General features: G+C 41.3%; 12 protein-coding genes and 1 long non-coding RNA gene across 36 annotated transcripts in view; 8 read left to right on the top strand and 5 right to left on the bottom strand.

Moving 5' to 3' along the window:
* The first annotated feature begins 190,693 nt into the window (after positions 1 to 190,693).
* On the top strand, positions 190,694 to 695,090 carry nrxn2b (neurexin 2b). 15 transcript variants are annotated; one of them, XM_058626085.1, is made up of 22 exons: positions 190,694 to 191,468; positions 229,834 to 229,854; positions 275,143 to 275,172; positions 302,225 to 302,242; positions 357,848 to 358,149; positions 371,557 to 371,580; positions 378,753 to 378,914; positions 386,188 to 386,626; positions 388,148 to 388,531; positions 391,121 to 391,324; positions 394,216 to 394,242; positions 415,942 to 416,061; positions 417,282 to 417,663; positions 418,896 to 419,086; positions 434,162 to 434,335; positions 438,601 to 438,720; positions 585,196 to 585,377; positions 647,524 to 647,695; positions 661,674 to 661,763; positions 676,985 to 677,310; positions 683,694 to 683,772; positions 692,638 to 695,090. In XM_058626085.1, exons 1-22 carry the CDS (start codon positions 190,757 to 190,759, stop codon positions 692,934 to 692,936), a joined length of 4,458 nt encoding a protein of 1,485 aa, XP_058482068.1. In that variant the 5' UTR covers positions 190,694 to 190,756; the 3' UTR covers positions 692,937 to 695,090. The 15 variants fall into 15 exon arrangements, with proteins under 15 accessions (XP_058482068.1, XP_058482056.1, XP_058482060.1 ...); XM_058626073.1 differs by having other exon boundaries at positions 692,041 to 695,090; XM_058626077.1 differs by lacking the exon at positions 275,143 to 275,172 and having other exon boundaries at positions 692,041 to 695,090.
* Positions 695,063 to 751,481, bottom strand: LOC131457200 (uncharacterized). The gene is made up of 4 exons (XR_009239992.1): positions 751,255 to 751,481; positions 727,828 to 727,897; positions 727,641 to 727,695; positions 695,063 to 695,153 (listed from the first exon to the last, which is right to left on the bottom strand). It is a non-coding gene; the product is annotated as an uncharacterized LOC131457200 (long non-coding RNA).
* Positions 751,482 to 758,821: 7,340 nt separating this feature from the next.
* On the bottom strand, positions 758,822 to 805,908 carry LOC131456177 (mitogen-activated protein kinase kinase kinase 11). The gene is made up of 10 exons (XM_058624245.1): positions 804,026 to 805,908; positions 782,936 to 783,116; positions 779,114 to 779,262; positions 776,973 to 777,148; positions 776,110 to 776,362; positions 771,636 to 771,752; positions 768,169 to 768,340; positions 767,948 to 768,060; positions 767,140 to 767,751; positions 758,822 to 764,268 (listed from the first exon to the last, which is right to left on the bottom strand). Exons 1-10 carry the CDS (start codon positions 804,771 to 804,773, stop codon positions 763,667 to 763,669), a joined length of 3,123 nt encoding a protein of 1,040 aa, XP_058480228.1. The 5' UTR covers positions 804,774 to 805,908; the 3' UTR covers positions 758,822 to 763,666.
* Positions 805,909 to 809,204: 3,296 nt separating this feature from the next.
* On the bottom strand, positions 809,205 to 814,910 carry drap1 (DR1-associated protein 1 (negative cofactor 2 alpha)). Its single transcript, XM_058624436.1, has 7 exons — positions 814,599 to 814,910; positions 813,967 to 814,039; positions 813,494 to 813,587; positions 813,027 to 813,152; positions 811,275 to 811,365; positions 811,070 to 811,158; positions 809,205 to 810,658 (listed from the first exon to the last, which is right to left on the bottom strand). Exons 1-7 carry the CDS (start codon positions 814,638 to 814,640, stop codon positions 810,469 to 810,471), a joined length of 705 nt encoding a protein of 234 aa, XP_058480419.1. The 5' UTR covers positions 814,641 to 814,910; the 3' UTR covers positions 809,205 to 810,468.
* Positions 814,911 to 815,082: 172 nt separating this feature from the next.
* c3h11orf68 (chromosome 3 C11orf68 homolog) lies at positions 815,083 to 817,606 on the top strand. Its single transcript, XM_058624435.1, has 2 exons — positions 815,083 to 815,269; positions 816,374 to 817,606. The coding sequence occupies exon 2, from the start codon at positions 816,407 to 816,409 to the stop codon at positions 817,148 to 817,150; it is 744 nt and encodes a 247-aa protein (XP_058480418.1). The 5' UTR covers positions 815,083 to 815,269; positions 816,374 to 816,406; the 3' UTR covers positions 817,151 to 817,606.
* Positions 817,607 to 817,904: 298 nt separating this feature from the next.
* rela (v-rel avian reticuloendotheliosis viral oncogene homolog A) lies at positions 817,905 to 830,896 on the bottom strand. Of its 3 annotated transcripts, none has more exons than XM_058624433.1 (11): positions 830,722 to 830,896; positions 828,912 to 828,947; positions 828,524 to 828,666; positions 827,467 to 827,612; positions 825,776 to 825,867; positions 824,772 to 824,906; positions 824,411 to 824,515; positions 821,176 to 821,391; positions 821,004 to 821,084; positions 820,836 to 820,919; positions 817,905 to 820,066 (listed from the first exon to the last, which is right to left on the bottom strand). In XM_058624433.1, exons 1-11 carry the CDS (start codon positions 830,726 to 830,728, stop codon positions 819,213 to 819,215), a joined length of 1,899 nt encoding a protein of 632 aa, XP_058480416.1. In that variant the 5' UTR covers positions 830,729 to 830,896; the 3' UTR covers positions 817,905 to 819,212. The 3 variants fall into 3 exon arrangements, with proteins under 3 accessions (XP_058480416.1, XP_058480417.1, XP_058480415.1); XM_058624434.1 differs by having other exon boundaries at positions 817,905 to 820,069; positions 821,176 to 821,388; XM_058624432.1 differs by having other exon boundaries at positions 817,905 to 820,069; positions 830,722 to 830,895.
* Positions 830,897 to 833,292: 2,396 nt separating this feature from the next.
* Positions 833,293 to 854,215, top strand: LOC131457155 (serine/threonine-protein phosphatase PP1-beta catalytic subunit-like). Its single transcript, XM_058625988.1, has 8 exons — positions 833,293 to 833,425; positions 848,445 to 848,576; positions 849,503 to 849,733; positions 850,118 to 850,222; positions 850,538 to 850,609; positions 852,793 to 852,944; positions 853,046 to 853,180; positions 853,653 to 854,215. Exons 1-8 carry the CDS (start codon positions 833,374 to 833,376, stop codon positions 853,755 to 853,757), a joined length of 984 nt encoding a protein of 327 aa, XP_058481971.1. The 5' UTR covers positions 833,293 to 833,373; the 3' UTR covers positions 853,758 to 854,215.
* Positions 854,216 to 855,384: 1,169 nt separating this feature from the next.
* Positions 855,385 to 885,220, top strand: LOC131456516 (uncharacterized). Of its 2 annotated transcripts, XM_058624913.1 has the most exons (6): positions 855,385 to 855,506; positions 864,618 to 864,728; positions 881,603 to 881,926; positions 882,755 to 882,874; positions 884,302 to 884,402; positions 885,011 to 885,220. In XM_058624913.1, the coding sequence occupies exons 3-6, from the start codon at positions 881,611 to 881,613 to the stop codon at positions 885,074 to 885,076; spliced, it is 603 nt and encodes a 200-aa protein (XP_058480896.1). In that variant the 5' UTR covers positions 855,385 to 855,506; positions 864,618 to 864,728; positions 881,603 to 881,610; the 3' UTR covers positions 885,077 to 885,220. The 2 variants fall into 2 exon arrangements, with proteins under 2 accessions (XP_058480896.1, XP_058480895.1); XM_058624912.1 differs by lacking the exons at positions 855,385 to 855,506; positions 864,618 to 864,728 and adding an exon at positions 881,296 to 881,400.
* Positions 856,495 to 872,793, bottom strand: LOC131456515 (equilibrative nucleoside transporter 2). 4 transcript variants are annotated; one of them, XM_058624908.1, is made up of 13 exons: positions 872,617 to 872,793; positions 866,131 to 866,178; positions 865,602 to 865,683; positions 864,038 to 864,183; positions 863,800 to 863,942; positions 863,585 to 863,719; positions 861,812 to 861,909; positions 861,477 to 861,546; positions 860,966 to 861,141; positions 860,757 to 860,859; positions 860,580 to 860,665; positions 859,655 to 859,854; positions 856,495 to 859,414 (listed from the first exon to the last, which is right to left on the bottom strand). In XM_058624908.1, exons 2-13 carry the CDS (start codon positions 866,160 to 866,162, stop codon positions 859,303 to 859,305), a joined length of 1,383 nt encoding a protein of 460 aa, XP_058480891.1. In that variant the 5' UTR covers positions 866,163 to 866,178; positions 872,617 to 872,793; the 3' UTR covers positions 856,495 to 859,302. The 4 variants fall into 4 exon arrangements, with proteins under 4 accessions (XP_058480891.1, XP_058480892.1, XP_058480893.1 ...); XM_058624909.1 differs by having other exon boundaries at positions 866,131 to 866,175; XM_058624910.1 differs by lacking the exon at positions 872,617 to 872,793 and adding an exon at positions 869,730 to 869,800.
* A 3,512-nt stretch (positions 885,221 to 888,732) lies between the features above and the next one.
* On the top strand, positions 888,733 to 889,855 carry LOC131456761 (protein S100-P-like). Its single transcript, XM_058625378.1, has 2 exons — positions 888,733 to 888,964; positions 889,625 to 889,855. The coding sequence occupies exons 1-2, from the start codon at positions 888,827 to 888,829 to the stop codon at positions 889,763 to 889,765; spliced, it is 279 nt and encodes a 92-aa protein (XP_058481361.1). The 5' UTR covers positions 888,733 to 888,826; the 3' UTR covers positions 889,766 to 889,855.
* A 1,832-nt stretch (positions 889,856 to 891,687) lies between these two features.
* LOC131456760 (protein S100-P-like) lies at positions 891,688 to 892,459 on the top strand. 2 transcript variants are annotated; one of them, XM_058625377.1, is made up of 2 exons: positions 891,688 to 892,159; positions 892,250 to 892,459. In XM_058625377.1, the coding sequence occupies exons 1-2, from the start codon at positions 892,013 to 892,015 to the stop codon at positions 892,373 to 892,375; spliced, it is 273 nt and encodes a 90-aa protein (XP_058481360.1). In that variant the 5' UTR covers positions 891,688 to 892,012; the 3' UTR covers positions 892,376 to 892,459. The 2 variants fall into 2 exon arrangements, with proteins under 2 accessions (XP_058481360.1, XP_058481359.1); XM_058625376.1 differs by having other exon boundaries at positions 891,718 to 892,159; positions 892,241 to 892,459.
* A 12,373-nt stretch (positions 892,460 to 904,832) lies between these two features.
* On the top strand, positions 904,833 to 918,340 carry kiaa0232 (KIAA0232 ortholog). 2 transcript variants are annotated; one of them, XM_058624438.1, is made up of 8 exons: positions 904,833 to 905,168; positions 907,460 to 908,046; positions 908,297 to 908,437; positions 910,418 to 910,487; positions 910,595 to 910,679; positions 910,999 to 914,356; positions 914,492 to 914,600; positions 915,217 to 918,340. In XM_058624438.1, the coding sequence occupies exons 2-8, from the start codon at positions 907,810 to 907,812 to the stop codon at positions 915,231 to 915,233; spliced, it is 4,017 nt and encodes a 1,338-aa protein (XP_058480421.1). In that variant the 5' UTR covers positions 904,833 to 905,168; positions 907,460 to 907,809; the 3' UTR covers positions 915,234 to 918,340. The 2 variants fall into 2 exon arrangements, with proteins under 2 accessions (XP_058480421.1, XP_058480422.1); XM_058624439.1 differs by lacking the exon at positions 904,833 to 905,168 and adding an exon at positions 905,345 to 905,364.
* Positions 918,341 to 919,103: 763 nt separating this feature from the next.
* tbc1d14 (TBC1 domain family, member 14) overlaps positions 919,104 to 921,289 on the top strand; it is a 32,315-nt gene continuing 30,129 nt past the window's right edge. For both annotated transcript variants that reach the window (XM_058625194.1, XM_058625193.1), the window contains exon 1: positions 919,104 to 919,648. In XM_058625194.1, the coding sequence (XP_058481177.1) occupies positions 919,600 to 919,648 (49 nt within the window). In that variant the 5' untranslated portion in view covers positions 919,104 to 919,599. The remainder of the gene's footprint in view (positions 919,649 to 921,289) is intronic.

Raw genomic sequence — 921,289 nt, 5'->3', positions numbered from 1 at the left:
CGAAAGCACAAATACAACAGGCTATAAATGTGAGCAAGCAGAGATTCCTCTGAATGCAAGTGGTTTCTATTTCACCACTGAATGTATCCAATAGTTTGCTTTCAGTCCAAAGTACCTCAGTCATCCCCTGATTTTTAGCCCCTTGTACCTTTTTATGTCCTCTGTTCATTTATTCATTTGCCAGTGCTGTATAAGTGGTGGAAGTCGATTAATGGCTGGAGGATGATAATTAGTTTTAGTATTTACCATCATTGCTTCCCTTTGAATGGATGCAACTGTTTAATATTCCACACAAATCCTGAGAATAGTAACACAAAACAGGGAAAAGCGCTGCTGTTACTACAATTCATTGAAATAAGCCAAAGATACAGTGAATATAAAAACACACTAGACGGCTCTGCAATCCATGGGTCGGAAAATACACAATGCAAATTCTTTATTTTGGCACAATGTGAATGGCAAATGAGTAAGTCTGGAGAAGTGTTGACCGTCTCTTGACCATCCCTTTGGTCCTCATTTGGCAAGGATTGGTTGTGAATTATTCAACTCCAAATGATGCATGGCAGACTTTACTTGGTGGAGCGCCATCATGTGAAATCCAAATATGTAAATATCTTGTATCAGCTGCTACACTACTCCATCTGTCAGTTCCAAGTATTTAAATAAAACTACAGCAGGAACTTTATGAATTCCTGCATTCACAAATGCAAGATTTGGTTTCTTCGTCTTCATATAGAAATGTGACCCCTAAAGGATCAGATGCATAGTGCATGGATGCTATATTGTCCATTGGACGTGTAAATATGTAAACATCCTGCCTCATTCTGCTTTTCAAGGAAATTTTTCTGAAAAATATCTCATAAATATGTGTAGCCACATATCTCTGATGATTATAGGCTACCGTCTGGTCAGAGCTTCTCACAGTTTTAGCCAGAGGGTTATCTTTGGGTCCAGTGGCCAAACGCCAAAAACCTGCAGATGGAAGAAACCATACCGCTGAAAAAAAGCTGGCTTTTTGGATTTGGATAATTCAGGGAGGCCCTGAGGCACCGAGAGGCCAGAAAGCGGCAACGTCTGTAGTATTGGAAGGGAAAAAAGTTTAGTATCGATAAAGTTTGGCGGATGTTAAGAGACAAACTCTCTTTTTTTGGCAAACCTTCAGTTGTCTGTGGAAGTGGAGGAAGAGTTGTCCCCTGGCTGCTCTCAGCAGGAGGTGAGGAATGCTCAACTGAGAGGACGGATGCAATCAGGTGGTGGAGGAGGCACTTTGAAGAACTGCACGCCCGAAAGACATAGACACTGTGGAGAAGACGGAACTACAGGTCTTGAAATAAAATGAATCTTTCTGGCAGAGGTAACTGTAGGGCCGTGGTGGACAACATCTGGGACAGTGCCATGGCGAGGGAAAAACAATCTCAGGGAATCCAGAAGTGAAAAAGCGCTTTGTTTTCTTCGGGAAGTCTCACCCTTGGGAGATCTAGAAAGAGCTGTGGCGAGTGGAGGTGTTTGGAGGAAAATGATTGGCTTTCTCCTGAATTCCCATGTGGACGTATTGTCTGGCAAGAGGGAAAGGTCCTTGGAGACATCTCCTGTACTGACACACTGGAGGGATAATATATTCTGTCTAGCTTGAAGACCCTATGGGATCCCACAAGGAGAGCTGGTAGATGTGCAGGAGGGATTGCTGGGCTGTACTTTGGCCCATCTCCTTTTTTTTTATTTTGTTAAATGAAAGAATTGTTTTCTCAACTATAGAAAATGTGGGTTTCCCAATTATTCTAACTGCATTTTATACTTGAAAGCACCTCCACCTGTATGCGTCTGAGGAAAGCTCACCTTTGTCTGTTCAGTTGCACAACCCACCTTAACGACGGGCACAGAATAGCAAAGCAGTGGAACTATTGGCCAAACACATCACAATGCCTCAATGCCGATGAAGGCGCTCTCATAAGTTATTCACATATATTCTATTTCTGCTGCTCCCCCCCCATCCCTCCCGCTGATCAAATTCAGCTCATGACAAATATAATCATAGATGGGGAGTGACATGGCAGGAATGGAATGAAAAATAAGAAGGAAAAGCAGGGGCTGAGTGAGGATACCGGGGCAGAACATCGTCTGGGGGAAAGTACGTCAGGGTTATGAAGCCTCCAGGAGGCACAAAAAACTCTCTTCTTCATAATGTCACTGTGGTTGTAGGAGGATGCTAAGATTTTACAGTCCCATAAGTGAGAATGACTCGTCAAACGCTTTCAGGTTTTTATGAGAAAATGCCTAAGAGGCATGTAAAACCTACCTTTTATTAAAGACCACTTAAGCATTTTTATGATGCCTAACAGCCCTTGCTGATGGATATAGACACAGCCTCGCTTCTTGCTGGTTTATGAACAGAAAGGCTTGTGTGAGAGAGAGAGAGATTGTGTTTCTTCCTTAGAATTTATGCCTTTGATCAAATTTGGCCAGAGCGTTGTTCGATGATTTCAAAACACGGCGTTTCTGTTGAGAATCTGTTGGCTGCAGCATATCGCAACATGCAGCAAATGGATGGGGGGGTGCAAACACCTTGTGGAGGTCACCTGTCAATCACAGGGAACACATACAAGTAGCCTTTAGCCTTTTACATGACCCTTTAACCTCACACTTCCACTCATACGTACGAGATACATTGATTTTATTATTTATTTATTACATTTTTAGTAAAAACAAAGCAAAAGCACGCAGTTCAGACAATGCAATGAAATTCTTCTTTTGCCAGGGAATCGGTATCGGTCAGTATCAGTATCAGTATCGGTCCCAGTCCAGTACTGGTCAAAATCCCCGGATTGGATATCGGACAGATGAATATGTCAAATCTGATACAATCCCAAAATTCTACACAGTATATCACATGCTTGAATATGCACAGGCTGTAAAAATGTAAATATATAAAACAGTAAAAAAGCATTTTAGCTGAGTCATGTTTGGGCTGTTATGTTTTTGAAATGACTCCAAAATAATGGTGTTCTTAGCAACATTCCTATACGGCCTATAGGACAGGAAGTTCTTTAGACCGTACTATGGCTATGTCCAATACAGTCATGGACTATTATCGGTAAGGGTAGATACTCGAGTTTGTGATATCTATATCGGTATTGGACACAAAAAAGTGGTATTGTCCCATCCCTAATGAAAAGGAATTCAAGTACAGGAGAAGAAACTTGAATTTAAAACATTTAAAACGTAACCTTTCCCTCTGAAATCCTTCCTTTGCAACCTCTTAACATGTCAAAGAGGGAGAGGCAGGCAGGAGGATTACTACATTCACTTTAATGTATTATACTGATATCATCATCCACAGAGATTTTAGCTTTCTCCCAGTCTTAGCACCCATGAGAGATCCCTGACCTGGGTCGGTGACTCCGCTCATGGCCCCCTGTGCTCCCAGGCGTAAAAAGCTGGATGTTGAGCCTGTGACGACGTAGCCAGCCCAAACCAGTGGCCTTGTGGTTGTGAGGCCGGGCCTCTTCTCTCTTCACCCCCTTGTCTCTCCTCCTCTCCGTCCATTTTGTAGTTGCTCTCGTATAGCCTTGGTTTTAATTGCTCTGAAGCTGTGTGCTCACCTCAGGGACCTCAACATGATGTTTTACAGAGCTTTGGGGAGACTGGCTATTAATAAATAATGCCTCCCCCCTGTACTCGCTCGCTCTATCACATCCCTCTCTTCACTACAGTAGGTTTGCAGCGAGGTAACATTGTCTTTTGGTCACCTGCAGTAAGGTGAGGGCAAAGCGAGATGGTTTGAACAAACAATGTAATTCAAAAGGATGGCATTTTACTGTTTATCACTGAACCAGCTGTCATTTCGACAACGTTATGTGCATTGTCCATGAAATGCGCTTAGTAATTAAATCGGTCCATATCAGGTGTATTATTTCAAAGGTTATTGGCCTACGTATTGCATATCATCAAGCCCTATATAGTATTTTTAACCTTGTGCTTCTCGTTATTAGAGTCGGTGAAAGAGAAATCGTAATCGCTTCAGTTTGATGAGAGTCAGCCGAATTCCAAATGGAATTGACATCTGTTCATCATCCTTTTTGCTCTCCTTTTTCTTACTTACTGTAGCTTCCACACGCACAGTGCAGAGATTTCGTTTTTTGATTTTTGTCTTGCTGCAAGGAAGGACTTTTTAGGTATTTCGTGTGTATTTACAGCTTTCACCGCTTTATTGACTTTATATCGGAGCTAAATGCTTAAGAAACAATGGTTTCCAGAAAAAGGCTGCACGCACCAAAAACCCGGCCATCCATGCTTTTCATTCACTTTTACTGTTATTTGCCTCAAGCCAGTGGGATTTCTGTTGTTTTCAGTGTCAATATATTAAAACGAGACAGATACTAGCATTAGAAAATCTCACTGTAGCTCAACCTCAGTTGTACTGTTCTGGGAACAATCTCGCCGTGTTTGCAGAGTTTTGTACCCGGACGAAAAGTTCATTTATATGAAGTAGCAGAAGCAGCAGATTGTGACAGGTTTGTGACAGTAATCTGAGTGAAGTGATGCAGCGGCTCAAGGTTGTATTATACATAGAAGTTAAAGTTGAAATAGAAAAAAAAGGAAATAACAGTTTGATCTTAAAGGCGACATAGAATGCTTGTATCGCACATATATGTTAGTTATGGAGGTCTACTTACATATATTAACTTGCTTTCATGGTTAAAAACCTCATAATCGCTGCAAACGAGCCGATCAAAATATCTCCTCACTGACGCTCTCGTCAGTCGCGCTGTTTCAGACCAAAACCACACCCCCAGAACGTGGACTGTGTTGTGATTGGCCAGCCAACGAGAGCTTTCCCACTGTCCTGTGATTGGCCAGGTACCTGGAAGTGACGTAATAGATAGGCCAGCTCTCAGCTCTCACAGCTCCCCCTCTGGCACGGTGGATGCTCTGCATCTCAGCAGCTACAACGAGAGTAGTTCTTCTTCTTCTGCGGTTGAATGTACGCAACCGGATGTGCCCGGACTAGTGCCCGCACCAGGAGGCGCTACGGTGGTGAGAGGAGTGGTGAGGATTTCTGATGACGACATCAAATTAAGGAAGTGCCGATCCGCTTCGCAGAGCCCAGGAAAACAATAAAACCCTATTTTCTCAGCAGTGGCTGAACTGTTTGTTCTGAAATTTTAGGGTTTCATAAACGAGGTAATGACGCAGATACACACACACAAACGCAACGTTAATTGGAGCTTCCGGTCTATGTCGCCTTTAAGTGATTGCACAGTGTGAGAGTGATAGAAAAATACTCCTGCCTTTACATTGGTCCTCTAAAAGCCTTTGTTAACTCCATTATTCTCTTTGTCACGGAGATGCAGTTTTTCACAGACAAGTGACAACTCGATTTTCAGGGTGCTGGCTGACACTCCCGCTATTTTTACTCTTTTTTTTTTAAAGGTAATGATGTTAATGAAGCTGTTTTTCAAATGTAATGCACATACACTGCTGGAGATTCTTTAGCTTCGTAAGAACTCTTCTGCAAAGTATATGCTTTATTTTTTTATTTTTTTGTTCTCCAAAGTTGTGTTGATAACTTTCCCGGGTGCCCCTGTTGTGCCATAATAATCACCAGTGCGTGAAAAACACCCCCCGCCGCGCAGATGTGTATTTATGCTGCATGCGTGACGTGACACCGGCTTTGAGGAGAAGTGCCTGGGTCCTCACAGGTGTCTACTGCTGTGTCTTTACAACTGTAACCAAATAAGAACTTGGAACTCGGAGTGGGAAGCGAGGCGACATTAAACAACAACACATGGCTAAACGTGGGATTGAAAAACACAACCTCAACAAGTACGAGAATTTGTTTTAAACTTTTATATTGTGGGAAACTTTCCCCCATTGTTATGGGGATATTTTCCCCTTAATGGAGACTTATCTGTACCACAGGAGCCAACCAGCAATGTACAGTCCTGTTCCCCTGCTCTAGCTTCACTCTCCGGGCGATGTAACTAATTAGACGCTGCGATGCATCATGGTGGAAGGGAACGATATTGAAGTTTAAAAAGGAGGAGGGGGCTGTGAGATTGATCTGGTCCTAAATGATAGAGGAATTGATCAGCCCTGCATGCGGTGGAAGGAGAGGAGCGATAGGATTCCCTAATGAGGAAGAATAGCCATTAGTGGCAGAGTTAACAGATATGTGGGCAATCTCTCACGCTGATTAAAAAGGCTTATGAGTGCCTTGACGCGCTTGTCCTCCACAATCAGCACGAACAAGGAGGGAGGGAGAAGAAACGGAGAGGGGACAGTGGCGATGGACAGTCCTCGGCTACACGTGGAGACTCTACAGCTCAGACTGTGGGGATTTTTTAGGAGTAAACGGCGAGAAATAATAACATTAGCTCCCTGATGTGATGATCAAATTGAGGCAAAGGCATAATCAATTGATTAGAGAATCAATAAATGCAGAAAAATCAAAGAACAAAGAGTTTTTTGTTTTGCTTGCTCATATTTTTTGCCATTTATTCATATATATATATATATATATATATATATCAGGTTCAATAAGTTTATTTTGAGTATTGGTGTGAAGAAAGATAATCTGATCTGTTTTCCTTTAGGAGGAACTGTCTCTATAAAAGGAACAAAAGCATTTTTGGCTGAGAGGAAAAGTGTGCTTAAATTGAATTGAGGGCATTTTCTGTCTTTTATTTTTTGCCCTTAAATTTTGAGATGGAGCAGAGGTTTTGAGCCGAAGTTGCTTTGACCTGCAGGAAGGCATTACATTATATCTGCTTTGAGTGGTGACGCTAACCGATGGAGACAGATCCTGGAGGTGGGGCTGAAGTGTACGGGACTTCACTTTCCGATTCCCTCGATTCGCATTATGCTGAAAGGTTAACGTGGCGCTATTGATCCGCAATGCTGAATATGCTTTAAACACATTTTGTCAACTCTCTACGAAACGTTAAATAGACCGTTACATCGTCTACAGATCTGTTGTCCACAAAATGTCAAGATGCAAAAATCGACTTAACTCACTTTGAGCTGTATCTTGTCAGAATAATGCTTTCACACAGACACATAAATGAACACTCACACCACTCTTTATGATACCACTGCCCTTGCTTTTTCGAATGTGCCGTGGAGATGATCCGAAGCTTTCCCCCGATTCTTTTACACATACGTTCCCAGCTCTTCACACCATTAGGCTCGATGAGTATAGTGATAAAGTGACTCTCATCTTCCCGTCCCCACTCTTCTCTGTTTACTGCTGTTGAGGATCTCCACTTTAACAGGGCCAAATCATTTGCCAATTGTGGACACGGCGTTCACCACATTGTGTTAAGAGGCGGTTTGAATTTATGTCTTTCATTGTGCCGAGCGAAGGCCCCCACCTCCGAGCTTCCAGTGTAATAAGACTGATGTATCAGATACGACCACACATGCATACAGACAGAGGGAAATCGATGCCCTCTTGCTCGGCAGGCTGAAAACACAACACAAACAGAATGTAAAAACAAAGAGGGCTTGTTAGTTGGTGGCGGCCATGAAACAAAGCTTGGCAATGTTGTCCACTTAACAAGCCCATTAAACAGCACGCCCGAAGAAATGGTGTGTCTTTTAGCTCAGATTTATGGCGTTCATAAGTGTTTAGAGTCACTATCTACCAATCACGAGTCAGGGTAATTTCAGGATTCGCGCATTATTTATGAGCAGAGGCTGACCGTGACACACATCGAGCATTTACTCCGCAGAAACGGGGGGGAATATGTCGAGGTCCTGATTCACCCGTGTTGAATATTTCATTGGCTATTGGTTGGGAATTTATAATTGTAAGAATCTAACGTTTGTCAGATTATAAACGTTAGATACTTTACAATTATTTTGTGGGATGTCGACGGGGAAAACTTGGGGAACGAGTTCCAGACAGACAGCGACTCCAAGCCCGTGACTACTTCAGGTCCATTGAGCTGTCGCTCCAAAACTCAGTAGCCAATCAGCTGGCAGCTCCCTAAGGCCCACCCATGGTCAGTATCGCAAACAAAAAAACATGGGGCAAATCAGGGAGCGCAAAGTACGAGTGTATTTTCAAACAATAAAATACAGTGTTTTTGAATGATTAAATCGATATTTTATTCGCTTCTTAAAAAGCGCTTTTTGAAAATATTGACACAAATCTAATTCCATAGCTCTTCCCACCTCTCTGTGAAACAGCAATATTTTAATATTGTTCACTGCAATTTGGATGAAGAGAAAGCAAAGGAGAAAGAGTATTTAACATAATATATATATATATATTTTTTTTTTTAAGCAGAGGATCAAGGCAACGGAGCATTAAAGTGAAACATAATCCATAGCTATTGCTGCTATAATCTTTTGATTTGGGAAAAAAATTCCATCTGCAGCTGAATCAAGAGGTCTATTTAAATGTATTTTTTTTAACACAAGGTTTTAATTTTCACAGCTCTGTGGATTACCTCAAATCAAAGCTCCTTATCAGAAATGGAGAGATCTCTATCTTCACTTCCCCCTTCCTTCTCCCTCCTCGTCTTACCTCCTCTCCCCTTGCTCTCTGCGGTGTAGATTTGAGGAAGCAAAGAACTAATACTGTAGAGGCTGGTTTCCTTTGTCTTCCTTTGTCTTACGGCCCTTGCCAAAAAGAATCCACCGTATTTGGATGGATTAGTATCTTCTTATGTGTATAAACCCTCCCCGACTGAACAAAAAAAACAACAACATCCTTTCAAACATCACCAAAGATTAAAGAGGTCAGAACTCTGATAATTGAAGTTTCTGGTTTAGCTTTCTCACTTTCTTGCGACGAGCGTTATTTTCTCGGAGGATTTTCCGTCTTTTAAAACAACGGACAGCAAATGTCCCACGTTGGTTGGCACAGAGGGACGTTTGGAGACTCGGGGGGGTGGGGTGGGTGTGGAGGCAGCTGAAAAGCAATTAACATTCACAAATAGCGTCAGGAAAGCTTTCCGCTGAGGTGATGCAGGTGCTGAATGTCACCTACTGCTTGTGCCCAATTCCTTCATTAAACCCCTCCTGTAAGGGCAGACACACTTAAATACATATTTGCATACAAATGCAGTGATTAACCCTCTAAGTGCATTAGCTCCGGCTGCTTCTTGGAGCTTCGCTGCTCGTATCGCACTCAGCGACTGTATGTGTTCTGAAATGAGGCAGAATAACCAGGTTTTATCGACTTTGTTTGAAGTAACCCCCATTAGCTTCCTCTGGCTACTCTGGCTATAGAGTTCAGCGATACATTCATTTCTTTTCTTTTGGAATAAATCCCAGTGGATTTTCAATTTTTGATATTATGACAGTGTATACTCTGTGTGATTTAAGAAATGCGTCCCATAAAGCAATAAGGCAGTGGAGCAAATTAAATGATCCCAGTCGGAAGAAACGCGCTATTGCTGTGCAAATATTAATAGAACTTTATAGGGTATAAAGCATGGATGAAGAACAGTGCAGAGGTTCATCAGCTCCGACTGAAACAGGATGCGTTCTTGTTGAATTTAAGCAGATGTACAGTGACACGCAGGGGGAAGCCACTGAATATGCCGAAGGACTGACTTTAAAAGTCACAAACTAAAGTGTGTTTAAAGCCTCCTGACTTTGTCGTCCCACTGGAAAATGTGGCACTAACCACTTTGCCAAATTTGAATTATTAAAAAAACGGTCACTAATTGCTCATTTGTTCAAAAAAGGTTTGAAATCATGTAAATTACATGACATTGCATTGACTTACATTCATTTCCTGTAACCTTAACCATAATTACTACAGGCCTAATCCAAATCCTGACCCTAACCTTAACATAACCATAATTAAAATAGTAGCCCCTAAACTTATTATAGGACCATTGGTCCTGACAAGTTCAGTGTTTATGCCAGAAAAGGTCCTACAGTAAAAATACAAATACAAGAACAAACACACTTCAGGTTCAGGGTGACAGGGAAACATAGCTGTTTGGAGAAGATTTTCACGATTTTGATCACAAGACACGTGGTACACAAACACAGAGCTGGGTTAGCGACAGTCCTCCCTCTCTCTCCCCATCTCTCCTCTGCTGTGAGGCCGCAGGTGCCAGGAGTCTGTTGTTTCTGTTCTTCTGCTTCTGTACTTCATTTCCTCATCTTTAGGACTGTTTTAATGAAGTGGCAGAGCATCGACGTAAGACCCATTTCTATCATTATAGTGTTTGAGGAGGAGTCATACTGACTTTGGCTCTGGCTATAAAATCCTTAGTTTCTCTCTAAGACTGGAGAGAAACTGTTTTTTCTTCACATGCCCCCAGCCACTATTTTTTTTCTATATAATGTGTGAAGAGGAGAATCTCTCTGCATTTGCTTTTACGGGCACATGAAAAAGGCAAACCTCATCATGACCGTGTTCTCACATGGAGGCAGGCAAATCCCTTTGGAGTTACAACATTTAAAAATAAATAAATATATATATGTATATATAAATATCACAGACAGGCTTGTAATTACTTCTTTCTTCTACACCTTCACACATGTGGATGGAAGTCTCAGCCCTGCCTCAGTATCACGTGATTTTGTAACTCATATTCCCAGACATGTTACTGTTGCATAAAGATTGTGAGCAAGTATTAAATGAGACATCTGGAGAATATTTTTCCTGTCCTCATGCCTCCATCCTCGCCCGGCCACCTCTTCCACGCCTCATCCTATATCTCATCCTCCCTCCTCTGTCCATTGGCAGTGCACACAGCCATGAGCAGAGCTAATTAAATGCTTCTAAGTGAATCGCCTCAGCTTGCCTGCCATTCCAGTCTCAGCTAAAGGTCATTTTACTCTCAGGCACGCGTGACAGACATTTCTCCTGGCTTCCTTTCCTTCCTGATTTTCCTTTTATAGAAATTTAGCAGATTGTTAATTATCAGATTACAAGTTTGCCTTTTTTAAAGGCCAGCAGACTGCCCCGAGTCCAACGGTTGGAAAGAGGGGGGGTTGGGCAGAGGGAGAGAGTGAAAGAAGGCTATAAGCAACGAAGAGTGCTGTGAGGGTTCAGCTTTTCTCCTCTTTGCTTGAGTTGAGTCAGGGCTATGATTCGTGATCAGACAGAAAGAATTTGAGATAAGCAGAGGAGAGAGGCTCTGAGTCTGACAGTAACCCCTGTGCTCTCTGTCTGCTCCCATCAAAACCTCGCAGGCTCCGTCTCCACCTCTCTTTTGCTCTGTCTAAATTCGAATAGAGTCTGTTAAAAGGAAGCAAAGCCGAGGGAGAAAAAGCAGGCCTGACCTGTCAAAATGACCATACTCTTGACCACAAGCGAAATGACTCCTCATAGCTCCTCATACTTGTGCTCTTATATCTGATCTTGAATCATGCTGAAACAGACACGAGACTATAGAGTCAAGTCAACCAGGTGACATTCTGCATCCTGAGAGAAACAAAAACAGAGGGAATTTTCAGTCTCAAATTTTTGGTGCATGAAATACAACATGCATAACCAAGGTTTGTTGTTGCAATGCCCTAGAACGAGTGTGCTTTATGTTTTCATTTAGGAGGGGAGATCACGGAACGTATAAATAAAAAATGGATGTAGTCTTCTTGTTTTCCTCATATCAAGTATAGATACTAGTGGGTGAATCCATTTTCCACTCAATTTATAACATTTCTGTGGTTTCAATCGACCTTGTCCTCCAACTCAAACCTAACTATGTGTCATTGTGGCCTCTAATACAACCCACAGGTATGTTTTTAAGCGCTGTATTTTTCAACTCAATTATGCACAATGGTTAGTTCTTGAAAAAGACAGGGCTAGGCAGTGAGTCAGAGACAATGACAATTCTTTAACCACTAAGCGAACTGCCGGTGGAAATCTCATCGAAGCTATTTAAAAGAATACTTGACCAATTTGCATTTAGCTTTGTATTACTAGAATAGAGGGAGAATTTTTGAAACATTGTGCTTCCCAACCTCAGTTTCCCCTGAGTGGCCACCAGTGAAACCCTAATTCCGCACTTTTTAGAGCCACTTGTAGGGGGACGGGACCTCATTCCCAGAATATAAACTTCTTTCATAAATATGAAAGAAAAGAATGAAGATATTTCTCAACTCTGGGGAAACTGAGTTTGGGAAGCGCATTTTTTCAAATATACGACCCCTATTCTAGTAATACAAAGCTAAATGCAAATCGGTGAAGTATTCCATTAATGACGACACACACAAGGTACCAGATTGGCAGATGCTATACCACTAGAGGCTCTTATTTTAAAAGCAAACCTATGAGTCGTATTTCCTGCATATGACCCTTAGTTACATCTGTCTCTCGTCTCAGTCTTTAGTTCCAGGTCAGGTCTCATTTCCCATTTATCGCAACGTTTTGGTTAGACGCACTAGTGATCACTAGCGGACACTCGTAAGTATAAAGGCAGGAAGCTGGCAGGAGACTCAACTGCACCTGGGTGGCAGGCATATTGCTTTTATTTTTACCAGAGCAGAGGAGACAATGGATTTGTTTGTTTGCTTTATTGGACCAAATAAACCATCGAGACCTCAATAACCCCAGCATTGAAATTCAGTGTCCACTTGTTCTTTTTGCACAACACAAGAAAGAACCCCAACCGTGTTAAAAAAAGGTAACTTCATTTTAAACAAGCTACGTTTTCACTTTGACTTAAGTACATTTTTAGACCAGTACTTTTACTTGTACTTCAGTTAAAACATTTATCAAAATAGTGGTGCTTTTATTTGAGTAGAATATTTCAGTACTCTTTCCACCTCTGCGATTCTAGTAAGAACAACTGAGGGTCAATTCTTTGTAATTCCACTATGACTCATAAAAAAATTCAAGCCATGTACGTCAAACATCTGTGCAGAAGAGATGTTATTCTTTGGTAAGATGCAGCATGTACAGCAAAAGCTTTTCCACACAGAAATCCATTGGAGTAGAAACACCCCCCATGATTGCTAGCGTCCTTTTCAGATGCTGATGAGCCAGAAGGCACCTTTAACCTCCGTTTACAAGGAAAGCAACGCTATCTACCAAAGTGCTCATGTTTAACAGTGTTTCTTTAGCCTGATCCCTCAGCACCCCTGGGCACACTGTTTTCCATGGCCATCAATCTATAAATTGATATGGTGTGTTAATGAGCCAATAATTGAGTCGTGAATCAGCAGTGGAAATGGGCAATGACAAGTCATTGATGAAAGATCTGCAATTTGCAGCCCTCAGCTGAAAACAAAAGAAACAGTGAACATTGCACCACAGGGTTTGATTGAGTTATTTAGGATTTTGATTCAAGCCACTCGGAAGCAAGAAAATCTAATTTTGATTCTCATAATTACAATGTGAAGCTTTTATTTCGCTCAAAAAAAGGAGGCATTCATCAGGATTTTTGCCTTCAGGCAATGTGGTGCATTCAAAAGCAGCTTAGACTTTATAGAAATCTTTGTTGTTTTTATAACATTTCACTCGTAGCCTGTAAAGTGTTTGTGATTTTATTTCCTAAAAGTTGATGATGATGATGAAGCAACTAAAATGTTCCTCTGATGAAAGTGCATCGGCGCCAATAATCCATTAATGATTACGATCTTCACTTATGATGTACATTTAACTTGAGAGTGGTTTGTGAAACTATCTCTTCCACTACTGCCGATGAAAAATAAACTTTAATTTGGCCGTGATGACTTGCTGTGATTAAAGTGCAACACAACACTCTTTCTCCACCGGGTTATCTTCACCGCTGCTGACATCCTCCCCTTCCTCTTTTAGCCTCACCTATTTCCCCTCCTGTGACCTTCACCCCGCCTTGGTGATTTGTAACTAATGTGCATAAGTTGTTATTTGTGTCCCTGCCTGAGGCAACCAATGCTCTCCATCCAAACAGCCCACTGCCTCGCCAGCTAAGTAAATAAATGGGACAAGAAGAACAAATGAATAAGGAGATGGATGTTCCCTTCTTGAAGACACAGAGGCCTAATTTGAGCTAATAAAGGACCACATCAAGCGTGACCCCTTGCCGAGAAAGGAGGGTCGATGGAGTGGCTGAGAAGCCCATGCAATCTCATGTCAATTGCTCACAGGCCAAAAAGATCCCATCAGCCTCTTTTCTCCGCAGAAAGAATGTGATGGGAGAGGGAATGAGGAGAAGACAGAGTGTGCGGGGAGGAGGAGGAGGAAGGTAAGTGATAGTGGATGATTTAAAAACAGAGTAGGTCTTTATCATTGTTTGCCCTTTCAGGTCGTCGTCCCATCCGCTGGGTGATAATCTGAAAAGGAGCCATTTAAGAATGAGCTGTTGTTTGTTATTTCTTTAATTAGTATCAGTGGAAGGGCGGGGTCTCTTTCCCTCCTGCCTGATGTCTTCCACTCTCTGGAGTTTGCCCCTCATCTGAGGGATGGGTGGGGAGGGAGGTTATGGGTACTCACCAGAGCACTCCCAGCCCCAGCTGTGATGTGATTTGTGGCAGAGGGCAGCCAATTACAACCATTGCGTCACTTTGTGCAAGGCAGTGACTGCCTGAAGGGGCAGGAGGGAGAGTGGGAGTGAGAAGGACAGAGGGGAGAATGAACTGAGCAAGCGATGGCAGAATGAAGAAGGCAAAGGAGGAGGAGATGACAAAGAGTTCCGAGGCAGAAGGGAAGTGGTGCGGGAGGAGGGAGGAGGGCATGACACAGCAAAGGAGAAAGGGCAGAAATGAGGGAAAGAGAGAAATGAAATGTGAGTTTGTGTAAACAATAATTCAGTTTAATTCAAATTTGGGGCCAACTGTTGTCTTGTTTTGAGAATAATTTGGAATAATTGGTAAAAAAATACATACATCTATAAAAAATCTCTGCTTTTAATAATCTGAACTAAAAACTAAAAAAATCCTGACGTTATCACGACACTATTTCAATTTTGACTTGATTATATTTTAGGAAAACTTTCCATATCAACCACAGGACAACCAAGGGAGAAACCTTCAGGGAATGTTCCCACAACTAAAAGGTAACGTTCCCAGGACGTTCTGGGAACCAGAAATTGATAGCTAGGCAAATCCTTTTTTCATGGCTGTTTCCACATTTATCTCAGTTTTAATTTATTGTGTAGTAACACATTTTTTTCTTTAATTAAAGCTTTATCTTGTATCAGACAGAATACCACTACAATACTATGGTGTCTGTGTTTGTCCTGTGTCTAGATTCTCTTCACTGCGTCACCTTGTGACTGCCATTTACCTTTTTTCCGTCGTGTTACAGATTACGAGTCGAGCTGTAACAGCCATGAGTCAGACGATCCCCAAAAGAAGAAGGAAAAGAGAGAGAAGTCAAGAACTCTCCCGTGAGAGGAGCAAATGAGAAAAGGAAGGAGTGAACAAGAAGAGAGAGTGTACTGCGAAAGGCAGGGGTGTCAGGAAGCCACAGGTGGCAGATAAATAAATAAGAAGAGAGCTCTCCACTGCATGCTGAGATCTCACTGTGTTGAATTCACCCTCGCTCGTGTCCAATACAACACTCACAGGTTTAGCCTAAAATACACCTGCAAACATTTGAAAGCACATTAGCCTCTTATTAATTTTGACCCCACTGAAAACAGTTCGTTTCCCTTCCACACTCGCTTCATTTGCGCTCATAATAAGCTCAGCAGTATTGCTAATAAGGTAATTGGGCACTTCTTTTAAGACACCGAGAGAGAGACTGGCTGCACTATATGAGTTTTGTATGTAATGCTCCACATACACACACATTATGAATGAATGAATAAATGAATATCTTTATTTCGGTTACATTCACATAAAAAGTAAACATAAAGTGAGATCATTTAACACAATTATGCCATATAGGTTACATATTCAGGCTTTAAAAAAATGCCGATTTTTTTTGGTCTAAACATTTTGAGTACTTTTTGCTCAGGTGTGTTTATATGGTATAATTTTTGCCTATAGATTGTGCTGAAAAACAGGATATAGGACGCTCACTTGCACGTTCTTATACCCTCTGTATATATACTGTATGTTTAAACATAGTAATGGAAAAAAAAAGCAGCCCTAATGCTCTGTGTTCTAAGAGTTAATTAATAGTGACATCATATTCATAACAGCGGCACCACACCCACTTTGAGGGCAGAATGCAAAATCGGCAATGTTATGGCCCTTCCTGCACATCACACACACAACATCACGTATGTGTGGTAGTCTGTTTTGTGTGTGTGTGTGTAGACAGTTTGACAGTGCTTGCAGAAGTCAGAGAAAAAGAATCATGCAGGCAGGGAGCAGCTGTATTGGGACTTCCCATTGGTGCCTCTCTTTCTCTCTCTCTCTCTCTCTCTCTCTGTCTCTTTTCTTCTCTTTCTTTCCCCCCCCCAAAGGCTTTAAGTAGACAGAAGAGACCTCCATTCTCACACTTGCACACATTCTCTTCCTCCATGGCAGAGCCTGCACTATACGCCCACCGACAGGCCAGAGATGAGTGTCAAAAGTAATAGCGCTGCAAAGTGAAATATTAAAAGTGAAAACTACATGGTAATTCTGTCTCCACAGTTACTGTTGTGTGCCTCTGTATGTGTGTGATTGTGTATGCTTTGTGGGTAACTGCAGCGCCACACAGATGTCTGTCTGATTGCCAACCACAGATCAACCTTGAACAACCTCTCGGTCCATTTGATAAGGTCCACTTACCTCCAAGAGCCCTTATCTCATTCGCTCATTCACCGCAATGAAAGGAGTGAGCACCGCTTTTGAGCAAGAGCTCGGGAAGTCTGAAAGTCGTCATTGAAACAGTACATTACAAATGGTGGAAAGAACAATACGAAATATGTATTTGTGCAAAATATTTAACACATTGAATATATATATATATATATATATATATATATATATAAATATATAATTCTTCCCCTTATGATAGTACAAAACACACAAAATATGACTTAGACTTGAGATATATTCAATTTACCAAGTTTACTGTAACATATTCTTTATACTGGGGAAATATCTTTGAGAGTATTTGATGAAATGGTTATTTATGATGAGGATCCATTGGCAACAGGGTCAAAATATTTTTTATTTTATTGTCTATGTTAATGTAAATATACAATTTGTAAAAAGATTTCCATGCATTTTAAAAATGCATGGAAATGTGGGAGATCTGAAGACAAGCGCCATTGTCTCCTTCTCATACTGATGTGGATGAGTGTATCCATGAACACAATGTGTCCACACTGGGTGAAAGTGCTCTGTCTTTATGGAAACTGTCTTGCAACCAACGAGAGCCTCGAGTCTGGGGAGGAGGGCAACACTGTCAGTATTTTGAATTTGGATTGCAGCACCCATTTTGAATGGTAGTAGCTGCAGTTTGATGTATTTCACAAATAGCACAAATAGTTACATCAGGGGGGAAGCAACATTTTCTTCCCGAGACATTAATGAAGCAAGCAAAGGGCCACAAAAACAAGGTTTTAAAGAAATAATAATCATTAAAACCACATTTATATGTGTAACATGGTTTTCATTTTCAAAAGAAAAATGCTAATGCTAGAAATAATAATACAATTTAATAATAAAGAGTGTGGATTCAAATTAGTTTGTTTAACGCGAGGGGAAACATTCCCTGTGTACAAATAAAATTCAGTGAAAAAAAAAAATCGCCATTGCTGTCGACAGTCAGTGACGTCACAGCTGATGTCATGTGGCAATTAACACAGTCGCAGCAGCGACCAATGGAGCCGTTGGGAGAACTAATAGTACTACTACTGTGGTTTCAAAGGTGGATGACGCTCTCAGCGACAGGTACAGCGAACTGTGTTTTTGTTTCTGTCGGTTTGGTGAAGTTTGTGTTTCGTGTTTGCTTCCACTTATCACAGGAGGCTGCGCTCATACGGTGCAGGTGTGCTAAACTGCTAGGTGAACACAATCAGGTGTAAACTGGCGTCATGTAGTCGCTATTTTCACCCGTTATATACGAAAATGTCGTCACCATTCGATAGAAAGTGGGTTTAAACTTGACTAAATAGCAGCTGGCCGCTAATTAACTCGAGCTAAGTTAACTTGTTGGTGCCAACTATTTACTGGAGTTTACCAAACCGTTTGTCCTTAGAGGCACGAGACAGTGCAATGTCATTTTAACTGAATTGTGTGTATGTAGTGTTTATCTGTGCAGTAAGCATTTAATACGTCTTATTCCCTTTGCATATAGCAGATACATACACGATTTCTATTGGTTTTTGATGTAATTATAGTAATGAATAAGAACAAGAACTGGGTCACGACTGAGGTCATTTAGCAATTATGCCTTAGACTATATTATATATGTAATGCAATGTCACGTGTGATTGCTTTGTGTCATGTACAGTACATCACTTTGTTGATTTTATTTATGTGACGTTTTGTACAGTTTATTGATTGTCTTTGAATGTGACTTTCAAATAGTGCACTAGTTTTCAGTGTAACTGTAGATGTTTAAGCAGTGTGTATATATACATATATAGATATATGTGTATATATATGTGTGTATGTATGTACAGTGTACGTATGTTTATATACATGTGTATATACGTGTGTGTGTGTATATATATATATATATCTATATATGTGTGTGTATATATATATATATATATATATATATATATATATATATATATATATATAGATATGTGTGTATGTATATGTATGTGTATGTGTGTGTGTGTGTGTATATATATATATACACACAGTTATCTGAATTGTTTGCATCAGTATTTGTTGCAGTTTAATTTGTCATTCTTACAGAAGAATGGTGTGTTTTGCTGGAGCTAGAATTTAAACGTGCCAACAGAAATGGCCAGGATGAAAAGTAAAGCTGCGTGAGGCCGCTAAAGACTGTTAATTCCTAAACAGCGGGGTGATCGAGCACAGCGTAACATGTGTTACTGTTGTTTTACAGTGCAAGAACAATAATAATCTTCTCTGTATTAGATGTGGTTAGTTCCTCGCATTTTCTTTTGTTAATTGGGGTGTATTTATTGTAGATTAGATTCAACTACAGGTGCAAAGTGATAGGTCAGTCTTTGTTTATGTTTGAATAATGTGTTGCTGTAGCTGTAAATGATGTTGATATGTAGTATTTTTAAACATTGCATTGTGATACATATATACGAATATACTCTTATACCACTATTATTTTATCACTCGAAAGCGGTTAATTTATTGAATAACTTGTGAAATGTGACCCCAAAAAAGTAGTAGACACGAAGGAGACATTTAGTTTACTTTTTACTGACTTAAATACATGATATTTCTTTGTAATGTATCACATTTACATTGTGGCATTATTTTAGTAGTACAGGCACTGAATACCATTCCACCACAGATGTGATTTAATAAAATAAATAAAACTGTTAGGACAGTTTATCAATTATTCATCGATTGTGGACAAAACAAGACATGGTTATCATTTTAAGGTTTGGGAAACACTGATCAATATAAATATTTTTTTTAATATTTTCTAGACAATCAATAACCAATAGATCAATTGGATAAGTAGTTGTGTCTTGTTGCAGCCCTACAACTGTTCCTGTCTGTCTGGTGCAGATATTATAGTATTATAGTAATTTGAAACAATAAGACCCAATTTGTATGAATTTGTTCTTGTTAAAAATTAAGCAGATTAAGCCCAAGGTCCTGTTCAACCCACAGTTAGAAGAGCAACATGAAAAGTGGTTTTGATATTCAGATGGGTTACGCCATTATGTTTTAATAAAAATGTGAAAACCTTGCTTATCAAATCCCAGCTGGCCTGGTGAAATCATATCTGTAGCATTGTGTTGTAGATCGACTCTCCAGGGAATCCCGAGTGTGGTGGTTTATTTGATCCTACAGCAAGTGAACTGAATGTGTGTGTGTGTGTGTGTGTGTGTGTGTGTGTGTAGAGCAGGATTCACGTGTGGACAGCTCAGCTACTGAATTTTAATGTTCAGCTGGAATGATACCTGTTGCACATGCAGTGATTTTTGTGAAAGTGAATCTCTGCTCTCTCCTGCAAGAACCATCTCTGCTAGTCTGTCAAGCTGGACAAGTGGTTATTGAACAAAAGATTGGAAGTGAGAAAGAAGGGTTTGGCTGGAGAAGCTGGTAGGGAAAGAAGAGGCGGAGGGCATAAGGGGTTAGAGGCAAAAGTGGAAAAAAGTGGGGGTAGAGGATGAATGAGGGGAGAACCAGAGGGTGACAGAGAGAAGGCAGACGAGTTAGAGACAGAAAATGTAGAGCTAATAGGAAGCGCATGGAGAGATGGGTTTGACTGAATAAATGAGAAATGTGGAGCTGACAGAGACGCCAGTGCAAAAGAGAGAGACTGCTCTGGGTGGTAAAAGATGTGGTGGAAGGAGAGAAAGAGGATGGCTCAGCTCTGCTGCTTGCTATTCCAGGTGTCATCTTTTCCAGTCACTGCTGATTAGTGCCTGAACATATCTCCTGGGGAGAAAATTAAATATTGATCTATTTTTCTCTCTCCGTTCTAAGCCCCATCCATTTTTCTTTCTTTCTTTTTCCCCCCCCTCTAACTCTACTTCTTTTTATATTGAAAAGACTAACTGATGGAATTTTAAATGTGACTGGTCAGGGGAGAGCTGCATGTTCACATGTGACGAAAATCACAGTCCCCTTAAGTCCATTCATGCTGTGGTGCGCGCTTTGTTCAGGACAGTGAAAGCTGCTGCACATGGCATGTTTGCAGAAGCGTGGCCACACTTCTTTTTTTTAAAGTCATTTTGGAGTGTACGTGTTTTACATGTACCAGTGTGAAGTTGGAAACCGGTCTTACAACAAAGGCGAGAGATATTGGACATGTTTGATCCATCAGCTCAAGTAAAGTGACAAAGGTTGTGGTCCATTTTTATAATTCCTGGATTTGGTTAACCCTCGTATGACCATCAGGATAATGAGGCTGTCTGTATTTATATTGATTTTATGCCTGTATTATTGTCAAAAATGTTCAATGAGTGAGTGCTTCTGCTCCTTTTTCCAAGGTAACTTTCAATATCTGGCAGTTATTCAACCGTTTAGGAGTTATTGTACTGAGAAGCTGACATCACAAACGTCTGACGTGTGGGTGAATCTTGTCTGTGATTGGATGGTCACTCTGTGGGCTACTGTAATGCATAAAGCTCTATTTCCCTGCTTTCCGGTATTCATCCTTACGTCTTCTACCGCTTTATCCTCCACATTTTGCGTTAATGCTATTGCCTAGTACTGAAACTTCACTGCTGACTTCAGGCTTTCCCTTAATTGTCAATTAGTTTGGGTGAAAAATCCCAACACTTAGCTGAAAGATGGTAAAATACTCTGTAGACTGAAGTAACCTGCAAAGTTATTTGACCCACTGTTAATATTTAAAAATATTAGTGCAGATTTAGTGCAGTTCTGTGTACGTGCAGACTGTTGAATTATGTAACTAGAAAAGTACTTGAGCTAATGAATCCCTCAGCTGGTGCCCACATTTCTGCACATTCATTGCTCTAACTATTCACAGCCGGAGTGTTTTGTGAATAAGAGAATTTGTCAATTTGACGAGGAGCGGGCAACCATGACGCTGACTAGATACAGTACACGGCGGTGAGACCGCTCCACTGCTATTGATTACATCTGGGTGTACACAAAGAGAGGACATAGGAAGACCACATGAACACGAGGTAGACAAGAGGAAATTATAGAACTATTCATATCCTTTACACCCACCGCAGCCTCATATCCTCTCAGGTAGCGTCTTAAACCCGACTACTCCACCTGAGTCCTCTGGGTGGTATAAAATGAACAGTCATACCCCTTGTCCCTCCACTCTTCTCCGCGTGTCTTATTCTCCTGATCGGTGCAGTGGCTTTCAGGGTGACGGCCTCAGCTGTGAGGGACCAGAGTGGTTGTGACAGGCCAGCATAGCAGCCGTTCACCGCTGTCTGGGAGAATTAGCTCCTCTTCTTCAGGATGAGTGGGGATGCCTCCTGGCCCCGTTGTACCTGCGCTTCTATAGGGTGTTTTCCACATCAGGCCAGACTGTGGGCTTTTTACAGTGCACTATGATGAGTAATGGAAATTATGCACTGGTGATGACTCCAGTCGTTTCAAGATTGTTTATTAAAAAAAAAAACCGATGTGATTAATCACACTTTCACATTAAGAGAATGATTTTATTTTTCTTTGCCAGCCCTGTGAGAGTGGAACGAATGAGGTGTCAGAATTTACCTGGAGGTACTTCTTCTATTTCTTTTAACTGGAATAAACTACCATGGTAATGTGAGACATTATTCTAATCACTGTACACAAATAAGGCACTTTCCACGAAGACTAGCAGCCTCCACTCTGCCACCACACTGCATTTTACTGTACATTTAGTCTGTTTAATGGCACAAAACAGCAGAGTAAGTACACACATTATACAGGCAAGTGATCTCACTGCTGTCTACTTGTGTGTTCACTCCGAATACCTTCAGGGTGAATAGACTGCTTTCTTTCTGATAAAAATTCAATTAGTGTGTCACATTCATGGCTGTGTATTTACTGTAAGAGGCTTATTTTATTTACACAAAACAATACAGTATTGGGCATTGAATCGCGTCTCATTTGCTGATCTCATTTTGTACATGCAAGCTATGGTTGTGTTCGTGCACAAGGTTGCTTGTGTGTTCGCTTCTCATCCAACAGCGATATGAAGCAACATGGCTCATGTTTTCTGTAGGCCTAATGTATAAAACAGCACCTCTGATAGTTATGAGTTAGAAGCTGAAGATTAGGTTATCTATGTAAAAAACAAACCACAGAATGCTTAATGTTTTCACAGTAATTTCACCTTTGATATTTTCCTAAGAAAATGTGTGATAACACTATTCTTAAAACCTCCATTTGTGTTTGTTTTGTTGTCACAGTACAAGTAAATGTATCTGTCAGGTTTTATCTCGGTTTCTGGCTTCTTTCTCAGAAACATCTTGGAATGGATTATGGTATAGCTTATATATTGTGACACCAGTGATGGTGGAATGTTCTGTATGAGTAGCTGGTTGTACAAATACTATACGACTGTTCCAACCCCAATGTTCCATGTAGCTTTGAAAGGATTTATCTAGACTAATTCATAATTTATGTGATAAGAAACTACATTGTGCATAATTAGAGATCCATTCTTAAGTTTCACCTATTGCTCTCCGATGATGTCTATTCCTTGGTGGGAGTTTTAGATGCATTTAAGTGAAGCCGTGAGAGTTAATTATCATTGCCACATTATCAGTGTCTCTATTTCATCTGAATGTGCAGATGAAGCAGGGTTTTGCTGTTGATTGTCTGTAGCACTGCCAAGCTCAGATCCGATTCAATTGTAATTATGGTTTTAACAAGGCTTTTGAGACTGTGCGCACAGTAAATGAGGAGAGTGTTTGCACCTTAACTTGCTGATTCACCTTCAGTACATAAACAAATCAGCATTGTGTGTAATTTCATCGTAATCTTAATCTACCAAAAAATTGGACAGTTGGTTTGTGTTTTAGAAGCAGTGTAAGTACTGCATGCTTTTATCTCCCGTTTGCCCCTTCGAGCCATTAAGACTTATTGTCCCTGACATGGTAACTGTAAAGCCGGCACTTCTACAAACCAATTCCCACGTTACCCAAATCAACGTATCTTTTCCACAGTGGTAAGCGATAGCTATGAATAAATACCTGACCTTTTGGTTTTATGGACCAATATTGAAGAAAAAAAATCATTGTGTCTATCAGGTTTATTAAAAAAAAAAAAAAAAAAACTAACAAAAAAAACCCTTAAAATGTGTGGTGTGTGTGTGTGTATGTACAGTTTCTGTATGGGCACCTTTTATCCACAAGTTCAATTTAAACTTTCACGCTCCATGAATGGCCATCAAGTGGACTTTGTAAACTTGAGATTTGAGGTAAAGAAGGCATTAAAAAGACGAGCCCAGAACAGATGGGATGCTTTGCTCGACTGATAAAGCCCAAGGCCTAAGAGCAGACTCCATCATGATGCCCAGTCCACCGTAGATTCCACAAAAGAAATGGCAAGTATAACTTCACTGGCCGACATCCAAACATCCAATTATTCTGTGTCAGGGAAAAGCCTCCCCACTTCTCAGCCCGATTTTATTTGAAAAATTTGAACAGGCCAAACAGGAAATGTGCTTTCATTCGGCAGTCGGCGCCAAGAGTGAACGCCATTTTAATGAGCTTTCCCAATGAGGTGCCACCTGCTTTATTCAGATAATTGGATGATTGGCCACCCTTAAACAATCCCTGCTTAGCAAGCAATCTTCTTTCTTTAGTTTGTTTTTTCTTGCTCTCCTGCCTTTTTCTTGCTTCCCTTGCAGCCGGTAGACAAACTATCCACCTTTTATGTACAGAAATGAGTCTTGTCTGCTACTGTAAACCTATGCCGCACCATGCAAACGGCTTAGTTGAAGAAGTTAATTTTTCTTTTCACTTTATCAAACATATTGAAAAGGCTGCCTCTCACTTTACATAATATATTTTGGTTTCCATATTCTTGTGTGCTAGGGTATATGCTGTTGGCTACATGACTGACTTAATTGCATAACGTCTTTGCTCTCAATTAGACCACATTTAGCTCACTGATGGCTTTAACAATAACCTGACAATTTTCTGTGTCATTATGAATCCATTTGCTGGAGAACAGACATTGGACTCCCTGCCGAGACGAGGCACATGATTAAATCCATTTCATACTTCACTATTGAACACCACAGACTATAATGAACATGGGAGTTTCACCCTTTCTCACCGCTGTATTACATACCATACATCAGATGGAGCTCACTGATTCTTAGCAAATTGTATGGCTGAAATCAGTTGTGGGATCTTCATCAAAGTATATTTTTGGGGATATTGAAGAAAAACAGATGACCTGAGAGTTTGATAAATAGTCTATAGTCTATATCAGTGGATATAGGTTGGCCCACATTAGCCGATGTACTGCAGCTTTCTGCTTTCTCACCAATTTCCTACAGCATCAGAGGTTTATATGCATGTCTGTATGAAAAAGAAAAAAGTAATAACCTGCAGGCTTATTGTACTTGAGCAACTCCAAAGAGTGTAATAAACCGGAAAAACAGAAACCACCACGTCTTTCTGACTGTGGACCTGACCTTTCCATAGTAGCTGCCCCTCTATTTGGCCACCCACAGGCCTGTGCAGGCAGATAATAGGCATCCCCAGGAGTCACTATCACATCTATGCATCTGTATATCCAGGCACTGGCACAAGCATGGACACACATGGAGGACTCAAATGTCAGAAATATTTGCTGATAAAAGGGCACTGACAGGCATAGTATCTCCCTGGTTGTAGAAGAAAAAAAGAAGCAAGGACATGATGGACAGAGGAGAGGAAGTTCAGGGTGAAGAGACAAATTAGAGCCCAGTTGTAGGTTGGAGAAAGGAAGGAAGTGGAACTCAAATTGGGATCTGGGGAATCCAGAAATTGAAGAGTAACATAAGAGTAACACATTTTTCCATGTAAAATAATTCTTCTTATTACAGTAGAGTAAATCTGTGTTCTTCAGCACACAGCCCCGCCCCCATAGAGTTCCTGGTAATGAGAAAAGTTCCTCCGGGGGAAAAAGGGGCGAAACACAAAATGGGAAACATCTCACAAATCTGAAAACTGATAATCAGTTCTTCATACTATCAGTTTGGAGATTTGCGAAGAATATCAAAAAGCTAATATTACCCGGCACTAATACTGTATTATGCTCCTTGTGTTTAAACTACACTGAAAGCATAGATTGAGAGCCAACCATGAACTATTCTTGCAACCTGCTTTCAACTCCCAATTCATTTGAGCATTTTCTTATCTTTGAGTCCAATCGCACTGCCTGTAGATGTAGTTTTACTCCAACAGCAGCAGAGTGGCACTGGAAAAGAGAATCCTTGCTGCTCATGTAGTATAATCACAAGTTATTTTTGTAATGCCTTCATACTAGCTTCCTCCGGTTTTAATGGAATGCATGGAAACCATATAAGTGGGCACCAATAGTAGTAATTAAAATTTGAATATTAATATTAGCCATGCATTACATGACAACTTGAGAAAGCTCAAAAGACTGCTCTTCAGCTCCCCTCAAATGGAGCTTTACAATGACTTTTAGCTCATTGTCCTGATTTACCGGTCCACTACTTTGCTGCTTCAATTCCCTCTCACCGCTCAGCAGGCAGCAGTTTTCAGCAAAAAAAAAGAAAGAAAGAAAGAAAAAAAGACACACTGTACTTTACCTTCTCAGCAACAAAAGGCAGCCAGACAAAGTTAGCCACGAGCAACTTAAAATGTTTCTCTCAGGAGTTGGAGAGTTGGAACAGGATGATCATTCACCCTGAGGTCAGAAACATAAATTCAAATAAAAAAGGGTGATGGAATAGAGGCTTCTGGCACAACTTCACCTACATCCAAGGTGCATGGAGAAGAGAAGAGAGGATTGACTCTAGCAAAGTTTGTTGTTTATGGTATAGAACAACTTTATGGTTGTAGCGACATGTTTTAGCATGTGACCTCTCTCAGGATTTTGAGTAGTACGGTCCGTAAAGTGATGATGAAATGTGTTCGTCCATTCTCCAGAGCACGAGCAGTGTTATTGAATCAACACTCTTACTGCAATTAAATAAAACACACTGTTTAAGATGATATCATGAAGATAGAGAGAGAGAGATGAGAATCAGGGATATTGCAACTAACTTCTTGAAGAGGTGAGCGTCAACTTGGTGCCCCTAGTGGTGCTAGGGTGTATTATTTCCTTGGTCACTGTCAAAAGGAGCTGTGCATTGCAAATTTTAGCTGTTTTTTATCAGATTTCAACAGTTACATCTCAGGCACACAACTTTTTGACTTGATGGCCTGGTAACAAACCAATTGCAATACCCGCAGGGGCCAATAAAACCAGCCAAATGCTTCAGAACGCTTTGTCTGCTTCAAAATTAAAGTTGTCAAGGGCTAAAGCAACCGGAGATGCATTTTTCACCTGCCAAAAGGAAAAAGATCAAACCCCTTAAATTGTGAATGAAAATGTGTTCCTTTTATTCAGTGGGCTCATAATAATTGACAGTTAAATTTTGTCAGATTTTAGCTCATGCCCCATTCTTGACCTGTTTGGGTTGTTCTTGTAGATAAAACCCCATCATCACCGCAACAGGAGCTATATTTATAATACCTGTTTAATGGACCCACAGTTTGTTAAGTTTGTACCTCGCCTTTCGTACTTTGTCAGCACCTGGTGATCCTCATGTGGAGGATAAACGGGCAGACGATGGATGATGTGTGTAGTGACAGAAAATTTGTTATTGTACATCGTTTTGTGTGTCATCATCAGGTATTTGTTGGTGCTGTTGTATGTGTATGAAATTGGGTTTAACTGAGTAATTTAGTGCTTAATCCCATCAAAGACTGCTTCATGCTCTCCACTTCTCCATTAATCTGTCCCTGATTACACAGGCGCAGCAACACACACACACACACACACACACACACACACACACACACACACACACACACTTACATATAGCATTCTTAGTGAGCACACTCATAGACACAATGTATTCCTTGCCCCCCTTACCCATCACCCTTACCTCACCCATCACAACTCAATGTCTTATCTCTAAGTTTAAGTTCCTCAGAATTATAAGTTCTGCCTCATTAGGACCAGGTTTTGGTTCTGAAAAGTTCAGTGTTTATGTCAGAAAAAGGTCCTAAAGAGCTAATAAAGTGTACACACACACACACACACACACACAGAGTTTAGAAATACATGCGCATACTGCCTTGTTCGACCTTAAAAACAATTCATCTTCAAGTTATTGATGATGTTTTGTGCCTATGGTAATTTAATTCTTATATAGGCTTTTGTGGACTGAAACAATGCTTGTGTTCTGTAACAACACCAATATATTATAGGCTAGGGGTTAGTCACAGAGAGGTCCAGATAAGAGAAACTTTCCTCAAGCAAAGGATTACAACATCATAATGTCTTATTGTTATGTTTAAGTTTGCCCATCAGCATCTAATAAACTAATGTACAAAGAAACATTTCACTTTAAGGGACACTTAATGAAGATCATAGAAATTACATTTTCCATATTAATATACAAATGTGTGCATGAAAGCACCCTAAAACCTCTTTATGTTCAACTATGCTGTTAGTAGCTTGATGACACTATATATATGTATGTATATATATATATATATATATATATATATATATGCTCTGTCCACACATGTTCACCGTACATTCAACCTTGAGATAAATATCTTTACCCATTCTTTATATCATTCCAGTCACTTATGTGTTATGACTGTGTCACACTGGCATTGCAGTGACAAAATGCCTTCTGACCTGTATTTGGTTTCAGGTTGTCCATGGTGACACAAAACCATTTGTCTGCCATTGTATGATATACTGTATACATGGTGTGCGAAACACACTTAACCTGTGGGTCAGTGCAGTGAATCTCCGCTCTTGACACATCTTTGATCAAGTCACTAAATGACTCCAACAGGATAGTTGTCACACATAAATTCTAAATAGTCCAGGTAAGCCAAAGAGCAGGAGGAGGAGGTGGAGGAGGAGAAGAAGAAGCAGGACCAGATGGAAAAAGGTCCGTCTGCAAGTCATAAGAAAGAGGCGGATCTCAGAGGCAGGACTTAGAGTATGTACTTGTGATCATGAGGTGTCTACGTAATGTATTGTCCTTGGAGAAAACACACAACTGAAGTAAAAACTAGAAATACAACTCTTTCTGTTTCACGGAACACAGTTTTAAGATCATTTGAGGCGAGGAATTAGTCATTTACAGTGCCAACTGTACACCCTCATAGTTTTTTATTGTATGAATGTAGACTGATGCTTCTGATGAAGGAATCTGTCTCCTCTGGTCCAGGTGTGCAATGGCAGTGTTTGTTAATCAACCGCCACGTTGATTTAGAGAGGGTTTTCTACACCAAGGGCCCCCTGTGGGGATTTTAGGTTGGAACAAAATGTGTCTCCATCACTTTTTATTACAAATTGTCTTTTTGATATGCTACTCTTTCCATTGCAGCCAAACATAATCTTGATCTCCCTCAACATTGTGTTGTTCACCCTTAGATGTAGATGTATGTACAAGCTGGACAAAAAAATAATCTCTGCCATTGCAACACCCACACGCCAACACACAGTTGCACAGGCTGACCCCTTGTCTTGCTTAGGTGTCATTCAGCAGAGACAGAGTGAATTGGAGGTGGATGCACGGCAGAGGGAAGTGTGGTGGGAGAATCAGTGAGAGGCAACATACTGCTAGATCTCTCTTTGGCAGAGCAGCATGGCCTCTGGCACTGTCACTAGCGCAATCGCCGCCACTTTTGTTGTTGTTGCTGTCCGATGTCGACAGGAAAGAGAAAAACAGATAGAATTTGAGTGTTGGGTTAGGGAGGGCAGTGTTACTGACTGCCAAAAATATCTTTTTTTTTATTTGAATGTTAAAAATACAGACGGTTACCTGAAGAATGTTGTTCGACTGATGCCTTGTAAGTCTGGTGAATCTGTCCTTTTTTCTTCCATTTGAAAGCCTGAGATGGGTTGATTTATCTTTGAAGATTGGACAGACACTACGACTCGCAGTGAGTGTAAGCACTGGGTTTCCTCCCTCACCCCATGATCCGGACTCTTCAGTTCTCAGGCCTGGACTCTTACTTCCTCTGCCTCAATTCGAGGAAGCCGAGTCAGTCAGTTATAGTTCTCGCTTATTTGATATATATCTTTTTCCATTTGTAGCGTGCTGACAAAATGGTTTTAGGCACAACATCCTCAATATCCAGGGAGACAGACTTGGGCAGAAGCAAAAGGAAAAACACATGCACGCACGCACGCACACACACAAAATAAAAAATACTTTAATATGTAGAAAACTGGTACTGGTCAACTTTCAGAAATGTGATTTTAAATGACTTTAAGGCCGAGTACAGAAATGACACCCACAAACAGGGAAGAATATGTAGCTAAAATAAGTACAGACAATAATATCAAGAAGTGATGTTAATTTTTGTTCATTTTTAACAAAATTTTTAAGACTCTTTATTATACGTGATGCAGGTAGGCAGATGATCTCCTGATTTAATGGATGTTGTCAAGAGGACAAAGAACAGATCAGGTAGGTAAAAGCAGTTTAGAAATTCTTACATTCATCATGTCTGCCGAGAAAATGTAATATGAGTTCTATTTGTCTTACTTTGCAAGATTTATGTCTGCTCTTCATTTGCGCTAAGCAAGTGCCGGAGAAGAAGAGTGGATTTAAAGTGCAGGAATCACTTAAAAGTTCTATCAAGTAGTGGAAGAAAATTACTCATTGTAATTATACATAAATTATTTCGAGTTATTCATCTGTAGACCCTAAATTGTTTGCAATTGGGTTCGTATTAACTGAGGGATTGCTGCACATAAAACAGTAAGTATCTCAACAGGGATGTCTGTTTTAAGGAGACATGTTAAAGTTCAATTAGCAAAGACTTCAAATTGTCATCTTAATCACAGGAGGAGCGGAATGGCTGGATGGATAAGCCGACTAAAAAAGGCCTTTCCTTTCTATATCAGTAAGAAATGTATGACACATTAGAGATTTATGTCTCATGTTGTTTAATTATATACCAGCAAAAAGAATATTAATTCAGTATTAATGGAATTATCACATACCTGTGCTGAATAAATGTGGATTCGACGAAGAAAGCGTAGCATAAAGTATACAATTGTAGAATATACTGAGCCCCAGACATGGCATGGGGGGGCCTAAAATTTTAATATGAATTTGTGCCTGATCATCTAGACGGCAATGTGTGGAAGGTTTTTGGCTTTCTATTAACAAACTGAAAAATTACAAATATAGATGTCGTCGTCTGCAGAATATGCAACGTCGAAATTAAATATCACTCAACAACGGGCAACGAGCGAGTTTAAGTCGGAGCAGACAAGAATTACGTATTTTATGGACAAACTGGTATGCTTCATTTGCAAAGACATGAGACCGAAGGTGGTACACTCTTCAGTAAGTAGTCGTAGTATTATTTGGTGTTTTTGCAGAAGACAATTGTGGCAAGAAAAGGGGAAATGATCTCTTTGTCAATATGACAATGTCAGAATTAGGAGAGACATGCCCGTGCCTGCCTAAAAATACCTTTTAGACATTTACAGATGAACAGAACGTGCCCATTCCTCATTAAATTCTGTATCCATGCATATCAAACCCACACATGCACAATCCACTCATGCATGCTGTATGTGTTTGCATATCACTGTTATTCCAATTATCTGTATTCACACATGACAAGTTAGTGGCGTATGCCTGTCGAAAGTTCCATCTGTTTTGTGTACTGCGGCTTTGTGTCTCTCAGCTCCGCAAGGTCATTTAGTTTGCCAGCAGCTAGTGGAGCTTTCACAAATCCCACAAACATCTCCATTGTCATTGTATTGTTGTCGATTCGCCTTAGACAGAGGTGGTGTTGTTGTAAAGGTGGGTGGCGCAGCCACTTGAGTGACGACTGTGACATTTTATCGCGTCGTCTTCAGCTTGAGCTGTGGCTGCTGTGGACAGCTTGACACGAGTGGGCTAAGCTTAGCGAGAGGACATTTGATGATTTGATGAGGATTTCGGTGTCAACTGAGCTTTTCCTGCTACTGGAAATATGACATGGAGCTAATCCTGCAGTAGGACAGTGAGATAGTTACCTAAGAGGAAAGCAATCCACATTTGTAACACATGCATGCAGCCACAAACTTTGCATAGCCATGCTTTTTTAGGACATTGTGTTGACCTTTATTCCTCAGGTCACACTTTTATTTAGACATTTCAGGGTTGACATTTTGCTGGTTGGTGTTTATAGCAGGAACTGAAAAACAGGTGTATATGTATATACACTAATGATTACTGCAAAAGTGGAAATCATCTGGTTTAATTAAATGTCATAATCACAATTAGACTGATGGCTTTAGACATGCCTACACACTCCTGGGCGTCCACGAGCAAAGCCACTCGACATAAACACGATAGACTCTCACTCACTTACCCCATCCATTTGCATGCACCAGATTGACAATTTACTCAGTGGGCTTTTAAATATTCGTGCAACCTGACTGGATTTTCTCATTAAGCAACTTAAATGAAATTGCTGTGTGGACATTGTAATGAGATAATATTTATATTTTAGTTTTATTGTAGTTTTTACTCAATCTGTGGAATCATTATTGTGTGATTAATGACATTTGTCACGGTAGATGCGCATTATATGCCGTTAAAAGGGGATTTGTTTTATTTTGTATGCATTATAATGTGAAAGTTAGGTTTATTTAGTGATTTCCATTTTGTTGATACAGTATAAACAACTTTTTCTCAGACTTATGCAGTGCCAGACGATTTTGTGCTTGTATATTTTGTTGTAGGAAGTTGCAGAATAAAGGTTTTGTATTGGGAGTTTTTGTTGAGATGAATGGGGCTGTATGGTGGAGTTGCCCTGACCTGAATCAAGGGCATTTTCAGTATAAACAAAACCCTTGTAGTCACCAAGTTGATGTTGTACTGAAAGTTAAAAAATTCTATGAACATTTTACTGGTAGTAAAAAAAAATTATTATTTGGAGCACTTTTCAAATTTCCACAGTACAATTTTAAGTGCTTTACAGCATCAGCAAAACATACATATATATTAACTCTTTAACACTGAACGTATCGCAGGTGACACGTTTGCACAAGCACACTTTGCATTACTGTAATTACGCGACAGCGGTCTCTGAAAGCTGAGAAGTTGCATGTCAAAGCTGTTATGTGCTATCGACATGTGTTGTTGTGCTAATTTCACCAGAGGAAAGAGTTGGAAAAACTAAAGGTTTCCGTTCCGTTCAATTTTTTAAATAGTTATTACACTATTTTAACATGCAGTAAATCATATACAACTGCCAGATATTCAAAGTTATTCTGGAAAAAATGAGTAAAAGCACTTAGTCACGGGACATTTTCCGGCCATTTTTATGGTTAAAATAAGCAAAAAGGTCCAAAGGTCCATGGTGTCCAAGGGTTAAAATAAAGGCCATAAAATTTCAGAAAATTGAAACCAAATGGTCAAAAAGTAACATAGAAAATAACAGACAAAAATCATCCTAAGAAAGAACTTAAAAGACTTTACTTTCCCAGCTGACTGGATCTCTTTAGTGTTGTTTTGTATTGATGTATTTGCAGTTTGTTAAATATGTAACAGTTTTTTTTCCCCCACAGAAGTAGATTCTGCTCATTGTGGCAGCTGGGGGAGTTGATGTATAGGAGAGAGAAGGAGAGGGGACAGCAGGGCAAATCACGCTGCACACAGCTCTACCGTGATGCAATTGTGCAAAACTCATGTTAAAGATAATATTTCTTATGAGGAGAAGAGACAATGGCAGGCTGTGAGATAATTAATGGATATAACTTGGCAAATTAGCATCATATCCTCATTAGGTTTTAAAGGAAAATGTAATCTGCTCGCAATTATGTTTCCTCCACAAAGTATCTGTTGTTGAGCCTCAGCTGTATAAAAACAGAATTTACAAAAGACAGGGTTGTACTAATAATTCCTTCTTGGCAAGTTCCGTGATTTATTTCTACTGCCAGCTGCATGTTTGCAGGCAGCACCCTCCCAACCCCTTATCTCAACCCCAAACATAACAGACATTGGTTTATGCATTTGTGTATGCAGCCAGCTGGGAAAGGCTGGGAGAGTTGTGACTGTGAGCCTGCAGCCATAATTGAAATGCTGTTGAAGCCATTCGAAATGTAAAACACATATTTTATGTGCGCGAGGAGAAGGAGGAGGAGGAACTTTTCCTAAAGCAACTCTAAAAGCGTTTATGAACCAGTCATAGAGTTGAATCACTATCATGTTCGACACACGGAGAATGAATGCAAAACAATGTGCAGTCATTTGAAGTTGGGAGTTGTAGATCAGGCTGCTACTTTAAAAATGCAGAGATGTGGAAATCACATGCTGGCCCGCTGAGCTCCGGGCAATGTGTTGTGTGCGTTAGAGTCTTCAAAACCTGCATTGATCAAACATTTCTTTAATTACCATATACATGAGTATTCTGGGGGCTTTGAGACAACCATTTTGTTTTTACAATACATTGTGAAACTGAGCTTTAATGGCTCTGACCATTGTGCTCATGTTGTTCTCTATTTATCTTACGGTTCTGGTTTGTGTTTAGTGATTGTATCTGCTCTCTGTCAATTTTACAAGGTTTACTTGAAGCAACAGTGCAAATTCTGTGTTTTTGAGGATATTGGGGAGAAAAAAAACCACAAGGACAAGCCATTGTCATTCACCAAACACCCATGAGAGATAAGTTGTAAAAAGTAATGCTGTCAAAAGTAAAATTTTGTTTGTCCTCAAGATGATGAATTTCATTTGCCAAGGCAGAAGAATGTTTCTCTAAAGTGTTTTTAAAAAAAAAAAAAAAAAATTGGGGAAGAGATGAGTTCAGCTTCTGACTGAGATAAATATGTGGAGTTTTATTCATCACAGTCATTGAGGATTCTTTAAAAAAAAAGATTTTTTTAAATTTTTTTATTTCCTGAGAATAAATTGGCGTTAATTATACAGTATACGATATCTGCACTCAAGCTAAATAAATTCAAACCCCAGCCATGGCTCAGTTATGTGAATTTTTGAGCTGTCTGCCACATTGTGGCATTTGTTTACACATTATGCATGCGTTTGTCCGCCTGTCCATCCCTGTGTTCTCTGTGTGGGCAAAGCGACTGCCAGTCCACTGTGACTGTTCATCAAAGCCCTGCTCCCAGGCAACCTTGTCGCCTGGCAACACAAGTGAGGTTCACCAAGGTGAAACCTCAACTGAGCACAAAAGGAGAGGGAACATAATGCAAGCACTAGCGCCACCTTAGATCTGCACCTTTTAGTGTTCATCTGCATGGGTCTGCAGTCATATGTTTCCATACACAGTTATCCTTGTCCAGTATTAAAGCAATAGAGGGAATTCATTTATTGAACTGAAATGTGTCCACCTCAAATGGCAACCAGTTAGGATGACGTTTTTTTTTAAATGTCGGGGTTTAAATGTTGTGCTAACACAGTAATATTTTTTTTCTTGAGTCATTTAAATGCACCAAGTGTCGGACAATGTCCGTTTCTTTGCAAATCTGGCAACTCCTTCCTACAGAGTTTGAAATAATACTACAAGTATCTAGAAACTACTATCTCATACACATATGAACTTCAAGCCAGACGGTCGCTGTGTCCACATCATTTTGATTGAGGTCTTTTGCTCAATGTCACTTTAATACGCCAATTGTTAAAACCACCTCGATGGGCTTATTATAGGACTCTGTGCACTCCAACCCTCCATCACCCACCACCACTTGCACATAGATCCTTAGTGGAGGCTCAGTGATCGAATGTGAAATGTGTCTTCATTTTAGAGCTTTTACACCGTAGAGCTGCAATTACCCACCGATGCCTGCTTACTGCCAGGCAATCAGCACTCCATTAGCTCCACCACACTCGGTCTTCAGACACACATACTGTATGTGCTGACACCCACAGACACGCGCACACACACGAGGAGGCAAATGCGCGTACACACAAATGCACACTCCACTCTTCGTTCCTAGCAACTACTGTTCTGGAGAGGACACAAATCACTGCTGACTGCTGCAGCAGTTTATCCATGTTCTGTTTTTTTGTGTTTGTGGTTGATCTTTTTGTTTTTATATTTCTTCAAGCATTCACCCCCTCCCCCCCCCCTCCCCCACCACCACTCCTTAAAACCATGCTGCTTCCCTAGCTTCTGCTTTCCTGGAAGAACACTGCATTTTTGTTCCCTTTTTCAACATACCCTAGCAGAGGAAAACTGATCATGTAATACTTTGCCCGAGGTACAGTAGAAAGCAAATGTGTTATTCATGGCCAAAAGCATTTCTATCACGTTAAGTGGAAAATCTGCCGCAGAGAGGTGACTGGGATGCAGGTGGTGCTGAAATGAACACAAACAGACTCTCACACGCACACAGACACACTCGCACACTAAAGCATGTTTATGCATCAGTGCACAGCCGCACAGACACACCCAGGACAAACAGACACAGTCAAAAATAGTGAGCTAAATCTGTAAATCGATTTTTCCAGGTTAAAATAGTAAGTCTCCAGTGGAAGCGGCATTGTGTATTCCGGTTTACGGCTTTGGATGTTTATTCACGTTTTGCTTGTGTCTTCTATCCCTTAAATTTCTAATCCAGTTGAGCACACAGGCACCCTCCAAGTATACTTTCCACCAACGGCACACATTAGTTTTCTGGTCAGTCCTTCACTCGGCGTGCATGTATTGCTGCTGTCTGCCACCCTTCAGCCACTCTTTTTTTTGGAAAACCAAGCCGCCCTTCACCTTCCCTTCCTCTAAATTGGTCTTCTTTGGGAACTGTGAACAAACATCAAGCCCAAGGTGTCATTATCCATACTGATGACTCTCACACAAGGAGATGTTTTCCCATCTGAACACTGACTCAGGCGGAGCAGTCAACATCCCATATGGCAGTATATCTGTGGTAAATCATATGTACCGTAAAATAGGCAAACATTAAATTGTAATTACCCCATTAATGTTTTTTTATGTACAGTAAATTATAACCACAAGGACATTCAAGTCACCTCGTATAAAATTAGGGATAGGATAAATGGGACAGTACCACTTTTTCACAAACTTGAGTATCTGCCAATACCGATATTAGTCCGATACAATCGTTTTTGACCATTTATGAACTATGAAGTTGTTAATATGTGCTGAGTCATTTCATAAACATAATTATCCAACTATGTAACAAATATTGTTCTCCCAAAAGAAGAAATGAACAGCCTTAACATGACTTGGCTAAAATGCTTTTGCTGAATTAATTTACATTTTTACAGTCTGTGCATAGTGAAGCATATGTATAAAAATATTCCGGATTCATATCCGATCCAGTGATATTGATATTGATTCCCATCTCGATATAAACTAAGCCACCATCCTTCCAGAATGTGACAGGAAAGGATGGTGAGTGAAAGCTCAATTTAAATTCAACATGTATCTATTTATGTGTGCAAAACTTGAGAAGAGAAAATGCAGCTGAACTGAACCACCTGTCTCGAAATTACTCAGAAGTAGACCTTTGATAAAATAATTAATAAATATAGCAGAATAATAACAGCAAACTGGTGGTCACAAGCCATTCTTCATTGTATCCTCTCTTTCTTTGAAGCACAGTGAAAGATGTTTCACATCCATCAACCTAACCTTACATTGTGAAGTTGATATACTTGCACGCATTAAAAATGTTTAATGTCTAGTTTTGATGTTATAATGATAGTAACTGTGGTCTTAGTGGTTCTACCACAAACAGCTGCTGGAGCAGTAGCTGCTACATTTGAATAGAGGGCAAAACAAGTATGAAAGGTGCCTTTTTTTCCTCACTCTACAATATGCAATTTATCTTCTCTAACCATGACCACACTTGTATTTCTCTTTTCAATGTGTTAAGTTTTTTCCTCACTTTAACCAGTGATTCTCTTTTAATCCAGTCTGTTCGGAAGCTAAGGTTAGAGGGCTTAATTTTAACAACTGCCTTCCTCCCACTGTACTGTTGGTTCATTCTTGTCTTCCTGGTTCACAGTAATTCATTCTTTTTTGTTCTACAGTTTTTATTGAGCTGATGGCTACAAGCCAATTCATTCAACTTTTGTCTGGCTGCAGTCACTTTTTAATATGTTCATCTGTCGAGGCAGGTATTGTCAGGTACGAGAAAAGTCATCTCTATTCCACTGAAACACCTTAAGGCACAACGAGCCAGGAAGAGCGATTTAACCCATCCACTCATTGATTTTCACCCCATGTCTTGCACATTTTCAGCTGGTGTAAAAAGAATTCCATCTAGCAGTATGGCTGGGCATCACTTCCAAGTGACAATAAAGATTTGGTGACCAAACTCCGCTGTGCTGATGTGAAAGTTCTGATTAAACTAGATGTGTTAAGGTGCTTCCTGGGTTTGTTGCTGCTGTGGAGTACTATCGTACAATTTAATACTAAACTCAAACTTGAATGACCTGGTTCACTAAGGTTCACTAAGCTCACATGATGATAATTATAAGATTAATGTAGAAAATGCCTAGCGTCTTCGTGTTTTCCAGTTCTCAGTGTAGTGGTTATTCCTGGGTGTTTGTCACAGCAGTTGTCACCAAGTAAACGTAGCTGTCAGAGGTTGGTTTGCTCACTTCACTTCATCTCCAGTTCTTTTCAAAGATAGTTTGTTAGAGAAGAACAGAAACAAACCGTATCCTTTGTGCAATAATGACTCATAACACATCTAGATAATTTCCTATTTATCCACCAACGTGCTTGCTTATGCTTTGAGTTCCTCCCTCAAAAGTCAATAAGGGAACGTTGCCCTACTTCTGTTTCCCACAAACCTCTGTCTGTGCACTCTCCTCTTTCATTCCCAACAGCGACGATGGCAAAGTAAACCAGTACCCATGGTGCTGAGAATGGAGAACAAAACAGAACAGAAAAAATAAAGTATGAAGAAGAAAAAATCTCCTACACAAACATCTTATAAACCACCACCCTGTCAAAAAGCGGGCCCCATTCCTGATTGCAGTTTTCGATCTGTATTTCAGTGTATCACTGAAAGTCATAATTATGCTGTCACAGAGGGAGCATGCAAGAGAAGCATACTAAGACACACACACATGCCACACACTTACTCACACAATCGGGCTCGTGTAGAAGGGACAGCTGGGGGCAGAGGAGCCATTATGAGTCAGCTGATGGCAGTGACAATTGTGTGCAGCATGTCTTTGCTGCTCTCTGCCATAAAATATTGATCATATATTGATTTAACTTTCTCAATCTCCTAATTGGAAAACTCGCACATCACTGACAGGTCATTTAGATATAAATTTGCAGTGTTTGTAGCAGCGTTGTTTTCCAACAGGCTTGCGACAGTGATATATTGTCAATTTGCAAACAATCCTGCTAAATCCTATATCAAAGTCCTTGATTTACACTTGCTGTGGTGCATTATAGATTGAGAAGAATACAAACAAAAACATCTGCCACCTCGCTGCTGTAAAATAAATGTAACATGCTTTCAGAAGGTCGAGTACATTTGTCAAATTTTAAATATTTACTGGTCAGTTCAGTGGTTCAGAACTGTCCGAATTACCCGAGTGACCAGGCAATAGCTATGCAGGAAAAACGATTAAGGTAATGTTTGGCAGGCTATACAAATGAATGAGTGAGAGATGGAACAAGGCCTAAGGGGGGAAGGCTGGCAGCATATCTCAGGAGGAAGAAAAAGTCAAGGACGTGGTGAGTGAAGGAGGTGTAGAGAAGAGAATGATGACAAACACAGCACACAAGCCTCACAAGCAAACAAGTGCAGAGATAATTCAGCAGCTCAGTTTGCAAGATCCTGCTTGATCCTGACAAAAAGGAATATACAGCAATAGTCAAAGGATTAAAAACTACATTTTCTCTATCAGTCTGGAGAACTCCTATGGTTCCTGTTATGTCCCAATTGTCCACCCCACACAGAGTGGCTAAGTAGCATCCCACAGTTCCACTTTCAATATGACAGTGTTCTAAACATCAATAGTATAGTGGGGCAGGAAGTACCAGATCGCATGTGCATTTAAAAAATGTTTACGTTCCAGTAAAAGTAAGGTGATGTCTATGTCTACATACACTCAACGGGACTGATGTAAAGATCCGTTCATTATCCGTTTATCTAATCTGTTCCTGGTGCCAATCACAGCTGAGTCTCATAAACTAAACTAACCCCAATCTGCGTGACTTTGGACTGAGAGGAAACTGGAATAATTGGAGGAAACCCCACACACTGCTGTGTGGCCGCAGTGCTAGCCACTGTACAACCATGCTGCCACTAAAATCTCCACACGGTTAGTTTAGTGCTTTTGCATTTACAGCAAGAAGACCTAGGTTTGTGACCTGGTTGGAACAAGGGCCTTTCTGCATGCGAGTTCTCCCTGTGTGTGCTTGTATTAGCTCTGGTTTCTCTGGTCCCCGTCCCCCCCAAAGTCCAAAAACATGCAGATTTCGGGATTAGGCAAATTGGATACTCTAAATTGACTGTAGGTGTGAGAGTGGATTGTTTGTCTTTATGTGGCCCTGTGATGGACTGGTGACCAGACTGGTGATAAAGCGGTAGAAGATGAGTGAGTGAGTGAGAATGCAAACTCGGATTCACTACATATGAAGGCATTCACTATTGGTCACTGAGATTAACACATACTAGTATTGCATGATTTTAAACGCCAACAAGAATACACAAAAGTACACAATGTACAATTTTTTAATTTTGCGTCATGTAACAATAAAAAGAGAACAGCTTGTCACCTGTCTGCCAAGTGTGCTTGTCCTGTTGTGTGAAGTGTTGTGTGAAGTGTGCTGGAATAATGTGCAGCTGTTTGTTGACCTCAGTACATACATGCGTGTTCACTAAATGGCACGCTGAACACGCCGGTCTTGTATAAAGTATCTAAAAGGGATACTTGAGTAAAAGTACAAATTATCTTACCAGAAAATGACTTTGGTAGAAGACAAAGTCACCTTTTACAGTAAAAATAGTTAAATGTGCCTTATCACACAATGTTAAAGCAAAACATTGTAGAGATCCACTGCTCTTCCTTTCATACATGCCACACCCCTCTACCAAATGCATGCCAATTGGTACATAGTGCTGTTTTCATTCCAACAGAAATTTTATTTAAATTAATTTTATGCATGCATATATTTGGAAGTCCCCTATCTGCCTTCTGTTTTCCTATTCCACTGGCGAAACACGGCCAGAAAGCACGAGCTGAAGCTCCTGTAACCATCCTTTCTCTTCTCATCAGGATCACACCAGAAGAAAGTGGGTGGGGAAAAGGAGAACAAGAGCGGCGAAAAGGGGAGGAGGGCATCAGAGGGAGCTCTCTAGGAACACACACTAGTTGACTCTGGTGCACCCTTCACAGGTGGAGCTGTCAATTCAATTATGCCAACAGTCTGGCCCATGGACACACGGGTGCATACAGTGCAGCGGCTTTCCACCAGTGCACTCCTTTGCTTCACTCCACCCACATGAATTGCTCATGCACATGTTTATTCGCGTACGCCCTGAAACGTTGCAGACAATTGTAGACACATTTACACACGTGCACTCACACTGCGGAGACAGCTCCAGCTGAGCCCCTGAATATCAGCACGTCCCCGCCTCTGTGAGGGTATCACAGCAACAACATGTGCAGCAGGGGGTGTGAAACTCTCTCCACCTAATCAAGGCATCTAAGCACTGGCATTTCCACGCATAGCCAGGCACTTCAAAGCCCTGCTGTTGTGTGCGGCCTGCATGTCTGTTGTAAATTCCTGCCCTGTCTTACTCCTCTCTCTCTCTCTGCATCCCCTTTCGTTACAGCTTGTTTACTGTGGAGTTAACCCTTTTCATTCCTGACACGAGCATATGCTTTTTTTGTGTGTGTGTTGCATCCCGTTGTTGCCTAAGTGTTGAAATCGTGTCCCGCAGAGAGCATGGCTGTGTCTACTTTGTAACATCCTACATGAAACATGGCATGTTGTGTTTTTAATGCCATTGACCAGGGGAGCAAACAGACCGTCAGTCCTTCAATCTAAAGTGGTTTACAACATTCAGTGTGTTTACAGGCATGTTCAAAGTCTGATTTTAGTCAGACTAAGACAATCATTGTTTTTGTTTTTAATGTCATGTGAACATTAGTCTGACTAAAATTAAGCTAGTCTTTATTGGACCAACATACCTGGACAATGTGATTCATAGTCCGTTTACTCGTGCATGTATATGCTTAGTCAGACTGGAGTCAGACTCTGCGTTCTGCGCAAAAGATGTTTAGTCTGTCCATTGTAAAAACAGAGGTCCAAAACGGCAGCCTCCAAAGAGCTGACTCGGCGCCTTATATCAATATGAAAGGCTCATACAATCAGGTGATTGTAAAAAAAAAAAAAAGTAAACTTTTTTTTCAGTTTCTGCCTAATTAGATGAACATAATTTCTCAAGTGCTAGTATACCGTAGTACACAAGTTATCTTCTATTGTAGTACCAGCAAATCCCTTAAGGGAGAAGCCGAAAGTAGAAGAAAACAAAGTCATTTAAATTGTTTTGTAAATCGATGACTTTCTTTTAAGATGAACTTGGCGTCCAAGTTCATGATTGTCTGGTGCTGATTGGTCGTGATGTTATTTAATGGCTTCGTGGAGTCTCAATTATGAGTGTTATTTTTAGTCCATCCTTGATGCAACCTATCGATTTGAAGTTATGATACAGCAAGTTATGACTCGACACTAATTAGGCTGTGTTTCTCTCACGCTCCCTTCTTCTGTATCTCTACTCCTTTAGCTGTCTCAGCTCATTGCTGTCTCCCACGGTGGCCGTGGAGCTGGGTTTGACATGCGGCGCAGACAGGCCTGTCAGAGAGCGGTGGCACAGAGGAGGAATGAGGAAAGAGGAGAAGGCCACACGGTATTGTGCAGGTAGAGGCATCAAAATTTGAATTTGAAAATGTATTTTACATCTACAGAGGACTAAAATACTGTATATTTCTTTGGTTTGAGCTGTTAAAATTTGACTCACTCTGTTGCACAAAACATTTTAATGAACATCTCTGTTGAAAGCCACTAGGTGTTACAGGAAAGGCACAATTACTGTGTGAAAGCTTGGTTGCTTGCACCTAAGAAATACTCCAATATTAAATTTAGTCAATTCTTTAAATGCACAAGTCTCTAGTGCTTTGCTCTGAGGCAGCAACTGTGTTGTATTTACATTTCAATACTAAACGTGCACGAGAACGGGATTAGAACGTGTCACTAGTTCGTCTAGAATCGGATTGTCTTGCGTGATTTTTGTGTTCCCGTCACAGAATAGGTTCACTGCGGCGAGCTTGACGATGATTGGACAAATGTGGCAAAATCGTCATTTCCACGACAGTGGAAGATGGTGTGTGTGTGTGTGGGCGTGGACGCTGGGCTTCTGTGCGATGATTGGGGGAACTGTCTGAAGGCGAAACCGTTTTTTGATCGACAGTGTTGCAGAAACATACACGACAGCGGAGCCTTTTCTGCCTCAGCCGTGTGTGGCTTTTGTGAGGGAAGTCTGAAGACAAATCGCTGGTCGTGTTATTTGCTAATTTTTACGTATACACTGTACATAAAAACACTTATTATAGCATTTCTGTTTTACATAATGACCACGTTTTCTTTTTCTAGTAGTTCATTTGCAGAATTTATGTATAAAACTGGGCCTATTTCAAAGACCAGCAACTGCCACTGGTCTCTACAGAATATACCAGGTCATACCTAAATAGTCTTAACCTTTTGGATGATAAGCACAGTGCATGCAAACAGGATATTTATGGGCATTGATGTAATATATTAGCTAAAGGTTTATTTACTCATTGTGATGGATGTGGTAGTTGTAAATGCATCATCATCATTGCCCAAGGGAGGGTAAAGGTCATCTACTGGTTGGTCCAGACTGAAATATTGTATTTCACCAACTTCAGTTGGAATCCTATGACCTTTTGCACCATCATTCATGTCACTGAATCCCTGCTCTTTTTTTTTTTTTTTTATCTAATCAATTTCACCTTCATCTTTTATAGCAGGAGAAATCCCTTGGGATGTGTCATCTCTTTCTTAGGAGGGACTGAACATGCGGTTGACATTTCAAACGCTAACATGAGGTTGATATTTTTCCAATTAGGTGACATGGGTTCGTAACTTTACTATGGATGGCCCTAATAATTGCTGCTTTGTCCTTACATGATGAGTCCCACGGACTTTTGTGACCCACTGACTTCTCATCTGGTGCCATAATCAGGCTGACATTTTTCGTTTGGTGTCGGTTATCTTTACACGCTTGAAACTTTGCTTAACCCTGTATCTCATGCTGTCGTCAAGTCAAAATGCAATTAGCTCTCTGCACTGTGTAATGAACAAATACCAGTAAAACTAAACATTAACATCAGCCTTAGTGCTAATGAGCAAATGCTAGTTTCACGCTGAATATTAACTACTAAACATAATCATTATCATTATCGCTTGGCTTTGTGATGATGTCAGCATGCTGACTTTTTGCTTTTTAGCTCAAAGCACCACTGTATACAGCTCAGCTGTCCGATGGGCGTCTTGCTCTCGACCTCGAGTGGCTTTCTTCTGAATAGTCAAACAACTTTAAGAACAAAAGCCTAATCTGTTTGAATAAAATCTCTAAATATAATAGTTGTATGCATAATACACTCTATGCTACACTCTATGCTCTATGGTCTTTAAATAAGAACAATATATATTCAACCTGCTTCACTGTATGCCTCTCTGTGCAGTTCAGAGCTTGGCCCAGCTCCACAGGGTGTCCTTAACACTGGACTTATTGTTATCAGTCAGTATTATTTTGTCGACCCAAAGCATAGATAAGTGAAGAATTGCAAAATGGAAGTAGGACACTGGAGGTGATGGTGTAATCTGGGTGGGAGTTGATTTCTTTCACAGGCAGTCGAAATGAATTGGTGGTGTGTGTGATGAGATTAAAGAGAAAAGTGAGAAAGGCTGGGGAGGTGTAAAGCCTCTAGCTATAAAAGGGAAATTGGTGAGTTGGAAGGGTTGGGATACTGAGTGAAGGAGGAGTGACAGGGTGTAGAGGTAGTTTATGTTACAAAATATAAATACGATGGCCTTCTTAGTAGGTGAGGCTAATGGCTTTCTCTTGTCCAGGCCCTTATCCCGTCTGAAACACATCGTTGTCCGACCGCAGCTCCTATGAAATCTAAGAAATTGCACTTAATTTAAATTAAAATTTAACCCTAACCCGAGTGTGTGATTCACAGGAAGCACCGTTTTTTGTTTTTTTTTCTTTAACACTGTGCATACAGGAAATCATGCTGTGAAAATTTACACTAAATCGAAACTGCTCTCACACGCTCACATGCCTGATGTGACATATGATAATGAGTTTTATGTGCACTGTTCCAATGCGTGACATACATCGCTGTCACGTAATGATAAATGCTGGACCACTCTGAGACAGATTGATTTTTTTATTCAGTGATTTCTCAGCTGAAGAAGTAGCTGTCATGTCTGTTGTTCTGCACTCGCTTTGCTACAAGGTACATACCCTTGTCAGCAATTAAATGGCTCCACAATAAACACCGCATTGGCTACGGTGAGCCACTTGTCCACCAACAATGCGGCAGTTCATTTTTAACCATTAACATTTAAATGGCTGCCACGAGTGATTGGCCAACTTTGAATAGCAATTTCAACACACAAGTGATTCCTCTCATCCCCTATCAACGCTGATGTTGTCACAACATTGCATCGTGGAGGCTTTGGCAATTATGCTTTCACCGTGCACAGTGTTTACTGTCAGGCACTCTCAAACGGCTCCAATTGTAAGAGTGTGACACATGGCACATGGAGGGATGGCCACTTTTTGAAAGTAGAATGATGTAAAATAGCGTTTGAACGATGTGGGATTTTTAGTGGCTGATGCCAATACTTGGAGAGTGAATACTATATAGTGTAATGATAATGTTTTTATTTATTGCATCTGCTGAAGCACAGTTTATTTAACATTCATGAATGTCAACAAGTAATCAAGAATCTTAAGGTGTTTTCGATGCAGATTTTCCATTTATCAGCCTTTTGAACACAGACATCAATAGGTGCAATTATCTTCAAATGCCAGATACCGGTTTCCATTGATTCATCCGTCGTTTATAGCCAATGTTGTGTCGCATGGCTCCTCACAATAGTAAATTAATTATATGTGTAAAGCAGAATTTGTATATGCCGTATAAGATCATTTGAAAGCGAGATTGTGTTTAATGCACCATATATAATGTGATTGTTGATAGAAATCCTCCGCCTGAAGGACCCTTTGCACAATGCATGCACAGTGTGTGCAGCTCGAGCGGTGATTCACAAGATACTATACATCCATCATCCATTCAGTGGAATGTTTTTGTTCACATGGTCGTTTGACGTAGTTTCTGATTTAAAAACAAACACAGTCGTTGTTTGTTTATTAGGGAGCATTGATAGATGTTGGTTGCAGTTGGTACAAATTTGAGCTACACTGTATCTGAAGCACAGTATCAGCTGGACTCTATCAATTACGTTGAATACTAAATGCTGCAATGTTGAGGCTGTTCAGCGTGCATATCGCTGTTTATTTACTCAATTAGACTTCAGTTGTGCATTTTATTCATCTAAAATATGCATGGTTTCTTAAAATATACATACTATTTTTGTTCAGAGTTGTTTTGTTTATTTGAATTCATATGATCACTGTTCTGTTGTAATTAGGTCAATTAATCATACACGTACATGGCCAACAAAACAACCTTTTCCCACATTTTATATTAATTTGTTCCCTAATAATCAAAGGCATTTGTGGCTATAAGTCGTAGTGTAAAGGAAGGCTTCGAGACATAAAGGCCGCCTGGGTGTGTTGGTAACTGTAACCAACTGTGAAAGAATTCAGTGTGTGAATCAAAGTGATTCCTGCTTCATTCATGTCTGAAGAAGAGAGAGAAGTCACTGCTCCAGCGAGCAAAGCATTTCAGCACCAGCTGCTCAAATTAGCTTGCACAGTGTTTTAAAGTAGTAGACTGATGCAGTGCCATGGAGTCAACAAATCGATTTATATATTTAACAGTAAACAAAAGCCCTTTATTAATTTTTGTGTAATCGGTGCAAAAACATTGACAGTTATATAATAATAATAATAGCAGTGTGCAGCAATGTGCCCATAGAAAATGGATGGAACATAAAATGAAATGAAATTTTTTTTTTTATTGTAAATCACAACTCAAAGAACCCTGAACTACATAATATAAAGCAGAGCATTTTTCTTTTTACAATATATTATATTGAGGTGAAAAAATTGAATGTGAGTGAAATTGGAACAGATGTGACTTTCAACAAAAGCTACCGTTACACTGCCGAACAGCCTCAACATGCAGAGCCAATGGAACTGAAGGAAAAAAAAAACACACACTAGACATTCATTAAATGAATCTCTCCTTGGTGTGTTTCTTGCCTGAGGGGCTCATCAGTGACAAATGGCCTCCAACCAACTCATGTGTGACACAGGTGAGGAACGAGTATATCTACACTCAGCGTTTTGATGACTCCTCAGATGGTGGTTGTGCGCACGCACGCACACGCGCGTGTGCGTTGTAGAAGAGATGGTCGTAAGGTGACTGAGCTAAAGAAAAGCATGTGATGTCTGTGGTGACGTTTGCTTCGTCTACTTTTACAGGATTTTCTGTCGGTGCTTTGGTGGCATGTGGCCCCCCCAAACATAAAGTTACGTTAAATTGATTCATGTATTGCATTCGCTATATGAGTACGCTTGGTGTATATGCTTAGAACACAATACTGCGAGTATTGTGAAGAAGTGAAGTGAACTGCATGTTTTATGTGTGCATTCGACTGTTAGTGACCACACAAGCATGAATGTGCAAATTGCTATACTGCACTTTGGTGCTGGCTGAGGCGTCTAGGGTTCAAGGGGCACAGCCACCACCATTTCAGGGTTCATCGTGTTGCTATCCCCCTAACCCTCTCGTGTCATGGCTCTTGTCAGTGCTCCAGTTACTGGGAAGGGTTAGAGAAGTTGTGCCTTGTTTAGGGGTCGGTCCGGAGCCCACGACAGTGGTAGCGGACAGTGGTAGGTGGCCGTTGATTTACCCCTCCCAATTGTGGTAGTTTTCCCAAGATTTCTTATCCCGTGTGAATTGGCCATTGATATTACAGATGCCCTGTGGTAAAATTACACTACTCTACCTCCCCTTGTAAAACTAATCCTGTTGGAATAGGACTTTGGACTTAAAGATTTTCCCACAGGTAAGGGGGGGCGGCAGAATGAAAGCAATGACAAGAATAGTGACAGTAGGAGGGAGAGCAATCGTGAGTTAAATATACTGTAAAGAAGCTGTGAAAAGTGAATCATAAAATGTATGCTGTATTAGGTTCACGTGCAGATTTCATGATTACCATCATCATAGCTTAGCATGTTATCAGCTGCATGGCAGTAAACTCAGTTGGAGCTGATGTCATTTATTAGTCATAATTCAGACAAGAATGTCCGACTGAAGACATAGTATTCAATAACCTCTCTTCCTTAAACCATAAACTCATTTGTTTTTGTCCGTCTTTAAAAAGTGTTTCAAGCTAAGATGTTGAGTGCAGCTTTGTGAACACGTCAACTGTCAACTTTGCACTCAACCACAAAATAACACAAGCTGTTGCACCAAATATATATAGGTATAAAATAGTTTGTAGAAGTCTACTTTAGGGAAGCAAGAAGCAAAAGTATGTAGCTCCATCGTAAAGAATATGACAAGAAGTAATTAGAAGCCGTGTGTATTATGGGCAACAATGAGAACATTTCCCTGTCACGGAAGAACAGAGGTGGTGCTTTTTCTGTGTTCTCTTTATTTTAAAGATGTCATTATCGCTGCTGTTCTTTCCCCTCTAGCTAGACGGATGCAGGGAGGTAGCATTGAAATTAACCTGTGTGTCTGGCAGCTGTGAGAGCACCGATTGAGTGCTATCACAATCAGTTTTAGTGAGTCACAACACATGCTGCTGCCTTCAATAGCACAAAGGCAGAATGACAGAAATAGCTTTCATTAATGGATTCCCACCTTTTGATTCTACTTTTAATTGGGTTTTCTGCACACCCGAATATGTGCATCATATGCTCAGGGATACACACAAACACCCACAGCCAACTGACAAATGAACAGAGTAAGTCCTTTTCCATTGATTTCTGCTTTTCATTATGCTGGCGCGGGCTTTGGGGGGTGTTTCACAAAGCGCTCTTTATCGGCTGCATTCTTTTATGAAATGGAAATTATCATCGTGGGAGAAAAACCTTCCACTCATCGCTGTCGGGAGCCGGTCCAGCTAAGTCTACTGGGACACATTCAGTGGCTGGGAGAGATAACCATATTCATGGCCAGTTACTATCCTGAGCTTAGTCACCTGTTTTCAAAAGGCTTGGTCGCCTTATTCAAGACGGGTTATTATTGAAAGCAATGGTGAAAACATGGCTTGTGGCCCTGCCCTTGAAATGGCTTTTTCTGTGTGAAGTGTCACGATGGAATGTTGGAAATAACAAAAGCAAAGAAGTATGACAAAATGTGTTAACGTGTTTCTTTCATGCGAGTGCTTTCACGCCTTTGTCCGACATCTCTGTGCTTCCACCTGTGCTTCCTTTTCACCTTTTCCTCCTCCTATCCGTGTCTAAATCTCGTCTCCATCCTTTCCTCATCATCCTCCTCCCCACCTGCTCCCGCCCATGTCCTGACATATCTCTAGTCTCTACATCTTTTCAAACAAGTTGATTTATATCTGCCTGCACACACACACACACACCAGCTGCCAATTATTTAAGTATTTTGTCCAACAACGGCGACGACTCACCGTTCCATATGCCGTCTTTGCGCTTCACTGTGACCCAAACATTTTTTTGTAATTGGATCATCTTTCTCGCAGCAAATCCCAACATCTGTTTTTTGGGGGATATTTTATCGCTCCACACTTGCCTTAAACATCTCCTTGAACCTACACATTTTCCTGCCTACAGAAAGAATAATTCTGATCTTGAGCTGTACCAGTCGTCAAGGATGAACCCCCCTTGAGTTCACAACATAGAATGCCTGCCTGTTATTCTTGGCACATCCATGGCTTCTGCCCAGGTCTGGCTTTTACTCTTCTGGGCTTGGATTCTTGTTTTGACTGCTGACCTCACACCTGAATTATACAAAACCTGAGCTCTGCTTTTGCTTCAACTGCTTTTCTCAGCGAATCAGGCTTCTGAGACGGAATAATTGCACATATTTTTTTTTTACCCAACCATGTACAGTTGGGGGCACACAAATGTAATAGGGCTTTCACACAGAGGACATTCTGACATATCACAATAAAAGCATAGTCGCAATCATAAAATCAACCAGGGTTGAATTCAATTAAGCCACTTCAGTGTCATGGCCATGCGACTGTGAATGAATGCTGGCTCCACTGTCACACTTTTGGGGCTTGCTTAAATAAAAGCCCATCCGCCAGGAATGTCGTTAGTGATGCATGGGCTTTTCATACGATGAGTCAAAATGGCTGCTGTGGTGAACATAACCCTCTTTTGTGAGTAGTAAATTAAAGTTAAAGTGTGTAACATTTGTGCAGAAAATGTTTAGCGAATAATCTCGTTCAAATCGCTTTTTTTTTTTTTTTACATGTGCTTTGACTAGTATGGTTTTGTTTTACAGCCTCCACCATCTTGTGCCACCATGTTTTCTACAACAGCCCAACTAACTAACTATAGCCTAAATAGTGGAAGAGTACCACGATTGATCTCTTTGGTAAGGCCATCAGTAGTTGCTGATGCACTTAGGAACAAAGGAGACCTTCTTAAACACTACCACCTCTTAAAGGGGACTAAATTGCACATCCTGAAGCACAGCACAAGTACCTGAAGCTTGAACATGGCAGAAAACAACAAACATCTGATTGTGAATATTACTGTCTTCTCAAGAACACAGTTGTGAATGCAGCTGATCAAAGCTTAAGGAAGGTCGTCTTATGACGTATTTTTCCTTATTCACCGTATAAAAAGTAGTTTGAGTTTGTTGTAAGTCTTTGCAACCTTGGCCAACACACTTGTTTATGCATTATCCAAAATGTCCTCCTTGTGATTGCCGCCAGGAGGCTGACATTTGACTGTTCTTGCTGCTGGCTGACAGCTCATATTAAGGGGAAATTCCATTTAACCCCATTAATGCAGCCCCATGACATCCCCACAACTCACGATTCAAAAATCACAGGACCTACTGTGTAATTGTAGATAAAGTCATGGCAGGTGCATCTTGGAGTCAGATGATCTATATACCCATATCACCGCAGTATATTTAAATATGTCTACAGATCTATCTTATTATGTCAGCGTATAAGCAAAGGCAGCATCAGTGCATCTCATCTCGGCACATCTGGTGAAATGTGATTGATGAAGCATTTTTACTTGAAAGTGCAGCTTATAGAGGCACAGCATGTGGTCTGTGAAGGTGTGTGTGTGTGTGTGTGTGTGTGTAGGTGGATGCAGTGGGGTGGTATGCAATTTGTGTCACTGATCGTCTTCGTGTGTGGGGGACTGTATGTTGACGCGCAATTTGCATGTTTGCGGCTTTATGTGTGAACGTTGTATTGAACACGTGTGTGGTATAAATACAGTACAGGCTCATGTATGACGAACATGTCTTTGTTGTCCTGTCACCACAGGCTGTTTACGTACAGTCTGTCTCTACTGCTCGCACATACACATGCTCAAACACACGTGCACACTCCATCCTTCTCTCTCCACGGATCTGCCAGAAAAAAAAATAAATAAATGGCTGTTTTTTAAATGGCTCACTCAGCATGGTAAGATGACTCGCTTATCATCAAGTTCTGCGCTCCGTGCAGACATCACACAGCACCCAGCAGGAGGCCTCTGCGTACATACACACGTAACAGTACAGCAAACAATTCACCCACAGCCTGGTGCTGCACGCATGTGTCTCCTCCGCATATATAGGCAGATGCATATACAGAAATACTGTAGAACAAAAACAAAAACAACACCTTCTATGAAGCCCATTCCTCATCCTCATTTCTGCCACTGCACACCTCCTCCCTCTCCTGTCTGCCCTATAGGGGAGATTTCACACGGAGTGAAATACAGCGTTGCCAACATATGTCTCTAGGAATCAATTTATGCCACGGGGCTTTCTTTTGGCTCCCTCTGCTTAATACACTGCCACAGTGGGCTGCTTGCAGAACGGTTTGGCTCTGTTTTCTTCATGTTTACAGGCAGAATTACTCCGAAAAGAATGTATTTGCATGACACAAAGTGACTCTGTGCTTTATTTATGGGTTTTCGACGTATTGCGATTAGAAGCCATCGATGACGATTGTCAGCATAGCTACTCTGGAGCAGACTTTTGTGTTTGATGTGTTCCCTTTCATTTATGACTGCAGTAATGTGGAAATAATCACTAGGGCAGAGCAGGTAAGTATAAGTAAGTCGTTTTTTTTTTTTTTTTGGATATGTGAGAATGTGGAGGCGAACATCAAAACGAGCCACCTGAATCACTTCTGGCATCTTCTTCTTTTTTCTTTTTGTTCAAGGCACAAACGTGTCACTGACATTGTAACGATGATCAGTCCAGTGTGATGTTTGTGTTCCCTGTAAACACCGTGTTGCCCCGCGGCATGCCAGTAATTCCTACGTTTCAGCACCAGTGGAGTGGACAGTTCCCCGCGACTTTTCCCTTCTCTTTGGCTTTTTTTTTTTTTTTCAAACAAAATAAATGTCCACTTTCAGGGTGAGAGCAGCAATGCATTAACAACAACAGGAGGAAGGAGAGCGGGGGAAGATTGAGTGAAAAAGCGAGGAGGTAATCCAACAAAGGTGGCTGTATTTTTTTCTTATTGGGAGAAATATGTCTCGGCTCTGATCTGAGCAGTGCTGTAGGATCATTAATTTGCTAGCTTCTCTCTGCTCCTGCTGTTTTACTTGATTGCTTATAGCCATTAAGATGAGGCAGGATTGAGGGTGGAAGGAGGGAAAATTGGCGAGGAGAAAGATATAAAGCCCGGATTTATGTCGGCATGTATGCATACATACAGAGGACACATACAGTACTGTAGATGCACATGGAGAGAGAGACACACAAATGATTCCTTTCATTCTTGTTCATGCTCACAGGCCTAATTGCAGCTACTGTGTAAAATGGAAAGCTCAAATAAAGAGCCGGATGGACTGATGGACTGTCTTCATTATGTTCTAGTCTGTCTCTGAAAAACCACAGGGAGGAGATATGGAGGTTGGAGAGGTTTTCAATCACCATAATCCCTTCCCTGTGCTTTTTCACTACGAGGTTGTGAGTTGCCTCCTCTTGCTCTTCTTCCTCGCATCTCTTCCATTTGTCAAAGTACGGATGTGAGGAAAATAGGTGCCCTTCACTGTGAAATCACCCCAGCCTTTCTCTTCAGAAAAGGAGAAAAGGTCACTGCTATCGTTCTTTTCGGGTTTCCAAAATCCCACTTGGAATGTTTCATTCCAACGCGCAGGGACCCCTGCTTGTGTCTCATTTTATAGAAACCGTGGTTGTTATTCTCAGCTTTATATGCCCCATCCACTAATTGGTGGTGGTGTAAAGATTGCTTAGGGTAGCAGAACTGCACCTCACTGAACCGACCTGTCATCTTTTTAAGATGGCGAGTCCAAGACACATCTGCTCTCCGTGGGACCAGTGTGCCAAGTGGTCAACCGTGGAATCCATTCTGCAGAAGTGGCCCAATAAACCGGGGGAATATTGAGCAATGGAGTGTGAAAGTTTGTTGCTTGGCCAAACAACAAGGTCAGTATTATTGCATGTGCTTGGTTTATATTGATGATGGGGTCGTGAGATCTTGGTTGGAGACGTGTGCCTTTCACAGTTTTCTTTTATCGGGGCCAGTTCCACAAACTGACATTGATTCTATTTTAACCAGAAATGAAAACAAACCAGTGCCGCATTCAATGAGCCTTGGCGCTATAAAAAACAGATTTTTTTCCACTAGAAGTGTGCTATTAAAGCATTTTAAATTAACCCAGCCTTTTCAGAGACGTAGCCGCTTTCCGTTAAATGTGGATCTGCAGTGCTGCTCAGTAATTACAGGTGGGTGTATAAATGAAACTAATAATTTAAAAAAATTACAAGATTAACCAAAGAGGGCGCATTTGAATTGCCCCAGCGATAATCACTGATTTCTTTTAAACAGCAACAAATAAATAGACCTACATTAAATTGAAATTATTCACAAAATATAGATACAGACAGAAGCGGAGAACGGAACACAAAAATCTCAATTACATTCAGGGTTGTGATAAATGAATAGAGTAAAGCCGGCCGTGGTTCAGACCTGAAGGGTTTATCAATAGGGCATTTATCCATCCAGCCCACTGATGACTGTTCTCCACACCTAGCTTGACATCCCCAAAGAAGCCATTGTTATGAAGGTCACTTTACAGAAAAGAAATGAAAAGGGCTTCATTGCAAAGTTCAGGGTAGGGACCTTTCCTTCATTGGACTCTGCCGCATTATGCCGCTGTGAATGATGCGCACTATTCAGTCCGTACAATCATTGTGGCCTCTGTAGACTCCAGTTGGACTATGTGAGTGAGGGAACCTGTAGTAAAGCCATTGGTACTTTATAATAAAAGGGTGATACCCTTCCAAGAAGAAGAGACTAAAGTGTCTCTCTCTGTACTAAATTATTTGTGGGTCTCCTGCTTTACTTACAGAAAACGTAAGAAAATTGTTCAGCACTAAGTGAGCACTAAGGGTTAATGTGTGTCTATATGCAAGTGATGGACAAAGATCAGCCTGCATCTGTTCTTCTTGTAGCTAGCACCAAAACGTCAGTTCAGGAGTTTTTATTCTGTTTCTGTTCTGTTTTTTATTGTTATTACTAATTCAGTGATGGTGCAATTAATTTTAATTAGTCACTTGGATATTCCTATGAATATTCTTTTTACAGTTTCGCCTAAGAATAAACAAAAAAAACAACTTTGTGCCAAAGTGGTTGTACAAGTGTTTTGGCGTATGGCTATTGTCAGCAATTTGCAACACTATCCACTGACATTAATGAGGAAGCATTCTTTAGATCTCCAACTCTGAGATAAAGCAATAGAAACGGTGTGTGTGTGTGTGTGTGTGTGTGTGTGTGTGTGTGTGTGTGTGTGTGTGTGTGAGTGTGTATGTGTGTGTATCTGTTATTGTATGTGCATTTCAAAAAAGTTTTGCGTGGACGTGGGACAGCTCTGACTTTCTGCTTTCGATTAAGCTGGTAATGAGCTGACATTAAGGTCAAGCATGGACAGTGGTGCAGTCGAGCTATACACATTAATCAAAAGAAGCTTCAGAGTGGCCAGTGAACACTATTATTACTGTATATGGTGTCTTTTACAGAAAACTGCACTCCTTTCTCCAGACATCTGCTGTGGCAACTCCTATAGAATAGAACAATTTCATTTTTTATATGTAAATAGCATTTTTCAGATACAAAATAGTGCTGAACTTTTTCTAAGACAATACTTTTCTATTTTCTTTTTGGCAACTTAACCTTTTAGCAACAGTTATAGCTCAAACTGGTTAGGACTGTGACTAGATTGTGTCCTAGATGAACCGAATATAACCACACAAACAGTTTTTGTTGTATGGTCAGTGAATGAATGAGCACATCTGGTCGCCTGTGCAAATGTGTGACTAAGCAGCGAGTACATCTGTATCCGTGGAGAAGCCGACAGTGGAACGAGAGAGAAATTCAATGTACTGTTCAATGATGCAGCACTGCTTTCTTTCTTTCGTAAGATACCAAATTTTGCCCGAATATCTTTAACCCTTAGAACACACAACCTATAGAAATATTTTTTTTTTCATTTTCACAAACAATATAAACACACCTGATAGAAAACTACTCAAATAATTTAAAATCAAATTGAATTTTGGAAATTTGGAAATGCGTCACAGTTCAAAGTTTGCTTGGCTCATTTTTTAATTAACAAAAAGAAAAGAAAAACGGTCTATTTTGTGATTTCTGACCAATTATCAGGAATCACAAAATATGACTCCCGGTTTTAAAAAAAAATCATATGCGATGTAAAATTAACAATAACTTTGACTCAACAACACGTAAGAAAATGAAAAACACATTTAGCTGATGATGATGATGACTGAAGATGTGACCTGTAATGTGACACCCCCAAGGATGTCCATATAAGGAGTTGTGTATTATTCCCACGGCAAATTACCAAGGCTGCACGTGCCGCATGAGCACTAAGGGTTAAACAAACGCAGGCTTTTTTCTGGCAAGGGTGCCATACTGGTTTTTTGTTGCCTTTGTAAACTATGGAAGTTGTGTAAACATAAGCCAACAGGGTAGAACTTATAGTATGTTTGAGACGCACACAACCAAATCATGACCCAACTGGATCAGAACGAGACAAATCTTGTATTTTTCGGATGCTAGCTTCTGCTCAAAATGAGCCTGTGCATGTAAGCTCCACTCGAAAATAAACCATGAGGTTTGATATGTCATGTTTAAATCCGCACACATGTGTTTTTGCCCTCAGGGACACAATCGCATCCCCTTTTGCTCACTTCATACCACACACACATGCACAACAGCTACTCATAAATATAACAGAGTAGATATAATATATAACTGCTACAACTGCAGTGTCATGCATTATTTCAGCACGGGGGTAAAAAGAAACCTGTAGAGGAGTAGTTGGCAGTGGTGCCAGCCACCCAGACACTCTGACGAGATTACCCCTACACTCAATTCAATTAGAAGCCCACTTAAGTCACCACTCACCCCTTCAGGGTCTCCATAATCATAACAGATGGCTCTCTATGAGACACCTACCATCTTTCAACTCCAAGAGGCCCGAAGTGGAGCCGAGCTGGAGAACTCATAATGGCACAGCAGTGGATCACGCTGAGTCTTTTTCCCCGTGCCGTTTGAGTAATAATTCTGTTGTAGCCGAGGATGTGTGCGGTACACAGGAATACTCAGCCAACGTGGATAGAGAGGTCCACAAACTAAGCACTTCATAGCAATCAAAACACGAAGCTGTGTTCATTATTATGGCTGTTTTTGTGATGCACACAGCGGCACTCAATACTGTTTGACATTCTGTAGGTACCGGTGTATTCAAATAGTCGCAAGTCTTTTTCTTTCTTGTCCAACTGTCAACACATCACATAACATATATTATAATGTGATTGCAATATTGTATATTCCATTCCAGTGTATACTTCGATTGAGATTAAGAATGAATTATAGTTGATTAAGCACCCCTGGGGGGCAGTATTACACCCCTCTGTCTATAACCTGCCGGAAATCATTATTAGAAGAAGCACAGGAACTACAAGTTTTTTGGTTTTGGTAAGAGAGATGAACATCCATGACTTCATTTCCTGCTATTTGATTTTATACAATTATTCATCAAATAGGTCAATTGCATTAGACAATTAAATTATATGTGAATTTACCAGAAAGCAAATTCATTAAAAAAGATGGTTGCCTTATTTGACCATGTTTTATGCCCTATGAATTGATGTTTATGATTATATTATAGAATGTGTTCATTTAAAAAAAACATTTAGCTTCAAGTATATGAAATCAGTTTTTAGGCATCTTTACACACAATGTCCAATCATAAGTGGTATTCTTTCTCAGTGAAGTCTCACTTGACTTCACCAGAAAAAAGAACAAAAATTGTATGATGAACAAAAATGACTGGATGCAAAATGAATAGGTGCGACAAGCCAGACAGAAATTACACTTTTTTTTTCTCACAGATTTGACAACCGAAAAACCATATCATTAGGGCCGACTATAAAGAAGTGTATGCACAGTACAAACACTACAGCAGCTCAATCTCAGGAATACTGCTCAGGTTTTACTCACAATTTACTCACAGCAATCAGTCCCTTTAAATGTAGTCATCTGTGTGATTATTGTTTTCCCATACTCCCTCTCTGCAAAGTCCTCCAAGTTGTTGAAACTCTTGGACCTGAATGAAGCGAACGCTCACAAGTGCGATTCAACCTTCATCCATGTACATGTTAGCAAGATCCACTTCAAATCTGCACATGTATTCAATTTAAAAGAATTATTCCCAGTGCCTACTGGTTAAACAAAACAAAACAAAAAAACCCTTGAACCCCTTGTTACAAAGGTTTTTCACCAATGGGAATATGTTTAATTGACCTTCACTCCTGTGTCACATGACTGCAATGTTTTTTATCAACTTCAGCTCTGATCAGCATCAGTGGCAATGTCAGATCTGGGTGAACATATCGATTTCGTCTTCGTCTGACCTATTTTTCCTCGAGATGCGGCATTTTCGTGGGTTAGCAGTTGATTTGTGTATAATATAATATAGATAAGCGTTCAAGACAGAATATAATACAGTTCATGTAGGATTACATAAATTCTGACTTCTTCCTATACCGCTTTCGAACATGAAACATTTCTCTTGCACTACTTTGTTTCCTTTGTCTGCATTCCGTGTTCAAAATAAAGATGATGATAACAATGATAAAGATAGCATAGCGGTTAGCATTTATGTTTGTAGCACTCCTTACTTTTAGTCGTGGGAATGCTGTTAATTGTCTTATGTTAAAACAGAGGTCTCCAACCTGTGGCCCCACTTAATATCAACTTATAATCATAAGTTATTTCAACAAACACTTATTTTAAAATTATGTGAACTATCGTCATAAATGTTATTATTTCCAAGGTATTTTTCTCTGACCAGCCCCCCCAGTGACCAAACTAGACACTCCGTGGCCCCCCATGTCATTTGAGTTTGAGACCCCTGTTTTAGAGGCTTCTCCAGGGTTTAAAAGTCCCAGGTTTTATTGTGATTGTCGGCGAATTAAATACATTATTTATTAAGGTAAATGCAGCCCTTTTTATGTTATTGCTCCTTCCTTTTTATGTTATCTCTTCCCAATCAAAAGTTTTCCATGACCTGTAAATATGGCGAGCAGTGTTGTCATTGTGATCATGTTAGCATATGCTGAGCTTAGCAATTTTGCTCAAAGCATCCCTGTGCTGCCTCAGAGAGCTGCTAGCCTACTGGTGGGTGTTTCATTCTCCACTTTAATTGAATTTATCTTGTGTTGACAGTGTTGATACTGTTGCCCTGAGCGAAGTCTGGATGTTCAACCAATTGTTCCTACTGAGTTAATTCTGCCTTCTTTTTTTTTTTCTTTATTTTCCTCCAACATTTAATCACTGTTTGCTCACTCTCAGCATCCTGCCACAAAATACAAAATATCCACATTTGTGATGCCAGAAGGTCTTTAAAGGTTTGCTTATCTCGGGCCCATTTGATTTGTGTTTGTCCTCCTTGTTGGGGAAACATAATCATATTCCCATTGGCAGGGTCTTTGTGTGCTTTACAGATTAAGTAAATCAAACTATCTGACAAGCAAGTGGACCATAAGTGTCCTGCTCAGGCATCAAACTCCAATTGAGATGCCTTCTGAGACAGTTTTGCTCTCTTTCGGTCTGGAACAACTCGCTCTATTTTTCCTGTAAACTGTAAAATACCTCCCCCCCGCGCGTGGCTCTTGCAGTATGAATGAGGCCCCACATTTATTCCTTTGTGGAGCCTGGAGGTAAAACCCTCACCATGTCCACTTGTCATTAGGATTCTGTGTCCTACTCCTGACCCATGTCGAACACCATCCTTGCTTTCTTTTCCACTTCTTCTACTTTTACTCAACACAATACCATGTTAAAAAGCTCCAGAAATGGGGTGAAACTTAAACAAAAAGAAAAAGAGGCGGCTCTTTGATTGACTGTGCACTGTATTAACTGAACACTGTGGATTTTGTTTTTTTCGCACACAAAGAATTGAGTTTCCCCGCTGAGTGAGAAACTGGCACCAAAGTGCCTCTCCTCGTACACAAAACAGCCAATCAAAGGCACAAACAAGGTCTTCTTTGTGTTTGGTACGATGCGAATGTTCAGTGAATGGAAAGCAAGTATCTAAACAACAAACAGAGCAGGGATGTCACTTGAGCCTTTTAGTTTTTGAGAATCAATTTTCCATCATTTTTTTTTTTCCATAAACAAAGAAGATATTCTATTGTTTTCACATCAATAAAGTTTAATCACATTCTGAAATAAAACATTAACCACAAACACCTCGGCGTGTATTATGTGTATAACAAATTGTTCAACACCTGGAATGAACCGCAACAGAAGATTGAAGCAGCAATCATCACTGTGTGATCAAAGAGTCTTTACTCCGTAATGTGCTGATCCATCCTTGCCCAGATAGAGCTACTTAGTCCCTGTAATGTCCTGGGGTCCCCACTCATTGCTGCCTTTGAATCCTGTCACAGATAACACAGCAGATTCTCTGCCTCTCCTGAGTCACTTTCAGGTCGACTGTATCTCAAATCCGGCAACGTGACTGCATGCGTTCGTTTCTAAGCGATGTAGCCGTCACTGCTCATTCCTCCGTGCATCCTTTACGCTGGCATGGTTGAGTCATAAATCCACGAGCAGCAATTAATGCTCTACCGCTTTATTCTCCACCTGAGAGTCGCTGGTGCCAATCCCAGCTTGATATCAGGTGGTAGTTCTCCATGCCATCCCATTCATCTCTATCTGTAAGTTTTCAGATGACATGCATAAATATATGGACAAAAAAGAATTTCCAGTACAGACTATTACAGCTGAAACAATTACTCGATTACTAAATTAATCAACTATTTTGATAATCGATTAATAGGGTTGAAGCTTTTTTCATTATTGAAACAAGATTACCGATTGTTTTAGCCTCTTAAATATGAACATTTTCTTAATTTCTTTGCTCCATACAACAAAGAAATCAATAAAACAGAATCATTTTGGTCTGTGGAAAAAAACAAGACAATCATTTCCAGCTTTAATGTTTTCTGACATTCTATGGACCAAGCGATTACTCGATTTATCGTGAAAATAATCGTCAGTTGCAGCTCGACAGACTATACTTACCGACTGTATGCATACCTGACATTTAGCATCAATTAGATGCTGAATCCCTGAGATTTGATTTAATGTCCCCATGAGTAAATGAAACAGCAGTGAGCCTTTTATGTCTTCATATCAAACCCAGGTATGTTTTGAATCTGGGCTTAGAATCCTATTTCCTATTTGGTCCTGGGATTGCGTATATCATGGGTCATGTTGACCCAAAGTGTTCAAGTGACGGTCTCTCTGTGGAGCGCAGTGTAAAATCTCTGGTAGAGATTATTTTATTTATTTATTTTCCGGTCACGTCGACCTGAACTGAACCACAAGTGTGACATGCACGTAGTGATGTTGCATTTTATTATTTAACAAATAAAAAAAATTACCGTTTCATCGAGAAATAAATTCACATTCTTTAAACCCTTATTCATTCCATTCTCTATTTTCCCTCCTTTGCTCTTTGGGCCTTGTGCTGTTACATAATATTATGATGTAATGTGGATATTGGTTGGGGAAGATGATAGAAGAATGGCAGATATTACATCGACTTATGACATGCCCCACCAATCGGAGAGGTTCCATGGTTCATTGCATTATTATGCTTCCTTTATCGCTGTGCAAGGCTCAGAGTGTCACAGGGAGATTAATTGGAGAGGCTCAGTGATGAAAACGGCAGCTAAGATGTTTTGGTGTCAAAATCCCCGCAACGTGTGAATGTCCCTCTCCGCTGAACGAGACACGAGACAAGCAGAATATAATGGTAAACATCCTCCCTGTTGAAACGTCTTTATCCGCGACAGTCATGACATCTATAGCTGAATATGCGTCGTGTGACACTGCAGGGCAAAAATGCCCAAATGACTTTGTAAATTTCTCCTTAAAAGGCGACACAGTATGAATAAAAAAAGCAAATGCAAATGTCAAGTGAAGGAATAGGCAGAGGGAAAAGTGGAATTATAGTGCAAAAATATACCGTGACAATATTTTATATTATGCCAGATACGACAGCTAGTAATGATAGAATTTTAACTTAAATTTGTTCACTTAAATGTTGCTGCTGTTATGTTCCTCTACCTCCTACAACCATTTTACTTTTTTCAGAGTTTTGGAGTATTACATTTTCACATTTCATCAGCTAAAGGTCATTGCGATTGGAGATGGTGAGAAAAAAAAATGCTTTAAATGTGAACTCACTAAACCCTTAACATAATTAAACATTAAACATTGGTGTGGCTGCATAAAGTCTCTGCACTTCTGATTCCAGACACAAATTACACCACATGATGCCACATTGGCACTTGAATGTGATCCAAGGACATTTCGATCTTTCGGGACCCCGCCCACTGCCAAAATATAACCACCCTGTTTTTCATTTCTAGCTCAGTGTATGAATTGAGACTAAGCAGTATACCACGCGGTGTTTCCCCTATACTAATGGTCCTGTTGTCTGACCCATGAGGGGAACACGCTGGAACTCTTCTCAAATGTAATCTTTAAATACGGTTTAAAGACTTAAGAGTGTGACCACCTCCATCGTCCCCACTCCTGACCCGTTTGTCTCCCCCGTGCAAGCACGCTGCAGCAGAGCACTTAGCTTCACCCGGGATGTGTCAGCGCTCAGTGGATGTGACGACTGCGAGGCGAGGACGATGAGGATTGGTGGGGAGGAGGTTGGGCTTTTGTGCCTTGTTAATGGGTATACAATGTGCCGAGAGACGAGGAGCGGCGTGCTCCAGCAGACAGTGCTGTCATCACAGGGGGAGAGCCAACGTGACGGTGTGGTAGAGAGGGTGAGAGGAAGGGTTATTATTCTCCCACTTTGTTTATCAGTTTTCATTGGAAAGCACACATAGATAGGACTATAGCCTTAAACACACAAGCAGAGACACTGACAGATACACACACATAGGCACACATCCAGTGATATGCATGCAGTAAAAGACTCCGAAATGAGCACAACACACATAGTTAAATGAATCTCCTAAATCACAAGCCAGTATTCAATTCATTAGGGAGCTTGCAGCAGCTGTTCTTGTCTAACTACATCAAGGCAAAGATTTAACACAGGAATCTAACACTGAACACTTAGACAAGTCTGCTTTTCAAAGGGATGGGGGAATTCTCTCGGCAAATTGGTTTTAAACTTGTAAGTCATAAGTATCATTTAGTCCGCAGCACAAGTACAGTCCAAATGAAATTAAAGTCGATGCACTGAAATGCAGTTGGTCCGAGTTAAACCCCACTGCCACCACACAAGAAGTGTACATCAGACATGTATTATTATTATTTTTTGTCTTTCCAAAGTTCACTGTCCCTCCCTGCACCAATGCCTGCAGTTGTTTACAGTGATGTGATTTTAGGAGCTGCTTATACCCAATTTACAGAGAGATTCAGCTTTATTGTAATTTGGGTTTCATTTCCCCAGCTTTGGCCCTCATCTCTGTCAGCTGGGATATAAAAAAGGCACAAGTTGCCGACAAGTGACCTGGCAAAAACAGTGGCATTCAGAGGATCAGATAAGGAGTAAACAACCGCCCTCTTTTGCCAGATTATTATCACTTACGGATGATTTTCTGCCCTTGCTATAAGGAAACTGTGTGAAAACGTGTCTGTTTGCAGTTCTCCTTCCATTCGTCAGTTCATGACTTTAGCACCCGAGTCGTTCTCATAGTACAGCGCCGATGCAGAGAGAAAAACTCACGTTCAGACCATTTTTTTATACAGAGCTCAGCCAAAATATACTATCACTATTAATTCTCTCCGAGAGAGAGAGAGAGAGAGAGAGTCTGGTGTATGAGCAGAGTTGGCATTAGTCACTATGAAGTGGTGACTAATTTTCAGATTGTTAGGAAAGAATTATGTTCTCATCAAATTTAGCGTGTCCAGAAAAGCTGCCCTTATCTGGTTTGGCCCGTAAATAAAAATACACAACAGAGCAAAATATAGCATGAGGGATTACAGCAGTTTAATTATTTTGTGACTGTTTATTGCGCTTTTCCAGGTGATGGATTGCTTGAAAAATGCAATGGATAGATGGCAAAAGATTTAAATGGAAGGGGTCACTCAATTTGGGAGATCATAAATCAGCTGCACATATTCACCTCCCCATCCATCCTTATTATTTCGTCTTAGAAAAGACTGAGCCCTCCTGTTGGCCTCGGCGTTTGGTTCAGCGAGCAAAAATACCATCTACCTTTTCTTTTTTGTTCTGTTCTTTACTGTGGAAAAACAGTTTCTGTGCCAGTGTACTGACAAAATGAGCCGATTCACTTTTGAGCACTTTCTATTCAACTAGCAGCTCATCCCGAGAGAGAAGCTCAAATTGTCGGAACATGAGTTTGAAATAATATTCACTCAGTGTTTTTTTATTACGGCTGCTGAAACTTTTACCACACAGAATTGTGTTGCCTTTGTTTTGTGGTGTTTTTTTTCTTCTTCTTTTTCTTCCCCCTGCATCATCTCCACCCGCGGCACGAGCCACTGCGTTCAACAGACTTTGACAGCGCACCACTAGCATGCGCTAAAGCCTTTTGTCTATGAATGTGTGGCTTGAATCAGGATAAATACTTTTAACCAACAATCCTTTTTAAGCTCCCACGGAAAAGCAAAGCAATAAATGTCTCCAGGAGCCAACTGGCACCAATGTTCTGCCTCCTAAAATTGTGATTTGAAAAAGGCAAAGCTGCCAAAGAGATTAATGTGAAAGTACACATACTGAGGTGTACACATTGTCGCTCGCAACACCAGATTCTTTTTTGTTTTTTTGTTTTGTTAAAGTGAATTTTCTTCTGATTGGTTCTGGGGTGGTTAGGATTCAGAGCGCTGTGTTGAAAAATAAAGACTCGGTGCGGCTGTGTGGAGCTCTCGCACTGCACACTCGGTTTAAGTTAAGCAAAACGCTTGAGGTTTATACTCATCCAACAAAAACAAAAAGCCAACGGACAACATGGTGGCCAGTGTGGGCAGTTCGGTCTGTGTATGGCAAGGACATGCCAGGGTGAAGAGGTCACAGGAGAGGGAGTGAGAGACTGAAAGAACAAATGAGGAGGAAAAAAAATGACAGGATGGAGAGGATAAGATGAGGTTTGCTTTTTTTTTGTATGCGTGTGTGTGTGTGTTGTTGTTTTTTTTTTTGCTTGAGCAATCTGGTGTGTGTTGGTGAGAGACTTGCCTCCACCAGTGCTGAGGGCAGCAGGTCCTTGGCAGAGGGAAATCTTTTGTGGGTGGAAGGAAGAAGAACAGGATGAAGGAGGAGGAGGAAGAGAGGATTTTGGCTGCAGTGCTGGTTCTTGGACGTGTAGCGATGGCAGGGTCGTGTCAGGCGTGATTGGCTGCGGTCTTTGATGGAGGTTGACCTTGAGCTCTTGCTGCTTTTTACGGACTCTGACTGCTCGATGAAAACCAGGCACACGCGTTCTTGTGTTTGGTCCTTGGGGAAACGATCAGTGGGAGGCACACACACACACACACACACACACACACACACACACACACACACACACACACACACTTACATGCATGAGAGTGTGTGCTTCGCATACACTGACTGATGGTTTTTACTTCAGTCACTGTACATGGTACTGCACTCAGCAAAAAAAAAGGCACATAGTTTTAACTCACATTTCTGTTGCCAAAATGAGGTGAAGTGAATCTCACTGGCTTCTTCCAATATGTCCCAGCAGGCTGTACACGAAGAGGTGCAATGGAGCTCATTCACGTATATTTTCATATCCCTGTAATTCTATCATTAACGTTAATGACTCTCCCTTATTGCAGCGCAATATTGCTATGTTTTGGTAAGTTTCATTCATAAAAATGTTCCCTAACTAAGTATGATTATCTAAAATCATTCAAATATTGATATACCTATGAACACCATGGCACTATATGAATTTAGGAATGAAAACTCTTGATGTTGACCCTAATTAACATAATGCATTACCCCACACAAACAAAACAAAAGCGGTCTTTATTGTGTTATTCTTTTGATCACAAATGGCGGCGGTCGTGATGATGATAATAAGATAGGACAGAGATATGTCATCCCGTATGCAGTGACTGAATCTGAAAGGATTGTCGGGACACGAGGCACCTTTTGGTCGTGAAGGTCGCACATCCGAGTGGTTCCTGAAGGGCACAGGAAAGTGATCCTGCCTTTAAAAAAAAAAACCCTCTGACAACTTATTAGCTGGTGCCCAGGGAGCAACAGTCATAACACACACACACACACACACAAACACACTCCTCTGCAGAGCTACAGGGGATATTTGAGAAAACCTCTCTGATTGCACACATGGTCCATGTGCCCCTCCATGATGTATGTGATGTAAACCGTAAAATCAAAGACTAGCAATAATATAATTATAGTAATAATAATAACTTCAAATACCATTGGTGCAAAATCGCCAAGAATTGGCAGGTCTTCCCAAGATGGCAGCATTCCTGTAGGACTTAGGGCAAAGTCCTCATTTACTTTTTGGACCGTCCTGGCATGATAAGCATGTGTTCCAACTTTTGTTCATGTACGTGAAACATTTAAAAAAAAAAATCACCCAATAGAAGCTTTTTTTCCCCTTTTTTCGTTAGCCCCTCCCACTTCCAGTTTCCACACTTTCAAACGTAAATTTAGGACCCTAATAAAGAGAGTGGTGATGATTTACCTGGACAGTTTGATCAACTGCTATTCATGTCGGGTTGTTTGAACAGATGGAATATAGGAGGCCCACACTCCCCAATCATTTACTTTTACTTCAATGTACAAAGTAAAACAGCGTGTGACCTGTTTGCACTGCAGTCTGCTCCATTTCAGATGGAAATCTTTCCAACTTTTAATGGACTAGTCCACCATATGTTTATGTGCCGGCTGTGTAGTTGCCGGTTAGGTAAATACTCCACGAGCAATATTTAACTTGAGCTCATCAATTATGGGTACTCCGTTGTAAAATAGACTGGCCAGCAGTGTGGTGTAATTGTTGGTAAGGTGAGCTGCCACATTGAACAGCTCTGCATGGAGAGTGAAGACAATACAAGGGCAAATACTTTATGTACAATAAGGTTGAGGACATTATGTTTTGTATAGCGATGTTGACAGGTACACAAGTCAAAGCTGCCAACACTGCAGCACTGCCGGTCTATAGGTAACCATTCAGATTTGAAAGCTGCAGAACTTAATGTACTCTGGAGTGTCAAGCACACTTACTGCAAGTGTGTACTCTATAAAGCAAAAGTCGCAGAAGAAGCAGAAAAGTTTTTTCATGACCCACAGTCACAAAGTAGTGCTATTGTATTTTAATATCATACACCATCATCTTGCCTTTTTCTGCTGCTTAACTGTGGGCAGGTTGCAGTGGTAGCTCAGACAATGCCGAAGGCATTCTCATGCTAGCCGAGACATATAATCTCTTAAGATGCTGTTGGTCTTCTTCTACCTGCTGGACATTTCCCAGAAGACCTTAAGTGGCAGGAGCCCAGGAGGCATCCGAATCAGATATTCACTATCCATAAAAACTGATATAGACTTCATGTCGATCTGTAACATAGCAAGTATATACTATATTTACCACTCTAACAATTCCTACACTAAAAAAAACCAACACTTGTTAACCCTCAAGTTCAAGAGCAAACACACTGTCACACATTTGACTTTTAAGAGGCTGTATATAATTTCTCCCAGTGGTTTAATGAAACCCTTCATACAAATAAACCATGAGTGTTAAACCGTGTATAAGATTCAACACAAGGCTGCTAATTAAACTACAGTCAGTTAAACTATCGTCTGTACCTTCTCCAACTGTGTAGTTGTACAAAAAACATTTTGTGCCTAGTCACAGGCATTTTTTAAGAACTGTTTATTTCTGTACAATCCAATTTAATTTTTTTTAGTTTTCAGTTCATTTTATTCCATTCACAAATTAAAAAACCCCAAAACATTTTAATATAAACACAAAATAGTCTTGAATGAAAAGGAGCAGAAAGAAGAATAATCATATTTACTCTGCCCCCTTATCCCAAGTAATCAATTTACATACTATTTAAAACAAAATTACAATAATATACACAACATAAAACAAGTAAACAAATGTAATGTAATGTAACAAAATAAAACAAGTAAATAAAATAGTCATCGTCCAACACAGCCACCCACTTTCCTGTTGTTAAGCAAGTTACAAAACCTCAAAGGAACATCTATTTGTTAAGATGCAAGTTATTCAAATTTAACACATTTCATTGTCTTTCCTTAACATATATATATATTTTTTAAAAGATCTTTGTTCCTTAGAAGTTATACCTGCTTTCTCTTTTTCAAATCTTTTCTGGATGTCGATTGGTGAGTTTTTTTTATATATATATATATATATATCAGCTTTAAACATAATTTTAACCGTGTTAATTGCAGAAATAGTGGATATCTTGGATCTCTGTATTGTTTTCCCGTGATTATTTGTATGGCTCTTTTCTGTCGCATGACAATTGACCGAGTGAGAGAGCTTTGTTATCTGATAAATCCTTGACTTTGTGTAACATGGCAATTGCTTTTGATATTTTCCCCTTTGCGTAATTTATATAGGGGCAATTCCACATGTTATATGCCAAAAGACTTCTCTGTGGCCGGAGAAAGATGGGGGCATTGTTTGATGTTAAAAGTCAGTATGAGACGTAGCATGCCCCTCTGCACAATGCCATGTTTGTATTGATGCTGTATATTTTTCATCACACTATCTCTGTTGGGTCGGCTCACAGCTTCGGATTATTGCTGCAGCGAGTTCACGTTTTTTGGTGGAAATGTTATGCAGTTTGCAGGCAAAGAGCTTGGTAACAGGGTAACAAGGAAAGGAAAAACACGAGAGGGAAAAATGCTCGTGTGGTGGAGTCGATCTAGCCGAGCATAGACTTCCAGCGTTTTTTTTTTTGAAAGTATGTTTCTAGCAAACGCTTTTCCCCTGGCACATGTTTCCCCTCTTCCATCCCCTCAATCTAAATATAGATATGGAGGAGAAGGTGAGTGTGAGAAAGAGATGTATCGCATGCTGGCACGTTGTCTCATCATTTCTTCTGTTCATGTTGAATTTTCCAATTATGGCTGAGTGACATGTCGTGTAGCAAATGGTGATGGTGTTGGAGCTCAGTTCGCAGCAGACAGCACTTAATGAGCTTTATATCGTCTATTCTCTATTCAAGTTCATATCATCTATTTATGTGGTTTCTGTGGGAGAGCAGATGAAAGTGTGCCTCTAAAGGTATCTCTGGAACTGCTTCCCAGACACCTACAACTGTGATGAGACAAAGTCGAGATTATTACCTCCTGATCAGCTTTGATCATTGCCCTTTTTTTTTTTTTTTTCCTTCTTTAGAAACACTAAGTACATATGAAATGTCACATAATCTACTACTATCTAACAGTATAGAAGCTGGTGACATCACTGTATACTGATGTTCTCACCGTCTATATGATACCAGCATGCGGGCCAGGACTGGCATTACGCAGATACATCAAACCCCAACAGTTTGTCAAACTTGGGTTTTACCTGCAAATAAAGTGGAATATGTTGAAGGTCCCTGCTTGTTGTTTACTGACTAAAGCAATAGTTTCACTTCCCAGTCCCAGTGCCTCGCGTTTCAGTTCAGTTCAGTTCAGTTCAGTTCAGTGTGCCTGCACAATGGCTGGACTAATGTGTGCTTTGAGTCAACTCTGTGACTTTGTAATTTCTTACTGAGTGACCAACTCTCTCACGCCTCACAGTTCATTGCACCGTGAACCCTGTGACTTGTACTTGTGTTTCTGACTGCAGGACTTTACCGTGCCTTAAGCCCTATTTGGACGGGATTAGTTTTACATGAGGAGGTTTGCTTAAGTAATTATTACCAGAGCTTCTCTGTGTTTACCGGACGATGTCAGTGAAGATTACTGTGACTTTTACCTTGGGTAAAAAAAGCAGTAAATACGTGCGTAAATATCTGTTGTCATCTGCTGTTTACAAGTAGTTTACTGTGAATTTTCAAGCATGGATCGACTCGCTATTGTTGATGTGTGTCTTCACCTGTGATATCAAGAAGCAGCGCAGTACGCACATGGCGACAGGTGGTGACGGCGGTGCATAAATCGGGCGTCGCTCTGTGTCCGGGAAGTCTGGGTGAAGTTGTTTCCGCGTAGCCTGTGACAGGTCCCCTGGATTTGCTTCCCCCTGCTTGCCCCCCCCCGGCGTCAGGGTTCTTGTCGCGCCCCGGGGTTACTACTGGTCATAGTGGCGGCTCCGCGACTGGGCCCAGTCAAGGACTCCCGGGACAGAGGGAGGGATTTACCCCTCCCAATTGTGGTAGTTTGATTGAAGATTTCTTATCCCGTGCGAATTAGCCATTAAAATTACAGATGTCCTGTGGTAAAATGACATCACTCCACCTCCCCATGAAAAACTAATCCCAACCGAATAGGGCTATAGACCTGCTGCCAGTAAGGATTGAGCTTTTTTATTGTATTTTATGTCACAGCGTGTGCACAGTCGTCCTTGTTCTGTCTATATATTATACCCTTGTATGATTTTAGTATTGTTCGTGTTATTGATCGTTTCAATCATGTCCTTTCTGTATTGAGGTGCAGGAGATTTTTAACTCGTGGCTGTTCTTACATTTTATGAGCCAGTATTTGTGTTCACTGCTCTTGACTAGTTATTGTCCACGGGTCATAAACTTAAAGCGAACAATTAATAGCAGTAAGGTGACTTATAGGCTTGTTGAAACTAATACATTGAAGATGCATTGTAGTGCGTTAATTTTGCAGGGACAGCACATGATCAATTATGGCCACGTTACATTACTTACTGTTTTTCCACTTGCTCCAAGCTGCAAGAGCATTTTTTGTTTTACTTTATTATAAATCATATTTAATTTCATAGTTTTCTTGATTGATGAAAGCGTGTCCATGTGCATTAATATGGAGGGAAGATGCCCTAGTTGCTTTAAGTACTCGTTCATTTAAGTACATGAATGAATGATTTGTTTTGCCCTGGCAGAGGTTTGGTTCTTCTTAGTTACACATTATTGGACATCACTGACAAACTTTTAAAATCTTCTCTTTCGTGCTTGTTTATTTAGATGTGATGGAGCAATCCATGCAGCTACTCATGATTGAGTTTCACTTCACTCTCGACGTAACAAACATCATCCTGCTAAAACGCCCTTTACAGCGGTGATTACTGGTCAGCTGTTAGCCAAGCAGCTAATGCTCAGCACTTGAGTGCAACATCAGTGCTCCGCCCAAACTAATGCAATGCTCCATTAACGACTGATTGATTGATGATTGAAAAAGGAAAATGTGGCACGAGCTGCAATAAATCATTTGCGTGTTGCCTCAGAATTTCTCCCTTGTACGGATAGGGAACCCTCAGTTTGGATTTGTAATTATATAAAGCAATCTTAAATTAATATTTACACATTTTGAGAAACCTCACCCATTTGAATCAGTTCAAATGAGGTCTCTGAATGAGAATAATATAAAAAAAAAATAATCAAGGTGACTGTCAATAGTCTGATTATTGATTCAAGTATGTCCAACACAAAGATGTGACTTTACAAGCAGTGCTCACCAGTCATGTAACAGGGACCTGGACGACTTGCCGCTGATGGCCCGCATCAATCTTCACATTAGTGGACACCACAGAACCTAGAGATGAATCATCCTCCAGAGGGACAGTCCTGGGTGTCCTCTATGCTCCATCTTTCTCTCGCCCCCCCCCCCCCCCGGGGATGTGTATGAAGCGCTGTAGGGGTTGAGCTGGGTGGCGTGAAACACACATCAGGCCTCAGTGATTGAGAGTCCACATCCAGTGACCATGTACATCAGCTTCCACAACACACCTACCTTCCAACTGCTCTGGTCTGGTAGAGTGTGAACCCTCCCCACCTGCTTCAGTGGAAGGGGGCAGCAGGGGAGGCATACAGCCCGTCATCCCCAACTGATGGATGGGGGACATTACAGCTCTTGGGGACAGGTGCCACTAACGATTAAAGGCCCTAGCCAGTGGCTTGGAAAGAATGGAAGTGGAAAGAGGAGAGGGGAAGGAAAGAGAAACTGTTGCCGCAGAACGCGTAAACACAAGCGCTGCAGGGAAAGCAGACGTGAAGCGAGGTGCGAGGTGGAGGAGAAAGGAGGGGGCGTTGCAGGTAGAGGAGCGACAGATGGTAAGATCTGTTTTTCCTCTCCGTGTTTGGGCTATAGTGTGATATATGTGTCTGCCTGTGTGCCAAAACAGTGATCACACATGCAAACATGTCTGCGAAGAGGCGCGGAAACACTTTGCGCATCCTTTCCTTTTAAAAAAAAAAACATGATGGACACTCCTGCCTTTCTGTCCGTTTGCCAGATTCCTGCAGATGCCCAGCTGCTCCTCTGTGCTGTCAACGATTTTAATTTCCTAACCCTGTCATACCCGACCCCTGCTTAAGGGGCAAGTCAGCTGTCTATCACTGGCGCCTCTATTTCCTCCTCGAGCTTCATTGTTTATGCCTCATATCTCGCTCGTTTGGAGCTCAAAATGATTTTCATATCCATAACCTGTTCAGTCTTTGCAGGTAAACACATCATAAGCAGCGAATAGTGTAAACGGCGTCATTTCTATCTCCCTCATCAGTGCAAACACAACAAACCAGAGAGTTATCTGATACACGGGGAGCCGCTTCCAAATTAGACAGAGGTTGTCATGTCACACGTGGGACTGTCGATTCCTGGATAATGATCACAGCCACTAAAATAAATCCCCCATGGAGATGAAATGGGACAAAAAAAAATAATCAGTGTGCTGCAGCTTGTTTCCATTGGAGCTGTTGAGAGGGAGATGTGTGAGTGAAAGACTCAAGATAGGAGCGAGAAAGCAGCAGTCCACCGGGTATGGGCTGCTCTTTGTTAATGCCAAGTTCAACAGACTGATTGTGGAATTGAATCTCTACAGGACTGAGGCGAGGAATAATGGGCCCCAGCCGAGAGAATGTAGCTATACCCTAGGATTCAGCTGCGGAGAGAAAAGTACTGCCATCAGCAGAATAAAGGACAGCAGTAAGGACCAATGTCTGTCTCCAAAACACCAGTGATTGTGTGGAAATAGCCTTGACATTCAACTATAATTTGCTTTGTAATGACCGAAAATAGCCGCAGATGAGCCTTCCAAGATTGCTGTGTTATCAAAAATTGTGTTCGCGAAAAACGTGAAAAACATTTGCAAACAGCAGGGGGAGAAAACACTTCAACACCACCACCACCACCAACCCCTCCTTCTTATCCAAATTCAGCTCCAGCTCCTCTCCTGATCCCACCATTTTCAGTCCTTTTTAAGCTAGAGGCAGTCTGTCAGTGTTTACTGTTATAGTGTTTCGTGTTTGCTCATCTGGTTTACCATAATTCCTCAGCACACTTTTTCCCTTTCCTCCATGGCCTCTATATTAAGACTCTGTCGTCACTGACGGATTAACTCCTCTGAACTTCTCAGGGATGATACAGAGCTGAACCAATGACTGGCTGTTTAACCCACACAGTTGGGGTTTTCTATCCATTTCCAGAAGCCCTCATTAAATACTTCAGAACACAATAAGAAAATGTACTACAGTTTTTTTTTCTGCAAAGTCTCAGGTAGAACTAAATGTATGTTTTTCTCCATTTGCTCTGACAATCAAAACCTAGCCGAAGTTGGCATTCACCGTTCACCAGCTATTCCTCCAAATAAAAAAGAGAGTATACAAAAAACTTTTTTTTAAACGTCTGCGCACTTAAAACCTGCGTGTCCGACCTAATTATAATGAAAGGAATATTTCTCCTCGGTTAGCTCATGTCTGATAGGTTGTCATGTGGGTTTCTGCTTCCTTTCGACAGTGTCGCTTTATCAGTGAGTCTGCGTCGCGCTGAGTCTCATGCCAGCTTATCTCTGTTCAACCATTAATTAGCACCAAGTGTAGCAATTACACTCAAATATCCCAAGCAACAAAGACACAAAAGATGCCCCTACCCCATCTCCTACCCCCGCCCCACTGTACCATGGCCTTAAAAACGACACCAGCTCCCACAAATGACGGGAAGGAGAAAGGGTTGAGGAGAATGAGGAAATGAGAAAGGGAGATTTTTCCCGAGCAACACAAAGACAGAAGTCGGATAAGACTCCACTGTCGTTTTTAATTGGTTTGTCTCTCCTGAGAGGAGCTCCAGATCTCGAAAGGGGTTTATTTTGCAAGCCTCCCCGTGTATATGCCGATGGGTTTTGGCGAATGTGTGCATATACATGACTGCGAGTTTGCATCCACGCGTAACAACACAGTGACTGAAGAACCAGCTAAAATTGGGAAAATTGGAGTTTCATGCTGGTTTGAGCGTCTTTGCTGGCAGCTCAGCCAGTACTTGCAAACAGGCTATGCTTGCAGGAAAATTGGAAATTGTCTGAAAGGGCTCACGTACACCAGCTCCCCATGTTTTTGGCATTGCACGACACGATAACATTGTACACTGGAGTCTTTCTCCAAGTGGTAACCTGTATTTGTTGTGTTTGCAGTTACTGCAGACGGAGATTTGGTGTCAACATACATTACTATGTCAACTTAGAGAAAATTGTAGCTTTCAACGCAGACAGACATATAATTTTATTCCATTTTAGATAAACACAATTCTAATTTCCCTTTGAGTTGGAAATGTGTTGTTGTTGCTGCGAACTCAAAATTTCTGTGTTGGGAGTGTTGAATTCACTTTGTTGAATTCACTTTATTATTATTAGGGTTCGAGCAACAAGGTTGCAAGAAACCTATTGAAACTGGAAGGATTATTATTATTAGGGTTCGAGCAACAAGGTTGCAAGAACCCTCTTGAAACTGGAAGGATTATTATTATTAGGGTTCGAGCAACAAGGTTGCAAGAAACCTATTGAAACTGGAAGGATTATTATTATTATTATTCTTATTATTCCTTAAAGTAAATCGCCTTTTTGAGGCCTTTCCCATACCCCAAAACTCACAGATTTTTGTGACCGCATCAATCGTGGTGTAAATTTACGTCTGAAAAAGGTTCGGGGAATGTGCGTCAAAAATTGAATGTGGGAGGGGCCAATAAGTGCGGCGCCACCTGTCCAAATTCACCATGACCAACACAAATATCGCACATGCACGAAATTCGGTACACATGTGTAGAAGGTCGGGATGAAGAAAAAATTACATTATGACCATGATCCAAACCCAACAGGAAATCCGCCATCTTGGGTTGATTGGCGATTTTTTGGCGATTTTGGCGAATTCGCAGCAATGGTATTTGAACTAACTCCTACTAGAGTTTTCGTGCGATCACCTTCAAACTTGGTGAGGTCCCTGTGGACCAGTTGAGGAGCTCGCGGTATCAAAAGTTTTTTCAAATGTCGCACGGCGCACGAGATAGGGGGCGGCAAAGTTCGTGATGATTCTGATGTTTCGCATCAGAAAAACAAAACTCTTATAACTTTGCGATGGAAGGTCCGATCCGAACCAAACTTGCTATGATTGATGATGGGCCATGGCTGAAGACGTCTATGAAAAAACGGTGAAGTTTGAAAACAGCGCCTCCTTGTGGTGAAAGAAAATACACAAAAAAAAAGTTTTTTTACGATTTCGGGAATAACTTTTACACAGATAATCGTACCGCACTCAAAATTGGTGACAACAGTCAAAACACATGGTAGATGATGCGTGATCAATATGACGACAAATCGTTTAACGGTGTTGCCGTGGCAACGACGCAAAGTCGGATTTTTGGGACAAAAAATCAAACTGCTACAACTTCGCGAATCCTGGTCCGATCTGAACCAAACTTGCTAGGATTGATGATAGTCCGGCCCTAAAGACGTCTATATGAAAATATTAAATTTCGAAAACAGCGCCCCCTGGTGACAGCAGACAATATGACAGCTTGTATTTCAATTATCTCCTCCTAGAGCTTTTTTGCGATCACCTTCAAACTTGGTGAGATCAATGTGGACGAGTTGAGAATCAAAAGTTATCAAAAGCTTTTTAAAATATTGTATGGCGTACGAGATAGGGGGCGCCAAAATTGGAGATAATAATAATTTTTCACGACAGACAATGAAACTCTTATAACTTCGCGATGGAAGGTCTGATCCCAACCAAACTTGCTCTAGTTGATGATGGTTAGTTCCTGAAGACGACTATGTTGCTGAAACGGTACATTTTGAAAACAGCGCCTCCTGATGGTGGTAGAAAATTCTAAAAAAACAAACTGTTACAACTTTGCCAATCCTGGTCCAATCTGAACCAAACTTGCTGGGATTGATGATAGTCCGGCCCTGAACACGTCTCTATGAAAATATTCAATTTTAAATACAGCGCCACCTGGTGACAGCAGACAGAATTACATTTATAGTTTTTGATGCTGCTCCAACAGGGATTGTTGTATCGACTTGAAACTTAGTATGTGGGACCCCAGACCCTTCCTCAACATGTCCGTAAAAGGTCACCTCCCTACAGGAAGTGGATCGCCCGAAACAGGAAGTAAAGTCTTACATTGTCCGATTGACACGAAACTAGATATGTGAGTTACTGGACCTTCCCTGAACATGTTTACAGAGACGCCGTTGACCGAACAGGAAGTCGGCCATTTTAAACAGGAAGTGCCCTCTAACTTTGCCGTACGTTGTCCGATCTGCACAAAACCTTATATGTGACACCAGGGACCTGTCCTGAGCATGTCCGTAAAAGGTCACCTCCCTACAGGAAGTGGAACGCCCGAAACAGGAAGTAAAGTCTAACATTGTCCGATCTGAACAAAACTTGATATGTAAGACAAGGGAACGTCCCTGAACACGTTTACGGAGACGAACAGGAAGTTGGCCATTTTAAACAGGAAGTGCCCTCTAACTTTGCCGTACGTTGTCCGATTTGCACGAAACCTTTTATGTGACACCAGGGACCTGTCCTGAGCATGTCTGCAAGAGATGACCTCCCAACAGGAAGTGGAATGCCCGAAACAGGAAGTAAACTCTAAGATTATCCGATCTGCACAAAACTTGATATGTAAGACAAGGGAAGTTCCCTGAACACGTTTACGGACACGCACTTGACCAAACAGGAAGTCTGCCATTTTAAACAGGAAGTGCCCTATAACTTTGCCATACATTGCCCGATCCCCATCGAAATTTGGAACGACATGCGCGGGGACGCCGCTGAAAATAACTAGTACTGAAAATAACTAGTACTGAAAATAACTAGTACCGCGCGCGGTGAATGAACGGGTGAGAGCGCGAGGCACGCGGGGAGCCGTGGCACACGGCGACCCGCGTGGGTCGGCTCGAACCCGTTCAGAACCGCGCGCGGTACTAGTTATTTTTATTATTATTATTCTTATTATTCCTTAAAGTAAATCGCCTTTTTGAGGCCTTTCCCATACCCCAAAACTCACAGATTTTTGTGACCGCATCAATCGTGGTGTAAATTTACGTCTGAAAAAGGTTCGGGGAATGTGCGTCGAAAATTGAATGTGGGAGGGGCCAATAAGTGCGGCGCCACCTGTCCAAATTCACCATGACCAACACAAATATCGCACATGCACGAAATTCGGTACACATGTGTAGTGGGTCAGGATGAAGAAAAAATTACATTATGACCATGATCCAAACCCAACAGGAAATCCGCCATCTTGGGTTGATTGGCGATTTTTTGGCGATTTTGGCGAATTCGCAGCAATGGTATTTGAACTAACTCCTCCTAGAGTGTTCGTGCGATCACCTTCAAACTTGGTGAGGTCCCTGTGGACCAGTTGAGGAGCTCACGGTATCAAAAGTTTTTTCAAATGTCGCATGGCGCACGAGATAGGGGGCGGCAAAGTTCGTGATGATTCTGATGTTTCGCATCAGAAAAACAAAACTCTTATAACTTTGTGATGGAAGGTCCGATCCGAACCAAACTTGCTACCATTGATGATGGCCATGGCTGAAGACGTCTATGAAAAAACGGTGAAGTTTGAAAACAGCGCCTCCTTGTGGTGAAAGAAAATACAGCAAAAAAAAGTTTTTTTACGATTCCGGGAATAACTTTTACACAGATAATCGTACCGCACTCAAAATTGGTGACAACAGTCAAAACACATGGTAGATGATGCGTGATCAATATGACGACAAATCGTTTAACGGTGTTGCCATGGCAACGACGCAAAGTCGGATTTTTGGGACAAAAAATCAAACTGCTACAACTTCGCGAATCCTGGTCCGATCTGAACCAAACTTGCTAGGATTGATGATAGTCCGGCCCTAAAGACGTCTATATGAAAATATTTAATTTCGAAAACAGCGCCCCCTGGTGACAGCAGACAATATGACAGCTTGTATTTCAATTATCTCCTCCTAGAGCTTTTGTGCGATCACCTTCAAACTTTGTGAGATCAATGTGGACGAGTTGAGCATCAAAAGTTATCAAAAGCTTTTTAAAATATTGTATGGCGTACGAGATAGGGGGCGCCAAAATTGGAGATAATAATAATTTTTCATAACAGACAATGAAACTCTTATAACTTCGCGATGGAAGGTCTGATCCCAACCAAACTTGCTATAGTTGATGATGGTTAGTTGCTGAAGACGACTATGTTGCTGAAACGGTACATTTTGAAAACAGCGCCTCCTGGTGGTGGTAGAAAATTCTAAAAAAACAAACTGTTACAACTTTGCTAATCCTGGTCCGATCTGAACCAAACTTGCAAGGATTGATGACAGTCCGGCCCTGAACACGTCTATATGGAAATATTCATTTTCAAATACAGCGCCCCCTGGTGACAGCAGACAGAATTAAATTTATAGTTTTTGATGCTGCTCCAACAGGGATTGTTGTATCCACTTGAAACTTAGTATGTGGGACCCCAGACCCTTCCTCAACATGTCCGTAAAAGGTCACCTCCCTACAGGAAGTGGAATGCACGAAACAGGAAGTAAAGTCTTACATTGTCCGATTGACACAAAACTAGATATGTGAGTTACGGGACCTTCCCTGAACATGTTTCCGGAGACGAACAGGAAGTTGGCCATTTTAAACAGGAAGTGCCCTCTAACTTTGCCGTACGTTGTCCGATTTGCACGAAACCTTATATGTGAGTTACGGGACCTTCCCTGAATATGTTTACGGAGACGCCGTTGACCGAACAGGAAGTCGGCCATTTTAAACAGGAAGTGCATTCTAACTTTGCCGTACATTGTCCGATCTGCACAAAACCTTATATGTGACACCATGGACCTGTCCTGAGCATCTCCGTAAAAGGTCACCTCCCTACAGGAAGTGGAACGCCCGAAACAGGAAGTAAAGTCTTACATTGTCCGATTGACACGAAACTAGATATGTGAGTTACGGGACCGTCCCTGAACATGTTTCCAGAGACAAACAGGAAGTTGGCCATTTTAAACAGGAAGTGCCCTCTAACTTTGCCGTACGTTGTCCGATTTGCACGAAAGCTTATATGTGACACCACGGACCTGTCCTGAGCATGTCTGCAAAAGATGACCTCCCAACAGGAAGTGGAATGCCCGAAACAGGAAGTAAACTCTAAGATTGTCCGATCTGAACAAAACTTGATATGTAAGACAAGGGAACTTCCCTGAACTCGTTAACAGACGCGCATTTGACCGAACAGGAAGTCAGCCATTTTAAACAGGAAGTGCCCTATAACTTTGCCATACGTTGCCCGATCCCCCCGAAATTTGGATCGACATGCGCAGGGACGCCGCTGAAAATAACTAGTACTGAAAATAACTAGTACTGAAAATAACTAGTACCGCGCGCGGTGAATGAACGGGTGAGAGCGCGAGGCACGCGGGGAGCCGTGGCACACGGCGACCCGCGTGGGTCGGCTCGAACCCGTTCAGAACCGCGCGCGGTACTAGTTATTTTTATTCTTATTATTCCTTAAAGTAAATCGCGTTTTTGAGGCCTTTCCCATACCCCAAAACTCACAGATTTTTGTGACTGCATCAATCCTGGTGTAAATTTACGTCTGAAAAAGGTTCGGGGAATGTGCGTCAAAAATTGAATGTGGGAGGGGCCAAAACGTGCGAAGCGACCTGTCAAAATTCACCATGACCAACACAATTATCGCACATGCACGAAAATCGGTACACATGTGTAGTGGGTCAGGATGAAGAAAAAATTACATTATGACCATGATCCAAACCCAACAGGAAGTCCGCCATCTTGGGTTGATTGGCCATTTTTTGGCGATTTTGGCGAATTCGCAGCAATGGTATTTGAACTAACTCCTCCTAGACTTTTCGTGCGATCACCTTCAAACTTGGTGAGGTCCCTGTGGACCAGTTGAGGAGCTCACGGTATCAAAAGTTTTTTCAAATGTCGCACGGCGCACGAGATAGGGGGCGGCAAAGTTCGTGATGATTCTGATGTTTCGCATCAGAAAAACAAAACTCTTATAACTTTGCGATGGAATGTCCGATCCGAACCAAACTTGCTATGATTGATGATGGGCCATGGCTGAAGACGTCTATGAAAAAACGGTGAAGTTTGAAAACAGCGCCTCCTTGTGGTGAAAGAAAATACACAAAAAAAAAGTTTTTTTACGATTTCGGGAATAACTTTTACACAGATAATCGTACCGCACTCAAAATTGGTGACAACAGTCAAAACACATGGTAGATGATGCGTGATCAATATGACGACAAATCGTTTAACGGTGTTGCCGTGGCAACGACGCAAAGTCGGATTTTTGGGACAAAAAATCAAACTGCTACAACTTCGCAAATCCTGGTCCGATCTGAACCAAACTTGCTAGGATTGATGACAGTCCGGCCCTAAAGACGTCTATATGAAAATATTAAATTTCGAAAACAGCGCCCCCTGGTGACAGCAGACAATATGACAGCTTGTATTTCAATTATCTCCTCCTAGAGCTTTTGTGCGATCACCTTCAAACTTGGTGAGATCAATGTGGACGAGTTGAGCATCAAAAGTTATCAAAAGCTTTTTAAAATATTGTATGGCGTACGAGATAGGGGGCGCCAAAATTGGAGATAATAATAATTTTTCATAACAGACAATGAAACTCTTATAACTTCGCGATGGAAGGTCTGATCCCAACCAAACTTGCTATAGTTGATGATGGTTAGTTGCTGAAGACGACTATGTTGCTGAAACGGTACATTTTGAAAACAGCGCCTCCTGGTGGTGGTAGAAAATTCTAAAAAAACAAACTGTTACAACTTTGCCAATCCTGGTCCGATCTGAACCAAACTTGCAAGGATTGATGACAGTCCGGCCCTGAACACGTCTATATGAAAATATTCATTTTCAAATACAGCGCCCCCTGGTGACAGCAGACAGAATTACATTTATAGTTTTTGATGCTGCTCCAACAGGGATTGTTGTATCCACTTGAAACTTAGTATGTGGGACCCCAGACCCTTCCTCAACATGTCCGTAAAAGGTCACCTCCCTACAGGAAGTGGAACGCCCGAAACAGGAAGTAAAGTCTTACATTGTCCGATTGACACGAAACTAGATATGTGAGTTACTGGACCTTCCCTGAACATGTTTACGGAGACGCCGTTGACCGAACAGGAAGTCGGCCATTTTAAACAGGAAGTGCCCTCTTACTTTGCCGTACGTTGTCCGATCTGCACAAAACCTTATATGTGACACCAGGGACCTGTCCTGAGCATGTCCGTAAAAGGTCACCTCCCTACAGGAAGTGGAACGCCCGAAACAGGAAGTAAAGTCTTACATTGTCCGATCTGAACAAAACTTGATATGTAAGACAAGGGAACTTCCCTGAACACGTTTACGGAGACGAACAGGAAGTTGGCGATTTTAAACAGGAAGTGCCCTCTAACTTTGCCGTACGTTGTCCGATTTGCACGAAACCTTTTATGTGACACCAGGGACCTGTCCTGAGCATGTCTGCAAGAGATGACCTCCCAACAGGAAGTGGAATGCCCGAAACAGGAAGTAAACACTAAGATTATCCGATCTGCACAAAACTTGATATGTAAGACAAGGGAAGTTCCCTGAACACGTTTACGTACACGCACTTGACCGAACAGGAAGTCTGCCATTTTAAACAGGAAGTGCCCTATAACTTTGTCATACATTGCCCGATCCCCCTCGAAATTTGGAACGACATGCGCGGGGACGCCGCTGAAAATAACTAGTACTGAAAATAACTAGTACTGAAAATAACTAGTACCGCGCGCGGTGAATGAACGGGTGAGAGCGCGAGGCACGCGGGGAGCCGTGGCACACGGTGACCCGCGTGGGTCGGCTCGAACCCGTTCAGAACCGCGCGCGGTACTAGTTATTATTATTATTCTTATTATTCCTTAAAGTAAATCGCCTTTTTGAGGCCTTTCCCATACCCCAAAACTCACAGATTTTTGTGACCGCATCAATCGTGGTGTAAATTTACGTCTGAAAAAGGTTCGGGGAATGTGCGTCGAAAATTGAATGTGGGAGGGGCCAATAAGTGCGGCGCCACCTGTCCAAATTCACCATGACCAACACAATTATCGCACATGCCCGAAATTCGGTACACATGTGTAGTGGGTCAGGATGAAGAAAAAATTACATTATGACCATGATCCAAACCCAACAGGAAATCCGCCATCTTGGGTTGATTGGCCATTTTTTGGCGATTTTGGCGAATTCGCAGCAATGGTATTTGAACTAACTCCTCCTAGAGTTTTCGTGCGATCACCTTCAAACTTGGTGAGGTCCCTGTGGACCAGTTGAGGAGCTCACGGTATCAAAAGTTTTTTCAAATGTCGCACGGCGCACGAGATAGGGGGCGGCAAAGTTCGTGATGATTCTGATGTTTCGCATCAGAAAAACAAAACTCTTATAACTTTGCGATGGAAGGTCCGATCCGAACCAAACTTGCTACCATTGATGATGGGCCATGGCTGAAGACGTCTATGAAAAAACGGTGAAGTTTGAAAACAGCGCCTTCTTGTGGTGAAAGAAAATACACAAAAAAAAAGTTTTTTTACGATTTCGGGAATAACTTTTACACAGATAATCGTACCGCACTGAAAATTGGTGACAACAGTCAAAACACATGGTAGATGATGCGTGATCAATATGACGACAAATCGTTTAACGGTGTTGCCATGGCAATGACGCAAAGTCGGATTTTTGGGACAAAAAATCAAACTGCTACAACTCCGTGAATCCTGGTCCGATCTGAACCAAACTTGCTAGGATTGATGATAGTCCGGCCCTAAAGACGTCTATATGAAAATATTAAATTTCAAAAACAGCGCCCCCTGGTGACAGCAGACAATATGACAGCTTGTATTTCAATTATCTCCTCCTAGAGCTTTTGTGCGATCACCTTCAAACTTGGTGAGATCAATGTGGACGAGTTGAGCATCAAAAGTTATCAAAAGCTTTTTAAAATATTGTATGGCGTACGAGATAGGGGGCGCCAAAATTGGAGATAATAATAATTTTTCATAACAGACAATGAAACTCTTATAACTTCGCGATCGAAGGTCTGATCCCAACCAAACTTGCTATAGTTGATGCTGGTTAGTTGCTGAAGACGACTATGTTGCTGAAACGGTACATTTTGAAAACAGCACCTCCTGGTGGTGGTAGAAAATTCTAAAAAAACAAACTGTTACAACTTTGCCAATCCTGGTCCGATCTGAACCAAACTTGCAAGGATTGATGACAGTCCGGCCCTGAACACGTCTATATGAAAATATTCATTTTCAAATACAGCGCCCCCTGGTGATAGCAGACAGAATTACGTTTATAGTTTTTGATGCTGCTCCAACAGGGATTGTTGTATCCACTTGAAACTTAGTATGTGGGACCCCAGACCCTTCCTCAACATGTCCGTAAAAGGTCACCTCCCTACAGGAAGTGGAACGCCCGAAACAGGAAGTAAAGTCTTACTTTGTCCGATTGACACGAAACTAGATATGTGAGTTACCGGACCTTCCCTGAACATGTTTACGGAGACGCCGTTGACCGAACAGGAAGTCGGCCATTTTAAACAGGAAGTGCCCTCTAACTTTGCCGTACGTTGTCCGATCTGCACAAAACCTTATATGTGACACCAGGGACCTGTCCTGAGCATGTCCGTAAAAGGTCACCTCCCTACAGGAAGTGGAACGCCCGAAACAGGAAGTAAAGTCTTACATTGTCCGATTGACACGAAACTAGATATGTGAGTTACTGGACCTTCCCTGAACATGTTTAAGGAGACGCCGTTGACCGAACAGGAAGTCGGCCATTTTAAACAGGAAGTGCCCTCTAACTTTGCCGTACGTTGTCCGATCTGCACAAAACCTTATATGTGACACCAGGGACCTGTCCTGAGCATGTCCGTAAAAGGTCACCTCCCTACAGGAAGTGGAACGCCCGAAACAGGAAGTAAAGTCTTACATTGTCCGATCTGAACAAAACTTGATATGTAAGACAAGGGAACTTCCCTGAACACGTTTACGGAGACGAACAGGAAGTTGGCCATTTTAAACAGGAAGTGCCCTCTAACTTTGCCGTACGTTGTCCGATTTGCACGAAACCTTTTATGTGACACCAGGGACCTGTCCTGAGCATGTCTGCAAGAGATGACCTCCCAACAGGAAGTGGAATGCCCGAAACAGGAAGTAAACTCTAAGATTATCTGATCTGCACAAAACTTGATATGTAAGACAAGGGAAGTTCCCTGAACACGTTTACGTACGCGCACTTGACCGAACAGGAAGTCTGCCATTTTAAACAGGAAGTGCCCTATAACTTTGTCATACGTTGCCCGATCCCCCTCGAAATTTGGAACGACATGCGCGGGGACGCCGCTGAAAATAACTAGTACTGAAAATAACTAGTACCGCGCGCGGTGAATGAACGGGTGAGAGCGCGAGGCACGCGGGGAGCCGTGGCACACGGCGACCCGCGTGGGTCGGCTCGAACCCGTTCAGAACCGCGCGCGGTACTAGTTTATTATGTTATTTATTTATTTGTTTGAAACTTTCACACTTCTCTTGCTACTTTTCCAGGCACTGGCAGATACAGCAGACCAATATACTGTAGCATAATCTTGACTCTAGTAGCTTTTATTAGGTGTGTCCACGAGCAGCAGGGACTCAGGGTCACATGCTTTTTGTGAGTATTGCGTTTGTAAATGCAGTTCCGTAAGCGCTATGTTAGTTTAAATCAATAACAGATTTATTTAATTGGAGATTACATGAATTTGCTGCACCTGGAGGCTAGTAATTGGAATGGGGATCAGGGAAGTAGGCCAATGGGTGTGGACATGCTCTTTAGCAGGATGCAAACTCTCAGCTATATGTTCTGTACTTGCGCTCCACTGCATATGTCAGCATTTGAGTGGCTTTGGGTGTTAGCCTGTCCCCCCCCCACATGCACAATTGGCCACTCTCTGAACAGCTGACTAGACGGCAAGGGAGAACCTGGCAACCATCTGGCACCTTGGTCCCCCCTCCTATAGCATTCATCATGAAAAGCAGAACTCTAGGGCAAAGTAGAAATGCAATTTAGGATGCGAGACATCGTCTTAAACATTCTTTCACTGTTTCAGAATTACTTTTAATTCTAGGGGGAGTTGGTAATCTACATCAGACAACATCTGCGGGTATGGGGTGTTTGTATATCAGCAAGCCAAATTAAACAAGCAGCAATGAAAGGCTATTGAGCTTCATAATTTAAGTGCCAAACTGCAGCAAACATCTGGCTTCTTACGGCGGCGCTCAAGAGTTCGACATCAAATTGTAAGGGTACTTCAGTGTACTTTTGTAATTACCAGTGTTCCAGTCGTAGGATTGTGGTTTTTTTGGGGTTTTTTTCTCCGTTGCTGTGTGTCCCTGAGTGCTGGTCCTCATGTTTTTTTATTTTGTTTCCCGCAGCATGAAGAGGCTGAGGTTAGATGTGAACTTTTAAGGAGCCTGGCTTTTGTAGGCTTGTGCTAAACTGATAAAGGTCATGCAAGTTCAGTGCACTGTCACTGCTGAGTGATGAGGAGAACCTTTGATGACTTGCTGTCATATTACATCCATTCTTTGATTGAGGAGCTTGACTGAGGGATTACATTTACCAACACAAAGAAACAAGGGATTTTTTTTTTTTCACAGTTGCTTTTTGTTGCTTCCCCTCACAGTTACACAATTATTACCTATCACCATTTCAACTAACTAAATGAGCAATGTTTTTAAAGCTAAATGTCTGCACCCATTCTTACAACGAATATATGCTTTAAAGGACTGACAATCGCTGGCGAGAGTGCAGTTTTTAACTAGGACACGGCTACTTTTTGGGTGAATGCACATTCAGCAGAAAGGTGAGGGTGAAGGGAGGAACTGGGACAGAGCAGTGGAAAAAAGAAAAAAGTACTCTACTTCAGGCTACTCTGTATGCAGAGCTGACACTTGTTGTCCTCATGTGGTGCATTCAGGAGCCGCGGGAACTTAGGGAAGTTGACATTACACTGCTGAGCTGCACCTTTTCAGTGAAACGGTTATCACAGTCACAGCATCCTAATGGAATCAACCACGATTCACTTTGATCCACTATTGCACGAGGAAATGTGAAAATGCAATTTTTAGTTTTGGGTGTACGATCATAGTTGGTGTCCGAACGCACACACAAAATAAATAATATGTAAATCATCTCATTTACGCACAACACTAACAACAGCCAACTGATGGGTTCAATTTCTTTCAGGAATATGTTTGACAATGGCAGGCTAGTGATTTAATCCATTTCCTCTGTCTGGCATATTTACTTAATGACTATAATCATGGCCTTTTGTGGGTGCTACAGTTCTACCTCTACCCACACAGTCCTCTCTAGCTCTTTGGTTGCACATTAATTTGCTCTTATGAGAATCAAGCCTTATTAAACATGAAGGTCACGTCATTATCCCCCACAGTCAGGTAGTCAGATTCTAAATAATCACATGCTGAAACTTCCCCAGACTGTCTGAGAGACATATGATATTGTTCACTGATGAAAGTGAAAATGCCAGGAACAAGGCGCAGTCATCCGAGTCAGAGGTAAATGCTCGCATCTCCAAAATGCTGTAGGTTAAAGACCGAAAATAGATATTCACAACAGCAGCTGTGAGAGATACCTATTGTATTTCAGGGAATGCCACAGTCAGGGAGGCACGCGGGCGAAGAGAGAGGGCTGTGAGGAAAAAAAGAACTCGAGTGTCACATCCATTTGTAACTCCCACTGTGATGTCAGGATGCTGGCGGGGGCTCGCCAACTGTGCTGTTACATTGATGGATGCAGGTGAGTACCCTGTCTCTCTCCCCATACACTCATCTGTGAAAATCTGTCTGTTTGTTGTTCCTTTATGAACCTGTAGCTGATAGTCAGAGGCGGCGAAAGTTGAGGAATTGGGCCAGCAGGATAAATGAGGGTGACAAAGATAAGAATAAAGGTGAGAGTGGAGTAAAGCAGAGATTGTGAGGAGGTAAAAAGAGAAAGAGAATTCTTTCAGTGAAGTGCTAGTGTGTGACCAGTCAAGAGAAAGTCAGGCGTACACTAGAAAGTTTGGGTTTCTTTCGGCCTCCATTTGAACTTTTCCCCCCCCTCAATTCTAATTAAATATTAAAGGTTTGTAATTAAAAGGTGACGAAGTGGGATGCCACAGGGGGCTCTGGCTTTATTGACCGAGGAGTGACAAAGTACGAGTTGCTACAACTTGCAGCCTGCAAAGTGGTCAGTGGGTTTGATGGAGAGGCAGGTGATGCAATATTCATGGCCTTTTGTGTTGTGTTGTAGTCTTTTATTGTTTCTTATGTTGCAATAAGACAGTGTTCTGCTTTGCTCATGAGGGGGCACTCGTGGTTCATTATTATTGCAGGGTCATCCGGACAGCAGAAAGCCTACACATCTTCCGTCGCCGACTAAAAAGACATTTCTTTCGACTCTACCTCGACTAAGACAACGACGACGACAATAAAAAAAAAAAAAAGCACTTATGACTAGCACTTTATAGTTTGGCTTACTTGAAGCATTTACTTACTTCTTGCACCCAAATGTTTAAATGCACTTATTGTAAGTCACTTTGGATAAAAGCGTCCGCCAAATGACATGTAATGTAATGTAGTGGGTTACGAAACGGACCTGAGGGGAAAGGAATGTTTTTCCCCTATAGGAATCGTAAAGTTTTGAGGTGATAACCAGTGTAAAGGTTACGATTCTGTGTTCAGTGTGGCACTGAGGATTGAACCTGTCGAGGTGTGTTTTTGATATCAGTGATGATCAAACTTGTGGAAATCATTGTTAAAGTACATTAAGAACTACCCCATCAGTCCGTATGTTAATATTGATACAAGAAAATGCACAATGCCTTTAGGGATTTTTGAAGCAAGATTGCAGCCATGGTGGACAATGTGTGTCAATAATTATGTTTTTAAATCCATAGTTTGAACACCAATCCAGGTAGTGCACCTGAATTCCATTCTATGTGCAGAGGTGAAAAGAGTACTGAAATATTCTACTCAAGTAAAAGTACCTTTATTTTGATAATTTGTTTTTACTAAAATACAAGTAAAAGTACTCGTCTAAAAATGTACTCAAGTAAAAAGTAGCCTTTTTTCGTATTTTAGTAATTTAACTTTCTCATCATTCATTCCCCTGTCCTCATCATTCACTTATCCACATCATTCATTCATTCAGTCACCTGTCCACATCATTCAGTCACCTGTCCACATCATTCAGTCACCTGTCTGCATCATTCAATCACCTGTCCTCATCATTTAGTCACCTGTCCTCATCATTCAGTCACCTGTCCACATCATTCAGTCACCTGTCCACATCATTCATTCACCTGTCCTCATCATTCATTCACCTGTCCTCATCATTCATTCACCTGTCCACATCATTCAGTCACCTGTCCTCATTCAGAATTCAGACATTTTTTTTTTTACTCAGTAATGGATGTGATTAAAAACATAGCCATGTTAAAACAAAACAAACAATGTAATACTTAAGTCAAAGTAAAATCACAAATTTTAAAAAATAACTTTAAAAAAAAAAAATAACGTAAATGAAAAAAGTAAATGTAATTTATTGCTTCTCAGTCTGTGAGTGAAGCAAACTCAACACACTCTGGGTCACCCGTTCAGTAAGAACATACAGACAGGCTTAGTCATACCTTACTGACTTCAAATAAATGAATCTATTGAATATGCATAATGCAAAAGAAAGATGGGACTTGTGTGGAGACATATTTTTATGTTGCAGTACGTATTGTTTCTTATTCTATTCTGTGACAGCATTCTGTTTACAGGGAGGCGCTTGTAGTTTGTTATCGTTGACTAAAAATCGACCAAAAGGGAGACGGCAGAGGGAAGCTTTGTCTGGAATGGAGGGTAATGATTGTATTTCACAAAAGATTTTTTATTTTTTTTTTTTAAACGCTCAACTGCACAGTGTTAAAGAGCTCGCGCCTTTGAAACTGTACAAGCGTGTCTAGACGTCGAGATGTTTTCACCTGTTTATGTCCCAGCGAGGAGTCTTCAGCAGCCTCCCAGGGTGCACTGACACATTTGAAGCCAGAGCCCCCGATTGCAGATACTGTATGTATTTCGCGGTGTTTCCATAGTGCTTAATTTTTCTCCCCTCCACATGGGGCTGAACCCTTGCTGAGAGATGACTGGCAGACAAGAGGCAGGAGGAAAAAAGTCAGCTTTTAGTACTTCATAGGAAGCGTGTACGCAGTGGCAATCCCCCTGCAACCACAGACGCGATCGAAAACACAGGGACGTGACTCAATGTTTGTGGCCCCGCTCTATGCCGTCTGAATGTTGAAGTTGTTTATTTGCTGCCTCCAACGTATATAAGCATTTAATGCAAACTTGAAAAACACTTCTTTTTTTTTTTTCCTCAATCACATCCACAGAGGCAGGTGCAAGCATATGAGGACAATTATCTACACAGTAATCGCATTTTTTTTAATGATCTGGGAACACCGCGGCATGATGTCCAAAAGTGGTTACCTTGAACGGTTCTTGATGCGAAAGTTCCCCCTCCCCCAATCAGAGTTAAGCTTTAGGTTGTGAAGTTGTGACACAGGCAACGATATGGTATTGGATCCTTACCTTCATTAATCATGCATGCCTCATGCAAATTCACAGCTCAACAAATTTAATAAGAGACCTACTGGTAGGCCTCGGCAAGCTTGTGTGCCTCATATATACACACATGTATATATATATATATATATATATATATATATATATATATATATATATACCACTGTAAGAGAGATCATTATTGAAATTCTCAGACTGAGGTGAACTTTAATAACTGCTCAAAATAAATCAAGAGGCGGTATGGAAAGTGACAGGCGTTTCTCTCCCTCCAGAGTTCTGATAGAGTGTGCAATTGAAACAACGCCCGGCGTCAGAACATCGCAAGCAATATTGCTTCTTGAGGGAGAGTCTGATTATGCAGGTTAGAATATTATGTGCCTCTGCTTTGGGTAATCATGTAGTACCACAGCCATGCTGCGATTGCAATAAATCACAGTTTATGATAATGACGGGAGGAAATCTCTGACGCCTTTGCATCCGGAAAGACAGCGTGTTACATTCATGCATATTCAGCTCGGTCTCGAGTTTGTTGTGTGTGCGCGCACGGGTGTTTTTTCCAAGACGACACATGTGATAATGTGAGAAGATGTAAATCTGAAGTGTTATGACCAAACACAGATGACCTTTAGTAACAAGTCTGAGATGACCTTAGTGTGCAAATGCAAATGTGAGCAACGACTGATACATTTCCAAAGGGTAGATGTAGCAACAGATAAAGAAGGAGGTAGCCTTCAGGATTTCAATGGTATATGTTCAGTGACATGGCTTTTGAATTTATTTATTTTTGTTACCCAATTCATTCAAAGAGAAATACAGAAATATATGTGTTTGTGTGTGTTCTTGGATGTGTAGCTTTGCGAGGACCAAAAGTCATATACTATAAACCCATGGTTCTCAAACTGTGGTATGCATACACAAGTTTCCTGGCACTTGTAGGAACTTTGTAAATACTATATATATACTGTCGAATGAGTGCAAAGAAAATGAGACAAATAACAGAAAAGGTCAGCTTATCTCTCGGTTCATCTTTGATATAATAAATCTCCCTGCTGTGAAAATTCCTTAGCTGACTTTGCTCGACCTATTTACACTACTGTATTTTGACGTTGGTGGCAATGGATCATTTGAGAGTTTTCTCAGGTGCTACTTGGCATAAAATGTTTGTGAACCACTGGTATAAACCATGTGGAGTGAGGACATTAAAACATCCATCCATTAATGATAGTACCTGGTACTTTTTTTAGCAAGCTGAGCCGATACTAAAATGTGACGTCAACAGACTGCCGGCCACTGATCCGTCCGAGAGTGTCATGAGCGCGGCGTCCGACACAAGAATCAAACCGAACTGTAGATCAGTTCAAAAAGACTTAAAAATCCAGAAAACATTTATTTTGTTTATCTCCAACATTTGGCAAGGGAGTCACAACCCGTTCCGCTGTATTTCAGTTCAGCTTTAATTATTTTACAACATGAGAGTTTCATTAAAGGGAAATTCTAGGGTTTTTTCAACCTGTGGGAGCCTCTGTGCTCTCTGGTTCCAAAGGGGTTTAACAGGGTGGAGATCTGATTGTACACCCAATGTTCTATTGTCAAAATTAGAGACTTTCACTGGCTGGGTATGTCTGGAACACCAGAACAGGATGTTTAAGCTAATTGTTATTCATTTCAATGTTGTGAATGTGATTAAACAAACTGATACAAAATTAATTCAAGACTCGAGAAAGGTTTGAGATTCACAAATGAAGCGGTCGCATGTTCTGTTGCGGTTAGTTGGTTCATTTAAGGATCTAGCTTGTGAAGATTAAAGCACATAGATGAATTTATAGCTACATTTGGATAGAGTCTTATATTTCACACCGTTTTGCTTTTCAAATCTATATTTTTATGCAGTGGTGGAGTAGTTTTGAAGCACTTCCCTTGCCTGTTGAATGTGGTTGTATTTTGACACATTTACCCACCTCCCTCCCCCCCCCCAACACCACCACCACTTTTTTAAACAAACCAACCACCACCTGTGGAGGATGAGTCAGAAAAATACTGGAGGGATCGGGGAAAAAAAGACGGCAACATCCATGAGATTAGTAAATGCAGCTGCGGCAGCACATAAACAAACCACTCAACTGAAGCAGAGACTTTTTTTCCCCCTCAATCACGAATAAAATGCAATGCTGATGTTAAAAGCACTGTGATTTGATGTGAGCTGTCTGTTTTTTCGGTCTGTATGCGTCACCTGGCTGCGGTGCTATCGTTGAAAATAGTTTGAAAGTGGTAAAGGAGACAATAAGACACGGTGAGCCTTTGTCCTAGAAACTTATAGCAATAGGACTATACTGTATGTTGACCTGCCATGTTCTCTTATCATCACTATAGCCTGTGAGGGCCAAGCACTCTGGGTATTTGATGGAAGGAATGACAAGTGGTGACAGACTTCCAGGACTGACCTTTCAGGTCCTGGGGTGAAACAGGCAGAGTGTTTTAGTCGTAGGGAGCTGATGAGGCCTGGACACTGAATCACACATTTACAGTCACACTTAAAAAAAAAAAAAAAAAAAAAAAAGCTGATGAGAAAAGCTCCTCAGCTGGAGATGAGGAGCTTGCAGGCGACTGGATTAACAGCGTCTTTGTCTCTCCTAGACAAGAATTTCAAGGACCTTTTTTTCCTCTCAGAAACGAACCGCTCAAGAAAAAAGACTGTTAATAAAATCTGTCACACTGACGCACTGTTATGAACTTACACGCTTGTGCTGTAAGTGTTTAACATTCTAAAGAGGCAGAAAGTCTTGATTTACTGTGGCAATTACATACTTTTATTATTGCTTACCACCGTTGCCTCTTCTGTCTTTCCTGCAAAATATGGTGCCTATAAACGAATGGTTTTCAATGCAATATCCCAAAGGATTGGAAGCTTGAAGTGGCAGTCAATCAAACAGCACGCCAAGAAAGTTCTTTAAAAAAATTGTTCACTGCTCTTCTTTTCTCTTGTCAACTTTTAGTATTCTTTCGGAAAAATAAATAATGAGAGCACACAAAACTAAAGATTTTGTTTTTCTTCTGTGCTGGTTTTAGCATTTATTTCAATGAAATACAGTTTTTTTACCAAAAACGAATGGGGAAAAACAGTGCCAATGACTTTGGTTCATACTCTTGTCTCTAAGTTCAATTCCAGTCAGTCTGTTAAAGCAAAAGACTCCAAAAAAATGACTGTATTCAAGAAACCATGTAATGTTTGCATTGAATTCTTTAGCAGCATATATTTAAAAAGCGAATGTGCTCCTAAACAGTCACTGATTCAAACTACAGTCTTAATACACCGACACAGGGTTTCTGCACAAGCATAATTGGTCAATCTTCTCACAGACACTTGAGGAAAACCTCATTTAAAGGCCAGATGGAAGTCCAGTGTGTCCAACCACGTAGACCATTACTGTCTGGCAGAAATAGATCGGCAATAGGATATTATAGGATACCTATAATAGTCTGAGCTAAGTTTAAGTATGTGTAACCAAGCTAAAACTACATATACTAAAGCGGTTTCCCCTTATTTTTCACCTCCATTATCTCATACGGTTAAGTATTTAAATATTTTCCATGTTGGTGCACAGCAACTTTGCACATCTTAGGAGTAATTAGCTGTTATTTTCCATTTCTACCGTATGTGCTGAAAGCATCACATACTGTCGGAGTGCTCTTTACTCTTTGTCAGAGCCAGGAAATTATAAAGCAAAGATATTGAGACCTGTGTAAACACGGTCCTGTGCTCATAATGCACTCGTTAATATAAGCCACCTACAGTAAGCACAGCTGGAATATGACTGCCGTTTCCCTCCGAGGCAAGTACATAATCATTTTCTCCTTATCAACCTTGAAGTGAACCAAACAGCCACGAGATGAATCATCCACTTGCGAGCAGAAGTAGGAAACAAATCACACAGGTATGCTACTGTTTACGTGACATTTTAGAGAGACTGAGGCACTCGTCACATACAGCAGTGGATATACTGTATCACTGCCAGCTCCCTCTGACTCAATAGAGCGATTCAATGCGTAAACCTTTAATTTCTATCTCCAGTTTATCTCAAGGAGCCAGACGACGACCTTGCCACTGCTTTTCCGTTTTTCTGCTTTTTTTTTTTTTTTTTCTTCTTCATCAGAAATCAATGTAAGAGAACTATGCCTCATTTTCCACATCAAATAGTTCCCTTCACACACTCTCTATTTATTTGTGCCGGCACATACCCAGTGGGCGCTCAAGGTCAAAGTAAGTATCGTCTTGCCGATGCCAGAAATCCTGCTTTAGATAAGAGCAAACACCAAAGCTGGAGAGGCTACACAGGGAGAAACCTCAGAGAAGGTTCCTCTCACCAAAGCACCCTGTGATTGATTTTCTACATAGATCTCTAAACGGGTGTTGCTCTCCTATCTGTAACAGTAATGAATTTCATTATAAGGCATTGGAACACACAGAGACACATGGAGATGCTGGCCGACAGCAGGGAAGAGAGAGGGAGAGGAAGGCAGTGCTGTCATTCAGGGTCTGTCTGTCAAGACTGACAGCACATCTCCCCGCTGGCTGGGGACTGAAATAACAGCCAGCTCCAGAGCAATTATAAATGCTGCCTGCTGCTTTCAGACAACCCACGTACCTCTCAGCGTGTCTTTCGTACGCTTTCATGTAAGTGCTATATGTGTTTTACATACATGTAAATATAGACATACAGGTTTCCACACGAGTTCCTTCTCCAGTACGTTGGAACCCGAGCGCTGAGTAAACACAGCGCCCAAAGACGAGGACGTGGATTCTTCCGAGCCCCACAGTGAGTCAGGATGCACGATTGGATGAGTCACTGCCGTTTTTTGGGGGGCTAGAAAAGCCTTGTCATCAGTATCCTTCTCTCTTAAACTCCTTTTCCTCCCCTCCCTTTCCTTATATTTTCACACGTTCTTGTGGTAGCTCCAAAGAAACCTATTTTCCTTCCAGACCCCGTGGGGGGGGGGAGCGGGGGAGAGAAATCTTGTTGTCTGACACCACAGAAGTGTCGCAGCATTCTGTTGACTTGTCATTCACCTTATTTTCTCATATTTGCTCTGCCCCCCTGCGCGGCCGCTAAGGAAGAGAATTGCAGCCCTTTCATTTTAGAGTCATTATTATTCATGGAGGGCCGGGTCAGGTACCACAGGAGTGATTGGCGTTCATGAATAAGCCAAATGCCGCGGGAGAAATAGCAGGAAAAATTGTTACTCCAGATTTCAATCTCAAGTAGACAATCACCACACAGCTTGTAATTCTTCAAAGGCTTATTTGTTTGTTTATTTTCTCCTTAATCATTGAAATCATTGTCATCATGTGTTTTGCACACATGTTTGAGTATTGAGTATATGATATATATATATATATATATATGTATATATGTATATATACATATATATGTCATTTCAAGAACATTCAGAAACCAGACACTTAATGTTTAATGTAACCATTGCTCCACTCTTTTTAATCAGCTTTTTTTTATATATATGTATACATATGTATGTATATATATATATATATATATAGATATATATATATATATATATATACACATATATATATATATATATATATATATATATATATATAACATCCCAAGACATTAGTTTAAACTGTGAACTTCCAACTGGACACCTCTACAAGAGACATCTAACCCCAAGCCAGCAATGTGACTCCTAACATTATAAATGTGTGCATTAATGAGTGAATGGCAAAACATGGTAGTTTAAAGCTCTTTGACTGGTCATTAAATGGTTGTATTAATGAAAACCGTAAGGAAATATGAACGAATTATGGATTTAAAGCTATTGAAGGTGACTTCTCATACAACGTAAGCCTTGTTGTTTTTCTATACGTTAATGCAAGCAAGTAAATCTGTCTTCTCAAGTATGGGAATACAAACACGCACACACTCACACACTCTCTCCTGCACACGTTGACGGCTCGTTGCCTCAGTGACGTGGCTGCACAGAGGTGACACTGCGTCTGTCACTCTGACAGCTGGCATTTCACAGTGATCCACAGACTGCAGCTCTCAGGCAGGGTAGATGGAGAGAGATAGGGAAGGGTACAGAAGGGGGGGGGGGTAGTTTTTATAAAGCAAAGATCAGCAAAAACATTATAATACAAAGTTGCGGCGGATGGACAGTTTTGCTTATCTCACCCCTGTCCTGGAAGATAATGGTAAAATGGCGTCAGCTTTGTCGGCAACTTGGAGCTGTTGGTCGAGGACATTAAGGGATGGGTTTGAAAGAGAACACTAATATGCACATACAGTTGAGGCCAAAATTATTAGCCCCCCAGGAATTATGGAACATTTTCCTAAAATTCTTCCCAATGTTTGCAGCATTGATAAAACTTGATATAATCAAACATCACCAGTGCCATTTAGTAGCTTTTGGTACATTTTGGATATAAAATAAATGTTTTGGCTTGCTTTTTATCAAATATAGTGAAAAATGGGGTGGTCAAAAATATTAGCCCCCATATGAATTTTTATTTTCAAAACAAACCTAATTAACCAATCAGGTTTCAAACCACACCTGTGCAGTCAATTGGCTTCCTGACAACACCTGAGCATTCAATCAGCATAAAAGGAATCCAAGGAACATGGCACATGTGCACATTGAGAGGGATTACTTTTACTCATCATGCCAAAGACAAAGGAAATCAGTTTTGAGCTCACAAAGAAGATAGTGGAGGCTCAGGAGAAGGGGGAAGGTTATACTGCCATTTCCAAGCATTTCACAGTGTCTAGAACTGCTGTACATTGCATCATTGCCAAGTACAAGGAGTCAAATTCAGTAAGAAACAAACCTGGGCATGGTCGTAAGCGCAAGATTTCAAGAACTCTGGAGAGAAAAACTCTGGAAAATCGTCAGAGATGTCAGCAAGAACCCCCGGACATCTGCCAAGATGATTGTTGCTGACCTGGCCTCTTCTGGAGTTGATGTTTCAAGGAACACAGTTGTGAGGGCTCTTCATCGAGCTGGGCTTCACGGCCATCACCCGAGAAGAACCCCTTTACTCAAAGAGCGTCACATCACAGCAAGACAGAAGTTTCCCAATGAACATTTGAAAGGTTAAGATGAGTTTTGGAAGTCTGTGCTTTGGTCTGAGGAGACAAAACTGGAACTGTTTGGGCACATGGATGTGGCGTATGTTTGGCAAAGAAAGGGAGAGACCTTCAACCCAAAGAACACAGTTCCCACTGTTAAACATGGTGGTGGGAGCATCATGCTGTGGGGCTGTTTTGCAGCCTTGGGCACAGGGAGCCTTGTTCGGGTGCATGGCATCATGAAAAAAGAAAATAATGTTGAAATTTTGAGGAATAATATGCAGAAATCTGCTCGTAGTCTATCCATAGGTCGTCACTGGGTCTTCCAACAAGACAATGACCCGAAGCACACATTGAAATTGGTTCAACAGTTCATTAAGGATACCAAAACCAAGGTCCTGGAGTGGCCTGCACAGAGCCCAGACCTCAATCCTATTGAGAATCTGTCTCAGGTGCTCAAGCTGAATGTCTATGCTCGGAAACCACGCAATTTGGACCAGCTGGAACAATTTGCAATGGAAGAATGGGCCAAAATCCCTCAGGAGACCTGTGCCAACCTAGTAAAGAACTACTTTAAGAGGTTGTTTTCAGTTGTGGCTCAGAAAGGGTACACTATTGACTATTAATGGCCAGGGGGCTAATAATTTTGGACGTCTCATTTTTGCCCTTTTTTGTTTCAATTCAGTGTATCAATAAAATATTCTCATCAAACTTAGTGGACATTTTGTCTTTGTTATTTTGGAAACAAATGCAATACAAACACTTGTTGTTAATGGTAATTTCCAGAGAGAAATAAAGAGTTTTGTCTAATTTCACAAGGGGGGCTAATAATTTTGGCCTCAACTGTATGTTTTTGTTTGTACAATTGAACTGTTGCGCAATTTATTTAGCAGCGTCATAGCATTGTTGGCACTCACAAAATCTGTATCATTGAGGAGATTAGTAATTGTGTTCTGCATCATGGGGCAGATGGACTTACTCTCTGTGTCATGGTGGTGATGCCACTGGACTTTTCATGGCTCCAGATGCTTTTGACAACCAATAAACACATGAGACAGGAGCACCGCTCTCAGAAATGAGGCACATTTTGTGCTGCAAGTGAGACGGAGACTCTTGCAGTAACTTTTAGCCAGCTATTGTGGTCTTTTTTTTTAAAATGTGGCCTGATCCTGTGCATTTACTTATTGTCTTTGTTTTCTGCAGACAATAATTATTCCACGCAGTTTCAAAAAAATGTAATAATAATATTTCAAAACATTTAACCCTTTAACACATAAGCCTTTTAACCATAAAAGGGCTAGAGCATGTCCTGTAAAGTGTTTTTGCCCATTTTTTTTCCAGAATAACTTTCAATATCTGGCAGTTATTTACAATTTACTGCATGTCAAAATAGTTTATCACCAGATTTTGCGTGTTACATTTGAAATCTAAACAGTATAACATATATTTTAAACATTTGAGTCTCAATGTCTAAAAATGTTTTTTTTCCAACTCTCTCCTCTCGTGACAAAGATGCTGATTCGCCAGCTGAAATTACCGTAATTACCGTAATAACCACATGCACGTGCAAGTTTCTCAAGAACCATTGAAAATGGTTTCCCTATCATTTTAATTACCTGTAAAGAAAGTAGCCTAGAGTTGAGTCGCTGACTTCACAGAGCATGCATGGATGTGCAGTACATTTCTTCTAAGACTGCAGAACCTTGTAAACCCTGTGTAATATATTTGTGAAGCGGCTTTATATTGAGGTATAAAAGAAAGGAATTCTATCTGTGTAATAACCGTCCCATATAAGACTGAAAATAGAGCAAGTCGGGGGTTTTAAAGAAGAGTTGAGAATAAACAAGTGGGTAATGCTGTCTCCAGCACAGATATGACACGGGATTAATATAGTATTAATAAAGAGAGAATTTTTTAAAGTTACAACAGTAATCAAGAGCCCGAGTGTGCAGGAGAATGAAACTCAAAAGGTAATGTGGGGGGGGGGGAAGGTAGAATGGAGCTTCAAGAAGTCAAATCACAGCTTTGAAAAAAAGAGTGAAATCTGGGAGAAATAAAACAGAGGCTTCCAGCAGGGGCCGAGCTCTACAGGGACCAGAGAAAAGAGAAAGAAAATCGCTAATCACCTGGGAAAATTTTGCTTAAAAGGAATATATCCAGAGATATAGTGAAGCGCAGCATTGTCAGGATTGATGCGTATGTGCTGGGGGATGTATGTGAAGCACATGAAGGGGGGGGCGGGGGGGGTTAGAAGAAAAATCTGGTAATTGTTTTTTCTCATTGAGTTTTTTCCTCTAAGTGCCCATGAAGAGGCAGGCAGCACACTGGCAAATACATTTGGGAGGAAAACAATTATGAAGTGAATTCTTGTCACATCTAAACAAAAAAAAAAAAAGAAAAAAGAAAAATACAGCACTTACTGGCTTCTCGGAGTGCAGATTATCCACCCTGAAAATATGCCGTACAGAAGCTGCGGAGTATAAATTTTAGCCATTCAGCCTTCAGTTGGGTAGATGACTATTTTTTTCCAAATGCCACCCAAAAAAAACCCAACCCATTTCCATGTTTAGGGTTTGCGGAACTTAATTTTCCTCACAACGTCGTATTGACACTCAGGAAAGCAGGACGTCATCTGAAAATTGGTATCGAGGTAGGGTGCACAATTTTTCCCTGGAACATTCACACTGACAGCGAAGGTAATCATTAGGCCATCAAGTGGCTTGTTGGAGAGGGAGAAAGAGAGAGGGGGAGAGAGAGAGAGGCGCAGCAAAAAAACACAACACACTTTCCAACAGAGTCCAATTATGAGCCGAGGAGGCTGGATCTTGGTCAGATAATTAGACTAAAGTGAGATCTCAGTTTCATTATTTTACTGTTTGTGAGAAAGGTGTTGTATCCTCCCCCCCCCCCCCCCCCCCCCCGAAGTCTCAGTAGCTTTTGACAGTTGCTGACTTTTCTCTTCTCTTCTTTTCACTTTTGTTTTCCAGTGGCACCTATGGCAGGTTTGTTTTTCCAACATTCTGTCACCGAGGATAACAGCAGACGACAAAGAAGTGGCACCGATCTGTAAGGTAAGTGTTAGACAAATAAAGAAATAAATGGATTTGGCAGGTACGTGCTGGGCTGGTACAAAAATTGTAACTGTATATAATAATACAGGCAGAGTTTGCACTAATAGAATCAAAAGACCCAGTAGGGAAACCGAATCTGAATAGATTATGTACTTGTAACTGTGAAGTGGAATTTTCTTTTGTCTGTTAATCCACTGAGAGGTTTCTTGCTCTTTCTGCGAACTACAGTATATGCAGTTGTTAAATTTCATTTCAAAGTAACAACTGTAGCAATCAGGGGGGTGTGAATTCATCACAAGTTTGAATTAAAGACTTTATCTCTTTTTTAATTCTTCTTCACTCGGGCAAAGCAGGCGACGTTGTAGTTGTTCTAATGTTCTTCAGACATCTGCCAGACATCTGTGGGTATTTGATGGAGGAATTGACGACTGAAATGCCACTTGTTTGACTAAAATTGAACCTAGACGTGCTTTATCGCACATAATTAAGCAAAACCGTACTTTTTTTTTATATATGTGTTAGGGCTGCACGGTAAATGACAACGATGTTTCTGCATTTTAGTTCACGAGCTGCAAATAAACAATCCCATTTTCCTCTCAGAGGTTCTCACCCTAAACGCAGCCTTTGTCGCTGCCTCCTCCTTCTCTCAACACAGGAAGCGCCTTTACGTCACGTGATTCAGTGGAGGCCGAAGCCCGTCTGCAGTCAGGATTGTTAAGTCTACAGTTCGGCATTGTTCACTTTCATTCTTGTGTCGGCATTCTGACGTCACGAGTAGAGCCAGTGGAAACACGCCATGTGTCACTTAAGCCACTTCAATAATAATAACAACAATAAGCCCATTATGTAGACGCAATAAACAAAAAAATCGCCCCTAATATGTATGTATTCTCAGGAAGGAGCAGCCACAGAATTTAAAATGTATCTACAAGAAAGTAGTGCCAGACTTAACATAAAAACATCTCGCCTGATGTGTAAGAGCAGCATACAGTGAGAGGATATTGTTATCTGTGCTGATGCTGCCGTGCAGCTCAAGTATGCCAACAGCCAAACTGGGGCCTGTCTGTCTGGAGAGGGACGGCCGCCTTATCGCACCTTCAACAGGCGACTGACGCTTTTCTTAATTTTTTTTTTTTTTTTTTTTTTACCAGATTGCCAGATCAAGACTGGCATTTCCATCAGGTGTTTTGCTCCACATGCTCCGTGTGTGTGTGTGTGTGTGTGTGTGTGTATGCAAAAAAGGTGCTGTGGCCGTGAGAGTATTCACTGCGTCGTTAATCCAGGTGAAGGTGTTCGGTGTTATTTCTGAAAATACCATTCCTCATTCATTGTTTTACACAGTGTGTCGGCATTTCCTTTTTTGCTGAGGAACATCTGTCTGTGACTGAACACTGGAGATGCTATTGTTCTGCATCTGGTGTGTGCGTGTGTGTGTGTGTGCTTGTCGAGGCACAATTGCCTCTTTCTAAAATGCCTCAATCTCTCTGCTTCAGTGCGTCCACTTTTCTAATTTCCACCACCTCTCCCTTTGCTCCTTCCCTCGCATTCCTGCTCTAATTATCTTTTCTTTACCATCGTTTCACTATTTAGCATATGAATTGGACCCAGAGCGTCCCTGTGTAGTTCGCTTATCATGTTTGCACCTGTGTGGATAAAAAAAAAAAGTACGGCTCCCGTAATGAAATGCACCGCAAATTGCATTATAATCAATTATCGCTGGAGCAGAAGCGTGCGTTCAAAGTTGGTAAAGGTTCCCTTTTGTTTATACATCGTCATGTATGTGACCTTGAATCGTAATTAGGTTACTCACACGATGCCTTTTTTCGCCGCAGTTTCTATTATGCATCCTCACTTCCCCATTTGTCATTGAAGCATATTCTTACGTTATTAATAGAATAATATGGGGATGAATAATCGCCATTGTTTTCACCCGCATTGTTTCCACCTAATTCATAGCCTGTTGTTTACATACAAACAAATGTCTCTCTTGAAAGTAATAGGTTTCATGAAAGCTGATCTTTCCAGACCAGAGCCACAGCTGACCTTGTAATAATATAACTGATAAAGTACCATATTTATGCTCTGTATCCGAATATTTATTATTTTCATGCAGACGACAATTGTTTTGTTTTGCTCTTCTGCCTTTTTTTTTTTTATCTTCATATTGTCATCTCAGCGTTTATTTAATAAAGCGGGAATGTGGCAGTCCCTGCAGCTACAGAGGCTTGACAAAATAATGTCAGCACTTTTTAAATGATATAATGGAAGAGAATAAACTGTGCAAACAGCACTACAAAAATAAATAATGCTGTTGTAGTTTGTATGCCAGTTATTTGTCAGTCCCGCGGTCAGCAGTAATAGGACTGACACACGCAACTTACTGTGTGTGTGTGTACAATAATTTGGGAAAAACCAAAAACAGGGAGCGCTTCATTTGAAATTAAAGTGTGATACAATGCGAGGGATTTGCATAGTTTGGAAATAACAACGTGACAAATGTCGTCCTAGTCAAATGACACGAAAAACACTAAACCAAAACGAGAGGGAGCGAGTGAGGCTCTAAGACTGATCTGGGAGCAGCGCCCAAAATTTAGTGGCTTTTGTGTCTGGGTTTTTATGTTTTTCAGCACAGATCGGAATCTCTAATTAACCACAGTTTTCCCATTCTTTCTGTCGTGTTTTGTGTTATGTCGCTCGGCCTGTTGTATTTAAAGCAGCGTGAGAGGACAAAGCGAACTGAGTAGGCCTAATTAATGACGAGCCCTAAACAAATCAACAAAGAATATTGAATATTTGTTCCATTGGTGGTTGATCGGCGGTGGTCCGACTGAACGCTTCCATCGTGCCACACGGAAAGACTAGTGCGTGCTTGTAGTCATCTACAGCACTATCTATAGAATGAGAGTACACAAGGAAGGCAAGATCAAGGCAGAGAGAGTGAGAGAAAGGGCAAGTGAGGTTCTGGAGCTGAGATATCACACCACGCTCCCCTCTCAGATTACTTCCTTCTCACATAGCATTTCTCACTCATTTCCTAATGAGCTTAATGGACTGAGAGCAGTATCTCACCTCTTAAAACCTGATGAGGTCAGGCAGAAAATGTATCCGCCTGGAGGGCTGATACGTACTCATGTGTAATTAGATGCAGTGCAGTTTTTTTTTGTTTGTTTTTTTTTTAATCCCCTCGGGCATTTTAATGCTTAAAGAACAGGGAATAAATGTGGTATCATACAACATGCCGTGCTGTTCGACGACACAACAACACTATCACAATAATGTTGGAAATATCGAATTTATATGCCAAATTCCTGTAGTCTTGACGGCACGCAGTGGCTCGGCCGTGATCAGTCTCATTGAGGGCATGTCCAATTGCACAGAAAGTGGCTTTTGAACGGCGTTCAGTCATGCAGCTTCCCAAGTCTGTCTCTGTCAGCGTCTCTATCATCTCATACTTTCATTCCCGATCGATATCATGCTCCATTTTCTGTCTGACGGAATCATTGTGCCTCTCAGGGGTCACCTCCTCAAACCGTAAAAATGAAACCCTTTCCCAATTAAGTTAGGGACAATGTAGAAACTCAGTGGAAGCAATGGTGACTGAAACACACACACACACATATACACGTATACTGTGTATATATACACAGTAGGTGACAGCGCTGTAAAGATGTGAACAGCATGCGGCAAACGAGCCTGTTAACAAAGCTTCAAATGCTGCAGATCGCCTTCTGAAGGTGCTCCCATCTGAGATGGAGTTCCATCACTGACAAAGTGTCTTTGAATATCGGGGGGTTACAAACACACCAGCTCTCTACAGAAGTGTGGTATGTGGTAATTACACACACACAAAAAAAAAGGGGGAGTGTCGGGGATGAGAGTCTGTAGGCATAGCGGGAGATCCAGGATGATCACAGCTTCTGGCTGAGTCTCTGAGGATCTGAGTCTTAGGAAGATACCAGATCACAGAGCCGCGGGCTTCATCAGCCACCACGTTAGAGTAAACTGTAGCCTTAGCCTGCAACTCTTCCTTGTTTGGGTTTAGACACCCCCTCCCAAACAAATAACTCACCTTGGTGATTCCTAACAAAACCAGATTTGCAGCATTGGTGACATTTGAGCCGGAGAGAATGGAGATGCACTGATAGAAAACGTGGCTCTCTGCAGCCTTGATTCTGTGACATTTCTGCCTCCATCCACCCATCACATATCTCTCCTATTCAAATGGCAGCCGTCTTGTTAACTTCACTGTCACCCTGGTAACTCAAGGCGAGCCCGGCTTCGAGGACATAAACAAGTATCCATCTTCTTTTTTTTTTTTTTTTTTTACAATTGTTTCTTAGTTAGATAACTCTTTCATACTCTTGCAGCCCACCCCTCCGCCCTCGATCAATTCAGCCCCTCTCCATCATCACATCCGAGGAGCACTGATTAAAGCTTTTGCCACCACAAGGAGCGATCCATCATAGTTGGACACGAGCTATCAAAAACCTCAAAAGCCTGCGGGGCTTGCTCGATGTTTTGTCTTCCAATGATAAGCAAGGCGGCACATCAAACGACTGACAAAACCTGCACAAAAAGGGAATATTTTATTCATAGCTGTCATAGGGAGGGAGGAGGTGAGATATTAGGGACAGCAGGAACCTGCTGGGACTTAGATCCTGAACCTGTAACACTGTGTCTTTTCCATCTGAACCCCAGGAGGGTGTTTAATGAGGAAACATGATCAGAGGAGCTGTTGACACCAGAGCTGGAACAAAAGAGGTGATGATACTTTCAACAGGCAGAGATCTCACCTCTGCCTCACTCTCTTTCACATGACACAAACTTTCAATCTATTTATTAACTTTGGTTCTCGGTGAGTGTTCGCACTTGAAAACTTTTAACCTTCATTCACCATAACAACTGTACAAAGGCCTCTCCTTACTTTTTAAAAGTTTGTCAATAATAGTTTATGGTAATCTGGAGTAGTCTACTTTGTGGGTGGTCATTGGGTGCAATATTTAGCACCCAAGTGTTAGGCGGGGTCTACTGGGAATGCACCGTTTTTAATGAGAGTCTATGGTAAAGATTCTTGCGCGCTAAAGAAACAAGAAATACGTCACTTGACACCCAAGTGCCCTCTATTGATGGGCCGCCACCGCTTAGACCAGAGGGGTCAAAGTTGTGGCCCGTGGCCAACATGTGGCCCACCACTTAATTGCATGTCTCTCCCTTATTTTAATTAATTTTAAATTAATTTCTCTGATTTTGATATTTCTCGATTGATTTTGCACCGTTATTACATTTTTATTGTTAAGTATTCATCAAACACTTTTACCTTGAAATGATGTGAAATATCACCCCCTCTTGACCAGACTAGATGCTCATTGGCTCCCAGGTCATTAGAGTTTGACCCCCCCAAAATCTGGAGGCCTTGTTTCTAGAAGTATTTCTTTTAATTCACATCGTAAACATCGTTGTCAAACCTTTGCAGATACATGATTACTGTGTCCCTCATTCAGCCATTACCTGTGTGGCCTCCAAGTTTCATACAGCGAACTTGAACTGAAAGTCACTGGCAAACCCAACAAAAACACCTTGCGTAACGACATGACTACAGAAGAAGTGAGAGCAGTATTAGTCATGTACTCTCGCTCAGTGTTGAACCTTAATAGAATAAAAATAGCCTCACAATCTAGTTGAGATATTGGTGAAAAATGATTGAATTACTGAAAAATGTCCTGAAGTACAGAAAACTGCACCTCAGCTGTATAGATTGTGATTCAAACACACATAATATTGTTAATTCAGACTATTATCTCTCTAAATATCTCCTCCCCTTTTTGGACCGAACCTGTGTAATCTAACTCACCCTGCAGTATTAAATTAGGATTCTCTCTGCTTTGACACCACATCTCCTCCTCCTCCTCCTCCTCCTCGATGCCACCACAGCTCCTCCTTTCAGCTACTGTGAGGGGGAAAGCATTTGAGCAGCAGGCTGTCAGGGGATAAAAGCTGCATTTATCAGCCATTAGCTTAAGAGCCGACACAGCTTCAATCAAGCAGCATTAAGCCATACATCACATCCAGTGAAGGAAAACAGCAGCACACGTGTGAATGTACGTGTTTGCGGTTGTATCTGTAACGTGTGATTCTCTGATCACTGTTGCGACCTTTGAATCAGAAATATACTTGACCTTGACACACACACTCACCCGTCAACCTTGTATGTACACCTTTGTGAGGACCTTTTGCAAACAGTGTTTTTGACCGTAGATTAGAAAGAGAATAAAAGGACGCAAACGAATAAGTATGCTGTAATAATGCCCGGTTGGTGGTTGGAACGTGGTCGGAACGTCCGTGTGGTGCGTGTCACTACCCGACCCGTACCGGAAACTCGATCCGTTCTGCACATGTGCAGATCGCGTCTACACTGTCGTAAATATCCAATCCTGTTCCGGGTATGGAGCCGGCACCGGCAGCAGGCTGTCTTTTCCCGCAATTTTGGAAATCAGCCATAGCAGAGGTAACTAGGGTCGGGTGCTTGGCTTAATTCCTAGAAATGCGTGTGGCATGAGTGCGTGTGAGAAGCGTCACTTGCGTGAGAGTTGGCAGCCCTGTTTCCTTGTAGATGGTCATTTACTGAAGTTTTCCTTTCGATGTTCAAGAACTTTATTCTCAATTTCCCCTCTGGGATGAATAAAGTATTTCTGTTCTATTCTATTCTATTCTAAAATAAGTGGCACATTACTGATTTTGCAAGATTTTACGTGATCGTAAAATCGTGACTGTACATTTCATATGTTTAAATACATGTTTGATGGTTATGTTAAGGTTAGGGCGAGGGTGAAGGTTTGACATGGGGTAGTTATGGTTAAGGTTAAAGTAAGCCTTCAGGAAATAAATGTAAGTCAATGTAATGACCTCTGATGTCATGGAGTCATGACTGGACTGTGTGTGTGTGTGTGTGTGTGTGTGTGGGGGTGTGAGGGAGATGCACTGTCCGAATCGGGAACAAATGTGAGCGTGCCACGCTGACAGTCTCCATCACAGATGCCTGATGTGAAGGGACAGGTTGTGTCAGAACACTGCAGGAGCAGCAGCCTCATCATCTGAAGGCATGGCAAGAAGAACAAGTCCACAAAGACACACACTCACACTTAAAGGACAGTGTTTGTCCCACTGCACTGATGTGCAAATGAACGCATGGAAGGACACAGGTAATAGACACACAAAGAAAAGGGAATGCAATTTGTAGCAGACAGTTTCAGACGGAGGAGTCTCCAAGAGAAATGGCAGCCTCAGAGCAATGTCACCCCTGTCATCCCAGCATAAGGATTGCTTTTGTCTCCTCCACCAGCAAACACATTCACATGATGTGCTTAGCGAAGCAGAGAAGTTTCAGTCCCCATCATGGGCTTTCTCAAGGAATACAGTAAGTTCAGTGACTGACAGTGTTGTCACAATTGAGCTGTCGAACTTACAGTGTGATTTCCTGTTTGGACTTGAGTTGCTCCAGTGTGTTCCCTTCCCCCTGCGATTACGAACACTGCCCTAACATGGTCCACCTGTGTCACTGCCTTCCTCGTGTTTAGTCATGTCATCGCTTGTTCATGCTGTCAGTTCTCTTGTCTGACACCTGGACTACAAAGCAGGCTCAACACACCAAGGATAACAGTGAGATATCTGACATCACTAAGCCTGAGTAGTAACACTACAGCGATCATGAACTCGGAAGAGTTTGCTCGGTGCACGTTACAGGGACAAGGTTTGCGGCTTATATCCGTGAGACATTGTTTACAAAATTAACCCCCACTGGTTCCTTGTGGGACACACTGGTTCATGGGGAGGTAGAAGATGGATGAATGGTTCCTTGTGTTCCTTGTCATGTTATGTCTGTGTGTGTTTTCCCACCAACAATAATTTCCAACGTTGCAGAATTAGTTTGCTGCCTGCTCCTGTATCATCATCCACTCAGTCCAGCTTGACGACAAAACCAAAAAACCAGACTTATTACCCCCCCACGAAACCCCCTCTGCCCATTTCTACTTCCTTCAAGACTCGTATGACATACCATCTCTTAAATACTGTTTGTGCATATAAATCCCTTTTCAAATATACCAAAATCTTTTGTTCTTCTATACTGGGGTCCAAAATTGCGTGACAATAATTACAATATCCAGACTAAAAGCAAGCTGCAGCTGCCAAATGTAGAAAGGACACCTGGCAAAACAGCTCAGATTTTATGAATGTGCGACTTAATCAGCTGACAATAGTGCTGACCCATCATTACAGCACACTACACACATGTAAATACGTGTGTGAACTCCTGTAAGTCAATGGGTTACTCAAATGTATTGTATGGGTCAATTTTAGTCCAATTCTTTCTTTTGTAACCCCAATATTGTAAATTTGACTCATGTTTTTTTTAAAGCATCATGAAAAAGGCTTTGACATTGCTGTAGACAAGAGGAGAATAATGAAATAAATATAAGAGCAAGCCCTCCTACACGCTAGTATACTTCTGTAGAGGAGAAGGCCCTCTGCAATAATGAGGGTCAAATAAAAAAGAGAGAAAGGGAGAATAAGAAACGTCTGAACGACGTTGTCCTCCAAATAAATACCTCTCATGATCTGCCCACTGAGCCCCACCAATGAGATTGCCCACAAAGTGTAAGATGTCATCTTCCAAGAGAGACAATTGGGAAGTAGTGTTTTGTGTCCGACTACGAGTCCTCGTGTTCTTTGTGCGTTCATTTTTCCTGTCGCCTTTCATACCTGGATACCACTCAGTCATCACTACATCAGCCTCAAAGTCTGTTATTTTCATTAAAGTATCTTCCGTGCACCTACCAGAGGCCTAAAATGATAGATTTGCTGCAACAGTTGTGTTGAAATTCACCAAACACTCTCTCTCAATGGCCATTAGCAACCAACCATGGCACATCTCATCAACTCCTCCAGATTTAAACTTTAAAGTACCGTATCATTTCCAAGTGTGTTCAACTTGAGCCACTGTTGCTCAAGCTGCACTGGAACAATGCAGGTTAAATGGTTTTCTCTGGGGCATGTTGTCATGGGCAGAGTAAAGCATTTGTCATCCATGTTCCCAACAACAACAACAACTTTCTGACCTGTTTTCTTGACATTTGACTCAGCTGTCGCCTCACATTTTGTCACACTGGAAATGAGAGCGTTCTGATGCCAATCCTTGGTTGTCTACGAGAGAAGCAAAGTAGAGAGACAGCTAGAATTGTTCTGCACGTTTTTGTTGTTAAGGTATTTCTCAATATGCACTGAGAATACAAACAAAAAGTCTTTACTTTTAGAAGCAGTATTCGCCGCACTTTTTTAATTCATTCATTTTCCGCCCTTTGTTAGCAATGCCAGCGTGTTTTATGTTCTGCCAAAACAATGTCCACAGTGAATGAGCCTCTTTTGTTTTGTGTTTCCTGTTAAGAGCGCACATTTGAAGTATACGTTTGAAGCATGTGACAGTGAAATATGCCACTGATGCCAACACTGTAAGGGGAAACCTTTGCGTCCCAAGTGCTATATTTTTTTTTCAATCCCTAAAGCTCATATGCCAGGAGAAACCGTTCCACGCTCCCTTAAGATTTCTTAAAATCTAAATAAAAGTTACACAACTCACTGAATTCAAAGAGAGGAAATGGAGCCAAGAACGTCATCAGTGAGGACATTTCTTCAGACTGTGCTGACCTTTCCCACAATGTCTCTCTCAAACAAGAACCCCCAGTAGTCATGTCTGAAATATCCAGCACGAAAGGCATCTCGTCTCCCCACCCCTCTGTGCCACACACAGTTAGCACAGAGCCTCAGTTGTCTCTGTGTAAAGCTAATTACAATGTGCTGCTTGATGCAAAATGCATGTGCTCATGAAAAGGGTAAATATGCAGAAGCAGACTGACATGCACGAGCACATTAATAATGGAGGGGTTTGAATGTGCACAGGGATGGACGCTGGTTGTTGGACAGTGGACAGACCCTTGATTGAAAGTGTAGTTTGGGATTTTAGGTGTGTGTGTGTGTGTGTGCCAAAGGGTTTAACACATGCAGACTACACTGTGACAACACTGAATGTTTTTAATTTCTTGGAGCCCGTCCAAGCCTCCTCGGTGTGTACTTCGCAGTGTGTCGGTGCATCAGTGAGACAACAGCGTCCTTCCCTCCGCCACCATCGTTTCTTCATTTCCATCATCTCCTTCCTCCAATCTGTAAACACTCCCTCACATCCTGTCTGTGACAGTGATCTCTAACCCTCAGTGGCCTGTGGGAACTGCAGTCTCACTGATGTGTCCGTGCCCTAGTCACCTCCCTGGTGCTTCGTGGATGAGTGGATTCAGTCTCCGAGGGCTTCCCCGGTTGACATACAGAGGCCAACCAGAGTCAGGTCACGTGCTCGGGGACAGTTTGCTCACCAAAACTCTGCTGGGAAAACTCCACTGACTACTGGCCATTTATTCAGCACATTTGTCAGCTGTTTGCTACAGACAAGCATGTGAGCTGCAATGCAGTGCAAAAACCAAACGGGTATTGTCCAGAAGGTGATCACTTCTCACATCGAGCATGAGCCAGAAATGTCACAGCTGGTTCTGGAGCTATATGCAGACTTTGAATCTTAGCCACTTTTTGCATCCACTCAAAAGCCAGTAGCTTGGATCTGTTCTTACAGATGATAAGATTTTGAGTTTCTTGGACAATAATACACTGCTTTTATACCTTTTCACTGAATTACCCACATTCAACGTGGTTTGCTGGTGACACTTGTTAGTTGTGAATAGAATAGAGCTGTGATGATGTCACTAATACACACCCCCATTTCCTTTTTAGGTAAAAAAAAAAAAACTGAGCCAATACAATAAGAGACACCATAAATAAAGAGCAATATAACAATATTTAAAGCATTATTATACAAAATATATTATGAACTGTAAAAGGAAACAACAGAGATGTCTGACAGTGACGACAATCGCAACGACAGAGGTTTATTGTATCTAAATATAGTTGTGAGCATAGTCCATGTTCAGCTGCCACCACGATTCATGATCCATGTTCCTTTTTAAAACCTTGTCAAAATCTTAGCTATGTTGTCCTGCAGCAAAGTCTATACCCCATCCCCCCCCGACAGTTCTTTCCCGTCACTGCAACAGTGCAATTACACCGCATCACTTGCCAAGGTTAGAGAGAGTTCAGCACTCTCAAGCTGGGCCCCTGGGTCCCTAAAGGACATTGATTCCTCTGACCTATGTGTGACTGCTCTTCCTCCGACTGAGGTTCACCAGGCTTCTCTGCAACATGCTCCAGTGCACACCTAATTTCCCAAGGCTCAGTACACTACGCTATTAGTGCCGAGGCTAGACTCTGTCTGCTACAAGCCACTGCTTTGGTGAGATCTATAACCAGGCTGGTGGGGACCAGGAGGGCTCTGACATGCTAAAGGCTACTCATGCATGTAGTCGTCTCCTCCTGAACCTGTGTTTATGCCGCAACAGGATTATTTCACCTGATATGCCCTGCTCATGAGCTCTCTGCACCTGCAAGCATGCTGTGCATTTAAATGTATATTCACATTGCATGTTGTTCCCTGTGCTGCTGCTGTATCCACAACCTGTAACCCTCTGATAGTTTTGCTAGATAGAGCATGTTTGAAAATAAATAAATCCACCCACCCCCCCCAAGTCTGAAAGTGGAGCCTGGAGAAGAAGCAGAGGTCCTGTTATCTTATGGTTTTATATCTGGCTTGATAATGCATCAAATACCCTCCTGCACCAGCTGTAACAGGCTCCATGGTTCATCTGACGGAGTCCAAAAATGAACCGTTAAGCAGTGTGGTTGTTTATTGTTTGTCATCGGAGGTGACATCAACGCCCACTTCCTACCAATGACTAAAAAGTGCTGTTGGGCATCACATATTTTTTATCTAATCAGAACACAGCAATAGAATTACGGTGTGCTTATCAAATTATCCATTAGTGGATACTCTGTGTATCTGAGTCCTCTGTGGGATTCATCATGTACATGAAGCTCTCTAATGCCGTCTATACATCAGGGGTGTGACACAATGAGGATGAGCACCGCCTCGGAACAGATAATAAATCCAATCACCATGGAAACATTGACCCTGACCCAACCTCCGTATCCTAAGGCAGGGGGAACCCAACTGCACGATAAGCAGCTTTTCAACCACGACTCTGGTCTGGACTTTGTGCCACCCTAGTCCACCCTGTTATGAGACTAGTTGCCAGAGGCTGGAGTGAAACTCATATCTAGCAGCTGCTATCAGTTGGTCTTTGGGGGCATCTGGCACTCAGTTGGGCCAGAGATTGTCACAACTGTGAGCTTATTTTGCCTCCACTCCCTTGTACATACTGTAGTGCAACCACACAATCATACCAATAACACTCTGGCCCTGTTTCAGCCCAGGAGCTCAGAGGAAGGAAATTAAAGAAACAAAGAAGAACAAAGCTCTGCTCTGGATCTCTTGTCAATATATTCTTCAAACCCCGCCCCTTCCCTCCCTCATATCACCAAAGCAGGGCATCCAAGATAATGTGGCTCACAGCCTGCGGAGGGATTCACTGTTTTTTAATTTTTATTTCTGCCAGAAAATATTTGTTGTTTTCAATAATGTGTCTGAGGAGAGGAGAGGAGGGAGTGTTTTTCACATCCAATCTGTTGTAGAATCCTTTGTTCACTTATGATGCCGTATTCTCTTACCCAGGGGATATGGTAGGGATAGAATATGATTAGTATGATTAGTCTGGCTGTCTATGAGCCTAGTTTCTGCTGTGTGTGTGTCAGCTTATGCTTCTTCTATCTATCTAGCTGAGGTTGATGGCTTATGGCTACCACTGCACCCACTCGAAGACAGCGTATATCCACCAAGAAAGCTGGTTGTGTTTAGTTGTGGTCTTGTGGTTTATGGTTTTATTTTGAAATTTCACTCTCCTCTCGTTTCAAGTAACTTGCCAGTTTGTCTTGTCTTGTGTAGCTGAGAACAAGCATAGCCCTTGTTTTTTTGTTCGTAGTTTTTCCCCTCAGTGTTTTCCCTCATTTTTTGGTCATGATATAAGATTGTTTTACTCAAGTCATGCATTTGGGTTCAAGTTAGGCTTTGACACTGCCGACACGGACATTCATTGATGTGCTAATGCTCTGAAAAGGTCGAGCACTCCAATGTTTTCGCTGGAGTTTTAAACCCCGCAGATCATTACAGCCCCCTCGGTGATCTCGTGGATGAGGAAAGGAAATGCTGCACCATGGAGATCTTCTACCCTGGCAAGCCAATGACAACCTGTGTCATTATAAGCTGAATCACACCCTGTCAATGACAGAGGAAAGAGTGGGAAGTGTGATGTTGCACTATAGCACCACAAGTCCAAATAAAATGGACACACGTAAGCAGAGCTAAAAACACACGTGTGTCGCTGCTCCAACACCCTGGAACTCACTCCCTCTGGCTTTTAAATCTTATGTTGAAGTGACACTTGTTCCTGCTGCACAAACCTTGGGTTTTGTGAAAGCTGCGATAGAAATCCAAGGTATTATTATTATTATTAATATTATTAGTAGTAGTATTAGTTGTATTATTATTATTATTATTATTATTTACATTTACTTTATTTATTAAATTACAATTCAAGCCCTTGCCTTAAACGTAACCAGTACCTCTGCTTGGTGCTAAAGTGGTAGCAAATACAAGAACACACACACAGCCCTCTTCCTTCCAGTGCACAAACTTTCACTTACTTAGGGCTAACATTTGGCATGGGGATATTGCTGTTTGCTGCAAGTGTGTGTGTGTGTGTGTGTGACTGAAAGATCCTTTTTCATCTCGCCTCCACTACCAATCATGAAGCCCCCCTCCACCACCACCACCACCCCCCATCAGCACCACCCCCACTACTGCCCTTATCACCCAGCCATCCACTCTGTGGACTCCAGTCTTCCTCTTACAGTGGCTGCCTTGAAAGCCTCATCACTCTTTGTGTGATTGTTCTCTCTAATGTCAGGACAGAGCGAGCAGCATAAGCAGTAAACTTATTTGTTTATTTTTTTTTTTTTAAAGGAAGCAACTCTGTGTGTAGCGGAGTGGTTGACAGATAACGATGATAATAATAATAACCACTTATGGGGGAAAAAAAGAGGAAAACAAATCATCATATCTAAGGATGCTGAGTGAATGATTTGAAGGATTATCGGATTTTTCCTACTCATCAGCTGTTGAGTATGGGGAAAGTTTTGGGGAATGACATGGACGCCAGGATAAAAGACAAAATCACATTACGCTCCCAACTTGTGGTCGGCAATGTGGAACTAGCCACTTTAAAAAGATTTAATAATGGGAAAAACTATAGAATACCGAGCTAATAACAACAAATTACTAATCTGACCAACCCAAAAATACAAATCAAATGATAGAAATATTCATCTGTGGTTCATATGTACTATTGTACACATTCCCTCAACGTTTAGGGAACATTAGGCTCCTACCTAAACGATTTCTTACCTTAGGAGAACCTTAGAGGAACGTTAGTAGGTTGTGTTAGTAGGGTAATACTTAGATCATGTGTTCAGCAAGTTTTAAATGTACTGATCATCATGCTATGAAGCAAGAAACTGAAAAAAATAATAATAATGAGGACCTTAAGACACTCTTTCAGACAGACAGGGTTCTGGTTCCTTCACACAGCCCTGCCAGTTTGAAAGGGTTTGTGACTTCTTTATTACACTCCTGCATAGCATGTAGTGTGAACATCTATTTGTGTGTGATGCAGAATATATGCGTATGGTCTAGATTACAAGATTGATGCAATGGATGCGTTTCATTCACTGTGGCGATTGCATTGAAGACACTGCCCAGCCCGAGTTCTTACCTCAACGGTGATTTAATTATACCAAACTGTATCTGGCAACCACAATGGAGGCATAAGTAGTGTAGTGTGTGGGGATTGTTTCTCTCTTCTTGAAAGAGGAGACAAACACCCTGTAACAGCCTATAAACAGCCAATACAACTCCTCCAATATACAATATTAAATCACAGAATATCCAACAATGCATTCATCAAAGGAGAGCTATCATCGACAGAACATAAGATAATACATGTTTCAGAAACTTTTCTTTGTGATTTGGACACGGAAACTTTTGGACATGGGAAATATAAAGTGCTATAAAAGTGACAAGTGGAGAGCGGGGGAGGTTTTGTCAGCACATAGAGTTTACCGTGAGGGAGGAAAGTGTGAGCACTCTACTGCATTCATTATCACGTCTAATTAGCATAATTAGTGGTTATGCAAACCTTTTATGAGGGAACCCATTGAACAAGGGTTAGCTTTTTAACTGCTGCGGAGGAGTCCAAAGATCAGTTGTGGACTCGCAGTACACAGACACGCTGCATGTAGTTGGCATTGCCTGAAATAAAGTTCACTCAGTCAACAAATCCACACTGTCACTGCCGTGACTATGATATATTGACACAGTGTATAGGAGATTATTATTATGTTGCCGTTTTTGCAGAAGCCATCCATTTTATCAGAGACGACTTCATACGTTTGCTTGACAAGTTCATAAACAAACTTTCATCAAACTCTGGTCTGTCTTCTGACTGTAATGTCTTTTCTATTACATTTGTTTCTGGATGTTTAGTAGCGGGACTGCTGAATAAAACAAACAAACCAAGATTCAATTTGAATTGTCACTTCCAAATCGTAATCTCATACAAACTATTGCATATTATCTTGACTAATCATTTTTGAAAACTAAAACTAAAATTTTGATTAGTTATCCCTACAGAAGGGTATTAGGGCCACATGTAAAAAAATCTCGAACTTTTTCTTTAATCTCAGATGATTTTTTTCCTCAGAATTCTGACTTTAATCGTAGAATTCTGACTTTCATTTCAGAATTCTGACTTTTTCTTTAATCTTGCAATTCAGATATTTTTCTTTAATCTCAGAATTCAGACATTTTTCTTTAATCTCAGAATTCTGACTTTAATCTCAGAATTCAGACTTTTTTCTTTAATCTCAGAATCCTGACCGTAATCTTAGAATTCTGATTTTTTTTCTTAAATCTCAGAATTCAGACTTAAATCTCAGAATTCTGAATTTTAATCTATTATTATCCTAATATTCTTCCGTACATCACAAATATAGGACAGGAGCTAAAAGAATACATACATCCCAGCTGACTGTGGTTTTGTTTCACTGAAACACTGAAATAACAGGGTCAGTGTTACACTTGGGGCGGGAAACACAGAAACATGCAAAACACACTACTGTTTATTCCTGTTAAATAAAAACGCATGAAATACACCCTCCTCCCTCTCCTGAAATCAGGAGCAAAGACATAATCAGGGAAACAAGGAGCAGAGGGGAAGGACGTGTTGTCACCTGAGTGTCAAGAAAACATTTTGTTCTTTTTCTGCAAGAAAGGAAAGGAAACACATGTTTACAGCTAGGCATTCTCTTTTTTTGTTTAAATCATATTTCTTTTGTAGTCTTGCATTACCCAATACACAACTATAAAAGGTAACAACACCATGCAGCTATTGGTTTTACAGTGTAGTAAAAATAAGTCTGTATAGACCATATTTAGTAGGGGCATTTGTGTAGACTATTTGTTACCTCGCACTTGTAAACAGCATAGAAACTTCAAGTTGCCATGGCAGACCTGTCGAGTTTTGTTTTTTTCCACATACCAGACCAGAGTGGACCACTACCTGAAGTGGTTCCTCTTGAAACTAAACCAATGCATTGTTCATTTGTATATGCTTTAACCCTTTAAAACACAGAGCGTATCACAGACGACACGTTTGCGCGAGCGCACTCTGCATTACCGTAATAACGTGAACAATTCCAACGCTTTGTGAAAGCTGAGAAGTTGCACGTCGAAGCCAACGTGTAGTTATTACGGTAATTTCACTCACGCTGTTGCAGGAAGCCGGCGAATCAGCGCCTTTGTTTGTACATACTGTTTTTGGACATTGAAACAAAAACTCAAACAAATGTTATTATAAATATGTGTTGTACTGTTCATATTTCAAATTTAACATGCAAAATCTGGTATTTGTGTACAAATACAGTGTTTTTATTTTTCTTCATTTTAAATGGTCAATACACTATTTTAACATGCAGCAAATTGTAGATACTGAAAAACATTGTCTGGCCCTTTTCTGGTTAACATTAGTAAAAAAAAGAAAAAGAAAAAAGAACACTTTATATCCACGCTTTATTCACCGACCACAGACGGGTGAGGTTGCAGACGCTTCGCCTGAGGCATCGTGTAATGTTTGCGCTTGTAAAGTGCATATTTAACATACTTTTATACAGATTGTCATCCTCATCATTCACCTGACAGCATCCGTTGTTGTCAGCTGGAAATGAGAAGCCTGCTGTTGTTTACTTCTGAGCGCAATGACAAGGCCCATTCTTACCTAAATTAAAGATGTTGTAATATGCAAACTGTATGTGCCGCGCGGCAACAGCAACGCCAACTTAGGGGAAAAATTAACAAAGTATATTCAATATGAATCAACAATGAGGCAACGTTTAAAACGATGTGCTATCTTTGGCACCCTTTGTTCTAACATGGGTCCTACATGTCACAGGTTTGTATTCTAAGTCCTGGTTGCAAAAATGTAACACTCAAACACAGCAATCATAAGTGTAATATTCTTGCAAGTGGAACAGAATGTACTCGAGTTCAGCCACTGACCCTGTCGCCTGTTAGCGGAGTCAACTACAAAAACAGAGCCGCTTCACATGCTCTACATACATTTTTTTTTAAATATGCTCAAGTTGTAAGGTGAGAGCCACTACAGTCTTTTTTTAAGCACTAGCATTGTGCAGTTGACGATGGGTGGGGTGGGAGTGGAAGCATGGAATGAAAATAAGTGAGGTTTGTTTCTGAGCGCCCAGTTTTCTTCACCCCCCCCCCTGCAAAATGTTAAAAATGTTAAAAATTTCAAGTTTATTTTCAAAGAAGCGAACTCTGATCCGAAAAGTATGAAGTATGTTCGCATAAAACAAAACAAACAAAAAAAACCAAGAGCGATAGGATTTGATGCTTTTATGTGGAGGAAACGGAAGTTGCCCTACATTAACGAATAGATGAGCGAGTTTCCTTGTGCCTCGTTTGTCTCGTCTTCTCCTTCAGTAATTATTGATGCAGCGCCGCTTCAGGCGAGGAGGGGAATACGTTGTTGAAAAGATTCGTTTCGTTTCACTACAGTGCAGTGTGAAAACGACCTAGGTTCAATTGAAGCCGAGCTGTCGAGACCATTGACTCATCATGAAAATGATGCGAGCAGTAGGATCATTCTCTTCTTTTTTTGCGACTTGTGGATCTGCCCCCTCTTTGCTTCTTAACAGGTTGTCAAATGTCCACTTTTTATATCATGGTCCATGCTACAGAGACATCCTTAAAAAAAATATTCAAACACACCGCTCTGACGACAGCTCTGCTGCTGACCACGAATTATTATTTCTACACATCGTCTGTGCTGGAGAGTGAGACGGAGTTAAACCTCACTTTCAATGGAGACCTGTGCTCGCTGACTGTATGTCGACGTTCCCCAGGATTTTTAGACTGTTTAAGTTTGTGAGTGTCAGGCACACTGTACCTGTGAGCACATGGGCTGCTCTCTAACCGCGTTTAAATTCCATTTCATGACACAATGACAGATAAAAAAAAAAAACCTCTAACAGCATCGCCTCCTCATTCCTTCCATTCCTCCATCTCTCCCATTCCCTGCTGCACCTCAAACCTGCGAGAGGAAAAAGAGCCCACTTGGCTCGGTTTCTTTACCCACGTCTATGCCTTTTTAGAGAAGCTTACAGGTACTTAACCGTCAATTATAGCACATTATGCGAGAGCACGGAGAAATCACCCTGCCAGAAAGTGTCTGCGGCCGGAATGTGTTTCAAAATGACATTTACAAATTTGAAGACAGATCCTGTGTTCCACACACACGCTTGTGTGTGAGTCGAGTACTCTACATTTAGTTTGATCAAATAATAATAAAACAAATATATATATTTGGGATCCATTAATAGATAATATTGACATATTTACAACCAGTGAAGACATTAGAGGTGATAGTCTATATAAAATTGGCACAACTGAGTTATAACAGAAAATAAAGAAGGATGTACAAGGTATCATACATAACTGCGTGTTTAATATTAACATATAATTGATTACCTGTGAGTACAGGGAGCCTCGTGCTTTATGATTTGCAGCTAAGGAAATGAGAGATGGGACGATAAGTGGCAACATTGGTTCCACCAAAGCAGAATAGTCGTCCACATTTACCATGGAAATATATTATGGATGTGGTTTGTTTGCTTTTGTAAAAAAAAAAAAGTAGTATTATGGAAAGTATTATTTCACTACGACTGTACAGCTGTGAAACTGATAATGTGACAAAACTAACCAACTAACTCAACACAGGCGGTAATTGTGACATGCATCTTGTGGAAGCATCGCAATATAACACTTTACATGGATGAAGACTCAGTAATAATCTTGCACAAAATGTACAAATAAAGTCACTAAAACACAGATGAATAGGTGAATTGTGGACATGAAATAGCAGCAGGTTTTAACTTATCTACGCAAAGTAATTCTCACTGTTATGAATGAGATTTTGTGTAAATTCTGTGCAAAGAATCTGGATATTAAGACATTTTCTGTCCTAAACTCTATTAGTGCATACAAACCGCAGTGTGTTCTATTGTTTGTCATTGGGTTTTCAGTTGTGGAATTTGGATATTTGGCAAATTTCTGCTTTTGATTCATCTCTCGATTTGTATCTTTTATCTTGTCCAGTTACTTCCTGTTTTACATATGATTTCCATCTTCCTGTTTGTCTTTGTTTGCCGCTGCTTCATCTTGCGACATTCCACCTTTGTCGTTCACGTTTCTTTAGTAATACTTAGTTCTTGTTTCTTGATTGTGCTAATTTGATTGTTATGACTGTAACAGACTTGCTTTTGGACTGCCTTATTATAATATTTCCCTGCATTTAGAGTCTTTAACACTGCTGTGACAAACCCCACTCCCTCATATGAAGTATATTTTCATTCTGACAAGGAATAAAACACCTAATGAAAGTTTCCCAGTGTGTTATGACAATTAATGAGTAATATTATTAGGGTATCATAAAAAATGATTAAATCAATGGTTGGGATTTTATTGGTTTGATGGAGACATAATATTCTACAGTGATCTGTTTTTAGCTTGCTTCCAATGCTAGGGTTGGTTTATACGCTGGATGCAATTATACCATAAAAATAAGCCATTATAATCCATAAAGATAATTATAGACTATATGCTATGCAATATTGTTTTATGAGTGTAAGTATCTGAGCTGCGCTGCAATCCACCCTTTGCAGGCTTCTGGTGTTGGACACGTCTCGGATTTATGTCGTCCACATGTTCAGTGTGCGTGTAAAACAATGCCTTTTTACTTTGACACGACAACCTACCATTTCCTTACATCGTGAAAATCCCCCAAGTAATCCTTCCAAATGATCCGTATCTGCATTTCTCCTGTTATCAAAGCGAGTTCGGAAAATGTGTCACTGAGCTCCAGACATTACTGATGGTTCTTTTATCATACTTTCAGTGTGATTAGTCCTGTGGAGATTAGACTACCTGTAATTAAGTTAGAGCTAATTTTAGAGTGTAATGAGCATAGATTATAAAGACCCAGCCTCTGCTTCATTTCCAGGTTTGAATATTTAAAAAGTATATTAACTAAGAGATAGTTGGAGCTGAAATAGGCCACGTGTAATTATTACCACCAGATCATTTTTTGACCTCAGAGTCAAAACACCATTACTTGAACTTATAGAAAGTTCAGTATGTAATCACATTTGTTTCATTTGTTTTAACTTTGTAGGCATGGATTTCCTGCTATGTGTCGAATCTGGCGGAAGACGTTGGCACAGGATGGAGACGGCACTATAAGGACTCATTTACAGGTCAGAGTTCATGCTTCAAATGACATCTCCAATATGTCTTTAAAAAATGTACACCTAATATCTTAGTCCAATTAAAAGTAGTAAATGCACAGAGAAATGAACTGAAAGTGCAGGTAGACGTGCAACATTCAGTTTAAGGTAAGTATTTCTCAGCTTAGTGAATAGCTATAGAGATATGACCTTGTTGTCTGGGGTTTGAATAATAAATATGAAAAGCCGCTGCTGGAGCGGTACATGGCAAATCTTTTATCTTCTACAGTGAGCAAAAAAAATAAAATAACGAAATTGTAATTCCTCACTAGATTCAAAAGATTTCTTTTTTTTTAAATATTATAAAGTTTAATGTGGGTGTGGAGCATGAATTGTTGCCGAATGAAAAATGAGTGTTTAATTTGCTCACACTTCTTTTACTTGACTTGATTTTCTTCATCATATACAATCCTCTCTTCAATGTCAATATATATCAAGTGAAATTGCGCATGGTAAATATCTCGTCTTCCGTCCTAAATAGATTCTAATGGCAAAACTCACCAATTACCGGCTACTTCATTATGCTACACTTTGATCCAAGCCAGTCATGCTGCAGACGAGTCGTTCGGAGGAAGGAGACAGTAATTTCCCTCCGAGAAAGTCAGAAGCAGCACTTAACGTTCCCTTATTTAATGGTTCAATAGTGATACCTACTCCCTCCTGTTTGAGAGCATTGTTTCCCTGTGGTTATTGCACCATCAGTTACCCCTGCGGATGCTTGGCTGACATAAATGCATACTTCCCGTGCCATGCTGAGCAAATTAAACGGAATATAAGGTGGAGAGAGAGAGAGGGGGGGGGGGGGGGGATGGGAGATGAGGTGAGGGATGGCCTGGAGGGAGGAAGAAGGGGAGTTAGAAAAGGGTAGACTAAATGAGGGATGTGTAAAAAGGAGTAAGGGAGGCCATCTTAGTTTCTCTTTGAAACTCTGCACATGAAGTCATGCACGCCGCACAGTACAGGTTTGTCCGCTCAGCATTTGTCGGACACGGATGCTAAACCAACAACAACAAAAGGTGTGACTCTGATTATCTGCATATTTCAATAATTAAACTGGGAAATGAATCTGAATTCTACCATGATTTTAGTGCCAAATTCATGACAAATTACAATTACAAGCAAAGATGGAGCCGCACAGTTGGTGCAGTGGTTCGCTACCCAGTTAGAACAAGCTCCTTTCTGCATGGAGTTTGCATGTTCTCCTCGTGTCTGTGAGTGGGTTTTCTTTGGTTTCTCCGCTTTATTTCTTTTTTTTTTGCTTATTTTAACCATAAAAGGACCTGAAAATGTCCAGTAAGTGCTTTTGCCCATTTTTCCAGAAAAACTTTCAGTATCTGGCAGTTATTTACTATTTACTGTATGTTAAAATAGTATATTAACAAGTTAAAATGAAGAAAAACAGTAAGTTTTATTTAAAAAAAACAACAACACTGTAGTTTTACATGAACACCAGATTGTGCATGTACACATATTTAAAATATAGTTTGTTTGAGTTTTAATCTCAATGTCCAAAAACAGGCCAACAAATGGAAACTTTGCACAGGTACTATGTTTTTCCAACTCTCTCCTCTCTGGTGACAAAGACGCTGATTCGCCGGCTTCCTGCAAGTGAAATTACCGTAATAACCACATGTTGGCTTCGATGTGCAACTTCTCAGCTTTCATTAACACGCAAAGTGCACTTGCGCAAATGTGTCGTCTGCGATGCGCTCAGTGTTAAAGGGTAAAAGGGTTCAAATGGCCTCTAACAATGACGTAGCAAGTCAAACAATAAATATTTGCACACCAACGTGTAATCACCAGTACATGTACACATGTCGCCCTGCAGGGGGAGCAGCAGGGGGGGGCTCTGTGCCGATTTCCACAGCCTTGATAGTGGAGCACAATAGCAGCATTGTTCACCATCGACAGACACTCTCCATCTCAGGGGGATAAAAGAGTGAGGGAATAATTGCTTCCCCTCACACTGTGTAAAGTGTGTCCCCTATCAGCAGCCGGGCATGATGACGCCGATAGCGGCGCACACACACACACACAAACACACATGCTGTCTGTGTGCACTGATCAGAGGGGGCCCCCCAGGAACAGCGGCACCCCCCTTGATGTAGAGTGAGGAAAAGAAGCTGGAGATACACTCAGTCAGAGGAGTGGAGTTTATTTATCTTTTCACATTTTCATACAACATAAATCAACATTAACACAAGACAAATCTTATCTGTGATCGCTGCTGCAGTGTTTCATTTGTCCTCCACGGCAAAGTGAATGTAAACACTCTGACACACATTTCACATGCACACTTTTTTTTATTTTTTTTTCTCCCTTCAAACAGATACAAATCTCCAGTGGTGTCTCTTTGTTGCTTTTTCCCTCTCGTGTGTGTGTGTGTGTGTGTGTGTGTGTGTGTGTGCGAATTTGCTGATGTTGTCACTGTTGTGTCACACGTACAGACTCACACCATGTCCATAGGGTTTCATGGGGTAAATATGTTTGCAGCCATCATCCACGATCATCTAATCATCACTGGGCCTTTAGGGAACAGAGACGCCTGGCTCCTCCTCCCCCCCCCCCCCCCCCCCCCCACCATACATGCTGATCACACAGTTCTCCCACAGTGCCCTTCATCGCTACAGATTCATATCTCCGAGGCAGTTTGGATCGCTGCAAAGAATATCTGAATCAAGTGCTTCTTAGCCAATTTTCCATCATTTCTTTTTTTTTTCTCGATGCAGATAATTGATGCAGTTTCACTTTTTCCCTTCTGCTGCTTCACACACGCGCATGCACGCTGCTGATTGTTCAGCACATGCAATCCACTTGTGGGTACATGTCCGAATCGCATTACCTGTTCTTTTTTTTTTTTTTTTTTTAAGGACTCGCACCACCTGAAACACCACCAGTGCTTTATTTAATAGGCATACGCTGCTGACAGAAGAGTGTGTTGATTTACAACTACCGTCTGCCTGTGCCCAATCAGCTGCTTTTATGTATAACAAGGGATTTGCTTCATCCTTTTCGGAGTAGCAAGTGTGATAAAGTAAAGCAGAAAAGTTCATGGAAAGCAGGAGCTGGAATCCTTTTTTTATTCGGCTGCACGTGTTTGCTTTTTCACTTTTTTTCCATTAACGAGAGGCATTTTAAAATAGTTTAGGTCAGGGGTGTCAAACACGTTTTCGTTCAGGGGCCACATACGGTGCAATTTCAACAATATTATGCCTAAGTTTACCATGTACACGTATACGTAGATCACAGCAAAGGCACAGGTTTAGTCACAGGTATCTGGAACTGAAAAATATAGTGAAATATTCATAAATTCATTGTAGGTTTGACACCCCTGGTCTAGGTGAAACTGAGCGTTAAACCTTCGACGTCTTCATTTGAACTCTCTCTCTCTGTCATTTTCATGTATTTGCCTTTCTTCTTTCTTCACGGGAGCTTATTAGATTCAATTTCGTCATTTTTATGGAGCATAATAGATGTGAATTCAGTTTCAGTCTCGCGGGACACGAACCACACCGATGCTCTTTGTCCACTTAAGTTAATGTGTGATGTTGAATTAAGGCTCGAGCTTTGATTGAGCGCTTAGATATTTTCGCGTAAATCAAGTGCGTGGTAAAAACACAGCAAGTCGAATCAAGCAAAATCATACTATTGAGATTGAGTTTCCTGATATATACAATATATATATATATATATATATATATATAGATAGATAGATATATAAGTGTGTGTCTAAGTCCAACATTTTGTTACCTGTCCATTTACTTTGTGGCTCAAAAATAACATTGTATTATAGGGCGACAGTAGCTCAGTGGTAGAGCGAGTTGTCTTTCAACTTGATGGTTGAATCCAAGCTGTGTCCTTGGGCAAGACTCTTAGCCCCACGTTGCTCCTGTGCCGACTGCGTGTGAATAATATAAAAGTGCGAGTGAACGGGTGAATGGCAAAAGTGTACTGTAAAGCAGCGTTGAGTGGTCATTGAGGATAGAAAAGTGTCATATGAATACAGACCATATGCCATTTATTTTCCACTCTGACAGTCAAAACCTGTAATTCCTATGGACGCTTCGGTCCTATGGTTAATAGACATTTGTTAAATGTAATTTTCACAGTCTCCAAATTTGCCTTTAGAAGCCGCCGACATAGATTTGTTTCCTGAAAAATCCCAAGTCCCGTTTAGTCCTCACGGCGCCCCTGTGCAAAAACACATCTCAGCCTTTTTTCTCTTTCATTTGTTGACCATTCATCAACATCCTTCCGACACACAATGGAAATCGATCAATATTCGAGTGTGTTGTGTCTCAGTTGCCGACACCAGCCTTTGCCTTACCTTGCTACTTAATGATCTGAAAGGTAGGCTCTTAGGTTTTTGTCACCATGAAGCAACACTTTCCGCTTTCCACCTACAGTGCACATTGATCCTTGAGTGCTACTTTTCCTCAGTCCTGTCCTGTTGAGCATGACCGTGTCCTGTTGGCCTTCAAGCTTATCCAGTTCAAAAAAAAAAAAAAGAGTTCTCACCTGATGAAGATGAGTTGGTGTTGCAGATTGCCCTTGAGACTCTGCTTCTACTTTGCGAGATTCTCCTGGAGGTGACCCTCTGTACTTAGGAATGAATCAGGGACTCACGCGGTCTGATTGATTGTTATTGACAACGTAATGTACACGCCGCTCCTCGTCTCATTTCACACATGGACAGCAATGACATTGCATCTTTAACACGGCACCTGTGGTATAACCAAACTTAGTGGAATGCAGTGATGCTCAAACGTCATAAAAAAAAAATCTTTACACTAAAAAAAAAAGGCAAACAAAATGCCAGTGTAATATTCGAATGCTTTAATTAAAAACACAGTAGCTCTTTATTCCGACAGCTATGTGGCGTTTCTATCGACTGTCTACATGAAATTGTTACCCTGTCAACAATTGGAGTTCTCCAGAATAACTCTATTAGTCTCTAATTGTTTTATATGTGTCACTTCCAAGGCAAGTAAATTTACTTGTGTTCAAACACACGCACGCTCCGCTATTTTATGCCAAGTTATTATTTGTGAGTTTGATGGAAATGTGATAATGTGCTCACAACAGTAACAACAAACAAGGGAGATGGCTTCTTTGCCGTGTTTTTTTTTCCCCCTCCCATGTCTGATTACACGGCACACTTGATTTGTCTCATTTCAGGGATGAGCAGGACCCAGATAGTTGCTCTGTGATTTGCCGGCTTGGTACCATCAATTCAATTCAATTAGTTTTAATTAGCGCAACGGAGAGAAAGAGAGGGGAAAAGAACAACAACCTCACAGGGTCCTCTGACAATGAAATGAATTACTCATGAGTGAATGCTTATCATATCAGCCGGCTTTATATGTGCGGAATATTAAATCATGGAGGTGGAAGATGGGAAGGTGGCACGGTGTTGTGCTGATTTTGTATTCAAATCAGATCATGATAAGGCTGCTGGTTATTTGATGATAGTTGGTGGGTTATACACTCAGTTATACATAATGTGTTGCCTTTGAATGGGAACTGTTTGGCCAAACAGCATTTGATTGAGGTACATTCCTCAGATGATTGTTTTTAGGATATTTTTTTGACTTAAATGGATAGGATACTAAAGCACCACGGCACTTTTTTATGTGACTAATTTTTAAAAATAAATCCCCAAAATCACCATAGGGAGAAGAACTTTTTGTCTTTTTGTTCATGACTTTCAGTCCCCTCCCTCCTGCTTTGACAGGGTTAACCAACGGTGAGAATAATGCCATGTTTCCACTTCACGGTCCGAACTCTCCTCTCCGCGGTTTAGGTTGGTTTTTCCATTACTATAGCACCTCCTCAACGTGGGAGGAGTCATCACTGCACGGGTGCATGAAACTGCTGTGACTTCGTTGTAAAGCAGTTGTTTTCAGTGTAACTGAATCATTAGAATCAGTTCTTTAAAAATATTTGTTCAGTGCTTCCTCCAGTCTGACACTGAACTGAAATACAGGGTTCGCGGTGCGGCTCGCGGTCGCAGTGCTTTCAGCAGTGCTGTCGCTAAATACACCACATTTCCTTGGTAATTATTGGATTTAACCCACATTTTTAGGATCGTTGAGTCTTTGTAAGTGATCTACAGTTCGGCATTGTTCGCTTTGATTCTTGTGTCTGACGTCTTGCCCGTGCCTCTTCCTGTGACTCTGACAATCAGTGGCCGGCAGTCTGGCGACGTCACGCATAGTATCAGCTCGGCTCGTTTGGAACCTTGTCCGAGCGTGTACTAAAAAAAGTACCAGGTACTATCGCTAATGGAAACACAAAATAACTGCACCGTGCTGAGTCGAGGCGTGCCGCACTAGTGGAAAAGGGGCTAATGCAGTGGTAAATGCATACATATACAGTATAACAATAACAAAGTAAAACATATTTACATATGAAACATGTGAATAGAAAAATATTCTAAAAACCTTTTTGTCTGGGTGAAAATTTAGTATCTGAACTCAAGTAGATTAGATTAGATCTGTAGATTGGGCCATTATTATTATATAATTGTTTTCAAACGTTCCTCTGGCATTTGGATCATTTTCAGTACATTGAAATGAAATGTATTTCTCAAAAAACATGAAACTGTACGTAGTAACACAACTGAACGCAGTGACAATGGGCCACCTCCCCTCCACCAACACTGTTTTTTTATTTTTTTATTTGATATTTAGGCCTGAGAAATGAAACCCGAAAGGTGCCAATATTCCTTTGACAGGTTTCTCTCGCATCACACTGCTCAATAAGCCAGTGACTGATGCACCCCCCCCCCCCCCCCCCCCCCCCAGGCTCATTGACTGGGACTGTCATTTCTCCGTTGGCGCACTCCCCGCCGCGGACGTAGACGAAACCTTCAAGGCAGTACGTGCCGGTGCTAGATGGATGGGATACACTGTAAAAGTACTCCAAAGACACAATATTGATTTACGTGTCAATTATGTACGTGTGTGCAGCGGTTTCCAATGGTTTCAGATTGATCACCCACTGTGAGGTGTAAACTAGCCTTTTATGTAGCAGTTCTGAGTGCTTCATGTGTTTTATAAGGCTAGCGTAAGAACCGGTGGAAAATGGCAAAATTGTCTTTGGCACAATCCGCTCCGAACAACGACGCTCTTTTAATAAACAGCTGAAATTAAGACGTTCACAGCAGCAGTTTGCAGACATGATGTGGGGACATCATGAGGAGATTTCCCACTGCGACGACAGTGAGGCCTTGAGAGGCTTCTAATGACGAACTTTGTCAGCCTACTGGCAGTTTCAATTTCAAATGGTCTGCCTGACTCAAATGACCCCATCTCTCCCCAGATCTAATGCTTCTTCTTCTTCTTCTGTAGGTGACAACTTGTTTTGTTTTGTTTGTTTTTTTGCTGGGGGCAAGAGCAATGGGCTAATGTTTGGGTTAACAGGCGATGTTTCCACTGAATGGGAATGGAAAGCACATCGTATTTGTTTGTCTTTGTAAATATGCCTTAAGAGAAGTCATTGAGTCCAGCATGGTTCGAATCCCTGCTGGTTTAGTTATGGCTATGGTTCAGGTCATGGATTGGAGGGACTGTTTTTGCATTCAGGGTGCATTTCTTGAATTCTAGGAATGAAACTGGCACCAGAGACAGAGTTTTTTGATTCAACATACAATGGATTTATGAGTGAACTCTTTATATAATAAAATAAGAGAATATATATATATATATATATATATATATATATATATACATACATGTATACATTTTTATGTAAGCTTACTGATATCCACCCAGACTCAGTTATGTTATGTTTCTCTGTCATTGACTATTTAAATGTTGATAATCTTGTGTATTCGGGTCTAAGTGGGCTACCGTAGTAGCCAAACACAATACAGTGGTTAAAGCAGCATTCGAGTGCTTCACATTATTGTTAGGTAGACCCCAGACATGACAGATTACATAGTTTAAGCTGTCACACTCGTCTTTCTAATGTGACAGCTGGAACCCCTTTTTAGGGAGGCCTCTGATCTGCCAGGCTTGAACGTAGTAGGTTGTTTTAAACAAAGACGTCTCATGAGCAAAATGTACGTCCAGTATATTGAGCTTAAGCTGATGAAAGCCGTTGCATTCACTTTGTACTTCAGCGCGTGAGGCCGAAAATACTCTTTTAAATGCCTGAAGAACTTTGGTAAACTCTTGCAAACTCGCCGGCACATTCAGGGGTCGAGGCAAAGTATAGGAAAATTCAGTGTTTGCAAACATTGCATAGTTTTATTTCGTCCAGTGCGAGCAAGTCTCCAGTGGCAACTTGCTTCTCCTCTGCCTCTGAGTGTGATTTCAGCTTTTTCAGCTGCCTCAGTGAAAAACTGTCTTCACATTGCTTCTGTCAGACTGTGGTCAAGACAGAGAACCAGAGAGCTCACATCCAGTTCTGCTGCACGTTTCCATCATCAAACACATATGCGCATACAAACTAGGCACACTGACATTTTGTCGTCTTAAAAAAACCCAACACTGTCACTATGATGCCTGTCAAAGATGCCATGTAACTGCACATGTTTTATTTCCTCTGATTGGAACCTGACAGGCACAGATCAACCAGTGTGAATGATGTTCTAGTCCAGCAGTTTTGTGTCATTATATTATTTTTATGTGCCTTTTTTTAGAAAAAAAAAAATTATAATCATTTATTAATTGTCCCTGGATTGACTTACGAAGCCTCACGTCACATGCCGCGAATGTGTCGGATAGTTTTCTTACCTTCTTGCGTCAACATAAACTAGTGAGGTTTGTGTTGTCAGTGGAAAAATATGATCCCTTTTAAAGTTGTTTTTGGACCAGCGGTTTTGTTGGTTTTATTTTTTTTCATTTTTGCATAATTGCCTATCGAAATGTTTGAGGGTATTAGCGCATAATAGCCGCTGTGCACCTGATGGTTATATCTTGTTAAAATGGGAGTGTGTGACTCATTAGTAATTGCTCCATTTTGACTCGGACAAAGTACTTTTATATAATTAGGCCCGCGACTGGCGAAATAATAGGACACTTGCTGTGTTGGAGGAAGCATCCTCCACATCTGAATATGTGTGTTTTGGCTTAATATTTGTGTTTTTGTCTTTTTTTGAATAGATTCTGTTGACTTTTGTTTGTCATTTTTATGATTTAAGATGTTTTCTTCATGCAATCGCTCATTGGTTCATATTTATTGTTGTGTGTTATGTTTGATATTGACTCATTTTCTTCAATCGCCACACTTTTTTTTTTACATTTAACACTATTAAACTCACTGTTTTAGGGGATTAGAAAAGCCAGCATCCCCCCTTCCAGTCTCCTCCTTCCAGGGTGAAGTAACCTTCTCCAGCCGGAGAGGGGCGTATCTCTGAAAAGGAGCCTCCTTGGTGCGGTGCTGCTGCTGCTGCTGCTGCCGATGCCGCTGTGTCTCCTTCTCTAGTGGATGCAGGTGGGAGGGGGGAGATGCGTCAAAGCGCACAGCAACGCGCAAGAGCATCCGCCACAAACACGGCGGCGGGTCCTTCGCAATAAAAGCTCGGAGGATGCCTATCCCTTGGATGAGTTTTAATTTGAAAAGAAGGAGTTGAAGTTGCGCGTCTCCGCCTTTTCTGTGGGGTTGACGGCAGGGATGCAGGTGGAGCGACTCAGCCAGGAACGTTCACATCTGTCTTAAAGAAGAGAGGGGGGAGAAAACCTGGTTTGCTCAACGCTCTGGATAAAAAAAAAAATAAAGAAAAAGAAAAAGCCGAGGCGCAAAACTGCATCCAGGCTATATCCGGGGATTTTTCTTTTTTTACAAACCTCAAGTCTGGAGAATAATATCGGAAGGGATTGCCGCAAAACACAAGTAAGGACTTTTCTCCTGTTTGCTGTGGTGTCAATATGCGTTTCTCTCTCTGTGTGTGTGTTTTTCCTCTTCTTGGATGGGAGAACGTGTCCCTTTTCTGCAAAGAGTCTCCTCATCATTCCATCCCGATGTTGTCTGGGGGGTAAAAAACAATTAAAGACACTGCAACATGGGCCAGTAATGATCCGTCGCTGGCTTTGTTCTGTTCAGAGGGAGCCGACAGCAAACGATGCGTAATGGGTCAATATTTGGAGGAGGCTTTGAAAGCGAGTGGATCGGAGGGGTCTGGTGTTTGTCTTCTGCGGCTCTGAGAGCACACACGTTGAATTAGTGTGTGTGGGGGGGGGGTGATGGATCATGGACCGAAATGTTTTGAAGCCACGCGTGACAGGAGTGGCAGAGTGTGGGAATTCGGCCAAAGACACAGAGAAAGTCAGTTCATGTCCTTCTCAAAGAAGTGGATGTGTTTACGCATTAAACGACTCGAGGAGGAGGAGGAGGAGAGCGGTATAAGGGCACTATTCTTACAGTTTCCGACTGTCATTAGACCCGCAGACCCATTTTCCCATTGTGCTGAGAATTAAATAGGAGCCTGGATAACATGGAGAGAGGGAGACGCGCGCTGTATGTCACATAACCTTCCTTACAGGCTGTCGTTTAAAAAAAAGAATCACCCAAATCTGGCATGAGAGTTTTATTTTTCTCTTATATTTTATTCGCCATAAATCTGTCTTGATTTAAACTAAGAAAATCATATTAGTCTCTCCAAATGAGTGAGATCACAGTGACCCACGCGTGTGCCTGTATGACTGTAGCTGCGCTTGCATGTGACTCCTGCGCCACCTTGTCGCCAAACGCCCACTGGGGTGCGTAAACGGTCTCCACACACACACACACATATATAAAATCACAGAAGTGGAGTGTTTCATGGTAACTGCGTGATTGTGAGATACACAGTATACGTGGGTATTAGCTGCACCTGCAACAGCCCAATTAAGGCGAGCACACGCTGTATGGTTTCAGCCGCACAGAGGTAAGGATGGATGGGAAGGATGCGAGTAAAGAGAGAGAGAGAGAGAGGATGAAAGCGGACACCACACGAGGAGAGTCCCTTTAACGCCAGAGCGAAAGCTGACATAATCCGTGTGTTTATATAGAAGCACTGCAAACTTTTACTGGGGGTTTTTTGTTTGTTTTTTCGTTACCCTGTATATGTTTACAGTGCAACATAACAGCACATCTGCCTGCCTTCCTCTTGCTGGACTGTGTGGGCTTAGACCTTTACTATTGAACACGGGCAGTAATTAGTACAATTAGTACTGTTTAGTAGTATTCACTACACTCATTTACCTTAATGGCATTTGTTGAATACCGGTGACATTTCCACTCACTGCTTTTTTTGCACTCCGGTGCAGCGAGCACTGAGTCTCCCAGCTTTTGGATTGATGCAGTTCGAGTTATTACTCGAACCTTTGCTAAGAAAATACACAGTAAAGAAAAGATGATTGGCTGAGCCAGACACAGGAAGTGGCCGTGCATAGTGAGACCTGTGCTAAGCGTCAAGTGTGTCGTGAGTCATGTCCTTTCCTCAGTGAGACAGGTGTTGAGTCAGGATCTAAAGCCACGTTGAAGGGCCTCGGTCAGAAATCTGTTTTCAGTGTGTTCTGTTGATTTCACCATTTAGACGAAGACTTCTCCCCAAGCACAATTTGGCATCCGTGCTTTTAATCTCCAATCGACGGAAAAGCATCTCTCACAATAAAGACTCCGCCGTCAACTTAGTTTAACAAGTCTAGTTTGGACAATGGCTTTGGAAACACTTAAATAGCTTCTCTCCCTTATAATAATCGGCTGCACTGAGCAAGAGCCCATACATGATTCGCCCTTTGTTCTCGGAGCTTTCAGTGTACTTCATGGAGGGTGCTTAACGCCGCCTTTGTGCGCTGAGATGACTTGTAATAATTGCGAATTCCCCTGTAATTTGAATAATGTCTTCAGACCTTTTCAGTGTGTGCTGTTTGGGGCGAGTGGAAACGAAGAGAATTTGGAGGCTTTTGTTTTCACTCGTCCCACTGACACAGGGCTTCCAACTCAAACGCCATCACTTGAAGTCAACCTACATAAGTGTCTGTGAGCGAGTGGGTGGAATCTTCATGGCTAGTTTATTAGAACTGTCTCTTGGAATACATTTGACGAAAGAAGCTGGCCATCTTGTGTGAGACATCCAATATTCTGTGCCATGAATGCAGCCCAAGAGCTGACAGATGAGTGGGGCCTCAGTCAGGACTGCCAGTCCGTTTCCTGGCCACTGTTTTTGAGCAGTTGTCATTCTCAACCGACATCACCCAGAGTCACTATCTTCTATCTCACCTCTATCAAAATGTGGGCACTCGCATCCTCCCCACGCCCCACCAGTTTACCACCACTGAGGCTGAGCGAGAGAGAGAGAGAGAGAGAGCAAAATTGGAAGAGAGGAGAATCAGAATGGGTAATCTCCCTATAATCCCCTTGCACGGTGGCAAAGGGAGCAATCTGCCTCATTAACTCACTCTTCTGCTGCTGGTCCTCATCCATCTTCCCATCCATTTGCCCACCATCCACCCACAGATTGGGACAGAGGAGAGGTTAAAGGAGCTTAGGGGAGCAATATAGAAGACGGACAGTCTTCACTTGCATAAGAAAGTGGAGGAAATGTGATAGAGAAATGAAAGATATTGTCTTTCTCCTGCTAACCCCCCCCCCCCCACACTCATTCTCTCTATTTTAGCTGTAGGGACTATGATGGGGGAAGACATGCCAAGCCTGCTCTTTTTCATCCCTTCAATTTGCTTCTCCCTTTTGATTTAGTAACCAGAGTGGTGGTGGAACCCAGGATTGAGAGATGGACCGAAAAACCACTCGTATTCTCTGAGTGATTTACAAGGGGAGGGGCAAACATATCCGTCTTTTTTCCCGGTCAGGAGGAAAGGGAGGATAATGTATGGCCGATTGATCCGATCAATTTGCACGCTTCCCTCCCGTGGGGCCATGGTGGAAGGATGTCCACATCTAGATTGGAACTAATGTGAGCCAGTTTGGGAAGACATGTATTATGGAGGCTGTCAAAGTTTGTACATCTCGTGTCAAGCTGTCGGCTGCAAAGGGGAAGAGCACCAAACCGTTATGTAATGGCACCAGTTGAGTTCAAAGCTCCGTGCGGCTTTTAACATCTCGCCTTTGGTCTTTCTAATTGAAATAGAAGATCCGGGTGCTGGAAGTCCTGGAGCCGTGCCACATACTCCACTGTATTCCTCAAAGATTGACTCATGAATTCATTCAGAGCTCGCAAGTACATCTGAATCATGGATGAGGGTTTTTTTTTTCCCTCTCTCTCTCTCCCTCTCAAATAGTTGAAAGTAATGTAATCCCAGTCCCCTTTTTTCATATCTGAGTAACACCCCAAAAGCAGCCACTGCCAATGAATTAATGAAGATGTTCTTTGTAGCCTCAAGTGAGAGCACAATTTAAAATATTTGCATTTCCATATATTTCCTCACCTTTTCAACCGCTCCGACGTGATCCTCGCTGCTACAGCTGAGCTCGGACGTCTTTAAGAGAATAAGAGTGTCAGTAATAGACATCTGCAGTCGATCCTCAAGTCTCTTTGTAACCCAGTCAGAACCACGTCATGGCGTTTCCAGGTGGTTTGGGTTGTGTGTGGTACTAGGTGTGGGGGCATATATGTCTTTAGCACCTGCTGCTTAACCTAAATTACTCCAGAAGGCAGCTGCTGTTATTCAGGTTTAAAAATATCAGCCCAGACTCGCCACCTCTCCATCTGGACGGGAGGGGGGGCACATTCTGAACAAAGCAAACCAAAGAACTAACCTCACATGATGGCTACAGGTGGACACAGTGCATCATGTGCACCACCTGTAGCCTGTAGACAACAGCACTTAGTGAAATGCCTGGTGACCTGCTTTTAATGCACCGCATTACAGTGAAGCCTTATTTAGCGTGGCGTCATTGTGCATAAACACTATGTTTGTATGAGCTGCGCCCATCCTTTCCAGCATGTGCTAACATATGGTTAGCAGTGAAAGGATCTTAAAGTGGAGCAGGTTGCATAACAAGAATATGGGACACACACACACACACACAAATAAATAAGCGTTTTATGCTCATAATTGAAGAGTGGGTGTTGGTAACTAATCCTTACGCTGTGGGATATCACTCATCCGCACTTTTTCTAGTTTTGCATAATCATGCAATTTGTTTGCATAACACATTTCTAATCACACAATGCCATTTTACTTCCAATGACAAGTGCTGGGCATTGCCTTCAGTCACGTACTCGCTGTATGAGCAGAGACTTTCTGGAACAAAATGAACGCTAATCCACGATGAGTCGTTTTTGTTGTCTCGTTTTTTTTTAATGAATCCAATGGTCAACAAAGGATAGATCATAAGAGTCGCAACACTTCAAATCTAAATGTTCTCGCGTCCCCACACGCTGATTTGTGCCTGACTTACACACCTGAGGGTTGTAGCCACATTTTCAGATGCACTGTCAGACAAGCAGTCTCTAAAGCACTTTTAATAATTGTAGTGTCTGGTTTTTTTTTTTTTTTTTTTTTTATAAAATACTCATCCCAACTTTTTAACTAACTCTCAGGAGAGCACGGCGAACAACTGCTACTCTCAGTCAAGTATACTTAAGAGAATTGTTGCGCTCCACCACAGTTTATTCTCCTCTCCCAGAAATCCATAAAGGCTTTCATCCATGTCATGGATGAATATATTTTCACAAAAAAAACCCAACCTCTGCAGCCGAATCAATAAGACATGTGCCAACCACATGCTAAGAAAAATCTCTGAAGCTTATAATTCTACCTCGATCTCAACTCTAAAATGTACCTTTTTCCAATCCCAGAATGCACCTGTGCTCTGTGCTCTATTCACCGGCTGAAATTAGGTCTGGCTTGTCCTCACCTGTGGGAAGAATAGGCTGCGCAACAGGGGGCACACGGAGGCTGATGGGGTCCGTGATATTGAGCTGCCGCGGACGTGGCCACATGTTCTTTGCCAGGCGATAGAGAGGGCCGGCTACTCTGCGAGGCCACAATGGCCACTTGAGAGCAGAGAGAGAAAGGCTTTCACAGGGCACAATGGGTCCTTTTAGAGAGGCGGCGCTGCCACCGCCGCCGCTGCCGGGGCCTGCATTGGGTTTGTGCAGCCAGCATAGCTTCACCGAGCTCGTCTAGTTACAGATATGATGGTGCTCTCTTTGCAGACGGCCACAGGGCAGAGTACGGGAATGACCAACATTTATCCCATAGAACTCTCACGTGGAGAGCTCTCAGCAGCCAAGGACGCAGGTTGAGCAGGCAGGGTCAAACAATTACCCAGCACCATTCTCTCATTTGTAATGAGCCAGGAATAGAGAAGCTCGGCTGAGTGACACCATTTGAGATTCAAAGAAAACACACAGACATAAAAATGCCTTTGAAATTCAATCACACGCAGTGGCTGCGGCTTCATTGTGCTTTAATTGTTGCATGTCCTCTAAATTTCTTTGTACCCCTTTTATTATTACCGAGTGACAGCGGCGGTGAAACGCAAACTTTAGTTTAAGTGGCTTCTGTTGTGTTGTGTTGATGCAGGGTGTATTTTTTTTTTGTTTTGCTTTTGTGCCATTTTCCTGTTTGTCAGGGGCAAATGAGGCCTGTGTCACTTTCGTGGCGCCCTGCCACTTCAGCTGCTGCTTTCCCAGGGTGAAGGAGAAAAGTAGAGACGTGAAGGCTGAATGTGTCAGAAAGATGGTAAGAGGAGAAGACAGGGAGGCAGGGGGAAAAGAGAGGGACTGCAGCGTCTCACACGCGCACTGCCTCCGCCCCCCCTCCATCTCAGTTCAGCTGTTTCAGTTTAACCATCCATTCAAATAGCTTTGGTGGGACTTGCTGACTAACTGTTCTGATGCATTGCAGGCTTTTCTTTCGTTTTTTTGGACTGGATCCCTCGCCATACTTCGACTTTATTTTTTTTTAGCTGTTCAGGGCACTGGTGTTGTTCAAAAGTTTTTCCACTGCACTGCTTTAGATTAAGAGTCAACGGACCATATAAAAACGTGTCACGCATAGTTCCCACATGTTAGAGTTAAGAGTTTATAGCTATATGTCTTTAAGTAACTTTAATGCTCAACGTGATGCCCTTTGACAAACACACATGACAGGAAACTTTCAGATTTCAGTAGACACGGCTAAATTCAGCATGAACGACTATTGCGATTCATCTACTAGAAGTAAAAACAACAGTAAATGGGATCACATTCACATTCAATTTCACTTATCACAGCACTAAGATGCAGGATTTGACAATGCAGTTTAGTCTGATGCTCAGACCCAAGGAACCACCTCTGTTAACTCCTTGCCATGTCAGACTCTTGTTAAAATGTCATTATGTGTATTAAACATTATTATACGATATTTCAAATCACAGTCCATCCTAGAAATACCAGGAAATGGCTCCTAACATGGAGGCAATGTATATCACTGCACTATTTTGGTCCAATTTGGGGTCATGACTGAGGATAATTCTGGTTCCAAAAGCTGGATAATTTTGAGTGTCATTTTCACTTACAGCCCACGCGAGCCAGTGCTGCTTCTGTTAATCACTATTTTTAGAACACATCTCGTTTGTTTTCAACAGTCTGACAATGTCCAAACCAGTTTCCCAAACATGGCCCAGAAATGAAATAGGCCCAGATCTGATTGTTTTGGGATCAGAGCCACTCTTTCCATCAATGGTGCTAATTGTGAGGTTTTAGCACTCCAAGTTACTCTCTCTCATCCATCCTGTGTCTCTCTCCTATTTCCAAATGGAGCAGTCCAGGATTCATCAGTGTTTTCCCTCTCTCCCAAGCTGGTGGGACACACCATTTGGCCCGCGTGTTTGGGGACTGGCACGCATGGTGACTTGTTTCTCCCACTCCCCAGCAAGTCCCCAGCATAATTCTGCAATATGACATGGCCCCTGGTGTACAGCAAGCTGTGTAGAGTGTGGGACGACAGGAAGTGTGCGTGTGTGTGTGTTTGAATCGCAGTAATAACAGCATGCAGATGCTTGTGCCTATTTTGACACACCAAATCCCTAGGAGTGTATGAGGGATTTTCAACATGGCTGTGGCCCGTCAGTCTTTTACCCTTTTCTGGTTCTCTGAAATAGGAGACGCATAAAAAAAGGTTTTTTGCCATTTTTTCACGAGTCGAGTTTGCATACAGTTTTCAAAATAATATGTCAAGTTCTCGGTTAAGTTGCGACGCACGACTGCAAACGCTCTTTGACTTCTGAATCTCTCCAGAGAAAACCAGAAAGTCCTTGAATCTCTGGTTTCGAAATAAGAATGTTGTTAATATTTCTATACACAACTTCAGGTCAAGGAAAGTCTAGTTTCGCTTGTTGTCAGAGAATATTGAGTGCACACCTGTCCTGCTAAGAATCTATTGTATAAGGTTTGACATTGACAGAACATTTTATATTTGGTTTTTCTTAAAGCAACGTGTTCATGTTTCATTTTTAAAAAGACCAAAGTCAAATTCCTACACTAGGGTGCACGAAATATTGAGAGTCAGCCCTCGGCGCGAACTTGTACAGCAAGACAAATAGCGTCATAAAATGAAAGACAAACAAGAATGTTAATGTCAATGTAATGAACACAGGCCCATTCAATAATGCATTCACAGAATAAATATTACACCAGAAATGCAGTTCAGTGAGAATGTCTGCTGTACAGTCAGGAGAAAAAGATCGATATAATCACAGTCCAGATCCTGCCAGGCTGATGGAGCATCAGGGAAGGATGCGGCGATAGAAGGTGGGGAAAAATGTGTAGGGGAAAGAGGTAACAAAAACACCCAACACAGAGCGATCACAGGAACCCAGCAGACCTCTTAGGCCTTCCAAACCACAAGAGGCTGTGTTGAAAAAGTCCGCCCTATCAAACTTCTTCAGCGCACTATCGATTGAAAGCTCTCTCTCTCTCTCGCCGAGGCGTTTTCTCCAAGGATGCTACTATCTGCGAGGCGGGCACTTTGCTGGAGTTACCCACCATTCACTCACTAACCCCGCACCGCCATCAGCCATGAATCTATAAGACTTAGTCACACCTGTGTGGCCCCCAAGCAGCAGGCCAGTTGGGAGTGAGTGTGTTGTTCTTGCCACTAGCATTACCATCTTCTTCTCAGCTTTTTTCCTCTGTGTGTGTGTGTGCTCTCACAGAGGGGAGACGCAGAGAAATGAGGTCTTTGCAATCGCACAGAACGGTGGACTCCCTCCACAGTTCTTCAGGGGCCTTGCAGAGATTTGCACAAACGGTCACATTAGCATTTGCATTTAAAAATGAACCCCCTTTCCATTGTAAAGAACAGAATTTTTAAATGAGATTGTGTCAGCGTGGCAAGGTTATTCTCTCAATATTTTTGGCTGCTTTTCAACTCGCTCTAGCTCAGTGCTAGTGTTGTATTTCAACTTGAAGGTTCAATTCCGAGCTCTGCTAGTCTACATGCTGATGTGTCCTTGGGCAAATGGACACTTTACTCTGTAAGCTGTGCCGGCAGTGTGTGAATGGTGATGAAAGATGTGTGATAGAAAACGAGCTGAGTGCTCATTAAGACCAGGAAATCACTATGTAAATACAGAGCATTTCAAATGTTACATTTACTACCTTGTTTTGAAACGCTTGCCATTTATTATCTTTATTAACATATTTCGTGTATCTCAGAACAAGCATTTTTTGAGAGTTTGAAATTTGGAAGTTAAGTCAGACCAGTGTGGTTTATTTATCCAGTTAGTTGTGGGAAGTATTTGCATTGTTATTTGTTATCAGTTTTCTAAAGTTAAAGGGCTGTTTCACCCATTTTTTTTGCCCCCATTTGGTCAGGTACCATTTTTAAATTTTTTTGAAATGTATTTATTTTACTCATAAAACTTGACAGGCACAGTAAAGAGCAGTGCAGGGCTTGTATTGTCCTTGAAGGAAGTAACTTTGACGTCAAGTTTTATTTTTTTAAAACTTCCTCTATTGTTGTGGGAATGAGACATGTATCTTAGACCCGCTCTCTGATGAGTCTGGAAATGAGTTAAATACTGTGTATTCTTTTGGTGAATTGGCGCTTTAATATTTAGCTCAACGCTTAAACTTTTCCAATAGAGTAATGGAAACAAGAAGGAGACCAATCAAGCCACATTGGTCTGTTTGGTGCATCAAACCCTTACCTACTTTTTTTTTTAAATCATTCTTTTTTTTGGTCTGTTTGTTTCGAGATCCTTTAATCTACTCCCCATGTTAAATGCTGGTTTTTCAGCTCTGCGAACTTCACTGACATTTCTTGATGTCGTGCTCTGCTTGCAGCTGTGGTTCAGAGCGGTGCCGCTGAAACAGAAACAACGGGTGCAAGATGCACTGTGGGTGAGGCTGCAAGTACTGTACACTGTGACCATCAAAGGACATGCTTTGTGCACACAGTAGTCTGGCACTTCAGCACCACGGACAGCACCATACCACGACTGTATTGTAAGCCGCTGTCAGTTCAGCACCATGGACAGCTCCTTTGTGTTATTATGTCTCCTTGTAACTGCAGTTGATCACTGTGATTAACTGTACTTCGTTACAGAGTTTACAGACTCCAAACAGGTTCAGTTCAGGCTTAAATAACATCATCAATCAATCAATAGTTTTAAAATTTCTCTATTAAGCTGTAAAACATAATGTCCGAGTCGGAAATGGGTACATTTAGTTGAGAGGAGATATTAATCATGGATTAAATTTAGACTGTTAATTGTGCTTTAAAACTCTTTACATCGATTGGGCCAGTGTAATTTGTTGCACTCATATTTCATCACTGCAGCTCAGGGGAACATGAAACCAACTTTTTAAATAGAAATCTTTCTCCAGAGTCAATACACTGTGCAGTGTTAATGGAAAATACTGTGTATCCACTGTGTTCTAATGATGCCTTGCTGCTAAACCTTTTTTATTTATGCCTCTGCAGTGGAGACAGTGACTTTTTTCCCCTGTTTTAATGGTCAGCATTGCTCAGACTAAATAACAATGGCCATGTCTTATCCGTGATATATGAAAGCATTGTTGATGGTAATGGTGTTTATTTAGTGTTATCAGGTTGAAAATGGTAGGTTAAGCACACCCTAAACCATTTTTTACAGCTTTTGGTTTGTATAATTTTTATATCCAAAATTATACATTTTATTTATGCACCTTTTGTTCTAATATATATGAAAATTCTGTCTGTTACACCCTTGAACACCGAGCGTATCAAAGACGACACGTTTGTGCAAGCGCACTTTGCATTACTGTGATTACGTGACAGTTTGTGTTATCAGAAAAATTCCAAGGATTTCTGAAAGCTGAGAACTTATTTATTTTAATTTAACACGCAAAAACTGGTGTTCGTGTACAACTACAGTGTTTTCTCTCAATAAGACTGAATTTTAAATTGTTAATACACTATTTTATCAAGCAGCAAATTGTAAATAATCACCAGATATTGAGTTATTCTGGAAAAATAGGCAAAAGCGCTTACTCACAGGACATTTTCTGGCCTTTTTATGGTTAAAATAAGCAAAAAGCAAAGTCTAGACAGACATTTTGAGGCTTAGGTGTAAAAGAGTTAACATGCCAAGAGACCAAGAAGAAGATTCTGTTGCCTTTCTTTATGAGAGCTGTTGGGAAACTATGTTACCTTGTATGAACCGTATACAAATAAACAGTTTTTTTTTTTTTTTTTTTTTCATGCATGCAAACATTTGCCAGTACAGGACAGAGAGCCATTTTGTTGATTCAGTTCCTTGGACAGCTCCTGTTTTCCCTCCACTCTCCTATCTCTCCTCCTGACCAGCCTTCTGTCTTTGAGGGAGAGTAGAAGATTTCAGCACCTTGGATAGCTCCCCTCTTGCTGACTTACTACTCCCTCTCCCACTGATTTTTTTTGTTTTCTGTGTCACAGAGGAACTGTTCTTTCACATAGTGTTTACTCTGGTTTTTTTTTTTTGAGCTCTATAAACAACTTGTTGTTTACCTTCCTGACATTGTTAATTGTGTTACAGAAATTAATTGCAGGTCTTAGAGGAAGTCTTACAGGTTTTGTGTGTGGGGTACAATTTTTTATTACTTGTTGACTTGTGTGAAGCCAGAGTGAAGTCCTTTTGGGTTGATACTCGTCTGATTATGTCTGATTTACAGCCCTCAGCCATGATGCTGATTGCTGTGCAGGACATTGTCCTTTTTCCACACCTCCTTCTACAATCTCTCCCTTTTCTTCCTTAACCTACTTTTTTCACTGAATTCAACATTGACTTTTTTCTTCTTTAAAAAAAAAAAAAAAAAAACTCAAGCCAGACTTGAGACTGGCATAATGGAAGCTTGGGGCCAAAAGTGCTGTCTGGACCCCCTTTGATGTTTGGACTCCTGATTTTGCAACAGGTCATGGTGTAAATGTAATGATGGGGTCATGGAATGTTAAGCTCTGGCCTCTTAAAATATCCATGTAAGCTCTTTTTAAGTGTGCAAATTTGGTCTGATGGCATGTGCAACCTCAGAAGTTATTGTCGGTGAAGCTAATACTGTAGTGATTTATGGAGTATCATAATGTAGCAATTGCATGTGCAACAGATCACACCCCTCTATATACCCTAAAGTCTGAATATTTTGGTGCATGTGTGTGTCCTGCCGATGTCTCTGTGTGCCACCTGTGACCTGGGGAAGGATAAAGTGAGTGTGCTGATGTGGCAGCTGATGCCTCTCCCACCCGTACAGATGGCCCTGATAGGCCACAGGATGGCACGGGGACAGCTGCTGGGTGTCATGGCGACAGGAAGAGAATCGGTGGTGAGAGGGGGCACAAATGAGGCGGAGACAAGGGTGCGTTGAAGGTGGTGTTTGTTTGTGTTGTGTATGTGCGAACAAATCCTATCTGTGTCAGTATCTGTTCCTCCCTTTCTTATCTTAGCACTTAGCACACATCGGTGATCATTAAACATTAACACCCTGAAGGGAAAAGCGTGCAATTAAACTCAACATTGCACTGTTGTTGAAAACAAAAGCAACTGTTGTTCTGCTCAATTTTTTTTTTTTTTTGTGAGGCACTTGTCTGTTATAATCTTGTAGCTATTAAATTTCGACATATGCTTAAAATGCTGTTGCGCTGAGCGTCTTCGGTTTTCAGTTTTAACTCGGCTTTTATGATTGTGAATCATTTTCCCAATACACAAAGGGATAAATTAGTCTTAGATAAGTACTCTTTAAGGTTTCCATGTAAAAGTGACCCATTCATCTGTCCCGATTATCAGAATAACTGTCTCATGAATAAGAAAGTTGGCGCCTACCATCTCTGCCTCTGAATGTTATTATGTTTATTTGTTTACTCTGGAGTAGTAGTTGTTGTGTGCAGATCGGTACATGGCAATATTTTAATCGGTGTTAGCATGAGGAGGAGGAATTTGGTAAAGGGCAAAGGTAAGTGATAACAATAAAAAAAGAAATGAGGTGGATTTTGGAAGAGGAGGAGATGATGCGGTATGGAAGAAAAGAAACTGACAGGGAGGAAGAGGGCAAGAGAGAAATGTTCCTCTTTCCATTTACGTCAGCGAGAGTCCACCATAAAGAGAGACAGACAGGGACGGAGAGGAAATGAGGTGTAGTGAGGGTGGAGGGAGCAACCTGTGGTTTGACATTGGCTCACCTTGGCTGTCTGTGAGTTGGACAGAGGGGTTATCTGTCTCCCTCTGGTCCACTCCCTGCTGCTTTAATGAATTTACTGAGGCCTTGGGAATGGCTAATGTGCTTGTTTATGGAGGCAGGAATACAGGTGGCAGCAGAATTCACCTCCAGCACTTATTGCCTGGGGTGAATCGAATAGTACTACGGGGTGGGGCTCATATGCAATTTGATTAATATTTTGTGGGCTTGAATCTGAATCACTATGCCATCCCTGAGTTTTAGTCTCATGTATAGTGCTTTGGGGAATTTGAAAGGATTTGAAGCCCAAATTAGAGTGAGGACGATTAAAGGCCCATGGTAATATCAATACTCAAATTAATCTCGCAAGAGGGTTGAAGCTTTCCACTCGGCTCTGTCTGTCTGCCTCCTCTGTTGACATTCACATGCTCCACTGACTGGGCTACGTCAAATAGGCTCTCCGAGAAGAGGAGGAGAAACATCCGGGGAGAGGTGCGATGGTGTTGTGGTACAGGGATGCGGAAGAGCGGGGGGAGAATGTAGCTATCATCCATTCCCATTAAGCGTGGAGAGGAGGGAGGGAGGGAGGGCCAGTTGGGAGAAAGACAATAAGTCACGAGATGCCAAGACGGCATGAAATCTGCCTCTAGATGCAGTGTGAGCAGGAAGCACATCACTCATAGTCACATCCATGCCAAAAATGAGAGGCAGAGGCAGCAAGTGCAGACAGAGGAAGGGAGAAAAGGAGGGACTTAATGTCCAGACAGAGACCTTTACTTTCTGTGCGGTGTTAAATGCTAAACATGTTGCGGCTTACTGCGGAGCATGGCTTTCTCAATCCTTTACCAGCCTCTGACTCCTGGGAAGGGGAGGAGTGGGGTGGCAGGGGAACGGAGTATGTCAGAGCAACCTTTGGGCTTCCTCTCTGAAGTGGCTAATAGATCCGTCATCCTCGCTGTCTTTCCCTGTTTGGCATTGTTCAGGTTACTGTATGTTACACTTTTACCTTAAATTATGTGTCAAACTCAAATGACCTGGAGGGCCAATATCTGGTTGATATTTCACACCTTAACCCAATTTTAAAGAGTTTGTTTTCATGTGGAATGATGTATACTTCACAATATAAACATATGTATGATGTGATCAAAAATAGACAGAAATAAATAGAAAATGAGTTAATCAATGACGTGGACAACTGTAATTAAAACACAAAAAAGTTTTTTTTACATATTAATGTTAAATGCAATGTGCTGATTGCAACCGGATGTCTTATTATAATAAAAAATATTGCAAGCAAATATCTTTATATTCTGTCACCTCACTGGCAGCTGTGGTTTAGCCATGTTTATATATATATAAAAAAAAAAAAAAATATATATATATATATATATATATATATATATATATATATACATATAATATAACTTGATAGTAAGTTGTGGGCAGCATGTTATGACATCTCTGAATAGACTTTGAACACCCCAACCACTTTTAGAAAGAAGCCAGTAATTTGACATGGCAATAGGGGTGCAACCAACATGGGAGGTTCCACTAGGCACATGACATTCAATTTAAACTTAAATTATTTAAATGTATCTGATTTGTATGTCCCTTTGTGTTAGGTTACACGTAATTAAACGTTACACTGGTCCCTACAAACAGTTGGGACCAGTGTGAGAGGTGGCGAGGATGATTGTGTGCCACCCCCGTCACTGCCAGAATGGTATAGCCCTGATGTGCCTCACTTTCTTCACTAATTAAGAACCTGCTGCGAGTAGATGGAAATACAGAGTTAACTTAAGAAATTACAGTTAATTATTTAATCGACGAGTTTTAAATGGGAACGTTATGTGTAATCAAACAATATGTAATAGTAAGTGCAAATTGTTCCGTGTTTGTTACGCAGCGTTAATTAGCCATACTTTCTTCGAAAAAAAGAAGGGCGGATATGGAGAATGTTGCACTCGCAGGACGTCAATTCGGTGAGTTTTTACTTTTATTTAGTATGCTGGTTTATTATTGTATTCAGTACAGCTATGGTGAGCATAACATTGAACAACTCGTCTGTTTTAGGAGTTATTGCCCAATAGTTTAACGGAGTCATAAAGTCCTGGCGTAATGAGTGTAATGACGCAGTTTCAAACTGCGGTCAAGCTATCTGACACTCGTGTCTGCCCCGACTCTGAATTTTAACACCCTCCACGGTAAAAAGCCTCGGGCAATGACTCAGACTGATTTGTAAGGACATTAACATCCGGTTTTCAAAATAAAACACTGAGAGCACCTCAGTCTCTCAGCGCACGTTCAAAGCTCATCTTTGAATGGAAAATCCTCAATTCTAATAACTTGAGTTTGATCAACTAAATAAAGACAGTTCTGAATAAGAATGAAAATATTGTGTTGACTAGGTTGTGTTCAGGACATGACTACTAGGAAACTGGATATCAGACATTTTACTGTACAATTTTAGAGAAATTTGGAGTAGTAAGTCCCATATTCACACTTCTTAGTCCAAAAAATGATCAAATTTGAGATGCAATTAAAAAAACCGTTTCATAAGTACTAGACAAAACTGACTAGGTTGTGCTCAGGACATCTGTGACAACTAGGATACTGCAAATTTGTACTGTACTTTCAATATTTCGATAAAAAACCTGCAATTATCTGACTTTAACTCGAAATTTCTCAAAAACTGCACAGTAATAATGTCTGATATCCAGCGCTCTAGTAGATATCAGTGTTCTGGACACAACTTTTCCATTCTTATTCAGATCTATTAGAGAACTCTGTTTATACAGTTGCTCAAAGTCCAATTATGAGGTCTCTGAAACAGCTATGTGTCATGTCTTAAGCCTTCATGTGTCAAATGTTTGCATACATAATAGGTATGAAATTGAGGCCTCCCTGCACAACACCTATGCTTTGTTCATTCGACCCCCACAATCAACATAGTTTTGGCAGTGTCTTCTGGTTTGGCTGGAAAATGTAGTTAATAAAAAAAAAATAGAAAGCACCCTTTTTGCAGCAAGGTGTGCATAATTGTCAATACCAGACAAACCAAATGATTTCCACTACACCTAATTTTTTATTCTCAAAATAAAATATGTTTTTTACTCTGAGTGCCTGAGGGTAATACCATATACAAAGTAGGGTTTTGTGAGCACTTTCAGTGCCCCAAACCTTAGCAGCAGTGGCTCATCAGTGATGCCATGACTAGACAAGCGACATCTTGAACATAAAATGTGCCCAGCGGTGCCACATTAAAAGGTCAAACCTCCCTGGATGTATGCTTCACTGATCTCCTCTCCGAATTTACCGTCAACATGCTTAGGTGTGTGTTAGTGCTGCTGTTTGCATCACCGTGCTAGGGTTTCTGTCAATCCGCTCGTATTTTTGTCTCCGCGTGTGACTAAAGGTGTGTGTGAGTATGAGTGGATGCTTGAGAGTATTCATGGATCCTTGCCTGAGGGCAAGGAAACGTCATATATTCTTGTTTACGAGGGAAGGGATATCTCAGAGTGTAGTGTGCCTCTTGCAGAGCTGCTGCCCATTGGTATGTGAAGGCTTTTATAATTGAATTAACCCAGGCCTCACGGCTTCATGTTGCAGGCATGCTGAGTTTCAATGCAACACTGCTCATTATTTGTGAAGGGAGGTCAAGCAGAATTGCCTACAGAACTTTGCATACTTTTTTTTTAAAAAGTGATGTGGATGTAGGATGGAGAAAATGCAGATGTTTGTGCTTAAATTGATCATCAGCTCGAGTATAATCCGTGTTTTAAAAAAAAGTATTCTACTTTCAGTCTTTCAAATTTAAATAATCTTTCCTCCTAGAGACATTAAGGGAAGCCCGAAAATGGCTGTGTGCATTAACAAAAGCAATTATTTAGTTGGATGTTTCATGCGTACACACAGGAAAGGAAAGGACAAATCATTCAGTTGGCATTGTGCGGGTATGTGGGCACAGACTGGTTTGCTCCCTCTTTCACGTACACACTCATTCAAATGTATGCTTACACACACATGAGCAGAGTGCTCAGTGGTTGGCCACAGATGCTATGGCACTATCATTTATTTCAATCGGCCTTCTGCCAATTTAGCATAGTTTATTATAGCCACCTGAGAGGCTGAGGGGGGGGAAAAAAATGCAAATTTGTGATTACTTGGGGCTATCAACTAAACAGCACTTTGCCTCCCCGAGCAATAGAGTGTGCTGTATTACATCACGATGAGATAATACTGTAAACTGCAGCCCACCCGTCTTATTCCCTCTCACTTCCTTTTAGCTGCATTTTCAGTTCTTATTGACATCTCCCCTGTGCTGTTGGATGTGTCAGGGAATCTGCATTTGCATTTGCATGCACCTGCTATGGCACTCAATTATTGGCTGCTTTCCCCGGCTGTCTTTTTGCATTCCAAGCTTGCGGCCAATCACACAAAACGTGCTTAAGACACATTTTCGCCTCACACAATGTGGCCGCAGTAATACGTTTACTCGTAATGGTCTCCAAACGGTGCGGTAGACTGAGGTTTGAAAGTGTGACACTGTGGAGGATGTCGGTGTGTATAATGAGGATTAAATCATAGATGCGTTGGGAGCATTTCCGAGAATGGTGTCGAGACACCGCTGCGGTTTGGGTTTTAGTGCAGACGCGCTCACTCTGAGGAGGCCAAGTATTTAAGGCCCCACAGCAGAGCAGACAAACCTTTTGTAAGATGTCATTTTGCATAATTCAGCACAAACCGGCTGCCTTGTTGGTCAACCTCGCAGCTGGGGTGAAATGGATGTCTGTGATTGTTATCATGAGAGCGTTCACTCATGTTAAATGGGCCTGCATGAGTGGGCTAATCTAACGTGTGGAATTAGAATAAAAGGCTAACTTTTATTGTCTGTAAGCTACAATGTTATGTGAAATACTGCACAAGGATGAAGGTTAACGAATTGAAACAGTGTATGTTTTAGGTGGCTATACATGAAAGTAAACATTGAGACACACACATTCAGGCACATTATTTCCCTTGGTCACCTATCTTTATTTGTCCAGTAACAGATTCCCACCCAGCACATCTTTATTGTTCAATAACGTTATTGTACATCACCTACTTTGAGCCGTCTAGTAACATTTTAATGACAACAAATGTATTTTATATTGTGTATTGGCGAGAGGAAGATGAATAGGCGAAAGAGAAGGCAATATAGAATGAATTCAAGGAACATTGGCAAGACAGGAGGTTGGCGCTGATTGTCAAAAGGGCATATAAAGTGAAGTTTGAATTCACTGTGGTAACTGTGACTTCCACAAATGCACCCTGTGCCAGTGAGCCCCGCCGGAGAGACGGGCAGAGAAAATTGCTGTCATTTGTTATTCAAATAAAATTCAAATATTCAAATAAAAAGCTTGTGTGCCGTAAAGTCCCTCTGGCTTTTTCACAACAACCCGGCTCTCCATCCTCCCTTCTCCTCCTCTTATTCCTTTGGTTTTTCTAACTGTCTTGTGGGCATCTCCTTCCCCACTGTGTCTGTTTTAACAGTCTTATTTCAAGGCAAATGCAGCTTAAGGGCCATTTTGACTCTAACAAGCAGTGCCTTTGTTTAACTGTTCTGCATCCTGCAGTTAAGACAAGATGGTATTCTCTCTCGCTCCCTTGCTCAGTCACTCTCTCGTTGGTTTTCCATCTAAATGGGCAAATTTGAAATGCGCTTTGATTAAATCAGTGAAAACATCTATTATTATTAGTTAATTCATCAAGATAAACATTTGATGATGCTATTGCTGCAGATGGCGCCATTAAAACCATTGCAGAAGAGGACAGCAAGATCACACAGTTTGCTTGCTAGTGCAATACAAAATACGAAACTGATTATTATTGCTCCATACAGATTTGATAGTACAAACTTTACGTATGCAGTCATTTATCTGCACCCTGTTTAAATTGCTTTGCTAGAGCCGCACACTCTTTCACTTCATCTAAGAGTAAAAACATATCCCACGATGGTTTCTTAGGTGAAAAATATCAATATACATAAAAAGCACCGCCGTCTAATGTAGCTAGTTTTCTTTTGTCATTGATCTTTCCATTTCTTGTTTAACTAATTTCAGTTAATAGTGGATTTATGGTGGTTGAGCACCTGTGCACAACTGGAAAAAAAAAAAAATGAAATGGCATATACTCATTACAGGAAACATCTGCCCTTCTGTATGAATTTGTGTGGGAGTGTAAATGAAATAGCTTTGGATTCTTTGTAGTTATTCTCCAGTGACCTAATATAGTGTGAACTTGGCAAAGCTATTTTTATGTCCAAATAAAGTGTCTAAATAAACCAAATGATTTGGTTTGGCAAATGAATGATCAGTTTATATGACATGCAGTGAGTCATTAGGGCTCTGGTGACACATCAGTCGCAGTCCACCAAGACCCATAATTATGTTGGGGATACTTTGGAAACAGGAAAACTCTTATTGTACTTACTTTCATGCAGTAGTGTGGTACCATATATATATATATATATATACATTTGGCATTGGAGACATGTTTTTCCCACCCCTAATATAATAGGAAATGAAAATTGATTTAATCATAAAAAAATGTGGTTGTATTTTGTTTGAATGTGATTTATGTGAGTGCCTGGTGTGATATACCACAACAGAGGCCTTTAATTAATCCATATATTACACATACTGCTGTGCACACCTTTGGTATGGCTGCAGGAAAGATGCCAACGTCCGTGTAGAAGGGATTCATCATGTCCTTGCGAGTGAAACATGTCGATATCATCTGTCAGCTTCATTTCTTGACGGTTCTTTGTTCGTTCCTGGGATCTTGCTGCTGTGATAGAACCACACTGTTGTGTTACGACAGGCAGCCATGGAAAAGGGAGCTCGTAAATAGCTGATATGAACATATCTGCACTTGACACTGTGCCTGAATTTGAGTGGCAGTTCAATTTTAATCACCCCTCATCAGCAGCGATCATCTACGTAAACATTGCACAGGGATGGGATAATTAATCACCAGTCCCTCGTCTTCAATTAGCAGACTATTGGAGAAGCGGAAGGGAATATTCCAATTGCTGAGCTGCTATAAAGGCGGCATGATGATGACACATCATAGTTAGGCTTCCACCATCCCAGGATCTAATAGGCAACATCTTGTTAGCGGTCCCTCTGTGGATTGTCTAGATGGGCTGAGAGTTGAAATGTAAGCAAAGAGAAAAGAAGGGAAAGACAGAATGTTGTTTTTTCTTAGTGCACATGGCTGGTTGTTTTGTACATCTTGTGTATATATACACAAAAGAAGCAGCCATGTGTGTATGTGCTTCTATATGTTATCTTATTAGGACCTTTAATAGCAAAAACAATGAACAATGAATTAAAATTGTCAATGCAGTGTCCTAAGTACAATAGCTGTGCGTGTGTGTACATATTTGGAACAGGCTGTGTGGACAGATTTTCATTCAAACCTATCCTTGTGTATCATTTTGTGTCCATTATGCATGAGTGTCCTCACTCAGAATGCTGTACAAGAATGTGTGTGTGTGTGTGTGTGTGTGTGTGCATACACTTAAGTTGCTTTTCCATCAGAGGCAAAAAGGAAACAAATCAGTTTGGTCTGACTGCTTGAGAACGAGGCTGCACTGCATCAGCATTTTCGGAATGGAAACAGTGGCACCACTCCCTAAAATCAATTACTCAATGAATTGATCAATCAGTGGTGCTATATTCAACCCATTTTGCTCAGGTGACCTTTCAATCCGTTTAATGAGCTGTGTGCGTGACACTGCAGTGACTGAGGTAATGCAAGCTTAGTCGTATGGGGACGCCATACGATTTACCAGAAAATGACTTGGCGTACTCAGATAATTTCCCACTTATCGGATCTTCCCTTATCCTGCATGTGTATTCCTTCTGAGAACCAGACTCATTTTCACAGTGGCAGTTGGAATCATCAGATTAATATGATGAGGTTTTCAGGCTTACTACTTCCATTACGTTATGAAGAAACATATTCTTATACCTCATCCATGTCATAGCTTAATGATTAAAAAAAGTAAACGAGCAGTGGGATTTTTTTTCGTGTACTCCCCCCCTCCCCGTCACTTGTCATTATTCTTGAATTTATTGCCAGAGGGAGGGAGGGAGGGAGAAAAAGATCTTGGCAGTCAGGGTTGAGACACAGAGAGAGGAAGAAGGCAGTAAAGAAAGTGAGAGAGTGAATTAGAATGTAAAGATAAAGAGGAAGAGAGAGCATGGAAAGTAATGGGCTTCCCAGGCAGGCTGGTGTATATAGCAGCAGTCAGATTAGAGCATGGGGAGCGATGGTAAGCCGCGATGAGATGGCTGAGCTTTTCACCGCAAATCCTCCAGTTACCCTTGCTGGCAATGTGGCCACGTTTTCAAAAGGCATTAGCTGTCACTCTGAGTGAACTTGCGCATCATCGCTATTTCACTGTCAATCTTTGGTGCCAGTCCCTCGTGACGCTGGTTTGCAGTTGGGTTGGCAGCTCAACAGCAAAGGATGACAACAAGTGCTATACCAGCTAAGTTACTGTCAATGGCTTGGCCTCATATTTGTTATTTCTTTGAAAGTCCTCAGGTGACTCTTCATAGGAACATATACTTATACTTATAAATCACAACTCTGATGAACACATGACTAGGATGACTAATTCCCATACATGTTATTGTTTTCATGTGAACATGGGGATTTATGAATCTGTGCAGAATAATAAGAAGTTGTGTTTTGGATTGACAATGTGTGTAATGTTCATTTTGTTGATATTTCTGTTTATGATTGAGGAAATCCAGTTGTTGTATCAGCATAAAATATCTTGGCATCAAAAGTTGTGTATTAGGACAGTTTGTGATTTATAATGCCAATTTACCTTAATGTTATTGGATGAATAATGAATAATAAGGACATTTCAACAGAAGGCCAAAACCTCTTCAGAAAAACTGGACAATATCCAGACTCCGTGCAATATCCGTGCTGCTGTTAAAGTCAGGAGCTTTGTAAGCTACAGTACCTGAGCAGCAGCTATACAGGAATATATAGGGGACATTAATTTGCAATTTAGAAGCCAGTAATAAATTATTGGAATGATTCACACCGAATCGATGTGTGCTGTCTTTAAACCACTTCTATCTACCAACATTATGAAATCAAAGAAGATTATAGCTGCTGAAATATGAGTATTTTTTACATTTATTAGTGCGTCTGCATCACTTGATTTTCCAACACCAAGAGACATAGTGCTTATTATAACACATTTTATTGGCCATTAGAGATGCAACTCCCATACTGTATTGTCTTAAGATGCTTTTCTGTAGAGTGGGAATTTTTCCTGTAGATTATAATCACGGAGCAGAGAAAGGGCATTTAAAACGTCTGATTTATCGAGTTTTTAATCTTTGACTCGGGTACAGGAAATAAATGCATTGTATTGGAGAACAAGAGAGTAAAAACTTAAAGTGTACCATAGTACATGTTAGTTTCAGTCTCTCATGAAATATATGATACTCTTTCTTTTGGCAGTCTCTCTATTCTCATACAAAGCTTCATGTCTTGTTGAGACAAACAGAGCAGAGAAAATAAGCTGCTCCGTTTTTTTTCCCCCCATTGTTCCGCGTTCAATGCCGTTGTTTGTTGTCGGTGCGCCGGTACAACGTCCCGCTACGTATCTCACTGACATAGCCATCAGGCACAGCCCACAGCCCACCTACCAAGTAAAGGTACATTTCTCAGTTGAAACGCAAGCCTGACTGAGGGCTTTACCGTTCCAAACTGTACCGCACTGTACCACACCGAACTGTACAATGATGGAAACATGGCTTAATTCTCGTGTCAGCAGCATACAGCAAACACACATTCCTTTCAAGACCAAGAGTTGTAGCTGACTATGTTGAATCCCCAGTGTATTTGACATATGAACTATATGCCCTTTCCCCTAGCAGCTAATAGTAATAACATGCATTCAAACAAAATCATTTTTTTCCCCTCTTCATTTTAACCTTGGAGCTTTGTGTTGCGGCTTTGTGTCTGTTTGGAGAACCGACAGCCTGAGCTGGTGTTGTCAGAGGCTTTGCTCAAAAATACAACTCTAGGGTTTCATTCAATCAGTCCTGCTCCCTGTGTCTCAGCATGGTGTGTATCGATGTTGGTTTGGAGCCCCTCACCCACAGTGAGTCTCTGAAGTAGATGTAGTTTAAGGGCAGAATAAACAGCTATCCAGCTGTGGACTGATGGGAGGGAGAATATTTGTGCACATGTACACACACACACACGAGTGATCTGCAGGACTGCGATTGATCCGATCACCTTATTGCTGACTCCAGTGTAGTGCACTCATGTCATAACAGTTGTGGAGCACTGTTCAGCCACACGGGCTATATTTAGTCAAACTCAACTGTGTGAAAAAAGTCTATCGTCACGCTAACGACTCTAAGTATCGTCTTTTTTTGTTGGCAACAAATAGTGAAATTGCTACACAGGGACCAACATGACCAGTTGTCTTTTAAGTTACGATTCAGTTTTCCCATTTTTGTATTATGACGTGAAAGTATTTGGTCTGTTTTCCCAAATCACCAAAAACCTTAACGTCATTACTTGTGAATAAGCCATGCTTGAGTTTGTTTTATGAGCTGTGGTGAGTAATGATGTATAAAATGGAGGTAACTTGGTACTAATTAATGCTTAAAATCTTTATTGAAAAAATGTCTTGGATTGGATATTGAAAAATGTTGTGTGTGCTGTTTACATTGGCAAATTCTCAAGTAGAAGGAAACACATTTCATGAGAAAATGTGTTTCACTGTGATTCTGGCCAACTGCAATACCTTTGCAAGTACGAAGACAGTCACAGTCTGAAAATATGAATGATGAAGTGTATTTCTTTGTTATAAGGCTTTTCAATTGCTTCTCCCTGTGCTTGGTAGGGAAAATACTGGTTGAGAGATACATGTACCACTCTGGGAAGTCATAAAATGTCAGTGGTTCATTACCAGGCTAATGGACAAAGAGAACGATCCAATAACCTAGTTATAGAAGGACTTTGTCTTTATGAGCAGAGGTCTCTCCTCACTAACCATCACTGTACGCATGTGGACAGATCTATGAACTCCCCACTGGTTTTGCCATTTTGGCCCACCATTTTTGTCATTTTCCCTTGGATTTTGAAGTTCCTAGACATCCTCACATTGAATAGATTATATATTTTTTTTATAGATTAGAAGAAGAGGCAAATTGACTCTATTAGAGAAAAGCAAACAAGCATGCACATGCACCGCATGAGGTTTAGCCTGCACACCTAAAAGGTAGCATCAGTGACTGAGTGTAATGGATCCTCCTCAGGTTTCCCCCAGTGCACACATCTACATGAGTAGCAACAGGAGAGGAGAGGAGAAAGGTTAAAAGACAGAAAGGGAGAGTGAAAGCTGCAGACGGACATAGAGATAAGGGCTTGTAAGTACTACTCTTTCTGTTATCCTGCTAAAGCAGCCATTGTTACCACCTTTTTCAATCACTAATTTGGGGCAAGACAGTGTTGTTGTCTCTCCGTCTCTCCTTGTGCATGTGTGTTAAGATTTAGGGGTGCGTGATTATTTGGCAAGGTCAGCAGCATTTTGATAGTATCTCTTGGCTTATTGTGTACCTACATCACACAGGTGATGGAAGTATCATTGTATTTCATTTCCATTTACACGTAGATATTTAGAAGGGAGGTTTCAGAAATCAGCATCAGTTTGGCTTGTTTTTATTTATTTTTTCCTCCATGTAATTTCTCCTCTCCTTTATAATTCTTCCCTCTTCCCCTGTCCTCTCGGTGTGATCCTCTGTAGGCCCTTCTTCTTACCCACAGACCTCTAGTGGGGATCATCTCAAAGCATTACCTATGCAGACAGGGTAATAGAACCCCTGGATTGATCCCTCCTTAGCTCCACTAGGGGATCTTTGGCCAGAGACTCCTATTACAAAACTGACATCATCTTTAGTACCCCCACATCCGACAGTCAGGCTTCATCTCCCCTTCTAATCCTCCTCCTGCAGTCAGAAAAGATTTGCATGTATGAATGAGCTACATTATGGGCCACATAACCAATATGGATATAAAGGTGGGAGTCAAAAATGGAAAAAAAAAATAAAAATATTGGTTTGTCACATTTTATTATGATATTGCCCCAGATTGGGGTTTTCCTGCTGGCTACCCAGCGATGAGCTACTAATAGATCTGCCAAATAGCTGTTATCACTTTGAATAAAGGTAAATATAGAGGGTATGCACATTTCTCAGCAAGGATAGCAAACCTTAATTGGCCTTGAAGTAGTGACCAAAACAGAGTAACACAAAGTTAGCATAATCTCCAATGAGTTAGCAGCATTAATACTTTATTAGTAGGAAAAGTGGGCAGATCAAGGTCGAGCTAATATTTGCTCATTTAAAATCCTTTTTGCTGATGTCATAGACTCCAGGGACAGCCCAATCCAGATCTCAAGTATCAGACCAGAGTCAATCATTTTTTTAAGTGATCCCAATCACCCGGCGTTTACTCCAGCTGCAGAGCTTTACACATGCCCAGTTCTGCCGACTGCTATTGGCAGATACTCAATTGTGAAAAGACTGGATTGGGATTGTCCCTAATTGACACATTTTTTCTGCACAGCAAATCAAGCAACAAGGAAACATTTCACTTTTAAAATGCATGATAAGTGAAGATGAGCAAACATGTAAACATGTTGCTGAAGCAAACCTTAGTGTGCCACAAACTGCTGCATATACTGAGCTTATGCTTGAAATGCGGAGGTTTGCAGTGCAGGGTTGTAAATTAGCTCTCGGTAACTGAAAAAATTAGGGCCACATTGCAAGCCTTAGCACTGTGTAATTTGCAGTTATAGTTATGACTATAGTTTTGAGTAGATCCCTTGCTAAAAAAAAATGATTCGTGAAAATATCCAATTTAATCTTTACATATACACCTGATTTACACTTCTATTAGGAAACAGCTATTTGATCATATCTTACAGGTATTTTTTAGGTGATAATTTAGTCAAATGGCACTTTACTATGGGCAAATGTTACATAAGAACAGTATATTAAATAAAATATTGCACTAAAAGTGTCATACTGGCTGTAGAACAGCTCTTGTTTATTTAAACCCTCGCTACATGTGTCAAAGTCTTAGTTGTTGCGGTAAATAAAATTAAGCGAAATAACTTTTCTCTGCTCTGTCATTACTGTACCATTTTGCCAAAGTTATCCTTCTGTATGATTGTTTATCTCTGTGGGATTTTGAGAAATGGCATCCCTGACATGTGCCAGGTTTGTGATTTATCATTTATGAGACGAGGTTATGAGTCTGAGTCATGGACAAGGATGAGTCTTTGATGACTGTGTTCACTCCCAACAGGGCAGGGATTGAATGGCAGCTAAACACAACTTGGAAATCTAAAATACATGCTCACAGATCACAAAAACAAATACCTTTTGGGGGAAAAAGCCGCCTGAATTATTCATGGTTCCTCATGGGCATGTTTCATCAAGTTTTACCTTTTCAGTATCACATGAAGTGGAGTGTGAGCTATGCTTTAGAGCCAAAAAAAATGCTATTTACAAGGAAAGATGGTGACCAAACAAATGTATGAAACAAAGAAAAATAAGAGCCATAAAACCTCCAGCACAAAAAGTAGTTGCAAGGCAACAGCTCAAGCTCTCTGTGCAGTTGTTGCTAATTTCCTTGTTTTTTTTATTTAGGTCTTTTTTGGTCTGGCATAGACTTATCAGAAAAACAAAACAAAAAAAACATTTGCTTTACATTCTCTCCAGCAAAGTTTTTAAATTGGCAGTGGGCTTTAACTGTGGCAGTGGATACCATGGAAACAAAAGTGTTTCAAAAAATATAATTGTTATAAAGTGGTGTAGCATTGAGAAAGTCCTATTGCTTTAGTGTTGTGTCTTGTGTGTTTGTTGGTGGGGTGGGGGTCGCAAATGGAGCAGAAACTAAATATCTTTGACATTGCAAGCTTGGTAAAGGTAGATGAGCGGATGTGCTTGGCTGTATTTGTGCACTTTTATCCAGTAAAGTGTCTACAGGGTGAAGGAAGACACCTGAGACGCTGTTTTGTATATTAGATGAGAAACAATCCAATAGGTGAAGACTAATTGCTAAATAACTTATTGGAGAAATGTGTTTCAAGCTCACCTTTGCCCTTCAGCCATTAGCAACAGATTGGGTCATGCCCAACACCGTTTGTTTATAGCCTGACAGGCTCCAACCAACCACCAGTAGACACCGGGGTCACTGTGGGTGCTAATACATGGGAATGATGTCAGGGCCATAATGCTTTGAAATGCAGATAATAAATAATAGAGCACTGCCTCTCTCCAAAAATGACACACACACACACACACACACACACACACCAAAATGCTCTTCATCTGTTCGTGCTCCAAGCACCATTATAGCATAAATCGATAACATAGAGCTGCCTGTTAAAGACCTTGGTTGGAATCCAACTTGGCTCTTTCAACGCTAGCTTTAGAAGTGTTGATATGCAGGATATCGTTTTACCAGTGTCCCGTGATTTCCTTTTAAATGTGAGTCTTTTGCGAACCTGTTGTCACAAAATGTGCAATATTGTATTTCTGCACTGCTCATAAAAATGGATTTTATTCATTTTTATTGGGGTCCAAAGTGCACTCTGGCATGGGATGGGGGAAGATGGAAGGAGAGGAAAGAGATAGTTAAGGCCTCTTAATAATTCATTTCCATCTGCTAATATAAAAGTTCTTCATTCCACTTGAAATAATACATGAAATGTCTGCCACAGACACACCCGTGTCAATGTTTAATGGCCATCTCTTTTCCAGTGCATGTGCCAAATCAATCACTGTCCCAATGTCAAAACTTGGAAAGTTCTTTTTATTTTTTTAGCGCTGCCCACTGTTTCGTTCAGGGAAAATTATTCACAGAATCCTAGACACTTGGTCTCGAATGGCTTTCAAGGGGCGCTTTGAAGGGAAATGCAGGGACAAATTCTTTCGTGGCATGGGATTCCTAGTGGTGAAGATGACATTCTTTCTTTTACACTTTTTTTTAATTCAAGTTGAAATATGCATTGAGTTGCCAAAGGACCTTCTTCTGTCGCTAAGCTAAACGTTTTTTTCTTTTTTTTATTGCTGTGTGCAATTCGCTTTCTTCTCTATTAATACATGACAGAATTAGTGACACTCAAACTCCACACGATTTTGGTGCATTCTGGCGTAGACATCTGATATGTTCTGTGGGTTGAGCTGAACTGGTGGCAGGAAATAAAAGCGGCATTGGATGTCAAAATACAACAAATGTGTATGGATCAACTGGACATCCAAATATTTAAATGTTTTGTCAGTAGAAGTGTACAGTAGAAGTACATACTTCTGTTTGTCCAAAATGATTTGTCCAATTTGGTTCAGTTAAGCTGTTAATGCTAGTCAGTAGTGTTAATGCCTTGGAAACGACAAAGGATGGCTTTGTAGTTACCAATTTGTTAGCAATTGCGTCCTTGGTTTTGCTTACATGTGAATAATAGTTGACATTTTAACTGTCCAATCTGTCCAATTAATGGCTGGAACTATACATGTCTACATTTGTATTTGATAATGGGATATAGCTACTTTTTGTCCCCTCTTATTTTTCTACTATAAGCTTCCGCTGTTTTGTTTGCCACCATCACTGCAGTGACACAATTGTGACATTCGCTTCAAATTGGTTTATGTTTATGGATATTACTAGTTTGTCTTAACAAAACGGTGTTGTTATATGTATCTTTGTCCTTGGCCTTGATGAGTGAAGTCGCCGTTGTCCGTCCTTTCTTGAAGCTTGCACCGCAGTTTCTGAATGTTGCATATTTTCACCTGCCGTCACAGGTGCTCTCCTCTAGACTACTGCAGAAAAAGAGAGTGCATGCACAGCCTCAGCAGCACAACTTTAGATGTGACAGATTTGTGTTTTACCCTAGTGCAGTATGCTTTCAATACCAGAGCCAAGGTATTAACGTTGATTCAACATGACATGGTAAGCAGTTATTTATTTTTGTACTCCAAAAGACATGAGGAAAAAGGCATCATTGTAAAATCAATAATGCTGAGTTGTATTGGCCTCTTCCTGAACAGTTGACATTTATATATAATTGGTTCATGATGGCAGTCTCTTTGCACAGCAAGGTGGCTTTATCAACTGCATCGCTCAACATTTTTACTACATCCCAATCTCATGATGTCAAATAATGGCATACAGCTATATGTTCAAAAACTAATATCTTCCAGACGAGTGAGTTCATATCAGCACAAAGGCAGTGAAGTGTAAAGAACTGTGTACTCTAGTATGGTCTACTCTTCCATCCTTTTTTCAGCACTTTTTTTTTTTAAGACGAGATTCCATTCCCATCAAAGTGGCCTCACCTCTACCCTATCTGCTTTACTGGTGAGATGGGGAAATGGAAACATGGGAGTTTACCCTTACAGAGTACTGCAATGATTAAAAGAGAAGCCCCTTGGTGTTTCAGAAAGTGCAGACTTTGCTCCACCGCCATGGGTATCAGATTCAGAAAAGTGTTCAGGGCGACTGGCTGTGAGAGAGGTCCTTGTCTTACACATTGTAGGGTCTCCAGCCATTACTACTTAAGCCTTTACACCTCAGGCCAACCTGATTAAGCCACCTCGTCCTTGTTTCCATCCACTTCCTCTTTATTAGCTAATAGGCTTAGCTCTCTCAGGGGGCCCCCGACACATTGGATCAGCACACCAACCTGTGCTCTGTCTATCTCTGCCTAATTTTCTACCTCTACCCTGTTCCCTCGTTCTTTCTCTGCCTCATTAACTGTCTGGTGCAAAATCTCACTTGTTACTTTGGAATTCAGTGGATGCTTCACTTGCTGCAGATGGCTGCGATTCATGGATGAATACAAAAGAAAGACAACTTTGGATGCTTTTGTTGTTTATGAGCACATGCATGCACATACTTGCACATTATATTCATTCACCCTTGTAGGGAATTAATCATTTATGCCGTTTCTTTTCTGCATTTAGGAACCCGTCCTCCTCTGTATCTGTCTGTTTTCCCTCGAGGCCTGAAACGCAAAGCACACATGCTAATGTAAGGGCAAGTTTTACTACAGCTTTGCTGATGGTGGATGTGGAGTCATAAAAACAGACAACATCATCGCTGACTTATCGCTGGCAATATAAACATAATAACTCCACTGGGAGGCTGCATTACACCGTAATTGACCCTTCCTCATCTGCAAATTTGAGCCCATCATTTCCAACTCATGTGTGACAAGTCTTTAATCTGGATGAAGAATGAAATTAACATTCCGTAATCTGCAAATCTTCAACAAGCTGTGTCCACCTTGAAGATTAAACAGGAGTAAAAATATGGTGATATGATGAGGGGATTGTTCCTTTGCCCTAATGTTATGAAGTGGTGCATTTTTTTTTACATACACAGTTGCCACAAATCATCAAATATGCATATAACATAATTTGTGGGAATTAGGGCTGAACTATTTTGAATACATATGTAATTGCGCTTATTTTTGACAGGAAATGTGATTGCGATATGATTTGCGATATCAGAGGGAATGGTAATTTTGACATCATTATTCTCAAAAAAAAACATATTTAAAAGGATGAATGTGTGATATTTGTGCATCTACGAAGATGTTCTCTTCAGTATGTAGATGTGTAATAATAATTCATCTAAAATGATATTTAGACGCACATTTTGGCTTGAACAAATATTATATACTTGAAAATTGCAGTAGGCTGTATTGCGATTACTTGTTCAGCCCTACTGTGAATGTACTATACTGTGTACTTGAAGAAAAAGGTACACAGAATCAGTGAGAGTGGAAAACAAAACAAAAACACCGGTGGTGGGGGACCAGCGTAGAAAGCTCAAAAAGACAGGACAGCCTGTGAAGTGTAAAACACAGATGTACATGTCAAAGATTGTCTCTCCCCACAAACACTAATGCAAGCTGGCAAACCTGTCGCTGTTGTTTGACATCCCTAAAGGTTGTCTTGCGGTTATATTTGGGCAGGTATAATCATTGTTGAAGACTAAGGGGGAGGTTTGCTCATGCCTACATAAGCAATTAACCCACACGTGGAAGGCCTGTGTGCAGTCTGTCATGTATTGCTCATCATTTGACTTGCTCCCATTACTGCCAGTGGTTCAAACAACATCTTGAGGACTTGCTGGTTAGAATTTGCATCATGTTCACGAGTGTAGCAGCAACACATGCAGCACAGGAAAAGCTTTGAGCGTTACAAATTCCTGCATGGAGCGAGAACAAATATGGGGCTGAGAATCAGCATGAATATAGAGGCTTTTGCACCTTTTTCTTCTTTGTGAATTATCTGTTTGTAGGTTTAAAAGCCTGTGTGGTAACACACACTGAATAAAATTAAAACTGAACAAAATCTCAAAAGCTTTTATGGAGGTATTGATCGGAACAAGAGAACTGTGAAAGTAGTTGAAGTGCAATGGAAACATAACAGAACAAGTCATGACACACAAAGCTGGTGTGTACTCAGAGCGGATGAATTATTAGATGTTATTAAAAATGAGAAAACCTGTTTTCCACATTTGTTTCCACAGTTTAAAGTTTGAATGGGAGTCTTTTAAATAACCCCATAACCGCAACGTAACCACAGCGACTGTACTTGTGGCCAGCACACCACCAACCACATTAGAAACCTAATGGCATGAAGATAAAAATGCTCACTCAAATTCTGTAAAAAGCATTTTAGGTCTCTGCTAGTTAATAATTATTGCCAAAAACTGTGATTATTGTTCATATTTATGTCTTAGTAAATTAGCGGAGTGGCAAGTGATGTTGGACACAGTCCTAAAGTCCTCCCGAGTGCGATGGATGATGCCTTGAGATTCTGGTGGTTTGTGTAGTCATTGGCGTGTCATGGACTGTCGTGATTGCAGGGAGAGAATCCCATTGATGCACAGATTAGATTAGACTTTGGCGCTCACGAAGGCCGTGACAGTGCATGATGTGAGTTTAAGATGAATAGAGGGGGTTTGAAGGAACAGCAAAGGCAGATGGTGTGTATTTTGAGTTTGTTTAGCGGCATATAAATGTTCCAAAATGGCAACATATGCCCACATAGCTCACCCAGTGCCTCTTTGTCTTTGTGCTTGGCAATGCTTCCATTTCAGCGGCTCGTGCTGTGCCCCGCTAGCCCTGTCCTGTTGCCTGCTATGCAGCAGTGGTCGTGACAATGCCCTCTCAGCGACTGGGGCTAACATGCAAGTGAAGAACAAACAAAACCGAGGGCTTTGAGCTGAAAGTATCTGTGTAATAGTATCAGTGAGACATGCCAAAGCCTGGTCTGCTATACCCACACCCCATTTCTGCTCTCCCTCCCTATACGAAGTGACATTTGGACTGTTAACTGTTTACTACAGTGCTATTGATACAAAAAAGGCATTTTAGTGACTAAGATATATACGGATTTAAAAAGCTGATTTAATTCCTGCAGTAGAGAGGTGTGTTCTTGCTCTTGTACTTGTGTCTTTGTGATACAACTCTCTGTTCTGTATTTATGTGTATTCGCCCTTCCTCGATGTATCGGCATGGCCATGGCTCCAAGGCTTGTGTTCGCTGGCTCCGTTGAAAACAAAAGCACATGGTAAGGGAGGGGGAGTGTCAGCAGTGAGTTTTTACGACATTGAGGATAAAGTGTTAGACACAGGGCAGAACAGAAAGGCCAATTCCCTGCTGAAGAGATGTTGAACTCCTTTGAACATTTTAATCAGCTTTTTTATGTCTTTGTGCCTCACCTTTGTTTTCATGCGGATCTGTTTGTGAGCATATTTTTTTTTTTTTTTTTGGAAATTAGGTAAAGACAGGTTGACATTGTCTATATTTTAGTCAACAGCATATGAAAATGTTCATGTTAACGTCAGCTCTTAATATTACTACCATAATATACTACGGTAGCCCGTTTAGAATCCGTTTTTTGATGCCCATGCCTTGGTATAAAGCAATTAATAGCATCCAAAGTGGCGCCCCTGTTACCCAGTTTAGAAAAAACCCTGAATAGTGCAAGATAATTATTATTCTAATGGCAATATTTCAATCAAATCATTTTAGACTGCTTAAAGGAAGTTGTTGTTTTTTTAAACATCTGTATTCCACTTATTTAACCATCAGCCCAAGACGATGCTAATGGTTGGCTTCAGTGGATTGAAAAACGGGAGGAAACAGGCGTAGTCAGAAATTGATACAGACGAAAGAAGTAAAAGAGAGAAAGCTCACTGGGAGAAAGCGTCAAGAGAGCTCTGGTCTTCCCTCCATCGGAGAGACGCTGATCATAGAGTGCATAGCTGTTGTGGGATCAAAGGCTTTGTCAGTCAGTGCCCCTTGACTCTGTATCCACGGAGCTGACTACAGGTACTCAGGGAGGCATGGACGCAGAATAATTCATGACCGGAGAGGCTAACCCCAATGATGCTCTCACTGCCCAGAATGAGGCAGCTCATCTGGGGGTCACAGGTCTTAGTGCCACTGCTTATCAGCCCTCAGGCATGGAGATGAGAACAGCTGCTGGGTTTGGCCTCTGTTCCTCTGCTGTATTATCCATTTACACGCACATACCACACAGTAGTGTGTTTGGCACAAACACAGTCATACTGTGCAGCGATTGTGCATGGTGTAAATGGCATGCTTTGCATGTATATGGGTGGGCAGGTGGGCGGATGCCCTGGCATGAGATTTGTTGTTTCTACTTGTATGTGTGTGTGTCATAGCTTCCATACCCGGGGTGGCACTAAAATAAAGAAAACAGTCAAATCGCATTCTACTCACAGATCCAAGTTTCCAACGACATATGGCTGTTGGAAGCCTATATGGATACTATTTAGTCTTCTTCTGGCAGTCACGTTACACGAGGATGATCATCAACATTCAAGCAATCAACTAAGAGTTACGTGAACTCCAAAACCTTTTGTGCAACATGAATGCGAGTGGGTGTCAAATTTCATTCACAGCACATGAATATGTAAAATGCTTGCTTTCTTAGGTATTCAATCATTATTTTTAACATGAAATTACTATGTGGTAATCGGGCCGCCTGGATTTATTTATATTTTTTGGCTGTAGTAGTGTCAAAAACATTTTCAACGGGTCTGTGCTTCGTTCTGCCCCTTTTTTCCCCAAGATAACTGTCACTTTAGATATCTGGCAGTTATTCAACCATTAAGGAATAACGGTACCGAGAAGCTGAGTCCTACCGTCATGACAAGTATATGGATGCTACTTGTCCATTTCCAGTGTCCTTGCAACTAAACTCTACAATATATTAGTGGTAACACTGTGTTTCCCTGCTTACCTTTTTATGCTGAAAATGTTCATTTCATACATTGATGTGAAATACACCATAATCAGTCTTAAAGTTAGGATTGAGTGATTGTTGTCAGTAAAATCCATAAAAGTCAGTCTGAATGTGATTGGTACAACTCCATTTGTGCTCACCAGGTCACAGCTGTAACGTCTCCTTCCTCTTTGTTCTATCTGTGCTGGCATTGCCTTTGACAGTGACGAGCAGCTTGTCGCTCACCATGTGTGCACTCATTTGTGCCAACAGTTAGGTGAAAAAAAAAAAAAAAAACATCCTGTTGTTTGCTTTCAACAAGCATCTAACATTCAAGTGACCCCTGTCTCTTCACAATTGCTTAGTAAGGCGTCATTTTGTTTGCATGACAAGAACAACAAGTAAGAAGGTTGTCCTACCTGCAGACACAGCAGTGAGGACAAGGGGGGGATGTGGACCGTGTGTTAGGTGAAGCTAGAATACTGTAGTGGTCAAACCAGCTCCACCTTTGTCTCTACTCCATGTACATTCCTTCCATCTAAGAATTAAGCATTTTGAGTGTAAGTGTAAGTAATGGTTGGAATTGATCATTTTGGGGGGTAGTAATACATGATTGACATCATTTAAAATGAGTGGTTCATATTGGTTTCTGAATTATATTTCTTTGAGGTTTAATACACAAGATTCAACACCAAAAGAAATGGCGTACCTAAACGTAGACTTCACCTGCAATGTCTCATACTGCATGAATGAAAAGGACCACAAACATTCGTCGGGAAAGACTTAACTCAAGCAAGTCCAGTCACACGATATTTGCCATATTATTATACCATGATAGTGATGCAACGTTATTACAAGACACTTAACCTAATTGCAGTTCAGAAAGGGAAAAAACAAAAACAATGACTTTTTGACCTTGTAGTTCCTCCTTGTTGGCCAAGCTTATCAGCTTTTGGTGAAGGATTACAGGATTATGCACAGATTTGTATCGCAGAACAGGGACACCTGCCACCTTTCTCTTTGTACTTTCATCTTCTTCTTGACAGGAAAAAGTCCCATGTTCACCCATTATAAAATCGCTCTCTCTCTCTCTCTCTGCTGTTGTTTTTAGAAATAAATGAGAGGACATGGGGAAACTGAACAAGTGGGTCAGGACAGGTATGCAGTGTAGAGAGTGTGTGTGTGTGTGTGTGTGTGTGTGTGTGGGGGGGGGGGGGGGTGAAGACAGAGCAAGGGGGGTAAAAATAAGGGGAGAAAGACAAAGGGCAATACACTCAGGAACAATAATTAAGTTGAATACGGTGCATGCCCTCGAGGATACATCCGATTCAGCACTTTGCATTTTGATGGAATGTGTTATAGCACGGAAGCCACTTTATTAATGAGTTTATTTATGTGTGGGTGGATGGCATTCGCCCTGACTCGGCGACACGCTTGGCCGGACTCTTCCTCATAGTTGCAAATTGCTGGCAGGGGGCAAACAAAGGTGACTCAGGGTCACATCAACCCAGTGTACTACAAGCTGTGGAGACCAACCGTGTAATGATCGACTTATTTACATAATGTTCACTCAATGCACCCAATCATATAGATTTGCACGGGTTTCTTAATTGTATGCATTTGTGAAACGAATACGACCATTTTGTTTTAGGGATTTGAGGTTCTGAGAAGTTTGACCGCGGGTCAGCGGCATGTTAAATTAGCATGTCATAAATTTAACACAGGATTACTAAAGGAAGCAAGTGGGATTTCATTCAAAGTGGTTCAGGATTTATTTTTGCCGAAGAGTTAAGGCGACCAGTGCTGGGTTTATAAAAAAAAATGATAAAGACACTGCAAATATGTGAAAATTGCTTCTGGACAGGAACCTTCTATCTTTTAAAATGCTTTATTAATTGCCCTATCATAATGGTCTCATGTGAAAACTATTGGAAAACTCATTTAGTGGAAATTGAAGTTGAAGTTTTACAATAGTGGTGCATTTCTTTATCGCCTCCCTCCTCTTTGAAGTTCAGGGGTTTGTACGCTTCTTAATAAAGGCTGGGTCTGAGCTGTTAGCATGCCTCCCCGGAGAAATATATTTGTGGGGAAGTTTATGAGGCTACTAGTCATAAACATTTAAGATGGAGCTTTTAAGGCTGTTTGCTACATAAGCACATGTATTGACTTGGATAAGGTGAGATTATCGAGTGCTGCGTCAATATAGTCCTTCCACCCTTCATGCCTGTTCTCTCCTCTTTCCCCCCCCCCCCATCCTGTCGAGCACGCTACACATGTCTCTTGTTTTCATTCACTCCCCATCGCAGTCATAAACACGGTGGTAAATGAGTCATTTGAGCCTTTGAGGGTTGAAGGTGTTGCGGTTTGCCCGTGCTCGTGTGCACTCGCATACCCACCGACACACATTAACCCCCCGACCTCACGTATGATCATGTGTGAAATGGCTTACCACACTTGAGCTTGAAATGACCGTCACATTTGGGAGCAGTGGCGAGTGATTTCAACTTCGATTGGTCAGTGCTTTGCCCCATGTCTCTGGGGCTTAATCTGTAACCAGATGAACACACATTCATATGAGAACCTGTGTCAAAATGATAAAAGATCAAGAAAATGTTCTGTGTGGTGCATCCAAATCCCTTTTACTCCCTTGTAGAGTTTTCCAAATGATATAAATTGCCCCTCTTATTGGACAGAATTTAAATAATGATAGGCTCCTGGGTAATCGGTTCCACCATTAGAATTGGGGCGTCATTCATTTAAACCCATTCAGCCGGCATTTTAAATGTGCTTACTGATAAATACGTAACCGTTTCTGTGTTTCAATCTTTTCCCAAATGATGTGTTCATTAGTGTTGGGACTATTGTATTGCTGCAATTTTGTGTCACTCATGCAATTGTGGATAGGTTTTAAATGTGACTTTTGTATGCTTTGTAAAATGTATGACATGACATTCACATTTCAACTTCCAACTGCTCTAAGATCCACTTGCTTTATAATTAAAATGTACCTACAGTGTTTGATGAAGGGGGAAGGGTTTCAGTGGACTGACCACACAGATAGATGTTAACGGTCTGAGAGAGCACAAGAGGGACTTCTCTGAGGATGCCAATATCCTGTCACATTGGTCTGAAGTGACTCGTCCTCTGGTCACAGGAGAGAACATCAATTAACAGTTTACAGTTCAGCTATCTGCTCCATGGTTAGAGCCATGTTTTTGATCCACATCTTTCAGTTTGACACTTGTAGTCTTTGCTAGTTTGAGCAAAGATCCCACTGTTGCCTTGCACGACAGCTGAAGAAGCATACTAGATTTTTCCACAATCATAGTCAATCCCATTTGTCACCATCCCCACTGAGTTGAAGAGGTTTTATATCAAACTAATTGTAGAGACTTTAGTTAGTTGCAGTTCTGTGCAACCTTAAAATGACGAGAGTCAAATGGACCCCGAAACACCCTTGACAAAATGGATTAAATGAGCTTTGCATAATATTTATTTGATAGTTTTATTGGTAGTCGCTGCACAGCAACAATAGAAGAAAACAATTAACGTTGACTTGACCGTCAAATAAATCTTGGATTATGACACATACTATAATTCTGTACTGAACCAAGATATCAACCTTGGTTCCTCAGGTTGATATCTTGGGGAAAATAAATGAGGCTGCCTTTGATGTATTCAAATCTGAACACTTGTACTTTAAAGCACATTTCAAACATTCAGACAAGAAGAGTCATTTTTTAAGGGCCATCAATTTAAGTGTACCCAGACCAACTTTTCATTAATTCCTTTCACCAGCCGCATGATGGAGGTGTTAATAAACCGAGGTTAGATCATGTACTGAAACTCACAGATCAGCCATATGCGCGTCACTTTTGTTCTCCACGGTGATTATTTTTTTCCTCATGTTTGTCGCCCAGAAAGATAACCTTTACATTTATTGGCCAGCAGCCTTGGTGCCTCTGGCATCCTTCCTGGCTTTAATTAAAGCTGTAATTGTGCAGACAGGCTCTCCTCTCATTATATCTAATCTATTCTTTCAACCTGCTTGCTGTCCCCTGTTCAATTAACTCAACTCACTGTTGTGGAGGCAGCATGTTTGGTGAAGTGTGGGATGAGAGGGAAGTAAATGAGGTTAGAACCAAGAGCTTGACGATTTCTGCTCCGACCACACTGACCTCAAGTGCTGGTTGCCCGGTCCTGTGATCTGTTCGAAGTCACATGTGCAGTGTCAGACACAGGCATTTCTAAAAAAGGACTGCAACTACATATTATTTTTCCCAATGGACAATAATGATCACACTTAGCCGGGAGAAAAGGATCAAAAACTGACATTTTAGGTTGCTTTAGAGGCACACATTCATCAATGGGCAATTTCATCACAATAAAGATATCCACCGAAGTCTTTATAAAGACTGTATCTTGCATATTCTCTCCGATGCTTCACGTGAAACAGATGTTGTCGATGCAAGCTCTTCTGTTTGTGTGTGAAGCTTCTCAAGGTCAGGCCTCGTTCACAGTTGCTACTGTGAGTTTCCTAGGGAATACAGTCTGTATGTCACACGCTGGCTGCAGCCAACGTTTACCTGTAAACTTACTCCGCATGCCGCCAGTTTGTTACAGTTGGAAGTAATAGCCAGTAACTTCTTTTGTACCGCAGTTTCACGAGGTAAGAAATCAAACAAGTCACCTAAATAGTGTGCATTTGCCTCACTGTGGTTGAGGTGGATTTGGTGGAGAAGAACAACAAAACCTTGAGTTATATTACCACTTTCTTATTGATTAGAGTTATTGGAAGGTAGAGTTCTAATTAAGGGGTTAAACGGAGATTTGAGGAAAGCAGTGGGATGTGTGAAAATCTGCCTGTGTGTGTGTGTGTTGCTGTGTTTTAGTTAAAGGTGACCCTAGATGGATGGGATGGAAAAGAATCCTAAGATCTATATCTACAAACTAATCTGTGGTTGGCTCTCTTGCACCAGATTGAGAGAGCGAGCCACACTGGGTGGTGTAACATTTTATAAATATATATCAAGTATCGGAAGTAATCCCTCATTTCTAAAAGTATTTTTTTGAGTGTCCATATTTTACCTTTTCGTTCATTAAAAATAGCTTTTCACTTTCTGCTATTTAAAGTGATCGACATCTGCGGTGACATTTTGGGTCAAAGGAAGAAGTGTAACATTGTGTATTTTTAATTGGGTTATGGCATAAGAAACATTAACAAAAGCTCTGTTTTTAATTAAACCAAAGGCCAGATGTTTGCTATACCCAGTGGTAATAAGAAAACATCACAGCCGCCTCCACAAATCTTTTGTGCAGTCAGGTATTGTGCCAGTCTGTCGCAATTAAGGGCTGTAAACAGTAAAAATGCCTCAATTATGTTCTTTAGAATACCGGCGCCATTAAAGCCCAACACAAACCCCTTTTGTTGTCAGACAATTACATTGATTCTTTGCTTATTCTTCTCTTGCTTTGTCTGTCTGCCTTTTTCTGGAATGCTCTCCAGCCACGTACCTTACATGATGACCAAAAAAATAGGATGGAGATGAAGTACAAGGGGATTATTGAAGAAAGGGAGAACAGAGAGGGAAGTCAGATGGTACAACAGATGAGACAATTACTGATTATTGTGCTGTTGTAGGAAGTCTGAGCGCACGTGCACTTATTCACGTGGCGCAGCAAGGCACACAGAGACATGCCAACTGTTATTGACAGCCTGCGGTAGGATTAACGCCGCACTTACTCACTCCCTGATTCTTACCTACCTCACCCTTTCTAAAGAACCATAGTCCTTTAAACAATTTGTATTTCTCTTTCACGTTCTGCTCATTGGATCGTACACAGGTGAATGAATGAATAAATTTAGCGTGTAACGTGGCAACAAGCACAAGGGAATATATGAAATGCAGCATCCTGATACAGAGTCACTGACACTGACTTTCAGCAAAGGGAAGCAGTGCCCTTATAGCTAATGTCTCTGTTGTGTACCAGAGATGCTTAGAGATCGAAATGAAGCATCGCAGTTGACCCTGATGTCCGAAGGTGCCGGTTTGTGGATAAAAAAAAAATACATATTGTTAATTTTAGTAGGCATTATTCTACACGGCAGACAAGCTATACATAGCTATATGGCGTGGCTTTGTGGCCTCAAGTCAAGGCACTTTGCCTCGTTAAAAGATCCTGCTTAATAATTAATTGGGTCCATCAGCGTCAAAGGCAGCGATCCATCGATTCCCGAGGAAGCCACGTCTTCCATGAAGTAATGTTGCCCTGCTTCACTGAAGATTTATTATCCCTGCGACTTACCAAACATGCAAAGACTAAAAAGTCAAATGGCAATTATGCCGTGATGTGATGTTTACCCTCACGTCGTCCTTGAACACTCTATTTTAGTAGACATAGTGGTGTTTGTTTTTAAAGGAAGGTGATTTGCAGAGATCCAATACCAATAGAAGCTGGTTTATTTTACTTACTGAGAGGGGGAGAACTGTTGCTTTGCTGTCAGCTCGGACCCTTGCTGCAGGGTCAACATCAGTGGCATATTATATCTCTGCCTCTGGGTTTCCTCAGCAGTGCAGACTGAGCAGCACCGATATTTTTTCATCCAGTCGGAGCTGGCATCGTTAATCATGCACATCTCCTTTTCCTGCCTTTGTGCCGCTTGGTGCTCCAAGCTTCTCGCCAACCTTTTTATTTCTTTGAGTCCCTCACCTCCTTGCCTGCCCTCCATGTCAACCACTTCTAAGTAGACTGACTTACATTTTTTCACTGTATAATGTATTTAGTAAGCCTGACATAGTGAGACTTAAATTCAAGGTGTTTTTTTTTTTTTTTTTTGTTTGATCATATTAATGTTGTAAAGCCTCTTGAGACTGGGAGGTCACTATCTGTTTTAGTCTGCAAGCTATTTACAAACTAACCGATTCATACTCCTGTGCAGCCTGCTTACAACACACACTTACCTCCATGTCTCATGATCATCACGGTGTCCTGAAACATGCTGGACTCCTCCTGATCCTCCAAATCTATCTCAGGTTCATTTGAAGGCGTGATGTCTTGGGCTTCTTTTTATAAATTCTGGGTTTCCGTACCCATTCCTGGTGACCGCAGCTGCTAAAGGCTTCTCACAGATCCTTATCATGTCCTAAAGACATTTTATTTCTGTAAAGTTTCCTAAACCTAAACTTTTGAAGTGAGGCTCAATGAATCATGTCCCCAATACTTTCTATGCACAGCTCAATCCACATGTGCAAACCAGAAAACAAGAAGCTTGCAGTAATGGAATGTGGGAGATCAAAATAAGTACACACTTACACATTTTCCAGGCAACATAAATTTGAAGGGTACTGTTTAAAGGGAAATGGCTGGAGATAAACGTCTTGTTGTATGTGATGGAAAAATAAACAAAACAAAACATGGGCACTCTACATGAGGCCAAAGAAAAACCATTGAAAACCCCACAGAAATACTGAGAAGGTTACTGCATTCACTGTTTATTTTTAAATGTTGTTCAAGCAGCTAACCTTGTGGTTATATTTGTTGAGTGGTAGTAGTTTTTCCAATAGTAGAAAACATCACACATTCACAGGACACATCTACTCTGTCCTGTGCCCTCAAAACCAACAACGACAAGTTGCAGAAAAATATCGACGAAAACAAATCTTGTTGTATTGTAGTACTTCTTGGACCACTTTCCCTCTAATATAACTCAGCTCCTGCCATTCAAACTGCTGCAGATATCATCTCCCGTAAGTGTTTGCTGAAATAGCCCACAGTAACCTAGATCTAACAATAGAAAATGAAAATTGTGAGAATGGCAAAGTACTGCCAAATTGAAATTATCTGCATAATGCTTTCTGTTAATAGTTATAATGACATCTTTAAGAAATAATGCAATTCAGATTGCATGCTGATAATGTTATAGTATGCCAGATTATAGCATCGCTTTGCATAATGAGTCAACATGAATTACAAAGCACAATTACTACAAAGTGATGTAAGACTGCAAATGTTTTCGCCCGAAATACCGTGTTCACGAGACCTTTTTTCCCCCCTTGCATATCATAGTATTCCCTCTCTCTTTCTTTCTCTCTTTCTCCCTCCCTCTCTAAGGTTAAGAGTTAGCTTAGAGATCGGTGTTGACAAACAACTTTACATCCACTCAGAGAGCGAGTAGTTGTGTTTGCCAGAACGGAACAGGGATGAAAAGAAACAAGGAGTTTGTGTAGGAGGAGGCAGTACACACAAACAGACACTTCTCGAAGGCATAACTCTTCCTCACCTCACCTAAATCAGCGTAGCCTATTTAGGCAGCCTTTTCTGCCTAAAGGGATAAGAGCTGTGCTGATTTAGAACATATCTGGTCTTCCTGAGCTTTCGGTCGTTCTGGAGTGAACAAAATGTCCAGATGTATTTTTTATTTCGTTTTTTTAAAGACTGTGCCGTACATGTGTATCGTTGCATGGCTCAGATTAAACACACCATGTTTAATTATTAAAGGCTTGATTCCCAATGGGGCATATCTGTGGCCTGCCTTAAGAAACCAATCTCAACTACCGGCATATATTGTTATGATTTTTTAAGAATAACCCACATTCTTGAATATCTTATGTTACTGATGGGATAAAATATGCAGTGATACAATTCTGTATTCAAAGGTCAGAGATCATTCTGCTACAAAACACTTACTTGGCCAACAAGCATATAAACCGCAGTCTTGAAAAGACTAATCATTCTAATTCTTTTCTATAAACTCTTGCACTTAATTTGTCTAGTTTAGTCTTTGCACCCATTGCCTAGCTGGTATGAACTATCAAGATAATGTATGCCGCTCTCATTAAAAAATGAAAAGGGGAAATAAAAATAAACTTGATAAACTCTGATCATGGCCTTTGCACTTGTCTCTCTGTAAGATGTTTTTTATCCAGTAAAGGTATCTCACTTCACTTCAAGCATACTAAATGAAATGCAAAGCTAAGCCACAGGTTGGACTTCATTCCCAGCTCCTACGTGACCATGACATTTGTCCTTTCCCAGTAAAAAAAACAACAAACATTGATCCGTGTCGAGCTGGCTGTCCACTCCTTTTAACCTAACTGCCACTGGCTCATTGTAATGCCTCCGTGTCCTACAGGTGTCATTGGACCTTGTTACTGGAGACAGACTTGATTGGCTATGGAAGACACCTCAGCTCATTACACTCAATGGACGCGGTGAGAGTCTCATTGTCACGGCTTTCCTCATTCGCACATTAGCCACAGATAGCTGTGATATGCCGTCGTTTGACTGGCAGGAGTTAAGTGATGGGGAATTTTGAAAGGATGATTTCTGAATGATGATGGACTGGGACCTTGAATGTGTGGGCCGTAGAATTATTTATTATTTATTTATATATTTATTTTTCTTTACCTTACAAAGCTTTATGTTGGACCACAGAATAGACAAAGCTAACACTGGCAATAGAGAGGACCTTGTGTGTTACCTGAAGGTTGCTATACTTTCCCCTCCACGTTGCAGTCTGTAACCTCTTTAATAGGCACTAAATCATTCTCTCTGATCTTTTCTTTAATTAGTAGCATACAGTATACAGTATAAATCTAAAAAAAAATCTGCTCTGTTTTTATACAGGCTGTATTTGCAGGTTTTTACATACCACGTCAATGTGCAGCCATAAGATTTGAAAGTATCCTGAAATTATTACATATACAATTATCTTACAGGTTAAACTTAATGCCCCATAATTACATTTTTGCAAATGTGTTAAACTGAAATATCTTGATATCCTAAATTCAGCCCAATTCTATTAACCATTGTTTAGAATTCAGCGATGTCAAGCTCAGTCTAGAGAAAAAATTTGTGGAAAAAACACCTGTTCAGTCGCGTGTGAGCAATACGAGCTTAGATTTATCACACAATATTTCATCATGGTATTGCAATTACGATATTCCTGATAATATTTCACTGAATTTCAAAGTAAAAGTGTTTATTTTCATTTAGAATGATGTATACTTCACAATATAATCCTTTTTATGACGCTAAATAAATATTATTATCAAAAACAGACAGAATTACATACAAAATTAGGTAGATAATAGCATGGGCAACTGTAATTAAAACGCAAAACAAACTTATATACATATTCATGTTGAATGTTATGTGCTGATTGCAACTAAATGTCTTATAAAAAATATTGCTAGCTAATATCTTTTTATTCTATCACCTCACTGGCAGCTGTGCTTTGGCCATGTTTTCATCATAACATGGGCCGCATGTAAGCGACCGGAGGGCCGTAAATGGCCCGCAGGCCGCCTGTTTGACACCTCTGGTTTAGATCTTGACTGGTTTCTAACTATGCTATTATACAAGAGTGTGTCTTCTTCTCCAAACACCCCAAAATACGATAAATTATAAATCATTATTCACTTTTAATAGTTGTATCGTGTATGATTGTACTCCCTGCGCCATTACTATTTTATGAAGCGCTGCTGATTTGATATACTGTGTGATCGTCAAGTTTGTTGTCGAATATAGGAGACTGAATTGGAATAAGGGATTCTGTAAGAGATGAACTGTCGTGCTGTGGAGCTAGTGTACTAATGCCACATTCTCAGCATTACTCGTGGGTAGGTCGGTGACAACTGAGTGGAGACTGACAAGGCGTGTGGGCATAGAAGCCTCATTTGAGCCCTCGGTTTCATCATTACGACCATACGACTATACCCAGGTCATTGACACCCGGCCTAACGCCTGTCATGTTGCCACCTTTACCTTGTGACTGATTCAGCAGTGCACCGGTTGTTAACAGCTGGGGCTGCAGCCCTTCTTTTTCACGCAGTTAAAAAAGCTGTATAAATTCACTCATGTAACTCGTCACACGTCGATGCCTCCATTCTTCCCGCATGGCCTTCCCTTTCATTTTTCCTGTTTTGCGCGCTGAAAGGAAGCATCTTCGTCACACCACAGTTGACAACCTCCTTTTTGTCAAGGTCGCTGAGGAGAGGCTCCCAGATGATTGTTGTCACCTGTTTTTTTCCCTTGCTTTGGTTTTTCTCTGTGATGAGCTGGTTGTGCTGACAACGTACAAGGGATTGCACAAAGCAGCATTTGTTCTGCTGCCATGCTAATCCTATTCTCCCTGACTGCAAAGTGTTTAGTCAAGTCATTGTCGGAGCGCTAGCGGTGATTTGCAAAGGTTGTGTACCTTAATTCGTTTTTTTTTTATGGGCTGAGCGTCATGTCCTGATCACTTGGCATCGAATAATCTCTTTTAGTTTTGCCCATAAACTTCACCGTTCTTTATATACAGTAAAAGTAGCTACGATCGCACACTCTGGTTGACTGTTTGTGATTAGGCAAACTATCAAGCTCAGTGGTCCTCGGCTGTCACCCAGCCTTGCAAAAGTTTGACACCCCTTCGATATTTTCACGTTCATCCCTTTGTATACCATAATGCCCAACAGACCACCTGTGATTCTCCACTACCCTTCCTCTCCTAGATTACATTCTCCACACTAAAGTGCTGGTACATCCTCTCGTTTGGCTCCACTCCTCTTTCCCACTGTCCCATAAGTTCCCAGAGGTGACGGGTAATGAATGAGGACACTCATTGTTACGCCAGCTAAAGCAAACCCATGCATTTTTAATCCGCTCTGACGTTATTCTCAAGCCCTCCCCTCCCTTCCCTCTCTCGCTCTCCCTCTCTCTCAGCATCCTGTCCCCTAGCCACAGTTTGATTCACACCCAGAGGAAAAAGCATTTCCCCAGGGACTGCAGGCTAATCTGCCCCTTGTATTTGCAGCCTGCTGAGTGACATTGTGTGTGTGTGTGTGTGTGTGTGTGAACAACAGGCCACCTATGCAGTGTAGCTGTGCTTCAGGGTTACACAGCATGTGCCAGGGCGAAGACAAGTCCTGCATTTTTGGTCCAACACGAAGAGAGATGAGCCGATACCATATTCAGTATCGGTCGAATACTGCATCCAAAAACTCAGGCTTAGTCTTATCTTGTGACCAGACTGTGAGGGAGAGATCATGTCAGCTATGTAGAATTATTTTATGGTAAAAAAACAGATGAGTTGGTGCTGGGCGGTGTGACCGAAAATCAGATAGAATGGTATTTTTTTTAATGCTAGAGCATGAGTGAGTGCTCCATCAAAAGAGAGGCATAGTGAGCTCGTATTGATTGAGTGAGTGATCGAGCGTGTGTGTCTGTTAACGTGACTGCATATATTCCTAGCAGAGCTGTAACGATTACTCGATTATCATTCACTAAATGAATTGCCAACTATTTTGATTGTCGATTAATTTTTCATTATTAAAACAAGATTTGTGATTGTTTCAGCTTCTTAAATGTGAATTTGTTGTGGTCTCTTTGCGCCACATAACAAAGAAATCATTACAACTGAATCATTTCGGTTTGAGGACAAAAACGAGACATTTGAGAACATCATCATTTCCGGGTTTGACGAACACTGATCGTCATTTTTTGACATTTTCTGACGTCTTATGTACCAAATGATTTGGATTGAATTGATCATTCCTGCCTATCTACTACCACAGTTCTTCAGCCAAGCATGTGTGGTGTAGCAGTGAAAAGGTTCCTTAACGTTCCATTGTTTCTTTGCATTTTTGGTATGAACCTGTATATCTCCCAGCAATAAGAGTCATTTCACAACATGACTATATCAGACTGTACTACTACTATACTCAGGGCTGTGATATCGGTATCAGATTTAAAAAAAAAAGGAGTATTGAGCCATCCTTAACCGCAGGTTTAATGCTGATTTATGAAACTTGTGGCAGCATTGCTAAGGAGACAACAGTCTCTTGTGTTAGCAGATCAATTGATTCATCAATAAGACACTTGGCACTTATTTAGCAATGTTGATTTTGAATATGAGAGTCCCGTACGGACACTAAATGCATCCGCTCGGCTGATTTCTTCACAACTCTGTGACAAATGTGAAAATACTTTATTGAAGATCTGTACTCTCTTAGGTTTAATACACAGTCCGGCAGTAAATTTTACCCTTGCTTATTTTAACGCTTGAATGCTTTTTGTGTTTTAAACTATTTTTATTACTTCAGTTGTATCATATTATATTAAATATAAATTGACTCAATTAAAAAAAAAAAAGGCTTGTTTATTGAGGGATTTTAGTATTAAACAACACTTTTGTACGTTTTTTGCAAGTTGTGCTGACTAAAATGGTAACTAAGTTCTAGAAAGTCAGGTAAATATATTATTATTATGTATTATTAATGGTTAATATGATATATCCATAAAATATACAAAATGGATGATACATATAACATATTTAGAGCATAGACTGATCTAAATATTGTCCATCATCACATGTTGAGTGATTACATTGTATTCCATGACAAACTGGTGCTCTTCCTCTCTCCAAAAGTGTGTCAAATGAAGCTACATTTATCACGTTGCAGCTTGAATATCCGTCAACCTACTGTATGTGGCCTTCAGTTAGAAACTATTCAAAATATTAGTTGGTTCATTGTGGCCATGATTCTCAAAATATCAGAGGGAATGGAAATTTTTGTTCTCATTTTCATTCGAAAAACATATTTAAAATAAGTATTAGTGTGTGATACTAAACAAAGACATTCTCTTCAGTCTGTAGAATAAAATGATATTTTGACACACATTTTGGCAAATATTGTGCCAAATATTTTGATCAAAATTCGATTCATTGTTCAGCGCTATGTGAGATGCTATTATGGAAGTCATTACTCTGTTGCCATGTGCTCCATTCTAAGGAGGTATAAGTATGCTCTAAGCAGCACCGCTGGTATTGAACTCTCTCTCTTTCCTTCACAGTAGAGTAACTGCAACTGGGTCTTTCCTTGATTCCCCCCTTTCCCCCCTCCTCCACTTGTCACCTCACCTCTTTTCCTCGCTGATCTCCTTGTCTCTCCCTCGATTCCCTCCCTTGGCTTCCTCCCCTGCTATTCTCCCTCTCCTCGCGCTTAAAGACGGTGAATTAACTCCAGGCTTCGACAGGGATCTGCCTATAATGAAGCCTTTGTGTTTGTACTCTGAGGTGACGCCGTTCGGAAAATTGAATTGGATGTTCTCTCCCTGCTCGGTTCCTCTTACCTTCCAGCTCCCAACACGCCTCTGGCTTGCTCCATTATCCGCCGCCTTTGCCGCCACGGTGCTCGCTCCGCATCGTGAGCCTTGATATGTCCGCGTGTTTCTGAGCACATGCAAAACACTTCTCGATGCACTTCCAAGACCTTGCAGATATGTGCCACACAAATACACGCGTGTCTTTCCACATTGTGTCGTGTGAATGCTTGGAAAACACGTGCTAAACATTCCTGTTTTTGTTCACGTCTCTCATTTAATGTCACTGGGCCAATGTACTCTCAAATCCTCACCGTACATTTGTGCTTGTGTACCTTCCGGAGAATGTCTATTATCGTCCCTTTGCTGTCACAGTGTCATCGTCATGTGTTATTCTTCAGTTTAGGTAATTGTTGCTGCTGTTGCTGTTGCCGTGTTCCGTCTTCCTGACCTCACCTCATTCTTTCAACTTGTCCTCCCTGCTGTCTGGAAAGCATATGCTGTATCTGCGCCAACCAAATCCCATCTATGTAGCAGGGGGCCTTTTCGGGCCCACTTGCCATGCTTAGTAGCCCTATTACTAAGCGCTTTCATCTCGCTTGCTTCCTCTTCAGCTGCTCCCACCTACCTTTCTCTCTCACCCTTCACTACTCTCTCCGAGTAATGGCAAGGATGAAAGGAAGAGCTTGTTTCTGTTCACTGATACCCTAGTTGGCTCGTCACCTTTCTGCTGCTGCTGTTGTTGGGTCTTAACAGTGGTTTCGTAGGTGCTAAATAAGGTAAACACAGTAGGAGGGCTGAAAGGAACATGGCAGAATACAGCGGGTGGGGGCTTATTTAGGGAGATGGAGAAAAAGAAATGCGTGCAATCGCAGGTGGAATGGGATAAATGATATATGATGGGATGCTTTCATATTGAAAAGAGGGAAGAGGGGGTGGAGAGGATGAGGCCTGTGCTGCAGCAGAAGGCGCCCCGAAGACTGCCTGGAAATCAAGCTGCTGATTAATTGTGTACGTCGAGACAAAAGTGCACGTCGCAAGTTCTGTTGTCGTCGTCTTTCCCTTCTTCGAAAATAGCATCTCTTCCAGGTCTGCGTGAATCACACCGAGGACGTAAGAGGAAAGGAACATGTTCCCCCTCCTCCTCGCCCTCAGATAGTCGTTAGCAGTCACAATACAGACAGGATTATCTGCTTGGCCTAATCATGAAATCTTGCTTGGTCACTGCGATAGTGGTTGTGAAGAAAACACCTAATTAGCAGAGCTGCTCGTCCTGAGTGAGATTTTCTCCCTGCACACTCGTATAATTAATGTACCTCGCTCTACTCTGTCCTCAGCTGACCTTGAGGAATAAGGCGCATTCCTTTAGGCCTTTCATGAGTCTTTATATGATGCACTGAACACGCGGATAAATATCAGACTAGGTATTGGTTACATTACCACCACAGTTCCTTCAAGCGTTGACATGCAGACTATATACATGGGTGCTAAAGTGAAAAGTGTAGCCATGGCAGAATGAAAGTGTAGCAGCTGCAGTTGCTGTTTATTTTTTTGTTTTTAATCCTTTTTTATGTGTTCCTGACATTCAGCAACTTGACAAAAATCCAAAGGAATCAGCTCCAGGCCAACATGTCACGTATTCACCAAATACCTCACTAAACTCCTTTTTTTTTGACAGTGACACTTTATGTAAGGATTATAGAGGAAAATGCAAACATGACATTTTGACTCGCTGGTTGACTTAGCAGAAAAAAATAAAAGTAGAACAACAACAGTCGGGCTGTTTAAGCGGGCACTGGAAGGTAATGCTTCCAAAAGAGGGGGGAGAGAGGGCAAGATAAGGGGAGATTAGAGAGGAGATAAAACACTAATCTCAGCATTACATCTGAAAATAAATACAGCCGCTGTTTTGCACCTCTGATACACTGATATAATGTCAACTGCAAAAACTTCCGTCGTTATCTTGGACTGGGATTTAAACCTAGAGTAACACATTAAGAAGCAAGTCAAATGAAAATTATTCATGCTCTTATACTGAGTTTGTTACACCAGTCTTGGTTTCACTACTCTGGCTTCTAGCATTATTTTAATTCTTTCTTTTGTGGGATGGCTGTGATTCAGTGGTATGTGTCTCGCAACCAGAAGGTCGTGGGTCTGATCCCTGGCTCTGCTTGTTTACACATCAATGTGTCCCTGAGCAAAACACTTAACCCCAAGTGTGAGTGAATATCAGACGTGTATTGTAAAGCAGCCTTGAATGGTCATCACTGCTAGAAATGTGCTATATAGACACAATTTATTAAGGCAAACCGTTTGCAGCATGAAATTGTTGGTTGCATATGTTATTTGTTGTCATTCGTTATGCTCCTATTTTCCTTTGCGGTATTTATCAATAAGTTATTGTGTCCCCTTTTCCCATATAAATAAAATTAAAACTTCAAACTTTAAAACCAAATCAAACATTGAAAGAATGACAGTATATAGACATACATACACGTGCTTTGAGGGTAACAATTTCAGCCTTTTTTAAACCTCGAGCCTCCTGTCCCTTCCTTCGTAATAAGTGGCATGGCGGAGACTTTGTCCAGATAAAGTGTCCAAAAAAAGACGACGGATGCTGCGTCTTCATCAGACAGTCCACAGACTTCCTCGTCCGTCTTATCACACTCCTCCTTCGCGTTCAACGTTAGTCTGATGTATTGCCAGATAAGCAATGTTGGGTGTTCTCCACTGCTGTCCTCTCGATCAGCTCTCCTCGTCACGTGACAAGACTTCATTCCAATTGCTGAAATAAGAAAAGAACAAAATGGGCCGACGTATGTAATTTGTACACGTTGTAACACAGGTGACACCGACAACCGTGACAACCCTCAGGAGAACATCAAAGTTAACCTGGAGAACAGTGGGGTTTTTTTTTTAATAGCAGTTATTCAGAGACATGCTCTCGAGTTCCTCTTGGCTACACATGCGGTGAATGTGTGTGTGTGTGTGTGTGACAGTCTGCTATGCACTCAGAGGTCACGGGTTCCTCTCTGCATCAGTGAATAATCGATGCGCCCATAAACCAGGAGTAGCTATTGTGAGGGCAAAAATGTAGTCAATGTAAACACACAAAGGCAAGCGTGCGGCATTCACAGCGGCCCATTGCCAATTCACTGCACACGACTCTGGCCTCTGTTATGATGCCAAATCAATAGGTGAGCATATTGACTTCCTTTCACGTTAATGTGGTCATCAGCACCTTACATTTGGAAAACAAACACACACCCCGCAACAACATCTTCACACCTCCTCTTGTATGCAGAATATTTTACAAGGTCATATAGTCGATGAGTTTTGGAATTGATCAGTTAAACCACTGTCTTTTAGATTTTCTGTTTGCATTTGGTAGTAAATCCCGTATCACTCAATGGTTTTAGTTGCCCTCTGAGGCAGCCAGTGTAATATTGTTTTATTCAGGGGGTCATAATTTATCCCCCCCGAGGCAGTTGAGGAGGATGCAGGTTTATTTTTGCAAGTTCAGGTTGGGTGCTCACAGTATTCTGTATGTTGTTGTTGTTTTAAAGGGCATTAGCAGTGCTTACATAATCAGATCTGTATTTTTAACCCCCCCCACAAATTTAGCCTTTTGTCTCCTCTCTTCTTCCTCTGCCTAACCTACTTCTGCCCAGATGATCGCATATGCGGTGCATGCTCTGTCCCCCCAGCTCCACGTGTGCCCGTGCTTGTGTGTAAAGGGATTTGCACACGCACTGTGTGTCACCTCGCGTCTTTTCCAACCAAATTCTTGCTACTTATTTTATTCTTGAGTTTCAAAGCAGCACAGCATGCCGGCGCATGTTCCTGCTCTGTGAGATTTAGAGCTGAACTAAAGGAGACCTGAATCAATGTTTTTCAGTGCAGCATTAGTTCCATTTTTCATCAGGTATTCTTAGCTACACTGTTCTGTGCCCTCAAAAGAGGAAACACAGATGTAGAGACCCCTTGATCCTGTGGGGACTACATGCAGGAAGAGCTGTGAGAGGTCTTTTGTAAGACACCGCTTTCAACCATATTGCTCAGATCAATATGCCACCATAGGAAGTGCACTGAGTGAATTGAGAGGCTAATAATGAGCTCAGCGAGTCTACATGGTCCGTGAAATGAAACACATTGCTCACCTGCAGCATATGCCAGTGGGCCTCGACTCTTTGTAATCATATCGGTGTCCTAACGCCAACGGAAACCGCTAAGCTGGAACGTATATCCATATCTGTGTGCGCCGCTTGTTTTCGGTCCCCATGTCTTCACTGTGTATTTTTTTTATGTGTCTGAAGTGTCAATAAGACCTTTCATCAGACTCAGTGTGATATTGAAATCTGCATCTGGGGTGGACACCCTCTCCAATGGTTAGTTCCTGTGTCTTTTCCGCCCACTGAGTTTATGTACTATTAAGTCTTAAGTCAATAAACATGATGTGGTTGGTGATACTCGCAGGTTTCCTTTGAGTGAGCTTGTCGCTAAAAGCCCAGCGGTAGTCAGTAGAATATGAACCAAAAATGAATAATTAAACGTCATTACACTCTCCTTGACACCTCCTTGGCTGAATTTCTCAACTCTTAATGTATCAGCATTCCCTGTGGGAATTTCACATTTTCCAAGACGTACTTCCATGATTGTGATTAGTTTTTGGGGTTACATGTATGGCCTTTTTCCTATTCCTTACAAATAACTGTCCTCTGCTCGAAGAGAGATGGCTTATAGGTAAATGGATCCTCGAGGTCGGCTCTAATAAGGGGCCAATATCAGGCCAGTGGTATGAGCCAGAAAATAGCTTTTTGACAGTATATTTAAGATGGTAATCGGCTGTCATTTACCCCAGCCAATTTGCTCCCAATTGCTACGTGTGCCTCAGTGTCCCTCCCTCTCCTGCTCTATCTCACTTCCTTTTCTTTCTATCTGCTGTCCCTCTTATTTTACCTGTCATTCCACCATAATACATTCGTGATGAAAAGGCGAAGCAACCCCCCCCCAGCTGGCAGTCAACGATATAATATTACACTGGCTGCCACTCTGTTATTTCACTTTATGATGGCTTCCGTAACCTAAATTTTAGAGAGGAGTTTTACAGAGGAATGGAGCACCAGAGTGATTTATAATTAGCTGTTTCCAAATTTAAAAACAGAATTTGAACATATTAATTAATATCACCCATGTATATTTTTTTTGTTCCCTTTCACCTCCACCATTCCTATTTTTAATGGGCTTATAAAATAACAGCAACTTCTGTGTTCCTCCAAACATCCACTTTCCCCAATGTGTCCTGTTATCGTCTTGTTGACTCCTGCTGAGGTGCTTCCTCTTACTGGCCACTCAGGTGCCATTAACATGCAGGAACGATGGGATGGCTGCTAACCACATACAGCTGCTAATGGGCCCTGTTATTTGTTGGTGCACATTTTTTTTTTTTTTTTAGAGGCAATCAAACGGTTGCAAACACAGCCATAATTGAGATGCAAGCACAATGTCTCTTGTATGCATAGGTATTAAAATTGATAATTGGTACTTATAATTCAAATTTTGTTAAGCATAGCAGGGATGCACTAGGCTGTATATTTAAGTCTTTGTTATTCCAACGCATCCTGAAAGCTACTGGGTACTACTCAGCACAATAAATCAAATATATATATACAAAAGTGAACAACTCTTATTTTTATTTAAGTAAATATTCATTGTGGCTAAAGAAAAGCCCAGTTGTACCTTTATGATCTGCTCACAACCACACAGTGTTGCTGGAAACGATGTCTGATGATTGGTTGAAGGAAGAGTTGGAAGATTGTGAGAAAGCAGGAATCTGCAGAAGCACTGTCCGGCAAGATGAGGATGTGGGCGACTTCTCTTTAATTTCCTCTCTCCTCCTCTTGTGCTTTCTCAAGCTCGCTCTCTCTCTCTATAACTTTCCACGTCAGTCGGTCACTCTCTCTCCGTCTTTCTTCTTTTTTGTTGCCTAGATAAGGCCAGCAGTGCTGCAGGCTTGTGGGCTGCTTAATTGGAATTGGACAGTCTTGAGGCTTGGCCAGCGAGCCTATAGTGCTTCCTACACTAAAACATCTCGAGGCACCAAGGCAGCCACACGCATGCTGCTGGGCACGTAGACTCAAACACACATGGCCACATTCTCACTCGCCCTCAGCATATGTTAACATTGCCTGCATGCAAAGCAAATAGTAACAGTTGGGATTTCAGAATCTTACTCAAGGAAAACTCAAAAAGTTTCCCCGGAAAGACGGCATCGTTTCAGGAAATATCTCCGTCCACACGGAACCCCCTGAAACTCAAAACACTGTAGTACATATGCAGAAGACGTTGTAAACATTAGATATAGTAACAGAAACGGAGACAGAATCGACCAAGCCAGAGGAAAGAAAGGGAAATAGGGAAATCCAAAAGGAGGGGGGTGTTCTAGTGATATATTATGTGAACATAACCAAACAGAGGTAAACGATAATGCAGCCCTCCTTGGTATCTTCCAGTGACATATTGTCCTGCCCTGCTATTCAATTGATCACATGGAGCACAACTGCCATCCTGCTGTAACATACATGCAAGAAAAAAAAAATTAGAATTACAATTTCAGCACTGGCCAGAAGTAGGTCTGAGTGGGGCTGGTGATCGACAGCTGGATACACTGAAAGAGAGAGCGAGGGAGATAAAGAGAGGGAGAGTGTGGCGGTAGGAGTGTGATGAGAGCTGAGAGGCATTATGAGGCGGTTAGTGTCAAAGTGGGAGGGATAGGGAGGATGGAAGGACTAGTGAAAGAGGTATTTGAAGCTTGGTTGAGCAGGGAACCATATGGTAATGGTCGCAGTCGAAGTGCGAAAACTCCCCGTCAGTCTTTCTTTCCCTGTTTCACAGCGTTGCCGCTACATCACGCTGCAGCATGATGGCAGGCAGGTTTCATGGCAGAGTGGAGGATGAGGTGTGTGAGTGCACATGTTGCGGCATGTCACTGCGACTGTGTCTCTGGGAGCATGGCGGAGTGTCAGTGATGTCATCTTTCCTTTTCTTTATTCATTTTCTAACCCGCACGCTCAGTCCCCCCCCTCTCTTCTCTCCCCTCCGCGCTGGCCTCTGTCGGCCATTTTGTTGGCCTGATCGAGGATGTAATAATAACGCCTTTATGAGTAATTTGCCAACGCCAAGAGGCCCTCTGCTGTCGCTGCATCATGTGACGTGAGGCAGCAAGTGTGCGTCTATACGCCTTCATGTTTCCATTCATTTCATCTTTGGCTGTCTGCATGTCATCCACAGAGACAAGTCCACTGTGTCTTACGTCTACAATTGATTTGCAACTAGTCAGAGTCGTAGAAAACAATCTCTCGCACACAGACCCAGCGCCTTCAATACTGCCAGCCACTGCTTATGGACTGAATGATATCGGAGAACTTTGGGTGACCTCGTATTGCAAAAATACAATAATGCATAAAATATAGTACGCAGAGTAAAGTATTTTTTTTCACTAAATACCCATTATTGTTCCGTTTGTCATCTCACCTGCCTCTTCTTCACGCGCTTACAGCATTTCAGCTTGTAAAGAAAAGTCATTTGCTCCTCCCGATTCATCCCGTCAAGGTGTCATGGTAACAAGAGCAACAAGACGTCCCACTAAAGTCATTATTAATCAGGCTTTCACAGAGCCAACAGCAAGGCTAAAGCCCCTTGATCTGTTTCATTAGCGACTCCTCATCGGGGGCTAAGTGCAGTAAACACCAACAGCCAGAGCAAGTCACTCGCAGCTTACAGCTGACGAGGCTGATCAAAGCCAGTAGTCTGGCGTAGAATAAAGGCGCTGACTCTCACCTCCGTGTTCTGCTCATGTGGCCACATGACTGGAGGACTGTGTCCTGGAGCTCAGCTTTCACAACACTGATAAGCTCACCTTCTTTTCTTTTAGATCAAGGTCGAAGGCCTAACCCCGTCTCTCCATCATAGAGCTGCAGTCCAGTGATGTCAGGCAGTCAGAGATGTTGACTGCAGGACATGTAGGGAGTAGAGGGTTAAAAATGAACAAAGCTTATATTTACAGCATTGATATTTCATTCTTCTCTACCCCTCATCTCTGTCGTACACCTTGGTCGGTGATATTTAAGATGTCTTGACACCGGCCTCCTCTTCCCGTGTTTCTTCTTATTTTTTTCAATTTTTATTCTCCGTCTTGACCAGAAATATTAAAAGTGGCTCAGCATGCCTCTCTGGTTAATTAGAGCACAGCAACGACAGCAGCAGCCTCATGCTGATGGATGGTACACTGCTGAGCTTCTCACAGGCTAGGATTAATGACTCCTGCCCGACAAGGATATTGTGTGTATGTGTGTGTGTGTGTGTCTGTTTGCATGTAGAAACTGTGCTCATAATGCATATGAATCCATTTCTTTATGCACAGGGAAACCGTTTGCATGTGTAAATATTTGTGTGAGTTACACCTCTATTATCATTTTTCTTGATTATTATACTGTATAAATATTTCATACACTTCAGCGGTCTTACTTGCACTTGAGAAGTGTTTCCGTGTCATATTTACAATTCTAATTAAGGTGTCTCCCCCTTTGGAGGAGAAAGAGAGGCACGACACTGAACTCTGTGTAGCACCGGTTGGCAGTATTCAAGCCAGATTTCAAATGATTGTCTTTGAGTGGAGTGTTTGCAGAAGAAGGAAGATAAAAGCCTGGCACCGCTTCACACAACAGGTGTAGTGTAGTCTGTGGGGAATTTGAAGACTCGGGGACTAGGCAAAGCTCTGGAAGAGATGGATTTAAATACCAAAACACACATTTATGCCAAGGAATAATGCAAGCACGTGCACAGACAGTGAATCTCCTTCGTTTACAGAAAAAAAAGCCTGAAATTCACCAAATAAACATATAAATGAACTATAATGGTGGTGACCATATATGTCGAGTAGCTTCTTTCCCATATTGTTTTAATCCTTTTTAGTCTTTTTTTTTAATTTTACTTTTTCCAAAATGTCACAAATAATGGGATAAAAATAAGAAAATGGGACAGTTTCAACTGCGGTGGAAACTCTTAAAGAGTAAGAGTCGAGTTCCTGTCAAGTTTTTTTTTTGCCCGCACTCCTTGTGGGATGATATGAAAGGAAGTGGGCCAGTGGTGCTCGCATGGCCATTCAGTCATCTTGAGGGGATGCTGAGCTTTGCTTGGATTAGAAGTCAGGTCAGGGTGTCTGAGATGGGGTGCAGATTTCTTTTTCAGTCTGGGTGCTTTGCTCTGCTGCAGCTAGTCAAGCACTGCGAGCAGGAGAGCTGTCCTTTTTTTTTCTTCATGAAGGGATTCGAGCAGATGGATTTTATGCCAGCGGTCTGGCGGCAAATGGCAAACAGGTTATTTCTGGCTTGAAAATGGACTGAAACTGACATTTTGCATGCCATTTATAAAAGAATACTGTGGCCAAATGCTCTATAGGAGATTTTCTATCCCACAATTGTGATAAAAATCATAATCTGAAATGCAGGCATAAATATAGACACACACACACACACACACACTAAATCGCATTGAGTAGTCACACTCCAGATGAACAGTACTGTCATACAAGGACAATTGGCCTGGCTGAATGCGCACAGCTGCAGATGCAACTAGAATCAATCACAACCATTCACACTTACAAACACAGCCCTTGGAGCTTTAGTTATCTCTTGAGGCTTGTTATGCTTCCTCTGTGTCCTTGGGATTTAATAGTAGCCTCAACCAAGCCCGCCAGTACCCCCTAATAACCAGCAACACAATGTACCGAGGATTAACTGAAAACCTGAATACTAAATCTCGATTAGCACAACACTCAGTAGGTTCCTATACACGGCTATGCTGCTTGTCCCCGTATACAAGCTGGAGACTAGATTTAACGACTGAAATGTGTCCGAAATGTGTCCGCCGCTCCACTAGGTAGACAATAAATAATTTTTTTTTGTGTGTGTGTAGTGGTGGCAAATCCTTTACCAGATGATAACTATTCAGTCTGATATGGGAATATTCCAAATTAAACACACGCATACGCTTTTTGTGCTTTCGTACCAAAGTGAAAACACTTAATTGGCCACTGGTCATCAAAACAAACCCTCTACTCAAGCCAAGTCCCCCCCAAAAAATACATTGCACATGTTACATTTAAATTGTGTTGTAATGGTCGATGAATGGAATGAGTCCTGTAATAGGATCAAATAGCAAAGAGCTGGCAATTATAGCTGTGAAATAAGTTCAAATATAATTTAGCATGCCTCATAAGTGTATTTATATAGTCAGCTGTCCTGGCTTTTCAAGTTGAAAACACAGCCTCACAACATCCATAAGAAGTCAGCATTGCAATTTCTTGTCAATAATATGGGCATCATAAAGAGACAAATAGCCCCAATATAGTTCTTCTCCTCTGTTCTCCCTTATCTTTTTCCGTTGACATTAAGCCTCATTCCTCTGAGATCACGATTATGCAGCTTTTCTCTCTCTCTGTGTATTTCTCCTACCCTCCCTCTCATCCCCATGTATGCTTGTGTCATTGCCGTTGTCACTTTGAAGTTGAGCAGAATAGCACGAGGGAGCACGGGCGGGGCTAAGCCCTCGCTTTAATTGTAGACTGTCTGTGATGGAAATTAAATCTCGCGCAAGAATTAATGGTTTGGGATTAGGTCAAGCCCCGGGGGTCAGGACCGGCAATTCCGATAGCTATTGACTCTGCGTCTCCCTGTCTCACGTTTGATTTAATGGCGTGTGCGTTCACATGTGCACGTTCATAGTGTGTGTGGTTTATAAAATAGATTCTGTCATTAGTTGTCTAAAAACTGCGGCAATATGACAGCTCTCTAACTGCATATGAAACTGTTATGTTGAGGGTTTCAGTGCACTGCTGAAAATATCTATTGATATGACAGAGCAAGCAGATGAAATGAGACATTCATATTGCCGAGGCTCCTTTGGGAAGTTTGCAATGATGCTAAACTCAAAAAGCTTATTTATTGCTCGGCTCCAGACAAACTTTTTTTTTTTGAAGTGTCAGCTTTCAACTGGAAAGCGCGCATTGGGATTTTCATATATAGTGCATGGCGTCTAAATGCAGGCAAAGCAGATGAAAGATAAAAGGAATCTCACTTTTAAACAGCCGCGGTAAAATGCTCTTGAACATGTTTGCGTGTCATTTACATTTCTTTTTTGTGTGTGTTTCGGTCTCTTTCAGAACGCCACCTGGCACCACGATGACGGCATCCATACCTGCGTAAACCTTCATGGTCTGCAAGCTTCAGAATGGGTTTAGGCTAAAGCTATGAGCACGTCGCATGCTCGACTGGACACCAACAAGCTCTAATGACGTCCACTCTACAACTCGACAACTGACAACATCTGCTCGTTTTCTTCTGCCCTCACGTCCCTTGAAGAACGATCACAATCGGACGACTCTGCCTCCCAAGCTTTTTGGCTGCGGCTCACATTTCCTGGAAACTGCATTGAGATCTGGATTTTAGAGACAAATAATCTATTTTCAGTTCAGGATAGACCAAGAAGCTTTTTATGAAAAGGCTGTTTTACAGTTACCACATCATCCTTTTATTCTCCTACTGTTCTTTATTCCTTTTCTCCAAGTCCCAGAGGCACCAACTGATGGAGAGACAAAGGAGAGAGTCAGGATAAGGACAAGAATTTGCACATCAGAGAGAAGGGGAAACAACTCCTGATTCATCAGGAACATTGTAGAGGGGACCTCTTGTGGATTACATTACCTGCTGAGCTTTAAATCTAGTTGTTCAATATAGTATTTTAATTGTTGTTTTAAAAATCTGGTGAAGCTAGACTCTCATTAGATCTCATACAGCAGAAAGTAGAGAAAGAGGCAATTGGGAACTTTGAGTATGACAAGGGGGTTAAGATTTCTGTGTTGGCCCCTGTGGCCTCTGACCCTCCTCAGCCTGCTCCGTACAGTGACCATGCTGGAATTCGGTGGGGCACCTGGCCAGTGGGCACGCTACGGGCGCTGGGAAGCCGGTTCAGTGGGAGAGCTGAGCTTCAGTCTCAAGACCAACATTAGTAAAGCCTTGGTACTCTACCTAGACGATGGCGGCAACTGCGACTTCTTGGAGCTGCTGATAGCTGGCGGACGCCTCCAGCTGCGCTTTGCCATCCACTGTGCCGAGCCGGCCACGTTGCACATGGAGACGAGGGTGAATGATGACCGCTGGCACATGGTGTTGCTAACCCGCAATTTCCGCGAGACACTTCTGATGGTGGACGGAGAGACAAAAGTGGCTGAAGTCAAGTCCAAGAGGAAGGAGATGGCGGTGGTCAGTGACCTGTTCGTGGGCGGCATCCCGCCCGACGTGCGCCTCTCCGCGCTCACGTCCAGCACAGTAAAGTACGAGCCCCCCTTCCAGGGCTTAATTTCTAATCTCAAGGTGGGGGAGACGCCTCCTATTCTGTTAAATAGCCAAGGAATTCAGAGCGACCTGGAGTACCTCTGCACCAAACAGAACCCATGCTTCAATGAAGGGCTTTGCTCGATTCAGTATGGAGAAGTTCACTGTGACTGCACCCACACCCGCTTCAAGGGGAAGTACTGCAAGGAAGGTAAGAATCCATCATATAATACCAGCTTCACCCTGATTTGATTTTTGGTCTGTGATTTAATAGTCAGTCTGATGCAGTGTCGCTGCCTAGAGGAGTATGTTAATCTGACTAGAACCATTTCCTCTGCTTGATGACTTAAAGCCAAAATGCTGGAGATTTTTTTGTAGCAATTATTTTTACGTGATGCTGGTTGCAGAGATCTATGTAGACCGTGTATGAATGAATCTCACAGATCACAAGTTACTTGTTTGACTGGCGTGGGACAATGCCATGTTTTTCTAACAGGTTTATAAAAGCTGAGGTGTCGAGCCCGTATTGTTTACGGAAGAAGCTGCTCGAGGCAGTGACTTTTCTTTAAAATGTCTTCGCTTGAATGACTTGGATGAGGGTTTGTTGGACAAAAAAAGCCTTTTTAGGATTATGCGACTCATACAATGGTTTCCCGCATTGCTCAGGTGCTACTTTAAATTTGCCTGGGATTTTTTGTTGAAAACAATACTTAACATCAAAGGTGCTGCATAGCAAAACAGAATATTTCAAATGCAGAATCGCACTGCATTTCACTGGCTCTCTTTACCTCCGTTATCTCCGTCTTTCCATTTCTCCCTCTTCTCTTTCTTTCTCTGTCCGCTTTCCAAGTCTATTGTCTCTGGAATACACTCTGCTCTTGCCTTCGTTTGCTTCTGGATTGTGCCCCCGTGCTGTCAGTTCATGTCAAACTCTGTTTTGTTTTAAACTTTTGGCTCCCTCTTCTACTGACACATCCCATTTCCATATCTGTGGTTTTCCCCCTGCCCTTCACATCCATCCATCTCTGCATTTCTCTTCATCTTGCTGCATTTCCTTTGCCTGTCTTGTACCTTGTGTTCTCAAGGCTATCTGGGCTTTCCATCTCTCCTCCTTCCTCCCCCGCTGTCTCTCCCAAGTTCACTCCCTTACTCCACTTATCTCTTTTTCACCTTTACCCGCCGTCAGCACTTCGTACTCCTGCCTCTCCTCCTTTTGCACTTATCTGCTTCCTCTTTTTTGTCTCTGGATCTCCACATCTTACTCATGAATGCTCGAATTTCCTTTGCAGCCATCGGAACCCTACACGTTCTTTCTTCATTATTTGGAATGATTTACCTTCCTTGTATGCTATCTCTTTTTGGTACTTTTTCATATGTATTACGGGTGTGGAAAAACATCGATTAGATAGGTCGTGATTGGGACGTTGGCGATTTTGAACTGATTCACAAATGTCCAAATTCTGACGAAAAGAGCACGTAACAAAGAAGCATGGAGCTGCTTTACAGCCATGCTATTTCACTGACACGGCCATCCCGACACTCATCCAAAACAATAGTCGCGGCCTCACTAGCGAAAGTGGGTAGGACAGCAATTACATGTGAATGGATCACACAGTGAAACAAAGACTTCCAAAAGACATCAAGATGCATTTGTAATCGTTTTATAATCGAATAGTAGCTCTGAATTGTCATCAAATCGCAAGCCGCATAAAGATTCCCACCCCTAATATATATATATCTATATATATGTATATATGTATATATATACGTGTATATATGTATGTATATATATATATATATATACATAAGAACAAATATCTCATAATATCACTATCCACATAATTAGACCTTTGCCAATTGTTATTTCGTAGCACTCACAGGCGAAGTCTTGTCCATGAATTGCTTTTGATAGATAAGGAGTAATGCAGATAATCCGCCTGCAGCCACAATTTTGATCAAAGCCTAAATTATTATTATTTGAATGTATAACGTCTAGAACAATCCTTGACACTTCAGCTCGAGAGTCTACATTGCTCCGTCTTTTGCTCTCCGGAGAATCAAATAGATACACAATAGATACACATACTCTTGTGGATTAGTTCTTGCTGTTCTGAGTCCCCGTAGCACAGCAAGCGATGTCACTTTTGGACGGCAATATGGGTCTGTCTCTCCGTGTACCCCCATCTCTCCCTCTCTCTCTCTCTCACTCATATTTCACAGTTCCTTTAATTCTTCAAGCCTTTTCTCTCTTTCTGTCTGTGCGCTATGTGTCAGATTGCTGTGCACTTGCTGGAAGCAGATACTGCTGCCTGGTTCCTGGCTAAATTGAGAGCAGAATACCAATGCAGAACTACAGTGACTGCAGGAAACATTTGTCCTTTTGAAATGGAGAGAGACAGTTTGATAAAGAGAGAGAGAGAGAGAGAGAGAGAGAGAATGGGTATGGAGGAGAGATGGGAATCAAAAGGAAATCGAGGAGAGAGCAATGGCTGATCAACAGTGGGTAATTGAGAGGAGGATGAGAAACGCAGACAGCATGGAGAGATTCATGTGATCAGTGTATTTTTAGAGATGTTCTTGGGTTTAAACACGGTAAATTGGGTCATTATGGCTGCCAGTGCGGCAGTGTATTTATTCCTTTTATCAAACCCGTGGGTGGGAATGTAAAGGTCTCTCTCCTTCAGTTTAGTTGGTTTTAAGACATTTTAGACGTCTGAACTAGCAAATCCATGTCGAGCCGCGTTCACTCTGCGATGGAAGGGACGGAAGCTTGGCTCGCTCGTTTCAGATGGGACATTTTAATGATGAGCTGTGGCACTGGCATGATTCATGATATACTACTAAACAAACATACTGCAATCTGTATACAATGGTTTAATCTTGACAACCAGGTACTTTTTTATAAATAATTTAACTGTTATTGAGACATGAGTTATCATTTTTTAGCTCAATGCCATGACACGAACATGCTGATTAGGCTGTGAAAATAGTGAAGAACTGCACATCATGCAGTTGGAATTTGTTCTTTGTATTTAACACTGTGAAGGTCAGTGACAGGGGGGTTGGGCTACTATGATGGATCCACCATACAGTATCATGGAGATCTACTACTTTTATATCCTTCTATCCTACGTTTCAATCTCTATTCAAAAATCCACACACCCTGAGTGTTGGATGAAGAATATTTGAATTGAATGTGTTTTAGAATTTAGCTTCTAATCTCAGCACAAGAATAGGCGATATGAAATCATTTGTTTTTGTTTCTGGTTGAAGTAGCTTATTGCGGGCAGTGCTGAATTGATTTAGTTTTATGTTCACTTGTGGATTGTTTTTGTTACCGTTACAAAGCTTCTGATTAGCATTTAGACACATTAAAAGGAAACAAAAAGAAAGCATTGTGCATTGATTTATTAAAGTAGGAATAAAAAAAAAAAATACCTTTTTAAGAAAACTGGCATCAGGAAAAGACAAAATCCCAGATTTTAAATAGGAAATATTAATTGAAATGTCCAAGCAAGCTCACATTTACCTGAAACCTTCATGAGCTTGCATATTGCTCATAATCATAGCTTCTGCTCCCACTTTGAAGTAGTTATAGGCAATCCTTTTTCTACTGGGGGGTTGTAATTAAAGCCTCTTTGTGGGCTGTTGTTTTTATAATTGATGCTGACCCTTTGCTCAATTTTCTGTTGACCTGCTAATGGCAGTGCAGGGCAAGGCAGCTATGAGCTCTTAGAGAAAATGTCTGCCGACGATGTTAATAACATTAATTTATTTAACAAGCTGAACCATCGTTCAGGTCTGCTATTGAGGCAGGATATGAATCTGACTTTAAAGCTTTTTGCCTTTGTACTAACAGGCACTAAGGCACATCGTTAGAATTCAGTGAAAACAACAAATTCATTTGGTCATAGAAAAGAAGGATATATGATACAACGACATCTCTTGGAACAAACTGGACTTTAGCATAAGACTTAACCTTAAAATCAGCATATATTGAGTTATTGAACCATTCAGTCATTTTCCTGTATCAGTTTGCAAATGAACCAGTCAGTGAATTTAATTACTTTATATTGATCGCTTTAAAGGAGCTATTTGTAAATGTTTGCTCTCACAAGATAGCCAACAGCTGTGTACTTGCCAGCCTGGAAGAAACATTGTGAGTTCAGCATAAAAGTTAATTCCTTTACTCTTCAAGAGCTTTGTCCAATATGGTGGACAGCAGTGTTGGAGTTAACTCTTTGTTTGCTTTTGTCATTACTTTTCTTTCTGCTGGAGCTCTGGTTAGCGTGCTGTCCACTCTGCCCAAAGTAAGTCACGTAGGTTTCTGGTCATTTCCAAAGCAATACAAAAAAAAAGAAAGAAGAATATTTTGTCACATTTGACAAGTCAAGCATTTTATGTGCCAGATTTTCCACACACAAGTCCATCCCAAAAATATGTTTGGGTGATAAACTTGAAAGGCTGTTTTTAAGCCTCAAAATGTCCGTCTTTTGTGCTTATTATAACCATATAAAGGCCAGAAAATGTTCTAAGAGTCAGTGCTTCTTTTCCAGAATAACTTTCAATATCTAGCAGTTATTAACAATTTACTGCATGTTAAAATAGTGTATTAACAATAAATGTTTTATTTAAAAAAACATTGTAGTTGTACACGAACACCAGATTCTGCTTGTTAAATTTGAACTTTGAACAGTATAAAACATATTTTAAGTAACATTTGTTTGAGGCTTTGTCTCAATGTCCAAAAAAATGGAAACTTTGAACATGCGTTTTCTCCAACTCTCTCCTCTCCGGTGACAAAGATGCTGATTTGCCGTCTTCCTGCAACAGTGTGAGTGAAATTACCGTAATAACCACATGTTGACTTTGACTTGCAACTTCTCAGAATCGTTGTGTAACTACGGTAATGCAAAGTATCGTCCGCGATACACTCGCTGTTAAAGGGTCAAGTTTCCAGACCAGCAGTAAATTTGATGTTTATTGTTTAACTGCATTATATATATATTTAAGTGAGGTAGAGCTGAAACGATTAATCGATGAATCGATTATTAATCGATTACTAAATTAATCGACAACTATTTTGATAATCGATTAATCGGTTTGAAGCTTTTTTCATGATTAAAACAAGATTTCTGATTGTTTAAGCTTCTTAAATATGAATATTTTCTTAATTTCTTTGCTTTGGATAACAAATTAATCATTTTGGTTTGTGGACAAAACAAGACATTTGAGAACATCATCATTTCCAGGTTTGACGAACACCGATCAACATTTTTTTATGGTTTTCTGATATTTTATGGACCAAACGATTCATCGATTAATCGAGAAAATAATCGACAGATTAATCGATTATGAAAATAATCGTTAGTTGCAGCTCTAAAGTGAGGAGCTCATTGCTTATTACTGCTCACTACTCTCAAATTCACTTTCATCATCACTTTCATCATTTTTATAGATCTATCTATATGTGTATATATATGTGTGTACATATATGTTAAAATGGCAGAATCCTGGGTCCCTGAGGAGTCCAACAGTGAACTGGTGTGGACCCCCCGCATGTCAGGGAGGTTGGCCCCTCTCTCTCCCTCTAAAGCAAGTAGTCATGACCTCAGGCAAGCTTCGAGCTGCAGAGTGGGAGAGACAGGGAGAGGCGGATATTTGCTCATGGAGTAAAAGGTGTCAACTACAAACATACACTACTCTTTTTATAGCCTGTGGAGATGTTTTAACAGGGTCTGTCATGAACAGATGCTGTTTTCCCCCCAACGGGCCAGACTAATCTGGGTTTATCAGCTGTTGTATTTCGTAGCTCAATACCGCAAACACCCATAAACGTGACGTTTTTATACGCCGTACCTCGCTCCGTCATTTCATCTAATCTCAACATTATTAAATCACACCAATTGAGACAGAAATAAACATTCGCAAGGCCCGACCATGCGATTGCAACCCCCCGCGTTAATGTCACAGACATCGTATTAATGCAAACACTGAACAAAGTGTTTTCAAAATGGCTGCACATTGGACTTCCTCAAATGTCTCGTTTCAAGACGTGAATTACGAGATAAGATGCCCGAAATGACAGAAAAAGAAGAACTGTCAAATGTCAACTGGCGAACATTCAAAGTGCTATAATTCCATTTGATTAGTTTATTATTATATCTTGTGTGTTCGTTTTTAATTAGTTCCTTTTCCTTATTAACTTTCCTCACCTTTACAGAATATGGCACATAGATGTTTTCCATAAAAAATGCATAAATAGGTGCTAATCTCGATGCTTCAGAATGGAGGTACATAGTATATGCTGTGCATTGCACGCAATGTGAGTAGAGAGAGAGGCTGGACATATTCTTTTATTATAATAGATGGTGTAGGATAGTGATGGAACAGGACCGAGACAAAGAGCAGAGGACACCGAGGAGACTCGTTCATCATGATGATAATTGTTCTTGTCCCACTAGTAACCACAGGGGGAGGAGACAGGGAGAGTGGGGGCTGAATTTGCAGCTGGGGGGGGGGGGGGTCACTGGCTCATAATTGAACTCCCAATTAACTTGTCCTGTATACATAAATAAGTACTGTATAGTGCTAACGAGGGAGCTGTAGCCTTTAAGGCTGTCTGAGCAAGAGCTACAGATAACCTTATCGGCTGACAGAATCCAAGCTATGACTTTTTTTTTTTGCCTTTGCGAACCAAATATATGCTGATAAAGTTTAATGAACCCCCCTGTGGTTCAAGTCTTCAAAGAATTTGAATACTGTTGCTGCTCATCAATGCAGCTCTGCTCTATTTTTTTTTTCATTCTTTCCTGGAAATAATTGCACATTAACATATAGCATACACTAAAGTAAAACTGTCAAATGCTTCTAAGCATACGTTAAAACCACAAATAATGAGCAGCTTTTTTAGCTGTGGCATAGGAGAGTTCACATCTTTAGTTTGTCAGGAGTCATTTCCTTAATAAATGACACGTCAGTAGACCCGATTAAAGCGAGTTCCAGCTGATTTCCTAAAGGAGGACACATTTAGACAGTAACAAGAAACAAGCACATCTGTCAGTCAGCCTCTCACCGTTTCCATTTGGTCAATCCAGCTCTTGTTACATGTTTTTAAAATATCCACATCATCGCTCGGTGACTGTTTAGTCTGTGTTGCCTTGAAGCTCCCCCTGCCTGTGTGACCAGCTGTCAAATGCAATTTAAATTTGCTCTCTACCCCTGCTGTCACTCTCAAAGTGGAAAAGTGAGTGAGAGGTCTGGCTCACACTTCCCGGTCACATGTCCCCCGGCTATTCATTCAATCTTTCGCTGAGCATCACTTGCAGAATCATTTTTCAAACATGATATACTGACATATTTTTTTTGTTTGTTTGTTTGTTTTATTTAATAATTCCCTTGTTCTTGCAATGCCTGTATTAAAGCACATGGCTGGAGTACATTAGGCAGCTCATCTGATTCAACAACAAAGCAGATCAATAAGGGTTCCTGTGATGACTTGTTTTGACTCTGCAGCTCCAATGCCCTCATGTACTCACACAATCACTTAAAATGACATTAACATAGATTTTATTTCTGAGTATCCTGTGAGTTGCTTTAAACAATTCTTCTTTTTTTCTGATGTTGTCAGGGTGTCTTGGCTATTTGCGTGCACTGTTAATTAACAGACAGGTGGCTCCCCAGAAGCTGCAGTCATCAGAGAAGGGGGTTGGTTTTTTACCACACCGTCAGACCGTGCTCCATTTCAATATCCGTCACAGCATTCTGCCATGTGTATGATAACTGAGACCACTTCTCTCTCTGGTGAAATGTTTGCAATTGCAATTTCATCCATTAGTTATTTGGAGTTGTTTTGTATGAAAAAATAAAGCAGCATGAATTCTGAGATAACAGAAAAAGTAGAATTGTGAGATTAAAGTCAGAATTTTGAGAAAAAAAGTCAGAATTCTGAGATGAGATTAAAGAAATAATTTAATTATGTGATTAAAGAAAAAGTCAGAATTCCGAGAGGAAAGTCAGAATTCTGAGTTTGAAGAAAAAGTCATAATTCTTTGATTAAAAAAGAAAGAATCTCAGAATTCTGAGATTAAAGTCAGAGTTCTGGGATTAAAGAAAAATCTCAGAATTCTGGGATTAAAGAAAAAGTCATAATTCTGAGATAAAAGTCAGAATTCTGAATTTAAAGAAATAGTCAGAATTCTGAGATTAAAGAAAAAGTCAGAATTCTGAGATTAAAGTCAGAGTTCTGGGATTAAAGAAAAATCTCAGAATTCTAGGATTAAAGATAAAGTCAGAATTCTGAGATTAAAGTCAGAAAAAAATACATATGGCCCTAATGTGGCCCTAATGTTCTTCCGTAGTTGTGCAATGTGTCTATTACATCGCTGAAAGAATGGGTTGAATTCTCTTTAGAGGATTTAGAGATCCACGAATCACGTTGCACCTCTGTGTCCGTCCTCTGGACAACATGCTTGTGTGCACTGACTCAGAAATGAGATTCACTGTAAGGCCAGGAAGTGTTGGGGGGGGGATAGCTCTATGTGAGGCTCGGGCAACGTTACTGTTGACACAGATTGTGGGAACGCCATTCACCATTCCTCACCATTCCTCTGCCCACTTCTTGAAATTCCACTTCAATCAAGCACCTGCCAGCTGATCTTCAAGAGAGGACTGTAATCCTCTTCCCTTTGCCACACTAAGACCCCCGCTACTGTAACATGACAATATTGATAAATGGAGTATACAAGATTCTCATGTCTCCCGCTGTGCCCCCGTAGTGTATGACTTAAGCCGCTGTTGGTAAGGTTAAAAAAGGAAAAGGCTGCACATTGAAAATGTAAAGGAAAATACGTTGATCATAGCATTCAGGACTCAAATAACCCTTTAGAGACGACTTAAAGCTTAGCTGGCATCAACTGCTGATTTCTGCACAATCACGGTGGGGTGCGTTCATTATTACTTTATGGATCTCTTTTGAAGCGGGCCAGTTCTAAGATATTTATTTATTTATTTATTCATTCCGCCTTCCAAACAGACAGGGCCACCTATGGAGTTAATACAGCTCCGGCGACACCAAATTACTAGGAAATGAGGTCTGATTGCTGATGTGCCCGCTGCTGTAATGCTGTCACTCAAGTTGCAAGCTGTTTGCACTGGTGGCTCATCAGCGCTTTCCTGCCTTGCAGCTAAGTGAGACTTGACAACATCAAGGATAGAACTTCTGCTTTATTTATTCATTATGCTCCTTCCAATTTGACTTGAGCATTTTTTTTCTTTTCTTTTTTTTTTGTAAATGAAATAACTGAGCTTTATTAAAGAGGTTTGCTAATCTGTTCTGGTCTTTAAGTCTGGGAAGGAAAACAAGATATCTGGTCGGGGGGAAAACAAACGGCAACAGTTCTCTAATTGTTGTGATGGACTAACCTATGGAGGTTCATCAATCAGAGGTGGGTATTGAGATGAAGAACGCCGAGAGGAGAAAGAAGTTATGAGAAAGAATATTTGGGCTGGTTGGTGGGTAGAACAATGCTCTCTTATATTTAGTTAGGATTAGCTCAATATCTGTCCAATACTTCTCAAAATCACTGGATCTCTAATACAATAATCCTGTATATCGCATGCTTCACTCTGAACTGACTGTTAATGTAGAAATGAAAATCAGCAACAGCAATTTAGCTGAGTCATTATTATGATGGGAGAAGAATATCTTTTTTTACGAATTTGAGGAGAATTGTGTCTTTGGAAGCTTCTAATGGCTCACTCGCACAAATACTGTGTTCTTAATGGCTTCATAGTTTAAAAGGTCTTAAATGGTAGTAATGTAGCACTTTTAAAACCCAGTTTTACTTATTGGCTTTTGACCCAGTTTGAGACGTTGGTTTTATCTTTTTCTTTTTAATAGTTTTATTGTATGACTTGTTTATTAGGACCCGAGCCACAAATGGCAGGGGCCGAAATGGCTCCTGGCACAAATTTGTGCGAGTAAACTATTGTTATCCTTCAGATTATTATTATTATTATTATTATTGTTATATCCGTGGCTTTCCGGTCATTGAGGCGGTTCATGTGCATAAAAACTCTTGAAACTTGGCACAGAGGTCTGGCGAGAATGCAATATTGGCATAGTTCCTGGACCCATGCGTAGCTATAGCGCCGCCTAAGGTGAACACAGAGGCAAAATTCAGTTCCACCGAATTTCCTGAAGCTTGCAAGATGTTATAGACCAAGATGAACAAAAAAGTCGACCGTAACCATGGCTTCAACTCAACAGGAAGTTAGCCATTTTGGCAATTTGCACCCTACGTAAATGAGTGAACTCGTCCGAGCGTGTTTTATTGGTTGTTCTTAGGTCTTGTGTTTTTATATTTTATTTGTTGTCTGATGGACAGCGCATTGATTCAGCTGTTGATGTTTTTAAAGTGCCTTATAAATAAAGCACTTTAATCGGACATGAAAACATGGTATCTTGCCATCCCTAGTATTTAGAACGGGCCCGGGCCTCTGATGGGTCGCCCAGGGTGATATTTGTCAGGGATAATGAAGCAGATTGAACAGCGCCGTGCATGCTGAGCGGCAGCAAGTTGTGGTGCCAGCCTGTAGATTGTGTATTTGTTTAAAAGCAATCAGGTGAGGTATGTGGTAAGTGTGGTTCCCAGTCTGAGGCTTTCAGTCTCGCCTGTGTCTCACAGGAAGGTTGACAGATGGTATGAAAATACCTGGTGGAAAAAAACCCGAAAAAAAACAAAGAATCTCACAACATGATAGAATATGTGGAATAAAACTTTGCCTTTTTTCTCCTCCTCTTCTATACATTCAGTTCCCCGCACTGACGCGACTGTTTTTTTCTTAATGCCTGTTTTCAGTGTCATCAGCGTCAATATGATAATACGATAATGCGATTCAAGAAAACACATTCTGAAACAGATTACTGTAATTATTCAGTCTTTCTGAGCTTTTTCGCAGTAGTCGTCGCAGTGTGGCACTGCATTTATTCACAGCCACCCTTCCCTGCAAAAAAGGACTTAATCATGCATTTCCATAAACACACAAACACATTGACACACATCTCTGGCGTCACCGCTCAGAAGCTTTGCAGGGAAGGTAAATATTGACTCACAGTCTTCTTATTAAAGTGCTTTTTGACTATTGGCGCCTGAAGAGGACACATAGTGCACTAATTATAAATGGTACAATGCCAGGGGCAGAGTGTGTGTGGTGATGACAGTTGCCCCTTCATTTTTTTCTCCACTCTCTTGCCTATGTGAGTTATGGATACAGTCAGATTGGAGTTAATTCTGGATGTTGGGAATTTAATATGAATGTAGAAACACAGTTCCTGTAAAAAAAATAGAGTTAATCTTGTTATACCACGAGTTCATGCCAAGTTTATACAATGAGTACAGCTTCTGGTCTAATTTTCACTGCCAGCTGTTGTCTCTGTATTCCACTAAGCCCTTTTTTTATCATCTTTCACAGCTCAGAGATACAACAAATGTATCACTTTTTGTCTAATGCTTGTTATTATAGCCTTGGTTTCATCACAAAGTCATACAAAGTCTTCTGTGTCTTTGTAAATTGTGAAGTACTGTAAAGAAATTGCACTTAGCTCGTAAATACGGAAGCAAAAGCAAAAAGAGTGAAGAGAGAGAATAAAAGAAATTACAGTCCCAAAGAGAATTGTTCTCCTGTTCGCTGTCTCATCAAGCTTAAAAATGCCATTACTCTATTGTCACTGAAGCTCTTCTCCCTGGTTTAACTCTAGAAGATGCTCTGACCCCTTCAACACTTTACCCCATCAGGTCTATTACATGCCGACAGTTCACCTTTCCTGTGCGAGAGGATAATACCTGCTTCTTTTATGGTGATGTAAAGCCAGAACTGGCTTGAGTGTGATTTCATTTCCCCCCTGCTCTTGGAACTTCTACAGGCAGAGGCCTTGTCAGTACTTTACTTGAAAGCAATCACCAGGAACGACTGTTGCTTTAGTGTTTAGATTGAATACCAATAAATCTGACCCTCTTTATTTCCTTTTGAACACAGCGTTGTGGATAGATGCCAGCGTGTAGACAAGAGAGTGGATTATCTTCCCTGGTGGACTTTTAGCTACATGATGCCACATCATGATGCAGAGCTTCTGTCGTGAGAGACTGACTGACGCCAAAGCTATAATACTTCATTTTGCATTTCCTGAGCTGTGTTTTTGTAGTTTTGCGTCCGTCGTCCATTTGTATCTGTCGTTTACACTGCTAATGAATCTTTAGGGTGAGGAGCAGAGTTTACGCTAGAAACTATTTTTGCCGCAAACTGACAGAAAAAAGATTTAGCAAGTTTTCATGGAATTCTGGAAAACAAACATTCCCCAAACTGCAAAACTGAGCATGCAAAAATCAAATCATTTATTAAAACTAAACAAAGTGAACAGATGAGATCCGCACCAAAGATTTCACTGGCGCTTCTTTGACAATGAAACATAACAGTCTCGCTCGCAGGCTGGTAACGAAATATCCGTTGATTGTCTCCCATTCTGGGTGTTAAACGTGAACTATGACTGTGCTGGAATTCTACCAGCGTGACACATTTTTATTCTTAAACGTTATTCACACACAAACATGAATGCGAGGGGAAGGAGACACAGCAGTGGCAGAATGAGCTGGAGATGTTGTCTGTTGGAGAACTACTGTGATATGGCCTGGTTTTCTGCTGATGCGGGTGTGCAGCCCTGTGTGTGTGTGTGTGTGTGTGAGTGTGTGTGTTGTCACACCCTGCACAGGTGGTGGGCAGCAGGGATGGGAGCAGGCCAGTGAGCAGGTAGAATACCACTGAGGTGGAAATAACACAGACTGGACTCCTCCGCTGTTTGGAGAGGCCTGGTGTGAAATGTTGCAGGTAATGTTGACCGCACACTGTTGCTCCCCCTGAGCTGGAAAATAATCTGGCGCAGGTGTGTCCGTGATTTTGTATATCTTGGCAAGGCAGACGGGTATCTGTTAACATGAACACAAATAATGAAGAGAAAAAAAAAAAAAAAAACGCATGCATCCATGTCATCCACTGACCTATTTTTAGGGGATTTATTTTTTTATTAAATGTGGCACAGACTAATTTGCAGTCAGCACCACTGTGATATTAACACCGGATATCTTCTTTATTTGAAGATCTAAAAAAATGAAAAGGCTAATAAATGAATTCAATCATACTTTAATAGACGTTAAAAAAAAAAAAAACATCTTTGACATTCCACTGATATGAGGAACTTTGAAATGTTGCCTTGGAATTCATTGAGATTGGTATCGTAGAGAATTAGAAGCAGGATGAAGAAATTAAGACCGACTCTCAAATGAATGTAGCGGGGAACAATTAACGAAGCTGTTTAAACTCAAAAATGAATTATGATGTTGACTGATAGTGTCATATGAGACAAACGTGATCTTAAATCAAAGAGAACAAGACTGATAGGGAAGAATGAAGGAAAAACTCTCTACAGTATGAGTAAAAATACTTCTATTTGATGATAAATGAACTCAAATAACCACCAATGTAGATAAATTAAATGAAATCATAATCTACTTTCAGCGTGGAATTGATCATATATATTAATCAACAAAGGGGTTTGTGTTGTATTAATCTTTTGATGATCAGAGATCAGCACAGTCAATTACGAGATAAATAATTGACACCACAAACCGTTTCTCATTTGTTTCACTGATTAGTTTTTTACACATTACTTAAATTCATAAGCTCCTCAGAGCTGAAATAGCAGCAAGATAAGTGAGGTGATTCAACAGTGACCACAGTGACATCATGAAAAACAATAATAAAAAAAATAATAATAATTATTCAGCATTATTCGAACGACACCATGTGCCTTAGACAAATAGCCCTCTGCAGAAATATGGGTTTAGTCCAAATGTTATGCAGTGGATCAGGCCGATCTATTCACAGCCCGTGGCCTTAATAAGAACCAGCGACCTAATTTCAAAGTCTTTCTTCTTATATTGATGACAATATTCACTGTAAAGATCACCAAGCTCTGCAAAAAAAATGTAAGGGTGGTGGGAGGGGAAGAAGACATTTCTCAATATATGTACGTAGTTGTGGGGAATGCATTTTTAATTGTCATGTTGTCAGACACTGTATGTTTTGGCCAGTGCACTAAATAAAATACAGCATAATATAGTGAGTGAACTATTTATGTGCGACTTGTGTTGTTGCCGTCTGCGAGATAATAGCAAATTAAATAATAGAAAAGATATGATATGCTTTTTTTTTCTGAAAGCTGAGCTAAGTTGCACATTAAAGCCAACATGTGGTTATTACGGTAATTTCACTTGCACTGTTGCAAGAAGCCGGAGAGTTGGAAAAAAATGCCTGTACATAGTTTGCATTTTCTGGCGTGTGTTTTTGCACATCGAGAAAAAAACTCAAAAACTCGAATTTAACACACTTTCTTTTCTTTCACTTTGTTAAAACACTATACTTGAACATACAGTACATTGTAAGTCACCGTCCAATATTGAAAGTTATTCTGGAAAAATGGGCAAAAGCACTTACTCACAGGACATTTTCTGGTCCTTTTATGGTTAAAATAAGCAACAAAAGACAGACATTTTGAGCGTTAGGTTTGATCTGGTGATGCCTTCCATGTATTAAACAAACTGTTGCCACTGCCAAAAGCAAAGAAAATAATGTTCGTAGTTGTGTCACAGTCTTGAACTAAATTCTCACACTCGTGCTTTATAGCCTCGCTTGCTGAAACATGTATTATACGCTTGACTCTGTCTGACCTGTATCCACGAGTGATCAAGCTTTTTGGAGTGTGAAAGTGGCTACGGAGGAGGAGGAGGAGAAGGAGGCATATAAAGGAGGACAGTCACCTCCCTTCTGTTCTTTCTCCTCTCTTTGGTTCTAAGGTTTCTGGCAGTGTGCCGTGACTCCTGTCAACTTTCACTGCAGTGATTTGTCTGTGACACATCGGCGGCAGGTCCTCTAGTGTTTAGCGGGGAGTCGTGAGGGGGGAGCAAGCGTACGGCCCACCAGAAGGCTCGCAAGATGAATTTGTGTAAACTCCTGCGACCCCTTTAAGAGCAGCCTCAGCTCCAGCCCTGGAGCTAATATCTTAGCGCCTCCCCGACCACTGTGCAGGAAAGTTACCTTTTGTAGATCCACTGTGATCTGTAAGTGGCAATGCACGTGTGTAAATGGTAAACTTAAGCATAGCATTGTCAGGTTTTGCATATGTTTTGTGAAAAGAGTCATTTAATGTAAAACAAAGCGAAAAACATTGGAGTCCTTGTTGTTCATAGGTTATTATGCTGTTATTCTACTCGTCCGGCCCACTTGAGATCAGGCTGCTCTGTGTGTGGGCCCCTGACTTACAATTTTCAGTTTGTTCAAGCTGTCAGTTTAGAAGCTGCTCATGCCAGAAAAGAAGTACATTTTAACAAGCAGGTGGAGAGATCGATGCGTGGACATGCAGAGTATGATGTCACATCCACTGTCCTCTTTTCTTCATTCGCTCCCATCAAAGATTCCATGACAGATTAAGTTCCTAAACAGTCCATTTAAATAGCAGACTGCTATGAATACATATTGTCGTTCATAAAACAAGACGAGGAAGAAGTTAATTCAAAAGATTTTCATCGTGAAGTATGAATAAAAGATTCAAGATTCATTTATTGCCATATATGTACACGCACAAGCAGTTCAGCAGTACAGAGGGATTTCTTTTTTTCTGTGCAGTGCTAAAAGAGACGGGGAGATATGTACAGGGGTAACATTATACACACAATAAATAGCGATAAAAATTATAATTATACTGCTGCAGAAGAAACTGACAAAGTAAGCAATAACGCAGAGGCAAAGTTCTAAAACGAAATCTACACACACACACACACACAAAGGCTACAGACTACTATATGACGATGTGATAACATGAAATATATAAGTGGATAACATTTTTTTTTACATGAATCATTTAAATGTTTGATGGATATCATGGCCTGCACCACTACAGCAACTATTCCGAGTCTGTGTCGCGCTGTAACCGTAGCTTTGAAGCTCCATTCATTTATTCATTCATGGACCCCATGGAGTCCTCTCGCCCGATGACTCCCTGACCCCGTTGTCCGTTTACAAATCTGTACACTGTCCCTTTACATAGCATCCGCATCCCATTTTTTTTTTACTTCCACTCTGGCAAACAATACTAAAAAACAATGGCCACCATCTCCTCCTCCATTGTATATATCGCTGTCTCATTGTGGGATGGAAAAAAAAAAAATGCTCTTGTATTCCTTGCTGCAGGCACATATGGAAATGATGAATGTTTAAGTCCAGCTAGGGACAGTGAGGGGCCGCAGCCAGAGAGAGGTCAGAGGTCGGGATAATAACGCATACATTCTGAATCCATACCGTGAGCTGGAGACCTGTTCTGGGAACAGTTCTGCCACAGGCTACACCGATTTCCCAGAACACATTCTGCTGTGTCTGTAAAGTCGTGTCTCATTCGCAGTCTGTGTCTTGTATTTTGTAGTGCCTGACATTTTCACAAAGCAGCTGTTGATGAGAAAGAGAGAGAGAGAGAGAGGTGCTTATAGAGCAATACTTGAGCCATTTTCTATGTGTTGTGCAGCTCACGTACGATATCATGCAGAAATGAATGCTTTTGCAATCAGTCGTTGTTTGCTTAGTATTCTGAAGATATTCTCTGGGCATAACAACTTTCTGTTGAACTGACCAGAATGCCTCTGGATTGATTGAAAAGGTCTAGTGTTTAATACAATGGCAGTGGCAGAGTCAATAGACCTCTTAACATCAGCAGCAGTCATCTTGCTTTTTAACGGAAAATGTATCAGGGTTGCTTCCTTTTCACTCATCGTGTCAAATTGGCCCCATTTTGGAGTAATAGTTGTAATTGACACTTCCTGGCTTGGAACTGATGGTGGTTGTACCCACTTCAGGTAAAGATGAGTGTACTGATTGGTCTGATTTCTAGACTGGATACAAAATAGTTTTTTTTTTTTATTAAAGATGTCTCTGTCCTTGTTTTTTTCTCACTCGTGTTACGACCAGGCCAAAGGGTAGAAGGAAGTAACATAAAAACCAGATGTTTTATGGTTAAACAAAGATATTTATTCATTATAATTTCAAATTGCTTCCATTAACAAAAGGAGGTGAGGTATTAACGGGAAACAAAGGGCGAGTGGATGCCGTTCAAATCAATAAATAAATAGAACAAAAGGCGAACTCTCTAACCTGGAGCCAAGATATAATAAAAAAGAAACGATAAAGGAAACCCTCACTAACTATACTGCTCCCTAAAAACCGAAATACACATGAGAACAGCAACCCTAAACTAATGTGGGATACAGAAAAAGTCAGAGTGCAAAACAGTGTTTTCCCCCTACTAAATTCTGCCCTGTCCCCGCAACAACCACACTGACCTCCACAAATCTCATTCACATAACACAAGATAACACATATGCTTCTCCCTGTTACGAACGAGGTGGGCTCAGTAACACACAAAAATGAGTGCCGGTTAAATAAAGGAAGTCACGGCATCACGGCACCAATCCGGGACCTCCGAGCTTCCAGGCAGGGGACCAATCGGAGAAGGGCACTCGCACACAGTTGCATCCCGGGGACAACACACAACTGCAAACCCGAAACGGCAGAGGCCGTAACACTTGTGAATGTGAATCACTGTGGAAACCATGTCTCAGTCTGTTTTCGCACTAAATCATGTTTCTGAAATGGGGGCAGGCCACAACAAGGGCACACATTAACGTCTGATGTAGACGACCGCACGTGGCATCAAATTGCTGCTCATAGACGTCACACAGAGCAGTGAGACTTTCATAGAAAAGGTAGTGTGGTACTTAAAGAGTTATTCTGAGCCACGGACAAGGAATGCTAGGGTTGCTGTGAAGTGATTGAATTAATGATCGATTGCTTAATAACCATAAAAGAGCCAGGAAAATATCCTTTTTTACATTTTTTACAGAATAACTTTCAAGATCTGGCAGTTATTTACAATTTAATGCATGTTGAATAGTGCATCAACAATTTAAAATGTAGAAAAACAAAAAGGTTTTATTGAGGAAAAAACTGTAGGTGTACATGAACACCAGAATCTGCGTGTTAAATTTGGAATTTGATCAGTATAACACATATTTAAAATAACATTTGTTTGAGTTTTTGTCTGACGTTACCGTAATAATCACATGTTGGCTTTGAAGAGCAACTTCTCAGCTTATAGAAACCGTTGGGATTTTTACGATAGCACAGATGTGTCGTCTGCGATACGCTCGGTGTTAAAGGGTTAAAGCCAACATGTGTGTCACAATCTAATTTCCGATTGATTATTGCCTTGATCTATACACATCTTATTCTCCGGACTGAAGAGAACATCTTTGTTTCTCACCAATCTGCACAAATATCACACAGTCATCATTTTAAATGTGTTTTTTAGAATGAAAATGAGAATAATGATGTAAAATTACCATTCCCTTTGATATTGGGAATCAAAATTATCGCAATTAGATATTTAGAATACTGCAAACATGTCCACCATGTCTCGCCAATGCACAAAGCAGTATTCAGACTTATGTTATTTCCTTGACTCGTCCTTTTTCAACTTTATGACTAGATCACAGATTTTTCTTTTTCAAAGGCATGAATATGCACATGTTTGTATCTGTAGTTTGTCTTGATTATGAACGTGTAAATATTGTTAGCACAAGTGCTGTACATACTGTATAAGGATATTATAACTTGATTCCTCCCTCCAACAAACATGAATTATGCAATACAAAACAGTGCTGGAAGCTGCTTGAGGTAATTTACATCAGCATTGAAAAACAATAGACTTTGTAATAGCTTTGGAGTTAAGATCTATCTCGTCTCCTTAACATATATCTTCTCCGCAATATTGGATTTCCTGCTCTCTCAGAGCTGCACACAGTGGCCCAAAGCAGCAGCCGCCGTCGCCCACCCTGGCCCCTTATTCTTCTGACATTAAAGGCAATAAGATAAAGGAGCTCTGGCTTGTAAAGAGCAGGCTAATAAACCTCAGAGCAATCCAGGAGGCCACGTAATGATTGCAGTAGCAATAATTCAGTTTATGGCTAATTCAGAAAGAGGGGTAGAGAGAGACTTTGATAGTGGGGTTTCTTTTTTTGGGGGGGGGAGGGGATTAACTCTCTGTTCACTATCAAAAAGAGATTTATTGCTGTTTAATTTATACAGTTTGTTACGCTGCACTTTTCTTTATCCGAAAAAAAAGATCATAGCGCAGAGAGTATTTGCTACCATTTATCACACGTCAGTTTTAGGCAATGTTTGGTAACGTATTTATTATTCACCAGACGAAGAAAATGTATTACAATAGATCTTGTGCTGATGTATCTTCCAGTGATCGTGGGGATTATGAGCAGAGCAGGCCCTTTTCAAAGTAATTTTAGATATAAATCAATATTGTTTAGTCTCCATCATCTAGTACAGTGGAAGAGAGAATGAATTTCCTGACACGTTCACATCAACACCGTAGAAAGAATGTCCTCCACTGGTATGATTTTATTGGGTTTTTAAGTTCACTTAAGTAGCACCTCGCCAATTCTCTTGGAAACCTCAACCGAAAATCTATTGGCCTTGCGTGGCAGACTGTAGCGCACTCTTCTTTCTGACATTTGTCACTTCCTGACTTGAGGGAGCTACACCACCATGGGCTCACTACACCACCATGGGCTCACTACCACCGCCAACACCTCTCGCCTCAGAGTGTGGTGGCATTTTAGGAGATCTATGACGGTGTTCATAAGCAGCTTGAAAAGGGCAGATTTTTGCAGAATTATGGATGACAAGGCTAAATGATCTAAACAAACAGAGAGAGGAGGGGGAAGAGTCACTGATTTTGATTGGAAAGAGTGTTTTTCACAGTGTATTTGGTGCATATTTCCATCCCTTTCAATCCCATGATACTGGAGACTATCCATTGTGCCATTTGACAGCGATGGGTTTTGGGGGGGGTGGGTGGAGGTATGAATTAATAAATAAAAGGTCACGTCATGCCATTTTCATAAAAGCTCATTAATTTTTTTTTTTTTTATGAAGCAAGATATGTCCGTGTAATTAGAATAACAGAGATTGCACTAATGAAATAGCGATAAATAGTGGTGAAGTGGAACCACAGAGTAACACACAGCTCGCGCGTAATCTGAGGCTTAGCTGGACGTTACTGGCAGGTGACCTTTTCAGGAGACTGAGGTAGATCCCCGTATGGTTTTACAAAGGTGAGAGTGTAATCTGTGGGATTATTCAGTGTGCACGCACACTCGTGTGTAATCACTGAATGTTTGAGCACACAGGATGTTCTCATGTGTGTATTTTTCAGTTTCATGTTCAATAAATATTAACAATCAGCTCATATACAGTATTTACATTGTTAGCAGGTTTGCAAAATCCAAGCATCATGAGCAGGAGGAAATAATTGATTGATGGCCCAGTGCAGTGTAGCAGAGGCCTCACAACATGGTCACACCTTGTGATGGACCTGATTGGAAACCGACAATCAGGGTCCACTCCTGCCATTATTAAGAGAAGCCATTAACGATGTAACTAACCTGATCCTTAGTTGGTAAGAGGTCAGTGAGTGAAGCTCTCTGTAAAAGAGTAATCGATGTTCTGTCAGTGTAATCACCTCATTTGTGGTATTTGCCTTTGACCTTCAGGAAAGGAATTCCTGAATAAGGTGGGCCATTGGTGTAGTAACATTACAGATATTGTATTTCTTTAATCAAAATGGGAAAAAAAACACTTAAAGGTAGGGTTGGAGATCCTGGGAAAACTGTTTCGAGCAGCCTACATTTTGAATTCAAAAGTCCAAGCCCCTTTTCTTCAGACTTCCTTCCGAAGCTACACCTCCAGAGCACAGGAACACACAACAAACACAGATTCACAGGCACTGTGCATCATTGGTAACTTTTGGTACTTTTGGTGATTGGAGTTTGGATACTTGTTCAATTGACAACGTGATGATGAAAAACAACAAATACATAAATTTAACCTACCGGTCCAGTGGAAACAGAGCCACCATGGCATCACTTTGCAGCCCTTTCTGGGCTTTCAGTTTAAACGCAGCACAATGTTCACTCTGGTCTTGCATCGCTCTGCATAAGCCTTTTTCTTGGCAGTAGCGTTCCCAAAAAACCTTCTTTCTTTTGCAACCAACACCTGTTGTTGGCACCTTTTCTGCCATGACATTGCTGCAACCATCTTGTTGGATTTAGCAAGCTAGCATAAGCTCTGGCATTGTCTTGTGAGCATGTGTGATTAGTGCACGAAGAGGGGTACGCTCCAGAAAAACCTACCTATGAATTAGTGGAAATGAAGGTTAATATTTGGATAAGAGAAGAGATACTTGGGTGAACGTTGCAATGGCACCACCAAAATGTTGTTTCACTACCTCATCTTGATACATGGCTTGGTTTCATGGATATGAGGGCCAAATCCAAGCCTCTCTGTTTGCTTACTGTCTTCTGATAGCCTTGCAAACCTGGCTGTTTGTTTATTTCCTGTCCAGGTCAAAGCAGACATCTTCTCTGCCTTCCCCCTCCTACCAAACCTCTAAATGGGAGCGTTAGCTCTCAAGTAGAACCTTTTGCACTGACCTTTTTAGAGAACTGTATGTGCTGTAAAGCAATGTCACAACGTTTGATTCTGAAATCCAGCGCACGCTGTCTAAAGAAGCCGAGGGTTGTCTCTGGTGTATAGGCAGACTCATGAATCGGTTCTCCCGAAAAAGACTTGAAGGTGAACAAGTCACAAGGGCTAACTAAAGCATTTGGAATCAAAGTGAAGTCAGCTTAGTTCCTGCAGGCTCACTGTGCCTCATAAAACGTGCCTGTCTTATATACTTAAATGATAAAGATTAAAATAATAAGGATTTTGGTAAATGGTTTTTATTAAAACAGATGGAATAAGTAAGTGTACCTTAGTGAACTTTGTTTCAAAATACATTTCACTTGCTATGTTTTAGTCAGGACAGTACGGACTTTGTGAGGCTGTCATTTAGGGCTGCAACAATTATTCGGTTAGTCGGTTGCTAAAATAATTGGCAACTATTTTGATAACTGATTAATTAGTTTGACCGTTTCTTTTTTTTTTTTTTTTTACCTTTTTAAATGTGAATATTTTATGGATTCTTTGCTCCTTTATAGGAAAGAAATTAAAGGTGGTTAACTTTGGTTTGTGGACAAAACAAGGACACAAGCAACAAAGAAGGACAAACATTTGGTTCCCAGAACATTACAAGAACTTCACAACCTTCATACAACCTTTAGAGAACGTTCTCTAAAGGTTCCCAGAATGTTCCCCAAACGTTACTTTTCTACAACCTTCATACATCCAAAGGTTGTGACAAAACTGTTTACAGGAATGTTCTGGGAACCTTTAGAGGACATTCTCTAGAAGGTTCCCAGAACGTTCCCCCAACGTTACTTTTCTACAACCATTAGAGAACGTTCTGGTTGTGACAAAGTAACTTTCTGGAAACCTTTAGAGAACTTTCTCTAAAGGTTCCCAGAATGTTCTCCTAACATTACTTCAGCCTTTATACTCACTGAGGCTGTGCACGCCCTCAACGACGTCATCATCATTGGCATGTTGGGCGCGAGGATTCAAACAGTTGCTCCGGCGCTATGACGTGCACCGTCTGCACACAATGGATGCTTTTGAGGGAAGAATGGCAGAGTCCATTTGCATTTATAAGCAGCTGACTGGATCACAGTTCGGGAGTCTTGTGGAGGTGTTTTTATGAAGTAATTAGCAAAGTCATGCAGGGAAGAAGTCACATGAAAGCTGTGTCAAACAACGTTTGAGACAAAGACACCGTCTACATCAATCGCGCATCTCTTTTTCTAATTAATGAATGCGACGCCGCGTATTCAGTCGAATGTTTGATTCGAAACAATTCACAGTAATTAGGGATTTTGTATGAATTTGACTGGCGCTGCAGAAAATCAAAATGTCACGTGACACTAAAACCACAGCTGCAGATGCTCTCCTCTGTCGGCACTGACTGGGAAGTTTATGTCACATAAATGACATATTGGTCTTTTTCTGTCAGCTCGTTTTTATACATGGACATCAACTCTAAAACACATTTTAGAGATACAAACGTTTTTATTTGTGGCGTGTTAAATCACAAATCACAGTGGACATTTATTACACCGGGTAGAAAACCTTTTAAATAATGGAATAGTAAATGTTAAGTACAGCATTTTCCTTCTGCCCTAATTCTGCAGATCCCAAATCTAGGTTGCTCAGCATAACAGTGGCTGTTACTACTAATTCAGAGAGTTAATCACATTACATTTACTTGTTAACCTTCATTATCGGGCAGGCTTATAAAGAGCCAATAAACACCTTTTTTTCTTTCCTAAAAGATGCTCCTCCCCACTTTGAGAAGATAGGAAAAAGAGGTAGATTACGTTTTAAGGGAAGTATAACTTTAAGTTTCGTAATACTATATACTACAATCATAGTACCCTAATCTTTTTGACTGTTATTGTAATCTAAATGTTAACTGCTAAATGATTAAGTTTCTAAAAAAAAACGTTTTAAAAAATGTACACTCTTAAGCTAAAAGATGAAAAGGGAAATATTTAGGACATATAATGTCCTGCAGGCTAGCTTGTACTGGAAGGAAGATTATCCTCTTGATTTTAGGAAATATTTGATGAACGCACTTTGATGTTTTGCAAACTTAAATCCTGCAAATAAGATCCTAATATGTTCCTTTTTTTTTTTTTTTACTGTCTCTTCATCTGATGTATTCAGAAACACTCAGTTGACCTGAATCCTCAAAAGCCCTGGACATTGTTCCCCGCCACAAAGTGCGCGACCTGGACTTGATGAGATTGTCATCGTAAAGACATTACCATCGCACTCCTCTGAAACATTTGAATGAGCTCGAGTAGTTCCCTGTCTCATGGATCCATTCAGGAACATCTTGTACTGCAGACACACTGACATTTAAGCTTATTAACAGCAACGCATGTGTCACGGTGTCCTTCAAAACTGATGATATATCTATATGCGCTGTAGTGCCAGCAGTGGATGATTGTATTTATCTTCAAGCAGTGATACATTAGGTTAAATGATTCTGGTATTGAATTACACCTGAGTAAGATAATGCAGGTCACTCACTCGTTACCTCACTTGACTATTGATTTCCTATCATGCATCCTGTCCTCACCAGTTATACCTGCATTGTTTTATTTCTGATACATATTTTCACACAGGTAGTAGCACTTTCTTTAAAAAAAAAGAAATAAACCTGCATTGGAATGTGGCTCAGTGGTTTTGAAGCAGTTTTCTTTCTTGATTTGGACGAGTCCAGAGTTAGTCAGCTGCTATTTTTTCCGGCAACTGACAGACACGACGGTACTTGAATGCTCAGCATTCTGTTTTCACCCTTTGTGCCGGCTGCCAACCGTTTTGACATTTCTGTCTTTCTTTTCGAGGTGGAGGGCAGATAAGCGCTGGACTTGCAGAGCAGTAATGCAGCAGCTGACATTCCATGGATTTGACCTTTTATTTGCAACGCTCACTCGCGTTAGTTTCGCTTCTTAGTATATTTTTAAGTCAGCGGCAAGCTTGTGGGATCATTTAAGCCGGGGACAGTTGTTGACAACAGGTCAATGATAATGGCCTCCGATGGGCTTTAAGTGTATCATAAGAGGGAACATGGTGTCTTTTGTTTTTGTCCTTTATGTAAATGAATTTGACCTTTTCAGTGGGGGAAATAACCTCCGGTGTGATCGAGATGAGCGCCTTGACAACCATAGAAAGACTGCTACATGGCCAAAACCCCAACATGTGTTTTTTTTTAAAGAATAACCCAGTATGTGGATGCACAACAAAAGCAGTTTGTTTGTTTTTTCCCTTCCCTAAAATGTTTTGAATGCATAAACTATGAATAAATGAATATATAATTAAAGTGCAGCAGGTAGCTCAGTGCAGCATCGACCACAGGATGCTTCTTTGACTTCAGATTGCAACATATTTTCATCATGCACCGCTTTTGCTTAAAATGCTATTAATATTCACTTTTTTTCCCCTCCAAACTCTAAGGAAACATTTTCACTTTATCTTTACTTGAAGTCTTTACTCCACACATCTACAGACACTGTACATTGATGAAGCCTTTAGATTAATACATTATATGTACAATAAAAAAAACCCATAAAACTGAAGGACATGAATAGAAATAGAAGTGTATTTAAAGATTACACTCTTCTTTCCACTATGTACTTATACTATGATCATACATTTGACTGGAGCCTGAGTAAATAACATTTAGTCGACTTTGAACTGCTGGTAAGAATTTAGCTTCTAATTTCTTTGTTGTTTTTTTCACTTTTGAAGAGGACGAAATATCCTCCCAAGCTAGAGGGAAAATGATAGGTGTTCTCTACAGCGCGTTGTTTTGCACATAACACCTCATCTTTCAAAGCTGTGGAGAAACAAATCAATACTCCTCTGGTGATACAGAAGGCAAGAAACAAAAGAGTTCCACCTCACCTGGGCTCATAAGGTGCTCTTCTATCTTTATATTTTACATTCTAAAAAAAACCCAAAAAACATATGCTCTGTATTTATTTTTTAAACTGTGTGCTGCCCTATTTTCAAATCCCTCCGTCTGTGTACTCTAAGTCACATTAGCTCTCCGTCACCTCACAGCTGAATTCGGCTCCTGGAGCGAGGTGAGGGCATTACGTGTTTTGCAGGAGTCCCGGGCTAAGCGTTGATAGTTTTGCACAAGGCCTGGAGTGAAGAGCACCGAGGCAAACGTTACAACAGCTTAATTGGCGATTACAGCATCAGCAGTTTGCTTCTAGTGCCTCCCGGAAGGATTCGACTAACATTACTTTGAAGTTTTTTGGGTTTTTTTTAAACTCAGTTTAACTTCAGCGGGGAGTTAGCAGACAGGCTCGGGATTGATCTGTGGTTTTCTATCTGATCACATACTGAATAACTGGATCGTCTTGTGTATTAATTGGGCGGCTGGTAGCGCGGCACGATTGTTTTGCTTAGAATTGAGATCACGATTCTCGGCCACGATTTTTCCACAAATAGAAATGTTTATTGCGCTCATGGACAAAATATTAGACACATTCAATGAGGCATTCAAGTAAAGTGTTATTATTATTGTAGTGGCTTAAGTGACATATGGCGTGTTTCCACTAGCTCGACTCGTGACGTCATAACCAGGGAAAATGCGCGACGTCGTCCAACTGCCGTGCACTGATTGGTCAGAGTGCCGTCACAGGAAGAGGCAAAAGAGTCAAAGCGAACAATGCCGAACTGTAGATCAGTTAAAAAGACTTACCAATCCTGAAAACGTGGGTTAATCTCCAGCATTTAGCAAGGAAATTTAACACAGGAGTCTGGTGTATTGAACGACAGCATTGCTGAAAACCTGCGATCGCGAACCGAATGCGAACCTTTTTCCGGCACAAGCTGCAGAAGAAACGTTGAAAATTGTGAATCGAGATCGCGATTTTTTTTTAACAATTTATCGTGCAGCCCTAGCAGCTGTCATCAGGTGCCCTCTTATGGTCCCCTCTTTCCTCTCTGCTTTTTGTTTTTGTTGACTTTGCTGACTCTTAATCTTGCTGGGAGCACTTGCTCATACACTTAGCCGCAGTGTGTCCAGAGTAAGACACTGTCAGGCGGTCTGTTAAGAGATGGATAGAGAAACATGGGAATTAGCAGCCCCGCTGTATCTTTTCCAGGACAACACAAGCCATGTTGCCGGACTGGCGAAGCAGGCTAGCTCAATCCTAAACTCTATCGAGGATCAACATTTGTCACTAGATCAGCCCCCTTAGTCTCCAGCTTCTCTCTCAATTCATTACAAGTGAATGGGCTTTTATTGGCGTGACCATTTTAACAAGGACTCAGGGAGTGTGTGGAAGCTTGTACGGCTGGATCGACACAAGCAATTTACTAGGGGATCGAGGGGTGACTTGAGGCCAAAACCAGCACAAAACAAACAGAGCGACAGGGAGATTAAGAGATTTGTCATCCCCCCCCCCCCCCCCCCCCCACTCCACTGTTCCTCCCTTTTTTTATTGTCCCTCCCTTTTTTTTTTTTGCTCTCTGCTTGTTTGTTTCACTCATACCCTTTCAATCTTGTGCGCTGCTGCTCTTACAGACCGCCTTCACTTCACATGGTTTTTTTCCTCTCCTTTAGTCTTCCAAACTAATTCTAACATAACTTCCAGGGTTAGGGTTAGATATTCAAATTGTGTTCTCATCCCCTTCATTTTAGTTTTTAATCAAAAGTGTGCTGATGGCAAATAGAATTTGCAACAACATTTCTTAAATGATAAATGTTGAAAAGACGATACCTTGGTTTTTTTCTGAATACATTATGTAAACATAGAAAAACGACATGCTATTGCTATTCAACAAGTTGAAGGTTTTTGTTTTTTTTAACCTTTATACCTACCAGTGATTCTTATAACACATTTATTAGATGACATTATTTCCCATCGAAGCATCCTTGACTTATTAACCTTGGTTCTGAGGTCTCACATCCTGGAATGGAAGATGATTAAATCTTGTATTATATCATAACCATCTATTATAATCTATCTCGTCATTTTTTCTCTTGTCATTCTGCGTTGTTGTAAGTGAAATGTCTTTGTGTCAAACACCAGTTTCTGCACTCAATTTCGGTGTTGTGACAAGTGTTGATGTTGGAGGGAAAGGTAACCTTGACTCGCCGCATTCATCGGCTTAACGAACACTCGGACAGGATATTATTTTACAATGCATCAGCGTTGAAAGCACCAGCATTTCCACTGGCAATAGATCGACCCTTTTTGCTTAATGCACAACAATGCCTAATATGACTTCTGCATTGGGAGTGTGAACGATGTGGCACACAGTGTTTATGTCTCTCCGTGAGGCAAAGACACAAACGGGGGCCACTGAGATGAAGATCGACCACCTCGTTTGCACCTCCAGCTGTACGGCGTACATACGGATGCTTTCCCGACACTCCGCCGCCGCCACGTCTCTCTCTCTCTCTCTCTATCTGTCTCACTTTAAAACAGATTAATTGCAGTTGGCCATAAATAAATGAGCTGAGATAAATTAGGTCAGTGAGTACACTGCCAAACACCGGTGCTTATAAATGTAGGCATTGTCTGTTTGATGTCTACATGAGGCCAATTATAGCATTACACAATTAAACCTAGTTTAGTTATATTTAACCAAACACTAATCTATCGGGGATTTAAAGTTCTCACTGCGTGGCTGATCTCTGTCACATCCTGCTTCTTATATCATATAAAAGTTGAGCTCTCTGCCGAGGTTTCTTACATTTCACATCTCCTTCACCCAACCTCCTTTCCTGTACGCCTTCCATCCTCCTCCCTCCCTCCCCCCCTCTCCCATTATCTCCCCCTTCTTCCCATCTCCCCTGTCTTCCCAGCTCTGCAAAGATAAGATTTGCTATCCCCGGTGAGTTCTTGGTGTCGATACTAATGTGCTGTTATCATCGATGAACTGTCAGACCACCTCCTCCCGTTCCTCCCCTGACCTTCCTGCAGCAATAAAAAGAAATAAACGCTCGCTGCACATGTATGTTCCCAATGAATTTGATACAAACGCTCGGCTGAGACATCTGCAAAGCAGAGTTAAACATTAAGGAGCACTTTATTATACCACAATAGAGCACTCCATGGTAGCTGCAAGAGGCGTCATCCCACTCTGTCAGGGGGTCTGGTAAAGAAATGGAGCAGCACGCGTGTCACTTAATGTGTGTTGATGTGTCTCTGCTCACAGTTGTCGGGCTGTGGGAGTGAGCTGAGCGACTGCCAGCTAACATTCAGTGACATCAATGAGGTGGATCTACCGCTGCTGAGTGAACCTAACTAAATGTGTCATCATGGTATGAACCCTGGTGAATCCAAATCACCTCGCAGCATCATAAATGTGCTTATTTTCAGCACTGGGAAACCCCAGTGGGAACCGAACCTCGTACCGTCTCCGCCATTACGAGTTGCATTATGCCCCCTTTTTAAGCCTCGCAAAGTATAGCTCTGCCAGTGGAGTCACGGCGCTGGTCCCAGAGGGTGAAATGTCACTGCAGAGCTTTGATGTCAAGAGTGGATCCTTTTCCTTGACGCCCACCGTAGTCTGAGTGTGTGAATGAAACTCAAAAGTAGAATCTGCAAAGTGTGGCGACCACACTTCCTGTGGATGTTGAATCACTGCTGATGACTCAGGCAGTGGCTTCAAATAGGCAGTGACTTAAGAGATTATGCCGGCAGCCGGTCTTCAACAGCCAGTGATGTCACTCTTTTGTAGTTTCTTCTTTTTACACCAGTTCTGCAGTCGATACTTGTTAATCTTGTAAGCGGTGTCTTTATTACAAGCCTCTTGTTGCTCTCTGTAAAAGCAAACGGACACGTATCGGTTGCTTGAAGGCTCACAGTTTAATTTGTTGTCACAGTGTGTGTGTTGTTTGAGTATATATATATATATATGTACATATACATATACATACAGATATATATCTATATCTATATATACTGTACATATAAATCTATATATCTAAATCTATATAGATATATGTATATATATAGTTATTCTGGAAAAATGGGCAAAAACACACAGTTACAGGATATTTTCTGGTCCTTTTATGGTTAAAATAGTTAGGTAAAGGGTAAACCTGCTATTTGTTCATGTATTTGTCTCATTCTCACAGACAACTGCCAAAAACAGATGATACGATGCATACGATGCATACGATGAGACATTTAGTTATTTCTGCTACATTTCTAAACATTAATTTACCTAAATATACATAAAACACACACATACATTAAATGCCACTAGTTAGCTTTCGAGATTTCAAGCACTTACAATCAAAGAGCAGCAAGGCTTGCTCAAAACTACTGTAGCTGCCATTTTACATTAGTGTTGAAGCTGCCATCCAGGGAGAAAGTCATTGTTCTGTAGAAAAGGCAGAAATAGCCCACCGACAAGAACCGTAATAGACTAGAATTCGTGGCAGCCACAAGACATGTTTTGTTGAAATGGCACAGTGCAGCCTTCACTTTTTTCCCCCCTCTCTCTGGATCAAATGTAATATGTTGAGATTTTGCTTGTTGTTTGAACCTACAGCCTTGATGCCAGTGGTTGTCACAAATGCATTATGGGGAATGTAAGGTAATTACTGGCTGATGTTGTTGTAGCACGCACACGAAGCAGGATTTCTGCTCTTAACTCTGTGTTCACACCGAATGGGATTAATATCAGTCGCATGATCAAATTACACATCATCTATCTATCCTGTCACGCCAAGTGAATCGCTTTACATGTGCTAGGCGCACTGCAACAAACTGCATCAAGTTTGGTGTGAGCACAGTGAAACAAATTAACACCTAACCCTCAAAACTTAAAGTTATTTACAATGTGCTGCATGTTAAAATACACCAGATTTTGTGTGTTAAATTTTAACAGTATATAACATGTTTGAAATAACACTTGTTTGAGTCTTTCCAACTCTCTCCTCTCTGGTGACAAAGACGCTGATTCGCGTGAAATTACCGTAATAACCACATATTGGTTTTGACGTGCAACTTCTCAGCTTTCAGAAACCGTTGGATTTTTTTCCTACAGCACAAACTGTCGAGGGATTGCAGTAATGCAAAACGTGCGTGTGCAAACGTGTCGTCGGCGATACACTCTGTGCTAAATCAAAAACAAAGCCTTCCATGCTTTCAACAATATGTAATGATCTATAAAAATAGTATATTACCATAGTCGGCGATTCATAATTTACTGTAAATAACGCGGTTCACTCCAGGGTCAGAGATCGCGAGTAGATGTCCACTCCTGAAACTAATCCGTTAGTTAACTGAGCACAAGCCATTACTCCGGTGTTTAATTGTGGCGACACATGAATTATGCTAATACGAACCTCAATGGAGTTTAAAATCAAGGTTAAATGTAGTGAAAAATGAGAAGAGTTGAAAATCAAATGTCATTAAGTCCGCTAGGGCCTAATGGACGGGAAGGCAGCCAAGCCCAGCGAACGCTTGATTAGTGAAACATACACTCATTCCCTGCTTGACACACACACACACACACACACACACATGGAAATAAATGAATTAAGTACCCGTCATTTTGCCAATTAAAATAGTGCCAACTTTTTAATTATTTTAAACTCTCCGTGCTACATAAATGCAGTGCATTTCATATCTCCACAATAATCATTTGTTTTTGTACGTTGCGCAGTGACAAATAAGTTCTCGGGGAAGTGGAGCCGCGCAATCCATCACGGCAAACACGGAGCCCCTCATTTGATTTAGTCAAAGTAGGAACTTTTTATTCATAACGCTTCATTTTCCTCACGTCAGTCGCGTGGCACTCACAGCAGCAAGTAGCATATGAATTGTTATTTGAATCCAGCCATATGTTATAAACTTTTATTGTAACAGTTTCCTTTCTTTACAGAATCTTGTTTTTTTCTTTCCAATATCCCTGTCTAAGCATTATAAATTGCCTCCCTCCCCTTTGCTCCCCCCAGTCGTAGACACGGGATAATCTCTTACCTAATTAGGCTCGTTCTTATTTGAACTGTTTGGAATCAGTTTTACTTTCCCCCTGCTGAAATACATATTTGCCTTTCTTTTTTTCTTTTTTTTTAATAAAATGGGACCAAAATAACCCGACTGCGACGCTGTTTTACAGCTCATGATCCTCAAAATCCGTCTGCTCACAGGCCTATGATGAAGTGGCTTAATGGTTTAGCTTTATATTGAATTTTAAAATCGCACATTAAAAATTACCCGGGTTTCAAATAAAGACAGCTATTTTGTATAAAATGTCGCCCACATAAATGAAAGGTGCGTTTTATTCTCCACCACTCTCCGTCCGTCTCTCCTCGTCTGCTTTCTCTCTGTCTGTCTGACCTTGTCCTTGTTGAACCTCGTCCAATTGTCCTGATATATGTCAACCGTTGTCTTTGCCCCATTTTCTGACTTCAACACGTAGAGCTGTGATGACATTGGCAGAGGAGGCGCACCCCCATTAATATCTAAAGTTATTACCCTGCCCTGACCTGCCGTCTGAAACCTGCTTTTGCTTTATGAGTCAGTAGTGTGCAAGGATACACTCGTCCCTCTTTTATTCTGACAGTGCTACGGAATTACCGAGCGACTGTGTGAGATTATTTCTATCACAAATGTGTCCCTGGTGAACAATGAGTATATACATTTAAGAAGAGAGTGGAAAATAATGTTCAAAACCCCATTCCTACTTTGACATTTTAGTTTATAAATCATACGTGTTATTAGTCTGTCGTGACAATATTTCGACAGCACCGTTTTGACTGCTTAGCAACAGGGACGCACACTAGAATCACATCAACGCGCGTGATTATGATTATTAATAATATTATGATTATTAATATGTTAAAAAAGAAAGCATTTACAAAGAAATGGGGGAAAGAGTAGGATCAATGGACACAGACTGTAGAGGAAATCTACATAATGTCAAAGACGACACACCACTTACCACTACAGGAAGCTCAGTTTGAAGAAAAATGGATAAAATGGACAAAATTCAAGACCAGAACAAGACAGATCACTTTGAATGTAACACCCACTTGTTTGTTTTTGTATTTTTATTTGAGTCCATACAGCGCAGAGGCAAGGGAAGTGCTTTCCGTGACCCTTGGGCTCCCCAAGTCTTAAAATTGCTAGGGGAGGTCATCAAGAGTCCTTGTTGTGATGACCTCAGGGATCAGGGATCTTAGACAGTTAAACATTGCATCTTTGTAATCCTTCTCTCTTGAAATGCTGCATTTTCATGGGAACATTGTGAAGGTTTTGTGTCGTTGGCAGATAAATCAGTCATTTTGTTTATTTTATTTCATCGGGATTGGAAAAACCTCAACTCCATTTTGCACATTTTGTCGGATAGAGTTTTAGTGTTGCGCTGTCGAGATTCGGCGTGGAATCTGCAAAGGCCATGTCTCGCGGATTAACTTGTCACTCAGAGGGAAAGTTTGTGATAATGTGGTAGAGTTCAGGACGGAGCTTCCCTCTGATTAGAATGTAAAGAGGGAGGAAAAAAGGAAAAGGGAGGGGTGTGGGTGTGTGCGCGTGTGTTTCTAAGCATCTCTCTGGTTTCTCCATCTCTGTTATTCACTAATGGCATTTCTCTTCTCTGGTGCCTCTGTCAAATGGCCTTGGATGAAAATGTGCTTTCTTTTTTCTTCCTCTTGCCTTTTGAAACTCCAGTTTGCTGAGTGGCGACACCGCGGCGGCCAAAATAATAGTCCCTCCAGCGCAACTGGAGTAACTCACGCAACAGGGACCATGTAAAAATGCTGCTCCGTGTTTTGAAGTTGTGGATAAAAAGCCGACTCCAAAGCAATACGCATTTTGAAATCAAGCGACACGTTTTGTGACAACACAGCGGTTCATTTTGAAGAATTCAATACACACAACACACACCAAAAGAAAGCGAAGGCGCCAGTGTTTTTCACTGTACTGTGTCCCCTCTGTTTGTGTTTGTCACCAAAAAAAGCACAAACAGTCCACTCTCACTCCGACTGTGTTGTCTGGTTAACATGTTTATCTGTGAGCATACAAAGAAAACATTGTACTGCGTGCTGCGCCTGGAGACTTATTTGCTTTACGCCATATCCACGTCAGGTACACTGCACCTGGAAAAAGAGACGGAAACGTGAGCCATTTGAATCACGTCCTATGTAGAATCCTGAGTCATCTGACTCTATTTGATTAGTAAATGATCACTTGTATCACGTTGAATTAGCATAATTTAACCTTATTGCACCGTCATACATTTTAAGATGCATTGTGGCTGCAAAGTATTCTGTTTAGTACTCTGTTTCTATGAAATATTATTCAATGTCTGCCAAATCTGGAAATGCCGCATTCTCCACAAACCAAAGGGCGAACAGATCAATAATTGAATGCAACGCGTCACGTTCAGTATATAGAGGAAATACTGCAATTGCCGTGTACTTTGTACTTCGGCGAGAGTGGATCGTCTGCCCAGTCTCAGCCCACACACGAGAGATGGACAGAGGAAATAGAAAAAAATTTATGGATTTTTTTGTTTTGTTTTGATGATCCACTACTGGTCCCCCAATAAAGCCAGATTTGTCCCAGTGACAGAGTGAGAGTAAGATCCACTGCTGTGTAATAAGACTTTATCTGTTTGAAAGAGCACACAAAGATAAGAAAACAGTGTGTGTGGCAGTCAGTGGTCATTTGGTGGTGGAGGATACATTTAAAGAATGGGCAAACACTGAAAAGTGGTAACAACAGTTTGGTTCCTTCCTTATGAGCCTCAGAGTGAGTTTGATGGCACACTGCCACACTCTAGGTAAGTGATGGGAAACGCCTCAAGGTATTTCTGTTGTTTGGTCCGTTCCGTTCTGTAACAAGATGTCACCGCTGTCTCGTCGCAGCATCTTTATAGTTTGCAGTGACAACCTGACAAGCACGACGCATGTTGTACTTATGTCGTGATTCGTTATGTTATTGTTCAGATTGAACTTTTTGGTTTGTGGTGCGATGTGCTGCACGTTTACTCAACGTAAAACTAAGAGAAAATACAATTAAAAATGTGTTCTTAATTTTTCTAAAGGATGCTGCTCAATTTATGTTTGTAAGGACAGGCACTGGTTGATTTGTAAATACACAGCTCAAGTACCTTTATTAAATATTTACTGATGGAATAAATGAGAATATTCATTGTGCGGGGGAGTATTAGGGTCACATGTAAGACGTCTGAGATTAAAGTCAGTATTCTGAGAATAAAGTCAGAATTCTGACTTTAATTAATTAATTAAAATTAGATAATTAAATTTATTTACATGTGACCCTAATACTCTTGTGTATCACTGAAATCATTGTACTTAGAATATTATCTATTTTTGGATAAAGTGAATGCATTTCAAGTCTAGCATTTGGCAGTCAGAATTGTAGCCTCTTTCTCCACCTCTGTACTAATTAATGTTTGTATCCAGCCAACAGTTAATTGTATAGATTCCTTCATATGTGTGGATAATCGTGATAGAGAGGAGATTTTTTTGCTGTTGTTTTTCAATGCAGAGATGTTTTTCTCCCCTCGGTAAATCCTTTAGTTAGCTTGCAGAGGATTAGGTCTGAAAATCTCTCATTTGCCTCCAAAGCCTGCAGGGATTCATTGGTGAAGAAATTCAGTTTCTCCACTGCTTCCATCTGAATTTGACTTTGGCATTTATTTGCTTATTTATTTTCATCTCTTTTTTTTCCCCTCATACCCTGTCACTGGCCTCTCCATTAATGTTTCCTTGTATTTCTTGCGACTTAAATAGCCTTTAAATTTGAACACTGAAGAGCTCTGGGAAAGAAACGTCACGTTTGACTGACACAAGTTTAAATATACATTATAAGCCTTTTTTTCAGATTCCTTTAGTCTTGGATTAAGTGAAGAAAGATAGAATAAGAATGGAATAATAATGTGTATTCCCCCAGATGATTCTAAGTCTCAGCTGTAGGCCTCTGTTTTTTTTTTTTTTGCTCCGAAACATTGCATATAGTACACGGAAAAGCTTTTGAGTGTTTTTTTTTTTCATTCACCACAGCCCCATATAAATCACAAAGTACGTTCAAAAGACAAGGATCCCGATGGAGCTCAAAGCCTGAGGCTATACACCACAATGAAAACAGCTCTGGGATAAGGATAATGGGTGGTACAGACTACTTAAAACTATCAATGCCGTGAAAGGGACGAGCTCACAAGGATGGGGGCATATACCTCAGCGAGTGTCTGACGATCATATTTCTTCCTGACGGCAACATTTCCATTGAGAAAGGATTCCTGCCCTAAATGATTATCTGTCAAATAAGAGTCAACTTTAAAATAGCATAGATCAAACTGTTAGCGGTGCGTGCCGTTTCTTGAAGGCCGTAGTTCTGAGTTTCTTTTTTAGCTGTGATGTGCTGAGATGAAAAAGCTTGGATGTTACTTCTTTGGCCAACTGTAAAAAAGGATTTGGGGGGGGGCGGGGTTGTTCTTCACTAATTTAACCCTTTAACACCTAAGCCTCAACATATCCTGTGAGTAAGTGCTTTTGCCCATTTTTTTGCAGATTAACTGCATGTTAAAATAGTCAATTAACAATTGAACATTAAGAAAAACAGCAAGTTCCGTTCAGAGCAAAAAGCACATGTAGTTGTACACAAACACCAGGTTTTGTGTGAAAATTTGAAATTTGAACCATATAAAACCTGTTTTGATATAGTTTTTGTCTCAATGTCCAAAAGCAGGGCAAAAAAAAATGGAAACTTATGTACAGGTGTTTTTTTTATAGTGATGCAAAGTGCGCTTGTGCAAACGCGTCGTCTGCGATGCACTCGGTACAAGCGTTTTAAAACGATTATTATTTCTACACGTCTAAATAAACGAGAATTCTCTCACTTTCAGTCAATATGCAACTTCAAAAAAAGTTTGACAGTGACACAGAGGGACCAAAAGGTAGGAAGTTATGAGGAACTGTGTGCGGAGATGAATTGAGGGAGGAAAAAAGAGTCATGGCCGGGGATGATATAAACAACCTCTTCTGTACATCAAACATCCTTTGCCTCAGCTTTGGAGAGAGAGAGAGAGAGAGAGAGGAAGCGATAAGGAGATATGGTGGAGGACAATGGAAAAAAAAAAAAAAAAGGATGATGGACTGTGATCAGAGATGAGACGAGGAAAGGCAGAGTCATGGCCAGTGATTATATAAACAACCTCAGCTCCACATCAGATAAACACAGGCTCCATGCTTTTTGCTTGGCAATTGCTCTGTAAATCACAAAGCACTTTGAATCAGCCTGCCAGTGTCCCTCTCTGCTAAATGCAACTTTACCTCTACAAAGAGTGTTAAGTTGATGGTTAAATGGCAGCGTCTGTGACAGCCACCTCGACTCTTTGAGTTGTAGCGTTTATCTTTCATAAATGCTCCACGTTGAGGGGGTTAACAGAAGGAAAAAGTGGAAACTGTGGCTTGAGTCAGCTGGAGTTGGTTATTTAACCCTTTAACACCGAGCGTATCGCAGACGACTCTGGTGTTTGTGTATAACCAGTGTTTTTTCTTCATTTTAATTTGTTAATACACGACTCGAACATGCAGTAAATTATACATAACTGCCAGATGTTGAAAGTTATTCTGGAAAAATTTGCAAATAAAAGGACATTTTCTGGTCAAAATAAGTCTAAAAGTGCAGACGGACATTTTGAGGCTGAGGTGTTAGAGGAGTATAACATTCTTAGACTTAGGATTTTGCTCACGCAGTTGTGAATTCAGGAGAGTGCATTCAAGAGTTGTTTTTCAGGAACTGTGAACAGCTGCAATATCTGGTTTATTTGCTTGATTCACAGACACGTCGGCTGTCCAGTCATGTGCGTCAAACTGTTAAATGGCGGCTGTTATCATCAAATCTTAATGCTAAAAGCAACCGTGTAGGCTTCTCAACACATAGGTGTTATATGGACCATATATGAAAAATGGATTTAAAAAATTCAGTGTTTTTTTTCCCCCCACTTTGCTTGACCTCTCCATTTTTTCCATAAAGTGTGAAGCTGCTCTGGCCCAAACTGCATATATGAGGTTGTTGTTGTTGTTTTCTTGTATCTTCTCCTGCTCTGTCTGCCTCTGAAAAGCTGCACCAGGCAAACACAATGGACCTTTGCAGTGTACAGTCACATTAGAATATTATTGACCATGGCACAACTTTATCAGCATCCTGTGAAAACCTCAGGTCTCACAACACACACACACACACACACACAGCAGATCAAAATGCCAACTTCTCCGCAGGGACACCACAACAAGCTAGAAGCTGTTTTACATTCTCAGGTCGTGTCTCATCTTCCAATATGGGTTTTCTGTTGTGGTGTAGGGCGCTGCAGGTTTATGTCTCGGTATTGCAGACAAGACTCTGCTGCTGCTGCTGCTGAGTGTACGAGTCGCTGTCTCTCAGCTGGGGATCCTCTTTGACTGAACCCTTACGCTCGTCCTTCCATTCTCCCATTTCTTTAATAGCATTAAAAGAATACTTCACCGATTTGCATTTAGCTTTGTGTTACTAGAATAGGGCTAGTATTTTTGTAAAATCCTGCTTCTCAACCTCAGTTTCCCCTGAGTGGAGACATTTTTTTGTCACATGCCCACCAGTGACACTTGGTCCGAGGCTTGAAACTGCAATGCTAATTCTGCACTTTTTAGACCCACTCGTAAGGGGGGCGGGACCTCATTCCCAGAATGTAAACAGTGTCGGCCATCTTTGCTAACAGTTACGCTAACAGGAAGTGTCACTGGTGACTTTGAAGACATTTTTTTGAAAGAATCACAGCATATTGTAAAATGAACTATTCAGCAGAAAATAAGCTATTATTTGTAAAAGAGAAAAAAGAATAACTAACCTCTAATGACTCTACCCTTTCTTTCTCTTTTTCATGCATTCCTGTTGGACCCTCTCCTGTAGCTGAAGAGTATGCGGTTGAAGGTAAGACTGGTGTTTTGCTCCCCAGGCCCTCTGATGGCTTCCCATAATGCTGTCAAGGATTCTGGTGCTGGTTGCGTTGGCATTGTCAGTTTGGACTGCGGTTATAAAGTGACTTCCACGGGGCCTAAATTACACGTTTCCGAATCAGACTAAAGCAATGGATGTACTACCAAAATCATCCCTGTTTTATCTTGATTATTCTATCCTGTCTTGTTTGATTTATTTATTTTCGACGGGGTCTTCTCAACACCAAAAAAAGATGACTTCTTGAGCCAATTTAGCAGATAATATGTTTTTTTTTTTATGTCTAAGTTAACAAGATATGACATGGTGATTTTGAGATGCTGTCTCTCTGCTTTCCACCCTGTCCTATCTCCAACAACGGTGAACAGAGGCTGCCAGTGGGGGCCCCTGAGGGGACCTCATTAGCCCTTGGGCCAGGTGCTCACCCAGTGCCGAATGTGGCAGACCTGATAGATAGCTGTGTGTGTGTGTGTGTGTGTGTGTGTGTGTGTGTCTGCAGGCTGTGCACTGATCAGGCGGAGGTTCACCTGTGGTTGTCGGTTTCCTCACACTTTTCCGGGGTTGTTTTGATTCTGTGCCTTGTGTGGAGAAGCTGTGTGTGTGTGTGTGTGGGTGGACATTAACCTTGTGTTTGCGTGTTGTGGAGATGAATTTCCTCCACTTGGTCTAAACCAGTCTTTAATTAAATCAAAAGAATGCATAAATGTAATGGTGTGGTTGTCTCTCCATCAAATAGTGAGTTGTTTATCTTGTGACATTTAAAAATACAGAGGCGTTTGTCATCGTATCATTTTATTGCTCTTAACTAGCCCAGTGGATTCTATTTAAATTCTGGTCTTGGCGTTGATGTGTGCACTTACAGACAGTTTGAAGCTGGCATTTTTTTCAGTTTGCTCCTACAAGAGAAATGCAAAACTCTTGTAAGGATTGTGCGGTTGTGTGTGTATGATGCATGTGTGCGTGTGTGTGTGTGTGTGTGTTGCAGCCCAATACCACTGAAGTCCATGATGGGGGAAAATGGGTTGGGAATAGCAATAAATGGCAGCAATCGTACAACTCCTGGCAATGCTGGCTGACAGAGTAGACCCTCTAGACTGATGTGGAGTGAGGTGAGGAGCACAAAAGCAGAGGGTGGTGATGGAGTGATGAGGAGGGGGTGATTTTACTCTATTTTACCTCACTTTATCCCGACTAAATAGACTGTGACACATTTACCAACACACACACACCGTTTTTACTGTCTCAAAATAGGCAATAGTGGAGGCCAGTGAGTGCGTCTGCATATGTCAGGATTTAGCATCTGCTGCTTTTTCTTTGTCATTTCATGAATGTCCTGCAGGTATTAATTTGCACTTGGCAAAAGTGTTTGTTGTAGGTTAATCTTACCTTTAATTGTCTCTGCTCCCAGCTGTCAGAGAGATGGCACAATTCATCGCATTTCTACAGCAACATTAGAAAACTAATATGAAAGTGGAAGTATGTTTTCTTTCCCTTTTAGAAAAAAAAAACAAAAACATATATACAGTATATTGAGTTTATGAGTTCGTCTTGACACATTAACATACCCCGCAGTGAGGATATTGTTTTATGGAGACGGTTTAAAGTCCCTAAAAGGTAAATACTTACACCACCATTCATTTGTACTCCAAAGTCATGTAATTAAATTAAAGACAAGAAGTTGTGTTCCCAGTTCCCAGTGTGTTGTGTATCAACAAGACAGCTCAGTAGATTTATTTTAATGGCTCATTGTCTCTTATACCCTGCGAGTGCCACTGCACTCCTTTCTCCTCTATTTTTAGGGTTTCCCTGTGACCGTATTTGGTCTAATTAGCGCCGGTGACCGCGTGTTCAAAGGTCGGTTGAGATTGATGATGCGTAGAGATGTTGAAAACCCCCGGAGAGACCGGTGCCCCCGGAAGGTGGTCGCTGGCCCTCGTTCTTTGTAGGGCCTCGATTGATGATCGGCTTGCGACACTGACCTGTTTTTTAACTGGTGAGCTAGCTACACTTGGCCATCTGCGTACTGGCAGGCCTGTCCTTCCCCCTGGAGGACTACATGTGTGATGTATAGTTTCATTATGTAAGCACAGGTTTGCCTCACTGACTGTCCGGTGCAGTTGTGTTCCAGGCGAGGTTAATAAAGGAATGGCACAGTAACTGGGGGTGTGTGTTTATAGGGCACATATTCAGGCCTTTAAAAATGCATCTTCTTCTGTGTTGTTGAGTCAAAGTTATGATTCATCACATTTTTAGAAGAAGTCACAAAATAGTCTGTTTTTTTTTCTTTTTGTTCCTGAAAACGAGCCAAGTGACCTTTGAACTGTGACGTATTTCCAAATTCAATCAATTACAATCAATTTTCATCACTTTGCCTATAGGTTGTGCTGGAAGAAAAGGATATAAGAAACTCTATATAGTACATTCTTATAGCCTCTGTATATACTGTACGTTTTAACATAGTAATGGGGGAAAAAACTGCCTAAAATGCTCTTTGTTCTCAGGGTTAACCAGCTGGATCTCTGGGGGAAAATGCATACTATTAATTGAGTTCCATTGTGCAGCACATTGAATGTCTCACTGACCTGGATAGTGTTGTTGCAGAAGAAGAAGAAGAGAGGGTGAACTTGCTGAGGCAGTTAAAAGTGTATTCACCTGCTGGAATATAGAATGTTTTTATTTCTTCTCCAGCTGATCGTCTGACAGACCATGACCATGGGCACAGCTGAGAGTGGGGGGGGGGAAGCTAAAATCATACACAGTTAGACAAATCTAACTGTGGTCAGTGTGACTGGCCCCTGAGACTGGCTGATAAATGAAGTGACCCAGTGCTTTGTTTGGGTGAGGGATGTTCCGCACTGGCCATGCTGATCTTAATCAATCTGATCAAGGCTAATAACCTTTTCTCTCTGAGCCGTGCAGACCTTCAACTTAATCTCACCCTCGGGGAGGGCAGTAGCATTTTATTTATTTTTTTTCTTTCCCTTTTTCCACAGCCCTAGAAAAAAAATGAGTTTGATGTTAGCTAAAGATACCAGCTTATAGAGCTGAGTGGGGTCTGTAGTTACAGGAGATTACTTTAGATAATCAAAACAAGATTAGATGGGGATTTTAGTCTTGTTTTCGTGGGAGAAATAAAACAGTTCTTGCACAAAGATTTGGCTTTTTTTTCCAAATGCATCAAATGTACTGATGTCACTGTGGCATTAACCTAGATTTGTTTTTTTTTTGTTTTTTTTTCTGCAACAAATTTCAACTGTTGTTATTTTTTGAATACCACTGGTAAAAAAAAAGCCTGACAACCTGGATTATGAAAAAGACGTGAATTCTACAGAGCAATTGGGAACAGTAAGACATTAATTTTTATAGTGGCATAGCATAACAACACATTTGCCCATTCTGTCTGATCAATAAAGCTTAACTGCATTTCTCACTAAATACACAAGAGATTTCCAGCACTCAAATACAGTTAATTGTAGGAAGATTGCTGACGACTCTCCTGCACTTGAATGAATAGCTCCCGTATAAGCAAACACACACATTCCCAAAGTAACCTTTCTGAAATGGGGTAAAATACTAAGGATTGAAAGGGTGGAACAGAGCTGAATGTCTGTTTTCCACAGCTCTGAAATTGCCCAAGAGCCTTTGGACAGCTGGATTGCCTTGATGTTCCCTCTGCCTGCCCAGCCTCTGCCAGATGTTGCTGCGAGATAAAGCATCCCCGGATCCTGGAGGAGCCAAAGTCCAGCCATGCCTGTTCTCACAAGACGTTAATTTCACCCCACACAGCTCACGCTCCTTTTCTCTCTCTCTCGCTCCGTCTTTCTTATTTCTGCTTTGTGATAACCAAGTCCGAGGGGATGGAGTGGGCGTCCACTTGTGAGCAACTCCAGATGCTTCAGTGTCAACATGTACGGCCTTAGGCGATATTGTTTCCTATGATGGGGAGAGAAATGGGGTGGACAATGCAGGGTTCCCGGAGTTCGAGTGTTGTCGTGTTTGTGTGTTTTGTACGTGAAGTAGAGCACTCCGTGTGCCAGATTCCGCTTCTCAGCTTGACATATTTCTTTGTTTGCTTTCGCAGTCTTGTAAAGCTCAGTGAAACATTCCAAGTGGCTACATATTCCCTCGTTAAGCTGTATTGTATAATCATTTTAAACAAATGTCTGCTACATTCAGACCCTCGTCAGATGAGCTCACACAATGCTGATTAAGTCTGTCAGCTCCACATGACTCTGAATGTGTTGCTTTGTATTGCAGCGTTTAGATCTCCAGAGCCGGACACGGGAGGGTTTATTTCTTATTTATTACAGACGGAGGCTGCAGACCAGAATTGCAAATAGAGTGGAGTTTGACTGGAAACATAGATGCACATTAAGAGTTTTAAAAGTAAATATATTGCTCAAAACCCGGTTTGCTCCACAGTTTGATGGGACAAGTGGTTCTTTTTTTTACGCCCACCCAACCTGCGCTGCTGCTGTATACACACAAACACTCCCTCAGTCAGGTCTGATAATATTGCTTGACAGAGCCCATTTTCAGATGAAGAACACAGTGTAGTAAGAAACAAAGGCAGAGGAGTAGGTTGTAACTTAAGCACTTCACCTCTGCTGTATTACCACAATGAGCTTTGGGAGAGATTTAATACTTAATTCAAAATACTCCTTTCTTCTGTGTAGTAAATGACATTGTGTCGTGCATGTTTCTTACTGTGTTACCTTTCAAATTCAAAAAAAAGAAAGACTTGCAATCGTTTCTCAGTGGACTTTACGGTTACGGGGTATTTGTAGTTGATGCCACCTCATCTCTTGTGCGGAAGTCGAGTCACACTAATTTATGCCCGGTCATGTACAGCGTTGGTAATCCTTCTCCCTTTTTGATCCATTTTCTTTTCCTTGCCTTATCCCTTCACCCATCTTTAGGTTTATCCCTGTCGTATTAATCTCCTCTTCTATATTATTTTCTTGCCACCTCTGTGTGCCATTTGACACATCTCCCCATACTTATTTTGACTAATTCTTCCACTCTTTTTCTGTCCTCTCTTTGTCATCTCGATCAACGTCTCCCCCTGCTCTGCTATGGGAAAACGGATAGGTTCTTGCTTTTAGATGCTTATTGGCAGGGAGCCTGTATAGAAAGCAATGACATGAGGCTTTAGTGGATTATTGAAAGCTCTACAGAATGGATGCACCCCCCCCACAAACTATATTTGAGCACCTGTACAGTTATTAAGTTGTCAATTTAGCCGTCCATAAAAGCATGCATATAGGTCAGGAGATTGTTAATCCTTACACCAAACATGGAAGTTAGGATGAAAAAATAATCTCACACAATAGCATGATTGTTGGCGCCAGATGGGCTGGTTTGAGGATTTTCCGAAACTGCTGATCTCCTGGGATTTTTGGGGACAACAGACTTTGAGTTTTTAGGCGGATCAGAACCATGAAGTGAGCGGCTGTGCGCTGAGAAGCCTTGTTTGACAAGGAAGGTCAGAGGAGAATGGTCAGACAGTTTGGAGCTGATTAAGATGGCAGCTATTCACAGCTACGCTACAGATATGATCCCCGCACGGCACCGTTGGGATTTAGATGAAGTGGAAACGGGTGGCATGAACGTGTTGCTGACAAAATAACAATAACGTCAACATTGAGCACAATCTCAGGAAAGTTTCCAGCGTAATTGTCCTTATTAAGTGCTCAGGGCGTGACAAATGCAATAAATAAGACTTTCATTTATGGCCCACTTTGTGTACTAAATATGGTGAAATTAAAATGACAATGCGTTTGCAGCAATAAAGGGTAATGGGATTTCCCTTAAATTGGAATAATTTAAAAGGCAACACCTCATGTCACCGGTGTTAGCATGAAATGTAAGTCTTTAATAAAGGCTTAACCTTGTTCTTTTAGAGGCTCCACACTATTATAAGAGATCATAGTAACTCATTTACAAAGCAGGTGATTAACCCAGCACATCTAAACTGGCAGCGATGATGGTCCGCAGCTTACATTCCACTGTGCACAGATCAGATTAACAAGTGAAGGTGGGAGATTAATTACTACCCGGACACCTCACTAATCTCTGTCCCTTTTCAACCTGCAATATCATTCATATCTGCAGAGAGGACGACGTATGTATTTAAATAACCTCATGTGCATAACTGACAAATGTACTACAAATAGTGATGGTTTCTTTTAAATGATCAAACCGATCAAAAGATAGTTTTACCTTTTTTTTTTTTTGCCATATGCACTGCCCTTTTTGTGTATTTTTTTCAAGGCATCAAAGTCTGCCACAAACACATACAACACACAACACAATTCATAAGCTAAAATTACCTATGCTTTTTAAGGGGACAGTTTGGGGCCAAATGTAGAGGTTACACCAAACTATACCAAAACACAGACATTTATGCTATGTGGTCATGTGCTGAATTCAATTATGCCATGAAATGCCACTGACTGTAAAGGCAAGAGTCCATGCTGGCCAGGTGACACTGTGAGAGATTGCATTTGGGCAGCAGCACCCAGGGAAAGGTCCATCTGCTGCCCGTCCATGAGCGGACAGCCCTAGTGTTAAGAAAATGAAAGCAACTTACACTCACTCTCGCTTCCATCTGGCTGCTAAGCCAAAAAGGTTCGAGACAAGTGAGTTACTGCCACGTTTTTTTTATCTTTTATGGCGTGTGCGTGCATGTAATGTTTTGTGCGTGAACGTGTTTCTCACAAGACGAGGAAAGATAATGCAGTTACACATCTGTGTGATACATTTGAGTGTGTTTTCCCAGTCACTTAAAGTTGTCTCAGCCCCAACTCCTCTGATGTCTAATGCCACGCTGCAAATTTAGTTTCACTGCCTGAATGTCTTTCTCAGTCCAAAGTGAATGGGATTTCAAAGAGACGAGGAGAGCATTTGTTTCAGCTGTCTCGTTTGGGGGCCTGTCCTTTATTTATTGCCAGCCATTAATTTAGCACACCTACAATTATGTATGAAGGGCTGGTGGTGGCGGTGGCAGCGCAGAGAGAAATGATCTGGCAAAATTGAGATCAATAGCCTGGTAAGATGAATGAAAGTGACCAATAAAAGAAGGGATGTGGGGAATACAGCAATTCTCTCCTCATCTCTCCCTCACTTTCATAATGGGAAAATGGTAACACTTGAGTGAGCTTGTTTTGCCACTGAGGACCTCCCTCCTGCCGCATGAATGTAAAATGATATTCGTTTGGGATTCAAGCATTGTAGACTGGAGAATGTATTTTTCTCCTGCTTAATCCTCCCCTGTGTATCTTTTTCTCTCCCATCCCTTATCACTTTCTTGTCTTTTGCAATCACCGTCTTGCTCTTTCCTCACGGTTGAATTTTCTTGTAGCCTCTTTCACTTCGATTCTTTTATTTGCATTGTTGTTTTATCCAATCTGGTTTTTTTTTCTTCTTCTTCTTTTCGAGTTAAATCCAGATACCCTGAAGAAAGGATAATGGAGAGATTTTTTTCCCCTTCAACTTTAAGCACTAATGAGTTTCGTGGTTGTTGATTATTAAATGTACATGACATTGGTCACTAAGATACTGAAGCTGTAATTGCACAGTGTTTACTGCTGGTCCACAAATTTCTGCGGCGATGTGAAGGCAGTCAAGGAATGCTTTTAACTCAAGTTTAAGCCGTAAATATACACGTAAGCAGACACGATGGGAAAGAACTTTGCAATGTCCTTTTCGAAAAAAACACTGAATTCCTATAGCAGCTGCAAATCCAGCAAATCTGTGACCTCTGCGCTCATCCACACAGAGGTCACCGAAAAATATAACAATCGCTAACTCACACTGTGCTTTGACCTTGCCCCTTTGTTATCTTTCCTAAAATGTTACAATCAACAAGTTACAGAAGTCCTAAAAGTGGTATTCTTGTAGACCAACTGTGTATGAGTCCTTATATGCTAGGGATGCACATTATTATTGAAGCTTGAATAGCTGAATAGGCAATTTGTTTACAATTTGACCAAAGACCAGCATTTGCTGGTTTTTACATTTAGATGCAAACCAACGTTTGACTACAGCTCTGAGCTGTCAGTTATTGCTCTTTTAGGATCAGGTCATTTTAAAGCTTTCATTAGCACTTATTCTCACACAGCTTCTGAGATTATGAGTTGTCCCAATGACACATTACACGTCTGTATTTTATATGTCACAATTACAATTTGCAGTTAGCTTGAATTGCTTTTAGAGCTCCTGCATCAGTTTAAGTAGTTGGTATCTCAAATTAAGCAAAAGCTAATCGCCATTGCGTCGTTATTTTGGACTATTTGAATATGCTCAGTAAATTCTTTTTTTCATCTCCTTGTACCGAGTGCCATATAAATTATAAGTTATAAGTTCTTAAGTAGACAACAGTCAAAAACGGGCTACGTTCACCAGCTTGAAAGCCGCTATTAGCAGAATGTGAGGGCTGTTAAGTCACTTACACCATCTCATAATTAACATTGAACGCTTTTTAATAGTTGATTTAAAAGAAAATAGCTGCCGCGTTGACGAAACAAACAAACTTTACGACGTTCCAGTTTGAGTTTACCTTTCATTACTTTTATATTGCGGCACACAGAGAGAGGCTAACGTTTGACATCTGTTGTCTTTGAAATGTTCTGCTGCTTTAAGCAACTCGTGATGACCACTGACAAATGAGTCTATCCTGGACTCAAACTGCCACTGCTCTGCAACTACAAACACAGCTGGACCTCTGTATTCTCCATTTTGGACATTCCTGTGGTCTCATCAGTCCACATTAGCCATGGGGTGATTATCGTCATTATCATGAACAAAATAATTGTGATTCCCAATATTATTTTGTCATAATTATAAAAGCATGTTTTAAAATACTTTATTTATTTTATATATTACAAATGTAAATCAGCAGGGTCTCGACTCTGCTTTCTACCTTATTTTTGCATGTAAAAGTGAAAGCGGGGGTTGGTGTGGAGCTTTTGAAAATTTAAGGGGAAAATTTGCCATTCTAAGGGTACCCAAAGGGGAACATTCTCTGTTCTTTTTATGCCATATATTCTTGATGGGTAATTTTTATACCTTCGTATCTTGGCAGTGTGTAACCTTAACAAAGGACCTTGACACAAGATATTTAAACTCAGAGGCAACCCAAACACAGAGAAAACACTCTTAAGTTTGTTAGTAGCAATAGTACTTACTTAAAAATATTGAAAATGACAACATTACAGTTACAAAACAGAGGAAAAAAAGGAGATAAAGACAAAAAACAACAACAAAATAACATACAGCAATTAATAATGTCAAAGGAAACCTTACAACCACAGGTAGGCTAGGGTGGCTAATAACATATGAATAGTTTAAATGTAGTCGGCAGTTTGTTTGTTTAAACAATTCCAGAGATGTAATAGACCGGATATCAGCTGGTAAATTATTCCACTATGTTTAAGCTTAAGCTTTAAACATAAAGGAAATTTTGCAAGTCGATTTTTGCGCTCGAGGGACATAGAAGTCACGTTGAATCATTAATGTTACAAAAATAGGTTACTAAAGATGCATTGTTTGAGTGAATGTTCATCAGTGAAATGGAGGCTTTCCCCTTGTGGTTTTCTATGCACACTAATATTGTCTATTGTCGTTGTGATAGCTCATATGATTTTAAATCAGCTTTGACTGCATTAGCTCATTAGATGTTAGCTCTTTTCAGGCTTTACATCTGCACACTGCAAGCAGTCGCATGTAAGAAAATAGTTTGAACTGCTCCTTTTGTCAGATCCCCGCAGACGACGCTGTTTATTTTCCCTCCACTGTCAGTGTGGCCTAACAGCTATGATGAGTTGTTATCAGCAGCCCCATAAATTTTTTCAGCAGCTGCCACAAAGCCTCGTCTCCCTGCTGCTGTTGTTATTTATTTATCTGTTGTGTCGCTGACTCTCCGAGGGCCCGAGAGGGAGAAACTTTAATGCCAAAGACGCTTAAATGGCTCCCTTAGTAGCTCTGGCCTGGCCTACTTGATTTTTCTCGGCGTGGTGTCATCTGAAGGGGTGGGCATAGAAAGGATAAGAGAGAATGGCACACGTGGGATGGAGGGAGCTGAGAGACAAACAGGCTTTGACTCCAAAGATGGAGAGGCAGATAGAGATGGGGGAAACGACAGACAAGGGACATAGTGAAGTACAGGAGGAGTCAGTGGAAATCTGAAGGGCTGAAGCATCTGGAGGAGTTATGTCTCCTACATGGGCGGGGAATCGCTTATTTCTATCGCTAACCTCCCTGAAAATGCTTTTTCTTTGGCGAGGCATCAGATATCAAGGGGTAGCGGTGATATACTCCTCTGATTTTCCAGCTTTGGATGAGTCAGATTTAAGCTCTGGGTCTTTGTAAGAGTTAGTTTGCTGTCGTCTGGCATTTCTCTCAGCCTTACTATTCATCTGCCAAGGAAAGAACCATTTGTTGTTAGATGCACTCCACCAAAGTGTTTGGTCTTGAAATACAGTACAGTGCGCAGTGCGATGTTGAAAGATTCAGGAGACATTTTCGCCGTTTATTATAGGGCCCACTCGTTTATATTTGAAGTGCAGATTAGGACTCTTTGTACAACACGTGTGGCGGTTTCGATTTCTGTATTTGTTGTATAAGACAAGTGGGAAACAACCTTGGTTCCACAGGTGGTACACCTTATACGCTTAATCTATCCCAGCAATTTGATTTCTGCTGCTTTCACCAGAGGGAAGGCAACCATTTGTTTCCAGGGCTTGGCAGTTTGCAGTATTAAACTGATCCAATCCTCATCTCTTTCTTTATTTATTTTTTGTTGCTGACTTAGAAACAGACAAATAAACACGGTTACACCTGTAGAGAAGTCACAGTATATCCACATCAATCCAAAATTGAGTGTTATGAGTCTTTCTCTCTCGTGTGTGTACACTTAAAGTGTTAAATGCTATAAAAGTATCTTAGCTTTTGCCGAAATGTCAGTCTCACAGATGGATGGAGTTGATGTTAGCTGAATAGCTGGCTTGTAAAAAATTCACCTCAGGGAATTAGAATTGGGACGGATGGCCATTTATTAATGCGGCGTGACCACGAACGAGTGATGAAACAGATCACATTTGGGATGAAATGCATTCGACTAAAAGGCGTTAATTGGTCAAATTTGGCACAATGTATGTCATTGTAATTGAAAGTAATTGAAAGTAAGTGGTGGTAATTATAAGACCGCTGAGTTCCGGCAATTTCGGTCACTCAACCCACCCATCATGCCACAAATAATGGCAGTGGTAATCAGAAGCCAAAATTCACTTACCTTTGTATGTTTTTAATTTTCAGGCAGTTAGTTTTCTGCTTCTTTGTGGGCAATTGTGTGCACAGAAGGACGTTTCTGACTAAACTATAACTTCAACTCCCTTAAGATATGAAAATGAGGCAGTGAGTGGAAGCATATTCATCTACATCCTGGAAGACCAAAGGCATGACCAATGCCTGAGGGGTGTTATTTCTGCACGCAGCGAGAACTCATCACATTTGAGGAATCCTTTCTGAGTGTTTGCGTGTTTTAGTGTTTAATTATTTTCCTCTGTCAAAGGTCCTATTGTGAAATTCTCCAGGCACCTCCAGAGTGCAAGCTGAAAGAGTCAACGCCTTAAGCTAGTGACCCAGTCGAATGAGATAAGGTCGGAACTCCACTCGTGATTTAGAGGATACAGCGCATCTCCATCTGGACACTGACAAGAAGAGTCTGCCCCCTCTCTAAGCCGAGTCAATGAAGAGAGCGTCTCCTCGCCTTGTTCGCTTTTTCTCCTCTCTGTCAGCCAGAGCCCCTTTACACTATTCATAAACTTGGGCAGAGGGTTGTCTGACCTTTTTGCTGAAATGTTAGGGCAAATTAGTTGTCAGAGTAGTGGACGTGGCCGCCATACTAAGCCCCAGTTCCAGTCCCATACTGTATATACACATTGACAAGGTGCCTGTCCATTCTCCTGCTGCAGCTTCAGTCCTCCTGCTGCCACGTTTTTGCTATTATTTTTGTTTTCATACACATTGGTTTTGCAGATTATCGGAGTATGGTAAACTATGTTAATCCTGATGACAATGCTTAGCACAAGACGGCAAATACAAATGATTCACACGGTATACTCAAACGGATCTTCCCAGGCTTGCAAAAATGTGTACAATAATCAAATACCAGCCGCACAGCCCGTTTCTGCATACAGGTTTTTTTTGCTCGCAGGTAAACTGCAGTCAGTCACGAGTCGATTTGAAGAATCCTTCACAGCAGTCTGCGGCTGCATCCTCGAATCACCGCCTTAATTCAGTCTACATGAGTGAGTTACTATCACCCTATTTTACCCTGAATACAGAGGAGCTGATAATGAGCAGCACCCTTTTAAAGCAGAGCAAACACTGAGCCTGCAGAGCCCCCAATCTAAGTGTATTCATTACCGTACGCGATGACTTTTTAAAATAAACTGCATTCAGCATGCATTAGTTATTCCTGCATGGTAATTAGCCTCTCCTGACTGCTTTCTGTGTATGCTATTGCTGGTTCACTTTAAAAAAAAAAAAAAAAAATACTGAGTTAAAAGCAGCCTCACACTATGGTTTTTATGTTATTATGCTGCTGCATTTTATTGCCTCGGTAGTAGCCTAAGGGTAATAATGTGGCAGTCAGTGGACGTGCCGAGTGTCTTTTAGCAGCGTGGCATATACTGCAAAGAAGCTCAGGTATGATCCATTAGTCCAAATAATGAAGGTTTCCTTCTCCGTGGGTTATCAGTGGTCCTTGAAATCATCTAATGTATGGTATTGAACATGCACACAAGTCAATTTTCCTCACACGGAGAGGACAAAATATCAGAAGATGAATTATCTCAGTAATATTCTCAGTAGAGTAATTCCCTCATTATAATCTACATAATAGTACATAATTATAATCAACACTCGTCTTTAGGTAAACCAATTAGACCCAAATATAGGACAATAACAATTGCACTAAAATTATAAAAACATAATTTTATAAAAAAAAATAGTGCATAAAATCACAGTCTCAATGGGTGGGTTTTTTAAATGTATCAACGTAAACTAATCAACAAGACAAGTGCAACATGCATTAGTTTTGCCTGATCTGCGTGTGGTTTTAGGAGGACAAACACTTCTTTAATCACAGTCCAAGTCCTTGACTTTGGCGTAGGGGTGTGGCATCCTTTTGTTCCACGTTCAGTTGTAATTGCAAACGCGCTTAATCGTCTGCCTCACTGAATTCTCCTTGTATATTTTGTCCTCCACCTCAACTTTGTGGTTCAGGGCTAAAAGTCATCCCTTCTCCCCGAAGGCCCCCCTTCTCTCGTCTCTCTGACCTCAGTCTGACACTGATCCTGTCTTTTGAAGACAAGCAGAGATCAAATGCAGATCAAGAGGTTAGTTGCTCTGGTGATACAGGTTTTGTTTTGTTTTCCCTCTCTTCCCTTCCCTGTCTGTGGGCTATATTTGTGCTCTGTGGGTCGATCAGTCCTGCATGACGGCTGTGTGCAACTGACTCCAGCTCATCATTCGGCTTGAGAGAAATCCAAAGTAGGCTGATAGACACGTTGCTTTGCAAGGGGATTGTGGGCATCTGGGTGTCTTTGGGCACAGAGGATGGAAGCGCTGAATGCAGATGTACTTTCAACTGCTGTTTGAGGTCAACTTTTATACCACTGTGGCAGCCTTTTAAAGCATTTTGTTTTAAGTAAAGAGCAGAGTCTACAAATTGATCCCTCTCACAGTTATGGTTCTCTTTGCATATGGCATGCACAAGGACTGTCAAGACCTCCCCAAATCTATCTTGTTCCTCCCTGTCCGAGCAGGCAGATCTAGCCGGGTTTACCATCCCAGCAAGCACTTACAGTTGCCATATCACATCTCGTCTGTCCTTTGCTGTGTACTGAAAGCCGTGATTAAAAGCCATGATGGAGAGCATCAACATCCCTCCCATCCATATTTGATGAGTGAATGTCTTCCATCGCACGCAACGGGGAGGGGAAGCTGTAATCAACATTTACACACACTGTGGATAATTGTTTACACAGATAATAGCTGTGTTTGTGCAAGCACGGGGTAAAAAAAAAGTTGTTTCTCTTTTTCTTGAAAAAAAAAGAAAGAAGAAGAACTCTGATTAGGTAACGGCACGTCTAATTTCCCGTTATTGTTTTTTTTACTTGGTTTGGTTCAGGTAGCATATTAAGTTGTCGGCTAGCCGCTATCCTAGCAAAGCCTTGAACGTCTCCACGACAACGGGGCCAGAATAAACTTATCAATGGAGATCTTGGCATGTTGTCGATTGACGAGTAATGATGAAACATTACAGCTGCATGTAAGTGATTCATGCACTCATGCGTACACTGAGCCAGGGGGGTATATCGAGGCTGCTTTACACGTTGCTGTGCTCAATTACAATTAAACCTGAAATTTTTACGAGGTACATTAAAAACAATGTGGACCAACAAATGAGGTCAGCCGCACTGGCTGTTACATTAGGGTCACATGAATCATAGCGTATGAGGGTCTGTATTTGTAGAAATCAAGACGGATTATTAGACACATAGTAGCTCAGGGCAGAATCACCTTGACACATTTTTTTAAGGTATACTCTGCTACTACTGCAGTTGCTGAATCTGTTAAAAATAAAAAATATAAGTCTGTCTTCAGCTGAAAAATGTTGTCAAAAGTTTGAATTTTACAGCTCAACTCCACTTTGTATCGACCTTTAATAACTTCCAGTCCGGTGCGTAACCTTGCATAGAGTAATGGTGCCAGCCTCACTGCCCAAGACAACCTCAGTTCAAGTGTAAATCATAAAACACCACTGTTAAAGCCAGATAAAAATATCCAACAGTCGCGCGGAGAATGGCATTGAAATGTTAATGGCTGTATATGGGGCGGAAATGAATTATAAACAACGGTGACGATGATGCCGTTTGCTTAGGGTTGTCGTAAGACGGAGGATTCCGCCGAAACTAAATGCTTTTAACGTCCTCTGTCTGACAGATGGCTGGTGATGCGGAGTGTGGATTGAGAGGGTAATCAGTCAGTTGCTATTTATATTATATGGCCTGGGTGTATGGAGGAAAATGACATTCTAGTCACTAAACGGTGTCTGTTTGTTGCCGATGGTTACTATGGTGAAGAAGCAGCGGGGGAAGCACAACGTGCCCCTTGTATGTACTCAATGGGAGAGGTGGTGGCAAAGAAAGCTCAGGGTTTGCGTATGATATACTGTATATGCAGATGATGTTGAGTCTCTGGTGAGTGATTTATAGATGTAGGGCTGTGCCTTGTTCATCATACTAATTTGAAGATATTATGTACTGTTGACTGGAAAATGGGGCACCCTATATCAAGTCAAAGTGGATTGCTTTTGAGTCAGTTATTGGCTATCTAATATTAAACATACTATTATTATCATCATTGGAGATATTCATGTTAATGACGTGAATTAATATCAAAGTTCCTCAGGACACAACCCTTCAAAAGGCAAGTGAAAAAGATTTACCTTGGATTATGATGAATAATTGATGAATAATTGCATGTGTGTGTGTGTGTGTGTGTACACACACGCCATGTGGTTGAGTCAGGTAGAGGTAGACTACGAATTATGATGGCAGAATCAAAGATGGCTTCCTGACCAATTGGCGGCTATGTTTCTTTGTTCAGCCCACTTATCAAGGAGCTTTATTTGTCATTCAACCTGTAAGGAACATGAGGAGCGGTGTAAGGTACCAAGGTCTTGGTCTGCAGTGTGTAAAAGGCTGAAAACAATGAATAAATGAAACCAACAACAAATCATTAACAACGGCAATATTATAAAAAATAAAAACAACAACAACAGCAATAGCATTATATTTAAATGTGCCTCAGCCTTTTAATTAATGCTGCTGTTGGTTTATAATGTAATAGGATATAACATCATATTATGTAGGATGAGGTGCAAAAGAAAGGTTAATAGTATGCACATCTAGGAGTGAATGCTAATAGGCAGCACGGACATAACTAATATCAGATGAACCTAAATCTAGACATAAGAATCCCACTTTTGTTAACTAGCTTGAGCTAACTTGGTTCTGAATTCTCGGTTGATCCTCGGGCAGGTTCTTGCGTCACTGTCTTTGATCGGAGGACAGTCGGCTGCTTGGAGGAGATCAGGAGAGAAGGTTCTCCTGCTGCTGGGTGAACTTCAGTTTGAGTCTCAGTTTGGACCTGGCTTCAGTATTGTTTAAGGGTTGTTCCTGCACTGAGTTCTTGTCATTTACGCGTACGTGAGAGAGGTGTGTAATCATAAGTAGTGTCGGCTTGGCTAATTAAAGGATTTTTTTTTTTTTTTTTTAAAGACCCATAAAAAGACATTCCATTCCCATCGGCAAGATCAAACCCATGGCATAGAGCAGACGCATGCTCACTGTGGACCTCTCGTCCTCTGGGTCCCTCATCTACAGCAGCCAGACAGGCAGGTGGATAAATGTAGTGACTGCCGTTGAGGGCTCTTGTTTCTTCTCTCTTTTCAATGTTTCAAATGGTGGTTGGTCGGAAAAAAAACTGCTTTTCTCACCAGAAATCCAAGTCCTGGTAAAATATATCCTTGACATCAATTTTTTTCCTGTTATTTGGCAAAAAAAAATAATGAAAGATCCGAATTAAACAAGGAGGCCGTGACATGTGCTGGCAGAGATTAGAATTGTGTTTTGATGTTGGAAATAAAAACGATAAATAGAACAGATCCAAAACGTTATCACCCTTTTTGTCATCACCAGTCATTAAAAAGCCAGGACTCTCCGTCTTGTTCTAGCAGGAATAAAAAAAAGGTGGTAAAATAAATTTCTCTACTCTCCTGTCTGCGAACTTTACCTCCCTCGGTTGCTTTGGTTGGAGATTTTAGCGATGCAAGGACTGGCTTCACACTCCTTGACGTTGGGAGCATTTTGCTCTAATTAATTAGCCAGGAAGTAGTGGTTACAAGCTCTGGTTTCTCTGCGCCGTTCAGCTATTATTTCACTAAATGTATTGATCCTTGTTCCTTGTAGAAACTGGATCAATGCTCCAGTTTTAAAGGGAACAGGAAGGACTCCTCACACACCTTTTTGCAAGTCGTGCCGTCTCTCTGCCGGAGCTTCCATTGTGCTCCTAACTAAAAGTTTACCGTTGCTGAAACGGTGAATAAAATGAGGCTTGCGGTGACGGCATCTCAGCGATCATGGCTTTTAAGTCGAGAGAGCGGTTTTTAACAGTTTAAAGCGCTTACATGTGGTTTGCGAGCTTCAACGTTAGCAGGAAATAATTGGGATGTTTTATACAAGTCTTCCAGGAAGTAGCAGACAGCCACGCTGGCCATTACACAGAAGCAATCCCAAAAACCCTGAAGGGACCAATTTACCTGTTATTTACTGCCACTACAATTTAATGGGTGACAAAGGAGACCCAGAATGGAATATCTTGTTGTTATTTTGCTGCTTAATTATGGCCACTATTTGGGGCCTCCAGCAGGGCCCCTCCTCTGTGCACCTGTTTTTACACCCAGTAATAATGTTATGTTGTTAGCAGTCATTAGTGTTCTCCGTCGTGAACTGTGCACTTCCCGGTCCAAGACGACAGTCCCTAGGTGGTACAGATTAGGACATGGAGCGTGTCGTAGCTCCAAAGTAACCGGTGCGCTGTTTACACACTTGTAAAGCTCGTCCCTGTAGATACATGACTCAGCTCTTTTAATTGAACAAAAAAAAAAAAAAAAAAACGCAACATATTGATGCTACAGATGATCATGGTCATGAGTTAGGCCCACTTAACGTTCACTTCACAGTTATTATCAGTGAAATGATCACATAAATAATCACGAGCATGCGTATCCGATCCCAACGTGTCTTTGTATTTATTAACTGGGCTTTTTGCAAAATACAAAAAACAGAAAAATGATAAGATAGGGTGATTAGCGTCCGTCTCTGTCAGCGAGTGGACTTGTTGTTGTGTCGGAGCTGCTGGTGTTGTGACTCAGAGACATTTGATGAGCTGCGTGCTGCCCCATTAAATTTGCAGCTGCTCTTAAATGACCTGCGATGCCAAACCATCCAAAAGAAAGACCCTCTGTTAAATAATGAAGCAGATGTGCGTGTGTATCCCTGGCATAAACGCTGACCTTGTCGGGGCCCAGTCGGCCTCGTGGAGACCAAAACCCTGGTCACAATAAGGCAGAAGCAAATTTTTTGAGGAACTGGTTAAGTTTACGGCTAATTATTCGAATTATGGTTAGAGTTCTGCAGCAACTGGTTATTGTTAATGCTTTGTTTAGGCTCTCCACATGCAGGAGATCAACACAGTGTCCGGACAAGAATAATTGTGCGCCCTTTTCCATTTTTATGCTGCTTTTCAGCTGAGTGTCCACACGCTGAACATGCCTGCAATGGACACACACAGTTGCGCACTTGATGCCCGGGATGAGTCAGAAAGAGCAGTGCATCGGGACTCTATTCTCTGGCTTTATGTTTGGCTGATCTATAGTCTGCAAATGATTTTGAAGCACATTTCATAACCAGCGTGAGCATAGTTGGGCCAACAGCGGCTCAAAGCCATAACTTTGTACAGTATACGAATCTTTTCATCTCCCTCTGAACGTCCCAACAAAAGGCAGGAATTGATAAAATAGGGATTATTTGTTTTTGTTGTGTTTTCACACACTCAACTAGAAATAATCAGTCTGCATCACGTTCTGCTGAGGTTTACGTCACTTTTAATGGCATTTGGCAAGCTATTTGGAAGCCCGTGGCCAAGAGGATGGGAATTAGGCTTGTAACGTGAAGGTTGCTGGTTCAAATTCACTATCATTGATTGTTGTGTGTGCTTTCACTCACCGCGCCGTCACAGTTGCTCTCCGTCATCTTCACCTTTAAGGCGTGTTACTGCCATCTGGAGTGAACTCAAAGCAGAGGTGCATTATACAGTCTAACTGCTTGCCGTGGTGTGCTCTTTGCTCTCAGCATTTAAAGCACCTTTCTGTAGTTCACAGACGGATTCACTGTAATCTGTTGCTTGCAGTTGCCCCGTGCCTCTCACCTCACCCCACTATCTTCACACAACCTTTTATTTAAGCCTTCTGGATTTTTGTCTCTCCTTTTTTTGCTTCTACCCCTCTCTCTCTCTCTCTCTCTCTCTCTTTCACTTACATCACAACATTGACCACACACACACACACACACACACGGATGCGTACACAGCCTAATGACCTCCATTATGATCCATTAAGATGTTTTTTTCAGCGAAGCTTATCCCAGTATTGTGACATGCACAGAAGCACTTTTTTTTTTACTTCCATACATTGAGACACTCAGGTGAATACACTTTACAAGATGTAATCACTTTTTAAGAAGAGCAGGAGGAAAAGAAGAGCAGGAGTGCCAACTGCCATGAGACGCCAAGAACAACTTGCTTTGTTGACATAGATTTATTATTTCCCAGTTTTCCAGACGTGTCATAGCTGATAGCTGGCTTTGTCGTCAGGTACGACATGGCAGCCCCCGAAAAACCCGAGTGCAGCGTGCCGCGTAGGAGGTTGACGTCAGAGCGAGGGGGAAGCTGCGAGAAGATGAGAGGCATTTGAGATGGAAGAGGTGGAAGGGGGGGAGATGGTTGAGAAGAAGGAATCACAGCTCGGCTTCCCTTCTTATTCATCACACCTCTGCATAGGAACCCCATCGGTGTTTTTTAATAAAAAAGAGGCATCACTCAAAGCTTGGCGTCGGCACAGTCTACCACCTCTCTACATATTCAGCTTTCCTTTTTTTTTTTTGTTATCCCCCTGCATCTCTGTCTTTTCCTTTTTCTGTTTATGAAATGACATCAGACACCTAATAAATATTTCAGGACAACCCCCCCCCCCCCCCCCCCCCCCCGTGTGCAAATACCACATGCCATAAGAAGCATTAATGCCTCATTGTGAAGCTGTGTGTGTGTGTGTGTTTACAGTCCACAAATGCTAAGGATAGATTTGCACTACTGTGCATCAATCCACTCACAAACACACATACATGCACATACTGTATACATAGTTATCATTTCCTTGCAATACAAGCTGGTAGAAATATTTGAGTAATGTGGCGTTATGAATTACGATGAAAGCATTGCTTACCTTTACATTCATAAATTAGCAATGAATAAAAAAAAAAAAAATGCAGCAGAATGCGTGATTTCAGGAAAGACTTAACACCTACTCTATGGACAGGCATTTTAGCACTAGTAATACAGTGTGCTCTCTCTCTTGCCACAAACCCGTGCTCACGTGCCTTACTTTACCTGATGAGAGGAAAAAGGAACAAGTCGAAGCCCTCTTGTCGTGCTAGCATTTGAGACTTCCATCATGCTGTTTCACCAAGTTGTATCATGACACTGCTGTAATTTAGGACACACTGGAGTATTAGGGCCAAACTGAAAATAATATGATGAGAATAAAGCTGCAACCTGCGTCAAGAGGAGGAACACGGAGCATTTCGTTTTTGAGTTACATTTTGATTGGGGCTTCACAAATAAAGACGTACTTAATATTTTTGACGGATCAGCACCGCATTATCTTTAGCATCAGGACTTTGAAAAGATTGTGCGAGAAACAGAGTCTGTTTGGAAGAAAGAATCATCACACAGACTTGGAGGAAATCATCTCTTTTGTGGACTGGAGGAGGAAATATTACATCCTTATTCTCACAGTATTACGACTTTATTCTCATAATATTACAGACTTTATTCTCATAGTATTACGACTTTATTCTCATAATATTACGACTTTATTCTCATAATATTACGACTTTATTCTCAAAGTATTACGACTTTATTCTTGTGTCAGCTTTGTCAGAGAAGTTCATATTTTCTTCTTGATTCAATCTTTATTTATACAGGTAATCTGATTGTGACCCAGGGTCTCAATCACAAGAGAGATTTTGAACTTTGAAAGTCTTTCGCTGTCATTTCATTTCATTTCCATCCACATTGACATAGTTGCATCTGTTCTGTTCGAGACAATTCATTTATTGGTTAATTTTTACACCCACAATAAGTACTCATACCTATGCCATTGAGGACATTGATCCATACTTTTTTAGGTTTTAATTTTGAATTTTTTTTTTCTCTCTTTGTCCCAGATTTCCCGTCGACACACTGACATACTCTCTTTCTTTTTAATCTATCTCTGACTGTTTCTGTGTCCAATTGTTTTTGCACACACCTCATAACTGGGGTTGCCCCAAGCTCACTACTGCACAATTACAGATTTTCCAATCCACCTCATTGAATTTTTGATTTGAATTGAACGTGGGGGATCTCTGTTAGACTTTATAGAACAATACAACGCTGCAAATCTGGTGCAGCTCTGATAAGATGGTATTTATGCTAAATGGATGTTTTCTAACTTAAAATGTGTTGCGTGTGGCCCCTAGGCGTTATTTGTATTGTATTGTATTAGTCATCAAAGCACAGCCCTAAAAATACATCTGATTTGACTTCCTTGAATCTTATCTCAGAGGTACTTGGGGAAGCTGGCGTGCTCGTCATATATCCTGTGAATTTGATTGGGATGTGATTCATCAGAGAATTAAGCATCCAGGCCTTTTTCTGTTCCCAGATTTATTCAAGGGTGAGGCTGGCCTTTGCCTGGTTCCTCTTTATCTCGTGGAGAGCAAGACAACGAGGCAGACAGTTATTATAAATGACTTAGCAAGATCCTTATTTGAGACCGCTTTTATCTTGCATCCCCCTTGTTCTCTGGCGTGACAGCGGCTCCCTTTTGAGCGTGCTACTCTGTTGTTTTCTTGTCTCCGTGCATTGCACTGAACTTTGATTTGCACCGGAGACATAGGTGGTTTCTCAAGTGTGTGCTATAATAGCAAGTTCAAACTTGCAGACGCTATTCTAGGGCACTGGAAGACGTTTCAAAATGTCCCTCGCTTTGTGTCTCCAAATAAATTGACCACAACTCTGACACAGATAGAGGCCCATTCTGACACGCTGCTTTTAATTAACCCAGTTACAGTACATCTACATATGTAGCAGGTCAGTTTGTGAGTTTCTCCCTTACCCTGACCTCGTTTTGAATCCACAGTTTCCTTATTTGAACTGTATTAGTGATGTGCTGGAGACGCCGTGTCGGGCCTGAGGACCTGATATTTCTGGTGTCTGTGAGAGAACATTTCCCCACACGCAGCTTGAAAGTGTCTGGATTTAAGTGATATTCAAATATTTAGCATCGGAAAACCAAACTTCTTTAGACGGCTAGAGGCTTTGCGTTGTTCAAGTCTCCAGTCTTAGCCTCAGTGTCCCTTTTCCTCCTCCTGCTCTGCTGCTAGTTTCACAGTGTGAATGTTGCCTTGTCTGTATGTAAACAACTACAAAATCACTTTGTTCATATACAAGGAATCTGTGTTCTCCAGGAGAAAAGTCAGTTCTAATAATAATTAAATAAACAGGACAATGCACAGAGCCACATTCACCACAGTCACATTCACTGCTTCACGTATAATAGGTCACAATTTATGTGACTGCTGCAAGGTGGCTATCTTCTATCTTATGTGTTTTTTATGGGAATGGAATTATCGCACCACATTTTCCAGACGGTGTCGTACCTGCATGTAACATTTAGGGTGCGAAATGACCGTGTGTGATGTGAGTCCTTTATGCTGTGTTCTCAGGCATGTTGCCATTGAAACTAACTTTTTTCCAAGTGCGTGTGTCCCTGCTTTCTCCTTTCACACTTGCCAATCAGTAGTTAATGGATACTAATAGAAATCTCACACACTATAAGTGCCCAATCACCCACTGTCCTCAAAATCATATCCACTTTAGCTGCTGCTGACAGTGCCTTATGCCCTGATTAGGGCAATTATTGCCCTAATGTTACCTAACCTTATTTAATATACACTAAGTCCTCTTAGGCCGATGCGATATGTCCTTATCATGTATGTGTCAATTTATGGATTAGACTCAAATTATGAGGAACACATTCCACCTGAAGCTCACATGTAATTTTCATTTGAAAGGCTGCGAGTGGTTCATTGTGCGCCTGCAATCAGCCCCGCACTTAGTCTTTGGAGGAAGCCGTCGCCTCCGAAGCAAATGGATTCATGTATTCACGCGTTGTGTTTTTTTTCCCGAGCGTTCGTCTCCAAGGTGGCTTCCCCCCAACGCGCGAGTCTCAAAGAGTAAGAGACACCCACAGTGTCAGCACCTCATCTGATTGACTCCCATTTACTCCATGCGGTGCCCCCATCTTTTTGATTGCTTTCCAAATGCAGCGACTCATTCATATTCATATGTTAATTTGACAACTTTCCCACAGTGAATACATCTCCATTTTTTAAAATGCCATTAATCACATTGTATACAATGAGGCCGAGCGTTCGCCCGGGTGTACCCCAACATTACAGACTTGACATTTAATCTGATTTTCTTTGATTATCCGCTGGAAAGTGTTGAAGCGCTGAAGAGAGAGACAGACGCTTTTGAACAAGGCAGGCAGAGATACAGACTCCTTAACTGCCTGCCATGAAGGCCATAGAGAGAGAGAGAGCACTGCAGAGACACCTTAATGGCAGCAATGTTATTTGTTTTGTAGGGTTAACTGATTCTCATAGCCGGGTAATAACATCCCAAACACCTCGACAAAGATCAGTCCAACATGGCAATTTGACACAGCAGGCCACAGTGGGGTTCTTCTGCGATTTATTCAGCCTTTTCTGTATAAACAGTGTCTTATCTTATCGCCTCGCTGTCAACCGCAGGCCTGCCCTGACAACATGTAGCTCGGGAGGAGCCATCATTTGGGGGAGAAACCACGCTCCGCTCACGCAGTCTCACCACTGACTTTGTTTTCCTCCCCCCCGCCCCCCCAAAAAAGCCATTTGATCCACGAAATAAAACAGAAAACACAACAACATTCTGCTTATCGTGCACGGCGATAATGTGCACTCTTCTCCTGTAGGAAGCAATTATGTTGATGCAAGTCTGTGAAACAGTAAACAGCGTATTTGTTTTTTCGGAGGTTCCTCGTTTAAATCAAAACCCAAAGACACATCTTAATTAAAATATACGAAAGACTATGTCTTGTGTCTTTCTGGATATTGTTGCAGCAATGAGCAGAATTCTACAATTGAGCCCGAAAGCCCTGCAGTGTGAACAGTGTGACTGTTAAAAAAAACCAACAACAACCCAGAATTGAGATGCTCCTCTGCTGTGTGCTCTCCAGAGTATTTTTTTTATCTGCCATGATTACACAGAAACAGATTTTGCGAAAAACTGTCTTACCTGTGTGCACTGCTGCAACGACTGCTGGAGTGTGAACGTGCGACTGGGGTTAGTCACATGCATTTATTCATACATCAGAGGCCACGAGACATTGTAACGGCGCTGTCCATCAAGTCGAATCAGCGACCAACGCGGGAGGTTCTAATCTATTCCAGCAGCTCTCAAGAATGCATGACAACAGCAGGGAAATGTCCAAATTATATATTCAAAACAGATGGGCTATTTCAGGCTTAAATATACAGGCTTTATTGTCTTCAGGATATTTGGACACTGTCGCTGGAACGTGCTTTTCTTTGTAATCTGGGCAATGTTTTCCTTACATGTGCTTGGTCTTGTTTTATTCTTTCGAAAAACAAAAGGAGTCTTGTGGGGACGCTGGTGCACGAAACATAACTCTCACACTCACACCTATGGTCAATTAAGGGCACAGGTGTCAAACTCAAGGCCCGTGGGCCACGTCCGGCCCACCATGCACTTGTATTCGGCCTGCGAGATAATATGTTATGTCTTTCCCGCTTCGAAAACACAGAGCCGGAACCAGAGGGGGGTTATGTGGGGGCTCTTTTAGCTTTATACGTCCAGTAAAAAGGATTGACTATTTGAAATGATTTGGCTAAGATACATATGCCTGTATGTGTCGTTGAACTTTTTTCTTACTTGACCTCATCCGACCCTCGACTGGGACACAGTTTTTTATTGTGGGCCCCCTCTGTAATTGACTTTGACACCCCTGATTTAGAGTGTCAAATTAACTTATGCATGGTTTTGGGTTGTGTGGACGAAACCCCAGGTCTAAAGTCATTTTTCAGGCGGTAGATATTTAATCGCCTGTTAAAAAAATGCTTCGTATGAAGCTTTGAGATAATCGTAATGATGTTTAATGCCGTTGTGCATGTGATTACGGTGCAAATCAAAATGACATTGGGCAGAGATTGTTTTGGATGGAATGAAATGTTAAAGTTAGGCTGCCTATACTGAAAAGAAGAGGATACAATGTTCACATACGCTGTGTTTGGTGCGTGTGTTGTTGTCTTGGTGCACGCCGCAGGTAAAAGTGTTATAAATCACTGTCGAGGCACGCGAGCATATGTTTGTCTTTCCCTTGCCTTCTCGGCCTGTTACGAGACGCCGCTAATCCTGACAGCCGGAATGGATGGGTCGTCATTATTTATGACGCCGTCAACTTGTCACCGCTGCCGCGAGATGATAATCGCACACATGCCATTTGGGGGGGGGGGGTGAGTGTATCTGGAGCTCTGTGCTGTGCTGTACTTTAACGTGCGCGTTTGTGTGTTTCGCACAAAGGGGAAGATAAATTGTGATGAAGGACGAGGAAGTGGACGGAGCCTTCTCAACGCTGCATCAATTTCAGCTTTGTCTCTTATATAACATTTAATCTGTGTATAATTACTGTGAACAACTAATACCATCGGGGCAAATTGCAGACTCTCTACCAAGTGTATTATGTCATTTGCTGACACCTGCTGTTATATTATGTTTTCTGGATTTCCATTTGTTAAAAACATCCTACACAATTTTAACCGACTATATCACATTGGCAATAAAGTCTTTAAAATCTACCGTTAAATCACACACACACACACACACACTGTAGGACAAAAGTAATGTGAATGGCACAGCAAGGTCTGCTAAAAGGTGAACTAAATAATGTGTATCTCACAAAATGACATTTTGAGTTGGGGAAGTTTCCCCTATGGCTAAAATGTCAACAGTGTCTCGCACAAATTCTTGTTCACCAGCCACTTGGCCTGGTGTTGTGAGCTCTTGATGAAAGCCATGCTGCATATAAAGCACTTCTTTTCATTCTCACTCTCAATTACTTTCTCCCTGTTCTTTTAATAAGAAGAGTAGGGAATAATTCAGCCAAATATACCCTCTTTTCTCTTGATTTGATCATTTTAAAGTACCACAGAAAAAGACTGGGAATCTCTCAGTTTACGTGGCTCTTGTGGCAGAATTCATTAAAAGAACATACCAGAAGCAGCACCACCTTTATTTTCAATGTTGTTTCTTTTCTGAAGTTTTACCTTTATGTATTTATATTTTGTGCCCTGGTCCCATTTCCCATTTTTGTTCCACTGTGCATGATTTCATTTGATATCACAGTATTTAAGGCGCTGCCACTCAGAACTATATTATTCTAAAATGTTTTTGTGACCTTCCATCCATCGTTTTTGTGCATCGGCGCACGATTCCCATCCTGCATAATTCCAGTTTGAGAACATCTCTGTTGTCACTACTCAGTTTGAGCAGATGTTCATCATCCAGCCATCCATCCATCCATCCTCTACCGTTTTATCCTCCACACGGGGGTCACGGGGTGATGCCCAGTGTCAATCCCAGCTGACATGGGACACACAGAGACAAAAAACCATCCACTTTCACACTCAGACCTACAGTAAATATACTCATACTTCCCTGTCTCTACACATTCAAACTAACTTTTTAATGTGTTAGGTGCTAAGACATGTGCCGCATTGGCCTAAAAGCACAGCGTGTGCCACTGTGTGTGTGTGTGTGTGTGTTACCGCAGGAGGGACGAGGTACAACACAAGCGATAACGCAACCCCGCGAAGGTAATGAGTTGTTCATTGGGCTTCAAACCCCACACAGCATGCCACTTTCACAGTGTGAATTCCCCTCTTTTTGTTTTTCTCCCCCCCTCCCCCTCCTCCTCCTCCTCCTCCTCCCCCTCCCCTCATGGTGACATTTTTTGGTGCTGCGTGATGCCATGAATGACAACTATGGGCTCTTTGGAGTGTATGTCAGCAGAGCGGTCTGGTAGAAGGAGATAAGAGGAGGCTGCACACACACACACACACACACACACACACACACACACACACACACACACACACAGACACACACGCATGTATGCCCACACACATGCATATTGTCCATGCTTTGAAAAAAAGGGGCAGAAAAACCTTGAGTTCTCTGGTATCATTCTTTAGATGTTTTGTAGTTTTTTATGTACACGTGCACACACTGCAGCAGACCTTGAGGACATTTAATTTTTTTATTTTTTATATTTATTTATTTTTGCTCCCGTTGTGGTTAGCAGTTATAAGTGATGTTAAAAATTGGGTCCCGTACAACTTTGCCTGCATATTGCCGGACTGAGAAAGGAATGAACTGAAGAGAGATTGAGCTGCGTGAAAGGTTTCACGTGTCGCTCTTGATTAGTAGATGCAATGTCACCCTGCAGTGGCTCAGAGGAGAGCAGGAGATGGTGTGACATAACAATAAGCTATCCATTTTATGATAGAGCCACAGGTTAACGGGTCACTTAAAACGCATACATGTGTGTGAGAGCTTTGCTTCACATTACTGCTTCGTATTTACCGAAAAAATTTTGTTTTTGTTTGTTTAACAGACATTTCATTTGGTGTGACTGATCAATACTTATATAATAATAATAACTATAATAACCAATCTGAGCCATACTTCTGCACCTTTGTTGGGCCTTGACTAATTCTGAGGAACACAGGACAGAAAGTGTTGTGCGTGTGTTCCCCCCCAAAAAATACTAGCAATTTGACAACCTGTGGATCAAGCACAGTCATTTGCGATCATGTTTTTTACCATCGATCTTGCCTATGACCTCAAAATGAATGTGTATTTTACTGAAGAGCAAAATGTTACTTAAGCCCTCTTATGACCATCATGACAATCAGCCGCCTGGATTTATTTTGATTTTATGGCTGTAGAAAATGTTTCTGCCCCCTTTTTCGGAGATAACTTTCACTTTCGATATCTGGCAGTTATTCAACCGTTTAGGAATTACGGTGCTGAGAAACTGGTGCTTGCTTGTCTGTGATTGGACGGTCGTTCCACGTAAGTCCTGAGGGGCAGTATATGGGCGCAAAGCTCTATTTCTCTGCTCTCCGGTATCCATCCATCCATCCATCCGTCTTTAACCGCTTTCATCCTCCACATGAGGGTCACGTGGGGTGCTGTACCAATCTCAGCTGACATAGGGCGAAAGGCGCGCTCACACCCTGGACAGATCGCCAGTCCATAGTCTTTGAATTTTCTAGATATCAAGCGGTCTAGAAGTTACGGTAACAGAAGGTGCTTTTGTGTAACACAACTATACACACAGTGCAACGGTGCAGTAAATGGATGTTTGGTTCATTTGAGAGAATCTGCATAAAGCAAAAAAGATAGATTCCGCTACTGTTTCTAACCCCAAATCTTTATTTCCCTGACCAGAATTGAGTCATCGCTGAGGTTACTGAGCCGTGTGGAAACATTGTCCCTCCATAACGTGCATTTATTCCACTCAGATTTTTGTTTTTCAGCAAACTTTTTAGCACAGGCTCGTTGTGTCAGTCAGAGCCATATTAATGTCGAACTAACTCCGAAGTGGAGACACAAGCGTTCACGTGTGTGTGCAGCGAAACGTCAACATCTGCGCTTAATTATTTCCCAAGTTATCACAGCTTTAATGAAACAAACGAGTCGGTGTCGCTCGCACAAATCATTGCACAAATAAATGAGTCACCATTTTGGGTGTTAATGAGCAGCTGAGGTCCGTGTTTAAAAATATAATGTTGATCCTCTCCATGGAAGTCGATGGTAGTTTTAGATTTCTATATTTTTTCCCATCTCTCGTCACATGAAGTTCAAAACTTGTGCCCCGAACCCATCACTCGTTTCTCAAATGATATTAAACTCTCAAATGAGTTTGAAACGCTGACTCATTGGGTCTTTTTTTTGTTTTTTGTTAAACATTTCTATTAAAAACAATAAAATAGGGTAATTTTCCTGTGCTGAAACCCTTTTATTTTCTGACATTTATTAAGACGGCTAACAGCTATCTGGGCCGACGGAGCCCTTCAGGTGTCTAAAGCACACACACACACACACACACACACACACACACACACACAACAAAGCAATTATGAATAATTTAATCCAGATTTTTATTTTTTATTTTCCCGGGGATGAAAAAAGCTTCTTCATCAGCGTGTGTAAATAAGGGTCAAAATTGCACTTTTGAAGGTAACACTGATTGAAAATGCCTCCACTTATTCCATGGCCTGTTTTGTATTTGTTATGTCAACACTGAGACAAACAGTCAAAGGTGTACATTTGTATTATTGTACGACGCATCATTATCTCCTTTTACTGTTTCCTGTTATAATTGCAGTCCACTGCTTTTCCACCGTTAGTATTGTGCTGTCTGTTTTATCACTCCCCACCTTAATTATTTTATTGGCTTTACTCAACAATTAATTTTTAGATAAAGATTTGCTGTCATGGTTTTTATTGCACCATTTTTCTGTGCCAAATGTGCCATACCTAAGGCCCCTTAAAACAAAACCTAGTGCTTTGTGAAATATTAAAGGTGATTAAAGTTAATGTTATCTTAAAGAACTTATATTAAAACGGTATTTTCTCTCAAATGTCTAACTCCTATTTAGTCTTAGAGACATTTCCGTGGATACATGTTGATTTTGGCTGCAGTGCGGAATAAATACTGAATACATCATTGCAGTAGTAATATCCCCATACAAATATTACTGTTATAAGTAGTGAAGTGAGTGAAGTGCTCATATGTTATTTATGTACGTTATCACAGCTCATCTCAGCACTCACAATCATCATTAAGGACTTTATAAACAGCTGGCAGTTTAACAGTATACGCTAATTATTGCTTCAACAGTAGTTTGTAGGCAAGGTATAATTGACATGTTTATGATAATGCTCGTTACAACTAAGATTATTGGAGTTGAACACTGAAATAAAAATAAAAACTACAGTTTAAAAAAAAAAGATAACGAACTGAAACTGAATTGTGTGTTTACAAAACTAACTAAAACTAACTAAAATTACAGGGAAAAATGTGCTTTGTAAATTGATTTTCTATTTGTTTTTGTTAACAATGTGCGACGTAACATTTGTTATGTAGTTAGTAGATGTGTCTGATGAGGGTCATTTATTAGTATGTGATGTGCATGTGTGTCTTTAGTCTGTTGGCTATTTGATTTTTTTTTACCTGCTACACTAACTTTAGCATCCAACCTCAGTATTATGCACATTTTGCACTTCAGGCTAATTTCTTGTGATTAGTATGACCTTATTGCGTCTCCATATTACAAAAACAACTAAAACTAACACTAAGAACTAATAAAAATTAAATTTTCTCGGTCAGTTGAGACATTTCAACTGACCGACTGATCTTCCTTGTCCTGCACTGACCAACTCATGAACCCGCAGTTAACTTCTCCCCTCACACTATCCATATTTCCCTTTTAAGTGAAAATGTACCCTCCCCCAGGGTTTGGAGTCTTAACGTGGCGGAGTACCCTCATGCAGTCCACTTAACCACGGGGGCAGTTAATTTGTAGCCTTAGAACACTCGCACGACTGTGGCCCCATTAAACCACAGATGCCCATTAATATGTATAACCGTGCACAGTAAGTCAGGGCGATGCACTCACTCACATACTGTATGCACTTATATTCTGCTGCACCAGCGTAGGGCCAAGCCCCCAGCTTGGCACCCTGCCTCGAGGATGGCAGTGGCAGATGGCGCCCGTTCAGAAGTGCCGAATACCCAGATCTTTTTTTTGTTGGAACTCCAGGATGCTGCGTTGATCACTGAAATGAAGTGGAGATGACTCTGATCACTCTTCCGCCTCCTCCCCTAGCACCCTCGATTATCACTAAATGCAAAGGGGGCTGACAGATACTGTAGGTGCATGAAGGGTAAGGTGAACACAGGCCAACCTGGAAGGTGATTGAAAAAGAATGGTGGCAGTTTCTTGGCAAACTTTAGATGGCAATATCTCCACTGTTCTATTCCTATACTAAATAAATTGGCAGTGTTGAAATGTAACAGATACTTTAATATTCACATAACTGTACTTTACTTTCTTATTTGTATTACTAGCAACTGTCTCAGATCTACCAAATAAAATCAGAAGAAGAAGAGTTGGTAATGGTCTGTGTTTATATAGAGCTTTTCTAGTCTTGATGAACCATTCACACACTGCAACATGGGGTTAAGTGTCTTGCTCAAGGACACAAAGACTGGCAGAGCCAGGAATTGAACTCACAACCTTTCCGTTGTAAGACAACACACTTTTTTTTAATACTCTTACTTCTAAAACTTAAGTGTGATTTATATCAGAACATGACTTTTGATACTTGTAAATGTAATTCACTTTAAGACTTTTACTTAAGTAAAAAAAAGTGGCCTTATACAAGACATAGTAAACTGTTAATACATGTGACCACACATTATAACATGAATGTATTCATTGTGTCCCAATTGATAGACACATGACAATTTCTTTAAAACAAATGGAACAGAAATACCTTTAAACCACATCAAGCTACATTTATTAAAGATTTCTCATTAAAATAGCATTTTAAAACCCTTTAATGTTGAATTCTTATTATTAAATCTTACCCTAGTCCATCACAGAAAGATTTTATTCCAGCTTTTACCAATTAAAAAAAAAAATCAAGCTTAGTTGAAGCAAGTTGTAGAATTCCCCTGTTAGGCCATTAATGGGTTAACTAAAACAACACACATTCAAAAATATTCAATTGTCACTTATACAGGCAGACAGAAAAAAAACACCTTTTGATTGATTTTGGTATTTCTGAGACCTCTCTAATTATATACTTTTGTTACTAACACTGATGAAATACTCAGAAACAGTTATTGATTTTGCTGCCTGACTTTTTCCCGCTAAGCAAATCCATTTCACTACAGCTGGTATCTGTCTTTATCGCAGATTCAGGTGCCTTCTTTAGCCAAGCAATTATTTTTAATTACAAAAGCCTTTATGGAAATTGATTCATTTGAATCACTGAAATATGGGCTTACTACGCGAAAGACAGTGGCTCCATTTTGTGTTGTTTGGAAATTAATAGTGTGGATCCAATTTATGCTTTTTAATTAAACACAGTTGATTGTTATTTATAGTGTACTGTATATCTATGCTTGTAATCACAACCTGCGTATGAGACATTTAACCCACTTTCACAAACTGCAGTCGTACAGTGAATGAGGAAATCTACGGAATAGTATTACAACAATTCAAGGATTCTGACTTTAATCTCAGAATTCTGACTAATCTTAGAATTCTGACTTTTTTTCCCCTCAAAATTCTCAGATTAAAGTCAGAATTTTGAGATTACAAATCAGTATTCTCTGAGACTTTAATCGCAGAATCCTGACTTTCTTTAATCTCAGAATTCAGATTTTTTTCTCAAAATTCTGAGATCAAATTTAGAATTCTGATTTAAATCTCAAAATTCATGCTGTTTTATTTATTTTTTTTGTTACATGTGGCACTTATACTCTTATACTTATAGATATCAAAGCTGAATCTTAGCTGTATGTTTTTAGTTGCGTAATCTTGTCTTGTTTGGATTTGTTTCTGACATGAAATGTGATATAATCTTTAAATGTGATGATCACACAGTATGCATAATCCTAATTTTGAAGCAGTTACTTTGAAGTATAATGTTATCATGAAATAAAATATTGATTATTCTGTCTTGGACCAGCAGACGTAGAGGGAGAGTTTTCTTTTTGGTAATATAGGTAATGTTGGGTATTTTTATTGAAACAACCATTTTAGTTCATCTGTGTTTGTTTGTGTATACTTAAGAGATAAGATAATCCAGACAAGTAATGTCAGCCTCATCCCTGCTGTAAAATACATAGTAGGAGTCTTCCGATTGTCGTGACACAGCAGTGTACATGTGCTGGCTATTTAATACATGCTACAGTCATTTTATCACTCTTGTGGATCACCAGAATACGTCTTTATAAAGTGGCACATAATAATAAAATAAAAGTTCTAATGAGTAAGTGAGAGCAGTTGAGGCACACGGGGGATTTAGGTTCTTTGTATCTTGAGCTGGTGCATTAGCATTCATAGAGTATCATGGATTAGAGTACAATAATCCTGAGGAAGGTTCTATTTTTTTTCCTCTTTTCCTGAGTTTCATGATATGTTCTTTTCTAACCAGTCACTGGATTGGATGTTTTCACAGAGCACTGCACAGACCCTGTATATCAAAACACAGATGCTGCAACGCTGACAAATCTGTTTCCGCCGTTCTTCCATCTATTTGAGGCACTTAATGCACAGTGACTCACAGTTCATGCTAAGTGATAATGGTACAAATGATATGTATATAACCAGGAGAGCATGGGCTTTGATTTATAGGAGAAGGTCAAAAATTGTGTTTCAAAGCCGGGCTAATTATCCAGTACAAGCTTAACAAGTGCGGTGAGCAATGCAATTGAAGCAGCCTCCTCTTTAAGTATTTCATCTGCCCTCTTTAACTTGTAAACTGGTGACCAAGTAATGACCCCCTGCTACTTCACACAGTGCGGTACAAAAGAGCCTTATTTAGGGGTCTCTCTCACTCATTCTCACTCCCTCTCTCGTGAGCGTTCTCGGCTACTAATCCAGTTCCCTGGGGATGAGCTGATCCAGCTGTGACTGGTATTCAGCTGTAGCCACACTGCTGCCACGGAAGGGATAAGGGCATCGAGTGCCAAATAGCTTGTGACTCAGACAGCTCCAAGCTCGACTGATCTACCTCCAGACACCTCTGTGGATGTGGAGGTAGTGAGTGAGTGAGTGAGTGAGTGGCGGTGCAGGTGCAGGGAGAGGGTGGGATCACAGATTAGGGAGGTTTCGGGGAGTGAAAAAAAACAAAAAAAACCAAAACATGGCTTCCTGTGGAGCAGCCGGCAGGGGTCTCTGCACACCTCGACGCTTTTGCTAAGAGAATAAATGCAAATAATGCAAGAAATAGCCAAGAGAACAGATTGAGTGGTTTTCTTAAAGAGCTGTCATGGGGCTAGAAAGCAGCATGGTGGATCTACGGATGAAGTTGTGACAGATGGGATCAGCGGAGCCTCCTATAACAGCCCAGTCTGATTTAGCAATCCCTACACTGTGTGGTCGTCAGGATGTGAATGGAGTGGCGGTGTTGGTTGTCATGGTCATTTTTTTTTTTATTATTACAGTATTTGTCACACACGCATGAATAAAGTCTCAAGGGCATGAGCGAAAACGTCACCTTTGTGTGCGTGCACAGATCAGGTGCGGCTGTGAGATAGCGTGGACTCCTCGCACCCGAGGCTTTGTGGCCGTCTCCAGAGATCTCCTCGGGGTAACAGGCTGCTCCATTTTTCCCCCGCTCTTGTTATTTTTGATGGCCCAGCCGCCGGAGAAATTGATACGATGAAGGTGATTTTGCATACGTCGATTCACCGACGTGCGTTTAATACACTCTGAATAGATAAATATACGCTCAGTTCCCCTGGGTTTCATTTTTTAATAGCCTAGTTGTAGATGATAGCAGTGCGGTAAATGTAAATAAATGGCTCGCTTTGTGTTTACTTCACTTGTCTGCACTCACATTATGTGTGCTGGCAAAATGTGTACAGTCGAACAATACTGACACAGCTTCCTGGAGTTAATGGGATACAGAATGTCTGACGATATGAACAAGTATTTAGTCCCAGAACGCAATTTTCGCTGCAGATTTAATTCATCGTGCCATACCTGCAGTCCCCGCTGAGTTTACCTTGGTGGGAAACTCCCCCATGACTTTACAGATTAAGCATGATGTGTTTGAGTGGATAATGTAATAAGATGCACAATAACAAAGCTTAATTGCCTGCTTCCTGAAAGAGACACTTCGGATGACGCATATAGGTGAGTCTCAAGCTGTGGAGGCCAAATAACAACGGGGGCAATGAACATAATGTATAGAAATAATGGTATCGATAGATTGGATTGATGGAGGGCAAACACAGAGCATAGGAATGTGGAGGTGTGAGGATATGTGAGTGCACCAGTATGGCTGTCAAACGCGGGCACGGCAGACACCGGAGCCAGTTGCCATGCCAACAAGTGTCAGGCTGCAGCATATCTCGCATTTGTCCACATGCGGTCTTGTAAAGTGATGAGGGACTTTCAAGGGAAACAAAACTCAGGATGTTGAAGGGAGACACCTATTCCCCGAGCACCGTCATGTTGGTTTGAATACAGTAGCTCATACATTTCAGGGAAATTCACCTGACACTTCAAGGTGGAACACAACACATTGTTCAAGAGAAATGGGCAAAAGTCAACGACAGACCTGAAGTGTATGTGCTGGCTGGTAGGACGGTGGCATTTTCCATGTCATCCTTTATATTTAAAACAATTAAAAGAAATCATAGTTTTCATGATTGATGGTCCTTCAGAAAAACGCATAGCAAAGCATTTTGTGTGTGTGTGTGTGTGTGTGTGTGTGTGTGTCTTTATAGCTTTCCTTGGTAGCTGTCATTCGTGAAACCCAATTTCAAACAAAGCTGGGTTATTTCACAGCACACCGGCACCAGACGTCTCCTATACTGTGTTTAACATTGTTGAAATATTTGTTTACAAGGTTCAGTGCCGTTTAATTTTCTTGTGATCAGCTCTCTCTCGCTCTCTCTCTCTCTCTCTCTCTCTCCTCCTTTCTCTTCTCTTTCTTTACCGGCGTCTGCCTCCTCAAACTCAGGAGTCGTTTTGTTTGAATATGCAGAGGACTGCTCTCTCTCGCCGGTATTTGTTCATTTGCCTAATTGGAGTTTGGCGAGATCAGAAGCGAGCAGCGGAGCTTTTTGCTCAGTTACCTTTGCTCAAAAGTCTACTTTGGTTTAATTGTTACCTTAATGTAGCTGCACTATTGCTATTGCAACTTCTCAGGAAACTGCGATCACTTCTTTCGACGCTTGTCTCCACTTCCTGTTTGACATTTTAAATTTTCCATGTAGCGAAGCCACAAATTGAATTACCACAGTGAAATTGTAGTCACACTTGAGTATTGTTGTGCAGTGGGATCTGTTTAAGCCAGTTCTGGGAAAAATAATGTTTTTCATGAGAACTCATTTCTGAGCAACCTCTTCAGAACTATTTAATCCATCATTTTGCAACAAAGAAGCACAATTATGCTGTTTTGAGAAAGTGTGATACTCCAGTTGGGACTTTCCAGAGTCGGTTAAATCGTTTCATTGTTCTCCACAAAGAGAATTCCAGCCTCAGAAAATAGACACGTAAATAATTAATACATTTGCAACACAATTTCCATTAATTTAGCCATAATTACCCAACTCACTCAAATGAATGAACTTCTAGAAGCACTGCGGATTCCTTAGTCTTAATGGTGTTTACCCGACCCAATGAGCTAAATGAAATTAGTGCCTCATCTCAGTTGGAAGACATTAATTTTCCATTATGGGATGTTTTTGTTGTTACCTGCTGAGACCCACCCCCTGACACAAAACAGGAAGTCACCCTCTGCAAACTTCACGGGGAACCACATTTCAAGTAAAGTCATTGAGATTTTCTTTTTTCTCTCTTGTTTTGTTTTTTTTGTTCTTTCACTGAACAGGAAACCACAGTTCACTGCCGTGCTGTTAATGGAGAGTAAAAGGAATATGTGTTCCTAAACACCGGCTGAAGGCAGGAAATTGTCAAAGTGAAACATTAAACAAGCAAAAAAACGCTCAAGGCAAGGTGCTATTTTGCACTAATGTCCCTTTAGATTACTTTGTCTCTGACTTGAGCTTCCATGGCTCGGAGGACTGCGAGGTTCTGTTGTTGTTTTACTCACGGACGTGGCTTATAACTGTACTTGTGCAATGGCTGTGACTGTGATGGCAAAGCAGAAGTCTTTTTTTCCCCCTGTTTTCGTTGGTCTCGTGGTTAGCACTCTTGCTAAGTTTGAATGTTCTCGGGTTCTCCGGTTTCCTCCCCAAAAATCCGAAAACATGCAGTTTTTTAACCCCGCGACCCTCATGTGGAGGATAAAGCAGTAGAAGATGGATGTCGCTGTTGTATAGCTTTGAAGTAGCTGTGGGAAATGCTGTGTGAGTGTGCGCGCGGCCGGAGGTGCACTGGAGGTTTTCTACATAACAAAGAGTTGTGGTCGCAATGTGGTAATCATACACTTGAAGGCTGACTTCCGTCCGCCCATCAATGCTGAAAGGTCTCTCAATCACATCTGGTGCAATCACGGCTTCTGGCATTCTGGGAAAGATAAAAAAAAAAAAAACAACTTGAAGGATTGCACACATTTAGTTGCCCACTCTCCTCCTTTTTTAGCTTTCCTAATGAGTAGAGTCCAGAAGTGGCAATCAGAGGCATTCATTCTGTGAGACTGGCTGTGGAAAGAGGGTGGATGAACCGGGGTGCATCTGTGGCACTGGCAGAGGACAAGGAGAGGCAAGGACAGATGGATACTTTGGGGGGGCGGGACACCAGATCGCTGTAGGAACCCCCTAAATGAAAAGGAAGCAGTGTGAAGAAGGACGTAGCCTTCCAGAAGTAGGGTTTAGCCACCGGGGGTGACTCTACTGGACCTCCATTTAAAGAGAGGTCTATTGTAAAATGAGCATACTCTTCTTACATGATTTACAACGTCAGTAAACACTTTCCCGAGGGGTTAACTATAGTGCAATCAATAGTTTTCAGGTCTTTAATCGAACATAATGTCCATTTAGTGAACGACGTTCCCTTTTTAGAGGCAAAACAGACAGTAAACCATGGCACATATGAGTGGACACCAGTGCCAAGGACAGCTTGTGTCGTCCAGTCAAGGCAGGGCTCATGAAAGTATAGAGAGAAGACCGTGACACTTTCATTTTTTGGAGACGTACCAGACGGCATGAGCATGCTACATTTGCTGTTCGACATCAGACTCGCAGCTGCTTTGAAGTGAATGCAGTGGGACTGTTGCAAAAAACACCGCGGCTCCTCTCAGCGTCTTTAGTCTGTCTTGGGTAAATTAGCGCCAGTGAAGAAATTATCAGCGCGTTAGCTTCATTGGCTAAAGCATTAAATGAGTTCAAGTTCCTGCCGTCGACATACGGAGGCCCCCGATTTATTTATGAACTGTTTAATGAAGACGAAGCAGCCGATCTCCGAGACACACTGATTTATTTTCCCAGACACTTCCCATGACATATTAAATGTGTTTTTCCTGACCAAAAATGTGTGAGCACAGTAATTCACTTGGCATTATGTCGTTAATTAGGAGTTGTGGGGCATCGGATCATCTTGACGTGAGTGATTTTGTGCTGTGAGACTTAACTATAACGTCCCCGCGTACGGAATAGACAGCTATCAAGCCAGGAGTGTTTGCTGTATGTGCCACGCTGCATACATTTAAAAAAATGTGAAATCTTCACGTTTTTTTAATTTTGCATTATTATGTTAGGACAGTGCCTTCATTAATTCCGGAACGCCAAAGTCGGAGCCAAACTAGGTGCAAACAGGAGTGTTTGACAACATCGCAGTACAGAGTATTCTGTTTGCAAATGTTGGCACATGCTGCCTTAATTATAGTGCCGGCCCTGTAATTGTGACTTTGAATAGTAAATCACGTCATTTGACAGGCCTCCAAACAACTTAGTGTATCGCTGCTGACAGATGATGGCTGTTGCCGCTGTGTAAAGCGGAAAGTGACCATAAAGATTTAATGCTTCACTCACTCAGCTTAAGTGCCTCGCCTGGGGTCAACAGTTCCCTGTGGTATTTCCAAGGAAATCAAATACACACACACACACACTCAGAAAGAGAAGAGAATTGTAAATTGGTGTTAAAATAAAAAAAAACAACACTTTTTTATTCAGATACCTTGAAAACCTGTGACATTTGGCCAGAAATAAATGCACCAAGTAAAGATGTAAACCTGTACCCAAGAGTATATTTTAAGAAGCAAACTTAAAATGACATTATATAATATAATTCTACATATTAGCATATTGTCTGCTCATTTCCATTGGTCATTGTCCTCATTAGCATACAGAGAGGCAGTGGATGTAGGAAAATGTATGTATTGGGTTCACATAAAGAAATCCGTCCATTATGTTCATGACGTAACATCCACACCAATAAAAAAGAGGCGTGTAGGGTGGTGACATTTTGGGACGCATGTAAAGCGGAGGAAAATGGGAGTATAAATGGGCCTTGCTCCAGTAACCCACTGAATTTTGTTTGTTGTGTTTCGTTTTGTGGCTTTCATTTGGCGTGAGGCGCGGCGCGTCGTGGGCCGCGGGTCAGGACGTCGCCGCAGTTTCATTCTCCTTCTGTGAGTCAGTTGTTTGAATTCACACGTGATCATGGGTTCACGTTTGCTTGACTGCCTGCATGGTGGTTATTGCCTGCTTAGAGCCAAGCTTTTGAGCCTTTTCTTCTTATAAAATATCACGCAGTAAACCCACATATAATCTTACACATTAAGTTATAATCCTATGCGTGATACATTCATCTTTGCTTTTCTACGACGTATAATTTGTGCTAAACGGAAGACACCACTGTGGCCAAGTTTACTGACAGAAGCTTTACCTTTTGAACATTATAGGGCCAATTTAGGGTCAATGCAGACAGGGTTCATCTTAGGATGTCCTTATATGGAAAAGTATTGGGGCCACATGTAAATAAATGAATAAACAAAACAGCATGAATTCTGAGATTAAAATCAGAAAAAAAGTCAGAATTCTGAGATTAAGGTGAAAAAAAAGTCAGAATTCTGAGATTAAGGTGAAAAAAAAGTCAGAATTCTGAGAAAGAGGTCAGATTTTTCTCACAGAATTAAGACTTTTTTTCTGACTTTTGAGAGAAAAGTCTGAATTCTGACTTCAATCTCAGAATAATGCTGTTTTTTTGTTTCACACTTCCGTACCTTTAACGGTCTTCCTCTCTGAAAAGCTTAGTAAGACACGCTAATGTTCAGCAGAGCAGCAGGCAGACATTTTTTTTAAGAATATACAGCATGTAAAACATATTACCTCGCAGGCCGAATATGTTCCCTGTAAGTTTTTTATCCTTTATTAAAATCTCAGTGAGCTGCAATCTTTGCACTGTCAGTAAGCCACGGTGGACTCATTGGGTCCATTTTTACGAGTTATTAAAGTGAATCGAACACATTTCTTCTTTATGAAACGTGGGGAAGTTCTGTGTTAATAATACAAAGCGCTGAAAGACGTGGAAACCTTTGACATCAATCTATAGCGCTGTGCATTGAGTGGAGACGTTTTCTTGGCCCCTGCACCCTTCTCTCTATCTTTCTCTCAATAGAAATCCACTGTGAATTATTAAAGCCCCAGTTTTTATATTGCATAAGCCGTGCGGAGACATTATGCATTATACTGTAGATCCGGCTACTGACATGGAAATTATTCACATTCACTCAGAACCGTTTGTCTCGTCCTTTAAGCAGATGTTTTTACAAATTGCCCTGGTTTGTTTCAGGGCCATCAAGGGCCATGCCACCACTTTGAGGCGATGGGAGACCTGCCGCGATGATTTCTCTATTAAACTTTATCCGTGCCAAAGTCCAGTAAAAGCCGGTGATTTGCGATTACGTCAAACATTTTGGATAGGATGCGGTTTTATATCGCGTGCCAAGGGTGCATCAAGCAATGAGCTGCACATAAAACCATTTATTGTTCCTATTTTATACTTCATGGCTTTTATACACTAAGATAGTTCTTGCTTGCTTCCACATAAAGTCATCAAAGGTTAGTGTTATGGAAAAAAAAAAAGTACGTCGTGTGACTCCTGTTGTGCGTGAATCATCGAGCGAAGAAGAGGCCTTTTTGTGTCTGTGAGGCACGGAAATGTGCGGCGGCCATATGCTCGTGAGAGTCCTTGGAGGGCGATGCTATTTAACATGCCGTCCCAGCGCCATAAGGGATTTGAAAAGCAACCACATCCCTGCGAGTTTGTCTCTGTGTCCGTCTGATGAACGAGGGGACGGAGGAAGAGAGAGAGAGAGAGAGAGAGAGAGAGAGAGAGAGAGAGAGAGGAAAGGAAATGTGGGAGGGGGAGAACGGGATAATGATGATGAGACCCATTTTTCTCTGTCCCCTCTGGTTGTGCGTTGGTTGCTGCCGCGGCTGTCCTGAGACCGAGGACATCTGTTTGTGTTTGCACGGTGGCGAGGACCCGTTGTAATCCGCGGGTATCGGAGCGAAAGTGACGTCAGGTTCATTTCGTACAAGGTCATTCAGAAAACATCTGCACGATACAATAATAGGATGTCACAAAACTAATTACATCTACAAATCAATCTTCATTTTATAGTGCGGTTGTGTGTAGTGTGTAAATGTTTTGTGTAACAGTATAATTGCTTTAAAATAAAACAGTTTGGTTTCCGTGGCCTTAAAGTAAGCCTACTTTAGACATATACTTTGCTGTATGGAGACCGTCGTCTTCCACTTGAGTGTAAGGGAGGGGTGAGTATAAACGAGTATCAGTATTGTTGCAGTTTCACCCCTACATTTTACAAAATTATTATTATTAACACTTATGGACGCAAAACAGCACAAACAAAAATGAACCACAAAATCAAAATACACGAATTGTAAATAAAATATCAATTTAATCATTCAAAAATATTGTATTTTATTTGTTTGAAAATACACTTTTTGTTTGCAACGATCGGAATTTTGTTTGCACTCCCTCACCGTGTTTGTTTTGTTTGTGATTCTGACCATGGGCGGGCCTTAGGAAGCTGCCTGCTGATTGGCTACTGAGTTTTGGAGCGACAGCTCAATGGCCAAGGAACTTGTAAATGTATGTATCTAAAGTTTGTCAAATTATTAAACGTTGGATACTTACAATTATTTTGTTGGATGTCGACGGGGAAAACTTGGGGAACGAGTTCCAGACGGACAGCGACTCCAAGCCCCGTGACTACTTCCTGTCCATTGAGCCAATCGGCAGGCAGCTTCCTAAGGCCCGCCCATTCTCAGTTTTTTTCCTCGTGTGTTCATGAACTCATAGACGCAACCGCTAACATTGCTTGGACTGCAGTAACTTATATTTTCAGCCACAAAGGATCATTTGAATGAAATGAGTAGTTTGTCAAACAATAGTTGCTTGTGCTCAGCAGACCTGAGAGAAGAAGAGCTTAAAAATGTAGCAGCAGAGGAAGCAGAGAGCAGGAGGCAGCGGGCAGCTGGTCCGATGGGGGGGTTTCATGGAAGCAGAGAGAAATAACAAAGTGGGGGACAGGAAAGGAAAGAAGGGAAACAGAGGGAACAGGATTGGGGAAAATGAGACTTGAGGATGTCTTCTCCTAATGACAGAATCATGACCATGCACCATCTGTCAGTCAATCATAGCCAGCCAATCAGAGCTGCTCTCCACTCAGCGCTGGTTCCGTTAGGTACTTCCATCTGTACTTGCCGCAGAATTAAGGATGAAATCAAATGCACACGTACCAAGGAGATGGGGAGACCTAAAGTTTTGTCACGATCTCGGGATGTACGCGGCGGTGATTTGATCAGCGTCCCAGTGTTGTTGTCGAATGGTAGTTAAGAAAATTGTATCTCTCCCTCGTGTCTTCTATTAGGATGCTCCGCGGTGATCAGTGCTTCACATTTCCAGTCACGCCACCCTTTTTTTCCCCCCCCTTTCTCAAAAACCATTTATTAGTGAAAGCTGTCGCATCCTGATCCAGAGTGGACATGTTAGGAATTTAGCAGCATCTGCCTCTGCCATCAAAACATAATGTGTGTGTGACTGGCTGTGAGTGTCGTGTGTGTGTGTGTGTGTGTGTTATTGCTTCTCCAGAAATGCTGTGTGAAAAGAAAAGTATTGTATCTTGAAAAGATCAAATCACACATTTCTAATTTTCCATTTCACCGTCTGATACAATACTTGGAATTGATTTCTCCTCTTGATTGATTTTGTTGGCTTTTCTTTGCCACCTGCGCACCTGAATCTCTGACTCTCTGGTTACCGCTGGCGGTGGAGATGACATTTGACAACTTGCTGCCACTGCTCTGTATTGTCTCCTCCTTTTGTTCCATGTATATCTTCATACTTTGTCTGTTTTGCCTGTTTTTTTTTTTTCTTCTTCTTAAATTGTGTGAATCTCTTTTGCCTGCCTGAGCTGTATGTGGATGGGGGGGGGGGGTATTTGAATGATTTGGTATGCAGTGACAGCACCGCTCTGTTTCATCGCAGGAGCTCTCGCCTTATCTCCTTAATGGATTATGAGTAAGGGAACAAAAACAGAGGGAGGCAGAGTGAGAATGATTGGACTCCCTGCAAAGGGCTGGCAGGAAACTGACTGCAGCCAGATAAATAAAACACTCCGCCTGTACATTTCCTCTGCCCCCAAATCACAGATGTTATTAAGAGCGGGGACAATAAGACGATCTTGTAGTGTCGAGTGATTTGAGCTTCTGTACTTCCCGCGTTGTAATTTACCTGCCTGCTCGCCACGGCACACATGTGTTGAGTGCATCGACAGTGGAAGACGAAGAGCTACGTTAGCCAGTGTCTAAATGTCAGTGCACAGGCCTTCAGTGGAGACAACCCCTGATCCAAAAACTCGGTTTATTCCATTGCTGAATATTCATAAATTGTAACCACCAGTTACTGAGATTAAAGAGTTCCTGAAACAGCTTTTCTACAGGAAAATAGGTCTATTTTTTCCTCTTTGTAAGACTCTTGGTCCTGCTGGTGAATGGTACAGTCAAGTCAACAGCGCTGCAACACAGCACTTTCCCGACGTTTAAGGGTTATTTAGGCCGGGCTGGTTGCCGGTAGCGCCAAGAGTGTTGGTGTTTGACACGGTATTGATCACGGAAAGACGGCTTGGTTTGAAAAGATTTGACCTTTCGGGACTTCTCACTTCTAACGGATATGGTGTTGATACTCTGTGTTGCCCCGGGGGTTGAATTCAGTTTGCTGCTTTGACCATGTGTTTTATTTGAGGAGAAAGCCTGCTTCAGACCCGTATTTTTTTTTATTTTATTTTTCCATTTTTAGATTTTCCTCCACCAGACATGCTACTGGATGTTTGTAGGACATGGACACTGTCAGCTCAGTTGTTTAAACCAATATTATGTCGTAATCTCTCCTGCCAGACATTTTTAGTCTTCTGTACAGTAGCCAAAACATATGGTGGCTAAATGCACTGTGCTAATTGTTGAGAGATGTTTTTGTGCATTGTGATATTGTGTAATTGGAGATTTCATGGTAACACATCATCATTAACAATGTTTATTTTTTTGGAGACATATTGGAGACAGCCTTTTCTAAATATTTTCCTATTTTGAGTTGCTGTTGATCTAGTTCTGGTTATATTTCCAACTGTGTCCCAAAACTGTGACGCGCGTGTTTGTCGTGAGGCTGCGGATGCTTTTTGTGTGGGTTATGAGAGTGTGTGGAGAAAGTCTTTTGCTTGGTTTTGTGGCCTAAGTTTTGAGGTTAATTGATGTTATTCCATCGCCGCTCATCCGCAACAGCAAGGTGCTTATTGTGGACATGGTGTTGCTTTTGCATCTATTGATCCGCAGGTTTAACAATGTGTGCACAATAGCCTGCACTAAGCTAAATAACAATTGTAGGTGGCTATTGTGACGCTACACCCTTGCATCTGAGTGGGGATAATCTTTGGCATTTTACCCTGTAGCGTTGTTGTTGTTTTTTTTGTTTTTCTTCCAGGTTTATCTCTGACCCTCTCTCTGCATGAAACCTTGCAGAGCTGAGATTCTTTTTTTCTTTTTTTTATGATGTGAGTTCAGGAGATGAGGAATCTAGTTCAAGCCTTTCCTGCCAAACAGTTCTCTGTGTGTTCCATAAGTACTCCAGAGGAAAAAAAGCATTTGTGAGAGCAATAGCCTTCGGGGGTTGCGCCAAATGAAAATGCTTTTTTTTCTAAATCCCCCCACACCTCACTCAAGAAGTGTTTGCTTGTTTTCTGTTACTATTCGCTCTCTATCTCTCTGTATATACTCCTCTCTCTTTCTCGTTTTACCTTTGATTTGAACTCTGACATCCAAGTCTGCCCCAGGATGTCTGTCACAAACTGCAGTCCAACGTTGTGACAATGCTTTTTTTCTTCCCGTGCCGTTTTTGACCTTCTTTTCTTCCTCTTTCTGTTCTTTTTTTCTGTTTTTTCCCTTTCAAGGTCTGGCGCACCTGACGTTAAACGACCAAGGTATGGGTTCATTCCTTTTTTATTTTGGTTCTGTTTTTTTTTTATAGAGGAATTGACTCAACCTCTTCGCCCCCCAGCCCCTTGATACAACCGCTTTCCCCTCACTATTCTCTGCTTTTTACCTCCCCTTGGTGCCATACTCTTCCATTTCCTCCGAAAATTCTCCCTCGCCTTTTTGACCCTTTGCAAAATCCTCCCCTGTCGCTGCCGCCTTCTTCCTCTCCTTCCACGATCATGAATTTCGCTGTACCTCCTCCTTCTCATCCCCTTTCCTGCCTCCATGTCTTTGTGCATTTCTGTCACCTTCGCCACTGTATGTGTCCCACCCCCTTGTCCTGTCCTATGGCTCACGTCCTGGACCTTCACCTTTGACCCCGACGACCTGACCCCGGGGCTGAAGGTAACACTTTTCTGCTATCCCTTCTGCTTGGGTTTAAAGAAGAAACTGTTAATTCTATTGGAAATGTGTTTGTTGGTCAGAAGCAAAAGAAGAAGAAGCAAAATGTGTCCACACTCCCATTCACTAACACTTCAAGGTGAAAGTGTTGCAGAATGTGCAGAGTTTCTCTTCACCACTCTGCTGACATTCCCATTGTTTGGCATTCAGATTTTTTTTTTTTTTGAAAAAGGCGTAAAGAACAAGTTCTGATTTCATCTTAACATCTGTGCTAGATTCTCCTGCTTTGAGAAAACGTGTCTGCAGTTGTTGCTGTGAACACTGCATGTTGTTTTTTTTGATGACACTGTACGCAACCACAACACAAATGCATCTTGCAACACTGCTGTTTGAATCTAACCACACTTCTTTCTAGCTGACAGACGTTGACTCTTTGACCGTTTGACTTATATCTCTGTTAAGTCAATACTCCGGTTTGACTATTTTGTTTATCATGAAGTTATGTTCTCCGCATGATCTGACCTTTCTCTGCCTCTGGCCTCCCAAAGAGGACTGTCTATAGGGAAAAAAAAAAGTGTGAAAGCACAAGTAAGAAAATAAGTAAACAAGTGCAATAGCCTGTCAGTGTTCTGACCTTTAAGATCTTCCTTTCTAATATCAGCAAATGTTTTCTTACTAAGACCTTTTAACTCTGTTTCCCTGATTACTCTTGAGTTGATTTCCCATGATTTTATGATTTCACACAAAATGTTGTCGAGTAGTGTGCACACATGCACACCCAGTTTGTGGTTCTTATGGTGTTCCATTAGATCTAATGGAGTTTATTGTGCCCCTAGAGGCGATGTGCGACTGGTTTACATACAAAGTAAGTGCACAGACGAGGTTTCCGCGGCTGTCACTCAAGTCGAAATATTTTTTAAACTTTGGCAAATAATTGCGCCGACGCGATGGCCAAGGTTGAAAAGAATTGGTTGCAATTCTCCGGATGATGTTGTGTACTTGCCAGCGGCCAGACTCCGCTCATAATGGAGGGTGAAAGGTAGATTTTTTTGTGTGTGGACACTCGGAGGTCTACGACACAAGTTTCTATATGCACTCTATCTCTTGTGGAAACGTCTGCTGAGAAGAAACTGCCGCCTTGTGTCGTCTCACAACACCATCCGTAGCCGGACGCAACTTGGCGAATTCCACCGTTAACTCTGTATGGAGCCCGTCATGCAAAAGTATCACTGGAAGCGGTTCTCGTCTATACTGAACATTTGATTGATAAAACATACCCAGCTAACAATTTTTGGTTCCCAGAACAATCTGGGAACGTTACCTTTTGGTTGTGGGAATGAAGGTTCCGCCCTAGGTTCTCGGAAAGTTTTCCTAACGTTCCCCCAAGATTAGTTTTTGGTTGCACATTTGGTTCTCAGAACATTACTTTGTCACAACCTTCTTACAATATTTAGGGAGCATTCTCGAAAGGTTACCAGAACGTTCCCCTAACGTTACGTTCATACAACCTTTATAGAACGTTCTTTTGGTTCCCAGAATGTTCCCCCCATGGTAATTTGTCACAACCTTCATACATTAACATGACAGCATTCATTATATATCACTAATATTAGACATACTAGCCGTTATAGATAAGTGTATACAAACCTAGATTTTTTCTTTTCCCTTTGCCAGATGCAAAGCAATAGCTTTAGATATACACTGTGCTTTTAAGTGTAAAGAAAATATGAGTTTAGATTTTAATCACAATGTAACAGTGGAATATCTTTGATATTTTGGTCGACCAACCATACAAATAGTGCCTCTTCCCATTTGTCCAGTACTCACAAAGCTAGATGTTTACCTGTTCATTGTGTTTATGCAGCTCAGCATAATAAAGGCATAATATCGTTCTATATCCCCGACAGATATTCACTGCTACCAGCCATAATCCCTCTATATCTATGCAGCCTATACTCTGCTTCTCTGCTGTAACATCTCCCACAGCCCACTGCCATCTGTCTACAGTCCATCCCGGAGTGGGCACATGATAAGATAATAAAACATAACAGAAGAATGGGATAACGGACACGGCTTCATCTTCACAATGCCTATAGATCTTAACATTGGGGTTATTTTTCAAATACTTTCGTGTAATAACAATCTCTCCAAATAGGCATTCACTAGATGTCTAACCTATAGTTTTGATTGGATGTGAAATAAAAATGAGTCACGCACAGGTTTCCATGTTTTCTTTAGTTTCCCCTTCCGTCATCATGTAATGCAAGATAAACAAAACAAAGTACAAGGTGATTTACCTGGGGGCTGGATGCTGTATTATCAGGGTTCAAAGTAAAGCTGCTGATAATGCTTGTTACATCAAACAATGCCTAGCCAGCCATTTATATTGATCACCCTGTAGCCAGAATTAATACAGTGTTTGTGCCCAGTGGACAGCCAAAAAAACATCTTGAAAGAGGAAAATCAATAAACCTATTTGGTAAAGGCGAGGACGTGTGACATGTTAGCGAATTAGATGATTTTCACTGGAGGATTTAGGCACTTCTCAGCTTTCCAAGCATCACCTTTCTGTAATTGTCTCTCTCTCTCTGTCTGTGTGTGTGTGTGTGTGTGTCTCTGTCTTTCTCGCTCTAGCTCTCCCTGCCTGAAATGCACATGCATGTACCTGTGCTTGTTGGAGTAGCCGTGTTTTTAAGGGGGCGGGGGAGGATTTGGTAAATGTTAATGGTCAGACACTTGGTGACTCAGCCATCACATAACCAGGCCAAGGAAATCAATGTTAGGTCTCTTAAACCCAAGGCTGTCCTTCACAGCTGGAGGAAGGACAAACTCCAGGCTTCAGTCACTGCTGATCTCTATCTGCCTGCCTGTGAGAAATGTGCTGGCACCTTCCTCTGGTTCCCATGCTTGGAAAGTAAGAGATTATGTCTGACAATACATTGAACTTTTTGATCCTGATTATCGGTGAAAGGCTTTGACAGACATAAAGTCTCGAAAAAGTATGTGAAAGGGCAACTTTATGATGAACATATGGCCATTTATTTAATTCTGGGATCTACAACTAAGGCTGTCACAGAAATGGTAAAAAGATAAAAAGATACCGCGTTATCGTCAGCATAAAGCCCCGTTAATTTACCGCGCTGAAAACCCCTGTACTCTAACAGCCCTGTCTACAACTCACTGAAATAGCATCAGCTATTCTTCAGAGTAAAGAAACAAAAACATAATGAAACATCACCTCAGGAAATTACAATTATTTCAGTTCTTTGACAAATCGGGGACACAGTGATTGGATAAACGATTGAATTATTATGTGTTACGGCGATTGTAGATTTTAAAAATAATTTTGAAATTGTGGCTTTTATGCGTGATGGTAGCAAATGACCAGAATTGATACTAATGGATACATTTTGCACAAGGTAGTGATGCACTTTTTTCTTATTTGATTTCAGGAGAGCTAGGAAATAAACATGTGATTATACCACAATGTCCTTTTCCAGTGCTACTGGGATAGCATGCTGCTAACCTTGCACACCCGCAGTTTAAAACAATCTCAATAAACCATAAAAAGTAACATTATTGTGTTATTAATTTCTCTGCCACCTTACTGTACTGACCTTTCGGTAGCAGCCATTCTGTCGTAGAGTAGGTCAATTGTTAATTTGTCATATTTTGCTGGTGATCTTTCACTCCTGCAGTCACACTAGTGTGATTGTACTTTGGTCACCATGCGTTACTTCATTATAATTTACCATTAAGACAATACGAGTCCAGCGCATGTGTCTCGTAAAACAACATTGATGGTAATATCAACCGTCCATTTGATTTACTTTGCTTAACTGTCTCTTAGGTGATCACATATCACTCTTAACAGCAGGCCTGAAGCTGTTTCAGCTTTAACAAACTAATTACGGTGCCCTTAAATAAATAAAACTACCATTTCCAATAATGAGGGTGGGTGTGGGCGTGTGTGTGTGCACGTTAATGAGTCCAAATTGAAAACATTTCCAGTCCCCTGACTTCAGAATTGCATCAGATTTTGCCCACGGACCATTTGGTTTCCATCTGAATGGAGTCCCCCACCGCTTCCACCGCCTCAGTTTTTTTCGAGAGGCCGGCACGATGCATACTTGGAAACAAATTAACCGGGCCCTGGGAGATTGTCTCTTGGCAGGTGTAATGTTGATCTCCCTGGAGATACTGGAGGGGATAATGAAGGGAATATCCACCCAGATCTGTAGCTAACCTCGGATGTAATAGACGAGGTCCAGGTCAAGATAGTTCTTTGCCAGCCTAACCTTTGAGGACACTTTAGTGCATGTTTTTTTGTGCTTTCCTTTATAAATGCTATGATTTTTATAAATCAATATCATCACATTTTACTTGTATCACACCATGTTTTATGTGGGCGTCATATTCTAAATGCTTTATAAGATATTTTTTCAACATTGTCAGACAAATACTCAAATTAAAACTAATATTCAAATACTACCCAAACATCAAGGAACTGGTTACATCATAGGCTCTAATTTTTCCTTCTCCAAAGGTACTAAAATGTCTCTTGTCGTTCTGCGAAAGCCATGGTCTTGCACTATATAACAGTCTATTGCCTGCCGCCCCACTCAATTTTACAATAATTAAAATCTCTCCAGGTCTCATTTCAGCCCCAGAGACTGCAGCTAAGAGCTTAAAGTTTTGAAATATGCATTTGTACATGAAAGGGCACGCAAATGAAAAGTGCAGCCGAGAGAGAGGAATACAAACATCTGAGCAAAGGGTGATCATATAAATGCAAAATGCCATCAATATTAAACGAAAAGAAAGGAGAAATTGACACAAGCAAAGCACTTCCTGCTTAAAAAAACACCAATAACTCGAGGCAATAACATTTATTTAATGTTCCAAAGACTGAAAATGATATTAGAGTCATGTGGTGTGTCTTACTGATTACTGACTTAAACTGGAAACAGACAACCCCTTTAGGTGCCTCTGTCTCAAAGACTAAACTGTTTCATATTTCAGTGTTACAATAAAAACTGAATAATACACCAATAATACAAGTATTTTTCTCTCTCTCGACCACATTCTCTTTTCTATCCAGGAGAGAGTGGGCTTTTGTTGGGTATCCAGTGTCCACCATTTCACCTACTTGGTGAAGGCCACTCACAAAGTAGCTGCCAGTAAAATAAACACACTGTCCTCCTGTATTTGGTCGTTCAATGGCAGATACGTTTCCTTTGTGCTGTATATTTTATTCATTTCCCTGTGAGGTTTCCTGCAGAATAGCAGATTGAGAGTGAAGTTTAATTGGGAACCATTCCAAATGCTCACGGTGTCATTGTTTTGTATCATTATTACATTGTGCGTCATTTCATTAAAGAAAAGTAGGTTATTGCTGAAAAAAAAAATACATGTTTCATTATGTCTTGTCATTCAACATTGATTTTCTACAGTTCTGCAACGAGCGAGGATGGTTCGTTTCCGTTCATAGTTCATTCACAGTTACAATACTGCCTTACTTTTTTCATATTGTACTGGCAAAACCATATCACTGCAACCTTTCGTGTTTGTATACATTTCAGTGTAGCGTCACTGTCCTCAGGAAAAGGAAGCAGTTGACAAATGAATGGCAACTAAGTCAATTTTGTTCATTCGAATAAACAGGGCTATTATCGTCTGTGTGCTTCAGAACTTTTCCAACTTTACTGTACGTCTTTAAAGTCATCTATTATAATTAATATTATTTATTCATCTACGTTAAGACATTGGAGTGATATTTTGGTAGTAGAAACAAAATCATTCTTAAATCACAGTTAGCTCCAACCTTGTTTGACCTGAAACAAGCTTTAAGTATTAAGTGCCACCGTATTCATTCATTCATTCATTTTTATCCATGCATTATTGTTATTATTCCTCACAGTGTGTCCCAAAGGATAATCATATAGCATTTTTACCGTGACCTCTTCCACCCTGCTCAGCATCCTGGGCAGGGTGGGCTGTCTGGCTTTAAGCCTGCGAGGCTACTGCAGAGACATTAGGCCAGGATGACAGAAGCTCTCACACAGGCAAGAATTTCTCCTGACACAGCAGCGGTCTAAAATGGATGGGGCTCTACAGCAGCCTGAATCTGCTTAACACACTCCCCACAGCCATATAGAGGAAAAGCCTGGGATGAGTTGATCTTTGGCTATGGGGCCTTGTTCTGTCGCAAACCTAAACGGTAATATGGACACTTCAAGGTAGGATTAGAGATCCTGGAAAAAACAAGTTAGAGCAAGGCTACATTTTGAATTCAAATGTCCAAGCCCCTTTCGTCAGACTTTTGTCCAAAGCCTCCAGAGTACAGGAACGGGCAGCGAACGCGGATTCACGAGCACTGCGCGGCATCGGTAACTTTCGGTGCGCTTTGGTGACGCTAACTTTTTTGGATACAAATGACAAAATGATGCCGGAAAACAACAAATACTCTCAAAAGATCACAAAGACATAAAGTGAGCCTACCTGCCCAGTAGAAACAGCTTCCTACTGGACTTTCTTTCTGTCGCTACCGTTCAAACGTAGCCGTTCTTTTCCTAATTCATTCATTCGGGCCGCTCATTACGATTGGATGGTGCTTTTACAGGCCTGTCTGCTCTACAGGTGATTGAATTTTTTTTATTTCTGTAACAATGCAGTCCTTCATTGGTTACAATCAGGGTGTGAAGAGGATTTTAAGCAATACAGTAATCCTTCAGGTGAAAGAGAATTGCCCAAATGCTTCCACTTGAAGCTTTACAGAGATACGTATAGAGAAGTTACTTCATCACACAGATAAGCCATAAGCTGCTGTCTGATGAACTTTGTATCAGGTCACATCGGGAGTCCATATGGGAGGTCAACGGCATCAATCCCTCTAAATAGTGTAAGGACAATCATGAGGCTCATGTTGATTGACAGGTTTGGACTCCAGCTACCCTGTGTGACCTTCAGTGGGTCTCTTGGGTAAACGGAATGGCAGTGTGAGTGGTTTGTGACAGTCTCAGTCCCCAGCTCGCCACCCACTTCCTCTGAGATTGATTGGGGGCCTGCTGCTGTGATTCCCAGGCTAGTCACGCCTTATTATTGACAGCCTCACTGAAAGAAACTGACAGAACACATCATACGGACAGAAAATTCCCAATTAACTATGCAGCGGGCACGCTCTGATGTTCACGCCCATGCAGGCACTACAAAACAGTGTCGAGGTTCCCCTTTTGCACCTTCAGGTCTGACATAAACATGTTACGCAGCTTTTGTAGAGGAAGCTTATCAGATAAAAGTTTTTTATCAGTATAACCATTTCTATAGATCAGTGGACTCCATTACAGATGGAGGAAAGCAGTGAAAAATGAACAGGGTTAGAAACTGAGAGGGCCCCCCCCCCCACATCTGTTAGATGAATTGTAACGATACGGGCACAAGCGTGTTACAACATTAATTTACTTTCATTTTTAGTAGCAGCAAAATGCCTGAAAATGGAATATAGTCGTTTTAATGACACCCTTCTCTATTGTCCTCCCTATATCTTCCCAGGCAATCAGTCCACCTTGACTCAAATATGTCTGGCTGGAGGCAGTATTCACAAGCAGGTCATAAACACTGGGTTGGCTCTGAAATCTCATCCCTGTGAATTGGTAATTAAAACACAGATTGCAGCCGTATGGCTGTGCACAGTGCGACTTAATGTGTGCTATATCCTGCTCGAATAAAAATGACACTGTAGCGTCGAATGCCGCACGCGGGTATTTGTTCAGCTTTGGTGCGAGGGGCATTTTGTTATTCCAAATAAAAGGAATGTGTATATTGCTTCGACATGACCTATTTACAGTTTTGCCAACTCTAGTGCTTCTTTATTTGCTGATGTCCCGAACTTTTTTGGAAAAGATAGAGATGGAGATAAAGACAGACATGACTCACACTAAGAATCCTTGTGTCAGCTTGTTCTGTGTGAATGTTTGTCACTTCCAGTATACGTAAACCTTGTCATTCCAATAAAATACCTCAGCTTATTTTTTGTTTTACACTGTCCGTGACAAAAATCACTGATTTAACAAATGTGGTCTGAAATGTCTTCTCAGTGACGGGCAAATACAATTTTCCCTGACGCTGATTTCACTGTCAAAGCCATTTTTGTCATGGAAATGACTTCCAAGGCCAGGAATGTACTCATTGTACGCACTCATTTAACTACATTTACATTACAAATACATACAAATAAAGTGAATTTAAACATAATTTAGCCCAAGAGAATTAGGAGGCAGATGCATTTGAGAAGTCATCGATCAGTAGTCTGCTATGATTTATCTATTTAACCCTAATACTGCTAAAAACGAGGGGGCTGATTTGCACAATTTGTATTGATAAAGACCTTAATTTGGTTCAGTACAGCCCTTTTCTGAGGTTACATGTCCCTAAGACATTTGACAGATTTAAAGTGCCATCATTTTTCAACACAATTGCATAACACTCGACAACCACTGCAGTGGTTACTTGCATGGTAAATGAAGGCAAAGATGAAGAGCAGTACAGCATAATTTACAGTAGCTGAACTCGAAAAATTTATACAAACTGTAGTACAACTATGTCATGGATAAAATATGAAGCACTGTGGAGTGAGTATATCCTCCTGGCTGAGCCTGGACTCCTGCCCATGTCTAAGTGTTCACAGACATAGCCAGAAGTAAATCCACGTTAGAGGAAAATCGTTTCATCCATTAAATCCATTAAAAATTAAATATTATCTCTTGATAAATCTTTCAGCCATTCACTCCACACCTGAGTCACCGGGGCTAATGTCCACGAGAGAGAGAGAGAGCATGGGTCCAGATCAATGTAGTGTATCAAATATTAAAGCTACATCACAGTATGTTATGTGTTGAGATCCGTGACCCTAAATCTGCTCCAGACAGCTTTAATAACACCTTCCTCTTTCAAATGAAATCATACGCAACTGAAAGCCCAATCAAATCATTGCCATCTTCATCCCTGATGCACATCTTCAGGCAAGAAATGCATTAGGGGTATTTTGATGGCCATATTTACTCTCTGTAAACCCAAAGAGTCTATTTAGCCATCACTGTTTTTTTCTTTAATTACATGACCTCTAACCCCAGTGTTTCACAGCCTATTGTTCTGTCCCCCCACTTTTTTTTCTCATTTTTTAATACATTTGTTGTCTTTATTTAGAGAGAACTTAATTGAATTTCACCCATGAGGCATTAATCTTAGGACAGTGTGGTCAGAGGCTGGAAATTGGATCCAGGTCAGGGTTTTACATGTTGTAATTAAGGTCACTGGGGGGCAAGAGGGAGAGTGTGGACATATAATAGGGGAAGAGCACTTAAGACGGATTAGGAGAATGGACTGAGAGAGAAGTGTAGAGATGGGGAGACATGGGCAAAGCTACTGCGGATGAGTAATAAATACAGAGCAATTGAATGATGAGAATTAATAACAACACCGACTGAGAGACTCTAGGATAGAAGTAAAAGTAGTGACTACGAGATTGAGATGAATCAAACAAATTCGATGAGCAGCTTATAGACTGTGAAATATTTCCGCTGGGTGTCATCTGACCTGAAAGGCATTCTGCTAAAATGAGCATAGCCAAAGGCCGAGTGATTAAAAAAGGCAGCGAGAGACATGAAAGAAATCCACTCCTCTCTCTCTTCCTTTTCTTTTTCGGCCTCTATCTTCATATTTTGGTTTTTATCCATCCCTTTCTGTCTGCTCCTGTTTTTTACGCTTGTGTCTCTTCTCCAGGGAGACAAAATCAGGTGGTGGTGGTGGTGGGGGGGGGACTGATGAAGACGGGGATATGTGGAGATAGAGGAGGAGACAGGGAAGGGAAGGGGCGATGAAGAGATGAGGCTCATCATGAGATGTGTGTAACTTGAGTGGAATGATAATGACCAGTGAGCCCTTGCTTTCTGCAGCTCTGTCTCTCTACAGATGTTGTGTCACAGGGAATGAATCCACTGAGCATGTACCGTAATGTGTAATCCATTCCCCGCCTTCACATGGCCTTCAGACTATAGGGCAACAATACAGGCGAAAAAAAAAAAAACACAAAAAAAATGACAAAGCCCTCAAGGGAGCAGGAACTCCCAACCATTACCACAAGAAACATCAGAGGGAAGCACGCGCTTAATCAACCCCTTCTACGACACGCGTCTCCTCGAACACACTTACGCAGATAAAGTAGTCAAGCCGCATATCTAATGTCTACAGTCTCACAATTGTTTGATTACATAAAGCTCATGAATACTCGCTGGGTGATAAAAAGCTCTCCAGCCGACAACTGTAGAAAGCCAAGAGTTAAAACCGTGATCTAGTTCTGCACTCTGTGTAATGTTCTTTAAGTATCTGAATGTAGGCTGCAGCAGAAATTGAAAGCTGAATAAGTAAATTTCAGGCTGCATATTTAATAGTCTTTTCAGGAAAAAACCGGGAAGCTGTGGCTGGCTGAATAGAATGAAATGTAATGAACAAAAAAATAATCACTCTCTCTCCCTCTCTTCCACTGTTTCTCCCCCTCTGTCCCGGGGAAAATGATATTTCTGCATTTAGTAAATAAAAAAGAAAGAAGCGAGAGCTAATCTCTGGTGAGAATGGAGGTCAGACTAATGAAACATGTTGACACGTGTATTAGAGGCTGCCATAATTGAATAAGGGGATTTGGAAGAGAGGGAGGACATTATTAGGATATGTGGGGATTTAAAACTGTAGAGAAGAGAAGAGACACGGCCAAGTCAAACCGTGGGAGAGAAATGTCTCCTTTATTATGTCCCGGCAGAACGAGGCTTGCTTTGAGTTTACGTTTAACTTTATGCTATTTTTACCAAACATGTATATATTTGTAAATCTCAGTAAAATTCTCTATACATTCACTAGATTGCCTTAATGGACTTGTTTCAGTTTGATGGTTTACTTGAAGACCTTCACCATCCATTTAGTTGTATACATATATAGGTACTGCTTTTGTTACTGTTATCTTTATTTTATTTTTTTACATAGTATGGTTCATATACAGTTGTGTATGTACCATTTAGAAATCAACCTATCTAGTTAAACAAACATACCAAACGGATAAAAAGAGATAAGGGATACTGTCACCCAATGTTGGTGCAAAAGGTGTAGTCTTAGTATCACTAAAAAGAGGATGCTCTATTAATATTCCTTAGTTTTACAGTCCTCATCATTCCCCTGTCATCATCATTCCTCTGTCATCATCATTCTCCTGACATCATCACTCCCCGTCATCATCATTCCTCTGTCCCCATCATTCACCTGTCCTCATCATTCACCTGTCCCCGTCATTCCCCTGTCCCCATCATTCACCTGTCTTCATCATTCCCCTGTCCTCATCATTCACCTGTCGTCTTCATTCACCTGTCGTCATCATTCCCCTGTTCTTATCATCCCCCTGTCGGCATCATTCACCTGTCGTCTTCATTCCCCTGTCCTCATCATTCACCTGTCGTCATCATTCCCCTGTTCTCATCATCCCCCTGTCCTCATCATTCACCTGTCCTCATCATTCCCCTGTCCTTATCATTCACCTGTCCTAATCATTCCCCTGTCCGTCATTCTCCTGTCCTCAGTTTACTCAGTAATGGATGTAGTTTAAAACGTAGTGAAGTATAGTTTCCAAAAAAAACTTAAATGAAAATAAAATGACATGTTTTTAAAATGAATTTAAAAAGTACACAAAAAACCTACTCAATTACAGGAACACAACCTCTGGTTTTAGACAAAGGTGCACAAATAGTAGTTAAACAGCTGTCTTTAACAGCTCAAATGTAAGCTGCAATTGTTAAAATATTAAAACTGTAACCATTTTATTTCTGCCGTATGCCTGATCACAGCCAGAGAGGGGGCAACCACCAGCGGAGAGAGGAGCCATGTTCTCCACCTCCACCACCAAAATCCTGGATCCTCACAGCAGAAGACCTGGAAAAACAGGCATACATTTGTTGCTTAATGACCGACATGAATCACTCTCTGTGTGCAATAAATGACACGCTGAAAGAGATCAATGAAAATTTAAAATGAGCGCCAAAGAAATGGAGAAAAGGAATCAATGTTGTGCAGTGTGCTTCTCACTCTGAATAGCCCACTTGCCCAGCACAAGTATTTCATCCTTACATTTTAGCACTGTTGAACGATGTCTCCTCTGTATGGCTCTCAGATGGAGCTGCTGCACCAGACAGTGTCTCTCAGTGCAGGAGCTTCTCTGGATGCTCTTTATCTCCTGCTCACTATCACATGCCAAACCAGGCGCCCTCTCTGCTTACAAACACAGCCCTCCACCTTCGCCCACGTACATCATTGTACCCTGAATTAATCTAAACTGCTTGTAAATATGTCATCTATAGTCTGGTCTCTGAATAAAAAAAAAGAAATAAAGCATACATGTTAAGATTGTGTGCAATGTCAGGTATTGCATTAGAATGATCTGATATCAATCGAAAAAGGTTCATACTGTCTTCTAGATAATTAAAACTGAATCACGACACAGCCATATAGCTGACATGAGATTTGATATTGATCACTGTCTATAAACGTGCCTACTATGTTGCGATGGTGAAACTTGTTGATGAAAACAACACAACACCTGCACCCAGATCTGTGTCGGAAATGCCACCAAACAAATAATGTCGTCCTTGTGCCATAACCTCCAAATCTCATTTTTTTTCCCCTCACCTGTCTGATGCATGAGGAGTAACGCTAGTTTAAATCAGAACTGCAAGCGCCGCTTGATGTTGTTTTCTAGCGCGTAAAGAAACAACTTAACGAAGAGGGCTCGTTTAAATCTTTGCCAAAATGAAATGACAACTTGCGACGCACCCATTCCTACATAAATGGTAGTGTCAAGCCAGGATAATGGTTAAAAAGCTTTTGCCTTGATTGAGTGCTTCAGCATGTGTGTGTGTGTGCGTGCGCTCCACATGTCCATATTAGTCTCCGAGTTGACAATCGCAGCTTTAATGGTTCCTTTATAACGCCATGACTAGACATTGCTTTAGAGCTTCCATCAAAGGGCCTGTAATGACACACAGTGACAGACAAAAGATCACACTACTACACGCTGGAAACGCACTGTATGATACCGGAAAGTTATCTCAGTGGTTGGAGCCCCACCTGGCATATCATGAGCCGTAATGTGACAGCACTTTCACTTCCCCCCGGAGAGGGTTTCAGTCCCTTTGCTAATTAGTAGATATCCACAGTGTTGGAAACCTTGCCCACCCCTCTCCCTGCTCACCTCCTGTAATCCTCACTGCAAGTCATTTTAATAATTGAATATAGTAAAGCCGCTTTAGATTCATCCTCTTGAGTTAACAGACAGCCAACGTACATTCGGCACTTTTATGAATGACCTAAAGTTTTGTCAACAGAGTTAGTCTGAAATTAAAATAAACTCCGCTGCGCTAATTACATTCAAATATAATCATTCCAGTGTGTGTGGCAGTTAATTGCATTCTTTGTCTTATTAATAAAAAAGAAAGAAAGAAAGAAAAGAACACTCACTGACTGATAAGTAACACATAAAAACAAATATCTGTCACAAGACAAATGTGCAACAAAAAGGGGAAAAGTAGGCTAATTTGTAAACAAGTCAAATGAAGTTTCCCACATTAAGAGCCACAGCTCAGTGTCTGTAATTAACTGAGACTGTGTGGACGGATGTCCAAAATGTCCACGATTTTGGCTCTCAATGACCTTGTCCTCCAATCTTGAGAGCGATTGAAGCTCACCTGTCTTATCGGGCCGATGGGTTTAATTGGGCAGACGCGTTTGCGGTGACATTTCCACCGTGGTGAAAATAATTCCGCCTAGTTAAGATAAGAAGCCAGTGCCAAGTGTCTGCAGTGTTTTCAGTGTGTTTTGCTCTGCACCTTCTGCATCAAGGTCAACTGTCAAATAAGCAGCAGACACCACACCACAGCCTTTCACCAAGGTCATTCACAGTTTTAAAAACACATTAATGAAGCATTAGATAGTTTTAAATAGAGTCTTACGTTGCATTATTGATATAATGAATTCTGGTACATAGCAGAAACTAATGAATTACATGTACTCGTGGTCACTGCAATTTAGTAGGTCTTTTTGTGTACTTTACTTTGTGCTTTGTAAACGTTGGCCTGAATATAAATAAATAACTACATTAAATAAATGACAAACATTCACAGTGAGTGAATGATGAGGACAGGTGAATTGGCGCTAATTAAGAAGAAAGTTAAAGCCTTTGTGACCTTTGACCCATTTTTACATGTTTTATTTTGTCGGCACTTAAATTTGAAAACAATTCATGCGAGATTTGTGTCCCTTACCTTAAAATAAGTAACTTTTACTCAAGCAAGCTACTTTTTTTTTTTACTTTACCTTGAGAACTTTTTTAGACCAGTACTTTTACTTGTACTTGAGTAACATTTGTATCAAAATAGTGATACTTTTACTTGAGTAGAATATTTCAGTACTATTTCCACCTCTGGTACATTTTTCCACAGCCTCTCTAAATTACTTTAACCTCTCTTTTTTTTCCCCCCCGTTGTAATTTTCACAACTCACTGGGCAATGGGTAGTTTTGTGCTTACCAGAGCGTACGTGCAGAGTCATTGAGGCAAGTGAAATAACATTAGAACTCCTTGTTTAAGCACGTGCAGTGGGGTGGTGGTGGTGGTGGTGGTGGTGGTGGGGTTCTGATCAAGTGCATAACTAATGACTGTTGCACCAAATGTCAGCGGTGATGTCGGGCTTTCCCATGGCCAACACCTTCTCTGCCAAGCTCACGCACAAAAATGTGTAATTACAGGTCAATAACCAAAACAAGGGGCCGATTTTCTCTGTAAAGCACCTGCGTACACAGAGATTCTGAGGAAGTAGCGGGACAGGGAATGATGAGTTGGATGGGAACATCAAAATGAAGGGGGCAGAGGCGTGGACTGATTTTATGTCGAACAAAATAGTGGCCGCTTAAGTTATAGCCTCGCTCGAACGTTAAAGCACATTCATGAATAAGATATTATAGTTTCCCCTGCATGCATGATTTGCCCAATTCCCAAAGCCAGTTTTGCAAGAGTTTCCATCCTTTTTCATTCCTGTGATTTATCAAGTGTGTTTGCCTTTAAAAGCACGGAGAAATGACCACTTATGAATTACAGTAACATTATACTCCGCCTCACATTTGCATAAGCCTTGAGAAAAGCTCTTCTTTTGCACGTTTGACAGCGCCGTCAAGAATTACATGCACTTTAATAAATCCCCCCCCCCCCCCCCACACACACACACACACACACACTCTTTCAAATGAGATATAATGAAATCACAGCTTTAATCCGGAGCTCGCTGCATATTCATGCAGTGGACCTGCTTCTGCTGGTGGCTATTCTTGTTTCACCTGCACTGCTCTTGAAGTGCCGCTGTGTTGAGGGTATAGCTTTTTACAACAATGCCCTCCTGAGGAAATTTAGAGTAGAACACTGTACAGACACTGCTTATTCAAACAATGTGCATTTGTAACGTTCCCAGTCAATGTTCTCTCTTCATCTCTCTGGCTACAGTCGCCTCTATTTTCTTCTGGCTGTCTGTTGAGGTATGCCCTTTGATACGCCGTTGCCTGATCAATATGCATACTGGTATATAATTGCAGGTATACTGAGCAAGCAATGGTTCTTACTGAGCCCCAACGGGAAAAAGCATCAATACTGAATTTAATTTAAGTATTGATGCGGGGTAGGGAGTGATGCTTTTGTATTCATCAGTCACATATGTGTACGTAATACCTTGGGAATTAAGGAATAATTCATAGTCACCTCTACCCCATTCACTTCCTTCAAAGAAAATACTGTGTTTTACTGTGTTTCTGTCACGTTTTAGGAACAAAAGATCCGAAAAAATAAATAAACCTGATCAAATTTGGTGGAATTAAACAAACACAGCTGCATCATAATGATTTTAAAAGGTTTTCTTTATTTGACCAAGTGGGTAAAAGGGCTAGATTATCATTAAATGGGTGAATTAATCATTAGTTTAACAATGTCTAATGTCTAATAATAGTGTTGCAGTAACAGAGCTGCCATTTTAAATTATTATTATTTTTTTTTCATAAAGCAGTCAAGTTTAAGTTACAATCACTTTGACTCGGCCAATAAATTGGAAGATTAATCAACTAATACTGAAATTAAGTGAATAATTTAATCAAGCAGCAGAGCTCGGTAACAGTGACCGCAGATCATTAACTCTGGCGGGGCAGTATAATATAAGTCCGATCGCATCTAAAAAAAAACAAGCCGACTAATCATAAAGGAACAGAGAGAAGGCCTTGATGGCAGGCCACTCCAGCAATTACAAAGTGCCCTTGTTAATAAAGCAGCAAAGCGTACTGAAATGTGGCCGCGTCATCTTTATTCTGCTCAGATGAGTCATACCGTATGAAATCGTTCATTTTGCGGTCAAATTATTGCCTTCTTGTGTGCTTCCGGTTTTTGACTGCAGTTCATTCCCAGTTATCACCTTTGTGTAATTGATCCGGCAGCGTTGAAATTCATCAAGATTTTCCTCCACTCAAGTACCTTCCGTACCTTTTTTTTTTTTTTTCAAACAAATAGCGAGAGTGTGGGCTTCGAATTAACTTCCGGTCCTGACAGTGCAGGAGACCTCACAGTGCAGGTCTGCAGCCAGACTGTCTTGGAGAGTGTGGACCTTTTCCAGCTGAGCGGCTGATTAAATCTGTTTATCATACAGATAATAACCGTCTGACAAAATGAAACCATTAAAAAAAAGCAAAAAAAAAGAACCCGCAACATGGCACACGCCGATTACTGTACAGTGCGTAATAAGATGCTGTCACGAGCAACAAGGATAGATTGTCAGTGTTTGACAGTAATGTTTGATGTGTGTATTATATGCAGTTTGGTTTGCCTCCAGTAATTGCAGAGTAATTATATCTGCGCACGATTGTTGTACGCGCACACTGAGATGATCGACCACACTCGTGAGTGACAAACATGTCTTCTTGGACAGGGGAGAAAAAAACAAAAAAAACAAAACATCTTGTTCTTGTCTTGATGTGTTCACAGATTCAGTGGCAGGTAGAAATTGCACATTGTTCTTTTTGGCCTCTTTAGAGCAAATCTGAAAGCATTTAGTTTTCTCTCAGGGGAGAAAAAAAAAACCAAAGCATCTGATGAAATCAGCGATTAAATGAGGTTTATTTTCAGCCACAGATAAATATTAACTCATTGCAGAGACACTAAATGCTAACGAGACATCAACTGTAAAAGAAATGCGTTTTTTTTTTTTTTGGATATCATACATGCAAGTGTGCGCATACTTTATGATCGTGTGTATAATCGTGTGTGTGTGTTGGCATGTACGCTCTCAAGTAGCACTTCACATCAGAGGAGAGGTATCGGCTGAGGGGAGCAGAAGGGGATTTGGTGAATTACCAGGATGCAGCCTCAGCATCGAGTCCAGCGGATTAGAGCGAGGACTCGGGTCTTGGAAAGAGGTGTGCAGAGGCACGAGTCGAGGGGGATCAGTGTGTGTGTGTGTGTGTTTGTGTGTGTGTGTGTGTGCATGAAGCTTTGGCCAAACACTGGCTTCAAGCATCAACCAACAACGAAGAGGTACCGTGTCATATCAGAGGCAGGCACCTTCAAGGTCACCGCAATACACAGACAGGTTGATGTGTGGTGGTCCCAACACACATTTTAACACCGCAGTGGAGCGTGGAATATGTGCAAATTCTCTTAGCTTCGATGAAAACACTCACCACTATAGGGAATTTAGTCATTGTTATTTACCTCAACCAATTAGCTTGGATTTTTTTAATGCTTCCTCTAAAATGTCGTCAAATATGTACTGTGTTTTATTTAATACTAAACTCGCGTTACGTGATTTTCGTATTCCCGTAGCAGCGTCCGCGTTAAAAAGCACTTGACCACTCAGCTTCAACTGTTCTCTGTGGGACGACACAGATTAATAAAGGAAGGCGGAACGAGTTTTTGATTGACAGCGTTGCAGAAACAGACACAACAGCGTAGCCTTTGTGTCTCCTCGGTCCTGTGTTGCTTTTGTGAGGGAAGTATGTCGACAAATAGCCCATTTTTGTACGTACATCCATCCATATTCTACCGCTTTATCCTCCACATGAGGGTCGCGGGGGGAGCTTTGTCAATCTCAGGTGACATAGAGGGATAGGCGGGGCACACCTGGACACTTTGCCAGTCCACAGGCCAGTCCACAGGGCCACATACTTAGATAAACCACCATTCACTCTCATAATCACACCTATAGCCAATTTAATTTTTAATTTTAGATACTTTATTAATCCCCTTAGGGAAATTATTCTCTGCATTTTGACCCATCCTAGAATTAGGAGCAGTGGGCTGCCACACTGAGTAGCGCCCGGGGAGCATTGGGGGTTGGGTACCTTGCTCAGGGCTCAGGGGTACCCTTTTTTGGCCGGGTGGGGATTTGAACCTGCGAGTCAAGTTCCCTTTCCAATTGGCCACGGCTGCCCCGTGGACATTTAGGGTGTCCAATTTGATCTATTCCCCATATTGCATGTTTTCAGACTGTGGGAGGAAGCCGGAAAACCCGGAGAAAACCCACGCACTACATGGCACATGCAAACATGCAAAGGCCCTTGTTCAAACCGGGTCATGAACTCGGGTCTTCTTTCTGCAAAGGCAAGAGTGCTAACCACTACACCAACCGCATGGCTTCGTTTGTACATATACACTGTAAATAAAAAAACGCTATTACAACATTTCAGTTTTACATAATTAGCGCATCTCCTTGTTCTACTTGCCTGAAATGAGACCGGCAACTGCCACTACTCCACGCCAGAGAACGCTGACTCAATAATTCATTGACATTTAAAGACAGAGGTGAGATAACATCACAAATGACATCACGCACATTGGACTGTGGTGCCAGGGCTAGGAACTATATTCCCTGAATTCCCCCTTAAAAGATGCTTTTATTTTAGTTTGAAGCTCCGGTCTGACTGGGAACACTGTCGGAACCTCTTGGGCTTGATGGTGTAAGCCCTGAGATTAAAGAGGGCTTCAAAGCGTGACAGTGAACTTACCTCATGTCCAGAGGAGAACTGAGCACGTGGAGGTGAAGACTCCATCCTTATGTGATCACAGAGATCCGGTGCTGCTTCACATGGAAGAAGCAAACGAGTTTTGCCTTCAGGATGGCGGAGAGTTGCTCATTCCCTCTCTCTTTAAAGCACAATAGCCCACCTCTTGGGCTGGATATTATGGCGCATACATGACCCAAGGCTCTGCTTTATACTCTCACTCCTTTCAGTCTTCTGTTCTTTGAAAAGTTGCAGTGGAGTGGTTTTCCTTTACCCCAGATACTGTGCTTTTCACTCATTTAGCCTCTTTTTCAGGATGTGGCATTGCTGTTCTTTTTTGTTTACTGTTATTGGACTTAAATAATGTTTTTTTTATATATATATATAGTTGAAATGGATAGTTTGAATACTTCTTAATTCCCAAAGCAGTATAAAAGAGATGAATTGGTGAATACTTACTGACCTGACCTTTAGAAATACTGATCTCTGTGGGATGAATGTGAATGACTTGCTTCTGACTTCTTCTTTTTTTTTTAAGAATGACACACTTTTTTATTGAGATTTAAGGCAACAAATCATAAAGTAATTACGCATCAATGGCAGCACCTTTTATTAAAAAAGACAACTGTGTGAACTGCATATATTCACTGCACACACTTTTTTCTTTACTTAAAAATAACTTGGGAATTGGATAGGTGATGATAAAAGCAGGAGTGAGAAGCTGTTGAAGAGGAACAGAAAAGTGGAGATTAAGAGGCAGAATGGGAAAGGTTTAGGAATTTAGCTTTGTTTATATTTTTGCTTATTCAATACAGATGCAATTTTCTGTTCTAATGTTCTAAGTGAAAGTCACTGCAACCTAGTTTTTGGATTATTCTCTCACATCCTTGTATTATATGCTATTTGAGTATTGTTTTACCACAAATCAGGTGGTTATTTTACAATATAATGCTGTTGCAGAGCTTAGTAATAAATGTGAGACAAAACAAAGTTGAGTTAACTAAGGTTTTTGCCCTCAAACTGAAAGAAATACAGCTGTTTACCATGTTCATCTCTCATTTAATCACTTCCAAACACAAGAGTGCTGAATTTTAAAATTAGATTTATAGACCAGACGGTATGATTAAGTGTTTCTAGCATCTTCATAAGGAAATTGGAGGGATGCATTGCATGTCAGAGATACTGATCTCCTTTCCCTGATTTAATAAATAAAAACTATCTCCACATCACCATGATGTTCTTAGCACTTGGTTAGATGAATATTTTACCTCATATGTAACTTTCCATTTGATATATCTTATATCTATCTAATAAATTACCTCTACACTTTTAATTTAATTGTACCAAAAGCAAATATCCGTCTCCTCTTATTAATGAATGCTCTACACTCGGATTTATTCCATGCAAACAAATCATCATGTTATCGTGCACTGTCGTCAGGACAAGAGCTTTGGTTAAGGCGCACGTCAGACCTCAACATGTTTGATACAAGACATGATTGTCGGTTCCACGCATCCTTTTTGGAGAATTTCTGCAATTGCTAATCTCCTAGATTTTTCACACACTCTAGTCGCAGGAATTTAGTCAGGATGGATGAAAAACAAACTAGTGAGTGGCAGTTTTGGGAATGGAAACGCCTTGTTGATGATAGAGCTCAGTGGAGAACGACTGACGGACTGCTTGGAGCCGACAGAAAAAGGCAATGGTAACTTTGATAACCACTTTTAACAGCTGTGGTTAGCAGAGAAGCATCTCGGAATTGACAGCACATGGGATGTGGATGTCTAAAACAGCAGAAGACCACATCTATGTTCCTGACATCCAAGAACAGGAATCTGAGGCTGCAGTGGCCCAATGGTCCAAATTGTATTCATAGCATCTGTTTTTCAATTTCTTACGACAAAAGAAATGTTAATACCAAATGAAGAATATTCTAACATTGTCAATATGTATCATTCAGTATGTTTACATGCCCAATGTAATCGAGCTAAGGCCATAGTCTGACTAAGTCAAGTAATCAGACAACTTGCCAAGTCTGAGTATATATGGGGAGGAATAAATTGATTTATTGGCCGCATACTTCTGACTCCGCCTCCATAGGTGGTGCTGCATCTCTCTATGAGCTAGTGCCTATTGAATCAGTTTGTTGTAGACCTTTACATCACAGAAAAACAACCAAAGGACGTTTTTTTATGTATCGTCGCAATAGAATTTAGACGTCTGACTCCAATCCGACTAAGTGTATACATGTAGGAGTAATTGGACTATGAATAGCATTATCCAGGTATGTTAGTCTGACTAAGACTAGCTCGATTTTGGTCGGACTAATGTTGTTTACATGACATTAAGAGAACTCAATAATTGTCTTAGTCTGACTAAAATCAGACTTTTAACAGGCATGTAAATGCACTGACTGCTTTGTTATTCACAGACAGCTTTATCAGCACTACCATTTTTATACAGTAACGACGTGGAAGATGCTCAGTGTCAGGACAGTGACCCATCTATTGTCTGGCAACTTCGAAAGTGCTCCGTGTTAAATGTCGGTATGACATTCTTGTCAGATGTTTGTCATCATCTCTCCCTCTCTATAACACCTTCACTGCGTCTGCTGTGCTCAGTGAATATGTGGTTATAATTAATCACTATAACATTTCATTTTCCATTATGAAAGCACACGCAGTTTTGGCGCTCTCTGTGGTGAACTTCGAACAAAGGGTTCGAGGGTGTTATGTCTCTCGCACAACTCGAGAGTGCGGTGATATCAGCGGCCTCCTGTTTCTGTCCATTTAGCATATTAGGTGAAATCCACCAGTAATAGGATCTCAATTAAGGCAGAATGCCAGCAGTTTTCCCTTGTTTGCTCACTGTTGTGGAAAATAAGCACAAAGTCATTCCAGCAGTTGTGCTGTCACCCCCGTGTGAGAGTATGTGTATGGATTTTTTGCCCATGTAAAAGGGGGTGAGAGAAAAGAAAGACACACACACGATGTGACACAATGGATTTCTCCATAAACATGGTCACAGTTTTACAAAATGCTTCACACAAGCATCACTTTGGTCAGTGACAACATTTGAAAAAAGATATCAGCTATCCAGAAGAAATGCCCAAAATGACTTTTATAATTAAAACAGAAAAATAAGTAAACTTGACCTTTAAATGATGTAATTAAAAATACAATAGAATGTCTTCAAGCAAATAATACAACTTTAAATTACACACTGGACATTATAAAAATAATAAATGTAGACAGCATTTTTAACATAGCACAATAAACATTATCTGTTAACAATTACTACCCTTAGTACTCATATTGGTAATTTAACATGCAATGCACATGAAAAGAGTGACAATTAGCCTGTGCTGCTAGCAACAGGCTATGCAAAGTCGAAGTTCACTTCCACTGCAACTTAATTCCAATGTCAAACTTATTGAAACAACTTATATTTCTACCCTGCAGGTTTGTATAACATTTAAAATGCAAATACATTATTAACCATGCTTAAGCCTCTGTTCTTACCTGTAAAAGGGGGTGATAGAAAAGAAAGACACGCACACGATGTGTCTCTGATCGATCCACTATCACAATGGACGAGCAGAAGCCACACACTCCCCCACACAGGCCTGAACCAAATCTGTATTTTAAACATACAAATCACACAGTGCATTCTCCAAAACATTATAGAACTCACAATTTAACTACAGTTTATCTATTTGATAATAATCTATTGCTACTGATGCAGACTAAATCCTTTTTCCTGCAGCTGCTTCACGAGCAAACACGAGCTGACTCGGATCATGTAAATACAAAAGGGACCGTTTTATTGACACGTTTGTCCGTGACCTCAGCAATTACTTCCTGCCGTTTATTCAGTAGTTTGTTCTGCTGCCGTCAGAATGATGTGACCTGCCACATCACATTGCGCTTGCTGTAACCCAGTGGTTCTCAAACTTTTTCTGTTGGGCCCCCCTTTGGAGGAAGAAAATTCCCTGGGGCCCCCACCACTCTCACGAAAATGTGCCACATAAAATGTATTGAATCAATTATCAAATTATACAAATCACCTCAATATTGCTTCACGAGAAAGCAATTTTCAAATACAAATATGAAATGTGCAATTTTAACTATAATAGTGTCTTTTTTAAACAATAAATGCATTTGGATAACAAAGAATACTTTACCAATTTGCTGTGCAAATAACATTTTTTTTGTTTTAGCAATACAAATGCTGTCCCCTGCTCTATTATCCAAACCTTGTCACCAGTGTAGATTTTGTTAAGTACATCACTTAAATGAGTCTGGGTTACAGCGAGACCAAAAGTTCCGCCTGCTGAACTTTAGTTAGGATTTAAAAAAAAAAAACGTCCCCCCAGAAAGTCTCCACGCCTTCCCCGGGGGGGCCCGCCCCACAGTTTGAAAAAGGCTGTAACCACAAGTAACTACAGCTGGGACCAAATCAGCCAGGTCTGAAAGCTTTGAGATTGCCTCTTAAATTCTACATTTTTGGGGGCGAAAGCTGGTTCTCAAGAAAGAGTGTGAAAGATAAATGGCAACAACTTGTCATTCCCTCTTGAATCTTAAAGATCTTTTAAGTATTGAAATACGTTCGAAAGTAATTATAATTTGTATTTATTTTTCTTAACTGTCCGACAGACGTGCATGTTAATGCAATTCAAATTGGTTGGATTAGGTTGTTTCGGGGTTCTGATCTTTTAAGTCTGGTAGTTCGTTCCACCTCCTGAGTCACAGCTGCCAGGTAGAGGAGGAAGAGGAGGAGGAGGAGGAGGTGCATATATTAGCAAAACTATTCACAAAACAAAAATAGAATGGATCTCAATACCAAGTGGAAAACACAGACTATTCACAAATAAATAAACACATAGGCCGGATGAGAAAAGTAGGACTCATCCAGAGATGCAAACACCTGAGCATTGGAGAAGATTTATAGAATACAAAGAGGTCACTCTGAGATCAAGAAAAACTTTTTAAACAAATACAAATTTAAAAAAAAAAATCTGTTTGGAAATGGGCACATATCCAATGCAGAGGTTTTAAACTCATGCAGTGAGCGTTCTCGTTCTCGCCTTAGTCAACACACACAGCCGACTTTTGATAAAATATTTAAAATCTGTTTTGCCAACAAAGAATTTTAATTAACATCCTCTAAGGACATTACAGTTTGCTAAATAATGGTGTTTTGTGGACTAAACGGAATACATTTTAATGACGTTAACCTATAACTCTTTAACTCGGGCTCGTTTCAGTGCTGCTGTGTTTTAAAGATAAACCTGAATTGCAAAACATGCTTTTACGCGTCTGTTTATTTGGAAGCTCTGCTATTTGCTTACCAATTTCATCATGGTGAATCATAGCGGTTGAGTTAAGCTCCACTGATGATGAGTGCATCATTTGAATGCGCTAAAATCGGGGGTCTACCATTCACTTAAAATGGTGAGTATCATAAAAAGGACTGTGAGCAGAACGTGGCCCATAAACGCTCGCTGTTACCGTCGCTGCAGCTCAGCAACCTTTCCCTCATGAAATACTGGGCACCAAACTGTTGCTGGCGTCCAGCTGTGGTTATTTACTATACTACAGGGGTCACTGGAGACTTTATATTACTGCCCCGAGGCCTTTCAAACTCTCCGGGATGATATATCATCAGAGAGAAAAAAAAAGAAAGATCCACACCGCTCTCTGTGCTCAACGCTGTAAAGATGGCACGGCGGCCATAACTTTATATTTGTACACAACTGCCGTGACTTGTGATTACATAGGAGGATGTTTACTACTCTGTATGTCTTTCTTTCTCCTGGCGTCTGCTCGCTGTGGCCTTGGATAGGTTAGGGTTTTCCCCACACGCACACACGCACACAATCCATGTGTTAGAACATGTTTGTCGATATCGGAGCGAGCAGAGCAGCACATACCGTTTGGGAATTGGAAAAAATCCCTGTCAAAATCCAGGACATTAACAAACAAGGCCTGAGAGACTGAAGCCTATTGATTGTGCTCAATCCTCTGGCACCTTGTCTGTCTGCTGTGGACTCCGTCCACCACTCTTGGACTTAAGCTCTGTCTCGGCTCTTGTGCCTGGACTGTAGATCAAGACGAAGGCACCGCGAGTCAAAGAAACCCGATGTGCTCCATCTGTTCCGGCTGGCATTTCTGCCGCGGCCCATGTGTGGGACTGAAGAGGCTTGTTTTCACCTTGGACATGTAGTCGTAGCCAGTCGCCAGTAAGGATGACAACCTGTCCTGCGTCCCCTGTATTCATGGCCGGCAGCAACAAAATGGACCTCTGACCAGCAGCTCATCGTGCTGTGTTTTAAAAAGAGGTTTTTTGTTCATGGACTTCATCTTTGCTGGTATTCGTGCACATATTGGTAAACATTTCAAATGTGCCACATGAAAAATACACATAGTGTTACAGTAGTGGTAATAAAACACACTGCACTGGAGGTGTTCATTATTTCCTCAGTGATCCAAGGTCACTCAAGGATACACTGTCATGTCGTCTACTAAAAATACGGCATCTGTGAAAAGTTGTCACAAACGAAGAGAACTTTCTTTTGTTTTTTTTTCCACTTCAGTCGTCTCTCCGTTCTATTCCACACAGGCACAACGCAACTGTTTCGGCATTTAAATCTTATATATTTTTGCAGCTGTTGCAGAAATTGAAGCTATTCTCAAACACAATAATAATAATAATAGTAGTACTAAAGAAAGAAAGAAAAGAAAAAAAGAGTTGTGCAATTATCCAGTGAATTGGATGTGCTCTCCGGTCCAGAATTGATCGTTACAGCAAGTGTACGCTTTAATACACCCGCCATCTGACGTAGAAGCTCAAGTGTTTAATTAGGAATTTGACCTGACAGCGTGGATCAATATATCATATGAAAATTATGCATGTTTGTTAAAAAAAAAAAAAAAACTTTTTCAATTGCACCCTTTATTGAACCTTGGATGGAATCCCAAATGGATTTTAAGTCAGGTTCCGTCCCCCTTTGTTAAGCTACGAAGTGATGCATCGGGCGCCAGTTTAGATTCACTTATGAGACGTAGCTTCTGTGATGCTGCACCTATTAACTATTTATTTGCTACGTGTCTATGCTACTGAATTGTTGAATGATGTCACCTTAAAAAAAAAACAAAAAAAAAGACCACAATACTAATATTCCTTGGGTTTATAAGAGCTTTAATGTGGCGTCTTCAAACAAACTCACAAATGCATTGTATTTGCAGTTGGGTTCAATTTGTCTGGAGAAAATCAATCCGGATTGTTTGCAGAAAGGAGTGGAAAGTGAACGGGCTTGTTTTTATAAATAAAACCACACTTCCTACCTCATGAACATATCCGGTACTTTTTCCCCCTCCAGTTCCCCAGACATAGGAATTGTTTTGACCCTTTGAACACTCGTTATTTTTTGTCCTGCTGTTACATCTCACCTACGTTTTCTCAAGCGACATTTTGCTCCTCCCTCTGAACTAATCCGTGTTTTTTTTTTCTCTCTCTCTCTCTTTTCTCCCTCACAGGTGACTCATCTCAAGCTGGTAAGTTGGCCTCGCTCTATACCTTGTGCCACCTTTCCACTTCTCTTGGTGTGTGCTCACTCACTGTTACTATAGCGACTGACTGGTTGTGCGTTGAGGTTTGGTGAACCCTTACATGCACACAATCAATCACCAATTCTCTCTTTTCAAACTTGAGACTGTGCTCAAAAATGAACAATGGGACTACTTTTTGAGAACTGCTAACTGCCGACTAGAGATCACTCCCTTACTCAGGCTTTTTTGTATCTGTCTGCGTTCTCTTTGTTCTCTTTCTTTATTTTTTATCCAGTGCAGTTGATATTGCCCACTGCATTGCTTTTCATTTGTTTGTGTTATATATTGGAGAGGGAGATTTCCAACAGTTTTTCTGTGAAAAGACAAAAGCTGGCGCCTCCATAATTTCGCAAGTCTCTTAAGAACTGCATTGCTTTCCAATGTAAATGCAAAATGTGTTCAAATCACATTGTCCTGTGCGGTGCCAGGACTCGATGGGTTATTCCTGTGTCACTTTCAAGTTCACGAAAGGTTTATGAAAGTGACTCACGCCGTGGATCAGAGGCAGTGAGCCTGACTTGGGTATGGATGTCATTAATCGTTAGAAAACAGAGCATTTAGGTCTGCGTTTTTTTCCATTATTATGTTTAAACGTCCCTACAGAGGCTATAAGAATGTGCATGTGTGTGAATGTGTCTTATATCCTTTTTTTTCTATAGACAATCTGGTGATTGGTGGACTGAATTTGTGAAATGTTGAATTATGTCACAGTTCGACGTTCGCTTGGCTCGTTTTTTCGTTTTTTTATGAACAAAAACAAAAGACAAATGAATTATCGCATCTCCCGAAACATGAGATATAAAATCCATCATAACTTTAACTCAACGACACATAAGACGGCGAAAATTAACACATGAGGCTTATTCACACAGCTATTTACCAAGGGTGCACCTATGGGTGAGAGGATCTGAGGAGTGATGTGTATGCAGTTATAAATTCAACGTGTATATTGGTGTCACTATCACTGTATCTGGTGCATGATTGTGTGCCTCGCGGAGGTACTACGTTCCCCCCGCGTTGCAGTTCATTTTAAAACCACTTCCCCATTAACACTGTATAATAGGCACATTCCATTTCATCCTCCATGTTGTTGTGTACAAGGCCTAATGTGCTGTGGACCATTAAGTCATTTATTAAAACACAGACAGAGGCTTTATCTGTAAATATGCTGACATGTCACAGTGCGGTGGCTTTCTATCAGCATCTCGTTTTGAATCATTAGGGTTCGGGAGACGCGAGCGAGGGCTTTCCGTTCGGATAGAGGGAGAGCAGAGACGGACAGACTAATGGGACGTAGCGGCACCTCACCCAAACAGTGAGCGAGAATGAGACGGGTAAAGTTTAGAACTCCAGCTCGCAGCACTCTGCCGCAGCCGACTCCCGCTTTAGTGATGTGTCAGTGTTATCACTCGCCTTCTAATAATTGGCTTTGTCTCGCTGCAGTGCCCACTGTGCATTTATGAAACGTGCGGCGGTAATCTACGGCACAGCAGAAATGTGTAGCATGTAATGAGAAAAACATGCCACACAGTCGCAATAAAGAGGTTTTCAATCAGTCCAATGGCGGCGAGTTGTTCGCAGCGGCGTCTCAGCCATGTCTTTAGTTCTTTATATGTTAAATCGGTTTTTGTTTTGGTTTTTTGTTTTGGTTTTTTCCAGTAAATGATGATGGTATGATGTGCACTGAATGCTAATGTGGTCATTTAGCTGCTTGGACACTGGGCGGACTTGGGGGCTTGGTTTGGGACATGTTTGACCTTGGGCTGCAGAGTACAGTAGTGACAAACAAACACGCATTACTACTACAATAATCCTAATCCAAAAAGAGGAAGGGCTAAAAAAGATGTGAATTCAATTTTGATCTGGGCCTTCAGTGCAAATTGAGTTCCCTCTTAATTAAGTCCATAGAAGTAGAAGATATTACAGTTTTACTTTCTGTAACACTCTGCAAATTCAACATTGTAACACTACGTTATTTACTGGCATGCACTGTCTCTTTAATTATTGAGCAAAGCAGTAATTCAGTCTTTTAAACGTATCATTTTGGGTGGATGGCGTTTTTTTGTTGTTGCTGTTGTTGTTGTCGCTTGCTTCTAATACAACGATGAACACTCTTATTAGATTATTACTCGTCTCTGTAATTGTCATCTCATTCTTGACGGCGTGAAAAGTCCGTAATAGCCGGTGATTGTAGCATTATTGTCCCGTCACTTTTATTGGTCTTAATACATAATGCACCGGATCATCTTTGTCTGGTGACAATTTGATAAGTCGTTTGGATTACTGCCACATTGCACTGGGGTAGTGTGTGCACACACATCCTTCCCTAGAGGCTTTGTCACATCCACCTCCATACCAGTTAGAGTTTGACAATTGCTGGAAGTTAATGTTGCTCTTCAACCAAATATTCTAGTTCCTTTTTTTTACTGGCAGGCATACCGTAAATCAGGTAGTGGCAGAGATAATTGGTTTCCCTTAGATGTAAAGGTGGACTACATGGAGTTGATCCTTATCCTACTTTTGGATTCTGTCCTGATTTAAAAAAAAAAAAAAAAAAAAATGGCATTACCAGAGGCAGCAGCGTACTTCCGTATGCATCTCTTTCAAGCCTTGTACTTCTCAGATGATTAGCATCTCGTTTTCCCTTTTTTTTTTGTCTCCCTCCCTCCCTCCCTCCCTCCCTCCCCTGGCTGTCGAAGTCAGACTACAGCCAGAGCCATCAGAATCCTCTCCAAGCAGATGCTGCGAATGGATTTGCCTGCTCACCACACATGCACAGTCAACCACACATCTACATTTTGGACGAGAACATTAGGAATCCCGGCTCTTTGTTGGAGTGCAGGTGGAGTGACACTCAGTAGAACATGTTCATGCAGTCATTCAGTCTATAATGACAAAGCCCTTCAAAAATGGTCAATGCCCAAATAATCTATTTCAATTTACTTTTATATGTTGTATAATTGTGTAGTCTATATTTTTGTTGAGTGGCAATTTGGATGTCCTAATTTTCTTGTTAATTGTTTATGATGTGCAGTCAGTTCCTGAGGTGGAAAGAGTACTGAAATATTTCACTCAAATAAAAGTACCCCTATTTTGATAAGATTTGACTAAGTAAAAGTACTGGTCTAAAAATGTACTGAAGTTTAGGTAAAAATGTACTAAAAGTAAAAGTTACTGAGTTACTTTTTTAACAAGGTTGGGGTTCTTGATTGTGGCGTGCAAAAGGGACAAGGGGACACCAATCTCACATGAATTGTTTTTAAGTAAATTCAAACCTTTACAAATTAAAATGCTGACACAAAATACGCTGAAATAAAATACATAAGCACATAATGTGTCAGTCAAAATGGGTCAAAGGTCACAAATGCTTCGACGTTCTCACTCACTCAAGGCCAATTCACCTGTCCTCACTGTTCACGTGTCCTCATCGTCCACTGCCAAAGTTTCTGAGGTGTAAATTTAATCATTCTTTTTCCAAATTCAGGCCAACGGTTTTTTTTTTACTCAGTGATGGATGTGATTTAAAAACATCCAAAAAAAACACACTTAAGTAAAAGTAAGTAAAAAAAAAGTACACAAAAAACTACTCAATTACACAGTGGTGTGAGTAAATGTAGTTCATTACTTTTTTCCCCTCTGTTCAGGTCTTATGTGAAGCAGGTCTGTTGTTGTTGTTGCTGGTTGAGGTCAAGGCTCAGACAGGAAACGTGTTTGTTGTAAGTCATCCTGCAGTTGCTTTTACTTTTATCTTTAAGGTTATCGTCCTGCTGAATCACCCAGCGTTTACTCTCCCTGTTCCTCAGCTCTATTATCCTAAGATACCTCGATACATAACATACATCAGATGATCTTATTCCTTAGACATTCCCGGGAATGCACCTGGCACTCTTAGTTATTTTCCTCGTCTGGTGTTAACCATTACAGCCCCAGAAGTGTTTCAACAAAAACAAAAAAAAAAAGGGACCAATGTAACAACCAAGACTGTGGTCGCATTAACATCCTATAATGAGATAGCTACCTGAGATAATTGCTATCAAGGCGTCCAACTCTCATCCCCTCTTACAGGGAACCAGTGTAACTCACTGCAATTAAACAGCCACTCATTTGCTCCATTTGAGGCGCCATTTATGTCATTTTATGCTTCGCTGTGTCTTAACACAGGGGTGGTTGAGATTGGAACTTGAAGCAGCAAATGTGAAAAGCCGCATCGCTATATAGATTTATCAAGTGGAAAATGATGGGCAGACGTGGTTAAGTAATATTATTTTAACCCACCTCAGCCTTATTGGCATCTATTACTTCATTCAAACTTGCCCTGCTTTCTTTAGGTATACTTGAAAGCACTGTAGATTATAGCAGATTATAATCTGTATTTGCGCCTTATCAAAATGTCCCTCTTGTGTTATACATTTCGACCCGCAACACGTCCATCTGGATTTTTTTACTTATTGTAACCATAAAAGGACCAGAAAATGTCCTGTGAGAGTGTGTTTTTGCCCATTTTTCTAGAATAACTTTAAATATTTGGCAGTTAATTACAATTTAGTGCATGTTAAAATAGTGTATTAACAATTTAAAATGAAGGAAAAACAAAAAGTTTTATTTAAAATAACATACATTTGAATATTTGTGTCAATGTCCAAAAACAGGCTAAAAACAACAGCGCAAGTGAAATTACCGTAATAACCACACGTTGACTTTGACGTGCAACTTCTCAGCTTTCAGAAACCACTGAGGTTCTCCGATAGCACAAACCATCACTTAATTGCTTAATTCAGGCCCAAAACAATTCTCATGATATGATAAGATGGCCGTGATGCAGACAAAAATAGAAGTTTGACCCTTTCGCTTCATATTTGAAGCCAAAAATGTCAGGCTGCACATGCAGCGTGACTGTGGCGAGGGCCAAGAACGGCGTGATTAATACTAATGATGATAAATGTGAAAGTGTTCGTGTCACTGACAGAGATTCTGTAACTGGTGTTGATATTCTTCCACTTGTAACGGACCGAAACCCCCCAGAAATGGCAGCCAGTCCCACCTGCTCGCTGTTATGTTTCACTCCTCAAACAAATGAATTTAAGTAATACCTTTAAAACAAAATATGCTCTTATGGATGATGATGTGTTCGCAGTGTATAATCATCAAGCTCAGGGTATCCAGCTGTGTCAGTGTGAGGCTCCGCATTAGGAAAAAAGATGGAGAACAGTCAGATCCACACTGGCGCCAGCATTTGAAGATTAACCGTGTCCATTCCCATTAGCCTCAGAGTAATTGGTAAGACAGCACTGAGCAGTCCAAAGCTCTAATCTCCCAATCAAATAGAAGTTGCACGGACCACCGACGCTCACATTTGATTTCCTTCACTCACATAATATGTGACTTAATCTTTTTTACTTATTGACAAAGTATCTTCTAATTATCTTGAATCCCATTCACGGCCTTTGAGGTTTTCAATCATTTCCGAGCAAGAAGAAAGAGTAAGAGTCAGGACGCAGATTTCAAGTGATGATGTTTCCCAGAAAGTCCGGCGATGTAACAAGGAGTGACGTACTCTCCACTGTGGGCTTTTTGAAAATGAACGGAAACGCGGATAAACAAATCAAAGTGAATAAATGATCAAGACCATACTGAATACTGAATTAACAGATACGTCCAACACTGAAGAAGTTCCACCGCTTCAGGCCAGACAGTCTTTCAAGCAATGTCGAGGTAAAACTCCTATTGACTGGATACGTCTGGAAAGTGACAGTGAGGTTAGACGTCATGTGTAATTTCTGTTGTCTCCTCTTGAAAGACATATCACAAGGTAGAGACACTGTAAACATCAAATAAAAAATATATATGCTGTCCTTCCATCTTCACCTAACCTTGTAGCTTTGTTCAATATTTTACCCAATTAAAAACAAATATATTATTGCCGTTCATATTTCCTCTTTTACACAACGTCCCCCTGGCTTCTCCTACAGAGCTCGAGACTCATTTAAATGCTCGTCAGGGTCGTCACAAATCTATTACATCGATTTGACTCCATGAGTGGCTAGACAAAGATCTACTATGTGAGGGGGGGAGAGTAATGTCGCTGTGATATGGGAACAGCAGGCGTGTTTGCTGAGTATAGAACCAGGCCACTGCTGTAGATGAGCCTTGCTGCCCTGTAGCTTCCACAGCTTTGAGGGAGCGTCCATTAAAAGTCACAGCTTATTACACACAGCTGGTGCTGGGTGCTGCCCAGGGACACTCACATACATTATCACAGGCCATCACACATATACACATCAGTGCCGCTGTACTCGTAGGAATTTAACTGACTACATCCGTTCCTTAATTTGATTACATAGTGTATAAGTGACCAGCACACAGTGGAAGGAAAGCATTCCCCATAATGAGGAAAATGTCAGTGTCTAATATGTTGTTATTTTCATTAGTTATTTTTATTTTATTTGAATGGTTTAAGTGTTAGTGCGAGTTTGCGGGTGACAGTAATGTGTCGGGCTGCCAAAGTTAACGGTGAAAATGATTTAACGTGTGTTTGCTTACTTCTGGTGTGCGCTGACCTCTGACACGAAACAGTCACTTCGCCTGCAGTCAGTCAGATACTGTAGGAGAGACATAGGCCGTAGCTGGAGATGGTGAGAGGTGATTGTTGTTTCATTTTAAGAAGCGGCGCGACGGAACCATCGATAAAAACAAAAGCTACCCGCGGTGTCACGGCACAGTTTGTCGTCAATGACTGGAAGTTGCGATCCTTTGCCTTTGACTGTCAAAAAAACAAATGCGCGACTATAATTGCTGAGACCTGCAAGTCGACTTCTATTTGGACACCTACGATGCGTGCTTTCGCTCTCTCTCTCTCTTTCCATGTTGAGCCTTTATTTTAAGATGACATGGTTGGCACTTGTATAGGCCGGAGTCTCTTTGAAACCACATAGTTGTGTGTTTTAAAAGAAAGAGACAATGTCTAATTACTCGTTCATTCAGTCATAAGAGGAAAAGCAAACTTTTAATTGCGATTAATCTAGATGAATGCATTTCAAAATGTGAGATTAATTAGTTAGTTTTTTAATCTATTGGCAGCCCTTGTAATGTGATAAAGTCGGTCGTACGTGGGAAAACAGGTTTGTTCAGTTATCTTCGCATGCAAAGAAAGCAAACTTGTATTAGTCATTGGTCATACCATGTCAATGGCCAGCCAAGCAGTAACAGTTACTTTTCTACTCAAATGAATGATTCTCTCGCACACACACACACACACACACACACACACACTCTGAGATATCAACGCTTCCCTGTGTCGCCTCAGGGCCGTTGACAGTGTGACTGTGTGACTGTGGGTTTGAGGAGATGACGGTAGACAGAGTTAGCGGCAAACTATCTACTGCAGCAGACGCTAAGAGAGTGTGTGCACACACCGTCTGAACTCTGCACAGCAGCACTGTGCAAAGATAAGTGTGTCAGAGACCGGAGTGAGATTATGATCATCTGTTGTTCAGCTTCACAGAATGATGGTTTGTTGTAGTCCTGCAATGTATTGACAGGAGACTGATGTGCTTTGAGACTGGGTTTGCTTTAATGGAGGTTTGGTCTGACACCTTGTCTCATATTGTTGATTAGTTATTGTTAATATGATTGTTGATAGACACCAGAAATGAACTAACACATCTTTTCAATTCCCTATAATATAAGACAGAAATACTGAGCCACTCTTTATGCTGCATATTATTATAATGATGCATATTTTTCTTTTCCTTTTTGTTTGATAAGATGTATCTAGACATAGGAAAGCTAACTTTGGAGGTGTGTGTGCTCAGGTAACACACAACCTCATTAAAAAGTAATGTTATATATTAGGTCAAATCGATTATATTTGCATTTCTGACATTTTTTGACCACATTTTCACTCAACTCAATTTTTTATTGTGAATGTGTGCCTCTGTGTGTCCATATGTGTGTGTGTGTGTGTGTTTTGTGTCAACATTTTACAGAGTAGTGCAGTGATGCAGATCGTTCATACATCATGATGACAGACATTGAGCTTCCAGCGGATTTGCTTTATAAACACTCTTCCTGTTTCTCTATCTCGCACACAACCTGAGCTGTAAGGCTGGTATTAAATTATACGTTGCCACAGCAGAGATATAATCAGATCTCTGTTAATGCAGAAAAACAATCTGATCATGTGCTTTTTCTACTGCACAGGCAAAAGATTACTTCTGTCACCGAAAGGGAAAAAGTGACAGGCCGGTAGAAAGGCTGTGGTATGGACTAAAACATTGGATTTTGCCCCTTTGGGATTAAAAGCATTGGATTAATACGAAGATGGAGATCAATGGACTTTGGAACATTGATAAAAACAGTCCACACACTACTTAAAATAAGTCAAAACACTTCCTTTGTTATAAATTAAATGTTTACAATAGTTTTTATTTCAACCTCTGCATATTTTCTTTTGGCTTCATATGTAATTAACAGCTGTCTTTGAGGGCAGAAAAAAGAAAATAAATCACACAATTTTCATCCCAGCAGCCTGTGTGAGGCCCCAGGGCCCGAGCATCCCTGCATGCTGTAGCCACAGTGTATCTGTTAGAGATAACTGCTCTGTGGTTCCCAGGCCGCGGGCACCAGCAGCAGCAGCAGCAGCAGCAGCAGCAGCAGCAGCCCACAGCCGGGCCTGATCAATAGGCATCGCGATAGGAGGGATGAAGCCCATGAATCAACCTGTCTGGATATGACTCGACTCACACACACACACACACACACACACACACAGCAGGACACGTACAGTATTAGCCTCGGAGCGAGCTAAAGCATGCACATAAACAAGTGATTCTAGTCAGAGACAGGAGATACTCGAGGACGCACATTATGCAAAGGTAATACATTTGTTTCTCGATTCAAATCCTAATGATCTCAATTCAAATATTTATGCACAAATACTATTACAATAATCACTATTATCTGTGAAAAATCAAATAAAATGGGTAAAAAGTCATTCTGTTTTTTCTTAAATAATAATTTTTTTTTCCATCAATAACAGTGGTTTAGGGCTTGTCCGAGTATTTTAAAGTACTGTAAGTTCATTGAAAGTAAGCTAGAGCTTCGACTGAATTTAGTGTCCCAACATTACAAACAACTTCAGTGCTTACATGCTTTGTATCTTCTAATAAAATAGTAAATTAAAAGTCGCAAAACAAAACAAAAAAAAAGCCAGATAAATAAATAAATAAAATCTTTTATCGTAGTTGTATAAATTTCACTCGGGGATATTACTGGGGTAAAGCCATATGAGGCAACACTAAGTGGCAATGAAAGTGGGTTGATGTAAATAGGCAATAGCTCATAGATTTGTGACTGTGGTTATTATCACGGTTTCCATAAACGCTGTAGCTTATACTGCTCTCCTCTTTGTGGGCAAGCAGTTGTTAAAATGCACGTTGTACTTTTGCGTTTTTACCCTGATACTGTGAAGCTCATTTCAGTTCCCTAATGAGAAAACACTGTGTTCCACTAGTGCAGCTGCCAGGTGTATGTTATATCGCTTTTAATGAAACAGCAAAAAACAAACAACACACAGCTCCACAGTTCTAAGTATGGTGAACAAGTAAAGAGATAACCATGGGTGGTGCATGATTTTTCCATCATTTTATGATTTTGACATCCTTTTATACATATTATACATAACATCCCTATATATATCTTCATTCTATGTACATCTAAAGTGATGTACCAGCCTTTTGGGAGACAACAGGGCTGTATTTAATTTATAATTGTATATTTTGGATGTGTCCAGCTCTATTTTGGGCAGCATAAAAATAAGAAAATAATGTATAGCATGTTTCCACCGTGACGAGAGTTTGGTTTGGTATGTTACCTTTTTTGTTACATGCCCACCAGTGACACTTGGTCCGAGGCTTGAAACTGCAAAGCTAATTCCTAACACCCGTAGGTGGGCGGGACCTCATTCCCAGAATGTAAACAGTGTCCGCCATCTTTGCTAACAGTTACGCTAACAGGAAGTGTCACTAGCGGGCAAAAATACTACCAAGCTAACTGCAAATCCCACAATAACTGACCTCTAAAGTTACATTTTTTGACGCCCTTCTCTTGGGGTACGGTCAGAAAAGTGTGTTTTCTGTGTTTTCTCGGTGTTTCTTCAACAGCCGCACTGTTGAGACAAATAGCCACAAACTGAGCAGAAAAGAAACAAGCCGCTCCACTGTGTTGTTGGTACAACGTCACGCTATGTATCTCAATGACACAGCGCGCACACCAAAGACACTTAACACTAAAGATACTGTTCTCAGGTTCCAAACCGTAGCATACTGTACCATGATGGAAACACACCAATATAGCTTCTAGGTGAAAATAACGTCAGCATTTCATCTCCTATTTCCTTTCATAGACTAGTGCTCTCACACATTGATGGGTTGCTCTTGTATAGTGGCAGATTAGCCAGGTAGTAAGAGAGTGACCACTTCTCTACAGAGGAGACTGGACTGTAAAAATACTTTTGGCTGCCTCTTGAAAGTCAAAGATTGGGAATCATCAGTAACCTCACAAAAAGACCAAATGTGTTTGGTGCTCAGACGTGCGTACAAGTATTCATTATTTGAACAACACGGATGCTTGGCAGGAAAATTACAAATGATGTGTGGAAATGACTGTGTTGGCCTGAAACTAGCAGACTTGGAGTGAAGAGTAGAATTAGTCTCCAAAGCCATGCATTCCTTTTTTCTTTTTCTTTTTCTTTTTTTTTTCCCATTGGTGCAAATTACTGCTTCAGCAAACACAGAGCACATTTACATGCAGGGAAGAAACACACTCACCAAGAGAAATTAATTTGAGGTTTGAACAAATGTTAACATTCACCAGTCATGTACAATCATTTCTTTCCTTTGATACTTTCAAACGTATTTGCCATTATTACATCTTGACTTTTTTTTGTTAATGTTGTTACCAGGTGACTGCATGCAACGCAGTGATTCAGCAAAGGTTTACTTCACTGTGGAAAATATTCTTTATAAATGCATCATGTTTTGCCACAATAATGCAGACAAAAGACAGAAATACTGTAAGTAAGATGAGTGCCGAACATTCATCCTTAAGAAAAAAGGGTATTGGGAAGGCAGGTGGTTTAATCGTTTGCCCCTGACCATGCTCTAGTATCATTGCCAGTTGGTTGTCATGGAGATCTTCAGGCACGTCATTCAACTCTTCCTCCACCACCGTGTGGCATTGGTGCAGTAGAGTAGTGAGTAGTGAGAGTAGTGCAATCAATCGAAACTTGTGTTTCAATTATGATTATGGGCCCCAAACGATTACAGAACGGGGGGGACTTTTATTCTGAAAATAACAGTAAGAAAATAGAACACAGGCATTCAGTGCAATCCCTGGGTTAAACATGCAGCGCGAGTAGAGAAACATACAATCATTTATAGTTATTTTTAAAGTACATTTTGTGTTTCAAGCCACTTTTCTTTTACATGCAATCAATTCCATTTGTTTCAAGTTCAAGTCATTGAGCGATCGTTAAAAACAAATAATCCTGATTTCAGTTTTGACCCATAATCGAGCAGCCCTAGCGTGTAGTGACTGCAGTGTCTACTGAGGCTGTGATTAAATCAATGATTGAGTATTAAATATTATCGATAAAATAGATTAAGGTTGAATTCACAGCACAATTTCTAACAGGATTCATGTTGTAAAAGCCACGACAAGCACTGTTAGTAAACATTGCGTGATATCATGAACACTCCCAAATAGTTGTGTATGTCTTAAGTGCAGTGCAAGGTGAAGTCTGCATTTCACTCTGCAGCAGAGATGACTGAGGTTATTTTACTCAGTTGTGTATGTGTGTGTGTGTGTGTGTGAGAGATTGATTGATGTGTAAAAGAAGGCGTGTGGCTGTGAAACGACAGGCCAATTAAATGCATTCTGTTCCAGCGGACAGATGACATCATAAAAAGTTCATCATCCTGCCAGCGCCCACTTGATGCCTCCATACACACTCGCGCAGAAGAAATTGCCCACATTACAGCGGCCCTGGCGGCTTTTAGTTTCCGCCGAGTGACGTTTTGCGCGCTACGCTAAAAATATGTTCTCGAACAGAAACAGTCGTCGTCATTCACCTGACTGCTGTCTGCGCGTCTGCCTTTGTAGTGGAAGTGCAATATTCCTCGGAGAAGAACTCTGTCAGTCGACAATGGAGAAACGATCAGATACAATGCTTGTTATATACTTCTGCTCTCCTTTTTTTGCAATCTAAGTTAAATATACTGTATTTAGTCTCCACATACAGGCTGCAAAAACACCATGACAGATGGTATACAGAGAGCATCTCAACCCTTACCCAAGAAGAACGTGTTACCTGAGAGGTGATTTCTTTAGACAGGACTGCTTTGCAACACTTCTCCTCTTTTCAACATCATTGTGTCCCTCATCCGCTCGTTCAAGGCTACTCTCTCTCTCTCTCTCTGAGAACACTGTTCAGTCGCCAATCCTTGCCACCAAATAAATGTGGCTTAACTTTAGTTCACAAATATTGATTCAGGTGGAGGATTAGCTTTTTATTATTATTTTTTTTAGCACAGTTCATTGTTGCCACCCGTGCAATCTGCCCTGCAGGTTTTCTCCCATTTTGATGCCTTTTACAGTGATTTTGCGAGCAATTTCACATCTTCTAGTTTTCTTTTCTTTTCTTTTTTTTAGTGTGGGGTAAAACATGATAATGTTTACACTTTCCCAAGCACACGTATTAAAGGTGCCAAAACGGTCTCACTTTCACCTTGTCTGCTATTTAATGCTATTTCTGGCTTTAAAGACAGTGGAACACACACGCACACACACTCAGAGACTATGTACATATAGAAAACATTGTTTACCTTAAGCCACATGGGAGACTGAGCCATATGGAGTGCTAATTAAAGTAAAAATGTGTGTGTTTTTTACCGCTGCAATCCGTGCTTTACAGGAAACCAGCTAATTTTGAGATGTGAAGGATGCACACCGACTTATAATCCATACCGTACAGTATATTCAAGGTAGAGCCGCAATGGCTTATTTATTTCCATCTGTGGCAGTGCGTACCAGCAGAACTGCCGGTGTGTATTTATGTGTCGCGGAAATGTGTGAAACGAGTCCGCGCGCGTGAATGATACCACAGTTTTGGCCATGAATCCGCTCCCCGCGCCCAGAGCACTCAGCGGCTTGAATTAAAGTGGATTTAAGGGAGGTGGCAGTCGGAGGAGAGCGAGGGTTTATGCTCAGATTGCTGTGCCCACCACTCATAATGAGACGCATTACGGAGCCGATGTTGTAAGATTAGGGTGACTTAAGAGACATGAGCAGCCTTACAGATTAGAAGGGCGAGTGAGATGGACAGAGGAGAGTGGAGGAGAAAGGGAGAGTAAATAGAGTATGGGGTTAGTGATTGAACGCAGAGTTTTGGAGAAAGACAAAAAAGGAGCACAGATGGGCCAATGGAGGAAGGAGGCACATAAAAGCAGGAAATATCTGTGTTATTGTCAGCATGTGAGCGCACTTACTCTCAGTTTCTCAGTTATTAAAGCCGTGACAGCCATTCAGCTCCATTTTGCTCTGGCCTCATCACCAATTGGACTGGTCTTCAAAACAGACCAGGATGTCATGTAGAGCGCTGACAGGTGTTTATGTCCCCTTTCTGTTAGAATTGCCAAAAATAAACCAAAAAAAACATAATGCATCATCCCAGCTCCCCACTTGTTTGATTTAATTGTGCCGTAAAGCTTGATTTCCCAGTCATGTCGAGGTTTATGATATGCACTCGGGTTTGTACGGCGACCAGCTGCTCCGAAAAATATGAGATACAGTACGTTGTGAAAGCAAAAAAAATCTGACTCAAGTGACGGCGCTCTAAAGCGTCGATTTCCTTCTGCTGCGTTAGTTTAGAGTAGCTACACAAAGTACTTGTATTTTGCGTGATGTATCATATGGAACTCATAAACTGGAAAGCGCAGCACTTGGGTGCCGTCCCTGCCTTAGCTCTGGCGCCGTGTTTTCACCTCACTTATTCCAATAAACTGCACAGTTCATGAAGACGGTAGCAGCTGACTGCTTTTGTGCATTGTGTCCTTTTAGAATGAATTTCCTTCCAAGGACGCCGCGTCGTCCAAACGGAAACCTTTGATAAATGCCTGAGGGTGTAACCAAGGACTGCTCTGATTCACCGCGGGCGTCTGTGACAAACAGTCTTTACGGTGGAACACGGTTTAATGGGCATAAGAGTGGACGCCCTTCTCTGCAACTTACACAACATCTTCATCATTGCAGGACTGTGGGGGTCTGCGTTACGCGATTGCCGGCGTGTGTGGGTCTTATGGGTACGCGGATGGTGCCGAGATTGTCGCATTTGCACCTATATTGCCTGACACACCGCTGCTCCCACGTGTCCACAAAGCAATTCAGGGTCTCTACTTTGTGTACAATTTGCATGAATTTCACTTTATTGAAGTGCAGCGGAAAAAAACATCTTCGCTGAAATTTATTGGACACCGTGACGGCAATATTTCCCTGACAACATGAATCATTCGCTTTGCGATATTTCCACATAGTGTAACCGTTTGCATATATGAACAAGGTGGAGGGATTTCTAATACCTTTTTGCAGTGGCAGCTAACTTTTAATTATTATTACTTCCAATTTTTGATATTTCTGCTTCAATTCATCAGATAATATCGCAATGCATATAAGAATCAATGAATTTAATGTATTATATACTAAGAGCTGTGTGTGTTTAAGTTATTTAAATGGGGTGGATTAAAAATAATAGGGAAATTAGGGGGTATTTAATGCAAGACTGCTGTAATGAAGTACATTAGTTTTAGCTAGTTATTCTGATTAGGTCACAAGTGAGTCTATACACATGCTACAACTTTCCTGGCAGACCAAAAGACAATTAAATTGCATTCTCAGGTTATTAAATATGATGCATATGAGATCAACATTGATATTCCAATTCATAACAATGCTAATAATGAACGACATCACATGAGAAATGATATATTGTGGCAGTTACTTTGCTTGGAAGCGTGTTTGAAACGTCCCATAATTTAAGTAGAGTAAAAAAAACGAAGAGAATAGTTGAAATATAAGACCTTGTCGTTCCAATATTTAAAGTTGGAGATTCTGGTGGAGCACAGCGATTCAAGTTGTATACAGTGTTCCCTCTCATCTGTCTTTCCGGTAAAACGTCGAGGCTCAGTAGACACCATTAGTGTCGGCTAGCATTACCACTGAAGCTAATCAGGCTACATTGAGCTGTATTTGACAGTTAGCTGCTCCCTGCAGTGACAGGCAGCGGTTGCATTATTCACCAGGCCAACATGCTGCCGCGGCAACAAGTCAGTTAGCTTTAAGTTCTGTATATCTTTCTATCTTCCTCCCTGGCATTACATGAAAGTAAGGTACAGATAAGATGCCAAAATTGAAATACTGGGCACTCAGCTGGTGACTGGAGACATTTAAAATACTTTTTTTTTTACTTATTTTTTTTCTCCAAATGTGCCATATTTCTCAATAAAAATATTTAAAATAAATTTTTTTAGCAGAGGTTGGACGCAATAAGCTGCATTGGGTTGTCACAGAATTGTCACCATGTCTTTGAAATACTTCATCAAGTGTCCTTATTGTCCTAAACGTAGTACGAAAACTGAATTGTCCAGTATGAGGTTTCATAGGTTATATTTGATGTGGAGTTACATAATGCTACACCTTATGATAAATGCAGCTGATGCATGTGTTTACCAGCTGTTTCTTTTCCATTACTATGTTAAAACATACGGTATATGCAGAGGCTATAAGAAATTGGAAATATGTCACAGTTCAATGTTCACTTGGCTCATTTTAATGAACAAAAAGAAAATGAAAACGGTCCAATTTTGTGACTTCTGCGGAATGATTGCTACTTTACATCACTACTAAAAATTAGACATAAATGTAATCATAATTCAACACACTCCCAGGATGTCCATATAAGGAGCTGTGTGTTATTCCTATGGCAATTTTCCACCATCAGATCCGTGCGGCGTGAGCACTAAGGGTTAAAATGTTGATGTCAGTGACATCAATGCAAAAAGCAAGAAAATAAGTATGCTTTGAACACACTTTCTAACAAAGGCACATTCAGCGTGTCATTTCTGTGTTCACACATTTTGGGAAAAACAACAAACTTAACATGTTTATGATGAATTGATATACATAGCTTTTAGGGTGCTCAAAAACAGGCCTCCTCCTTACTGTTCGTCTTTGCTTCGTGTGGCGACGTTTCCCTTTTTTTTTCCCTCTCGATGTAATCACCATTCTAAACAGGTCGTAATCAGCCATGCTGGGGACAGGCTAAATCAGAAGCCTCTGCTCTGATTAGGAACAACAGTTAGTCGGCCTCCCAGCTGATGGCATACATTTATTAAAATGATTATTATCTTCTTTTCTTTTTTTTATTCCTTCCTCACCTTGACAGACATGTTGTATAAAACGTGTACATATGCATGATATGAATGGCGCAGGAAATTAGGAATTAGAAATGCATAGCAATAAGAAGATGAAAGAAATGTGAAGGATTATAAGCAGCTGGAGTGAATCACACCTATTTGACAATTAGTGAGTACATCTAACACAATTTTATTTTTGTCCATTTATCAACAACACGTCAAATCATAAAATAGAGGTGTCTGACGGATAAATGCATACATTACAGGCGTCTTCTTGCTGTTTACTTCCCCCCAACAACACTGATTTTTAAATTTGCGTCATTTGGTTCACGTTGACGCTTTTACTTACTTACGCCTTTAGAATAGCATTTGTGTGTGTGTGTGTATTGTCTGAACACGCCTTCAAGTCCTCCACATAACTGTTTTTGCCAAACACGTTTTCAAAGTTTTCTTCGAGTATTGTCAACACACTGTCGAAGCCAGCGAAAGTCCATTCCCTCATTCACAGCCAGGCCACTTCAGATGGATTCTGCCATTGTTGTCCACAGAAAAGCTCCTCCGTGTCTGAGGCTGTGTTACAAACACAGCGGCTCACTCTGCAAAGACTTAATTGTGTCGGTGAGCTACAGACAGAGAGCGTCTGACAATAGGGCTCTGATTGTGGATTGGGACAAACAATGGTGGTGATTTGAGCCACTCGGCCAGTGATTGCTGCCAGAGCGGACTTTGTGACTCCATGTTCTCGTGATGACAGGGGATGGCTTTAAGACCCTCCTCGTGAACCACTTCACGTTGGAGTTGCTCGTGTTTGTGTGCGAGTTAGTGGTTGTTTACATTTTCATTCTATTAGTCTCCCCTTGTTTCCTTCTCTTTTCAGAAAATGCCTTTGTTGCCTCTTAAATTTGTGATCCGTGGCAGAGGCGGAAAATACCAAGTAGTTTTCGGCCCTGCTGGCTAATAGCGGACCCATGCAAATTACTGGCTGATCACACAACCTGTGTTCCAGATGGGGTATTTTTCCGGGGAATAAGTGCAACTTTAAAAGTGCTCGAGCCAAAGTGAAGCTTGTAATTTATACAGTGCGTGTACAGTGAAGTAGTTAAAAGTTAGAAATCAAACTATTCAACTATTCAACAGTCACTGCCGTGTAAGTACAGGTCGAGTGTGGAAAGGAGGACAGGTGTGTCTATTGGCCGTGGATTAAAATAGGCCATGACCTAGAGGTTAGCATGTGGCTATCACCCCCTACTCTACACCACCTGAACACTTGACACACACTCAACACAGTGATCGATGACTGTCGGCCCCCCTTGTCATTGACAACAACGGGTCAGCATGAATGCACACGCTCGCTCACAAATGGCGTACCAGCAGCTGCACCTTTGGCTCAATGTCACCCCCGTTCAGCCATTTCTCTGATCTCCACATGTTAAGATTCAGACCTTTTTTCTTAGAATCTTAGCATGCCATCTCTCTGTTGTTCTGACTCGGTTGATCTCAGCCCTAATCTGCTCACATGTGTTTGTCATTAGCTGCGTTCTCATGGTGAAAACGCGAACGTACAGATCGGCGGGTCAAAACGCAATTAGCGCCTGCGAGGGGGAGACGGCGTGTTTGTGTGGGCATCAGTGCACTCATGCATGCTCGCGAGCCCGCGTGTGTTCAAGTTCCCGGACTAATTGGGCTTCCCTCCAAGCTTCCTCCACCTCAAAACACACACAGCGGCGCCACATGACAGATGCGTCTGACGGATCTGCTGCTCGGGCCGCCCGCGCCACGTTGACAGAGACGCAGGTTAATCTTGACACAGATGCCGAGAATTCATATGCACAGCAAGTTGGCCGTTATTATTGCCACATTCACACCCAGAGGAAGAACAGAGCGGCAGTGTGGGGATTTTATTTCATTGGTTCTACTGTAGACGGAAAGCAAGGAAAAACTAAGTTTGGACCACAGCACCCTCAGGAGTCGTGTCATTTAATTCTCTACTCGGGAAGTCATAACACCACTATATCATCGCAAGTAAGCAGTTGTCGGCTGCTTTATTAATGTTTAAAGTCACATTTAAGCTTTAATATACTGTTTTCGAGCTTGAACTGAGTTGAGCATAACATGAAAGCGGTGTCATTTTTTTGTCTTTCTTTCAGTAAAGCTGAAGTTTACTGGCTGAGACGTGAAAATGGTGCAGTGAAAAGCTATGAAGCTATGAAGTTTGTACAAACATACTGGCCTTTAAAGGGTTAAAATCCCCAAAATTAAATTCATATTTAATATGTATATTTCGGGCTGAAGTGGTTTCAAAAAATTGACTAATTTAAAGTGGAAAAAAAACACATTAATATATAATATTTTGACAGCAGTTTTTGGGAAGGTGACATCTTCTGCCGCTAGGAACAAATTAGTCAGGATATTCTTAGGTGTTAATGTTAAAAGTCATATTTAGAACTTTAATATACTGCTTTTGAACTTGAACAGTGCCATTTTTTTGTTTTTCTTCAAGTACAGTTGAAGTTTACTGGCGTAAAAGTAAATAATGCAGTGAAAAGCTATGAAGAAAGTGCTTCGTTCATATAGCAATCACTGTTCTGTTGGCAGTGGTTCCTTTCATTCACAGGAGAATGGGCAGTGCCTAGAGATTACTTTTCTATTTGCTACAAATGTTTGATTAAAAAAAAAAAAAAAAAAAAAAGCTTAACAAACAACAACCTACACATTCAATTCATCAAAAATAATATGTGCAATATGGTTTGGGGTTAAGTGTATAATAAAATTGCAGGTAAAGAAACCTGTGTGTGTGGGTGGGTTGAAAAGAGAGAAGTGGTTTTGAGGTGGAAGGATTTTGTGGAGGAGGGGGTGGACGGCGGAGGGTGACGTGGCCTTCTCTTCTTGGCTGGGTTGAAGAGCAGATGTGAGGGGCAGTGAAGAGCCGGTGGTGGGCAGGAGAGCGCCACACTCGTCCAAGTGATTCCATTAACATCACGTATTAGAGAAGGGAAAATGCTGTTAGTGGGTTATGGACATGGCAACATATTACTTCTGACAGAGACGTTTTAAAAGCTTAGATTGCCAAGAAGCTTTTCTGCATCTGATAGGACCAGGGTTGTAATGCTGATTTGATGAATGTGTATTTATTGTGTGTTTATCGTCACTCATGTTCAGTTTAATTAAGCTTAACAGCATCTTTGGTGCCTGGTAAAGAGACCTTCATGATCATTACATCCTAAAACACACTTGATTTTGGAATTACAACTACCAAGCAGCGTCATTTTGACCGTTTTTATTTTTTTTATAAACATTTTAGGGTGATAACTTTGTTGAAATTTAACATATTGAAACCATGGGACCCTGACTTTTTCAAGATGCCCCTTTACTGCATTGTGTTGATGATATAACATTGAATAATATCAAAATAAAACAAAGGACACTTGCATTAAATGTCATAGTAGTAGTGTGTGGATGTCGCATAATTATGGAAGGTGGAAGTTACATGGTAAACAACCATCATTTAGTGTGTACCCTGAGGTTAGTTCATTTTCATATTCAAGCAGACTGTTCTTGTAGTTCTGGTATGGACAACCTTCATACATGTTTATAAAAGGCTTCCATACACATATTCAAATTTTTAAGAAACAATGAGCTCCTTCATTTTTTATGTATTTAGAAATTGTAACAGCTGCTCCGATTCTTGTTGGTCAATGAATAATACATTTCCTCACTTGTTTGTTTCCTCATGTTTACTACCACCTATATCCACCCATTTGTTTTCAGATTGTACATTATTTATTGAAACGATATGTATTCATCTAGGAACGGTCAAAATGACCTCTATGGTCTTTCTAGTAGTTACGTCATTTCCGGTAGTTTTTCGAGTGTTAAATACCATCTTTGGTTTTTGTTGATTGCATTTCGAGTTCTTGGTTTATTTGCTGCTGCCGTGTAAATAAACCAAGGTCAATCGTCAAAAGATACCAGTCTCATGCAACTCTGAATACATAAGTGTGGAGAAATACTACAGGAGGATGGAACTCGGGTATTCCCCTTTCCACCTACAGTGATTTTTACATATTTGAAAGCGTTTGCTGAAGCTTTCGGCTCAGCTACTGCGTATTAATGATTTACGAAGTGAGATACATATTTCAGAAAAAAAGAAAGATGATTTGTAGAAATGCGTTGATCCCATAGACGAGTCGACTAGAAACTGTTTTCCGTTACACAGGTACAATAAAAAGGCCTCTCATAGTGTACGACAAATATTGCAATGTACAGTATCTGATAATGGATGTTGAAATCTAGTGTCGACATACAACATGGACTCCAAAATTGTTTTTTATAGGTGCAGTAAAGAATGCAGCGGTGAAAACTCCTTACATCTCACGCGTTGCATATTATCGCCTAAGGCTACACTCATCCCGTCTGACATGGCTTGTGAAACTAATAGCTAGGGAGAGAGTATGTTCGGAGTCTTGGTGCTATTTCGTGATTTGATTAGGGCGCTCTCTGGCTAAATTTAGCTTCAGTGCTTTGGACACCTCTAACTCTCTTGATTACGTTGATAACGAGTTTATGTTCATAAACTGTTGCCCCGTTGCATCTGTCATTTCTTTACTGAAGAGGAAGAGGGGGTCGGACATGCTGTAGAGCACCAGATGAAACGGACAGTAATTCATAATTCAATTTAATTCACACTGATATTTTCAATGGGCAGTTCATGTGAGTAGTTTAATTCCAAAATGTATTAAGAATTATTTGAAAGATAACAAAATGATTATTCTTGTAAAGCAGGGGTGTCCAAACCTTTTTTTTTTTTTAACAAGGGCCATATTTGATAATGTGAAGATTTCTGGGGGCCAATGGACTGTTTTATAAAAACTATCATTTTCATTGTCACAATTATCATTTTTAAATGGAAATATAACCAAATCTAAGCTGCACAGGGCTGAAAAAATGAAAAGAAAAGTTGCCTTTCTTTCCACATCTGGCGTCAAAGAACATAATATTAGATCAGTGCATATAGCTGTCTGTCACAGGTGGGTTTCGAACCCAGGACCCCAGGCTGAGCTAATGGCAGTGACACAATGATAAGGTAAATTTTTTGTCCAAGTCCGTCCCTGGCCATAAATAATACATTATAAAACTGAAGCTGTGGACCGTACAACATCTCACCGAGGGCGGTGATTGGCCGTGATCAGACCATGTTTCCAGTTTTTTTGTTTCTGTCCCCATCTGTTTGTTGTCGTCTGAAATGACACTGAATAACAGCGACACCAGTGACACTTGACAGCTTCATGTGGGTTTGGTTTCCTGACTGCTACGTGTCAGGTGTGCAGCCAGGTGGACCCCGCTGTGGTGCATTCAAACCATACAGGAAGCAGAAGGTTGTTTTGCATGATGGTGTAGTGAAGGATTGTGCATGCAGTTTTATTTAATTTGATTACATTTGTCAGCGATTGCATAAAATCATGGAAACAATAGGGCCCTACAGGTAAATAGCCAATGTTAGCATGCCACAAATGATTTGTCTTCTGTATATTTCCTTTGGGAAGCTGTTTCTGTCTCTAGGCAGTCTCCATGTTTGCATCTGACGCTACATGTGTCAGAAAGCTGTCCGGGTTTTGAATGACATTTCTGCTGAAGGGAAACTCAAGGATTATGTCCGTCATCTCTTTAACAGCTCAATACCTGATGCACACACTCTGTCTTATCAAGTCTCCCTGTCGATGGTGCAATCCATGTCATTGTGCTTTAAGACAACATAATATTGTGTTGCTATATGCCAAACAATATAGGTGTAGACTGGCCAGGTCTTAACCAGTGCATTGTTGGTATTTCACAATAAAAAAATTGTTTTTCTTCAGCGCTTCAGCTGGAATACTGAAAAGGATTCTATCTTTTTTTAATTGTTTGGGTATTTTTCGCCGCAAAATGCTAACATGAAGTGAATAGAACAAGTGAGTGATATAAACTAAATAAATGAAAGGAAAATACTGATGCATTGTTTCCCCTTGCAATCCAATCCCACCTCTACCCCAGCTGTATTTAAAAAGAAAGATGGAAACAGTGTTTGATCACTACTCTGTGAGAGCTTATACTGTTGACGGCAGACGGAAGTGAGTGCTGTATACCACAGGTAAAAAAAACCTTCAGTCCGAGGCACTGTCACTTTCTGGTCGGTAATCCCATTGAAACCTATCCTGCCTAATAAAAGCCAAAAACCTGATGCAACCGCTGTTGTTTAATTCACCTCCTCACTGGTGCAGCTTGTGCACACATGCATGCATGATTAGGCAAGTGATGAATTGCATGGAGCTGAATGGAAATCACAGTACCTTCGCAGCGAGCACAGTTGGTGGTTTGCTCTTAAAGCTGCCCTCATACAGTGCACTGAATTGAGTGTTTAAACCGAGTGTTGTTTGTGCCTTCCAGACAAAAGCAGAACAAGCACGGTTCCGGGTACGGCCGTGCATGTTCATTACTGTTTTTGAAGTTCTTACGTATGTGCTCTGGCCGTTCCTATTATTTGCAAACACTTTTTTGCCCTTCATGTCCACCCATACAGCTCATTAGGGCTAAGGGCACATCTCAACGCCGCCATCGTCATAGCAACACCGCAATTACAGTCTTTGGGGCATATTATGCCTGTTTCCGAACCGTTGCCATTCAGGCACTTGGAATTTATGCGTGTTTGTGTATCCGTGAGGGCTGAGTAGCGTGTGCGTTTGCCTGTGTCAGTGCAGGATTGTGCCTATATGCAGTCTATAGGGAAATGGCTTTCTCTATAGGTGATGATCCAAATTGCCGTGACCTGTGTGTGGCCCCTAAGCTACTTGTCTTCGCCTTGAAACCCCCAATAAAAGTCGGCAGCCCAAGCCGGAGCCTCTTATCTACCTGAGCGGATGAGGGCTGCGTGGAGCAGCAATTTGTATGCACAGAAACACTCTGGCTGTCATGAGGTGGGCTAACCCGGGAGATTAAGAACCTGTCGAGGCTTTGGTGTCGAGAAGGGATCATGCTTTGGTCCTAGTGATCAGCACTAGCTACCACATGACAGGGTGATAAACAGGGGACTCAGGCAGCATATCTTGGTTGATTTAAATAGCCCCATCACGCTCACCTCGCTATCAACGTGTCTGTGCTGTTCTGAGGGATGGACTCTTAATGCTTCATGAAATATCTTGGTGAGGGAAAAGCAGCATGAGGGGCGACGGTGATGTATGGTAATGTATAAAGAAAGGGGAGATGATTCACTGTGTAGAACTGTGATCAAGGGGGGATAAAAAAAAAACGTAAGAAATGACTTCCAATGACATGTTGAGATCACCCATAAAACGTATTATGTGGATATTTTATTGAAGGCTCGAGTTGACAGCTGATAAGCACTCTTTAACTTTGTACTTGAGAGTCTCGTATAGCGGCTGAGTTTAGTGTGCTTGCTGACAAATAATAAGCCCGTTCAATAAAAGCAAATGAGGCCAACTTAATCCGTTTCCTCTTTCACGTCGACATTGTTTGTGTGCTCGTGTGGGCTGCTTGTCACACTTGATGTCCATGTCCACTGTTGGTCTGTGATTTATCTCTTTGATTTGTCTGTTGGTCAATACCTGGTTGTGTTATAAGAAGGCAGCGTTGTCAGTGTTGACAGTTTTTGGGGCTTTTATAGTATGACTGCCAAACTTGGTTTGCCATCCTTCCCCCCTGGCTTCTTAAGGGGGGAAAGGTGGTATCGATGTTAGTGGCATATGTTTTTTTGTTTCGTTTTAATAGCTTCAGGACAAAGCTTTCAGGAAACTCTGATCTGAGTTTGGGGCCGACAAAAACATCAGAACGAGAATGGATTTGTCTTCAAATCACAGTGCTCCATGTGCTTTGTGTTGGTCCTTTTGGGACGCATGTAAGTAGGCCTTATTTGTGGCGCATGATTCCTTTGTTGTCGTACAGCTTTCTTGTGGTTAGCACTGTTTTGCCTCACAGCAAGAAGGCGTTGGGTTCGATTCCCAGTCTGGGAACCCACCATCAAAAACATGTATTAATATTAAGTGTGCAAACCAGTGTATTAGGACTTTAACCCTCCTGTTACTGTTGTTGCAGACAGGATTTGGCACATGTACTTCTCATTACCATAACTCAAAGCAGAGAAAAACAGCTCTGCGCCCATATACTTGTCATTACGGTAGCCCTCAGGCCTTCTGCAGAACAACTGTCCAATCACAGACAAGATTCATGCAGCGCGTCACACGTTTGTGGCCGTAATTCCTAAGGATATCTTGGAAAAACGGGCAAAAGCAACTCACATTGAACATTTTTAGACAATTCTACAGCCGTAAAATCTAAATAAAACCAGATCATGGCGGTCATAAGAGGTTCCAAGGACGTAATACTGAGGCATGCTACTATCTGTTGGACGAGGCGTTATCGGCGTGCTGAATTTGTACAGCACATTATCTTACAGACACTCATGACAAAACCTCTCGGGTCGTTGCAGAGAGATTTAAGATTGAGCAGAGGAAATAAGACACGGGGATAATGACTATGTGATGGAGAGAAAAGGACGAATAAAAGAAAATGAATAGGTAAGGGGAGTTGGCATCCTCAGTCGCTCGGGTGGGGCGTGGGTGGGCATAATGGATCTGAACTTAATCAGCAATCAACGCTAATGTTGATGTTGCTCTGTTTATTCAAATTAATCATCCAGGACAGGGTGCCCCCTCCCCACGCCAGAATAGAAGAAAATGTGTCTCTGCAGTGCCTTGCCAAGGAAACTGATGATGAATTACTCCGTTTATCAAGTCAGCCCCATTAACAAGCCTGCTGACGGCCCCGTCTCCATCCCAGAAGATTTTGTCTTTGGCTTCAGTGGATAGTAATTTGGATGCTGCATATATTCATTTTCTTTCCCCCCTGCTCGTCATCTTGAGTGTAAAGTGAAACGGCAACAAGCTGCATTCGTAATGGCTAGGTGTGATGCTAAACCCTAATGCATTTTCCTTAATATCTCACTGGCTAGATAAGTGGATGAGTAGCAGCGGAAGAAGCGGTTACTACGGAGTGAGGATGTGAGAGTATGCATAAATCCCAGAGTATCTTCTCTGGCAGTGCTGGGTAAACACAGATTAATGTTGTTCGATCGACACGGAGGGGGGGGGGGATGTGCGCTTAGATAATCAAGACATACTCGCGGTGGTGTGGCAGCGTTCAAATAGATTCCAGTCAAAGTTTCTCCGCCATCATCGGGGATCAGTGTTGCCTGTCCACGGCTAAATGGGAGGGGGGGGGGGGAAAAAGAGACGGTGAAAAAGTTCCAGTCAGGCTTGACAGTGAATAACAGTTAAATGCTTAATCAAAGGGATCTGAGAAAGTGTTTTTCAACTACTTTTGACTCGCCCCAACTGAGCTAAGTATTCAGCTTAGCTCAGCAAAGACGGCTCTGTACTTGTCAGCGTATAGATTGAACTAAATGAAAAAACACTGGAGATTCATTAACCACTCGCCTTCCATCATAGGAAAAAAAAAAAAAAAAAGTGGTAGAGCAAGAAAAAGAAGCAATCAGATGAAAGGGTGAAGAAAAGCTTGTGGCGGAGGGGAGAAACATTTCTTGTGCAGGCCATTTGTCATGTACAGCTGGAATAGGAAGGGGAGGACGAATGGAGGTGTGGAGAGGGAGCAAAGAAAGAGGCAGAGGCAGGGAAGGAGTAGAGGCTGGGGAGTGATGAACAGTTGGCCTATCCCATCAAGGATGCCTTCTAACCTGTGCTACAAAGAGGGGCATCCATCATGGAGGCAGGCGGCAGTGCTTTACACAATTGCGCAGACGTAGCAACACTCTGGACACATGCTGGGCTAACACTCACAAAGGGCACGGCGATCACTGCCAGGGGCTACTGCAGCACCGGCGAACTCTATTACACCCTGAGGTGAGGAGAGATATCTGACTGCACCCTTTTTGGAAAGGCGGGACGCGGGATGAGCCGCTTGTCATCAACTTCATCAGTCAAAAATACTGTGTGTTTTAACGGTTTAAATGCACTTTAACTGTTATTCACTGAACTAATTAGGATCTAATGAACTAATGTGCTACTCTAAAGGTCAGTACTTTTAACCCTTTAACACCTAAGCCTTAAAACGGCCAGAAAATGTCCTGTGAGGAAGTGCTTTTGCCCATTTCTCCAGAATAACTTTCGATATCTGGCAGTTATTTAAAAAATAGTGTATTAACCATTTAAAATGAAGAAAAAACGAAAAAAAACATTGTAGTTGTACATGAACACCAGACTTTTGCATGCTAAATAACATTTCTGTCTCATTTATGTCCAAAAACATTGCCAGGTTCCTGCAATGGCACGAGTGAAATTACCGTAATAACCACACGTTGACTTTGACGTGCAACTTCTCAGCTTTCAGAAAGCGTTAGAATGTTTCCAATTACGGTAATGCAAACGTGTCGCCTGCGATACGCTCGCTGTGAAGGGGTTAAGACAGAAGTGAATTCATTTTGGCTCATATTCATTTTTATGCTTTTTAGAGAACACTGCTTGTGAATACATCTACTGGGAAACCTTTCTGCTAGTGCATGCATTAACTAGTGTGCAAATGCACTGGAGCCTTCTTCCTTATCTGGGTGTGTGCACATGTCTCCATTTCCTGTTTCAGTGCAAAAAAAAGAAAAAAAAAGAAGAAGCACCTATTCTTTCCATGTATACTGCAGGGCAAGCATTTATCTGCGCAGCCTTGACAGTTGCCCAGCTGTGTGTCAAATGAGCCGCGTGCACGTGTCTTTTACACGCACATGTGTGTGTGTGTGTTGAACCTGAAGCCCATTTATCTATTCCCTCTATAGCAAGCCTGCTTATGATATGGGGATGCAAGTGTCGCTCTCGGGTCGGCAGATGTTGGCGCTAACACCACTTGACTGTTCACTCTTAATCATGTGGGGCTCACGTCAGACACCCCGCTGCTGACGTTATGGATTGGTCTCTCCCAGCTACTGACTTGGGGCAAAGCTGGAGGCTGGGCAGAGGCTGATAAAAGACACCTGAGATTACGTGGAGACGCCGGGGCCCTGACTGCCCTTTTTATTGACTCCCTGGCCTAATCAACACTCAGGGCCGAGGGGAGGGCTTGTTAGCAGCCGTGTGCGGCTTAGATGCCTTCATGATGTTGGAGTGTGGGTGGTTGGATTGATGCGAGGGAATGGCTGTAAATGTCAACGCGAGGAGGAAAAAAACAAAGACACACTCTCACGTACAATTCATGGTTGCACTTGTGTGTTATTTTCCGCCCACTCTCTATTGTTGTAACTGCATCCTCTTTAGAGTGATAACGGAGAAGAAGAGAACAATCCGTCCAGGTGTGCTTTCATCAACCCAACCCATTGTCGTATGCGGTGACTGCGTCACCAGGGAATAATGGGATGAAACAAATGCATTGTCAATGGCAGAATTCATCTTGAATACTCACGACTGGATGATAGAGAGCAATGTAAACATCCCGAACACAGCATTTACACATTAATGCACGTTAACATACCGCTGTTTAAGCCTTGCAGTTGTATGATAATGTGTAATTTACAAAGGTGTTGGTTTAGAGCGATAGATTACATGCGGTCCACCACTTAATATCATTTTATAATGAAAACACAGAATAGAATAGAATACTAAATATATTTGGTAGTGTTTTTATAGTAACAATAAGACATTTGCCTGTAATTATCACATTATTAAATTACACTTGACATGCTGTTTAATTACAGTTATCCACGTCATTATTTACTAAATTTTTTTTTTTTATTGTATAAGTATACATCATTCCATATAAAAACAAGCACTTTTACTTTGAAATTCTGTCAAATATCATCTTGAATGTCTTATATTGCCCACCTGATTTTTCTCTAGTCTGGTCCCCTCTTGATCAGATTGGATGCTCATTGACCCCAAGGTCATTTGAGTTTGACCCCGCTGGTTTAGAAAAGTGAAATTTTACTGCCTTTTAAAATTTGCGAGTTGGAAGTGCTGTTATATTTATGGCTATTTAACCTTTCTCTCTTAAGAAAAATTGAACTCCTCGGAGGAATTTTTTGTTTCACTACATCTCCAGAGTTTTTTTGTTTTGTTTTTGTTGTGCTGTTGACAGTTTTTTTTGCCTTCATTTGTCAAGACAAATGCAAGAGGCGGGGAGGACACAAACGCAGCCTGCTGCGTCGACGGAGAAACAACGTCTTTATAAGCATTATTAAAAATAGATGAAGGCATTACTTCCTTTCTTTCAATATCTGATTTTGAGTTAATGTGGGAAAATTAGAGCAAAGGAGAGAGAAGAGAGAGAAAAAAGAGCGATTGTTCCATAGAAGGAGGGGGGAACTCGTCTGTGGTGCGTAGAGCCTTTGTCACCATGGAGATCAGTCGGAAGGCAATTAGTAATTTGCAGATTGTATTTGAATAGTGTATGCATAATTGATTAGAATCATCCACAGTCTCATTATGGCGGTGTTAGCGATGACGGTAATGAAAAATCAATACATCATTTTGTGGCGAATGTAAGAGTGAATATTAAATATTGAATCTGGATATTTATGTGAATGTGAGAGGATTTTTCTTCTTTTTTTTGTCTCGAGCCAAAGCTCTGTGTTTTATTTGCTCATCCGCTCTGCTTGCTTTGATGTTTACTCGTTCGCATCAGTGACGCCGCTGTTGGAAACGAGGTCCGCGTAACATTAAATTAGTCATCTTGTATTTCCTTCTCCTCGTCCTCCGGCTCTCGCCGCTCGCGCCGCGTCGCTTGACGTCTTCTTGTAACGTCACTTCCTGAGCGCTCCATGCTCCTCGCTCTATTTTTATGATCCGGGAGTGATTAAAACCTCATTGATGACTCTCAGTTGTTGTTGTTGTTGTTGTTGTTGTTTTGGGGCTTTGGTTTACAGTATTACTGACCTTCATTTGCGCAGTATCCGGCTCTGGGGACTCATTTCCAGCTGCACAGCTGGTACTTGACACACAATGAGTGTTATAAAAAATGATATGTGCGCTGTATAATATACACCTCTTTTATTGTTCCTAAATCCCCTTTTCCATATGTCGATGACTTGGAATATCGTGAACTCCTAACCCCGAAAACATCTAACTGTAGAGGGCTGTTATGTTACCACTACATAAATAATCCTGTGTCTCAAATATTAACCTTATACACATTGGACCCTTTTACCCTATATTTGTCAGTCCAAATTACAGTAAGAGGAAGTGTTTAAAAGAGCTACATTCTTCTCCCCAAAACAGACATGCTACTTATTAATGTTAACATTACCTATATTTTCTCTCCCCTTTCCAAATCCACCTCTCTTTGTAACTGTTCGTGCTACTAAGGTCAAATAAACTGAATTTTGTGTTTACAAAATCTTTTGGGTTCATTTAAAGTCTATTTATTTTTTTCTCTGCCGGCAATTTGGCAATTTTGAAAAGTTGTGTTTTCATTCATCAATAATATGTGTTCAATTTGTTTTTGTTTACAATGTGAGACGTCCGGCTACGCAAGTGTAAACATAACGTGTGTTATTGGGTTGACTTCAGCTACGTGAATCACTGTAATGTGTCTCATGAGGGTTATTTATTGTTATTATTATTATTATTATTATTATTATTTTGTATGTTCTGTTCATGTGTGTCTTTAGTGTGTCGCCTATCTGATTTTTTACCTTTCACACTAACTGGCACTTCAGGATGATTTCTTGTCGACTGTTATATTGGATTCAGGGATGGTTGTTCATCTGTGTCCTTATGCATTTTTAAAACGGCATCTTTTGTTGTTTTTTTTTTAATGACACACAATACTTATTATGACCTTTTTTTTTCATCTTGCACACTCCATATTACAAAAAAACGAACACTAAAACTAATAGAACATGCAAAACTATTGTATCCTTGTACACCTTTCACACAGGACATAACCGTGCCCTTATTAGGGGATTTCTCACTGGTGAACGTGTGACTGTGATGAAATGAAAAAGGGTTTTTGTGCAAATCGACCAGAAGAGAAAGTGCCCAGATGGTTTGACTTCCACTCAGTGACTTTGGCTCTCTGTGGAGGATGTGACCGCTCGAGCGTCATGCGCGTGTCATCATGTCATGTTTATAGCTGCAGGCTGATGACCAAGAATGACACACTGAATGCACATAGTCAAGGTCACGGCAACTCCCCACCATACAAGATCATACATGACATAAATCTAGAAACAAACCATGACTACTGGATGTCTTCCTTCCATGTTGTTCTCCGTAAACCGATTTTAAGTTCCGCCGCTAAGCGCCATAGTCGTCCGGTCTCTTACCAGGTAGCTGTTGCGTTTTCTGTCTTTATTAATTTCTCCATGGTTGTCATAATTGCCCCAGTCAGGACCCTGTCACCATGGTGATGCTGTGTCCACTGCCACTGCCTGGCAGTGTGACGACAGAGACTCGCTGTGTGCTGGGCTTCCTGCCAAAACCTTCCTCTTTCCAGGTGCCAGCATATTTTACACACACACACACGCACAAAAAAAGAAAAGTTAAATCCACCTCTGACACTCTACTGTCTGCAGCCTTATGCTTTTAAGGCCAGACTTCTGAATATGTCAGTACATTCAGCACAGATGATTGTACTGACAAAAAAACAACAAAACAAAAACAACAAAACAAAAAAACACTTTTTAGGCAGCAGGTGCTTTTGCAAACGGAACTCAGGTTTGCAAAGCATACTCAACCACATGGTGGTTGTTATTATGGGTACACGGTGTACACTGCCAATAACATGTACAGTGCACATTTATGGAAGGGCAGGTATGTGTGTCAGCTGCCGACTCCTCAAGGTGGGGTCTGTAGACTTCTACTACGTACTTTATTGTGTTGGCATTTCGGAAACAATGTTTTGGGAAACCTGAAATGGTACTTTTCCAAAACAGTTCCAAGAGTGGGAAACATTTGTGTAGACAGTGAACACACTTAACTTTAGGAAAATGATGGTATCATCGCTCCACATCTGCAAGCTGGCGTTTGCTGTCTTTTCGTGTTTGGAGATTGTTTGACAGTGTTACCAAATACTGCCAATAAGAAGTCGTACTTAAGTCAGCCTGAGAACATGTCCTGTCTATTGCGATTTCACACACGTGAAGAAAGACAAAAAGGTTGAAGATGAACCATGATACTGACTCGATTTTTTACTTGAATAAACAGATCAGTGATTGTCCCACACGCGGTCAGCTGCAGTGCACATCCACAGCTCGTACTCGTCTGTGACCCTGTGTCTGTCTGTGTGGGCACAGTGTTTCTCTCTCTGCGTCAGTAAATACAGCTATAGATGAAGCTCAGAACTGGACATTTTCCTTCTCAGAAAGTTGTTCTGATTATGTCAGAAAGTCGCTAGATTTGCCGCTAGTCGCAGACGGTCTGTAAAAGTCTCTAAATATAGTCACAAAGTTGTCATCTCTGTTGTTTGGTCTGTCTTTTCTTTTCTTTCTTTATTTCCCTTTCTTTTCCCCTGGCTTGGTTCAGTCCGTCTCCGTTTCTGTTAATACATCCGTAATGTGTGTCGCGTCTTCTTCTCCGTTTTCGTCGTCAGGTGTTTACAGGGCCGTTAAGTCACAACACAATACACGTTGTCTAAGATATAAGTATAGATTGTGTCAGAGGCTTGAGTTGTGGCCAATTTGCTCACTTCCTTTTTACCTTAATAAGAACATGATACAATTACTGTAATGATAAGGACTATATAAAAGTCATACGTACATTAAATGAAGATAGTTCTGGTGCAGGTACATGCATTTAACCTTGGACATTTTTACAGTGCACGTCTCATGTAAGGTACGGTCATATGTCTTCAGTCACAGAGACACACCAGCAGCACATTAATGAACGCTGTACCTTGTGCGTGTGTGTGTGTGTGTTCTCTGGGAATGCTTCCCTAATAAGAATATAACAACATCCTCACACAGTGGGAGCAATGACCCAGATTTCCACCACTCAGTAGATAAAAGGGTGTGTTTGATATTGACTCCATGACACCCCTATTCACGTCCTCATTGACACACACACACACACATAATGGCTTTGTGTGTTGGAACAGTCTCAGTCTTCTGCCTTTGTCTTGGATTAAGGCGCTTTGAAACGTCGGTGTCTGTTTTCCCCCGTCACTCTCATTTTGCCTCTTTGTCTCGTCTCCTCAGTGTCTTTTCTGTCTTTTGCTTTGTCTTGATTTTTGGAAGCGTTGTCCGAACAGAGTGTCTCAATCGAAGGCTTTATGTTGATGAACAATTGATGGTAAAAAAATCTCTTTCAAGCTAAACACACAAAACGTAACCAGTCTGGCACATTTTTTACTTGTTTTTAACAGAAAGGGAAAAAAGGGCACTACATTGGATTTAGCTGAGCTTTTATTCAGAGAAATAAAAACCCCACGCGCTTAAGGTCTAGCCTGTTGTGACGCTACATTAAAAGGTGTAGGATCGGATTGGATCCTGTAAAAGCAGATTATGAGGTTGGATTAGATACAGTAGCTGAATGCAGTTACGTAGTTACTTTTTAGTGATTGTTTCCTGTATTCGCCCATCTGCCAGAAAATCCCCCCCCCCCCATAATAGACATCATTCGTGAAGAATCATCCCTTTCCAGCAGGATCAGTCCGTAAAGGTGTACTGTACAATATGACGTGTATTAATAATGTTGATTTGTTGTGTCAAGTCACACACTTTGAATTTCACAACGTTTCAAGGTGGAGTGACACGTGCGTCCTTGTGCGATTTAATTGGCAGCGGCATCCCAAGATGTCACGGTGAAATGAATAACTTGGCGATTAATAAATTAATAGTTTTGAGTGTTGTTTTTTTGAAGAACTAGAACAAGCACTCATTGGAATACTTGGGAAGTAGAAATGTCAACCTTGACTGGTTCTGTGGTACTCCAACGAGAGTATACAGTAAATAAGAATATGCAAGAAAACGTAACGTGGTTTCCGTTCTTTGCCCGGTTTAAAGTTTAAACGTGAATATTTCGATCATTCTCACACACTGAGCCTTGTAGTAGAAATAAATAGTAAATAAAAGAAACACTGCCTGCACTGCCTGTCGACAGATGTTTTATTTCTATCCTAAAGGTGCAAGTCGGAGAGGGATGTGTCCGCGAGTGTGTGCACAACTATCTACGTAGAACCCGTAGACACAGGGCTTCACATTTGCCAAACACCAACACTAACTGTGACCGTCCTCTCTCTCTCTCTCTCTCTCTCTCCGCTGCAACATCTCAGTGTGTAATGAAGTCACATGTTGCAGCTCCGCACACACACACACTTCACAATGTGGCAATAATAAGATTTATAGCATAAGATTGTTCGACTGGTGGAGTGGGAGTGAGTGATTTTGGGTGGACAGTGACGAGCGCAGAGGGAGGGGACGGGGAGGGGAGGGCTTCCTCCTACACGAATCAAGTGTTTCAAATTACAAGATTGTTACATGATTAGCATTTACATAATGAGAGGAGTTCATTAGCCTCCTTTATTTGCTGTGATTGGGCTTTTCCGGATGCCCTGTCAGGAGAGCGGTCGCATGTGTTTATTTAAGTGATGAGATTTAGTTATACAGTATAGCTGTGTGTGTGTGTGTGTGTGTTGTGGTACTTGCTATATATTCACTCAGGTATTTTAAGTGTGTTTATAACATGCATAACTAGTGCGAGTACACACAAGTGCACTTTAATGAGTTGGCATGAGCACACCGTATGGAACATACACTTTGCATGTCTCCTTTCCACACACACACACACACACACACACACAGAGTCACCTCCTTCTGTGTCACATCTGCTAACTTCAGATCGTGTACTTACCTGCCCAGCATGGCAGCCCGCTCCACTTCCACTAAGTCTATTTAGTCCATATGGCTCTGCCAGGTCTCTTCTTCACTGTCCGTGCAGGCGGAGTGTGTGTGTGTGTGCAGGTTTTCCTTCGTGACGACGCTTTAAAAGCGCTTCAAAACAACTCCCGCGGGATCCCTCGCAATTTCACCTGCTCTCTTCAGAAAGGATTTCACATCTGTTTGATCGTCTCCTAACTTGTTTGTGCTTCCCGTTCCCGAGTGCGAGTGTTTTTCGCCGAGACTGTGAAACATCTGTGTCGCTCTTGTATACGATTGAATAAATGATGATGAATGAAATTAGGGACATTTACAATATCGTCGTGCTCGTGGTGATCACTTTGTGTCATTAAAAAATAATAAAAAAGGGGGATGTCATGGGCATTCCCTCCAACAACAACAACACAATCTATTCCAATTTGTAATTGTATAATGCAGATTTTGTTCTGTCTACTGATTAACGTGAGTTATTAGTTCATAAGTTTATAAATGCAAGCATATGGCAGCTAACAAAGTAAAGATTCAGTGGAATGATGACATTCTGAGCAGTGTGATGTGATGCAAACATGACATCTGGGACCCCTCTGGAGTTGGGACTGCAGAGAAGCCAGATATTTGGCCCGCAACAAGTTTTATGTTGAGACGCTGATGCTTGTGTGAAGATGCTACATATAACCTTTAATGCACTGTATTAGTCATGACTGTACAACCCAGACATGGACCAGAGACCAGAGAGTAGGGGTGGGAATCTTTAGGTGCCTCACGATTCGATTACGACAACGATTCAGGGGCCACGGTTTGAGTGCTCAGTTATAGTGACGTATGATACAGTGGCAACAGATGTCCAAGCATCACATGTCATTTCCATCCTACCCTCTTTCACCCGTGAGGCCACGACTTCTGTTTCGGTTTCGTTGCTGTATCCCGGCTCCATGTTTCTTTCATATCAAAGTGTTCCTGCCTTTTTCGCACCGTCTATTTTACGTTATATACCATTGAAATAATCATAATTTGGACATTTGTGAATCGGTTCAGAATCGTAAGAATAGAATGGATGTTTTTCCTCGCCCCTAAAGTAGAGACAGGGAACGTGAGGCAACACTGCAGTTTTGTGACTTTGAAAACATCCTTTGCGCGTTTGACTATACAGCACCATGTTATACGATTATATTTTGGCTTTTTTATGTGTCTGCCAAAAGTGACTCTTTACTGCCTCACACATACACTAATTCCCTTAGTGCTCTTCTGTCCTTTCGGCTCTTTTCGCCCTTTTGTTTTTGTGCCTTTCGGTCTGTCAACACATTGGCAGCGTGCAATGAGGATGTGAAGTGGTAAGTGGCAAGGCATGACCCTTCCTTCCCCTAGCACGCGCGCTAACACACAGCTGCTCTCTGCTTTTATCTTGCCAGTTCTATCCCAGTGGTATTGAGGTGCTACAGTATCTCTCTCTCTCTACCCTGTCAAGGTTGTCAACCGCTGATGGATGGCGAACAGATAGGGCGGAGGTAGTAGCAGGAGCAGCGGGACATAAACAATTCTTCCTTCTTTGCAGCACACCCTTGCTCTATCTGTGCCTCCTCGCGCTGCTGCTGACTGCTGGCCATGGTGAAAGTCTTACTAGTGGGCCCTCTTTGATAACGGCATCACTTTGGTCAGTTTTCCAGGAACAAAATGCTTTAAGCTGCTTGGCTCAGTCTCTCTCCGTCAGCCTGTTCTGACACGTTGCAGTCAGTGGCTCAAATGGATCCCGCAGAACTGCTCTCCTCTCTTTCTTTTTCTTTCATGACTGCAATAAATTGCCAGTATGCAATAAAGTTGCATCATACCGGGGAATATTTTGATGCAGAAGCTACCGTGTCTACACAATAACTCTCCGATCACCACAGTAAAATCATAAAATTCGCCACATATAAATAAGCAAATCTCATCAAATCAACTGCGGTCATGGAAGCGGTTGCCAGCTGCATTTATTATTTGGATTTTTCGATTTTTTTTCAGTGTTGTTACATCCTTCAGCAAGCACCGGATCAATGGACCCTAGAGGTCTCATCCAGCCGTGTCCTTCCCGATTCTACAGGTGACTTGACAGGAAGTGAATCACTCCTTCCATCATTTTAAACTACCACAAAGGCCTTGTCTCTAACAGAGCAGAAAAAGAAAAGGGGGGCACTAGAGTGAGAAAATATAAGGATTTTCAAGTAGGCTGTAAATATGTGTGCGTTTACGCCCTCTCATGTACTTGCATACATATAAAAACAGTCAGTCATGTGATTGCATATATATAGAAACGCCTGTTTTTTTGTTTTTTTTTTAAATTTTATTGTTTTGGTTGGGTTGTGAGGGTGCAGAACCCTAGATGTTTTCCTGCGTTAGTATGAAGTAAATGTACGGGCACATGGGATGTCGAGAGGCTCTGACAGAGCCGAGCGTAGAGATTTACCGCTCCCGTTATTTACGACAGCGAGCGCCTCTCTGAGGTCACTGCGCGCTACGTCTTTGAGATGTAATTATGTGGCGATTGGCGAAGTGTGGATGTCACAATTTATAGGCGACTAAGTCCTAATGGATAGCGACCAAGCCGTCCTATTCATCCCACCCCACATACCCCAGCCCCGCCCCTTCCACACTTCCAAGGCCCCCGGCGCAGATTAGAATAGACGAGGGTTGTGGGGACAAGTGCGTGGCCCACTGCAAGGAGTTGGGTCAGCGTGTGACTGATTGTGCTGATGCTTGCTGTCTGATTCAGGCTTAAACGTGTGTGGATTTGAAGACAAGTTGAATAAATGGTCAGCCCTTTGCACAAAGTGAGGGCAGTTAAGCCATGATATTTACAGCACACTATGCTGTAATGATAAGTGGAGGAGGATTTGCTTTTGCTTTTTAACCCTCACAAAACATAGACACTCGTGCTTAGAACTGTATGGGGCTTGTGGGCTTCAAGGTCACTTTTCTGAGCATCACAGGAGAACCAGATCAGCATGCTGAAAAGGCACTGGTTCAGCTAGGATTGTTTTCCTGTAGACATAATTAACTGCGAATAAAGATTAGGATTATTTCATTAAGGTAATCTGGCCCAGGGGTCCCCGGTCAGCAGTGGTCTGGAGAGATAGAGGAGGATAAATTGGTAATGTCCCAAAATGCGCAGCTACAACGGGCATACTTTGGCCCCAGCTAGACAAATAAGCATGCAATCGGCCCGTTGCCCTCTCCTTCCATTGTGACAGGGCCCAGAATGGGAAATCATTTTTCCATTTATTTTTTTTAATCATCTTCTCCATTTCCCCCACCCTACTGCCCATGCCAAAAAAAGTAATTTAATCTGCGGACACTACAAGCGACACACAGTTTTCTGTGCATGCTCAAATGAGACATATTTTGCATATATGCAGACCGGGGCCTCACTTGCAGACACCCAAAAAAATGACATCATAACTTAAGGAATAGATTATCTTGTACGTGTTTTGATTATCTTTAGGTATGCAGTGTAATCCAACAGTCTATGCATAATAACCCATTAAAATGAATGGACTGGTGGTCTGGGCTATATAAAAATATGGCATAGTGACAGTGTTTTGTGGCTTAACAGAACTGTGGTTGGCACCTTTAAAGTGTCCACATGTTTTCTTTGCTGTTTTGCACAAGGAGGCCAATTTACCAAGTCATGGATCCATCATATCCAAGCCTCTCTCGGATCAACGACACATAGATATATTCCCTTGATTTTCCTGTTTGTGAATGACGATTTAAACGGTCAAAAAAGCAGAAGTTGCTCGTTATTTTCCTGTACATATCTACATATCCCTCTATCTATCATAGCTGTCAAAGGCATCACTGGTCCACGGTGACCTTTATCTAATAAAAATTGAACATCAAAGGTCCGCAAAGCTATGTTCCTTTCCTTGTAAAATTGTTTACTCAAAGGCTTAAGGCCAACGGTTAACAAGTAATCCCGTATTAGTCAGGTTTGACAAAGCGGACACTGGTTTGTTTGACTCCCCCGAAACTAGTTTGACTCAAAGTACGCTGACTAAAAAACACAACAACAACAACCTGTTAAACTGCACAAGGCTTTCAGATTGTATGTTTTCGACTCTCGAATGATAGTAGACTGCAGCTTTGCAGGGGCGCAGATGTAACAGTTTCCCCCATATTCAAAGCTCAGTGGCATATTCCCTCCAGAAGTGTATGCCTCTTTCTCCCTAGCAATCACAGCGAAGAGCCGTGCGCCTGCCACAACACTAGTTTATTTACAATTCCATAGACTCTGAAGATTTTTGTTTACCTTATTTAGACCGGTGGTAGCTGTGCATCGGGAGCAATAACCAATGATGAGCAGTGCCCCTATAATTTCCTGAATAAATGTATCTGTGTAGTCGACTTTCTGAGGCTAAATCATTTCTGCTGACAAATAATAAAGGAGGGGTGGGAGATTGTAGGTGGGAGCCCATAAATATTTAAGCACTGGAGGATTATTACAGTGTTGGGTTTTATGGGATGCCTCAACTTTGACTGTAGTAGCTTGGAGGCACTGGAAATGTGTGCATGTGTGCTGCTCAAGGTGTCACACCTTTTCCCAACTGAATGTTCTGCGTTTGTGATTTTGTTTGTTCTCTTTATGGTGCCCTATGACATCAAGACGTCACTGTTTTTTAATGTCAATTTCAGCAGACCTTGCTGTGCTGCTGTGAGAGAATTTTCCCTTTCCGAGTGTCTTTGACCTCACCGAGTGTCACAGTCGGACTGATTTCACATGGTATGAAAAAGGATCAGGGCACATTACGCTTCACAATATCCGATCACACGCTTGAAGTACATGTGTGGACGCACCAAAGGCACAGTAAGGACATATTTGACATCTGATCCCGCAGAGTCAATGAAACCAGTTTTCGTTTTTCAGCTCAGAATCTCGGCAGCTCCTTCCTCATTCAGCCCACTGACCCTTGGTCACTCCCCACCGCTGCGGACCGGCTCTCGCCTTCCTCTTGTATTGTATTGGTTGGTGAATGAGGAAAAATGACTGTGACATTAGCTATTGATTCCGCATTAATGCACCAGGCTCCTGTGCTGCCCCAGACACATTGATTTCTAGTTTGGTTGTCACTGGTGAATATAAAAAAGGCGCGGCCCCTGCTTTGATAAATGGACGAGGTATCCTTTTTTAAATGGCTACCAGCTCCCACTTGGTGTTGTCTCAGAGCTGAAGGCGTCCCACAGGGCAGAATTCTGCAAGCATGCAGGCATGAGTATTGTTTTCTCTATTTCAGCTTTGGCTCTACTGTACTTGTACAACATGATGTGAATCTATGCCGCTGGAAGAATTGGTGGAATGTGTTTGAAATATCATCGGTATCTAAATTAGCTGTCATTACTGGCTAACATGCCCACAAACACATCACACTATGAGAAATATCAAGTGGCCAGACTCTCTAATCCAAATTTTGGACAACACTAAACAGCTGTGGAAGGCTTCCTGCTTATATTGGCTTAAATTGTTGTAACGTTACACAACTGAATTGTGTAGCAGCTCTTGTAGCATTGTCGTCTTTGTTTCCGGCGTCTGACTGGTGGTGCAGAGGAGAGCGCGCACGTGGGATAATGCCGCCGATGGCAGGTGGCGATTTGTATTGTGTGTCTGAAAGCATTTGTCTCTGATAGTTGGCAGTAACATGGTCATGCCGGAGTGCACACAGTGTGTGCGGTATCCGGTTCTGCCAGACACTCAGCTCAGCTCGCGGTAGGTTAGTGTGATCCGGTGATTTGACAAAACATACTAGCGAGCACACGGTCAGGAAGTAGCTGTTTACATTTCTTGCAGTATATGAGTGGTACTTCTTCCTACAATGCACGTCTTGTTGACCAAAGGGCTCAGGTTTTAAACCACCCCAAAGTCTGAATTCCTGTTAACTGAAAAGGTCGATTTTATATTGGTTGCCGTCACAAATACAGACAAAGGAAATGTCTCTCACAAAACGACCTCCTCATTTAATGCCTGACATACCAGGTGGCTCTAAATACCTATCATGTACGTCAGTAAGCAGGTTATAATCATTTATTCTACCCAAGCTTGTATACAGGCCAATATGCAAATTCGAGTATACAAGGTTTTTGCTTGTTTCCGAAGTGCATTTCTGAACCTGCAGGGGAGAAATGACATTGTGTGTGTGTGTGTGTGTGTGTGTGTGTGTGTGTTGCTTACTCACTCGGCCTCCCACGCTCATATCTTGTTCCTAACACTGCCCTACTAGTCAGCCACGTCAAAAGCACTGAGTGTCAGACGCTTGTCGACCAGTCTTGATTGACATGCAGTGTGTGAATGTGCTCTGACAAAAGGGGAGACAGATGAGAGAAGGAAAACAAAAATCCAATATTCACCACAGAACAATATGTATTAAAGTTTTAGTCAGAGAAAATGACAGCAGAAGTTATGTGTGAAGAAACAGAAAAGGTGGATGTAAGAAAAAGAGGTTGCGGCGCAATCGTTGGGACTTGTCCTTGGGCCTGACACTGAACCCTAAATTACTCCTGACAGCAGTGAGTGAATGATGTACAGTGTAAACAATTGTGTTGCAGGTGATTTGCATCTGTTTCTCCATCATCATCATCGTCATCATCAAGCATCAGTCATTACAGTTTATGTTTTAATTTATTTTTTTTTACCAATAAACTGCCCACACATAAGTCAGTGCTGTTTGACACACTGCTCAAATTGCCCAAACGGCTCCTGTGGCGACTATGACTATGGAGGCATTATCATTTTTATTGACTCGTAGTGAAAAATGCAGCAACAACAGGAGGAAACTATAGGGGACGATTCCTTTGTACTTGAACAGAACACACACAGCAAAAAAACTGTGGGAACAAGTCATCGATTGCAGAATTTCATTTCACCCGGAAAATACATTTTCACTTTTCACAAAGGTTTATACTATTTTGTTTTTGCTTTTAATCTGGCTCCAGTGAAACTAGTTTTACCCAGAGTTTTATTTAGTTTCCTTTAAAGTCACTTATTTAAAGTCAAGTGCCTATTGTCTATTCTTATCCCCTTCTTCTCTGTCCAACAGCTCTTCTCTCCCCTTTCTTCCATCTCCAGCTCTCCCCATTCTGCCATTGTCTTTTGAAATGTTCACTTGGTTGCATAGTGACGGATAATTGTGGTCAGGTTCTGAATTTTTTTTTTTTTGCTGCTGAGGCGGCAACCGGGATTCAGATCGTGGGCGAGACTTGAGATCACATGGCTGGGCAAAATTTAAAGGCCCTGGTATACTTGTGCGCACAGCTGACCCAGCGTGCACCATGCACATGAAATACTGTCGGTGTCTCTGCCGGGAGATAATGCACCTTTGTGTCTTGTGTCCCTCGCTGTCCATGGTGCTGGTCCATGGTTTTATACTCAGGTTATATGAACAGCATAAATATTGGATTTAAAAGAGTCTTCTGACTGGCTGCTAAATACCTGGGATATGTAGCTTTCAAGCTGATGAAAAAAATGCAGGCTGACAATATGTTCATTGAAATAAGTAAAAGGAAGCAAATTAATGGGCGAAAAGGGAATGAAGGTGCACAGGAAAGTAAATACAAGACTGTCAGAGAGATGGAAGGATTTGTGTGTGTGTGTGTGTGTTTTCTTCTGGCATCTAGGGGTGGGAGTCATGGGGGAATTGTGAGTTGTAACCAAGAAAAATAAAAAAAAAAACAGATGATGGAGAGAATGCAAAAAAGACATGTGCTGTAAGCGGGACGACGGTGCTGATGATGCATCCTCAGCACAGTCGATGAAAAGAGAGAAGTGGACGAAGGGAAGGGAGGACATGTCTGTGCATTTATTGTGGCTGCCAGAAAGAGGCTAATCAAATGGCACTTGGCACAGTGGGCCTCTGCTCCACACAGCTGGTGAAGGAGGGAGAGAATGGGCTTTGACAGCGGAGAGGAGGAAAAAAATGAGGAGGAAGTGAGGGCAGTTGAGGAAAAGGTTGCAGGGGCTGAAAAGGGAAACAGCTTGTCGGGATTCAAAAAACACAGGCAATCTTGCGTTCGGGGCGAGGAAAGGGGAGGGGCGGCTCACTCGGGAGACGAGACATCAGTCTTCCTGGATATGGAGAGAGGGAGGAGAGGGCAAGGATGGAAGGATGCTGGTGTGGGAGTAAAATGGAGGATGATTTGACATGCTGGAAAGGGGGATTGGGTGGGCGTGGCGTGGGGGTGGTGGGGAGAAGGAGATTTCATGCTTCAAGACATGTTTCCTATTTTGATGCATTTTGTAGCATCAGCGTCGCTGCTAACATTGACACTCTAAGAGAATAGGACTGGAACTTGGCAGCACGTTTAAACGAATACTAACTTTTAATCTTTTAATTACAAAGGGGCGCCATTTTTTTTTTTTTTTTTCCCAGCGTGGCGGTTTGATGTTTCGGAGTGTGTGCCGGCTGCACGTCGGCGCCGCGTCGGGCTCGGCGAGTGCGGGTTTTATCTGTGCAACAGAGTTATTTGCAAGAGCAGAGTTTAATAGAATGTAGGGAAAGCTTAGACGATCAAAGCAGAGGATCTTTTCTGGCACTCGGCAGCAACGAGAGGGCCAGTCAATGGTAATTTCAATAACTCTTTAATTATTGGTGTCAGAGCTCCTTTGGATCATTTTGCAGAATGAGCAAGTGAAGCCGAGGAGGAGGAGGAGGAGGAGGAGGAGGGCGAGAGAAACAGAGACAGAGAGAGTGAGAGGCAGCAGCATCAGGCAAGATAGGGATTCCTAGTACTAAAATATTAATGAAATATGACTGACATGAGATACGGGTGGTTAAAGAAGGATGTGCTGGAGATGAAAGAAGGGGTGGGGGGAGGGAGCGGCAAAAGTGATGGAAACATGTCTGGCTTTGATGCTGGGAGTTTGTTTTTGGAGGAGAGCGAGGGACAAGATAACTAAGAGTTGTCAATATACAGTATGCCTTTGTCTCTGCATCTCAATATTTGAACTGTAGATGTCATTAAAAATGTATTAGGGATATACATTACAGTTTAGTTTCATTTTAATATAAGCACAAACAATTATTTTTTTTTTACTTTTTATAATAAAAATCTTCCTGCCTGTCCCTGGCTAGTATAGGTGTGATCTATAGTCTATAGATCAAGTGCAGCCTGCAATCCAGGCTGCACTTGAGTCAGAGGCCTTTATCAAAGCATATGCATGACTGTCAAGAGTCAAGAGTGTGTGACGCAACATCCATCCATCAAGTTTCTACCGCTTTATCGTCCACATGAGGGTCGCCGGGGGGGGGGTGCTTCACGCTGGACAGATCGCCAGTCCATCACAGGGTTAGGGTTAGGGAGACAAACAACCATTCACTCACACACTCATGGTCACTTTAGAGTGTCCAATTTGACCTAATCCCCATATTGCATGTTTTTGGCTTCGCAGCTAAGGGCTTATAGTCTTGTAGGAAAGTTGTACAAAACCAAGTGCATAATTTAGTACTAGTAGTATTTGTAGTACACCAATTTATTTAATTTACTCCCATTATTGCTGTCTTTTTTATCATGTTAGGACAAATAAAGATATGTCTTTAGGGCAAATGCCTGGACGTACGCAAGCATGTGTATTTGTATCCAAGTTTCTAAACTCGTCACTCCAGTTGGTGGCATACTGTTGTGTAGTAATGTGTTGTAATGTGTAGTAAGACACAGAACATGAAAAATATGTCAAACCATTTGACAAACATATGTGTTGATCAAAAAAAATCGAACACTTTTCAACCTTTAGGAGACAGGACACTGTTTCTGAGCCACAAATATCACAAGCACATTTCCAGCACGCAGCAGTAGGCTGTCATTTCCTCCTCACTGTGAGTAAGGGCCAGAGTTGTCACAATAAACCCCGTGGTGCTCGGCAAACCTTATCTGCTTAGTTCTTTATTCAAGGTTAGCTCTCTGTGCCTTCAGGGCAACATTTCACATGTCTGCCGCGTAAAAAGTTGTGACATTGACGTAAGCGTCGCTGCAGAGTCATGTCTTCCACGTTTGACAAGGTTGTGATGAGGCTGCCCTCTTAATGCGGGGAAGAGCTAGTGTCTTTGTCAACGCAAAACAGGCTCACGCGAACAAGTCTTCCGTGTGAGAATTATTCGCTTCTAAAGACAATCTACGAACACCCATGGGCCTTTGGAAACACTTGCACACACGGCCAACACACGTGCAGAGAAACACCCACGTACGCTCCCTGAGTGACTGCCCACGTTACTTTGTGTGTGTGTGTGAGACAGATAGGGCCCAGTGTCTAATTAACTCACTGCCTTCTGAGGATGTGTGTCCTTAAATCCAAGGCAAATGATGACCTCTGGGAAAGGGAGAAAAGGAGGCTGCGGTGATTTAAAAGAGGCTGCCACAGAGAGAAAGTGTCACTGTCGGCCCGTCATGAATTCTGTAAGCGACGACAAATGACGTTACAGCGTTACCGATTTGTATTTTGCACATGAAAAAGAACTAAAAGAAAAGAAGGTTTTTTTAATGGCTGTCGTGATCATGTTCGGTCTGTCTCAGTGGACGTGTAAAGCACAAATCCGAGGCCGTGCTCGAGCAGACTCGCGATAAGGAGGGTGCCTGAGGTGGTGCAGATTTAAGGAGTGCGATAGAGAGATTCTCCGCCACAGTTGCAGTCATGGAAACATGAGACAGACTGTACATTTCTGCATGGAACAAGGTATGCAAACACCTGATGGCTACTTGCTTAAATTGTAGGTTTTTTTTCCCAGTCATGGCACAAGCAGCATTAGCTCCAAACACTTTGTTGTAAGAGAGACTCAACGAAAAAAAAAAAAAAACAACCTCACAAAGAGCTGGAGTAGCAGGGACAGCAGGAGGAATTAAAGTCTTTCATTAGACGAGATGTAGAGTGATGTCAGTGTGTGTCACACAGAAAAGGCCTAAAGGGAAGAGTATAAAGGGAAAGTCACTTTCAAGCTGCAGTAATATAATGAGACCAAGTAGGGGGTAGATGTGTTATTTTTTGTGTGTGTGCGTGTTTATTTCAACAAACGTCTCCCGTGTTCAACCTGTTTCAAGGTTGGCTCAAACAGCTGAAGTCATCACTTTAAACCATGAGGGTGACGTGCAACTCTTTTTGCTTTTCTTTTCTTTTCCTGTCTTTTTTGTTATTATCGTCTCGAGCTGCATACAAACACATCCTCTTGCTAAGCCTGTTGTCATATCATACGACACCAGGCTAAGCAATACGGCTAAGCAGGCTGTTCAGTGAGATGTGAAATTGAAATGCAGCCTCGGTTATTAGACAAACAACCTATCACCCATATACTGCTAGTTCTCTGTCAACAGCCGCTGTAGCATCAACTAACAACACAACTTATTTGTTGATTAAGGAGACCGAGGCGTGGTGTGCGTGTGTGCGTGTGTGCACACTCTTCATCCTATACATCGCCCAAGCCTGCGTGACTGTGCAATAATAATGCAAATACAAACAGTACCTCTGGTCAAATAATACATTTTAACCTGTATTAACTAGTTAACAACAGTATGAAATTGTTATTTTACAGTATTGGATTTATAGTGAACTCTCATTTGAAACACATATGCTTTTGATTATTATTTTTTTAATCTTTCACCCTTGTCACATCTCTGCGTACTGCACAGCATTTCTCTTAATAGTCGAGTTTCTTTAGTCAGAATTGAAGAACGGGAACAGCATGAGGTTTTACAGTATGGTGTGACAAAGGTTGCTGGTAAATTATGACCTCAATTAAACTGAAAGGAAATGCTTGAATAAACATTAAAAAACAAAGAAGAAGAAAAAAACTCAGTTGGTGGCGCAGAAATGAAACGTTATCAATGTTATGTGTGTGTTCTGCCAATTAAAAGTATATGTCCAGCATATTCAAATGGCGGCCCGTGGGCCACATGCGGCCCACAGCCAACATCGTAGTAGCCCAGCCTGTGAGAAAAAAAGTAGATGCTATTAGCACACATTCTAATAACAGTTACAGCCAATACTGTGCACTTTGAGGCGTACGAAGGACAGGTACGGCCAAAATAATTTGATTGCTTGATTAATTATTATGTTTTTGATGTACTTTTTTAAATGTGTCCTCACCTGCTGCTCGCTGGCTGCAGGAAAATGTCCACCCTCGCTAAATTTCGATGTGATTGCTGCATTAACATTATTAAATGCTGTTAATGCAATGACAAGTTCTGGAAAAAGAAAAAACTGGCTCGTCTTAATAGTGCTGGGTTGCATGTTTACGTGTTTGTAAGATAGAAGTCCCACTTTCCCACTCCACACAGGGAACCTCAATAATTCAGATCCAGCAGCTGTCAGACGCAGCAGCAGATGTATTTCTGAGTGTGTGACTGATGCATTGTAAATGTTCCGTTTTTCACCAATTTTTTGAAGTAGCCCTTTTGGAAAGGCCGTCATCACTTTGATTTGAAGCTGTGTCATTCTCTATCCGGCATCCCTGAATATAGTTCAGACCAGAGGTGTCAAACGTGTCAAATCTGTGAAAAAATATGATACTTTTCACTTACAGATACCTGTGGCTAAATGTTTTATACCTTTGTAAATAGTAAACTTTCAGGTTGTTTTGTAAAAAGACACTTAATTTAAGGTTAAACAAAGGGAAACATTTGCATTGCTTGTTGTTAATAGGTTGTTATGATATTATTTGACAGGTCCGGCCCACTTGAGATTGTAGATTGATGGTTTAGACAATACACTGGCTATTGTTCTTCATGCTTGTCTCACATGTGCAGAGACAACCTTTGCACAAATGAACTCAGTGCAGAAAAACACCCTACAATAGGAGTGTTTTGGTATGACCTAAGCCTGAAAAAGAAGCATACAAAGCAGGAAAAGGCAGTTCTGTGTGTGAGCAGTATTTTTAAGCACCACTAGCTCAGGTGTGAGTTAGTGGTAGCTCAGCTTTTCTTCAGGTCCCTGACTAGCTGCAGTCACGTTTACTGCGCACATCTGCTGCTGTGCTTATGTTAATACATAAGATGAATGAGTCCCATCACTCGTTTATTTCTGCAAGGAAATGGATGATTTTATCAGGCGCTAAACCCCAACCCATGCACAACCAGATGACATGACGGTTACACTAAACACGCCACTCAAAGTCACTCTTAATGGATTTTTTTTTTTTCTTGTCTTAAAAAAATTGGAGAAAAAAAAAAGAATAAAAATCTAATATTGGGAAGCAGTTATCCCCACAGCCCCCGTGCCTCTATCGCACGTCATGCCATATGGGCTGATTCATGCTGCTACATCCATCAGGTCCAAAGGTTAGAATTTAGCTAAAGGCTTTCCAAATACATCAGAAGATTCCTCCAATTTAAGCTCCTACTTTTTCTGTTTGTTGCCCAGCCTGTGAAACATCTGAGTTGATAATTTTACACTCACCTTCAAATGCCAGTGGTAAATATCGATTTAATATGACAGTTAAAAAACATGAGTCTTACCAGAGTGTGAAGTAGCCGTGTGTTTTTATTTATTTCCACCTACACTGAGTCACTCATTAAGTTTAATTGTACTCCGGGGCTTCATTAGAATTTTATTTTTTGTAATAAATGAGTGTAAGTTGTTGGCAGTACATATTTGGTCGGTTGCCAGGTACCCCTAATGTGCGTTTTCACTACTGTTTTGACCTGCCACCTGTATTCATTCATTAGTTGAAAAGTTGTCAGATACACACGTCCATTTAGCTCGCTCCCTCGGTTGCAAACAACCCGGTTTCCCAGCTCTGATGTGGGTCGTTATTCAGCGCCGTGGGTTCAGGAGGTCAAACGCCTTCAGCAACAAGTTGTCCTCGTTAAAACTCCTCCTCAGCTCACTGAACGTTTCATTAACACTTAAACGCGCTCTTTAATGGACTTAAATTTCTCCAAACTGAGAGCGGCAACACACAGACAGGAGAGGGGAAAAAAGTTTATTTTTATGACTCATTTTAATTCCAATCTGTCATTATCCCTTCACTGGTCATGTGGGTCATATTTTAACCACTTTTTAAAAAATATTTTCAAATAATCACTGCTGAAATGACCCCTTCTAGTTTGTGAACCACTCCATGACCTTTGTGGCCCCTTCTTGCACCTTTCTGACAAATGCCACTGTCATATTAGCAGGATCTCTTAATGCACATAGGAGGAACATAAACATTGATCTGCTCCACATATAAAGGCCAATGTGTCTGTGTTTTTTGTGTCAAAATGTCACCGGTGGGGAGTAAAAAAGAGTTTCTTTGGCACACAAGCAATAAAATAAATGATGACCATAAATACCTAAGCATCCTCCCATAGTAATCTGTTCATGTATAGGTTTTTTTTTTCTTCCATTTATACACAAACGACTACTACCAGCTATGATATAAATATCATAAGTACATCGATTCAGAGTGGAAACTTCTTCAGTGTCATTGTCAAGAACCCACATCCAGGCAGAAACAATACTGCGTTGTTTCCCTCCCTCTGCTTAATTGACAGTAACAAACTGACAACCCATGATACAAGTGCAAGTGTGTATTTCCTTGAATGTAATCTATGTTTCTCTTCAGGCTCTTAATTCAGCTATAATCCTTTTTTTTTTTTCTCCCACCAAGACTATTTTGCATTAGACTTTTGTAATTGAGTCTTTGTCCAAATATGCAAATAGTTGTCGTCTGTGAGATATTTTCACTACACTTCAATATCAAGTTAATGAGCCAAGTCCAAGCAATGCTCACTGGAGCCATTGGAAGAAAAAAAAAAAAGAAAAAAGAAATCCATACCTGTATTTCTCATGGATTGTTGCATGTCGTTGAGGGGGAAAAAGGAATATGAGCATTAGCCAGATCAATGTAGCAGAAAATGGCTGGAAGAGGGAACTGCAAGTACTATTTCATGTTTACAACGTTGGTGCGATGCTAAATAACGCTGCACTCGTCATTTTGAGTTTAAGTGTGTGTGTGTGTGTGTAAGAAAGTGCAATTTGATGATGGAGAAGATGAGACTGTCCTGGCTTTACCTCTTCTGCAGTGTGCGGGCTACGACGCCCCGCCACGAAAGAGCACATAATCAATCCCCTATCACCAGTTTCACTTTACTTGACATTTTTCTTTGTGTCCTAGTTGAGCCGAGAGACTCAACAGCCGTCCGCTGTGATAATAGTCGTCTGCCAAGACATCCACGCTGGGAGAGGAAAATAAATCACGGGAAAAACAATCTTACAAAAAGGGGGAGGACGAGAGTGGACAAAGGTTACGGAACGCATTGTTTCCCAGGCAACGGGCAATTAAATCCCTACCCTTTACTATACCTTAATTAATCTTGAACCACAGCTCCAAGTATTGGAGTCGCACATTATCTTCAGTGTCCTGTTTATGTCGCCCAACTTACAGTAGCACTCGAGCACGAGAGAACAGATTTAGTATGTTAATCATGCTGGATTCTTTCCACACTGAAAAAAAAAATAAATATTGTTTCCTTTTTCTTCTTCTTCTTCCTCTGCTTCTTAACCACCTGCACACTGCGACCTTCAAATACTGTCAATCAAAGCAGCGGCACAAAGGATTAAATTAAAACGAACGGCGTGCTCTTAAAATATAACCTGCAGCTACATTTAAAGGTAGAAGAGCAAGAAAAAAAAAGAGTCTAATCAAGTGTCTGTATGCCAAGGGCTTTTGAAATGTAAATCTCCGCCAGCACACTTAGTCATAGGTTAGATAAAAGTCTGCGGAAACGTCGCGGATGTGACTTCACTAATAAAGTCAAGTGGGTAATTAGAATTTTAGATACATACACAATGCGAGGGGTTCATTTAATGCTGCCGCCGTCAAAAAGGCGGACTCGCGCGGAAGTGACCGACCCCTAAATAAGCTTGACAGTGAGTCTCGTCATCATACATGACCTCTCTGCATTACACTCACCCGATATTGACACTCCACAACAACAGATCCAGTGTAAATGGCCTGGTCACACGTTCCCTGTGTCTTAACTAGCACATTCGTTTAAGTTTGGGGAACATAATCAGTGCAACAAAGAACGTTGAGCTGAGCAAGACGGCAAATTATAGCTCCTTCATTATGGGATCACAATTAGTCCGTGGATCGATACATACAGTAATCACCTGCTGGTGCAGAGAAAGGGGAGTGAAGAGAAAATGATAAAGAGAGCAATGTTGTCATTTTTTTGACTAAATTGGACTTTATAAATAATAATACATATGTTATTAAATCATCCAATTACAACAGCTACGCTATGCAAGTTCATTTGTCTGGACATAAAATCACCATTGATTTATGTGATAAAAGATTGTCAGGTTTTTGCCATTTCTCATTATGTGTTAGTTCCTTTACATGTTGCCATGACGACACTGGAATCAACATTCGAGTTGCTCCCTGCTCCTAATTCGAGGACGGTTCCTAATAGAGGATGGGTTAAATGCAGAGAAAGAATTTCCCCTAAGGGATTAATAAAGTATGGAATCAAGGTCTTTATGACGATTCTTGTACGTATTCATGACTTTTTACAAGTGTTGTGGTAAGTTTAAAAACCCGGGAGTAAGAAGTGCAAAAAAGAAAGAGCGAAATAAATCATAAAAAAAAGACTTTTATGCTCCTATAAATCATTCTACCAAATGGTCTACCAGGCAAACCTGGTAAATATTATTTGGGTTGTGCTATGTGCTGTGTTGGCATAGTAATTGGGACAGTAAATGATATCATTTGAGTTGTTTATTATATGTTTACATGATTTATGAGACCCCATGGTCATTTTTGCTCAGGGAAGTCACACATTTATGAGTGTTTTTTTAATAATACATTTAAATAACTATTTTCTATTGTTATCACTATTATTATTTTTATCCAACTATTTGTTGTCTCCCGCTTTTCACGGTGCCCCGCGATCCTTCTATCAAATAAATGTGAGCGTGGACACTCGAGTTTGAATTATAAAATCACAATTTAATGACTTCTTTCCGCCCTACAGTAACCGTCCTTGTTCTCTATCCCCGCTTTTCTGCATGCGTCCCGAAACAGCCGCAGATATGAGGCGTTCATTGTGTCTCGGAGTTCGTCTTCGCAGGACGTTGCCTGTGCCTTGTAGCCCCAGCAGGACGCGAGTCTCAGCGTGTGGACTCCAGCGATCCCCGTTGGCTTATGAAGCGGCATCAAAGCTTGCACACTGCCCCCCCCCCCCACACGCGTCCCACCGCTGCTCTTATCTCACTGTTTCTCCAAAGCTGTCGGACACTGTCTCTGTGGGGCAGACGGCGCTCATCGGGAAGCTAATAGAGTGAGACTGTATGTGTGCAGTGTGAGAGCGTCGAGGTAATGCGACGTGACGAATGGATTTTGCATATGTCCAAATGCACGCGCTCACAATTCTCCCGTTTTCTCCTTACTAATAGCACCTCACTGCCAATATGTCACCCGATCGTCCTAAAAGCTGCATGTTAGGGTTCATTTTTGCGCTGACTAATGCGCCACACAAGTTTGGATGCAGCTATTCATGCGGCTCATCTTATTAAACCTTTTTCCCTCCCTTAGTCGGAGCCAAATCCAATCTAACAACACATGCTGCACTGCACTTTTATTACTGTGACGCCGACCAAAGACTCCACAGTGCTGCTCGCTCGATGATGATGTCGTTGTTGTGTTCTTCCAAGGCCGGGAACATGTGTAATAAATATCCATAGATCAGCGTTCACTGCGGTTTGCGGGGAAGTGAGATTGCATACTTGTTTACACATCCCGGGGCGGATTTTCTCAAGCTAGAGTACATGAGTCGTGTATGTGTGAGTGGGTTTGGAGTTTGTGTGATGATCCAAGTCCGGGGGAATTGATTACACTTTGGGTGGAATTCCATCCTCTACCTCTGCTCGTCCTCGCCCTCACACAGAGAAGGGACAACCCCCTCAAGAACGGTGAGGGCCAGGACTCTGCACCTCAACTGCAGCAAAATACTTAGTTGTTGGTGCCGATGTGATCGTGGCATACGCCGATGGTTTTGGTGATTGAAGTCTTTCTTTTTAAACGATAGAGCTAAGAAAATGGCAGTCCTTCGACTTCGAGGAACACAGCTGTACACGATTGAGCAACTTTTATTAAAGTTCTCTGTATAATTAACCATCAAGATAATGAGGCTGCCTGGCTGCCTTATTTTGATTTTATGGCTGTAGAATTGTCAAAAAATGTTCAATGGTAACTTTCACTTTCGATATCTGGCAGTTATTCAACCGTTTCGGAATTACGGTACTGAGAAGCTGGCGTCACAAACGTGCGACGCGCTGGTGAATCTTGTCTGTGATCGGACGGTCGTCCCGTGGAAGTTCAGAGGTTCTACCGTAATGACAAGTATATGGGCGCAAAGCTCGATTTCTCTGCTTTCCGGTATCCATCCATCTGTCTTCTACCACTTTATCGTCCACATGAGGGTCGCGGGGGGGGGGGGGGGGGTGCTGTGGCAATCTCAGCTGACATAGGGCGAAAGGCTGGGTCACACCCTGGACAGATCGCCACTCCGTAGTTTTTTTTTTAAATTGACAAACAGTCTACGAGCAAAAAACGTCTTTTCTGTTAAAATTGTATAATATTGTACTGACACGTAGGTTGAGCGCCATGAAAGGCCACCAGTTTGCGCATGTGGCGAATGAATGCTGACTTTTTGTCTTTCATGTGGGCAGTTGTTGGTAAGATTGCTCTGCCTTGTGCGCCGGTTGTATCGCTTTCGACCCCCGGGGGACCTTTGACGTCGAGCGGTCCATTCAGTCGTCTCAGCGACATCCGCCACCAGAGGAACGTGACATTTAGTGAATAATAAAGATGCCATTATGAGTGGCTAAATTTCAATTGAGTCGTTGCTGTAATGTAGTCGGGGGCCTTCGTTGAGGTTAATTGAGACCTTGACAGCACTTTAGTTACCGCTTTGTGCTTGTGTGTCTTTTCTTACCTCTGGCTGCAGTGTTCGGCTCTCGGGGCTTTTATGTAAAGCTATTTGATCTGAGTGAAAAGTGTGTACGTTGAGCCTGTGTGTGTGTGTGCACACAGTCACACGAGTGGGCACCCACCGGCGGAGTGAAATGATGAGATAGAGATGATGTACAGGACTTTAAAAAAAAAAAAAGAGAAAGGCATGCATCGCGACAAGCACATATTCACGGGGGGCTGAAGTGGTCTCAGAGGAGTTATATGAGTTTTTGTGGCGAGATTGAAGTCATCTTCTTCTTTGCGTTCAGTGCTTCGCTGTATGGAGGACGATCACCTGCTTCTGGCAGCACACAGGGCTTATATGTGGGATTGAGTGTGTGTGCGTGTTCTGGCCTGTCAGTGTTCATGTGTCCATTGTTATTATCTGTCACTCTCATTAACCCCGTACACAAAAAAAACATTTCTATTTGTACTTAAGGCAGCTCGCGTCTCTCCTGGTTCCGTTTATTTTGCTCTGTCTCGCCGAGCTAACGGATGCAACCGCAAGCTGTTTGTTGCTCACTGTTAAAAGCCCCGCTCTCTGGAAGGGGGTCCAGCTTTAATACATAATTGAAAATGGTCGCTGTGGTCCATTTGCTGTGCTTTTATTCTTCCAGCATCAGCAAGACAGACACGGCCACGAGGCTGCTCCTGGGGATTTACTTCTTTTTTTTTTTTTTTTTCCTTAATGACATTTTTTCCTCTGCATCTCTTTCTCTCCCCTTTGTTGCCTTTTTTTTTTATTTTGATGACAATTCACACTTCAATTGAGATTGCTCAAATTTTTATTTTATCAAATCTTTATTATGTAGCTACCATTTGTCCTTCACTTCCTCCCTGCAAATGTTTTCTTTCACGTTCTTTTTGCATTTTATTATGTTGACGTGTTTCGTTTGAAAGAGAGCGCCGTCATCCATGTTAATGTTCCAGAAATGCAGCAGTTCGGATGCCACTTAAAGACAACATCATGTGTCCCATGCAGCTGTTATTCCTTCAATTGGTATGAGTAAAACGTGTAATCAACTTTATTTGACAATCACACATCTAACAGTCCACGGTCGGTTCTTGATCCTGTGGCAAAGTTGCTCCCTCGTGGGATTTGAAGAAGAGATGGAACCCAGGAAGTATCACTTTGATCCTGGTTCACGTTGGGGGAACCAGTTGATTTGTATCACCGCCAGACGGGGAAGAGTTATTTGAGAGATTATTTGACAGCAGAAAACGATTATTTGTACCATGAGTCCTCTTGGTATTTTGTGTTGAAATGAAAACTATTAATCACAAGGAGCAATATATCAAAATTAGAATGAAAACAACCTTTCTTTCCTCGTCTACTTTTGCATCCACACCCTGAGGTGTCCGTCTTGTGAGTGCGGTTCCTGACAGAAGCACATGGTGTCCTCCCCCCTTGACATGTGTCTGTCGTACAAACTGGCTGTTTTGACTGGCTGTGTGTGCCCACGCTCGCTGCAGTGGGAGCTGCTCATGTGTTTGGGTTGCAGACAGACTGACAGGCATTAGCAGAGTCGTCAACACCGTCTCCTTCCTTCCTTCATTCCTTCCTCTTCTCTTAAGATTTGTTGTTTTGCTTCTATTTTTTTCCCCTCAAATCTTATTCTGACTTACCTGTTTATGCTGCTTTGACAAACTAATTATGTTGCAAATAAATCATTCTATCACAAAGGTGTTTCATCTGTTGTATTAGGGTATTTGCATTTTAAGATGGTAAAACTGTCTCAGATTGACATTTTAGACATTGAAATTGAATAATAATGTCATTTGCTATCTGGGTTTGATCAATTTGGCACAAAAAGGATCTACTTTATACATTCTAAATTTTTTTTGCTTATTTTAACCATACAGCAGCCAGAAAATGTCCTGTAACTAAGTGCTTTTGCCCATTTTTCCTGAATAACTTTCAATATCTGGCAGTTATTTGCAATTTACTGCATTAGAATAGTGTATTAACAATTTAAAATGAAGAAAAATAAGAAGTTTTAATTAGAAAAAAAACACTAGTTGGCTTCCTGCAACAGTGTGGATGAAATTACCGTAATAACCACACGTTGACTTCGACGTGCAACTTCTCAGCTTTCAGAAACCGTTGTGTAATTACTTGAATGCAAAGTGCGCTTGTGCAGACGTGTCGTCTGCGATACACTCGGTGTTAAAGGGTTAATATGCATTTAAAATGATGTTTATTTGCAAGTGATTATGCTTCAACTGACATAGTCTGTAATACTGAAGTAATCCTTTCTTTCCCATCTCGTATGTTTTCCTCCAGGTAAGGAAGAGTCGGTGGCCACCTTCAAGGGCAACGAGTTCTTCTGCTACGACCTGTCGACGACGCCGATCCAGAGCAGCACCGACGAGATCACGCTCTCCTTCCGCACGCTGCAGCGCAACGGACTCATGCTGCACACGGGGAAGTCGGCCGACTACGTGAACCTTTCCCTGAAGAGCGGCGCCGTCTGGCTGGTCATCAACCTGGGCTCGGGGGCCTTCGAGGCCCTGGTAGAGCCTGTCAATGGCAAGTTCAACGACAATGCCTGGCACGATGTGCGCGTCACCCGCAACCTGCGCCAGGTAAACACTGTCTCCGTAACCCAGGGCCACCGCATATGGAGTGGTGCCTCTGTTTGACACCCACCTTAACTCTGCTGCTTAATCTAACTCTCCTCTTCTTTTTTCTTCACTTTGCACAAGAGGTTTTGGACTCGTCTACCTTCTCCTCTGCTGTCGCTGCCAAATTTAACAGACATCTCTTCCTTTGCAGGTTACACTCCAACAGAAACTTGATGCCGTGTTTTTGTTTGTTTCTCTGGAAAAAAATAAGCTCACCTTGATGTGCAAAGATCATTGTAAGGCAAAGGACGGAAAATTCATTACACAAATAACACAAATTCTAATTAGATTATAGTTAACATGCATGAAAGTACCGTTAATAAATGCTATGCATATTAAAGATGCGGCAGAACAAGTGAAGAAAAGTGTTGTGCTCAATATGTATGCACATAATGCACTGGGCTACACAAATAGAATGCGCCCCAATTCATCAAAGGTGACAACGCACTTATACCCTCTCTGAACAAATTACCCAACACATCTTTACAAATCTTTAATCGCAGATAATGGGAAACAAAAGAGCACCTGCAACCTGCAGTGTGTGAGCACGAATCGGGCGGGTCAGTCGCACAGAGGCGCGCGCATACAGTACATTCTGCGAAAAATACTCCAGGTCATCAATTGGCAGTTGCAGATAGGGGCAGTGAGATGCGATCAATTTCACTTAGACTTGCCGTGCTTACTTCTCCGCATAGTTTTGGGAGGAATTGTAATTGGAATGAATGTCTTGTCAGACCTAATAATGGCCTTTGTACGCAGCCTTGAATGCACAAAAGAGCCTGATGTGAATGCATTAACACAGAGATGGTACATCAGCTTTTTACGGTGGGCCTGCAGATACACCCACTGGAAGTTTGCATATAGAAAAAACAACAGGAAGTAACAAAGTCCTGTGCTTACTTACTTATACTTAGACGCATCCCATTAAAAAGGGCAAACTTGAGTGCAAAATAATTTGAAACGTGGACTAAGTGCGATTAAATAATCGGGGAGGGGGCTCATGCCAACCAGTGTGCCATTTATGTCACATAGCAATGACATTAAAATGGCTCTCATATAATAAATTAGGAAGTGGTATGAGATTTGTGATATTTTATATGCATTATGCCATGCTTGCCTTAGGATAAGGGGGTAGTGATCACACACTCGCAGACAAGCACTCATACACAGTCGGGGTCAAATATGCAATGCTGCAGAGCTGTGTGTGATCACCAGAGTGAGACTCGCTTAATGAGTTTTGGAAAAACCAAGCGGATTTTAAAGATTTACAGCATGCGCTGACCCGCCGACCACCGACCGCACGGCAATGACCATTAGCCAAATGAGCAACACAAGCACGTAGACATGCTAAACTGAGACATTCTAGTTATTTTCAGCCTATCTGCGTGTATCGCTCACCGTCCGTCCGCGTAGACTGGCCGTTATAATAACAATGTGACTGGAACTGTGAGGGTCCTTGCACACGGAACACAGTTAGGCAGGAAGTCAGAAGCAGGTGTCGCATGCAACAGTTGGTCAGTCTTCATAATAAATATACATATATATATATATATATATATATATATATGCAGATATCAAATATCTATACTCTGTCCATGTCAAGACCCAGAACCACTGATTTCCACATGGCAACTTAAATCCCCAGTGGATTATTGTAATTGACCTTAACAGGTAGCAGAGGTGTTAAAGAGCTCTTTAGGTTTACACGGGAGCATCCCCACCGAGAGACACAAGGAGCCGACGTATTGACGCCATCGACCACCACTGACCCAGTGTTTGCTCTTGAACTGATAACTGCTGATCCGTGAGCTCTTTCATGTACACCAGTGCACACGGCACTGACAGACGTGTGTGTGTGTGTGTGTGTGTGTACATGTACATTACACTTAAATATGAAAAAGACAACGATTGAGGGAAAATCTTAATGCTGTATGTATGAAGAGCATGAGTGTAAAACAAAGATACATCTTAAGGACAGTTAATGATAAATAATAAAATGAACACAGTACTCAAGATTAAAAAAAAAAGAAGACATAACAATGTAATAAAAATGTACATCAATTACGGAAGAGGATTACGGCCACATGTAAAAAGATTGTTTTATAAAGTAAAGTAAAAAACAAACAAAAAAACCCAGCATAATCTCAGAATTCTGACTTTAATCTCAGAATTCATGCTGTTTTATTTATTTTCTTTTTTCAAATTGTTTTTTTTTTTACATGTGGCCCAAATACTCTTCCGCCACCAATACCAACACTAATGTTCTGATTCTGTCCATTTTACTTGATTTGCATGAGATTAACGTGATGCTTTGACACCTTGATGTCATGCTTTCCACGACAAAGACAGAGCAAGTATTTAATACCGTTTCCAAAACTACATGTACACTTAAACACACTTATATAGACAGTTCTCAAATGACATGCACGTTGTTTCACTCCCACTGTGTTCGGTGCAGTTAATTATACACTTAACTGTGTCATCTCATGTTAAAAAATGTCTGGAAATGTAAAAAAAAAAAAACAAGGACACTGTGCCTCCCGTTGAACTGTAGCTAATAGAGTATCATGCCTGCAGTCTGCACGACAAACTGAACTGTGAAATCTAACTGAGGTTTCTGCTACAGCCTCGTTCGTCTCGAAGAGTCTCATTCACTTTGTCTGTTGTTCTCCTAACACTGTGCGTACGTATCTACCGCCGCATCCGAATAAGTTAATCCTCTCACTAACCAGACTCTGTCTCTCTCTCTGTCTCTCTCTCTCTCCTGTTGGATGTGTCTATCCTCCACAAAACCTGTGAATTTGTCAGCTTTGTGCAGGATAAAATGAAGCAGACAGATTTGGGTGAGGTGATGTGGACACTCCGTCAAGAGAGAGAAAAAGGAGAAAGGGGAGGGGGAGTCGAGGGAGAAGGAGGAGAAATCGGTATGGTATGTGGCCAATGACTGATCATAGATTCAGAGCTCCCCTTGGTGGCATTTGGCAGTACTGCGAGTGGATGTGTGTGTGTGTGTGTGTGTGAGTGTAGAATTTAGCTAATCCCTGTGGTATTCAGTTGCAACGTAGACAAGGACACACGCTCTCTCTCTCTCCCTGCAGTGCACACGCACAAACATCCTACACCATTCATCCCTGCACACAGTGGTTAGCATGTCTATTTTACCTCCTCCCCCCTCCCTCCTCTCCTCTCTGACATTATGATCTACTATCATGTCCGTCTTGTAGACTTCAGCACCAGTGACCACCCTTGCCCCCGTCTCTCCTTTGGGATCTCACACGATGTCCAAAGGCAGGAAGCGCGAGAGCAAAGACAAAAGATGAAACCCCTCGTGTCAGGATGTCTCGGGGAAACGATCCGTACCGTACACTGCGCCAAACACATCACATTGGGAAACTAGGTCAAATATTATGCATGCAAGGACACTGTAGTCAGCACTGCACTCTGCAGAGTTAAAACAAATCCAGATTTAGTTTTGTATTTTATTTGAAAACATGCAAACAGCTTATGAAAACTTGAGTTGCTTTGTTCATACATTTTTATCCATTTTAAGTGCTTTCCAAACTGATTTGTTGTATTGGAAATGAGTTCAAATCAAACGCCTTTTGTTGGGATATGTTCCCCAGCCTCTAAAATCTCGTCACATGTGTAAACCTTCCATATCTTATTCCAGATTATGGAAACGCAATGCCGGGAGACGTGCGGCGCGCTCCGCTGAAAAGAAATAGGACGGCGGGAAAATACAGTAACGCATACTGTATACTGATGAATTCTTGGAGGGCAAACCTTTCTGTGCGAATGATCGCGTGAATCAGCCGCGGCCTCACATCGCACCAGCTTGTTTGTCTGCTCGGCAGACAATTGAGTCCCGCGGGAGCGAGCGCAGGCACTCAGAGGAAACGCGAGACGCACACGGGCAGGGTAGAGGAGGTGTGTGTGTCTGTGTGTGTGTGTGTGCGTTCTCATGAGAAGAAGATGAAGAAGAAGAACGTGTGAAAGAAAGATTGTGTGCATGCCGAGTGGGAAATGAAGTGTAGTCCTGTCGTGTGAGACTAAAGGAGTATCAGAACAGCGGGAGGACTTGGGTTGAGACACAACAGTTTGAGCACAGGGAAGTTTTCTTTGAAATGAACTTTAAATCCCGCCATTGTGACTAAGAAACACCTCACCTTTAACACTATCTATTACCACCCGCCCCCCGCCACCATCTCACATCTCCCCTCCCTCACACATCCTTTTTCCATGTAAGTGGATTAATGAATGGATCAAACGGATGTTTTATGTCCTCCCAGTGATGCACAGGCCCCAGAGTTCAGCCGTGGCAGACGAGCTTTGATCTGCGTCGAGATCGGGTTCACGACAAAGGTCAGGGCGAGAATTGTAATGCGTCACGCGTTAGCGGTGACCTTTGTGAACCATATCAGAGTCCCCTTGCTGTGTTATAATCTCTGAGAAGGCTGTTATCTTTAATTTGCTCAGGCCTTAACCCTCTCTTAAGAATGAGAGAAACGTGTTTATGGTATTTATAAAGGGATTCAGCCTCTAAAAGGGCACTCATATCTGATTTGTGTTTTGTTTTGCAGGCCCCTGCTTCACAGGGAGAGCCGTGAATGACTGCTAATAGTGGTTGCAGTATACTTTTCTACAATTTATTTAACCAAACTAGGGCCACAGTAAGCATACGTTACATCAGAACCAGCGATTATACAATTTTATTTTATGTTTTAATAATGTGAATCACAAAAAAAACACGGTTGAACTTTGAATCTGAAGGCATGCATGTAACTGTTTATGATCCTTAAAGTCAATAATGGATTAGAAAACGTATAAAACACACTAAAAGAAGAAGAATGGCATCAGATTAACCCTTTATCACAGCAGCGTCAAACGTACGGCCCGCGGGCCAGAATCGGCTCACCAGAGGGTTCAATCCGGCCCGCGTGGAACTGAAATACTATGTTTTTTGTGCCTTTATAGATCCGCCATGATCTGTAAGTTATAATGCACATATGTAAATGGTAAAAATTGCGTAATGTTGTTGAAATTACACAAGGAATATTTTGAGTTCTAATGGGTTATTATGCTTTTATTTTACTGGTCCGGCCCACTGACTCTCAAAAACAACTTCCAATGTGTGGCAGTTATTTACAATTTGTAAAAATGTTAAAATAGTGTGTTAACAATTTAAAAATGTTTTATTTAGAAAAAAAAAAAACACTGCAGCTGTAAATGTTAAATTTGAATTTTGAACAGTATAAAACATACAATGAACGCTGTGATACGCTCGACGTTAAAGGGTTGAAAAAAGACAGAGAATACGTTTCATTGTGCAGCCGAGAACACAAACAAACCACATCAAACTCTACACTTGTAGCCTTCGTTCATGCCTCTCATCCATAATCTAAAGTGGTGGTGCTGCTTCGCTGGATGTCTTCACACTGACCACACAGCACTTAAGCCGTTTCACTCAAATAGTGTTTTCTTTATTACAGAGTAATGTAATGAAAGTGAAACCTGTGTTTAAACACAGACTTTTCCTCTCCTTTAAAAAAAAAGCTGTGGGATTTGAAAATGAACCGCTGTCACAGCTCGGCTGCTGCCCGCTCATTAGAGAGACTCATTGTCATTTATTAGTGTTGTAAGATTGTCTCGGGGCACTGTGGTCTTCCAAAAGTATTTATCCTGGGATAAAACACACTGTAGCCCTCGAAACGAACTTGTATTTGGTGATCTTCTTTTTACGAAGACATCACTGTATTTAAGCGTCACAGTTTAACTGGCAGAGCATGATTCATATGAGATGACAGAATGAGATCAGACCTTCCCAGCCCTCAGTCAATACCAGGAGCCTGGGCACTCCCCTCCTCTTTCTTGTCACTACTATCTCCACCTCTCTCACTTTGTTCAGATTGTTTTTCATCAATTTCTGCAAGGCATGATCAGCCGCAGTTACTCTCCCTGCTCCCCGTCCTCCCCCATCGGCCCACCCCCCTCCCCCTCCCTCCCCGCCCCAAACACTCAACCTTCCTCCAGTAGGCAGCCAGAATTCCTACGAGAGAGCCAATCAATTTCCTCTCCTGATCTTGGGCCCTTCCCTTTCTTTCTCATTTTCACTCTGTCTCTCTTGCACATGCTCGCCTGCAATTTGTCACTTAGCAACTGTACGTGTGCTATTGAGTGGTGAATCATCCCTGGCTGCAATATCACAGTGGTTGCATAAACCCTTTCCCTTACGACGAAGTCCTCCAGTCAAACATGATACATATACATTTTTGACAATAAAATATAAATATAAAACGTGACAAGACGCTCATTCAACAGCTTGGAGAATTCTAAACCCTTGTGTCTTGGTGTTTGGAGACGAGTACAGCCAATCCTTTATTCGATATAGTCCAAGCTCCTGTAATTAGGTTAAACTGATCAAAAGAACCACATAAAACTATTGAGCGAAAATTGACTTAAGCTATTTTAATCCGGAGCCGCAGGCTTACATGTCACGGCAGTAGCTGCTACTGTTAGCATTTCAATAAGGTCAACACAATGCGTTTAACATAATGATCGACTCCTGTTGCCAAATTGAAAATATCTGGCACACACACACACACACACACACAGAGCGATACACCTTCGTGGTGACAATGTGGGTTGCCATTCAGAGCAGGATTTGTTGGTTGTGCATAATGACATGCTAACACCGCTGTAATCCTTTTTTCGGTTTACTGCCAATTACATTTTGAGTATATTTCACAATTTAATCCAGCTGTGCAGTGAAAAGCTCGTCGCCATGTCGATGTGTATTTTGATTGACTTATTTCCCCCGTGTATCTTTCCCTCTTTTGATCAGAGACCTGAAGGCTACATGCCGGCCGCTCCTTGCTCAAAACTCCAAACGCTAAAACCCGGTCCTGGCTGTTTGATACCATCACAGAGAGATGCTGTGTGTTAAAAAAAAAAAAAATTAATTTGCATCACATTTCTACTACATTAGCATGGCTGCCTGAGTTTGCACACTCAGTCCCTCATCTACCTAATTTGCCACTACCTGCTCCAGCACCTTCATGTTTATTCATCCCGCTGTCTTGCGGACGTCTAATCGGATAACAAATCCCCGCGCCGTTAGCACATTCAAACGTGGTGGAAACAGGTCGCGAAAACGCTTGTGAGACGGAAGCGCGTTTCGATGATGAGAGAGGGATTATGGGAGAGCACATGACAGGAAGAGAGGTGAACTAAAAAATTGAATTCAGACCTGGTTTTAACACTGATTTGCATCCTGGATAACTCTCGTCTGACGGCACGTGGTCTTACATCCGTGAGCTGCATGCAAATACATGCAAATGATGTTTTTGACCAGTCTGACTGAACATACTGTGTGTGACCAACTGATGCTGTACACATTTTAATCATTATAAAGAAAAAAATCACGTGTTATCAGTGAGAGTAACGCTACAAATAAACCAACATACATTATAGGTGCTGAGAAGTTTATTAGTTCATTAGTTTATGGACGCCATGGTCATAGAGGAGAAGAAAGCAATTAGAAATAGTGTGTTTTAATAATTATGTTAACATGAGTCATGGCAGGTGAACATTCTTAAATTGAATAAAAAATAAAACGGAGTAAGTGGATGTTCAGCCATCTATTTATAGAGTTGGAGGTACAGTGGGAGGTCCTATTGCGTCCACTTCCTGGATAAACCTGCATTTTTCTAACAGTACATCATCCGTCCATCCTGCCATTATGTGTCCTGTGGTTTCTGTGAGTCAGGATGCACGGGTTGCATTCAGATGTGCCATGTCTATGTGTTCGTGTGATAGGATCACTTATAGGATGGTTGTTAATACCAGGTCTGAACAGGGTCAACAAAGTGAAAGGGGAAACATGCACATATCCATGGCTGCAGGCTGCATCCAAATTGGATTTGAACCTCTCTTACTTTGGGAAGTGACTTCTGAGAATTCTCTTGACAACATCACTCAGAGAACAAAAGGCCGTTTGCAGTATAGCAGTTGTTGGAGAAGGTAGTGTCTTTCTTTTTTAATGGCTAAAAATATCAACAAGTTCAAATGACACCCCTTTGATTCTGAGAGAGAAAAACACCACTCTCTCTTTTGCGTTGCTTACCTTATTAAGTCCCCCAGACAAAAGAAGAAAACAATGTTAGGAGCTTAATGCTTTGTATTTATTTTTTTATTTGTTTATTTTAAATTAAGGAAAGCTATATTCATATTCGTGTTTATCTGCCACAGCTGTGTGCTCACGAACTGAATCAAAACGCGCACAAGTTAACTGTACCTTTCTCAACGTGTTATTAATTTCTAAATTACATTGCCATCTTTAGTTAGATGAGCCATCTGTCTGTCAAAAAAACAAAACAACAATCCGATACAATATCACTTTGTCTGTCTGATACTGATACAGAGGCGTGTGGTATTTAAATTGAAATGTGGTTAATTATTGAAGAGATGCACTCGTTTGTCATTGACCTCGGCCACGCCCTCAATAGAAGGAAATGGCTGCCATTTAAAGAGAGAGAGAGAAAGAGAGAAAGTCAGTCACAGATGATGACGATAGGAAGCACTACAGAAAAAAAAAATGGACTGAATTATGGCCATCTGTATTGGAATACACAATATGTTGTACTGCAATTTCCATGCACACATATCTGTATAGACGCACACACACACACACACCCACCCACACACACACTGTTTGTTTGTGGACTCCTCTCAGCTGTAATTGCAGTGACATTTATATTTGCACCTGAAGCCTGTCTGCCAGTTTCCATTACTTGGAGCCAGACTTGGAGAGAGGCAGTCTAGAGTGAATGCTGGATGATTGGAATGAACGCGGAACCAAATGTACCTGAAAGAGCAATTTTGAATTGAAGCCCAGCTGCACTCAGTCTGACAGGGTCACCCACAGAGTGCCCGTGTTACCGAGGACAGCTTGTTGCACCACACATGCACAAATAGCCAGCCAGCCAGATAAATGTAATATAGACTGAGGTTGTGCTTTCATAGTTTGCAACACATACTGAATTCCACGTGTCACTTATCATTAATTCATACAATACAACGTCTGCCTAATGAAAAATCGCCTATTTTGCTTTCCCTCAGGCCCCGTAACACAACTGCAGAATAGGAGGTTTATCACTTTTTTTTTCTTTCTTTTTTTCTAAAGGCTCAAATTGGGAAATTTATAGGAGAATGGTAATCGGTCTTGGAACTTTCTCACTTACAATGATGAATCTATCTGGACTGGGTATCTTGGCTCCACCGCACTATCCATTGATCATTTTCACAGCTTTGCCATTAAATATTTATTCAGCTTATTCGCCCGTGGCCGCAATTCAGCGGCGTTCCTCTGTGACAGGTGTGTAAAAGATCGGCAACTCAACAAAAACATCATTTTACATCTTGGCCCAACTCTCTGGCTGTCATCCTGCAGATTTCCGTACACCTGGACTGGGCGACCATTCCCGGCTACGAAGCATGGAGAATGAATTCGAATGTAAATAGTACGAGCATTAACTCCTGCCCCATTTTCTTCCTACTTAATCCCCCCCCTGAATATATGCCAGCACAGGATATAAATACTTCTTAGCCCAGAGGTGCCTTGAGGACATGTGCTATACTGAGTTTTGTGTCTGTGCCCGTGGTTGTTTCCATGACAAGGATCTTTATCCTTCATCAATAAACATCGGCGCACACACAACCTTCATTCTCCCTCATGGGTCAATTACAACGGGGATGATGGGGCTGTCACAGCAGGAGCTACAGACATGTTAGCTTTGAGGACAAATTTGGAACAAGCCCAGTGTGGAAGAGGAACCTAACTGTGAGATAGTAAAGTTGACAGTACACAAAGGGATGAGCGGGTCTGTTTTTGATGATCCGGCATTCCTACTTTATTCACATCCTCTGCTACTGGAGTTGTTTATCTCCAAAATCCTCCGCTTAATGTATCTCTCAGCGCGCTCGGCTGTTGTCAGCCCAATGGATTTCTGTTTTACTACACCTCATATATCCTGCATCCGTCCTCCGTCAGCGCTGCAACACACTTTCCTCCTTGGACATTATGAAGTGCAACAACATTGGCAAACAGTGACTGAAACCCCCTTTAAACCAACCAGTTACCCAACCATTCCTTCTACTGTGCGATAACAAAAAATGGAACAAAAGTTTAATTTACTGCACGATTGATTTTTGACAATGGAGCACCAGTTCAAGAGTGTTCACGGCTCTCAAGCCTGCATTGAAAAATCTGACTTGTATACTATACGCCTCTAGATCTTCTACACGCCCGTTTCAGTGGCTTGGCTCACGACGTTTCTTTCTTGTCTGGCAGTTTATTCAGACAGTTCTGTCGGGCTCCTTACTTTTCACACCTCGACTCCATGTCTCACTCCCCATTTAGACTTCTTTACAAGACAATGATTAGGGTTATTATTGTGCGGAAATTGACTTCCCAATAACCTGCAAAGCTTCACCAACAGACCGCACATCGACATGAAAAAGCAAGTCAAAGGAGCAAAGAGGAATTTTAATAATCAAGAAGTAATTAAGTGAACAATGGGGTCTGTGTTCATTTTCTATGCACAATTTACATCCTCTGTATACCATGTTTATCCTGAGACCTGAAAATTCATTTAAAATGAATATAAAAAATGATAAATCAGAAACTAATTAAGTCCCCCCTAATTACTCAGTTCAAGTTTAATACATACAGGTTCTAAAAACATGCACACTCTCTTTATTCCTTATATTCTGTTTTCATTTGTGTATATAATAACTATTAGTCAACATGTTCCTAACCTGCAGACTACAAAATCCGTCTTGTGAAATGCACTCACTGCTTGCTCGCGCTGCGATGTAGACACGGGTTTGTTCTCGAGATAATGCAAGCGCCGTACATAAAGAAGTCCAAGTGTAATTGATTCCTTTCATGTGCAGCCCCGTCTCCTCGCTCACCGGCATCACTGAATTGTCTCAATTCAAAGAGATCGTCATCAATGTTTGAAGGATCCATTTTCCACGACCATCTCAGGGCTGTTCTTTCAGAGATCTGAGAGCTGGGGAAGTTCAGAATTCAGACAGGAATGTCTGAAAGGAATCTAACACATACAGAATTCAGAATGTTGTATCTCTCTTCTCTAGCCCTGACCATTGATGGAAAATCACCTTCCTAAAATGAAATATCAGACATTGTCAGGGGTTCTTATCGCGTCCACTCTAAAGGACGTTCACATGTCAATATGACCACATATTAAAAACGGTGGATCTTCAAATCTTCCACACACACTTGCTCTAAATTTTGCAGAAGACAACAAAACACGTAGTTGTCCTCTCTGTTTCCAAACCTCCTGTCCCCACATGCACAACTACAGTAACCACAGAACAATGAAGCTAAATCGCGACAAAAATGCCACATTAAAACTAAAATTAGCAGTATAAATGACACAAAAATACAATGCTAGCTAGCATACACTTCACAAAACAACATCCATAACAGTAAACTGTTCAATAACGACCTAAAACAGTGCAAATGTGGAGCAGCAACTTACCCTCATCGACATTGCAGAAAAGCGATTCACAAAGGAAACACAATTGACAGTAAATAAAAATAACTTGCTGAGATAAAATTCACAAAATCCTAACATAATTGAAGGGCATTTTTAACTCTGTACCTTTTTAAATATATTTATACATCTCAACTGCCTGACCTGGAGCTTTGCAGTTACATAAAAAACTAAAAACTACACATACATGATTATACATTATGTAAAAAAACATGACCTTTGAAATATATTTTATAAGATATTGCGATTTTACCATTGCACCATTTCCCAAAAGTGGGAACCCATAAGTCAGGGCTATTCAACTTCAGAACCAGGGGGGCTGAAAAGAAAAATAGCTGGTATTTTGTGAGCCGCAAAAAATGAAAATAATAATAATAATTTGGCTAAAATAAAAGGTTTATAGCAATTATAGCAAATATATTGCTACAAGGAATAAAAAAAATAGCCAAACATATACCATATTTTTCACTTTCATTTGACATTAATCCTTTGCTCTCAGGAAAAGTAGTTGAATCCACCTGCCATACGTTCACCTGTTTTGTCCAGATATCAGCGTGTCAGATATAGTCACCCACAGCTGCTGACAGTTTCAACTTTCACATCAAGATACAAGATGTCCTCTAGATTTCCACGCTGTCCGGAGGGAAATCTCAGAGCAGATCCCAGCGATAGACATTTTAGCCTCGTCAACTGCCATTCGCCAACTTTCAGACCTCGGGCTGCTATTTGTTCATGTTTGTGCTTGTAATTTGGTTTGGAATATGAAAAGTAGGCTACATAACAATAGCATAATATGCAGTTTATAGCAAAACAATGTGAATTCAAATAACTAAATGGACATTTCTCCCTCTTTCAGGATGCTGCAGATACCAGGAGCATCAGTATAATGTCTCTCTTCTGTTCTGATCTTTTCTTTCATGCTTCCAGAACAAACTTATCTCTTAACACTGAACATGCACTGTGTTTATGTCATAGCTGTTTGAATTTAACAATGCAATGATTTCTGTTTTGCTTTTGTAGCCCGTTAATTAATGACTACGTGGGGAAACTTTGCTCAGGGATTTTGCACCTTTTTTGAAAGTCATCAAAACAAAATTGGCCACGCCCCCCCAAAAAACACGCCCATTTTCAAATGGAAAAGATCCCACCGTCAGTGAATACTAATACTGGTGTACTTTTCTCTCATTTCCTCCCCTCTCCCAAATCAAAACAAACATCCCCATCAAAACTTCCCGAATCCCCTCTGTGGAAGTTGATTTGCTAACTCTTTGTCTCTTTTACTAACAACAAGCTTCAGAATTCTTCCAATTTGATTCTTTTCATTGGTGAATTTTCTTTTCCCTTTACCTCTTATGATTTCAACAACTAACCCTGTGTCATTCACGGAATGTGAACCATCTGTTGTTTTCTCTACTTAACTTGCAACTTACATACTAACAAATGTATTGTTATCCTTTTATCCCTTTTGTTCTTTATGACTTTATTTTGTAGACGTCCCTTTTAAAAAAACAACAACGACAACGAATAGTTGCTTTCTTTATTTCTTTATTTGGATGTTTTACTATGAGCAATAAGAAAGATACATTCTTTAAATATATATATCATTTTTTTTACTCTTTTTTTTCATAGAATCAAGTCACCTTTTGAAGGGAGAAGTTGGTTTTGCCAAAGGCAAATTTTCAAATCTTTTTTCTCTCCGGCCTTTTTTGCGTTTTAGGTGTGTTTTCCTTAAGTTTAAGGTTTGTCCTTATTATTTTTTTCTTTCTCCTCCCCCTGTTTTCTCCTGAAGCACGCAGGCATTGGACACGCTATGGTAAACAAACTGCATTATATGGTAGATATCATTCTAATTGTCTTATACTTTGGTTTGCCCTGGGTTTTCCGTTACCTCTTTCTATTCTGTTTGCTTTACTGAAAGTAAAATCCGTCATCAATTCCAAGGTAGCTGAAAAACTCCACCTATCTGTTCTTTTTGGTTTTCTTTAAGCCCTCTCTCAGTATATATGTTATTGCTTTTTTTTATTACCATCCAGTTCCCCCCTTCCTGAAAAAAAAGTTTTCATTCAAAGAGGTCTACCCAAAAATCTTACAAAATGAAACAAATTTGTGTTTTATTTGTTTATTTTCTGTCTTTTTTTCCTCCTTCCTATCCGTATGAAGAAATAAAGAATCATGATGCAATATAGATATAGAACTTTAAGACTTTTTTTTTTTGTTTTGTTTTTTTTTATCCTTTCCACCCCTGATTTATTTTCTTACGCAACCCTGATTAAGTGTGTGTACACAGCAGGCTTCTCAAGCAGACAAACGGCTTAATGTGGCAACTCCAGTGAAAGGAAGTCAAGTAGCAAAATAATAACACAAAAGGTTTGTTATTGTTCCCACCAACTCTCTCTACCACCTGAGTGGAATGGCACTAGTGGGAGCCTTTAGCCGTGATGCCTGAGTTGGACCTGTTATCAGAGCCACCTGTTATCCAGGCTCACCATCCTGTGGTTTATGGAGTCATGAAGAGTATTTACAACTCCTGATTTAGTGGCCAATGGCTCCACTGTAAAGTAGGCCTCAAATGAGGGCTTGATCCCATTAGTGACCTCAGAGTGATTTATGATCAAGATTCTCCGAGCTCCACCTGAACACACTCTCCTATCATACGCACCAACGTGTGCACTTAATCAAGTGCTTTAACGTGTCAACAGCCTTCTGAACTCCGGGGGCAGAGATGAAACCAAAAGTACTGATTTTGGCTCATTTTGATACTAGTTTTTGCAAAAAGAACTACAGTCCAACACCGTAGTGGGCTCTTAGTTTGAAAGCTGTGACTTGGCTGAATGAACTTTAATCCAGTTGGAGCACATTGGTTGTCCACCCTTAGCATTCACATGTAGTTGTTATCAGCCTTCCTTGCTTTCTCTGGAGTTTTCCAATCAATACATGAAGCACTCTGCCCATTGATGCAGAGCATAAAAGGAAACTGCCTGAGTAAATCTGTACTGTGTGCGATTGACCCGTCATTAACACTAACACTAACTTATATTTCTTGTACTTTACTGGCCTCACCCCTTGCATGGAGAGACTTTAACCCCCCCTCGTCCCAATCTCTCTTTCTTTTGTTTTTGATATACAGATTACATTGAGTATATATGTATATGTATATATCATGGCTAAGATATATACATACATATATCAATTGTCCTAATATAATCAATATAGCCATAAAACATGTTAGCCACACCCTTGTTGTTTCGTTTCTTTTTCTTGTTTGTTTCCTTTTTATTTATATATATATATATTATTTTTTTAATTTACTTTTATGAGTTTAACTTCAAAATTAACTTACTAAAATGAATAATGACCTCACACCTTATCTTAAAGTAAAGAGGGGAAAAGTAAAGAGGGGAGACAGATTTTCATTTTCTTGGTGAAGGGAGGATTAATGCCCTCGGGGATAAATCTGGCCAATCCATCAAAAACATATGACTGTGCACAAACGCGCTCACTCTTGGCTCCAATCTGATAAAATCACAGCTGAACTGGAGGCTCAATGCCAACTGACCACACTACACATTTTTACTCCTTAATGCTCCTAGTAGTGTGGAAGACAGTGATAGTTCTATTATTAAATATACATTTGGGTTATATACTCACCAAGACAAAGATCTCTCCTCCCCCACTTTCAGTTTTCCTTTATCTTTAACCCCCCCCCCCCCTCATTTCCTTTGGTTTCATCTGTGATTAGTGACATTGGTTCCCATTCCCACTTCCACCACCAAACTGACAGTATCCAGTGGCTGTCTTGCACTCTGTCTGCATGTTTTCTCTTGGCTAGAACGTCCTCACATCAGCTTCCTCGCAGGGTGTAGATGCTGCTCTAGCCCAGCACGTGTCAGTCTGTCGTACACGTGTTTACCTGTTTGTTTTTCATTTTTCTGTTGCATTCTTGTTCATAAAAAAAAAACACAACAATGGAGGTGTTTTCCTCCCCCCCCCCCCCCCCGCATTTGTCTGGTGAGGTTGTGCAATTCTATGTTTATTTCTCCATTTTTGTCGCATTCTGCCAGATGTTTTTGTTTGTTTGTTTGTTTGTTGTGTCTGAGGTAATCCCCCCTTCCTTCCATCCCTCTCCCTCCTGCCATCGTTCCATCGAAGTGCATGGCCTGTGTGTGCGTGTGTGTCACCCCGTTAGCTCGGGCGGATTCATTTTGTTTCTTCTTAACCAAAACAAACCCTTGTCACATGAATTAACACATTCAGTCCAATTCTGGATCCGGTTTGAGCAATCAAATTGCAGAGGACTCTTCGAGAATCCTCGCCCGTCTTATTCCACTTCAACTAAATTTACTAAAACAGTGTTACTAATCTACTGTTTGAATCAAACCTGTGTTGTAACTGTACTAACAACCATTTTTGTGTCTGACTTTCCCTTACTTACAAAAGTACTAACCGATTTCGTTCACCATCCAACCCTTTTAACATTTTTCGGCACAGAGCTAAAGAAGCCCTTTTTCCTCCCAAACCACAACCTTCTGACAACTGTTGCCAAAATAGCACTCTGCGCTAACCCTCCCTCATGTCTTTACTAACCTAGGGATGTAGCTTAATTCAGTTTATTCTTTACCCTACCGAACTAAATATCCCATCGTGATTTATTGAAAGACAACGCCCGGCTAAAGACTTGCTGCCAGACACCTATTGAAGCCCGCTGCTGGAGGATAGCCATTTCTTTTTCTTTCTTCCTTGAGCATCCTTCCTTCCTGGGGGTCTAACTTGAAACTCTACTAATGGGAAAGAAATGTGTGCAGTTTCATTGTGGAACTTTTTTCTTGTGTGAGCCTCAAAGTGTGAGTTGTGAATCCAAAAGTTTAACACACCCTTTCTTCCCCCGGAAAAAGACAGTATTCAGACGCGGTGCCAACAATGGTAAGTGATGCGTTGCCAAGGTAAGCTTGATACCACATCTCTGCATGGATTGTCATGTTAATGTGCGGCGGCACTCAACGGATCGGATAGGTCGATACGTACAAGTCAGATATTGCTGACAAAGGAGCTTCAGACAATGACAGAAAGCAAAGAAAACATGCTGAAAACCACGACCGTCCTTGGGAGTTGAAGGCAGGGGAAGGATGTACTGCTGAATAGAAAATGTGTGCGTGATAAAATATGGCTTTCAACGTCAGCATCACTTTGTGCTTTTGACTTAGCATATAATGTAAATTCCTACCTGATTCTTGTGAATTGATGAGGAGTTAATGGATGTGTACCTTCAGTATGTTGGCAAGTATGTACCGGGGGTGTCACGATTCTCCAAATCCTCATTTCAATTTGATTTTCATGGTTCGATTCTCGAAGATGGGTCTGCCATTTTTAGACTTGTCTAGTTCAGTCTAAGATCATTGGTTTTATGTCACGATAACTCATTAAATCTTTTTAAAAGAAGTAATTGAGAGTCACGTCACTTTGATAACGTGTAGTCATTCTGCAATGACCACCACCACAACACTTCCTCTGGTTGTCACACTGGAGGCCTAGTTAAATCGTCAATACCAGGTCGAGATTGTGACGTTTTTCTGATCAATAATCGAGATTGTGACTCCCCTAGTATGTACAAACAATATAGTTGTAGTCTGTGAATCAAGGTAGTCATATCAAATTTTGTATTTTTTTTCCTCATTTCAGTGAAATCAATGAGATTTTATGTGCAGTGTAAGTGTGGTCATTGTGATCCCGACCACAGCTGGAATCCTCTTGACCCTTGTCCAGAAACACTCAATGATCCAGTGACACACTCAACTGAGCACACTGCAGGACTCCACTCAGAGAAAACGTTGTATTTCATGTGAAGACCCATAACAGAAGCTTTATTATTCTCCAGGTAGTTGGTGGTTTATGAGGAACAAGTACACAAGTGGAAAAAAATTGATTGAATCGAATGGGGGTTATAAACATAAAAGAAATGATTTCCCCTCCACAGGGCCATCTAGTAAGTCAGTTCCGCAGCCAGTGAGTGGGTAAAAAAGAACACTTCTCGTGATTTAAAGGTTCTTCATATTTTTTCACAGTATATTTAACTGTAAACAGTTCCACTCTTTTTTTTCCCCCCTCATACATGTCAAATGTCAGCACAGATCAGTCCCGTCTGCTAAAAATAAAGCGTATTTTGAGACTTTTACAACATTTTAATAGATTCACTCGCTATATATCTAATAGAATAACTGTTCACACTGGAAGACTAGCAGAAAAAGAAGAAAAAATGGCTAATTAGCCTGTTAGGATATCACACTTGTCATTTTAAAGTGTCATCACACAATTGCAAAGAGTTTCTGCACACACTAACTTCCTGTCAAGATGTTTTAAAAGAAAAGGAAAGCGCAGTAACTTTTGTCGAGAAACAGTTCATGTAGTAGTTAATATATATGAGAGAGTCGCATAATGGTGGAAGGTGCAGCTTCCATGCTTAGTTTAGAGTGACACTGACCCTGCTACTCTCAATGTTCCCCATTTAGCCCGGGCTTTGGTTCTGCCACCGTGAATTACCTTGATTATGCTCAGCAGTCGCGTGTCATTTAGCGACCTAGATCCAACATTTCATCAGCCATTAATTTTTTACGCGTGAGCCATTATCACCTTTAAGTACATGGCGGTAACGGAGGGAGTCAACGGTGAAGGTTCACCGCTGCAGATAATAATTGTGTTTTATTCATGGGGAAACTTTGTTTTTGAAGTGACTCATGGTTTGAAATAACGAAAGTATCCACAGTCTCAGTAATATCCCGAGTCAAATTAGCTCAGGTAATTCAGTAAATTTGGATCCATTGAACAAAAGGGCATTGGTGAATCTTTGCTGGATATTTTGCAAGAAGGCCACTCTGGTAGAAGTGCAGTGTATTTCAAAATATCGTCTAGTGCCTTGTCTTCCCTGGCCTGTGATGCAAGTATTTGCAACATTACTCAAGAAGATGGGTGTGCTGTGTGGTTGAAACAAAGACTAAATCACTGCAGGGAGAATATTTTGGTTAATTTTTGGGATCTGTAATGAGTGTACAGTATTTTCTCTATGTCTTGGTTCATGTTCTCCCCCCCCCCCCCCCCACTATATTGTATGCATTTAAATATCTGATAAACCTTTTAGGTTGTGGAAGCTGTGATGATGAAGAAAGTGAGAACAAACACAAAGTCAATCTTTGACTTTCTCCTCTTTATTTGGGAACATAATAGGTGTCTGGCAGCCAGCTAGTCAATGCGAAATCCCTCATGGCCCCCCCAGTAAACTCATTCATGCTTGAAGATATACCATCAACAACCCTCTCCTCTAAAATGTGTTGGCATTCTTTATCATTTTAGTTGGCGTTTTAATTCCACAAACTTTACAGGTTATATATCCAACCTATTATGACTTCAATCCTGTACGCTGTCAACTGGAGGTCAGGCCAAAGATGGTTTGGCCAATCCTTTTAAAGAACTTAAAGAACCCCCCCCCGTTTCCCGTCCTTGGCCTCCTCTAATGTTATCTTGTCCCTGAGAGATGAATGAAGTGTCCCTGCTCAAAGTTCCGTTTAATACGTCCGAACAACAGATCACACCTGCACCGTTAGGCGCAGATCATCCACAGTCTTTGCGTCGTGACAACAGCAGACATAAAAATGTGTTGCCCTGTTAAGAAGGGAAGTACGGCCACAAACAAAATGAAATAAAACAAAATAAAGACGAGAAAAAAAAAAAAGAAATCAATGAAAAACAGGATGAGTACTCAACTGGGGCGACTGATCTGTTTAGTGCAGTTGCTGAGGTTTTCCCTTCCAGCCTTATGGATGTAGAGTGTTCACTCGCGCTGGAGTGGACCTGCACTTCATGTTATTAGATCAAATATTAGATTACGCAGAGTGAAATACAAGGAAAACATTTTCGATTGACTCGCGCTCGCACTATTAACTGATGAAGGGTCTAATCACAGGATAATAGCTTTGCTGAAGTAGATCATCTCGAGTAGATCCATCATGCAGAGTGAAGACGGTGACATATGCAAAACATCATCGAAACTACCCGAGAAACCAAGTTGGACTTCAGTTGAAGTGAGGACAGCGCAGGCTAGCATCGCGGCCGAGTGTGCAGGTGATGGGGAACAGATGGTTATGGCTCCCTGCAGTGCTGTATTTGTGCTGTGTACATTGCTGCAGAATAACAGATGCTGAATCAGAGGCATGAGTGCTTCACTTTTGCCCAGGCCAGTTCTGTTAGGATAATTAGACAATAAATTGGTCACTAACTGCAAAAGCCTCCCCCCCCACATCAAGCTGCATTACTTTGCAGGATGTTTGTATTGCAGTATACTTGTAGCCATGTAGAAATCATTAAGATAATGATGTGCAGTGCTCAGGTAGAGAGCTATAAAAATTAACTAATAAGAGGAAAGTGTAGAAATACATTCATTATTATAAAATCATCAGACTTGTTGGCATCAACACGTGGTTCCTTGCATTGAGGCTGGATCAAAAGAGGAGTGATGCAGAATATCTATGGCAGTCACAGGGAAGCCAAAGCCTGGCCTCTGTGTTACCTTTAAGACCTTGTTGTTTGAATAGATTGTAGGATTTGTCAGTAATTAAAAACGGGTATTGACTCAGTTTGAATTAAAAATTTCCGCACACACTAAAACCAGTGTCATTTACAGTCCAAGTCGTTAGTCACCTAAAGCAGGATTGCTTTATCATCAGTCAGTGATTAGACAGAATGCACAGCTCTGGCATTTTCCCTTATCAACTGCACTCTAGAGTGAAAGCCCCCAGTTTGACTTACACCAAAATCAACCAACCAAGTGAGGGCAGCCCTGCATATTGCTGATTTTTAATCCACTTTCTTCCTGTTTTTCCTTCTCATTCTTCTAATTTCTTTCCTCACTCACAATTCTCTGTGTCTACCTACCCTCGTTCTATTTTCTATCCGTCCTTTTTCCCTCATCTGTCTCTTTTGGGGCCACGCCCATGCCAGGTGACCATCTCAGTGGACGGTATATTGACCACCACTGGTTACACCCAGGAAGATTACACCATGCTGGGCTCCGACGACTTCTTCTATATCGGCGGGAGCCCCAACACTGCTGACCTGCCCGGATCACCGGTCAGCAACAACTTCATGGGCTGCCTAAAAGACGTGAGTGGCTCTTTGTGGTTGTGTGCTTCTTGCAGCTACAAACTCGGTACGGTTTGGAACCGCAAAGCTGAGAATGGTACCTTTACTTGGTAGATGAGGTGTGCGCTGTGCTCAGTGACCGTGGCCTGTGTGAGATACGTAGTGTGCCGTTACACCCGTGCACCAACAACCAATGCGTCACAACAGAATGGAGAACAATGGAGGACATCCAGCATTGCATTTTTTTGTTTTTGTGGCTGTTTGTCTCAACAGGATATCAAGCTTTGTAGGAGAATAGACTGTGGGTGTTGAAGAAACACCGGTCACAAGGGAGTGCAACCATTACTCTGATGCCCAGAGCGAATGGTACCCAAAAAATTGAATGGTTGGGGCCAGTTCTTTTGGTACTATTCCTAATGGAATAGTGTTACGATCAAACATAGAAGCACTCTTTGTATGGTACGCCCCTGCATTGGTAGCCTTTCAGACTGCATCCTTTGTTGCCCAGTTATCAGTTGTGTGGTTTTCTCTGAACGAGGAGATTTTCTCAAATAAAAAAAATCACAAAAACAAAAGTTTCAGTGAGAACACACCATGTTCAACCAATACATCATCCTCACGCGTGCTCACACAAACACAGTCTGTGTTGACTTTGGCACAGTCACTTGAGAACTATCAGTGTGTGCAGATATAACTCCCATATGTGAGAGTGGGAGGTGTCAGACATACCGTATTCTGAATTCAGTCGAAGTGTCATTTCCTCCCTCTCTCTCTACAAACTCCTCTGCAGATGGCGCATGTCAACGGCGACTACACCCTCCCCCAGTGGGATGGTAGAAAATCAGGTTCAGATTTATACACATACATTTAGACATGGCCACATTAGTCATGACAGATAAGGAGAGGACAGTTCTATGATCAACTATGAGGAAAGAAATGACTTTTATTCTCATCGGGGCTTTAATTCATAGCTTAACAAGCTGTCAAGAGGACCAATCACAGCTTAAAGTATTATGCCCTTGTAAATGTAATGACTTGTGTAGAGGCAACGCAACATGGTGCCATTGCATTTCCTCATGAAACTCTGCTGATTGAATAAGTAATTACTTTTGCCATCACTTTTAATGGATTGCACAGTAATCACCCTATCTCTAACTTAATTATGCCTGTAGAATTACATTTTCATTATTTGGGTTTCTATCGGAAAGATCCCTAGTGGGTCCTAAACTTCCTAAGGCGTTTAACTATCCTCTCTCTCATCAAGACAAGGCTGGGTTTACAGACGACATACAGGCCAAGCCTAGGGAAAGAGGGGGGGGGGGGAGTTGTGAATTTAGGGGGGGGACATAGAGAAAAGCAAGTGCTAACAGTAAAAAATAGAGGTGAAAATGAAGAAGCAATGTGAAGTAACAACGAACTTGAAGTGGAAAGTCTGAGCAGATGGTAAAAAGACTGAGAAGAACAGTCTAAATGATCCTTTTCATAGCAAAGTCAGACTAAGTGTTGCCTGGAGAAATGTCCAGACAAGTTAAGAATGTTTAATATTGAAAAAAAAAGTGAATGTTTGTAAGGGATTGATCTGGACACTGCCAACGGACAGGTAGAGAGTGGGGAAAATGGTAAAACTGAAATATTTGTGATAAGGCATATTACATTCCGGTCCAAATCCAGGAAAGGAGAGCTGCTAGCGTGATCATCAGGCATTGGCATTCATGTTTGATCTTCTGCCAAAGGATTTATCTTTTTCAGCTTGCGTTTGGGTCAGCGCTGTAAAACATCCCTCAGAAATCTGTGTATAGAATCATGAACCCTTCACCAAATTTGAGAAATAGCATGCTGACAGCTTCATCTTCTTCCACTTGTATAGTCTCTCCGCATATAAATGCCAATAGTTCCTTGTTGACCCTATGTTTTAGCTCTCTAAATGTCATGAAGTTCACGTACTCGTTTGGTGTAACTTCAAGTTCATTTATTGAGGAGCTACATTGCTAACAAGCTATCCAACACAAACTCGCTAGCCCCTTCAGCTAGCATACTACGCTAATAATACCCGCTTCTCTGAGCCCACAATGTACATAGTGACATCTTGTGGTGGAACACGAACATCACATCGCACTAAAAGCACAGGCTTAGTATTTCTTTTCCTTTTTGTTCAAGTCATATGGGCTCAACTATTCAGGTGTGGTCAAGCTCTAATGAGCACGTCAGCCGGAGATAATCATGCAGAAAGGCACTGAGAAAACCCATCAATGAGAGTAACTGAGAGCGCCAGGTCGGATAGTATTTGCTGAGAGTCAAGAGAAAAGTGACGGGTTGAGGTGGAGATAGTGGCATTTTTTCATCATGCGCGCGAGTTCAGTGGCGCAGCCTGGATAATCAGTAGTGTTATGGTCCTGGGCGAGGCTTTCATGCAGCCACCGTGGTCAAACGCCTTTGATATGCTCGGCCAACATCCTTCAGGCAGCAGAAATCCAAGGAAGAGCAGCAGCAGAAGAAGAAGAAGAAGAAGAAGAAGAAAAAGGCACTGAAGCTCTGTGAAGTTCTTTTTTTTTGTGTGTGTGTGTGTACGGTTTGTGTGTGTCTTATGTGTCCTCAAAGTTACACACACGCTATGATCCTACCATGTGTGATGTGTGTGTTTTCAAGGGAGTCGTGTGGCGTGAAATCCAGTCTCTCTGCAGCGCTGACCCCCCCCTCCCTCCATCCGCCGGCCATTTCTCCCACATATTCATCTCTTTTTGTACACGTCACTCTCTGTCTCACAACCTCCCTCTCTCCATCTGTCTCCCAGACAGTGACCTTGCTATCACCCATTTCACACACCACCATCCATCTCAGTCTCTCTCTCTCTCTCTCTGTCCCTCCCTCCCCTACTCGTCTCCCTCACTCTTCGCACCACTCTCATCATTTTTCTCCGCCTTTCTCCTCCTTTCATCGTCCCTTTTCTCCAGGGCAGTTTTGTGTAATTAAGTCCATGGTAGCGCTGTTGGTACTCCAGCTTTGCCACCCTGACGGCCAAATTAAAAATTGATTTCTTCGTCTGATTCCAAGCGGTGGATGAATGCGCTCACACTCCTCCTTGCCCTCACTCGCTTTCACCTCCCTTCCCTCTCTCTACCCTCCCAACTTCATATTGATGCTCTGTCTCTTTGTCTGCAGCTTCCTCCTGCTTTCACCTTTGTTGCATGAAATCATTCCGGGAGTTGACCATCAAGCTCACTCGACAGCGATTTGACACTTTCCGCCCGCTTAGTTTTCTTTTCTTTTCAACAAAGGAGTAGATGACAAGGAATTTTCAAGATATCACAAACCATCGAAGAGTTACAGTCATGAGAAGTTCGCATGCCAAATCCTGCCGTCGCCGACACGGTAACGGAAAGGTTAAATAAGGATTTGATAATGTCAATGAGACTTTTGCAACACGTACGAAAACACGTCACAGTTCATGAGCTCGTCAAATATTCTTAACCCCAGATATTTCAAAAGGGAAAAAAAAAAGGCTGGATTATATTTATTCTGCGTACCTGCAGGGCTTTCGGATTCGCTAAGGATCTCAGTGGAAAAACAAATCAATGCAGCCACCCCTGGGGAAGATTCTGGTCCAGCATTAGTCGTACTATCAGAACAAGTGAAAGCACACGTATCGAGTCCGTATCTGGGCTCCACATGACTGGGCTTTTTTGAAAGGTCACCGGAGTTAAGCCTAAACAACAACACCTCGTGGCTCCGCTGTCCTTGACAGCGAGCGTAGACGCCCAAACGAAGAGTCACAAACTAGACGTTGTTTAAGTTTTTTTTAAGACGTCTATTTGTCAGCGGACAAAGCCGCAAAGTTCTCCAACTGTGGGCAGTTAAGCCTTAATGGCGTACCCTTCCAGTACTGAAACGGACATATTACAAAATGTAAAGGTCGCACCAGAGGTTTTGAGATATGATGGCAAGGTATATATATATTTGATGAGTCAGCACATGCTTTTAAAAGACAATAACTGTACCAGGACCCAGGACTGTACCCTGGGTGACTCACATAGTCCCCATTATTCTTTGAAACCTCACCCATGTGTGCTTCCACCGTCTTTTACATTGATTTGCCTTCTGCTTCCCCCTGACACTCCTCTCTTTTGATTTGTACTTTTGATAAAGACACACTTTCATTTATGCTCACGTAGAACTGAACATTTGTGAATTTGGACGCGCAATAAAACAAAAGAGCATTTCCCCTCCTAAAATGACCCTGTGTGATGGTACGTCGTGAAGGGATTCACAAATAACCAGGACCATCTCAGTAATAACAGACGTCCGCCACGTACCACCTGCCGTCTGAACTTTAGAGCAAATTATGTCCTTACCCGCAAAATGACACAGTATGAGTCTCCAATCACACCTGATGTAGCACACAAGCTAATTATTGCTTCCGTGATCAAAGAGAAACGAAATTCTCCGAGACGTGCACTTATTTGGAGTTGATTAGTGTGATCAATGTCTTTGCGTGCTATCGCTCACCACCTATGTCGCTGTGGGTTGCCTCACCTCATGATCATTTCATGCTTTGCATTCGGTTATCGCACAGGTCAACTGTGAGATAACGATCAAGAAGGGAGGGGAGGGTAATGCAAATGAAAACCTTGTGCGGTTTGACAGTTTGTCGTACAAGAGAACGTCATGTTTTGTGCTGAGGGAAGATAAGGCCGGCATGGAGATTTGTTTTCCATAGGAAGGGAAGAACAACACGGCGATCAAAGAGGAACAGTGTTGTCGCTGACCCACTAATTAATTGAGAGAAAATGAAGACTCAGCCATTTTCACCACCACAAATCCATGCCATTTTGACAGGCCTTCTTCTTCTAGTGATTTCCGCCAGGCTCGAAACTGAGAGGTGCAATGCTGCCCTCCACAGGCGAAAGAAAAAATGTCCATCTGCAGTTCAAAGGGCTTCAACACAGTCCAACAAGTCTGTCCTCTAATAATTTCCGGCAGGCTCCAGTTTGATCGCTAATCTTGACTGATTTATGACAACAACTCTCATTAACCCTTAGAACACAAAGGATTTCCGCTGCTTTTTTTCCCATTACTGTGTTAAAACGTACAGTATAAACACAGAGTGTATAAGAATGTGCGATGTAGACTTTCTTATATGCTTTTTTTTTCCAGCACAGCCTGTATAATAGACAATCTGATGAAAATGTTCTTTAATTTTCGCCGACTATATAAACACACCTGAGCAAAAAGTACTCACAATGTTGAAAATCGGATTGAATTAGTGAAGTTCGAACAAAATGAAAAGAAAAATAAATGATTGCTACTTTATAACACTGCTAAAAATGTGATATCAAATGAACCTTAACTTTGACTCAACAAGAAGACTCTGCGTTTTTTAAAGCCTGAATATGTGACCTATAAACACCCCCCCCCAGGATGTCCATGCAAAAAAAGGGGTTGTTTAAGCCTGATTGAATCTAGAGCAGCATGTTTCCAGCGTAACTGCTCCATTTCCATGCATGCTCTTTGTTTGACACCAGCCTGTTAACTTTTTATATATATATATATATATATATATATATATATACATATATATATATATATATATATATATATATATATATATATATATAAAAGCAGAACACCATCTCTCCTTTTTCTACCACCTTAATCCAGGCGAGCTCACACACTATTAGCCGCCACGTTTACCTTTAACGTGGCTAATTACCAGGACTGATCGCTGACTAATGACGCTATTATAATGTGTACAGTACATGTGGCAGCGTGGCCATTTCAGGGGATAACCAAATAGGCTTAGGTACAAGAATAACCCAGCGTATTTGTGTTGTCGTGTTTGATACCGTGCCTCCTGTGTGCGTAGGTGTGGTACTCAACAGAGAGAACGAGATAGGGGAAGAGGTAGAGAGTGTGAATACATATGAAAAAACAGAGTGAGGGACCAGGGGAGTTGGGGAGGGATACTGTGAAAGATGATAAGGGATGACATCAGTCGTCTGCTGAAATGAGATAGTCAAAAACCAATATGGCGAACCACATTCCACAAGACCAGCCTCGCAGTGGTGTGAATATGTAAACAGGCGAGTGCAAACACAAGCAAATAGTAACTTAATATTCTGCCAATAATTCAGCAGTGCACCTATACTCAGTGTGAGCCGCAGTTCATCGGTATTATGAAGTCAGACATGGATCTGAAGGGATGTACATAATCACTCTAAACTGCCTCACTTAAGTTTATAAATATACAGTAGCTGTATGTATCAACAATGCATGGAATCAGTATGAAACTGTACACTCTGAACTGAAAGTGTGTAGCAATTTGAATAGCAAATAGAACTGATACGGACCTTCCTTCTGTCAAAGGCAGAGTGTAGAGCTCCGAACACCTGAGCACGGCCACCCAACATAAACACACACACACACACAAACAAACAATGACTTCAAATGCTTCACACTATTAATCCCTGGAGGACAGGTCCCTCATGACGCAGTGCTCAACAAACAAAAAGGGAAAGTGTAACTATGAAAGACAAGGATAATTTACTTTGCCTTCAGCACATAATCCCTTATAAATGCACACAGTGAGGTATAGACCGCCACTTTGAGCTGAAACAATAAGAGTCGCGTTTCATCAAAGGCTGTTGGAGCTATTTTGCTTTAAGACTGTAGGCAACGCACGCTTGTCCCTCTATCTGGAATGTTTTCCCCCCTCCTCATTTACTGTGCGTACATACTGACATCTCATAGGTTTCTATATTTCATTTTAATTTACACTTCATGGATTAGAACCCAGGGACCGGGAGTTTATGCAACAGCGATCAGAGCTCGGAGCGTTTAGAATGTTATGCACCCACAGAAACTCCAACTCTCGCAGATAGAATCAATGAAAACATGCCCTTGGCAGCTTGTTAGTCCCGAATGGTTGCTCAGTGTGTGAATATTTCAGCGTGTGTAGGATTTTATTACAAAATCAGAGCGCATCAGTGAATTCAGTTTGAGGGTTGCGGAATCGAAAAATTCAGCTGCCAGAGTACAGTGTGTGTTGGTGTCGTTTTGCTGCTCGCGAGAAACTACTGTGTTCTTCCTTTGATTCTTCATTTCCATTTGCTGATAAGCTTGAGATTAATTTGGGAGATTAAAGGTTTTTTCAAATACTAAGAGCCTACAGGCAAGGTCTTGGTATTTTGAACTTCACTTCTGGAGCTGCATTTTGAATCCACAATAACGGTAACATCACGGTTTAAATCAGAATATTAACCTTCTTATATTTCCACTTGCTCTCCCCTCTCATATCCAGGTGGTGTACAAGAACAATGACTTCAAACTGGAGCTCTCACGGCTGGCCATCGAGCGGGACCCTAAAATCACCCTCAGCGGCGACCTGGTGTTCCGCTGCGAAGACGTAGCAGCTCTCGATCCCGTTACCTTCGAGACCCCCGAGTCCTTCATCTCTTTGCCCAAGTGGAACACCAAGAAGACGGGCTCCATCTCCTTTGACTTCCGCACTACTGAGCCCAGCGGGCTCCTGCTCTTCAGTCACGGCCGTCCCCAGAGTCCCAAAGAGCAGAAGCCTGGTCGGGAGCTGAAGACGGATTACTTTGCAATGGAACTGCTGGATGGGTATTTGTACCTGCTGATCGATATGGGCTCTGGGAAAACAAAGCTGAAGGCCAGCAACAAGAAGGTCAATGACGGAGAATGGTGCCATGTGGATTTCCAGAGGGAAGGGAGGAAAGGTGTGGCTGCTTTAAACTTGTGTTACGTTGACAATTGTTTGCATTTGTCGTCTGCTTTTCACAGTCATTTCCCAATATGAGCTCAGTGACACAACTGGCTTTGACATCCAATCCAATCCAACTTTATTTAGAACAACAACAGCTAAAACAAAGTGCTGTACATCAGAGATGAAGAAAACAAACACAATATAAAGACCTAATAGGCAATAAAACAATAACATACTGTAAAATGTATAAAAACAATACAAATAAACAAGTTATACAATAAAACTATACAAAAAATCATACTGGGTCGAAAACCAAACAGTAAAACGTAAAAATGGGTGGACAGTGAAGGTGGGCAGGGCAAGACCATTTAAGGATTTAAAAACAAGTCAAAGAATTTTAAAGTGAACTCTAAAATAGGTGTCATGTGTTCCCTCTTACGTGCACCAGTGAAAAGAAGTGCAGCAGCGTTTTGGGGCGAGCTGGAGACACGACTGACTGACTCCAAAATAAAGTGCGCTGCAGTAATCCGGGCAAGGTGTAGATTTCACCTTTGCCAACTTGTCTTGTGTAGTGAAAATTGCTGGACTTCACCATGACGCTCCAATTTAAAGTCACTGTCCATTTTTGAACCCAGATTTGTGACTGTAGGCTTAACATGCGGTGCCAAAGGGCCCAGGTCAAGAGCAAGGGTCTCACAGAAGGGTCCAAACACTATCACTCCTGTCTTCTATTAGTTAAAATGTTCAAAGTCCGAGCTTTAACCTCGTCAAGACACACACAAAAAGTGAGTAGACAGAGTAGGCATCCTTCCCGCTAAATCCCCCTGTCGCTCACATTCTATCAATGATGCGCCTCGTGTTATTTATTAATGAAAGTTTATGTTCATAGCCGTGTGGTGCAGTGCACAACAGGAGCACGGCGTCTGATGAATGATCTGTAGGTGGGCGAGCACCTTGGACATTATATCTCACACTAATGGCGTCCTCTAATGAGGATGAGGGTGTGAAGGAGTGTCTGCGTGTGCGCACGCATGCGTGTGATTTCACCGCTGCTCCCGCTGTAATTGGCTTTTAATAGAAAATTAAGACGGAGTCGTTAATCACAGAAAGAGAGAAGGCCTTTTGTTGCCGCACAGTCCCTGCTGCATTCTGCCTCTCTTCTCCTCCATTTAGCCTGTTACAGACGCATCAGACAGACACACACAGACACACACAGACACGCTCATGCTGTTGTCGTCTACCCTCCCTGTCTTTTGTCTGTCTGCTGCATGACCCTAAATTATCCACTTACGACCCTCTTTCACCGACTCATTCACTCACTCATCGGCTTCCCTTCCCGCTCACTCACTCACTCAACCAGCCTTCAACCGTTTGTCTCCCATCATAAGTGATGAAAACACACTTCTAACCACTGTCTTAGCAACAATCTGTTTGCACTCAGTGTTGATATTTGTTCAACTGAACGTCTGAATGTGTAGGTCGGGATCTCCAGTGTCACAATACCGTGTTTGTGTGTGTGTGTGTGTCTTTTTAGGCTCCATCTCCGTTAACAGCCGCAGCATGCCCTTCAGCTCCCCAGAGGGCAGTGAAATCCTGGACCTGGACAGTGATATGTTCCTGGGCGGGCTGCCCGAGTCTAAGTCTGACCTCATTCTGCCGCCCGAGGTTTGGACAGCGCTGCTCAACTACGGCTACGTGGGCTGCGTCCGAGATCTCTTCATCGACGGCAAGAGTCGCGACGTGCGTCGCCTGGCCGAGATCCAGAGTGCGCTCGGCGTGAGCAGCTTTTGCACCCGCGAGCTTCAGAAGCGCTGCAGCAGTACCCCGTGTGGCAACGGGGGTCTGTGCAAAGAAGGCTGGAACCGCTACATCTGTGACTGCATTGGCACCGGATACCTGGGTACCAACTGTGAGATCGGTAAGGACGGTGGTGGATGAAGGGGGCAAATGGTGTATTAGTCTTGTTATATGTTATTGATGAGCTGCTGTAAAATATAAGGACATTATGAACATTTGCAAAAAAGAAAATGATTTTTCCCAACACTGAAAATTGCTATTCAAAATCTTTGGTCAAAATTAACTTTGTAGTCAATTACTTTACCCTAAATAAGAGAACAAAGTTGTACTACACACAATTCAGAATGAAAGTCTTTGTTACAGGGAAGCAAAAATATCCAACTTTCCAATGTCGGCAGCTAATTTTTAGGCTTTAATGAACCACAGATGCTTCCAGTAAGCAATCCTATTTACACACGTCCAATAAAGCAAAGCAGGAAAACAGGTGTATAATGAACATTTTCATGCACTTGACAATGTGCTGCTTTGTATTTGACACTACCAAGCAGCTGCTGTACTGTAGGAGCAAGAACTCCACTGGGAGCTGTGCGAGAACCAAATGCCACCCAAGTCTGGGAGGGGAGGGGAGGGGAGGGGAGGGAGGGAGGGAGAGGCTGAAGCTCTGAGAATTTGGCAGCAGTGAAGCAGAGCAGTCAGGCCTACTGTCACCATCTGTGCCAGTCACACAAACCCAGGTGGCACAAGGTGAGCTCGTCAAACAGCACGCAGTTACGTCTGATACCTCGCTATCAGCCGCAGACGCCTCACCTCATAGTCTGTCTTCGCACGTCCGCGGGGGTGAGCGAGCCGTGACAGTGTGGGATTCTGAGGGACAAAGAGGGTAATGAGGGAGGGAGAAATTGGATTCAAATCAGGATAGCGGAGGTAGAGGATGAAATGTCTTTATTTTGAAGGCTGCCGCTTTAATGGTGTATGTTTTGGATGCACAGATGTGGCTTCATCGAGGCTCTTTTGCCATCTAGTGGCGTTCTCCGTTACTGTAGGATGTGGCAGAGAGGACTTTTCTTATTACCAGCCACTTATTTCTCAGTCAGTACACAGACTATGTCAATAAGCTGAGTGTAAAGGCAATAAATAATATGATTCCCTCAAGCCTCATGCGATTGAAAGCATTGATTGGCATTTTTGGCATACTAATGAATATAAGTTTGGGGATTTGTTGTTGTTTCATGAAGTCAAAGGACAAAGGAATACAGGATGATGTTGAATACATTTGTTCTTTTAATGATTCTGCTGATTCCAACCTCCTAACCCCATCACCAGAACCAGAACCGCTCCCTCTACGACTCACTACAGGCTTTCAAAACACAAATTAAGACTCACCTGTTCTGAAACTGGCATCCCCATAGTTTTACAATTCATGACTTCATTTCATTTGTTTATTATTTATTTATTACCGACCACCTCTTCTTTTTTTGTTATGTTGTTAAAGCGTCTTTGAGTCGCCTAAAAAGCGCTTTAAACCCTGACATGAACTCAATGCACAGAAACATATATACTGGCTGACCAGACCACTTTGAAATGAGAGGGGGAAACTAAACATGCAATAACTATAAACCCAGTGCAATTAAACACAAATCCCCCTATGCTAATTCAACTTGGTTCGATCCACTTCCTGGGCCTCTGTATTTAGCCAGCCCTCTTCTCTCAGCCACATGTTTTGTCCATGAAGGAGAGCTGGATTTCACGGTAACGATTAATAACGATCAATGACAAGTGTCAAACATAGAGATGGAGACGTTTTAAACCAAAAAGACCAAGATAATGACTTAAAAAAAACAAAAAAAACCTGATACAATTATGTGAGTTGGTGAAACCATTTTATTTGTATGGTCAGTATGGTGAAACAGAATGAATATTATATATAGGAACGAGGCTTGTGCAGTCTTTGTCAAAGAAGGTCTAGTGTGTGTTTTTTTAGGAGCCTCTAAAACCTGAATGTGTGAATTCCCCCTCCCCACCCCCTGACAGTGACTTGTGTTAGCCTTTGGTGACACATATTGACCCACATGACAAAATAAGAGCAGTCCTCAGGGATCTGTCACTCTGCCCAGCTGTCTTTCTGTAGCATCTCTGACTTTTAACAGCATGACCACGCGAGGCGGGGGCCGTCACTTGTGGATTCCTTCGCGGTATGTGTCAGCTGATGGAAATATAATGGCGTCGGAGGAAATCCTGAGCGTATTCTGTGAAGACAAAATTATAGTGATGTAGGAAATTGCATGCCAAACAAAGGCATGCAATTTCCTTGCAACTTCTCAGTCCTGTTACATGCCTAACAAGTGCAGTCTTTTATTAATTTAATTTTTTTTTGGTCATTATTTTCCTGTAACAACTGCTTTCACTTACACCTTTGTACTACGTCAATTTAAGGATTGAAAAAAAAAATGGAAATGCCCACATTATTTGTTGATATGACACATTATTCGAGGATCGATCAAAGGTTAGTTCTAAAACAGAGCAGCGATAACACAAGGGGAAGTTGAAATGGCCATGGACATGCCTATTAATGCAGTTTTAGAATGGTTTCAAATGGAGTCAAAACCATTTTCGAACTGTTTCCGAACTGAAAAGACGTTAAACGTTAAAGCAACAGTGAAAGACAGTTGAGTCTGTGTTACAAGTTATCCTCTTCTTCCCCCCTGTGCAGAGGCGACGGTGCTGAGTTACGACGGCAGCATGTACCTGAAGATCATCATGCCGTTCACCATGCACACAGAGGCCGAGGACGTGGCTCTGCGCTTCATGTCTCAGCGGGCGTACGGCCTGCTCATGGCCACCACCTCCAAGGAGTCGGCGGACACTCTGCGCCTGGAGCTGGACGGAGGCCGAGTCAAGCTCACCGTGAACCTCGGTAGGTCACCGTGATTCATTGCAGTTGTCCCTGCTAACCTTTCCCTTGGCAACCTCCCCTGTCTCTTCATCGTCATGCTGTCCTTTAGCATCGTATACAAAAGTATGGTTTGGCATTTAGAGTTTAATCCTATTACTTTTGTTTGGTGGAGAAATAGCTTCTAAATTTGTCCCTCAGTTTCAGAATTTCTTTGGATGAGAGATTACAGTTTATTTTCTGTTGTCGGTGCGGTGCACACAAGCTAAAAAGCGTATAACCCACAGCGCTTAAAGCTGAGAAAACTGAGATGCAAATACAGAAACTTGTCCTCCACAAATTACTTAACAAAAAAAACCTGCTGCAGGAAGATAAGATGAAAGAATATCAAGTCCTGACAGTTTCCCCACCAAGGGGAGCAAACCTGCAGCCATTTTCTGTTGCATACTCTTTGACTCCTTGTCCCCATCATCCCCTCTCAAGTCATTGTCCTATTTTGTTCCCCGTAAAGCCCCAAAGCACCTCCACGTGTTAGAAAGTTCCATCTTGGAGCAGTTTCCCTGGCCTGATCCTGAGCCTTAACCCACTTACCTGTCTCTGGAAGCTTCAAGGTGGCTTTGGTTCTGTCTCTCTCTCTCCTCCTCGTGGTCCTGCTCTACTCCACTTTTGTGGCGTTAGCCGAGAGGCTCCACTCGCGCGAAGACAAGACACATATATCCTCATCATCAGTAATAACAGATGAGTGTAAAGTGGATGTAAAGAGCTCTGAAAGGCAATCTTAGAGCAGAGAAGGTCAGTGGAATTGTAGAGCAAGATTTGTAAGATTGATGGTTCCACAGGGAGTGCAAATGCCTTCCCTCTAATAACTGGCTTCATGAATGCAGACCTTTTGACTTATTAAAATTTCATTGCAACGAATATTACCACTCTGGGGAGGATGGCTCTGACCTTCCAGCTCTGAATACCTTAAGTCTGTCCTTATTCCTTGAAGGCACAGACTTTCAGGAGTGAACGGGGAGGAGCATGACAGAGGCTTACCCTTGAAAATTGGAATTTAAGCTTCCACAGAGACGGGAAGTGTGCGGTGAGCAAAACGAAGGTGGCTATTCCTCTTTCCTTGACTTCTCCTCTTCTCTTTTCTACCGCTGTTCCTCTCTCTCTCTCTCTCTCTATATATATTTCTCTTTTTTGGTCTTCTTACACCTCTCTTAAACACCGCACTTGGCCAGGACTCGGAAGATGGAACTTTTCATCCCTTCAATGGCCTGTATGTCTGCGGCCCTCGGATCAAACAGCCAGAGTGACCGGCTCACAACTGTAGTTGACACACGTGGATTTAAATGTACACGTGTTAAACGTGTGTAAATAATTCCCCTTTTCTTTCGTGAAACAATGTCGTAAAAAAGCAGCACCAGTTGTGGCTGATACTTCAGCTTGCCTCTGGCGTTTTACTACAGGAACTCCCTCATGTGTGTTAGTCCTTGTAAAATAATTGGAATCCCTCTAATTACTGAGAAAGTAAGATTGCAGTAGGACTCTCAGATGAGGCCTGACACCTTTCTATTGTTGATAAGCTAAATTAATTAGCATCATGTTGTCAGAATTTGACAGCACAAACTTTTTTTTATTACATTTTAATGAACCCCTTTGTTTTTTTGTGTTTTTTTTCTTCCTTTTTACAAACACCAACATCCGTCTCTACTGAGTGACCCTGGTCCCTGGCTGTTTGTGTCCACTATTCTGTAGCGGTTGACAGCTCGAGACCACAACCCAACCACACAGCCGCATGCACATGTGATTTACTGCCACTAGATGGGAGCAGAATAGTAGTGAATGGATTTTTTTTCATTCTGTGGGAAAACAACAGTTTGACCCTGAAGTGATCCCTGCAAAAAGGACACTAACCTGCGAGCAGCCGTGTCAAAGGTCGGTCGCAAAGCGGATGTTTTCACTGACGTCGTGCTTCGGCGAGGCCTTTGACAGCGGGGCTTCTGAGGCGATAACACTCTTCAACACTTACTCATTTGTGGTTCGTGTGCACCAGGCGTGAGGTGGCTGGGATGTGCAGATCACCCTTTCTTGTCATTTACACTGTTGGCTTTCTTGTGCCCAAAGTGCTGCAGAAGGCAAACGCTTCTCTAATTACCAGGGAGTCTGATTGTGTCAGAGATTTCTTCCTGTTAAAAGGGAGAAAGTGTTGCTTGCTCACTGTGTCCCTGTTAGGTTTCTATTTACTAATTGTAAGGCCTTGACCTTATCATGCAAAGCGCCCTGAGAGAGATAAGTATGTTATGAATTGGTGCTATACAAATAAGTCCACTGTGTTTAATTACAGTCTTAGTCAAGAACTGCAAACACATGGAATTATATAAGCAATATAAACGTGGCTGATTTTTGAATTATTAGTCTCTATCTGGCATGTTTAGTGTAGTCATTTATATATTTAGGATATTTAGAGTGTTTTATATAGAGTTAAATATAAATGCCAGAGAGTATGTTGCATATTTAAAGTTCATTTTCGTCAGATGGACCCTTATATGTTTGCACGATAACAGCCGAACGCTCACATAGTTTATTTCTATGACTAGGATTAAAACCAGAGACGACACTCCATCAGTATAGATGCCGTGGTGTGAGCCTTGTCTTCTGCCGTGCTTTGGGGTGGGGGGTGGAGGGGGGGTGGATGGTGGGACTGATGGAAGGAAAAGGGTGATCCTGGCTCAGAGCTTGTCCCCGGATGGTGGCCCTAGAACAATGATTGGTTGTCTGCAGAATGTACCTTGAAGGATGTAAAATGTCTTTTTTTTGTTTTTCTCTTTGTCCTTTCTCTTCTTTCTTTCTTTTTGTCTCTCTCTCGCTCTCTGTCCTTTTTTTTTTTTTTTTTCAACTCACCATTTCACTCTCTTTCCTGCCAGATTGTATCAGGATAGACTGTAGCCTCAGTAAGTGGTTCTATCCATTTTTCTGACTAAACTGTTGATGTCTGTCTGTGCAGTGGCCCTTTTTTCTGCTCTCTTCTGAATTCACACTTAATAGCCTTCCATATATTTATTTTAATATTGCACATCTTATGACTTTTTATTTTATTTCCCATTTCCTCATCTCTGTGGAGTGAAAGACCCAAGTTGTTCTGTTCTTTGTGCGAGTCGTCCCAGTCATTGAATTTACTCTGTCACTGATTTAATTAGTTTCAATTGTGTAATTATCCGAAATTCGTCACCCTGCAATTTCATTATTTCTCAGATAATACCCATAATGTTCATGTTCCTGCCGACTGTTTCTAAAACCACGTTGATAGAAGAGCAACCTGACACCCCCCTGTTGGCTTTTCCTATTTTCTATTATGCGGCGCTGAGTCTCGCTCCACTCCGCTGCACACGCAGGTGTTGGGTTTTTTTCCTCCCATGTGTGGCAACAATTGTAGTTTTAGCCCCCAGAAAGCTAATTGTTTATCCACTGAGAGGTGGCAGCACCTGCTGCGTACTCGTTTTTGGCAGAAAGCTCATGTTTTTCTGCCCCATGCTGACAGAATGATAGCAAACACTTATTGCTATCATGGCCCATGTGACAATTGAGTGAACAGCGCACAGGTAAGTGCTGCCACGCAGCAACGAACCAGCCCCAAAAAAGCGGGGGGTAGCCTCATGTTTGCGACAAGTGTTGTATGTCTGCGTGTGTGTTGGCGACTTCAAGCGGCGTTAGCGTTAACTAAGTGCTGTCGGTTCAGCTTGAACGGAAACAATGTAGAGCGTCACGTCGCCTTACGTCTTTGTTATGTCAGCTAATTAGCCAGTGAAGCAGTTAGCGAGTATGGTGCGATTGTGGCTGATAAAGCTAATGATGATAAAGCTAATAATAAAGCTAATGATGACTGAAAGTTAACGACACACCACAATGTTCACATACTGCTCTTTACAACAGATTAGTTACAATTTAGTTTACTTTTTTTGACCTTACTTTTACAGCGGTGTTGTTTATTTTATGGCTGCAACCAATTTGCATTTAGCTTTGTATTACTAGAATAGGGGTAGTATTTTTGAAAAATTGTACTTCCCAACCTCAGTTTTCCGAGTCGAGTCGAGAAATATCTTCATTCTTTTTTTTTTTTGTTACGTGCCCACCAGTGACACATGGTCCGAGCCTTAGACCGAGGCTAACTGCAATGCTAATTCTGCACTTTTTAGACCCACTCGTAGGGGAACGGGACCTCATTCCCAGAATGTAAACAGTGTCCGCCATCTTTACTAACAGTTACGCTAACAGGAAGTGTCACTGATGGGCACGTAACAATGAAAAGAATGAAGACATTTCTCAACTCAACTCAATTCTAGTAATACAAAGCTAAATGCAAATCGGTGAAGTATTCCTTTAACTGATTTGAAAGTGTTTATCATTTAATAACACTTTTTTCCCACCATATCCTCCACCCCCTATTTAGATGTCAGGTTCTTATTTTGTGCATCATGTTAAGAACATGGACTGCACTCATGTCCTTCCAACGTCTCACCCCATGCGAGTACTTTGAACTACATGCATTAAAATAAATGTTTAATGTTACATAGCAGTGAGTGTATCCTCGCAGAATGGATTTTAACGACCACGCATAGGTCATACGGTCGCGGCCTGTCAACTTGCTGAGAGATAAACAGTGCAGTCGGTCCCAGATACGACGTGCATGCATAAGTCATGCGTTCCTGTGTAAGCTAACTGGGATTTGGCCCACTAGGCCATTAAGCTGTCAAGCTGTCAAACTGTGCTCACTGACCACTCACACCGCTCACTCTAGTGCACTCTGCACTCATGGTGCACTCACGGTGCACTTGTTTCTCTGGTTGTTGGTGAACATACATGGCTTGGCTGTCAATGAGAATGAATATGAACTGCAGGACAAGGTAATTAGGTCAAAAATATAGCCACTATTAAAAAAAGAATTAATTAAGTCGATATTGATAATTATCAGATTGAATGTCAAATATTTAAAAATGCAGTTTTTCTCCATACAGAAAGTTGAAGAAATCTGAGAACACCGAGCATTTAGGCTGCTAAATGTTCTATATACACTCTATAAACACACATGAACAACAAGTACTCAAAATGTTTAAAATTGGATTAAGTCACAGTTATATAGGTATATAGGTCACCACTAAAGATGCGATATTAAATGAATCCTAACTTTGACTCAACAACACATAAATGAAAAAAACCCTGCATTTTTTAAAGCCTGAATATGTGACCTATAAACACACACCCAGGATGTCCATATAAGGAGTGCCAGTAAGGGTTAAGTTCCTCCTTTCACAAATCTGAGGTTAAACATTCAAAGTTATTCCATGTGTGTTATCATACAGTATATCAAGCTTTTGTCATATTGGTGTTAAAAATGTTTTATAATATGATATATATTGTTGTTGGACTACATTTTTAGATCAGGGTTTAGGTTATATTCTGTTGTGGTTGTGGTTCAAATCAGTGTAGTGAGTGGGCAGGGCTTTCGCAGTCTCACCTTAAATGCACTTTAATCAGAGGGTTTGTGTGAGACATAAGCCTGTGCTTCCATAATGCATGGAGGTGGCCTGATTGTGTTGTGTGTGTGTGTGTGAAACCACTGGCACTACTCACATTCAAATTCTGTCAGGGCAAAAATAAAGCCACCATACCCCACACTGACCACTAGATGTCAGACAAGCACTCTGGATATTGCGTTCTCTGCAGTGAGGGAGACTGAAGCTGTTTCTCTAAATCATTTTTTTTTTCTCCCTTGTGCTCATAGACCTGTCTTTGATGCTGCATTATTGAAAAAAAATACTATATCTGGTGGGTTTGAGGTTACGACATGTTTGGATTTTCTACCAAGAGATTTTTACTTGTCAGGAAAAAAAAATGTCCCCGAGTCCTGCTGCAGCTTTTTGCTGCCAAGCTTCTTCCTCATAGAACTACGCCTAAAAAAAGAGAAAAGTTTTTCTTTTTGTTTATTCACTTGAAATTCACTTTCACTCTGAAAATATATTAATATGTATGCTGTTATTTTGTGCTGTTGCGCGAGCGGCGAGGACGAGTGTTTCCGCGGCTTTACGAGGGATATATTTATTTTTATTTAACCTTTACATTTCTCGGTTGACTGAGCATTGTTCTACAGCAGTGCTGCCCTGCTTTGTAAGCACTAAGTCACAAGCAACACTCTTAAAATATCCTTAAGATTAGTGCATGAGCGTGTACAGGGAGAGCGAAAAGAGCGGGGGAGAACAATTGAGAGCGTGATCCGTGCAGAGCCACAAATAATGAATTCCATGACCTGACATCTTTGCTTAAATTTGTGGAAAGAAATCCATGTATCAGTGTCTTGACTGGCTGGTCCACGGAGGAAGGTTTCCTCACTCGCATTCACTTTCGTGTTAGTGACGATTGCTCGCCGTAATTATATATATATACACGCACGTCTCGCACTTTCGACTGAATTAGACCTAACTGCACACATGGATATCTATAATTTATATGCTGTGCAGATTGAGAATGCCTCTGAGTGCAAAACACTGCATATCCCTGATCTCTTACAGTAGACCGCAAATCCATTTTTTTTTTCCTGGTGGTGAAATAACACATGTAGAAATAACATATCTACACCAGAACACCTGCATTTCCCTTACTGACTCATTAAAGATGTCACTTTAAACAAAAATAAAGTAAGAGTGGAAAAACTAATGCAGACATGAGAAATTCTACTCCAACAATGGTTTGTCATTCAAACAGCGTTGAGGAAGCAGTATGCGCTTCTCTGTCTGCGACGCCACTGCTGCTACAACTACACTTAGTCAACGGTTGACCCTCTGACCTCTTTATTGCGCGGACTTTGGAGCGCTTTGTGAGGCCTGTGATGCGGGGAAGCTCAGCCTTGTGTGTTTTTATTGCAGTATGTTGTGACCCTGTTCTCCTCACCTTCACGTGGAGCGCATCTATAGCCCTTCGCTTCGTTCGGGTCACGGTGTGAGGCCAGCGATATCTGCTTGGATGTTTGGCCTTACAAGCTGCCTGCAACACCTTCCTTCGGTGCTCGATGAGATGAGATTCTGTCTGGCATATGGCCAACATGTGGGGCACGCAAGTATCCCATCTGCTCATGTCATACCCTTTGGCCCGTCCACCTGCAAGCGCGTTGACGTGTTTTAAAGAAGAAGAAAAAAATAGCAACTGACGACAGTTCATTTCCTAAGTAAGCGGTTTGTGTTTCATCCTCATTAATAAGCAATATCTATCTCTAGATGTGTGAAAGGTTTGCTGTCTGACTGTTTATCGCAGGGGTGTCAAACTCAAATGACCTGGAGGGCCAATGGTCAAGATGGGGCCGCTCTATAAAGATATTCATGAAGATATTAAGATATATATGTATATATATGTATATATATATGTATATATATATATATATATATGTATATGTATATATATGTATATATATATATATATATGTTTATGTATATATATATGTGTATATATATATATATAAATAAATATCATTATTATTATTATTATTAGTTTTATTACTATAATAATAATCTGTCCATATTCTTTCACCTCACTGTGTTTAAAGGAAAAGGAGGTGGGCCATGTTTTCCTTGTAACAAGATATTAAGTGGTGGGCCACATGTAATCGATTGGGGGGCCACATGTGGCCCACGTGCCACCAGTTTGACACCAGTTGTTCAAGGTTTTCAAACTATAGGGCGCCAGTGCTTGACAGGCTTCAAACTTACTGCACTAGCCTCACTATAGCCTGAATGTATCTGTTCAAGCTCAAGTATCACTTAAATAGTTTATTATTTTAGTTTTTCTGCAGTAAAAAAAAAATAATATTAATTAATTGTTAGAATTAGGCAACAAATGTGGTATTTATTCTGCCAGTCCACCAAACAGACATTACTTACTGGAACAGGTGTCCGCTCATCCAGTGCAAATTTGAATTCTTGAAAGGTAATAGTTGAAAAAGACTGAAGTGAAAAACTTCTTTCTTAACTGGCTGTATAAGGAGTGATTTGCATCTACTCTCATGCCAGAATAATCTTCCACTGCCTTTACACGTTATTTTGTTACTTCATATATTATACGCTCACAGCGTTTGATGCCAGTTTCAAAGGCTTTAAGATGTAAATTAATTGAATCTCCGAGCTTTATATTATTTCTAAAACATATCTTCTTACAAACCAGAGAAACGGGTCCGTGCTAAATTTCGAATCGTCTTCTCACCTAACTGTTTGACGAACGGATCCTGTCAACTGTGATTAAGTGCAGGGAATTTGCATGAGAAAAAAAAAAAGTGGTGTTGCAAACTTGTGGGAATACCCCACATGATATTTATAATATATTTATATTTATAATATAATATATAATATTTGAAGACGTTGTACACATTACAGATATAATAACAGAAACGGAGATAGAATGAACTGAGCCAAAGAAAGAAAGGGTAATAATGTCTGTTTTTTTACATTTTGTGCCGTTTTTGTGTGAATATTTAGCGACTTTACAGACCCCCGGACATGAATAGCGAGAAATCTACTACGGAAAAAACTTTCTGTCATAAACTTAAATACTTCGTCAGATTGAGATCCATCTAACTGTATTTACTGCGGCGGAGAGTTGGGGACACACCCACACAGGAACAATCACTGATCTGTATTGTTTATTTTATGATTCAACACCTTTTCCACGCGTGTGGGTGAAATCTCTAAAGACAGGAGGTGTTGTAGTGATGTCTAAGCGTCTTTTCAGACTTACTTGAGTTACTTTTCATTGACAGTAGATCTTCGAACACAAGACAAGCAATAACAGCACGAGAGAGAGCTGGGAATACGACGTCATCGTTTTCCTAAAGTAGCGTATTTGTGATCTATGCACAAACGCGAGGCCAGCGTTTTCCAGATTTTCCAGTAAAATGCTGTCTCCGTGTGGACAGACCGCCTCTCTGATTAAATAAAATATAAATAAATATAAAAAATAAATATGCGTATTGACCTAAACCCTTTTCCGTGTGGACGGGCCCTTGCTGTACACTGAACTTGCTCAAGGGCAGTTTATATTCAAAGCAACGTACGTGACTGTTGGTATGAAAATCCTCTGTTCACAAGGCAAAAGACTATCAAACCCTTTCTGCTTTTTTCCCCTGATCGTTTGCAAAAATGAGAGGTATAGATTGGGGGTATGACTCGCCACCTTCTCGGGCCGAAAATAGCACGCTGTAAAACCCAATGACACGCACCTTGCACTAATGTGGACTGTTGATAGAGCCACTGCTTACAGCGGGGACTGATGAGAGACCTCTCCTAAACCTTCCATTAAGGAGCAGCCCTCATTACAGCAGAGTGCCGGCTCCTCAGCAGGAGTGCACTCCAGTGTAGGGCCTGGTTCTGTCATTTCATTATATACTGTTATCACATTACAACTGTGACTAATTTAAACATTAAAACCTTGTTCTTTTTTTTTTCCTCATTAAAAAGCCATTTTTGATTAAAAGTTGTGCCATAGGAACGCACGTAATCATCACACTCATTCACGGATGTGCAGTAATTATAGTCCGATTCCACTTGAGCCCCAATGATTCAATATTGATATTAAAAGCCTATTAACTCAGGCATTCACAGAGTCTGCAATTATTATTACTATTTTATTTATGTATTTGCTTTTTTTTTTTTTTTTTAGCCAGCTGTCGTGATAGCTGTAGTAGTTTGTTTTTGTCTGCATTTTAAAATTAAGCTGCATTTGTTTTTTGGCAGTTGGCCACATGTACCGCGTGTAGTGTAGCGCCGCGCCTGTAACTACATCTAACTTTCAATATCTGGCAGTTATTTACAATTTACTGCATGTGAAAGACATGTCTTAACAATTTAAAATCAAAGTAGTTGTGCATGAACACCGGCTGTAGAGAAAACCCTCCTCTGGTGAAGCCGATGTCCGCGGGGAAAACAGATATCACATGATTCACTTCCCGCCAATCAAAGCCGTTTAATTGGTTCATTTCTTCACGTGAATTGACACATCTACATAATTGTGGAAGGTATACAAGGATTTTATGAAGGGTTTATATCCTGTATTGTATTGTCACTTTTGATGAGTGAAGAATCATTTTGCGGGTCGGTCGTGGAGAGACAACCTTGGCGGTAGGATTTTGAACAAAGAGTTCAGCTCGTCCTGAGCTATCAAATTCATTTCTAAGATTCAACCCACCATATAGGGGAAATCAGCCCATTTGGAAGCATGCACAAAATCCTATTGATTTCCACTTAGTAGTAACGAAATACCTTTGTTTTGGTTTTTTTTTTTTCCCAGTGACCTATTCCATGTCCTTTAATTGACCAATTTTCCAGTCAAGTGGATGTGGTTTATGTTTGTAAGACGGCTATTCAACAGAACACTGTCCACCAAAATGGATATAACACAGTGATGACTAACAGTGCAGCGACCAGTGCTGTCATGGGAAGGTGCTCTCCCACGAACACCTGACGCATCTTGTGGGTAGATGGATGAATGTGAGATGGAGACCTGAATCTGAGGCACACACACACATACACATATGGATTAGGGTCATTGTCACATGCTGAGTTGTGCCTGATGATGTATCCGTGTAGCCGTTCCCACTGACAGCAAGTTTATTTTTAACTATTATTATTATTATTATTTAGTTTGAATTTATGGTTGCACAGTTTGGTAATTTGTATTAAACTGGGTTATCTTATCTGCCACGCCAGTCTGGAAGCAGATGTCTCTCTCTCTCTTACGCCACAAGAAGTTTCTCAATCACTCACTTGAAGTCATGAGTCATCACAACCTTTCTCTGCCAACGTGATGTCAAAGATTTGCTGTAGGCATGAGGAGGCGCCTCCAGCGTGTGCTGTCATAGTTGGACTGTACACTGTTTATTTTGGACGTTCTGAACAGAATTGAGCGTAGATTTTTATATTTAATCCTTTAACACAATAATGCAAAGCGCACTTTGCATTACCGTAATTACGCAGTGGTTCGTGCTACCACAAAAATTCCAACAGTTTCTGAAAGATGAGGAGACAAAGTGACGTCAAAGTCAATGTGTGGTTATTACGGTAATTTCACTTGTGCTGTTTCAAGAAGCCGGCGAATCAGCGTCTTTTGTCACCAGAGAGCAGAGAGTTGGGAAAAAAAACGTGTATTTTTTGGACATTGTAGTCAGACAAAAGAACATTTTTCTTTTTCATTTTAAATTGTTAACACACATCCAGTGTGTTAACATCCAGTAAATTGTAAATAACTGCCAGATTGTATGGGCAATATAGGAAATATGGGCAAAAAGCACATTTTTTGTCCCTTTTATGGTTAAAATAAGCAAAAAAAAAGAAAAAGAGGAGAATGTTGCACCCTCAGAGATGGTTGTATTATTTGATATGAATAGGTTTATGTAAAAGCAAAATGTTTATATGAAAGACAACAGCAATTTCTTGCCCCCAAACATGTATAATTATACTGCAGACTTGTTCGTGTGATACCATCGTTTTAATTTACCAAATAACTCCAAACACATCTGAGCTGGATGTCTCGTGGCCGAGGCTAATGGCTTTGACGGGAAACAAAGTTCATGTCCAAGCATAATATAGTCCTCATAATAATTGCATAGCCCATACCTTTCAAACCCATATGTATCGGGGACTACGCTTCTGTCATCACGAAAAGCTCCAGCCTCCCTTCCAGTGTATAAATTAGTAACCACCACCATTAACTGAACATGATGTGATACCAAAGCTGTACAAACACATTCAGTCCTGCAAGTGTTTACTTTTTATTGTGCACTTCTCCATTTTGACTCAGAGTGTGCTGCGTTTGTATTCATACAAAAGAAAAGAAATGTTTTTATATAAAATATAAAAGAGAGACAATCAGCCAAAAACACTCTCCCGTTGAACCGAGCTCCACAAATGAGCCGAAGAGCTTTTATTGCCAGGTACTCACAAATGAAAGGGCAATACTCCAGCTGAAGGACATGCTGGGAAGGTGATGGACCGTAGTTGTATAAAAACCATTGACCTCGAAAAAAGTTTAGTCTATTTTATTCACCTACTTTCAAAATGTTCAGATTCCGTGTTCAGTGGTTTGGACATGTCGGCAACTGATGTCTTTTTCTTCACCGTTGAGCCCAAAGAAGAGACGTTTCCGAGCCATGCTGGGGAGCAGATGGGAAGGAAATTGAAATTGACAAACCGCTGACTGATGACTGTGGAAAAATTAGGATGTTCTGTCCTCCTTGTTGAATGGGAACTCTCCTCAATTTACCCGGGATTTTGAAAAACCTTGACGCGTTTCCAACAAAATTACCCAGGAAAAACTTTCCATCGATTCCAAACTTTCACCGAAAGAAGTATACCTACAAGGATCTTTTCAGATTACCAGGAACTCTAGAGGGGGCGGGGCTGTGTGCCTATGAACGCAGCTGTTTAAACAAGACCTTTGGAAGATGATGTAGAAAGAAGAACTTATTCATTTCGGTTCATTTAAAAAATATGGAGCAAAAGAAAAGGAGGGGACGGACGACGAGTTCCAGGCTCTTTTGAGCGTAGAGGAGGTTCAGCAGGAAATGACCAAGTATCGTTTTCTGGGAACTTTGAGGTGCGGTGGAATCACAAACCACACATATTAGCACATATCAGGTAAATAACTTCCTGGTAATAAAAGTATGTCAGTTGGGATTGGCACCAGCAACCCCTGCGACCCTCATGTGGAGGATAAAGTGGTAAAAGATGGATGGAAGTTTGACAATCACCTGAAATGCATTGGTGTTCTCTTCCGCGTTATAGTTCATCCAAATAGACTATAACTCCGACATTAAGCATTTATGCTACCAAAGTTTAGTACATGTCACAAATGTCACAAACATTTCTTTAAATTAACATGTAAATTATTCAAACCAATAATGTAAATGTTACCCAGTTTTAACCTCTGTTTTTACAATTGATAAATAGTTTTTTTGCTACTGCATCATCAATCCAGAACGACTCCCCCTGTCTGTATGGAGTGCAATCTCCTTTTTGAAATTGTATTTCATAGAATTTTGCTAACACACAAAACACAAAACTTGTCACAAGTGATCAGATATCAACGGCTGCATTGGGCGCTGGACCGTAATGTGTTGAATTGTGATGTGCCCGCGTCACCATCACAGCCTCGGTCCACTATCAGTCTGCCTCCTCCCAGCGCTACGTCGCACCGCAGCACCAGCGACAGGTTAGATGTGGACTCATTACCCTGACACTAATGAGAGAACCGGCAGCAGCCTGCAGCTGTCAGCACCCATACTGCCTTGCAGGACTGATGGCTATCCCGTGGGACAGTACCCTCCTACTACAGCATCCTGGGAAATGTGGTTTAAATCATAATCTGCATTCCCCATAGGACCTTTTTTTTTTTTTTTTTTTATAATGCTAGGGTGAACAATTTTAGCGGAGAGCGAAAAAAAAAGAAAGAAAAATGGGGACAGAGAAAGCTGATAAGAAGCAAAAAATAGTGAGCAGGTGGGCAGGGTGCAGATGGCAGAAAGGGAACAAGCACGCCGCCTGTGCTTAAAGCTCCAACGGGAGCACTGAGGGTAACATGTATGATTCATTTCCAGTTTCCACAAAATCAATCTGCTGTCCTCTTGACATCTCCCCGACACAAATATGTCTTCCTGCCGTGGCCATCTGCAATTCTAGAAGCCATCAACAGCGGTTATCTTGTCACGGATGCGAGCACGAGTGCACCTCTCTCCCGTGCATCAGCCAGAACACTGTGTGGCCCATGAAAGCAGGCGGTGAATACAAATGACTGCATGTGAGAAAGAATCACACATTTTGCATAAAGTAGACACACAGATTCGTGCAGCTATTCTTATTAAGACACTGCACTGACTTGCATTCATTTGGACAAGCGCACACACACACACACACACACACAGGCACAGGCTACCTTATCTCTGTAATTGGCATGAGGGGTCAGAGCAGCCAGCGTAGATAATCATGGCTCTGGGTCATAATCTGTTTACTGCTCCCCTCTCTTCTTTTTAATTCTCTTTTTTTTTTTTCATTGACCGCCCCCCCCCCTTATCGTATGTGTCTTCATACTCCCGACACACTCTGAGCCACCAGTCTTTAGTTTTCTGTCCCTGCTTATGATGCAGCACCACGCAAGAGATGTTTTTGGATGGAAACAGCGAGGGGGCGGTTTAGCTGTTGTTGTCAGCGTCCTCATCTGACTGCCAGACCCCCGCACTTAGCGCCCCGCAATCCCTTCCACCGTGCCCACGCAAATCCAGGCCCAACTGTGTTCCAAAGAAAGAGCTCCCTTCACAGATGTACGAGGCATGCAGCGCAGCAGAGAGAAGCTTTACGGGAGGGGGGGCAGTGTGTGATGGATTCATGTTTGGCAAAATGTAGGTTAGAATAGGAGGTAAGATGCAGTGTGGGGAGAGAGAAATGTAGTCGGGAGACACAACAAAATGAGGAATTGGAAGAAAATGCGTCGTCCTGCATGTTTTATCATCATGATAACTCATGTGTTTGATTATCTTCACAGCCTTTTTCCGGACGCTAGTGTAGCGCTGGCTTTTCGGATGCCCACGTGCGAGTAAGTAAATCTTGTCTCTCGCCATAGAAACCACATTAAATCCGGCAGCCTTATGTAACTATAGCTGCTATCTGTCGTTGCTTTTACTGAAAGATGAGTCTATATGGGTCACTTGCCTCCATTGAAGAACTCTCGGGCCACTAATAAACCGCAGTCCACAGCAGTAGAAGAGTCATTTCTACTTCCATTTCCAACATATGGTTAGTGTATGTAATAACCGTTTGGTAAATGATGCCGTGATCCCGTCTGCATAGCGACTGAGGAAATCGTGTGTTGCAGTCCAAACGCACTCTCCAGTCTTTGCCATCGCTCAACTCATTTTTAAAAACGAGACCATTTCAAATATGAAAGTCAGCGAGGTCAGTTAACCGGTCATGAATCATAATGAGTCACCCATGGGTCTCTGAGACATAAGACATCATTTACATACCAAAGCTAAGCAAGTCAACCAGGACTTCAAATAACATCTAATGTTAATATAAAGAAAATCACTTAATAACCCATTTAAGCTGTGCATACTATATCTATACGTTTTCATTGACATCAGATTGTATTCAAACTGAAATGTGCTTATGGTCGTGTATAACAGATGTTTTATTCCGTTGTGAATGAAATTCTAAATTAAAAGAAGTCAAAGTCAATAACAGACCCGTGATTGTAATTTATATTTTATGTAAAAAAAAGAAAAAGAAAAAAAAGGCCCAATGCCAAGCACTGCATCATTATCTGATTTGAGTTTGAAAGTGAGGCAATGATGTACTCTGTGGTGCATTTGTGTAATTGCTAGGAACTGTACTGAAATGACTTACCCACCTGTTGTGTGGCAATTACTGCGTTGAACTCACGCACAGCGGTGGCCCTGTTGAGAGCAGCACAGTAAATCCATGCAAACAAATCTTATTTTCTTAAGACCTATCCTTCGTCCCTTATCCTACCTCATCATGTCAAATTCCTCTTTGACAAACCAAAGCTTTGTTTTGAAAAAGAAATGCTGCAAAACTGTGATCATTCCCAATCAGTGTGTCTGTCGACATCAAAAAGTACCAGGTACTATCACTAATGGAAAGAGCCAGAACTAGGTAGTGGAAAAGTGCCATTATTATCCGACTTATTTTGCTACATTGCTGATTAATATGTTTCTTAACCCCTCACAATGTCCGTCTGGACTTTTTTTTTTTTTTTTGCTTATTTTAACCATAAAAAGGTCAGAAAATGTCCTGTCAGTAAGTGCTTTTGCCCATTTTCCCAGAATAACTTTTTAATATCTGGCCGTTTTACTGGATGTAGAAATAGTGTATTAACAGTTTAAAAGGAAGAAAAACAAAAAGTTTTATTGAGAAAAACACTGTAGTCGTACACGAACACCAGATTTTGACGTGCAACTGCTCAGCTTTCAGAAACCGTTTACATTTTTTATTAGCGCAAATGCTCACGTAATTACAGTAATGAAAAGTGTGCCTGCACAAAATTACGTCTGCAATGCACTTGGTGTTAAAAGGGGAACAAGACAGTCCGTGTTCTGCGGGTGTGGTTTTGGTCTGAAACAGCACGGCTGACGAGAGCGTCAGTGAAGAGACATTTACATCGGCTCGTTTGTAGCAACTAGAACGTTTTTTACCATTAAAAACGCCTTCATGTTTGTAAGTACACCTCCATATCTCACATATAAGCGAGATAGGACCGTGCTATGACCGCTTTAAAACTGAATCAATTAACATGTAACTTGCATATTTCTCGAGTGCGTTTTTCTTCTTCTCCTACCTTCCAAAATGTACTTTTTGTTTTCTAAACGCATCAATAAATCATTCCCCCATTCAAAAAAACAAAAAAAAACAAAAACAAGAGCACGGTGACAGATGACTCTTAGTCGCTGCATTGCGTAGCGGTTTGACGGATAGCATTTTGCACGGAGCGTCCTCAATCTCGCATTAACATTTCTAATAAACGTGTTTAGTGTATGAGAGCAGAGGCAGCACGGTGTGTGTGTGTGTGTGTGTGTGTGTGTGTGTGTGCGACGTCTCAGAGTTGCGGCCCCCACCGTCCAGACACCACTTGACCGGAGTAATCAAGTGTGAAGGTTGTGAGGGGCAAACAGCCATTAACTTCCCAAACACAGGCCATCATCACTGTCTGTAGAACACAGTGTGTCGGTGTGTGAATGAATGCAAGTGTCAGGTCTTGGGAGTGCAGTATAGGATTGTGTGTGTGTGTCCTTCATTGTTGTATGTCGATAGATTGAGTGTGAATGTATCTGTTTGGGAGGCCGTGCATGCGTGTGCGCGTGTGTACAGACTTTCAGATTTGAACACGTATGCTGACATTTTTTCCATATTTATCTTTATTTTTGAGCAAATCGCTGTGACTTCAGCTCACATTATTCCCGTATGGCGGTACAGTGGACCGGTGCTTGCCCGTGACCGCCTGTCTGACATGCCCCTGTGTCAGCTGGTGTGACGCCGTGCCGATCCAATCCATCTGCCACTGGCCAAGCAGGCACGAGGGAGAACTCATCGCTGGCAATCAGGACAAAAAAAGGGGCCGCTGGGGCTGGGGTTTGGCAAGGCACGGCGTCCAGGAGATCTCCTGAACTAGTGACCTCAAAACAGTCCCGTGTATAAACAAGGGCGTGATGGAGTGTTAGTGTGTGTTCGTTGTCAGTAGAGACTACTGTAGGAAAGTAAATATACTTGTGAGAAATGGATATGCTGTCTCGCTTACGAGCTGCCGGATAGTTCACCAGCAGTTGTGAGTGATTTGCTGTTGGGTTTTGTGTTTAAAGGACCACTTCACCCAAAAAATATACCATTTTTTGTTTTGTTTTTTTCCTAATTTCCAGAGATAAATGTGTTATTTGATCATCAGACACTGGATCTGAGATACACGTCTCTTTCCCGCAACAATGGAGGAAGTTGGGATTGAAAAAAAAGTAAAATAAATCTGACAAAAAGTAGACATCTAAATGAGAAAATAAAATCAATCTAAAGGAACAGGTCAAATTTCCTCCAACTCTGTAATAGAATGCGAATTAAACGAACACAGCAGCGTCGTAATTGTTTTAAAGTTCTCGCTTCATTTCACCAAGTGGGAAAAAAATGGGTGAAACAGCCCTTTAAAGCGATATAATGTGAGAATATCAGAATCTCTTGACATCATGGGACAGAGGCATGTGCATTGTAGGTGCGGTGCAGTATGCCATGCTAATCGGGGCTTTTCTGACAGAAGACAGATTTGATATCTGTGATGTATTTAACTGCATGCATTCAGTGTGATTTTTTTGGTGACACAGAATCCAAATTTGTATGCGCTGAGGTCAGATGACTAAGAGTCATGACTAATACTAGGTTACAGGTTGGTGTCGACACCAACAAAGAGTACATTTATATCAATACAACGTCCTCGCGAAACACCCTGAACTACATGTATCGGGTTAGGTGATGTGTTAACAAACCTTTTAATGGGTCCCTTTCAGTTGTATTTATAGGATTAGTGCATTTTTGGTTTAAATCTAAGAGGCAGCGTGCTGAGGTTCTCAAAAAACAACAATAGACAATCAATAGGCGTTGAGCTCATAGGGAATAGTTGCAGCTCAGGAGGGTTTTTGGAAAAGCAGAGACTCTGAACCTGAATTGACCCATTAAACAAGCATAAACATAAATGAATCTTTGTTTGTAAAAGGTTGTTTTCTTTTTGTTGGACTTCCTTTGTTCTGGACACTGACCTTGTCAGTCCAGCACTTCCTCATCAAGACAAAGGCATGTTCCTAATGAGGCGGACCTTCATTTGTGAGGCCCTAGCAAAGGTCAGGGTTTCATTAGTTTTGGCTACTTTTTTAGTTGGAATCCAATACAGTGACCTAAGAAGAATAGCTGCACACAAACGCGTGTGTGTGTGTGTGTGTGTGTGTGTGTGTGTGTGTGTGTAGGGGGTGGCGTTCCTCTTCATTACCGATGTTAAAGAACCATGCCAGGCGCACAGATGGCAGAGGAGAGAGGGGGCATGGGGGGGGTTGGCACATAAATTGCAACGCATGCCCACTAACGATATATTTCCACACAGTCAACGCGACATAAACAAATATGCAAAATCCAAAGATTAAGTCCTCAAAGCTCAATATGCTTCGCTAATAATCGTGATTTACTGCGCAGTGTAACAAACACAACCCTGTCGATTTCATCCTCAAGATCACCTTGGCCCCACACGAACACACACACACAAACATGTGACGTCAATCCACCGATGTTACTGTGCCAGCTTCTTCTCTGGGAAATCAGCCATGCTGACACTGCATCTCTCTTCATCTTTTTTTGCACTTTTGTGCATCGCTGAACCCCCGCACACTTTGCCCTAATTAGGGTTCCCCCCCTTTCCTTCAGACCCCTGCCGCCACCACCGCTAATACTTAAGAGCCTAAATTAAAAATTTAAACGGTCACCGTACAGTACGGTTTTCCTTTCTCTTTATCAGTTATTCGCACACACGAGCACACAGAGGATTCTAAATGGATGCGGACACTTCTCGGCCTAACAGTGTTCACCGGCTTGCTAAGTTTACTGAGTCCAATTAGAAGCACCGGTCTGTATGCGCGGCAGGAGAGCCGGGCAGCATGTTGACGTCTCGACTGCAACACGTTTAGAATTTAGAAGAAGTCATTTTTCCACACACACCAATTAGTGATGGTGAATTTGCCGGTAGTGAACACACACGCAAGCCGGGTACGGGGAGCAGTGGGCTGCACTTTTCACCTGGATTGAACCAGTGACCTTCAGGGCTATGAGAGTAACCTTTTCAGTCTCTCTGTGTAACACAGGAAGGACGGTAGGAAGCAGGGAAGTCTAAGTGTACTGTGCCCACACTACACCTAAGAAATGATGGACAAGTGCCCTCGTTTGTAGATGAGAAATGTGTGTTTTAATATCAACCATTTGTTCATTTTAGCATCGGAAATGGGCAACAGCGCACCGGCAAGCGCTGTACCAAATCTATTACAGCTCCCATGTTTTTTCCATTTGAATGTTGTGACAATGGTTCAACAATGTTTATTAATCTGATTTTAGTTTGAAAGCAACCAAAGGAAATGTGGACAACAATGTTAATTATACCTTGACACACAACAAAATTGACTTAATTACTATTCATTTATTTTAACCATAGAACACCTAAGCCTCAAATTATTATTATTATTTTTTGCTTATTTTAACTATAAAAGGGCCAGAAAATTATCCTATGATTAAGTGCTTTTGCCCATTTTTCCCAAATAACTTTCAATATCTGGCACCTATTTACAATTTACTGCAATTTAAAATGAAGAAAAACAAAAACATTATTTAGAAAAAACACCAGTCGTACATGAACACAAGATGTTGCGTGTTAAATTTGAAATTTAAAACAACGTTTGTTTGAGTTTTGAGTGAAATTACCGCAGTAACCACACATTTTTTTTTAAATAAACCTTGTAATAAGTTTGCAGATTTATTTCCCATAGTTATATATAAAATATATATATATATCCCAGCACTGGGCACATAAAACCCAACCTTGCACAGTATATCCCCCGAGATATATCTAATGCAGTATCCATCTGCACTTGTATGCGTACACTTGTGTGTGTGAGTATTCACCCTACAATGTGCTTTCCCAGATTGGCGCACACCAGGGGGCTGCCTGAGGTCCATCACCTGCTAGTAAAATGTTAATTATGAACATAAATAAGTTCACCACTCACTTTGTACAGCCCCCGTCCACAAACATACACACATACACACACACACAAACTTTGATTACCGCATCTGTCTGTCTTGCTAAGCAGGGATTTTATGGAGACATCTTCAGAACCCTCACTCTTCCCCACGAATCCACAAAGACGCCAAGCGTAACAATTCCCCCTGGCCAGCATTTAGTCTCTGTGGTTGTGTTTTTAACCTCCTCTACTGCTCTGCATGAAAAATCCATTTCAATCATCTGGCATTCGCCCTCATCTCTCCACACACACACCCCCCGACACACACACACACACACACACACCCTTTGTCTTTTACGCTGGCGCCTTATTTGCAGCAGCACTTAGAGCAGTATCAGCATCCTCCCTCCCTCCTCAGAGTGGGGTTGCTGAGCCAAGAATGAAACTCAAGGGAGTCTGGATCTTTGTTGAACCCATTTTAATTGGACCGCAGTCCACTGTTATAGTTTCCCTGCTCTCGTGGGTTGCCTGTGAGCGTACATGCATCGGGGGCGGCCTTGCGAAAAACGTGTGACCTCAAAAGTGCTGAATGCCAGGCGCTCATAATCATCACACTCTCTTCCATGGGATTCAAATTGCGGAGCCTGAGCCTCGTCCGTACACGAGGAAGACAGGTTCGGCCAAACATTATAAAATATGACACGGAGGCAAAAAAAAAAGGGATGGAGCACAACTACCTTATCAGCTCAGGTTCCACTGTTCTGTCGAGTCAGTGTTGAGGTGATAAAAAAAGAAAGTGACATATTCAGGACACAAGAGTAGTTCATGCTGCATCCATTCAGTTTATTGTCCCCTCCCTCAGTGAGGCTCGGTGGAGACTTCCTAATGTTTTAATGAACATACATTTGGTTATGGTTTGCTCATATTATGGATAATTACATTAAACCTCCAAGCAAACATAGACTCTTTGGCTTATCATGACCCCTGACCCCAAATCTATACATACTCTATGCATGGGACACTCTTACAATGAGTAGAGCGAGCCGTGCCATGCTACAACTATATAGTGGAAAAGCCCCACAATATAATGTATAGGGTCCATTAGGATCGGTGGTGCAGTTGGTTGGTGATTGAGTGTCATTTACACATCAGTGAGGGGAGATTGTAGTCATGTGCTGCCTGTGGCCCTATCATACTATATGTGGTCACATGTGGTGTTGATCCACTGCACCGGGTAGCAGTGGCCAGCTCCAAGCCCCTCTGGCTTGCATCAGACTTCAGGACACCTGACAGCACAGACCATAACGTGCGCTGCTTTCATGCAGAATGCTAAATAAACTAAGTCGAGCGCTCCCCTTTGCTTTGTTTTTAAAGCGTTTCCACTTGCTCAGTCGCTGTCTTTTCTGTGCTCATTTTCATTACTGGTCTGAACGACGTCTGGATCTGTGTGCCACTTTCTCCTCCCTAAGGCGGGAGAAAAAAGCAACCATTTTTAATTAGATTTCCTGATTGTCATGATACAAATGTCATCATCGCCTACTGAAGACTTCACTCTCAAGTTGTTTTGATTGCGGTGTAGACATGATAATGTCACAACTGTGCTCCAACACTGCACTGCAGCAGCAGCAGCAGCAGCAGCACAGTCTGGATAGAGACGGATGGCAACAACCAGCAGCTATTGTCTTGTGTTTCATTGATCCGATTGCATTAATAAAGGTTGTTTACAGAGGGAACACAGCAACCAGTGATGGATGACTATTGGTAATTGCGCATCAGCCCGCGACCATCACACCTAATTTATGATGTGATGACACAAATGATCCACAGTGCAGGATATTTTTAAGTAATCTCCTCGGTGCTTCTTAAGCTCTCCTGAGGCATATTTATAAAGTGCAAGGGGGGGAAAACAAAGTGATGGAGGGATAAAGAACGAGGAAATGTCTGCTGATGCTGAACACAGGCCTTCGCCCCCGCTGATGTCCACCACGAAGAAAGAGGTCAGAAATGGCCGGATGAGATTTAATTGCATTTTGATAATCACCAGCAGTGTTATTAATGAGTATTGTGCCACTCTCGCAGGGAGTCCTTTTCTTGCACAGTGACTAAATTAAAGGCTTAGTGGCTTTAATTTAACCCTGGACAAGTAGCTCTCAGCTTCCTTGTTTATAATCTCACTGATATTCCACACTTATCCAACACCCGGTGCTTTATCGATGTGTTGTTTTGAGGAGTCCTTTCTGAGTTGCACTGATGGCATGATGATCTGGCACACGTAAGCCAGTATGATCACTTGTCTTTGGTTGGCTTTACATTCCGCAAGCCAACCACTGTGGTGTATGATTATGTAGTCCCTCTTGTGATTTCAGAGAGGTTTTATTTTTGTCTTTGACTATACCTTAAATCACCCCCGGAGACATTCCAGTGGACTTGTGTCACAAACCTGTCCTGGTCCCTACCGTCAAGTGATATTTTTATTGTGTATTGCCCTTTGCCCCTAAAATCTATTGGTCCCTTGTTGAGTTTGTTGCTGCTTGGCTAGCTAGGTCAGAGCAGTATATATATATATATATATATACCCCCCCCCCCCCCCCCCTCCACATTGTTAGCTGTATTCTGGCCAAATGGCTCCTGCTATGTGTGCAGCAGTGGCCTCTGTTCTCCTGTGGCCTGTAGCAGATAAGCCAAATAAATATTGCATGGACTGTATTCTAAAGGGTAGCTGTTCCCCTTTATTTGTGCTGCTCTCGACTCTTCTAACTTTTTACGATCTTGCATCAGCCGGCTGGTTGTGCTGGAGCTCTGTTGCACTTTGCTCCTCAGTTTTAAGTTGCTTTTTTATTGTATTTCTTTATATATATCTGTCCCTTTGTGTGTTTTCGTCCTATCCTGCTATTTATCTTTGTGTCAGCGTTAACTTTTCTCCTCGCAAGTTACTCTATATCCACTCTTGGTTTATTTGCAGCAATACAGACTTTTGTTTTCTTTATATTTTACTTCACACACGATGGGCCCGAACATCCTTTTTGTTCAGTTTCATGTGGCTTAAGACATAAAACTTCACAGAAATAAACGAGAGTAAATGGTAAGCAATTCTCCAGTGGTCCATTTGTATGTTCTTGCCCAGCAGAGCCATCTAACAAAGGGGGCTTTTTCTCTCTTCTGTGATGGGGGGGGATGCTCCACTTGAGCATCTCGACATGTACACACACAGTAAAAAAATGTTTTCTCATATTAGATCTGTTATGAACAACTTAGCAGTTCTTTAAATGGAGGAAATACATTGATTTCGACGTTACAGTTTCTTTATATACCTGCCGCAATGACACAACAGTCCTTGCTCCCTTCCAGAGCTGAGTCCAAGTTTGGCAGGTAGAGGAAGTGTCTGAATAAAAGTGACTGGTCTCCCCCAGCGGTATTATTTCAGCCTGCCCTCCTGCCAAAAAAGGTGCAAGTCTCCTCACATTATTGTGGTGTTTAATATATCTATGTTCCTCTGTTCACTAAGCCAAGTCCCTTTGGAACATGTCTTCACTTTCTGAAGCCACTAGTGTACTGAGAAGGGTATTAGTGTCTCGTGGCTTAATTAAAATCCACACTTTTCTCCTTGTCACTCCTTTTCAACAACACTTAGCTCTGATGTTGATGTAATAAGACTCTGTCGGTAGGATATTAATATCCTGTTCCTTACTTTGAAAATATGTTTATGTAAATAAGACCCTATGAAGCGTATCTGCAGCGCCATATGCCGTTGCATCAAACCGTCTTCTTTACTCGGCTGAGGCCAAACAACAGCGTGCGAGCCGAGCTGAGGAGAAGAGAATTGGTTGTGAAAGGGGGGGGGGGATTGGGGTTTGAGAGCAGTTTGTGGACAGGGGGGGGGGTAAGCGGTTAAACCGTCTGGCCTCACCCATCAACTCCCTCCCTTTATAAAGGCCCGTTTAGAGAGATCCCTCTCTCTATATGCTGAGCTGTGTCATCTCCGCGAAGGCAGAACATGACTTCATATAGCGCTCGTAACAGAGCATATCTAGTCATCGTTGGCTGCCTGTTCTAATCTGCATCCTCAGCTCGTTACAGAGTAGTTGTCCTACTGTCTTTTATGACATCCCGCTGCAGCCATGTGATTGTTTGTGAAGACATTCAATTTTACAGTCTGTCAGGCCCGGATACTTGATTCCTTTTATTTGCGCGAGACTCTATCGTGTGTGTGTCGTTCGCAAACATGCAGGTTTTCCTCCACAAGCTCTGTCACCAGCTAAGTGTGTATCTGTGTGAATGTGTAGGAGTATAGAGAAACACACTCTTTTCCCCGTGTGCTGTTTTTAATTTGATTCCCCCCCCCCCCTCGCTACAGGCAAAGGACCTGAGGTACTGTTCGCGGGGCAGAAGCTGAACGACAACGAGTGGCACATGGTGAAGGTGGTGCGGAGAGGCAAGAGCCTGCAGCTGTCTGTGGATAACGTCACAGTGGAAGGTTAGTTGCGTTTGAGACACAGAGGGAATAATATATGAATGAGATAATTGATAATTTAGCATTTAGCTTTGTATTACTAGAATAGGGCTAGTATTTTTTTAAAAATTCCAAAACCTCAGTTTCCCCTGAGTCGAGAAATATCTTCATTCTTTTCCTTGTTACAGTTATGTAACAACAATGTACAGTTATGCTAACAGGAAGTGTTACTGGTGGGCACCACCAGTAACACTTCCTGTTAGCATAACTGTTAGCAAAGATGGCAGACACTGTTTACCTTCTGGGAAATAGGTCCCGTCTCCCTACGACTGGGTTTAAAAAGTTTCAAGCCTCGGACAAAGTGACACTGGTGGGCATGTAACAAGAAAAGAATGAAGATATTTCTCCACTCTGGAAACTAAGGTTGGGAAGCACAATTTTTAAAAAAAATGCTAACCCTACTTTAGTAATGCAAAGCTAATTGCACATCGGGGAAGTATTTCTTTAATGGAACAACTGTGAGGTAGCAGCTCTGTACAAATTAAGCAGGAACACGTTCTTCCAACTACCAAGAAAATAGCAAGAGAAAGATAAAAGTTGGAAAGACTATTCACTGCACTGTGGCCTCAGGCAAAAGGACGCAGGGCAAGTGGTGAGGGAAGAGGTGAGAAGAAGGTGTAAGTTAAATGAAGGAAAGAAAGTGGGCACAGTGAGGCCAGAAGCAATGAATGACCCTGTGAAATTCAGACTGGTTCACAAACTGGTTCATGGGTAAAAAAAAGGTAAAAAAAATAAAAAATAAAGGTGGAAATGCCCAGGGAGCGCTGGCAGCGCTGGCCCAGAATCAGCAACGAATCGGCGCGTTGCCAAGCTCATTAGTCAACATCTCAGAGCAAACACTGTATAAGCTGAGGTATGTACGGTAGAAACAAGAGATTTTCTGCAATAAAATGCTTGTATAAGGTCATTCATGGCAGGTTAGATAAAATAAGCTGAACCTTTGTGAACTCATGGAGTTTAGCTATATACTGTGTTTTGCCAAGAACATTTTTTGTTTTACTGGCTCTGATAATCTCATGTAGTGCCTCTTGCAAGGTTTGTATAGCAGACTAAGTTATGTAAGCACACATTGCTCCATAATGCATTTTAATATTATCATGGCGTCCCCAGTATTAGCTTAGGTTTTCATATAATAAACCTGTAAAGGTTAAACCTGTTTTTCCCTCTATATTCCAACGTTTCAGGCCAGATGACTGGCGCTCACACGCGTCTCGAGTTCCACAACATCGAGACGGGCATCATGACCGAGCGCCGCTTCATATCCGTGGTGCCCTCGAACTTCATCGGCCACCTCCAGGGCCTGACCTTCAATGGCGTGCCGTACCTGGACCAGTGCAAAAACGGCGACATCTCCTACTGCGAGCTGAACGCCAGGTTCGGCATGCGCCACATCATCGCAGATCCGGTGACGTTTCGGACCAAAGGCAGCTACTTAGCGCTAGCCACGCTACAAGCGTACGCCTCCATGCACCTCTTCTTTCAGTTCAAAACCACCACGCCAGACGGCCTGATGCTGTTCAACTCTGGAGACGGGAGTGACTTCATTGTCGTGGAACTGGTGAAGGGGTGAGTTTTACTTCCCTTGCTGATACATTTTGACCTCCTATCCATTCTGCCATTCACAGATAACAGAAACATGCCTGAGATGAAAGTCTTGCTAACACTAACACATTTGATTTTGATAAAAAACAAAAACTTTATATAAGGTTGCTATACATGATATTGGCTCAATAGAAATGAGTTTAGAGTATGATCACTTGTCTTATTCTGCAAGTTATGATTGGCTGAGAAATAAAAGAAAGAAATAACCACATTTGTTTAGTTTGAAAATGGGAAAGCAGTCAAAGCGGGAAAAGACAACCTGTCACTGTGACGTTTAAAGTGATGGCGCAGTGTAATGACGACGGAAAAAAAAAATTCACTTTGTTATTCTGTGGGCCACTGGAACAGGGCTTTCTGCTTAAAAACAGTGACATTATTTATGATACAAATGAACTCAATTATTCTACTTTTGAACAAAAATAGCATTCGCCCAATATCTTATCACAGGGTTGTTTATTATAATGCAACACAACACTGGATGTGAGCATAGCTGCCTAGTTTTCTTACCGGTATTTTTTATGACAGTGACCAAATTGGAGCTGCTGGGGATATGAAAGTTGTCTGAGGCTGCTTTAATATATACGTTTTGAAAAGTGTTATCTATAAAAGGCTTGAAGAAGCAAACATAGACCCAGAAATACCTGGTTTTGAATCACATTAGCGACTTTTTTGTGTAATTAAAAGATCAAAAAGAGGCTTTTGCCTGTGTATCTGTCTTCCTCTTGTGCTTCAGAAAGCCAAAAAGGACTGGAATCAAGGTAGACATAAAAACATACTGTACTTTGAATGGAACGGCCGACATAGTCCTAACACAAAACACAAAAGACCGACATATTCGTGTGAAGGAGGGAATTGTGTGAACCTCATCTGCCTGTGGGCAAGCCGCGGCTCATAGCCAAAACCTGGTCTCTATATTTAAATGTCAAACCAGTGAGTAAATCCCAGGCTTCTTGTGCAGCCACATACTGTACACAGGCTTATTTTTTTATTCATTATTTACCTCCAGACTTTGTCCTTAGACATAGACGAGACAAATAAAGGAGCAGAATCCAATGTTCAATCACTTCATAATGACAATTTGAGGTGGAGTAATATCCACTGTGACCTGTCATCGCCAGCGCGGGTCACTGAAAGGAAAACATGATGAGAAAGTTTCTGCAAAATGTTCTGAAAACCACCTGAATTTTTCTTCACAGTTACGTCCACTACGTCTTTGATCTCGGCAACGGGCCGTCGCTGATGAAGGGCAACTCAGACAAGCCGCTCAATGACAACCAATGGCACAACGTGGTGGTGTCCCGGGACGCCAACAATGTGCACACGCTCAAGATCGACTCACGCACCGTTACTCAGCACTCCAATGGAGCCCGTAACCTGGACCTCAAAGGTAGGAGCAGGCCATACACAGTGCTCAGCGATGGATTATTCCACAACATGTTGCCACTCATGGGAAATAACAATTTTAGTATCATCCTTGGTTTGTCCCTCAAGTGTTGTTGGATGGTAGCCACGAACACATGCCAGATCAATCCTCTTTCAAAATCCTTGGCTTTTAGAATAGGTTGAGTGCACATCCGTTGGTTTCCTTTGTCCCGGAAGATTTCTTCATTTTTGAAGTATGCATATATCAACAGCAAAGTCAAAACACAAGGTGTTAGAGGAATTTCCATCTGCTGGCTTAAACATATGTATTTGTTTAATTACTGGTTTTTTTTTTCATTTAGTTTTTCTCCTAACAAGCAATGGCTCAGTAAAAGCTGAGTGCAGTAATTAATGCTGCCAATTTGTGAGATGAAAACACAACAAAAGTCTATCCTCTTCACCTTGAAATATAATTCCCCTCTACTGGGCAGATGTTGGCTTTAAGGGAGCAATATCCTTCCCCAATTGGTGTCCCAACATAACCTAAATACACCATCACAGACGGAGCTGAGAAAAAGAGTCCTACCGAAAACAATAACAGCTTATCGTTTCATCCTCCTCTGCTTTGTTGTTTTATTTCGCACGACTCGCTTGTTTCCTCTGAGCCGTCCGTCTGACTGGAGAAGCGCTGTCATATTGGATACACTTAAATCCTGACGTGATGGCTTTTGATGGAGAGACACCTTTCCTTTTTTTGACTTTAAAGAACTGTGTCGTCATGAGCCGTCTTCAAATAATAGCTGTGGTTACGAGACCCTCAAGTGTGAAAAATACCGGGTCCTGTGTGACTAACCCTAACAGAACGGAACAGAGATGCAATGTGACGCAACAGGCATTCAGTGGAATCCCAGGGTTACTTGTAAGAAAGGCGTTGATATTGGATAACAGAGGGTGGAAGGTAAACTCCTCGAAGTGCCCATGTGTACTTGTAATCTATAGGGCTAAGCTCTGGACACTTTACTTTGATTTTACCTTTATTATGCATGGGTTGTTGTGTGACTCACATCAGAAGTCAGGATGAAGTTGCTTGAAGGCTGTGATGAGTCAAAAGATCAAAAAAAGAAAGCTTTTTTTGGGGGGGATGACAGCTTTTATTGATGGACCTCCAAGGATTGTCCTTTGGGGATATGCATGCTGTGATTAGAAAGGATAACCGTAAGAGGGTAGGCAGCAGAGAAATTGCATAAGGGCAGTGTCCTTGCACTGGGCTAAAGAGAAAAGTATTGAGTCTCCTAAAGCTGCAACCACAGGGATTTCGGAGTTTGACATTAGTTACAGTGCTTTTAGCAGTACGACACACACTATTATGCCTGATCTCACAATTTTAATGGTGAATGCAAATTAAGTGCATTGTGCATATAACCAATTATGCGACTGTCACATATGCTTTGGAGTGAGAATGTAATTACTGCATCTAATGAACGTTTGGTTTTGGTGTTTTTAAGTATATAGCAGAATATGCAACTACTATAGCATACCTGCTCCTACAATCATCTGAAGCAACTGATGTAATTAGTGGGTTGAGTGATTGCTTCTGCCCAAGCTGTGGCAGAGAGACGGCTGTCAATCATTCCGACACTGTGCTGCAGGTGTCGGACGATGCCACCCAGTCTCCCCCCCCCCCCCGGTGTTTGTTTCCACGTTTGCACTGTGTCCTTTCCAATCGAGCGGGAACGCCTCACAACTAATCCCCGAGCAGCAGAAGAGACGCTCACCATCAGCTGTCAGTGTAGTTTAGAAAATGTAAACATAATCTGTTGCCTCATTGTTGTGGGAAAGCGCCGTTCTCCGAGCAATACAACAGTGTTAGTGTTCCCTCACTCAGCCCCCTCAGAGTGATTAATAGAGAATTGTGACTCCTCATAAAACAGTACCGACCAAGCGTGAGCTGACGGGATCCCACAGCTGCCCAACCACAGCACCATGCAGCAACAATGGCCACATTTGCATATGTAGAATTATGGACACGCCATTGAATGATTTGTCTCTTAAATGAAACAGAAGGCAATATTTTTTGCCCGTTCAGTGCCAAATGTACACAGTGTAGAGTGGGCAAGTGTTGCTGTTCATCTGGGTTACTTTCTAAACTGGTCCTGCTTAGAGGAGATGGGGTGTCAGAGGCTAGTTTAGTGCGAGTGTGAAGGACTCAAGTCAGGGTAAAATATCTCAGTCCTCAAATCCCCCATCTAATTGGACATGCAAACTGTGCTCTGTTCTTCTGCATTGATTATTCCCTCGCTCAAATGTCATACACAGCTCCAGCACTACGCTACAGTGCCATAAACAAGAGCAACGTATCAGACCTGCATGTGTTCAGGTGTAAAAAAATTCATATGCATCTTACTGTAGATATCAGCAAAATGGAAAATCTGTTTCTCACAAACTCTATATTTGAAAGGGGGGAAAAAAACAAACCACTTCTTGCACTTGCTTTATTGGTGTGATTGCCCAGAGAAAATGGGTAAAATAGGTTTTGTGTTATCTTTCTTCCTCCTCTTTCTTTTTGGACAAGCAAAAAAAAAATAATTCTTCTTTGTCGGCTTAAGTATGATGTGGGAACAACACGCACTCAGTCCCTGAGGATTGCACAGAGTGGATGTAGTTTACTACAGCGCGTCTCCGAAGGAGAACACGTTGAACATACGGCAAACAGGGAATTAAGCGCTGTCATTTCTGTTGATAACCTGCAAAACACAGTAATCGCAGCCTGTTACCACATATCAGCCCTGGAATGGGCCCTGTTCATTCCACAGTGAGGCTCAGATTAAAATGATCCTCATCTCATGCAGCAGAGCCGCTTTACAGTATGATAATGCAGAGGAATCTATTAGACATACCACAGACGGTGGAAAAACACATTAATTCATGAGAAGAATATGATGAAACAATTTGGCATCAAACACATTTTGTGAACTTGTGGAGTTTGCACTTATTCGTTTGATATGGAAAGTGTTACACGCATTACGGCCGACAGATGTGACTCCAGCCTTAGTCACCTACAACTACTCATCAGCTGGGAAAAAAAAGGAGTAAAGTGTATCCATATACAATTCACTTGCAATAGACGTCGTTATCAAACAAGAGCCGCTTTTTCTGCGCAGAACAAATCTCCTCAGACGGGTAAGAATAGAGCTGCTTACAATTCAAAATGTCACAGGGCAAATCGGTCCAAATAAGTCGTGCGACTGCATAATGATGCAACCGTACAGGAATAAGATTTGTGTCAATATTTTCAAACAACACTTTTCACGAAGCAAACTGCACTTTTTTAAGAAGCAAATAAAATATTGATTCAAGCATATTGCATTTTATTGTTTGAAAATACACGTGTTCTTTGCACTCCCTGATTTGTTTTTTCTAATCTGACCATGGGCGGGCCTTAGGAAGCTGCCTGCTGATTGGCTACTGAGTTTCGGAGCGACAGCTCAATGGGCCGTCGGTAGTCACAGGCTTGGAGTCTCTGTCCGTCTAGAAACTCGTTCCCCAAGCTTTCCCCGTCGTCATCGGACAAAACAATTGTAAGAATCTAACGATTATAAACGTTAGATACTTACACTTATATTGTTCCAACCTAGACACAAAGAACAAATCAGGGAGCGCATTTTTAAACAATAAAATACAATATTTTTTAATGATTAAATTTTAGTTGCTTCTGAAAAATGTTGTTGTTTGACACAAATCTAATTTCAAATACCCCCCCCCCCCCCACGGCTGCCACTTGGCTGCAGGTAATTGTTAATAATCACTGGATATATTTAAGCGTGATGAAGTGCAGACTGTCTCTACATGAAAGTGTTAACAAGCTTGTTATTATAGTTTTTTTCCTCTTCTTTCTTTCTTCACTGTTGAAACGACACCTGCTGCTGCAAGTTTTTGCCACCTGATTTGATTGTTTGTTTGTTAGTGTTTGTGGTTTTTTTTTTTTTTATCCGTTCTCAACTGTACAGCGACCTTGGTTATTCGTTATTATTATTCTTTGTAGTGAAATAGCTTACGCTTACAACGTGTTACTTGAGCCTAGCATTTAGTGATTAGCAATTTTAGGCTACTACCAATCACAGACAAGACCATGGCCTTGAAAAAAATGTATCCCCTCTTGGGAAGGTAGCAGGAACAATTAGCGTGCTATTTTTGACAGGGAGCATAAAGGTATACATGTACTGTCTTAATTTCAATTGATACCACTTGGGGTGAACAAAGGCTAATTGTCTCCATGTGTATATGCTAATTACGCCGCGGTTTTCCAAGTAATTAGTGGCACTGCTGCAACAATCTCACTATATGTTGTTCTTTTTATTCTGCCGTATTTGTCAGATAACTGGTTCCACTTACTCACAGTATAGAAACTTCATTCAAACTTTGAAACGCTCAGCTAAATTAGCACATTATTGCTATTTATTATTATTATTATTATTATTATTATGACTTGTGCACTCAGTGACTACCTGGACTTTTGCCCTTGTCAGGCTGCAGTTAAAACATTCTGGCGACGCAGTAGGAGAAGGACAAACATTTATTGAGTTTAGCGAGGAGTAGCATGTCTCACTGATATATTAGTGCCATTATTAAATATGGTGATGTGACATAGGGAACAGCAACAACAGTACAATAAATCTAACAAAGCATTTGTCAGGTTGAAGGGGTGCAGAGATGGGAATTATTTGGCATAACATATTCAGACAGTGTCTGTCCTTTTTCTTTTGGAGATTCTTACTAATGAGACGTACCTGTGCGGAATATAAAGCAATGACATTGAAAATGTTCCACTTTTTCAATAAGAGCAGAACAAATTGAAACACAATATGGAGAGAGAGAGAGAGTGAGGGAAGAGGACAGAAAGACAAACAGGTACACACAATTTAATGAGCTTTACTCTTGCTGGCAGGGAAATTGAGATTAGCCGTTCGATCACCTCAAAGCTTTTCTGTTTTTCCCCCTGCATCTTATTTAATATCCATGTCTGACAGACCTGGTCGCTAATCCTGCCACCATACCAAAACATCCTCCGAGCAAACCCAGGTACAACACGAGTTCCCAGCATTCCTCCCACCTCGTCCACAGCTAATCGCGCTTCAAGTAATAAAACTGTAGTTTCACAAATCGACAGTACAAGCTGTCCCAGGGGAAACATAATCGCATGGCGGAAAATACAATTTTAACCTCTCCAGTTACACAAACATAAGAGGCCAGGATATGACCACTGTTTTATTCGTGTACCGAGAGTTTCTGGCACCAGGTTAATTGTCTGGAACACACATTAGAAGTTGTTGGTACTTTTCGCAAGAAATGTGCACTTTAGAAATCCCTTTGCTCCCGTCCCTGAAAATGCTTTGATGATATTGTCGAATGGTTTATGCGTTTCCTAAACGAACAATGAGCAATAACCTTTATGTTCTCCTCATAATTAGCGTCAGCCACTTTACTTGTACATGACAATATCAGCGAGGAGAGTGTAACATCGTGTATGTTACACAGAAGTGGAATTTTACAATGATTTAATTCAATAATTGCACTCTTTTCCCTGCACCAACAACAAAACAGTCCATCTGTAATGTGCTGATATTTCAGAATATGGAATAGGAAACTATAATAGAAATTATAACAGAAACTTTCATTAATAATTCATTTCAAGTTAATAATCAATAAAGTATTGCACCCCTAAGGTGGAAATGGTCTAATTATATCTATTGTGCTTGTAAACATCTAAATCAAATTAGTCGGTTAATTTCTTGGCATGTATTCTTAGCCATATGTTGCATCCACTATGTGGGCAATTGTTTACAAAGAAACAACATTGAATTAAAAACCAGTGTTCATCGTCCACTTCTTTGTTATTATTTGTTATTACTTGTTTGCTCACTTTTTTTAAGCCTGCTACCCTCTTTACAGAAACACATTTCTGCCACAAATGCAGTGTCTTGCGTAATGACACGGTGGCATTGAGCGTATTAAAGAAAAAAAACAAAAAAAACACGATTGCATCATTTTTTTCCTTCTTCAGATTAAAGGATGAGGACGTTGACGTGAAGCCCTGGAAATGTATCTGTATGAGCTTGGTGAAAATTCAAAGAGGGTTTACGCCGCCTGTGTTTGTCCAGCGCCCAGCTTTGAAGGTGCCATTGTGAGGTCAACACTAGGTTGCATCATTCAATCATGAGCACTCTACGTGCTTGCATTTCCCCCTGTGTTCTGGGAGAACACACTCAACATTTTCACTTGGTCAGAGCAATATTCATTCATTGTCCCCGAGGTATTTCCTGTCCTTCTATTATAGCGTGTGGAGATAAAATGTCATTACCATATTACAGGATCTTCTATGTTGTGTAAGAAGATGTTCCTCTTCGCCAATTATTTCTTATTATCACCCTTTTCCTTCATTGCACGTCTGTGTGAAAAGCCTTTAAAATCAGCATTTTTGGGAGGGGGGGGGCAACACTATCTTTTAAGTCACACACAAGACAGGGATGTGATCATACTAAAGAACTCCGTTGTCCAACTGTGAGAATTGAAATCCTGTTCGTTTCTACTTAAGCCACCATGGAAACAGCAGAGAACATAATGTACTGCTCTGCTCTGCTGTGCTGTGCTGTGCCGTGCAGCGCTAATTATATATCTTTTTCTCAGAAGCATTCTTGACCTCATAATCTTTAGATGACTATACAGCGTTAGCTTTAAGGGTGCAGAGTGTGGAAGTGAGTTACCGTCTTAATGAGCCCATCCCTGAATCAATTGAACAGGGGTTCAAATACAGCTACAGACACGAGCTTCCATGGAAGTGTTCAAAAAAATATGCCTTGTAGACGCAAAGAGGGTTCTCTTTCCTTGTGAGAAGAACTATGCTAGAGGCATGTTCACCTCATTGCCGTCTGAGACCATTTAATGCATATGTATTTTCCTTCCTGAAATTTTTTTCTTAACCTTGGATTTGAGAGGAAATTTGGATATAAAAACAGATTAAGAAGAACTTTATGTAATATACAGATACTAAGAGCCATTCTGGTACCTGAAATCCCGAAGATGGTCAACCAGGTTTGAAAGTGAGACGGTTTTCAGATGAATTCTCATTTGACTTGCGTATTATTATTTTTGTTTTTAAATCACTTTGTGTCTGTACCTGTTAATCGATTGTGTTACAACATTCATTTAATTTCCTCTGAACCAGTGCTTCAGAATGCACCTGGTGCAGTATTATGATTGACTGAGAGGGCGGTGGCAATATAATGAAGATTTGTCAAAGCGGGCGCCCCGGAATCATTTGCATAATAATAACTAAACAAATCACTTTCAGCGTAACTGGATTAGTGCCTCACGTCAGATGGCATAAATGTCTTGAACAGTTTTCCAGCCGCCTCTGTCAGGTCGTCTCTGTGCTGGAAGCTTTAGGAGGCTTTAATCCACACCGCGCCGCCGTCTCCCTTTTATCATAATCTAAATCATAATCGTAGCATTTGATGACGTTGATATGATCGCAGATTTTATCTGGCTTATTAAATTTTAAACCAGCACCTCTCCCTCAGTATTTCTGTTTTTTTTTTTTTATCAGTGATGAATCGCCTTTAGTGTCACACACTGCCAAAACAAACCAACAGTAGCATCAGATTAACAGATTATAGATATGAGTCGACCTTTTTTCAACCAATCAACTTTTTTGTGGTTGTACCTTTTCTATACATTAAGTGATAAAGGTATCATTAGTCGATGGATAATTCATCTGGGCTTTTAGTGATAAAATGGTTGAAAGAAAAATAGATTTTAAGATTTACTTTTCCACCAACATTTCCAGGAACATTTATTACCAGGGCCTTATTTACCCCCATTCCAGCATTTACTGTTGTTACTAGCAGTAAATGAGAAAAGTTCCTGTGGTGGAAAAGAGGCTCTGCCATTAGACGGCATTTTAAGGCCGCAAGTTGGTAAACTACTCAATCTCTGGCACCAAAGTCCGTACAGGAAATCTCTGTTTGGCTTGCTAAGACTCAGGAGCTGCTGGTTCCTCATGTAAATCGGAACAAATGATCTCAAACAAAAACAAACAAACATATTTTGCGTCGTCCTTTAAAGCCTGTTAACCTCCCTTCCTGATTCTTTTCTGTTTCCTTTTATATTCATATTCCTAGCGTGTCCTTCTTTACACCCTCTATGTTTCCGCTGAGTGTCAAAACTCTTTCAATAAATGATGGGATTCAGTTTGAGTGCTGCAATAGAGCAGTGTATGAAAGCTCCCCCCCCCCCCCCCACTGACCTGTCTTGCATTACAATTTAGTGCAGCATTACTCACAGTTTTGACCATTTTTGTCACCCCTTCCTCCTGCTGTCTCCCTCGTCTTCTCCTTTCGTCAAAAGCCAGATTCTCCACTGGACGTGCAGCTGTGTTTGATTAAGATGACGCACACAAACACACAATCACGCAACACCTACACCTCATTGTGTGTTGTCTTAAATAAAGGCAACAACACAAATAATATTAAGACATTTCAGAATCATGCACTGTGTATAAGCACTATCTTAAGTAACCAGCCACTAGGCATCACTATATTTAAATAGACAATATACAGTATACAGATGAGGGTATAAGTATGTGCAATATAGAGTTTCTTATATCTTTCTTTTTCCAGCACAACCTATAGGCAATCTGCAGCACAGATCTGTGCCACATGAGCACTTAGGGTAAGGTATTGTATAGTAATCATTTCAATTACCTCGGATCGCTAAACCTATTTATTCATCTTCTGAGTGTTCCTTCGCTCTCTGCCTCTCTGCCTTAAAGAAAATACTCAAATAAAAGTAATGTAAAAAACTGCCATATTCAGAGAGTCAAACTTGCTTTGCCCCATGTTGACCATAAATCCTTTTTGTCCTCATAAACTGGCCTGTAGTTGCGTTATTTGAGTCGTTTCAACTGACTTACATGTCATAACGTAAACAGAGATTCTGTGAGGTCACGTCACTCCCAAATTCAGCTCCACTGGACAACTTCCAGCAAATTTCACCTCAACTACATCAAGTCTGAGGGCCGTGCAAATGAAACCTCTGCCATTTAACAGCTACATTGAAAAAATTAGCCAAGGGGAGCATTCACAAAGTAAGTCTGAACTGGTGACCTCTACTCCAGGTCTCTCATTGAGCGTGGAATCATCTAAAGTTAAAAAAGAAAGCGGGATTATGAAAAAAAAAACATGTGCGATGATGCCGTGAGTTCAGTGGGTGTAAAATGAAAGGGCAGAGGCGATAGAGACAAATATCTGGAAAACGGAGAGTAAGAGGTTGTGACTGAGCAAAGTGAGAAAAAGTGACGGGCGTTCGACAGGAAAGAGCACAGCCACGGCAAAGTGAAAGGACACTGAATATGAAGTGACATTTCGTGGAAGGCGAACGGAAGCATGAAAATGTGTAATGATGCCTGTCTGTGTCACTACACAGTTTTTCCACAAAGTCACCAGGAGTCTTTTAATGGACCCGCGGGCCTCATGACTGTGTTTTTTTTGTGAACGCAGTCACATGATTAATTCTCTCGTTCCTGTTTTGTAGGAATAATTAATGTCTTCTTTTTTTTTTTCCTCTTATGTAGTTACATTTCCCTGTCAGGAGGGTATGGGTTATTTCCAGCTTGTTGGACTTTGATTCACAGGCTGTGACATAAATGGTTATGTTAGATATATTGCAAAGCTTAGTGTCAGTGTGGTTTATTAACTTCCCACGCAGCTGTATAAACTTGGCTGCTGCGCCCCCCTCATCAGCATAAGTGGCGACGACTGAATCACATAGTAAGTAGTGTTCTTTGTGCGTCGATAAATCCTTTGCAACGTGACAGAGATGATGTGTGTGCAAATACCACTGATTTCCCGGTGATAATGATGATGTTAAATGAATACCTTGAGGTCACTGTGCACATTGTAGCCATAGAGATTAAAATCCACTTCCTCTCCAGTTGACTGGAGCCAATCCAAACAGCGTACACTGTACTACTGTTACTGGTGAGACTACTGGATAAGATGCGGACAAAAAAGGTTTTTAAGGCTCCATATTGGCTACATTGTTTCCTGTTCAACAAACAGCACTGTGCTGATTGCTAATTAATATGACATAGAGACTGAAATGTTTTAAAAAGTAGCAATGGTACTGATTCATTTTGGCGAATACAATCAAACATAAGTCAGCCAGTTTCACGCTTAAGGTAGAAATTATGGCAAGAAAGGTTTTCTTAACCTTCTCCTCGAACATCGAGAGAGAGCGAGCGCATAACACCACCTGTAGTTACATTACAAGTGAAAGCGACCATAATGTGTGAAAACCATCTATCTGTATATTTTCTCACTGGAATTAACAGCTCTTTCTATACCACTCTCAAGTACAGAGTGACACAACTTACAATTTAGCACCAGCATTATCAATATCCTCGACGCCGATCTCGTCTTTTTGTGGCATCTTTGCACGTCAGAAAACTTTTAGAATGATTAATCGCTGATTCCCCGCGTCCTCCATTTTTCCGTTTGCCACCGTCCCATTCCTGCCTATGACGGTCACTGCCTCTGTCTAACTGTAATTTGTTTGTACGGCGCACAGCATATGTATGGATGTGTGTTTGCATGTGTTTCGGTTCGTCTCATCAGCAATAATTCAGTCGCTCTCAATTAGAGTCGGCGTGAGCGCAAAGCAACACGAGCAACTCAGGGGGGGAGATAGTGCTGAGTCGAGAGGAAAGCAGAGGTTCTTAATAGAGCATTTAATGAAAGTTAATGGTCAGCTTTGTGTTCTGCTGGGACTTGGCTAGAGGAAGTTGAGTGTTGTTTAAAGATGAGACCAGACATTGTGTGTCTATGGCCTAGTCTCGTGATCAGACTTCTTTCAATGATGGATATAAATAATGCATATCATAGTATTGCCAGATATGGGCAAAGACTGCAATAACATCGTTCACTTGGGAGCCAATTACAGGCTAGAAAGAAATACAGGTGTTACCCTGAGTTGACATGGTGAACTGACCAAAGGCACTGACTGTATTTTAATGATCTAAGTGCATGGTCTAAAGCACCACAGCTTTACAGCCAAAGCAGTGGGGAAAAATACACAGGTGAATGGTTTAAGGGTTGTTCTTGGTCTCTTAATTATGCAAGGTTTGCTTTTCTTTTCTTTTTTTGAACATGCAATTAACAAATCGGATGTTCAGCTCCCATTACCTTTTGAAGCTCTTGTGCTTTGGCTTATTGCTATTAGAAGGCCAAGGATAGAAGATGGAGCACTTAATACCATTTACACTACTTGGAATTTAAAGTGCGTCTCATGGATATTTTACCCATGTAATCATTCCCTTTAAACTGTGAGGTTAGAGGCCATCGCATGGAAACACATGCCTTTTAGTCGGCCTAAGACAATACTACGTTTTTCTTAATGTCATCTAAACATATTAGTCTGACTAAAATTTAGATACATAGATACATACATAGTCGGATTACTCCTCCATGTAAAGGTCAACAGGAAACTGACTAATTACACACTAGCTTACAGAGTGATACAGCATTCTTGCAAGGTCTATGGAGACTTCTACGGAGTCAGAGTCAAATATACACGGTCAATAAATCGATTTTCTCGTGTATACTCGGTTGGGGGTTGACTGTCTTAGTCGGACTATGGCCTTATCTCGATTAAACTGGCCATGTTAACGTACTGACTGTATAGCTCTTTAAAAGCTAATTATGTTCAACCTATCAGTTAGTACTCCCAAAAGCACATTTTCATGTCAGCAAAAGTGGATATATAATGGTCTGCCTACCATAGAAGACAGAGTCATAAATTAGACTTATAGATTTATCTGTAAGCCTTGACTGTCCAGTGTAAATGTTGAGTCACTGTGCTCAACCCGACCGTGATGTCAGAGGCTCTTCAGAGCTCTGTATCATAGCATCCCAACTCCTCCCTTCAGCCTGGGAGAGGTCATTATGTTAACTGTGCAGATGTGGAGGTTGAGGTCCCTGGTGACATCTAAGATGCTATAATTGGTCCCGTCTGTTGGGTTCCACTGAGCTCTTCAACAGTTCAGCTATTCATCATTGCTGGGGCAGCAGAGCCAGGACACAATTTGATACTAGGAGAAAATAATAGTGAGTTATTGTTCTGTTCTGCTCCCTCAACAGTCTCAGAAAAATCTTTATTCAAAGATCAGGTTTTAGATATGGAAAGAACACAACAGCATCTTGTTGGACATTGAGATAGCAGCCATCTTCAACGTCGTTGAGCACATTACACACAGCATAAAAAGCCAATAAACACTGTGAGCCTAAGAGATAAATTATTTCCTGGCAAAGTTGATCACTGTGTGATAACCCAGAGCAGCAACTCGAAATCAAATATCTGAGTAAAATAAAACGACTGTGAAAACTACCTTTAATGGGAAGTTACTTTACGCTTATTGTGATACTAGTTTGCCAATGTTTTTTAAAGGAACCTCCAGAGTAAGCACCAAAGTGGATGGGCTACAGTTCTTCCATGGAACAATCTGTTCATGGCCCATATCTACAAACAAGTCAAAACTTTATCCGAGGAAATATATTATTCAGATTCAAGCACTCCTCCAAATTGAACACAATGACAGCCCAGTTTTCCAAGTGGGCTTTTGCATATTTATCCATATTCTGTCATCTTTACTTTACTGAAAGAAAACAAATAAAAAACAAACATGAATTTCTATTTTTTTTTTACAACAGTACGTCTGCTACAGCCTTGCCTCCTGTCTCGTCTCTACTCTGGTGATGCAGCCAGCAAGTGGCGTCTCATACATGCTGTGGACTCAGCGGGAAATATGCTATTTGCTCTTTTGAGATTAACTCCATACCAATAATTTCATATTTGCGAAATGGTTCTTACAGCTGCGATTCCGGCACATCACTCAGTTGGACAGATAATGAATTTGTTGTATTGATTATGATGCCCGGGAGCCCCAGAACGGGAAATATGAAGTGTCAAGTGCTCATTAATTCTACAGAGAAGTTGGCAAACATCATTGACTCATTCCATTACACAAAGTCCACATATAATTGACCTTGTGGCTCATTGCTCCCTCAGAGTGCTGAAGTTAAAAGTGCTTCATTTTTAAGCTGAAGGGAAAAATAACATATATATATATATATATATATATATATATATATATGTATAGTTTTTTTTCTGACCATAAAGGTTCTCTGATGGTTCTGTCCTTGTAGCAGGATCTCATCCCAGTTTGAAATGTTTTTGCTGGGTGTTCATTTTGTGCCCACTGAGAGATAAAGCGTAAAAAGTAGGTTTGTTGATGAGAAATGCCTAAAGCATTTCAAACTGCGTTTATACATATGCACTTACATCAAAGGCCTCTTTGTGTTTTCTCATAATTTCACTTGGCTTTTTTTTTTTTTCTTTTTCGCACAACTCAACAGAAAGGACGACTGAGAGAGGAATGGAGAAGTAGAGTAAAAGTAATTGGGCTTAAAAGTGGATGAACAGTTCCTTTTATGTCGCAATGCAAAGAGACCTTATTTGTGCTTGAGCATCGAGATATTTCAAAACCCAGGCTTGCTGAGGAGGATAGGTACAGTATGTGGATGGAATCATTTCCAATGCTTCAGGCTTTTTGCTGTACTATTCAGGTCAAGTGCAAGTCTGAAATTGACTCATGTCTTCGTTAAAAAACATGTCGGAGCATTCATCGTGGCACCCATTTTGTCAGGGGACATGTTGCTAACTCTGCTTGGCATTAAAATAAGGGATGGGACGATACCACTTTTTTGTGTACCACAAATAAGTATCTACCTATACTGATGTGAGTCAGATGGAGTCATTTTAGACCATTTATGAACTATGAAGCTGTTAACAACACATTAGTCATTTCAAAGACATAATATATAATATATAACAAAATTTTATTGTGAACAACCTGATATGTCTTGGGGAAATTTCAAGAATATTATGCTTAATTGACCATTTGTACATGTACATTACAACTTTAAAAAATGACAGCATTTCATAATGTAAAATGTTCTCATTTAGCCCTCTGGTGGGTTGATTCTGGCCTATTTTTTGACACCCCTGTTGTATAGGATTTTTGGACTATATCAGATTTTACATTTTTAACAGTCTGATATCCGATCCAGTGATTTGACCTAATTAAAATGTAAGTTTTGTCTTTTGGTGACGGTTTATTGTTCCCTGCTGTATCTGGAATCACATGAAAATTACAGTGCGTCAGGAACACAACGCCCTTTTGAGGCACTGACTTTAACGGTAGTGATTGTATATAGAGATAATTAAAAAAAAAAGCAAGCACAGCGTGGTGGTACACGATCAGCAAGATACAGAATGTAGAGATGTAATTACCACAATATGATCATAGCCATGTTCCCTTGTTGATCAGGGATGTTCTCTTTAATCAACATGAAAGATAATTATGACTGTTAATTGTCACGCTACATGTGAGTTTGATTTAGTCACTTGATAGTTTACTCTACCCAAACATGACGTAGTAGGTAATAAATGTGCATGTTACGACCAGGCCTAGGGGAAAACCTGATCGCAACAGGAATGTGGAGACTTCCCTCTTCCCAGCTCCCAATAAACCACCAGCAACAAGTAAAACAAACCATTTTAAAAGGTTTATTACAAACAGTCTGGCTGTGAGTGGCTCAAGGAAGTCCACCGCAGCTGCGATGATCAGGCCTCTCGTACTGGAACCTACTGTGCAGGGCTAATCAGCTCCCAGGGTCCACCTGGACACACACCTGTAACCCATCTCACACTCACATACAGACACATACACACAAGGAAAGTGAAGAAAGACCCTGGGGTCGTAGCAGTGTTTTCCTGCAGTGTGGAATCATCAAATTGGGTTAGTACGAATGATCGACACCACAAGCTTTATTTTGACACATTTCAGTGGTGCATGGAGCACGGAATCCACTCGTTATCTCTATCAAGCAAGAAGAGTACTGGCACCTGTGTGCTAACGCTGCCAAAAGCCAGACTTGTGTCTCTCAACTTTGAAGGTGTAAAAAATGTGTCTGTGCGTGTTTTGCAGGAGAGCTGTATATCGGTGGTGTGGCGAAGAACATGTACAGCAATCTGCCCAAGCTGATTGCGTCCCGGGACGGGTACCAGGGTTGTCTGGCCTCCGTGGACCTGAATGGGAGACTCCCCGACCTGATTGCAGATGCTCTCCACAGGGTGGGTCAGGTGGAACGAGGCTGCGATGGTGAGTGTGTGCGAATAGTTAATATGACTTATTTTGTTTGTTGAATGCAGAATGATGAGTTGGACGTGTAGGAGTTTGAATATTGGACCAAGAAAGCATGCTGTAAGGAGGTTGCACTCATTGTTAATGTATTAATACAGTAGGTTTTTTAAGTACTTTGCAGAATACTCAGTATGCATTATGTTCACTTACAGCTTTTGTTCATGTGTTGTTATAATCCGATGTTCTCAAACATTTACAACATGACCATCGGGGGGGTCAGCGTTGCAGCTGTAGTCTCCTTTTTGTGTACATTTAATGTCAGTGGTTTAGATGCAGATGTCATAACAAGGCCATATAGTTTACTGCCAAGTGTTTCACACACTCATATTTACGCTGCGTTAACTGTTGCTAAAAAAGATAAACAAAATGTTCTCGTCGAGCAGTTTTATCGGCACCTTTGCGCAAACACAAAGGCATTGTTTACACGCCACTTTTCTTCTCCTCTGTTTTAAACAAGCCACTCTACATTTTTTTTTGCAGTTTTCATTTGCGTCCATAAATCCAATCTGTTTGCCTCTATGGACTGATTACATGCAAGCCTGCCATCTGCACACTGAGCTTCCAGTAAAGAGACGACGCCACTACAGTAACTCAGTGTAGGCTCCTGCAGCTGCAGCTCCCCGATGTGCGCCAGTAACCACACCCAGATACTCTCCGCTGTGGACAGTCCTTTACAGTCAAACTCCCCCTTCGTCTATATATCCTCTCTATTGCCACCGTAAAAATCTGCATGAGTGTGGGATTTCTCTCTCTTTCCTTTTAGCTCTCCTTTAGATGTTTAGCTGGAGCATTTTCCCTGCCTGCCACACACCCCACCCTTTACCCTGTCCGCGACACCACGTCTCAATGGCATACTGAGCACTGGCGAGCACAAACTTGATTTCCCCCGAGGGCCACACTGGCTGACTCGATGCGGCACCGATCAAGCCCCCCCCCCCCTTGATCCCTAATGCTAGTACTTCTGCCAGCCAGCCTTATTACCTACCTAGAGTTAGACAACACAATTACTTCACTTCAGACACAGTTTAGAACTACGTCAAAGCCATCATATTGACTCCTGCAGGCACCCGAAGTGGATGCTAATATTATTTAATGAGCGGATATTCCAGTGAGCTGAGCAGGTGCAATTTAACGGCGATAGAGCAGTGGCACTTTTCAGGCAAAGAATGGGACAGAATGACCCGAGGCTTCTGCAAATTTATGTATCCCCTTGTTGATATTACAGAAAGAGAGCAAAAACAATCACCACTGGGTAATCTCTCTAATCAAATCCAGAACATTATTTCTGTTATCTAATTATGCTGTAATCAAATTCTGAACCAATTTCCATACAACAGAGAAGATACAAAAAAAAAATCAGCTAAATTACAATACCAAAGTCCCAAAGATGACGGTGTTTAATATGACTTTTTTCCAAAATGCAGCGTTGCCCCACACACGGAGCGCTGCCAAAGTCCTAAATGACTCGCCTCTGGGGTCATCGTCGTGGACTGGGAATACTCAGTGGTCAGAGGTGGCTGCTGGACCGGTCTCTCTAGACCTGTAAGGCCAGACCAAGGCCAGAACGCTGACCTTGTTCTTGTTGAACTCTTCTACCTTTAGTGAATCATAAGAGCAAGAAAAGGGGAAGTAGAGTGAAACAGGAAAAAAGGGGCAGAGAGAGACAAAAAAAACATTGTTGCTGACTCACGGTAACTCAAGTGTGGAGGAACACAGAAGCAAGAACATACAGTTTGAAATGTATATGAAGACAGTGACATTGCAGAAAAATAACAGGACACACTGACTGAGGCAGCTGTTTCACAGTTAAATAGATTTTAAGATAAGTGGATCACAACGGCCAACATGTGCTGCAGCTGCTGCTCAACATTGTGAGCCTGTATTTATTATGTTTCGATCCACTGGATCCATCTGTGTAGAACTTTACCTGCTTGTACCATCTTACATACTGTCAGTATGACACATTTTTTCTATTCTTATCTTGAAGTGAAGGCCAAGGAGAAGAGGGTGGGTCTTTAAAAGTGATTTAAAATGTTGGAGGCAGATATTTCAATGGGTAAATGTAAGATGATGCCAAACCTTTAAGAGCTTTACAAACCAACAGTACAATTTTAAAATCAATCCTTATTCAAATAGGAAGCCAGCGGAGGGAGCGCGACACAGGTTATTTTTTCCAGTCAGAAGTCGAGCGGCGACGTTCTGGACTAGCTGCAGTCGTTGGATAGATGACTGGTCTAAGCTCACGTACAGAGAATTACAATAATCCAGCTGAGATGTTAAAAAAAAGCCTAGATTAGTGTCTTTAAAACTTTGAGATAGTGAGATAGAAAACTCAGCATTGCAGCATTGTGGCCTATTTTTGACTGACAATAATGCCAACAGATGTTTCAAATGTCACCCAGCTGATAGTTGAAGGAACAGGCGACCGCACGCGTGTTTCTTCTCTTTGGGTTGCTACTGTGACGTAAAACTCATTCTCTCCTGATATTGTTCAGGAGTCTCCTCAACATTTGTAGCGGATGTGTTTTGGGGTTTTTCTTGTGCTCCAACAAACCCAAGACACCTCATTTTCTTCTCAGGCACACTTAGAGAGGTAGTGTTTAGTGGATCAATAGTTGAAAGAAAGGGTAAGGATTACATTACGTGGTTATTAATTACGGCATAGTGCATAATTAGCTCCTCGAGGGAAACCTTTAATGGGGCAACGACGGGGCTGTGGCAACGCCGACAGAACGAGCCGATAGGAGCTTAATTCAGTTTAAGTGGACATTTTTGAGCGGAGCGAACGCTTTTATGAATTGATACGTTTTGATTATTTATTTTTCTATTGGGGCGGTTGAAAAGTTGGGGCTTTCTTTTTTTTAATTGGGCCATTTGTAAAAGGCACAGTGACATATTGGTTTATCTATGCAGAAACAAATTAGTCTGGCACTGAACCATGGTTCTTCGGAAATGTTTGCGCTTAATTGAGATTTTAATGAGAACCCCCCCTACACACACACACCATCACCAACAAGATAACCACCACATGTAGTTATTTTTAGACGTCTCTTGCCTTAGACTTAATCTGCACGCTTATCTTTTATCTATTATTCAGCTTTTTTTTTTTTCCCACTCCATCTAATTTTGAGAGCAGTTATTTGAAAACTTGTTTTTGTTTTGTTCTCATTTCCGTCGTCGGTGTTAGTTTCTAAGAGGATAGAGTCAGTCAAGGCAGACACTTAATAAATAATGTATTAATATAATCTCAACTCATGTGAGATTTGCCTGCTGGGTCAATAGTATATACAGTGTGAAGGAAAGTGATTTAGGCTGTAAAGAGTTTTCAAGGAAGTCTGACTCAGTACCTGTGTGAGTAAGTGGTTGGAATTCCGCGGAGAAATTACAACGGCGGAGTTTCTAATTGACAATTTAAATATCTTCAGCCATCCATGACTATGGGAGAGAGCAACAGGAGAACGCACCCTCGTGCCTCCCGTATACAAACCCACAAGCAGGCATGCGCGTTCACAGGCGCTCGCAGTAAACCGCAGCTACCAACGCTGATTTCCAATGCAAATGTGCCCCCGGTCCTCTAATTACACCAGGTTTCAACCTTGAATAATGTCAGATTTAATATGAACACAGTTCTAAGCCACATTAATCAAATCATTTTCAGTCTGTCGGCAAAAGGCTGCCACATTTGATTTTAGTCCTTTCGACACAAGTATTGGAAATTGTGTTGATGATTTATTTTTTTCACGGTTTTTGCGTTAGTGAGCCGTGCTTTAAAAACACTGAATATCGCGTTTAAAAGTTAGCGCTGGGTTAAAAAAATAAGTGATAAAACAACACCGTTAGAGCCTTGTTATTGTACATGAGCTCATTTAGGTTGTTTACTCGTCTTTTCACGACCACTGTGATCTAAAGCCGACTTAAGTTACTGGTTACTTGGCGGTGCTGACAGTGGTCTAGTAGCGCACCTTCCACATTACAGGTAAAGTGTAAATATCATGTCGAGCCTTAAAAATGACCTTCAGCTGCCGTTGCAGAGAGCAGTGGAGGGCCAGCAGCGCGGCCTGAGGCCTTTCTGTCTGTCACAGCCGAAAGAGCTATAAATACTATGCCTCGCTCCTTAACATATATTGCTTTCTGTTCATCAATTATGATCCTGCACATGACATTTATTTACGTTTGGACCGAGAGCGAAACTCTTGATTTCTTTTTCGCTCATTTCCCCTCAGGACCCAGTACCACCTGTACGGAGGAGTCCTGCTACCATCAGGGGGTGTGTCTCCAGCAGTGGGAGGGCTTCACCTGCGACTGCACCATGACGTCCTATGGTGGCTCATTCTGCAATGACCGTAAGTGGGAAAACCTTACGCTACTGCTAATGGTTTACGTGTGCGACTGTGGCTGGAGTGAGTGGAGCAGGGAGAGATATTTGCCGGTGGATACGTGTAGTTGGTGCTTGTTAAGCCAAAGCTGCATGGGACTCATTTCCCATTACTCAATTAGTTTTAATACATTTAATTTAAACAAACACAAAAGCATACTATTTCATGTACTCACACATGCACAGTTTAATCAAGCTGAGTAGGACAACTTGCAGAGTCTGAGTACACATACGGAGGAGAAAATCGATTTATTGAGCCGTGTACTTCTGTTGACCTTTATGTCACAGAAAAACAATCATGTAGTTTGACCAAGGAGGACATTTTGGTGCATGCACAGAACACCAAGTCCGACTCCAGTCCGATGAATAATCGGACTATGAATCGCATTATATAGGTATGTTAATCTGACCAAGACCTCAATCTCAATTTTAATCAGACTAATGTGTTTATATGACATTAAGAAAACCAAATTATTGTCTTAGTCCGACTAAAATTGGACTTTGAACATGCACGTAAACACACTGATTGGTGCGACCAGCTCTCTCCCATTGTACTCGTCTACAGCTCTTTAGGAGACTGTTACATATCCAGGCTCACAATTCACAGCATTGGGTTGTGCTACTCTTCTACAGTCTTAATTTGGCATTAAAGCTAATAAGGCAATTCCTCCGGCATTTTTGCATCCAGAAATATCTTGCCCTGTGCAGCTTAAACAGCACTACAGAGCCTCACAGGTTTCCCCTCTCTTAATGATTCAACATTGAACACATTTCCCCCTTTAATTGATTAAATGTCAATATCAAAACCGCATGCTGCACTGCATGTGAACATTTCGCCACTTGTAATATTCTCTCACTTACCTATCGGTCATAGTAACGCCTCAGATTGTACTCAGCACTGGCCTTGAGATTGGCTCCTGGGCTGGTGAGGCACTGCCAACACACACTGTGAGGAGAAACGCTGATTTGAATCCCGGTGTCCCTGCCATGTGGCCACCCGCTGTGTGGCTGGCAGCAAGGGAGAGCAGGAAGATATGGAGAAAGAACAAAATAGATGTACTAAAAGGCGTAGTTTTCTTCATTCGTTTTAAGTGCTTTCTGGTTCCGGGGCCAACAATGAGTGCAAAAAGATTTGGTGAACGCTTTGTGTTGCAGCTCCGACACTTACATGTTACTTTGATGTTATCCAGCTGCGTTTAGAGACCTAATTTTAGCGTGAGGGAAGATGAACTCGCTCTCGCACGGATTAAAATTTGCCACTGTCGTCGACACAATTGTGGGTGCCGCCTTAGCACATTAGAGATATTAAAGTGTTATATTAATACACAATAAGAAAGGATTTGGTCAGACGGACACTTCCGCTGTGTTTAATGTTTGCAAATGTGGCACGGCTCGACTGGGTGAGATAGAGAATGTGTACAATTAGCATTCAAAACTCCACAGGATTGATTTAAACAGGGGCAAAGGCTAGGTGACAGGCTAATAGACTTGTTTGCATAAGTCCTTTTTTGCTTATTAAGTGGTCTGTGCCGAGTAAAGCCGCGTCGTCCTCGCCCTACTTTCTCCTACTTTTAAGTCAAACATTTTCTGACAGATTTTACCTTTGATTGTTGTGCGGCGTTGGCTGCCAATGTTAGTTGCGCAGCATGTGACAGTAAGGGCCTGATTAGCGAGGTGTTTCTTTGGCTCGAGGAAGACTACAGTGAGGAGATGGCAATAATAGCTGCTCTGTCGCCATGACAGCTTTGCTGAGATAAGCAGAAAGAGCCCCCGCTTCTTGAGAGAGGAGAGCAAATTATAAAGAGAGGCGAGGAGAGCGGGCTGCGGTGCTGATTCCTACACGCCGTGGGGTTTTTTTTTTGCCCGGGATATCTAAGTGGTTTCACCGTGCTAGTTTCAAAGATGACAGGAGAAGAAGTGTGTGGCAGTGGGGGAGCACAAACCGGCTTGCGCTCCGTGGAAAGACATAGGGGAATGTGTGACTGGTTTTCTGAGTGTGAAGAGCGGAGGAAAGGACCTCACCAGCAGACGTATCAAAAGAAAAGTAGACTGTAAGTGCAGTCCAAGAAAAGGAAACACTTAAGTAGAACAACTATCAGACGAAGCAATGGGCAGTTTTAGCCCTAAAAGATTTTAAAGTTCAAAGACAATCCGACAGTACTAACACACTACTGACACTGTATTCGGCTGCCCGTGAGAGTCCACTCTTCGCTGCTCTTTGTGTCTGTTCAATGTGCAATGTTTTCTTGGTGAGAGGCTGCCATGCCACAGTGTGACACATCTATAATATCTGAGCACATGTATATTTTACATCTGTAAAAATGAGACACTCAACACTCGACTCAAAAAATGTTAAACAGCTACTGGATTCACATATTTTACGACAGTGTGCATGCATTTCTCGAGTTGGTTTCTCCTGCAGTGTGTTTCTTCCCTTCCACGCCGTCACTTCAGGCTTTCTCGACTGGCTCCATTTAAGTCAACTTGAAATGCCGCAAGACATTATTTCATCTCTTGTCCTTGAAGCCCTGCAGCTCGGAGTTTGAACTTTTGGCTCAGCTCTCGCCGTCTCGGCCTCTTTCTTTCTTCACTTTGCCACGCAGGCAGCTTCTCCCTCCTTGAACCTTTCGAACGAGTCGCGCGTCAGAAATTGTCAACCCAGTTTTCTTTTCTTGAACCTCCTCTCAAAACCAAGGTAGGACTTTTCTGCGTCCGGTTTATAATGACTGAAAATACTAGTCCCTGTGTTGTTCTTCTGTCTACCTGAATGTCCGTGCGTCATATGAAAGCGACTGTATGTGTCGCATTTTTATAAATGATACAGTATGTGTGCGTGTGTGCTACCAAAACAAGAGGTAGAATGTTAAAATGAGTCATAGAAAACCAACCTGCCATGTTTTTACTCAGCAGCTGCACAGCATAGTGCACACGTGCATGGATCCTGCTAGGCACTAACCAGATGTTCACATACACCTTGGCATAATCGCCCACAAAAGTTTATTTAATTCCCATTCATTTGAACAGGGAGAGAGAAAATAGCGTAATTATTTTCTCTCACTTCAGCTTGAAGAAGACCAAATCGAGGAGGCCACAAGAGTGTAGTGGGGGAAGTGTCCATGTATGAGGGCTACACTGTTTTATTAGAACAAAAAAGTGGCTAAAGAAATGTGCAAATTCCACCAAAAATATCACCAGAATGACTCACACTCCACATGATAAACATTTTTTCACGAGATCAGCGCTCAAGGCTAATTTCCTCAATTTTAATTTCTGAGCTGTCTGTTTCACTGTGGGTGGAAAGGTTGTGGAAATTTTTTTATTGACGCCGCTGCAGTGGTTATTTATGAATGTAGATTCACGGTTGAACGGAGGAGACATTGCGCTCACAGGGAGAGACGGCTCCATTGTGCAGCACTTTTTTTTTTTTTTGTCAGTGAGGAATTAGAACCGATAAAGTGGAGGAATTTGTCTCCATTGGATTGTCATTACCTGCTGGACCTCAGCCAGTCAAGTGTCCCTGACACATTTTTACTAAACCATTTAATCTTTGTAATTTTTTTCGTATTTCGTAAATGAAAAACAAAAACTTCAAATAAGTTGGGGTTATTGAGTCCCAGAGTTCCCTAATTGAAAAGGAGTTTGAGCCATTAGTTCCATTAGTCCTTGTCTTAATGGACTTTCAGTGCCACATTATTTTCCAAATGCTGCTGCAGAGGCTATTTTACTCTGTCAAGAATAAATACTTTCAAATTGTCGTCACTTATTGTACTAATTTATCCAATTTTTACATGCTGGAATGTCTCCAAACCCAGTGTTGCCTGCGTCCCTTTTTAGAAGTCACACATTATAGTGGCCAGAGGGAAGGACAGGGGACAAAATAGAGTGTGACACGATGAAACGCCGGTCCTGAAATTGGATTTTCCCAGGATTCTCTGCTCTGCCTGATGGTGTTTAAGAGGCCGAGGCTATATTCAGTGATGCAGTGATGTGGATTTTATCCCGAGCATTATTTAAAGCCTGCCTCTGTGTTTTTTTCGCTCCCCTGTATCATCAAAAATTTAGCTGTTTGTAGTTGAGCTGCGCGTTCTTTTACCTCCTTAATTCCCTGGTCAAGGCACTATTTCTGAGAGTTCCTGCACGGCCCGGCCTCTTCAAGCTATACACTGTATATTGCCATTATTTATTAATGTGCATCCATCTGACACAGCAGAATAGTGTCACGCACAGAGAGTGTATACTGTAAGTGACAGCCATAGACCAGAGTTCACAATGATGCTTTTCCTCTCATAGAGGAAAGGAAACGCCAATCAGTCTTCCCGTCTTAATTTCTTTATGCATTTGTGCAAAAATGCTTTTGAGCATCATTGCAATGAACAATTAACATGTCGATTTGGGCCATTTAAGTGAGTACTTGAGACCTATGCCAATAAAACCTGGGTGTTAGACTTGACAGTAATATTAAATTTACCCACTGGTAAAATCCAGCTTCCTTCAACTCACAGACAACTCACCAAGGCTAAACCATTTCTCTCTCGGCATCACTTTGAGATTTTAATCCATGCTTTTATCACAACTCGCTTGGACTACTGCACTGCCCCCCTATGTCGGGCTCAGCCAGACGTCACTTGCTCGACTGATGTCGGTTCAAAGCGCCACTGCTCGGCTCTTAAGTGGTACGAAAAAACGCGAGCACTTTCCTCCAGTTTTAGCAGCACTTCACTGGCTCCCGGTTCGTTTATGGATTATTTGTCTTTAAATGTCGTCATGGTCGTGGTCACCCCACAGTGTCTGTCGTACGCTCCCTCGCGCTCTCTCAGGTCGGCAACGACGACGAGGTGGCCACGCATTTTCAAAACTGTGGAATGCGTTGCCTTTGCACATCAGGCAGGCCCACTCACTTCCTGTTTTTAAGTCCTCTGTTAAAACACATTTTTTCCTCTTTTGCTTTTAACTCAGTTTGAGATTGTTTTTATTGTTTTATTACACTTTTATTTGTCATGTCTGTGTACAGCACTTCGGCCAACTGTGTTGTCTCTAAAGTGATTTATAGATGAAGTTGTTTTGGAACAGTACAGTAGTGTTTTTAGGTCTTTGTGATTCAATCCCAGTGTAGAAAAATTTCCAATGTATCTGTTGCACAAAGCAGAGCTTGAAAGAAGGAGCATGTATATCCGAGGTTGGTGTGAAGCATCCGTCCGTGTCTGCCGAGGTAACATCTGCATCTACATTTGCACAAACACTCTCCAGCTGTATTTTCTCTCAAATGTATACCACTTTTTTTCTTTTCCCCTTCCCATGCTCTTATTAAGAGGAAACATCTGGTGCATTTACCGTAACACTGAAAACACATCACATTCAATTGGAACGAGAGGTTGTTGCGCATACTATACCACTATGTTCATGTACACAGATGCATTGTGGAACAACAAATAACAAAAAAAAGCTGTTCGTCTCTCACACACTTGCAGACACACTCTCACAGCAGCGCGTGTTTGTTATTCAGCAGCAGCCTGCAGTGATTGACTGGTCTATTTGTCTCTGCGTAGCATATAAGTGGGCCACTTGGTATTCTGCCTTATTCATCTGGAACAACTCAGACAGAGATGCTGTGTAAGTGTGCGCCGTACGAGGGATTTGCTTCTCTCTCGCTCCCCCATTCTGTTCATTCAGTTCAGAGCACGACGGAGCGACCAAGAGAATAGCAGACAGAGAGGAATGGAGAGGCTGCGAGGAGAACGCCGAGCCATTCTTTGTTTAACTGTACGCTTTTCACTTGGTGAGCGCAACACATATGCATAGGTAGGCTGAATCCAGCTGCCGCTGCATAGCACGGTCAGGCATACTAATTGAATGCAAAGTGCCAGCGTGTTTTGTAGCTCTGCATATTTCAGTGTACCTCCTTTTTTTTTTGTCCTCCACAAACACTCCCACGCTTTAGAGCATAATATACTTCTTTTTTTTTTTCCAAAAGCTTTGTCACCGAAGCAAATTCTATACTGGGAAATGCGCGTCCCGCAATTTCATACCACTGCGGCGCATTCAGGACAATTTAGCTGCGAGACACCAGCAATATAACAATAGTGGGTTTTTGACTTTGAGATGAACAGATTTTGCGTTAGATGCTGTGTCAGTTAGGTACAAGTGGTCTATTTAAGCTGCACCACTTCCCGTTCATCTCTTTCTGCCTGTTTCCATTTGCCGCCAACCGCAGTATCCACCTGCAGCCTCCAACAGGGGTTTAAGATATTTGCCCGTCACTCTTCATGTCTCCGGGAATGTAATTCAAACGTGAGCTGTCCGCCTTAACTGCGTTACTTATACCCGACACACTGTAAAGATTAGTGCCAGATTTGGCGCATCTTTACACTTTTATCTGAAACCTCCACTTCTGTTGATTAAGAGGCTGAAAATGAGCTTTTCAGTTTATACTATACTGTTTTTTCTGTGCGATTTTTACTGCAGCTCTTATTTTAGTGGATTTTTTCCTCCACATGGCTGCCATTATACTGTGCAACATCGACTCCGAAAGACCAAGTGTTTCACTGCCCGTCTCTGCTAGCCTACTGTTAATGCTTTATAGAGTTGATAGGTTGCAGTGGGCAGTAGTCACGGCTCTGCCCTCGTGCCATCCCCCCCTCAACAAACTTTAATAAGACCTGATCACTGAAATGCATTCGCTCTCATCCTCTTCACAGACTCTATAGGTGACCATTTGCCTGCATCACTTGAAATGCAGCATTAGAAAGAAAAAGAATTCTCTCTAGCAACACCGACTCACGGATCCTCGCTCCGCTGTCTGTGTAATCCACTCGGTTTAGATATAATATTTTGTCAGGCCACTTGTTGTGATGAAGGTCACACTGGTTGCAACATGGTCACATGCGCTCAGCACAGTGTGCATCAGGACAGACCAGCTGAAACCACTCGGTCCAATCTCAGCATGAGCTTAGCTGCAAACCTCTCAGGAGGAGAGGAGAGAGAAAGGGGAGAAAAAAAAAAACATCCCATCAAAACACCCGATCCAATAAAGGAAATCCACTTCTTTCACCAAAGATGCCCCCTGGGAAAGGCAAGCATTGTTATGCATGAAAGCCAATTCAGTGTCGGGGAGTGACTGCGTTTTTTTTTTTTTGCTTTTTTTTGGCCTGATATTGTCTATAACTTAATTGATCGTTGTTATTCACACCCCCGCCTCCTCTGTGTCTCCTCTCTCACAGTCCCTAAGAGCTGTTGTTCGGACCTAGCAATTAACCGTCACCTCATTAGGCCAGAAACACAGTGTGAATTCTAAGTAATTACTCTGCTTCTTTCTTTTCTTTTTCTTTTTTTATAAATATACTCTCCACTGCTCTAGAAACGAGTCGCAGGAGAGGGGGGTACTGGTGAGGTGCAGCTATCTCTCCTTTTGCAGGCACTGTGAGTGAACGCATTAACAGAGGGCTGAAAGGATGTATGGCAAAAGCAGAGGAAAGAGAAGCGTGAGAGAGGAATGAAATGGTGTTTGGGCATGCAAAGGCAATTTTGGTTTCCCCCCTCAAAGATGGCTGTGCTTATCCCATTGGATTTAGAAGTCACCATGTCAATAGCCCGGAGTGGATTGGGTGAGGGTGGATGGCCACATTATTTCCCCTTTGATGCTGAGGGCAGTAGGTGACGGTCGTGGCGTGGCTCAACATATGGATTTGGGTTAAAATGTGCTTTTCCTTTAATAGTCCAATGACTGGAAGTGTTGAGTATGAAAAAAATGTACAGTTTATGGCAGATTGAAGTAAGCAATGAGAGAGAATCTACTCTGCACCTCTGCCTCTGACCGTGATGCTGGTCGATTAATCCTGGCATCTGTGTTGCATAAGAGCATATTTTCTTCTCTTGGTTTTAATTAAAGTCTTGAGATCGTACGCCACAATGTAAATAGAAGGGAATTTAATGTGGCCTTGTAATGGATGTGAGATCTCTCCAGCCACATGCAAACCATGGGGATATTTCTGCATGCGTATCTGTGGACTTGGGGGGGGGGAAGTAAAAAAGTAAAAGAAAAGACGAGGGAAAGCAATTATATCCTTCAGGCACTCGTTCACACATTTCATATTAGTCAATTATTTTGTTGGCGCTTTGCAAATAGCAGCGTTGCACATCTGACTAGTGTCAATATTTTGGACCTGATTGAATTTGGTGATGCAGATACCACACATATCCACATGATATATATTCGTCTACTGAACAGAAGAGTCCAATAATTCATATGTTCATCATCACACATGTAGAATGAAATGTGCCATCAGTGAAACAGGAGCCGTGTCTGACGGTGCATTAGTTTTGAATGTGCATTTCTGTGCACGTCAGGCAAAAAAATGAAACTCGCCATGGACGTTGCTGACCTAATGAAATAGCAAATATAGCTTTAGGGAAATCTGCACTCCTGGCATTTATTAAATATTACGTAATACTGTCAACACTTAGGATCTGGTGGTGGTGGTGGTGGGGGAATACTGCAAAAAAGAGACAGGCAGCCTGATAACCTCATATTGTCCGTTTTGTGCTTGATCGCCTCCAGACAAACACACACACTCCCAAACACTCAGGGAACTCTGCTGGGAATGCCAATTTCTTTTTCCATAGGGCATCAGCAAGGAGACAGACCTTTACTCAAGTCGGCACGGTAGATCATCACGACTGACAGGTGCACACACACACACACACACACACATGCGCCCGCATATAAACTCACACCTTGCTTGTATTTATCCCCGTGGGGTTTAATCTGTCGATAAGTTGAGCTGACAGTCTCCTCTTCACCTTGTCTGCTTTTTTCCTTCCTGCCCTTTCCTTAAACTCGCTCACCTCCATGGCCCTTTGTTCCCTCCACATCTCCCATTACACTCTTCCCCCGCTGCTGCAAGAATCCCATATCACTGGCAACAGGCCATAATCATTTCGAGTGCGGTAACTTTACTAAGTAATACTGCATCATGGTATAATTGAATCATTTGAAATAATTAAACTCTTGATCGGACTGTTTGGTGGATTTTTAAAGGCAGCGAATTCCAAACGCAACCCAAAAATAGCAGATGATATTTTTGATCTGTTATGTGCTACCATATTGGAATTAACCCTCAGAATACAGAGCATTTTGGCTGCTTGTTTCTATTACAGAGGGTAAAAGAATGTACTGTAATATAGATTGTCTTATATCCTTTTTTTCAGCACAGCATAGGCCATTCTAATGAAAAAAACACAATATTTTTTACCAACTTCCTGAGTAAAAAGTACTCGAAATATTTAAAATTGTGACAGTTGTGACATGTCACAGTTCAAAGTTCACTTGGCTCGTTTTTTATGAACAAAAAGAAAAGAAAAAAGGTCTAATTTTGTGACTTCTGCACAAGTATTACTACTTTACATCACTACTAAAAATTCTATATAAAATTAATCATAACTTTGACTCAACAAAACATAAGAAAGCCTGAATATGTGACCTATAAACACACACACCCAGGATGTCCATATAAGGAGTTGTGGGGTATTCCCACGGCAGTTTACCATGGGTGCACCTGAGCACTAAAGGGTTAATGTTTCATAGCAACTAAAAGTAACATACTTTTAAAAACACACTTCAACTGAAGCTCATAGTATTTCTTCTTACAAAAATGGTTCTTGAATGAAGCACACTAGTTGGCACACGTGTGAAATCGGTCCATGTTCCATTTAGTTTTGTAATTGCCTTGTTCAGGTGGTAATAAAGGCGGAGTTCTTGTCCCTGTGTGAGAGTATGTAGAGCGTGTCCGCACTCATTGAAAACCGGGAGCATCAGTGTCGCGGGCAAACTGACTTCCATTCAAACAGAGGTTGTTATATTTTCTGCTGGACTAAAACTACTATTACATCTCCTGCTCTGTCCGCGGACCAGTAATGGAATTCCCCAAGTGGAAACGTAGTGGCTATTTTAAAGTGAGCCTGAATCCGGTGGCTAGTGAAGTGATAAATGATGGTGGCAGAGGAGGGTGATAAATCAGGAATATCCCTTACTGCCCTTTTCCCGAAAGAATTAATAAACAACAAGGTGCACGGCACTGCATGATTTCAAGCTGTGACAATTTAATACATTTTTTTTTTCCCTCATTCACAAATGCGTCTGTTGAATCTCTTCCTGAAATGTTATCATCGCACTGTTGTGTCCAGCGAGAGAACTTATTTAGTCTCATGAGGATATAAATATGTTCTTATTAGCTGCTGTGATTGCAGCATTAGTAAAACCCTCCCCCGACAGTGTATGCGTCCCATGGTTTGCTTCGGACTTTTCACTCAAATGTATGTGGTTTCACAAAGACATGTGGACACGCTACAATGTGTGAGTGTGTCGGTTTCTCCTCGCGCTGCATTTTCCTTCCCCAGTATCTTTGATTTCTGTACTCTGACAGATGACATCACAGGGATGGGGACCGGTACAAAGGAGAACATCCAAATAGTAAGAGAGCACAAGATGATGTCGACAGAGGGAGAGCAAGTGTGATGGCACTCTATTCAAAGCTCCTCTTCCATGGCTTGTGAGGAAGGGGGGGGAGTGTAGAATCAGTTCAGCCTCCTCTTTTCCTTTTTTTTCTCAAACTCTCATCACAATCTGAGAGCTATCGCATGCTTTGTGATTTCTAGACTGGGACTTCTGACATATCTGATGCTTTCTTAAAAAAAAAAAAAATCCTAGATTAATAATTTATCTTTTTAGCACCGCACAGGGTATTCCCATGGCAACAGGTTCAGTTTGGCTTAATTGGAAAGTGGGGTTGTGATTGATTTCTAAATGTTTTTGTTTTACTGGGTATGAATATGGCGGGGAATTCACTTGTCTTCAGTCAAACCGAATGACAGCTTCTCTAAACACTCCACTAATGATCTGAGATAGTTCAGTTGAGGACAGGAGGCTTTGACAGTGTCTGTTCTTTTGTGAATTTTCCAAAGACATTTTCACTGTTTTTCCATTGCAAAAATTCAGAGTATCATGTTTATAGTAAACAGGTAGAAAAGGTTTTTTTTTAGAATTAATTGGGTCTTCTTCATCACTGAGAGGTAACTCCTAGGACACTGAATAATGTGCTCAGATTTGGGTCACTCGGAAAGAGCTTTCCTTTTTTTCGTAACACACACACACACACACACGCACACAATCGCATAGGTTTACCTGGCAGTGCATCTGAGGAGGGCCAGGGATCGATTGTGGCCAGGCATATGAGCATAACAAAGTAGACGAGTGTCCTTGAGCAGAGCAGGAACCACATTAATAATCGCAAGTGATGACAGCCCACTTCTCTCTGAATGCAGCCCTGTAAATGTATCTCTGTAAAATTGGGTTTGCTTGAGCAAATCAGTTATCCGGGATTCATCAGGGAGATGTTCTTTACCTGCGTGCGGAATGCTGAGGGAGAGGCAGCTGGAGCATCTGACTGGTCTCCATGAATCTTTTCCGCATTCTCTGTGTCTGGCAGAGCATTGACTACAGATGTATCTATCTTGTTTTGAACTGTTTTTGAGGAAACATGCCTGACACAGTATTCCTACCCTAAGAGCTTTTAAAAGCAAGGTGGGAGGGAAAAGCGCACAAATATAACACCATTAAGCAAAGCGCTGTATCAACATTGAGGCTGCACCCACAGCCCATACTTGACCAGAAACCTTAGCCAACCCTTGCTTTAAAAAAAAAAAGAAAATTACCCCACTCCCCTTCAAAATGGTAGAAAATGCGCTTACAACAGCAATATTCTTTTTGTTGCTAACTACATAGAATTAGAGCATTATGAGACTGTATTTAAAGCGTGGGATGTGGACTTTTACCCAATATCTAAATGAGTATCGACAAGGCTTGACATTCATCAGTTCTGCTCACTTTCCTGAATAAATGAAGACGATGTTTTTCTTATTCATGTGATTGATATTTTATACGACGATAACAACATAAAGTAACTTGACGGATGTCTCTCTCATTCCTCTTTCCCGCTCTCAGTCTATAAGTTATAAAAAGACTGTGTCAGAGAGTTTATGCCTCTCACTTCTCTTTTATACCGTGCACACGTAGAACTAAACCCTGCCAAGTGTGTTCACACTTTACCAGCGTTAGATGGTGTCCAATTTTATGCATGTGCCTGCGTTGAAGAGCGTGAAGTCTTGCGATCAATCTTTTTTAAACTAGATGATGGCTACCCACACTTTTCCTCCCCGAAAATAGGATTTTTAGACGTAAGCTATGTCGTAAACTGTAGTCTGTTGTCGAGCTGGACAGGGATTTTTACAGTATTTTCCACAAACGTGGACACTGCCATCATCACTAGAGATTTGGAGATCCTCCTCTGTAATAGAGAACTATTGAGTGGGCTAGCCCTTAACCTTCCTATTCCCTGAATGAACAGCATTGACAATTAAAGTTTTTTTATTATTATTATTATTATTATTATTATTATTATTATTATTGAGATGCTGTAGAAGAACAGTGGAAAGAACTGCTTTGCTCCCTCTTTGTTTTCTCTTACACCCCACCGTAACATTCACCACTCTTACCACCACCACCACCATGGTTACTACAGTTAAATTTAGCTGTCCTATTTCCTGTTATCACCTCTATCCCTTGCCAATAGCTTTGGCTTTGTCTTCCCCCGCTGTCCCTCTGTCCTTTTTTTTTTATTCATTGGCTTTGGTGTGCAATGTTGTGTGCGGATTATACACTATTACTGTATACAGAGATCTTAACACTTGCATTTTTCGCCACATACAGTACGTAGCCAGGCATGAGTCATCTGCATGCGGCCATGCAGATGACGACGTGTTTGTCGATCTCAAAGCCAATCAGTGCAACCGTCCCCGCTGTGCAGACACACACACACAAGCATCATGTCCATTCCCTACACACACACACAGAGCTTAAAAAATATTCCCTCCCCCTATTTTGTGTCACTCTCCCATATTGACATGCAGCACAGTTTTGCTTGATCAATAGCCTCTCTCTCTCTCACCACTCTTTCTGTGGCTGTCTCTTGCCGCCCCCCCCCCCTCCGCCCCACATGCTGCGCACATATTATACCACTAGCCTTTCTCTCCATCTGAACCTTTGGCTGATTTATTTCTGATCTTGAGCATATATATATATAGCCAGAAACCACAAAAGCTCAATCTCATTTGGTTCCATTTTCAATCAATTCCTTAGTATCCCTCATGTTAGCTCGCGGGGAAGAAGATGTGTGTGTGTGTGTCTGCAGTTATATTAAATATCACTGAAGTTTTCTATACCAAGGTGCACAGTGACTCTTCAGCCCCTGATTTGCACAGCCAGTACAGTCAGCAGCAATATAATGGGCTTCTGGGAAAAGGCCATGGGGTGCTTATAAAACTATTTAAGTCAAACTACGTGGAGTACAGCAACAGTGCCCCGCCGCTTGTTCTCTCATGAACCATATTATGTGCAAGTTGAATCACATATATTGCATGCATTCAGGGAGATAAGATTCAAAACACGTGGTAATTGTATCCCATGATTCGTATTGATCCGGTTTGATGCTCCTCTGTGATTTCAGAGGAATCCATATGAGGTGCTATATTCACTACATTTATCAACGGAATTTGATCACCATGATGAACTATAAACGACAAGATCTCCACATTGCTCCCTTTTAAGATCTCCACATTTTATGAACAAGTGCAATTTCAACAATATTATGCAGAAGTTTTACCATTTACACCTGTGCATGACAACTCATCAGATCACAGTGGATCTACAAAGCAATTAGTCACAGGTATCTGAAAACTTACAAATATAGTTTTTTAATCATAATGTGAAATTTGACCTGCTGTATATAGTCCTACATGATGATAGTACAATGAACACTAATGTACAGTAGCTGCCGTGTTCACCAGATAATAATGCACCAGAAATGGATGCCGGAGTATTAGTAAAACTAATACGCTTTATGTTTATCTATTCATTGTTCAGTTCTAATCTTTATCCAAGAAAAAAAACCACATTCAATTCTTGATTTCCCAAGTGTGTTTGTTGTCCTTGTCTGCGGATCCCTGAATTTATTTGTTGTTGTTTTTTTTCTCTGCGTTTTAAGGGCTCCCCTGTCAACAGTCAGCGTCACCTTGATCAAACACTAAACAGGTGCATAATGGAACGAGGATGGGCTTTATCACATGCGAGGTGGACACAAGTAACTATAGCCAGGAAGAGACTTTTAAATTAGCAGCCTACTTTGGCAGAACATGTTCGTGTCCTCATTTTCAGTAAAGAAGTTAAGTAAAAGTTAGGGGGTTGTGGGAGGGAGCTGGAGAAAACTGCACAGGGATGCAGAGGAGGAAGTACAAGCCTGCAGCCTGCTCCCCCCTAAGGGCCCAGCCAGAGCTTTGTGTAAATACATGGCTACAGTGTTCAGCAGGCAGGACTATTTTGTTCTGAAGCAATAATTCTGGTCATTTTAAGAGCTAAAACTGCAGGAATGTCTTCTCCTCTCGCTCTTTGAAGTCTCTGCACGTGACGGGGCAAACGTCTGGGCCACTTAAAACGCGTTACTTGTGTGCTTCACAAGTTTTAACTCAAGCAAAAGAGTATCCAAAAAATAAAATAGTAAAAAGATGAAATAGAGACAGAAATAGAGCAGTGACTTTTTACAGTGTTCTATCTCACTTTCCACCTATGCCGCCACATCACCAGTGACATTTGGGGCTGTCATGGACCAAGACGTGGGGGGAAAAAATAACTTCTGATGCCTGGCTTAGCTGCAGTGATAAAATATTGAAGCACTTTTCAGTTCACAGTGCAGTCACCACTGCTCAGATATTCTGCTTTAAGATAAAAGGCCGACCCCTGCGCCGCAGCTGTACTTCACCTCATCAATGACTTGTACTTGCTCTCTTTGTCTTTTACTCACCTCGTCTCACAGTCGCCAGCATTACTTTCCTGTATTTGTAAGTATGAGTGTATGTTGACAAGGGCTTTGAGTGACAGCGATGTCAAACAGCGGGCGTGTGTGGTCGGTGTCTCATGTCGATGTGTTTGTAAACTTGTGCGTGTGCTCATTTATGACTCTTTGTGCCTCATGGCCGACTTAAGCATAAACGTGGTTGGCTCTCAGTAAACCTGTGGTACAGAAAATTCAAGCCAAATTTTGGGAAAGTATAGGAGAGGGCTGCTTAAATTGTGGCTCAACCCAGTGAACAAAGCTTAAATCGCTTGCCTTCTACACTGGAGGATCATGTCAACGTTGTTTGAAGCCATGTTTCCATCATGATATAGTTCAGTTTGGCACAGTACGGTACAATTTGGAACAAATGGGAACCTAATTCCGATCAGAAACACTGGTAACATAGTGATGCCAGGTCTGAGTTATAATCAATCTTATAAGGATGCGGAAACAGTCTTGATGGCTCCAGCAATGGCACAGGTCAGAATAGCACTCATAGGCCAAGCCTCAACATTTAAAAGCGAGAGAGACCGAAAAAAAGTCCATTGTCATAGTAGACGTCCAATTATAGTCCAAGTATAGTAGACAATTCCATTCCTTTGAGTACCCCGTGCGAATGTGAATGAGTTTTCCTATACTGAACACATCTCAGTATACTGTATGTCACTTAATATGCCCCACTTTCTCACTAATTTCTAATCTCTTTGTCTCATCCGCCCCCTCTCTCCCATCGTCTTCCCGTGTCGTAGTGATTCATCACAGCGGTGAAACAAGCCAGTGAGTAGCATATGGTAACTGCAGCTGCTGCTTATATAAAAAAAAAAGGGAAAAAAAAGTGGGGGGCGATAGAGGATTGTGGAAGGCTCGTTAATTTGGTTAATGTGATCCATCAAGTTGGATGGCCTGTGCTTCATTCCGTGGTCAGAATTAAAACCCAACCAGTACTTTTTATTATACCAGTATAATAGCGATTAAAACGAAAATGCTGTCCAATATACCATGTACTAAGTGTGGGACATCGTATCACTTAATTGCACCATTGCTCCTTTGTCAAAAATAAGTCTTTGATACATATTGACCTCAAACATTTATTTTGATTCACGTTGATTTTGACTACGTTAATGTTGGCAGTTACATCAGACGTATTTATCAGTTCAGTTCAGTGTATACCTCGTTATACATCGTCATCATGAAGTGAATACGGTGTTTATAGACCGTCTGTCAAATAAGGGGGAGGACAGAAAAGGGGGATAAATTCCTATTTACTGCTCATACTGTCATTCAGTCATGCTGTGCTTGTTATGAGACAGGACTCATTGGCCAGTCGCAGCACAGTCTCGTCATTTGTGTGTGTGTGTGTCAGTGTGGGAGAGAAGAGAGAGAGAGAGAAGAAAGCTGGGGATTTGAGTTTAACATGCCGTCGGTATACGCTCAGCTCTGAAAAACTCGGCTTTGAACCTCGTCTTTACCCACGTTTCATGCATAAAGTAGGCGTGTGTGTGTATGTGTGTGTGTGTGTGTTACAAACAGTTTCAGAGAGAACATGGAATGAAGAAGAAATATATTTGAGTTCTGCTGCTCTTCATGTGCAGGGTAAGTGACAGTAAGGCGGTCATGTCGACTGTTAACGAGTCACACCTCTTCCCTGTGCTCCACTGTCCTCCTCTCCTCTTATCATCACTTCTTTCACGCGTCTTTTGCCTGTCGTCTTTTTTCTACATAGTACAGTCGGCGATAACCTCATTCCTCCCAGTTACGTTTTCAATAAAATAGGAGAGGTCTTACTTTTAACGTTGCACTTGAGATTTTGTTGCTGGATTTGTGAGGCATTTGCTCACAGGGGGTGGAAATATGGTCACTTCTTATCAGTTTGTCTGTCGTCGTTATTGTTGTTAAAAATCATGTTTTTCGGGCTTCAGACTGAATGCTCAATCAAAATAGCGTTCATAGTGGCAAAGGTTTCCAATAGAACAAAGAAACAGACTCTCCCCTTTTCAATTGCAATCAGTACATTCTGACCTCAGGTCAGATCCTACTCAGTGGAGTTGACCTTTTTAAATTGCCAGTATCACTGACCTCTGACACCAGCAGCTCCACCCACACTGACATCTAAACCTTCATAGGAATTTCTCGGAAGCTTTAATCTGTGCGAGGCAATCAGTCGTCGGTGCAATTCATTGGCAACGGGATGCCATTGTTTGGCTGGCAAACGGGTAGTAAATGATAATAATCAGCCAAATGAGTCCATTACTTATTGGCCTGGAAGCAGAAATATAGTGGTCCGTGTGCGTTTGTGTGTGCGATTGTGTTAGAGTTTGTCCATTCAGTCGACGTGGATAATTATTTAAAGGACAGAACAAATGAATGCGTGAATGAAAGCAGGAAAAATGCAATAGGAATGGAAAGGGCAGCGGTGCAGTGATGGAAATTGGGACATAAACTACATTAGAAGAGGATGAATCTCAAAACAAAGGAATGCCATAACTACGTATTGATCGCAGAGATACAGTGATAGAATTGTGAACAAATGTCCTGGGAGTGCAGGTTTCTCCCCCCAGGCCGGAGTGAGAGATTGTACAAATCGAAACTGTTGTTAATTTACCACATGGTTATCGCTCTCCTTTTGACAGACACGTTTTTCCTCGCGGAAATGTTGATGCAGATGTTAACACACAAACAGGGTACAGAAGCACACAACAACAACACAACTTGTGAACACGATTCATATTATTCTGCAAAAATGCACAAACCAACACGTGCAAAAAAAAAGATACAGAAAAACAGTGATGATTAATTTGTGAATCCTGCTTCCTGTTGGCACGCTCTCTCCGCCATAAGCTGCTGAGAAAACCGAAACAACATTTGTGCCCCCTGGGAAGAGAGAGTTAAAACAGCGAGAGAGAGAGTGAGAGAGAGAGAGGGGGAGAGAGACACGGCAGCTCCTGTTCAGCTGAGTCAGTTTGGCTGCTGGACTCTTCTGACTCTGATGTGAAGTGCATCGGTTGACCCACAGACCTACAGCATCAACATTTCATGCATGAGTTTAGATGTGCCTTGCTTGGCAATTGTCAGCAAGTGGTTGGAGCACAAGATTCAAGAGGCAGGGAGAAAGTCGAGACGCGTTTTTTTGTAAAAAAAAAAAAAGAATTGTGTGCCTTCCTCAAGAATTATTGAGCGTTTTTAAAGACGTCGTGTCTGTAGAATGTTTGACTCTGCGGAGGCAATGTTTATTTATACTCTACTCTAAAAAACCAATTAGGCTGAGTCAAAAAATAAATCCATTTCAGAATAAAACAATGCTTTTAAATGTATGGTCAAATCTGCAGTGAGACAAAATAACCGTATGAAACTTCAGTTCTGGGTACAACTTTTTTTTTTTTTTTTTTTTAAATAGGAGTTTGCACTCCTACACTACCATGCGCGCAATTCATCGCTTACATCTTTTTCCACCCACTTCCATCCACCCTGCTGTGCAAGGGGAGGATGTGTGTGCATCCAGATCCCATTCAGTCGAGCGTCGGCATGCGTCTTTGGAGATTGTGTTTTGTCAGACGACACGCTGCCTTCAGAGTCAACCAGGCGGCGACAACAAGCCGTGTGTTGTTCTTGTATACCATGAAATTTATAGGTTTAATTTCCGTCACGTTTGTCACATCCGTCTCCCACAGGAAACCCCGTGTGGCAACATCAGAGCGGAGCAAAGGAGAGTGTGTGCGGTGCAGAATGTGTCAACACATTCTCTCGCGCGCCATCTTTCGCAAACGCGCCTCCTCGATCAGTCATTCTTGTGTTTCGCTCATCTTTCGTCTTGTCTTTGTTTTAATTTTAACTCTGTAATCCTTCTGCCATTGCTCGTCGAATAAAGATGGAACCACAGAATATTTGGATAGAGACAGGACATTAAAATGCATGGATGGCTGCTAGTTTTCACAAACCTCATATCAAATCTCACTAAACAGCCGTCACTGCAGCAGGTGCAGGCTGAGGTTCTTAAGTTCCTGACCATGGAGCTATGCATGTATGAGCAAGTGCAAAAGTGTGTGCCCTTGTGTTCAGTGTATATGACCATCACTAATGGACACACCTGGCCTGCTCTCTCCTAATGCAAAATCCCCCTGTGCCTAACAAAACCACCACCTTCTCCTTTCCTACGATTTCATATTCTCTCCCTCTGCCCGTCGTGTACTGTACCCGTCTAAAATCCCCCTGTAGGAGTGTCGCCTTTCTTGTAACACAAATACACTCCAACACGGGAGGTAAACACATTCACTGATTAACTGGGGACACTTTTCCTCTGCTCTTGATACAACTGCCCTGCAGGGCTGTACAGTATGTGCATGGGGGAGGAGGAAGCGGAAAGTGGAGGTTAGCAGAAATGGGAAAAGGAAATAGGCTGTCAATACTCGCCCGGGGGCTAGCAAAATGTCAAAGACGAAACGTGACTAAGAGATTGATAAGAAACTGGGTCCCGTCTTTACGTGATGGTGCCTTGAAGATCGATCGAGAGCATCCCCTTGATCAACGTCGCTTCAAAGTCAAAGCAGCCCTGCATGGAATCTCACTTGTATAATGTGTTTACAGTACCATACTGTACATGTGCTCAAGTCAATGTGGCAGTAATCAATCTGACTTCAAGATTGATTTAATATTCAGATCTTCTTATAGTGTGATGCATTAATTGACTGCAAAGTGTGATGAAAAATGCAACAGCAATTTGAAAATGACACCTCTGGCAACACTGTTCCCACCCCCCCACCCCCATCTCTTCTGTGTGAAATCTTTTGACTGCTCTTTTAAAGCCGTTTGACTACGATGGGACAAAGTGATGCACCTGTCACGCGCGCCTTGACAAATGTGGCCAAAGCATAATGTACGCAGATATAATGATGTGGCGTTAAAGCACACTGTGTCTGGATACTGACGTCTTTAAGCTCGGTAAATAAGTTCAATAATTAGCCGGCTATCTGCAACAAATTTTGCCCTTTCACAGTGGCGCTCCAAGCAGCCATAAAGCCGGGGCTAAGTTCAGCTGAGCGCACAAATACCAGAGCGAGAGGCAGGGGAAATAAGGAGCGGGTTGAAATGTCTCTGCACACACTGCCTTTTTTCCTCTCCAGTGATTGATGTTGGGCATTGTTCAGTGGCTTTTAGTCACAGGCTTGTAATTGCTTTTTGACATTGCTACAAATGAGAAATTACTCTGTCCCATTACCAGCGCCGGAGATAAACAATAGGGAGGCTTCAGCAGAGTTGGACGATAAGACAGTGTTTACAAAGGGAAAGCACCAGTGTTCACATTCCATTTATTTAATCAGAGTCACTGTATGCACAAGGACAGAGGAGCCAGCTGAGAAAGTTGGTTATCTTACATTGTGAATTCCTGAGAAACGCCTGTGCTCTAATCATTGTTACGCTGGCAGGCAGAGGTATTTAAACAACCTGATTTATGTATTAGTTTGCTACCTTTTAAAACAGGGATTTAGTGCTATAGAACACTGAATATGGCCCGTAGAATCATTGAGTTACACGGTGTGAGAGAATGATTGCGTTGAGAGCTAACTGCTTGTGTGTGCGTCCCATCCGTTCCACATGTAAACAGCTTCAGTGAGTTTTATTAATGAACCCTGTCTCCTCACCTGCCAGGCCTGCTGTAATTAATGCCCTGGAACACACACTGCCCCCCTTTCTTTTTTCTTTTTTTTCTTGCCCCCTAACAAGACACCTCCCACCCCTCCATGGCCATCTCCTCCTAGCACAACCTCATCCACTCTACCGTGGCAGTGACACCAGTGGGGAAGTAGGGGAAAGCATTTCTAATCAGCCGTCAACGATCTGATCCATCACTTGGTTACGCAGTGACATGCTGATTGGTGGTGAATAAGATGGCAGTACTGTGTGTGTGTGTGTGTGTGTGTGTGTGTGTGTGTGTGTGTGTGTGTGTGTGTGTGTGTGTTTGTGTTTCTACTGTTAACTGTTTTATCATGAGGAGTGACATAATCCTGTTCTCACTGGTGACATTTCCATCACGAACGCAGAGAGCATGACCCTCTGTGAAACACATCATGTGAATCAAGAGCCTTTATAGAGGCTGAGCCATCTCTTATGTTCCACCCTGTGTTCTGTTTTGTTTGCATTTTTTGTTTACTTTAAAGTTAGAACAGGGTTTTAACCCCTTGACTCTAGCCTGTTCCCATTTTATTCTACCCATTCTACCCTGTGTTTTATTTATTTTTTTACATTGACTTTAGACTTTTCCTTTTCATTTCTCGCTGTGTTGAGTTTTATTGTTGTATTTGCTTTTTAAGTGAAGCACTTTGAGCTGCAATCTAGGGCTGCAGCTAACGATTATTTTGATAATCGATTGATCTGTAGATAATTTTTTACGATAAAATTAACTTACTACGAATTTACCGGGAATTTCCTTCACTGTGCACATTTCGCTGTTCTTTGAAGGTGTTAATGTAAAGTGTCCCATACTTTTGACCACATAGGTCATACATTTTTCTCTGCACGTTACATGAGCGACGCAAGGCTTCGGCATTGGTTCTCTTCTTCTTCTTTTACGGCGGCCAGCATCCAGGTTAATGGGGCTTACTGCCACAGCTTTGGTTGGCTAACTGCCCCATATTAGGGGGTAGCAACTACACGTGTAATAACGTAGACCCAACTAATCGATTATTAAATGAGTTGCCAATTATTTTAATAATCAATTTTAATTGATTTAATAGATAAGTTGTTGCAGCCCTACTGCAATCCTTGTATGAAAGGTGCTATCTTTTTTTCACATAGTATTTTAATGTCAAGGTCATTCTACCAGGTCAAAACGAGACAAATCTCTCAATTAGGTGTTGAGTGAGTCAGCTCTGTATTGAGTTAAGTCGAAATAACGGTCAAGTTCAAGATAAGCTTTAAGTCCTTACTTGTGCGACTTCTCAAGTCTCCAGTCCGTAGCTCAGGTTTATATCACCCAAGGAAATCTCAATGGTAGAACGTCCTATCAGGGATTCCTGTTATTTCAAGATACTCTTCTCAGTCTCTCTCTAATTTCTCTGCCTTTCTGTTATAACCTTTTTCCTCTCCGGTTTAAAAATAGAATCCATTAATCATTGTCTGTTCTGGCACTGCCTCAGTACAACAACGCAGAGCCACACACTGGTCATTTGCTCATAAAAACATTTGATCTGACTTGGTCTACCCCAAAGCATGCGAGACCTCACACTTAACTCCTGTCAAAACAACTGCGAGGATTTTTTTTTTTATTGATCTGAGTTCAACTAGGATTTTATTTTTTTATTTGGGATTGCCTAGTTTTTATATAAGGCTCAGGATCAGTTCTGCTGCAGTGTGAAGACATTGTTTTATTGTTGTTTTACAGAGACTTAATTGCCTTCTGTATGCAGCAACGGCAAACGTATATGTATTTTAACTTAACAGAAGAAAACAAGTAGCATGAATGTGCATTGGTTTTCAAGTTTGAAGACAATGTACAGCTGTCGTGTCTGAATCCCCTGCATCAAATCAAGCTGCTTTGAAATCACCACACTTTCAGCTTACTGGCAAACTGTATCTAAGTGCAAATACTGAGTATCCACGGATTTATTTTGTTTCTTGTCTTGCTTGCTTGTTACCTCTCAAAAAGGACACCACTGCATCCCTAGTGAGTTTGCTCAAAGTTAATGCTGTAGCTCCCTTTAAATTACAAGCCTTGTTGTAATTTGCAAGGTTTACTTTGGTTCATACAGCCACTGCCCAGAAGCAGGGAAGCTTGTTTGCAAGTTGCAGAAAAAAAACAACCTCGTTCTCAGGGGTAATGGAAGCTCCCTTCAGAATACATCGCAGCCTTAGTGATGGAGAAAACATGGCGTGCAGCGAGTCCCTGCCCTCAAAACATGTTCCTCTCTGTTGTGAGCTTCCCATAAGATTCCCCTCGCTTGCCTTTGGGCATGGAAAACAAGTCCTCTAATTGATAGGAACATGCCATGTGATGCCTAGTGATGACACAGAATAGATCGGTGTTAGGTGCCCCGAAGGTGCCGCTTTCCACATGGGGGCGTTTTTGGTTTTGCATGTTGGAGGTTAATGTCAGTCACCGATTGCACATCAAGTCAGCGCGTTTAGAATAAACAAGACGTCCAATGCAAGTTTGAATGCAATTGTAGTTGAGAGAGGGAAACAGAAATCCCCCTTCTCACACAGGAAAACCAATAAAACCCAAATCACACACAGTAAAGTCAAGGAGACTGAGGGTGAAATATGCAACAGGAGTTGCTGTTTTGGGGGCCTTACACCAAGGTGATTTGTCATTTCAGAGGAGAGGTGTTTCCAGACTGATTCTGTCTCCTATGGCTCTTTACAACAGTGATCCATTCAGGGTTGGGGAAAAAAAGCATACTTTTTATTTAGCGACAAGTAACTGTAAACACCCCCAACAAATCCATTTTAGACGTCTGTATAATTGGCTCTGAAAAAAGTACCAAATTATGACGTGGCAAAAAATAATCGGAAATTAATCTGGACCCCCAGTTGTTTGTTCTGCCTCCACATGACTTTTAGGTGTTTGCACTGGCTAACACACACAATACAGAGAGTGTGTGACTCATGCTTTATCAGTCTTTGTGATCTATACTTTAGTGCGTTTCATTCCAGAAGTGTTTAATAACTGATTATTTTGTCAAACGGAAGCAGCTGCTTGTCTCCGCGTGTGTGTGTCTGTCAGAGCAAGAGTGCGAGTGCAAGGAGTGCTGTGTGAAGATGTGGGAGAGAAATTACTTTTAAGAGAAAATTAAATATAGTTTGATAAAACATAGGGCAATGACTGTACATCTGTGTATTCCTTACCACTGATTCAACCATAAAAAACAACTTAAGTTGAAGGTTTGCATACAAAGTTATTCAGAGATTAATCATACCTTTTATGTAATGTACTAATAATTGCAAAATCAAAACTATTTTCAAACTTAAAACACTGATATTGACTTTGTATTTGCATTTGTATTTGTATTACATTATTCCACAAAAGTAGTGTACACTGTAGGTTGTTTTCCAAACACCCAGATTGTTTAATTATTAAAATGCAATTAAAAGGCAACTAAGTGTCTTGTTTTATAGTAACTACATTAATAATATATATTATGTGAACATTTTCCACATTTTTTTATCAGCCCTAATGACTGAGGGATGCTGAACCTGGAGTGAATATAAAGGAGCTGTCCCTGGTGCTGAACTTGCTTCTGAGTGGCCTTGGTTCCAGCTGGGTTCGGCAAAAGTCTAAACGTAAAGCAATATTTTAGAGAGAATCTAAGGACGGAAGGATGAATAGTTTGGATCAGAAATGAGCGAGGTGTATATTAAAGTATTTGCTGGAGCAAAAATGGCAGAACACCAACAGCAATGGTGTGAGGAAAGGGTGAGGTTTGGATGTGTGTTTCTTCTAACAGTTGAGCCAGCAAGTATGTTCCAGCTGCCATGGTGACAACAGTGCCAGGGGAATAGAGCAAGTGAATGACTCGCTGGTGCATCCATCTCCTATTCCATGAATGAACATTTGTCAGAACTGGGACGAGAATGAAGAGGTGGTGAAGGATGCGTATTGGGGAGGGAATGTGCAGAGGATTGCTGGATCAGATGGATCGGGATTGATCACCCATATAATAATATTTACAGTGTCTCTGAGAACCAGAGAAATTGAGGTAAACGGCCAAAGGAAAAAAAGAAAAATCGGACAAAAAGGAATCGGAATACATTGTAATAAACCTACCAGGCTTTTGTAACTTAGTCATAAGGGAAGCACTTGAGCACAGCAGAGCGAAATGTGCCCGTGCTCAGGTGAAAAATGAGTGCAGCTGTGTTGTGTCCATTTAGGCCGCAGACCCATGTGGTTCTCCTGAGCTGCAGATATACAGTACCCAATTTAGTCCCGGCTTTAAAAGCATCAAGCTCCAGACAGCGTGTCTCTCTATTGATGTTTTACATTTCACACTGAAGCCCTAATCCATCTTTGTACAATGAGGAGGTTTGCTTCAGACATGTGCCCAGACGGATCAATGCAGCCAGCTACACTGGTTGTGTTCTGTAAGAAACGTTGCAGATTTTGAGATGAGGTGTCGTTTTTTTTGGTTTTTTTTTAAATGCATACATTTAAAACTCTAATGAATTGCATTACTTTTAAATAGAAACAAATGTCACATACATTCAGGCCACTGTAGAGTGAGTTCACACAGTGCTGATTTAGCTCCACACAACTCCCTCTCTCTGTGTTTCTCAGCACAGCAGTGTATATATCGCACGTCCGAGACAACGTCTACATCGCAGCTGCACACAGGTTGGAGTATGATTGGAAACAGGAAGCACCAACAAAAAAAAGTTTTCAAAGAAAAATCTACTGCTCAGAATACCCCGCCGTACTGTAATTTCTCGGGATAAACTGTTCTCGCCACCGCCTACCCCTGTATACACACAAATGCTTCCTCAATCAGATACGATATTGTTTGGCAGAACCCAAGTTCAGATGAAGGATGCAGCATACAAATAATGTTACATTGTGTCTATTCATGAAGACCGAACAGAGGCAGAATAATAACACCACCAACAAAAGAAGTCACAAAAATGTATGCACCGGAGCTTTGAGGCTGCGCAGTTATCGTTTTGTATTTTGAGGTAACTGGTTCAAATGATACGATCTTCCCCCTATTTTAAAAGGAATTCATTCTTAACGACCATTTACTGTTGTCACTAATCAGTGCACTCCCCCATGTGAACGGTAATCCACTGGATCCACGTTGTGCCAGTTAAATCCTCAAACTTGATATAAATACACTGCTGAAAATAATCACTTCATCAACAATACATCAGCTTGTAAACACCGTCCTTGTGTCACTCTTTACTCACAGCGTTGTTGACTCAACTAAAGTTTGGCTTAGTGAGGTTCAATCTACCTAAGGCTGTGCTATGATGTGCACGTGTGTGTGTGTGTGTGTGCATAAAGCTATGTTACATGTCAAACCAGTGTTCCCCGCCTCTAATGGTAATGCCTCGAGGCGTTCCATTTGATTGCCTTGAAATAAAAACGTAAACAGTATCATCACTGTGCGTCAGGAGCACCTACGGTGAACAGTTCTACAGCGGCAGCCACTGCAGTTGCACATCCAAGCAATGATACATAGAGGCAGGCAAGGCAGCACCACCAGGCCTTCGGGGTAATCTGCAACACAATGGCACAGTAGAGAGCAGCCTTTCCTTCACAACAAAAAACCTCTTTCAAAAATAGCCCTCAGCAGCAGGGGCAGACATGTATTGTTTTGTTTCATTTTTACCCATTTTACTAACACAATAGCTCTTTTGGCACTGATGTTTGAATGTCTTGATCGGGTAGGAGTCAGTAGTTGTGTGCAGAGCTGCGTAAAAAACAAAGACACAAAACAGTTTCTTTTTCCTCCATAGTATTAACTACAAACCAAATTAGCCTGCAGCAGCCTGGAAATACTATTCAGTTTACACTTTAGGAGGAGGTTCTGATCTACTGTAGTTGTAAAACCAGATAGTACAAGTTACAAAAACTGGAGCGTTCAATGTTATTCCCGTGTTTGCCCGTGGGATTTGAGCATTAAAGGGTATACAATACCAGTTGTTTATTGCTATATATACACCTGTTTATTTGTGTCGGCGTCAGTTGTAAAGTGTAAATCCTCAATGCTTTAGTTTTTTTGCCTCGTAGAAGGATCTATTAAGTGGTTCATTTTTTTTTCTCTTAGGCTAAACAAGAACATTACCATTTAAATGTGCTGAATGCACTGTAGATCAATAGTCTATCACACCTCTGAACACCATTGCAGTCTTGCTTCTGTTCATATGTATGTTCTTCGTTTAAAGAGTTTCATTCGTATGAGCACACTTGTTGGCTTATGCTAATGTGTCTGCAAACAAAAAACAGTCTGTCAGGAACTTTTTAGCAGTCCAGTGAGTTTTTTTTAATGGGAGGTAACATACTCTTGGCTGATTCTGGGCAGTGGCACATTTTCTTTTGCCCCTTTTTGTTGCTTCAAGATTGCAGCATTTTTTACTCCGCTTTATCATATTTCTTGACGTGTTCGCTGTCATGAAAGCAGTTTCACACAAAAAAAGTTTCTTTTTTGCAAGCCATTTTTGTTTTTGTCTGTAGTTCTTACCCGCACTAACTGTCCAACTAACATGCAGTCACAGCAGGACAGATGGTACCTCGCTTTGCAAGAAAAAAACAAAAAAAAAACGTACGGAACTTGATTCATCACCAGGCTCACCCTGCTTTGTGTGGCAACCATTCGACCTGTTAAATAAAATCCAGCTTCTAGCAAATTAAAAAAGAAATGGTATTTTGTGAGGAAAGCACATACTTTTCCTTTTATTATCGGTGACTGGCTTGATTTGGTTAAGTGACAACAGTTGGTTGCCTGAAACAAAAGCGCACAGATTGCTTCGTCGAACATTAGGCCAGTGAGCTGCAGTGCTGGTATCATCTGCCGTTGGCTAATAGACCAGTTAAAATGAGTCTTCTATCTTTAATTGGCCTCGACAGACTGGTATTGTGTGCAGCTGAAAGTGAGTACTTTTGAGTTTGACTGACTGTTACCTTAGACACACCCCGTCACTTTTCGCCAGTTGCTACCGTTTTCGTCCATATATCTTTGTCTCTTCGGCCCTTTGCCTCTGTGTCTTTCTCTTGTTTCCCCCTCTCCTCCTGCAGATCAATGGCCTCCACCCGTCTTATTGACATTTTCTGTGCTCTCTGAGTAACTGAAGACTGGTCAGAAAAAGAATCATCCTCCAAACCTTAGCCACATATATAAATAGAGACGTCACTCTGCGACATCACATATCAGTTACAGCTCAAGTGTCGTGTTTCACACATGTATTATTCCGTTCAGTAATTCCCTTTCACAGTTGCTTGGCTTTCCTTAGCTTATTTAAATAAGAAGCACTTTTTTTTTTACTTGCATAAAGGATATTATGCATGTTAAAAATTATTCTTGGCTCATTCCAGTTTATTAATGTTTTGTGCGGTTTCAATCTTCCTCAACTTTCTTCTTCAGTTTCATTTTCACGAAGCCCTCTTTTTTTTTGCAGGTGTAATAACACATATGCACGGGCACACACACACGCACACAAAAAACAGTAAATATGTGATAATGTGTGGATAATCGCACGGCAAGGTGACATGAGCAGCATGACCCCACACATTTACACTTACAAGTAAGACTGAGAAGAGTTCAACACATTCGAAGAAACTAATGTACTAGAGACGGCAAACTCACTCGAGCTCAATTTCCTCACAGGCATTTTGCTTCTGTGAACATTTTTTTTTTTTAATGACAGTGGCTGCGATGATCTTGCCACGGACGGGCGCTGAATATGCTGTGTGTACTATACTCACACGAGTTGCTACATTAATTTTTAAGCGCCAAAGTTCCCCGGCTGTTTTTCAAGGAGTGAGGTTTCCTAACATCAAGTGTGTGGGGGGGGGAACATGCTTGAGCATTTAGTTTAATATAAATCTTACAATTTTTTTTTCATACAGTGATGGTGATGTATTATTTCGTCTTGTCAAAATCTTGTGCTGAAGCCAAACTCCTCGTCTCAATTTGTTTAACAACAGAAAAGCTCAACTCGGGCTGTAACCGCTGTTTCTGCCTTGGCGGTGCACTGCAAAATATCCTCAGGCAGATTATTCACATATTTGCATTTTGCTTACTCTAAAACGTCTTTCAGGTCGCTGTAGTAAAGCCCTGCCAGGGAACTCCATTAAGCATTCGGTGGCCTGTCTCAGTTGAACAGGCTTATGGGTTTCAACCTCCCTCTTGTTCCCCTGTCACTGATATGCAAGTATACACAAATTGCCAGCTCTGTGCTACATTCACAGGGGGGCCCCACCTCAATCTCCCCCACCTGCACGGCTTTATTTAATTGCTTCATCGCTCAAGATTTTCCTCCTGTCATTAGGTAGTGTCTGGTCAATCTGGTCATTTACTGGAGTGGCTCGACTTGCCTGGGGAAACGGTGAATCATGCTCAGGTCCCTGGGAGCGGTGGAGATCCAAAGCTTTATCCCTTCCACTCAGGCTGCATGTCGGGCCGAGCTGGCTGGACTCAAAGCCCCGATCAGTGCCTCTTCTTTCTTCATTCTTGCTGGCTTACTGACAGAACCCAGTGTTTGGTGGTGTAGGTGCAAGAGGTCAGTTGCTGACTCTCTTTCTGCCTAATCCCATTTTTCACTGCCTCATATTGGCACAGCCTCCATGATATGTGTATATATTATATATTATATTATATATAGATATATTTTAATGCTGTATCTCCTGTTTTACTCATCAGCACAGCCTCTGATAACCTCAGTCAAGGCATGGGGACATGTAAACTACAGTTTACAACTGTAGTTTTGTGGTTTTGTTTTCGTTTCGTGACACAACCTCAACACCTTAAATTGCTCCCAGATTTTGCCACGACGCGTCTGTTGGCGGAAAGCTTACGTATAATGCAATTTGCAGCATCTTAAAGGTGAAACCTTCCACCTCGTGTGCAATAGCTCGCAGTTATGGGATTGCGTTAAAATTCAGAGTGACAAGTCGCCTTTCCCAAGAGCCTCAATCGTCACCTGCAACATCTCTTGGTATTGTGGTTTTGATTTATTGCAATCGTTTATGACTGTTGAATTGGATGTACACATTGGTTCTGTATTTGTTTCCCCCTGCCTGAGGTGTGCAAACAGAAGTACATAGTAATGAACACCCACTGACTGTGTATTGGTGCAAGCTGTAAGCTTTGTATTCTTAGTATCATCTAATTGCTCTGCCTATCTGCTAATATCCCTCCAGCTCTAGTGTTTGCTTTCCAATGATTTCTATCCCCTACTGTGCCCCCCTCTATAGCCATTCTCAACTAAATAATGGATTTGTTTGAAGCTAGTGTCTCTCCCCTGGCTAACTGCAAGCTACAGCCATTTTAATGTGATTCTTTTTAATGTGTTCTTGCACTTTCCAGCTATCTGTGACCCTTGGAGATAACCGTTAAGCCATTATGTGCAATCATAGTCATTATCCATGTTGCCATGACATGATTGCTGTACCTTGTGCATACAGTATACCAGTTTCACTGTTTGGGATTGGAGGCTTTGTGATTGTGATCATTTTGTGATTCCAAGCTGAATGTGAAGCTGAATGTATTTCAAAAAAAAGGATTATTACATATGTCTGCTGGGTCAACAAAAGTGTGTTTGTGGGTAAATGGAACCCGGACAGCCCAAACACTGGTTAATGATTATACCAATCTTGTGACTTGTTGGCTGCTCTTTGGTAAATTATGATTACAACAAGTTAAAATATCATTATTTGTGGGGGAACCTACTGCCGTCCCTTATCAAGGGATGAGAGGAAATATTGACACAGCAATCTTGACTCCTGAGGTACAATATGCATAATTCAAAATATCAGTATTTTAATAAAATACTAGTTTACCCAACAATCCGACTCAATGTAACTTCTCACAATCCTTGCCTTTAAGTTGGTAGGGGCATTGTTATCGTCTTTAGTTTGGCAGACATCACAATATGTCACAATATGATTGCTTGCAATATAGGTACTATTGTTGTCTCATATCATGTTTTAGGTTACCGTGCAATGTCACAGACATTCTTGTGCTGAGGAAAGGATTTAAACCCCTGTAAATGTTGGCAGTCGAAACAAACTATGCCTGAAAACATGCTGCAATCCCAGTAGAAACATATGACATTGACACACACACACACACACACACATATTTATACAAGCACACCTGCACTGTGCTCCATCTTACAGCCCCGGACAAGCTGCTGGTTAACAATATAAAGCAGTTTTGCTCAGTGGCATATCTTTCGCACTTCACAGCGATCATAACTTTTCTCACACCTACAGTCTGTATCACACACACACACACACACACACACAGTTGTGCATTTCTACAGTATAGTCAGAGCAGGTGAAAAGAGCAGTAGAGAAAGTGTTCAACCTAAACCTTGTCAGACTTGGATACAGCAACAGTCAACCTGGTTTCTTTGGAATTAAAAGGCATGGAGAGAACAAAGAGACAAACAGATACACACAAGGCTGTAGCTTAGAGCAAAAGCTCATACTTTGTGTAGGACTGCGTGGGAGCAAATTGAACCTCTTCAGAGACGGAGGTCATTGACTGAAAAAAAAAAAGCCTCTTTAAGATTACCTAATTGGTCAGTATTGGCTTTTTGAACCAATGTAAGGTTGTTCTCTTTAACAACATGAAGTAAAAAGGAACAGTGTGTCCAATGAGTGTTCAAATTAGCCACTTTTTTCCATTCCTTTATTGAGAGTCACCACTGGGCACTTAAGGCCCATTCAGCCACTAGAGGGCCCTCAAGAGAACCTGAAATAAAACTGGCCTGCTGGCTGATTTGACTGGCTGTACTAACAATGTTGGTTTAATTAGTAATAGTTGCTATTTTTATAAGCTGATCAATTATTAAATGTATTAGAATGTAGTTTTTCCACAGAGTCCACTCTGTCCACACTCAGGCACAAACAAAAGACTGACTAGAGAGTGATAATTATTCTTATAAATACTCTGTAATCAAGTAATTGAAGACAACACCCTTGCTTCATATCAATATTTAAGATTTTATATGAAAGTATTACAATGTGCTCATTGTACAATCTAAAGGAATTACCATCAAACTAATTTTATGAACATCATTGCTTCAAATGACCAAAATCATTATCTCTTGAATGGGCTTTTAAGGTTTAGGTTTTATCAGTCCCAGCCAAACGCAAACAGATCTCTGAATTTTGTGACAGCCTTTCAAGAATATGTTCATCTTGATACAGCAACATAGTTGTTTTATTTGTAGGATTGGAGCATTCGTGGAGAATAATGCAGCTGGTTGGCTTGCAAGCCGAACCTTTCTGGCTCTGACATTCAACATCCGTGTAAAGTCCAGAGGCTGACTTCCCAATGTGTGCAATTGTTTTCTCAGCACTCGTAGGGCAGACATGATAATGAACCTGTTGAAATGTGAGCGAGAAGGAAATGGACCAATGCCGAGGCTGAAGTCGCAAATAAGGAAAGGTCAGGGAGAGGAACAAGCGAAGCTGCCACTCCCAGCACAGTTCACCAGGCGGTGTCATGCGAAAGGTGGGCCAATTAATCCTGATTAGACAGTAGAGTGTATCAAGTGTAGAGGGCCTGGGATGACTCTGCTCTTTTTGTCTTTATATAAAGACTTGAAGAGAGAGCGATGTGTTAGAAGCCAAGCCTCACAAATTACCTCTGAGAACAAATGCACTGGCTTATTTGTGTCAGTTTATGTTAGCGTTTTAGTGTTTTTGGTCAATTACTTTACGCATTTTAAACAAAAACAAATAACCTGAAATTGGTTTTCAGTGTTGTGTGTTGCCTTGCTTTTTGTGGCCATTTAACCTCAATAATTTCCCACAAATGTTTTGCAAGACATGCTCACCTGAAAAACCGACGTCTCCTTTTGTTTTGGTGATTTGCAGATATATAAAATGAGATCTGTTGTGCAAATGAGCAAAAATAAATTGATGTATTGTCGCTTCCCCCAGCTTCCATTCATCGTACTTCCCGCCGAGGTCTGTAAATGTGAACACCATTTATACCAGTGGGCTTGTGTCGGACATAAAAAATGTTAACAGCGCCTGCCACACCAGCTGTTATAACCACCATTATATATCATTTTATGTTCTTTTTATTTTTCAATTCATCCTTTTTTTATTTCCTGCCTCTTCTTGGCTCCACTATGCCCCCCCACACACACACACTTCTTCCCATCTGCATGCTTCTCTCTTTCTCGCTTTCCGGTGTGTAGCTTTCATGATAATTCTGCAGGTGTTCTGTGATCTGTTCCAAAGCATGAATTACGAGAAAACAAACACAGGGCACGGACTGAATACAAAGAGGTATCACGACAAGCTGCCCTCACTTCCAGGAACAGAAGACAGTGTAGTTGCCCTGGTCACAGGCTTTCAAAAGTATGTCCTGATCTGCTTCAACACCGACAAGAATAGCGAAGGGCTTCTACATATCATATTTTTTGTCAATACTGGATTGTTGTGTGCGATGGATAATGTGATATAAGTTTACGCTCTAACTGCCCCTCACTCAGCCTCATTGCACTTTCTGTCATTGGGTTGTGACATTGCAAGCACTTTTACAGCTCTCCAAAGTCATTAGTGATTTTCTCCTCGTCTGTCTTGGCAGAGGTTGTGTCAAAAACGTGGCCTTGAAAATTAAATTAATTATGTACGCACCAAATTAAATCATATCTCAGTCAAACAAAACCGGTAGGAGGGCAGATTTTGTTCCTTCATACGTTATATGATGAAGTCTGCAGGAGTTTACTATCTACCCATTACGCTTCACTTTATAATTGTTGCATGCATCTTAAGCACACCCTTCCAGCCATGTATTAGTGTTACTGTAATGTGTGCTCCACTTATTAATTGATGCAGGATTGAACTGAAAAAAAATACAAGGATCAATGTTAAAAACATAGCACACACTGGTCTAATGAGCGCTTTGGATGTCAAAGGGTGAACCTTCCAAACGAATCTGCATCAATCCACGTGAATCGCTAATTTGACACGTGAGTGTGATGAATTCTGTAACGTGTGATCATTTATTAATGTACACCCTATTGTAAGGGACCTTTATTTTGGATTTTTTATCGCCTCATGATATTAAGCGGGAGTAGTGAATGTATTTGTCTGGGTATTAGTCAAACCAAAATGCTCTATCTAAACATTGCCGGTTAGTCATAATTGGATACCTGATAGATTCTGCCACTGTGCGTCCTTTGAGTGATAGCATAAATGTATCCATCCTCTCCCCACTGTTCTCTCTCTCACACACACATCTTTGGCACCATGCCTGGTGTATCCCAGTTTCATCCCAAATGGTCCTTCTCGTTCCTATCTACTTTGTCTTCCTTACCTCTTTGCATTCCTCAGTTCTCTCCTTAGGGAGTCCGGAAGCTAATGGCTTTGTGCTGAGTCTTCACCATTAATCAAGCCCCCATTAGCCAAGCCCACATAATGCTTTGTCTAATGGATACACTGCAATCAGAAGACCGTTGAGAACATGACTGTAAAGATTGGGAGACGGAACGGGTTTGGACAGAGATATTTCAGGGGTAGGAAAGGCCCAAAGTCAGGTTTATACTGTCGCATCTAAATGTTTTGTCTGTGGCACTCGTCTATCGTCAATCATTGGAGGTTTTATTGGTTCATTATAGAACTCCATGACCCAATGACAGCTCAGCAAAACCTTTCAAAATGCACTTCCGTCATAGACATAATAGTCCTCTTTGTTGTGACTCCAAATTTTACGTACCATTTTAAATTTTTTATTCCTTCCCTTTCTACTCTTTTCATGCGTCGTTCCACGCTGGTGGAATGACCTACTGAGCCTGACCAGAACAGGGGCGTCCCTGTCTATCTTCAAGAAACTCCTGAAGACCCAGCTCTTCCAAGAGCATCTTCTGTCCTAGGACTTACCTTACCTTACCCCCTCCCCTTCACTATCTCCTTCTGCACTCTCACCCTCTGTCAGTCTACTGTTCCTATCTGGTGGAGTTCCTTCCAAGACTTCTTCCATGTAGCTTATTCCTCTTTTTTATGTCGTTTTGGATAAAAGTGTCTGCTAAATGCTTAAATGTAAATGTACATTCTGTGTATAACAAGGTATCTATATTAGTATTCACCAAACAGAGCAGTTCATGATTTTGCTGGAATATCTTGAAACTCCCTCCATATTAGAAGTTATAGGCCACCTCAGCTAAAATCTATGGGGTTATTTAAGTACTCGATCATCCTCCTGTCATCATCCTTTGTCGAGCCCACGCGGTTGCTCTTCCATGGTTTGGCTTTTTCTCATTGTTTTCCTCTCCGTGCCTATAAAGAACATTTACCCGGCGTACATGCCTGACACTTACACTTTTCCCTCATTATGAATGGGAGAAATGTGCTTAATTGGGTGATTTCAGACAGCAATTTCCAAGGCTACACAGTCAGCAAGTAGCGCTGCACCGGGGGAAGGCCAGAGATTACACCTTGTTCTCGTTATTCGATAGTTCTCATCAGAGCCTAAACTGCTCTTTGACTGACTAGCCTGTCTTAAGTTGCAATGAAAGAGAAGAGGGAAAACACTAACAGGGCAAATTTAATAGGTTGCAAAACAAGAGTATTGGTGGAAACTACAATGTGGTGTCCAAAGGCGATGTGATGTGATATATCTACCTGTCAACAGTAATGGCAAGTCGGAAGCTGGGATGATGGTGCACACACAATTCATTAAAGGCACTGGAGACATATTTGTCTTCACTAATAGAATGAAAAAATACTATTGCTTATTTTTTTTAGGGCACATATTCAGCTTTCTAGGAGGTGTAGAAATGCCTAATAAGAGCAGATGGTTGATGGATGAAATCTGTTCGATCAGATATGTCCCGTTTCATGTGTTAAACTGTGGCATTTTTCCAAGTAGAATTGGTTTATTTTTCATGAATGTTGTGTCGCCGTTGACATTTATTAGAGTGAACATGCTGAGTGGCAAAGATCAACAGTAACTTGACTTTTCAGCCACGGGGAGGGGACTTCATTTGCTGTATCCGAAACCAGTCATTTTCTGTTGCTGCAGGCTTTTTACTCCTTGCATGACAGAGGTTCCGCCAATGTCTGAAATATATATGAGGTGGTGCAGGATGGCATCATTTCAAGACCTCCCATTATGATTGCGAATCAGAGAGTTCTCCTTGGCGCTGAATAATTCATGGAGGGAAAGTATCTGCTTAGTCGGATTTTCTTTTTTGTTTGTTTGTTTTCCTATTCTTCTCATGGAATAGATAGAAAGACATCAGCACTTGGGTACATAATGATAAAGCTAAAATAAAATAAAACCTTTAATCTTTGTAAATGGCAGATAGATAATGTAGATTTGTGTCTTTTTAAGTAATCCATGAAAGCAGATGTACCTTGCATCATTTTGATCATTTCCGCTGCAATGTGAGGAGAAAAGAGGTGGGTGAGGTAGATGATGACTTTGTGGGTATGGGCTGTTGCGTTCGCCCTCCACTGTATTTATTCCAGACACTGTCACTGACCCTTTTATTTATTCCAAATGCTCTCACTGTCCCATTACTCACACTACAGCCTAGGAGCTCTTACTCACTGAACAACCCCCCGCCCCCCCCAACCTGTTAAATCCCTGCATCAGCAACATAGACAGACTGAGAGAGGGATGAGGCAGAGGAAGAGAGGAGAGAAAAAACAAGGGGTGAGACAGAACTCTCTATAGCCTGCACTCGTCCCCGCTCTTCCTGACTGTGTCTGCCAGTATTCGCTATCCAAACCTCCATTAGCCTCCATGAATTATGAAAAGGAACAATGAGTTTGTTAGAATTGAGCTGTTTCCCCCCCTTTACTGCCGTGACCTAAAACCTTGGGAGCAAGTGGGTGGCAAACAAGGTTGAGAAATTAGAAACAATGTACTACGAGTGGCTTCCCATACCCGGACTGATTTAAAGGAGAAAATTAGAGTTCTTGTTGGTCCTACCCACCCTATCCATCTTGCTGTCAGGCGGATTTGTGTCAGGGGAATCATTGTTTATGGACTTTTTTTTTTTTATCGGTTTAAGGTGAAACTGTTTAAGGTACAAAACTTAGTTTTAAATTGGTTTCAATTCACTTGACTTCTTACTGACTGGACAGCATTCAGTACTCAGTAGAGTTTCCTCTGCTCGAATACAGTGACCCTCTGTTACCATCCTGTCATCGCCGACAGAATTTGGCATGCGTACTTCTCATTGGGCAGGCGATCTGTCCAGGGTGTCTATCTAATAATTATTCTCCAATTACAGCCATTTTCACGCCCATGCAGTCCAAACAAGTGATTAGAGAGAGCATTATTAGAGTGGAGCCATCAACACCAAGTCTTACTACATTTCCATTTGTCCAATAAGTGGTTTATTATGACTTGAGTATTCCTGACTGTACAGTTGTTAAGTGATATTGAAAAAAGTACACTTTTTAAAATGTGGCCGGGGTCATAGAGTTTAATAGAGATTTTTTCCTGAACCAAATTCCACAGATTGACTCACTGTTATTGTCTAGTTAAGCTTGCTGTCATCATCTGTTTCTCTGTTACATACATTTTTTTTGTCGTATTATTGTGTGCAAAAAAGCCGTCCACCAGAAACATCTGTTTCTTCAAAATGAATCTGGACAGAACGTGCAAAAACAGGATGAACTTGACTGAATTTTGGTTCACCCCGTTGATCTAGAATCTATAGTTCTCCAAAACCGCCAACATCTTCACTGTGATCTACTTCCCCCAGCCAAGCCCATCACAATCTCCCCTTGTTGTTGAGAGAACACTTAAAACAGCTCAAATCAGACAGCAACAGCTGGCCTCAGACCTCTGCTTCAGAAAAATGTCAAGACAAGCTAAGAGCAAGAGATAGCAGGAGGCTGTAGTGATAGTACAAAGAGGAGAGAGCTACAGGGCTGAATGGGAGAGGGCAAATGTAATCGAGGCTAAGGGAAGTAAAGACAGACAGCAATGGAAAAAAGAAATGTGAGGAGGTCTGAAAACGGAAAACAGCTGCAGGGAGAAGTGAAGCTGTGAAAGTAGACATGAAAGCACAATGTTTTTTTCTCAACATCCCCACAGTTCTCTTAGCTCCGCCCCACAGTGTGAAACAAAACAAGGTGACACAAATTTGTCAAATGTGTGACTTCCTTGTCTCATCACATCACTTTGAAGGGATGTCAATTACTCATGACATGTTGCACGACTGTGTCACCTGTCACAGAACTTGTGATGGATTGTTTAGCGCCTGTTTCTGCACATATTCAGCTGTTTCATGTCCTGAAAGTCCCTGCATCAAAAGTACTGATGGATATAGGATGCTTTAATAGCCATAATATATCAGTGCAATGGTGTTACTCTTATCCGTTTTTCCATATATGTTGCTACTGAAGTGACCAGTTTAGTTTGAAATGTCAGCTGAACATAATAGTTATGCTTTAATTAGCACATTAAGGCAGCAACAATGGATACGTTTGCAACATATCAAGTGGTGACGTGTTAGGTGAGAGGTGATTATTGTGAGCAAGGAACACACTTAATTACCACATCATTTATGGCTCTTATCTGCTTTACAGAGTCAAATAGAGGTTATAATTCATGCCCTTGCTAGTGAGAGCACATCTGTACTTTATCATGCACATAATATACTAAGTGAAAAACACAAAACCTGGGATTTAAAATGAAGAATTGAATCCCCTGCCTGACAACTAACTTGTAAATGGAGTGCATTAATATACATGCCTTTTATGCAAACTGCTGCACAATGTGCATTTCATTCATCTACTTATTTATCCCAGAATACAATGCAAAGTACAGGGTTGACCACTGAGAGCAGCTGGGCCTTGACATCTTACCCAGTGACTCCTCCTGTTTGCACAGATTGTGCCTGTGACCCTGACCGCGGTCCTGTCACCACTCCCACGATGTATTCATGTAACTTAAGCCACTGCCTTGACCTCTCTGTGTCTCTAAATCATTTTGGTGTTGTGTCTTCACGGTGATGGTGATGTTTGGGATCCGTGGTTGGATGTCAAGCAACACACTCAAGTGCTCATGTCTCCTCTTCGCCAGTGATTCCATGCTTGGTCATGTGTGTTTGTTTCGATCCTCCCTCTCCCCTTATTTCCTTTTTGGTCACAGAAAGAAGGCTGTGACAATCTATGATCCTTAGTGTGTGTGTGTGTGTGTGTGTGTGTGTGTGTGTGTTTTCTGTGACTATATGACTTACTGTTCACTTTCATAGTTGACACACTATAGGAAACATTTAACTGATTGATCACCATTGATTTAATTATCAGACGTCATATAGACGCTACTTCTGTAGCTGAGAACTTGGCGAGATGAAGCAAAATCAACAGGGATTGATTAAAACAAAGAAAGATTGGGCGCTGTGTGTATTTTTTTTGGTTTTCAATGGAGAAGTGTATATTGTTTGTTATTTTCGAGCACTGCTTGAACGGCTGAAATGACATAACAATCCTCCATATTTTTCCCCTCTCCTTTTAGAATTTGAAGGTTTGGTGGTGCACACTGTTTTCTGCTGTAAGACGATAACTTTATCTGTATTCTTCCCCACGACGCTGCTCCTCTCTGGGTCTCTCCTCTGGTCCGTCTGTCTTTCCATCTCTCTCACTCTCTGTCAGTCCTGTGCTGGATGTTCAAAGAGAAACCCCCCCCTGTTTGATTGCATCGGGGGTTGCCGATGAGTGCTGAAGGTTTTAGTTTTAGTTGTCAGAGAAACTGACACAAGACAGGCACAGTGTTCACCTGTCCTCACATGTGTTAGGGTCAGGGTTCAACAGAATGTACGTGTGGATGTTCCTGCACATTGAGCTGGATGCTGGGGAGTGTGTGCAGTTGTGAAACAGTTCCTGAAAAGAAAGAAGCTCAGTGCCATGAATGGCTTCCAAAGTCTGCGATGAACTCTCCTGCTGCCTGTAGCATTTGCTGATGTTTTGCCAGAGCAGTTTGGCTTGTTTTTTACTTAGTTTTACCAAGTTTCTCTGTGACCTTGATGGACAAAGGTGGAGAGGGCAGCAGGCAAGGGAAGATGACTTGTGGAAAATGAGTATTTTTCTCACAAAGCTGATAAAAAAATTACTTAGCACCTGCCAAGAGAGAACGTGTGTGTGAATGTTTCTTTCACCAAAAGGAAGGGATGAAAAGGATGGTAAAAAAAAATGTTCTGTCACTGATTCCCTGAGGTCAAAGGGCGAGCTCAACAGACGTCTGATGGAGTCAAACGATGAATTGCTGCCTATCTTGAAACATCCGCAGGCTGCCTTTTCAACCCGCTCGTCTAATTTACAGTGATAACAATCGAGTGAATTTATAAAATTCTCCATCAAGGGAGCTGTGCAGTGCTGAGAAAAAAAGCTTTCTTGGAGGTTGGGAGAGGGTGATTAAATTATAATGAGTGCAATAACAGGGAGTTCTCTAATTTGAACGTCACCAGGAAACTTGTGAAATATGAAGCCGAAAAACCAATGTGACAGAGAGAAATGTCCCTCTCCCTTTCCTGTTCCCTTCACTTATCACTCCAAATCAGCGCCGCTGATCAAACCTCCTCAGGTCCATACTGGTGAACACTAATGAAGAGGCATAGTGGACAGAAGCGAAGGAAAAAAAACAAAGTGATTATTCTTGCTAACCACGTTTAATCAATCTCCCACTATGGTTTAGATAAATTCAGGCCCCGGTTTGATAGGAAATTAAAACCGTTTTGCTGGGGATGGAGAATTTAAGGAGCCGTTTGCTAGAGGACACCTATGTCCTTAATTATAGCCCGGGTAATTCACCCTTACAGGGTCAACAAAAGACAGCCTTGTTCACTCAAAGCTAGGAAGTGAATTATTAGTGCTTATCTCATTATCAGTTCCTCTGATGCCCTGTGACCTCACTAACCTTTCCCGGCGTCCTTCCCACCGTCCTAATTGAAAGCAACAACTTTAAAGGGCACGGTGAAAGGCGAAACAGGTGGTCATGAGCAGGACTCATAAAATGTGACTTTGTGCAAGAGTGATTTGAACTTCGGACTGCTTCGTAGACGAGCCTGATACCCTCCTCAAGGACAGCAAAGATGCTTCACCTATGAAATATCCTCTTAAACTCAAACTACTGAATGTTAAAACTATAGTCAATACACCCACAGCCCCTTTGCACACTTGGACTTGGTCCTTGAGTCCAACATATAAACTGTAATTTCATGAATTCTGGAGACCTTGGCTCCATTTTTTTCCCTCCAATTAATCTGGGAGCCGTGTGTCGATGTGATGAAATGCAAAGGAGGAAAATTGCTATGGTATGTACTATATATCTAACCTGACCAGGCAGGAAGGGAGAAGATGACTCGCTGTGTGAGCAGCGGGATCTCGACTGTCTGTCAGCGTTATAGAGAGCAGAGGCATACGCACACATATACATTACCACATTCAGATGGAGACGCCTTTCAAAGACACGAATGAATATGAACCCACGCAGACACAAAAACTTCTCATGACTGTCATGAATAGAGTAAGTAATAGATGTAGGTCAGAGTGACTGGGAAAAAGGCCTTTATTTCACACCACCACAAGTACCTATTCATTCATTGTATCACATCCTAGTGGCTCCATACATATCAATTTGGCTGGGCTTGTTGCATGGAAACCTGCCAGTAACAGCATTTTATTTTGACGATACATACTTGCTTTATATGCTAATAAAGTCTACATAAATACGAACTATGATGCAGTGCTCTCCCACGCACGGAGAGGAAGCTTTATGGGCCACATGAGCAAGCATGGAAAAGGTCTTCATATGCCAGTGGTTCAGAAGATGGAGACGGGGAGGATGGGGGTGGTGGGACACACAGAGTGGACCTACAGCTTCCACAGGGCTTTGTTTCTGTCTCTCTCTTTCTGAGATGTCAACTCAAGTTACTGTATGCATTGTGTGTGTGTGTGGGTACAGGTGGCCCAGGACAGCGTTTTAAATCACATACATTACTGAGTAAAAAAAACGTTGAATTTAAAAACATTTGGCAGTGAATGATGAGGACAGACAGGTGAATGATGAGGACAGGTGAATAATGACGACAGACAGGTGAATGAATGATGAGGACAGACAGGTGAATGACGAGGACAGACAGGTGAATGAATTATGAGGACAGGTGAATTAAAGAACCTACTTTTTTACTTTAACTTGAGTACATTTTTAGACCAGTACTTTTACTTGTACTTCAGTAAAAATGTTATCAAAATATTGGTACTTTTACTTGAGTAGAATATTTCAGTACTCTTTCCACCTCTGCTGAGAGTAATGTGCTATATGTGAATATGTGTATAAACATTCATAATTTCTATACCATGGTTTCCAGTTGAGCTATATGTTGGTTGAACCTTCAAAAGTATGTATGAAGGCAAGATATGGGACTTTGCTAATAGCGCACCATATCTCCAGGTTGACGCTTAATAATTTTGTTCTGGATCTGGATCTGGTTTTGACTTAAAACCTATTTATTTGAGTGGCACAACATGACATGACAGTAATCCCATCCTCAATTATACCAAAAACTGTGTTTAATATATCTCACAGTTTGTCAGGGAAGTGTCCCCCCTGCTGTCTTGGCGTATGCGTCTCAATTACACCCACACTTCCGTGATGAATGTTTGACCACTGCTAAGATGAGTTTGATTCATATCATGTGATGATGCGAAAGCGCAAGCTCCAGTGCAAGTGTCTGATTGATATCGCAGATAAATACTCCAAAATTACTAATTGAAATGCTGGCTGACCTAAAATGACTTTGTCATTACCGTTACACTGTGACTGCCTTGTCTGTGCTTGATGACAAAAGCCATTTAGAGTGGGGGGGAAATCAAAGAAAATGAGAAAAGGCTGAACGAGAGAATGGAATATAAAGGGAAGCTCTGATTGAATATGAGACGTAACATGGCACAAAAAGTCACATTATGAGGAGGCCGTCGTATCCATCCTTTCAAGATGATTAATTACCTGATGGAATCACACGCGACTTTCAATCACATGTCTCAGTTTCATGTGCCTTTATGGTTTGCATATGTTGTATGTCACCACCACATAGTCATTAATTTAGCAGATTACCTGCTGCTATAGAGAATGAATGAATGAAGGGTAAAAGGGGAACCTTGTTCACCAGCCCTGACGGATGAGAGTGACATGGTGAGGAAATGGGCCAGAAAATTCTGAATGGCATGATATTATCATTTTCACCTTGTGTTAAAGAAGATGTAGCGCACGGCAACGTCCAAATAAAGCAGCAGGAGAGTGGAATTGTCTTCAGACAGATGGGGAAAGTTGCACTAATAGTCACAGAGCCACTGCATTAAAATTAAAATAAAGTGTTTATCATTTTCTTCTTTTGAATACTATTGCACAAAATAGTATCATATCTCAAACCAAAACATCATATCCTGTTTCAAACCCCCCGGTTTACAGAAGCATCCACTTAGTTCGTCAGCCGCACATGAAACGCTGACATTTAATTTTCCTAAATCCGTAATCTAGACATTCAAATTTGCTCTACACGTCAATTAAGACGGAGAGGATTATGAGCGAAGTGCTGGTGTAGTTTCATGTGTCCTTCAGGCCGGCTGATTGGATCACGTGCAGTCATGGCCGCGGGGTCACAGAGAGTGGCAACTTTCTTCAGTAAGCAGTTGGAGTAGTTTATTGTTTCTAATATTTAACACTTGATAAACTTCTAATCCATTAAATGTGGCATATTTTAATGATGTCATGTTTGTATAAGGTTTGAATGTTACAGGCTCCCAGATTAACTCATCAAATGTCTCAATTTTGCAATATGTTGTGCCACAAAAGTAAGTATGTAAGACAGTGTTGCCTTAAGTCGTTGCATCTACCACATATGTTCTGCCAGATAATGTCTGATTCTGAATAATGGCTAAGATTTGCCCACTATAAAAAACCCAGCATTTTTAGCCATACTGTTCATGTTCAACTCAAGTAACTGCATAGGCAGGCCCTCTAGCCAGTTGCAGATTAGTAGCTCAAATCAAATCAAATTAAACAAAATCAAATTAAGCCCTTTTTTTGGTAGGCCTAATGATTGAAGATTGCAGTGGCTGCTCTTTGCTACAAGGTGCCAAAACCCATGAAGCAAGTAAAAGGGTTTTTATATTACAAAACCCACAGATTATTCCAAAAAGCCGGGACAATTACAGAGGGCACTTAAAGGCATGTGAGGGATTGCCTATTTTAGAAACGGTTCATGTCACTCAAAGGCATTTGCAGGTGTGAAAAATTCCCCCCGAGACTTTTGTCTGCACAGACTGTGTATAATACAGATAGAATGTCATATGAATTTTAAATTAAATGAAGAACAGATGCCTCTTGTGACGAGTACTTGCATTTTCCTTTTTTTCAGTCTTCTCACCAGGACCATTCTAAGACAGAAGAGTACTAACACGGTTTTTGTATGTTCTATATGTGGGTGGATGACTGTATGCATAAAATACCTGGCGTGTTTCAACATGTCGTCATTGGTGCCAATAGCTTAGCCTTGGCCCCACGGCTCTGTGGGGGGGTGGGGGGGCTCAGTGGTCGATCATCTGAGAAGGAGCAAAAACCACACGCTAGCACACAGACACCAACACGGCTGTGCATGCCATCTGGCTTTTGCGGTTCCCTGGTGGAAGGCCTCGGGTCTCGGCGAGCGTTTCCCAAGAAATTATTGGTCACTGCAGTAGGAAAAAGGACATAAAAATGTGGAAGAGTGTGGATGTGTGATATTAAAGGCGGGTAATCCTCCACCTGCACGCCACATCATGCTAATTAGCCATCAAGCTGTTGAGCCTGTGCCAGCACAGCAGAGGGGTGCCAATACGCAACACAACTCCCTTCCTTTTTGACTCTCTTTGCCTTCCCCTCTGTTATATATGATGTCATTTGCTGTCTTTCCTTGTCCTGTCACTTATTTTGAGCTCACATTCTATGGAGACCGTGTGTAATTGAAGAGTAATATGATCTGAAAGGCTGTATTCCGGCGGGAGAGATAAATGCCATACAGGACGCCGTATAGTCTCCATGTTCTTCAGAGTGACGTGTCCTACGAGGCCTGTGAATAGTTCAGGTAGTACATTCCTCTTGCCGGGCACACTCGCACTCGCATAAGTGAAGTCGCTGCGGTAAATAAATTTGCTTTGCATGCTAACTAGGTGTGTGTGTGCGTGTGTTGTTTAAAGTTAGGCAGCCCCATCTGCAGACAGCTGCTGACTCTTCCTTGTGGGAAATACATTACTGCACTCCTGTTTGAACTGTAATTGGAAAGGTGGTAAACCCAACCTCTAGTGTCTTTAAAGTGATTTGCTGGTTTGGTGACTGCAAAGGTTTGCTGATCCTGTGTGTGTGTGTGTGTGTGTGTGTTTGTGAGTGTGTGTGAGATAGAGAGAGAGAGAGTCTTTTCAGGAGAGACTACTTTAAAGTTTGTAGTCATATATGCAACCAAACAGGACACATGCTATATAGGATTTGAACCCTTAGAACACAGAGCATTTTGGCAGCTTTGTTTCCCATTACTATGTTAAAACGTACAGTATATACAGAGGCTATAAGACGGCAACTTACCATGGGTGCAATAAGGGTTAACTATTCAGTTTATTGATATTTTAAGGATACACCGCTCAATGCACAGCTTGAGTTCAGGGCAAACCTAAAAATTTGCTGCAATACTCCTTCTACATTAGCCCTATTATGCACAGCTACAATACATGGTCTTCATGTTTCCACTCAGTGGCATCATAATTCACCTTCATTTTCGCAACTAAAACTTGAAAGAATCAGCCGGTTGAGGTGTTAAAGTGCCATGCTTAAAATAACTAGATTTTAGCTTTTGAATTGCAATTGCTTCTCCTATTTGAATGATTTACTTTTGAAAAGGAAAAAGCCAGTACTAACCTAATCAGTTGTTAGTTGTTTTTCTTTTAAAAAATATATGTATGTGTAACTGCTCTTTGAAAAGCGGCAGCAGATAATTGGCGGGATTCATTTCATTCGGTACGATTGTAGCATTTAGCGGACTCTAAACAAGTAATAGGTCTACTATGAATTAGTCAAAGTGGCTTTGATTGGAAACGAGTGTGGCCACTTAACTGACAAACAGTGACAAGTGGATAAATAGTCCTTCATTGAAGAGCGGTAGGAGTAGGTGGTATTACATTTGCGTTGGCTGAGAAAAAAAAAAAAAAGTTAGCAGAAAGCCAAGAGGATGATCATCAACAAATCAAAGTTGTGTGTTTTAAAGGAGGTAGACAAAGGGGAAAATGTGCCCATGGGGGATTTGAAGCGTCAGTGAAAAGAAGAAGGCAGGGCTGGAAGAACATGATTATGTAGCCAGGCATTACATATTAAATTATTTAAATATACACACCGTAATCATGGCCACGAGAGTGAAAATAAGACGATGAGAGCAAACGAATGAACCAGAACATTGAGGAAAGTACAGGCTGTGTGCAGTGAGGTGTTTTTTTCTTCTTCTTTTTTTTTTAAACACATTGTTGTAACCATGCATGTGCTAATGCTCTCTGCTCCATAGAAACGATTATTATTTCAACAGTTAGTTGAAAGTTCCACTGCTCGCTAAGGGAAAGGAGGTCCCGGTGACATGAGCTGTGTTACTGGATTTGATCCTGTGGGCTTCAGTATTTACACGACCTCCCTCCCGCACTCAAATTATGACTCACTGGCTGGGAAATCAGACTCCATATTTGGACTGTAGCCATGAAAAATAATGTTTAAAAAAAAAAGTAAAAAATACATTAGGAGTAGCAGCCTTGGTTGTCATGGATTATTTTGTACCCTTGAGTTGGAACTCCCTCAAACACCATTCCCAGTCAGACAGAGATCTATTTCCAGCCCCTGATTAAATTCCAACTCAGTCGTTCTGTGTGCCATTAATCCTATGTGCTTTTTTTATATCAAGGTTCCCTCTGTAGTTCTAATCATCCGAGATTAGCAATCCCCCATTACACGTTTGCTCATTTCCATAAGCATTCATCTGCTCATGTTACATGCTAGCAGTGTTGCTTATCTCGTGGCTAACACACACAAAAAAGAGACATCCTTGCACATTTCCTGTTTTTAGCGCGGAGGCATAATGACTTTATCTGCCCGTGTCTCTGTGTGATTCCCATAAACCCCTGCAGTGCTTACACAGGGCCAGACATGGGGCCGATCTGAATAAAGAGTGTAAGGGTCTTTAATTAAATGTGTCATCTTGGCTTTTGATAAGCCCAGTGCGGCATTATGGCTGCCAGCGATTGAGCCTGAGGGTGAGACTGAAAACCAACTGTGCAATCTATCACTGCTACTACAAACAGGATAAAAAAAAAAGACATATGTTTACATTCACACTGCAATAAATAACTTAAATTGTATTCAGTTTAGTGATCCCAGAATCTTTACATCACATTCATCACACAGGTCAGAAATGCATGATGTTTTATGAAAATGATAAAGTGAGAATAACACCCACCAAGAAGCTGTGTGTGTGTGCATGTGTGTGCATTTCATTGAATTTTTATTTAACCAGGAAAAAGGGCCATTTTAGAGGAAAAGGTCTCCCCGGCAGGAGTGCAAATAGAATACCAAGTTACAGATATAAAAGACAACAGAAGGAGAAAAAAATTTAATAAATGGAAGAATTTACGAGCTCAAGTAAAAACAGTGATATCTGAGGGAATCGGCGTCTAGTTCTTTCGTTCTGAGTTCAAAAGCATTGAACGAAATCAAGTCACGAGGCTTCAACACCTTCTGCACCTCATTCCCTGACATATACTTTTCTACCTTTGTCCAGTTTCTGTGAGGATATTTGTCACAGAAAGCAAAAAAAAAAAAACGCTGGGAGAATTTACCCCAGCGTTTCATAACAACATTTGGATTTCATAAAAATGCATCTACTTTACTGTAGTGTAAACGTTGAGGGATGATCAAGGCTAGAAAAGCACTATATAAATACAGGCTATTTACCAGTGTTGTAATGTAACAACGTACACATTAATTTATCTGTGCTTGACTTTGTTATTTATATTTCTAGAAACTTTTACTCCACTACATTTACCCTAAACCATCTTTGTTACTCGTTACTACCAAATAAAAAGAGTTGATAATGGTCTGTATTTATATCGCACTTTTCTAGTCTTGCTCATGGACACATATAGACTAGCAGAGCCAGGAATTAAATCCACAACCTTCCAGTTGAAAGACAACTCGCCCTACCACTGAGCTACCATGGCTCAAAACTTACTCCTCACTTTTTTTTTTAATACTTTTACTTGCAAGTACATTCAGAACATTACTTTTGATACTTAAGTTCAGTAAACATCATATCCTTTAGGACTTTCACTTAAGTAATATCATAAAAAGTGACTTCAGCCTCTACCAAAGTCATTTTCTGGTAAGATACGTTTTACTTTTATTCAAATATCTCTTTTAAGTACTTTATACCAGACTGCCATTTACCACTTTTGGGTAATTCTACAACATCACAGACTAGAAATACTGTTGGAATGGCACCTGCCAGTTGCATGTGTTCATTTCCGTCTTCTTTAATGAACTGTCCTGGTGATAGGTATAGTGGATGGGTTCTTCAGATGTAGTGCATGCGGTAGTGTCAGCATTTTTTACTAAAGGTTTCAGGTAAATCACCAATGAAAATCACCAGACATCATCTGACAGCTGTGAGCAAAGACGAATGCCTCCCGCGTAACTCAATCTTCAAATATGGATTGCACCTGGAAAGTGCGCACACAGCCTTCTCCAGTCTAAATTATTGAGTGCATACATGTGATGTGTTTACTTGGCCTGTGTCCATATGAATAAGTAATGCCATGTCACGTACACAGCATGTAAAGAGATATGAAGGCTGGTGGTTTCCACCAAGCCAACACCGGAAGCTTTGAGACTGTGGTTATGTTCCTGAGCCATGATTATATCTAATAATTAGATATGCTGACACAAATACAACACCAAAGCCCTCTTCAGTTACTATAATGTGTTGCTCTTTTATAGTCTAGGATTATAGTGTTTATTTTTTCTTACATTATCTGGTTTTCCTTTCATCTTTGTCATCTCTTGTAATGTGATATGCCAAGTACTGTGGCTATCACACTGAACTACATTAGCTGTAGTTTTCTCTTTTTCACTTTTTTTTTAACTAATACTTGTCTCATATGTTGTACTTTTCATCTTTAATTTATTGTGTCAACATGGCTTTGCCTCTCAGCTGCCATCGTGATAATGGAGCACTTGTGAAAAGTGAAAAATAGATAGCGTTGCTGTCTTTGTTAATAATCCAGTTGTGAAAGCACATGGCGTGTTAAAACTCTAGTAGCGCAGTATTTATGGAGTGAAGGGGTGAGTCACGTGACTTAAGTTGCAAATTTAAGGACGAACAGTGGTAAAAAACAAACAAACTTGACTTGATTTCACTCAACACTCATGACTTCAGACTCGAATTGGACTTGAGTTAACCATTTAACACAGAGCGTATCGCAGACACTTTTTTCCTCATTTTAAATTGTTAATACACCATTATAACAATTGTAAATACATGACAGATATTGAAAGTTATTCTGGCAAAAACACTTTTTTCTGGCCCTTTTATGGTTAAAATAAGCAAAAAAAAAGTCTCAGACATTTCGAGGCTTAGGTGTTAAAGGGTTAAGTGACGTGAAACGACTTGACTTATGGAATATTTACATTTTCTCAACATGACAATTTGTTTTCGAAACACGGAAAACATTGGGTGTGTGTTTTTGTGTCCTAACACTAGTTAGTGTCTAGGTGGGTCAAAAGCCTAATATTTGAAATGCATGTCCATGGTTTAATGTAGGCCTAATGTCAGTATTCTTTACATTTTAGTTTTTTGGAACAGTGTTTCTGTTACAGATAGAACTCTAGGTCAAAATAAATCTTTCTTTTTTTTGTTTAGCATATTTAAATGTGGAATATCTGGGAAACCATCTTTCATATTCCTACAGCTTGACTTGTAACTTGTTTGATTTAAAAGCAGAGGCTCGACTTGACTTGCTTGTCCTTGGCATTGTACTGTGTGCCCCATATACTGTATGTGCACTAGTTTTAATGTATCCATAAAGGCCTTATTTAAACCAGGCATTTACATTCTGCCTGGCTTATCCTCGTGGAGGGCACTAAGTCATTCACTTCACACCTGACTTAAATTGCTTCTCCACATGCTTTTTGAGTATTCCAGTACATCCTCTCAGAGTAAGTCGGGTGAATATGTGATCCTCCAAATGCATCCTAGGACACAGCCACGTACACTGCCAAAGGAGTGTGCTTGTGTGATTTGTCTCATTATCACCTCTGAATATGGTGGGAGTGATTTAAGTCAGGCCTTTGTTAATGAAAGACAAACACATCATCATCAGTATCACTTACATCACGCAACGTGTGCATGCTTGATAAGCAGTGGACTCTCTTATCAATGCGCGTCGTCATTGGCTTTCCGCGGTGTATGTATACTGGACAGCTGTGTTTGTTTTTGTTGTTGTATGTTTCCTGAGCACAGTTGCTTTCTTCATTCGTAATGAATTGGATAATTTAATAACCACTTATACAGAACTCTCGGTCATTAAGTGTGCTCGAGGAGAGGACAGCAGCTGCATGGCTAATAATCATGCTGGCGATGTGACCTCCCGTCTTGACCCTTAACTTGTGCACACATTGTGCATGGTGATGATAAAGAGGAGGAGAAAAGAAAAAGGACTAAATTTAACTAAAGATTTTCCGACAGTAATTTAAAAGATTACCCTTAAACATATTTGCCCTTTGACTTACTTAGTTATCGATAATCTCTTCTGTTGACTTTCCCCTAATTAAAAACTCGAATCATTCGTTGGCTGTTAAAATGTGCAGCGCCGCACTTTTTACCACCGTGATTGGCATCAGCAGTCGATACTCTGATGGAAAGTCATGTTCACATATTCAAATCAGGCATCGCCATCTGCCCATTGATAACCCGGTGCATGTTAACCCTTCAACCTTGTGCTGCGTCAAGTCACCAGATAAGCTCTAGAAGTTGACGTCTCCATCGGCCTCGTCCCTAATGAGCCCTCATATAGCCACTCAATAGGAGGCGCGCACTTGTGGCTAATGTTGTTTATTGAGCTGTCAAAAAGTCAAGGACGTTCCCTGATGTCTTCTTTGTTTCACAATTTTATCTTTCATTCACCGTGCTCTGAGTAGCAACAAGTCAAGACGTCAAAGCCTCTCGAATCGTGATTTGGCAGGCGAGGTAAATGCAACTGGAAGTTCAGAGGCTTTACCTGCAACCAGGCGTCTACTGGATGATACCTGCTGTCAACCCACACTGGTGTCCACTCATATGTGCCATAGTTTATCATCTTTTTATCTGAAATGGATCACAATTCACAAAACTGACATTGTGTTTTATTGAAGAAGACCTGAATATAGGGCCACACAGTAGTGGTTAGCACACGCTTGACTTTGCAGCAAGAAGACCCGAGTTTACAACCTGGTCGAAACGAGGGCCTTTCTGCTTGGAGTTTGCATGTTCTCCCTGTGTGTGTGTTGGGCTTTCTCCGGGTTCTCCTGTTTCCTCCCACAGTCCAAAAACATGCAGATTTGGGCATTAGGTATATTGTACCTGTAAAGGTACCTGTCCTGGGTGTATCCCGCCTATTGCCCTATATCAGGTGAGATTGGCACAGCACCCCATCGCAAACCTTGTGTAGGATAAAGACCTGAATATATATAATGGAAATTCTAACTGACTTTATAAATCAAGTGAGAAATATGATTATTTTCCTATAGACTTCAGTTCAAACTGACTTCTTTTTGTAACCACCTGATTTAACCCCTGGTGGATGTCCACTATATTGTTACTTTCGGATTGCCTTTGACGAGGAAACTGTAAGACTGCATCAATGTTGTATATATTGTCTGTGCTATGCGCTTATTTTTCATCATGCTGTCATGCAGCAAATGTATTGCAAAATGCAAAATCAATCTAATGTTTTAAAGATCAGAGCTCTCAAGTCCATGTTTGGTAAAAGCAATTCACAGTTGCATTGCAATGACACCTGGAGCAGCCCACTTGTTTACATCTTATTGGCTTTATTGGAGAAAACGTGTGCTGTAAGGATTGATTTGTTAACTGCAGAGAGTTTTTCTATAGAGTATACACTGTAGATCTATACAGTAAGTGATGATTTTGTTCCCTTCTTTCCCCCCCCCAGCACCTGACCTATAATGATAGGTGTAAAAAAAACCCTGTGGGGGGACAGTTGAAAGTGCAGAGACGTGCCTTTGTAGGAGTCGGTCTTTGTCGGTTGAACTCAAGGTCTTTTTCTGTAAAATAGCATCAAAAAAACATGCTGGGCACCACAGATTACTTTTCAGCTTTGATATAAAAATCCCTACAAAGAAATGTGAACAGTGAGCAGTAAACAACATTACCCAACATATATGGGCAATATCTGTGACCAGGATGGAAAGGTCAGAAAAAATACGAAGCATTTTTGTTGAATTAAGGTTTGTGCTCATTAAGATTAAAACCGCACAACAACTGTATCAGACTTTACACAATTCTGTGAAAGGTCGATGCACAGGCGGAATAGTTTCCATATGTATTTTGCTTTCCTTAAGTGTATTCAGCCACCGCGTTGCCCTTTTACAGACAGCGGCGGCAGTGGCATCTGTGTGCAAAGCGTGTAATGAAGGCTGACACACTGAGGAGGCAGCAGTCACCCTGTCCATTAACTCTAAAATCCTGATTCCAGTCAGCTAAACTGCAGCAAAGGCGCTGCACTTAGACACACACACACACACACACACACACACACACACAAATATTAATCTAAAACGTACCCTAAAAGGACATATTTTTTGCGTCTGTTTTTTGAAAAAGTGTACTTTTCTAGTGATAAGTGAAACTGTATACAGAGAACTGGGAGGAAATGTTTATTTTTTTCTGGTGAGGGGAAATCAGTGGAAAGAGTTCATTTCAAGGGTTTCTCCCTGAGATAAGAGATGAAACAAGAAGCAGCAGACATCAGAAAGTGGGATTATGACCAAACTGCCTCCCAGGAGGGGGGAGCGGATGATAAAGACCAGAGCCTGAAATATGAAATAAACACAACTCTAAGCGCGGAGCTGGTGTTGGGGGGGGGGGGGGGGGGGGGTATTTAAATGACAGGTATAAATATTAAGAGATATTCGAGATTGGGACATCCTTGTGGAAGGACACTCAGTGCTAAGAAGCTCTGTCGGCAAAAAACTTAATTCACTTCTTCTTTGCTTATTTACCGATACCTTTGCTTATTTACCGATTTTTCACCTGCAAAGAGTGGAGGAAACTCCCTGTGTGTTGTATTTAAATATTTTAGTCCAACAATTAAGTCTCTCTGTTACTTGGGGCCCAGAAATTCAAATTCAGCTAGAAAATGTTTACTGCTATGCTCTAATATTACAACAAGAGTGCATTCACAAACAAGTGTGCTGAAAAGCAGCATCGCTGATTACAGTTAAGACTTATTAGGATATTAGATTCATATCATTCCTAATTAGAACAGCGCTATTGTCTCGGCATTGCTTAATTGTTTCTTCCGGGAAATGTTTGATTGTTTCCTATCTTTGTTGCTCAGAGCTTATAGGGTTTTAGCTACAGGTTTTATGTCGAGCTTGTAATCCAGCCTGTTTAGCCAATTAGTAAAACACAAAGAACAGCAGATCTAGACATTCAATACAGTTATTCCTTGTAGACATATTATCTCTTTGTGATTCGTTATAGATGCAGCATACAGAATACATACATTCCATTGTCTACCACTTTATCCTCATGATAATAATAATAATTAAAATGATAGCCTCGAAACTGGATCTGGATCCTGCAGCCTGCAAGATGAGGATGAGAGAGAGAGAGAGGACAGGAAGGAAATACACAAACTGGGGAGAGAAAAACAAGGTTAATGACATGTACTTAAGTCATATTCATATCCTGTGGTGTGAGTGCACCACAGGAATTCCCCCAGCAGTCTAGGTCTATAACAACATAACTAAGAGATGGTTCAGGTTTCCCTGAGCCAGCTCTAACTATAAGCTTTATCAAAAAGGAAGTTTTTAAGCCTCATTGGGAGCTGGTTCCACTTGAGAGGAGCCTGGTAACTGAAGGCTCTGCCTCCCATTCTGGTCTTACAGACACTGGGAACCACAAGTAAGCCTGCATTTTGGGACCACGGTGATCTGTTGGGATGATAAGGTAAAAGTAGTTATTTCAGGTATGAAGGGGCCTGACCATTAAGTGCTGTGTACATGAGGAGGAGGATTTAAACTAAACTGTAAGTGGAGTGGAGTGATATGGTCTTTCTTTCTAGTTCCTGTCAGACCTCGTGCTGCAGGATTTTCTTAACAGACTTGTTAGAAAATCCTGATAATCTAATCTAGATGTAATAAAATCATGAACTTGTCTTTCAGTGTCCTTTAAGGACAGAATGTTTCTAATTTTCATAATGTTCCTCAGGTAGAATAAATTTTGGGAATTGGTTTAATGTGTGAATCAAAGGACATGTCCTGGTCAAAAATAACCCCCAAGGTTCCTCACAGTGGAACTGGAAGCTGATGGAGAATGCTGATGTCGTCAGAATGTTTTTCTCTAAGGTGTTTAGGGCCGATTATAATGACCTTATCCAGGATTTAATGTCTCTGAGACATTCCTGTAGTTGAACAACCTGATTTATGACATCAGGCCTTCAGTTTTAGATCATTTTGTAGATTGTTCCAGTCAAAGAGAGCCTCATAATTAAACGTCTCTTCCCCCAGTGCAGTACAGATCTTTGTTACCAGCAATAAGAATAGGTCCTGGGACGTTAGACTGTCACTCCCTGTATTTTTCTGACAGAAGTAGGCCTGAAGATATGGTCGAAGTAGACCTGAGATGGACTTATAAATTAGAACATGGCAGCGCTTCGATCCACAGGCGGAAGCTGGCTTGTTCTGATTTATAAGTCCATCTTGTAGAACTGCTCCGGCAATTATTTAGCGAAAACATTGTGCTGGACTGTTTATTCGTATCAACGGCTCTCCTGCAAACAGCGTAGGACTCTGTATCAGCCACGGATGAAATCGCAGCTCGAGCCACGTATCATCTTATGTGCGGGATAAGCCAAGAGAATTCTCAGCCCAATCAGTTCCCTGCAGATTTCTTATTGTTGTAGCGTGTTAATCTTGGCGATAGCAGCAAGGCCTCGGCTGTCCCTATCTGGAGGTTCAATCAATAGGCTCTTTCATTTATCGAACATGGACACCAACAGAGCATCAAAAGCGGCTTACGTCTTAAATAAGCTGTTGTACAGCGCACTCTCTGTCTTTCTGATGATCTCCCTTCTTTCTTTCCACCCTTTCCACACACACACACACACACACACACCCAGGCACTCACATTAACTGCCGTTTCTCTTCAGATAGGCTTTGGATAAATTAGATGTGATTCAGCAGGCGTTTTAAACACCGGGGCGTCTCATGCCCTAGAGCTCTGCAATCTGGTGCCACAGAAAGATGATGACTCTTTCGTTCCCTTTGTCATGCACGCGCCCCTCTTCTCCCTCTCTTTTCCTAACTTCCTTTCTTGCACCGTGCTCTCTGCAGCATTACGGTTGGGCTTTCTTTGCGTATAAAATTGTATTTAAAATCCCTAAATCCTTGTCAAAAATTCTCCCTGTGTGCAGGAGATTACTCTGAGCAGTATTATTCTGGAATAGCTTTAGCAGCCGCTCTCCCTCCCCATCAACCTTTGAGCTTGTACCCTGATTATTACCTTCACAATGGCACGTAGAATGAATCGGTTTCAGTTCTTTGTAAATCTGTAAATCACCTGAAGCTGTTGCGTTTTGATCCTATGCGATGATCACAGTAGCTATTAGCCACAGCGGTGTGGAGTCACAGCGTAAGACTCGCAAATTGATCTCCTGATGTGATGGCCATCCACACAATCCATATTTTAGTGGAGAAATTTAAAAATGCTGCTGACACTTTTGACAATGATGGCAAGGTGACCTGCAATCACTTCCTGACTGGTTCTTATTATCCATAATCCGATTATCAGCTGTGAACAAAAAGCCCTCTTAACACTTATTTTCAGTTTAAATTTCTCGATATTGTCAATCTCTCCGCAGAAATCCTTGTCCTTTCTTTCCACCTCATCTGCTTTCTGTTTACCCCAGCACACATCCAGTTGTGACTGGTCATGTGTGTTCATAGGAGTGCTGATATGGAGCTGAAGTGCATGTCTGGATATAGATGTAGCCTTATTTGCTCTGACACCTCATTTTGTGTCAGGAACATGTCTTTACCATATTGTTTTCGCTCAGTAAGAGTAACATTCTCAGAAGGCAATAGTCCCCAACCTCAGGTTAGGCTGCCTCATAGATATCATGGATGAGGAAGTATGAGGTGGAGATGAGCCCATCTGGCCCAAACAGCTGGGTCCACAGCTGGAGGGACAGACAGTGACGGCTGATGCTCCACAGAGAGTGAGGCTGCAGCGATGGATGGATGGCTGGAGGGGCAGGAAGAAAGCAATGGATGGGAGAGAAGTGGAGGTGAGAAAGAGATGGGGGAAGCTTTCAAGCAGCAGCACTCCTATTTTACATTTCTGCTGCACTGAGGCAGAAAAAAGTGAGTGTGATTTGTCTTTCGATGGAAAAACTCTATCAAACTTTAAGGTGTCACTGGTAAATGTGTTTGCAAATTGTGGCACCAATCAGTAACGCACTGGAATTATTAACTTTTATTGTTTTTATTTAACTTTTTTACCCAAGGATCGAGGATTTGTCAGCACATATTAACATGATGAACTTTAAACGCTATTAAGCAAAAGTTAGTTCCAGCTTGTTGCGAGCAAGTAATGCGTAGATGCGAGAAGATCTGTCGATAATTATATTGATACTGAACCAGCAGTATTACATAAGACTGACATCTGTCACAGGAGTTGTTGTGTCTAGGCTGCATCTGAAGTAAGAAACTTAATATATTTTAAAAACTGCTGCTGAAATTATTATATAAATATTAAAGTCAAACATGTTCTTTTTTTCTAGTTGCACAATCAATGGAACGCACAATAAGTGTACACAAATAGATATAACTGGTTAATAACCTGTTGGAGCTTCTAATGTTCAACATTTAAATAGTGTTTGAAGAACAACAATGGATTACTGAGAGATTACACACAATTACCACTTCAGGATCTGCAAAGATTACTGAAAAAAAAAAAAAAATTCACAGAAACACCAAGGTGCTTGTTTACGTTTGAGCCAAGGCTTTACCCCGGGGGTCAACAAAAGCCTCATTTGCTCCAGTGTTGTCAAGAGAGTCAATAAATTTGACTCTGGGTAAAATTAAAGGAGCTGATTCAGCTGCTGAGACAGGGATGAGACACTGTTACAGCATCTCCACCCCCCACCCCCGAGGGCTCAGTCGTACCTGTGCTGTTTAAATATTCAACATCTCAACCTCACTGATAGACATCAGATCTGTATAATTACCAAACACCCTGTGAAATAGGACAGTGGGTGCTAACATAAGATTGGCAGACAGTGTCATTCAGACTGTGATCGTTAATGGAATCTCAGGGAAAATGGCTTTTATGGTGATGGGGAAGGAAGACGGGGTAGAGGTGGTAAGTGATTTATATATTTATTTCCTCCCCTCTCTCGCCCTCCCTCCCCTTGAAGATATATCATTTTACATGATTAAGATGTGTGCAACCTGCCCCTCCATCCAAGCGAAACCAGAGACACCCCCTTAGCTAGTTATCTCCCTCATCTCTTCCTGACCGCGTCTTTTTTGTGCCCACACCTCACACATATCTCTCCATCTAATTACCCAACATACCATCCCTGTTTTTTTTTCTTTTCCCTTCCATGTGTGTCATCCTGATCTGCTCTTGTTCCCTTCTTCTTCTTTCCTTCCCCAGTTTTAGTGGTACCTAAGCCAATGCGTTAAACCATTTTCATTATCCACATACTGTAAGTTCCTGTTACCAAACGCCATAACAATACTTTCATTCATTTAAATATATGACAATACTTTTCACAGATGCCGTGACCACAATGCTACAATTACTCAAATACCCCCTGTATTTCATAGATGGCTTAATATTCAGCTTCCATTTACCATTGTGGGGCTTTTATGTGGCTTACTTTGAAAGCATCTGTGGGTAAATATATGCATCTGATTGCCAGCAGAACAACTTGTGCTGGGTCAGTGGAAAAGCAATATATTTTAATTGCTAAGCCTCTCAGCATATTGAAATAACTAAATAAATAGCATGAATCACAAGCTACTGCAGTGTGTTGTTAGTACTTCCCCCCTGCCCTGCACAGCACACCGTGTACTAAGTGTGTTGCATTCCCTTAAGATGATGTAACATTACATTGAGTCAAACGTGAGGCGTTCGGCTGTCAAGCAAACGACTATTTGATGTCTTAAATGCTTGAAATTATCACTTTTAGTCATTTCTAATGAACCAACCTCTTGCATGACCCTCTGAAAAGATGTCTTTTTTTGGAGTTGCCTTCTCCTTCAACTGTCACCATACCCACAATCATTTCCTAAACTTAAACATTGGTACTTTAAATTACTTGATAATACAGGATGTTTTAGAAGTCAATCACAAATCCCCTCCTGTTATAGAACTGGGCTCAACTGCTACCCCCCCATGTTGTTTTCCTCCTCTGACAAAGGGGCTCCTTTTCATTTGCTGGGTAGAGTTGCCACATTTACTACAGTTTTTATCTTGTCTATTCCAGCTACCTGAAGAAAGGTAAATCCAGGTAGAAGAAAGTGCTATCAATGGTGATAACATTCAGGATTCACTGCAAGTGTTTTCAGAATCCGCTCGGGCATATTTATAGTTGCACAATAAGGTTGGAAGTCATTTTTTTTATTGCGAATCTGGTGCAATTGGCAGTGCCAAAGCCAAACCAGATTTCAGTGTCCTATATAAGTAGCCAACATCAGGCTCTGTCTGGAGTCTGGAAGTTTCCCAACAGAGCACTTGCATAAGCGGTTAGGGACTCAGTGTGGTAGAAAGCTAGTGAATAGCACAAACGGGAGACAAGAGTTAAAAATTGATGACTTGCTTTTTGTGTTTCGCCTCCCCCTGCTGCGCGAGCGAAGAGATTCTGTTTGTCCTACTTTCCCGACCTCGCCTGGCGGAAAAATCCATGTGTACGCCTGCTTATACCATTGAAATACATCATTAACATTGTAAATAGACCCACACTGGCTCTGTAATGTGGTTCCATGAAAAGGAAAAATGTTCTGAAATGTATTTCTGTCATGTCGGTTTCTTGACATTAAGTGGCGTTTTACGTCCAATTAATTAGGTGTATAGTGGCATGGAGGTTTCCACAGGATTAGACTATAGACAGGAGGCTTTGATGCTACTTATGTCAGTGAAATAATCACACTTCCTCCATCTATGACCTCAGCTTGGGGTTTGCAGCCTCACAGTGTGAGGATGGGATATTCAGCACCAAGAATTTTGATCTCAGGGACCTGGGTTTTGCATCACACAGCAATCAGAAGACTGTGTGTGTACGTGGATGTGTTGTTCAATTAGTATGTATGTGTGGAGTGATTGTGTTTGTGTGCTCTTGTTTTTCCCTGTTTTCCTGTGCTGGAGGGAGTGGAGTGGAGCAGCAGGTGTTGACGGTCCTTTGTGTGTTTTGTCATAATGAGTTCCCAGTCCACACTCTGTCCTCAGAGGGACACCGCTGTGGTGTCAGTGATGTATGCGTTATTTTGTTTTCAGTTTTTAGAGGTCGTTTTCTGATTATAAATATTTGGGAACACATTTAATAATTGGCTTTAAAACAGATTTGTTTCACGCGTACGCTAATATGTTTATTTTGTGATTTTTTTTTTCCTTGTAACCCTTTATTTTGCTAATTTGCAGTATTTTTTTAGTGTAATTTCACTCAATGAAATAAATCAGTCAAGCCAGCAGTACTTTGTACACGTATTGTTGAAATGCTCATGCTGCTCTGCTATCATCAGTGCTTTGCCGAGATACATGGGTTTGGTAAAACAAAATACCCATGTAATGGATCAGGATAATCTATTCAGAGCCCATGGCCGCAATAAGAACCAGTGACCTCATTTCCAAACCTTTCATCTTATATCAAGTTTCAAAAACAGGATGAAAAGCTGTGGGGGCTTTTATTCAATCTTGTTATGACCATTAGCCGAACAAACAGGATCTGAAATGAATATTAAAAGCACACAAAATTGAATGTATAACTCAGAAACTGTCCCTGTATTGCAATGGCGTCACTCCTCTTTTTTTTTTTTTTTACATCAATCAAATTATTACTCAGTATGGTGCACAACAGTATGATACACAACCGGGAAAATGGCTGTTGCCTTTTAACAAAAAAAAAAAAAAAATAGCAACAGACTGAAATGTATTCTTATAAATGTCTCACATACATATTTAATATGATAAAGGTGTCTGTAGATACATGGTCACAGGTTAAATTTTCTCTGCAGGTAGAGTGAGACGCCATAACATCCTTCCTACTGTAAAATACTCGCCCATAGAAACCATTGTTGAGGAGCCAGAAAGAGAAATCTTAACCTTCACGAACCCTGGAAAACATTTCTGTGTAAATAAAGATTACAGTTTGCATAGAAAAGTCTCCAGAGCATCAGCTTTGACACATGTTGTTGAAATATTCAAATATAAGAGTAAATAAAATACATGGAAAGACAATGATAATTGTCACATATATTCTTACCCACTTTAAATTACTGTAACCCTTCTGTGACCTTCCTGTCGTCGCCGAATCCTAGACCGTTTGAGAAAATTCAAACTATTATTTACTATAATGACCGTCCAATCACAGTCAAGATTCACCAATGTTTGTGACGGCTTCAACGGTTGATTAACTGCCAGATATTGAAACTGAAAGTTATCTTGGAAAAAGAGGCAGTTTTTTGACAATACTACAGCGATAAAATCAAAATAAATCCAGGCGGTCTGATTATTATGATGGTCATAAAGAGGGTTAATCAATGACCCAACTTCCAAAAAGTCATTGTCATCATCCTATTAAAACATATGTCCATAAAGCAGATGATATATGACCTAGAACAATATGTTCAAAAATGATGAGGTAGTAACACCTGTAGCAAAATACTAAACAGATGATGTAGCACAACTGTCACACTTGCAAAAAAAAATGGTACTAAAGGATGACAGTAAGTGTATTATGTTGTGCCGCTGAGGGAACTTAGCTCCATCTGCTGTGGGATTGCATTAAAATTGAAGATCTTTGATTTTGCATGAGGCAGCGAGCAGTGATCAACACAAATACAGTCACACACCATGATCATGTGTAGGAGATGGACAGGTGGATAGACTGATGGGCGGACAGGCAGATGGACAGGTTATTTTTTTTTTTTGCTGCCACTCCAGTCAGAGCTGTGTGTTTGTGTTTATTGGGACAAATCATTTTACTATTTTTTGGGGGACACACACACTTTCCATGTCACACTGGGTGTCATATCTCCTTCAGCCTGACGGAGGCTATGCATCGCGGGCATTTCTTGTTGCCCCTGAATCATCTGTTTGAGTGTGTGTGTGTGTATGAGTGAGTAAATGAGTAATAGTCCAGACTCTTTTCTTTTCATCAGTGCAGAAGACCTACACTGGCTTTTCCTGTTTTGGCCAATTTTCTTGCTTCTTGTCTCCAGCACTGAGCTCCTGTCCCAGCTGAGATCTCTATCTGCCATGATTTATCTGACACACAATCCCCCCCCCCCCCCCCCCCCCATTTCACCCTCTCTCTCTCTCTCTAGCTTTCTCCCTATCCATCTCTATTGCCCTCTCGCTCCCCACTTCCCTTCCCTCCTGCAGACCCCTTGTTTTCCCCAATCATCTAATCGTCATTATTTCCACGTTGTCTCCTCCTACCGTTCTTTCTTCCCATTGTCTGACCCACTTAAATTTAATTCAGAAAAAGCATGTGGTTTAGAGAAAAAATATCTCTGTCTGCTGTTACTTTTGTAGGAATATTTCCCGACCGCTCCTTCATTAGATCAGTTTAGATAAAATTCCAATTCCAATATCGTTATTTGACCCAACCACCCACACACACGTGCATGCGCACATGTAAACATTAAACTCCGACATGCGTTTGTGCCTCCTATCATTTCTGTGTGCGTGCTCTCCTTCAAATCTCACACTCCCCTCCCTCCTTCTCTCTCTCTCTCTCTCTCTTTCTCTCTCTCGCTCTCTCTCCCTGCCTCCGCTTTGCCCAGTGTATCAGTCACCGTCTGTGCATTCAAAGGATCTGAGTGCACCTACCTCTTCTTTTCTGGCTCTGTTTCTCCACCTGACTCTTGTTTTTGTGTGCCCTGCCCAGCCCGCAGCTATATACGTGTTCAGTTTTAGAGGAGGGGGCTGGATGGCTGACTTGATCGGAAAGGAAAAGAAGAGGGGAGCGCTGTGCGGGCAGGAAGGATGCACTCGCTGCTGCAGCTTCTGATTCAATTAGCATGAATTTCACAGCAGAGCCAGCAGCGGCAGTAGCGGCAGCACCATCATCAGACTCCCTCTCAGCGAGCCAGCGGCAGCACCCTGTGCCGGAGCTCCACCAAGACGACCGGCGGCTGCTTCTCGTCTGCCTCCCACCCTGGAAAGCAGTGTTAGAAGGGGCAGAGAAAATGGGAATCGTTTCCTTTAACAGTGAAGAGCAATCATAAATAGGTCGGAGCTTGATTACAGGTCTAAGGATTTAAGGACTGTTGTGCTGAACTGGACAAGCAACAACTCAGAGCTTTCAGAGCTTAGGCTGTGGTTTAATCTTGTTAAGGTGACTTTTCGGTGCTGCTCTGCGTTCCAAGACCCATATTGATCAGGAAACAAGAGAGGGAAATCAGCAACGTCACATTTGGAAATAGCTGACTGTTTTGTCCTCCTTCACATCGTCTTTTTTCTTCATAGTCCTTCTCAGTCCTTTATTCGTCCCTTCTTTTCCATTCTCCGGATTGCAGCTTCTTTAAGTATTCGGAGCCCCCGAACAGGATTTGGCTGCTCTTTCATCACAGCACCCTTGCCTCTGCTCCTCTTTCTGCCTCTCCCTTTTGCACTCTGGTTTTACGCGTATGAATTTATCCATGCTACTGCTTATGTAAGTTGTCTCCAGAAAGCTCCGAAAGGGATAGTGGGAGTCTTTTTCTTCACAATGGAGACTTGGATTAAGGGTGGAGAAACCCTCTGAAGATCCTCCCCAGGCGAAGAAAACAAAACGGTCAACTCAGAGTGCTGTACACAATATATTTTTCAAAGAGCTAAGATGGAGTCTTGTGTTTGCAAATTCAGTGTCGCAAAACTGTGATTAGCCTACTTACTTGTCAGAAAGTCGCAACGTCAAACAGAAGAGGTTAAGATTTTTTTTACACAAGGTTCTCAAGGATCCAGTCAGAAGCTTTTGGATATCAACACTAGACTGTTGGAGGATTTTTGGGGTCTTTCTTTTTAGGAAGTATTTTTGTTTTGTTTTTTGTTTTTTGTTCGTCAAATTTTTATCCTTCGACAATTTTTGGGGATTTTCAATAAAGGATTTTTTTTTTCTTTTTCGGCTGTTTTTTTTTTTCTTCGTCTCCGGGCTGAAAAGCAGGGGATCATGGGCCCTGGATGCATTTGAGATGTTCACTTCCTGTTTGTGTCGCATGAGGGGGAGGGGCCTCATGTTTCTTTCAGGCCCTGCCCCCATGGAGCAGGAGGTGGAAGTGGAGGTGGACAGAGGGGTGTTACTTGTGCCCAGGCCAGCTGCAGCTTCACCTGTGGTTTGGGCCAGTCCAGCGTTCCTGTTCAGGCTGGTGCTCTCTCTGGCACTGCTGGTGTTCCCTTGCCCAGCCGTAGCCGCCCGCGTTTCCTCTTCTCTCAGTACCACCCACCATGTCCACCACTTCCATAACAAGCATGGTACTGTGCCCATTGCCATCAACCGGATGCCCTTTCTTACACGTGGGGGCCATGGTAAGATCTCATCCGCTTTTATTTTTAGTAATTTCTGGTTCTGATCTGCTGGTTATTTTTATTATCTATTATTATCTGTGATTTTCATGAGTGAGATATCAAAGGACGTGTGAGAATGACTTAGAGGAATGACATACACCTGAAGGGTCAGTGGTGTTTAGTTGTCTTCTAGGGGTTGATTTATGGTGGCAATGAGCTCCACCTTAAGTACATGAGCCCAGGTGATGGTTCATCCGTCTATTGATCCCTCTGATCTCTGGAAAGACGGCGAGGAGCCGGGGCCCTGGCCACCAATCACACTTCCACAGCTCCCAGTAGGCCAGTGTCTTGATTCATGAACCTGAAATGGCAGGTGATGTTTCCAGAAGCTGTTCCCTTCTGGGCTTTACGCAGTACGTTGCCAGCCAGCTGGGTTCTGATGATTCCCTTTCAAGCTCAGCAGCCATCTTGGGTCTACAGATGCATTGAACGGTAGCCAATTTAAATTAATGTAAACACCATTTATGACATAATTGTTGATGCGTGGATGGCAGCCACGACAAAACAACGGTCTTGACTTGGTCGCTGAGATGCTGAAACTCACATACTGTGTATCATATACTCAAGAAAACATCATTGGTAATTGCTGGAACACTCCTGTTTCTGTCCTACTTTCTACAGTATGTGTCTCCGTGCTGCGTGGTGCATTAGTTGCTGCTCTGTTCTTACCCTAAGCTGTCAGGGACGCGGCAGAGTTTCACACTGATGATTCCTTTGATGTCCCCCACCCCGAGCTGTTTCCACTGGAATTTATTTTTTTCCCCCTTTTTCTCTCAATTTATTTACCTTGCCCCTTCAAACACACCATACATACATTAGTGTGCTACTTAGATGGTAATGGCATGTATCGATCCCTCAACTGTTCATGCTCTTGCTATTTATCCTTCTGTTTGTCCGCGCATTTCTCTCCCCACCTTCCGCCCATCTGTCCTCTCACCTCTCAGTATACATGTAATCTGTATCAATCAATCAAGTGTCAGATGAGCAGAGGAGCCTCTCATAGCCCACTGTGGTCGATTGGCTGCAGTGAGCCTCTATGGACATTATCAACACACAGCCGCTTCCCCCGGTGCTCAGTACTGCATTGGATTTATGGTTATCCGTATTCTCCTCCCATCACACAGCTACATGCGCACAGGTTCTCACAGTCAAAGTGTGACTGAACACATCAATGAGGGCTAACCTTCGCCATAAAGGAGATGTGCAGAAATGCCTTGTCTTGACATTGACATTATTACAATATATATTGTTTTCATCATGTTCTTTATTAATAAAATAATCCAACATTTAAAAAGAAATTATCTTCAATGATGCCCCCCTGTATATGATAGATAAATAATGCTTATATCTTTCCATATATTTTCCCTATAATTAAGTCTTTCTCTTTGGGTGTAAATGCAACTGAAAGTCTAGTGTTGTCATGTTAATTTGATATATCTATGCTGCTGCTGTTGCTGATGTATTACACACACCAATGCCAAACTCTGATGAGAAGGAATTGTGCTTTTAAGTCTTAGATTTTTTTTTTTCTTCTTCACAGACCTTCATTTGAGACAAATCAGCATTTCATCGGTGTTGTCGTACTACATATGAAAGGCCTTAGTCTCAGTGCTTGGCCAGTGTTGACAGAGCAATCACCATTCCCATCTCTGTTTACTAACTGAACAAGAATCGTTTTTGTGAAGATGACAGTGTTCCACCCTAATGCACACATTTTCGTTTTGTCATTCAAAAGTAAACTCAAGCCTGTTCATCCGAGAGAAACGCTGAGGAGCAGCACACAGTGCAGTGTTTCCTCTCTAAAATGGCACCTCAGACTCGTATCCTCTTCTTCTTTCTTATTTTCCTGCTTTTCTTCCATCCAGCTTTGATAATTGGATTGCACCCCTCACATCTCGAGCTGCTAAGGTTTTCAAATTGATATAATTAACATAAAACTGTTCACTGGCTCTCTCGGTGGATTTGGGGCTGCCAGAAGATATTGGCCTGCGAGAGAAACAGTCTGTCTGTCTCGTGAAAAGGAAAAGGCTACATCCTGAGCAAACTTAGAGCTGAGGCTCAGGCAAGGATGTTATGTTGCCCCACACCAAACACTATTTTTTGATGCTCTGGTGTTGAAAAAGAAGTTAATGAAAAAGCCAAAGCAAAAACTATTATAGGTCGGTGGTTGGTTGTATTCACAGTTCTTTTTGTTCCTGGCAGTATGCTGCAGCAGTTACTAATGTACGCCTACAAGACAAACACTGCAGTTTGTCATTCGGATTGTTTTTACAAGGCAACACACACTCATATTCGGATGTTGAGTCCGTTTCAATCACCATTATAAAAACTTCCATTGTAGCCTGGCATATCAAGTCCTTGTCTAAAATGCCAGCTCTCCATGAACTGTCAACTGAGTAGCACAGCTTATTACCGGCATTAATACACCACTCAGTGATAAGGGCCCACTTGCTTCTGAGCCTTTTCGGTCAGCAGTTTCTCATCTATGTATCATTGCTGCGACACTGTATTAGCGCGCTTGCCACTACAGACCTCCAGCTCCGAGAGCCTTTAAGCTGTTCGTCTGCAGGCCACCAATACACCGAACAAATCTCACTCTCTTTAACGAAAGAAGGCAGTTGGTTTCCAGCATATCTGGTCTACGGGATTCAGGGCTCAGTGTTATCTACAGTTCTTGTCCCACACTGTCAATATGGCGCTCCTTCTGTATAGATGACCCACTGCTGCACTCCTTTGCTGGCACACACCTACTGTATGCATAGACTCATGGCGGCGCAGCATGAAGGCTTTGATGAGAGGTGTCTGTATTCCATATGGGGCTTAATTGAGAATCTCTTTTGCTTTCACGCAGAGCATGTATGCTCCATGTGATGATTGAAGTGGACTTGAGAGCCAGTAAGAGAAACCATCTCGAATGAACTATATCACCCATGTCTTTCGAATGATCAGCAAACTGTCAATATTGAGGCACTGAGTGGCATCCCCAATTATTTTGCCACTGGTTAAAGCTCTCCATTGTTTCTATCTTCCGTTTCATTACTGTCTAATCAATTGCTCACCCATATAACTGTAATTACAACTAATTGTAGAATCGTGTCACCTGAACTGTGGCATTTCACTCCGCTGTGCGACTGGTGATGACACACTGTGTGTATGCTCACCAGGTCTCACTTCAGTCGAGGAATGTGATGGTTAAATTATTTTAAGTCTCCACTCTCATGTGATGACACTCGTATGTCTCTTCTTGTGCGTCTGACCTGCGCGCTGCGCAGATGTGTCGCATTTAAAGTACCTCTTGTGTTTCTCATAACATATTTACAGTGCGTGTGTGATTGTGCCAGTGCCGCAATTACACAGAGATTGCACTGAGGTGTGAACAGCCTGTATCATTACAAATAAAAACCAGTGAGCTTTGGCCAGTTCTTTTTTTTCTGTGTGTGTGTGTGTGTGTGTGATCGTCACTGTTTCACACCAGTGGCATGTTTGGTTGTGGTGGTGAGTCTGGCTTCATTGATTGCTGGTCTGTCAACACATCTGTGCGTGTATGCACAGACACACACACACATTTTAATGACTTTGGTTTGGAAACAGAGGAAGGAAATGTTTGAGATGCGAGGTAATCCATACCTGAACACCTAACAGCATAGGGCTAAAGGGATTAAAAAGCTAATTTTGACGCAGGCGGTCTCTGATGTTTTAGATGGAGAGCAGCCAAGAGATTTTACTGCTGGGTGGATCACTTTGTCCTTGGCAGTGGACAGATTATATCTAAGCTTAGGCAGGTCCAGGAAAGGGCCAACTTTATGCACACACATGTATATATGGCCGTTCATATTTCAAATTCCGGCCATGCATATTTAATGTCAGACAAACAGTGTTCTTAAATAGAATAGAAGAGGGGAAAAAAACAACCCACACACAATCTAAAATTTAACAAGTTTTCATTGAATTCTGGAAAACAAACATTCCACGAAGTGTAAACTGAGCAGGCAAAAATCGAATTATTAAAAACTAAATGAGAAATTAACAATGAATACCCTGCTGAAATAACCAGAAATGCATCATGCCGAGTCCGACTCCTTTAAATTAAGACTACTTTACGCACAACTTCGATTATAAATGATAAATGATAAACTCTCGGGAAACACTCGAGAAGACAAGATAAAAAAAATCTGTTTTAAAGAAATTATTTAAAAGTTAGGTTCGCTTGTTAACATATCTCATAGGCATATACCGGCTAACGTAAACCCTGGTTGAAACGTGTCCCTCGGTGGGGATAGGCTAAATTTTAAGTATCAGCAGTGTGATTCATTCTTTTGCCTTGTCCAGGTAAATTTGGTGTCCACAGAAACCAAGGACAGATATCTGTTGTGTTTGTGAACATTTGTATTTGTGGCGGAGCCAGGAAATGGGAGGTTGCTCTTGGTCACCTCAAGCCATCAAATGCTTTGAGTTTCAGACAAGACCAAAATGAAAACACACACATCACCTGGGCCTCCTGTCATCTGTACTTGTGTTTTGTGTGCGGCGAATGCGTGGGTCGCTTTCGAGCATCCTAGAATTGTTTGTTTTCTTTCATTTTTCAAGTGTGCAAAGGAAAACACATCCATTTTCACTTCCCGGCGAAGCTTGATAAAAGACTGTGTCATAAAAGGGACAATAATATTGCTTTTCTAAAGCAAAGCAGGGTGTATTTTTGTTGCATTAACCACATTTAAAATATGAATGACACAAACAAAATGAACATCAAAGAGTGAAAAGGGAATCATTACAGCATTCAATATTATGACAAAAGTGTTTGTCCACATAAAATTATGCCTTGCAATAACCTGCAGCCATCAGCCATCTATACTTGTATGTACTGTGTGTTGATGTTAATTACAGGGTTACTGTGGTGGATGCAGCGGCCCCTCCTCTTTTGCTGGGCTCTGGTAATCATGGCAACCCTCTACACAGTGCCCTTGAAGTAACAGCACAGATATTGTATTCACTTGTCCATGAATTAGATTCCCCATTGTTATCTCTGCCATGGATTTCTTTACCTTTTACAAATTGAGCCTATAATTACCTGACTGATGAATTCCAGTGCCAGTTCCTGAACTGCTCTGTTTTCTTCTTGTTATCTTTGCTCTTTAAGTTGTAAATTGGTGGCCAGCCTCAGTTGCTTTACCTTCAATCCATACTACTTTTATCCTCTATCACGTTTCTGTGCTGTGGCACGATTTCCGTCGCCCGACATCCACTTGCTCCGAGACAACAGTGAGTCTTTTGTCGTCCTCTGCACGTTGTCGGTCACTGACTCGACTGCACATGCATACCGATGAGGTCAGCTGCTGCCTCCGCCCACACATCTGCCCTGTCCTGCACAACCAGGTACATCAGCAGTCTATATCCCAATGTTTGAGCACTGTGCTCACTTAAAAACCACCCCGGGTGTGAGTGGCCTTCGCATTTCAAGTCCCATCAGTCCCTTTCACCAATGGCCTATATGACTGTTTACTGTGCTAATGACAAGCTGCGCCGTTTGATAATCAGCACTTTATCTCTGGGCGACAGGGGGAGGTTGTGTTGAGGGTTCTCCTTTGAGAGTCAAGTCACAACCCTTCTCTTTCAGAGAACACCATTAGTATTCATGATTCTCCCTCCACACGGAGTCCAGGGTGCACAAACACGTGCACGGACACAAGCATAGTGATGAGAAACTGAAAGGATGCGTCAGGTGTTCTGGCCAGTTAAGATAAGCCTGCTGGTTTGACATTTTCACACACAACCCCCCACCCACTCCACATCCTCCACAGCCCCGTTTTTTTTTTTTTACACCTGAGTATTTGTAAGGCAGTGAAAAGGGGACATATATAAGCCAAGTGTGCCAGGCTCCACTTCTCCAGAAAGCTGCCAAGACTGAAAATGGAGCAAATGTGTCATCAAGCTTCAGTTACTTAAGAGATTTTTTAGCGCCGAGCCAACCATTGCGGGGGTTACTTCAACAGGTTTTCTTCTTTTTTTTTTGCCCAATAAAATCTTGGTCTCCAGCGCAGTCCTTGGCTTCATGCTGGTGCATTTTTGACATTTTATGAAGTGTAATGCAGGGAAGTGGGTGTTCAAGCAGCACTCTGCAGCAGTTCGAATCTACATTCACGATGTCGGATACCAGAAACGCACTTCAGCTGTAACCTCAAACTTTATGCTCTCTAGTACGAGTTGGCTGGAACATGAGTGTCTCTTGGTGGTTGTCTTTCCTGCATGAGTATTTGTAACCCTCTCATAGTTCTTGGCCAAGGACTGAAGTTGACCCTGTGGACTTGCCAAATGACTTTTTTGGATATGGTTACTGCAGTATGGCAGCCTGTTTTTGTTAGTGAAATATACGGTTATCATGTCGACAGACAGTGGTGTTGGAGGAATGGATGCAAAGGAAGATACATCAAGAGTTAATCAAGTAACTCTAAAAAGATTTAGCGCCACTGCCAAGAGACAACAACTAAAAATATATATCAGTCTTATTTGTTTGTTTCACTTTCTTCGCCCCATCTATCTGTGAGCTGGAGGAGTGAAACACCCCAGTTGGTATAAAATAAAGCTCAGAATAGTTTGACATACATCAGCAGACAGACCACCTCTGCCAGCCTCTGCCAGCACATCTTCCCTCCCTGCCAGTGAAATTGATTTGCCCTGTTCCCCCGCTCTTGTGTTCGGGCACCGGCACAAAATAAAGCATCATACACAACCGCAGACACCAGATGAACGCATTCCACCCGACACAGCCATCCGTAGTTTTTTCTATTAAAACAAAGGGCCGTGTGAGAAAGAGAAGAAAAAAGATAGCGCCTCGTCTGGCCAACGCACTGGGGATCTCTCTCTGCCTTGGGTTTGATTAATGCCCCTGCAAATCAGAAGAAACCATGCACCAATCATTTTATCACAAACTAACACATATGGATGGATTTGGCATTTAAGCCTTTGTTGTTCGCAAGTTACCTATTAGTCTTCGTTTTCTGCACTTGATGTTGCCACGCACATTTATCGCACAGGAGATAACTGTGGTCAAAGCTGTGGCAGTCTCTCTTGATTACTAGTATTTATTCTCGTTTATTATATTACGAAACCACTTGCACTTCCTCCCAAACTTGCAGCCTTCACCAACAACAGCGGATGTAGTCAATTCATAATTAGTTTTAACATCAAACTATTTCCCTTTTGTTGAGAGTAAACCTTCTGAAAATTAGTCAAAACTTGGCAGTGTGCTGCAGGGATGTTCTCTCATCCCCCACCCACCTTTTCTGACAAAGCACATAGCACAAAGCCGACACATAGTTTGAGGGCATCATGGCGTAGACAATGCTGGCGCTTTGTAGACAGCAGACACAAGGGGGCCGGCTCTTTAGAGGGTGCGATGATGTAAGCGCGCGTTAATTATTTAGCCACAAGATATTAAAGCAACGCAACTAGGGGGCCTTGCGCCTAGGATTGGAGTCTGCGCTGTGAGTGCTCGCCATTAATAAAGAAAGTGGCTTATATTATGCATGACTGATGCTTTGAAAAACCGCCCCCTCTGCCTTTCCTGCTCAGCCGAAGGAATTTTCGAAAGGCAAAAAAAAATCACTTTCATGGGGTTTGCGGCTGTGTGAAGGCAGTTTCCGTGCTCGCTGATATTTTCCACCTCTGTCCTCAGTTTTCAAGTGGCCTCTGATTGCGGTTTGTTTTAAAAGTGAGGCCGTCACAACACTCATTGGCTAAAACATGAATTAATATTGTCTCATGATAGAAATTACACTGATCTGTTCAGTATTCAAATCACATTACCTGGGGTATCTAATATATGTATTCATGTGGATTTAAATCCTGGATATAAGCGTTATTGATCTTTTACGGATGAAGCATTAAATATTGTTTCTATTATTAGGCATGGTAGTATTGGTTTGATTTCAGCCTCAGGAAATGTGGTTAGTAGTTATAGACAAGCAACATGACTTCTGTTTACATGTATGTAATTTACATTACGATTTTCTAGAGTTGTTGATGCGCGCTCTACTAGAATAATAATCTGTCGTTTTATCCGTTTGAATTAATTTGGTATTGGTACCTAACTAATCAGAGCCAGAATCACTTTAGACTTTGCCTTGTTTTTTCCTCTCCTATTGTGAGCACTGCATGGGCCATTAAACATTTATCTATAGAGCTGGCTTTGCTCAGCTGGTCTCTTGTGTGGCTCCATCCTGTGTTTCATTGTTTTTTAAAAAAAAAAGTACTTTTCATTGTTGTTTTGCTTTCAAATATTTAAATGTAATTTTCCTTGTCTGGGAGCACTCACAGCGAGCAGGATGTCAACAGGGGTTTCCTTGTCAGCTTTTGTTTATTCCGTCTGGTTGACAAAGGAAGCAACCCATGGGATTGGGCAGTATTTTGGCTTCGCTTGTTTCGTATCATTTTCTTTCTTTTTTTCTTTCGGTCTTTGGGCACCTTTGACTGCTTTGCGGAATTGTTCCCTGTGGTTGTATTGTGTTGTTAATGGAGATTTACAAGCAGAAGCCAAAATGTGATATATTGCTTTATCTCAGGCCATTTCACCGTTTCAAAAACATTCTCATGATTGAAAAAGAAACGCTCTACAGACGCCAACCTCCTGTTGGGCATGTGCGTGAACACTGAAACACATAAACACACACGGATGCACATATCCGCACTCGGAACTTTGCAGAGTGCGAGTGAACTTCAGACATCTCGGCACCTGCATGTGACACATCTGTGTCAGGGCACTGATGACTGACAGATGCGGCATCCATCACACTTATTGCCCTCGCCAGGAACACACATCAGCTGTGTATATGGCTTTCATATTGCAAAAAAGGGTGGAGAGATGGATGAGACATCTGATGGAAATGGGAACGAATGTTGTAAAGAGCTGAGAATAATAGAAAAAGGAAAAGGTAGAGAGCTTGCACAGCAGGGGAAGCAAAGTAAGGCTGGAGAGAGAGAGAACTACAGAGAGTGGTGGAGTCCAAGCATTTTATGTGAGGCCCTAACTCATCTTCTTCCACACACAGCCTTGACACACTTAAATGTCCTCCCTAGGGCCTCTGGGGTTGGTGGGGGCTCTAGAGATGAACCAAGGCACTACTGGTGCAGAACCAGAGATAGGCGAACCCCACTTCTTCCCACTCTGTTCCACTCTGCTCGGCCATCTAATCCCAGCCCATCAGTCATTTCACAGCAGAAATGGGTTATTCACAAGTGTGTCCAGGTGATAGTCCCATTTCGGGCTAACTAAAGCTACGCATAGCCTCACAGTTGTAAACCTCTGCCTTTCAGCACAGTCATTTCTCGACTGATGACACCACTGAAATGTGAATTGACATTTTCTGTTTCACTTCTCTTCACTTCACATGTAATGGAAGTGACCCTGGCAAAAGAAAAATGCCTTATAAATACAGAGGCAACAACAGTTGGGCCATTCTGCTGGCTTCTTATGGTTATTCCATTTGTGTGTTGCATGAGTACTAGCATAATCAGACCTCTATTGAAGGTTCTGGTGCCACTCACATTGCAGTGGCAGCTTTCTGATTGTAGGAGCCGACGTTCAGATTGCATGTGGGTCAAGATCAGCGTGTTTCCTCATGCAATGGAGGAACACTGGAGGTCAGTATAAGCCCAGAGAGTCAAGTAAAAGTGATAACTCGAAGTGGCTGTAAACTGGATTGATTGCAGCAGAGAACAGTGCAGGCAGAGCACCACTAATGGTAGTGTTGCAGTGAAGACCTATCCAGCGTCATCCTGTACTTACAGAGGGAGTGGAGTCTATAATCTGTCTGGGATGATAACTGTAATGTGGGGTTCTTTATCTCCCAAGGGGGCAAACCCAGAGGCTTATCTCGTGGCCTGTATGTAAAGCGAATCACTCAGTCCCCCATTCTCTTCAAGCTTCACCCTGTCCACTTCTGCCTCTTCCTCCAAATGCCAGTATGTGCCAGTAATGTTTCCTCATTGGGCAGATTATTGACCGCCTATGGCAAGGTGTGTGGACAGGCTGAGGGGCTCTGTCTGGCAGAGAAGTTGAAAATGGATTGCTTCTCCAGAATCTCCCGTTAGAAGCTGCATAGCTAAGTGTAGGATGCTATCCTGAAAGCTACTTACAGGGAGAAATGTGACCTTTCATCTGCTAATTTTGTTTATGCTGGAGGATGTAATGCCCCCTTAGCCACACAGATGGAAATTGGCAAAGAACACTGCTCCTAAATACTGAGAATTCACACTTAATTTGACTCTCCAAATTAATGTATGCTCTGTGAAAAATGCTTGTTAGTATATTGTCTCCTGAAACTGAGATCCCTCTTCTGGCTACAGTATGCACATATTCATCAGTCAGGATAATGGCCAGAACATAAGCAGGCCTGCTGCTTTCAGTTCAAATAGAGGGCTAGGTTTACCCACAAAACTGGTTTAGATTACAGCTAACTGTCAGTGTGAAACAAAATCCTACAGGAACATGTATTATTGTGCTGTTAGTGGTCCCTACATTTGGTTCAGTTGTATTTTTAGTAATGCTGGCTCCGGTAATGATCCAATTATCGTCCTGCTTGCACTATAGTTACCAAGACAAACGCCCTGGCATCAAATCAAATCCAAAACAAATTGCAACAAGATTCAGTTGGGGAAGCGGCAAAAGTCATTTGAGGAATTGCGTGGACAGAGGTTGAGTTGCCCAGTCAGTCGCCAGACATATCTAGCTCAAGGTAAATAGATGGTTGACACAAAACTAATTAAGGCTGCATCCTGCCAAAGAAGAATCTGGCCTGCACCTGGACACCATTTCTCAACTGTCACTGAACGTATTTGACCTTCTGCCGTCCGCTTGTTTCAGAGTGTGTGTCTGTCTGCATTTGAAACACTTTCTGCACAGGAGCCATGATCTGTTTGTCAATGATTTTGTTGTTTTTTGAACTCTGATTTTCCTTTGCAAATCTAGTGCAGCATTTCTCTTATTCTTAATCGACATCTCTTGCCGAGGCGCAGTTAATTTCCCTCTTACCCCTTTTATTATTGAGAGGTAGATAGTTTGTCTGTGTTTACTTTGAGTGGACTGAGTGCTTGGCGTTAGGCAGAGGTGGAGTTCCCAGCACTGCACTTGACTTGAATCATTTCCCCTGTTGAGAGTGTGTGCTCACGACCTGTCAGTCATCTGTCTTGCTCTGTCAGGCCCTCCCGCCACTCAAAGTCCCTGACTCCCTTTCTGCACCTCTGCTTTGTTGACTCTCAATACAGTACAGGAAAATGTAAAGCTCTGCAGGTATAGGCTGCATTTCAATCACAGTTAGAGGCTGTGCTCTGGGGATCAAAAGGTCAGCGCTGTTCAAGAGTAATAAACAAGATGAATGTGTGGCCTAAATGTGAAAGCCTTTAAGTGGTAGATAATGGATGCATTGTTAAACTATCTTCAACGGGAACATTTAAACCTTATTTTTTTTTGTCTCTTTGGCTCTGAAAACTGATCTTCTTACAAGGATGTCACAGCAGCCAACTGTATTATTTTCGGGAGTGATGTCAGTCCTTTCACACAAATGGAAGATCCCATAACTATTTTTCACTGTGCAGTGTCAGTGATTCAGAGATGCTGACAGTGTGTAAATGATTCACAAGTCGTGACGTGTGGAGACGTATGATTTGTTCCATCTGGGCAAAATGTTCCTCACAGTCTCACACACACATGATGTAGGTTTGCACGGCTATTCTTTTTAGGACACTGCACTGACTTCTATTCACTTGGACTGAGTGCTTAAAGTGTCATCCCTAACTTATAAACCAGAATTCTTAGCTCTAAGAATGGTCTTTACCAGGACCAGGTTTTGAACCCCATGAGGACTACTGGTCCTGATAAGGTTAGTGTTTATACCAGAAATGGTCCTCAAGAGTTAACAAATACAAGTAAACACACACAATTGCTAATCATATCTGATTTTACATCCAGTAATTGATTCTCTGATGAATGTGTTTATCGGTATCAAACATGCAATCATTTAATTTGCTAACAATTTGTTCAGTGGTTTCAAATGAGTTATTTTAACTCAGGCAAGGCATTCTGAGAGGAAACATGGCTCATATGCAGGTCTATTTGTGTGTAACAGTAATAGCGGAAAGAGATGTTGGTTAGTTTATGTCATTGTAAACATACTGGCCATGTCTGTCAATTTGTGCTAAGGTAGCAGTGTGTGTTGTGGGTAGGTACACAGTTTCTGTGTATGTGTCACACAAGGCCAGATAGATGAAAGGACAGAAGCAGAGAGAGGCGGAGAGGATGGATGAATGCACGCACAGTGGGCGAGCAGGTGAGAGATGGAGAGTGTTGTTTTTCTCCCTCTCTCTGTGCCGGGAGGTGACCTCTAGCTCGGCGATATGAAGAGAATGTCATGCAACATTACCCCTCCCTTCACACCAGTTTTTTTTTTTTGTGCCGTGCCGTAGAGAGGCAAATAATTTTTGTCACTCTTTGATTAATGCCTGGTATGATGACAGGCAGCATGCGAGGAGACAAGACAACAACAGCAACAAAAAGGATTAGTATCCCTTTATACATTCTCAGTCTCTGATGTGCCACTTGTATAAATTAGATTGTTGACAGGCTCAGACGAGGACCAGAGTGGCCTCCCTCAGGATCTCACCTGTGATGCTCTCTCATTGTTTCATTGACCTCCCTCCTGCTGAGACTGCTATTTCACACGCACATATTTATAGCTATTTGGATAATAATGGTATCCCTGTGGAAATGAATTTGTCCAATGAATCACCAAGGTGCCCATTCTATTCTATCCTATTATTTCTCGTTTCCTGTGCCTCTTTTTTTTCTTTGGCTGTGTTGAAAAAGAAGAAGAAGAAGTGGCAGCAAATGTAACCGCGTAGCTGTATGTAAATATGTAAAGATCGCACCAAAAGGTTGTGCGTATGAATGAAGACAGCTCTGAAAATAGTTCAGTTCCGGTGACAGTATGTTTAATTTTTCCCCACCAAAGATGCAGCTGTTCCTGACACTGCTCATGTAGTTCACACAGGAGTGCCAGTGCACCCATTTAAAGAGACACTGTGATTTTAGCTGGAACTGTAGTCACTTTAAGCAAATGAGCAACGATGATTACAACAATTACTCTTGATCTTCCTGGGCCTGATTTTGGGCGGTTTGAGTCTCAGTGAGTTAAACACTTCCCACCGTGTTTCTACCTGCTCGCCAAACTTGCACGGTGCAGGGGTTGAGGTCCCGGGTGACTTATCAAATGGTTTCAGAGCTGCTATTTGAAAGTATAAAAAGTGGCATAGTGCTGTGTTAATTCCCAAGAATTGCAAACTGCACCACCAGCTCAACCACCTACTTCCGTCCTGTAATTACCTGTCAGAGCTGACCGTCAACTCTGGCTTTTCAGTTACACTGAAATACAGGACCTTCCGCACGGCACCTCCACCACCATCCATTGAGCCTTGTCAGTTTCCTCCTGTGGTGTATTTGTTTTTTTGGTTTTTTTTTTAGCTTTTTTTTTTTTTAATAGTGAAAAATACATGACTGCTTGTAAATGTCAGATATGACAGAATGTCATAAGGAAGGAAGGAGGCTGCCAGAGGCTTGTCAAATCTGATGGCAAAGGGGAAAGACGAGGTGCCACAAGGTTGTTTGCTGTGGACAGTAGGTGGATGGGCCGACTTAAGCTGGCTGTGTATGAATGGGGGGTTTATTTTAGCGAGACTAAGAATAAACCTTCAGAGTTATCTCAGGCATTGTGAGGGAGGCTGGGAGGTAAAGTAGTTGCAGTGCTTGGGCTGCTTTGCAGCTGCGAGTGTTGGTACAGTTTGTGTAACACAATTGGTCGTCAAGCTCATTAGAGAGTCATGCAACACATATTATATTGTTGGTTTTGAGAGCTGCTGCCCTAAATGTCATTGCAATACCTTAAGATGAGTGAAAACCGACACAGGGTTCCTCACAATGCAGTGAGTGAATGAGTGGGAGGTAGTAGGCAGTTTTGTATTTACTGTGTGTGTTGGTGGTGACTGGTGTTCAGTCATCTGGAAAGGTGACTTTTTTACAAAACAGCCATTTGAAACTGCTCTTTGATTGGCAGGAGTGCATCCACTTCACTCCGGCTATGTCTCATTATTATTCGATTACGAATGAAGCCCTGCACGCTCAAAGGGAACAAATACCTTGTGACAGAAGGAGCGAGAGGCGGCTGATGGTGTTTTTGTCATATTTATTCAATCAAGGACGGATCTTGCGCACATGAGAGAACAAGGGGTCACCGGATGACAGGACGGCAGTGTTTGAGTTTGTCCCCTCGTATCAATCTTTGCACAACGGAGTTAAAATTGTTAAAGTTGTTTGCGCAAACAGGGCCGTTCATATCCGCCACTGACAAACACTCAGCGCGTGATTGACAAACAGCAGGCATGGGTGGTGAGGTTAATGTTCGGAACCAAATGGGAAAACCATTACTGAAGATAGCATCGAGTGCTGAACTAATTGCTTCTGGCTTTTGACAGAAAATCAACTATAATTACAAATTAAACATGAGAATTAATTTGCCCGTGATTGCTCAAACTATCCAAGAAGATATCCAGAACTATATATAAACATACATCTATACATACATGTACAGGTACATGTAAACACCTTCCTTTAAATGATTTCAAATGTCAGTTATTGTATTTCACGTACAGAAATCTCTGTCTTGGACATGCATCTATACATAAAAAAAATTGACTGAATCTGTTTTTACAAGTCAGTGGTTTATGCTTATGGTGTTACACCAACAAGCGCCACTCTTAATCACATGGCGGGCAAAGCATTCACAGACTTTGTGCTGCATTAAGCAATCAATGATAAGGCAAGTGGGAGGCCTATGGGAATTCTGAATAGAAGAACTTTTGTCTTAACCTCCACTTAGGGAAACAAAGAGGAGTGTTGTAATTATCTCAAGGCTTACTCTGTTGTGGTTGTGTTGGGGAAAACACCTGAAGTAAATAGAGTATAAATAAATAAAAGCAGGGCAGCAATTTGATTCACTTGCTACAGTATGTAAATTGGAGCGTGAGAGCGCATCTCGGAATGCATAATCACTGCGCCAGTGCCAACCCTGCTGGTGATCTGCCTCATAAGCGTTATCTCAGAGGCCCCAATTAAAAACTTCCCCTGATTCAGTAACATTGTTGGGCTCAGAAAACACCATTCTGCTTACTCTCACTTTCCTCACCATGGTGCTCCCTCTCCCCCGTCTTTGACAAGATGACAATTTTTTTTTCCTCATCCACTGGAAATAGAAAAACAAGCTGCAGAATAAAAATGATAAGAGAAAAAAAAAAAACGATGGAAGGCACTCACTCAATTATTTAGAAGGATGTGTGAGTTTTACAGCTCCATGAGACCAGAATTGATGTTTATGAATAATACTGTATTATTTCTTGGAGGACAACTGAATATCAAATGACACCGCGGCAGTGTAAAGGATAACCTATAAGACAGTGAAATGAAAGCAGCCTTTTTTTGTGCGACATCACATGGCATTGCGGTCTTCTTTCAAAAGTACAGTGAGGTGACGCACTGCTGTGGAGAACAAGACTGACTGTACACAACCTCAAGTCACACTGCTGACCCCACTGCCCCGTAAGGGGTTCCTCTCAACCATACCGTGATCCCTTGATGTTTTCTGGGTGACAGCTGGTCTTCATTGATCTTCTCGCTCCCTTCCTCCTCCTCCCCCTCTCTCTCTCTCTCTCTCTCTTTCTCTCTGCATCTCTTTACCACCTCCCTCATCCCCATTCGGTTCTGCAGTATTTCTCCATCAGTGATGTAGAGCTGGGAGGCTTTCAGGGCTTGCTGCTGGAGCAGCTGTCACAGCCGTAGCGGACACTCTTAATTGGCTCCCCTGGGGCCGTCCCCTTGGTGAAGCAGAGCAGGGCAGTTATTGTGGAGGCATGCTGAAGAGAACCACGCAGGCCCAGTTTAAAACCCACTGAACAGGCCTCTAGGCTGCAGTACTGTGCCTTTTGTAATTCAGCTGACAATTGCCCCCATCAACCATCATCCATTTTGAACAAAATGTTCTTTGCGAATTGATTTTCTGCAGCGATTACTAGGTTTCTTTCTTTTGCAAATGCATCGATAAAGTTGGCTTTGTGGCACTGTAAACAATATTTAGCAATGGTTCTAGCAGCATGGCAAAAGAAGATTACGATGAAATCATTACAGCAATGGATTTAAATTGGTACCAAAAATTTGGTTTCCAAAAGCTCCATTGGATTCAAGGGCAGGACATGTTGGGCTTTGTGTTTGTGTGGTCTCTCCACGTTATGGCTTCAGAAATCTATCTGATGCACCAAGCTGTTCTTCTCCCAGCTCATAATGTCCCTAGTCTTTGCAGAAATGACTGTATCGCCACACTTTTAGAGTGTTCCGCACACATTTTCCATTGTCTCAGTTTCTCTCGTTTTATATCACCGTTTATCTTGAAATAGGTACGTCTATCTCATTGTCTTCTTCCTTTTTTTTCTGTGTCTTGCTGACTTTATGGTGTTCATTGCTGGAGCCGGAGGATGAGTCAGTGAATCAGACATCTGCTTTCCAGTCTCCCACTTCCTCATTTTTATTCCTCAGCTCTGCCATCCCGGCCTGCACACCTTAATGCCACACGCCCCTGAACGCCTTAGATACCTTTACCTACTTCTCCCACTCACTTCCTGATTTCTGTTAATTGAGACACACATCTGCATAGGTCAGTTTACATGAAGAGGACGGGGGATTGAATAAAATGTAGGAGGTTTGAAGTGGATCGCTTCGGTATGTGAGAGAACATTGCCAATGAGGTCAATTTAGATGAAGAAGTGCAAGAATGAGTAAAATGTGAGAGTTTTTGAAGTGCACAGTTTCAGTATTTTCCGATCTCAACAATGGATAGGAGATGGAGATCTTCTGTATGGGTTTTTCCATTGTTTTTCAAGCAAGCAGGGATTTCAGTGAGAACTGTGGTGTCTGTGCACACACACCAAACTTTGCTGTGTTGACTTTACTTTATTTTATTTGATCTGACTTGACAGTTGATTTTAGCCTTGACAGAACAAATCAATGTGATACACAAGTACTCCTCCACAGCAGTTGTAGATAAGAGCCGTTCCATACATAGACGACAGCCTGAGTGTATTACCTAATGATGAATATCCATTTACTGGTCTATTAAATGGTACCCAATTAACACTGAATAGCAAGGAAGACGCCGCTTCATGGTGTGATATTTTCATAGCCTCTGGTTCCGTGGCATTTTCGGCTGATTTGTTAATTAAAGTTACGTGGGGGGTAAGGGGGTGATTGACCTTTTAGCTCAATTTGTTTCCTAGCTGCCTCTGGATCAGAGGTGCATTTCCCTTTTGTTCCCGGTGAGCAACTGAGCGAGGAGAGAGGCCTGCACCCGCGGGTATCTTGCAGTCTGAATTATACAGTCAATGGGCCTGTGCTGTTTGTGTATGCACTGTACAAGCACACAAGTGCTCATCGCACAGCAACAGAATTATGCATCCGTGTCTGTTCTTGTTAGCAAACAGTGCACACACAGTGGGTGTGCACCTGCTCTGATGCACTTGCATTTAAAGTCACAACGACGGGAGCCTTTTGTGGCAGCAACACAAACACGGACAAATGTTCACATACAGTACAGTGTGTATGATCGTTGAGGGCCAAGACTGACAAACTGATTTTTTTTTTTTCTCAAATACAGCATGTTAATATTATTCAGTGTGTTTTTATGGCCTCTGTGGCAGAATGTAAATTATGAATTATGTCAAAAGTTAACCACTGAATTACAAGCTAATTAATGGTGCCAACAAGCTGCTAGCGAGCTATTTTAAATACAATACAACAAATACTGTACAATGACACCTGAGGCAGCCTTGATAAATAGCTGTAATCAGTCATAGATCACTGCCAAAGAATCACAACTTCTATATTTATAGCAGCATCACAAGTTTTTGTTTGGCACATACCAAGGCCAGTCCAGCCAGTTATGGGGTTAGTTGAGAAACTTACAAGGGTCACCCTCTGACTCAAATGAAGAGTTATGGCCTCCCTTGCACTGATGGAAACAGGACGCATCAGAATGGGAGTCAGAAATTTCCAAGATTGAGGTACAAAATAAAGAGGGATTGTATTCTCTGTACATTGAATCACAGAAATAAGACACGTTGGTAGACACCTAGAGAACTAGAAACCCTTCCTACAGTATATAAAAACATATGTGGGGTTTTCATACATTGATGTATTATTGTTTTTGCCTTTATCATGACATTAAAACAAATAATGCGTACGTTGTTCACCAATGTCACCATATGCTTCCTGTCTGTCGTTAGACTTTTACTGTCAGAAATGATGAGCAGTTCTATTTATCTGTTTATTATCCTTACAAGCAAAGCCAAAAACCTTTAAAAATAGAATGTCAATGTTACCATGAGATGAATCATTTACTGTAATAATCCTTAATAAAACATTGTAATTGTCCTTCCTCCAAAAGAAGAGTAACTAGGTCAAGACTTAACTTGACTGTAATTACATGTTCCATTGTTTAATCTCTTGGTATATATGGTGCGCTGCACTGCATTCACATCAAAAATTCAAAACAGTGGAGACTTAATGAGTTCCATGTTAAGTCTTCCTCCAGATGTGGCTTCATGAATAAGCTGTAACGGCGAGAGAAAAAGGAATGGAAGTATACATCCCCAGCCATTAAAAAGATATAAGCGAGCGAGATAATGGATACGCTGCACTTGATGGAGTCCTTCTTTTGAGACCATCTACTGTGTTCGAGAGGAACAAACATTAGCTTGAGATTATAGTGATGCAGGGACACAATGGCAGGGAAATCTGGCAGAAGCAACTTTCACTGTGAATGAGGAATGTGCTGAAAATATCCAAAGTGAATGAGAATGAATGAGGGTTGACGTTGGAAGTGCGTGGGCACAGACAGTAACCTTGAGTTTAGGGACGCTTGGCTGTGACAGAGATGGAAGAATACCAATGTTATCTCCCTGGACAGAGGCAGCCGAGGCACATGACCAACTGTTGCAGTGCATCTGTGCAGTGACCGGCATTAGCAGACTCTGCTCTTTTTGTGCAACTCCCAGTGGATTTGTATGAATGTCAGCGTGTAGCTGCAGAAGAGCACGCATGGACAGACGCCTGTCCCTGTTTAAATAAGTGTTTAACAAGACAAAAGGTCTGCAGAAGCCCACTGGACGCAATTTGGTTAATTACGACTAACAATAATGCAAAAGTTTTGCCAAGTGTTGTCATTATCTCAACAACGGCATTGCAAGAAGTGTAAAACATTGGTTCCAATGGTGACCACAAACAATACAGTTTAGCGCAAAAACTCAATGTTTGGAGAAGACGCACAAAAGTTTAGGTGGATCAGTCTAATTCAACTTTGTTGTCATGTTTTGGTCTCAGAATATCAGAACGCTAGATTCTCTGGTAGTCTTTCCACTCATGGTCGTGACGTTGTATTGCGTGAACCCCCGTTACGCATGTTGACTCCATCCCGCGTCACATTAACGAAACCTGTGCCTATAATGGTGCTATTTCCTCACCCCATTATTCAAATCTACCCTGGGAGATTCGTCTCTGACTGTAACACATGTTCATCCACCTAAAACACTGCCGCACGTCAGCCCAACAGACCGAGATGGATCATCTCAGTCAAGACCTTAGACATTTCTGTTCATGTCACCACCCTCTATAGAAGCTAATGGATTTTCCTTGCAGCACATCTTTATTGTCTAATGCACAATAATGTCTCGGATGTTTTATGAGCTCAAGCTAGCGAGCAGACAGAGAAGAAAGTAACGCCAAGGCTGATCGATGGCAAGGTAGTTGATGGATATAACCATATGGAACAGGGAGGTTGATGAGGGACAACGCAGCGCTGTGGTGCAGGAAACTACGTTCAATGTCTAATGCTGTTCTGCAGATCAGCATCAGGGCTTAATGCATGCGACAAGGGTTCTCGCATTTTATTTATGACGAATAATAAATATAAATATGTCATATTGGCTTGCATAAAGCTGCACAGAATGTGCCCCAAGGGTTGCAGTTATCTGTGTTTATTCACGTACACCACTAATATGATGCTTTAACTGTTTTGTCTTTTAATCTCTCAAGGTATTTGTCCCTTTGAGTTACACAGCAGGTTTGCTTCTTTGCCGACTACAAACAGTGACGAGTTCAAATCAGCACCACTAGCGATATGGGGGTTTTCCTCAAATACAGGGCAAGACCTTGTGTGTACGAATGTGGCTTTGAGTCACTTAGAAATGCTGTTGGTTCAGCCCTCCCGTCCCAGTGGGTCTGTACCCGCAATGCTTGGCTCCCTCTGAACACCCATCTGTGGGAAGACACAGCCTGAAATCCGTGTTGTGCTTTCATAAACCTGCACAGATACATACCTAATTGAAGCTGCAGGTTGCTTAACTTATAAAGCTGCATTACTTGTTCCTAAACCTAAAAAAAAAATCACAAAAAGCACATCAGCTCTATTTATCACCGTGGAGACGATTGTCTCCTCAAAGCAGGTAAGCAAAGCCTTTCCTATTTTTCAGACAGACAAAGAGAATCCCTTTTGCAGCCATTTTGAAATATCACAAGATATGACAACCTGGTGGGAATACTGAGTAGCGGCGTACAAGCCTGAAGAAAAAGAACAATATCTTTCCACTGTGGATGGATCAAGGCTAAGGCCTTGCCTACACATCATTTTACTCAGCACGTAACAAAAAACCAGCTGATGCTCCACTGCTGTGTTGGATAGCAGCTTTTAGATTATAGGACAATTATTAAACCCAGTTCAGGGTTTTCTCACAGCTTCACGGCTGCACTGACTTGGCCTCCTCTTTCTTTCTGAAGCCCCCCCTCAGGGCGTCTGCAGCTTTTCAAGTCACCGGTCTTCAGTCGGCCAATCCTCTTACCTCAAGGAAAAAGCTCTCTCGTCACGACACAATGCTGACGCTCGCAGCATGACACATGTCAAATGTGTGTGTAGGTGTGTGAGGTGGGAAAGTGCTGCACGTCTTTAAGGAGGCCGGTTCACACATGAGCAAGATTCCAACACTTCTCTATGTAAAGCAGCCATATAATTATGCCCCTATATTTGCCAGGAAGCCCAGTGAAGTCATCACTTATTGGCAGCGTTTTTGTGACACTGTACTCCCAGTAATCACCAGAATCACACGAATACTTGACTCTCTTGACACAAGGCTTGTGATATGTTGCCTTTTTCAATGAGCGAGCTGCACACGACCATAAATATGAGGATCTGTTCATTGATGCGTCTTTGTCTGAGGGTGTCCAGTGGCTTAAAGCACCAGTTTTTATGATTTGTTGACAGCATTTATCAATTTTTTTGGGGGGAAAAAAACAACACACAGTTTATGGACCCCGGGACAGCTTGAACAGAGCTTGCTGTGTTTGTGTTTACTGCTATCTCTGTGCCACACACACACACACACGCACATATTCAGATTGTGGCAGATGGGTCTAGGCTTTGACGAGGTGGGTGCAAGTGTGTTTGTGTGCGTTAGATAGAAAGGTTTCGTTGCTTATCCTTCAGTGCTGTCCTTGTTCCTTATTTCCATCTTTCCTCTCAGTTGTTATACTTGAGTAAATAACAGAGGGAGATGGGTAAAAGCAGAAAAATGGATAGAGATAAAGATGCAGGAAAAAGACACACAGACAAAGAGAAAAAGAGAAAGGTTGCAAAACACAAGAAGGAAACTGAACCCTTTGTTTGTGAGAAATAGAGGCACCGGGGAATTTCAGAGTGTGAAGAAAATAGTCAGTGATGGAGAGGAAGTAATCTTTTCTGCATTATTGTTCTGTATAATATTTAAAGAAAAGCACCATGGCCTCAGTCCAACTGAACAGATTCAGAAATCTCAGGGGGGGAATTCAGAGGGAGCCGTGGAGTAATGGTTCGTGTGGACGCTCATTCACTTAGAAAATACTCTCCTTTCATTGGAATCCATTTTCCATCACTCACTCTCATTTCAGACAGACAGAGTTGGGGGGGAATCAAATGTGGGCAGGAGGAGTGCCAGTGTTACTGTGTCTATGCATGTGTGAGTTAGTGTATATATAAAGGTGGCGAGCACACAAAGGGAATGGGCACTTTTTGTCTAATGCACCATTGAATCTGTTGCCTGGCTCAATGAGCACATCTCACACCTCTCAAGAACTCACATTAGACCTGCATATTTTATGAGTGCAATGTTTATTTCATCACATGTCCATTTAGTCTTGTATTGATTGAATTGGCTCAGCCCTTCCTATAGCCAACCTCTGCATAGTCGATTGCATTTTTAGTTGCTTTACAAAAGGGAAAAAAGGACCCCCGACAGGTGTGTAAACAATTGGATCCAGGATTTTGCACATGCGACGTAAATAAACGGCACAAAATTGTTAATGACTCCCTCCGCCCCACTATTCATATTGTGTGAAGTAATTAAGCAAATAAATGACAAACACAGAGTAATGTGGAACAGGCAGAGTCAGCGTATAAGAACGATGAGGCGGCGCTTTGTTCATTTTACTAAATAAAACATTTTGCTCAAATTTGACCTCTTCTGGTTGAACAGACACGCAGTTGTGATTTTAATACCGTCTCCTTCTGATCTGTTCCCATCTGTAGTGAAACTTTGGGACAAAAAAAACAAAAAACTACTTTTGATAAAATTAAATTACGTTGCTGATGTCAAAGTTGCGTTGACTGAGTGCAGGTTTGAAGATGTTATTGTGAGAGTTAATCCCATGTGTGCAAAGGCCTTAAGGCTTACAGAAAAAGGGTTAATCCAATTTCAGGTATTCATGGGCAGATCTTTAAAATGACAGAATTGGGGCTTTCTGCATGGAGTTTGTTCTCCCCGTGTGTGCGTAGTTTTTCTCCGGGTTCTCCTGCAAAAACATGCAATATGGGGTAAATTACACACTCTAGATTGGTGGTTGTTGTCTCTATGTGGCTCTGTGAAGAACCCTCATGTGAAGGATAAAGTGGTAGAAGATGGAAGTAGGATAGTGTTGTCTGTTCTGTCACCTACATGCGACTATGGTTTTGATGAATATGTACTTTCTCCGGTGAGTTTTCATCAGTCCTTAGTTGTAAAAACCGTCGCCTGCCCACTGTGATCGTGCTTCCACCGCCACTGCCACTCTGTGACATTGCAGCTTTTCCATTATACATGTGGCTCCGGGAAGAGTCTTGTCTCTCACAGCACTTGTATCTCCTTGTCTTCAGTGAGACCCCCGCCATCATGGGAATACAGAAACAGCATGTCGAGAAAGTCTGTTTATAGCACCGCGTTTCGCGTTCTACCACACTGTGGCACAGGGAAATGACACGTGATCCCCCGTGAAAGGACGGCTGTATGTTTTGCCTCACCTGACGCTCACTTGTGCTCGCTGATTTTTTCCGACACATCCAATTTCGGCTGATCTATCCCGCACAGAACTGCAGCAAAATCGATTATTTTTAGCATCATGACTATTCATGTTAGCACAGGATGTTTCTGCAGCGTCCGCCGCGGATAATTGGACATTTGTGATCGCACCTATAAGAGGTGTATGATTTCATCTATTCCGCCTGTCTTGAAAAAGAAATGTAAACTATTCCTGATTTAAATGACGGCTGTCTTATATTCTATTTAATCTCTTTCTCACTTAAAGATGCACGCACACACACCCATCCATTTCCATATAACAGTCTCCCCGCTGCCTCGAGTGCATGTGGTGGTGCTGGAGCCGCTGCATTGCTCAGGGGCCATTAATTTCCAAGCTGTGGTTAACACATTTGGCACTCTCTGGGAGAGATGACATGTATATGTATGAGTATTCTGGGGCCAGGAAAGAAGAAGAAGAAAGCAAAGGATGGGAGATAGACCGAGTAAGAGAGGAATGAAGAAGGCAAGTAGGAAGGAGGGATGGGGAAGGAGAAGGCAATTATAGAGGGAAAGACGGAAGTTGAGGCACAGCCAGGGCCTCGTGGGATGTGGAGAGAGAGAGAAAGAAAGAAAGGGAAAATGGCATAAAAATAATAATAGGCATATGCTGCATTCTAGATACATGTCCTAGAAAAGTGCATTGAAACTGCAACCTCAGGTGAGATTCAACATTTCAACAAGGCTGCAGTCATTGTGAATGGCGTATGGCATTGTTGTTACTGTATATATCAAAATGTTCCAAGCGTCTCAGCAGCATGTGGACACACCACTATTCAAATCAATGTTTGGGATAAAAGCTTGGCAACACAGCATGTACCCTGCACATCTACATCTCTTCCTGGGGATATAGTCCATTGGCAGCAGCTTGAGTTATGATCAGGGAAACTTTTTCTCTGCGGTTTGCTTGTTGTGATTTTGGAACATGTTCGCCTAAGTTTGCATACGCAAGGCGTATTTTATTGTATCTCCTGAAATATGGACAAGTTTTCATAACGGGAAGCGACGGGCAGTGATTGAGTGGAGGACAAAAGATGCGACGGAGAGTCGAAGACATAGTACAGTAGCTGGCATAAACAGTGATCAGTGAAGAAGAGAGTAGCTACGCATCAAGGTGTCATCTCCCCATTTCCTCCCATCCCTGCTAACAATCCTTTCATACCATCAAAGCCATTTATTTTCCACAGGATCTTACCCTGTCATGATCAAAACACTCCTGCAACACAACAACTCTACACAAACTGGGATCATGGGGCCTACTTTATTCTTATTCTTTTTTTATTTATGTGCAGGTAAGAGAAAGCCACAAGGGAGAAATACATTGCTATGGCTTATGGTCTTATGAGAAATCACCCTTTTGCCAAAGTAGCCAACAGTTCTTCTTTCTTTCTTACAGTTTTGAGCAATTTACTTTATCCCTTTAAAACTGAGCGTATCGCTGACGGCAAGTTTGCACAAGGGCACTTTGCATTACCCTATAGTAACGCAAGGTTTTGTGCTATCGAAAAAACTGTTTCTGAAAGCTGAGAAGTTGCACGTCAAAGTCAACATGTGGTTATTATAATAATATATTAACAGATATTATTATCTAGTGTTGTTGCAGTTTACAACTGCAGTGTTTTTTCCAAGTAAACCATTTTTTTTTTCTTCATTTTAAATTGTTAAAACAGCATTTTTATCTTTTATGGTTTTAAAACAAGCAAAAACAAAAAAGTCACATCTCTGACATTTTGAGTGGTCTGGCTCAACAAAATCCATAAGTGATGCAATTTATTTCATTATCTACCAGATATGACTCACCAATAAGAAGAAATTCAAACGTTTTGGGGCTAAAAGAGTTTTATAGAAGCATTTGACCATCTGTAATAATGAGAATACACTCATAGTAATGTTTGAAACAGGCAGAAAAAACAAAAACCATAAATTGATTATCCCCAGTGTTTCATACTTCTCTTCATTCCTCATTCCTTCAGTTTTTGGTGATAGGATATATTCAGTATGAATGTCAGTGTCTGTTCAACTCAGACGCCACATTAATATCACCTGAAACAAACAGATGAAAAATGATTTAGTGAACAAAGCTGGCAGGTTTATGACCACACATTGTTCAGTGTCATTAGCGTTAATTAAGTAATATACACAGCGTTTCTATTTTTGAATAAGAAGCTAAATCTCTCTGGTTCGGGCCGTTTGGAGGTTATGCTCAGAGCCTAAGTTTCCATGGTGATGTGGGTCAAAATAGTCTCCTCAGTGACCCTGAAGAGATTCTCTGGTTGAGTTAAGGCAAAAAATAACTACGTGGTTAGATGTGAGAAATTATCGCTGACTTGGTTTCACATAATTGCTCTCCGTGATCAAAGCCGTACGCGCCTGATATCTGCAGCAGCCGCGTGAATGCACGGTGACGCGCCACGTGTCGCCGTAAAGGTAATATATTACCAAAACACTGAACACTGCTTTCTTATTCTCCAGCACCAATGTTCTATGCAGGTTAGTCTCATTGTAATGAGTAACAGCCTTGGCAGGGCCTTGCTTTCGAGGCCCTCCTTTGAAGCAGAGACTTTGCTAAATATTTAGGCCATGGGGCTGATGGTATAAATAAATATTGAAATGGTTCCTCTTCAGTAAACCGTGCCAACCTTCTCTGTGCTTCCCTTTGGTCCGCCATATGTTTTTTCGAGATGAGATTTCAGAGAGATTCCGAAGTATTTGTGTGTGGCACGAGGAGGACAGCGTGTTACAATGTGCGCTAATGACTGCGATTTAGTGAATAAAATGTCGTTCATCGGTCTCAGCTTAGCTCCCTAACTGCAAAAAAAAGTCCTTTTTCATACATTTAAAACATTGCAGTTAACATTGGTCCAAGTCTTAAAGTTGTGTCTACAGAGTAAACATTACAATCACACAACCATTGGAAGTGTCACATGTTTAACCCTTTATCACCTAAGCCTCAAAATGTCCGTCTGCACTTTTAGACTGATTTGAACCATAAAAGGGCCAGACAATGTGGAGTGTAAGTGTTTTGGCCACTTTTCCAGAATAACCTTCGATATCTGGCAGTTATTTACAATTTACTGCTTGTTAAAATGGCGTATTAACAATTTAAAATGAAAAGAAACAAAACAAAACATATTTAAAATAACATTTGTACTGGCGTTTTTCCAACTACTTCCTCGCTGGTGACAAAGACTGATTCGCCGGCTTCCTGCAACAGAGTGAAATGACCGTAATAACCACACGTCGGCTTTGACGTGCAACTTCTTATCTTGCAGATTCGGTGTTAGAGGGTTAATCGTCCTCCACTCAGTCCTGTGTGTCTCTCACATTCTCATATTCAAATTGCAGCATCATTGACTCTGACTTTTATTGACTTTATACCTCATCTTCATGACTTTATGTTGTCCATGTTATCCCCCCCCTCCCCCCGCGGTGGTTTCACTACAGTCTCTCATGAACCCAAACCCAGGCTGCAGGGCGGAGGTCACACCCTGCCATGCTGCCAGTCACGCACCTGCCATCCTTGCCTGGCTTGAGCACAGGCCCTCCCACACCTGCTGTTTCAACCCGTGGCACAGAATTTGTTGCTTAGTAAGCTCAGGCTCCAGGGTGCAAAGTTTTTTTCCAGCCGTGATCCAGATTTACTGTGACAAGGATCAAATGCAGCGCTGAGAAACACCTGTTTGTTTGTTTGTTTTCTGCAGCTGCTCCGTGACTCCTGTCCGGGTGCATTTGTATGTGCTTGTTTGTGTTTGTTTATTCGGTCAGGAAAAGTAGTAATAGGGTAAGTTTGGGGAACAAAAGATAAAGGGGAAGTAAGAAATGATATTTTCCAGTGAAAGATGAAGTGAGGCCCAGGTAGTTTTTTTTTTTAATAACCTCTCCTTCTGTAGTCCATCCAACCATCTAATCCAAAAGAGACTCACACCAACTCAGCCAAGCTCTTGTCCACTCCTGTCCTCTCAATCCCTTCTTCCAAATGGCTGCTTGTTTTCAGGCTACACAGCCTGCCCTTTCAGCCATGTCAGAAGGAACCTTCTGAGGCCGCATATAAAGAACGTGGAAAGGAGAGCTAATGGTCCGAGCCTTGACATGGATTTGGTACACTTTATCAGGGTGGGGTTAATAGTTAATGTAGTTTGGACAAAGAGTAGCCCCTTTGCTGCTGTTACCACATCAGACTGCTTTTGGCAACCAGACCGCCACGATCCCAGCTGGACACCTGGAAGGTTACGCAGGCATGAAGTGGACCTTTTCAGTGTGTGTGTGTGTGTGTGTGTTGTTGAGGGCTTGGCTTGTCTGCAGACAGGATGCATTTTGGCATGTGCGTATATACCCTTCAAATGCCCTGTCACTGTTAGTTCAAATTGTTTACTAAAGTTTTTCTCTTTTACACTTGCACGCTATGCACAATTTAACTCGGCATCTATGAGACGTGATGTGACCCGGCCTCAATATTATTGTGCGTGTACACAAAATATACACACACAGAAGAGAAAACGTGTATGTTTTCATTTTCCTCCTCTGTTTTGTTTATTTCCAGTTTTCCACAAACATTTGTTTTGATTAAATTCTAATAAAAGCCCGGAGCGCAGATTCTACTGTAGCATTACTAGATTTCGCTCCAGTCATAATTTTAACCGCCGCTTTATGGTGATGCAGACGCCATTTATTCCTCTGTATGGAAATGACCCAAAAATTGCCGTCTTAAAAGTCATTTTAAAATCTGCGTCTTTGGAGGAACACATTTAAATAATCAATCACACCTACCGGAGGCTAATCTGTGAATGCGGTAGAAATTCCCCCAAAAAGGGAATAAACAAACAAGCCAGCAAACAGATTAATAAATGAACACGTAAACCTATGAATAAAGAAATAACTTTCGAGCTCATTAGCATTTTGCATCTTACCCCCAACGTAGCAGCACAGCTCTTCATCCCGTCGCCGTTTTTCAGTTCATCAAAGCTGTTCCGCGATATGGAAAAGAGGAAAATAGGAAAGGTCTTTGTATCCCCGAGCTTTTTCCTGCACACACGCTTGTTTACATTCTTACCTCCCTAAACACCTACCTGCACTGAACCCCACTCCGTAACCATATGGCTAAAACGGAAGTTATTACAAAAAAATAACCTGAATACTGAATGGGCTTATGTTCCAAACACATGAACATACACACACATACTGTACTTGCGCATAGATAACTCACACAGATCCACAGCAGGTACTTTCATGGAAACTGATGGGTTAGGGCCACAACTCCCTTTCATGTGTCGTATTAGTGTTGTCCTCCCTGTTACAGTCAGAGAGGCAGATTTTGGAGGTGTAACCAGAAACATTGCTCAACTGTTTCATAAGGATAAATTTTCTCAGATAGCGTCCCATACCGTATGTTGACTGACAACTTTTGCTTTGTTGAAAAATCTCTTCTCTTCGACGCAGCCATGTATAGACCCGCAGAGATTCACAAGCATGTAAGTGCTGCAGAAATGCAATTAGAAATCTGCTTAATTACCATTGGTTTATTCCCTCTGAGAGAGCGGAATGGAGTCTAAACTTCCATTAACTTTATTAGACTATAGATTTTTTTAGGGAAATGTGCTGGGAGACATTGTACTTGCACATAATCCCACCTACTTAGAATTCTGTGAACGGCCTCTTGTTAGTGCCCATTAGTATTTTCTCTTTCTAGGAGATGTTGTTTGTCCCACATGACCACGAGTGACAAAGTCTTCCCCGGGGATTATTTTTGGTATTCTGTCAAACCCTGTACGAGTCACGAGCGATCTGCCGCAATGATCCTCCAACTCTGGGTTTGCCAACATGCAAAGAGTAATTGAAATTCAATACAGTTACTATCCAAGAAGAGCAGGGTTGAGGTAAGATGTGTTGGGAATCAGTCAGTGCGGCACTGCAGCTCTGCTTAATTAACTAAGAGTGGGCTGAGGAGAAAAGGAAAAAATCACCAACTCTGCCTTCCAACATTCATACATGATTACCCTGCATCTACAATGTGGGAAAGCCACAAAATAGACAACCCATTTTCTCATTCTAACACGTTACTATATTGCAGCTGTGTGTGTGTGTGTATTTGTGGTTTGTGAGGACCAAAAAAACGTATAAACCATACAGAGTGAGGACATTTTGGGTGGTCCTCACATCTTTAAGACCTGGTTTTAGGTTTAGGGTTAGAATTGGGTTAAATGGGTAAGGGGCTACAAAAGGGTTAGGGTAAAAGCAGCTTTGTTCCCACTTTTAGCTGAATAAAACATGAACAAAGTGCACAATTTACTGCAGACAGCGACGTGAAATACTGCAGGACAATGTGAGTTATGCGTTTTACATAAAACGCCAGTCTAGCCTTGTAACTAAATTGCACACGTCCATTTAAAATTCATGGACATTTCATAGTCAAAGTCTGTCCGACAGTGGCCGACCAGTGATCACTCAGTGTAACACAATGTGATCGCCTGATTCTACAGAGAAACACAAAAGTCAAAAAAATGGTGTCTACAGTGGTTATTTTTTCATATATAGATATATCTCCATACACAGTAAATAGAGATGGAATTATCCTTCTTATATGTCAAGTACCATTTGTTCTGCACCTTATGTAGAGCAGCAGTGTATTTCTCCTTCCATGCAAAACAGGGACAAAAATAACTGTGCTTCCAAGTTTCTAAGACGCAGCAGCCAGACTCGCGCTGCGACTGTGTTACGTCAATATTAGATTTGCCAGAATGCACTGCAGACTAATAACATGCATTACAATGCCGTACATCCCACAGTATCGCTGTTCCTTCTTTTGTAATATACGGTTTAGAGCCCACCATCCCTTTACCCCATTTACCCCCCACATACGTTATTACTCTACGCCAATCTTGACACTCTGTTCTCGTCTCTTCTTGTCCCTCCGCATATGAAGCGAGATGTACGCACAAGTCTGATTAGGTAACAAGCCGCTGTATATCCTTTGAAATAAAGATAAAGCTGTTACTGCATTTGCAAATGTGGATATTATTACAGTTTCCGTGTTAATCCACTTACTTCTTTTCTTTTTTTATTTGGAACCCACCTACTTTTATAGACACTACTACGCTATACACAGTGTTTTATTTGAATTTGATTTAGAATTTATTGCATCCAGTGCTGTTAAAAGACTGCTGATGACAGTGGGAAATAGTATAAAAAATAATTAGATCTTTCATGTGGTTTTTTAAGGGTCTTACATTTGAAAATGAGAATGCTTTCCTCTATTTATTCTTTATTTGCTGTAGTTCACCTTAGCAGGGCAAGTAAAATGGGAGTGTGTGTGTGTGTGTGCACTTGTTCCTGGTCCTCGTCCTATTTCAAACCTGTACCTAGGGGCCTCTGCCAGGGGACAGCCAGCTCAGGGTTTGTCGCGGATCAACAGATTGCTGTTGTCAAATATTCGCCTGTCGCACTTCAGCAACCAGCAGTTAAATTGAGATAAAGCGGTAAAGCAGAAAGATCTCACAGTGTTTGGCACCAGTGTAACTATCATTTCTTTTTTTTTTCCTCTGTTCTTCCCAAACCGATGCTTTCAAACGGCCATCAAATGCATCACCTTCATCGTGTCTCGTCATGATGAGATGATGTGGTTGTTTGAGTCCTTGTGGAAATGCCAACAAACACCACATTGACTCCAAAGTGCTCAAAACGACCGCAATATCTAGCGGAGGCCGATGGGCCCGGTGATCAATACTAATTGTCTCACAATGTCTCCGTGTGGAGCAATTTCTTTGAAAACTAATTTTCTAATTTTCACACTATCTTCCCCCTTGGAGTTTCAAGACCCCTAAATCCTAGAATCTTAGAAATTAAAAACACATATAAACAACACTTTGAAGATATGCTGAAATATAAATGTATATTTAGTTCTTTGCTGCCAGCTAGTTTGTTATATGGTTCCTATGAAGTAGTAATGTCACAGTAAATGTCAGTGAGAAAGAGAATTCCCCCCCTTGAGAGTTCTCTGCTAATATACTCACACAGCTACTCTTCCTCTGAATGTTTTTTCCACTCCACTGCTCTGCCTGAGGGTCCTCAGTCCCCCGCGTTCCTCGCGCGATCGATTGAAAAGAGGGCACTTCGATCGCACCTTTACCGTCCCCTGCACCTGCATCGCATCAAAGACGACCACGCACAGTACATCGCGCATACTCCCACCCCCACCCCCTCTTTCGCTCCACCGTGTTCACACACTTACCCTTTTATGTTAAACTTTGCTGTCAAATCTCAGCCGGCCACCGGAGCGCAAAGACAAATGTTTCCCATCGAAATGAGAATTGATTTTCCCAGTGGCCTCCGTAATCAGCAGTTCGTACATTTTCATTTGGATAAAAAGTGGCGAGGGGGCATCGTCGCAGTAAATGGCTGTCCCCCATGGGGAACTGAAGGGCACCGTGCTACGGGAGGGTTGGGGTGCGGGGAGGGGGATTGCAGATGACCGGAACATCATGTCGTTACAAGGAAGGTTATGTTCTAGCATGTAGCTAAGGACCTTGTTGCTGGAATTGAGTGCACCCTAGGGCTCACTTCGTCATATTGCGATAACCTGCACTTTTCCAGTGGCATGCAGAGATATTTCAGGGGCCAGGGGCTTCTATTGGGAAAAAGGGAACTCGGCTTGTAATTATAAATTGAAAAAACTTCAAATGGCAAATGTACGTACTCGTGTTGTAATCCCTTTAAAACCAAACATAAGCGCGCTCTGCATTACTGTAGTTACGCTGCGTTTTGTGCTATCGTAAAACAAATTCCAACAGTTTCTGAAAGCTGGGAAGTTGCACGTCAAAGCCAAACCGTGTGGTTATTACGGTAATTTCACTCGCACTCTTTCAGGAAGACGGAGAATCAGCGTCTTTGTCGCAAGAGAGTAGGAGTAGGAGAGTGGGAAGAAAGACCATTTTCTGAGCCTGTTTTTATGCACATTGACAGACAATGAAACATTGAGAGGCTCAAAAAATGTTATTGTAAATATGTTTTTCTTCATTTTAAATTCTTAAAACAGTATTTTACCCTGCAATAGAAATGTGTTCAACTGTTACCCTGTCGGTTAATAGTAGCACATACAAATGACAGTGGAGGAGTGGTTCTAAAGTCGGTTTCATGAGGAGTGAGGTAAAGAAAGACAGGAAAGACACTGAAAAACACTGGACAACACCGCGTCGAGTGAAAGTGTGATGAGTGACAGCTACACAGACCAATTTAATGACGAGGAGGTGATGGGACGGAAAGTGGACGCAGAGGGCAGTCATTGGAGCTAAACGTAATGGCCTATGCAGCAGCGAGTAGTGAGGTAAATCAGCCTATAAATCCTTGTGCTGATATACCAGGCCGAGGCTTGGCACAGTCCCCTGCCGGTGGTTAGCAGTTGCTTTCCACCTGACTTCCCCCAGTCTTTTGGCTCTTATTTCTCTGTCTGCCTCATGTCTTATTGTCCCTGTCATGGCACTTGCACCTGCAGTCCTATTTTTATGATACCGAGGAGAGATAGAGGCAGAAACTTACTTCGATTGTACTTTAACCTTTGTGTTGGACCTGCAAAAAAAAAACAAAGATACGTATGGGGACATGTCTTTTAAGGTTGTCCTGGTGTCTTGATGACTTTTCACCAGCTGTGGGCATTCACGTCACGTCTCTGTGTACCTGGAGCCAAAAAAAAAACCAACAACACGTATTTTCAACATTATGCATGCAATTTCATTACATGTATACCAATAAATCCAACACATCGGACAGCTTTATTGCAACACAAAGCGGCTTATTTAATTTCAGATGCCTCACACAGTATACGCCAGCAGCAAACCTACACCTCCTACACATGGACATCAGTTCACTCTTGGGGGAAGTGCAAGTCAGTGTGAATTTGTTGAAGCATCGCCGCGCTCCAGAAGGAAACTGGAAAGAGATGAGACTGATTTCTCATGACTGACTCCAGGCCCAGCATTGGCTGTTGAGCCCTTTTTGGTAACATGATCATTTTGAGTTGTTTTGTCACTTTCTCACTCAATTCTGTCCAATTTTGGTTTTTGCCACTCCTGTCTTTCTCATTTCTCACCACAGTGTGGAGAGAGCCACAGAGCATGTAGACGGCTGCAAAACCAACCAAATCCTGTTGACTGTGTCCTTTAAGTATACTGCAATGACGAACACAACCGCAGCATGTACCATCTTGGGAGTACATGCACACGATGTGCACAGTAACAGCACTTACGACAGGCACAGCACTTTTTTTTTTTTTTCAATTTGGCTCCATACGAGACAGCTGTTGAGACATGTACAGTATATGGGACATCATCCCGCACACCTCATTGCATATGCATATAAGGCAAGGTTATGTGTTCTGCATGGCAAGCTGATGAAGCCAGAGGAATTTGCATTAAGACACACACGGTGCACTTCATCATCACCTGTCTGCCGTACTGGAGGAATGTCAGAGCATTGAAGCATTCATACCTTTCTCTAGGTCACTGGTTCTTATGATCCAAAGAAAAAAAAAAAGAAAAGCTCAAGGCAGTGACTGCTGGGATGGAGATGTTCTGTGAATGTCCTTAACTGTGTATATACATGTTGAAGTATGACAAGGTGATTGGTATGTGCCTCTTAGCCTTTCTATTCTTTTTCATTTCAATAACAACGTTTTGACCCAGTATGCCTTTTTTTCCCCCCTCTTTCTCAATTTGAACATGAAAAGGCTCAGTGATGAAAAGGTACAGTCCTTTTCCTTTTTCTAATGTATTATTCAGCGTAATTCCTTTTGCTCGCAAAGGAAACTAACTCTTTTGATGGTCTTTGTAATCCTTGGTTTTAGCCATGCAGCTCTGTCACAATTACAAAAACTGCGAAGATTAACCCCTGCAGCTTAATGTGTTGTATATCTCGTAGTAGGCTGTACGATTTCCACTAATTGAAGCACAGCGTGTGTTTGATAAACAAGCTGCTTCCCCTAATGTACAGTATGCAACTAACAGAATTTTCTACACTTGAATAAATAATGGCACAATAATTTAGTCCGTTTTTATCGGTTGCACTGGGGGAATGAACATGTTAGGAGGATCCATAATTGTAAACATATATTTAACACATCGTACAGTTATACCTCAGTTATCAGTAATTTAGTTGTTGTTTTTTATTTATAACGGGTGTGAATTTAATTGTAAATACGCCATTACACACCATTATTTTTAAAAATGCACAAAACAGCAAAATTCACTCGCCCATTATATTCAATGGCTTTGTTTTTTGGCCTGTTTTTGGACATTGAGACAAAAACTCAAACAAATGTTATTTTAAATAGGTTTTAAATGCAACTACAGTGGGGTTTTCAAAATGAAACGTTTATTTTTTCTTTATACACGATGTCAACATGCACTTAACAAGTTGTAAATAACTGCCAGATATTGAAAGCTATTCTGGAAAAATGGGCAAAAGCACTTACTCACAGGACATTTTTTCTGGTTGAAATGACGGACATTTTGAGGATTAGGTGTTAAAGGGTTAAGGACGGCCGTTTTCAACCCCAGCGTAGCTGTAAGTGCCCACACGGTTACAGACTGCCAAGTGCCACTTCACAGATTATTCACCGTCTCCAGTTGAGGTGCCCTATAGCAAAGTGGAGGGAGGATAAGAGTAAAAACAAGATAAAAACCTATAAGGCCAGTGGTGAGCAGGTGGACACAGCTGCACGGATGTGTTTGCTGGCTTTTTGTGAATGTGCTGTCAGTAAAAGACCGAAGGCTGTCATTCACATTTTGATTGTGGCTGACATTTTGTTAGCTCTCACCCTCTCGCCTTCTCTCGATCCGTGGTGTGCTTGTCGGATGATTTCCATTAGTTAGGCAGTAAGGTGTGTAACAGCCACTCCCTGGTGGATTAGAGTGTTGATAGTCTGTCAGTCTCCCACACTCACGTGTCGAAGCGTTACATCGCTTTCCTCCCTCTTTACCTGTGTTTATCTGCGTTGTCTGCCTCACTGAAGCAGAGCCTTGATGTATGTCTACACGCTGGGAATTCATCTCACAGTGATCAACTGGAACCTTAAAATATGTGACGATGGCTCCTTTTTATTGCATGACTGTGTGTCAAATTTCATTTGCTTGGGTGGTAAAACAGAGACTGTAGCGTCTCTCTGCTTCGAACTTGTTGCGCAGCCCCATGAGACCCTCAGAGACAACAATGAAAATTATTTGTTATTTCAAATTTGACAAATTTAGGACTAAATGGATTGTTGCAAAGTGTGTGAAACACTTCCCCCTGGAGAGTTTTCCTCATGTCATAGTGTGACAGAAATGTATTTTTGCATACCTGGAATTTTCAACCTGAATCACAAAACTCATCCAAAGAGGTTTTAGAATTTATTTCTTCTTTTCACAAAATCATCTTTCATCCCCATTCACATGCTTCAATATGCGGTTAAGTGTCTTGCTCAAGGACAAAGACTAGCAGAGCCAGGAATTGAACCCACGACCATCCAGTTGAATGACAACTCGCCCTAGCTCTGAGCTACCATGGCTCAATTATTAGAAAATTACAGTAAATGTCATATACTCTAAGACCTTTACTTAAGTAACATTATAAAAAGTGACTTCAACTTCTACCAAAGTCATTTTCTGGTAGGAAAACTTTTACTCAATTATCCCTTGAAGGTATTTTATACAAGACTGACGAAGCAGTAATGTTCATTAATAGGAGCTAACAGTTTTTTGATAATAAAAAAAAAAGAGATGCAGGACTTAAACTGCACACATGGTCGCTCAGTGAGGAGTTATCCATGTAGCGTGTGATTTATTTACATCACTTCTCCGCACACAAATCTGCTTTGAAGCGGTATCGACAGTAGTGTTTTAACTTGTAGATATTGCATCTGCCGCACGTCACTAATCAAATCTGTCATGTAGCAGAAGAGCCGCGATGTCTATCTCAGTTGGCATGTGGGCCCGGCAGTGTTTCAACAGTATTTTCTATAATCCAATATGTTTTATCCATCAGATTTTCCTGAGAACATGGCACTGCAGTATTGTATCACTGACTGCTAGCAAGATTAAAGTTTATCTCTTGATGTGAAGCAAAGGATATTGCTTTTGCTGGAGAGCATTATAGCAATAGACGTGTTTGTTGATCCCAGCGTCGATAGCGCGCTCCCTTGACTTTTCTTTTTTGAACTCTCGCATGCTCTTTTTTCTCCTTTTTATGCCTATTTTCATTAATTGCAGACACAACACAATATTAAACACATATGGGGCCATTTCCTCAGCGACTCGTAGATGTGCTAGATATGGAGGAGAGCAGAGGGGAGATGCACAGCGACGACCCGGTCTCTTTGAAGATGCAAATGAATTCAGTCTTAAGCAATTCTGGGTGAGTGACAGTCCTGACGCGAGGCCTTGATTTCCCCACAGCGGCGTCGCTTCATCTTAAACCTCATACATAAAAGAGACCACCAATTAGGAGTTAGTCAGTGCTGCCCACTGTCCTGGATTATGATTCCGTAATTGAGTGTGCTGGAGGTCACTGTGCTTATGCAGACTCTGTTGGGGGAGGAGAAGGTGACATTATTGGGAAACAGCCTTGCCAACAGAAGGTGAAGTCCTGGTAATAGCTGCCAGCTCCAGGCAAAATTGCCTGTCAATGGCGATAATTGGGCACATAAGCCATTGTGTGCATTGTCACTCTGTCCACATTTAGACGATCTGTGCAGAGTTAAAAAAAAAAAAAAAAAAGGAAAAGCAGACAGTTATATCCACATGCTTTTAAGGCACCTTGACATGTTGGGGTGATGAGATAACCCCTGATAGAAGAGTTCAAATAATTACCATGTTTTGCACTGCTGTAATTATTTAAAAGTTAACTGTTCGATGCACAAAGCTCATCAAGATGCCTCACGACAGGCATCTTGATGAGGTAAATGTGGATTCATTGATTTCACATTAGGGAAATCCACTGGATGCAGGTTCATTGAAAAGGCCAACAACACAACAGTGTTAGCATATCTGCCTCGAACCATCTGGCTGAAAGGCCCTTTTTCCCACCGTCACTCCTTCCTCACTTCCTTAAATCTGTCTGAAAATTAGCAGCATCGCAGGTGTCTAATGCTGCAGTTTGCCCGTCTCCCCTCCCTCTGTTCTCTGCACCTACACACGTACTCGAGTGCATTTAGTTTCTGTTTGTAAACTCCAGTGTCCCTGACACAATCGGGTTAGGTCAGGCGACCACAGAGCACAGCCATTGAAGCGGAGCTGCGAATAGCACAAAGGAAGCAATAGGTAAGCACAGAAATTCGAGAAGGAAATGCATAGTAAATGTAGTTGTTGTTGTTGTGGCACAACTGGACGCACTGAGGCGGCAAAGTGGCAGCTCAAGCACTCGTTTTTGCACAGGTGAAACTCTTCTATGATATTGCTCAAGGATGAAAGCCAGCACATACTGTGCGAATGGATGGACGTGTGGTTGTCCTGCAGGTAAAAATAAGTATTGACTTTAATATTAACTGGAAGTGAACATAAAAGCACACACACACACACACGTATAGTGGTCATAAGAGAATCTTAAAGAGCGTAATGAGATACAAGCAGTGAAGACCTGAAGGGGCTTTTGATTTGGTACCAAAGATTGTGGAAGAAAAGAAAAAAATAGGGGGACTCTACCCTTTAGCCATACTTCACATTCATAGCAGCCATAAACCAGGAGATGTACCAGTGAAAATAAAGAAAGGGCGAGAAAAGAATCAAATGATTTGCAAATAATGAAAACTGTAAAAGCAGAGAAACACTCATGGTGCATGGTAGCTCTCAGCGGTGAATGAATGTGTACATAAAATACATCAGAATCGCATCCATGCCGCTTGAAGACCAATAAAAGCACATCACTATGTGGAGCGTCCACTCGTCTCTTCGCTGTCCTCCCCTTCTGACCTCATGTTCCACTTCTGTGTCTCACCCCTCATTTCGCTCAGTCTGCCTCCCTCTTACTTTGATCTCATGGCTTCTTTTATTTACCACTTATCATTTTTGCACAGGCCTGACTCAGGGTAGTGTCAGCTGCTGATTGAAACCATCAAATATTTAGCAAAAGCAACAGAGTTCTGGCCAAAGTCCCCCCCTTCAACTCCTGCCACCGACTCAACCCTGTAGCCCCCTGAATTATTCACAAGTGCCCTCTCTTCCACTCAGCGAGAGACCGACAGAGCAACTTCACTTTTGGACTTCAATGGTTGTCAGCCTAAGGTGGCAAATAAAGCCAGAGATGCCACTGCTGGATCATTCTGGTTTTAACACCCATTGGGGATTCATGATACTTCAAAAAGCTAACTTGGCAAAGATGTGGAATAATCTTATGGCTTTATGGTGAGACAATGCATGAGCATAGGTCTGATGAATGTTTCAGGGATATGGGAGATAATGGTGCTTTTATCAATCAATAACTGGAAGAAGAAAGAGTTGTACATAAACACTGCTGGGAAACGCTGTCATGGGAGACTTTGTCTATATTAGGGTCTGATTATTCTCTAAAGCCAAATCAACCTTGTTTTTATGGGTTGTGGTTAGAGCTGCAACTAACGATTATTTTCATAATCGATTAATATGTTGATTATTTTCTCGATTAATTGTTTGGTCCGTAAAATATCAGAAAACCTTAAAAAATGTTGACGGGTGTTCGTCAAACCTGGAAATGATGATGTTCTCAAATTGTTTCAGCTCTAGTTGTGGCACGTAGGTGGCGACAGATGGGGGCAAGGGGGTGTCTCGGCTTATCATCGACACCGCCCACATTACTCACTGGCTAAACAAAGTTCCTTAACGTGTTATTTCAAAAAACCTCCATCGACCGAGCCGACCCAGCCCAGTTGGACACATTAGCTCAAAAGAAGGCGTCCGGCGGTCCTGGTCCCGGCCACATGCTCCACGCTGTCTGTGTCCTCTCCCGGTCAAGGTTGACATGGGTTTACCCGCCGATTTATCTGCAATTGGTGAACCACCATCAGCAAACACCAACAGTGGTACTAAAGCTGCAAAATCTGCAATGAATGCACGAGCCGCGATATGGAGCATAACCCTGCATTTGGTACAGCCATTGCAGCTGCTTGCGCGTTTGTGAGGAAACGTTGTCTGAATAAATCCTGGCTGGTTTTTTTTCAGCCTGTTTCTTCTTTTGCTTTTTCTGCGACAAGATGGTCGGCCCTCTTTTGTACTGGCCCATCCAAAAAAAAAAAAACATTTCGTCCCACGCCGCTGGTGTGGCCTCTTTGTGTTGTGAATGTAGGAGGCAGGCCTTTCACTTTCTCCTGGATTCAACCGCTGAGAGGCTCCCCGAGGCCGCGGTGCTTAGAAAACACACATGCATGCACACACACAGAAACACACAGCTGGTCTGCATGACGACACCCACCCACTGTGTGGTGTGCTCGCATTTTCCTTCTCGAAAGCACGTACAACACATGCCCACATATGCTTACCTTCATACTGTTTTTCATTCAACATTGTGTTATAATTAGTTCAAATACCAGAAATAAGACTCAATAAGTGTTTGCTGCACAGACCATTAATAACACACAAGTGCCAGAGCTCAAGGTGTGTAGTTATAAAGTTACAGCTAACATCGATTCTTTAGACAAGCTGTCAAAGTTCAGATAGTTAAGATTTGTTATTTGTGCTACTGGAGTCGAGCACTGGAAAGGTACAATATCTGTCAATTTGAGAAGCTGAGGATTAATTAGAGCCACAGCTCCAGACGCCTGCTTAAAATCTCTGCTGTAAAGAAAATGGGAATCCAAACGAGGAGAGTGGGGGAGCCAGTACACGTGCATGTTGAACACAAGATTTGGCAAAAGGAAAAATTGCAAGCGCAGATGTCCTGCTTATTAGCAAAGAAAGTACTACAGTTGTACCACAATGATCTCATATTGATGTGTGTGCGTGTGTGTGTGATGTACTTCCGCTCAAGGTTGAAGAAGACATGTTGTGAGGTCTGTAACGCGTGCTGTCATCGATCCAGTTAGAGCAGAGATTCTCAAAGTCAACATTTCACGTACACAGGCGCAAGTTGAGCACAAACCTTTGTCTGCTGTCTTTACGTTCACTCCTTTATTTGTCTTCAAGAATAACAATCAGAGTGATTGTCGAGCATTTTATTCCAGCTCAGCATTGGTCAGTGCTGACTATACCAAGGTATTGAACAGGTTATTAGCTTCCCCTGACTGATGCCATCACACATATAAATGGTTATTGAATTGCCGGAGAGGCAAATGATACAGTGTGTGGAAGAGGGATCAGTCATCCACACAGGTTTCATTGGCATCCGAACGTAGAGAACATGTAAGGGGGTACGGTGCTGGAGAAGGAAAGTGAAGAAATACAAGTACACCGCCACAAATGAAGAGTCACATTTAGTTTAACAACTGCTAAGTGACTTGTTTCCCTTTTTTTTCCTGGAGATGTCTCACATGCTGCAAGTCTTGATTGTGTTATAAAAATTGAGGTTGCGTGTAAAGGGATTTGCGACACATGTCTGGTGATAAAAAGCAGATACTTGTCTATTTTTTTCTCCAGGTTATTTCCCTCTGTAGACCGTCTCTCCCCTTCTTACAAGGACATTGTGGTTCCCCAGAGCAAAGACTTCAGTGTCTGACAGTGCAGTAAATGAGGGGGAGACAGAGCAGGAGTACTCTGCGACTGGGCCGAGGTCACTCTATTGTTGGTGGCGGCATACCTGCACGGCAGATGGGCCCAGTCCCTCAATAAAATCAGCAAAGCAGTTGTCCTTGGTGCTCCGGCTGCCTTTCACCAACTATGTCTTTCTCAAACATGCCATAGAGGACTAGACTAGAGGTGGACAAATGATTAGCTTATTCAATTAGATCAGACAAATCACTCTTTTGTGTGTTCTCTCTTCAGAGTTTATAGTGTCACCAGTTTAGTCTTTGGTTGTCCATGTACACAAACATGTTTACTGCTTAAATTCTTCCTCATGACTCAGAGAAGGTGAGAGTATTCTGAATGTCAGAAGATGCCCCGAGTCACTCATTTGCTGGAAATCTATCTATAAATGCAAGGAACCTCTGTCTGTCGGTCTGTCTTTTAATTGTATAGCTGTCCAGCGGGTCGCTTGACAGGCTTCAAACTTGGCAGGTAGCTTACGCAGGGCACCAGGGTGTAGAGTGCCAACTTGGGCGGTGTTTGGATGTTAAATGAAAGAGATATCATTAGAAATGCAAGATATATATCGCTTAAAGAGCCGCTTCTACCCTCTCTTACTCAGCAAGTCATTTAAAAACAGCAAAAAACACAAACAAGCCTTGAAAAACTGCATGGGTATTGCCATTTCCAAATGTGCCTCAAAAAAGAAAAGTATTTTAGCCATGGGATACTAAAATTCATCGAGTTTATCTTTGAAGAAAATTAGGGCAGCTTTCACTGACGGGTCTTAAAAGTGTGAGCAAGAAAAATCCAGCCATTTCTAAGTTGCACCGACTCCTGTTCTTCACTTTAATTGTCTTGTCCTAAAAGTTAATACCGCATATTAAGGTGCCTGTGTCTTGAGTTAGTATCTTTCTTAATGTCCCGCAAATAAGGCAAGTCTGAAGCAGGTTCTACTTTAACTGCCCCTTCTGTTTACTCATCTTTTGGGAGCTGTAATGCGAGCGGAAAGCTAGACAGAGCAGCATTTATTAAGACAGTTATTTTGCTCTTGAAAGGGAAAACAGCAGGACGACCAATCCATATCCTGACACATAAGCCAAATTTAAATTGATCTCGTTGTACGCATCGTAGGTGGACCCTGTGGGCGAGTACAGCACCATATACAATGAATAAGTGACTTTATAAGACTGTGTTGCTGTAGTCACCAAGGACAGATCTATTCTGATGTGCCACATGAACTGTTTGGCTTTTCAAAATGACCGCTGCTTCGTCAATGTGAGGCGAAAAGGCACAGTTTTAGCAGCTAAACCATCTCTTTGGTTTGCTTTGTTGTGAGAGCCTTAGTGAACATAGGTAAGGGGTTGCTGCAGTTAGTCAGGTCTTGGTTCAGCAACATTATGTGCCCAAAGAATGAGGTCAGCTGACTACCAGATTATTCCATCAATGGATTTTTTTTCTTCCCTGATGGCACGGCGTATTCCAAGATGACAATGCCAGGATTCATCGGGGCTCAAATTGTGAAAGAGTGGTTCAGGGAGCATGAGACATCATTTTCACACATGGATTGGCCACCACAGAGTCCAGACCTTAACCCCATTGGGAATCTTTGGGATGTGTCGGAGAAGGTTTTGCGCAGTGGGCCGACTCTCCCATCATCAATACAAGATCTTGGTGAAAAATGAATGCAACACTGGAAGGAAAAAAATCTCGGGGAAATGATTCCTGTTTACAATCGACTGTTTATCCTGCATCCTTTCAGAAATGTCCATAAAGGCTGTCCTGAAGCACACTATCAATTCTTTGTATTGGTTCACATTTCATACCAAGCCCCCTGTTATGTCTTTGGTTTCCTTGAGGATTCTGCTCACTCCACGTCCTGCACGTCCTTCAGTGGAGGTGCAGCCGCTGAAAGCAGAAATAGCCACTCATGCATCACTACAGTCACACGGCCTTGTTCACTCCTCATCTCTCTCCATCTTCCTTTTTGTCTTTTCAACAAAGGTGCATGAATATCAGGGAGAGTGTTACACCTCTGAGAGTACCGCGCTGACCCACCACTGTGCAGCTCTTACACTACTTTCCACTTCTCCACTGTTTCTCTTTCACACTGTGATGATAAGATATCGTAAGAGCAGCAAGCGTGCGTGTCTGTTCATGTCATTTGAAGGAGAAACATGAGGCGCTGATTGTAGAGGGATTTACACCGAATTGCCCAAGGATCCTTTCTCATGGAGAACATTTGCCTTTGGCTTCTTTTTCTTTACTTTCCTCTTTGAATCTGTAGCCTTCTTTGGTTTTCAGCTACGGTGGGGTGTTCTTCTAGGTCACATCCGAGCATCATGACAGACATGACATTGGAAAAGACGACATTAGAAAATAAAAGACTCACATACCATAAGCAGAACACACAAATCTTTGAACATTTTGTCTTTTAGCCGTTTCTTGCTTGTTTGTACTCGGTCTCCATCTAATTAGGGTTTGACTCTTTTAAGCAGCAGCTAATGACATCACCAGTAACAAGGAGTGCTTTGTGCTTAATCCTGTCGAAAGTGAAGTTCAGCCTCCAGTGAAGTTGATTAACCGCACAACCACGACTGCCTGTTTGCACTGTGTTTGGTGTAAAAAATAATTACCCTGTCCTGATTTATTAGTTAGATTAGATTTTTTTTTTCCTTCCCTATCCCAGACGCTTTATTTTATTTTTTAAATCACTGCAGCTCACACTTGCCCTTTCTTTAGTGTTGCGAAGATTTATGTGGAAAGCAGGGTTCATTTAAATTCCTCCTTCCACGCAACGTTCCTGCTCATTTCCACACTTTACCTTTTAAAGGCATGAAATTCTCTCACTAACTGACCCTTGTAAATTGCATGTGAATCCATCAGGAAGCACATAAAACCATACTAGTCGTATTGTCATCTTTTTTTACACAATTCTCACTTAAATGCATATAAATTATGGAGGGATGTGCAGTGATTGCACAAAGTGCTCCCTTAAGCCTGGCTGATAAATCACATGCTCTCCTTTTATTGAACAATGCCTTTAAAAAAAAAAAAAAAATGGCTTTACAAATCTGGCCCTCAGTGTAAACAAACAAGTGTAGTAGCCGCCAGCCATATGAACACCACACCACAAATTACTGTAGTTTCCTGCTTATGCAAATGAAGTTGCTTTCCAGGCACTGGTAATAAAACTGGGTATCTGTGCTACATTTTAATGAAAGACGAACGCATAAAAACAGGCACATGAATAGAAAAATAAAAATTGATTGCACATTTGGCTGCTATCAAAAAGCCCATTTTCCCCCCGCAGGAACTTTGAACACGGGATTTTGAAAAACCTCGGCCCCAAACTTTCACCCAAAGGACTGCTCTTCTCGCAAAGAGGGACTTACCTTCAACCCCGTCCCTTCCTGTAGTGTGTTTTGTTCCTGCCTTGCTGGAAAGATTGCGACGTGTCAGGGCGGAGGGGGAGAAGCGCAGACATTGAGATTGATCAGGCGCGGCATCACAGCGGACAGGCCACTGATTGCAGACAATAATGATCAAACGTGCCGGGTGCTTAGTGCAAATACCCGTTTACACACTCCGCAGCACACACGCAACTCGCTGGAAGCGCCTACGCGGAGAGACACACAAGTGGCTCGCTCGCTCGGGTCAGCTCCAACACACGCGGTCAAAGCAGTGAAACGCACTCAAGCTCCAACTGTCGATAACGTGCGAGATTTACGATGTAACCACGAAAGACTGACTCTTAAGCGTGAGCGGAAAAGGTGAAAATAGCGTGGCGTGTATTGAATTAGATCTAGTCTTTTGTTTGGCGACTTCTGGCAACATTCTCCATTAAATATCAGGATCATTTATCGCGATCACACCTGGAAAAACGCTCATTAAACGTAAAAATATCAGATGTATACTCCAAATAGATATGTGCTCAATATGTGAATCTTTAGTCTGATTTAAAGAGCACAAAGAAAGAGTGTGAGCCTCTTCATCATACATTAACTCTTTCATTCTAGTCTTCATAGCTACTGTCTATGAGACGCAGTTGTCTCTTATTCTGCCTTTATTCCTAATTTCAAACGTAGTTGTACGTCTTCTATGCTTAGTTAGTTCACTCGGATGGTGTGTATAAACCTTTTTTAAGTGCCACTTCAGGAAAATGCTAAATGCTAAATAAAATTGATAAACTTCTTATATTACCCTAACTAGCCTCAACTTGAGACGAGTTTTCTTCTTTTTCTCCTTACCATTAGACTGTTCTCTCTCTCTCTCTCTTTGTGGGAACTATTTTTATTGTGTTTCTCTCTACAGAAGGTCTTGACCTTACTCTGCAAAGCCTTGAGTTAATGTGAGCTCCAATCTGGTGCTACAGTGTATGAATAAGTAATATTGAACGTCGTTACTTATAGGCAAAGCAAGGGAAATGCCTTATTGTGCTGATTTGGGGCGGTATGTTTCATTTATATCCTCAGTAGAAGCAACCACAGTAACAGCCCAGGCTTAATAATGATTACTAATAGGAAGCAGTAATTGGAAATAGCAACTTCATTAGTGAGTGACAGCAGCAGGTGATAAGACAGGGGAATACTGTGTAGTCAGTGATGCTACAAACTCATTATGTGCAATGCGTGCCTCACTCCTTAATTATTTGAGAGGATCTTCACACTCTTCAGGGTCCCCCTCTGTCTCTTTGACTGTGGAATGTTTTGAGTGGTGTGTTTAAAAGAGAAATTTGGGGGTGCCTCTGTGATATCTGTGCGTGGGAAGTCGATGGCCTGGGGATGCGGTTGATAAAACGGAGGAGGCGCCGTAACGAGGATCTGCTCGCTTTGGCCTTTGATGCAAAGCAGATGCGGCTTCATATTTCTTCTTTTATAGGGGGTAAGCCTCGCTGCAGACTGTCGCAGCTGTTTGATTTTTAATATGGCCAACATTACCCGCCAAAGTCTTTCAGCTTATTAATGCTATCCAAACGCAATGTGTCACCAGAAAGGCTGAAGCTTAGCCAAAAAAAAAAAGTTTTCTCGTTTTCTTTTTTCCCTTCACTGAAGGCAAGGTTCATTAAAGAAAATGTCTTGTGGGAGCACACAGCTAACACTTTTCCTCTGTGATTACATGATTGAACTACAGAGGGGATCTGAACTTCGAACATGTCATTATTAATCAGACCGTGTGTGTGTGTGTGTGTGTCAGAGAGAGCTTTAGGTTCTGAAAACGTTTTTAGACCAAGTACCACCTGAGAAAATATCGAGCTCTCGGAAGTAACGCTGTTATCACCAAAGTTAAAATACAGTGGTGTAAATAGGTCAAGCTACGGACTTTTCACGGGAGGCAGATGTATTCCAAATAAGATTATTTGCTCTCTCGTCATCCTTCTCTTCCTCACATATACAGACACTGATGTAGTGAAATGAGATTAAGATGGAGGGACGGTATAGGCCAGATTAAACTGGCAAATCACAAAGACCTCCACTTCAATCACAGACCCTGGTATATACAGTATTTTCCTCCAAGTGCCACCAGAAGAAGCTTATACCACAGTTTGAGAACCACTGCACTAAGCAATGACATTTTGCAACATTGGGTGAGATTGTAAGAGAACATACAGCTTTTGCACTGTGGGAAAAAGGTTCCTGCAGAAAAACCCTGCTCAAAACAGGATTTGAGCCGGAAACTGTGAGGCTCAGCCCATTCAGTGTATGTGTGTCTACTTATGCGCAGATAATGTGAGGCTTTGTAGTGTTTGATTACCTGAGAGTTGATTCTTCTCCTATGGCCAGTGATTGGTTGACACTGGGAGGGAGTTGAAGGAGACAGAAGGAGAGGCGAAGAAGGAGAGACAGCGAGAGCTCTTGAACTCTTGAGTGGCAGTCGTGATGCTAATGCGTTGTTCAGAGACACACTGCGAGAGACGGGAAGAAAGGGAAAATTGAAATAGTATAAGTGATTGAAGGAAACAAGGGAGTCGGGGAGGCTAATGACACAAGATCACAGTGATTGAAAGGAAAGATAAAGATGATCTCTGATTATCTGCACTTGTGTGAGGATCAGAGGGAGAGAAAGAAAAGGAAGTGAGAACAAGTCGGCTCATGCACAATGCATTAAGAACGGCCAGCTCCAGCAGTCAGACAGGAAAGACTTAAAGTGATTTCAATGTGGTGACCGTGGATGACAAACGCAGCACTTGCATTTTCACTCATAGTTTCCAAGGCTTCGCAAACACTCAGGCTATAATCACAAGGCAACCACTCAAGCTGAAGTTGGGGATGATGATGACCCCCGCCCCCACACTCCCATGCGACCGGTGTTCCTTCAACAACCGGAGTCTATTCTAATACAAAGCTTTGACGTCTTGTTGAGACAAACAGCCACAAAAGCATGAAATAAAAAACAAGCTGCTCCGTTGCTGTCCGTTGTGTTGCGTTAGATGTTGCCCGATGGCCGTATCTCGCCCACACCCCGCCTACCAAGTATCGGTAGTGTTCTCAGTTGCAGCACAAGCCTGACTGAGGGCTTTACCGTTCCAAACCGAACTGTAATTAATTAGGGTCAGCCAAGAGAGCCAGGGTCTGGATGCTAAACTGGCATTGCTAAAACAACAAATCTAATGGTAGCCTCAGACTTTTGCACAGTACAGTAGGCAATAAACATTTGCTGTGCAGCATAATTGTTTAACTGCCACCGTAAAGTTGTGTCATAAATATGAAATCCGGAGCATTAGAAAAACAGCCTTAAGCTGACTTGAACCTTCCAAGGAGCGGCACATATTTATATCTGAGTACAGCATGACAAACACACTCTGAGGCCCAGGTATTCTCTCTGTTCTAATAAATAAATGTTTTAAAGGGACATTCCAGCGTCCTGTAGCCAGCTGCAATCGTGAGGAAACTAACAATGGGCGCGTTTTCTGCAGGGACCGGCCAATGCAGTGCTGCGGCCAAAAAACTGTCGCATCCATCCTGGTTGGAATTCAAATAGATCACCCTGGCTGGGATCAATACTGCATGATAATGATGTTGTGACATTTGGAAAGGAGAATGTGACCGTGTGGGTGGGTGTTTGCACCCCTGTAGTCAGGCTGTGTGGGAAGACGTTGGTGTATACAAGCATCTCTGTATTTGCTGGAGCGCAAACATCTTCGTTTCATCTGCGAAGCGCTTTCGCTCACTTTTGAGCGGCGATTATTACCTCAACAAACAAATTACTCATGTGTTTATTTTTGCTTCTAAATTAAGTTACCATAATTGGCAATTATTGTCCCTCCACTTGAGGTTTTGATTGGCTTTTCCGTGGGTCACCAGGGAAACCGGATAACTCATATGCAATCTTTTTAAAGTGGGGTTAACCTTGACCAAGAGGAGAAAGGCATTTCTCATCGCATTTGGTATAATGAAAGCACAAGGACGACATCAAATCAGGATATGGCAGTGGCTTTTAGGAAGTAAGTAAATCATCTCTCTAGTTATTGCTGGGAAAAGCTGTAATATAATATATTCCTCTATCAGGTTTCCAAACATCATTCAAGATCCAATTCACCTTTTGGGGCTTTAGTAAAAAAAAAAATAATAAAGGGCTACTTTATCATTTGAAAGCGTTTTAATAAAAGGATATTGACATGAGGGCTTTCCATTCCTCTTAGACTAACTGTCTGTTATGTTTTATTTAAGGTGTTCAGTTTTCCATACTCGGATTTATCCCCCTAAACCTTGCATATAACGCATTCTTGGCCTCCAAAAAACGCCCGAATTCACTGGTGTCATGCAGCGGTTGAAGTTGGCACAGCGAGCATTATGAGCCATAGAAGTGATCTATCAGAGGTTGAAGACAACCCTTTAGCACCATTGATCTCTGGACTCTGCAGAATGTGCATATATACCCCCCCATACATCACTGGCTGGCATTTTATCAAGAGAGATTGATGAAACACGGTGGCAAACTTTGTCTGCATTAGAGATACTAAATATTTCTGAGGGTGCTTGCCCTGCTGATTAATGGCTTCATAAAATGTCCACCGCCACCCCTCATCTTCAGGCACCTTTTCAATCATGGAAAAATGTCAGAGCAATCCACCCCGCACTTTTGCGAAGTGAAATTTAAATCTGATTTGTGCCCGTCTGTTTTTGCTAAGAAACTTCGTCTTCCACGTCCTGCGATAAGCGTCGACGGGGGCCGGTCTCTCTTCTCGCTGTCTCTGTGTTATGTCCTGCTCTTTCCTGCGTCCTAACCCCTGCCGCTCTCCATATGCTTCCCTATTTTTGTGTCCCGCTCCTGGAAAACGCCGGCTGCCTTGTAGTAAAACACTATTAATTACCTTGTCATCCCTCGACAGTTAGCAGTGACAGGTTTTAGACCAGCACTCTGAGGAGGTGGGCGGATACCGGCAGTAAACTAAAAAAGCTAAGAGACCTTGTCATACGCTGCCATTGGTATGTTTTATAATATAAAAAAAAGACAAAAAAAAACGGAGTATGTTCATTTCAGTATGTGTGTTTGGACGGATGAGCAGAGGGACCTGCCCAATTGGAAACAGATGGACCAAAGGAGAGAATGAGACATGTATCGACTTTGTGATCGAGCAAAGAACAGCTGGTGGTTAAGTGGACAGAGGTCTGCAGAGAAATGAGGCACAAAAAAAAAAAATACAGTAGAGATAACAACCAGAGCACGTCCGAGTGGCAGCACCTGTCGCTTTTAAAAATGCACAACACATTCTCTTGGCGTCTCAAGCGTGTACAGGCAGTAACTTTTTTTTTTTATATTACCTCATTATCTTTTGTCATTCACCCAAATGCTACTTTAAAATCAAAGTTCCACACATCATGCCCTTCTGATGCTTCCCCTGGCTGCCATTTCTATGCTGTAGCTACTCAAGTAAGAACAGCACACGTCGCCTTTAATAGGCTACAACTCAAAAGCAAAATTGTCGTCTCCGTGTCTGCTTTCAACTTGGGTCAGATTGTGTTTACCAACATGGCTTTGGGAGATAGTGTAAAATAGCAGTTTAGCAGTATTAACTCAACTATGATATGACAGCGTTTCTGTTGGGTGCCATTAAAAGCACAATTACGAGCAACCGAGTGGTGGCACGCCTCGCCTCACCCTTGGACTTGAATTCACAGTTAGAGACTTAGTGAACTTTGTTGTTTCACTTAGTCAAATAAACTGGAGAGGAATGCAAACCAGTGGCAGAATAGTTGCAAATGCACTGATGCTGGCAATGACTTTAAAATAAAATCGAACATTCAGCGTACATGCGTCCTTGTTTGTGTCTCGTTTCATTTGATAATTGACAAACATTGACCACAGCAAACTGATTATTTTATTATACTTTATTCAAAAGTAAACACTTTGTATATGGTGTAGTCACAAGTCGAACACCCATCTGATTATCTGACTGCTTGTGCTTCTAGTCCAGGAGAAGTTCCTGTATTACAAAATAATCTGTTGATAAAGCTGCTAATTGTCTTTAGCTGCAGAAGTTACTTGTAGTTTTTTTTTTAAACACATCGACATTAACTGAAACACAATGTCGTTGTGTTTTATGTTAATGTCGTTGTTTTTTTCTTATTTGCGGGGGTGATTTGCAATTCAGGGCCACCATAGTATGCGCTCCATTGTACAGCTTTGTTCACAACATACCTTTCCTCTTTCATGTGCTCCAGACGTTGCCTTTTACCGGCTTTAACATCATATGCTGAGGCTTGCTGCCTTCTTAGTTTTTTTTTTTTTTTGGTTGCTTAGAACCAACCTACACTTACTTTCTGTAATGGAAAAACCATGTCATCTTTTCCTTGGCTTTGTGCACAGTGCAGCACCACGGAACACGTATATGTGTGTGTGTGTGTGTGTGTATGTGTGCGCGGGCTAGGCTGCAGTGGTAAAATGAGTATTTGGTGTTGTTTATCCCAGTCCAGACCTGTGTCTGGCTCTGATGAGTGTGAACAAGCTACCGCGCCCACAGGGAGCTGTCCGAGGTGCTGAAATCAAGGTTCTCTCTCCCTCTCTCCACTGCTGAGACTGATGCACACATTGGCTGATGAGGCGACACAGAATCATGTTTCTTCACAGGCAAATGCATTCTGATCCCTGTATCCATTATGAGTGTGAATGTCCGACCTACATTTTTATTGCACCTCTCCTTGACCGCAGTTCTTTTTTTTTTTAATGTCCTCACTTGTTTTCTGGGCAATCGGCTTTAGAGCATCGCCAAAGATTCTGTGTTATTTAAAAGACCATAAATGTATACATAGTAAGTTTTTCTAAAGTCATAAATACAATATGAGGACTGATATTAAGAGTCTTTTTAACCCTTTAACACCAAGCGTATTGCGGACGACACGTTCGCGCAAGCACACTTTGCATTACTGCAAATGTGAGACAGTAAAACCTCCAAGGGTTTCTGAAAGCTGAGAAGTTGCCCAATATGTGGTTGTTACGGTAATTTAGAGACTCAAACAAATGTTACTTTAAATAGTTTTATACATGCAGTGAATTGTTAATAACTGCCAGATATTGAAAGTTATTCTGGAAAATGGGCTAAAGCACTTACTCCCAGGACATTTTCTGGCCCTTTTAAGGTTAAAATAAGCACAGACGGACATTTTGAGGCTTAGGTATTAAAGGGTTAAAGGTTTCCATTTCTTTCTTTTTTTTGCCTGCTACTGAAAAAAAGATTAGTGTCACCTTACCGATTAAGCAAAAAGACAGCTCAAATTATTGATTGAAGGTCGCTGCTAAAAAATGTATTTACTCCACCTTGAGAGAAGCTAACACAGACTGAATTATCCGCTTGGCTGTGGTCTTTGAAATGCTATCATAACTTTTGATAGCAGGCTTTAGTGGAACAGTGTATACTTGTCTGATGCCATTAAATGTAGCTTTAGTCTTCAGTGTGGGAGAGGGGGCGTCCGTAGGGAAGGGTCTGCTATTTTCAATCTAGAGAGGGTATGGTTTTACTGGGATGGCGAGCGGGAGAGATAGAATGGGAGCGTAAAAGGAGCCCTGGGAAATCTCTCGCCCCATCTCACAGGTACCTCAGCTTCCCCTGTTCCTCTCACTCACCTCACTGACTTTCAATCGCCACAGCCAATTTCCTGGGAGAGAAACCCCACGCAGGCAAGAAATGAAAACCCCCTCAACTCACAACACACACACCTACACCCACAGCACTGTCTTCTCCTCCTCTCCATTCCCTCTATCCTCCTCTCTCCAGTGTCCCGGCACATCAAAGGCCTGGAAGAGAAACATCGTGATGTGCTCGGTCCCCTATTTGCTTTACCCGCTCTTCATTTTGTACCGCAGCCTCACTCCTGCGTTTCTATCTTGTGCCAATTTAGAGAACGTGGAGAGCTGATACAGGAGCCGTCTGGTTACTGTGATGGTGATATTTTAATATTTGCTTATATATCTGCTCCTGCTCGTGCCTCTGGCAAACGTACATCAAGCTGCAGAGAGATGTGATGTTTAGCTGATGTTCACATTAGACGTGTTTCTGTCTGTGAAACATTGATTTTGACATTATCCGCAAACAAAAACACTTGGCGGCTGTGAGGTGTTAAACACCACTCGCGTGGGGGAACAGTTGCATAGGAAGAAAGGAGACAGGAAACTTGGGTAGCAATGCCGGTGAGTGAGTAAGAGAGAGATGGGGAGAGAGAGAAGGGTTGTTTGCCTGGGGCACTGGCTCTCTGCAGCTCTGTGGTGGCAGTGTCAGGGGTTTGAGACTGTAAATAATTTACCCTCTCACAGCAAATAACACACACACACTGCTCAATCAAGTCCTCTACCTCCCACACACACACACACACCTTCAGACTTTCTCTCTGCACATTCATTTACACACAAAAGCCATTTTCCGTTTAATCTCTTATGATAAAGCTGACTATTTCATGCCATGTTTTTTTTTTTGCTACCATTCTTTGCTTTGGAGTGAGGAGGCAAGAGTGAACTCCAGTGCCGGGATCTCACACACGTACACACATACACACACACAGTGCAGTGGAGAACAATCCGTGCCCTTGTTGGGTCTCCCTACGCTTCCTGTCCACCTGCTCCTTTATTCTCCGCTGAATCGGCGCTCACCAAAGCTCCCGATGCATGTTCAAACAACCTCTCCGCGGGGCCATTCCCATCAAAGCCATCAATGAACAAAGCTTAGCCGTGATGCAAAATTACCTCTGGGTTTGTTATTAACATCTCAGCATTTAATTGCAGCTGAAAGCCAAGCGGGAGCAGGGAGCACCCCTTTTCCTCTCTGCATCATGATGGTTTAATAGTTATTCCGTTCCCCCCTTTGCGTGGATGCATCATTACTGCCCCCGAAGGCTTCTCCTGACATTTAAGGTGGCTGTGTTGAGCGCAGGGTCAGTTATTGGAGGGATGGGCAAGAAAGGATAAACACATTCATGGAACGGCATCCAAAATGTCAGTCCGAGCTGCACAGTGGACGGAGGAGTAAATGCTAATCAGTGGCAAACAGCTGCTGATTTTTCAATCATTATTAAATTTGCAAGTGACTTGGAGCTCTGGTTTGTGACTTTAAGTATGAACCTGCTTGTCAGTGACTCAGCCACAGGCTTTTTATCCATCTTCTACCGCTTTATCCTCCACATGAGGGTCACGCTGTGCCAATCTCAGCTGACATAGGGCAATAGTGGACAGTTTGCCAGTCCATCACAGGGCCACATAGAGACAAATAATCATCCACGTCCAATTTACCTAATTTACCCCATATTGCATGTTTTTGGACTGTGGGAGGAAGCCGGAGCACCCGCAGAAAACCCACGCATGCAAACTCCTGGGTCTCGAACCTGGGTCTTCTTGCTGCAAAGGCAAGGGCTCGTCAAGTTTGTTTTATTTCCTAACAGCGTGTCCACAATTTTTGGGGAAAATCTAACGTGAATGTGTGCGTCATCTGCAAAAATGTATTGTTATTGTCATTGCTAAAATGAGTATTGTTAAAATGGGTGCTTTCACATTCCCATGCCCCTTGTTGCTTTTACTGTGGTAAAAAAAAAAAAAAAGGTTTCACATTTATTCTCATATACTGAGGACAAAAACGAGGTCATTTCGTGAGCAGATGCTTCTGATATTAAACTATTTGACTCTTTGATATGCAGCCAAATGTTTTCAGACATGCTCAATAAAACCATCAAAGTAGATGTGGAGAGGAAATATTAGCGGAATCGCGTTTCGAGACGCAATCACCATCCGACACTCGGCATGCTACCGCCGCACCACTAACAGCCACTACTACCACAGCCAACGCTAACCCACGGGGACCTGATGTACGTGATTGTGAGGTAACAAGTGAAATACTCAGTGTTACTCAGCGCTCATTAGAAAACAAGAAAAATCACTTGCCAGCACAGCATGGCGCAACACTTAGCGTCATTTTCTCAGTCTGAACTCTAAACAACATACTGATTTGCATGGTAACAGTGTTTAATGGGTGCACACACACACACACATAAACGCTACGCCTCCTCCCCGCACCACCTCTTTCTCTCTGAAAAATGCCCGCAAATGGCCGGTCCTCTGCAGCACATCCCAGCATCCCATATGGTCTCATGTTCCCTCTTGGCATGACACAGATGGAGAAGGCCGTGACCCACCGGTGTCATTTTGTTTGAGTGGTGTTGTGCTGTGATTTTGAAGCCCGTGGGTCCTGGCAGGGACACGCGGGCCTCCGCTGGCATGGAGTCATATCATCTCTGCAGGATGATAAGTCAACATGAGGGGGTGCTTTGTTCGGTTGAGAGAAATGGAGATGTGATGCTGCACTGCAAAGACATGTGATACCCTGAATATATATATATATATGTATATATATATATATATATATATATAAATGTGTATATACATTGGTTAAGAATACATAATTTCTTCATATTTTGATCACTTATCGTGAGACTCCATCCACCTCGACACCATGCCACTGCAGTCGTGCACAGCTTATCAGCTCCGCCTTTGCATACTGATGGGCGCGTTTAACTGCTTGCTTTTCTCCCTTTCCCACCCTCCCATCTTTACGTCTCTGTGTTACTAATCAGCGCGTACGGAGCCAGACACTTTGTTTGCGATCCGATAACAAGGTTGGACCAGGGAGGGAGAGGAAAAGAACTGGAGGGAGGGAGATACATTCTGGAAATATGAGCAAATTGGATTTAGCAGGAGAAAATAGCAGGTATCTGATGGCACACAGACTTGATTCTGTTAATGCAGGCAGAGAAAGTATGTCTGTAACTCCTAGACTGCTTGTGATATCTAGAAAATGCAGAAACGATGCCGTGGCTATCTATCCAGGGTGTGACCCCGCCTTTCGCCCTATGTCAGCTGAGATTGGCACAGCATATCGGAAAGCAGAGAAGTAGAGCTTTGTGCCAATATACTCGTCATTACGGCAAAATTAGGACTTCTGTGGAACGACCGTTCCAATCACGGACAACATTCACCAGCACGTCACACGTCTGTGACGTCCGCTTATTCCTAAAGGGTTGAATAACTGCCAGATATCCAAAGTGAAAGTTATCTTGGAAAAAAGGGCAGAAGCACTCACTCGTTGAACATCTTTTGACAATTCTACAGCCATAAAATCAATATAAATCCAGGCAGCCTCATTATCTTGATGGTCATAAGAGGGTTAAGGCTTAGTTTTCGGTTAAGATAATAATAAAATAACGCTGAGGCGTTTATTTGTGATGGTTAATGTAAGAGTGTGAGAAATGCTATGCTAAGTGCTCTGGCTAAGTCTGTCTGTGTGCGTCTGTGCACTGTGCTGTGGTTGTAATTGAGGAGGAGCGTGGATCTTAAGTAGGAGGGAGATGTTTGAAAGCTGGCAGTTTGTCCCCCCCACCCAGCACACACGCACACACACACACACACACACACACACACGCACACAATTACCACCACGGCCTGCTCACTCCCTTGAAATGAGTCCAAAATGCTTGACAAAGCAGTTATTGCTTGCTGCGTTTGAAATGGAAATTTCCAAGATAGCAGCTAATAAACAATGAAGTGTAACCTCCGCTGCCTGCCAAATTATCACTTGAAGATACTGCTTCTCCCTTTTTTTTCTTTCCTTGCTCCGTCTGTACAGCGTTTCACCCAATTGGCGCCAGAAAGCGATCGCAAAGAGATTCACACACGTAAGCACACCACCTTCTTCCCAGTGTTTTCTTTGGCTGACCTAGTTAGTGAAAAAGCGAGGATATGGAGGTGGGGGTTGGGGGGGGTGGGAAATATGAGTTCAGCAGAATCATGATGCTTTTCAACCGTCTCATACACTTGCCTTTTGTGATGCAGCTTGCTCGGCACCTGCGTCTTCTTCCACATCAGGCTGGCGGTATTTATAGCTGGGATTGCTGTTGTTCCAAATCCTCATCGCTTGCTTCTATCTCCCCCCCATTGACTAAATGAGGTTAACTTGGGGTTTTTTTTTTTGTTTTGTGTTTTTTTTTTACTTCAGAATTCCTGGTTATGTCTGAGAAAGTGGAACAGGACATGTTTTGTTTTTTTAACGCTGTGGTTTTTCCACATAAATCCTCAGCCTCTCTCTCGCTCACGAATCACAGTGCAATGATTTCAATTACCGCAGACTCTCTGTATGTGTAAGTCATGAGACCATCAAAATTATACATATACTATACTGTGTCAAATACATATGTGCGACCTAATATCTGCACTTTTCATCCTGATCTGTAACGGTGATTGTGAGAACTGTGAGAATTATGGCCCTCACCTTTCATACCGTGTCTCAAGGCTCTTTCTCTGCCGGTGGATTCTACATCCCGCTCTTGATCTTTGCCTGTTTTTTTTTTTATTTTCCTTCTTTCTTTCGTCCTGGATGAATGACTTTGTGTAGAGGACGACATCTATTACATCCTCTAAAGAGAAACCGCGGCTAAGTATGATAAATGAGTGATGAATTTATCAGTATGTGATGAATGTCGAGTCTTCAGTTCAGGTGCGTTTGAACTAACCAGTTGCTCTCTTCTTTCTCTCTCTCTCTCCCTTGCTCTCGATGTCTCCCCTCCTGCTCCCACTGACGCCTCACAAACAGGTAAGTGACAGAATCACACGTTGTGCACTAAATTGTCACGAGATTGAGTGTTTTTGTTCACACTGGACAGCAGGTACAAAATGGATGCAATTTTCTTCCTCACGTGGGGCATATCTACCGCCTGATGACTTTTAATAGGATATAATATATTATTATTATCAAAATATAATAATAGGAAGAGTAGACTTGGGTGTCCGTTTGCTTTTTGAAGCTTTGTACATTTTTGGAGAACCTCGGTGGTTTCAATTTTAATAGACAATGGCGGTGCATCTTCTGCTTATTCCTCCATGTATGTTATTGTAGCAGGGTACAGTGTAGTATTTATACGTAGGGTGATTAGAAAAGGGTATAATTGTCACAGTTTTGGAGGCTCGGGTAATTCAGGGCAAGCTGTTGATGGGCCAATTTATGGCAAAGCAGTGAGTGAACATTTGGAGTTTCCTCAGTTGTGGTTCCTTTTAGCAAAGTATCATTGGGTTGCTCATTAGATCTCACAGCAGACCGCATTAGAGAAGCGATGCTTCACTTGCTCACTTCATTTTCGTCGAGGCCTCTCTCGCTTGCATTCGCCTTATATTCCCATGTGCATTCTACCACCGCCCTGTTCTTTCTCACCAGCACAAAGGCAAATTTCTCATCTGCCTTTCTGGCTTTATTCCACACTTCTGTCTTTTCATTCTTCCCCTCCATCTCCCTTTGTCCCTTTTTCATAATAATGAGGAGCATCTCTTTTTTTATATGCTCCCACTCCTTGCACTGCTCTACATAGGACGCCTTCTCAGAGAAGGCGCATCCCCGCAGTCGTGAGGTGTCATTGAGCTCACACCTCATCAGGCGGGAGATCGGGGCAAGATGGTGGTTGCATTGCCGTACAACGGGAGCCGCTGTGTTCCAATTTAATTTTCTCATTTGATCTTTTTAAATAGCTGTATTTGCAATACATGAGCCTGTTTAAATTCATGAGGTCAGATGGTGTGCTTCCTGTAATCGCTATCATTTACACACTTTGCTGAAGATGCCTTTAACCCATTGGTGACAATCAGTGTGAGTGTGAGGGGGGGAAATGGCCACTGTAATAACATTGTGTGGTTGTGGAGATGCTTTAATATAAATTAGCAGTCATCTCGCCACTCTCTGCCGATAACACACTACATGTCTGTGTGCAGATTTATGGGTTTCGTGTTCAGACTTGTTTTTACACAGAGCAGCTGCTGTAGAAGTCAGTATTCATTACATTTAACTGAGCGACACTTTAAATTTCTTTAAGTACAGCTCCACAATAAGAGTTATTCTTATATTATGCTTTGCTTTATTAGTTAAAGGAATACTTCACCAATTTGCATTTAGCTTTGTATTACTAGACTGTAACAGGACGTAACAAAGAAAAGAATGAAGATATTTTTCATCTCAGGGGGAAACTGAGGTCGGGAAGCACAATGTTTCAAAAATACTACACCTATTCTAGTAATACAAACGTGTGAAACATTAGCATGACAATGACCTGCATCGTCATCGACATTTGTCAGGTCGTTCGTTTTGCAGACGTTGCAAGTGAAAAGGCAACCTTGTATGCCCCAAAGGAAATCTGGTTGTAAAAGGCTACACACGGGGTTTCCCGTACCAACGACATGCTAATAAGAGGCATTTTCACTCAAAGTGAAGCTGCAAATCTTCCTCGCGGTTCCATTTCTCGCTCCCTCAGACAACATAAAAATGAAACGCATCACATGGTGACATGTTGTGAGTGTTGATAAGCCGGCAGACAGGTAATAAAAGAAGTGATGCATGACTGCCGGAGGTGACATATGGGATACAAAAAAAAAACACAAATTTTTTTTTTCCCCTTCTACCATGAAAATATATACAGTGACAGTCGCACTAATCTGAAAATATCCCTAATTTACATTGCAACAGTCATGAGCAGCTTCCTGTGCCTTGGCTACGCCTGAAAATCTGCTTTATACATGTTTTGTGGGTTTTGATCCCGGAGAGAAACGGCCAGTGAATTGGCTATGCTGTGTTTGCATTTAAAAAAAAACAGACAGTCATCAAAAAGAAAACGCTCCCTGCAGCACATACAGTACGCCCGTCTCCGACTGACCACACGTATTATAAATGAAGCAGAGCATGGGAGTGTTCTCTGTTTTGATCGGCTGCCGTCGGATTTGTCAGCATGAGTGACAGTTCAAAGGAACCGTTGGGAAAACACTTACTTTGCTATGCTTTGAGAAAAGTCGTGCACAGTAAATACATGAGCAACATCGCAATATAATCACAGGCGCTCGCCCCCTCGTCTTGAATCGTTTGTTTCCCCCCTGGAGGGAATGTCCTTGGAGACCTGGCACACTGCAGGCGCGCGCTCAAATCCTATCAGCTCTCGTCATCTTCTGACTGCAGACAGTTCACAGTAAAGGAGTATAAATCAAAATGTCCCAGGGCGGATACTCCCCCAGACCTCTGCAAATTACCTCCACAGCATCATGTCAAATTTAAGCATAAAACTCACCAGAGCAAAGAGATTTTCACTCTAATTTCCATGACTTTTAAAAACCCACACACACACACACACAAAAATCAGAGTGGGCTCCTTCGATATCGTTGTTACAAGGTCAGGAAAATGTATGTACGATAGGTTTTTAATGAAAATCAAATCGAGAAACAACACTTGCACTTCTCTGTAACTGATAATGTATTAAATATCCATAATAGGCCTCGACCAAAGTGAATAAAGGGAAGAAAAGAAAGGAGGGCAGAGACGGAGGGAGTCACAGAGAGCAGATAAGTGAATATCGTGCAGACACAACGTTTGAACAGAGGTGTGTGTGCTACAGGGAGAGAGGAGCTGTAAGTTTCAGTGGTGCTTTAAATGACCCTGCTATCTCACTTGCATTAAACACACTGCCCTGCAATCTGCACTAAGCCCCAAGCTTCTCTCCCTGCAATCCGCTTACCCTTGAATAGCTCTAAATTAGCAGTTGGCTTTTTCACTTTTATGCCTCAGAAGGGCCAGAGGCGAGTTGAGAAGTGTTTTTTTTTTTTTCTTCTTCTTCTTCTTTTTCTTTTTCCAGAGGTAAAGATTTAATACAGCCTGAAGAAAAATGCGTTTTTAATTAACTTACCTCCAGGCTGATTCCCGTTCCTGAAACCTCTGATTAATTAGATAGGACAGATTCAGATGATGGCGCCTGTGGGCAACCCTGCATGCTTCAGCCCTTTTTTTTAAGGACTTCATTAGACCAAAATCCTTTAATGTGACATCAAAACAATGTGCACTCCTCAGACCTCATGTCCTTCTTAATGTCTGACCGGGAAGAGGTTCCCTTTTTCTTCTGCGACTCTTATCTTGTGTGTTGTTTTCTCACCTGTAGTGTTACCTGACACATAATCAAGCGCAGGTACGTGTTTTCTGTGTTAATCCATTATTCACTTATGTGACAATACGCAGACTTGATTCCTGATGCTGATAAACTGGTGTCTTAACACTGTGTCTTGTGGTGATGCTACATTAAGCCTCCCATCTGCCGGGATTACAATTACAGGTGTTTAATTTGGCGCCACATCATTAGGGCTTTATCACGTTCAAAACTTCAACTCCATTGACAATGACCCAAATTAGCAGAGATTAGATGGCAGAAATGTGCGGTTCCGTTGAAAGGTTGTTAAATCTTAAAAAACAGTGGAGCCTAATGTGGAGAAATAAACATTTGATGGACAAAATAAAATAAAAGGGGGGAAACAAACAACAAGAAAAGCAGGACAGATGCACTCGCACAAAGAAGCCATTCCCCCTAGAGAAGCCACACCCCCACTAAATTGTGTAAAATTTCACCATGCACAATAAGGGATGAAGAAAAATGCCGAACTGCACCGACACAGCATTAAATGTCTAATTTGCGATACCCAGAGATCACATCAGTGCTTTAATAATCTTGTTATCCTTTTTTTTCAATTTTGCCACATGCACCTTTGAAAGTTTAATCCACTCCTGTGCTTACACCAAACTCAATAAATCAGCAATGTGTGAGCCATTGAAGCCACGGTGATTCCTGCCTCCAGCCATCACTCTCCTTTGACTGTGTTTATAAACTAACTAACTCAAAGTTGCCAGAAAATGTCCTGTGAGTAAGTGCAGTATAACTTTAATAAAAATAACTGGCAGTTATTTACAATTCAAACAAAAAGTTTCATATAGAAAAAAAGGTAGAAATTTGAAAAGTATAAAACACATTTAAAATAACATTTGTTTCAATGTTATTTGTGCAAAAACAATGAATAGTCATTTTTTTTCCTGCGATACGCTCTGTGTTCAAGGGTTATAGAAATGTCTTCATGAGCTATCAACTGGACTTGCTTGTGTAAATTCATCCAAGAGGTTTCCTCAGCTCTTCTTGCCCTGGAGAAGTTCTGTCTGAACTGAAGACGCCTCTTGGACGAGAGGTGAAACATCTTGAGCACAACTTGATGCCTACAGCTAACTCTTGAAGATGACTGGATGACCGAGAACCTTCACAGACATTATAGAAAAAATGGAAGCAAATAGACAGACTTGTGTTGAATGAATGAATAATGAACATGCACCGATAGAGACGTACCGATGCCTTTCCACACTGAAATACTGTAGCAGTCTGTCTCATATTGGACAGGTGAGGGATGTGCAATACTCACTAGAAACTCTTTCAAACAACGCTGTCGGCGAGGAGTGCTCTCAAGTCTGTAGCACCATCCAAGCGCAGTGCCGCAGTAAACAAAATGGAGTGTTCGAGTGAGGAGAGGCTGACCTGGGTCGAGCAGCTGATCAGAAGCAGCAGTCACTACAGATAATGGATTGTTGTCTGTCTGCTGTCTGCGGGGCAAGATTTACAACCAGCCTCTCATCTCAGGAAACATCAGCATCTGTTACTTAACATGCTGCATCCCGCTTCTCAAGACCAAATACGCCGACCAACACACACACACACACATGCGGACTTGGAAGAGCCAATTTAACGGCAAAAAGGAGAGAGCTGTGAGGAGCAAAACAGTGATTTAACAGCACTAGAGAGAAAGCAACGCATCTTACAATCTTCTTTCTTCCATCTTCTGTCAAGCGCCGGCGGAGGCCGTACTCAACAGTGATACCTTGAAATGGAGAGCTGCATGTTCAGCCCGGAGTGACTGGCATTTTCCTGAAGTGCTGCTCTCGTGTTAGCGGGTAGTCAATACCCCGAACGCTAGGACGAGGTGGGCGGAGGAACCACCAGTTCAGCCTCTATGTGCGCAACAGTTTGCAGAAACTTGAAAATTAAGCAAAAGTATCGGGAGCAATTTTGCTGCCATTTATTTCCTCCCGTCGCTGTCAGAGCGAGCTATTTACACATGCAAGAGTCTGTCTTTGTTGAATGAATAGAAGAGGCTGAGGGTGCATGCGTGTGTGTGTGTGTGTGTGTGTGCATGTGAGGAGGGGGAGGGAGAGGGAGAGGGAGGTGACGCGGGGTGTCAAACAATTGGCATGAAATGAAGTGTCGTCAAAGCCAGTGCTTCGCTGAGCATAAAACAGTCAGGAGAGGGTGATTTATTGTCGCAGAGAGAACAAGGGCTCTGCTCTGTATGCATACCGTATGTATTCTGATGGCGTTGTGGCCCCTACCGAGGAGCATTTCTCAAACATGAAATCATAATAACACCCAGAGTGGCAAAAAAAAAAAGCTTACAAATGGAACCTTCTGATTTGTGGCTGCAAACTCCTTCATCACCCATTATACCATTTGCTCTTTTGAGCCCTTAAGTCTCATCCATGCCTTTCCACCCCTTCCTCCCTCATGTCACTCCCCGATTCACTTTCTGTTTATCTGCCCATGCTGCCCATCTCTCCTTCTTATTCCATCTCATCCTCTCATACATTGTCTTTCCCCCCCGCCGCCCGTTGCACCCTTCCTTTCATCCTCCTCAGCCTTTTCCCGTCAGACACAAATCAAGACAGCTCCCTTCTTGTTCTCCCAGATACAAGAGGGTGAGAATGGAGCAGCAGTGAGGGGGTCTTTGTAGTCAAATTGACTCGTGCCTTGTTCAGCAAACGCATGAGCTGGGCAGGTCCCTGCCTGGGCACAACAATATGCTTGACACTCTCATTTGTCATGCACTGGTCTGTTTGTCTACTCCTGCCAAACACTGTCCTGGCTCCCGTCCCAACTCTCCCCTTATTCTCTCAGCACTTAGGCTTTGGGGGGAAAAGAAAACAAAAAAAAACATAGGCACAAAATGGCTGCCGCTGTCACAGTGCTATACTTTCACTGGGTAAAAGTGGAGAACGAGAGATGATGCACGTCTTGAGAGAGTGATGTTTATGTGCAAACTGTGGTGGGGTTTTTATTATCAAGGATCATCATTTTTATTACCTCTTTTTTTTAGGAAAGATTTGAAGCCATTGAGGCTGGTAACTAGCATGTGGCTGTCATCCTTTTTCAGACATTGGATTGGACAAACCCTTTTTTTTACCTTTTTGATAGAAAATGGGGGTTATTTGTGGAATTATTATAACCCTGAGTTCCATATTTTACTTATTGGAATGTAACAAATACCCACGAGTGCCTCTAAATCATCACAACCAGGAATGGATGCATGATTGTCCCATGAAAACAAAATACAGATGTTAGTGTTTTCGTTTGTTTGTTAGTTTTTTTGTCCATTGTGAAAATGTCTCTAATTGTATTATAACTAACCATAAAAATACAAGCCAGTTCCTTAAATTAAAACTCAGATTATGATATTGATCAAAAATGTTATCAAGGTCTTTTGGTAGTCTTTGGCTGACAGCTTCCCAGAAATAGTCAGCCTGGCATATTGAAAACCAGGAAGTGACCCTACACATTGTCAATTAGACTCTAAGGGCAAAGTTTCCTCTTACATTCATTACTTGCACATGATTGATCACTTTGACCTTCTAATAATATTCAGTCAGATATTAGCCTTTGCATGATTTGGTCCCATGATAGTGAGTGTTGACGGTTTGGAGGCAGCTTGCACTGAGACTTTCCTCTCGATCAGAGGCTCGGATGCATCAGCCACCATTTTCTCACTTCTCAAGACTCCCCATTTTGGAAAGGTCAGTCGTGTTTTTGTCATTTTCCCCACCCATTGTTCCCCCTCCATTCCATGTTCATCCCTCTTTGACTTCCTGATTACGGCGTGGCGTGAGCACAGCACCTGCCGTACACTTGCTATTTAGACCAGTTTTACCAGGATGCTTTCGCTCGGGAGATGAAGGATTTTAATTGCCGGTGGCTGTTGAGAGGAACACTAACAATGAGTCGAGGCGCACGGGCGACTGTGGAGATAGAGGTTAAATTAGAGAAGGAGGGGAAACGCTGATTCACAAAAGCTCTTTTGTTGATCTATCAGCACACTTATTGCAAATGACCTGTCTCACTCTTGTTCATGTCACTCGTATTTACAGGACGCTTTCATTTCCACTTTTATCGGAGTGTTCCATGCAGCAAGCTTTCACCATTTCTTAAAACAGATTTTCCACTAGAGGAACTTGCACCCCCCACGACTGTAGTCTGCAGCTTCCAAGGGGCGTGTGTGGAAAGATTATCGTCATTCTCTCCCTATTTGAGAAACATATTTAGGTTGCAACAGGTGCAAAATATGTGTCCCACATGTGGGAGGGCTGAGTGGGTTTTAAAAAACAAAGCGAGCAAGTAGAGATGTAGAAATAGCTCACGAAATGTGGTAATTTAGTATATTTGTGCAAATGCACACAAGGCCAAATCTTCTGAAAGTCTATAAATGGACAGACAGAGAAGTGAATCATTTCCAACCTAGCAACGTACTCAGATGACTTAATTTGACGTATTGAGTGTCAATGAAGGACTTTCGTGTCAGGAAACACCTGTATTTCCCACCTCTTTGGAACCACATCTGTAAAATATGAAGTTTAATGACATCGACTTTCCATTTAAGACGCCACAGAATTGCTCCCATAGAATCTTACATAACATGACGTCCTACATCAGTGGCAGGCAGTACGCAGTTGCAACAAACCACACGAAAACGAGAATGTGAGCTGTGATGCATGCGTTATAGATCTCTCTCTCTCTCTCTCTCTCTCTCTCTCTCTCCCTCCCTGCCAAATCAAAACTAGGTCACTGCAAAACTGAAGGCCACTGTAAATCACTCCCTCTGTGTGCCATAACTCCTGTTTCCTCAGTGTGCGCCCACATTTCTACATGTACACCTGCATATTCACGCACAGACCTTGTTTATATTTCATGTCAACTCCCTGACATGGCAAGGGTAAGGATCGGAAATTGCATGAAGGAGTGGGATTTATTGCAAGAAGCTGCGGGCGAGATAGCAAATAGGCCAATGTTGTGCCTTGCAAAACATGTTTATCATGTTAGGGGATTGTGGGTGTTGTTATTAACCATGGCAATAACAGCTAATAAGACTCAAACCCAGTTTATTTGTAGGTCATTGGATAGTGCTAAGCTGCAGAGATGGAGTGGCATCTTGTAGCCCTGTGCGGTTGCGTTGTGGCAGAACAGAGGTGGTTCAGACCTTTGAGTCCGTGATGAAGAGCCGTGACCCAGACGTGTGTAAGACAACCAGGGGGAGCAAAAGTTCCCGGAGCTTGAGACGCACCAGGGACAGTTGCCGAGCGATCGCCTGCCACACGCCACAGCAGTTTACCCGGGATCTGACTGGGCTGCACAGCAGTCGTCCGAAGCAAACAAGCTCCAGGAGGAAGAAATATATCTGCTAGAAAGAGAGAGAGTGGAGAGAAAATGGGCCACACATAATGGGCTGATTTCAAAGTCAAGCAATCCGCTAAGACGATGGTGTGTGATAGCTGTGGTTTGCAGTGTCACCATTACGCCGCGCCAGCTGGTCATTGAGGGGGGAAATGAAAACCCGAGACGCAACCCCGAGCTCGCTGATTACACCACTCCTCATGTTTAATATCCAACCTTCTTCAAAGCGAAGCAGCTTTGTTTACTGTTTGCTTATGTGGGCAGTTATTCACCAAAGCCATCCCACTCGATGACACACGGTCGCGCAGATCACACTGTGAGCCTTATGTTGCACTGGCTGTTCCAGCCTCTACAGTGAACTGTCTGGTCTCACAACGTCTCGAGACATCTAAGGTGTAACGTTGTCTGTGAAAGTATCAGAATTCCTGAAAAGCTTGGTCGTAAATATCTTTTCTTTCTTTTTTTATTCCTTGTAACACCAATATCAGTTCTAAAGAAGACAGATTATTCAGGGAAAACAGCTCTGAACATGCACAGTAAGTTGATTTGCTCTGGAACATGAAATATAATCGCTTTTTGTTTGTCAGGTGTTTTCTGCTGGGTCTCAGGAAAGTTGCCTTTCAGAGCACAGACCGCCTTGTTAAGAGGGATTTTTTTAGCGTAGCCACGAGCAAACATTTCATTTCAATCGTAAAGAGAAAAAAGCACTCGTTCATTCCCTCCGTCTTTGTTCCACGGAGAGGCAGCTGCAGTCAGACTCACTAAGAAAAGCTCCCTCGGTCACTGTAAGGCGGCTCTTAAGTCTGCCTGTCGGAGGAATAGCTTTATGATTGTATTGATCAATTTTTCAAGCGCAATTAGGTCTTGCCCTCCAGTTATGTCGTGTACTGAACCCACTCTGAGCCTCAGTACAGAACACTGGTGATGACTGACATTTGGCTGTAGATTACATGGCTGGGGACTGTTATCCAGATTGCTGTATTGTCCCTGTATTGACGTGTTAGCTTGTTAATCTTAATCTCACCCAATTTTTCCATTTTCATAAGTGGGAAAAAAAGGATGGATTAGACATATCTCCACTTGACTGACAGTAGGAGAAGGTCTGCTTCCCCTCTACCTTTTTTCTTCCCCCTCCATCTTGCCTCTCTTTTCCCACCTCATCACTTCCATGCCTGCCACCGTAATCCCTCCGTCCTTCCTCTCCTCACTCTAACCCCTCCCTGTCCACCACTTCGTCTTGTCTTAGTGTAGCTGGGAGCTACCGGGGTATGCGGCGGTGCAAGCTTTGAAATGTTGCCGTGTTAGAAACAGCAAAGCCTCCTCAGCATATGGGACAAGGCTGCTGGCAGAGCGCGACCTGTGTCAGCGTCTGCGGAGAGACAGTGAGAGAAATGAGGGCAGAGATTGAGGGCGGTGAGGAAAGAAGACAACACAGAGAATGTGGCAGCAGCGGTTGGAAGCCAGGGGATAGAAGTAATAAGAAGGTTACCTTTCCTTCATCCCCCTCGTCCTCTCATCATAGCTACTTCTTTTCTCTGTTTAACCGTGTCTCTCTGCACAGTTCTATCTCTTCCTTCCTCCTCCTCCTCCTCCTCCTCCTCCTCCTCTTCCCCCCATGCCTTCTTGCGTTCTGCGAAAATGGAGAGCAAAATGTCATCTCATTGCTCCATCAGCACCCGCTACTAACGTGGATGTGATACGGCTGACACCAGCTCATTCTTTCTCTCCCCTCTCATCTTCTCCCCCCCCCCCCCATAAATCTCACCTCCGCCTATGACTTTGCTGAGAGTGAGATCTCTCGTATTGTCTCCACTGACAAGATCACCCAGAGCTTTTCCTTCTTCTTTCTCTTCCTTTTTTTGTTTTACGTCTACTCTTGCAGGGTGTACCAGCGATGAGGGGGTTTTATTTTCTTTGCCGTGTCTTCTACAACAACATCCGGACCATGACTTACTCCTACACATTTAGTCTTATTTGGAGCCGTCTATATTTCCAGGATTTGTTAGCAGATTACACCATTAACCACGGAGACGATTCACGGTCACCTTAATGCCCCACTAAGCAAAGTGTGCTCATGCGTTTTTGTTTTTTTACAGTTTTTGTGAGCACGGTGTTGCAATTAAGCACCTGCCATTTTTTTATTCCTCATTATCTGCAATTACTCCTCCTAATCCCCACTGCTCCCAAAGGCTCAATTGACCAAATGACAAAAAAAAAAATTCAAATTCAAATAAAAAGTTTCCACTCCCCTCTAGAGAAGTTTTAAAGACGTCTCTTTCGCTGACATTTCAGCTTTCACGGTAAACAAATGAAAGCATCATGCCAGTGTTTCATTTATTCTGATTTATTCAAAATGACTCAGACAGCAATGTACAGGATTTCAAGACACCGGGTTGATGTTCTTGCAGTAATTCTGATGTCTCTATTTTCATCTTATATAACTGTGACTCCCACTATGACTTAATCAGTGTGCTACCTTTTATTTCTCTGCTCCTTCATTCAATTCAATATGTGTAATGTTATTATATAAAAAAGCTATGGGGGGGGGGGGGCTGCTCGTAATTACATGCTCGGAACCCACAGGATGACAAAATGAGGGGGACTATCCCAAGTACAAGAAGTTAATACTCTTGACATCCATGAAAACCCTTTTTTTAATCTGCCGACTTAAAGTGATGGGAGGGGAACGGTAATGGCGAGGGATGGAAAAACGAGGAAGTACGGCAGGAGTGTTCCGTGTCAAAATAAATCAGCTGCAGTTTGAATTTTTAATTTTTTTTTTGCTTTTATGAGTATTATTGGCACGTTTCTTGGTCTTGCCGAGAGGGGCATTCAGCTGTGCTGTGTCTGGAAGTCACTTATTACAAGGTTGGAGCTCACATTTCATATCATACGCCTTGTTAAAGTCCACTCACTGTGCAGAAATGCGTTATTTTGATGAGCCTGTAAGGATATCAGCACTAATTCACGGCTTTTACTTACCTTTTACATTTATCACATCCAGTACGTCTATTTAAACGAAACAAGAGGGTGTCATGTAGTTCACGAGTTTCCATCTGTGCTCAGACAGCCAAAACCTGTTGGTTAATAGAGACAGCATAAGAGAACACAGAAGGAAAAAAAAAAAAAATCACCTTTCAAAAGACGGCGAGGGTTCAGAGGCTTCTCTACACGATTTACCAAATATTCTGCGAGAGCTTGTGTCACACATCCTGACGGCTCTCGGATCGCTGTGATCATAGTAATCACCACTTCCTGTCTGCACTTTGATAGCCAAGCCCGGCTAATTGCAGAGAAAATATTTGCTGTATATTTGTTTTCCCGGCAAGAAATCGCCAAAAACAATATCTTTCCTTGCTGATGTGACCCGAGATGCCACTGGAGCGTGCAGACAATGGAATGGCTGCCTGGTGGCATCAAATCCCATTTATGTGGGTGTGTGTGTGGGGGGGATGGGGTAACTGTGCTGTTATCTGCTCTACCCTCTGTTAATAAGACGAGATGAAATTAGATTTGCGCTTTATTTGCCTCCAAGCGTCTCTTTCAGCCATCTTAGCTCCAATTCATTTCTATAACCTGTTTTATTTCACTTAGATAGAGCACGTGAAGAGTCCTCCGTACTTAAAGGCACTTCAACGAGCATGCAATGAGAACAAATGGGTGCACACGGGAGAGCCGGTTTGGTCTTTTTTTCCCAGCCTTGAAGTAATTCCTGCCTCCTTGCAGAATTACACCAACATGACATTCAAGAATTATAAATGGCTTTGTAACAGCCTCAGCCCTTCTCACCAGCGCTGCCATGCGTTGTCCACACACTCTCAACAGGCTCCGAAACAGCCCGCAGCAAAACACTTGCCTGTGTTTTCCCACCCTTTTCATTCCCCCCCCCCCATGAAAATGCAGTGTCTTTTTTAATCATCAACACAGCTTAGGTTCAAACACCCCCTCCAGGCTGCGAGCACAGGAAACGTGGAACATCGCGGCGTAAAGGTCGGACTCAGCCAACGTGCACATGTTAGCGGGAAAACATCCGACGTTCCGTGGGAGGCAGCCACGCGGAAGGGCAAATAATGTGGAGATAAATTTGGGTTAACACTGTCAAAGTTAAAAGCGAGGGCCCGCTTTTCATCCGGTGCCAACCTATTTCATATGCCTCTGAAATAGGAACTGTCACATTGTATTCACTCTTTAATCTCCTTTTGAATCAACAACCTTTCATTCTCTCACCTACAGAAATTATTAATTTTCCCTTGTTTGTCCACATTTTACACACTTTTTCACTTAAACTTATGACTACAATGAGGGAAAGTGCCTTACAGCTGCTTTCTTACATCAGTGAGCAAACAAGAAAGACGATTATTTTTAAATAATCTAAATATAGACTAAGGCAAATGTTTACTTTAGGCCAAAAATATCCATTTCCCCCAGCTGACTTAAAATGCACGGATCTTGCATAAGGAGGAGGTGAAAGCAGCACGTAACAAAAGTGGAGTATTCCCGTTTAAATTGCTAAACAAGGAAGTGTCAGGGACTTTGGCAGAAGTGTGTTAAACCCAGCAGATTGCTCACGAGTCCAGTTGGTGTTCATAACGTTTGTTTTCTGCGTTCTTACAGTCTGTGTTTGTTTGTTTGTTTGTGCGCACAAGCATCTGTGAGCTCCTATTTACCCCTGTCAAGGGCCTCATTCGCCGCTCTTGCATCGGCCCGCCAGGCAGTCTCTCAGCAGCCCCCCCCCAACAAATGGACTGTCATGTAACAGCCACGGCCTGCTATGTTCGACTGCCAACCTGTGGAGAGAGAGAGAGAGCGAGAGAGAGGGGATGACGGGACAAAAGGAGGGTAAAAGATAAAGAAAGATTGAAAGAAAGAGAGTCAGGCAGTAAGATAAAGGGGAAGGAGCAAGTTGTGTGCCTCTGGCTCAGTGTTGTGGTTCCAGACACGGCACAGCAAATCTTCTTTGCTGTTCCCTTTTCTCTGCTGTGTTTGGGTTTCGTCTCATCACATCATTGGTTCGGCTTGATTTGCTTTCCATCAAAGGGCTCTGAGCGAAAGCACACAGACAGTCATTTATTTAGGATCTCGCATTCCTCGCCTTGTTCGTCCGTCTTGCCAGCTTCTCTGTCCGCCCTCTCCTGCACCCGCGCGCCCACGTGTGAAATATCAGCTCTGTGACAGTCGCCTCTGTCCAGTCCCTCGAGCCAGGTGAAACGACGGAAGAGAGACGGAAAGGAATATAATCGACTGTCAACAGGCTCTTTTACACTGACGACACAGAACAGAATTACCTATGATCTGCAGAGAGCTGGGTTATGGCTGTATACTTCTAAATCTCACCTCTTTGTTGTATCTTCTGGGTCGAAACCATTCATCGCTTTGAGGCATTTGGATGTTCAAAAACTGGCAGTGTAGCTGGACCACGTTCAGACTCCTAATGTTCATCTACGCATGCTCATTCTGAACCTTGTACGTGGGCTGATATCTCGGGGTCCCATCAAATCTGACAAACATTACATAACAACACAGTGAGCGCCCAAAGAACTGAAACAAGAGTAAGTGCCACAATAAAATAGAACTATCAGAACGTCCACCAATACACCAGAACGTACACAAATACACCAGAACCAGAGGAACCAGAGGAAACCTTCCAACCACAGGTCGGCCAGGGCGCCCAATAACACATTAGTAGACTGAGGTAAATTGAAACAAAAACAAAATCAATGTCAGTCTCGAGGAAAGAGGACAGAGTATGTTTAACCCAACCCAGCGATGCAATAGACCAGATATCAGCTGGTGAATTGTTCCGGTCCGTCTGAGCTTTAAACATAAAAGATCTTTATGCGTCAACAACAGTCAAAGATCTCCCACTCCTGTGTGGACTGACCCGTGCCGGCTCATCATGCGTGACTGTCAAAACACGTTCCCCACACACACACACACACACACATACAAACTACTTAATGCATGCTCTTCACACATCCACTACAGACTGTGTCGTTCTTTCATCTCTCCACTTCATCCACCTCCGCCTTTGATGTGGGATACCCTGGAGTCTGAGGAGTACAGTCCTGGGGAATTAAACAGAGTAGATCTACACTCTTGTTCCTCGGGTAGGCTTCCCATTGATCCCCTTTGCATCTAAAGCTCCCGCTCTCTTTCTCTCTCTTTTCTCTCATTACCTCCCCCACTCTCTAACACCCATCTCTCCTCCGGCATCCATCAGAACCATCTTTTTCCTTCAGTGGAGGATGCTCTTCGCTCTTTCAGTCGCTCCTGCGCCTCTTTTACCACAATGATCTGTTACCTGAGCCCTTCACTGTGCTCCGCTCATTTCATTAGGCAGCCATTTAGTATGTTGCTCCGACCTCTGGTTGAGTACTCCGCAGCCGGCTGCGTGTCACTAAAGTGAAAGTTGATGTTAGTTTGGACAGACCGACAGTGAAAGGTGTGAGCTCGCCCACTCTATTTCTTATAGTGGGTATTTCCCAGAAGCCACTGCAAACATAAAACCATGTCGGTTAAAGTTAATTTAATACAGTGAACGGCACAGTAAATGCCGAGGAGCTGTTTCGCATAGTACTTTTGGTTCTGTCTCTGACTGACAGGTGGTATTATATTTCAAGTAGAAAAGATTAGTCTTGAATCGTTTGACAAAGTGAGCAAATGTTGCCATTTTCAATGGGTTTTGCATCTTAATTACACGCATATTTGTGCACCTTTAGAAACTGTGTCAGCCTTGCCACTGTGTTATAAACAATATTCAGCTAAAGATAATGTTTATGTTATTTTTAGTGGCTAACTCCAGGTGCGGAGCTTTTGAAAATGTAAGGTGAAAATTGGCCACTTTGGTACCCAAAGGGAAACATTATTCTTTTTATACCATATATTCTTGATGGGTAATTTTTATACCTTAGTAGCTTGGCAGTGTGGAACCTTAACAAAGGACCTTGACACATGATATTTAAACTCAAGAGAGAACCCAAAAACAGAGATAACTCTCTTAAGTCGGTTTCTTTTACCTCAATTTAGTGGGGGGTGACGCGCTACAGCGTTACGTGGAGTGACTGACATATTTAAGTTGAAAATGGGGGGGAAGCATGCTTGTGAGATCTTCTTAAAATGTTTTTTTTTTTTTTAATCTGTAATTGATTGGAGGGCATAAATACAATTCTATATTAAACTATATATTGGTCCATATCAACGCAGACACTTTTATTTTGAAAGTCTGCGAAACCACCCCTACTTAACAGTTGCTTTGAAGTTGGGACTTTTTTTCACCTGACCAGCCCTCTACTGGCCAGACTAGATGCTCAGTGGCCTCCAGGTCATTTGAGTTTGAGACTACTGATCTACAGTGTCTAATAAAGTGTACAATAACGTTACAACAAGGTGTTCCTATTCTTGTTTCCCCTCCCACTCCAGGGATAGAATAGCTAACATCAGCTTTATTCTGTGTGTTTGTTAATGCGCTATGAAGGCCACTTCAGTGTAATTAAGATGATGTTTGCAGGCGCGGTACCTCTGTCCCATTTAATTAAATCAAGAGGCACACATATGCACGTATCCCCATAGATGTAAGAGCAAGAAAAACAGTTGACCTTTTCACAACATCAGGGTTTATTGACCCTGTATGGAATATGAGAATGTTAATACTGAGCAGGTCTGTTCATATTTATTCATGAAGAGCATGTTAATGGTGGCTATGTTGGCTTTTTTGTCTACTTACCTACTTATCCCCCATTTAAACCAGCAGTCGTCTTGCTGTCTCACGGTGATTTGTTTTCACCGTGTTTTGCAGGCCATTTATTGGGGACGGGGTCAGCGTGGCGATGCAGACCTCTCCAAACAAGATAAATAATTGAACAACACGGATTAAATATCCACTCGTCTCTGTCTGATGCTGCTGTTTGATTGCGATGCTATTAGAAGAGCTAATGTGAAAACATGCTGCAGTTATTGCTTGGTGTGTAAATGGGGTCTCCCCCCTTCCTGTGTGAATATAAAAAAACAAAGTGTGAACAATGCGCATTCATTTTAAGATGTTTTGCTGCCCCACGAAAGTCTCGAAATCAATACTTAATGTTTAGCTTTTGGATTACATTCAACCTTAGCCTCATTGCACCGTTTTTCCTTTACTTTTCCGGGGAAGTTAATGATCGTTTCCTGCAATCCTTAAGAGCAAGTCTGTATTCAGAATTTTATATTTTTGATATATAGGTCAAAGGCCAAAATGGCTGAACCATCTAGGGATATAAATTGATTGTGGAAGTGCCGTTAAGGGATTATATTGATGAAAACAAGCCAAAAATCTCAAAATTTTCTTTGTTTTAAGTGGCACAGTAGTACAGTAATATGTGTACATTGGTGGCTGTTGCTTTCCGATCCTCATCACCGCTCCGTAGACGTGGCGGGAAAAACAAATGATGCTTTTACATTTGGACCTTAATGGTTGACAGTTTAACAAAACAAAAGGATGGAATCGTCACTTACCGCCTTTGCCTCTGTATATACCTTTAGATGAAAATAAAAATATCTACTTACTATCTATGCAGCGCTGTTGGCCGGCACCGTCTCAACCTTAGCGGTCTATTGGACATGCTATTAGGCAGAGGAAGGTATTTTTGGCTGATCAATAAGCTTTCTAGATCTATGCAGGTCCTGACCAGCAACCTTACTTAAAACAGTCTTCCTCTTTTTAAACATTATCCTTCTATCTAACCCCCACTGTCTCTTCCACTTCTGCGACTTGAATCCTTCATTTATAGACACTTTTCGTTGCAGCGTCTCCTCCAGGGACTTGTGCATTTTGAAATGTTTGAAACAAAAACCTTGCAAAGCACATCATTGGTGTCGAAATCGAGTCGGGACAAACAGTTGAATCATCTCAAACTGTTGCAGGTACCACTTTGTATCAACTCCCCACTGGCAGATTTAGAGAGGTGAATAGTCATTAGACACCTTCACCGCTGCGATAGCTCAAAAACTGACAAAATAATTTAGGGAAAAATATTCAAAGTTCCTCTGTTCTCTAATTAAGCCATTACTGTGTTAAACTAACCAATTAAAATACACAAACTGTCTCCTCTTCATTATCAGTCCCTGCCCTTTGAGTTTTAAGGCTGTCAAAAGAAAATGTGATTATAATAAATACTTTTGTGTAACAATGTCACTTTGAAATCATTTGTCTGAAGCCTATAATTTAATTCAGGCCAGGGTTAACCTTTCATTACCCTGCTATAATAATCTCAGAACAAAAATAATTATTGAAGAAGTAATAAAAATGTATCACTCCTTACAATCCTTACAACGTCTCTAATGATTTACAGGACACTGTTGGATGGGCGACTTCCCATATGAACATAAGAAGTCTGAAGTTGTACTGTGTTGATTTTTAATCTGATTTGACAGAATAAAATTGAGAGTTTTATAATTGCAGCTCATAGCAACAGCTGTGTGAGTTAAATCTCCAAAAGGAAGTCACAGGGCCACAGATGGAAGAGTGGCAAACTTAAACACATGGTTAACAGACAGACTGTGAGCTGGGTTTGAGTGGTGGTACTTGGTGGCACGTTCAAGGATATCAGTGAAAATGACTGAGAACACTGTATTTGGTAGACAGGGTGTGTGTGTGGGCTGTGGCCGCATCAGTGAGATACGAAGCACGACGTCGCACTGGTGCGGCGACAACAAGAACCTCAAGCTTCATATGAGAATAAACTGCAGGGCGTTGAAGACCACGGTCGCAAGCGAGTGACGCTTTTCATCTGTTGCCCAATCAGCTGATTATCTATGTCACTTTATTTGTCCCTATAGGTAAATTTGTTTTGCATTTTCAAGACAGTGGCTGCCTTTGACGAGCATCATGCAGATAAACGTAATCAAAGGTGAACTAAATACTTCATAAAACCAAGTGTAACGAGCGAAATGGAAGCGCTTCAGGCTTCAATAATTAAATATGGCAATGATTACAGCCATAAAAACAAACTAAATAAACAGGAAATGGATAATGTCTAGTGATACTTGTTGATTTGTGCGGTGGCTGTTGTGACAAAGCTGCTTTTATATCACATTGTTGAACATCTGTATCTAGAGAGAAGGAGCTCAGATTTAGTGTAAGGAGGATTCAAGTCATGGTTGAAAATGTAGTTTTCTCTCCACTCTAACTGTCATGAGTACAGGACTGCTGTGCTGAGTTGATTAAACCGCAGACATACTCGCCTTTACTTGACATTTCTGTCATTTGAACTGGTGATATCGCCAATTAGGGAGATCTTCATACTTGAGATCTACATTTCTGCAGTCCGTGGTCGTATTTCAACTCAATATTTCTTAATTATAGTCCAAAGATATGTGCTGCATGTGAAATGTGTATAATTAGTGCAATCATTTGTTCAAGCGTAAGGTCAATCCAATTACTCACGTACCAAAAAAAAAATCAGGCAGCTGGACTCCTGTGTCCCCAGCTAGTACTGCACAACGCTCCCGGAGTTCTTATCAGCCTGACCGGATCAAATAAAGTTTAAGATTTCCTTGAGGTGGAGAACGGACATGATTTAACCAGATCAGAACGATCCCGAGTGAGTCTAGCTCCAGAAGCAACACTTCTTAATGTGTTTTAAATGAGACGCTCTTTCCGTCGCATCCTTTTTTATATTATTTCACAGACAGCAGATGCTTGAGTGTCACAACGGCAGTGTGGTCCAGATGTGATGAGCAAAAAAAAAAAAGTACCAGGTACTATCGTAATGGAAAAGCAAAATAAAACAAAGTAGAGTCGAGCCAAGCCGAGTCGTGCTAGAACTGTAAAAAAAAAAACATAGAGGAAGGTTCCAATCATCCAAACTAGCAGAAACAGGTTCAATTATATATCTGTAATATAATATAATATATATGTATGTTGAAACTTTCTTATATTTGGCCACTGAGAATGAGATGTCAAAGAAAGAGCAGGATATTGATTAGGCTTTGACACTCTCTTGCTTCATATTGTGTCTGAGTATAAGATAGAAAGGCTGTGTGAAACTCGTTGAAGCTCCTTCAAATATCAACAGCTGTCTGAAAAACATGAACAGTTTTCTCTTTCTCTCTCTGCTGCCCCCCCCCCACATATTGCTTTGTAAGTGTTTATATGTTTCTCATATAATGTGTCAAAAAATTGCCCAAAAATTGGTTCGGAAACCGGATCAATCGCGCCGTCTCTGTCCTTAACTGCTTCAAAGACTGAGCGCTGATGCAATAATGCATGAAGGTTGGAGGAACCATCTGTGTGTTATTCAGTTACGGTTGGAGAGCATGTCTGAGAGTTTATAATAAGAAGTAGCTATGTATAAATAAACGTGAACGTGCAGTGCCTGGCGCGCCTCAGGGCTTATTGCCTCTCAAGAATTGACTCCGCCGCTATTGTGTGTCCTTTTTTCTTCACGGAAGCTTCATTTTATCGTCGGGAGTGTCTCACAGTTTTCATGCGGCGTCAGCTCCCACGAGGCTCTGCGACATTGACCGCTGGCCGTAATGAAAAAAATCGCGGCATCTGCCTTTGCCAATATGACCCGTTCATCCCCAACGTTATATGGTAGTTGCCTGAGAGTCCACTAGCCCAAATCAATGGCTCCTCACAGGGAAAGCTTCCCATTTTATAAACTCAGCGCTAAATACACTCTCCTCTCGCAACAATGTAGAGAAGAAGAGTGAGGAAAAGTGGGGGAAAGGGTGTGATAAATCGAAATCAATAGCTTTTTCATTACTGCCGCGATTCGGGACACTTTTCTGATTATTTTTCCACCGATCCACGGTCAAAGGAAAATGGTATTTTTTATTTTTTTTTGGTCCGTTCCTCAAACCAAATTGCCAGCCCGTCCGCGGGAATGGAAATAATAATCAAGGGACGTCCTGCAATGTTTTGATTCATCTCTTTGCACTCTGTCCTCCTCTAGCACCACAGGTGGGATTGATTGGCCGGATCAATGGCCCCAGAGCTAATTGGACAAAAGTAATAATATTTAGCCTCTCTTTTTTTTTGAACGTGGGTTGGCTGTGAAACACGAGTGCAGCAGAGCATTTCCATCATTATTGTTATTCTAGCGAACGCAGGCAGTCGGATTGCTTGATTAGACCGCGGTGGACTGAAGGTCAGCGTGATCCATACCTGGCCCTGGCTTTTCGAGGCAACACTAATTCACTTTTAACTCACTGTTTTCAGCAAAGGCAAACACTTGGTGGTTTAAAAAGCTTTACCGAGCAGTCTGGATATACTACATTTGATCAAGTAAAAACATGTAGTACAGGATTTTTAGTCGTGTACTGCTCTTGTTGTTGTTTGGTCAATTGCCCGTTTAGGTTAAAGGCCACCTTTTGGCTAATTTCCCGTCCACTGGTGCCATTAGAAAGGTGAGGACAGACAAACAGCTTAAATCTAAAGCCGCAGAGAGAGTTAATTATTTCACCGACAGCAGTTTTAATGCTGTACAAGAACCGACACAGGCAACTGAGCAGATCTTCTAGTTTGTATGGCAAATTATGCATCTCCTTATGAGCTATAAAGTAATGACACACTCTTGAATCTTTGCCTCACTGCGAGATTATTCAAAAATAAATAAACAATGTGTAATTTTCTGCTGCTATGGGTTCCATGATGGAAATTAGACCAAAGCACAGAGTTTGGTGATTGATATGAAAATGCTTTTGCGTCACTGTAGATGTTATCAAAGTCATCATCATTGCAATCATTGCAGGTTATTTCTTTCTTTCTTTCTTTCACCCAAATTGCACAAAAGTGTCCTTTTCTCCAAAATAAATGTGTTGACCTGCTCAAGAATTCATAACCACTCCATTATGTTTGACTGTCAAATGATTCACAGCACACAGAACATCATAAAAAAGTATTGATGCTTTGTAATTCTTTTGATTACAGCCGGGGATGAATGCCCTCTAGACTCGTCTTCTTGGCTTTGAAAAACCCTTTTTTTTTTCACTGTCTCTTTCGCTCTGTCTCGCCTCCCGTCAGTGTGTGTTGCATTGCAGTGTTTGGCGGATTTTTGCCTCAACTGTAGCAGCAGGTGTTCACTAGGAGAAACAGTGACACATGGATGCACACTGACAAGCCACCTATTGAGACTCTGCACCTCCCCTGGTCTCCACGTTTAGAGGAGAGGAGAGTAGACACACACTATACACAAGTGTTAAGAAAAACAACATGGAAGGTCAATGTAAAAACATTTAAATCCACATTTTATACACTATTTGTTAATATGAGGTGATTTGATTCCAGTCAACTTTGATATGTCTAATCTCAGATAAGGAAACTCCGCTCCTCGCTTCAACCAGAATATCATTAAACGTAAAATCCGTATAATACAATAATAACAATAATAATAATAATACAATTTAATTCTGAAGTCCAAGCCCCTTTTTTTAGAACTCATTTTAAGCAATACTGTAAAAAATCTCCTACCCTACCTTTAATGGTTACATGTTTCATAAAAATAGTAAACACGTGTTTTTGTCTTCAATAGATCTTCTGTCTGGCCATCTCCTTCTTGTTAATCAGCTCTTTTTTAGTCGTACCAATGTCTTGTTTTTGCGAGTAAAATATAGAGAATGCACCTTTAAGTGTATTAGTGTGTGTGTGTGGGGAAAAAAAAACTTCTCCTCTTACTCACAACCTTCTCTTCACCCTATGACTAGAATTGCAATCACAGACTCCTCTCTTCTTCCCATCATGGCTTCACTCTCGTTCATCACAACATGGCTCCCCTCCCTCTTTTACCGGCCATTTTAGATATCCTCTCTCGTCTTCCTTCCTCCACTGCCGTGTCTTGCCCAGCTTGTGTGAAGCTCTGGTGCTACACTGTTATTAAACACAGGAAAGAAAGGAAGGGGAAAAAAGAGGCCTTTCCTTATCTCTCCAGCCATCCACAATTCACACTCCTCCTCCTCCTCCCCACCTCCTCCACTCCCTGCTGCTGTAGCCTGTTGTCTTTCTTCACCCGCTCTGTTTTTTTTCCACCGCTCCTCCGGCACACAACCTCTTTATAGCCCTCCTTGCCATGCTGCGATAATTAGTCAGCGCTAAAATAACACAGCCCAGAGAAAACAACAGGAGCCGAGCTGGGGCTTAGCTCCACAAGGAGGGAAGGAGGAGGAGGAGGAGGAAGGGAGGAACGGCGAGAGCCCAGAAAGAAGATAGTTTTGTGTGTCAGCCTTTTTTCAAATGGTTACCAGTGGATTGTTAGATAATGAAAGTGTCAGGTAGCTGAATGAGTGAATGTGCGGTAAGACCTCATGTCCCCACTCTTTATCAGTCTGCTTTTTTCCCCTTGGATGACTAAAAGTGTGTGCAGCTCGTTGCTGTGGATGCTGTTTGATGGCCTGTTGGCCTGCAGTCATCGCAGCCTCTGCTTTCCGTGCTGTCTGACTCGCAGCTCTCCCAGACACAGATTTGATGGGGCTGCATTTTTCCTTTTATTCAGATGCGTTTTGTGTGAATCACAGTTATTATTGGTTTTTTACGTTTATTCGCCACATAATATTCCAGACCTACAGTCCATGTGACAGGGCAAAAAAAAAAAAAAAGAGCAAAGTTTGAATGCGATTCTTATATAAACAAAAACAAAGAAGACAAGCCCACAATCAGAAATGAGGTCAGCGAGATTTTCGTGGAAAGCAAAATGACAGTTGCAACATTAACCATTTAAAGGGCACTCACTGAAAGAAAGAATACTTGGAAAATATATTAATATATATATTTCATATATATATATATATACATATAATATATATATACATTTCCCTTTCGTTACATTTTTCAAAATGTTTTATTTTCGTGTAGAAACTCAAGGTCCATGATGGCAATAAAGAGCATATATGAGAATATACCATTTTAGAACGTTATACAACAGTGTCTCCTAACCCTGGCCCTCGTGGCCCCCTCTCCTGCATGTTTCCCTGCTCCACCACACCTTTCCATCATTAATTTTTTAAGATATTACTGTAGAAGACTGAGTTGGAACTGTGCTGAATCTGATTGGTCAAATTTCACGATGACGCTTTCTGTGCTGGACCTCCGCTGATTGGCTTGGCAAAAAGCGTTTGTTTCTCGCGGTAACACAACAGTAACGCAGTTTGGATGTCTGCGGAAGTTACCAGAGATGGTATCTTTGCCCGGTAAAGGCTTAAGATGCTTGAAAGCTGCAAGAGAACCTGATACTTTGGGTAAAATTAAACCCCTGAGACATATTTGAAAAGAGCATAATGCGTCACCATGTACATTTTGTTCACCTTGATCAGTATCTAGACATGAAACCTGTGTTCATATGTGTTTGTATTTACCTTACAGGAAACACAGAGTCACAGTGTTGAGCAGTTTAGCGAGGTGTCATATTACTCTATGCTAATCACAGCTAACGCCTGTCATTTCTCGTTCACCGCCGGGCTTATCGGAGCGAGCCGAGTTCTTACTCCTGCATGTGTTCCACTTCAAGGCGCTTTTTTTTTTTTTTTTCTACGCTGGAAAAGTTGAGGCACAGTTCCTTTGACGGGGAGATCTGAGAGTTTTCTTTTGTTGATGTTGAGGGCTGGTGTTTATATTGACCGCACAGCCGAGTTTGTGTTTCACAGCAGCGGCAGCATGAATTCACGATTAAGATATACAACACGCTGGCAGTGAGGAGAGTTTTTAAATGGGAATCCCTGGTCAACAATTTTAAAACGTCATCCAGAATGATTTTGAGTCTTTCTCTTACGTGGGAATTTGAACATTATGTAGTATCCATATGAGTATCCAGTGAGTTTCCCCATCATGACATCAGACAGTAAAGAACATGGGTGTTGGAAGCATTTGTAATGTGGTGTGGACACAGTGGTGGCTGGTCTCCCCAAAAAAATGTTAAAGAACCTGTCAAAAGAAGTTTTTAACAGGTTGTTAGACACCTACTTTTACCTACACAAGTAAACAATCACTGATTTAGAGACGGATTTAATATTACGTCCTCATTCAACTCGTCAACTCGTTTTTTAAACCAAAGATAATGAAATTAATTTGACACAATTCATCACCCGCAGTGCATTTTTACTTGTGCCTCTAAAACAGTAATGGCTTTCATGAAGTTTATACAACTACGACTACAATGCACTCAAAAGTTTGGGCTTGCATTTGGAAAGCGAGCCGAGCCGCGGATGATTCACCAACGAGTAGAATACGTCGTTGGCAATTTTCAAATACATGAGGCTCCATCAAATTCTGAGACCATCCACCACACATTTTATTCATAACTGCCGGGCACCGTTCATCACTCACTTCAGCAGTGGAACTCTCTCCACTGTCCCTACATGCTGACCCTGCCTCTGACTCACTCTCTGTCTCAAACGCCTACAGTATATCAAGAGTGATGATGGAGATGGTTGAGCATTGTTTTTATTCATAACTGAAGTAAATGGGCTTTAAAAAAAAAAAAAAAAAAAGTCAAGAAATAAGCATGAAATAACGTCAATAAGTGACAAATGACATGTTAGGCCTAGTTTCAAGTGGTTGTGGTTAGTTTGAATCTGAAGTTGTTGGACCAAGCACCGTTTCCATGCAATAAACTTTGTGGATGGGATTATTTTAATCTTGCTGAGAGTGAACAATACCAGCAGATGGCGCTCTGTGCACTATACTAAACATAGCTGATGCTGACGTGACCTAGGGCTAATAGACGCTAGGTAACAAAAGAATAAGCTCAACATTTTGAGATGGTGCCATGTGTTGTTATCTTTTAATATTGTGTTACTATTTCACCGTAACAAAATAAATTATTTCACTTTTATTTTGTTTCTTTGCAGCTGGGACAACCTACATCTTTGGGCGAGGCGGAGCCCTCATCACATATACCTGGCCACCCAATGACCGGCCGAGCACACGGGCAGACCGGCTGGCAGTGGGCTTCAGCACGCAGCTGAAGGAAGCTGTTCTGGTCAGGGTAGAGAGCGCCAAGGGACTGGGAGACTACCTGGAGCTGCACATAGTAAGAAACCTCTTTGGGGATATTGGAGTGGGATGAAATGATGTTGAGATGAGAATTTACCTGAGGCTATATTTGCATCGGATGAATCAATGGGGGAATAGAGACTCACTGGATAATGATGAAGAGGAGGGAAGGAGAGAGGATATAGGGGAGGGGACTGTATTGTGAGGTTTAGCGAGTGACATACTGATGCAGAATGAGTGAAATATCAAAAATGTCTTTGCAATGCTATTGTGTTCCCATACTGCAGAACCAGTGTGTAGGATTCAGTGACATCAAGGGGCGATGTTTCATATTGTTACCAACTGAATGCCCTTTTCTTCACTCTGCGTCCAAATGTACATGAAAAAGTATGGTGGCCATTCTGGGCTACTGTATAAACTTTAGCATTTTGGAGGTACCAAATATTTGTGAAAATGGCCAATGATTGGCACGTAAATCAGAACTGGTGAAAAAAACGTATAAAATAAGGGGAATATGTAAAAGTGGTGCAAAATGGCTCAGTAGTGCCCCCAAAGGTGAAACCCGGTAGGACAAAGCTGAAAGTAAGTTGCACCAAATTCCACAAAACTTGGTGGAAACATGTCACAGCCAAAGACGAACAAAAAAGTCCCTTGGCACCACATGACCTCAACTCAACAGGAAGTCGGCCATTTTGAATTTGTCTTCCATCTTGGAGATAAATTGATTCCTTAATCGAACCAACAACAAAAAAAATTGTCAATTTGTATTTAACTAAAAGATCTCGGATATTCAAAAGAGTGTGGCCATGGAAACACTTGGAATTTTGGAGAATTCTGACCATGAGCCACAAAACAGGAAGTACCCTGTCACTTACATACATAAACCAATCAATTAATCAATCCTGACCCAAGATATCGACCGTGAACTCGTCTACAAACATAAACGTGACCCAAAATGAAGTCAACCATTTTGAATTTTGCTGCCATTTTGCCACACAACAGGAAGTGGCCTGTAACCTTGCCACGCATGGACCTCAAAACAAGAAAACAACAACATGAAAACTGAGTCAAGGACATAGCGCCACCTGCTGACACGGCTGCTACTGCGAGGGCCTGCACAATGCCGCTTGCAGCTTTAATTCATATAGTATTCATTAGTTGTTGATGGAGTCACTCTAAACCATGCACACTTTATAACTTAGCAAGTGCAGTGTGGTTGGAATGACTATGACTTATGATAAGATGTACTAGTAGTTTAAGCTGCTTTACGTTTTCCGAATCTGTTTTTAAATGTTGATTTTTTTTTTTAGTAGTGAGAGGAATCAGTGTGCACAGTCCAGAAAATGATCCAGCACCTCACAGCATGGCTGTTTTTTAATCCCCCATCAGACTTGTTATGAGCCTCGTCCCTGCTTTGATTACATTCGTATGTTAGGCTTAAAGGTCATTTACAAATCACCTCTCATGATCATTTTAAATGGCAATTAAGACAGCCATTTGAAAATGCATTTACATGCACGGACTCTAATTGTCTCACTGACCCCTCCCGTGCGTCTTCTGCTCTGTATTACAGTCAAAGCTCATGTTCACTTTTCTTTCATTCCTGTTAATAACCAAGAAGGGCCACACCTAGTGACTCTGATCCAGTCATTATGTGACTGGAGTCACTCAATTAATCGCCGCATGAAGTAAGGATCACGGATACAGGCCTTTTACTGTAACAGCGGATGGAAAAACTGTGTCGTCGTAAGATTCGGTCACGCTCATCTACGCGCAAGTGTGCTCGAGTGTCTGTGTGCGTGCCTGCATGTGTGATCTGACCCCAATTTGTTTGGGCCACTCATGCCTGGAAGTGACAGGAACACAGTTGACCCCGGGTCACTTCTCTCCCAGTGATCTGTGCACTTAGAGGGACAGTGGGGGAGGCATGACGGGAAAGAGCGAGGGATGGGCGAAACAGATGAGGGTAAGGAGGGGAGATGGTATTGGATTAGCGAGAAATAACGATAATGACTGTCGCGGTGAGAGGTTACAGCTGTAAATGCAGTAAATGATGTTGGGTTTGTGGCAGTGGCAGCGGTGACGTAGGTGAACGGCACCGACGCTGAACTTTCTAAAAAAATATGTTTTAATTTTAAAGATAAGCCAGAGACCTGTTCAGTTTGTTGTTGTTTTCTCCTGGAACTGTGTTAGAAATGCTCCCTATTGAAACTGTTGACAGCATGTACTGTGAAATAGCCTGAGGAGCATAACACTGTTTCAGGAATGAGATGTCACCGTTGAATTTTTTAAATATACTTTGCAATGTTGTCAATGCTGCAGACAAAGTGCCATTTGCCTCCACTGTAACACAGGTGTTGCAAGAAATCTCAACACTTGTGTTACAGTATATGAAAACCAAGAACTGTGAGCCGTTGCAGATGTCCCCTGCAGATTCACAAGATGGTGTGGGACTTTATTTTGTAATCATTTAACTTTCATTCAACTTTGTAGAGTTTCCGCCCCGCGTTTATTCATTAGGTTTTCAGACGAATCTTGAGTATCAACTTCGCACTGTTTATCTGTAGCCATTGTCCCCTATCTTATTCTTTTGCTTGCTCTTCTCTCCAGTGTCTCTATCTAACTTCTGTGTCGTTCATTTACTCCCTCAGCCCCTCATGTCTGGCCTGTTCATTATCTCTCTCCTGCTCCCACTCTCCCTCTCTCACACTCACACACACACACACACACACAAATACGCCAGTGCCTGCGCCGCACCAGCCCAGCTCCTCTGCTCCCGTTGCAATTACATTTCATTTGCTGCCATTCCTCCCGTGTCGCACCCCTTAATGACTCTGTTCAGCCGGTGGTGGGTGTTTGGGTCCTGTTAATTATGCCCGTCCCTCTCTTTGAGGTGAGAAGTACAGGCAAATTAGACCTGAAAACCCAACAGCCGTGGCCCTGTATCATTCCAACTGATGGGGGGGCCTCACGGACCCAATCAAACTATGAAATAGCTCTAAGTTCAAACAGTGATGGCGGGCCCCGAGGGCCAAAACCTGGGCCTTTCTTCGTTAGCTTTCACTCGTGGCTCTCAAATATCATGTCATGGTTATTCCAGGTGCCATGAACTTTCACCGAAATTCAGTTGTCAAAGACTAAAAGTAAGACAACATGAGATTAATCATTAGGGCTGTCTCCTATTTTTCCAATATCCTGATATCTATTTGAACTTGAGGGGGGTAAGTCAAACTAGAAGTGCATCACACCATCTATAGTAATTCCCATGTGGTCCAGTGTGCAGCTTTTTCTTAGATCCACTTTTCTTAGCCCATCAAGAAAAGACACTGATGTTGTGTTTTGTTTTTTTTTTGCTCTGAAAATGGTGGATTCAAGCAAGCCAATCTGCAGACTTGCCTGTTAGCTTCGCAGTTAGCTCCGTGTGAATGGGGCAGCAGAGGCAGCATCACAGACAAGGCCACCAGTGTTTGACCTCACCTGACTATTGCTAATAGTATATGACATGCACTTTCAGTCATGTCAGCAGGGATGTTATACTGCAGCATAGGTTATCTTTCACAAACTCTTTACCTTTGTCCCTAACCAGTCCTCCTCCTCCTCCTCCACCACCACCGCCCCTCTTCCATTACCTGACAGCAGGCAGCATATCACTCCCTACATCTTCCTGACATGCCATCATCAGGCGCTGAGGTTGCTGTATTAGGTGCTTCTGCTGAATCTGCTGAGCGTGACTGCGTATAAAAGGACGTGCCATATCCTCACAAGACCTTGTTGCTCGCACTGCCCTAATTATTTACCGTGGGTGTGTCTGAGAGTGCTGCAAACTTTCCTGCTGACATTTTGAGAGTTTTAAATGAAAAAAAAAAAAAAAGCACTGAAATTCATTATCCGGAAAATGCCATAGGAATGACTCATCGGCAAGCAGGCCAAACATGACTGTGCAAACTGCTGTTGCAGTGCAGTGTTGATCCTATGACTATAAAGATCCTCAGTCGCCCAGGTCACGGGACGCCAAGAACTCGTAAAACGCAGAAAAAAAATAAAAAAATAAAAAGAATGCATAGAAATAATGAAGCCTCATTGGATAAATGGTGAAACGTTTGCAAGAACACTTCATAAGTCCAGTCACCATGTACTGTGTTCATTAGCGAAGATGTAACAACCAGTGTATAGTTTAAAAATTGTTTTCTCTATCAGATATGACATTTTTCTATCCAACCGCACCAATCCAATCTACTTATTCCTGTTTCATTTGAGAACAGCTACTACGTAAAAAAAAATAAAATAAAAATACCTGAGCAAAATCCATTTGCCAACGAAGGTCACAGTTTTTATCTGAAAGCTACTTTATGGAGTGGACTTTATATTTATGATATGAGCACAGATGCTGTATGCGATCCCGAGTTGAAGAAAGAAATCACCCTGTTATATCAGTCACCGATCAAAGTGGCATCCAGACGTTAACCTTCAAAATGTGCTTAACTGAATTCACCGCGACAAAAAAACTACTGGTTCCATGAATTAAACAGGAAGAGACGCAGCTATGATCACTGTTAGTCAGCATTTCAGTGTTTTTGTGATTTAGCAGAAAGGAGGTGCCCCAGTCCCGTTGATATCTTTCACAGAATGTTAGTCCTGCACTTCTGAAATGGCCATTTTCAAGGGGCAGGATATCATTTTTTTACCAATCATCATGAGATTTTCACCATCAGGCCTGGGGTGTGAGATTCAGGAAATGAAAGGCACAGACAGATATGGAAGCAAACTGATAGCTTCTGTGGCTGCTCGAAAAGGTACAGTAGATGTCCTTGCAGGACCTGAAAAGGGGTCGTATTTTTTTTTTTTCTAAAACTAAAGGATTATTTTGAAGCTTTCTTTCTTTTAAGCGACGATTTTGGTTAGTCCATTTCCAAACGTAGCACTGGTATAAGATTGAGGAGCGCATGAGTCCATAAATGTCCACTTACAGTTTTATATTTGGAGTGATAAAATGAAATTTCCAGAACAGGTTTGCAATGACTTTTGAATCAGTATCGCAGTGAGTTGACCAAAAGTGTGATAAATGACTCGGATGACAGATCTGGTGGGGACTTTTTTTTTACCCCTGAAGTGCAAACAAAAGTACACCTATGCCGACTCAGTGTACAGCCGATTTGTATTTGCAGTTTGAAAACTTGGCATTTGAAGAAATGCTGCGTCCTTCTCCAACTGCGTTCTCTGCAGCTCAGGTGACAGCGCTGCAGTCAGCAGCCAAACACACTCTGAAGACCATTCCTCATCCAAGGGTCCCTAAAAACAAAATAGACTTAATAGCTTGTTAAAAAAAACTTCTGTGACTGCTTTATGACTCATCGGGAATTAATAGAAATCACCTTCGGGCTCTTTCATCTGCGCAGAAGTGAAAAGCTGTGTTGTGTTAGTTCTTTTCAGTCTTTTAAGAAGCAATTTTATCTCAAAGCAATAAAGGCACAAGAGCAGAGCAGCACATCAGGCTTCTGTTGTGCGCAGAGAGATGAGTCATTATTGAAGCAAGCAACAAGTATCCGAGTCGTCCTTTTCATGAGCCGCTCATAAACCAGTGCCCGTGGTAAAACTGTATCTTTTAAACTGGGATATGCAAAATCTTTTTTCCATGCATTTTTTTTGAGGCGACTGTTTGTATTTATCGCTGCCCTCACAGGCGCCGCTCCACCTTTGACAGTCATTACATTTACGGCTGGCAAGTTGTCGCGCTTACTGCTCCGTGGGAAGTGTCTCATCTGCAGTTATGGGCTAGTGCACAGCGCACCGCAGTGGGCCTTCTCCAAACAGCTCCATCACCGGCTGTCGGGACCCCGGCTCATAGCGTTGAGTAAGAGCTGTCTCTGATTACGAATTAGGGAGCCATCCTTCACCACAGCCATCTACTCTGAGCAGGGACAGAGAGCGAGGGAATTAGGCAGGTAGCAAAAGGGACATGGCTATATTTTCTCCTCTTGACCCAAACTTTACCCCTTTCCCCGCATGTGACAGATTTACCGAGGAAGGAATAGAGATAGACGGAACGCCCCGCCTGGTTCATGTTTTTGCGCACATGCTTTTCTGCGGCCTGCGTCCCCACAGTCAAATATGAAGCACAGCATCTGACTTCCTTAACGTCATCATGCCAATGTCGACGGCGATCCCCTCTCATCCCGCCTTCATTTTCACTTCCCAACAACCACAGGTTATCTGTCAAGGGTTCGTGCCAGCAAACTGCTAAATTATGGCCTGAAAATGTGATCTGACGTGCAACGGCAGCATGGGCTCAGAAGAGTGTGGAAAGTGAACATTGGGGGGGGGGGGGGGGGGAGGGGGGCGGTGTAGGGCTTTCAGAGTGCGGTGAGGAGCTGAGAATGCTGGCGTCAGATAAGGGCAGATGGTGATGTGGATAAAACTGTCAGAGAAAGGCAGAGGCTTTTATCCTCCACTCCTCACCCTCAGAAACATAGACACACAAGCACAGAGGGATGGGTGTGTTAATGGTGGCCACACTGTACCCCCAACTAGCTGTCGCTTCTATCCACTGCTCAAGGACACCTTTATAATCTCTTATAGTAAAGGTAGTAGACATAACAGGTTACAAGAGAGGCGCAGCACATTATACCCTTTTGCACATTGAGATCTTGTTGGTTTTTTTAATGATATATAACTCAAAAACCCTCCACACAACATTTCCTTTTCTAAAATGGATGTCACTCCTCAAACCTACTCTCCTTCATCTTGTCAGGGGAGAAAAAGCCGAGCATGCCGGGAGAGACGGAGGGATGAAGAGTAGGGAACAATTGAGGGGGAAAGGGAGGCATTGCTTTGATGAATGCAGCTGCCGCACAAAGGGGAGCGTGGGCCATCATCAGTAATGAGATCAAGTCCTGGTGGGTTTGGCAGGGTCTCTCTCCTCAGCCACCAGGAAGATGACAGCATATTGATTAATCCTCCCCTTTCACATCTCTAATTAATCGTCCCTGCGGGTGGAGGAGTGGCGGCGTGTGAGCCGAGTGGGTGCAGATTGCATTTTGGAGGTGTCCTCGTCGTGGATAACATTAGATGGACAAGGGGGATTAAGAGGCAGACCACCTCCTGGACTAGAATTGGCGGACTTCCTTCAAAACTAAACTTGACCGGTGATGCTTGTAGAGGGCAAATTGCAACATGGCTTTAATCACCACTTGCGAGGTCTAATTCAGAACGCCAACAAAAAAAAAGCAGTGCCTCTGCGGGCACCTGTTGGGTCGCTTGTCCTGATTTTTGCAGACAACGCGTGGCTCCGCGGACTCGCTCGGCACTGCTGACGTGTGCGGCGAGCTTCCCTTCACTCTGAGGCTTTGTTAGTGTGTCAGATCTAAATGTAAGTGGTCTATTAGACGGCCATTTATTTATCACGCTAAATTATATGCTGTCACTAAGTCCTGCTTCACCCCAATGGATTGAAGAATTTCAAGTGCATAATGCCCCCACAGTATGCCGAACCGCTCAACCTAGCCGTCGGTCGTCTCACAAGAGCCGATGAAAAGCACCTGATCCGACGTTAATGACTGATGTCACACAATTGATGTAATTAAAAAAAAAAACACACACACGTAATAATAGAGAGACAGTTCGCCTACTTGATGCCGCGTGGACGCACTGAACTGATGAATGAAAACACGCCGCTGATGTTGTTGCACATACATCAGCTGATCCGCGGTGGAATTGAAAGCATATTCCTTTTGTTTTGAATAGCAAGTCCACTCCATTGTATCACACTTGGCGGGACTGGCGGAAGCAGTGTTCGTTTCACGAGCATTATGAGGTTTCGTGGTTTGCTTAAGGGCACTTTGACTTGCGGCCAGCAACTCGGGCTCCAACCACTCACCCTGAAAGTGCAGTAAAGGTTGATTCAGCGTCTCAGCTGGTAGTCTGGTGGTTTGCTTTCAATTATTGCTCATATTTACACATAAACAAATGTAAGCCGTCACTCGCCGTTCAACTTGAGTTGTTTTAAAGGCTTTAAAGATTTACTTGTAAATAAAGCCGGATAGCCTGAGGCGAATCGGAGGGTTTCGCGTTGCTTTGTCTTCACCCAGTTGTCACACTAAAACAAACTGTTAAGTCCATAAAGAATAATCATCGCGTTAACAAGGTGGCCTCAAAACTATCTCCAGTGCCTGTAGGTCACTATACTATCAGCTCACACTGGCCATGTATCCTGTGAGAGCGAAGTGGTTGATGGTCTTACCGGATCAATAAGCTATTAGGGTCCAAGAGAGCAGGCCTGTCTGTATGGTTTCCGTCCTGCCTTTAATAATCACCTGGGAAGGCAAAACTACTCTGTTCCTATTTTTTCTTGTAATTGTCAGCGATTGTCCCGTCTTCCAAGTGCCTCTGCAATGTTTCTACAAACACGTAGTATATTCATTGTTGGGTCCTCAGTCTTAATCCAGACGAGCAGTGCTGTCTCCACCATGTCGTTCTGAAGGGCTGAGCACCGAAACATTGCAGCAATAAGTTTGTTGCTGTGTGGGAAGTATTCTTTTGTTTAAAGAAAAAAAAAAAATGATTGTAAAAATGAGATTTAAAAGCATGGAGTGGCAAACGTGAAGGAACCAAAATATCCTTTACTTGTCTACATGAGATATAGGTTGTTGGGAGTGCCAGGTGGTTGCCAGGTGGGTTGCCAGATTCTAAATTGTGGTATCTTGGGACCTTACCCCGAACCCCCCCAATCTGTTTTACTGATCACTCTCTCCATTATGTTAACGTTTCAGGAGCCCAGAGAAGTAGCCTCCCACTCGAGCCACATCCAACTCACTGCTTCTTTTTTTCTCCGTCTGTGAGACTGACGCACATAAAGAGCATCAAAGAAGACAGACCGTACATTTATTCAGTCGACAGAAGCCACTGTGTGGTCCTCTCACCATGTCACTGTTGCACATCCAGTCCTCACCTCCGGGTTGGATGTACTGTAGCCTTGCCGCCACCCCACAATAAGCGCCTGGCTAACGCAAACCAGCATTACTCATTAGAAATGATGCCTTCATTTGCATTCTGATTCATCTACACCTACTTTTTCATCCTGCTGCTACCACTGTTAACTATTCTCTGTGACTAATACACTCATTTTCTGTTTGAGTGCACAGGTGTCTGCGCCGTTCCGAACAGTCTCATTAAAACACTTTCACTTCCGCGATTAGCTCGCGTTGCTGACACATGCATGGATTTCACAGCGGATATGTCATTCTTAAACAAACACACATTTCCTTTACAGCGCTTGTATGCAAACTCCTCATTTCCTGTGGCGTAGGTATCAATGAACGCTGTCTGTCAGCATTATCTAATACTTTCTGGACTTTGGCTGCCCCTTACCTCTTCACCATAATTCATAACTTATCCTTGCCCTTTCCATGAAAGTTTTGTCCATTGATTTTCTGTACTGAATTAATGAGGCTTATATCTCCTATTGATTGTAAACCATTCCCGAATCTGTGCCCCCATCCCTTTAAGATCTCAATTAAACACAAAATGAGCATCCTACATCACTGTTGCCCCACTTTCCTGAGGAGAAGAAAAACAATAAGCTATAACTCATTGCCCAACGTGAGGGCTGTGCCGCAGTGGAAGTGGAATCAACTCGGAGACGTATCAGTGCTGAGTCATTCAACTTTCTGTCTGAACTTTTTCCACCTCTTTCCGAAAATGATGGCCAGCTTAAAGGCCCAAACAGTGTTGCTGAGCATTCTCTTGCTCTTATCTCGGTGTACTCGCTGACTGCCTTGGAGGGGATGTATCTACCTTTAAAAATAGTCAAATATAAGGGAGGTGCTGAAAGCAGAACGGGAAAGAAAGACAGAACTCGCTAACAGACTCGTGGACAAAAGATGAAATGTAGAAAAGTGTCCAAGAAAGACAAGAAAAAAGGAAATTTACTGTACATCTGTGTCTTTATGCAGAGCGTACATGTCAGGCTTTGGTGATGTGCTTGAGGCATACATGATGAAGGCGTCCATTCTTAACTTTATTTAAGTCCACTCACATCCTGCTGTTGACAGGCAAAGGAAGAAACACTCCATTATTCAGGTCTTTTGTTTTGTTTTGCTGAAAATGAACACCACCAAGAATAAATGTCTGGAGCTGTCAGCATAAAACTGAGACGGAGGCTCTTGAAAAGCGACAAGTGTAGAGCAAAGATAAGAGGACGACACTTCTTCTTTTTTTTTTTCTTTTTTAATAAACGACAGTTCTTTTTGTGGAATAAAAGAGCTATTAATAAATGCAGTAGTCTGTGTTCAGCATCGAGGTAGATTCCACACAGCATCCGCTCAAGAAGAATGAGAGATACTGACCTGGAACAGGACCAGGGCAGTAGCTGTGTTCTCCATTTACTCAGTTTGGTACTTGATTGCATGTCTGGGTCACTGAGGTTGCTCTGAGGATAGTCAGTGTACAACACTGCAGTGCACTGGATGAATACGGCAAGGAGAGTCCATGAAGACATGCATAAGTAGTAGTAGCAGTTAACAATTCATTTCTGTGTCTTCCCATTTGGAGACACCATTTAAGCCAGCGTACAGGTTAAGATGATGTAGCCAAGCCGTTAAACCACTGGAGACAATCAGAACTAAATAACAAGTAGGAGTTAATATCTCAGAATGAAGTATTTCACAACAAGCAACAGCGCACCAATGAAACAAACCACCGGTTTCACTACTGGGGCTTGCCACCGCTTCTGACCTAATAAATGAATTACATGGATGAATAGAAATGTGACTTTATGCCAACAAAAATCATGATCTTTATGGATGGAGCACTTTTAAAATCCATACAAAGTACTTTGCGAGGCGGCAATAAAAGTCACAGAATATTAAGTACGCAAATTGGAGGTCAATATTCTAGAAAACCCAATTTGAACCCTAACACTCGTGCTACAGTTTTAATATACAGTTGTTGTTTTTTACACTGACACCAGCGCTGCAGTCGTACTACAGTTCTGAAAAGTCTTCAAAAACTTGCACAGCGAGTCGTCTTTTTCATCCCTAGCAGCCATTCCGTGACAATATGATACGAGAGCACTATCGGACAGGAAAGCTGTTCAGTGCAGCTTGTCTGATCATCTGACCGCTTATAAAATCTTCTCTCAGTCGACTCACTTTTTGATGACTTTTCTCCCAGAATCTCTTCACACGGCGGCTCCAGTGTCACGTTGCTCCTATAACTCATGTCAGAAAGAACAGTCGCGAGTTTTACTTCCAAGAGTGAAATTCCACAAAAAAAGAAAAAGAATCTCCTTTTATCCCTTACATTTAGCATTTCACCATCTTGTCTTTTTTTTTTTCTGCTCTGCGAGTGGAGGAGTAGTTTCATCAGTAATCCATCGCCGCTGATCCGGGCGACTGAGGTCTCAGCTCACTGAGCAGTCAACTGCCCTGTCTTCCTCCCGCTTTCCTGCAGGGAGATGAAATCCTCTTGTTGGAGCAGCGGCGAGCAGGACAAGATGGGCCCGCGAGGTCTGTGCAAACCTGTCACAGAGACCGTCTTGTGGATGTTCACTGCCACATCCCTCATGTAGGATTCCCTTGCAGGGGCAGCTGCTTCTTTTAGGCCTTGGTAAATCTGCCGTTAAAAATCGTTTTCTGGAGTAAAAGTGGAGTTGGAGACAGGTGTGGAATTTCCATTTTTAGCCAAATATAGCCATGATTTAGTCCGCTCCTCTTTGGCTTTTCTTTCACTCCACACTTTCCTTTTAAAGTATTACAGTATTAAAACATCAGTTATTCTGGACACATAAAATAACAGCGGCTTAGAGCTTTCTACTCACACAATCCCCCTTCCCCCCCCCCTTTTCAAGAACAATGAGTCTGCCTGTTGGATGTATACTTACTGTCTGTCATTGACTATCCTCTCGTGTGCTGTTTGCGTGCGTCTCCGTTGTGTCAGAATCGGCTCGGAATTTGATCAAAGATGAAAGAGAAGGGGTTGGAGAAAGACGTCTCACGATGCTATTCGGCGTCTCACTCTTCCTTGTGTGTGTGCGTGGGGGGGGGGGGGTCAGTTTATACACTGGAAATTAAAATGCAAATGGTCTCAGCAAACAAAACAAAACAAACAAAAACAAGGGCCGTGTTTCTGTTTGCTCGCATTCATATGAGCTATGAGAGGCAAGACCTGAGGAGGCAGAAGATAGTTTCTTTTGTGAGTTATAAGATGGGGGGGGGGGGGGGGGGTAAACAAAACAGAAGTATGTCAGACTGAGAATACTCTGCGAAGTCAGGAACCAAGTCACTTCTCAGACTCTTTGATTTTCACTGATATCCTCCCCCCTTATATTTAGGGGGAAGTGAAGCCACAAGGGAGGGGCCTCTGATAAGTGATTGAAGGATTTGTGTCACCGTGGCATTCCTGTGCAATTTAGGAGGAGAAGGAAGCTCATCTTTCATTCAGCGGCTGCCACCGCTGGGACTCGGTATTCTCACATTCATCCGGTTGGATTTGAGACAAGCACATGCAAGAATCAGCAACAGCCTTCAGTCATTTAGTTTGCAACCACGTTTTGTTTTCTTAGGTTTCACTCTGCGGGAACTCCTCGGAAGAACTCGCGAGCTGCTCTGCTTTTTTCACGGGGGGGGGGGGGGGGGTCTCGGTCGTAATTTTCTGCCGAAAGACAAAGACAAGCAAACGTAATCTCGAGCAAATAAGCCTTGAGCTTATACCTAATCAGGCAGACGGGACGACGTAGACATCAAAAAAGTGTTTTCAGCTCTTTTTTTCTTTTTTTCATTCGAAATTCCCAAACTGAATTAATATTCTTCTTATGCTATATGCTCATTTCCTGTCTCAGTCTCTATAATTCTTTTATTATATCTGTTTTTCCCCCCTTCACTCCTTTTCCACCGAGTCAGCACTTGCACTTTCGAGTCAGGCTTCAGATGGATATGCTGAATAAGTATACCCTTATATCCATAGCTGACGTAGCGAGAGGCTGAGAGGCAGTGGGTACAATAAGTCAGGTAGAACTCACTACTTTGGTTATAATGACGGTAGGAACCAGTTGTTTTTATCAAGTTACCAAACGGGGGGGAAACGCATTATTATAGAGCAGGGTACGGTGACGCGCGTGCTGCTCGTGTAGAGATGTGAGCGGATTGGCAAACGGAACAGTGAGACTGACATTATCCAGCAGATATTTCAAGCAGCCGAGATCCACAACTCTTGAGTATTATCCATGAGCACTTTTGGGCAGCAGGATCCCTCCCACTCGACTGAGACTGGGGCAGTAGCCGTCAAGCTGTTCATCTCCCGAGCAAAAAAAAGCTGGGCCAACTGGGGGGAGGGGGGGGGGGGGGAGTCTTGTTAGTTGGATGTCTTCCCAGAGCAATTAGCTGAACCCATATGTCTGTTTGATTAATACACATATGAAAATGATCTTCTCCCAGCCACTTAGCTGAGCTTAAGCTCCCTCCTTGGTGACCAGGTTGAATGTCAGTGTGTGTACTTTACTGCTGTTGACACACGGGTAAGACATTTGCGGGGTGTAACGTCAAAGATAAATCCTGTTGGGCTTTCTGTGATTCACATTATCGCTACTGTAGCGCGATAAATGGAAGAGAGGGCCGCCCACAGTCGTGTGCGTTGACAAATGGAGCCTCTCCCTCATCCTGCTTACTTCACCTGTTCACTGGTTTGCATTGCGATGCAATCTTTGCCCAGTCAGCCGCGGCGCGATCCATACATGTGTGATAGATCGGGCGTAGTTATCACAGCTGACAGTCCCAGTAATTAGAATAAGGCAATAGCCGCGGTAGAAGAAAACCATTTCCCTGATGGATGAACAGCAATCATTCACAGATCTGTTTACACTCTTCGTCGTGAGGCAGATGTTTTTTGAGGGCGGGCCTTTCTCTGGATCCACTTGATCAAAAGCAGCGGGCTAACTCATCAAAGGGTCCGTTTCCAAACGCGCCAGATGTATTATCATCACCAGAGATAAAGAAAATAAGACACGGGCACTTCCTCCCTCTCTATCCTCACGCTGTCTCTCTCATTCACACACTTATATTATGTGCAGGCACACACACTGCAACCCGTCCCAGGAGGGATGACCTGGGCACGAACTGATGCCAGTTTCACAGAGAAGAGGAGGACGTCCAGGAGATATTCTGAAGGGCCTGCTGCTTTAACAAGACACAGAACAGTGGGGCCTTCGCTTGGTCACACCGTGGGCCAGGTAGTGCCTAAAAAGCTCCAGTGCCCCCCCCCCACCAGCTTCACAGAGTTGTGGTTCATCACTCTACTTCCTTCAGTCCACATAGATAAAGTTAAAATCTCAATACTACAGCAAGTTGCCCCTCGGCTTTAAAACGCGGGTTGCTCACAGTGCCGCACTCCACAGTTTCCTCTCTGTCGGGGTTGGAGGGTTCAGCGCGGGAGCAGGAAACAATATTCTCACACTCGGAAACATCATGTACACACACACAAACATGCACACAGACACATGCTTCATAAATCTCTCCATGCTGGAGGCTGTCACGGCGGGGGGATGGGGGGTTTAGATGCCATGCTTGCCATGACAATTAGCTGCACATCTGGCCTGATGATTGAGGGAGTAGGCCAGACAGGCGGTGCACAGCACTGCCACTGTTTAATATGTAAATGTGGAAGGTCCTGGAACATAGTGAGCAGGTAGAGTTAGCAGGTGACTCTGATTTACAATGAAAAGCCTCATTTTTTTTTTCTAATAAGACCTGATGTCAGGAGAGACGTCCTGCAGCTCCCGTTAGACTGAAGGTGATTTGTTTGGACAGAGAGCAAATTGAGATCAGCTCACATGGTATAACATTAGTACATTAAAACACGACTGCGCCACTCGGAGTCTCTAAATTGATTTAAAGCGTTACCTTCGACATTAAAGGACCAAAATCCTTGTTATTGTCCTGATGAAAATGATCTTCTTTAGCCTGAATTACATTATTATAAAATAACACACATTTTACCAGAGAATGTGAATGTGATGGCACAGATTTCTATCATTTAGCACCATTTTTTAGCAGCTTACAATTATCCACCAGCTCAATAAAACATCACTCATCTCTCTGTATCATGCAAGGTTATACTTTAGCCGTGTTTCCACCATGGTACAGTTCAGTTTAGTACAGAAGGTAAACAGTAAAGCCCTCAGACACCCGTACAAGGGTACAAGGCAAGGGTTCAAAACAAATGGCGTGTTATTTTGGCACTATTCGTAATGAAAAGGCAAAAAAAAAACCTACGTACGCCACCGAACCGTTCCACTTGGTGGAAACACGCCATTTGTTTTGAGCGCCGTCCTATGATGGATGAAGCCAAACTTTAATTAGGAGGGTAATGTTTGAGATCTGAGGACGCTCATCGTCATCGGCGCAGCTTATATTTTGGCCTTTTTAAACAAGCATTTCTCAATCCACAGTGGGGGAGCAGGTCTCCGTGACATGTCACCAGCACCGCACGACATTTTGAGCTCAGTCATCTTTTGTTATCCGATGAAATATTACTGCTACATCAAAACGCGCAGTTATACAGAAGGAATTTAGTATTAAAAATACAATATATAAATATTTGAACGAACTTTGTGGATCGAGCAGCAGCTTGTGTGTGTGTGTGAGTTTGTGTGAGGCAGTCTGACAAACGCATGGAAGAAAACAAATAAAGAGCAGTAATAAAGCAACAAGATGGAAAATATTATTAAATTAGCATCATCGGGGAACTGAATTGAAAACTCGTATATCAGCGCGTTGGATGTTTGTCATCTCTCTGAATGCAGCAGCTTAAATGGCGAATGCCTCCTTGTGAAGCTGAAAGCAGGAGGGGAGGCGGGGGGCACGCACTCACCCACCCGTCACCAATACCACTATAGTCCCAGACTCTTAATTATTCCCTGGAATGATGGAAATGAAAACGAAATGGTGGAGATGGAGGCATAGCCGTGGCTGGTGGTGGGTCATTTAGCTAAGCATTTATAAAATGAGATCCCCAGCTCAGTCTGGAGCCATATTAGAAAGTCTAATGCCTGTCTAGAGAGATAAAGAGAGCTAAGGTTTGCCATAATCTGCCAGTCATTCGGGGCAAAGTATTGGAGGCGGCGCTATACTTTATCTTGCACTATACCAAACACATACAGGTTCACATCATGGGAGAGTGAGGGGTGTAAAGGTGTGTGCATTCACCCCTTACCGTCGCGGTTCCGTGCACACAGTCATACGACAAGAAAACCTGACTTTGAGTGTGTGGAAAATTTAAAAAAAAAAAGGCAGTCACTCATTGCAGTACCCAGACTCCGACCCAGAGGGCAGTGAAGCCACCGTTACTCAACAAACGTAGCAGAAGAAGAAGTTCACGCAGTACTATTATTGTCATTACCTGACCCTGATTCTACATATGGGAGATTGAAGATCAGGAAAGCATTTCTGTTGGCAAGGCGTTGTCATGGAAACATCGCGAGAAAAGAGAGAGAGAGAGAAAAAGCAGAGAAGTAAAAACAACTTATTGTTATAATTTTATTTTTACACCGGTGATGATGCTTTTTGAAGTTCTTCATGAAATACAGACACAAACTGAGACGTCTGTGCCACCGCTCTCTCGCTCTCTCCCTCACACACACACACACACACACACACTCTGCAGCTCTCTGACACAGTCCTGACCAAGCCACCGATGCAGATATACAACGACAATTAGACGAGTCGCACTTTGATTGTAAATATTGCTAATGAACGCAATGAAGATCGTAAAAACTCACTCTGGAAGTGTAGCCATAATGAAGTTGCAGATACCTATAACAAGTTACTATAGTGTGCAGCTGTGTATTTTTTGAATCAATCAACACTAGGTGGTACAAACTCTTACAACATCCATCCATCTTCTACCGCTTTATCTTCCACGTGTGGCTGTGGTACAAACTCTTTCAACATAAATAAAAAATAAATCAAGAAGTATGCATTTGGGCCATTTCCTGTTTCATCAAACCCATACCGAACCATGACCCCAAAATGGCGTACCCGACTAGGACTTCAGAGACAGGTGGTGAGAAAGTATCAGGAGAGCCAATCTGTGACACGCGCGATGAGATGTGATGGAGAATCAGCAGCACTCGGAGAATACATTCATCCGTAATCACCTTCATATTTCATTATAGTATCCTCGAGGTGCGTTCCCATGTACGCCGACGAATAAACGCACGCCGTCATGACGCCTGTAACAGCTGCTTTTATTCTGCGAGGACATGACCAGCATATGCCAGTGTCTTCTCACTCCTGTATTTAGAGATGCAGCACTCATCCTCCACTCCCAGGCGGCGAGTGAAGGGTGGAAACAGCCAAATCCCCCATCCAACACAAAAATCTGAAACAAGCTTTAATTAAACTGCAAAACTGTCTCCCAGTGTCCTACAGCACGTTTAATCTACCGTGTTGATGCTATTAGCTATTATATAAGAGGCGCGAGCCCCGTCTAATTACCGGAAGTGGTCACGTGAAGTCGCAGGCCTCGCGGACATTTGCTCACAGCAGCCATTTTGCAGCCAAAATGAGAGGGAGCGAAATGTCAAGCGGGTTGACTCTGGATCTGATAGGGAGGCGTGTAATGTCACCGCTGCCGTGTTGGGCGACATCCGATAAAGAAGCAGCTCCTGGCTGCGTTCTCCAGTGAGAGCTGCCTCGTGCCACCCTTGTCTCGCGTAAGGTGATTCAGCACGCATACATAGAGACCCATCCAAACAGATGCCCGTTTTATCTGCGTCTTTCCCCTACCTTGCATCCAAATATGAGCTGACTGCACTGTCGAAGCGAGTGTAATATCTTTGTTTGATTTATAAAGCCTCTGAGCAGACAGACGCGGAGACTCCAACGCGGCCCGCATCCCCGCGCCGCCGCCGCCGAGCGCCTGTCGCCCGACCTTCGTGTCGTACTTGATGTCACATCGTGACCCCAGTGTGTCTTTCAGCGGAAACCTTGTCCTTGGTGTTTTTCTCGCCCTGTCAGCGTCTCTCCGGATGGCTTGGTATCAGCTGAGGCCAGGGTGTCATGTAACCTTTCACTCTTTATCAGTCCTGATAGATACAATCTGCCCTGGGTCACTTACACCGACACGCTGCCTCTCCACATCTGGATCCCTCTCTCTGTGTCTCTCGCTCTTCATTTCACTCTCACCTCTCTGCAGAGGTCTTAGCTCACATGGTTTGTGAGAAAGTCTGTCTGACTCTCCACTGCTACTGCAGCACGATGGCTTCTTTTTTGTTCCCCCCTGCAACAGACTGTAGCTAATGATCTATAAATGATCTTTAAAACCCACAACGGCTTGTTGTTTTGAGCCCTGCACTGAAATCCACAGATAGAACCAGAAAAGCTCTTTAAAGACACATTAAACATGAGATACATGAGATAATGTGAAGACACATTAAATGCAGAAATGCTTCGGCCGTCAATGTTTGTGTATATGTTTGACGGACAGTCAAGGCTGCAGAGGCGTCGAGATTCATGTAGGCAAACTTGGACCTCTCACAAGATGAGAACTGACAGCTTCTCTCTTTTTATTCATGGTATAACAACCCTATAATTTCCCCTTTAAACAGACTAATGGTAACTTTTATAGCTGCGTATTTAAGTTGTTCATTGTGCTGTAGCTAATTTTCCATCTAACCAGGAAACTGCTTTTCATTTGCGGTGTTCCACTCGTCGATGTGTGCTCAATCCACAAGCTGTGGTGCAACACAAGAGAGTGGAGTAGAGTAGAGGCGCATTTGAGCGGAAATACGATGGGTTTGTCATTCGTAGTCTATTATTGTGCAGGAGGTGCCTGTTTGGCTCAGTCATTTGAGGACAATTACTGCAAATAGGTTCAAAAAGGGGAAATTATTTCTTTATCTGCACGAGAAACGGCAACATTGGGACTGTTTAATACATAGGAAAAATGTTTTTAACTCCTTTAGGCGTTTAAGATTGAATTTTCATTATGTAAGATATGGAACTAGAGTTTAAGGATCAGTTATATGCGTTTATTTAAATGTAATATGTTTCCTTAATCTCTAATGACATATCATGGTCATTTTATTACTTCATACAATGCAGTTCAGTCATACTGCATCATCCAAAAGCAATAGTTGAACCATCCTTCCTTTCCATTATTTTTTTACAAACCCCTGCTGTCCCTCATCCATTCCTTACGTGCAGCTCATCTACTCTTTCCCTCAAATTCCTATTCTTTAATTTTCTAACGTCACCTTCCTCTGCAGATGAGCAACCTTAATGCGTGTTGTGAAAAAGTTGGACCCTGCCTTGTATTTGTTCCAGTTAGACAGGGTTTAGCCAACTCCGTAATTGGCCTGTGGTTAATCCCCTGCCTTTCTTTGTAGCCACTTTCAATGGAGGGTAAATGTCTCCTCCGTCTGCCTGTGGCACAAATTGGTTTAAGGAGCGTGTGTCCGTGTGCGACGTGCACGCTGTGGAAGTAGAAATTATTACCCAGCACTACCCTGGTTCTAACATGAGAGGTTGCAGGTATTTAAACGCGCCGTGCGTTACTTTTTAACAGCTTTATGCAGAGACGGGAAGAAGAACTTGTACAACATTTGCATCCCCAGGATGAGAGACATTGTAAATCTGTCTTGGGCAAACCCAACTGCATGTGTGTGGTTCCCGCGTAGAGGCCCACACAGTATGGATTGCTGTGCAGATACCTGCAGAAAACCACATTAATAGTGATCGCAAGACGAGATACCACAAGGAATTCATTATCCCTGCTCTTAAATAAATGGGCCCTGGGTTGAGACTTCACCACCGCCACCTCAAGTACAAGACATGCTTTTAATAAGAGCTGTCAGGCGAATGGTGTTCATCCTCATACGTTTATGCATGTCCATGCCTTTCTTTCTCTTCCTATGTCTGGCATGTACAACGGTGCATGTGTTGCAGATGTTGAGGACTAAGTGAGTGTGAATTGAATCCTGATTTGAAGTTTGTTTGAGACTGAAGATACCGCTGTTGCTTCCAAGAACACTTACAGAGCACATCCTGCTGCCGACCTTCCTGGAAATGCCGGTTATGGACATCTCATTGAGTTTCCGAAACATTCACTCTATGGATTAAGCAATCATCATCTGTATATATAAATGTCCATGTGTATCTACGCTGCCATATTTCTTTACTAAGTGTGCCGTGCTACCCATCTGTACTGCGGCGCTCTGAAAATTGTTATTTTACAATCTCTTTGAGCTTTGGACATAATTTACCTTTTTATGTTGTTGGCGTCCCTTCTACATAAGATGCAAAGTGCTTGCCAAAGAAATAAATAAGGCTATAGTGGGAGTTTGATTGCCTCGTAGGCCTTACAAGCAGGCCGTTTATCAAGTACTTTGATAGAAGTGTGTGCTCATTTACAAATATATTATGTTTACGCTTTCTCAAGATGTTTTCTGTGCACCGTCTCTTCCCGTGTTTAATTAGCAGGCGTGACAAGATGCGTCATATTAAGAAAAGGAAGAAAAATTGTCATTGTCAGTGCAGCACAGTGAGTGTTGGCCGCTCCCTACAGCTTTGGCCACACACATAAAAGAGGTCATTTGTAAAGCTATTTTATATAATCAATTGTTGATTATATACAAGTGTTGTTCGCAGCATGGTTTAAATACAATAATTACACTCTTAATATCTATGAATTGATCGGCCAGTGTCAGTGCCAGTGTTAGTCTAATAGATGAGTCCATAGAGATGTTGCAAAGAGCAAGTGATGTGAAAGAGAGGGATACTCAAAGCCACTCATAATTATTAGCTGTTGGCAGGTTTCAATGGGCTTGACTCGTACGTTATGTCCTCTTTCTGTTCCTCAGTCACCAAGGCACAGGAGAGCCATGTCAAGGCTTTGCACATTTATTTTCCACTTGCCATACATCCAGGTTACATTTCCATCTAAATATAACCAAGCCTCTCCCGGATCACACAACACATGACGTTCCAAACGATAGATGACTGGTTTATAGCCTTAGAAGTATACCATAACAGTCAAAAAACCTATCCACACTCACGTTTCGAGTAATATTTTCTAGCATATCCATTTATCCATCCATCATAGCTATCAAAGATGTCCTTTCCCTTTAAATGCAACTGCTTAAGGCCGCCAGTTGACTCCTGTAACTGTTCACTGAATCCTCCATTAACCAATTAAACTGAATGAACACAACATTGTCTCCTACAACTACTATTACAGTTACTGCTGCTTTAAAATGACATAATGTAAAATGTCAAAGTCAATACATACTGTAGAAATCTTTGCTAACGTAGTAAACAGTGTCTCTTTTCCTCGGAATGACATCCCCTATTACCCAGTGTAGGTTTTTTGGTTTTTTTACCAGGTGGTCAGGTTCTATTAAGTCCCATTGTGCTCTATTCTGTGCTATTTAACTGTTGTCCAACCTTCATCCATGCGCTCTGAATCTGTCAAGTCCATTGTGGCGATTGTGTGGTCTGCCGCTGCATCATCTGCTCAACTGCTTCGCTGTGGACTCCCGCCACATCCACATCCACCACCACCACCACCGCTCCCCACCCCGCACTCTCTTTCTGGCTCTTATTTTCTCATCATGTCGCTTGGCACTGTCTGCAGTGCTTTTGTCTTGTGCTCACTTTCTGCCAAAATGGAAGAATCTGGCCTCATACGTCTTCAACACAGGCTCGACGGAAGGTTGTATCTACTCGCGACAGAAACTGGTGTTGCAAAATCATTGTTGGTGTGTGTGTGTGTGTGTGTGTGTGTATATATATATTTTTGAATTGACTTAAAAGGGGGCGGCTAATTTACATCTGCAGTCACTTGTCAGAGTCAGAACGAGACAAAGACGGCACACACTGTAGGTCAATGAGTACACAGAAATTTACACACAGAAAGCACAGAAAGGGATGTGTGAGACACAATAACCAGCAGCAATATGTGTATAAAAATAATATTATGTGTCAAAATGAGGGGGGGCAGGGCTGAGTGGCTTTTAACTGACATTCTAAAGGGGCTATATGTAAGATATGCAAAACAAAAATAGGCACTGCAATTCAAATTAAAAATATTGGGTAGCATTGTCCCTCTGTCCCCAGAGACTCAGGGTTGTTTGAACCAAAAGACGGAACTACAAGGAAAAGTAAATATTAAGGATTATCATTTAAATTAAAGGAAATCTGAATTAAGTGTTATTGTTTGTTGCTTTCAAACATTTTAATATTGGTTTTATGGTATTTTTTGTTGATATTCTAGGGTTCTAAGCCTTGACCTTCAGCCTTCATATGTACAACTATATTATTTTCAACAGCAGAACAAACCGTATTGTATGTTTTCATTCAGTCACGTATTCCCCCTTTTTCCTACAAATTAAATATTAACAGAATTTGTTGGAGGAAAAGTCAATTTTAAATTGTGAATGAACTGTTTGTACCATCCAATTGAACAGGTTTCTTTATATCATATACATCCTCGTTACTTTATGACTTAATACCATACAGTTCTTAATACAGCTCAGAAAGAAAACTAGCCGTGGCACCTCATATTGTCAGACACGGCGTTCTATTTATTTATTTGTGTTCTGAAATATTATAATACTGCAGGAGATATTCTGGAGGATCCAACAACTTTTACCTGCTTGGTTTTCACAAGCGGGCTAAACCATTTTATAATATTAAAGACCATTCATACAGTCGAGAACAATCTCAAACTTTTCAAAGCAAGGCAGATATTTCTGTAGTTGTTACGGTAAAGTCATATTCAGTAGTTAGACATTTAGTCGTCAATAGAGCAAACCTAAATGTAAAAAAAGGATTTCCTCTTTTTACATCACATCTTATTTCTGGCTCAGAGTAGGCAGCTGGCTTCCTGCAGTGTGGCATGTATAAAGGGGAGAGTGGGAGAATGAGTAACTTTGGAAACTTTCTTAACAACATCACAAAATTCCTCTTGTCAAGAGCTATTTAAAAACCGTGGAATTTGCTGCGGGTTAGTGGGGGGTTGAGAGATCAGATTTTTCGGTGGCTGAACCTCCCGTAATGTTTGCATTAGTCCACTAATTAAGAGGGTTGGTTTGAATAAGTGTTTTCTGTTTCTCCGCCTCACCCGTGACAGCGCGCAGGCCTCGAGGCAACCGCGCGTCACCGCTGAGGACTCGTCCTCATCAGAATCCGCTTGGCAAACCATGGCGAGGCAAAGAGCTCAGTGAGCCCGGGGCTGTTCTGTCCGCGGCACCTTGCATGAAAAATATGTAAATACATTAAGTTTTTTCGCCAGCCATGAGGAGAATGCAAAGTGCATGGCAAGATACACACACACGCACACTTTATATGACAGAAAAAGTGACTTGCAGGCAGGGTTGACCTCACAGCAGTCTGTACCACTCAGAGAGCGTTGCCTCATGAATAGTATGCATCATGAGGGGCTGTTTATGGAATCCGTGGCCTTACTTGTCTTGTATTTTGTTTTTCCTGCCATGTCGCACTGCTAGAATCATTGCAGTCAAGTGGTGACCGACGTCAATCATAAGAATCGGAATGTTTGGAAGCCTCCAGAATTGACGTTTTGCCACCGTTCAGGAAGTTCAGAGGCATCACCTGCAACCAGGCTACCAGCAGTCCACTTATACAGTATATGCCGTACTACTGTATCTATTTTCCTCAGAATGGGAACGTAAGCCCCTTTTCCGCTGAAGGAACTTTCGAAAAACCTCAGGGCGTTTCCACCGAAATTACCCAGGGAAAAACCTTCCCTCGACCCCAAACTTTCACCGAAAGAAGGCCCTACTCACGACTAGGGACTTTTCCGCTTGCCATGAATTCTAGAAATGTTGAATTGGGCAACACATTGAGCAGCTGTTAAAAGGGTGGTACAGTGGTTAGTAGTGGTTAGCACTGTTGCCTTACAGCAAGAAGGTACTGGGTTTGACCTTTCTGTGTGGACTTTACATTTTCTGTCTGCGGTGGTTTCCTCCCACCATCAAAATATAATATATGTTAGAATGTTGCACACCTTCTGTCAGGTTGGTCCCTCTGACCAGCGCTCCATCTGACTTCGAAATTTCGTTGTGCAGTTTTGGTCGAATACTGACAATAAAGATTATTTCCTTTCCTTTGTTTCCCTTAAGCTAGTGCGGCTGCAACCCAACTTTTAAAAAAGACCTTCAATAGAAGACAAAGAAAGAAGAAGTTATTCATTTTGCTATTGGTAATTTCAAAAATAGGGAGCAAAACAAAAGGGCATACGACAAGTTGACGGACAACGAGGTCCAGGCTCTTCAGGTTCTAACGAGTGTCGTTTTCCGAAACTTTGATGTGCGGTGGAAAACTCAAACCACACAGATTACCAGGAATTCTTTCCCCCCAAGTAAATAAGTTCCTGGTAATAAAAGTTCCTGGAAATATTGGTGGAAAAGGGGGCTGTAATTTACTAGATTGAGACTCTTGAGGAAAATTAACTGACGTGATAACTGACGTCATAAATGGAGTCAGAAGACGAAGCTCATTGTTCCATGTCACTGTCTTACAACCAGTGGAGTCGTCCCCTGGCGGCTGTTCAATATATTTTTTTTACATTGGCATTGGGAAAACTAATTCCACTCTTTATATACGATCTATCTCAACAGTCCGCACCCTGATTATAATTTATAAAGTGATGACCGTGTCAGGTCCAGTGACCTGAGCAGCTGTCACTCCATCTCTCAGACTGAGGACTGATGAGTCATTTACTGTTTAATAACGTCTCCCAGTGCCCCCGGGGCACTTTATTCTTTATCATCTTTTCTCCGACTGTTCACTCAGTCAACCTCTCTCTCTTTTATCCTTTATTGCCCTCTTTTTCATCACCCTTTCCTGTCTTTCATCTCCTGTCCGATGGGAGACATGACTCTGTAGATCATATTGAATGTGTCACACTGATGTTATTGGTCCAATCACTGAGGCTCACCGTGTCTCTGAAGGACAACGTGATAGAAGGGTGGCGCGGTGAAAGATTTCGTCACTGATTTTTGGGTCACAGGCTTCAGAACACGTCTGTCTGTCTGTCTGTCTGTCTACCACCTCCCACCTCCACCTCGCTTTCAAAAGCACCTCATTCTGTTCAACCTTGCCTCCCTTGAAAACCTGTAATTTAACCCAGGAAATTGCAATCACCAAGAACGAATACATTTTATCATGATCATTTTCCTCAATTTAAGTCATGGCAACCCCGAAAAAAAGAAAAAAGAAAAAGAAGCCTCCAGCACCTGTGAGCCAGTGATCACCATTCTTTTAAACGCCCATCACTACAAACATCTGGCCCTCCATCATTTCATGGATCTGGCACAAAATTTGGGCACCATTAATAAGCTTTATCACAGCACATTGACATTTCAGTGATGTCTTTTTAATTACATTGATTGATAGTTTGGGATCGAGATGAATCCGGGACGGCGGGTCAGGTGGAGGGGAGGGCAGAGACTACGACGACTCATTCATTTGTGAATCGGTAACCTTTCCGACTCGGAGCTTAAATGTAAATGGTGCCCGCAAGGGTTGATGATTATACTATATATCAATGAGGATTTGGATTCACTCAGAAGACGAATGAGCCCTTCAAAGTGAATATTTTAGTTTTTCTCCCGTTTAGAAGTGCTAGGATTCCTGGTCAGTGAAGATAAATAGGAAAGGATTAGAGCAAACATTAGCTGACTAACTATGGCCTGAAGCTGAGCCTGTCAATTGCTGTCAGTTTACACAACATGGAGAGAAAATGGCTCTTTAAAAAAGAGTATTTATCTTGTTGAAATGTGTCCACATTGTATCTTCTGGTTCAGACTTCAGCAGATGTTTCTGTAATTGCCCCCCCCCCCTTTGGGTAATACATCAGTGTGCTGGCTTTTGTTGCCTCATTTGTTTGCAGTGATTTAATTAAAGCTCTCATGATCCTCGTCCCAGACGGTGGAGAGAAACAGACAATCACGTGTTTTGGAGTTTGCTTGTAGGTTGACGGACTTAAAAAATACGGATCAAAACCTAGAAATTTGCACGTAAAGATCCTGTTTTCTTTCTCATTAATATGTTCTTCTGTGTTTTAAAAGTTCAATCGGAGATCAGGACGGTGAACGTGTGCACATGGCCTGGAGACTGTGTCTTGTGAAACAAGTGATTTATAAATCTTTCAGAATGTTACTCTGCGAAATGCAAATCTGTTGCTAACAGCTACCACTGACAAAACCGCTCCCTAAAGAACAGAGACACACTTCTCACCTCCAGTTTTACTCTCAACCTCTCATCTAACAAGATGTTCCAACTCGTGTGTCAAGTCCAATCTTATTCGGTGAGGGCGCCATTTGTTTATTTTCAAAAATGACAAAAATCGCTTGTGTAGAACTTGAGAAGACGGTGTATCTTCCGACAGTGAAGTCCAGTGCAACAACAGAACAGAATGTATTCAAAATGACGTCCACTGCACTTCTCTAGTTAGCGGCTAATCTAATCTGCACAACACAGTGATGATATTACTTTTAGAAACAGATGGTAGAAGTCTTTAAGTTGGTCAGCAGTCCTGAAATCACGCAAATGAATGCTACAAAGCATGTTTTTGAGGAAGAAAAACATTAAAGGTTGAAAATATACATGTACGGTATAAATAAAACAGAAAACAAAGTCGTTATTGTGTTATTTGTAAATTAAGAAGTGTGCGGAGTGCAGACTCACATTCCTCTTTTCCATTCACACCACCGAGCGTATGAAACATGGTGTTATTTCCATCAGTTAGTGACAACAGATGTGCTGTGCTAATTCCGCCGGTGACATGATCATAACACCTCAGCGAGAGCAGCTGTGGCTCTCCAGCGCCACAACAGATTTTATTCAGTAGTTAAATTTGGAGGCGATTATACAGGAAGTATGAAATAGTGATGTGAAAATATTGGAGCTAAACACTCGCTGTCACACTGTCATGTAAAACACAACACTAAGCGCTTTAATGTACATGTGTGACATTCTTTTTTGTGTTTATATTGGAAGCAACCATTTCAGTGCGATCATGTGGATTAAAAGAACCTGTATTTATAATTAATATTCCATACTTTATGCAAATTCTATAAGTCTATAAATGTACACTCTTTGTTGCAGGATAGCAAAGCTTTTGAAACCGCATCTAGAACTTTATGTGGCAGTAAAGCTCCTCAATAAAACCTGTACAAATTAAACCCTTTTTATATGAGAAGGCAGCAGTTTAACTCGAGCAGTATATCTAAAATATTACCCGAAATATCCGAGTTGCGAGTTTCCAATAAACGTCTTTTGATGCCGTTCACCGTGATTGTCCTTTGATCATTTTTAATTATTTGTTTCCACTGCTTCGCCCCGCTTCCTTCAACACGATGTCAGACACTGTGAGTCTCTTCAGTGGAGAGCGGTTGACTTGATTGGCACGACTATCAAAATTCAAGTGGCTTTGCACCTTGATGAGAATGTGCTTCATCACTGTTTTGTTTCGTGTCCCTTCCCCCATTTATCCAGAGTGGAGTGTTTTTAAAAAGTTGACATAGTTGATGGTGCAGTGGGAAGCCCTCCACCCACAACCACAGAGCACTTGGCAATCTAAAATATTAGCAGTGAAATGGTGAGAGTTTCTCAACAGTGTGTGATCATTTCATGATGGTGGGACTGAAAGTCTTTGTGTGTTTGCATGCATGTTACAAATCCAATTTTAGTCGGATTAAGACAATAATTCCGTTTTCTTAATGTCACATTAACACGTTAGTCTGACTAACATCCCTCTGGATAATGCGATTCATAGTCCGATTACTCCTGCATGTATATGCTTAGTCGGACTGGATTCAGCCACTCGCTGTTTGTTTTTCTGTGACATAAAGGTCAACAGGAAACTAATTCAATACGCTCTATCTTATAGTGCGATGCAACGCCACCTACGGAGGCGGAGTCAGACGTACAAGTTGTCCGATTGCCTGCCTTAGTCAGACTACGGCCTTAGCTCAATTAAACTGTGCAACGTGCTGAGTGACTTTGGCTCAATCACATTTCACCCTTTCCCCGTACAAAACTTGATTGCAGTCTCTTGTACATGTCATAAACCATTTCATTACATGTCACAAATCTGCATTTACTTGCAGATAACCGTAAGACTAGAATTTAACCACAGCCCCTTTGTCACCCAATCCACCCTCATTAAAGCGCTGTGATATTTACTTTGTGACATATTACATCGTATGTGTTTTGTGAAATGGGATTTCTTTCATGTGACTGTTTAAACACTGCGTTTGAAACACTGAATCTGTCTTTCCCCTTAAAATCAGTGTTGCTCGGCCGGGGCTCTGGTCCATTTTTGTTCTCTTTCCAATCTCTGGCATTTAATTGAGCTTTGATTAATACAGCAAGGCTGCAGAGTCACTCAGAGGACAATGTTTAGTTTCCACTTAGAAAAGTCGCTGTGTGACTTTAATCTAACAAAGTTGCTGAGGTTTGGACTCTGCTTGAGAGAATGTATTGAAATGCATCCACTATGTTCGAGTTGAACGTCTAAGGAGACGCTGCATTGGTTTGTCTCACCAGCAGTGGCGTACACTGTGAGCCTTCTTGCACACAGACCCTTTCTACTTCTACCTCACCAACATATGCAAACACGAACCATGATGCAGAAGAGCAATGACTGAAAATGCCATTAGCAGCGTGTGAGAGGGATGGAGAGGGTAAAAGATATCCATCTTATATGAGCATTTCCCACTTCTTCCAGTGGGTGCATTCAGCCGTGTACCCTCTTCACTAATCCCATTTCACAAAAATGCAGTCATAAAGAAAGCCAATTGCACTTTCTGTTGCCTCACTCTCTTCCTGTGTGAAGTCTAACAGCATCTCGAAGCGTAGAGCTCCTCTTCTTGGGAAAAGACACTACTTGGTTATACGACCTGATTGTGTTGCCTACAGTATGTATATTCGGAATAAGTCAGCCATTTTGTTACCCCACTGTATTTACAGCAATAACAATTCATTTTTGCAAAATACATTTATTTTTTTTATTGCTCACTATGTATCATTCCATATGTAAACAAACACTTTTATTTTGAAACTCTGTGAAATGACTATAATTTTTGCAATAATCATGAAGAAACATCGTGATATCATTATAAGATCATATCACTAAGATGTATGGAAATGTCACCTTTTCTCTACAAAAAGGTTTTAGCCCTTTTTCAATTGACCGGCCCCCCTACTGACCAGACGAGACGTTCAGGGGCCCGCAAGTCATTTGAGTTAGAGCTAGGCATATTACAGTATCTATGTTTTGGTTGTGACTAATGTGAAAATAGTCAAATTTAGAACTTTTTTTTTAATGATTTTCACAACTGTCAGCAACTGAATTAACAGTATTTGTTGCAGCATTGTGTAGTTGTCCTATTAGTAAGAACAGTTTCTTTTTTTGTGCAAGCAGAGATCATTTCTGACATTCCAGATACACCGCCGTCTCTAATAATCTGTCTTAAACTCTTATTTGAAACCTGCCTGATGGCTCGTGTTACGTCATCGGACTGAGATCTCTCAGCAGCAACTTTACTGTTTTTAAATGCTAGACATTATGGGCAAAAACTAGAAAGCTGTAATGACGAGAAGCTTTTAACGACGCATCATGAGATTTATATATGTTATATATGTATTATTCATAGGGATGGCACATTTATTGCTTTTACTGCTCCTACTCTGGATTTCACGAGTTCTTTTTTTTCATATTACGAGTTTGTAACTGTGTTTTGAAAATGTCCACATATATAAAGACCTTTATTATTCATATTATATTATATATGTTACCGCAGTAAAAGCCCTTTACATTCTCCTGGCTGATTGGCAGCCTTTTTCTAGTTCATAAATCGGTGTCCGTGGTTGCAGTGCGGTCTGCTCCCCCCCCCACACCCCCACACCCCCACCACTGACATTACTCCATGGCTTCATGGTGGTTTGAGGACAGCCAGGCGAAAAAGAAAACATCCTAATCTAGGGCACGAGCTGCATCCCATTAGCTAGGCCTGCCAACCCTTATCCATTGATCTGCTCGGATTTGGGAGACTTTCTAACTTTATATTTTGAGGAGTTGTGTGGAGTGGGAGTAGCGCCTCACTGATCTGACAGATAAAAACAAAGATGAAAGAGTTGCATTTAGACACAGACCTGGGACAATAAGCAGAGGCGAGAGGGGAGGGGCTAGAGCTTGGAGATAAAGGGATAAAAAGGAGGATGTAGGAGGAAATGTGTGAGTCAAAAGTTTGCCCTCCGCCGCCGGTGAAGGTCGCGCGGTTTAGTGTAAAAGACTATGGAAAGGTGCGTTTGTGTGTTCGCACTCGACTCAATAGGCGCTGCGCAGCATGTTTCCTTACATCCACTGCATCTCATTTACTCTCGCCTTTCAGGACGTTAACGCTCATGCTGTCAAAATGTCACGGGTTTTGACAGCGGCGCTGCTGACTCGGCTCCCCGCTGTGAACCTTCAACCAGTGGCTAGGTTTTAGATCACTTGCCACAACAACAAAAAAAAAACATTTGCATTTTAGGAGGAAAGAAAAGCATTCAATTTTGATAAAGAGATAGTGTGCAAAGAAAACAATGAGGTAATTGAAAAATCTTTATGGCTTCTCTTTTGTTTTCTCTGCCTTCTGACTTCCCTCTCAAACCCTCCCCACCCCTTCCCTTCACCATTTATTCTCCCCCCGTCTGCTTCCCACGCAGCATAAGTTGACCCAGGAAATGCATATTTACACGAGCGCTTTTCTTAATTAAAAGTGTCACTCCTTTCAGCTTGGTGGCCCATCCTCGTACCCCCCCAGCCTTCACTGACAGCCACTGAAAGCAGAAAATCTGTGGACTGCATCGCCCCTGCTCGCGGGCTAATCTCTGCCTCTCACACCCTGTTTCAGAATTAACTGTCCTCATTATCACATCCTCGCAGAAACTCTCCCTCTCCTCTCCTCCGCGCTCTCACTTTTCCTCCTCTCTCATGTTGCTCTACCGCTTCTTCCTGTGTAGCTCGCCCCTCAAAAGTAGGACGAAAGGAAAGCGAGAGAGGGAGATCTTTTTTTTCCTCCCCCTGCTCCCTCGCATAAACTTGAGAAATTCTAAACAGCACCGTGAGTGGCCACAGGCGAGAAGATGTATTTTGGTGTCATCCAAATGATAATTTGGTGGTGGTGGAGGAGGAGGAGGAGGAGGGGGGATTCATTACATAAGCAAAACATGAGCGCGATCATGTTTGGGGCCGGAGCTGTCGCCGAGGTTTCTTTAAAATGTAGCCACGGCAACACGGTTGCGTTAGCAGAGCCCCGACCAGAAAACATTCAGTCAAGCCTCTTTCATTAACCCGCCGTCACCTCTTAATGAGAACATGGAGGCGCTCTCAACCCACTGTACTGCGCGCGCTCTTGTTAGCAGTACAGTCGTGTAGGTAGAGGTCAACATCGTTATGATGATTAACGCGAAAAGCAGTCCATGATTCGTTATTTGAAATGTGAGCTTTTAACACACAACGAAGCGCACGATGATCAAAACGACCTCTAATTCTCAGCGAATACGCATAGGTTGTCCTTTCCCAGAGGCGTTAGATCAGATTACGTAATTATTAACAAAAATGATGGATTCATACAATGTCAAACTTAAAAAAAAAAGAAGAATTCCTCACATGAAGAATTAATGTGGCCACAAAAGTGTAAGATCCACAAATACTATTTAACGTTTTTAATGCTCATTTCACATCTCATAATTTGAATTTTAAAGTTACCGTATGAGCCGTCGGAATAAATGCCAAGGAAAACGCTGCAACATAATTGAAATTTAGTCTTGTAATTTATGACTATAGCTGTAATCTAATTACATGGGTTTGAAATGTAATCTGGTCTAATTGTAGTAACTATTAAACCTGACTACATAACTCTGATTACATATAATCCATCAATACCCACTATTTCTTTAGTTCCCTAAAGTGTCTTTTTATAGCAGGTAGAATGTAATGTGTTCTGTTAACAGTTAGTGTCTTTACATGTATGGTAAAAGTCCGATATTAGTCGGACTAAGACAATAATTTAGTTTTCTTAATATCGTGTAAACACGTCGAAACTTGTCTTAGTCGGACTAACATACCTGGATAATGCGATTCATAGTCAGATTATTCGTATGCTTAGTCGGACTGGAGTCGGACTTGACGTTCTGCGCATTCACCAACATTTTGTCTAATGGTCTGTCTATTAAACCTGACTACGTAATTCTGAATACATATAATCCATAAATACCCAACAACAGGTTCATCCACTATGTTCCCCATAGTGTCTTTTTGCAGCAGGTAGAATGTAATGTGTTTATTTTGAAATGACCGCAATCAGTTCAGTTAAAAATAGAAATGTTTCTTCAGCAAAAAAACCTAATTAAAGTGCTCTACATGTGAAAATGAATGCACCTACACATAATAATTACTTTTTAGATAAAAAAACTCTAAAATGGAGCACACTCAACTACATTTTTCTGCTTATTTAATGCCTGAAATGGTGTCATGGCTGAGTAAGCAATCTGTATTTATGATGCAAACCCATGATACAATAAGCAGTACAGTCTTGCGCTCGTGTAGTCCCCTGCACAGCGTATTACTGAGTCCTAAAGGAATTTAGCTTGCCAGGTGATCTGTCTTTTGGCCAATTCTAGCCTGTCTCCTTCAGTATGAGTACAACACAGGTACTGTGGGTATTTCCTCCCCACTGAGGATTCCTGTCAGCAGCCAGCACTGGCTACTCTCATTATTCTGAAAGCCTTTGTGTGTACAGTGCCAGACATTACTGGACTGTCTCCTGAAGCATGACTTGTGGTGTACATGATGTACAGTTCCCCCGGAATTCTGCATTATTAATTGTCATAATTCGCTCGTGTGTTGTGTTGTGTTGAGCACATGGAGTGCCATGAATGAAAGGGAGGTTCGTGGGGGCCACAGCTAGAGACGGCTCCCCCGACACAAAATGGAGGTATCCTGGAGTAGCGCGCGACCCGCTCTGGCACTGATAGTGCACTTCATCACCCCATCGACCACACAGCACAGTCTTTGATTGCCAATACTTTAGCAAGGACGGAGTTAAGGGTCGGGAAGAGTGATCGACAGTTACAGAATTTGAGGCTACAGTGGACGGAGATGAAACTGAAAAGAGTGGAGAGAAAGACTGAGGGGGGGGGGAAAGGCAGGAGGCAGAAACAGAGACATGTCTCCGATGAAGCCCACAAATGCTTTCATTATTTGCTGTCAGATGCCAGCACGAGATAGAGAGCGTCCTCGGGACGTTGGGTCAGGACTCCAATCTCCAGCCACAGCAGAGCCAGTGAGGCTGCAGAGGCAGAACAATTCACCACTGCTGACACGTCGGCGATGGAGAGGAGCTCGGCAACACGGCGGCCCCGTAAAGCAGACGCACGCGCTGAATGTTGATGCGCCCGACTGAATGCACTGTTGCGGTCACGTACCTGCAGTCAACACCAATATGCAGCTGAGCAGAGGAAAAATGTACTTCTACTTCTTTACTTCTTACGAGCGTCTTTCTGAGAGGTGCAGTACATACGAGGCACATGCAGTATAGTTGCATTCCCTTCTGGACACTTTTTAATCTCTGAGCTATTAATGTTTCCTTGGCTTCATTCATTGAGGCCTTTTTAATGACGTGTGGAGGAGGAAAGGGTGGCGGCAAGGGGGGGGAAGGGGAGCCACATTGACCTGCCTTTTATTGAGAATAATGGAGTCAAAACGGCTCCCATCGGCTCCAATATTTCCCAGGTGGCTGTTCATTTATCACCAGGCCTGCATTTCCCCACGAGTGTCATAATAGAGACGTGGGGGGGGGGGGGATACACATTAATGGCCACTCAGCCTGAGCTGAAATATGGCGTCAGGAATAGTGGCATCAAAAGCATCATTTTACTGTACATCTGCAGGTTTTAGTGAAGGATCTTCGTCGTGTTTTGCTGCCGCGCGATCGCTATGTCCTCATCCGACTGGCAGAGAGTACAAACCATATGGCAGTGTTGGAAAGTGGATTTACATTTGGATATTGTTCTACATTTTGAGGAATGGTTGATGTTTGTTTTCAAATTAGAGAGGGGGGGGGGGGAAGAAGAAGAAAGAACATTTGTTTTGTTCTTTCTGTGCGACTCGCTTAATCCATCATTGCGTCGCCTGGTGTAAGAATGAAGCGGCGGCGCGAAGCGTGTCACTCCCCGAGACGGTTTCAGCGCGTCACAGAGAAAGGCTCCGCGAAATAATAACAAACAACACTCCGAAAGCAAGACAGTCTACACATTGTTAAGTGTGCAAAAGCCCAAGATTTTTTTCACGGCTACACTGAAATATTCATGGGGCAGGAGGCTCGTCCCAGACAGGCTGCATTGACGGGAGTGGATTTATTTATTTTGTCAGACTCTGCTTATGGCTAAGATGGCTGCAGAAAAACACCTCTTCCCTCGGGGGCTATAAAGCCAGCATTTTTTCGCCTCACATCTTCCCTTTCTTCCTCTTTTTTTTGCCTCCTCACCTCTTTGCTTTCAGCACAGAGAGGTTCTGTGCTCACTGCGTTTTGAAGCATGGGCTGTCGAGGAGAGGGGGTCACGCCGCTGATGTGCACTCCACCAGAGGGCTATCGAAAACCAAAATCAGAAATGCGCTTTGTCTCTCTCTCTTTCTCTGTCTGTCTGTCTGTCTGTCTGTCTGTCTGCCTTCAGAGCACAGGGCGCCCAGGGTCTGGCTGGAAGGCAGCATTATCGGTTAAGGAAGCTGAATCACAATAATGTAGAGATCAGTTTGGCCCCTGTAGGAGGTGGTGTACTGGGATCACAACTCAGCCTACGCTGGATACATCTGATGTTAGCCCTCCATCTTGCCTCTATCCCTCAGTTGCAGCTCAATAGTCTCCTGTTGCTTTTAAATGGTGCGCGCTGTGTGAGAGAGTGTTACATAACAGTACTCGAACATTACCGCTCCACACCTTGAATTTAAACGGACATTTTAAGGAGCTTTGAAGTAAGCGCTCGCTCGTGAATCTCCGGTATTTTCTGTACATATATAAATCCAATAACCCGTAGTATAGCTACTGCCGTAAACTTCCATTTTCACAGACGTCAGTCTGGTACCCGGCTTAATCGCGAGGCTCCCAAATGGGGAGTTTGGATTCTTGCCCTTCCACCCGACCAATCTGTTTAATGTACGATAATCTTGTTTTGTTTATTATGTTTGCTGAGAGGAAAATGACATTTAGTCACATCTGGAATCGTGTCATTTCATAAATAATATGCACACAGCGACTGTAATTCAGAAGAAAGCCGAACTACCCACCGACTGATGTTTTCAGTGAATTTATCTAAGGCTTATCCCTCCCTCCCGAGTTATGTGAGTGCCGAGGCTTGTTTACCACCTGTCAGATTATCCCGAGTGCGCTTTTTGATCAGTTGATGAATATTTAAAAGTTTAACTTAACACTGGCTCTTGCTTAGATAAACAGCTACTCCAGACGGAGTCTGTGCAACTTGACATCACAGTTGGTTGTGGTGAGAGACGCATGTAAGGCCATATAGTTTCCTCACACGGTTACATTTTCAGTTTCAAAACACATCACAGCTGTTACGCTTTTGCTTTGCCATCCATCCAAAAAAACCTCAATGGCTGCATTTTAGTCCAAAAACAGAGACGTTGGGAAATGATGATGCTGCATCCACGACCTCATTGTTTTCTTACCATGAGATATAAACAAAAAGGCCCAGGGAGAAGGTCAATAAACACTCCCTCCAAGTTAGTCTATGCATTTTTACACATTTCCTGATAGTTATTATCGATCTATTGGTCTATCACAGGCACACACGCATGCCATGTGTGTGTTCATGTGATATTCATCTTCAGGTGTGTTAGTATGGATGCAAAGGATCGGACACGGAGACGCCCATAATGCACTGTGTGTATACCACTGACCAAAATGACGAATGATCATGAACTCCAAATTAAGGACTATTTATTTCCCTTTACTTTTACGATCACAAAGGGGCTGAATAATCCCATTCGAGCTGTGTCAAATCAGCGAGCTATCTATGGCCCATTACCTTCCCTTGATTGCTGCCTGTTGGATATGAGGCTTCTTTAACACCGAGCTCTGTCTCTCTCATCGATAGCGTTTGATATGGTGAGTCCCCGGGCTTAGCTTATACACTCTAATCCTCGCGGAGAGATAAAGGGAGAGGGCCTTTAATGTTAGGCACACTCACGCGTCGTTGTTTATGTGCACGCACAATGCGGCATCGCACCGTTTGTAGGGGCGTAAACGCGGCACCAGTGCATTTACATACACTCTCATCTCCGATACGGTGCCGTCTCTGTGTTACCTCATGGCACACAAGATGAAAATGTTGAAGCACTAGCAGGTTTATTCAACTAGTGGCCCCCAGGGTGCGGATACATCCCTTTTTTTAATTGTCCTACAGCCTCCAGCCTACAGCCTTCTCTGTAAATGAAGCTGACTTTATGATAAAAAAAATCTCACCTATGAGTTATTTTAAGAAGAGTCTCAACGGCTCTCACCATGTTAAGCATGCAACATGGTGCTGGGCTGTGACTGGCTGCACCGGGAGTCACTCACGCTGATCTTGCACTCTCCATGGTGGGGGAAAGGTGGCTTCGGAAATCGTCTTATTTACTTTGTTTACCAGCAAGTACAAGCACCAAAACCGGTGTGTTTAATGTGCAATCCCTGCATTTCTGTGCTAAAAGAACCTACTATTAGCATCATTCCAACACAGTCAAGTGACGTCATGTCGATCACTGTGTAATTGTCACAAAATGCCTCATGTGCTGCCTCTCTTGCATGTCCACCTCTGTCCCACTTGTAAAGTGGACTTTACGGTATATGATTGGCTACTTTTATTCCTTCTAGCAATATATTTGCTATTATTATACCTTTTCATACCTTTTTTTTTTTTAAAACACCAGCTATTATCCTTCATGGCCCACCCACTTCTGACGTTGAACAGCCCTTCTCTACAGTATGATGCCAGATGTGCGGCATCTGGGTTACCTAGAAATAACATTTCTCTTATGCTTGTCATCACCTTGCAGAACTGTGGGTGAGTGTTTGCTGATTTTCAGCAGTAGTGGCCACAGAAGTGTCACCAGCAGTGTCATAATAAGCTCATGATGGCGTGTGTGTGCGCGCGCGTGTGCCGTTCCCATATTCACAGGTCGCTTCATTTCCTATTCAGAGCGATTGAAGGCAGAGGCGGCAATCAGTGTTTCCCAGCTTCTTCATCTCTGCCTGCCACTTTTCTGAAAGTCAATGCCTCGGCAAGCAGAGCAGAACAGCCAACTATTAAACATGTACGCACTGGGCCCAGAGCCTGGAGCCTCTGACATGTAAACAGCTCTCAATAAAGCATCTCCAGCTGCGCCCTGACAGACACACTCCAGCCTATCAGTTTGGCTGTCTTGATTGGTGTCACAGTGATCAATCTCCATTATATATTATCTCCGTGATCAAGGAAGGCACACACACACACACACACACACACACACACTCATCATCATCATCAACTGAGACCTGTGTTTATTCATTTAAAAAGAATCGTGTGCCACTGACACAGCAAATCCATAAAAATCCACCACGAATAATTCCTGTTGACGCCGCACAGGTTTTTTCCTCCCCCTTAAGACTAATCTATCTAACGTTAAAAAAAAAAAATGATGCCTTGTCCTCGATTAGATGTGCTATTAACTGTGCAGGTGTGCTATTTTTACACGGGCGGGCAGGGTGTGAGTTATTATTCAGTGTTTGGTGTGCAGAGGGAGCGAGAGAGCAGAGGGAAGCAAAGGGAGCGACGGAGACAGAGGCTGCGAGAGAGATAAATAGAAGAGGACAGAGTTCAAGAGAAAAGCAAACAATAAGGAGAACAAAGAGAAGCAGGGGGACCCTACCAGCTGGGTAGTATTTATGCAAATCGAGAGTTCGCAATTATGGAAATAAATGAGGTGAAGACAAAACTTTGAATAATAACACGCAAAGAAAATAAGTGAATTTAATTAAAATAGATGTCTGTGGGGGTAAAAAAAAAAATTAATTAAATAGTACACGATCGTTTGCGTAAAAGAGGCGTCCGACAGAGCCAAGATGAATTTAATGCATGCTGTCATTTGAGAGTAGTTTTGGTTTCCGTGACCGTTTGTTTCAGAATCTGGGCAAGAGCAGAAGATAAAAATTAAATACATGTTTATTAATGTTGGGCCCAGCTGCTCGCAAATGCATGAAATTATCGTGTTTTTTTTTTTTTGTTAAGTTTACCAAGAGTTTAGTGGGACACTTGCATGAAATCGCAAGAGTGAGGTGGACACACACACACACACACACACACAGGTGCACGTGGAGCGGAGACAGGAGAGTGGAGAAAGAAAAGGGAGGAAGCTCATTAGGAGGAAAGTTTGGGCAGGAGCCGTCCCCACGTTTTCCCTCTGCTTCGTAATTAAGAAGTGGATTAATGAGAAAGAGACACAAGTGTCTGCCAATGCCATGCAATTAACGAGCTGGGGAGAAAAAAAGAAAAAGGGAGCAGAGAACAGTCATGACGTTCCTGCTCATTGACGTCCTGTCTCTTTGCATCCTTCTTCTTTTTTCTGTGTGTTTCTTTTTGCTCTGTTTATCTCCAAATACCCTAGTTCCACTAGTGGTGGAAACTTTTCCATTAGCCTTCACCCTCCTTGTGAATTAATAGGCCGCCTGCAAGTGGGGCACGTGTGTTCTCTAGGTTTGTGTTGGTGAGCACCCCGGTTCCTCGGGGCGATTCCGAAATGGGGTAAATGAGGTAGCCAGTGTTTGTTTACCTCACAGGAACGGAAGCGGATACATTTGCAAAGGCTTATACAGCAGAATGGCCCTTTATTCCTGATCATCATCGCTCCAGGATTTCCTTTGATTTATTTATTATTATGAACAAGATTTAGTTTTTTTCAAACCTCCTACATGAATCACCTATTTGCCTTTTTTCAGTCACCCTCAGACTATTATTAATTAAATAGCCTCCACCGCTTCTCAGTGGATTTGTCCCCCTTTTTTCAGCTTCAGTCAAAAGTTCTTCAGAAGAAATCTGTACTTAACCCTCCGTGCTCACGCGGCACGGATCTTGGGGATAATACACAACTCCTTATATGGGCATCCTGGCAGTGTGCGTTTATAGGTCACATCTTCAGGCTTTACAGAATGTGTTTTCTCATCTTCTGATGTGTTGTTGAGTCAAAGTTATTGTTAATTTTACATCACATATGTTTTTTGTTTTTTTTTTTAAACCTGGAGTCACGTTAATTGGGCAGAAGGCGCATAATAAACCCTTTTTCTTTGATTTTATTCCATTAAAAAAGAGCCAGGCAAACTCCAGTTGGTGAAATTTCATCAGATTGTCTACATTCTTATAGCCTTATCACCACATTGATATTACTCGTCATAATATTTCATATAGTTACGTGATAAAAGGATGATTAATTCCTATATTTCAAAATAAGTAACACCCTCAGTCTTGCGTCAGTTTCCTTGAGATCAAATATAAGCAGAACTTCCTCCGATGATATTGATGAATGAGGCCAAATGAGGTTAATGAAGGGAGAAGATTAATTACCGAGAAGTGTTTCTGCGCGGCCGGCTCTCATTTGACGAAAACTGTGTCGGACAAAATAAGTGAACCGCTCCACGTAAATATAACCCAGTACGTTCCAGAAATGATCGCACAGGTAAATCAACACCTCAGATGGAGAAGGAAACAGAGCTCTGGGACCGTAATGACGGGAAAGTTTCGGTCAGTTAGACTTGAGTCTCGTCAGCTTTGTTTTTTTTTTTGTTTTTTTTTAAATGAATGCAGTCATTCATGTGGAGGTCGTCGCATACGCAGCCAACTTCATATAGGTGTGTGTTCCTGTCTGAATCCATCAGTGTGTGTGTGTGTGCGAGCAGGGCAGCAGGTGGTGTGTGTTAGGGGCGGCTGGTGCAGCGGGGGTGGGGGTGTGGGGTGGGGGGCAGGTGTCAGGTGTCAGGTGTCAGGTGCACAGAGCTCTGCTGCAGGTTTAGGTGTTTGTGTGTGTGTGTGTGAGAGAGAGAGAGCGAGCGAGGGGTAGGGGAAGAGAGAGATTGGCGATGATGCATGCTGGCAGAGTTGTCAGCTCAAGTCCATTCCCATGTTTTCCTGTTTTTATCTCACACACACACACACACACACACACAAGTGCACACACACTCATGCCTACACCGATATCTAGCTGTCCAGGAGGAAGCCTCGTTTCTCCGAGACGGAGATCAGAACCGATCCACAGCAGCGGTGTCGTAGAATGAGTAAACGCCAACAGTTTTATTTGTGGCGCCTTGTTTGCCTCTCAACTTTTCGTTTTTTCTTTCCTCCCGGTTTGTTTTCAAAACAAAATGCAGGCTGTTTGTCAGCTTGATCTAATATTACCTGAGGTTATACCTCAGGTTTGTTGAAGTTCAGTCACACGTGCTTCTGCCGTTGACAGTTTCATATTGTAGCTGTGTGTGTGTGTGTGTGTGTGTGTTTTTTACTCCTTTTAAAGAAACCTATCAATCATCCTTCTCAGCCCTGTCACTTGCCTTAAAGACTCCATCAGCTCTACAGAGTGCATTGTAGTGCGATGCATCACAGCTGACATTGATCTCATTTGAAGTAGAGTTTGTCGCGTATGTCTCTTTTTATTTTCCAAATGTACTTCCTCTTTTTTTATGACACCGACTGTGCCGCGGAGCTACGACGTTATCACTCAACCCGTGGCTTTTGTCCTTTCCGCTGATGTACTGCAGAATATTCGGTGTCCATGGTTCCCTCATTTAATTACTTCTGGATGCCGGGAGACAACATGTACAATGTCTGTACCCAGAGCCGGAGTCCGACATGCAGCCGTGATGTTTGCATGTTTGGATTTCCACGCTGTGGAAGCGCTCCGACACCTCTAGTACACACTCGGGCTATGGTGTGTGTGTGTGTGTGTGACTGCACGGAGCAGAGCTCATTCACGATTCTCTTGTAACATTTTCCGCCCTCATGGTCACATGTATGATACGATCTCTGTCAGTGTGAAGACATGAAGAAGACCGAGCACATGGGCACAGACCAGAGGTTTTTCGGCTTGGCGTCACACAGCAGTGGTCAAACTTATCATGACCCACACATAGGTGACAGTAAGCTTCACACACCAAACTGAAGGAGGACTTTAACCCAATGTCCAAAATGTCCGTCTGGACTTTTTTTTTTGCTTATTTTAACCATAAAAGGACCAGAAAATGTGCTGTAATTAAGTGCTTTTGCCCATTTTTCAGAATTTACAATTTGCCGCATGTTAAAATAGTCTTTTAACAGTTTAAAATGAAGAAAAACTAAACATTTGATTCAGAAAAACTAAACATTTGATTCAGAAAAACTAAACATTTGATTCAGAAAAACTAAACATTTGATTCAGAAAAACACCACAGTTGTCCATGAACAACAGATTTTGAGTGTTACATTTGAAATTTGAACAGTATAACACTTATTTACAACAACATTTGTCTCTCAATGTGCAAAAACAGGCTGAAAAAAAATGGAAACTATGTACACACATTCCCACTATGTCCACTCTGGCAACAAAGACGCTGATTCTCCAGCTTCCTGAAATAGCATGAGTGAAATTACCGTAATAACCAAGGAGAAAGGTTTTTTACAAATATCCTTACTTAAAACAATGCACGTTCAAAGTGAAGCCGACATGAATAAATAATAATAAATAAAAATAACAAATTATTTTTGTATCATACTAGAGGTTTCAAATTAGGGCTGATCACTGTGATGATGAATTCAGTTTAATATTCACTGTGTAATAGATTAAAACGTGTGATGGAAAGGATGAGAACTTCAATATATGAATTGCTTTCATTGCTTAACAAATGTATTAGATTAGAGCACCACTCAAAAGCACAGCTGCCCTAAATGAACAGCATTGGTAATTATCAAAATCATTTGTTTTATGTTTCTGTAGTGGTTAATACACCAGTTTGTAGAAGCTCTTTCACCCAAAATGATATTTTTAATGCTAAAATCTCATCATTATTATTATTATTCATGAATTTTGAAATATACGGTTTTATAAAAACATTAGTAAAGCACATGATTATTTCTTGATTGAGATGCCAAATTATAGTTATTTACTTGCATTCCAGAACAGAATAGTCTCAGTGGTTGGAAGGTATGCTTGATTAATGCCTGACTCAAATTGGGGTATAAAAAGGTGAATTCACTTTGTTATTTTGCCAAATAAATAATAAGGTTTTTGAAAGATTTCTAAAATGTTTGTTTTTATGATGGTCTGTATGTGTTAAATGTCTTAGTCTGCATAGAATATACACTCAAAAATGGAATAGATTTGAAAACAATAAAGTGTTCAGCCCTAATTCAAATGACATATAATGATATATACATATATATTATTTTTTTTTTAAATGCATACCTCGATTTAGTTTAGTGTAAGAGCACATTGTGAACATGACAGAGATTTCTTAAGAACTTTCTCAGCAAAAAGATGTTGATGAATATTCCAACTGACACTAAATCCTGTTGAGAATTCAACTTTTCTTTAGCTAATGTTCTTACTTTATTCCCACAGCACCAGCGAGCGTAGACACGGGGTTAAAACAAGCAACTTTTGACCAAAAATGTTAATAGTGCAACTGTATTTCCAGGAATAGTCAGCACTGGTTTTGTGGAACATTGAAACTTCCACGTCTCATTATTTACATGCAGCGGTCGCAGCAAGTGGCACAAACATTCGCCAGGCGAATTAAACAAAAATAAAATACAAAGAAGCTTTGTATGGCGAGGCACGGCAGGTTTTATTTGTGTCGCACGTGTGCACGGAGCCAACTCGCTGTGCTTTACATAAAAAAACAATATACCAACGTTAAAACACACCGTTTGAACAAAACCCAATAAAAACAGAACGAGAGAAAGAAAAGAATATGACAGCGCGACATAAAAGAGTGGCTGTGTTGAACGATATCGGCATATACTGCGTGTCATAATGTCCAATACTGACGGTGCCGTTGACATGACCCGTATCAAATCCAAAGTGTTTTCTTATTCGCACCAGTAGCGCAGTATTGCGACTGACTGCCGTACCTCATTCACTTTAAAATGGCCTTCATTTTCATTAAATGCAGTAGGACACTTGGATTCGAAGAGGGTTCTTTTTTTTTTTTAGGGGCCGAATGTTCATTTCACAGTTTAAATCGCAGGTATTTGTGGACTTTCTTTTCTTAAGTGGACTGAATGAATTGCTCATTTCACCCTCCTGCCATTCATCCCCTCTCCCCCTCCACTTATCCCCCCCCCCCTTTTCCATCGCCGCTGAAGAAGGTGATGAGGTGTGTGGTCGGTGCTTTTTCTACTCGATTGCCTGTTTGTCTAGTTAGTGTTTCGGGGAGGGCCGGGTGACCCTAAGCGGGTTCAAGCCTGAGCTCTGAGTGAGAGGGCTCTCGCTTTGACATTCCCACACTCCTCGGCGCGGGTTAAAATTCTCTGCCACTGATATTTGATGTGCGATTTCTATTTTATCACTCGGGTTTTTCTTTCTTAGCCTTGCGCTGCGGTGGCGCGGCGTTTATATTTCAGGATATTTCATGATGTGTGTGTCGAAGCAGACGACTCGCAGTCGGAGTAAATAAGAGCTCACATTAAATCACCGTGGATTTATGGGGAGGTGGGCTTTGTAGCTGTAAGGTGGGTGGGAGCAACACACACACATGAACACACACCTATACACACACACACACACACTGACTGTACTGTAAGTGGTTCCGCACCAGTAGTGCTAAACAAGGCCAACAGCCTCAGTTATGGACAGTAAATAGAGCAGAGCAGTACCCGTAAATAACAAACAACACAACCTCGTAAATCCCGCGTGTACGTCTTTTTCTCACACACATAAAAACACGAGCCATGTGTCCAGAAGGGCAAATGTAATTCACACACTACACCTCGTTCATGCACATATACACTATAAACCGTCTTGTATAAAGTACCTTAAAAGGGATACTACAAGTACCTTACCAGAAAATGACTTTGGTAGAAGTTGAAGTCCCTTTTTATTACAATATTACTTAAGTAAAACTCTTAAAGTATATGACATTTACTGTACTTAAGTATCAAAAGTGATTTTCTGATATAAAATGTACATAAGTTTAAGAAGTAAAAGTAGTAGCTCAGTTGGTAGGGTGAGTTGTCTTTCAACTGGACAGTTGTGTGTTCAATTCCTGGCTCTGCTAGTCTATATGTGTCCAGAAATCCCGCAGGCCAGTGTGACGGGACCTCCGTCTCACCTCATTGCTTTTGCCTCCCTCCCCTCATCCATTCATCCTGACCGCGCCATGTCCTCTCAGGTCAAACAGGGGCATATGTGCGCACAGGCAGTGCTGGCATCATTCCCGCTGACCTGACACCGGTGGTCTTGCCCACTGGCACAGAAATCAGTCACAAGCGGGGCACACAGAGCTACAGTACAGCAGCTTGCTGACACAGGATATTCCCTAGCAGGAGTGGTTCATGTGGGGAAAATTGCAAAGAAATGTGTCTGTTCCAGTGTTTGGTCTAACACAGCTGAAAAAATGTTTACACTTTACCGAGCCATTTAAAGAGGAAGCAACCAAAAAGGCACATTTTGAGGATGCAGAGTCTCAAATCTGTTCTGAGCACTGTCTTGCCCACTGTCCACCCCTTAATGTTAGCATTAGCACCCTTTGAACTGAAATGATGATACCAGAAAAGAAAAGTGGCTTAATATCAGAAGCAAACATGTCCAGTAAATCAGTGGCGATTGCTGCAAGACAGGAAGGGAAGCTCAGCTTCCTTCGAAATGTCATCAAATACAGTATGTACCGTGTTGTAGTTACATTTCACTTCTAAACATGCGCTAGAACGCGATTAGAACGTGTCACTGGTTCGTTTAGAATCAGCTGTTTATCGCGAATAAATTAGCAGCCTTTGCTCAGCTTCACCTGTTCTCTGTGGGACGGCGCAGAATATGAATTGTTATTTTCACTGCTTGAGCTCGGCAGTGATTGGACAAATGTGGCAAAATCCTCACTTCCAGGGAAGCTCAGCTTCCATGACTGTGGATGTGGCTTCTGCATGATGACTGGAGGGACTGTCTAAAAGGCGGAACCAGTTTCTGATTGACAGTGCTGCAGAAACATAGTGGAGCCTTTCCTGCCTCAGCCCTGTGTGGATTTTTCTGGGGATATCTGTAGACAAATAGCTGGTCGTTGTGTGGTATTTGCTCGGCGATATTGACCATTTTCATTTGTACATATACACTGTACATAAAAAACACAATTATACGTTTTTTCTTGTTGTAGTTGTCCGTTTGTAGAATGTATGTATAAATAAGTGGGAGCGTGAAATGAGCTTCCCCTGTCCCCTGACCATTCATTGTTCATTGTGGTGTGAAGACATTTAGAAAGTGCAGATGATTTGATACTAATATGGAATTGATTTTTATTGATTCATTTTGACCTTTGTAGTTGAGAAAGGGGATTGCAATACAGTAGTATGTGCATGTGCACTGTCCATGTCCATGTCCATGTGTAGAGCACAATCACAATGATATTCCTGCTTGTGTGTGTGTGTGTTTGTGCTGGAAATGGATCTGTTACATCCACACACGTGTGGAAAACACGTTTAAAAATAAGAGATACCTTCTGAAAGCCGGGGCTGTGTTCGCTCATGTTTTCGGTGCGTGATTCATCGCGGCTGATGACAGTTGCCGGCGGCTCTCTGAACTGGCACGGCGGGGCTGCTGCGACACAACATGAGTGCCGCAGCTGCGGGCGCCGAGACACACTTGGCAAGCTGACCACCTACTGTACACATGCATCAAGATGTGTTGATTTAGATCACAATATCTGACAAAATAAGCATGTGTACAAGTATATATATATATATATATATGAAGAAAAAAGGCAATGAAAAATCTCCAGTTTTTCAGTCACAGTCAGTATTGATGAGACACTTTGTAGCACAGTAGCAGAGGGAAATGTATCCTGCTTTTCCACTTGCAATCTCATGTCTCCAAATGTCAGAATCGATGAGTTTAAGATTAATGAAAACTGTGGTTTGGGGATTTTATGTTCATAGATAAGCAGCTGAGGTGAAGCTTTGTGACAAACAGAGTGTGTGTTCGTAGCTGTCAAACTGTATGTGTTGAGTGTTTACTGCAGTCCTACTAACAACATGTCAATGAGTGGGAGTGACTGAGTTCCTCATTTACCACAAACATAAATTGTTCCTTTTCTGAGTCAATTATGTGTCCATGATTATGTTGCGACGAATAGTTCTGGCTCCACAAAATGGAGTGGAGTCTGACTCCAGTCCAACTAAGCATATACCTGCAGGAGTAATCAGACTATGAACCACATTATTCAGGTATGTTAGTCTGACTAAGACTATCTCGATTTTAGTTGGACTAACGTGTTTACATGACGTTAAAAAAAACGAATTATTATCACATTATTTAGTAGTTTGACTAAAATCAGACTTTTAACAAGCATGTAAACACAGTGACTGACCAAACACTATAGAATCTGACTACTACACAGATTTTAACACACAGAGTGTATCCAGACGATGCACAATGGTTTGTGCTATGGGAAAAATTCCAATGGTTTCTGAAAGCTGAGAAGTTGCATGTCAAAGCCAACGTGCGGTTATTCCGGTAATTTCACTCGCACCATTGCAGGAAGCCGGAGAATCTGCGGCTTTTTCTCCAGAGAGGAGAGAGTTGGAAAGACACCTGTACATTAGTTTTTCTCAATAAAATATTTAGTTTTTCTTCATTTTAAATGGTTAATACACTATTTTAACATGCAGTTAATTATGAATAACTGCCAGATATTGAAAGTTATTCTGGAAAAATCGTCAAACTCACTTTACATTTTAGTTACAGGACATTTCATCTGGCTCTTTTGTGGTTAAAATATGTCCAGACATACATTTTGAGGCTCCGGTGTTAAAAGGTAAATATTTCACTGACAGCAGCTTATATGATATTATATGAAAGAAGAAGGTGATCAGTAATGGATGAAAGGTTAAAGGTAAGGCTGCCACACCTCCTGTTGTCTCAGGTAGAAAGGATGGCGTGCTCCCTGACATCCCCCGCTGTAAGTACCGGGAAGAAATTCCTTTTGCTCTTTTCTTTTCATTTAGTTCAAACTGAGGTCTTTGAAGAGTGCGATGCCACCTTGCAAACAAATCCGCACCGAGCCGTCTCTGCTGGAGACAGCCTCTGTACGTATATGAGCATCTTTGTCACTTAAAAAGAAAAATTGTAAAGTATTAAGTTATTTCACGCCGTCACAAACAGTGTTAACAAACAGCCACAGATGACACTTGTGCCGTGCACTTCTTCCTCTTGAAAAACAAGATTCTCAAGCAGCCCCTTAATAATAATAATAATAATAATAATAATAATAACGGCGTCTATCACAACTCAACAGTCAACCTTATCTATGCACTAATTATGTCAGCAGAGTGTTTGGAGAGCAGCGTAGGATACAGTATTAATGCAGGTGCCGCCACTCACAGCGATTGCGGCAACAATACGGTGTAAATCTTTCATCCACATCGTGTCTGATTGTAAAAGCACTCACCCCATAGAGACACGGGCTGAAGGTTAGAACAAAGTAATTTATACATTTAATTATTCATCATCTGTTGCAATTTGCTGCATAATAACACGCCACTTGTTTCATTTTTAAGACTGTGTAGTATATGAGATCGTTAGCGCCTATTTTAATAGACAGTGTTAGTTCACAACAACCCCTTTGTCCACCCAGTAATGTTTTTTCCTCTCTCTTCAGTGATCTGTGAAACATACAGTAGCTGTGGCGTGTGTTCGTTGCGTTAATGGATAGTTTGCTTTATTTTTCTTCTGTTTTTTTTAATTATTATGACGTTAACTCTCCCCGAAGCTTGAATAGTACAATTAGTGCCATCAGTGTGACTTTGTACTTTTATAATTCACTGTTTCCGTGTTAGTCATGTGCACAAAGGACCGCGGCGCCCTGACTCCATATTCCAACAGCTCCCTGCATTTTTCAACATGCCTTTGTAGATTCTAACAGGCAATTTATTTTGATGCAGGAGCAAGAATCCAAAAGGCGTCTTAATCATCCGGAGCAGTGATTATTTGTTTGCGTAGAGTACTATTTAGTAAAACTGTGTCTCGGCATTGTCGTTGTCAAATTACTCTTTCACTCTGAGCGTTTTGATAAATCAGAATAATTGACTTTTCTCTTTTAGTTTTATTTATTTAATTTTTTTCGTTCATTTATATCCCTGTCTGCAACCATTTAATTAAATGATTTACCTTTCCCATCTTCCTAATGCTCGTACCGATGTGAGCAGCAGTGTCTGAGTAATAAAATACAGGAGGAATTACACATTACACAGCCACTATAACCCAATTCAGTAACCTTTAAGAAAATTGCACGTATTGTTGACAAAAGCATCGTGTTTTTAAAGACGCCGTTAAGTGAAATGAGTGTTTTAAGGCCCACACAAACTCCCAAGTCTTTACTTTGTTCAGATGGAGTTTTAAAGTATGATATTAGCCCGTAAAAATAGAAGAATATAAAACATCGACACCTCACATGTGTCATTCTGCTAATCAGAGTCAAGAGACGACACTTTTTAGTTGTGCACTGTGATCCCCTCAGGAAAAAACATCCCAAAAAATAAGGATTTATCTTGATTTTTATTAACGCTGAATATTAACACCCAAACAATCCCACTGCGTCGACCAAATTGTTCTCAAACTATTACTCACACATACAAAGTCCCTGCTCCACCAGCGCTCGTTCAGGCATTTCCTAACCAAATATAGACACAGGTAGAAGTGAACAGATTAGTTTTGGGCCTTGAGGGCTTCGCTTGGCCAGTGTTGTCACTTAGCAGCCACGAAGAGAGCGGGCTCCTCAGCAGCACTCGACAGATGTGAGAACCGGCGACTCCAACAGCTCTACCTCAAATAGAAGTGCTAAGGGGTGAAAGTGGCCCGTCCTGCTGTACTAGATAATAACTAATGCAGAAAAGCCTCAAAAAAATGATAATACAGCAGTTCTATTTCTTTACAAACAAGACAGACCTTCATTTTTTTTGCCTCTGTAAAAAAACGAGCTGTAAATCAGCGCATTTTTACATTTGTATGAGTATATTTTACAGGAAGTGACAAGACCCAAGTCATTATGGAGCAATACCTCCCACGCATAATTGCATTTCATTGCTGTTTTCCGTTTAGGATGACATTTGGGTTTCGTCCCTGTTTTTATTGTTGGGTTTTATAGCTCGTTTTTATGAGCAAACAATCAGGTAGTTTAAGAGCAGCCCAATCAACATACTGTTGACCTTAAATAGCATTTTATTCACATATAAATGAGCATAATACTTCCGTGTTTTATTACAAAAGGTTTTAGAGTGCGATAGATTTGAATTTTTAATCCGAAATGAGTGTTTTCGTAAGGGAACACAAAAGGGCACTTAGAAACTTAAAAACGTTGTGACCCATTATAAAAAAATGATTTTTTTGGGCCCATCAGAACCTTGAAATGTGTATTGTTTGTTTCACAAACAGGCAGAAAATATCCGCCTAAAGCTTTGTTTACTTTGTTGATGTTACTGTTGATTCAGTTGGTATAATTTAATTTTGTGAAGGTGTTACAACTTACAAATAGCAGGTTTAATTGACTTTAAGTATTCACTAATATCCTAAGGTTATGGGATGCTTAATTACATGACTGGAAATCAAAAGAAAGAAAAGATATTTGTTTATTGGTATGACGTCTCACAGCCCACCATGGGTGCAGAAAGCTAGAGAATAATCACAAAAGTATGGTTAATATGATCTGACTGAATGACTTTGATAAACATTAATTGCGTGAGTGATGGGATTAAAACTCTTGACATTCGCTGCACGTACGCGGGGAGCGACACAAGACTCCGCTTACTTTCCATCAACAAGAAGTGGATGTTCTGAGCGTCACAAACGCAGGGTGTTATTGCAGGATAGTTTCGATTGAACAGGTGCACACACTCTGATGTAGAATGACACAGCAGACGGGATTACCGTATCAGGTCTGTCCCACACCCAGCGCTTTGCTCTGTAATATCATGTGTACAGTGTGTGCAGCCGTTACCCAGCAGTTGGCTCCGCACAGCAGCACCACAGAGCGCAGGAAGCGAATGAAAGGAAAACAAGGCAGACAGCCAGGGACAGAGACACACAGGGAGATTGTGTCTGCTTTATCCATGTTTGCTCAGTTTAGTGCCGGGCAAATATTAGCCCGTGTGCTCTGCAGCCGTTCTTCTCTACTGGGCTTCAACCTTACACCCCGCCCGCAGAGACGGAAAAAGCCAAAAAGAGAACAGGGAGAGAGGGAGAAGCTGGAGGATGAATAGGGGAGAAGCAGAGTTATCAAGGTAACAGATGGAGAGAAGCAAAAGGGAACTGAGGGGAACCAACCAGAGACCAAGTGATGGCAGAGAATAAAGAGTGTTGGAGAAAGTAGGAGTAAGAAAGAGGTCAGTCTGTGGTATTTTTGCTCTTATGGGCCCTGAAACAATTACTCACATGCAGCTTGTCATCCCGATGCGTTTTATGGTACACATCCGAGCCTTTGACGGAAGAACAGCACAGCTCTTACTATCAGAGAGTTTTTTTTTCCTTCATGGAGCCAGAAAAAGGTGAACTGTTTAAATCTGCTCAAGCCACAGATTGCACAATATGTGCTGTGGCTGTTTTCAATGAAAGGTTTGCAACCACAGAGGAGGAAAGTGAGGTCAAAGAGCTTAACAGAGTAATGCTCTTGGGTTGTTGTTGTTTTTTTTTCCTCACTCCCTCTGTGTGACTCTGTTCTGCAGTGCAGAGGGAAGAAAGAGATAAAGTATAGGAGAGGCAAAGCGATGCTGCAAGGACAGAGAGTGGAGATGAGTGAAGAAAACAATGGAGGGGAAAAAACAAACTTTGCTCTCAATTTTGTCCATAGGTCACAGTCATTTCCTTCAATTTCATCCAACTACCTGCCTCATTTCTCCTGAGCAGAGAAGAGCAAACACACGCACGCACGCACATCAAAGCTTACATTAGTACACATGTCTGGTCCGTATAGCAACACACAAAGTCGCACAGTCCAAGCGTAAAAAAACCCCATCAAAAAGTGAAAGATAGAAAAAGTAATCACACGTTATAGCCTTTGCCTGCAGTGTATAGTATAGCATGACAAATTGCATGTGAGAGTAGTAGATGAAAAGAGACGGACGTCTTCGATTTGTCTGCACTGGCATTTCACAAACTCCTGACAAAAAGGCCTGCGCACTCACAGCATAGAAAAGGAGGATTCGGTTGTAAAGATTACAAATGAGACGATGAGGTATGTGCAGGTTCAGCTCCAATAAATGTAAACTTTAATATAGGAAATTGACTTTATTTATTTATATATTGGCTTTCGGGAGCTTTGGGAACAATGAAAACCTAAATTAACCAAAGTTCAGGACTTGATGTTACAGCCACTCCCAAATTTGTATGGGTGCTGAGTGTCTCAGGCCCACTTTGACATCTGAACACAACTCTGATCAACACATGGGACTAGGATCGATAATTCCCATAATTATTGATTTGACGTGAACATGGCATACAGAAAAAAAAATCTAATCAAATCAGTGCAGAATAATAATTGAATTGAATTGAATGACTTCATTCCTCCCCCAGGGGGGAAACACACATAATCAGTCCACTTCACTCTATTTCTGAACTTGCGTAGCTTTAAACACATGCATGTGGTTATTACAGCTGGGCTTCAAAGTTCTCACTCTAACAATTTATGAATTAAAATGAACAAAGCATGTATATGTATATGTATATATATATATATATGGTATATGTACATATATGTATATATATATAGATAGATATAGATATATATCTATATATATATATAGATATGTATGTATATATACCAGTGGGAATATGGCTATAAGAGAACATGAATAATGTACCCGTGAGAATTTGGTTCCTGAGAGAATGAGGAATTGCAGGAGCCGGGAGCTCAGAGATGGCTCTGGGACTATAATTCCCAGGGTTCACTGGGGCCTGACGTAACCGGAAGCGGAGCAGTTAGCGGAGCGGCAAGCAGGTGTAAACACTGCGGTACGGGACCACCTGTGTGGACGTTTCTGATTAAATTATGAGCGTACACGTTGTTGCATAGAGTTCAGGTTTCACCTCCGTGAGGCGGACATGACTGCGGCTTCAGCAGGAGGCCCACGTCTCGCTGCTTGGAACTTTTATCGGGGTTGTTGTTCGCGGGAGAGGCTTCCGGGGAAGGCGTGCGCCGTCGCTAGAGCTTCCCATAGGAGCGCTGTTTGAAGACCGGTCGGAAACATGTCTTGAGCATCGGAGATGTTCCTCGAAGTAAGGACTTCACGGTCTTTGTGGCCGAGGACGGCGTCTGTGGGTAAGGTGATAGTAGAAGTCGATTTAAACAAGTGCGAATATGGGACTTTTAACTTGAAATTTCTCAAAAACTGCCTAGTGGAAGTGTCTGATTTACTGTATGCTAGTAGTCATAGATGGTCTGAACACAACCGAATTATTCCTGGAAATTTATGGAAATGTTTGTTTTTATTGAGTCTCAAATTTGTGCTAATGTTTTTGATTTAAAAGGTGCAAATATTGTGCTTTTAAATTAAAATTTCTCTATACCCTTAATGTAAATATGTCTGATTTACAGTATGCTGGTAGTCATAAATGTCCTCAACACAACCTAGTCGGTCCTCAGAATTTGTGAACATTTTCTCAAAGTTGATCATTTATCTATTTAAAATGTGTGAATATGGGAATTTTAATTTGAAATTTCTCTAAAACTTTACTGTAAAAATATGTGTTATCCAGTACACTAGTAGTTTCTCCTGGTTACTTATCATGCATAGAGCTGCATGATTTGGTCAAAAAAGTCATACTGTGATTACTTTTACAGATATTGCATTTACAATATTATTCAAAATTGGTAGGACTGATCATTTGAAGTGGCAGTGGATTTTTGCTGGACTGTGGCATTTCAACATAATGCTGTATTTTAATCACATAATTTCCGGTGTCTTTTGAATTTGGGATATTGCACTTGGTCATATATGCAGTTTTGATAGTTCCGTGGTAATTCGCGGAGCCCTACAACCTATGCACCCGCTTCACTTTGCTTGGCAATATTGTGGAAGTTATTTGTAAAAGAAATATAATTCTGCATTCATGGATTTACTTGATGGACATATTAACAGTCTACTAAGGCAATATCATCTGTCTTTCCAGTTATTAACTTGTTTTAATGAAGGTTTGTGTTATTTAGAGTAAATAACATGGTGATGCTGATTTATTCGTTAATTCATTATTCTTTTGGTTTTGTTCCAGTATCGAGTAAGACCTTAAAATTTACTCCATGCAGCACAATTAACCCATACAAAGTCAAAAGGGATTATTATTGTTCCAAGCCTGAAAACAAAGAGCAGATTAAGCTCAACATCAGCGACTCAGCCATCTCATTTCACAGACTAAGGAGATTTATGGTGCCAGGCAGAAATAATCTACAAATTTATTTTGTTTTAAGCCATTGCACTTTTCTCCATCAGCTACAAAGCAAGAAAGTATCAACTCCATCACCCAGATCACTCAGAGGAGAGCAAGGATCAATTGGATTCTACCATACCTATGTTAGCAACTCCAGTCAACACAATAATGAGCCTCTGGGGAGGGAAAGAGTGGATGATGAGGGCAGACAGATTAGAAAATTGAGAGAGAGGACTGAAAGCAGAAAGGTTAAAGCCAAAGTGAGAGAAATGATAGTAGAAGACATCTGATGGTAAAGCATTCCATTTTAAAACACATATGTATTAAAAGAAAGTATATACTATTTAAATTGTTGGAGAAACAGAATAGAATATAGGTTTGGGACTTGAGCTAAGAGAAAAGTGAATATTTTAAGTGTTCAGAAACAGTGATGATATATCAGGCATTTTTATTGCTCTGTGTTGTCCCTAGAAAGGTTTTCAGTGTAATTAGCTTTGGTGGCAGATGCAGGGATTATTGTCATATCTCAGTGTTTAGTGAATTGATGGAGGATTATGTGGAGCTGGAGCTGGTAAAGGCAATAATTGAATTAATAAAAAAGACATTTTATCAGTTTTGTAAGCCTCTTTTACCCATAATAAGTCCCTCCAAACTGACAAGTATCTACCACTGTCTGGGCCCACCAGGGCTTTTGGTAAGGGGAGGTCCGGGTGGGCGGATGGAGATTGATTTTTCTACCGCCACAGTAACAAAGTTCCTTTTCTGTTTTTTCTGGCCTCAAGAAATACGCCTCCACATCTTGAGTAATGTGGATCCGTACCTTTCATTTTCCTCTTTCCTGCCACTTTTTCATCTGTTTATCTTTTCTTTGCTGTTGCTTTCATCACTTCAGTGCATGACCACTTCTTTCTGGCCTTCTCTGTTATCTCTCACACCTGTGTGCTTAGTTTATCCTTCGTGTTTTTCCTATGTCTATCTGCTCCATCATCCATCCATCTCTGGTTGGAGAAGAGACACTTGTATGACATATATTTGCTCATAGGTTTCACAGTTTAAAGTGATAAATGTTATATTTTTTTCTAACACATTCTTTGGCAGAATAAGAGTCTAAGATGGTAAATGGCGAGTCTATTTTTAGCCCTGGGGTGACATGTTCCCTTTGTATCACCACTCAGACTTAATCATTTTTTTTCCTATGATAAGGCACTGAAAGGCAGAGAGGCAACACTTGATGGATGTTTTAAGATTGTCTCACTTTTGTCAGAGGTGGTAGAACTTCTTGAAAATTGACCTAATGTAGGGGCAGTTAAAGGAGCTTCAGCATAATCACAAGGTCATAGTTGTGAAACCTGTAAGGCAAAGAGGCAATAAACTGTGCAGCGTCTTCGTTGTGGAGGAAACAGAATTTGTTGCCCTCCCAGTCTTTGTAAATTAGAGCTATCTTAAGCTTCTCACCGAGTGTCCCATTAGCGCGGCACGGCCAGGTCAATTTGCATTTGCAAATGGGTCGGAAACCTCTTTGTTCATTTTCGATTTCCAAGAGATGACGCCAAACCTCCGCAGACCATAATGCCTCAGTAAATGGACAGACCTTGAACTAATCAAAAAATAAATGTGCTATGTAACATATGAATAAGAGTGCTTGGTCTTTTGACCGCCATCTTGGTCCTTGATAAACTCCATTTTAGAGAGATTGTAAGAGCTGGCCCAATCTGACTTAGCTTGGATTGAAATCTGTCTGACTGAACAGGGGGGTGGACCAGAACCATTCTCAAGTTACTAAATATGAAGTAGGTGCTCCGTCTGGTTTCCAGATTAGTGCTGGATCAAATTAATGTTTCAAAAAGGTAGCTAAAATCAATATTTTCATATAAAATGGATCATTTTGATTTGTCCAGTTTAAAAGGGAAAATAACCTCGCAATGATAAACCCATGTGAAAATGTTCCCTCGACTTTGGTTTCCTGTAGCTCTCATCATTTAAAACATCGTGCAGTTTATTATTTTGCTGTTGCAGCCCACAATTTCGATTTGGTCTCACTACAGTGTCTTTCATACCAAAAAAAATAACAGTTCTTACAAATCCACTGTACAGTAGCAGCTCAGCGCCCCGCATCAGTCAGACAAAGATAGTGACTAGCTGGATCATTTAATAGCTAAAGAGCCAGATACTCTTTTCAGCAATTGAAAAAAAAAATTGATTTCTGCAACCTTGAACTTCAAGCACTGTTTGTATCTGCAGTTGTACCACAGTGACAGTATAAAGTATAAGGTAGATGCTTTATTCACACCGGTGCAACGGTAAAAAAGGGAATATTTTCAGTATTTCAACACATACAAAGTAGCGCTGCCTCACTTCATGCTCTGTACAATCAGCTGGATCCCGGCCATGAGGGAAAAGGCGTACACAAATCCCTGCGTCTGTGTATCCATCAGCTCACTCGAGCTTTGTAAACAGGGCCACGGTGTGTGAAGGGGGCTCAGCATAACCTCGCTCAAGGACATTCTCATGTTTGCATATGTGTGCTTGTGTTTATATTATGAGCGCGCAGGTCAGACAGGATTCAAACTTGCAGGTTTGATGGTGAGTGTGCTGAAGGACACCATCCATCAAGAGTCTCAGTGGTGCACACCTTGCTTAAACTAGGGCCTTGTGTACGTGCATGATATCTGATGCTTGAGATTGCAGACCAGTAATGAATGCGAGGATCGTGGAGGATGGTGTTTTTGCTGATTTATTTTTCCCTGTCTCCTTTTGTTAGCATAAATGCTGCTTTCCTCCGCATCATTCTGTCTCGGTGTGAGTCAAGCTTGGGTGGGAGATTCAGATTCAGATGATACACACACACACACACACACACAAACATATGCACACGTACACACATCACATCTGTCCAAGTCATTGATTTTTCAATCAGATCTGATTCTCCGTCAGAGCTGTGGCTCGTAATTTTCAGAGCAGAAAAGATCGGACAGCCGTGACCACTGGTGCTGAAATGAGTCAAAAGAGAAAGTTGGGGGAAGGGAAAGATAAAGTGCTGTTAAGATGAGGAGATGAGCTACAACTTTCTCAAGGTGACTGCTGGAGATCACTGCAAACACATACAAATGAGGTTGCTGGGCAGAATCAGAGAAAAGTTGTGGTAAATGAAACAAAATGGCTGCTTTGTAAGGATGTTATTGTGCTGCCTTCCTCTTTGTCCCCTGCCACTGGAATCAAGACGACACATGTCTGAAAATGTATATGTATGAAATCTGTGTAGATTCAAAATGGCTGTTGATCCTACGTCTTTTCCTCCTTTTTTTTTGTCACAGACACTCTGCACACATCAGTGGAACGGGCAGTGGCTGATATAGCCAGCAAGGAGTCTGCATGTTATGCAACAGCCTATGTCTTCTTACATAACGCTGCAGTTTCTGGAAGATTAGCCTTGTTATACAGTTCTTCTCACAGCAGATGCCAGGGATGATTTCCACTCAGACATTTTGTGTTCATGTTGACAAGCTCATTCGCTGTGTACAACCTGACTTGCCCTCAAAAAGGAGTTGCGGCGATAGCATATGAGAGTATATCAAGCTCACTTCCACAAGGCAGTGACATCTCTTACAGAGACCCACCAATAGCAATGTACTATACAACTACACACAAATAGCACATTCATTTAACATTGTGTAGAGCGATAGTAAGATAGAATGTTTGTTTTTCTTAATGTCATCTAAACGTGTTAGTCTGACTAAAATCAAGATAGACTTAGTCGCACTAACCTACCCGGCGAATACGACTCGTAGTCTGATTACTACTGCGTGTATAAGCTTAGCCAGACTGGAATCGGTGTCAGATGTACACAGCCAATAAATCGATTTTTTCCTCTGCATGTATACTTGGACTCGGCAAGTTCTCCGATTGCCTGCCTTAGTCGGACTATGGCCTTATCTGGATTAAACTGTGCATGTAAACGTACTGACTGTCTGGAGCAGTGAGCTGCCTCAAACTACATTAAACTATTAGATGTGTATGCATTCACAGAAGTGTCAGGTGTGTGTGTGTGTGTGTGTGTCCATAGAGACAGGATAAAATTAATTGCTTTTTCGCTTGGCATCTATTAAAAACCTATTTATCAATCTTTTTTTTGGTCCATGCTGCTCCACTGGCTGATTCATAAGCAAATAAATACTGCAGCTCCACATACTTACACTGGTATGTCAAGTTAGGCTCAAGCACATACAGGCTGTGATAGATCATTATTGGGGAAATGAGAAAGAGGCTGATAAGTTGTTTGTGTTGCAACCACCCGCAGGACTATTAATATTAAATCTGTCAAACCAAATCATCATAATCAGCAAACTACTGAGCTGGTCAACCATGTTCCCCCGCCGTGTCTTGAAGCACATTGAGGCAGCAAAAATGCGAAACACCTTGAGTGATTTTAAACAACTGCAACTGTTTCTGCCAAAGTTGTGCTGAATCGACCCCCCCAGTCTAGCTTGCAGCTACATCTCTGTCATTTCCCTGTTGTTTTCTCTTTTTAATTCTTCTTTTTTTTTTGAAGTTAAGACGTAAAAGGCAAACATGAGTGGATGATGAGGAAATGCATGTAGATCAAGAGTGAGATACAGCTGTAGGCGGTGTTTAGAAAGAAGATTAAGAAATGACAACAACTAATAGATGCAGTCAAAAGGGCATTTCCATTCTCCTTTTGTCTGCCGTTCCCTCCTAATTGACTGCCAGTGTCTAGCAAAGAGAGAAACAGATCTTGACATTTTCAAGGTGCTTTGAAGATGTCAAACCTTGAGGCCTGTGTGGATCATCAAGGTTCTCTTTGTCTTTTTATTGCACCGTTACACTCTGCACCCTGCTTCTCTTCCTCCTCCTCCTCTTCCTCCCCTTCCTTTTCTGCTTAGTGTGATCAGCAAGAGCTCTCTAACGCCGCTGATAACCCTGATACACACAAGCCAACTGCAGCCGCTTCCTCATTCTCATTCCGCTCTCGCCAGCAGCATTTACCTCGATGCACTCTTGCACGCTGCAAGGTCATGTTGAAATATTTCAGATGGAAATGCTCTGCACATTCTAGCTTTGCACCTCCTGGCTGCTGCATGGAATTTAAAACCACTCTTTGTCTTTGAGAGAAAGGAAGGAGAAAATCTAATGAGAAGATTAAGCAAACTTTTTTTCTTTTCTGACATTTCATCAATTTAGCGCTGTGGAAGAAGCTGCTGAGCGGTTTGCTGTTCTGTGAAAACCCTTTTCAGATCTTGCATTTTATGCAAGGAAAGCCAGTTTTGTTTGAGATTAATTTTAATATTCAAGAGAAAATCTTGAATAGTAAAACATTGCAGTTTGTAACTCAAATTGCAGAATATTTGCTTCTTGTCCCCGCCCCTCCCCTGTGCTGTCGGTGTATACACACAAGTGCTCCAACAGTCAGGACTGAAAGTATTGCGTGAGCATGTTTTGAAGGATGCAGCATACAAACGGTGGCAGAGTAATAACCAACTGTTATGCACTGCAGCTTTAACTAGCTTTCTTTCATCATCACCTTTCTCAGAGAAACTCAAAAATCAAAAGTCATTACAGTCTTCTGGATATCTCCAGTCCCTTCCATTCGATGTCTTTGATTGTTAAGTTGAACCTCAGAAACAGGGAGAGATGCTGCCTTTCCTCTGCACTTGAGGTTGAAATGTGATTGAAAAGCTATCGCCAAGAAGACCCCCTACCCACACCACTGATTGACCCAAGGAAAGAAAAGAGAAATGTGTTAACCGTTGAATTAAAAAAAAAAACAGAAGTGTTACATTCGTACATCTGACAGTTGCTGACAAGCTGAAGCAGATTACGGGGCTGCTAAGCAGTAGTTTTAAAAGCTGTGGTGTTTAAAGAGCAGCCAGAGCTCATTGTCAGTTACCTACCAGTCCCACAGTTTCAGTTTTGCAGGCTTGACTGCTCTCAGTCATTCGACGAGCTTTTTCCCTCCTTCTGTTTCCAGAGATATGTTCGCTTAAGGGAAATGGCCATTAAAATGTCATTACTGCTGCATTAAAATCATTTTTAAAAAAGCACTGGTTCCCACCGGCTTCCCACCGTAATGGGCTCGATACATTCCCTCAGCACCAGGAGGAACCCTAATGTTGCGGAACACAAATGCTAATCTCTCTGTAAATATCACTCAAATGCTCTGCTTTTGAGTCATAATAGCATGGATTCAGTCTGCTTTGCCCCCACCCCCAAAAAAAAATTGAATGAATTCTCCAGGCAAATGTGATTCTTCTAAGCTTTCAACTGTGTGCTGCAGCTGTGGTGATCCCGACACTTCCACTTCATCCAAAAGCATTCCACTTGCCCTCTCCATGCCATGGTGATTTTCTTACTGCAGTATCCCAAAGGTATCAACAGTCAAGGCTTTGATTACATTTTGATTCATACTGTATGTGCCTTGTCTGCGAAGGTTCTCAGTCATCTTCAGTAGTTCGCTTTAGGCAACTGGACTTGCTTGAGTTAAGTTGAAGGCGTTTCACTTCTCATCCAAAAGGCTTCTTCAGGTCTCAGTCTTAGTCCGCAGTGTCCTCAGAATGAATACTGGATTGTAGCATGCATGGGCAGAGCGAATGGAGAGACTTCCAGGGGTCAGTCCATAAGTCAATTGATTAAGTGCCTTAGAAGCTGGAAGCACTTCGCCATTTGAGACGTTCATGCCTCTTTGTAGAATGAGATCATCTCTTGAGCAGTCCATCAGGCTCCACTCTGAGAAACTCATTCTGGTTTAACTCAGTTCTGATCTTCATAGAGGAGTGCGCTCAGCTGTATCTATTTCCTCTTGCGTGTGCCCATTGATTCCTCCACATTGTTTTCTCTGACTCTTTAACTGTGACTTCTTGTCTTTGCATGCCTTTGCAGCATTAATCATGGCAGCAGCACTTCCTCTTGCGCCGCCATTTAAGCATGCCCAATTAATAACCTAATCATGGTTGTCATCGGTGCATGGCCACATTGTGGCCTTGGCTAAATACTGCGCCCACTTAATGCACCACCAAAGAGCGGTGAGGATGTGCATACATTTGGTTGTGATTATACTACTCATTAACTTATTGCACAACCTCTGCACTTATTTACTCAATTAACTTGCTATTTTAAGTTCTGTTAACACCAGGTTTTTTATTTTCCTTTCTTGAATACTTAATCAGCCATGAATAATAGAAAACTGCTGCGGGCAAAAGCCACACTTTCACCTCTGAATATCTTGCAATATGGGAGGTGGCAAAATAAATGCACATAGCTAATGAGCTAATGGAATCAATTAAGTTGTTTCCACAGTGGGCAGATAACGGTGTGTAAACGTGACCCTCTCTCAAATGACATTGACCTGCTGTGACAATCAGGAAGTGTTCCTGTTCCTGGCTCGGTAAGAATGGGCAGCAGGGTAGTCTTTAAAATCTTATGGATGTGCGGGGGGGAAAAAAAGGTTCTGCAGAAGATTTACAGTCAGACAGAGAATTTCTCTGTAATGGTGCTGTCTAGTGTATGTACTCTGTCTGTTTCTCTCTCCTCCACCCTTGTTCTGTGCCTCCCTGGTAGACTGTAACTCTGTAAATGACTTTGACCTTTCCTGGGACTGAGGAAAGGAAGCACAGAGCAGGGGAGAAAGATGGTGGGAGATGAGAGTCTAGTAGGCGTTTGACTTTAATAAAGTCAAAGCAGTGGGCGGCTGTCAACACCAATAGATGGGAAGGCGAAGGGGTTCAGTGGGTCGATGGATACTAAAGGTGTCTGAGTCCACAATGAGGTCTGTCTGTTCCTTACAAGGCTGATGTGTGTGAGATCCGACGGCTACAGCATCATCACTGTACAGGCAGAAATGCTTTAATGACTCTGTGTTGACTTTTACCAGTCACACTGCAGTGTTGTTATTCATGGGAACTGCATTAGCATGGGTGGTTATTTGGCTTGGTGACTGTAATTATATCCTTTTGTAAATTAACAACATTTCAGTGTCAGTTTGATTGCTTTAGTGTAACACACTCACACACATACTTCCATAATGGGTTGTTGGCTAGAACACTAATACTTGTGTGGTGTCTTTAGCTAATAATAGTTGAATATGTCAAATCAGACATCTGTAATAATATGCCTTTTGAAATGTTGTTCTGGGTTTGTGATAAATCTTTCCAAATACAAAGCTGTATTAAGGCTTTTAACAGACTCATTGGGGATTTCAGTAAAATGCCAATATTAACATGCAATTGCTTTCAATAATAGTGTCTGATGTTACCATTTTCTGCTAATAAGCACAGCTGTGCTTGATGAGTCATTGCACTCATTGCAACCAATAAGGTCGTTTCCACACCAAATACTACATGGAGCTGCATCAAATCCTATTGGTCTTGGATTTTTTATTTTGTTTTATCTTTCCAAGCAAATGAACTAGGGTCCGATTAAGAAGGGCTAGTGTGAACTCTTTGTTAGGATAACAGAGCAACCCCTCACACCTTTTTTTTGTCCTCTGCCTACAGGAACGGGGAAAGATCGGCGTGATCTTCAACGTGGGAACGGACGACATCATCATCGAGGAGGGCGCAGTGATGGTGAGCGACGGAAAATACCATGTGGTGCGATTCACACGCAGTGGTGGCAATGCCACACTACAGGTGGACAACCAGCCGGTCATCGAACGTTTCCCCTCAGGTAGGAACATGGTTCTGGGTCTGGGTACTGAGGGAGGAAAAAAGCTTTTCGTGTTTGATAAGAAAAATCGCAGCTGAATTGTCAGATAATTTGGGTAACACAATGGAGCGAGAGAGAGAGAGAAGGAGCTATAGAAAGAAATGCTATTCATTCACTGAGTGTGCCATGTGCCTCTAAAAGGCATTTTCTGTAAGTGCTCTAGGTTATTTATCATGGCATTCATATTTAGAGTGTGGCTGCATTATTCTAAGTCAAGTTAGGGTCTAAAAAACAAGAAGAGCCAAACAGCCTCCCTCGTGCAGGCATCTCAAAGCATCCACCTCTCTGCAGTTGGTCTGCCTCTGAAGCTCCTGGCACAGTGAAAGGAAGCACCGAGTCAAGGCCACTGTAATGTAAATATGTTTTATGAGGGAAGACACTTCACCCTGGGAAAGCATGTGAAGGTGTTTAGAAGCTGTGCTCCATGATAAACACCGACACAACATCATTACACATTCAGGCTTTTAAATGAGGACAGGCACCAGATGAGTCACTGCTCGGAGTGTGCTTATTCCCTGATTTTGTTGATTAACCACAATCAGGGAATTCTAATTTGGCCCAGTTAGGTTATTCTTGGTGGTACAGAAGCACTTTCTTATTTTCTCTCTCCACTGTGTTCCCCCACTTGCTCGTGGTTGTTTCAAGGAAGACATTTTGATTTTGCACACCAAACAAAGCCAGTCTCTATTACCTGCCGTCGTTACATGTTTATGGTCTCATGGAAAACTAATACCCTGAATAGCAACTAAAGGAGTTGTTCAAAGCTTTGAAGGCACCGTTACATGCCTATCTCTGCAAACAATGTTCCCTCCAGTGATTTATCCTGCACTGATGCTGTCTGACTCAACCTTTGCTGAAGTCAGTGTGTTCTATCTTGATTGTCTAAAAACAGTGTGTATCCTCGCGTTATTGTGGCCGTGATGTTTACTCTAGTCGACGTAAAGCAGCGGGACTGTCGCACTTCTTGTCACAGCAGCAATTCCGTATTTTGAGGACATGTTTTGGCACTGAGAGAAGCGCATGACTGAGGGGCAAGCATCAGAGCCAGAAGAGGAGGAACACTGGCTGTTCACTCTTTTCAGTTGTTATTATGATGGAAATACTGCCCTTTTCCCTACAATGCACATTTCAAACAGGAGCCTTTAGCACTAACTGCTTATATGATAGCTCTGGAGCATGCTGTTAACATTAGAAAGTGAGTGTCATCATCCAGGTATATTTTGTTTCATCAGGAAACATTGGCACACAGCCCATAACGCATTCTTTTTGTTCTCTTCCCTTCCACTCTACCGGCTCTCGTCATCCTCGTCAAACGTTTCTTTCCTTTTCCTCTGCTAATCAAGAATTTAAGAGCTGTTATTTTGCTGGGGTTTGTTAGTTTACTTGAGGAGCTTTGTGTTTGTCTGCCTGCAGCTGGAGCCCATCTAAAATTCTTGGAGTATATGGAGACTGAGTGAAGGAAATGGATGGGGAAGGGTGGGAGGGTTTTGTTGGTTGGTTTGTATCATAGCTGTTATTCATTTATACGAACTAGACACAATGAAAACTTTTTGGGTGCCTGCTTTGATGGCTCTGGCACCTGCTTTGAAGGTTCCAATTGTTGTCGTTTGGCACGGCGGCATCCTGGAGAAACGGAGATGTTGCACATCAGGAAAGCAAACCTAGATAACGATGGGGCACAAAAGGGTGGAGGAATACATTTGGGAGAGAGAGAGTTGGGGATGTGGGTATGGCAACTTCCTAACGGAGACAGGAACTGTGTAAGGAGACAAATGAGGAGGGAGATAGAGAAAGGTGGGAGCTCCCTTTAGGGTTAGAAACAAGTGTCTCTAACCCAGATTTATCCTCTTAATTCGTAATTGGTAAGAAACACTCACACAATCAGAGCTGCAGCAACGGGGTAGGAAAACACTAGGAAATTGCCTAGGGCCCCGAATTGAGAGGGAACCCCCAATGGACAACCAATTCAGCCCCACAGCAATGACATGAGGTTGTCTGTAAGCTATAGAGAATAACACAACATTGGGATGCCACCTAAAGGTCACAGCCTGCAAGTTTTGGAGTCTTTGATGCTTCAAAGAGGGTCCCAAATATCCCCTCTTGCCTACAGCCCCCAGAGACCTGAGAAACAGCTCTGCTAACAATTTCAGAATGTATTCAGACACGCTCCATTTTCTGATACATCTGTAGAATTATTGCCATTCCATTGGTCCCAGTGGACCAACGGCAACCTCTTAAAATGTCCATGTAGCCAGATTGACAAGAAAATAGAACAAGCTGTTTTGAAAGATACCTCTAGCAGGGCACTCTCGTCGTTGTTACACATGCCAAATTTGTCTTCTCTCAAAACAAGGATGTGCAGCTTCCTGTGAAATACCCTTCCTCAAAAGGACTGTTGTGTTCTGCACCAGGCAGTCACATTGGGATGTTATTGTAGTTTTCAACCCCTGTCTACTGCTTTGTGCACACATATGGGATTTATCCTCTTGTAGACCACGGCCTGAGAAAATGAAAATGTTCCCAGAGGAGAAGGACCCAAAATAGAAGACACTGTAAATCTGTCATCTTGCACCAGAGAGACCGTGACAGGTTATCTTTGAGTGTCTTTTTATGACACAAACATATTCCTGCAAACACTACTATTAGAGCCTCAGTCCAAAAGATTTGTCAGATTCAGACATGTTTGAATTGCTGTATGTGCGAAGCCTCCATTAAGGCTCAGATTTGCCTGCAGCAAATGGAAGGCCATGGTGAGGTGGTGATGGAGGGAGACAGGGTGTTGACAGCAAAACATGGCCGTCACGGTTCAGGCACATTCAATGGCAGATTAACATGCCTCCTGATGTCCCACGAAGTGATGTTTATATTCCTTAGGGAGTTTGTGTGTGGGTGTTATGGTTCGTGTCTGATTCTATGTGTAGCAGTGTATGTGTGTGTGTGTGTGTCCTTTTGTTTGTGTGTGTATTTATGCATTTGACAGACAGAGAGCAGACAAAAATTGTCACAGGAGCATCGGGCCAACTAATCCAGTATGTCAGGTGTCCCCAGTGGGTCCTTCGGCAACAGTTATTGGTCCGCCCCACCTCCTGTTCCTGAAATGGCAGGCAAGTTTAATAAAAATAGTCCTGTGTCACTCTGAACACCTCTGCCTCAGATAAACAGGCAGATGTGTGCAGCAGCAGTGCCATACGGACTGTAATTTCACCATTTCACACCCAATTCTCTTTACTCACTGGTCATCTGTTGTAACGAAGGTAGAAGACCTGATGTGGCTATAACTGTTAAGTTATAACTGTTGCCATGAAGACATTAAAGGCACTGCTTGTGGACAGTGGCCTCACCGGCGTCTTCAGTTTTCTTTTGAAAGCTGTGAGGCTTTGTTTGTTACCTTTAACGAAACTGCAGGTTCTTCTGACTCAGAGAAGTTGGGCAACACTTATTCCATAGAGGCATTGCTTAACTAGAACATTTATCCTAAAAGACTATATTGCTGACAAAGTCATACAAGCGGCGTAGGTTTTGTTAATCCCCTCTGATCCATAACATTCTTTCTGAATCTTACTGCACAACTTTGCGTTGAGGTCATACGCTGACCTCACTGAGCATTAATTACAGAACGAATATGTGGCTTTCAGCAAGAAACTATACAAATGGAAAGTTAACTTTTAATAAGGAATAAAACACCCTTGCCAGCTTGAATACACTTTGTGATTGTTGCTATAGCCTTATTGTGGCCAAGGTGTGCTAATGACCATAAATATTAAATTATAACCTTGGTGAATGAATGTACCTTGAGTTTGGTTACATTAGGCTGTTATTATTATTATTATTATTATTATTATTATCTTATATTTTGGAGCAGTTTTTTTATAATCTTTTCTTTAATCGTCGTCATCTCCCGCTTATCTGTGTCCGGGTCACGGGGGCAGCAAGGAACCCCAGACCGCACCCTCTCCCCAGCCACTTCTGCCAGCTCTTCCAGTGGGATCCCAAGACGTTCCCAGACCAGTCAAGAGATATAATCCGTCCAGCATGTCCTGGGTCTGCCCTCAGGTCTCCTCCCACAAGGACATGCATGAAAGACCTCCTCAGGGAGGCGTCCAGGAGGCATCCTAACCAGATGCCCGAACCACAGCTGTTCTATTCTGAGCCCCTCCCCGACATCAGAGCTCCTCACCCCATCTCTAAGGCTGGGGAGGAAACTCATTTGGTGCCGCCTGTATTTGCGATCTTGTTCTTTTGGTATATTACCCACAGCTCATGACCATAGGTGAGGGTTGGAACGTAGAGCGAGCAGTAAATCAGAGCTTCACCTTCAGGCTTACCTCTCTTCACTGCAACAGACCGATGCAGATGCTGCCTCGATCCGATCGTCAATCTACCGTTCCCTCTTTCCCTGAGATACTGAAACTCCTCCACTCCGCAGGACCTCTACCCTGGCCCTGAGTGGGCTTTTCTCAAATTTTTAAAGAAATAATGCAGAAAATCAGGCATATGGAGAGTGTTAATATCTATGAGCAGGTTACATTTGGTGCATATCTGGATAATTATCCATATTTGGAGGAATTTGTTTGTTTATTTGTCAGAATTTCGTTCTCTTATGACACTCCCAGAAGTGTTGTTTTTATAATTGCATGATATTTTGTTCTCCCACATCTATCACCCTTCAGTTACCAGCGCCACTGTCCAAATTCTTATTTTAATAAGCCCATAATAGCCCAGAACCTGTGATGCTTGCTGTGAGCCTCGCCTCTGTTATTGTTTTGTAGGATGTTCTCTTTCACCTCCCCTGCTGTGTAACTGATCATAGTGCCCGAACACTGAGAAGGAGGGTCAGGTGTAGTTAGTGTGGGCCGGCTACAGTATCAATCCCCTTCTTATAAGAAGAGGGACGCCCATCCAGCTACTGCTGCTGCTGCTTTCAAGAGGTCTGAGTAGAATAAAGAAAGAAATTCAAGGGGGTTTTATGGTGAAGAGGGAGGTGCATGTGTTAGTGTGTAAGAAGAGAGTGTGAGTGTTGCGTTTTGTGGGAGTTTTTATGTACATGTTTATCCATTCATGTGCTGTATATACTCATTTACATTATACATTTACATTTGTATGAGAGAATGTGTGCCATATTGTCTCTCTCTTTACAAATTCCCGCACAACTCTTTTTTTTTTGTGTGATTATAGTAGTTCAGTATAGTAAATAATGACATTAAGGCACGAAAGGTTCTACTGGAACTCTACTGCCATCCATTTCCTGTGAGTTTATACCACACTTGGCATTTGGACTTCATTGCGATGCCCTCCCGAGCTTTGAATAATCATTTTGCCTTTTACTGCCGTAGTTATATTGTCAGTATGGCACCATATTGGCCGTGATTACCATATTTCCGTGGCTCATAACTGTGTCATTATGACCAGCGAGGGCACACAGTGTGCCGCCATTGCTCAACACACTCTATTCCTTACTTACTTGCTTGTATTTACAGACAGAGGATCACTTTGATTTAACTTCTAACAGGGCAGAATTAGAATTAGAATTAGAATTACAAGTAGTAGAAGACGAAGTGGTGGCATCTGGAGTTTCGGTGGTGGTGGTGGGGAGTTGCATTGATGAGGCGCCAATAATCGGGGGAGATCAACAAGATGAGAAGTAAAGGTTCTCTACTTTTGAGTGATTTGTTGGAAAATTATGGACTGAAGGAGGAGCAGAGGAATGATAGATGGAGACAGAGAGGGAGTAAGATCGTGAGGGAGAGGTTAGGCGGAATAAAAGAGACATTATAGATCGAGTATTCATGCGGGAAGCTAACCACTGTCTCTTCTGTGATGGATGAGGCTTTGCATGTTTCTGGAAAATGAAGGCTGCACAAATTGGATTGCATCACAGCAGGAAAGATTGCACGAAGCCCCGTACGTAATAATGCAACACGCGCACGCTAATCACATGCAGACGCACACGCAGGTGTATTGTAAAACTGTACACAAGCCAGGGGTAATTTCAAACCAAATACGCCATTACCTGCTACTTGAAATGCACTCAGACAGGACAATGTTCATTTTCTGCAGACGAGCTCACCACTTAGTGCAGATCATAAATCAATGACAGTGAGGGAAGGAGGAAAGATGGACAAAGTAAAAAGAGGGAGCTCGTGTCATTCCCTGTTTACTCTCTGTGTAAGGCATTTAGAGGACCCATTCATTGTGAAGGCTGGCCATTAGAGAAAGGAAAAAAGGGGAAGTGGAGAAATTCACAGAGGAAGAAAGAGAGACAGACTCTTTGTTAGTGTGGACAGCTCCTCTGACAGGGCAAGTAAGATCTTACTCCTCAGACAACTGGTCCAAAAAAGGGGTCAACAAAGCTCTCTGCTGCACTCTTCCTTTCTTCTAGCCCTTTTTTTGTTATCTATTTTTGTCTCCACACTTTCTAGATATCCATCTTTGCCGTCGTAACAAAAAAGAATACCAGCCGTGAAATAAGCAAGCGAGATAACGCGAGGTAAAGGCAGACCCCCAAAATATCTGCTATCCTCCTCCTCCTCCCCTTGGCAAAATCAACATGAAAGCTCTCAGCTGAGCCAGTTAAAAACACTTAAAGCAGGGGAAACCAAAAAGGATTAGGACAGGAGGGGGATACACTTTGTACAAGACAACACAGTTCGACAAATGGCTGGAGGCATATGGACCACATTTTACTTCAGTCGCTTGGGCCTCAACAAAGGAAGTATGGAGGCAGCTCTGTGTGAATTTGATGGTTCACCAAGCAGACGAGTAAGTGGGGTGATATGGACAGAACAGTGCAGCCTCACGGCCCCCCATTTTGAATGAAAATACAAATGAATGATGAAGATAACCTAGTTAAGTATCCCTCTTTATTGAGTGAAGTTCATGGGTATGACAAGCAAAAACTATTGCATAATATAAGAGTCAGCTCTTTGTTGGATACAGTGTATATCAGCACTGATCAAAAAAGTACTATTCAGTCAAATGTGGACTAAAATTGGGGCTTTATTATCTTGTCTATAACCCAAACATATGTGGATTATTATTATTATAAATGAAACAGGGTTTTGTTAAGTAAGTTTGTGGCTGTAAAAAACAAAATCACAAGCAAATTTGATCTAATTTTACTATAATTGTATGTTAATCACAAGGATTTACTGAATGTCTGTAATGTCTGGAAAAACATGGCCAAAAGAAAAGTGGCCATTGAGTACTTGATAGTTTTAAAATTTTAAACGTCATGAATGTTCCTTTCTTAAACAAAATTAATTTGACATATGCTATACGTTCATACACATTCATTTCCTAGAGTGAGCAGCCGGAGTTACACTCCAGTGACGACTGACTGGAATTTGTCATTGTTTGGATTTTTATTTTACTCGATTCAGGAAGTACAGCACACAAAAAAATCACAAAGTATGAAATGAAGTCGGCAGGCTTAGTCACTTGTCATTGATGACAGCTCCACCTCATTCTGTGGATGCTTATTGGGCCTCTGGTGTTATGCCACTCTTTCTGATTGGATCTCGCACAGTGGGAGGGTGTCTCCAATTATTGGCCTGTGGCTGCGGCATGATGGAGGAGAGGAGAACAGAGAAACTGTGAAGAAAGTGCTGATGAGGGGGGAGAGGGAAAGCGATAGAGGGAGACGCAGCAAGGTAGTGCCGTGCAGGAGAGGGAAAAGATTGCTTTGGGTAATTAGAGAAGTGACAACTTTGATTTTCACATGAGATGGGGTGGTGGTGGGGGGCTTCTTCTGGCTCACTCTGTCAGCCGCCCCTCTCACAAATCCACCGTGGCTGAGATGAAAGGTGGCGAGGATCCTGTTGAAGTGAAGAGAGGGTGAAGAAATGAAAATAAGCTGCTGGATTGATCGCTGCAGCACAGATAAAAGATGAGTTTGAGAGAAGAGCAGTTAAAACACTGAGATAGTGTCTGTTTCACACACATACTAACACGACGAGTGGGCAATGTATTTACATTGAACAAAGATGTGTGCTGACTAGGTAACTGGCTTTCTTTTCCTGCGCCACTTCACATGAAGAGAGAACATGTTTACAGTCATTGGCTTAAAAGACATTGGAAACAAAAAAAAAAAACCTTCTTACCTTCTTATGTAAATTGTATCCCTTTCTGAGCTGCTTAAAGCGAACAGAATTATTGTAAAATCTGTGTCAGAAACATATTTTATTTAAAGAAAATTTTACTTGTAGGAATTAAGAACTCTGATAAATGTAGTAGTGCATGGGGCAGTGGTCTCCTCTCACCGTCTGCTCTTCAAAAACATCCATGAGATATGAAAGCGATCCATCTTAAGTTACCTAATGAAAAACAGAATGAGGCTGGCTCGACAGAGAGAGATTTCCGAGGGAGGTAGAGCTAAATGGCCGGTGGCCAATCGTCTCCAATGTAATCTCCATTCTTGTGGATGGATTTCCAATGTGGGTGTCCTGTACAAGGGCATCTGGCTGCCTGCCTGCCTGCTACATGATATACAGTCGGCTCCTCGGAGAGTCTCCTCAGACACTAACACTTACCTGTGGTCACACATACGCACTGATATGGAAGGAGACGTGGACAGCAAGTCTGAACAGTGTGTGATTCATAGGCTGGATTATCAGCGCACTCACATCCATTTCTTCAAGACAGACACAGAAACAGACACTTGACACTCCCAGCATGCTGCGTAGGTCCCTCGCCCCGTCCTCCACCTTGCTCTGTACCTCCCAAAGGTGCCAGTCAGCCAGTGACTCCATGCACTGCCCCCAGCACTGCAGCTGTGACACACACTCTGAACATGGCCCATCATGGCTGTCGATGCAGCTGATGCTCCAGGCGCCAAACTAACGGGGCAAGAAAAAGGAAGACAGGTTTCTGGCTTTCAGAGATGAGTGGGGGTTTCAGGGCGGACAGTCCGAGCCTGGGGGGGGTGGCTTTGTCCAATAGGTGCCTGGTGACATCTGTGAACCTCCGGGTTCAAACAGTGAGTTGGTGTTTTGAGGCTTCACAACTTTTGTTTGTTTTGAGCAGGAAGACTACGTCAAATTTTATAAATAGTCAATTAGGGGTGGGTCAAAACATTGATTTGTTGATATATCATCGTCCTTCCTTGTGCAATGCGATAATCGGGGCAAATATTGATATTTTAATTAGTAAATTAAAGCGCTGTAAAGTAAAGTCCCTGCCAGTTTCATTCGCTGGACATCGGGACTTGGGTGGAAGTTACCTGGCTTAAGAAGAGGGAGTTTACAGCATGATAATGGTAGAGAAAAGCTACCACAATATGTTGATTATCACAGAATCGTATCGTGGACCATTAGAACACATGAAATACACTGTATTAGATTATTTACCATTATTACAATACTGTCTCCATATGCCATCTCAACGCTGAAGTCTTGGATAGATTGAAGTGGGAAATGTGAGTCATTAATTACAGGCTTAGTTTCACATTTTTACCAAATACAGTCACACGACTGCTGTAAATGTAAATATAAAGTATGTAACATTATTATTAATAATAATATTATTATTATCATTAACAACATTAAGAGGGGTAATGCCCATACTAATTGTATTCTCCACACAGTATGCTACATTTTAAACTTTCAGGATAGCATTTTTGGCATGTTATTGCAAATCTGTTGTTTACAGGTAAACATGACTGTAGGCGCTGATGTCAAATGAGTCAAAAAAGCCTATTAAATCAAAAATGTGTTTGTCAACACCGTAGAGCCAAGGTTTGCTTTACTATTTATTTGCCTCTCTCTGATATGTCAGATTTCCTTGAGCGCCAGGTCTGATATCATTGTTTTGCCGTCTTTCATATCGAGCAAAGGGAATAGTCTTGGGAGTGGAGTGAGTGCGATAATGGTGGGAAGGGAGAAGTGAAGGGCCCATCTGTTTAATCTATCCCCCCATTCTGATGCAGAGCAGGCTTCAGCTGGTGGGGAGACGAGCGAGAGGGGAGATGTGTCTCTGCTTCACTCAGAATGACTTATTTCTCCGAGGATCTGAGTGGAGCAGATGCAAACAAACAAGCAGGACACTGAGGAATTTAGATTTTCTGATAGTGCCGCGTAGATGAATCAAAAGGCTGTCCGCATCAGAACTTTAAGGCATTATTTCTCCTCTGTCTCTACCTGAATTCTTGCTCGTCTGAAGCTCTCAATCGCATCATGGTTTTCATGATTTCCCCGTTTACTCTGTGGAGACTTTTTTATTTGAGTAAATGCACAGAACCAATATTTTTGATGAATAGGCCGTGTTTGTGCTATTGATGAGGATGTTACTTCTTTGCCGTGTTTTCCACTGAAAGAGTACACACACTTCCACTCTGTCCTCACACACTTGGCTCTTAGCCTTTAAAACTTAACCCAGGAAGCACGTAGTAAGGCTGGGTGTGTGCGAGATAATGGATGACAATGCCTGTGTTACAGTGTACGACATTCATCTCTTTCATAACCCAGCACTAAACTCACTGTGTTATCAGGCAGTGAAGAAGGATGGGGGGGATAAAGAGTAATGGTAAACATAAAAGTTGAGAAGTAATGGAACAAGTAAGCCTAATGTTGGAGGAGTAAAGGAGAAAGAAAGTAATTTTGGTTTCAAGGGAAAATGGGGAAGGAAGAAACTGAAGGTGAGTGGAGAACTAAATGGGAAGTCTGTGAAACAAGGAAGGTAAAGGGGACAGGAGAGTGTGGATGTAGGAAGGAAGGTTAAAGAAAAAACCTTAGAACATGGATTGGAAAAAGACTGACATGTGAATGAGTGATTGTGTGAAAACAAGGGGAAGACAGGTTAAGAAGAAGAGGAGCTAGAAGAAAGAAGCAGGCTAAAAAGATTAAAGGCATGGGAGGGGGATTAAGGTGAGAGTGTAGGAAGCAAAAAGGAGAGGAAGCTTCCACAAAAGGAAAAGGAGGGTGAAACCATTTTAGAATCAGTTTCTTGGCTGCAGTGTGTAACAGCTGCCACTAGAGGGACATCCCATTTTCTCCTGTCATTTGGATGATAAAATGAATCCCTCATAGGATAAAGATACTGGAGGAGGCTTGCTCAGTGTGATTCAGCCTCATAATTTAGACGAGGCAGATTTAGAAATGGATTTGTGGATGAGGTAGCCGAATGTGAAAACAGAATCACAGGACTGATTCATCTCGCTGCCTCCCACTATATTAATTTCCCTCCGTTGTTATTTTTGATCTTCTTTTCCTTGACAACCACTCCCCTCCCAGTCTCTCCTCCTCCTCCCGCCCCTCCTGTTATCTGCCCATGCATCTCTCAAAAAACGGACTCGTGCCACCGAATCTGAAGTGCAAACGTGCTTGTAATTGGTGCAGTTTTCCTCTTAATTTAGAACAGTCTGCTGGCTGCGAGTGCGAGTCGGTGGAGGTAAGCCACCATTAAATGTGTTGCTGCTTGCGATGTGTAGGATTCATGGAAACTACAGAGGGAAAAAAAAATAGCTTCACATTTGAGGTCCCCCGTCGGGCTAATTGAAGCATTATTGCGTGCAATAAAACAGGCACTTATATACAGTTCACGAGATCAAAACATTAAGTGCTTAATTTTCAATCAGTGCCGTTGTGAGTCACGTCTTGGTCATGGCAGCTCCAGGTGCACTGAGCCAAGAGTATGTTACAGAACTTCCATGTTATACCTATCGTTCTTTCTCAGGTTCATCTTTTTCAGCATGGCCCTCCTCCCCATGTACAAGCGTCTGTGTATGGTATAGATATATATACACACACTCACACACACACAGAGACCTCCTCAGTGTGAGAGGGCGCAGGCAGCCGTGGGTAGAGAGACCCCTGGGGAGTGGAAGTAGGAACTGCAGAAAGGAGAGGTGGTCTATTTTAGATCACTGCAGCAGCACAGAGCAGCGGGGGGAGCAAAATCGAAGTGCACTAATTACAGTGCAGGATTTACTTTAGAGCTTTCCTGTTTGCTGTTTAGACTTGAAGCCTTTCCTTAGTCCGAGGCTTCTGCAGTTCTGCTGCATTTCTTTTTGCATTTCTCCTTTCAAGCTCATTTGTGGCTCGTCAATATTTTATGTTTCGCGTCACCATTGAAACAGCCACAAATTTTGGGTTGAAACTTTTAAGATAATTCTCACTGGTGATTCAGGGCGAAACGCAGCTCTTTTTACTCGTTTATTACGGAGACGTCGTCGGTTTGCCGCACTCGCTCACTTTCGCTCAGTTGTAAATGACCCACAAAAACACTATGTGCTATACTGCTTGTAATTGTGTGGGCTAATGAAAGATACTTAAAGTAAAAGGCTAGCCTCGAGGCCTTTGTACATCAACTGCGACAGGGGGAGAGAGAAAAAACGGCATGGAATTGTGAATAATTCAGAGATTAATTTAATTAATTTCAACCCACTAAGTGCGACGCAATCAAGCAGATTAATTATAAGGAACAGAGAAAAAAAAAATAAAGCTCAGTGGGAAAAAACAGGTGGAGTCAGCATCTAGAGATGATGGGCTGGTGCTCAGATATTACACTGAACAAAAAGAAAGAGGAAAGAAAAACCTGGATACGGCCAACACTAAAGAGGAGAGGAGCACTTTGATTAAAGGAGCTTAAACTTTACCATTTCACCACTTCAGGATGGAAGTGAGGATGAATTTCCAAGCTGTGGGCATGTGCTTATTGACTATTATTGTTGTACTATTGTGATTGGGTAAATGAGTCTATCGATATCTCGCAGTGAAATTTCATCCTTGGTGTGAAAGCTCGTATTGACTGGATGCTTTGAAAAATAATTAAGTGCATGTTAATTGCACAACAGAAAAACGTCTGGAGTACAAAGGCTAAGCTGTATCATTTTTGACACTTTGTTGTAAACCCCACCATGTAGCCTGTCCTGGGATTCCCTGGTCCAGTTCTGTTGAGGGGGTGGTTCACTGTATCAACATGTTTCACTGATGTTTTTAGCCTGTAATCTCGTAGATTACAGGCTGCTCGACATAGACAATGACATCTAATTAAGCTTCTGACATCGCCACCACATTAGGCTTCATCAAACCCCCAGCCTGGCCACCTCATCTTCTCTAATTCCAGCTCCAGTGCTTTCGACGGTGCTGGAGATGTGCACAGCACGACCCAGAGGTTGATTGAAGTGAAGTGAGGGATAATAAGTTTGCACAGTGACGATGGAACTTCTTTTGACTCGCTGATGAAGTGATGCTAATTGCCCGAGTGCCACTGAGAAGTGTTCAATTAATGCACAGGGGAGGAAACAAACCTGAGAAAAAGGGAGTGTCGCCGGTTTCACTAAGTCCTTTTCGCTTTAGGGGGATTCAGAAAAGTCAAAGTGGGGTGAAGTGATTCTTCGCGGGCGGAACGCCGTCCTGTTTTCTGGATTTGTGCGCTGCTGATTTGCTCGTTCACTGACTCTTGGTGTGCAATCTTCCTTGAAACAACCAAACAAATGTATTTTACTACTGTGTGATTATATCATGCTTATGTGAAATGACAATGCTTTATCGTTGACAAGTCTTTTTCTGCTTTATTCATTTACAGTGCAGTCAATCTTGTTGTTTAGTGATTGCTGGTTTCTGTGTGTGACGCTAGCTTAATTTTCCTCATTACTACTAATGTGTTTCTCAAGTGTATTCACTGACATAGCTTTTTTTTAGGTTAGCACTTCGCCAAATGTAATCATACTACATCTAAATAATACATAAATGTGTTTAACTTTTTAGTAAATTCAAAAAAAATCATTTAAACTCAACTGTAACTAGAATGCTGTTAACTTGTCTAACCAAACAAACCAGCCTAAACTCACATCCTCAAGTTCTTCCTTGTCCTAAATAAAGCTGATTTAAAGTACATAACTTGCTAAACATTTGCAATGTTGCCCTTCTAACCTCTAACCTTTCAACTTCCAGATTTCTTTCTGCAACCTTTCTTAATGTGTCTTCTCTAAATTTTCTTAAAGGGAACTTTGATAATGAGCGCCTGGCTATTGCTAGACAAAGAATCCCATACCGACTCGGTCGGGTAGTTGATGAGTGGCTACTTGACAAAGGTAATAAAATCCCTTTAACTCCACTAATGATCTAACCGTCTAACCTACCGTTAACCACCACTCTGGAGGAGGTGCAGTGCCATGAAACAAGGGTGAATGCGATTTGGCTTTTAAACCAAACTGTACATCCCCTGTAGTTATGACTATCAAGGTTAATCTTGTCCAATAATGATTGGCTGACACACGAAAAATACAGATATTTTTGAAAGAAACTCAAATATATAATGTTCTTTTACAAGCTAGCTTTAAGTAATAGTTTGCATTCTAGTCTAAAACGTTGAGTACTATTATCACTCTAGCATTGGCATGTAGATATCAAGGGGACAAAGTACAAAAGCACCTTAACCTGGGTCTGCATCTCTTCAGAGAATTAACTCCCAAATAACCCGACATAACCCCCCCAATAACCTGACCACATGCTAAAAGCCTACTGACTGCTTCTTTCCTGTGTCTTTTGTTGGCTGAATGTGAACTTGCACTGACTCTATCCAATCATTCATGAGCACTACCCGCAAAAACATGTGACTTTATCCCTTCATTTTTTTTTTTACGATTTTTAAGAGTTTCCCATGGAAGTCACTAAAAGTTAAAGGGACTGTTGAAGTGTTTGCTCAGTAATCAGTGTGTATTCACTGCAGCATGGGTGCAATCCTCCACCCAGCCTCATGCTTAATTAGCACCGTGAGTTCACAACAGTGATGATTCTTTAACCCTTTGAGTGCCGAATGTCCCAAACCCCTTTGTCTTTGTCATTTGCCGTGTGTTTGTGCTGCTGAAGGTGGTTGATTCTTAAAAGCAAGAGGAACAAATTAAATCAGGGTGGCAGTTACATGAAGCCGAACCTTAGGAATAGGCGTGTTGCAGCACAAGGACTGCTGCTAATACTTAATTCTCATGCATATTGCAGAGTCTGCTAGTTTGAGATGGTAATGAAAACACACAGAATAATTTAGTTGGATAAAAGAAAAAAAACAACAACTGTAAGGATAAGAATTTATACAGCATTGCATTTATATTATGACCAATTAAAAGCCAATAAACTGCAGGCGTTTTATTGAATCTGCACGGATTAACTACTGAGCGAAAGTTAGAGGATTGGGAAAAAAAGAAAACTGAAGTATTTGTGCTTCACACAAACAAGGCGATTGAAGCGCTTGCATATTTATTTCATGGAAACAAAACAAACCTCCTATAAAGCGACTTTCCTGTCCTCCTCCCGTGCCGAGAGGCGTGCACTTCTGCTCAGTGAGGACACAAATCAGAATGAGAAAGTCTATAGTGATGAAAGTCGAATGAAAAACTGGATCAATAAAAAATGACTTACCCACTTATGAAATAATTTGTACATGCTACGAAACTATAAACAGAATGAGATCGAAAGTGAATGTATTATTCTCTCTCTTCTATAGTTTGAAATGAGTCCACTTCGAGTCATTTAGATGAGAACATTGGGAGAGAGAAGGAGGGATGAAATAAACAAATAATCTCCATCAAACCTCAAGTGAGGGCTTTGATGAGGGCGCATTCTCACAACATTGTGCAGGACTACTTATTTGTTCATTTGATTGGATTCCTTGGAATAACTCAGACACACGTCATTGACTGAAGATGGTTTTGGAAAAACATTTCTGAGACAACGTATTGGGTGTTTCAGTCTAGATGATGAGGGGGGATTAGTGGACATTTCCAAGCTCAAAGGGTTAAACGCTTTTTTGCTAGAACCTATATTTAAGAGACGTCTAAGCAGAATCTAACCACCTAACAGCAAATCAAACTCTACCCACACTAACCACTGGGGGCTTCTCTCACCGCTTGCCACCGTCGTCACGGATCGAAACAAATTGGAAATCCACCAGCTTTTCCCTGCTGGTAACAAATTCAAAGGGGCCCTCAGTTATAACCTTGTTATAAATCACGGTTTAAAGTTTAAGCGCAATTGGACCTGGATTATGTCAGCATTTGGAAGAACTTGGATAGGTTACGGTGATCACTCGGAACAAGAACTAAACGAAACGCTAACCATCTTCTAACCTCAACTAAAACAAAAAATACTTCTACTCCTCGTTTCCTCTTTGATGTTATGCAAAACTCAGAGGGTTAAAACACAGCAAATAACTCATCACCAAATTCAAAAAGTCCTCTCCTCTGGATCATTGAAGAAAAAGAAAAAAATGTGTTTAAAGAAAGGTCCCTTTAACATTTATTGTTTTCACTACTCAAGAAATGGAAACAGTTTTCAATGTATTGTTGTGTATATTTGTTATTCTGGGTGTTTGGTGTGTGTGAATATTTAAAATCTTGAGTTACAGTTACTGATGTGTGGTAAACAGCCTGGATCATTCCTCTTGTGATAGATGTATACATACTGTATGATCTTGGCTGTGTTACCAGTATGGGGTTTTTGGTCTTTTCCACAAAGGGTCTTAATGTGCTTCAGAGCTCTTGACCAGAGAGCACAAACCATCAGCCACATGGGTCTCAACAGTCATGGATAAATCCACATCTTTCAGGTCCCAAGGGTATGACATCAGTGCCACTGAATGCACAGGATGTCATTAGGGGTGTAAAGTGCATGACATCATTAAAAGGCGATCAAAATGAAACGGGCTGTCACCTTGATTAAAAACAGATTTCTTTGGCTTATGTAAGTACATTATTCAACGAAATTTATAACTGTAGTCGTGCCATTTTTAGATATTTTAAAGCACAAATGTTACTAATATATCTTTACTCTCAAGACTCGTGCTTTATTATACCCGCGTGTGAACCGAAGCAACGTAAGGATAGCAATCAGTCTCCCAATCAATCTCACAAACGCCGTCTTTCAGTCACCTCACAATTTAGCATCAGTCACCAAAAGCAGCCGTGTCCTCGAGGAGAGCGCCGCTCTGTTACTGCATCCCATTCTGAAGCCTTGATCTCATCTTCCCCACTGTGTGCGAGGCAGATCACAAGTGAGCGTCTCTGGCCAATTCTGTGCCTGCTGACTAAATCCAAAACGGCAGCCATTACAGGGACTGCAGGGGAGAAAAAAAAAGTCCCAAAAGTTTTTAACAGCTCTATCTGAGCCAAACTGTACTTAGATCCATCTCCCATCTCGCTTTTCCCCATGATAGATTTGTCATCCCAGGTTTTCATTTAAAACATTACAAGCGTTTGCCTCTGACAGTGTAGCTGTGTTTTTTTTCTACTGAGATGATAATATTGCGCCGCAGCTTCTGACTCATCGGGGAGCTCCACTAGAAAATAAAGATTACAAAAAACCAGCAGGAATCAATTTCTTGTAGTTTTTTTTTCCCGTTACCGGATGAGCAAGGAAGTGAATAAAGCCCCCCAAAGAATATAAGGTTTATATCTTCTTCTGGCGAGGAGCCTGTCCCACTGGAACTCCCCAACAGCATGCCAAACAAGCTCTGAGCTGAGCTACACCAGTGCAGGGAGGAGGAGAGGGAAGAAATACTGGGACACCAGGTCTCTGTGGCCCAAAAAACAAGTTGAAGAACCAGGTTTAATGTTCAGTGTTTAATGGTCTGGCATAAGCTCCCCCAATTCCCTAATCGAAAGCAATCAACTCCTCCCACTAGGTGTAGGGCCAGAGCCCAAATCAACATCTCCACGCCAGGAATTGGTCCAGATCTGCCCATCATGATCCCAGCTTCATCTCTGAGATTCTCTCTCATCAGGCTACAGTCGACAAAGAGCAAATCTGTCTGAGTCTGCATTACAGTTCTCCCATGATGAGCTTTATATCCCACTGAGTTACTATCTTGTTTTGTTTTTTTCCATTTGATCTCCCCGCACTATTCTGGCTATATCTGAGGGAAGCAGGGTGGCAAATGTATGAGCGTTAAGTTGCTTGCTCAGGAGAAAAATGGTGGCTGCCAGACAGCAGCCATGACACTGGAAATACACTCTGCTGTTATTTCATGGTCTCGTACCATGAAATAGCCTGAAAACAATACAGTCACAGGCGGTGTGAATATAAGAACACTGTCCTCAGCTAAGCACCGTACTCTCTCCCTTTGTGTTTATCCTTTGACAGTATGACTCGCTTAAGATCTACATACAGATAGAGGATCAGAGATAGCGCCGCATGAGATTATATCCAGCCTCCAGAGTCCTGCAAATTCGCCGCCGCAATCTCCGCAGAGCTTTGAGTCTTACTTCAGGCTGCATTTGGCCCCTCATCTTCGTTGTCAAACTCGGTTAATTCAGCGTTCTACCCTAACAAGCACAAGTAAAAAAGCAAAACACACTTAATTACCAAAGAGAGCCTTGTGCCGAGGAGATAACTGGGGAGCACTTCACGATCGACTTTGTCAGCATCCTACCCCGCCCCATTGTGTGCAAGCCTCCTTCGACTTTTTCCTTCCTCATTCTTTTTCGTCTTTGGCGTAGAAAATAGGAATAGGGGAGTTCTTGTTTGTTGATAAAGATGCTGCAGACCATGAAGGATTTGTGAACACAAACCTGGGACTACGCCGTGTGCCCGACGGTCCAAATTTCTGTCCCGCACTTCGCAAAGCTGTTTATTGACGGAGGTAAATTCGGGGCCATCCCTCCCACCCTGTAACTCGGCTCAGAGAAAACATTTCAGACAGAAGATCCTTGCAACCATATGGCATCCCTCCTGTCTGCAAGATAACCGGAGTAGAAGGAGGATGAGGGAGGCGTAATGATGACAGTGGCAGGAGAAAGATACTGTGTGCTCTTCAGCTGCAATCCTTTTCATATCCCCTCCACCAGGAATGGTTGCACTCAGATCATTCTTTCTTCAGCCCACTACCCACCCCCACCCACCACCTGCTATCCCCTCCCCTCATCTCCACCTACAATCTGGGGGCTGTAATAGACATAAAACCATTATTTTCCTGCCTCCAACAGGCAATCTGTGCATTAGCGTGGCCCAAATCCAGCCCACTACCCAGCGAGTAATTACGGACCTCGGCTCCTCTGAGCCATTTCTCTCTCTGCTCTCTCTCTCTCTCAAGCCCAGCAGTATGGTGCATTGATGCAAAACTTTAAACTTGCTGCTCTCTTGTTACAGCAACAACTTCTGGGGCAGTTTCCTTTTCGTCGGAGAAGAAATATAAAGAAAATGCAGTTCAGTGGAAGCCACTTACAGTGATCAGTCATCCCTTCTATTTCTCCCAGCAAGTTCAGTCAGTGTGTGTGTGTGTGTGTCTCTGTGCGATATCTTCCTCTAGTCACACCGCCGCGGCTCGGCGACTTATTTAACCCTTCCTTTCATGCTCTGTGTTTTCGGACCTTTACGTTGCTTTAATATTGTCCCTGCTCTCTCCCAGCAGCATTCATGTTACTTACGATGAGTGTAATGCTTTACCCTGATACCCTTATATCCTATAATAACATCCTCAGGGGATTCTTTCAAATTGGGCATAGATGTTCATACTTTGACCCGAGGATGACCTGATTTAGGATTTGGGGGTTTAATGTCAAGGTCACTGTGACCTCACTAAGCCCCTTTTATGTATTGTGAATGTGTCATCTTTAAAAAGAACCTGGAGGATTACTTTAAATGTTGGCACAAATTTTCACTTAAACACTGAAAAAGCAGGTGATCCACTTTGGAGAGAGAAAATACAGTTAAGATTTTAGTGGCCAAATGTCAATCTGTGTCCTTTTAAAGCTGTAGTGAGAATTTTAAATATTAAGAAATGTCCATTGCATTCAAACAATTGTCAAACCAATTCTCACAGAAAGTGATTTGTGTCAAAAACAGATATGACTCTTTTCCACTATATAGTCCCAGCACGTCTCGACTTTACACGGTTTGGTATGGTTTTCCATTGCTACAGTACCTTCTAAACGTAGGCGGAGTCATCATAGAACGGCTGCATGAAACTGACTTTGTTTTATTTGCGACACTCGCAAAAGGACTAGGAGTTATGTTGGTGTACTGAATCATTAGAATCGATCAATGATAAAGATTAGTGCACAGAATCTTGAACTACATCTTGCATGACGGGCGCACAGACACTGCACTGAAATTCAGCGCTTGGGATCGCGGCTTTCAGCAGACTCCTATAATTAGATTTTAGACATTGCCTTGCTAAATGTTGGAGATTAGCGCACGTCCAGGAGTTTTAAGTCTTAAATGATCTAGAGTTCGACATTGTTCGATTTGATTCCTGTGTCGAATGTCGCGCTCATGCCGCTTCCAGTGACGACACTCTCTGACCAATCTGTGAACGACAGTCTGTCGGTGTCACACATAGTAACGGCTCAGCTCGCTTGGAACCTCGCCAGAGCTGGTATTTAAAAAAAAAGTACCAGGTACTAACACAAATAAGTCACATTGTGCCAAGTCGAGCCATGCCGGGACGAGGTCGTGGAAAGCGCTAATAGAAGCAACAGTAACATTGAACTAGTAAAGTGTGATGGCAGGGCACAGACTGAAAAAACAAAGAGCCCACATAAAGTTTCAGGAGTGAATTCAACTCGTCCAAAAACTAGGCCATACAACAGATTGACTGGTTAAACACTTCTGTCGCTGTACACACACAAATACTCATCAGTCAGGTTTGCTTGAGAGAGCCTGGTGTCAGATGGAAAAACGCAGCATACAAATCATTTTACATCATTTCTGTTCACAGAGACGGAATAAAAACGTCAACAATAACAAGGGAAATCTTACGTGCTGCAGCTTTAAGTAAATCGGTGAGTCTGGGAACCAAAGCGTTCAGACTGAAACTGCATTGGTTCGTTGAGGCAAACATACCACTGCAGGACAGTAATTCTTGTTTTATCTTTAAATCAGTAAAAGAAAACAGCACAGTTATTATTTTCATTACATTTCACTGCAGTCAATTAGAAGGTAATCTGTGTGAGAGGGGGAATATGATGATGGTTATAATGATCAGTTTGGCCCAGACAGACTTGATCATTTCAGCAGTTTCCACTATATCACCCTGTTGTGTGTTGAGACAGATGCCAGGGAAATGTGATGCAACCTGTACCCAACTGATAACGGAATTTAAATTGTTGTTGGGTCATTAAAATAATCCTCAGGCACAGAGGAAGGAGACATTTTTTTTTTACCTTTCCTATGACAAATAGAATAAAAACAGCAGTTTGAACAATTTCCCATCCTGGTGACTGTAATTGCTCCAAGTTCATTTTACAACAGCGAGATACACCGACAAAAAAATGCTTTATTACAATTTGGATCAGATTTGATTCAGATTCTAATCTGATTTCCGTTGTCGCTACAAAGTCTCTTCATTTAAGAAATATCAGTTACACGTGTGTGAAGATTCAACCACGGTCTTGCTATTTATTTAAGTGTTAAGCAAAGGAATTTTGGACCTAATAGATTATTTTAAAGGGGGGCACATTAAAGGATTTCCCATTTCCAGCAGACTGGTTGTGAATCACTGGTGTTCAGCCTATTGTGGGATCATTAGCACCTGGACTGTCGCATAATCAGAATAATCGAAGAGTCTAGCCAGATTATCCCAACCTATTTATTGCCGGTGACTTGTAAGTGCACTTGAATTTGAAGTAATAATCTATTATTAGTTCCAGTGATCCAGTGATTTGAGATGCTGATTTTTACAAAATATCTCAAATTAACATTCTCACATGAAGTTAATGGTGTAAAACTAATTGGTCACACCTTACATCACAGGACAGTAACAATAAGGTAAAGGCATTGGATTGATTTTGTAGAAAGGAAGTTATCTTATAGTAATTCCATTTTATTCCTATAGTAATAACCAACGTAAACGTGTGCGTCAACTGTATTCATTTTGAATTTGAACATTTTCATACAAAGGTAGTCATGATGGTAGTCTATAGTAATTATAATTACCAAGCTATTATGTGGATATTACTTTGGACACAATATGGTATTATTGTAATATTTATATATATTTAATATTTAATGTTATTACAAAACTGGAAAATTGCATTATAAATAAGAGGTTATTACTCAGATACTACCTCCCTATCACAAAATAACCGTACTAATACCATATTGTTATGGTACTATCATATAAAGTGACGTTAATATGTACATTTTTTGTATTACAAATTGAACTGAACCCATTTACAAGGAAATCGCACTTGTTCCAAATAGTTTGTCCGGGGTTTGTTCACCGCCAGCATATTTGACCTATGCTGCTTCTTGAACGTCACACGAGTACAAATTTACCATCACCGTTGGATGAATCGCAATTATCGCTTTAAAATTGCATTCTGAAATTGCAACCTCCCGACGTCCTGTTCGTTTTTCTTTTTTACCTTGGCCATAGCAGCGAGTCTATGATCACGGCAGTATTTATGACAGCGCGTGTGGCTGCACATGTTATTTCAGTATTCTTCCCACCCGTTTGTGAAAGTACACCCATTTCCTCCGTACAAGCGCCTTCCTCCGGTCAAATCACAGGGATGCAGTGAGGCAAACAGCGGGGCGCTTTGGCTTCAGCATAAAGACAGGTACATATCACACAAAAAGCCTGTCATTACCACAGAGTTAACCCTGTGATTAGTGAGTGTGGGGAGCAAAAGCAAACTCGGTGCATTTTTTCCCCTCACTGGCTCATTCCGCTTTCTTTTACTATTTGCCTCGCTTCCTCTTCATCTTTCTCACCAAGCGCTCTCAAGTACGTTTGTCTCTTCCTCAGCTCCCGTCTCCAACTGTGTCATTCCTCCTGTTCTTTTTTATCAATCCTGTCATCCCCCTCTCCCCTTGTCCCTCCCTCCGTGCCCTCACTCTGTCTCTTTAACATTCTATCCTCATGAAGGCTCGCTCTCTCCCCCTATCCTTCTCTGTCTGTCATCCTCCCTCGCTACTGTCATTTCTCATGTCCCCATTCTCGCAGTCCCTGTCCAACCCCTCTTTCTTTATTGTTTCTCCAGTAACTTTTGAATAGATAAATAAGGGAGCTGCAAAGAAAAGGTTTTTCACGATTTACATCGGGGTCTCAAACTTAAGCCCAACCCTTTTTTAGAGGCAACTATTAGTAATTCCATCGTGATGTTGCAATAACAATATTTGTGTCAATAGTCCACAAAATTTCAAAATAAAGGTGTTTTGTTTTAACATGCGACAATATATGCAGTAGTTTTACAATAAAAACATATTTATGATGCTAATTGAATCTATTCATCAATGCATAAATAACTCACTATAAATTGAACTTGACTGTTTTAGGCGTCTGATTAACATGACACTAGGGCGGTTATTAGATTAGTCGCAGATCACTTTTAAAATGATTTTAATTTGCATCGCACAACACTATTAACAGTGTGAAGCAAATCTTCCAAGTGTATCTTGATTGTAAAGCAAATGAACACAAGAAAGGCATTTACTTTATGACCTTCTCATTTCAATTAAAATCTAAAGACGCACAAGCAGTCTGAGGTAACACGATGTAAAAAGGAGGTTTCTGTTTCATACAGCCGGTGTATTATTGTAGAGCAGATGAATAATGATAATAGTAATATTAATGCATTTTATTTATAAGCACGTTTCAAACACTCAAGGACACTTTATAGAGGCAAGCAATAAAAAAACAGGACGACACAGTAAACGGAAAAAGGAGTAAAGAATGAATCGGGGCTGCATAACGTAAATGGCGATTCTGTAACACGGAGAAGCAGCAGAATTATTTCTCGCCGTCTCTCAGCAGCTGTGGCTTCGCTCATTTCGTTTTTTCACTTCCTAACGGAACAATTGATCCACAGTCTTTTTTTTTTTCCTAAAGTCCCATTGTCTTCCAGTTTGTTTGCTTTTTGTCGCAAATGCCACACAAAGATCATCAGCTGTTTTTTAACAGTGTAACACCAACTGACTCTCCCCTCAGGCTCCTATACACTTTTTTTTTAAACGTAACACGTTGGCGCCGGCTCTGGATTCATCACAATTAACGCTGACAGGCTTGAAACCCTGTTGTTGTACTATCGTAAATGTCTGTCATAATGACTTCACATTGGGGACAGTAGGAGATAATTCATGTCTCCCTCTGTATTGATTACCTCGCAGCTATTAGGGTTGGGGGGTGTGCACACTTAATTCCACTGTGTATTATAAATGTAAAAATAGCCCCCCTCGCCCTGCTGCACAAGGTTCCGTGACGCGCAGGGGTCATTACCGCAATGATTTTGTGAGGAAATCGAAGTCGGAGCGCAGCTCTCGCGCCGGCCTCTAAGCCCCCCCGGGTGATCCGACCAAAAGCGAGTGTGATTGCAGAAGATGGCGCCTTTTAGAAATAGTCGTGACTGCTTTCATTTACCCACATGAGCCATCCAAGCATCAAATTGTAGCATATCTGAAGTCTGATAAAGGAATTGGCAGGAAAAAGACACATATTACTTTATCGATATTCATCTTTCTTAGCGTTTAAATTAGCAGTGTATTTCATATAAGTGATATTAGAGCGCTCAGCCCTTCCCCGGGCTTCTCCACTTCCACCGTGTTTCTACGTATATCCTTTCACTCACCAGTGCTATTTTTTCCTGTTCTGCTTTGTTGTGACAAATTTTTGAGGGGCACTGTGTGTGCCTTTTATTTCCCCCTATGGATTTCATAAGAACATGTTCTATGCATTTAAATGTAATAGGAACTGACAGAGTTAGGAGAGCCGCACAGATCCGACAGAGGAACATTGCACAGAATCCCCTCTGAAGACGGATAGAAAGAAAGAATTTTGATTGCTGTGACATTTCTGGAGATTCTTTGCTTGCCCCAGGAAGAGCTGTAAGAACACGTATTAAATTTTCATCCAGCACTATCATTACATCGAGACTGTAATTTAGGTTTTGTCCAATTCCCACGGGCAAGGTGAACTGTTTTTTGCAAATCCAGGCCTCATATTATCAAAGTACACTATTATCGCGCGGCAAAACTAGAAAAGTGCCCTGGATGGGGCCAAGGTAGTGCTTCAGCCTTGTGTGTGAGGTGATGATGAAACCCTCCTCTTCCTCTAACTTAGAAAAACAGCAAAATCTCTGCTCCTGTCAAGTGAGGAGGAGAAAAAATAAATATATAATCTTCCCTGAAAACAAACGACTGAGCTGGAACAAATCTCTTGAAATTCTTTATTGAAAGAGTGTAGAAAGTGTCACACAGTCACATTGCCTGCCAGTATTTGTTTGCTTGAAGGACAACATCTGGCATATTTGTTTGATTTTTCTCTCACCCTTTTGTATGTTAATACCTTTACAAAGCTGAAACCATGCCTTTTTTAGCCTTTGTCTCCACATAATAAGCATCGCGACTGCAGTCGGCATTGTTCCCCTCATCCGATGTCACCTGTGACCGAAAAATATTTTTCAATCAAATTTTATAATTGTCCTCGAGCCTGGACGAAACACTATATTCCTGTATATTCACGTGCGTAGCCATATGGCTCAGCCTTAGCTGGTAGATTGTCGAGCAAATAAACGGACACAGAACGCTAGATCAGGCTCTAGTTGATCAGTTCAGTACCTGCGGCGGCTCATTGCAGGAGCCCGATCATTCCAGTCACTGCACTGTGGTTAATTGAGGCTTTGTGTACAGCTTTGAATGTGTGTTATAATGATGGGCTGGCTGCTTGCTACCCACATATCCCAAACCCTCATCCCCCTGCCAGACGCCCTCCCCGCATCCACAAACGTCTGCCCATTAAATGCCGATCACCTTAAGAGCCCAGGGGAGGGAGATGAGGCTGCAGCCACCCCCGCTTCTCCAAATTGTTCCGACAGACCCTCATCAATGTGCAGACCCCGTGTGCCGGGCTGTCTACTGCGCACAAAAACACACACAAATGTAAATAATTGTGAGGCCAACACACACTCGTTGAAAGGCCAACTATCACACACAGAAAGGTCATTTCCCTGACATATTTCATAAGTTATTATACACACACACACACATCTTCATCTCTGCAGCGGTGCAATATCCAACTCCCGTCATTTAAAGGAATCTGATTGCTTGTCCTCTTTTCCCCACCCATCCGCCGCACTCGCACCGGCCACTAAAATTGGCTCCAAATCCGCACGTCACTTTTGATTTGACCTGGCAGACCCCGAAACAATAACTTCATCAGGCCCTGTTAGTGGCTCATTCTGAGCAGACAGCTACAAAAACAAACACTGATTTCTCCTCATTTAGTCTAGAGGGCACCTTTCTTCTGTCCCCCCCCCCCACCCCCCTGTCTCCCTCTTGCATTGTCACCTGCAGGTTTAAGTAGGTCACCCCACACAGATGTTGAAATCCTGAAAGAAATATGTCACAAAATGCTGACGCAAGTACACCAACCTTTCTTTATTGCTAGTCCGCCGCCCACCGTGGACCCACTTTGCACCGTCATCATAAGCCACTCGCCAAAGTAGATTGTTTCTGTCAGTCAGTTCTCTTGCACCTTTTTTTTTTATTATTATTATTTCTGCATAAAAATCTAAAATTTAAACAAGTTGTATTGCATTTTAATGGAAACCTGATTACTGTGTCTCAAATAATGCGTCACTCCTCCAGACTGAACTGTGTTTCAACTTCTGAAGTTGGACACTTGTTCTGTAGAGAACAATTGCGCTGTTTGGAACCTAAAACATATGAACACATGCGTCCTCAACATGTCCTATGTCTTCCCTCCACAATCCAGAGGAGAGCAGGGGCCGACTGGGGCTGCTTGAAATGGGAGAGACCCTGTGGGCTGATGTGGTGGTTTGTGTCCTCTGGTCAAGGACACTGACTGGGTCGGGTGGGGTGGTTTTCATTTCTGAGCGTGACCCTGCCTCTGGTCCCAATCTCAATGTTCCCCTCTCTGTCTATGCACACGAGTGCAGTTTTTCTCCTGTATTTTCCAATGCCGATGTCCACAATCTGTCTTCCCCGTTCCTCCCAGTTATTGCTGGATCCCTCCCACACCAAACAAGCTAAGTGTTGCGATAATAGAGTGAGACTCAACTATCATGTCAACAGTGCATATGCCAGACATTAAGTCTCATTATAAAGTTAGGAGACTGGAGCTGGGTCCCCCGCGGGCCCCTGATGGGCCTAATGATCTGATAATGGGATGACACGTGTAATGGTCCATCTCAGTGGGATAGATTTATCTCTCCAGCTCGTGTGTAGAAAATTTACTGACACACACACACACACACACACACGCACGGGCTGAATGTGCAGTTTTTACACCTACAGCCACACACACACACACATGCATGTGCGTTAATAGTGTTTTAATAGTAATATTTGTTTGATTAAGCCACCCACATACATCGGGACAAGTGCATCCATGTAAATGAGCGTAAATCATTATCACGATGATGAAGCACTCTCTCAGCTCTCTTTATTAAAAACAATTGGAGCCGGGGTCTCTCTCTCCTCCGTCTCCATGGTGAAGAGGAGAAGGCAACAGCAACATGCCATAATAAACACCAATATATTAATATCTTGACATGAGACGAGAAATGATCGGTCATTTTTTGGATATTGTCATTTTATCCAGCCGTTTAATCAAATAATATGATATTACCGATGTCCAATTTAGTGTAAATTTAAACTCTTGTTCAAGTTTCAACCTAATTATTTATGTTACAGCAGAATTTGAGCATATTTACTGTTTCGTACACATGTAGCTATCCTTAAACATAAAAAAAAAAGAATACAGCTACAATACAGAGATTATTGTAATGTTTAAGGTAGATCAATGTTTTTATTGTTATTTGACAATTTAGAATCAAGGTTTAATCTTTGGAATAAGCGAGTAAATAAAATGAGTATAATGTGATTGCTTTCCTTCCTCCTAATTAGTCACTGAAATAAGTTTCCAAAGTTGTTTTATGTAAATATGTAAATATGTAAATTCATCTCTTCACATTTTGAACCTGGAAGACTCTCCGCCGGTGTTCTTTTTATTTAACTCGTCACATGCTGTACGTCCTCCCCAAAACGCTACAAACAGATGTTTGTTTTGAACCAAAGCCTCAGACGAAAAAAACTTTCCATGAGCTCAGAGATATATTGAGACATATCGGAGCATAGACGGAAAAATATCTAGATATTTATATACGCCGCATCAGCCAGCCGTGCATGCACACGTACAGAGAAACACACACGTACTCCCTGGGACAGAGGGGTCTCTTGTTTCTGCAGCCTGACATCACGAGAAAGTCTATATTTCACTCACGAATGCACACATTAGTGTGGTATACCTTTCACAAACACACTGGCTCTTTCCTTACACGGATTGATTAATCCATAATAAAAGCTTTTTGCCTCCCCCCCCCGTCCCTCTCCTCCAGTAATTACCTCATCAGATCTGTTTTTAACCCACATCCTTTCAACAGTGTCCCACAGTAATACTCGCCCGCCCCTCTACCCTCCCTCACCGCCTGCCCCCTCGCAATCCACGCCGTTACTCGTATAACAGGAAATAGGGGTCGAAGTTTTGCGTCGGTCCGAGTGGCAAGGTGGGATGTCCCAGAGGAGAGACGGGATGGAAATATGAGTCTGAATAAAAACCTCAACTGACATCGGCTGAAGGAAAATACAAGGAGAAAAACTACACCACACACACACACACACACACATTTAGCACAAGTCCTGGTAACACATTAGTATTGGACCCTGGTTAAATGGTCGACCCTGTCCTCCCTTCATCCATCTATCCATCGGAATGAATGGTAATGACCACAGAGAAGCTGCTGAATTAAACATTTCCCTCCATTGAGGAGCCTATATTCCTTCTTTGGAGAGCAGAAGGGGCGACATTTTTTTTTTTTTCTGCTGGCAGAGGTACTTTATCATTGTGCAGCGCAGGTACATCCGAGGTCAATGCCACAGACCTAGCATTGTTCTAATACATTCCATCTCGGGGCAAATGAGATGCATTCCGTGGTGAACTTTAAGTCTGAGGGTCAAGCCGCGACTGCCCGTGCAATCTATTTGACTGTCAGATTCCGGATGCCTTTCTGGAAAAGTGGCACGTCCCCAGCGCCGTAACGGCTGCAGCTGCAGCAACCCAGGGTCCAATCTCTCTAAAGTGTTACTCAGGAAATCCCATGTGATGGAAACGGTCCCTCTATATCCCTTGTTTCACACTGTGTACTACTTTGTGTTTCATGTGGAAGCTCACCCAGAGACCATGACTCATTTATATTCTCTGCCTTTTTCTCTCTTCCCATCCTTCCACGGTTTCTCTTCTCTGCCTCTCCCTCTCTCCCCTTCCATCTCTCTGTCCCTTCTACTCGTCTCTCTCTCACATCAGGTCGCCAGCTGACGATCTTCAACAGCCAGGCGTTCATCAAAATTGGTGGTAGCGCGGAGACGGGGCGCCACTTTCAGGGCCAGATCTCAGGTCTGTACTACAACGGCCTGCAGGTGCTAAAACTGGCCGCTGAGGGCGACCCCAACGTCCAGACGCACGGCAACCTGCGGCTGGTGGGTGACGTGCCCTCTGTGCTCACCACGGACACCACCTCCACCACGCCACTGGCTGACATGTCCACCACGATCATGGAGACGACCACCACCATGGCCACGACCACCACTCGCAAGCAGCGCTCGCCCACCATGAGGGACAGTGTGACACAGGTGAGCGAGTGATCCGAGTCTGTGTACGCGACTCGTACACAGTGAAGTAAACGCGGCCTTTCATTTTAATTGGACTACCGTTCTTGTTCCAGTGCACAAACACTAGTGGGGAATTGATTCATTCAATGGAGTGCGTCCACCTCCACTACACTAAGTGGCGATACACCCCCACCCCCCGTTTTTGCTTGTTTACAGTTTAGCTGGCAGTTAGTTGTTACCATGTGGAGCTCTGCCATCCATGAACTTAGACATATTTGATCCTTTAAGCTGACCGAGCATAAAATCGGCCTTCTCGTCATTCCAAACAGTGCAGCAGCCTGAATTTGTCTACATTCTTATTCTGACTGTTGTCTTCCTCTTCTAGGTCAGCTGTACTCCTAATGAATGTAAACATACACTAGTAATTTGACACCCAACCACTTTGTGTTAGTCCAACTTTGAGTAATTTGATTCCGTACAATTTCAGAAACCACTTGAACATGTCAGACTACATCAGTGATTGCATTTTTCTCTTCTAATGTCATGTGAACCGTCTGTGTGGCTCACAAAAGAACAATTTCTGGCTGAGAGAAGGCTGCTGTTTGAATAACTGAGCCAGCGCATTGTGATGAAACCTTGCTCATCCCTTGTAATTGGCTTCCTAAAGTTCCTGCAAAATCTCAAAACTGCTGAGAACAACATTTGAAAAGATTAAACGGCATAGTGAAGTAACCAGATGACCTTCCCCGGACAAGTAGGCGCGCATTTCAGACGGAATCCTCCTTCAGCTGCAAGGTCAAACTGTGTATCTCCGCCCCGCAGCCGTGCTCCGATGCTCCATCAGCCTCCAGCTTGAGAGGCAACTTTGTGCGGCTGCTCCTATTAAACCAATCAGCACAGTAATTTTGAATTGCTCTGAGAAGATATGGCTGACTAAACCCCAAGACGCGGTAGGCTGCTGGAAAATTACAGCACGTCCACGCAGATCAACAAAAGCTGGAGGAGGAGAGGAACATAATTAAAAGGAGCTCCTGCTGCAGCTACAGCACAACGACGTAGGGTGTCGTGAACTTGTATTGACGTCTCTCTTTCTCATGCATGTGAAAGGATGTGATTTATGGCCACTGCTGGCACAGTTAGCAACAGTCAGCAAACGGTAGAGAAGTGAGGTGGGTCGACCAGGTCCACCGCCAATAAAGGCCTTAATAACGGTCAGCAGGTGTTCATGTAAGCAGGGAGGTAACATGATCCAGTCCACACCCGCTGTGTGCTGCAGTACATTTTTTTAAAAGTCTAATCCAGGTCATTGACGCACGCTTCTCTTCCGTGTCAATGTTGGATGTAATATTACAACAGCAATTTTCCACATTATTGTAATCACTCTGACATAGAAGTACTTGAAAGCGCCTCTCTTTAAAAGCCGTCCTTTTCATTCTTTGAACTTCCAGCTCTCCGACAAACTTTGATGATGTTGCTGGAAGCACAAAGACAAGGTGCCAATTACCAGTGTTTCTCGCGCTCCTATGTGTTCATTAGTGCGATTCCGTGTCCACCGAAGCTTATCTGCAATCAGTCAGCGAGCCGCGTCGTCTGTTCCCCGTCAACCGTGATCAGTGGACGTGGAATAGATTAAGACGCGCTCGCGTCCCGTTTGCAACATGTCAAACCTCGGCAGTTTGTGTGCGCTCAGTGTCCCGTCGTGTTCATTTTTGAAGAAACGCGGTGGTGCCAATTAGTGCGGCCTTAAGTTGAGGCTGTCGATGGCACTGGAATCGAGTGTGTAGTTCAGAACACTTCCTATAGCAAAGAAACCCAAATGTTCAACTCCATTCCTTAAAAACATGTTTAAACAGGTTTTTCATCAGTTGGAATTTATTTCTGGAGTTTATTTGAACCATAAAAGTGCCAGAAAATGTCCTGTAAGCAAGTGCTTTTGCCCATTTTCCTAGAATGACTTTAAATATCTGGCAGTAATTTACAATTTCCTGCACGTTAAAGTAGTGTCTTAACAATTTGAAATGAAGAAAAACAAAAAGTTTTATTTAGGAAAAACACTGTACACCAGATTTTGCGTGTTAAAGTTGAAATTTGAATAGTACAACACATCTTTAAAGTAACATTTGTTTGAGTCTTTGTGTCAATGTCCAAAAACAATTTAACCCTATGGAGACTCTCTCCTCTCCGGTGACAAGGACGCTGATTGGCCTGCTTCCTGCAACAGTGCGAGTGAAATTCCCGTAATAACCCCACGTTGGCTTTGACGTGCAACGTCTCAGCTCTCAGAAACCGCTGGAATTTTTTTTCCGTTGCATAATTACGGTAATGCAAAATGTGTCTAAAAATAATGCCCGTGCATGTGATGTAGTGGTGAAAAAAAAAACACCAGTAGCAGAACAATTTCCCTTTTAGGGGCTTCAAGAAAATCCTCATCCTAATTTTAGTTTGAAAGAGGCTTTAGTTTTGTAACTAAGCCTGGTTATTTCTTGTTATGTTTTCTTTGAGTAAAAAGTGACAAAAGCCTCCATATGTGGAGCCTCTGTGCTCTGATGCCAGCTGACAAAAGATTTAACAGTACTTGTGGTTTTTTTAATGTGCACCCAAGCACTTCCTCTTTCAGTCATGGTTGAAGCTGAATTATAATTACAAGCAAGTTTTTTGAAAGTCCCATCTTCACACACCAGTTTAAAGTGTGCACATCTGGCAGGACTTGCTTTCAGTCGATGGTTTAGTGTTTGTGTGTCTTCGCTCCAGACACTAAGATGTCACATGAAGACATCCACTCGGTTCAATATCATATCTCTGGACTCCAGACATCTCGCCGGAAACATTCGTCCACATTCAGCGGTTTTAACAAGCTTTTACAGCGGCGGTCTGTAATGTGGATTGGCAGAGAAAGACGGCCGTGTTTGATAAGTCATCCGGAACCATTTTAGGATAGCAAAGACCTCTGAGTGTTGTCTGCCTCTCTGTTGTTACAAGCCTTAATGTGTCTTGCACTTGCTGAGAGATGATGTTTATATTTGGTCGTAAAAGAAAAAAAAAAGGAAGCCGAATCACACCTTTTTAAACGCTCTTTATTGCTTAGAATCTATTTTTTCCCCACCTAGGGCACGCGCATTCCAACAGCTTCTTCTTTATTGTTATGATTATTATTAGTATTATTAGTGTTATTGTTATGTACCTGGCTGAACATCGTATTGCCCAAAATAGCTTTGAGGGTTTGTGCTCGAGACTGAAGAGACATTTTCAATGAGTCACTCATCCGTGCACTTTCATTAGCAGAGAGATGATATTCATTTGTGCACTTAAAAAAGAAAATGTGAACGTGTGCGTAATACAGCTCATTCATGCAGGTGGTTCCAGACTGAGTAAACGTTTTATTATCTTAGCGTTTTTGTTGCCCTTTCAAACACGGTTCGCCATGGTTTGCAGTCTGTTGCGTTCAGCAAAGAAGCGTTCTATTGATTTTGAACAGCTGAGAGGCACCAGACAGTGTATGAAATCTATTACATTTGCAGTTCTAACCACTCAGTGTCTGTCTTTAGAAGAAAAAATCCTGCGATTCCCAGGAATGTAATGTTGTTTGTGTTGATATTTATGGCCACAATAGTTTAGCTTGTGGGTTGAAAGGGAAGGAAAGAATTGGTGTTTAGCGTCAGTGGCGTGGCAGACAAGCTCGCATTGGCATGAAATTGGTTGAATTGTTCGGGCTAAGAGATAAACAACGACGACAACTTTGCGAGAAATGTGGCGTTCTTTTAATTAAAAGTTATATTTACAAATCATATAATGGGGCATTTTGTTAATGTGCAGATTTATTTTCAAAAATAAATTGGATGGATTTCATTGACTATGGTGATTGCCTCACGGACATTGAAATAATTAAAACGGGAGCCCGCAGTTTCCTGTCATTATCTGAGTAAGCGCCGCGCTTCTCTGTTACATAACATCGAGGATTTGCTTTTGATAAAACATTTGAAACAGGAGCAGATAATGGCAGAACACCGCCTCCATTGATGTCCATGTTAGTCACTCTCTGTAATGTGTTAATGGTTATCATCTTTTATTTTATTTTTTTACCCCTTTATTTACTAATTTAGAGTGTGCAAACAAATAAAAAAAAAATAGACAGGTAAGAAGAACGAGAGGAGATGATGCAAAGCAAAACGGGACAAAAGCAGGCAGAACGAGCAAGGTCATTTAACTGAGGAAGTACTACTCAAGTTACAGTGAAAACATTATACATTATGTCAAAATAAACTGAAACAAAACACTTATTTGTTTATATTTCAGTCTACATTCATATTTTAAGGGTTATTCGGTATAAATCCATCACAGCAGGCTGTTGTTTCTAACAGGCTGTGGTGGTGCCGCCCGGATTAATTTTTTCTCCTGTCATAAAAATTGACATTGAGTATATACAAAGTCAAGAATCACACCTGTGCTTACTGCGATATACAGTGTATATCTATATATGTATATAAAACCTAGTCGCTGCCGTCCGTTGGCATGTATGTTTTGACGAAAATCAGTCAATCTGGTATTTATTAAAAGTGTAGTGGAGGAGTTCATTGACTAACTCGTCATTGATTGGTGACGCGACAGTCTTGTCTCAGTTTGTAGGCATCATATAGATGTGTCTCCTCCTCCCCTCCACCCACACAAGTGGAATCACTTGCCACCATGCTCCTGACGGACTATACCACATGTAGGGTTGTGCAATTGTTCGAAACATGTAGCTTGAGTCAAGATTTATACAATATACAAAATGTCCTAGTTATTTTAAGGTACATTTAAAAAAAAAAATAAAAAATTTTGATTTACTATTATAAAAAAAATTGGAAAATAATTTACCGAATTGACGTCGTGTGCTATTGAAGAAGGCCTGAAACTAGCGTTTGAGACCAGGAACGCCTCAGGAAAATGAACGGCGCTCATAAATCAAGTGAAAAGTAGAGTCATTTTCCAATACTCCAGTGAAGTCGCCCCCTAGTGGCTATTCAGTATATTCTCACTTCCTGACTGTCTTAACTGAAACCAGAAAGCCTCTTTCCAGTGTTGACGTCTATGCACCCACATAAGCATTAGTTATTTGGGTTGTGTATTGTATAATTGACTAAAAGCAACAGAGAAAGGCATAATAATTTGCAGTTGCAGCAGCTCAAACCAGTATCTTATTATGTGGTGTAATTTTGTGCTAGAGCAAACATGGTAATGACATTATAAATACCACAGTGGTCTAATAAATATCCCCAGCACAAGACAGAGCAGAGACGGGCCGGGGTGGCGTTGAAAGCAAGCAAGAAACTCAAATTTCAATTTCTCCAAAAGCTTTGAGCAACCCGCCACGGTGTCGCTTTGATCATAGTGGAATAATGCGCTTTGATGCTTAGAATAACAGATCTACCTTTTGATGTGTGTGGGGTGTGTGATTTTTTTTTTTTTTTTCTTCCCTCTTCTTTACTTCTTGATAGTGTGGGTTTCCATGAAACTATTGGAGTCATCACTTCTCTTCACTCTGACCCAGATTTAGTGTCAGGATGTTATAAAACTAACATCACAAGCTACGCCTGTGCTGCTGCTGCTGCTGCTGCTGCCGTCTTAAGTCTTCAATCGAGAGCGCTCCCCGGTGTTTGTGAGCACATTGTTTGGATGGATGCGATGTTCCAAAGTTGTAGATTTCGTTTAAAGGAAAATAACTAAAGTTTTGACCAGGCAAAAAGGAATTGTTCTTACAAATTAGCACTAGCATCTCATGTGCTGATGATTGTATGTATATGTGCTGTCAGTCATGATGTTGTATTATTATTATTATTATTATTATTATTATACTATTATAATCTTTCTGAGAACAACTCAAATTAAATAGATTGTCTCTGTGGTCAAATGTGCAGGAATTTTGAGTTTGAGACAAATTTGGGGCGCAGCTGCTTTAAAGGAACAATGCAAATAAATAAGAAATGCAAATCAGTGAAGTATTTTGAAAAGTATCTTTCAAGTGACTCGAAGTTCAAAGTTAGCACTACAGTGAAGCACTTCCTGTCTCACTACTGTCATTTACCGAGTGAAAACCTGGTATTTGTAGTCTTAAAACACCACCGCTATATTTCATAGCTATTACAACATGTGAACACCTAAATCATTTTGGGGTGGTTGCCGGTTCCTCGGCTGTGCTTGCTAAGGTGAAAAAGAAAATCTGTAAATTTGGATTTAATAGCACGACGAAAGATTCAACTTCAACCTTCCAAAGTCTGCCTCACTGTGCTTCATTAGCTCGTGTAAAAAGTAGCTATCATTAGAGCCAGAGGTCTTCACTTAATCCTTTTATTCCTTGTACCCTCCAGACAAATAAAATGTGTTCTGACTCCTTGTGTCCTTCTCCCTTCCCGTTTCTGTTCTTCCAGAATGCAGATGACCTTTTGGTAGCATCAGCTGAGTGTCCTAGCGATGACGAAGATTTGGAGGAGTGTGAGCCTGGAAATGGTGAGTCAACTCAGGGGGTTCTGTCTTCATTGTACTTGGTGTCCAAACACAATGTGTAGCTTTGAATTTCAAGCAGACTTTGCCTCGATAGACCAATGCTGTGTCCCTTGCTCCACCTGTGTGTGACATCTGGTCACTGCACAGTCTTCTGTATGCAGCTGTGATTGGCCACACGTGTAACCCTCCAACCTCCTTTCTTATTGGTTTTCAAAGCAGCAGTGTTGAGCACTGCGGGTCCGTCGAGTGCTCGGCCAAATGGTTTTTATCTGGCATTTCCCCGGCTGTTGCACTGATCTCCTGCCCAAACTGTAACAAGACAAGACAGTTTCAATGCGGAAATGCAGCCTGTCCTGCGCGGAGCACAGCTGTAGGCTGGCAGACCCGCCGGCCGAGACCCTGTCAGTGTGAACAGTGGGTCAGCCGACATTCTGACACCGTGACAGAGGGTGAAAGTTAAAGGCCACATGTTTCAGTCCCCGCCGCTGCGCTCACAAACTGCCAAGAAGCACACAGAAAAGAGGGGGTGCGATTCAAATCACTGCTGCCACTAAAGGAGCAACTCACAAAACAAGAAGAGGTTTATGATTTAATGATATCTTGTCTCTATCTCTGATAAGATGTTTCTTGTTAAATGGCTTTACAGGTTTAACTCTGATCCATCACTGAAACAGTGGCAATAATCATATATACACACAATGACAGCAACTTCTGTAATTATGACAATAACATCTGCAATGCGAGAAATCAAAGGAAATGCATTATAAATGCACATTTGATTAGCAGTTTACTGCGAAAGGCAAGGCGGTTTCATTTATAGAGCACTTTTCAGTCACGACACAGAAGGTGCTGTACAGCACAACATTTAAAAACAACACAGAGACAAGATTGTGTGAAATCAACACAAAATAAATAAATTACAAACTATAACAAATTGTTCAACGGAGCATAAAATAACTTAAAATAATATACCTCCAGGATTTGCACACACAATCAGTGAAACATGCTCAATTGTTTGAACGGTTGGGGAAAAGTGGTGGAAACTACATGTTATAGTGAATGTGTGAATAGCAGGCTTTCTTGATTATAGCCATGAGTATGTGAGGAGAACCTGACGTGAACTTCTTGTCGAGAAACTCAAGTATAGCATTCTCATGTGGTCGATGTAGGTGGTTTGGACCGAAATAGAGGCTCAATTTCCTTCTTATCGAAAGCAGAAATGAAAGTTTTTCCGTGGATGTTATTAATCTCCTGTGGGGACACGCAACTCTCCCTCTCTCTTGCTGCCTCCCTCCCCTCCCCTACCTCTCCCTCTCATGCCCACACAAACACACATACAGCGGCAGACACACTTCCCCTTCCAGACAGACACTTGTGTCTCTTGCTCTGTGGGTGTGAAGTTTGCTCTCTGCGGCCAAACAAACACACTCGCACATGCTCCGCATCACACCTTCCAGATGGCACAAGAGTTGCTCGCATGACACGCCAGCGGGGTGTGGACAAGGAGAGAGGAGACGACGTTGTCCGAGAAAAAAGAAAAACACGTCTCCCACTCGATCACTGGTGTCACAGGCCTGTTATTGACACCAGCGATTCCCAGTGTTTTCAATTACATGTGAGAATGCAGCTTATTGAAGTGGCTTCGGGAAGGAGGGAAAGACTGCGTCGGCGCAGTTGTGAATTGTTCTATTAAGCTGAGCGAAATAATCGGGATCAATACTACACCTTTGTGTATGGAGCCAGAGGAAGCTTCACTGGCTTTGCGGTTGCTTTTTCCTGCAGCGGTTGTATTACAACACACAATGCCTGACATGCCACTTGTTTTGTTACAACTAGATCTTTGGTCTAGGAGGAGTTTTTAAGCCGTCTAGAGCTGAGATGATGATTTTTGGGCCGCCGTGGAGGCGAAAGACCAGAGGACATGATGAGCGGGAAAGAGCTGGAAGGACTGTGTTTGTCAGCGGCTGACCCTCATTGAGATTTGTGGCACGTTCCTTTGCACTCAGAGCAGAACACAGAGATGGGAAGAGGAGATAGAGACAGTAATGCAGGGAGAAGAAGAGGACGCCGAGAAGAGGAATGTGAAATTGAGAGTGTGAGTGGGTGAAATTTGCGTGAATGGACTGTGTCTTCCCCAACAGGCTAATTAAACTTCCTTTGTAAGGGATCCTTAATTACATCACCCACTTAGAGCTTTGCTTTGGATACTCCAGTGCTGTTAATGAGCCTCTGTCAGAAGAACGACAACACCCAGGAAGTGGGAACCTGGGTTACAGTCGTGTGTAGTGGGAATGTACAAAAAGACACACGTTAATGGAATTAGAATAGATTACGTTCAGAGTGACACAACGAGAGGAAAATATCACACAACATGGTCATCAAGTCTTTGATTCTCTCTCCGCATTTGTCTTCGGATCTTTTCTCCACCTCAGGATGACCTCACTCATCTTCTCTCTTGCATATCCCCAAGCTACTTATCAATCCCAGAGTGTTGCTATATGGGGTTTTACTTTGACAAGATCACAGCTTTTGTGGAGCTCCTCAATAATTCATCAGACGGCCGTGCTACAGAGACAACCTGCAAATGTTCTTTTTAGGTCAAGGATTTGCAAGATTGGAAGATAAATGAGGGATGACCCAGAGCAGTGAGCTCCAGTCAGTGACTCAGGATCTGGTCGATGGGTTTTGGTGTCACTTGTTTTGTCAGCGTGGTGCATTATTTATCTTTTCACCTACCTGTCCACTGAAAAGTGAACAATTCCATCTTTATCGTACAGGTTCCACAGGTTAGATGTGGAGTTCCACAGGTTAGATGTTTGGTTGCACAGGTTAGATGTTTGGTTCCACAGGTTTGATGTTTGGTTGCACATGTTAGATGTTTGGTTCCACAGGTTAGATGTTTGGTTGCACAGGTTAGATGTTTGGTTCCACAGGTTAGATGTTTGGTTGCACACGTTAGATGTTTGGTTCCACAGGTTAGATGTTTGGTTGCACATGTTAGATGTTTGGTTCCACAGGTTAGATGTTTGGTTCCACAGGTTAGATGTTTGGTTCCACAGGTTAGATGTTTGGTTGCACAGGTTAGATGTTTGGTTGCACAGGTTAGATGTTTTTTTCCACAGGTTAGATGTTTTGTTCCACAGGTTAGATGTTTGGTTCCACAGGTTTGATGTCTGGTTGCACATGTTAGATGTTTGGTTGCACAGGTTAGATGTTTGGTTCCACAGGTTAGATGTTTAGTTCCACAGGTTAGATGTTTAGTTCCACAGGTTAGATGTTTGGTTCCACAGGTTTGGTGTTCTTTCTACAGATTAGATGTTTAGTTCCACAGGTTAGATGTTTGGTTCCACAGGTTAGATGTTTGGTTCCACAGGTTTGGTGTTTCTTTCTACAGATTAGATGTTTGGTTCCACAGGTTTTAGTTTGCATTATGAATAAATAATCACTAATCTATTGTTGTACTGGGAAAAAAAACAATCTAAACAAACTGCTTTGGAATAAGTAAAAGTGTAAAAAAAATAAATACATAATAAATTCAAAAGGCCAGGGTAGTTAATTTCTATGGTACCATTTAACAACAATTCAAGTCCTTTATAGGAAACAGAACAAACGAACTGTACAAAAACACTGTCTGAAAATAGAAACAAGATTAAACGGAATAACGCCGAACATAGAATTGAGCTGAATACATAATATATTGATACAACTTTCATTAATACATGATTAATTTATCATGATTGGTTATGTAATTACTAAATAATACATTTTGTATTTTCTTATTAAAAACTGTTACACAATTTACCAAAACAAAACTGAAATTAACTAATCGGCATGCAATTAGTCCACCAGTGAATGTTTATTTACATTGCTGGTGAATAGCGTCGGGATTACAGTGGTTTTCACAGAGATAAATCAGGGGAATAAGTTATGAAATTAGCTGAGGCTGGTGCTCAGTCTGCTGCTAAATGCTCATAAAACTTTAATTCAGATGGCCCGCAAACATATATTATATCATAGCACATCTTATTGAAAGTATAATTACAATCTGATGTTAACCCAAAGCAGTGGCTAGAGAATGGATCTCAGCGGGGGACCTTTCTGCTCACACTTTACTCTGTAAACAAGTATCATTGTATTTCTCCCCGGGGCATGGCGCAGAAAAACAATTTGCCATAACCTCGTTATACCATTTTCTATCGCTCCTATTTTCCAGTAGCCCTTTATCTTTGCGTGAAATACCCTTTTACTTAAAAAAAAAAAAAAAATCCTTGAAGAAAGAAATAACAACAACACAAAGCTACATAAAAGGTCTCTGTGAGGTAGAATCACTACACACACCCAGACCGCTTCATGTCCAGGTGCTGCGGAGGACGAGGGAGGTGACTTTGACCGGAGTCAATCTGACACCCGATGTAAGCGTGATCCCTTTGTGTCACTGCGAATCATTGTGCCTCGGAGTAACGTCAGAAACTGTGGCCACACGTGTGTGAGGAAGCAGCTTTTTCTCCCCGCAGCACAGACGATAATGTCCCCTAACTACACGCACTGTAGCGCGATTCAAAGGCAAGTAAAGGGAGGAATATATTGCGTGACAGCGCGCTGCTTGGTTTTCCATCTGCAGCCTAATCAAAGCTGAATTATAGAATGCTCCAACTCTAAACAACACCTTTTTTCTTGCTCTAAATATTTCAAATGGAGGCGAGCGGGGGCCAAACGTGATGGGCAGGATAATGGTATTTGTCAGGAGAGCGACGTTGACGCATCAGTATCCATCTGCCCCGTTCTCATTTTGAGTAAATATAAGGACGGTGACTCACACTGTGGATAAAGATAAAGAAGAAATTTCATCATTCGGGCCATATGTGGTTCCACTGCCTGAGCTGTTGCAAATCTCAGGAGTCAAACTCAATCAATCACACTTGATGTCTTTGCATCGCTCCTGTTTAAATGACACTGTCGCATCTTTAAAACGCAGACACGCACACAGTTTCTCAGCTCTCAGAGCTTTTTGAGGCCGAGGGCTTTTGTGCAAAATACAACTGTATTTGAAGATTTATGAGAAAAAGAACCTCTTAAGAGGCTCAATCTCAGGGTCCAAGCTTGTATCATTGTTAAAAAAATACCCTAGACAGCGACCACATCCTTTTATGTAGAGGCCTATCTTTACTTCCCGCGTGCCGTACAAAGACTTCATACAAAAATTAACATTCTTTTTGGTTTGAAAAGTCAAGCCCCAGAAGTGGGACAGAAGCCACCATGGGGCCACTCCACTGGTTGCTCAAAGAACTCTGTTTAAATGGAGGTCTAATGGAAATGGAGCCTGATTCTCCCTTGATTTTTAATGTTCATGTTCTCAATCAGTAACTCTTATTCTTCAATAGAACATGATGTCAATTTTGTAAATCATATTCCCATTTATAGTGGTTAGCACTCTTGCCTTTGCAGCAAGAAGACTCCGGGTTTAAGACCCTGTCAGAACGGGTTTTTCTGCATGGAGTTTACATGTTCTCCAGCCTCCCACAGTCCAAAAACATGCAATATTAGGTCAATTGGACAGTCTAAATTGAGGATGGATGGATATTCTCATTTAGAGATAAGTAGACAATAAAGCACTCTGGTGTTCCATGTATTGCTGGTACCTGATCCCACTGTTTATTCTGTTCCAATACATTTAGACAGACGTAGCCCTGGAAGGAACAAAGGGCCAGGAGGTGCATTCAGAGTGACGATAATAACTGCTATTTACGTTAATTCTAGTTAGTCTGTCGGACCTCCGTGGTCTATTGGCCACACAAACTACTGAATTAGCCTGTAGAGATGAACCGAGTCTTAAGTTTTCTCTGTTCCTTTCCCCCCTCTGTGCTTCTTGGCAGCTTTTCAGCCAGGTGAACGCACGTATTGTTTGTGACATGTCTTCTTTCCCAGCCAATTAAACTTTCCCAGGCTGCCTCTGGGTGTTGACTGAACAATCACAGCTGCATACAGAGAGGAGAGGGTGCAGTCGTGTGTGTGTGTGTGGGGGGGGTGTAGCCAATCTAAGTCACTGATTGGTTTAAACGATGGGGGCTTGAGGTCTGGGTCGCACAACAGGAAATGAAAGATGGATTTCTGGATAACGGCCTCCCGATTCGAGATGTGGCCCAGTCTGTGTGTGTGAGGGCTGCGCTTCATTATATTTCCTCGTAGCCACTGCCTGCCAGTCATGCCGACTTGCCTGCAGGCTGTGGCTCTGCTAAGCATGAGAGAGCAGCAGAGTGATGTGAGTGATTTGTCACAACTGTTACTTGCTATGCAATTCTTCATCTAGATCAAAGATTTCAGGGGCTTTTGTGGGTTTAGATTTCAAACCGAGAAACCCAGCGTTTCTCTATGTGTTCCTTAAAATGACACAAAGTAGCCTCTGCCAGTCTTTGGGACGTCAGCCACATGTGCTGTAGGTGGGGCATGTAGTGAGTGGAGGTAAATCCTCCGTAAGTGGTGGGGCTGCACTCGGGTATAAAGCTTGAAATTGCACTTTCAGCATCTCTGTAACCTAGACAGATGGCAAAGTAAAGATAGCAACACCTCCATCTCAGGCCTCGCTCCCACATTCGTCTTGTATCTCTGAGGCTTATTTGCCCGACCTTAAAACGTTATTTCACTGAAAACAAAGACGTCTTTGCGAATACACGAGTGACACCGTGCTCTGCTGTCCTCGCAAGCCTTCAAGGTGAAGCGCTGCCCTCACACACACAGAGAGGAAGTAAATAACGTGAGCATTGCCATGGAAAAATAAGGGCTTTTCCTCGCACTGGTAGTGAAATGAGAATCTAATCATACGTCAATCTTGTTTTTTAAAAATATTGTTCCTTTACAGCTCTCACATTTTGCTTCTGTTTCTGTCAATGTGATATACTGATAATGTTGCAGTGGCATCGTCCTTTTATAACAAAGTCTTTCTCTGAGTGAAAAATGTAAGGTTTCATAACGTGTGGGGAGGGTTGGGGTTTGAGAGTTGCTGAGCTGAATCAAGGCCACTTGGGAATTGTTACTGCCCCAAATCCTCCTTCTACATGTCCCCCATTGTCCCTCAATTGCCTGATCCAATCCTTCTCCCACTGAGACACACTGATTCACCTCATCAAATGAACAAAGAGCCAGAGTCGTGATTTTATGCTGGGGATGTTAGCATTGCTTTGGTCATGTTTTGCTCTTACCTTCCCTTTTTTCCCCCCCTCCTAAAATGTGCCATAATCTAATCTCCCTGTTTAATTGTTTCCTTGATTGTGTCCCTTCCACACCTGTAAAACTGTACCTGATATTCTGCCATGTTGTTAACATAACTATAATATATTTAACCATTTACCCCTAAAGAGTTTCCTTCCACTGAATTAATGCAATTTTTTATTTTTTTTTTTAATGATTTTATTTTAATCTCAAATAGTCTTCATGTAATATGGGAGTTCATCTACTTGAGGGATTAATTCAGATTAGAATGTAACTGTTCACTTGTGGTGGTGGCTGTTTAAGATGAATGTGATTGCCCCATGTTAATTTGTGCTGTGTGGGAGGGAAGTGGGCATCAGAGACGCATCAGAAAAAAAGGGAGCTGTAGTATATTTGATATTGTGTCTTTCAGTGTACTTTAGAGTTTGGGCATCAGTTTCCTGCAGCCACTCGCCGGGGTTTGCATATTAGCCTCTGTGGTTAAGACCATTACATTAAATAATAAACCTAAACAAAGAGGAGGTAACAAGGGGGAGGAGGGGAAGTTGTTTCTCACTATCCAAGAACAATCTTACACAGCTTTCTTTTTGTAATTTTTTTTTTTCATGCAAAAATCATGCGGCCAATTTGTTGATGTAAGTGACCTGAACCTCGTGGTTTTGCTACCTTACTTAACCAATCACAGCAGAAACATGTGAGCGCTAGTGTAGACAGTTAGCAGTGAAGGCTAGGCTGTTGTAGTTCAGTAGATGTTACGTTGTTGAGTGTAATTTGTAGAGTTTAACCCTGTTTTAGCGTTATGACGTTATGTAGTTCAGTCAGAACAGGTGCAGTGATAGCGAGTATTTTTCTTAGCATTATGCCAGTTCAGAGTTAGTCAGAATATTCACTTTTTAAATTAGATCAGACTAATCTTCTAGAACTAACCTCATACTCAGTCTTAGTGCTGTTCTAATAATTGGTGTTTCTGTATTCAAGTGTTTTTCTTCTGTTGACTGGAGGTGGTCTCGCTCTCTGGTGTTCTCTGACACTCTCTTCTCCTCCATTGTCTCTTTCTTGTCCTAGGAGGTGAATTAGTGTTGCCAATAATAACGGTGGACTCCCTAGACCCCCCTTCCATCGCCACTCGCTACCCAGTTCTCCCCCCGCCCCCCACCACCTATCGCCCCTTCCTCACCCTGCTTGAAACCACCAAAGAGTCCCTCCCCTTTCCCAACGGCCGACCCCCGTGCCCTCTGGACCAGGAGGACTGCGAGGAGACCATCGAGGTGTCGGCATACGGCTCGGGGGAGATGACCGAGTCGGATGACGAGGATTATTACAAAAACTCCCCCCTAGTCACTGACAGGACTGTCCTTCCTCCTCCCCCGGCCGTGGAGGGTGGTGCCCAGAACCCTCGAGACCGCCATTTCTCCCGCTTTCCCAACTCCCACCGCCCACCTCTATCCTCCACCCCAACGGCAAACCCCGACCAGCTCAACCCGCGCATCAAGTCGGCTGCTGGCGGCAGCAGTAGTAGCAACAACAACAACATCCCTGCTGGTAAAATGAATACCAGGGACCAGGTTCTGCTGCCACCAGCCCACCCCTCGTCAGACCCGGGCCACCATAGAGTCCCAGGATTAACCTACCCCCCAAATTTCCCCCATGTTCCCACTCCAGATCCCACATCTCCTGAGAGAGGGCTCCCAGGTGCTGTGGAGGTGCAGCAGTCCAGCAGCACCACAGGAATGGTTGTGGGCATCGTGGCCGCCGCCGCTCTCTGCATCCTCATCCTGCTCTACGCCATGTACAAGTACCGCAACCGCGACGAGGGCTCCTACCAGGTGGACCAGAGCCGCAACTACATTAGCAACTCGGCCACGCAGAGCAACGGCGCCTTGGTGAAGGAGAAACAGCCCAGCACTGCCAAGACAGTCACCAAGAACAAAAAGAACAAAGACAAAGAGTACTACGTCTGAGGGAGCGTCGCCCTGACACACAGACAGCAGACGCACTTAGAGAAGGAAAGAGACACGAGGGAGGGAGGGGGAGAGACAGAGAGAGAGAGAGAAGCGCAGTATATGAGAACTGGAGGACACAACAGAGGGGAAATCATCATAAAACTCAGTATTGTCAGGTGACCACACACGGAGCCAGTTCCTGTCTAATCAGAGGGAGGCAGCAAAGAGAGAGAAAAAAAAAAAGCCAAGGTGACATCGTGGTTGCTCTCAACGAGCTGACTCCTTATTCTGATGCGGATTTACGGAAAAGGCTATTACAGTTCAGATCTCAACACGTACTGTGCCAACACCCATGAACCAAACGCTGATGAAAACAGTGATTTATGAATTAGTATACGACAGGTCATTCAATATCACGAGTACTGTAGACGAGCACCACCGCCAGTATTTGTGTCAGGAACTATTCTACATTCTGAGGCGAGTTTGTGGTGAAGGCCGTCACCTTAGACAGTATCAGCATATCATTTTTCCAACTAGGCTTGAGTTAGCAACATGACGTCTCTGTAAAAATCGATATACTGCCAGCTTACGGAAACCCGAGCTCCTCCGCCTCTCGTCAGATTTCTCTCTCTCTTCCTCTCGCCGGCTCGTTGCACTCTGTTTCTCTCCTTGTCTACGGTGTTCAGCAGCTGACGCGACGTAAACTCTGCCGTGTTTCAAGCATGTAGTATTCATTTACGAAAAAGAGATAAAAACACTTTTTTTCCTTTCTGTGGAGTTTAAAAAACAAAAAAGAGAAAAAATACACGAAAAAATATGATAACGATGATTGACGAATCATACCAACCGTTAAACGTAGCAACTATGTGCGATACCACCACTCCAAACTAATGGATGCTAACTTGTATGTTTAGCTGCCAAAAAAACTTGTCGAGGCCAAAACCTCTTGGTCGTCCTTTGTTCCAGCAGATCTGTGTCATGTGTTTCTGGGGCTCCAAGGTTGCCCTCTAGGGGGCCAGCAGAGGAACTGTCGCGTCCTTACAGTTACTTATCACACGAAAAAGAGGAAAAAAACTTCAGCAAAGAAGAAGAACTCTGTGCTATATAATTATAAATATATGTATAGACGTTGCAGAAACCTATGGACCTAAATCGTGAGTGAGCAAAAATGCGAGAGTTCGCTGGTCCTGCACGGCGAAGAGGGACTTAAGGATTTTTTGACGTCGGAACAGTTTCATTGCTCAGACCCCCCTCGCTTCCCCCCCCCCCCCTCCGGCATTGGTTTGGCTCTGCTATTTTTTTTTATTATTATTTGATTCCTTTCTTTAGAAAAATGAGAGACTCTGTAGGGGAGGGGGATTCACTTTTGCTGGAGTTCCACTGTGGAGAGAAGAGGCGCGCAGCTGAAATAGCGACTGTGTCTTTTGCTCGTCTCTGGACTGACGGCAGCCGATGGGGCAAAGCAAACTTTTTTTGGGGGGAAGAGCACACACGAATTAAAAAGGGGGGCGAATGGCAGTTTCCCCCCCTCCGCGTGCGGGAAGATGTACAACAGAACTCTAGTATTCCAATTTTCTCAAATCTATTAAAAAAAAGAAAACTGTACGATGAAAAGAAAAAATCCAGAAAAAAGTTTGTGAAATGTCTAAATATTTGACTCTCATCCCATTACTAAGAGAAATGTGTTTTCCCTATTATCCATTCCTGTTTGGAGAAAAAAAATGTCGATTCTGGGAAACTGAAATTTCTATGTATTTTCTTTTGGTAATTGAGCAAATGAAACCACAATTTTTCATTTTTCTTCTCCTTTGATTCTGTTTGTCATCCTCAAGTCTATTTTTTACAACCTCTTTATTTTCCGAGTGTATGTCCTCCTACCCCGTGGAGAAAGCAGGCTTTACTCATCGTCTGTCTCTTTTCTTTTTTATTTGTTTGATATCTATTTCTGTCTTCTGTACGACTGCGGAGACAAGATGGCAGCCATTTCATTTGACAGGCTTCATCGATTCACTCTTTGCCCATGTTTGTCTGTTTTCTCTCATTCTCCATTTCAAACATAATCCTCCCAGTATCTTCCTGTTCTTTCTAAATGTTATTGTAAAGTGTTCCAGTGAGATGACTCTAAATATGTGTACATTAACAGAGGGAATACACTTGGTTATATACTTCTTACTCACCGTGTTGCCTCGTCTCTTTGTCGCCTCCTTGTCTTTTTTGTCAGAAATGTGAAGGAAACTTTGGGGGGAGAAAATGTAACAATCAGCAAGGCAACTAAATAATGACTCGTTTAATGTTACAATCTTGAAAGTCTTTACATTATTAACCACCAGGTGCTTCCCTTAAAAGATTAGATGCATAAGGACTCTGTATTGCATGTCACAAATACAGTAGTTGGCAGCACTGACAGTGGGGTACAGTTTTATATCTTTAACTATAAATCATGTGCTCTATATGTTTGCCAGATTTTTCTATCCACCGTTCTTCCTTCAGACAGCAGGTGATCAATTTTAAGACTCTTAAAGTAAAAAGGCTGTGGGGACAGGTGGGGGGGGGGGTGACCAGAGACAAAGACACTGCAGGAGATGAAAAGGGACAGGTGCTGTTTCTAAGAACAGCTGGAAGTCGGTTAAAGTAGTCGCATCAAAGCGGTGTATGCTTTGTGTAACCACACTGATTTGTTTTTAGATTCAGTGACCCCCCCCTCATTTATCAAACGTGCGTACACCACTTTCAAATCAGCAGAATAATCAACTCTCTGAGTCCGCCTGTGCTTTCACTGCATAACAGTTTGCTTTACAGGCTTCAAACTTGGCAGGTGACGCACTGAAGGCACCAGTGTGTGCAGCAGCTGCACCAACTTTGACGGTGTTTGGATAAGAAATCGTTGTCCATAGAGCCGTACAGAGGACACAGTTCAGTGCTTCTAAAGTGTAAGTATAAAATGCTTGTGTTTAGCAAGTAGGCTACTGATTTACATTTTCGTTCATCTCTTTTAGTGTCTCATTTATTTCAGCCATTAACTACCACATTTCTGCATGTTTTCCTCCCCCAAGACTACAGCAGGGAAGATCCAGGGTTAGTGATGGTGGATCAGCCCAGGAGGTGAAGAACGCACAGCTGATTGCCTGGATCTGATTTTTGCAGCAACTTTTCGTCTGATTATGTCTGTGTACCCTTCCTCAACGTCTTTTTCTGAGAGACACATGAGGAGCTGGAACCAACCCCAGATGGCATGTCACACCTTGGACAACATGAAGATAATAGTGATGATGAAAATTGTCATTAATGTTATTAATTTTTTTAAATGCTCCCTGTCTTTTTAGCTTTCCTCCTTCTGTAAATGTGATGTTTTGTTAGTAATCTGCTGAACTTAAACCTTACTATAGTAAGAAAAACGTGAAAATGTCACTGTATAGTATAGAATATAAAACTGTCACGTCCTTCTTCAACTGCTTGTCCTTTTCTGTGGGTCACATGAGGAGCTGAAACCAACCCCAGATGTCATGTCACTCCTTGGCAGGAGGATGAAGATAATACTAATGATGATAACTGTCATTAGTTTTTGAAATGCTTCTGCTCTTTCATCTCTGTAAATTTGATGTTTTGTTTATCCATCCTGGTAAAGGGATCCTTCCTCTGTGGTTCATCCGGAGATTTATTCCATTTTACCCGATGTGAGGGTGTCACTTCCTACAAAGACTGTAAAGCCCTTTGTGGCCAATTGTGTTTGTGATGTTGAGTCAAATTAAATTTACTACACTTGACGATGGTAAGGTAAGGTAAAAAAGTCATAGTATAGCATGTCGTCCAAAATAGGCCAAAAAGTCATAGTATAGCATGTCGTTCCAAAATCACTCAAAAAAGTCATAGTATAGCATGTCGTCCAAAATCACTCAAAAAAGTCATAGTATAGCATGTCGTCCAAAATAGGCCAAAAAAGTCATAGTATAGTATGTCGGCCAAAATCACTCAAAAGTCATAGTATAGCATGTCGTCCAAAATAGGCCAAAAAAGTCATAGTATAGCATGTCGTCCAAAATCACTCAAAAAAGTCATAGTATAGTATGTCGTCCAAAATCACTCTAAGAATTCATAGTATAGCATGTCGTCCAAAATCACTCAAATAAGTCATAGTATAGCATGTCGTCCAAAATAGGCCAAAAAAGTCATACTGTAGCATGTCGTCCAAAATCACTCAAAAAAGTCATAGTATAGCATGTCGTCCAAAATCACTCAAAAAAGTCATACTGTAGCATGTCGTCCAAAATCACTCAAAAAAGTCATAGTATAGCATGTCGTCCAAAATAGGCCAAAAAGTCATAGTATAGTATGTCGTCCAAAATCACTCAAAAAAGTCATACTGTAGCATGTCGTCCAAAATCACTCAAAAAAGTCATACTGTAGCATGTCGTCCAAAATCACTCAAAAAAGTCATAGTATAGCATGTCGTCCAAAATAGGCCAAAAAAGTCATAGTATAGTATGTCGTCCAAAATCACTCAAAAGTCATAGTAAAGCATGTCGTCCAAAATAGGCCAAAAAAGTCATACTGTAGCATGTCGTCCAAAATCACTCAAAAAAGTCATAGTATAGCATGTCGTCCAAAATCACTCAAAAAAGTCATACTATAGCATGTCGTCCAAAATCACTCAAAAAAGTCATACTGTAGCATGTCGTCCAAAATCACTCAAAAAAGTCATAGTATAGCATGTCGTCCAAAATCACTCAAAAAAGTCATAGTATAGCATGTCGTCCAAAATCACTCAAAAAAGTCATAGTATAGCATGTCGTCCAAAATAGGCCAAAAAGTCATAGTATAGTATGTCGTCCAAAATCACTCAAAAAAGTCATAGTATAGCATGTCGTCCAAAATAGGCCAAAAAAGTCATAGTATAGCATGTCGTCCAAAATCACTCAAAAAAGTCATAGTATAGTATGTCGTCCAAAATAGGCCAAAAAGTCATAGTATAGTATGTCGTCCAAAATCACTCAAAAAAGTCATAGTATAGTATGTCGTCCAAAATCACTCAAAAAAGTCATACTATAGCATGTCGTCCAAAATCACTCAAAAAAGTCATACTGTAGCATGTCGTCCAAAATCACTCAAAAAAGTCATAGTATAGCATGTCGTCCAAAATCACTCAAAAAAGTCATAGTATAGCATGTCGTCCAAAATCACTCAAAAAAGTCATAGTATAGCATGTCGTCCAAAATAGGCCAAAAAGTCATAGTATAGTATGTCGTCCAAAATCACTCAAAAAAGTCATAGTATAGCATGTCGTCCAAAATAGGCCAAAAAAGTCATAGTATAGCATGTCGTCCAAAATCACTCAAAAAAGTCATAGTATAGTATGTCGTCCAAAATAGGCCAAAAAGTCATAGTATAGTATGTCGTCCAAAATCACTCAAAAAAGTCATACTGTAGCATGTCGTCCAAAATCACTCAAAAAAGTCATACTGTAGCATGTCGTCCAAAATCACTCAAAAAAGTCATAGTATAGCATGTCGTCCAAAATAGGCCAAAAAAGTCACAGTATAGTATGTCGTCCAAAATCACTCAAAAAAGTCATAGTATAGCATGTCGTCGAAAATAGGCCAAAAAAGTCATATTATAGTATGTCGTCCAAAATCACTCAAAAAAGTCATAGTATAGCATGTCGTCCTAAATCACTCAAAAAAGTCATACTGTAGCATGTCGTCCAAAATCACTCAAAAAAGTCATAGTATAGCATGTCGTCCAAAATAGGCCAAAAAGTCATAGTATAGTATATCGTCCAAAATCACTCAAAAAAGTCATACTGTAGCATGTCGTCCAAAATCACTCAAAAAAGTCATACTGTAGCATGTCGTCCAAAATCACTCAAAAAAGTCATAGTATAGCATGTCGTCCAAAATAGGCCAAAAAAGTCACAGTATAGTATGTCGTCCAAAATCACTCAAAAAAGTCATAGTATAGCATGTCGTCCAAAATAGGCCAAAAAAGTCATAGTATAGTATGTCGTCCAAAATCACTAAAAAAAGTCATAGTATAGTATGTCGGCCAAAATCACTCAAAAGTCATAGTATAGCATGTCGTCCAAAATAGGCCAAAAAAGTCATAGTATAGTATGTCGTCCAAAATCACTAAAAAAAGTCATAGTATAGTATGTCGGCCAAAATCACTCAAAAGTCATAGTATAGCATGTCGTCCAAAATAGGCCAAAAAAGTCATAGTATAGCATGTTGTCCAAAATCACTCAAAAAAGTCATACTGTAGCATGTCGTCCAAAATCACTCAAAAAAGTCATAGTATAGCATGTCGTCCAAAATAGGCCAAAAAAGTCATAGTATAGTATGTTGTCCAAAATCACTCAAAAAAGTCATACTATAGCATGTCGTCTAAAATCACTCAAAACAGTCATAGTATAGCATGTCGTCCAAAATCACTCAAAAAAGTCATAGTATAGCATGTCGTCCAAAATAGGCCAAAAAGTCATAGTATAGTATGTCGTCCAAAATCACTCAAAAAAGTCATAGTATAGTATGTCGTCCAAAATCACTCAAAAAAGTCATAGTATAGTATGTCGTCCAAAATCACTCAAAAAAGTCATAGTATAGTATGTCGTCCAAAATCACTCAAAAAAGTCATAGTATAGCATGTCGTCCAAAATCACTCAAAAAAGTCATAGTATAGTTTGTCGTCCAAAATCACTCAAAAAAGTCATAGTATAGCATGTCGTCCAAGATAGGCCAAAAAAGTCATAGTAGAGTATGTCGTCCAAAATCACTCAAAAAAGTCATAGTATAGTATGTCGTCCAAAATAGGCCAAAAAAGTCATAGTATAGCATGTCGTCCAAAATCACTCAAAAAAGTCATAGTATAGTATGTCGTCCAAAATCACTCAAAAAAGTCATACTGTAGCATGTCGTCCAAAATCACTCAAAAAAGTCATACTGTAGCATGTCGTCCAAAATCACTCAAAAAAGTCATAGTATAGCATGTCGTCCAAAATCACTCAAAAAAGTCATAGTATAGCATGTCGTCCAAAATCACTCAAAAAAGTCATAGTATAGCATGTCGTCCAAAATAGGCCAAAAAGTCATAGTATAGTATGTCGTCCAAAATCACTCAAAAAAGTCATAGTATAGCATGTCGTCCAAAATAGGCCAAAAAAGTCATAGTATAGCATGTCGTCCAAAATCACTCAAAAAAGTCATAGTATAGTATGTCGTCCAAAATAGGCCAAAAAGTCATAGTATAGTATGTCGTCCAAAATCACTCAAAAAAGTCATACTGTAGCATGTCGTCCAAAATCACTCAAAAAAGTCATACTGTAGCATGTCGTCCAAAATCACTCAAAAAAGTCATAGTATAGCATGTCGTCCAAAATAGGCCAAAAAAGTCACAGTATAGTATGTCGTCCAAAATCACTCAAAAAAGTCATAGTATAGCATGTCGTCGAAAATAGGCCAAAAAAGTCATATTATAGTATGTCGTCCAAAATCACTCAAAAAAGTCATAGTATAGCATGTCGTCCTAAATCACTCAAAAAAGTCATACTGTAGCATGTCGTCCAAAATCACTCAAAAAAGTCATAGTATAGCATGTCGTCCAAAATAGGCCAAAAAGTCATAGTATAGTATATCGTCCAAAATCACTCAAAAAAGTCATACTGTAGCATGTCGTCCAAAATCACTCAAAAAAGTCATACTGTAGCATGTCGTCCAAAATCACTCAAAAAAGTCATAGTATAGCATGTCGTCCAAAATAGGCCAAAAAAGTCACAGTATAGTATGTCGTCCAAAATCACTCAAAAAAGTCATAGTATAGCATGTCGTCCAAAATAGGCCAAAAAAGTCATAGTATAGTATGTCGTCCAAAATCACTAAAAAAAGTCATAGTATAGTATGTCGGCCAAAATCACTCAAAAGTCATAGTATAGCATGTCGTCCAAAATAGGCCAAAAAAGTCATAGTATAGTATGTCGTCCAAAATCACTAAAAAAAGTCATAGTATAGTATGTCGGCCAAAATCACTCAAAAGTCATAGTATAGCATGTCGTCCAAAATAGGCCAAAAAAGTCATAGTATAGCATGTTGTCCAAAATCACTCAAAAAAGTCATACTGTAGCATGTCGTCCAAAATCACTCAAAAAAGTCATAGTATAGCATGTCGTCCAAAATAGGCCAAAAAAGTCATAGTATAGTATGTTGTCCAAAATCACTCAAAAAAGTCATACTATAGCATGTCGTCTAAAATCACTCAAAACAGTCATAGTATAGCATGTCGTCCAAAATCACTCAAAAAAGTCATAGTATAGCATGTCGTCCAAAATAGGCCAAAAAGTCATAGTATAGTATGTCGTCCAAAATCACTCAAAAAAGTCATAGTATAGTATGTCGTCCAAAATCACTCAAAAAAGTCATAGTATAGTATGTCGTCCAAAATCACTCAAAAAAGTCATAGTATAGTATGTCGTCCAAAATCACTCAAAAAAGTCATAGTATAGCATGTCGTCCAAAATCACTCAAAAAAGTCATAGTATAGTTTGTCGTCCAAAATCACTCAAAAAAGTCATAGTATAGCATGTCGTCCAAGATAGGCCAAAAAAGTCATAGTAGAGTATGTCGTCCAAAATCACTCAAAAAAGTCATAGTATAGTATGTCGTCCAAAATAGGCCAAAAAAGTCATAGTATAGCATGTCGTCCAAAATCACTCAAAAAAGTCATAGTATAGTATGTCGTCCAAAATCACTCAAAAAAGTCATACTGTAGCATGTCGTCCAAAATCACTCAAAAAAGTCATACTGTAGCATGTCGTCCAAAATCACTCAAAAAAGTCATAGTATAGCATGTCGTCCAAAATAGGCCAAAAAAGTCATAGTATAGTATGTCGTCCAAAATCACTAAAAAAAGTCATACTGTAGCATGTCGTCCAAAATCACTCAAAAAAGTCATACTGTAGCATGTCGTCCAAAATCACTCAAAAAAGTCATAGTATAGCATGTCGTCCAAAATAGGCCAAAAAAGTCATAGTATAGTATGTCGTCCAAAATCACTCTAAAAAGTCATAGTATAGCATGTCGTCCAAAATAGGCCAAAAAAGTCATAGTATAGTATGTCGTCCAAAATCACTAAAAAAAGTCATAGTATAGTATGTCGGCCAAAATCACTCAAAAGTCATAGTATAGCATGTCGTCCAAAATAGGCCAAAAAAGTCATAGTATAGCATGTCGTCCAAAATCACTCAAAAAAGTCATAGTATAGTATGTCGTCCAAAATCACTCTAAGAATTCATAGTATAGCATGTCGTCCAAAATCACTCAAATAAGTCATAGTATAGCATGTCGTCCAAAATAGGCCAAAAAAGTCATATTATAGTATGTCGTCCAAAATCACTCAAAAAAGTCATAGTATAGTATGTCGTCCAAAATCACTAAAAAAAGTCATAGTATAGTATGTCGTCCAAAATCACTCAAAAAAGTCATAGTATAGCATGTCGTCCAAAATAGGCCAAAAAAGTCATAGTATAGTATGTCGTCCAAAATCACTCAAAAAAGTCATAGTATAGCATGTCGTCCAAAATAGGCCAAAAAGTCATAGTATAGTATGTCGTCCAAAATCACTCAAAAAAGTCATAGTATAGCATGTCGTCCAAAATAGGCCAAAAAAGTCATAGTATAGCATGTCGTCCAAAATCACTCAAAAAAGTCATACTATAGCATGTTGTCCAAAATCACTCAAAACAGTCATAGTATAGCATGTCGTCCAAAATAGGCCAAAAAAGTCATAGTATAGTATGTCGTCCAAAATCACTCAAAAAAGTCATAGTATAGCATGTCGTCCAAAATCACTCAAAAAAGTCATAGTATAGCATGTCGTCCAAAATCACTCAAAAAAGTCATAGTATAGCATGTCGTCCAAAATAGGCCAAAAAGTCATAGTATAGTATGTCGTCCAAAATCACTCAAAAAAGTCATAGTATAGCATGTCGTCCAAAATAGGCCAAAAAAGTCATAGTATAGCATGTCGTCCAAAATCACTCAAAAAAGTCATAGTATAGTATGTCGTCCAAAATAGGCCAAAAAGTCATAGTATAGTATGTCGTCCAAAATCACTCAAAAAAGTCATACTGTAGCATGTCGTCCAAAATCACTCAAAAAAGTCATACTGTAGCATGTCGTCCAAAATCACTCAAAAAAGTTATAGTATAGCATGTCGTCCAAAATAGGCCAAAAAAGTCACAGTATAGTATGTCGTCCAAAATCACTCAAAAAAGTCATAGTATAGCATGTCGTCGAAAATAGGCCAAAAAAGTCATATTATAGTATGTCGTCCAAAATCACTCAAAAAAGTCATAGTATAGCATGTCGTCCTAAATCACTCAAAAAAGTCATACTGTAGCATGTCGTCCAAAATCACTCAAAAAAGTCATAGTATAGCATGTCGTCCAAAATAGGCCAAAAAGTCATAGTATAGTATATCGTCCAAAATCACTCAAAAAAGTCATACTGTAGCATGTCGTCCAAAATCACTCAAAAAAGTCATACTGTAGCATGTCGTCCAAAATCACTCAAAAAAGTCATAGTATAGCATGTCGTCCAAAATAGGCCAAAAAAGTCACAGTATAGTATGTCGTCCAAAATCACTCAAAAAAGTCATAGTATAGCATGTCGTCCAAAATAGGCCAAAAAAGTCATAGTATAGTATGTCGTCCAAAATCACTAAAAAAAGTCATAGTATAGTATGTCGGCCAAAATCACTCAAAAGTCATAGTATAGCATGTCGTCCAAAATAGGCCAAAAAAGTCATAGTATAGTATGTCGTCCAAAATCACTAAAAAAAGTCATAGTATAGTATGTCGGCCAAAATCACTCAAAAGTCATAGTATAGCATGTCGTCCAAAATAGGCCAAAAAAGTCATAGTATAGCATGTTGTCCAAAATCACTCAAAAAAGTCATACTGTAGCATGTCGTCCAAAATCACTCAAAAAAGTCATAGTATAGCATGTCGTCCAAAATAGGCCAAAAAAGTCATAGTATAGTATGTTGTCCAAAATCACTCAAAAAAGTCATACTATAGCATGTCGTCTAAAATCACTCAAAACAGTCATAGTATAGTTTGTCGTCCAAAATCACTCAAAAAAGTCATAGTATAGCATGTCGTCCAAGATAGGCCAAAAAAGTCATAGTAGAGTATGTCGTCCAAAATCACTCAAAAAAGTCATAGTATAGTATGTCGTCCAAAATAGGCCAAAAAAGTCATAGTATAGCATGTCGTCCAAAATCACTCAAAAAAGTCATAGTATAGTATGTCGTCCAAAATCACTCAAAAAAGTCATACTGTAGCATGTCGTCCAAAATCACTCAAAAAAGTCATACTGTAGCATGTCGTCCAAAATCACTCAAAAAAGTCATAGTATAGCATGTCGTCCAAAATAGGCCAAAAAAGTCATAGTATAGTATGTCGTCCAAAATCACTAAAAAAAGTCATACTGTAGCATGTCGTCCAAAATCACTCAAAAAAGTCATACTGTAGCATGTCGTCCAAAATCACTCAAAAAAGTCATAGTATAGCATGTCGTCCAAAATAGGCCAAAAAAGTCATAGTATAGTATGTCGTCCAAAATCACTCTAAAAAGTCATAGTATAGCATGTCGTCCAAAATAGGCCAAAAAAGTCATAGTATAGTATGTCGTCCAAAATCACTAAAAAAAGTCATAGTATAGTATGTCGGCCAAAATCACTCAAAAGTCATAGTATAGCATGTCGTCCAAAATAGGCCAAAAAAGTCATAGTATAGCATGTCGTCCAAAATCACTCAAAAAAGTCATAGTATAGTATGTCGTCCAAAATCACTCTAAGAATTCATAGTATAGCATGTCGTCCAAAATCACTCAAATAAGTCATAGTATAGCATGTCGTCCAAAATAGGCCAAAAAAGTCATATTATAGTATGTCGTCCAAAATCACTCAAAAAAGTCATAGTATAGTATGTCGTCCAAAATCACTAAAAAAAGTCATAGTATAGTATGTCGTCCAAAATCACTCAAAAAAGTCATAGTATAGCATGTCGTCCAAAATAGGCCAAAAAAGTCATAGTATAGTATGTCGTCCAAAATCACTCAAAAAAGTCATAGTATAGCATGTCGTCCAAAATAGGCCAAAAAGTCATAGTATAGTATGTCGTCCAAAATCACTCAAAAAAGTCATAGTATAGCATGTCGTCCAAAATAGGCCAAAAAAGTCATAGTATAGCATGTCGTCCAAAATCACTCAAAAAAGTCATACTATAGCATGTTGTCCAAAATCACTCAAAACAGTCATAGTATAGCATGTCGTCCAAAATAGGCCAAAAAAGTCATAGTATAGTATGTCGTCCAAAATCACTCAAAAAAGTCATAGTATAGCATGTCGTCCAAAATCACTCAAAAAAGTCATAGTATAGCATGTCGTCCAAAATAGGCCAAAAAAGTCATAGTATAGTATGTCGTCCAAAATCACTCAAAAAAGTCATAGTATAGCATGTCGTCCAAAATAGGCCAAAAAGTCATAGTATAGTATGTCGTCCAAAATCACTCAAAAAAGTCATAGTATAGCATGTCGTCCAAAATAGGCCAAAAAAGTCATAGTATAGCATGTCGTCCAAAATCACTCAAAAAAGTCATACTATAGCATGTTGTCCAAAATCACTCAAAACAGTCATAGTATAGCATGTCGTCCAAAATAGGCCAAAAAAGTCATAGTATAGTATGTCGTCCAAAATCACTCAAAAAAGTCATAGTATAGCATGTCGTCCAAAATAGGCCAAAAAAGTCATAGTATAGCATGTCGTCCAAAATAGGCCAAAAAAGTCATAGTATAGTATGTCGTCCAAAATCACTCAAAAAAGTCATAGTATAGCATGTCGTCCAAAATAGGCCAAAAAAGTCATAGTATAGCATGTCGTCCAAAATAGGCCAAAAAAGTCATAGTATAGTATGTCGTCCAAAATCACTCAAAAAAGTCATAGTATAGCATGTCGTCCAAAATAGGCCAAAAAGTCATAGTATAGTATGTCGTCCAAAATCACTCAAAAAAGTCATAGTATAGCATGTCGTCCAAAATAGGCCAAAAAAGTCATAGTATAGCATGTCGTCCAAAATCACTCAAAAAAGTCATACTATAGCATGTTGTCCAAAATCACTCAAAACAGTCATAGTATAGCATGTCGTCCAAAATAGGCCAAAAAAGTCATAGTATAGTATGTCGTCCAAAATCACTCAAAAAAGTCATAGTATAGCATGTCGTCCAAAATCACTCAAAAAAGTCATACTGTAGCATGTCGTCCAAAATCACTCAAAAAAGTCATAGTATAGCATGTCGTCCAAAATAGGCCACAAAAGTCATAGTATAGTATGTCGTCCAAAATCACTCAAAAAAGTCATAGTATAGCATGTCGTCCAAAATAGGCCAAAAAGTCATAGTATAGCATGTCGTCCAAAATCACTCAAAAAAGTCATAGTATAGTATGTCGTCCAAAATCACTCAAAAAAGTCATAGTATAGCATGTCGTCCAAAATAGGCCAAAAAGTCATAGTATAGTATGTCGTCCAAAATCACTCAAAAAAGTCATACTGTAGCATGTCGTCCAAAATCACTCAAAAAAGTCATACTGTAGCATGTCGTCCAAAATCACTCAAAAAAGTCATAGTATAGCATGTCGTCCAAAATAGGCCAAAAAAGTCATAGTATAGTATGTCGTCCAAAATCACTCAAAAAAGTCATAGTATAGCATGTCGTCCAAAATAGGCCAAAAAAGTCATAGTATAGTATGTCGTCCAAAATCACTAAAAAAAGTCATAGTATAGTATGTCGTCCAAAATCACTCAAAAGTCATAGTAAAGCATGTCGTCCAAAATAGGCCAAAAAAGTCATACTGTAGCATGTCGTCCAAAATCACTCAAAAAAGTCATAGTATAGCATGTCGTCCAAAATAGGCCAAAAAAGTCATAGTATAGTATGTCGTCCAAAATCACTCAAAAAAGTCATAGTATAGTATGTCGTCCAAAATCACTCAAAAAAGTCATAGTATAGTATGTCGTCCAAAATCACTCAAAAAAGTCATAGTATAGTATGTCGTCCAAAATCACTCAAAAAAGTCATAGTATAGCATGTCGTCCAAAATCACTCAAAAAAGTCATAGTATAGTTTGTCGTCCAAAATCACTCAAAAAAGTCATAGTATAGCATGTCGTCCAAGATAGGCCAAAAAAGTCATAGTAGAGTATGTCGTCCAAAATCACTCAAAAAAGTCATAGTATAGTATGTCGTCCAAAAAAGGCCAAAAAAGTCATAGTATAGTATGTCGTCCAAAATCACTCAAAAAAGTCATAGTATAGCATGTCGTCCAAAATCACTCAAAAAAGTCATACTGTAGCATGTCGTCCAAAATCACTCAAAAAAGTCATAGTATAGCATGTCGTCCAAAATAGGCCAAAAAAGTCATAGTATAGTATGTCGTCCAAAATCACTCAAAAAAGTCATAGTATAGCATGTCGTCCAAAATAGGCCAAAAAGTCATAGTATAGCATGTCGTCCAAAATCACTCAAAAAAGTCATAGTATAGTATGTCGTCCAAAATCACTCAAAAAAGTCATAGTATAGCATGTCGTCCAAAATAGGCCAAAAAGTCATAGTATAGTATGTCGTCCAAAATCACTCAAAAAAGTCATACTGTAGCATGTCGTCCAAAATCACTCAAAAAAGTCATACTGTAGCATGTCGTCCAAAATCACTCAAAAAAGTCATAGTATAGCATGTCGTCCAAAATAGGCCAAAAAAGTCACAGTATAGTATGTCGTCCAAAATCACTCAAAAAAGTCATAGTATAGCATGTCGTCCAAAATAGGCCAAAAAAGTCATAGTATAGTATGTCGTCCAAAATCACTAAAAAAAGTCATAGTATAGTATGTCGGCCAAAATCACTCAAAAGTCATAGTATAGCATGTCGTCCAAAATAGGCCAAAAAAGTCATAGTATAGTATGTCGTCCAAAATCACTAAAAAAAGTCATAGTATAGTATGTCGGCCAAAATCACTCAAAAGTCATAGTATAGCATGTCGTCCAAAATAGGCCAAAAAAGTCATAGTATAGCATGTTGTCCAAAATCACTCAAAAAAGTCATACTGTAGCATGTCGTCCAAAATCACTCAAAAAAGTCATAGTATAGCATGTCGTCCAAAATAGGCCAAAAAAGTCATAGTATAGTATGTTGTCCAAAATCACTCAAAAAAGTCATACTATAGCATGTCGTCTAAAATCACTCAAAACAGTCATAGTATAGCATGTCGTCCAAAATCACTCAAAAAAGTCATAGTATAGCATGTCGTCCAAAATAGGCCAAAAAGTCATAGTATAGTATGTCGTCCAAAATCACTCAAAAAAGTCATAGTATAGTATGTCGTCCAAAATCACTCAAAAAAGTCATAGTATAGTATGTCGTCCAAAATCACTCAAAAAAGTCATAGTATAGTATGTCGTCCAAAATCACTCAAAAAAGTCATAGTATAGCATGTCGTCCAAAATCACTCAAAAAAGTCATAGTATAGTTTGTCGTCCAAAATCACTCAAAAAAGTCATAGTATAGCATGTCGTCCAAGATAGGCCAAAAAAGTCATAGTAGAGTATGTCGTCCAAAATCACTCAAAAAAGTCATAGTATAGTATGTCGTCCAAAATAGGCCAAAAAAGTCATAGTATAGCATGTCGTCCAAAATCACTCAAAAAAGTCATAGTATAGTATGTCGTCCAAAATCACTCAAAAAAGTCATACTGTAGCATGTCGTCCAAAATCACTCAAAAAAGTCATACTGTAGCATGTCGTCCAAAATCACTCAAAAAAGTCATAGTATAGCATGTCGTCCAAAATAGGCCAAAAAAGTCATAGTATAGTATGTCGTCCAAAATCACTAAAAAAAGTCATACTGTAGCATGTCGTCCAAAATCACTCAAAAAAGTCATACTGTAGCATGTCGTCCAAAATCACTCAAAAAAGTCATAGTATAGCATGTCGTCCAAAATAGGCCAAAAAAGTCATAGTATAGTATGTCGTCCAAAATCACTCTAAAAAGTCATAGTATAGCATGTCGTCCAAAATAGGCCAAAAAAGTCATAGTATAGTATGTCGTCCAAAATCACTAAAAAAAGTCATAGTATAGTATGTCGGCCAAAATCACTCAAAAGTCATAGTATAGCATGTCGTCCAAAATAGGCCAAAAAAGTCATAGTATAGCATGTCGTCCAAAATCACTCAAAAAAGTCATAGTATAGTATGTCGTCCAAAATCACTCTAAGAATTCATAGTATAGCATGTCGTCCAAAATCACTCAAATAAGTCATAGTATAGCATGTCGTCCAAAATAGGCCAAAAAAGTCATATTATAGTATGTCGTCCAAAATCACTCAAAAAAGTCATAGTATAGTATGTCGTCCAAAATCACTAAAAAAAGTCATAGTATAGTATGTCGTCCAAAATCACTCAAAAAAGTCATAGTATAGCATGTCGTCCAAAATAGGCCAAAAAAGTCATAGTATAGTATGTCGTCCAAAATCACTCAAAAAAGTCATAGTATAGCATGTCGTCCAAAATAGGCCAAAAAGTCATAGTATAGTATGTCGTCCAAAATCACTCAAAAAAGTCATAGTATAGCATGTCGTCCAAAATAGGCCAAAAAAGTCATAGTATAGCATGTCGTCCAAAATCACTCAAAAAAGTCATACTATAGCATGTTGTCCAAAATCACTCAAAACAGTCATAGTATAGCATGTCGTCCAAAATAGGCCAAAAAAGTCATAGTATAGTATGTCGTCCAAAATCACTCAAAAAAGTCATAGTATAGCATGTCGTCCAAAATCACTCAAAAAAGTCATAGTATAGTATGTCGTCCAAAATCACTCAAAAAAGTCATAGTATAGCATGTCGTCCAAAATAGGCCAAAAAGTCATAGTATAGTATGTCGTCCAAAATCACTCAAAAAAGTCATACTGTAGCATGTCGTCCAAAATCACTCAAAAAAGTCATACTGTAGCATGTCGTCCAAAATCACTCAAAAAAGTCATAGTATAGCATGTCGTCCAAAATAGGCCAAAAAAGTCACAGTATAGTATGTCGTCCAAAATCACTCAAAAAGTCATAGTATAGCATGTCGTCCAAAATAGGCCAAAAAAGTCATAGTATAGTATGTCGTCCAAAATCACTAAAAAAAGTCATAGTATAGTATGTCGGCCAAAATCACTCAAAAGTCATAGTATAGCATGTCGTCCAAAATAGGCCAAAAAAGTCATAGTATAGTATGTCGTCCAAAATCACTAAAAAAAGTCATAGTATAGTATGTCGGCCAAAATCACTCAAAAGTCATAGTATAGCATGTCGTCCAAAATAGGCCAAAAAGTCATAGTATAGCATGTTGTCCAAAATCACTCAAAAAAGTCATACTGTAGCATGTCGTCCAAAATCACTCAAAAAAGTCATAGTATAGCATGTCGTCCAAAATAGGCCAAAAAAGTCATAGTATAGTATGTTGTCCAAAATCACTCAAAAAAGTCATACTATAGCATGTCGTCTAAAATCACTCAAAACAGTCATAGTATAGCATGTCGTCCAAAATCACTCAAAAAAGTCATAGTATAGCATGTCGTCCAAAATAGGCCAAAAAGTCATAGTATAGTATGTCGTCCAAAATCACTCAAAAAAGTCATAGTATAGTATGTCGTCCAAAATCACTCAAAAAAGTCATAGTATAGTATGTCGTCCAAAATCACTCAAAAAAGTCATAGTATAGTATGTCGTCCAAAATCACTCAAAAAAGTCATAGTATAGCATGTCGTCCAAAATCACTCAAAAAAGTCATAGTATAGTTTGTCGTCCAAAATCACTCAAAAAAGTCATAGTATAGCATGTCGTCCAAGATAGGCCAAAAAAGTCATAGTAGAGTATGTCGTCCAAAATCACTCAAAAAAGTCATAGTATAGTATGTCGTCCAAAATAGGCCAAAAAAGTCATAGTATAGCATGTCGTCCAAAATCACTCAAAAAAGTCATAGTATAGTATGTCGTCCAAAATCACTCAAAAAAGTCATACTGTAGCATGTCGTCCAAAATCACTCAAAAAAGTCATACTGTAGCATGTCGTCCAAAATCACTCAAAAAAGTCATAGTATAGCATGTCGTCCAAAATAGGCCAAAAAAGTCATAGTATAGTATGTCGTCCAAAATCACTAAAAAAAGTCATACTGTAGCATGTCGTCCAAAATCACTCAAAAAAGTCATACTGTAGCATGTCGTCCAAAATCACTCAAAAAAGTCATAGTATAGCATGTCGTCCAAAATAGGCCAAAAAAGTCATAGTATAGTATGTCGTCCAAAATCACTCTAAAAAGTCATAGTATAGCATGTCGTCCAAAATAGGCCAAAAAAGTCATAGTATAGTATGTCGTCCAAAATCACTAAAAAAAGTCATAGTATAGTATGTCGGCCAAAATCACTCAAAAGTCATAGTATAGCATGTCGTCCAAAATAGGCCAAAAAAGTCATAGTATAGCATGTCGTCCAAAATCACTCAAAAAAGTCATAGTATAGTATGTCGTCCAAAATCACTCTAAGAATTCATAGTATAGCATGTCGTCCAAAATCACTCAAATAAGTCATAGTATAGCATGTCGTCCAAAATAGGCCAAAAAAGTCATATTATAGTATGTCGTCCAAAATCACTCAAAAAAGTCATAGTATAGTATGTCGTCCAAAATCACTAAAAAAAGTCATAGTATAGTATGTCGTCCAAAATCACTCAAAAAAGTCATAGTATAGCATGTCGTCCAAAATAGGCCAAAAAAGTCATAGTATAGTATGTCGTCCAAAATCACTCAAAAAAGTCATAGTATAGCATGTCGTCCAAAATAGGCCAAAAAGTCATAGTATAGTATGTCGTCCAAAATCACTCAAAAAAGTCATAGTATAGCATGTCGTCCAAAATAGGCCAAAAAAGTCATAGTATAGCATGTCGTCCAAAATCACTCAAAAAAGTCATACTATAGCATGTTGTCCAAAATCACTCAAAACAGTCATAGTATAGCATGTCGTCCAAAATAGGCCAAAAAAGTCATAGTATAGTATGTCGTCCAAAATCACTCAAAAAAGTCATAGTATAGCATGTCGTCCAAAATCACTCAAAAAAGTCATAGTATAGCATGTCGTCCAAAATAGGCCAAAAAAGTCATAGTATAGTATGTCGTCCAAAATCACTCAAAAAAGTCATAGTATAGCATGTCGTCCAAAATAGGCCAAAAAGTCATAGTATAGTATGTCGTCCAAAATCACTCAAAAAAGTCATAGTATAGCATGTCGTCCAAAATAGGCCAAAAAAGTCATAGTATAGCATGTCGTCCAAAATCACTCAAAAAAGTCATACTATAGCATGTTGTCCAAAATCACTCAAAACAGTCATAGTATAGCATGTCGTCCAAAATAGGCCAAAAAAGTCATAGTATAGTATGTCGTCCAAAATCACTCAAAAAAGTCATAGTATAGCATGTCGTCCAAAATAGGCCAAAAAAGTCATAGTATAGCATGTCGTCCAAAATAGGCCAAAAAAGTCATAGTATAGTATGTCGTCCAAAATCACTCAAAAAAGTCATAGTATAGCATGTCGTCCAAAATAGGCCAAAAAAGTCATAGTATAGCATGTCGTCCAAAATAGGCCAAAAAAGTCATAGTATAGTATGTCGTCCAAAATCACTCAAAAAAGTCATAGTATAGCATGTCGTCCAAAATAGGCCAAAAAGTCATAGTATAGTATGTCGTCCAAAATCACTCAAAAAAGTCATAGTATAGCATGTCGTCCAAAATAGGCCAAAAAAGTCATAGTATAGCATGTCGTCCAAAATCACTCAAAAAAGTCATACTATAGCATGTTGTCCAAAATCACTCAAAACAGTCATAGTATAGCATGTCGTCCAAAATAGGCCAAAAAAGTCATAGTATAGTATGTCGTCCAAAATCACTCAAAAAAGTCATAGTATAGCATGTCGTCCAAAATCACTCAAAAAAGTCATACTGTAGCATGTCGTCCAAAATCACTCAAAAAAGTCATAGTATAGCATGTCGTCCAAAATAGGCCAAAAAAGTCATAGTATAGTATGTCGTCCAAAATCACTCAAAAAAGTCATAGTATAGCATGTCGTCCAAAATAGGCCAAAAAGTCATAGTATAGCATGTCGTCCAAAATCACTCAAAAAAGTCATAGTATAGTATGTCGTCCAAAATCACTCAAAAAAGTCATAGTATAGCATGTCGTCCAAAATAGGCCAAAAAGTCATAGTATAGTATGTCGTCCAAAATCACTCAAAAAAGTCATACTGTAGCATGTCGTCCAAAATCACTCAAAAAAGTCATACTGTAGCATGTCGTCCAAAATCACTCAAAAAAGTCATAGTATAGCATGTCGTCCAAAATAGGCCAAAAAAGTCATAGTATAGTATGTCGTCCAAAATCACTCAAAAAAGTCATAGTATAGCATGTCGTCCAAAATAGGCCAAAAAAGTCATAGTATAGTATGTCGTCCAAAATCACTAAAAAAAGTCATAGTATAGTATGTCGTCCAAAATCACTCAAAAGTCATAGTAAAGCATGTCGTCCAAAATAGGCCAAAAAAGTCATACTGTAGCATGTCGTCCAAAATCACTCAAAAAAGTCATAGTATAGCATGTCGTCCAAAATAGGCCAAAAAAGTCATAGTATAGTATGTCGTCCAAAATCACTCAAAAAAGTCATAGTATAGTATGTCGTCCAAAATCACTCAAAAAAGTCATAGTATAGTATGTCGTCCAAAATCACTCAAAAAAGTCATAGTATAGTATGTCGTCCAAAATCACTCAAAAAAGTCATAGTATAGCATGTCGTCCAAAATCACTCAAAAAAGTCATAGTATAGTTTGTCGTCCAAAATCACTCAAAAAAGTCATAGTATAGCATGTCGTCCAAGATAGGCCAAAAAAGTCATAGTAGAGTATGTCGTCCAAAATCACTCAAAAAAGTCATACTGTAGCATGTCGTCCAAAATCACTCAAAAAAGTCATAGTATAGCATGTCGTCCAAAATAGGCCAAAAAAGTCATAGTATAGTATGTCGTCCAAAATCACTCAAAAAAGTCATAGTATAGCATGTCGTCCAAAATAGGCCAAAAAGTCATAGTATAGCATGTCGTCCAAAATCACTCAAAAAAGTCATAGTATAGTATGTCGTCCAAAATCACTCAAAAAAGTCATAGTATAGCATGTCGTCCAAAATAGGCCAAAAAGTCATAGTATAGTATGTCGTCCAAAATCACTCAAAAAAGTCATACTGTAGCATGTCGTCCAAAATCACTCAAAAAAGTCATACTGTAGCATGTCGTCCAAAATCACTCAAAAAAGTCATAGTATAGCATGTCGTCCAAAATAGGCCAAAAAAGTCATAGTATAGTATGTCGTCCAAAATCACTCAAAAAAGTCATAGTATAGCATGTCGTCCAAAATAGGCCAAAAAAGTCATAGTATAGTATGTCGTCCAAAATCACTAAAAAAAGTCATAGTATAGTATGTCGTCCAAAATCACTCAAAAGTCATAGTAAAGCATGTCGTCCAAAATAGGCCAAAAAAGTCATACTGTAGCATGTCGTCCAAAATCACTCAAAAAAGTCATAGTATAGCATGTCGTCCAAAATAGGCCAAAAAAGTCATAGTATAGTATGTCGTCCAAAATCACTCAAAAAAGTCATAGTATAGTATGTCGTCCAAAATCACTCAAAAAAGTCATAGTATAGTATGTCGTCCAAAATCACTCAAAAAAGTCATAGTATAGTATGTCGTCCAAAATCACTCAAAAAAGTCATAGTATAGCATGTCGTCCAAAATCACTCAAAAAAGTCATAGTATAGTTTGTCGTCCAAAATCACTCAAAAAAGTCATAGTATAGCATGTCGTCCAAGATAGGCCAAAAAAGTCATAGTAGAGTATGTCGTCCAAAATCACTCAAAAAAGTCATAGTATAGTATGTCGTCCAAAAAAGGCCAAAAAAGTCATAGTATAGTATGTCGTCCAAAATAGGCCAAAAAAGTCATAGTATAGCATGTCGTCCAAAATCACTCAAAAAAGTCATACTGTAGCATGTCGTCCAAAATCACTCAAAAAAGTCATAGTATAGCATGTCGTCCAAAATAGGCCAAAAAAGTCATAGTATAGTATGTCGTCCAAAATCACTCAAAAAAGTCATAGTATAGCATGTCGTCCAAAATAGGCCAAAAAAGTCATAGTATAGTATGTCGTCCAAAATCACTAAAAAAGTCATAGTATAGTATGTCGGCCAAAATCACTCAAAAGTCATAGTATAGCATGTCGTCCAAAATAGGCCAAAAAAGTCATAGTATAGCATGTCGTCCAAAATCACTCAAAAAAGTCATACTGTAGCATGTCGTCCAAAATCACTCCAAAAAGTCATAGTATAGCATGTCGTCCAAAATAGGCCAAAAAAGTCATAGTATAGCATGTCGTCCAAAATCACTCAAAAAAGTCATACTATAGCATGTTGTCCAAAATCACTCAAAACAGTCATAGTATAGCATGTCGTCCAAAATAGGCCAAAAAAGTCATAGTATAGTATGTCGTCCAAAATCACTCAAAAAAGTCATAGTATAGCATGTCGTCCAAAATCACTCAAAAAAGTCATACTGTAGCATGTCGTCCAAAATCACTCAAAAAAGTCATAGTATAGCATGTCGTCCAAAATAGGCCAAAAAAGTCATAGTATAGTATGTCGTCCAAAATCACTCAAAAAAGTCATAGTATAGCATGTCGTCCAAAATAGGCCAAAAAGTCATAGTATAGCATGTCGTCCAAAATCACTCAAAAAAGTCATAGTATAGTATGTCGTCCAAAATCACTCAAAAAAGTCATAGTATAGCATGTCGTCCAAAATAGGCCAAAAAGTCATAGTATAGTATGTCGTCCAAAATCACTCAAAAAAGTCATACTGTAGCATGTCGTCCAAAATCACTCAAAAAAGTCATACTGTAGCATGTCGTCCAAAATCACTCAAAAAAGTCATAGTATAGCATGTCGTCCAAAATAGGCCAAAAAAGTCATAGTATAGTATGTCGTCCAAAATCACTCAAAAAAGTCATAGTATAGCATGTCGTCCAAAATAGGCCAAAAAAGTCATAGTATAGTATGTCGTCCAAAATCACTAAAAAAAGTCATAGTATAGCATGTCGTCCAAAATAGGCCAAAAAAGTCATAGTATAGTATGTCGTCCAAAATCACTCAAAAAAGTCATAGTATAGCATGTCGTCCAAAATCACTCAAAAGTCATAGTAAAGCATGTCGTCCAAAATAGGCCAAAAAAGTCATACTGTAGCATGTCGTCCAAAATCACTCAAAAAAGTCATAGTATAGCATGTCGTCCAAAATAGGCCAAAAAAGTCATAGTATAGTATGTCGTCCAAAATCACTCAAAAAAGTCATAGTATAGCATGTCGTCCAAAATCACTCAAAAAAGTCATACTATAGCATGTCGTCCAAAATCACTCAAAAAAGTCATACTGTAGCATGTCGTCCAAAATCACTCAAAAAAGTCATAGTATAGCATGTCGTCCAAAATCACTCAAAAAAGTCATAGTATAGCATGTCGTCCAAAATCACTCAAAAAAGTCATAGTATAGCATGTCGTCCAAAATAGGCCAAAAAGTCATAGTATAGTATGTCGTCCAAAATCACTCAAAAAAGTCATAGTATAGCATGTCGTCCAAAATAGGCCAAAAAAGTCATAGTATAGCATGTCGTCCAAAATCACTCAAAAAAGTCATAGTATAGTATGTCGTCCAAAATAGGCCAAAAAGTCATAGTATAGTATGTCGTCCAAAATCACTCAAAAAAGTCATAGTATAGTATGTCGTCCAAAATCACTCAAAAAAGTCATAGTATAGCATGTCGTCCAAAATCACTCAAAAAAGTCATACTATAGCATGTCGTCCAAAATCACTCAAAAAAGTCATACTGTAGCATGTCGTCCAAAATCACTCAAAAAAGTCATAGTATAGCATGTCGTCCAAAATCACTCAAAAAAGTCATAGTATAGCATGTCGTCCAAAATCACTCAAAAAAGTCATAGTATAGCATGTCGTCCAAAATAGGCCAAAAAGTCATAGTATAGTATGTCGTCCAAAATCACTCAAAAAAGTCATAGTATAGCATGTCGTCCAAAATAGGCCAAAAAAGTCATAGTATAGCATGTCGTCCAAAATCACTCAAAAAAGTCATAGTATAGTATGTCGTCCAAAATAGGCCAAAAAGTCATAGTATAGTATGTCGTCCAAAATCACTCAAAAAAGTCATACTGTAGCATGTCGTCCAAAATCACTCAAAAAAGTCATACTGTAGCATGTCGTCCAAAATCACTCAAAAAAGTCATAGTATAGCATGTCGTCCAAAATAGGCCAAAAAAGTCACAGTATAGTATGTCGTCCAAAATCACTCAAAAAAGTCATAGTATAGCATGTCGTCGAAAATAGGCCAAAAAAGTCATATTATAGTATGTCGTCCAAAATCACTCAAAAAAGTCATAGTATAGCATGTCGTCCTAAATCACTCAAAAAAGTCATACTGTAGCATGTCGTCCAAAATCACTCAAAAAAGTCATAGTATAGCATGTCGTCCAAAATAGGCCAAAAAGTCATAGTATAGTATATCGTCCAAAATCACTCAAAAAAGTCATACTGTAGCATGTCGTCCAAAATCACTCAAAAAAGTCATACTGTAGCATGTCGTCCAAAATCACTCAAAAAAGTCATAGTATAGCATGTCGTCCAAAATAGGCCAAAAAAGTCACAGTATAGTATGTCGTCCAAAATCACTCAAAAAAGTCATAGTATAGCATGTCGTCCAAAATAGGCCAAAAAAGTCATAGTATAGTATGTCGTCCAAAATCACTAAAAAAAGTCATAGTATAGTATGTCGGCCAAAATCACTCAAAAGTCATAGTATAGCATGTCGTCCAAAATAGGCCAAAAAAGTCATAGTATAGCATGTTGTCCAAAATCACTCAAAAAAGTCATACTGTAGCATGTCGTCCAAAATCACTCAAAAAAGTCATAGTATAGCATGTCGTCCAAAATAGGCCAAAAAAGTCATAGTATAGTATGTTGTCCAAAATCACTCAAAAAAGTCATACTATAGCATGTCGTCTAAAATCACTCAAAACAGTCATAGTATAGCATGTCGTCCAAAATCACTCAAAAAAGTCATAGTATAGCATGTCGTCCAAAATAGGCCAAAAAGTCATAGTATAGTATGTCGTCCAAAATCACTCAAAAAAGTCATAGTATAGTATGTCGTCCAAAATCACTCAAAAAAGTCATAGTATAGTATGTCGTCCAAAATCACTCAAAAAAGTCATAGTATAGTATGTCGTCCAAAATCACTCAAAAAAGTCATAGTATAGCATGTCGTCCAAAATCACTCAAAAAAGTCATAGTATAGTTTGTCGTCCAAAATCACTCAAAAAAGTCATAGTATAGCATGTCGTCCAAGATAGGCCAAAAAAGTCATAGTAGAGTATGTCGTCCAAAATCACTCAAAAAAGTCATAGTATAGTATGTCGTCCAAAATAGGCCAAAAAAGTCATAGTATAGCATGTCGTCCAAAATCACTCAAAAAAGTCATAGTATAGTATGTCGTCCAAAATCACTCAAAAAAGTCATACTGTAGCATGTCGTCCAAAATCACTCAAAAAAGTCATACTGTAGCATGTCGTCCAAAATCACTCAAAAAAGTCATAGTATAGCATGTCGTCCAAAATAGGCCAAAAAAGTCATAGTATAGTATGTCGTCCAAAATCACTAAAAAAAGTCATACTGTAGCATGTCGTCCAAAATCACTCAAAAAAGTCATACTGTAGCATGTCGTCCAAAATCACTCAAAAAAGTCATAGTATAGCATGTCGTCCAAAATAGGCCAAAAAAGTCATAGTATAGTATGTCGTCCAAAATCACTCTAAAAAGTCATAGTATAGCATGTCGTCCAAAATAGGCCAAAAAAGTCATAGTATAGTATGTCGTCCAAAATCACTAAAAAAAGTCATAGTATAGTATGTCGGCCAAAATCACTCAAAAGTCATAGTATAGCATGTCGTCCAAAATAGGCCAAAAAAGTCATAGTATAGCATGTCGTCCAAAATCACTCAAAAAAGTCATAGTATAGTATGTCGTCCAAAATCACTCTAAGAATTCATAGTATAGCATGTCGTCCAAAATCACTCAAATAAGTCATAGTATAGCATGTCGTCCAAAATAGGCCAAAAAAGTCATATTATAGTATGTCGTCCAAAATCACTCAAAAAAGTCATAGTATAGTATGTCGTCCAAAATCACTAAAAAAAGTCATAGTATAGTATGTCGTCCAAAATCACTCAAAAAAGTCATAGTATAGCATGTCGTCCAAAATAGGCCAAAAAAGTCATAGTATAGTATGTCGTCCAAAATCACTCAAAAAAGTCATAGTATAGCATGTCGTCCAAAATAGGCCAAAAAGTCATAGTATAGTATGTCGTCCAAAATCACTCAAAAAAGTCATAGTATAGCATGTCGTCCAAAATAGGCCAAAAAAGTCATAGTATAGCATGTCGTCCAAAATCACTCAAAAAAGTCATACTATAGCATGTTGTCCAAAATCACTCAAAACAGTCATAGTATAGCATGTCGTCCAAAATAGGCCAAAAAAGTCATAGTATAGTATGTCGTCCAAAATCACTCAAAAAAGTCATAGTATAGCATGTCGTCCAAAATCACTCAAAAAAGTCATAGTATAGCATGTCGTCCAAAATCACTCAAAAAAGTCATAGTATAGCATGTCGTCCAAAATAGGCCAAAAAGTCATAGTATAGTATGTCGTCCAAAATCACTCAAAAAAGTCATAGTATAGCATGTCGTCCAAAATAGGCCAAAAAAGTCATAGTATAGCATGTCGTCCAAAATCACTCAAAAAAGTCATAGTATAGTATGTCGTCCAAAATAGGCCAAAAAGTCATAGTATAGTATGTCGTCCAAAATCACTCAAAAAAGTCATACTGTAGCATGTCGTCCAAAATCACTCAAAAAAGTCATACTGTAGCATGTCGTCCAAAATCACTCAAAAAAGTCATAGTATAGCATGTCGTCCAAAATAGGCCAAAAAAGTCACAGTATAGTATGTCGTCCAAAATCACTCAAAAAAGTCATAGTATAGCATGTCGTCGAAAATAGGCCAAAAAAGTCATATTATAGTATGTCGTCCAAAATCACTCAAAAAAGTCATAGTATAGCATGTCGTCCTAAATCACTCAAAAAAGTCATACTGTAGCATGTCGTCCAAAATCACTCAAAAAAGTCATAGTATAGCATGTCGTCCAAAATAGGCCAAAAAGTCATAGTATAGTATATCGTCCAAAATCACTCAAAAAAGTCATACTGTAGCATGTCGTCCAAAATCACTCAAAAAAGTCATACTGTAGCATGTCGTCCAAAATCACTCAAAAAAGTCATAGTATAGCATGTCGTCCAAAATAGGCCAAAAAAGTCACAGTATAGTATGTCGTCCAAAATCACTCAAAAAAGTCATAGTATAGCATGTCGTCCAAAATAGGCCAAAAAAGTCATAGTATAGTATGTCGTCCAAAATCACTAAAAAAAGTCATAGTATAGTATGTCGGCCAAAATCACTCAAAAGTCATAGTATAGCATGTCGTCCAAAATAGGCCAAAAAAGTCATAGTATAGTATGTCGTCCAAAATCACTAAAAAAAGTCATAGTATAGTATGTCGGCCAAAATCACTCAAAAGTCATAGTATAGCATGTCGTCCAAAATAGGCCAAAAAAGTCATAGTATAGCATGTTGTCCAAAATCACTCAAAAAAGTCATACTGTAGCATGTCGTCCAAAATCACTCAAAAAAGTCATAGTATAGCATGTCGTCCAAAATAGGCCAAAAAAGTCATAGTATAGTATGTTGTCCAAAATCACTCAAAAAAGTCATACTATAGCATGTCGTCTAAAATCACTCAAAACAGTCATAGTATAGCATGTCGTCCAAAATCACTCAAAAAAGTCATAGTATAGCATGTCGTCCAAAATAGGCCAAAAAGTCATAGTATAGTATGTCGTCCAAAATCACTCAAAAAAGTCATAGTATAGTATGTCGTCCAAAATCACTCAAAAAAGTCATAGTATAGTATGTCGTCCAAAATCACTCAAAAAAGTCATAGTATAGTATGTCGTCCAAAATCACTCAAAAAAGTCATAGTATAGCATGTCGTCCAAAATCACTCAAAAAAGTCATAGTATAGTTTGTCGTCCAAAATCACTCAAAAAAGTCATAGTATAGCATGTCGTCCAAGATAGGCCAAAAAAGTCATAGTAGAGTATGTCGTCCAAAATCACTCAAAAAAGTCATAGTATAGTATGTCGTCCAAAATAGGCCAAAAAAGTCATAGTATAGCATGTCGTCCAAAATCACTCAAAAAAGTCATAGTATAGTATGTCGTCCAAAATCACTCAAAAAAGTCATACTGTAGCATGTCGTCCAAAATCACTCAAAAAAGTCATACTGTAGCATGTCGTCCAAAATCACTCAAAAAAGTCATAGTATAGCATGTCGTCCAAAATAGGCCAAAAAAGTCATAGTATAGTATGTCGTCCAAAATCACTAAAAAAAGTCATACTGTAGCATGTCGTCCAAAATCACTCAAAAAAGTCATACTGTAGCATGTCGTCCAAAATCACTCAAAAAAGTCATAGTATAGCATGTCGTCCAAAATAGGCCAAAAAAGTCATAGTATAGTATGTCGTCCAAAATCACTCTAAAAAGTCATAGTATAGCATGTCGTCCAAAATAGGCCAAAAAAGTCATAGTATAGTATGTCGTCCAAAATCACTAAAAAAAGTCATAGTATAGTATGTCGGCCAAAATCACTCAAAAGTCATAGTATAGCATGTCGTCCAAAATAGGCCAAAAAAGTCATAGTATAGCATGTCGTCCAAAATCACTCAAAAAAGTCATAGTATAGTATGTCGTCCAAAATCACTCTAAGAATTCATAGTATAGCATGTCGTCCAAAATCACTCAAATAAGTCATAGTATAGCATGTCGTCCAAAATAGGCCAAAAAAGTCATATTATAGTATGTCGTCCAAAATCACTCAAAAAAGTCATAGTATAGTATGTCGTCCAAAATCACTAAAAAAAGTCATAGTATAGTATGTCGTCCAAAATCACTCAAAAAAGTCATAGTATAGCATGTCGTCCAAAATAGGCCAAAAAAGTCATAGTATAGTATGTCGTCCAAAATCACTCAAAAAAGTCATAGTATAGCATGTCGTCCAAAATAGGCCAAAAAGTCATAGTATAGTATGTCGTCCAAAATCACTCAAAAAAGTCATAGTATAGCATGTCGTCCAAAATAGGCCAAAAAAGTCATAGTATAGCATGTCGTCCAAAATCACTCAAAAAAGTCATACTATAGCATGTTGTCCAAAATCACTCAAAACAGTCATAGTATAGCATGTCGTCCAAAATAGGCCAAAAAAGTCATAGTATAGTATGTCGTCCAAAATCACTCAAAAAAGTCATAGTATAGCATGTCGTCCAAAATCACTCAAAAAAGTCATAGTATAGCATGTCGTCCAAAATAGGCCAAAAAAGTCATAGTATAGTATGTCGTCCAAAATCACTCAAAAAAGTCATAGTATAGCATGTCGTCCAAAATAGGCCAAAAAGTCATAGTATAGTATGTCGTCCAAAATCACTCAAAAAAGTCATAGTATAGCATGTCGTCCAAAATAGGCCAAAAAAGTCATAGTATAGCATGTCGTCCAAAATCACTCAAAAAAGTCATACTATAGCATGTTGTCCAAAATCACTCAAAACAGTCATAGTATAGCATGTCGTCCAAAATAGGCCAAAAAAGTCATAGTATAGTATGTCGTCCAAAATCACTCAAAAAAGTCATAGTATAGCATGTCGTCCAAAATAGGCCAAAAAAGTCATAGTATAGCATGTCGTCCAAAATAGGCCAAAAAAGTCATAGTATAGTATGTCGTCCAAAATCACTCAAAAAAGTCATAGTATAGCATGTCGTCCAAAATAGGCCAAAAAAGTCATAGTATAGCATGTCGTCCAAAATAGGCCAAAAAAGTCATAGTATAGTATGTCGTCCAAAATCACTCAAAAAAGTCATAGTATAGCATGTCGTCCAAAATAGGCCAAAAAGTCATAGTATAGTATGTCGTCCAAAATCACTCAAAAAAGTCATAGTATAGCATGTCGTCCAAAATAGGCCAAAAAAGTCATAGTATAGCATGTCGTCCAAAATCACTCAAAAAAGTCATACTATAGCATGTTGTCCAAAATCACTCAAAACAGTCATAGTATAGCATGTCGTCCAAAATAGGCCAAAAAAGTCATAGTATAGTATGTCGTCCAAAATCACTCAAAAAAGTCATAGTATAGCATGTCGTCCAAAATCACTCAAAAAAGTCATACTGTAGCATGTCGTCCAAAATCACTCAAAAAAGTCATAGTATAGCATGTCGTCCAAAATAGGCCAAAAAAGTCATAGTATAGTATGTCGTCCAAAATCACTCAAAAAAGTCATAGTATAGCATGTCGTCCAAAATAGGCCAAAAAGTCATAGTATAGCATGTCGTCCAAAATCACTCAAAAAAGTCATAGTATAGTATGTCGTCCAAAATCACTCAAAAAAGTCATAGTATAGCATGTCGTCCAAAATAGGCCAAAAAGTCATAGTATAGTATGTCGTCCAAAATCACTCAAAAAAGTCATACTGTAGCATGTCGTCCAAAATCACTCAAAAAAGTCATACTGTAGCATGTCGTCCAAAATCACTCAAAAAAGTCATAGTATAGCATGTCGTCCAAAATAGGCCAAAAAAGTCATAGTATAGTATGTCGTCCAAAATCACTCAAAAAAGTCATAGTATAGCATGTCGTCCAAAATAGGCCAAAAAAGTCATAGTATAGTATGTCGTCCAAAATCACTAAAAAAAGTCATAGTATAGTATGTCGTCCAAAATCACTCAAAAGTCATAGTAAAGCATGTCGTCCAAAATAGGCCAAAAAAGTCATACTGTAGCATGTCGTCCAAAATCACTCAAAAAAGTCATAGTATAGCATGTCGTCCAAAATAGGCCAAAAAAGTCATAGTATAGTATGTCGTCCAAAATCACTCAAAAAAGTCATAGTATAGTATGTCGTCCAAAATCACTCAAAAAAGTCATAGTATAGTATGTCGTCCAAAATCACTCAAAAAAGTCATAGTATAGTATGTCGTCCAAAATCACTCAAAAAAGTCATAGTATAGCATGTCGTCCAAAATCACTCAAAAAAGTCATAGTATAGTTTGTCGTCAAAAATCACTCAAAAAAGTCATAGTATAGCATGTCGTCCAAGATAGGCCAAAAAAGTCATAGTAGAGTATGTCGTCCAAAATCACTCAAAAAAGTCATAGTATAGTATGTCGTCCAAAAAAGGCCAAAAAAGTCATAGTATAGTATGTCGTCCAAAATCACTCAAAAAAGTCATAGTATAGCATGTCGTCCAAAATCACTCAAAAAAGTCATACTGTAGCATGTCGTCCAAAATCACTCAAAAAAGTCATAGTATAGCATGTCGTCCAAAATAGGCCAAAAAAGTCATAGTATAGTATGTCGTCCAAAATCACTCAAAAAAGTCATAGTATAGCATGTCGTCCAAAATAGGCCAAAAAGTCATAGTATAGCATGTCGTCCAAAATCACTCAAAAAAGTCATAGTATAGTATGTCGTCCAAAATCACTCAAAAAAGTCATAGTATAGCATGTCGTCCAAAATAGGCCAAAAAGTCATAGTATAGTATGTCGTCCAAAATCACTCAAAAAAGTCATACTGTAGCATGTCGTCCAAAATCACTCAAAAAAGTCATACTGTAGCATGTCGTCCAAAATCACTCAAAAAAGTCATAGTATAGCATGTCGTCCAAAATAGGCCAAAAAAGTCATAGTATAGTATGTCGTCCAAAATCACTCAAAAAAGTCATAGTATAGCATGTCGTCCAAAATAGGCCAAAAAAGTCATAGTATAGTATGTCGTCCAAAATCACTAAAAAAAGTCATAGTATAGTATGTCGTCCAAAATCACTCAAAAGTCATAGTAAAGCATGTCGTCCAAAATAGGCCAAAAAAGTCATACTGTAGCATGTCGTCCAAAATCACTCAAAAAAGTCATAGTATAGCATGTCGTCCAAAATAGGCCAAAAAAGTCATAGTATAGTATGTCGTCCAAAATCACTCAAAAAAGTCATAGTATAGTATGTCGTCCAAAATCACTCAAAAAAGTCATAGTATAGTATGTCGTCCAAAATCACTCAAAAAAGTCATAGTATAGTATGTCGTCCAAAATCACTCAAAAAAGTCATAGTATAGCATGTCGTCCAAAATCACTCAAAAAAGTCATAGTATAGTTTGTCGTCCAAAATCACTCAAAAAAGTCATAGTATAGCATGTCGTCCAAGATAGGCCAAAAAAGTCATAGTAGAGTATGTCGTCCAAAATCACTCAAAAAAGTCATAGTATAGTATGTCGTCCAAAAAAGGCCAAAAAAGTCATAGTATAGTATGTCGTCCAAAATAGGCCAAAAAAGTCATAGTATAGCATGTCGTCCAAAATCACTCAAAAAAGTCATACTGTAGCATGTCGTCCAAAATCACTCAAAAAAGTCATACTGTAGCATGTCGTCCAAAATCACTCAAAAAAGTCATAGTATAGCATGTCGTCCAAAATAGGCCAAAAAAGTCATAGTATAGTATGTCGTCCAAAATCACTCAAAAAAGTCATAGTATAGCATGTCGTCCAAAATAGGCCAAAAAAGTCATAGTATAGTATGTCGTCCAAAATCACTAAAAAAGTCATAGTATAGTATGTCGGCCAAAATCACTCAAAAGTCATAGTATAGCATGTCGTCCAAAATAGGCCAAAAAAGTCATAGTATAGCATGTCGTCCAAAATCACTCAAAAAAGTCATACTGTAGCATGTCGTCCAAAATCACTCAAAAAAGTCATAGTATAGCATGTCGTCCAAAATAGGCCAAAAAAGTCATAGTATAGTATGTCGTCCAAAATCACTCAAAAAAGTCATAGTATAGCATGTCGTCCAAAATCACTCAAAAAAGTCATAGTATAGTATGTTGTCCAAAATCACTCAAAAAAGTCATACTATAGCATGTCGTCTAAAATCACTCAAAACAGTCATAGTATAGCATGTCGTCCAAAATCACTCAAAAAAGTCATAGTATAGCATGTCGTCCAAAATAGGCCAAAAAGTCATAGTATAGTATGTCGTCCAAAATCACTCAAAAAAGTCATAGTATAGTATGTCGTCCAAAATCACTCAAAAAAGTCATAGTATAGTATGTCGTCCAAAATCACTCAAAAAAGTCATAGTATAGTTTGTCGTCCAAAATCACTCAAAAAAGTCATAGTATAGCATGTCGTCCAAGATAGGCCAAAAAAGTCATAGTAGAGTATGTCGTCCAAAATCACTCAAAAAAGTCATAGTATAGTATGTCGTCCAAAATAGGCCAAAAAAGTCATACTATAGCGTGTCGTCCAAAATCACTCAGAAAAGTCATAGTATAGTATGTCGTCCAAAATAGGCCAAAAAAGTCATAGTATAGCATGTTGTCCAAAATAGGCCAAAAAAGTCATAGTATAGCATGTTGTCCAAAATAGGCCAGAAAAGTCATAGTATAGCATGTCGTCCAAAATCACTCAAAACAGTCATAGTATAGCATGTCGTCCAAAATAGGCCAAAAAAGTCATAGCATAGTATGTCATCCAAAATCACTCAAAAAAGTCATAGTATAGCATGTCGTCCAAGATCACTCAAAAACGTCATAGTATATATAGCATGTCGTCCAAAATCACTAAAAAAAATCATAGTATAGCATGCTGTCAAAAATCACTCAAAAAGATCATAGTATAGCATGTCGTCCAAAGTCACTCAAAAAAGTCATAGTATAGTATGTTGTCCAAAATATCACAAAAATGACCATAGCAAGGGGTCCAAAATGTGTCACAACTGTTACATTATAGCAAGGAACATAGAAATGTCACAGTGTAGTAAGGAACATAAAAATGTCACAGTGTAGTAAGGAAAATAAAAATGTCACAGTGTAGTCAGGAATGTAAACTGTAAGGGGTTTTAAAAGTATTTTCCTCGGAAAATCTAAATTACAGACTGATAGAGATATTCCACCCCATTATGCATTGTATGGAGGTGGATTATTAACAAGCGTGAACTAGTGTGAAGACATACTAATGTTCAAAAAGCATGCAGCCATTTAGACTCTTAGGTAAGGGCTCTAACCTTGTAGAAATAATTTATTTTGCAATTAAAGATTTAAAACTGATTCCCCTCGAAAGGAACTAAGACATTTTCTAAACTCTATTTGACCTTGTGGAGTTACTGCAGCCTCAGTCACATGCACATACATCTTAGCATCAAGATCTACTGTCAGAACTTGACAAATGAAAAACCTTTACTTAATTCAAACATAAGCATTTAACACAAATGCAATCAAAATGTACTTTATGGTCTGGCTCTCTCTGGAGGTGAGGTAAGTGAAGGCCACAATTTGAGAATTTACGGTACTCACACATCTGACTGAGCACAGCCATATCATTTTCACTCCACCGGTTTTTCCATTGGACCTGAAAAAGAACGAGAGGTGAGAAATTGAGTCGTGGCGTTTGGGGGAAACTGACAAGTCTAACAGGGAATGACACTGGATCCTTTAAAATTTGTTGCATGAATTTAGCAAAACATTAACAGCGATGACTCACCACACAGGTCTGATGCTTTAGAGGCTGCTGCAAAGTGAAAGCATGTGCAGGTCATGCTTCACATGGAGCTCTGTGACACAGAGAAAGAGAGAGGGTTAGTCAGGTGTGTGTGAAAGAAATTCTTGAGTCATCAGTGTTGAGTAAATCATATCTTTACTGCATGCATGGATTTCTGCATGGAGGAGAGACACTGTCACCAAGGACGGTCTAAAATGGTCTCTCCCCTTCCTCCAAAAAGCTTCACCACTTATACAGAAACATCAAAGTAAAACAACAACAGACACAAGAAACAACGTTTATGACCCCCTTAGATGTCACCTAATGTTTACGACGAATAACAGATGCCATTTGTTGAAACCCTAAGTTGACCTTTCCTGATCATACACTTTCTCGAGCCTCCATTCACAGCTTGACTGTTAGTTGTTGTCTTTAGAACATTACAGGACGCAAGAAGAAAACCAGTTATTTCCCACATGTGTTTCCTGTATGATCCTCAATGATGTACAATAATACTGGTAGCTTTAAATTGTGTGGTTGTGACAGGGATGGAATGGTTGACGATGTTTATACTGTGTGTTGCGATAAAAAGCACACAATTAGTAGTCATGATAATCATGAACGTGACCTAAAAATCCCACAGGATTGTGGCCTGACTCTTTCCGACAGAAAATGTACAAGGATGCATGATGTGTATCCTAAATGGAGTACACACAATACCAAAAAAGGCACATATTGGCCATATAAGTATTCCTGTGGTTATTCCAATGTCTTTCTTAGACATTTTAAGAGGTTACTTCTTCTTTGTTTCCCCCATTATCGCAATAACAGTGTTCTAATGTAATGAAGTACAACTATTGTGTCACTGTACTTAAGCACAGAATTCACATATCTATACTTTACTTTATTTGTATATCTAGCAACTTTTACTCCACTACATTCCCTCTAATAATATTTGTTATTTGTTACTACTAAATAAAATCAGAAGAGGAGTTGGTAATGGCCTGTAACTATACAGTATAAATCTTTTCTAGTCTTGATGACCTGCTTTACACATCTTTCCATTAACTATCTTGCTCAAGGACAGCTCAAGGATAGACTAGCAGAGCCCAAACCTTCCACCACTGAGCTACCATAGCTCAATCCCAACTGCTCATTTTTATTAAATACTTTTACTTCTAACACTTAAGTACATTTTATATCAGAAAATTACTTTTCATACTTAAGTACAGTAAATGTCATATACTTTAAAATTTTTACTTAAGTAATATTCTAAAAAGTGACTTCAACTCCTGCCAAAGTCATTTTCTGGTAACAATTTTTGGTTCCCAGAACATTCCCTGAAGGTTCTCCTATGGTTGCAACAAAAAGTTTTCCTAAGGTTAGTTACAACCAAACCAAAAACTAACCCTAGAACCATTGAATGTGTGTTAGTAAAGATGGTACTTTTACGCAAGTATCCCTTTAAGGTACTTCATACAAGACTATGCAATAACAAGTAGTAAACAACACTATTACCCATGTCCACATTGATGCTTTTAAATATCTTAAAGTAATGACAGCATGACTGAGGCTTCAGAGACAAGGACTGAGTGGGAGTGGGCACGGCTAGTTGCAGAGACAAGGCAGGGCTGTGGAAAAATGAAGTGACCTTTAATTTTACTGCAAAATGTGTAGCAAAATTGCGAGGAAGTTAATTACCACCACTGCCTCTTGTGCTGCCTCCTGCATCTTAGCTGTCATTAGCTGATTCGGCTTCAGCCCATTTAAAAACATCTAGATGAGAGACTGTTTGGATGTTCGGTGCCACAGATGTAAATTGGAGGACAATTACATCACATGGAACACAAAGAATAAAACTGATAAAGCTATTTTCGTGGTGAAAAAGCAAACCTCACAGATTTCTAAAGGCTTATTCTAAGACAACAATCCAAACATGTTTGCTCCTTAAAGTTAAAATAACAATAATAAAAAAAAGTAAGCCTTCACAGACTCAGATGTCAGACATTTAATCCGTCAAAACCCTTGTGACATTTATAATATTGTAAATAAAACATTTTAATAAAAACAATGCCCAATGAGAGGAGGAGATTAAGAAAAGGTGGATCCATAAAAAAGCAGAGCAGACTCAGTCAGCGTTCATCCCCAACAAACTAAACTAAAGCATTGTTATTACTTTTATAGCACCTCTGGTACTCATATATTACAGTGGTTATCACAGTGGTATTAATGGCTTTACAAATTCGCGCAGAAATAAAAGAAATCAATACCATGACAGGCTGTTCTAACACTATATACACTTGAGACACAGCTAAACAATCAGAATGTGTTTCATTGATGCCAGGACATTAAAAAATATTAAAATACTCAAACATGCACAGTGGAGACTGTTTTCAAAACAATTTCTTTAAATCGTCAAACTGTCTGACATGACAGACCTTCCTAAATGTATCCCTGAGGCAGTAACATGGTGAAGTTTAATCTCCTGAACCCAGTTTTTCTCTCTCCTTTACTATTCTGATTCAGTCTCACATAATATGAATAGTAAGGATGTTTTTGTTTTGTTTTTGCACAGGAAAATGCTCATTTTCTGGAGCAATTTTTACTGTACTGCTTAAAATCCTCTTAACGCCCCCGATTGTAAGCAATTCATTAATGCATTGTCACAAAAATGAAAAATGTCAGTCACCTGTGGAACGGACAGACCTGTAAAAACACCACCCAATCATATTTTACGGCCCAAACTAATTGATTAGATCGTGATGCATCAATCAAACCGCAATCTGTCCCCCCTCCCCCCTATGGGCGTACCCCTCTTCGTCGACTAATCGCGCATGCTTAGAAGACAACGCCAGAGCTTAAGCTAGCTTGCTAGAAATACAACAAGACAGTTGCAGCAATGTCATGGCAGAAACAGGTGTTGGTGGCAAACGAAATATGTTTTTGGGGAAAGCTACTGCCAAGAAAAAGGCTGATGCAGAGTGATTCAAGACCAGAGTGAACATCGGTGCTGTGTTTGAACGGCGGGCGACAACTGAAAGCCCAGAAAGGGCTGCAAAGTGATGCCATGGTGGCTCTGTTTCTACTGGGCTGGTAGGTTAACTTTATGTTTTTGTGATCTTTTGACAGTATTTGTTATTTTTCGAGATCACGTTGTCGTTAGAAAGTATCCAAAAAAAGTTACCAAAAAAAAAAGTTACGCGCAAAGTTTGTTGCGCGTTCCTGTGCTCTGGAGACGTAGCTTTGGGAGGGAAGTCTGAAGAAAGGGGCTTGGACATTTAAATTCAAAATCTAGCCTGCTCGAACAGTTTTCCTAGGATCTCCAACGCTACCTTTAAGTGAACATTCTTTGCCAAAACCACAAGAATGAGATGGACGGATGGACAAGGCATAGTCATGCAAATTACTGTGCTGGTCCAACTAAATCCGGACTTTAGCCAGAACCCCAGCTCCCACCCTAGCTAATACTTGGAAATAATAATAGAAAAAGGCAGAAAGGCCACTCGTCAGTAGACCGATTTCTGACAACTTAAAGAATTGAAAACTTTTAAGTTCATGGATGGTAGGAAGACTCGGTAACAGTGCTTGACACACCAACAACTGGCCGCCAGCTAAACCAGAAACTGCCAAACACTAACAAGCTTAAAGGGGGGTGTATCATCACCAAGCAGAGCGGAGGTGGACACACTTCATTCAATAAATCAATTCCCCACTGGGACAAAGACAGTAGACCAATTGAACGGTGTACTGGAGCTGCAACTTGTGGAAAAGTACTGAGGAGACTGTGTTTTAATATGGACTATAAAAAAAAAACAGGAAGACAACAGAATGTTAGTTGTAGTAGTTTGGCTGCCGAGTTTGCCCACTCACCAACACAGTAAGCAGCTGTAGCAGTAGGAATAATGAGACATGCTATTGTCAGCTACTGCAGCTGTTTCACTGTCCCTGCTCACTGATGCAATTTGCATCAAATTCCTCACATTCTTTGAGTCAGAACTCAGTGAGATTTGAAAACAAGGACGTGATGCACACTCTCTGAAAGTCCATCTCCATCACAACTAAACAGACACTAATCATAGCTCTAGAACTGAGAACTGTTTTTTTTCAGTACATAATTCTAAATAATCTGTCAGAATTGTCAGTAGTTTAATGGCTACAATTGAGCCAGTCAGCATTTATGGTATAAAACAGGCGTCAAACAAACAACCTCAAATGACCTGGGGGCCAATTGAGGTTGAAGTTCAAATTTTGCTTAGCTTAAAATGATAAAGATATTCCATCATTATATCAGTATAGCAACATTTGTGACAAAATAAAAGTGTTTTGATATGATTGATATTAAGTAGCAGGCCACATGGAATTGATTGGAGGGCCACACATGGCTCACAGGGCCACAGTTTGAGACCTCTGGTACAACCAGCAGTAAGAAGAAAAAAGAGCTGACTGAAAAATATCACATTAGTTGAGGACATCGTTGAGGGCGGAAAAAAGGACAACAAGGATTTCAAAGACCACCGTTTAATTAAATTAAATGTATGTAAATATAAAATATACATTTAAATAAATTAAAAAAACAATTAAAGACAAAGCAACATTGTCTTTAATTGGTTCATATAGATCACATCAATTCATAGGCCGGTTGGAGTCTCGATATTCTCTTCAGAGCTGTTCGAAATTGCTGAGATAAATAATAAATGGTCTGCACTTTCCTCCTCTTAACAGCCACTCAAAGAGCTTTACGCCTTCAAATTCATTTACACACATGTTTCTACAGCACTTATACTGTGTATATATAGTACTTTTCTATCATTCATACATCTGGACTACACACTAACTGCACAATTTGGCGCTTAATGTCTGGCCCAAGAACACTTGCGAGTAGTGGAGCAGACAGGGTTTGAACCACCAATCTCCAAATTAGGGGATGACACACACAGAGAAAATGAGAGATGAACAATGTTATTTTTTGGCTTTTCTTCAAGCAATTGAAGAAATTCACAGTAGACTAAAAATATAACACTTGGCTGAAAACAACCTCAATCTCCGGTATGAGTTTCCTCCCTAGTGAATATCCATGAGTCCATCGTCCTTCCTTCTCAGATGCGTCATCTCCAAAAAAAAAAACATTTTTATTTTTTTTAAACTGTTCAAACCACTAATAGATTTCAAGGGCTCCTTGAATTTTTTAATCAAGCTAAACAGTGACTCAAATGTCTGTGCAGAACTTCCTCCACAGGGATGGAATAAGCGCAAATGCTGTGAGAGCGTATCGAATCAAACGTTTTAGTGTCTGAATCTGGAGCAGAGGTTAGCAAAGGTAAGGGGGGGGGGGGGAGCAAGATGGCTCAGCTACAATTTGGGTAGTGTTTCCTTCCTATTTCATCATGCAGTCTTCTATCCAACTGTGGGATACACGCTGTGGCCACTTTTGCCACTTACTGTGCAATCTGTAAAATATGATATGACGCTGCGATAAGACACCGCAAATATTTCCTGACTAAACTTACCCTCACTGCCACGGGCAGAAAAAATAATCTTAATTTCTCTCTTTCTCTGCTCGACATTCATCAAATGAATGAAGTATAAAATTAAAGAAACAAAACTGTGGCATTGTTTCCCCCACTTTCAGAAAGATTTCTAAACTATCATAAGAGACATGACATCACTGCTTAGCGCAGTAGCAGCTCCTGCTGTGCAAATTACCGGCATTGTGTTTTTGTGCACATATAGGTGCAGAGAAAGATGCAGCTTCAGACCATTTGCCTTTCACGGTAAATGTGCAAATGGGCTGCGAGTTCACCCCTCCCAGCTCTCTGTGTGTTGAGTGTTTAATCGAGTGTGTGAATTTGCAATCCAAGTTTAGGGCAGAGGAGGGATGTTGTGAGATAACGTGACGCGGTGTTGACTTCACTCGACAAAACGAGAGACAGAGAAAAAGGGGATTGTGATTGTGTCGTCTTTCTGTCTGTATTTAACTTTACAGGTTTTTCGCCGGGTTGAAGAATGGGCTTTTTTTTTGGGGGGGGGGGGGAGTTTCACATTTAACCCTCGTGAATGAAATCACAAGGAAGGAAGGAGATTCAATCACTTTGAAACTGCATTACCATCAATCACTTCTGGTGCACACACCTTACACATCAGCACTACAGTACTATAAACCAGCCTTTAAGACAGAGGTCTCAAACTTGAAGTCCTGTGGCCCTACAATTATTTTAAAGTTAGAATGAAAACTGGCCTGTCAACATCCATCCATTCTTCTCCTACCGCTTTATCCTCCATCAATCCAGTTTGCCTCATCCCAAAATCTGCATGTTTTTGGATTGTGGTAGGAAACTGGAGAACCCAAATGTATTAAGTTCAACATTTGGTCATATATAAGCTTGTCTAGTGTTTTAATTACAATTGCAACATCAGTATCACTGAACAGTTAATTTCTCTCCCTCCTGACCAGACTAGAAGTTCACTCAGGGGCCTCAATTTTCAGTTTGAGGCCCCTGCTTTTAGATATTCCCACATAGCGACCTGGTCTGAGGGGGGATGTTGCAGAATTCAAGCCTCCTTGTCAACCAACCTTGTCCTTGGTGTTTCCTAATTAACATAATGTTATAATACTAATAAAATTTCCTCCAAATTTGTCCTTCCACCACATGTGATATAATCGCTCATTCATAACAGGGCATGTGTGTGTGTGTGTGTTGTGAGTAAACGGCTACATCGTCGTGTGAGTCTCTCTCCTCAGGAGGCCTGTGTAACATATGCCGGACAGTCGGCGTCAGACTCCCAGACGTCCCCTGAGCTTCAGCAGCTCTCCGGGGTTGAGCGTCAGCTAAGTGCTTCCTGCCAAGACAGTCAGTAGACTGTTGGAGTGGTGTTTTTGTCTGGTGACACTCACACTGATCTAGGATCTGTTAAAGCAGCAGGGGGGTCCCACCATGGTGCTGCACGAGGCAAAAGTGTCCTACTTCTTTCTCTCTGGTTTTCCTTCTCCCAGTCATCATTCTCTCTCTCTGTTCCCTTTCTTTCCTCTCACCCTCTGCTCACAAGATGAGTCACGGTGTTTAGACTAATTGACAGAACCTCTTGGGCATGACACAAATAGAGCCTCAATTTACAAGTCAAATATGTAGAAGGAGCAGTGTCTGAATGGAAGGGAGCCAGGCAGAGCTGTGAATGCAACGGGGGGGGGGGGGCGAGACACGTGAAGAAGAGGGTGATTAAAACAACTGGGAACGTGATGGTGGAGCCGGTAGGGATGGAAAAGGGACACAGAGAAAGAGACATCTTAGGGAGAAGTAAAGTAAGCCCGACACGGGTGAGACTTGAGTCCACATACGAGTGCGTGCATGTGTTGTCACTGCGGCATAAAATGGGAGAGAGTGCAGGACAGGATGATGGATGAACAGGTAGCTGCAGCTCCAAACCTCCGCAGCTGGAATAAAGTCATACACACACACCACACGTACATATCAATCTGGCTGTCAGCAGATTATGTTGTGTCACACACACACACACACACACGCACACACGTGGTGCATGCATGTGCAAAGTCCATGAACAAGAGAGTGAAATAAACGGAGTGACAAACGATGAACAGATATCAGGTACAGAAAATGTGGAGAGTTAACAAAAAAAGAAAATCACTGAGGCTCTCAGCTCTTCGCCATCCCTTAACTATTTTTGCCCAGTTGCCATGGCAACAATCATCCTTATGCTTGTGTGCATGTTTTTGGGAAATGTAAAGTCGATGTCAAGGTTTGCAAAAAACTGCATTGTTTACACACACACAGACAGACACACACAGGTTTGCTTAGCTGCTCTTTTTTAGGACACTGCACTGACGTCATCCATTTTGACAGCATAAACAAAGTGTTAACCCTAACCTCAAACCAGTTAATGTCTAACTCGAACCTAAACCTAACTAGTTCTTCCAAAATTAATTTCAGCCTCATTAGGACCAGGTTTCCGAAAGTCCAACAAGGAGGTAACAAATACAAGTACACACACACACACACACACTTCAACCAATCTAATCATCTTTTTCTCGCCAACACACCCGGCGCCCATCTTTAGATAATCACTCACAGTTTGAGATTATACATGGCCTCAGTTATGTGGAACAAATTAAGGACATATAGAATAACTAAGTGCTCGTTAAGGGTTACCCCTGATAGGGCTCCGTTATAGATCGCTCTAATTAAAATGCCACCGCTCTAGAGCTGCACACGGCTGACCTCACCACCTCCGTAGCCTCCTTCAGCTCTGTCACACAACCAGGACCACACCCGTTTACCAGCCTGTGCTCCCTCTATAGGCTAATGAGTGTGACAAGTGGGTATCTTTTTGGGTGGGGATTTAGCGTTTAGCATTGTCCTGCTAAGCTGTCTGACTGACTGCACTACACAGATGAAAAATGTAGGTTATTGTAGATCCAGTTCGGTCAGCAGGGGGCCGGTCAAGTGACAAAAAATCAATTAAAAAATTAATTTTCAAAATAAAAGAGTTTGTTTTCATATGGAACGACAAAATAGTTCACAATATAAATGTATTTATGATGCAAACTAAATATTAATAAAAAAAAAAGGATGCAGAAAAAAACTCATTATAACTTGATATTAAGTGGCGGGCCGCATGAAATTGATTGCATGGGCCGTGTGTGGCCCGCTGGTATAAATCTACATAATTACCGTGTCAAACAAATCAATTTTTATTTTGAGAAAGCAGAAAAAATGAACAGCTGTGTCCAATGCAAACCAAATGCAAATCAAAAACATCAAAAAGGTAAAACATTTGGATCCAAACAAAGATTTGATACACAAATAGGCAACAGTTGTTAATCTCGCCACTCAAAATACACTAAATATGACACAATGTAAAATATAAAGTACGTCATGTAGTGTATTTCAGAAGTGTAACAGGACCAAGTGAACAACTTTAATAATGAGCATTGCCCGAATCTTATATTTTTGTTCTCAGAACAATAATACATGTTGCCGAGTTTTTGGACTGTCTCATGAATTTCATATTTTGTAGATATATTCTTTTTATTTAAGTGTACTGCGGTGCAGGCACAAAATGCAGATTGGAGGAACCGACTGAAAGTGTTGTTCAGTAAATGTTTATTTATAAGTTAAGCAATTTTGGGTGCCATTTGTTATTATTAAACTGTTTTAACTTTTTGGTTAAGACATTAAAAAACAATCGACTAAAGACATCAGCCAAAAAATATCATCATATACATGCTAATTTCTTAAGAGTGGCATCAGCAGCAGCCATAACTGCCTGTATTGTCTGGTTTTTGGTCATTACAGCGCCCTCTGGTGCATGGGTGCCAGAAACTGCATAACAGCATCATTTGCATCATGCACAAAGCCTTGTAATTTGAATTTTTGTAGCCACGCACCAGCATAGGTGTCAATGTAAGACCTATGTAACAATGAGCTCCACTCCCAGATTCTGGCTGCAAATGAAGTTGACATTTGAAAAATAATTAAGCGCCTGTTTTGTGATTCAGGATCGTGACAACAGGTCAGAAAAATAAAATAAAAATAGCACACTCTGCTAACACACAGAGACGGAGAACCTGTCTGTCACCGTGACAAACTACCGCCTAGATAACAAACTGCATGTTGTCGTAATGATTAATTAAACATGTGATTAGAACAGCTGCCTTTAGTTCTTTGTCTCCACCACAGATTTGACATTGACATCAACATAATTTAGTCTCAGATTGTTGGACAAAAACACACATGCTCTCACTCTCACAATTCCGAGTTTAATCTCGACATGTCACTCAACTCCTTTTTCGGTAAAATATCAAAAACGTAAAGTCTCTCTCTTTAGTGACGCAACCGACTGTCCATATTCAGTGGAGCGGTCGCTCTTTCTGAGGGACGTGTTCAGACGAAATGTCGAGATTAAAGTTGACATGTTGACTTAAATCTCGTCATGATATTCCAACTTTATTCTCAAAAATTTGAGTTTAATTTCGACATGTCAATTTAAATCTCGACATGATATTCCAACTTTACTCCCGAAATTCCTAGTTTAATCTCGACATGTCAATTTAAATCTCAACATGGCATTCCAACTTTATTCTTGAAATGTCAAGTTTAATCTCGACACGATATTCCAAATTCATTCTAGAAGTTTTGAATTTAATCTCAACATGTCGATTTACATCTCGACATGATATTCCAACATATTCAATCTCAACAAATTAATCTCGAGACTAACCATTATTTTCACAATTGCTTAATCTGATTATTTTCTCCATTGATCGATTAGTTGTTTGGTCAATAAACTGTTGGTGTTTCCCATCGCATTCTAAAATGTCTTGTTCCATCCACAAAATAATTCAGTGTTAATAAAGAAACCAGAAAAAAGTCACATGTAAGAAGCTGAAAAATCAAAAAAGCTTGTTTTGATTACTCTAAAACAAAATCCCTCCAACGATTAAGGAGATAGCATTTCAAATGGAGAAACCAATTTGAGGTTCTGTTAGTGACAATGGTTTAGTTGTATTTTGCAGGAAAAGCAGTGTTTGTTTGTCCCACCAGCCACGGTTTGTGTATCCAGTGTTGTTTTAATTATTTTTCTGTCTGAAACATTTCGTCTGCCTCCATCTTCTTTTACAGTCTCCAAACACAAACCTGTATAAACTCACTGTGGTCCTTTATTTCCTTTTGCTCGCTCCAGGCTCTTTCACTGTTCCCTTCAGATTGAAAACACACACACATACCCAGGAGAGAGGGCTGGAGGGGCGGACATGTGTGAGACTAATGTAGGCTTATGCAAGTTGTTTTTCCTTTTAGTGTCTGTGAAAAGAGAGCGAGAGGAGCAAAAAGTGGAAATTTCCACACAGCATTTGTAATATTGTGATGTACAAAACTCTGTGTATAAAAGGCTGAAAATCATCTACATTGTTTGTGGCGTCACCACTTTATCCTGCAGGGGATTTGATTCTATGCGCAGTTATCGACTGTAAACAATACAAACCCTTTGAGCATAACTTTAGGGGTCAGTGAGGCCATGGAGTTTCCTTTCACCTTGCATGTATTTGATACCGCAGTCGTGAGCCGCGTGTGTGTGTGTTTGTGTGTCTTAAACACACACCGTCAGGAAAACGTAATGGCTTCAGCTACTAAACTTGAGCATATTATTTCTAGATGTTCTCCATAAAAGAGCACGAGTGAATGAAATGAAAATGCATCAGAGACACGAGCAGCAGAAGGGAATGGTGAAATTCAAAATCTGAATGGGACGTGAATGGGATAGTGGTATAATTTGGTGTGCCATATTAAATTACACCTGAAAAATTAGGAATATCACAGCTGCTGTTTTTTCTCAGCGTGGGTGTATTACAACGTATATCCATGTGGACTGAATATGACGTTGACTGTCATAATCACGCACGGGGAGAACAAGGAGCAAAAGAGTGCTCACCACTACACCAACTGTGTGGCCCCTGATCTTTGATATCTTTTGATATTTAACGTTTCATTGTCACTTTTGTCAAATTGTTCAATAAATTGTCAGAAAATGCCTCTAACCAACCACCTACTATCTGTCACGGTGCAGATTCAACCTCCAACATGTCTTCGGCGTCACAGCTAATAAACCATCATTATGTTCACATCCTGTGTTTCACCAGATATGAAGACGGCAACAACTCATTAAGTATTCTGAAAATAATCCATTCCCAGGATGAAGTCGGAGCCTCCGGCACAAGCTCTTCTAACGGCAGCTGACATTCGGTCCGACTGCATTGTTGGTTTACACGAAAGACGCTGCGGGTCCAACCGAGATCGACTTAATCGGCTCGGTGTGAGCGTTTAACACTGAACTTCTCCCCCCCGCCACCACCACCACCACCACTAAACAACGTCAGAAATGAAAAAGCCTGTTGTCTTTCATTTTCCACCTGTCTGTCACGTATGGAAATGAGCATGGTGGTAACATCACACATAATCTTGCACAATCGAGTCTCCGGGGATCTCATTTACTCCCACATTTGATCACCGCTATCGCGCGTAAGCACACAAGATCTCACATGGTAGAAAATATGAAAAGAAGTATGTATATATACACTGTCTCAACTTCATCAGTGTAATTGTGACTCACTCAAAGACACACAATTGACAACTTCCACCTGCTGCAAAGCTGCTGTCGCCGCCATGACGGACTATACCTTTTTTTGAGCTATTAACAACACAGATGTAATTACAGTCATTACTCAGAATGACTCTTTTTTTTTGCTTTTCAATCACTGTTCACCATTTATCGGATGCTTATAATATCTTTCACACAGTGGCGTGACTTTTATTAGTGATCAATTGTCTAATGAGAGTAATATCACCAGTCTGCCGGTGTCACTTTACAATCACCGTAATTGCAAACAACAAATAGTGGCACGTGCCTCATTATTTAGAGGTAGAGCAGCTGGCAGCGACAGCGGCTACAAAAGCGTGGCACTGAAATAGTAAATGTTGTTAAAAATAACAACGCCGACAACTACTCTTCAGGGTGTAATTAATGCAGATTCTGTAAGTGTTTTCATCGGGGGTCACTGGCAAATATCACGCCGAAACAAACACCCACTAAATTCCTGCTACTCTCCTTAAATTTCTCCTCAAATGTAGAGCATTTATACCAAATTTCAAGGTTATTATGAGAAAAAATTTGACTCCACGAGAGGAAAATGTGTTGTGACTTGAGCTTTAAGGATTTCAAAGAGCATCTGTGAGTGCACGGAGGTCAAGGTGATAACATTTTACAACTTAAGTGTTTCATTCTGAACTACTTCACATGATGATGATGTGTGCTGCAGATTCATTATAATTGGCAGACGGTCGAATAATGATATTCAGTGGACGAATCATTTAAAGGTGCAGTTTGTGACTTTTAAACATAATCAAATGATCTGTTGCATCCCAAACCATTGCCAAATGGTTATAAAAATGAACCATACTTTTATCACAGTCACAATTTTAGCCTCTACGCATATGATACCAAAGGACTTAAAAAAAAATGCCTGTGTTTCAGTCTCCCTCTGTGATTGTTTGAAGCTGGGGAGCCGCAGGGGAGAAAAACTAGGTAAAATCAGAACCAGAGTTTTTTACTAGTTAATCAGTTTCAGGGTGTTTTCTTTAATAATTAAAACATGTTTTCGGATCTTTCCGCTTTTTAAATGTTTGGTATTGTTTCTTTACTCCACGTTATAAAGAAATAATTAAAACTGAATCAATTTGGGTTTGTAACAACACATTTGAGAACATCATCACTTTCAGGTTTGATAAACACTGATCAACATTTTTCAAGATTTTCCCACATTTTCCAAACAAATACTCACAGAATAGTACATTAAAGTGCGATTAATCTCACTCACTCCATTTCTGCCACCAATAACAGGAACAGTTGATTTGTTAAAATCTGTACTGATTTGCCTCTTTTGTAAATTATAATTTAATATAATCACTATATTAACATTATAGTTTAAATTACAGATTATTCACTGTAAGTCACTGTATTTTTTACATAAGAACACGGGCCCCGAATGCAGTTTACAGGTCTTTGTAGCAGCTTTGCCACATCCAGCAGTGACACAGGATGAAGTGACACAAGCTATAATAGTAGAAGCAACACTGCTACTGTGATTAATATTTCATATATCTCTTCTCCTCAAAGGGATTCCAAATTAGACCATGCTCCAATTCTGAATATATAAAAAAAGCTAAACTCCATTGCTTAACGCCACTAAGGTGAAAATGATTTGAAATCAACATTGAAAATGGCTGTTTTAATGGCTTTAAAGTCTAGTTGGAGGGCGAAGCCAATCCAGCTGACACTGAGCGAATTGTCTTGACATAAAACAAATCATATTTGTTAACACTCGTATGTTATATCAGCTCAGCACAACAGCACTAATCCGAACAGACTCGGCTAATTATTTCCATTTTCCTTCGAGAAATGACTGGGTTGATGTTGCGATTTCACTTCATTAGATTACATCACAGACATTTCAGCATCTGTTTGCATCATAATTCTACCATACAATATATATATATATATATATATATATATGTATATACATATAAATATATATATACATACATATATATACTGTACATATCCTAAACCTATGATTCCATCTCTATTAGTCAAGCTCATTTGTTCCACTATGCCTTTGCATCGTTATCAGTCATGTTTACCAGGCTTTAGTAGATAATAGTAAACAAATTATCTTCATTTGGAGGCAGTTGTTGTCTGTGTGCTCCTTTGAAGTCGAGAGAACCATGATGAGCAATTAAATTGGAAGTCACGGCTTCTTGTACGAGATGAATTAAATTAATTACAAAGTCCGGAGTGTAGGATTTAGGGAGATCTATCAACGGGGGCTGAGCACAATGATTATAATTAACTCATAAATTTGTTATCACCTAAGAATTGAACTGTTTTGTTTTCGTTAGCCCTTCATATTACACGGGGAGTGAGTTCACCAGTGTTGTAGCGCCATGTTTGTACAGTAGCCCAGAGTGGACAAATCAAACACTGGCTCTAGGTAGAAAGAATTGGACGATACCACTTTTATGTGACCCTAGTCACATGTTTTGGGTTCGTTTAGCGCTATTATTTCCAGTTTCTCTCCTCCTCCTGTATGGGTATGGTATTTGAGATAATTTTCAAAGCTGCAGTAAGTAGATGATTTGCTTTTGAGAGTTTTTGTTCATTTAAGCTAAATAACAGCTTCAGAAGTAGCAGTAGTAGGAGAGATAAACCATTTTGTTTCACCTTTCTTTTCCACTGTTTTCAATTAGGAGCTTAGGTTTAAGTTTTTTGCCAATTATTTTGTTTTGTTTTTGCAGGTAAGATTAGGTTTAAAAAAGAGACGTTTTGGTTTGTTGGGGAAGTTGTTAACAACACATTTGTGCCGAGTCCTTTCAAAGACATAATTGTCCAACTGTGTAACAAATATTGTTCTCCCAAAGAGAAGAACTAAACAGCTAAGAAATGACTCAACTAAAGTGCTTTTGCTGATTTCTATTTTCATTTTATAGTCTGTGCATAATGAAGAATGTGACATATCATATTTGTGGATTGTATCAGATTTTAAATTTTTATCTGTCTGACATTCGATCCAATGACCGATTCCCATCCCTTCATGGTTTACTTTTTTTGCCATTGCCATCAAAGTTTCAGTTTTATACCTGCTGCAATATGCAACCTCACCATTAGATGTCACTGAATCCTTCACACTGGTCCTATAACATTTGCTACAATGCTCTCTTTACGAGTGTATATTAAAACCTACCAAAAGTTGTAATAGAAGTATAGTGTCCTATGTGATATTTATTTTATTTTTGTGTGCGCCTTAATATGCGGTTGACGGAAAAAATGGACTGAGCCATTTCATTGTTAACGTTTCTCAATGGATGTAAAAATGAATAAATAAATAAAAAAAGTGAACACAAAGAAAGAGAGCGACAATGACAACGAGGAAGTGGAGAGGGAAGTTAAAGGACCCCACCGTGCAGTAAGCACAGAGGTGGGTCAACTCATGAGGTCTCTATATAGCTAACACTTTCACCAATTTATTATCTCGAAAGTGGGATGAATGGGCTTCCCGGATTTCATTTGGATAAGAAATGAGGCACAGCAAAGAAAACTGATCCGTCATCATTTCCATGTGCTCAGGACAGGCAATGAATGGCTCTTAAGAACACCATTTATTAAGGGCTTATGCTGTACTCTGTATCCCGCTTCCTCTTAAAATGTTCAATTGCACCACTGCTGGTGATGAATCAGGACATGGACTCTCAAATCCTCTGGGACCGAACCTCCGGGAGAAAGAATGAACCGCAGAATCAGCCCTCTGCATCAGTGCAGCCCCACTGGCGGTGGGGATATCTCTATATTTTTACTCAGCCCTCTCGGTCTGTTCTTCTCGTTAATTTCATCACAGATAATTATCATACAAAAATCAACAACACCACACCCACACCATTGAGACATATTCAACCAAGAAAGTCTCTTGACGTAAGAGATCTGTTTGGACATTTCGGATTTCTTGCACGTAGCATCTCCAAGTGGATGACTGCAACAGTTTTTAAAGCATGGTGGAGACCTTGAGTCCTTGAAAATTTGTTTTTTAGCCAGGGCTGGGGTACCCCTGAGCAAGGTACCCAACTCCCAATGCTCCCCGGGCGCTACTCATTGCAGCAGCCCACTGCTCCTAATTCTAGGATGGGTCAAATGCAGAGAATATCAGTCAGTCTGAGACTGAGAGTAATTTCCCTAAGGGGATTAATAAAGTATCTAAAATAAAAAAAAAAAAAAAAAAATAAAAAATACCATGCTCATAATGTATGCTTCATGAATGTGCAAAGGCACTGTGAGAGAATCTTGTGAACATCCAAAGAAAGCCATGTCTCTTACAAGCCATTCTCGTACCAGTTAGGTGCAAGAAAAGATTCCCAAAACACTTTTTCATACTTAAGTACTGACCAACAAGAATCTGACTATACGATAAACAGTATTACGGTCGGGACACTCAGTGTTTGAATTACATCGTGACATTTGGGGGAGCCATATTTATAGGTGGCACTACAAAAAATTAGCATGTATGTCTCTTTCACACACATCACATCACTCTCCTAAGCACAGGCACCTGTGTGTCCGTCAACACGGGCTCCACACGACAAACAACACTGTCCAGCTCGAGGTAACGTAAGATCAAAATGATCTGAGTGCAGCGCCACCACGCAAGGGTGAAAAATGTTACTAAATCAAAATGGTCACATCTATCAATAATACACATATCAATGGAAAAACAATCAACTTGAAGAATTCAGAAAAATATACCCCCGCAATCCTGTTAACAATGAGGTAATGCCACAAAACAAAACAAAAAAACTTGAATTTGTGTTACAAACTAAACCCACTTTATTAAACCTGCCAAAAAATGAAAACCCTGCATGTGTTGTTGGTACATAATTGCCAATGTGTGTCAAGAATATTTCCAATATCAATACAGCGCTTTGACAGAAGAATCGATACTGTATCACGTAAATTGATTTTTTTTTTTTTTTTTTTACACCCTGTGAGGAACCGCTACCAATTTAATACAGTTCGCGGTACTAACATGTGCTGATGCTCCTGCAATCACATTATCTGTCAGGAAAAATAAAATAACAAAAGTGGATTAAATGTGCTGCCCTGCGCCGTGTGCTTTAGACCGTGAGCTTAAACTGAGGCCGTGGTTTTTCTCTCCGAGTGCATTAACCACTTCATCATTCTCGTCGGACACAGGTGAATCTGTCTAAATGCATAAAAGATTGTCGTGAGAAAAATTGCGCGGGGGGAAAAATCCATAGCTTAGCGAGACGGCAAGACGTAGCAGCTTGATTTATAGTCAGTCTCACATTGTCATCAGTTACAGCAGAGATAACGTAGATGGATAGATAATACGGCTGCTGCAGTTTCTGTATTTGTACTGGAACACATTATAAGATCATGTCCATTGGTAAATTACCCTAAAAATTTGATTACCAGCAGTGGATCCACTATAGAGTAATTACCTCCTCACTGTCCACTGTTACTGGAGCTCCACATGGCTTGTGCACAGAGTGCAGCAGCTGATATACAGTATACAATAAGCACAATAAGCTTTATTTATCCACCTACTGTTAGAGACTCACCAAGCTAAATTAGCAGCATCTAGCTGCTGCTTTGGCCCCTTTTGTTACAACAATGAAGCATGTAATTGTTCTTTACACATGCACGAAGGCCAACCGCAATATTTACCCTGCAAACACTTCTCTCCATTTCTCTCTCTCTCTCTCTCTCAAGTCTTTCATGCATGCAGGCACATTTGCTCAGGGCTCTGTTATCGGGTGCCGCCAAACAAGCAGGTTTTGTGGCAGAGTTTCGTTATGTAATTGTTTGTGCGGCGCTGGCTTGTATTTCACAGTGCTGTATCACAGACTTGCTACTGTCTGTAAGAGGGTTACTCTCGAACTGAGGACAGATTATACATTTATAAAAACACAACCGAGAACAGTGGGCAGGTGAAGCAATTGAGACCTATTGGCGTGTTTCCATTGCGGTTCGGAGCGGTTTGGCGCGGTATGTTTGCGTTTCCATTAGGAAAAGCACCTAAATAACCGGCCCCATCCATTCCATTTTTTGGTACTTTTCCCTCGGGGTATCAGAGTAATGGTACGGGTGGAGCTAGACACACGAAAGTCAGCTGAGTGGGCGACAGAAAAGCGTCACTCCCTTGGGACCGGTGTTTCTTCAACGTCCACAGTCTATACTCATACAAAGCTTGACTTTGGTTGAGACAAACAACCACAAACTAAGCAGAAAAAAAACCCAGCTGCTTTGTTGTCCATTGTGTTGCTGGCGACTGCATCAAATACTCATAGCAAGCTTTTCTAAAACATGTGTAGGCCTGGGCGATATGACCAAAAAAGTTATTATGATGATAAAAATGTTTAATACAAGTCAATACTGATAATTACAACAATAAGCTGTTTGATTAAAGATCCAAGATCAGATATTTTATTGTTCTATTTTCTATGATCGTCTATGTTAATTATGAACATGTAAAACATGCACTATATTGAGCTGATGTCTTCTATGACGTTTCGAGCCCATCGGTCAATGTATGGCGAAGTTACAGGGCACTTCCTGTTTCGTGGCGAATGGTCGAAATTCACCAAAAATTGTGTGGCCGCGGCCACTCCCTTTTTGAATCTGCGAAACCTTTTGATAACTCTTAATCTTTGATGGGTCTAGTTCAAATTGACACTTTTTTTTTTATGTCAGAACGATTAACGTGCTCAGAGTTCGTTCATTTACGGAACGTACACATTGCCAAGATGGACGTCAAAAATTCAAAATGGACGACTACCTGTTGAGTTGAGGCCATGGTCGCGATATACTTTTTGTTCGTCTTGGACTGTTAAATGTTTCCACCAAAGTTCGTGAAATTTGGTCCATGTAGTTTGAGCTTTGTCCTACCAGATTTCACCTTTGGGGGCACTAGTGAGCCATTTTTTGACGTTTTAACCAACGTTAAGTGTCCTACTCAGGACCTGATAATAGCAAACACACACAGGCTGCCATTTATGTCCCATTATACTTCTATTTCGCTCTACTTCTATGTTCAATGCCATGAACAAATTCATATCATTAAGTTCTCTTCCTAGCATCATAGTTCTTTTTTGATGGTATGCTCCATCTTGCTTTCAATCCCTAACATAACAGAACATAATTGGTTCTTAACTGAAATAGTTGTGTGGAAAATCAAATCACAATTTGAACCTTGGTTATGCCGAGACTGAAGAAGATTACAGCCTTACATGTGTGTTTACAAAGCTCACAACTAAAGTGAAAATAGTTGCCATGATTCCCTGCCTCTCTTCTCATCTTGATACTCAGTTAAGATATTTTAATTCAGCACATATTTCCATAAAGACTCTTTGTCTGTAATTTCCATGATCTCCACCTGTCAATCAGTCCTCCTCGGTTAGATGTGCAGCTCTGTGCGGTGGGAAAACCCACTCTCCCTAAAAACATCATTAGGCGGGCCGCGCCACGCGAAGCTTCCCTGACAGCTTCTCGTCAACGCGGCGCCAGGTGAGCGAGGCGGAGGAAACACGCGCTCAGCCTCTCACCCCGTATACAACTGTTGACGCACGACGCACTGTTGCTGCGAGGAGGGGGGAAAAGTGTGGAGGCAAAATGGCAGACTACAGTGATAAACAGCATAGATTAGACCACAGAGTCGCCTGTGATGATGTGCTGCAGTTGCTGCCCACAGGAGACGGCTGTGCACTTACACATTGCCCTCTGGTGGCTACATCTGTGTGTCCTCAGCCTGAAAAATGCATGTCTTGTTTTTCACTGGATTGTGGTATTCAAGATTAAAATGACTACATTTGATTTTCCCAGGGTTTTGGCTCAGTATAAGTGAAAACAATAGCTTCATTATACTTCTGCATGATGACCTGGGTTTCCTTTATTGCAGCTCGTGAGACATTTTTGTCCTGTAAGCCTGTTTTATTAAGCCACTGGCGCTTTTTTTCCCCTGCTGCTCTTTCTCTTTGTCTGTAAAGGACTTTGTGTAATTTGGCCGCGTGAGCACAGACCCACCATCAGATTGGCACTTTACAGATTTAAAGCCTGAGGTTCTGACATTTTCCTCATACAGAGGCTGGAAATAGGAGACACATCACAGATGAGATTCTTCTTATAGAAATAGTGCAGTTTAGCACACACACACACACATGCACACACTATTGCTGCTGCTCGTTTTCAAAAGAATGATCACATAGAGTAGCCACCAAGGTCATACCTGTATCGCTTTTCAAATTCCAGGTTTCACTTAAACAGTAACGTTTAGTGGCACACACATTTGTAAAATAAATGCAGAAAAACCTCATAAAAAGTGAGAGATCGCTCTCCTGAGACGGAGAGAAGTGCAATAGATGTCACTTAAAACAGCAAAGATAAATGAATAAATAAAAAGCATTCAATATGTTTAAGGCATTATAGTAAAATCTATATGACTGGCAGAGATCAGAGAGGGAGGGAGAGATTTAATGACAACATTAGGGCCAGTCTGTCATCATTAATGATATAGGAATCAAATTCATAAATCTTTACTGTCATCGTGATGACGAGACATTGCACAGAGAAATGAAATGTAAGAAAATAAAAGGGAAACATATTTTTAAAAAGTAGTACAAAATCCTAAACTAATTGAGAAAGACTGGATGGATGGATGACAGAATGATTAAGTGATTAAAAGAGATGTAAACAACGTAAAAAAAAAAAAGCATATATGGACGAGATCAAAATATCTAGTCTGGCAGCATTTAAACAGGTGATCACCAGAGGCTTCATAATACGGTATTGTAACGATACTTATGCTACAATATGATATTATTGTAAGTTTTCCATCACAGTTAATGTGTTTTTTATCCTGATAAGTGATAATATTGTGTACTGTCACATCACTAATTGATATTGTGTATTCATTACTGCTATGTATTCCAAAATTAAAGCACTAAAGCCAAGTCCACACATGACAGAGAGCAGAGGGAGGATCAGTACATTGTTGCCACACAAAATATCGCAATATTACTGTATGTTGTATAGATCTTTTTCCTGCCACACCCCTAATTATAATATATGGCTATAGGAACATGGTATATCCAAAGAATCTAGGAGAAAGTTCCTGAGATAATAGTTTCTTTCATGCCGCTTTACAGCCATGTTAAATGCAGTGTTGTACGAATTTCACATATCTGCACTTCAATTGGTTATGGTCTGTATTTATATAGCACTTTTCTAGTCTTGATGAACTGCTTTACACAACAGTTTTGTCATTCAGTCATTCACACACTTCAAAATTGGGTTACGTGCCTTACTCAAGGATAGACTAGTACGACCAGAAATTGAACCCACAACCTTCCAGTTGAAAGACAACTCGCCCTACCACTGAGCTACCATGGCTCAATCCTTACTTCTAAAACTAAGACTTTTACTTAAGTAATATTATAAAGTGTCTTCAACTTCTACCATTAAGTCATTTTCTGGTTAGATACTTGTACTTTTACTCAAGTATCCCTTTAAGGTGCTTTATACAAGACCGGTTAAATGTTAAAATACTCTATCATCAACATTCTGCTTCATCACATAATCTGCCTGCATACAAACAATAACATTTACTCCTGAAGAACACAACAGCGACTGATCACTGGTACCAGATACTGGCAGGCTACACATGTACACACTGTATTATTTATTGAGAAATTAGGTAAAAATCTTCCTAATCTATACCTAAACACTTCCTATGGTCATGTCCCCGTTGATGGAAACAGTGCAGTAGTTTTTGACTAACTTTACACAAACAGACCGGGAAAATTGGCAGTAGTAAAAAGGAAAAGCAAATAAATAAGACACAGAAAATTACTGCTTTTCATGTATTTGCTCAAATGGCTCATATAACCCACACAATCAGTGATTTTGCCCAAAAGTATGACGCAAATGATTAACTTTGCCATTTTCACAGCAGAGAGAGAAGTTCATGCTCAAGAGCCTTTAAGAGGCTAAATTAGACCATTTTTTAATATGGGTTTATATTTAACATTGGCCTTTTCTGATTTGATCTACATTTATGTGGAGTTTGGGTTCATCTGGGAGTTACCTGGATTTTTATTCTTGTTCTTTACTGGAGATAAAAAAAAAAAAAGAATAAGCCTCGGATTGAAGCAGAAAATAGTGTGTTTCAGTTTAAGTGTGCTACATTCAGCAGTGGAGGTGAAATGGAAAAACAAGACTTCATAAGTCAATGTGAAACTGAATAAAAGAAAAAAAAAATGGGATTATTTTTGTGGTTGAATTTGTGATGGATATATTTGAGAATTTCTAAGATTCCATAACTTTCAGGTGAAGGGTGTGGAGGTGAATTATTGGAGTGACCTTTGCTTTTTTAAGAGTAAATCAGTGTTTGATCAGAAATAAATCCATGTGCTATTTAGCACAAAGAGAGTGTGACATTAAAAACCTACTCCATCAGCACTGAGTCATTTAACTACAACAGACTCTCAAAAGTATATATAGTGATCATATTACTGTGAGTACATATAGGGCAGCCCGTGGAAAAGAGGAAAGGAATTGGGCTTGCAACAAAGAGTGGCCAGTTTAAAACAGGTTAAAGGCCCTGATATACTTCCACGTACAGCGCACACGGACCCAATGTGCACAGTGCACATGACGCCAATTGCGTCATCAATGTGCAGGCTGCAGCCCAGATTTTGGAACCAAGTGCAAAGAGTACATATATATATATACATACATATATATAGGTATTGTTTATCGGCCCAAGCAGCCCCGACATATTGGCAAAAATTCCAATATCGTGCATCCCAAGAAAAAAACTCAACATTTTTGAGAAAAAGACATTGAAATAATAATATTTATAAAAGCATAGTTCACAATATAAACGTATTTATGAATATATTAAAAAAAACATTTTTTTAAAACATACAGAAATTTTAATATGGTATTTAGTGGTGGGCTGCAGGAAATTGTTTGGGGGGCCACATGTGGTCCACAGGCAGTGAGTTTAAAATCTCTGGTCTATATGCGACTTATAATTAGTAAAACTCATTATTGCAAATTAACTATTTTAGGATTTTCTTTTATCTAAAAAAAAATGCCAAAAAACGAAATGTTGGGATGAATTGTGCAGCCTCACTTATCTTATTATTCATTATTGTATTATTAAAAACATTTTGCTGTCAATAAAGTTTGATATTTTGACAAAAATACATTTAAATTGGCGTGCAAAGTAAGGAAACACAGTAAAATAACTAAAGAAAGAAAGAAAGAACAAATCAAAGCAAAACAAAAGTCTCTTACCCTAAATGAGGTGTTTCTTCTCTGTTGAGTCGGTGACAGCAGTGTGACCGCAGTTGAACAGCAGTTTAACCACAGTTTAACCTGCTGTCGCTTTAAACCGCTGCTCTCGCTGCTGCTCGTTTTAAACACATATATTGTTTTTTTTATTTTACGTTTCCACAAACGTGTTGTCAAACCTTCACACTGTTTTATGGACTAACAGTTCCACACAAACACAAACACGCACACTTGTTTTGATTAGATGACGGGAAGTTTCCGCACAACCGTCATCCGGTCCACTCCGTGCAGCAGTGCCCCCTCGTGGCGGCGGTGGTTAACGCAGCGGTTGAGAATGGCAATTTCCACCACATTTTTTGACTTTTTGAATATCTTTTCTGGTTCCATGTGAGTTTTCTAAATTGTTGTGATGAATTGGAAACATACAGGTCATGTGAATGGAGACTTTTGAACATAATTAAGACGAATTTAAGCTAAAATGATTGTACTGTTGTGCCATATTAGCATAAATGTGTGTGTTGGGATTCAGAATTTGGGAGCATGCTAGTAAAACAAATATATAGACTTGATATTTAAACGTCAAAGAATAGCTTTTACAATAAGTTTTACCTTGAATACATATTTAAATAGTTATCTGGTCCTGCACCTTAAATATTTCAAAATTGAAAAGCTTTATTAAGGTTTTTTCTCAAGTTAAGGAAACGTAAATGCTGAATGTTGTGCAACAGTGGAACATGTTAAGGGAGAACTAATGTGAAATATAAATGGCTTTCAGTTTTGGGAATCAAACTAAGGACTATCATTGAGAGGAAACACACATTTTCTTTCTATATATCACCACATATGTCGTTTATCAGTCTGTATTTATTTAAATGTGTTTAAAGACTAAAAAAGTGGCTAAATGTATTGCCTAGTTTTGGTATTTATTTATTTATTAACTTGTTGCACCGTGGGTCTGAGAGTAGTTTCAATCACCCGTACGTCCTGTAGTCTACATGTGGCAGAAATGACAATAAAGTAAACTTTAATACATAAAGTCGCACCTTATGGGCAACCACTGATACAACCTATGTATTTATTTTGGCCCCTTTAAACGGAACACATGCGAATTACAAATTAAACCGTTTATTTTCATAGTTTGCCAGCAGTGAGATAAAGCTGCGGACAGTGTATTTGCTCATAATAATAAAAGAGCTGTTCCCCTGCCACGGATGGCTTGTTGTAACTGCGACTCCGGGCGAAACATATCCTTTCGCCCTCTTGTTTGTCTCGTGTAGATAATCAATTCCAGGCTGAAAAAAATAAATAGCTAGGGAGCAAACAGAGACATGAAAGTGCCAAAAAAAAAAAACAATTATCATTTTCACAACTTCATGATGTGATGAACATCCATCTCTTCACAGCTTCAGACGCACAAACCAGAGTGCAATCACATCTTATTTTTCGGTGGGGGGAGAAGAAGAAAAAAAATCAGGATTTGTTCTTCTTTCCTTTTTTTTAAATCTCATTTTTCCTGCTCTGTCAGACACAATTGTTTCAGTTCAAAGGCAGCTGAGCAGAGAGAAATGGAGAGAGACGGAGAGGAGTTAATTCTCTCACTCTTCATTAATGTCAATAAGACGTTCTCTTTGGGGGGAATGGCGCTCTCTGACATCAGGGAGCCTGATTTGATGGCTGAATTGAGCCGGAAATTAGAACATCCCACGCTCAGCCCCGTGTATAAATGATGCAGAACATGATCATTTGAGCTGTGAAGACAAAAAAATAAAAATAAAAGTTTCTTTTGGACAGTCACAGTGCCATTGTAGTAAATTGTACAATAACAAAAATGTGTTACACCGCTTTTGACTTTCTTCACGTTCCCTGTTATTCTGTGGTGTATTTTATTTATTATATGTTTGTACAAGATTTGATCCGCCCTATTTTATCTTGAAAAAAGCCTCCAGAACAGCGGTGTCAAACTGGGGGCCTGTGGGGCCACGTGTGCCCCCCCTAATTGATAACATGTGGCCCACCACTTCTTATCATGTTATGATAAAAACATTAGCCATGACCTCCTCACCCTTTAAACACAGCGATGCAACTAAATATGCTTTCTAGCAATATTTTAATAACAGTGATAATGAGATATTTTCGGTTGTAATGGTCACATTATAAAATGTAATACATCAAATACTTGTTTGGTGTTTGAATAACAGTTGTCCGTGTTATTATTTACTTGATTTTAGATACATTACTGTTACTACTGTTGAATTATATACGTCATTCCCTATCGCAACAAGCACTTTTACTTTGAAACTCAGTGAAACATCATCATGAATATCTTTACTACGACATCATGATGGAATATGGTGTTACAATGTTTTGTTTTATAAACAGCTGGGTTTTTTCCTTTTTTTCTAGACCGGCCCCCGCTTCACCAGACCAGATGCTCATTGGCCCCCAGGTCATTTGACTTTAACACCCCCCGCTCTAGAATCTGCTATAAACATTGTGTTTATAGTCTGTCTATGTAAACTGTATCTGTCCCTATCAAATCACCAGAATTATTATTTTTTTAAATGCTCAATGACTGTTTTTAGTCTTGTTTTCTCTCATATTTCTACTTATTATGTTTAAAAAAAAATAAAAAATTCTGCTGGTGGTGATGCTAATTCTGCCAATGTGTAAATTATGTAAATTGTAATATGCCAGTTTTAATTGATGCCCCCAAGTGGACAAAAAACAGCTTTCCAGACATTTTTTTTGTCCTTTGCTATTGTTTTGCACTCTGACTGTATTTTCTTTACCACTTTTGCCATTTAACACTGTAAACAGATCCTGCTTTCCCTTTAATTATAAATATTCTATTCCAATTACTCTGTCCAAACACGACACGAGACAATACAGATCACATGAATAATATATAGTGAGATAGACCAAAAAAAACTAAAAAGAACGTGTGTTCACAGTGGAGGCACTGCAGAGCTACATCACTGGTGCTTTACTGACTTTCATTCCGTGTCCATGGCAACATGAGCCTCAGAGACCTGGACCAGGATAAAGGAGGGTCAGGCGCTGCAGAGAGTTTCTCCATCACACTCTGGCCGACGTCACAGATCCCTCATTCTCTGCGTTACCCCAGTCGACTGAGAGGCGTGAGAGTTTGGAGCGGAGTGAGCACACAGACCTCACATTGTGTTGTTGCGCTCATTCTTCAGACAGATTCAAATTTGAGTTGATAACTCCTCTTGGGAGAGATTTGATTTTGAACTGTTCGCTCCGATTGGCAGCAATTTCCTCCCGAGCGCTCTGGCGTTCCCTCACATCCTGCTGTAAAATGTTCAGAGATATTATATCAGCAGTCGAGATGAATATAAACACACCGACGTTTCTGGAGTGGAAGGAGCCGGAACCTTACAGTGGAGTCATGGAAGTGTTTCAGATGCAGCCGCATACAATGATGAGCAGTTCTACTTATATAATTCCCTGCAAAGTAAATCATTTTTCACCGTTTATTTTATTCCCATTCAAGAAGAAAGAAAACTGATGAGACAAACGTCTTTCATTTGAAATCTGGGTCCAAAGGAGAGACTCAAAACTATACTTTCAACATTATATCTGGTCCCTAAACCAACACAGAAAAGTGTTTTCATTTGTCCACAGGATTGTATTTCAACATATTTTTGAAGTTAAGCTTGTGTCTTTTAAAGCAGACACACTCTTATGTTAAAGACTAAGAACAAACAACACATTTTGTCTGATTTTTCTCAGAATAACAAAATAAAAGTCCTCCTTGGCTTTGTGTCTTTATGAAACTCCTGAAGTTTGGAGCACCTGATTGTTTTTATCCACCTTCGATGATAAAAACAGCTAAATGCAGTTTAGGGTAAATAAAACTTTACTTGAACCGGCGTATTTTTATTGCTTATTCTATATTCATACTTACCTCTGACCCTTAAGCTGCTGTATCTAATCCGTGATGATTTTTCCACATCCCAGAATAACAGAGAAAACAAAACATAACAATGTTTTGTAAGAACGTTTCATTGTGGTCACAAAACAATTAAATGAAAACAACATAAGTGCAACTTAAGGGACATACAATAAAGTCACAAACAAGTCAGGAGTGTAACATTTTATTTGGTCTCATCTCCTTTTGAGCTTTTTCATTCGTTTTCTTTTTTTTCCACAGGTTAAAACCCATTATAATAGTCAAGAGAAATAAAAAGGTTTTTTTTTTTTCACATACTGTATACAGAAATAGTCCTCTTGACACACAATAACAACAACAACAACAACAGAAAAACAACAGTTGATTAGGCCCAGCCCAGTGCGAGATTTCACAAAAATGCAACAATTACAAAATTTCAAAGCCCGATGACTGCAAGACGTCTGACTCCGCATGAGCGGAGACCGTTCTCAAGAGATGGAAAATATGTTCTGCCAGGGCAACGCAACAATTGTGTTATCACATCGCCTGGGTTGTAATAAAACACACATTAAAAAAAAGAAAAGAAAAGAAAAGACATGGAAATGAATCTGGAACAATTACAGTTAAAAGCAAATAGATACAAAGACAGAGGAGAGATCAACCCTGTCGACCATGTCAAAATAGCGACAAAGTCCAACTCTCCCTCTAGCAGTTTTATGCACATAAGAATTCAGTATGGGTGCCCCATGGGGACATTTGACTGCAAATTAGGTTCTACCGGGCAATTTTTTTTGTATTAACAAAAACAACAATCATGTTGTTTTGAGGGGGATTTGGTCAAATTGGAGAAATGGAATATGGAGTTAATCGACCTCATGTGAAGCACCCATACACGCACTTTAAATACTCCAGTGAAAACCTAGAAAACACTTTGTTCATACAAAGAAATCAACCCATCATCCTAACGTAGACTGCGTCCATGGCCATCTTAGAAAGGAAATAGCTTTAATCCAGTGTGTAAAAAAAGATAGCCATTCATAAATATCCCCCAAACCCTGCCCCTTATAAATTTTGTAAATGCCCCTGGCTTGCTGGTAGGAAGCTGTCAGAGGGGAGAAAAAAAAAAAGCCTTTTACAGTACTGTGATGATTTGAGTGGAAGAGATTTGACCAGTGAGTCTCGGGGAATTGTACCATCCAAACCGTTTAGAACTGCCCTTTCGTATCGTTCAGAGTTCAGTTCTTCCAAACCAAGTGTGAGCACCTGAAAGAGACCGCCCACTGCTAAACACCCTCAAGCTACATTTAAATCATTTACTTTGAATTTCCACGTTTATTAGCTAGACCTGGGGGACACGCTATGAGACCTTTTGCCCCGATTTTGCCCACGATTCAGTTCGGGACAGTCAACACGGCTAGTTGGCACAGAAATCTGTTTGTTTACCCTTTAACTGTCGCTCTCGTAGAGAGTTTGATGCACTGTGGCGCCTCATCGGGCGTTAAATGTGTGTTAGTGTGCACTCCCAAGTCTTTCCAAAAATCAATAACGACTGTGAAAGTTGTGTAGCGTGTCCCTTCATCTTTAGCCACAGTCAATTTTGTCACGTCGACGTACTAATTTCATTGGACCTGCTGCACGTGAAGCTTAGGGACAAAAGCAATGCATGGTTTTCCAAATTTCAAACTGAAATGACGCGCGCAGGGCAATGGCCAGTTAAATCCAAACGATACCCACAAATTTTCACAATTTCAACAGCTGCCGACTCGACCTAGATTGCCGTCTTTCAAAACCATGGCAGTTCAATAAATCAGGTTTTCATTCATCCAAAAAAATCAGGGCTAGAATATTAATATTCAATCCATATGGGCAATAGCGTCTCTGCATTTTAAAGGCAGATAAAAAAAAAACTATGTGAGGTTCTACCTTCAAGTGTGACCAAACGTGATTTTCTATGTAGAAGGAGCGCATTCACCTCATTTGCAGTAAGACATCCTCATATTAACGCGTTTCAACTCCATTTATCTGCAAACAACACTACTCAACAATAAATGATTTAGTCGTCTACTATATTTGAGCTGTATATTAGGGGGGGGGCACTCGTTCAACCCTCCAGAAACAGAAATGTACAGTGTGAGCAGATTCCGTGCGCCGGCGCTCACCAGGTAATTGAGTGTCAATGGCGAGACAGGACAATAATCACAACCGCGGGGGCTGCCGTATGCTGCTGAATATGAGGGCCTAGGACTTAATCTCGTAGATAAAATCCATGTTTATTTTCTAAACTGAGCGCCAAGAGCCATCACCGAGGTCTTGGAAACAAATTGGACCGTCCTTTCATGGCTTCTCTTCATTCGGTTTCTCTTGTTAGAGGAAAAAAAGAGGACAGCAGATGGTGACCTTGGACGCACAATCTATAATGAATTAGAAATAATATTCACACGCTAAAAGGCGGAATGTTAGCTTATGCACTTTGTGTTGCCGTTCGCAGACATGGCTTTTGTCCACGTCCCCCGTGCGGTCAAAGAAAGGTCATATTTGATCATTTGGTCTCGGCCTGTTAATGCCGAACAAAGGCCGGGGACAGGTGCTTCAGTTTCACACGAGCCAGAAAGAGCGATGATGTGTCTCTGGCACTGGCTGCTGCCTGTGAGACAGCTCTGACACAAGCCTGATAACCACGTGTGTGTTTTGCAACAGCCACTTCATTGAAGAAAAGCGAGGGAAGGTAAAGGAATGTTGCTGAAATGTCAGGGCATCTCGTTTTTTTTTTTAAATTCACTCTCGTCTGAATGGCCAAGGTAATGTTTTATAATTGAAAACAATCATTGTGTTTCTCTCGCAGTAAGCTAGAGCTGCGGCAACTTGAGAACTGACTTGACTTTCTGTCTTCTTTATAGTTGGCAGTAGTTTTTTTTGTTTGTTTGGTTTGTTTTTTGATCAAATTTCCCCCCCAGGGTTCCATTTCTATCTGGGAGCCGGTACACTCTCGCTGTTCAAGAGTGGGTCAACACAAAAGAGCAAACATGCCCCTGTTTAAAGTTTAAAGTTTAAAGAAAATGATGCCACCCTATGCCACCCTGTCGCTACTGTGACTAACACTGTGCTTCTATTAATGTCGGTTTCCACTCAGGTTATTTTATGTTTATGAAATAGAATGAAATCACACCAAAGCGTCTGGAGCAAAGCTGAAAACAGACGAGGAAACACCTATGGTGTTGATTATTTTCTTTCTCCGTGCGTAACCCCCGATTTAGCAGTGCATGATTTACACTAAAGGAAGCTAAAAATAAAAGTAGCAAAGGCTTATTGAATTATGTCTCTAACTCACAATGTTAGCTAAGTGCTAAGTGTGCTAAGTGTGCTAAGCTACGAGTTTTAAAATAGTCTACATAGTTCTGTTAACTGGAGGGAAAAATAACTAAATTAACTAGCACTAAACGAGCTAATAAAAAGAAGAGCAGTGCATTTTTTTAAATCTTTTTTTTGAGTTGATTTAGATATAACAATGCTATACCCATGTTTGCTAACACGGCAACAGACTATAGACGTTAGCTGGATGTATTACAACACTGCTGACTTAAAGCAAATGTTATCCTTTAATTATATTTGTTTTGACTATACTTTTTTTGGACAATTTTAATAACAAGGTCTACATTACCATCATTATGTTTTGTCAGTGTGTTAAAACTGCCTGGTACCATTCTTTTTGATAATGAACACACTTTGAAAATTGGCTTAATTAGGCTAAATCCAATAAATTGAAAACCAAAAACAGTATCTAAGCTCCACTGAACTTGAGGTGTGTGTGTGTGTGTGTGTGTGCGACACTAATGGATGGTGTCGCACACACACAAAGCCAAGAAATTACCAGCTTGCAACATGTTTGCCCCTCCCCCTCTTCTGTATAATAAAAGCTCTGAAATTCTTAAACACAACCACTGCTGACAAGAAGCCTCTTGGTGTGATTAGGGTCACAGCCTCAGGCTCCACCACTGCGCCGTCTCATTAGCTTTTATTCATGCAACGTAGCGACCATTTCCATTGCACTGATTGCAGCCACAGACTGAGGTTGATTTCTGGAATTAAAGACCATCATATTGTGTCCGCTGAGTGCCGCTGTGGATGGATATCGCTCTCTACTGTAGAGAATTCACTCCCATTCACGCTGTCAGCAAGTGCTAGGGACGCTGATGTGCAATGACGGATGGGGCCACGCTTGGAAGAGTCACAAACAACTCATCAGGAGTTTCTTAAGGGAGTGCCGGCTGTCAGCTACGGCAGATGGGTGGCAGCTATGGTTCCTAAATCTGACAGCCAAAACCGAGAATTGGTCATCCCTGTCCGCAAAAGGCTTTCTGGACCTTTCCTAGAGTACTGGTCAGCAGCCCAACAAGGGCTTTTTTTGCCAAATTCTTATTCTTCCTACTACCATAAACATCCTCACATATTTCCATGCACAGGCCCTCTTCAGGCAGGGACTTCAAACGGAACCATTTTGAGAGGGAAACAATTCCCACTTTGTCTACAAGCAATAACTTAATTATATTATAAAAAGAACCGTGACTGCAGTTAGTGCGAGTTAAATTTCATCGTCGTCAATTACTCAATCGTGCACGGCCCTGATTAAAAGCGGCAGGTGACGTTCTTCAACGTCGGGTCTGAGGGAAAATGAAGTGGAAAGACATTACAATGAGTGGCAGCTCGGAGTGGATAGTTGACACACATGCTGTATTTGTGACAGAAATAATCTACCAGGCATTTCAATCATCTCAATTTCCACTGCCTTTGTTATTGTTTTGGGGGTTTTTTTTTGTTTTTTTTTCACTTGCACAACAACAACTGCTATCCGAGCCTAATGACGATCAGAGGATAGCTCTTGTGGCTTTGTGTGTTGACACAAATAGAGACGAGTCAATAACTCATCACTTGTCACTTGTGTTAAATGTCAGTGTCGAAGACAAGAAAGCCTGGGAATGAAGGGGGACGACAAATTTGAAATGAAACTTCAAAAGCCTCTGCACAACCTTAAAGAAGATCCCCACTGCTCATGGGAAATTGGACACAAACAGCAAAACGATGAATTCTTTTGTTTTTTAGATATAGTTTACTTGTGCATTTATGCAATGCATTCATGTTTTATTGAATAAACTAGAAAATATATGACGGATAAACTCAAAATCACCATAGTAACTTGTCACCTATAGCAGGGTTTTTTTTTTTTCCACATGAACACCAAAATAAAAGTGCCAGACACTGAGGACCACTGTGATCCCAACAGACATCACGCAACTTCATGTTTCCTGCTGCAACTGATGCCGTCAATCCATCCAACATACTCGCCTAAGGGGAAAGGGAACAGCTTTATTCTTGTTGTGCAAAATGGAAATTTCCAAAATAAGATGTATAGGAACTGGCTGCCTGGGTATCTTGCATTTCTTGAGCCGATACCCTCAACACACCAGGCGCGTGTTAACCACATTATGTTAGGAAAACAGTATGTTCACAGCTGCATGACATTAAGGCGGAAATTAAGCACTTTCCTTTGCCATAATAGTAGGAATTTGTACAACTTTTATAGCTCTCTTAAACAGATAATCCAATATCCAGGTCCATTTTAAACGGTAGTTTGGCCAAATGAACGGAGGTGGGAAAGTAGTTAACTCAAGGCTGCTTTTAAACCCTTGACATTAAAAGGTTTTTTTTTAACATTAAAAGTGAATTTTGAAGTCAAGGACTTTTCCCTTCAACCCTGCTTTCATTCATTTTCTACGTACAACGCCACAAACGCCCATTCCATCTATGACAATGTGACCATTTAAATCCGCCATTAAAACCATGGTTAGCCAAAAAAAAACACAATACAATCTACTTCATTTGAACCGTACTGAGCAAGTGCTGTCTCTATTTGATATGGGTATTACTTTAAATGACCAGAAGTCGATGAACTGATCGTTTAATGTGTAATAGAAATATACACCATAATAAAGCTCTCTTTTCTATTCCAACAAATTCAATTTCCTGTGTAAAATGGGCACTCCCCAGCAAATGGACTGTCCTTGAACAAAGGCCATTTCTTTTTTTCCTTTTTTCTTTCTCATGGATAGAAGTCTGGCTGTAACTAAAGTGAATGCTCCACAGTGCGAGGACACAACTGCCCTCCAGGAAACTTTCCAGCGAGGAAGGAAGCAGAGGGGTGGGAGAGGGAAGCAAAAGAAGGACAGCTATCTCCACATCACCTGGGGCGATAAAAGGTGAGCTTCCATGGTTGCCTCTCTTTCAAAGGAAAACTGCTATGCATAAAGAACAGTGCACGGCTTCGAAGGAGATGGCAGCCGATACAGCCCGTGCGTTTGACGTAATGGGGCAAATTAATTAACCAAATATGGGAACGCTTTGTTAATTATCCTTGCACTTATCACGGGGGCTAATTGTCACGATCAACCTCCGCTATTCACTGCTAGAATTAGCGGGCTAATCTCAAAGCTTCCCCCTTTGGAGACAAGGTTTCCTCTCTTCGTGGGAAACAAAGCTGCTGTTGTCGTTCAGTGACACGGTGTCAGCGACGAGCCTCGGAGCGGCATTTCTACCTTTGAAGAGAACGCCGTGTGCCATCATGAGTGAGTGGGTTTCTTTCAGTTGCTCACATCCTTGACCTGCGCCAAATATGCTAATAGACAACATGCTTAGGACGTGGCCGTCAGATATGAAAACAACCTTGGATACTGTTATGCATCGCGAGGCTGAGATATTCAACCCATTTCAGGTTGGAGTTATTTTCTGACGTGTCGGTCGATGCAGCCAGCCATTTTCCCTCAACCTGCCTCGCCTCAGACATTTCCCAAAATACAAACCCTGGGAAACTGTCAGAACATGTCACATTTAGTTTAGCACAACGACCGCGGATGATGACGATGATGATTGTGAGTTTTTTTTGGGTAATCGCTCCAGTGTATTCTGATCTGTTAAGGCTGCTGTAGGTGGAAATAAAACGTTGTTTCAGTGACTCCGCGCTCGATTTATTCCCTGTATTTTTTTGTTTGGGGCTTAAATGTCTGTGTTGTATCTTAACCGAGAGTGTCTCAACATGACACCGCAGCTACCCAAAGCTTCCTACCAGATATTTTTAAGTACTGTCATGATGTTTTAGGATGTTTTTTGTTTGCTTTTAATTTGGACTAATGTTAAATGAGTCTTGCAAAGCCAGCCTACAAAGATAGTTTGACTTTGTTTGTCTTGATGCTCAAAATGACATTAAAAATGTCTCATGTGTGTAAAAGTGACAGCTTCACACTTCCTCACACAGCATTGTGGATCTGTTGGATTGGAATTACCATTTCTTACAGGATATTCACACCACACCAATTAGACGACTCAAACTTGTTACCCACCGGTTACAAGTGCGGTAGAAGTTGAAAAAGCTCAATTATCCAAGTAGCAACACAAGCACAAATCTTTTTCGGGTCAAAAGTAAAAAAAAAAAACTGCACTGTGAGATCATGGGCTGGCTTTGTGAGACCGCTTCTCCTCTGATGGACTGGACTGTAAAGTCTGGATCATAAACTAGTTCAATGTTTTTGTTTTAGTACGATTGTCCAGTGTGGCAAACCCACCCGTCTGACTCTCTGTGGAGGTAAAAACAACTCTGCTCCCGTTCTTACACTGACCCACAGTGGCATTGTTTGGCACATGTGGGGAATGCAGAGGCCTCTGTCGTCGTGTTTCCTCTGCTCTGTCCCCTGCCAGCCTAACTGAATCTGTCAAATCCCCGGCATTTCCCAAGGAATGTGACTGGAATGTTATCTGCTACCAAGTGGAATGCCTGGGTCATGGTTTTTGTCTTGGATTTCGTGAGCAGCCTAGATTATCCACTCTGAGTGCGTTCTCCCACAATGCAGCAGGGCAGATTCTGTTTTAACTAAAAAATTAAAATTAAAAAAAACCCAGTGAGCCTTCGTTGAACAATGAGTCTAGACATAAACGCACACACAGACAACATTTTCTGCCTCAGCAATTCTAAGCAGATTTGCAAATTTAAGCCAAATTCATAGCATCTTCCCTACGCACCAGATTATCTATTCAAGGAACCTTGAGAAGATATATATATTAGGAACACTTAATGAGCCAAGGCACTCCAATTTTCCATTGTCCTGTAAGCTTTCAGTCTGCAGAGAGGTAGAGGCAGATGAAGCTGTGCAAGTCGCCTTATCCACCTCTGCATTGTCACAATGCTTCAAAGGTAGGGGGAGATGATAGCAGGTGATATGAGCAGTCTGATGGAATCTGAAGACCGGGACAAGTGATCTGTGTTTCTGGGACACAGAAACAGTGACGGAGAGGGAGAGCAAAACGGGCACCAGCTATTGGTTCGCAGGGAACTTTCCCACATTCCAAAGCACCACCTTTCCTTTAAACTGTAGGACATGGTGGTGGAGACAGTCCTGGACTGTGTTCCTGTGAGAAAAATCCACAAGTGAAAGTCGGCCACAGGTGAGACAGGTGGGTTTAGAACCTGTCGTCTCTGAGCTGCGTCGGCGACTTGAAGGGCTTGAGCCCCATTGTCCGCCGAGGGTGAGCTCTCTCTTTGGTGCCATCCAGGGGTTTGCCGCAGGCCGCCCAGGTCAGGTCAATCAGAGGCGAGTCAGCGGGGTTGAGGGGCGCGATGCGCGAAGAGGGCAGCGTGGGCGAGCCGTTGGTGGAGCACGGGGCAGAGCGCGACGTGGGGAAGGGAGCCGAGAAGGGGTCAAAGGGCGACGGTGTGTCCGAGCTGCCCGAGGGGTCAGCTCTGAGGGCGAACGGGTCACAGTCCGGTGACGGGAATGGGTCACAGTTGGTGAAGGGGTTGTTAGGGGAGGGCTGGAAGACCAGGGGGCTGCTGTCTGAGCGGTTCGGGCTACGGCCTCCACCGGAGATCCCGCTGCCAGCTGAGATGAAACTCCAGGGATCGATGCGGGGGCGGATGGGTGACGGGCGGGGGCGGGGTATGACGTTGACCTCCAGGCACCGGGCTTTGGGGACCCAGAGGGCGGGGTTAGGGTGGAGAGAGAAGGGAACTGAGGGTTTGTCATCAGAGTCCTGTGTGTCTTGGCATAAGGGCAGGTCCAGAACTGGAGAGAGAACAAAGAGAGGAAAGAAAACATTAGTGACATTCAGGCCATTTAGAATTAAAACTGTAAAAGCAGTCCCTTGCATGAGTGTAAAAACGCTTGTTCCTAAAGTTCCCATAATGTAAATCTAATGATTCTAGTTTGCTAGAGACTTGAGGAGTTTTTAAATTTGGATTGATTTGGAAAGACAATTGTTCTCTCATGAGGAAAAAGGCAGACCCAAAACACCAATGTAGACTATGCTTGATCAGTAAAACAACAACAGGATGTCTCTTTGAGAACTAGAGGGTTTAATATGTGTGACACATTGACAGGCCTTTCCTCAACTCATCTGTCCGTCTTGCTTACTCCTTCCACGCGGAAAGTACTGACATTTATCGATATTTGTCTTATATCCTACCGACCAAAATGCGTTTGATAAATATCAGGGCCATGCCCGGGATTCTGTAAGCAGCTCGGAGGGGTTGAGGAATTGATCCGTACCAACTCACACAACAAGACGATCTGGGCTAAAATATCAGTAACCACCGGCTACAAGAAGGTGATAAAATCCAGACAAAAGGCATTACATTATAAATGCCAGGTGCCATAAAACACAACCAGCACCGGCACTAATTAAAATTCACGAACAGATTCATCCTCACAATCTCGGAAATTAGGATTAAACTGACCCCAGTGTAATCTGAACGACAGAGCGTTGTTCTCTCCTCCTTGATGAGCATAATGATCCTGTCACTCTTCAGACAAGAACAATATGAGCGAGCGTCTGAACTTTCAACATATTAAACACCTTCATCATCCTGTCCTTCACTTTATTGCGTGAGGGGATTTGAATTTTTAATCGAGAGTTCGCCGCACACCAAAATCCAAATGTGTTCTCGCGGAGAAGAAACATCTCCGTGTAATCTCCCTTCTGCGGCGGAATTGATCCCATCAGAAACATGAAGGCGGAAAGTTTAGTAGCTGCGAAAAAAACAAATGGAGCAACCGCCAGCACAGGATGTTGACGCAATTAGTCGACATTATGTATAACATAGTGCTGCGAAGACACTTGACAAGTACGCGGCAAACAGCAAGTGTAAATTGGCACCGACAGGAGCATTAAACTCGGAATAAATCAGCCTGAATGAACACTTGCTGTTTCCAAATGTGATGTCTCTGCCAAATGCCATCACTTACGTCAACGGCAACTCTCTGAGCACGCTAAAGCCACAGCTGGCTGACAAGACAGAGCAATCAGGAGTCACATGAGAGCCCGACGAACAAAACAACAGTGAAGAAATCCTCCCAACACAGCCCTCCGCTTTCTAACGCACAACCGCAACCAGGAACCTTGCGGCAGTGAGTCTAAACGAGTTTGAACCATCGCACTCAATAGACGTAATAAGATATTTAGCCACTACATTCGCCCGTTTAATTAAGTGTGGCTTTTTCGCCCTCTATGAGTCTGACGTAATGAGCACATGCTGTTGTTTTTTGGGAGATCGCGGTCGTTCGCAGCCGAGCAGGCGAGGCATGTCTGCTCTGTACCTGGGGGGGAGTGGGGGGGGCAGCGCTGTAAGAGCCGCTCTGTGGAGAATCAGAGGCTTTGTGAGTCAAACGGAGCAGATATAGAGTGTGAAATGTTCCCCGGAGGGCTCTCTTTAAGCCCTCGTAAAGCCCACTTGCTCTTAAAACAACCAATATCCACGCCTTCGTCATTACAGCTCTTAACTGTCAGTGCCTCTAAAGAAATGCATATTAGTCTTGGGAAAACAGATCCTTTCGAGTCGCATTACACTTCACATGAATTACAACAAAAGTAGAAAATGTGCCCCCACATGGGAATGTAAGTAGCCTATTTGCACATGTAATTTTGAAAGGAAATGAATGCTAATGTCTCTTCAATGAGCTCTGTTTATCACATGTCACGCAAGTGTGTTGAAGCTATGACTAACTGGCACATGGATGATATGCCTCAAGAGTCGAAATTTGGTGTAACTGTATTGCAAATGCATAAATGATGCGGTTTTGAGTGAGTTCTGAGGAAAAGGGACTGTGATTATTTCTATATTTGGCCCTGTCCTGATGAAAACGCCCATTATGATCAATATTAGTTAAATGAACTACTTCTACTTTTTAACATTTTCTTTCAAATGCTGTTCTAATTGTAAAAAAAAATACAAAAACGAAGAATCGGCAATCCGCCGCATGTTGCGCCGCCGCATGTTTCGCCTTCATTTTCAATTTCCCAATAAAAGAAAACTCTGATGAGAGAACAACAGAAGACTGGCCCGGAGATTGGATGCTAGCTTTGCTTAGCACATATTAGCAGTGAAGCACACGGGGCCAGCTGTTACCTGAGATATGCAAATAGCTTTTGATGTAAATGGAAGAAAAAAAAAGCGTGTAATGCTGAAGCCTCTCGGGGTGCCAGAGAGATCTCGCGAATAATAATAAAAAAAAAAAAGACTACAAGGAAACACCATCATGATTAAAACACATCCCAGTCTGAAGTTGAGATCTAAATGACAAATGAATAAAATAAATAAATAAAACAAGATGAAGACTTTTAGCCTCATGTTTGAGTCACACTTCTAAAACCCTGGATTTCCTTCATTTGGAATGGGAGTCCATGGGGAAATTAAGCCTACTTCTCAGTTGATTTATAAATGTACAGTGGAGTACGATAAAGCACCGCACATATGAGTGGACACCAGTGTCGTCCGATAGGTCCCTGGTTGCAGGTGAGCTTTGATATAGCACCGGGGCAAACTGTAAACTCAAGGCATCGAAACAGATTGTTCTGCAACTGGAATACATTTTAATACACAGTTGATGATGTTGCTCTTCTAGTAAAATTGGCAAGATTGCCCCTTTAAAGTGACTGACCTAGCTGAGAGGTGTGCAGGCCTTGGCTGGACCTCCTCCCCCTCTCGGCTCTGTGTTCCCACGCCTCACAGGCCAGCTCTCCATTAGTGGAATGATGGGGACACAGGGTCATTTCTGCCGTGCTGTTGCGGTCCTGCTGATGGAGGATCCTGGGCGTCTGCGGGCTGGGGGGCGTCCTGTGGCTCCTCTCGCGGGGGTTTGGTGGAGGCGGCGTCAGGGGCAAGGGCTTAAGTTCTTGGTACTGCAGAACTACGTCCAAGAGCGCTCTCGGTAGTGGCTCAGAGGTGGAGAAGGTGATAAGATCGTCCACTGTCGGGGGGTCGGAAATGAGGGGCTTGGGGAAGGAGATCTCAAGGTCAGAGGGGGTGCGGTCCCCTAGGGAAGAGGGATTAGTTCGAGGGGGCACCCTTGGGGGGATTTCGAGGCAGCGACCCAGTCCAATGGAGGCCAGGAGGGAGCCACTGCCAAGCAGGGCTCGATGTGTGATCTTAACCAGGCCACCGTGGGAAACCCTCTCAGGCCTGGGGGAGCCAGCTGGGGAGGAACCACCTTCCTCGCTGCCCGAGTCTCCATGAGGTAGAGGAAGCCGCAGGCTGTCCTTCACTGAGGAGCCTGCAGGGAGAGAAAAATGATTTCTTTAGAAAAAAAAAAAAAGACAGCAAAGGAGAAAGAGACCGAGAAAGAACCTTCCGTGCATTTATTATTCATTGAAGTATTTATTATTCACACTCATGCCAGAGTGAATTATAACAGCTACTAATGGAGGATGCAACTGGCAGTTAGCCTGGTGATGGAGGGTGTCGGATACCGTTCTGAGCAGAGGGAGGGGTCGGTGTGGGGGGTCTGTACTCCTCAAAGTCGTCCTTGGAGTCTCCGTTTTCTTTGCTGTCCGACTCCAGGAGCTTGGCTCTCATCGAAAGACTGGAATCGACAAGAAAGACGTTTAAACACGGCGCTGAATCAGGTGTCATTAAACCGTTTAAATCGTCCATGTTGACGTGTAGCAGAGAAGGATAGGCTCAACTGTACCTGCTTTCCTGGGGACTAAGGCGCAGGACTTTGGGACTCTTGGGACTTTTGGGGCTCTGGGGCCTCCAGTGGGGGCCCAACCTCAGATCGCCATTGGTTTGTTTGAGGGAAGGAGCCTCAAGAGGCCAAACTGGACTCAGACCAAATGTCCTGCTGTTGTCGCTTGGACTGACTGCGGAGAAAAGGGGAAAAACACATAACAACAAGTGTTGCATTAGTATGCACAATACCACGCTGTATGCTAATAGGACAAAATGTGCACAGAGGTCTAAAACATAATTACTGACGGGTTGCCATAGGTAACGTGACTCAAACACTCTGTTGTTTAAAGGGCCTTTAGTCTATGGAACATTATTACCCACTCATATCAAACACACCAAGTTCATATTCATTTAAAAAAACACCCAAACTTCAAGTGTAATAAGAAATTGGCTGATTATCAGTTTACAGTATGACAGTACAAAAGCAACAGGTCAATGGTAACCATTTAGTCATTTTATGGTAATATGATCTCTTTTCTAATGCCCGTTTCAGTTTAATTATTACAAAAGTAATATTGCTATAATAAAAAGATATATTACACCCCATTCCCACTGGTAAAAAAGACTGTTTAATCCCAGTTTTAACAGTTGTTTTTGTGTTTAATCGGCATTCACTCTTAGGTAAAATGACGCGTTCTATTTGACATCGGTAGGAACGTAAGGCCCCGAACGCGCATTCATCTTCTCCCCATTGGCATTCATGTTTGTAGCTGCGCTTCCTTTTTGAAACTCGGGACAGCCCTCAATGTCATTTATTTAATCAACTGGATCGTCTAAAAGACATGCTATAAAAGGCACAAATAGTCACCAGTCTAACTTATCACTCAGAGCTATGGAGTTGTTGTTTTATTTTCGACGTGTACGTGACACCGGGGTGAAAGAAACAACACCACAGAACCACAACTGGCAACAGTTAATCGCCCTTTTTTTAGCAGCTTATTCAAGTGTGAAAGAGGCTTGATAGTAACACCATCCTGGTACTAGCTGGGAAACGAGAATTACTATCGGCTGTCATTACTGTAATACCTTTACACGAAAATGTTTGTGAATCAAAATTGATTATGACCACATTATACAGTTAAAAATTCATCACACACACATTATCTACTGTTTTTTTATAACCATCATATTATCACATTGTTACTGTGCTGCAATGTAAAGTGTTACCAATAACAATAAAAAGAGGCAAGTTTGACCAACAATAATGTGTCATTTTCAATGTTGTTAAGGTGACATCGTTGTTTGCGAGCAACTTACTTATAGTTTACTGGGAAGACGGTTGCCAACGAGAGGCTGGGATAAGTGGCTAATGAAAGTTGGGATTACACGTGTTGTTCACACTTATCCAGCATATGGGTTTTCTGTGACACCTTGCTGCAGTCGCACCCTTAAATTACAATTACATCATGCATGGTGCATGATGTCATGTGAAGGACGTAAGGATGTAAGTCACACTTATGCGTTAAAAAACAACTTGATTGTCATTTGAATTCCTTGTTTTAAAAAAAAACTTGATTTTGGCCTTGTTCATGCACTTGTTCCTCTATCACTCTGCAAACAAGAGTCACAGAGTCAGGGTTATAATTTCATCAGAGAGTGGGGGCGATAATAGCTGGGGTCCATTGGGGAGAGGAGTGCCTTGCTCTGGACTGGGAGAGGACAGCATCCTGGAGCTCCAGGGGACGGGAATTACATAAATGGCTATATTTGCATCATACCTACATTCAAACTAACAATCTCCACTTATTTATTACATCTGCTAGACAGCGAAAAACAAACTAAAGGGATTACGGTAGCTCACAGAACCTGTTCAACATGTGGCTCCTGTGTATTCGTAATCATATCTCACAATTACGGACAACTTGAGAAGCTGTGTGTCGTTTTAAATCAAATAATTGGCCTTCGAAGGGTATAAAAACAAACTTCAGTAGGTGCAGTAGGTTGTGAGTAGTTAGGTGTGGAATTCTGGGAAATGAAGCATGTTAGGTGGCTGCAGGTAGCTGCATCTGCAAAAAAAAGTATGAATATGTGTCATTCAATTAAAATAACCAAGGCTGCACCTAATGATCATTTTGGTCGTCAACTACTTATAAGAGAAAGAGCAAAACAGGAAGCTGTATTAATAAATGCAACCATGTACCTGCAAGCAGAAATGTGTAGTGGACATGGAACCCAAAAAGTATGGACACAATAACTAATCCTGCCAAGACAAGAAAATACATAAATTGCTAGCCTACTGAGGTGCTAAAATGCTAACTATTATAATCCCAGAGTTCAATTAATCCTGTCGTCTTTGGAAGAATGTGAGACTTTCCTTCTGAAACCGTTCTGTCAGTTTCTTTGTGCCGTTTCATACCAACTTGCATTCATCGAACTCCAGCCTTGTTGAATAGAAGTCGGCGGACTACAGCAAATCATTTTGGCAGTTCTCTAGACAAATAAATCTGGGAAGCGCCAGCAAATTAATCACTGCTTGCTTCTCAGAGGGCAAGCATAAATATCCACTAAACACATTTTAATGAGTGGCACACTCATGGCTTAGTGATTGCTATTAAAGAGAGCCATTAGGAAGTAAAGAAAAACCAGCCCACTATTTAATGAATAAATGACGCCAACAGACAAATGTTTCACTGCAGTTTGAGCCAAAACCCTGATGCTAAAACCCTTTCACTGCTTTTTTGCTGCACCACAAATTTCCTTTGGGTTGTTTTTTTTTTTTTTTTAAAGATGGTCCATGACCTACTGCCTACAATTTCTCTCTGTAGGAACCAATCTCCGGGTGTTTGTCTGCGAACCTGACAAGCAGAAGAGTATTGTAAATCTATGCTGCTGCTGCTGCTGCCGCTGCAAACCCAGTCAACCCTCTTCTCCTGGAGCAATGAATTCCTCCCAGCTTATTTTTAATTCAGTCAACCGCACTGTAGCCACTGCATGCATATCAAACTGTGGAGCCTTTCAGCAGGGGGAGAATACGGCTCCACGGCTCCCCCCGCTGCAGCTCTGTGCGAACTGCAGCCAGGGCGAGCGGCGCTGACCCGCAGTGGAAAAAACAGCTGCTGAGAAGTGCTGAGCCGCTGAGAGGAAGTCAGATAATATTTGGACTGGAACACACTATTGAAAAGGGAAAAGGGTGTGTGTGAGAGACAGAGAGGGAGCAGTAAGCCAGGGAGGGGCAGGGAGAGCAGGAGGGGGGCCCACAGGGAAACAGGGGGAAGACAAAGAAGACGAGTGGGTGGTGGAGAGCGCATGAAAGAGTGCTGGAAAAATGAGAGATGTAATGTCGCAACAGAGTCTGTGTGTGCATGCAAGAAGGCTATGAGAAATCCCACTTTCTTTGTTTTTTCCAAATGTCTCCAGAAGCTCACACGTGTGTGTCAGCAGAAAAATGAAAAAAATAAAATAAAATATATATATAACCACACTCACGTTGGATTGCACGGAAACGTGGGCCGAAGGAGGGCGAGGAACCTGACCCCAGATCCGGAGAGTTGCGCCTCTTCTCCAGACCTGGTGAAGCTTGCACTGTAATCTTATGGATGAAATCTGCAAGACACACAGAAGTCAGATGTTAGAGCACCTTTGACAGGAGACGTCAATCATTACACAGACACACACACTTGTTTGTCCACTAAACAGAGGACTGGTGATCAAAACAACCCAATTAGTCATTTATTTGGATAAATCCCTCTTTTTCAAGTGGGTCCAACACACCGTTACACACGGGCAGCAAAAAATGAATAAATCAACAATTAACAACTACAAAAAAAACACATAATATTGACACCATTACTGAAAATCCAAGCAGTTTCTTTTAGATAGGAAAACAAACACTTTTGAATTAACCAAATGTGAACACGGAACAGATATTTAAAAGGTAACTGAGCACAGGACACAGAAGATACGTACAGTGTTTTTATTAAAGTTTATTAAACCGCCTGTCACAAGATCTGACACAAAAACTTGTACTGTTATTGTTATTTCTTTGGCAAATAACACACTGAATTCAACCATTTTATACCCACGTTTGAGCTCACCGGGCTTCTCCGAGACACTAAAAACGGATTTATATGTTCAGGAAATCCACAGGAATAACTATAACTTGACATTTTAATCAAGAAATAATAATGTGCTTTAATAGCAATAATTATATTTTAGCATTAAAAATAACATTTTGGTTAAAGAGCTTCTACATACTGGTATATTAACCATTACAGAAACATCAAAAAAAATAATTGTTGTTTATGTTTATAAGCAGTGGCGTGCACAGACATTTGGAAGGACACCTCCTGCGAAAAAATGAAAAGGGCACCCACAGCAGTCCAGCCCTGGACACTGAATTTTCACGTGGACCTCTATATGGACCTCCACTCATTAATATCATTTTGTCTAAGGACACACTTTGGGACACTGTCATGTAGAGGACAGTAGGGAACTTCATAACAGCACCCTTTTTGAATGGAAGGGCATCTTATTGAAGCGATCCATCCATCCATTTTCTACCGCATATTGCATGTTTTCGGACTGTGGGAGGAAACCGGAGAACCCGGAGAAAATCCACGCACTCACAGCGACAACATGCACAATCCATGCAGAAAGGCCCTTGTTCCGACTTCCTGCTGCAAAGGCAAGAGTGCCAACCACTACACCACCCGCGTGACCTACAGAAACAATCAATGTTTTTAATTTAGGGCACTTCCTCATGTTTTTACCACTCAAGAGGGCATGCAGCGTTTTTGTCTTGTACATGTGTCACGTGGTTCTGCCGTATATATAACGCAGTCCCATTTAGCATCCGTTCACACACACACACACACACACACGTCTGTGTTTTCCTGGCTCGACTTCAAAACAGCTGACAGCTCGTGTCAGTGAATGTGAAGGTTGCGACACTAGTTCTTCTTCGCTTCCTGATTTCTCCATAACAGCCTACACACTGGCTTTCACGCGACAAACAAACGCCACGGCAAGCCAGAGAGAGACAGACGTAACTTTTTCCACTTTTCTGCTTTCCACTGCCTGCTGAGGAATAAAGAACGCCAGTAGTGAGAATAAAAAGCTACAGAACTTACATCATTATTAATATTTTATGTCTTTAACATAATTTATACAATAAAATTGATAGTAGGCTATTAAACACTGTATGTGAGAAATGATTTATATTTTCCAATCCGCACTAGGCTTCGATCGTGATTAAAAAATATGTTTTAAATGGGTCAATATTAGTGATTATTGCGTAAAACGGGAATTTATTCAATATTTTTCACAGATCTGAGGTTAAACATTCAATTATGTGTTAGATCTCAAAATGAGATTGAAGAATCTATAACCATTATATCAATATACACTGAAATGTTGTCTTTTGTCGAGTGAATTAACACCAAGCCCTGATCTGTTCTTTAGCTTTGTCCTTTAAATCATATTTTTTTAAGTAAAACTATATAAATGACTTATTCAAAGACATTTAAAAATGCATAAGATGATATAGTCTTGCGTTTAAGAGTAAAAACCCTTAAGGCCTTAAAAACGGCACCCAGGGAATTACGTGGTATTCGGGCTTTAATGTTACTAATTAAGATTTAATTTAATATATTTCAATGGGTAATTTAATTAAGGACAGAAATCATACACTGAGGGGGAGACATAAGACAATCGAAGGGATAAAATAGTTCATGAAGAATTAGAGTCATTAGAAACACTTGTAAATAGTGACCAGAGCTGGCTATCAATTCAAATAAATTATTCTCTCAATTTATAAACCACTTTGTCAAATTAGCATGATAAATCTATTCACTTCTCTTGATCTGTCATTTGTACCCTTGGATTTATTTATATTCTAATTACAGAATCACAAAATTATGTCTCGGTTAAATTACTTATTTACCGCCATCATTACGAGGAGCGGTCGGCGGTGACGGGTCGCGTTAAACGGGCACTGGCAAAAAAAAAAAGAGCCAAAGGAGATGCGGCTAATAATTTGAGCTAATTAAATCGTTAAGTCACAGTAACATCACGACTTTATAATTAATTCGCAGAGGTTAAACCTTAGAGTGTTAGCGCCAGTAGCTACTACCGTTAGCTAGTAGTTGCTCATTTGAGATAAGGTGACCCAAATTTCCAGGAACATTTGTAGCCTGGCGTTCAATGATGGTGCTTTTACCACGACACACTTCCAGCACGGCTATAGCGCTAGTACCTGCTCTGGTGAGGTTTCAAGAGAGCCGAGTCGACACTAAAATGTCACGTCAACAGACTGCTGGTCACCGATTGGTCAGAGAGCGCCCAATCACAGACAAGACTCGCCAGCGGGTCACACGTCTGTGACGCTAGCTTCTCAGCACCGTGATTCCTAAACGGTTGAATAACTGCCAGATACCGAAAGTTGAAAGTTATCTTGGAAAAAGGGGCACAAGCACTTACTCGTTGAACATTTATCAACATTTATATACATATATCAACAAATATGTCTGATATATCACTGGTTTAAAAACATAAACAAGGCTTCCATGTCCTGGCCACACACGTAAACGGCTAAAGCTACCGTGACAGAAATTCCGAAAAGTAAAAAATCTTTTACACCACGCTCAACAAATAAAATAAAACTCCAAATTCTGCAATAAGAGCACCCCCGGGTGTCGTTCTTTCTCATTCTATCTGCTTAGCAGCATTTGGGATCAACCACAAATTTCTCCACAGGGAGCAAAGTGAAAGAGCAACACAGGACGAAGGCAAAGATAATAATAATAATAATATTTGGCGTAAACAAAAGACAAAAAAGAAACGAGAGTGGCGCAGAGAGGACAAGAAGGGGAAGAAATACACTAGAGGAGGAGGAGAGACATGAGGGTGAAGGAGGGACACCTAAAAAGAAAAAGAAAAAACAAGAGAAAAACACACAGAAAGAGAGGAAGAAAATGAGAGAGGCCAGTCAGGAGTGTATCCATGGACAGGAAGTGTTGAGGCGTGGTTGGCTCGCTCACCCCTCTCATCAAAACCCCACCACCACATCACTACCGTGCTGCTGCTGCTGCTGGGAAAGGCCTAACCACACACACACACACACACGGCGCATTCACGCATGCTTGCTCAGCCCAAAATACACTCGCACACATTGTAACACAGAGGATGAGCTGCAGCAGCCTGTGTGACTTTGTCATAGTAAAAAGACAACAGCAAGTGTCGTCAGCGCGGACGTATATGAACGCGTTTCACGTGCTCGTTCAGAATTTAGAAAGAAAATACGAATAAACAATTACAAAAGACGCTATTTATATACAGTACGCGTGTGTATTGGGGCTGTGTGGCTTTTAAATATAAACAAATGGCCATCACATTGCAGCCATTGTCTAATGAGTTCACACAATGCCGATTGAGCCCCAACAGCTCTTCACGTCTGGGTTTCTCAGTACAGCAATGTTTGGACCTCTTGTTGCCCAGCAACGACGCTGCTCCGCAAACAGGAAGTGATTTGCGTTGTGTCAAGACAAGATAGACAGAGGCAGCGGCGACATTGCACTGTGAGAGGCTGTAAACAAAGAAAACTCTTCTCGTCCCTGCTGCTGTATACACACAAACGCTCCCTCGGTAGGGCTGGACAGGAATTGCAATAGCGATATCAGAGGGAATGATAATTCTTACATAATTATTAAAACATATTTAAAATGATCACTGTGTGATATTTGTGCAGATCTGTGAGAGACAAAGGTGTTCTCTTCAGTCTGTAGAATAAGATGTGTGTAGATGAAGACAATAATTCATCTAAAATGATATTTTGACACACATTTTGTTCAATTTTGCATCATTTCTCTACACATATACCAAACACAGGAACAACAACAACAACAAAAACAAAACAAAGAAAAGTTAGTTGTTTGTGCCTAAACAAATCGAAAAAGACACGCACCTTGAGGCATGCTGATCTTCTCGCCGTTCTTGCACTTGAGCTTGTGCTTCTTGAAGGTGCCCTTCCTCTTCTTGACATTGGGTTTCTCCTGGTTCTGGTTCTGGTTCAGGTGGAGGATGAGGAGGCTGAGCTCGCGCTCAAACACGTCCTGCTCCCACTGCGCCAGCTGCTGCTCGCGCTGCCGCAGGAACTCCTCGTGGGACTTCTGCTCCAGCGCGGCCCGCTTCAGCTCCTCCTCGCGGCACCGCAGCTCCTGACAGATGAGGAGGAAGAGGAGGAGGACGAAGAAGAGAGCAGTGAGGAGGTGTTTTTTTTTTTTACATCCCAATCATGTGTGACTGGGATTTAAATTCCTATCTCCCCGAGTGGATGAAGACGGCTGCAACGAAAGCTTTCATCAGTATTAATGGACGGACGACAGCCGCTGTTTGACGGCGCACGGGTTAATGTTTGATGTGAGGGTTTCTGGAACACCTGAGAATCTTTTACTATATAGATTCATCACACAAGGCACACAAAGATCAAAGTAAAAACAAACTCACAAAAACTCAAAGCAGCGTGTCTGCTTTTGCAGATCAAACATGTCTCTTGCAGGCGTAAATTTAAAGACGTGACGCAGCTGCTATTTTTTCATCCATCCATAATCTAAAGCACTTATCCTCGGAGGGTCTCCAGTGGCGCTGGAGTCAATCCCAGCTGACTATTTATGCTTATTTACCACATTTTATGTAGTATTTCCTGCTACATTACACAACAATGAGTTTAATTCAAGTTTATGACGATTAAGCATCTCATTATGATCACTTTCTTACAGTTCTAATCCTGGAGAGATTGTACCTCCACTTAAGCTTGCCTCCTCTTACCTTCTCCTTTGCCCGCAGTTCATCGAACATGTCCTGGATCTCCAGTTTCCAGTCCTCCTGCAGGGAGTGGAAGGAGTCCTGAGGCATCTCCTCCTTCACCTGCTGCTCCAGCGCCGTCAGCTGGGCCAGGATGGAGCTGAACATGGGTCTGTGGTGGGGATCCTGGTGCCAGCACCCTGCAGACACAGTCGAGTCATGTTTACGTGGACCTCCACTGGTGGCGTATGACATACGAGCAGTCACGGACGCGTTTATTGTTGGCCTGCAACTACGGTGTCACTATTCTGAACTATTCTGCACTATTCTAGCGCTACTTTCAAGCGAGCTGAGCCGATACTAAAATGTGACTGGAAGAGTCATGAGCGCGACGTCCGACACAAGAATCAAGCCGAACAATGCCGACCTGTAGATCGGTTAAAAAGAGGTTTAAAAATCCGGGAAACGTGCGTTAACCTCCAACATTTAGCAAGGAGACGTCTAAAATCTCAATATTTAACAGAGGAGTCTGGTGTATTTAGTGACAGCTCGACAGCTGGCGAAAGCCGACGATTGCGAGCCGAATCACGACCCATTGAGCCATATTTCAGTTCAGCGACGACGTGCCCGATACCAAACCGAGTCAAGTCGAGTATAATGGAAAGGTTCAATATATTGACTAACCACCAGGGGGAGTCTCTGCCGTTTGCAGAAATTAGTCAGATTCAATGGGAGTCTATAGAAAAAGCCTTCTTCTCACATTGATCCAGACTCTCTTTTAACAGAACATGTTTCCCATTTTGAGAAAAACAGATATGTATACATATATGTATATATATATATATATATATATATATATATATATATATATATATATATATATATATATATATATATATATATATATATATATAAACAGGCACATATGAGTGGACGAAAGTATGATTGACAGCTGGTATCATCCAATAAGTGTCCAGTAGCATTTGCAAAATGGCACCAGCCAAACTGCAACTTTGGAGATCTAAAATGGGAGTCTAGATTCTTACAGGTGATGTCACGACTAAACAGCCTCACACTGCTACCGTGCGATTTCTTTCCAGTGTTGCTTTGTTAATTGCCACATAATTATCTCCCAAAAAAAAGAAAAAAAAAACTCACTAGCACCTGCTGACACCTGATACTATCAGCATTTACCCCTGGGTTGTGTCAGGTATTTAATCAGGTGAGATCAGAGCAGTAAGGTAACATGTGACATGACAACCAGGCGTAAAAAATCTACTATGACAGTTCTCTCTATGGTGATTTCTCCTATTGTGGTTTGAAGGTCAAACACAACTCACTCGTGGAAAAAACAACTTTACTACCAGTGATAGGAAGAACAGGTTCCCCATGTTGTTGTTTAAAAAAAAAAAACAGCTATATATGTACCTACATATCATTTTTAGGGGGGGATTTTTGAACTTAAATCCTGCTGTGAGTTTTATTTGAGTACTCAGCAGCAAAATCTTGTTTCCTCAAAACAAAAAAAAAATCAGATTTCCAGTGCAGTTTCACTTCTTTGGACATTTTTCTTGAATCAAGGGACGTGAAAGAAGGAAGTCACTCACTGATTCACTATAATCCACACATGAACCGATCTGCACGGAAACAACCAGTACAATTCTATCAATTTAAGGCCCATTATTTGAGACACTCGTGTGAGCTTGTGCGAATATAATCTAGAGTCAGACTGATCTCTTATTCGAAGGCGTTCCACGTTATTAACTTGCTGTGGGGAGCCGTGCATAATTTGCTGCAACACTGTGGGCATTACAAGCAGATCAGAAACCAATTTGATGATTAATTAATCCACTGAGGTGATTTTTGTGAGATTGAAACTGATATCAAGTGGGAAGACGGTGCGGTATAAAGCAGATGAAGTGGCATTTCTTTCCAAATTCAAACTTTAAAAAAAAAAAGAGAGCATAAATTGATCGAAACATGCTGGCGGCTCTGGCAAAAAGCAAAACTTCCTCTCGACATAGAGAAATTTGTTCTCATAATTTCAACACAGCTTTGGGGAAATAGAAATCTCACGCAAGACTAATGAACTGAGAGAAGCAGCCTTGACAAATACATTCAGTTACACACACACACACACACACACACACACACACGTGTCCCACCTGACATGAGCTGTGCAAAGGGTTCGGGGCACGTGGAAGGTATGGGCAGCGTGAGCTTGTTGACCGCGACTCCATACGCGACGGCGAGCCCGTCGATGCCTCTGTAGGGAGACTCTCCTGTAAGCAGCTCCCACAGCAGAACGCCATAGCTGGAGGGGGAAACACACACACACACACACACCACAAGGCATGAGACAGTGTACTCAGACTAAACTTAGACACAGTATATATCCCACAGCAAGCTTAATTATAGAGTATTTCAGAACACATACAGCACTTAGCACTCACTGCTTATGTATATTTTACATTGTGAATACAATGTAAAGCTCCTGTGGTGAAAGCCAGCCAGGACTACGCCATGGTGTACTTTCCGAAACAACCACTAGGTGGTGAGAAAGAGGAAAAATAATACTACGGGTCATTACAGTACGAAGATGTTAAGATTTTGGCCTCCAAAAAATTATAGCTTGATATTTTTGAGGGGGATTTTAAAGTCGATATACTGGTTTTAATTGTTTACGCCATTAATTGTTGATTACTGATTCTATCAATGTTTCAGGGAAACAACTCTGTTCAGTGTGCGTTTCATCGTTCTTTGCTAAGTAAAATAAAAAAGTAAGATAATGTCAATTAACATTAACCCTTAACCCTTTGTGCTCACGCTTTCACGGCGCACCCCTGTTAAATTGCCTTCTTACTGTATGTGTTGTTGAGTCAAAGTTGCGATCCACTTTATATCGCTTATTTTTTTTAGCGGTAATTGTGTAAAAAGTCACAAAACGGACCGTTTTTATTTCATTTTTGTACATAAAAAAAAAACAGCCAAGCGAACTTTGAACTGTGACCTATTTCCAAATTTCACAAATTCAATAATTCACAAATATGTCCGTTTGGACTTTTTTTTTGCGTTGCTTATTTTCACCAGAAAAAGGGCCACAAAATGTCCTGAGAGTTCAGTGCTTTTGCCCATTTTTCCAGAATAACTTTCAATATTTGGCAGTTGTTTACAATTTACTGCACATAAACAAGAAAAAATAAATGTTTATTTAGAAAAAAAAACATTGTGGTTGTACATGAACACCAGATTTTGCATGTTAAATTTGAAGTTTGAACAGTATAATACATATTTTTAATACAGGTTTTTGTCTCAATGTCCAAAAACAGGCCAATAAATGGAGACCATGTACAGGCGTTTTTCCAACTCTTTCCTCTCTGGTGACAAAAACGCTGATTGTCCGGCTTCCTGCAACAGCGTGAGTAAAATGGCGACAATAACCACACGTTGGATTTGACGTGCAACTTCTCAGCTTCCGGAAACGGTTGGAACTTTTCCGATAGCACAAACCGTCACGTAATTACAGTAATGCAAAGTGCGCTTGCTTGGTTTTAAAGGGTAAAGGGTTTGCCTATAGATTGTGCTGAAAAAAGGATATAAGACGCTCTATATTGCACATTCTTATAGCCTCTGTGTATACATATTAATAAAGTAATGGGGGAAAAAAGCAGTCTAAATGCTCTGTGTTCTAAGAGTTAAAAGAAAAATCACCATATTGTCTTGGGGGTTGACAGGAAGGGTTCCATAATGTATCAGTAGCATTTTGCCATTGCCCGCTTTTCTACACTTGTAGAGCCGAGCTTTAATTCTACTGCATTTCTTACTTTGTTATACTTCACACATTCATTATCATGAGCAGTGACAGACGGCGCAAAAACCAAGAAGCCACGAAGTGTACTGGAACATTTCTGCCCGTTGAAAGACGAGTTAGTTAACTCAGTGGGAACTCGTGTATCCAGAACACACACACACACACACACAAACGGGAATCTGAGGCCACACAATGGGAGCAGCTCTGTGTCCTAAGAAAAATGAAGCACGGTGCAGGACTTGGATCTCCCACACTGTCAATTAGCCTTTGCCCGGACCTGACTGAACGCAGTATGGAGGCTCGCTAAGTGGAGAGCACAGGCCGCAGCCCTTTTTTTATTTAGTTCTTTAATTACAACTTCTGCACACTGTGACTGTGCAGAAACGCTGCTCGACGACTCGCCCCGAGGCGGTCGTTGTCTCCGCGTGGCAGCTCTGGAGACGAGCGGCCGCGGACAAATGAGAAAGAATAGTAGAACAAAGATTACCCTTCATTTTCCGAGCGCGGCCTCAGCGCCCGCCTCGCCACTCGCTTATTTCACTGTTTTCTAGATTGTGCAGTGATTGCCGTGAAAATGAGGCTGCGTGGGTTTGCTGTCGTCGAGAGACGAGGGACATGGAAATTGAGAGGATGCATGTGTGAGATGGAAAATATTATTTAAAAAAAAAAGAAAGAAGTCTGTACACGTTCTGAAACCTCTTCAGATGTTTTTAAGAACACAGTGCTGTGCATATACCTGCACAGCACTGTGAAGGTGTCACAGTCTCTATTGCCGAGTAAGGTCAGCCAATCAAATTCACACACGGCAAATAATACTCGATTATGGTTTAATATCTTTGTGGAAAAACCACACACCTTTATCAAGGGACTGTTCTCTTAGTCACACACACACACACTCGCATGCAGGACCATTCCCAGATAAAAAAGCCGTGGTTTGGTCTGGTGTGTGGCCTCCTTCTCTGTCTATACGGCAGACAATGGGACAGTGTGCAGCACACATGTCCCACAACAAAGCACAGAGCAGCTCTTTGAAGCAACACCATCACATGGCTGCGGCGGCTCGGGCTGTAATCCATCACTCTTTCCCTCCATCTCCTCATTCGCTGTCGTCCCGACCCACCAACACCCCCCCCCCCCCCCTTTACCCTCACTTCTCTGCACTTTCACCCTTTGCCCCCCCCTCTACTTCCACCATGTTTCTGTCAACAGCAGGTCCACTGTCCTTCTCTCGAGCTGGAGATAATTAGTACGTGATATTGGACAACCTATTGGTTTTTTTTCCCTGAAATTCAAATTTAATTCAAGCATTCCTTTCAGCGATGAGAGGAACTATAGGCTGCGACGGTGAAGCTGAAATTTTGCGAGACTCGTAATGCCAGACATCCTCAGGAAATCCTGCAGCGCGATAGCCGACCCAAAACAGAGCGGCCCGTCACTACAGAGACGTACATATTTATCAGCGAGCAACTCCTACCAGACACTGCCGATTGTTTCTTTTAATTTGGGTCACTTTTCAAAAGTCTCGGGTCAATTTTTGCCATCAAGGAGGCAAAGTGTGACCCTTCAATCAAAAGTTTTCTTCAGATTAGATATGAATATGCTACCGTCTTTAGCTTGTATGTTTAGAGTCTAAAACCTTCAGCAAGAAAGCATATAGATCAGTGGCAATTGGTGGCCCGTGGGCCAAAACTGGCCCGTCAGCATCCGTGTCTGGCCCCTGGCAGATGATTTAACAAATCTGATCTTAAATGATTTGCTTATCTTCAGAGATTTTACTCTGTAAAAATATGAACTTATTCAAATAAAGCCTGTTACTAGAATTGACAGTTAACCTACACTAAATGTTTGGTTTGAAAAATAAAGAGGGAAACACTGCTGTTGTCATGGACAGCCAGGTATGGAGAGTAAATAACTACTTAAATTTAAATGATGCAAAATAAATTACAAAAACAAATTTACTTGCTGATCCCTGATATAGATATAATCTCCAAAGGGTTAAACTGTTCCTTTAAGGAGCCATGGCTCAATGCATGATTACTTAAATACCTTGCAAGCACACCTGTGCACATAATAAAAAAAAAATCCTGGATTGAGTTCAGATGAATTCCATTGTAAATTACGCAGCAGCTAAACATGCCTGATCTTTAAACACACACACACACATGCGGGCGCTCACCTCCAGACGTCGCTGCCCTTGGAGAAGGTGGAGGACTTGATGACCTCAGGAGCCATCCAGGCGTAAGTGCCAGCTGTGCTCATCTTGGTGGTCTTGTGCCATTCTCTCGCCAGGCCGAAGTCGGTGATCTTCAACGTCAAACCCTCCATGCACTCGTTCTCTATGGGCTGAGCCAGAAGAACTGGAGGGAAGATGGGTATACGTAGAAAGACAGGGAGAAGGAGAGAAGAAAGACTTTAATAGAGGAGCAAACATTCCATCAAATGCTTTGTTTTGCAATCATCTTATTTCAGCCTAATGAGAAAAAATCTCAATGCGAGCAGGAACGAGACATCCAAGAGACTGCAGCACACAAAGAGTCAAGAAAATGTGTCATGAACACATAACCATGATCGTTTCAGTGCTTTTTGTGCCTCAAACTAACCACATTCATAACTAGGAAACTGTTATCGTCACCTCCGTGGCCAAATGCACCACTGAAAACATGTAAAGTTCATGTTAGTTCCAAAACATAAGGATAACGGAATCAGTTGAGACGAGGTGTGTGTTTTAATTGCTTTTTGTGAAGGAAAAGAACACAGGGATGCCACACGGAAAAAAGAAAATGCACCGTCTGAGTTGCACCTCAGCCAGAAGAAAAGAACAAAAGCAATAAACAAAAAAACAAAAACCACACCCGTCAGAATAAAACAACACTGCTCAGGCCACTTGAGGTTCCAATTTCAAACAGTGTTCCTGTCCCGGCTATACCAGTGTCTAAAGTATATGTGAGGAAGAGGAGGATAAAGCGGTAGAGAATGGATGGATGATGGATGGAATTAATCTGCCTCCTGAGAAAAGTCTGTACCTGACTTTGCTCGGCTTATTAACGCCCCTGTAACTTTCTTTAACGCCTTCCGTCCAGTCACTTTTTTGACCTACAATTCACCAAAACAAACTCTATAAAACGGCAAATCTACTAGAAATGTGTGGATTTTGCTTTCAGCACACAGTAATTGGCCTTTTCTCAAACAACGTAATGACAATGACTGGCACCAGGATTCAGCACAAAAAGCAAAATCACCGAATCGATCAGATATGGATGCCTGACTTCTCAGTACTGGTGCACATACAGTCATTCTGCAAACATGGATGCCCAGGGAGAATTCCAAAATGAGATAAGTACACACTGTAAAATGTAATAACCTACAAGCAAACAAGCAGTTGTGCAACCGCGCAGCACTGGAAGGTTCACCGGGTGAGTTTCTATGAAAATAGAATATAATGCCAAGGATGTCGGTTGCTGTGGTGTGACTGTGTATCACATGCCTCAGTCTGATGGGCAGCAGTGCCTCTCTTCCCTTTTTTCTTTTGCTTTTTTCGCTGGCAGTGCTGGGCACCACTCACTCAGGACAAGGCTGGCCGTCAAACACAGGGAGGGGAAGCGGCGAAGAATTTGACTTATTATAGGGAAGTAAGACTCCTGCTATTTGCAGTCACTTTCTGACTTTCTGTCCTCGCCACTTTTCTTCCCGGACTGAATCTTTCTCAAGAAAATACCCACTTTCTTTGTTCTCCCAGTTCCACTACACAAATATTAGAATTTAATCTTTCACTACACACATGAAGGACACCCTCTCTTTTTTTGTCTTTGTTGTCTCCGTCTTTGTCTCGCTGTGTGTGTATGTGTGTGTGTGTGTGTCTCTCTCTCTCAGACATCCTGTGCTGTGCCTCGCAGCCCAGAGGCAGCGCGTTTGACGTCACAAAGGAATGCATCACAAGAGGTTGTGTTGTCTGTTCTGTGTGCGTGTGTGTTGATGGATGGGCGACTTGCTTCTCTCCTAGTGTACTCCAACGATGATTTCTGCACCCAGTGCTACCGAAACTACACACACAAACCCTCCAGGACAGGGAGTCATGTCTATTCTGTTCCTCAGATGAGGACAGGTGCAAAATCCATTAAAGGGATGGTTCAGATTTCTCCAAGAGTGGTTGTACGAAGGATGGACACAAAGTTAGCACTTCTCTGCACCAAAGCCCGTAGACAAAATCAGTGATTTTACATCACAGCACACAGGAATTGTTGATCCACTGCTGCCTCAATGACTAAGTTCAAATGTGTCATTTTGTGACTTTGGTGTTTGAAATCCTTTGTTCAGCTTAACCTTGGAGACAAAAATTTGTAGAAAAACCAGCAGCTCCCACGTCTCCTGCAAGCTAAAAAATGCTACTTTTCTCTATGGAATTTGGTGCAGCAGAGGAAGCAGTTTATAAACTTCTGTTTCGGACAGCAAGATCTCTCAGGGGCACAGGGGGGGGTAGTGGTCAACACTGACCATGTGTGTCTTTAACAGACGACAGGCTCCTATTGGATGATACCAGCTGTTTGTGCCATACTTAATCATCTATTTTCCTCTAAGTGCGAGCGCAATTTACCAAATCACCATCACGTTCTATTGACGAAGGCGTGAAACTAACGACTGAGACCATTAAGTCCTCAGGAGAACGTTAACTGACGTTTGAATCAAGGGTTAAGTAGGTTTTCCATTCAAACGAAGCTCATTGGATCAGTGGCTATTCAATACATTCTAATTTCCTGGTTGGATTCAGGAGGAACCTGGAAGTTTAGGTACTTTTTTTTTTTGTTTAATATACAATCCTTACAGAGAGACACACATTTAAAAAAAAAAAAATGTACGTCCATCACAAACTTTCAAATCCACTTCTGCCTCAAGAAGACGACAAAACCAGTCAGGTTGCAAAAGTAAGCCAGTGGCCAAAACAACAACAAGCGCTACAGTGAGAAAAGAATTGCATGCTCATTTAACCTTTCTGCAGAAAATCAATTGCTGTCGTTCTACAGCTGAGTCATTGTTTCTGTCAGCGCCACAGGCCCTGAGGGAGGGGGTGGGAGCGGTGGAGATGATGAGGAGGAGGGTATTTACTGCGACATGCCCCTAATCCCTTGCTTTACTTTTTTGTCCGCCTGCTGGTTGACAACTGGAATAAAAAAAACAAGCCCCGGTCAGTTCGTCTCCCCCCCCACGAGTGCTCGCACACTGCGTCGTGACCTCACTTCCAGGAAGTGATGCTGGCATCAGCCAGTTGGCCGTGGGGCCTCCCTATACACAAACAAATAAAAAGAATACGCAAACAAAAACAGGAGCAGACTTGTTCCTGCTCACGGTTCATTGTGCAAAATAAGCACAGGACTATTTTAGGAAATGGAAGTTAAGAGAGGTCACATGACTCGCGACACTGACTGAGGCAGACGGGAGGGAAGTGTAAGAGTAGTGGTAAAGCGAGCTGAGGTTACAGAGACACACAGAGAGAGAGAGAGAGAGAGAGGGGGAGAGGTGGCCAGGGTTGATCGTTATCATATGATTGAGTGAGATGTGGCGAAGCTAAAAGTGGCTGCTTGGGCTTAGAAAGCAGAATTATACAGTAGATGATGGAGCACTCACACACACGCACAGTGACACAGTCACATACATAAAGCAGTCATTCTACAAACACAGACACTCAAGACAGGAGACACTCACATCCTGTGTCCATTTTTTAGCAATACACACAGCTGCACACAAGTATGCTATGCACTATACTACGAGTGGCATAGTATAAGGAATCTCTGCTCCGAGATGCACACACCCACGTTTGTGTGGCATTCATAGTGAGGACAATCATAGACATAATGCACTCTCTAGCCCCATAACTTTCACCATCACAACTTAATGCTTAACCCTAAACCCAATTCTTACCCTGACTCTAAAACCAAGTCTTAATCCTCAAAAAGCCCCCCTTTTTTTACCATTACCATTCACCCTTAACATATTTAGTCATAAATAATCACAATTAGATCTTTATATAAAATTGTTCAGCCCTAATGAGGACCAGAACAAAATGTCCTCACTCCCTATGGTTTTGAAGTGTTTTGGTCCTCACAAAGATACCCATACAAGAACACACACACACACACACACACACACACACACAACTAAACTCAATGGTAAGCTAACTGCTAGGCTAGGACAACCGCTGCTTGTGAACATTCACGTAGCACAGTGAGTTAGCGACACCAGCGCTAACATGGAGCGAGGGCCGCTATGAATCACGCTCAAAACTGCCACGACGTTGTTTTATATGCGACACAAACACACAAACTAGTTCTTTTCGGCGTACTGAATCATTAGAATCAGTTCATTAAAAAAAATGAGTTCACTTACTCATGCATAACCTGAGCACAGCAGACTCCGTCTGACACGGTCACTGAACTGATATACGGCTGAACGGGTTGGGATTCGGCTCACGGTCGCCGGCTTTTGGCAGTGCTGTCACTAAATACACCAGACTCGCTCACAGACTCACATATTAGTATTGGCTTAGCTTGCTTGGAACCTCGTCAGAGCAAGTACTAAAAGGTACTATCCCTAACGTAAAGCCAAGCCATGCTAGAACTGTATAGTGAAAAAGCGCCATTAGTTTCTGTCAGCACCTGCGGTTGTCTCATTACAACCAACCAGGTATTCATCTTTGCCGTTACCATGACAGTTATTGTTATGGTATGGTATATGGTATTATCACAATATTTAAGTCACCATACGAGAGTATCACGATATTGCAAAAATACTGAGTACTTGCGAAATCATATATTGCAAATACTCCCACGAAAGTGGTCCTAACTTAATAACAAAAGTAATTCAAATGCTTTGGCAGACTTAGCACACTTCCCGAGCTGAGGCTGAGTACATCCACAGTCCAGCCTTCCCTCCTCTGACCGCCGCCATCACATGGATGACGACCGCTGCATTAGTCAGCTGCTCGCTGGACAGCATGTGGCAACACACCGTGTCCCAATCAGCTGAGAACAGTTAGGCAGTTTCAAGTTGTATGTGTGTGTGTGTGTGTGTGTGTGTGTGTGTGTGTGTTGTTTACAAGAAAGAAAACACCATATTGTGAAGAGTGCTACAAAAGGAGCACTGACACTGTGGTTAGTGTATTTAGAACAATGGTATATTAAGAATGAAATAACATTTTTAGATCAAGCTATATTGTATTTATACATGTTTATTTTTTCTTCTTATCTATGTCTTACATTATCTACCACCTGGTATCAGTTTTTGAGGACGTGTGTTGACAAAGGTGGCAAACAGGGCAGGAAATCTACCTCTCCTTCAAAGGATAAGGGGCGAGCATTGTGACTTGATCAGTCTTGCCCAGGCAGAGCATCGTCCTGATAGCAAAACCAACAATGTCACCACAAAAACACCGTGACAGGTCTCCATGGCGACTGGACTCTGTTTGGTATTGTTTGTTGTTCTGAAACAAGAGTGTGTCAGTTGCAGACATGACTCCTGCCAGCGCGGCGGCCTAGATATGAGTTTGGTGCTGCGACTGACTCAACACTGAAGCAGTAGCCTCAGTGAGGATTCCAGTGTTAGGGGGTTTTTCTTCTTTTCTTTTTTTTTTTTTTTGCACAAGACATTCCAGAGCAGATTTTAACCGTACCTGACTGATAAAATGTGACCACGAGTATTGACATTTCCCACGATCTGCACAAGTCATTAAGCAAGCACCTCGGGTCATTAGGATTTCATATATTTCATATATTGTGGAAAGCAGTTAAACCATTTTTGTTTTTTAAAAACAAAAAATGATGTGTGTGGAATAGTTTCAGGAAATCTGCTGTGTCATCATTACTGGTGTAGTGACCTTGTATTCCGAGGAAGTTAAAGCAGAGAGAGAAAAAAACAAATCCTGGTTGGCCTTCAACCAGAACTATTAGCTATTATTATCTAGAAACAAAAAAAGTTGTTTACTTTACACCTTTTCTCTACATATTTGAGCTCCACACTTAAGTTTTTGCTTTAAGCTTGTTGAAAACGTACCCACTTACACTCACTTTTGCCTACAATGGGGACATACAAACAAAAGTATGTTTTTATTGTCTACAGCTGCAGGTGGCAGTGATTTAAACATGACACCGGAGTGATTACGGCAATTTGGCCGCCTGCGACAACCCAGTCCAGAATCATGTTATCATATGCACAAAATCATACAGTTGCTGCCAAGTTTGAAAGCTGGACAAAAGTGAAGGAAATAAAAGTGCAACCACCATGACAGCCATTGTATTTGTGACGTCAAACACAACTCACTGGAGGAAAAATAACAGAAAAACAAACTCCTCTACAGGCAATGGGGAAATAGTCTGAGCGTGTGTTAAAAAAAAGAAACATGTTTACCCACGAATTTTGGTGTGTAATACAGGGACAAACAAGCAATTCACACTCAAATTAACACCTATGCTTCTTTAATTGGAGATTCTAAATTTACCAGTGTGTAGGATTTAGTGGCATCTAGAACTGATGCTGACATAGTGCAATTAGCAAATTACCCCTTGCCTCATACTCCCCATCCAAGTTTTTATGATAATATTTGGGGGGAAATAATATATAGAGCTAGTGTATAAATACTATATACATTTTCTGTTGATAGACGACACCAAATCCAGACACTTAAACGTTTAAACTGGTATTAAAAAACTACTGCTAACCTCAATATCACTACATAATTTTAAAATAATTCACAGAAAAGTCTAGATGGGCTAACAAGCGATCTGCTGTCATTCTCCAGTGGGTTTACATGCATGTTAAAAGTCATGTTTTAGTCAGATTAAGACAATAGTCCGGTTTTCTTTGTGTCATGTAAACATGTTCGTCTGAGCAAAATCAAACTATTCTCAGTTAGACCAACAATGCACTAAAAATGTCCTCCCCGGTCTTTGACCCGGAAGTAGAAGGAGACTACGTATAAACTGCAGTTCTGTTGACTGACTCAGTCAAGCCGCGGCCACAGCTCGACTGAGCTGTGCATGCAAGCGTAGTGATTGTGATGAGAATTGAAAACTTGAATCCACATCTGCACAAGATAAAAAAAAAAAATAAAGCTTTTCATGGTTAAAGTGACAGGGTCATGTAAAGAACTAAGCAACAGGGACACCCATCATCAAGTTCCCGACATTCAAAAGGAGCAAAACCTTGAAAAGGCTCAACCTCCTGCTCAAGGACGTGTAGTTCATTCTGTACACACTCTGAATGCAAGTGATAGAGGCCGTAACCTTTCAGCTGCAGCACAGTCTTTCTCCAGTCTGGTCACAATAAGAGGCCAGATGCAACCGTCGGCCGCACAGAGCCGCGCTCCACCTCTTCACTCTGCACCTCACTTAATTATGTTTGCTCTATAATTCAGCACTGCGGCTAAGTTTCCATCTCTCACCACACCTCTCTTTCTCCCCCGTGATCATTCCGCGCGGCCCAGTCTCTGGAAAAGTTACAGTGATATAGAATTTATATTTTTATTCCAACCATCCATTTTCTACTGCTTTATCCTCCACGGGAGGGTCGAGGGGGTGCGGTGCCAATCTCAGCTGACATAGGGCGATAGGCGGGGTACACCCTGGACAGTTCGCCAGTCCATCACAGGGCCACATAGAGACGAATATCCAACCACACTCTCTCATATTAGCATCATGTAATCAAACTGGCATTTTAAGGGTTAAAATCCTGATAATTATTCAGTATTTGATAGTTTTAGTTCAGGACTGAAGTTGATCAAAATGATTTCAAGCAGTTTTTAAAAGTGGACATTTTTGTCCCTAATGACTTAAGAGGGTAGTAGGTATTAAATCCGATCCTACATAAAAACTAATAATGTATCAAAGTCAATATTTTTGGCTAATCTTTGACATAAAAAAGCCGGCTACCCAACATTTTGTAACATTTTGTAACATACAACAGTGATATTGTACAAACTGGGTTCCAATGCTTGAAATGAGAGACTTTCTTACAAATAATTGTACCACATGCACTAACACAGTCAACATGATTAAGATAGATAAAGAGAAGCAGGAACAAAAATGTCCATAATGAAGCCTGAGGCTTAATGGCACTCAATATCTGTCCCATGCAAAAACATATAAATACCTATGTAGCAGCTATAAAACAGCCACATCTGAGCCTCCTACATGCTCCCAACCCCCCCCCCCCCCCCCCCCCCCCCCCCCCCGGGTCTCCACTCCCTGCCCTGCACCCGTAGGCGCTGGGAGAATTCCGGGAGGGTGGGGGCTTTCCCCCAGGAAGAACGGGAGCTTTGTCCCCTGAGGGACGAGGCCATAGGCTGACAGACAGTCTGGCAACCTCTGACCAGGCAGTTACAGAGCAAGAGAGCAAGAGCGGGAGAGAGAGAGAGAGAGAGCGGGAGAGAGAGAGAGAGAGAGATAGGACATAATCATAGTGCGGCAGATGTCAACTCATGGTGAAACTCATTCGGCTGGAGTTTCGTCTTAGCTCACTCAACGTGTCACTCATTGAGCACCGAAATTAGGTAACACCAGTGTCAGAGGGTTTAAAAAAAATAAATAACCAGGCCTCTGCTGTGATCTGAGGCGTAAACATAAAGTTGTGATTCAGGTTCAAGTGCATTTTATTCAGCCTCTCTCCACCGCAGATGATCTGTCATTACTTCTTACCGAAATCCTTAATGACTTGATTGTTTTGTTTTGTCACAGGAGTGATGAAACACTCTGGAAAAAGGCTCTGATGTTGAGTAACACTGTTTGTCGGGTTCCACGTCTCCGTGGGCCACGCGCACTCATTTCATCACTTAGGCCAATTAAACCAACAATGAGTGGTTGTTTATGGGGAAAAAAGGTGAGGCCGTTCAGTTTCATCATGAGTTCCATATCAATTTTGACGAACCGGTTTGTGTGTGTGTGAAATTATTGGATGAGATTAGACTGCAACTCTGTGGCGTCCTGCAACGCTGATGCAGCCATTGTGGTTCACACTTTTAACCTCAGTTGCTGCATGACACTTGATTTGTATCTGACACTGTACTAACACCACGACCACCTTGAATGTCTACCAATATACATTTGCAGCAACAAAATGGCAGACATTTGTCGCACAACTGTTGAAGAAGGCACTTATATCACACAGTCAGGGCTGCAACTAACAATTATTTTCATAATCCATTCATCTGTCCATTATTTTTTCAATTCATCTGTCCATAAAATGTGTCCACAAAGCAAAATAATTCAGTTTGAATTATTTCTTTGTTATATGGAGCACATAAACCAGAGAATATTCACATTTAAGGAAGCTGAAAAATCTGAGAAACTTGTTTCAATTCTTTTAAAAAAACACCCAAACTGTAAATCGGTTATCAAAATACTTGACAATTAATTTGTAATTGATTAATTGTTTATCATTCCTACATACAGAGCATATTTAGGGTTTACGGATCATATGTAAATACAATTATTGTGTTGTTATCCTTTCTCAGGTTGTCTCTGATCATCCACTTTTGTATTATAATATTATTTTTTGTTGTTGTTATTATATATATTATTTTCGTGTTCAAAATAAACCACTACTTTTTACAAAATACTTTGACCAGTATCACATAGTGATGGCACAATACTACTTTTCTGATACCTATATCACAAACTGGACTATATATATATCATATATCAATATGTTGTTGTGCTGTAAACTTCTTAAAGTGTTTTATTTTGTAAAATCAGATTGACAATGCCTAACATACCCGGGGGGGGGGGGTTTTCTATTTCAGGGTATCTGCGTTAATGTTGTCAGAGGAGGGTTATAAATGATTCTCTGTGCCATGCAGGTCCTAAAAAAATGGTCACTTATTAACAAACCTCCACTGTTCACGCGTTGATAATTAACCTTCATTAGTGATAATTCTTTAGAAACTCCCTCAAAAGGAGGGGGGGGGTCTTTGGTAAGTTGACCCCAAAGAGGCAAAGAGAGTAGTAGTTGAACCAGGTATGAAAGTAAATGCAACACATTCATATTACAGTTTGCAGCCGAGCCAATTAAAGCTGTGAGGGAGGCTGTAAACTGTGAAGAGCTGTTTGTCTTGAGCTTATCTGCAACGATCATTCTACGAAAGACACTGCACTACAGCGTGTGTTTCTGTGAAAGAGTTTCAGAAGCAGTAAGTAAACTTAGATACGGACAAAAAAAAACAGTTGTTCCTGGTAGTATGCTTAAAAAAAATGGCTGTAATTTCGCTCTGTATCTCTATATGTAGACATTTGTCAGTAGAAAACCTGTGGTCTACTGCAGTACTGCACTGTTGTATTATAATGTAGGCCAATGCTTTCTGGGAAAAATAATCCATATTGTTGAAGTGACTCAGTGTTTTTATTTCCTGTTTCCTCATATATGCAAATGCCAGACAGTGAATATGGGTTATGACGTGCGTGTGTGGAGTCATACTGTAGTGTAAAGCAGCTCTGAGTGATCATCAAGACAAAAAAAAAAAGCCTTACTTAAAAACCAGGGGCAATGATGGAAACGCTTCATTCCTTACACACTGTATGTGTATCTCATTTTTTATTTGATTTAAATAAATATGTGGTAAAAACCTACATTTGGATCCTCATTGATATGGATTACCTAGAAAGCCTGAAAAACCATATGTAAGCTGTAGCTGTTTTTCCATTTGAAGGCTTTATAATCCTGTGATCCAGTCGTCATTCAACCAAGTGTTAAAATCATGTCCTTATGTGCGACCAATAAATTACAGGAAGTATTGTTTCCTATAGCGGCACTGCTGTGCGTGTTTATCTTATGTGCCAGCTGTGAATAGTGCCGACTTTATTATATAGTATTTCCTTATCTTCTCTGGTTCTACGTCGTGTACCCGCTGCGTTGTATCGCCACTCATTGGAAGTGGGTTACCGGATTACTACACTGCTACTTTCTCCTGTTTATAATGGCAGCTGTGTAAAGAGAACGATGTGAAAGACGTCGACACGCTGTGAACAATGTCATCCATGTGGAGTCAACTGATTACCGCTGCTTAATGCCGCCTTCCTTCCACTGCAAGACGAATCCTCACCGCCTCCCTCTCTCCCTCACTTCGACTAACGCGTAATATGTAGGTTGTTGCTCATTTGCATGGGAACTGTCTTGTGATCTGTGTGCGGCGAAAGAGGAGGCCGAGGGCAGATTTTCACTCTGGCCGAGTTGTGGAAACCTCTCTACTTCCTGTACTCCCTGACCTTCCACTGTCTGCTTTTCTTTTCTTTTTTTCACCCCCTCTCCTCCTCCCCCTCGTCCTCCTCCTCTGCAGATCTGTTGTTCTTCCCCACACTCATCCTGCTTGGACTACACACACACACACACTGTAGCTTTCATGACTAAGCGTGGGTGTGCAGTTATTGTGTAGGTACAGGCTGTTTTCCCACCTACAGTTCACGCGGCAGTGAATACAGTATGACTATATGGTTCACATATTGTGTTATTGGAGCTATATCGTGTATCAAGTGAAGCCCAAACATTAGGATTGTGTTATAGGTTCATATTAAAATATTAGGGCAGGGGTGTCCAAACAAGGGCCAGATTTGATAATGTGAAGATTTCTGGGGGCCAGTGGTCTAAAAGTTGCATCCAAATGCACGGTTCGTCACAATTATCATGTTTATGTAACCAAATCTAAGCCAAGCAGGAGTGAAAAAAAAATGTAAAAAGAATCCTGCCTTTCTATCACATCTGGAGTCAGATAACATAATAGGAATGGATGAATGAGGATGAATGATGCATAGGTCTGTCACAGCTGGGTTGTGAAACCAGGACTCTGGTTTCAAAGAGCGACTCCTTACCGGATGAGCTAAGGGAGACAATGTGTGACCGAAACCGATTTTCCCGAAAGCCACAACCAAAACTGTGGGTCGTACAAAATGTAACATTAAAGAAACATGATGTAGAGATTGGACCAATCTAATATCCAATCTTGGTATCATCAATAATAATAATAATAATAGCTGATATGTATAAGGATAGCAGTCTGATGTCCCCAATCCAGACTGATCCAGATTTGGACAAGATTCACACTCCTTAAAGCGGAACTCTGCGAGTCTGGTCGCCCTTTCCTCCCCCTTAAATTTTGGAGTATATATTGGCGACACCACCGTAAACATCCATCCATATCCAAACATTAACTACCAGCGAGCCAGGGAACACTGGCTGGAGCCATGTCCATGCCGGTCGGCATCCATTTTGCATGATTCCGTGTTTTTTAATTCTCGCCATTCAAAAAAAAAAAAAAAAAGTCAGATGTTTGTCTGATGTTTACTCGTATGTGGCCCCTCGCTCGGTCAGATAGTCTTATCCTCTTCCTCGATTCCGCTGGCGACCGAATCTCTTTCTTTTTCACTGGCTCTTCCATGATAGACATCTAAAATAAGGCTATCGATGCCTTGATCTTATAGCCAGTACCTGACTAAGGGCGTGTGTGTTTGTAGTGCCATGAAGCAATTTGTGTTCCTCGTGCTACCCAAGACTTCTCGAGACTTGGTGCCTCTGATTTCGCAAGGCTGTTTTCTATTTCCCCGCTAACAGACAGCAGCCTCCAGTCTCCCCGCAACAATCCATTTAGCCATCACAATAACTCGGAAGCCGTTAAATTAAGGTGTGCTGCATAGTTTTGGCTTTAGAGCAAAACTGAAATCAAAGAATAAACTGGAGCTTGAACTTGAACTTTTCACCTATGAGCAGTTCAGTTTCACCCTCACGTACGTTTACGCTTCATACCAGCGATGACATCATAAGCGAGGCAACACCCTGGACACGTCCCCAGCCCATCACAGGGCCACATAGAGACAAACAACCACCCACACTCACACCTATGGTCAATTTAGAGTGTCCAATTTACCTAACCCTCACATTGCATGTTTTTGGACTGTGGGAGGGAGCCAAGAGTGCTCACCACTACTTGTTACTAGAGTTCAAAAACTATCTACAACAGAATTCTATTCAATTCTGTATTTCTATGAATCCCCTTAAACTCAGGTCACTTTTCCATAAAGAGAATAAAGACAGTAAGGAAATGGATGATGCAGCTCTGGGCAGCTGACTGAGCTGTACGTCGCGCCCCTGACACTCTGCAGCAAAGCGGCTGAGCTCTACCCCAGGTGACCTCCTTCCACTCCCCCCCAGGACACTGCAGGCATCCCTCCGATCCCTCTGTCAGCATAGATGCAGCCTCGTTAATGGATGGGTTACTTCACAATGATGCACTTTGTGCTACGTTTCACTTTTGAGGTTATGCCTCCTGAATAAAAAACACTTAGTCCGTGCATAAATTTGCAGTTGAAGGGGATCAAAAAAGTGTTGAGCTAGTTAATTAATTCATAAAAAGTTTGACGGTAAAGGCCCTCGTGGGTCGTATATTTCAGGGTCCAGGACTAAACTGTAAGAGACTGATAGATGATGCAAAAGGGTGTGTTTCCTCGAGGTCATTTTTTTAGATAAAACAGCAGTAGTTGAATCATGTTTTATTTTTCTTGCATTGTGTGTGGTCAAACTATTTTACACTATTCTTTCTCATGGCCCCGACTTCCTTCTTCATTACAAAAAAGGTCACTGTACTTTCTGTCGGCCAGACACTGAAGCCAATTCCCCATCTGCTGAACAACCATCGACAGCAAATGGTGGGAAAATGTTGGTTCTGTTTGGATCAGAGTGACGTCTTCACACTTTATTTTATCTTCATTTTCATGGAACAGCTTTTGCCTTTGAGCTAAAATTGGTTCTAAAATTGGTTCTATTCCCAGTTTGTCCCATCCTAATATATTTCGTTAGCACTGAACGATTTTTAATAAATATCTAATTGCAATCATAGTTTTGCCATATGAACTTTATATTTATTTACTTAACATCTCATTTTTGTCATTTTCGTCAACTGAATAAACACTGCACCCAGGTCTTGCGTTTCCACTAATGTGGATCAGAGCCAAAGCCAATAAAAACCTGCGTGCATTGCAAAATCATTTGACCTGGGAATCGGGTATAGATTCCGGGGGGTATAAGACAACTGGACACAGTCCATATGCTAATAAAGCATGTGAGATTAACTTGAAAGCTCAAAGAAAAACATTCAGGGGACACTGAATCAACATTGTGTTGTCAGACCTTGAAAATCAAACAAACACCATGCATGAACTTCCACAGTAAAGAAGTGCACAGCTGGAATAATAATGGGGTCATTCAGACGATAAATTTGAGTCATGTACTGTATATGTTGTGGAGTCTGTGTAAAGATTGTGATCCTGCATGTGCTCTTATTCTGAAAACCTCCATACTCCATACGTGACTCCTCGTTGTTTGCACAAGCGTTAATAGCTGAATGTTTAAGCCAGTGTGGACACAAAGTTTCTCCAATGGACACACACACACACACACACACACACACACACACTGATGCCGGCTGCGACACCTTTGTTCTCCAAACACATCATTTTTCTTCCTTCCACAGTTTGCCTTGGCAGCGAGTTCTAAATATTTGCTCCATTAAGAAACCAGTAAAGCTTATCACTGCACAGACAGCAGCTCCCTCAGCCTATGGCACTCCAGCCCGGCGCCCCCTCTGTCCAACTCGGGCTGTGCTGTTCACCTAAATCTGGCTTTTCTGGCTCCTGCCGAGTTTTGCTGGCCCTGAGATGAATTGGTGACCTGTGCAGGGTTGCACCCATCCTCTAACCGAATGACAGCTGGGACTGGCTCCAGCTCCCTCTGTGACCCTCAGAGTTAATACTGTACAGATAACAGACGAGTGGCTCAGGCAACAGTCCAGACAGCAGCGAGCAGTTGACCTACAGTATAGATGTAGTTTCAATAAAGTACGGCTACAAAAAGCCTTTAGGATCAAATATCGGGAGTAGGGATTAGGGCACTGGTTGATTGTCAGGGAAAGAGTGCCGCGGACATAAAGTGTCCGGGTGACAGCGTGCTGCAGTTTAAATAATCGGAATTTGGACATTTATGAATTGATATGCATCTAAGAACTAGAGGGGATGACCATGATTAGATAGCCATCAGATCTTGATGTGGACCCCAGGGAACGCATGTTAATACCGTCGTCAAAAAATCAGCTCCTGAGCCAGCGGTTCATTTCACTAAGAAAGGCCGAGGTAAAGCTGCTCTGCTGTGCCACGGGCACTGTGAGCACCAAGCATAAGCGGAGCTAGTCACTTCGGACAATGTCACTGCCAAACTATAAATATGTCAAATCTCGATACATAAACCACATTTTTTAAATTCCAAAATGATCTTAAAAAACTGTGTTCCATGACACAGAAAAGTTTTATTTCTAGTTTCTGATCTGACGCTGAATAAAATACAGCGGTTGCTATGAAAAGCAGGGAAATTGCCTTTAATTACACCTATGACAACAATGGCATTTATTTAGAGGATGCTGCTGAACATCACCCGATACAATATTGTGGTTTCTTTGCCTAGATTTCTGCTTTTAATTATGAGGCTGATCAGTGTAAATACAAAAAAAAATAATACTAATTTTTACAGTGCTTTATTGGCTACTGATGAAGTCACAAAATACCTAATAAGTGAGCAATTAAAGAATCTGCTCACTTTGGTTTTGTCTTCTCTTTTATGGATCAAAGTAAAAGGTGCTACATCTGCTAATGAAACCATTTTTAATCATCAAACTAAGACTCATCAAAGTCGGTGCTAGTAGCCTGTGGAGTGATAACAACAGGCCTCAGAGGCTTGCTGACAATTAATCTTACACATAAAAATATAAAATGTGAAGTTATGTGTTGATATGACATAAAGTAACAGTGTTCTTTTTTCAGCGCAAAGGTGAGAACACAGGCATTTCACTTTACAGTGGCTTTTTAATGATCCCACACTCCACAGGAACATAAATGAAACAATGTTCCACGTAACCCTTGTCCTTTCACATACTTTAACATGCTGCTTTGAGCAGAACTGCATCAAGATGAGTACAAATATAATGATATATGATTTGACTGGCAAAAGTCAAGTGATATTTTTAGGGGACGCTGAGATGTAGCCTCCAAAACCACAGGAGAAACTTTGAAAACCGTGTGTGAAAAAGAAGAAAAACTTTTGATATATCTAGATACGTCCTGTGGAGCCGATTGAATCACTCTTTTTTAAAATCACAGTGCAGCCTGGGAGGGCAACTTGTAAGAGTCGCTTCACCCATGGCGTCCAATTCTATTGATTTGCAGCACACGCTGCATCTGGACAAGCGATTGTCCTTGGAATCTTGGTCAAAGCCAGTCTCTGTAATTTTCTTTGGTGAGACAAAGATCGTGGAATTTGCATTTCCCAGGCATCACCTCATTTGCTCTCTCTCGCTTAACGTTACTCACTCAGTTCTGCACGGACTCTCGTGTCCATGGCGGAGACAGACAGAGGACAGCGTCCACAACAGCACTAGTAATTACAACTTGACGTTTGTTCTGCGTAGGCCTAGTCTATCTACATCAAGCAATGCAGGGCATGAAACGGTAGGTGGCATCATAACAAACAAGGGAGAAATATGAATTTAACTCACAAAACTCAAGCCCTTTCAATGACCCCTGTCTATTTAGGGCCAAAAAATGATTCCACAACTGTTGCAGTTTCTCAGTGCTGATAATTGCGATTTTCTTTTCCTCCTTAAACCAAAACTGAATGACACACTGTCTGAGACAATAACCAATGAATCATTTTAAAAAAACAAACAAAAAAAAAAACAATGCACAATGCATGTCAGTCTTTCTGGGGTTTTTTTTGAGTTAACTGCTGTGTCATTTTTTATCTTTGCCTAATAAAAGGCTGAGCCTCGAGTTCATCAAGGTCGTATAAATATCACAAAAAAATTGAATGTGTCACTCAAACTACACGTTACAGTCGGCTTCACAAAATGCATGTGCGTGTCCAGACTTCGTTAGGTTTAAACGGCCCTCATTCCCTTCACGAAAAAACTCAACAAAACGTCTAAAGTGCCCCTATAATACCTGCTGCGGAACGGGGGGGGGGGGGGGGGGGGTATTGGTATGTGTGTAAAGGCAGTGGTAACAGAAGAGCAGTTCACCACACACATGCAAACATCACACACCCAGCTGCCTGTACACACACATACACGCAGACAGGGGATGTTTTGAGTGCGCTGCAGTGTGGGGCACTGGGGGCCCTGAATGAAAACATGCCGGTGGAGGGATGTATCAGATGTTTGTCTGCTCATGGAAAAAAAAGAGACATGTTGATCCAAGATCTAACTGTGGCTTCTTCCTGGGAAAAAAAAAATCCCTGTGAGCTCCAGTGCTTAACTTGGCACTTTCCCCACTGGTTCTAACTAAAGCCTCTGCAGAGGTTTATGGCGTGTGGTGATGCATATAGCTGTTTTTGGATCTATAGAGGTTTTGTGTAGACGGCGCAGGAGTGAAATCTCATGTGAATGACAACCATTTATGGCAGGTGAAAAAAACACATCAATTAATTAAAAACAAAAAAAATATGAACGCAGAATTATTGGTTATGTAACCTAAAAAGGACATCTAGCTATTGTTGAGTTTGTCAAGGTCCAAAGCCAGGCTTTGATAAGAGACATAAGCTAAGCTAATGTGGGTCATGGTTCAAAGTCTGTTCAAAAACTGTCCAGTTCAGAGTGACTAGGGCTGGGTGTTTCCTACAACCTCATCATGCAATATGTATCTCGATATAAAAGCCACGATATGAGTATTTAAAAAATTACCATATTGTACTCTTTGTTTACCTTGAACATCAATGACCCCCTTTACAGCTGGCATTAAAATACATTTTCTGTGATGGAATCACAAATAGGGTCTGACCACTTGTAAATACACCCGAGACGCATTGAGGACCAATCTGCCAAACCCCTTCGGGAGATGGTCATAGACGCTTTGTGACCACAATGAACAGAAATGTAAATGCAACGAGTCTCGGACGCATCTCCGCCCCACCCACAACAACTACGGGAATGGAAATACGTTGGTGGCTCCTCTGCTTTTGTCAGTTTTCTGCTTGTCAAAGACGACTTCTTCAGTCCATACAATCGCGCAACTTTACGTGTGGCTAATGTTGATGTTGTTGTTGATATGGCACCACACAGGAGGCGACGTAAGGGGGGAATGACCATGATCAGATAGCGATCAGATCTCGATGGGGACACCGGAGACACATTTTAATACCAGGTGTAAATGCATGTGGTGAAGCACTATCCGATCACAGAAAACAACTTCCAAGGCCAGGTGTAAAGGGGGCCAATGTGTTCCTTTAAAACTAAAACCTTGTTTTTGTCCAGTACCAATATCACAACTTTAAGTATGTACCGATACCGGTATGAGTCCAATACAGTCCGGACAAAATTACACTTTACAGTTTCTCTTTTTCTTCTATTATCTTAAAATAAGTCCACCTAGTGGCTTTATTTCACACTACATCTTAGGTGATGTCTCAAGACTATCATCACGGCATTTACTGTCATATCGATTCAGGTTTGTTTAAATGATGTAGTTTTCCCTGCAGGAGTACACAGCTGACAGCTATATTTTTATTATAAAAACTGGTCTGAGATGTGTATGACTATCATCCCCCAACAACAGTGACAGAAAAAGGCTCTCACTCCTATGGTCTATTTTCTCTCTTGTCTTTACGTTTGGTGGAGTTCCAAATATGGCACCTGGCTCCAACCCCATCGGTGCACTTTCCTCATCAATCCTGTTCATCAGCATGTTCCCAACAAGCCAAAGCGCTTCACTAGTCATTAGCTATGACTGCAAATCTTGGCGAGCTCGTCATGCATAATGACGACGCGCCTCAATCCATCACCGTAACAGCTTTTGCCCAAATGGCCAGAGTCATCTTTATTTAACATAATGGGCAGGTGGTCTCCATCTTACACTAGTGTTTAATTTAGGTTTAGATGACACTTGATTATAGAGTAATATGATGGAAAGAGTGATTTTAAATGCACAGGATGTCATTTCTGCCACAACAATGACAAAAGACCTGATTACGAGAGACACGGGGAAGCAGCGTGGCAGCATGGGAAAAAAATGTTGTGTAATGGAACGTGACGTGAAAAAGTAGGGGGCAAATATGGGTTTTTACCAATAACATTAATTAGGATTCCCCTCCAAGATTTAAGAAAATCAGGGTCATACTATTGCTTAAGTGTGAGGGTAGGTCACAATAAATACATGACACTTTAATCTGTACAAGGTGTTAGTGAAACAATTATACCGTGTGGTCATTATAGCAGCGCTAAAACAACAAATCCAGACCACTCATTATTTTTAGATATTTCTATGCAGAGATGTGCAGTTATGGATGCGTGTTATTGGTTGCAGCTGCAGCTGGACACACTGTATGGTTTCTACCGCCTCGATAACACATTCCTTCCTGCATTATTGCAGAGTGCCGGCGCAAAGCAACGGCTCCCAAAAGCAGAACTTGCACCATCATTCTGAGGAACTGACACCATAATCTGAGGTTTGACATTGATTCTTCAGTACATTTTGTACTGCCAAATCCAGCCTCTCTGATCTGTACTGTATTGTTTAGAAGGGTTTTGCTTTAAAGACGCTCTCAGAGTCAAGGTGCTCCGGCACCTGCGTGTTAAACCTGCCAGCGCAGCTACCCACTTCCAGCATATTATTATCAAACCTAATAGGGCGTCTTTCGAAAATGAGTCCCCACCCCGCCTCCCCGTCGCTACTGCTCCCACTCGCCTCCACACCCCCTCCACTGCCACAACAGGATATTGCTCAGTGGCACAGCAGGGGCCATGGCAGTGTGGAGACATGTAGGGACAGGCCAGGGACAAAGATTCAGAGAAGAGCTAAAAAACAACAGACTGGAGGAGGCAGGAGAGCGATAGAATCTCCAAGTGTACAGAGAGAGGGATTGTGTTCACCTCGATTTGGCTCATAAACAAAGACTATAAGAAAATAATGCCGCTATCTTTGGCTCTGCGGAGAGGTCACACTGGAGAATAACCTGGCCCATGGGTGAAGATAAGTGAGAGGTGAAAGAAAGTGTGAGCAGACGCTGGAGGGGAATGGGAAGAGTGATGCTTGCTGGTCTGAGGGAGACCGAGAGAGAGTTAAAAAAGAAAAAAAGATAGACCAGTGAATGCGAATCTGGGAGAAAACTTTTTTTTTTCATGAAATGCTGAACAGTTCTTTGAACAAACCTTGAATCAAGGGCGTTCCACTTCTAATGTTCCTAACTAAGGTCCCATTCTCCGAAACGGGCAGCACTCATTTCTCACATGTGTTAGTTTGTGTTCCTAGTTCAACAAGTAGAAAATAGTATCTGTTGTTGTTTTGTACTTTAGTGTTGACGCTCCACAGTAAAAGCTATGATGAAAAGAGGGGAGGGTTGGAAGTGTTTTGGACTCAGATCTGACAGGGATTATATGCTGCATCTCAAGAATGATAATGACAGAGGGGGGTCTGCTGTAAAAGTCAGGTAGCTCAGTGTTTACGTTTGCCATGAGCCTATTTGAGCTGAGAAATCCATTTACTCTGCTTCAAAGAGGGGGGCATAAAGTATTATCAGCAGCACATCTCGCTCTCCCACGTAGCTTTAATGACAAAGTCCAAAGCGTATGTGTCTACCGCCTGACCCCGAAACACTGACGCAAGACCTTTTCCCCTGACACCCTCCAACAGTACGGCATCAAAGTCCAGCGTGTGAGTTGAGACGGTGCCGAAATGAAAGCTTCCTCTAGAATTCCTGAAAAACAATCAGGGCATTTTTGCTATCAACAACATATATTCGCAGGCCTGTCAGGCCTCTGCGACCTTGGCATACCTTTTACAGCCTGGGAGTCACATGACAGGGCTTCAATCCAAAAAGATGTGCAGTTGCACTGCTTATTACAAATGCTTTGTCGTGATCGGGAACCGAAACTATGGATAAAGCTGATAAATGACCTGCAGACAACAACTTGGACTCTGCGCCAGAATCACCAGTGAAGAGATAATTCATTTTCCCAGACTAATGAGACGTTTGAGTTAATAATTCTTCTGGTCCACAGACTTCCCAGTCAGTTAAGAGTTTAAACTGCTGTCTTTGTTCTAGATACAGTCTTGTAAACACTATGAGATTCATTTTGTAGCTTTAAATTTACATTAGCCCACCATGTCCCATTGCTGACAGGGAGCCCCATTATGGTTTATGCCTCTGATTTTGTTTAGTGTAACCCCAACAATGACATGCACTGCACACAGGATGAAGGACTTACTGTTGTTGGACTTGAGATCTCTGTGGATGACGGGGACGATGGCTTCGTTGTGGAGGTACAACATCCCTTTGGCTATCTGCACGGCCCAGTTGACCAAGACATGCGGCGGGATGCGACGCCCCGCCAGTGCCCGGCTCAGCGGCCCACCTGAGGCGTACTCCATGATGAGGCACAGGTTGGGTTCCTGCAGGCAGACACCTTTAAGGGTAATGATGTTCGGGTGCTGGAGCATGGAGAACAGACGTGCCTCTTGCCTCACGTTCTGAGCCGTCACACTGATGTCCTCGTCCGGGTCCTGGCGAGCAGCCTTCACGGCCACCAGCCCGCCTCTCCATGTACCACGATACACCTTACCAAAACCCCCAACCCCAATGACCTCCTCAAGGCTCAGCTCCCTGAAATCCACCTGCTCGGGGTCAAAGTCGCCCACCACAGCCGGGCCAAGCTCACTGACAACGCCGCTTCCCGGAAGCTTCCCGTATCCGCTTGGCTTGAAGGAACCGTAGTTGGACGGGAAAATGCCCACCTTGTTGTTGACTTTACCCGCCCACCAGCCTTCGTCCCCTGATATCTCAGAGTCCAGAGAGAGGACCTCCACCAGGTCACCTTTACGCAAGGTGAGCTCATCTTTACAGGACGCCTCATAGTCGAATAAGGCCGTCCACACGGGATTGGTGAAGTTCCCTTTTTGTGATTGTTCCAAGTTCTTCCAGTTTCCACGGCTGAATATGCTCTTCAGTGGCTCCATGGAGCCTCAAGCAGATGTTTTGGCTGGATCAGATTTAGGGCCCAAAGGGTTTGAAAATAAAGTACAAAGGAGTACTTTATTGCGCCTCGCTCCCTTTCCTGTCTTTCTTGTTGGTTCATCAGGGACCAGTGAAATGTATTCAAAAGCTTGACCAACAAGTAGTGTCTTTCATTCGTGTTTGCGTGAAATGCAAAAGGTCTACATTTGAACATGCAGAACTGCTGTTGTTTGATTATTACGGAGTGTATCAAAGCTCAGAAAGGCAGCGCCGTCTCCACTGAAGTTCTCCCTGTAAGTGATGTGGTGTGTGGTTTCCCAACTCATGGTTTGGGCACAATATCATTTCACCGGTCTGTACTTGAGAGGCTTCTGAATCACCTCATTATGGGCGAATAGGATCTTTGCTTCCCTCTTTCAAAATTGCCACCTGTTGAGTTGTTCAGTGACGACCCAAAGCTTAAAAGACAAAAATAAAAAAAAATTGGGCTGGAGTTTGCTGTAAATTGACTATAATTGTTGCGAGTGCAGCACCAAAATTAAGCTCCCCACAGAGTGTAGTTGTCCATTTTGAGTTTTATGTATTTTTAGCCATTAAGTGCAGTGGCCACCACAAGCAGGAAGCGCTGAGAAGCTGAGAAGAATAGCAGGAAAGGAGCATTCAGTCCAGCCAACCAGTGCTTTTACAACAAGTTTCAGGGCTGACCAGCTCGCACAACTGGGACCGAAACTTCAGTTACCGCGTCTGGCCGCAACTTTGCGGCGCTCCCGCAGGAAATCCCGCATCCCGCTGAGGGGGAGTATCCATAACAGCAGCCTTATATCAGAAGTTGAGCTTTATCACGAGATATAAACACAGGAACCGTATAACAGGAAGAGCTGTATCCAAACCTGTTCACTTCCCACAGAGAAGCGCCAACTAAAACAACAACAAGCCAAAAAAAACAAAACAAGTTCCGTTAGTTTTTCAGAGGAGTTGACGTCCGTGGCCTGGTCCTGTCGGTGCTACGGTCCTTAGAGTCGGGTTTTAAAACTCAGCTCCATTCTCATCTTCCTCTCACGTTGCTCTTCCTCGGTCACTGTTCACTATCCGGCACCTCGAACCACTTCTACGCCTGTGCTTCCAGTCAGTGCAGAGGGTGGGGTTTCAAAACTTTTTTCTCTCCCAACAGGAAAAGAGTCAGATGACAGGCCGCGGTCAAGCTGCACACGAACACTCGAGACACTTCCGGTAATGCCTTTTCAAAACAAGACAGGCAAATTAACATAAAATGCTTTTTTTGTTATAAACGTTTGTTATCAGGAAGTGATTTTAGGTCAAACTTAAGGTTAAATTCTGCCACATAAATCATTATCATGCAGCCCATGTCAACATAATGTTGCAGGGAAAATAAATCATAATAAATACAATAAATTGTACATATATGATTAGTTATTTGCCTTGATTTACAATAAAATGTGATTAAAAAAAGAAACACCTACAACCAACAACAATAAAATTGTGACTCAAGCAGTGCAATGTATTCAATCATGTTTCAAACTAAATAACAAACTTTATATAATAGTCACAAAGTTACAAGTGCATAGAGAGCTACACTTTTACAGTAATAAAATTGTTTATTTTAAGGTTTAATATAAGACAAGATTAAATTATCCTTCCGTAGCCCCTCAATGGGGAAATGAGTTAAAGAAAAAGAAATAGTAATGGTAAAAAAAAATACAACGATATATACAGTACAGTGTAAAAAGAGATTATTTGTTGTCTGAGTAAAATAATGAATGTGTGTGTATTTAAGAGCTTTTTATTCTATCTTTGTTTTCATGACTCCTGAAAATACATACATCATACAAAAAAGTACCTGCAAAAACAATCTTTACTGTCAAGTTTGTTGCAATAAACACAATAAACAGTAATTTTTTTTATGAAATTATTATTTTATGGCGTGATATTTTGGGGAGAAAACACTAATTCATTGCAGATTTCTCTCCCGACCACTCAGTTTATTGTGCCTTTTATTTTGAAGTTCACACCGGATGTCCCTCTTATTCATTAAGGCTCATTTTACTTTGAGGGTAACAGGTGCAAAATTCATAAAGTCGAATAAACAAAGTACATTTCCCGCTAGATGTTATTGCACAATGTGCTTCATATGATACTAGTTATTCTACATTATTCGCGTTATAATATCTGTATACAGATGTACTTATATTTAATATAAGAATTAATAATAAGAATTAATTATATATATATATATATATATATATATATACACATATATATATATATATGTACTTTAAATGATTATTCTTAATTCTTTGCACCCCTCTCCTACAAAAAAAACCCCTTAATTTGTGTCTAACTAATTGAATTGAATTGACACTTGAGACTAAATTTTCAAGGACACTAAAATTGTCCCCGTGGTGTAAAAAGAGGACAAAGAGCTGATGTTGGGTTTCAGTGGGAGACAATTTGTTGACTGAAGATGTTCTTTTGTCTGACCATACTTAATAAATAATATTTATTTTAAAAAACTTTTTTTTTTTTTTTTTTAAAAAAAGACCTTCACCACATGTTATGGACCGAGAATAATTGAGTACTTGTGAATTAACTGATTGTGAAAATGATCGTCAGTTGCAGCTCGAGGTCACTAATTAAGCGAGAGCAGATAAAATCAGTTATGAAAATAATCATTAGTGCTCACACTCCTGTGTGTTTATTCTAATGTGATCATCACTGTGGAGCAACGACACAGTCCTGCCATGCAGATGTGAGAGTGAATCACTGAGCTGTGTCCTCTCATCAAGGCCACAAGGTGTGTTTTAAACATGTGGCCATTCTGTGAAAGGCTTTTATTTAAAAAAAAAAGAAAAAAAAGGAATTCCCTTTATTTGTGCCAAATTTTCCCATGTTTTCCAAAGCACCAAAGCTTTCTGTGGTTTCACTGGGAGGGAACGGGGGAATGACAGGTTCCACCTCTGGCCCTGGACGGCTGCTGTGTGGAAACAGTGTGCTTCCTCCTGCCAGTACTCTTTGATAGCTCTCCTCCTTCTCCCCCCCATCGCTCCCTTGTTTCACAGGGGCGCCGTTTGTTTGGACACCCACCTTCCTAAAAGTCAACCACCTAAAACCAAACACACACACACACAAAGACTCCACCCTCCTCCTCACAGTCCGCTGAGTCAACGCTTGGGCAGGAAGGATGCAGTTGTTTATGTAGTTGCCAGTGGATCTGTGGGGGCTTGGTTAGTTGAGTGTTGGGGGGTGGTGGTGGTGGTGGACAAGGCGTAAATGGTCTGTTTGAAAAAAAACTATTAAGACAGTAGGAGGAAGAGGAAAGAGGCTGGACGCAAACACACACACAAACGCTCAAGGACAAGTATCCCTGTGTGTGTGTGTGGATGTGTATTGATTGATACTGGTTCATCACTGGTTAACTTTATGGAATTTTTACATGTATATTTTTCTTTTGCCTAATTTACTTTTTTTTAATTTATATATATTTTTTAATATAAATATATATATATCTATATATATAAATATATATATGTTATTATTATTTAACAAATACAAACAAGACAGAACAGACAGCAGTATCAAATTGTTCTGGATTAGATCCAAAGTTCACCCAGTACTTCTTTAGAATCTGTGATATGACTTAAGACTTAAGTCATATCACAATTCACGTTGTAAACACACACTAGCCGTTAACAACACCTTTCATTAACACATCTCAGAGAAAAGGACAATTGTTCCATAATGTGAATTTCCTGAACTGTTTGTACTCATTCTGTTATTGTTGGCAGTTCCTTATTATGAACCTTTCCTGGTTACTGCTTTATTTTTTTTTACTGCTCACTAATAATACTTCCTTTATGGAATCTGTTCGGCCTGGGATCAATTGTCTTCTAGTCAGAAAACAGAGCTGTTACACTTTCATTTATTACATAACAACCTGCCTCTCGAAACACAACAGTCTTGTTGGGGAAATGAGCGCCACGTCTGCTCTAATCTTGCCGCACGATCACAGACACTGTTAGATCTCACTCAGACAGCATGCTGATGAGGTGCTGAAGTTTGATATGGAAGGAAACAGACAAGCTTCTGCTGATACCTCACAAGTTCAATCCCTCCAGTCCCATCTGTGCATACACCTTTCTACAGACCTGTACCGTCTTATTTATCTGATTTACTGCAAATGGCAGGCGGCGGCGACAGCAACGGCAGAGCTGAGGATAAACACCAGGCTCTTGTCTGTCAGGTTACATGAGTCACTGGCCAATAAATCAACACAGAAAAACAACAATGGGCAAATAAAGCCGAGGATTGGAGGTTGAATATTAAGCCAGAAAGACAAAAGGGAAAGATGTCACAGGAGTCAGGTTTTTGGTGTAGCTCCTCCTCCTGGCCAACAAAGGTAAGGAAAGGACTGCTGCTTTCAAATTGAAATATGAACTTTATTTCACCCATACAAAATAAAAAGAATGTTAAAAGTTTACAATACAGTGTCAACTGTCTTCTTTTTTTTTGGAAACATTTCATACCGAGACTGACACACAAATGGGAGCCCCCGACTCTGCTTTTCAACGGACATACGTCTAAAACAATGTAAGATAAAGGAGGAGGTTACTGAAAACTTTAAAAACAAAGTCAAGATTCGAGTCATAATTCTGATGAGCAATTCAACTTGAGGGGGGTGGCGGGGGGTTTTAACGGCCGTATAAAAGAATAAAGGTCAAAATGCCTGACACTATCAAAAAAAACAACAACACAATGTAAATCAATAACCTCTGCTGATATGGGTGTCATCTCCAGGGCCGTGGTCATGAAGCTTTTACAGTTCTCATGATAAAAAACACCAATTAAAAATAGAATCTTAATTTAAAAAAAAAAAGGGGAAAAAAAAGAAAAGGTGTTGCTGGCTAACCTATAGTAAAAATACACCAACTTCCTCGTTTGTGTCAGAGCCAGACAACTGAATCGACGAGCAAAGCCCGCGAGTGGGGCCTTAACAGCAGTCAGTCATAGCCGAGTGATAGCGACATAATATAATACAGCGACTATGTGACTGATCGCCTTACTTTACAAGCTCTTGTCCTGAAATTGTCTCCATTTCCTAATGGTCTTTGTCACGAGCTTTAAAGGCTGTAATCAGGCTTGAACTAACATGAACAGATCGAGCGATTTTTCAGCCAACCTGAGAGTTTACATGATGACTGATAAGTTCCCTTCATCGTGTCGGTTACAGAGGTTTGAGGGAATAAAAGAAAGTGCCGAAAAAAGAAAGAAAGAAAGAAAGAAAACGCTACAAGGCAACACAAACCACACCTATCCTGTCTGCTGTATCCTGGAGGCTCACGGGCGACGACAGCGACCACTGCCATTTTAATAGTCAAAGTAGAAGAACTGACTGGTTAAAAAACATCCACGTCGGACTCTTCTCTATCATAAAATAATAATAATAAAAAAAAAAAGTAAAAGAAAATTAAAACACATACTATACAAGCGGTTTCCTGTCTCCAGCGGCGGCGGGGTCCTGTTTGAGCCACGCGTTGAGGGGCGTTTTACTGCCAGCGCGCAGCGATGAAGAGTCTTTTCCCCCCGAAAATAACATTGAAAGGACACGTTCATTTTCATGTATGTGTGTATGCAAGCGTGTGTGTGTGTGTGTGTGTGTGTGAGGGAGAGCGAGAGGCGGAGCTAAGAGTCATAGTCTTCGTCGTCGTCGTCCTCGTCGTTGTGCGGCGCGGGGGCTGGTGGAGGCGGGGCGACACTCATCATGGAGGGGTGCGGGGCGAAGGCCATGGCGCCCTGTGGATGTGCGGGGGCCATGTTGCCCCCCACGGGGACCATGTTGCCCAGGGGCATGAGCTGCGGGGGCGCGTTTGAGCTGCGGAGGCGGGGTTAAAGCAGAACTGTGAACCATCAGGAAAAATGAATTGAGCAAAGTACAGCACTGTGTCCCCGCTCAACACATACGGTGTATTGTGCTACAACAAAGTGTGTTCTTTATAGTTTTAGTTTTGTGACGATTTTTCAAAAAGAGACTAGAATGATTCAACTTTCTTATCATACCATTTCTTATATTTTGTTACGTTTACGTGCCTGAGTCTTTGCTGCTGGAACAAGAACTTTCCTGTTTTTGGACCAACAATTACATTCGTTCCTCACTTTACTAATTTATTATATTATTTATAAAATGTTAAAGTTGGATGGAAAATCACCAAATGAGAAACCTACAACGATTACAAGAAGAACGCGTTGACGCCAGATGTCTCTTTATAAAGCATCGAGTCCGTACCTGTGAAACTTGGCTGCAGTCTGTAGATTTGTGCTCGACTGAGAGCCGTCCTCCTCGTCCCCCTCTGTCTCGCTGTCTTCAGAATCGTCCTGTTATCGATCACGGGGGAAACACAACAATCAGCCATTTCTCAGCAAATCTCTCAAACTACAGACAGCTATTGGCCTGTGGTGGTGCGTTATTGGCAAGCAAATCCAGTTCCCACCTCTTGCTCTGACTCTGTGCCAGATAACTTCTTGTCCTTGCCTTTGGAGCCGGCCCCGCCGTTCTTGCGCCCAGATCCTGGCTTTCGACCCCTAGGAGAGGGAACAAAGAAGAAGAAAACATTTGTTAAAGAGCTTTTAAAGAAGTTGCCAACTAAGTTTCTTAGTTGAAGAATCAATTCCCTCTGTCTTTGTCAAGAAAACTTTAATTGTTTGTGCATAAACATCCACGGCATAATAATATGTTCACACATTTTTTAACAACTCAAAAAAACAAATTAAAAATATGAAACTTCTTCTACAGGATGAGTCTGCGAGGCGGTTCTGCCCAAATTGAAGATTAAAACCAGCAGAGATGATTTCAAAGCAGTGAATAATGCGACTGATGCAGCTGGTGGAAATTTGTTTGAGCCTTTTATTTATATTCAAAGTTGCTGTGACGCCACGCGCCGCATCCTCAAAGCAGAGACCAAATGTCTAAATATTAGCAGCTTAAAACCACTTTAAATTAAATCTGAATCAAATCAGAAACGCCATTTAGCAAAAAGAGAGACTTCTGACTCATTTATTTTTGTGTGCGATTCTTTGCCAGACTCTCCGCTTCAATAACGCGGCAATGGCAGTGTTTGATTTGACAGTCAATACGGCTTTCTCTTCTCCACAATCCTCAATAATTAGTTCTCGCTCCGTGGAGCAGAATAAATGTGCCCCCGTTTTTCTTTTTCTGTTTTTTTTTTTTTGTTGTTGCTAATCTTTAGTCTGAAAACAAATGAGGAAAAAAAAAGTCATAAAAAGGTAAGAAAGCTGATGATAAAGACGACAAACAGAAGTGTTTGGTCAATTTCATTTGACCGATCAAAGGGGGGGGCGGCGTTTAAAGACTAGCCTCTCTGGAAAATGATGATGATCTGAAATTAAAACATCTGGTCTCATTGGACACTTTTCTAATGACTTTGGAGGCAGAAACATCAGACTGTAGATGTTTGGTCTGGATGCACTTTGTTGTATTCTCTATACCAAACGTGTATTTCTAAATTGCCTGTACTTTGTACGTTTTATTCCTGGTTAAACTTAAAACAATATATACTGTATATCAGCTACTCCTGTTAGTAAAGACGTTCAGATTTTTGTCCTTATCACAGAACTGAATGACTTTATCACAGATGATGGAATGACAAATGAAGTGGTAAACCAGGTTTAAAAAGTCAAACTTAGCTGTGAGATACAAGGATGTATCTTTGGACGCTACGCATAATATATAAAAGAATTCATGAGTTCACGAGGTTATCACCAACACTTACAAAACTACGATCGTTTTTTGTTTACTAACGCTTATTAAACTGTAATCACTGATAACTACTGATACAATCCAACCATGGTGGTTTATTTTGAGGTGTTGTGGAGGAAAGGGACAGCATTGGCATTAAAACTATTGGCATAAATAGTCAAACTGGCTTCTAAGTCAATTTCTACGCAACCAGGGCTGAGTGGTACAGCGAGTCACCTTAAAAAAAAAAAGAAAAAAAAAAAAAAAGGAGGTCAAGAGTTGAGGGTTAAGTTCCCAGCTCCACTTGTCTCCATGTACATCTGCTGCTAATGCTACAGAATTCACCCTATTTTACTCTATGTTTCTCCAAGAGAAGTTGAAATTATAATTGACATGACCTTTGAATTTTGCCCAACCCAGTCCCGACAGGTTCAGGCCAGGTATCACTGCTCTAGTGTGTATGTGAGCGTGTGTGTGTCTGACATACCTGCGGGAGACTTTTTCTCCTCCACCCTCAGTGTGATTCTCTTCCCCCTCGCCCTGCATGTCTGGCACTGTTGCCACCAGGTCCTTCAAGAAATCAAACTGCTGCTCCAGTTCGATACACTGTTTTCTGTATACGACACAAAAACACACAGACCTTTCAGTCTGACCAGTGACTGAAAACACAACATTTTTATTTTGGTCTTGGCCATTTTCCACGTTTGATGTCATGCATCACTGCACAAAATGCAACTCTTTCAAATGTGTAAGTGAAACCCAAGTAAAACTAACACAGCATGTATTCCTACAACACACAATAACTCATACCCTATGAAATGGCACATGGAAAAATGGTTTAAGATGTCTTAATCCAAATTAAGACCCTTTACTATACAGCAGTGTGATTCTATGGCATGTCATTCATATCTCAACTTGAGCTCAGTGCAAGTAATGCAAACATAAAATACTTACAGATGTGACGTTGTCATTGTCTTCGCATTCCTAGACTGGGTGACGTGACAGGCCTTTGTCAGTAACGATTCCAAAAATAGCTCCAGGGCTCTTGCTGACATAAAAGTTAAGGAAAATTTGTTACAGCATACCTGCTGTCACGTACATGGTGTCGTTTAGGCACCATGTAGTATGACCACCTTGCTTGGGTTGTTTATGAATTAGAACTTTGGATGAGAAAAGTTAAAAAGAGTGACAAGACACCTGAAACAATCATTTTCTTATTTTGTCATTCAAACTCCTATTGATAATTGAGATTATCAATCAAGTACTTCAGATCAGAGTCTGGGCAATAATTTGAAGACTATCGATTGATGGACTTGTACAATTTAACTAAATTTAAAAAACTACTACCTAGATCCAAATCACTCACACAGGTGATCTGTGCAAAACCTTGCAACTGAGAGATGTTGGGTTGGATGAATGAAGGATACAAATAATAACCGGTACTGCTGCAGCCACTTTGCCTATTTCTTCATCGGTCTGCATAATTTTCTTTATCCTCGCCTGGAAAGACAAAAAGTTACAATTTCAGCGTGAATGCACAATAAGTCAACATAACAACACCACTTAAAGCATCAGTATTCACTTCCAAAGTTCGATAACTAAATCATTAGCATCACTCTGTGGGTTTTAACAGACTGCACGTTTGAAATCGGTCATTCGTTCCCAATGTAACTATCAGAACTGTAAAGAAAGCACTCTGAATATCGCCAAAGTTTCAGTAACAGCTAACAGTAGATTTGCTCTGATTTGTTATGTTGAGTTTCACTTAGCTCGTCATGCTAAAAACAACGTTAAGTCGTGGTGTCGCTAGCTAACTTACAATGCTCATTTTACACATATACCCGTGTCCGTGAATTAGAGTAAATTACTAACGAAAGTGGCTTAACGCAAAGTTGCGTTACTTTTCATAAGTGCAGTGTACATAGCGGCAAACTTGCGTTTACTACTTGGATTGTTAACTCTATGTGTGATAAAAACAGGCCGAATCCCACTCAAGCTAGCTCCAGAAGTTAGCATTACATCGTACAGTTTGAACCGGTTCAGCGAACTTCAAACTCACCGGAGGGAACCTGGCGTTGTATTTCTTCTTTTTGCTGGGCATATTTATATTAAGTGGGTGTCTGACCTAAAATAAAATGCAATATATGGTGGATTATTATTCTAAATCATGTGTAAATCACCCCCGCCGAGTACACACACACCAGATAGCGGCAGCTAGCCGGCTAACTCGTTAGCACGTCGTCGTCACTCGTTCCCCGTTGGCAGCTCGGTTGCGCCGGGTCCTAGCCCCGTCAAGTTGTTGCACATAGGGAATAAAATAGTTAAAAGTTAATAATTTAACAACAAAACGTTGTTGCTTTTGGTAGCAGCCAGAATTAAAAACAAAAAAACAATTGAATGTAAGCTTGCATATTTGTTGACCCTTAGGTGTATACGGTCATTTAAGTGGGGATCGTCATTTAACTAAGTTATTAAATTTACTACATATATATATATATTTTTCTCTTTCGGCTAGTTTTTATATAAAACAAAACCTTACTATATGAACGCACTGCATTGTATGACATTGGATAATCATGCCTTAATCTCCGCTCACATTTATCAAAGGATAAATCCCTCAGAGCGTTTTTTTAAGTGGGATATTTTGATAAATGGGGGACTACATTATTGGGACTTCGCTTGGGCGGAAGAATAACACTGGACAACAAACTTCAGCACCTCTGCTGGCAGGTCAGGCCTTAACGTGACAATTTGTTGTCTCTATCTAATAATCTCAGCGGCTACTGAGCAGTTGTATGCATTTGAATGTTAGCTGTGTTTAACAACAACCGGCTGTGATTAATATCGTTCTACCTCCACGATAATGGACGATTGGTAAAATGGCTAGCTAGCTAGTTAGCTCCAATGAAACTATATCCAGGCATATAAAATATGTTTTGTGCGGTCAGTCACACGTTCACTGCGGACGGCGTACAAACAATATATATATATTAACAACACTTGCATTAAGAGGGACGCAGACGAACATTTGTAGCTACCGGGCGAGTGTTGCTAACGTAGCATGCTAGTTAGCGTCATCAGTAAACATCGCTCCGGTCCATGATTGCAGTGATACGTCAACGTCGGTGCCATATTGGTCCGGACAGTGCTAGAACGTGACCGAACAGAAGTACACAGGGGAGTCGTAGTGTTTTTGGGTCAAAAGCACAAACATATTTACATTTCTGAAATGATTTGCATAAATAATTTCCATATGCAAGTCGAGTTAGCAAATCGAACAATAAGGCAATCCATATAGCAGGCAGAGAAAGGGGAAGAAAGTGCATATGCCATGGTAAAAGGTAGTAAACTAAAGTATGAAATATGTTTATGTAAGGAGAGATGGTGTAGTACTACAAATAGTACAGCATTGTTACAATATCAGTTATTAGAGTATAGCATAACAGATATAGTTGTGGCAATTCAAAAATCAGGAGCAAATATAACAAGTATAGTTATTGTAGTATTATTTCACTGTTATGAATTTGGAAATTATTTGAGCTGTGTTTGCTGATTCCCCCCTAGTATTTCTTAATAATGGCCAGCTATTAGTAACATGAGTTTTACAGTTCATTCTGACAGTGAATAATTTTCACTTTTAGTTTCAATTTTAGTGAATCGAAAATAATCAATGAATAGAAATGTGTTTTCTGAATGACTAATTTAAATAGTTTGAGAAAATCAAAACATGATTTTCATCCAGACAACTACCTTGTCTCCAATCTTGACTGGCCCAAAATGGAGGCGACGTTGATGTATGATACATGCTAACACACATCTCCATCCTTTCTGCAGGACAAGCTTCAGTAGCCTCACACTGACAGCATCATGGAGGGAGAAGTGGTCCCGGTTGACAGTGTTGTGGGGACCTCCTTTGCGGCAGAAACCTATGCCGCTGAGGCCATGGCTGCAGACATGGACCCGTGGATTGTGTTTGACTCGAGAAGAACTCCACGATCTGAGTTTGATGGCTGGCTGGAGAGCAACACACCCTCGCAAGTGTACAGACACGGTGATGAGGAAAGCGGCGTTAGCCCTGTGGGGTGGATCGCTGTGCTAGGCCCAAACCACTGCCCCAGTACTGGAGATGTTGTGGGTCTTCAGGAGGGCTGGGAGAAACTGTTGGCCAGTGGCCGGCCTGTCACCTTCCAGACCGTGAAGGAGCTTGCCTTGAACCACGGGGTGCTCACTGGCAAATGGCTCATGCACTTGGACTCTGGTTTTAAGTTGGACCATACATGGGAGTGTGTAGCTAGAGCAGCCCTGGATGGCAAGATCTCCCTGGTTAAAGTCAGTCCCTATGACCATAAGAGTGATGGCAAACAGGTCATTTGTACCTATAACCAGAACTTCACTGATGAGAGTGAGGTAATAAAGCTGGATTCCATCATTCGTTCCACAGGAGTCAAATGCGCTCTCTCTTACAAGCCAGATGTGTACACCTACCTGGGAATCTATCGCAAAAACCGCTGGAAGATCTGTCCAACCATATACGAGAGCAAGTTTGACCTGGAGTGTGTACCGAGGCGTTCCCACATCATCAACAAAGTCACCAATCTTGAAGTAACATAAGTCCATCTCCTTAAGAGGATGGTTGTGCAAGGTGGTTAAATGAAGAGGCACCTAGTGATCCCCATGAGATGAGTTGGGAGAGTACAGCTTTCTTTTTAATGTGGTTTCATTTTGATCTCAAGTTCTTCCTTTTGACAAAACAAAGCACTAAGTCTCGTTTCAGTTTTGTTATCTCATGCTGTGATATCGTCTAAGTGACCCGGGAATATTGTCATGCATTTGTTTTGTACTTAAAATGTTATATTCATAAGAATATTTGTATTCTTGATGTTTTGTTTGTAGCAAACTAACACCCAAATGAGAGGGTGGCTAAAGAATACCTTGCTTTTTTTTTTTACACTCATGTTCAGGGGAAACATTTTGCACCCAGTGAATCTTTTCTTTTTGACAACAAACACATCTGTCATTTATTTTTTGCCAACAGCGTTGCCAAATAAAGTCTTACTCTGAACACCATTTTTATATGCTGCTTTTTTTTTTATTGCCAAGTACAAGTGTTTTAGACCGAGTAAATCATTCATGAAAAGCAAAAAAACAACTGCATATAGTACAATCTACTTATACTAGTATAAAACTGCATAATGCCATTTCAATAAAGCAAATTTAACATTGGAGTTTGACCTGCACGTCTGAAATTGTTGAGTTAAATGGCAGCAATACTCCTAATTAGATACCAGAGGAAGTTGTGCTGCAAGACAAACAAGCTCTGAATCAGCTGCATGAGCCTCTTGTACACTTATCTGCTATAAGCATGTACTTATTAATGTTGCCTTTATGATAATCATTTACAGATACACCTTCATTTGTTTTCTACAACATTACTACATATTGTTGAGAGTCTCAACAAAGGCATCTGGGTAAAGACACAGGTGTTACAGTCGTTGCTGCCCTTCAGAAAAAGTCATTCTATGAAAGCTGCTGTTAATGGCTGTCATCTGTTCATTAGCATTGCCCCTTTCTTCTTCCTGTGTCACCTAATGGAACACGTTTGGTGAGGGGTGGCGCATTTAGTCACCGACAAGCAGACTAGTCCATCTACATCCAAAGCCGGAACTGGGAGTGACGTCACCTTCGAATTGACAGCAGTCCGGTTCCGAAGATCGGAGGAAAAGCATGTACGCAGAGCTCCAGTCGAAGACAACGCATGACAACATGTCCATGAACAGTACTTTGTGAACAACTTACTTGATGTGAAACAAATAAGACAGAATTGCAATCATCAGTGAAAGTAGCGTGTTTCTACCACTGAGGCGAAAAATACAACTAGAGGGGACGTTCCAGTTGACACTTCTAACAAGAAACGGTGAAATTCCAACGTCCCACAACTACAACTGGAACGCACCATCGCTTCACAATAAGAGAGGACTGCGTCCTGATTGGGTGAAGTCTGATGGGACGCCGGAAAAGTTCAATGACACTTGAGCAAAGCAACCATCTCGATCTGTGATGTCTGTCAGAGCACAACATTTTAAATTTAAAAAAAGTTTACAGGAGTTTTAAGTTACAAAGAACTATAAAGGGATGTATAAAATGATTGCATAGATTTGCTTCGACACTGGATTAAAACGTGACTGAGATATACCGGCTGTTGTGTTTATAAGGAAAAAATAAAAAATAAACAAACATACACATTTTATGCTTTACATGTGCCACTAAAGAACCTCAAAAGGAAAACATTTTGAAGTGGATTGTCTTATTAAATCCAACATTGTCAATGGATAAGAATTCCATCAGGTGGACACAGTGGCTAAAGCAGTTAATAATTGATGCTAAACAAAGGTTTAACAAGGGTGATGAAATCTCTTTATGCTCTGCCCAGGGTTTTTATATTTTATCATATAAAGCCCGGCTAAACACACTAATCGAATACCACAAACAGTCTTTATGGGTATTTCAATACGCATTTCCTCAGTGAGCACTTTTTGCTACATTCTGTCTGCTCCAGCCCTTCATATCCACCTTTAGTTTAGTTTCCTTTTTGTCTTTAGCGAAGGACTTTTAGCTCTGAAGGCGACATGGGGCAGCACATGTGGTCTGTGTGGATGCGTCTGCTAAAAGACATTTATGCATGGTGTCCTGACACAAACCCAGCTTGGCTTTCGCTGTTGAAAATGGAAATGAGGCGGTCCTCGTCGGCGGACATCAGCTCGTCAAATTCGTCCAGCACGACGGGCTGGTGGTTGTTGGACGGGAGTACAATCATGTCCTCGCTCTGGAGCAAGTTGACGATGCTGTTTGGGTAACTCATCCAAGTGCTTCCGGGGTTATTGGGGGGGGCAGAAGTGTTCTGGGATAATGTGTTATTCTGGGTGAGAATCGAGGAGCTGGGAGGCGCAGCTTGTTGGCAAGAAGCCTGGGCCATCACCAAGGCGCCATTTCCACTCACGCTCATGAGCGGTGGGTTCAGGAGGTCCTCAAAGTCATCCATGTTTAAGCTGTCCAGGGTTCCTTGTGCCTGTGCTTCAGAAAAGCTGGGGAACTCTGGGATATCATCCTCCACCAGTGGTGCGTCCACCCTGAACTGAGAGCCGTGGAGGTTGAAGGCGGCATGTGAGGAGGCTGTGCTTCCCTGAGAAGCCGAGGGCTCCTGGGCCATAGCAGAGGAAATTCCGGGGAAGAATTCATGAAGTTCTGACAGGTTGACAGTGGAGTAGTCCTGGTTGGCGGTGGAGGTGGTGGTAGAGGAGGAAGAGGAGGACGATGGTGCCTGGCTCATTATGAAGTTGGCCACGGGAGTGGCTTTGGGCTGTGGGCCCAGCTTCAGGCTCTCCATGTTTTTCCACGTTTGGTTTATTGTCACAGTTGAGATGGAGGGGGAGGCCTCGACCTTAGGCTGGACTGAGAAGAGCTGGCCGGGCTGAACAAAAGAGTAGGAAGGCTGGGGTTTCACTGCACTGGCACAAGGGGGCACCACCGCTGCTAAACACACAGACAAACACAAACATGAGTTAACGTCACTGACTGTATCTGCACCTAGAATGACCTTAAAATCTATTCAATTCAGATATGTTTTGCCGCTTCACACAGAAGGAAGAGAAGGCTTTGAAAAATATAGTTTTGGCAATTAAAACGATGCAATTAGCAAATGGTAAAGGCTGCCAATTAATTGTTCTATTTTAAATTTAAAAAATGCAATGCATAATGGAAGTAATCATATCATGACTCTTAGTTATATTTATAATAAAGTAAATATTGAACTGAAGCCTGACTTACTAGAACTGATAACTGGGTTGAGATCATTTGAAACATAGAAGATGGATGGATCACTTTTTTATGTGTGGAAAAGTTGGAAATGGTGGATTGGGTACATGACAACTGTATTAAGAGCTTTTGAATAATGCAATTGTCATTACTTTATACTTCTTTGTAACAGGATTTGGGCAACATGAAGACACACCCCCAGTCAGCAAGTCAGTTTCTCATTTTAATTTATGAATTTGTATTTCCCTTTTACGTTCATGTTATTTATTGCGCTGATCGGTAAGAGCTCTACACTAACGGCGCTGTAAAATTCTCCTCTCGTTGTTCAGACTATGAAAAATAAGGAAATACAGCTTCACTTCATAAATGATCCAAATAAAGATAGTTTTTGCCAACACTTGCTTTTATTGTTATTCATAAAATCCCAGTTAAAACAGATTGAAGTGTCACCACACACAGAGGACGTGATGCGACAAACACTCACCAGCTTGTGCGTTCATTGCTGGAGGCTTGAGTGTGACTGTTCTCCTTGCTGAGCTTATGTGTCGTCTATCTTGTGGCAAGTTCACTGGAAATTGAACAAACGCATTCTATTACACTGCAAAACACCACAGAAAAAAATAAAATAAATGGCTATAACATTTTGACATACCACTGGACAGCATGGGCCCCAGCTTCAGGCTCTGGAACATATCACCTGTGCGCTTTCTCTTCTCACTCAGTTTGTATTCATCTGCAGAAAAGCAGATATTAGATGATATTAGATGATATTAGATGCAGTTGAGTTCATTCCTCAGGTGTGACATAAAAGCACCGCCTCCTACCTGGGTCACTGGGCAGATACTGGAAGTCCATCGGCTCGCTGACCTCGCGGTCGGAGGGCCGGCGGAGCTGCATCTTGACTCTAATGGGCTCGGAGAGGTTAGTGTCGCGGTACGGCGGGGTGCGGAAAACAATGGCCACCTGCCTGTGGACATCAGCCTGCGAGAAGGTGCCTTTTCCCTCCCAGGAGTCCTGGAAGAAACGCACCTCGATGTCTTCTGTGTGGAGATGGGACAGAAAGCAGATGTAAGGAGACAGTGAAACTAAAGCAGAGAATGAACACCCCCACTGAGACGATGAGGAGGAAACAAACATCAGACACTGATCACTTTTGAGGTTTGTGACTTGTTATCAACAGAGAACAAGAGCGCCCAAGTCCCAGTCGATCGCTGCGTCGCGACGTCTGACAACAGCTTTACAAGCCTTGTATTTAGCGTCAGCTGTTAAACCGACAAACAAACAGGGGTGTGATGTGTGTGTTTCAATTTCAGTGAAGCGGCTGCGAGTTTGAATATTCAGGTTTCGCAGGTTGTTCTCACACTGATGGCATGTGTATGTATTGTGAGCCAAAGTCTCAGGGACTCTTAAATGTTCCAGGTGTTATTCTCCTTCTATTCTCGCCTCCTTTGATTGCGATAAACACTGAAAACAACGCATTTTGCACACAACTGCATGTTACACCTATAATGTTTTTGTTGTCCAAGTCTAATAGAAATCACTCGTTAGCCTTGCATAGCAATAACATACCTAAAATCACAGTATTAAATTAATTCAAAAGAACATGGAAGAAATGTGTGGAATTTGACTTCAGATGAAGCGACAGAAAAAGAGCTGTAGCCTGTAAATGGAGGATTCAAATTTTTCCATTTCTAAATTGACCACCGTCTTCTTTAGGCTTCTCCCTTTAGGGGTCACCACAGCAGATCATCTGCCTCCATATTGCCCTGTGTCCTCTTCTCTAACACCAACTGTCCTCATGTCCTCCTTCACAACATCCATGAACCTTCTCTGTGGACGTCCTCTTTTCTTCACCATCCTTTGTCCAATATAATCACGGTCCCTCGTCCTCTGCCCAGTGACCAAACCATCACAACCTCGACTCTCTTACTTTATTTCCAAGCCTCGAATCTAATCCTGTCCATCCTGGTCACTCCCAACGAAAATCACAGTATCTTCAACTCTCTTCCGCGTACTGTCTTTTAGACCGTGCCACTGACTCCAAGCCATACATCATAGTTTTAAGGACTCTCATCGACTTCCAGTGATTTGTAAAAAGCCTTGTGCCTTATGTTAACCATAACTAATTAACGCCCAACCTAACCAAAAGTCAAATAAACTCAACCATTACCTCAGAAATTAGGTTCTGCTTCATTAGGACCAGGTTTAGACCTCCATGAGGACTACTGGTCCTGACAAGCTGAGTATTTATGTCAGAAAAAAGGTCCTAAAGAGGTAAGAAATACAAGTACATACACTCACACACTCAGTAATGATTCATTAGGAAACAGGAACAGCAAAGGGTGGGCGCCCGAATACAGGAAGAGAGCTTTCGCTTTGTGATAATCGTCACTCCGAGAGAGACAGAGCGAACGCTCTGCATCATGTTCCACGCAGCAGACACCACAACAGGCGACGAAACCACCAGTGCTAGTGGCCAAAAATAACACTCCACACAGGCTGTGTGCAAGAGCAGATGTTTTGCATACTTGACATATCATGACTCCAATCAAGGTAAAGCTCAATATTCACCTTATATAGCCCCAGTCTCACACATAAGCCGCTCGAGATTTAATTTGAAATGTAAATGGTGTCGCGGCAGGTATAATCCCAATTTATTATTTGTTTTAAACCATCTGCTGCAATATGAGTATGAACAACTCTGAACATGCAATGTATAAAGAACCCTTTACTGTATTGACTCTAACTTGAAAATGTGTATTTGTTATACATAAATCTTTTGCATGTGGCACTGTTTCTTTTTCGTGACCTCAAATGACTTGTGAGTATTGGCAAGAAACGCTCCATTTTTTCCTTAAATCAAAGCTCATGTTTCCTTCTATTGTACAGAATAAAACCGTACAATGGCTGTAAAACTCTGTAATGAGGCTACGTGTTTTATCCCGGGCACTGAGAGAATGTGCTGCAGAAACACGGTAGGACCTGTATTTCAAGCTCACTTGCTCTAAAAAGAGCCGCTGTGTTGTCAAAACATTAACAGGCATTGATATCCCCGATGGGTGTGGAAGGTTGCGAGGTTTAAGCACGGCTTAGTCACTTCACACGGTCTGTAGATATGAAATTGTTGTCACACGGGAGCGATGCCAGCGCGCGGAATCAATACGTTTATATGACGTTACAAAAAAAGACGACCAACACAAAGATTACGCATTTGGGAGTTAAGCCACTTCTGCATGTGTACCTGAGCCTGTGCAGCTAACACCCGAAAATAAGAGAAGCTGGTACACGGAAAAACAAGTGAAACCTGTGAAATCCAGGGTCAGTATATTTTGTGAAGTGACAAAGAGACCGGTTTTAATGCTCCGTCAGCTTAAAGAATTGGATATTATTAAATTCATGAATGGCAGAAAGACTCAAAACTGACAAACTGGACACTCCCTAATACTCTACACAGTTTGGGTACCAGGCATGTCGTTTTTCATTACTTTAGTACCTACTAAACATGGGTGGGGTCTTCATAGGACGGCTACGCGAAACTGCTGTAACAGTGGTTTTAGGTGTACTGAATCCTTAGAAGAATCAGTTAATTAAAACAATTAGTTTAGTACTTCCTGCATGACAGGAGCATACACAGTCACTGAACTGAAAAACGGCTGAACAGGATTGTGATTCGGCTAACGTTCGCCAGCTTTTGCCAGTTCTGTTGCTAAATACACCAGAATATTGAAATATTAGAAATTTCCTTTGCTAATTGTTGGAGATTAATGCATGTCTTTAGTAGTTTTAAGTCTTTTTAACTGATCTCCGGTTTCACCAGGACTCCTCCAATGATGACACTCTCTGGCCAATCAGTGGCCCGCAGCCTGTTGACGTCACATTTTAGTATCGGCTTAAGTAGAGTAGAGTCGAGCCAAATCGTGCTAGAACTCTATAATAGAAAAGCGCCATAACAAGCTGAAAGGGGGAGTTTCACGCCCTAGTGGAGCAGAAGCCCTATTGAACAGTCAAGTCATGCGTGGAAACATGCTGAATAAAACAGTGACAATACCATTCACACACCTTTTTGCACTTTGTCACACAGCAGAAAGATTTCGTCCCCTCCTTTGCAGCTCCCGGAGTTGCGGTTGACTCGGCAGATCTTCAGCTCAGCTGTGTTTGGGGCTCCTGCAACACAGATAAACAAAGCATGAATTATATTCCTTCCAACGTCTGGGTCCAACTGTTTTATTGTTGATATTGCTTTGGTTCCACATTTGAATTTCTAATAACATTTAACCCGACCACAAATCCTGGGAAAAACACTGAGCGTGTGCATTTATTGAGGGAATTAATGGTGAAAACAATGATAGTACATATTAAACAACAGCTATATTTATATGAGCATTAAAATGAGTACACATTATGTGTTGTTGTTACTCACTGTTGTCATAAATGGGCTGTGATACGACAGGCTCCAGAGGAAACAGCTCTCCTGTGGGCAGAGTGATGGAGGCTTGGAAGCAGAGCCGAACAGAGTTCAGGTCAAACTCCTCCTCCCACACCTTCGCCTCGGGAACTGCAGCCAAGACAACGCAGGAGAGAAAGACAGAGAGAGAAAGAGAGAAAGAAAGAGGCCAAGAGTGAACAATCAGATAACGCAGGAGTCTAGCACAGCGCTGCTTCCTGTGGGCTATCTAGGCATCGGCACAAGAGATCAACCAAATCAATTTCCTGTTGAAATTGTTGCAACAAACGCACCTGAGGATTTTTCTTTTGCATAAGATACGCGTTATGATTGCCGTATCTACCGTTTGGGTTTAGCCCATTCACACAAGGTCAAAGATTACATCATATATTCAATAAATCACACAATAAATGTTGATTTTTTTTCTGGCACTCTTCTTGTATTCTCGCTCAAATTCACTGCGACTGTGTGTGCAAATAAAACTGATCCTAATTCTAAAAATTCTACAAATAATTCTAAACAAAAGGATGGAAAGACACAAATGTAAGAAAAATAACACCCTCCATAAAATGTATTCATGACAGACGCTAGTTCATAAAAAACAAATAAAATCAGACCAATTACATTGTTTTGCACAAGAAAAGTGATTTCCAAGCCATCTTGTTAGCCTTATAAGTGAATTTATGGTTAAGAATGTATTGTATTGTGAAAGGGTATTGCAGAATTATTAGATAGTTCAAAGTCAGACCTTAAAAACCTGCTCAAGTTCAAAATATATTACTTGTTGTTGTCATTTATACAGACTTTTATTTTTATTTTATTGTATTCTATGTGATGCGATTTCAATCTCTACATCACCATCTTGATTTTAGCAACTTAAATCTACCAAAGCAGTAAAATAAAAATCTTACTGTATAAGTGAGACATTTTGGAAACTGCGGCCGCGTGCCGTACACTCATCTGTAACCATGACGACTTACTGTTGTAGGGGTTATTGTTAGTCTGCAGTCGGCACGTGATGGCCTCGTTCACATCCTTCTTCTTCACACACTGTATTCCCAGGTTCTGAAAACTGAAAGCAAAAGACTGGTCAAAACGCAGAAACCACAGAAAGTTGCCCTCTGACTGTGTGTGTGGCCTTCACGTAACTGTTGCTACACATAGCGCGCTCCATTAACTCCTGTTTTAATCTTCCTCTGCTCTGGACATTCTCTGCTCCCATAAAAGCCACGTTTAAAAATAATAAAGCATTATCACTATGGATCACTGACCACATCCGACACTCGGCGGACGACTGAGAAGAGCGGGGTGGAAGTGGAAAAAAACATTCAAAGTTTGAGTTCCCAGCGATTCCAACGATAATGTTAATAACCATGTGGAAAACAAAGCTTGAAATATTTAAATGTTAAGCAGTGACCGCTGCCTCAGACCTGCGGTTAGCAAGTGAGTTTTGCGATTTCTTTCCTGTAAATGTCCAACTTGTTACAACATACCACAAAAGACACAATATTCATTTAAGAGTATTAAACCAAAACGAGGCTCTGCAGGAGACCAGATGTTAAACCATGCTATGACCTCACTGTCTCCAGGAAACAGGCTCAGGGTTCACATTGATCACACTGTGAGTTAAGCATTTAGTGTTTTTATACAGTGGTTATGTTGAATTACACCTCTGAAGACTTTAATTTGTTAATTAAAATGTCAATATTTTGAGGGAGGTGACGATGATATGTCACCATATCAATATTGTTTTACTACATGGCAATCCCTCCTTTCTCTTCTCATTTGCTGTATTATTGATCATTTCAAAACAAGCCTACATCCTTCCCATCGGCTAGGTGTTTCCAAACTGCCACAATGTGCCATCATCTTATGAATGAATGAATGAATGAATGAATGAATGAATGAATAAATAAATAAATAAATAAATAAATAAATAAATAAATAAATAAATAAATATCATTACATTGTAATATGTTTTGTGAGGGACAGCCGGTTGTCTTTCTTAAATTGTATTCCTAAAAGTCTGTTTTAATGGTCTGTATTATGTGAAATAAATACATTACTACTGCACAAACATACAAGGGAAAACGTATATTCTAAATGATAGCTTAAAAACCATTGTCCAAATACTATGACAAGTCTTTCCAAACTTTTAAAGATGGCAAACTATTGTGACCCAAATCATAATATAAAAATCATGACAAGGGCAAATGTGTGCATAATGTAGTGACTAATTTAGAGCAAAATCTGTAAAATCTCCTGTGGGTCCCGAGTCTTTGGGAATCACTGCATCACAGACTGACGGAATTATGCAATTTAAGTTGAATTAATAACATAATTAAAAGGGATATTTTCCTTACTGTCCTCGCTGCCACTTTTTTTTTTTGTAAAAACCATTTGACTGTAAACCACAGAGTCTGCTTGTTACTCATTGTTTTAGGCTGTTAATGTTTTACTCCAGACTCAAAATGAAGTCAGCGACAGTAAACACAGTATCTTCCACAAATGATGAATCCCATTTCTAGGTCAGTCTCTAACAAACACCACCTTGTTCTCCCCTTCGACAACTTCTCCTCAGGCAAAAAAGGGTAATCCTGAACACCGAAATAAAGGCACATGGCCTATAATTTCCTCCTCATGTTCCTCTGCAGTGTGTGTCCACTCTTACCTATGTATCCGTCTCTCCTGCAGGTCAGCCTCATAGTAGCCGTGTTTGCAGTCCTTCCCAACCAGTTCATGGGGGTGTGGCTTGTGCGGCGGGTTCTTCGTGACCAGCGAGATGCGAACACGCAGTGGGCCGCTGTAGTTGTGCACCTTTAGGAGGAAACATATGCGGTACTTGATTAAATGATTCCAAAAGCCAATTTAAAAGTTTACTACAAGCACTGACACAAACAAATGAAGAAACACATGCTGGAATTCATATACATGAACTCATTTTATTAGGAAAATAATGGCACCAGGCCACATTGATCTATTTTTTTTTAATTTAATTGTATTGAGTTTTATTTGAACAAAAAGTAGTTAAAGGTTTTATCACCGCTCACACATTTTACAGTGAAACACAGGTCTTATAAAACAACAATGTTTTTAGAATATAAAACATAAGGGTAAGTGCAATTATTTCTTTTTGAAAAGGTAAAAACAAAATGAAAAAAAACCAATGACATATCTACTATCTACTACACATTTAATCCTACTGTGTGTAATATCTTCATTTATCTCTTGGGTAAATGAAGGAAATAAGTATGCACATTGGTCATTTAAGTATTTTACAACCATTCTATAACTATGGATAATTGATTTCTCTCTTAGTTTGCCTTTTTTTTTAGTCTCTTCCTCGAGTGACAATGTGTTCATTTATGTTGTGAAATCTGAACAAAGATGTTCCTTTTGCAATCAGAAATGACTGGGGGAGCTGACCTGCCCCCTAGTGCCTTCAGGTTCAAAACAATACAGGCAAGCATGTCAACAATAAAAGCTTTTTCCCACTAAAAAAAAGTGGGAATTACGTACTAATTCTGATCGGAGTCAAAGCCGACAAAAATGCTTGTGAATTGCAGTCATTTGACCTGGGAGTAAATGCTGACTAAACACATTCCCACCCATTTAAATCCATAATTAAACAGGTTTTTCAACTTGTGTGAATGAAGTTCAAGTACGAGTCCTTTTAAAAGGCTATACAAGTTAAATAAGCTGGAGATCAAAAGTTGTGTCCGACTCACCTTGATGGCTGGGTGAGTCTTAGTGGTGTCGTTGCTCTTCTCTCCGGGGATGCTGCCGGCTGAACGTCCCTCACACTTGTACCTAAACCTCATGCCCCTCTGCTTTGGCTGCTCAATGATCTCTATGAAAGGGGTTGTTTGGACTGAAGCACAGACGGGAGGCAAAGACAAAGAAAGAAAGAAAAAAAGAATGTGACTTAATTAAAAGCAGTGTCACTTCTGGAAATAGAAAAGCACAGAGTTGATTAGATAGTAAAACGGCCTGTCTGTGCGGCTTTATCTCTGTCACAGTGTGTCAATACAGGAGCAGCTCTGTGATTGGTGAGCGGTGATGAAATGTTTGCAGTTTGTAGGACTGATTTACATTTACGGGAAATGACCTCCTTACCTGGATTGAGCTGGGTCATGCCCCATCCATACACGCCTGTGGTGGGAAGAAAACAGAAGAAAATCAACCCAGTGATCGCAGCAGTTCATCGCACACAACAGCTGCACTGATGACAAACACCAAAAGCAGCTTCTCTTTGTGTATGTAGTGGTTTAGTAACAGTTTGTAACATTTGTGCTGGGTTCTGGGTGGAAATCTTAGACAAAGTGCGGCGTCCAAAGATGTCAAAGGACACGGAGATGCTTAGCCGCTAAATATAATTACTCATTGTAAACTCAACTGTCCGTCAGGGCTTAAAAAGAAGTACAAAAAGGGCAGTGTGACGCAAACAAAGACATAAAGGGTGTAATATCAGTGTCAAATTACCCCTTTGTATTGTGGGAAACCGCCATTGTGAATAAAGAGCACATAACTCTCTTGTTTCAGGTTGTCGGTAAATTACTTCTTTTTTCTTTATGAGAATCACAGAGACAAAAAAATAAGACCAGGGGTGACAGCAAATCTGGTGGTCAGATCTCCACCCATAAGCAAGCTCAGTGAATGTGAAAGCCTGAGTGGGATACTTTCCAAGTTGTGACAAGCCTGCATCCCAGCCTCGGAGCAGAGTGAAAGAATGTGGGAAAATGACTACGCCACTCTTCAGGCTTTTATACAAAACGTGACAGATGTTAAAAGAGGTCACTGTTTAAAGTCATTTCTTTTCTGAGTATCTTATGTTGGCTCCTGTGATTAGAGCAAAAAATAAGTGAATTAGCTGTCTAATACTATTGGGTTTTCCCCATTTATTTACAATATTTGCTGTGAAAGTGAAAGTCCCCACATCACCACAGCTCATAATAATGTAATAACATCAAAACATTAGTGCAGCATCTGAGGCACTTGAATGAATCACTCTCACCCTGTGTGAACTAACAGCTCTGCTTCAACAGCTGTTTGTTTATTATCCCTGTTTGTCACATGCATTGTTTACGTTTTGTTCTATGGCTTATAATTAATTTACAACAATTACTCATGTTACTAATGTTTATCTATGAAGTCAACACCCCCCATGCAGACAAAAGTGTGGAGTTGCTATAAGGCATACAAACTCAATTTTAAACGTTGATATTTTAATTTGTATTAAATCGCAGACAAAAACTAAATTGAAAAAAAAAATTAGAAATGGTGTCAATTTTTATTGTCACGAGATTTTATCTTGGCATATACATGTCCCTCAACAACAACACGTACGTCACCACAATTTGAGCAAACATTATTTCCATCCATTGAAACCGATGTGGGTGGTTGCGAGCACCATGCGGGAGATATCTTTTTTAAATGACACAAATGCAAGTTGGTGGTTTATACCTTGGCCGGATGGAAGAAAACACATTGGCAACGAGTGGAACGCTTTCATATGAGGATTTCCACTCATACAGTTCCATAAATAGACATATAACAACAAAATGTGTAAATGTTTCAACGGAGTTTGGCTTTAGGGTAAAGTGGACTCAAAACAAGGGCCTCTGACTTGGAAGCTCGACACGCTTTCGGTCCGGCAGTGTCAGGTGAGCAGAACATGTGACACAGATATGAACATAATTATTTAACACGACTTTTTTTTTATATAACAGTGCAAAGCAGCAAAAGCTAGGCTACTTTAGGCTGAACCTCCCTCTCTACGTGTTGGCTTATAGACCGGTAACAGCAACCTCCGCCTGTTAGCACAGCAAAGTGGCGGCGGGGCTTTCCCCTGTGCGCTGTACAGTTTCACCTCCACTGTCTCTGAGCTCAGCAAACACTACGAGCAAATAACAACAGCTGCTCTTACCCGCCATGGCTGCGTCCGAGTCACTCGCACACGTCTCCTTCCTCTACGGTCCCCGTTTAAATGTGAACTGTAAATTGGGTTTCGTTGAAGATAACAGACGGTGCAGACGCGACCGAGGAAGAGTCTGAAAACTTCTTGACACACGCACGCACACACACATACAGAGGGCCCTACTGTCTATCGCTTCCTTAGCTCCTCCCACAACTGTGTACGAGACAGCTCATAAAGTCGCATGGAGCAACGAGAGTCCGCGCGATTTCCGGTAACAGCAGCAAACAAACGCATCGTCTATTTGAGGAACATTCTGCTGCAACACTGTTTTGCGCAATTCTGCAGCAATTCAGATTTTAAAAAAAATGAAGAAAAAAAACATTTACCTGCTGATTTTCACACACACACGCACACAAAAATAATCCACATGTTATATTTTCAGTTCTTTTTAAACCAGTAAGCAATGGAGCTTTTGGATAGAACGCTTTCCAACTTTAATCATACCGTAAATGTTGATGTTTACTCTATTGTTTGATACAATATTGTTATCAGAATTTAATTCAAGCAGCAATCATGGTATGGCAATGTTCAGGGGAAATGAATTCAATGTTATCTCATTAAATCAAGTAAAGCTGAACAATCAATCGAAAGAAATGGGTGAAAAGTTTTTTCACTTTTTTTTTAAATGAAATATTGACCTGACCTATACACTACAGTTTCTCACAGATCTGCACAAAGAAGAGAACATTCCTTCTCATATTGCAAATCGCAATTTTAGTCAAAAAGTATTGCATCATATTCAAAATCCTATGAATCATCAGGTAAATCAAGAATATTAATTCAAACATGTTCTAAAATACAATGTGTAGCCTTATGAATGAACTTGTGAATTCAAATAGGGAAAAAACAAAAACAGTGATACTGTATTTCATGATTTGATCAAAAGATTCCAGAGAAAGGGGAAATACTGAAGAAATTGTAATAATTTTTTTGTGATAATGCTTTTCACTGTAAATATTCAATCGTTATTTAACTGATTTTTTGTGTATTTGTTGCCACGTACAACTTATAATATAATTGTGTCCGTTCTCGTAAGGAAATAATGTCTATCTGTTCCATATTTTGGAGTCATGAACTATAATTTGACAAACAATTTTATTTTGAAGAGGTGTCATGTGTTTCCGGCGTCATCCTCCGTCCAGCTTGACAAAGCTGCACCCTTCTGCTGCCTTTCCTTTGCGCTGCAACTCGCCACCACCCACAGAAAACAGCGCGGAAATACCCAGATGACGCACTTGAAAGCATCAGAAAAGTAAGTTGTGAGTGGGAGAGGCAACAGCATAACTTTTAACTTCAGTCATCACCTGGCAGTGACTTTGAGACCGGAAAAAACATATCTATCTGTGTCTCTTCCGCAACTATATTCCCAAGGTTTTTTCTTCTATTAACAGAGCACCTTTACTGAATATTTTTTTTTAAAGATCATGTGTATCATAAAATAATCAGCTCATTCACCCACTGACCCAAGTGATTCCACTCAGCTGGTGCCATATACACACAAAAACTAGCCAAAACTGGCCAGGAAGTAAAAGGAAACACCCCCTATCTCCAACTATAAGTAAAATAAGTTATTAGTACTTTGTCATTTTTATTTTTACTAATGTAACTGATTAAATTTGACTGTTTTCAATCATTAAATTGTGATAACAACAGGTCAGAGGCTTTACACTTACGTATTGGAACCAGCAGGGGGCACTGTCGTGAAATAAATGAATAAATCAGTGTCTGTCTGTGTGTATTTGAATATTTTCTGCAGGTTCTCCTCCATTGTATGTGATTTTAATTGTACTTACAGGTCAGGGAAACGTGGCCCCTTAACTTGTGACGAAAAATGATAAAGAAGAGTGAAATGTCACAACAAAAGTTATCAATTTTATTAATTTACAACACAGTGACCTGTTGCAGACAATGACTCTGCTGACACTTTCACACGCTGCCAGATATTACACCATAGCTTGGAAATATAAAGCAGCCCTTTTCTGTTTTGCACTAATAAAAATGCATTTGATGAAATGCATTCATATTAATATTCATGTATTCAATGAAGCATTAAAAAAAACAGATGCTCTGACAAATATCCATACAGAGTATTGACATAAACTCAAGTCTTTTAATTTTCCTATTTTATTTACAAACTTACCTTTATGTGGTGTCCTTTTACTTTTAAACTTTATTTCTTGCTTGTGTGTTATGTATTGCTTTTTTGTGTTCTGGTATTCTTTTTTTTATTTATTTATTTGTACTTTTACCAACTTTGATCCCAAGTCTCCTTTGCTTTGACTGTCAAATCACTTTTTAGTAGTATTTTGGCTAAATATCCTCGTAAATGTGGAATAAGTGGACCTTGAATCCAGATTCTTCGTGAAATAATTCAGGATATAATAATAACTCATAAAACAGAGAGAAACATCCTTCCTGGTTGTATGAGAGTATCCGAGGGGTACATGAAGGCACCACAGTAGTTTTATATGGGAGAAAGAGAGTGGGAGGAGGTTGATGGTGCGTTCATGGCACCGAGGCGGGGCCTTGCCCTCCTGCCGCCTGCCTGCCCGCCTGTTCGCTCCAGACCGTCTGCGGAGGGCAGAGCTGTTGGTTACAGAAATGGCGGAGGGGGAGCTGGACGTCGACTCGCTGATTTCCAGGCTGTTAGAGGGTGAGTTCTGCAATACTAGTTCGGTCACTTTACCTTGTGGTTTGTGGGTTTTAGCCCCGAAGCGTGATTTAAGGTTTCATTTTGACTGAAGTTGACCAGTAAAGATTTACCGCTTTACTCGCTCTCGTGGTGAACAGAACTAGTCTGTGTGTCTGTCAGTAATACAACTCACAGCTGCCGCCTCTATTTCTTTTTACCGGTGAAGTGGAGATAAATGATATCTGTCACACTTGACTGACTTCCTGAGTTACATGTAGAGTTAAATGTCACTTCACAGGTCTGTGTTAACAAAGTTGTAGCTGGAGGAGTGATGTCCCAACAACCGTTGAACTTACAGCAATATACCGTGGCCTAGTTTAAATGTTATAATTAAAGTATTACATCATTAGTGATGCTATTTTATTGAAATCATATATGTGCATACATGAAGCACACACACACACACACCAGCTGTGTTGCCATTCACCATCCCAAGTAGCTCAGTCGGCTTTTTCCTTTACAACTTAACACACCAGAGCTGGACGAGATGGAAGAATGAGTTTAAAAAGTTCACATTATCCTCAAACAAAGTGCAACATGGTCTATACGAAGTATGCCTAAAACTTCATCGCGATTGTCTGAGCTCTGTAACTGTTTATCAAGTATTATTTTTGTGTTTTAATGTAGCTGTAAGTTAAATGCTTGTTTTCAAATGTGATCTGGCACAATTTGTTCTCAGTGAAAGGAGAAGGTGCTCCACAGTGTTGGTGTGTGTGTATTAAGTGGTAATATTCACACATGCCATTGGATCTATGATATTCCATGATAAATAAACGTGCAGTTTTCTCAAGGAACTCTCTTAGCCATACACAAATATTGAGATTGTGAATCATATTCAGTCCTTATGTTCTTAATATTTGTCTTAAACCGATAAGTGTGTTATTCTGGAAAGCAGAAATGTAGGTTATTTTAACTTTATATTTTTTGGAAATAGTTTTTTGGAGTTTTTTTTTTACACTCAGCTTCATTTTGCTCTTCTGTGAGCAGTGTTGCCCCCGTCACACTTTACCAGTACATGATGAGAACTCAGAAAGTTGTCTAGTTTATTTCCATCTACTCAGGAAATCAACCGTTGCATATTACAATTATATTTGTTTGGCTTTGTCCCAATACTTTGTTTATGTTCGATTTGCACAAAGGTAGCCTTAGTTGGTACTTTGGAAGAAAGCGCTGTTGCTCCTGCACCACTGTGATGTGTTGGGCATCAAGTGGGTGACTTTACCAGCCGTGCTAAATAAGGGATGGCAACACAGTGGAGTTAATCTCTCCGCCTTTCCCCGTGTCTGTCACTCTCCTCAATACCCTGCTGTTTCTGTAGTAAACACGTCACAGCTTGCGACAGACAGAATTTGTCACCTCTCTCTCTCTCACACACACTGATTCATTGTGCTGAAAATCTCACACACTAATATGTGCAGTATGTCTGTAAATGAATGGGCGTGCCGCGGTTCAACATGTCAGATAATAATTTGGAATAATTGGTTTTTGGTTGCATAATAATGCCTTTTTGATCTTGGTGTGTGGGCAGCAGCAGGGTGAGGGTGTGTGATGTCAGGTTGGCAGGGCTTCATATTTAGCTCATACTGAGATAGCTGTTGTTGTTCGGTTGAATGCAGTGAGAAGGAAACCTCAATGAAGGCAATTTGAGGGATCGGAGTGTTAAAAAAAAGAAAAGGTTTCCAGATGTGAGCTGTGAAGGAATCCCACCATCCGTCTTCTTCCAGCCGCTGCAGCCACCTCAGCTAGTTTGTATCCGACGGGCTTGTTTTTGGTGAGAAAATGCCAAAATAAGCCGAAGGCTGATACAGACACTGAAGTAGTCTCATGCACACTCTGATTATAACTGAGAGTTTTTAGCCTGTCATTACTGGAGCCTTTTTCACACTACGAGAAGCCACAAAACATCAATTAACACAATTCTTATTGTCAGCGGTGCAGAAACAAAGCAGAGGAAGGTCTGCGACATTATTCAGTTATTAATCCATTACGATATGAAAATTTAGCAAACGAAGAAGAAATTTGCTGGGATCTTATGTTCCTGTTGTTACTACTACTCTGGCTCGCATATAAGCATCTGAAAGTGTAGGCAGACCATGGGAAAACAAGTTTCCCTGGAGAACCAGAAAGACAACAGTGTTAATTCACAACAATCTGATTTTGCATCAAATGTAGCACTACAAACAAAAGATGCCATCACACTGTTGTATTATGGGATATCAGCAAAAACGTCAAGTTACAGCAGGTTAAATAGGCTGCTACCTCCTTGACTTCTATGCTGGCTTCTATGAACATGTACTATATCTACATCTGCTGAAACATGAGTATGAAAAATATTATGTTGATTTCACGAGAAGAGACTAAATGACCTCTGCAGTTGGACGTAGAGAAAAACTTATATATATACATATATATATATATATATATATGTATATATATCGATTATTGGCCCAAGCACTCGGCATATCGGATATGGCAAAAAGTCAGATATCAAGCATCCCTAGTTTGTTTTGTTTTGATAAAAAAAAGCCAATGAAAAAATCACATGCAGACGTATTTGGGCTACACACAGACGGAAAAACTAAATTTCTGCACCCAAACTGTCCCTGGTGCTTCAGCTGTATTCTATTTTTACACAAGAGTGACATTTTATTTTAGGACATGATGACTCTGTCTGGCCTTTCACCAACACTACTTTTTCTTCCTGATGAAACCAGTATCCTTATTTTACTCACACCACACCACATCTACAGCCCGCTAACATTTAGAAGTCTACAAAAAAGAATGGCCCGTCAGCAGCTTTTCTTTTGTCCTCCACTTCTTTTGAGGATGGATTTCTTCTTTTAGGGATTTTTCTCCCCCCTCAGGTATACAAAATGAAATCCTTTGTTAAACCACTGAAACTGGTTGATCTTTTACCTTTTCCAGTGAGCTCTCTTACCACCCCAACATACTGTACTAACACACACACGCACACAAAGAGAGCTCCCTGATCTCCTAGTAAATGTCAGCAGGCACAGCTGTCCCTGGAAGAAATTCACTTACCCTTTAAACACAGGGGTAAAGCATGACAAGTGCAATACAGTTGCCCCTCAGCACAATTGATATTATGTATTTTCTTTGAAAATATAAGGGAAAACAAAGTGGGAATGCATGTAGTGTGTGTCGTTTAACTTTATTTCTTTATTTAGTTTGTTTTTTTAATGAAATCTTTCACATTAAACATTACAAATAATGTATAATAACTTTTTTTTAAATGTTCCATGACTGTCATGAATGACGTGGCAAAGAAAAGTCATCACAGTAAACAGAATCTTCAATTAAAATTAAAAAAAAGTCAATATTGATCATTTCGCAATAAAAGTGAGGATAGGAACTGCATAATTGTGTTTTCAAACCGTTTTTATGAGCAGAAAAACACTCGTTAAACAGATAAGCACGTCATATACACCTGTCGTAAAAAAAAAAAGTTAAAGCAGCGTTGTATGTGTAACATTTTAAAACATAAACTTTATACAAATGTGTTGAACATTTGTTATATTTCTCATGAAAACAGTTATATTGCTGTAATTATGATTTTATCACCCTGCTTTAAAAAGAACCACCTGGTCTAGAATCCTTTCCTTCCTCATTGTTGTGTTATTAGCTGAACTGGGTGTTAATAGTCATGTAAATTTGAAATTAAATTAGCATTGTTTTCTTTTGTTTATTGGTAACACAAATAAAACAGACTTTAAGCTATTTTAATCCCGGCACTCATACTTATATCTGAAATCAACCTTAAATGTCCAGCTATACTGCACTGTCCTCACGTGACTACCTTCAGAATCCAGAATATTCAGTGTCCGTGGTTACGTTTCAGAAATAATTTCAACAACACACATTTCTTGTTACGTTTTATTGAACAATTTGAGAACTGTTGGTGAGAAAACGGCAAAGATGGCCTGTGGAGGAGAAGATGCATTCTCGTGTCAGTCAGTGCGCACGTGTCCTCCGGCGTGTCGTCTGGACGACAGGCTAAACCTGATTGACAGTTTGCAGTCAGTGTCCTCAGTTTCTGGCCTCTCTGGTTTCATTTGTCACTGTTGAGACAATAACGTGTCATTTGTTGTCTTGTGACCAATGACGTGAGTCACAGCTGTGAAGTGAGCAACTCAAGAGGTTGTAGATGTACACACTGATTTGACTGCATGATTAAGATGGCATTTGTATGTGTGTGACATATGTCGCAATATGGCTATTGTTAAATATATCTTAATAACTTGGTTTCCATCCAATTTGTACACGATGTTTGCCATTTTGATGTTAAAATGTTTAATTGTTCAGTCTTTGCAAAGGTATTCACCACTTGGTCAGTCAGTGTGTGTGTGTAGCTGATTATAGGGTTGCACTTTGGCTGCTTTTGGGTTTCAATCACCAAGGTGTGACGTCCTATCGCTGCGGCGAGGAGAGAAGGAAGGAATCAACGCAAACACAGCTTCCCTACATTGTACTACGCGACGCTGCTGGAAATCCATCATCCTCTGCTGTTTCAGTACAACTCTGAGTACCATTTCACAGCACGTTTGAGCTGACGTCGCATTTCTTTCAAAGCATTCACAGAAACACTTGAGTCGTCTCAACACAGTCGACTGCAGCTGAGGCAACGTGGTACGTTTGCAGTGGTTCTTAACCAAACTTCTCTTTGGCTGTTTATGTGTCGAGCCCTCCGTTCACCATCACCCCATCATTAGTTTTTTTTTTTTACTGTTGCTGCACTGTGCCTTTTTAGCTGTGATCCAGCAAATGCAGCCATTACAGGCCCCAGTTTCCCCCCAGTGTGCCACACTGGCCTGGGCTCTAGCAACAAACTCAGTCTGTTCTGGCAGGACAGGTGGCCTGAAGACTTAATGTGCCACAATCGGAACCACTGCCCCATACTTCAGCCAGCGACAGATAAAAGGCAGCGTGGAAAGTCTCACTTTGGAGCCGTTTTGTCGTTTTTATGGACCAAGACTCCAGCCAAGTCGTAGCTCAGTATGTAGGAGTACATAAAACCTCCAGCAGAGCGTTTCACTGTTTAGGAGCTGTCCAGGTTGTGTTTGTCACACACTATTGAACTGTGCAGATTGTGTATTATGGTCTGCATTCACTGTGGTTTAGCAGTTTATTTGGTATTATGTATGCAGTTTTGGTTGTAATTACGGAACACAAGCTCAGTGTTGTTTTTTGTGTAATTTTCAGCATTTGGAACAACACAGGCAACACATATGGCGCGTTTCCATCATACAGTTCTAGCACAACTTGGCTTCACTCATTTGTTTGCTTTTTCATTTGTGATAGTACCTGGTACCTGGTGCTTTTTTTAGTACACGCTCTGGCGAGGTTCCAAGCGAGCTGAGCCGAGATTAAAATGTGACGTCAACAGACTGCCGGCCACTGATTGGTCAGAGAGTGACGTCACTGGAAGAGCCGTGAGAGCGACGTCCGAACAATGTTGAACTGTAGATCAGTTAAAAATCCCGAAAACAAGCGTCAATCTGCCGAGCGCTGCTGAAAACCGGTGATTGTGAGCCAAATCACAACCCGTTCAGCCTTATTTCAGATCAGTGACTGTGTCAGAGGGAGTCTGTGCGTCTGTCATGCAGGAAGTACTGAACTCGTCTTTTTAATGAACTGATTCTAATGACTGAGTACACCGAAATCTGTTTTGCTCATCACTAGTTTGTTTGTGTCACATATAAAACATCGTCCCGGGCAGTTTCATGCAGCTTTGCTATGAAGACGTGCGTTGAGGAGCTACTATAGTAATGGAAGATGACGTGCCTCATACCAAACCGAGTAGAAACAAGTAGAGCCGAGTCGTGCTAGAACTGTGTAATGGAAAAGCGCCAATAGATAGCACTGTTTTCCCTGATTTGCAAAGATGAAGCTTTGAAGATTAAATGGCAGCTCATTGGCACAACAACAACAACAATGTGACTGATTCTCATAAAAAGGAACTTTACCAGCAAATGGCACAAGAGTCTCTTCCACTTCCAGTTTGCATTCGCCATATGACCTTTAATTCCAGTGGCTAACGTGCCTGCCATGGTTTAATAGCTGTCTCACTTCCACGTCTTTAGCAGGGAAATCCCTCACACTTGATAATTTATGTTGTGTTAACACAGATGTTTGCCAACATTCGCCGCCCGAGATCAGTGATCATATAACACCCAAGGGAGGCAGTAGCTGGAAATGAAGCAGTCATGTTGGATTAAGTTTGACTTTTGATTTTTGTTTCTTCTTTCGAAACTCTTATAATCTGGTTTTAGTTTCAGAGCTTGTACACTAAGGCAGTCCAGCGTATTATATACAGCAGTGACACACAGATGGGTTGAGTCCCCAAACAAAATCTATGCATATGTTTTAAATCACAGTTGTAAATCATGTATCAAACTTTTCTTGGAAACTATTCATTTACCAATTACAGAATAGTAGGGATGGTATGATACCACATGATATTACAAACTCGAGTATCTACTGATACCGATATTAGCCTCATACAGTCATTTTAGACCATTTATTACTATAAATATATACTATATATTATACTGTATATATCTGATCCGGTGATTTTGACCACTATCGGACCGATACTAACCGATACCGGGTGCCATTGCGATAAAATAGTCGCTATATATATGCACAAATTTGCTCATGTTGCGTGATTAATGTGAGTTGGGTCACGATAAGTGCGTCCCCGTATAGAAAGTGCAGTAAACACTGGAATACTGGGCACCAGAAGAAGACAGTGATTGTCCTTGTCTGAGAGGTTTACGTGTATATACTGTATAATTAGTGCCTCTCTTTCACAGAACGTCTTATATTAGTGCCACGCTGTTTGTTTTCGTGGGACATGCTGGACAGCTGTTGTATTGCGTGGTGTTCAGTGTTGCTGGCATGGTCCTCTGTTCTGGAAACAACAATGGTGGAGCCTGTGCGGTGGTGAATGTCCACCCCCTGGCACCAGCCGTCCAACTAGGCTTCCAGATAAATCCCCCTTTTGCCCTCTCCTTATATTCCCTCTCCGTCTCCTCCATGTCGCTCCTTCCATTTCTCTCGTCGTGTTCTCCATCTCTCCCTCCGTCTGTGTCTGTAGCAGTGCCTCCTGTTTACTTCTCCTCCAGTCTTTCCTCTCAATTTCATCCTTTCTCTCGTCCCACAAAGACGTCCATTCACCCGTGGCACTTAAAGGGCCAAACAAAACGTCCAGTGAAAATGCGAAAGACTGCGCAGAAATGCCACCGCAGTCAGGATTTCGGCCGTAAGATTTTGCTCCCACTCTCCTCGCCAGAGGTGCTTTGTGCTTGCGTTCACTGAGGGGTCACTGTTTTCCGTTGCCCCTGCGTGGGAGAGGGTTATATGGAGGAGTGGCGGGGAGCTGCTGGCGCCATGCCCTCTTGGAAAGAATAGGAATGGAGTTGGAGAGCTAAAAAAGGTCTGACTGGGCATCTTTATGGGCGCAGCAGTGAGGAAAACATGCACAGTCATACCTACTTCAGAATTCATGCCTCTGCTTGACCCGTTAGATTCTTGGAATAGCTTCTCTCGGCAGTTAGAGAAAATGAAACATTCAGAAATATTATAATCTGCTTTCATTAATAGGTTTCTATCAACAATATGGGGAGGAAAAACTCCTGACTCTGCATCTCCGCAGAACATTTTAGCATCTAATAGTTTGGTTTTAATGCTCACGCCCCATCCTCTATGTTTTATATGATATGATATGATATGATATGATGATAGCGTATGTTCTGTCTTTATGAGGCTGTTCTACTAGTCTACGTGCCGATGTGTCCTTGAGCAAGACACTTAAGCAAAACTGTAGTGTAAAGCAGCTTTGCGTGGTCATCAAGACTAGAAAAGCGCCATATAAATACGGACCGTTTACATGAAACTGTTGCTCTCAATGGAGTGGACACTTGTAGTTACTAGTATCCAAAAGTCATCCTTTAGTTTTGATTGTACCTCTCTATGGCCCTTTTACATGTTTCCTGTCAAACGGTTATACAGATATAAAGAAGGAAACAAACAGCATGACAGCTTGACAAATGCAGTAGAGCTAGGTTTTATTGTGGCTAGAGGGGGACCGGGGAAGTAAAGTGTCTTGTTGACGGCTCAACGGTTGAATAATTGACTTGTAGTGTTCAGGCCTATTTTAAAGCTCCTGATATAGCGCTGACCTCGGTGACCTGTTGATGTGAATAGGTTTACGCAGCTCGTTGCCGCTGACAGACGTTTCACTGTTGTGTGAAGCCGAGTGGCTCAGTAAAGAGCCTTGGCCCGTGCCCGCCCTCCCTCTTCTTGTTCTGTCTCCATCACATACGACGACAGAGCCTTCCCAGCGCTCCCTGTTTGTCCTGCTTCCTCTACCGAGTGGCGCCCATATATGGTCATGCCTGGCAGGAGTGATCTGTCTGTAAGTCGCTCTCTATCCCTCCCCTCCCCATATCCCACATTGTTCAAGTGAACTCTGCTCTTTTTAATGAATGGAAAAATAGTTGACTTCCTCAACCCCTTAGCACAAGGAGTTTGCAACCAGTGAGGCAGAAGAAATGGTGACTGGAAAAAGCTTGCTGTTGATCACCACCCCTCCTTTTCATTTATATCCATGCCATATAGGTATTCTCTATCTTTTTAGTGGAAGCGGTGGTTTGAATTCAAACAATTGGCCCTTTGAGTTGTTTTAATGACAAGAAGAAGTGTAAAATCACTGCAGTATTTCCTCCCAAAGATTTTACTTTGTGAAATACATGAAACAGGTTATCAAAAAACGTTGTCAGCAAAAAAAAGCATGTTTTTTTTTATCATTTGTAAATAATAATATCCTCATGTCCATGATTAAATATGTCAAAAATCAACTTTTTAGCTTTGATACAGGAAGAGAGAATAAGAAAAGGAAAGGTCTGTAGGCTCATCACCGATGACACACCGGGTTTGTCCTTCTGACTCCTCCATAGCTCAGCTACGTGCTCACCTGGCGTGTCATTCTCTGTGCTGCAACAGCTCTGTGTAACAGCTGTGGTTGAACACATGGCATAATGATGGGATGGGCAGTGAATTTAGTTGTCAGGTATTTGGCAGCCGGACTCTGATTGAGTGGCTTGTTCCTACTGTACAGATCAAACATTGAGACGAAGCTTAGTTGAGGGAAACTCTAATAACATTCTCAGGCTGGTTTTGGCAAGGTCAACAGAGCATTAAACACCAAATCCTGTTTCTATTATTGACTGGATGGTAACTATTTTGACAGTCGTGTAACTGCTTGTCATATAATCTTGCCCTGAATTGAATTAATTCGTCAGATTTATTGATTTAACATCAATAAATCAAGCCACCTGGCGATGTGACAGCGTAAGCCGAAAAGATGTATTGCTTAACTGGTTTTGAACTTAGGTTGAAAATGTGGAACCTGAGACAATTAAAAACTTCATTATTGACTGTTGGGCTGCAACTAATGATTACTTTCTTTCATAAGCGATTCATCAGTTGATTACTTTCTCAATGTTGATCAGTGTTTTCCGCTTTAATGATTTTCTTTGTCATTTGCAGCAAAATCCCCAGAAAATATTCTCATATAAGAAGCTGAAAAATGAGAGAGAGCTTTGTTTTAATTAATTAAAAAAAAACTCTCAAACAGATGAATTCATCATCAAATCATCAACCTAGAAGTTTAAACTCCAAGATTCTTTGATTCAGCTGTCCAGTTTTTTTTTGTTGTTTTTTTTAAATCCATTGGTTTCCATGTACATTCTTGTCATCGTCCTTAAATCTTAGCCCAGAATTGTTACCCAAGCTGAACTGAAGCTGGGCACGGCTTGGGCTGTGAGCGTCTGAGGCTCTGCGAGGAATGCAAAGAGGATTCTGGGAGGGGAGGAGGTGTGAGGCGCGTGACGTCAGCGCACACCACCAGCGAGGTGGAGGACAGCGGTGGCCCCGGAGTTTCGGCCACAGCCAAAAATGCAACTTGAAGATAAATAGATGTAAGGGGAAGGAAGGAGGCGGAGAGAGGGAAAAGGAGGTCTGGGAAAGGATACACACAAGAGAGAGAGAGAGGGAGAGAGAGAGAGGCTGCAGCTGACACTGCAGTGCAGTCAGTGATGTTTGCATTATTAAGCCAGAGAAAGGAAAAGAGGGTTCAGTGTGAGTGTGAATAAAGCTTGAAATAAACACCCAGGTAAACACACATACGTACCTGACCAAATTTGGGGGTAAAGGACTCGAGTGTGCTGCTCAGATGAGGCGTTCAAGGTCCTTATTTAATCTCACTGCTGCCACTGACACATGAGTGACTCCCCTGCTTTAATTGAGTAAAGTGGGTGGTGCATGAAATGTTAGGACAGAGTGTAGACATAGCAGACATTAATCAGTTTATTGTCAAACATGACGCCTCGCAGTTAGAACAATTATAAAAGATTAACGGCTCATTGACATTTGTGACAGATTTTCTGTTGGACAAGCGGATCAGGTCAGCAACTAATGATTCTTTTCATTATCTATTCATCTGTTGAGCTTTGTTCTTGATTCACTGATGACGTGTGTCATCCCTAAAATGGCTAAAAAGTGTACCAATCCTCAAAGGTTTACCTTTTATCCACAAACCAAACGATCACTGGTTCAAACACAGATGAATCAATTTTCAAAATTGGTAACAATTCGTCTATAATTGATAAATGAGCCGTAATGTCATCCCAGTGTTTTGAATCTGCTCTTGAGAAAGATTAATCGATGAATGATTGATCCTACATTTCCCAAAATGCAACGCGGGTTGTCACAACCGACACAATGTGACAGAACCAGAACCACTGATGTCCTCAGACTTTTCTAACGGCACCAAACCAAGTGAGGCACTGCAGGCTGGACACTCAAACTAAAACTAAATCCTTGTGTGTCATCATCTGTTGAACTAATGAGAGTAATAATTGATCATTTTAATATACACCAAATGAGTAATATGAATCAGAGCTAAATCCTCCACCTTTGATATGAACACAGACTTGTTGCTTCCCTTGAAAATCCCTCTGGAGTTGATTAGAACAGTCAAACACATTCTCCTCGTCCTCTCATGTTTTCCTGGCTGCCTGTGTATAGTGGATGTTTTGTTTTTGGCAAGTTTTATAATGATGTGTGTGTGTGTGTGTGTGTTTCACTGCTGTTGGGTGCAGCGCATGTTAGTATGCAGGGTGTGGGATGGTTGGTGGAGATGCCTCTTTATCTGCAAATCAACCGCCACTCCCCTCCCTCCAGCAGCAGCAGCAGTGGTGGCCCCGCTCACCAGCACCTCACAGGCTGGAAATTGGTCTTGCTGGGTTGCCATGGTGATCAGATGTAGGGAACCACCACCTCCACCTACTCTCTTGTCGTTTTTCCTCTTTCTTTCTGTCTGTCTGGCTGTTTGTTTCTGCAGTGTAGTGGTGACAGAAGAGTAGAGAATGCCTGTAGTGGTATGACCTGAAGCCATGGTCACTGGATCACTTAGTGTGTTTGAATATCGGTGTGTGTGTATGTGAGTGTGTGTTCCTGGCTCTGCCTTAACCATAATGAAAGGGGATCCTCCCATGCAAGTGAAACTAGTCCTGCGTGTTTATATATAGTTGTGAGGACGTTTTGGTTGGTTCACACTTGAGGTCGAACCGATTTGGGGATTTTTTTTTGGCCAGTAACAACTGAGACAAAAACTTGAAAAAAACTTTTATTGAACAACACTTATGGTCTCACCAGTCTGCATTTTGTGTCTGCACTGCACTGAACGTATTTATTTTAGGGCTGGAACTCTGTTGTTTGTGTCATAAATTGTCGGAAAATGTTGAAATAGTTCCCCCGTTTTGTCCACAAACCAAAATCATCTGATGGATTATTTGGGTCACAATTGAAATCTCGATTACTCATTGACTTGAAATTGGAAAAAAACGTGCTTTGAAACCTTTTGAATTTACTTTAAAATAAATATCTAATATCTTTACCTGGGCTGTGTGTTGAACCTGTGAATTCCACTAAATGTGTGTGTTCTATTATTGCCAGATGAGGAGGGGGACAGGAAGTCAGACACCATTATAATATTAAAAGTGTTATTTTCAGAATAAAAGCCCCACATACTTAGTTTTTGTAAACGTCACCGTATTTGAACGATTTAATTCGATTTAATTGCAGAGCCCTAGTTTTAGTTTATTATTTTATTATTTGTTATTAGAAACCAGGAATCATTCACATTTAAGACGCGGCAATAACGGAGAGCTTGGTGATTGATGTAAGAATCCATTAATAATCAATTTATTTTATACATTTCACATAAAATAATATGTAAACTAATTAAAAAAAGTTAATTTTGTGAAATAAACGTTTTAGAGCACTTATCCACTGTGTGAAAACAAAACAAAATGTTCATGAATTAGGCTATTTGAGAGTTAAGACTTGGGTTTAGGGTTAGAATTGGGTCCAGGTTAGGGTTGGGTTTAGGCTGTCATGATGTTCTGCAGCTGGCAAATGCATTATGTCAATGAGTGTCCTCACAGCTGCAGAAAGACCCGACGAAGTGTCGGCGTGTGTGTCCTATATCAGGCCTCCCTCTCAGTCAGCTGAGCTCGCACAGACCTCCAAACGCGTCATCACAAAGCTGAAAGGGAGGGGTGTGAAATCAGCGAGTGGACACACACACACACACACACACACACTCCTGAATTGTGCTGATTAAACAATATGCTCACATCATCTTTGTTTGTGTTTCTAAACCACAGGCCCGGTAGCTTTTTAAAATACGCACAACAACAGGAGCGCTCGGCCTCATGACGAGGCTCTCGTCGAGCTGTTTGTGTTTTCATGTTTCCCTGTGAAAAAGGTTGTTTATGTTTTGCTTGTGTGGACAGTTCCAAATTTAGCCCGTTTTGACCAGGTGTGGGGTGTGGCAGGTTGTGTTTGGCGCTGGAGACGGGACAGAGGGAGTGTTTATCGTCCAGGCAGAAATGTCAGGGTCACGTGGTATCACACACACACTGGTTTCCATAACTTCAGAGGACATTGCATTTCTCTAACTTTAACCTCAGCCTAACTTTAAAACTTGCCTTCACCTTGTGAATGTAGTTAGGGGGACTTGATTTGTGTCCGCATCAGGAAGACAAGTCCTCATAATGTGACTATGTAAACAGATGTAGGTCCCTACAACATAAGGAATACTAGGTGCACACACACTTTTCCCCTTTAAAACACCTTGAGACTTGTGAAGTGCAGGCAGGAATCTGTATTATACACATCTTTTGGCTGCAACTGACTTATTCACATTTTCTACTCTATTTGTTGACTATTTTTTCTATTAATAGACAAATAAAATGAGTGAAATATCCTTGAAAAAATGTTTTGCCCGAAAACCAAAGATATTCAGGTTAATGTCATGTAGAAGGAAATGAACCAAGAAAAAATTGGGATTTAAAAAGCTGAAATGAGAGAATTTGTTTTATTTCATTGAGAAACTCCCCTAAATTGGATTCATTGAGTGTCCTATATGTGCTCCTTCTCCTCCTCTCTGCTCTGCTCTGCTCTGATTCGTCTGTCTGATTCACCTGTTAGCTGATGTTTGACGCCTGCTTGGATTTCCACGGTGCTGCTGTGGTTTCGTCTGACAGCCGCAGTCTCTCTCAGCTCTGGCCCACATCTGTAGAGCAGCGGGTGAAGAGGAGGCTGTCTGTGGTTGTGTCATTCATCTGAGGCAAAACATGGAAATAATGCGGGGGGGGGGAGTTATAAATGTTCCAGTTAGCTTTGCGTAGTCGTAGACGGAGCTCGGTTGTGTGTGTGTGTGTGTCGAGTTTTGGGGCTGTAGCCGCTCTTGTGTGTGAATTTGCAAAGCAAATTGCGGAAGTAGACACAATTTAGTGTCTGACCTGCAGGATTATTTGATGAGGTGGTTTTCTGGTTTTATTTTTTCTTCTGTTTGCACATTTTGAACGTGATTAATTCTGAACCTGCTTATGTGTGATGTCAATCAGTTAATTGTTTTTTTTAATTAAAAAAAATCGTGATGGTACACAGCTTCAGCTTGAGGTAATGTCATTGATCAGCTGATTGTTTTTAGAAAACCAATAAGAAACATCGCTCTAACTTCTTTAAACCAAACACGGTGCTATACAATACAATATTTTCTTCAAAAACTGAACAAAACAATCCCGAAAAACCTGGAATAGTCTGTTTTTATTTTGAAAAATGTATCTTTTAATCTGTTAAGACATAAACGTTTCAGCTCAAATTCAGCTTCTTTTTCCTAACGCACATGAGAATGAGCTTAATAAGACTACTTCTTTTTGCATATTTTAGCTAAACAAGACATTTTTGTTAGCAGGTTTTAAATATTATGAAGAAAAATAAATGTTGCTGGAAGAAGTCACGTAAGCAGTGGCACAGGAACTCTCAAACACACAGTCCAGTGTCCTGAGCTGGACTGAGTAATACAGAACAGATTGGGTCATTATTAAATTCAGTCATTAATGCATAAAAATTACTCAATAAATGTCACTGAAGCAGGATGGGAGCTCATGTTTGCACCTTGGCTGTGTATTAACACTTGTGAAAACACATCGCAGGCATAATTTGAGCTGCATAATGAGCCACTTTTGCACGTGGCGCTGATGTAATTACCAATCTAAAACAAGAGCGCCTCTTTTCCTCCCTGTTACACAACAGGAAGTGTCTACAAAAAAACACTCCCGTCAACATCAACACTGCCGACACAGGCTGTTTCCATCGTCTGTCTGTTGACTAAACGCTGCCTCCCATATTTAGTCTGAAGTTCATTTGAAAACTGGCCCTGTGGGAGTTGATGTTTGCAGTGATGTGATGATCGGCCGAGGCATATCCTTGGGGGGGGGGGAGGGAAAAAAGTTCTTTCATGCTGAGGATACACTAGTTTACGTCTGTAAACACATAACTCAAAGTCACGCTTATAATATTCCCCTCTGCTTTATCTCTTTAACAGTGCGAAGATGTCGTCCAGGGAAGATTGTCCAGATGACGGAGGCTGAGGTGCGCGGCCTCTGCATCAAGTCCAGGGAGATCTTCCTCAGTCAGCCGATCCTGCTGGAGCTGGAGGCTCCCCTCAAAATATGTGGTCAGTAACTTCCTGCTGTATAGTGTCCAGTCTGTCTCTCAGTGTCCCTTCCATAAACTAACGCTGCTGCAATTACTCGACACATTTGACAAAACCGAATGTTTTGAGTCTTTCATTAAAAATAAACCTAATAAATAAGTTCAAAGTAGTCTTGTATAAAGTACCTTAAAGGGATGTGTGAGTAAAAGTATCAGAAAATGTCACTTCAGTACAGTAAATGTCATATACTTTAAGACTTTTACTTGCAAAAGTAATTTTCTAATGTAAAATGTACTTGCGTTTTAGAAGTAAACGCATTAAAAAAAGTGAAGATTAAGTAAGTAATCCTTGAAAGTTTGCGAATTGTGAATTTGTGTCACCCGCCGCTGATGTGGCCTTGTTTGGTATGACGCCACCTACTGTTGCATGCGCCCTGCATTGCTTGATGTGCGTAGACTAACAAACAACGTGTCATAATTACTAGCGGTGTCGTGGACACTGTCAACTGTCTTCCTACACTGTTGACATGACGCAGAACAATGAGCGAGTAACGTTAAGCAAGAGAGAGCAAATGACGTGATGCCCGGGAAATGCAAATTCCAACATCTCTGTCTCACCAAAGAAAAAGATCCCAAGGACAATCATTTGTCCGTATGCAGAGCATGCTGCAAATAGATAGCCACAAGTTGTCCTCCCATCTGAAGCTGTGTCAGCACATTTGGCCCTTGAATTTCAGGGAATTGGTCCTGAAGAGTCCTTGAATTTGATGTCAACCAAGGTGTGGGAACCCTGTAATAGTATCTGTACATAACCTGCAATTAAGTATGATACATAGCCTTGACTACCATAATACAAGTCACTTGCAGCCCTAGTTATATCAATTTAATAATGGAAAAGTAATCCCTAATCTATAATTTTTTCTGCTCCATCTGTGCCTTCCACTCCAGGTGACATCCACGGACAGTACACAGACCTGCTGAGGCTCTTCGAGTACGGCGGTTTCCCCCCCGAGGCCAACTACCTTTTCCTGGGTGACTACGTGGACAGAGGGAAACAGTCTCTGGAGACCATCTGCCTGCTGCTGGCTTACAAGATCAAATACCCTGAGAACTTCTTCCTGCTGAGAGGCAACCACGAGTGCGCCTCCATCAACCGCATCTACGGCTTCTACGACGAGTGTGAGTACTTCTGCGTCACGCGGTTCCTGTCAGGTTCTCTACTCTGGTGAAGGTAGTTCCATCACACGTGCATGTAGAGAAAGGGAGGGGTAAACCCTTCTGTGACCATCGCTGACAGGATTCGGCATGCATACTTCTCATTACCATAACTCAAGACTGTTTGTGATATATTTTCAGCACGCGAATGTTATTTTTGTAACAAATGGCATAAAAAAAGCTTTCGTAGAGTGACGACTAACACGGTTAATGATCAGTGAAGCCACTGATTTTGTTCCTTGGAGAACTTTCAGAGGCTGGAGTTGAATCAGGCTTCATATTAAAAAAAAAAAAATCACTGTATGTGTCAAGTTGAACAGCCTCTCACTGGCATCGTTGATTTCACAGGTAAACGCAGATTCAACATCAAACTGTGGAAGACGTTCACCGACTGCTTCAACTGCCTGCCCATCGCTGCCATCGTGGATGAGAAGATCTTCTGCTGTCACGGAGGTACTGGCATGGAGGAGATTGTCTGTCTGTCTGTCTGTCTGTCTGTCTGTCTGTCTGTGCTTGGTGCTTGTGCTTCCCCGTCATTACTCTCACTGCTGTGATGTGGAGCAGGACAGATAAACCCTCTGACCTTCAGTGTTTTCATACCGACTAATCTGCCGTGAGCCAAATGGGTCAGAGCCAATTTTTGTGCGTCACCCTTACGGATTAATACCTGCACAGGCATGGATGGATGATGATGATGATGATGATGATGATGATGATGATAATGATGAGATTTACAACCTGTAATGAATCTGTGTGATTGTTCTGCAGGTTTGTCTCCTGACCTTCAGTCTATGGAGCAGATCCGACGCATTATGAGACCAACAGATGTGCCCGACACAGGTATGTCACCCCCCCACACACACACACCCATTCTTCTTGTACAGCGTCCTTAGCGAGGACACTCAAAGACATCATGTGTCCTCATGAGGACAAAATGTCCCTTCAAAGATTTGTTTTAATTAAAATTTGTCTCGACAGCCTACCATATGTACATGTACACTCACATGACGGAGTCCCATTAAGGACTCTCATTGACGTTCACTCATTTGGACAGCCTTGTGTTGGCCTAACCGTAATCTGTTAAACAGATAACCATAATCTGCCAAACACTAACCTTAAAGTAACCACATTTCCAGTCGCTTGTTTTAATAATGAATAGAAAACTCACTGTTCGATCGATCATCGGAATAGATGACAATTCATTTAGTATCGGGTGATTGTTTCAGGAGACTGTGTTCAGACATGGACAGTCTTGTTACGATTATTTGATTATTAATCTGACTTAAATGTGGATATTTTCTGAGTAGTTTCTTTGCTCCATATAACAAAGAAATCATTAGAACTGAATCATTTTGGTGTGTGGTCAAAACAACACATTCGAGAACATCATCATTTCCAAGTTTGAGAAACACAGTTTTCTGACTTTCTGCAGTCATACTTCATCAAACTGTGATCGCTGCTCCAGCTCCTCCACAAAAATGCACAGATTACAAATCTGGCATCGGCGGGGAGGAAGTCGTTTGCAGTGATGTGTTCACTCTTACTATGTTTCCCCTGAGAGACTCAGCGACGCTTCGTAAACACACACACTCCCGATTCTCGTCCTCATGCGAGCTCAGTTCATGACGGATTTGTCTCCACTCTTTGCCAAAACGTATGTTTTATGATCCTGACACCGTGAGAGGACTTGATAAATGACTCTGTGGTTATTTTTTTTTTATTTTTTTTTTACTTCTGTGAGGAAGTTTATTGAGTCCTGGTGAAACAAGGACTTGCTAGTTTGAGTCCGCGCCATCCTCTTTAAACTCGGTTCTTCTTGTCCTTATAAGGCAGCCAGTGTTCCAGCCCTGGCAGCCGCTGTCTCTCAGATCCTCTTATGGTCTTTCAGGGAGACTCCAACTGTCTGCATGAGAAGAATGTGTTTATATATGTGTGTGAGTGTGTGAGTGTGTGTGTTCATTTAAAACAGGGCTGCCCAAACTTTTTTCCCTTGGACGGCCAAAATTCAAATTTAACGTAAGCCGCGAGCCAAAAGAAACCAACATTTTTTAAAGTATTGTATTAGGAACTGGGATCCCAGGTTCCCTAAATCATTTTTACTTTCACTTTAACATGGTTAAATGTTAAAGTGTTAAAGTAACGTTTTTCTATTGAACAAACGTCTTCATCATCTTTTAAAGTGTATGAAACTTAGTTTAAATCAATCAGAACTTAGATGTACATATGTACTTGTGTTGAAATTACATAATGTGATGACCATAACCAACTCTTTTTCTTCTGATTTTATTTGGTTGGAGAGTTGGGGGAAATGTAGTGCAGTAAATGTTGCTCGAAATATAAATAACAAAATAAAGTGAATAATGAATTGTGTACAGTAACAAAGTATTTGTACTTACATTACAACACTGTAAGTAACTTTTACTGTTACACTCCTGGCATAAAGAGTTTTCTCTTTTTTAAAAAAAGAATTTAAGTTTGGTGGGCCAAATGAAAACTTTTGGCGGGCCACTTTTGGGCCCCAGAGCCACAAGTTGGGAAAGCCTTAATGTTTTAATGTCTGATTGAAATAATAATGATTGAAAATGTCATAATTACACTAAAAATGTTTGATAATTAGTCGGGCTCTCAAGCGTTATATAGCATTGAACAGAAGGTGGTGCTAAAGTTCCGCTCGTCTGCTGTTAAAACCTTTAGAAGAAGAGCAGCCAGACAACGTCGTTGAGAGAAAAAAAGGGAAAAACGTCGCGAAAATGTAATATTTTTGTCGAGTTCAGCGGCTCTTATGGCGTTAAATGAAGAGTTATTACTATAATGCAAAAATAATTGACTTTATAACAGAAGATTGTGCTTAAAACCTTAGTTTTGTGATCAGACAATTGTGTTCATAACAACAGGCCACGAGGTAAAGAGAGATAGAACATGATCATATTTTCAGAAGGCAACAGGTGACTTGTCGGGTGTTAGGTCGTCCTGATGTAGATAGTAATTAGTTAATAGAGCTGTGTGTTTACCTGCTGCTCCAGGTCTCCTGTGTGACCTGCTGTGGTCAGACCCAGACAAGGACGTCCAGGGCTGGGGAGAGAACGACCGCGGCGTCTCCTTCACGTTTGGAGCTGATGTAGTCAGCAAGTTCCTGAACCGCCACGACCTGGACCTCATCTGTCGAGCCCACCAGGTACACACACACACACACACTCACTGTTTACACATGTGTCTGTAAAGACTTGTACGTCAGCTCTGCAGTGACTCACATTCCTGTGTGTCTGACGCCCCCAGGTGGTAGAAGACGGCTATGAGTTCTTTGCCAAGCGGCAGCTGGTGACTCTGTTCTCGGCTCCCAACTACTGTGGAGAGTTCGATAACGCCGGCGGCATGATGAGCGTGGACGAAACACTCATGTGCTCCTTCCAGGTAATGATATGTTATACATAATAATGACACATATATGTATATATATGTATATATATATATATATATATATATACACACATATATGTATGTATATATATATATATATATACATACATATATGTGTGTGTGTAAATTTAGACATAACAGCAGATTAAACAGGTACTTGAATGCCTCATGGAGAGTGTGACTTCTGTAATCCTCAAAAATCCTATTTATAGATTAAAAGTATGACTGGATCAGCCCTTGTATGAACCCGAGTTCATATAATCCACAGTAAAAACATGTCTTAAATTACATTCTTGAATTATTTGGCTCCCCCAACACTCAAAGATTCAAGTATGACTGGATTTAAAAGGATCAGGAAAGTCCAGATTAAACGTCATTAAAAATGCTCTTATCTGAGTGAACAACTAAGTGTAAAAGGTAAAAATCTACTATTTTAACATGCTAATGTCTCTGCGCCTTTCCTCAGATCCTGAAGCCGTCTGAGAAGAAAGCAAAGTACCAGTATGGAGGCATGAACTCGGGACGGCCTGTTACTCCTCCCCGCACAGCCCAGCCTCCCAAGAAACGATGAAGGACAGACGTAGGGAGGGAGGGAAGGGAGGAAGAGACGGAACGAGGGGGGACGACGGTCACTGGTTGTCTCCTGTCGGCTTATTTTTTGTTTTGTTTTTGTTTCTCAACGACCTTTCGTCGAGTAAAGGCCACAAACACTCTGCTGTGGACTAAAACAGACGCACGCACACACACACACACACACGTCTGTCTGTCATCTAACTTTTCACTCCAGAACTGCTGTCCCACTTTGTCCTCCACGCTTTTTCCTTTTTAAAAAACAAGTGTTAAAAGACGCCCAAAAAAATGAGAAAACGGTGAGGTTGTTATTCTGTAGCATATCAGTGTAGTTTCTTTTTTCTTTTTTGTTCTTCGCTTTATTTAGATTTACCACATCTCTTTTCTTCAGACACAACACAGGTATCAACGACGACTGCTGGGTTTTCAATAAAATAATACAGGGAATAAACAAACGCACCCGGACGCTCTGTGTGGTTCTTTCCTGTAAAGTCATCATTGTGATCCTCGGTTATTCTGTGGAAACTAGAGCCCAACGGTCACGTTTTAAATCTATAAAACAACGTTTAACTTGACTTTTAAAAAGTCACACGTAGATTATTTTTCCCCCTTGTATTAACCTGAATTCAACTAATCCACAGTACAAGTAAATTGTGTTGTTTTAAGTTACATTTTTTGACTCCTTTTATTCCAATAATTGTGTTATTCTTATCTCATGTCACCTTTGACACACTGGCCACCTTCAGTTCAAATAAGTTTCTTTTATATGAAATGGCACAGAGCCTCCTCATTTTTATCATGTGTATCATATCATCATGAGCTTTTATTTTGAAATTCACACCCCCACAAAAAATGTTTTCTTTTCCTGCCACTTTTCAAACTTTTCAAACTAAACAACTATGAAACCATAGCTGAGGGGAAGTAAAGTCATATTTTCATTAAACACTTAAAAACAATGACATTTGTATCCGTTTTTATTTGCTACCTTTAACCTTTTCCACAGAAAAGCACCGATAAGTGTTCATAAAAAAATGATATAAAAATCCTATGTATTTGGTTTGATGCATTATTGCAGTCTGGTATATGTGACAGATGAGCAGAACAATTTGTATGCATAATTCATCTTTTTTTTTGCAATGTCATAATTTATAAAATTAAACACCTAGAGCACCAACATGTGCTCATAAAACCATTGTAAAGTTTTTAACCCTTAAATTGCTACGTTTTTGTCATGACGTGTCAAAAAATAGTGATTTGAATGGGTTCCAATGAGCACATTTTGGTGTGTAGGTGTGTTAGTGCGAATATTTTAGCTAACGTTAAAAAAAAAATTATGAAATTAAGCAAACTCAAAATCCTGCCATAAGTTGTTCTAACAATATGCCTGGAAAAAAAGAATAAAATAATTTGAGAATGCCAAAAAACTCAAACATGTGTCGAGGTGCGTTTAAGGGTTAAAGAATACGGACGTTTGAGGTGAAATTAAATGACTTATGCACTAAAAGTTGCTCAATAACCGTAAAATGTAAACTCTTCCTCCTGATGACGCGGTAAAGTGAGAGTAAACGTCTCAGCTAAATGGAACTCAACCGTCACAAATGGAAGTATTTACACCTGTGACGGTTGAGTTCCATTTAGCTGAGTGTACACAAACGCAACATCGTTAACGTGGGCAGGAACAGCTGAGCTTTTGGATGAACGTTAAAGTCCAGCTTTTCAGGCCGGAAACGGATCCACTGCTGCCTCTAAAGTAAGTCCAATAAAATGTAAAACTAAATTTACTCTAAGAATAGTTAAATGTCTGCTGAAATACAGTTTTTCCTCCAGTTTATCCACACAAATCTTGTGGTGTCGTCACGTGTATAAAAGGTGCCTCCGGTGTGCCGGAGCGTGGAGAGCCTGTTCAAGCAGAATCGATTTAGAAATGACGCCGTTAAACTGCTTTTCTCCGGATTTAATCGTTTTAACGTGTTCCGTCTTATGTTGGTTTGTGTGTCTGATTATCGTTGTTTATTTATAAGCTTGGGAAAATGTTTTTAAATTTAGAAATGACAGGTTTTGCAGGTCTATTCATGCCACTGTATTATTTTACACATGTTTAAAATGTACCAACCCAGTGGGAACAGTAACATGCAGTGTGTGTGTGTGTGTGTGTGTACACTCACTACCAGTCAAAAGTTTGGGAACACCTTTTCATGACTATTTCTCTCACTGAAGGCATCAAAACTATGAATTAACACATGCCTTCAGTGAGAGTCAAAAATGTAAATAGTCATGAAATAAAGAATAACCATTAAATGAGAAGGTGTACACAAGGACATTTTTGACTTGTATTTGGACAGTTTCTGTTGACAAACTATACAGGGACATTTTTGACAGTATGAAGATATTTCTGTCGACATACTATATACAAGGACACTTGACAGTTTATATTTGGACACTTTCTTGGTCACAATTTGACTTTTTTCTTGGGCTGTGACATGTCTCCACCAAGTTTTGTGAAATTTGGTGCAATTTAGTTTCTGCTTTGTCCTACTGGGTTTCACCTTTGAGGGGCGCTACTGAGTCATTTTGTACCACTTTTTTTTATTTTTTACATGTCCCCCTTATTTTATATTTTTTTGCTGCCCTTTCTGATTTGTGTGCCGATCCTTTTGTTTTTTGTTCCACATCTATTAGACAATATAACAAAGATTTATTTTTCACACATTCTGACAAAAAGCAACGACAGACAAATGTCTGGTTTTATAACATCCAATTTAATAACAACCAAATCTAAACAACTTACATAACCAACAGGCTTGCATGAAATCCCTTTTTATGTGTAACCCGTAACGTGACGGTCTACACTGCACTGCACTGCACAGACGACGAGCTGCGTGTCGTGTCGTCGCTCTGGATTCACCGACATTTAGAAGAAAAACACAACAACGAGAACATTTGTTGACACTGACTTTATATCGAGTTGTTGTTTTTTTTTTTTCTGCTCTAACATCAGTAATAAGCAACGAGCACAGACTAATTACAACATCGCCGGCAGCAGCTGAGTTTACGGTTAATTTAACAAGACACAAACATTATTATTATTGCTTAGGCTGAATATGACACTGTCCACAGCAATAGCCATTACTGCAACAAAAAATGTCTTGATTAATTAGTATTTTCAGTTTTTTTCTTTGCTCTTTTCAAAGGCAACAAACTATCGTGGCGGCAATTTTCTTTTGACAATTCAGTTTCTTATTTATTTTTTTATCAGGGCTGAACAATTTTTTTTTTTTTTTTAGCAATTTAAAACAAGTGTTTATATGTTTATTATTTAAATGTGTAACACGGCAATACTGAGCTTCGAAACTTGAGCTTTAAAAAACCCATAAATATCACAATTGTTTCCCAGAAAATTTGCAACAGGATGTTTTTTTTGTTAAAATTCATATCGTGAAAACAAACGCATACATTTTAAGAACAAGACATTTGAGGACGTCGGCATTTTGTAGTTTCTTAGACAAAACAACAAATTGATTGATCACACAATCACACAAAGACAGATGAATCAGTAATGACAATGAAAACAGTGAGAAATCCAAAGGAAAATGGAAAATTACCAAAATTCTGAAGTGTGAATTATTATTACATTTGTTTCACAGTTGACACAGAATTTGACATTAAAAACATGATACATGATGTTAGTGATGAGGTACTTTTCAACTTCCCTCCTTCTTTCAAACACCATCGACCTAATATAAAATGGAAAAACAAATTCTAGAATAGAAAAAGTTTCTCTATTCGTCCATTTGGACTCAGCCCTTGGTTCATTATTAAAGCAGCAAAATGTTTTCCATCGACTTCCTCACACACTCTTCATTTATGTCAGTAAAATAAAAAACACAAAAGCTGTAAAAAAAAAAATCAAGGCTTATTATCTTATTTAAGAAGAAAAAAAGTGAATTAATGACCATTAATTCCTAAAACACATGAAGCACTACTATGAGGAAAATATAAAACAATTCTTCCAGGAGGAAAAGCACACCGGTAGCGACATAAAAATAAAATCTAGAGTTAAATAATGGCCGCTATAAATATCTATACAATAATTAAACACGTGTTTTTCTTAGTTTTTTTAATCACTAGTTATTTTTTAATATTTACACCCAAGTTCAGTTGTTTTTAATGGCTTTCAAGTAACAGCATCTAGTTTCTGACGAGCAGGTGGCAGCACTGACCTACAGCTCTCACTGTGTAAAGTGGCGCTGCAAGTTTTTGAGGGCAAGAAAGTGGTCTGGGTGTTAATGGCACACATGCAGCAGTTATCCACCAGGGGTCGCCTGATGTAAGTTTATGAGTTTATTGTGTGTCTCTATTTCCTGACTTTTTTTAAGGTCTTTTCAAGCACATACTAAACCACTTTTCAGTTATCGCCTTGGTCCATAAAAAAACAAAACAAAAAAACAATAGGTTGCAGACCACTGTACTAGGTCTTTTGTTGTTGTTCACGTTGAGGCAGGAATTATATACCATGCGTTTAAACTGCCTGTTAATTTACCTTCACGTGTTATAAATCAGATTTGGGAAAGCAGATTTTCAAGACCAGTCTGAAAAAATGTTTTTCTGGCAGTCTGCATCATTTTTTCTGCCCAAACACTTATTTTTTGCGTCTTTAGTCTGTGTGTACCTGTCAGCTATTTTAAACCCAGGTTAAACTGGATGTGTGCATGCACCACGGCGATCAGGTCGCCGATCTGCCGCGTCTCATGTTGAGCTGTCTTTGAAGATGGCTATAAATAAGTCGCACTGTGAAGCTGTGCTTCTTGCACTTCAAGCAAATGTATTTCACACAACAAAGAAAATCCAGAGTAAAAGATTGAAGAGATGCACAAAATACTGCAAATATTTACCCTCTGCTCTAATCCGCAAACAAACCTGGATGATGAAATGGAAAAAGCAAACACCCAGCGTGGCCCAGGTTCTTGTTTTTACATGCATACCCACGAGGCAGTTTAAAAAAAAAACAGTCAATTCTAGAGCTATATTCCGTTAGCGACAGGGTTGTCAAATAAAAAGTCGATACTCAAATAAAAATCAATACTAAAAATTAGTATTGGGTACGATACTAAGGTGCAAAAGTACCGATACCAAGCTCACTACCTGTACGACTTCGGTGACGAATGCCAATCGCTCTATACGTGTGCGTTTTCCCTTTTATTTTTAATCTATGTGATCAGCGTTCATTCATATATTTATACACACATAATGCCCTAAAGGAAAATGTCCTATGAGAGAAAATCCTAATGTTGTTCAACTTCTTCTTCAGCAGTAACATAAACAACACTTACTGCAAGTTAATACACGTTCCCCCCCCTTTATTCCTACATCTGAAGGGAGTCCCGTCACGTGTGGCAAAAAAGAAAAAGGAAATGAACGCTTCATAAACTGTGGAGATGTGATGTCGTGAAAAACAAATACAAAACACACAAGACAAGACAAGAGAAGATGATCCAGGGAGGATTGACTGACGACAAAACATGTCACCTCCACCTGTGTGTGTCTGTCTAGACCAGCGCCCTCAGAGGGAAGGACAGCGCGGCTCCTAACGACAGACCCAGGGCCAAGAAGAAGGTCATCAGTGCTCCTGCAGTCTCCGCGTCTTTGGGCTCCACCAACCTGACGAGAGAGAGAGGGCAACCGTGTGACATCACTGACACACAAACACACTTCTTGCTCTTGGTCATGTGATCGGTTTCCAGGCAGCCAGGATTAACCATACCACTCCGGGGGCTTATCCAAATGGCAAACAAAACTTCCTCTGTTTTCCAAATACAGCGTTTGAGCTCTCCCAAAACACTGGTTCCGTGTGGATTAACTTGTTCTCGTGTGTAGGTAAGTAAAGTGGTTTGTACTCACTGTGGTGCGTAAGACATGGAAAGGCACACAAAGTAGCCACTGGACACGGAGAATAAGGACATGATGGCGGTGAAGACCCCGTCGTGGGAGAAGTAGACGGGCAGGTACGAGCGAGACTGGACGTTGCAGAGCATCAGCAGAGGGATGAACACAATCCGAGAGACGACCAGCATCGGGAACAGAAGAGACTCTTTGCGAGGCTGCGGAGGAAGAGGCGGAACAGAGAGTTTAGGATGTATTGTATTAGGACTAACGAATCATATATTCTGCCATTAAATGTGATTTTTGGATATCGTCTCCATGACGTCGCACATCAGCTGTCAATAGTGAGGGTAACTTGGTTTTAAACCCATATTTTCTCCATTAATAGAGTACCATAACACTATCAGTGTTTCTCAAACCTGGAAGTGATGATGTTTTTGTCCACAAACCAAAAATAACAGAATTTCTCTTTCTTTGTTATATGGAGCAAAGAAAACCAGAAAATATTCACATTTAAGAAGCTGAAAAATATCAGGAAACCTGACTTTTAGTTATTGAAAGAACAGTCTAACCGAAGAATTGATTATCAAAAAAGTTGACGATTAAACGATCGTACTAAGGACAATGAGGTTGCCTCGAGAGCTCAATATATTTCATGGTATAAAATATACGTTTCTTGGTATAAAAAAATCTTTTTAAAGGGATTCACATGTTTACATGTAATTCAAATGTCCTGCTTTAATCGGACTGACAATAATATGTTCTGTTTTCTAAAGTCACGTAAACGCAAGCATTTAGCCGACTGGACTAACGACTTCTAATTAAATGAAGTTTGTAAACGATTGTACTTTCTAAGAAAGCTGTGCATGCTAAACATGTATCGGTAAGTTAGATTATTGTATCGCAAAGAGATGGGTGGGGGGGGACAGCGTTTGACACTCACCCAGCGTAAGAAGGTGGTGATGGAGCGACCGATCCAGTCGTTGAGGTTGAACGTTAAGAAGCAGCACACGGCCAGAAAGTAGCGCTCTGATCAAAGGACACAGCAAGAGTTCACCATCAGTTCACAACACACTGAGCGAGTCTGTTTTTGTCTGCAGCAGGACCCTCAGTCGCTCACCCCAATTTCCTGGAAAAGATGTCCTGACGTCTACGGTGACGGCGGGGAACACGGACAGAGTGACGGTGAACAGAAACGTGACGCAGAACGCCATCACCCAGATCTAAAGGAGAAAGGAAAAGAGGAGCGGCCCATAAGTGTGACCCCTCTATTAACTAAACTCTAAAATAACTGGGACTGCACAGTCAAAAGCAGAGGAGGAGATGAACCTTTCTGAAAACCTCTACGATTGAGGCTTTGGCTTGTTTCTTCTCCACCTGCTCCAGTGCCAGGAAGGCCTGCTTGGTCCCATCTGTAGTAGACTCCATCTTGGCCTCAGCTGGACTGCTGTTGGCCGCGTCGTGTGCGTGACCGTTAACCTTCCCGTTCTCCGCGGTGCCGCTCTCTGCAAAAGAGGAAACCTTGTTGTTCGATACATGCCCGAAAGTACGAGTTTTTTTTTAATTTTTATTTTTTAGGCTTTCATGGACAGACACACAGAGGCTGTCTGAGTGGAACAGGGTGCCTCTGTCTGTCTGAGACTCTAATTGGATAAATGGAGAGGTCAACTGACTTAACAAGATAATGCTCCACTGAACTGATTTCATTCAAACAGGCTCAACGACACCGTTGTGAGAACTGAGTGGAAAAGCAAACGCATGCAAACAAATCTCTGATGACGGTAATTGTATTCATTTAAAGGGGCTTTTTAAACTTCAAAATGAGATTGCTCGGGCTCACCTTTCAGCAGCTCGTCCGTGGTGACCGCTTCGTACTTGCCGCCGTTTTTCAGATAAAACTGCGCAAACTCCTGCAAGGAAACGGACGAGGCAGGTTTGAACTCCTGTTTCGCTTCACAGGATCAGGTCACACTCGTGTGAACATTACTCAGGTTTCAGCGGCTTTAATTCAAATGTGTCTCAGTCCCAAATCTTATATTTACTCATTTAACTTCATTTCCAAAACTGTAGCATCCTGAATTTCGCAGTAGTTTCAATATGACTATTGTTTAGCTGAAGATGAGTGGATTTGTGGGTAATGTGACAGTAGTGATGCACAGCTGGGTGTGGACTGACCAGGCGAGGTAGAAGCATGTAACTAAAGAGTGTGGCCACCGTCCCCACACACGGTGTGATGAAATAGCCCAAAGCTGCCGTTTCAAAGTCTGTGTCGCCTGCAGAGATGAAACATGAGTTAGCAAACAAAAAGGACACAACATGAGCACAGATGAAGACATGAAGCAGACCTACACCTCGACCAACTAACGTTAAAGGAGACAAAATACTGTTGTTCATGGGAGAACAGTTTATAAATGTTTATGACATGCAAAACACGTCTGGAAAAACTGGGAAAATGTATCATTAATAAGGTGTTGTACCATGTTATGTCATATGTTTGCTGTGCTAGTCACAAGTTCATCTGAGGTGGTTTCAAGGCCGAGGTGAAGAGCGAGGCCACCTTCTTATCTCATCACTACAGGAGCGGCTCTATGCCACACCCCCCACCTTGTTGACGGACTTGACTGAGTGACCGTGTCGAACATCGAGTCATAGCGCTTTAAAGTCAATGTTCCACGTCTGGAGTAATTTGCGAAGAAGAGAGACAGTTCCTGACTAATGGTGCTTTTTCCATGGCTGCACGAAACTGCCGTGACATTGTTATATACACGACAACAAACACACAAACTAGTGACGGGCAAAGCAGTTGTTTTCGGTGTCCTGAATCATTAGAATCCGTTCATTAAAAAGATGATTGAGCACTTCTTGCACAACCGGAGCACAGACGCCTTCTGACACAGCTTTCGGCAGTGCTGTTGCTAATTACCCTATACTCCTCTGTTAAATATTGATATTTTAGACATTTCCTTGCTACATGTTGCAATTAACGCAGAATTTTTTTAAGTGTTTTTAACTGATCTATAGTTGGAAACCGGCAGTCTGATGAAGCTCCAAGTACTATCCCTAATGGAAAAGCAAACAAACCCCAGAGTAGAGGCGAGCTAGAGCTGTATAATGGAAAAGTGCCATAAAATACTTTTTATTTCCACGACACAGACAATATTCAATCCTTCATAGCACTTCAGATTGTGGGCACTGCGTGTCCTCATGACATGGATCTCGTAGCTCTAGAAGCTTCCACAGATTAATTTCCTGTTAAAAAGTCGCCGCGAGGGAGGGTCGAGTCACATCCTAGGGCGACGACACAACTTAACAAAATCTTTTGTCCCCAATTTCGTCTAAATGCGACGTTATCTGAAGCGGAAGCCGAGAGGAATGATTTTGATTAAGAGGATGATGACGAGGATGAAATTTCATCCCAAATACAATGCTTGATGGGATTGCGACGAAGTACACTCCCTAAGTACAAGCTGAGTCAACCTAACGGCTTCACCTCCAAGAGGAATAATTTTTTTTATCTAACTAAAATGTATTTTCATGTCATGGAGGCTTTAAAATTGAGTTTTTTTATGGTATTTTGTGTCTATACTCAATTCAGAAGTAGCTACATATTAACATAGGAATGACGTTATTTTTGCCGGGCATTTCATACAAGGTGTGCTTTACATAAAAACATTAAAACACAATTCTATCAAAACCAGAACATTATTATTATATACATGTATACTTGATGTGTGTGTGTGTGTGTGTGTGTGTGTGTGTCAATCAACCTGCCAAGGACTAGAAACACCTTTGGGTGAACGTGTGTGTGTGTGTGTGTTTTGACTTGTTCTACATCTAATTTGAATGATCCTCAGTTGCCTAGAAACTGAGGATCATTCAAATTAGATGTAGAACAAGGCCCTCAGAGAGTGTTGTGTGTTTGTGTGTGTGTGCACGTGGGTGACTCACTGGCAGTGGCGAGCAGCAGAGCGATGGCAGCGAAGGTTCCAGCGAGCCCCTGGCCGCTCATGAAGATGGTGCTGTACTTCTGCGGCAGCAGGCCCACCAGGCCAAACAGACTGCCCTGCAGCACGGCACCGAACGCTGCGGGAGAACACGTGTCGTCATTGAGCGCATTTCCACTCACATGTGTGCCCCGGGGGCCTCCGCTCACTCCTACTTACAGTTGATGAACCAGATTGTAGCCATGGTGATCGAGAAGAAGCTGTCTTTGTCTTCGATGGGCACTTTGACCAGCACTGCTGTGAGGAGGAAGAGCAGCAGGATGAAAACGAGGCTGCCCCCGATCCGCATCCTCTCCGATATCCTGAAACACAGAATGGGGTAAATGATTGAACCAAGAACACCAGCAATCTGCATCAATCTGGATGGAAAGATCGACACTGTCTGACCCTGTGTTACCTCTGGTAGAGGATGGAGTTGAGGAGGGTGAAGAGCAGCAGGGGCAGCTGGGACAGCAAGGTCATCCAGTTGTTGAAGTAGTACTCTTTGCCGACACTGACTGTGCCGTTGTTCCATTCTGTTGTGTTTAAGCGTTGCTGGAAATACTGCAAACACAGAAAATGCATATTAGACCATTTCATACCAGGGTACACAAACACAGACGGCATGTAAATCGGGCACGTCCGAAGTCTGGCCCGCAGCGTCAGTTTGGTTTTGTATTGTTTGAGGCCAGAGACGGACGGGGACAGAAAATCGGTCCTGGATGCGATCATACACACATTTTAATCACCACTGTAGCAGGAGACACATTAGCTCAGCTGGTAGGGAGTTGCTCTCTGAACCTACCTGTAAATATTACTGTTACTTTACTGTTACTTTATCTGGCCCTCTTTAAATCCCTGATCTAAATGTTCTACGTGATGCAACTATGGAAACATACTGTACCGTTCATGTCTGAAACACAGAACCTTTTAATTTGTGTTCGTTTTAGCAGAGATTTAATTTAGCCCTTTCTGACACAACTCTCTTATTTATCCAGGCTTGGGACCAGCACAGGGAGTACACTGGATGTGGCTGGGGTCAATTTAGAGTTACCAACCCGGACGTTGACCTGATGGGGACTCAATCCGGGCAACCTTTTGTCCACAAGGCAAGTTCTCTTTCCGCTCGGCTAGAGCAGTTGTACTTATTAAATAAAATACACAATTGTATTTCAGTTTAGCAGCCATTATTATAATAATAAAAAATAATATGTGTTCTGTGTAAACTAATAGCGTAGAAATAAGTAGCCAAAACACACAAATGACATAACATTGTAAAGATAAGGCAAGAGTTAAACAGTGTTCAAAGGGTGGCAATAATAGCAGTTATAATGGTACGGTCTCTGATTTATCGTGCTCCAGGAGCAGATAGGAAACGCATTGAAGTTTCACTGGCCTCTCAATAAGCTTAAATGTCCAGTGCTGCTCATGCTGAAGAAGAAAGTACGTGAACATCGCCGACTGTCCGGTGTCACAGTTTTCAGCAGATGGGTTAAAACACGTATGTGGACAGAGGCTTCATTCTGACACGAGCACACGCGTCGGTCCTTTCACATGACACGCTGTGTGGGTTTCACGGGGTTGCCCCTCAGGTCATAAACATGAACTTACATCCAGAGCAGTACATGAGCAAACATACCATTTTCGACGCATCCAAACAATTCACTGATTATTAACTGAATATGAGAACTGTATTCTAAAATGTGAACACGTTCTGGTTCCTCTAACTGAATATCTATATTTGAGGAGGTTGTCATTTTCATTGACATTTTGTACCATTTTCATGGACAAAATCGGTTATTGAGAAAACGACCAGACTTATATTGGATTATGCAGGTTCCCTAGACATGCATATATTTTTTTTTCCTCCATTGTTTGACATGTGACTCTTTAAGAAGTTTAAGGAAAGCTCAAAGCTGTCACATGACATGAGTAAATGCAGAGAAAAAGGTTAAAAGCATTTCATGTATAATGTTTTTTACCATCGAGGCCGTCATGAAGAAGTTCCATGGTAGCAGCGTTCCCAGGCCCAAAATGAAGAAACAGACCGCCACCAGACAGCCTCTGTGTAATCACAAGTAAAGTGTGTTAGGTGGTGGAGAGGCTGTCATTAGAGTTATTTCACAAAATGTGCAAAACACTTATCATAAGGACCGCTTTTACATGCAATGAATCATCATTGTGGTAGTTATTTGAAAGTTAGAAATTTTCTTTTGTTTACATTTTTCAGTGTTATTTTCTCCCAATTAAGTGGCCTTAAAATCTCTCAAAAATCTCTTAAATTTCTTTAATAAAAGCATCTTGTTGAAATTTTAATTTCTTTCAGTCTGCACAGGTTACTCGGGTCTAAGTTAGCAATGAATCCAAAGCAGGGCAACATTAACACTGTATACTATGTTTTCGTTATTGCAAGTAATATCGTCAGTGCAACGTTTCTCCACAGCTGATAATATTATGATATAAGCGCTACAGATTTGTCAGCAGCAAATAAAACCATGGATTTAGACTCACCTGTCCTGTGGTGTGTCTGTTCTTCCCTTCATCCTGATGTAGGAGCTTCTGGTGAAACGGGGGAGAGGAATAATCAGACACATTCTCACACGGATTACTGGATGTGGGAGTTGTTCTAGTCAGTCCTCTCCCAGTGTTCTCCTCACTTCTTAAGCCCTTCTGCAGAAATGTATTTACATTCTGGCAGTGGGCTGTGAGGGGAGGTCCATACCCAACAGCCCTATAGAGAGACTGCACAGTGGTGTGATGTATGTATGAATGACAGATGATTAGTTCTTGTGATACATCATGTGGACCTGCGGATGCTGGAATGAACTAACTTACTGTTTAATGTCTTAACTAGAGCATTGGTATCCGACTGGATAGATGGAGGGAAGAAATGATGGTCGTTAAGGCTGAAATGTTATTAAATTCTGGTATTAAAGTGCTGTGTTCATGAAGCTAGTAGTTTGTTCCTCCTGGATACAATGACAACTTTTGTCATTTGCCGTAACCCTAGTTTAAGGCTAACCACCGCCTGTGTGACAGTCACAGAGCTCTTCAGAGTGCGTTGAGTATTTGTCGGGCTCAGACAGGATGTGGGTCGGGCTCTGTCAATATTCTCTCGGGCAGAGAAATATGTCCCGAGCTGCTCTCTAGTATAAACCGCTGAATAAAAGGAGTAAAAGGAGTGTGTAGGTTCAAATCAATGGCCTGACTGATATGCCAGTGAAGTGTTGACAGAAGAATGGGAACTTGCATTTCTGTGGTTTTTGGGTGAATCTCAGCAAATGAATCCCTAAAATCTCACAACAAGCACAGCTGAGAACGCGCTATGTTTACATGAGCAAATTAATTCCGATTGGAATTTACAATTCCATCCTTTACATGGACGTAAAATGAACTGAACTGCTAGCTGTTCTGTTATTAACCGTAACATTGGACTCTTGATAAGCTGCTAACCTTGCTGAACGTCTTCTTGGGTGCCAAAGTTGACCTGAAAGAAGGAGCAGTGCCAGCTATCTCTGATGGATTTCCCGGATGACAAAGATGTAAGTGTTCCGAACATTAATGAATTATGTCAGTTTGCATGTATGCTTGCCAGTGTAGCACGAGCAACAGGACTTGAAAAGGAAGCGTTAGCTCCAACACTCTTCTAAAGTGTCATAATGTTAAGACTTTGGCTTTTTATTTTTTTGATCCGTTTGCTGTAGTTCGTGTTCATTATTTTGAGTGCATAGGGAACAGCTGACCGTAACATTGGCACAGAACAGCGAGTCTAGTATAATTTAGCTTCTGAAGTAATTATCCGTGCACTTTTGTAATCAGTTTTCATTCTCATACAAAAAAGCTATTGAAGATACAGTAGAGCAATCATTGCTCTACTTTATTTAAATCAATTCATTCAACTGAATATCATGACTTTTCCTGTCTTTGAAGTTACTGTTGAATTTATCAAGTTTACATTGTTGATGATATAGTAATTTTTTTTCCCTTTTATCTTTAGGGTATACCACACCAGTCTACCATCACTCAAAATGACACTCCATCACCAGACTTGGTCACCTGTGTTTTGCCCCCACAAGAATGTGGCGTTGAAGCGGCAAGCTGTGTTCTTAGCATCTTAGAGGTGACCAATCACAAGAGATTTGGTGTTGTGGAGGTGTGGTTTAGCTCTGACACTGCTCGGCTGACAGAAGGCAGCCTGAGAGGCGCAGTAGACTTGCTCGTTCTGTAGAAACGGTAAGGTTTTTTGACCATAAAAACAAGCTCATGTTTACAAGTAGACCTCCATAACCATTCCACTTCACCCTAACCCTGTGTACAGTCATGCGGAGTTTAAGAATATACTCCCTGTGCACACACTGATTTCTCTGGAGAGAAAAACAAAGCCCACATACATACACACCCATGCACCATGTTTGAGCCACACTCATATTTGTCCTGCCTCCCAAGAGTTTGGACTAGATCCTAAAATACAGCTTGTCACAATAAATACAATCTATGCTGTGAAGTCGAATCCCACCAAACCAAATAAACCTTTTTTGTTTCCCACAGGAGACTTTTTTTCATGGCCAACTCAGCTGCAACAGCAGCTGTGGAACAACACACAGCATGACAGAGACAACAAACGGCTATCAAAGGATGAATATTGCACCAGCCCAATACATCTGCAACTCTGACTCTCTTCCCCTCTTTAAATCGAGACTCAAAACCAACCTGTTAAAAATAGCCTACTCTCTGTAATCACAGATTGGTTTCTTTTAGCGCTGAAACAATTGCTTGATTAATCGATTATTAAGAGTGATTTACTAAATTAATCGTCAACTATTTTGATAATCGATTAATCGGTTTGAAGCTTTTTTCATTATTAAAACAAGGTTTCTGACAGTTTTAGCTTCTTAAATGTGAATATTTTCTTATATTTTCAAACAAGACATTTGAGAACCTCATCATTTCCATGTTTGACAAACACTGAACAACATTTTTCAACGTTTTTAGACATTTCATGGACCAAACACTTACTTGATTAATCGATTATGAAAGTAATCGTTAGTTGCAGCTCTATTTTTTTTGTTTTGTAAAGTGTCCTTGCGTTTTGAAAAGTCACTATAAATATAAATGGACATTTTACAAAAGCCAATTTGAGCTGTTGATCATGATGTTTTACCCAATTTTTACAATGGCAGCTTGTAACATAAATGTAAGTCATCAGTAGAATGATTATATTTGTCCCATGTACTACGAAGATGAATGATGTGTAATTTATGATATGCGGTGTAGCCAGACGGCAAGGGCAATTTAGTTTGAGGTGGAATGTTTTTTAACTTTACCATGCTGACTCCACTGTACGAGCTTTCAGTCACATCGACACTTCCTTAAACTTAAAAGTCAACACTTCCTTCTTCCTACACACGTGAACAGATGCGATACGCATGAAGACAAACTTCGGTTTTCCATGGATGACTGTCTTTTTGTACACTGTCGCATCAGTCGCTCAGTCAAAGGTCACTGTAGTGGTCTAACTAGACAACATGTTTAAGTGACTCGTGGACACGGCTGGGAAAAATCAAATGTATGAAAACGTAAGCAGGAAGGGAGACAATGGCCTCAGATCTCCCATAGAAACTGGGAGGGGTTTGTTTTTATTTGCTTGTTTGCTTAAGTCAACACAGAAAACATACAGTCCACAGGTGCTTTAAGGTCTTTAACTCATTGGCTACCAATGATGTCTATAGACGTCAATTCAAATTCAACCGTTAACTGCCAGTGACGTCTGAAAGAAGAGAGTCTGGACTGGATGGATATTAACATCATGACATACAGTCTTTAGCATTCTTATGTTTAATGATGCAAGTCCACCCTTGATTGCTCAGAGCTGGAAACGCGTACACAAATAAACAAATGTTCCTCTAGCTTTGTGGGTAGTCTGTACAGGATGAGATCTCTTAATGATACACGATGTAAGAGATATTTAAAAGAAGAAAAATATCTTAAAGTAGTAATAGCAGTAATATAACCATATAATCCATAAATCAGTTTAAATCCACAATTCTTCTTTAAAAAAAACTGATTACAAACTGATTTGAAAGTTTTTGTCCTTGTACCATTTTACATACATTTTCAAGTGCGTCGTCCTCTGCCTTTTCTCTAGCTCTGCTTTGTTTCCTGTCATCCACACCCCCCGTCCTTTAACTACACGATATACTGCGCACGCACTTGTTTCATGTGGCAGGCACCCCGCCCTCGTCACCAGGACAAACGTGTTTAACGTGAGAAAAATGCGTACGTCCTGAAAGAAGTCTCGAGGTGGAAGTTCACCAGCATAGTTGGCCTTTGAAGGTGTTTACAGTCCAGTCTTCACATGTCGGTCCCTTTTTGAGTCCAGCAGTGCAGTCTTTACACACAGAAATACCGACCATACTATAAGAGGGTTGTGTCCGCATGCTCAGTAGGTGACTGAGAAACACTAATGTGCACACACTGGCCTTTTTTTTTTTAGCCTGAGGCAGTTTGGAGGGAGTGTGTTGGGATGAATAGCTGCCTGAACTTGAGGCTAAAAATGATCAACTGTGCTCACACACTCACCATAACACTGTCTGTTTTTGTCTCTACTTTCTATGCTGACATCTAACTACTTAAAGATCTGGAATCTAGAATATTATATTTATACTACCTAGTATACAGTACATACTAGTTGGTTAGTGTATAATCATCACATTGAAATGGAAATCCTTTGGTTTTCATATGCTGCGTTCCATGTGTAAGAAATTTGGATTTCCAACCTCGGAAACACAGAGCGTACTTTTACAGTTAAAGGCACTTCTGTCACGTTTGTTTTATGGTTTAATTTTTAACCTGTTCCCCTGCTGTTTGTGTGCATAAAATACCACGTCCAGTGTTGTTGTTATTGACCCGTATTGCCCGAGATAAACTTGGGTCCATGTTTTTTTTTTCTGACTTCTCAACTGGAATGCACTGAACTTGGGGGCGACGTCCCACCCAGTTCCAACGTCCTAGTTCTGATGTACTTGGAATGCAGCAATAGCCCTCAGAAAAAGCCTTTTGTTTGAGATGTTTCAATATCACTTCCAGTCCGATAGTGTGTCACTGTGTAACAAATATTATGCTCCTGTACTTTTTTTTTTTTACAGCGAAGCATGCGATATGTATGATGTTTGGTTTGTAGTTGATCTCGCATTTTTCTCTTTGCACTAGTGATACTAAGTATAATATTGGCTTATCCCTACCTTCTAAAGTATATGTACTTTAGCTGAGGTTCACAAAGGCAATCACATTCATGCAGTTTGCAGTTTGAAACGGAAGCCTACTGGGAAAAAGAAAAAGAACAACCTCTTTTGTGAGGTCATCGTAGTTCTCCGATGCTCTCGGTAAAGCGATGAAGGAACCCTTCATTTTTTTACAATCTAACGCCTTCTCTTACTACTTTTCTTATCTTGCCACTCTCAAGTATAAGTTAAGTCAAGTATACCATGTCTGATTGTGCACCTTGACTGGAGTCCACCCTTGGTACATTCACTTAATGGGCATGATTAGAAAAGGCACACATACGCACACCTGCAGACTCTGCCCATCAGAGGAGTCAAGTGTGCTCCAGATGCACTCCAATGTCTCAAAATAACTGGAGCTAAACTACCAACATCACATCAAAATCGTATTAAATTCTGTTTAGACTTTTTCGTCCGCCCCTGTGTGGCATGTGGTGCCACATGAGTTGCGACATTATCTGTGTGATGTCTGAATGCACTGCACGTTCTGTGTCTTCACAGCGAGATAACTGTGAACTCCCAGGTGAGTTCACTTCAAACCGATGACACAACAGAGTTTCAGACCTGAAAGCAGACACTTTCAGATCATACTAAGGGTTTGAGTGCAAAACCACTTGTGTCTAACGATCCTTTTCATAATCGAGTACTTGTTTGGTCCATGAAATGTCAGAAAACTTTGAAAAATGTTGATCGTGTTTCCCAAAAGTGGAAATAACAAGGTTCTCAAATGTCTTGTTTTCATCCACAAACCAAGATTATTCAGTTTTAATGATTCCTTTGTTATATGGAGCTGAAAAATCTGAAACCATTATTCGATTATCAAAATAGTTGCCGATTCATTTAATCAGTTGCAGCCCTAATAAAATCAAATTGAAACCTTTGGGAGATTCTAGATAAGAAGTTCTACTCTCTGCTGCTTCTGTCTCTAGTTAAAACTAGGTCTACTTTCAACTAAAAGCAGCTGTCTAAGAAAAAAAAAAATATATATATATATATATACATATATATATTTAATATTTATATAATATATAAAAATTGTTTGTGCAGTCAGTGGATACAAAGGCGGGAAAAAAAAGGGAGGTTCAAATCATGAGTCAGCCCCCGTTTCCCTTTTGAGTCACTCAGGATTACTAATCCTTGCAGTAATCCAGCCATGTGGTTATACAGCAACAGCAGCCATTATCTGTTTCACCAACATGAAAAACACAGTACCATGTTAATACCTTTGTTTGAACAGTGTGGACCCAGAGGGTTGTTGTGTAGTTAAATAAAGTTATTATTATAATAATATGACAGCACAGTAGAATACAATATGGTGCTGCGTTCATGTACATTAAGTATTTACTAATATCCATCAATTTTTTGACTGTAAATAAGCACAAAAATACACTAAATGTGAACGGGTACTAAATTAATATTCACGTGTGTAAATGACGTTTTTTTTAGCCGTGTTTGTGTTTAAATCATCTGTGTGTTAATAGTTTCCACAGTGACTTTCTCATGTGTGAAGAGCCGGAGACAGAGGAGGAAATATGAGTCGCGGTCATGTGTAACCGTGATGTTGACACGGACACAAGCTCTTTTCGCAAACACGACGGGAACGACAAAATAGTTGACGTTAACGTTGCGCTTTATAACGCGTTCATATGTCGTCTTGTTCACGTACAGCGCATTTATTGAGGCACCCGCGATGCGGAACGTGTGATGCAGTTCTCACCTTGGCGTTGTTGTTACTGTATATTCATAGTGCTCCTTCCCGCCGTGGGAAAAAAAATAAAATGTGGTGGTCCAGAAATAAAAAAAGATGAACACCGATAATACACGTGGCGTGAATGAAGAGACGATTAAGGCTCGTTCACGGGCAAGCTGAGCGGGTTTTTTTTCTCCCCCCCCACCTACCCCTCCTCTGTTTCATCCACGCAGAGTGTGTCGTCATAACGTCTCTCACCAAACATGGTGAACACTTCCGGTTCAGTCAGTGACAACTTTGGACTCCGTGTGTTTTCATGTTTTCATTTAGAAGTGTCTTTTGTTGCACTATATTAGTCTTATTACATGTTAAGATAATATAATGGGATTATAAGTCCTCACACAGGGGCATACTAACACATTAATATGTTGGTATTAACTTATACTGCATAATATATTTGTTTTGGGTTTATGTGCGCATGTGTACAGTGCCGGCCCGCGCCTATATGGGGCCCTAAGCAGAACTTGGGCCCCGCAACACCTACTACCTCAAAATAGCTGGTGCTTGACCATTATTAGAACATAAGTAACACTATAAATTGCATTAATTATAGTTGTGTTATTTACCGCAAAATCAGTGTCACTCTAGTGATAAAAAACAAATGACTTTTTTTTCTCTTATATAATATCATCTATTACTGTAAACATTGCCAATATACATCCAGTGAAGCCAGTATCTATTCTATGCATCTGTATTATTTTGTCTTGTTTCCATTCTACGTTATTCCTTTTTCACGAGTCATAATAGTCTTACAGAAGTTGTAAATTTGATTCATATCATTTAAACTCAGATTTGAGAGTACCGTACTCAAAATAAAATGAATTAGGAATAAAATTAATCTGATTAGTTGATCGGAAGCTTTCATTGCACTTGCACACACTAACAAAAAACTCCATGCACGTCTTGTCGGACCATCACATGCCACAAATATTTTTCTTTTCGTCACTTGTAATCAACAAGTCTTAAATGTTTTTCTCTTTTGTGTTTTATAATCACTGATCAGGAGGATGAGCCAAGCTGAATTAAAATCTGGTACAGCCAGATCAGAGGAAGGAAGGTGGGGCACTTCCAGGAAAGTGTGTGTCACTGCTCTTCGGTGTTGCCTCTAGTCGACTAGTTTTACCACACGCTCTCAAATCCCTTAAGACTTGTCATATTTAGTTTCTTTAAATTATACAGATGAACATTATTACGTGATTTAAACAGAACAGAACAGATAATGGATTATTTTGAAGCCACATGAACCAGTCTCTTACAATCCTGATGTGACCGCCAAGTGATTTTGTGATGAGAAAAAAAAACCCAAGAGGAATCACATGGGTCTGCTTCTGAAACGGTGTTGGTGTGCGCCCTCTGCTGGTTCAACCTGTGAATTTGATCTTTAACACTGTGACAAATGTATTTAAGTAGACTTTGAAAATGAACATTACGCATGGGTTGTGCTGGTGCAATACGGTGGAATGTGTTGATTTTAAGTGGTGGTCAAACCATTTTCCTGACCCACGGCACAGCTTCTTGGCAAGGTCTTTAACCAATTTCTTGTTTTTTTAAAAAAACCCAGAAAAAAGTCATTTGCATCATATTGCAGTAGCTGTATTTCAAATGACTGTAGGACTAACTAGTTATGTTAATTTTTTCATCTAAAATGGAGCACAGTAATGAGTCCCCAAACAAATCAAAACTTTCCCAACCTTTTAGTTAAAATGAATGTACGTATATTGTTAAATAACATGCATACAGTTCCGTTTTAATTAATTTTAAACTATTTGTTTACCAATTAAAAAATATAATAAAAAAATGACATTAGGTGTTACAGATACGGCTTTAAATGAGTTTCCACGTGTTGTGGAAATGCTATTGTACTTCTGTTTTTATTACAACAGAATATTTGTAATTTAACTGTTTATTGAAAACATAACTGCAGAAAAATACAAAATATAAACACTTCTGGCAACAAGCAAATATTAAGTTGGTGAGATTCCTTCAGAAAACAGATCAAAAATCTTTGGAAAAGACTGCAGTGAAAACAAATTAACACCACAGAGTACAGAGCTTTGCACAATGGACTTCATTTTTAACTACTGCAGGCAGTCGAAATCCGGACAGAATATAATAGTGAAGATGAAGACGAGCAGAACAATCCCCACAGCCACGGCTACTATGATGGTGATATGAGTGGGAACTTCTGCATTGTTGTTGCATGCATGTTCATCTAGTGAGGAAATAAAAACAAACGCAAACGATGCATTATACAATGACAACATTTAAAAAAAAAAATAGTTTGGAGAGAAGTTCAATTTCAAGATAAAAAAAATGGTTAGTTTCTTTGTTTAAAATAAGCTGTATTTGATAGTGTTGTAGTTTAAATTCTGGACATGAGTGCGACAACTCAAAGAGATGAAACAAGATGCCGCCGCCCATCGACAATAACTAAGAACACATAAAACAAAACTAAACGTTGTCACACCATGTACAGAGAATGCAGAGGAAACAAAAAACTAAATAATAGTTCATCATAAATATAATGATGTACTGATAAGGGTGCAATGTACTGAAATAATATAACATAATAATATAAGAATTGATAAACAGAGGACACAAAAGTTTGATTAAGAGTCAGCAAATACAACTAAAATGTAAAACTTACCAACATAAATATGGTTAAATGTATATAATGTGGTTAAATACATCAAATCAAGAGAACAAGTGGAACGTACCTGAGCTGCCTGTAGACTCCACTGTGATGACTGTACCATTTCCAAAAAGAGTCTTAAAAGATGGTATCTCCAAAGACACCTTGCAAATGTATGTCCCTGAATCCTCTCCTGTGATATTTGAAAGGGTCAGAGTTGCACAGAATGGATATTGATTCTTCACCACACTAGTATTGTTCTCCATTTGTGTGTGATTTTTCAGCCAGTAGAATCTAATTTGATCAGAATCCTTGTGAGTGTAGCAGCAGGTGATGTTCACGGTCTCTCCCTCAGTGACAGAAACGTCAGGAGTCTGGGTCACAGCACTGGCACCTGCCATTAAAACACCTGCAGACAGACGGAGAGACAGAGTCCTCGGTTTAATGGCCTATTTTTGGCAATTTACAACAATGGACATGGTTTAACGTGCAGTGATGTGGCCATAACAACTTAAAGAACTTACAATTCATCACAAACACTTTTAAAAATTCAAAACTATTGGCATAACTGGACCTATTCTACTTTCTATTATTTCAGCCGTGTTACTACTTACTCCAAGACGAGATGTCACAGAGAGAGGCCAGCAGCACGCTGCTCAGAAGAAGCTTCATCTTTTCACAGCGTTTCACCACAGATGAACCCCCCGCTCATGTCTTTATGTCTTCTCAAAGCCCCGCCCACCAAACACTCACACTCTCACACACGTTCACTCAAAAGAAGAAAAGTCACTCGGCATCACTGTGTCTTCACAGTTCCTCCACATTTTTCTGCAGAGGTGTGAAAACCACAGTGTGTTCCCTTTTCTTTGGCAACATAGCAGATATATATATATGAAAAAAACCTTGAATCCTTGTGAGTGTAGCAGCAGGTGATGTTCACGGTCTCTCCCTCAGCGTCAGAAACGTCAGAAGTCTGGGTCACAGCACTGGCACCTGCCATTAAAACACCTGCAGACAGACGGACAGACAGAGTGGACACAGCAGCTATAGAAATAGTCACTCTCATTGCCCTGAATCCTCTACTGTCTTTACTCTGACAAAAACACACACACACATTTCAGAAAGAAAATAATTTGCGTTTAGGGGAATTCATCAAAGTCATGTTGATGTAAACTTTATCAGGTGGCATTTTTCACTAATGCCAGGATACAAAGAAGAAGAAAGAAAGAAAGAAAGAAAGTAGCTGAGAAAGGAAAATGGGCCCTTTTGCGCATGGTGGTGGAGCAGGAGAAGCCCAGGTGTTAGTGATCAGGTGATGTACTGTAAGTCCGGACAGTGTGACAGCATGCACCCTGAAAGTGAGGCCCGCTAAATGGAACTCAACCACCGTTGATGTGATTACTTACATGTGTGCTGTTCCTACTGTGACTAGTGTCAAAATGGATGCTGTGGAAAGTAAACCACAGGTGCAGAAGAACTTGTTTTTCTATCTCCATGAGGAAACACTAACCTTAACATCACAACTAAGTGCCTAACCCTAACCTCAAAACCAGGTGTTTAACCCTTTAACCTCTTTTTTTTTGGTCCCCATGAGGATAGAATAACATGTATACGCACACACACACCTAACCACACCTATAAGCAATATTCAACAATCTGCCACATAAGTCTTCAGGAAAAAAAGTCTGTACGATATAAAACCCGGTTTAAGTTAATAGTACACAGTTTCCTCTAAGTGATTTAAACGTACTTCTACTATTACAGTGCAACTGAACCCCTAAAACACTTTGTTTCATGTGACATACAGTAAGAGAAAGTAGAAGTGTCTCTCATAATTCACATTCACGCTGACAGACAGAGGATGGCGCTGTTGTTTCACATGAGCCTGATCATAATATTGTCTTTTCCCACAATGTCACATAAAAAAAACCCCACGATTTAATTGGTCACAAAATATCACAGTGCGAATCCGTTACCTTTAAATCATTACAAAAATTGATATTCTGTAATAAAAACATAACCTGGGAGGATCATAACAACAGCAGCTGTACAGTGAACAGAATAAAGATCACCACTATATTATTATTATAATAATAATAATGTTCACCTGATTGTATAAACCAGGGGCCGGTTGCTGCAGTAATTTGAAATTAAAATTATATCTTGAGAGTCCATCATGAAGTTGCAATTAAAAATACCTTCAAATCCCAATTTAAAACCTACTTATTCAGATTAGCCTACCCATCATGCCTTTCCCCCCACTCTCCCCTCAGCCATCTTTTTCAGTATTCTGCATTTTAAATTCTTGTATTAGTTCTTTTAACCTCCATCTACTGTGTTGATTTCATCTTAACTTTTCACCTTTCATTTTTTAATGTGTCTGTTTTATTTTATATTAACTTTTGTGTGTTTGATTTATCTTATTTAATATGTAAAGCAACCTTGATTGGTAGAAAGGCGCTTAAAAATAAAATGTATTATTAAAAATAATCAGGAGGATACCGCACACCATTTCAAAGTAAAAGGTTTTTGTTGATGATGATGATGGTGCAAAATCAATCTATAAATAACAAAAACAGACAAATAAAATAGAATCAATACATTCAAATGATAATTACATGTAGACAATTGTAATAAAAACACTCGTAAGTAAACTTTATTTCTTTTCACTTTCAAAGTGCTTTAACAAAAGTGCACAAGACAAGACAAGGGCAAATTAAATTAGAATTTAAAGAGCCCTCGTTAAAACACAAAGACGAAGTTGCTGTAATCTAATCTAGATGAAACTAGATGAAAAGTGATAATCTCCACATCTTAGTTTATATATTATTAAATGTTGAATTTAATACATTTCATAATGTGATAAATGTAACCTTATATATTATTATTATTATTATAATGAAAAAACTGTCGACTCTAATGATTCTAATTTTAACCCTTGGTAAATTGCCATTGGAACAATACACAATTTATTATATGGACATCCTGAGTGTGTGTGTGTGTGTGTGTGTGTGTGTGTGTGTGTGTGTGTGTGTGTGTTTATAGGTCACATCTTCAGGCTTTTCAAAATGTTTTTTTGTCTTATCTGTTGGTGAGTGAAAGTTATGATTCATTTTATATTGCCTATAAACAGCATATAGATAGTGCAGTGTTTTTATTTTAGTTTTGTTCATAAAAATGAGCCAAGCGAACTTTGAACTGTGACGTATTTCACAAATTCAATCTGATTTTTTTTTTCTTAAGTTGTGTTTATATAGTTGGTGAAAATATAATAAATAATATTATATAATAAATATAATATATATAAAATATAATAAATATTTTTTCAGAAGATTGCCTCTAGGTTGTGCTGGAAAAAGGATACACGACACTCTGTATTGCACATTCTTATAGTCTCTGTATATACTGTACGTTTAAACATAGCAATGGAAAAAAGCATCTGAAAAGCTCTGTGTTCTCAGGGTTAAAACAAATGTACGTCCACAGGAAATCGTCTCATGGGGCCGCATGTGGCTGGAAAAGATGAGGTGAGAGACATTCAGTCGCAGCATGCAACGTCATCAGTAAATGTTGCATTACTGACATTACATTACAATTATTGCACATTAGTTTTACCTCTTTTCTTCTTCTTCTTCATCTCCCCCTAATCCTTCACTAGCTGACTATCCTTATTGATCAAGACCTATATTGTTTGTAGATGTACAGCTAAAAACAAATGCATTTCATATAAAAGAAAATGAGAGGATTCAAGGGTATAACATGGAGCATGGACACAATCCATCACAGGTCTCAGACACCGAGAACAGACTTAACACGCCAAACTGTGAATAAGCAGCTGTTTGTTTAGCTGTTTAGAGAAGCTCATTGACACAAACAAGACGACCATGACACGAGATGTGCAGGTCTGTGGTCGAGGAACTTCCTGTTTTTTATCTCATGGGCCAGAGCCGAGCACTTAGGCCACTTCACACGAGCAGACCTTGAGTAAAACAATGCAGCTCAACGCAGACTGAATGTACACTTGATGTAGACTTTATCACGTAGAAAATTTCATATGGCTCGTACAGAATGTGCAAATGTGACACTTGGCAAAAAGGTAAGATTTGAAGTCATAAAATGAGAACAAAAACAAAAAAAAAGGGACCAATGCCTCATTTGTGAATTGACAGAAAAATCCCTAAAACACAAGAGGACCTGAGTTATCTGGAGGAAGCGTACATAATCTTTATCTGTTTGGGAGAGAAGTGGTCAATTTCTGATAATGTTTTTCAGATGATAAAAAGCAGTTTTAATGATAGATCTCTCTTGACTTTGCATCATTAGTTAAAACCTCTGTCTAACCTTTGTTTAATTATCAAGTAATGTTTAATTGATCAAATATCGAGACTGAACAACATGGCACCCACTATAGAGCCTTGAGGTACCCCCACATGTTAGTGGGGTATTAGTAAAGATGTTTCTTCCATGTACCATACGGTACATCTTAAACCAGTTTAAGACTGACCTCGATAGGTTAACATATCTTAGTTTAATTATCGTAAGTCATGTGACATTGAACCATTTTGTGGTATCACATGTACAGCTGCATATCATGGCCCCAGAATAGAGCCTTGAGGAACCCCACATGTAATTTGGGTATTATTCAAGGAGTCTCTGCCAGACAGATACAATACATCTTCAACCACTTTAATGGGCTTAGCTATGAAACTGTTTTTTCTTCTCAAGTAGAGGCTAAACAACATAGGCCCCAGAATAGAGCCTTGAGGAACCGCAAATGTGAGTAGATGTCGTTACAACCTGTGTTTACTGTACCTGACACATCCTGATATACACATGTAATTCTGAACCAGGAGCTGGTGTTTGAATGGGCTTGTCTTGTGAACTTAGTTAAAATCCCATATGAACACAGCATATACACAGAGTCTTGCATTTCCCACGTGTCCTTAAACGCAACTGCCAGACCACCTAATGACAAACACTGCATCTTAAAAGTAGAAGTCATTTTAGTCAATTGCACTATGAACTTAATTTACCCAAGTCGACTAAACAAAGGATATTTGGTTTGATTTTGATCTCAACTGTTCTTCTGATGTATTGGGTTTTACATTGTATCAATTTATAACATGTTATATATAGGTAGTGTGTTTCTTGAAATGTCATGCGGCAGATTGTTGCATGTTACTTATGTTAGGTGTGGTTAGGTTAAGGTGAGGGTCAGACATTAACTGGTTACGGTTAAGGAAATGGTTGATGTTATGTTTTAGGCTGTCCAAATTAATGTAAGTCAGTGCTGTGAAGAATAGCTGCACAAACCTGTGGGTGTTTGTCTGGGGGCGTGGCCTACAGTTTCCTGTTCCCGCCAAACCACCTGTGATCAAGTCAGTGATCTGCTGCAGTACTGCTACAATTGGCCATTTTGCAGACTTGTATAAAGCACCTTAAAGGGATACTTAAGTAAAAGTACAAGTATCTTACCAGAAAATCACTTTGGTAGAAGTTGAAGTCACTTTTTTTTTTATTATATTACTTAAGTAAAAGTCTTTATATGACATGTACTGACCAACTCTTCTTCTTCTGATTTTACTTGGTAGTAACGAGTAACAAAGGTAGTTAGAGGAAATGTTAGAGAAATAAAAGTTGCTTGAAATATAAATACCTGAACAGAGCCAATCGTAAGTGTGATCAATAACGCCTGTGCTTCTCCTGCTCCACCATGTCATTGGTGGCATTGGTGAAAAATGCCACCTGATAGTTGAAACACAGGTGCGTATATATGATATATCAGTCATGAAAACAGTGCAGAGGAATCTGAGCAGGTTTTTTTCATATATATATACTGTATATATATATATCTGCTGTGTTGCCAAAGAAAAGGGAACACACTGTGGTTTTCACACCTCTGCAGATAAATGTGGAGGAACTGTGAAGACACAGTGATGCCGAGTGACTTTTCTTCTTTTGAGTGAACATGTGTGAGAGTGTGAGTGTTTGGTGGGCGGGGCTTTGAGAAGACATAAAGACATGAGCGGGGGGTTCATCTGTGGTGAAACGCTGTGAAAAGATGAAGCTTCTTCTGAGCAGCGTGCTGCTGGCCTCTCTCTGTGACATCTCGTCTTGGAGTAAGTAGTAACACGGCTGAAATAATAGAAAGTAGAATAGGTCCAGTTATGCCAATAGTTTGTGACGAATTGTAAGTTCTTTAAGTTGTTATGGCCACATCACTGCACGTTAAACCATGTCCATTGTTGTAAATTGCCAAAAAAAAAGCCATTAAACCGAGTGAATAAGAATTGACCACTCTGTCTGTCCGTCTGTCTGCAGGTGTTTTAATGGCAGGTGCCAGTGCTGTGACCCAGACTTCTGGTGTTTCTGTCACTGAGGGAGAGACCGTGAACATCACCTGCTGCTACACTCACAAGGATTCTGATCAAATTAGATTCTTCTGGCTGAAAAATCAGACAGAAATGGAGAACAATACTAGTGTGGTGAAGAATCAATATCCATTCTGTGCAACTCTGACCCTTTCAAATATCACAGGAGAGGATTCAGGGACATACATTTGCAAGGTGACTTTGGAGATACCATCTTTTAAGACTCTTTTTGGAAATGGTACAGTCATCACAGTGACGTCTACAGGCAGCTCAGGTACGTGACACCGTGACACCAACACTGTGGCTTGTTAGTGTGGCTGATGTCCTGTTTTGCCACAGAATAAAACAATAGAACCTGAAATAGAACCTTAACTCACTCACCAAATAACCGAGCGCCTAAATCCTGACTTATCACGGTTGATTCTGTCCAACACGCCAGTATTCCACTTAAAGCCGATGTATAAATAAAAAAAAAAATTTTATATTAAACACAATGGGCATTTATATTAACCTGATCCTAACTTTATAACTGAGCTTTATCTTGAACCTTTATTTTATCATTCAAAACAGTGTATCTCTTCCACTTGTTGTCTTGTTAGTCTGCCTAAAACTGGATTTGATGTATTTAACAGCCTTTCTTATTATTTTATCAAGCATCAACATTTTAGTTTCTTCTTTTAACATTGGCTTGTACTTTCTGACTCTTTTCTTTGTTTCTCAATTCTTACATTTTTTTTTTGTTCCCTCTGTATTTTCAGTACATGGCATCACCTCTGATTTGTGAGATCTATGACACTTCCTTCCTTCTGTTTGTTCCCTTTGTTTAATTTTTTTAGTCTTATGTGTTCACAGTGATGGTCGAATGGTGGGGGTTTTCTTGTTTTAACCTGTGAAGCACTTTGACTACTTTGTATGAAAAGTGCTTCATAAATAAAGTCTGATTCCTTTATTGATGTGATGTGTTGTCGTACTCGTGTCCATGTCTAGTTTTAAACAAATATTTCTTTATCTTAACGTTGAACTTAACGTTATGGATTTTTTCTCACAGTCATGTTGTCGTCATTGTAATGCCTTGTTTGTGTTTGTTTTTTTCCCTCACCAGGTGGACATACTAATAAGAGTCCAGACCATTCCATCATGATGATAACTGCTGCGGCTGTGGGGTTTCTCCTGCTCCTCCTCAGCGCGCTCTACTGTTTCTGTTATCTGCGACTCAGAAAAGGTGTGAAAAAATAAAACACTCTTTTTGCTGGTTTGTCATAAATACGGTGCTGTGATATCCAACAGGTGGTTTGCTCAAATTACAAAAGCACGTAACTTGTGAGGTTATCTAGCCGTGCAGGTCGCTTTGGTTTCATTCACATCCACTTGAAAACAATGGAAGTGAACGGAATTTAGTCGGTACAGCTGACTCAGAGTTGTCCACAGAATATGGACATTTTTTATGGGGTCAAAAATTTCAAAAATCAACAAAAATCCTGGCCAAATAAAAGCCCAAATCATTTGCAAGGTACACTGTATTTTTTTAAGACAATGTGCACAAATGATGATGTCAGAGAGAAAGAGACAAATCACCAAATTAGCTCCATTGTCGTCAGGCTACATCTCGTGAAGAAGAAAATGTGCTGGAAACACGACACGCAAAAAATAATCATAATATCAAATCAAAGCATAATAATAACAACAGATTATTAATCCTGTGTTATCTTTAAAGAGATTAATGGATAATTGTTAGCAGTGACTGCATGAAACAGTGAGAACCAACACCAAAGACGACGATGATGATGATGATTGACGCCATCAAATTTCGTAAATGTGTCTGATGAAACAGATGCACTTCTCTATTTTATACAGCCTGGCTGTCTAACTGCTGTAATTACAAATTAACTACTCTTATGCAATATACGTACTCTGTGGTACTAATTTGTTTTCACTGCAGTCTTTTATACTGTTTTCCTAACATGAGTGCAGAATGACACAAAAAATGCTTGATTTTTAGCACAAAACATTGGTGCAAAAAAATAATCTATGGCCTATTAATTAAGTTGTGATCACTGGTTTCAAAACAAGATAGAACTACAGATACTTTTGAGGAGAAATGTACGGGGGCCCAGAATCAAACCTTGTGGTATACCCATGACTACAGGGTTGCTTCATTTGAAGAACACGTACTTTCTGCAAAGAATTGACAACATCTTTATTATGTCAGGATCACCAGTTTCAAAACAAGGTACAACTGCATAGAATTTTAGTGAGAAATGTATGGTACCAAGAATTGACCCTTGTGGTATACGCATGATTACAGGGTGGCTTCATTTGAAGAACACGTACTTCCTGCAAAGAATTGACAACATCTTTATCAGGATCACTAGTTCAAAACTAGATAAAAAATACAGGTAATTTTTTGTGAGGAATGTACGGTACCAAGAATTGAACCTTGTGGTATACCTCTTATATATATGTATACCTCAGTTTATCTCTGTGGGATGTATCAGACAACTAATGACACAGTGATCATAGTCAAGAGCGCCCATGCTGTACTTGTAGTAGTAATATCAGTGGTATAGAGTGGAGTGGATACTGCAACACCCCTATGATTTAAAGTTAAGCTTAAATGTGTCTATATTTTCATTTTTTGTGTATGTTCAGCACAAGCTGCCAGGGTGATCTACGAGGTTCCCCACTTTGACTCTGAGGAGGCAGAGATGGACAAACACAACACCGGCTCCTCCACAGAATCCACTCAGTGGGTGAGTCTATACCAAAATGCCATTCTAATGATTTCTAATCAAATCAATTATACTTTATCGTCTGTACAGAGATGACACACAGTTAACAAAGTACATGTCACGCGTATATCAAGGCACTTTACAAAGTAGTATTAATAGAAAGAACAGAAGAGAGCTTACTCTCAGTGTTAAATGTAGCAAGAGCAGATATAAAATAACTCTAAAATCTAATTGAATATCTAATAGTTTTGAGATTGTATTTGGCAAGTCACAGAAAGCCTTGGCCTTATTATAAGTGTCCAAAAGATAAATGTGTTCACTCATGACTGTCAAGACCTCACTTCCTGTTTTTGTTTTCATGTCTTCATTCGATCATTTTACAAACGTTAAGGCGTAAATGACGGCAGTACAGGTTTCAAAACAAACATAGTTGACCAAAAAAAAAAAAATCCATTTCTGGTTTTCAGTCCGTCCTGTTTCAAAACCTTTGTTTCATGTGTAACGCTGCACTGAACTTCCCGTCTTTCAACACATCATTAATAATCTGACCTTTAAGCTTAGCGTCAGCCTTATCTGACACATTATTATATTCAGCGCAAGTGACGTTTGTCTTTCTGCTTCTCTTTCAGTGTGAGGTTCCCGTGTATGAATCCTTTGATTACTTTGAACATACACAGAACAAAGAGAGCGGGTGAGGAATGGCGGCAGCAACATTTTCCCACTCACTTTTCCTCATGTAAATTATGTACATATTTATTTTCTTTATCACAAACGGCTTTACATATGAATGTAAATATGTTTATACTGTTCTATAAAGCAAATCTTTAGTTCAACAATGACATGTCATGTGTTTATTTACACACACACACACAAGGGATTTGACTTGATCACTTCAGTCAGTGGTCCATACTAGTGATCGTAGAGATGCAGGTTTCACAATGACTCGCGCTCTTGAAAAGGACACCGAGTGGAAACTGTGGTGTTCTGGGGTTGCCGCATAATAGGTCAGTGAGAGGAAGTGGAAAAGTACACGCCTCTGACGGACGAGGTAGCGGCTCTGTGCGTGTGTTCGTGACATCAGGCAAACCAAATGGATACAAAACTGAAAGAAAAAGAAATCCTGCGAAAGAGCTGACCTATGTTCACACTTTGACAAGTACTATATCTACTTTCAATAGTAAACAGTTCAATGGATCATTTAACTGAGAACTGAAAGAGCATCTAAATGCTTAAAATGTGAAAAAAGAAAGAATATTAACAGGTATACCAATGGTCCCTCATTCAACCTTAATTAACAATATTATGTCACTAATAAAGAGGAGTAAGAGGATATATAAAATATATATATAAAACCTTTCCACTGAGTGGAAATTTACTGGCTTTCATTTAGCCAAAAAAGGCAAAATAAAGCAGGTGCCTGTAAAAAAACAAACATAAAACATGACAGACTATTTCATTCAGGCTAAATGGAATTATTGGCTGATGTCACTGTCTGTCACTAATCTACCTGCACAAACCCTGACCATGTCCTCATCAGTGTTTGACCATTTTGAAGAAATGTTGGAGATTAACGAATGTTTTCAAGATTTTTAAAGTATTTTTAACTGGTCAACAGTTCGGCAAAGGGCAGTTTGATTCTTGTGCTGGACGCCACGCTTGTGACTCTTCCAGTGACGACACTCTCTGACCAATCAGTGATCGGCTCGGCTTGCTTGGAACCGCTAATGGAAAAGCAAACTGTATAGGGCAAGGGTGTCAAACATACGGCCCACAGGCCAGAACTGGCCCCCCCGAGGGTCCAATCCGGCCTCTGCAGATCCTCTGTGATCTGAACGTTGTTATGCACATGTGTAAATGGTAAACTTTTGCACGTGTTTTTCTCAAGACATTTCAGGTTGTTCATAATACGTTTTGTAAAAAAGACACTTCATTAAATGTCTTGTTGTTTATAGGTTATTAAGTTATTACTTTAATGGTTGTATGTGACCCCTGTGACCCCCCCCCCCCTCCCCATGTGGAAAAAATGGCCATAAATGTATGTACAGTTCCACGACAGACAAGGGCGTCCAGTGTTTTAGGGCTGACGGGAGGGTGTGGGATCTTTGTACAATGTGACTTTACGACACTGGGTGACCCCAGGTTTAAGTTTTATGGAAGAAATGTGAACACGAATCTGTGCTGAGGTCACAAGTGGTACATTGTTTTTTTTTGAGTAACTTGCTTTTAAGCATGTTAACAGCTGGTACTAAAAGCGACAGGTGTGGCAAATTCTATACCATAACTTACCTGAAGTCAGTAATAAACACACACAAAGACATTCAATATAGACGCCCTTGACCCTATGCGTCAGCCAGGTAAATACTGTACAATGTACTTGTCAGATTGATGTAGTGTGAAAGGTGATTTGAAGCTCCTTCACGTGCAATTTGCACCGTGCCACCTATAATCTGAATAGGACCTGCAGAAGGTGTTAACCACTAACTTTTTTGTCTTTAGTGTGCAAAGATGCAGGGGCGTACATGCACGTACGCTCTCATTACTGTCCTTTGGCATTTGTGGCACATAGCACACATTTGAATAATGCTATTGGAAGTCCAGATTTTAAATGCATCCTGGAGCGATATAATATGTCGGGTTTGAGCATGATGTTTTGTTTCTTTCTGTGCTGCAGCCACAGTAGCTGCAGCACGGCTGTGGGTTGTGTAACCAGAAAAAGAAAAAAAGCCTTTTGCATGTGGGTTCCACTTACAGCGCACACAAACTTGTCTTTGTGAGGACACCACATAGACATAATGCATTCACTAGCTATCATCACAACTAAGTGTCTAACCCTTACCCTAACCCTAAATACAGGTCGTGAAAAATACCTTAAACCTTGTGGGGCCCAGACGAAATGTCCCCACAAGGTCAAAATGTCCTCACAAAGACAGGTCTGTACGTTTTTTAACTGCCTAACCCTAACCCTAAATTCTAACCGAAACCCAATTCTCACACTAACCCTGAAACCAGGTCTTAACCCTGAAAACACCCTTAAATGTCCCCACAAGGTTAAAACGTCCTCACAAAGACAGGCTTGTGCGTTTTTTGGACCTCACAAAGACATAAATACAAGTACACACACACAAACTAGTTTTCATATCTTAGTGAGGACACTCTAACCCTAAAACCAGGTCTTAACCCTGAGAAAGCCCTTTACAGTTGTGCGGCTCAGAGAAAATGTACCCACAATGTCAAAATGTCATCACAAAGACAGGCTTGTGTGTTTTTTGGACCTCACAAAGACATAAATACAAGTACACACACGCACCCAAACTTGCTTTCATATCTTAGCGAGGACACTCTAACCCTGACCCTAAAACCAGGTCTTAACCCTGAAAAAGCCCTTTAAAGTTTTGGGGCCCAGACAAAATGTCCCCACAAAAATAGGGTTGTAGGCTTTTTTTTAGACCTCATAAGGACATAAATACAAGTGTACACACACACACACTTGTTTTCATATCTTAGTAGGGACACTCTAACCCTAACCCTAAAACCAGGTCTTAACCCTGAAAAAGCCCTTTAAAGTTTTGGGGCCCAGACAAAATGTCCCCACAAAAATAGGGTTGTAGGCTTCTTTTTGGACCTCATAAGGACAAAAATACAAGTACACACACACACACACACACACAAACTTGTTTTCATATCTTAGTGGGGACACTCTAACCCTAACCCTAAAACCAGGTCTTAACCCTGAAAAAGCCCTTTAAAGCTTTGGGGCCCAGACAAAATGTCCCCACAAAAATAGGTTTGTATGCTTTTTTGGACCTCACAAAGACATAATTGGAAGTACACACAAACTTGTACCTAACCCTTAACCCAATTCTAACCTCAACCCTGAAAAAGCCCCTTTAAGGGTTGACAGAAAGTGAGGGCCAGCCGAAATGTCCTCAATTATTTCTACGTTACACTTCTAGTTTTTTTTGGTCCTCATAAAGACGTAAAGGTTCACGTCCACCCTTTCAAAGCACGGACGTAAATGAAGTGACAGCAGGTGTAAATGTGTTTTTCTTTTCTATCTAATCCAGTGATAATCACCATGGTGACAACCACACTAATGGCTGACGGTGAAATAAATGATTTACTTGGCCTCACATAAAACAAATCAGTTCCAGGATCAAGTGAAATGAAAGTGCCTTCCTTTTCAATCCTTAGATAAGTGACTGAAGTTGTGTGCGCTTTGTGACATGATGTGTACTTTGGGCGTCGCTGCATTGAAGCTCTGTTAACACAGATGCAGCCAATACCTTAACCAAACAATTAAGCAGGTTCTACACAACCTTTATTATCCCTCCAAAGGTATAAATATATAGGAAGTGTCGCGTCTCACTCCCACTCATCGACTCTGCTCTGCTGAAGGCTGCGCTTTTCTCCCGACATCTTGACAACCAACCTCTCGTTTCGCCACCATGACCCAGTTAGAGACAGCCATGGGCATCCTGATGAAGACCTTTGATACTTATGCTGGTACTGAGGGGAAGAAAGACACTCTGTCTAAATCTGAGGCCAAGAAAATGCTGGAGAAGGAGCTGCCGGCTCTGCTTCAGGTACTGTATGAATCCAGGAGCAGATCACTTAGATTTTAATGATGACGTAGCGGGATAATTCAATAATTAGGGGCCTGGTGCCTCGTGCGGGAATCAGATTCAGAGTCTGAGTTAAATCAGAGTCGGATTTAACTGACTTAAGGATAACGGTAATTATGGGTAGTTATAATCCAGTTCTAGATACAGACAATGTGAATTGTGGATGAGAAAAACTCACAAAATAGGTACTTGTGCACTTAAAAAATACTAATTAACAATATTAGTATCATTCAAAAGAGGGCTGAAGCTGCACGATGGACAGAGATAGTGTGATTGAGTTTTATATAAATTAATATTTCTTGCACACGTGTTTTGTGGCCACAGATTTGACTTTTTTTAAGCCACCGTGTCATATCTGGGGATCGGAAGAAAGCCATTGTTGATATTTGAAGGAATTGATGTCTGCGATGCAAATGTTAAAATGACACCTTTTTAGTTTTCTGTATGTGCTGCTTTGTGTTGTGAGGCGCCTCACACCGCAGACATTGTATAGAATAACAATTTGCTCTTTGAGCTTCTGAGATGAGAGAAAACAAGGCACTGGATCATAAAACACTCTTTTGTTTCAGTCAGTTCACAATGTCCAGTAACGCTGTGGGCGTCTTTTAATGTGTCGCACAGGCAGCGAAGAACAACCAGGAGGTGGACCAGCTGCTGGCAGGTCTGGACATGAATGGAGACTCCGAGGTGGACTTCTCTGAGTTTGTGGTGCTCGTAGCCGCTCTGACCTGCGCCTGCCATGGCCGCTGTGCGAAGAAGTGACCGCACCGTCGAGCGTAAAACACCTGTGATATGTTACTATGTTACCATATGTTTTTGTAGTGACTCAATAAATCGGACTTATTCACCTGATTGTGAGTTGTTTTGTAACTAGTGACAAAACTGTACACTATAGTGGCGGTGATTCACTGAACATCATATGTTGGGTGCACATTTAAACACAGGATCCAGGCAGCTTTCCAAGTTCCAGTATTTTATTTGTAAACGGTAGTTGGTGATGAGGGGTAATGACAGACAGACAGACAGACAGACAGACGACTTTATTAATCCCTATGGGAGGTTCCCTCGGGGAAATTAACAGCTCGAGCATCCACACACAGCACTGTTAAAAATAGAGAATAGAATAAAATAAGATAAGAATAAAAATATAAAAATAAAAATGAAAGTGACCCATGCTATATATATGTATGTATACCTACATACACACAACACATGTATATATATATATACACATACATACATATATACATGCATACATACGCACACATACATACATATACATACACATATACATATATATGCATACATACATATACACATATATATACATATATACACATACATACATACATATACTGTACACATACACATAATGGTGGATGATTTTGTCTATATGAAAATGATAAAGGAAATATTACAATATAGAAAGTATCAAATAAACAATAAGAAATGAAGTTGTCTTAGACTTACATCAATAATGCATCCACTCTTACTTTCCTCTCTTAAGCAAAGGATTAAACTCAGGAATCTAATATAATGAAACACAAACAATAAGTAAATCTTAAAACAATATGTGGTATCAACCAAATGAATCATTAAATGAGTGAATGTCTATAAAACTCACAGCCAGTGTCCCTTTGTTCTCGTGGATTGTTTGGAGGGAAAAAAGGGGGGTCAAAGGGCGGAAGGGGCGGGTTATATAGGATTAGGGGCGTGGTCCAGGTAGGTGTGGCAGTGACGAGGCAGGTGAGGAGGAGACAGGTGAGGTGGGGACTTGGGATTTTAACAACTAGTGTTCAAGCTCCAGGCGTGTTACTGGGTGTGTTCAAGTGTCGTTTATGTGTACATATTATATATATATACAGTGTGTGTGTGTGTGTGTACATTAATGTACACCCTTACATTCACACTTACGGGCAATCTAGAGCAGAGGTCTCAAACTCGTGGCCCGCGGGGGTCATACGTGGCCCCGCTTACCAATTTCATGCGGCCCAGTCGCATAAATCAGCTTTTCATTGTTTCATCTCAGAATAAGCACTTTTATTTTGAAATTTTGTAAAAAAAAAAGATCTTCCACAAATGTCCGGCCCCTGACCTAGTGTGTGTCCAGTTAACCTCTGCATGTTATCTGGACTGGGGTAGGAAACTGGATTATCTGGAGAAAGCCCACGTGCTTTCAAACCATGGTCTTTTTTACTGTGAGGCTACAGTGCTAGCCGCTACACCGCCGTGTGTACATATATTATATATTTGTAGAAAAAGTGTGTGTTTCTTATTTTCAGATCCATTTGCATCATATAAATCTATATTTCGTTGTGAGCTATATATCGTTTCATCTCAGAATGAACACTTTTATTTTGAAATTCTGTAAAAAAAAAAAAATAGCGTCACAACTGTCCGGACCCCTACTGATTAGACTGATTAACCTACGCATACAAGTGTGCAAGTGAGAAAAAGTGCACGTATTCGTTAGATGAACAACACACAAGTCGCACAAAACCAACAGGAAGTGATTTCTTCTGATTTTTTACAGATGTTGCAGCAGGTGGGCAAAGAGTTTGCCTCAGGAAAACATTCACACAGTTTCCTGGCAACGAGTGGAAGGAGGAGACAGGCTTGTGAAACGAGACGCGTACTAAATCTGTCATCTTATAATCTTCTCAGTGGTTGACACGTGCAGGTACAGGTGGAAACCTCACAGTGTGATCTGTCTGTACTTGAAATGAACCCACACTCGGTCGACTCAGACGATCACACGTCCTTGTGGCCTGTGTAATATTGCAGAACGTATGCCTGACTTGTTTGTGTTCAGTCTGGGTGTTAGTGAGGACACACCCAGGCGTTGTAGGATTGAAATGATGGTTAAAAACCAGCTCTGACAGGTGACAAACCCACCCTCCGAAAACACCGTATAAAGACGTGTCTACAGAACCCTCGCACATCTTCTGCCTATCCTATTGACGGCTGCTATTCTGTGATTATTTTACAACCACCTCTCAAGCGGCAGCCATGACTACATTAGAGACGGCAATGGAAATGCTGGTGAAAGTCTTTGAAACATACGCAAAGGCTGACGGTGATAAAGACACTCTCACCAAAGCTGAGCTCAAGAACCTATTGGAGAAAGAGCTGCCTTGTCTGTGCAAGAGACCCAAGGTAAAGTCTATCTATCTGTCTGTCTGTCTGTCTGAGGTTTTATATGTTTCCATATGTATTACTGATTCATTTTTTTGTTAGTCTGTACAGTCCGCTGAGAAAATCGAAGACAAGATGAGCAAGCTCATGGACCTCAACGGGGACAAACTGGTCAATTTCCAGGAATTTTTGGTGTTTGTGGCAACTGTGACCTGCCTCTCCCGTGAGACCAAGTGAGCGGGCGCACCACAGCCTCGGGTGACACCGACTGCGACATGAAATATGTGTAGTGTTTGGCTGAATAAAGTGAGTCTGTCTGGACATGTGTGTCACGGGTGTCTGTCTGTCTGCCTATTTGTGAAGTCCCCAATCAAAATGTGACTTCTGTGACGATCTTGATGCAGGTTGCAGTTGATCATCTGAGATTTTGCTTGAATAATAATTCTCTTTATTCTCATAATATTACGACTTTATACTCATAATATTAAGGACTTTATTTTCATAATATTACAACTTTATTCTCGTAATATTACAGACTTTATTCTCATAATATTATAACTTTATTCCCATAATATTATGACTTAATTCTCATAATATAACAACTTTATTCAATTTATATCACAACTTCATTTTCCAAAGATTATGACTTTATTATCATAATATTACAACTTTATTCTCAACAGATTAACAAAAAGTTTTTTAATAATAGTAAGATATTTTTTTAATAATACTAATACTCTGTCGTACTGGAAAGTGGAATTGTAAGCAGCACCTCTGTGATTTCCTCTGTGAGTGTCTGGGTCATCACTCCGTCAAAGCACTGGCCTACTAACACACTTTCCTCCTGTGAGGACACTTGTGTAATTCACAAAAGGCCTGTGCTGCCCCCTAGTGGCGGAAAAGCTCTCCTTTTCAAAAGTGTACCTATTACTTGGCACAGTAGAAAGTCACACTGTTACTTTTAAAGGCCGAGTCTGAGGCCCCACTGGAACACGGACGGTCTGTAATCCGATTGCAAGGTCATTAATTCCAATCTCTCCTCTTGCCACTTCCTCTGTGCGGAGAATTATGAGGGCTTATGAGGATTAGGAGACCAGAGTGGAGGAGGAGTTGGCTGTGGAGTCAGGAGACACAGGTGGGAAGGAAGAAAGTGGAGCACAGTGGGGTGACGGAAACTCTAAGGCCCATTTATAGTCTAGGCCAGGGGTTGCCAGACTGAGAGCGACCAGTGGTTCCTCCTAATGAATATCACAATTTCTATCAACTATATCAATGTTTTTTTTACGGAGGGATCACATGAAAACATGTGGACATCTGCGAACAATTCAGTGAGCGATCACAACAATCAAGCGTCAATAACATGTCAGATTGACCAGACTGTGTTATCGTTCTCAAACTGTGGTATGTGTACCACCAGTGGTACTCCCTCTGGTGGTACTTGGACGAATCAATCTCTCATATGGTAACTTTTCCCATTAATGAGAGACAAGGACGTTCCCTCAGTCAGGGCTGATAGTTTTGCCCGACAGTATACCTTTAATGTTGCATCATTGCTGTTCACAAAAACTATATAGACGCAGAATAAGTTTTCGTTCATGTCATTCAAAATTAAAGTCGTTACAATGCTCATCAAAACGAAATTTTTGCAGCAGGTGTTTTAAAGGAAAAGATAAAATGGTATAAAATAAAAAATAAGAAAAATACTGCACAGGAGTTGTAAATAAAACTGAGAACGTGAGAAGATATGAAAATATATTGCACAGCAATAATATGTAGGCAGTATTCCAACAATATAAACAGTATGTAGAAGGGGTGGTAAAAACTAAATATTGCATAAAATCTATTTCTTTACAGTATAAGAAATTGTTGTCAGTGTTGGACTACCAGTCTGTCAATGCCCTGTGATTGGTCAAATCCTCCTGTGACATACATGAGGTGATTTACATTATCCTGAGAGGTTATTATCAATATATAATTCATCAATAATGCAAAAAATGTTGTCCTACTATGCATTTTAACATCACAGTCCAGTTTGTTCTTGTTTTGCACTAATAATGCCCCAGAACTAAATAAAAAAGGTTATGCAACAATAAAATGTTCTGTTCTGTCCCATGAAAGCTTGACATTCATGAGTTTGTCATCAATAACAGCACGTACAGCTACTTTTCCAATGACCGTATCATTTCTAATTGCGGGTAATGAGGATGAGATGTTTCTAAAATCAATTATCCTCTTGTATTAGTTACAGAGAAATGTCTAACGTCCTCCTTCAGGCTTTCATTCCAAACTGGGCATCAGTGAAGTGTGTTTGTGGTTAGAGGTTTACACCAAATACTCTTTCTGTCTCACACACACACACACACACACACACACATAGCTTGACTTGGCCTATGTGAGGAGGTACAGGGCAAGTTTGGATGAATGAATGAATACCTCACATCTGTGGTCATATGAGCCGCCACCGTGTCCCGCTCATCCCGTGGCCTGACGTTTCAGCGGCGAGAAACGCGTCGAGCACACTGCTGATCTTTGTCTCTGAACTTTGACCCAGTGTGATTCCGTGACCGTTAATGGCCGTCATTGGGGCGTCGCCGAGTTTGTCCAATTGACTGCGGCACACATGCGACTGCACACATGATCGTTTGACTCGTGGGTTGTTTGAATTTTGATTATGTCAATGTTTAACATGTGATGCTGTGTCACGACTGGCAAGCGAAAATATGACGTCAGCAACATGAGATTATGTATTAATGCTACTATTAAAGGTCCAGTTTGTAACATTTAGGATGGTTTACTGGCGGAAATTGAATATACTATTAATGGAACACTGTTTGTAGAGGTATATAATCACTTTAAATTAATAATTGAGCTTCTTAGCCTTTATAAAGGCCGCCATCTTGCCCCGACACATTAATCCTTACACACTGGACCTTTAAAGGTGCAATATGCAACATTCAGCATTACAAGATGTCAGCAAACAAATGTAAATAATAGTGATGCTATGTCACGCTCCATCTCTGTGTATGAAGTTCTGGTATTTTAGCGTCCAAATTAAGTTGTTGAACTTGAACACTCCCCCGTCATATTCTTCTCTTCCTAGACTTGTAAAGTAATGATGCGCAACATTGAGCTTTTTTATAAGCTAACGCTCAGTTTTGCATTTGACACCTTATATATAATATTTTATGTTTCCAATGGTTCAGATAATTGTGTGTAATGTGATTGCAGAACATAGTAACTAGTTGACCACAGCTAATAAGCTTAGATAAGCTAACCATTACTATGCTAATGTTGGGTGTTTCAGGATTTGTTTGCTAACGCACTCCCTTAACTTGGTTAAAAAAATATTTTGGACGTATACACAGTTTGTTTGTGCTGCCCTCAAGTGGCCAAAGTCAAATGTCAAAGAATGCAGCATGTACATAAAGCTAGCTATTGTTTCTTTGCATAAAGATACTGTCATATATGAGATGAATGAGTCGTTTTGTGTACGAGAGCTTTATTTAATGATTCATTCTCCCCCATGAATTATCATTAAAGCGAGACGCTCACTATGATGGCTTTGTTTTCACCGACCCAAACCAAGCTAACGCAACATACGCCACTGGAGTGGCATAGCATGCCAGCTGTTCAGGATTCAGAGGAGTGACATGTGTGCCAACATGTGTCAATTTTGGCTCATGTGGTTTGTACCAGAACAAAGACAACCCCTAAAACTTATGAGCTTTTTATTGAGTTGGAATGAAGGCACAGTTTCTCAATTACTTACCAAATTTTCTAAAAAAATAATTACAGTTTATATGAGACAAAAGTGAACAGTCTTGTATAAAGTACCGAAAAGGGATACTTGAGTAAAAGTACAAATATCTTACGAGAAAATAACTTTTAAATGTAAAAGTAAAAGTTTTAAAAAAATGTGAGGAGTAAGGATTGAGCCATGGTAGCTCAATGGTAGTCTTTCAACTGGAAGGTTGTGCGTTCAATTCCTCGCTTTGCTTGTCTATATGTGTCTTTGAGCAAGACACTTAACCCCATGTTGAAGCATGTGAATGGGTGAATGGCAAAACTATGGTGTAAATCCGCTCATCGAGACTAGAAAAGCACAAAATAAACCAACTCTTCTTCTTCTGATTTTATTTGGTAGTAACGAGCAACAAAGATAGTAAGAGGAAATGTTGTGGAGTAAACGCACACAATTTATTTAGGAAATGTATTGGTACTTTGTTACATGACAACACTGAAAGTGAATAATTAGCATTCTTGATGAGGACAAATTCAAGAGTTCCTGTTAGTAACTTATGGCACTTTTTATTTCACCATGTGTCGCGTTTAAAACAACGTCACGGCAGTTTCGCGCAGCCGTACTATGGCGACGACCACAATGAGGGGGTGCTAAAAAAAAAAAAAAAGTACTTTATACCAAACTGAGTAGAGTCGAGCCGAGTAGTGCTAGAACCAGTTTATTGTTGCTGTGAATGCACTCGCAAAATTAGGTTCCGGTGGGGTGTGACAGCGCGTAACCGATGAAAATCATATGGGTTCGAAAAACCATTCAAACCCATATGAGGCGTCTCTGTACACCAGGAATAGCTGCTCTTGGTCATCACACGTGATCGGAGGGGCGGATCACGTGAGAATCGCTTGTCAGACAAAGGCTCCGGTAATCGACATGTTTTTCCTCTTTACCTCAAAACCTGTCCCCCAAGCATGACCTGTTGACTGGAGCTTTGTGTACCCGCTAACAAACAGTTGCCAGGGCTTATTAAACACACCACAGAGTTCCTCCCATACCATGCATTCCTTTCTACTTAGTGTCACTGAGGCCGTTTCAGTCAAACTGCCGGTGTCTGTCTGCGTCGCAGGCGTCAAAGTCCTGTGTCTGCTCACCGCTGAGCAACACTGTCTGCAGATGAGTGAGTGACTGATAAGGTTTGTTGTCTGATCTCTATCAACGTGACCTAGTGGCTGGAAAAGACAAAGCGCGGTCACTGTCACCTTTGACCTATTCACGCCAGTGAGCTCCTTGAGCAGCCACTTCATTTTGACTTATCTTAGTCGCTGCACAACTCAATGACAAGTGCAAAGTCAAAGATCCAATGAGTGACATTTAGCATGGGTTTTGTTTTGTTAAATAAATAAATAAATAAATAAATAAATAACTCAAGGCATCCTCAGTGATCCGATCACAGCCAGGTGGCGCTAAGTACAGGTCTGAAAAGTCTTAATGCGTCCTGAAGGGGGGTCCCAAGATCCAATCCATATAAATCACACTCTGAGGTGTTTTGAGGACACATTTGTCCACATTCCTGGGCATGCGTAAGCACAATCTGCCTCCTCAGCTGACGTCATCTGAGCAGTAGTAGTTTCACTATGTTTTTTTTTTGTTTGTTTTTTTGCTTGTATGTTAATTTATTTGATCATTTGATCAGCTTTTTTGTCTCTCCCTGGTTGTCTGACAGCTGCACAGTCAGACTTGATAAAAACTGACACTTGTTCTTGTAAACAAACAGTCATGACGTCAGTGAGTAAGGGCGGGGCGAGGCCCTGTGAGGAGTAATCATACGTAACCACAGGTGTGAACTGGCTGTGATCGGATCACTGCTTACAAATGTTAAAAACTGAGAAAAAATGAGAATGAGAAAAACCTTCTTCTCATTATTAGATTGCAGTCAGTACGTTTACATGCACAGTTTAAGCGAGCTAAGGCCTTAGTCTGACTAAGACAGGCAATCGGACAACTTGCCGAGTCAGGGTATACATGCAGAGGAGAAAATCGATTTGTTGGCCGCTTACGCGTGACTCCGCCTCCGTAGGTGGCGCTGTATCTCTCTATAAGCTAGTGCATATTGAATCAGTTTCCTGTTGACCATTACGTCACAGAAAAACAGCGAACAGCGCCATGGACGGTGACATGGATTGTGCCGTGGTTCTATGTTTCTTACCTGCTGTACATGTTAATCGTGATACAAATAGACTCTTGTGGTTGCTGTGTTGTCCGAAGAAAGATGCCGCCGCTGCAGTATGACAACAGTTCTGCAGTAGCTTATACGTCGTTTCCTTCTACTTCCGGGTCAAAGACTGGGGAGTAAATTTCGGTGCATGCGCAGAATGCCAAGTCCGACTAAGCGTATACATGCAGGAATAATCGGACTATGAATCACATTATCCAGGTATGTTAGTCCGACTAAGACTAGCTAGATTTTAGTCAGACTAATGTGTTTACATGACATTAAGAAAACCAAATTAATGTCTTAGTCCGACAACAACTGGACTTTTAACATGCATGCAAACACACTGACCAGTTCTTACATACTGGATCTTTATGCACTGGTAGATTCAGTTAAACAGCTCATTTTTGAAAAACACAAAACATAGCTACCGTTTAAAAGTGTGCAACATTAGTGTAAGACTTGACCTACAGAGACACACATCGATGGTGACTATTATTGGATGAGAGGAAGGAAATATGAGGAAGGGAAATAAAAGTGATAAAAGTTTTTTATCTGAGGTATTAAGTTGACGTGTTTTTTATGGGTCACAGTGGAAGGCAGGTGGTGTGGAGGGGGAAATAAAAGTCTTTGTGTTGAGTGATCAGTGACAGGAGGGAAAGAAAGAAAGAAAGAAAGAAAGAAAGAAAGAAAGAAAGAAAGAAAAGTTGAGCCGGTCTTTTTCTCGCCTGCAGACGACAGACAGGTGAACAGACGGGTCACTGAGGTCGGTGCTATTTGCATTGAAAGCACATTCATACATGTGCTGATAAGAGGCCCTCGGTGGACAGACTCTGACTCTATGACGTAATCCACGTGTCCCTGCTTTTACAGCCTGTGATGTAATTACAAGCGGCGATGTTTGTGCACCGTCCTGAACAGACCTGCTCTCTGTGTGTTTCTCCCACTCTCTGTCACACACACACACACACATACACACAGGAAGCACATGACAAGGAAACTCTGTCCTCCTTTGCCTTCAGCGGTTCTTACAAGGTATGTCAGCACAGGTTACATTTGCATAATACTTATCCATGCATTACATCACAATTATACGGCACATAATCTGAAGTCGTCCAAAGCCATTACTCCCCCCCCAAAAAAACCTCAAGTTCTTCTCTCCCTGCAAGAATTGCCAGTTTCATTATCTGTAGTTTAAATTCCTCACGGGTTAAAGGTCCAGTGTGTAACATTAACAAAGGTTTCATTTGCAGAATTTGAATGCACTACCCACAAGTATGTTTGTATAAGTGTATGATCGCTTTAAAATGAAATTGTCTGTTTTCTGTGGCCTTAAAAATTGCTTTATTTAGGCACGTGTTTTGACTTTTGACGCAACTAAGAGGTAAGTGTGCAAAGGCCACCGTAGTTAATTAATGCAGTTTGGAAAGGGAGGGGAAAAGTCAGAGAGTCCTCTGTTTAGCCCCTTTTACACTAAAATGACCCTGTTTTCCAGCTTTAATTTGAAGGTACCTGAAACTAAATTTCACAAATTTGTCTTGGACTCAAGCTGTGCATATGAATGCCCTCGCGGTACAATAAATAATAAAACACGAGAGTGAAATACAATAAAAGAAATAACAAAATAAAGGCAATAACACAGTAAAAGCAGTCCCAATATCACTTGATCTGTCACTAATTCTTACACACTGGACTTTTGATCTTATTTTAAGACAAACGACCACAAACATGCACAATTATTGCATGGAGTGAATACCGTCGGTTGTAAATTCTAATGCAATCTTTCGAGAATCACTGATTAAAGAGCCTGGAGTTACATTTACCATTGACTAACGTGTAACAATGGGAAGTGATCAGTGACCCAAGCTGATTGATTTGCATCCAGTGACCCAGTGATTGAGCTTTGTGCAGGAATAATAGCAGCATTACAGGACAATCAGCTCCTTCAGATCATGTGCTAACATAGACAAAGCAGAATTTCACCTTTCAGAGAGTTATAGTGTGTTCTGTTCTCATGGTGAAGGAAAATGGTGTCGAATACAGGCGGAAACTCCAGTGTTAGGCAACATATATTGATCAATAATTCCATAATAATGTATGTTGTGTAATCTGATATTATAGTGTATATTCTGCACCTCCTCCTGTCTTTGTAGCTTTGTGGTAATCTCGTCTATGACAGGAAAAAATTGGGTGTCTTAGCTCTGCATCCATGCTGACACATCTAAAAATGCATGTCATGTGACCATTCCCATTTACTACAAAGGTCAAAAGTGAGAACAAGGGTCAAGGATTTCTTTTATTAGCCTGAAGACGTGGTCAAAAACTGAGACTGAAAGTAAGTGTTAACGGAGCTGTTCACAGCTGATAAGAACCAACCAGGAAGTGAATACGAGGAACTGTGTTATCATTTCCAAAGGTCCAGCCAAATTTCCATTTTGGGCACACTCTCAAGGGTAATGTGAAAAAAAAGGCATATGTGGAGCAGAATTGATGCATTTTTAAATGAAAAGTAGTGTGGATGTAGCCCCTAGAGTGCAAGGTAATCTAAGAATTTGTTCTAGTATCCCATAACACTTTATCCAATTGATGATGTAACATAAGGAGGAGGGAGGGGAAGGCTCAACGGCAGCAGAAAGTTAGTCAAACGTCAGCCAAGCGATAACAAGAGCATTAAAACTTGACTTGATCGTTAAAATACAGTGGCGTAAATAGGCCAAGCTAATAGCTAAGATAATGATTTCTACACGCTCCGGTCCAAATTCTAGGTCAAAGGTGACGGCGTCAAAACAGGTGTTTCTGAATTTTCTACCAGAGGAAACCCGCGTACAACTGGTGGTCCACGTACTGCAGTTTGAGAACCATCCAAATCAATAATCGAGTTTGATCCTGAACATTATCAACTTTAATCCTCAACACGATACAAACTGATCCCCCGTCTGTGTTCTGCGTAATGTTTTAGTGAAGGTGTTGCAGTGTGGTAACCTCAGCAAGACGGGACATGATTTTAATCCCGGGTTATTAAAAAAAAGATTGTGACTGCGGGTGTTTGTTGTTGTATTTCTGAATGGCCTAAGGCGAGGTATGGTATACAGAGTGCCAGCGGAAGCATTGTGCAACTACAGGCTGCAGGAAAATCACACAGGCTTCACTGTGAGAGTAAAGAAAAAAAAAGAAAACCACACATGTATGTGCTTTAATGTGTGGGTGAAGAGCCCAGACAGGGCAGACTGTGGTAAACAGAAAAGAGGAACCAAAGTCATATGGCTTTGTTTAGGGTGGGAGTTGCATCTTCCCCAAAAGATGCTGACCTGATTGGTCTATTTGACACTTGCTGCTGTGATTGGTCTCCCTTTTAGGGAAGTATTTACAATCTGTTAAAGGATTAGTGTCCTAAGAAGTGTGTCAGCTTTTGCAGGCAGCTCAGAACTGCGGTTGCCACACTCATATAACTCTCCACATGCGACTGTCGGCAAAACTGTGCAGAGTTGTGAACACATTCCATTCACTGCATACGTGTTTGAAGTCGCAGAGTTTACATTTCAGGAATTTGTTTTGGAAGTCAGGAAGTCACTTTAGCCTAATTATGTGTGACTTATGTTCCATTTACCTCGGGGGGGAAAAACCACATACACAAACGCCATTGTTTGCGATACCAGATGATAACAGCTATGCTCGAACAATTGAACATTGAGGCAGAAAGGTAGCAGTGTTTATACAGTGGCAACCATCTTCAAATCATGTTTTGGGGTTCAAATTCTGACGACAAATATAGAAAAAATTGATAAAAGGGAAGAATTTTAATTATTTTTTTTAAATTATGTGTGACTTATGTTCCATTTACGACGCAAGTCGGAGCTGGGAGTGACGTCACCTCGCACAAAAAGTCCACAATCGCCGTTATTTGCAATACCAGTTGATAACAGTGCTCTACTTGTTTATCTTTTGCTCAAACAATTGAACAGTCCTATGTGAACGTCCTATTTAATACAAAATGATGAAGAAATGCTATAAACTGTAAAAGTAGCAGTGTTTATATAGTCTACGAATCATACATTGGGGTTCAAATTCCGACTACAAATACAGAAACGATGGATATGAGGGAGGCAAAAGAAGAAGTCAGTATGTCAGTTTGACATGTTTCCACTCTGATGACACGTCAGCGTCATTTTATGACTTAAAAGGATACACTTTTAAGCTTTTAATGACACCGTGTGTTTATAGTAGATGATTCCAGAGACCGTGGTGTGAGGTGAGACTGCTCGTCCCGGTGTGACTGAAGGCACGAGAGGCTCGACATGAGACACGGGGAGACAGTGTAAACAAGTCAATTTACCACCGTGTCCTCACCACACCTTATGTGACTCGTGAGCCGTGACTAATAAAAAAAAGGGTTTACCTCAGTGACCCACCCGGTGAAAAAAAAAAAAGCTGCGTCTTCACCTCAGACGGCTCGGCGCACTTGCCTGTGAGGTGGAAAAAAGATAAAGCTCGGTGGGAAACGCTTTGCTTTCACAGCGTCACAAGTGGAATCACCCTGAAGCCTCTTGTCACAAATACCCCCCCCCCCCCCCCCCCCACACACACACACACACACACCCACACCCTTTTCCTCTCACACTCTCTGTCTTTCTCTCAGGAAGAGGATTATAGGTCATCTTTTAACTGTGCCATCTGCTCCAAGCTGACTTTCAATTTACAGTGGTAAAAAACATGTTCTTCCTGATGTGAAGTTGTTGACGGTCAGGCGTCCATTTTTTTTTAGGTCTCCCAGTTAAGTGTTACTGGTTATTTGCCACATATTGACAGTGAATAGTCACACGACTTCCTGATCGATCAGCATCCTGTGTTGTTGAACATCAATGTGTCGATATGTGGCCTCTGGCTGCTTTGCTTTGGCTCCAGATAACAAACACTAAATAACAGCCTGCCAAATGGCCCCAAGGGGTTGTGGGAGGTGTAGTAATATGATGGATTATCCTTTTATGTCAACTAATACACACTGAAAGACATGGGAAAGAACGCATGTAGGTAGCCCTTATTACCTTGAATGAGTTCAAAGTGTTTTATGTAAGTAAGTGTTAATGTTGTCCATTTTATCTGTACTTTTATTGTTTTTAATGTCATTGTGCTGCTGCCCCCTTGGCCAGGTTTTCCGTTGTAAATAGGGATGGGAGTCGGTATCGGTCAGTATCAGTATCAGACTGTAAAAAATGAAATGCAAATAATAATCAGCAGAACCATTTTAGCTGAGTCATGTTTGGGCTGTTTATGACAATAATATTTGTCACACAGTTGGAGAATTGTGTCTTTGAAATGACTCGACATAAATGTGTTGTTCAATGGCTTCACGGTTCATAAATGGTCTAAAGCAACTGTAGCGGAATAATATCGGTATCTGTAGATACTCAGGTTGTAATAAAAAAGTGGTGTTGTCCCAATCCGTGCTTGTAAAAGAGATATTTTGATCTCAAAGGGACTAACCACTGTTTAAATATTGGCCCTAAACTTAACCAGTTCCTCAGAAATTAGGTCCATAACAACTACTGGTCCTGACAAGATCAATGTTTATATGAGAAAATGCCCTAAAAAGGTAACAAATGGCCTTTAAAGTCAAAATGTGTCCTTACTTTTCCAAAATGTCCATTTCACAATTTATACTTTTTTTTTTTTTGTTTGTTTTTTGCAAAGATATGTATACACACACACACATACAGTTATGCATGGGAAAGGAGAGATGTTGCAACTTTATTCTGTATGAAAATGAGATGCAACCTATACGGAATGGAGGAGGGGTTTGTGTGTGTGTGTGTGCGGTGGAGTGCAAACAGCTGGTCAATAGGCCCCTAACGCGTCCTACCCCCAGGATCACAACCCCAGGGGTCAGAGGGCATATGAAGTGTGCCACTCTCTATAGAGCCATGACAGAGGGCAGATGGTGAGTGAAAAGAACATGCCCCTCCCCTAATGTACGCACCACAATGAAGTGGTTAGTGGTGAACTCTTCGAGGCTGTGAGTAAAATGATAAGGTTACTGCTGGCTTCAAGTATCTCACTGTACGACTTTTTTTTTTGCTCTTGAGGAGCAGCCGTGCTATAAAAAGCACTGGTAGTAACGGTGACTCTACAGCTGCGGTAATAAGAGACTTTAATTGCGGTACAATGGCAAGAGCATGTCTATCGAGGACTGAAACATCATTGTCATTGTTAAAAATAGATGCATATAGGACCCAGCAATACATACCTGGTCAAATGAATGTAGACAAAATAGGTTGAGACGGCTATTTGTGTATGTACATTATTCTACATTTATGTATTTCAACATTTAATTATTTTAAATACTTAAATTCATTTTAATTCTTAATAATTACATTTATGTTCACTTTTGCATGTATTTGTTAACTGTAAAGGCTTACATTTAGCTGTTTTTGGCCATCAGGGCACACTCTATTATTTTAAATGACAAGATGAAAACATATGGGAGCAAATTTAAATGTTTTTATTTTACTAAGACGTCTTATTTACAAAACTTAGATCCCTGTCCCAAGGGCACTTCATTAAAATGTTACAATTTATTGTCAGCTAAAGTTTAATTATACAAAATAATTAAACAAAAGACAAAATTACGTATATTGTTTATATTATTATGATTGTAATATTTAAATTGTTGCTGAAATTGTTATTTGGTTGAGTACTAGTTGGGCTTCTGATGCAATCCTACAGCGGAGGAATCAAACCTACGCGAACAGGACGGCGGAGGTTCGCCTTGTTGCCTAGATACGAACGCGGAGGGTGGCGCATACGGTCGTGCTTTCTCCGAGTGAAACTGGCCTTCGGCAGTGGCCATTGTGGCTCTCTGTGTTATGGGTCGTGGAGGAACAGCGGGTCTCGCATTTGAGCCAGAATGTCGCCGGTTGTCTTGACGTTGTTGAAGAAGCAGCGAATGTGAAAACAGCGCCATTTCTGTCGGCGTCCATGATACGCGATGCTACCGCAGCGGATTCCAGAGCTTGAGCTCGGAACGGCAGCGGGAGAGAACTAGCCGCTCCCCTTGCGCTGCTCCTCTCTACTTCAGACCACGGCAGGTAAGTAAGCCAGTGAGCCTAAGGGCACTTTTAGTTTCATACTGTTTTGTATCCGTTTAATGTCCCGTGTTCGGCCAGCTTACTCTTTCGCTGTATGACGATATGGCGCACATTTTTGAAGGGAAAACGTCTGACAGTCCTCTGGTAGTCTTACCGGGGCAGCCGCTCCTCCTCCCCTCTGGTCATAACAACAAGCGTACGCGAAAGCTAACGTTTGTTCGACGTTGGATTAGTTTTTATTCGCTTTACTGTTTCCTTCTTGTGGTCATTTCGTGTGCTTTGTGTCCGAATGAAACTTAAAACTCGGCCTAATGATAGCGCGTCGCTTTCTGCTACACTGGCTAACTATTTAATGGAGAACCGTTGGGTTTTAATGTCACCTGCCTGACACATACCAAAGTAACGCAGTTCTTTTGACTAGCAACGGGACAGCGGTGGTTAGCCCACCCAAACGGAAATATACGCTGTTAAACCCGTATAATGCATGCCAAGTTATTTTGATAAAAGAACGTAATGCCTACTGAAAAGGGGACGAGGAGCTGTCAGGCGCTAACTTTGCTAACTTAGCTTTATAGTTAAAGGTCGGAGGTTTAGCTAACCTTGTGGTTTAATTGCAACGAGACGCTAGCTACCGGCAGTCAACACCAAGAGCCAACGGTTGACAATCAACCTGTTCCGATATCACCGATTATTTGGTGTAGTCACCTAAGCGTGACATCAATACTTAATGTTAAATATCGCTTATAGCTCAGCAGTGTTGCGTTAATGTCAGCTAACACCATCCAGGTACACGGTGACTGCACACTCGTTGCGAAGTCGGCCAACTTTGCAGTGAATACACTACGTTCTTCCTCTTCATTGTGGAGAAATGGCTATTTGTTAATAGTGTAGTTACGAATAAAGTTGGAAAGAGGATGGTGCAACCGGCAGTTAGCAGCCGGGGCTAATGCTCGTACAAGAAACAACTGGGTTGTCAGCCATATTTAGCCAATATCCACGAAGCTCTCTGCCGAGGTCCGCTTGCGTTTATTGGACTGGCACAGTGTGATTCTGTGAAATGGTATGAAATCGAGTCGTTGCACACGGCGAAGCGTCTTATCTTGTCCTCTCGACAACCCCATGATCTGCCAATGTAGACTGACGAGCGGCTCAACCAATCACGTCGGCGCAGCCTCCATTTGCTCTTCGCGTCGCTTCCCTAAATCCAGTGCTGCCATAAGAAACACACATGCACCTGACGGAGAGTGAATCCCACACAGTTGCACTCAACTGCCTGCGATTGCTTGTCATGTAAACGAATGCAGGACATTTTTATTGTATTATTCATTATTTTAACCACAGCATTGTGGTTGTTTGGGTAACGTTATGGAAAGCTGATAATAGGTAAAATTATGTCTCAGAATCACCATTGGTACATCTTAAATTAGAGGAATCTCTTGTATTTTTTGTGTTAAATTGCATTTGCTTATGTATCGCAACAATTATTATTTAATTATTAATCGAATACTAAATTAATCCCCAACAATTTTGAGTGTTCTTTTTAAAATTAAATATTTAATGGTTGCTTTGCTCCATATACCAAAGAAATCATTAAAACTGTCTAATTTTGGTTTGGACAACAAGACATTTGAGAACATCATCTCCAGATTTGGGAAATGCTGATCAACATTTTCTAGCATTTTTTTTGGACCAAACAAATACTCAATCGAGAAAGTAATCATTAATTGCAATTATAATCATATTTTTATTTTTGAAATGACATGACACTCCACAACAATGTGGCACACCAAAACAGTATTTTTTTTCCTTTGAAAAGGGGTGACACTTTCCAAAAATAAATAGTAATAACAACAACTGCAATGATCACAGCAATGATACAAACTCAAAATAAGAGGCAGATATTTTAATGAGGCCTGCAACTAATAATTATTTCCATAATTGATAAATCTATCAAATAAAATGTGGGATTAATTTGTCCATTACATGCAGAAAATCGTGAATAAAGTGAGAAAATGACAGTGTTTTCCAAACCTCAACTCTGTCGTCAAATGAAAGATATTCTGTTTGCTGTCATAGAGGAGTGAAAAAACACACAGAAAAATTCGTTTTCAGTTTAATTTAACCTTTTGCACATGGATGTGAATTATTTGGGTTTTTTTGAGATTCATCACTAAGGCCCCTTTTTTTCTAAGCGTGCATTATTTTGGGAAAGGTTGCGTTGCTGTGAGTGGGGTACTGTTAAAGTATCTTATTTACTCATCTTTTTTAAATATTTGCTTGCTCTGTTTCAGGTTGTGCCGGTGAAGTGAGACGTAGCCCAAAAATGGACCCTTCTGACTAAGAAACAAACACATCTTGTGTTTAGCCCAGCAGCTGAGCTCTATCAGCAGCATAAGCCATGCCTGATGACTAAAAGAACCCTTTTTTGCTCAAAGCAATAAAAAAAGCAAGAAAAAAAAAAATCTTACTCCATGCCTCCCCATGTAGAACCCCCTCAGTACATCCTCCTGGAGTGACTGCCCCCTCTTCCAGATAGGTTCTGCCTCTGCCTCATCCTCTGTCCACACCCTTTTCCACCATCCACCCATAATTGCCCATCACAATGCTGCTCTACCTGAGAATGGCCAACACCTGAGGTCCCATGCGTCCAGTGAGCACCGATTCAGACGGTCCAGCTCCTCCTGAAAACTTCTCCTGCCCCTACTCCCTCGTGGGCCCCCTGCCTGCCTCAGAGATGTCCCTGCTCCAATCACTGGGTCCAGTACAAAGCTGGCTTGGCCAGGAGCTTGAGAAGTGCGGGATTGATGCGATGATCTACACCCGCTATGTTCTCAGCCTCCTCCTGCATGACAGTTACGACTACGACCTGCAGGACCAGGTGGGCTCCCACAACTGTTTTGAAATATTTTGATTGTGTTGTTAGTGTTTCGTAAATCGTCCACTCATTCAACTGTGGTATCTCTCATTTACCACTACATTTTGATATACAGTGAATTGATATAAGCATGTGCAGAAATCTTATATAATGGCACACTATTGTGTATGGCACTTTTGAGCTTCACTTGTGTTACTATTAATAACTAGTTTGTCCTTTGTTGATTAACTGTTCTTGATTTTGTGCCTGGCAGGAAAATGACATCTTCTTGGGCTGGGAGAAGGGAACTGGGAAGAAATGGGGCAAGAGTAAGAAGAAAGGAGTGACTGACCTGAGTCTTGAGGAAATGAAGAAACAAGCCGCTGTGCAATGCCTCCGCTCCGCATCTGACGAAGTAAGTGTTGTTCTTGCAGTTTTTTGCAATCCTGTGATTCTCATAATGTTTGAGGGGTGGTGAAATTTATTTCCTGTGGTGTAGCAAAAAAGTATTCTCCCATAATGAAATAATTTCAACTTTGGTGAAATGCAACACAGCTATTACTACAAGTTGACCTGTTCCTTTATTTTGTGAAACTTCTGAATGAAAAGGAAGAAAATCACTCTGAGTAGCTAATACATGTGGGTGTCATTTGTCTAAATATATCCAGAATCTAATACTGTAGTATTGTTGAGGTGCAGTCCTGCAGATATTAAATGCATGATTCACAATGACTCAATAAATTAAGCCTTGTTTGTGTGGGAGGCTAAAGCATTGAAGAGAAAATCTTGACTGTAAATGCATTGTCAACTTATTTGGCTGTGTAGCCACACCTTCTTACTTTACATGAACTTTTACCTTCTCACATGTGTAGCACACAACTGAATTTAAAGCATTGTCACACGCACTGCTTCGTTCTCAATCAGAAATTGCACACACTTTGCATGTGACGGGCAATTCTGCTTTAGTTCTGCTCTAACTGATTTAGTCATTTGTGTTCTTATCTAGTTTTAGGATAGTAGTGCATGAGTAAAAGCAGTGTTGGTTACTCTCAGCAACTTTGTGGGATTTATTGACAAAATTGAAAATTATTTTCCCGATTCATATATTTATTTTGCGTGAGTTTTTATCTGTACCTGCTCTAAATCGGCCCGTCTGTGAGGTATACTGGGTTGGTTTCAGTTTGCGGGATCGTCACTAGATGCCACTCTGAACCTGTTAACATGGTTTGTTGACATAAAACAAACCTGTCCTCATTTGTGAGTGACCTTCAAGTAATTGCTTCTGTGTTCAAGTGTCTGTTCCAGAAGTAGAGACTTGCTCTTTTCCTGTGTGAAAAATCCATTGAGAGGTTTGCTTACATTTCTGTCCAGCAGTAGTAAGGGAGGTGTGCTTCAGCTGAGAGTGACAGAGCTGGGGGGGCTAGAGGAGTGTTGAGCTCTTTGGGGACTGGACTCTGCAGTCTATTTTTTAACCAGGATTGCAGCAGAGAGCAGCAGACTTGGTTGGCTGTCAGCAGACCGGCATTAGCACAATGATGCAAGAGGAAACACAGGGAAGGAGAAATTCTTCCTCTACCTTTCATGAGGTGGCATGGTGAGGGATTTTATTTTAATGGAAGAATGAAAAGGAAATGAGAGCTAAAAAGTGGGGCAGGTTTAGTATTTTGGAGCAGCTATGTAGTGATTAGTTTAGCTATTTTTGTTGACAGTGCCTGCTTGGTTTAAACTAGTATTTTAGTATTTTTACTATTATTTTGAGGAGGCACAAAGCCAAATTTGTAGTAAACATCTTTTTATTTTTTTAAAAGCATTTTTGCACCGTAGCTAAAAATAGCAAAGTCATCGGCAGGCATGCCTTTGCTCATAAGTCAGCTGGTTTGACGTGTGTTAACAGAGTCAACACGCGTCAGACTCTGTGCCTCAATTCTTTCTCTTTCACACATGGGGTCAGAGTTGGATCTTTTAACATCTTCCATTGTCATTTCTGTTGTTGTAAAAGGAAATAATGTGTTACGTTAGGGCTTGTCTTTGTAGGTGTGGAACTCTGTGTTTTCTTTAAAATAACTTGTGCATCATTTTGTGAAATCAGGTGATCCCTACAGTCACCACACACACACACACACACACAATACAGTACTAGGTAGACAGATGTAGGGTTGTGTGTTTTATTTATTTTTTTATTCAATCCCACTTATCAGAATAGAACAATTTACCAAATGCATGGCTGTATGAAAATATCTATTGACATTGTAAATCATTTTCTAAACTTAAGTTTTTTTGTGACATTCACAACTATTAATACTAGTTAATGAAATTTGGGGCAATTATTGTTTGTACAAAATAGTTTACAGGAGAGACTTGCTGTGACTCAAAACTGTCTTGTCATCCTGTGCAGAACTCTGGAATCGAGAGCCTGGTTGAAGAGCTTTGCTCTAAACTTAAGGATATCCAAAACAAACAGAAAGGTTTGTTTATTCCTTTTAACTCTCATCGTTTATGGATGCATATGCATCCATAGAGTTGAGTAATAACTGTTCCAAAATAATGATTTGTTGTTCAATGTCTTTTACAGAGGAAAAACAGATTCAAAAGAAATCTGATGGCTCTCAGTCTCCAGAACGAGCTGAGTCCCCCTCTTCAAAGGACCAGGTGGAAATGTAAGTTGTATATTAATAAACAACTTACATTGTAAGTTGTTTTAAGTTGTAAAAGTGGCTGCTGAGTTTTTGGCTTTTAATTTTTTCTTGACTTGTTCTGTTGCTTTTATTACTTTTTCCTTTATTCATTTATTGGCTGGTACTTGCTTTTGTGTCATGTTTTCATCCTGATTTAATTGTGCTTTTGCTTACATTTATATTGGCATTTTGTGTTGAGAATTTCTTGACTTCTACCTTTTTTAACTTGTTTATTAAGGTGCTATATAAATTATTATTCAATAATATTCCTTTTAATTTGAGCTGTCTGTTTTCATTACAGGTATTATGAAGCCTTTCCTCCTTTGTCAGAAAAACCTGTTTGTCTCCAAGAGATCATGACGGTGTGGAACAAGGCTAAAGCCTGCGCATACTCAAGTTCATCATCCTCTGCTGCCCCACAGACCAGCACAGACACCTCTTCCCCAAAAGATTGCAACAGCGACGGTGAGGCTGCAAAGGAGAGAAATCTAGAGGCCTATACTGTCACCAGTGAAAGAGGTCAGCAGCGACGGAGCAAGAAGGAGAAGGAAAACCGTTACCATGGTGGAGCGTCTGCAGAGGAGAAACCTACTATCCACACCAAGCGACAGACCAGACACAGATCTGAGGGCAAATACAGACCCAGATCCTGGTCTTCGGGCTCCAGTGAGGCAGGCTCCAGTTCAAGTGGGAACCAAGGTGACACTAAGTCATCCAGAAGCAAGGCAGTTAGAATAAGGCACAAATCCAGAGAGGCTGTGAAGAATAAGAGAACACGCAACGGTGGACCAGTAAAGCTGCAGGTGAAGGTAATTGACAAAGAAGAGCGAAGAAATGCAGGAGGGAGCAGTAGCAGCGTCACGGCTGGTGCTGCTAAACAACTACAGCTTTATAAAAAGGGGAAACGGGCGCTGAAGGAGATTCGTAAAGATCCAAGCTGGGTGGAAGCAAAGGAGTCCAGGGTTGAGGTTGGAAACAAACAGGAATATATGGAGGAGCCACTTTGGTACACTGAGCCCATCACGGAGTATTTTGTACCTTTCAGCAGCAAACAAAGCAAGCTGGAAACAAAATATCGCAGCAACATCGACTCTTCGGATGGCTTTGCATTGTCAGCAGACATGGAGAGGCTGCCGGAGAGAATCCAGGGTATCTGCATTGCCAACGAGAGCTACCAGAGAGCATACCTAGCAGCAGGCTCGTTTGTGGATGGGCACTTTGTGGAAGGGCCTGGTGAAGCAGAAGATGAAACTGCTGAACTCACTGGGGCCTTAACCTGCCCTCAGCCAGAGGATGGAGATTTAGATGACAAGCATCTGTCTGAATTCACTCACTTCTATGAAGTTGATATTTATCAATCCATATTGGATACTAGTGCCTCAGACTCGATACAAGAGAGTCGAATCTTAAGCATGATTCGACAAAAAAGCAAAGAGCAAAGAGACATTGAGGCAGAATGTTGTTTAGTGTTAGATGGCCTTGAGCAGCAAGGGAAAAGTGCAATACGGGCAGACTCACAGGAAGCTTTGGGACCTGTTGGATTCTTAATGGAGGATCTAGAAAACATGGCTCACGTGTGGGGATGTTATTCACCATCTACTTCAGAAGATATAGATGGAGAAAGCTTCGTAGGAGACTCTCCCATTCGCCTCTCCCCCCTTCTTGATAGTGTTTCATTCACTCTGAGCAAACTATCTGGAAATCTGGAGGAGCCACCTGTTCCTGAAGCCGCCAGTGAACCATCTGGTTTTAACTCATCCTGCTTCTCTCTTTTCGAGCTGCAGTATGACAGTCCCACGTTTCCTTTTCCCTGTGACTCACTCAACGTTGGTCAGGAAAACACAGATTCTAGTAGCTGTCTCGACCCACATTCTAATAAACAGTCTCGTTTGCTAATATGGACCAAAAATAGTGCCTTTGATGAAACTGAACACTGTTCTAACCTTTCCACACGAACTTGCAGTCCGTGGTCGCATTCAGAGGAGACTCGTTCTGACAATGAACAAGGAAATGCTGCGACAGAGGATGCTGCTCAAATTGGCAACAAAGAGATTGACTGTATAATCCATCCTCTCTCTGGTGCTTATCTAGAGGATGAAATCTTGGATTTTTTGCAAGATGAGACTGGCCGCAAGTGTGAGGAGGTCAGTGTTAGCACAGCATCGAATCAGACCTTCACCAAAAAATCTAAATTGGAGTCCGTTTGTGGCATCGCACTGGAGGAGGATGAAAGTAAACAGTACAGCACTGGTATGTTTTCGGACAACACAAACCAACAGAGTGAGGATTACAGCTCAGGGATAATAAAGGACATTTGGACTGCAATTGGGGATGGCAAATCTGTAATGAAAAGGCAAGGAGCAGAAAAATCAAGCGAGGGGCTATTCTCAGATGAGTCCAGTGGTTACTGCTGTAGCTGCCTCGAGGTGCAGGCTAAAGGAGGTCCAATTCAGGGACCCCAGAAAAAAGCAGTGCAGCGCTCAGAGTATCACCTTTGGGAAGGAAAGAAAGACGAGCAGGACTTGGCCAAAAACAAACTCTCAAAGGTAGATGGTGCCGGGGATTACATGACTCCGTCCAAGCCCTGGGACCTGAGCTCTGACAAGGAGAGTACATCATTCATCCTTGGAGGGGTGTATGGGGAGCTGAAGACAATAAGTGGTGATAAAAATTGGGCTGTTGTGCCACCAAGTGACACCCAAGATAACCTGCTTCAGTGTGCTGCCGCAGCTGCATCTGCTTCTAGCTCAGACATGCTCACCATCACTGGCACAGATGTGTTCATGAACACAAGCAGCTGCTTCGCTCCTGGTCACAGGCCCCTGTGGAGGCCTCTTGTGTCCTTTGGGCAGAGTGACCAGGCCATCAGAGGAAGTGGAGATGGATTGAATAAGGGATTTTCTTTCATCTTCCATGAAGATTTGCTTGGATCATGCGGAGGCTTGCGTAGTGAGGAGCAAGGATTAGAATACCCGTTTGCATCCTTCAATTTAAACAATCCCTTCTCTCAAGTCCTCCACGTGGAGTGTTCCTTCGAGCCTGAGGACATGGCTTCTTTCAGTCCAGGGTTCAAGCCCAAATCGATTCTATGCTCAGACTCTGAGAATGAAGCCTTCCATCCACGATTATATGGCATCAACCGGACGCAGTATAGAGCCATTCGCATTTCCCCCAGGACTCATTTCCGGCCAATTTCGGCTTCCGAGTTGTCTCCTGGTGGAGTAAGCGATTCAGAGGCTGAGACTGACAAAGAAGAGATGAGTTTTCCCGTCCCGGCGCCGGTGGACGTTTTTGATGATCCTCAGGCTGACCTCAAACCTCTGGAGGAGGATGCAGAATGTGAGGGCCCTTATTACGGGAAGTCAGAACTGGAATCTGGTAAATTCTTACCCAGATTGAAGAAGTCTGGCATGGAGAAGAGTGCACAGACTTCTCTGGATTCACAGGAGGGTTCCAGTGCCCTCCTGCCAATCGCTGAGCAAGAGATTTGCTTAGACTGCAAAACGGCTGCATCAACTGCAGTCGAAGAGACGGACGTTTCTGTCGGCAAGATTCATGAAGGGGAATCTTCAGGAGAGAAACAATCCTGCTTATGTGCACCAGCAGGTCAGATCCCAAAGTATGGGATCGCGTTTGACTTTGTTGGAGATGTGCCAGAGGTGAGTTTTTAAAATCATTTAATGAATACTTCAATGTACAATACAGTTTGACAGACATCTGCTGTTGTTAGGTTCCACCTGTGATATCTTATGCTGTAGTTTACTGACACACACTTCTCCTTTTGTCTTATTTAGTTCCCTCTGTTAAATATAAGTGCACAAGGAGGAACTGGCAACCAGCAAGATGAGTGCTGGTGGCAGACCACGCTCTGCTCCTCACTCTTCCCTGGATCTCATTGTACAGGTAAATTTGTTTTGAATTTTTTTTAAAAACTTTAAAGAACTACTTTAAAGAAATGTCCAAAGAATGGCAAGATAAGTTGTCATTTGCGGCTTTGTTTCTTTGATTAGCGGTTACTTGTTATTTTAACAGATTTCAAAGTTATCAGGGGCTGTCCAAGAAATGCCCATTGTCTCAAAAAGTCCACATGCTTTGTTATAATGTAAAAAACCTTTTTAATTTTGAGTTAGCTGTTCACAAAACATAACCTCGGTGGGGCTCAATAAGAGATCAAAGTTAAACATAAATTTGAACGACTGTAAACATGGCCTATCAATTGAGTCAAAGGACGAGTGGACACTGACTTTCACATTCACACAGGGACATACACTTGGTAGCAAAGGAAGTGAAAGTGACAAAATATATACAGATACATTCATTTGGAGCCCTTAAGGACAATTTATGTGTGCGATCTAAATAGTATCACACATTTTGATAACGGTCTCGAAAATCTGGCACATCACCACCAGAGTTTCTGCCTTGGGCTTTATAGATCCTCTTCAACTACAGGACAAAGACATGTAGCATTGATGTTATCTTATCCAAAATGTTAACGGGTTTCCCTGACTTCCTTTTCTAGGGAGCAGCAACATTTGAATACTCCAGTTTTTGCAGAGGACGCCTTTCTTGGAGAGGAAACCCTTCCTCTCCTTTTGGGACTGGACCTCTACCAGCAAAGATTCAGGGTCATCTCAGAACTGGAAAACCGTAGGCTAATTTTCTGAGACACCCCCTTCAAAAAAAAAAAAAAAACAACCCCACACATAACGCTGCTGGTTTTCATTTACTAACTTAACTCCATGTGTAATCAACAATCCGATCAACGAGATGCGAGTGAAAATAGGAAAACTCCAAAAAATATGTTGGGTCTTTGAGTGATGCCAGTGATGTGTGAACATGCATTTTAGGATTTCTTTCAGTTAATTCTTCTGTAAACTGTTCCTCATCCAAAGTCTCACATGTAGTTGGTAGAGACAATCTTTTGTTCTATCCTTGTCAGTTTTGTTCCCACCGTTTTGCTTTGAACTAGGTTACTGGTAGTTTGGTGGTGTCTGAATGGTTGTGCATGTGTGTTTGTCCAGCCAGTCTCACTCCTCTTTTTCAAGTTAAACCTAAACGTTGTGTGAAACAGCTGCCGATCACATCCTCTACTTTCCATCCTGTGTTCAGAAAGACTAGAGAGAGAAAAAAAGGATGTTGAGATTTTTGAGTTGTTTAAAAAGTTTGCGAGTTTAACTGCAATAGTTTGTTTGGAAGACTTTGTGAATGTGAAGTAGAGAATGTGTGCAGTGTTCTTTTTCAATAGCCGAAAACTCCCCTTGTGTGAAAAGTTGTCATAAATGAGTCCGATTTTTTTTTTGAATGGCGATAGTCTTTCCAAAGCTAGTCGTAGACATAGTATGGTTTGTGAGGCTAAAAATAATAATTCAAAAAAACCCATAAAAAATAATAAAAAAAGAAGAAATCAAATGGGAGTTTTGTTGAGGAAAAAAAAAAAGATACAAATGATCTACTTGAAATGCAATGCTGTTGAGAATTTGGAAAAACATAGAAAATGTTTGTGTTGTGGGGTTAAAGACCCATCATAAAAAGTAACAACAGCCATTTCTGCAGACACCTGTTTTTGCAATTGAATGAAACTTTTGTTTTATTTCCTTGTGATTTCTATGGTACAGACTATTGGTGCTATAAATATGTTCAAACACCTTTTTCGAAGTTTAAGATCCATGATCTGGCTGTGATGAGTAGATGGCAGAGCCTAGTTTTGTTTGTAGTCCAAACAGCCAAGACTCCGTAAATATATATTTTTCTTTTGCAAAACCTGTGAATAGAAGAAAAAGTTTTGCCTGATCGCAGTTCTTTCCAAACGTGGCTTGGGTTTTTTTTTTCTTTAATTTAAAGTAAACCTCTTATCAGGTGACGCTGAATAAAACTATACACATTGTTTAATTCCATCGTATCCAGGCAGAAAAGGACTAACTCTCTCTAATGAGTGATGGTCAACTGTCCCACGATACAACTCAACAAATCTGGCAAGAAAAAAAGTTCAAACCAAAAAACATACATAGCATATTTACACTAACGTACAAATGCTTCTTTCTTTTTCATGTGGAGTGTGTTTTTATTTTTTTGGTTTACAATATATATCTTGTTGAAATAATGAGTTATGTCTCACAGTGTGTGTCAGCAGAGAATTTGTGAAGGCACTCGTTCAGAGCGAGTGTACGGCGGCGGCATGCGTGCAGGGATGCACCAACGAATGGAAATGAATCCGTCGATCTGTGTCCCGTGAATTTGAACCCCCCACTCCCCCTTTTTGAAAGATTTAGCCATGAAACCCTCTGTGTGGTTTGCTAACCTTTCACATGACCTGTGCTTTGAGGAAGAAATTTGGTTACAACATCTACAGATGCATTTGATCCTAATTTAACTATTAAAACAGGTTTTGAGGTTCGTAGCTTGGGTGGTTTATTTGTCAGAAGCACAGGTCAGTATAATTTTCACTCTTTCATTAATGGGTAATGAAAAGACATGGGCATCGCAAGCAGACTTGCTGGAATGCACTGTCGCAGGTGAAGGTGTCTCTGTTGCTGGCTTGGTTTTTTTTTGAAAAAGGCTTCCTCATTTAAAAAAAAAAGAAAAAAGAAGCAAATATTGTAATAGCCCATGAAATGTTTCCACTTTACTCAATAAATGCCTCCGATAAATGCAAGGTACTCAAAACTTAAAGGTCATCCCCCTCCTTTGACCGTCATCAGACACTCAGGAATTTTTTATAAGCTTAACTGCATAATCTACACTCAGACCTGTGACAGTGCATTGATGCATTAATGTAAAACCTTTGTTTGATTCTAGATAAATGACTGACCGTCGTTTCAAAGCAAACCACTGAAGTGACTGTCATTAATTTATACGTGTAGTAGGAAAAAAACAATAAAAAAAGAACTAAGCCATTGTAGATTGCATAAGCAATGCAGAGGGGAATTCAAAAGCCCTGTGTCCTATGCAATACCTTGGCGCATGTAAACATTCAACTGTATTAAGAAGAGAAGTCTCTGAGTTCATTTCTTTTGCATGGTGAATAATTGCGAGTGAGGGACACATGAGAAAAAAAACAAACCCGTGGAATGTCTCTTTTAAAAAAAAGCAGCATGCAAACATCACACTCCATCTTTTTTTATGTTGGGTGAACAAAATATTTTAGTTCAAACTATTTTGAGTAAGTGATTGAAAGAATGCGATGTGTGAGTGAGCGAGTGAATGTGTACGAGAGGTTAAAGCACTTACATGGGAGTTGAAAGGAATGCATCACACCTTTCTTCATTCTTAATTCTTCCATTTTGATAGGCCGTATTGAGGAAAGAAAAAAGAATTTCAAAAAAAAAAAAAAATATGTTGAAAAAATACATTCAGTGAGGGTAAAAGCATTTGGAGCAGCACTGACCGGGTGCCTGTGTTTCATTTGCACTGTGGTTTGAACAACATATCCAGCACTGAAAACGTTTTGAGTTTTCCCTCATCCTTTCATTCCCCCTTGATGATGATGATGATGCTCTTCCAACCTCAATCCTCTTCCTCTGTGTTCCCAAAGCCCATCTGTCCCGAGTAGGTGTGTTGTTCTAATTTCATGTACACCCTGAGTAAATTATTTTGTTTCATTGTGGATTTTCTTAACATCTAATAAAGGAATAAACCAAACTTCATTCCGAACCTGTTATTTGATGCTGCTTATTGTTTATTTATGTCTTGGTGGTGGTGACCAAGTTACTCAGATTGTTTCCTCAACCACATGGTGGCACTAGAGGGCATGGTGAACAATTTGACACTTCCATTCGAAGTCAAACCATACATAAGCTGTTGTGTGTTTTATTGTATGCCTTAGTTCTAATCTTATAAACCATTAAAACAGGTCTTTGTTACAACTTAGTTTTAGGTTGTCACTGAAAACATGGCATTCATTTAATACTACTTAGACGTTAGTTAGCTAGTAGAGATTTTACATTTAATGTCACATGCAGTATTCTTAGCTTAAAAGTTAGGAAGTAATATTAGAAATACGTAAACAGTCACCAATTAAATGAGAACACTGAACTGAAATATCGCTTACACGGTTTGCTTACTTTAATTTTTAAGATAATATAGCACTAAATGCATGAGTTACCATGAAGATTCAAACTGGTGAGCAGGTGCTTTCGGACATTCAAAATTAAACGTTGTTCAAGTTATTGTAGTTTCTACTGTGTAAATACTATCTGGGGTCCCTTAAAGTATTAAAACGATATTTATTCCATGACTGTGGCCGCATCTATTTCATACATAAAAGAGTAGTAGACAGTTATACATTCTTAAGTGGATATTATATTTAAGGTACGTGTTTGGGCGGTAATGATTTTTTGTGCGGTCGATTATTAATGCCTGAAGGTTCAGACAGGTGAATCCATCGAAAGGAACATTCTTGGCTCGATTACACAGCACTCCCGATACAAGTTTGTTTTAAAATGGCGGCGGAAGCTCTTGAGACAGGTATGAAATATTAACGATACCGTATAAACTCATGAAATGCATCGGGCGACTAGGTTCGTTAAACACTAGAGACGCGTTTCTTCTCCGTAGTCGCGGCAGCGACGGCAAAAACAAAATGTCTGGCGTATTTTTAACTTAATTTGGACCACAGTTCTTGAGGAAGCGCAGTTCAAACATCGGTGAGTTGGCGTCAGCGACAAGTGCTCCTGGCGAGCGAGTCCGGCTCTCACGAAACCGCTTTCCCTTCCTCCACCGTGGTTTGTCCCGGCCGACGACCTGAGTCACTGACACCGGCGCTGTCAGTGTGTGCACCAAGCGGTGTTGAGGCAGGGGGAAGGAGGAGGAGGTGATGGTGGTGCAGCAGTTTTAGTCCCAGCATCACCATGGACTGCTCCGGCCGGAGTGGACCTGCCGCCCACCTGTAGCATCAGCCGGCAGCATGGAGAATATGAGCCCCGGCACCCAGGACCAGAGAGACAGCCACTGTGGTAGGTCATTGTTTGTGCTATCTCCGTACACACACGCTCAGAGTCACAAATCAGTCCTGATACTTGTTTCTCCTTGCTAACATGCGTATCACGCCAAACTACGTTTAAAAGATAAACAAAAGTTACAACGGCCCTGATTATACACGCTGTACACTGTTGATAAACAGTACTAATTGTCCTCTGTGAAAGATTTAATATCAGGGTAGAATTCGGCATGTTTTAAATGAACTCAGTGCCACAGTTTTTAACCTTAATCAATGAATGAGTTATTTGAAGAAACAGTCTGTAATTTATTCAGAAGACAATCTAAATATTTGAAGCAGGACTTTCTGAGATAAAGTTTAAGTTTAACCGGTTTGGTAAACTATATATTTAACATACCAACTTGTCACTTGTTGAGTGAAAATGTGAAGTTCTGTCTTCTAGGACTTGTCCACTACCTATCTGTATCTTATAAGGTGATTGTGAGGGATATAAATGAAATAAAATAGCAATTATTAATGGAGTGTTAGTCAGTTACTCAATCAACTATTATGCTAATCTGGTTTAAATTGTTCTTTTGGCAAATGAAACAACTTTTTTTTAAGTAACTATGAATATTTTCTGTTTCATTTGCTCCTTTTGTGACAGTAAACTGAATATTTTGGGTTTCCAAAAAGCACAAGTAAATAAATAAATACAAATCTGAAGACATCGTAGGTATGATCTTTAAGTTTTTCTGGACAAAACAAATAATCAGTTTAACAAGAATATAATCAACTGATCATGAACTTTATTGTCAGTTGCATTGTGATGTGTATTGATTTCAGGCTTCTAATTGCACACGTCCCATATACATTATACATATTTGTGATGTTATCCAACCCAAAGGTGACGTTTTCCTTCTTGACTCCACGGATAACATTACTGTGACTCGCAGGACAAGAACTGTGTGTGGACATCCATTAAAGTTGACTATAACGGCAACTTTTTGGTTGTTTTTCCACGACGTAAAGCCGCAACAGCATATTTGCTTGTTTCAGTGTGGACCTCCCATAGTTAACTAAATAGTTAACAAAACATAACGCACGTCTTATGAATGATGATGTCGGTTGTACGACAGTGCATAATAATGAGTATGTAAACCGCCTGACAATTATTGATGAGCATTTAGTTGTGCATTATTTCCACAGGAAGAACCTGTTGCTGTGTTTTGGTGTAAAGTCTGCCAAGCTCACATGACCACCTGTAGGTCAGGGTTTAGAGCTTGGGTAAGAGTCTGGCTTTGTATGAGCTTTGTGTTTCACCAGGTGGAAAACATGAGCCTCTGTGTTTGTAGCCTTTCCACCTTGCTGTCAAGCTATTTTTTTTTTTTCAGTATTATTGGTTTTTTCTTCTTCTCGCTTTTGTGTGCAAATAAACTCCAGTTACTCCAGGCTCCTAGGAAGTTCTTAACAAAGGGTGTGTGTGCTCCAGTTTCCCTCTCTCTGTTGTTAAACAAAACATCTCCACGTCCACACACACACTCTCAAACAGTTATTCACTATATAAAAAAGGGAGATGAGAATGTATCTGTCCCTGAAAGTAAGGAGGAGTGAATTTAATGCAGCTATAGAGAGCTTATAGACACAGTAGCTTAAGCTTAACTCCCCAGCTGGTGTT

This window comes from Solea solea, chromosome 3 (assembly GCF_958295425.1).
Source record: "Solea solea chromosome 3, fSolSol10.1, whole genome shotgun sequence".
NCBI lineage: Eukaryota > Metazoa > Chordata > Actinopteri > Pleuronectiformes > Soleidae > Solea > Solea solea.
The sequence above is the reverse complement of the archived record's forward strand: the minus strand, read 5'-3'. Positions and strand labels throughout refer to the sequence as shown.

Excerpts from the sequence above, each read along its gene's own strand:
- LOC131456760 (XM_058625376.1), top strand. The coding sequence starts at position 892,013 with ATGACTACATTAGAGACGGCAATGGAAATGCTGGTGAAAGTCTTTGAA. Across the intron at positions 892,160-892,240 it reads GTCTGTGCAAGAGACCCAAG|TCTGTACAGTCCGCTGAGAA; the intron begins GTAAAGTCTATC and ends TTTTTTTGTTAG.
- nrxn2b (XM_058626073.1), top strand. The coding sequence starts at position 190,757 with ATGACAAGGGGGTTAAGATTTCTGTGTTGGCCCCTGTGGCCTCTGACC. Across the intron at positions 394,243-415,941 it reads CAGGATAGACTGTAGCCTCA|GCAAAGGACCTGAGGTACTG; the intron begins GTAAGTGGTTCT and ends CCCTCGCTACAG. Across the intron at positions 647,696-661,673 it reads CATCGAACGTTTCCCCTCAG|GGAACTTTGATAATGAGCGC; the intron begins GTAGGAACATGG and ends ATTTTCTTAAAG.
- LOC131456515 (XM_058624910.1), bottom strand. The coding sequence starts at position 869,785 with ATGACAGGAAACAAAGCAGAGCTAGAGAAAAGGCAGAGGACGACGCAC. Across the intron at positions 866,179-869,729 it reads AGGACGACGCACTTGAAAAT|AAGCTCCTACATCAGGATGA; the intron begins GTATGTAAAATG and ends CCGTTTCACCAG. Across the intron at positions 864,184-865,601 it reads TCTTCATGACGGCCTCGATG|TATTTCCAGCAACGCTTAAA; the intron begins GTAAAAAACATT and ends CTGTGTTTGCAG.
- LOC131457155 (XM_058625988.1), top strand. The coding sequence starts at position 833,374 with ATGGCGGAGGGGGAGCTGGACGTCGACTCGCTGATTTCCAGGCTGTTA. Across the intron at positions 848,577-849,502 it reads GGCTCCCCTCAAAATATGTG|GTGACATCCACGGACAGTAC; the intron begins GTCAGTAACTTC and ends CTTCCACTCCAG. Across the intron at positions 853,181-853,652 it reads CACTCATGTGCTCCTTCCAG|ATCCTGAAGCCGTCTGAGAA; the intron begins GTAATGATATGT and ends GCCTTTCCTCAG.
- kiaa0232 (XM_058624438.1), top strand. The coding sequence starts at position 907,810 with ATGCGTCCAGTGAGCACCGATTCAGACGGTCCAGCTCCTCCTGAAAAC. Across the intron at positions 908,438-910,417 it reads TCCGCTCCGCATCTGACGAA|AACTCTGGAATCGAGAGCCT; the intron begins GTAAGTGTTGTT and ends CATCCTGTGCAG. Across the intron at positions 910,488-910,594 it reads TATCCAAAACAAACAGAAAG|AGGAAAAACAGATTCAAAAG; the intron begins GTTTGTTTATTC and ends TGTCTTTTACAG.
- rela (XM_058624432.1), bottom strand. Across the intron at positions 828,667-828,911 it reads CATGACCCAGCTCAATCCAG|TCCAAACAACCCCTTTCATA; the intron begins GTAAGGAGGTCA and ends TCTGTGCTTCAG. Across the intron at positions 821,085-821,175 it reads GTATCTGCCCAGTGACCCAG|ATGAATACAAACTGAGTGAG; the intron begins GTAGGAGGCGGT and ends GCTTTTCTGCAG.
- LOC131456516 (XM_058624912.1), top strand. The coding sequence starts at position 881,343 with ATGAAGCTTCTTCTGAGCAGCGTGCTGCTGGCCTCTCTCTGTGACATC. Across the intron at positions 881,927-882,754 it reads GACGTCTACAGGCAGCTCAG|GTGGACATACTAATAAGAGT; the intron begins GTACGTGACACC and ends TTCCCTCACCAG. Across the intron at positions 882,875-884,301 it reads TTATCTGCGACTCAGAAAAG|CACAAGCTGCCAGGGTGATC; the intron begins GTGTGAAAAAAT and ends GTGTATGTTCAG.
- LOC131456177 (XM_058624245.1), bottom strand. The coding sequence starts at position 804,773 with ATGGAGCCACTGAAGAGCATATTCAGCCGTGGAAACTGGAAGAACTTG. Across the intron at positions 779,263-782,935 it reads AAGGGCAGCGACGTCTGGAG|CTATGGCGTTCTGCTGTGGG; the intron begins GTGAGCGCCCGC and ends TTCCCCCTCCAG. Across the intron at positions 777,149-779,113 it reads CTTTGCACAGCTCATGTCAG|GGTGCTGGCACCAGGATCCC; the intron begins GTGGGACACGTG and ends CTGTGTCTGCAG.
- LOC131456761 (XM_058625378.1), top strand. The coding sequence starts at position 888,827 with ATGACCCAGTTAGAGACAGCCATGGGCATCCTGATGAAGACCTTTGAT. Across the intron at positions 888,965-889,624 it reads AGCTGCCGGCTCTGCTTCAG|GCAGCGAAGAACAACCAGGA; the intron begins GTACTGTATGAA and ends TGTGTCGCACAG.
- drap1 (XM_058624436.1), bottom strand. The coding sequence starts at position 814,640 with ATGCCCAGCAAAAAGAAGAAATACAACGCCAGGTTCCCTCCG. Across the intron at positions 811,366-813,026 it reads GGAGAAAAAGTCTCCCGCAG|GGGTCGAAAGCCAGGATCTG; the intron begins GTATGTCAGACA and ends TCCCTCTCCTAG. Across the intron at positions 810,659-811,069 it reads ACTGCAGCCAAGTTTCACAG|CTCAAACGCGCCCCCGCAGC; the intron begins GTACGGACTCGA and ends CCGCCTCCGCAG.
- c3h11orf68 (XM_058624435.1), top strand. The coding sequence starts at position 816,407 with ATGGAGGGAGAAGTGGTCCCGGTTGACAGTGTTGTGGGGACCTCCTTT.